The sequence below is a fragment of the Pan paniscus genome, chromosome 12, assembly GCF_029289425.2.
Source record: "Pan paniscus chromosome 12, NHGRI_mPanPan1-v2.0_pri, whole genome shotgun sequence".
Classification (NCBI taxonomy): domain Eukaryota; kingdom Metazoa; phylum Chordata; class Mammalia; order Primates; family Hominidae; genus Pan; species Pan paniscus.
This window is the reverse complement of record NC_073261.2, coordinates 48,758,401-49,911,833: the sequence shown is the minus strand read 5'-3', so window position 1 is coordinate 49,911,833 and position 1,153,433 is coordinate 48,758,401. Positions and strand designations below refer to the sequence as shown.

Below are 1,153,433 nucleotides of genomic sequence, written 5' to 3'. Positions count from 1 at the left end.
TTGATCTTTTATCTTCATAAATATTAATATTTTTAATATTAGTTTTAAAATGTTTTCTGAATATTTTAAAAATTAAGATATCACAAATTTTAGTCATAGTTGTATCAAACAATACTCTTCTGTCTTGAATAAAAAGGCATGTTGGGTTGGCTTTGATTCAGGTGAATTGAATGCTCTTCAGTGGGTATGAAAAGTATTCTTGACACAGGCACTCATTCAAAGTCTCATCACCTTTACTGTAAGGGCCACTTACAGGAGTGAGTCCTTTCTAATCAGGAAGAAAATGGCAGAAATTTTGCAGTATAATTTTTGTCTTCCGTATAGGCTTAGTTTGGCTTATCACCACATTTGAATTACAAGACTCTGACCTCTGGAGTTTACTGCGGCTGTGCTGCTAATGTTGAAGTCTCCAGGCCAAATTAATCATCACTACAGGCCAGCATGTGTGCCTTCTGGTTGTGACACATACATTTAGGTAATTATGGCAAAACCAGTTTACTGATTGTACAAAGAAAAGTTTAACATAATTTCCCTGCCAGGCAACCAAATCTATAATCCCCTTGATGGTCAGTGACCCATGTCCATCCAACTTTTAAATCCTTGATGAGTTCATTCTGAATATTGGTACACATCAGCAACGAACAACCTCAAAAGACAAGAAACATATGGGTTATAAATTTTGTTAGTAATAAATTTAAGAACAGCAGAAATAAGTTAATGTATATAAAATACATTTTGGGAAATACAAAGATTTATATAAATATGAGATATTGCAATAAACATAAACAACTGAATAGCATTTTAGGACATGCAGGAAAACCCCACCTTGTTCCATCAACCACTCAATTTTGATTTCGAAAATAGATCTCTTTTCTAGTTTTGATTCCTACAATTCCCATGAAACAGACTCCAAACCCAGCCTCTGAGAAGGCATGTGACTCCGGAACAGTGTCACGTTGCCTTAGCAGTAATGATTGTTCCAAGGATGGGCATGTGAACCATCATGAGTAATGAGAATGAGTTTATAAATAATTGTTGGAGCTGTGGGGAGCAGATTTTCTTCTTTGCTCTCTTTAATGTTCAGCATAACCATTTTACAATAATAAGTGGCTCATCTCTCTGAGAATGAAGTCAATATAGTAAGAAGGAGAGTAGGAACTGATTAAGAGTCGGACAAAACCATGTCCTGGTGATACTGTTTCATTTCTTACTACATTAAGCAAAACCTACAAGCAGCCCTAAGTTTGTCTTTTTCCAAATTTACATAAACCAAAAACTTCCAAAAGCCTAGTTCCTGAAACAAAAATTTTAGTTGGAGTGTCTGTCAGTAGCAACCCAAAGGCCCTAATTGATCTGAACAGAGTTTACTTGAGCCTTTAAGTACCAAAGCCTAAGGTCAGGGTCAGATAGTTCAGGAAAACGTAATGACAATCACATTTTTTTTTCTATTGCATTTCTTATGAATTAGAGTACTGGGAAACACTCTACAGAGGGTGTCTGATGATAACATTGAGGCTTCCAGAGCAGCATGGCAGGACAGAGAGGGCACTGGCACTTCAGAAGGAGAAAGTGAAGCATGGGTGTCTTGGTCCAAGGTTTCTGAGACCAGAGAGAATTGGTGTTAATCTGAGTTTTGGCATTTAGCAGCTGTGTGGCCTCAAACATGTTACTCTCCACTGTTAAACTTTAGTTATCTTATAAATAAAGAGGGGGCAAATTAATAGTAGCTGTTTAAGTCAGTAGGGACTAAAAAATAATGCAAACCTCTTAGCACATTGCCTAGCAATAGTATGCTCTTGGTAAATTATTATTCTTATTATACAACCCAAATGGGAGTCTTATCTTTGTCACTTACTCTTAACTAACTGTAACGCTATTTCATTTTTCTAAATTCAACTGTTTTGGTTCATCAAGCAAAAGTGACAATTTTTGCCATATCTACTCCACAGAATTGTCATCAAATGAGAAAATGTGAGTCATTCAGAAGCCGTTATGAAACTGAGGTAGAAGTAAGGTGATGTGAGTAGCTCTAAACTTTTAGATATTCCAAAACAGTTAGTGACACTAAAATATATTCCTGAAACTCCTAATGTAATCTCTCCCATTCTATTGAATCAGAGAGTCTTCCAAGGTTAAAGGCCAGGTATTAAAAATTTGAAAAATCTCCACAGGTATTTCTGAAGCTCATGAAAGCTTGATGACTAATGCTTTTATACAGATTTTCAACCTTGGTCGCTTATTAGAATCACCTGGGGAGCTTTACGAACTACAGACACCTAGGATCTAGCTCAGAGGAATTTAATCAGAAGTTTGGGCAGAAGGGCTAAGAGAATCCATATTTACAAAAGTTCACTAGGTGATTCTAATGTGTCTCCATGATTGATAAGCGTTGTGCTGGGGAAAAGGGAACGAAAATACATTTGTTGAGATCATCATATGTGCCAAGCATTGCACTAAGTGCTTTGCATATATTATCATATTTGAATATCATTTTCAATTAACCATATAAAATAGGTATTACATCTATTCTTTGCAGTTAGGATCCAAGAGTCACAGAAGTTCGGTGACATGCTCAAGGATATGCAGCCAGCATACGGTGAAACAGTCATTTCAATTTAAAAATTCATTTTAATTTAAAAAGATAAAAGTATGTTTCTTATTGAAACATATTCTTCATTTATCGTTTTTTCCCCCAAAATATCAGATTTTCTTTAAAAGCTAAATGGAGATGGCTTGGAGGTTTAAAACTAATCACTAATAAAATCTCAAGCACATTCCATTGACAATTGCTATCTCTGTATCCAAAAAAGAAACACAAATTTTGAAACAGTCACTAAAAAAAAAAAAAATTCCTTCAAAACTGAAACCCTTAGGAATACTGAGAACTATTCTAACAGCTTTAAAATAAGTAGATTTTCATGAGATATTTGACAATGCACATATAAAATGGTTGCCCCTTGGGAACAAAATTAAGGAATTTAGAGTGAATGATAAACCACTGTATTATTACCCTAGGGAAAATAAAGTAAAATTTTTTCAACTTTATGGTCCCCCAAAGGGAACTCTGTATCTGATGATATTTCAAAAGGCAGCACAACTTGAAAGTCTTTTTTTAAAGTCAGAGAAATTTTTATAAAAGTTTAACAATAAAATTCTTGCAATTTTAGAAAACATGAATTAAAAAATCCAGTGGGAATAGGGGTGGGGTAGAGGAGGAAGTCAGTTTTGAAAACCTGAGTAAGAGTTCACACTGTGAGGAGCTACAGAGAGTTTCACACACATTTTGCCGTTCGTTTGCAAACCAGTGGGTTAAAACTGTACATTAACACAGCTGTGACACTAACTGTATGCCTACCAATACTGTCTGCTGACCTCAAAGACTGCAGTTGCCAGCTTGAGCTGACACCTATAATGCGAGAAAATGGAAACCACACAATTAACACATTAAATTTATGGGAAGGCAGTTTCCTAAGCTAAGTGTTATAGCTCAGAGTAATCTCAACTCTCTCTCTATGTGGATAACTACTTGTGGGTGTAGTCCAGCAGATATTTTCTGACTTGTGGTCAAAAAAAGGTATTGATAAATGTATCTCTTTTGAAAGAAAAAAGATTGAATGGAGAGTGACATGGAAAAATTCCAAATTGTTGGCCTATATCTGAAATACAGTTAGAAAAAAAATCAAGTAGGCCAGGCCTTATTTATTTATGTAAAGCAGTTATGTGTTGCTGGGGCCATGATTCCAGTGCTGATGATTAGCATTTTAATGTTTAGAATAATGCTTGTCAATCATTAGCTTTTCCTGGTAAGTGTTACTGACATATCCATTTAAGCCATAAGAAAATTAAGAATGTCACATGTGGCTGCCATGATAATATTTTGTTGTATTTTATTTTTGTCTGCTAAAATGATTTATTGAAAATTGCCTACTAGCAATGGTATGATGTAAATCAGTGGATCTCTAACTTGAGCATGTATCACAAACACTTAGAAGGTTTATTAAATCATGGATTGCTTGGCTCCACTGCTATAGTTTCTGATTTTGTGGTTCAAGCTGAGGCTGGCAAATTTCCATTTGTAACAAATTCCAAGTTGATGTTGTTGCTGCTGGTTCAGAAAACACACTTTGAGTAGCCTTGCTATAAATAAAGGTACATTTGAAGGCAAGATAATAGTGATAATAAAAACAACAGCTCCCACTTTTTGGGTACTCAGTGTTTGGGCCGGATCTCATTCAAACCTCACAGGTGGCTGGGTGCAGTGGCTCACGCCTGTAATCCCAGCACTTTGGGAGGCTGAGGCAGACAGATCACGAGGTCAGGAGATCGAGACCATCCTGGCTAACACGGTGAAACCCCTTTTCTACTAAAAATACAAAAAATTAGCTGAGCGTGGTGGCAGGAACCTGTAGTCCCAGCTACTCGGGAGGCTGAGGCAGGAGAATGGCATGAACCCGGGAGGCAGAGTTTGCAGTGAGCCAAGGTCACACCACTGCACTCCAGCCTGGGTGACAGAGCGAGACTCTCTCTCAAAAAAAGAAAACAACAACAACAACAACAAACAAACAAACAAAACCTCACAGGTAAGGAAGCTACAACCAACAAGGATTAAGAGACTTTCTCAAAGTGAGATCAAGAATAAGGGATCAAGATAGGATTTGGATCCAGACTTGTCCAACTCCTAAACCTTTGACTTGAACAAAGGAGCTATAATAGTATTTTTTTTTTTTTTTGGTGTATTCTGCATAAACTTATTAATGCAGAGTTCTTTTTCCTTTCTAAAGACAGATTTGTTAAACATTGAAAGTACATAGAATCAAATATGTATAACATATCAATCACTATTTCATTGTATAGTTAATGTTAACCAATTTTCAGCAACTGAATCAAGAAGGGATAGCATACTGGTTCAAAAATCACAAAAAGGTTAACGGACTTTGATGCGATTTCATTCGAATTCCCATTAAAACATCAAAAGAAGTTACAGGAGTAGATCATAAAAAGTGAAGAAAACTGAAACTAAAGCAAAGTCTAATAAACTAAGTCTGATTATTTGATAATGGTGTCTGGGAGGAAGTAACATGAATAAGGAGACTTGGGCTAGGAAGTAATAAATAATACAATCTGTGTTCCAAATCGTATCAAAGTCCAAACAGATTTCAGGAAACAGGGGATTGAGAAAAGAATGTAGCAATTTCCTTTATCATTCCCTTCTTCTTTTCCCTGACTCATGGACCCAGAGGAAATTAACTTGAAAACTAACAGTGACCACTCTCCAGCCTCTTGGCAGCACCCTGTGAAGGAAACTTAGAGTTCTTTTTTCTTAAGAATCCAAGGATAACTGTGAGAACAACATATCCTAGACATTTCGGTTTTCAAAAAATCCATGTTTTCAAAATATGAGAAAATCAGGAAGTTAGGATTAAAGATGCCTAAATGAAGCCTTTAGATCCTAACATTGGGCAGGTGGTATGAATGTTCTCCTTTTCTATATCTGAGAAGAGTATCCAGTCACCACATGAGGGTAGTGTGACGTACACCAAGGGCCCTCGCTTCTGATATGTTAAAAAAAAAAAAAAAACAACTGAGCATGCCCAGATGTTGCCTCATTCTAGAATGAAGAAACAAATACACACACACACACACACACCCTTAAGGTACAATTGAAATGGAACAGAAAAGCATAACTGCCACCTCCCCCCAACTCTAAAGTTATGTATATAATATAGTGGACAGTCCAAGTCACTATATAAAAATTATATCATAAGTAGTTTGTAGGCCATTTGGCTAAATATTTGGCAAAAATTTAAGTTAAATAATTGCTCACATATGTTATGAAAATAGCTTCAAAATGAGATATTTGAATATTAACAAATAAAAATACTATAAGAAAATAAATAAATAATTTGAGACATACCTACACTTTTATACATGATCCTAATTAAGGTAAAAAGAACAATTTGATAAATTTTTTCTCTACAACATTACTTTTAGATCAATAAATCAAAACCAACAAAAATATTAAAAGCAAATAAAAATTTGGGAACATATGAAGAACAGTTACAAAATAAATGTTGATATATTCAATACAGACACATATATTTGAAAACAATTTTAAAGAATGAGAAAAAGTCAACAGAAATATGGGCAAAGTGTGGACAGACAAAGTTCACCAACAAAGCTGCCAATGATTATTAAACATATAAAAATGTTTTCAATCTGTGTAACCACAATGAAAGGCAAATTAAATGATGATATGTTCAACTTAATTACCATATATCATCCCAGCTTAAAAATAATAAAACCCGGAGAATGAGTTTTATTATTCTTTTCCACTATGGTGGAAATATAAATTGTCACAGCTTTTTATGAGACAATTTGGCAATTCATCAATTTTTGAATCTCTGTATGTATTCATTCAGTAATTTAGCTTCTAGGCATTTCTCATAAGAGTGTAATTATTGTCAGGGACAAATGTAAAATTGTAAAAATATTAGTTGGACACTATTTAAAAATGGAGAAAAATGAGAAAATAATTTATCCCAAATAAGTATATGAATTTGTGTGTGTCCATAAAACATTTTATATAATTATTAAAATATGGTTAAGTGAAAGTACTTACTGAGTGGAAACATATTTTTGATGGTTAACTAAAAAGAAACATTCCAAAACAGAATGTACACTATTATGCTGTGTATATACAAGTATGTAGTTAAATCAAGATGGAAGAATTAGTCCATGAACTAATCACTGCACTCTCTTAATGCCCCTTGAAATTTCAATAAAGAATGAAAAGATGTGATTCAGCAATGAAAAATATGAAATACATATTGTAACAAGAAAAGCAGATAAAAGAAGGCACTGAGGAAGCAAGGTGTAGAAACATAAAGCATATCATAAACTTGGACGTAGCTGTCATGAAGGAGAGATTGAATGGCTTAGAACAGGAAGCCAAGAACTAGGAGAAGCAGGTCAAAAAGAGATTTGGAATAAGAAATAGAATTTACCATAAAGGTAATAAAAGGTCTACACATGGTATGAGCAACCTCCCATTTTCCTCCCGTCTCCCTATGACACTCTCATTGAGTCTCATAGGCATTTTCTCCCATGTAAAAGTTCATAATTTCTGCTGGAAAAATGGAGTAAATAGGTTTTGTTTTGGCAGCCAACAGTAAACTGCTGTTTCTGCTGACTTTTAGGAATGCCAGGCATGATGCTCAGGTCTCCACCATTCCAGAAAACCATCAGGCATCAATCTCTCTAAAGTGCTGCTTTTGTCAATTGTCTATCTTCTCATTTTTAAAATCAAATGGAAAAATAACCATAAGAAAAGCAGGAATAATTAGACATTAGACAAAATTTGCAGTATAAAAAAAGATGGGGGGCACTAGGCACAGTGTCTCAAGCCTGCAATCCTAGCACATTTAGAGGCTGAGGCGAGCAAATCACTTGAGCTCAAGAGTTAGAGGCCAGACTGGGCAACATGGTGAAACCCTGTCTCTACAAAAAATACAAAAAAATTACCCAGGCATGATGGTGCATGCGTACATAGTCCCAGCTACTCAGTAGGGGCTGAGGTGGGAAGATCACTGGAGCCCAGAAAGTCAAGGCTACAGTGAGCCAAGATAATGCTACTGCACTCCAGCCTGAGTCAGACCCTGTCTCAACAAAGGAAAAAAAATGAGGGGATACAAATATAAAGATTATTGAATGCGTAATGTTAAAGCCGACCAAATATGGCCTGAGAAGGACTCCGTACTTCTATATTTGAGTCCTTGTGGATGAACTGTAACCTAGCTTAATAAATGAAATTGAAAACCTAACTTAATAGTATGCACCTGTAGCAATCGCTGAATGTTGGCCAATCCCAGTGGCCATACTTCAACCACTCATTGACTGCTGAACGTTCAGACTGTGTTCAAATAAGGCAAACACTGAGCTGAAGTCAGTCTCACTGTTTCTGTACCTCACTTCTGATTCCTGTATGTCACTTTACCTTTTGTGTCTATAAATTTGTTCTGACCATGCAGCACCCCTGGAGTCACTGAATCTGCTGTGATTCTGGGGGCTGCCCAATTTGCAAATCGTTCATTGCTCAATTAAATTCCTTTAAGTTTATTTGGGCTGAAGTCTTTCTTTTATCAGATGGTGTCAGAAGTGGGATTCAAACTGGAGCTTCTAGTGACCCCCAGGAGTGCTGAGTGAACACGCAAGTTACCTGCAGGACCCACTTGCGTCCATTGATTTCTCAGAGCAGCTGGGGATCATGGGTAAGCTCTCTCTTGGATTTCAGAGCTTCACAGATTTTGAGCTCTCCAATCACAGATTTTGAGCTCTCCAAATTTCTTTGAGGAAATTTCTGATCCAAGCTGGGTTTGGAGTTATGACAGAACCTGGACTGGGTCCAGGAATGAGTTTGACCCAGGAAATCAACTGGCTTGGATCCACTTAGAGGCCTCTTACATCTGGCTGGGTCAGAAAGAAACTGATAGTAAGCAGTAATATTGGAGGGGTTATAGAATTTGGCTTTTGAAAATTCACAGGGATTTTTGTGTTCTACCCGTTTGTTTCATTTTTTCTGTGTGCTTAGGTAGGAAAAAATCATTGACTAAGTTAATCAAGAGAACCTGAGAGTAAAGCCAATATTTTAGGTAAAAATGGGATCCTTATTTCCAGAAAAATGAGTTCCATCTGGCTTATTATACTTTAGGCCTGGGAGGCAGCAAAGTCTTACAGAAATGGCAAAATCTTACTGAAGATCACTTACAGTGGTACCTTCCGAATGAACAACAATGCATTGTAGTACATTTAAAAATGCGGGCTCTTGGTAATGTCCTTTTGGGCTAAAAATGTGTTTGGCACTACAGGATGTCAACTGCTATTCTCTTTGGAATAATATGCGTTGCACTCTTTGCTGAACAGCTGTGGGTGACAGGATCAGGCATGTACAAGACTGTGGGAAATGGGGAACTTTTTCCTCCCTAAAAGGGGAAATTTGAGAGCTGATGAGACTTCTGGAAAAGATCTCTTTGCTGTCGAGAAGCAGCTGCCTGAACTTTTCAGTGTCGCTGCAATGGGTGGGTCTTTCTCTGTCCTCCATGAGTATTTTGCCTTCCCCACCCTGCCACAGGCAATGCTTTTCTCTCTTTCTTTTCCCTTTCTTATCTTTTCTATTACTCAGGGTGACCATCTTGCCCAGAGACCACATGTTGAAACTCCTGGTCAGAGGTTGGATTTACGATGATGGGGCCCAACCAGGTGCAAGTTTGAGCCTTCTCAGTTTGATATTGGGTACTAAGCAGAGTAGCTAACTTCTATGTTTTGTCACACATATTTTATTCTGGCCCGAATGAAAAAAAGGTAATTTTCCTTTATGATGCGACTTGGCCCCAGCACGATGGTGCAGCAAGCTGAGTCACTAGGGCCGCTCAGGGAAAGGGAACCCAGAAGCCTGGCATGCTGGCAAAAGGATAAGAATTTCTTACCAGTCAGATTTCTGGCTTCTCTCTCTATGTGCAAATGGTTAGATGAATGGTAAAAGTCACTGTTTATTTCCATCTTGTTTTTTGTCCTTGGGAGCCTGACCTTGTAACCACGTGGTAGTACTTTCTCTTGGTCTCTGCCTTCCAGGGAACAGGAATTTTAGGATTTATGTCACAGTTAGCTCTGAAAATTGTCTTGAGTAGATAAAAGCCTTTGCAAGCTCAAAATTAATTACTCCAGATTCCTTCTGGGCAGAGCAATGGAGGCTGCTCAGTGCCGTAGGTCAGTGGCTAAAGTTTTTGCCCATTTACACTGGCACGCTGGGTTTGATTCTCTGCTTAGGAAGTAAGTCCTGTTTGGTTTAATATCTGCATGACTTTGTCTAGTCTATTTTCCTCCACAAAATCTCTTACATTTTCCTTTCTCTGAGCACCTGGGAGGTTACCATTGGAAAAGTTCAAAAGCCAGAAGTATCCGCTGTTTGGTCTGGCTAAAATCGGGTAATAAAAAATTTAAAAATGACTTTATTAAAGAGTGGTATGGTTAAAAGTCAGCTTAATTAAAAGCAGATTTTCAAGCTCTAATAGCCTGGATGCCTTGGGAAAAACAGGAGGCCACAGAAACCCCTTTCCTGGCCCTGTTCTTCCAAGGGCTCCACCCTAAAACCAATAACCAATTAAGAAACTTGAAAACCGGCAAATGAAAAATCTTACAGCTACTGTAGTAATCTTCTGTCTGTCTGTCTGTGTAATTATATATGTTTTGTGTGTGATGTTTATATAAAAGAGCACTAATAAATTGGGCTTAAACAAAAACAAGCACTTAAATATTTTGAAAGCAAAATAAAAACTGTAATGCCTTTTAGCTCATGTAACTTTAGTAATCTTTGGGAAATAAAAACAGCCTTAAAGAATATTGATAAAGTTAAGACACTTGTCTAAATTACACAGGTCAGATATTAGGTTTGCTAAATTCTTTAAGGTCATAAACTGCTTTGACTTTTAAAAATTGTTCAATTTATTTTGGAAACCTTAAATTCTAAATAAGACCTGAGGATATATGGAATTAGCCATGCCCCCTAGCTATGCAAAGAAGGTTATAAAGAAAAGAGTTTTTTATTTTTTTTTAGACGGAGTCTCACTCTTTTCGCCAGGCTAGAGTGCAGTGACACCATCTCGGCTCACTGCAACCTCTGCCTCCCAGGTTCAAAAAATTCCCCTGCCTCAGCATCCCAAGTAGCTGGGACTACAGGTGCCCCTGCCACCATGCCCAGCTAATTTATTGTATTTTTAGTAGAACAGGGTTTCATCATGTTGGCCAGGATGGTCTCGATCTCTTGACCTCGTGATCCGCCTGCCTCAGCCTCCCAAAGTGCTGGGATTACAGGCGTGAGCCACAGCACCTGGCCAGAAAAGAGATTTTATATAAGAAAGGATGCTGTATGCTAAATTCTTGTTTTAAAGTAAAATGATTTGTTGTTTAAAAAGGGGGATGTTTAGGGCAAGTCAGAAAGTATAAAAATGCCTTACATGGTCTGTGTAAGTCATGAAATAATTTATGAAAAGAAATGTATGCCAGAAATATTGTACGATTTAAAGGTGATTAGGTCTCCTAAATGCTTCATAAAATGCCACTGTGATTCTTCTTTCTTTTCTTTTCTTTTTTTTTTTTTTTTTTTTTTTGAGACAGAGTCTCCTGTGTCTCCCAGGCTGGAGTGCAGTGGCCCAATTTCCGCTCACTGTAAGCTCCGCTTCCCAGGTCCATGCCATTCTCCTGCCTCAGCCTCCCAAGCAGCTGGGACTACAGGCATCTGCCACTACGCCCAGCTAATTTTTTGTATTTTTAGTAGAGACGGGGTTTCACCATGTTAGCCAAGATGGTCTTGATCTCCTGACCTCGTGATCTGCCCGCCTCAGCCTCCCAAAGTGCTGGGATTACAGGCGTGAGCCACCGCGCCTGGCCACCACTGTAATTCTTAACTGTACAGTTTGCCTGCTTTACAGCTAGGTAAGGCCTGGGACACATGGAAGTAGACACTGGAAAGAGTCAGACCTTATCTTCATTTCTGTTTGGGTTCTAGGCTCCAGACCTAGTACATAATTAAAATCCCTTACTTGCCAAAAATTTCACCAAAAGTAAAAGTCACTAAGAGTTAGCATTGTAATATGTGATTGAATCTACTGAAAAAATAAGTTTACATACAAGGTGTGTAAGGAGAATAAGTTGTGTTTTGGTAAGAGATTATAAGAAGGTATGGGAATGCAAATTTTTGCCTAGGTTAGAAGGTTAAAGGATTGTTTTAAATTAAATAAAGCTAAAGATTTGAACAAGTTGTGGAAGGTTTATAAAAAAATTGTAAAAGATTCTATGTGTGAACATATTGGTTGAAGTTAAAATGGCATTATTTATTTTTTTTCCATAAATTGGACATTGAAATAAAAGCACAACAGAGTTTTCTTAGAACATTGTTCTGTTCTGAGAAAAAATTATAAAGGATTATAAAAACCTCACCTTATGGCCAAACTAATTAAAACTGAATAGATTTATAAAATGTTATTAAAAAACTAGCTTTAACGTTAAAAACACACTAATGTAAACATAAAATTAGTTTTTCTCTTTTAAAAAGGATTTTTATGTAATATTAAGAGATAATGAAACATTTTTATTTACCTTTGAAGTAAACTACAAAAGAAAAAGAGGAAAAAGGAAAGAAAGGAGACAGACTCAGTGGGTCTTGTTTGGCAAGCTGAGTCTCCTCTCTGTCAGAAGGTTTTTTTTTTTCTTTTAAAAAATTTTTGAGTCATCATTTTGCCTAAATGAACTACTTATGGTCACCTAAGATTCTATTTTGTAATATCTAATGTTTTAAACCTTTGGTATTTAACAGACCTTTCAAAATCAAGCTTTAGAGTATCATGCTAAATCAGCCAATACTAAAATTGATTAAAAATACAATTTGAATGAACTCCATGGTCTAAGTCAAATTACCTATGATAAAACATTAGTTATCAGTGCCATGCACTTAAATTGGAGAAACAATTGGTATCCAAGAGGACATAAGTCCTTTAAACAGGACGGCTGCCTTGTCCTTTCTGAGTTTTTAAAGCTTTTATTATTAAAGTTTCTGCATTCCATGACTCACCATGTAAAAGATAAAATAATCCAAATTGAATATATTTGTGTGGTGACTTACAAATTGCAGAAATAGTTTAAAACCAATGTTTGGTTCTAAATTCCTGGAAGACAATCAAAGCTTCAGGTACATTTGGCTACCGGATGGGCCATTGAAACATTTATAAAGGGATTTCTTTCAATTGTCATTTTCAGTGCATGTTTTCTGGTTGTATAAAAGCTTTCCCATGCAAGAGGGTTGATGTTATAACAGTAGATTATTATGCTACAATATATTTTCACTGTACCTGGGCCTTCCATCACTGGTGAATTGTTTTCTCTGCTTGGAGTCTATGGTTGATGGTTGATTTTTTTTTCTATATTTTATAGAATGTTCGTATCTTTTCTGGCACATAGATGGTACCTATCACCAGATTTCAGTGGTAATATAGGTTTTTCTTCATTATAACCATCCTTTACCAGTTCAGTGGAAAATTTAGGAGAGCAATACTGAAAAGTATCGACTCAATATGTTTTAACTACAAGTTTATTTTAAGAATGTATCCAAAGTACAAGACAGTGTTGTGCCTCATGCAAACTAAAAAAGATCATAAGAATTCAAATATAAGAATTATTTATTCATGTATGTAACATGACTTCTTATATTAAAATCATGTTTAAAAAATAATATACAGTTGTGTATGTGGCATATATATTTACATACACACACGTGCATTTAATCAGAATCTGAAGGAAAGTACATCAAATTTATTTTATATAAAAACAATTATAGTTAATTTTAATTTTCTTCTGGATACTTATTTCTATTTTCTAAAATTTTTTCATCTAATATGTACTTATGTAAAATGCAAATACAAAGAGGATAGTAATTTCATCTTACTAGCTTGTATCTGTGGTGATAAGGGAAAAAATTGGGCCTGGCACAGTAGCTCATGCCTGCAATCCCAGTACTTTGGGAGGCTGAGGCAGGCAGATCACTTGAGCTCAGGAGTTCAAGACCAGCTTGAGCAAGAGACCTCCCATCTCTACTAAAAATACAAAAAAATAGCCCAGTGTGGTGGTACATGCCTGTGGTCCCAGATACTTGGGAGACTGAAGTGGGAGGATCACTTGAGCTCAGGGTTGGAGGTTGCAGTGAGCTGAGATTACGCCACTGCACTGCAGCCTGTGTGACAGTGAGACCCTGTCTCAGAAAAAACAAAAAATTAAAGCATCAAAATCCATAGATTTTCTTCTCTTTCAAAGAATTTAACTTCATTAAAGAATAAGTTAAAAACCAATTTAAACTATTTATACTAACGAATTGATTAACCTTCATAAATTAAGATATTTTCATAAGTAATGCAAAAACAAGCAAAAAATAAAAATAAAAATAAATAAACCTCAGAGACGAAAAAAGACATTTTGCAAAGCCACAAAAAAACACCAATTTTATTGGGCTTAAACTCATTATTTACTTCTATTATTTGAATTAAACAGATTTTACTTGTTCATTAATCCAGACTCTTACAAACAGAAATTATACATTTGCTTTTCTTCTTACAGAGTTCATATTTTGAAAGTATAGGCTTGTCTGTGTTAGGCAAACTTAACCAACCAGTCAAAGTCACTAAACCCTGAAGAGCAAATTACAATGAACAATATGCTAATCGGGAGTAATGATTGAGTTACACCCTTTGCCTAGAGAGAGGAGTCAATTAAAATATCTAAATATAGCAACGAGAATAAAAAACCAGAGGCAAGTAGCCCATGTAAGGAAGGACACATGGCTGGAAAAAAAAATAAAGATAGAAAGCAAACAGGAAACAACTTTGGAATGATGGTTTTTATTCAATTCATACTCTGTGAGGCCCTGTTTTTCATACACCCTTTTTTATTTACTTTGAAAACATAGACTTGTTTTGTTCTCATAACAGCTCCATGTAATAACATGTAAAACTCCTATCAAATTTCCCTGAGACATATGAGGCAGGCAAAGGATGCGTTTCTTGGCTCTAAATTGCCGGACAACCACGTCTTCACCTGCTCCATCCCAGCCGCAGCTGTTCCTTTTACTCACAGATGATGGAGTCTCTTGATACCCTGTCCTGGATCCACTTACAATGCCAGCTTGAAATATCAGCAACTGTCCTTCTCATTAAGATTTGGTTTAGAAACCGTTTTATTCATAATTGCCTTTGTCTGATATTTGACTACCAATAAGTGGCACATGACCTGGATTTGCTGATAGTGTTATTTGTCTCCCTTCTGCCTAAGTTTCTTCTGTACAAAATCAGTATGTTCAGTTATCTCTGCTGATGATGGGGGAAGAGGGGAGCACATTACCGTGCTCTCACTCCCATTTCCTTCTTTACTGTGGATAGTCATAAGATTCATTTCTATCATATCCTATTTCCATGGGGTCTATCTGCCACCTAAGCTTTTGAATACATGCATGGAATATCTAAATGTCTATCCTTAGGCATGTGTTTAGACACTGTATTCAGTTTCCACCTAGTATTTTTGTTTCATTTTTTCCAGGTATTCTGACCCTCTGATCTTACGTGTCAACTCAATACATAGCTCAGGCCTTCATTGAATTGAAAACTCATCTAGACCTGATTCTCTTTTTCACCCTTAACTCTTAGCACTCTCTTTCTCTCTTAGGTATGATCCCATCCTAAAAGCCTGGTTCCATAAATTCACAGATTGCTCAGAAATATTTACAAAGAATTATGCAGAGTTCCCTTTCATGAATACTCTCTTGGACATAGGCAATAGTCCAGAACATAATTAATTTGGATACAACACGTGAGCTTGTTGAGTGATTTCCTACTATTCCATGAGATGATGACCCAACTGTGAATACTAACCCATTCTCACTTGGCCTCTTGTTTATTCTTTGGCAAGTACTTTAAAGACAACCTCATGTGATTTTTCTGTTTTGAATAGTGCTACCAAGTAGCAGTAGTAACTGAAGTTTGAAACTTTTTGTCTCTCCTGAGATTCACAGAATAATGAGATCATTTTCTTTATATACTCCTAAATCCCATACCTCTTCAACATCCTGAACAATTTTCTCATAGGTCACACCATTCCACTTTTCAGCTATCGTATATCTATAAGGTAAGCATTATTATTATTATTATTTACTTTCAGCCAAAATCTATCTCATTTTTACCCACCTGTGAGACAGAAAGTGATGATTTTTTTTGTCTTTAGGAAAGACATATGATGGTTTGAAAACACAGTGAGAACAATGCTTCTGTCTCTTGAATCTGGGCGGGCTCTCTGATAGCTTCAAACAATAGAGTATGCAGAATTGGCACTCTGACTTTCAAAACTGGTCATAAAGGCCGTGAAGCTTCTGCCTTTGTCACTGGAGTGCTCACTATTGAAGCCCAGGGCTTCCATATTAGAAGCTTGGCTACCCTGAAATCACCATGCTGGAGGGGCCACATACAGCCCCCATGCTTGAGAGCACAACTGAGGCTGTCCTATTGCCTTCCCAGCCCAGGTCAAAGACTTCGTTTTTTGTTTTGTTTTGTTTTGTTTTGTTTTTTAAAATTCAGAGTTTAGTTAGGCCACTGGGCAAAAAAAGGGGTAAATACTGTATACATGTTAGAATTTCTTTTTTTTATTTTATTATTATTATGCTTTAAGTTTTAGGGTACATGTGCACAACGTGCAGGTTTGTTACATGTGTATACATGTGCCATGTTGGTGTGCTGCACCCATTAACTCGTCATTTAGCATTAGGTATATCTCCTAATGCTATACCTCCCCACTCCCCCAACCCCACAACAGGCCCCAGTGTGTGATGTTCCCCTTCCTGTGTCCATGTGTTCTCATTATTCAATTCCCACCTATGAGTGAGAATATGCGGTGTTTGGTTTTTTGTCCTTGCGATAGTTTGCTGAGAATGATGGTTTCCAGCTTCATCCATGTCCCTACAAAGGACATGAACTCATCATTTTTTATGGCTGCATAGTATTCCATGGTGTACGTGTGCCACATTTTCTTAATCCAGTCTATCATTGATGGACATTTGGGTTGGTTCCAAGTCTTTGCTATTGTGAATAGTGCCACAATAAACATATGTATGCATGTGTCTTTATAGCAGCATGATTTATAATCCTTTGGGTATATACCCAGTAATGGGATGACTGGGTCAAATGGTATTTCTAGTTCTAGATCCCTGAGGAACCGCCACACCGACTTCCACAATGGTTGAACTAGTTTACAGTCCCACCAAAAGTGTAAAAGTGTTCCTATTTCTCCACATCCTCTCCAGCACCTGTTGTTTCCTGACTTTTTAATGATCGTCATTCTAACTGGTGTGAGATGGTATCTCATTGTGGTTTTGATTTGCATTTGTCTGATGGCCAGTGATGATGAGCATTTTTTCATGTGTTTTTTGGCTGCATAAATGTCTTCTTTTGAGAAGTGTCTGTTCATGTCCTTCACCCACTTTTTGATGGGGTTGTTTGTTTTTTTCTTGTAAATTTGTTTGAGTTCATTGTAGATTCTGGATATTAGCCCTTTGTCAGATGAGTAGGTTGCGAAAATTTTCTCCCATTTTGTAGGTTGCCTGTTCACTCTGATGGTAGTTTCTTTTGCTGTGCAGAAGCTCTTTAGTTTAATTAGATCCCATTTTAGGAAAGAAACTTTCTTGGAAATAGCCCCACTAGCCCAGTTATTCTATCACCCAGCCACTTGAGGCACCCTGAGCTATTCCAGTCATCCAAGATGACACGGAAAAGGACCACCTTTGATGTGCATTTTCTGAATCCTTGACCCACAGAATCCAGGAGCATAATAGTTGTCTTACTCAACCAAGTTTTGGGGTGGCTTGTTATGCTGCAATAGGTAACTGGAACAGAAGAATGGGGTATATCTTGTTCCCTTATCTCATTTTACAGAAGATGAAATTGACATTTCTCTTAAGATTTGGTTACTAAATCATTTTTTGTGCTCATTATCTTCCTCTGCATGGATGATGTTTGATGAATGACAAGTACAACAGTAGGCTGTCGCCACTTTGTTCTGGACCCTTTACCTCTGTTAATACAGATTAAAACTAAATTTCCTTTTTAGGTACCCATATTGTTGTTCAATTAGGTGGGGAGTCAACTCATAGTCCTTAGGCTTCTTATAACACCTGTCAACTCCACCTTTTACTCTATTAAATGTTTTATTAGTTCCAATTCACTATTTCAGCCTGTAGAAATAATTTTAAATTCTGATACTTTTATAAAATGTATTTGACAATTTATAATCTTAATGTTACTTACACATTAAAAAATAATACCATAAAGTTTTCTATATCATTATTTTAGTCGCTCTCTGTTTGCTCTTCACAATTAGTCATGGATTCTATATGCCATTTATATAAGAAAAAATGTTTGAACACAAACATAAGCAGTAATTGAACCAATGTGTAAGCAGATACACTGTAATGAAAATCTGTGAATGAAACCTCCTCTTACATTGTTTTATTTCTTCTTTTTAGCAACATGATCAGCTAGGCATTTATTATGAATAGAGAAACAGGCTCATAGAGATTCAGTGAATGTTGCAAGGCTGAGTTTAAACATAAACGTGTCTCTCTCCCAAATCTCTACCATTTCCTTTGTACCACAGCACCAGAAATAGGACACTCAGAAGATAGCAGTAATGACTATGCGTAGAACCTCAGTCAATAAATCAAGACTCACCTAGGATAATTGACTTGTGCTCTCTCTGGAATTTAGCTGTATGTTTTATCTTAGAAACTGCTAAGAAGGTTAGGAACAAAAGTTGTTTTCAGCCACGACAACAAAGTTAAACGCATTTTAGATAAATAACTCAGAAGAACTTGCTGTAGGAAAATATATTTGGCAAGGAAAATCGCTCATCCTAAAAGAATAATGTGGTACTTAATTATGAAAGATGACTTTGAAAAGAAGTAAGGAAAAGAAGTTAATGCAAAAATGACTCAAGTTTGGTTGGTGATATGCTGCAGTGTGTGGTGAGGTGACTCTGGGAAAGCAGACATAAAACTATTAAGGCTAAAAGTCATTATCTTTATTCTCCAAACTTGCTTCTTCCTTTCCATTCCTGATATTGAATCACTACATTCCCACTCACATAGTCACCTAGACAGAAATACATGTGTAAACTTCAATTTTCTCCTCTCCCTTTCCGACATTTTTTTTTATCTAGTCGCCAAGCAATTTTGATTCTGCTTACAAAAACACTATAACCCATTGCCTTCTTTCCAACTTCACTGCCCCTGGCTTAAGTCAGGTCAGCATTACCTCTCCTCTCCTTAACAGTAATAATTTCAATGCTCTTTTTGCTTCTAATTTCTCCCCATTTCAATTTAGATTACAAGCTGCCATGATAATTTTCTGAAATTAGAACACAATCACTTTCAACATTTATTGAGACATTGTGGCATGCACCACACCACAAGCTGGTATAAAAAATGAACAAGGCCCAGGCCCCGTCCTCAAAAGGCTAACACTCTAGTGGCTATTCAGAGGAGTGTGTCATTAAAATAGAAAAGTCAATAATGTGAAGGCAAGTTTAGGGATGATATGGAAACACAGGAGTGGAATAAGACCTATTCTTGGGAGCATTGCTCCCTATTTAAATTCTAAATGATGTCCCACCCCAAATTTAACCTACAAGATACAGTCCAGATTCCTTAATTAGTGTTTGCAGTGTTTTTTTTTTTTTCATGGATAAGTTGTAACTTGTCAAACCTGTATTTAATATCTAGTTTAAGTCAGTGCCTTTTTTTCTCTATATTCTTCCACCAGCAGAAATTTAAACTAAAGACATCAATTCAACTTAGAGCAACATCTAGCTATTTCATTTAATTTTTTAACTTTCTCAATTTTGATTGCTAGAGGTGAAGTCTTAGGTTGGTCTCACAATTTTCGAAAATGACAGCTTGAAGTTCACATATTGATTGCCTCATTCTCCCAAGGTGAATGATCTGAGTGTGGTTCAATTTATTGTACATGGCATTTATAGACGAGACCTTTAATGTTCCCAAGACAGGGAAGTGTCTCTGTTTTTAAAGGTTCCATGACATTCCTTTACATTCTAAATTTTCCCTTAGGTCTTCATTAATCCATTTCCAAATTGGGATTGTCTTTCTGCTCGTATTTGACAATTTTGTCATAAAGTAAATCTCTTTTTGGATTTAAGAAAAAAATAGACATCATATAAGAGACTCATGGGAAGAAAGATTGTTTTAGCCATCTCCAGCACAGCTTAAGTTCATAGCAGCTGTGGAAAAAGGCTACAGGACTATGGAGGCAAACATATTTCTTACTTCTACTTGCTAGCCTATGAGTAACACATTCTGTTTGCCCTGAGCTTCTGTTTATTCATCTAAAAAAATGGGAACAGTCATGCAGCATAGCTCTGACAGTCACAGAGATTTCTTGAATTTTAAAATTCTGACAGACCACTATAGTATATACTCTCTAATATAAAATGGCATAAAAATATCTAAATACTTTTACTTTCTTATCTTAATGTTTCTATACATAAATGACCAATGTCCTATTCAATTTTTTTCAAAACCATAAAATAATGTTTCTGTTTTGTTTCCTTCATTTGGGTTTGTTATTACTTTATAGAGCTCACATGAAGAGGACAGGGTAGCAGGGGGCAGGCTGAGATGCCAGAGCTGTCATCAACCTGCCAAACTCTCTAATGGGAGAAATCATTATACTATGGATGCTGCCCTCAAAGTATACCTGAAATCAGAACATATCACAAAATATAAGGTGGACTTTCTACAAGTGGTTAAATCTTCTAGTTGTGGATTAATGACATGAGACTGAATCTCTATTTCATATGATGGTTGTAAAAATTAAGAGACACCATATGTGAACCATGTCACATAGTATCTTGTCCAATATAGACACTCAATAAAGGTTTTTTTTTGCCCATCTTGTTAGCCAGAAAGATGGTATTTATCTTTTTATCCACAATCTTGTCCCATGCCAAGATGGACTGTTTCAGTCACATTAGAATATATTTGTCTAACAATATATTCATATGCAAAAGCCACACAACTCACTTCAGGATTATAAAAACAAACTCGTTCAAATCTCCCTCATAGCTTTTTTTTCCCATTTCTGTTGTGATTGTTTTGCCTCAGGCTGGCCATGGGCTCATGCCCACCATACATCTAATTCTCACATGGGCACTACGTACATAGCTCAGCATTTTGCTAAAATGTGAATAGATGTTCTACCACAGAGGGCAGAATGTAGAGTGTTCTATTAATGGAATTTTACAGATAGCAAAGTCTTGATTACAAAATAGGTCCGCAAATATTTGCTGAACAAATAAATAAACAAATATGATAGCCTCGTATATGTTTAGATAAATAGAAATACAGTAACACAGTTAATCCTTTAGTTGTCAGCAAGTGCCTCAGCAAATTGTCCATGGTGATGAACTTCTCCAGATTTACCTTTAATAAGCCAATGACAGTATTACATGGAGGTACATAGCTTCCTAGTGTCACCTGTTTATGCTTAATGAGCCTCAGGGTTGCTGTAATCTCTGGTGGCCCTGGGCCACACCTGGGAGTGCAAAGGCAACAGAATTCCCTTAGATCCTCTGTTGTAAGAATCTGTCAGACTTAACACATTCTTTGGTCTGTTCCTCCTCCAGTTTTATTTTTAGACTATATTTGAAAACCAGTCATTTGATTGGGAGACTAATCTCTTCATCTAGTTTTTTTCAGCCTCTTTCCTGCTTTATCAATCCCAGATTGATGACCAGACATCCTTTGAGTCTTCAACCTTTTTTGTTTGTTTTGACGCCCTACTCCCTCCTATCAGACCTGATTGTTTTGCCTCACCACTTCACATTACTATGGATCAAATATAGGTTTATCCTTCTTTTTTGTACCTGGTCCAGCATCATTGCCTTGACTGATTCTCCCTAGGTCCCACTGAGTTTGTTCTCATCTGCCTGATGAGAACTCTCAATATACTCCAAAGCCACAGATATCCTGTTTTTGGCAGGTGTGGGTTATTCTCACATTGAAATGTACCCTTTAAAAAATAAGTCTAACTCAGAATGGTGAAGCTGTCCAAGGATATTGGCAAATTGTGCATGTGGTAAGCTATCTGACAAAATATGTGCAAATATGTTGTTTTAAATACAAATATGAATGCTCATATATTTGTCTATTTACTTGTCAATTATGCATTGCAGGATGATTTTAATGATGTTGTATTTTTGTTATTATTAAAATCTGTTTATTTGCATGTGCCTATGTCCCGCAAATGCTCTGTTCAATATTCAAACATCTATTGACTATCCACAATGTGCAAAGCACCGTGCTTGGTACTATTCTTTGTAGCTCATGGCCCAAAGACAAGTTGTATAGATTTTGCTTTTCTTTTACTTTTATTTATTTGCTTTACGGATTGTTTTCTTCATCAACTGCTTAAATACAGTGCAACAATGTTGATTGTATTTTTTACTGAAATAGTCTCAGGACAGTGTTATGAATATGATGGGTGTTCAGAAAATTAATGTCTTCTATAGACAAGAATACTGAGTTTAGAGAGGGAGAATAAAATCAGCAGGTCAAAATTAATCAAACCAAGGATTGTGTTAATCCGACTCTATCTCTGTAAACCTCCAAATAGTTCAGTGAAGGTCTGAAACCTCAGAGACAGTAGTTAGAAGAAAAATTTTTCAGATCTACCTCTAGGCATCTTCAGAAACATTGTATTGAGGACACCTTTCTGATGTGTAAGAGGGGTACTGAGGTTTCTGTGGATTCAAGAGGGCAGGAATTATGAAAACTGAGTCAATTTCATGGAGACAGGGAAGCAAAGTGAGCTTCCTGTTAAAAATGCTCAGTCTGAGAAAAATAAACATCTTCCTTTTAGAATTCCAAATAATATAGAGAGAGATATCACCACGACCACCACCTTCCTTGAGTGTGGGACTGGGGGTTACATTTAGTGACTCACTTTCTAAGAATGGATTACAGAAAGAGAAAACCAGTAATGTACAGTGGAGAAACTGGAAATCACTACCTTACCCAAGTGCTCAACTTTGACATCAGCACTGGTCATTCATGTGGGTATCATGTACCTGCTGACATAGTGTGATGAGAAGGCTTTATGATTGTTGTGTTCTTCCCCAACATTTATATAACCCCAGTGTAATCATGACAAAAAATCAGACAAACTCAAATTGAAAGACATTCTATACAACATGACCAGTACTCTTTAAAGCTATGAAGATGATGAAAAGCAAGGAAAGTCGGAGGCATTGTCACAGTTTTTAATTTTTATTTCATAACTAGGGTGCCTGTTAATTTAAAATATTTTCATCATTGAATATTGATAATATGCCGATCAGGAGAAAATTCAAGTACACTGATTCTCTGACAGACTGGTGAGGGAATGAAAGGGTGTAATACTGTTCCAAAGGCATTTTATTTTTCTGGGAAGACATACAAGGTGGTGACTAGCAAAGACTGTTGCATTTGGTACAATTATATAAAACTGATATTCATCTTTACAATTATACTGTTCCACCATAATATATATCAGTGACAACTTTCTTAGGAGTATTATAGAGAGTAAGAGTTTTGTTAGTACTATTACAGTAGTCTCCCTGCATTAAATATTTGAATTTGAATTCAAAAAAATTGTAGATTGAAAGGTATTTTTCTCTTAGATTGTTTCAAACGGTTGTATATGACATTTTCCCTCAAATGTATACACTTTCCCATCTCTCTAGTCCAGGGCATACTTGAGAGTGAAAAGTCTGTTTTCTCTCTGCCGTAAAGAAATGAGCCTGCTGAGGGGGAAAAAATCAAAGCTGTATGGTAAAGTGTTAAGCAGACTTTCTTCCACCTTGTTAAGAGCAATGGAAGGTTACTGTGGCCATGGCTTCATTAGAGAGCAAGCTTACCTTGTTGGTTGTGTATTATCTTTTGATTTCCTCCTGCAGATCTTTTTCTTTTTAATTTTCTTCCGTGTGACATCTGCTGTTGAGTCTGAGCAAGATCCAAAAAAGATGAGGTTTCAGCGGCTTGGGTTTATCTACCTGCAGTTCAGTGATGCGATACTACAGTCAATGCCTAGCCCGATAGGCAATGGGCTGATACTCCTATGAGCCAATTCAAGCACGTATTGCAATACAAGCAGTAACAGTAAAATGTGAATTAAAAATACCTTCTACAGGATTCCCTTGTCACATAAATAAAATCATCTCTGAAAGTTCTTATAAGTAGGAACATTTTCAAATATTTGTTGTTTTCACCACAAAATGATTTAAAAATAGCAATATTTTATCTTTAATTTTTTTAAATAGCAGTCTTTCCACTCTGATCACTTCAGAAAGGTTGTCTGAATCAGGTGCTACATAAAAAAATTCCAAAAAATGTATTGAAACCTGGAATATTCTAGAAAATAAATACAAATCCCTTAAACACTAAAAAAGACAAGAAAATTATCCCAGAGTTTATCAAAATTATCCATGTAAAATCACTTTGATAAATGCTATTGTTGACTATCTTGATTTCTACCAAATTACTTGTAGCCAAATCATTTCCAGCTAAATGATATAATATTTAATAAACAGCAGTGGGTAATAAAAAGCAAACAATGAAGAGTTTAAAAATGTATTTCATGGAACTTTATGAAAGTGGATTTTTTTTTTTTTTAGACAGAATCTTGCTCTGTCACCCAGGCTGCAGTGCAGTGCAGTGGAGCTATCTCGGCTCACTGCAGCCTCTGCCTCCCTGGTTCAAGCAATTATCCTGTCTTAGCCTCCTGAGTAGCTAGGACTAAAGATGCACTGCCACACCCGGCTAATGCTAATTATTTATTAAATTAAATTAATTAATTAATTAATTTATTTATTTTTTTGAGACGGAGTCTCGCTCTGTCTCCAGGCTAGAGTGCAGTGACGCAGTCTTGGCTCACTGCAACCTCTGCCTCCCAGGTTCAAGCGATTCTCCTGCCTCAGCCTCCTGAGTAGCTGGGACTAAAGGCAAACACCACCATGCCTGGCTAATTTTTGTATTTTTAGTAGAGACGGGGTTTCACCATGTTTGCCAGGATGGTCTCGATCTCTTGACCACATAATCTGCCAGCCACCACCTCCCAAAGTGCTGGGATTACATACCTGAGCCACTGTGCCCAGCCAATTTTTTGTATTTTTAGTAGAGACAGAAGTTTCACTATGTTAGCCAGGATGGTCTTGATCTACTGACCTCATGATCCACTCACCTTGGCATCCCAAAGTGTTGGGATTACAGGCGTGAGCCACTGTCCCCGGCTTGGATTTTTAACAGAAGCCATATCTAGCAGGTTGGGTGTTTCAAAACATATTGAGTTGATCAATTTGAAATAAAAAAGACATCTATAAATCAGAGTACAAATAAATAAGGTTTATAAATGTAAAGATAATAAAATTGAATAAAATATCAATAGACTTGTAACATCCTGGTCGATTGCATGGTTTTTTGACTGATTTCCTGTTGCTACTTGACCCTCTAGAGTCTATTTTCAGCCCAACATTCAGAATGGTTCTTTTAAAACTGAAGTTTATTTCACTCTTTTGTTCAAAATCTTCAACAGATTTCTATGTCCCTCAGTGTAAAACCTGAAGTCCTTTCAACAGCCTCTGGACCCCTGATGCCTCTCTGACTCTTCTCTCTTCTCCTACATCTCCTTAACCCTTATTTCACTCCAACTGGACCAACCTTCTTTTGGTTTCTTGAATTCTTCAAGAAAACTTCTGCCTCAGGGTTTTGCCTTTGCTGTTCCTTCTTGGGACACACTTCTCTCAGATATCCAAATGATTTGCTCTCTTGCCTCATTGAGATCTCTGTTTAAATGTCATCTCCATGAGAATTCTCTGACTACCTGCTCAAAACTTACCCCCTTTGGAAGTCACTGAGTCATTCTTTTTCTGCTTCATTTTTCTGCACAACCAAGAGGATATAAAGCAGGGCTTAAGAGAAGACTAGCAAAATCTCTTATCCTCATCTTCTACCATGTTTTTCCTTATATCTAACAACAGAGATTTTTGTTATTCTTTAAATATGTCCAGTTTAGCTATGCCTTAGGCTTTTACACTTGCTGTTCTTTGTGCTTTAGCTCCTCTTTAAATAAAGGTTTATTATTCTTTATTGGTCAGGATTTTGCTCAAATATCCCCCATAAGAGATGCCCTTCTATCTGAATATGACTTCCTTGTCTACCACCCCTCCACCATCATTCTTGGACACTTTGCCCTTGTGTATTCTCTTCACAGTTTTTAACATGATTTGAAATCACATTATCATTTTTTACTCATTTATAGTCTATTTTTTCTATTAGAAAGTAAGCTTGATGAAGGGAAGAAATTTGTTCACAGTTGCATCTTGATTATAAAGGACCATGCCTGATATGTACTAGGTGTGCAAAATATACTTTAATGTTTGCTTGAATGAATAGCTCCAGAAGAAAGGAGGAGAAGAAATAATGAAAATAATTTTGGAATATAATTTCCCTAATATAAATATGTTTTGACCTTCAGCTGTAAGTAAAATTAATATAAACTTGACGCTAGTAGCTTGAATGGGTTTATTGCTTATGGTAACACAAAGTCCGGAAGCAGACAACTGCAAGTTAATGCAGCAGCTAAGTAAGAGTATCAGGGCTCTTTCTAATGTCCTGCACTGCTGTCCTTAACGTGGCTCTATTGTTTTTTGGTCCAAAGATGGCCACTTTAACCCCATGTATTAAGACTGTATTCCAGGCAGAAATAATGAGAAGAGCCAAGGTGAAGATCACATGCAGGATCATTCTTCTCTGATTATTGTTTGGTCACAAAGTCAAAGCCTGTAGATATATTCTTGAACTTTCCAAGTTCTTGCACAGACTACCTTTGGCATGGATATCTGATGCAGCATCAATAAATTTTCTATTAGCAAGATCTGCAAAGAAGCAAAATCCTTGTCTTAATTAGGCAAAATATATTACATAATCATATATTAAATATATAAGGAAGATAACATTTCTGTAAGTCCTACTTGAAATATTTCCACCAACTGCCATAACTATGTCACTCTGTTACATAACCACCACTGTTTTCAAAAGATCAGTTAATCAATTGATTTGCTAACTAAGAAGGCACTTGGAGAAGTATCAGGTAAATTATAAACATAATGCATTTTATTTTCCCTTCTCATTTGAAATAAATACATTTTTCCCCACATATTATATGCCCAAGGGGCAAGACGCAAGTGGCAGAATTAGTAGGTAGGTTATACAATTTTTTTTTATATTTTCCAAACTACCTCTTTGGAGTCCAAAATGCTCTAACTTTATATTGAATCCATATAAAGTAGGGTAGAATTTTAAAACTTTTAGCTTATACACTAATGGTCATAAGTTTTATGTATATCAAAGAAACTTTTTAATTATGTATCGGAATGAGACAAAATATCTTCACCAATTTCTATGCAGTGACTGACTATATATTAGGATTGTCAGTGGCAGGTTTAATATGTTTTGCCTAATTAAGACAAGGATGTTGCTTCTTTGCAGATCTTGCTAATAGAAAATTTATTGATGCTGCATCAGAAATCCATGCCAAAGGCAGCCTGTGCAAGAACTTGGAAAGTTCGAGAATATATCTATACAGGCTTTGACTTTGTGACCAAACAATAGTGCCTTGCCCCCATGAAAACAGAGTAGTCGCCAAGCTATGCTTCTCTGCAATAAACTAATTGCTCCCTGACTACATTTAGGATTGTGCTTCAGTGACAATTCTAAAAGTCATTCAAAATGTGTTATTTTCTTTGTCACATTGAGGCTCTCTGATTGCATCAGTGTCACTGACCACTTCCTCCTTTATATCTTCTTGCAGTCAAGGACATCACCCTCCATTGGATGTTCGTGAGCATTTGAGATTATGCAATTTTTATTACTCCAAGTTTTCATTTGAATTAGTTATGTCTCCACAGCCATTTTGTGTGTGTCTTAAGAGAAGAGACTGCCAGCATTTAATTGATACTTACTCACAGTAAAAGTTTTAGCTTGAATTTATATATCTCTTCCCCGTCATAAAGCATGCACTACCTGTGCATTTGTGGGCACCATAAAGTACCTGTCTCTTCATGGGTGTGTAAAAATTGCTTAATGAAGACTATCCTTCCTACTTTTTATAACGTTTTTGCATTTTTCAGGCAATTTCTACAAGTTAGTACAAGATGTCAGACTCCACCCCTTCCCTTCCCTCCCCTCCCCTCCCCTCCCCTTCCCTTCCCTAGAGAGTCTTGCTCTGTTGCCTAGGCTGGAGTGCAGTGTCATGATCTCAGCTCACTGCCAACCTCTGCCTCCCAGGCTCAAGCAATTCTCGTGCCTCACCTCCTGGGTAGCTGGGATTACAGGCACATGCCACAATGCCCAGCTAATTTTTGCATTTTTAGTAGAGACGGGGTTTTACCATGTTGACCGTGCTGGTCTAGAACTCTTAGCCTCAAGTAATCAACCCGCCTCAGCCTCCCAAAGTGCTGGGATTACCAGCATGAGCCACCGTGCCCAGCCTGCTTATCTGTTTTAACAGAAATCAAATGACAGTGGCTTAAACAAGATAAAAAATTATTTGGGGTTTACATGATTATAATTAAAAGGCTAAGCTCATTGATTTTTGAGGCTAATTCTTCTCAGTCAAGACACTTAGATACCTAGATTTCTTCTCTTTTATTGCTCTGTCTTTTCCGAGGGTATTCTCCTTGACCACATGGATGAATCTGGCTCACTAGCATCCCATCAGCATTCCAGACCACGGGGAGAGAAAAAATAAAACTAAAGGGCACATTGCTTCCATTTAAGGATGTGGCCTAGGAGTTGAACACGTTTCAGTCCTTTGGTCAAAATTCAATCACAACACAATACCTAACTACAAGGAAGGCTTATAAATGTTGCCTTTACCTGGGAAGCCATATGCCCAGCTAAAATTGGGGGTTTTGTTACCAAAAGGAAGTAGGGTGAGTGGTTATTAGGGATCATTTAGTGGTCTCTGCCACAACAGTATTGCCTGCAACTTAGATACAACTCTATAAACATTAGTCTTCTGATTTCAGATACCTCTGTTTAACAATACTTGAAGAGGCTCATATATTCAAAGGCTTTATAAAGGTCAGAAAATGATGAATTGAAAAGGAAGTAACACCACATAATCAACTATATACAATTTATAAAAACAATTAACCCTAGGAAAAGTTTGCAACAATTTACTGATAACATATGGGTCCAATTATTGCATAGTCCAGATGTTAACTATCAATTTTTCCACAAAAACTTATCATGGAGACAGGAAAGGGTAAGAGAAATCTGTCTGTCCTTGCTTCTCATTCATTCTTCAGGTTTTGTTAGTTCAGTGCATCCCTAAGTTGTAGAAATGCAGCCACTCCCTTATTTCATGGAGGTTTCTATGTTATTAACTAAAATCAGACTTTTTACTTCCTTAAATTAAGGTTGGTATATGATTAAAACTAATTTCACTTACTCTGTTTTAATTGCTGAAAGTCCATGTTTTGGAATGTAGAATATTTATCAATGGCATGCTTATGTTTATCATTATTTTTGTTTCCAATAGCTAACAAACATATGAATACAAATTTAAGGATGTCTAAGAATACGGTTATCTTCTATTGCATACTCCAGTGGTTGTTATAGAACGTTCTCTCCGTGCTCTTTCAGACAAATACATTTCTGGCAACTTTGGGAATCTGAAACATCTCCAGGCCTGGGAGATGTTTCCCTGCTACTTTAGGATCCTTTTTAACTGATATTTCTTATGCTGCACAGCAGGGTGTAGAAAATATTTAACTTGCTATTTAACATGTTATGATAAATAACCTGTTATATTCTGAAATAATTCATGGCAGAATTGTAATGGTTTTAGAGGAAAACACCCAAACACACACATTATATACCTCAGCCTTGCCACAATGTAAATGAAAGACAGAATGATAGACATATTATAGAGAATTTGAGAAAAATAACATTTATTCCCTGTTTTTTAAATTTCTGGGAAGGCTTTTTGAAGAAAATTGAAAGTCAAAATAAGTATTGTGTGACTTTCTTCATTGTAAATAGCCACTTAATAAGATATATAGACAACCACTCCTTCCTGGAAAGATTTTGGTAATTATCTTCCATCCTTTTATACATCCTATTAGATATCTCTGAAACTTTTAGATCACTCTTGGAAAATATATAATCTTCCATCAAAAGAAAACAGCAATTCAAGAAGCATCATAAGAAACAGCACAGTTGGTCGCATTTTTAAAAGTCAAAAGGAGCTTAACTCTTTAATATAGTAAAAACAACGGCAAGAACCTGTACCAGATCTCTAGGTTGTCCACAGAAATACCAGATAGACTAATAAAGTTACGATTAAATTCTTCATGAGGTCTCTGTGCCCGAGTGATTAGCAAGTATCCAGATGTAGAAACATGCTCATGTGAAACACCATTTAGATTACATCTCATCATGTCATTGCATGTTCTGCCACCTCAAAAGCCAAAGTGTTCTGGCATGCTAGGTTACGCTATCTCAGACAACACTCTAATATTTAATCCATTTTCTATTTACTACAGCCACTGATTATCTTCTCCAGATTTAGTAAAACATCTGTGATACTATTCTTGACAAACAAGATTAAAATCCCTAGAGGTCTTTATTATTTTCACTGACTTCTGTACCCTTAAAATGGCTTATTTGTCACATCAACCAAAACTCCCTGCCATTTGTTGAACCTTTGAGCACTATTTCATTGTTCCAATTATTTTAAATGAGAATGTTCTCACACACTTCCATGCTTCATCTTCATTGCCACACATTTCTTTATAAAGTTGATAAACAATTTTGAACTCCAAATTATGCCCCACATGTCACAAAGCTGCAGCTGTAAGCTGCAGCATTAAAATATGAGCTGAGAGTCGACATCAGAACAAACAAGGTCATCATCAAATAACTGCTAAGATTAGGTTCCTTTTTATCACTTGTTAATTGCTATATCTGTCCGGTTGGTGGGAAAATCCCATATGCTGTTTTCAGATAGCTTCACAGCCAATGTAGTATTGTAGCTAGTGTTAACACTTTGGCCCCTGTTGCTTTCAATAGGAATTTAATGCCAATTTATCTATTCCTTCTGCATGTATTGAGCACCTATCATTTATTTGTTAGGCATTGTTCTAATGCAATAGGGCTACAGGTGTGAGCAGACCACAATCTCTGTTTACTGTGATTTACTGTGTGTTTCTGTGGACTGTTGTAAAGGTTTTACAGTCCACTTAGAGACCACTTAGTAATATACAGAGTTTTGGATGAATAGAAATACATTTATAAATATGAAGCCTTAAAAAGAGAAGGTAATATGAAATCATTTTAGGCTGCTATTGGTCATCTATAATATTTTTAAAATCTGCCAAAGATGTTACCAAAGAAGGTTCCATTGTATGTTATGTATAACATGAAGGAATTAAACAAATAAAATGAATAAAGTGTTTATACATGAAAAAATATCAAAAGTGTGCATAATAGATACCTGACTTCCATCCCAAGAATAATTTCCTTCATCCTTCTCATAATGGGTCATTTTATAGACTCTTTCTGAGTTCTGACATTCACTGAGGAGCTAGAAAGAGAGGTAAAATGATTTTCATAGGCTCTGTAATATGTGCCCATATAAAGCATGTAAGGGGCTCACTTATACCCTCCGAAAAGAGTTTCCTTTCCATTTTCCATTATAGGCCACTATTATAAAAGCTTTGATTTACATAATAAAACAGCAGAAATCAGATTACATTAAAACTGACAAAATATTCTGCATATAATGAACTTAGTGACACTTAAGTCAAACAATATTTGATTCAACAAATTTTCATTTGGATAGTCTTCTGGTGCTTGTTTAATGGGATATTTGAATTATAAATTAGAAAGACCATGTAATTATTATTTCACTCCTCATTTCCATGTAGGTCTTTTCTTAACATGGACAATACAGTACTTTGTTCCCTGTGGACATTTCTGAGCAGATACTCTGTGAAATAATAAAAAAATTTAAAAAAAAACCTTTTGTTGGAGTGTGGGAGACACAGGTTATATGATCCCCTTTATTAAATATCCAGTGAGAATCTCCAAAGGATCTCAATAGATAAGCACTATTCATCAGAGGGCTTGCTGTTTGCCAGCAGAGCTGGGGAAGTAGAGCTCTGGCTATTATTGAGCTTCCATATGGAAGTTGTCATAAAGGAGAATAGGCAATAGGAATGAAGCCAGGTCTCCACTCAGAGTAGCAATTTACTGCTGCTGCTTTATTGATCGCTCGACCTAAAATAGAGGAGATGATATTTAAACCACAGAATTCTGAGAAAAAAAATTATTTAAATGAGATAAAGCACCTACTATAAATTGCCATTATCCAATGGATCAATCTTTTAAAAATATGCCTGAATACTTATCTTAAAATGTAAGACAAATGGGTTGATACTCAACATATAAAGCATAATACTCTGCTTGTGGGCAAATATTTGGTATTTTAAGGTTATGACATATTGAACCTCACACTTTGCTTAACTCATTTACTTAATCCCATCTGTGCATATATTTTGCTTTTTCTACCATAATTTCAAATGCAGTAAATTGAGATAATTTCATCCTTGTTCTAGTACCAAAGGGATAAGAATGCCTTCCAATTTTTCTTGTTACCTCTAGAGATGATGCAGCTGTCAAGGAAGAAGAATATGCCAAGTGAAGGAGGCCAGTCTTTCCTCTATCATATAATTATTATTGATATTAATTATCAAGAAAAACCAAATTAATTATCAAATTCGGTTTTTGGGAGGGCTTATTCTAAGAGAAGGGAAAGAAGAAACCATCTCCATGGATGTAAATACAGCCAATTACCTCATCCTGTGGATTTTGTTTCCCTTACATTTCTTGATTCGATCTTTCTTTTTCATTATCACCTTCTTTTAGGCTGCAATAATTAGATCCTTTATCATAATAGGTAGGCCTACAAACTCACCTTTTCCAAATCTCCTTTAATCTTCTCTCTCCACCCTCCTGCCTCCATCCTCTCAAAACCCCTACTGTATGTTTCTCTTCAAACTTATTATTTACTTTTAAATATACCAATGGCTTCCCATTGGATATCATTTTAAATAAAATATCTTCCCAGTAGCTTTAAAGTTCTTCATAAAATACTTTACTCACCCATATCATTCACTGAACCCTACAGCCTTCCAAACCAAAATTGATTGGTTTGCAAATATTAGATTATTTCCCCATCATTGTGATTTATGTATTCTCTTTCCACTCCCTGAAATATCTGCATATAATGCCAATTGCACTTAAAAATCTCAACAGCCAGCTACCTCATTTTGCATTTTCTGATTGTCATTGACCAACTTGTTGTTATCTTTTACTATGTGAAACTTTTCTAGCATTTCTATAGCTTTAATGACTATGACTTTTGGCTTTTGTCCAATGATGTTACATACTTATTGAGAATGATTTACATATCTTACTTTTGTACAATACTGGAAATACGTGTGGTATTTGCTCAGTGAATCATTACATTGTTTACAGGTTTTATTGAGAAGGTAGTCTTATTATTAGAATATAAAAAATAGGTCATTTTTCTTACTTTCATGATTTTAAAAAATCAGTCTGTTTCTTGATTGTAGGCTAAGTAAAATTGTGTAATGAGCCTGGCACATGTAAGCATGCTGCTGCAGGTAGTAACCGAGGAGGATATAAATATACATGGCATATTTACTACTCTCTAGAAGAAAGAAATTATTTTTGTTCAATACAGCACTTCTTGATTAGGTTATGAGCTCTTGAAGGGTAGCAAATTATGCCCACAGCTATTTTCCTAGCACCCAGCATAGTGCCAGGCACACTGGTTTTGCCTTGACCATTGCTGATAAATGAATTGTCTATTTCTAACATATAGTAATGGTGACCCTCTTTACCTATTACAATACAACCATCAGGTATGTCTATAAAAGATAAAATTCATTCAGTTTGAAAAATAAAGGTCTTGTAATCTAGGACTTAAATATCTAATTAAATATTTATCACATCATCTTTTTCTAACATCACAATTGCTAAAGTTATTGCTATTGTAATCAAACAAGGAATTCCCTAGGAAAACAAGAAACATGTCTGACTAGAAGTAAGTCCTAACTGAGTTTTATTCACAACAATTTCTAATTATGGTGGGCATCTGCTTTCGATTTGTTGAATTATTAAGACTGTGTTGCCAAGCCACATTTATTTAACAAAGTGCTTTATTAGAAACTAGTCATGAGGTACTAGGCAGTTGTCACGTATCAGACAGACAAAATTAGGAAGTCATCGGCGAGTTCTGTGTGTCTATCCAGGCATGGAGCAATGCTGAAAATTAAGCTAAAGAAGGTTCCATAGATTCAGACAAACTGGCTGGGTCCAGAGTCCAGTATTCTGGAATGGGTGGTAGGCAAGTACTGACTTTGGAATTCAGGCTTGGGCTTTGGGGCTGTGGTGTGAAGGATGAGGAAACAGATCTGGGCAGCAAGCTACAGAATGAATTCAGGCATTTGAGCAATGAGGATAAAATTTCAGCCGTAGCTATGGAATTTGAGAAAAGAAATTTTTATTCCAGTCTTCTCTGCACTGCCTTAAAGTCTAAGTACTCCAGATCCCTGTCTGCATCATGAGTGGAAGAGCTGGACAGTAGCCAGGTTGTCTGCACACAGAAGCACTTCAAAGGCCACTGTGGCTTCTGGGGTCCAAAATTAGAAAGCAGACAATTGAGTCACTGTTTCCTTTCTCCATATCAAGCTTTTTTTAAAAATTGACAAATCTACCTTCAACATCATATTATATTCTCATCATTGGATTTCAATTCCAATTCTTTCCTGATGAGATATTGCTTTCGATTTCCCTTTAAACTAAAACCTAACTCTTTGCTTTTAGGCACAAAGAACTGAAAATTATTAATTAGCATTTTTGTAGCAGGTACCTCTGAGCAAGGATCTAGTCTGACACTCAGCTAGTGGCTCAGCATGCATTTGGCTGAGATGATGGCGAGAGATCACATATGCATCTTCGCTCCAGGTAGGGTGGCAGGTGTCTATCCGAAGGGCAGGCTGATTTCAGAGGTTGTAAACACAAGCCACATATGCAGAACAAACCAAACAACATCTCTAAAACACCTGTGTGCTAAGATTATTATTTTCTTTCTCTAAAGCCAAAAAAAGGTCAAACAAAGAAAAAAGAAACCGATAATGAGGTCTGGTCTTGTTCTTTATGTAAATAGCATGTACTTTAAATTCAACCTAGTAGATCACCATGCTAATGATATCAAGATATCTCAAAGTAGGTGAATCATAAAGACCAATGGCCACAGGCATAGAAAGCAAGGTATAGAGCTGAATGAGTAAAAATCTATCCATCCCCTATTAGGCTATGCTCAGAATGCATGGACCAATAATAATTGCTCAGTAGATTTATATTTTTTTCTGTGGAAGAAAGTATACACAGCATACTCCTACAAGACTATGCATTATTGACAATGTTAACATTTCACCATATCATTATTTGTATTTATAGTCAATCTGTGAGGACAAAGATCTATATTATCCATGTAATAGTCAGCGATAAAATCATTTCTAATAATGAAAACAGCATTAGGCTAATTCAAGAGACAAAACCGCACAACCTCAGCCACCTCTACATACAGATTATATCCCTCGTATTGGAAGTTTTTTGAGTAATTTGCAACCTACCTTTCAAAATCTCCTTTGAAGGAAAGAAAAGCTCAATATTTGTTTGGAGGCCTGTCATTACAAGAATGATTATTGTTTTAAGACTGTGCACGTTTCTGTTGCAGTGAAGGGTTCAGTTAATTAAAGCCTTAATTTCTTGTAAGGTTTTAATAATAATTATTCACTCCATGTGCATATTTCTTGCGTTCTCCTCACTCATGTATCAAATCATAGACATTACTTGGGCAACATATAGGGTAAATCTGATGCTTTTGAATATATTCCTGGAGGATTTTTATTTCTTTGGGTATACTCCATGGGCCACCAGCTTTTATTTGTTAAAGCAACCATATCACATGAGTCATCGACTAGAACAATGATTTCTAATGAATAAGCTCCATTGTCCTTCATCACATAATTAAATTTGCAATAATTGTTGAATATACATTGTATTTATTCATCAATGGGAGAGGGAAGGATGAGCTATAGAGGCAATTACATATAGTCTCATTTTCCTGAATTGTTAACAGATAGAGCATAAGTACATAATGTTCTTTAGCTTTCTGGAGTGAAGTCAGATGCTGTAGCAGAACACATCTGCCCTAAACTATTGGTTTACTCTAAACTATTGCTAAGTGATTGGGATACAAAACAAGGAAACTTGCACATCTATATCTGAAAACTAATACGATATATGTATAATGCAAATTTAAGCATTTAATACTTTCAAACTGGTTCTTTGTATCCTGTGAGCTAGAAAAATAAGTCAATCTACTTAGGATTTTTGAGTCCTTGTCAGGAACTATCAAGGGTCTAAGATTTTACCATATTTGCAAGGTAACTTGTTTCATGGATACAGGCAACAGTTACGGATAATGGCCAAAGTCACAAGATTCCTGGGTCAGAAACAAGGAACTTTATTATTTATGGCACAGCAAGCAGCAGAAACTTCATGTTTGCATCAGTTTTTCTTGCTTCCTCACTCCTGTGGTTATGCAGAATGGTCTGGGTAGACTTATGCAGTGGGTTTGCATCACAGTGGAAAACATCAGGTTTCTTAGGAAATCCCAATTATTTTCATGGGTTGCAAGAAAACTGGCCCAACATTTTCCCTGAAGAAAGATGTTCTCTTTAATTCTTTAATATCCTGATAAGGAAACAAATCTGCTTTCTACCTGGAGAAAAACGCTATCTCTATCTTGCAAGGTTATTTGATATACAAACATCCTTGAAAAAATATTCTGGAACAAAAGCTGATACAAGACATGCGGACTTGTGAGAGACCCATGGAAAATTGTCTCCCATCAATCTTTTTGGTGTGAAAGTTTTTGTTCTAAGAACTCTGGGAGATACATTTTTTATTTTCCAATGTGAAAGAGAGTTTACCCTGTTATAGTTGGAGTGAAATATAAGTATAAATATGACTGTATAACTTAAGAGATAAAATAAACACGTATTTTTATTGACTGAGCTGAAGCTGAAAACTGCTCATGAATAAAATACCCCCACCCATCCCACACACAGATTTATATCACACATGTATCCACAGCAACATTAGCTTACAATGAAATCACAAATATGCATAAGAGGGTTGGTTTCATAATTTGGACAGTAAGTAATGTTATGGGGAAGTTAAGAAATGGGTCAAGAGAACGAGAGGAATGATAGGTGTAGTAAACAAACTCCCTTGTCTCCTTCCACTCCAAGCTCTGGTCACAGTCTACCCAATGCACAGCATCCAGCTTCACTTTCACAGCCTGTCATTTGGACCCCATGGAGGTATCTACAGGCAGCATCCTTGGAGCACATGCCATTCTTCCAATAATGAACATTTGAGTAGTAAGGATTCTTCATGCTATTTCACAGTGGCAGCCAGAAGAGATGGAAAAAAAGAGGAAACATGCTTCATGTTTTGTTGTGTGTGTGTGTGTGTATGTGATTTAATAACTAAAATTGACTGCATGTTTGCTATGTACCTGACCCTATTTTAATCACTTTACTTGTAATATTTTATCCATCATCTATAAAATTAATATTATTGTTAGCCTTATTTTTATGGGTAAGACAAATTATGCAGAGCAAGATTAAACAAATAGTTCCAGGCTTATTATTTGGGTAGTGGAATATTTGTTTTACAATAGGAGAAAGGGCCAGGGGGTATCGGGTTAGCAGGCAATTGAGTTAGAATAGCATAAATGAGTCACATGAGACACAATAGTTCAGAGAGTGGGTAGATAATCCAAGAGACAAAATGGTAATTGAAGACTGATAAAATAGGTAGAATGCAATATAGGTCTTGTAAAATTATGGGTGAAATGACCCAAGCAAAGGCATGAATGTGGGAAAGTTCATGGCTTGTGTGGAGAGAACAGTGAGCAGATTAATGTGATTACAATTAAGGGTTCATCCATTTATTCAATTTCTTTGTTGTTATTGGACATCTAGTATTCGTCAACCTCTAAAGAATAATGAAAATCATACTGAGTATACAGGTTGGGGTCAGATAACGGACACTTTCTATTTATCAAATATAGCTTTTCTTATATTACATTTGTTAATAATTTTATGATAGTTTCATTTTATAAATTTGCCCTTTTCAAGCCTACTTTTATCTCTCACTTCTGACTTGATTTATGATTCTAGTACTTAGCCTTAAAAACCAAACGTTCTTCAAACTACTTGATTAAGAAAGCAATAACCTCAGGAGAATATTTTCTCTCCTTAAAACTGCAGATCATATTTTGTGTTATAACACCTTTCTTACAACTGTTATATCTTAAAGAGGTGTCTTTCCATACTCAGATTTCAGAGAATGTTACCAGGTCTTTTGGAAATTTTCCAAAAGATTTAAAATTCTGGTTTGAAATTATTAAATACTTATGATGTGCCCACAATATACTTTAAGTTGGTGTTTCTGTTTTCCATTTTCTTGGACCTACAGCCTCTGGTGCAGCCAGGGAGAAGCCTAGTTTTGGGGGGAAAAGTTTCTGAAGACGTTTGTTGCTGACCTGCCAGAGAGAGGGGCTAGGCAACCCCACCTTCTGACCTGTCCTTCCTGAGCCTGTCAGGCCAGAGTATTGTGGCATTTGATCAGGATCCTCTGGAGACGGGACTGGGAACAACTTAAACTCTCCCCATTTTAGGCCTTTCCCATTCTCTCCCCAAATGTCGCCAAGTTTCTCTTACCCAAGTACTCAGCTTTGTAGACATTGTGGCAGTTCCAGTGAGACGAGTACCCTCTGGTAAGAAATACTCATGGTGGTTCTTGGCAATGATATTCATCCATTCAGAAGCCTGAGATATCATCTCCTACTCTGGATTTTCTTCCCGAAGCCAACTGAGAATCAATAGTAATTACTCTTTCCACATTCGTGAAAGAAGAAAATACATTAAAACCTATCATTCTTAGATGTTTTAATTTAAAGAGGCTTCTACATTTAAATTAATAACATTAGATTCCTGCAAAAAATTTTACATGACCTACAAGCCAAATATTGAGAATTTTTGTTTTGTTTCAATACATGGTGAAAGTTATCTTCCAGAAGGTTTAGTAAAAGTTGAATGAAAAGGAGAGAGCTGCTTGCCACTTGGGAAGTTTTCAAAGTGGGCTGACATTGTTAGTTGGTGGTGGCAATAAACAAAATGGGGGTAGTCTCAGAAAACAATATTACAGAAGAATCACTTGGATTTAAGGGATAGGAGGAAGAGGAAGCAAGAAGAAAGTGAGAAGTTTTGTCCTTAAAATTTTCATGTACTAAACAGAGTAAAGATGAGTAATCTAAAATTTTGATGGGCAGCCAAAAGAGGACTTTGACAACACCAACTCCTTTCTTTTCAGTGTGCAGCACATAATTCCTAGCAACAAGCATCTAAATGTGTTACTGTATTTGGTTTTTTTATAGAGATACTGATAGTGAATATACATTAAAATGTTCTTTCGTATCTGATATTGTATTTAGACAAAGAGTTGTTTGGGGGAAAATGACTCACAATATATTGATTTGGGAATAAAATAATACAATTATACATCTGGACTTTGTGTCAATTTTAATAACTTAATCTGCTCTACAAAACCCCATTAGAGGTATTAAAAATTACATAACTCTGAACATATTTGCAAATGTCTCAGTAATTAAATCATCTATAAATGCTAACTGAAAATATTCCATTATACTTTAAGTTTTAATGATCCAATATACTTCCAATAGAATATTGTCCATTTTTTTTTCTTCTGCTACTCTGGTAAAGCTATCACATTCTTAGAGCTATTGGATAGAAACACATTTTTAGTTAAATAGTTGCAGCTATAAAATGCTAATTGTGTTCATATGCATGGATTACTCCGAAAAGATATACATGGCTTTACATTTGTAAAAAGCCGAATCTAAAATTGGACAGTAGTTAAAAGTATCAGTATATAAACTGGGTTAGTGATTCACATATGGATGTGAAAAAGCAAATCCTAAAAGTATATGATGCAAACTTGTTAAAATTGTATGGCTATATTTTCTTTTTTTCTTTTCCTTTTTCTTTTCTTTTTTTTTTTTTAGGTGGAGTCTCACTCTGTCACCCAGGCTGGAATGCAGTGACACAGTCTCGGCTCACTGCAACCTCTGCCTCCCAGGTTCAAACAATTCTCCTGCCTCAGCATCCTGAGTAGCAGGGATTACAGGTGTCCACCACCACGGCCAGCTGATTTTTGTGTTTTTAATAGAAACAGGGTTTCGCCATGTTGGCCAGGCTGGTCTTGAACTCCTGACCTTAGGTGATTCACCCACCTCAGCCTCCCAAAGTGCTGGGATTACAGGCATGAGCCAGCACACCCGGCCAAGGCTATATTTTCATGTGTACTAGAATGAAAGCTATGGACAATGGGTTCTCCTGTGTGTGCTTTTTAAATTCTGTATCCTCAGTGCCTAGAGCAGAATCTGACACAAAAATTTATGTCAAGTTTATCAGTAATATATATGTAATTTATGTATATGTATAAATATATGTGACTGTGTATGTATGCATTAATGTACATGGAGAAACATATATATATATATATATGTGTGTATGCATGCATCTACACACTCACTGCAAAACACCCTAAAATGTTGATTTAATCATTGGATGTGAAAGTGTGAGTAACTTTATTTTTTTATACTTTTCCTAAATTTGCAATTTTTCTGAATATGTAATTATTAATTTTAAAAATGGATAAAAGTAATGCTAGTAAGAATATAAATATTAAGAAAATCATATGTAGAATAAAAATGAAAAAATCATTTTCTTCAATATGTTCAAATTATTATAATTGTTTGGATAATATCTACAATTAAAATTCATTGCAATTCTTCTCTATGTAATGTGGAAACTGCATAGACTATTATCTAGTTTAATAGCCATTTTATTATTTCTCCAAGATCTTCCAGGGAGGATTAATTTATGTATAACTGCTTAAAGGCTATTTTGTTGCCCATTTTCTTATGTCTGGTGTTATTTGACATCTAGTGAGCTTTAGATGGGCAATACGGTCTTAATTTTTTATTGAGGTAATCAATGATCTTGTGACCTCTAAATGCCAGTATAAACTGGAAAAGGAATGAACTAGAAAAGTCCTGTTTCAGAAAGTCCCCATTACCTTTTTTAGAGGAAAATTAAAAAGAAATGAGGAGTCCATTCAGGGTTTTTTTCCTTTCAACCCATCAAATAATGACAAAGATATGTTTAGGGCTTCTGATGTGCTGTTCTAAGTGTATTACATGTAAAAATTTCATTTAATTTTCACAGTTCCCAAAGAAGCGTAAATTATTTTACAGATGAGGAAAGTGGAGTACAGAGGGAAGTGTTATCTCATTAGTGTTCTAAATGAGGCAGGTGGACTCCAGAACCCATACTCCTGATCACAGCAATCAATTGCCTGCCAACCCTGCAGATCAGAGCTTCACCATGGTCTGGTAAAATGAGGACTGCCCAGGGAAACAAGGTGGCAGGGTTATAAGTTTCTACCTCCTTGAAGTTTCTCTGTAACCTTGGGTGAAACCTTTCATCCTTGATTGTTTATGAGCTCATGTATAAAATGTGGAACAATTTTACTTGTCTTCTCTAGAAGCATTATGGTGTCATTTGTGATGATTTTTAGGCCCTTCTACTTCTAAATATATAATTATGTGAACACTCTATTATTCAATTCATTGGAAAATCTTGAGAGTGCAAAATGCCGGGAGAATATATTTGCTCAGAGAAATTTTTTATGTCTAAAAAAAAAGAGATCTTTTGTTAAAAAGAATAAGAATGAAGTTTAAACAAAACTACTAGTGAAAATTTGCTGGTACATTTTTAAAACTTAGATTTAGCTAATTGTTATTTTAAAAGTAAGCCCCATGGTATTTAACCTATTTCATATTAATTGTCTCAATTCATTTGTTAACTCTAGAATAACCTTGATATCAAAATCTGGAAAAAATAGAGCACAAAAAGAAAAGTAGAAATCCATTCAGTTCTCACTGCATGAAAAATGAAATAAAATAACAGTGAAAGGAATTTAACCTCAATCTTAAAAAAAGTTAACAAGCAGGGCTATTACAGAAAGAAGGGGATGACTAAAAATCTGAAACTTCATCAATGAAACTAATCATTAAAGTAACAAAGGCATTAATGAAAACATCAGCACAAGAAACACTGAAAATCATAAAAATCTGCAATCTTTTTGAAAAGAGAGGAATAGAATTAATAATACTATGATTTAACCACATCTATGTTAAACCAACACGTGCTATTATCAGATGGAATTCTGATAATAAGTAGGCATTCAACTTAAGAAAGGATAAAATAATCCAGTATAATTTTTGAATACTTTCTAGACAAGAAAATAAGAGTAGAAAAAGAAGAGAAATGTAAGAAAAAAAAAACAGCAAAAAGATACTGTGTTAACGTTTTTAATGGTTAATATGTCTATCTATGGTGATATTTTAATATATCATCTTGGTCAGGCCAGATTACATTTCCCAGAATTCCCTTGCCTATAGGTTTCGAGTTAGAGGGATCCACCAGAGAAATTTCTGTGACAGCTTTAGAGGGCAGAAATAAAACATCGGGCATTTTGTTACCCACACACTTCACTGTTTGTCTGCTGACTCATCTTGTTGGATCTGTAATTGCTTGCTCTACCGTCCCCTGAACATCATATATATATTAGCTTCTAGGATACATGGGCCAGAAGCGATCAAGAAGAGTTTTGGCTTCTGCAGGATACCATATCATCAAAGTTAGACGCAACAAGAACTGACAAGGATTTCTTTCTGTGGTTGCAGGCCTCAGCTCATTTGTGGGGTTCAGCTTCTTTTTGCTCTATCCCACTTTACATCCATTTTCCCTTCCCATCTGCCTGCCCTGTGGATATCAAGCTCCAGCATAAAACCTTAGGACAACAGCTTCACAGAGATTGCTTAACCAGCTCCAACTGTGTAAGGTTAAATCCCTCTATGTGTATGTGTTTTTTCATGTCTCTCATTGGAACCTGATGATATACCATCTAACAGGAAAGCTTAAGAGAATCAATGAAAAATTCTTTTGAACTTAAATAGACATTCCAAGGAGGTGACTAGTCTCAAGGAAAACATTAAGGGGCAATAGGTATTTTATTTAGTGATAGGCAAAAGAAAAAAATGGGGAACAAAACAATGACCCCACTCACAAAATGAACAAAATCATAAATCACATAGGAATAAATGAAAAGAGAAATGAGTGAGCACCTAGAAAAAGAAAAGTTAAGCCTTTTCTGTGAGACAAAAACAAGGACTAGATTAAATGAAGAGAGATAATGTAGTTCATAGACAGAAAAAATAATGCTGCAAAAATTTTAATTGTTACTTTACAAATTTAAAATTCTAACACTTTATAGCACATTTCTATAAAAGTACAAACCAAGATAATGATGCTACAGGTCACTAAGAAAAATAGAAATGACACATTTTTATAAAATAAAAATGACACAAGAACATTTTATGAGAATGGCAAAAATGAAGCTTTTTTTCAATTAGGTAGTACAAAATAATAAATGCCATTGTGTTCCAGGCACAGAACAAACTATTGAGTAAATGGACCAGACTAATAAATCTAGAAACATACCTAAATAGATAAATATGCATTTAATAAAGGTAAAACCTCAAATCAGTAAGAAAGAGATATTATTGTTTTGGGAAAAATAATAGACTTTACCTCACATCATATACCAAAATGCGTTGTGTAAATTAACTATACTGATATAAAACGAACAGAAATTAAATTTTATAGGAAATACAAATTATATTTTATATAATTTTTCAATTGTGAAGTTTTCCTAAACATGAGGCTAAAGTCAAAATTGATAGACATAAATGGGGTACAAGTCAAAATATATCTATTAAAAATAAATCTTAAACACTGAAAATGTTAAAGTGGAAAAATTATTTGCAATACACAAGACAATGAATTGAAGATTTTAATTTATATTTGATAAGCTGTCTCATACCTAAAAGAAAAAGTCAAACATTTCATTAGAAAATGAAATAGCACATAAATAAATGACAAAAGATTCAATATTCATGATCATTTAAAAATTACTTAGCTTCACTCTAAAAAGTGAAAATTGATGCAACAATGATATATCTTCATATCTTATCAAAACAACAGATTTACAACAAAAAGGAAAATGAAAACATTAATTATTGCATAGGAATCAGAGACGTCAAAACATACAAATCAATAATTGAGAAATATCTAGCAATAACTGAGAAGCTTACATTCCCTTTTTCTAAATGATTCCTTTATTGGTTTATATACAGGAGTACATAATGAGCAAGATGAAGGCAATTTTTGGTATCAGTGACTTAAGAAAATAAAAAATCAAAGTTAATTTAAATGTCCAGTATTAAGGAATTGGTTAAATGAATGAGGATATATCAAACAATGGAATTATCTATTCAAAAAGATGGAATAGTCTATTTAACTAAAAGCTAAACCGACAAGGAAAACTATTTACTATGCATTCTTATATGAATAAGTAGCAGAATATCAAAAGTATTTTACATGTATTATTCAGTTAATGCATATGATAGGTTTTGTCAGTACTCTCATTTTCAAGATGGGAGAATTGGGGCAGAGTGATTAAATGACTTGCCATGTTCACACAGAGAATAAGTCTTGGTTGGAGCTAGGAATCAAACATAAATAGTGGAGGTTGAGATTTTATCTTGCCTTTATATGGCTTTATTTCAGAATTTTGAATTATATTTGTAATTTTTTGATAGCTGTTTCCCAACTTTTGGTATAAAGGTTGTGTTATAGCTCAATTCAAGACTTTCAACCTTTTTTAATCTCTGGAGTGTAATATGCTATTATCTCTTTCTGGAAGGTCAAAGGAAAAAACTCACAAAACGCTCTTTATTATTACCTTTTCAGAAATAGCTTTCCAATACCTTCCTTGATTTTCTCCCCTATTTTTATTTATGTGTAATATTTTAACTCTATTTTAGTCAATGCGGTAATTTATTTTCCCTTAAAAAAATTAAGTGCATTATCTGATCTTTGTTCAAATTCTTCAGGCTTTATATGGTCCAAACCTCTTTTGAAATATTTGATCGCTTGCCACTTTTTTTTTCTTTTCTTCAATGAAAGATAGATATATACAACAAATTGTGACTGTTAACTTTTTTTTCCAAATAAATCTCTGTGTATATTTCTCAGAAAGATACATCCCAGATTATTGCAAAAAAATTGAATTCATAATGCAAGAATTCCTACATATTTGTTTCATCCAAAAATTGTGCTGGCTGGCTGTTATTATTGCTAATAAATTTACTAATAAATTTGATGCCTGCCCATCAAATCTGCCTTCACAGATGTAATAGTGTTGTGACTGATGTTAGCATGGCCTGTTTTATTCCTCAGGAGAGTATGTAAATCATCCAGAGCAACTTTCCAATTTTGAAAAAGAGAGGCCCACTTGCAGGCAAAAGTCTCTGGGTCCAAGCATTGTGTGTATGTGTATTATTTACTCAGAATATTAAAACAGAACTAATTTCACAGATGAGGTCCAAGCTTTTGAGGATGTCTCTGAATGTTTTGTAATATTCTGGCCGCTGTCTGTATCTCCTCCCCTTGAATCTGTACTAATCTTTGTGACTGGTTCACAGGGAAATAGCATGCAGCAGATGTGATAATGCATTACTTCTGAGGATGGTTCAGAAAACATCAAGCAGCTTCTGACTGGTTCCCTGGGCATGCTACCTCTGGAGTATCCAATTGCTATGTAAGAAGTGTAACTACCAAGAGGCCTTCATGTCTCAATCAGGGGATATGGTAGAATCCCAAGCTGACCTCCAGGCAGGAAACCAACAGTACCTGCCAGTCTTGCAAGGGAGCTATCTTGGATGCCCATTCCACAAAGCTTGCTGATGATTGTAGCCCAGTGGACATCTGACAGCAACTTTACAAAAGGTTGTAAATAAAGACTGTCCTACCAAGCACTCTTCAAATTCCTGCTATGACTGCAATGTCATGATTAAAGTAAAATGGTTATTTCAAGTGACTAAGTTTTGGGATAATTTGTTATATAGCAATAATAAGTAGAATGATTTTTAAATAAAGAATATAGTGACAAATGAATGGAAGACTTAAAAGTAAGGCCTGAAATTATACTACTACTAGAAGAAAACACAGGAGAAAAGCTTCTTGACCTTGGCCTGGACAAGGATTTTTTAGTTATTACCCAAAAGCACAAGAAACAAAAGCAAAATTAGACAAATAGGACTTCATCAAACTAAAAAGCTTCTGTACTGCAAAGGAAACAACAGAGTGAAGAGACAACCTACAAAATAGGAGAAAATAGTTGCAAACCTTACACACCTGATAGGGTGTTACTGTTCAAAATATGTAAGGAATTCAAACAACTCAATAGCACAAAAACAAATAGCCTAACTTTAAAAATTGGGCAAGGAATCTGAAAAGAATACACACAAATAGCCAACAGATATATTCAACATTGCTAATCATCAAGGAAATGCAAATTAAAACCACAATGAGCTATCACCTCACACCTATTAGGGTGGCTATTATCACAAAAATAAGAAATATCAAGGGTTGGTAAAGGTGTAGAGAAATGGAAACAATTTTACATTGTTAGTGGGTATGTAAATTGTTACAACAGTACTGGAAAACTGTATGGAAGTTTTCTTTAAAAATTAAAAATAGGCCTACAATTTGATCCAGCAATCTCACTACTGGGTATATATCCAAATGAAATGAAATCAGTCTGTTCCAAAGATATCTAGACTCCCACACTCATTATGACATTGTTTATAATAATCAATATATCAAAAGAACCTAAGTGTCTATCAACAGATGAATTGATAAATAACATGTGGTATATGTACACAATGAAATTGTATGCAGTCTTAAAAAGAAGGAAATCCTATCATTTGAGACAACATGGATGAACCTGGAAGACATTAGTTAAATTAGATAATTGAGGCACTGAAAGGCACATACTGCACAGTCTCACTTACATGTGGGAATGAAAAAAGGTGGACTCATTGGAGCAGAGAATAGAATGATGGTTAACACAGTCTCAAGAGCAGGTGGGCACTGGGGAAATGTTTGTCAGGAAATACAAAATTGCAGTTCTACAGGAGGAATAAATTCTGGAGATCTGTTGAAAAACATTGTGACTACAGTTAATAATTATCATATTGTGAAAATTGCTGAGTAGATTTTGAATGCTCTCATCAACAGAGAAATATGTGAAGTAATGGATATTTTAAGTAGCTTGACTTACTCATTCTACAATGTATACATCTATCAAAACATCATGTTGTTCACCATAAATATAGTCAATTATTATTTGTCAATTTAAAAAAAGAATATAGCAAAGGATAGATAGCAAAATTACCTTGGATTGTTTTTTGTCTCTTGGTTTCCTGAAATTTCTGCTTTGTCTTTTTATTCTAAAAACTCCAACAGATTAAGTTTAGCTTCATAGATTTTGGTTTTTTATTTTGACAAGCAATCTAAAAGGACTGATTATCAATTTAATATTTCTTTGTGCATAGTAACATATCTCATAATTTTCTCATCTCTTTATCTATGATTTAATCACATTTATAATTCCTACTATGTATTTATTAACACTCTTATTCTTTATACTTGATTAGATAGTCTAGTAATTCCCTTTTTTATCTAATTTTTGAAACAAAAACTTCTTGAATTTATTATGAGTTATTTCTCATTTTTAGTTCACCAGTTTGTTTTCGTCTATATTAATATAATTTTCATATATTAATATATTTATTCTACTTTGTTTTTGTTGTCATGAATCTTTTTAAGTTGAATACTTATTCATTTATTCTTTAATAAAAGCAGTCTATGAACTTGCCAATTAGAAAATAAAGATTAAGATTTGCTTTTTTCTTGACTCCAAAGTTATAATCTAATACAATGTCTTCTTTATAAAAATTAATATTTATTTTCTAGAGCAGTTTTAAGTTTGCAGAAAAATGAAGAAGATAGTACAGAGTTCATTTTTCTCCAAGATTACTAACCTATTGCATTAGTATGGTCTATTTGTTACAATTGAGGAATCAATATTGATACAATTTTAATAACTAAAGCCCATAGTTTATTTTAGGGTTTGCTCATTATATTATGCAGTTATATGTATTTTAACAAACGCATAATGCCATATATCTACTCTTGACATACATACAGAATATCATAGAGAATAGCTTCACTGTCCTAAAAACCCCCTGCATCCCATCTGTTCATCCTTCCTCCTGCTTCCCTCTCCCCTGGCAACCACTGATCTTTTTACTATCTCTATGGTTTTGCCTTTTCCAGAATGTTATATAATTGAAATCATTCATTATGTAGCCTTGTCAGACTGGGCTTCTTTCACTTGGTAATAGGCATTTAAAATATCTTTGTGTCTTTTTGTGGTTTAGTAGCTCATTTGCTTTTATCATGGAATAATATTCTAGTGTATGGATGGAACACAGTTTGCTTATCCATTTACCTATTAAAGGATACCCTGGTTGCTTCAAGTTTTTAACAATTATGAATAAGGCTACTGTAACTATTCAAGTGCAAATTTTTGTGGGGACGTAAGTTTCCCATTCATTTGAGTAAATACCTAGAAGCATAACTGCTGGATTTAGCTTTGTAAGAAATTGCTCAACTGTTTTATAAAGTGGTTGTGTCATTTTGCATTTCCACCAGCAATGAATGAAAGTTCCCATTGCTGCCCATTTTTGCCAGCAGTTAATATCATTAATGCTTTTGATTTTAGCTGTTCTAGTAGGTGTATAAGGCTCTCTTAATGTAGTTTCAATTAGCAATTTTCTAACGCCATCTGATGTTGAACGTCTTTACCTATGTTTGTCATCTGTATATCTTCTTTGGTAGGGTGTCTGTTCAGATCTTTTCCCATCTTTAATTGCTTTCTTATTGTTGAGTTTCAAGAGTTCTATGTTTTAAATACAAAGTCTTTATCAAATATGTGTTTTTGCAAATATTTGTCCCCAGTCTGTGGCTTTCTTTCTCTTAATACTGTCTTTCATAGAGCAGTTTTCTGTTGTTGTTATTGTTTTTTAAAATTTTAATGAGCCTAACTCATCCATTTATTCTTTCATGGATCATGCTTTTGGTGTCGTATCTAAAACCTCATCGCCAAACCCAAGATCATCTATATTTTCTCCTACGTTATCTTCTGGAAGTTTTATAGTTTTACATTTAACATATAGGTCAATGGTCCATTTTTAGTTAGTTTTTGTGAAACATGTAAGGTCAATGTCTACATTCATTTTTGTGTTTGTAAATATACAGTTATTCCAGCACTCTTTGTTGAAAAGACAATCCTTTTTCCATTGAATTGCCTTTCTCCTTTGTCAAAGATCTGTTGACATTGTATCTGTTTGTATTTTTGGATCCATTTCTGTTTTTTCTGTTTTATGTTGATATATTTGTTCTTTCATTAATACCATACTGTTTTGATTACTCAGTTATATAAGAGAGTATATTATACTTTATTTTTTAAGTGTGATAATTTATGAATTTCTTACAAATTAATCTTTTTGCACTCTAATTTACCTCAGACAATAATTTTTAAAAGTAGTTGCTCGAGATTCATTTTATGGCTTATATTATGGGTTGAATTGGGTCATTCAAAAAGATAAGTTGAAGTCCTAACTTCTTGTATACCTAAAAATTCATGTGCTGCCTTGATGTCTTTGAGCCTCATGGGGCCCCAAAGTTCTAACCAAGAGCTCCCCTGCTCTCACCAGGTATACCCCCTACTTCGTGAGACGGGCTCCCCACTCTGCTAGTGCCCATCAGCTGGTCTACATGTACTCCACTCGGCTATCAACCTAACAGTCTTCAGCTGCCTGCCAGCCTGTAAAATTATTTAAAGAAACCAATCACATGGTCTTACGGGAAACACAGGCACCCCACTCCCTGGTTACTATAAAGCCTTCCTCCCACAACTCCTACTGGTTCGCTCTGCTCCCAAATGCAACCTCCATGTGGCCCTGAATGGTATGCAGTGTTTCTCTCACTGAGATTATGAGTGTCACTAATAAACTGCTGCCAATCTTACCTGTCCAGTGGAGACTGTTATTTGTCTGGCCATCTTGTATTATTCAGGGTGTTATTCATCAACAGGATATGTAGGTGTTGACCAGAATACCCTGGTGCCTGTGAATAGAACCTTATTTAAAAGTAGGGTCTTTGTTAAGATGAGGTCTCAGAGAGAAAGGAGGAACATGTTATGGATACTGGAGGAAACGCCATCCTTGTTATAAAGTGTTAGAGGATTTGGCTGAATTGTTCTGCTGTAGGATGGAAAGTAGGATCTGTAAGCCAGTGATCTTATATATTCATCTGAAGACATTCCCGAGAAAGTACAGAAGATGCTTTCTGATTTCTCCTTGCTGCTTATGGTAAAATGTAAGAGGAGGAAATACATTTAGGAAGAAACTGCCAAGCAAAAAGGAACCAGCACTTGATGATTTGAAAAATCCTTGGCTGATCCAGATAGCATGCTCTGAAGAGAAGTGCAAGTGTGTGGCTGGACGACCTATTGCTGGAGAAATTCAGTGTGTTCCTTACTGATCCGATTAACTATACATCAAAAACAGTTCTAGTTTGGGTTGAAGAGTATAGAGAGGAGAAGGGCGTACAAAGACTGAGGCAGATATTGGAATTATGCTGCCAAAAGCCAAGGGATGTCCAGGATTGCTGATAACTGCCAGAAGCTAGGAGAGACCCGGAAGGAAACAGCTTTGCTGACACCTTGATTTCAGACTTCTAGCCTTCAGAACTGTGAGAAAATACAGTTTTCTTCTAGCCTTCAGAACTGTGAGAAAATACATTTCTGTTGTTTTAAGGAGACCATTTTTTACAGCAATCCTACGAAACATATAACATATATATATATATATACATAAACATATACGTAACGTGTATATATGTTTCCTAGGATTGCTATAAATATGGTTTTTATATATATATGTATATACACACACAATTTATTGTTGTTGTCACAAAGTTATTGGACAAGAATAAAACAATTTTCTCTACTTGTATAACACAGACACACTTGGCCTATTAATTTCATTATTAAATATCTGTACATCCATGTGTATTTTTCACACTTTGCCATGACAAATAAGATAAATGTCCACTAAAGTCTCCCATTGCTATGTTCTTTCAATTATTTTCTAATTTTTAAATGTATTTCTATGCTAGGTTTATTTGCAAACTAATTTAAAGCTAGTATTCCTTGTGACTTACATCAACCATTAACTACGATCTTTTTTTTAATTTTTGCTTTCTTTCTCTTTTTAATTTCAATTATTTAATCTTGCCTATTGAATCTAAGCATTTGTTTTGTATTTTGTTGTTAATGTTGCTTTGAAAGTGATGTTCTTCTCTGTAGTGTTGATTTTTCTCTTTCATTTATTGAACTTTGCCAACTTGGTTTTATTTTTATTTCCTTTTTTTTTTTTTTTTTTTTAACCAAAATCTCTCCTTTGAACTGTGCTCTATTTTGTGAATTGTTTTACAAATTTTGTTTGTGTCAGGAAATCATGTCTTGTAACATCTCTAAGAGAATAAAGAACGCATTATTTTAACTCTTTTTTTTCCCAGGGTAAATTATGTATATTTTAAAAAATTTGCCTTTACTTATGATCCTTCTTCTTAAGTGTATTTTTATATTTTTTCATTTTAAAAATTTCGATTAAGGTTACAAACATGTAGTACGAAAAATCAAAAAGTACAAAGACATAAGGAAAAAAAATATCCCTGAACCAGCCCCACTCAAATCTTCACATTAGAGGCAACTTCTTTTAATACTCATGGATACTCTTTTTTATATTTCCAGATTTCTATATTGAGCTTTACAACTATTTCTGCTTGTTCTTCAATGTTATAGGTTATAGATTTTATGCTGCCATTCTACTACCTTTTTTTTTTTTTTTGAGACGGAGTCTCGCTCTGTCGCCCAGGCTGGAGTACAGTGGCCCAATTTCGGCTCACTGCAAGCTCTGCCTCCTGAGTTCACGCCATTCTCCTGCCTCAGCCTCCCAAGTAGCTGGGACTACGGGCACCCACCACCACGCCCGGCTAATTTTTTGTATTTTTATTAGGGACAGGGTTTCACCGTGTTAGCCAGGATGGTCTTGATCTCTTAACCTCATGATCCGCCTGCCTTGGCCTCCCAAAGTGCTGGGATTACAGGCTTGAGCCACTGCGCCCAGCCCTCTACTACCTTTCTTACACCAACCTACCCTGCCTTGAGCTCTCTCCATGCTCATCACTAAACACTCTTCTGCTCCTTCAGTGTGTTTATTCATAATGCAATTTGGTAAATTAGTATTTGATGCTTATATTATTATGAACACATAACTATTATGACTATATAACTGAGTCACTAAGGGTGCTATGCATACACTGCTTTTCTTGTACAATTTCTTTTTTCTGCCCCTAAAGTTGATAAATACCTTAACTTTTTGTTTGCTTTTTGCCTTAGTTTCTGTGCAATTATCATTAGCTCAGCTCACAACTTTCCAAAATAACAACAAAAAAGGCAAAACAAAACAAAAACCAATAAAAATCTTTTATAGTGGCTAAAGGCACCAGGTAGTCCTTCCTATTAATCCCTCACTCCATACGCCCAAAGACATCCTTCCTGGAAGCTCCCTTACTTCCACTTCAAAATAATTAACATCTGGCTAGTAGAAATTTGGCTTTATCTAAAGAGAGCTCTGCTTTTTACCAGGCTCCTGGGGACAGAGGGTAACCTCTAAATCCCTGGAATTTTCTAAGTAATAGGAATGTCTTTGTTAATTATGGCAGGCCCTTTTAGTTTATCCTAACAAGCTAACTCAGGATGAGGCCAGGCACACTGGTAGTTCTAAGGTTAAAGGGTAACCATGCTAGAAAGGCCAAATATGTCATTAGAGGTTTGAGGAATGACCCACATGATATCAATCTGACCTCTAAGGATGGAAAGGCACAGAAATTAAGTCTAACCATGTGGATAATGACTCAGTCATGCCTAAGTAATGAGATCCCAATAAAACCTCTGCATAACAAGCTCAGGACAATTTCTCTGATTGGCGATACTCTGAACATTGCCACATATTGAGGCTAAGAGGGTAACATACCCCTGAGGTTGTTGGAAGTTTCACATTTAGAACCTTCTCAGAGTCTGCTTTATATATCTCTTCCTTTGCCTTGTTTTACTTTATATCCTTTTGCTGTAATAAACTATTAGGTTGGTGCAAAAGTAATTGTGGTTTTTGCCATTAAAAGTAATATTAGTAATATTAGTAAGTAATATTTATTAGCAGTATTAATATTAATTAGTTGTTAATAGTAATATTAATTAGTAGTTAAAAAGTAATATTAGTAAGATAACACTTCCTTGAATTGTATGTCCTTCTAGCAAATTATTGAACCTAAGGGGGCCCATAAGGACCCCCCAAATTTATATGCAGTTGGTCAGAAGTGAGAGAACGTCTGAAAACCAGTGAATTTGTAGCTGGTATTTGAATTGAGGTCAGTCTTGTGGGGACTGTTCCCTCAGACTTTGCACTTTAGCCAAACTCATTGCAGTTGGTGGCAGAAGTCCGGCCGACTTGGCAGTCTGGATGACTGTGCTGTTAACTTCATGTTTGGCTAATTCAGGGAAATTTCTAAGTCTGTTGCCCAGCTATAGTACTACATCTTTCCTTAACTAGCATCCTGAGTATTTTCTTTAATTCTTTTCTGTGTGAATCTTCTCTGTTGTGGATGCCATGTTTTTGTTTTCTAATTTATGACCTTAGTAGATTCCAGAGAAAAGCTCAATATGGGATGAAATCTCGTATGTTGAAGAGTCACTTGGTTCTACGTATATGTCATTACTATTTGAGTTTGTACAGACATCTGGGTAGGAAAATGTTTTTCCTCAAAATCTGAAGGGGTTCTTCTATTGAAATCTTGCTAAATCCATCCCATGATATTATTGCTTTTCTTTCTTTGGAAACCTTTAGTTTCTATTTCTGCTGTTATGAAATTTTTATAGTATATTTACTGTGTGTATTGTGTAGAGTCTTTTTTTTTTTTTTTTTCATTCGACGTAAGTCACAGTAGGGCCTTGCAATCTAGAAGGATTCATGCTCTTCAATTCTGGCAAAATTTCTGGCAAAGTTTTGTTTTATAATTTTTTCCCAAGTCTTCTTTGTTCTCTCCCTTTGAAACAACTATTGATCAATTATTAATCAGCCAGGATTGTTGTCTGAATTTCTCATGTTTTCTTTCTTCTATCTTTATTTATTCATTTTCTTTTGTACTTATATCTGGAAAAGTTCCTGGTTTGGGAACTTACTTTGATGTATGTTTTTTCTTCTGTTTATTTAATTGGAAATGCTTACTCCTTGTTTTGTTTTAATGTTTGCTGTTTTTTTTTTGTTTCATATTTGTTTTGTTTTCATTTTTATTTATTTTGGAAATTTTTAGTTCATTTAACTAACTGTAGTAACTGAGATACTATTTAAAATATTTAACAACCTCTGTGACACAGATAGCAACACCTCAGAATGGTCTCAAGACATTTATTGTGTCATGAGTACTAGCTGAATATCAGACATGGAACTTTTATATGCTATTTATTGTTACCTCTTTTTATGTTTCTTACATTTTCTTTTTATTCAACTTTGGAAGATACAGATTTTTTAATATTATTTTTATTCTAATAAAGTCATGGTTGAAAATTCTACATGAAAAGTGAATTGACCTTATATTTCTGAAATTATTAATTGCTTACAAAATAGTATTCATTGACCTATTTATATTTAAGATAAAGAAATGCACTCAATTTAATTTTTCCACATCTTTTATTTTCAAACTTACAGATTTTGTTGGTCTAATTTTTTATAATATTCAGATTTTATTTTTCTGTTTCTATGTGATTCAATATCTTATGTATTTAACATTTCAAATAATTATGCAGATTGATTTGTAAAAATATTTTAAATCATTTTTAGCCTCAGTTTTAATTTCTATATGAAATTAAAACAGATGGAATCTAAAATATATTTGCTTCCTGCAATAATTTGTTTTCAAAATTGTGCTCTTTGTCTACCTCCTGAGAGTTATGTTTATTTATCTTTGCCATAAATCTTGTGTATGTGCATGTTTTCTATCTTTGAGTCATTAATTATCTTTTTCACCCTCTTTGTCTCCAAAACTTTAGATATTACATCTCTTAGGTGATGCTACACTTTCTACTCTGATGTTATTAGAACTGTTGGATCTTAAACTGTGTGTTTGATGCAGGCTCAGTGACCCAGAAATCTAAAGCAAATTGATGAGAAAAGCATCCAGGAAGACTTAAAACAATCTGATTTTGAAATCATCTTCTCTCTCTCTGATTCCTTTTCTATGCTGGATTATGCCATTCTGCTTTGCTAAGGACAGTGTACTGGACAAAGATACACGTGATAATTTCTCTAATTTTCTGGCATGTGGATAGTATCCTTCTACAGAAATGGTGCATTCCAGGTCACATTTTTTGTGTATGAAGAAAATCACTAACAAATAAACACGGAGTCCAGAGGGCCTTAATTTTAAACACAAACTAATCAGATTTCCATTTGTGTTTTCTCATAAAGTTATTTTGTTAAATTAAAATGCCTTTTTACTTACTCATAGAACCAATGACTATGGGACATATCCTGCTGGTCACAAAACTGTAACCTTACTTTGAGGATGAAAAAGGCAAAACCGGGCAGAGAAATTCTCAGCAGGAATATTTAACGTCAGGCTAAGATTCAAGTTGCTTTAATAAAATTAAAGTTTAGTGGGAAATTCACCAAAATATATATTTTAGGCTATTGTTTCTTTTAAAACTATTAACTAATTTATTGTTATGAATTAATGTACTAATTTAAAATTCTGTGTCTTACAAGAAGAAAACAAAATGCTGATCTAAGTAATCTGCTTTGTTAAAAATGCTCGATTATATTGAAAACAAATTATAAATGCTTTTTAATCAACAAGCAGAAAAAATGTTTATTTCCATCTCAAGTTACCTATGGATAAAGCATTCCTATTCAGACTCTGTGGCTTTGTCCAGCTTTATAAACTAAAAGCATCATTCATAAACAGTTGATAATACTTTGTAGTTTTGTTATTTGAAAGATGAAGCAAACCTTTTTGTCAGTTGAAATAAGAAAGCTTAGTCAATGGTGTGAGGGCAATATTTTGAAACTAACAAATGATTATCAGGAGCAGTCCTGGAGGCCTATTAAAAAGGCCAAGTGTGTACCTACATTTCACAACTCCATTCAAGGTAGCCAGGAAGATGCATTGGGCTTATCCAAAGAGTGTTGATATTTACCTCCCAGTTAATTTACAGAATTATTTGGAATGTTATTAGGGTTCATTAGATTCCAGATCAAGTGTACATAGATAATAGATGTAATGCTTGATATTATAAATTCATTGCATGAAAATATTAATCTAATCTAAAAAGTCACCTAATAGAAATATTCTAAAACATAGGTTAATATAAATTATTCTGAGACACACATATATACACATACACATGCACACACACACACAAACCTAATGTCAAAATGTCTCTAGGATTACACACTTAGAAGTTAGAAACATGGGATTTGGAGTCATATAGATGTGGGTTTTGAAGTCTAACAATTTAACTTCAGTCGTACGCTAATTTTTACAGATGTTCCACTTCAGTCAGCCACAGTTTCCTCATCGATAAAATCAAGATGATACTACAAATTTACAGATTAATGTAGATTTAAATGAGAAGTCACACACATACATGTATATATATTCAAACGTGTCTTTCTATACACCTTTATCTATATTATAGCTATAGCTATCTATCTCTCCAACTATTTTTTCTTTTGTCTGTATCTGAGCCTAGTATTCCATCACACAGAAAATGGACACTATCTCAGGAAAGCAATATAAGTCTAAAAAATAATAGAAAAAGGAGTATCTTCTTGCATTTTGAGTTTTAGAGGCCGCAACACAGAGTAGAATGGAAAGAACTCACGGCAGACTACATTCGAGATGAGTGAAAGCAAAGATGCCATCATCAACCACCTTTGATTACCATCAAAATAGAAATGACTCTCAAGACTATGGAGAAAGGAGACATCAAAGAAATGAGGAGAGTTTGGGTCCTTCAAAGGGACCTCTAAACTCTCCTTTGTTGGTCATTCCCTGTGGAGATGACAAGCATAAGTTTATGAGAATGGAACACAGGGAATCTGGGCTTCTATCTCAGGTTGACCCCTAAAAAGAAAGTACCCAGAAAATAAATAGTATTTATAGAAGTATTTATAGAAGAGCAGGGCTTGGAGAGCATCACGTTTCCTTTAATATTGCACAGTATAGGAATAGAAAAATGATTTTTTGTGTGCCTAACAGTGGCATAGAATTTATAGTCGTTGAACTTGAAGGGCTATTATTTGCCAGAATACAGGAAAATCCGTCATTCACCTGGGTAGATCCAAATGAAATAGCAGGTGGGGCAGTAACTGTATCAACAGTTGCCAAAAATTGGCAACAACTGGTTATCCTCCTCTAATATCTTGCCCTTATCCCACCCTCTAATTTGTGGGTACTATGTAAGGCCCCTTGGGAATCTGACACAATGCAGAGGAAAATGGGAGCTAGGAACCAAACTAAGTGAAATGAAGTCTTTGTCATTCCCTAAGAGTGGACATTTGAAATTAGGTAAAATTTTAGGTGGACAAACAAGCATAACAAAGCAAAAAAACTCCTGCACAGTTTGTGGACTGTTTTAATTAAGCGTTTCATGAAGAGTTGCTAATCAAATACTATTTTGAACCAGGCCTGACTCTCATCATTTTCAAAACACTTGGCCTACTCTTCTTGAATTGTTTTACTTTCATTGAACTGTTCCGTCAATCCTCTTATCAGATACAAATGAAGAAGAAAGCATACCACATCTTACAGTCGATGTATTTTTAAACCAGCTTCAAAGAGGGAGTGGTTAGATATGTGTTAAAAGAAGCTTTCCTCCCTCTTTTTATTATATCAGTATCATTTTCTTTATTGAACATTTCATAGAGGAGTTCTATTGTAGCAGCCACTCCTATTTGTCAGTTAGCACTATCAAAGGAGTTGTAGGAGGAGTGTAATTACCAAATATTTCTAGCCTGGTGAAGTGGATAATGAGAAGTGCAGTGAACATGGATTTGGAGTGTGTATGTGTGTGCGTATTTGTGAACCAGCATTTAGATTCTCTTTATTATTCCCATGTTTAACAAAAAAAGTCTATGTTTTGAACATTACTGCAGAGAAGGGATCTAATTTTAGCAAAGTGAAGAGGGGGTGCCTGCCTGAACTGAATAGTGAGGGAGCCTCTCAAAAATAAATCTATGGCAGACATTGAATCATGCAGACATTAAAGAATTTTTTAAGAATCAGGTTTACCAAATATTCAAGAGATAGTGTTTTTCCACATCTATAAGGACATTGAATCTCAAACCATTGCATCCCAATAGTGCATTCAAATCTTAAAGACCCAATACTATATTTTACACATTCATTTGAGGTGAAAACAATTTTCTTTTGTCTGTCATCAATGCATACCTTTCAGCAGAAGAAATAATGGCAAAATAGAATAGAAAATATTTTAATGACACAAATAGCATGATTACATTGTCTTCTCCGAATTCTTCATTAGTTGTAAGTGCTTAATCAACAAATTTAAAGCTCGATATACTTCAAAAGAATTTGAGCAAATTTGTTTATATTAGTTTGCCTTATTGATAACGGTGTCTAGTCACACAACTTGTTTATGTATAAACTTTATTATACAAAGGAAGGTGAGATTATTGAAGGTTCTCTTCATCAGTGGCCCAGTCCTACATTTCCTAACTCAGAGGTACAAATAAAGTTTTCCAGTAGACCAGAATGCTAGTGAATGTCACCTATCAGAACCTGAGCTGAGTAAAATTCTCCACCTGTTACAGCCTGGATATACACTTCTCAAAGACTAGCATGTATGTGCCAAGATGCTTCTGTTCAGGTTGGCTTGATACCTGTTGGTAACGATCATATCTATAAAGCGGCACACCTTTGTGGCTAAGCTCTTTCATTTTTAACATTCTTATACAAAGTCTGGTCACACCGTCACAATCTAGTGATTGTAAGCCTCAACAAATCACAGCACAAATCAAGTGCATTTTATTGATGTCAGTCACTAGGAACACCACCAAAATGCTTGGGCATATATAATCTTGCCTTTCGTGTATTAATTATAATCCAAGAAGTTTGAATATACATTTTCCCATCATTATTTAAAAGTGTTAAATAGCCTCTCTTCATTATACATTATGTCTATGAATTTATGTACACATATTTCTTCTGGGTATAATTATAGGATGAAGGTAAAGAGAATTTTGAGTATGCCAAATAGATATGGAAAATAGAAAAACTGTACCAAAAGCAAGAGGAAATAATCAGTAGTTACAAAGTAGAAGAAAAGACCATCAGCGTTTTGCAGAGATGAATTAACAAAGGGTCCCAAAAATAGATTTGAATCCCATAGCTCAATTGCATGTCTCCAGAAAAATGGATCCTCTGATGGGCTCTACTAATTGTAATTAAATCACAGTAGAACATAACAAATCAAATAGTAAACTGAGGTAGCAAGAGCTGCAGCCAAGTCTTTATAGTAAACATGGGTAATACTGAGTGGGCACTTTGTGCTGAACACAGTTCGAAGGTCTTCACATAAAGACCAGCTCAGGTGTCAAACCTACTGTTTAAGTGGGTATCATCATGATCTTTATTTCACAGATAATGTAATCCATTTTCTGGCCAAAGTCAGAAAATGGTTGTCCAAAGTTAAGTAACAAATAAGAGGTTTTGAATTCAGGAGGGGATTTGAACTCAGGCATTGGATTCCAGAGCCTACCAGCTATAACCTACACAAAATAAAAGCTAATTACTTCTGTATAACTCTAACCTGGTAGCAGGAAGAACATGGGCTGACAGGTAAACCACAGTCTTATTGTTGACTCTGATTTGGTGCTAGTTGACTGGAAACCTCATAGAAGACACTCAGGTTAATACTGGATCACCAAACTGGGTGAAAATCAGAAGTAAGCCAACAATATCCTGCCCTCAGTAGTAAGTCAAACTTAGTAAGGATAATCAGATGATCAAACTCATTAAAATAATAGACGATTTCTATTTTTAAAAAAGGATTTTTTTACATCTTTAGTTACTGTATTTTAGAAAAAAGTAATTAAAAATAGTCTAGAAAATGAGACAATGCAAAAATACTGTCTTATGCAAGTCCTCATATAAGTACTGATGATGCTCCATCTCCACACCCCACTCCCAGTGTTCCTCTTGAGGGAGCTCCTTGGCTAGCTGCTGTTCCTTACCTGATAAAGTGACTCTAGTAGACATTTGTCATTTTGAAGGCTCCCTACATTTATTGCATAATTTCTAATTCTGGATAATTTCCAACCTGTTATGGTTTGGATGAGAAGCAGAGCTTCACCTCACACAAGTGAAGCTGTCACTCTTCTAGTCACATGGCCAATCAGAAGTTCACTAAGGATGAAGTTCCTTATTGTCAATCAAGAGAGCAATGGTATAGAACAGATGAACTTCTTTCTTGGCCTTCAGAAGCTTCATTGATTCATGCCTATTTTCCATTCTTGCCTTCAGCCTTCCTTCAAATCTGTTAGCTCCTGTTATCTCTCCAATAATTTTCCTAATTGATTGATTTCCTATTATTTACAATAGAAGGTTTTGTAATTGATTTGGTAATCAGATCCCTCAATCTGTATTTAACATGAAGGTTTCCTGCCTATACAGTGTTGTGGTGGTCTTCCATGAAGTTGATCAGGTATGCTGGTGCCTGTGCCTATATATGCTCTTCCAAATGCCCATCGAATACTAGAAGTCCCATTTTCCCCTGGTAAGCAAAATTAATCACCAGAGCCATGCATCCCTTTCATCCTATTCCATTGGTGACATGATGTGATTGAAATAGCAGTATGGGTCTCTGTGCTTCTGGCTTAAAAATGTGTGTGTGTGTGTGTGTGTGTGTACGTACGTACGTGTGTGTGCCGTAAAGAAAAGGAACTTCCCCTGGGTATTACGACAATAGAAAACTAATCACAAACTCATTTAATTGTTGTCATTAAAATATACTGTTACCTCCACTTAAGCAGATGAGGAAATACAGACTCTGAGCTGTTTGAGTTTGGAACTCCACACTGTTGTCTGTGCTATCCCATAAAGATTCTCTCTATGTCAAGAATGAAGCAGGAAAAGACAGACTCTGGGAACCACTTAACTGTTGGACTAAGAAGTTCATGGAATAAAAGGGGCAGAGGAGTCCTTAAAGTCAGCTGTATGGGGATGGTAACTCAATAGCGAGCCCCTTCCACGTCTCCTATTCTTGACTGAGTGAAGAACAGCCAAGTCAAGGAAGGTTTATTCCTCCAGGCTGGGTTCAGCATTTTTTTTTTTCCCAGGCTGGAGTGCAATGGGTACATCTCAGCTCACTGCAACCTCCACCTGCCAGGTTCAAACGATTCTCCTACCTTAGCCTCCCAAGTACCTGGGATTACAGGAGTCCACCACCACACCCAGCTAATTTTTATATTTTTAGTAGAGACGGGGTTTCACCACGTTGGCCAGGCTGGTCTTGAACTCCTGATCTCAGGTGATCTGCCCGCCTCGGCCTCCCGAAGTGTTGGGATTACAGGTGTGAGCCACCGTGCCTGGTGGGGTTCAGCTTCCTTAAGGGTCTGAGTGTAAAAGACATTGCTAGGGTGACTGGAATCTGAGTGTTAAGAAGGGACCCTTTCTTCACCTTAGACCATCACTGTCTTTGGTCCTCTTTCCTAAATTTAGGAGCAAAACTTCTGTAAGCCTCTCAAGAGGCACAAATGGTTCACAGAGAAGGAGCTGGTAGTTCCATTGGCCAAGGGAATCGTCCCTCTCACTCTCTAGCCAGTTTGACTCAATTTAAAATAGCCTACCCTTTATAGGGAGTCTGAGCCAAAAAAAAAAAACACATGAAATAAACTGGACACCTTAACTGACCTTCCCAGCCACCAAGTGACCCAGAGAGACCTGTTGAAGCTTTCTACATGCCTAGCCTTCCTCATCCAGAACAAGGGGAGGGCCATGTAGAGATTTTCTGGAGGCCCTGTGACCAAGTTGTATCTAATGGATCTGTATCAATTATTTGAGCATTTTTTTTTTCTTTAAGAATTTCTTACATTTTTTAAATTAAAATTTTTCCTTTTTTTTTTTTTCTTAATTTGGCTGGCTTGAGTTTTCATGTGATAAGTCCGATTAAAAAGCTTGAAAGTCTCCTGTGCTGTATTAATGATATGTATGTATGTTTATAAATGTTTATGCTGCAAAGTGGCATATAATTATTAAGTGAATCATTTTCTATTCATTTATTTCATTAGTTATTTTAAATTTTCTTCAGAAATTTTATTAAGCATAATATTAAACTGATTTTTTATGAATCTTCACATTTGTCAAAAAATTGATTTCACATACCTAATGAAACTTGTATTTAAATTATAAACAATTGAATGCTGATTTCTCAACAGTTGAATTGCTGGGTTTATTATATTGAAACAATATTTATGACTGTGTTTAAAACAAAATACACCATTTAATAATACTAGTACTTTATTGCTTATTTCCTTGATGCTAGTATTTACAATTATCTCTAACTTAACCAATTTTAATGTTTAAGAGCTTATTTTTCAGAAAAACTGCATAGGTGCTATTTTTCATGAACTCTTGCATATATAAGCATATCTCTGTAAATGAACGACACTTTGACTGAATACAGTGAAACTGGATTAGTATCATGTTCTTTATAAATATTACAGTGCATTACTTTAATTTTGTTTGATATTTGAGGTTTAGAAGAAAAGTTAAGGGCCAATTTAATTTTTATCCATTGTAATCAATTCATTTCTTAACTTAGCTATTTGTAGGCTAGTTTTATTTTTTCTTATGCTTGTTGTTTATCGTTTTTTTTAAGCAAACATACCTTGGTATCCATTTTATTATTTATGTATTTTTTCTGAAATGCAGTGATTTCTTTTTTATCTGTGTATATTGAGTTAGCAAAAGTTTTCCTCTCTTTTATGTTCCATTTTTGCTTTTGTGTTTTGTTCTTCTTCAGGGAACATAATAATTTTTATTTTGACTCCGATTTTTATGCTGTATACTGTCATTTTCTTCATTATTCAAGTCTTTTTGTGCCTATATTTGAAACTCAAGAGATTTTCTTATATAGAACCATCTATATTCAATTATTCATATCACGTTATGTTTTTGAGTCTCATCTAGATTATCATTGCATTTTAAAATTTCCAGCCTTCGTATCACCATCATTTTTCTTTTTATATCAGGCATTTAAAAATTTGTAGTTTGTTTCTTTTTCATCTCAATCTGTTTTCTATTTGGAGTTCTGCTTTTTTCTTCCCCCCTCCCCCCCATTGAAGCCGTGTCTTTTCACATGGAATATGGGATTTCATACAACTTCCTGACATTTTCTTCTAGATTCTGCATTATTTTCAGTGTTACCCTTTTCTTCTGATTCTTTACAATATGTTTTCTCTTTCACTTACTTTGAAAGTTTTTTTATATGGACCTTGCATTGCTTTCATTTTCCTTTCTTCCTTCCTTCCTCTCTCTCTCCCTTTCTTTCTTTCTTTCTTTCTCTTTCTTTCTTTCTTTTTCTCTTTCTTTCCTTCTTTCTTTCTTTCTTTCTTTTTCTTCTTTCTCTTTCTCTCTCTTTCCCTTCCTTCCCTCCCTCCCTTCCTTCCTTCCTTCCTTCTTCTTTCTTTCTTTCCTCCTTTTTTTTTTTTTCGTTTGAGACAGGATCTCAGTCCATCATCCAGGATGGAGTGCAGTGGTGCAATCAGGGCTAATTGCAGCCTGCACTTCCCTGCCTCAGGTGATTCTCCCACCTTGGCCTCCTGAGTAGCTGGGACTACAGACACATGCCACCAGCTTTTTCTTTTCTTTTTATTTATTTATTTATTTTTGTAAAAGATGGAGTTTAGCCATCTCAAACCCAGGCTGGTCTGGAACTCCTGGGCTCAAGTGATCCTCCTGCCTTGGCCTCCCAAAGTGCTGGGATTACTGGCAGGACTCACTGCACCTGGCTTCCTTTCATGCTTTTAGCTAATTTTAAAACAAGATGAAATCTATTGATACTGAAATTTGATAGCAACAGTGTGACTAGATTATCTTCAAGTTCACTTTTTTTCCCTTTGTTGAGTAGAAGGCCCTCCTGTTCCAGTCTATAGCTGAAGGGCTGCTAACGCACATAGCTTCCACTCCCATTTCTGGTTCCTAGTATATTTTCAAAACTGAAAGGTGTAATTGACTCATTTCCTCATTATCTAACTGTTGTCTGGAGCCATGAACCAATGTAGGTCATAAAATATACTTTTTAGCATGTGCTGCTACTAGGATTCTTTTCTCTATCTAGGAAACCTACTACATTTTACTGTTGCCATACACCATCTTGATAAAATCAGCATGGGCTCAGTCAAGAGCTTGCATGCATGTGTGCGCCTGTCTATGCATGCATCCACCCATATATACACAGAGAATAGAGGACTTCAGATGGGAATACTTTTCTCCTAAGTTTATAGAGTTATAATGGAAGTTCAAACAAAGAGTTCTGTGCAGTGCTCCAGTTGTCACAGGTCATGTAATTATAGATGTCTGATAATCCTAGTTTTTAAATCTTTTTTGTATGTCTGCATTTATGGTTAAGACTGCATTTAAGGTAACTTAGCAAGCTCAAGTTTGAATCAAAATATCCCCTTGCCTTTATAATATATATACTCCTCAAACCTCAAACCAGAGACAAAAAAGAAAAAAAAAAAAGAAAAAATGAAAGAAAAAGATTTACGCTGAAGCTAATGAAGCTTAAGTTTCGAGGCTCTTCACTTACATGGGCCCCCGCCGGGGTCCTTACTGAGGAAACTAAAATCTGTTCAGATGGTCATTCCAAAATAAGATATTTTAATTGTAAATTACTAAGACCACTGTGTCTTTCCACCTGGATTTCTCCTACATAACACACCTTCCCTGTCATATAGTTTTGGAGTGGCTGTGGGCAATTTTGGGATCTGGCTAATGGGAAATTGACTTGCGGATACATGGCTAGTAAGGCAGTTTACTATGGGTTTATTGGGACCTGTTTATATGGTTTTTGATACTTCTTTATTCAATTTAATTTTCAGTCACTGTCTTAATACATAAATGGCTTCCAGGAATACTCCTACTACCCCAAGGACTAACTCTTCCCCAACCTTTGACTTGAGGATAGCAATGAAAAACTGATAATAAGTACAGTCAATTAAAAAAAAGTGTCTAAGTTTAGTCACTGCCCAAAAAAAATTGATAGAGGTTTTCATAAATGTGATAACAATCCTAAAATTTACAGAACATTACCGTAAAGAATGTGAAGCTAAAATAGGCATTTTTATACTATAAAGTGTTTGACCAATCAAATTAGAGAAAGATCAGTTTGTCTATTTTCTTTATAAAAATATAAAATTATTGTCATATGAATAGCTGATAACAGAGTAAGCTGCCAAAAATATAGAGGCCGGGCGCGGTGGCTCACGCTTGTAATCCCAGCACTTTGGGAGGCCGAGGCGGGTGGATCACGAGGTCAGGAGATCGAGACCACGGTGAAACCCCGTCTCTACTAAAAATACAAAACAAATTAGCCGGGCGTGGTGGCGGGCGCCTGTAGTCCCAGCTACGGAGAGGCTGAGGCAGGAGAATGGCGTGAACCCGGGAGGTGGAGCTTGCAGTGAGCCGAGACTGTGCCACTGCACTCCAGCCTGGGTGACAGAGCGAGACTCCGTCTCAAAAAAAAAAAAAAATATATATATATATATATATATATAGAAATATACTTTAAAGGTAAAAATAAAATAATCATTTTTGTGTGGAATTTGATGGTGTTTTTCAGATTTTTATAAGTTTATGCTTCTTTTTCCTCATTTGAAATCAGTAAGCATTTAGGTACCTTATTTTGTATTCATGTATTTGTATTTTTTAAGGAGGTGCTGCCTTCACACACACGCACAAAAATGGAGTAAGCAGGTCACATTACCTGGACCACTCCTGCACCAAGCGTTTGTCCCAAACAAATTCAGAAAAAAAATAAAATAATGAAATTATTAGCAATATGTTGAGATAAAAATGCACATGAAACATGTACTTCAAAGCTGAGCATTATCAGAAGACAATGAAACATAAGACAAATAAATATAAGTAGTCTTATTTGTATATGGGTTTATGTCTCTAAGCTAAAGTAAATCATACTTTTACTTATCGTTCATTATTTCCTTTTCACAGCCAAATCAGAATGTAAATGATGCAATTGAAATAATGAGCTGTAGGTATCCCACTGCTGGGGAACCAGATGAAATGTCATCCGCAACAAACAAAACGGTATATTGCACACAATAGGGATTTATCAGATTAGGCTTCCAGGCAAGGTGAAACAAGGTGATTTGCTTAAAGAAAAAAGATAATTTCATCTCCTATTGTACTATTTTAAAACAGCATTGCTTTCTGTGATGAGTCAGATAATGTTGTACCTATTATAACTTTTTTTATCAAGTCATTATAATAAAACAAAAACCTCAAGCATCAAAGATCCTATTTCCATGCAAATCTTCCTGGTAATAAAAGATGAGCAAAGAAAAATTAAAAAACTTCTGTAAGGAGCAGCCTCCAAATTAAATAGCATTTAAACAATTCTCATTAACTCTGAAATCTTTTTTACGTTTGTTCTTAATTGTTCTAAACAAGGAATTCTCTTAAATATACGTGGGTGCATCTTCTTTCAGCTACTTTCCCTTTTTAGGACTTATTTCATCTTTGAAATCAAAGAAGTATGTTAAAATTGCAAACAAAGTTGGTTTTTAATTAGGATGTTGGCAATTAGTTCACTCATTTATAACTCATTTTCTATCTTGGCTGGTTTTAATTTGCATATATCTTCAAATTACCTTTCTAAGGTAAATATTGCATTCTTTCCTACTCCCTTATAGATCACTCACAAACTTATGTTAGTACAGTAAAATAATTTTTATTATAATTAAAGAGAAATCTTAGTCACATCATAGTCAGATAACTCAATTTTTAGTTGTGAAGATCACAGAATAATCCATTACTAAAGATGGGTTTTATGGACTTGGTAGGCAAAAAATAATATCTACTTCTTATCTGGCAGAATAGTAGAGCACTTTAGTGGATACCAGAACCTCTTATTCTATGAAAAGTAGGGTATGATAATTTGGTTATTTCAATTAGAAAGAAAGAAATCATAGAAATATTAAAAAGTAAAATTATACTTCTGTGATGGTTAATATTGAGTGTCAACTTGATTGAATTGAAGTATGCAAAGTTTTGTTCCTGGGTGTGTCTGTGAGGATGCTTCCTGCCCTTGAACATCGGACTCTAAGTTCTTCAGCTTTTGGACTCCTGGACCTACACCAGTGGTTTGCCAAAGGCTGTCGGGCCTTCAGCCACAGACTGAAGGCTGCACTGTTGGCTTCCCTGCCTTTGAGGTTTTGAGACTCAGACTGGCTTCCTAGCTCTTCAGCTTGCAGGTGGCCTATTATGGGACTTCACTTCATGATCATGTGAGTCAATACTCCTTAATAAACTCTTCTTCATATATGCATGTATCCTATTAGTCCTGTCCCTCTAGAGAAGCCTGACTAATACAACTTCCAAAACGAAATATATTTTCCAGATCTGTCACCAAAGTAGGCTAGCAGAAGCTGGCTCAGTGAGATCTCTGATGGGTTCCCTGGGCCCTAGGTACTGGTCTCTGACATACTTTTCTCCATGGAGAGTGGATCACTCTACGTTCCTGCACCAGGAATGTCAGAGTGTTCTCAGAATATTATGATGATTCCAGAAGCAAGAATAATTGCAAGATGTTTGGAGGCAATGAGGAAAGAACAAAGGATCAAATATGGAGCAGCTCTATGGCCCTGCTCTGACAATTTTAGCAACATATTATTGAAAACGGGAGTGAACAATTTAAACTTCTGAAAAGCTATAATGATGCTCCAAAAAGAGGTATTAAAATGAAGCATATAAAGTGACAGTAGATGACTGGGCATCCTCCTCCTAAACACCCATCAAGAGCGCCTTTCAAACGTGTGCTGTGTTCTTCCACCAAGGTGTCCATTTTGGAGTTTGTATTTTGCTGCTGATCACATTTCTGGTGACATTTTGATTCCTTGAACACATTTCAAAATGTCGTATAGAAAGGCTGTCCAGGCAGCTGTCTTGCTGGCTCTCCCTTTCATAGTGTTCTGCTTGTCAAATTATATGTGACGGTAACTATATATTATTAAATGAAAGTTAAATTGAGGCAGAACCATACAACACACACTTCACTGCCTATGTTACCACATGAGATAACACACCAAAATGCCCCTCAATATGGTCATTTTTATGTCATAGATTACAAAGCCCTTCTACATGCATTATAGGATTTGACTTTGCAACAATCTGGGAAAGGGGGTAGGAATAATAGTCTAATTACCTCTATTTACAATAAAGTAAGAATCTAAGTGTATAAACATTAAATCTGGCTAGGCGCAGCAGCTTATGCCTATAATCTCAGCACTTTGGGAGGCCAAGGCAGGAGGATTGCTGGAGTCCAGGAGTTTGAAATCAACCTGGGCAACATAGGTAGACCCTATCTCTACAGAAAATTATAAAAATTAGCCAGGTATGGATGCGCATGTCTCAGCTACATGGGAGGCTGAGGTGGGGGGATGGCCTGAGCCTGGGTGGTCAAGTCTGCAGTGAGCAGTGATCACACCACTGTACTCCAGCCTGGTTGACAGAGTGACACTCTGTTTCAATGAATAAATACATAAAATAAATACAAAATATTAGGCGGTTATATAACTCAGGAATGCTAGGGAAGAGATTTAAGTTTAGGTATGTTGATGCCAAGCCTGTGTTGTTTCCATGAAACAAATACAAAATGCTAGGTGGTTTTCCAGCAAATACTTTTTTCCCATTTAGTCATGGGATTAAAAAACAGATACTAAATATATTAAAAATATATGTATTCTAAGATTTCTTAATTCAAAAGAAAGGGGCAGTATGGTTCCCTAAACACTAGCCTGGTACCAAATTACTAAAAACCTTGAACTAACCTGTTTACTTCTCTCTGTTTGCATCTGCTAGCCTATTGCATGAGTGGAATAGACTAACTACATGAATATAACTATTTCATTCAGCTCTAAAACAGATTCTATCTCTCAGTGTATTCTATGTGTCAGGCCAGTTATTCTCAGTGCCATTTATTCTCTGACATCATCTAGATCAATGATGTGACCAGATAGAGAAATGGAAGAAAGAAGTATAAAATGAGTTCTCCATAAAATGAGGGCAGCTGTGGAGCTTCAGACATCTCAATAGGCTCTAAAACATGACCGTATATTAACAAAGGGTGACTCTTTTTTCTTGATTTTGAGAAGTAATTCTCATCTCCATACTACTAATCCCCACTGCTATATGTGGAAGTGATATTTGTCAGCAGAGATTTAAGGAGCTTTATGCCAACGTTGTAGAATTTTGCATTTCATTTTAAGCCATTTTTTAGAATCACATAGGTATAGGACTCTTCTGGTGCCAGGCTCACAATCTTTCAGCTTGGCTCTGATTTCAGCCGGAGTCAAGTAGGCACTTTCATGTGGGCTTCAACTCTCTGCTCAACAATGCTGACATGTTCTGGGCTCACTTTTTTGTTTTGTTTTGTTTTTTTGCCCCTGGGCTTCTCCAGTCTATAGAAATGAATTTCTGTCAAGCAAACATGGAAACGTTGAATGTGGGAGCTTTGCAGTGGAAGGCCATGGTAAGGGGATCAATTCTGAAACAACGAAGGATGGATTCAAGGTAGAGAATACTTTTCCTAAACTATTCTTGGGAAGACAATTTTGAGGGGGTCACTGTATATTCCTCAAAATGTCCCAGTAGGAATCACACCTCAGTTTGCCCTTAAACCTTTAAAATATACTTTATATTAAATTTTTCTCCTTCTTTTACTCTCATATGTCCTACATACCTATTTCCTTGAACTACTTTCAATTAAAGAAACTGAATACATGTCTTTGTTTTAGCTTCTCATTTTGGGGTAACCCAAGCTAAGCTACTGTGGCCCTGACTTTGTAGGCTAACTGTAAAACTTGCTTTTAGCTCTGTTCATCAGGCTACACTTAGTATAACATTATCAAAAATAATTTTCCATCTTATTCCCTCCAAGCAATCTACTGTCAGTTTGTAATTTTTTTTTTTTTTTTTTTTGGAATTCAGCCTAAGTCCTGTTTTACTCTTATTATCCATTTTCCAAAAGACCCAATTCCTTACTCTAAACTTTTAATTGAAGTCTTATTGGTCACTGCCTATAGGTCTACAGTGCCTCCTGAATTTAGCCTCATTTATATATGTGGCCAGGGAATACTTCATAGGCAACCACAAACTGTGGGTTAGTCAGCAAATTTTCACAGACAAGCATCCAAGTGTTAGGGTGTAACCCCACTCCCAGCCCCAGTTCAGTGCCTTATGCAAGGGTACGAGCATTCACTTCTAGAGCTTGAGTGGGTGTGTCCATCACTGCAAATACGGTGCCAATCTTTTGAGTATTTGCGCTCTGGGCATGAATTTCTTTTATTTACCCTGAATTGTTTATAAGACTGAAAGATTGGCAAGGAACTGCACATTTATAACAGTTGTCAATTTTGGTAACTTAGAATATTCTCTCAATTCCAGTGGCTTTGTGAGAAGAAAGATAAAAAGAAATAAGACCATTTATTTCCCTATGTGGTATCAAGAGAGGGTGGTGGCAGCAGGTGGACGATGTTTTCTCTTCTTAGATTGCTTGGGAAAAAATATCTCAGTGGACATGAGGGAATCCACGGCTAAATGAAAAATAATGGTGACTTTTAGAAGTCTGGAAGCATCCAGGTTTTAGACATTTGAGAATACTTTATAAGAAGCCTAGGAAAAAAATACAATGATAAGTAAGAAAGCCTTCACAATTATGTATGTTATCACAATAGTTGCTTGGGCTTTGGACATCCAAAACTCAGAGAGAAATAGGATTAGATTAAAATGGGCTCTGATGCTAAAATTTAAAATTTATGAGAAATAAGAAGCAAAAGAGGAACACATTTAAACTGAACAAAATGAGTATCTTCATATGGTAAAAGAGGAAGGAGACCCGCTTGCAATTAGTCTGAAAGAAACTGGGGAGCATTAAAGAGAAATGGAAATTGGCTCTAAAGAAATGAAGAGTTGAAAAATAAGGACTTTCCTGGCCTTAAGATTTCAAAAGCTGGCAAAACAGAGTTCAGCAAAGAACCACATGCCACATGATGCAGGGTTTCTTATTAGCTCTTCAAGGATACAGTCTCCAGTAGTATGTAGCAGATCCCAGCTGGCTATCTTTTGAGAAGGATTTTCTAACAGGAACAACTTGGAGACTAGGAGACAATCAGCCTCAAGGCAGAATCCCCAGACCGAAGCAATTCCACAGTAGGAGGCAGACATAGAAGTCTCCAAGGGAGAAACATGACAGCACAGAGCTCAGAAAGCCTTAGGATATTTCTAGGGATGAAAAAACAAGGACAGTAAACAGGGATTGTGGGACATTTAATATCATGACATTTGCGTGGAGAATTGCCTGTAATTTGCATGAAAATCTCCATATGCCTAGAGATGGGATGTTGTCTCTCTAGCCAAGGCTTGTTACTCATCATGAAGGTACAAGAAATACAGGGGGTCAATTGAAAGTTTATATAGGAAATGGATGTTTTAAATTTTGCCTACAGACATTGAAAGGAGGAAGTGATCTCTATACAGATTTAGGGGATGAACAGTAAAGCCATGTCAATTTCTATATATTATACATACACAAAATAACAAGTGTATTTGACCTATTTTCTTAGAGAGAAGAGACAGTCTAAGTAGTGTTGTTTTTAATCTTAGGATTTTCAAAGCATAGTGTCAAATTCATCTTTTGGTAAATTTCTCCCATTAAGTATTACATTTAGAGGTATTGATTGATCTTTTCTAAAGCAGTATGGATTAGTTTACTGTTCATTGGTCAAGCTAAAAACAAACTAACACTATTTTTCTTTTCTCATTTTTTCTGTCTACCACTTTTGTCCCAAATAATACTAATCTCTTCTCTACCCTGGTAATATTACTGTACTTGTACGTCTTACTTGGGAGCATGAATTTGGTTAGGGAAATGATGTTTAAAACCTGGAAGCTTGGAATGTCACCTGTTATTACTCAGGAACTTTAGAAAATTGAAGCAGTTTTTATAGATATAAAATTAGTTGCTATATAGTGCAACCCTGGAGAACAATTCACATACCCTCTGTGATCCCAGGGAGATTCCTCTAATTGGGACTAAATCTAATTAGAATATGAGGGAGATGGGATGCCTTGTCAATATTTTGTTTCTAAATTTATCTCTAGGGAGAAAGAAGGACAAAATTAATTTTATTTTAGATTTAATTTATAAGTGGGAACTGAGTGGGCTTATTGATGGGAGAGGTGACATATTAGAATTTTATAGGGTGCAGATAAATTCAAGGCGTTGCATATTTTCAGAGCTTTATTTTTGAGACTCATGCTCTCAATTGATGCACTTGGATAACCCTGTCTGGAAAACTCTATTTGGCAGCGGAAATTGTTATAATTTGGACAGGAGAGATTCAATAAGAGTATATGCTTTTGGGGAAATTTAATAATCTATTTTGATAGATTTTACATGATTTCAGGGCAAAAAAATACATTCATAAAAAGCCTCGAAGATCTGAGCATTCATATCCATTTTCCTAAGCTCTCAGAGCAGTTGAAAGATTGAACAGTACTTTAAAAATATATTTTGCTAAGTTTTTCCCTTAATGGGAAGAGCCACACCACTGACTAATATAGCCTGTACTTCCATTACTTTTGTTCCAAAGAAAGTTCAGTGTTTCTCTACCTTGTCCATAACTCACAAAAATAAGCCTAAATTGATAATGAGGATATGTATTTGGACAAAATGTAGTATTCATTCCCTTTTGTTTATTTTTCTCTATTCTTCTAGGCAGGTAGTGTAGTGAAATATGTCCATAGTTGTTTCTTATGTGAGAGGTGTGGTCTAGGATGAACAGTTTTGATTGACTTTGCACAATAGAGTTGCTAGATTTAACAGATGAAAATATGAGACACAAATGTGGACATGTGTTTCCCTATTCCTCCTGCTGAGGAGAACTAAAATTCTTAGAAAATATTTATTAAACAAACATAAGAAACCTTTGAAAGATGGGAAGAAAAGGGACCTCAGGACCTAAGAAATGGCACAGGGTAAATTGATTCTCTTTTTCTTCCACATATCTCAGACTTGTGGTTGAAGAAGCTGGCAACCCAAAAATGCCTATGAATTGGAACAAAAAAGCCACCCCACCAAAAACCTGTTATCTCTAGCAAAAATTCCAAAAAGAGGTATCCCAGTAAGACAAAAACACTTAGATGATAATGACTCTACTCTAACCAAACCCTACAGAAAAAACTGTGCACCACACCCATCCAAACCAGAAAAGGCTTCGTGGGGAACCTAAATGTCTACCCTCACAAGGGCTGTAAGAAGCCACCTCAATACGTTTGCTGGAATAGTGTCAGAGAAGGCCAAGTAGGGAGCCAGGACTTTCTATCCTGCCAGCTATTAAGGAAGCTCCTCACCTCTATGGTGTCAATGAAGATCATTTTGGGGTATTAGACTTCCACCCCATACCATAGTAATAAGATACCCTTCTCTCTGTTGATGTGTTATCAGAGGAGACCTAGTGAAGCGTCACGAGTACCATTGCCTAGGGGTAAGAAGGCTACATCTGTTATGGTGTTACATGAGTGTCAATGGAGACCACATGGGAGCTGGAACTCTCATCCTCACCCAACTGCAATGCACCCCTGTCCAGGAGTAATGAGAAATTGCTCCATCTTAGGTGTCAAAGGATGCCAAGCAGGGAAGCTGGACATCTACCTCCACCTTGAAATAGTAAGCTACCCCCTTCCCCTTGCCAGAATACTATAAAAGCCAACAAAAACAGAAGGCTTAAGATCCAGTCTTATAATATAAAAATATTCAGATTTCAATATAAATTATCATTTGTCATACCAAGAAATAGCAAAATCTCAAACTGAATGAAGAAAGAACAATGAATAGATGTTAAAAGTAGGAGATATTAGACGTTTCTGATGATTTTAAAGAATCCATGATAAAAATGCCTCAAGGAGCAATTACAAACATAATTGAAACACATAAAAAATAAAGAGTCTTAACAATGAAATAGAAAGTTTCAGCAAAGAAGATGAAAATATAAAGAAGAATCAAATGGAAATTTTAGAACTGAAAACTGAAATTAAAAGATCAATAGATGAACTTAAAAGTAGAATGAAAGGAAGAAAACAAGGTAAAAAAAATCAGTAAACTAGAAGACAGAATAACAGAAATTAATCTGAACCATACAGATAAAATATTTTAAAAAGGAGCAAAAACAGTATCTTAGAGATATGTGGGATTATAACAATATATTGTGTCATTGATGCTCCAGAAGGAGAGATAAAAGCAGAATTTGGAAAAATAATCTAAGAAATAATGAGTGAAAAATTCCCTAATTTTGCAAGAGACATAAACATAAAAATTCAAAAATCTGAGTGAACCCAAAACACAATAAATCTGAAGAAATTCATGTCAAGGGCTATGTTCTCAATGTTTGTGTCTCCCCAGAATTCATATTTTGAAATCGAATCACCAATGGAATAGTATTCAGAGGTTGGGCGTCTGGAAGGTGATTAGATCATGAGGGCAAAGCCCTCATAAAAGGGATTGGTGCCCTTATGAAAGAGGCATGAGAGCTGTCTTGTTTCTTCTCCCATGTGAGAACACAGTGAGAAGGCATCATCTATGTAACAGAAAATGGGCCTTCACCAGATAGATACTGAGCATGCCAATGCCCTGATCTTAGACTCAAGATTCTGCCTCAAGAATTGTGAAAAAAATCATTTTTGTTGTTTATAAGCTAGTCAGTTTGAGGTAATTTGTTATAGCAACTTGAGTGTACTAAGATACCAAGACAAATTATAATGAAATCTCTAAAAGGCAAATAATAAGTTTTGAAAGCATAGAGAAATAAATGACATATTACCTATATGGAAAAAGCAAGTTAAGTTACAGCGGATTTACCATCAGAACTGTGGAGGCCAGAAGGAAATCACAACATATTTTATATGTTGAAAGAAAAGAACTGTCAACCTGGAATCCTATGCACAGCAAAAATATCATTCAGGAATGAAGGATAATGAAAAACTCTCTTAATAATGAAAATCTAAAAGAATTTATAACCAGCAGACCTATACTGAAAGAATAGCTAAAGGAATTTCTCTAAACAGAACAGATATATAAAAGAAAACATACCAAAATGTTAGGAAGATATAAAATAATATGCAAAAACATGAATGAATATAATAGACATTCTTCTATGTGTTTTCTAAATTATGTTTGATGCTTGAGGAAAAAGTGTAGGACATGGTCTGATGTGGTTCTAAGTAATTGTAGAGGGAAAATTTAAGACAATTATATTTGAACAAGAAAGGTAAAAAAATGTAAAGGGAGGCAAGTTTTCTATACTTCAATTAAATTGGTAAATAGCAACACCAGCAGACTGTGATAAGTTATTTGCATATAATGTTATAGCTATAGCAAACACTATAAATAGATGTTAAAAGAGATACACTCAAAAACACTATAAATAAATCAAAATGAAATGGACTGTGGTGGGGAGGGGGGAGGGGGAGGGATAGCATTGGGAGATATACCTAATGCTAGATGACGAGTTAGTGGGTGCAGCGCACCAGCATGGCACATGTATACATATGTAACTAACCTGCACAATGTGCACATGTACCCTAAAACTTAAAGTATAATAAAAAAAAAATAAAAAATAAATAAATAAATAAATAAATAAAAATTAAAAAAAAAATTCTAATGATGTGTGAGAAGACAAAAAGAAAAAAATACAGGGAACAAATAGAAAGGAAAATATGAAATAAATACTTAAGCCCTAATATATGTATAATTACAGTAATATAAATGGTCTAAGTATGTAAATTAAAAAATATTATTAGTATTATTATTTTTTGAGACAGAGTTTCACTCTTGTTGCCCAGACTAGAGTTCAATGGCACGATCTCAGCTCACCATAACCTCCACCTCCCAGGTTCAGGCGATTCTCCTGCCTCAGCTTCCCAAGCAGCTGGAATCACCATGCCCAGCTAATTTTTTATTTTTAGTAGAGATGGGGTTTCATCATGTTGGTCAGCCTGATCTTTGACTCCTGACCTCAGGTGATCTGCCCACCTTGGTCTCCCAAAGTGCTGGGATTACAGGCGTGAGCCACTGCGCCTGGCCTTTAAAAAAATGTATTGACAGAGTGCATTAAAAAACTTGACACACTGATATGCTCTCTACAAGAAAGTTATTTTAAATATAATTATAGAGTCAGGTTGAAAGTAAAAATACTAAACAGCAAATATAAACAGTAATTAATAATCAATAACACACATCAATCTATAGTACATAGAAATGGCTATGTTGATATCAACAAGGTAGATGTCAGAGCAAAGAAAATTACCAGAGACAGAGATTAACATTATTTAATGATAACAGGGTCAGTCTACCAAGAACACATAGCCATCATATATGGATCTCCACAAAACAACAAGCTACAAAACTTGTGAGGCAAAAACTGATTGAACCAAAAGAAGAAACAGACAAATACATAATTATAGTTGTAGACTTCAATACTCCTCTCTCAACAATTGATAAAATGACTAGATAGAAAATTGGCAAGAGTATACAATAAGTCAATAATACCATCAACCAAGAGAGTTTTATCGACATTCATAAAATGCTCTACCCAAAAACAGAGAATACTCATTATTTTCAAGAGTCCTTAGAACATATACTAAGAGAGACTACATCCTGGAACTTAAAAAGAAATGTCCCCTCTCCCTCTCCCTCTCCCTCTCCCTCTCCCTCTCCCTCTCCCTCTCCCTCTCCCCTCTTTCCATGGTCTCCCTCTGATGCCGAGCCGAAGCTGGACGGTACTGCTGCCATCTCGGCTCACTGCAACCTCCCTGCCTGATTCTCCTGCCTCAGCCTGCCGAGTGCCTGCGATTGCGGGCGCGCGCCGCCACGCCTGACTGGTTTTCGTATTTTTTTGATGGAGACGGGGTTTCGATGTGTCGGCCGGGCTGGTCTCCAGCTCCTAGCCGCGAGTGACCTGCCAGCCTTGGCCTCCCGAGGTGCCGGGATTGCAGACGGAGTCTCGTTAACTCAGTGCTCAATGGCGCCCAGGCTGGAGTGCAGTGGCGTGAACTCGGCTCGCTACAACCACCTCCCAGCCGCCTGCCTTGGCCTCCCTAAGTGCCGAGATTGCAGCCTCTGCCTGGCAGCCACCCCGTCTGGGAAGTGAGGAGCGTCTCCGCCTGACCGCCCATCGTCTGGGATGTGAGGAGCCCCTCTGCCTGGCTACCCAGTCTGGAAAGTGAGGAGCGTCTCTGCCCGGCCGCCATCCCATCTAGGAAGTGAGGAGCGCCTCTTCCCGGCCGCCATCACATCTGGGAAGTGAGGAGCGTCTCTGCCCGGCCGCCCATCGTCTGGGATGTGGGGGGCGCCTCTGCCCTGCCGCCCCGTCCGGGATGTGAGGAGCGTCTCTGCCCGGCCGCCCCGTCTGAGAAGTGGGGAGACCCTCTGCCTGGCAACCGCCCCGTCTGAGAAGTGAGGAGCCCCTCCGCCCGGCAGCCACCCCGTCTGAGAAGTGAGGAGCGTCCTCCCTCCTCGTCTGGGAGGGAGGTGGGGGGGGTCAGCCCCCCGCCCGGCCAGCCGCCCTGTCCGGGAGGTGAGGGGCACCTCTGCCCGGCCGCCCCTACCGGGAAGTGAGGAGCCCCTCTGCCCGGCCAGCCGCTCCGTCCAGGAGGGAGGTGGGGGGGTCAGCCCCCCGCCCGGCCAGCCGCCCCGTCCGGGAGGTGAGGGGCGCCTCTGCCCGGCCGCCCCTACCGGGAAGTGAGGAGCCCCTCTGCCCGGCCAGCCGCCCCGTCCGGGAGGGAGGTGGGGGGGTCAGCCCCCCGCCTGGCCAGCTGCCCCGTCTGGGAGGTGAGGGGTGCCTCTGCCCGGCCGCCCCTACCGGGAAGTGAGGAGCCCCTCTGCCCGGCCAGCCGCCCCGTCCGGGAGGGAGGTGGGGGGGTCAGCCCCCCGCCCGGCCAGCCGCCCCATCCGGGAGGGAGGTTGGGGGGTCAGCCCCCCGCCCGGCCAGCCACCCCATCCGGGAGGGAGGTGGGGGGATCAGCCCCCCGCCTGGCCAGCCGCCCCATCCAGGAGGGAGGTGGGGGGATCAGCCCCCCGCCTGGCCAGCCGCCCTGTCCGGGAGGGAGGTGGGGGGGTTAGCCCCCCGCCTGGCCAGCCGCCCCGTCCGGGAGGTGAGGGGAGCCTCTGCCCGGCCGCCCCTACTGGGAAGTGAGGAGCCCCTCTGCCCGGCCAGCCGCCCCGTCCGGGAGGGAGGTGGGGGGGTCAGCCCCCCGCCCGGCCAGCCGCCCCGTCCGGGAGGTGAGGGGCGCTTCTGCCCGGCCGCCCCTACTGGGAAGTGAGGAGCTCCTCTGCCCGGCCACCACCCCATCTGGGAGGTGTACTCAACAGCTCATTGAGAACGGGCCATGAAGACAATGGCGGTTTTGTGGAATAGAAAGGGGGGAAAGGTGGGGAAAAGATTGAGAAATCGGATGGTTGCCGTGTCTGTGTAGAAAGAGGTAGACATGGGAGACTTTTCATTTTGTTCTGTACTAAGAAAAATTCTTCTGCCTTGGGATCCTGTTGATCTGTGACCTTACCCCCAACCCTGTGCTCTCTGAAACATGTGCTGTATCCACTCAGGGTTGAATGGATTAAGGGCGGTGCAAGATGTGCTTTGTTAAACAGATGCTTGAAGGCAGCATGTTCGTTAAGAGTCATCACCACTCCCTAATCTCAAGTACCCAGGGACACAAACACTGCGGAAGGCCGCAGGGTCCTCTGCCTAGGAAAACCAGAGAACTTTGTTCACTTGTTTATCTGCTGACCTTCCCTCCACTATTGTCCTGTGACCCTGCCAAATCCCCCTCTGCGAGAAACACCCAAGAATGATCAATAAAAAATAAAAAATAAAAAATAAAAAATAAAAAAAAAGAAATGTCAACAAATTTAAAAGAATTGAATTTAATAACAGAAAAAACAGGGAAATTACAAATACTTGGAAACTAAACAAGGCACACTTCTAAATGATCCATGAGTCAAAATTGAAATGTCAAGGGAAATCAAAAATATATGCATTAAACTGGATAAAAATAAAAACACAACATATCTTAATTTTTAGGATACAGTTAAAGCAGTGCTAAAAGGGTAATTTATAGCACTAAAGGTATATGTTACACAAGAAGAAAATCTCAAGTAATCTGAGTTCCTACATCAAGAATATAAAAAAGAGAAAAATATACCCAAAGCAAGCAGAAGAAAGAAAATAAAGATCAGAAACCAATGAATTTGACAACAATGATAAAGTTATAGAGAAAAATCCCATAAACAAAGAGTTTGCCCTTTGAAAAGAACAATAAAATACACAAAACTCTAGTAAGACTGCAGAAAAATAAGAGAGGTCATAAATTACTAGCATCAGGAATAAAACGGGATAATTACTACAGACCCTGAAGTTATCAAAAAAGCTTATAAGGGAATAGTATAAACAACTGTAGGCACAGAAATTTGACAATGTAGGTGGAATGGACAATTCCTTGAAAACCATAAACTACCACAACTCACCTAATATAAAATACATAATTTGAAGATAATATGTAATTTTAAAAATTCCCAAGACAGAAATTATGAGGCTCAGATGTATTCACTGGACAATTCTGTAAAACATCTACAGAAAAAAATAACCCATCTGATATTTGACAAAGCCAACAAAAACAAGCAATGGTGAAAGAGTTCCCTATTCAATAAATTGTGCTGGGATAGTTGGTTAGCCATATGTGGAAGAATGAAACTGGACTCCTACCTTTCACAAAGTAATAAAAATTAACTCAAAGTGGAGGAAAGATTTAAATATAAGACCTCAAACTATACAAATACTAGAAGAAAACATAGGAAATACCCTTCTCAACATTGGCATTGGCAAAGAAGTTTTGGTTAAGTCCCCAAAAACAATGACAACAAAAATAAAAATAGACAAGTGGGACCTAATTAAAATAAAGAGCTTCTGCACAGCAAAAGAAACTATCAGCAGAATAAACATGGAACCTACATAATGGAAGAAAATATTTGCAAACTACGCATTGAATGAAAGTCTAATATCGAGAATCCATAAGGAAGTTAAATAAATCAACAAGCAACAAACAAGAAACTGAAAAATGGGCAAAGGACATGAACATGCACTTCTCAAAAGAAGACATACAGTTTGTCAACAAACGTGAAAAAATACTCATCATCACTAAACATCAGAGAAGTGCACAAACAAAGCCACAATAAGATACCATCTCATACTAGTCAGAATGGCTATTACTAAAAATTCAAAAAAAATAAAAGATGCTGACAAGCCTGTAGAGAAAAGAGAATACTTATATACTGTTGATAGGAAGGTAAATTAGTTCAGCAACTGTGGAAAGAAGTTTGGAGATTTCTCAAACAGCTTAAAAGAGAGCTAGGATTCATCCCACCAATCTCATTACTGAGTATATCCCCAAAGAAAACAAATTGTTCTACCAAGAAGACACATGCACTCATATGTTCATAACAACAGTATCCACAGTGGCAAAGACATGGAATCAACCTAGCTCCTCATCAAAGGTGGACTGCATAAAGAAAATATGCTACAAATACCCTATGGAATACCATGCTGGCATAAAAATGAATACAATTATGTCTTATGCAGCAACATGTATACAGCTGAAGATCATAACTCTAAATTAATACAGGAACAGAAAACCAAATACCACATATTCTCACTTATAAGTGGGAGCTAAACATTGCGTACACATGAACATAAAGATGGGAACAATAGACACTGTGGCTTACTAGAAAAGGGAGAGAAAGGGGAGATGTGGGTTGAAAAACTACCTATTTGGTACTATGTTCACTACTTGGGTGACAGGATCCATACCCTAAACCTCAGCATCACACAATATGCCCATGTAACAAACCTGCATGTAAGCCCTCTGTATCTAAAATAAAAGTTGAAATTATTTTTAAAAGACTCAATAAATAATTTCATACACACACGCACACATGCACACACACACACACACACACAAACACACACACACACACAATGACCAAGTGGAATTAATACCAGGGGTGCAAGCTTGCTACAATATTTAAAAGTCAATCATTGTAATCCAACCATATTAAGAGGCTACAGAAGAAAAATATTACCATATTACTACAGAGAAATAATTAGACAAAATTCACCACCTATTCATAATAAAAATTGTTGGAAAAATAGTGCTAGAAAGGAACTTCTTCAATTTATTAAATAAGAAGCCTACAGGTAACATTATACTTAATGGTGAAAGACCAAATGCTTTCCCCCGAAGACTGGAAATAATATAAGGATATCCACTCTCAACCACTCTCATTTAACATAGTGTTTGAAGTTCTGGCCTGTGCAATAAGACAACAAAAACAGTTTTTTTAATAAAGGATACAGATTGTAAAGAGAGAGAGAGAGAAAATCGTCGCTATTTGTAGATGACATAATTGCCAAAATAGAAAATCTCAAGTAATCTATACAAAAACTCTCAGAACTAATAAGTTCAGCAACATCACTAGATAGAATATAAATATACAAAAAAAGACATTTATATGTACTAGTAATGAACATGTGAGTAGTAAAATTAAAAATACAATCATTCAATAAAAAAGAAATATTTGGGTGTAAGTCTATCAAAACATTTACAGAGAATAATATACATACTGAAGACTACAAAACATCGATGAAAGCATTTCAAGAAAATCTATATAAATGGAGAGACATACCATATTCATGTACTGGAAGACCCAACATAGTAAAGATGTCAATTCTTTCAAGATTAATACTCAGGTTTTCTGTAATTCCTATTACATGACAAGTAATTTTATTTGCAGATATATACAAGATTATTCTAAAATTTATAGGTTAAGGCAAATTAACTACAATAGCTAAACAAATATGAAAAAAAGGATAAGGTGGGAAGCATCAGTCTACCCAAATTCAAGACTTTATACAGCTACAGTAATCAAGACTATGTGGTCCTGGAGGACAGACAGACACATAGAACAACAGAATAGAATAGAGAACCCAGAAATAGATCCATACAAAAATGCCCAAGAGATTTTAGGTGCTCTTCACACAGACACACACAGTCACACAAGGTAACCATGGAAGGTGATGGATAGGTTAATTTGCTTGACTGAAGCAATCATTTCACTGTTTATGTATATTCAAACATCATGCCATACACCTTAAATATAAACAATAAAAAAATTAACCTAGAGGGACATATTTACAGGATAACCATTGGAAAAGGTGTTGGCCAGGCCATTCATTCTGGTCTTAGTCTAGATCTGTATGGTCCAGCCTAAATCACCAGAAAACGATTTTGTGACTAAAACATGCATTCCCAGTGGGGCATCATAGCACCCTCAAGGAACAAAAATTGATTCTTTTGGGGTAGAAAAAATTCTACTTATTTTATATATAAAATACAGTTATACATATACTACATAAACAGATATACAGTAGCATCTCTGTGGTAAGAAATTTAATGGAAGTGTCATTAAGGAAAAAAAAGCTTATTGAGGAATGTGATAGAAGAACAGATTGAGAAATATTTCTCTGTAGTAGTAAATAGAATGAAATGATTTTTTAATATATCTTGCTTTGAATCTGTTATAGCAATAGGTGGCTGCTTGATGATTTATGAATACAGTATACAGGCCTACTAAAATTTCATGTAATCCTAGCCAACTCCTAGCCCAATATTTGAAAATTATACAGTCAGTAATGACTAATATAGGACAAAATAAACTTAAAAAATCCATAGCCACTGCAATTAGCTTCATGATTAGACTAGAATCATGAAATGGTTCTATTCAAATAGGGGAGGAAGGGGGAGAGACAGAATAAGAGAAAGAAAAAGAAAGAGAGAAAAGAGGTTCTCTCACACGTTTCCAAAACTATCATGATTTTTTTTAATGTTTTGTGTTTTACCTCCACAACATTTGTGATAATAGTTATTTCCCAGAAAGTACTGCTTTTTTTTGTTTGTTTGCTTTGTTCTTGTTGTATCACAATTCTTTTCTAATGGAGCATTCAAGCAGATAAGAGGATTCTGCAGTAATAAATCTTGCAGCAAGCCTAGTAGGAAGGCATACTCTTTAGTGACAGGAGCAAGCTATCAGTAACACGTAGATGTGAGTGCCCTGGTTTATACAGGTAGAGCAGACATTCTTTTCTAATGATTGATGTTACCGGATCCTGCAGCCTATTGCTCCTTGGCAAGTGCATAAGGGATGCTATATGTAACCCATTAACTTCAAATAGCAACTTTACAGAGTTTAATTACTTTAAATACTTATTTAAAAAGTGAAAGGGCTGGTCTCAATACAAATGGACATTAATGTTTTAGAATGTAAATGATTGTTTCTTGTGTAAGTAACCTTAAGTAACCCATTTAAGTGATCTGTATCTCATTACAAATGGCAGCCTATTTCACCTGGAAGGTATTTATGCCCCAAGCTAATAGGCAATCAAGGCTGTGAGAGAAATAGATATCAATGTGCAGTGGGACAAATTCAAGGAACCCAAATTACATTTACATTAAACAATCAAGTAAAGCAAATCCCAACAGGGATGCAAAACACAGGGACAGCATTACATATAGGCCAACTAGATGAGACAGAGAGTTATTCTGAAATAAAGACCCTTCTTCAAAATCTCTGATTATGCTAAATTTTAAAGGATTGTCAATTGTGCATGCTTTACAGTTGATAATATAAGGATATGTGCCAAAACAAGATACACGCATCACAGGAAGTAATCCTAACCTAAAGTCATACGACTAGCAGGAAAGATAATGTGATGTTCAATCACCGAATTTTTCAACCAGAGTTTAATTTAATAAATTTTTTGGTTGCTGGACTCTAGGAACTTTATAAGCAAAGAGTAAGGTGGAATATGTACATGATGCCAGTGCAATAATAGCAAAGATAAACATTACATCAAAGACATGGTTTTGTAGTCAAAATGACCTGCATTCAAAGCCCAGGACAATCTCTTACAGGCTTTGCGTTCTCAGGTAGGATCCACGGAGGTTTACTGTAAAGGTCAGATAGTAAATATTTTTTGGCTAGATTAACTACATATGGTCTCCGTTCCGTATTTTGTGTGTGTATATTTGCAACCCTTTCAAAATGTAAAAATCACAGCCTATATAAAAACAGGCCATAAGATGTATTTGGCCTAAGGGCTGTAGTTTACAAATCCCTGGTCTAAGACAAGTTACTTCTTTTCACTGTGCCTCAGTTTCTTCACCTTTTTAAATATTAATTTAAATTAAAAGATAATTTCTTCACCTATATTAAATATTAAATAAGCAAATGATTGCAAAGCATCTAAAATGTGGTATTTGGTCCATAAATGGTGGTAGCTAGAGTCATTATGGTAGTTGTCATAGTTGGGTGTTCAGTTTTAAAAATTATTATTAATATTATATAATAATTATTATATTAGTACTTTAAAATAGTAATTTTATAATAATCTTATAATTACAATTAATAAATTAATAATCTTATAATAATTATAAATTACTAGTATTTTTTTCTCCAAAGTATTGCAGGTGTTCTACTGAGGAACACTATGTCCATTTTGGGAAAGAGGAAAATCTTTGAGAAAAAAATGCCTCAACTCTGTCTAGCAGTTTTAACAACTAGATACAGAAAGAGAAGTCATAGATGGGATAGCATCAATTCATGTATTAGAATGGTAAGGATCATGTTCAGTGTGGCATTTGTGGCATGTACATTAATGTGGGATTCATGTAATGGGACATTTCCAGTGCATGCTCTCAGTGGAGTATCACATGCAGTTAGGTAGGCCCAAATAACACAGTGCTTTTTAAACACAGTAGAGCAGTAGACGTTATCCTCTAGGGAAACGACAAAGGGAACAGACAAAGGATTTGAAGTTTGGGAGTCACATGGGCCTTTTGATAGTCAGAAAATACCTGAACAGATCATTTGTTCAAGGAAAAAAAAAAAGGTTGCTCTGACTGGGAAAGTAGAGAATGATAAAACGAGGGTTACACTTAAAGCAGTGAAAGCAGTTAGGAACTGTTCAGATCAAAGATTGTGAGTGTCTGAAATGGAAGGAAAAGTGGAATAGATAGGATTGGGGCAGGCTTTAAAATGATTTTCAAAAATAAGTTCCGGATTTTACCTAGTGCCTACCGGAAAGGTGTCTGGGGTGGGTCTTGAATTTCTGGCTTGAGTGCTGCCTGGATGGGGGTACAATAAAGGGAGTGTGAAGACAGGAGCAGTTACAGGTAGGACAGAGAAAATGCACTCAATTTTGAACACGTTGAGTTTGATATCTATTTAAATGACTAGACATGGTTACTTAATTAGACATGTCCAGCAGGTAGTTGTATATTCAAGTTTGGAGATCAGGATTGAAGATATATATTGTATTTTTAAAGATTTTTATATATGTGAGTTTTCAAACTATGAAAGTGAATGAAATTGATAAGGAGAATAATAGGTGAAGCAAACAAAAATGTGAGCAGAATGATTGTGTGGCAAAGCAAACAAACAAACAAAAAAAGGTTTTGTGTTAAAGCCTAAAAGAAGAACTGATTTTGCAGTTCTGGTTCAAATGAACCATCCTAAGAAAATAAAATGGGGCAAAGATGAGGAATCATGGTGAACCTATGAGATTAACCTATTAATAGTCCCTCAAAATATTACAGATTTTAAAATCAATATATTGTAGAATTTCCAAAAATGCAATTCCAGTACACATTAAAGTTAATTCTGTACAAAACTTGTAACTATGATCTACATCAAAACATGACCCAAAAGGAAATTAGGCATGTTGGTATGGCAGGTGTAATTGCTATTCTGCAGGGTGCTACATATGATTGTCCTCTCTTTATCTATCCATTATTACACGTTTAAAAATGATTAACCTAATTAAATGCAGATCTGTCTGTTAAGGCAAACAGAAATTTTAACTGATCACATGCTCTTATTGGTCTTTGAACTAATATGGAATATAGACGCAATTGGATTCCTTTGCCAGTGTCAACATCAATTACATCGAAATAGAAGTGTGGTATTCACCACTGGAAATTGATCCTTCTTAGATAATTCTACACAGCAGGACAATGCCCTTAGCAAATGATGATGTTGTATGAGCCACAGGCAGCTATTTCCATGCGTGTAGCAGGGTGCTGGCATTTAAAAAAAATATTTTGCCGCCCAATAACACTTACATGACATAAACATTTGGGGTCACATATAATAAATATTGAGGTCAAACACACAAAGATAATATGCTTCTTTTGCCTCAAATTTTGTAGAGAACAGCAGTCAGACAATGCTAGCTGGGATGACAGATACTTCAAAATAGTACCTGCATAACTACTGTGATGCTTGATGACGTTTGTTCCATTTAGTATAATTGACGCCAGCCAAGAAAAAAAAATCACTACTGTTGTAATAAGCATTTATATAGAACTTATTTTGGCAGGCTGTCTTCTGGAATCTTCATATAAATTTATTCTTTTAATTCTCACAATAACCCTGTTCTTTAGGTATGATTATTATTATAATTTTTGAAGATGAGGCTGCAGAGACAATATAAGTGATTTACTCATGTATTTCCCAAATATGAAATAACTAGTAACTAGCAAGGATGGGTTTAATTTATTTGTCTATTTATTTATTTATTTATTTATTTATTTATTTTGAGGCAGGATCTCACTCTGTCACCCAAGCTGGAGTACAGTGATGCTATCATGGCTCATTGCAGCCTGGACCCTCTCAGGCTCCTCCCACCTCAGCATCAGCATCTGATGCTGATGGGCTCCTCCCATCTCAGCACAAGTAGCTGAGACCACAGGTGCACACAACCACACCTGGCTAACTTTTTAATTTTTTATAGAGATAGGGTCTCGCTATGTTGCTAAGGCTGGTCTCAAACTCCTAGGCTCAAGCGAATCGTCCTGCCTCAGCCTCCTAAAGTGCTGGAATTAAAGGTGTGAACCATTGCCCCTGGCCAAAGGATGGGTTTTATACATAGGTGGCATGGCTGCACGGTCTGGGGTTTTAACTAGTGGATCTCACCTCACTAATACTACCTCTCAGCTCACTGTAAATACTTTGTAAATGTCCACAGTTGGAGACAGGAGACACAAGAGCTGAGATATCCCAGTGACAGAAGACTGTTAGACTAGCAAGGATAGGTTTAGAACATTAAAAGATCTTCATCTGCAGGAAGAAATAAATTTATCTTCTTCATCTTTTTAAGGGATTCATTATCAGAAAATGGAGGCTGTTCATTTAATCCTTGCCTCTGAATGAAGATGCAAAGATAAGTGAAATAATGGAATTTCAACTATGGCAAATTCAGAAGTCTGTGAGTAATGCTAATGGGTACTTGAGGGCAGGTAGGGTTAGCAATTATATGTCTCAGAGCCATAAGGAAGACTGTGTAGTCTTCAAGTAATGAGACATCCAGTTTTCCATAACTTTCTCTCGGTTGAAAACAAGTAATAAAACTCACCAATTTACCTACAGACATGCAGCTTAATGGTTGTTTATGAAGATGTGGAAATAAATAAAGGCCACCTAAAAGGGAACACACAGAGTCTATTTATTCAGAGTTTGCTGTTGCAAGGGCATCAGCCACCATTATTTACATCTGGTGGAGACTCAAAGGCAGGCAGAGGAGTGGGAAAGCTTTATAGTTAGGAGAAGGAAGGCATCAGTCATGCTCTGATTGGAAATTGTTGTCATAGGGAAGGTGGAGACAAGCTATCTAGAAGTTACATTTTATATGATTGGTTCGGGGAATATAATTGCCTTTCTCTGGCTAGTCCCAAGTTGGAAACAGGGCGAAAAAAAAAAATGAGGAATCTAGCACTCGTTGACCAAGTTTTGACTGTTTGGGGCTTACTGCTGCAGAGGTTGTAGGTGGAGTTCTATTATCATATATCATGTCATATATCATCTGACCATTGTTCGTTTGTATATTCAGTATCTCAAGACCAATTTAAAAAGAACATAGTGCAATTTTCAAGCCTATGTAGAACATTTTTCAGGGATAAGAATGACTATAGTGGAAGTACAACAGAGAAAATGGCAAGAGTTAGTTATTCAGAATCACAAAGTTAGTCATTCCAAGATCTGTTCTAGCTCTCAGTACCTGTACAATAAAACAAAGTATACAAGTCAGGACATAGATGGAGCTTCTGTGTCTGCTCATGCCGCCACATTTCCCATCATGGGCAAGTGACAGGTTGAACCCCAGGCACTGGTTGTTCTCAAGTATGTATTTTGCCTCCCTTTCACATGAGGTGAATCCTGGATATGGGTCTGTTCTGTGCAGGATCTAAAGGATGATAATAGAGAAAGGAGTTTCCATAAAGTCAAAGAGTACACAGTTAGGGGTTGATAAAATTGAAGGCAATTTGATTAGTATGTAAGAAGGATGTTAAGCAAATAAGAATGGAGTGGGGTAGATTTGCCTGGGATGGTAGTGGACTTGGGAGGGTTAGGGTATCAAAGAGTTACAACAAGCCAGTAAACTGTAGATGGGAATAAATTTTTGAGAAACTGACAAGGGCCCCCATTAGCTCTTTATGAACACATAGGTGGTCTTTGCATATGAATGAAGAGGGCGTTTAAATGAGCTAAAACAACATAAACAGCCATGGTTGGGAGCACATCACATGTTAAAAAATCATAGGTGTTGCTACTGTTATTTTCAATAGTTATTAAACACCTAGGCAAGAGAACCACATAGATGCCATATGTATCTTCTAAGATGCTGTACAGTTACACATTTGTGCTAATGGAAGGTACAATAAATTGAAAGAACGTTAATCCTTCACTCATTAGTTATTCATCTCTAAAGTAGGATATTTATAACACCTACATCATAGGGATGTTGTGACTTTTCAATGAATCAATAATGTGACATTCTGAAAGAGTACTTGGCACAGACAAAATGCTATATAAGCATTAGATATTATTATTATTATTACTATTATTATTCAATAAGCTTTGGGAACTTCACAGAAGACCACGAAACAAAGACATAAGACACAGTCCCAGCCAAAGAAGTTTATGGATGAGAGAGGGAATGAGGGATATAAGCAAATAATTACAACATAACCAAAGTGCCATGTTTAGGGTTATATACAATGTACCACAGTAACGCAGAGGAAAAAAGTCACAACTGGGTATATCAACCCTGGAACTAGGATACCCTATTGGTGCAATTTCATGAATATTGAAATCACAAGGTTGCTTTCCGTTATAATATAAGCATCGGAGATGGCATCTGATTAAACTTGACCTGAGTGAACTTTCAAAAGAATTAATTCTGATATAAGAGATGGGTGAAGGGTTTGCTTTTTAAAATTTATAATTTACAAGCTCTCTAATTTTACTCTAATTTAACTCAAACTACTTTAAATTGAAACATGTCTCCGTGGGGCTGGTATGTATTAATTGAGTATTTGCATATGCAATTCATAATTGCTGCCAAGATTTTAAAGTTATTTATGCCAGTTATTGCTCTCGCAGATGAAATTAAGGATACTCCAAAAGATAACACTATTTATTAAATTCAAATATATCATTTAACCCTCAAAATACTCATTTCATAAAGGAATCACCAACTCCATTTAACAAAAGACATATCAAGAGGTTGGGTAACTTCCTGAAAAATATTGATCACAAATGTATTTAAACTCATGGGTATCTAATTCTGAACATAAAACTTTGGTATTTCTTTTAAAAACCATGCTGCTTCCTGAAACATAATCATCAACAATTGTTGTCTAAATTAATAGAACTAAATACTGATAAAGATATTTCTGGTATCTAGTCATAGTATTATACAGGCCTATTCACATTCATTCACATTTATGCACAAGTATACATACTACATTCAAATTAATAATTAAGACAATATATTTAATTTTTCAAAATCATAATAGCACATCAATATTGATCTGGAAAAGATATGTTGCTTTAAATACATTAAAGTTTACAAGTGGCCTGGCGCGGTGGCTCACGCCTGTAATCCTAGCACTTTGGGAGGCCGAAGTGGGTGTATCATCTGAGGTCAGGAGTTCAAGACCAGCCTGGCCAACATGGTGAAACCCCATCTCTACTAAAAACACAAAAATTAGCTAGGAGTGATGGCAGGTGCCTGTAATCCAGCTACTCGGGAGGCTGAGGCAGGAGAATTGCTTGAACCCTGGAGGCAGAGGTTGAAGTGAGCCGAGATAACGCTACTGCACTCCAGTCTAGGCTACAGAGCCAGACTGTCTCAAAAATTCAACAAATAAACAAAAAATAAATAAATTTTACAAGAATCTCTTATAATTATTATTATTATTTTTGAGACAGAGTCTCCCTTTGTCACCCAGACTGGAGTGCAGTGACACAATCAATCTCCTCTCACTGCAATCTCCGTCTCCTGGGTTCATGCGATTCTCCCGCCTGTCTCCAGAGTAGCTGGGATTACAGGCCTGTGCCACCAAGCCCAGCTCATTTTTGTATTTTAGTACATAGGGGGTTGTAGGCTGGTTTTGAACTCCTCACCTCAAATGATCCATCGGCCTCGGTCTCCCAAAGTGCTAGGATTACATGTGTGAGCCCCCACGCCCTAAGAATCTCTGATTTTTTTAAATGAGAATATAGATAAAATCAAATACATCAATGAATTAGAAATACAATATATATGACCATGTCTAGTGAATGCAAAGCAGGGTTATTTTAGAAATTCTGATAGCCAAAAAAAGCCAAATTAATAATATTAATGATGTAAAAAATATTTTTTGATAAAACAACACTAATTCTTGATAAAAATATGGTGGCAACCATGAATAGAACAGCACTACCTTTGTCTGAAAAATATTTATCAAGACCTATGGCAAAACAATATTTAATGAAAATGTTAGAAGCATTATCTTTAAAATCGGGGGAAGACAAGCATGCAATTATCTTTGTTTCTACTAATCATTCTACTGGAGATCTAATAGTTATTAACTCACCACTTTATGTGATAAGATTTTTAAAAATAAAGTTATATCATGGTAAAGAAATAGATGTCATCTATGCAAAAAGTGTATTGGTTTCCTCCAGACTGGTATATTTAGTCAGTGTAATTTCTATCAAAACTCCATTTTTTTGCTTCTTCTAAATTTATATCGATAAGCAAAATATATATGAATTTTTGTGGAGGAAATATAGTCCTTTTTAGAGAAGAGGAATACATTTGAGAGCCTAGAAGTTAAATATAATATTTTATATAAATATATATCATATAATATATAAATACCTATGTATATTTCAAAGTGCGATATGTAATAGATTCAGTGATACATGACACTGAGAACAAATTAGAATGCTTCTAACATAAACTATAATAATTCCAAGGAGGAGCAAGAGGTTACCCCAAAAATATGATACAATTATAAGTTTGGGTCCATACAGAATTTTTAACAAGGCACACACACTCTAAAACAAAAAGGGCTAATTTCAAATAAACAAAGTTATCCTAAATGCCAGAGGTACCTCAAAAAATGGAAAATAAAAGTCACTAGCTGGGATAGGAAACATAAGATCCAAACAACTGAAAAAAGAGTGAATCCTTATAGAATATTTAAAAAAAATAAAAGCAAATTCTCCTCTATTTTTAAAGAAAGACACAGCTCAGTAGAGAATGAGCAAAATGCATGAGTAGGTATTTCACAAAAGAGGTCACAGAACTGACCAATAAAAATGAAAATGCATAAAACATTATTAGGATTCAGGAAATCCATACTAACACGACACCGCCATTCCATTTAATGAAAACCACGCTGGCAAAAATGAAAAGATCACCGTGTTTTGGGAGATCATGCACTAATGTAGAATTCCTGGCTACTGCTCCAGAATATGTAAATTTTTATAACACCGTTGATAAACAGGTATTGCCTAGTAAAACCATAGCCATGCATATCCCAAAATCCCAGCACTTCTCTTCTTAGGTGTGTTGTCCAGAGAAAAGTCTGTAATCTGTGCACTAAGAAGGATTCACATGAGGGAAAACTGCAGCTATGCTTGAGCAGCAGAATTCTGGAAACAATCTAAGCATCCATCAACCAGGAGAACAGATAAACAAATTGGGTTTCACAGTGGAATATCATGCAGCAGACCAATGAATGAAATAACACCACATTCATAAACTTTAATGAACCTCAGAAATAAAATGATGCATTAAAAAAGCAAATCAAAGATGAGTATATATCGTATATAATTTCACATAAAGTTCAAAAACATCAACATAGTTTTAAGGATTATACAAGCATAATAGAACTATGCAAAAAAGCAGGGAAATAGAAACATAAAATTTAGGGGAGTCTTTGATTTCCCCTCCTGGAGGAGAGGGAGGAATGCCTGGTGAGATTTGCATTCAAAGAAAGATACTCAGAGGATTTTAATTATATCAATAATATTCCATTTCTTACTCTGTGTGGTAAGTCTTGGGTATATGTTTTATTAATCTTAATGTTTTATTTATGTTATATTATTTTTTATGTATTATTTCATGATAAAGATGCTCTTTAAAAAGCTTTAAGAAGTCATCTCTAAGATATATTGTTAAGTGCAAAATTTAAAAATAAACAACATCAAGAAGTTCAAGCCTGGGTGTATAAAATGCTCAGTTTTACATGTACAAAAATATTACTTAGGTATATTTCCTCATCTATTAAAGTAAATTAGCTCTAGAAGTAAGAGATAAAAATGTGTTTGTATGTCTCTCATACAAGTGGAAGGAAAAATTTCCACTGCACACCTTTTTGTTCCTGAGCTATTTAAATCTTACATATTCAATTATAAATGACAAAAATAAATATATAAAATTTAAGCACTGTTTTGCAGATTTTCTTATGTAATAGCAGTCTTAGGTAGGTAATTACATTTTACATCTGAGGAGATTTCAAACCAGAAAGGTTAAAAATCACACTGAAAATCACAGAATAGTGACAGAGTCAGACCCAAATTCATTCTTCCTTTAGCAAATATTCATTGAGAACCAGCTATGTTCCAGAAACTGGCCAGATTTTTTGGATGTATAAGCAAACAAAACAAGGAACTCGACCCTCATAGAACTAAATTCCAGCGCCAGGAAATGAGGATAAAATATAAACAGGATAGATAAATAAGCAAATAATACACCATGTTTGAACGTCATAAATTCTAGGGCATGATGATGGGGTAGTGGGGTAAAGAGGCCTGGTAGGGGGAAGGCAGGGTGACACTGCAGTGTTAAATAAGGCAGTCAGGACAAACGTCATCCAGCAGGTGAGGAATGAGAAAAGACTTGAAGGCGATGAGTGAGTGAGCCAAGCCAGTTGGTAGGTGGAGAGCGTGCCAGACAGCAGAAGCAAGGCCCTATGAAGTGGGTTTGGCATCCAGGCTGGCAAAGTCAATTGGTGATTTGAAGGTTCATTACTATCATCACTGCATACTGTACCCATAGAAATATCATGAAAATCATGAGCAAGGATGAGGTGCAGAGGCTTGAAGTCTCTCCCATCTTTGCTATCATCCACATATGTGGTCCAAGCTTATGGAGAACATATGAAATACTTTCTGTTAAAGATTAAATGCATTTATTCCAGAACAAAGGAAATAGAAAAAAAAAGTATTGTCTAAGTCTAAGTCACTTTTTTTCTAGCAGATTTTTAAAACAAACGTGGGAGGTAAAATCCTCTCTTTCCAGGAAAGTTGCTCAAGGAAAAGCATATTTTCTCATTTTTTTTAAAAAAAGTAGCAGCCTATAAAGAGGAAATAAGGTGGTCAATATTAAAAAAGTAACTTTAAGTTAAAGGGGGAGATAAATCAGTTCACATTCTTCCTGGGGGGATTTGTAAAGGAAAAGGGAAAAAGAACAGGACTTGCAACTTTTATCCTTACAAACTTTGCTGCTGTAAGGACTTAAGTTGTTTAATCTCTCTACATACTGCCGATTTTCTTGACCTTGCAAAAGTCATTCAGTATCTGTTCATGTATCTGTGAAAACAAGGGCAATGATCTCTCCTCTCTCTGGATTCTTTGTGATAATTTAGTGACTTTAATCTCTAATACCAACTACTATTATGTTCATTACCTTTGTTCTCAAAACTCACACCACTGACCTAATAATGGACAAGTGACAGCCATGTCTATAGCCACTTGCAACAAAAGACTCTCCATAGCCTCATATTGCAGGATAATGAAGAGAAATTACAAGTGGTTAGAGAGCTGCAACTACCTAGAAGAGAATCCGGGAACAGAATAAAAGGAACAGTCCCCATGATGTCCTTATAAATGTGCCACTAGTCTAACGGGAGAGAAGGCATGCTTCCTAGTTAATTTTCCATATTAGTGTAATGAGAAGAAATAGACAAACTGCCAGCAAGTTCATTTGGCTAATGTTTCAGCCAGCAGACCTGGCACAGCTCCTACTAAAAGGGGTTAAAGGTGAACAAAAATATATATAATTCTAAGCTGCTTCTTTTGGCCTTACAAAATAACAGAGTAGGGCCACTATGGATAGTGCTTTGGGGATGATACCAATCATTTATAGTTCATTTCTCCTACCATATTCTGATTTTTGAAAAAGATTTTATTGTAATAAAACTCTGCTGGCTGAAATATACCTAGAGCATCAAACCTTGCATTATGCTTTCCATTTCTATGAATACCTCCCTGGACAGTTGAATAAATACCCATTTTGTGAATTCTCATCCTGCTTGTTTTCAAAATGCAATAGTGAGTATTTATCTTTCAAGTTAAATAGCAACTATTCAACCTAAAGATGAAATTCCCTTAGAATTTTGACAAGTAACAAACAAACATAATATAAATATGCAGTAAGTACTTTTCTTATAGAATGGAAAAACTGCTTACGTCCAGTACAAATGCTTCATCCTTAGTGTAGCCGTGGAATGACTAGCTAAAGGATTATACTTATTAGGTCGAAACATTAAAGATCCCCTAGGAATACAAGATTGGTTATGAAGCATTTATATGACATATTTTTCTAAAATGCTTTACAATCATTAGCTGTTCCTGACAACAGCTCTGTGAGAATTGTGAAGTGGATTACTATCCACCAGGTGCTGCACTGGGGAGTCAGGATGGAGAATATCTGCCTGAAAATTACCCAGGTTGATCATCCATGGCAGGAGTTGGGCTGAGATTAAAACATAAAGTTACTAGATCCACAGTCAATTCATTGACCATGATCTTCATTTGAGAAAACACTTAATGCTTGTTTCCCACTTTGTTCCTTTAAATTGCTACAATTCCAGGGTTATTTCAGAGAACTCTCTTTTTGCAATAATTATAAGAATTTAAAGATAGCAATTATCCATAAATGAATTACCTTTTACTGATTATCCGTCATACCTATGAGTAATAAGCATGGCTTAATGGAAAGAGGACATGATATGGAGTCAAGCCTACCTCTGCCATTTATAAAGAGGTTTGGGCAAGTAACTTTACTATTTTTATTCATCTGAATAATAAGATATTTGGAACTACTGATTTCTAAAGTCATTTCTAGCATTAAAATCCAGTTATTTTATATTATTCACAGTCATATAACAGTATGTTCAAAAATTACATCTTTTTCTCTGGATTATCTTCTGAAAAAAATAAATAAACCTATCTAGTATTCAAGCTTATATTTTAGTGATTGCCATTTTTGGCAACATCATTATGTTGGGGCTGGCAAAATCCCTGCTATTGACTGTAACTTGGTTACTGTAACAAATTCATATCAATGAGAAAGCATAAGGTGAAGACACAGGTGGCTGACCAGGAATTGTAAGTAAATACATGACCCATTGTAGATGTTAATGAAATTCATTAAATTTATCCTGAATAGAAGATAACTAGAAACGTACTCTGGTACTAATTACTTTTCAAAACTATAAGTAAATAGTCCAAAATTGTTTTCAGCTCACTTTACTTAGTGTAAACAATTCAGTATGTAGGGTAAAATGCAAATATCCTTAAGCAAGCCATTAGAAGTTTCAGTAGGTGCTTAACACTTGAGTAATAATTAATTTATGCAGTTTACTAATCCAACTATAAAACATCTGTGGTGGGCAGGAGGTTTACAGCTGGAGTCTCATTAAGGGAGAGCAGATATGGATCACCAGCAAGAATGCTGGTGAGGAAGTGATTCTAGAACCCTACAGATGATGCCAAGCGGAATCTTTCATTGCCTTTTTTTACCTTTTGGTTAGCTTTGGTTTCACCAAATCTTATGTAGGAAGTTGAATTATTGGTGTCAATTCTTCACTCTCTTGTTTGGAAATTTTGCATCTACATCCTTGCTATGTCCTCATGGTGAAATCACGTGCCTTTTTACTTGCTTTTTTCAATCAATGTGATGAAAAAAGGTGACTAGATGACTTGCTTTTTTCAATCAATGTGATGACTGATTTTTGTTGGTAAGAGATTTTTACCAAGTATCAAAAATTCTTGTTTATAATTCTTCAATAACTTTTCAAATTGCTCTGATTCCATAATGGAATACTAATAGTATTAAAATATAATAAGTCATAATATTATCATTCATAGTATTTTTATCTTCACTTGCATTAATATTCTCTCCAAAGCCAAACATAGTCCGTCATGGCTCAGCAGACCAAGAATATATGCAATGGACTGGGAATTAAGCCCTACCTGAACAAGTGGCAATAACATTTACATCTGCTGACATAGCATTTTCTTACCCTTTATACCTCTAAATATCCTTCATGCCACTATATGGGCCTTGCTTTCATGAAGGTAAGATATTTGCTTTGAGGTTGAGAAAGTTTCTGAAAATTCAAGCTGTTACTGCAAGTAACTGCATTTCTTGCTGACAGAGTCTCATAAAGAGTGGAAGAAATTTGAAGATAGAATTTGGTTTAGCCAGGAAGAGGATTTCATTTTAGGAGTTGGAGTAGACTTACGTAGGGTCTCAAATTATAAGGCAGCTGAACCCATACCCATATATAGAGATAAATCCTTGGTTTCTTATCCTTGATTAGGGATTTCTTTGCAGAAACAGGGATGCATTACTTAAAGAACTTCAGTGGAAAGAACTGGCTTAGAAAATGCTAAGGTCTGAATGTTTGTGTCCTGCCAAAATTTCATTTGTTGAAATCCTAACCCCTGAGGTGATGGTATTAGGAGACGGAGCCTCTGGGAGATGATAAGGTCATGGGAGTGTAGCCCTCCAAATCAGACTAGTGCCCTTATAAAAGTGATCCAAGAAAGACTCCTCAGCCCTTCTGCCATGTGAGGTTAGAGTGAGAAGATGGCTATATATGAGAAAGAGGACCTCGATGAACATGAAATCTGCTGGCAGCTTGATCTTGAACATCCAGCCTCCACAACTGTGAGAAATAAATTTCTATTATTTATAAGCCACTAAGTCTACAGTACTTTGTTATGGCAGCCCAAATTAAGACACAAATTCATTGGAGAGAATTTAGAAAGTAATTTTGTATATTCTATTTTCCTGAATCTATAAACACATTTAAACTTACATCCATTTTGACTTGAATCTATATAGGAAAACAAATAAAATGGGCATTATGTCCACAAAAATAAATCTATATTAAATATTTTTACTCCTGTGAATAATTTCATTGTATTATGGGAATCTGCAAAGTAATATTAGAGTTGAAATTGAGCTTAAGCTGGAAAAATATTCCTTGAGTGTGGGCTAGTAAATTATCAGGTTACCTAAAGAAAATTAAACTAAATATTGATAGGATGCATGAATATCTAGAAACAAAACTTTGTGGAACAATTTTGATAAATGGAGGAAGAGATAGATCTGTTCAACCTTCTCAGAAATGGGAGCCAGTAGCTATACATAATTTTCTTAGTAATTCTTTGTAAAATTGTAATTCTCAGTGATTCTTTGCTACATTTTAATTTTGCTTAAATATGCAAGGATAATTTATTTTAAATTCATAAATTTAATCTGAGCTATTATTTGTAATATATTTATGCTGAGGTTTTTCCACTCTCTGAATTTGCCAGACTATATAAAATCAAACCATCTCACATCAGGTGGCCAGTGAATGAAGTGTGAGAATATGCCATAAAATATCTAGAAAATAACTTGCATGTTTCAAAACATCCAAGCTATATACTCATGGAAATCATAGTAATATTGATTGTAAATTGTATCATTGATTGCAGTTTTACTATATGCCAAACATTGTGACAAGCATTCTAGATTGTCATTTAATTATTAAAATTATTTGAGTAGGTTCTAGTAATATCCTCATTTTATAGCTGAGGAAATTAAGGAAAAAATCTATTTTTCTTAAATTCCTGAAGTCATATTGAAGCAAAAATGTCTGGTATCTTCTGTCAACATAAGGAAAATATGATCTATTGACAAATAAACTGATTTACATTAAGTGAGTGCTGCTTCATGTTAGACCATCACAGAATGGGGTAGGGACTGGTGTGACCCCATGTCCCACCACTACTACCATTGACATTATGTCGAAGGCTTTTCAAATATCTGCCTACCCATCTAATAAATACAGACTTGGCCACACTTTTCCTTATTTGTTAGTAATTGATGGTGTTAAATGGAACAGCATTGAAAATCTTGTTAACGTCAAGATATATTTAATCTATTGCTTCACCTTCATCTCCTAAGTCACTATCACATATAAAGAAATTAGATTAATCTAACATGATTCATATTTTTATACAGCCTTGTTTATTACTCCCCAATACAGGATTGCTGGTGTTCATCTAGCTGTTGCCAATTGATTTTCGATGACAAATTCTATCTTCTTTTTTTTTTTTATCTTGCATTGAAATTTAGCTAAAATGTGTCATTACTTTCTGAACCTTATGGTTAGTTGAGGAAATGATTTAAATATAAGTAATTGTGCTGATCAACTTTATCAATAATTCTTCATATTAAATTTCTTGATTCTCTAAGCTTAATATTTCAAAAATAACTTATATCCTCATCTAATTAATGCCATCTTTATCAGAGGCTATTGGTTACTAGGATAAACAGATTTGAACATATAAAATTCAGTTCTAATTTTTAACTCATTTAACTTTACTTCCTCCGGTCTGGCTCAAATGTAGCGTTCCTTTTCTTTTGTCTTTTTTCTTTTTTATTGTTACTATAAGGGAGGTTTTAAAATAAAACAGAAGACAATAATAACTGATTATGAGTTTGCTTTTGGAGTGCTTTGGTTATGTGTAGATCCTTCAGTTTTGCCAATTCATTAAAACAACCATTTATGGATTTTCTTTGAGAATCCACCTCGTTTTCTTTGCCCTATAGTCAGTGTAATAGAAGCAAGATGTGTAAGGCATTATCTTTGCTTGAAATGAGCTTATAATATTATTAGTCAAAATGAACCAAGTAGTTAAAGGATAGGTTAAGATATAATGAAATAGCATTAGGTCATCAAATGAGGGTAGGTCTGAAAACCTTGATAGAAAGCAGAGCTTTCGCACTTAAAATTTTTATTACCTTGAAAAAGTTCCCTCCGACAGCCCACACTCCTCATTTCTTCTCTTACAGACAGAAATAAGGACATCTACTTTTCTAAGAAGTAGAACAAGTATAAAATTCTTGCAATCATTTTAAATCTTTCTTATTAAAAAAACCTGAATAAATCAAAGAATATTGCTCCTTAGGGCAGGCCCGTGGTACTTATGGCCTTCCTAGTAATTCCCTGTCCCTATTGTCCATTAAATGATCAGATTGTAGCCACTTGGTCAACAGTGTATATACCTTTCCATGCAGCCACTTTCTGGATATCACTTATATTCCACTTATATATGTCAGGCCTCTGGATGCCAAAAGCTCATAGGCCAAACACTTATGAGAAGAAGAAAAAAATTATCTAAGATAATAGTAAATAATATTTAAACATTCAAAAAAACCAGAGAACAGAATAAAGAAGAGCTGTTGTGTCTCAGAAAAAGTAGTGAGTTGGGATGTGGGGGCAAGATTATGAAGATGAACAGGGAGGTATCAAAAGGTTCTGCCGTCATTCTTGCTCTCTTTCAGAATCACACAGGCAAGATCCAGTTTCCAAGTCATTTCTAGATAACTCCTTGTGAATCTACTCTGCAGGCTTCATCCTATCAGTCAGTCAGTACTTTTTGCTGAACTTCTCCCAATTTGGAAGCACCTAAAAAGTATTAAATCAAGTGAAATAATGTAAGTTAAAAGTGTTTGGAGAAGTATTCGTTGAATATACATTAAGTACTCAAGCATATTGCTAGAAAGTTTCTCTCATTTCTTGTTTCTTTGTTCTCATTGTATCTTAGTGTAATTTTTTCATTTTTTTATATTATTAGGACAAAGCATTTTTCTAATGTTTGTTTAGTCATATAGTCTTTCCTGCCCTTCTTTCCTAGCTTGGTGTAGGTTTTCTCATTCAGCTATCAATAGTTCTTAAATATTATCCTACAATACTTTGATACTTAAACTACATTTTCAGGGATCATCTCTTGTGATTTCCATTAAGGCCTCTGAAATCCACATTCTACCACAGCATGTTGAAACTTTCTAGTAGTCTGAAAATGCTCAGAGTGACACCAAGTTGAAGAAGCAGAGAGGGGTGCTAAGCAACAAAAAATATCTTGCTCCAAGCATTTAAAGCCCTTGTATGCTCTCAGTTGACTGTTTATTGAGATCTTTTCTTATATCAGGATGCTGAAAGTAGCTTCTGGAGAAAGTGCAAAGGTAGTCTCATTACACCTAACCAAAGGAGTTAGGCACATTGAAAACACATCAAAAAAATGGTTTTATTATTGTATGTTACATTTTGTGCCATAAAATATTAACCACAGAAGAAAACATATCAGATTCCTTGGGGGCAATGAACTATTTGTGGTTAAAGTGGTAGCAGGTAATAAAAATAAAAATATACATTTTTAAAAATTTTATCTTGTCACTATCAGTATGAAAGCAGCTTAGAATAATTATTTTCTTTTTTCTTTAATTAATTTTATTATTATTATACTTTTTATTTATTTATTTATTTATTTATTTTTCTTTTTTATTGATCATTCTTGGGTGTTTCTCGCAGAGGGGGATTTGGCAGGGTCACAGGACAATAGTGGAGGGAAGGTCAGCAGATAAACAAGTGAACAAAGTTCTCTGGTCTTCCTAGGCAGAGGACCCTGCGGCCTTCCGCAGTGTTTGTGTCCCTGGGTACTTGAGATTAGGGAGTGGTGATGACTCTTAACGAACATGCTGCCTTCAAGCATCTGTTTAACAAAGCACATCTTGTACCGCCCTTAATCCATTCAACCCTGAGTGGATACAGCACATGTTTCAGAGAGCACAGGGTTGGGGGTAAGGTCACAGATCAACAGGATCCCAAGGCAGAAGAATTTTTCTTAGTACAGAACAAAATGAAAAGTCTCCCATGTCTACCTCTTTCTACACAGACACGGCAACCATCCGATTTCTCAATCTTTTCCCCACCTTTCCCCCCTTTCTATTCCACAAAACCGCCATTGTCTTCATGGCCCGTTCTCAATGAGCTGTTGAGTACACCTCCCAGACGGGGTGGTGGCCGGGCAGAGGAGCTCCTCACTTCCCAGTAGGGGCGGCCGGGCAGAAGCGCCCCTCACCTCCCGGACGGGGCGGCTGGCCGGGCGGGGGGCTGACCCCCCCCACCTCCCTCCCGGACAGGGCGGCTGGCCGGGCGGGGGGCTGACCCCCCACCTCCCTCCCGGACAGGGCGGCTGGCCGGGCAGAGGGGCTCCTCACTTCCTGGTAGGGGCGGCCGGGCAGAGGCGCCCCTCACCTCCCGGACAGGGCGGCTGGCCGGGCGGGGGGGCTGATCCCCCCACCTCCCTCCCGGACGGGGTGGCTGGCCGGGCGGGGGGCTGACCCCCCCACCTCCCTCCCGGACGGGGCGGCTGGCCGGGCGGGGGGCTGACCCCCCCACCTGCCTCCCAGACAGAGCGGCTGGCCGGGCAGAGGGGCTCCTCACTTCCCAGTAGGGGCGGCCGGGCAGAGGCGCCCCTCACCTCCCGGACGGGGCGGCTGGCCAGGCGGGGGGCTAACCCCCTCACCTCCCTCCCGGACGGGGCGGCTGGCCGGGCGGGGGGCTGGCCCCCCCACCTCCCTCCCAGACAGAGCGGCTGGCCGGGCAGAGGGGCTCCTCACTTCCCAGTAGGGGCGGCCGGGCAGAGGTGCCCCCCACCTCCCGGACAGGGCGGCTGGCTGGGCGGGGGGCTGATCCCCCCACCTCCCTCCCGGACGGGGCGGCTGGCCGGGCGGGGGGCTGATCCCCCCACCTCCCTCCCAGATGGGGCGGCTGGCTGGGCGGGGGGCTGACCCCCCCACCTCCCTCCCAGATGGGGCGGCTGGCCGGGCAGAGGGGCTCCTCACTTCCCGGTAGGGGCGGCCGGGCAGAGGCGCCCCTCACCTCCCGGACAGGGCGGCTGGCCGGGCGGGGGGCTGACCCCCCCACCTCCCTCCCGGACGAGGAGGGAGGATGCTCCTCACTTCTCAGACGGGGTGGCTGCCGGGCGGAGGGGCTTCTCACTTCTCAGACGGGGCGGTTGCCAGGCAGAGGGTCTCCTCACTTCTCAGACAGGGCGGCCGGGCAGAGACGCTCCTCACATCCCGGACGGGGCGGCAGGGCAGAGGTGCTCCCCACATCTCAGATGATGGGCGGCGGGGCAGAGGCGCTCCCCATATCTCAGACGATGGGCGGCCGGGCAGAGACGCTCCTCACTTCCCAGATATGATGGCGGCCGGGAAGAGGCGCTCCTCACTTCCTAGATGGGATGGCGGCCGGGCAGAGATGCTCCTCACTTTCCAGACTGGGCAGCCAGGCAGAGGGGCTCCTCACATCCCAGACGATGGGCGGTCAGGCGGAGACGCTCCTCACTTCCCAGACGGGGTGGCTGCCAGGCAGAGGCTGCAATCTCGGCACTTAGGGAGGCCAAGGCAGGCGGCTGGGAGGTGGATGTAGCGAGCCGAGATCACGCCACTGCACTCCAGCCTGGGCGCCATTGAGCACTGACTGAACGAGACTCCGTCTGCAATCCCGGCGCCTCGGGAGGCCGAGGCTGGCGGATCACTCACGGTTAGGAGCTGGAGACCAGCCCGGCCAACACAGCGAAACCCCGTCTCCACCAAAAAAATATGAAAACCAGTCAGGCGTGGCGGCGCGCGCCTGCAATCGCAGGCACTCGGCAGGCTGAGGCAGGAGAATCGGGCAGGGAGGTTGCAGTGAGCTGAGATGGCAGCAGTACCGTCCAGCTTCGGCTCGGCATCAGAGGGAGACCGTGGAAAGAGGGGAGAGGGGAGAGGGGAGAGGGGAGAGGGGCTATTATTATACTTTAAGTTTTAGGGTACATGTGCACAATGTGCAGGTTAGTTACATATGTATACATGTGCCATGCTGGTGCGCTGCACCCACTAACTCGTCATCTAGCATTAGGTATATCTCCCAATGCTATCCCTCCCCCCTCCCCCTACCCCACAACAGTCCCCAGAGTGTGATGTTCCCCTTCCTGTGTCCATATGTTCTCATTGTTCAATTCCCACCTATGAGTGATAATATGCAGTGTTTGGTTTTTTGTTCTTGTGATAGTTTACTGAGAATGATGATTTCCAATTTCATCCGTGTCCCCACAAAGGACATGAACTCATCATTTTTTATGGCTGCATAGTATTCCATGGTGTATATGTGCCACATTTTCTTAATCCAGTCTATCATTGTTGGACATTTGGGTTGGAAGAATAATTATTTTCTAACACACACACACACACACACATGAGAATGATGCTTCAGAAAGTGACACTGGTTGGTACATCTTTGGAGAAAGAAAACAGAATAAATGGTAATATTTATTCTATTAATTTTTCTGAATTTTAAAACTACAATATTTGTATTTCAGCTTGATTTCTTGCCTTTGTTAATTTTCATGAGTTTATTAATTATGTTTATTTGAATGATTGAAATTTTAAGCAATCATATGCTTTATTATCCTGGATTCCTTAGTGATAAATGAGAAATTAAATTTGCTTTGAAATGTAAAGTGTTTGAGGCCATTGGAATCTAATTAACCTAATACTAAATTTAGTCTCACCTTATTTTAAACTTTAGCTTAGTGTTGTCAGTATGGTATTCAATAAGATGTAAATGTGATTAATAATAATAATAAATAGGGCAATGGATTCATTGTTGATAGTAATAATATTACTTTAAAAATGTGAAGGAGAAATATAAACCATAGAAATTATTAACATTTGTTCAACAGCATTCCAGATATTTTTATCAATGGACAGATAGATGTACAAAGATTGGTAGATAAATAAAACATATTTAAGTATTTATGATAGTTTTAGTTAATATCGAGTTTTACATGAACGTAAGAGGAGAAAATGAACCTAAGATGGAAGAGAAAATATTGCAGAACTTAAAGTCAATAGTTCTTTAAGAGATAATTATTCTTTGACAGTAATTGCTCTGAGTTAATCATGTTACGGGATCCTTGAGATGTCATTTCCCCGGCCGAAAATCTCTGTGGCCAGTTGGGCCTTTGCTCGAGTTTTGCTCTGTCCACTGATTTCGTTCCACCCACTTGGCCTGGAAGGCTGCTCTTGGCTTGCACCACTGGTCTGGATCCCATGCCTGCCATGGGCGAGCCAGGTGTGGAGTGGTGAGGGGTGTGTGAGCTGGCATGCGGTCTGGCATGCTGGCTACAGTGCGGGCTCCTTGTGGGGCTACCGCTGGGCCAGGCATACCAAAAGCAGCTTCCACAGCTGACACCAGGGAACCCGGTGGTGCTCAGAATCTTGGAGATGCCAGGAACTGCTGAGCCCTAAAGAGGGTGTCACAGCCCTGGTTCAGGGATCTCCTAGGTCTGGGCTCCCTGAAGAGCCACAGCTCGTCTTTCCTTCTTTCCTTCCTTTCTTTCTTTTCTTTCCTTTCTTTTCTCTTCTCTTCTCTCTTCTTCTTCTTCTTCTTCTTCTTCTTCTTCTTCTTCTTCTTCTTCTTCTTCTTCTTCCTCTTCCTCTTCCTCTTCCTCTTCCTCTTCCTCTTCCTCTTCCTCTTCCTCTTCTTCTTCTTCTTCTTCTCCTTCTCCCTCTCCCTCTCCCTCTCCCTCTCCCTCTCCCTCTCCCTCTCATCCTGTGCCACCCTCATCCTGAACATCGCAGGACTGCAGATCATGTAGACTGCAGTGGTCTACATGTCCAGTTGGTCTATTCGCAGCAACGGACCGGCCCAGAAAAAGCACCACCAGCTTCCACTCCAGTCCACAGGACCTATAGGCCCGCCATGTCAGGATGAGGGTGGCAGAGCAGGCTGCCTCGCGGACATGGGGCACAGACGATGCAGGGCACGTGGGGTCCCGCGGCTGCCACTGCTCCTCCTGCAGCCGCTTCTGCCACCACCGGCTACACTTCCCCACTTCCCCACTGCAGCTGGTGTGTTGGCCACTCCAGACAGCCCACTGCTACCATCAATAATGAGGGTAAAGGCCAAGTGTGGTGGCTCATGCCTGTAATCCCAGCACTTTGGGAGGCTGAGGTGGGCGGACTCCTGAGGTCAGGAGTTCGAGAACAGCCTGGCCTACATGGCTAAACCCTGTCTTTACTAAAAATAAAAAAATTAGCCAGGCGTGGTGGCATGTGCCTGTAATGTCAGCTACTCGGGAGGCTGAGGCAGGAGAATTGCTGGAACCTAAGAGGCGGAGGCTGCAGTGTGCCAAGACTCCAGTCTGGGCGACAGAACGAGACTCTCAAAATAAATAAATAAATAAATAAATAAAAATAAAATAATACAATAATGAGAGTAGATAGGGTCCTGAAATATCTCAAAGATTGGAATCATTGTAGTTTATCTTTTCACCAAATGTTTCCAACATTTCCAGTATTATCACTATTTCCAATAATTCCAATATTAACTTCCTGCTATAAAAGAACAGAAAATATGTGTATTGATACTTTCTTTTACTTCCCTTCCTCCAAAATTCTGATTTTATATGTTTGTTATTTTTTACACTTTTAAAGTGCTGTAACTGTATTTTCCAGTTATAGGGCTTTTATTTGTCACCTAAATGATTATCTTTCACCAGACTTCCTCTTTCCTCCATTTCAGACCTCTTAACACTGATATTTGTGAATCTGTCTGTCACACAATAAATGCACAGCAAGTATTCTTTTCCTTTTTTCTTCCTACCACTAGTGTAAAGTTATTTGCTCCATTACAGTTCAGCTTTCTTTTTTTTTGTTTGTTTGCTTTTTCGAGCTAACCTTTACTCTCCCAATGATTTCTCTGTGAGTCACTACTACAGGTTAAAAAATGTTGTATTTGTATCTCTATGAATATATTGTGAGGAATCATTAGAATTGTTTCTTCTCTGTGTCACATATAAAATTTGCATGAACAACAAAAGCACAGATCATTGCTGTTTATTTGTTGCTGATATAAAATGCATTTCAAAGAGAAGGAGTGGGGTGGAAATCTAAATTGAGATGATTTAAAAGAGAGTTCACTTCCCAGGCAACATACCAGGAAGATCATTTCATTGCAACATAAAACTGACTGATAGTGTTACAGCAATATATGAGCTAAACTATCTTCATCTTTGCAAGGTCCATGTTAATATTATTAGTAAACATTTCGAATTTATATTATGCTTGATAAACTAAAGCATCATAAACATAAAACACATAGCTGATCTTCATTTTAGAAATGAATAAAAGTAATAAAAGTAATGAAATATAGAAGATTCCGGAAGACACTTTTATGCATAGTTTAGAATTATTTTATCTTAGAGCAATACTTTTGCAAGACAAATTTTATCCACACAGAAGTGGCATCTCTTTGAATAATTGTTATACCTCTAATTCCAATTTTAGCAACATCAATAATAACAAAGACAAGTAACATATATTTCTATTGCTTTTGGAACACATCAACTTTTAATCATTGTGATTTTTACCAAGTGTGATGATGCTCATCTTTGCAAAAACCTCACCAAGCAAATGAGCTGCAGGAGTTCAAATTATAATAATACTTTAAAAAAATTAAAGACCAAATAAGAAGTCTCATAATAATTTATGTCATGATCTAAGAAATTTATTTCTAGTTAGAGATGCAGAAGCCAAAGGAAGAGGCAAAGAAGAAACAAAATTCATACACAAAGGGAAGATAAGACACAATCACATGCACACACACATACGCACCCAATGATATTTTTAGTTTACACCTGAAAGAAAAAAATCACTTAGATATTTTTCTAATATCTCTTATCTTAAACACACACAACATGATAATATTAACAGTAAATCAATAAATCATGTTGCATTTTGTATATTTAAAATATCAAAACATCTTAGGTATATAAAGGCATCTAACATTAATAGTAGTACTAGGTTACAAATTTTCTTAACTGCTCTTCTTGGAAAATTTTAGTATTTTTGATGCCTTTAAAGCTTTTGGAGTTCTGCATTTCTGCTATTAGTCCTATTAATGTCCTTTTCTGAAACTACCTTTGTAAAAATTATGCTACTTAACTGGCCATCCAGTAGCAGCCACTTTTCGTTTTATTAAATGTTAACACTTATTATTCATTCCTAAAATGAAAAAAAAAACACATACATTTTAGAAACAGCTTATAACTAAATATTAATCCATATCAAATAAGTTTGTGAATATTGTTAAAGTTTTCATTGTGATGATCTAACTTTCAGTTGACAATCTTAAAGCCTACTTTTTTTATATTTTCTCAACAAATATGACCATTTTGCCTTTTAAAGCATAGTGAAATAACATAATGACATTAAGATGTTAAAATAGTATAACATACACTCTTGTGTAAGGTAATATTGTACTGGCAGAATAATTTAAATATTGAAACCTTTAAATTTCTAGTATTATGAAAATGTTTTTTCTTAAATTTAAGTCATGGAGCCATGCCCCTCTCTGCTCTAATTAGATATTAGGAAGAAGTAAGTTATTAAGAAATTCCATCTTTATTGTGATGACTCTGAGTCAAAGTCACATGGTGAGCTAGCCCTACTCTGAATCACAGGATTCCTTAGAAAAGCCACTGTCAGTCAAGGGATGTTGATGCTGTAAAGCAGTGGTTCCCAACCTTTTTGGATTCAGAGATTAGTTTCATGGAAGACAATTTTTCCATGGACTGGGGTGGGAGGATGGTTTCAGGATGATTCAAGCACATTACATTTATTATGCACTTTATTTCTATTATTACTACACTGTAATATATAATGAAGTAATTATACAACTCATCATAATGTAGAATGAGTAGGAGCCCTGAGTTGTTTTCCTGCAACTAGACAGTCCCATCTGGACGCAATGGAAGACAGTGACAGATCATCAGGAATTAGATTCTCATAGGGAGCGCACAACCTAGATTCCTCGCACGTGCAGTTCACAACAGGGTTTGTGCTCCTATAAGAATCTAAAGTCTCTGCTCGTCTGACAGGAGGCAGAGCTCAGGCAGTAATGCAAGCAATGGGGAGCCACTGTAAATATAGATGAAACTTTGGCCAGGTGCTGTAACCCATTCCTGTAATCCCAGCACTTTGGGAGGCTGAGGTGGGTGGATTGCTTGAGCCCAGGAGTTCAAGACTAGCCTGGGAAACACAGTGAAACCCTGTCTTTACCAAAAAATACAAAAAATAGCCAGGTATGGTGGTGCACACCTGTAGTCCCAGCTACTTGGGAGGCTGAGGTGGAAGAATCTCTTGAACCCAGGAGGCAGAGGTTGCAATGAGCTGAGATCCTGCCACTGCACTCCAGCCTGGGCAACAGTTTGAGACCCTTCCTCAAAAAAAAAAAAAAAAAAAAAAAAAAAAAACAAAGAAAAGAAAAAAAAGAAAAAGAGAAAGAAAAAAAAGAAATACAGGTGATATCTCACTTGCCTGCGGCTACCTCCTGCTGTGCTGCCTGCTTCCTAACCAGGGGTAGGGGACCCCCGCTGTAGAGTACACCTGCCTTTGTTAAGGATGGTTTAAGAGCCACCAGGAATCCTTGGCATTTTCTGCATGTAAATGATCCAAGTAACAAACAAGGGAAGATCAGCAGAGCCAAGGCACCTAGACGTTATCACAGCTATTGTGTCTGAGAAAGAATATCAACTTATGACAATCTTTTACCTTGGGACTTCCTGTGGGCCTGACTAGAAGTAAAGTGCCACATGTTATTGTATTTTTCTCTCATACTTCCTATAAAATGCCTAGTATTCCAAAAAGTAACTAGATTGAACTATGGGGCTAGTGTTTGTAAATTAAACTCACCTAGAAGCCATTCTGTAATCAAGATCACATTCAGGAGTTATCAATTATAAATATCAACATACATCATTTTGATTGAACAGCTGTCCTTCCTGTGAAGCACAGCATAATTAACCTTGATATCATAATTATAAATGGTTTGATATTATTTGTTGAAAATATAAAGTAACATTTTAACTTTGGCTATCAAATACAGACTCTATGTTGAATGCCCTTTCAGTGTTCATATGCTGAAAAAGTGTTCTGACAGTTTTTCCTATTTCATACAATTTTACTTTTCTTATCTGAACACTCTTGATTTTGCCACATTTTAACCCACAACAGGATACTCAGGAAGGTAGAAAAACCTAATTTGTCTTGTGAGGTTTCAGCCTTTTTCCCTTATGTTTCCACAGCACTGTATAAAACGGTGTGGCTTCAATTTCTTATATTCTAGCTATTTTCTCTAATATCTGATTTTATATCATTGGTTTGAGGTCTGGTTTGTTTTGCTTTTTTCTTATTCATTATCCTAGAAGCTAGCTGGGAAGCCAGCCTGGGAAACATAATGAAACCCTGCCTCTACCAAAAAATACAAAAAATAGCCAGGCGTGGTGGTGCACACCTGTAGTCCCAGCTACTTGGGAGGCTGAGGTGGAAGAATCTCTTGAACCTAGGAGCTAAGTCAGTACTCAGCTAATATTGGCTCTCAAAAATATATAAAGACTAAATAAATTAGTCCAGCAAGATCCTGAAAAGTTTAACTCATACTTGAATAAGGCACACTCAAACCATCACTGACAAACAAACTTATGAAATTAATTAATGAAGTATGGGGCACAGGTCTAATTTATGTACCACCAGCAATTTCCTTTCATCAATAGCTATAAAAATCATTTTATTGGTCATTTTTCTGAGATTCCTTCAAATATAAACTTCTAAAATAGAAGAATGGACATAAAGACGTAGCATGCAGGTAAACATTTGTTAGAGCTGCAGGCTAGTAAACATGCCTGCTCATAATTAATGCATCTATCTTATATTTTATCTCCCTGACATCTCCAAAACCCATATTCTACATTTTTGTTTTGCCTTTTATAAATATCTTTTAAAGGAGGGAGATCATGTCTTATTTTGCATTATTTTCTCTTGCATAATAAAGTTACATCTTATTATTGGCATTTTATTTTCCCCTGGGTGAGTCATTGAAAATGGTAAAGCAAGTGAGACCAGGAAGCAGGTGCATTTCTTACATTATTCTGCAGTGTTCTTTCCATATGTCCAAGCTTTTGTGTTCAACTTGATAGGAATTAAATATGCTTTATTTCCTTTGAGGAATAAAGTTCTCTTGACAAGCACCTCCAACCAGAGAAGTAAACACTGTATGAGAATAAACGTCAGGATTTTTACCTTTGTTTCCTTTGGAAATCTTGTCTCCCCAAGGGCAAAAACATATTTCTGAGGAAACATCAAGAAGAATGATATTTTACTTGGCCCTATGAACTCAGAGCAGATATATGTTGATCTTCAGTATTTGTTTGCACATAGTGTTTTTAAATATAATGAGAAATACAGATTCTCCTTATTCTAAAATATTCCACTGTCCATCAAGAGGAAATTTGTGTGTGTATTTATTGCTGCAGACCAAAAGCAGAATATTTTCAAGACATTGTTATTTTGATTTGACATCTAAATTTTTCCATCTGTGAAATGGGTAAATATATACCCGCCTTATAAGGTGTTTATGAAGGCTACTTGAGAAAATACTTGTAAATTGAATGTGATATGCAGACGAAAAATGCTTGAAGCAGTTCTTCAATGAGAAAAATTGTCCTGTCAATGTTAACCTCATAATTTCACCCTTTTTCATTTTTAATTTACTTATTTTTCCTCTTTCCTCAGAGACTGAAAAGTATGAGTGAGATAGCACTAAGCTTCTCAACTATAATCTGTAAGATGGAAGAAAATTCCTACTAGTGTGGAGCTGCCAGGTGTCGAGGTGGTCCATTAGGACAATGAGCTGAAATGAAATTAACGATCGAGACTTTGTTCACCTGCTGTGATGATGTAATCAAGGGCAAAAATAAGCGCCAGCTCCCTAGTGTTAATTTTCCTCATGGGACAGCACTGGTCAGGATTGTGGTGGCATGCAGTGCAGGTGAGAGAAGTCTTCCCACTGCCCAGGAACATTAAAAAAAAAGGCTCCTGTTTTTTTGAGGACCCAGGAAGCCAGAGTGAGGAAGAGGGACGGGGAAGGGAAGACGTAGGAGCAGAGGAACACTGAGTGAGAGTGGCTGAAAGCCAAGAACTCTTTATGGTGGTCTCCGTGGAGACACTTGGGCTAAGAATGCAGATCTGCATAACAGCAATGTTCACCAGGGAGGGGCATGAGTCCTTAACTGCATCTCCCTCCAGAACACGCTAATGCACTGGCTGTGTACCACGTCTGGTGTGGGAAGGGCAAGGTTTCTCCTATAAGATTTGCCAGGCAAAGGCTTATAGTTGCTAAGGGACAGGCATAAAAAATCACACAAAAGATTTTGCCTAGAACTGGACTCCTCAGTTGCTTTTGTGGTGTAAAATTGGAAAATAACTCACCCGTATTAGGAAGAAAAGTATATAATAGAGAAAAGCTCCTTGCCATTTTAAATTACAAAGAAGACATAAGTGACCTTCATAAGAAATGAACATGTCTAGTATTGGGCAATAGCTAAAGAGGCTATAGTGTATCTGCGTGATGATATATTAGGTAGTAGCTGTAAATGGTGTTTTGAAGAAATATTTAACAGTGAGAGAAAATATTTGCAGTGCTTGAAGTCAAGAATGTAGAGGAGCATGTTTTATATTGAGTGAGGTACCAATTTATGGAGTGTGTGTGTATGCAAACTTACAAAAGGGTATCTAATGTGTAAATTAGCTATTATGGACAAATGGATTACAAAAAATTGTAGTTCTACAAAATTTGACAAATTCTCAGTGATCATGCATAACTATTATAATTATTAAATATATTATTATACAAGTAACTAAAATAACTTTAAAGATATGCTGTCTGGGCAAAGGGGGAGGGTCTGTCAGAGCCAGCTCTGGGGCACTCGTTACTACTCTCAGCACAGATTGGGCAGGGGGAAGAAAAAGAATTCCTAGAGATAGAAAGGAAAGTTCATTGTTACCTCTCACTCTGCGAAGCTTAAGTTTGCTACTTTGTTGGGCTTTTAGCTTGTCCTTTTCTTTTTTGAAAATATATCATGCTTCAAATAATAATTTAGTAAACCCAATGTGAATGAATTGATACCACAAATAGTATGTGTGTGGGGACCTAAGAGAAGAAAACATTCATTGAGATAAGAAGCGGGATTATGACTGTTAGGGATGAACCTCTTCTTTACTCCCTCCTCATATCTTCCTGGGCTCTGTACTGCCTTTGTTCTTTAACTATGTGTCTTAGTACGTTTGGGTTGCTCTAACAAAATACCATCAACTAGGTAGCTTATGAACAGAAATTTATTTCATATAGTTCTGGAAGTTGGCACGTCTAAGATCAAGGCACTAGCAGATTCAGCATCTGGTGAGGGCTTTTTCCTGTTTCACAGATGGCTCTTTCTCACTATGTCCTCACCTAGCAGAAAGGGACAACTCTGCTCTCTTCAGCCCCTTATAACGGCACTAATTCCATTCATGAGGTCTCCACTCTCATGATCGCACCACTTCCCACAGGATCCACACCCCCTAATACTCTCACCATGGGAATTAAGATTTTAAAATATCAATTTTGGGAGAGCAAACATTGAGACCATAGCACCATGTGTGCCCAGCTGGGTTGCCGCCGGTTGTTCTGACTGCGCACCTGAGGAGCTGGTTCACACTGTATATCTCTCTGCAAATGTCACCTCGGCCATTTCAGCTGTGATACATGTTACTGACAAGCAAAGGGACTGGAGAAAATTACTGCATTTTTCTTATTTTATATCTTCTTGACAAATTTAAACCTCCCCAAACAGCACAATCCTTTCAGAATTCTCAGTTACTTTTTGATTTTATACAGATTTGTTTTAGAGGATTAAGGACTCTTCACTTTGGCCTCACCTCTTTTTAATCGCTGGTCTTGATTCTGACATTTAAACTTTATTTTCCTCAAGAAATTCTAAGGCTGAATTACTGCCATTTAGCAAAGTAAGAGAAGCAGATCCTGAAATAACAGAGGTGAACAAAGCAAGTTCTTTTCCTGAAGAATTGATATAGAAGTAAAGCCATTGTTTTATTCCAGAATGATTCTTTCTGTTCGGAGCTGTTTCCTTCCGGTCCAGAATAACCAAAGCAGAAGCAAGTAGAGTTCAGATCTACTGGAAAGCTCAGCCTATAACCACTGAGCAAGTCAATCAAGAAAACACATTTACCTCAAAATGAATATAAGTTTTCTAAAAATTTTGTGTGTAATGAATGTAGACAACCTGTACTAATGGACAATGTCCAGAAGCTGGAATATTTTCATTTCTTTTTTAAAAATTGACTTTAACCTTATTAGTGATTGTTTTTTCAACTCAAATATCTATACGATAATGAAAATTTTAACATTTTATTAGCTTTGTATGCACATCTCAGGAAATTCATGCCCACCTTCCAGGTGTTTTAATGGAAGAGGCCATCTCATGAACATAAACCATAAAAAAGAATCCCAAGCTATCAAGATAGATGTAGGTGGAATGTAATGTTTTCAGTCAAAGGAATTAAAGGATTTATTTACAAACATGAAGTAAACAACCTGTGTTCTCAGATTTATCTTGACCCTCATTACTGGCTGTAGCCTGTGGTAGGACATATCTGAAGCAACCTTCCATTGTGAGTTGAGGCATCCCTTCTTTTGGAAAATCACACAGGACCCAGGATGGAGACTGACAGAGGTAAGAGTCTGCCCATGTGCCTTGAATCCACTCTAAGCCAAGAGAGAAGAATCCTTCTCAACCTCCCTTGTATGTGATTAAGCCAATTTACTTAGAGAAAATATGAGATCGAATTTAGAGGGCAAAAGTCACCCATCAGTTGTTCAGTTTCTTAGCTTCCTAATTCATTTTTCACTAGAGGATGAACAACTTCAAATCCTGGATCTACCACTTACTAGCAGTGCGACATGGGCAAGCTTTTAACTATTCTGGTCATCAGTTTCTTCATCTGTAAATTACGGCTACCACTGATTCTTCCCTCATAGGGTTGTTGGAGAGACTAAAGGAATTAACACATGAAAGTGGGCCTGATACATGCTGAGCACTGGGAATGTGTTTATATTCCATCATTCCCTTTCTCTCTTTAGCTAATTAAACAATTGGGATTCTGAGCACTTCTTTGCTCAGAGAAATGATAAATCATTTCAAAATTTCAAAATGTCAAGCTGATTATATAAACCAAATCACTGAAATTTTGCATTTAACTTGGGTCTTGTCTTTGGTCAACAGAAATAATGTGATACCATGGATATGCTGTGGATTTATCGAAATGCAGAGCAGTTGCTTCTCTGATCACCCACAGATCACATTTAAAATGATTAATCATGCATTACAACAGATTGGTTAATTTGGAGAATTTTATTATATGAGTTTCTATATCATTATTTTTATTATTATTGCTTTATTATAATTTATCTCAGATACATGAAGTCACTTGGTGCTCTGGTAGCTTTCATGTGCGTCCGTGTGAAGAGACCACCAAACAGGCTTTGTGTGAGCAGTAAAGCTGTTTATTTCACCTGGGTGCAGGTGGGCTGAGTCTGAAAAGAGAGTCAGCGAAGGGAGATAAGGGTGGGGCCGTTTTATAGGATTTGGGTAGTTAAAGGAAAATTACAGTCAAAGGGGGTTTGTTCTCTGGCGGGCAGGAGTGGGGGTCGCAAGGTGCTCAGTGGGGGTGCTTTTTGAGCCAGGATGAGCTAGGAAAAGGACTTTCACAAGGTAATGTCATCACTTAAGGCAAGGACCGGCCATTTACACTTCTTTTGTGGTGGTATGTCATCAGTTAAGGTGGGGCAGGGCATATTCACTTCTTTTGTGATTCTTCAGTTACTTCAGGCCATCTGGGCATATACGTGCAAGTCACAGGGGATGGGATTGCTTGGCTTGGGCTCAGAGGCCTGACATTCCTGCCTTCTTATATTAATAAGAAAAATAAAACAAAATAGTGTTGAAGTGTTGGGGTGGCGAAAATTTTTGGGGGATGGTATGGAGAGGGAATGGGCGATGTTTCTCAGGGCTGCTTCAAGTGGGATTAGGGGTGGCGTGGGAAGCTAGAGAGGGAGAGATTAAGCTGAAGGGAAGTCTTGTGTAAGGGGTGATATTGTGGGGATGTTAGAAGAAACATTTGTCATATAGAATGATTGGTCAAGGCCTGGATACGGTTTTGGATGAATTGAGAAACCAAATAGAATAACAGAAGGAGAAAAACAGGTATAAAAGGTCTAAGAATTGGGATGACTCAGGATATCTGATTAGAGAGTGCCTAAGGAGATTCAGCATAGTCCTGCCAGCAAAGATTATTTATTTACTTCAAGAGTTAAGAGTGGCAGTTTGGGGATAGCACCAGGAGATATCAGCTGTGATGGCTTGGAAAAACAGTGTAAACCGGCAGTGTAAACAAGAGCAGGGCATGTATGAGTAGTTGAGAACGGTGAATAGGAGTATGACTAGACAGAAGATAGTAGGGATGACAAGTTTTTTGGGGCACAGTCTAAGTTGGTCTGGTGTCTGGAATGAGACTGGGGCCTAATAAAAAGGAGTGTCTATACAGGAGCTTAAATGGGCTGTACCCTGTAGCATTCTGTGGACAGGCCTGAATTCTGAGAAGGGAAAGTGGTAAAAGTATTGTCCAGTCCTTTTTAAGTTGGTGGCTGAGCTTGGTAAGGTGTGTTTTTAAAAGACCTTTAGTCCATTCTACTTTTCTTGAAGATGGAGGATCATAAGGGATATAAAGGTTTCACTGAATACTAAGAGCCTGAAAAACTGCTTGGCTGATTTGACTAATAAAGGCTCATCTGTTATCAGACTGTATTGAGGTGGGAAAGCTAAACTGAGGAATTATGTCTGACAGAATGGAAGAAATGACTGCGGTGGCCTTCTCAGACCCTGTAGGAAAGGCCTGTACCTATCCAGTGAAAGTATCTACCTAGACTAAGAGGTATTTTAGTTTTCTGACTTGGGGCATGTTGAGTAAAGCTAATTTGCCAGTCCTGGGTGGGGCAAATACTTGAGCTTGATGTGTAGGGAAGAGAGGGGGCCTGAATAATCCCTGAGGAGTAGTAGAATAGCAGATGGAACACTGAGAAGTTATTTCCTTGAGGATAGATTTCCACGATGGAAAGAAAATGAGAGGTTCTAAGAGACAGGCTAGTGGCTTGTACTATAGCATAACCTGCCTTTGCTGGTGTGTGGCGATTAGGCCTGGTGGAACCACCATCAATAAATCAAGTGTGATCGGGGTGAGGAACAGGAAAGAAGGAAATTTGGGGAAATGGGGTGAATGTCAGGTGGATCACAGAGATACAGTCCTGGGGGTCAGGTGTGGTATCAGGAATAATGTGGGAGGCCGGATTGAAGTCTGGGCCAGGAACAACGGTAATTATGGGACTTAACAAAGAGTGAGTACAGCTGAAGGAGCCAGGGAGCAGCAGGTATATGCGTCAGGTATGAGGAAGAAAATAGATTTTGGAAGTTATGAGAACTGTAGAGAGTGAGTTGAGCACAGTTTGTGATTTTGAGGGCCTCTAAAATTATTAGGGCAGCAGCAGCGGCTGCGCGGAGACATGATGGCCAGCCTAAAACAGTAAGGTCAAGTTGTTTGGACAAAAAGGCTACAGGACGCGATCCTGGTCCTTACGTAAGAATTCCGACTGCACAGCCCTGCACTTCAGCTGTGTGTAATGAAAAGGGTTGGGATGAGTCAGGGAGAGCTAGAGTGGGGGCAATTTCTAAAGCTGTCTTCAAGGAATGGAAAGAGGAGTGGGGAAAGGATTTAGGATCTATGGGGTCAGCTAGGTTTCCTTTTGTGAGCTCATATAATGGTTGTGTTAGGATGGCAAAACCAGGTATCCAAAGGCGAAAGTATCCAACCATGCCCAGGAAGGAAAGGAGTTCTTGTTTTGTAGAAGGGGTTGGGGTTTGAGAGATCAGTCAGACATGATTGGCAGGGAGAGCACGTGTGTTTTTATGAGAATTATGCCAAGATAGGTAACAGATGAGGAAGAAATTTGGGCTTGATTGAAGTAATGGGGGCTGTCTGTGAAGTTTTGCGGCAGTACAGCCTAGGTAATTTGCTGAGCTTGATGGGTGTCAGGGTCAGTCCACGTGAAAGTGAAGAGAGGCTGGGATTAATGGTGCAAAGGAATAGTAAAGAAAGCATGTTTGAGATCTAGAACAGAATAATGGGTTGTAGAGGCAGGTATTGAGGATAGGAGAGTATATAGGTTTGGCACCACGGGGTGGATAGGAAAAACAATTTGATTGATAAGGCGCAGATCCTGAACTAACTTGCAAGGCTTGTCTGGTTTTAGGACAGGTAAAATGGGGGAATTGTAAGGAGAGTTTATAGGCTTTAAAAGGCCATGCTGTAGCAGGCGAGTGATAACAGGCTTTAATCTTTTTAAAGCATGCTGCAGGATGGAATATTGGCATTGAGTGGGGTAAGGGTGATTAGGTTTTAATGAGATGGTAAGGGGTGCATGATCGGTCCCCAAGGAGGGAGTAGAGGTATCTTATACTTGTGGGTTAAAGTGGGGGATACAAGAGGAGGATGCAAAGGAGGCTTTGGATTGGGAAGAAGGGCAGCAATGAGATATAGCTGTAGTCCAGGAATAGTCAGGGAAGCAGATAATTTAGTTAAAGTGTCTCAGCCTAATAAGGGAACTGGGCAGGTGGGGATAACTACAAAGGAGTGCTTAAAGGAGTATTGTCTAAGTTGGCACCAGAGTTGGGGAGTTTTAAGAGGTTTAGAAGCCTGGCCGTCAATACCCACAACAGTTATGGAGGCAAGCGAAATGGGCCCTTGAAAAGAAGGTAATGTGGAGTGGGTAGCCTCTGTATTGATTAAGAAGGGGACGGGCTTACTGTCCACTGTGAGACTTACCCAAAGCTCGGGGTCTGTGATGGTCTAGGGGGCTTCCGAGGCGATTGAGCAGTGTCAGTCTTCAGCCGCTAAGCCGAGAAGATCTGGGAAGGAGTCAGTCAGAGAGCCTTGGGCCAGAGTTCCAGGGGCTCTGGGAGTGGCTGCCAGGTGAGTTGAACAGTCTGATTTTCAGTGGGGTCCCACACAGATGGGACGCAGCTTAGGAGGAATCCCAGGCTGCGGGCATTCCTTGGCCCAGTGGCCAGATTTCCGGCACGCGTATCAAGCTCCTGTGGGAGGAGGTTCTGGAGGAACGCCTGGCCACTGCACTTCAGGCGTTTGGAAGTTCTTGTGTGCTGGAGATGTGGCTGGGGTTTGTCTCACAGTGGAGGCAAGGAATTGCAACTTTTTTCTATTATTGTACACCTTGAAGGTGAGGTTAATTAAATCCTGTTGTGGGGTTTGAGGGCTGGAATTTAATTTTTGGAGTTTTATTTAATGTCGGGAGCAGATTGGGTAATAAAATGTATTTTGAGAATAAGACAGCCTTTTGACCTTTTAGGGTCTAGGGCTGTAAAGTGTCTCAGGGTTGCTGCCAAACAAGTCATGAACTGGGCTGGATTTTTATATTTGATGTAAAAGCCTAAACGCTATCTGATTTGGGATAAAGAGAAAGGAGCATTAACCTTGACTATGCCTTTAGCTCCAGCCACCTTTTTAAGAGTAAATTGCTGGGCAGGAGGGGGAGGGCTAGTCACGGAACGAAACTGTAAGCCGGACCAGGTGTGAGGAGGGGAGGTGATAAAAAGATTATAGGGTGGAGGAGCAGAGGCTGAGGAAGAATTGGGACCTAGCTCGGCCTGGCGAGGAGCAGCCTGGGGAGGAAGGGAGAGGTCAGATGGGTCTGTAGAAAAGGAAGATTAGAAAGACTCAGCGACACTTGGGGTTGGTACTGAGGGGACAGGCGGAAGGGAAAGAAGGAAGATTTGGGATGAGTTGCACTGGGCACAGAGACTAGGAAAGGACTGTTGTGTAAAAGAATGCCTGGACATCAGGCACCTCAGACCGTTTGCCTATTTTATGACAAGAATTATTTAGATCTTGCAGGATGGAAAAATTCAAAGTGCCATTTTCTGGCTATTTGGAACTACTGTCGAGTTTGTATTGGGGGTCAAGCGGCATTGCAGAAGAAAATAAGGCGTTTAGGTTTTAGGTCAGGTGTGAGTTGAAGAGGTTTTAAGTTTTTGAGAACACAGGCCAAGGGAGTAGAAGGAGGAATGGAGGGTGGAAGGTTGCCCATAGTGAAGGAAGCAAGCCTAGAGAAAAGAGAGAGTAGAGAAACAGAGGGAAGGGGTTCGGGCATTCTTACCTTCCAGAAAAGTGGGAAAAGGGGTTGGGGTGCAGAGATAAGAGGTTGGGGCATGGAAATAAGGGGTGGGGTGCAGAAATAAGAGGTCGGGGCATGGAAGGGATTGGGGTGCAGAGATATAAGAGGTTGGGGCACAGAAATAAGGGATTGGGGCACAGAGATGCGAGGTTGGGGCACGGAAATAAGGGATTGGGGCACAGATGTTGAGGCATGGAAATAAGGGATTGGGGGTTCTTGCCCCGTAGAAAAGCGGGACTTGCCGCTAAGGGTGAAGGAGAAGGGGTTGAGGGGTACTTGCCCCTGCTCCAGAAAAGTGGGAATTGCCGCTAAGGGTGAAGGAGAAGGGGTTGAGGGGTACTTGCCCCTGCCCCAGAAAAGCAGAGAAGGGGTAGAGACAAGGAGAGAAGGGGTTGAGGGGTACTTGCCTCTTCCCCAGAAAAGCGGGACTTGCCGCTAAGGGTGAAGGACCAAGGCAGGCGTCCCTGTGTGGTCTGACACCTTTGAAACATGGGTGAAAATCAGAGGCGTCCCTGCAATGATTAAACACCAAGGGAAGACTGCCTTCCCAGTCCGTGACCGGCGCCGGAGTTTTGGGTCCACGGATAAAACGTGTCTCCTTTGTCTCTATCAGAAAATGAAAGGAATTGAAATTAAGAGAAGGGAGAGATTGAAGTGTGGCACCAAGATTGAAAGGAGAAAGAGGTTGAGGGATAGTGAGGGAGGTTGGAGAAGAGAGTAAAAAGACGCCGCTTACCGGATTTGAGATTGATGAGATGTTTCTTGGGCTGGTCGGTCTGAGGACCTGAGGTCGTAGGTGGATCTTTCTCACGGAGCAAAGAACAGGAGGACGGGGGATTGATCTCCCAAGGGAGGTCCCCCGAGCCGAGTCACAGCACCAAATTTCATGCGCGTCCGTGTGAAGAGACCACCCAACAGGCTTTGTGTGAGCAATAAAGCTGTTTATTTCACCTGGGTGCAGGTGGGCTGAGTCTGAAAAGAGTCAGCGAAGGGAGATAAGGGTGGGGCCGTTTTATAGGATTTGGGTAGGTAAAGGAAAATTGCAGTCAGAGCGGGTTTGTTCTCTGGCAGGCAGGAGTGGGGGTCGCAAGGTGCTCAGTGGGGGTGCTTTTTGAGCCAGGATGAGCTAGGAAAAGGACTTTCACAAGGTAATGTCATCACGTAAGGCAAGGACTGGCCATTTACACTTCTTTTGTGGTGGAATGTCATCAGTTAAGGTGGGGCAGGGAATATTCACTTCTTTTGTGATTCTTCACTTACTTCAGGCCATCTGGGCTTATATGTGCAAGTCACAGGGGATGCGTTTGCTTGGCTTGGGCTCAGAGGCTTGACAGTAGCCACAGTCTGGATAAGGTTTTTTTTATTATTTTTTATTTCTGCCCCTATCCCCTATCTGCTTTGCTTCTCTCTGTTGTAGAGACTGTATTTCACTCAACTCTGATATCCAACTGGTCTGCTTTTCCTCCTCCTCTTCCACTGGTCTGTTTCTTAATACAGGGGACTAACCTTCCATGAATGACATTCCCATGCTATAATACTCTTGGGCATCCAGTTAGGCTGGGTAGATAGGAGGCACTGATGGGAGAATGGAAGAAAGGAGGAGAGGAAAAAGCCAGATGATTCTCCTCTGGTCTCTCTTTCAACAGAGTCTTTAACTATGACACCAGTGCCTGCTAGGCAGTCCCTCTTCCAAGGTATGAACTCCCCCTAAATATCCCACAACCCAGTCTCAGTGGCTCAGCCAGGGCCAGCTTCATGGGCTGGAGACCTGTGAAGTCATAGTTGCACAGAGCCTCATGCATAAAAGGGCCCCATGCTTGCTTAATGCTCTGCTATCGCCATCTTGAAATTCTTAATGATTTTGAACAAGGGCTCACGCATTTTCATTTTGCACTCAGCCCTGTAAGTTATGTAGCTAGTCTTGGTTCCAGCACTGCTCAAGGAACCCCCTTCACATTTCTAGCTTTCCAGGTTTCACATTCACCTATAAATAGCAAAGCATGTAATTTTATTTTCTGCTACTGTAATACCAGTCTGTTAATTTGACAAATGAAAGGAGCAGCTAATTTTCATTTTTTTACTATCTTTAACAATATATATTATATGTTCCTTGAAAGGACATGTTAAAATAGCATTTATCTATAGAACTATCTGTCTCTGAAATGGTAGGGAGTGAAGTAAGGAAGAGTGTCTTTGATTATTTTTATTTGTTCAATATTCATTTATTTTTTATGTTTTTTCTTTTATCAATTTTAGCATTTTATATTTTTCCAATAATGCATCTCTTCTAAGGTTTCAAATTCATTGCTGTTTATATTATCTTTGTTACCATGATATATCAAGATTATCATATCATATTATATCCTGTATACTATACTTATTATCGTAATTATATAATAGTTATATTTTCTTCTAATCTGTATATTCATTAAATATTTAATCTGTTGTAGTAAATTCTTTCTTGCTACTTTGCATTTACTTTTTTGCTCATCTTACAGCTTAAGTTGCACAAATATTTTTCTCAGTTTCAGCTGTATATCAGACTTCTTAAATTACTTTCATTTTATGGATTATTTCACTAAATATTTCCTCTTCAATGAAGAATTACTTAATATATATATTTTAACATGTGGAACTTTTTAGCTATAAAATATTTGTCTTTTAATTTGTTAATTTCTAATATCACTGCATTATGGTAAATATATTTTTCTTTAGTCTACAGTTGACCATTAAACAACACAGTTTCGAACTGCATAGGTCCACTTATATGCAGATGTTTTCAATAAATATATTGGAATAAGTTTTGGAGATTTATGAAAATTTGAAAAAACTCATAGATGTGCTGTATTGCCTAAAATATCAAAAAATAAGAAAAAGATATGTCATTAATCCTTTAAAATTTATGTAGATCTTAGTCTATTTATGTATAACTTGGCCGTTTATGTTACTGGTGAGGCCTCCATTCAACATTAAGCTAATAATAGTTAAGTTTTAGGGGAGTCAAATTTATATGTAGATTTTCAACTGTGTGGGGGATCAACACCCCAACCCTTGTGTTGTTTAAGGGTTAACTGTGTGTATATACATATGTATGTATATATATACACATACAGATGCACATACATATACACATATGTATATGTATACACACACATATATACACAATATCCATTTCTTTCATCAATATCCATTTATTTCTCACCTTTTTCTCTACATACTGAAATCCCAACCTCACCAAAACTACTTTTTTCTGCTGTTTTCCTAGTTCGGGGACATTGTTTATATAAACCACAAGAAGATTTGTAGACTTATTTATTCAGTGTGATCGTCTATATCTTGTTTCTTCCTGGATCTGGTTTCTATTTCTGTTTGAGTACTTCCTCCAAGAGTGTTTTCAACGAAAAGTTTGCATAGTAAATTTTATAAAGTCTCATATGCCTGAGAATAATATTTTGCCCTCATATTTAAATTATAGTTTTACTGGATTAAAAACGTTCAAATTTCTCTTCTGTCAACACATAAATATTATTGCATTGCCTTCTGGTATGCAGTGTAGCTGTTGAGAAACCTAATTTTTAATCTAATACTTGTAGTTTCTAAGGCTGTCTACACTATTCTTTCTTGCAGCTTTTAAGATGGTCTCTCTATTGAATGATCTCAAATATTATAATAGTGTATACAAATGTGTTCTCTTACCGTTCTGTTTTATATAGGCATTTTTCATATTTTTTAAATGAAAACATTATTTAGATGTTGTTTCAAATATTTCCTTCTCTGTTCATCTGTCAAAAAACACTTAACATAGTTTCTATATCTTGGGTATTGTAAGTAAATGGCAAAATGATCGTGGGAGTACAGATATACCTTTAAGATATTCATTTCACTTCTTTGGATTTATACTACTTAGTAGGATTGTTGTACCACATGGTTCAGTTTTCACTTTTTAAAGAAAACTGCCTACTGTTTTCCATAATGGTTTGTTTTCTCTCTACAATTTCACCCATACTTGTTATCTCTGGTCTTTTTGATATAGCCATACTAAAAGGTGTGATGTGATATCTTGTGGTTTTGATTTGCATTTCCCTGATGATTAGTGATACTGAATACCTTTTAGTATACCTGTTGGCCATTTTTAAGTCGTCTATGGAAAAATGTCTCATGAGGTTCTTTGCCTACTTTTTATTTGGGTTACTTGGTTTTGTGTGCTGTTGAGTTTTATGAGATGCCTATATATTTTGGATTTAACCCTTTAACAGATATATGCTTTGCAAATATTTTCTCCCATTTTATAGATAGCCTTTCCATTTTATTGACTGTTTTTTTTTTCTGTGTAAAAACTTTTTAGTTTGATGTAGCCTCACTTGTTTTTGTGTATTTGTTTGTTTTGCTTTGCTTTTTTATGTTATTTTTGCCTGTGATTTTGGTGTTATATCCAAAATCATCACTACCAAGACCCATGTCAAGGAGATTTTCTCCTATGTTTTCTTTCAGGATTTTTGTTTGTTTGTTTCAGGCCTTATTTTTAAGTCTTTTATCCATGTTGAGTTAATTTTTGTGTACGGTTTAAGATAAGGGCACACTTTCATTCTTCTGCATATGGATATTCAGTTTCTCCAGCACCATTTATTAAAGAGACTATCTTTTCCTCACTGTGTATTCTTGTCAACCTTGCCAAAAATTAGTTGGCTGTACGTGTGTAGGTTTATTTCTAGACTCGATATTCTGTTGCATTGGCTTAATGTGTCTGTTTTTATGGCAATACCATAGGGTTTTGATTACTACAGCTTTGTAATACACTTTTAAATCAGGATGTGTAATGCCTCTAGTTTGTTCATATTTCTTAAGATTGTGTCTTTTGTCATTCCATACACGTTAGGATTGTTTTCTCTATTTCTGTAAAAATTATCATTGGAATTTTGATAAAATTGTCATTGAACCTATAGATTGTTTTGTGCAGTGTGGACATTTGTACAATATTAATTATACCAATCTCTGTATAGAACTTTCAATCCTATGTTGAATAAAAGTGGGGAGAGTGGGAACCGTCGCCTTTTCCAGATCTTAGAGGCATAGCTTTCAATTTTTCAAAATTGAGGATAATGTTACTGTGGGCTTTTCATGTATGGTCTTTATTATGTTGAGGTGCATTCCCTAATTCGTTGAGAATTTTTCATGAAAGCGTGTTGAATTTTGTCAAATGTTTTTTCTGCATCTACTGAGATGATCATATGTGTTTTGTCCTTTATTCTCTTAATTTGGTATCACATTTATAGATTTGGGTATGTTGACACATCCTTGTATTCCAGGAATAAATCCCACTTGATCATAGTGAATGATCCCTTTAATAAGCTGTTGAATTTGTTTTGCTAGTATTTTGTTGAGGATTTTTGGATTTTTGCATCTATGTTCATCAGGGCTATTGGCCTGTAGTTGTCTTTTCTTGTAGTGTTCTTGTCTGGCTTATTGCCCTCATAAAAGAAGTTTGGAATTGTTCTCTTCCTCTTCTTCTGTTTTTTGTTTTTTGTTTTTTTTTTTTTTTGGAAGAGTTTGAAAAAATATTGGTGTTAATTCTTCTTTAAATATTTGGTAGAATTCACCTGCAAAGCCATCTGATCCTGGGCTTTTCTTTGTTAAGAGATTTTTGATTATTGTTTCAGTCTCCTTATTCATTATTGGTTTGTTCAGATTTTCTGTCTTCATGGGTCAGCCTTGTATATGCATAGGTTTATATCTACTCCGGTTGTATATTTCTAGAATTTTGTACATTTTCTTCTAGGTTATGTGATTTATTGGCATACAGTTGTTCACAGTAGTCTCCTACCATCCTCTCATTGTATTTCTGTGGTATCAGTTGTAATGACTCCACTTTTATTTATAATTTTATAAATAAAATTATATCGTTGGGATATCAGTGATAAAATTATATCCTTGGGATAACATTGATTTTTAGCTTTATCGTATACATGGAGAAATGGCAATGACTCCTCTCTCTTTTTCTCTTGGTTAGCCTAGATAAAACTTGATTACTTTTGTTCATTTTTTCAAAAGAAACCTCAGTTTCATTGATCTTTTCTATTGTCCATCTAGTCTTTCTTTATTTCTGTGTAATCGTTGTTATTTTCTTCCTTCTGCTAACTTTGGGCTCAGTTTTGTTCTTATTTTTCTAGTTCCTTGAGGTATAAAGTTAGATTGTTTGAGATTCTTTTTCTAAGTGTAGGCATTTACCATTATAAACTTCTGTCTTTGAACTGCTTGTGCTGCGTCCCACAGGTGTTGGTATGCTGTGTGTTCTTTCGTTTTCATTTTCTCAATACATCTTAAAATTTCCCTTTGTTTTCTTTATTTATCTGTTGTTTGCTCAAGAGCGTGCTAATTTCCACATACTTGTGAATTTTTCAGTTTTTCTCCTGTTACTGATTTCTAGTTTCTTATCATTGTGGTCAGGAAGGTTACTTGATATTACTTCAATCTTATTTTATTTATTAATTTTTTTTGAGACAGAGTCTCACTGTGTCACCAGGCTGGGATCCAGTGGCACGATCTTGGCTCACTGCAACCTCTGCCTCCCGGGTTCAAGTGATTCTCCTGCCTCAACCTCCTGAGTAGCTGGGCCTATAGGCGTGTGCCACCACACCCAGATAATTTTGTATTTTTAGTAGGGATGAGGTTTGACCATGTTGGCCAAGATTGTCTCAATCTCTTGACCTCGCGATCTGCCCACCTTGGCCTCCCAAATTGCTGGGATTACAGGCGTGAGCCACCACACCCAGCCTATTTATTTATTTCTTGAGACAGAGTCTCACTCTCTGTCACCCAGGCTAGAGTGCAGTGGTGAGATCTCAGCTCACTGCAACCTCCACCTCCCAGGTACAAGTGATTCTCCTGCCTTAGCCTCCCAAGTAGCTGGGATTACAGGGGCCTGTCACCTGGCTAATTTTTTTGTATTTTCAGTAGAGACAGGGTTTCACCATGTTGGCCAAACTTGTCTCAAACTCCTGACCTCAGATGATCCGCCCACCTTGGCCTCCTAAAGCATTGGGGTTACAGGCGTGAGCCACCATGCCTGGCTTATCTTAAATTTGTAAAGCCTTGCTTTGTGGTCTAATTTTTTTCTTTATTATATTTTAGTTCTTTAATATTTTATATTGGTCACACCAGTGTCTCCAATTGGTTCTTCTTTATACAGCTTGTATGTCTGCTACCAAGTCTATCTCTTATCTGTGAAAATATACTACTGTGCTTGGTGTAAGTTCAAACTTCATGTGATCCACTGTTAGTTTTTTTCTGACAGGTTGTTCATTCTTTCATTTTCTGTCATGGATCTCAAGTTCTCACATGCTTTGTTATATCTTCCTGTTGTTTCTTATTCCCTTGGGATATCTGTGAATTTTTTTTTTTTTTTTTTTTTTTTAGCTTTATCGTGTACATAGAGAAATGGCAAAAGCTATGGTCTGCACTATGCCTGGCAAGTTAAGATGAGAGAGTCTTTGGGGCAAGACATCAGGGACAAAAATCTCTGGTGCTCCCACATGGTCTCAACTTCATTCCCATCATATGAACTTATTTATTAGGGAACAGTATTGCTTGCACTCTAGGCCCTCCTATTTTCCAAGTGCTCCTTTTATGACAGCACTTTTAGGCCTCTGGGGTTGCGCTAAGGGATGGAAAGATCACTTACAAGCAGTCTGCCTTGTTCTCCCTCAGTTAGACAGCACTAGTTTATGCTGTCAATTCCTTTTTTTTTTTTTTTCAGTTGGCATTGGTGTTTTCCTGCCAGACAGGACCCAAGAAAGCAGGGATATACCCAAACTGCATTGGAGGAAAGATATGAGCATATCAGAAACCTCTTCTGCAGCCTATTCTCTCATTTGGCTCTTGGCCTTGCTCCACCTTGCGTCCCCATTTTCTTCTCTTAAGAGGATGCTACCAAATTCATGCTCCTCAAAGGTCTGTCAGAGTTGTGACTTATGTTCTGGGTTCCATCAATCTCTTTCTAGCTTCTGTGGTATATCCAAGGTTAGATTCATCAGCAGTTTAAATGAAACCATGATCTTTTTTCCTATTTTAGTTAGAAATGCAGAAATTATGTTCATGGACTATATAGATAACATTTGGTAATGTGTTATATTCACTTCCTAGCAACCTGCACATATATTAATGTAGACTAGAGTTCTAGAGTTGAAGTGACAACATATTTGTTTTTATATGAGATCCAGACTTGTATTGAAAGTTGAGTAATTGTGTGATATCAGTCAGTTGTTTTATTTTTCTCCTTTTTTTATAATTTAATTTAGAATCTATTCAGCTAAAACTTGAAAGCTGTATTGAATTGTTGGTGGTAAATTATGGATAGTAGCTCAGTGATTGTGCCTGGTAGCAGAGCAGAGTATACTAAGACATCCCAACATGCTAAAAATAACTAATATTTGTTTAGCATTTTATAAAACATTATCTTAAGTGACTGATAAAACTGTAAAGCAAGCCTTATTATAATTCTCATTTTATGGATGAGGAAACCAGAGCTGAGGAAGGCTCTCTGACGTTTTCAGAATCATTCATCCAAGAATGAAAGTCAGGTAAATAGTACAAAGAAAATCACAAAGCCTGAGACGTCTCAAATGCAAGGATAAGCAGGCACAAATACCAAGAATGCTAGTAGTAAACCAAGCTAGCAAAATCAAGCAAATGCAAGGAATCAGTGTCTACTTATGGATGCAAAACAAGAGACTGATGAGGGAGATGTATATTCTTTTAATCTGAAAGAACTATAATGGTCTCACTACCAGAATTTAGCCCCAGTTACACATCTGTAAAATGGAAGAAAAAGAACTAGAAAATTAAAGACAACAAATTCTCAGTTTAAACTTATCTTAGTGGGGAAGAGGATGATGGAGTGGGATTGGAACTCAAGTGCTTTTTTCACAAGCTTCCAGAGAGGAAAATATTTTGATTACTACATATATTCTTAAAATATGTCAAAATAATGGTCATCTCCTTCTGTTCATACCTCTCCCATCTCTGTTTATCTGTTTCTCTTTTTGACTATTTGCTTCTTTGTATTTCTTATCTTCTTCTTCCCCACTTCTGTAGCTCAGCAATTTCTGTGTATAGATGTGTAGATTTCTATATATAGATTATCTGACATTCTATTTAATGATGTACACAGATGTGTATCTCCTATTTGCCTCTGTCTTGTATCTCATTTTCCTTTTCTGTCTCCCTCCACTCCAGCAACCGGATCATAACAATTATGCAATGATACATCAGGACCCTCGACCTCACAACATTTTGTCTACCATATGCTTAAAAGAAGGTAAGCTTCACAGAGTTGGGGTATTTGAGTTAAGTTGAAATTTTGCCTTTTTCTTTCTAAGATTAATGTATTTTATCACTTAAACAGATTTTTATCTATGAGATTCTGAATGTAAGTAATCAAAGTGGACATCTGTGTCTTCTTTTTCCTGAGTTTAACAGAAAATGATATATATGAGTTGTTCTCGGTCTTATAAACATCTTACACATGTTTCAACAATTGTCCTTCTATATTTAGCATACTAAATCTTTTGAAATTTATTTTCTCTCAAATCAACAGGTATTAAAGTGATCATTTTTTAAACATCTATTAAGATAATCTTTTCAAAAATTTAATCTTCAGCATAATGACTCATGTTAAACTATTATTTCATTCTTAAGATAAAGCCTGCCTGATACTATTTATAAATATCATATTTAAAAGTTTTGTTCTGTATTTGTAAATTAGATTACTCTATGGATTTTTCTTTATGTGCATCATTTGTTTAGATTTGATTTCAGATTTGCTTTAGCCTTGAGGAATAAGTTGAGCAATTTTTTTTCTTTCATTTTGGTTTTTCTTAATTGCATTTCTAACATAGGTACTATCGCTTTCTTCAAGTTTTGGAAAAAACTCATCTCCAAACTGTCTAGAGCTGACATCTATTTTAGAAGTACTTCACTTTTTGATTTTTTTTTCAAATTCTATAGGTATTAGTTTATTTAGGTATTTTAATTTTCCTTGGACAAATTTTGTTCACGTATATAGTTTTAATATATTAATTTCATTCAAATTTCAAATTTAATGGCATAAATTTGCTTGTAGCATTTTATTTTTATAACTATTCTCTGTTTATAGTTATATATTTCTTCTCATTTCCAATTTTGTGGTTGGTTTGTTTAGTTTGGACTTCTTTCATGTTTCTTGATTGGATTTCCTCAAGGCTTGTATGTTCGGTAGATCTTATAAAATAACTGTTTATATTAACCAAGTCTATATTTTTGGTATTATATTGTTTCTTACTTTTATAATAATGTTATTTCTATTTAAAAATTTATTTTGTTGTTTTCTAACTTCATAAATTGAAATCCAGTTGATATATTTTTAATATTCATTTTATATTATACATATTTAAGGCTGTACCTTTTCTCTGGGTGACATTCTGGACTCTGCCAGGTTTAAATATGTAGTGATCTCATTGCCATTCATTTTCAAGTACTTTCTAATCTTCATATCATTACTTCTTGCTTAATCAAGAGGGAATTTTTCTTGGGTCAACCAAGAAAAATATAGTAGCATGTCTGTTTTCACATGCTTAAGGGGTACGTGTGTGTGTGTGTGTGTGTGTATGTGGGGTGGAGTCACATTCTTTGTTGCAAAGTTTGAATTTATTCCATAATTGTCAGAAACATAGCCTACATGTTTTTTGCCTTGGGAAAATTATTGAATGTTACTTTCATGCTTACTATGTAATCTGATTTATCAAATGGTCTAGATTTGTTTGAATACAAACTTATTTCTGTATTTCTTGATACAAATTATGTTTATAATATCTATCTATGACTACATGTTGGTTAATTGCTTTATTACAATTCCTCTATAATTTGTTTTAAAATATGTTTTTAGTTTCAGAGATAAGTGAATTTAAAAGATCCCATTATAACGGTGGATTTGTCAATTCCCCTTGTGTAATTTCAAGTTTTTTGTTATTTGTTTTTAATTTAATGTATTGCAACAATATCATATTAGGCCCAGAAATAATTGTCATTACTATATGTGCTGATAAAGTAAAACTTTGGTAAATTCTAGGTAACATCTATCATTTACCTTGGCTTCCAATGTTGCAGATAGTGTTAAAATTCTCTGTATCACTATTAGGTCCATAATATTATTGTTGTTGTTATCATTATTGCCATTTCACAGAAAAGAGACCAGGTGTAAAGAATGAACACATAGTGTTACTTTCAGCTAGCAAGCAAGGAAGCTACCCAGGCAGCTGCCCTGAACTCAAACCTACACAGACAGCTCCAGAGCCATTCTGCATCAGCGCCATGCTCATCAGTACCATTCATGTTTTGTTTTCTTCCTTGAATTCTATTTTGTCTTTATTTTTACAGTGTTGTCTGACCTATATGTACTCATTCTTTGTTTTAAACCACTTAGTGCCAATTCATTTTACGTTTAATAGTTAACACCGTATAGCTAAATTTTTTTAGAGAATTTGATAGTCTTCAATAAAGATCATATACACACATTTTAATTATGGATATTTTAACTTAATAATGTTACTTTCCTACTTATTATATATATATATATATATATTTTTTTTCTTTCTTCTTTTTTTTTTTTTTTTTGAGACGGAGTCTCCTTCTGTTGCCCAGGCTGGAGGGCAGTGGCGCGATCTCGGCACAGTGCAAGCTCCGCCTCCTGGGTTCACGCCATTCTCCCGCCTCAGCCTCCTGGGTTGCTGGGACTACAGGCACCTGCCGCTACGCCCGGATGATTTTTTGTATTTTTTTTTTTATTATTATACCTTAAGTTTTAGGGTACATGTACACAATGTGCAGGTTAGTTACATATGTATACATGTGCCCTGCTGGTGTGCTGCACCCATTAACTTGTCATTTAGCATTAGCTATATCTCCTAATGCTATCCCTCCCCCCTCCCCCCACCCCACAACAGTCCCCAGAGTGTGATGTTCCCCTTCCTGTGTCCACGTGTTCTCATTGTTCAATTCCCATCTATGAGTGAGAACATGTGGTGTTTGGTTTTTTGTCCTTGTGATAGTTTACTGAGAATGATGATTTCCAATTTCATCCATGTCCCTACAAAGGACATGAACTCATCATTCTTTATGGCTGCATAGTATTCCATGGTGAATATGTGCCACATTTTCTTAATCCAGTCTGTCATTGTTGGACATTTGGGTTGGTTCCAAGTCTTTGCTATTGTGAATAGTGCCACAATAAACATAAGTGTGCATGTGTCTTTATAGCAGCATGATTTATAGTCCTTTGGGTATATACCCAGTAATGGGATGGCTGGGTCAAATGGTATTTCTAGTTCTAGATCCCTGAGGAATTGCCACACTGACTTCCACAATGGTTGAACTAGTTTCCAGTCCCACCAACAGGGTAAAAGTGTTCCTATTTCTTCACATCCTCTCCAGCACCTGTTGTTTCCTGACTTTTTAATGATTGCCATTCTAACTGGTGTGAGATGGTATCTCATTGTGGTTTTGATTCGCATTCTCTGATGGCCAGTGATGGTGAGCATTTTTTCATGTGTTTTTTGGCTGCATAAATGTCGTCTTTTGAGAAGTGTCTGTTCATATCCTTTGCTCACTTTTTGATGGGGTTGTTTGTTTTTTTCTTGTAAATTTCTTTGAGTTCATTGTAGATTCTCTGGATATTAGCCCTTTGTCAGATGAGTAGGTTGTGAAAATTTTCTCCCATTTTGTAGGTTGCCTGTTCACTCTGATGGTAGTTTCTTTTGCTGTGCAGAAGCTCTTTAGTTTAATGAGATCCCATTTGTCAATTTTGGCTTTTGTTGCCATTGCTTTTGGTGTTTTAGACATGAAGTCCTTGCCCATGCCTATGTCCTGAATGGTAATGCCTAGGTTTTCTTCTAGGGTTTTTATGGATTTAGGTCTAATGTTTAAGTCTTTAATCCATCTGGAATTAATTTTTGTATAAGGTGTAAGGAAGGGATCCAGTTTCAGCTTTCTACATATGGCTAGCCAGTTTTCCCAGCACCATTTATTAAATAGGGAATCCTTTCCCCATTGCTTGTTTTCCTCAGATTTGTCAAAGATCAGATAGTTGTAGATATGCAGCATTATTTCTGAGGGCTCTGTTCTGTTCCATTGATCTATATCTCTGTTTTGGTACCAGTACCATGCTGTTTTGGTTACTGTAGCCTTGTAGTATAGTTTGAAGTCAGGTAGCATGATGCCTCCAGTTTTGTCCTTTTGGCTTAGGATTGACTTGGTGATGCGGGCTCTTTTTTGGTTCCATATGAACTTTAAAGTAGTTTTTTTCCAATTCTGTGAAGAAAGGCATTGGTAGCTTGATGGGGATGGCATTGAATCTGTAAATTACCTTGGGCAGTATGGCCATTTTCACGATATTGATTTTTCCTACCCATGAGCATGGAATGTTCTTCCATTTGTTTGTATCCTCTTTTATTTCATTGAGCAGTGGTATGTAGTTCTCCTTGAAGAGGTCCTTCATGTCCCTTGTAAGTTGGATTCCTAAGTATTTTATTCACTTTGAAGCAATTGTGAATGGGAGTTCACTCACGATTTGGCTCTCTGTCTGTTATTGGTGTATAAGAATGCTTGTGATTTTTGTACATTGATTTTGTATCCTGAGACTTTGCTGAAGTTGCTTATCAGCTTAAGGAGATTTTGGGCTGTGACAATGGGGTTTTCTAGATATACAATCATGTCGTCTGCAAAACTAACTCATTTTATGAGGCCAGCATCATCCTGATACCAAAGCTGGGCAGAGACACAACCAAAAAAGAGAATGTAAGACCAATATCCTTGATGAACATTGATGCAAAAATCCTCAATAAAATACTGGCAAACCGAATCCAGCAGCACATCAAAAAGCTTATCCACTATGATCAAGCAGGCTTCATCCCTGGGATGCAAGGCTGGTTCAATATATGCAAATCAATAAATGTAATCCAGCGTATAAACAGAACCAAAGACAACAACCACATGATTATCTCAATACATACAGAAAAGGCCTTTGACAAAATTCAACAACCCTTCATGCTAAAAACTCTCAATAAATTAGGTATTGATGGGACGTATCTCAAAATAATAAGAGCTATCTATGACAAACCCACAGCCAATATGATAGTGAATGGGCAAAAACTGGAAGCATTCCCTTTGAAAACTGGCACAAGACAGGGATGCCCTCTCTCACCACTCCTATTCAACATAGTGTTGGAAGTTCTGGCCAGGGCAATTAGGCAGGAGAAGGAAATAAAGGGTATTCAATTAGGAAAAGAGGAAGTCAAATTTTTTGTATTTTTTAGTAGAGACGGGGTTTCACCGTGTTAGCCAGGATGGTCTTGATCTCCTGACCTCGTGATCCGCCTGCCTGGCCCTCCCAAAGTGCTGGGATTACAGGCGTGTGCCACCGCGCCTGGCCCCTACTTATTATATTTTTATTGATTCTTTTAATTTTTTCTTTACTTTTTTGGGAATTTTCTATTATTCACTTCTAATTTTTTTATGCCTTAATTTTCTTGGAACACATCCATCTTTTCTCCTAAGATTTTATCATGTGCTTTCCTGAAAGTTTAAAGAAAACCAGCTTCATTTCATCTGAAATAATACAAAAAAATTAAAAGTTTACCCCTACCACAGATAGTAGGGAAATATTGAGCCAAAATATAACTTTAATATTTAAATTATCAATAATTCTTACCTAATTTAAAAGATACCGTTTTCACCAAGGTTTCTTGCATATTAAATTTATTTTTTGACTTTGTTCATGTTATTCTGGTTTAAAAATTTTAATGATTTCTGCATGCCAAACATTTTTACTTTTTATTATGAAGTTCACTTATCTTTCTGCCTATGTAATTGTTGGATAATATTTTCACATTAAAAGCTCAAACTTCTACAAACTTATATGTTACTGTATCTCCATGAAAATTTTGTGTAAGATTAGAATATTCAATATAATAATCTCATTTAGCTGAATAAAATTTTATTTTTTTCATTTCTTTGATTACTGTTTCTCTTCTACCTGCCTTGTTCTGTTCTGGGATTCCTATTACATGAATGCTGGATTTCTTATATTAGTCTTCCACGTTCCTCATACTAAGAGAACCATTTTGTTATCCTTATTCATTTTTTTAATTCCAGGAAAATAATACTGAGCTGATCATATAATAGCTACATTTTCAAATTGTTGCTTATTTTTTCTGTGGCATATTTATTCCTGCCTTTTATCTTGAAGTAATCCATTTTTCATTTGTGAATCCTGGCTTTAGGTCATAGATAAATATTTTTAGTGCTATAAATTGGAGAATTTCTAGATTTTCACTGGCTTATTTGAAGAAATCTTATTTGTAAGGGAATATTTCTACTTCATTTTCTCAACTGACCTCATCTAACTTGATACATAATTTTATATATCAAGCAATTTTTGCTTGTTTGCTTTCATTTTATATTTTCTATATATTATGATATATATCATATATACATCACATAAATAGTCATATATACAGGATTTTGGAATTGTGAAAACTGAGCTGACTTTCAGATTGTGTGAGCTTTTGCTGCTTTCATGTACAGATTACAGGCATGTTCTGAAAAAAGGAGAACCCTTGCTGATGATTGGAAATGCAAACTGAAAAATGGTGAGAAAGGGAGAAGAGAGAGGGAATAAGATCTGCAGCCCTCTACATAATAATGAGGAGGGGATGTTTTGTACCCAAGGAAGTTTTGGCAATATCTAAGGATATTTTGATTGTCAAAACTGGAGGGAAGCCACTGGCATCTAGTAGATAGAAGCCTAGGATGCTACTAAACCTCCTACAACTCACAGAATAGCTCTCCACAACAATGAATTAGCCAGTCTAAAGTGTCAATAGTGTTGAGCTTGGGAAATTGTTGCTTACAGATTTATAGAAGTGAAAAGGAACTCATGCTTAAGGAAAGGAAGGGAGCAAAGTAGTCAAGAAAAGGTATGAGAGAGCAGAGGTAAGATCATTGCAACAACAACAACAAAAAGATTAGATACTGGGAATAGCATAGAAGTGCCCTGACAAAATAAAACATGATCCTTCTTTCATCTCCCCAAGAACTTTTAGCAAAAAATATATGTCATTCAGCTTACTTTGAGTGTTGCATTTCTGTTATTTGTGTATTTGCTTTTTCAACAATATTCTAAGAATGATTCCCCAGCAGGGAAAGCAGAAATTATCAAAAGATCACTGTAACATTATCATTACATTTATAATTATTGTAGTTGTACTTAGCCATACTGAAAGTTTCGTACCCTTTGAGAAATAACTGGGGTGAAATAGCTAGCTGATATAACAAGTAAACTAAATATTGTTCATATCTGTGATGGTTAACATTGCGTGTCCACTTGATTGGATTGAAGGAGGCAAAGTATTGTTCCTGGGTGTGTCTGTGAGGGTGTTGCCAAAGGAGATTAACATTTGAGTCAGTGGACTGAAAGACACAGACCCTCAATCTGGGTGGGCACCATCTAAAATAAGCTGCTAGCATAAAAGCAGGCATGGAAAGAGCAGAATTGCTGAGTCTTCTGGCCTTCATCTTTCTCCCATGATGGATGTTTCTTACCTTCGAACATCAGACTCCAAGTTCTTCAGCTTTTGGACTCTTGGACTCTGACCAGTGATTTGCCAGGGGCACTCAGGCCTTCGGCCACAGACTGAAGCCTGCACTATCAGCTCCCCTACTTTTGAGGTTTTGGGACTGGGACTGGTTTCCTGGCTCTTCAGCTTACAGACGGCCTATTGTGGGACTTCACCTTGAGATTGTGTGAGTCAATTCTCCTAATAAACTCCTCTTCATATGTTCATCTATCCCGTTAATTCTGTCCCTTTAGAGAACTGTGACTAATAAAATATCTTAGCCCAAAGTAAGTGAATTTCTATTTAGGGCTCATACAAGTGTTACTGGTCAGCAAGAGGCTTTCGTTCTATGATAATTTAGAGACTTTGGATCCATCAATTTTTGGTCCTACCATTCGAGAGTCTTCTGCCTCTGGTCAGCACATGAAAGATAACGAGTGAAAGGGGCTCTAAGGGCTTGTTTAGAGGTTCTAGCAAGTGAGCACAGCTACACATGTACCTTTGACTGAAGAACAATTCTCTTCTATCAGAGAAGATTGTCTTCTTCAACTGACTGCACAGTCTGGGGAGGGTTGCACATGGATTTGTGAGGAAGGAAGAAGGCAACCAAAAGAGACCTCAAATAGACAAAGCAATCGTGAGCAAAAAGAACAAAGCTGGAGGAATCAAAATTCCTAACCGCAAAATATGATATAAAGCTGGAGTAACCAAAAGAGCATGGTACTGGCCTAAGACACATAGACCAATGGAAAAGAGCTGAGAAACCAGAAATACATTCACACATTTATGTTGAACTAATTTTTGACAAAGTTGCCAGGAGTGCACAATGGGAAAAAAACAATCTCTTCAACAAACGGTGTTAAAACAACTGGATATCCACATCCAGAAGAATGAACTTTAACCCTTATTTCATGCCACATACAAAACGCAACTCAAAATGATTAAAGACTTAAACAAAAGACCTAAACTGTAAAACTACTAGAAGAAAATATAGGAGAAAATCTCCTTGATATTGGTCTGGGCAATGATTTTTTGAATATAAATCTGAAAGCACAAACAACAAAGGCAAAAATAGACAAATGGAATTACAGCAACAAGAAAACCTTCTGCACAGCAAAGAAAACCATCAACAGAGTGAAGAGGCAAAATATGGAATAGGAGAAAATCTTTCTAAACCATACATTTGATAAGGGGTTAGTATCCAAAATATATAAAAAACTCAAACAACTCAAAAGTAAGAAAAAACACAATTAGAAATCAGCAAGTGATCTAAATAGATATTTCTCACAAGAAGACATATAAATGGCCAACAGGTATAGGAAAAAATGTTCAATATAACTAATAATTAGAAAAATGCAAATTAAAATCACAATGAGATATCACCTCATACCTGTTAGAATGGCTATTGCAAAAAAAAAAAAAAAAAAAAAAGATAAGTGTTGGAGAGGATGTGGATAAAAGGGAACTCCAGTACACTGTTAGTGGGAATATAAATTGGTACAGCCATTATGGTAAACAGCATAGACGTTCCTCAAAAAGTTAAAAATAGAACTATCATGATTCAGCAATTTCATCTCTGGCCTTTTACCAGAGTAACTGTGCATTGAGGAAAGGGAAATGATCAGACATTTCAGGGACTACTGGACACTGGCTCTGAGCTGATGTTGATTCCAGGGGACCCAAAACGTCATTGTGGTCCTCCAGTTAAAGCAGAGGATTATGGAAGTCAGGTCATTAATGGAGTTTTAGTTCAGGTCCAACTTACAGTGGGTCCAGTGGGTCCCCAGACTCATCCTGTCATTTCCCCAGTGCCAGAATGCATAATTAGCATGGACATACTGAGCAGCTGAAAGACCCCCACACTGGCTTCCTGACTGGTAGGGTAAGGATCATTATGGTGGGAAAGGCCAAATGGAAGCCATAGTAAATAGTAAATCTATTTAAAAAATATATATTTTATACATATATAATAAAATAAAACAATGTAGAATCCCTGGAGGGACTGTGAGATTAGTGCCACCATCAACGACTTGAAGGATGCAGGTGTGGTGATTCCCACCACATCCCCATTCAACTCTCCCATTTAGCCTGTGCAGAAGACAGATGGATCTTGGGGAATGACAGTGGATTATCATAAGCTTAACCATGTAGTGATTCCTATTGCAGCTGCTGTACCAGATGTGGTTTCATTGCATGAGCAAATTGACACATCTCCTGATACCTGGTATCTAGCCATTCACTTGGCAAATGGCTTTTTCTCCATTGCTGTGCATAAGGCCCACCAGAAGCAATTTGCCTTCAGTTGGCAAGGCCAGCAATATATCTTTGCTTTCCTACCTCAGTGGTATATCAACTCTCTGGCTTTGTGTCATAATCTTATTTGGAGAGAACTTGATCGCTTTTTGCTTCCACCAGATATCACACTGGTTGGTTACATTGATGACATTATGCTGATTGGATCCAGTGAGCAAGAAGTAGCAGACACACCGGACTTATTGGTGAGATATTTGTGTGCCAGAGGATAGGAAATTAATCAGACTAAAATTCAGGGACCTTCTACCTTAGTAAAATGTCTAGGGGTCCAGTGGTGTGGGGCTTGTCGAGATAGTCCTTCTAAGGTGAAGGATAAGTTGCTGTATTTGCTCCCTCCTACAACCAAGAAAGAGGCACAGCACCCAGTGGCCCTGTTTGGATTTTGGAGGCAACACATTCCTCATTTGGGTGTGTTACTCCGGCCCGTTTATCTAGTGACCCAAAAGGCTGCCAGTTTTGAATGTGATCCAGAACAGGAGAAGGCTCTGCAACAGGTCCAGGCTGCTGTTCAAGCTGCTCTGCAACTTGGGCCATATGATCCAGCAGAGGCAATAGTGCTTGTGGTGTCAGTGGCAGGAGGATTTTAATAATCAAGTGGATAGAATGACCCATTCTGTGGACACCACTCAGCCTCTTTCCACAGCCACCCCTGTCATCACCCAATGAGCCCATGAACAAAGTGGCCATCATGGCAGGGATTCAGGTTATATCTGGGCCTAGCAACATGACTTCCACTCACTAAGGCTGACCTGGCTACAGGTACTGCTGAGTGCCCAATTTGCCAGCAGCAGAGACCAACAATGAGCCTTCGATATGGCACCATTCCTCAGGGCGATCAGCCAGCTACCTGGTGGAAGGTTGATTATATTGGACCTCTTCCATCAAGGAAAGGGCAGAGGTTTGTCCTCACTGGAATAGACACTTACTCTGGATATGGGTTTGCCTGTCCTGCATGCAATGCTTCTGCCAAGACTACCATCCATGAACTCACGGAATGCCTTATTCACCATCATGGTATTCCACACAGCATTGCCTCTGACCAAGGCACTCACTTTATGGCCTTCATGACTAATTCATATTTCTAAAGGAAAGTGAAGACTGACTGATACCACTTTCAGTTTTATCCATTATCTATTTTAGCTTCTGATAATGTTCAGATGAATCACCTCATTGCTGTATTCTGCATTTTGCATGATTGAGATTTCACATTAAGAAGGCCAAAGGACTCTAGTTCTGTGAATATTAATGACTAGGTTGGCTTGTTAAATTATTTTTGCCAAGTTACCTTTGGCTTTTAATAACCATTAACAGAAACAGTGGTCATATACTTTTCAGATAGAGTTTTCTGTAACCTTCTCCTGGGGAATAAGAGTAACTGAGAAAAACCATCATATGGGATGAGAAGAACTTTTTGAAAGCAAAGGAAGAAGGTCATATTGTCTACTTCAGTTCAAAAACAAAATTTTCAGCCCAAGTATCCTTAATGGCAGAGAGGAGTTAAACATAGACTGGAGGAACTGAGAACAGAAGCCCAAAGCTGATTTTTCCAAGATTTAATTGGCTTTATTTTTTCTGTGAAAGTTGTAAAACAATCCTGAGGTAAATTTACAAAATTGAAAAAGCACACATGCACAATTAATGGCCCACAACTAACAGATTCGTATATATTATCCTAATCTTGTTTCTGCATGTAAGTACATATTTTTAATTAATTCATTCATTCATTATTAAGAGCTACCTCTGTTCAATCTAGATCAGCAGCTCTCAACCAGGGCACCTGTGCCTTCATAGGACATTTGCAAATATCTGGATAAGTTTTTGGTTGTCATAACTTGGGGTAGCAATACTACTGATACCTAGTGTGTAGAGGCCGGGGATAGTACAGAACATCCTACAATAACAAGACATCCTTACACATCAAAAAATTATCCATCCCCAAATGTCACTAGTGCTGATGTGTAGAAACTTTAATGTAGACGCTAGGAATTCAGTGGTTTATATAACAAAGTTGCTGCTTTTATGAAGCTTGTCTCTGTTTGAGTAGCAAACAAATATGTAAAATGGATGCAAAACATGGGACTTATGGGAACTACAAGATGAAATTTGCATCGGGACACAGAGCCAAACCGTATCAGACAGCTGAATTAGAAGCTGGGATTCAATATTGTGATTATTCAGGTCAGTTTTTTTTTTTTTTGCCACCAAATCTAGAGTTTTTATTTTCCTGTTCTATTGTTCAAGAAATACCCCAGAGGGCTGTCCAACTACTTCATTAGTAAAGACACCACGATCAACTAGCAACTGCCAAATAACTCTCCAGGCCAAAGCACTCTGATTACTGCTATGTGCCTGCTTCCCTTTCCAGTAGACATACCCCTCTTGTATTTTGTGGTTAAGTCTGGCCTCTGCTACTCCTGGATTTCATCAACTCCATTGAAATCAGGGAACCCATCTCAGTGGTAGGAATCTTAGGATCATACCTGACTTACTAAAAGTACACAATTTGAGGTGCTTAGGAAGCTGTTGGCCACTAGTTGCTGCTAGACACAGTGCAGTGCAGGAGCCTGGCCAGAGCAACACATCAAAACCAGAAAGTAAGTTGTCCTCTTCAAGTGTCCCTCTAGCGCCCTCTACTGATAGTTTACATTGTCCTGGCTGTCAAAGAAGGAATATTTACAGGGTCCAAATTCTTCATCATAGAAAAGACAACTTGAAGCTAAGGGGCAATAAATTGATAACTAGCATACCTTCTACTGTAAAAGTCTAAACATGACAATTTGGAGGCTTAAATGGAAGCTTCAAAGCCTTGGGGAACCAGAATTTATTTTTGCTCTGCCCTCATTGAAGATGTCTTAAGAACACAACCAAATACGAGGGAGCAAGATGGAGAAAAAGAAGCAGCATGCTCCTTTCCTTTAAAGTGGTGACTTGGAATCTGTACACGTTGCTTCCACATGTGTACACATGTCCATAACCTAGTCACAGAGACACAACTAATAGTTACCTGGGAGGCTGCAGTCTTTAGCTGTGCAGCCAGTGACCAACTAAAATTCAAGGTTTCAATTACTATAGTAAGAATGGAGAATGGATATTGAAAACCAACTCCACTGCTATCTCAGTGACATCAAATTTGGAATGTTTATTAGACATCCAAATCTGCCTCATGCACCACCACTAAACTGAAATCATACAGTACCTGTTTTGTGATTGAACTTCTCCACTTAAAATATGTCTCATATTTCATAACGAGAAGCATTTTACTGCATCCTGACACCAAATGTTGCATTAGAGTTTATTTTATTAAAAGCCTGTAATGTATTTGATCAGTCCCTTACTCCTAGACATTTCTGCTGCTTCCAATTTTTAGTACAAGAATAAAGCTCTATGTATTAGATAAGACCCTGCACACATTCTTATTTTTTTCATGTACGATGTGTTCTGAGAAGCTGTATTATCCAGTCAATAAGTATATGAATTTTTAAATGTTTTGTTATGTGTTGCTAAATTACTTCTTAGTACAATATAAACCCACAGTGACGCATGAGATGCCTATTTATATCTCAGAATAATATAAACCCACAGTGATGCATGAGATGCCTATAACACCCTATTTTTGTTTTATTTTTATTACTTGTCCATTTATTTGAGTCATTTGTAATTCTTCCTATCTATACTTTTGTAAAATATTTAGTAAGATATGTTGTAATGTATTCTGATCAGAGATTTATACAATGTATACATAATATGACTCCATTTTAATGGGCTATATTTTTATATGGGAAATATTTATATTTGTATATGGAAATATTGATATTCACTTTTTATCTGCACAAAGTACTTGCTTCCATATGATTCTTTTTAGTTTTCTAGCTATAAACTCACTTCATCTATAAATAGTGATTAGATTGTTGTGGCTGTAATAGTTCACATTTCTTTTTCTTTTCTTTTGTTTCAGCTAAAATATCTAAAGCACTATTAAATGCTTTAGAGGTGATACCAGTTGATCTTGTCTAGTTTCTCAGTGTAATTAGAATGCCTATACTATTTCACCACTAAGTATAATGCCATTGGTTAATACTATTACTCTGCATCATAATTGAGAAGCGTCTTTCTGTTACCAATGTATCAAGATTCAGTCATCCAGACAATAGTTTATCCTACAGGACTGTGGCATCAGCAGTGTTCTAGTTAACTTCAGGAGACATACATATAACAAAGTCTGTGAAAAATTGTAGAGATTTGGGGTTTTGTTTGCAATGCTTACTGCTCAGTGGGGAATTACAGGTAACTCATTATCTGATTTTTGGGGCTTTGAAGTTTGGAGCTTGTGACCTGACACGGGTACTCCTAAACTGATAAGGACATTAACAAAAATTAAGGTAGACCTGGAATTACAAGTCTGAAGAAACCCAATCTCCACCACATGAGTAAGTCAGAAAATTTTGCTTTCCACTACTTTGATATATGTCCTGCACATCAATTGTAATTCTAATATGTAGGTGAAGGCTTTGCACATAGTAGGCACTCAATACACATTGCTGAATGAAATTGTATAACCCTGTAAAATCAATAGCAAGCTAGTTACTTCCTAGATACTATGGTGGTATAGGCGTTAGATAAATGCAGCCATTCCAAATGGGAGAAATTGGCCAAAACAAAGGGGTTACAGGGCCCATGCAAGTCCAAAATCCAGTGGGGCAGTCAAATTTTAAATCTCCAAAATGATCTCCTTTGAATCCAGGTCTCACATCCAGGTCACGCTGATGCAAGAGGTGGGTTCCCGTGGTCTTAGGCAGCTCCACCCCTGTGGCTTTGCAGGGTACGGTCTCACTCCTGACTGCTTTCATGGGCTGGCGTTGAGTGTCTGCGGCTTTTCCAGGTGCACAGTACAAGCTGTGGGTGGATCTAGCATTCTGAGGTCTGGAGGAGGGAGGACGGTGGCCCTCTTCTCACAGTTCCACTAGACAGTGCCCCAGCCCTGGCCTAGCAGAGGTTCTCCATGAGGGCACTGCCCCCAGAGCAAACTTTTGCCCTGGCATCCAGGCGTTTCTATATATCTTCTGAAATCTAGGCGGAGGTTCCCAAGCCTCAATTCTTGACTTCTATGCACCTTTGGGCTCAACACCATGTGGAAGCTCCCAAGGCTTGGGGCTTCCTCCCTCTGAAGCCACAGCTCAGGCTCTATGTTGTTCCCTTTCAGCCATGGCTGGAGCAGCTGAGACACAGAGAACCAAGTCCCTAGGCTGCACACAGCCTGGGACCCTGGGGCCATCCCATGAAACCACTTTTTCCTTCTGGGCTTCCAGGCCTGTGATGGGAAGGACTGCTGTGAAGGTCTCTGAAATGGCCTGGAGACATTTTCCCCACGGTCTTGGGGATTAACATTAGGCTCCTTGCTACTTATGCAAATTTCTGCAGTCTGCTTGAATTTCTTCTCAAAAAATCGGTTCTTCTTTTCTACTGCATTGTCATGCTGCAAATTTTCTGAACTTTTATGTTCTGTTTCCCTTTTAAAACGGAATGCTTTTAACAGCAACCAAGTCAACTTTAGAATGCTTTGCTGCTTAGAAATTTCTTCTGCCAGATACCCTAAATCATCTCTCTCAAGTTCAAAGTCTCATAAATCTCTAGGGCAGGAGCAAAATGCCAACCGTCTTTTTGCTAAAATATAACAAGAGTTACCTTTGCCCCAGTTCCTAAGTTCCTCATCTCCATCTGAGACCACCTCAGCCTGGACCTTATTGTTGATATCACTATCAGCATTTTTGTCAAAGCCGTTCAACAAGTTTCTAGGAGGTTGCAAACTTTCCCATATTTTCCTGTCTTTTGAGACTTCCAAACTGTTCCAATCTCTGCCTGCTACCCAGTTCCAAAGTCACTCCCACATTTTCAGGTATCTTTTCAGCAACTCCTCTCTCTACTGATATCAATTTACTGTATTAGTTCATTTTCACACTGCTGATAAAGACATACCCAAGACTGGGAGGAAAAAGAGGTTTTATTGAACTTAAAGTTCCACATGGCTGGGGAGGCCTCAGAATCATGGTGAGAGTCGAATGGTGCTTCTTACATGGTGGCAGCAAGAGAAAATGAGGAAGAAGCAAAAGCAGAAACCCCTGATAAACTCTTCAGATCTTGTGAGACTTATTTACTATCACGAGAATAGCACAGGGAAGACTGGCCGGCCCCCATGTTTCAATTACCTTCCCCTGGGTCCCTCCCACAACACATGGGAATTCTGGGAGATAGAATTCAAGTTGAGATTTGGGTGGGAACACAGCCAAACTACATGAAATGGCAAAAGAATAAACTAATAGAATAGGAAAAAAAATAGTTTACCGTTTTATGAAAGACAGTGAATTAATATTTTTGCTTTGTAAAAAGAATTTTCTAATTAAAATTTAAAATGGAATATCTCAATATAAAAGTGAGGCAAGGCCTGAAATATTGAATCACAAAAGAAATATAGATGACTAACAGGCATTTTGGAAAAAAAAGCTTGAGCTTAACAGAAAAAATGAATTGTTAAAAGATACCGTTATTCTCAAATTGTATAACAGCAAACTTTTAAAAGTGATCATCTTCAGTGATTTCAGAACTGCCATGGTATGCAAATTAGAAAGCAAACTGGTATAATATTTTGGAGATGATTAAGATACATATGCATTGCAATATTTTGTATACTAATTTCACATCTAGAATTAACAATAAGTTATTCATATTGGTATTTGTGTGACTATCTAGAGGGATAATCACAGAAATTTTGTATCATTGTTAAATTGAAAATAACATAAATATCCAATCACATAGAAAGTTCATTCATTAATTTAGCCAGTGTTTGATTTGCCAATATGTTCCAGACAATGTGTTAGGGGTTCTAAGAAGAATGATTTTTTTTTTTTAAGTAATTATTCTATGCTGGATGTGTTAAATGGGTTATATATAGTGTATACTACTTTCTTCTACTTAAAGTACCACCAAATGGTATATTTCAGTTGTTTTGATTTTACTGATGAATAAACTGAAGTAAAAGAGTTTACATAACTTGTGCAAAATGTTAGAGTACATGGAAGTACCTGAAAATGAGTCCAAAAGTTGTGATTCGTGCTTTTAAGCAATAAAACTTACTAGTATTAATCAAATGGCATTCATTTGCTATTTATTACACATTTCTGAGACTTTCATAAATATTATATTTATGTAATAGCTTAATAAAGTAAATACAAGTATTATGCTAGTTTATCAGGTTAGGACATCATTGTACTAGAAGGACAGAGTAACTTATCTAAGTTCCTCACATAGAAGGTAGAAACCAGGATTAAAAATAGGCAGTCTTAAATCAAAGAATAAACTACTGACTTATAATTTTAGGGAAAATATTTCATTAAAACATTCTTGCTGAAAATGATTTTTAAAACTTTATCTCTTACTTGATAAATTATATTAGAAAAATTACAATTGATAATATAATATAAACTTTTTAAACCAAACAACATAGCAACAGATAATTAGACATACTATTTGTAAAATATAGAAATTTATAAGAGTGGAGACCAGCAAATATAAAGAGGAAAGAATAAAATATTGAAATAAATATTTTAGAAGGCATTTTCTAGGAAAGATCGGTGTCTTCAACTTAAAAGAGCATTTGAAGTACCAGATAATATTAAATAAAGACACACTGACCAAATAAAATGTGATTTTATTTTTAAAATTTTCAAAATAGACAAAAATATTTATATTTACTCAGATTAAAAAATATATAGCTTACAAATATAAAAATTACACATTTAATTCTGCCTTACTTTCCCAAATACTAAATATTGAAAGATAACATTTTCAATATTTTCATAGTTTAGCATAAATTAACTCTCAGTCAAATTATAGTTAATATGTAAATTTTATAGAAAGATATGATGGGCTATTAGTTGAAACAAAAAAATAAACCACAAAACATACTACCTTTTCTGGAAAGAAAATTCTTAAATAAATAGTCCAACCAATCAAGAAAATTAAAAGAATCAAACACAAACCAAAAACAAGGAAGACATATTCAATTAAAAGCTAATATTGATGAAAAAATACAATTAAGGTTTGCATTTAAAGAATTAACGTTAACTTTTTACTAAATAATATATATATATATATTTTTTTTTTCTGAGACAGAGTGTCACTCTGTCACCCAGGCTGAGTGAAGTGGCACGATCTTGCTCACTGCAACCTTCACCTCTTGGGCTCAAGCGATTCTCCTGTCGCAGCCTCCTGAGTAGCTGGGATTACAGGCATGCGCCACCACGCCCGGCTAATTTTTGTATTTTTGTTAAAGATGGCATTTTGCCACGTTTTTCAGGCTCGTCACGAACTCCTAACCTCAAGTGATTTGCCCATCTTGGCCTCCTAAAGTGCTGGGATTACAGGCGTGAGCCACCATGCCTGGCCTAAATAATAAATTATACTAAGAAATTCTTGAAAGAGAAACATATCAAGCTGTATGAAACAGTTAATTAATAAACTGGATCTGAAATCACAGATCATTTCAGTGATTTGGAATTCAGTATTGTTGAGAAAAATTGAAGATTTACTGCATTTTCTATCTTCCTCAGAAAGATTCTAGCTCAATAGAAAAAAAATTGCAAAATAAAAATTCATAAAGATAAAAAGAAATATTTGTAAAAAAAATCAAGAATCACACACAGAAAGAATAATGTAGAGAAATGTTCTAAAAAGTAAATATGAAGACACATTACATATATAAGCAAATTAATAAAAATGGGAAATTAATAGGAAATATGGAAATTAATAGAAATTAATAGGAAATAAGGAAATTAACAGGAAATATGGAAAGAATAATGATAATATTAGACAAAATATACTTGACATAGTTTGGATATTTGCCCAAACTTCATGTTGAATTGTAATCCTCAATGTTGGAAGTGGGGCCTGATGGGAAGTGTTTGGGACATGGGGCCAGTTCCCTCATGGCTTGGTGCTGTCTTAGATATAGTGAGTTCTCTGGAGATCTGTTCATTTAAAAATGTGGCACCTACTCCTTGCACCCGCTCTCTGGCCCCTGCTTTCAATATGTGCTGTACCTACTCCCACTTCACCTTATGCCATGAGTAAAAGCTTTCTGAGGCTTCCCCAGTAGCAGAGTGATGTCAGTGCCATGTTTATATAGCCTGAAGAACTGTGAGCCAGTTAAACCTCTTTTCTTTAGAAAGTACTCAGTCTCTGATATTTCTTCATAACCATACAAGAAGGGCCTAATATAATACTTTAAGATAAACAATCTATAACTAGATTAAAAGGATCTTTATAGTCATGTATTTATAAACATATATTCCCCTTACATATTAAACATATGTAAACAAATATTTTATATAGTTCTGTTTATAAAATATAAAATTAAAAATAAAGTTATAAATGTCTTCAACATATGTATACCCTCAAAAGTGAATTGAAATAAATCAAAAATTGCTGCAATATGAAAGACCATTTGACACACCATGACATCAGAGTGTTACATGAGTGTTTAAGGCTTTGACTACCTAAGCAGGCAAACATAAACACACACACACACACACACACACACACACAGACACACACACACACAGTGATGATAACTATATCAAGACATAGATGATTGTTCAATGAAAACGTTGTTCAAGATAATAAAAACATTTAATTATATTTGTATCTAACATACATATATGCCTATAGATACACTATAGCATATATAAACCTATTTTACATCAAACATTTGCACTTTAATGAATATGTTTTTGGTTTACATATATCCTTGGAATAAAAATAAGCTTTGATAATATTTTAGGCACCAGAAAAGTTACAGTACATTCACAATTTAGCAATTCTATCAACCATATTCTTCAACTTCAATTAGTAGAGGTATAATTTAACTGCAAAAATTATTTATTGAGTATATATTATCTTCCAGGCAATGGAGTTACTCAGAAACCGGTAGATTTTTTTGAATCAATAATAACTGAGTTAGAGATTCTAATCATTTTGAAGTTAGTAAAATATGTCTTTTTATAGCAAAGAATTAATCAAAACTGCAAATTGCCATTTCAAAGTAATTACAAACTATTATTAATAATAATAACATTTATTAAAAGTAACATCACATTAGCAAAGGTGTAATGTCAACTAATAGCCAAAAAATTTAAACAAGAAAACGTAATAAGAAGAAAGTATAATAAGCTAAATGGAATAAATGTTGGAGGATGTAATTGATGATAAAGATAAAATTAGCATGTAGTTTATTCAATTATAGAAAAAGAATTGATAAAGGGAAGACAAATTTATTTAAAAAATAATAAAATAGACAAACTCAGATAAGTTCACTCACCACCAAGAAGGAAGACAAAATTTTAAAATATTATGTATGAAAAAAGAATATATTAACACTGTAGATGTGATTTTTAAAACATAATTCTAATGTGCTAATTTGAAAACCATAATAAACTATACTATTTTGAAGGAACTTACAATTTTAAAATATTGTTCACGAACAGTTAGGATAATTTAAGTACCATAGTAATAGCTAAATAATAATGCAAGAAACTGAAAGAGTTGTCAAAGAACTAAGCAGAAAAGAGTAATCTCATGCAAATAGTTTTCATACTAGGTTTTAGGAAAATTCATTTATGTTCTATTTTAACTGCTTAGGGATTTAAAAAATCTTAAGAGTCTCTAAAATCATTTTATAAAACTTGTATAACCTGAGAAAGAACAGACACACAAGGAAATTAATGTTGGTTTTGCATACAGAGTCAAAAATACTAACTATGTTAGCCAAAAAAGCTTACATATAAACTAGTGAGATTCATTCTGGGAGTGGGAAAAGAGTCTAATAATAAGAAATACACCAACAGAATTTATTATGTAAATTATATGAGAGAGAGATTTTGCCTTTGTATATTATTTCATCCCCAGTGACTATAACAGTATGTATTTTATATCAATTGCTCAATAAACATTATCTGAATGACTCTTCATCATCAATAAGTGGAGGAAAAATACATATAAAGTAACAATAGCTAGCATTTTATTCATTGCTTACTATTTATCAGGCACTGTACTAGACGCTTAATCTAGTTAATTCCCACGTCTACCAGTGAAGTGGGTAGAAAAAGTATGTAAGCAAACTGAGGCATAGAGCAAGTAAATTGCTCAGTCGTGTGGTGAAGCTGAATGAAGCTCAGTGAGGGAAGTCTGCCTCTGATCTAGAAACTACACTATATTGTTTATAACATTTACATGACAGAAGAGCAATTGATAGGATTCAGTGTTTATTACCAAAAAAATTAACAAATCTCATTGATTAATATACTATAAGGATAATTTTTCTTAATACCAAAATAAAAATAAATGTATATGTAATAATTATAATAGCCAGAAATATGCTGAGCTATCATGTTGACTAGGAAACACCAGAAGCATTCTCATTACAACTAGAAAACAGGACATGAATAGCACAACTTTATTTAGGACTTTAGGACTGTTTTGGGGTTTGCAATGAGACAGTAATTAGAAACTCTGAATATTCTACAATAGTCAAAAGTGACACTATTTGCAGATAATATTATTTTGTTTTTAAAATTTTAATTACAAAATATTCAAAATATGTTGATGATAATACAACTCCATTATATGGACTACCAAAATGTAATAGTTATAAAATTTTGCCATGTAGTCATCTTATTTCTTATCTATAAAAATATGAATTAAAAATTACAGGTAAAACTAAAGCTCCACCCCTAAATTATGTGGACACTTTCCCTTCCCCTACTTCCAAGTTAGTATTACTATCTTGAAATTGATTTGAGTATTTCTTATCCATGGTTTTGTATTTTCCAACATATATGTGTATCTTAACAACAGATAATATGGTTTGCATTTTTTATAACTTAACTAGATTTGCTGTTTTTTTTAGGTAGAGTCATTTATACATTTTGAGATTCATTCATGTTGTTATTGGGAGTCAATTTGTTAATGTAAATAATATACATACTGTTTAATGGGTTTTGATAATCAAGGTATAGGAATTTCCATCACCCCATAAAGGTCTCGGTGTCTTGTTCATTGACCGGTTTTCCTCCTCCCAGCATCAGGGTTTCTTTCACTGTATGTAGATTTATATCCAACAAGTTTTTATGGTTTGTAAGTAATTCTCTGGTTGCTTTTAAGATTGGGCTTGGTCCTTCAGGTTCATTGTTATGTATCTAAGTTGAGATTTATATTTAATTATTTTGCTTAAGATTTTTTAAAAAACTTTTCACCAATTTAGGAAAATTCTCAGCAAGTACAAATTCTATTGCTTCTTTTCCCCAATTTCTTTATCTATTTCTCTAAATCCTATTATTCACAGGTAGGATCTTTTCACTTTGTCTTTTATTTTGTAGCATTTTTACTGCTCCATTCTTTATAATTTCTTCATATCTAACTTGGATTTGATGAGTTCTATCCATGTAAATGTCCAATCTACTATAGAACTCATCTACTGGCTTTTTGGATTTCTTTATAATCTTTAAAATATGTAGATATTGTTTAGCTCTTTTAAAAATCTAACCACTCTTTTATTTTAAAAAAACATGATTCCAACACTTAGTTTCTTAACCATTGTAAAAAGATATTTTTATTATATTTTAGATTATTTTTTCATTACCTGATATTGATCCTTTCAATTATTGATGTTTAAGATTTGCTTACTATACCAGTTTATTACTTTCTTGTGTACTGTGTAAATTCTGATGATAAATTCACATTTATAGGGCTTTTATTTCTTTGTTTTAGAATTCCTTGTGCCTCAGGATGATCTCTCTAGAGTGATTTTTATTGCTTTCTGCAAATCAATGCTTACATGATCGGTTTGGTTTAATATCACTATCTATATCAATTTCTCAGATTAAAAGTTCCAGGTCCACTCAGGTTGCATGAATTGGAACACCAAATTTAGTTAAGTTATATGCTAGAGGTTTTAAATTCTCATAGAAGACTTTTCTACATCAAGAGCTCAAGCAAATATATGCAACATTTTTGTCATCTCTCATAATTTTTTAATATTTATATTTGTATCTGAGATTGAACAAAGTTTCTTCAAACAGATTATCTTTATTAGAGAAATAACTGCATCAGTTTCAATTCTTCCTTTTTCTTGAGTTACGCAGTAGGGTTGAGGAATCTTGAAATATAAATTTGGGAGTTTATATAAGACACATGTCATAGAACTTCTTCGTCCTCTCCAAGAAAAGCCGGGGGGGCGGGGGGGAACCCTCTTTGTCTATTGTAAGTAAATCCTTTGGAATTTAAATGACAGCTCCAGGTATCATTCTCCTTAGCAATAATGCCTCCGGGGAGAAAACTTTCTCCTCCAGAGAGATGGAAATCATGTTTTAAATTCCAAGGCCTGCCCTTTAACCATGTTTTAGGTTTCTCTGTTCAGAAGGCCTTAACCATGCAGATATCAAAATATTTTCTCTACAATAACACAGTCTCCGAGTGTAGGTAAGTAAAAATTTTCAATATCATTTGTTCAAATAAGATGCATGCAGGCTTTCTGATAGTCCCAAACACATATAAGGGCCTTAATTCCAACTGCACAATTCACTCAGTTTGAAGGTATTATTATTATTATTATTATTATTTTACCTGCCTGGATATTAAAACTCAGACCTACATTGCCAGGATCAAGAATCCCCTCAAACTCCATTCTAATGCAATTGCAGTCATTTTAAGTTCTTTATTTCTGGTTCCTGAGAATTTTTCTTTGTTTTTTGCAAGTTGTTCTTATACTCATTAACTTAAAAAAACACTCATACAACATTTCTAAGTGTTTATAGTGTTTATGTCTGAAGGATATTCAAGTTATGTTTGTCACATTGTCAGAATTGGGCAACCGATGATTGTATTTTGTAACAATAATAACAGAGGTCAATAAGGTGTCTGGATAAAACATGAATGCAACAGATGTTCAATATGCAGCAATAATCAACTAAAAATGAGTGTGATTTAATCTAATTCAAAATAGTAGCAGCATATGCTCAAGGGTATCTGGTGCTTTACAGAAAAAAATAAGGAAAGAGAAACTCCTGTTGAGACAGCAAATATCCTGACAATATTCATACCTTTTCCCTACTAACTCATATTCTAAACATATATTCTAAGCAAATTATGAGGGATGTGTGCAAAAATGTCTGTAAAAAGATGTTCATGAAAGTGCTTTGTATAGATAGGTAGATATGACTCATAAAATGGAAAAAACTAAATGCTCAATAGCAGGATATTGGTTAGTTAAATTATGGTGTGTAGTGTTAAATAACATGCAGAATTTAGAATTATATTGTAGAACAATATTAACATGAAGACACATTCATAATACAAAAACTTATAAAAAAGCAAGGCACTAAGTATATGTAGAATTCAATATTATATTTGAGATGATAGAAGTATATTAATTATTAGGCATCGTCTATGTGCCAGGCACTCCTTACGTCTGTTATCTTAGTTACTTGTAACACAGACTCTATAAAGAATTATGCTATATATTTAATGTCTGGGAAAATTGAAGCTAGGTTAAGTGCCCAAGGATTCACAGTGAGGAAGTAGAAGGCTAACATAAGAACGAAGTAATTGGCCTTCAGAGGCTGCTTGGTAATAAGGGAATATTCTAAGGCTGCATGTTCATGTCACTCCTTTAATACATTAGATTTTGACTAATTGTCATTTAAGAAATCAAGGCAAACAAAAAATATAATAAAGTGATAATGTGGGTTTCTGGTAGGCATTTAACAAAGATTCATGTAACAGTATAATAATATTAAAGTCTTGGAAGGTTTTAGAGCATGCCATAGTTAATGTGTAAATATTGTATTTAATGAATTTCTCATCCTTTTTATTTCTTATAATTTCTCAATTTATATATAGTGTCAGATTCATTGTCACATGAGCCACTTATAGAAGTCATCATGTTAGAGTTCATTACAACTTATTTTTATTATGTTTATTCTGGTTAGAGATTATGCATATGTCAACAAGGACAAAGGAGAAAGTACTAAAAGGTGTAAAAACAAATTTTCAAGTACCATATTATCCCACGTACCATACCTAGAAACACATGTATCTGGGGCACTATGAACTCATGTGTGGAACTGAAGTTGAGATTCTAGTAAAGAGCAGAATAGGAAAACAAAAAGGAATTAGATTTTGTTGCGTTGTTACTATTTCCCATATCGAACTAAATAACAGGAGACTGTCTTAAAATGAAATTTATTTGAGAGTGGTATTGCAATGGGAATACATGTGCCATAGTAAATTATGTGTGTGTTCAAAGAGGTTGAGGCAATTGAAAGCTTTTAAAGGCAACATGAGGAAGATTACATAAGTTGTTTTGAATCAATTATCCTTGGCTACCAGAATCAATAGCAAGGGTGGCCTCAGTCCAAGATAGGACAGTTAGCTGCTAGACAGGCATCCTTGCAGAAGTATTTTCTGTGTAAGGTCGCAGTGGCCTTTGTGCAAGATTGTGGTTTTTGCATAGTCTTTTGTGATAGTTCTAATCAGGCATATATGCATGAAAACCCTCCCATCACAACTTTCCTTGGCTCTGCTTGTCAGGATTTGACACAAGTGACTCCATTTTGATTTTAACAACTTTCACAACCACATGTGCTGCATACATGAGTTTAATTAAACATCAGAGTAAGTGTGTTTTTTTGTTTGTTTGTTTGTTTGTTTGGAAAAGCAGGTTATTTTACCTTTAATGAGTGAGAAAAGTGAAGTTTGAAGAGGGCTGGGGTGTTTCTGGCAATGCTGGAAATTAAAGCCAGTCTGACCCTCTGAGAAGTGTTATTTCTCTCCTCAAAAGTAGATGGGATTCTGGCTATTCTTTCATGGAGTTTCACTCTCCAGTCACAAATCAAACAAATTTTAAGAAGAACCTAATATATTTGCTAGACACTCTACTGGAAGCTAGAAATGGTGAAGTCAATAAGAGTGTCCCCAACAAGGAAGAGCTCTGAGCCAGACAGAGGACAGAGACTAGACATACAATCAGAAAACTGGGTCCCATTGAGATAATTACTGACAGGAGAATATAAGGAGTGCTGCAGGAGGTTGGGGGAAGCCCAGCTTCTCTTGAGTTTTTGGAAATGCTTTCCTAAGGAGGTGGTAGAGATTTAAAGCGTTGCAGACAGTAGCCTACAAATAGCTGCTGAGGGCTTCCTGCTGGTAGATTCCTAAAAGCAGCTGCAAGTTCTTACCATGCTCCTTTGCATCAGGCACTGTAGGGATCCCCACATGGGAATAATGCAAATTGAAAGTAATGTATTTGATTTTCAGAATCTGATCTCTCCCTTGGAGATTTCACAACTACCATTATCCCTAGTAATATCAAGTCCTTGAAGAAATGGAAAACATGTCTTCTCTTTCATTCCAGAGGGAATACCAACCTTATAAATAAACCTCTTTTTTTACGTGATTCTTTCTCCAACACTCAAAAAATTAAATCTTAGATGAGCACTAATTATAAACACACACACACACACAATACAAAGAGTTTATACTTAGAACCTAAAAAATAAAATATGAAAAATGTCAAAAATGTCTTTTTAAACCTTTTACTCAGTTATATGTTATTGAATCTCAAATATGTTTTTCCAAATAAGACCTATTTTAAAAATCCAAACTCATATATTAAAAGAAAACAAATTAAATATCTTTTTGTACCTAAAAATCTGGTTATTTTCATCAACACCATTAAAGTGGATGAATGTTAGACACCTTCCTCAGCTCCACCCAATGGATCACCTTATCTAATTCATTGTCTTTCTTCCTTTAAATTTTTATAATCATTGCCTTAGTTTGTCATCATCATTTATTTTATATTAAGTCATTAAGTAGTCACTAAGATTAATCTTAACTATTAATATCTTAGCTCAAATCCTTATTATTTCCCACCTGAATTTTTATAATTACTCCCTAATTGGGCTCCAGGTTTAGAACCACCCTTATTACCAAATGCAAATATAATTGGATGATATATCTACTAAAACAATCCTGTATATAGCCCTTCTTTACAAAATTAGTTCTATGTGCCTTACCACGACATGCAAAGTCCTCCATGATCCAATCTTTTCCATTAAATTTTCCTTCCATGAACATCATACCTACGCTTCTAAATTCTAACCTGTATTGAATCTTCAATTTCAGAATTGGCCATGCTCTCTTATGTCTCCACATATTTTTCTTTTCACTTGCTATTTTTCTGTTTGGGAGTCTCTTCCCATTTCTCAACTATTTAGTACTTCAAATGTTATCCCTAGTAAAACTCCTTTACTTACCTAGATGAAGTTAGGTATTTCTTTTTCCTGGAGTCCAAACTCTCTTGAGATTCTATGACTGAATTTGTGTAAGTCCTAATTATTTTCTCCCCAGTAGCACAGCATTTTAAATAGGGCCACATTAGCACCTATACCTTTTTTTCTTTTTTATTTTCTACCTTCTATTTCAGGAACTCCGTTCTATTGCTACCTCCTTATTATTTCTGGTTGTCCCTATTTATCTATCTAAAAATAACAAACGCTTATACCCTGTGTGATTTATTGAGGTGGATAACAGAGGCAAAATTATTGTCAGTTCCTTCTTCTTACCTTTGCACAGCTGGATCCACTGATGTTTTTCATCCAAACTGATTACCACCTCAGTCTCTAAGTAAATCTTTACTCAAGTGGCCAGCAGAAAACCACATACAAGAGAGCTTAAAAAATCTGCCCTTTGACCAGATGGGAATTTAAATTTCCTAGTATGAATGTCAGGCTCATTCATTGCTCCCAAGAACCCCCTTGCTTTCTAGTTAAACCTCGGATACTGCACACCCAGTAAAATATTCTTCACATCCACGCTCACTAAATAAATATTACACACCAGCCGTGGGTTTATAAGTTGCCATTCTCTTTTTATGATTTAAGCTGAGATGCAAGAAAAAGCACAAATACATGTTTGTTAAAAGATAAATGATGGATATTCCAATATGTTTGGGGAGAGTAATGCTGTTCAGCCAAATCAATAAGATCAGCTTCACTTTTTTTTATCTATGGCCAGCTTGGCTGTTTCCCCAGGTCCTAATCTTCCCTTTTCCTATTCTCAGCTGTTTTCTATGCCCAATTTATGGCATCTCCCACTAACTGCTGGGTAATCAAACTTGAAGAGCATTCAAAACTCTACTTCCAGAATTACTAACCGGGCCCATAATCTGCTTGTTGTTGCCACATACTGACATTAGCAAACCTCCTTCAATTTTTACCCTCAGCTTTCAATATTTCAAATTACAACAAACGTGGAGACAGGGAAAGACTGTAAAGAGAATCCTAAATAGATTATTTTATTAGCGTCAGACACAATTTTCCATTGTAAAATAATAGATAGCTTATAGATCATCTCTCCCAGTTTTAACTCAGTACAACCCAAATTCCTCAATTCTATTTTGGAAACTACCTGCATATTTTAAAAGTCTGTGAGAAAAAAGACATACTATAAAAATTAACTTTTAGTTTATTTAGTTTATATAATAAAATTAACTTTTAAATTATTTTAAATATGTTTTATAATATACTAAATCCATCTATATATGATTTATATATTAAGGTACATATTAATTTCATTAAACAAATCCCTTGAGGCTGGGAGCAGTGGCTCATACCTGTAATCCCAGCACTTTGGGAGGCCCAGGCGGTGGATTGCTTCAGCCCAGGAGTTCCAGATCAGTCTGGGAAACATGGAGAAACCTCATCTCTACTAAAAACTGAAAAACTTAGCCACGCATCATGGTGCACCCCTGTAGTTCCAGGTACCTGGGAGGCTGAGGTGAGGAAGTCACCTGAACCTAGGAAGTCAAGACTGCAGTGAGCTGTGATCACGCCACTGCACTCCACCCTGGGCAATGGGAGTGAGGTCCTGTCTCAAACAACAACAACAAAAATACCAAAACAACAACAACAACAACAAAAACCTCTTGATGACTACTATAATTAAGAACTCAGTAAGTCTAAATGTAGTTTCTAGAAATTATCTCTCCATTACTTTCTAGTAACTTGTATATCACTATATGTTAATATTACCATATGTACTATGTTTCATGTTTTTAGTAAATGAAAATTAGCACCAGATCCAAAACATACATGAAGATTAAAATCTACATACGGAAGAATTTCTTAAATTTTGTCATTCATTACCATTCATTACTACCTCCAGATCACTTCCCTTCGAAGCCACCAAGTTTACTGTCAGATTCTGGGATGTCTCCAGTGACGCCAAAAGAACTTGAACTACCACTGAACTACTCTTCTACCTTTCAGAACATTGTAGTTTGAACTGTTTTATTTCTTTTAGAAGACCTGCAGATATAAATTGCTAACATAAGGCACACCATTCGTCCTAATACTAAATGTTCCCCTTAGCACAAGTTTCTTTTTTCCTTGAACTAGTCTCCAGAAAAATACTTTTATTTTAATAGTGAACTACAGCATTTAAAGCAGAGCCAGAAAAATTATTTCACATAGTTAGTGCCATTGCTGCTTGGATTTCTTGTCAGCTACTCATTTTAAAGTATGGGGATTTTTATTAGCCAACTTCCCAGTCTTTTTCTATTTATCAAGCTCTGCTTGGTAAGATTTGGGAAAAACTTGCAAGTTTGTAGGATTTCTGTGACACATTCAATTGCCTAATAGCTACATTAAATTAAAAATAACTATTGGATAGTGTAGAAAACCTCTGATAAAGTGAAAATAGGTTAATCTTGTTTTACTAACACATGATCTTTAATCCAGTTTCCAAGGTTACTTGTGTACTAAATTTGTATTTTAGATGTACTAGAGGCCTGCAAAATTAATCTCAAATTTTGACTCGTGCATGAAACCAAGTCTATTTTGGATTTTCACACTGTGTGACATCTTATGAGATAAGAAACATGATTATATCAAAAAGTCCTGACTTAATTGTGCCCCAGACCTAAAAAAGACTCAATGATTACCTTTCAAAGTGTTATTAGAGCAGATAATGCAGAAAAAGGATGTTGGCATTTGTCTGTTTTTCCCTTTACATCCAAAATAGCAACTTTGTCACAAACTTTGCAATCCTAATAAGGAATCAAATCATTTAATTTTCATGCTTATTTCAAAATTGTTGCTCACAATTGTTGACGATTAAGAGAAGGTATAAGACATAGCCCTGATCTCAATGAGTCCAAATCAAGGAAGGGAAAACAAACAAACAAACAAAAAACCTCATACAATTAATAAATGCTAGAAACTAAGGACTAAAAGTAGTAAAAGACAAAATTTTAGAAATTCAGATTAAAGAGTTAATATATCAAGAAAAATTTCTTTAAAAAATGTAGAAATTAAGGAGCGCCATGAAAAACCAAACAAAAAGGAGAGCCAATCAACAGCAGCATGATGGGTGATTCCCACTGCCAAAGTCAAAACATGGAACAGGCTATAAGCACTTCCCAAGACCTTGTTATATCATTATTATATTCTATTGCAATGTACTGTGCTAGATAGCTGTGAGAGACTTGAATTCTCATTATGTTTTATCTGTGAACATGTGCCATTTAGTAGAGTTTTTAATACTTGTAAGTACAAATATTTACATTTATTTTTATGATTTTTCTCTCTCATACACATATATTTATTTATTTACTTATTTCAAGTTGTACACATGTATGAGGACCATGTGAAATTTTGTTACATATGTAATGCATATATAATGCATAGTGATCAAGTGAGGTATTTAGGGTACCCATTTCCCAAGTACAATAAATTTTTATTAATCGCCCTTCTATGCTTTGAAACATTGAATTTATTCTTTCTATCTTAATGTATGCTTATACCTTTTAACCCATTTCTCTTCACCTTCCCCTCTCATACCTACTCACCCTTCCAGTCTCTGTTATGTTTTTCCACACTCTACCTCCATGTGATCCAAGTTTTTAACTCACATGTATAAGAGAGGACTGCAATATTTGTCTTCTTGTGCCTTGGTTATTTCACTTAAGATAATTATCTCAGCTGGGCACAATGGCTCACACCTGTAAATCACAGCCATTTGGGCGGCCAAAGTGGGCAGATCACTTGAGCCCAAAAGTTTATGATCAACCTGGGCAACATGGCAAAACCTCATCTCTACAAAAGAAATGCAAAAATTAGCCAGATGTAATATCATGTGCCTGTAGTCCCAGCTACTCAGGAGGCTGAGGTGGGAGGATCAATTGAGCTCAGGAGGTTAAGACTGCAGTAAGCTCTGATCACACCACTGCACTCCAGCCTGGGTAACACAGCAAGACTCTGTCTCAAAAAAGAAAAAAGATAATGTTCTCTAATTCCACCCGTGTACTGCAAATGACATAATTTCATTATTTTTTATTGATGAATAATATTCCATTCTTTGTCCATTCATCCATTAATGGACATTTATGTAGATTCCATATCTTTGTGATTGTGAATAGTACTGCAATAAACATGTAAGTGCAGGTCTCTCTTTGATATAATGATTTATTTTCCTTTTCCTTTTGGTAGATAGCTGGTAGTGGGAATCCTAGATCAAATGGTCATTCTATCTTTAGGTTTTTTTGTTTTTTTGAAATCGTTATACTTTTTATTGTGGCAGTACTAGTTTACATTTCCAAAAACAGTGTATAATAATTCCCTTTCTATTCATTCTTGGTAACATCAATAATTTTTTATCCTTTTAATAATGGCCATTCTGACTTGGGTAAGATAATGTCATGTTGTGGTTTTTATTTGCATTTCTCAGATGATTAGTCATGTTAAGCATTTTTCATATTTCTGTTGCTCATTTGTATGTCTTTAGAGAACTGCCTGTTCATATTCTGTCTTTTGCCCACTTTTTAATGGGGTTATTTGCTTTTTTTTCCTGTTGTGGTGTTTAAGTTCCTTGTATATTTTGGATATTTATTCCCTCTTGGATACATAGTGAGCAAATATTTTCTCCCATTCAACAAGTTGTCTCTTTCTTCTGTTGATTATTTTCCTGTGTGGAAGCTGTCTTGTTTTTTGTTTTTTTTTTAAATTCCCATTTGTCTATTTCTCTTTTTGTTGCCTGTGCTTTTAGGGTATTAGTCACAAATTATTTGCCTATACCAGTGTCCAGCAGAATTTTCCCTAGGTTTTCTTCTATCATTGTTATGGTTTCAGGTCTTATGTGTAAGTCTAATCCATTTTGAGTTGATTTTAGTATGTGGTGAGAGATGGGGTGTAATGTCATTCTTCTGCATATGGATATACAATTTCCTCAACACCACTTATGGAATATTTTCTTTCCCCATTGTAAGTTCTTGTCAGCTTTGTCAAAGATTTGTTGGCTGTAAGTTAGCATCTTTATTTCTGGGTTCTCTATTCTTTTACATTGATCTATGTGTCTCTTTTTATACCCAAACCATACTGTTTTGCATACTATAGACTTGTAGTATATATACAAATATTTATAAATTTATTTCTATAAAATGTCAACTTTTATTTTAGAAAAAAAGGTTTTCTACATGGTTTTTTTACATGGAAACATTTTATGGTGCTGAGGTTTGGGGGTATGAATCCTGTCACCCCGGGAGTGAGCATAGCACTTGATAGGTAGTATTTCAGCCTGCATTTGTTCATGTTTGTTGGCTGCTTGTATGTCTTTTGAGAAGTGTCTGTTCATGTCCTTTGCCTGTTTTTTAATGTGGTTGTTTGGTTTTTGCTTGTAAGTTTGTATAAGTTTCCTTTAGATTCTGGATATTGAGCCTTTGTCAGATGCATAGTTTGTGAATATCTTTTCCTATTATGTAAATTGTCTGTTTACTCTATTGATAGTTGATTTTGCTGTGCAGAAGCTCTTTAGTTTAATTAGGTCCCACTTGTCAATTTTTGGTTTTGCTGCAATTGTTTTTGCGGAGTTAGCCAATAATTCTTTGGCAGGGCTGATGCCAAGAAGATAATTTCCTAGGTTGTCTTCCGGGATTTTTAGTTTGAGGTCTTACATTCAAATCTTTGATCTATTTTTAATTAATTTTTGTATACGGTGAATGAGAGGAGTCAAGCTTCAATCTTCTGCATGTTGCTAGCCAGTTATCCCAGCATCATTTACCGAATGGAGAGTCCTTTCCCCATTGCTTGTTTTTGTTGGCCTTGTTGAAGTTCAGATGATAGGCTTGTAGTTTTATCTCTGAGTTTTCTATTCTGTTTCATTGGTCTATGTGACTGTTTTTGTACTAGTACCATGCTCTCTGGGTTGCTTGAGCGTTATAGTGTAGTTTGAAGTCAGGTAATGTGATGCCTTTGGCTTTGTTCCTTTTGCTTAAAGATTGCTTTTTCTATTCAAACTGTTTTTTGGTTCCATATAAATTTTAGAATAGTTCTTTCTAATTATGTGAAGAAAGATGGTAGTTTGATAGAAATAGTGTTGAATCTGTAGATTGCTTTGTGTAGTATGGTCATTTTTATGATATTAATACTTCTAATTCATGAGCGTGGAATGTTTTTCAAATTATTTGTGTTATCTCTGATTTTTTTCAACAGTGTTTTTTAGTTCTCCTTGTAGAGATCTTTCACCTTCTTTGCTGTATTTCTAGGTATTTCATTTTGTTTGTGGCTACTGAAAGTGGGATTGTGTCCTTAATTTGCCTCTCAGCCTGGATGTAATTGGTGTACAGGAATATTACTGATTTTTGTAAGTTGGTTTTGTATTTTGAAACATGTTATTTATCAGTTCTAGGAAACTTTTGACAGAGTCTTTAGGATTTTCTAGGTATAGAATCATATCATCAGTAAAGACAGATACTTTGGCTTCTTTTTTCCTGTTTGGATGCTTTTATTTCTTTCTCTTGCCTGATTGCCCTTGCTAGGACTTTCATTACTATGACAAATAGGAATGTTGACAGGGGGCATCCCCTTGTCTTGTTCCAGTTCTCAAGGGGAGTGGTTCGAGCTTTGGTCCGTTCAGTATAATGTTGGCTGTAGGTTTGTCATAGATGGCTCTTACTATTTTGAGTTATGTTCCTTCAATGACTAGTCTATTGAGAGTTTTTATCACAAAGAGATGTTGGATTTTGTTGAACGCTTTTTTCTGCATCTATTGAGATGAACATATGATTTTTGCTTTTGAATCTGTTTATGTGCTAAATCACATTTATTGAATCGCATATGTTGAACCAACCTTGCATCCCTGGAATAAAGCCTACTTGATTGTGATATATTAACTTTTTGATGTGGTGCTGGTTTTGGGTTGCTAATATTTTGTTGATAATTTTGGTGTCTATGTTCACTAAGGATATTGGCCTAAAATTTTCTTTTTTCATTGTGTCTCTGCCAGATTTTGGTATCAGATGGAAGTTAGCTTCATAAAATGCGTTAGGGAGGAGCCCTTCCTCCTCAATGTTTTGGAATACTTTCAGTAGGATTGGTATTAGTTCTTCTTTGTAGGTCTGGTAGAATTTTGCTGTGAATCCATCTGGTCCAGGGCATTTTTTGGTTGATAGATTCTTTATTACTGATTCAATTTTAGGTGTTGATATTGGTGTATTTAAGGTTTTAATCTCTCCCTGATTCTATCTTGGGATACTGTGTGCTTCCAGAAATTTATCTATTTTATCTAGATTTTCTAATTTGTGTGGAAAGCATTCTTCATAATAGTCTCTGAGGATCTTTTGTATTTCAGTGGGATCAGTTGTAAGACTGATTTTATTATTTCTGATTGTGCTTATTTGGGTTTTCTCTTTCTTTTCCTTTGCTAATCTAGCTAGGGGTTATCAATTTATTATTTTAAATAACCAACTTTTGTGTTTTATTGCTTTTGTTGTATGGGTTTTTGCATTTCAATTCCTTTCAGTTCTCTAATTTTAGCTCTCTTTTCTTCTGCTAGCTTTGGGGTGGTTTGTTCTTTTTCTTTCTAGTTCTTTTAGGTGCAAAGTTGAAGTATTAATTTGAGATCTTTCTAACTTCTTGATGAAGGTATTTAGGGCTATAAGCTTTCATCTTAACACAGCTTTTGCTGTATACAATGATTTTGGTAAGTTGTGTCCCTATTTTCATTAATTTCAAAGATTTTTTTGATGTTTATCTTAGTTTCAATCTTTACCCAATAATTATTCAAGAGTAAATTGTTTAATTTCTATGTATTTTTGTGGTTTTCAGAGATCTTCTTGATATTAGTTTCTATCTTTATTTCACTGTGATCTGAGAGTGCGCTTGGTATAATTTTGATTTTTTTGAACTTACCAAGACTTGCTTTCTGACCTAGTATATGGTTGATCTTGGAATATTTTCTGTGGGTAGGTGAGAAGAATGTATATTCTGTCATTGTCAGGTGTAGTGTTCTGTACATGTCTCCCAGGTTCATTTGACCAAAGGTTGAGTTTAAGTCCTGAGTCTCTTTGTTAGTTTTCTGCCTTGATGATTTGTCTAATGCTGTCAGTGGGGCTGTTTATGTCTTCCACTATTACTTGTGTGAATCTCTAAGTATTTTTATAGGTTAAGAAGGATTTGTTTTATGAATCTGAATGCTCCAATGTTGGGTACATATATATTTAGGATAATTATATCTTCTTGTTTTATTGTACCCTTTATCATTATGCAGTGTCCTTTTTTGTCCTCCTTAATTGTTAAAGGTTTAATGTCTATTTTGTGCGATATAAGAATAGCAACTTCTCTTTTTTGTTTTCCATTTGCATGGTAGAATTTTCTCCAACTCATTACTTTCAGCCTGTGGGTGTCATTATGTGCGAGATGGTCTGTTGAAGACAGCAGACAGTTGAGTCTTTGTTTTATGCAGCTTTCCATTCTGTGTCTTTTAAGTGGTGTATTTAGCCCATTTACATTAAGGATTAGTATTGATTTGTGAGATTTTAGTCCTGCCATTGTGTTTTTAGTTGATTGTAATGTAAACCTGGTTGTGTAATTGCTTTTTAGTGTCTGTAGGCTATGTGCATGAGTATTTGTGGTAACAGGTGTTCTTTCAATTCCATATTTAGCACTCTCTTAAGGACCTGTTGTGAGAAAGATCTAGTTAATTCAGGTTTCCTGAACTTTTGCTTGTCTGGGAGAATTTTATTTCTCCTTCAGTTGTGAAGCATAGTTTAGTGGGGTATGAAATTCTTGGTTAGAATTTCTTTCCTTTAAGGACACAGAAAATCAACTCTCAATCTCTTCTGGCTTGTAAGGTTTCTGCTGAGAACTCTGCTGCCAGCCTGATGGGGGTCCCTCTGTACGTAACCTGACCTTTCTCTTTAGCTGCCTTTAAGATTTTTTCTTTTGCATTAATCTTAGTGAATTTAATAACTATGTGCTTCGGGGATGGTCATCTTGTATAGTACATAGCTGGGGTTCTCTGTATTACTTGAACTTTCATGTCAACCTCTCTAGCAAAATTAGAGAACTTTTCATGGACTATATCCTCAAATATATTTTCCAAGTTGCTTATTCTCTCTCCTCTCTTAGGAATGCCAATCAGTTGTAGATTTCATCTCTTTATACAATCCAGTATTTCTCAGAAGTTTTGTTCATTTTTTAGTTCCTTTTTCTTTATTTTGTCTCACTGAGTGAATTCTGAGAACCAATCTTTGAGCTCTAGGATTATTTCCTCAGTTTGGTCTATTCTGCTGTTAATCTTTCTGATAGTATTATGAAATTATTGTATGAATTATTCAACTTGATGAGGTCAGTTTGAGTCTTTCTTAAAATGGCTATTTCACCTTTCAGCTCTTGAGTTGTTTTACTGGATTGCTTCACTTTCTTGGATTGAATTTCTACTTTCTCATGGATCTCAATGAGCTTCCTTGCCATCCAGATTCTAAATTCCATGTCTGTCATTTCAGTCATTTCAGATTGGTTAACAACTATTGCTAGAGGACTAGTATTCTTGTTTGGAGGTAAGGGTAACCTCTGGCTTTTTGAATTGATAGAGTTCTTGCACTATTTTTTTTTTCTCATCTGGTAGTGTCAGTGTTCCTTTAGCTGTGGTTTAAATTGAATATAGTCAGTTGGTTTCATTTCTGAAAGTTTTCAGAGGACTTAGGCTCTGTACAGGGTGTTTCTTGTAGAATTTTTGACCTTGGCCTTACAGGAGAGAGAATTAGCAATGTTTTTTTGTCTGGTGTGTGTGTGTGTGTGTGTGTGTGTGTGTGTGTTTGGTATTGTTGTTTAGGATGTGGTCCAATAGATGGTGCTTAAGAGCAATGGGTGGTAAATAAGATCTTACTCAGCCACATGGCTCTTTTGTGTATCCTTGCATTTATTTGCAGCTGTGCTCTGTGGTGCCAGGGGGAAAGTAGTGAGTCCTCAATAGGTTCATTTCTGGGCCTTGGGGAAGTCACTTCCAATCATTGGTATTGTGTCCATGATTTTGTTATTGTTGTTAGGTGTTTTAGGCTGCAGGGCTCCCTTCAGCAGAGATCTGGAAGTGACATATGCCCCATGTTTACCAGACTAGTCTTGTGTAGCAAGGCATGCCTAGTTCTCCCAACAGCCTGTGAACCTCTGTGACTCACCTCTCTCAGTTTTCTGAGAGTGTGGGCTCCTCCCCAGCTCATGTGCCAGGCATATATCCTGGCTTAGCATTTCCAAGTCCTGGGGTACCAACACCTGCTCACGCCTCCCTCCTCTGGACCATTGGGGTTGGGTTCCCTGTGCCCTGGGTGAACTGAATTGTCTCCCAGGCTGCTGGAATTCACTCAGGTGTAGCAAAGCACCCTGGCTGGGCAGCAGAGGCTGCACTGAGTACACACTGCTATTGGGGTAGCCCAGCAGGAGCCCTGGGAGGGGCTGGTGGGTAGATGGGCCCACAGGACAGGCATTCCCCAGTCCCATTGGGAAATTATCCCTGATTCTCCTGGTCCCGTGGTTATCAGTGGCCAGAGCCTCTCAGAGAGAACTGGGGGGCCCTGGGGAATGAGTCCCTATGGCCAGCCTTTACCACAGCTGTGCCATAAACAAAGGCCCCCAGCTCCACACCTGTTGAAGCTCCATCTCTGTCAAATCTCCAGGAAGATCCCCTTGCCAGCTTAAACATCCATGGTGGGTTTGCGGTCTCCTGCAACTAAGATTCCAGAGGTCCCAGCAAGTGTGAGCAGTCTTCCAGTTTCTTTACTCACTCATTCCCCAGGAGCTATTTGAGGCTGGGAGCCAGCCCTAGCATTTGACCACCCTGAATGGGGTTTTCAGCTTTCTCACTCTTCAGTTTCAGCATTTGCAGTTTCTCTCCATACAAATTTGGCATTTTCTCTCTGAAGATCTGTTCAAACTATGTTGGTTTAATCAAAATCCTGGTCCCTCTCATTGGGAGCAGCACTTCCTGGTTGCAACAAGTTGGTTACCTTTTCCCCTACTCTTGTGATACATTTTGAAGTCAGGTGATGTGCTGCCTCCAGACTTATGCTTTTTGCTTAAGATTGCTTTGGCTATTCAGGCACTTTTTTTGATTCATGTACATTTTAGGATTTTTTTCTTTTAATTCTTTGAAGAATAACATTTGTATTTTGATAGAGATTGCATTGAATCTACACATTGCTCTGAGCAATACAGCCATTTTAATGATATTCTTCCAATTCATGACCATGTGATGTTTTTCTATTTGTGTCCTCTTCAATTTCTTTTGTCAGTGTTTTGTAGTTTTGCTTGTAGAGATCTTTCACCTTTTTGGATAAATTTATTCCTAGGTATTTTATTTTATTTTATTTTATCTTATCTTAGTTTATTGTTGTAGCTACTGTAATGGGATTGCTTTCTTGATTTCTTTCTTAGCTACATCATTATTGGTTTATAAAACTGCTACTGATTTTTGTATGTTTATTTTATATCCTGCAACTTTACTACATTTATTTATAAAAAGTTTCTTGGTGTAGTCTTGAGGTATTTCTAGGTATAAGAACACATCATCAGCAAATAGGGACAATTTTACTTCCTCTTTTCGAATTTGGAAGCCTTTTATTTCTTTCTCTTTCCTGATTGCTCTGGCTAGGACTTCCTATGTTGAATAGGAGTGGTGATATTATAGGGAAATCTTTTTCGGGTTTTTAGAGAAAAGGGTCTCAGCTTTTCTCCATTCAGCATGATGTTAGTCATGGGTGTGTTGTATATGTCCTTTATTATTTTGAGGTATGTTTCTTCTATGCCTGGTTTGTTAGAGTTTTTATCATGAAGGTATGCTGAATTTTACCAAATACTTTGTCTTTATTGAAAAGATCATATGGTTTTTGTTGATTTTTAAATTTTTAAAAAAATCCCACTTGATCCTGGTGTAATATCTTTTTGATGTGCTGTTGGAGTTAGTTTGCTAGTATTTTGTGGGGAAACTGCATCTATGTTCATCAAGGATTTTGGCCCATAGTTTTCAGGGTTTTTGTTGTTGTGGTTGTGGTTGGGTCCTTTTTTGGTTTTACTATCAGGGTGATGCTAGCCTAATACAATGAATTACAGAGAATTTCCTCCACTTACATTTTTAAAAATGGTTTCAGTGGAAATGATATTAGCTCTTCTTTGTAAGTTTGGTAGATTTGGCCATTAAACCATCTAATTCTGAGCTTTTCTTTTTGGGGAAATATTTTATTATTGATTCAATCTTACTACTCATTTTTCATCTGTTTGTGTTTTTTATTTCTTCCTGACTTAATCTTGATAGGTTGTATGTGTCCAGAAATTTGTCCATTTTCTCTAGGTTTCCCAGTTTGTCACCATATAGTTTTTCAGAATAGTCTCTGATGACCTTTCGTATTTCTGTGGTATCAGTTGTAATGTCTCCTTTTTCATCTTGATTTTGTTTACTTGGATCTTCTCTCTTGGTTAGCCTGCCTAGTGGTTTATCAATTTTGTTTATCTTTTTGAAGAACTTTTTGTTTCATTAATCTTTTGTGTTTTTTTTTTTTTTTTTTTTTTTTGCCACTGTTTTGGTAATCCTGCCTTGATCTTTATTATTTCTTTCCTACTGCTTATTTTGGGTTTGGTTTGCTTTTGCATTTCTAGTTCCTTAAAATACGTTCTTAGTTTGTTAATTTGTAATCTTTCTACTATTTTGAAGTAGACATTTATTGCTGTAAGCTACTTTTTGCTATATCCACAGGTTTTAATATATTTTATTTTCATTTGTATTTGTTTCAAGAAAATGTTTGATTTCCATCTTAATTTCTTTGTTCACTCAGTGGTCATTCAGCATCATGTTTTTTAATTTCCATGAGTTTGTATAGTTTCCAACATTTTTCTTAGTATCGGTTTTTACTTTTATTCCACTGTGATCTAAGAACATACTAGGTATTTCTACTTTTTAAAACTTGTCGAGGCTCACTTTGTGTCCTAACGTGTAGTCTATCTTGGACAATGTTCCATGTCCTGTTAGAAAAAAATGTATACTCCACAGTTGTTGTATAAAATGTTCTGTACATGTGTGTTAGATCCATTTTGTGTACAGTCTGTTTTAAATAGGTTTTCTGTATATAATCTGTCTAATACCGAGGGTGGGGTGTTTTAAGTTCCCCACTATTATAGTATTGCAGCCTGTCTCTCTCTTTTGATCTGGTAATATTTGCATTATGAATCTTGGACCCTCAGTGTTAGGTGCATGTATGTTTGGAATTATTATATCATCTTGCAGGATTGATATTATGTAATGAACTTTCTTATCTTTTATAACTGTTCTTAAAATCTATTTTATCTGATGTAAGTATGTCAACTCCTGCTCACTTTGATTTCTGTTTTCATGGAATATCTTTTTCATCCCTTCACTTTCAGTCTATATGTGCCTTTAATGATAAGGTGATTTTCCCATAAGTAGCATATAGTTACATCATGTTTTCTTTTTAAAATCTATTCACTGATTCTATAATTTTTAAGTGGAGAGTTTAATCTGTTAACATTCAAGGTTATTATTAATATGTGAGGCTTTGTTCTTGTCATATTGTATTATTGCTTCTGGTTGTTGTACATATTCTTTTTTTCTTTCTTTTAGTGTTTGTCATTGTGGTTTCGTGGATTTCTGCAGTGTTACTACTTAAGTCCTTTCTCTTCCTTTTTGTGTGATTGCTTTACCAATGTGTTTTATATTTTCATGTGTTTTAATGATGGCAAATGTCATTATTTTAGTTCCAAGTTTAGGACACCTTTATGCTTTTCCTTAAGGCAGGTCTATTGGAAACAAATTTTCTTGGCATTTGCTTGCCTGGAAAAGACTTTTGTTCTTGTTTATTTATGAAGAATAATTTTGCTGGATGTAGTATTCTTTGCTCACAGATAATTTTTTCAGCCCTTTGAATATATAATCTCATTCTCTTTTGGCCTGTAAGAGTTCTGCTGAAAAATCCACTTAATCTAATGGGTTTTCCTTTAAAGGTGACTAGATTCTTTTCTCGTTCTGTTTTTTAATGTTCATTCTTTGTCTTTGACTTTAGAGAAAAGACCCTCTTGCATTGTAAATGGGAATCATTCTTCCTCTGATATCTGAATATCTATGTCTTTTGCTAGACTTTAGAATTTTATCTATTATTTTGTTAAATAGATTTTTATATCCTTTCATTTTCTCTTCTCCTTGTGCAGGTTTCATATTTATAATTTTTAAAATATTTTCTGTGTTTGTATCTGTGCATCTGGTGTAACAGTCACTTCTTCCTATTTTTGAATTCATTTTATAGCAGAGAACATGTTATTGAAGATGTGTCTGTAATGTTGGCTGGGTAGGGTACTTTGGCAATGATTCCTGGTGAGCACAATAGTGTAGTCTCTGTATGTATTCCTTGGCTGTAAACAGCATTAATGTTTTCTGTGATTTTCATAGTGGAAGTTATGTGAATTTGTGCTGGGGACTGGGAAGCCAGGTGGGCCAGTGGTGGAAGTGGTAGGCTGAGCATGCCTGTTTTTGTGTCACTGAGCAATATATTCTGGCACCTGTGTTGGTGTTTACTGGCAGGCTGATTCTTGGGCCTCCAGGGGGCTTGTTCAAATTCCAGTAGTGGCAAGAGAATGAGTGAATTCTTAACTCTCTGGGAAGCCAGTGTGGTGTGGGTAATGGCACTAACAGTGATGTTGCCACCCTCTGGGTCCCAGTTGGTGTGAACTGCTGGTGGCAGTGACTGCCGTATGGAGTCACCTCCAACAGCCCTAAACATGCTACTCTCAGGCTCTCTTGCTCTCTGTGGCAGCAATGCTGTTGCAGAACCAGTGAGGAGGGACATCGTCTTCATATGCAAGTCTGGATTTCGAGGCCACACCATATCCAACCAGTGTGGTCACAGTCATCACTCACCACTGGACAGGTAGCCCTCTGGCTAGCCCACCTCAGCCCCTGGTGATAGAAGAATTGGCGGTATGGAGGGGAATGAGGATTCCTGTTCTCTATGTAAGAGCTCAAGCACAGAGACCACTCCACCTATGAGGGGATTTTACTCTTCACTTGTCAAGCTATGCACTAAGTTTGTGCTGTTGCTCAGGGTAGCATCACTTCTCACAGTTCCAGACAATGAGTGCTCAGGCTCCAGAGGGTGCACACTTTTGTTTCTTTTATTCCAGGGGCTGCCTTTTGGTGAACTGCACCATCCTTTCCCCAGGGAGTAGTACTCCCTGTGGACTAGAGTACTGGGGACCTTGCAGCACCTTTGAGTATAGCCTGTGCTGTGCTGCTGCACCCCTCTGAGTGGACATTGGGGAATGCCAGCAGGAGTTTCTGGGATGTGAAGATATGGGAGCTGTCGTTCCCAGGGCCGAATGCAGTCTTGTACAGCGGCACTCACAAAATGCTGCCCTACTGCAGTCATTCAGTTCTCAGAGAGGGGTGAGTAACCCAGCACAAGTTCTCGATCTGCTGCAGTGCTCTCATGGGGTCTCCAAATCACTGCCCACAGTAGTGTCAGAGTTCATATGTGTAGTGGAGCTCTCCTGTGGTTTGGGTTGCAGCAGTCTGTGGCAGGGATGTGGACTCCCTGAGCTCTTTCATTTATTCTTTCCCTGCAATTCCAAGCCCCTATGGGTTCCCAGCCAATCCTGGCCCAGCTGGCAACTTCATTCTTCTTCTGTGCTTCAGGTGTTTCCTGTGAGTTTTCCATTGGATTCTAGAGTTTGGCCTATTCATATTATGAGTTCTTCATTCTGGAGAGGCCAGATGTCCGACGTCTCTAGTCACTCATCTTGAACCCTTCATCTATTTATGTATTTATTTTAAAAATATATACATATACCTTTTTCCCTTTTTTGGCATTTGCAATTTAATTTTCTTTGTTATTGTCCTTCTATAGGTAAGGTATCTTTCCATCCTCTGGCATCTTTCAAAATTTTATTTTTGTATTTTATTTTCTGCAGTTAAAATATGATGTGCCTAGGCGTAGATTTTTTGGTATTTATATAATTGATGCTTTATGAGTTTCCTGGATCTGTGGTTTGATGTCTGTCATTAGTTTTTGTAAATTCTTGATATTATTGTTTCAAATTATTTCTTTTGTTTCCTTTTCATTTGATTTTCTTTTTGGTATTTCCATTACATGTATGTTAAACCTTAGGCAATTGTATCACAGTTCTTGAATATTCTCTTGTCTTTTTCATTTATTTTCCTCTTTGCATTTCAGATTTAAAAGTTTTTATTGACATTTCAAGCTTGCTGTTTTTTTTCCCTTGGATATGCCTAGGCTATTGATGAACCAATTAAAGACATTCTTTATTTCTGTTAAAATGATTTTGATTTCTAGCTTTTCCTTTTGATCTTTTCTTAGTTTTCATCTTTCTGCTTACATTGCACACGTGATCTTTCATGCTGTACATTGTTTCCTTTAGAACTCTAAACATATTAATTATAGTTGTTTTAAATTCTGCGTCTTATAATTTCAACTCCTCTGCCATATCTGAATGTGATTCGGTTGCTTTCTTTCTCTCTTTAAACAGTGATTTTTGTTTCTTAGTATGTTTTGTAGTTGTTTGTTGAAAACCAGAGATAATATACTGGATAAAAGGGACAGAGGTATATAGGCCTTTAGTGTGAGGTTTTAGGTTTTTTTGAGGTAGGTTATATTTACTGTTGGCTGTATTTGTATGTTTCAGAGGCTAACACTTCCACCAGTGTTCTTGTTTATATCTCTCTGCTGTAGTTAGCATTTCTTATAGACATCTTAAATAAAATACAATTTGTTCAGTTCTTTTGGTTGTATTCTCCTATTATACAGGAGCCCTATTGGTATGGTAAAGTATGGGGGATGAGAAGCCTTGTGATTAGGTTTTAATATTTTAATGAGTCTTCACAAGTGCTTATCAGCTCTCCTAACCCCTCCCCTTTGTCGAGGAAATAAGGCTAAAGGGGGCCAGAGTTTGGCATTTTCCTTCCTTTAAGCCAGTTAGGCTCTGATAAAATAATTTCTCCTGAAGGCAGGCCTTGTTAAGAAGAATAGAATGCTCTGGTGTATTTTAAAGTAGCTACTATTCCCCTCCCATTCCAGAAGTAAGAAGGTTTTATTCTCCAGTCTTCACCGTGAGAATCTGGTATAGCTCCTATAGTTAAAACTCACAAAAGTGTGAGTGGTCCTCTAAGACTGGACCTACCTAATGTTTTTAATTCTTAAACTTGTCTACACTCAGTCTCCAGCAATTCACCAATTGCACTGTAGGTTTTATTATTTTGGAACTAGTTTCCATGGAGATTTCTGCCCATAACTTTTTGCTCTGCTAAGTTGCGATTATCTGTGTTTGCCTTTCTCTTTAATTTTGGGGGCATAGGTTTGCTTTGTGGCCTCAAATATCTTATGGGTCTATGAAGAATTGTTGATATTCAGCTTATTGAGCTTTCTTCTTGTATAAATGGTAGTGATGACTTTCAAGCTGCTTACATTCTGTACCAAAAACCAAAATTCATAAGGTGGTTTATACAAAGTAATATTTCTTGGTAATCAAGCAAAGAGGAATTGGACATGCATAGTCTCAGGAATAAAACCTCACTCACACATTTTCACTCCTTTGGATTTAGTTAAGCTACCCTCAAGATTCACAGCATGTTATATTCAAATTCATCCTAAGGTGTTGACCACTATGTTAGGACCAACCCCTCACACACACCCACAAGAGTCATTTTTATTTTTTGGTGTTCTTTTACATGTCTGAGCATTCTAGACTAGCTGCTTCTGAATAATGTTTACTCTCAGCCAATGTTATGTTAAAGTGGGTGCTCGTTTTGTTTCTCCTTGGGCAACACTTCAAATTATAGTGTATGAGTGGTTTTCTTCCAGAATTTCATCCAATTTTTAATATAACCGTGCTATGTCTTGATTAGGTATTTGTAAGTCAACCATCATCTTTCTTTCAGTTTTGTGCATCATCTTTCACATTCAGTTTTATGCATATGTAAATGCCTACACGCATATATACACCTGGGAACATACATATATACACACATATATACAGACACGTATTTCTATAAATTTAGTTAAATAATGGAAAATGGGGTATGTAGAGAGGGTAAGCAGTTATTCTCAAGTAAGCATATTTTCTATGTGTCTTCAGGTCTTTCCACAGAGTAAAGCAGCAAACAGCAAGTCCCCAGAATACCCTGATAGAATTAATCATGCAGAAAAGAAGCTCTCAATTTCACAGCATTTACTAGAGGACAGCCTGGTCCAGTTGGACCATGCCTTAAATAGAGAAAATCATAGAGTAAAACACATTTGAATCATAACATCTCTTCCAAGATGTAGGAAGAAAAAGAGATTGTCAAACAGATTTATTCATTGAATCATCTAAGGGCACTTGTCCACAGTACAATATGGCTCACCTATATGATATAAATGATTGTGAAAAATGCTGTCATAGGGGCATAATTTTTCAGGTGAGTTGTTCTACCTCACCAACAAGGAGAAAGTACTACACAGACCCAACTAGTTTAAATAAAAACCTTGCATGTAAAGGAAGAAAAGATAATGTTTGCTTTGGATGTGACGGTAACAATTATGATCAAACATAAGAATAATAAAGGCAAGAGTAAAGGAAGACTCACACAGACTCTGTAGGTAAGCATGCAATTGCTTTTATTATTTATACCCATTATATTATTTATACCCATTATACCCTAAGTGGCTCAAAACTACATAACAGGTTGCTAACAGATTCTTGTCATCTGGTGTGAACACAGTTCCATAATCATGAATGCTGTGACATCTTTTAAAACAGGTTGGGGTAATGCTTAACAGACATTTGTTAGCAGTCCAAACTTCTAAACACTGAAAAAAAAAAAAAAAAGGAATTATCAGCAAGAATGGCATTTGCACACTTGAGTCCTTGTTACGATATTTATTGGGCTGCTCCAGAAAACTTTAGCTGTGCACATTTAGTTGATTACATAAATAGTTGCCACTATTCTGACTATAACCAGATTTGATGTTAATAAGGCTTTATTAAATATTATAGTGATAAGATCTGGCTGAGCAATACGTGGTAGCATATGGTTTCAATGCTGACCCACCATACTGAAAGAACTTATGGGTTAGGTTTTACAAGAAGATACGTATCAATTATTACTAAATTATTTGAATCCAGTAAATAAGACAAGGGATTTAGCAATATAAAACACATTAGTCTGAAAGAGGAGTTCTGTGCCTTACTTTTATCTCTCACTGTAGTTGCATCCCATGTTCCCTTTTTATAAGAAGTTAAGCTATATCACCTGTTTTGAAAAATTCTCAATCTTGGAAGCTCATCAAAAACATTTAGTGAACTTTTGAAAAAACTAAAGATATTTAGGTCCTGTCTAGAACAACTGGAACAGAATATCCACCCAGGAATTCATTCATTCATTCATTTATTGTTCCTGATCCTCTATTCTTATTTTTTTTGCTTAGCTTTTTTAATTTTACAAGTATTTCTGATACATAATCAGCATTGAGAACCCCTCCTACAAGTCTTTTCTACATCCTAAATTGAAGTTATTATTGTACAACAGGACACTAGTATCCACCAGCATTCCCAAGTCATCTGGCATACCTCAAAAGAATAACTAAACCTAGGAAGAATTAAAGCAACTGCCCAGAGCAAAGGTGGGAACAAATAGCCATAATCAAAAGTTAAGTAAGAAAAGTGTTATGGAAAAATCTAAGGCAATTCTAGACATTGTAAATAACCTAGAGATATTCTGACTTGAAGAACTAGGATTAAGATACATTTCAGAGTATTGAAACTGTGGCAGGCCAGGTCTCAATAATGCGGGCCTCCATAACAACTGTTTCTGTACTGACTGAGTGGTTAAGTTAAATATTAAAAGCCAGTGCCCTTATACGAAGGCTGGAATGTAACAAAAATCCACCAAAAGTTTTGCCTAGACATTTCCTGAACCTTAAAGCATGATTAAACAAGTCTTATTGAGGCTCTGAAGAAACTCCCCAGGCCTCCACAAACAAGTCTATTGGGAGCCTGAAGGAACTCCCCAGACCTCCGTGATTTAGCAGGAGACCAGATAAGGGTAATCACCCCAACACCTGGACCCATTTAGATTACGTAAATTTACTGGGGCTCCAGAGGAAGGTCTTCAAGACTCAGACCTTTGCTATAGATTAAAATAAGTTACTCACTTATGTCTTTAGATAAGAGCACACTTACAAGTAGACATATAGCTTAGAAGGTATATAAGCTCTGGAAAATGTTGTTATTTTGAGTTGGCCTGGCGATAATTTCTAGGCCTTCTCCCTGTAACTGGTTACAGAAATAAAAACTCTCTTCCTCCCCGGTTCACCTGCATTTCGTTATTAGGCCACGAGAAACTGCAGCTCAGTTTGGTCCGGGAACAAAACTAGGAGTTTTTTTAGGTCTGATGCAGCACAGGTAATTAAACAAGATCATCAAATTATGCAAGATCAGGAAAGTCAATGGCAAGTGTACAACACTGAGATCGAGCTGGAAGTAGGGATGGTACTAATCCAGATAGCTGGTTGACCAGGCTTACTATCCCTAGAGAGTAGGTACTAATTCTGCAAAAGAGTTTCCCCATCTTGACACCACTGTAATCAGGGGAGTATGTGTGAGAGAATGAAGAGGAAGTGATAGATATAGGAAAACATTTTCTAAATTAGTTCTAAAATGCCAGAGGGAGAAGACTAATTAGGTTTTGGTGTTTTAGCCCTAGAGCAAGAAAGTTTCTAAACTCCATTATGTAATACAACAACAATTTATTTCTTTCCAACCTCTTACTTCATTAAATCTAGTGAAATACTACTCATTTCTTTCCCCTCTTCTCAAATACTCACTCTCTTGCCCTATTTCAGAGTCTTATTGTCTGCAACACGAATTGTTGCTCCAGTTTTCTCATTGGGTCCCCTGTTTCCTCTATCGTCCTCTATCGGTTTATCCTCTACACCCACCAGGGTATTGTTTATGTAAACATGAAATATGGCTTGAAACTTTCAGTTTCTGCCTGTTACTTCCAGGACAAAGACTAATATTTCTTATGGCATGTGACTGGTTTTTCACCATCTGACTACATCTTAAGACTCTTATCCCTATGTTCTCCATATGTACTCATTTCCAATCAGTCACTTTCACTTGACTATTTCCCCTTAATAATTCATGTTGATGTAGCAAGTGGAAGCTTATCTTAGTATGTTCAGGCTGCTATAACAAAATGTAGGTGACCTAAAAACAATAGTAGTTTATTTTTTACAGTTATGGTGGCTGGGAAGTCCAAGATCAAGGTGCTGGCAAATTAGATGTCTGCTTCCTAGCAAGCTGTCTTTTTGCTGTAACCTCATGTGGCCGAAATGGTGAAGGATCTCTCTCAGGCCTCTTTTATACAGGCACCAATCCCATTCATGGGAGCCACACTCTCCTGACCTAATTACCCTCCAAAGGCCCCACCTCCAAATACCATCACAACTGGGGATTAGGTTTCAATAGAGGAGTTTGGTGGTGATATTAACATTCAGTCTATGGCAAGGCTGAAAAAGCTAATCTCTCAAATTGGAAGGAAGAAATAAAGGCTTCTGTGGATTGAGAATAAGGATGCCAGATGTATGAAGGCAGCCTCTCCCCTGTGTTACATCAGAAGACGCTCCTCAGTCATCCAGGACCCTTTCAAGGCCAGCCATGTCTGTTGTCCTTCAGACCTTCTTTGGTTGGGTTATAATGACTAGTTTCAGCACTTTTGAGTCAGTCTGTCCTCTATAAGGACATGAAGAGGGAACAATGTGAGTTCATCATGTTCAACTTCTTTTCTAAACAGAAAATACCTTTTCCAAAAATTCTCACTTTGTAAAAGCCTGATTATTTGCTTTTAGCTGATTGGTAAAGGAAGATTCTCTGAGTTACTGAAGGAGAAGAGACACAAAAGAATCCCGTTTCCTTACAGTGGGATGGGGGCACTGGGGAGGAATTATTGAATGTCAACCATAATGGTTCAGTACAAACTGATGATTCTCAAATGGAGATGCATAAAATTATGAAATGGAAAGGTATGCTAAACTGGTAAATGTAGTAATTTTTGTAAAGCCAAAAGTAGTCATTAAAATATTTTATATTAGTGCCTATTTTATAAAATTGCATGCTAGTATTTTTTTCAAATAACCTTACTAGGCAAATAAAAATTTGCCAACTATGTCAAACAATCATATTTTTAAAAAATCTCTTACTGTATTGCTCTGTAATGTTTGCAATCATTATGTGACACCATGGAATAGTTCTTATTGAATGAAAACAGCAGCACAGACAGAATTATAGTTTATTGATGCCCTAAATTCAGATATCTGTGAAATAACTTACAGAGTATATTAGAATTTATACATTGACTTACTACATATTTTATTTCTAAGTAGAGAAAGAAAGCTGCCTTCAGATTATATCACCTTTGATTATCTTCTCATTACATTTTCTTTCACTTTGTCTATGGAAAATAATACACTTATTTGTATATTTCAATATTTTTTCATATTATATTAACAAATTGGCACTCAGGTTGCACACATCATTTTCTATATGTGTTACTGTAGTTCTACTCCATCCTCTACTGTAAACTTCTCTTAGAAATTCACTCAAATTCATGTATATATTGAAGTTTTAAGAGAATTCAATAGTTCAATAAAGAGTAACACTGAATTCATATTCTTTCTTCACTCCAAAAGAAGCATTGTTTAGATACCATACTCGTTTTTCTATTATTTGAATACCAAAGTACAAAATCTGTGTTACTTTCTGATGATAATAGTTTAGTGTAGCACTTCTGCATATTGTCCTGATATTGATCCTTACAAGGATACCATGAAAGTAGAAGTAAAGACATTACTCCCATTTATAGATGAGCAAAATGAGATTTAGACGGGTTTGAAGACTTGCCTAAAGTAACTGTAAACAGTGAAAGTCAGTGAAAACCAACACTTAACAAGGTTAAGTTTAGGCTATTGGAGTACTGGCGTGCATTAGATAGAGATTTTGATTTGCAAGTTTGAGAGACCATTTCGTAGGCAATTGACATTATTTAGACATTTAATATGAATGAATTGGTGAGATGTCACAGAACTTTGAACAGTGGAATCAGGATTTTACATTTTTAAAGAATTTCTCTGCTGCTTTTATGAGAGTATACTGTAGAGGGTCAAAAATAGAAGAGACTATTGCAATAACCTAGATGAGAGGTGGTGGGAATTTGGATCAGAAAACTAGTGGTAAAGATGGTGAAAACAGATCTCACTCTGAATACATTTTGAAGAAAGGGTCAAAGAATTTGCCAGTAACAGTTGGATGTGAGATAAAAGGGGAATAAAAGATAACCCAGCTTTTTTTGTGTAAGATACTCTACATATGTAGTTACCCTATAAGGGTGACGAATAGTTCCTGGACAAGAATTAAATACAACATGCTGTAGATGACCACATGTACAACAAAGAACTTTTTATGGATGGGACCTTAATATATTTCTGAAATAAAAAAATGTGGATGCAATCAACTTTGATAGGATAGGAAATATATCTATTAATATATGTACTATAGAAGAATATAAATGTGTATTAACCCATAATTTAAAATACCAAGAAAAATTACAGAGAATACAATTCAATCAACCATCACTAACATCATCAAAGGTATAGCAGTATTATATTCAAATTTGATAGCCCAATTCAAATTCAAGTTTCATTAGATGATAATATTGAGACTCACTAATGGGTGCTATATTCTACTTTGAGAGTCAAATAATGAATCTCAATATTATCACTAGATAACTGAATTCTCATTAAATTGTATTTAAAATCAACTTCTGTAATACTTATAATAAATTACAGAATTTGTTTTTACTTCTCCCATACTCTGCCCTTCTTTTTTCTTTTTTTATTTGTGAGTCATAGAAAAGATGTGTATAACATTTATAAAAATAATATAAGTTAATATGTATTGCAGTATTATTATATTACATATTGCCTTCTGTTAAAGAGCTCAATATTCACTTCATGTTAATAATGACGAAGACTGATTATTATCATTAACATAAACTTGGCAACTATTTTGTAGGTCAAATCATTAGGTAGTGCCGTAATTGAATCAAATCATCCAATAATGTTCTTTGTCATCAAAGATCTATTTTGATTAATGGTAAGATTTGTATTAAAGTTGTTATTAAAAAGGATTATACATTTTATTAGAACAAACATTACAAACAATGTGTTGTTAATACCCTCTGTTTCTTCCCAAAACTAAAGGTTCCTCTATGACATCTCTTCGTGTAACGTGGCCCTTGGCAATACATGTGAAGTATAAGTGCACATTGCTTTGTCTCACACCAGATCTTTGAGGAGCGACCAGGCAGGAAATTTGCATTTTTAATAAACTCCCCAAGGTGACCTTTATGCACACTATAGTTTAAAAGCTACCTGTGACAGCCAATATAACTGAATTTATTTACAAATTCAGTATATGCAAAAAAAAAAAAAAAGAAAGTCAAATGGAGAATTGATGACAGCTTGTACTTCACACCCTTAAATGTTAGTGGGGAAAGAAGGGGACAAATTATGATAAGAGTGGGCAGGATGCCAAGCTCATTAAAATTCTTACTGGCTCATTGCCTGATTTCCCAGTGACCTGGTCATATTTTAAGCAATTCATCAATCAAGAATAAATTTTAGCGAGAATGTGTGGCATGCTCAAGGTGTGGTGTGATTTCTCCTGGTCCCCGGGCATATGGACATATGTTATATTTGCATGATTGATTGTGCATGATCTCTCAGTATTTCTCCAATCTGTTGGCAGGACGAAACCACTGCTATACCCAAATTGCCCTCAACAGGCTACTTATGAAGGGGGAAATAGCAATGAAATAAGCGAGTTGGGTTTACACATTAGGCAAAACCAATAGGATTATTTTCAATGCAGATGAAGCCTCAAAATAGTTTTGGGATGGACACAAAATCTGGGCTTTCAGATCGTTCTGTGTATTCCTTTTTATCATATTAGCTAAACCACCTATTTGAAACGATACAAATTTAAAACATATTTCTCATATAGACTAGGTGAAGTTTAAGAAGCAAAGAAGTTGGAATGGAATGATAGGTGTTTGAGTTGGACTGAGCTTCTCTGACACGTCATCTCTAAAATGTGGATAAAAATGGACACTTTCAGGACTTCTGTAACTATGAAGAGCAAATGAGTTATTGTATCAAATAATAAGAGCATCTTGACATTGTAAAGTGCTACAGAAATATTATTTGAAAGTCAGCTGTTCCTTTCAGGTAGACCCATGACAACACTAATGTTTAAAGCTTTTCACTTGCACTAGGGTTTTGATAACATACCCTGTAAAAAACGTAAAGAGTCGAAAGTCGGCCGGCTTTTTGGCTCAAGGTGTGGAAATTTTCTCAGGAGAGGCACAGCACTAAGGTCTAATTAGGGTATAAAATGCTCACAAACAACTGGCAAGTGGCTGCTAAAAATATCAATAACTTGCAGGGTTTCACCACCCTTGCCTACAGCATATGCATGATCATTTATGATAGTGATTTAATCCATCATTTTTGGTGGATTCTCTTACTTTTCCTCTTTATTATTCTCTTCAAGGCACTGTGTAGAACAATTTAACTGCAATAGTTTAAACCCTTCACAGTACTGATCTGAGAAACACACTAACCTGGCTCCATTTTTGTTTATGAATAAAATGAACTCTAGTATCAAGATGCACCTTGTTCATGGTTATACAGATAACAAAAGATAAAACTAGAATTTAAAAATGAGACAACTCCAGAACTCATGCTGTGAAGTACCTCATTATAATTCCCCCGGGGTTTTAAATTATGTTGCATGGCATATATTAAAAGATGTGTCATTTATAATCTTTATTTACATTTTAATAAGTTTTATGTAGTTTTAAATTTTTCTATTGAAATATTTTAAACAATTAAAATAAGATTCCTTACACATTGGGTCCTAAGCTTTAGAATTGGTTCTCAGAAATAATTCATTTGGCCTTTAATAAAGAATAAATGGATACTACACTTTACATCTAATACTATTGTCGTTTTTAACAGTTTTTTAAATCTCAATAATGTATCTGCATCTACTTCCAGGATTAAACTCCCCAGAGTTTACCCTTACTTCCAAGCCTTATTTCTGCCCCCTCAAAAGAGACATGTAGAAAGGATAAAGTTGTGAGAAGTTTGTTTGTCTGGCAAGTCAAGTGATCCAAGACGAGAAAGAGACCAGGTGGAGAAGGACAAAGAAACAATTGAGTGAGCTTGGCCAGCTACAGATGGATAGAATCCAAGGACTGGTGTGCCAGCAATAGCATTGTACTCTTGGACACAAATGTGCATGCCCAGGCCTCTGAGTTTCAGTCACCCCCTCACTGCCAGTGGGTAGAATGGCTAAATATATTCCAGTATGCTGAGAAACAAATGATGTAATTGTCTAAATGAGTCATACCACATACTCTAAATAATTATTTTACAATGTAGGTGTTGACTTGAGTCCTGGTTTGAGTCTCTCTGGCATTTACTTATTGAATGATCCTAAGAAAGATACTTTAATTATCTATACCTATGTCTCTTTATGAGTAAAATGGGGGATCATAATAATGCTTATTTTATTAGGTTGTTGAGGACAGCAAATGAGGTAATACATGCAAAATATATAAATAAACAGAAAGAGGCCTGGCCTACAGTAAGTGTTCAATATTTCTACCTATAGTTTTTGTTAGCTATTTTTGTCTATTCTAGTCCTGGTCATAACATATGAAAAGATAAACCTGGCACAAGGCTTGGTGCAAAGATGGTGCTCAGAAAATGTTTATTGAATTAATTTTCTCCTGAGAAATTACTTACCTATTTATAAAGATATGAGATTATTTGTATCACAAGAAATCTATGCAGTTAGAAAGAATTCATGTGTAAACCTGTCCTTATGGGATACTGTTAGAAATATTTACTTTGTTAGTCATAGCTAAAACTATTATGTATTTTCAGAAAAATACCACATCAGATAGCCTCTAAGATATATGAGTCTTAAGATTTCCAATAAAAAAACTCTGATAAGAAGGAGAGATTTGGCTCTGTGCTGCATGTTTCCAAAAGAATTCTGACGTTATTTGCCTGACAATTCATTATGAACAGAAATACTTGGCTAAGACATAATTTGTTATCATTGATAGAACTTTCTTTCAAAGCAGGTCATATAGATTTTAAACCATCCAATCAAGCTCTAAAAAACTATTTAATTGTCCTTTATCTCTCTCACTTTCTCTCTCTTATAATTTTTACCCTCCTACATTACTGTATTGATAGGGACAACAACTAAAATCTCTCAAGAACTAAAAGTGTGGACAAACTTGGCCTTATAATTTTCACTCCAGTTTTCCAGTTTAGTAAAAAATGATATATTTGAAGTGGTCCCTACACCATACTCCAGACCTTGAGAAATGCACCCAGCACTTCTGTTTGTTATATAAATATCCTCCCCCTCTACCTGAAAGAGACAGCTTGAGTTTACTTGAATCCACCAGCTCTCCTCTCAGTGATAAGAAGTGGTGCAAGGCTTGCATATGCTCAGTATCATTCACTAGAGCTGTGAACACTGACAGGTTTCCCAGCCCCCTTCTTCCCTCAGTTGCCAGCCGAGTTGAGGTTGCCAGTGTCTTTTGCTGTTTCACAAGTCTTTGTTACACTCATTCTTTTTCCAAGAAGGCATTATATTTCATGAAAGAAGCCTGGTCTTGCAGCCAGTAATGAGAATATAAAAGGAGAAAATATCAGTGTTCTTGCTTTATTAGAAATAAACTAATAAGAAAAGGGATGTATCAGTAGTGGTGGTAAGCGTTCACTACTCCAGAGTTGAGCTAAGGAAATTTCTCTGTTATCACATTTGCAATCCCTTAGACCAAGGCCTGATCTCATCTCTCAAATTAGGATATCAGATTAGGTGATCCGTTGAGACTTTTCCCATTCAAAAGTAACACTAATGTAGAAATTAAACCAAACATTGGAATTTTCAGGGAGAAGACAAGTTTTCTAGATAGATCAGCATGCAAAAGTATTCAGTCAAGTAACTTCATTTTATAAAGAATAAAACTAAAATACACACAGGTTAAGTGTGACAGACCCAGGTTTGGAACTTAGATTATCTAATTTCCAATATACTGTTCTTTCCATAAAATCTCATCAAAGTTTTCAAGTTTTTAATTTCCAATAGAATATTGCCAGGCATCTTCTGGTGGCTTGTGGAGGATAATTTAACATTAAGAAAACACCTTGAAATCATTTGTATTGACTTTCTGACTTTCCGTTTGTGGAATTCATCCTGTACTCAGATCTTCAAACATTCAATCTGACTATTATAGGCTTTTTTCTTGTGGAAATGGTTTATTTCACTCTATCAGAATGCCTATATAAGACAGGATAGAGTAGAGATGTCCAACCTCACTGTTTATATGTATAATACCTGCCTCTTAAGATAAAGTCATATAAATTTTTACCTCTGGATAGCATTTTAAATAAATGCACACAGATACTGATTATATTTCGAAATGGATTTTCTGTCCATTTGCCTCCAAATTTTAATAACTCATTCAAGGTATTTATTCACATGATTCTATCCCATGATATATTCACTTCTGCAATTGTAAGTCAAAGATTTTTCTTTAGTGTCTCCAATTTAGGAAGTCTAAAATGAAAGTTTTTTTCCCAGACTTTTATCCTGGGCATCTAGGCTGAACTAAAATCCCTGATATGAATGGAATCATCAGAGATAGTTCCTATGGTTTCTTAGGGAAATCAAGATATCTTTGTCCAACTTTTCCTATGTGCAGATCATGCAATTCAGGCAGGGAACCAATCTTTAGAAACTATACCCAGTTTAGAGCTGCAGATCATGAATCATTAATTGGTAAGGCAAATTATATTTAGCTATGCATATATTAAGAATGAAAGTGCGATAATTGAAATTACTCTGGTCAAGAGTAATGAGGTATCAAGTGAGAAGGAGACAAAACCAAATAAATTAAGAAATTATCAAATAAGTGTTAATACACAAATCTATTTTTACTATCTGAGCATGGGGTAAGCCATTCCCTGAGTGGACAAACTATCTGCCAGTTGAGGCTATTTTAATGCTATAACAAACAACACTAAAATCTCAATAACTCACAACAACAAAAAAAGTGTGTTTCTAACTTAAATTTTATGTCTATCATAAGTTGACTCTGACTCTTTTTCTTGTTATCTTACTCCAGCATTTGGGCTTACAGTGGAGCCCCTATCTAGGACATTTTCAGTCTAAGCATAGACTTTACAAAAATAGCATAGAAACATTACTTAGTAAACAAATAGCTATAGCCCACAGCAAATAATACAACAGACCCTGAAGATGGAAAAAAATCTTTTTTCCAGAGTTATTAAATTATATAACTCAAATATACAGTTTTTAACAAAAAATTATGAAACATGCAAAAAATAAGAAAGTATAACCCATTCACAGAAAAACGTTACAGAAACTATCCTTGAGAAAGTAAAGGCTTTGAATTTACTAGGCAAAGACTTTAAGTTAATTATATTAAATATACTTAAAGAACTAAAGAAAACCATAGACAAAGATCTAGTGGGAAACAGTAGAACAACCAGTAAGCAAATACAAGATATCAGTAAGGAGATGAAAGTTATTAAAAAGTTATCAAACAGAAATTCTAAGCTGAAAAATATAATAAATGAAATGAAAAACTCAGTAGAGGGTTTTCATAGCAGGTAGAAGAAAAGAATCAGTGAGCTTGAAGAGAGATTACTTGAAATTACTCAGTCTGAAGAGCAGAATAAAAAAGAATGAAGAAAATGAGCAGTGCCTAAGAGACCTGAAGGACAGCATCATTGTACAAAGTATATGTAATAGGAATCTCAAATGAGAGGAAAGAGAGAAAGGGGCAGAAAGAGTACCTGAAGAAGGCTGGGCGTGGTGGCTCATGCCTGTAATCCCAGCACTTTGGTAGGCTGAGGCGGGTGGATCACGATATCAGGAGATCGAGACCATCCTGGCAAACACTGTGAAATCCTGTCTCTACTAAAAATACAAAAAGTAGCCAGGCTTGGTGGTGGGTGCTTGTAATCCCAGCTACTTGGGAGGCTGAGGCAGAGAACAGCTTGAACCCAGGAGGTGGAGGTTGCAGTGAGCCAAGATCGCACCACTGCACCCCAGCATGGGTGACAGAGCAAGACCGTCTCAAAAAAAAAAGAATACTTGACGAAATAATGGCTGAAAGCTCCTGAAATCTGATAAAAATTTATGACTCCACACATCTCAGAAGCACAATAAAATCAAATAAGGATAAACTCAAGAAGATCCACATTGAGACACATTATGATCAATTTGCTTTTAAAAGACGAAAGCAAAGAGATTGTCTTGGAAACAGCAAGAGAGAGGTGACTCATTATGCATAAGGGACATTTAATAAGATTAACAGCTGAGTTCTTATTATGAACCATGGAAGCTAGAATAGAGTGAGTTAACATTTTTAAGCTGCTAAAAGAAAAAAACTGCCATGAAAGATTTCTATACTAACAATACTCTCCTTCAATATGAAGGGAATAGTAATATTTTTTAGAAGAACAAGAACAAAGTGTGACCCCCACCAAATATACAGACCCCATATATTTCAAAATACATGAAATACCTAAGTATATAAGCTAAAAGTATACAAACCTTAAAAGAAAACATTGGAATAAATCTTCATGTTCTTGGATTTGGTAATAGGTTCTTAGGTATGATACCAGAAGCATAAACAACAAAAGAAAAAATAGATGATTTGGACTTCATCAAAATTAAATTTTTTTTGCAGCAAAGGACATTACAAAGAATGTGAAAAAAAAAAACAACATACGTAATGGGAGAAAATATTTGCAAAGGATATATTGGGTAAGGGTCTAGTATCCAGAATATATGCAAAATTCTTACAATTCAATAACAAAACAGGCGATCCAATTTTCAAATGTGTAAAAGACATAGACATTTCTCCAAAGAAGACCTAGACTTTTTGAGGAATCACCACACTGCTTTCCACAATGTTTTTTTTTTTCATTTGCTTGTTGACAGCATGTATGTATTCTTCCCAGCAATTCCATTACTGTGTCTATACCCAGAAGGATAGAAAACATTCTACCATGAAGACATATGCACACAAATGTTTATTGAGGCACTATTCACAATAGCAAAGACATGAAATCAACTTAAATGCCCCTCAATGATAGATTGCGTAAAGAAAATATGGTACATATACACCACAGAATACTATGCAGCCATAAAAAGAATGAGATCATGATTTTTTTTGCAGGAACATGAATGGAGCTGGAAGATGAATGGAGCTGGAAGCTATTATCCTTAGAAAACTAATGCAGGAACAGAAAACTAAATACCACATATTCTTACTTAGAAGTGCGAACTAAATGATGAGAACTCATGAACACAAAGAAGGGAACAACAGATACTAATATCTACTTGAAAGTGAAGGGTGGGAAGCAGGAGAGGAGCAGGAAAAATAACTACTGAGTACTAGGCCTAATACTGAGTTTATCTATATAATTAACTTTTGTGTGAACCCATGAACCTAAAGTAAAAGTTCAGGAAAAGAAGATACACAAATGCCATTAACGACATGAAAATATTCTAAACATTATTTGTCATCAGGTGAAAGAAAAAAAAAAACACTATGAGTTACCACTTCACACCCACTTTGATGACTAAAACAAAACCAAACAAAACAACACAAAGGAAAATAAGTGTTGGTGGGGATATAGATAAATTAGAACATTTGTACGTTGCTAATGGCAATGTAAAATGGTGCAGTTGCTAAAAAAGCAGTTTGATAGTTACTCAAAATACATAATTATTGTATAATCCAGAAGTTTTATTCCTAGGTATATACCCCAAAGAATTGAAAACAGGTACTCAACTACTTGTTAATAAATGTTTATAGCAGCATGACTCACCGTAGCAAAAAAGGTGGAAATAACTCAAATGTTCATCAACTATTGAATGGATGCACAAAATGTGGTATATATACACAATAGAATATTTTCGATCATTAAAATAAATGAAGCAATAATATGTGTTATTATGTACAAGTACCACAAAAATATTATAGAAAGAAGCAATGTTCTTCTTCAAATATGAAGCGGATTATAATATTTTTGAGATGAACAAGAACAAAGTTGGACCCCTACCAAATCTATGGACCCCATATATTTCAAAATACATGAAATACCTAAATGTATGAGCTGAATCTATACAATTCTTAAAATATAGAGATAAATCTTCATGTCCTTAGATTTAACAGTAGATTCTTAGGTATGATTTTAAATTTTTAAAAATGTAACATTTTACATATTTTATGACATGAAAAATGCTGAACATGCATATTATTAACAGAATATGTATTCAGATGTTTTGTGTACATATGTGTGTGGGTATATTTGTGTGTGGATGTCCCAATTAGATCCATATAAGATCAGAAATTTTGTTTTGTTTTAATCTGTTTTGTTCACTACTGTATTCCGAGGACCTGTATCTGGCATTACTATGGATTCAAAACACGTTTTTTGAATTACTGAATACATCTATGAATAGATGGAGGATTAAGAGACGTACTCCATGGGCCAACACCGAAGTATTACCTCTTGCCTTCTTTCTTTCACTCAGAGGATTAAGGATGATTTTAACTTTCTTAAATATGATTATTTATACTTTACTAACTTTTAGTTCTTTTAAATAAATATTTATGATTTTGTAATGAAATTTTAACTGCAGCAAGCGTGTTTAAAAAGGAAAAAGATGACTTTGAAATTGGGTTCCCTAGAACTGACCACCTTCCTGTTTCAATTAAAAAAAAAAAAGTATCATTTTCCAGGTCACCATTTTCTTTTTTTTTTTTTAATATTATTATACTACTTTAAGTTTTAGGGTACATGTGCACAATGTGCAGGTTAGTTACATATGTATACATGTGCCATGCTGGTGCGCTGCACCCACTAACTCGTCATCTAGAATTAGGTATATCTCCCAATGCTATCCCTCCCCCTTCCCCCCACCCCACAACAGTCCCCAGAGTGTGATGTTCCCCTTCCTGTGTCCATGTGTTCTCATTGTTCAATTCCCACCTATGAGTGAGAATATGCGGTGTTTGGTTTTTTATTCTTGTGATAGTTTACTGAGAATGATGACTTCCAATTTCATCCATGTCCCTACAAAGGACGTGAACTCACCATTTTTTTTTTTTTTTTTTTTGAGACGGAGTCTCGCTCTGTCGCCCAGGCTGGAGTGCAGTGGCGCGATCTCGGCTCACTGCAAGCTCCGCTTCCCGGGTTCACGCCATTCTCCTGCCTCAGCCTCCTGAGTAGCTGGGACTACAGGCGCCCGCTACCACGCCCGGCTAATTTTTTGTATTTTTAGTAGAGACGGGGTTTCACCGTGTTAGCCAGGATGGTCTCGATCTCCTGACCTCGTGATCCGCCCGCCTCGGCCTCCCAAAGTGCTGGGATTACAGGCGTGAGCCACCGCGCCCGGCCGTGAACTCACCATTTTTTATGGCTGCATAGTATTCCATGGTGTATATGTGCCACATTTTCTTAATCCAGTCTATCATTGTTGGACATTTGGGTTGGTTCCAAGTCTTTGCTATTGTGAATAATGCCACAATAAACATACATGTGCATGTGTCTTTATAGCAGCATGATTTATAGTCCTTTGGGTATACACCCAGTAATGGGATGGCTGGGTCAAATGGTATTTCTAGTTCTAGATCCCTGAGGAATCGCCACACTGACTTCCACAATGGTTGAACTAGTTTCCAGTCCCACCAACAGTGTAAAAGTGTTCCTATTTCTCCACATCCTCTCCAGCAGCTGTTGTTTCCTGACTTTTTAATGATTGCCATTCTAACTGGTGTGAGATGGTATCTCATTGTGGTTTTGATTTGCATTTCTCTGATGGCCAGTGATGGTGAGCATTTTTTCATGTGTTTTTTGGCTGCATAAATGTCTTCTTTTGAGAAGTGTCTGTTCATATCCTTTGCCCACTTTTTGATAGGGTTGTTTGTTTTTTTCTTGTAAATTTGTTTGAGTTCATTATAGATTCTAGATATTAGCCCTTTGTCAGATGAGTAGGTTGTGAAAATTTTCTCCCATTTTGTAGGTTGCCTGTTCACTCTGATGGTAGTTTCTTTTGCTGTGCAGAAGCTCTTTAGTTTAATGAGATCCCATTTGTCAATTTTGGCTTTTGTTGCCATTGCTTTTGGTGTTTTAGACATGAAGTCCTTGCCCATGCCTATGTCCTGAATGGTAATGCCTAGGTTTTCTTGTAGGGTTTTTATGGTTTTAGGTCTAAAGTTTAAGTCTTTAATCCATCTTGAATTGATTTTTGTATAAGGCGTAAGGAAGGGATCCAGTTTCAACTTTCTACATATGGCTAGCCAGTTTTCCCAGCACCATTTATTAAATAGGGAATCCTTTCCCCATTGCTTGTTTTCCTCAGATTTGTCAAAGATCAGATAGTTGTAGATATGCAGCATTATTTCTGAGGCCTCTGTTCTGTTCCATTGGTCTATATCTCTGTTTTGGTACCAGTAGCATGCTGTTTTGGTTACTGTAGCCTTGTAGTATAGTTTGAAGTCAGGGAGTGTGATGCCCCCAGCTTTGTTCTTTTGGCTTAGGATTGACTTGGCAATGCAGGCTCTTTTTTGGTTCCATATGAACTTTAAAGTAGTTTTTTCCAATTCTGTGAAGAAAGTCATTGGTAGTTTGATGGGGATGGCATTGAATCTGTAAATTACCTTGGGCAGTATGGCCATTTTCACGATATTGATTCTTCCTACCCATGAGCATGGAATGTTCTTCCATTTGTTTGTATCCTCTTTTATTTCCTTGAGCAGTGGTTTGTAGTTCTCCTTGAAGAGGTCCTTCACATCCCTTGCAAGTTGGATTCCCAGGTATTTTATTCTCTTTGAAGCAATTGTGAATGGGAGTTCACTCATGATTTGGCTCTCTGTTTGTCTGTTGTTGGTGTATAAGAATGCTTGTGATTTTTGTACATTGATTTTGTATCCTGAGACTTTGCTGAAGTTGCTTATCAGCTTAAGGAGATTTTGGGCTGAGACAGTGGGGTTCTCTAGATATACAGTCATGTCGTCTGCAAACAGGGACAATTTGACTTCCTGTTTTCCTAATTGAATACCCTTTATTTCCTTCTCCTGCCTAATTGCCCTGGCCAGAACTTCCAACACTATGTTGAATAGGAGTGGTGAGAGAGGGCATCCCTGTCTTGTCCCAGTTTTCAAAGGGAATGCTTCCAGTTTTTGCCCATTCACTATGATATTGGCTGTGGGTTTGTCATAGATAGCTCTTATTATTTTGAGATACGTCCCATCAATACCTAATTTATTGAGAGTTTTTAGCATGAAGGGTTGTTGAATTTTGTCAAAGGCCTTTTCTGCATCTATTGTGATAATCATGTGGTTATTGTCTTTGGTTCTGTTTATATGCTGGATTACATTTACTGATTTGCATATATTGAACCAGGGTTGCATCCCAGGGATGAAGCCCACTTGATCATGGTGGATAAGCTTTTTGATGTGCTGCTGGATTCGGTTTGCCAGTATTTTATTGAGGATTTTTGCATCAATGTTCATCAAGGATATTGGTCTAAAATTCTCTTTTTTGGTTGTGTCTGTGCCTGGCTTTGGTATCAGAATGATGCTGGCCTCATAAAATGAGTTAGGGAGGATTCCCTCTTTTTCTATTGATTGGAATAGTTTCAGAAGGAATGGTACCAGTTCCTCCTTGTACCTCTGGTAGAATTCGGCTGTGAATCCATCTGGTCCTGGACTCTTTTTGGTTGGTAAGCTATTGATTATTGCCACAATTTCAGATCCTGTTATTGGTCTATTCAGAGATCCAACTTCTTCCTGGTTTAGTCTTGGGAGAGTATATGTGTCGAGGAATTTATCCATTTCTTCTAGATTTTCTAGTTTATTTGCATAGAGGTGTTTGTAGTATTCTCTGATGGTAGTTTGTATTTCTGTGGGATCAGTGGTGATATCCCCTTTATCATTTTTTATTGCATCCATTTGATTCTTCTCTCTTTTTTTCTTTATTGGTCTTGCTAGGGGTCTATCAATTTTGTTGATCCTTTCAAAAAACCAGCTCCTGGATTCATTAATTTTTTGAAGCGTTTTTTGTCTCTATTTCCTTCAGTTCTGCTGTGATTTTAGTTATTTCTTGCCTTCTGCTAGCTTTTGAATGTGTTTGCTGTTGCTTTTCTAGTTCTTTTAATTGTGATGTTAGGGTGTCAACTTTGGATCTTTCCTGCTTTCTCTTGTGGGCATTTAGTGCTATAAATTTCCCTCTACACACTGCTTTGAATGTGTCCCAGAGATTCTGGTATGTTGTGTCTTTGTTTTCATTGGTTTCAAAGAACATCTTTATTTGTGCCTTCATTTTGTTATGTACCCAGTAGTCATTCAGGAGCAGGTTGTTCAGTTTCCATGTAGTTGAGCAGTTTTGAGTGAGTTTCTTAATCCTGAGTTCTAGTTTGATTGCACTGTGGTCTGAGAGATAGTTTGTTATAATCTCTATTCTTTTACATTTGCTGAGGAGAGCTTTACTTCCAAGTATGTGGTCAAGTTTGGAATAGGTGTGGTGTGGTGCTGAAAAAAATGTATATTGTGTTGATTTGGGGTGGAGAGTTCTGTAGATGTCTATTAGGTCTGCTTGGTGCAGAGCTGAGTTCAGTTCCTGGGTATCCTTGTTGACTTTCTGTCTCATTGATCTGTCTAATGTTGACAGTGGGGTGTTAAAGTCTCCCATTATTAATGTGTGGGAGTGTAAGTCTCTTTGTAGGTCACTCAGGACTTGCTTTATGAATCTGGGTGCTCCTGTATTGGGTGCATATATATTTAGGGTAGTTAGCTCTTCTTGTTGAATTGATCCCTTTACCATTATGTAATGGCCTTCTTTGTCTCTTTTGATCTTTGTTGGTTTAAAGTCTGTTTTATCAGAGACTAGGATTGCAATCCCTGCCTTTTTTTGTTTTCCATTTCCTTGGTAGATCTTCCTCCATCCTGTTATTTTGAGCCTATGTGTGTGTCTGCACATGAGATGGGTTTCCTGAATACAGCACACTGATGGGTCTTGACTCTTTATCCAGTTTGCCAGTCTATGTCTTTTAATTGGAGCATTTAGTCCATTTACATTTAAAGTTAATATTGTTATGTGTGAATTTGATCCTGTCATTATGATGTTAGCTGGTTATTTTGCTCGTTAGTTGATGCAGTTTCTTCGTAGTCTCGACGATGTTTACATTTTGGCATGATTTTGCAGCAGCTGGTACCGGTTGTTCCTTTCCATGTTTAGTGCTTCCTTCAGGAGCTCTTTTAGGGCAGGTCTGGTGGTGACAAAATCTCTCAGCATTTGCTTGTCTGTAAAGTATTTTATTTCTCCTTCACTTATGAAGCTTAGTTTGGCTGGATATGAAATTCTGGGTTGAAAATTCTTTTCTTTAAGAATCTTGAATATTGGCCCCCAGTCTCTTTTGGCTTGTAGAGTTTCTGCCGAGCGATCCGCTGTTAGTCTGATGGGCTTCCTTTTGTGGGTAACCCGACCTTTCTCTCTGGCTGCCCTTAACATTTTTTCCTTCATTTCAACTTTGGTGAATCTGACAATTATGTGTCTTGGAGTTGCTCTTCTCGAGGAGTATCTCTGTGGCATTCTCTGTATTTCCTGAATCTGAATGTTGGCCTGCCTTGCTAGATTGGGGAAGTTCTCCTGGATGATATGCTGCAGAGTGTTTTCCAACTTGGTTCCATTCTCCCCGTCACTTTCAGGTACACCAATCAGACGTAGATTTGGTCTTTTCACATAGTCCCATATTTCTTGGAGGCTTTGCTCATTTCTTTTTATTCTTTTTTCTCTAAACTTCCCTTCTTGCTTCATTTCATTCATTTCATCTTCCATTGCTGATACCCTTTCTTCCAGTTGATCGTATCGGCTCCTGAGGCTTCTGCATTCTTCACGTAGTTCTCCAGCCTTGGTTTTCAGCTCCTTCAGCTCCTTTAGGCACTTCTCTCTATTGGTTATTCTAATTATACATTCTTCTAAATTTTTTTCAAAGTTTTCAACTTCTTTGCCTTTGGTTTGAATGTCCTCCCGTAGCTCAGAGTAATTTGATCATCTGAAGCCTTCTTCTCTCAGCTCATCAAAGTCATTCTCCGTCCAGCTTTATTCCCTTGCTGGTGAGGAACTGCGTTCCTTTGGAGGAGGAGTGGCGCTCTGCTTTTTAGAGTTTCCAGTTTTTCTGCTCTGTTTTTTCCCCATCTTTGTGGTTTTATCTACTTTTGGTCTTTGATGATGGTGATGTACAGATGGGTTTTTGGTGTGGATGTCCTTTCTGTTTGTTAGTTTTCCTTCTAACAGACAGGATCCTCAGCTGCAGGTCTGTTGGAGTACCCGGCCCTGTGAGGTGTCAGTCTGCCCCTGCTTGGGGGTGCCTCCCAGTTAGGCTGCTCAGGGGTCAGGGGTCAGGGACCCACTTGAGGAGGCAGTCTGCCGGTTCTCAGATCTCCAGCTGTGTGCTGGGAGAACCACTGCTCTCTTCAAAGCTGTCAGACAGGGACATTTAAGTCTGCAGAGGTTACTGCTGTCTTTTTGTTTGTCTGTGCCCTGCCCCCAGAGGTGGAGCCTACAGAGGCAGGCAGGCCTCCTTGAGCTGTGGTGGGCTCCACCCAGTTCGAGCTTCCCAGCTGCTTTGTTTACCTAATCAAGCCTGGGCAATGGCAGGCGCCCCTCCCCCAGCCTGGCTGCCGCCTTGCAGTTTGATCTCAGACTGCTATGCTAGCAATCAGCTAGACTCCTTGGGCATAGGACCCTCCGAGCCAGGTGCGGGATATAATCTCCTGGTGCGCCGTTTTTTAAGCCCATCGGAAAAGCGCAGTATTCGGGTGGGAGTGACCCGATTTTCCAGGTGCCGTCCATCACCCCTTTCTTTGACTAGGCAAGGGAACTCCCTGACCCCTTGCACTTCCCGAGTGAGGCAATGCCTTGCCCCGCTTCGGCTCGCGCACGGTGTGCGCACCCACTGACCTGCGCCCACTGTCTGGCACTCCCTAATGAGATGAACTGGGTACCTCAGATGGAAATGCAGAAATCACCCATCTTCTGCGTCACTCACGCTGGGAGCTGTAGACCGGAGCTGTTCCTATTCAGCCATCTTGGCTCCTTCTATCCCAGGTCACCATTTTCTCAGAGCACAATGCATGCCAGCCACTTAATTCCAGGGAAAGCCATTGAACATGATTTTGTTAGAATATTGCTTGAAATGTCCTCATGCTTCAATTATTAACCTAAATTGACATATCAGTATCACTCAAAGTTTATAGTTTACATGTGGGTGTCTGTTCTACATTCTATGAGTTTGAAAAAATGTATGATGACGTATCCACCATTATGGTGTCATACAGTATAGTTTCACTGCTCTACACTTGTAGAATGTACTTTGCTCAATCTACTCATCCCTGCCTCTTCTTCAGCCCCTAGCAACCAGTGATCATTTTATGGTCTTTTATGTCTTTTCCAGAATGTAACATAGTTGGAATCATACAGTACTTAGCCTTTTCGGATTGGTTTTTTTCACTTACTAATGTGTATCCAAGTTTTTTCCATGTCTTTTCATGACTTTATAGCATATTTGTTTTTAGCACCGAATAATATTCAGTTGTATGGATATATCAGTTTATTTATCCATTCAACTACTGAAGGACATCTTGGTTGCTTCCAAGGTTTGGCAGTTATAAATAAAGCTGCCATATACATCTTTGTGCAAGTTTTCGTGTGGGTATAAGTTTCCAACTGCTTTGCATAAATACCAAAGGATACACTTCTTAGGTCTTATGGTAAGAGTATGTATAGTTTTGTAAGAAACTACCAAACTGTCTTCCAGAGTTGCTGTACTATTTTGCATTACTACCTGCAGTGAGTGAGAATTACTGTTGCTCCACATTCTCATCACTACTTGGTCTTGTCAGAGTTCTAGGTTTTGGCCATTCTAATAGATTTATAGTGGTATCTCACTGCTGTTTTAATGATTGTCTCTTTGATGTCATATAATGTGGAACACCTTTATGTATATTTATTGGCCATCTGTATATCTTCTTTGATTTAGTGTGTGTTAAGATCTTTGGCCAATTTTAAAATCAGATTGTTGGTTTTCTTGTTGAGTTTTAAGAATTCTTTGTATATTTTGAATATATCCCATATGTCTTGCAAATATTTTCTCCAAGTCTTTGTCTTCTTTTTATTCTCTTGACAGTGTCTTTTGCAGAGCAGTTTTTTATTTTAATGAAGGCCAGTTCATCCATCTTTTTTTTTTTTTTTCATGGATTGCGTTTCTGGTGTAAAAAGTTGTTACCAAACCCAAGATCATTTTTATTTTCTCCTATGTTAACTTTTAGGAGTTTTAAAGTTTTGTTTTTTACATTTAGGTTTACAGTCCATTTTGAGTAAATTTTTGTGAAGGATGTAAAGTTTGTTTCCTTTCCCAAAGATCAGTTAACTAAATAGGTGGTGGTTTATTTCTAGACTTTCTGTTCTGTTTCATTTATCTGTCTCTCCATTACTTAACCAGTGTCATACTTCCTTGTTTACTGTAGTGTTATCATAAATCTTGAAGTTGAATACTGTCAGTCCTCCAACTTTGTTCTTCTCATATAATATTGTGTTAGTTATTCTCGGTATTTTGCCTTTCTAGATAAACATTAGATAAGTATGTTGCTAACCACAGATAACTTGTTGAAACTTTGATTGGGATTAAATTAAATATATAAATCAAGATGGGAAGAACTGACATCTTAATAACATTGACTCTTTTAATCCATGAATATAGAATCAATTTATTTATTTAATTTTTGATTTTTTAAATCAGAGTTCTGTAGTATTTCTTATAAAGATCTTATACATACATGATATATTTATATCTGAGCATTGTGATTTTAATTTCAAATGCATTATTCATTGCTGCTATATACAAAAGCGATTGACTTTTGTATATTAATTTTTTATGGTGCAAACTTACTGTAATTATTTCTTAGATTTTGGAGTTTTTTGTTAACATTTTAATTTTTAATATAGCCAATAAGACATCTGCAAACAAAAAGAGTTTTGTGACTTTCTTTCCAATATGATACCTTTTATTTCCTTTTCACGTCTTACTGCATTAGCTAGGACTTCCAATATGATGTTGAAAAAGTGTGGCGAGAGAGGCTATACTTGCCTTGCTCTTGATCTTAATGGGGAAGCATCTTCTTTTTCACTATTAAGTATGCTGTTAACTGTAGATTTTTTGTAAATATTCTTTATCATGTTTAAAAAAAGTTCCACTCTATTTGTAGTTCATTCACTGGATTTTGTCAAATGTTTTCCTGCATCTATTGCTATGATTCTGTGTTTTTCTTCTTTAACCTGTTGATGTGATAAATTACATTAATTGATTTTTGAATGTTGAGCCAGACTTGCATACTTGAGCTAAATCCCACTTTGTTGTGGTGTATGTTCTTTTTATGCACTATTAGAGTCAATATGCTAATATTTCATTTAGGGTTTTGCATTATATTCATGAGAAATGTTTGTGGTTTTCTTATTATGTCCTTATCTTATTTTGATACTAGGGTAATGGAGGCCTTATAGAGTAAGTTAGGAAGTATCCACTCTGCTTTTATCTTCTGAAAGAGATTTTATAGAATTAGTATAACTTATTTCCCAAATGTCTGGGAGAATTCACCAGTGAACTTATAGAAGGTTACTATTTTGAAAGCTTATTATCTATCGATTTAACTTTTACTAGATACAGCCTATTCAGGTTGTCTGCTTGTTCTTAAGTGAGTTTTGACAGATTATGTCATTAAAGGAATTGATCTGCTTTATCTGGGTTATCAAATTTGTGGGTATGAAGTTTTTATTATCCTTTTAGTGCCCAGGGTATCTGCAATCATATTTTCTTCTTTCATTATCTGACATGAGTTATTAGGAACCTCTCTTTTTCTTAGTTTGCCTGGCTTGTCAATTTTTTTTATCTTTACTAAAATCCAGGTTTTCATTTCATTAATATTTATATTGATTTTCTGTTATAATTTATATTGATATTTGCTCTATTTTTTATTATTTATTTTATTCTGCTTATTTTGTATTTATTTTTTCTAGCATTTTTAAGGTAAAAGCTTATATTATTAATTTGACATATTTTCTCTTTTCTAATATGAACTTTCAGTATTATGAATTTCTCTCTAAACACTGCTTTTGCTGCATTCAACACATTCTTTTGTTTTCATTTTCACTTAGTTCAAAAATTTTGTTTTAATTCTCTTGAAATTTCTTCTTTGACCCATGTGTTATTTAGAAGTGAATCGTTTAATCACGAGATATTTTGGGATTTTCAAACCATCTTTCTGCTAGTATAATTTTGGTTCCATCGTGCTCTGAAAGCAGACATTGTATGATTTTTTTTTTAATTTGTAAGAACATGTTTATGGCTTAGAACGTGGTCTATTTAGGTGAATGCCTTATCTGAGTGTGAGAAGAATGTTTATTCTAGTGTTACTGAATAAAGTAGTTTGTAAATGTCAACTACATCAAGTTGATTGAGAGTTTTGAGTTCAACTATATCCTTGCTGATTTTCTACATGATGGATTTGTTCATTTTTAGTATAGGTGTATTATATCCTCCAACTATAATCATGAATTCATCCATTTCTCTTTGAAGTTCTATCAGTTTTTGCCTCATGCTTTTTCATTTGTTTATTTTTGCCTTGCGTATTTTGATGCTATGTTTTTAGGCACAGACATGATGAGAATTGTTATGTCTTTTTGGAGAATTAAAACCTTTATTGTTAGGTAGAGCCCCTTTTTGTTCCTAATAACTTATCTTGCTGTGAAGTTCTATCTAAAATTAATATAGCTACTTCCACTTTGTTTGGATTCTTGTTAGAATGGCATATCATTCTCCACCCATTTACCTTTTAATTTAGATGTATCTTTATATTTTTAAGTGAGTCTCTTATAGCCAACAGATAACTGGGTCTTATTTTTGATTCATTCTTACAATCTCTGTTTTTTAATTGGTGTATTTAGACCATTGCCATTTATACTGATTATTGATATAGATGGATATATATCTTCAGTATTTGTTACTGTTTTATATTTGTTGCCCTTCATCTTTGTTCCTACTATCTTCTTCTTTCTGCCTTTTGTGGTTTTAATTGAGCATTTTCTCTTCTTTCTTAGCATATCAGTTATACCTTTTTTTTTTTTTTAACTTTTTTTAGTGGTTACCCTCAAGTTTGTAGTATTACAACTAATCTAAGTCCACTTTCCAATAACACTATACCAATTCACAGGTAGGGCAAGTATCTTATCATAACAAAATAATCCTAATTCCTCCTTCCTATCTCTTGTACTATTACTGTCATTTATTTTACATAGATAAAACAATTTATTTTACATGCATCTATAACTTATACATAAGCATGAGTGAGCATACACATTTATATATGCACATAATGAAATACATCGTTGCTATTATTCTTTTGAACAATCTGTTAGCTGTTAGATCAATTAAAAACAAGAAATATATATATTTTTAAATATTATCCTCACTTATTCCTTCCATAATGCACTTCCATTCTTTAAGTGCATCTGAATTTCTGGCCTATTTCGTTTTTCTTCTCTTTAAAAAATTTCTTTTGACATTTCTTGCAAGGCGGGTTTACTGGCAAAACTTTTTTCAATTTTTGTTTGTCTGAGGAAGTCTTTAATTCTCTCTCACTCTTGAAGAATAATTTTTCAGGCTATGAAACGATAGGTTCTTGGACTTTTTCTTTCAACACTTTAAGTATTTCAGTCAGCTTTCTTCTTGATTGGATGGTTTCTGAGAAGTTGGATATAGTTTTTACCTTTGGTCGTCTATAGGTAAAATCTTTTTTCCCTCTGGCTTCCTTCAGAATTTTTTTTTTCTCTTTGATTTTCTGCAACTTGATTATTGATAATGCCTACTTCTAGGGTTTAGTTTTTTGTGTTTGTTTTTACATTTCTGTTTCCTGAGATTCCTGGATCTGTAGGTTGGTATCTGACATTAATTATTGCTTCAAATATTTCTTCTGTTTCTTTTTTTTCTCCTTCTTTTGGTATTCTCATTACATTAATGTTACACACTTTGTAGTTGTCCCAGTTATTGGTTGTTCTATTCTTTCACACAGTTCTTGGATATTCCATTTTTGTTTTTTAGTTAGTCTCTTTTTTCAATTTTCTTTTCAGTTTTGGAAGTTTCTACTGAGATATCTTCAAGTTAAGATACTTTTTCCTCAGCCATGTCCCATACACAAATGAACTCATCAAAGGCATTCTTCATTTTGTGTTTTTGAACTCTAGCATTTCTTTATGATTCTTAGATTTTCCATCTCTCTGCTCATACTGCCCATTTATCCTTATATGCTGTTTACTTTATCCATCAGAGCCCTTGGCATATTAATAGTTGTTTTAAAATTCTGCTCTGGATCCCTGAATATTCCAGTCCAGTTCTGATACTTGTTGTTTCTTCAAACTATATTGCTTTTGTCTTTGAATTTTTTTAAATACATGAATATAGTGTCCTGAATAAAAAGACTTGCTCTGTATAAATCTTTAGTAATGTGTTAGTAAGTTGCAGAAGGAGGAGAAACATTTTATTGTCCAATACTATGTCTCAGTCTCTGTGAACATATGTCTCTGGACTGTGAATTCACAAGTGCTTTTCAGCCTCTCTCCACCAACCTTTAGGTAAGCTGGATGAGCTAGTGCTAGGTATTTCTCTTCCTTCATATGGTAGCTTAGCACTAGTTAGAGTAGGATATTTATTTTCCCCCAGGTCGGTTGCATTCTGATAAAACTCCAGCAACTTAGGCTCTGATTAAGTAGTATATTTGGCAGAGTTTGTTAAGAACAGAATGATCTAGTGTCTTTCAAAATGCCTCTTTTTTCTCTCTGCCTTCTGAAAGAATCAGATTTTTTTCTCCAATATTTGCTGTGAGAACTTGTCAAACTCCTGGAGGAAAAACTCACAAAATTGTGGGAATTGCTCCCTGGATAGCTGGGTCCCCCTGAGTTTTTGACTCTCATACTTGTGTACACTGAGCCTTCAATAATTTGTGAAGTAAACTTTACGTTTTACTACCCTGGCACTCATTACAGAGGTTTCTACTTATGGGTTTCTGCTCTAGTAAGTTGTGATTCTCTGCACCTACCTGTCTGTCTCTCTAATTTTGGAAGCAGTGCTTTGCCCTGTGTCCTGACTCTCCTTATGGGTCTAAGATTTGTTAATTTTTCAGTTTGTTCATCTCTTTACTGGTTATAACTGAGTGGTGACTTCCAAGCTCCTCATATCCTGAACCAGAAATCGATGTCCAGGCATTTCTTTTTAGAACAATAAAAAAGTCAGGTGATGAAAACAAAATATTTTATTTTAAAGAGATCTCAGCTATCAAAACAATAATGTAGAATTTGATGACCATGTCATAATTGTGGGTGCAAATTGCTGAAAATATACAACAGAAGAAGCAAGGTCAATAAAAATAGCATAAAATATTTCAGAGCCTCATGCAGAAGAATAATGGGCTGCCTCATAAAACACAGTTGTTTCAGAAGTGACTGTTTAATGAACAATTATAACACCCTAGATGTTAGAGAAAGAGTTGAAGAAGACATAGTATTTTGGAACCCATAATGAGTGTAGATATACTAAAATCTACTTCAATAATGAAAGCACAATAGATCTGAAACATGGATATCTGAAGCAGTGATGAGTTAACCTTTAAGAATCATTGTGAGATATAGTTAAGAGAAAGAGGTGAATGCTCAGATTCTTTAACCTTATTAATTGGAAACTTCCACTGCACATACTGAAAATCAGCTTCATTATAACTGGAGGCCTCAACTATATCATGTAAAAAATGGTTTTTACCAGAATATTATTTGAGACCAAACTAGAGAACTTAAATTAAGGGAAAAATAGCCTTAATCAGTCATGCTCACTTGGAAAAAAATTTAAAAAGCAACAGTCTGAACTGGTTTCATTTTATCAAAATTGACTTTTAAACTTTAGCTGGAGGCTGTCATATTTCTCTTGAGCATTTATTAATGATGCATTTGGAGTTCCAATTAAAAACTCAATGTGAGAAAATAACAGAAGCTCCCTGTCCATTATGAAAATCCAAATCTGTGTGTTTAATATGACATTATTTTGCCACATCTGCCCTAAAATGACCATACAAACAGAATAGGAACAAACATTATATCATTGATGAAAATGACTTTTAAAAGCTGAAATTTATTAAAAGCATATTAATTTGTTAAAATGTTGACAGAATCACCAGGGGTCCTTGATATCAGACTTGGACAACAGGTGGTATCAAGCACAGCTGTGAACTATGAGATCTCTCTACTGATGCTGTCAATGGGCGCTAAATGTTCTAGCTCACCCCATTGATGCTGATGTACGGGACTCAGGATACCACTGTGTGCACTATTGTATCCAGAAAATTGATTTTCCTGCCACCACTACCATTGCCAAAATTGAGCCTACAGTGTTTCGGCCTCTGTGTATTACTAACTCCCATTTTAAAATCAGGGTATCTGAGTTTCAAGGATTATATCCTTTGCCTGCTCCTTTACTGCAAGAGAGGCTGGCTTCTCAGTTTCTATAGTAAGGAGCAGGTCCTGGTTTCTATGAAGACTTAAAAATAGAAAACATTCCCCAAATGAGAAGGGTATTCAAATGATGGATGAGCATAAATGATTAAAAATACAATCTAAACTTCGGCGGTTTGTCATCATTTATATGTTTCTCATACTTCAAAATAATGCTCTTGTCTATCATAATGCAGCTATCCTAAATTGCAAGCAAAACATCTCACCTTGTCACCAAAAGAAGACATGCAAAGTCATGCCCTGTACAGTTTCACCATGACTTACAAATTTTTATGTTTCCGTTTTTTTGAGATAGGGTCTCACTCTGACACCCAGGCTGGAGTGCAGTGGTGCAATCACAGCTCACTACACCTTCGACCTCCTGGGCTCAAGCAACCCTCCCACCTCAACCTTCCAAATAGCGAGGACTACAGGCATGTACCACTACCATTTTTTTTTTTTTTTTTTTTTAAGAAACAGAGTCTTGGCATCTTGAACTCAGGCTGGTCTAGAGCTCCAGCGTTCTGCCCACCTTGGTCTCCCAAAATGCTGGGATTCCAGGCATAACCCACTGTGCCCAGACATATTTATTTACTTCTCCCTTACAAAATCATAAAAGTATCCATTATATTCAATGAGTAAAATTAAAAAAAAAAATTAAAAAGTATTCTCTGTCTCTCCCAACACACACATGCACACATGGGAGGAAAGAAAACAATTGTATATATTATAGTTTATAATTGTGTAACTAGTAGCCAGAGATGGATTTAGATTCCTCTTCTCTAGTACAAACTAAAAGTTCCTTTTCTCTTCACCCAGAACTTCAGCTAGTCAATGATCTGTCCACAGGGCAATGGCCCAAATCTTCATTCCTAACAGATCTAAACTTTTAGTGGTTCTGTCTATGTAGGGTTGCTGCAGTCTTATATTTCTTGTTACTTGTGAACCTGGTAGTAATGACAGGCACCTTAGGGAATCCCGCGGGTGCCATCTGTGTCCCCCCTTGACTCCACAATGTAGCAGCACAACATTCTGTAATTAATTCTCAACATTCAAGAGCTATTACCTAGATGACACCATAACATTTTTTCTGAGCCTATTTATCTAGAGACTTCATAAGCATCAGAAAATGGCCTGGTGGCAGTCTTATTCAGCTTCCAATTCAGAGTAAATATTGTTGTGTCCCTAGCAGAAATATTTCTCCCTTAAGTTTTAAAATCTCTAAACAGAGGTCAGAATGGGAAGCAAATATTTTGCCAGTTGACCCAGTGGGATAATCATGAGAGTGCCTGCTGCCGCCCCAGAAACTTGAAATATTCGACTCTGTAAATATCAGCCTTCCCCGGAAAGTCCCTCCCTAACCTAATGATTTCCGACTGGTAAAAATATTATAATTTGGCTTTCCTTTTACCTTATTTTAGAAGATTTTTAAAAGGATGGATACATTCATCAAAAGTAACCTCATGATTTCCAATTCATGAAACATGAAACCCTAATTAACACCATAGATGTTAGAGTCAGACAGTTATGGATTAATTCCAGCCAAGCCAGTTCCTGGCAGTGTGATCTTGGGCAAGTCACTTCATACCCTTTGAACTTCAGTTTTCCCATTGTTTATAAGGGAGATAGCATCAATTATTCAGGGATATTGTATTCTTTTTTTCTTTTAATATGACATCTGGTTAAAGTGCTTAGCACACTAAGAATATGAGTGCTTGAGTCATTGAAGCTGAAGAAATATTTAAAATATTTTGCAACCAGCACATCATAGTCACCAATCAGAGCAGATTCAAGTCTTAATGCTCAAGTAGGGCCTTGCGGGCTTGGCATTGGCTCTTATGAGGGTGAATACTGCTGCATTTGGGGCCATGTGAGGAACTACAAGGAAGCCAGGTTTTACCAAACCACATAGGAGTCCTTCAGTGGTATAACAATTGGGAGAGCTAGTGTGTAATAGCTGATTACCAGCCCATCATAGAAACAAGTAATACGGATGGGAGTGATAAGGTTGGTGATAGTAGTTGTGACAGTAATACAGACCCTTAGTAAGCATAAACAAAAAGAGATAAATCATCCAAAACATTAAAAGACTCATAGTAAGAGAATTTAAGAAAAAAATACTCCACCCACAATGGGTATAGGGTAAAAAAGATGAAAGCTGTAAACTGAATGCAAATGATGTCCTTGAAATTTCAAAGCGCTACAGTTATTCAATACCTTTTAACAGAATAAAAAAAAGTGACTCATTATTCTTGGAAATAGGAACACTCCATAATGTTTGGGCTTGCTTTTATGAAACAATTAGTTTTCAAGGGAAATTTAATTTTGTTTGTGAATGTTTTCTTCTAACCAAATGGAAAACTCTTATTGAAAGTTAATTATATTTCATTTTCTAGAATTTATGAGGAAGGAAGGAAAAAGTCAACTTCTGAGTCATATGTTTTGCTCCACAGAAGAAAATAATACGAGGAACTTTCAGTTTTAGTTTTTGTATATTTATGTTTTAAGATAATAGCTATAATTAAAGATGTGCTCTCCTTTATAGAGACTCTAATTACTTCCAAGTCCTATTTATTGAGCACTTATCTGGTGCTGAGGTAGACAATAGGATACAATGATTGATAGGGTGTGGTATTTGGGAGGGAGACCAACATTCAAGCTCAGTGTTATGCTGCATGATGAATAAGGCCCTGCCTAGCTTTCTGAGCTCATCTCCTGTCATTTCCTCCCTGTTCACTATGTTCAAGAAAGACAAGTCTCTTCCCCAATCCCCGGAACTGGCCAAGCTTAGACTTGCTCTAGCTTCTTTGCATTTACTCTGTCCACTCTCTGAAACACTCTTTCCATGACTGTCTTCTTTGCAACATTTATCCTAAAGGCTACCTTTTCAAAGAGGCCTCATATAAGAATCTTAGCTTAAAGTAACAACAACTTACATTTTCTAACTCACTGCCTTTTTACAAATTTTAGAGACACATACTATTATCTAAAAATATTCATGTATTTGTATACTTATGGTCCATCCTATCAGTATAAGCTCTATTAAGTCAAGATTCTGGCATGGTCACCACCACATCCTTAGTTATAAGAACAGTTCTTGGCACATAGTAAAATCTCAAAAATATGTATCTAGTAAAAGCAGAAACACAAAACAAGACTAAATCACTTGATTCTCAATTACAGCATATCAGTTTTGAAATTGCTAGAAGGTTGAACTGCATTTTAGAGAAGCTGTCATTACACACATCACGTACTTAAGGAACAAGCAAACAGCTGTCCTTTGGCATGGTATAAAAGCCTATTTCATGTGAGTTATTTGACTACACTACCACATCTCAGTAGTAGATGAGGCTTTTATGAAAACAGTAAAACTTAAGCCTCATTTATGCATCTTAATTTTTTAAACATTGTGGAGACTTGTTATAAGGCCTTGAACTAATTTGTACTCATCTACCCTATCCAGTCCCATGCTGTGAGGTTTTGTTAATAACAGTTTATTTAATTTTTAAAACTGGTGCTCAAAAGAGATATAGATTTTTCCCCCTCGCACTCTTTGTGAAGATATGAAAGGGCTCTAGGGATGAAAGAACAATAGATCAAATGTGAAACCACACATATAAAGCAAGAGGAAAAGAACAGAAGGTAGCTAGACACAAACTTTTAAGGGAAGAAATGTTCATATTGGAGAAAGATACAAGAAAGACAAGGAGGAGAAAGGATTTTCGTGTATGCACTTTTCCAGAGTAGAACAATATGAAAAGTCCACCCATTTCAATAATTACCTGGCATGTAATTTTTATCCAATCCTGATGGATAATTTTAAGACTGTGCACACGAAAACAACAAATATTTACAGAATAGATAATGGATAGAAAAATATCCCAGGCACCATAACAAGAAATATAAAATATATAGGAATATCGCAATAATAAATATGTGCAACTAAATAGAAATAATACTTTATTGATTCCAATAAATTGAAAGATACTGGTTAATCATACTGTTGAATAGAAATACTGAATAGTACAAACATGAAATAATTCCAAAATCAGTTGAGGTTTAATTCAACTCAAGTCAAAATCTTAATTATGCATTTCTTGATAAAATTTTATAAAATTATTCTAAAATTCCTTCAACTGCAATATAAAATGTATAATAATTTTCACTCAAATAATTTTTACCAAATTTTTTCTAGTAAAAATTATTTGTATAAATGGAAGAGAAATATAAAGAATGTATAGAAACTAATATTAAATAATATAAAAATTACTTATATAGTCAACATAACTTAAATAATATGATATTGGCCACTGATTAGACAAGTAAAGTGAACACAAAGCCTAAAAATATACCAGAGTGTACTTAGTTTATGAATAAGATGCCATTTTAAGTTAGTAGTAAATACACAAGTTACTCTATAAAAGGTAGTAAACAAGAATAATTGATCGACTCTTTAGAGATGGGGAAGAAGATGCTTATCTTGCTTGATACATCAAAATAAATTCTAAAATCATTAAATAATAGTAAAGCATGAAACAAAAATATAACTATAATGTAAATATTAATATAAAATTTTGATCTGGAGAAGGTTTTCTATAAATGACACCAAAGGAAGAAATTATAAATAAAAATATTGATAAAATGTTCCATCATCAAAAACACAACAAATAAAGAATTAGAACAAAACATATACCATTCAAATTTAACCGTTACTCTTTTTGTAGAACTCACATGTCTCATTGTAAGATATTAAAACTATTCAGAAAAGTGCAGAGAATAAAAGAAAAATGATTCCCAAACTCTTCCACACAGATTATTACAGAGTTAGCATTTTGATGAATTTTCCTCCAAATTAGATTCTCTGTATTGATACACATAAAATTGCTAGGATATATTTGTACTTTTTATGTGTGCTGTTCTGATAACCTGTTTTTTCCAAACAATATTTTCTGTAAATAATTTTAAAAAGTAGAGAGGTTTATGTCATTGTGTTAAATAACTACGTATTATTCCATCTCATGGCTTAAACAAAACTTCACTTAATTGTTCCCTTTTCCTCTGTTAGCATTTGTATAATAGTATGTGTGACTGATTGTTAACAGTTTTTCTCCCTTGCCTGGTAGTGAGTTCCCTGACATCAGAAATGGCATCCAAGACATTTCTTGATGTAATCTCAGGGCCCAGCTTATGTTGGGGTCTCCAAAATAGCTGGTGGGTAAAAGATAGAGGTACACTAGTTACTTTAGGATATCTAATTATGAAAAAAAATAGAGACCTTATATAGCCCATGACGGGCAGTGGCAGAATTTGAAGTTCCTATTTGTTAAGAACCTGAGTGGTAACAATAGTGGATAATAAATAAATTATAGGAAAAGATTACCATTAAGCCACGTGACCATGGACCTAACATAGTCACACCTTTTGTGAAACTAAGGGCCAAAATCAGTTTTGTGAAATTGTATACATCTCTAATACAGAGAATTATATATTGCTTCTTCAACTGAGGACCAAGCATGCAGGTAAGGGAAGTTACAGACAAGAACTCTATATATTTTTGGCAAAATAATCTTTTTCTCTTAGTTCTCTAGGATGGAACTGGGTAAGAAGGAGAAGGAGCTCACTGGATTCACTGGCTGACTCACCAACATTTATCTGTAGAAATTTAGAGCTACCCAAACATTAATGCACAAAGACTTAATAACAGAGTTACTTATAATAGAAAAAAAATGGACAAAGTCTAGATGAACTGTAATAAAGAATTGGTTGAATCAGAAACCGGTACCAGGCCATAGACAATACTTTTTGTAGAATAGATATATAAAACCTTGGCAAGCACATTCATTAATTCAAAATTGAATGGCTTTTAAAAAAATCTAAGCCAAAATATGCCATATATATACATGGGTTTGCTTGGAATGTTTTATACTATGGTATGTACTTTATCAAAATAAAGACTTTATGTGTAATACCAAGTAAACTGCAGAATACAGGAATTATTGGTCATCAATTGGTTTTGTGCCACAAAATCTCAGGGAATGTTGAGGTTTTGTATAACAAATACCAAGATGATATGTTTTATATTATACTAACTACTCTCCCATAAACAAAATGCCTTGACATTTACTTTTATCTGTTTCCCTTCTATAAATAAAGCTATCATTCAAGTCCATTGTGGGGAAAATGTTAGCTAGAGTTCATGTACATTAGGAAACAAATAACTAATACAATCCCAGCCAGAATCCTTTCCAAAGAGCTAATAAGCTCCAAGTACTGGAAGCCAACAAGACTGCCCACCCTCACCCTAGAGAAGTCACAGAGGCCTTATTTCCCTGTAATACACTCACAGGCTCTGTTAATAGTTAAAGTCTGGCAGTAGAAACCCAGAGGTTGAGTTTTTAGTGCTGTTAGATTATCCCAGGGCAGCGTCAATTTCTGGCAGTGATAACACATGCAATGGCTTTCCGGCAGGACACAGCCACGGGGTTCCTGGCAGAGCCACCGAGCAAGGTTTTTGTAAGCAGATCCATATCATTTTTGACAGGACTAACATATGGCTTTGGATTTCTGGCCAAAGACTCCTCCATGGTTCCTATCAGAAGAGACTGTACACGCTCTCTGGCAACACTGCCACATGATGTAAAGGATTTAATTCCTGGAAGTATATTGCCATGATGATTTGCTACAGAACAAATTTCAAAGTTGGTTTCCTGCCATAAAATTCTATAGGTCATGTCAAGGCCAACACAGCAGTGAGTTTTCAGCAAGAAGATATTGAGCTGATCTTTTAATAGCCTTCCTTTTCACACTTTGCCACATTCTTAAGTGTTTCCATGTACACTGAGTATAAATAAAATATTTTCTACATGAAAGAATATTGCAATCATGTAATGTGTTTTGTGTCTGTACATACAAGAGCATTTGCAGCAGTACCACTTGTTCATCTAATGAAATGAATTGCCATTATTGTGAAATTTCACTTTAATTTGTAAAAGAGCCAAGGCATGTTCCTGTTAACAGTGACGATGGAAAGAATAATAACTTCCCACAGTTCAGAAGGCAATTTACTTCATCCTTTTATTCTGAACAGTATAATTCAGCAGCTAAAATGACTGCAAACGTCTGAAAAGAGGATGCCCTGGCCTTTGAAAGGTAATTAAAGTTCAAGATATAGAATAGGAAGTAGCAATATATCCTTCACTGGATGTGATGCATCATTATATTTTCCTAAAAAAGTACTATGCACAGTGCATATATTTAAAATACAGTTTTAATGCTGCTCTCATACCCCTGCAATTAACAATATCACATCACATTTTACTAGTATTTCCACCACAACTGGTGTCACCATGCCTGGTGTTAACTCATTAAGCACTGAAATCTCTTCAAATGAGAGATTTCTCAAATTAAAAATCACAAAATCACTTTATTTGATTTGATTTATATAAAATAGAAACAAACCAACAAGAGAAAATGAGCTGAGCATTCTTTAGCTCAATAGAAAATAAGATGCTTTTTATAAAATGATTATTATTCAACAGAAGCAAACAAAAAATGATACTGGGTCACTACCATCTGTTTTATGGTTACTTGGAGTCTTATAACAATTAATTCAGTGTAGCTTTTAAAATTTGTTTATTATCATCCTTATAAAAACACTGCCCCCAAACTGAAGGCTATTCAAACTTAAGTAACCTTGGAGATGTATGTGGATGAACTCTAATGTGTAAAATCATTTGGGGAAATAGGTCTGGGTGATACACAAAGCTAGTAAAACTTACTGCCAAATGAAGATTGTAAGCGTAAGACTTGTTGCTTTGTTGTTCATTTCGAAATGCCTAAGAGACAGAAAGTAAAGGTTAGAAACAATCAGTAAAAATGTTTTCTGAGTATCCTGTGGGACTGGAGCACTGTATTGATGGATATACTATTGTAACTCTAAATCAGCTCTTAACCTCACTGGAGTCCTTTCTCCAAAGCCGGGAAAAGAGTCCTGAAGCAGATACTTTGTCTTTTCTTTAACAGCTGCAAAGGCATCCTGAACTAGACGGAGGTCAGATTCTACTTCCGTAATCATTGTAATAATTCTGGTATTGTCTGGTTATATCTGATGCAAAGTTTAAGATACAGTTGTCACAGACTCTCAATATTTCTCTCATTTATTTAATCAACAAATAGCAACCCACTAGCAAATATGTACCAAGTACTCAGATACAGTCTCTGGTATGCACTGTTCTTACATGGTTCAAAAAACCTGAGCCTCATATTTGAACCATGATGAAGGAAGCCTTTTCAATTATAATAAATGTTTTTCTTGCCAAAATAAATGGGTCAAAGAAAAGAAACGGAAGGATAAAACTTACAGTTCAATGAAGTTCAAGGGCTCATAATTTTCTAAACATTTCCAGTGAAACATATAAAAATCATGGTTTCAATTGAAAAAATAGTATGTTATACTAATCTACTAAGTAGACGTACAATGTAACTAAATACAAATAAGATATAGGAATATGGCACAAAGAAAAGAATAACATAATTATAACTTATCAGTGCTTTGTTTTTCAATTTTGTGTTAGTGCAGGACCATCGCTCACTAACTCACTAAGTGCCAATGTTTTAAGTTAAAGAGTTGAATAATCATAGAGTTGGCTGCTTCAACCCATGGCTTATGCCCAAGAGACTGCAGAAACACAGGGGAGCAAGAAATCTGGCTGTAGCAGAAGCACTGAGAATGACACTCACACTCATGATAGGAAAAGGCTTGTTCCTTGTCCTTTCTTTGACTTTGTATGTTGTAACTTGGGAGGTATGCATTTCTTAGATGGTAATTACATCAGAAATAGGTCAATGAGGTGCCAGTTCATTCTTCTGAAGACTTAGATGTCAGCAGAGAAGTCAGGCTCTCTCTTGGCTTTGACAGAGCAACAGAAAGGAACTGAACTGCCCAGTAAACGGATTAGAATTGGGTAAAGTACTCCAAAAGTGATGGGTATATTTCTAAGCAAGAACAATGAATTTCAGGGATATCAAAATATGCTCCCTTTTCCCATAGGAAAATAAAATTACTACGATGTTCAAAGTACTTACTAGGCAGCAAAACAATTTTTCAGATAATATGTATATTACTATGTTATTTTAAGAATAAGGAAATGATTTTCAGAAGTTACGTAAATAACCCAAGAATGCAGAGCTAGCACCTGGCAGAGGCAGAATTGGCATGCAGGTATCAGCTGCCCCGTTTGCTGGGGCTCTCTAAGCCCGCAGTTCCTTTTTACCAAGCGAGGGGGGAATGACAAAGGCATCATTTTCCCCATTATTTCAGAGCATAGACTTTGCTAACTATATTCTTTAATTTCAATCTTCACAAATCACTCATGGCATTTTTATATGGGGCCAGAAATATCAAATTTCATTAGGAAGCCTTGAGTTCTTAAGCACAATCATCTGTTTTTTCCTCTTTTTTCCCATAGTTTACAAAAATAATGGCCGCAGGATAAAAAATACTTAAAAATTAATTTATTAATTATGGCATCTTTCCTTCAAAGAAAATAATTTAAGCTCAACTTTTCAGGCTTCATTGAAGCCATTACTATTCTATGAAATAGAAAATGTTTGAGCTTCCCACTGCTGTATTTATAGCTGCATTGTCTGCTGTTCCACACTTTATCTAACTACACCATAATCAAGATACAGGTTAAGGTAACAAATTATTAGTCTTTCCAAGAGAAGTGTAAATGAACTCTGACTTGTAAATTGGCTAATTATTTTTTGTGCTACATCATTAGCTTTAGAAAATCTTTAGATTTAAATGTATTATTAACAGAAAAATTCAAGCCTATTTATAAAAAGCACACTGGCACTATGCAAAGATATGCTATCTGTAAGCCATGAAAGAAATTTTCTCAATTCTTCTCAATGTATAGTTGTTTTCTGACTATAAATATATAAACTATTTATAGTAGAAAATGTAGGAAGATATAGGAAACCACACAGAAGAATATAAAGATTTCTTGAATCCCACAACCTAGAATAACTGCTATTAATGTATACAGTCTTTAAACATATATTTGCACAGATGCAACTATAACGATATGTTTACAAAACTGGAATAATAGCATATTACTTGTTAATAACCTGATAATTTTTCACTTAACAGTAAGCTGGGAGCAGATATCTATGTTATTAAACTATTTTATATAAAATTATCTTTAGAAACATAAAATTAACTATGTACCAATATTTATTTAGTCAATACTCTAGTATTATCATTTTGTTTGTTTCTAGTCTTTAAACTATTTTAAACAATTCCAGGAAGAATATACTTACAGAAAAAGAAAGATATCAACCCTTGTGATGGTTTTCTAAGAATAAATTAATGAAAAGTCTCAAAGAATATGTATTATTAATTTTTTTCTAAAACAGTTTTAACAGTCTAATACATTCTAGCTGTTATAGAAAATGGTTTATGTCTCTACTGTTGCTGAGAGCAGCTATTGTGAAGACTTTTACACACTTACCATTTTAATAGATTAAAGAATTTATCTCAATTTTATTTAACTGCAGGTCTTAATTAAGTGGAAACTTTTCCAATATAGTCATTGGCCATCTGTACATAAGTGATCTTTCACTTTTTTATCATGTCCACTTATTCATTCACGTATTCATTCGTTTAATATATACCTACTGTGCTCTAGGCAGCATCATTCCAGTCCCTGGAATTAAAGTGGTGAAGAAGACAATTGACTTCTGCTTGCACAAGGTAAACATACTCCTAAAGTCAGACAGATAATAAACAGAACATCAAAAATAAACAAGTTAGTTTCAAGCCATGTGTATTAGTTTCCTGGGGCTTCCGTAACAAATTACCACAAACTGGGTGGCTCAGAACAACAGAAATTTATTCTGTCACGGTTCTGATGGTCAGAAGTCTGAAATCAAGGTGTCAGCAGGACTGTGCTCTCTTCGCTGGCTCTAGGGGAGAATCTTTCCTCGCCTATTCCTGCATCTAGTGGTCCCAGGCATTGCTTGGCTGTGGCCTCATGACTCTAATCTCTGTTTTTATGTCTCTTTGTATCCTGCATGTCTCTGTGTCTAAATATCTCTCTTCTTTTTCTTATGAAGACACCTGTCACTGGATTTAGGGCCTACCCTAGTATAGTACTACCTCATTTTAACTTGATTATACCTGCAAATACCTTATTTTCAGTCAAGTATGGTTACATTAATAGGTACTGGGGCTTAGAACCAGAACGTATCTTTTTTTCTGGGAGAGAAGACACAAGTCAGTTGACTACACAGTGATAAAACACTAGGAGAAAAAACACAGGTTTGAATTTCAAATTCCATAATAGTTAGTGACCAGGGATGGATTAGTAGGCCTACTTAGATGCAGTGACCAGGAAAGACCTGTCTGGAAAGGTAACCACTGAGCTAAGATTTGAATGATGGGCAGGAGCCAGTAATATAGGGACATCGGGGAGGAAAGCTCTAAGCAACAAAACGCAGCTGGTGCAAAGTCCCCAAAAGGTGGAGTGTTATAAGATAGGGAGGGGCTGGCTCATACAGGACTTTATGGATCACAATAAAGAGCTTACAATCAACCAGGAAATAAAACAATTTTTTATAATAACTATTATCAAATAGTTGGCATATGCCAGGCAATACTGAAACAAGTTTTGCATGCTTTAACTTATCTAACACACACAGAAAAAGGAAAGTCATTTTATTACTCTCTCCTAAAACTGATAAAGGATCAGAAATTCTAAATAACTTTTTATGTTATAGAGACAATTAGGTACATTTCTAATTGACTCTGAAGTGTTCTTCTTTATTAAGTATGTTAACATTTTTCTTCAAAAGTGTACCAGCTTTTAATTAATCTTTGGAGATTGCTTAATTTTTGAAGATTTTTTACTAACAGGTATTTAATATGGTACTGTCCATTGATGTGCTTATCTATTTTTCTTTTCTTTTCTTTTCTTTTTTTTTTTTTTTTTTTGAGACATAGTCTCGCTCTGTTGCCCAGGCTAGAGTGCAGTGGCATGATCTCAGCTCACCACAACCTCTGCCTCCCGGGTTCAAGCGATTCTCCTGCCTCAGCCTCCCGAGTAGCTGGGACTACAAGCGTGTGCCACCATGCCTGGCTAATTTTTGTATTTTTAGTAGAGATGGGGTTCACTATGTTGGCCAGGCTGGTCTCAAACTCTTAACCTCCTGACCCACCCACCTCCGCCTCCCAAAGTGTTGGGATTACAGGCGTGAGCCACCGCGCCCGGCCGTGCTTATCTATTTTTCTAAATCTCTATGTATCTGTGATTTTATTTTAGTGCCCTGCATTACCTTGTGTGATTAGAATAAAAATAAAAACTTGACTGTCAGGGATTAAAATAAATGATGGCTTATATTTTAATAGTCATGCTTTTTTTCTTTCCTTTTTAAAAAGTTTATTGTATATGTACAGTACTTATTGCATTCATATAAAAATATTTTTAAATAGAATACATTTTTGTTCTTCTGACTACAACAGAGAAGACTTGTATTATGATGAAGGCCTTCTTTCTGGTAACATTTGCCCTAAGCCACTGCACACAATTGCCCCTAAACCTAAATCCAGGGTAGTAATAATCATTTTCTGTACTAGGGCATGGTATAATCGTTAGTCCTTGACTTTTCAAATGACTGAGCATTAATGTGACTTTGTAATAATCTTCTCTACTAGACTCCTGCAATGCCACATTTCTTTCACAGAGGGAAAGTTGGTGGGAGTCCTGTTAAAAATATTTCAATATTCTGACATACATGAAAACATAGCTTCTAATGTACTTATGATTTCTCATCAAAATGACAATTTCACAAAAATTTCACTTAATTTTCAAAGTTAAACTTTCATTATAATTGTCATTGACTTCAATCAATGATCTTGTTTGTTTTCCAAATCAATCATTAACTAATTTTCAAGAATGTCAGACCTCTTGGTTATAAATTCTTAGTCAAATTGATAGGCCTTCTCACAAAATCAAATATCAGATAATATGAGAAAGAAGGACCAATGAAATATGACATAGTTTAATTGGTTTGGTGACTGATTTGGCAGAAAATTGTTGTTAAAAATTTGGATGCTATAAATTATTTTGAAATATCTGGCAATATGTAAACTATTCACACAAAACAGTGAAACGCATGATCATGGGTCAATAAGAACATTAAAAAGCACAGCCCTTCAAAACAGAAACTGACATGCTGTCTTCAGATAGCTGATTTTTAGTCACTTATCCATGACAAATTAGCTGTATTTCAGTTTGGTAGATGTTAAGCACAGTATAAACTCCTGCCTAAAAAGAAAAAAAAAGAAAGAAAAGGATGAAGTTATCATTGGTATAAAACTCTGTACAAAAATCTTATAGAGAAACAAGAAATCCTACCAATTTTCACACAAAGATGCAACTCTGTTTAAGCAGCTACACTAGATCCATTTATATAATTGTAAAATTTGAATGGTTCACTTTAAGTTAGAGATTCTGAAAACTAAGCTCAGAAACTTAGAGGAGCTTAGTTATTCATATTATGCTGTTGTGGTTCTATTTTTTTTCCCTAAATAGTAACAGTACACACAAATTCCTCAAAACATAAATAAAAATCCCCCTTTATATTCACCAATATACAGAATGAGATTAAATGATTTGTTTTTGTATTGTTTATCCCTATTCTTTTTCCTGATTAGAACAGTTTAGAAACAGTAACCTTTTTTTTTTTTCATTTCTTTTTTTTTTTTCTTCTTCCTCTTCTTCTATGCCATCTGGGTAGGCAAACCCAATTAGCACATGTTGAAAGCTAGCAACACCTTTTCCAACATTTCAGAGTTTTGGCAAGCTTTAAAAGTTACTATGTCACATAAAAGCTCATTTGGCACATTACAAGGATTTGCAGTATGAATTTATCATATGGAATGATCATTTTCCAAGTGCATTGAGAACATACAGCACAATTGGATTTGGAAAGATCAGTTGAAATAAACTACATCACCGTGGTTCTAGGATCAATCCATTCAATCTCTTTAATGGAGTTCTTCACCTTCTTTACGCATGCAATAGAGAAAAGAGCATGGTCCAGAAAAGCCCTGGCCTTGGTCTGAAATGGTTTTAATTCTGGCATTATATCACCTTACTAAAGGAATCTTGGAAAAGATGAGAATGAAGTCTCCAAGTTTATACTACAGGATTTATGAAATTCCCCAATTTCCATTCTTTGTCATTATGCTAATGCTTTCCGAGGCTGCTCCGAACTCAGTAATCATTGCTTTCCTCAATGATCATATACCTGACACTGGCTGGCAATTGTCCACTAGTTTCTCCCTTCTACTTCAGTAACATGCATTAGAGAAATTCTCTGGTGTATTATGTGTGTCTGTTGTAGTAGATATGCTATGTCGCCTTGTTTACCATTTGTTTCAAACTTCTTTACAGGGATCTTCCTTCCTTGCAGGGGCTGACAGTGAAATATTACATTTCCCAGACACCCTTGCACCTGGGGTTCCAGACGTAATTTAGAGCCCACCGTTTCGATGCACTTGCCTGAGCATCGAATCTGTAATTAAGCTAAGTAGGGAGACAGGCAATAGCCCTTAAAACATTTTGCTGCTGCATATGAAGCAGCTGTAACAGAGCCCTGGGGCCAACAGTTTGGACAGTAGCTCCCTATCCCCAGATCTGGACCCCAGCAGCTGGGTCAGAAGCTACCCCCATTTTCAAGGTTCTGGATTTTAGCAGAATCATCCTTTCTTTTGGTGGGCCAGTTCTATGGAGTTTCTGTGTCAGATCCTTCCATGAATCTCAGCTACCCTTCCAGTGATTTGTGTGAACCTCTAATTCTCAGGATTAAATCTCTTCATGTTTAAGAGAACTTGTTTTCCATATGCAACTGAATCCTGACTCATACTATGTCCTTGATATTAAACTACATTTATAAAATGATTTAAGCTATGCCATATATTCTATCTCCTTCTTACACACACAGAGATGAAAACACGAGAAACCATTTTGGAATTAAAAATATCTCAGTGGCAGAAGAAGGTGGCTTATTCTAAGACGCAATTAGATCAGTTTAAAACTATTTTTAGGTTTCTATTAGTGTAAAGAACTATATTAAGGACATGAAACACATACTCTCATAAATACAAACCCAAATTTTAACTGCTGAATGCATATATGTGCTTAGAGGCTCCACCGTAAAACAGCCTTCTACCCCAAATCTAAATCCAATGTCTTGCTAAAAATCAAAACTGACGCTGAAAGTAATATTACCATTTTTTATTTATAGTCATGTTTTTCTTACTTTTAAATCATCTCTAATACTTACACAGTCTCTGCATCATCACCGTATTTCATCAAAGGAACCATGATCTTTCTGATTGCTGTCATCATTCTCATTCCGGCTCTTGTTACTTCATACCGGTGTACGGTAATGACCTGCTAATGTTTCTTACTGGGGCAGAAGATATTTTAGATAGAGAGAATATCATATAAGGGGCCTTTAGATAGAAAGATCAAGGTGCCCTACAGGAACATATGTAATATCAGGTTTTCTCCATAACCTCCTCCTATGATACCATCAAGCCAGTTTTAAGCCTTCACTAATGAGATACGCTATTGATCACCTTTTCTCTTTCAAACATTCATAATCTTGAACTCTTATGTAATTCTAACATTTTTCACATATTTTTGTTTTCCTAATTACATTATTAGCTGGGGCTCCGGCTTTTTCCAGGGTGCCAGGGCTTATGTTCCGTGCTTTGTTGTATATCACACTGTTGGTATCTTAAAAAATGTTTTGATTGATCTAGTCTCACATTTAGTATTTTACAATGAGTCATTTTCTTGAATACCTGTAATACTCTTAAGTTCCCAAATAATTTCTTATGCCCTTATCTCTGCCTCTCTGTGTTTTTATTGATTTTGTTTTATTTTTTGTGCATTGTTAAAACTGTTATTTTTGTTACAAATACACAACTTGTTACTCAGAGCTTTTGCTACCAGAATTGAAATCTATCCAGTGTTACAAGAGTAGCTATTTCTGAAGGGTCGCTTAGTCACAAAAATTCTGATTTACTGATACTGAAAGTCATCTGTAGAATTATTACCATAATTCTACATCTGTAGAATTACGTAGAAGTGACCATAGGCCATACTGAATGGATTCAGCTTATCATGAACATATATCAGGCTGTCCCAACATAATCTTTGAAGCAGCTGACCCACCTCAAGTGTCCTAATAAAGATTGTTTTAAAAATAAATGAGATGAAGATCCACAGAAGCACAGTGCTTTCAGTAGAGAAAATGTTGTAGTGTTTCTTAAAAATAGGTTAGAAACAATAAAGGTTCAGTATTTTTAAGCAAATATCATTTCCCATTTTTTACTGTATTGTCTTGTAAGGTTATTCATAAGTACTGTAGTTATTATTCACTGTTGGAACTTAAACTATTGCAGTGTCCTGTATTGGCTACATTGCTCTGAAAAGGCACATTTGTAGGCAACTCTGTTGTATGAAACTTACTTAAATGTTTGGCTGGCGGTAGCCAGCTGTTGGCTGAAATGACTTACCCATTCCATTAGTGGAATAAATGGTTGAGAATGTCAACAAGGCTATTGTCTTCCAAAGAGTCCTTGTTTTTGTACACATCTTGCAAATACTTACGTAATATGGAATATTTTCAAAAGGCTCCATCCAATAAAAGAAGAAAACCAAAAATTTGGTCTCCCAAACTGAATGAAAATGTGTTCATTCCTCCCACTTCAGGGAAGTGTCAAAAAAGACTGTCAGTTTCATAATTATGCCTCTTGAGCAGATGGGTGGTAAGACATTCTGTGGCATTTGAGAGGAAAATAATTTTAAAACCCTAAAAATAATAATAAAGGAACTTCTAAATAAAGTGCATGCTCCAACACACAAGTAAAGTATCTTAAAGCAAGAATGGGTTTTTAAAAACTGCTAGAGCCCCATTTGTTAGCTAGACCTTTCTATGTTTACAGTACACACACCATCAGGTTTTATAGCAGGTCATAATAAAAGACAACCCTGCAGAATGTTCCAGAATAGCTACATAAGTTTGGAGACGATGAATTTATGTAGTATGAATCCACAGTTTGCTCCCACTTTGAATCAACCACAGGAAATAGCTTATGCAGTGAACAAGGTTAAAATAACAATATGGAGCAGGGGCTGGGGGAGGGGCAGTTAATTCTCAACTTTTGTTTCATTAATTCCAAAAGAACAAGTAAAACAGAATACAGGGATGAAACTCACAGCTCACATTCCTATTACAATCTGAAGGCTATGGCTACCTGGCTCTCTGAACTGCAGTCTGTTGATAGATGATAAATTCCATTTCCTGAATCATCACACCCTTTCACAACACTGTATTTTCCTGACAGTGTTTCTTTGGATCCACTGGGTAGGTAAACACCACAGATTTAGGTGTGAACAATCTATCTGGAAAAGCATGACAAATAATATTGACAAGTCATTTGTTCCTTCTGTCTTTTGTGTCAAATTCAGAAAACCAAGGAAAAGGAAAGAAAAAAAGATTTCAAAGCCCACATAAAATTTTTGGTTGAGTTAGCAACACAGCCACCTGAGTCCTGCAACTAACAGGATAGTTCTAATAAGCAGGTGGTCTTTGATTTTTAAACATAATACAGTAAATTTTTTAAAAATTACACTTGTAATACAGGCTCATTGTAGAAGAAATTAGAAAGTAAAAATAAGCGAAAGATAAAATAAAATTGTTTATATTAATAATTCTGTTACCTAGAGGTCAGGACTATAAACATTTTGGTACTGGTTCTTCCTGATATTTTTTATACACACATGACTATATTTGCAAAAATACCATTTTTTACATACTAATTTGTAGGCTGCTTTTTCACATACATTACTTAACAACATGCAGAGTAATAGAATTCTATAATATTAATGGCTTTATATTTTTATATGCATATATGATGCAGTGTATATATATAAAATAGTTCCTACATATATACAACTATAGATAGATAGTTCATTGAATATTATATATACCCATACATATACATATATATGCACACATACATAATATGTAGTTCTTACTACATTCCAGACAGCATTAGGTATTTAACTTACATGTTTTGTTTTGTTATTATAAATACTGCTGGGATAAAATGTTTTGTTATTATAAATACTGCCGGGATGAAATTGTTGCATATATAAATTTACATTTATTTTAGAAATAAATTTCTTGAATAGTTAAAATTGCTTTCTTACAATTTTTAAAAGTAGATTTGGTTGGTCAAAGATGCAGTTTTTAATTTTTTGACATATTTTAACCAAGTTTTCTTCCAGAAAAACTGTACCAATTTAAGCTATCAACAGCAATTATGAGAATGCCCAATTCTCTTTACCTTTCTAAAGCTGAACTTAATCTTTTTTAACTTCTCTTATTTACATAGGAAAAATGTCATTCATAAATTTTCTTCTAATTTACACTCTTTGGTTACTAGTAAGCCTGAACAACATTAATAATATTATTGGAAATTTCTACTTCTTATATCATGAATCATTGTTCGTGATTTTCTTAGAATTTAGTTGTGCAAAGCAGAAATTACTAAAGCTCTTTTAAGCAATATATAAGGAATTATATGTGTGTGTATATACATATCTGTAGGACATTACATACTTATAAAATGAGTAGAAGACCTAGTAAAATGGACTGGAAACTGGACATGTATAATATAGTGGATGCTACTGGTCAAATGCCACATTTCCTTTACAAGTCCGTACACCATGTCCCAGTTGCTGTGAGTTGTAAGCTCACAGCTGCCTGTCTCTTTAGAATTTTCTTTGGCTGGATAACAACCTCATCCTGGAAGTTAGACCATCCTTCTTCCCAGAGCTAACAGCCAATAACCAACCTACACGAGATACAAAAAGCCAGACTCCTTGCCTCAAGGTGGTGTAATTGAGGCTCCAGAACTTCCTGCAAAGATAAAAGTCACCTTCAGCACAGGTTACATCTGTGCTTAGACTCCTCCTTCTCCCGTTCTCCTTCCTTAAGTAGTCTTTTCTTAAGAACATTCCTTCAACCAATCACCCAAATCCTCACCCAGCTTCTGCTTTTAGGGATCCTGAGAGAACACAATGACCCTGAGAATCACACTGCAAAGCTGGCTCACCAGGGAGGCTGGTGAAACAATTTGAAAACTGGGGAGTCAGGAAAGCTACTGTCCCAGTGTAGCTCAAGTTCCAACACACACGAGAATAGCATGTGCCCTGGACATCTTAATAAAGCTATGGAGTAGAAACTAGGGCCATCATGACGGCTGTTGCCAGAGAACCCATCACTTCCACAACTGAACTTGCCTGGATAAGCAGCAGGAACAGCAAAAGCCTGGCATGCATCCACCTTACTGGTCTCTTTTATTTTTTACTATACCATTCTCTTCATGAGATCTTGGGCCCCAACTGCTTAAGAGAGCCTGATTGAAGGTGGTCTCTGGCTTTGAGACAGGCTGCAAGGATGTTGGAGGATGTGAGTGGCTATGTGTGCCACATTCATGGGAAGTCCTGAGAGATGAGGCCAGCTGGACTTCCTGGGTCTAGTGGGGACTTGTGGAACTTTCCTGTCTTACAAGAGGATTGTAAAATGCACCAATCAGTGCTCTGCAAAATGCACCAATCAGCAGGATTCTAAAAGTAGCCAATGGCAGGAAGATTGAAAAAAGGGCACTCTGATAGGACAGAAATGGAACATAGGTGGGGACAATAAGGGAATAAAAGCTGGCCACTCCAGCCAGCGGTGCCAACCCGCTTGGGTCCCCTTCCATGTTGTGGAAGGTTTGTCCTTTCACTCCTCACGATAAACCTTGTTTGGGTCCATGCCATCTTTAAGAGCTGTAACACTCACCGCGAAAGACCGCAACTTCATTCTTGAAATCAGTAAGACCACGAACCCATCAGCAGGAACCAACTTTGGACATAGTCCCTTTTTTCATTTTCTATGACGGGTTCCTTTCCCTTCTCAATCCTTCCCATAATTCTCAGCTTGCTGTTTGTGTCTTAATATTGCTTTTGATGATTTGTGACATTAAAAAATTTTTTTTTTTTCTTTTTGAGAGCTAGCTCTATAACCCAGACTGGAGTGCAGTGGCACGATCTTGGCTCACTGAAATCTCCACCTACCTGCTTCAAGCAATTCTCCTGCCTCAGCCTCCAGAGTAGCTGGGACTACAGGTGCGCACCACCAAGCCCATCCAATTTTTAAAATATGTTTTGTAGAGATGAGGTTTTGCCATGTTGGCTGGGCCAGTCTCAAACTCCTGGCTTCAAGTGATCTGCCCATCTCGGCCTCCCAAAGTGTTGGGATTACAGGCATGAGCCACTACGTCTGGCCTAGAATATTTTTTGAATAACTACTTTTCCTTTATAGTTTATCTTTGGCATTACCTCTGGAATGGCTTTCTCTATAAAGGTTATTAACAAAAACATTTCCTATATTTTATTATTTTTCTTTTTTATTACATATATTAAATTATTTGAAATTTGGCATACACAGTGAGAGTAAAAATTCCGTTTAATATATGTTTCCAATATAAGCAGCTAAATACATAGCACAGAATGTTGAATAATTAATTATTTAAAGCCTAACTTGATCATAATCCTTTTTGATATTTTAAGATTTCTGTTAAGTGTCATTGCCTGCCTGTCTGTGCTATCACAAGTGCTGCATGGTTTAGATTTCTGATGCTGTAGAATGCATTAAAATAGTGGGCAGTATAGAGCAATTTAAGTCATTCCTTTTCAAAGTTTACCTCAATATTCTTTGCGATGAACTCAAGAATCACTTTGACAAATCCTATAACAAATCCTTTAGGGAATTTTAAGTTCAACTGCATAAAATTTATGAATTAAATTGAAAAACTTACACAATCCTGATACTTTTATTCGTGATTTTATTATTTATGAAGACTAAACTTGTTTTCATAATTTGTTTATTTGTTTATTATTTAGTGGCCAATTGTGGATATTTTCTTCATGCAAGTACCAAAACTGTTTTAGTTGTAAATTTTAATGGAGTAAATTATATTTCATTAATCTTTCTCTTTTAGATGGACTCCTGATATCTCCAGTTACTTTAGTATATGACTATTCTAGAAATAGGAAAATGTTTTTAATTTTTACTTATTTCTGTCTTATATTATTATTTATTTATTTTTATTTACATGGGAAAAGTATATGGGATGCTTCATGAATATGCCTGTCATCCTGGCAGTTTATGATCTGCTGTCTCTCCACATGAACATCTGAATTAGTTTGTCACTATCCACAAAATAACTTGTTGGGACCTTTACTGACATTGCACTGAATCTACAGATTAAGATGGAAAGTATTGGCATCTTGACAATATTATGTCCTCTTATCTGTGAACATGAAATATATCTCCATTTATTTAGTTATTTGGTTTCTCTTTTCAGTTTTGTATTATTACTCATATATATCTTGTATATATTTTATTAGGTGTATATCTAAGTATTTCATTTGGGAGAAAATTAATGTGAATGGTATTGTGTTTGTAATTGCAAGTTCCACGTATTCATTGCTGGTGTAAATAGGAAGGTGATTGACTTTTGTATATTAACCTTGTATCAGGCAACCTTGTAATAATCACTTACTAGTTTCAGGAGTTTTTTTGTTTTTTTTTTTTTTTTGATAATTCTTTCGGATTTACTATACAAATCACGTCATCTGTGAATAGTCTTATTCCTTGCTTCCCAATCTGATACCATATCTTTTTTGTGTGTTATCGTACTAGTTAAGACTTCCAGTATGATGTTGGATACAATGGTGAGGGAGGACATCTTCCCTGTTGCCTGGTCTTGGTGGTAAAGCTTCAAGTTAATCACCATTAGATATGATATTAGATATAGGTATTTTGAAGATATTCTTTGTCAAGTTAAGGTTGTTTTCTATTCCTAGTTTACTGAGTGTTTTGTCATGAACGTGAACATATATTGGTTTTTGTCAAACATTTTTTTCTATATTATAATCCTGTAATTTTTTCTTTAGTCTGTTGATGTTATTACATTAATTAATTTTCAATGTTGAACTAGCCTTGCGTACTTGGAATAAATCTCACTTGTCTTGGTGTATAATTATCTTCACACATCGTTGAATTTTATTTGCTAATATTTTCTTGGAAGTTTTTGCATCTAATTTCATGAAAAATATTATCTGTAGTCTTTTCTTGTAGTTTCCTTTGTCTATTTTTGGTAGTAGGGTAATGGTATCATATACTTATTTAGTGGGTATTCCCTCTGCTTCTTTCTACTGAAAGAGATTGTGGAGAATTAGTATAATTTCTTCCTTAAATGTTTGGTCTTTAACTAAATTATATCTGCAAAATCTTTTTGTCATGTAAAGTAACATATTCGCAGGTTCCAGAAATTAGGATGTTGACAAGCAAAAAATTCTACAAATAATTGTCAAAGAAAAAACTCTAAAGTATTTTGATAAATTTGTCATTTAAATCTTAGTATGAATGAAATTCACATCATTTTCTGAGCCAAGTTTTAACTGGAATTATGGGATATTACAGTCTATCCAGACAGGAGGAGGTGAAGTCTTTGATTGCAGATAACATGTTGCCAATGAAATCCATAGTAATATTCCAGAGTAATTTTGTAGTTAATTCTGCTCTTTGACAGGGTTCCCAAAATTTATTGACAGAGTCCCATTTATGTAAAATGGCACAGAGCTCGGTTTGGGAAAAAAAGGCAGGGGGGATTTAGAATTCTATGTAAGTGTGTATTCTGTCACAAAACATAAGAGTTCAGTCATGTTCTGTGGACACTGCTGGGGTTGAACATGTCATGGTTCTCCAGAAAGACTTGCTCCCTTAGACAAAAGAAGTTATTGGAGCTTCATCACCACCCCCCGCCCCAGCTGTTTGATAGAGTGATTTTCACACACATGATGATCAACTGACTCTGATCTGTTCTTACATTTTGGCTGCTGTGATTACATTTCCTAAACAGGCAGCTTTCCATTTGGTAGCCAGATTGAGAGGAGTGTCTCCCTATCTTAAACACCCTCTGGATGATTAACCCGTCTTCATTTCCTCCCTCCAAAGCTCAGGGGAAATCTGAAGGACACATGAGCCCTCAAAGCTTTTCCTTATTATGCCATGTCTTGCTACTTTTTTCCCACAACCTTGCTGCACGTGCTGAATATCAGGCAGATGTGCTCATTCTGCTGCCTGCTTATTTTCCTTGAAGTGGTTTGCACAGCAGATGTTCCAGTAAGTGTTCTTTCCTTCGTCCCTTTACAATTCTGCTAAAAAAAAAAATGCACTGTACATGTGCTATTGCCCTTCAGATTTTCAAAGAGAAAACTCTTCACAGCCTACTCTCCACCTCAGTGGAAATTGCCTGATTTTTTCCCCTTGGCACAGATGTAAGTTATTAGGAGACTGTCTCCCATCATGTTTTTTTTTTTTTTTTCAACGTTAGTCTCTACTTTCAGGTGCATTTCTCCACAGCCTGATTGCTGCGTAGTTCTTTCATCATTTAAGATTTTGTTGCTTCTTCTAACCGAGTAGTACAGCTAACAGAACAGTTTTATCATACCTGTCTCTTTCATCCCAGAAATTTTGTGGGTCCTGGAGACTGATCACCCAGCTATTTACAATGATATTACAAGGTCAGACGCCATCATAAAAGAAAAATGAAGCTTTAAATGTGCTTCTCTGTAAATTTTGTTAAAGTAAAATCTTCAATGATGTGGTATAGATTATCATATGCATGCATTTTATAAACCTAATACACTGTTTTAATAATGTCAAATCCATTAAATGTTAAGTTATTGAGATGCATTTACTTGTTCATTCTACCAATATGTCATGAGCACCTAATACATGGCAGCTTTGTGCTAGTCATGGAGGGCAGACACCATCATGTCTTATTCATCTGTGTCAGCAGAGCCTAACGCCTGGACCAACATTTGTAAATGTTCATTAAATGTTTGTGGAATGTCCTTAGAGGACCAATGCAGAAGCTAAAGAAAATAATCTCATATTGTCATTGAAGGGCAATATATTATGGCGGTAAACATTATGACTTCCAGATTCAGACAAACCTGAGATTACATTCAGACTCTGACACTCAGTGGCTGCATACTCATGGGGGAAATTATTTAACATTTCTGAGCCTCAATTTTCTCATCTATTAATTTTTTGTAAGCTCAAATAGGACAGTGGGGCAATGTCAGTAAAATCTTTCTGATAGAACTTGTCACAGAGAGTGTCTGGCATATGTTTTAGCTATCAAGTGGTTAGTTTTATTATCATTCTCTTGTCTGGCATGAGTTTAAAGTGCTGGGGGACAGAAGAGGCAGACTGCTGTAGCACAAGGAAGAAACAATTGCACATGCTTCCCAAGCAATGTAAAAATTCAGAAAACAACCCTCAGAAAACAATTACTCCTTGCAAAATGTGGGCGAAGTTTTTAAACTGAAGAATCAAAGAACATCAAAGATGTAACATTCATGTCAAGCATCCGTTATCTTAGGCAGGCGTGTGTTAATTAAGACACTGCGGAATAACCACCAACCAACCAAAGCCTTCACTCATATGGGTGTTCTCCTGTGCAATGCAACCTGGCCTTCGTTGAGGCCGTTTGCAGAAACCTCTATAACTGTGGCTGGGTTACTGTATTTAGGGTCAGGATTAGTATTGAGGTTGGGTTTCAGCCATGTTTTAATTAAATCTCTCACCTCATAAGATACTGAGTAGAGACAAGCAGTGGCTACTCTTACTGTGAGGGCAGAGGTAGCCAATTAACTCAAATGGACACATCAGACTCTCTTTCTCGAATGTACCCAATCACCCAGCTAAACAATGAATAATGTTTTAGTGGTCCCCCATTTACCTCACATATTGCACAAAACACGTGTTTATTGTTTTTCTGAAGTTCAGATTTCACTGGGCATCCTATTTTTGTGTCTTTTTGTTTTGCTTTTTGCTAAAACCAGCAACCCTAGATGAGAGGAATTTTAGGAATTTAGGCTTTTTCCTTCTAACCAATTGATATGATTTGGAGGTTTATCCTCTTCAAATTGCATGTTGAAATGTGATTGTCATTGTCCTAGGTGGGACCTGGTGGGAGATGATTGGATCATGGGAACAGATCCCTCATGAATGATTTAGCACCATCCCCTTAGTGATAAGTGACTTCTCACTGTGAGTTCACATGCAATCTGGTTATTTAAAAGAGTGGGGCACTTCCTCCTCCTCTCTCTCTCTCGCTCCCCTCTTGCCATGTGATGCACCTGATCCCCCTTCACCTTCTGCCATGATTGGAAGCTTCCTGAGGTCCTCACCAGGAGCAGATGCTGGAGCCATGCTTGTACAGCCTGCAGGACCATAAGCCAATTAAACCTCTTTTCTTTCTAAATTACCCAGCCTCAGGTATTTATTTTTTTAATTTTTTTTTTCTCAGAGATCCTTGTTCTGAAGGGATTTCTTTATAGCAATGTAGAAATGGCCTAACATGTCAATGTAAAAGGCGTTGATAAATTCCCTTTCAAGCCTTGTTTATTAGCAGAAAACAAGGACCTGGATCAGTGTGGCCTGAAAAACCCCTCATGAAAGTTATTTGGTTCATTCGAAAATGTTAAAAAGAAAATTACTGAGATAACTCTGGTGCACACAAATGGTAGAACACTAGTGGGCATGCAAATAAATGAGTTAATATTTTAAACTGTATTATCTCCATTAACCTTCAAAAAACCCTATGAGATAAATAAAATTGTTATTCCTGTTTTATATATGAGAAAATTGAGGTAGGAATATTTTAAATCACTTGAATGCCCCAGAGCTGACATTCAAGCTAAAGTTTTACTCTTTGCCATATATATGCATAACCACCATGATATTGTCTTCAATTAGTATAACTTAAGATATAAGAATCATATTCAAAGACAAGAAATCACACCTCTTCTCTCTCATGTCAAAAAAGATGCTCGTCTGAATTATCTAAGCTCATTAGCCAATACGAAACAGATGACAATATATCCCAAATATTATAACAAACTTACTAGAAAATGCTCCAAATTGGCCTTCAATATGTCAGAAAACCTTTTATTTCCACAGGCGAATTAAAATTGTAACATATGTTCAAATAACTCTTTACACGTATTTTTTCTTATACCGCCAATTTCCATGCAGAGGGCCCGTAATCCGTCTTGTTGGCACTGTATCTAATAGAACCATTGTTGCTCCTCCAATAGCAAGTGATCATTCTAACATCAAATCACATGTCTCCCTCATTTCTCAGGTTCCAGTGAATCAACAAAACATACATCATATGTAAATATCAGAGTGTTAGCCCTGTGCTTGAAGGAATTCTAAAATATGATTCTAGGAACCAAATCTAAGAGTTCATTTCAAAACTGCTCTCTTGAGGATATAGTATTCATTATTCTGATCATTTTTCTTATTTAAAAGTCCTCATATCCCCCTTTGACTTCTTTCTTTCTGGTATTTCAGTGCTGGATTTAGTGTGAGCTCCTGTCTAAGAGGTACATTCCTAATTCCTTTATTGTCAGAGATTCCTCCTTAATTTGAATAGACAACATCCCTGACTCAATATTCTTGCTCAGAAAAGATGCCAACGCTTTAGTGTCCCAGTGCTATTTCTGATTGGCCTTCCTCAAGCTGTGACCTTTAATCAAGTGCTTTTCTGAAAACTATGCCTATCCGGGGCTTTGGGAATTTGCTACTCCAAAGTCAGTGCAAGTATATTATTCTGATGTTATTTTTCTACTTTAGTGTATGCCTCTACTTTTTCTGGGTTCACATGGCAATCACTCACCCTAAAAGGAAAAGAGGACTTTGAATTCTACACATAGTGCCACACACTGGTGCCTAGACCCTTGGTCTTAGTCCATTCAGGCTGCTCTAACACAATATTGTATCCTGAGTAGCTCATAAACAACAGATATTTATTTTTCACAGTTCTTGAGACTGGAAAGCCCAGATTAAGATGCCAACAGATTCAGTGTTAGGTGAACGACTGCTTCCTCACAGACAGCTGTATTCTCCCTCTAACCTCACGGGGGAGAAGCAGTGAGGAAGCTCTCTAGTATCTCTTTTAGAAGCCCACTATTCCCATATGAGGCTCCAGCCTCATGACTTAATCACTTTCTAAAATGTTCCACTTCTAATACCATCAGCTTGGGGGTCAGAATTTCAGCATATCAATTTTGGGAGAAACAAACATTTTCAGACCATAGCACTCTCCAAGTCAAATCCTTCCACTGAAATTCTGCAGGTAATGTGACTCCATTCCTAGAAATAAAGCCCTTCCTCCATCAAGGCTTTTCTTTCCATATAGGATTTTGCTTGTATGGGATCAGCTGCATTGCAGGTTGAGACTGTATCCTAAAATTAAATCCTCTTCCTGCCTAGACAAGGTTCTATCTTCTAATTTATTCTGTTCCTTATGAGACTGTATCAGTAAGAAATGCAGTTGGTTGCAATAACAGTTTCAATTCTAAGATAGCCTTTCTCAACCTTAAAACAAATCTCATTTTCATCAAAGCAAGTCCCTTTTAGTAACCTGTAGGATACTTCTCAAGGGAAGTGCCATATCAGCAGACTGAAATGTTACTGCCACTTGTTCAGGCAGAGCTTAGCCCCCCATTTCCCAGTCCGTTGCCTATATTCTTGATCTGCTGAGCCAGGAAGACCACACTTTATTTTACACATATTTTATTGCAAGCTGAGCCATGAAGACCACATTTTATTACAACTGAAGCAGAAAATATAATTAATTATAATATTATGACGTTATACTTTAATACTATTAATGTCAAACTATGGAATCAGGGCATCTTGAAAAAGTATTGTGGAATAAGAAGAATTTTTGATATTTTTTGGTAAAAATGATAGATGAAACTCTCAGATCAACTTTTAGTCCCTCCTGAAACCCAAGATAATATCAGTAAAGGATTATTTTTTAAAGGCATAATCTCATAAAGAAAAAAGAAGGAAGAGAATTAACAGTAACATTTTAAATCTAAAAGTAAAGAGGTGAATTGTAACTGACTTATCATATAGAACCAAAGTGGAAAAAGCTGAGAAATTATAGAACACCTCTGAAATTAGCAGCAGCAGGTCTTCAAGAAGTCACGGTAAAGATAAGGCTAAAAACAGAAGGGTTCCAATCTAGAGCAAAACCGGAACAAGATATGAGGGCAGGTAATGGAAATTGGGTATTATAAATATGGAGTACCCTGACAAGAAAAAATTCTTACCCCAACTTTGTGCAGCTGGGGACTGCCCCTTCCTATCCCAGGCAGAGCAAACTAGAGAATGATTTAGAAAGTACGATTGATAAAGGTATAGGTACATCAAAGCAGGGAATTAAATGAGCATATGCCACATGGTGAGACAACCAGCCCTCTTGTACTACCACTTCCGTGATATTCTGAGCCAGGTCTACACCCTTCTGGTGGAATATGGAAAATGTCCTCTCTGTGGAATCTGACTGGCTCCAGAAGAAAGACCTAAGGAAATTGATATCAGAGAGGCCTTAATTAAACAGCCGAAAGAGATGATCTTTCAAAGAAACTCACATCCCAACCCATATCTATAAAGCTGCAATGAACTTTCTAAACAGAAACAAAACGATCAAGTATTTGCAAGCCTAAGAGGACAACCTCTAACATGAAACTTAGAGGCCGGCACAGACAAAAAGGAAGTAGAAAATTGGAGCAAACCATGAAAAGGATAAATAATTTCTAAGTATATTCTGATATGAATGTATATTTATAGATACATATAAAATACATCTCTATCTCTATATATCTATATATAATACATACTTTCTATGTATCTATCATCTATCGATATAACTAAATGTATAGAATGTTTTTATAAAACATTCTTAATATTTAAATATTTTAAATAAAATATCTTTTTTTGGATCAAATGAGAAATGAATGTAAAGGTTTGAGTATGGTATTTGTCACATATGAGATACTCAGTATTGGTGGCTATTATTATTATAACTATTGTTGTAGCAGAAGGAAAGTTAATTAACCAGCAAAAAAAAAAAAAAATCCATACTGTCTACATGTATGTGTTTATTTCTGACCACAGATGAGCGATCATGGACTTTCTGAAAAGAATGGAGGTGCATTCTGAGACCAGGAGTGGCCTCACTCAGTGTTATCCTTCCATTGTTCAATGAACGCTGTTAGACCGAATTCATAGATTTTAAAAGCAGAAAAGATTGGAGTACACAATGAGTATATGCACAGGGTCTAAAGAACACAAATAGAGAGTGCAGGAAGACCATCACACTGCCAAGAGCCTCAATTTGTCCTCAGTGACCCAGCTTTTCCTCTGCACCCGTCGTCAGGGTCCGGTGGACTTATCGAAGTGTGTTTTCACATGACAGTCAGTTCCTCACTGGAGTCCTCTGTTCCACCAGGCCTTCCTCAGGGGCTCTGAAGCACAGTGGCAAGGTAAACTGAATTAGATGATACCACAACAGTTTTAATCAGAATTGAGGACAAAAAAAACCCCCACAGAAATAAGAAATAAAACTCAAAGGAAATGTCCCAATGCAACAGATTCAGAAATCACAACCTAAAGCACAGCTATAGCTGCAGCTAAATGAATTCTCCTTGAGTTGAGGTGATTTTTTTTTTTCCCCCTGCTGGCATTGTTATCAGGTTTGGCTGACCCTGCACTTATTCCATGCTGTTTTGGTGCATTAGCCTGCTGCTACTGTCTCCTACACACCAGAGGTAGCAGCCTTTGAGAAGTAAAACTACTTGACACAATTTGATAAAACAAAGCAAACTGCTCCCTTTCTCAATGTTTCAGGACATGAAACCAGGCAGGTTTAACACAAGCTGGTCCATTCAATTATGTATCTTCTTTCATACTCTCTCTATCCATATTGTAAAAGACATATGTATATATCACTCACAAACAGTGACATAAATAAATTCATATCAATAAAAGTATGCATTTATATGCCTTTAAACACAGGAAAGCATCCCTATTACAGAATACAGTCAAACAGATATAAGTTCTTTTTCATGGGAAAAAAATAGGATTAGTAGGTGGATGTTTAACATTTCAAACACAAGCAAGAAGGGTGTTTTCCTCCCCAAATAGCTGTGTCCACACTAAAATTTGCTGTTTTGTTAAATGGTAAGATTTTCATCACAGCAGGCGAAGACAGAAATATTATGGAGGAAAATAGTACATTAGAAGAAAGTTTAGACACTATATTCTTTTTCCATTCTAGGAGTTCCTTATTTTGTAAATATACTCCAATTTGAGAAATAAAAGCCACATTGTAATTTCAAATGGGATTGATACTTACGTGAGGACACCATCTTCAGTACTTTTGTAATTTGTTTGCAAGTCGCATTGTGTGTTAAACTTATGTAGTTCCTTTTTTCACTATTCCATGTAGCAAATGTGGTGCTATATTTCGGAATTCCAAAAACAAGCTTATTTTCTCTAGATTGCCAGCTCAGTCTTCCCCAAGGCACTGATTTGATCTTGTTACCTCCCGAAATTAAAGTAATCATTGCAAATTCCTTAGCCACGTCCAGCCATGTCTACTCCTCTCCCTAATCCCCATTTGCAGTCTCTTTATCTTACTGTGCCACCGTATATTTTAACCAGTGAGCTAGGTATTTTATATAGATTATCATAATATGAAGTTTTACATCGTAGACATTATAATCTTAAATTTTGCCTCAGATTGGCCCAAATTTTTGTGTGTACTATAATGTCTCTCTCTTATAGTTAACAATTTATAAAACATACTGACAATGTTCGAGTTTTCTACTTTTATATGGTTAGTCCATAGGGTGGGATATTACAAGTAAAAGAAAAATGTTTATAGAAAATCACAGTTATCTCAATTATTGGCAACCGTTTAATATAATAGATGCTCATTCAGAAATGAAAAGGAAAAGTCACAGAATATTATAAAGGCTATTAGGGATCTGATCCCAAATGATGTCATCTACAGCCACATGGCAGCTATAGTAATGATAAAGACTTCAAATATCTCTGCTAGGCATTTACACGTCACACAGCATCCCAGAACCAAGCCACTCAAGGTATTATATTAATGGACAAGTGCAATTCAGTGTTAAGATAAAGCTAGACCTGTTGAGGCTAATGGAGTATTTTCAGGAATAAACCTGCAAATGCCTTGGTCATTCATCTTTGCTTTGCTCCAGGGTCTACACAGAGAGATAGAAAAACAACCAGGCCGCAGGCCCAGATGCATTCTACAGTTGTGCCCATTAACTCTTGGAGAGAACACAGACACGCCACCTAATGATAGCAATTTCCAGTCAATCTAGCAAAAGTCATGACCTGTTCTGGGTTTCCTGGAGGTTATAAGAACATTGACTAATTTACTGAGCCACTATAATAAGATAACCAGATGGAGAAGCTAATGGGCTGAGACAACAACTGTTAAACATTATTTGCTAACATCAGTATAGCAAAACCAGAGAGTAGAGCATATTATAGGCCAGTATGTACCTTTTAATTAAAATAATACTGTTTTCAGCATTATTTTAATATCGGAATTAGGCAGCATGGATTCTGAATACCAGCCTTATCTTTGGTTTTTGAATATGTGTGCTTTTCTTTTCTTTTCTTTTCTTTTTTTTTTTTGCATCTTTTGGAATAACTGCATTAGCAAAGTCAGACAACCTGAATATCACAGCATCTTGATCCAGGCGCTTGAATAATCTATTTAATTGCTTGTTTGATGCTATCAAAATAATATTTAAAAGAAAATATAGCAATAGTCACAAAAGTGAAAAAAAACCTTAAAATTGAAAATAATATCTTTAAGGATCATTTGGTATAATCTCTACATTGTATACTTGAATACCTTTTATGAATTTTTCTATACATCATGGAAGTGTAAACTATCCCATTCTAGTTTCTGTGTTAATTATTGTCCTTCTCAACTGCTTATGATAGCCACAGTAAGTCATTGCTTTAAGCCAATCCATTTTAGTGGCCCAACACTCCTCTACCCCCAATTCTATTATGTCATTACAGTCTCGAAAACATGTTCTTAGAACTCAGAGTCTGATAAAAAGCTACTGGCCACATATTTATTGGGTTTATGGGGCTTTCTTGAAAGTATCTTTCCACTTCCCTCCTTTGGTAGGTTGTGTGTGTGTGTATGTGTGTGTGTGTGTGTGTGTGTCACCAGGCTGGAGTGCAGTGGCGTGATCTCGGCTCACTGCAACCTCTGCCTCCCAGGTTCAAACGATTCTCGTGCCTCAGCCTCCTAAGTAGCTGGGACTACAGGCGCGTGCCACCACGCCCAGCTAATTTTTATATTTTTAGTACACACGGGGTTTCACTATGTTGGCCAGGATAGAGGATAGTCTCGATCTCTTGACCTCGTGATCCGCCCGCCTCGGCCTCCCAAAGTTCTGGGATTACAGGCGTGAGCCACTGCAACCGGGCCCGTAGAGTATTTTTTGTTAAGTCTTTACCTATGAACTTGTTTGGAAATTTTTATTTGAACAAATAAAACATGTTATCCCAATTTTCCATTTGCTGATTTATTCATCCTGGATGATTTTTCCTCCATGTAATCCATTCACACTTATTTTTTATTCACCCTGTCTCTGCTCTTACTTTCTCTAGCCCAGAATTATCCCTTCCTTTCTTCCTTGTTGTGTCTTTCTCTTTTCTTAATTTTTCTTTGTATTCTTAATTTATTATGCTGTCATTCTTATTTTAGCATTTCTACATGTTTTGAGTCAGAGTGTTGATTTTAATTTTACTTGTCCGGTTGTGGGCTTTGAAAGGCATACACACAAGCACAAACAGCTGCAAAATCAATTAAAATAAACAAACACAAGCCATCTTTATTCCTTCCAATCCTCCCCCTTCCCAGAGGTGGATAGAAACTGGTAATTCCATGGCCAGTGTGAATTAACTAAAAATTTAGCCAATTAAATAGTATTCTTAAGAATGAACTTATATTTGAAGAAAAGTGATTTTTGAGATTTGTCACAAATTCACTATTTTTTTTTTGTTCATTCATTCAGTGTGGGAGATAATATTCCACTACAGGTAGTTTAAACAAAAAACTGTATCTACCTCTTGTGTGTGATCTATGATGCCACTACTTCCTAAGATTTCTAAAATACTCACTTTCTAAGGTTCTGGACCCTGAAGCATTCAGTCTCCTTAAGAAAACTGTCATTTATTTACCAACTCCTAAGTCACTTTGCAGTCACTGACTTGAAATCTTCATCTCCATTCTCAGTTCTGCTGGCCATTTGTTAACTTTCTGACTTTGAGAGATGGAGAGATACTAATCCTCTCTACAACAAACAATTTTATCTGAAAATGCAGAAAGTAAGAGCCTTTACTTCACAGGCTTATTAAACACCTAAATGATTTTTTTAAATTTGCATACTTTAGGACTGGTTTTTTTGTGCTATGGGTTTTGACAAATGTGCAGTGTCACTTTTCCACCATTATAAGTGCACTTCTATGCAAGTGCAAGAGTTTCACAGCCCTAAAAAATTCCCTATTCTTCACCGATTTAACTATCTCGACCCTATCCACAAACCCCTGGCAACTATAAATCTTTATACTATCACCATGGTTTTGCGTTTTTTAGAATGTATACATTGTGTATGTACAAGTGTCATATAATACATTATCTCTTCATAATGTATTTTTTCACTAAGCGATATAAGTTTTAAGATTCATGTGTCTTTTTCATAGCTGCATCACTTATTTCTTTTTATCACTGAATAACATTCCATTGCATGGATGTATCCCAGTTTGTTTACTCATTCACCTGTTACAGGACATCTTGGTTGATTGGTGATAATGAAGTTGCTATAAACATGCACATACAGATTTTCATGAAGAGACACGTTTTCAGATCAGTTGGTTGGTACTTAGGAGCACATTGGCTTGATTGTATGATAAGACTATATTTAGTTTTGTGAAAAACAGCCAAAAGGATTTCTAGAGAAGCTGTAGCCTTTTTCTTTCCAAGCAGCAATGAATGACAGTTCGTCTGTATCCTCATCAGTAATTAGAATGATCAGGTTTTTGGATTTTAATCATTCCAATAAGTGTGTAGTGGCATCTCATTGTTGTTTTAATTGCCAATTCCCTTATATATGTGTGTATAAAAAAGCATATTTAATATGCCTAATATAATATTAAACATATTTTCATATTCCTATTTGCTGTCTATATTCTTTAGTGGGGTGTCTGTGGAGATTTTTTCCCAATTTTTAGTTCGGTTGTTGGTTTTCTGATTTAACTTTCAAGGGCTCTTTTTAAAGTTTTTAAAGTTCTTTGGATATTATGAATATAAGTTATTTATCAGATAAATGTTTTGCAGCTATTTTCTACCAGTATGTGACTTCTCTTTTCATTCTCTTAGCTGTGTCTTTTGCAGAACAGACAATTTTAATGAAATCCAACCAACCATTTTTTTTTTGTGGATCACATTTGGTATTTTGTTTAAAATTTATCACCAAACCCAAGTTCATCTAGATTTTCTTCTATAATTTCTTCTAGAAATTTTACAGTTTTGCATGTGACATTTAGGTCTATGTTCAATTTGGAGTTAATTTTTGTAAAATGTATCAAATCAAATCAGCTTCTAGATTCTTTGTCTCTTTCCTTTCTTTTTTTTCTTTTTTTTTTGGCATGTGGACATGGAATTTTTCCAGTATCTTTTGTTAAAAACAGTATTCTTTCTCTATTTTCTTTTTCTCCTTTTTGAAAATAGTTTGACTATATTTGCATGGGTCTATTTCTGAACTCTCTATTCTGTCCCATGATTCTAATCAATATGCACATTATTTTGCCAATATCACTCTGTACTAATTATTGTAGTTTTCTAGTAAGTCTTGAAATTGAGTAGTCTGGATATTCCAGCTTTGTTCTTTTTCAGCATTTTGTTGGCTGTTTAGGTTTTTTAACTTTCAAAATATATATATATTCAAAACATATACCATTTGTGTGTAAAAATGTAAATTGTATTGTTTTAAATTTCAAATTCCAATTGTTCATTGCTAGTATATAAGGAAGCAATTAATTTTTGTACATTAACCTTGTGTCTTGAAAGTTTGCTGTATTCACCTATTAGTTCTAGTAGTTTTTGTTGCTATTGATTCTTTGGGGTTTTCTTTATAGCAATCAAATGATCTGTGAATAAAGATGGTGATAATTCTTCCTTCCCTATCTGTATAATTTCTGTTTTTATCTTGTCTTATTGTACTGTTTAAGACTCCCGGAACACCATTGAATAGGAGTGATGAGAAAGAGTGTATTTGGTTTGTCCTTGATCCTAGTGGGTAACATTTTTTTACTTTAGCTGATGGAGAGTTATTCTTATATGCTAAACAAACACTAAAATTAGGTAAAAAACAAAAACCCAAACCTGTCACTTATAAGAGGTAAACTTAAAAATAAAACTTTAGAGATATTAAAATAAAAGAATGACTTTTAAAGATCAGTATTAGGTTATTAAAGGAGGCCCTCACACCCTTCTAAACACAAAGTGGCACTATCTTGCAGAGACTAGCTGTTTCCTCTACTGCCTCTCTGGGATCCTGTGTTCACTCTGAAAACAGAAGAAAAAATCCAACTACGCAAGGATCAAAAGCTGCCTTCAAGTTTCAAAAAATTATTTGCTTTCTGAGCTTTCATTATGCCCTGGCCTATGAGAAAATTTTTTGAAAGCTTAATGAGAATTTCTGTTGGAATAAGTGAGTCATAGTAAAGAAGCAGATATTATTAAAATATCCTACATTTAAAAAAGAAAAGCAAGCCACGTACATTTCTTTCATAAGTAAATTTCCAGTAATTTTATTCCTGTCACTATTTATGAAATCATGGTTTATTCATTAGAAAAGCCTTAAAAAGAGTCATTTATTATGTTTAGGCTAAAATGCCTACATTATAAAAACTTATTCCTCCTTTCTCAATTTTGCATTACTTGTTGAAGATAAGGAAGTACAATATTTAAAAGAAACATTATTAATTAAATATCATTTGGTGTAAATGACTGTACTAAGCATTTTATTATTAACACTAAATATGGGGACTGGGACTGCTTTTCAACCAGTTTGTTTTGAAAGACTAATGTCCTAATGTTCCTTTGTATGGGTGAAACAGATATAATTTGTTTTCTTAATTTTAAGTTTCTGGTTGTACTGAAAAAACGCTGAATTATTTCCTGTTTTAAAGACTGTTTGAGAAAAGATTAACTAGAATTTTGAAAAAGATTAAGTAAATCAAAACTATTAATAAGAATAATTTATTTCTGTGTCTCTCAGTGCCTTATACATATGCATAAATTAATTGATTCATATGACTCTGATGAACAACTTTTTATCCAGTTTTTGGTGGTTTCTAATATTTGTTTAGCAAGGTGGAATTAAATTGGCTTATATTATAAAAGAGCCAGACTTGGAATAAGCTTAAATGCTATCTCACAGCCCCCTTCCTAGCTTCTAATTAAGTTAGCCATAGATGTGGGAGAAGGGGCTACAACAACACTATGAAGTAAGAGCAGCAGGCATCCCAATTTCAACTTCCAAGAAGAAAGAAGTGGCAGTCAAGATAAAACTGATAAATTTGTATCAGGGTGGTAATAACCAGAAAGACATGTTCTGAATCTTTTCATGAAACAAGGTAGGGGGCATCATTTGTTACTCTCCTGACCATCTTCCCTCAGTCTAACAAATACAGGGTTTGTGTCATCTCAAAAAATAGGCAGCTGCCTTTCTGTTTTGTTTTTAAATTATTTTTCATTTTCTTTTTTTCTTTCTTTCTTTCTTTTTTTTTTTTTTTGTAAGACAGGCTCTCACTGTTGCCCACACTAGATGCAGTGGCACAATCACTGCTCACTGCAGAGTCAACCTCCTGGGCTCAAGCGATCTTCTCACTTCAGCCTCCCAAGTAGCTGGGACCACAAACACATCACCACACCTGGCTAATTTTTTATTATTATTATTATTATTATTATTGGTAGTGACAGGATCTCTCTATGTTGCCCACGCTGGTCTCAAACTACTGGGCCCAATAAATCCTCTAAACCTTGGCCTTCTAAAGTGCTGGGATTATAAATGTGAGCCACTGTGCCCAGACTGTTTTGTTTTGTTTTTATTCTTTTGCCCAGATATTTTGTAATGAATAGATCAGAGTATTAGTCCTATGTGTCTAGGACCTTAATCCTGCTTTCCCTCAACTACCCACAAACCAGGAGGAATATTAAAGAGAAAACACTGCGTTGGACACGACCAGGGTTGAGTTGAGTGTATATATATATATATATATATATATAATAAAACCAATGTTTGGTCTATGAGATAACAGTACAGTAGACTGGATAGAAATAAAAATGTCTCCTTTAGCAATGCATCTTAGTACTATGATTGTTAATAAACTAAATTTGTTTAGGATATAAGAAAATTAGGTAGCAGGTAGAAAAAATATTTGATTTGTTTTCAGTGAGTACATATAATGCAGCTATAAATGTGTTTGAAGTCAGTATTTGAATATTTAGTTGTGCGTGTCAACCTGAGATTTCCTATAATAAATCCAGTCAGTGAGACAAATAACAAAACACTGATCTTGTCTGTAGGATAAAATCATGAGAGAAGCTCATGAGGGCAATGTCTTCAAAACAATTTAAGAATTATCGTGGTTCAGATAAAAAATATGACTAGCTTTTCTTGCAACATGGCAAAGATGATTACAAAGTTTATTCTGAAAAATAAGTGCCATAGTCTTGTGGTTCTCAAAGGGTGACTCCCCAAAACAGCAATATCAGCATCACTTGGAACTTGTTAGAAATACAAGTTCTCAGTGCTTACACCAGACTTTCCGAATCAGAAATTATGTTGATTCAGAATCAGAAAATATGTTGAAGCCTCGTATTCACAGGATTAATAAGCCCTTCAGGGGATTCTGATATATATTCAATTTGTTTTAATACATATTCAGTATGATTTAGATTATCTAATATATTAGGAGTAAAGAAGTATATCAGAGGCGTTATACTTCCGTATTTAGACACAGATGTGTCTGTATATGTGTGTGGTCAGCCACTCTAACGGAGATAACATGGAAACGGTACTGGAATAGAAAGACAGTCATAGAAAGGGTGAGAAAGTCCGGGAAAAGACTCACGAACATAGACAAAATGAAGTTGAACTCTCACATAACACCATATACAAAAACCAACTCAAAATGGACCAAAGTCTAAACTTAAGTCCTAAAACTATAAAACTCTTAGGCAGAAATATAAGGGGAAGTTTTATGACATTGGATTTGGCAATGATTTTTTTGTGTATAACAACAAAAGCACAGATAACAATTATAATAAAAAATAGATAAACTAGACTACATCTAAATTAAAAACTTTGCATCGAAGGACAGAATCAACAGAGTAAAAACACATTATGCACTAATATGGTTTGGCTCTGTCCCCACCCAAAATCTCATCTTGAATTTTAATCCTTACGTGTTAGGGGAGGACCTTGTGAAAGGTGATTAGGTCATGGGGGCAGTTCCCCCATGCTGTTCTTGTGATAGTGAGTGAGTTCTCAGAAGATCTGATGGTTTTATAAGGGGCTTTTCCCCCGTTCACTCTGCACTTCTCTCTCCTGCTGCCATGTGAAGAAGGACATGTTTGCTCCCCCTTCCACCATGATTGTAAGCTTTCTGAGACCTCCCCAGCCATGCAGAACTGTGAGTCACTTAAACCTCTTTCCTTTATAAATTACCCTGTCTTGGGCAGTTGTTTATAGCCATGTGAGAAGGGATTAATAGACACACAATGGGTGAAAATACTTGCAATCATATATCTGATGAGTGATTATTATTCAGAATATATAAACAGCTCCTCCAATTAAACAGCAAAAAGATTAAAATATGGTTAAAAAATGAGCAAGTAACTTAAATACATATTTTTCCAAAGAAATTACAAGTTACCAATAAGCACATGAAAAGATAGCTAAACATCACTAATCATTAGGGAGATTCAAATCAAAATCAGATACTACCTTACATCCATTAGAATGACTACTATCAAAAATCAACAGAAAATAACAAGTGTTGATGATGATGTGAAGATATTGGGACTCTCAGACACTGCTGGTGAGAATATAAAATGATGCAGCTGGTATGAAAAATAATATGACAGTTCTCAAAAAACTAAAAGTAGAATTATATGTTCTAGCAATTTCCTCTTCTGGGTATATATTCAGAAGAATTAAAATCAGGGACTCAAAGAAGACATTTATATGCTCATGTTCACAACAGCCTTATTTTCAGTAGAGAAAAGGGGAAAGCAACCCAAGTTTTATTGATGGATGAATAGATAAACCAAAAGTGATACATATCTACAATGGACTATTATTCAGCCTGAAAGAAGAAGGAAATTCTGACACATGATACAACACGGATGAACCCTGAGAACAGCATACTAAGTGAAATAAACCAATCAAAAAAGCACAAATAGTGTACGATTCTGCATATATGAAATTCCTCTCTAAAGTAGTCAAATTCATAGTGATAGAAAGTAGAAGGGTGGTTGCCAAGGGCTGCAAAGAGGAGTAATGAGGAATTCTTGTTTCACATGTATGGGGTTTCAGCTTTATAAAGTGAAATGTTCTGTGGATGGATGGCGGGGATGGTAGCACAACACTATGAATGTACCTAATGCCACTGAATTGCCCATTTAAAAATGATTAAGATGGTAAAATTTATGTTATGTGTGTTTTATTATAACTTTAAAAATAATATAAATAAAGGCCGGGTGCGGTGTCTCACACCTGTAATCCCAGCATTTTGGGAGGCTGAGGTGGGCAGATCATGAGGTCAAGAGATCAAGACCATCCTGGCCAACATGGTGAAACCCCTTCTGTACTATAAATACAAAAATTAACTGGGCATGGCGGTGAGTACCTGTAGTCCCAGCTGCTTGGGAGGCTGAAGCAGGAGAATCACTTGAACCCGGGAGGCAGACGTTGCAGTGAGCCAAGATCCAGCCTCTGCACTCCAGCCTGGCAACAGAGTGAGACTCTGTCTCAAAAAATAATAATAATAAAAAATAATAATAATAACAATACAAATAATATAGAAAAATAGTATTGAATAAAGGTGGCAATGTAAATAAGTAAATATTATTTCCACATGGTATTGAAAAAACTGGCTTTCCATTTGTGAAAACAAAGTTACATCTGCAATTCAAACTAACACATTAAATTCTAGATAAATTAGAGTTAATTAAAAAAACTGTAAAAATGTTAGCAGAAAAGCTTATGACTAGGTTATTCAAAGCCTAATAACAGTATAAACTAAAAGGGAAAAAAGAATGAGTCATGAGAGAGCAAATAACATTTTATTTTTAATTTAGAAGAGAAATGCCCTTCCCACAGAAGTCCGAGTATTTTGATGTGACTTTCCTCAACATGTTAAGACACCAGCCCTTGATCTGCAATGACTCTCCTAAGGAGTCAGAACCCCAGTTCCATGGAAAACTTCCTCTAAATTTCTAGGATCTGATAATTCCAACCTCAGTCCTACCAGTGGAAACAACTTCCTGCAATTACCATCTCTGCTAACTCAGTACCTCCTTCACCTATTTTTTTCATTGTTTAAATATCTGTTTTACCAATTCCCTATATGAAGTTCTCTGTTAAAATACTTAGTGGGGTTTTTCTGATGGATACAAATTTTGAATACTTAAAAAATACGTATAAGGCACTTCATAATAATTTTATATTATAAATTAAATGAAAAAGACTATGTACATTAAATCTCAAAACTGTATAAGGGGAAGAGATAAATGTTTGTTAAGCAAGAAAAGTCCTTCTGTAGTTGCCATCTCATGTGCCTCAGGGCTTAGAACGTGTTCTGCAACATCATATTACTTGGATTAATAAGCATGCATTGTTCAGAAATCTTATAAACCTGGGATCAACAAAAAGACAAGAAAGCAAGAATTTCACAAAGCAAGCATTTTCTCCAGAGAGAAGCATGATAAGGCCTGGACATTCTGTGGGATATGCATTATGAGTTTGCAATCCAGGGTAGATCTCCACATCAATGTTTCTCTTCCTTTTTAAGGATCATCATGAAAACAGCTGAGTCAATGGGGGCAACACAGGTTACTGGAATGTCAGGCAGACATGCCTAGAAACTGTTCTATAAAGATTGTCTGAGAAAGGCAGCTTTGCAGCACCTAGAGACTCTGGAACTCTTGGGAATTTGTCCACCCTCCTACTGTGTCCAGAATTGGTGGGTTATTGGCCTCACTTCAAGAATGAAGCCGTGGAGCCCCGCAGTGAGTGTTACAGTTTTTAAAGGCGGCATGTCCGGAGTTTGTTCCTTCTGATGTCCGGATGTGTTCGGAGTTTCTTCCTTCTGCTGGGTTCGTGGTCTCGCTGGCTCAGGAGTGAAGCTGCAGACCTTCCCGGTGAGTGTTACAACTCTTAAGGCAGCGCGTCTGGAGTTGTTCGTTCCTCCCGGTGGGTTTTGTGGTCTCGCTGGCTTCACGAGTGAAGCTGCAGACCTTCGTGGTGAGTGTTACAGTTCATAAAGGCAGTGTGGACACAAACAGTGAGCAGCAGCAAGATTTATTGCAAAGACCAAAAGAATAAACCTTCCACTTTGTGGAAGGGAAACCCATCGGCTTGCCAGTGCTGGCTCAGCAGCCTGCTTTTTTCCCTTATCTGGCCCCACCCACATCCTGCTGATTGGTCCATTTTACAGAGAGCCGATTGGTGTGTTTTACAGAGAGCTGATTGGTCCGTTTTGACAGGGTGCTGACTGGTGCATTTACAATCCCTGAGCTAGACATAAAGGTTCTCCAAGTCCCCACTAGACTCAGGAGCCCAGCTGGCTTCATCCAGTGCTTCTTGCATGGGGGCCGCGGGTGGAGCTGCCTGCGAGTCCTCCGCTGTGTGCCTGTACTCCTCAGCCCTTGGGTGGTCGATGGGACTGGGCTCATCGGGGAGGCTTTGGGTGCACAGGAGCCCACAGGCAGGGGGGTGGCTCAGGCATGGCGGGCTGCCGGTCCTGAGCTCTGCCCCGCAGGGAGGCAGCTAAGGCCCAGCGAGAAATCTAGCACAGCAGCTGCTGGCCCAGGTGCTAAGCTCCTCAATGCCCGGGGCCGGCTCCGCTGGCTGCTCAGAGTGCGGGGCCCGCCGAGCCCACGCCCATCCAGAATTCGCACTGGCCCACAAGCCGCATGGGCAGCCCTGGTTCCCACCCGCGCCTCTCCCTTCGCACCTCCTGGCAAGCTGAGGGAGCTGGCTCCAGCCTTGGCCAGCCCAGAAAGGGGCTCCTACAGTGCTGCGGTGGGCTGAAGTTCTCCTCAAGCGTGGCCAGAGTGGGCGCCAAGGCCCAGGAGGCGCCCAGAGCTAGCGAGGGCTGTGAGGGCTGCCAGCACGCTGTCACCTCTCACTACCAGGGGAAAGAACACCATTGAGGAGTTGGATTCAGATACAGTGCCCAAACTGCCCTTTTGCCCAGGCAACCCAGATGAATTTATCTGTTGCTCCATAGCCCTTTACTCTGCTCTACATTTGTTTTCTTCTTTTTTAAAAAAATAAATAGAATTATTTAACCTTTTAACACACTGTATAATTTGCATGCTTATTATGTCTACTGTTTTCTGACTGTCTGCACCAGAATGTAAAGTACAAGAGGGCAGAGCTTTCGGTTGGTCCACTGTTAATATCCAAGTGTCTAGATTTTGTCTGCATCCTAGTAGATACTTGATAAATACTTATTGAATGAACAAATATATGAAGGCTGAAGTTACTTTTTTCCAAGTCTGGCTGTTTTTGCTTTTTGACTCACTCTCTTGGAATCTCGTCCACCCACCTCAGCTCTACTAAGCATTTTCAAGCTCTTCTCTCGAAATCTGGGTACCACTTTTTATATCAAGCACCATGGTCTTTTCTACACTTGTGCACATTTTTTCCCTCTTCACTAGTTTCTCTCACAAGAATGTATTTTAGGAAGGAAAGTGAGTCAATTTTAAAAACCATGTTGGCAAGTATTAGTATGAAGACATGAGAAAAATTGAGTGTGTAATTAGAGTGATCCAAGTTTATAAAAACCATAAGATCAAAGAAAAAGAAAAAACAGTTTTCTTTATAAGTCTCAAAGGACAGGACTAATTGGGAGTGAGGGAGATATAAATATAGTAAGAGGGGGATGAGTATTCGGAATTATATGTTAAAATCGAAGATTTTAGAAACTCAGAGAAAAGTGTCAGATGACAAAAATGACAGGTGTGGGTGTTACAGGGAGGACAGTATAAAGTTTTCTGAGAGAAGGATCAAAAATCTGTGATTCCAGTATATTGGATGGGTCAAAATAGGTAGGCTTAAGTAACAGATATAATCTTAAAGGTGATTGCCCATGTAAAATTTTCTAACAGCCCCTAGAATAATAACTGAATGGTATCAAAAAGGAGGAAGTTAGTTTTCTTTTTTTTCTCTCTTGCTCTCTCTCTCTTTCTCCCCTCTTCCTTCCTTTTTCCTCTCTCTCTCTGTCTTCCAATGAAATGTTATAAAACAATTACAGAGAAGCTTCAGAGGGAACCAGAAGTGTTTTCACCTTTCTCATGTCACTGAGATAGAGAGTAAAAGAAGTTTTAGCTGGAAAAGTTGGTGAGACCACACCAACCCAGTTCTGTCCATAGAGACTTCAAAAAAATCTGAGATGAAGGAAACACTCACACAGCTACTTCTCATGGCTAAGAATGTATTATCTGCCACGGATAGATGTTTTCCCCTGCCCAGAATTTCGATTAATGCCCTTTGAATACAATGACCATGTTGATTTACAGATATTTCATTTGTGTAATGAGAAACACATTTTCATATTAAAGGAGATAATACCTACAAACATAACAGCAGGATGCTCCATCTTAGGATGACTTTGGTAATTTAGGCAAAATTTGAAGTTGAATTTCACCTGCTTTCCATTTTGATTTTCTTATCACTGAATCTTGGTACACTTGTTTTCAACATTAAAAATCAGCAAACTTGGCTGGGTGCGGTGGCTCATACCTGTGATCCCAGCATTTTTGGGAGGCTGAGGCAGGTGGATCACCTGAGGTCAGGAGTTTGAGACCAGCCTGGCCAACATGGTGAAACCCCACCTCTACTAAAAATACAAAAATTAGCTGGGTGTGGTGGTGGATGTCTGTAATCCCAGCTACTCGGGAGGCTGAGGCAGGTGAATCACTTGAACCCAGGAGGCGGAGGTTGCAGTGAGCCGAGATTCACACCATTGTACTCCAGCCTGGGCAACAGAGTGAAACCCTGTCTCAAAAAAAAAAAAAAAAAAAAAAAAAAAAAAAAATCAGCAAACTTCACTTATGCATTACAAAAGAAAGTGAACTAATTTCATTATTTGACTTAGTTTATCATCATACTTGTATTTTATGTGCAATTTATTAAAATAGTTTTTACATTTGTCTTTTCTATTATTTGGCCATAATATCTGAACTTAGGAAATGTCAAGGTTAAGTCCCTCACCTAGATATAGAAATAGAATGACAAAGTATGACAGCAGGAATTGTGTATGATATGCCCTTCTACTCAATCATCTGGAGCATGTCACTTCTTGTCCAACTTACCTTGAGAGCCATTGAATGTATTTGACAGGACATATATTTGGCTGCTGGAATGATGGACGTATCCGAATGTGTAGACCTGGCTTGATGGCAGAAGATTATGAATGTGTAGCATCGAGGGCAGGTTCGCAGCAGCGAAAACAAAATTTCTACCTGACGCTGCACCAAAGTTCTGGGATATTTGCCTTATTGTGATGGCTGACAGTTTGCATGTGTTTCAACTTTGGCAATCAGTCAATCTGCTCTTGATGGGTAATTGCCAGCAGGAAGCTAATTTTTCCACATCAATTGTCACACATGTCTCTAATATTCTTATTCACTGTTAACTAGATTGACGATGTTGTTTCAGACAAGAATAGGAAAAGGTGTGAGCTTTCTTCCTGAAGACACCATAGTCTGGCTAAATTATACAAGTAAAAAGCCAGCAAATCTTAAAATAACAGATAATGTCCAATGTCATATTCATGCATTAGTCAGTATAAAATTGCTAGTAACATTTTATGTTGCTGTACATGAAGTAAATCATTGTAGCTTGTGAAACAGAGAGCCATGAATGCATTTTGAAAATAGAATTTTATAACCACTTGATGTGGATACGATAGGCTCTTTCTTTAAATACATTTTAAACTAAAATAAATAACATTTTTCTAATTAAGAAAATATGTATCATTTAAGAAAGTAGAACAAAGATGAGAATTGATATAATACAAAGTACATATTACTGATAATTCCATCACAAAATAATTTTAGATATATGTGTTTTCAGATACACACACATATGCACAGATGTGTGTCTTTTTTCTACATCTCTGGCAATTACTTTATAACAAAATATATGGATCATTGGCCTTTGCAAATTATTACTCTAATTTTTGATATTCACTTCACCAGGTTTCATTTGTTACATATTTGGGCTTTTGAAATTTTTAGCTTTTATAAATTATACTTTAACATATAACCTTAAGATTACATGTATAAAGACTTCCTTTATCATTTTCTTATGATAACACAAAAGAATTGCTGGGATTAAGAATGTGTAATTTTATTCTTTTTATATCTGATATATAGTTTCTCAGAGCTTAAACTGGCAGTAGAGTGTAAGAATTTCCACTTTCTCACACCAAAGAATATTTTTTTGCCAATTTAAAAAATCAAGAAGGAACAAGATTACCTTTACTGTTTTTATTAGAATGATTTGATTACTGAGGAATAAAATGTGATTATTGGGTATTTTTTTCCCTTTTTTTAATTATTATTATTATTATACTTTAAGTTTTAGGGTACATGTGCACAATGTGCAGGTTAGTTACATATGTATACATGTGCCATGTTGGTGCGCTGCACCCACTAACTCGTCATCTAGCATTAGGAATATCTCCCAATGCTATCCCACCCCCCTCCCCGCACCCCACAACAGTCCCCAGAGTGTGATGTTCCCCTTCCTGTGTCCATGTGTTCTCATTGTTCAATTCCCACCTATGAGTGAGAATATGCGGTGTTTGGTTTTTTGTTCTTGCGATAGTTTACTGAGAATGATGATTTTCAATTTCATCCATGTCCCCACAAAGGACGTGAACTCATCATTTTTTATGGCTGCATAGTATTCCATGGTGTATATGTGCCACATTTTCTTAATCCAGTCTATCATTGTTGGACATTTGGGTTGGTTCCAAGTCTTTGCTATTGTGAATAATGCCGCAATCAACATACATGTGCATGTGTCTTTATAGCAGCATGATTTATAGTCCTTTGGGTATATACCCAGTAATGGGATGGCTGGGTCAAATGGTATTTCTAGTTCTAGATCCCTGAGGAATCGCCACACTGACTTCCACAATGGTTGAACTAGTTTGCAGTCCCACCAACAGTGTAAAAGTGTTCCTATTTCTCCACATCCTCTGCAGCACCTGTTGTTTCCTGATTTTTGAATGATTGCCATTCTAACTGGTGTGAGATGGTATCTCATTGTGGTTTTGATTTGCATTTCTCTGATGGCCAGTGATGATGAGCATTTTTTCATGTGTTTTTTGGCTGCATAAATGTCTTTTGAGAAGTGTCTGTTCATGTCCTTTGCCCACTTTTTGATGGGGTTGTTTTTTTCTTGTAAATTTGTTTGAGTTCCTTGTAGATTCTGGATATTAGCCCTTTGTCAGATGAGTAGGTTGTGAAAATTTTCTCCCATTTTGTGGGTTGCCTGTTCACTCTGATGTTAGTTTCTTTTGCTGTGCAGAAGCTCTTTAGTTTAATGAGATCCCATTTGTCAATTTTGGCTTTTGTTGCCATTGCTTTTGGTGTTTTAGACATGAAGTCCTTGCCCACGCCTATGTCCTGAATGGTAATGCCTAGGTTTTCTTCTAGGGTTTTTATGGTTTTAGGTCTAATGTTTAAGTCTTTAATCCATCTGGAATTAATTTTTGTATAAGGTGTAAGGAAGGGATCCAGTTTCAGCTTTCTACATATGGCTAGCCAGTTTTCCCAGCACCATTTATTAAATAGGGAATCCTTTCCCCATTGCTTGTTTTTCTCAGGTTTGTCAAAGATCAGATAGTTGTAGATATGCAGCGTTATTTCTGAGGGCTCTGTCCTGTTCCATTGATCTATATCTCTGTTTTGGTACCAGTACCATGCTGTTTTGGTTACTGTAGCCTTGTAGTATAGTTTGAAGTCAGGTAGCGTGATGCCTCCAGCTTTGTTCTTTTGGCTTAGGATTGACTTGGCGATGTGGGCTCTTTTTTGCTTCCATATGAACTTTAGAGTAGTTTTTTCCAATTCTGTGAAGAAAGTCATTGATACCTTGATGGGGATGGCATTGAATCTTTAAATTACCTTGGGCAGTATGGCCATTTTCACGACATTGATTCTTCCCACCCATAAGCATGGAATGTTCTTCCATTTCTTTGTATCCTCTTTTATTTCCTTGAGCAGTGGTTTGTAGTTCTCCTTGAAGAAGTCCTTCACAACCATTGTAAGTTGGATTCCTAGGTATTTTATTATCTTTGAAGCAATTGTGAATGGGAGTTCACTCATGATTTGGCTCTCTGTCTGTTGTTGGTGTATAAGAATGCTTGTGATTTTTGTACATTGATTTTGTATCCTGAGACTTTGCTGAAGTTGCTTATCAGCTTAAGGAGATTTTGGGCTGAGACAATGGGGTTTTCTAGATATACAATCATGTTGTCTGCAAACAGGGACAATTTGACTTCCTGTTTTCCTAATTGAATACCCTTTATTTCCTTCTCCTGCCTAATTGCCCTGGCCAGAACTTCCAACACTATGTTGAATAGGAGTGGTGAGAGAGGGCATCCCTGTCTTGTGCCAGTTTTCAAAGGGAATGCTTCCAGTTTTTGCCCATTCAGTATGATATTGGCTGTGGGTTTGTCATAGATAGCTCTTATTATTTTGAGATATGTCCCATCAATACCTAATTTATTGAGAGTTTTTAGCATGAAGGGTTGTTGAATTTTGTCAAAGGCCTTTTCTGCATCTATTGAGATAATGATGTGGTTTTTGTCTTTGGTTCTGTTTATATGCTGCACTACATTTATTGATTTGCATATATTGAACCAGGGTTGCATCCCAGAGATGAAGCCCACTTGATCATGGTGGATAAGCTTTTTGATGTGCTGCTGGATTCGGTTTGCCAGTATTTTATTGAGGATTTTTGCATCAATATTCATCAAGGATATTGCTCTAAAATTCTCTTTTTTGGTGTGTCTCTGCCAGGCTTTGGTATTAGGATGATGCTGGCCTCATAAAATGAGTTAGGGAGGATTCCCTCTTTTTCTATTGATTGCAATAGTTTCAGAAGGAATGGTACCAGTTCCTCCTTGTACCACTGGTAGAATTCGGCTGTGAATGCATCTGGTCCTGAACTCTTTTTGGTTGGTAAGCTATTGATTATTGCCACAATTTCAGCTCCTGTTATTGGTCTATTCAGAGATTCAACTTCTTCCTGGTTTAGTCTTGGGAGGGTGTATGTGTCGAGGAATTTATCCATTTCTTCTAGATTTTCTAGTTTATTTGTGTAGAGGTGTTTCTAGCATTTTCTGATGGTAGTTGTATTTCTGTGGGATCAGTTGTGATATCCCCTTTATCATTTTTTATTGCATCTATTTGATTCTTCTCTTTTTTTTCTTTATTAGTCTTGCTAGCGGTCTATCAATTTTGTTGATCCTTTCAAAAAACCAGCTCCTGGATTCATTAATTTTTTTGAAGGGTTTTTCGTGTCTCTGTGTCCTTCAGTTCTGCTGTGATTTTAGTTATTTCTTGCCTTCTGCTAGCTTTTGAATGTGTTTGCTCTTGCTTTTCTAGTTCTTTTCATTGTGATGTTAGGGTGTCAATTTTGGATCTTTCCTGCTTTCTCCTGTGGGCATTTAGTGGTATAAATTTCCCTCTACACACTGCTTTGAATGTGTCCCAGAGATTCTGGTATGTTGTGTCTTTGTTCTCGTTGGTTTCAAAGAACATCTTTATTTGTGCCTTCATTTCTTTATGTACCCAGTAGTCATTCAGGAGCAGGTTGTTCAGTTTCCATGTAGTTGAGTGGTTTTGAGTGAGTTTCTTAATTCTGAGTTCTATTTTGATTGCACTGTGGTCTGAGAGATAGTTTGTTATAATTTCTGTTCTTTTACATTTGCTGAGGAGATTTTTCCTTCCAACTATGTGGTCAATGTTGGAATAGGTGTGGTGTGGTGCTGAAAAAAATGTATATTGTGTTGATTTGGGGTGGAGAGTTCTGTAGATGTCTATTAGGTCCGCTTGGTGCAGAGTTGAGTTCAATTCCTGGGTATGCTTGTTGACTTTCTCTCTCGTTGGTCTGTCTAATGTTGACAGTGGGGTGTTAAAGTCTCCCATTATTAATGTGTGGGAGTCTAAGTCTCTTTGTAGGTTACTCAGGACTTGCTTTATGAATCTGGGTGCTCCTGTATTGGGTGCATATATATTTAGGATAGTTAGCTCTTCTTGTTGAATTGATCCCTTTACCATTATGTAATGGCCTTCTTTGTCTCTTTTGATCTTTGTTGGTTTAAAGTCTGTTTTATCAGAGACTAGGATTGCAACCCCTGCCTTTTTTTGTTTTCCATTTGCTTGGTAGATCTTCCTTCATCCTTTTATTTTGAGCCTATGTGTGTCTCTGCACGTGAGATGGGTTTCCTGAATACAGCACACTGATGGGTCTTGACTCTTTATCCAACTTGCCAGTCTGTGTCTTTTAATCGGAGCATTTAGTCCATTTACATTTAAAGTTAATATTGTTATGTGTGAATTTGATCCTGTCATTATGATGTTAGCTGGTTATTTTGCTCGTTAGTTGATGCAGTTTCTTCTTAGTCGCGATGATCTTTACATTTTGGAATGATTTTGCAGCGGCTGGTACCGGTTGTTCCTTTCCATGTTTAGTGCTTCCTTCAGGAGCTCTTTTAGGGCAGGGCTGGTGGTGACAAAATCTCTCACCATTTGCTTGTCTGTAAAGTATTTTATTTCTCCTTCACTTATGAAGCTTAGTTTGGCTGGATATGAAATTATGGTTGAAAATTCTTTTCTTTAAGAATGTTGAATATTGGCCCCCACTCTCTTCTGGCTTGTAGGGTTTCTGCCAAGAGATCCGCTGTTAGTCTGATGGGCTTCCCTTTGAGGGTAACCCGAACTTTCTCTCTGGCTGCCCTTAACATTTTTTCCTTCATTTCAACTTTGGTGAATCTGACAATTATGTGTCTTGGAGTTGCTCTTCTCGAGGAGTATCTTTGTGGTGTTCTCTGTATTTCCTGAATCTGAATGTTGGCCTGCCTTGCTAGATTGGGGAAGTTCTTCTGGATAATATCCTGCAGAGTGTTTTCCAACTTGGTTCCATTCTCCCCGTCACTTTCAGGTACACCAATCAGACGTAGATTTGGTCTTTTCACATAGTCCCATATTTCTTGGAGGCTTTGCTCGTTTCTTTTTATTCTTTTTTCTCTAAACTTCCCTTCTCGCTTCATTTCATTCACTTCATCTTCCATCACTGATACTCTTTCTTCCAGTTGATTGCATCCGCTCCTGAGGCTTCTGCATTCTTCACGTAGTTCTCCAGCCTTGGTTTTCAGCTCCATCAGTTCCTTTAAGAACTTCTCTGTATTGGTGATTGTAGTTATACATTCTTCTACACTTTTTTCAAAGTTTTTAACTTCTTTGCCTTTAGTTTGAATTTCCTCCCGTAGCTTGGTGTAATTTGATCGTCTGAAGACTTCTTCTCTCAGCTCGTCAAAGTCATTCTCTGTCCAGCTTTGTTCCGTTGCTGGTGAGGAACTGCATTCCTTTGGAGGAGGAGTGGCGCTCTGCTTTTTAGAGTTTGCAGTTTTTCTGCTCTGTTTTTTCCCCATCTTTGTGGTTTTATCTACTTTTGGTCTTTGATGATGATGATGTACAGATGGGTTTTTGGTGTGGATGTCCTTTCTGTTTGTTAGTTTTCCTTCTAACAGACAGGACCCTCAGCTGCAGGTCTGTTGGAGTACCGGGCCATGTGAGGTGTCAGTGTGCCCCTGTTGGGGGGTGCCTCCCAGTTAGGCTGCTCAGGGGTCAGGGGTCAGGGACCCACTTGAGGAGGCAGTCTGCCCATTCTGAGATCTCCAGCTGCGTGCTGGGAGAACCACGGCTCTGTTCAAAGCTGTCAGACAGGGACATTTAAGTCTGCAGAGGTTACTGCTGTCTTTTTGTTTGTCTGTGCCCTGCCCCCAGAGGTGGAGCCTACAGAGGCAAGCAGGCCTCCTTGAGCTGTGGTGGGCTCCACCCAGTTCGAGCTTCCTGGCTGCTTTGTTTACCTAAGCAAGCCTGGGCAACGGTGGGCGCCCCTCCCCCAGCCTTGCTGCCGCCTTGCAGTTTGATCTCAGACTGTTGTGCTAGCAATCAGCGAGACTCCATGGGCATAGGACCCTCTGAGTCAGGTGTGGGATAGAATCTCCTGGTGTGCCGTTTTTTAAGCCCATCCAGGTGCCGTCTGTCACCCCTTTCTTTGACTAGGAAAGGGAACTCCCTGACCTCTTGCGCTTCCCCAGTGAGGCAATATCTCACCCTGCTTCGGCTCGCGCACAGTGTGCACACCCACTGACCTGCGCCCACTGTCTGGCACTCCCTACTGAGATGAACCCGGTACCTCAATGGAAATGCAGAAATCACCCGTCTTCTGCATCGCTCACGCTGGGAGCTGTAGACCAGAGCTGTTCCTGTTTGGCTGTCTTGGCTCCTCCAGGGTATTTTTATTTATTTTGTATTTGTGTGTAGATGTGTGTATACAATTTTTGTTTATAAAACCTTGACCACTTTTCTCATGATTTTTTATCTTATTTACTTTTTAAACTTTTTATTTTAAGAAAATTATAGATTCCTGGATTGTTGCAGAAACAGGTCAAAGTTCCCATATAACCTTCACCTAGGTTTCTACATTATTTATATCTTACCTAAATATGAAACAATATCAAAATTAGGATGTTGGTTTAGTGTGTGTATAGTTCCACATCATTTTTATTATTTTTCATAACCACAGTATATTCAGGATACAGAACTGAAATTTCACTTTTGGTAACACTTTATAGTCACAGCCACCCTTCTCTCCTCACCATCCCTAACCACGAGACACCATTTATCTCTTCTCCATCTGTTTAATTTTGCCATTTCAATAATGTTACATAAATGGACCACAATTTATCTTTTTTAGAAATCTTCATACATAACATATATTACACATTTGGAATTGTTTATGTTGCAATTGTTATAACTTTTAAGTTCAGGAGTACATGTGCAGGTTTGTTATATAGGTAAACTTGTGTCATTGGGGTTTGCTGTACTGATTATTTCCCCACCCAGGTATTAAGCCTAGTACTCATTAGATATCTTTCCTGATCCTCTCCTACCTCCCATCCTCCACCCTCTGATAGGCCCCAGTGTGTGCTGTTCCTCTCTATGTGCCTATGTGTTCTCATCATTTTGTTCCCACTTACAAGTGAGAATGTACTGTATTTGGTTTTCAGTTCTTGCGCTAGCTTGCTAAAAATAATGGCCTCCAGCTCCATCCATGACCCTGCAAAGGACATGATCTCATTCTTTTTTATGGCTGCATAGCATTCCATGATATATATGTGCCATGATCTCAGCTCACTGCAACCTCCACCACCTGAGTTCAAGCTGTTCTCCTGCCTCAGCCTCCCAAGTAGCTGGGATTACAGGTGCCCACCACCAAGCCCAGCTAATTTTTTGTATTTTTAGTAGAGACAGGGTTTTGCTATATTGGCCAGGCCTCAAACTCCTGACCTGAGGTGATCCACCCACCTCGGGCTCCTAAAGTGCTGGGATTGTAAGCATGAGCCAGTGCATCCAGCCATCACATTTTGTTTATCCAGTCTACCACTGGTGGGCATTTAGGTTAATTCCATGTCTTTGCTGTTGTGAATAGTGCTTCAATGAACATACACATGCATGTATCTTTGTAATATAGTGATTTATATTCCTTTGGGTATACACCCAGTAATGGGATTGCTGGATTGAATGGTAGTTGTGTTTTTAGCTCTTTCATAAATTGCCACAGATTTTTCGACAATGGTTGAACTAATTTACGTTCCCACCAATAGTCTATAATTATTCCTTGTTCTCTGAAACCACCTGAGCATCTTTTTTTTTTTTTTTTTTTTTTTGACTTATTAATAGTAGCCATTCTGACTGGTGTGAGATGGTATTTCATGGTGGTTTTGATTTGCATTTCTCTAATGAGCAGTGATATTGAAAGTTTTTTCATGTGTGCTTGTTGGTCTCATGTATGTCTTCTTTAGAGAAGTGTCTGTTCATGCCCTTTGTCTACTTTTTAAAAGGGTTGTTTGTTTTTTCCTTGTATTAAGTTCCTTATAGATGCTATGTATTAGTCCCTTTTCATGCTGCTGATAAAAACATACCCAAGACAGGGGAATTTACAAAAGAAAGAGGTTTAATCAACTTATAGTTCCACATGGCTGGGGAGGCCTCACAGTCATGGAGGAAGGTGAAAGTCACACCTCACATGGTGGCAGAAACGAGAAGAGAGCCCGCACAGGGAAACTTCCCGTTCCCATAACCATCAGATCTCGTGAGACTTACTCACTACTTAGAGAACAGCATGGGAAAGACCTGCCCCCATGATTCAATTACCTCCTACTGGGCTCCTCCCATAAAACGTGGGAATTAAAGATGAGATTTGGATGGGGACACAGCCAAATCATATCATGCTGGATATTAGAATTCTGTCAGATGCAAAGGTTGCAAAAATTTTCTCCCATTCTTTTGGTTGTCTGTTTACTCTGGTGATAGTTTCTTCTGCTGTGCAGAAACTTTTTAGTTTAATTAGATCCCATTTGTCAATTTTTGTTTTGATTGCAATAGCTTTTAGCATCTTCATCATGAAATCTTTACCTAATTTTATGTCCAGCATAGTATTTGGGATTTACTTTAATTTATCCTGAGTTTTTTGTATATGGCATAAAGAAGGGGTCTGATTTCAGTCTTTTGCATATGGCTAGCCAGTTACCCCAGCACCATTTATTAAATAGGGAGTCCTTTTCAAACCATTGCTTGTTTTTGTCAGTTTTGTCAAAGATCATATAGTTGCAGGTGTGTGGCCTTATTTCTGGACTCTCTATTCTGTTCCATTGGTCTGTGTGCCTGTTTTCTTACCAGTATCATGCTGTTTTGGTTATTGTAGTCCTGTAGTCTAGTTTTAAGTTGGGTAGTTTGATGCCTTCAGCTTTGGTCTTTTTGTTGGAAAATATTTTGAAAGACAAATTGACTTTTAATTTTGAGATATTTCTTTTATAGAAGTTTATTTTTTATTAAAAATATTATTTTATAATTTCTGCCTTTAGCATTTTCCATATACTCTTTAATATTCTTATGCAACTTATGTGAATATTTTTACATTTGTTAGCTTATTTAAAATTTCACATTTGAACTTTTTCACTTTGGTTTTATTTTGCTACATGTTGGAAATAGAAGCTTTATTTTGTTGTAGTAACTACTAGATACAAACTACTATCATCTTCCCAGTATAAGTAGGTAGGTGATATACATTCTTCTAGAATTTGAAAAAGACAACTTCATGGAATGGTAAATTATATACATACCTGCATACATATACATACATACTTCTACACACTTATAATCTTATGTTGTTGAGCCTATTTCTGAGATTTTTAGGTTTTATGTGAGCCATTTTTCTATTCTGGAAACTGTGTAGCCTTCTTCTGTTACTGTAACTTAATTGTATTTTTAATTTCTGAAGATGTAATTTTCCCTTTATCTTGCTTCTTTTTCAATTTCTTATTCCTAATCTTACACATGTTTGATTCCTCATCTGGTTTTCAAAAACATAAAACTATCATTGGGATTATAAATATAACAATATTAAATTCATAATATTTTGAGAAAATCAGCATCAATACAGTATTATTTCTCACTTGGTAACTTTCAGTACTTCTCTTTTTATTCAAGTTTCTTGTCTTGGAAGATATGTATGGACCAGTTTTCGTACAAGGTTTGCGCATCTATTGTTAGGTAAATTCCTAGGTATTTTATAAGTTACATGCCTTCACTTCACCCTAATAGTCTCTTGCCAAGTAATGCCATTCTAAGGGCCCCTAGTCAGTTGCACCAAACCAAATCTGACTGGGAATGTTTTCCAGTCAGGCTGGGTGGGGATTAGAAAGAATTCTCCACACAGCAGGCATTGGAGAAATTCAGCAAGTCTGACTTGCTCTCTGCCTTTGCAGAACTTCTGGTCCTCAGGGAAGCCTTACCAGTGGCAACCTGGCAAAGGCAATGGCTCAGTGGGGAGTCTGGCTCCAACACACGGGGATACTGTCTCCTGCTTCTCTTGTCACTACTCAGCAATTAGATGCTGTTTCCCTAGAGAGCTCTCCAACTATACTCTTTACAATGGCTATTTATAACGTCCACCTCTATTTTCAAAACTCAGATTTCTCCTCTTACTACAGCAGCTGCCCTGTAGCCTACTTCACAAGACAAGAGCAGCTCTATTATACTCTGAACTCCCTTAACTTTCCACCACATCCCCTACCAGTTTACCTGAGTCTGCACCCACCCACTTTTTTTCTCCTTGTAATAATAGAAAAGCTATTCCTCCTTTCATAGCTTATTTCTCAACCTGCGCTCTTGCACTCTTGGAGACCTTGCCCTATTGATTTCCCTCTTGTCTTTCTTCAACACATTTCTATCAACTCGCCTCTTACCCTCAAATTTAGAAACACTCAAGCTTTTCCCATCTTAAAAAAAAAATCCAATTTTCACCTGTCATCTCAAGTTGCAATTCTCTGTGGTTATATAACATTTCTAATTATTCATCCTTTGAATCAGTAATTTCTGAATAGCCTACTGAGAAGGCTATTTATTATACTAATCTTTTTAAATAATTGGTGCCAGAATTTCTTCATCAAATCTTAAATTATTATAGTTCCCAATTCACTCATTTATTTATATTATTCCTTTTATTTTAAATCTCTTTTCCCTATATTTTTAGTTATAGTCTTTAGAAATACAGATCATATTGTCCTTTCTTCTTACTTACTTAATTGAATGCTGACTTCATTTGTTATTATTCTTTCTCGTTTCATAATGAAAGTATTTGTTGCTACTATTTTTCATCTCATTTTACCTTTAGTTGCATCCCAAATGCTCTGATACATACTCTTGTCATTTTCATTTTTTCTATAAAGGGTATAATTGCAGTTTTGATTTCTCTTTGACCCAAAGTTATTAAGGATAGTGCTCTTGGTTTCCAACTAGCTTGATTATTTCAGTGTTTTTTAAATTAATTTTTGGAATCATCTAGTGGAAGTCTGATAATATGATCTCCACAAGGTATTTTTTATTACCTCACTGTTTAAAAACATTCTCAGACATTTAAAAACAGTATATATTCTCTGTAGGGTACAGTATTTAATATGGAACTTTTAAAACAACATTATTTTAATCATAATATTCCAACTCTGGTTTTTCATATTCAGTTTGTTTCTTTTTAATTTTTCAAGTCTAACAAAGCTAAATCAAAATTTTCTACTAAAATTGGGGTTTGGGTAATGGCTTCTTGCATTTGGATGTTATATCTAATTGGATAAATGCTTATGACAAAATATTTTCACTCTAGAGTAAAATTTTAATGTAAGTGATATAATCCTTTTAATCTTATTTCTTTAACCTGGATTACTATCTTGACCATTAATATTGGTTTGGTAATATGGTTTTCCTGATATGGTTGTGCTAATCCTTTTATGATTATTTTTGTGTGGATTGCCTCATAATTACCATATAGATGCATTTTGTGTTTTGAACCTTTCTTTAAAAATTTTATGTTAATAAAAAGTTACTTATACATGTATTTCTTAAGTAGCTAATTCTTTTGGAATGTTGTAAAATTCAAAAGATACACAACGGTATATATGAAAAAAAAAATCTCTCTCTCCCCTTTCTCCCAGGTACCCATTTTGTGTTCTTAGAGATAACACTAGTACTTCATAACTGTATATCATGTATGAGATGATCCACGTATTTATATACATTTGTGCACATGTGTTTTGTATATCATGAGATGTTCCACGTATTTACATACATTCATGAACATGTGTTTTTTTTCCCCAAATTACAGCATATTTTTATACTGTCTGTTCATATACAACTACACAATTCTTTTCAGTGAATGTAAAATATGCCACTGTTTTCCTGTATCATAATGTCCGTTAGTTTTCTTTCTTCCACTTCACATATTCAGCTCCCATTTTCTTCTTTTTCATTGCACATGAATTTTGGTGTAATTAATAACTTTGAAGATAATTAAAATTAGTCTAAAACTAACACATGCATAGGAAAAATGGAAATGCATTTTAAATCAACACTTCTATTGAGCTACATAACCATGTAATCAGATTACTCTTACACTCTCTACATTGACTATATTGACTTATTGATGAATACATCTAGAGATTTATTACAGGAACATTTGTTTCTTTAGGTTCTTTCGCAGCACAGGTGCAACCACAGCATTGATTGGGTCAAGATACATGAGAAGTGTAATCTATTACCACTTAGGTACAAATACATGCATCTTTACACTCAGATATACTCTTTGTGTTACTATTTATTTATTTATTTATTTTTATTTATTTTTTTGGAGACGGAATCTCGCTCTATCACCAGACTGGAGTGCAGTGGCACGATCTTGGCTTACTACTACTTCCGCCTCCCGGGTTCAAGCGATTCTCCTGCCTCAGCCTCCCAAGTAGCTGGAACTAAAGGCGCCCACCGCCAAACCCGGCTAATTTTTTGTATTTTAGTAGAGACGGGGTTTCACCGTGTTACCTAGGCTGGTCTCAAACTCCTGAGCTCAGGGAATCCACCCGCCTTGGCCTCCCAAAGTGCTAGGATTACAGGGGTAAGCCACCATGCCCGGCCTGTGTTATTCTTATAGAATTGTGTTTTACAACTGTAATAATTAATGTCACTTTTATTTTCATCAATTCTCCTACAAAAAAAATAAAATGTGTCACATTTAAAATTATATTCTGACAGAAGCAAATTTCTGTTTTAATTAGGCCCGATGAGACCTGAATCCTCTGCATACGGTTTTATAAATCTGATGATTAGAAGAATTTTGCACAGATTAGCATCTGGCTCTGTACATTTCAAAAGTTATTTCTTCTTCTCCACCATCCACATATTTTAATGCCCGGTGTCATAAGCCATGTCATTTTGTGACTTGACTGCTGGCTCTACACCTTCAACTGTGAGAGAGTCAGCAAAGTGGGTGGTAGGATTCTTCCTAAAAGCCGTTTCTACTTTGGGGCAGGAAGGCATAACAATTATGCACAGAATTGACTATAAAACATATAAATATATTCCTCTAAACCTAAACTGTGTACATTCACTACAAAATTTCCTCTTTGCCTAAGGAAACTTAACCTTTTTGGTGTCGTGAACCTCTTTGGCACTCTGAAGCCTGTGATCATCTCAGAATAATACATGCATGAAATAATAAAATAAATGAATTTTATAGAAATGCAGATATTGAAATAATACACTTATATTAATATATGTGTGTATTTGTTATTAAATTAAGTAACAAAACGTAATTCCTGTGATTTTACCACCATAAAAAATAATTGATATTATGAGATAGCTATTATAACTCTGTGATGACATTAAATATTTTTCGTGTCTATTAGTAAAAAAATAATCACAGGTATTGCTTATTTACTTTGATTTGCTGACGCCATTCATAAGTAAACAAATATTCTAAGTCATTTAATATAGAAATGTTCATTTCCCCCCAAACCTTAACATATACGCCCTAATTTCCATCCATTGAATCCTATACATCCAACTTTCAATGGCCACTCCAATACCAATAGAAGAAGAAGAAGGGTAAGGAAGGGGTAGTCATAACAATATAATAGTCTGAATTACTTTTGCAAATTTTATAGAAATCAGTGAACATGTGGGCATACGCTTACAATACTCCTTAGAAGACAACCATAAAAATATGGAATCCTGAAGCTTACAGTCCATTTAACTTTTTGATAAATGTATCTCCATTTACCTTCATGGTAAATCAGCTGGTGCACTGTATCTACATTCAATTTTCAGAAACTTTTATCCCTAAGTCTTATATTTAAACTCTGTATTTTCATCTTTCCTATTAGGACAATGGCTTTACTTCCTCAAATTGTTCCATTTCTTTGAAACATTATATTTTCTGTTTAATCCTCCTCACTGAAGAATGTATATGTGTATAGTGGAAGTCAAGGTGAACCAGAATACATGTCAGTTAATTTCTGTTCTCTTTAATTCAGAATAAGAAACATGAGAACGGTGCAGAATCTTTGCAATTGTATTTCACCAGTGAGAAAATAAGGAGTATCCACAATGAGGTGAAGACTGTCAAGACAAGGAATATTTTTTCCACTGAGTAAAGCTTTTACATATTTGTTGAGCTAGCCAATGCTAGATAGGACCAATCATCATCTACTAACTTACACAATTGACATCAATGTTCCCCTGTGGTCAACCAATTTGGTGCCTCTCCATAATTGGTGCCTCTCCATGCAATGCCCTTCCCAAGGGGGAAGATTATGTATCTTTATTCAGTAGAAATTACGTCTGACTGTGGGACTTGCTTTTGGCCAGTGGTTCTCACGCAAGGAAAATCTTGCCACCAAAGGGACATTTGTCAATATCTGTCAATATTTGTCAATATGACATGTTGGTTGTCATAACTAGAAGGAACTGTTGTTACTTGCTCTTAGTGGGTAGGGAGGACAAGGATGCTGCTTAAACATTGTGCAGTGTACAGGACAACCCTTTGTAACCAATAATTATCTAGCCTCAAATGTCAACAGTGCCAAGGCGGAGAAACCCCGCTTCAGGCAGTAAAATGTGAAAAGAAACAATGTTTCTCTTTCCAGGCAGGAAATTTGACAGTAATTTCATTAGTCATTACTTATCTGATAATGTCCCAGAGAGGGGCTACTCTACCAGCCTGGTTTCTAGAGTAAAACAACATGGAACTACCAAGAACTGTGAAGGGCCAGAGATTTATCCCATTTGCAAGCTAATGATGCCCCCTCTATTACTTACTTAATAATAATGTGTAAAATATTATGACTCATTGGACAGGTAAACAGAATGAGTGTTACGTTTCATGACAGTTTACCTTCCTAGCTCCCCAAGTCCCATGGGAGTGATATGAAGGAGCTCAGGTTGAGGAAGACATGTGTGGGAACTCTGAATTAGAGAACTCAATGCTTCCATAATGGATTAAACAAACCTAAATGACTTTGTCCCAGAAAGGAGAAATTATTTTACTAGATAGTAAACTAGCCTATTCTTTACTTCAGAGGGAGACACTATCTCTATTTTCCAAGGCAGCTCATTATACAAACATTTCTGCGAAGATAGTCCGGAGTAAAGTCATACCATGCTTCTGCTCACATGTTGTGCATAAATGTGAGTGAAGCATGGAGAATTGTCTCCCAAAGGAAGCAGAACCCCACCAAGCTGCACTGACCCTGTAGCAGAAGCTGGAAATTAACGTGTGTTGTTTTAAGTTACTGTGACTTGGGGCTGCTCTCTACCTTTACTGGAAATCTTACAACTTCTTAATCTTGATCTATTTACCAGATTATAGCCAGCTGACTAATTCTCACAAATAGTGATTCTTCTGCTGCCCAAATATATAATAGTTGCATTCAGTTTTCAACAGAAAAACTAAGGGAGAATATCTAAAAAGTGGATCACCTAATGCTCTCTTAGAATGTATTTGTATCCAGCTGTAAAGCCTCATCTGCCTCGCTGACAACTAACTTGTAAATCACTTACCAATTACTTGGAATAATGAGTATACCAATTAATATTAGTGCAACTGATACATTGTAAATATTTTATAAAGGATTTATTTGTTATTCATCATAATGTTATGTATTCTGTTACATGATAAATCATTTCAAAAGGTTAGTACGCCTGGTAAATAGTTTGTAAATATTTGCAAACAATTTATCTCATGTAATAACACATAAATAATTTGTGATTTATATATTACCGCATTCTTATGATTGGCTATTTACCATAAGTATTTGAATTCCTGGAAATTCATTTAAAGCTACTGAGCTCCAGAGTAATCTATCGTAGTTTGCTGTGGCTGGCAAAAACAGCAACAAGGCATTGTGGGGCTTTGTTTTTAGTTTTCATTTTAGCAGCTCTGTATGTATTTATGTTTTTAGTTATTTAAATGAGGTGATTATTAATGGTGAGTTTGCTAATTTTTAATAATTAATACTTCATAACATTAAATGAACATCAATTCCCCAAGTAATATTTTTGGAGTCCTACATACATTAACAAGAAATATTCCTATCTTAAAAATAATTTCAGAGGTTTTCTCTTGGAGTTGTCTTCTTCGTAAACGTGAACTTTTTCTGGATTTAGCCCATAAACCTACAGAGTTTATTTAAAAGCAAGACCAAAAATATTCTGGTTTCTTTTTCATACGCTATTCCCTTCACTTTTAAACACTTGCTTCCTTATCATATCATTCCCTCTCGAACACACTAAAACTTCTGTTCCCAATCAGATATAGCTTTCCATAATAATAAGATTTATGTATGTCTATATGTACTGATTAGAAAAGTAACGTAAATTAACAATAGAGCTTTTGTATGGTACGAAAAACTGAAATAGGCAAATGTTAAGCATCATCAAAAATATGTATTACTATCATTTGGGTAGATATCTTCCATTTTTTAGTCATTTTAGTTGTTTGATAACTATATATTATCACACATATTTGCAGATGGCACCCAATTTTATTTTTACTTGTAGGCTATAAAAATAGGTCCTTGAATGAGGACAAATGTTGATTCATATACTGGGAATGCTTCTGAGGAAACTGGTAAATCATGGGGCGTGTTTTTGTTTTAACATTTTAGCTGCAATAAATATTAGGAAATACATTTTTCATTGTAAGCAATTATGCACATATATCTTTTAAAGTCTAATAAAATAATTTTCATAATAATGACATACATTTTAATATTTTCTATTCTCTTTCTCACTTCTTCTATTTCATTTTTTTATGTGACCAGTGATTCATCAAATTCATCTGTTTAGTGGGTTGTAGGTAATGGAACACAATCTGCAGTTTGAAAAATACTTATTTAGGAGGTTCCTTTATTGCCAGATCAATAACAGATCCCTAACAATTAATGCAGTTACTTCTGGGACCTCGTGGCTTTTTTCAGTTTATTTGCTACAGGAGTCTTCAGACCTCTCTGTGGCCACACTGCACAGAACTACCAGTGAGTCAATCTCTGCCTACAGCAGAGCTTCTTGCATTTGTTTCAGTTTTAATCATTTATGTATCAAACTCGCTAATTCATAGGTGTTTGATCACATCAGAACACTCTATATCAAAGCTTCTCCACATTTTGGGTTAAATAATTCTTTGTTGCAGAGGGCTTTCCTGTCCACTGTAAGGTGGTCAACAGTATGCTTGACCTCTACTCACTAGATGCTGGTAAGACCCCACATACCCTTTACGACCATTAAAAATGTTCCCAGACATTATACATGTTTCCTGGAGCAGAGTAGGGCAGAGTTAATCATTCCAAGTTGAGAACCACAGCTCCATATGTTCAGGCATTTAAACAAGAGAAACTTACAAGGAGACCAAAAATAAAATTCAAAGGGAGCTCATATAGAAGGTCATCTTGTGACCCCACCCACTGCTCTCCCTTCTTTTGCTCAGCTTTCCAGAACCAAGGAACGATATGATCACCCACGCCTCTGCACCATGAAGTGAAGTGGGGACACATGTGGATCTCATGCTGCTGCTCACCTGAGGAACACTGCTTTGTCATTTTTTGTACTTCCTTTTGTAATAAAAAATGACAACTCTTTGTCTATTGATTTATTATCTTTAAATACCTTTTGTAGAGAAAATATTTTCAAAAGCAGCAGATTTTCGATGAGAAATTATTGTCAAATGATGTTTAAATGTGCTTTTTAGAGAAATATAATTACATGTTTCATACTCTTTCCTTCCTTCCTTCCTTCCTTCCTTCCTTCCTTCCTTCCTTCTTTCTTTCTTTCTTTCTCTCTTTCTTTCTTTCATTTTACAACATGCTGAATGCTGGTGATATAATGATGAACAAGCTGGTCTTTACCTTCACAGAAATAAAATTTTAGCTGTGGAAAAAGAAGATAGCAGTCAAATTCGCCCCCCTGCCCCCCCCCTTTTTTTGTTCTGAAGATGAGATAATTCCAAACCAAAATTTTAAAAGAAAAATCCTCATAGTCTTTTATACACAGATACACAAACAAGATTGGGGTTAAACTATAAATACAATTTTTTACACCTATTTCATTAGTGTAAATTAAATTATACCCCCAAAAAGCATCTATTGGTGTATTGTTTCCTTGTACAACCTCACTTTAATCTCAGGCAATCCTATTGAATCAGGCAATTTTTCAACAGAAATAGCATAGACAATCAGATCTAATCAACTCTCTTTATTTTTAAGAGAAGTCTCCCAATATGCTATGCTAAGAAAAGGGCAGAAGGAGAGTTTGACTGTAAGAGTAGAATTCACATTAAAATAAGTCAAAGCTGGGATTCATGGGAACTTAAAATCTGTTCTTCTCATTCCTCTCTCTCCCACTTCCTCTTCTTACCTGCAGTAACTATTCTCTCCTTACCTTTATTTACTCATAGTTTTTAATAGAAAAATACTAATTTTAGCTTGGGAGATAAATAATACTTTTTAAGTACTAACCATAAATCCTAAGTATAATAGCTGAAAAAGACAAAAAGGGAGGAAGTTCCAGGGCAACTCTAGCTATTGAACTCCTGTTCCCACTGAATTCTGAAGAAGAATTCCCAGTTCTTGCAGTGTGTGTCCACCATCAGATGCTGCAAGGCCCATCAATTCGAATGTCAAAAATACGTATGATGACAATAGGGAATATCATATGCATTACCTTGGCTGATTTCCTTAGCAATTGAACACGGTAATTGGGAGGAAGTTCTTGTCAACCAAGTTCTGACCCCTGAGATAATTTCTCTTTTCTATTTTCTTTTAGCGTCACCTTGAGAGGGGTTTTAGGAGTTCTCTTAAGGGACAGCCATAGCAGTTCTCTTCCAACTAATGTCAACTGAAGCCTGTTTATCCATGAAGCAAGTTTTGATACTATATACAACTCCATCATAAATGTAGTGGGTTACCTATTGATTTCACTGTTGATGCCAGGACATAAAAATATAATTTACCATCCATATCTAGCCATTTTTATTTGAATTAATGTTTAACGAGGTAAGGCATCCAGATTGTGTAAGCTGGGACTGACCAAGATGCACCAGCATTTATGTTCATCTTACTTAAAAGGCAGTATCAGTTGACTCATTAAAATTGTACATATTGATGGTGTACAATTTGATGCTTCACTACATATATATGTTGTGTAGTGATCAAGTCAGGATATTTAGTGTGACCATCCTTCCATGCATCTATCATTTCTTTGTGGCAAGAACATTAAAAAGCCTCTCTTCTAGCTATTTTATAATATACAATGCCTTACTGTTAACCATTCTTAGCCTACTGTGCCTTAGAACATAAATATATACAAGTAGAATGTGCCAATGAAAAAAATTTTAAAGGCAATACCAGTATCTCAGATTCACTATACCTGTTGGTATACTCATCTTGAAAACTGTAGGCATTCCACAACAACTTTACCTTTGGGACATCAATAATTTAGTAAAGATTGGGGCAAGGCTCTTCCCATCTCATGAATATTTAATTAATTGTCTTGCTCCCAGAACCTGGAGAGTAACAGGATATTGGGAGTCTCAGCAGCACTACTTTATCCCCTAGTTATCTTCACATATTGCCACGTTGCTTATGATGCAGTAAAGTCCTAATGATTGAGTCACAGTGAAAAGGATCAGATCTTCACTCTTCCCAGCAAGGGGGTAGAACCAACAGAAAGTGCTTGAGGGCCTCTGCAGGTCAACATTCTTCACTTCTTACTGCTCTTTCAAAATACTGTAGCCCCATTCTAATTACCATAATCAGTTTGGATGTTTCCAAACAACCCCATTCTAATTGCCATAATCAGATTGGATATTTCCAAACAGGCATGAACTTTGACCCTGTAATTCTAATGTGGAAGAGAAAAATAATATAAATAATATTCAGTTATTATGTACCAGGTGCTGCTCTAAGTACCTTAGATAATAATGCCATGGTGTGGAAAGGCAGAGGGCACTTAATTGTCCTGCTAAGGGTCACAGAGGTCTATTAAGGGATGGAGCCAACATTTGAAATTAAGCAGTGTGGCTGCAGAGTTCATGTATTTAGCCATCCTCCCATAATTCTTCTGAAGAATTCAGGACCTATAATTTGATGTTTAACAGATTGATTTCCAGACACCTCTGCTTTCAAAGTATCAGTCTCTCTACAGAAGAGAATTCCTGCAAGACAGAGGCCTCAATTCTTCCACTATCATCCAGGTATACATGAAGTTGCCATTTTAGCACAATTCTTGATTTGGGCCATGGGAGTAATTAATTCAGTGCATTCTACTCATACTTCACTGAAGACTTTGCTCTCAGTGGGTATAGTTATTTAAAGAATATGGGCAATATTAAATGAGGTCAATTCCATTATCCCTATCCTCCATATTTTCTATGCTTCTATTTGAATTAGGGTCAATCTTCTGGATCAAAGTTGATTTTTCTAACCTTGGTGAAAAACAGAGTCATGGTGTAGTTGCAATGTTTTCCAGCAACATGTTTGTCGCTCTATGTCTTTGACCTATTCTCCCTCCCTAGGCCACGTTCAAACTGCCTTCACCTCTACAAATGTGTCTCTTGCCAAGTGAACTGAATGTTTTTTTTTTTTTTTTTTGGTCCTGGGTTTGAGAAGAATACATTTCTATTTTAAAGTCTTTTGCTTTCTGAGCCTTCCAATAAGAGGATCATCCTCAAGCATTAAGAATTTCATTTGTAGCTGGGCCCGGCGGCTCATGCCTATAATCCCAGCATTTTGGGAGGCCAAGGCCAGTGGATCACTTGAGGTCAGGAGTTCAACACCAACCTGGTCAACAAGGTGAAACCACGTCTTTACTAAAAATGCAAAAGTAATCTGGGTATGGTGGTGTACACTTGTAGTCCCAGCTACTTGGGAGGCTGAGGTGTGAGAATCACCTGAACCTGGAAAGCGGAGGTTGTAGTGAGCTGAGTTCATGCCACTGCACTCCAGCCTGGGAGACAAAGTGAGACTCTTGTCTCCAAAAACAAACAAACAAGAATTTTATTTGTTTTCAATTTAATCATATTGTTAGGTATATTTTCTCCATTTTTTTTTAATTTTTATTTTTATTATACTTTAAGTTTTAGGGTACATGTGCACAATGTGCAGGTTAGTTACATATGTATACATGTGCCACGCTGGTGTGTTGCACCCATTAACTCATCATTTAGCATTAGGTATATCTCCTAATGCTATCCCTCCCCCCTCCCCCCACCCCACAACAGTCCCCAGAGTGTGATGTTCCCCTTCCTGTGTCCACGTGTTCTCATTGTTCAATTCCCACCTATGAGTAAGAACATGGGGTGTTTGGCTTTTTGTCCTTGCAATAGTTTACTGAGAATGATGATTTCCAATTTCATCCATGTCCCAACAAAGGACATGAACTCATAATTTTTTGTGGCTGCATAGTATTCCATGGTGTATATGTGCCACATTTTCTTAATCCAGTCTATCATTGCTGGACATTTAGGTTGGTTCCAAGTCTTTGCTATTGTGAATAGTGCCGCAATAAACATACATGTGCATGTGTCTTTATAGCAGCATGATTTATAGTCTTTCGGGTATATACCCACTAATGGGATGGCTGGGTCAAATGGTATTTCTAGTTCTAGATCCCTGAGGAATCGCCACACTGACTTCTACAATGGTTGAACTAGTCTCCAGTCCCACCAACAGTGTAAAAGTGTTCCTATTTCTCCACATCCTCTCCAGCACCTGTTGTTTCCTGACTTTTTAATGATTGCCATTCTAACTGGTGTGAGTGGTATCTCATTGTGGTTTTCATTAGCATTTCTCTGATGGCCAGTGATGGTGAGCATTTTTTTTTGTGTTTTTTGGCTGCATAAATGTCTTCTTTTGAGAAGTGTCTGTTCATATCCCTCACCCACTTTTTGATGGGGTTGTTTGTTTTTTTCTTGTAAATTTGTTTGAGTTCATTGTAGATTCTGGATATTAGCCCTTTGTCAGATGAGTAGGTTGTGAAAATTTTCTCCCATTTTGTAGGTTGCCTGTTCACTCTGATGGTAGTTTCTTTTGCTGTGCAGAAGCTCTTTAGTTTAATGAGATCCCATTTGTCAATTTTGGCTTTTGTTGCCATTGCTTTTGGTGTTTTAGACATGAAGTCCTTGCCCACGCCTATGTCCTGAATGGTAATGCCTAGGTTTTCTTCTAGGGTTTTTATGGATTTAGGTCTAATGTTTAAGTCTTTAATCCATCTTGAATTAATTTTTGTATGAGGTGTAAGAAAGGGATCCAGTTTCAGCTTTCTACATATGGCTAGCCAGTTTTCCCAGCACCATTTATTGAATAGGGAATCATTTCCCCATTGCTTGTTTTTCTCAGGTTTGTCAAAGATCAGATAGTTGTAGATATGTGGCACTATTTCTGAGGGCTCTGTTCTGTTCCATTGATCTATATCTCTGTTTTGGTACCAGTACCATGCTGTTTTGGTCACTATAGACTTGTAGTATAGTTTGAAGTCAGGTAGTGTGATGCCTCCAGCTTTGTTCTTTTGGCTCAGGATTGACTTGGCGATGTGGGCTCTTTTTTAGTTCCATATGAACTTTAAAGTAGTGTTTTCCAATTCTGTGAAGAAAGTCATTGGTAGCTTGATGGGGATGGCATTGAATCTATAAATTACCTTGGGCAGTATGGCCATTTTCACAATATTGATTCTTCCTACCCATGAGCATGGAATGTTCTTCCATTTCTTTGTATCCTCTTTTATTTCCTTGAGCAGTGGTCTGTAGTTCTCCTTGAAGAGGTCCTTCACGTCCCTTGTAAGTTGGATTCCTAGGTATTTTATTCACTTTGAAACAACTGTGAATGGGAGTTCACTCATGATTTGCCTCTCTGTTTGTCTGTTATTGGTTTATAAGAATGCTTGTGATTTCTGTACATTGATTTTGTATCCTGAGACTTTGCTAAAGTTGCTTATCAACTTAAGGAGGTTTTGGGCTGAGACAGTGGGGTTTTCTAGATATACAATCATGTCATCTGCAAACAGGGACACTTTGACTTCCTCTTTTCTTAATTGAATACCCTTTATTTCCTTCTCCTGCCTAATTGCCCTGGCCAGAACTTCCAACACTATGTTGAATAGGAGTGGTGAGAGAGGGCATCCCTGTCTTGTGCCAGTTTTCAAAGGGAATGCTTCCAGTTTTTGCCCATTCAGTATGATATTGGCTGTGGATTTGTCATAGATAGCTCTTATTATTTTGAGATACTTCCCATCAATACCTAATTTATTGAGAGTTTTTAGCATGAAGCATTGTTGAATTTTGTCAAAGGCTTTTTCTGCATCTATTGAGATAATCGTGGTCTTTGTCTTTGGTTCTGTTTATATGCTGGATTACATTTATTGATTTGCATATATTGAACCAGCCTTGCATCACAGGGATGAAGCCCACTTGATCATGGTGGATAAGCTTTTTGATGTGCTGCTGGATTCGGTTTGCCAGTATTTTATTGAGGATTTTTGCATCAATGTTCATCAAGGATATTGGTCTAAAATTCTCTTTTTTGGTTGTGTCTCTGCCTGGCTTTGGTATCAAGACGATGCTGGCATCATACAATGAGTTAGGGAGGATTCCCTCTTTTTCTATTGATTGGAATAGTTTCAGAAGGAATGGTACCAGTTCCTCCTTATACCTCTGGTAGAATTCGTCTATGAATCCATCTGGTCCTGGACTCTTTTTGGTTGGTAAGCTATTGATTATTGCCACAATTTCAGATCCTGTTATTGGTCTATTCAGAGATTCAACTTCTTCCTGGTTTAGTCTTGGGAGGGTGTATGTGTCGAGGAATTTATCCATTTCTTCTAGATTTTCTAGTTTATTTGCGTAGAGGTGTTTGTAGTATTCTCTGATGGTAGTTTGTATTTCTGTGGGATCAGTGTTGATATCCCCTTTGTCACTTTTTATTGCATCTATTTGATTCTTCTCTCTTTTTTTATTAGTCTTGCTAGCAGTCTGTCAATTTTGTTGATCCTTTCAAAAAACCAGCTCCTGGATTCATTAATTTTTGAAGGGTTTTTTGTGTCTCTATCTCCTTCAGTTCTGCTCTGATTTTAGTTATTTCTTGCCTTCTGCTAGCTTTTGAATGTGTTTGCTCTTGCTTTTCTAGTTCTTTTCATTGTGATGTTAGGGTGTCAATTTTGGATCTTTCCTGCTTTCTCTTGTGGGCATTTAGTGGTATAAATTTCCCTCTACACACTGCTTTGAATGTGTCCCAGAGATTCTGGTATGTTGTGTCTTTGTTCTCGTTGGTTTCAACGAACATCTTTATTTGTGCCTTCATCTCGTTATGTACCCAGTAGTCATTCAGGAGCAGGTTGTTCAGTTTCCATGTAGTTGAGCAGTTTTGAGTGAGTTTCTTAATCCTGAGTTCTAGTTTGATTGCACTGTGGTCTGAGCGATAGTTTGTTACAATTTCTATTCTTTTACATTTGCTGAGGGGAGCTTTACTTCCAAGTATGTGTTCAGTTTTGAAATAGGTGTGGTGTGGTGTTGAAAAGAATGTATATTCTGTTGATTTGGGGTGGAGAGTTCTGTAGATGTCTATTAGGTCTGCTTGGTGCAGAGCTGAGTTCAATTCCTGGGTATCCTTGTTAACTTTCTGTCTCATTGATCTGTCTAATGTTGACAGTGGGGTGTTTAAGTCTCCCATTATTAATGTGTGGGAGTCCAAGTCTCTTTGTAGGTTACTGAGGACTTGCTTTATGAATCTGGGTGCTCCTGTATTGGGTGCATATATATTTAGGATAGTTAGCTCTTCTTGTTGAATTGATCTCTTTATCATTATGTGATGGCCTTCTTTGTCTCTTTTGATCTTTGTTGGTTTAAAGTCTGTTTTATCAGAGACTAGGATTGCAACCCCTGCCTTTTTTTGTTTTCCATTGGCTTGGTAGATCTTCCTCCATCCTTTTATTTTGAGCCTATGTGTGTCTCTGCATGTGAGATGTGTTTCCTGAATACAGCACACTGATGGGTCTTGGCTCTTTATCCAATTTGCCAGTCTGTGTCTTTTAATTGGAGCATTTAGTCCATTTACATTTAAAGTTAATATTCTTCTGTGTGAATTTGATCCTGTCAGTATGATGTTAGCTGGTTATTTTGCTCGTTAGTTGATGCAGTTTCTTCCTAGCCTCGACGATGTTTACATTTTCCCATGGTCTTGCAGCGGCTGGTACCGTTTGTTCCTTTTCATGTTTAGTGCTTCCTTCAGGAGCTCTTTTAGGGCAGGCCTGGTGGTGACAAAATCTCTGAGCATTTGCTTGTCTGTAAAGTATTTTATTTCTCCTTCACTTATGAAGCTTAGTTTGGCTGGATATGAAATCTGGGTTGAAAAGTTTTTTCTTTATGAATGTTGAATATTGGCCCCCACTCTCTTCTGGCTTGTAGAGTTTCTGCCGAGAGATCTTCTGTTAGTCTCATGGGCTTCTCTTTGAGGGTAACCCGACCTTTCTCGCTGACTGCCCTTAACATTTTTTCCTTCATTTCAACTTTGGTGAATCTGACAATTATGTGCTTTGGAGTTGCTCTTCTCGAGGAGTATCTCTGTGGCGTTCTCTGTATTTCCTGAATCTGAACGTTGGCCTGCCTTGCTAGATTGGGGAAGTTCTCCTGGATAATATCCTGCAGAGTGTTTTCCAACTTGGTTCCATTCTCACCGTCACTTTCAGGTACACCAATCAGACGTAGATTTGGTCTTTTCACGTAGTTTTTTTCACATAGAGGCTTCACAAAGCCTCCATATTTCTTGGAGGCTTTGTTGGTTTCTTTTTATACTTTTTTCTCTCAACTTCCCTTCTCGCTTCATTTCATTCATTTCGTCTTCTATCACTGAAACCCTTTCTTCCAGTTGATTGCATTGGCTCCTGAGGCTTCCGCATTCTTCATGTAGTTCTCGAGCCTTGGCTTTAAGCTCCATCAACTCCTTTAAGCACTTCTTTGTATTGGTTATTCTAGTTATACATTCGTCTTAATTTTTTTCAAAGTTTTTACCTTCTTTGGCTTTGGTTTAAATTTCCTCCCGTAGCTCGGATTAGTTTGATCGTCTGGAGCCTTCTTCTCTCAACTCGTCAAAGTCATTCTCCATCTATCTTTGTTCTGTTGCTGGTGAGGAACTGCGTTCCTTTGGAGGAGGAGAGGTGCTCTGCTTTTTAGAGTTTCCAGTTTTTCTGCTCTGTTTTTTCCCCATGTTTGTGGTTTTATCTACTTTTGGTCTTTGATGATGGTGATGTACAGGTGGGTTTTTGGTGTGGCTGTCCTTTCTGTTTGTTAGTTTTCCTTCTAACAGACAGGACCCTTAGCTGCAGGTCTGTTGGAGTTTGCTAGAGGTCCACTCCAGACCCTGTTTGCCTGGGTGTCAGCAATGGTGTGTGCAGAACAGGGGATTTTCATGTACCGCGAATGCTGCTGTCTGATCGTTCCTCTGGAAGTTTTGTCTCAGAGGCGTACCCGGCCATGTGAGGTGTCAGTCTGCCCCTACTTGGGGGTGCCTCCCAGTTAGGCTGCTCGGGGGTCAGAGTTCAGGGACCCACTTGAGGAGGCAGTCTGCCCGTTCTCAGATCTCCAGCTGCGTGCTGGGAGAACCACAGCTCTCTTCAAAGCTGTCAGACAGGGACATTTAAGTCTGCAGAGGTTACTGCTGTCTTTTTGTTTGTCTGTGCCCTGCCCCCAAAGGTGGAGCCTACAGAGGCAGGCAGACCTCCTTGAGCTGTGGTGGGCTCCCCCCAGTTGGAGCTTCCCAGCTGCTTTGTTTACCTAAGCAAGCCTGGGCAATGGCGGGCACCCCTCCCCCAGCCTCGCTGCCGCCTTGCAGTTTGATCTCAGACTGCTGTGCTAGCAATCAGCAAGACTCCCTGGGCGTAGGACCCTCCGAATCAGGTGCAGGATATAATCTCCTGGTGCGCCGTTTTTTAAGCCCGTTGGAAAAGCGCAGTATTCGGGTGGGAGTGACCCGATTTTCCAGGTGCCGTCTGTCACCCCTTTCTTTGACTAGGAAAGGGAACTCCCTGATCCCTTGCACTTCCCGAGTGAGGCAATGCCTCGCCCTGCTTCGGCTCGCGCAGGGCATGCTGCACCCACTGGCCTGCGCCCACTCTCTGGCACTCCCTAGTGAGATGAACCTGGTACCTCAGATGGAAATGCAGAAATCACCGGTCTTCTGCGTCGCTCAGGCTGGGAGCTGTAGACTGGAGCTGTTCCTGTGCGGCCATCTTGGCTGTCTCCTCAGGTATATTTTCTCAAAAAGGTGAATTATGACTCTACTAAGGGAAACAATAAATACATTAAAATATTTCACTTAATGTATTAATGAGGAAGCTAGAAGATGGCATGGCTGGTTAAAAAAATTTTAAGGAGCATTTATAGTCAATTTGACAAAGAAGTGTTAGAATAAAATTATTGAGTTAGATAGAAAACTCTTTAGTACCCAACATGCCATACATTACCTGTTGGGGTTACCTGCTTCACCTGACAGAAATTACTCACACTTCTGTCAGACCAAACCTGCCAGTTAGTAGCTAACTTCACACTAAATCTAAAATCCTTTTCTCAAGAATAAATGAGATGAACTAAGTATATTTCCCCAGTGAATCCTTGGTTGCCTTTTCTCCCATATAATTTGGAAAGAATGTGTTACCCATCTTTTCTGCCTTATTTTTGGATGCATTGAAAGAATATTGAGGATGTCTCTATATCTCAATTTTTCATGAAATGTCCCATTGAATTCCAAACTTTTGGAAATAAAGAGAAAAAGATGCAAGATTCCGGTCCAAGATACAGAATAAAAAAACCTGATTATAATTTCAATTTTTTTCTATTATTTCCTTTATTTCCCCCCATTACACTTGTAGGTATTTATTTTCTTCAGGTTCTCATCATAATTTCTCTTTCCTTAATCCAGTCTTGGGTTTAATTTATTTAATATTAATAGTTTATTCAGACAGGAGACTGAAAACATGATGGTGGAACTGTGCATGACAATTGATGAACTTGGATAAGATACTACACTGAAATATTTGAAGCAGGTGTGAATATGTGTGTGTCTGTGTTTGTTGTGTATCTGAATTACTTAACCACTGGAAAGGATTAGCAGATAAGGTTCAAAATGTTGCATATCATGCTTACCACATACTTTTATCTTGGTTAGAGAATTTTACATCATATTAGAAGCTGATGACAAATCGATCTGAGGCTGCCTAAGATTCATTGCATAGCCAGATCTTGGCCATTTTATATTTGCAAGAATGATCTAAATCCCACAAGTAACTAATTCCTCTGTAGTAGCATGTCTATAAATGTACATGCTGCAAATTGAATATATGGTTAAATGTGATTTTCGGGGCCAAAAGCAATAAATCTGTCATAACACTTCTTTTTGAGACTCATGATGCCACACTGATGAATCTGTGATAAACAATACTTGGAAGTATAAAACCATATTGGGTTTCAGTGGGCAGTTATATATGTTGAACATAAGGTAGCCTTGAGCTGTACTCCAAGTAGAAAGGCAGGCACATTATTTGGTCTGAGAGCACTACACAAATGTAGAGCTGCTTCTTCATATTCATGACTTTCTTGATCTTCTTTCACTCGGGGGAGTTACTGTATGCTTAGGTTTTAGCTCTGGCAAGACAAGCAACAATGCCTGAGATGGTGACTGCCCCATCATTTTAATCCCCTTAATACTGACTAGCAGAGCACCCTACCAGCGCACAGTGAACATGTAGCATGAACAAGATATTAACCTGTTATTTTAAACCACTGAGATTTGAGAATTATTGGATTCTGTATCATACCTAGCCTCTTCTAAACTGATAGTTTTATCATTAACATGAGAGTGAATAGATAAACAAGTAGATAAAACGCAAAAAAAACAAAAAAACAAGTAAACAGTAGCCTCCAACAGTGGTTCTCATGCCTGAATGTGCATCAAAATCACCTGGAGGGTTGGTCAAAACATAGCTTGCTGGCTTTCACTCCCAGAATTTCTGATTCAGCAGGTTCAGGCTGATGCCCAAAAATCTGCATTTCTAACACACTTCCAGGCAATGTTACTGCTGCTGAGATGGAAACCACACTTTGAAGATCACTTGTCTAAATTACCTTTCAAAAGAATATTAATGATAGTGAGAATGTGTATATTTTATCATGAAAAAAACTACAGTTATTCGAGTAGGCTGTTTCTCTGGTACCATTGATGATATAATTTAATGGAATTAGTCAATTTCATTAAATTGTCAATCAGTCAATTGACTATATTCATTAAACTATATTATTGATGGTACCGGAGAACCAGCCTACTTGAATAATTCAGTTTCCCCTCTCCCCTACAACTCTCTCATCCCCAACTTCAGGCCAAACTTGTGGAGGCGAAGCTAGGGTAGGAGTATGTCATCTCCCCATCAGCAACCTGCTTTCTTTGCCAGCTTCTCGCAAGTTAGACAGGGTGGAAGTGGGGTGCTTCTTCTTGTGACTGCTGGAGTTTCAAAGGGCCCCTTCTCATTTGCTTATGACTGTTGTTATGTGAGTATTTGCATATCTGTGTTGACAAGCTTCCTGAGCAAGATGGTTATTTATAAAGAATTACGTTTTGAGTGTTGGTGGAACTCCCCTCACTGGTGATTATTGATGGGGAATTTAATTCTAAGCCACACAGCTGGCATTTGTGGCCCCTTGCAGGACTCAGGGCACCGTCAGGACCAATTCGCTGCTCTTCATTCATGCTTCTTTTTGCGCCACTCTGTATCTGGCCCCACTACACCTGCAGGAACAGTTTTCATAAGCTCTGTGCTTTCTCATCTGATACCAGGTTATTTATTCTCTTTGATTCTTTCTTAGGTTCCAAGTGAAGATATGATCCTCATCTTCCCCTTAAGTAACAGTAGTACTTACATTTTGGAAAGAATCTTACAAAATAATTTTGGAAAACGTAGCAATTTTGTCCTTATGAGGGTGTGGCTCCTGGGAGCCAGTCCATGGAGCTTCAAGCCTTCTGAAATATTCAGAAAAGAACGGTGCACTAACTGCTAAGTTTAAATTTAGCAAACGTTCAATGGACATCTATCAGCATAGAGGTTCATCGCTCTGGCCTGGGACAGTGAGGGTTGGAGGATAAAAAAGTAACGCTCAATACAAAACTTCTATGCCCGCAAGATGTTCTTCCTGGTTCTGTCCCCTTCTCTCAATGTATTTCTTTTGACTTTTCCCAAGGTCCCTTCTTTTGTGTCTGCCGTGTATTGAGAGTCACTTGGCAGGAACCAGACATACTTTGAACATGGCCCTGGATAATTTGATAATTCTATTTCGAATGGGCTGATTTTCTCCAGGATGATTCCTGTCATATTTTGTAAACTCCCAGTAAAAGAATGGATCTTAGTACTTCACACTATGATGTTACATAATTGTTCATTGCATAGTAAATATGGTATTTTTAATCAGTGAGAAAAAGTTATTTCATAGCTGGTCCTGAGATGATTAATTAACACTTTGAAGAAAAAATATATATTGAGCTAACATTTATTGAGTGTTTACTAGGCTTGTGTTAAACCCAATACTTTCAATATCTCATTTATGTCTCACAGTAGTCTGAAGAGGTGAGTCATATAATCATCTCCACTTTGCAGATGAGAAATCCAAGATTTGTAGAGGCTAAGAACATCATCACATTCCTGAGTTCTGTCTGACTGCTGATCCAGAGTTCTTAACCAGGTGGTTATCAACCCAAATGAATTCTAGATACATTTTTAGGCATCAACAAATGAAACACTAATAAACAGATGCATTTATGTGAATGTGATTAAAGTACTTAGATACACATAAAAATAAATCAAATTGATGCATAAGAATTAAATATTAACAAAAATGAAAATACCCCCGTATTTCTGTTTTGCTAAATCCAATTCCTTCTGAATACAGATTGAAAAACAAACAAACAAACAAAAAATACTATACAAATATACACACACAAAATAACTTAGCACTCTTTTGATTCCAGCTTTGTTGTGAGCAACTGTGGGGCTTACGAAAACCTCAACATGGAGTCTTTGAAATAGTGCTTAGGGCAGTGAAGTAAGGAATCTCCCTGTGATGGCTTGGAGAACCAATAGAGTCAGAAGACTATTTTTGACATGGAAAAATAAAATATTCTAATAATATATGAGAAGCAAGCCAAAGTCAGTATGTAAGCAATTATAAAAATTCTAAAAACTTTTTGTGTATTTTAAATACTATATATCCAAGTCTTGAAAGTATTTACTAGCTGTTTTTTTGTTTTGTTTTTTTTTCCTGGACTATTGCGATTATAAAGTTTTTTTTTATATTACCCTATTTTTTACACATGTTCTACATTTCATTAATAATAATCTCATGATAAGGGAGAAAAGTACTTCTAAAAAAATTTCTACTATATTTGCTCCCCAATATCTTATTTAACTGTTTCTGAGGGATCTTGAAAGTTAATGTGGATAAGACTGGCAATTATAGCACTGTAGGAGAAAAAATATGAGAAATACGGGCCATCCGCTGCTTACTTGCTATGCCACTGTTTTTCCAACACCAGATCTCTGGGTGTCCTATAGTTCAGTCAAATTCTGGCACTAGCTACCTGGAGTTAGTGCAGACCATACAGGTTAAAGGTTTAGTTCCACAGGACTGCCCCTGCTTCAGATGCCAGATTTAAGTAGGGAACTCAGGCAGCCCACACTTCTGTCTGACTTGGCTTCAAATTTTGGAGTTTCCACACCTCTATTCAGGTTCAGTAATTCACTAGAACCATTCATATAACTCAGGAAAGCACTATGCTTATGATTACATTTTTTCAAGAACACAATGCAGGGAAAGCCAGATGAAAGAGGGGCATAGGTCAAGGTATTGGGGAAAGGGGGTTGGCACACAGAGCTTCCATGCCCTCTCTGGGTGCAGCACCCTTTCAACTTGCTGGTAAGTTGATGTGTTCCCCAACTGGGAAGCTTCTCAAATCTCATTCAAGAGTTTTGTTGAGCAACAATAACCATTGTTTATTGGTGATTAAAGTCAACTTCCAGACTTTCTCCCCTCCTCAGAGATCAACAGGGGAGTGGGGCTGAAAGTGGTGTTATTTTCTGGCAACCAGCCTCTATCCTGAAGCTGTCTAGGGGCCTTGCCGAGAGTTGCCTCATTCACATAACAAAATTACTCAGAAAAATCCAAACTTTTCTGAAGTTATGTGCTAGAAATCAAGCAAAGACCGAATACACAGTTCATTTTTTTTTTATTATACCACATCCACAGTTAAAATCTGTTCAGTATTTGGTGAAAGATAAATTTCTAGTCATTTCTAGTGACAAAACAAGAAAGATCTTAGTGAAAAAAGGAATTTCAAAACATTTTCTGTTACTTGGAAGTCAATCAATAAAATGTGTTTCAATCTCAAATGTAAACATTTGTAAAGCTGTCCTTCCTAAATGCTAATCTACCAGTCAATCACCATGAAATCTTCAGCACAGCAAGCACAATTTGTCATGGATACCATGGAAAATCATTTTTCTCTTATTAAGACATGTACCATTTCACCAACTAACTAAAGTTGCTAGACCATTATGGGTTACTACAATCATTGAATTCCGTCTTTTTTGTCTCTGTGAACCAAAAATGTCCAGTGAAACAGTCTGGTCCTCACTGTGGCCAGGAGTTTCTATAATAATTTCTGTGTCTTCGTCATTTTGGCCTGTCTTCGCCTAGAAAAATTCTTTAAACTCATTCAATGAGTTGATGCTTAAATACTTAGATATTGTTTGCATAATTATAAGAGGGAGTAGTTGAGTAGTTGAAATGCTGCCATCACTGGCTGTGTTAGTCTAGTACACTCTAAGATTTTATATAATATTTTTGGGATCACAACCTCATTGTGATCAACATGGATATGGGCATGTGGTATGTACATTTTGGGAGTTCCCTATAGGTTTGCAGAACTATATAAAATTGTGGGGAGTTACTTGCCATATATTTTAGAAGGCAAATTTTAGGGACACTTTACTATGCAACAAGCTTTATGCATAAAACTCTTCAATGCTTTACAATTTAGGTGGAGAATCAAGACTTACAAAGAAATAATGCTAAATAATAATATAGAATCAATAAAAATGTAAGACAATAATAAAAGATATTGATGAGTTGTTATCTGATTAACTTCCAGATCAAAACAAATAAATCACAGGAGTTTAGAAGAAGAAAATTACATTCAGTGTGACTCTGTTTTCATACTCAGAATCTCAATTTAAATAAAGGAACAGAAAAGACTATTGCTGATTTGTGATTCAATCTAAAAAGTTGTGGGAGAAGTCATGTCTCTAGGAAATGTTTCCAGATTTACAATATCCAAATGTATCTGTCTCATCACCACCACCACAATTTCTTGCAAAAGATATTTACAAACCATTCATAATTCTAGCTTCAAAGGGTAACTATTTGCTACTAAATTAAAGCCAATTTAAGCATTTGCCATGTATAACTCAGAGCGTTATATTTCATTATTTGCTTTTTGACACCTTGAAGAAATCAAATTAATATTTGGGTTCATGTTTCAAATTTTTTTGACGTGTTTTTACTGTTCTCTGTTAAAACAAAAAAGATGGAAATTTAAGCGTTATAAAAGCCTGACAATATATTTTTACAAAGAAAATACACTTGAAAAGGAAAATTACTTTATCTATGCAGTAGCTAGACAACATTTTCCATATTTCTACACAGAGTAGGATAAAATTACATTTAGCCAGCAAGAATTGGATCTTTGGGGATCCAACAGCACTAATTGTAAAGAAGTAATGATTTCAAATAGCTAGTTCATTAGCTTACATGTAGGCAATTTACCTTGCTCTTTGAAATAAGAAATAGGACCTTGAGAACAGACATATACAAATTAAAGACATACTCCAGGCAAAGTAATTTATCTTACTTTTGATGATACATTATTAAACAACTTCTGTGATTGCTCTGGGGATAATTTCTAGTGCCAAGCAAGGGTACCTCTGTCCTGCCCTTTTTGATATACTCATTTTAAGAAGATAGATTCCAAAAGGCTAAGATATTCTTTGAAAAGGTAACATTGAAAATGGAGAAATACGACAAAGGGCTTGAAAAGAACCGGGCAATAAAATTCTGAAAAATAAACGTGACAGTGGGATGAGTAAGAACAATCAAGAGATTTTGAGGGTAGCAAATTAAAAAAAGAATTGTTATAAAAAAAAAACAAAAGAGTAATTAAAAATACAATATCAGTGGATGTTGCAAAAGATTTTCTGCTTGACCACACTTTAGTTAAGCTCTAAACTTTATCCTAGGCCCATATGTATACTTCCTTGTAAAATCCAGTAATAGCAAGGAACCCTGCTAAGTCAGTTTAGCAAGAACCTCCTATTCTCAATATCTGATCCCCCAGTATCTCAGATAGCTGATCAGGTTTCTCATCCTCCACCATCCCCCAGGTGTTGTCTAATCACCCTGGCCTGTCTTCAACAAGAATCTTGGTAGGTTGGTTTACCCAGAATCTCCTTTACCTCTGATGTTTCCTCTTAGTAATTTTCCATCCACTGGCCCCAGACTTGCTCTTTGGCTACAAATTTCCACTTGATTATGCTGTACTCAGAGTTCAGCCCAATCTATTTCCCCCACTGCAAAATCCCATTGTCTTGGTCCCTATGCCTATCTTGATGGTTATGAATAAAAGTCTTCTTTGTTATGCTTACTTGAATAATTTTTTCACTATGCAAATATGTAAGATGTTTCTCACTGGATACTAAAGTAACTGGTTAACAACATTTCAGGGTCACAGAGACATCTTTGTATTTACTTCATAAATTAATTATTTTGGGTGGATATTTTGGTATTGGTATTAGTCGTAGTAAGCTATGCTTTGTAGCAGTAACAAAATCCCTGAAATCTGTTTTTGCACAATACTCTAATTTCCAGGATTGTTGAATGTATTTAGGTGGCTGTATCTGGAACCTTTTACTTAACAATAACTCAGGGAGCCAGGATCTTTTCACCTGCTACATGGACAAGAAAAAAAGAGAATGGAGAATTCCCACCTACCTATTCTTAACTGCCACAGGTTGCAAACAACAAATCACTTCCACTAATTTTTATACTCCCAAGAACCCAATCACGTGGCTCAAATCTAACCATCAGGGATACAGAGAATGGTAGTTTTCCTGTGTTCTACGGGGAAAGAAAATGATCTGGTGAAGGCATGGCATAGTCTCTACCACTTACTCTTGGGCACATATGAACAGTAAACTGAGTTATCAAAGGCTTTTAAAATATCTGTATTTGAAAAGGAAAACTATGTCATCCAAGCAGCAGCTAGTCAACACTTCCCAAATTTCTCTACAGAGAATGAGATAAAGTTGTGTGTGTGTGTGTGTGTGTGTGTGTGTGTATTTTTACAAATTTAGTTGATAAAGCTTTACAAATTTGTTAAAGAAGTCTTCCATGGGCCATGCATATGTTCATTCATTTGTTCTACTTATTAGGAGAAAGAAGACCTGAATTATAAGTTGTGACATGTGAGAATAAAGGGGGAAGCAGATGAAAATCATTCTTCTGGAAAGGAGAAAAATATTGATTGTGTAATAGACCATTAAAAAATGGCCATTATCAAGTGTTCTTGGCATAGAATTGATATTAAATATTTGTCGGATAATTTTTGGGCCCAAAGAGGGGACAAGAATTCTTAGAACCTGCAAGCAATGTTTATTCTGTGTGGGTATTTTTGTTTGTTTGTTTGTTTTTGGGTTTGGATGTTGAGTTTAATGACACCTCATATGCACCAAGAGGATATAAAAAGGTTTCTTATTAACATGAAGAATCTTTCTGTGGAGAATAGGGCAGGCTCCCAAGCTGGTCTAAAAATGGTCTTGAGAGCGAGGAAAAAGGCTTGGGATTTATGGTGCTTACAAGCTGGGGCTGGAGTGTAGGTTCCTATGTATAGCCTGAGGCTTGCATGGTTTGAACTTCCCACTGACACCAAAAAAGAGAGCACTTAGGCTTTCCTATCAACTTACCTAGACACTGGGCAGAAGGGGAGTGGTGAAGAGTGCAGCATGAAAGATGTCAGATGCCAAACATCAAAATGGAGTCAGAGTTTATGACAGTTTTTCTCAATCTGATCCAGTTTATTTCAGTCTCATTATATAAACAACACAGTTAAGCTTATTTTTCAAAGAAATTTATGTGTGTATGGGGGGATTGTGAATATTAATAAGAAATTGGACAATTTAACTTTCAAGATCTAAGAAGATTCTTTACACAAGCTTTGAGATTTGTTACACACATAGATATTTAATATCAAAAAAGTAAAAATCATGCACTACTCAAATAATCATTCTCTTACTGTCAGGCAAAGTCCTTGACCGTCCTTGGTGTAAGAAATCTCCATGGAATAAAAGTTGGAATGTATGCTGAAGTTAAAAAACTAAAAAATGCTATTCAAAAACGGTATCCTCACAGTAATTTTATTTCTTTTTATTTTTATTTATTTATTTTTTGAGACCGAGTTTTGCTCTGTTGCCCAGGCTGGAGTGCAGTGGCACGATCTGGGCTCACTGCAACCTCTGCCTCCTGGGTTCAAGCAATTCTCCTGCCTCAACCTCCCAAGCAGCTGGGATTACAAGCATGCACCACTATGCCCAGCTAATTTGTGTATTTTTAGCAGACACGGGGTTTCACCATGTTGGCTGGAACTCCTGATCTTGAACCCCTGACCTCAGGTGATCCACCCACTTTGGCCTTCGAAAGTGTTGGGGTTACAGGCCTGAGCCACTGCCCCCGGCCCTGACAGTAATTTTAAACACGAAAATTATAACATGGATTTGTTTTATTCATTTCTTTCTTTCTGTTTTTTTTTTTTTTTTTGAGACGGAGTTTTGCTCTTGTTGCCCAGGCTAGAGTGTAATGGCGTGATCTCGGCTCACTGCAACTTACACTTCCTGGGTTCATGCGATTCTCCTGCCTCAACCTCTAGAGTAGCTGGGATTACAGGCATGCGGCACCACGCCCAGCTAATTTTATATTTTTAGTAGAGACAGGGTTTCACCATGTTGGTCAGGCTGATCTCGAACTCCCGACCTCAGGTGATCCAGCTGCCTGAACCTCCCAAAGTGCTGAGATTACAGGCATGAGCCACTGTGCCCAGCCTCATTTTCTATTTAAAAAATTTCATTATAAGAACACAATATGAGGCTATAAGTAGACGCTCTTAGATTTCTAAGTGTACAATACAGTATTGTTATATATAGGCGCAATATAGCAAACTTCTAAAAATTTTTCATCTTGCATAGGTGAAATTTTATACCTGCTGATTAACAATTCTCCATTCTCCCTTCCTTCAGCCCCTGGAAATCACAATTTTATTCTTTTTATTACATACCTAATGTATGTCGGGCTCCAGAGTCTCGGCAAGTTGGAAAGCCCTTAAGTAGTTGATAGGCAATTTAAAACAAGAACAGCATAAGCTCTCCAGTCATTCAATGTTTAATTTAGGGACTGGAAAATTTCAAAAATAATATGTATTTCATTTTACCTCTCCTGTCTGCCATACCTGCATAACAAATTAGAAATTGGCAGACAGTTGATAAGGAGAAAATGAACTCCAGGATGTGCTTCTCATCTCAGGTACGAAGAGTCATCACAGTTTGGGGCTCAGGGGATATGTGTTATCTCCCACAGAATGGAAAAAACGTTCAGAATCATAAGATCTTATAGTTGCAATGAATCAGCTAGGCACGGTGGTATGCACCTGTGGTCCCAGCTACTGGGGAGGCTGAGGCAGGAAGATCGCTTGAGCTCAGGAGTTCAAGGCTGTAGTAGCTATAGTCAGGCCTGCAAATATCACTTTACTCCAGCCTGGGCCACATAGTGAGACTCTATCTCAAAAAAGGAAAAAAGGAATCAAAATGTCACTTTGTTCAAAATTCTAACTAATGCAGACCACTTTGTACACTATCCCTGCAGTTGGTCATCAGATATCCAACATTAATATTTCCAGTAACAAGTTTTCACTACTTGCAAGACAGTCATTTTGTTACTTGTCAAAGCAGAAAAATTTTCTCTTTCCTTAGCTTCAATGGAATCTCATTCTTATTATCAAGCTATTTCTCTGGGTAATCTTTCTGATTCTTCTTTGATGGTACTGCAAACCCAGAAAATTAGAAACAGTTCTCACTTAATTTAGAAAGTTTATTTTGCCAAGGTTAACACAGCCTCAGAAAGTACTGGTGACATGTGCCCAAGGTGTTCGGGACACAGCTTGGTTTTATACATTTTAGAGAGACATAAGACATTAATCAATATATGTAACAAGTACATTGGTTCTTTCCAGAAAGGTGGGGACAACTTAAAGCAGGGAGGGGGCTTCCAGGTCACGGGTAGGTAAGAGACAAATGGTTGCATTCTTTTGAGATTCTTTTGATATTCTGAATCAGAATATGCATCTAAGTGAGCAGAAGGATGACTTTGAATAGAATAGAAGGCAGGTTTGCTCTGAGCAGTTTTCAGCTTGAATTTTCCTTTTAGTTTAGTGATTCTGAGGGCCCAAGATATTTTCCTTTCACAGTACTTTTACAGTTATCCAGGGTTATGATATGGTCCTCCTTCCCTTCTGAATCTACACACCCTCCATAATTCATTTCTCTGATTCTTAGGATTCAGCTTCAAATTCTAACATATATAGAACCATCATTTTTTTTTTCTGAGTTTCAGATCTGCATATCTCCCTGGCCACTGAATGGTACCATTTGAAAGTTTTTAAGCCTTTAAAACTCAATATGTCTAAAAAGGCATTTGTTGTGTTATACCACATACAAGGTTGTCCTGCCTGTGGCTGCTTTCTCAGAGAATAATATCAACAGGTCAAGGCAGATATATGGGCGCTTTCCTTAGTAACTCCTGCCCATTTTCTCTATCATTGCCTGCTTCCAACAGCCAAGACCTACCATTTCTACTTTCTAAATAACTCTCACATTAAGTGTTAAGAAGCCATAGTGCATAGGTGCTAAGGGTTCTTCTCTCCTGAGGAGACTTCCTGGCTTTGAATCATGGTTCTATCACTTACTACCTTAACCTCTCCTTGGTTGCAACCTCATTGTAAAACGGGGCCCATGAAACATACTTAATTTAAAACGGTTTTTGTGGGTTATTAAAATCAAATTCTTGGAACAGTGCATGGTAGATGATAAGCACTTTATGAATCTTAATTATCCTTTTAATTTTGTTCTTCTGTCAATTCCCATTGGAATCTTTCTAGATAATGTCTTCATCCTTTCTCAAGTGCTATCTTACAATAACTTCTCTAAAAGTTACTGGTATTCAAAGTTCTGGTCTGGCTCCTTCCATCCAGTCCTCATACAAAAGTCAAAATAGGTTTATTGAATCAGTAAGAACCACTATGACCCCGCCCCCCTCCCCCATGGTTGCTAGTAGTATAAATTCTAGACTCCTAAAGTTCAAGCCCAAGCTCCTTAATATAGTTGCCCCTGTGTTGTATTATCTATCCTCTAATTACCTTTTCCACTTCATTTTGGACCACCTCTTCCCTTGCTTACTGTATTCCAGTTCTTTGAATCATTCATGTTCTTTCTTATCTCTGGGTTGACTATTGCCCTTGGAATACTCTTTCTACCCCATCAGCCCTCCATGCAGTACTTCCACTCTTTCCAATTATGCTACTCTAGTATGTTTCAATTTTACCCCATTCTTCCTTATTGTAGCATCTTTGGTATGCAGTATAATTGATAATTTTCTAGTCTGTAAAATATCCCAGGAGATACTGTAATCTCTAATAGGACAAAGATGAGTGGCTGGTACATGGTAATGCTTAATAAGCACTAGCCTAATGAATGAATACATTTTAACTAAAAGCTGCCAGCCAATATTTTTTTTGCATTTGGAAAAGGGAAAAAGCGTATTCTCACTATCTATGTTTTAGTCACCTCAATCTCTGAAGACAGAAATGTTTTGCCCTAACTGAATCTTTTATTTTGTCTAAAATTTTCCAGTTTGTCTAAAATTTTCCAGTTTATTCACGAATTCTGTTATGACTTCCAACATCTTAATATGCTACTACTCAACAAACTCTGGGCAAATTTCATAGCTAACAAACACTATGTCCCAATCTTAGTCAAACCATGATAAAATACTGAGCATTCTGATCCTCTGCTTATATAGGAATTGGTGTTCTATGCATTGTTTACATAACATACTCTGGTCACAAGCTCTGAACGCTTCCAGAATCTTGCATTAGTAAATGTTAGAACTTTCCATGGACACTAAAAGTTCCCATTTATCTTTCTTAGGTGACCCTTCATCAGATATACAATGTGTTCCTAAATGTATTTTGGGGAAAACTAACTCTGCGGGTTCCCAATAGCATTTATTTAAATGAAGAATATTCCACAATCCAATAAAATTGGGAAATGCTGAATTAAAATAGCATCTTTACTACAGAAATTCACAAAGCTTTGAATATATTAATGAGTACTGAGAATATCTGGGCTGGTGGATAAAATATGAAGCTTTCCCCTTAGCTTGACTTGACCTTAGATCCCTTTTTGTGCAAAGTACATTTTGGGACTAGTGAAAAACCAGCTTGGGAAATGCTTTTTCTAAGCAATAGAGCTACTTGAAAACATTGAAATTCTGTATAAAATTTTGTTAATTAAAATATTCTATGACCTTACTAAGAAATATTTTAATACTCTATGTGTCTAAAACAGAAAAGCAAACCATATAGTCTTTCCTTATAAACACATTTGGAGTTCAGACCTACTCATAATTCCAGCTAATCTTTCTTTCAAGCATTCATTTGCTAGAATAACCTGGCTATTTTTATTATGTACTTTTTCTTCTTAAAATCAGTTGGCTCATTCTCATAGATATGTTGCAGCTGTTTGTGTGTATGTGTTTATGCATTCCTGCCTGCTATAGACAGAATTGTGTCTCCCTAAAATTCATGTGTTAAAGATCCTCACTTCCAAAGTGACTGTATTTGGATATAAGGTCTAGAAGGGGGCAATTACAGTTAAGTGAAGTCATAAGAGTGAAGAATTGATTTGATGGGATTAATTTCCTTGTAAGTGGAGATATCAAAGAGCTTGCACTCTCTCTCTACCGTATAAGGACACAGAGAAAAGGGGAGCTGTCTGCAAACAAGGAAGAAGGCCCTTTCAGATACTGAAGCCTCCTAGGAGCTTGATCTTGAATTTTACAGCCTCCAAACTGTAAGGAAAATATATTTCTAAATATATTTCTATTGTTTAAGATTATGGCATTTTGTTATGAAAGTCAGAGTAGACTAATATAACTATCTAATTAATCCTGACATCAGTTATCCTCAGTTGTATTTCCTCCATTAACTAAAATCAAGTGAATATCCCCCAAAAGAGTTATAGCCAAACTCAAGAATTTGGGTGTTTTGATTCCAGGGATTTGTTATTACATAGTTCTTCCATTATTTTCAGTAGAATAGCTTTCTTAACTAGTACAAAATCTCTGCTCATATCTGACCTCATTTTTATTCTTATGTCATTTTGAAAAGGAAACAATAATGAGTACAGTAAGTCTAAAATTTATTCTAAAACCATAATCAATTTCCTGGCTTCTATAAGGAAATAACTTTGATAGGATGAGCCAAGGTTCGTGTTGGTCTTTCTTTCTTCCCTTCCGGCAAGCATTACTATCACCTGTCTGAGGGGCACCTCTGGCCCAGAAAACAGATGAATGATTGACATCATCTAAGCCCAGTGACTTACCAGGAACTTGTTAACTCAGATAATAAAGGCTCTCCACATTTTCATGCACTTTTTGGTGGTTTATTTTGATTTTAAAATTCCTTACACTTTAGAAACAGTGAGTCTAATCCCCGATGGAATAGGAATGTTGTCTATGGAGAGATCTACTTCTCATTCATGATATCAAATTTTCATCATTTTAATTATTCATTTTCATTTAATCCAGGTATATTTGACATTTGCTTTATTGTTAGAGAGATTAAAATATATTGTCTTTGATTTTAAAAAATCTACATGCATCTCAGAAATAGGTGTACACTGTGTCATTTGTAAATGTAGAAATAGTTATCTGCAAAGGTACATGCTTTTCTTGATGGTCAAAGAAATAACATTCTTTAAATTAACATTTCCCAATTGAGTTCTATAGAAAATTAGTTCTGCAGGATTTTTTTTGGATATTAAATTAAGGAAGGATACTGTAGTTTAATATGTTTAGAAAACTCCAGGTTAAACAAAGTTAAATGGGTTTCTTGACTGCAGTATGTCTGATATTGTTTAAATGTTAAATTGCCTTGTGAGTTTCCAAGGGGAGCATATCAAATGCAATATTTTCTGAATTTAATTTGATCATATAAACCTCTTTTGTTGTTGTTGTTACTGCTACTGATGTTTATTTTTCGCTTCTTTGCTTTCACAGAGAGCATCATCTGTTAGTGTTACACAGCATATTTTAGAAAATGCTCTTTATGTAAAGATACGAGCCTTTCATATTGCATGAACATATAAAACTACTATGTGCTTTAAATTAATTATTATTTTAAAGATTAACATTAAATTCTAAGTAAATATTAAATGCAAATTTTAAGTCTTCATACAGAGTCCTCAACCTAAAGAGATATAAGTATCTACACTCTATGGCAGTGGTTCTTAAAATGTAGTGCACGTACAGCAGCCTCAGCATCATCTGGGGACTTAGAAAGACATTCTCAGACCCCATATCAGACCTGGATCAGACATGCTGGGGTTAGGCCCTCCAATCTGTGAGTAGAGGTACAATAAGATGCGAAGTTAAACCACAGTTACACCTAAACATATACCAATCAGTCCTCTGTTCGAAGCTATTTCTTTATTGCATCTTGCAATAAGTAAAGCAAACTCAGCACTACGAAGAATATTTATGAAAAAAGTTAATCAGAATGTTTGGATAGTTGATTGTTCCAATCTGTATTCTGTCACATTCACAATTGCTTTTAGGCATGATTTTAATGCCCTTGCTCTATAAATACTCCATGAGACTCCTCAACTTTGAAATTACAACCTGCATAGCCTTCAGAAATTCAATAAGCATTATAGTGTAAAATCAAATTACTAATTAGGATAGTCTTGAAATAAAGCATAACTTTCTTTGAGAGGGCTCTTTAACATTTCAACATAAAAAATAAGTACAATCAACATAATTCTTGACTTCTAGAAGAAAGTGAAAAAATCTATACATTATCTAGGGTCACAATTCACAATTACACTCTTCCATGTTAAGGAAGAAGGACTCTGGGGCAATCGGTTTGCATAGCAAAGCATGATAATTAACAAAAAAAGGGATGAAAGTGCCCTCCATAGGCAAGTTTGTTCCCTATCATTTTTAGGCCCAGAAGACAATTTATCCTGAGTGTTGACTAATAGAAGCCTTTCATCCCCCTTGGTTACACCAGGGTTGCAGCATAAAAATAATTGACTTTTGGGCTTAAGTGATGAATAATCCTATTTTCTTCCTAACCCCTTTGTTGAAATATCACTATATACATATATTTGTATATATAATAAATATATATACTATTTATTTGTGTATGTGTATATAAATAGCATATATATACACACACACACACTGTTTTATCTGAAAACTTGCTTGACCCTTCATACAGTATAAAGCCTGAATTTTTCAACTGAGGACTTTTCCAAGCCTACTAAAGTAAATTTGGTTTGAGTTTTTGTTTGTTTCTTTGTTTTAATCATAGATTTCTGGAGCTCAGTGTAAACTGTTCTGGCATATGTAAATTACATTTTAAATAAGTTCTTCGAAAGTTTTCATATAAATAGGACACAACTTTTTTATAATACTATCTGTTTTGCTAGTAGTTCACTTATTTCATATTAACCTTGAGGCAACTGTTGGCCAAATATGGCAGTTTTAAGTAACATGAAGAGTCTTATGTATTTATGACTTTTTTGATTATAAGAAACAGAATTAAAACTAGAGCTGACATCAGCCAAATTTGATCGAGATTTTTCACGTGTGACCTCTCATAAATCAATTCTGGAAGGGGTGGTGTGGTGGATATGGTATATGGGGGACATTGGATAGATAGAGAAGATGAGAAGGATTAAGAGAATCCTTGTAGTTCAGAAAGACCCCCACCAAAAAATCCTTGTAATTTGGGAAGACATATTCCAAATGTATTGAATAGTTTCTGAAAACAAAATCACAATGCCAAAGAATTATCTTTAATTTTTAAACTTATAGTAAATTGATTCTACTTGAATGGTTAAGAAAACACATGTAGCCGGGCGCGGTGGCTCAAGCCTGTAATCCCAGCACTTTGGGAGGCCAAGGCGGGTGGATCACAAGGTCAGGAGATCGAGACCATCCTGGCCAACACGGTGAAACCCCGTCTCTACTAAAAATACACAAACTTAGCCGGGCATGGTGGCGGGCGCCTGTAGTCCCAGCTACTCGGGAGGCTGAGGCAGGAGAATGGCGTGAACCCGGGAGGCGGAGCTTGCAATGAGCCGACATTGCGCCACTGCACTCCAGCCTGGGCGACAGAGCGAGACTCCGTTTCAAAAAAAAAAAAAAAAGAAAAGAAAAAGAAAAAAAGAAAACACATGTAACCCAGAATATAATATTAAGAGGAAAGATAACAGAATTCAACAGCAATAGCCCTGTGTTCCAACATGAAAAAAACTTCCCTCAATTGAATTTTGCTTTAATGTGACATACTATTTGTATCATTTGGGATAGAATTTAACTTCAAGCTTTGTTTAAAGTGGTAGTAAAACAGAACTTCTTTGAGGGAGAAAAAACAAAACATGTTCAGTTAGTTTGCTGTGATGTGATGGTATTTACAAGGCTCTTTTATTAATTCAGCAGAATTTGGAATTAAATGGATGGCAGCTATTAACTTGGTTCTGGAACACTCAGCAGGGCCACTATAAGTAAGCATGCCTTAAAACATGAAACTTGTCCAAATAAAGGGTGACATAAATTTTGTAGTATAATTTAGTTTTAAAAATAAAACTAGGCAAATTACACCAGTGGACACATCAGGAGAATGTCCACAGTTAGAGAATTGCTAAGATGTAGCATTACAACATGAAAGAAGTTGAGAGAAAATGTCTCAACTGATGTGCACGCAGTGATCTCCTTTGTTAAAAAAAATGGGTGATGCTATCCATCTTCCTAGTTAGTAACCAATTTCCACACAGTTCTTTCACTTCTATAAGGTCTGACAACCTCTAACCCTTCCATGGATACTTACTTTTTCTCATATTATTATGTAATTTTATTAGAGTAAGGTCACATAGCTCTGAAAATAATTGTGAAATGTATTGGGGCATGTATTAGTCCATTCTCATGCTGCTAATAAAGGCATACCCAAGACTGTGTAATTTATAAAGAAAAGAATTTTAATTGACTCACAGTTCAGCATGGCTGGGGAGGCCTCAGGAAACTTACAATCATGGCAGAAAGGGAAGCAAACACGTCCTTCTTCACATGGCTGGAGCAAGGAGAAGTATGAGAACTGAGCTAAGGGGGAAGCCCCTTATAAAACCATCAGACCTTGTGAGAACTTACTCCCTGTCACCAGAACAGCACAGGGGTAACCACCCCCATGATTCAGTTACCTCCCACTGGGTCCCTCCCACAACATGTGGGGATTATGGGAACTACAATTAAAGATGAGATTTGGGTAAGGACACAGACAAACCATACCAGGCATAAACCACATCTCATATTCCTTTTCTACACTTCACAGGGCCTTCCTATCTGACCATGGAACACACAGAAAACACTTGATAGATACCAACTGATTCTTATTGAAGTACCCTGATATAGACTAGAAGCATTCCACAATATACAGATAAAGCACTCAGCATTAGGTGGGCTGTGGTATACCAACCACAAAATAATATATTTATTTTTCAATATTTTTTCTTTTATTGATAAAAACTACACAAAAGCTAATTGATAATTAATTTAAAAAGCAATGTTAAACATTATCTTGTGTTTAGAAATTTGTCAGCTTGGCAGTTTCATTCATTGAGCCCATGGTCATATCTCTCTTATAGCCTTAGTCCACATGAGAATGATTCTGCTGGTCTTCTCATTCGGAGATCTTCATGGCTCTCTCAGACATCCTACACAGTGAGGGCTGCCAATGGGACAAAACAAAATTCATTCTATCATGTACCATATATGGCATTTGTCTTGAAGGGTCATTCACCCAGACTTATTGGGTTTTCCAGTAGTTTTGTCAAACTCCGTGGTCCGTGGTAAAGCACATTTTCTTTTGGTACAACATAAGCTTTAATGCTCATGTTTTGTATTAGAAACTTGACCAGGAAAGAAAAAAATTAAAACAAACAAAACAAGAACAAACAGCAGTTTTAAAGAAAAAATAAATGAAAGCAATTTAAATAAAATCTGTGAGAGTTACACACACCTAAAGAGGAAAACGGTTGTTTCCCTAGCTTCCCACCCACCCCTGTTTATTTGCTCCCCTGTGGTTCTCCAGCCCAGGAACCATGCAGTGTAGAAAAATCAAATATACAAACAAACCTATATGTAGCTAGGGTGAAATCTATTTTTATAAGAACTTGACACTCTTACTATTTACATCCGGGAGGCTTTTTGTTTGTTTTATGTTTTAAAGCAAAGAAAGTTCTGCAGTCCTCCCGGTAATGCTGCAGGTGCATTCGCTGCCCTCTTCAAGCAGTTTTTTTTTTTTCTTTTTATTTTCTCTATGCCATAAATGTTTTAACAGGAACGATGAGCTTGCTCGATTGCGCGATTGTGGACACCCATTCTCCTTTAAGATGAAGGCCCTCCCTCCCCCCATGGAGCTCCCCAGTGAGGAGTTGGCTTCAGCGTTAGTTTGCAATTCTCTCAAGGTAGATGGCCGGTGCTGCCGACCTGGCGATGGTGGCGATGAAGCTGTGGTCTCGGCCCAGCTCCAGGCCAGGGCTTTCGTCCTGCTCTGGAGACACTGTCTCATAGCCCTTGGTGACATGGAGTGGCTGGTGGGCCTGGCAGTACCCGATCACAGGCTGGTCATAGCTGTAATATGGCAAGGGCTTCATGTGGTGTGGCATCTGGATATGAGAAATAGAAAGATGGGTTGATTATAAAATTGCTTTGGAAAGATAGGACAGCACTCATCAGGTTGTATTTTTGTTCTCTTTCATGCTGTTTCAAGTCATCAGCTACAAATTCAACTACAAATAAACATTAACAAAATGATGATTACTATTTAACTCAATATTGTTTTGTCAGCATATTATGTGTATAGACTTTGTACATAAAACAGTATCTTTCAACTTTTCATTGCTCTAGCTAGCTAGCTAGCCATTGCAATAACAGAAAGTTAGAAACAACCTAAATGCCCAGGGAATTTTAAAATTGATTATGTAGATCCTACATTTGAATGTAGATCTTAACAATATAGGGGAGGATCTATCTGTTGTAATACGGCAAGATATGGTACTAAGTAGAAAAATAATTAAGGTGCAAAAGAATGTATGGTATGATCTGTTTTGTGTAAATAAATATATTTACACTTTTATTTATATATATAAACATATATGTAACTTTTTATTTGATACCTATACACAATTGAAATATTTACTATCATCATGTGTAACTTTTATTTAGTTTTAAAAAATAATCACAATTTCCCATAGATTAATTCTAACACTCTATCACATATCAATACTGGACCGAAGAACTCTGGAATCATGGGAGAAGGCACATCTTTATGTTCATAATATGTAATGTTATTATTGGTTTTCAAGGTAACAAACCAAATATGTGTCTAATGTTAGTGTAATAGACCTGAATAATGGTCTGTAGAAATTCATTTAATATAAAAAGCAGAAAATATCAGTTATAATAATTTTGAATTTTGGTGGAGCTTTTAATTAAGCCATAAATTTCTGATAAAGATAAATATATTCCAAATTTAGGAAAAAGCAAATGATACTTGCTTACTTGTTGTTCTCATGCTAGAATATTTCTCATATTTGCGAGTTACAATTTGACACTCTTGATGAACAATCCACAGATGAGAAAAGTGCAAAGGCTCCATTGCCCTGTAAGGTTAGATGTTGTGGCAGGTTTTAAACTATTGACTCTCAGCTCTAAGTTCCCTTCTGTGGTTGCTTTTAGGATGCTGAGGTTTGGACTTTGCAAACCACATATCTGTTTTATTTGTGGTTTCCTGTTAGGCTTTGCCAATGGAGGGAGATGGCAAGACTTGGCAGGGAGAGGGAATTGCTCCCATTGTTGGTTTCCTGTTTTGTTTCTTCCTGCTCCAGGAATTTATCCTAATGGCATGTCTTCATTCTGGCTATATCAATTTATTCCCACAGCAGCAGGTGCTGCCTCTTTGTAGTATTTCCAACATTAGCAGTATATCCAACATTTGATCTCATCAAGCCCTCCTCAGAGACACCAGCACTAGCACCAGAGAGATTTGAGGTTCATCACCACAAAGCTTCTCCTCCAAGCTTTTAATTCTTAATGATCTTCCTTTCGTTCCCTCAGCCCTGTAAGTTGTAGGGGTGGTAGCTACTTCCTAACATTGCTGTTTCTGTGATACCATAGCAATATCTTAGCCTTTGCATAAACTTGGTTAATAACTCTATATCCAGTTAGCATTCTTTCTAAAATTTCTTTCTTAAAATAACTGATATTTTATCAGTCTCCCGACTGGACTATGTTTGAATCCTTCTGTATCTAAAAGTGCAGAAATTAAGTTGTTTTGATTTTATAATTTACTAGAGTTAACCACCAGAGGTCTTATGGCTCCCTATACTGCAGGGAGTTAACCAGTCTTAAATATAATTCAGCAAACTTATTTTTAGAAGTCATTCGTCTGTTTACTATGCAAGTTCCTCAAATGCTCTTAAAACTAGCTCTAGTATTTTCTTGCTGGTATTTTTATTAATGTGATTAATACAACGTTGACACAAATTTCACTTTCTATTCTTATGAGAATTATGTTTTTAACACCTCTCTGCTTATTAAGGGGAAAGTCACCTCCTCACAGTTTTTAAGTCTTAGATTAAAGCAATGTTTTCTATGCGCAAATGCAACTCATTAGTAGGTTATGAAATCAATTTTGTGAATCCAAATAAGCATTTAAAAAATTAAATTAGCTAGAATAGAAAGTATCAGAGTATAGAGTAAAGATAAGTTGTTCATAAGAGTTTTGTTTTAAATTTATGTATGTGCATATCAATGTGTGTACTGGGACACATTTTGAAGTTTGAAAATTGGGAATCATGGTAGACCATGTTTTTGAAAAAATACTTGATCAAAGCACATATTCAGATTACAATTTATTTTACAGTGACTGGCAATAGCCTAGATAAATTCTCATTCTGTTTTTACTATTCACTTCTATTAACTTGTATAATTCACCGTTTTTCACAATGAGTTGGAAAATTAAATCAATATGTAATGCTTTGTTTCTGATTTGTTGTTGTTTTACCTCTAAAGGAAGGTAAAAACTATTTTCAGGAAGTCTTTTACAAAATAGTAACAAGAGTATTTCTCATCAAACAAGCTATTGATAAAATCTTGAATATGCCATTCTATTCTGTAAAAAGGAGAATTGCAAAAAATACATACTAGGTCAGAGTTGTGATTGATAGTGATATTTTAAAAATTGGACCTTAATTTCTGTGCTGACAGAGAGAGCTAGGAACAGACTGTAAAGTGACATGGCCGAATTACTAGATACTAAATAAAAGTTAGCTCTAATCTCCCTCACCCCAAGTCTATCGTTTTGTTTTGTTTTTATTATTTCTTATTCAATGAGACCTCTTTCCATCAGTACAGGTTCAGACGTAAAATGTTTGCCAGCGGGACCTATTTTAGGAAACCTCATAGGATTTTTCAGGATGTCAGATTCCTGGAGATATGTGGGATTGGTGCCATGGGTCACTTATACTCCAAGAAAGCATTGAAATGTAAGAAGACACTTTGTGCTGACATTTCAGCGGGAAGAATGCTTTCAAAAGGGATTTCCTAAGAGTAATACAGCCCATTCGTACTCTCTTGTTAACTGGTGAAGTAACATAACTTGAAAATCACATAAAAATTCAGCAAATTATTTCCAAATGGAAACAACATTCACTGATTATAGAACATTTATTCTACACTTTAACTTAAATAAATGACTAATTTTCTACAAATTAGCCAAATTACTAAAAGACATCAACATGAACATTAAACATGGGTTGTGGTTTTGTTCACCGTCTTGTAGCTCTGTCAATGGTCTTCACAAAGAAGAGATACTTGAATTCACAAACATGTATAGAACAGTGAATGTGAGATGAAATCAGGGCCTTAGGGATCTTTTTGCACAACCAGGTGAATCTACAGATGAAAATAAGTAGCTCATAAGTGAACATTGTTGAATTTGCAATGTTTACTTAAAGCCTTTTAATTTAAACTACAGTGGGAGAGAACAATTTCATAGCTAAGAAATCATGGTATTTGTCTTCGAATTAAGTTGACTTAAAAGTCAAGGGACCTGCATTAACTGCAAAGCTTTAGGTTTACATATTACACCATTTCTGAACTGAGAAAATTTGTTTTGCTATTACAATTGCAGTTTATTTTTTTACAGCACTTAAACTAGGGCTCATGTCATTTTCTCTATTGTAATTGAGGCAGGCTTAAAACCTCTTGGAGAGTAAAAACCATTGTAAAGTTCCCTCCTGCACAGCAGACCAATAGCAAGAATTCAAAAGCCAAGTGCATTGGCAAGCTTTGAAAGAGTATCTGAAATGTTTGCTCTTTTACTCTTCAAGTGTATTCTATAGGGCACTATGTAATCAACTGAATTCATGGTTTCTGAGGAGCTCAGAGGCTGAGGTCTTGTACTTTACAGTAATAGTGTACAGTACATTAACCACCTGGGTCCCTGTGTGTGTCATTGTTTCCTTTTCAGTAGTCAAAACAAAGTATTCTTAAGTTTTGCTTAATTCAGATTTGGTATTTTTGTAAATGTGTTCTCAGAGCCTCTCCAAATGGTTCTGTGTTCCATCAGCTCTCTGATGAGCTCCACTCTATAGCACAGCAGAACAACACTATTTAAAGATGTCCTCGTTAGAACACTTGACTGCTCATTGACTGCATTGGAAGCTGCACTTTATTTACAGATAATGGATGTGGAGCATAGAATTTAAAAATCACATAGAGAAATATATTCTACTATTCTGAAATTCTGCTGTTTGCTACTCTGAAGTATATGAGCAATTTAACATAAATCACATTAAATTGTTCTTTCATTCAGGGATAGTTTAAATCTGAAGTAGGTTGTGAAAGGGAGGAACCATTATGACTAATTATAAGTCACTTTAATCCTCTTGAGTTTCAAGTAACTCCTCTGAAAATAGGGATAATAATGACAACTCATTGACCTCTATAAATTTCAGAAGATGCTGAAAGTATTCCCTGATACTGAACAAAGAAGGAATACACTGAAGGGCCATAGTCACACTCTGGTTTTACTCAACACTGACAGTGTCTTTCTTGAAAGGTGACATGTCTTTTGTCTTACAGTTTCCATTTAGAGAGATGCTAGCACATGATGGCTCATAGATTGGCTCATTAACAAGCCCTTCAGTCCTATTTTCTGTGCTAAGAAGCTAAGAAACTTTTGTGTATGTTCTGGTTTTCTAAAAACATCATTTATTGTTCAGCTCGAGTATTTTTTTCTTCAAATACAATGAAGAAGTTAAAAGTGACACATTTTTTTCAATTATAGGGGTTCATAGTGTTAGTAATTCAAAAAGAGAAGTTAGGGAGAGAGCGTATTTTTCAATGTTGGGAGGCAGGGTAATTATAGAGGACTATGTGGAGTTTCACAATCTGAAAATTGATTCAAATCCCATAATTCTAAATCTACCATAATTATATTTAAAGTGAGAAATGTATAGTAAATGTGAGAGCAATGTGAAATGGACTCTTGATATATATGATTGTGAAAGGCTTTTGAAGTTCAGTTTTGTTATGAGCATGAAATTCCAATATTGTGACCCTCTTTTCTCAAAGGTATTAGCATTAGTTGTAAGTCGTTTAAGAGTCGGATCATTTTAAAATTACCATGGACTATCATTGGTCTTATTTGTTAACTTTTCATGAATATTGTTCACATTTCAGCATGAGTTCTTTCAATTGAAGTCATAAAAAGTTGATTTTCAATTTTCTAAATGACATTTCCTCTCTAATTTTCAGAATTAAAGGATAGTGTCTAACTACTCAGGGCATTAAAAAGTACCACTATATAAATCCAGATAAAGAATTCAATGCAGTTGAATTGCTTAATGAAGATAGACACTTCACTTATTGAAAGTAAAATTAATTTTAAAATGAATGTCCATAGCTAAATGAATATATAACTTAGCTGTTATTCTACTGGCTATATTAGTATGTGACAAGAATGGACAAGGAATAAGTACATGTAAACAAGTTTGGGTACTGGTTTTTTTCAAGAACTTTTATTAAACTGATAGAACCTCAACTCATTTAACTTAGACAAAAGGGAAATTTAATTGGCTCATAGAATACAAGAAAGGATATAATGGCTAAACTAAAGGATGAGCAAAGATAGCACTGAGTATTAGGAACAACTGAACCTAGGAACACAATGTCATCAGCATCCTCTCAGGGTCCTGTCAATCAAACATGCCTGATAGTTTCAGCATGTTATCTTCATATCCTGGCTGCCAAATGGCTTCCTGCACCTGACAGACATGTAAGTGTGAAAGCTCCCAAGTTTTACGTATTCCACTTATGGTAGATTACATTATGGCTACAGTTATTTCTAGCACCCCTCACCAATAGGTGAGGTGTCTACTTTCCTTTGCCTAGAATACAGGCTGGCCTTGTAACTTCTCTTGACCACTATAACACAGTGACAGTGACATTATGTGAGTTCCAGGAGCCTAACCTATCTAGCCATTACCCTGCGAACATGCTTAGATTATTTTGCCAGAGGATGGAGGCTATGTGGAATGACTGGCATGTTAGACCAGCCAGTCTCTGCAGCACTCACGGGAGCTCATCACAAGCACATATGCACAACAGCAAAGTCCGCAAAAGACCCTAGATATGCAGAATTGCTCAGCTAAGCCTAGCTCATATTGCCAACCTCCACAGACTCAAATATATGTTTTCTGTTGTAAGCCAATCAGTTTTGGTGTGATTTGTTATACAGTAAAACCAGTAGAGCAGCTTCCATTACCAAAAAGGACTATATCATGTGGTCCCTGGTACCACTTTCATTAATACATGAAAAGATCTTGATTATTTTATCTTAGTTGTCTATCCCTGACCATTTTACTATACTTACAATGTTCAATATTTTTATAGATTAAGTTGAATCAACTTCTCAGTTCTGGTCATGGGGAGGAAGTTTTGCAAAGATAAGACAGCTCCCAGACAACTAAAAATTGATTATTCTGATGACTAGAAAACTTATTTTACAACACTATTTTGAGAAAGTACCTTAAGCTCAAAAGTTAACTGTTCTGTATTAAGATGGAAATTTGAGTCCTGATCTGTGATTACTAACTCCAATTTCCCATCCCAGTGTTTTGTAAAATGAAGTGTTTTTAGTTTTTTCGTGTTTCTTTTTTCATCACCAAACCAAAACTCTTAGAAACTTCTGCAAGACAGAGAGGACAATATACTAAACAAAAAATGTTCTAGCATATCGTTCGATGCAGCTATAGAAAAAACTGGAGAAAAATTATTTGCAAAACTATGAATCTCTCACTAGCATGGTGTATCCAGGGCTGGTAAAGAAGGAGAAAAATGCAGAGTTTTGAGCAGTTCCCTGAACCTGTGTAAAATGAGAGAGAGCACTGGAGTTATAGGAAGAAAAGGAGCCTCAGCCTTACTCACAGGGTTCACGTTATAGAATACTAAGGAAAGCAAGGGCATATCTGAACCCGGAAACTCACATTCTATTTGTAAACTAAAATTAAACTAAGCCCTCCAAACTGACTGAACATACCTTCTTTTGGCCCAGGGCACCTAGAAAAAAACTGAGTTCCTGGCCATGGCAAAACAGGAGGTCAGACATGCCTCATTATACCCACTCCCTGGGGAAGTTTAAACACAAGTGACCAGCATTAATGTTAAAAAAGCTATCATAAGACTGAAAGAGCAGATGCTTTGTGGCAATAAGATACCAAATTATAGGCAAGACCTAAGGCCATGCCAGGCAAGGATTAAGTCATGCACCCCTACAGATCATTTTGACCCAGTATGCTGTGGTTTGCTCTCACAGCCTGACTCTAGCACAGTATCACATGATAATTGGTAGGCTTCTTTATCTTAACTTAAACATTCCTTTTTGTGAACTTCAAGTTTTTAGACATAGCTTTGTTCCTTCAATCATTTGCAAATTAAAGAATCTCTGAATCCACCTACGACCTGTAAGCCCTGGCTTCTGTATATTCTGACTTTTTTGGGCCAAACCAATGAATGACCTCCATGTATTGATTCATGAGTTTGCCTGTAATGTTTGCTTCCCTAAATTGTATAAAACAGAGTTGCATTCTGACTGCCTAGTGACCACTTACTCAAGGCTTCTTGGGTTTATCTTTTCTCCAGGCTGTGCTCTCTCATATTGAATTAGAATAAACCTCTTTGAACAATTTAAAAGAGTTTGATTTGTTCTATCATCATATTTAAAGAAGGTAATTATTCAAGTGACTTCCTAAAACAAAATCTCTCTCCCTACTGTTTTATTTCTTGTTCATCTGCCTTCACCTGTAGCAGTTTTTTCTTTCCCCAATGTCATAGTCAACTGGTTCATTCATCAAACCAAACCTCTCTTTAAATAGAGGCCCACGCAATCTCTGAGCTCCTAATATTTGATATACACAAAAACCTCCCTCCCTAAAGAGAAGCTATAATAGAGAAAAATCTCCAGAAATAAGAAAAATTCAAGAATTCGAAAGAAGACGAGGAAGGCAAGATTTACTAAAAATGAATGAAAATAGAAACAATTTAAAATGTATTCTCATTGAACTCCCTCATCTAAAACATTGCTCAGATACTTAGATATTTGCTGAATGAAAGAACAATAATCATACCCTTTCTTTATTTTGTTTTGAAGATGGAATAAATAATAAATCTAAAAAATAATCTAATTTATGGAATAATTCATTAAATTTATTAACATTTATTTTAGAAAATCTTAAAAGGAAAACAAGAAGACAGTGGTGCAAATTGATGCCTCATTTCCATTTCTTTTCTTATGGGCTAAAGTATGTATAGCAGATTGAGCATGTAAAATGTACAATACTCAACACACTAGATGTTGGCTTTTTACACTGATTGGACTATTGGGACAATTTTAAACTTTCATTTTGACAAAAATTTCTCTATAGCATTTGTTTGTCTTGTCCTGTTGTTATTTAGAGGTGGGAACATGTACTATTTGTGTACTCAACAGTTATCCAAATTTTAACTTTTAAGTCAGTCAGGGGATAAGAGAACAAAACATCCGTTTCCATCTTTATTGCTCTCCTACCAGGATTTGTTGTCTGTGAGGTGCCCAGAGAGTTGATTAAATTAATGAATGAGGTACTAGCCATCTTTGAAGTTAGCTTTGACTCCATTAACTGGGAAGCTTATTACATTAGCAGCACTCACGGCATTCAGTGAGGTTTTAGGCTAATGAGCTGGATTAATTAGCTGGTATTAATTTCTAAAGGCTTTCCTTCGGTAGCTCTGGCCTCTAAATTAGAATGAGTAAAGTCTCCCCAATAGTGCATTGTAAGCAAACAACCTGTTTAAGTGAATCTACATAAATTTGCCTCCAAAGTACTTACTACAAAATAGAGATGATAGAATTTCCAATCACATAACTTTCTCCTTTGTGAAAAAAAAATTGTAGAAGTTTTAATGACATACAGAAGACAAGTTTCTCCTAAAACGGAAAACAGTGATTATTACTTGGGCCCAAATTCCCTCCAGGAAAATTAAAACCATGCAAAAGTAAACAAACAGAAACAAATCCTATCAGCCTATACAACAGGATCAATTTAAGATATGTTTGTTTTAATCCCTTCTCAGCAATTTGAAAAAGGAAATGAAAGCAGGAATGCCAGTACTAAGAAGGTGTAATAGGCATTACAGAGTTTTCCATTCAAGTTCACTTGCAGTTTCTCCAATATTTAGAGTAGCCTATTTCAGTTTCCATATGAATTTGTGTAGTCTTCAATTTGGATCTATATAAAACCATTTCTAGTGCCCTTAACTTGTTTTACCTAAGAACATGCATCTTGCCTGAGCAGGATGCAACTGATTTGCTTGCCTTTTGCAGATTTTGAACATATATTCACTTCGTGACCCTCCCAGGGCCTCCAATCTGACAGTGCAGTGGGCATTCAGTAAAACCCAGGAAATTAGTTAACAAATGTAAAAGTGAAATGAAATTCACATGTAAGTGAGGTGATTGAATTTCTTTCTATCATGTACCTCTGTAAAGCAGAATTGCATATCCCATGGTAAAAGTTTAGAACCTACAGACTGACACAGAAGGAAGAAAACTGCAGAGGACATACACATGCTTGATACAGTGAAATGATTACCATGAGTCTAATAGAGTACAAATGTAACTTCTTGGAAGACTGGCTGGTCTTCATGAAAAGAGGCATTGAGATGTATTTTTAATTACAAAAAGGGGAGAAGCCCATTTAGAAAATGCAATTAAAATTTTTATTCTGATTGACTATATTTTGGAACAACATGGCAGAATGACTCACAAATAATACTGGTCTCATATTTTAAATAAAATGTGTAAAGGTCTAGGTTAATACCTGGATCCCTGCCATACAGTGTATGCTATTAAGGAGTAATTATATGAAAGTGAATTTGCCATAATAGTTCATTTATTTATGTATTCATTTCATTATTCACCTGGTAAATATTTATCACAGAGGTTGGCAAACTTTTTCTATAAAGGGTCAATAGTAAACATTTTAGACTTGCAACCCATACAGTCTCTACCATAACTACTGCAGTCTGTAACAACCACTCAAGTCTGCCTTTATCATGAGAGAATAGGCTTGGACAAAACATAAATGAATGAACATGACTGTTTCCATAAAACTTTACAAACAGTGACTTGGGATTTCATTTAATGTTCATGTGTTAAAAAATATTTATTTTCATTTGATTTTTTTGTTTCTAACCATTAAAAAAACTAAAATCATTTAGGTTGTGGGCCAATTTTCTGAGAGTTAGGCCTTGTGCTAGGAGCTGGGTATATAAAGAAGAATAAAGTAAGGGTGCTGTACTCAAGGAGTTTATTAAGAACTGACAGAATGAGACAAACCTAATTCCACTTCCCTGTGGTTTAGACTGCATAATACAAATCAGTAAAGCCGAGGTAGAAAAGCACTCCCAGCTGGCAGGCACTGCAGATTTCACTGTGAAGATCCAGGTCTTCTCTAGAATAAAGCTCTCAGTGCATCCCAGACAATGAGCTGGACTCATGTAACCTTGGTACTTGGAAGTCAGACTTGAACCTTCAGTTGGGAGTGCTGAAGTCACTATTCAGGTCATTTAGATCAAACATGATCTGGCAGGATAAAAGCCCACTGACCTTTTAGAGATGATCTTACAGGGACACTCTTAAGCCAGCAAACCTGCCCCTGGGTGTGTGATGGCTTATAACTCAAGGCCTGGGAGAACTTTGGTGATTTTGTAAAAGGGGTCAGGTTCACGAGTTATCTAATCATAAACAATGTTTTTTTTCCAGCTATTGTATGTGTGTGTGTGTGTGTGTGTGTGTGTGTGTGTATGTATGTAGAAGTCAAAAATAAGACTTCGTTTTATTTCTCAATTTCACCAAGCCTTTTCCTCCTGTACTTGGACTTTTGTATTCACTATTCTCTGCTTGGGATCTCCTTCCCCTCCAACCCCATTTTTCTGCAATGGGCTTGAGTTTCAGCGTAAATGTCATGCTTCTAGAGGGGCCTTCTCTAACCACCTGTTTAAAATGTCACCCCACCCTGATTCACATATGTAAACCATTTCCTGTTTCAATTCCTTGTTGATTTTCTTCATAGCATTTTTTAAAAATGTTAAATATTCTTAATGATGCTCATGTTTCTCCTTTGCTAATAGTTTACCCCAAAGTAAGCTTTACGATGTCAGAAAACTTCTATGACAAGTTTGCTGCTGTGTGTAGAATGCTTCAATAAATATGTGCTATAAGAATGTATGAATTTGAGAGATATTTATTAGAGAATTGAGTTGTATTTGGAAGAAGTTTACCTCTAAAGCTGTGAGCATCTCCCTTTCCTTTTCCTTTCTGTACGATCTCCCACCAATTCTTACCTTCAAATTAAAACAGGAGATCTAGAATCACAGGCCACCGTTTTCAGTCTACAAATATTTGCATACCTGGCACTGTGATGAAAGCTAAAGATATTAGAATGACTAAAGCTGTCCATAACCTTAAGGAACCTGTAGTCTAATATGGAATACAAAGATAAGCAGATTTTTGTAATGTAATTTCATTTGTGGTGAAATGCCATATTGGAGATGTGTGAAAAGTGGCAAGGAAGGAAAGAAGAGGGAAGGAGATGACTGTCAGGTGGTTTCTGAGCCAAAGAATGGGTGCTTACGAAGTCAGCAAGAGATAGACTGCTGGTACGTGTAGCTTCCATATACAGACAGCACGTCTGCTACTGCTACCCTGGTAGCTGGCCACATATGTACAATAAACAGCCTACTACCCAGGTTGTACACATCAAAAAGCTACTCATTGTCAAATCTCGGTGTATCCAATTCACCCACAACTTGCTCTTGTATAGAATGGAACACCCTTGATCACTTTAGCCATTATCCTCACCTTCCAGCCCAACACTGACTTAGCGTTTTGTAAAAAAATCATCTCCACCTTCTAATGAGCAGTAAAAACTAACCATAGGCCTGGGATGTGTAAGGACAGGTTGTTAATGTGGCTGCTTTCTCAGCTGCTGCTGAAAAACAAAACAACCCCTGCCACCCCGATTCAGAAGCCAAGAGGAGTCATTTGAGATTTCTTCCGCCATCCGAAGTGCCTTTAGAGCAGTGGTTCTCAGTCCTGGCTGCAACTTTGACAAATCTGTAGTGATTTTAAAAATACTTGTCTGGTCCCTATCCTAGATCAATTAAATCAAAATTTCTAGGGTATGGCCCAGGCCACACTATGTTTAGAAAGCATCCCTGGTGATTCAAATGTGCAACCTAGGTTGACAACACCGCTTAATGTTAAACTTAGGTTGCTTTTGCCTAAAGATGTAGGCCCAGCAGGGAGTACACAGTATGATTTAACTAATTCCCTATGCCTGCCTGGAGATTGCTTGACTCAAAACAAAGCAGGCTGCTTCCCAATCAAAAACCACCAAATGCGGTGCACACCTGTGTTTTTTGAGCCTCCAACTAAACTTTCTTTTTTCTTAAGCTCATTACCACTAATTATTCTGTATCACCAATTTGAGCCTCTTCACTTGGCCCTATTTATATCCTTGTTGGTGATTAAACTGCTATCCTCTTAGTTACCATCAATTTGGTTATGTATATATTCTATTCTTTTGTCTAAAGTTAGGTGCAATTCAGTTGGGTAAGTTTAACAGCCATCATTATACACATGTTTTCTAAATAGCTACTTGTAGGTGAATTTACCTTGCAGTGATGGCAAAGTGCCCATAAATGTTCAGTCAGCTGGAGAACTCCTTTGGCTAAACACTTTCACAATCTATTTCTTTTCTTTTTGTAAGTAATTTAATTTACTGAGATGGTAGTAATAGCCCATTCCACTTTGCACTATAGGGAAGAAAGGATATTTTTGTCTACTTAAAAGCTAATAAGGACTCTCACTGTTGAAAAATATTCAAACCTCCCAATTATTTCCATCAAGCGATAAATTTAAAGGAAAAGAAAAAGAATTAAAACCCCAGAGTGTTAGCAAATAAGCAATAATGACAAGGAGAAACTTAGGGGAGGATCATTAAATTTATCTCTGCTTTAAAGCAACCTGATGCTCAAATATTAATATGTAGGGGGACTACAAAAGGATGTCCTCTGACACTGGAAATAATAAGCATTGCCACATAATTCATGAAATTCGCCATTTGTGGTAGTAAATCGTAGGAGGAGATGATCTGTATGTGTGAGACTACGGAGAATAGCTTGCAAAAGCTGTTCTCAGATCGTCCACTCACTCACCCCCAACTACAGCCGCTACCCATGCCAAAGATCACAGGGCTTATTTACTTGGCTCTAACTGTTATACCATGCTCCAGTATGTACCCTCATGGTCACATGCTTGCACTTCTCCATCACTACAGAGCATTACCTTTACAGACTACCTCCATTAGCTCCTATATCAGAATGAAGCTAAATTGAATATCCAGATTGTTTGACATACTCCAGGGGAGTTAGATAAATTCACCACGCTGTACTTTGTTATTTTTCCTGGCCATCACCCAGAATATAAGCTCTTCTGGGCATCTAGACCTCCTCCACACCATTTCTATAATATTATTTTTGTTTTTCTTTGCCCTAATCTTTGTTCTGCTTTTCCTACCAAAAATTCTACCCTCACCTCTCAAACTCTGATTTCATTACTAACTACCCTTCACCCCAAACTACTTCAATGAATGTGTGTCACTTTCTCTGCTGTGTATTATGATTTAATTTTATGTGGCTTCTATATGGAAACTCAAAGTGCCATTTGTAAGGACAGCAGATAATTTGTATTTATCATTCTGAAAACATGAAAAGGCTCCATGATTGTTTTAATTCATCATGCAGCAAAACTCATTGATTTAGACTAATTAAGTAGGACAAGTGTGGTGACTCATGCCTGAAGTGCTAGCACTTTGGAAGGCCTAGGTGGGAGGATTGCTTGAGGCCAGGAATTTGAGACCAGCCTGGGCAACATGGTGGGAACATGGCTCTACACACCACGGTATAACTGTTTAATGAAAGCCATAAATTACACAGCATTTTAAAAAATAGAGTTTATGTCATGTGAAACAGGAAGTTTGTGTTTAAATAACATAACATCAACAAGCTACTAGTGTCTTTTCACTTCTATCCCCTTGATGGGGAGAGTTTATGTAATATGACTGATGGAAAAGAGAGAACTAACTGGTTGTGCAAGTAGAGTCTCAGAAGATTGAGGAGAATAAAACAAATGATAGAATGGCATTCTCTTCCTTTCTATCGCCTAGGATTGAGGAGGTAGGAAGTGATGAAAAGGTTTACAAAAGATTTTGTGACACATTGAACATAAAAGGTGGCATATATTTACTAGGGAGTTTATTCTCCCCTATTCCGGGAAAAAAAAAACAGTGCTCTCGTACCCTTTGTCTAGTTAGTGGCATTAACCCTCTTTGCACTGTGGACTGAATATTTGTGTTTCTCCAAAATTTATTTTTTAAAGCCTTCATCTCAAATGTGGTTGTATTTGGCAATGGGGCCTCTAAGGAAGTAATTAAAGTTAAATGAGGTCACAAGGTGGGTTCCTGATCTGCTAGAATTAGTGTCTTCATGAAAAGAAATAACAGAGAGCTCTCTCTCTGTACTTGGACAAAAACAGTCATGTGAGCACACAGTCTGTGGTCACCCACAACCTAAGAGAAGAGTTCTCAGAGTGAAACCTACCTTAATAGCACCTTAATCTTGGACTTCCGGCTTCCAGAACTGTAAGAAGCAAATTTATGTTGTTTAAGCCACCTAGCCTATGCAGATGAGTTAGGACGATCCAAACATATGAATAGAGATTTTGGTCCTGTGAAGTGGAGTGCTGCTCCAAGAAATAGCTAAAAATGTAGGCATGGTTTTGGATCTGGGTCATGGGTAGAGGCCAGAAGAGTTTAGAGGTACATGCTAGAAAAATACTAGGTCGTCATGAAGAGTTTGTTGGTAGAAATATAGAAGAAGTTAAAGTTAATTCTGGTGCGGAATCACAAATAAAGAAGAGGGTTAGAGGGTATTCTGTACATTGTAGCATGTTTAGAAACACCCCTTGCCTCTACCCACTAGATGTATTATACATATTCTTTTTAGAGAAGATATAAACAATCATAAACAGAATGGTGGTAGAGGTATGGATGATAAAGGTCATTCTGGTCAGGTCTCAGACAGAAGTTAGGAGCAGATGATTGGTCACTGGAGTCTTTGTAAAAAGAACTCAGTTGAATGTGTTGTAGTGTTTAGAGGAAGAAAAATTGTTAGTGATGAAACTGAATATTTAGCTAAGGAGATTTCTAAGCAAAATATTGCAAGTGAATCCTGGATTCTCCTGACTGCCTATAGTAAAACAATGAGATGCAAGACATGAATTGAAGAAGAAATTATTAATCAGAAAGAAACCAGAACTTAAAGATTTGGAGAATTCTCAGCCCATGCATATTGCAAAAAAAAAAAAAAAAAAAAAAAAAGAGAAAGCATGTTCTAAAGAGAACAATAAGGCTGTGACTGGACCATTACTTGATAAAGTGATTAAGAATTATATAAACTGAGGCCGGGCGCAGTGGCTCACGCCTGTAATCCCAGTACTTTGGAAGGCCAAGGTGGGCAGATCACGTGGTCAGGAGATCGAGACCATCCTGGCTAACACGGTGAAACCCTGTCTCTACTAAAAATGCAAAAAATTAGCTGGGCGTGGTGGCGGGCGCCTGTAGTCCCAGCTGCTCCGGAGGCTGAGGCAGGAGAATGGCGTGAACCCGGGAGGCAGAGCTTGCAGTGAGCCGAGATAGAACTACTACACTCCAGCCTGGGCGACAGAGCTAGACTCAGTCTCAAAACAAAACAAAAAAACAAACAAAAAATTATATAAACTGAAACACTGCCAGTTTGAACTAAGGGAGACAGAAAAAGTGGGAAAGAATGAAGAAGACTGCTGAACTTCTAGGATCCCACCAGGAGAGGACTATAGAGCTATCCAGCTGCCAATGTAAGTTTTCCTTCTAGAAAAGGGAAGAAAAAGGAAGGATGACCCAAAGGCTCTTCAGAGATCATCTGGGCTGCCCCTCCCACCATAGGTCCAGGGGAAAAGGCTGATTCCTCCTTGGTTTCAACAAGCCAGGCTGTTTCTGCCTGGAGCCTTGGGGGCAGGACCCCAGCCTGGAAAATTGTGGAAGTGGAGCTGTCGCCTAAAGTCATGGATGTGGAGTCACCACCCAAGTTGGTCCAGAAAATGGACCACCACCCATGTAGGCCTGGAAAGTCAGGAATTGAGCCAAAAAAGATTATTTTTGAGACTTAATATCTAAAGGAGTTTGCCTTGTAGTGGAATTTTTGGGGACCATCACAACTTCCTTTCTTTCTTTTCTCTCTGTTAGAATAGATCGTCTATTCTATGCATGTCACAGCATGATACTTTGGAAGCACGTAATTTGTGTAGTTTCTCAGTTCACAGCTGGAGAGAAATTTTGCCTCAGGATGAACTATACACTTCCATTCTCACCTATATCTGATTTAAGTGATATTATTTGAGAGTTTGGAGTTTATACAGGAAAAAGTTAATGTTTTGGGGGATGCTTGGATGAAATAAATTTATTTTGCATGCAAACAGAACATAAAGTTTTGGGGAAGAGGAGCAGAATATTATGTGTCCTAACCCTCAGTATGGCTATATTTGGAGATAGGGCCTCTAAGGTAGTAACTAAGGCTAAATGAGGTCATAAAGTTGGAATACTGATCCACTAGAATTAGTGCCCTTAACAAGATGAGATGCTAGAGAGTTCTTCTTCTCCCTTTTTCTCTTTCCCCATGTGTACAAAGGAGAAGTCATGTGAGCACACTTGAGATCACTACTGTCTACTAGCCAAAAGAAGGGGCCTCAGAATGAAGCCTTCCTTGCTATCACCTTAAGCTTGGACTTCTGGCCTCCAGGACTGTGAAATAAGCCTCTGTTGTTTAAGCCAACCCATCTGTGGTATTTCATTCTGAGAGCCTGAGCCTGCTAACATAGGCACTGTCACCATGGCCTGGTAAGGCTTTGTATGAAGACATGTGGATGATGTCACAATGATGGAGGAAATGTAGCTGCAGCTGATGAAGCATTTTGTGAGAAAGTATTGTTAGTTCTTCTGCAGGTGTCCAAAAACATTTCTTGAAAGAGAGATGAGTGAAATTCTGCAATTTAATAATTGAGTGGTGGCTTTGGTGGCATTTATCTAATTTATAGACTCTGGACTGAGAGGAAGACCACAAGGATCATTATATTAGCTTCCTCCAGATACTGGGATCTTTCTCCAGAGAAAGTACCTCTGAATTTAGGGAAGAGCCTACAGAAGCATGATCATTTATCCTTTCTTGAACATCTTCCTTCTTTCCCCATTACATAGTACAGATCTTTATAACATTTAAATGAGGCTGGAACTGGGAGGGGGTTATACATGTGGGGAATTGTTCCTTTCTTGTGCTAAGTTACATTTAACATCCAATTGAAATCCAAACTGGAGCCATTTATATATATTTAGGCTCTATTTCTCATGGTATCCAACTGGGGACCATGGCATTAATACATTTTCTTAAGATCCTCTAAGGTGCAGTTCTCCTTGTCTTTCTATGTTATCCCAAAGGACCACAACTACTGAAATGGAGTCCAGGCAACTCTAAATTAATCCATGTCTTTGGATTGCATATTGGCTAACCTCCTTTTACCCCTTCAGTTCTTTTAACCGCCCTTCTCTGCCCTGCATTGTGCCCAAGGAGGCTTGTTCTATGACTAGATTCCTTCATCAAATTCCCTTGCTGTCTGGCTGATTCATTTCTGTAAGTAAGAGGCACCCAGTGCCAATAGGAGAGGTAGTATTTATTTCTTGCTAATCATTCCTGCCTTGCTACAGTTCTGAAGTAACTGGTTTCTGCTACAGCAGTAGTTGTCAACCTGTGGCAATTTTCCTCCTAGGGAACTTTTAGCAGTGTCTGGAGACATTTTTGGTTGTAGAGATTGAGGTCTACTGGCATCTAGTGGGTACAGGCAAGGGGTGTTTCTAAACATGCTACAGTGTGCAGAATACCTTGTACCCCCAAGGAAAAAAGGACTATCTGATCTAAAATGTCAAAAGTGCAGCTGCTGAGAAACCCTAGGCTATAAATATAGATCTTGCTAGATGAGCCCTCTAGACAAGCCCTCCTTCACAGCTACAGCTCCTACCTAGATCTGATAACCCTGCATCTTCACTTTATCTCTTCAGGCCTAGTGGAGTGGTAAGAGATTCCTGTTGTTTCTGTTTGAGTTTTTCACCACCCTTTGCAGATCCTCCCCTTAACACTACTCCTATTTCTACAAAATTCCCTCTATTAAATTCTCTTTTTATTCAAACTTTTGAGTGTCCAGTATTTCTTTCTGGGATTCTGACTGACATGTAGTTCAGGTGCACATGCAGCAATTTATATGGACGTTTAACATCATCTTAATTTGTGTATTACATTAGAGGTGGAATGACAAACTTCTTTCATCTGTACTAATTGCTAACATTTATTGAGGGATGTCTCTGTGTCACCCATCTTTATGAGTGCTTTATGTGAATTGAAAACTCATTTAGTGTTCACAGCAATGCTATAATTGGGGTGGTAATAGGATTCCCATTTAAAAAATGGTAAAATTGAGGCACAGGTGTGAAATGAATTGCCCAAGATCACATACTGAAAGTGGTTCTTAAGACTTGTGCTCAAATACTATCTCGTGTAGATACTCTGCCTTCAGAAATAAACCACTCTATAATATCTAAAGCTACAGTTGGCTGTAGTTTATCATCCAAGTGTGAATCACAAACAGATTTTCAGGGTAGCATTCAAGGCAAGTCTTGATGGCAATCCATGCTCCCACTCTGCATAGCATTTCATTTTCTCTTTCTTTTACTTCTCTTCCTTAACTTCTTTCCTCCTGTCCTGCTTCCCTTTTTCTCTTCCTTTGTTCTTCTTTTATTTTTACGTGCCTCTTCACATCTACTCTTGCCTATTTTTGCAAAATGCAGGTTTGTCTCTGGCACCTAAATGTTAAAATGGACTGAGTTCCGTCTTTTGAGTCAGAATGACATGCAAACCATCAGCAGCAGAAAGAATCTATAAAATATTAATTAAGCCTATTCCTGGGATTTAATGAAATGTTAGGCATAAAATCATTTAAACATTAATTTTCTAAGTGCCAGTCCCTTGAAATGACAATATAAGCCAATTTCATAAGAAATTTGTGACATAATCGATTGATTCTTAAAGACTATACTCAGGAAACAGAAAAAGCAGGTTTTAATTTATGTGCATATTATATAGAGATAGAATCTTTTTAAAAAGACAAAGTGATATAATTTATGTAAGGCCTTTGGTTTGAAAATATAAAATGTTGCTATTTGAAAGTAATAGCTTCTCTTCTCTAAGAAATTATGACAATAGAGGAAAAGTATATTGGTTTCTTTACATGCAACAATTCTACGAATGGTAACTTCTTCTACCTATTTTTCACAACAAATACACACAACACTTAATATCAAAAGCTTAGTCCGGCCAACACTATGATAGATTGATGCATTGGTGGATGAGTGAAATTAGATTTTTTCTTTAGAATAAATATTGGCTTTTCATAGGTCAATTCAGAGTTTAAAGCATGCAAAAGAACTACCCAGGAAGTGACGATTTCTTCAAAGAGGCATAAATACTCTTTCTAGAGATATACAAATTATCCATGTTTGGGGAAAACATTTTTTTCCCCAATTTCTATGGCTAATTGAGAGAAAGCACAACATAAATGTCCTAAATTTATATATGGAAAGAGTTAGGACTGGAAGTTTATGATTGTAAATTCAAAGAGCTCTTCTATTTTTTCCTCTTATAGGTACAAATATATCCTCAAAAATTAGGCAAATAAAAAATCCCTTATTATTTATGGCAACTTTCTCCAAATATCTTTCATGCAGTACGAGAACAAAGATATTCTCACTAGGCATTGTGGAGACTTCACTGAAATTTGGATCTGATTCCTCCTGCATGAAACCGGTAAAGATTTCTGAATGATTTGGAGAGATTAATTGCTTTTTTCATTATTTGTAGGCTATAGAATGTGCTGGGGACATGCTATATTGAAATTCAGATAAAACTGACACAAAGAAATGTCTTATCTTGATGTACACATCACTCTAGTTAGTGTTACAAAGAGGTTTGAACAAAGATACCAAACGAAGCATCTTGTGGCACAGTTTAAGAAATGACTCAACTTTCTTTGAGGGCCTCCTCATAATCACTAAATAGTTTTAGGAACAGTGGGGCTATAAAGAATGTATTTCATTTCATGACCATAAAAAGAGGCAGGTGAAGGTCATTAACATCTTCATAGGACTAGAAGGAATGTTCTGCTCCCTTGGTTTCATAAACTGCCACCACTATTTAAGGAACTCCTGTTTACTTAGACTTAATCTACCCTGAAAAACACACAGAAAAGTGATCTCTAATGATTCCACTATGTTCTTATTCCCAATCACATGTAGGACTAGAAAAATGTCCTGATAAATAAAATGAGGAAATTAATTTGGAAGATATTTAAGGCCTGCTTTTGCCTTAGTCTGTGTTTTCTGTGAACACAAACTTCTCTATTGGGAGTAGTTGACAATGATAATATAAGCTAAGCTGTGAAAATAATTAGATGAATTTCGGATTTGAGACGTCTCTAAATAAAAGCTCATTTGCAACTGAAAAAAAAAACAAAAATAATAACGAAAACAATAATATGGTTGTTAAAATCCTATGCTCAGTGTGTCCAGTGTTCTTTATCACATTGGTCAACCTACTGTAATTCACCTGACCTAGGATTTTATTAGAAATGCAAACTCTCATGTCCGACCCCAACATACTGAATTCGTATCGGCATTTTAACAGGACCCCCCAAATGACTCGTATTTATATTAAAGTTTGTGAAGCACTGCTTTACAGATCAGTTGTTTCACGGTAATTATCTACCAGAATGGAAATTGTATTTTTCATAGGAAAAATAGAAGCCCTATGTTTCTGCCATGCCTAGATAAAAAAGTGCGTTATAACAAAAAAAAAATACCTTTTTTTCAGAATGCTGAGAATTGGTTCTTCCACATCAGCAGCAATAGCATCAACTATAAGCTTCTTAGAAATATAAATCATTTATCCCCATCCCAGACCTACTCGATCAAACCTCTGGGCTTGGGCCCAGGAATCTGTTTGAGCAGGCCTGACATTATTCTAATGCATACTGTTGCTTTTAGAGTGGGAGATGAAGACTCACCAGATGTAGTCAATCAGTCTGAAAGTCAATTGACTAGTTACCAAATAAAAGGGAAATGTAAGTTTCAAAAAGGGGCTTAGATGGAAAATGGACTTTTTTCATGAACAATGCCAAGTTTTAAAGGATTAATGATATACATGTGAAATAGACCATGGTTGCTATATTTTCTCCAATGTCATAAATCCTTGTCTTTCAAAACTCATACAAAATATTAGCTCCTTCAGTAAACTCATTTCTTAATAACAGTAACTTTTTGCTGTTCTGAACTCCCATCTCCATCATCCGTATTGACCATGTGGTGATTTTTACTTTCCAAAAATTGTTACCAGGGACCACAGAGGAACTGCTTTCTGGAGTAGTGTAATGTTCTGGAGGGTAAGGTTTGTGTCTTGTACCTATGTAACCCCCAGCCACCTATATCTGCAACACAGTTGATATCAAATATGTGTTCTCTATTTAAATGTTTGTTAATGTTTTCATTTCGGGATGAAAAGGCCAGTATTTTTGCTTGTTTCTTTCTGGTTTGGAGGTCATTTTAATTCTTTTTAAAAGATGAGTAACTACCTGTAAAATACATTGAGATCTCTTGATTAAAAGTAAAAGCTATGTAAAATACATCTCCTTTTACATATTCAGCATTTTTTAAAAACCACCAGCAAAGTCACAGAAGGTCTTCTACCCCCCAGTAGTACAATTGAAACATCTGACATAACATAAAATATGTCTCCATTTTCATGCATTTAAATTTCTAATTGTTTCTCGATCCCTTGGAGAGCTTTTCTAGGTCAACTAAGTACTCACACTGTGCTACATGTTCCAAGAGTTCAAGTTAGCCTTTTCTCTGTAATCCTCAAAAAACAGAGTGCTACCACATGCTCCTCATTTATACAATCGTTAGAAAAGATCCTAAGAATAATTTGATTATTTGACTGTCAAATGCAAGCCCTTACAGTTGTAGATGTCTGTTTAATGATGTTATTCCTAGCTCCTTAACATTTAATATTTGCCTCTTTTTGTACTTTAATTTCTAATCCAGATTTAATCCTGAAAAAAAACTTTTTAAAAGGTAACGAATTGTTGAAAATACAGTGACACAATCACTGATTCCTCACTTTCAATTCAAAGAAATGATTAAAGGAAGAAAAAGATGAGGGGAGAGCCACAGGAGTTAGAATCGCTGTATCAGCTCTTCGGAAACAGTATCAAGTCCCATTCATGTCCCATGACCTTAGAGGATTTCGGTGAGATTTAATGCAGCAGGAATGAGACAGAAGAAAGAAAACAATGGCTGACTCAGAACTACTCCATCTGATTTAGATAAGATTGAAGCAAAATCGCATGAAAATGACCTTGTTTGTAAGAATGAGGAATGGAGGTGAGGTGGGACAGTAGCAAGGGCTCCAGGAGGAACCCCTTTAACCACTGAGCTCCCACCACTTTTTTAAGTAGCTGCCTGGAGGAGCTGAGGCTGAGCACTGCCTTTGCTTCGGGCTTTGGCTAAAACACTTGCCTGAAGCATCAAGAAGACTGCGTGCTGTACCTCAAATTCTTGCCAGGTGAACAGAAAAAAAAAGAAAAGAAGAACATCAGTTTAAGTCTGGCCTGGAAGGCACATCAAAGGCAGAGGTGAACCTAAACTGCAGGCAAAGAAGATCTTTCTCCTCACATACCCAAGGGACTGGTCCCTTCCTTTGCCTCGAATGCTGTAGAATTCTTGATTCAACAGCGCCTACAACCAACCTCACAGCCTGGAGGACTCTAACTCTATGTGACGATGAGGAGTTTGAGGGACACCTACCCAGGTGATTTTTGAGGAAAGTTGCAGTCCAGCGTTTCTCTTATCAAAAAGAGAGCGATAATAAACCAAAATAAACATCAAAACATAGGGAGTAGGTATGACACAAATGCCAAGATTTAAGGGAATTATGTAAGAATGGTGTTATGGACCGAATGTTGTATCTCCCCAAATTTCTATGTTGAGATCGTAACACCCAATTCGATGGTATTAAGAAGTAAGACCTTTGGGAGGTAATTAGATCATAAGGGTGGAGCTCTCATCATGGGACCAGTGCCCTTATCAAAGAAACCCGGAGAGCTCTCTCACTCTACTCTTTTCTACCAAGTGCAGACACATTGAGAAGATGGCCATCTATGAACCAAGAGGGAGGACATCAGATCAGCCACCATTTCCATCTTGAACTTCCCAGGCTCCAGAAATGTGAGAAATAATTTTTTTTAATTAAAGCCACCCAGTCTAGGGTATTTTTTGTTATAGCAGCCTGAACTGACTAAGAAAAATTAAATGGGAAAGAAGTAGTGATAGGCAAAGAATAGGAAACTGAGCAATGTCTAAATAAAAGTTGGTAGTCTAATACTAAAATAATAGAAAATAAATGTTGAAAGGGACAAATATGTTTTAAAAATCATAACCTAGTTGTAAAACTGAACATGACAGTCTCAATTTGACCAACCTTTGGACAGATATTTTTTTTGGCCTATAAGCCCCTGACCTCCATTTAAAGGGGCATTAACTTAGAAAACTTACAATTTGAATTTCTTTCTCCACTCCTTTGAGGTACAATAGTGCCCACTTATTCACATTTTTGCTTTCTAGGGATTCGGTTACTCTCGGTATAGTACAATAAGACATTTTGAGAAAGAGACTGCAGTTGTATAACTTTTATTACTGTCTGTTGTTATAGTTGTTTTATTTTATTAGTAATTATTGTTGTTAATCTCTGTGACTAATTTATAAATTAAACTTTATCATAGGTATGGAATATATAGGAAAAACATACAATATATAGAGTTTGGGTCTACTATCATATCACCCTGTATGTGCCTGATCTCATCTGATCTCAAAAGCTAAGCAGGGTAGGGCCTGTTTAGTACTTGGATGGGAGTCTGGTACTATCTATGGTTTCATTCACGAATTGAAGGTCTTGCATGTATCCCCCAAGGATAAGAAGTACTACTGTGTGCCTTTTCCCTAACTCTTGCCAATTTTACAAACCAGGAATATCTTTCTCAAGGACCTGGGAGACATCTCTTTGAAATGTAATCATCAGGAATAATGCGCCTCTATCTTCCAGTCTCTGGGGAATGATAGGAGCCTAATTTCCATAAGCCCCAAGTAGCAAACCCAGATGGCCTAATCACATTTATCATTCTCCACCATAATGGCCTCCAGTAGTTTTTCACTAGCTCAGTCCAGGGCTTACACACTTTTCTGCCTTTGCTTCCAGCAAAGTTCTGTTTAATTTTTCTCTCTTATTGCAGTAGTCTTAAATAAACTCTTTCTTGCCATTTAACTTTATTCAGTACAATTCTTCTTTGACAAAACTCATAACATTTCAGTGAAAGCTAGTATATTATGCAGTATATATGTGAAAAAGTAAAATCACACATTTTTCATTATGATTTCATATAGTAAAGTGATGTCATTTATCATTCTAGAAGTTGAATTTAAAGAAAAATGTTAATTTTAGATAAAGTGATTCAAAGCAAAGGAACAACTAAAAATAAAAAATGAATAATTATTAAAATTCCCCTTAAATTAATTTAAAAATAAATTTAAAATTTCCTAAGATGTAATCTTTACACAGAAAAACACATTAATAAAATATATAAAATCAAAAAGATTTTAGGAAGAAGTAAACAAATAGAAATCTAAAGAGAAATTGAACAATTCCTCAAAGTTTTTGGCATTTTTTTTTTTGACCATGTAGACAAAATTACGAATAATGGTAGCAGAGGTTTGATCCTGGAATCAATAAATTTTATTTACCTGGTATAACATATTTCCAGAATTCTTAAATTCCGTTAATGATAAATACATCTTCAATTTGAGATAATTATAGCTGTTTGAGAAAAAAATATATAGCCGATCTTTGAACAATGTGGGGATGAAAGACACCACAGTCAAAATCCATATATATCTTTTGACTACCCGAAAACTTAGCTACTAATAGCCTACTTTTGACTGGAGGTTTTAGCAAGAACATAGTCAATATATATTTTGTATATTATATGCATTATATGCTGTATTCTTACAATAAAGTAAGCTAAAGAAAAGGGAACTTTTTTTTTTTTTTTTTTTTTTAGTTTTTAGATGGAGTCTTGCTCTGTGGCCAGGCTGGAGTGCAGTGGTGCAATCTTGGCTCACTGCAACTTCCAACTTCTGACTCCCTGGTTCAAGCAATTCTCCTGCCTCAACCTCCCTAGTAGCTGGGATTACAGTCACGTGCCACCACTCCCAGATAATTTTTGTATTTTTAGTAGAGAAGGGGTTTCACCATGTTGGCCAGTGTGGTCTCAATCTCCTGACCTCGTGATCTGCCTGCCTTGGCCTCCCAAAGTGCTGGGATTACACGCGTGAGCCACCGTACCCAGCCAATAAAAGAGAACATTATTAAGAAAATTTAAAAAAGACAAAATATATTTAGTATTCATTAAGTGAAAATGGATTATGATAAAGAGCTTCATCCTTATTATCTTCACATTGAGTAGGCTAAGGAGGAGGAACATGAGGAAGGGTTGGTTTGGCTGTCTCAGGGGTGACAGAGGCAGAAAAGGTAGAGGAGGTGGAAGGAGAGGCAGGAGAGTCAGGCACATTCCATGTAACTTTATGGAAACACATCATAATTTCTGTCTGACATTTTTGCTTTCTAATTTCTCTAAAAACATTTCTATAGAGTACCAATATTTTTGCCACTGTTGGCGTAAGTTTCAGTACTTGTATCATAGGAGTGTTCATGTAGTAAACAAAGTCAAAGTTAGTCTTAAATAATTGAAATCCTTTTGCCAGATTGTCTAATGTAAATTTGCTTTCTGGCATTGCTTCTTCTATGTCTTCTTCCATAGCAGGTACTGGTTCAAAAGCACTCATCTCCATAAAGTTGTCTTCTTTTAATTCCTCTAGTGTGGTGTCGGTTAGCTCTCGAATTTCTCCAAGATCCATATCTTGAAACCCTCCCCTGACTTTTTGCATATCCATTATCTCTTCATGATTTCTTTGATTGGCTCTATCATAAATCTTATGAATTCATTCACAACATTTAGACATTGTTTCTTCCAGAAGGCATTTATTGTTTTGGGCTTGATGGCTTTTGCAATTTTTTCTGTAAGTAGCATGACATTTTCAATGGTGTAATCCTTCCAGACTTTCATAATGTTCTATCATGGTTATCTTCCACAACATTGGCAATCCTTTCTATATAGTACCATGTGTAATGAGTCTGAAAGGTCCTTATGATCCCCTGATCTAGAGATTGAATCAGAAATGCATTTGAGGGCAAGTAGACCATGTAGACGCCTTTGGTGCTGAACTCATGAGGTTCTGGGCAGCCAGGGGCATTGTTCAATATCAAAAGAACTCTAAAGGGCAATTCTTTACTGGAAAGGTATTTTTTGACAATAGGGACAAATCATCAATAGAATCAATTTAGAAAAAAGAGTTCTTGTTGTAAAACAGACCTTCCTGTTTTACAAGCAAAAGACTGGCAGCTGGTGTTTATCTTTTACCTTCAAGGCTCAGGAGTTAGCAGCTTTATAGATAAGTGCAGTCCTGGTCATAAATCTGACTACATTTGCACGAAACAATGGAGTTAGCCTATCCCTTCCTATGTTAAATCTTGGTGCTCATTTCTCTCTTTTTTTTTTAATTTTTTTTTTATTATACTTTAAGTTTTAGGGTACATGTGCACATTGTGCAGGTTAGTTACATATGTATACATGTGCCATGCTGGTGCGCTGCATCCACTAACTCCTCATCTAGCATTAGGTATGTCTCCCAATGCTATCCCTCCCCCCACCCCACAACAGTCCCCAGAGTGTGATATTCCCCTTCCTGTGTCCATGTGATCTCATTGTTCAATTCCCACCTATGAGTGAGAATATGCGGTGTTTGGTTTTTTGTTCTTGCGATAGTTTACTGAGAATGATGATTTCCAATTTCATCCATGTCCCTACAAAGGACATGAACTCATCATTTTTTATGGCTGCATAGTATTCCATGGTGTATATGTGCCACATTTTCTTAATCCAGTCTATCATTGTTGGACATTTGGGTTGGTTCCAAGTCTTTGCTATTGTGAATAATGCTGGAATAAACATAAGTGTGCATGTGTCTTTATAGCAGCATGATTTATAGTCCTTTGGGTATACACCCAGTAATGGGATGGCTGGGTCAAATGGTATTTCTAGTTCTAGATCCCTGAGGAATTGCCACACTGACTTCCACAATGGTTGAACTAGTTTCCAGTCCCACCAACAGTGTAAAAGTGTTCCTATTTCTCCACATCCTCTCCAGCACCTGTTGTTTCCTGACTTTTTAATGATTGCCATTCTAACTGGTGTGAGATGGTATCTCATTGTGGTTTTCATTTGCATTTCTCTGATGGCCAGTGATGATGAGCATTTTTTCATGTTTTTTGGCTGCATAAATGTCTTCTTTTGAGAAGTGTCTGTTTATGTCCTTTGCCCACTTTTTGATGGGGTTGTTTGTTTTTTTCTTGTAAATTTGTTTCAGTTCATTGTAGATTCTGGATATTAGCCCTTTGTCAGATGAGTAGGTTGTGAAAATTTTCTCCCATTTTGTAGGTTGCCTGTTTACTCTGATGGTAGTTTCTTTTGCTGTGCAGAAGCTCTTTAGTTTAATGAGATCCCATTTGTCAATTTTGTCTTTTGTTGCCATTTCTTTTGGTGTTTTAGACATGAAGTCCTTGCCCATGCCTATGTCCTGAATGGTAATGCCTAGGTTTTCTTCTAGGGTTTTTATGGTTTTAGGTCTAATGTTTAAGTCTTCAATCCATCTTGAATTGATTTTTGTATAAGGTATAAGGAAGGGATCCAGTTTCAGCTTTCTACATATGGCTAGCCAGTTTTCCCAGCACCATTTATTGAATAGGGAATCCTTTCCCCATTGCTTGTTTTTCTCAGGTTTGTCAAAGATCAGGTAGTTGTAGATACGTGGCATTATTTCTGAGGGCTCTGTTCTGTTCCATTGATCTATATCTCTGTTTGGGTACCAGTAGCATGCTGTTTTGGTTACTGTAGCCTTGTAGTATAGTTTGAAGTCAGGTAGTGTGATGCCTCCAGCTTTGTTCTTTTGGCTTAGGATTGACTTGGTGATGCGGGCTCTTTTTTGGTTCCATATGAACTTTAAAGTAGTTTTTTCCAATTCTGTGAAGAAAGTCATTGGTAGCTTGATGGGGATGGCATTGAAACTGTAAATTACCTTGGGCAGTATGGCCATTTTCACGATATTGATTCTTCCTACCCATGAGCATGGAATGTTCTTCCATTTGTTTGTATCCTCTTTTATTTCCTTGAGCAGTAGTTTGTAGTTCTCCTTGAAGAGGTCCTTCATGTCCCTTGTAAAGTGGATTCCTAGGTATTTTATTCTCTTTGAAGCAATTGTGAATGGGATTTCACTCATGATTTGGCTCTCTGTTTGTCTGTTGTTGGTGTATAAGAATGCTTGTGATTTTTGTACATTGATTTTGTATCCTGAGACTTTGCTGAAGTTGCTTATCAGCTTAAGGAGATTTTGGGCTGAGACAATGGGGTTTTCTAGATATACAATCATGTCATCTGCAAACAGGGACACAATTTGACTTCCTATTTTCCTAACTGAATAGCCTTTATTTCCTTCTCCTGCCTAATTGCCCTGGCCAGAACTTCCAACACTATGTTGAATAGGAGTGGTGAGAGAGGGCATCCCTGTCTTGTGCCAGTTTTCAAAGGGAATGCTTCCAGTTTTTGCCCATTCAGGATGATATTGGCTGTGGGTTTGTCATAGATAGCTCTTATTATTTTGAAATACATCCCATCAATGCCTAATTTATTGAGAGTTTTTAGCATGAAGGGTTGTTGAATTTTGTCAAAGGCTTTTTCTGCATCTATTGAGATAATGATGTGGTTTTTGTCTTTGGCTCTGTTTATATGCTGGATTACATTTATTGATTTGCATATATTGAACCAGCCTTGCATCCCAGGGATGAAGCCCACTTGATCATGGTGGATAAGCTTTTTGATGTGCTGCTGGATTCGTTTTCCCAGTATTTTATTGAGGATTTTTGCATCAAAGTTCATCAAGGATATTGGTCTAAAATTCTCTTTTTTTGTTGTGTCTGTGCCTGGCTTTGGTATCAGAATGATGCTGGCCTCATAAAATGAGTTAGGGAGGATTCCCTCTTTTTCTATTGATTGGAACACTTTCAGAAGGAATGGTACCAGTTCCTCCTTGTACCTCTGGTAGAATTCGGCTGTGAATCCATCTGGTCCTGGACTCTTTTTGGTTGGTAAGCTATTGATTATTGCCACAATTTCAGATCCTGTTATTGGTCTATTCAGAGATTCAACTTCTTCCTGGTTTAGTCTTGGGAGAGTGTATGTGTTGAGGAATTTATCCATTTCTTGTAGATTTTCTAGTTTATTTGTGTAGAGGTGTTTGTAGTATTCTCTGATGGTAGTTTGTATTTCTGTGGGATCAGTGGTGATATCCCCTTTATCATTTTTTATTGTGTCCATTTGAGTCTTCTCTCTTTTTTTCTTTATTAGTCTTGCTAGTGGTCTATCAATTTTGTTGATCCTTTCAAAATACCAGCTCCTGGATTCATTAATTTTTTGAAGGGTTTTTTGTATCTCTATTTCCTTCAGCTCTGCTCTGAGTTTAGTTATTTCTTGCCTTCTGCTAGCTTTTGAATGTGTTTGCTCTTGCTTTTCTAGTTCTTTTAATTGTGATGTTAGGTTGTCAATTTTGGATCTCTTCTGCTTTCTCTTGTGGGCATTTAGTGCTATAAATTTCCCTCTACACACTGCTTTGAATGTGTCCCAGAGATTCTGGTATGTTGTGTCTTTGTTTTCATTGGTTTCAAAGAACATCTTTATTTGTGCCTTCATTTCATTATGTACCCAGTAGTCATTCAGGAGCAGGTTGTTCAGTTTCCATATAGTTGAGCGGTTTTGAGTGATTCTTAATCCTGAGTTCTAGTTTGATTGCACTGTGGTCTGAGAGATAGTTTGTTATAATTTCTGTTCTTTTACATTTGCTGAGGAGAGCTTTACTTCCCAGTATGTGGTCAATTTTGGAATAGGTGTGGTGTGGTGCTGAAAAAAATGTATATTCTGTTGACTTGGGGTGGAGAGTTCTGTAGATGTCTATTAGGTCCGCTTGGTGCAGAGCTGAGTTCAATTCCTGGGTATCCTTGTTGACTTTCTGTCTTGTTGATCTGTCTAATGTTGACAGTGGGGTGTTAAAGTCTCCCATTATTAATGTGTGGGAGTCTAAGTCTCTTTGTAGGTCACTCAGGACTTGCTTTATGAATCTGGGTGCTCCTGTATTGGGTGCAGATATATTTAGGATAGTTAGCTCTTCTTGTTGAATTGATCCTTTTACCATTATGTAATGTCCTTCTTTGTCTCTTTTGATCTTTGTTGGTTTAAAGTCTGTTTTATCAGGGACTAGGATTGCAACCCCTGCCTTTTTTTGTTTTCCTTTGGCTTGGTAGATCTTCCCCCATCCTTTTATTTTGAGCCTATGTGTGTCTCTGCACATGAGATGGGTTTCCTGAATACAGCACACTGATGGGTCTTGACTCTTTATCCAATTTGCCAGTCTGTGTCTTTTAATTGGAGCATTTAGTCCATTTACATTTAAAGTTAATATTGTTATGTGTGAATTTGATCCTGTCATTATGATATTAGCTGGTTGTTTTGCTGGTTAGTTGATGCAGTTTCTTCCTAGTCTTGATGGTCTTTACATTTTGGCATGATTTTGCAGCAGCTGGTACCGGTTGTTCCTTTCCATGTTTAGTGCTTCCTTCAGGAGCTCTTGTGAGGCAGGCCTGGTGGTGACAAAATCTCTCAGCATTTCCTTGTCTGTAAAGTATTTTATTTCTCCTTCACTTATGAAGCTTAGTTTGGCTGGATATGAAATTCTGGGTTGAAAATTCTTTTCTTTAAGAATGTTGAATATTGGCCCCCAGTCTCTTCTGGCTTGTAGGGTTTCTGCCAAGAGATCTGCTGTTAGTCTGATGGGCTTCCCTTTGAGGGTAACCCGACCTGTCTCTCTGGCTGCCCTTAACCTTTTTTCCTTCATTTCAACTTTGGTGAATCTGACAATTATGTGTTTTGGAGTTGCTCTTCTCGAGGAGTATCTCTGTGGTGTTCTCTGCATTTCCTGAATCTGAACATTGGCCTGCCTTGCTAGATTGGGGAAGTTCTCCTGGGTAATATCCTGCAGAGTGTTTTCCAACTTGGTTCCATTCTCCCCATCACTTTCAGGTACACCAATCAGACATAGATTTGGTCTTTTCACATAGTCCCATATTTCTTGGAGGCTTTGCTCATTTCTTTTTATTCTTTTTTCTCTAAACTTCCCTTCTTGCTTCATTTCATTCATTTCATCTTCCATTGCTGATACCCTTTCTTCCAGTTGATCGCATCGGCTCCTGAGGCTTCTGCATGCTTCAGGTAGTTCTGGAGCCTTGGTTTTCAGCTCCATCAGCTCCTTTAAGCACTTCTCTGTATTGGTTATTCTAGTAATACATTCTTCTAAATTTTTTTCAAAGTTTTCAACTTCTTTGCCTTTGGTTTGAATGTCCTCCCATAGCTCAGAGTAATTTGATCGTCTGAAGTCTTCTTCTCTCAGCTCGTCAAAGTCATTCTCCATCCAGCTTTGTTCCGTTGCTGGTGAGGAACTGCATTCCTTTGGAGGAGGAGAGCTGCTCTGCTTTTTAGAGTTTCCAGTTTTTCTGTTCTGTTTTTTCCCCATCTTTGTGGTTTTATCTACTTTTGGTCTTTGATGATGGTGATGTACAGATGGGTTTTTGGTGTGGATGTCCTTTCTGTTTGTTAGTTTTCCTTCTAACAGACAGGACCCTCAGCTGCAGGTCTGTTGGAATACCCTGCCATGTGAGGTGTCAGTGTGCCCCTGCTGGAGGGTACCTCCCAGTTAGGCTGTTCTGGGGTCAGGGGTCAGGGACCCACTTGAGGAGGCAGTCTGCCCCTTCTCAGATCTCCAGCTGCGTGCTTGGAGAACCACAGCTCTCTTCAAAGCTCTCAGACAGGGATATTTAAGTCTGCAGATGTTACTGCTGTCTTTTTGTTTGTCTGTGCTCTGCCCCCAGAGGTGGAGCCTACAGAGGCAGGCAGGCCTCCTTGAGCTGTGGTGGGCTCCACCCAGTTGGAGCTTCCCAGCTGCTTTGTTTACCTAATCAAGCCTGGGCAATGGCGGGTGCCTGTCCCCCAGCCTCGCTGCTGCCTTGCAGTTTGATCTCAGACTGCTGTGCTAGCAATCAGCGAGACTCCGTGGGCGTAGGACACTCCGAGCCAGGTGCGGGATATAATCTTGTGGTGCGCCGTTTTTTAAGGCCGTCTGAAAAGCACAGTATTCGGGTGGGAGTGACCCGATTTTCCAATTGCCATCTGTCACCCCTTTCTTTGACTCAGAAAGGGAACTCCCTGACCCCTTGCACTTCCCAAGTGAGGCAATGCCTCGCCCTGCTTCGGCTTGCGCAAGGTGCGCCCACCCACTGACCTGCACCCTCTGTCTGGCACTCCCTAATGAGATGAACCCGGTACCTCAGATGGAAATGCAGAAATCACCCGTCTTCTGTGTCGCTCACACTGGGAGCTGTAGACCGGAGCTGTTTCTATTCTCATTTCTCTTATTGATAAATTTCCTTTGTGGCATTTCTATTTTTTTTCCTGAAGAGGGCACTTTTTTATCTGCATTAAAAATCTATTCAGGTTAATATTTTTTCTCCTCATTGGTTTTCAAAAATTGTATGTGAAAACTCATCTGCTGCCTCTTGATCATCAGAAGCTGCTTCTGCTGTTATATTATCTTGACATTTTTTTTAAAGCCAAACCTCTTTCTAAAATTGTCAAACCATCCTTTGCTGACATTAAATACTCAGGCTTTACATCTTTCACCTTCCTTTTGCTTTAAGTTGTCATAGAATGACTTCATTTTTTCCTCAAATTATATTAGAGTCCATATGTATGCCTTTCTTATAGCAATCTTGCACCTGCATAAAAGCTCCACTTTAAATAAAAGATAAAATGGTGTTTTGTAACACATGTAAGATTTATGGGTCTGCTGATGTTGCTGCAGCGATGGCTTCACAAATTTCCTTTCCTTTTTTTACAGTGGTCCTTACACTGGATTCATTTATCTTGAAATGTCAGGGAACTACAGCTACAGATCTAAATCTACAGTACATATCAAGCAATTCAGCTTTTTCTTGTAATTTTATGACTTTTCTTTGCTTGGGAGAAGTTCCAGTATCATTAGTGGTGCTTTCTTTGGGTCCCATGATGTTATTTAAGGTTTACGATATTGCACTAAACATGTTTTAAGCAAATATTCACAACACTTGAGGTCACTGCAATAGAAACAGGAGGTGACTATGAATTATTACAGCAGTACAGTAATAAATTACTATTGGTAATTTTAAGCAGTTATGATTTAATACCGCATCTTTACATTTGTTTACATTTTTTAAACTGCAAATGATGCCCTGCACGGTCTGTGCTTCTTTGCTTACATTTTGATACCTGTTAACTTTTTCTGATTTTTTTCTATATTTTACAGTTTGCATTTTCAAATCGTCACAAATCTCCAATTTTTCAACATATTTATTGAAGAAATCCACATATAAGTGGATCCACACAGTTAAACCTGTGTTGTTTAAGGGTCAACTGTTTAACACATACAAGTACATTACATTGATTTTAAATTAGTTACTTATTTCAGAAAATTTAAATCGCTACTGGGGAAGTAATTTAAATTATAGAGTGTTTTTTAGAATTAATCAAAGACCATATAGCAAATTGTTGAAGCTTTTATTCAAAGATTGTAGATTTCTTAAAAATTCCTTTTAATCTTTATTCTTGTTCAGCCACATATATATATAAAGCTGAACACACACACCTTAGAGATATACATGCTTTGGTGCAGGAAGTGTTACAGTACAAGAATATTCAGACAAGCATTAGTTACAAAATTATCAGTTAATTAATATTGGGAAGAATTCATATTCCAGCAACATTGAATGAATAAATATATCACATTATTTTCCTCACTACCATGACTCCTATCCCATAGTAAGCAGTAAGCTAAATGTTGTGTTTGCATCAGGTTACGTTGGTGATATCTGGGAATCCACCTTTCCATACATGAAAACAATGCCAATTTTAAACATAATTAAATTAAAGGCAAATAATGGTTGGAAAAGTCATTTCTGTTTTATTTAGTATATTATTTTTTAAAACTTTTTTTATGGTAAAATATACATAACATAAAATGTACCATTTTAATCGTGTTTAAGTGTAGTTTTGTGGCGTGAAATACATTTACATTGTTGTGCCACAACATGACCATCTACCTCCAGAACTCTTCATCTCAAACTGAAACTCTGTACCTATTAAGGCGTAACTCCCCATATTCTCCCTCCCTGGCCCATGGCAAATGCCTATTTAGTGTAAATTTTGAATTAACATGCTAATGTGAAAAGTTTCTCTGAAACTAAACAAGGAAATTAATTGATTTAATCCTGAATTAAAACTAATTCAGGGTAAAATTCAGGTTACTAAATTTATGAATTTCACAATACCATTTGGCAACCCTATTTCCCGTACAAACCTTTTGCTCCACTTGGATATTTCTTGCAGTACTTTGCTTATCTGAGATCAGACAAGTAGAAAAGAAATTCAACAGTGCTGTATATTTTAATTGCAATGTTAATTCTGCACATTTCAGAGTAAGATGGGAGAAGAATGTGTATGATTTGACAGTATAAAATACTCATAATAAAACTGCTTGGTAATATCCAGATGATTCATTAGTAAAAATGTAGAACTGGAGGGTTAAGAAAATGTTTGAATGTTAAACAGAGTTGCTACTTGAATTTTCTATGTTTTATTGTGAAAGTGAGAAAACATAAATAATTATTTTTGGAAAATTATTTTTAAATGTTGTATTTTGAGCTAAAACAATCCCCAAATTCATGATATATTAATATTTATCTGTTTTAACATTCAGTGCTGGCTGTAATTGTATTACACACACAAAAAGGAAGCATAGGTACCACTAGATTAATGTTTTTGAGAAAGAATCCAATTTCTTTTATTAAATACATTATTCACATAAATAAATTATAGTACATTAATCGATGCTTTATAATCCTATGCATACTTTGAAAATTATTATGGAAAAGCATGCTTAATGTCATGAGAAAATATTCATATATATAGTCAAATGGGTGCAAGATTGCTATAAGAAAGGCATACATATGGACTCTAATTACTATGCTACCATTAAAATAATTCGAACACACACAAGTACGTGTCTACATATACATAGATATATGAATGCTGTGTTTTTCTCACTGGGTGATAAGATTAAGCTGATATTTAGATTTCTCTTTTGTTTCCCACATAAAGTAAATAAATGCAATATTTTCAAACTAAAGTATCCTATGTAATTTCACTTAAGTTGTATTTACTATGGGGCACCACTGATTTTGAAATGATCAATGTAATGTTCTCTTTATTTCATGCATGAATAGCTTCCTAAGATTTTATTAATATCATTTTTACACATCTGAACACCTTTATAAAATACCGTAACTGTGCTGGCCAGTAATGTTGTCAAGATTGAATTCTTTTTGTATGGTTTTTTATTTATTTGTTTTCACAAAAATGAAATAAGTTAAGTAAATATACCTTAAAGGAAACTAACTGTTCAGCCCAGCATGTAGTGAATGCTTTGATCATAGAAGCAATTATTTTACACAAAATTAATTCAGTTCGAATAGAGATTCACAATAAACTGAGTGGCAGATTGCACTTTAGAATGTATCACACCAATTTAGGACTTTCATATGGACAACTTTCTGTAGTTGTCACTCTTATAATATGACTGTATGAACATTCAATCTAGTCTGCAATAGGAATAAACTATTAAGATGTCAGTCCTCCAAAGATATATCTTGAAGAAGGAAGTACAAACAATTAATTTAAAATGCTGCTATTGTGTTTATATTGGCATTTGCAATTGAATAGTCTGCATAAAATTTAGGAATGAAGACTTTAATAACTGATTTGCAGTACTTGTATTGAGAAAATAATTTTCTCAAATGTGGGACTACAGTTCTGCTCCTCAAGTAAAAGCCCATGAAACAAGTTCTGATAAAATTAATAATAAGAAGGATTAAGCAAAATAGAGCATCAACTTATAACAATGTACTTTATAATCTTATACATGTATTTATTAAACTAGCTCAGGAGCACTTCCAGTAAAGGCACATTTAATGAGAGTGAATTCTAGTTGAGATAGAAAAGCAGATCATATGTTAGATCATTTGGGTACATCAGTCTCTAATCAACTTTTTAGTGGTAATCCAGGAAGGATCTTTAATTTAACTTAGAAGGTGTTTCTAGTGTTTAGATTTTCTCCTAGTAATTTAACCTAAACATATGTTTGTAATAGCTTTCTTCATAAAAGGCCATAAGTAGGGTAAGTAGCTAGATAGTATATGTTAAGATATTAAAATAAGACTTTTTTCACCCTTCTCATATTTGTATAATTAATATGTTGCCAATATTTAGTGGAAAATAAAATTGATTTTGATGTATGAGAAGCTTAACAATCCATATTTAAACTTATAGCATGGCTTTAAGCCATCATGTTCTTGGCTTTATTTATAAAGATGGGTATTTTAAAAGACAAGGATCAGCCAGACCTGCCGAGTTGCCCAAGGAAGAAAATGCCTTGTGTGTAGGCCGACCACAAACAAAATGAGCCATGGGTAGAAATATCTGCAGCAAAAGGTAATCAATTGCACTTGACGGACTTCTGAACAAGATGCAATTTAACTCAATGATACCTAGCTGCTCCTATCTTTTTAATAGCTTGTGAATTCAGAAGACATAAGTTACATGAGTATCTTGGCAAACTACATTTTCACATTTTCACCCCTCACCTCAACTTCAGCTTCATCTGGGAACTTTGCCATAATTGATAGGAAAAGAAGTACAAATTCTTTTCTATTCATAGAGCAATTTATAAAGAAAGTCTCTAGCCTATCTTCCCAAATGAACCATGAACCATTAAAAATAAGGCACACTTACAGCAATATTTTCCAAGTGATCAATTTTCTTTATAAGTTTGAAAATGGCGGAGATTGTATTGGTTAAGAATATTTATAACAGATAGAACAAAGCAAAAAATAAAAATAAAAAACCCACAAATGATGAAGAGGCAAATTGGTCTCCCAAGACTCCTAACATTTTTTTAACAGTATTTTTATCTTATCTTTTCAATTCTTATATAGCAATTCTTTCATTGTCATAGAACTCTAAAAAAAAGTAGTTATAATTGAATTAATAAGAATTATGAATATAATATATGCCATGAAGCTCTTTGAATCCTTGAAGGAGTTGTCTGATTCAGTTTTCTGCTACCTTTTACCTACATTAACAAACAGAGGAAGAAAACAAAAACAAAGCTAAGAGCAGAGAGGTAATTTGGTTTTAAAAATATCTGTGGGAGGTACAGATGCATTCAGACAACTTCCTCCACTTCTTTGATTCCTGCTTTCTAAGTGGTTCCCTTTCAATTTGTTTATATTGTGTCAACAAGTTAGAAGATTGCAGCAAAAAAAAAAAAAAAAAAAAAAAGCATCATTTTCTTGGTTGACAAACCAAAAATAGTTCATTTAAAGAATACAGAAGGAACTGGAATTTCATATTGCTTTCCTTGCTGTTTCTTTTCTTTGTGCTAATAGCATCAAAAATAAAGCCCCCAAGTCAGCAAGTTTTTGACACTCTGATTGGCTGAACACAATGAAAAGCTGTTTGTTAGGCACAAAATTTACCTACATTTTTTTTTTCAATTTCCAGCAATGGTCAGGTGACTTGTGGAACATGAGGGATATCTAAGGGAAGTACATAAGGATGCCCTAAGGAAAATTCCCACTTTGTTATTAATATCTGGAGAAAGACAATACATGTGGCAAGGGAAATGAAAGGACTGTGTTCATGTCATAAAGGAAAGAGTAATCTGTTAGAAAATACATCTCTAATGGAAAAAAGAGAAAGGATGTGGAAAATAAAAATGATCTGGGAAACATGTTTATTGTGTGGGAAAATATTACTCCAGAAATAATTTAGAATGCACAATTGGCATAAGGAGATTTGGATTTGCATTATAAATATATAGCCTGCTATTACTGGCAACTTCCTGGTCATAATTATTTTAATCTCTTTTCTTTTTATTGATATATAGAGCCTGCTCTGCATAATCTCATACATTGTGTTGTAATACTTTCTACATTTGCAGATGTCAACATTATCAGATGGCAAGCCCATTGTCTACTAAGGTCAATACAAAATATTTAATAACTGGGTGTCAAGCTGAAAATGGAGAGTGGAGGTTAAAAACAGGGAAAGCAAGTTTTTATGAAGTTAGGAAAATTTTTTTTTTTTAGTGTTTTGGTTAAATTGAAAAAATATTTTCTATTTTGTGAGGATTATAGGGAAAACTTTGTGGTTCAGTGGAGAGTTTTGCATTGACTACAGCACACTTATTCGGGTTGATTCTTATCCCATGGGACTTATTTTGCAACTATGAAAAGAAATTCTTATCTAAAAACAATATAGATATTCTGACAGATAGAGGTTCAGTTGATTTTCTTTTCTGTCCAAGGAAAAAGCCAGTTTCTGTCAGTTCATCTCACCAGTCCTTTAGGCAAATTTGTGCTCCTTTGACTTCTCTGAGCCAATTAGAATATCTGCCTGGCACCCTCATTATGAATTAAGTAAAATCTTTAACATGAATTGCTTTATGTCTGTATGATATTAATGATTTTTTACTTTGAAATATTTTATTTAACAAAGTTAATATATGTAAAAACAATTAGAACCTTCTCTGGTAGGAAAAGATGAATGAATGTTACTGTTGTTACTATTGTTGTTAGGAGACAGCATTCTTGATTCTTAGTGCTCTGATACAATCATGGTTAAACTGACGAAGGTCAGTCTGTAGTAGGAGAATCAAGTAAATAAATAGTTCCAGTAGAATGTGTTAACATATGTAATTGAGGTAAGTACAAGGTCTAATAGAAACATAAATAGAACAGCAATTGACTATGCCTTAGCGGTTGAGAGGGGACAACATCTGAGAGTTAGACAAGAAAAGGAGTCACATAATCACATTATTTGCCCTAGATATCCGTCTTGAATAACTATTATCAGAAATTGTAATATTATGAGCAGAATCAAGGCAAAGGCAGAGAGTGAATAAGCTTTCTTTTACTCAATCAGAACAAAAATAAGCTTTAACACAAGGTCACGTTTACTCGTACTAGGAAGTCAGCAAAGATACAGAGTGTAATGCTCTCTATTTAACCTGTGTAGACTAAGCAAAGGCTGAGATTAATGATAGCCAAGGAAAAATAAGAGAGATAATTTCGGAATAAGTGCAAGGAAGTTTATAATGCAAGTTTAAGCTTAGATCAAAATTTAATGGTGACTTTTTAAAGGTAATCATAAGAGAGAAAAGTAATAGCACAATCTTGTAGGACTGTGTGTCTTTGTTCAGTGTCCTTTTATATCTATTCTATCAATGTAATTTCAGAAAGAAGACCCTGTGAATTTTTAGGGGGGAGGAAGTAGTAACACTATTTTATAGTTAAGGACTCAAACATAGAGAAGTTTTTATATTAAAATCTGTGATAATAATGATAAATGTTTTTGTGTCTATGGGGTTTATAGTTTCCAAAATGATTTCTGGATACAGTGTTTCCTTTAATTCCCTAACCACTGGTGGAAAAAGGTTTTATTTTCCACATTGTACAGATGAGAAAGCTGAGTCTTAGAGACATAAAACTTCTTACACTGAGTTAAACAGCTAATGCTTGGCACCCTGCTTCTCTGGTTGTGCATGCTGTGCTTTTTCTATTACAAAATGATTCTTAGTAAAAAAAGGAACCCTATACTTTAGAGATGCTAAGTTCCAACCCACGCTGCACTCACACTCCCTACCTCAAAGGGAGCACTCTCAAGTGGGGTTGCCACCACCTGGAAAGGATGCCTGCTTTGTTTTCTTCACACCAAGGCACTGTATGTGCTAGCAGTGGCAGTGATGAAAGGGAATACAAATAGCAGGGAGAACACCGGAAAAAATGGCCAAGTAGGTGATATTTACCTTCAGCATTCTCCACTTCCATGTTCCATACCACTGCTGTCCCTCGTAGCCTCTTGACCTCACCACCCACCTCTGCTCTAGTGACCTCTCTCTTTTCCCAAAACAATCAACTTCAAAGAGTAACTCGAACACCGTGAGTTGTATGACAGGACTTCTTTGGAGGGCTTCTGGCTTGATAAATACATGAATTAAGAGGAAAATTCAAAAACATAATGAGGGTTTGTTTCTGAGGTCCTGTGACACCAGCCACATACCTTTTTATAATAGGTTGTATTTGTTTGTTTGTTTACTTAGTGTGAACATATTTCTTCTGGTCAAACCTACTCCATGGTTCCCGCTCCCCATTTATTCTTGAGTCTGATTCACAATCATGGAAAGACTCTGTATCATGAGGGAGGAGTGTTAATCTGGAATAACCAAATTCCAGGTTTTCAAGCTTCTAGATAAAGGTTTCAAAGAGATGGAAGTCACAGAGAACAAAGGCATGGTGTCTTCCCATTTTATTATTTTTTCCATATTTCCTGGGTGGGAGATAACTGAGTCTTTTTTACTTTAGGGAAATTATCAGCACTCTTCTTTTTTATCTCTAGCTCTCCTTCTATTTCACTTTTAGATGGGTTGGTCCTGTCTTGCAGTCCCCAGGACAACGGGTTGCTTGTTTGGATGAGTTGCCTGAGGTGTGTGTCGTTACAGGACAGTTCTACTGTGGGAATTGGATAAATATTCCCTCTTGTTCATTCCTTCTCTTAGATTCCCTTCATCTTTTCACCACTGTCTGAGATATTTCCTAGCATCAGAGATTTTGGTTTACTTTTAGAATTACCAAAGCAGTTTTTCCCAGGCTTAATGAAGAGGATACCACAAGGTTAAGCCTAGTCCACTACACTTCTGTTCTAGGACTATGAGTTAAAGTTCAAACTAATAATGAGACAGTCATTGGCTCTGCTTTGTCAGTACGGTGGTATGGGGATATGGTGCAGGATCTTCATGGATTGCCTCTATTTCTGAGGGATTTTTTTTGCCTCTGAATAAAGAAAGAAACAACATATTAGGAGTTCTAAATTTTCAATTGGAAAGATCTTGATTAGGAACTAATTCTCTCTGGACTCCTACTGCCTAGGTTGGAATCTCAGCTTCTTACCTTTCTAGCAGTATGATCTTGGGCCAGCCTCAGTTTCTTCCTCTTTAAAATGAGGGAAATGGAAACTATTTCAGAAAGTACTTTGGGGTTTAAATAAGAAAAACATGTAAAATCCTAATAGTGTTTGACACATAGTAGCACTTGATAAGCATTAGCTATTAATAAAATAATTCCCATTGCTATTTCTCATGGATAGCATTAGAGCATCTGAATTTGGGGAACAGTATCTTGTAGTGTTACTTAATTGGATAGACCCCCCCACCTCAGTGAAATTTAACAGGCAAAATGTCAGTATCTTCCAGTTGATGTAAAGCTACTCTTTGATCAAATTTGATATAATTTCACTGTTTCTGCCATAGAAACAGTCTAATATCAGACTTGGCATGTTTCTCTACTAGAAAACATGATGTAGGCAATGATGCTGTCTGACTGAATCCCACAGCAGGTTGTATTAGTCACTGAATACTAAGCTGTTATAGTGGAAGAATGTGTTTCCATATTTCACTTTAAACATGGAAAACGTGGTCCACAGAAGGTATGTTTCCAGTTACATGATAAGCTAGGATGATGGTTACAATGATAAAGAGGTAATTTACTGGGGCTATAACACTGGCTGTTACTTTGATGGCTTCACAGGATCCAGAATGGACATTCTCTTGAATCTTGCTGTGACATAAGGCTACTTCTTAAGTGAAAACTAAAAACAGAAAATGATAGAACCACAGGCCATTAGAGCTGGAAGTGATCTGGGCATGTGGCTTGCCAAAACCCTAATGTGACTCAAAGAGAGGTGGAAAAGGCTTCACAGAGCACCTTACCATCCTCTACTGAGATTATTTCAATAATATTGGGAACCATCATTTATCTGAAGACACTTGCTCAAACATTCCCATGTAGATTTGTAGATTTGAAACTCAGTGAAAGGCATTTTGACTATAAAATTAGAATGTAAGTTTCATACATAATTATGAGATGATTTATCAGAGAATTTAGAGGAAAAAATCCAAGAACTTCACTTAGATACTGAGAAACAACAAGGAAGACAAGGGACTTGAGTACTTAGGAAAGAAATGGCACACCTCTACTTGAGCGTAAATATTCGGAGAGCAATAAATCTCATCCTACTCCATTTACAGGACAAGGGAAAACACAGTAAATGCTTCAGAATTATACACAAAACTTTCTTAAGCTGTGAGAACCAGTTAAAGACAATTTCAGTACTTATTATAACCTCATATGGAGAAATGCCATAGTGCAAACTGGTGACAGAATCGACATGTAGAACTACATTCTACAGATACACAGCAGATAGGCTGCAGGTTTCAGAGGTATACTTACTTATTTTGCCAACAGTATTTGTCACAGGAAATCAAGTCAAAACATTGTAATAAGCTAGTTTCCAATATGAAATAGACTTTCAAACCCCAGAGAATTTTTGAGGAAAAGCAAAATGAAAAACCAGACAAAAAATTCTTAACTAGCTTAGCCTATCACCCACTCATGTTTTTGTATCAGATCTGGGTCATAAATTTCATTACTTTCCAGTTTTCTCCATTATATTGTTCCATTTCAGAAAGAAAGTCAGCTCTTATTTATCTAAGCATGCAAACCTGGAGGCAGGCAGAATACTTAAAATATAAATGCCCATAGTTAGAGAAATAGAGATTTTCTAGTCCTAAAAAAGAGAGCTTACAGAGTAAGAAAAGATGATCATATACATGGCTTTTGGTACAATACTTTACCTGTAGTATAATTATGTTTCAGAATTTAAAAAATGTTAAGTCGGCTTAAAAACAACAAAATAACCATTAAAAAAACCTTCACTGTTTAAGATGAAAGTCATAGGCTGCCACTTTACACATTAAGTTAAATACCAACCCCCAGAGACCAGGAATATAATAAAATGGAGCAAAGTGGTTATAGAAGGCTAATGTTCCACTCTAGGAATCATCTACCTGATACATCTTTCATGCAAAACACTCTGCTGGGAACTATGGTGATCCAAAGATAGAAGGATATACATCAATTCCTGAAGAGTTTGTAGTATATTAGGAAGGCGTGTGTGTGTATCACATTCAATCATATACTGATGGCACAAGGTAAGTTATATTAATTCTTCTAGTAACAATCAGAGAATAAAGTGTGTGATGCAAGAGAAGCTGCTTTATGGGTAGTAATGTTGCTCCTGCTAATGATCAATTCTCTGTTGAATACTAGACGAAGACCCTCTTATAGACTTGTAGAATTCTTTGTGCCACTCTCCCTACTTTAGTACATTTTTCCTGTAAATGCCAGGCGCTAAGGACTTTCAACTCCTTCTCTCCTCAACTTAGAAAATTAGCTTGTATCTGGTTACTTCCTGCACTGTGGCTTGGAAGCACATTCAAAGCAGTAAACTGGAGCGAGATCACTCTTGCATTGCTTAATGTCCACTATCCTGAAAACCATCGTTTCATATATTTTCCCTGGGTTTTTGGTTGTTATGGGTGGAGGGTGAATCCTGTCTCTGTTACTTTGTCTTGATGGAAAGTGGAAATCTTCACTGATTCTTTTCTACTACTACTCTGAAAATATTACTCATTTGCCAGTGAGAAAAATCAAGGCTTTAGCAGTATTAAATAACTTCCTGAAAGTCACATAGAACTTGGAATTACGGGTTAATATTTTCCCTCAAGTCTTTAGGCAAGTAGACCCAGGGGTACCTTGAATGAGGTGAATAGTGTAACCTATTTATACTCTAGGTTTTAGAGAAAACACTCACCTCTTGGTGTTGTCATTATTGTTCCTTGACCTTTCCCAGTATCAGAGTGTTTAGATACCAAGGGTGTGGGTCATGGGTTAGCAAACAAATGCCTCTGGCTATTCAATGACAGAGTTGAGTAGATGGGACATAGATTTTCTTGGCCACAAATCCTAAAATAGTCACTCTTTGGCCAATTACTGAAATCATTTATCAACTTCCAAAGCAAAAGAATCAAGTATTTTTTTTTTTCAGACTGACTTTGTTCTATCTACTTTAAGATAAGTTGGATTTTGATTAATTACTTGTGGACAATATCTAGGCATCAAAGAGCTACATTGTATTTTTATATGAGAAGCCCCCTGGTAATAATGTAGAACTTTCTCCTCTTCACTGTGCTCTCGGTAAGTTTTGAGGGCTACCAGGAAAAAGCGCAAAAGAGGGAACACAGGATATGGTAGATGAAGAGTCAGTGATTCACAGGTTGCCAGCCTTTGCAAAGTGTCTTCCATTTCATCATAATTGGGCACATTTTGCCCACCAGTATGAACTTATAAACAGTGAACTGAGATCCAGGAGGCAAAGTGCTGATTTCAGATAAAACTCAGACCTCTGAGAAACAGCTGTGTTGCTGTAAGCCTGTAAGAAGGTCACAAATACAATTCGTATGATCTAGGGAATACAGTATTAGTGGGATAGTAATTGCTTCTATGGGACACAGAAAAGATTTCTAAGACTTCAAAATACTAGTGCAACAATGTCCCACTTACATTTACTAGTGCAACAATGTCCCACTTACATTTTGGAGAATATTTTTCTGTGTGTCTCTAATAGTAATCTGTATAAGCCAAAACTGGGCTAGGGAAGTCCAACCAGGAACTAAGAATTGTAAAAGCTGTTGTCAGTCTCCTGAGCCACATCCCACATGGAGCGAAGATTTGATTTTATGGAATGATTGATGAGCAGTTCATATGTAGGCCAGAGGTGAGTTTACTTCAGAGTAACCAGAGATTACTATGTAAGCTTATAGCTTATTGAATCAGACCTTGTTAGATTACCTGATTGTTTCTTATACTCAGAAGAGAGAAGGAGCTGTGTCCTTAGATCAGAGATAACAAATACCTGCATTAGTATGAAAGGAAGTTGTGTCAGAGAGGAAAGAAAGTGAACCTTAGGAAAAACAAAGGATTGGGTATACCACTACAGTCCCTAAATACTGCTATATGACTAATCGGCTTTACCAGATATTCCAGCTATTTTGTTATATCTTTCTTTCAAAATTTCAGTTATTACTGGTATAGGCAAACATTTGCACCTCCTCTATAGTCTATCTAACTTAATTGAATTCCTTTATTAATTCCATATGCTTTTTATTGATTTTACTAACCAGGCACCTATACCATTTTCAAAAAGCAATAATTTTATCTGTTTTCCTAGTATGTACATTTTTTTGTTTATTTTCTTCTTATTCCAGAGCAGGGTTTTTCAAACTTGACATTAGTGATATTTTTCACTGGCTAATTCTTTGCTATGGTGTACTGTCTTGTACTTTTGTGGGATGTGTAGCACCTTCACAAACTGTACCCACCAGAGCCAGTAACATCAATCCCCCAAGTCAGACAATGAAACTGACCCTACTTATTGCCATAGGTCCCTCTAGAGGGCCAACATTTTTCTGATTAAGAACCACAGTTGTAGAAAAATAAAGATTTAAATGCTAAATTTAAACAATAGTGTGTAGACACTGATAGAAGAATATCTTAATCTAAGGGTGGCTGTAACTTCACTAAAAGCTATAAAGAAAAATATTACCAGATTTTATGCAAATAAAGATACTTCTATATGGCAGATAGTAAGCTAAAGTAAAAATAGCTTTAACATATACAGCAGATATGACATGCTCAATACCGAGAGATTTACTAACAAACAATAATATTAAAGTGGACAAAATATATGAATAGGCAATGATCAGCAAACACAGAAAAAGGTGCCCGAATCCACAAATAACCAAAGAAATTAAATTAATGAAAAGTGTGTTTTGCACTTTAAAAATCATTTTTAATTGACAAATACAAATTTCATATACTTATTGTGTACAATATCTTGTTTTGAAATATATATGTAGTTCATCTTTCATGTGAGTTCTATATCCATGAATTTAACCAACCTTATATAAGAAAATTAACAAAAAGTCTATACTGAACATGTAAAGATTTTTTACTGTCATTATTTCCTAAATAAAACATTGTAATGACTATATACACAGAAATTACATTGTGTAGGTGTTAACAATCTGGTGAGTATTTAAAATATGAGAGCACTACATATATACCATATGCATATATACATGTATATGCATATATACATATACATGTATATATGCATATATATGCACACACACACACATATATATATATACACACACAACATTTTCTTTATCCATCCATTGATGGACACAGGTTGACTCCATCTCTTGGCTATTATGAATAACATTTCAATGAACATGATGGGAATGTAGATATATCTTCTACATACTGATGTCATTTCCTTTGGATACCCATTTTATGAGGCCAACATTACCCTGACACCAAAGCCAGATGAGGGCACTATCAGAAAAGAAAAGTGAAGGGAGGAGCCAAGGTGGCCGAATAGGAACAGCTCCTGTCTACAGCTCCCAGCGTGAGCGACGCAGAAGACGGGTGATTTCTGCATTTCCATCTGAGGTACCAGGTTCATCTCACTTGGGAGTGGCAGACAGTGGGAGCAGGTCAGTGGGTGCGCGCACAGTGCGTGAGCCGAAGCAGGGCGAGGCATTGCCTCACTTGGGAAGCACAAGGGGTCAGTGAGTTCCCTTTCCGAGTCAAAGAAAGGGGTAACGGATGCACCTGGAAAAATAGGGTCACTCCCACCCGAATACTGCACTTTTCCGACCAGCTTAAAAAAACGGCGCACCACGACATTATATCCCGCACATGGCTTGCAGGGTCCTACGCCCACGAAGGCTCGCTGATTGCTAGCACAGCAGTCTGAGATCAAACTGCAATGTGGCAGTGAGGCTGGGGGAGGGGTGCCCACCATTGCCCAGGCTTGATTAGGTAAACAAAGCAGCCCAGAAGCTCCAACTGGGTGGAGCCCACCACAGCTCAAGGAGGCCTGCCTGCCTCTGTAGGCTCCACCTCTGGGGGCAGGGCACAGACAAACAAAAAGACAGCAGTAACCTCTGCAGACTTAAATGTCCCTGTCTGACAGCTTTGAAGAGAGCAGTGGTTCTCCCAGCATGCAGCTGGAGATCTGAGAATGGGCAGACTGCCTCCTCAAGTGGGTCCCTCACACCCAAGCAGCCTAACTGGGAGGCACCCCCAGCAGGGGCACACCGACACCTCACATGGCAGGGTACTCCAACAGACCTGCAGCTGAGGGTCCTGTCTGTTAGAAGGAAAACTAACAAACAGAAAGGACATCCACACCAAAAACCCATCTGTACATCACCATCATCAAAGACCAAAAGTAGATAAAACCACAAAGATGGGGAAAAAACAGAACAGAAAAACTGGAAACTCTAAAAAGCAGAGCAGCTCTCCTCCTCCAAAGGAATGCAGTTCCTCACCAGCAATGGAACGAAGGACTTTGACAAGCTGAGAGAAGAAGGCTTCAGACGATCAAATTACTCTGAGCTACGGGAGGACATTCAAACCAGAGGCAAAGAAAGAAGTTGAAAACTTTGAAAAAAATTTAGAAGAATGTATAACTAGAATAACCAATACACAGAAGTGCTTAAAGGAGCTGATGGAGCTGAAAACCAAGGCTCGAGAACTATGTGAAGAAGGCAGAAGCCTCAGGAGCTGATGCGATCAACTGGAAGAAAGGATATCACCAATGGAAGATGAAATGAAGCGAGAAGGGAAGTTTAGAGAAAAAAGAATAAAAAGAAATGAGCAAAGCCTCCAAGAAATACGGGACTATGTGAAAAGACCAAATCTATGTCTGATTGGTGTACCTGAAAGTGATGGGGAGAATGGAACCAAGTTGGAAAACACTCTGCAGGATATTATCCAGGAGAACTTCCCCAATCTAGCAAGGCAGGCCAATGTTCAGATTCAGGAAATATAGAGAATGCCACAAAGATACTCCTCGAGAAGAGCTACTCCAAGACACATAATTGTCAGATTCACCAAAGTTGAAATGAAGGAAAAAAGGTTAAGGGCAGCCAGAGAGACAGGTCGGGTTACCCTCAAAGGGAAGCCCATCAGATGAACAGCGGATCTCTCAGCAGAAACCCTACAAGCCAGAAGAGACTGGGGGCCAATATTCAACATTCTTAAAGAAAAGAATTTTCAACCCAGAATTGCATATCCAGCCAAACTAAGCTTCATAAGTGAAGGAGAAATGAAATACTTTACAGACAAGCAAATGCTGAGAGATTTTGTCACCACCAGGCCTGCCCTAAAAGAGCTCCTGAAGGAAGCACTAAACATGGAAAGGAACAACCGGTACCAGCTGCTGCAAAATCATGCCAAAATATAAAGACCATCGAGACTAGGAAGAAACTGCATCAACTAACCAGCTAACATCATAATGACAGGATCAAATTCACACATAACAATATTAACTTTAAATGTAAATGGACTAAATGCTCCAATTAAAAGACACAGACTGGCAAATTGGATAAAGAGTCAAGACCCATCAGTGTGCTGTATTCAGGAAACCCATCTCACGTGCAGAGACACACATAGGCTCAAAATAAAAGGATGGGGGAAGATCTACCAAGCAAATGGAAAACAAAAAAAGGCAGGGGTTGCAATCCTAGTCTCTGATAAAACAGACCTTAAACCAACAAAGATCAAAAGAGACAAAGAAGGCCATTACATAATGGTAAAGGGATCAATTCAACAAGAAGAGCTAACTATCCTAAATATATCTGCACCCAATACAGGAGCATCCAGATTCATAAAGCAAGTCCTGAGCGACCTACAAAGAGACTTTTAGACTCCCACACATTAATAATTGGAGACTTTAACACCCCACTGTCAACATTAGACAGATCAACAAGACAGAAAGTCAACAAGGATACCCAGGAATTGAACTCAGCTCTGCACCAAGCAGACCTAATAGACATCTACTGAACTCTCCACACCAAATCAACAGAATATACATTTTTTTCAGCACCGCACCACACCTATTCCAAAATTGACCACATACTGGGAAGTAAAGCTCACCTCAAAGAGCAGAGATTATAACAAACTATCTCTCAGACCACAGTGCAATTAAAATAGAACTCAGGATTAAGAATCTCACTCAAAACTGCTCAACTACATGGAAACTGAACAACCTGCTCCTGAATGACTACTGGGTACATAACGAAATGAAGGCAGAAATAAAGATGTTCTTTGAAACGAACGAGAACAAAGACACAACATACCAGAATCTCTGGGACACGTTCAAAGCAGTGTGTAGAGGTAAATTTATAGCACTAAATGCCTACAAGAGAAAGCAGGAAAGATCCAAAATTGACACCCTAACATCACAATTAAAAGAACTAGAAAAGCAAGAGCAAACACATTCAAAAGCTAGCAGAAGGCAAGAAATAACTGAAATCACAGCAGAACTGAAGGAAATAGAGACACAAAAAACCCTTCAAAAAATTAATGAATCCAGGAGCTGGTTTTTTGAAAGGATCAACAAAATTGATAGACTGCTAGCAAGACTAATAAAGAAAAAAGAGAAGAATCAAATAGATGCAATAAAAAATGATACAGGGGATATCACCACTGATCCCACAGAAATACAAACTACCATCAGAGAATAATACAAACACCTCTACGCAAATAAAGTAGAAAATCTAGAAGAAATGGATAAATTCCTGGACACATACACTCTCCCAAGACTAAACCAGGAAGAAGTTGAATCTCTGAATAGACCAATAACAGGAGCTGAAATTGTGGCAATAATCAATAGCTTACCAACCAAAAAGAGTCCAGGACCAGATGGATTCACAGCCGAATTCTACCAGATGTGGCAATAATCAACAGCTTACCAACCAAAAACAGTCCAGGACCAAATTCTACCAGAGGTATAAGGAGGAGCTGGTACCCTTCCTTCTGAAACTATTCCAATGAATAGAAAAAGAGGGAATCCTCCCTAACTCATTTTATGAGGCCAGCATCATTCTGATACCAAAGCCTGGCAGAGACACAACCAAAAAAGAGAATTTTAGACCAATATCCTTGATGAACATTGATGCAAAAATCCTCAATAAAATACTGACATAACGAATCCAGCAGCATATCAAAAAGCTTATCCACCATGATCAAGTGGGCTTCATCCCTGGGATGCAAGGCTGGTTCAATATATGCAAATCAATAAATGTAATCCAGCATATAAACAGAACCAAAGACAAAAACCACGATTATCTCAATAGATGCAGAAAAAGCCTTTGACAAAATTCAACAACCCTTCATGCTAAAAACTCTCAATAAATTAGGTATTGATGGGACGTATCTCAAAATAATAAGAGCTATCTATGACAAACCCACAGCTAATATCATAGTGAATGGGCAAAAACTGGAAGCATTCCCTTTGAAAACTGGCACAAGACAGGGATGCCCTCTCTCACCACTCCTATTCAACATACTGTTGGAAGTTCTGGCCAGGGCAATTAGGCAGGAGAAGGAAATAAAGGGTATTCAATTAGGAAAAGAGGAAGTCAAATTGTCCCTGTTTGCAGACGACATGATTGTATATCTAGAAAACCCCATTGTCTCAGCCCAAAATCTCCTTAAGCTGATAAGCAACTTCAGCAAAGTCTCAGGATACAAAATCAATGTACAAAAATCACAAGCATTCTTATACACCAACAGACAAACAGAGAGCCAAATCATGAGTGAAATCCCATTCACAATTGCTTCAAAGAGAATAAAATACCTAGGAATCCAACTTCCAAGGGATGAGAAGGACCTCTTCAAGGAGAACTACAAACCACTGCTCAAGGAAATAAAAGAGGATACAAACAAATGGAAGAACATTCCATGCTCATGGGTAGGAGGAATCAATATCGTGAAAATGGTCATACTGCCCAAGGTAATTTACAGATTCAATGCCATCCCCATCAAGCTACCAATGACTTTCTTCACAGAATTGGAAAAAACTACTTTAAAGTTCATATGGAACCAAAAAAGAGCCCACATCGCCAAGTCAATCCTAAGCCAAAAGAACAAAGCTGGAGGCATCACACTCCCTGACTTCAAACTATACTACAAGTCTACAGTGACCAAAACAGCATGGTACTAGTACCAAAACAGAGATATAGATCAATGGAACAGAACAGAGCCCTCAGAAATAACACCGCGTATCTACAACTATCTGATCTTTGACAAACCTGAGAAAAACAAGCAATGGGGAAAGGATTCCCTATTTAATAAATGGTGCTGGGAAAACTGGCTAGTCATATGTAGAAAGCTGAAACTGGATCCCTTCCTTACACCTTATACAAAAATCAATTGAAGATGGATTAAAGACTTAAACGTTAGACCTAAAACCATAAAAACCCTAGAAGAAAACCTAGGCATTACCATTCAGGGCATAGGCATGGGCAAGGACTTCATGTCTAAAACACCAAAAGCAATGGCAACAAAAGACAAAATTGACAAATGGGATCTCATTAAACTAAAGAGCTTCTGCACAGCAAAAGAAACTACCATCAGAGTGAACAGGCAACCTACAAAATGGGAGAAAATTTTCACAACCTACTCATCTGACAAAGGGCTAATATCCAGAATACACAATGAACTCAAACAAATTTACAAGAAAAAAAACAAACAACCCCATCAAAAAGTGGGCAAAGGACATGAACAGACACTTCTCAAAAGAAGACATTTATGCAGCCAAAAAACACAGGAAAAAATGCTCATCATCACTGGCCATCAGAGAAATGCAAATGAAAACCACAATGAGATACCATCTCACACCAGTTAGAATGGCAATCATTAAAAAGTCAGGAAACAACAGGTGCTGGAGAGGATGTGGAGAAATAGGAACACTTTTACACTGTTGGTGGGACTGTAAACTAGTTCAACCATTTTGGAAGTCAGTGTGGTGATTCCTCAGGGATCTGGAACTGGAAATACCATTTCACCCAGCCATCCCATTACTGGGTATATACCCAAAGGCCTATAAATCATGCTGCTATAAAGACACACGCACACGTATGTTTATTGCGGCATTATTCACAATAGCAAAGACTTGGAACCAACCCAAATGTCCAACAATGATAGACTGGATTAAGAAAATGTGGCACATATACACCATGGAATACTATGCAGCCATAAAAAATGATGAGTTCATGTCCTTTGTAGGGACATGGATAAAATTGGAAATCATCATTCTCAGTAAACTATCGCAAGAACAAAAAACCAAACACCGCATATTCTCACTTATAGGTGGGAATTGAACAATGAGATCACATGGACAGAGGAAGGGGAATATCACACTCTGGGGACTGTTGTGGCGTGGGGGGAGGGATAGCATTAGGAGATATACCTAATGATAGATGACGAGTTAGTGGGTGCAGTGCACCAGCATGGCACATGTATACATATGTAACTAACCTGCACAATGTGCACATGTACCCTAAAACTTTAATTAAAAAAAAAGTACAGGTTAACATCCCTGGTGAACACATATGAAAAATCCTCAGCAAAATATCAGCAAACTGAATTCAATAGCACATTAAAAGAATCATTCACCATGATCAAGTTAGATTTATGCCTAGGAAGCAATGATGTGTCAACATACCAAAATCTATAAATGTGATACGCCACATTAACACAATGAAGGAAAAACACCATAAGATCATCTCAATAGATGCAGAAATGCATTGGACGAAATTCAACATCTTTTCATGATAAAGACTCTTGAGAAATTAGATATAGAAGGAATGTACCTAAACAGAATAAAGGCAGTATATGGCAACCCCATTGCTAACATCATATTCAACGGTGAAAAGTGGAAAGCTTTTCCTCTAAAACCAGGAACAAGACAAGGATGCCCACTATTGCCACTTTTATTCAATACAGTATTGAAAGTCCTAGCCAGAGCAATTAGGCAAGGGAAAAGAATAAAAGGCATCTAAACTGGAGAGGAATAAATTAAATTGTCCCTATTGTCAGATGACATGATCTTATATACAAAAAATCCTAAAGACTCCACCAAAAAAAAAAAAAACTGTTAGAATAAATAAAGTACGTAAAGTTGTAGGATATAACAGCAAGATACACAAATCTCTAGCATTTATATATACTAACAACAAACTATACAAATAAGAAATCAAGAAAACTATTCCATTTACAATATCTACACAATAGTCTTAGGAAAAAATTTAACCAATGAGGTAAAAGATCTATATACTGAAAACAAAAATAATTGATAAAACAAAAACAAAAATAATTGATAAAACAAATGGAAAGGGCCACAAATTAATGGAAACATATCCCGTGTTCATGGATTGGAAGAATGGAAACCGGAAAAATGTCTATACTACTCCAGATGATTCAATGTAATCCCTATCAACATTCCAATGCCATTTTTCACATAATAGGAAACAGAATTGTACAATTTATATGGAACCCTAGAAGATCCCAAAGATCCAAAATATCTTGATCCAAAAGAACAAAGCTGGAGGTATCATACTACCTGACTTCCTTCAAAGTATACTACAAAGCTATACTAATCAAAACAGCACAATACTGGTATTAAAAACAGACACATAGGATAGAGAACCCAGAAATACATCCACATATTTACAGTCAATTGGTTTTTGACAAAGGTGCCAAGAATTCACGATGGAGAAAGGACACGCTCATCAATAAATAGTGTTGGGGCTATTGGATATTCATTTGCAGAAAAATGAAATTAGATTCTTTTCTTATACCATACCCAAAAATGAACTCAAAATTGATTGAAAACTTAAATGTAGGACCTGATACTATAAAACTAGTAGTAGAAAACAGGGGATAAGCTCCATGAGATTGGTCTGGGTAATGATTTATTTTTATTTTTTGCATATGAACAAAAAAGTATGGGTAACTAAAGCAAAAATAGACAAATGGTATTATATCAATCAAAAACTCCTGCATAGCCAGGGACAGAGTGAAGGGACAATCTCCAGGATAAAAGAATTTGCAAACCACTTATATCATCAAGGGTTAATATCCAAAATATATAAGGAACTCAAACCACTCAATAGCAAAAAACAAATGACCTGATTTTAAAAATGGGCAAAGAATCTGAATAGACATTTCTCAAAATAAGACAAACAAATAGCCAATTAATATATGCAAAAATGCCAACATTACTGATCATCAGGGAAATGCAAATTTAAACCAAAATGAGATATTACTTTACTTTACACCTGGTAAAATGGCTATTATAAGAAAGACAAAAAAGTACATTTTGGCGAGGTTGTGGAGAAAAGCGAACCCTTGTACACTGTTGATGGGAATGTAAATCAGTATAGCCAATGTGTAAAAGGATATAGAGGTTTCTCAAAAAATTAAATATAAAACTAACAGATGATTCGGCAATACCGCTACTGGGTACATATCCAAAGGAAATAAAATCAGTGAAAAGCTTTTTAAAGAGTAATTATTTAAAGAGTAGAGTATTTGAAGAAAAGAGTTAACATGGCAGGTCTAAAAATGCTATCCTCATAAGATCCTGCCTACAAGTTACAAGGGTTAACACTTGGCTGGCATCTGGGAACTTGGATATTGTGAAGGTTTCCTTCACCATAACTAATAACAGTGGTTCACGGTCCCTGAAACATCTGTACAAACAATATGTTTTATGCTATGCCAAAAACCTGATTTTCTTCTGGAAGTCTGAAATTTGAGTATGTGCTGGATAGAGGGTACCTACATGACTAGCCCGCAACAAAAACTTGAAGACTGAGTCTCTAGTGTGCTTTTCTTGTAGACATTTCCCATGTGTTGTCACAACTCATTGCTTGAGGAATTAAGCACTTTCTGTGTTACTCTGGGAGAGGGCTCTTGAAAGCTTGCACCTGGTTTCCTACAAAGTTACTCCAAGTGCTGTTTTTCTTTGCTTTGTGCCATTTTGCTGCAGTAAATTGGACCTGTGACTGTGACTACATGCTGAGTCCTCCAAGTCTTCCTACTAAACCTGGAGATGGTCTTGGGCACCCCTGACACAGAGTGATCATACCTTTGTTGAAGATATTATGTAGAAACAGGCATTCTATTGTATTCCGAGATTTTTTAATTTGTTATTTCTCAAGAATCCTTTGGGACTATGTATCAAAACTTGTTATATGTCTACCTTTTGATTTGATAATTGCGTTGCTTGAAATTTTATTTGAAAACATGAGAACACACATACACACAGCTTCTCAATGTTATTCATAAACAGAAAACACTGGAGATTATTCACCATACAGGACTGGATAAATAAGTTATGACACATCTAAGTATCAGCCATATTCTGCCCTGATTTTTGGTGTATCTATTTTAACCGGCTGATGCCCTTTTTCATGCCCTGTTAAAATATTTTATCATTTCCACTGGGTACATCTGTACAAGATACTATGCATACTATACATATGCATAGTATCTTGTACATATATATACTATATATACAGTAAATATATAGTATATATAAAAATATATATATTTATACATATATTTGATATACATTGATGTATATATAAAACATGATATATATATCATGTTTTATATATATCATTGTTTTATACCTGTATATCATGTTTTATATATATATATCGTTTTATAACAAATTATTAAACAGACAAGCACTTCTAAAACTGCTCAAAATTTGATTTGTTAATAGTTTTTTTTAAAGCCTGCCACAAGATAATTTAGGTAAATATAGAAAATCATATCACTAAATAGCAGAACTTTGACAATTTTCTAAATATTTGAGTTGCCTGTCATTTATGATAAAAATGAATAGGCACCCATTGTCATAAAGCGGGAGATTGACTATGACCTTTGTTTTATTTTTTATTTTTTGGCCTGACAAAGCCCGCTCTTCTCAAAACCTCTTGAAAAGCTACTTAAACTTTTAATGAAGATTGAAGCCTCATGGAGACAGGAATCAAGGCCCTTAACCTCTTTGTTTAGAGGTTGGATAGTCTATAATTTTAATGAGTGGAGAATATCCTAATGAAATTCCACTTGTGGGAAAAAGCCCTAAAAAAATGTGTACAAACATCCCAATTGAGATGGACAGGGGAAAGGTACATTTACTTATGATGGAACCAAAATTGTGTTGGCATCAATTTGTCTGCCACAGCCAGTGAAAAGCAAGGGTTAATGGGATAAACCATTGATTTTTAAAAGAAAAAACTACTTAAATAAACTATCATTTTATATAAAGGTGACAAAAGAGGTTCTGAAATATTCAGGGGCTCAAGTAACATATATTTAAACATATTGAAAATTTGCTCTAGTGACAAAAAGAGTTAGTACAATCAGAAATTTAGGACATAAATCATGTAGATCAAACTTACTGAAAATATATTAAATTCTCCTTCTACCAGTGAGAACAAGGAAGCGTATACTTAATTGGGTGTTCATTTAAATTAATGTTTTTAGGGCAATTCATAATGATCTTTTCTTTAGTTTAATGCTAAACCAGAGTTGAGATTTAAGATACTAATGACGCATACCATGTATGAAGCAGTATGTATGTTAAACCATCACGCATCCACCAGAAGAAAACCCCACTTCTAAGTGCCTTGAAGGTAGTTCCTCTTACTTCCCCTTACTGCAGACCTCCATCAAACAAACAAACAAACAAACAAACAAACACCTCACATCCTGACTTTGGGGAGTAGCCTTCCACTTTCCCTTAGAGGTGCTGTTTTCCCTTAGGCACAAGCTTTAATAAATCTTTCTCTATCTCTGTTATTGTGGTCTCACCTGATTTCTATCTCGAAGGACACAAGAACCCTAGGCTTACAGTTCCAGGGGTTGGGACCTGATATTTTTGGGGGCCAGTACTCAGCCTATTACAGCTACAATCAACGAAACTAAGATGCACGTACAGAACAAGGCAAAATATTGAAAGCAGAATACAAAACTTAGAAACATATTTAAGCACAATAAGAATTCAGTTTTCAATGAGGTTGATATTTCAAATGAGTGGGAAAGGGCTTTATTAAACAAATAACTAGGCACTCAGAAAAAGGAAAAGTAGAACCTACCTTAAACTGTAAGATTAGAAGATCTCATTTTGAACATCTTAAACCAGATGCATATATGAAAAAACCGGCCCGTGCGGTGGCTCACACCTGTAATCTCAGCACTTTGGGAGGCTGAGGAGGGTGGATCACTTGAGGTCAGGAGTTCGAGACCAGCCTAACCAACGTGGTGAAACCCCGTCTCTACTAAAAATACAAAATTAGCAGGGCGTGGTAGCGCACGCCTGTAATCCCAGCTACTTGGAAGGCTGATGAAGGAGAATTTCTTGAACCCAGGAGGCGGAGGTTGCAATGAGCCGAGATCACATCATTGCACTCCAGCCTGGACAACAAGAGGAAAACTCCGTCTCAAAACATTTTTTTAAAAAGAAAAAAACATATTTATAAATGAATAACATAGTTGAACATTTTTATAAACTTGAAATAAATATATTACAAAGTAATACTAAAAAGAGAAGTTAAAAAATGTGCATAAAATTTAAAATCTACATTTTAGAATGGTGATAAGATATTGTAAAAATTCAAAAGAAAATGACAGTTTATCAATCTACCAGCTTATATGTATTATAATGACATATAGCCGATTAGGATTTTTAATATATATTGGTACTTAGAAAAGATAAATATCTTAATAGAAAAATGCACAAAGAACCTGAAAATGAATTTCATAAATAAAAAAATACCAATGACTTATAAACTTATGGCCATATAAAAATTCACTGGCAAACAGAGAAATATCAATTAAAAATTAATGAGATATCAACAAATTATCAGTGAAGAAAATTTAAAAACATTTTTATAACGTGCACTGTAGGTGAAGTGTGATCAAATAAAATAGGCTGCTTCTACATTCATGGGTGTGTGTTAACTGCTACAAACCTACCCCAATATGGAACTAAATACCCTACTTAGTCATTTAACAATTCTACTTCATGGAATTGATTCAAAGAAAATAATGAACACTGTTAGACTATGGGAATGGTCACTGAAATATTATAAAGTATGACAAATTTTCAACTGCAAGGACAAGTTAAGTGAATTGTGGTATGCCCTCATTGTTTAGCATGACACAAATATTGAATATTTTATAGTGAAGAAACAGATAGTTATAAGTAAATATGTTCCCAGAATATGCATTATAAACATTCGTTATATATATATATATATATATATATGCAAAGTTATACAATTAAATCAACTTTGGGGATTTCTGTTTGCCATAATCATGATTTTCTATTTAGTTTTATTTTCATTATTTCTTTACTTTATTATTATTTTGAGACTAAGTCTCACTCTGTTGCCCAGGCTGGAGTGCAATGGCGCGATCTCGGCTCACCGCAACCTCTGCCTCCCAGGTTCAAGAGATTCTTCTGCCTCAGCCTCCCGAGTAGTTGGGATTACAGGCATGTGCCTCCACACCTGACTAACTTTTATATTTTTAGTAGAGACAGGAGTTCACCACGTTGGTCTCCAACTCCTGACCTCGTGATCCGCCTGCCTCAGCCTCCCAAAGTGCTGGGATTACAAGTGTGAGCCACCGCACCTGGTCTATTTTCTTTTCTTCTTTACTTTTCTTTCTTTTCTTTCCTTTCTTTCCTTTCCTTTTCTTTCTTTCTTTTCTTTTCTTTTTCTTTCTTTCTTTCTTTCTTTTCTTTTCTTTCTTTTTCTTTCCTTCCTTCCTTCTTTCCTTCCTTCCTTCCTTTCTTTCTTTTCTTTCTCTCTCTTTTCTCTCTCCTTCCTTCCTTCCTCTTTTCTTTTCTTTTCTTTCTTGTTTTGCTCTTGTTGCCCAGGCTGGAGTGCAAGTGGCACAATCTCAACTCACTGCAACCTCCACCTCCTGGGTTCAAGGGATTCTCCTGCCTCAGCCTTACTCAGTAGCAGGGATTACAGGCGCCCACCACGACGCCAGGCTAATTTTGTATTTTTAGTAGAGACAGGATTTCATCATGTTGGTCAGGCTGGTCTCGAACTCCTGACTTCGTGATCCGCCTGCCTTGACCTCCCAAATTGCTGGAGTGAGCCACCGCAGCTGGCCTATTTTCATTATTTCTTACTTATTCATGTATTTTCTTTTACCTTCATTTAAAAATTACCTATAATGTTCATTCATTGCTTTTTCACAATAAAAATATTTTCCTACTGCATTGAAAAAATATATACATTGATTTTGGGGGAAAAAAAAAAGAATACATAGACCTATAAAGGAGAGACAGGAACTACCTGAAATCCAATCATGCCGAAAGAAACACAATCACAATTTTGGGGGTTGTCTTTTATTTATTGATGCAAATATATAATTTATCCTATTTTCAAATATGCAAAACTACTGTTAACATTTTTTATCTTTTAGCACACTTTTATTTTCTTAAAGGTAAAAACTAGTATTCTGAAGTCCACTTCCAAATTCCTAGAACTGGTGTAGGATGATTCTGGAATATGCCATTACTTGCCCAAATAAGGTGGAATGTTGTCTGGCCAGGCCACTTTCCTGCAACACATTCCATCAGGAAACTCAGAAACAATAGGAACTGCTGAGCATTTTCTGCTGAACTTTTTTTTTCAGTTCAACTCAGAAAATAGATGGCAATCTTCCCATTTTAAAAAGATGTTTTCCTCCATTTCTTTTCCATTTTAGCAGAGACAGTAAAGAATTCAAATTATATAATATCTCTGTCCTCCACACCAGCTGTGTTTTGTGTTTGTCAGATGCTTAGAGTGATTTTCAAACAGCTGGGTTTTCTCAACCATATTTTACCCCAATTATCTTTCTCCATGATCTTCAAAGCTATTTCAAATGATTTTTCCCCTGATTCAATACACATGTTTATAGTATAAAAAAAAATTTAGAAAATAGACAAGAAAATGATGAAGAAAATCAGTCAGCTATAATGACACCAACCAGTGATAAATAACATTAACATCCTTTTATCAGTGGTCAGTCTCCTGTACATACACATACATGCAATCCTATTGTACATTTTGTTTTGTAAGCTTTACACCTTATAAAATAGCTTTAATGGTTTCCATTTTTATTCAGTATTTTTCTAAGTGTGGACTTTGATGTTTGCAGTCCCTCACTCCCACTCGCCCCCTCCCCAGTGTTCCCTTATCAGTTATGTCAGCTCCTTCTTTTAAGTGCTCAGGACTAAAACCATGGACTCTTCCATGACTCTTCATTTTCATAAACTACATCCAATTCTCAGAAAATCCTAGTAACTTTACTGGGGGGAAAAATTGTAACCTACATACTTCCTACCCTTCCCCTGCTAATCCCACAGCCAGGCAATCACTAATTCTTGTCTTGTCTATGAGAGCAATTTCTCTTCTTCCATTCTTGCCTCCCCTACCTTTGGTTAAATGTAAGTCAGACCATGCACTCCTCTGCTTAGTGTCTGCCATGCCATACCATCACCCTGAAAATAAAAACCAAATACAAACCTTGGCCTACAAGAACCTGGACGAGTGGCCTTTGCTGCCTTCCTGATGTATTTCTCTTCTCTGCTTTGTCATGTGGATCCAGCCACAGTTACTTGCTTAATAATCCTTGGACATGCTGAGCTTGCTTTTGAGTGTCTTTGGACATTCTGTTTTTTCTGGATGTTAGACCTTTCCCAAGATGGCTTCATGGTACCTTTCCTCACTTTATACAGTTCCTATTCAAACCTCATAGACTCCTGCCCTGACCAACCTATAAAAAATTCATCAGCTGTGACTTGTTCTCCATTCTGCTTTACATTTCTTCATAGCATGTATCACCAGCTGATATTATGTTCCATATTGATTTACTCATTTTATTTTCTACATCCCCTACTAGAATGTAAATGAAATGAAGACAGAGATATTTTCAGTTTTTGTTAATCACTATATTCCCAACATCTTGAAAATGAGTGGCACATCACACTCACTCACTCACTGATGAACAATTCTCCTTTAATTGAACAGTTTTTGTTTTTTCTTGTAAGTGACAATTCTAATTCTTGATTATGTCTTAAGGGTAAATTCTAAAAAGCAAATTATTTTTAAAATTTGAACATTTTGTAAGATTATCCTCAGTAACAGATTTTTCTAATTTATGCTTCCACCAAAAGAATATAACCTAATTTCACCAAAAGGATATAAAATAGAATAACTGTTTTCTTATAATCTTATCACACTGAGTTTTATTATTTTTGCTCTTATGTTTTTGATTTGCTTGTAAGAATAGGTGCTTGTTTTAGCATATTAGCTATTATTGATAAAATTGTTTTGAGATCATTTATGTAAACAGCCTGCTACATAGTGAGGTATTAATACAGGTTAATGAATAAACAAAAAATGTCTAAATATGTTCCTTTTGCCAAGAAGTCTTAAAATCTATAGAAATTATATTCCAAATATAAAAGTCTATGGTTTTTAACCTGCTGTAACTTAACTTCCTTACTTAGTTTCTATTTGTTTTACTAAAATATTAAAGTTCCTGCTTCAGTAGGATTATTGGCCTCTGAATGAAAAGGTGCTTTGAAATCATTGGCTAAACAATAAAAGCATGGAGATTACCTGTGAATGTGCTTTCTCAAGGAATTAAAATTTAAGAGGTTTAGTTCTAGTTATTACACAACATTACATACTCTCTTACCATTGACACATACTGTGGGTTATTCTGAGAAATACCATACTATTCAATAGCACACCTGGTAATATTGTAACCACTGGTTAAAAAAAAAGTTAATAACTAGATTTACTGAAAACAAATCAGATGTTTGGATGTGACTAATTGAAATATAGAAAGGAAAATGAAAAGTCCTTATTCTAACCAAGTCCCCTCACCCCACCCTGTCCAGCACCACACTTTAGCCTCCTCCTTACCTTTTACCAGCCATGAACCCTGGAATTTCCATAGTTAACTTCTTTCTGTTAAGGCTTTGCTGCAATAGGTTATTACTAACATGCTTAAATATAGAGTTCCTGACATAGGCACCCAATGAATATGTTTTCAAGAGTGCATGAATTAATCTTAGCAGAGAAAAAATTAACATTAGCACCCTGTAGTTCTTTTGCCTTTGTATTTTATCCAATTTTGTAGTTGCTACAAAGCAGCTTGCAGAGGCTTGAAGGCCCAAGATGGATGAATAGGCATTTTGAAGAGGAAAATGTGAGCAAGGACAAAACAACATTGGCTGGGGACTCTTGGGAGGAAGTCAAGCTGTCTGAGAATTCAGAGGTGGCAGCCAGACCATCGCCTCTACTCTACATTGCAAGCTTAGCTAAGGCCATTCATCTGATGGAAAAACCCTTTGGCTCTCATTTCAGTCAGGAGGTCTACCTTGTTTCTGCCATGTACATGTCTAGCAGGTGAGTGTGTTTATGTAAAATGCAAGGGTTAGCATAAGAGAGCTGTAAACACCAAAAGGGCTGACTTCATGTATGTATGACCTGTGCACCCATCTTTAGAAGGGTCCCATGTTTGCTCTATGAAATAATTTTTGAACAAAGTCATCTCATTTTTATTTTACCTGTCCTGAACAACAGAAGGCAGCCAATTAGAATCCAAATTCTCAAGAGCCGAAAGCAAGCCTTCGAGTAGGAAGATTAGAAATTTGCAGGGATGAAGGATAGGAAAACATGTAAAACTGAATTTCTTTCCTAGGTCTTACTCATTGCTTTTATTATGTAATAGGTTTACTCCTTTACTTTTCTTATGTTAAGCCCCTTTTCCATACTCCCATTATACTAAATATGTTTCCTAAGAATTGTATTTCAAACACTGAGTTTATTTTTTTCCTGGAGCAATAAAACATTAAAATAACTTATACTCCTTTTGATAGATGGAGTTATTTGAACTTCATAAAGCACTAAGAAAAATTTATAGGGTAACTGAATAATAAACACAGCTAGTGGAAGCCTTTGAGGTCTGGAAGGAGGAATGAAACAATGTATGCTTCCTCCTACCCCATATATCTAATCCAATTTTCAGATCTAGGATCCATTCTAGTCACTTAAACACCACATAAACTTCTTTGACGTTTAATTATATTATGTATATGCCTGGTACTATAGAAGAACTGACAGAATGAAAACTTCATTGAGTGTTTTCCTGGCCACTAACCAATGAAATGCTCTCTGAGAAGGAATAGTGGTTAACAAATGCTGATAGGTGTAATGGTCCTGGCAGTAAATTCTCCATTCTTAAGAGACTGTTGGGAAGGCCTGAGAGTGGCAGCTTGCTAAACTGTGGTTTAAATTGACTGGGAATACTTGCTAAGATTGAAATGAGATTTAATAGGCTCAGCATGGGTTTGATAAGAGCCTGTATTACCAAGAGACACTTAATTCAGTATAATTATTGGCTTTAGGTTATAGATGGGTTGCTTCCAGCCCCAACACTTTCCTATGAAGGAGATTGTTACAAATAAGCTCTTTCTTTCTTTTTCTTTCTCTTTATTTTTCTCCTCCTCCTCTCCCTCCGTCTCCTCCTCCTCTCCCTCCTCCTCCTCCTCCTCCTTATTCTTCCTCTTGCATTAAGGCAGCTTTTATGTGCCTTAGTAAAGATGATATTAATATTTAATTATCATTAGTGGCCACACTGAATTTATACATGAAATAGGATTTTTCCAAGTCAGATTGTGAAAAAGTTTGCCCATTTTCTCTAAAAAAAAAAAAAAAAAACTCCTCAACAAATATGGTGAAACCCTGTCTCTACTAAAAATACAAAAAATTAGCTGGCATGGTGGTGGGCACCTGTAATCCCAGCTACTTGGGAGACTGAGGCAGGACAATCGCTTGAACCCAGGAGGTGGAGGTTCCAGTGAGCCAAGATCACCCCATTGCACTCTACCCTGGGCAACAAGAGCGAAACTCTGTCTCAAAAAAATAAAAATTCCTCAGCTCCACTAAAGGAGGAATACATGTATATGTGTATATATTTCATTTGGAAAGGTATACCCAGGAAATCACCCCACTGGGGAATTGTTTATAGGAATGATTTTTCTTTACGTAAATCATCAGGAGTGGTATCATCTTGCTTCTGTCAGACAAGGACCATCTTTCATCAAATGTCTCATAAGATGTCTTTTATCAGCTCTGCACTTGCTTGACTTTGTCTAATGTCAGAGAAATACAAAAGCCCAAGTCTGAAGACAATTTCATGACAAGAGATCCCCAAGACACAGAGTATAAAAATATTTATTGCTACTTTGTTCTTATGTGATATTCTTTCTGTTTCTATTTCATTTTTTAAAAATATATAATTTATGTATTTTAGGTGCAAACTAAATTCATGCGAACAGTAAAAAAAATAATCTCAGACAGTACAAAATCATGAAGTAGGCCAAGTTAACTTTTGGTACATTTTTTTCTTTTGAGTTTTGTATTAGGACTGATTGATTGATAGGCTTTAGGTTTTATTATCTCTGCAGAGGTGGGATGAGGCAGATTCAAAGGATGTTATTGTTTCAATAAACCTTTTTAAGAATAGTTTTAGATTCACACAAAGATTGTGAAGATACTACATAGAGTTCCCGTATTGCACACCCAATTTCACGTATTCTTACCATCTTACATTACTAATGCACTGGTATTACATTGCCACAACTATGAACCAATTTGGCAATTATTATTAAGTAAAGTTCATTTATATTTTCTTAGTCTTTATCTAATTTTATTTTCCTGTTCCTGGATTCCACATTATGTTTAGTTTTTATATCTCCTTATCCCCCTCTGGGCTCTGACTGTGTCTCAGACTTTCCTTAATTTTGATGACTTTGAACGTTTTGAGGAGTCCTGGTCAAGTATTTTGCAGCATGCCCTCAATTGGGATTTTTCTTATCTTTTTCTCATGACTATACTGAGGTTACAGTTTTTGGTAAAATACCATTTTCATCCAATCTATTTATTATTTCAATTTTTTTATTTTAAATTTGAAAAATAGAAAAAAGTTTATATAATAAGATATATAGAAAAAAGTTTATATAATAAGATATAAAGAAATAATAACTTTTTACAGCTGTGAAATGTGTTTGTGTTTTAAGCCAAGTGTTACAACAAAAGAGTTAAAATGCTTAAAGAAGTTTACAAAGTAAAAGAATTGTAGTAAGCTAAGGTTAATTTATTATTGAAGAAAAAAACTATTGGCTGTTTGTATTCTTTAACATGAGTATCTATTTTGTAATAATGTACACTTGACTCTCCTTATCTATGGTTCTGCATCTGCTGATTCAAACAACCATGGATCAAAAATATTAAAAAAAATAAATTAATTAAAAGACAAGAATAAAAAATATCAAGAGCAAAAAATACAATATGACAAATATTTACATAGAATTCATGTTGTATTAGGTATTATAAGTAATTGGAGATTATTTGAAGTTTATGAGAGGAGGGGTGTAGGTTATATGTAAATACTACCCCATTTTATATAAGGGACTTGAGTATCCCTGAATTTTGGTATCCTCGGGAGTCTTGGAGCCAACCACCCACAGATACAAAGGGATGACTGTAATAACAATAGTAATACTAAAATGGCTTCAAGATACACACACACACAAAAGCATACCCCATAAACATGTAAAGTTATTAACTGTAATAATTATTAACTGCGATAAACTGAACAAAAAATGAAATAAAACAAATAAAAGAATATATGCATTTGCATTTGTATGTACTTTGGAAGGACACTTAAGAAACTAATAACAAATGTCCCTGCTGGTGGAGAGGTGTGGCGGGGTAGAGATGAGAAGAGGAGACATGTGTGGGAGAGAGCTTCACTGTGCTTGTTCTAAAAATGTTCTGCCTTTCGAAACACAGGACAATTTTATCTATTAAAAACAAGAAAAGAAATAAAATTTGTGAAAAATATTATTTGAATGAGTCAGTGACTCTTCACACAAAAAGATTATAGCTGATGGGCCCACTGAAACTTAGACTAAATCTGTGAATTAGGTAGATGTTTCTTGCTCGCCAGTGTCTGAAAACTAACTCAAAGAGGTTAGTTTGGTTAACGGGTGACTGTGTTGCTCATGTGATTGATAGGGAGGGGCCTGGCTCCAAGCCTGCCAGAAGCGAGATATTCAAGTTTAATGAGAATGTCCTGCATTTGTCTCTCTACTGTGCTGCTCTATGAAAGTCTGCAGGGCTGGAAGTATGATTGATATCAGCTGAAAGAGATGATGAAATTAATTAATATCTATCAATTGGAATGATTGAATACCTGGAATGGCTTAAGGCAGGATCTGACAAATAGTGCTATGCAAAGTTAGTAATCAAAGGCAAAGTCATAGTTGTAGTAATAATAATACAAGCTTTTATTATTAGCTGATTTGTATGATTGGATTGTTTTGAAGACTGCAAAAAGTTTGAATCCCACAAAAATATTGAGATTGGGCAATATCAGATTTGCTTTCTGAAGGCAAGCATTAAACGTAGCAGAGAAAAACTGATTTTGCAGGTAACATAAAGTAAATATGTATCAGAGATGAATAGAATGACATGGAATAATGTAAAACGAAACATAAAGGAATACAAATATAGAGAAATGAATGTGTATATTTTGAATATGTTAGCTTCCACCAATAACTGGGGGGTGGGCTCTTCTAAAACTTTCTGAAATTGATTTTATTATCTTCCCCTTTTTGTTCTCTAAAAATACACTTCTAAATTTTATTTTGTTTCTCAGTTATTACTATTATTAATTTTGAGATGGGGAGGTATTGGAATTCCTTAGACTCATGTCTCTATTTAATCCTCCCAGATTAGCAGATACAAACTGGGGGAGATCAAATTCACAAGTCTGTACTGTATCCTCCCTGCTTTCCTGTGTTTACCTGGAGAAGGTGACCTTGCTGGTATCAGACAGAATCTGATACAGAAAGATTGTTTGTATGTGAAGGGGTTAAAGGACTTAGAGACAAGAAGAAGTGTTGTAGTATAGACCATTAGAAGACCCTGTCTCACAGGATGAAGGAAACTTTCAGAACTAGGGTCCCCTAGTGCCCACTGGCTGCTTTGACTATGCATCTCACTGACATCTGAAGTATAATTATTGACCTGCATCTCACCGACATCTGAAGTATAATTATTGACCTCTGTCCTAACATAATGATCTTGAGCTGACTGCTCATCACAAGTATCCAAATATCTACTCAACGGAACTGAAAGTAGAAGAAAATAATAGTCATGAAAGCTATGCTTTACACGCAGTCCAGGAAAGCAGATATTCACACCTATCATTTATGATGGAATCATTATCTATAGAAGCGGAACATGGAATCTGTATTTTTATTTATTTTTGATTTTTTTATTTTTTTTGGAATCTGTATTTTTAAAAAAGACTCCAATGTAACTCTAATAATCAGCCACTATTACATATTTTCTTAATAATTAGTTCCCAGATGTTTCATAACCTGGATCAACCTTACTGAATTTTATAAACTTCAGCTGATGACACTATTCAGAAAGCTCCTCGAGCCTACCTTGTTTCCTCTTCCTTCTCCTTTCTCATGACGTGCAAGTGGATTATCTGAACACTGCTTTTACTTAGAGGTAAAGAGTTTTTTTTTTTTTTTTTTTTGGTGCTTAAGAACATGCTTTCTCATATAAAAGCCAAATAAGAAAAATAAATGGCTTTTCATGTTTGTGGGAAGTGTACATGCAGAGGATTGCAGTCTATAGAGTCAAAGATACTGTCCTGTAATTGTGCTCTGTGTGTTCAGGTTAAGCCAGATTGTTCTATTGAATCTTAAAATTTTGATATTAACAACAGATGCATTTGCAAGGTCAGAAGAAATCTAAAGAATGAAGTTGGCCTTACTCTCTGAAGAATGCATGGATTCAAACTGAGAGGAGGGAGAAAGAAAGATAATTTCACATGGAGAGAACAGCCTGAAAACCATGAGTGCCAGGAGTGCATGCAGTTGTTTTTAGTATCAATGAATCAAGAAATTGCATGCTTGATAATTAATTTTAATATATGGCAGGAAGTGATATGTCATGGGTAATATGAAAGATTATAAATTTGATTTAGGTTGTTGCTAAGTTGGAGGTTTCACTGGTATATTCAAGTTGGTATGATTATTAAGGAAGTAAAAGACAAAACAATGAAACCTGTGCAAAGTGAAGTTGGGGTGAGCATGTAGGAGATAGAGCAATGAACATTTTCGAGTTATGAGGCTGGAAAATGAATGAGAAGTACCACACTTAGTCCTCACAAAAATACTAGTTATTTTTAAATGAAATAATGGCTTCAGAAAGATTAGGAAACTTATTCAAGGTCACACAGCTAGTAAATTGGTGAGATTGCATTCTGTAATTCCATTCTTGGCACCAGAAGTTCTGGGAGCAGTCAGAATTGCAGCCAGAGAATGAGGCTATGCCCATATATGACTACTCAAGTTCCCTGAAACTGCCTTGGAAAACTTCCTTTAGTATCATTTTAAAATGAAAAGTGCTTTAAAATATGCTTAAATGGTCTTTGAACAAGAGATATTTTTAACGATCCTATCAAATTTGCGTTAATGAATCTGGGCTGCAGAGTAATGTCTTCTTGCTTAAGATATGCCATGTTAGTACCTTTCATGTGAAAAGATTGGTTTTCTTCTCCAGGGAAGAGGAATTGTGTTATTTAGCATAAAGCATATCATAATTCATATAAGATAATCATGTTGGACACAACACTAAGGGGTTTCATGCTCTTTTAAACTATGAATGAATAAAAATCCAGTTCAAGTTCTTTAAAAACTAAAGAGGATACAGATGGCAATAGAAGCATGGCAGTTGTAGTTTGTAACTTTTAGTGAAGAAAAAGAAAAACAAAAGCTACAGTGAATTAGTCATTGTAATATACATTTAAGCTGGTGACATATTTGTTCTCCCCTAAAGATAATTATTATCTCAAAAATAATAAGACAGAGTAAATTGACTATTGTTTAATCTAAATGTTTTCTTTATACTTATTCTGAAAACATGGTGTTTTATTGATTTGCTGTGTTCCCTTAGTGGGTGAATAACATGGTGGAATTTACCTAATAGGACATAATCTCTCATAATAACAAATTTCTATTCAATAGAGCTGCAAGCAGAAAAAAAATAATAAAGTGCATGAAAGCTATGCTCTTCCCACAACCAGGGCTGAACACATTACTAAACTCAATGTCTCAACTAAAATGGTCTCTCAAACTCCTAAGATTCCTCCTGGAGTGAGCAAATGCTTATATAAAAAGCATTACACATTGAAAGAACTGTGGTTACCAGCCTTCTCTTTTTCAATTCCTCACAAATAGAATACTGATGCTTTGCAAATTCTCACTCTATGTCTAATTAATATTTAAGGTCAATATTAATTGACCAATTGTTTATCCAATCCAATTAATATTTAAGGTCGTGTCTTGATCATGACATGATCAAGTTCACTCATATATCACCCCACCCACACATGCAGACACATGCACACAAACATAAAAGCAGCAATACATGTTTCCTACTAATATTATTCAAAAAAAACAGTTAATCCTAAAAATAAAATTATTAAAGTTACAAACTGAAATAATCACATAAACTACCTAAACTTTAAAGGTTAAAAGTTGCAGTATATTAAATACTAGTAAAACCAGTTTGATTAGTTTTACTAGTAAAGTCAGTTTTAATAGTTTTACTAGTAAAGTTATACTAGTTTTACTAGTTTATATGTTGTCTTAAATAATTGTCGACATGGTATGGAACAAAGAAAAGAGCAGAACAATTATTGAAATAAGAATATTGCAGCAAGTAATATTCCGTGTCTAAAACTCCATATTACTTTCCCGACAAATGAGGTTTGATTAAAATAAAATAACTAAAATAAAGCTAAATCTATCCCTGTATAATTAGGAATAAGGTAAAGGTAAACAATCATAATAGCAGTCAGTATTTATTGCCATGTTATTATGTGCCTTATATATATTATAGAATCTTTTTAAAAATATATGAGACAGATGTTAATATTTTTCTCATTATACAGATGAGGAAACTGAATCATGGAGAAGTTACATTATTTGTCTACAGTCATAAAAATAGTACGCATACTTCCCAAATCAGAAGACATAAGTAGGAAGTAAAATGTGGTCAAAATAGCAAAACATAGCAAAAGAAACCTAGAAACTAAGAAAGAGCAAGGAAACATTCTATAATTAAAAACTGACCATTTGGGTCTGGAATATAGACTAACAAACCATATCTTAACATGCTGTTGATAGGTGAAGTACTTAATATATTGACAGATTTCTCACTTCATAATATTTTTGAAAATATCTATTTCAAGAAAATTTTGAATAAAATTGGAAATCAAAGACTTTGCCACACACAACAGTAATACTTGCTTACTTTCTCCACTCTTCTTAAAACTATGATTCATCTTCTAGATTGTTACTCTCAGCCTACCAGTGCAATCAGATCTTTCAGTGAGAAAATAGATAATGCCACAGGGAATTTGCTCACATTTCAGCAGTAGATCTAAAATTCTATTTTCATGTAAACTCATCCTTCCTTCCTCAAGTTTTAACAGCCCTATTGTGAAAGGTGAAACCACCTACTTTTTGCTTTTTCAGGAATCCCAGCCCATCTGTACAACCACTGTGTGATCTGAGTCTTCAGCCACTGTACCTCCTTGGCATGCTGCCATGTTCTAATAATGCCCATCATAGCAACAATGGCAGCTACAAGAAACCTTGCTGGATCCCACATGTTCTTACAGATATCCACCCCTAGTTCTCTTTTCCTTTAATAAAATTTCTTAAATAAATTTAAAAAGGAAACTACATGTAGTGTAATTCTTCAACCCCCATTCTGTTTAATCCAAGCTTTTGGTCATGCAACTATGATGAAATTGTTATTTATCATTAAATGTAATTGATGGTTTCTAAGTTCTCATGTTGCAATGACTACTCTCTCAGTCTTTGTTGGATAATCTACTTTGTCCATTTGGCTGCTTTATAGTGCCATTCCTCAGGTCTCCACCTTGGGACTTACTTTCTTCTCATTTTACATTCTGTCCCTAGGCTTTCTAACTTTCACTACGTCAAATTAGAAGAATAAGACTCAAGGCTAGATTAGGTCCTGGACTAAAGCAATGTTAGTAGGATTAGAGAATAATGGAGTGTTTAAAAATTGTTCCAGGACACTATGGAAGTAGGAGTGAAGGCAAAACAAGAATCTAAGATAAATCATTGTTTTCCTTTTGGTCATAATTTCTGAGAGCTGTATCGCTAGAAGAAATTTGCGATAAAAAAATGATGGATTCAGTTTTAGATATGTTGTTAATCTTGAAGGAATTAGACAGATAGCACTAACCAACTATGTATAATTGTTTTAGTGGGTTTTGCCTATAGAGAATTACTTACAACACATCATCAATGATCATAAAAATTAATTAAGAGGCTGAAACTCTCTTCCCATTAAAAATAATAGAAAAGTATGCTTAAGCATCAAGCTGGTAATACTGATAATATGCATTTATATTTTAATACTATATAAAACTGTGAATAGTGTTATTGCACTAATAAAATCCAAAATCATTGAGGCGCAAAAGTAGCTAGAAGCAGTTACAGCATCTGAATTCTCCATTTCATTTCACCAGTTCTCTGGAGGCTGTGAAAATTAGGGCAAACTGGTAGGACATCACCTAATGCATCTGAAATTCTTTTTTTGCATTGAAATTAAACTGGTTATATGTTCTAATGTAAAATTATGAGTTATTTCAGGATACTGTGCAAGGGTCTATATTCCACTGATCCTATAAGTACAAAACATAAGTAGAAGACACTGATGAACACAAAACCATAAGAGGGAGAGTGCTTTTGAGCAGTCTGTGACCAGGTTAAGAAAAAAAGAGTTATTCCTTCAGCAAAATGTGGCATATAATGTGTGATATAGCAAAACAAAGCCAAAACTTTTATGGATGTACATACCTAAGAAGAGATGATAATGCTTTATTTAAATGTATCCCAAAACCTAGCTTCAACAACTTGAGAAAAAAATCATAAAAAGTGATTTAAAAATGCATATGTCTGGCTCCCTTCACTCCAGTTGGAATTAAAATAGAAGAAAGATTGAGTGCATCCCTGGGTATTATGTACACTTGAGGATAGATGTCTAGTTTATTTTCCTCCTGAGTTCTAATATAATTACTGTATTTTTAAAAGAGAAAAGCCATCATTTCTAAAACATCACAAGAAATCTAAAGGCACACTCCTGGGCGTAAAAATGTGCAAAACCAGCTTGATTGAAGACCCCAGACACCAAATTCATTTCAAGGAAAATAAGGAAACAGGGTAAAATAAAAATAACCAATATCAACACTGCTGGCAATGCCCGGCATGGAGCATTTCCTTTGACTTCTCTGGCTTCTTTTTATTAAATGCTTTGGTATTAACTGTACAGTAGAAAATAATGCATTAATACACTCAGCAAATGCTTATCCCAGCAGGGGGAATGAAAAATTGTGTTTTTTTCCCCAAATGTCAACATTCCCACCTTATTAAGGTGAGCCATAAAGAAAATACAGCAGTCTTGCCAAAATGGAAGGCAAAGAGAAACTCACCAGTGAGACACCTCTCTCTCCCTGTTCCTCCTGAGGCATCCTCATTGCAACATATAGTACCTGACGTATGTTGGAACAGAGTCCAATTACTTCTTTAGAGGGATACTAAGAAAGTTAATCTATGTTTGTTTTGGAAAATAGTGGAACTGAATAAATGTTTATTGAATCAATAAAAATAAAACAAACCAAATTGAGCCCATGAAAATATTTAGTAAAATTTTATAGAAAAAATATGATATTCCAGAGTTGAACAGAGATCATATCTCTGGAAAATATTTACTCAAGAAAATCCGTTTCTTTTTTGAACAGCACGTGCCTTGTGCTCTCAAAATCAGTCATATAAATTATGAACTTAATAAAATTAGATCTAAAAACAAGAGATACTAAGGCCTGAAATGATGGGGAAAATGTGTTGACCAAGAAAAAAGCAGAAATACAAAGACAGCTAGATATTATAATAAAGGAAGATAAGTAAATGAAAATATTCTAGCAAAAATAGAAATAAACATAACAGAAAATCCAACTAAGAATGTATTAGCTATCAAAAAGAGGACAAGAGAGTAAAAAGAAAAAAATTGTGTTTCCTAAAGAAAAAACTAGTAATGTTAATGAATCACAATAAAAGAAATAATAGAAAACAAACAAGATGAACTTTATTTAGATGAAGAAAACCCTGAACTTTCAGAGGCAAAAAGCTCATTATATTCCAAGTGAGCTAAACCAACATGTAAAAAAACACTGCCACTCTGAGGAACAAAAAATAAAATACGCTAACCAGAACTGGCTTAGCAAATGTAGAAATCAAGGACAAAGGAGAAATTAGTTAATACTTTGCAGAAAATATAAATAAGATCAAGCCACTCAGAAGTGAGAGACAAACTATGTGGTGAAAGGAGGTTGTACCTCTAAGTCTGACTAACTTCAGAGGTTGAGTTTATTTATTTATTATTTATTTATTATTACATACCTGCCCATTGGCCTAAGGGGATTTGAAATAAGATGGTCAATATTGTTGAACTCTTTCTCCAGTCAAGACTTTACCCATATAAAAGTAATAAAATTATTTCAGTTATTTATGAAGCAATAAAAAACAATGCGCACAAAACCTTTCTAAAATGTTGAAAAAATAATATACTTTAAGGTAGTATTTAAAAATAATGCATTATGTCCAAAAACACTACAGGTAAAACTAGTAACACAGAAAATGAGAGAAGCAGATATTAGACAAAATAAAAAGGGTTAATTTCATCATTTTACATTGAACAGAAAGATCACATATTAATCTTGATGCCATGATTACATATAGAAATATGTTGATATCAATTGAGTATATTGTCAAATTCAACTAATATTTTGAATAAAAATTGAAGGTTACTTTCTATTACAAAGAATAAAATTAGCAATAAAGATTACCTTATATCCAATCTACTTTCAATAATTAGTAAAAATGAATTTGCATAAAAAGCAATCAGTCATGAATACATAATCATGTAGAAATCATGAACACATACAATGAGACAAACCTTTGTTACTCATTATTTATACCTAACACACACATACAAACACATTAAAACAGTGAGTTATTCCTCTGAGTATACAAGCAAAATTACATTTTTATTAATGCAGTAAGGATAAGTCATTTGTTGGAGAGCATTTAGTTAATTATCAAGAAAATATTTAGTTCAATCCTGACAATTTCTGTATCAAAATAATTTCCACGTGAATCACAGCATTATATGTAATAGAATAAAAAATTGGATAAACCACAATAAATATTTGTAAGTGTTCTTCCGTTCATTGAGAATGAGAGTCAAGTTCTTCAACAACAATAAGCAAAATAAAAGCATAAGAAAGGGGATTCACTGATTGTTTTAGTGATATACACATTAAGTCTTCTAGATATCAAAAAATAAAAGTCAAAGAGCAGAGAAAATGTTGGAGAATGTTTGCCATGTATATGTTACAAATATTGTTAAATTTATATAAAATAGCACTTAAAAATAAAACATAAGAACATGCATGTTTTACTTTCTATAATACATGATGCATGTCTTGTTGTTTTAATAAATAACGTTATAAACCATTCAACTTCAATTCATTTAACCCATACAGAAAGGCTGACTTCAATGACAGAGAGAAATTTGTGCTCAAATGTGTCCTGTCCACAGGACATCCACCTGGGTTATCTGATTCTTATCTTTCATTGTCTTTGAGATATTTTAAAACTTTTTGAGTTGTAGATATCTCATAGTAACATAAAAATAATTCCTATCTATAGACATGCAAATCGTGTCTTGTCTGGTAGAGGTTCAATAGACTTTTTTCAACAATCTATTAATATCTCCAATGGAAAGCGTGTTTGCCTCCGTTTGTATAATCTTTCAATATTCCTGATCTATAAATGTGTGTGTGTTTTGCATTCTCTTTCGACTGGTTGTATAATTTGCTTGGTTCACTCATAAATGCATGAATGGAATACAATTTTTAACTTGTGTTTGTATCTGCATAATTGTCATAGAATGCATATAAATATGTTCTCCTTCAGGTGTTTTCATGTTCAACCAATGAATTATAGCCATTTAATAAATTCTTATTTTGAGTAGCACATATACACTCAATTTATTAAATGAGTCAGCAGGCTACTTTATTTTGAATATTGCTTATGTGTATAACACTAAAGACAGAGTAGGCAGACAAGAGCAAGGCATGATATCTGTCCTAGAGGAAGAGAGAATCTCATTAGGGCCTTAACTATATATTATGTATGTATTATTTGTACATATTTGGCTGTTTGTGGATATTTGCATAATAAGCAACCAGTTAATACTGATTTGAAACACTGCAAAGGAGTGTTAGCAATCTTTCATGGGATTCCAGAGGCAGATAAAGATGACTGATCATAGGAAATATCTAATGGTAGGACTGTAATTGGGAGTGAATTTGACAGTCCATCAAGAATGAATAGAGTTTGAGTGAAAGCACAGGATGGAACTCTTTTCAATTAGAGAAGCAATGGGAACAAAAGTAATCAGGACAGATTTCACAGCATACATCTAGTGACCATCAAATGACACTTCAAATGTACCAAATTCTTCCAATTGGGGTACTGCTTATTTATTATTTATTTACTTTATTTTTAAATTTTACTAAGCATTTATAATGTTCTGGGCAACTTTTTCAAGTGCTGGGATACGGCGATAGAACGTAAAGACCTAGAGCTCAGCTCTCATAGTTCATGCTCTAGTAAGATAGATAAGGGGTAAAATATTTTCATTTAATGCTAAATGTGATTAAAGTTAGAATGGAAGGAAATAAAGAGGATTAAAAAGGAAAGAAACATAATCTGCTTTACATTTCTAAAATAGTCTTCTATATGCTGGGTGGAGAATTGGGCTGCCAAGAGTACAAGTTAAAGCAGAGAGGACAGTTAAGAGGCTATTCAAATAGCCTAAGCTAGAGATAATGGCTGGTTGAAATATTCTGACAGTAGTCAGAGTGCAGGGAAATGGTGTGATTCAGGATATATTCTGAATAGAGAGGGAATTGATATACTGACGAATTGGATGTAGTGGAGAAAGAAATGTATTACAAATGATTTCTAACTACTTGACTCGAGCAATTGTGGGGATGGAGTTGTCGTTTACTGAAATGGAAATGATTAAAGCAGATGCGGAAGTGAGGATATCTGGGGGTGATAGCTATGGAAGCAAGTAAAAAAGTCCATTTTGTATCCATTTAGGGTAAGATGATGGACAGACAGCTAAATAGAGATGTCAAGTAGACTACTGAATATACTAAAGTGCTAAGAAAAAGGCAGAGCTAAAAATGTAAATGGGGACATATACATTGTGTTTAAATTCATGAGACCGAATGAGGTCACTTAGGGAGAGAGTGCAAAGGTCGAGCTGCAGAAGGTCTGGAACTGAGCCTGGAGCACTAAAACACTAAGAGGTTAGTCAAAGGGAAAGTGCTGGAAAAGAAAAATGAGAAGGAACAAGCACTAAGGAGGAAAAACAAGAGATTATGGAGTTGCAGTCTGTAAGAGCAGAAATTATTTTACAAAAGACGTATTTAATTTTTCTGAATATATTTTTACAAACCACAAAAGCCTGAACATTCGGTTTGCCAACACGAAGTAACTGATGACCTTGATAAAATAGTTTCTTGGAACTGAATGAATAGAATTACACATAGAATAATAGTTCAGGAGACAATGAAAAATAAGGAAGGCGAGATTGTATATGAGCGAGTATTTTCCATAAGATTTGCTACAAAGAGGACCACAGAAATGTCATGGTAACTGTGCAGAAACATTTTTTCTTAATAATGAATATATCAGATCATTATCAAATACAATTGTTAATGAGACAAAGAATTTAACAAAGCTAAAGGTAAGGATTATAGGAAAGCCAAGAAGTAGCTTAATAGAGTAGGAAAGAATTTAGGGCTAGGAATGAGAAACAGCTGGTTTTGAAGCTAGGCATCATGGCATATCAGCTGTGTAATCTTAAATAAGTTATATAAACCCTTATATATGATCTAGTTTTGCATAAAAGGAAAAAAATAATAAAGCTTGACACTATTAAGGGCAACACTGAGGTACTCCCTAAGGATTTAAGGATTTGGAAAGTAGGAGAATCAATTGTCTTTGAAATATAAATTGCTACATAGAAAAAATACATATATATGCAAAGAGTGGATTTTGAAATTTATCTGTAAGTGACAGAATAGCTAAAAAGCCAGAAGGATTTAGGACTACTTTAAATGAACGACATTAAGCTACTTAAGGAAAAAATAATAAAAACACTTTGTGCCATTCAGAAGAAAGGCTTGGTCAGCCATAAAAGCAGAAATAAAAGGAAAGTCACCAGGAAATATGGGCATCACACTGATTCAAGTACTATACAGCAGAGTGTACATTAACCATCCTCTCAAAATATCTTCATCTCCTAAGGAAAGCCCATCTCTGGAATAAAAATAACTGTAAAGTTCTGTAGCCAAAGGGATGGAGATTTCCATTTGTGGAGGGAAACTCATCACAATCATGAGAGTGGCTTCCAGCCATCTCAGACAGGCACATTAAGCTTTGATTCAGACAGTTCTCTTGTTTTGTTTCCAAGCTCACAAGCCACCCTTGTGCACGTCCTTCTCGTGAAGAGAATGTGCTGATGTAATGGACTTTTGAGTATTTCTCTCTCCTGAGACCGTTAGTTCTCATGGTAAATCAATAAAGTGGTTTCTGATTTTGACTTGGCTTCTTCTCATAGTGTTAGACTGCAGAGGAGATAATGTGCTGGCCACACTGAAGTTAAGTATTTCCAGTCCCTATGACATTATTTTCCATTGTAAAATAATGAACAGAAAGTTGGTGTATGGTACAGCTCTGTGGACATTTTAGATAGCAAGGTTAGTCTCTCAGGACCTAATTATTTCTGAGCACATGAAGAGAAAGATTTGGGGTCTTTAAAGAGAAGGGTCAAACGCCAGGGGCCTTTGCAGACAAATTTCCTAATGGTTGTTTAATATGTTATTCAGTAGATATGCATTGATGGTTACTAAGCGTTTGAGTCCCCCTTAAAACCAAAGCACAACATGCTACACTCTTTCCTGTGAGTGCAACTCAGATTTAATCTGAGGACCATATGGATGCTGGAAACTACACATAATGATGACTCTATCTTAATGAATTGACATGTATTTCATAGCATTGAGACATTTCTTATCTGATTCTGAGAATGTGCAATTCAAATTGACCAAACTTCAGGTTCATGTAGTAAAGATGTATATGAGGATAATAAAAACAGTCAACTTATTTTATTTCTTAAATTGTGTTTAAGGTCAATATATTGAGTACTGATAAGATTACAAATACATTGCTTTAGTTTGAGGCAATGCCAATACCTATCAAGATACTACGTGCTTATGGTTGTTTTCCTCTTTCCCATCATGTCTGATTTTAAAGCTATTTCTTCTAGGGAACTAGATGGTTATAGTAATATTATTGCTAGGAATCAGAATTTTAATTTTCCACAGTTACTGTTTCTAAAAACCATTGTCTGGTTTGGGAAGACAATAGAAGAAATGCAATAATAATTTTCAAAATACCCAAGAAAAGTCATTTGCTTTTACTCTTGGGAAATAGTGATGGAATAAAAGATGTATTGCCTATGTTGAAAAAGTATTGCTTAGCCTAAGTGTTTACACACTGATTATGCATTTAATGAAAGACAGAATCATTTATTTCATCACTTCTTTGTTACTATCAATTTTTGAAATAGAATTATCTCCTGTGAATTTCACTTTAACATTGAATGATGTGAGGGTAAGTGATTGCCTGATTGCCTAAGCATGCCGTTTAGGGCACTACTGGGTTCTCTAAAGAGTTGCTGCTTCCTCCAAAATTGCAGTAAAGTAGGAAAGCTCTTAAAACTTCAAGAGGAAAAGGCTTCCTCCATAATTGCATCTTATTTGGGCCGGAATCCTATATGTGTAGTGTCTAAAAATGAAGCAATAATATGAAGTGGAAGCAATATCATTGTAATGCACATTTCAAAGAGACTCAGTGCTAATTCTCTTGACTTCATGTGCTTTGAAGTGTTCAGAGAATGAAATGGTGACACTTGTAAAGAAAGCAAAAAATTCCTTTTCAAGTGTTAGTGTAATGCTGCCCTTTGAGAAAGGGTAAGAGAAATGTGTATAGGTCCATTAGAAAGTTAACAGTTTCTTACCACAGCTATTAAGTTGTGGGTGACATGAATGCTAGGTACAACTAAATTTTTCTTTGTGTTTTTAGAAGCAGTTAGACCTTTGTTTCTTTACTTGAAAAGGCACTTTAATTAATGTGAGCTCATATGAGCACAGTGTGCCTCCTCACAGTAGCTAAAAACAGATTCATCTTCCGTCTCCCAGCTTCGTTTCACTCAGTAGCTGTACAAAAGCCTAGCACCAAACTCATTAATTACCCCAATCCACCTTTACAGTCTTCTTAGCCATTCCCATCTTTAATCCTGGCTGTAAATTTTTCTTTAATCTCTGATCCCTAATAACTAATCAGAAATTAGGCCTTGACATCCTTCTGTAATTTCATACCATGAAATATCTTATATTCTTCCCTAAATCATCTGTTTTGAGTAGCCTAGCTCTGTCATTATTCTAGCTGTGACCCTTCCCATGTGACCAGGGGTATGGAACCAAGGGAATGTCCCTATTCAAAACCTGTGGTGTCCTTCAAGTCCACAGTCTTAGACATCAGGATTTGCATTTTCTGCTCAAATGTTCCCAAAGTCTGCTTCCACTGGAGGCTGGCCACTCTGGAGATTGGCCACACAGACTTAAGACATAACCCAAGACCAACTATTAGCTGGGTAATGAGATAATTATAGGCAGAATTTAATCTTAGTTGAGGGTGTCCATACACATGTGTATAAGGCTCCTTGAGTGCAGGAAGAACTAGAAGTAGGAAAAAACGGGGAGGAGATGCAAGGTAAGTGTATCCATTTGTACTCTTGTTCTAACCCACAAATACAAAGGGCTCCCTTGCCTAAGGATTCAGTTTAATCCTACTCTTAGCTATCTTTATTGATCATTTTATTTCATAGAGAAGCTGCTTACTTATGACCCCAGAGCTCTTATAATCTGCACCACATCTAATCTCTAATTACATACTGTCATGTAATTGCTCTTGGATTGGTTAGGGCTTCCCCTCACTCTCTGTAATAACACGTAAAACTGATTTATTTTTACTGCTTAATACATTGCTGTGCATAAATTATTCAGTGCATTTTTGTTAAATAAATGTATGTGGAGGACAAGGCTTATATTTAAATTAATATGCTTCCCTCTTCAATTTTCTTTGGGATGTTGATATTATTTATGTGCCTTCAGAATGTACAAGCAATGTATTCTGGTGTTTTAGCAGCTTCTTGCTCTTCTCTCCCCTAAAGTGTTAGACCTCTGCCTTGCATTTTAATTCATCAGGGTTGTGGAAATCATAACCGTCACTTAGACATTTTGACCAAATTTATTCTCGAAATAATAGAATTATGGAGAGTGAAGAAACATGCATGGACATTTAGTTTAATCCACCTTTTTCTTTGGCAGTATTCCACAACATCTTTGACAGATGATCAAAGATTAATTGTCCATCCAATTAACCTTTGACTACCAACAGGGTGTATTACAGAACTCTGAGCATCTTTAATATGACTGATTTATAATATGAACCTTCTCCAACAGAAAAAAAACACTCATCATTTTACATGTCAGAAGTAACAGTAATCTGATTACCAGGGATACTATTTTTTCACATGAGAATCTTAGCAACTCCAGATTCTTCCATATCTATAGTGTGAGATGTTACATTTTCCTTACCATCATCAAAGTATTCACAGTTCTATAAAACTATAAAATCTTATCTTTAAGCCAGTTGTTTGTACTCTACTTTTATCCTAAATAACTATATGCCTTTTCTTTAAATATCTACACTTTTTTGATCTGGTTATTAGCACCAATGAAACACTTTTAAACCTTTTTCACCTTCTGATATTTTATTTTTTTAATCCCTGTGAAGTAGTGGAAGAATAAGACTAGAAAGACATTTTATCCCTGCCTAACTTTTTGCTGTGTAAAATAAGTTGTCTACGTGCGGCAGTGTGTGCTTGTGTGTGTGTGTGTGTGTTTCTGTACTAGTGACCCAGGGAGCATAACAGTGGAATGGAAGTAGAATATTTGCATCTTTTAGATTCTGAAATTTTAAGATTTTATATTTATATTAAAATTAAAGTCTTTGTCTCAAAATTTTAAATTACCATTAATTATCATCAAAATGTCTTTAAAACAATAACGTTATAAATTAACATTGGAAAAACAAGAAATGGGGAGATTGTGCTTATTTTAAAAAGGTAAAAATTTCTATATTAAACAATTTATATTTAAAGTAGAGCAGGTGAGACATTGGTAAAATGCACACAATTTGTCCAGTTTGTCTTTCGGATCCAAAAATAGCTGTTATTATTTATCTCTGACCTAATAAAGAAAATATGAAAATATAAACAACACCATGCTTCAAATTATGGTCATCTTTCAAAATTATACAGGTTTTCTGTGGTTACAACTTAGTATAATTGGATTTGAATTATTAATCAATTACTTACTGTTAAGAATATTTGTGTTTGCTCTTAAAAGTTAATGATGATTTACCTCCTGTCTTGTTTTAAGGTGATGCTGCTAGTAGAGATTGCCTTTCTTTAATTTTATTTGTAATTTTGAAATACTAAGTCATGGCTAACAATATAATGAATTCTGAGTGTATCTGTATATGTGAATGTATGTGTGCATATGTGTGTGTATGAAATGAACAAAGACACAAACATGTATAGTGAATATAATAAATACATATAGACTTTGCAACTACAGGATACTATTTGTAAATTTGATATTTCTGCTCTGTAGCTTCATTGGTGTGTGTGCGTGTGCACACGCTCGCATTTGTTTTTGAAAATAACATGTCTCCATGGACATCATATTGTTGATTCTCTGTTCTACACCACCTGGTATTGCTTTGGTTCTTTATCTAATTTTGATACTCACTTAATTGGTTTCTCCCTAATGTTTCCTGATTACTCTAGCTTTGGGTTGATTCTCCATTTAATTCTATAGCACATATAATTCCAAACACCCAACCATCAGCCTATAAAAAGACGTATCCCTAGATATCTGATTATTCAATATTTCAACATTTGCTGTAATGATTTGAAATGGTTTACTCCAAATCCATAAACTAAATTGAAACCATGGTGTAATGAATATGTTCACACACCAATGAAAATGTTGGTATCAGGGAGAAATAATATTAGAATGCTAATATCTCAGATCAACCCCTCTTATGGGATCCTACTGTTGTCACTAACCTCTTTCCCATCTTTAAGGAGAATCTAGCTTTTTTAAAAAAAAATGTTTATATTTTTGTGCAGAAAGGAAATATAATCTATATTTGACGCAATGTAGTATTTTTGTGTTCTGCATACCCACATACCCTTTTGGGGTTGCTAAATGTTAAATAATGTGATAATTGGTGTCCTAAAAGCAGTATCTTCTCCAGAAATCATCAATACATTGTTATACTGATTGTTAAAAATATTTTACCAATTTGTATGAAGATGCTGGATACACTGGAAACCCATGAGTTTTTTCCATGTAATATAATTTAATGTAGGCTCCTACTTTCTGAACATTCACTCTATAATACACTGGCAGGAACAAATTAGTTTTGATACTTAGAGATGTCTGTATTTTATTTTATCTTATTTGCCTTGTTTAGCATGTCTGAGTTTCCTATCACCAATTTGAATCTAAGCAATTTGGAAGTTTGTCGTAGGCTTCTTTGTATCCTTAGCGAGCCTAGAATATGTTGAATATAAAGCAGGTGCCTTTCACATGTATTCAGATTGATTAAAAGATCACACACACATACACACAGACACATAAACATAAGTACTTCTCTGGCCACCAAGTGAACTGCACATGCTGTGATTTCCTGAAGTCTATTTTCTAACACACAGTTTCAGTGCATCCTCGAAGGGCTTTTTTTTTTTTTTTTTTTTGTCTACGCTGCTTAATAGGGTAGAGATGACTAATACTCTTTAGGTCCTAGGTAAATATTTCTTGAGGATGAATGAATATTTTTATCTTTCCTATTAGAGTTTGCATTTTCTCAACACATATCCAGTTTATTAAAGAAAGATTGTTAAAATGAGCTTATCTCCATACCTAGAGATTGAATCTAAATAACATTCTGATTTCCATATCTTGTCATGTTAACCATAGCTTGTGGGTCAAGGTAGTAACATTAATTAAAAGCCAGCGATGACATTTCTAATGTACCTAAAAACTTCTAAAACAAAGAGAACTATAAGTTTATAGATATGAATGATGACAGCTAGATTAGGGTGCAAGGTTTGCAGAGGAAAGCTGTGGAGGACTAGGAAAAGTCAATGAATGGAACATGATGACTCATGTAACCCAGGAACTACAGGACCCAGAGGAATTATGCTACCAAATTGTCCATGTTGAGAAGGAGAGTATGGCACACTAGACACACTTTTGCACTATTAGCAAAACTGGAAAGTTAGAAAGTAGAACATGCTACTTTGGTGGGAAGAGTGATGTTGAATTGTTTAAAGCTTGCAATGACTGTTAGCTATTTACATGGAACTGTGCGTGAAATACAAATCTGGAACTTGGGTGAGTGATTATGGTTGGAAATACAGGTTTGGGAGTTATTTGACATAAAATAATGGTTGAAACCATGAAAGTAAATGAACTCTGCAAGGGAGTGATCATAAAGGGTGAAGAGTTTTATTTTAAAGCTCCTATTTTCCTTTAAAAGAATCCTCCTTGACTTATCCATCTATATCCGTGCTGCAAACTCCGTGAGTGTAAATATGCCATTTGTCCTCCAACTTTGTATGGATGTTCTGAGAGGTCAGGGTAGCTGAATCCATAAATTTATCTACACTAAACATATTTTATCTCAGCTCTAGAGAAACTAGATATAAAGAAAGTTGAAAATACATAAGCCGTCCTGATATACAACAGTTTTCAAATGCATGATGGTTGGGTTTTAAAAACCAGTAGAAAATTGATTGTTCATTTTCTCAGTTTAACTAACTGTGTATCAGAATATCCACTTATAAATTTATATTCATAATATGATATATTACCAGTAAATAATATAATAATATTGTAAGATATGACATTAATAAATACATATTTGTAAAATTCTAAATTGTTATTCTTTAAAGTTATTTTACTTCATTATGACTTCCTAAAGAAATCTCATAATTGTAAAATATTCTACATGCTCAATGTAAAACGTGAAAATGAGACAATTTTAAATTAGTAAAACTTAAAATATTTTTTCTTAGAGAAAATAGCAAAATAATATTTTAATATGCATGTACCTTATATACTGTGCTATTTAATCACAAATAATGAAGACAATTTATGTATTTTCTGTCTTAACTTTTCCCTTTTCCCTAATGCCATTAAATATCCTTCATATAAGCAATTTTTTAAAAGGATGTATATTGTCCTATTGAATGATAACCAGGACTTAGTGGAGCAAGCCCTTGTTTTTCACTTATTTATTTATTTATTTTGAGATGGAGTCTTGCACTGTGGCCCTGGCTGGAGTGCAGTGGCACCATCTTGGCTCACTGCAACCTCTCCCTCCCGGGTTCAAGTAATTCTCCTGCCTCAGTCTCACTAATAGCTGGGATTACAGGTGCCCGCCACCATGCCAAGCTAATTTTTTTTTTTTTTTTTTGTATTTTTAGTAGAGATGGGGTTTCACTATATTGGCCAGTCTGGTCTTGAACTCCTGACCTTAGGTGATCTGCCTGCCTCGTCCTCCCAAAGTACTGGGATTATAGGCGTGAGCCACCGTGCCCGGCCAGAGCATGCCCTTATTTTTGTACTTAGAGGAGATTTCAAAATATCTGTTACTCTAAAGAGGAGATTTCAAGATATGCGTTACTCTAAATTATTCTTCAATGAGAATAGCTCCTTTGTATTTGTAATTAAGTATGTTTAAGATCTAAGTACAATTAGAAGTGTCTCCATCCCATTTCTGCTTGCTTCATTTGACAACATATTTATATTTTCTAATTATAATCATATTTTCAATGTCATTTAGATAATATGCCATTTGGGATACAAATGCTTTCTCTAATCCTTGGCTCAAACTCTTATTCAAAGATTACTCTTTATCTCTGAGCTAAGATTTATGAGAATATAAAAATATCTAGTTAGCTTATACTTTTCTTGAAGAAATGATACACATAGAAAATGTATAGATCTCTTTGGAAAGATGATTCCTACATAAAATTCACTCAGTGAAAATAGAAGAAATACCACTGCATATTATGTTATGCAACAGTACTTGAATAAATGCCAAGTGAAATTTTGTAGACCATGACCAAGAAGAGTTTTTCAGAAGACTGGAAAAGTTTGATCTTCCCTTTAGCTCTACAAAAGTTAATAAGAAGAAGACACATCAAAATCCTTGCAGCCTAACTCTAGTTTCCAAGATACGTTCCATCAGGAGAGATCATCCCCATGGTAATATCATAAGGAAGATATAAGACCAATAGCATCCGAACATTTGAAAGAATCATTCTTTTGTTTCTAATTTATCCTTTGTGCATGATAATGTATCCTCAAATTCAGAACTTGATGTGTATTGGGCAAGTCACCTAAATTCCTAAACAGAGCTCATTCTTTAAAGTATGATGAATAAAACTTATTAAATTGTACAGGTTAAGTATGTATCCCTTAATTACACCCAATAAAGTTGAAAAAATATATAGCCCTGAGAGAAAAAAACACTAAACGAAAACTAATGTGAGTGTCTGGCTCCTAACATATGCATAGATTTATAAGGTGAGAAACATCATGTTTCTGTTTAAAAAAGAAAAACAAATACAACTTTAGTTTATCTTAAATTCTAAAATCAATGGGTAAATAGTAAGAGTAATACATGTGACTTATTTGTGAAGATTTATGATTTATTCTTGCATTTAGAGAAAGGAAGAGAACTTTCTGACTAAGAAATGTCATTTATATTATTTTAGAGTTGTAATAATATATTCAGCTTTGATCATTTGAAGCAAAATAAATGCTCTGATCATAAGTAAAACCTCTGTCAGAATTGGTCTCAAATTATGGGAGTGTTTTCCTGAAAGAAAGCTCAATGAGAAAAGCAATAGCAAATGTATTTGGTAACTTGACTATTTGCACATTTATTTAGGTATGTATTTCTTTATACATCCACCTGTCACAGTAAGGTCACTTGAGGAAGGTTACCTCAGTGGACCAGCATCCTATTTAAAACTATGTATAACCTAACATACAAGAAAAATAAGTTTCACTGATACCTGTCAGAAAATAGATTATGAATATGAGTGAGAAAATTGTTCAAAATATTTTGGAGTGAATAATCATGTGAAATCCACAGGACTATTTTAATTTAATATTATAGATTAGCAATGTTCTTGAATTTCTAAATGATAGTAGAACCTCTGAAATCCCAGGGGATATTTCTTTTTTCCCTTGGTACTAAGTAGAAGAATATATGTCACAATGTTGGGAAGAAGTTGAGAGAAGTCAAAATCATCAGAATACCAATGACTCTCTCCCTTGCCCAGGTTTTCTAAGGTGTATTTGAAGACAGTTTTCCAGTCTCAAGATATTATAGTATGTGGTAAAAAAAATAAAAGTGAAGGAAAATACCTGAATATTAATTCCTTTTTGTCAGTAGAATATTAGTATATTGGTTGGACTTTGGTCCAATCACATATTTTTTTCTGAGCCTCGATTTCATCATAAACAGAAAGGCAAGACCTAATCAAGTTTTTTTTAAGCTTGAGACAAGTTATTTCTTGGCATATTGTATTTGCTCAACACATATTATCTTCCTTCTTTCTTGTTTTATTTTGATCATGTCTATGCCAGCATTTGCAAATTTCCACTCCGGGCATTTTTTCACCCTTTCCTGTGTTATTTCTCACCTTCGTTTTCTTTCATATATCTCTCTTCTCTTGTCCTTCCCCCACCCCTCACCATTTTTAGTTGTAAAGGCAGTAATAATAATATTGATGATAATTAACAGTTAATGAACAGTTATACAACAAAGACTTGCTACATGCTTTATGTAAATATCTCTTAATTCTAATAACATTTTCCAATAATAAGATCTATGAGGGAATAAAGGTTCAGAGATGTTAATTATTTTCTCCAGATGCACACAGCTACTAAGTAGCACAGCTGGGATTTCTATTCACATTTTCAGAACCAAAAATATAGCCAATACAGAACAGAATATATTTCTTAAAGCCTAAAAAGGCAAAGAGAAGAATGTACCTTGGGGCTAGGGCATATGTATGGCTGTGAGTATTTTAGGCTGGTCTAAGAGAAATTGGTTTGTGTTTTCCCTTATGTTACAAGAATATTTTCACAAAAATTTAGCTACTACAGTTAATCAAAATAATTTATGATATCCTGAAATCCTCATGTTGTAAGTTACTCAAATATTAAGTTGGAATCATTCTGTCACCTTTGGATTCCTCAGAAGTTAGGCAATTATAAGAATGGAAGATCCTGTTATTGGTCTATTCAGAGATTCAACTTCTTCCTGGTTTGTCTTGGGAGAGTGTATGTGTCGAGAAATTTATCCATTTCTTCTAGATTTTCTAGTTTATTTGCATAGAGGTGTTTGTAGTATTCTCTGATGGTAGTTTGTATTTCTGTGGGATCGGTGGTGATATCCCCTTTATCATTTTTTATTGCATCTATTTGATTCTTCTCTCTTTTTTTCTTTATTAGTCTTGCTAGCGGTCTATCAATTTTGTTGATCCTTTCAAAAAACCAGCTCCTGGATTCATTAATTTTTTGAAGGGTTTTTTGTGTCTCTATTTCCTTCAGTTCTGCTCTGATCTTGGTTATTTCTTGCCTTCTGCTAGCTCTTGAATGTGTTTGCTCTTGCTTTTCTAGTTCTTTTCATTGTGATGTTAGGGTGTCAATTTTGGATCTTTCCTGCTTTCTCTTGTGGGCATTTAGTGCTATAAATTTCCCTCTACACACTGCTTTGAATGTGTCCCAGAGATTCCAGCCATCCCATTACTGGGTATATACCCAAAGGATTATAAATCATGCTGCTATAAGGACACATGCACACGCATGTTTATTGCGGCACTATTCACAATAGCAAAGACTTGGAACCAACACAAATGTCCAACAATGATAGACTGGATTAAGAAAATGTGGCACATCTACACCATGAAATGCTATGCAGCCACAAAAAATGATGAGTTCATGTCCTTTGTAGGGACATGGATGAAATTGGAAATCATCATTCTCAGTAAACTATTGCAAGGACAAAAAACCAAACACCGTACGTTCTCACTCATAGATGGGAATTGAATAATGAGAACACATGGATACAGGAAGGGGAACATCACACTCTGGGGACTCTTGTGGGGTGGGGGGAGGGGGGAGGGATAGCATTAGGAGATATACCTAATGCTAAATGACGAGTTAATGGGTGCAGCACACCAGCATGGCACATGTATACATATGTAACTAACCTGCACATTGTGCACATGTACCCTAAAACTTAAAGTATAATAATAAAAGAATGGAAGAAGAAGAAAAAATTGGAGTATGTTCAAGCTATTAGTACTATTTATATAAACAAGTCTCAAAAGTCTCATTAAAGTCAAGAAATTAATATAAAAGAGGTACGTAATCACATATATCATTCAATTTACATCACCATAAGAAATAATTTTGGTTGACTTATACTGAAGCACATTTTCAACTACTTTACTCTGTGAAATATTTTTGATAGTTGTTTTCCTACTTCTAAAACTATAATTAGTTAATATAAGAAGGCTTCTTGCAAGAAGTTTAATGTGTAGCCCTAAATCAAGAACTAGAAATTGTTGAGTAGCGACAAATAATGTAAATAATGCAGGCTCCAGCATACTATTATTAATGATAGTGTAAAAGAATTTCAACTTGCAGAAACATATTCTGATTTTGTTATCTCAAATGTCTTTGTAATTTACATTTGGAATTCATTTTCTGTTCCCCCATCCCACCTCTATTTAATACATAAAGAAGCCAAAATGTCATTCTCTACTTGAAGTTTCTATTAACACTTACTGTGTTCTGAAATGGTACAGCCAGTTTCTTTTCTGAATCTCTCCTGGAATAACATCCAGAAACATGTAAAAATGCATTTTTAAGAAATTGGTGTTATTTGGATGAAATGATGCTCTCTATTTTGACGTTGAACATGGGACATGTTAATAACAGCTCATGGATAGACTCAAAGAGCTAGATAAAATTCTGAATTTGATCTTGGAAAATTTCAGATATTTATTATACATTTCATAATTCGTTATTTAAGGACACTGTTTTTAGTCACAAAATAAACCTATCCTTCCAATTTGTTTCAGTTTACATAATAATTTTGTATTTACTAACAATACTGGCAATGAAATACATGTGTCTATTTCTCAATGAAAAGAAAGGGAATGTGGGTACCATTATAGGAGCCAGATTACCTCAAGACCTCTGTAATGTAACTATTCTGCACTGAAATATTTTTGTAGCATTTCTCCCAAGGATATTTACCACAATGTAGTGTTAATTATGAAACTGTTAAAAAGAGACAAATTAAGGGACAACGTGAGAAAAATAAGAAGTGCTCTCCAATGATTGTTGACAACAGATGGGGAGTCAATGAGGTAGAGAGATACAGACATTTTATCCTCAAATGACAATTTCTGAAAGGGAAGCTCTGAAAGCACCAACACAAGATTGCATTCACAGTTCTACTCAGGTGTCAGAGGGGCAAAACTCACAGTAGAAAGGAGAAAATGATCAATTGTTTTATAACTGAAAATATTTTACTGCCCTTAAATTCTCTAATGGTGATCTTAAAGCAATAAGAAATCAATGCATTACTTTTGCTATGTAGTAATTTGAAAATTTACAAGCAATATCTTTTCTTTGTAGCTAAATATTTAATAATATTTTCAAATCTATTAAGCCTCAGTTGCATATCAAGCCAACCTGCTAGCTCATTTTGATCCTGTCATTTCTAATCTGTCATTCTTGTATGCTGGAGATGGTTATTCAGAAAAAGTGTCATGAAAATATAATCATTCAAACATAGCTTTTCCCACATAGTGAAATAAATTATCTTATTTGAAAGCATGTAGTTTTATATATCATAATAAATAGATTTCCTTATCAAATAATAGTTTGTTTATGATTATAATACTTTTAAAGAATTTAGGTAACATCTAAATACAATTTTATTTTTTTTAATGGTAAATCTTGTAAAAATGCATAAAAAGAAAGTATTTGTTCCTTGGGTATGAGTTAGAATATAAAGGCCAGTGTCTTATTGGGAAATTCTTGTTATATCAAATGATTCTGGAATTCTTTTGTTCACTTAGTGAGAATTATTGGGTGTCTCCTATGTGTCACACACTCAATCTGGCCCTGAAGACACAATGATGAATAAGGCAGACCCCCTGCTGCCTAAATACTGTTCTACTCCAAGAAAAGCCTCCTTTAGCTTTGTTTTGTGGACCCCAATCACAGCATGCTTTTGAATATCATTGTTTTCCCTTGGAAAAATTAATTTTCTTGTGAAGAAGTATAACGTGAAGACAGGGGGAGGGGCTTAATTTTAAATTCATTTTAGTGAAATGCATAATGATCAACTTGGATTTATTTTTTTCCCCAAAACTATAGTTTAAATAAAATACAATGAAAATGCAAATAGGTTCTGAAGGAAGTTTCAAATGTATCTCCACAATTGTTTGGGTAAAAGCATCCTCTCAGGAGCTGTCTTCTACAAACCCGGCCTTTTGAGAGCAATAACAGAGCTGTTCTTTCCCTTCTCTTGTATTTCTGAGAACGTGCTTCTTGGCACCCAACAGGTGTTTAAGTATCCTTGATGGAAAGTCAGCAATCATCTGACAAGGTCATGAAGCAAAATGCCAGTAAATAGAAAAGGTTAATGTTTATGTGCAGTAAATGTAAAAGTTTAATCTTCACATGCAAAAGATAGAATCATTAAAGGAACAAACAAAGTCAAAAAGACTTAAAAAAAAAAAAAAAAGGAAAAACCAACTGCTTGAGTTTCACAGCTGCCCCGACTACATGTGCAAGCATTTCTCCACTTTGTGTGAACATAGGTAAGAAAACAAAAGAGAGAGAGAGAGAATGGAATTAGTATTGATATCTGAATTCTTGTTTCTAATTATAAATTTACAGGAAACAACAGGTGCTGGAGAGGATGTAGAGAAATAGGAACACTTTTACACTGTTGGTGGGACTGGAAACTAGTTCAACCATTGTGGAAGTCAGTGTGGCGATTCCTCAGGGATCTAGAACTAGAAATACCATTTGACCCAGCCATCCCATTACTGGGTATATACCCAAAGGATTATAAATCATGCTGCTATAAAGACACATGCACACGCATGTTTATTGCAGCACTATTCACAATAGCAAAGACTTGGAACCAACACAAATGTCCAACAATGATAGACTGGATTAAGAAAATGTGGCACATAGACACCATGGAATATTATGCAGCCATAAAAAATGATGAGTTCATGTCCTTTGTAGGGACATGGATGAAGCTGGAAACCACCATTCTCAGCAAGCTATCGCAAGGACAAAAAAACCAAACACTGCATGTTCTCACTCATAGGTGGGAATTGAACAATGAGAACACATGGACACAGGAAGGGGAACATCACACTCTGGGGACTGTTGTGGGGTGGGGGGAGGGGGGAGGGATAGCATTAGGAGATATACCTAATGCTAAATGACGAGTTAATGGGTGCAGCACACCAACATGGCACATGTATACATATGTAACAAGCCTGCACATTGTGCACATGTACCCTAAAACTTAAAGTATAATAATAATAAAATTTAAAAAAAATTATCATCTCTCTGACCATACATCCAGGAACATGTCACTTTCAATTTACTGTCTTTAAAAGTCCTTTGTTACACTGGGATGGGAAGGAAATTGATTACTGTAAAATACTTCTAAATCCTTAAATTTAAATGCAATATAATTTCACTGGTTATTAGTATTCAAGACCCACAATTCCAGTTAAAAATATAGGAGGTTCAGAATCAATTTGGTAACCTGGAGAAAAAAAAAAACTTTACTGTGTATATATATAAAAGAATTCAAGACAAAATAGACAAAAACTCCATTAGAAAAATGTAAAAAGTATATAAAAATGAAAGAAGGCAAAATAAATAACCAATAAAATATCAAATATTCAACTATACTAGAAACTAAAGAACTAAAGATTTTTTAAAAAGAGGTATTACTTTCACATATCAAATCTGAAAAAACTAAAGAGAAAGATGTCAGTGAAGCTACAGGACAATGGGCTCACACATGCGCTGCTCATAGAAGGCAAAATTTGGACATTTCTTGTGATGATTAATTTCATGTATCACTAGACTGAGCTACTGGATGTCCAGAGAGCTGGTTAAACATTATTTCTGGGTGTGTCTATGAGGCTGTTTTCCAGGAGTGACTGACATTTGAATATGGTGAACTGAGTGAAGCAGACGGCCCTTCCCATTATGGGTGGGCAACATCAAATCAGCTGAGGGCCTGAAGAGAACAAAAGGTTGAATTAACTCTGCCTGATTGCTTGGGCTGGTGGTTTATCAATCTTCTCCAGGCCTCCGTGCTTCTGGTTCCCTGCTTTTCAGGCTTGGATTAGAATCCATTGGCTCTCTGGGCTCTCAGGCCTTCATACTACACCGCTGGCTTTCCTGACTTCAGTTGGCAGATGACAGATGGTGGAAATTATCCTCTGTAATCATGTAAGTCAATAGTTTATAATACATGTTTTAATAAATATGTATGTCACAGACATATATAAACATACATATGATGCTCTTTGATTTCCATTGTATATTGAAAATACCGTAAGTCGAAAATGCATTTAGCACACCTAACCTATGGAACAGCATAGCTTGGGCTAGCCTACTTTAAACATACTCAGAACATTAGCCTACTGTTAGGCAGAATCATCTAATAGAAAGCCTATATATTAAGATAAAGTGTTGACTCACTCACATAATTTGTTGAATACTGCACTGAAAGTGAAAAACAGAATGGTTGCATGGGTATGTAGAGGAGAGAATTAACCTCCAATATTCTTTTTTTAACTTTATAAAAGTTTTTTTTTTGTTTGTCTGTTTTTAAGTTCTGGGATACATGTGCAGAATGTGCAGGTTTGTTACATAGGTATACACGTGCCATAGTGGTTTGCTGCACCTATCAAACCATTATCTATAACCTCCAATTTTCTTATGAGTGGCAAGTTATTAGGTTATATATTGCTGAGATCCACCTATATTAGGAGAGAATATCTACTTTTTGTAAATATATAGTTGGAGTCAGCTCTCCCTTCTATGGGTTCAGAGGCAAAGAGAAATTTATGTTTCTTGAAAGAAATGGTCAGTTATGCTTTGAAATAAATGGTAAGGTTTACATATTTCGGCTCTTTTTGTAAATCAATACCTTCAACATTAGAATGTAGTTTTGCTTGCTTACATTTCCAAGTGACAAACAGTTGATAGCCATCCTCTTTTGTGCATGGTTAGGTAAATTTGAGTGAGGAGAAGTAGAGAAACAATCTACAAAGGCCAGAGAAGAGACAGGAAACAAGGGAGGAATCAGAAGATGGTCAGAGTATGCTTTGAAGTTTGTCCAGGGTCTATTCTTTTGCACTTGAGCCTAAAAACTTTGAGGGCTTATATTAAATGTATATTCCAAAAATATTTAAGATTGACTTCTAAAGATACCCTTTTTTAAAAAAAACTTCAGTTATAGTCCTAGACTCTGTTAGATAATATATATCTAATTTAATTCTCACAAGTATTTCAGGTGGCTTTTCAAGCTCATTTAACAGAGGAGCAAAAGGTCAGTTGCTTCCATGGAAAAGTTGGGCCTAAATCCCAGTTCTCATTCATGAACAATTGGAAATTTCAATGATAACTGAATATTTCATAATAACAATAAATTACTTTTGTACATCTGGTAATAGTGTGACCACGTTAATAAAATTAATTCCCATTTTTAGAATTACATGATGGACAATAAACAGACAAAATAATACTATTTCTGGGATATGTTCAAAATAATTTGGAGGAAGGGAGTTGGAGAAGGTTGAGGATGGGCCAGGTCTGGACAGGGTTGATGGTAGCTGAGTCCAGGCAGTAAGGAAGTTTATTCTACAATACTACTTATATGTATCTTCAAAATTTCTCATTATGAAAAGTAAAAACAACATCAATACTAGGCCTTTTTGTCTCCAAAGCCCATGCTTTAAAACATTAATGATAATTTCTTTCTTTTTTCTTTTTTTTTTTTTTTTTGAGACGGAGTCTCATGCGCAGACTGGAGTGCAGTGGCGTGATCTCGGCTCACTGCAAGCTCTGCCTCTCAGGTTCACACCATTCTCCTGCCTCAGCCTCCCGATTAGCTGGGACTACAGGTGCCCGCCAGCAAGCCTGGCTAATTTTTTGTATTGTTAATAGAGATGGGGTTTCACCATGTTAGCCAGGATGGTCTCGATCTCCTGACCTTGTGATCCACCTGCCTCAAGACAGACTCTCACGCTGTCGTCCAGGCTGGAGTGCAGTGGCATGATCTCAGCTCACTGCAGCCTCCACCTCTCGGGTTCAAGCTATTCTCCTGCCTCAGCCTCCTGAGTATCTGGGACTACAGACGCATGCCACCACGCCCGGCCAATTTTTTTGTATTTTTGGTAGAGACGAGGTTTCACCATGTCGGCCAGGATGGTCTCAATCTCCTGACCTTGTGATCCACCCACCTCAGCCTCCCAAAGTGCTGGGATTACAGGTGTGAGCCACCGTGCCCGGCCTCAATAATTGCTTTATTAATATACTTGGAAAAGAGCCACCATTTCTGTTCTTAAGAGACTGAGTCATCTTTTCTGTTTTTCAATTTCCATATCTGTATCAGCAAAAGTTAAATGAAACTATTTTTTTACTACTCTATAATGTAGTTTTTTACTGAAGTTTATCAAACAAGCCAAGAAGCAAACAATGTACCATTTCCAATAATGTAATTTAAAACTACTGAGTCTCAATTCTAAAAGCATGTGACCATACTTTCTATTGACAATTATGTCTGTTAATCCCCTCTTCTGAAATCATTAAACATCTTACTTAATGATGTTTGGATGTTGCTTAGAGGTTTTTAATGAGGAGTGCTGGTATAATATTACCAAACTCATACATATTGTGTAGCTGGATTTCAGCTTAGAGATTGATTAGTCTTTTTTAAAAACAGAATATATTCTCTTCATTTTGAGAAATGAAAAAAGGATTATTTACCAATCAAAAGGCGGTAATGTGACAGTCTGAAAAGCATACTCATAGGGCCTGTACAAGTATGGCAGGATTGCAAATATGAATTCATTTTAGTGATGAAAGCAAATCCCTGCCACAAAAACCTAAAGCTTCCTTTATCTTATTTCAGTTTGCTTTAATGCTGGAGAATGGGCGTTTTGTGATTTAAAAAAAGTTTAAAGGTAGAACCTGACTGTAAACAAACTGAAAGACAATCAGAATAATAATACCAATGCATATGACACAACTGCAAAATGTAACAATAAATAAGAAAGTAAAAGTATGGCCTCGTGCAGTGGCTCACATCTGTAATTCCAACACTTTGGGAGGCTGAGGCAGGAGGATCACTTGAGCCCAGGAGTTGGAGACTAGCCTGGCCAACATGGTGAAACCCCGTCTCTACTAAAAAATACAAAAATTAGCCAGGCATGGTGGGGAGCACCTGTAGTCCCAGCTACTTGGGAGGCTGAGGCACAAGAATTGGTTGAATCCAGGAGGCAGAGGTTGAAGTGAGGGGAGATCTCATTATTGGCTGACAACAAGGTGCAGTAACGTGAGTGGTGGCTCCCTGCTAGACCTCTGTGGGAAGAATTCTCCAGGGAGGGAGGCAGGCCTGACCTGGAGGCTGGAAAGGGATGGGACCGGTCCTGTGAGCTCCCAGGTAGAGGGGAGCACTGAGAACACTAAAAATATATTCTTCTGAATTAAGGCATTTTTCTATTAAATGGAAGTACCACCAGGGGAGCTAACATGAAATATTTTTCAGTCTTTTTTAACTCAAAAATAAAATGGCTATTTATAAATGTGTCTCCAGTGTGACAGTGTTCTTCATATGAATGCTGCAGAAATGAGTAGGGCTTTGATAAGGAATAGGGAGAGGGTGGCTCCTGAACACAACTCTGGTTCAATGCCCTAGGGAGAGGGGAAGTTTCAGAAGCTACGGGTGGTGGGAAAGCTCTGAAAATCTGGAACAAAGGTGATAAAACAGGGAATACAGTTGATCTTTGAACAAAACAGATTTGAACTGCATAGATCCACTTATACACGGATTTTTTTCAACCCAATGCAGATGGAAAATAAGGTATTTGCAGGATATAAAACCCATGTAATTGGAGGGCCTGCTTTTCATATATATGCGCATTCAGTGGGGTCAAGTTTGGGACTTGAGCATGTGCAGATTGGAGTGTATGTGGGGGATACTGGAACTAACGGCTTGCTATTCCTATGGGATCCCGAATACCAAGGGATGACTGTAATTCCAAAACGGGGAGTTGCAGAGACCAGAGTGATGTAAGTGAGGCACCTACAGTGCAACATTTAAGGCTGGACTCACTCCCAAGGGCTGCCCTGCACTCGCACCTGAGAATAACCTCCTTAGAAGGTGCCCCAGGTGTCCTCACTTTCTTTAAGTTGCCCTGGTCCAGGTGCCATAAACAAACTTCACTTAGGATAATTTGCTCAGAACTAACGCTAGTATTCTGAATACTCACAAACATATTATTAAAATGGATCAAAATTCAGATTTTATTCCATTTATATTTTACATGTATATGTACATTCTAACATCTGTTAGAATCTTTCAATATCTACCTAAGTATCATCTATCATCTAGCCATCTATCTTTTATCTACCATAAATGCTATCTAATAATTTTATATCAGTTCATCACAGAAATAAAGAGAAACACTCATTTAATCAAAAATATATATGGATAGTTGAATATCTGGTTGGTTTGCCTGCTTTACTCATTTAATCAAAAACATATCTGAATAGTTAGAACATCTGGTTGGTTTGCCTGCTTTACATACAAATGTTAATGAACTCACATTTCTTTTCCCAACTATATACTAAGAACATCTTTGTATTTAGGAATGGCAAGGGTGGGTTTCCTAGAACTTTTCATGGATATAGCCCATTATCTGGTAAGAGAAAGATCAAGTGTGCATAATTAATTATAAATGATGTTAGAAAGTAAAAAGGTCATATGACAAATACAAATGAATAGTTTGTAATAGAGCTGAGAGTAACTAAAAACAAATTCTTCCAGCTGAGAGGTTTAGAGATCTTATGAGGAAAATAATATTTGAGATAGATTTTGGAAGACAACAGGTATGTATTTATTAGGCCAGTGCTCTCCAGATAGATTAGATATCAAGAACCAACTAGAGCAGTCTGTTTTAAGTGGAGTCCTTCAAAAAATACGAAAAAGGAATTATTTTTACAACTGTTTCAGGGAAAGCTCGTAAGTTTTGTGAAATTATATCTTTTGGTCATTCATCACTCTTTTGTTCCCACTCTCAACATATTTGCAACCCACTCCTAACACACACAGGTTAGCCTGAAAATTCTGCTAGACTTAATGTTGTATTTGTAACATAATTTCCGATAGAAAAGATGGTTTCTGTAACAATAATTATGATTATAGTATTTAAAAGATTTTGAAAAGAATTTTGAAAATTCCAAAATAATTCTCTTTTCAGTTTACAGTTTTTTCATGAGCCAATGACTTTCCTATTTGTCATCATCTCTTCTTCCTCCAACCCCTTTTCTATATAGGTTTTCTCCTATTAGTTTACTAAAATTAATTTCAGTCTCAATCAAAGACGTATGGCCAGCAGGACAGTCTAGGTTTCTTTAAACACTTATTTTAGTTTTTCTTATCTTTTGAATTAATTTTATAATTAAAAGAAGTTCTATTTGTAAAAGAAGAAAGGAAATGTCATTTGATTTTGAGTGAACATTTTCATTTATAATGATATTCCATTACTTATTTGTAAACATTCCATAGACGCTCACTTTTATTTTACCTTTATTAACTACTTTATAAGAAATTTTTGATTATGTGTATTAACCATTTGTAAAGTTTCAAATTAGATCACATTTGAATGTTTAATAAAATTTTATAAACATTTAAATTAATTTACATAGGAAAGTGACATGCTAAATCTTCTTCCTTGCATATACAACTGAGATTTGCCTATCATTCAATAAACATTTTTGAGTGTTCCCTATGGGGCACTCTAGTAAGAAATGGAAGATCTATTAGCCAATAATAAAGAGGTAGCAAGAGTCAAGGCAGGGTGGAATCTTAATGGAGTTTAGAAGAAATTCCATGTTGGCATTTTTCCATCCAGAGAGCTCATTCTTCGTTCTTTCCTTTTTTCTCAAAGTTTTTTTCCCTTAGATTCTTTGTGTGTGTTTGGGTTGTGGAGTGAAGGGGTAGAAAACAACTTCTTTCCCCAATAAATTTGCCTCTTTATTACTGTGTATTGATGTTTTATGTGAGCAATAGTTATTCATGTATTTAATCTTGGAATTTTCCAACATACTAAACACTGTAATTCATTCTAATAATTTTCCCAATTGATTCCTTTGAGTTATAAAGATAAGCATAATATCTGAAAACAATAGCTTTATCTACCATCTGCAAATAGTTCAACTTTGGCCTCTTCTTATTTTTTTGCATTAATTAAGGACTCCAAAATTATATACTTCCCTCAAATTTTAAGTCATTCATCCACAAAACTTTCTAAACCAACTGCCTTTTGGGGGATATTTTGACATTTTTCAAATTCGTACTTTGTTCATTTTCTGTTCAGGTTTTTAATTTTATCTTGAATCAGTTCAAAAATTAATTCAAAAAATGGAAACATTTGTTATAATTTTTAAGCAAAATCTCCAGTTCATTATTATTGTAGAATTTATTGCGATTATCATTTTATTCTACTTGAAACAAATGGATATTATCTGTATATAATTTATAACAAGGATTTTTAAACTTGTGTGAATGTTAAGAAGTTACAGAAAAAGAAAAAAAAGTTTCTCTGATTAACAAATATTTGGGAAACCTCTGCTTAATCCAAGTATAAAATTTATTTTCTGAAGAATATTTGGAACAAGAATTTACATGTTAATAGATGCTTTTTATTATTTTGGGGCTATGGAAGATTCTGGAAACTTATTTCATGAACGAACTCTCACTGATGGGCATACGCTACACCAAACACTTTGAGGAATCCTGATTACCAAATATCCACCGGTGACAGGTCACACAGGCCATCTCTGTATTCTCTGTTATACCAGATTTCTCTCTCTCCTCTCTTTTTCTTTCTCTCCCCCGTCTTTCCTTCAGGTACTCTTCTTATATTAAGTGTCCCCTGAAGTATAATGGAAATAAGATATTTTTTCTGGGTTAAATGAGAGCACACAGTATTAATAATAGCTGATAGCTGCTGTGCTTTGAGAATAATGTGGGGGGTGATAGTGCAGAGAAGAGAAAAGAAAAGTAGGTTGAGCCAAGGAAGGGCAATCATCTGGAGGGTAATTTCTCTTCTCCAAGGCTTTCTGTTTTTGTGCTCAAGAAATTCAGCATTGTCAGTGTGATCCTCCTCCACCTTTTCTTGGGACAGCATAATCTCACTTCTTGAAAAATGAAATTTCTCTGCTGCCATGCAACATCTTTGTGCAAATGAAGGAAGGCTGAAAATACAGAGCTGGAATATTTCCCAGATGTATTGTGGGGAGAAAATTATATAAAATATACTCCCACAGAACAAATTGTCAAAAATAAATTTTATATATTAAATAACTATAAGAATAATGATGGGAAAAAGACTTCATCAAATAAATGTACTGCTAATTATACTTCTGTAAAAGGCGACTTAAAACAATCTAGTTTGCTTAATAAAAAAAAAACTCTGCTCATCAACTGTCTCTATCAAATTCTTCCTTAACAAATAAATTCCAAAATTCATAATTTTCATACCAAGTCAAAATTCCTTTAAAACAAATGCTTGCGAAAAGATTATAGTCTTTTTGTATTTCAGTCTGTATTTTATAATTAAAGGTTTCTCATAGTATTTAATATAATAGTAAGCAATCTCTTAGAAGTTGAAGACAATTTTTTTTAAAAAAGTAAGTGCTAATGATACATTCCTTTCATACAATGAACTGATGTGTAATTCTATTACTCCTTGTTTTCCACATGAAAAGAAAGGTGATTGGTAGTTGATTGGTGGAGTGAAGTGAAAGGAGTTAATTTCTAGGGCATAGGTACTGATGGTGAAGAGAAATATGTCCTCATGTGTATAAGTGGCTTATCATTTGGTACTGATAGATAATTATTTGTCTTTGAATTTTGAACCCTCTACTATTTTAGACCTTTCTCAAATGAACTTCAGTTTTTCCATTTTGTGTCTCAGAATTTTTCAAGTTAAACCCATTACTTTCTCCAAACTAGATTTTTGGTTTGTTTTTTTCTGCTGTCCATACGGTTTCTGCCCATCTGCACTTTCATGCTATGTCTTTTTCCCCTTCTCAATTATTAACATTTTTTCTGTCTTTCGAGACCTACCTAAAGTTCAATATTCTCCATAAAGAGATGCATATTCTGGAAGCCCAGTAAAAACGGAAGCAATTGTGTGGAAGACATATCAGAACCTGGCAGTGTGGGAACACTGCATTAGAACTGTAAAAATTGGATTCAAATCTTGGTTCCATCAACAATTCAGTGATGTTGAACAAAGAAATGATTAGTTCTGATCCCCAATTTTGCCAGGTGATAATTGGGGATGCAAATAACTAGTACATTATCCCCTGTTACTGCAGAGATTAAATGATATGTTTAAGCAAGGGATATAAGAGCGATTGAGAAATGGAAATTATTATGCGTATGTCCCACAATCTGTTAGGTACTTTGCACACAGTAGGAAGTTAGCAAGTGTCACTGTCCTTTCCCCACCTCTGTTCATCTGAAGCGACCATGTCACCATGCCATCTGATATGTATGTGTGTGTATTCACACATGTGCTTCATAGCACCTGATCCAATATAATATACAGAATTTTCTCTATAAATATCGTGCTAATGTTTGACTAATTCTCAAAATAAGATTTGTGAATCCTTAAAAATAAGAGGGAAAATAGAAAAACTAGAGAAAGTTAGAAATGGATCAAATATCCTACGATTTATGACATATTCATGTGTTTCTCCACATGTCTTATTGTAGACTCCTTTAGGACATCTAAAAGATTGACACTAAATCTACATATATTTAATCCCCAAAGCTCCGATTGATTTTGGCTAAGTAGGAGCAGCCAGTTTGGGTAAGTCTGAAGCCCCACTTGGGCTAAGGGCCAAGTTTTGCTAACAGTGCACATTCAGGGAACACTGTGAGCAATTCTATTTATCTAAGAGTTCAGCCTCGTGCTTGAGCTTGCAGGTGCAGCTGTAAATTTCAGGTGATTTACAGAGTGGGAAGCACACCAAATCTGAAATTATGATGGAGCTCAAGGCTCACAGCATCTTTTGTTAGATGCTCTGGTTTTATGAGTTTGGGTGGGTGCCACCACATTTTTCTTCCAAGTGCAATAAAAAAAAGATGCCATTCAAGCTGAAAAGCTTAACAACCACTTTACCTTTATTGAATCTGTAGCTAATGTACTGAAATAGCAGGGGTTTTGCTGCAAATGTAATTTGGGTTTTTGTCTGGGCATCTCTTCATTCCTTAAAATTGGGTTTGTATTGAGCACAAGTGAGTTACCTAAAAGATCTAAAGATAAAGACCCTGGCTTGACCTTACCGTTGCTGACAGATGCCCACCTAGACCCAACGAGAAGGAAGCACAGGCTTAGAAATCATAGAGACTATTCCTCTAGAAGCCATCTGCTAGACTAACTGTTGCTTTAGATAACTGCTTGACCTCCCCAGGGCTCAATTTTCTTATCAATAATTTGACAGAGTGGGAGTAGATGATCTTCATATTTCTTAAAGACCAGAAATGTTCTCTTCTAAGGAAACTTGCATGCTTAGATTTTTAACTTATATTTGTTTGTTTGTTTTTTTTTTGACATTCTCTTTATGCACTTCTAAGACCCTGTTCCCAAAGTGGCACTCTCTTCCAGAGATGAGGTAAATTAAACACAGGTTTTTGATCCTGAATTATGCTAAAATTTTGACCCTATTTGCTAATCACACAGGAAACACTTACGAGCAAATGGGAAGAAGGAAAAGCACTACTTTTATGATTCTTGAGTTTTAATATAGCTCACTTTTACATAACGTTGAATCATATTGCATGTGCATTAAAGACTCAAGGAAGCCTCACTTTTTTTCTAATCCTGTTCAGATATAGCTAATGATTTTTGAGCTCTTACTATTGCTACTCAATGTGCTGGGGAATTTCACCTGCATTATTGAATGTGATTATCACAACAACCATATTGAAAATTGCACAATAAGAAAGGAGGAGTTGGATTCCAACTCCAAACTTCTAATTCTGACCTAGCAGTCTTCCACAACTTCTATTCTATGGAATCATGCCTCTCATTACCAGCAAGCATAAACTGAGGATATCATTCAGCTTACGCTCCCACCAAAATCACAGCTTCGTACCATCCTTGAAGCCATCTCTGCTTCATAACATTGTCTTACTTTCCTCCTAGACATTCTGTAATTCTTCTCTGACTATGCAAACTGTAGGCTTATGTGAAGATCCAAATAAAGTCCCAATCCCCATCAGTAACTGTAAGTAAAAATTATAATAGATTTTATCTACTTACTTTTCTGAATAGTTAGTGAATTTTGTCTGTATCACCCTTGGATGCATTTTGCTATTATCTTATGCTATTATTTATTAAATTAACATTTGCCTATACATTCCTTTTTATAAAAAGATTATTTTTTTGCCATGTAGTACATTCATAATAATTATTTATTAATCTGTTCATACAAAAAGAATTTCAACTTTCCTGGTCCTGAAATATGCAAATATGATAAGGCACTCTTAACTCTTTCAGAACTCAAAGTGTGGAGTGAGATATACAAACACCCGAAACAAATACACTTAAATATTACAAAGTCTAATTCAGGACTAAACTTGACTTAAATATTATTATAAGAACAGGTGTGGAAAGGAGCTTGTGATTGGGATAGTAGGTTTAGAGGACACATCAATGCAGAGGCTAGAAATTAATTGAAAAGTGACCTTTCTTTCAGACAGGGAAGAATTGTTATATTAGAAAAAAACAGTATATTCAAACAGGCACAAGTATGGGTTATTCTGGGAAAAGGGCGTGATTCTGAGTACTAGAGCAGGTAGAATATAGAGAGATGAGACTGACTTTATAACGTGGTACCTGTCAAAAGTTTTATGCTATGCTGAAAAGTTTGGACTTGATATTGGGAGACATATTTTTCAGTTTTGTTTTTTGGTTAGCAGAGGTTTGATGCAATCACATTTGGTGTTAGATAGATAACGCTGGGTACAGTGTGGAGAGTAAACTGGGGAGGGGCTATTGTTGCTATCATAGCTGTGGTGAAGAAAGTGAGGTAAAAATGGATTCAAGAGATGTTCAAGAAATATAATCAACAGAACTGAATTGAATTGAAATGGGCTCTTGGTCCCTCTAGATTGTTTTTCCTTTCTTTTTCTTTTCTTTTTAAATACAAGTCTGCCCTTATTTCAAGATCTAAATTGTTGAGAGCACCTGCCACCATCTAAATAGAAGTCAATTGCTTTCTTGCTGACTTCTTTTTTAAGAACAAATCAAACTCTCGTCCTTGCCCTTTAGATATTAGAGTTATCTTTGGATGAGAACACTGCTTAGTTGTGGAAGAATTGTCAAGAAAATGATGCCCATATATGTATTTAAAAGTTACCGCCCTATGGTACTACTTAAAATAGGCTAAATGGCAAATCTGTGGATAGAAAAAAAAATGTACCAATTTCAAAGAAGAAAGATCTTGAAAGTTGTATTTGAAACTCTCTTTCACAGTGTATATTAGGCATACAATATATCACAAAAGGTGTTAAGGTAAATTCCAGATTGTCATTTTCCAGAGGGCAAAGAAACAACACATACAGAATTGTGTTTTTCTGTAAGAACAAATGCATTTCTCATACTACAGTAGATCCTACATCCTAATCTACTATGTGTGATGTCTAAGGAAATTTGTTCTCTCAATGCCAAAATGTTTGTTGCCTTTTCCTTCCAGTTGTGGATATTGTTTAAAATTCATATGCCTCTGCCACTTCTCAAAATTTCAGTTGCTCATTTTTCTGTTCTTTAAAAGGTTTTTAATACTTAAGAAATCATTTATCATGGTCTCTTCCTTCAGTAGCAGTCACTCTGAGTTGGCAATCTTACAGATTTTATAATCCCCTTCTTTCCTGGCAACTAATTCTTGATTTTGTTCAGAAATGCAATTACATTACGAGAAGATGAACTATGATTACTGTAAAGCAGTAGTGGTAGAACATTATCCACTGTTAGAAATTTACTTTTGTAGTCTTCTGTGCAACTAACATATAGTCATATGATAAGTATGGGCAAATGAGGGGTTAGTATTATTATTTTAAAAGCCTTCTGGAAGGATTTTGACTGTCCGATAATACAGATAGTATGCTGAGAATCTGCTTTTACTTTTCCCTCAATAAATGTATAAATCATTAAACAGAGTCATGATACCCACTGAGGTGGTAGTCATCTTTCAATCAGAAGTAACATGCACAATGACCAAAATACAAAACTATGAGGATGGCGGAACAAATGGAATAAAAAAACCTGAGTTCTGAGGTATGAACATAAATTACTCTCTGAGGGCAAAAAACAAACAAACAAACAATCCTGATTTGTAGCATTTGCCAATTTTAATGTATGCATAATCTAACTATAGTTGAATTTACCAATCACAGAACATCCAACACACCACTGCTTGGGTCCCTTATGACATAAATGAGCCACTGGGCTTGCTCTAGATTATCTAACTTAGATGTCGCTATTTACTTATTTTTAAAAATACTTAACTAAACATCTACTATATGTCAGGAGCTCTCCAAGGCATTTGGGATACATCATTGAATGAAGTATAAAAAAGAAAATCCTTTTTTTTTTTTTTCACAGAGCTAAAATTCTATAAGGGCGAGAAAGACCATCAACAATCAACATAACAGATAACTACATTATGTGATATTTTAGAAGTTGATAGCATCATTAAAAAAAGAAAGAAACAGTAGAGCAGAGTGAGGAAGAGAATAAGAATCTAATGGCCAGAAGAGGCAAATTGTAGTAATAAATAAGAAGGTCCAGATAGGACGCATTGAGTCAGTGACATTTGACCAAAATTTTGAAAGAGAAGAAATGTCTCACTAATTGGATATCTGGGAGCGGAGCATTCCAGGCAGAGGGGACTGCAAGAGCAAAGGTGGTTGCTCAGGAGCCTGCTTGCGGAGACATCAGGAGCAACGTTAGCAAGAAAAAGGAGGAAACGTAACTGGCACAAGATCATGGGGCCCGTGTAAGCCATCAGTTGTTAAAGCAGTGAATAGTATTGCTGAAATAACTGAAGAAAAGTTACTGATTCCTATCTAGGACAAAGATGGATAATTATGAATGCCCTGCCTTACTGATAATCCTTCAACATGAAATCCAGAACCTGAGTTATTAAAAATTTTATAAATTTTCACTTTGTTATAAAAGAAAGCATACAGTCTACATTTTGCCTTATTTGATAAATAATAGATTCATATCAAACACTTCATAAAATTTCTGTTAAAACCAATTTACAAAATATTCTGGGAATAGATTAGTGCCGAAGTAAATAGACTTCACTTATCCCAATCTCTTTCTTTGTCTTCCTCATTCTATTTAACAAAACTACCAAAAGGATGTACAAAGACTGAAGATTTTTAATAAAAATTAGAATAAATAACAACATGCTAAAAATGTAAAAATATTTTCTGAAAGCATATATGCAGATGAGTCTAGAGAGTGGGTCTGAGGGCATTAATTTACAGGAAGAGAAATCACTGTCCTGTAGGCGTATTTCTGTATTGCTTGGGACTATGAGAGCTTAATAACAAGACCCTCAGTTGGGTGGAGGGTGGGGTGGTGTCTACAGAAAGCACAAATAACGCTGTTATTGAAGGGTAAGAAGCAGTAATACAACTCACCTAGATAAAGCCCACTCTGGAAGTTTTTAAAATGGGGAATTAAAATAAACAATTTACAGAAAAGTTAGAAATAAACTGACAATCAGTCACTCTGGCATTCAAGGAAGTATAAATTGGCCAGAAGTGGTGGCTCATGCCTGTAATCCCAGCACTTTGGGAAGCCAAGGTGGGCGGATTACCTGAGGTCAGGAGTTTGAGACCAGCCTGGCCAACATGGTGAAACCCCATCTCTGCTAAAACTACAAAATTTAGCCCAGCATGGTGGCTGACGCCTGTTACCCCAGCTACTCGGGAGGCTGAGGCAAGAGAATCCCTTGAACCCAGGAGGTGGAGGTTGCAGTGAGCCAAGATTGCGCCTTTGCACTCCAGCCTAGGTGACAGAGTGAGACTTCGTCTCAGAAAAAGAAAGAGAGAGAGAGAGAGAGAAAAAAGAAGTATAAATTTTGAAAAAAGAAGGGTATTTTTATCAGTTATATATTTTTGGTTAATTTTATATTGGATATAATATCCAATATGGTTGAAGTGCATGTTAAGAAGGTCTCTCATATATGTGAATGTAAATATCAAAACAAACCATGTACTGCTAAGGAATAATTAGCCTACATGGATAAACATTATCAATATACATAGACCTTAATCTCAGATATGTGATTTCTAGGCATCTCAATTAAAGAATTTAATCCTGCATTGTGTTTAAAATTTTGTCTACAAGAGCCACTTTAATAGGAAAAAGAAGAAAACAATCTAAATGTTTAACTGATGTTTGTTAATGGTTAAAATAAATTACTGCTTATTTATCAATAAAATGTTTTATTGCCATTAAAAATAGCTTATATTAAATGACTTGAAAATATTTTCTTTCCCTTATATGTCATTAAGCTAAATATGTGCTATGAACCTGTATGGTGTTTTGTAAAAAAGAAAAAAAAAAAGCCTACTGAAACAAAGATACACAACAAGATTTTGAATATTGGTAATATTTTGTGTGACTTTTACTTATTTGTTTTCTTGCTTTTCTGTTTCCTCCCCTCTAAGTTTTCAAAAACAAACATGTATTTCTTCTGTTGAAAAAAAAATAAAAGAAAAATTTACAACAATGGTTTATCAATTTACTAACAAAATAAATTTCTCTCTTAATGTTCTAGTATTAAATATTTTCATTATTTTTTAAAACACATTCAAAAGTACAGTTGACCCTTGAACAACATAGGTTTGAACTACACCAATTTTCTTCCATGCCTGCCACCCTTGAGACAGCAATACCAACCCCTCCTCTTCTTCCTCCTTCTCCTTGGCCAACTCAACATGAAGATAACAAGGATGAAAACCTTTATGATGATGTACTTCTGCTTAATGGATAATAAAGATATTTTCTCTTGCTTATGATTTTCTTAATATTTCCTTTTCTCTAGCTTACCTTGTTGTAAAAACACAGTATATATTATATGATATATATGTAATATATATATATCATATATATTTATCCCTTAGCAATACATGGCTTGTTTTGATATTCATATTTACATATATGAGACATAGAAGATACAAATGTGTGTTATTTGACTGATTATGTTATCAGTAAGGCTTTGGTCAAGAGTAGGCTCTTAGTAGTTAAGTTTTGGGGGAACAAAAAGTTATATATGGATTTTTGACTGTGCAGGGAATTGACAACACTAACCCCCTCATTGTTCAAAAGTCAGTTGTATTATAAACGGATATTTGGGTTTTAAGACTGAAAACCTACCACAGCATTATAGTCTTTCGTATTTCACTTACCAAATAAATGTCCTGCATAATTGTTTATACTGATAGTGGTGATTATTACTGTTTTGGCAACATAATTTTGTGTCAGCAGTTGTGCCTGTTTTCTTGGCTTTTATGAAAGTTTGCTTTTGTAAACACGTTTTAACTGATTCATTTTAATTCCATAATATTATGTTGATCTTTTCTAATAGGCAAATAGGCATTTACTTTAGGCATTACAAACTAGCAAAATGTCCCAACAATGAAGAAATACTTGCTTTTAAGAATAAAATGAAGAAAATATGAGATCTAAGTGAGCAACTGGGAAGTTTACTCCAACAGGTACTAGAGTGCAGCCTGAGGTAATTCTTGTCACTATTAGCACATCCTAAAATTTTTATCAAAGTGCAATTTTTATATAACAGTTGAAACAGTATAAATAACATCATATTTGCAAGCAAAAGAAAATGGGCAATAGATATCTATAATGGTTAGTTTTATGTGTCACCTTGACTGAGTCACAGGATGCCCAAATATTTGGTTAAACATAATTCTGGGTGTTTCTATAGGGTGTTTTTGGATGAGAATAACAATTCAATCTGTAAACAGAGTAAAGCAGGCTGCCCTGCCTAAGATGGATAGGCCTCATCCAACCAGGTGAACGCCTGAAAAAACAAAAAGGCTGACCCTCCCACAAGTAAGGGAGCATTTCTCCCACCTGTCTCTTTTCAAACTGAGACATTGACTTTTTCCGACCTGAAGTCAAACGGAAACATTAGCTCTTCTTGGCTGCAGCCTGCCAGGCTTCCAACTGAAACTATCTCACAGGTTCTCCTTCTTCTTGGGCTTTTGGATTCAGATTGGAACTATAACATCAGCTCTCCTAGGTCCTCGGGGAGGGGTGGGGCTATATGTTTTGTTTCTATGGGGAACTGAAATATGCAATGTCTATCCAATTTTGAAGGGTACTGTACTATTCTGCAGTAGGTAAAATAGCTTGTTCACTGCAGAGGAGTATTCTTTTAGTGATGATAGAGGAATCAAGTAATAAATCGACATTTTACTATGAAAACTGCTCTGTAATTGCAAACTGGTATTCTCTGGCAATTTTGAATTATAGGAAGATTGTACTAGCCAGAGAATATGGATCTCTATCACCTTAAATATTTTATTGTTGCAATTTCATAAATATTTCTTGTATTATTTTGACCTGAGTTTCTTTCTAATTTAATTTAGATCTGAGTCAACATTTACAAATCCCTATGCTACAGTGAATAGTTCAGAACTTTGGAACTTCAAGACTCTGGTACATTCATCAAGAAAATATCTACATCCAGGTGTCTGGATGGGCAGTTTGCAGCTCTTCTGCAGTGGGCCATTTGCAGCTTTTCTCAGGAGAAAGGCTGCACTGTGGGGCTTCTTCAAACCCAACACACAGAAGAGTAACTGCTATTGAATTCATATTTAAAACATAGCTATATTTTCCAAATCAGTTTTCCATACTATCATTTTATTTGCACTTCATAAAAATACCATAAAGCAGAAAGGACTGAAAAGTATCATATTTAACTTAGGAGGGGGTGAAGGATACTGATTGAGTGCAAGGGTGTTGGAGTAGGAAAGACTGAGTCTGAATCCCAGCTTTGTCATTTACTGTTTCTTTCTGTAAGTTATATATTCTTTTTTTTCCTCAGTTCTCCATTTATAAAATAGAAAAAATGGCACCACCTACTCATAAGTTTGTTTTGAGAAATACAGTGTATGGTACCTGTTAAACACATTGGATAATGCCCAGATGTATTATATATTCAATAAATGAAAATTGTTATTTATGTTAATAGTATTGCTTTTGAATGGAAAAATGATAAACAGAGAAGTTAAAATGATGTGAAAAAAGCCAAGAGCTGGTTAATAGCATAGTTGAATTTAGAAGTCACTTTGTTTTAATTCCTGTATCCCTAACCTACAATATTTCCCTAACCTATGACAGTATGTGATTAAGTGCAAAATATATAGAGAATAAAAAGTTACATAAAAGTTTGCATGACATGGACAATCATATACTCCATGTATTCTACCTTGGAAAACCAATGATAATTCTAAATTTTACTTGAAGTTTCCTAGCTCCATAAGCTGTTTACTAGATAGAAATCTTTTGTTATGTATTTGAAAAATCAGATAATCTAAAATGTATCCCCTGGTTTTGACCTGAACTTCTTCGGTCTCAGTGGACATAAATATTCCAATCTTGTGTACAGTTTATCTTTGAATATAAATAAATATATGGTTTCTCATTTGTAAATTGACCAGATGAAGTTGTTTAGTTTTAACTAACTCTGTAACAGAATTATAGCCCCTAGAATGCATAATATGTTGCATCAAAAGTACCATTTCTTTTCATTATGGGATATCACTTACCATCCATGGGGGTCTTTCCCACTCAATACAGAAAGGCCTGGGAATTAATTTTGACAAAATGCCTTAAGAAAACACACACAGAACATAGGAGTATGTACAAGAGTTGAATAGTATATGCCAAACATACAATATATTCTAATGATATCACAACAATATACTGTTTTCAGTCTTCAAATAGCCTCAACTATTACATTACTATGGATCTCATGATTTGGAGAAGATTGCAAAGACATGTTACTTTGGCTAGCTCTTGGAAGATATCTAGAGTTTAGTTGGGCGACAAAAAGCAGTCAGAACAGTCCATGTTACTAATGTGATATTTGATGATGTCTAAGAGTCAATAATGATGACAAATTAGTGTGTTTACATGTGGAGCAGATCCACATAGTTGGATACAAAAACCAGATATTACTATGAAACTGTGTGCAGATTATCTTAGAAAATATCCTTCTTGGCTAGCTGTGCACACTATGATATTCCACCCCTTGTGCCATAGGTTAGATGAAGGTTTGTCCTTCACTTAAAAAATTTTGCTGTGTGTGTGCATGTGTGTGTGCGTGTGTGTGTATTGCTATAGGCTCACTTAGGAGACCCCTATAAGAATGGAACTTAGCTATAGTTTTTGGATTTTAAGACTGTTCTGTTTGCACTTCTTAATTCTGTAAAAGAGAAACCAGACTGTAAATTGATAAAAGGGAGATTTAAATAGTGACTTAAATACAACATCTCTTTCTACAAACTCCAGAAATATAAATACACTTCTCCAGATTTAGAATATTGTGATTAAAGAGAACTAGAGAACAGAAGGAAACAGATATTGAGTTGGTAATGAATCCACATCAAGTAAAAGATTTGTAAAAATATATTGTAAAATTAAAAAAAAAAAGAAAGCATAGTATCAGAGGAAAGGCCTGGTGTTAATACCTCATAGTATGGAAATACTAATAATACATAAAAGAAAAACAAATCAAGGCAGTTGACTAAGACAGTGATTAATCCAGTTTTTCTAGAGGTGATAGTTTTTCTGTTTTTTCCCTTTTTAGGATCAAAATAGGAAGATCTTACTTACTATTTACTGGTAAGTGTTTTTTGATAAAACATTTTGCCTCTTTAGGTTTTGATTTACTTATGTTTAAATTCAGACGAGCTACATTACTTAGAGAGTGAAGTTATTTCAACCCTACCAATCTTAATAATCCAATGTTTTGATCTAATTTATGTTCTTTTTATTCATTCTTGTATTCTAAAATTCCAGGAATGCAGAAGACTATAAAACACATGAAATATCAGGCTAAAAGACTGCATTACTTTTAGTTTTTTTTAAACTGAGTCACTAAGAATCTTTCTGCACATCACCAATTGATTTGATTTTTTTTCCCATGTCTAACTACATGTCACTTATCTCCAAGAGGAATGGAATTGTTCCTCTTCTCCATCAGAATCATCTGGTTAATTCACAGTTTAAATTTCTTGCAGAGGTCTATTGTGGGCAGTACTTTGCTTTCTGAGCTCAAGTATAAATGCAATCTTTTCAACAGCCATAATCTCTGTCCTTTCCTGAAAATTTTGCTTTGGCCTTTGCTGTTCCTTAATCTTGACATAGGCATTGAAATATGCCAAGCTGATAGAATACTCACTTGCTGATTTGATAAAAGTATGGTCTCACCTTTTTCTTTTTAGGAATCTTAATATAATGCAATAATCCGGGTTTATCAGTAAGAAGAAAGCCTTTTAGTGCTTATAACTCCAAACTGGAGCATGGCATGAGGATTTGAGTAAAGAAGCATTGAATTTCCCATGACATAAAGGAAGGTCTGCTTTACTCTTAAACATAGAATGACACTTATCTGAAGTAACACAGGCATATATGGAAACAGGAAATACATCAATACACACCGTAGTTTTGTGGGCTTTGTAGGGCCCAAAGCAGCTAAATCAATGTTGTACCAAATATGGCATTTGTTGCCTGGACTATTCTTTGTGGAGATTTTCAGGTTGTTTGTGTGCTTAGTACAAGTATATTTATATACCGCCACAGGTATTGGGGCTTGCTAATTCAGGCTTTTTTTAAAAAAATAAAGCAAGTGTTTTATTTTCACTTTGCAATAAATAATAACACTTGTTTGTTCCATTATTTCAACTACATTAAAATTAAGGAAAACAGAACTATCATCTCTAATTTCCACAGTGTTTGATATCATTTGATTTATGTGCTTTCGTGGCCTGCTGGTAGTGGTTGTTGGTACTCTTGGTGCATAGTTCCTCTCAGGTGACAGCCTGTTCTAAGGCGAGGAAGGCTTGAATTAAATGGCAATTCACAGCATCACTCAGAAAATGCTATCTTCAAGACCTAGCAATCACTTTTTATTTGCTAATTTTACCTACAATTGCTGTGAACTTTGTTCTTTACTCAGAGAGGTGCATGGAAAGAGTGTTAAAGCCAGCTGTCACTTCTGATGTGAGAATCAAATGCTGAGAAATGGTATTGTCTTGAAAAGATCACCCTGAAGGTCATTGCTCTGGACTAGATACAATAACAATAGATAGTAGCAGCAAGAACTTCCTGACTGAAAGAAAAAGAAGGTTGTGCTTTGAGGAGAGGGAGGGAAAATATCTCACACACGCGTGCGCGCGCACACACACACACGCAGTGATATGCATAAAATAAGGCATTGATAAGAGCAGAGGATGCTCTGTAAATGCAGTTTCTCTGTTAAACTGAATTTTGTTGAATCACATTTGAACAATCTAAGAGCTGAAAATGAGTATCTTATTCACATATATTTGTTGACTTTGAAGAATTGGAGCTAAAAGAGAGAAATGTAACTTTAATAAATGAAGATACCTCAGTGACAAGATGTATTCTTATTTTTGCAGAAAATCTCTTTGTTAAGGGTAGCATCATATGTATATTGTCTCGTAACCCAAAGCAGATCTTATTTCCAGATTATGTTTCTACCCTCCAATTATCTACTTTTGTCAGGATGGAATTTAAAAGCATATGTCACCACACCAGAATTCAAAATTGGAAGCATTTAGCTGGCATCTTAAACACATCTGACATTGGAGACATTTTCCTCCCAACTACCCACAGCTTTCATTCAAACTCTTCTATTATTTGTGGACTTGTCCATTTCCCCCAGGCTATTGTAAAATTTTACGAAGAGAGAAAAATCTAGCTACCAAGAGCCAGGTACATGCATAAAATAATTCAGTCCTCATGAGGATGTCCTAATAAGTAAGGTACTTATGACTGTTTTGAAATTTGCCAGGCTGAAAGAATACTCACTTGCTTATTTGAGAAAAGTATTTCCTCACTTTTTTAATTTTTTGGATTCTTAATATAATATAATGACCCAGACACATCAATAGTAATACAGCCTTTTAGTGCTTATAATTCCAAACTAGAGCATGGGATGAGTATTTGAGTAAAGAAGCTTAGGCTGGTGTATATGTGTGTTTCCACATCAGAAAATCTAAATTCAGAGGTTAGTAATGTCCTCAACGTCACATAGCTAGTGTAGTAGGTATAAGATACAAATCCTGAACTCTCTGACATTAAATGTGATATGATTTTCACTATGATTTGCAAGTAGAAGAGTTTCATATTTATTTATCTTTTATTCTCCCCTTTCCTTGTCTAAAGCTAAGTGCGGAGTTTTTCAAATAATAATATTCAATAGATGCTACTTATACACAAAAAACACACACCTCCATATTAATAGAAAATGGAGAGGAAGAGAAAGTAATTGTTTTTTTACATGTTTATTACCAGTTTGATTTTTAACAATTCTCCTCATGATATAGAAGGCAAAGTAATCATATCTCATATCATTAACACTCAGGGACCTGAAATACAGTGGTGGCTGCATGAGATTCAAAAAGCTTTCATCTCATTTAATAAGAATAAATGTTAATCTTACACACACTGGTTTAAAAAGATCTATGGGACCTAAAAAGATTCAGACTATAAGTAGTTCACCACATTTTAACAGAGGAAAATCAAACAAAATACATCCCACGTGGAGGACAATGATCAGTGTTACTAAATAAATTGGGAATATTCCATCAAAGAAACTAGGGATATTTGCTAGGAGAAGAAAAGTCTTGGGGAAAATATGAAAGCCTTTCTCCAGTATTTTAATGTGACCATATGGGACAAGAATTAAACTAACTCTATTTGTTTTTAAAGTGGTGGGATTCAGATCAAAAGGTAGAACATGGAATAGAGCAATTTACTCCCAATATGAAACCAAGCTATCCAAAGATGGAATGAAATACCCAGGAGGTAGAAATTTCTACACCTCTGAGATTGGTATGAAGACATTTAAAAACCTTTTGTTGGGAATTTTAAAGAAATGAAGTGGGCTGGACGTGGTGGCTCATGCCTGTAATCCCAGCACTTTGGGAGGCCTAGGCGGGCGGATCATCTGAGGTCAGGAGTTTGAGACAAGCCTGACCAACATGGAGAAACCCCATCTCTACTAAAAATACAAAATTAGCTTGGCGTGGTGGCGCATGCCTGTAATCCCAGCTACTCGGGAGGCTGAGGCAGGAGAATTGCTTGAACCTAGGAGGCGGCAGAGGTTGCAGTGAGCCGAGATTGTGCCATTGCACTCCAGCCTGGGCAACAAGAGTGAAACTCCATCCCCCCCCGAAAAAAAAAAAAAAAAAGTGAAGTGATTTTAGCATCAGATGGTTCTTAGAATCCCATTCCATTTTTTTTTCTGTCTTTTTTGTGACAAGGTCTCTCTGTTTTTCTGTTGCCCAGGCAGGAGTGCAGTGGGGCAATCAAGGCTCACTGCAGCTTCAACCTCCCGGGCTCAAGTGATTCTCCCATCTCAGTCTCTCGAGTAGCTGGGACTACAGGTGAATGCTACCACTTCAGCTGTTTTTTTTTTTTTAAATTTTTTTTATAGAGACAGGGTACCACTATGTTGCCCAGGCTGGTCTCAAACTCCTGGCTCAAGCGATTCTTCTGCCTCAGTCTCCCAAATCTTGATTCTTACTTAATTATATTCTTTCCATTATTGAAGGAGAAAACCATTACTGTGGTCCTGAAAACATTCCCCACTCTCATTTCTGTCTGGGTTGGTTGTCTGATAGCACAATAAACACTTACGTAGCACTTCGCATACACATTGTTTTAAGAAGTCATTTATCATTGTGTGTTTGCCTTTCTTTCTCTTTGCTCCCTGTAGGCTCCATAGGCAGAAATCATGCCCCTCCTGATACTCACTTCACATATAATATGATTTATTTAGTCAAAAAATATTTATGGGTGACTAACAACACACCAGGATTCCCTTTTCAGAAGTCATGTTTGGATGCTCTCGGGTAGTGAAAAAGAGTCAACATAGAATTGATACCAATGACACCATTGGATTTACATGGCCCACCTAGCTCAATGGCTATTTTTGAATAGGTTTATAAAATTAGAGAAAGTCCTATCCAAAGAAACAATTTACATTTCTTATCCAGGTTTTGTCTATCCTCATGATTTTATCAAAGAAAGTATTAGACTTTCATCAAATGCTGATCCCTAATTTGGAGACATTTGTTTTTCTAGATTTTCACATAAGTTCTCATTGAACATATGAACTCACATAATTTTGAGCTCCTTCCTATAATTCCTAAGATATAATGATATTTTAGAATAAAAGGAATCTCTAAGATTCTTGCCTACTTCAAAGGAATAAATCAGAGAGAAGTATACTTACTCGTAATATAGATATTGACTACATAAAAGGTGAGGACTACACATTTAAATAAGAGAGAATTGTTATCATCTGATGGCCCTATTTAAAATAGAAATGAAAGATGTATTATGACTGTCACTTTGCATGTTTCAAGTGAGAAACTAAAGCACACTTATCTCTAGACCTCTGAAGATCACTTTACATTATGAAAAATGTTTTGACTATCAGAATTATTTTGTTGAAATAATCTAAATTATTTTTAAGAAAACACATGTTACTATCAGGGTGATTAGTCAAAACCCCACATAAGATTTACTCAGTAGCCAGCGTGAAAGGAGCAAGTGGGGATGGGCCTATGTATTATTCCTTTCCCCATCTCTGAATGTAAACAAAATAGAGTAACTTGGTACTATTCCTTCCAGGTTAGGATGATTCTCTTGCCACAGAAAAACACCAATTACCTACCTCCCTGCCAGATCCATCCAAAGTTAAATAACTGAATCCCTTTGAGAGTCACGAAACATTTCAGAAGTAAATTTAAACCTATCTATATGCACTTTCACTGGGGAACGATCTCAGTTTCCATCATCCTTCTCTTTGAAGCCTTGAAGAGCTCGCCTACATGAAACAATTATGATGCAGTGATCTCATCTTGAACATTTTCCTCAGGGTTTTCATCAGCTCTGCTGGTTACCTTTCTTTCCTTAGAGCAATTTCAATTTCCTTATGACTCAGCAAGGAGCATTTGGATCAATACTGTATTTTTTTCTTCTTTCAGTTTTGGATTGGCTCTTCATTTTTTTTTTTTTTCTAAGACTGATTTAAAATCTTTTCCTTACAAAAGGTAAAACTTTTAAAACTCTGAACTGTATCCTTTTTCAAACAATCTTTGATTGATGTGTGATGTCGTGTCACATCACTTTAGGTAACTCTGTCTCCTTGCATTATACAAATCAGCAAACAAGTGAGAATGATAGACTGAACTGAAAAACAAGCATTAGGTTTCCATGATGTATATGTGTCACATTTTCTTTACCCAGTCTATCATTGATGGGCATTTGGGTTGGTTCCTAGTCTTTGCTATTGTAAATAATGCTGCAATAAACATACAAGTGCATGTGTCTTTATAGTAAAATGATTTATAATCCTTTGGGTATATACCCAGTAATGGGATTGCTGGGTCAAGCAGCCATAAAAAAGAATGAGGTCATGTCCTTTGCAGGGACATGGATGAAGCTGGAAACCATCATCCTCAGCAAAGTAACACAGGAACAGAAAACCAAACACTGCACGTTCTCACTCGTAAATGGGAGTTGAACAATGAGAACACATGGATACAGGGAGGGGAACATCACACAACGTCTGTTAGGGGGTGGTGGGGCAAGGGGAGGGAGAACATTAGGACAAATACCTAATGCATGTGGGGGTTAAAACCTAGATGACGGGTTGATAGGTGCAGCAAACCACCATGACACATATATACTTATATAACAAAGCTGCACATTCAGCACATGTATCTCAGAACTTAAAGTAAAATAAAATAAGATAATAAAGTAAATTAAATTAAATTTAAAAAGAAGCATTAGGATGTGGTGTGGTGCTTGTTAGACAGGTTTCTTTGAGGCTTTACAACAAACTCTGCTACAAGTACAAATATAAAGTTTCTAGATCATGTTTGTAAACCAAATTGGACACAAATGAGTTCAGGTATAAAAGATTTAAAATAAAATACCTGGGTTATGGCCAAAACCATGGAAATATCTTTGCTGTTTATTTCCTCTGGACATATTTAGTGTGGATGCTAAGTGTGTGTGTTTTAATTTTTTGTTAGTTTCTTTTTATGGATGTTAGAAGTTAGCTGCTATAATAAATCTTTCAGGGGCTTTTCAGTTGAAGAGATACTTGCCGTTAGCTTAATGTGGAACTGATGCTACAGTGATCCTAAATCCAATAGCAATATACTCCATCACTGTGAATACATTTTCCTTATTTGATGATGCCACCTTAATATAGAATCAGTAACTTAACCTGGTAAAATAGGGTTTTTTATTGTTTATTGATGGTGTATAGCACACTGAGTTATGAGTTGTCTGGAATACAATATATTTTCTATCAGATACACCCTTTCCCCTTAATACACCCATGCATACACATGTATTTATATTTTCTTCTCATTTTAGTTAGGAAAAGAAAGTCCACCTAAGTCCCAGGAAACGTAGTACTGAGGTTTTGCTGGTTTAAGTAGCCTTTGGAATGTTCTAGAGAGATCAATTCTATGAGAACTTATTATTGATTCTTACTGCCAAGTTAACCAAGAAAGCCCTATTGAGTCAAGTCAGCTGTGGAGACATTTCCTGTTGACTCAGATGTTCTGTCCTACACAGGATATTAGGATCCTGGCTAATGTGAGTGTCATAAACTGAATCAGGAATGTAAAGTCATCTGATGGTATTAAGAATATTTCCTTTCAACCGAACTTTGCAGACCATAGTAAGATTTTAGAATATGATTTCCATCCAAAAATCTCAAAACAAAGGTAGATTTTTTAATATTGATTTTTCTTGTTTGGTAAAATTAATAGTTTATGAATGTGTCAGACATAGGACCCAGTTTCTATCCTATGAGGTCTGAATCACATTTATTAAAATTTTAATAACATCTCTCTGCGGACATAAGTTACGGTGGGTTTTCAACAAATTTTTTTTAGTGTGAACAAAATAGGAAAAAATCTCTCTCATTTATATAGCACCTCTCAATCAGAATGTTCTTTGTACACTGTTCGTGGTTAATTTTTCCCCTCGAATACACATGTTAAACTCCCACGGATCTATCAGCAATTTAACGGGGCTATTTTAGGATTATATTAGAGACAGGATTTAGCAGAATAAAAAAGGCTTGTGTAGCTTTCCCTCAACTTAAGGAAGTTCAAACTATTTTTATATTGTCTAGTTCTATGTGAAAATATTGCTAAGAATGTAATAAAAAATATTCAGTGGATTTGCAATAGATGACATGCAGGAGGAAGCCTGGTCCCTTAAATAAAGAGAAGCATAAAAAAACTTAAACTGAGTCAGACCCAGATGAAAGAACATGAAGTCGATCTGTGATTATTCTAAGAACTTTTCTGGGCAGTCTTTTTTTACCCCAATAAAATCACCCTTTCTCCCTTCCTCTTTTCAAGTATCTGTATTATTATACCTTTCCTGGCCACCCTATTAAAATTGCTTTCAGGAAAGATAGGGAATTTACTTAACACGATAGCATGTCCAATTGTTAACAGCTTTATTTTACTTCTCTGGGGTTTTGTGTTTTAAAAGCTAATAAAAATGTAAGGTGACCAGGCACGGTGGCTCACGCATGTAATCCCAGCACTTTGGGAGGCCAAGGTGAGCAGATCACGAGGTCAAGAAATCGAGATCATCCTGGCCAACATGGTGAAACCCCGTCTCTACTAAAAATACAAAAATTAGCTGGACATGGTGGCACGTGCCTTTAGTCCCAGCTACTTGGGAGGCTGAGACAGGAGAATCGCTTGAACCCAGGAGGCAGAGGTTGCAGTGAGCCGAGATCACACCACTGCATTCCAGCCTGGCGAGAGAGGAAGACTTCATCTCAAAGAAAAAAAAATGTAAGGTAAGGCAGAAAATTTCCAGTGGCAGGTTGAAGAGGCTGAGCCTTTTCTTTGTCTTTCAGATTGTACAACAGGAATAGTCACCAGTTTTGTATATTTGTTCCATTAGGCTTGTCTTAAACTGATAAATGCAGACTGGCAAATCTAAGAAGTCTTATGGGACATTGTTTGGCTTATTCTGAGGCTGATTTGAAAAATGAATGGAAGGTGGGAAAGGGTAGATGATTGATTTTTTTTTTAAAAGTCAAACCTTTAGGGGGAACTTTAAAAAATGTCTGCCAACTCCAGATATCTACTTAAAAACATGGTTGTTATTATGTGTGATGTAAGTTAACCTATGCTATTAAAATCAAAATACAATATAACTGGAGGCAAAATACATTTACTTAACCTTGAAAATAGGATTCAGAGTTTGTATTATAAGATTTTAAGGGAACTTTAAAGAAAGGCACAAAAGAAAATAATACCCAATGACAAGGAAATATTGTAGGAGATAACAACATATAAATTTTAAATAGTAATAATAATATGTTATAAACTTGACTATTATTTTTAATTTTTAACAATAAAATTACATTTGCTTTCTTGAAATATGCCCTTCTATGTGAATGATAGTATAAGTCATTTAGGACAGTAAGTGAGACACTGCAACATAAACATAAAGGAAAGAGAGACTTAGGGAGGCACAAAACAATTACCCAAATTGGAATATTGCCAAAACATATAGATTAACAGTCTTGTCCTTTGAGGAGTGTCCTGGGATCTTTAATGCTTACCAGTAGCCAGGATTCTTCTTTTATTTCTCACCAGAAAAACAGATGATCTTTTATCCTACTAAAGCCCTCCACTGTTTCCTGCTTGCTCAGCATTTTTGCATACCAGTGCCTTTTACTGCCTTCTCCTGGAAGAATATATAGATTGCATTTGGATCTGTGAAGTTGCTGAGTAGTCTGACAAGGTCTTTTTGTAAAGGGTTGTGTGCTGTATATAATAAATACTACAACTCTCCCTGGCATCTCTCACCAATTCTTGTACGGTTGAGTAACAATTATGTGGGCATAGTCGTAACACCCCAAATGCCAATTCCACCTTGAGAATTTCCCAAAAGAATGAGCTGAAATACTGGGGGAAAAAAAGAAAAAAAAAACACATTTTTTCAAAGGAAATTTTTGGGAAATGGAGCAATATGTCAAGCTTAGGTATATGGCAGGCCAATGAACTTTTTTTCCCAGCCAACTCTGTATAGTGTCTTGATTCTATTGCTACACAGAGCAGCAGGCCTATACCTTTCCTAATATCTCTACAGCTTTCATTTTTCTCTTCTCCTGCACATGTCAAGTTCATGAAAAGTTAAACATTTCTCCTTCCCAAGTGATTTTCTTCAGTAGAAAAAGTCACAAAAATTCACCAGAGGAAGGGTGAGTCAATATTATTTGTAATGCCATAGAAAGTGCATACTTGTGGTACAACCCTATGCTTATCATATAAATGCAATCACTGTACACAAGGCTCACATGAATGGGAACAGTTAAATGGTGAGATATTAGAAAAACACACATAGAAATTCTTCAACTCAGCCAATCCCCAATAATCCACACTTTAATCACCCTATCTTTGTACTAAGTTTTGCTCTCTGAATGAATCCAGAATAAGTCCACTACTCCTGACTATGCTTACAGAGCTACATCTTACAGACAACACAATTAGGTTGCAAAGCAGTATGATGTCCATTATAAAATCTTTGGGAAAAAATCAATATCAATACAACATCAGTATGGTCACTCATATTTTAAAATGGCATATTCTTTACCGTGGAGAGCAAACATTGTCCAAATTTCCATACATATAGAGATGCTAAAATAGAAATGAACTTCTATTTAAAAGAAATATAAAAGCCTTTTACCAAACTTAAAGCTTCAAACTACTGTGTCTGATGTATATATTAATAAAATATTAGTATTAGAAGATTTCTAGCTCAATCTGCCGATATTAGAGATAATAGAAAGAGCATAAATGGGGTTGAGGATTTGACCATCATTGCCTAGTAGTTAGCAGAGAATCTAAAGTATAGACCACAGCCTGCATTCAACTAGTAACTAATATAGCAATCTAAATAGCCTTACCACATTTTCTAGTCAAGACCATCACTGGGAATCGCCTGTATTGAATTGAAAATCTTGTTTTTCTGCCATAACCTATGCATCCCAAGCATATAAAACCTGTACATTTGTATGGTAGACAGGTTCTGAAATGATCTCCTATGATATCTTCCTTTTGGCATTCAGACATCTGGGTAACCCTCTCCCCATGAATGGGCAGGAACTGTCACTTTGTTCTAACTAACAATACAGAATGATGGGATGTAACTTTCCCTTCTGTGTTGCTGTATTACATACAATTGTGTATTCCATACTGTTGTGACTTTTGTTTTTCCTGATAGACTATATCCTTTACTGGCTTTTATGAAGCCAACAGCCCTATGGAAGAGCCCACATGGCAAGGAACTGAAGACTACCTCTGACAGCCAGCAAAAAATTTAGCCCCCAAGTCACATGGCCTGCAAGGAAGTGAATCCTTTCAACACCAACTTAAGTGAGCTTGAAATAGGATTCTTTCACAGCCAGATCTTCAGATAACATATTAGCACAAGTCAGCAACTGGATTGAAGCCTTGTGGGGAACCCGAGGCAGAAGACCTAGCTAAGCCATGTCTGGTCTTCTAACCCACAGCAACGGTGGGGTAATGAGTATGTGCTATTTCAAGCTGCTAAATTTGTGATCATTTGTTATGCACCAATAGATAACTAATACAATATGCTTCTGATTAAAACAGCAGTGCATAATGTTTAAAAGACATAAATCAAGCAAATATAATTTCCATATAGGAACATTAAAATTTTTCACATCTTAAGGATACGTCAAAATCAGAATCATGAAATCCATATTAGGATTACAATAAAACAATATTGCAACATTGAACCAGTAAGAACAATAATCAAATGGAGTGAATAAGAAAAGAAAATTACAATTGCATTGCAAAATATGTTTGCACGCAATGTAATGGTTCTTTGAGTGCTACTCCCTACTTGCCTATATTGCTCTCTTTTTGAAGTGCTCAGATAACACCTCCAGGAAGCCATCTCTGGCCTCCACAACCCGTGTATGGCTTTGTCCTCATCACAAAACCATACATGGGTTCTGCAGGTCAGAGATGGCTTGCTGTTTTTGTCACTTACATAGCACTTAATATACATTATTAATACTGCTGGTGAGGTCACAGACATATCTTGTTTCCTAAGTTTGGTTGCTAACTTCCTCAGGGCGTGTATGATACCTTTTATCTCTCTCTATGCTATAGTTTGGATATTTGACCCTCCAAACCTCATATTTAAATTTGTTTCCTAATGTAGGAGGTGAGACCTAACAGGAGGTATTTGGGTCATGGTGCCAGAAGCCTCCTGAATAGCTTGGTGCTGTCCTTGCAGTAATAATGAGTTATTGCTCTACTAGTTCCTGCAAGAGTTCCTCTGAGAATTGGTTATTAAAAGCAGTCTGGAACCTTCCCACTCACCCTTGCTCCCTCTCTTGCCAAATGATCTGCATTCACTGGCTCCTTTTCACTTTCCACTATGATTGGAAACTTTTGAGGCCCCCAGCAAAAGCAGATATTGATGCCATGCTTCTTGTATAGCCTGTAGAATGATGAGCCAAATAAACCTCTTACCTTTATAAATTACTCAGTCTAAGGCATTTCTTTATAACACAACTGAACTAAGACACTCTACTTCCAGCATACTATACAGTAATTTATGACATAAACGGTACACAAAAATCTGTCTTTGTAGACAGTGCTGATGTTGACAATAGAAATAATTCATGTCCCTTCTATTTAAGAAGGAAATTGAATTATCAAAAATTTTAAAGACAAGAGGAAACCCATTTGCAATATAGTGGCAGAAAATTAAGTAGTGTGGCTAGCATTGTCATGCCCAGAGCCCTCTTTGGCACAACTTCATTTCCAATCACCTAGTCAGTCATCTGTATATACACACATTATATAAATATATAGTCTGTATATGTATATAATGTGTGTATATGTATACATTATATAGTCTGTGTGTATATATATATAAAATGTGTGTGTGTATATATGTGTGTATATATATATACACACATATATATGTGTGTGTGTATATATGTGTATATATATACACACACTCACATATATGTGTATGTACATATATATATATACAACCTAGTTGTAAAATCAACTTTGGAAAAAGATATGCTAGATCCTCTGAGCAATTATTGATTTTTTTGCATTTATGCAGGTAATCAGATTAATACTTTGCCCCATCTTTAAATTCTATGATGGCCTTGTAACCCTGACATGTGTGAGATGTGCTTCTGGGTAACATTTTACCAATATGACCTTATTGTTAAGTATCAACTTCTACTGCTTGAAGTCAGAAATTTTAACAGGTGAAGCACGTGAAACAGGTTGATAGATTGATATCCCAACCCTGATGCTAATGTACTTAAACACAGGAAAATTCATGAACGATATAGGGAATACATGTAACTATTCATTATTTCTTTTGAAGGTCAGTCTCCTCTGATTATTTGAATCCCTTGAAATTTTATAAAGTTAATTTTTCCTACCTTAATATCAAATCATATTTATTGTAAACCAGATTTAATAAAAATTTTTAGGGTCCAAAAAAAGTTCTTGATAGCAATCAAACATTTACTCCCCCCAGAGCTTCATTCTTAGTATGCTGGTGTACTTTATAGAAAATTCAGATCATACGGTAAAGGCAATGTCTGCTTTTTTTTTTCTCAGAACATTTGCATTAAAATTTTCTTCTGGCTGGAGCATTCCTCCAATCACTCTGTGTCTGCCTAAATCCTGTTCATCCTTCATGTCTCATCTTAGAAAACAGTCAAGGAAGTTTGACGTTGACTCTACAAGCATAGTCTTGTGAAACTTTACATTTGTTCTCCTAGCAGCTTGCTTTCACTAGACACACTCAACACCACATTTAATTTGTCTGAATCTTTTCTTTGTTTACTTCTATGGCTATACTGTAATCACCTTGAGGGCAAGGCAAATGTCTTACCACTGTATTCCTACAACAGACACAGAGCTAGCCATGTAATAAAGCGGAAATAAATATTCAGTAATTGAATAACTGGGGTGAATGAGTGGTCTGATTTTATATGCTTTAATGAAATTATGAGTATATTTTATGCTGATTAAATATTGAAAATATAATTTTGAATAGCTGTGTAAAGTCCTATCACATGAAGGGACCATTGTTTATTTAGAAAGTTTTTTTTTTAGGCATTGATCATTGATGTTATTTCTAATGTTTTGCTATTTTAGATAGTGATTCAGTAGTCAACTTGCAACACAATCCTAATCACTGTTTTTGATGACTTCTTCAGAATAAATTCCTAGAAATAGAATAGCTTTCAGGCTCTTGATACTAGACCCTGGCTATTTTTTTGGAGAGATCAGTGATCTATGTTGTTAACAGTGGGAGTTGTTTATTTCTTAAACTTTGCTTATTTGAAGTTGATGAGTAGCCTTAGCTCTCATGTTACAGTTATACAATTTGAATATCCTGTTCATGTATTCATCAGATATTTGTTATAGTAATTTAAATTTCTTCATTTCTTATAAGTATTTGCATTTCTTGTCTCCAGCTTATATGCCTGCCAATATCTCTGATCTGTTTTACTATGGGGGTGGCATTTAGTTTTTGAAGTCATTTTAATGTCTATAGATTCTACTTCACAATGACAGAAAATGAAAGCTTCTGCATGAGGCCAAGTAGCACATAGATCAAATAGCCACAGGTTCACTAAAGGACAAAGATTTTATTTTACTTTTCAATAATGCACATATGAAGAGTCTGCATTTGCCTCAGATAAGATAAATAATCATTTCTTTTTTAATGAAATGATTATTTATCTTATCTGAGGCAAATGCAGACTCTTCATATGTGCATTATTGAAAAGTAAAAAAAACGGTATTATTTGTGTCACTAGTTAGATAAGCACATATTTAATCCAATCTCCTCATTTTACATATGAGTGAACATTCAGAAAGATTAAACAATGTCAATATTCTAAAGAAAAATAAACTATTTTAAAATAAAATAATAAAATAAAATTATTCTAAAAAAAAAGATAAATAATCATTTCTGTGGTAAGATTTAACAGACAGTAAAAGATGTGTCTGTTGTACTTATCAGCTAATTTCTACCACATCCTGATTTCCCTCTTGAAACTTCTCCATAATTTCTCCTTCCTTAATACTTCTATATGGTTTACATAAACTTCGTATGTGACTCATCATATTGCTTTTACACTACAGACTGATTTTTTAGCCCTCTACATTCCCAGGAGGTCACCTTTACAGTTTTACATATAGCTCATATGTGACATAAGGTTGTTGGAAAAATGAATGAATTGAGTGAATGAGTGAATGAACTACATCAGTTAAGTAATTAAGATGCATGTCTATCCATTTTGCCATTGCAGAGAGTGGGGATATAAGGGAATAGCAAGTTGCATTTTGATGACTGGCAAACATTAGCAAAAGAGAAAAAAGTCCCTGGCCTTTGCCTGTTTCTGTATATTTTCTAGAACTATCTTAATACCTAATTACCCACTGCCATTGAGGAGTCATTCTTAATATAGAAAAGTTTAAGGTGTGTATCTATGTTGAGATTGGTTTCCACCCATGGTTTTCCAGATCTTGCTAGTCATTTCATATCCTCAATGAAAACTATTCTTTCAAAGGCATCAATGTGTTGTGGGACTGGGGACAACTGCCACAGGCAGACTCAACTTCAGCTGAGTTTCCCTATAAAAATGTGTCTTCCATAGAGAAGCACCAATATGGGAACACCTACTGAGAGAGAGCATTTACTGACTTGGGATACCAGTTATGGGAGAAACCATCTTTAACTTGTTGCCATCTTTATAATCATTGACTTTAATGAGGGTTTCTCTAGTTGTCTCCAAGGAATCTGCTCTCTAATCAAGTCTAATTGGTGTTTTCCCTTGAGGTAAGAATTACATACACACAGTAAAGAACATAGTATGCCTAACGATTTTAGAGAAAAAAAGAAGTTTTTTAAGAGCAACAAATAAGATTTGGATTAATTTCTATTAAATACTGATCTATCTATAATTTACTTTAAATAATGTTCTTTTATAATATCTCAATTTAAAAGATACTCATAATAGGATAATGAAGTACCAGGCATGATGCTGAATTTCAGAAGCATAAAATTGCCTACAACCTTGCATTATTGCATGAAGATTAGAAAATTGTTATATAATTTTTGCTAGTTTTAAAACCTGGCAAATGTGTTGGAATGAATGTTGTTTTTACTGAAGTATCTCTATTAAGGCATTACACTATAAAACAAATTTAATTTTCTTTCTCCTTGGATAAAAACGTAAAAAAAGGATAGCATAATGAATAGCTTTGTATTTGATACACAAAATTAACATATGATGTCTACGAGTTTTCGTATATGCCTTGGGTCTTTTTTGTTAACAGATGTTTATAGAAAGTTGAGCATAATTCTTTATGCTCTACTTCTTTCTTGCTTCTTCCCATCCTACTTTCTTTATAAATGACAGACATTATTATCATGGCTTTTAGATATATCTGGTCCATTTTTAAAATATATAAACAGCTTATATGTACCACTAACAACAGTATATAATACTTGTATTATATATTTATACTTTATCTCTGTCAATTTTTTATTTTGCTTAGAAAAAGAGAAATCACTCTGTAACTTGGTAAACATTAATAAATTGATAAGCCAGGCAATCAAAAGGAGAGGATGATGAAGTGAGAGTCACACTGTTAAATTGTTTAAAATAAAGCTTTCAAATCTCTGGTTTTCCAAATTTTAAAATATTAGTGATACACAGTTTGCACACTAGAGAGTATACTTTGAGCTTAGATGATTTTATGAATGTGGGCATCTTTTCTCATCTAGAATTTATTAGGGTTTTTGATAAATATAGATGGGTCCTATAAATGCTAGCTCTTAAAACTTTTTGTAAGAGCGAGAAGTAGATTTCATCTTATTTTGAGCAGTCTCTGTCTGCTCTGTTTCTTCAGCAAGTTCTTTCAATTGTTTTATTCATTTTCTTCAGTTTGAAGTGAATAGTCCAATAAAAAGTTGGTTGAAAATGTTACTTTATTAGTTAACATTTCCATAATTTTTGTGCAACTTCTTGGGAATTTAAAAACAAGAGTATATACATTTTAAAAATAATTAGTCCACTTTCAAATGATTTTGGTAGCAAAATTTCTGAGATTTTTTTTTCAGGAATTAATGACTATTTTGCTTTTATGAACAATGGTTAATCAACTAATGGATCAGCACTTCACAATTGCATGGTATTTAGTGTACCCAGGGCGAAGTATAAAATAATGCCTATGATTATTGGAATTTTAAATCAAGGTACAATGGTTAAAAATAAAAATGTCTTACCTCACTGTTTTACATTCTAACAATAATCTAGAATTTAATTATTTCGGTTTATTTCAGGAATATATAACGAGAAAATTGACTATTCATGTATTACTTCTAGAAATTCTATTTTCTTATGATAAAAACTTTATCAGTGACACCTAGATATAAATTCAATATGAAGTCTAAGTAATAAAAAGGAAACAACTGAGGATCGAGCATTGAAGTAGCTTAACTTTCCAGAATATGGAGTAAAAAGCTACAGGGATGAAAAAGTCAGAGGAAAAACATTTAAAAGACATAGTGTATCAGTGAAGCAAACCCCTAATCTGTATAACAGGTATTCCAGAAACAGAGAACGAAAAAATAAGAAAGAAGAAGGAAAAAAGGTCACAGATGCATACCTCATCTTACTGTGCTTCACTTTATTGTGGTTCCCAGATATTTTGTTTTTAATAAATTGAAGATTGGTGGTAACTCTGCATTTAGAAACCCTGTATTGAGCAACCCATTTTTCCAACAGCGTATGTTCACTTCATGTCTCTGTGTCACATTTTGGTGATTCTGGCAATATTTCAATTTTTCATTGTTATTATATCTGTTACGATGATCTGTGATCAGTGACCTTAGATGTTACTGTTGTAATTGTTTTGGGCACAGCAAATGGCACCCATATAAAACATGGCAAACTTAATTGATAAATGTTATATATATATGTTCTGATTGTTCCACTGACCAGCCACTCCTCTATTTCTCTCCCTCTCCTTGGGTCTCCCTATTCCCTGAGAGGCAACCATATTGAAATTAGACAAATTAATAACCCTATAATGTCCTCTAAGTTTGCAAGTGAAAGGAAGAGTTCAATATGTCTAACTTCAAAACAAAATGATTAAGGTTAGTGAGAAAGACATATTAAAAGCCAGGACAGCCCAAAAGGTAAGCCTCTTGTGCCACATATCCCAGTTGCAAATGGAAAAAAAAAAAAACTTCTTAAAGAAAGTTAGAAGTCTAGTCCAGTGAAGACACGAATTATAGGAAAGTGAAACTTGCCAGGCGCAGTGGCTCATGCCTGCAATCCCAGCCCAGCACTTTGGTAGTCCCAGGCATGTGGATCACCTGAGGTCAGGTGTTCAAGATCAGCTGGACCAACATGGTGAAACCCCACCCTGTCTCTACTAAAAATACAAAAATTAACCAGGCGTGGTGGTGGGTGCTTGGAATCCCAGCTACTTGGGAGGCTGAGGCAGGAGAATCGCTTGAAGCCAGGAGGCGGAACTTGTGAAGAGCCAAGATGGCGCCACTGCACTCCAGCCTGGATGAAAGAGCAAGACTCCAACTAAAAAAAAAAAAAAAAGTGAAGCAGCCTTACTGCTGATATGAAGAAATTTTAGTGGCCTGGATAGAACATCAAACCAGTCAGAGCAGTCCCAGCAAGTCCCTAAATCTCTTCAATTCTTTCAAGGTTTGAAGGAGGTAAGGAAGCTGCAGAAATAAAGTTTGAAGCTAGCAGAGGCTGGTTCAAAAGGCTAAAGAGAAAGCCATTTCCATAAAAGTGCAAGGTGAACCAACAAGCACTGATGTATAACTCTGCAGAAAGTTACACATAAGATCTAGCTAAGATCATTAGTGAAACTGGCTAACATTAAACAGTAGGTTTTCAGTGTAGATGACACAGTCTTCTATTGGAAAAAGATGCCATCTAGGACTTTCATAGCTAGAGAGGAGAAGTCAATGCCTGGCTTCAAAGCTTCACCAGACAGGATGACTCTCTTGTTAGGGGCTAATGCAGCTGATGACTTTAAGTTGCAGCCAATGCTCATTTACCATTCCTAAAATTTTAGGGCCATTAAGAATTATACTAAAACTACTCTGCCTATTCTTTGTAAATTGAACAACAAAGCCTAGAAGACAGAACATCTGTTTACAGCATGGTTTCCTGAATATTTTAAGGCCACTGATGATACTTACTGCTTGGTAATAAAACATTGCTTTCAAAATATTACTGCTCATTGGCAATGAACTACTCACCCATGAGCTCTTATGGAGATATGCAAGAAAATTAACATTGTTTTCATGCCTGTTAACTCAGTATCCTTTCTTCAGCCCATGGATCAAATAATTTTGATTTGAGAACATACTGCTTAAGAAATATATTTTGTAAGACTATAGCTGCCATGGTGATTTCTCTAATAGATCTGGGCAAAGTAAATTGAAAACCTTCTGGGAAGGAATCACCCTTCTAAATGCTTTTAAGAACATTCTTGATTTACAAAAGGCAGTCAAAATATCAACATTAATAGGAGTCTGGAAGAAGTTGATTTCAATCCTAATGGGTGACTTTGAGGGGTTCATCATTTCAGTGGAGGAAGTAATTGCAAATGTGGTGGAAACAGCATAAGAACTAGAGTTAAAAGTGGAACCTGAAAATGTGAGTGCATTGCTGCAATCTCATAATAAAATTTCAATGAATGAGGAGTTGCTCCTAATGGAGCTAAGAAAGTAGAATCTTGAGATGGAAACTACTCTTGGTGAAGATGCTGTTATAATTATTGAAATGACACAAAGGACATGGAATATCACATGAATTTTGTTGATAAAGTAGGGATAGGGTTTGAGAGGGTTGACCCCAGTTTTGAAAGAAATTCGACTGTGGGTAAAATGTGGGTACAGCATCACATGCCACAGAAAGATCTTTAATGAAAGGAAGACTCAAACACCAAGGGAAACTTTAGTATCTATTTTTAAAAATTGCCATAGCCACCTCGAACTTCAGCAACCACCACTCTAATTAGTCAGCAGCCATGGACATTGAGTCAAGACCCTTCACCAGCTAAAAGATTATGAATCACTGAAGGCTCAGGTTATCCTTAGAAATTTTTAGCAGTAAAATATTTTTATTTAAGATATTTTCACCTTTTTAGACATACTACTATTATGTACTTGGTAAACTAGAGTAGAGTTTAACATAACTTTTACATGAACTAGGAAGCAAACAAAAAAAAATCATGTGACTTGCTTTATTATGTTATTAACTTTGTTGAGATGATTTGGAACCCAACCCACAGTACTTCAAGGTATGCAAAACAGTATTGGAAGAAAAAAAACCAAAACACAAAAAACCTCTGTGGGGCCAGAGGAAGTCAGGTGTTTCAAACTGATTTGATCCCTAGGCCCTGGAGTCTGGTACACAAAAACAAGCTTATGACTAGAGAGGTAATTAAACGAACTTTTCAGAGTGGGCAAACACAGTTACAACTACAACTACAACAATATCAGCAATGGCTTATTAATAAGCAAACAAGAATCCAATTGGTATTTGATTTTTCATTAGTGACCATGAAGACATGGAGAACATCTTTATAATCCTTAAAATAATCAGTTTTAAAAGTAGAGTCGAAGATACAAGAGTCTGGGAAGGGTACAGGGAGTGGGGGATAGGGAGAGTTTGTTAAAGGGTAATCAAATTACAGTTAGATAGGAGGATTAAATTCTAGTGTTCTATAGTACCGTAGGATGGCTATAGTTGACAGTGATTTATCATACAATTTCAAACAGCAAGAAAGAACGTTCCCAACACAAAGAAATAATAAATATTTGAGATTATGGATATGCTAATTTATCTGATCAGATCACTATAAATTGTGTATATGGAAACATCACCTCATAAATATGTACAGTTATCATGTGTCAAATTTTTAAAAGTATTAGCTCAAACACAGAATTCTGTACAGCCTAATTAGCAATCAAGTTTGAGGGCAAAATGAAATGATTTTAGACATTCAACAATTCACAGAATTTACTATTCACACATGGCCTATCAAGGTTTTCTTTTATCTTTTCTTTTTAACGTGGTATTTTTTTCACTTACATTCATAATGATAATATGTGTGAAATTTCTGCTATTATCTAAGAATAAGACTTTTTTGAGTTGAGAGGCTTGCTAAAGACTTTTTTCTTTTTGCTTTTAAATGTGTTCTTGCAATCTCTTGTGCTTTATGTTTCCAGTTTTTCCCCACAGATACTGAATTTATGTTAATGTGATTGTTTTGGTAATCTTAACAGTCTGTTTTAAATTCTCCTTGTGATACTTTTTAGGAAAAAAAACTGAACTACTTCTTTTTTTCTAATAACCACCATGAAAAGTAAAATAGAGCTTCTTTAGTTTCTGTTAGCTAAGATGAAAAAAAGTACCAAACTCTTCCTGTTATATAACAGTTTTTTCCCCATTTTCTCTCTCATTTTTGTTCCAGCATATATTGTTAAACTTTTTTCCTATTCCTCTTTAAAGTATTATAATATTTGATTTATACACTCCATTCTATTCTAACACTGAACTTTTTATGGAATTCTAATTGTAAATGGTTGCAAGTTTTACCAACTGTATTTTTGTGTCAGAAATATGCTGTGAATCTCTTTACTTAACCTCCTGATTGGTGAAAGTGGTCTTTCATTAAATCCATATATATCCATTGCATATCTTTTGATAAATATTACCGATAAACCACAATCTGGTATAAAATTGAATTCCTAGTACAAAATCCTTTCTCCATAACACTTAGCATTTCAGGCTTCTGTAACTTCCGTTCAGAAGTTCATGCCAGAGAATTTCAGGCTAAGTTTTGTCTATAAAAGAAATTAATATTTTCTACTAAGTGATGTCTATATAAGATATTAATATTTTCTGTTTGGTATTGTGAAGGTCTGTGGTTTGTGGCTTACGTATAAAGTACTTTCTGTGTAGGAGTGAACAGGGTTCTAATAACATTTTACTTAATTTTTACTGAAACATTATTTATTATTATATTTTAATAACAAAGTGATATGGACAAAATGAGAGCATATTCTTGCTCTTATGTTCCTACTTCAAATGAGAAATGTATAAAAAAGGCCAGGCACGGTGGCTCACATCTGTAACCCTTGCATTTTGGGAGACTGAGGTGGGCAGATCTCTTGAGCTTAGGAGTTCGAGATCAATCCAAGTAACAAAGTGAGGCCCCATCTCTATAAAAAATTAAAAAAAAAAAAAAAAAAATTAACCAAGCATGATGGTGCATGCCTGTGGTCCCAGCTACTTGGGAGGCTGAGGTGGGAGGATTCTACTAGTAGCCAACTAGTCAGTTGTAAAAAGGTAAGGCCAGAAACAACAGTGGTTTATGGAGACTGGTCTCCTGAACAGGACAGTACCAGTTGCTAAAAATGGAGGGTTCTAAATGAAACATTCCAGGAGGGAGTTTACTTTTTCCATTCAGGGACAGGAGTCCTGTCCCTCCTGTTTTCCACGGGCCTTCTCTCCAAACCATCATCCTAGTTTCAGCCTATTTCTTCTCTTGCTTGGATTGTTTGCTACAGCCATTTATCCTTCCAATGTCTTCCTTTCAATCTGTGCTGCTACCAGACCAAGCTGGCTCCACTATGCCAGCCAGGTAAAGTCTCAACTCCTTACCATGGCCATAGACACTCCAGGACCAGGCTACTCTGTGAATGCTGTTTTCACTCTCCTGGTTCCAGTGAGTGGCTATATATCCAGGTCTGTGCTTCAATATGTGAAACTCGTCTTCAACAAGAACACTGCAAACCCCAGCATCACCTCTCCTGTGGAGCTTTCTACCAGTCTCTTTCCTCTTCGGTGACAAGCCAGCCTACTTGTATTGTGTGTTTAATCAGTCTCTGCTAGTATGAGCCCCTGAAGATGAAAGGCTGCATCTTATTTACATTCACAGCTGTATTATCTAACAACACGCTTAACACATAGTAAATGCCCAATTAATGTTTATTGAACCAAAAATGGATTAATGGGGGATCTGAGTTCTACACTTCACCTTTAGCACTTTCTCAGCCCCAAGCCCTCCCTCTTTAGACCTCAGAGGAATTTCTCGATTTTGTAGCCAGACCAACCTATGGTTTGAGAATGCAATTTACACATGCCCCACTGGAAAATTAACCAAACTACCCAATGTGACGTGCAAAGCTAGGACAGAGGAACTGGGAAGAGGAAGACTCCTGTTAGCAAACAAAAAAAGCTTCTCACCGTATGCCACTCTTCCCCTGACCCCCACTGTTTCTCGCAAATCCCCATCTCAGGAATTAGAAAACTTGGAGCAGAGTCACAGTCACTGAACATTTTGCTGAAAAAAACCTCAGCCATCTCAGCTTTCATGATCTGGGAGAACTAAAATAGAGCACTGCAGACAAGTGCTAAATGATTGTGAATTGACTGGGAGAAAGGTCTTTTATACTGCTCTTAACCTAATCAAGATTTGGATATTTTATTGGTACCAGATTTAAATTAGCTCACTGTAGTCTCAAACTCATGGGTTCAAATGATACTCCTGCCTCAGCCTCCCTAGAAGCTTAACTACAGGTGCACACCACCACACCCAGCTATTTTTTTTTTTTCTTTTTTGGTAGAACTGGGGTCTCGCTATGTTGTTCAGGCTGGTCTCCAACTCCTGGCTTCAAGTAATCCACCCACCTCGACCTCCCAAATTGTTGAACCACCATGCCCAGCCAGGAAATGTGGTTTTTTAAAGTGTCTTTGAATCCTATTGTTGAGCACTTTGTAACAAGCATCATGCTAGACTTCTTGAGATATTGTCTCATTGAATTTTCACAAAAACCTATGAAGGAGATATTTCCAAAACTATAACCTTATTTAGGGAAGAAGAAAGAGTCTAAATGAAGTGAAGTAACTTGCCCAAGTCGTGGAGCTAATTATTAATAGAAATGGGCAGGGAATTTAAAGCTAGTTTTCAAAGCTTAGAAAATAACTACTATATAGTCTGTTTTAACACACAAAAATTATATTGTGTATAATGTTGAAAATTGGAAAATGACTAAATTCCAAAGACAGACAGATGTTTAGCAAACTATAATTACATATAAGTATTTTTATGTACCTATTAAAAGGTTTGCATATACTGTATAAACCCATGCAAAAAATTGTTAGGCCAAAGAAATAGAATATAGAATGTAAAATTGTACATAAAGCATTATTATGTACATTAATATGTGTATATAAATAACCTTATGTGGTTTTGTTTAAAAAGACAAAAACAAAACAAACTTAGGCATGGTAGAGAAAAAAGAAAAACAACCAGTACAATCTTTCTGTTCTTTGGCAATAAGTTATGTCAAAAGCTTTTAAAATGTTGAGACTTCTAACCTAGTTCTTCTACTTCTTAACGTCTGTTGTAAAAAAAGTAAACAGTGGATAAATACTTGTGAATAAAAATATTCATCAGTGAAAAAATGTAAACAACTTAAATGGCCAAGAGGGTACTTTCAAGAAAATTATTGTACATATATAAGATGTAAATTTATATAGTCATTATGCCTTCAAAATGTTTTTAATGATCTGAAAAAAAGCTTGCAATATGATGGTAAGCAGAATTGCATTATATAAAGTATATGTATGGTATAATCATAAAGTATAAGCCTAGATAAAAATACTTATAATAAATATTCCAAAATGTTAGTAGTGCTTCTGCTTGGGTTGACTGATTTTCTTCTTTATAAGATTATCTTCTATTATTTTTCCTCTTATATAGTATTTTTACTGTAAATATTTTAAAAACCACTCTAACTTCCAAACTTACTCTAATAAGTACAATTACTTCTACAAATAATAAACACATTTAAAAACTATTTGAATGGCGACTTGAAAAGAGTGATCCTTTTTTAGAGTACCTTCTTTTTAGAGACATTAGACTGTAAACTAAAAGGCTGGGACCCTATCTTACTTATCCTTGTTTTCCTATTGCCTGCTAGCATGTGCTCAATATATGATAACTGAATGATCAACAACCAAAATATATGCAGGATTTGAGATGACTGGTAAGCAGGAAGAAAGTTTTGACAAAAACATACTTTTTTTGTTGTTGTTGTTGAGACGAAGTCTCGCTCTGTCGCCCAGGCTGGGGTGCAGTGGCGCGATCTCGGCTCACTGCAAGCTCCGCCTCCCGGGTTCACGCCATTCTCCTGCCTCAGCCTCCTGAGTAGCTAGGACTACAAGCGCCAGCCGCCACAAAGTCCGGCTAATTGTTTGTATTTTTAGTAGAGACGGGGTTTCACCGTGTTAGCCAAGATGGTCTCAATCTCCTGACCTCGTGATCCTCCCGCCTCGGCCTCCCAAAGTGCTGGGATTACAGGCGTGAGCCACCGCGCCCGGCCAAAAACATACTTTTTTAAAAAAAAGCTAAGAATTGTCACCAGCCTGTGGGAATTTTATGAAAAATGCATATAAGCTTACAACTAATAAATGCTACTTTTGTACTTTAAGTTTTCCAGATCATAAAAAATAGACATGAATCTTTTCAACTCATTTGAAGAAACTACAAATGGCTTGGAAGGATAAATCTGACAAAAATAGCATACCTCCAGAAAAACTAGACATAGAATGGTACACTATAAGAAATATAACTCATTTCTAAAATTTAAAAAATTGCTCAACATTTTATCACAGCAAGTGTTAAGCTGAAAGATATTTGCGAAAATCATCATCCTGAATAGAAAATCAAAGCAAGGTAAAGAAAAGCAAAAACTGACAAAATTGAGGGGCTAAAAGCATTACAAAATTTAAAAAGTGTATAACATTTTTCTCTTCATATAATGAAGGGTACCTATCTCAAATAAATGCAGTGTTTTATTTAACAATGAGCAATAGTCATTGATCATTTGGGTCTAAAACATTTTTGAGAATTTCTCATTAATCATAATTAGACAACCTTAAACTTGCACATACATGCAACCTGTCTATGTGATATCTGATGGTGGATAAATTTTCTTAAACACTCATCAATCTTTAGTCAAGTTTCTCTGCTTTAGGTTGTTCCCTTGAGAGTCAAGAATAAGTGAACATTTCCATGATTAGGACCTTTATAAAACTGTTCTATCCAATGTAATACAACCAATAAATAAGATAATATGAGTTAATATGGAAGAAAAAAGAGATATATATTTACTTAAAGATGACATATTTTATTACCTGGAAAATCCAAGGGAAGAAATTGAGAAATCAGTAGACTTAATAAGAGCATTTGTTAAAATGGCTGGTTACAAAAATGCAAATAGTAACATAACTCTCCTACATATTTTTAAGAATAACCACTTAGAAAGCTAAGTGGCTGAAAAAAATTAACGAAGAAAAATATTAAATGCCTCATAAAATTTTTACCAATTTGTGTGTAGGACCTTTACAATGCAACCAAGACTTATTCCTGATAGATTTAAAAGAATGAAATAAATGAAAATCTCATATTTTATTTTGAGAGAGTATGTCTCTAAATGAAATATTGAGCACAAGACGACTATTGATTCAACCAAAACTAATCCATAGTTTAATGAACTTTTTTGAACATAATACATTGATTTTCATATTTGTCTATGAGTTTAAATGTGTAGCCCACAATGTTGGAGAATAAAAATGAAAAAATGTGCATTGCTGTTATTATTGCTTCATAATTATTACTTTTTAAAACTGTGAGGCTAATATGAGAATGCAAAGAAATATCTACAAAATAAAGTGTAAATGAAAAAAAACACAGATATAGGCAAGCAAATACCTTACCATAAAGAAGTATAAATTATTCAAAAATATTTTGAATGACCTGTTTAACTCATTAAACAGCAAAAAAAAATATATAGTATCATACGTCAAAGTAGGTTCAAGAGGGTATAGCATTATCATGAGAAAGTTAACATATAAAGTATTCAAAATTTGTAAAGCAACCTTTAATTTTATTTGACTTTTCCTAAACGTGTATAATTTTTTTCTAAACCCTGCCCCAAAGCCAATACCAAAAATAAACCATGATAGATGTAAATATATGACAAACAGCACCACCAATCAATATCAGCAATAGATTGACAAAACTTGTAACATTTAGTGCCTTTATTTTATATTTATATATACACATCTATATATCATATATGTGATTTTTTATCTCCCATTGAATCTCATTTTGACATATGTGCAAATATGTATATATACAAACAGATATAATATATACACACATATATGATATATGATACACACTGTATATGATATATACAGTGTGTATATATGTTTGTATTTATACATATATGTGCACATATGTCAAAATGGGATTCAATGGGAGATAAAAATTTTAAAATGAGTATATATTAAAAGTTTAAAAATCCAAATTGCTGAGAAAAACATAAGAAAATAATATCCTTTAATTTTCTACTAGCCAATGGAATTTGACCTAAAATAATAATTTACTACTTACTGGATGTCAAATTGTCAAGACCAATAAAGATAAAAGATAATGCCTAAATTATCAAGTGAAAGTCCTACTATTTTTGTGAATGGTTAAAAGTATATGCACTTTGAACTGAATCTTTTGTATGTTTCTCTCTGTATATATTTATATATACTCTTAATATCTGTAAATGGTGTGTCCATCTCTGTATGCACACACTGTGTGTGTGTATATATACATTTATGTGTGTTTGTATATATATACATATATATACATATATATGTGTGTGTGTATATATACATATGTATACATATGTGTGTGTATATGTATTACCTATACATATTTGTGGGTCGATATGATTTTAAAGAAGAAATACTTTAGCTGTGAATGTATTCTTGGAATAACAATGAAATGTAGAAAATAGCCCTGAAGTTCAATAACAGGAACTAGATAATGATAATTTCTATAATGGTATACTAATATGTAATTAAGATTTAGTTGTAGAAGTCTATTTATATTTTAATGACATGGAACAACTGTACGTATATATTTAGAGAATACATATTGTATTCTTTCTCGAACACATACATAGACATCTGAAAAGTCATATTCAAAAGTTTAACAGTTATTCTCTATTGATGGTAACTTATTTTTTTATATGTACTCATAAGTTTTCCTTTTTAAAATACAATATGTATACACATCTCTCAGTATTAATAAAAATACACTTAAAGCTAAAAAGTAGCTAAACTTACTTCAAGTAAAAAAATTAATAGATATACTTTGCAATTAACCTTATTAATGAGAATTACCCAGTTTCAAATTATATTCAAAATTTATTTTAATTATTCATTAGTTTTTTTTCTAGATTTTAGTTTGGACCACTGCTTTCCTTGCCTTTTTTGTTTTTCTTTTAGTACTATGTATTTTGTTCTGCACTTTTGCTCCTATGTAGACATAATGCTTAATTTTTTGCATCTAACACCTGGTTGCCCTGTCCAAAAGAACAATTTTTTATGAACTGTTAATTAAGCCAGTAATTATAAAATATTTGGTGCCTAGCTTTCACCTTTTTAAGAGAAAGCTGTGAGACTAAATTATTCAATTAAGACATGTTATGAATCTAAAGTTTCTATATAAAACAGACATATTTCAACAAATAGCTTTTAGCTTAAGGTAGCCTATGTACTTAAACATCTCATGGCAATATTTTCACTTAAACACTGAATTAGAATGACAACATCACAAAGGCTAAAAATCTTATCAAAACTGAGTTTGAAATATACTACTTCATTTCATTTATTTTTGTATTTTTTCATGGAGGAAACGTAAAAAGATTTGATTTCGCACTTGATTAGATTAACTGTAATTAATGTAAGATTAATGGTGTTACCTTGATCGCCATTTTACTCATCTGTTTATACACTAAGGTTTTTATTTTAGTTTTGAAAATGCTTTACCGCAAACCTCTAAACTAGAGGCAGCTTTGATTGAGAAGCCAGATATTGATTGTGAGTTACACATATTTTTATATAGACTTCAAAATATTCCTTTTTGTCCATATAGTCTTAAAGAAAACAAATGAGAAGAGTTCTTTCTTGAAATATGTCTTTCGTTTTCAATGAGATTAAAGTGAAAAATAAAGTATCGCTTCCTTCAATATTTTCACAACTCTTCGAGATTACTACTGTTCAGTATTTGATTTATATGAGTTTGAAAAATGAAGACGATGATGATAGAGTGGAAACCTGGCAACAGATACATAAAAATAATTTGGCTTCAAAGATCCAAGGATACTGATTAAAGCAAAGGGAAAATCAAGTTAACTGATGATCCAATTAGCAAGAAGTAGGAGGACAAAATGACTGTATTTTAACCTGAGCAGTGGCCCTGCCAAATTTTTAGTAGACGCTTAAATAATATAGCAGTAAAATTTTACTTGCTTTTCTCTTCTTTTGTAGTTTTTTCATATAAGAGAGGAAAAGAGGCAAATAATAGAGTAGAGAGAAAGAAGAAAGAGAGAAAAAGAGAGAAAGAGGGAGAGAGAGAGGTGAGATTGAGGTAGGATGATTGCAAAAGCAAGCAATCAAGAACTGCAAGCTATGGCCACAAGTATTGAAGCACTGTTTATCTCAGGACACTCTGTTCTGTGACCTAGTTGTAGATGTATGAGTGCAGTGCAGGGATATACATAGAGTTCTGTCATTCTATAACTAGAAAAAAAGATTTGAGATCATTTGGAAATGAATGTCCCATCCAAGATCAATGAAAAGAAATAACTGTAGCACACACACTATCAAAAGCAAGATGGAATCTGAGATTTTTGGAGTTGGATTTCATCACCCCTGCATAGCAACCCAATAATTTTATGCTGAGAATGCAAAGATTCATGATCATGAAATGCCACACAGCTAGTGGTCTAGCACTGAGTGTGAATTAGAATCCAGGTCTCATGATTCCAGATTCAAGAATACTTTTAGTCCATAGGCTATTACTCCTACACATAAAAAATGCAAAGAGGGATGTGCCAAAGCTGAGAACAAATGACATTATGTCCTTACCATCTTAATAATCTACTCTACAAGTTCTATAAGCATTGGTAAGAATGATTTATGTAATTATCAAAAGTTGCTTCAAAGGCCAAAAGAGGATGTAGGATCTGGTCAATGTTGATTACATTTTCTAAGACTGTTTAATGTGCATATTTTCTCAGACTCAGTTAACACTTTAATATGTTTGTGCACATTGAAATTTATACCTTAACAAAATAAACATCAGATAAGAAAAAATTAGCAAATGGCTTTTATATGTATCAACTGTATTACAATAAACTGCATAAACAGTAAATACTCATGTTTCTCTAAAATAATATCAGCCAACTAAACTTTCCAAAAAGTATACATATCAACAAAAAATAACGAACTTAACTGACAACATCTACACCCAAAACATAATTGGTGGAAAGAGAATGCTACAAAGTTTAATTCATACAGAACTAGGAGAATATAACTTCAAACCAGCAGAGCCAATGGTGACTTGCATGCCAGAATAGAGGGTTAGACAGAGATGGTTTAGGAATAAAATAAGGGTACAGAGGCGTAACAGTTGCAGAAATTGGGGGAAAATCACGCCCAGAAAGAGAGAAGCACAGCCTAATGGGGGAAATTAGAGAAGATCTGAGACTGGTGGATCAGAGGAATGATTACTGACATGGCAACAGAAGGTCTTGACATTTTGCTGGAATGAAAATAGTCAGTTTAAGGTCCCACTTCAGAAAAAGAGGAAGAATGAAGTCAAAGGAGGAGAAAAGAAGAAAACTGAAGAATCTACAGAAAGTAAAGAGAAACACAAAGTAAAAAGACACATCAAACCCTTCTCAACATTCTTCCTCCCAAGATGTTTGCTCAACAAAAAACAAAACAAAAAAATCTTTAGTTAAATATAATAAGAGGAGAGGTTCTCAAGGAAATGTAGCTGACCAACTCAATCACCCGCTCCTCCTAAAAAGAATTACCTGTTGTTATTGCTGGTCTGAAATAATATACGGAATTTCAAAGTAAATAAAGGACTAGGCAACATCCTTAAAAGCATATTGGAAGGAAAAAATTAAGTATTTTAGCAATTGGATGTTGGAATTGAGAAAATTTTCACAGAACTACTCCTGGATAAGATCCAGTTAGAATATTGGAAAAGTAAGCCAAATTTGTAATATCATAGAAAAAGGAAAAATACTTGATAAAATAGTTTAAAATTTATACAAAAATAATTAAAATACGAATGAAAATTTAGCATGATAAAAGTAACATTTCAAATCACTGGGGAAAATACAGACTTTTTACCTAAAAGGTATTAGACAATTAGACTTTCATGTGGAAAAACATGAAATTGGATTCATACCTCACATTAGAATAAACTCCAAATGAAAAAGATATCTAAACATACCAAACAAATCCATATAAGTACTAGAAGAAAACATAGATGAATTGATTTATAAATGATAATAGATGAAGCCTTTCTAATTACAACTCAATTTGGATGCAAAAAAGATAAAAGATTCATTAGTTTGACAAAACATTTCAACGACAAAAAATGGCAAAAGTCAAAATACAATCAAGAAGAAAAAATTGCTGTATATGTCACAGATGAAAAAATAATTTCTCTAATATATAACACACTAAAATATGAGATTAGCAAATTAAAAACAAAAAAATTACAGAATAGCCTGTATCTGGTATACTGTGTAGAAAATGAGTAATTTTAATATTGTTGTTATATTACTAAAACTGAATTTAAAATACAAAAAAATAAAATAAATTTAAGTCCAGTCTTAGTTATTTTATGAAGAATTAGATGAAGAATTCATATACTTATTATATGAAGAATTCATTCATCTCTCAAAATAGAAATGGTTTAAAACTTTCCTAGGACAGTTAAATTACAACTCATGCCTCGTTGGTCAATTTCCAATGGTAAGAAGCTGCATCCATTAGAAAATATTTTACAAGATATTTGGCTATTTGGTTATTTGAAAGAGAACTTATATGTGTTTAAACTCTCATAATACTGGTAATAATATGAACAACATAAATAATTACTATTATTTTAGAAACATGTGCCCTGCACCATTTTATATGCTTTCCATGTATTTATAGCTTCTGGGACAGATTTTGGGAAGAACAAATAGGCCCATAAGGCATAGTTTCTCCTAATTTATGCTTTCTGAAAACTTATTTAAGTGTAAATTGCAATTTTTTTTGGCAAACCCAAAGACAGTAATATGTATCAGGAATTCCCAAAACATGTTCCAAGGAGCCATAGAATGAATGTTAATAGGTTTAATTTTCAGGAAAATAATAATCAGTGGGGGAAAGGGAGATTCAAAGTAAAATGCACTTAGGAAAAGTTGGGCGATTAATGTGTATTTTAAATTCAGAAAGTCACTGCAATTTTAATATTCATCATGACACTCCAAAAGGGAAATGAAGTATGTATCATTTCCCAAACACATTTATTCCCTGAGCCACTTTTCAAGGACTAGTGCTCCTCAAAAATTTATTTGGGAAATATTGACTCAGATGAAAATGTGGTAAGAAACATTGAAACAGCACTCCATCTAATGCTTTGGGGATTTTTAAGATTTTCCTACTAATGGAGTCAAAATCCCAAAGTGTGAAAAGACGAAAATCACAATTTGAGGAGTATTACTTAATTTGAACCTCAGAGAAAGAATCATAATCATTGTCAGCAGAAAACAAGCAAAAAAAAAAATCAATATACAAAAGTTAAAGGAAACCTGACCACGTAATTTGAATTCATAAATCAACCATCAAATGATATTAAAGAAGTAAAATTATTCTCTCATTTCATCACAAAACATCCATTAGTTACATTTTGTATTAAAGGAAAAAGATGCTCACACTTGATCTTTAAAAGAGATTGAATATGTGTTGCTCACAAGACATACAAGAAATTCTAATTTTCAAAAGTTATATCCAAATAAAAATGGCAACTTTCCAAGAAAGGGGTGTTTTGTAAAAAGCCATTATTAATTTTAGTAGAAGTGGACACATTTCTAATAACCTAATAATCTCTGATAACTTCTGATAACATTAATTTTAAAAGTTAAAAATAATAACTAAATAAATAATAAATAATAACTAACAACCAAACGGCTCTAAATACAGATTATTTCTGGTACAGATAATTCTAGCTAAAATACAGATAGTTCTACCTGAAAGGTTTTTTCTGCTTGTGGTTTCTAAATAATTGTGTAAGTCTAAATTGAGTCCTCTCCTACAGTTAAGACATGCATCTTCCAAGAATCTAATGAAAACACTTGGGAACTTCCTTAAAGAGAACTCATCCTAAGAAGATGAGAATATTGCCTGGCAAGCTTGACCCAATAATAAAGTCTCAAAGTCAGAGGTAGAACAGATTTCAGCTTTCTCATTGCATCCTGCCCTTCTTATATTTTACAAAAATCAGAGACTCATCTATGTGTCCCAAGGATAAAAAAAGCTCTAAATCAGATCTGAAAAACTCAAAATTGTATACATTTTGGGTGCATTTTATTTGTACATGTCTCATATGTTTAACATTAGGAGAAAGTCACTTTTCATAGCATACAAGTTTTTCCTCACAAACATAAGCAGACATATCACATGAGGATAAGTTTGACACAGTTAAGGCAACAGTCGATAACATTCCCAATTAAAGTCAAATGTGCATATTATACTGAAAAATATCAGTTAATTAATTGTATGTAGTCATAATGTTTACCACTATACGATGTTAAAAATATACAGAGTACCAGTGGAAGGAATTCACAGAAAGAAACACTTTGGTATTCAAAATGTTTTATTCTCTAAAATTAAATCTCTTTTAAAATGCAGTAGGTTCCCTCAGAAAGCAGTTGGCAGTCCATTACTTAAGGCATTCATGCACATGCTAGAAAACCTTATGATACTTACGCACTCATGAGAATTCAAGAGCTAATGCATAATTTGACAACATGGCATAGTAGGTCCCCTTGGACCAGAGATGCCAGCATGCTGTTTGTAAAAATACTGACTCATATAATCCACTATATCTAGCTAAAAGGTATTTTCTACTTATGGTTTCTAAATTGACCAGTTTTGAGGATATGTCTAAACTATTTCATAAATTTGTTTGTAATCACTTGAAACTTTCACATTGTTAGCTGGCTACAATAGCCAAAAACAACAGGTCAGCTGATTATCCATATGATTCTTTTAATCACATGGCAATACTTTGAAAAGTCATGTTAATGTTTCTATTTCTAGGATGGGCAAAGGCTCTGAATTATATCTGGTGATGGTATTATAAATAAAGCCACTATTAGAAATCTTTTGGTGGGAGGAGCCAAGATGGCCGAATAGGAACAGCTCCGGTCTACAGTTGCCAGCGTGAGCGACACAGAAGACGGGTGATTTCTGCATTTCCATCTGAGGTACCGGGTTCATCTCACTAGGGAGTGCCAGACAGTGGGCGCAGGTCAGTGGGTGCGCGCACCGTGCGCGAGCCGAAGCAGGGCGAGGCATTGCCTCACTTGGGAAGCACAAGGGGTCAGGGAGTTCCCTTTCCGAGTCAAAGAAACGGGTGACAGACGCACCTAGAAAATCGGGTCACTCCCACCCGAATATTGCACTTTTCAGACCGGCTTAAAAAATGGCGCACCACGAGACTATATCCCACACCTGGCTCGGAGGGTCCTACACCCAGGGAATCTCGCTGATTGCTAGCACAGCAGTCTGAGATCAAACTGCAAGGCGGCAGCGAGGCTAGGGGAGGGGCGCCCGCCATTGCCCAGGCTTGCTTAGGTAAACAAAGCAGCCGGGAAGCTCGAACTGGGTGGAGCCCACCACAGCTCAAGGAGGCCTGCCTGCCTCTGTAGGCTCCACCTCTGGGGGCAGGGCACAGACAAACAAAAAGACAGCAGTAACCTCTGCAGACTTAAATGTCCCTGTCTGACAGCTTTGAAGAGAGGAGTGGTTCTCCCAGCACGCAGCTGGAGATCTGAGAACGGGCAGACTGCCTCCTCAAGTGGGTCCCTGACCCCTGACCCCCGAGCAGCCTAACTAGGAGGCACCCCCCAGCAGGGGCACACTGACACCTCACATGGCAGGGTATTCCAACAGACCTGCAGCTGAGGGTCCTGTCTGTTAGAAGGAAAACTAACAAACAGAAAGGACATCCACACCAAAAACCCATCTGTACATCACCATCATCAAAGACCAAAAGTAGATAAAACCACAAAGATGGGGAAAAAACAGAACAGAAAAACTGGAAACTCTAAAACGCAGAGCACCTCTCCTCCTCCAAAGGAACGCAGTTCCTCACCAGCAACGGAACACAGCTGGATGGAGAATGATTTCGACGAGCTGAGAGAAGAAGGCTTCAGACGATCAAATTACTCTGAGCTAGGGGAGGATATTCAAACCAAAGGCAAAGAAGTTGAAAACTTTGAAAAAAATTTAGACGAATGTATAACTAGAATAACCAATACAGAGAAGTGCTTAAAGGAGCTGATGGAGCTGAAAACCAAGGCTCGAGAACTACGTAAAGAATGCAGAAGCCTCAGGAGCCGATGCGATCAACTGGAAGAAAGGGTATCAGCAATGGAAGATGAAATGAATGAAATGAAGCGAGAAGGGAAGTTTAGAGAAAAAAGAATAAAAAGAAATGAGCAAAGCCTCCAAGAAATATGGGACTATGTGAAAAGACCAAATCTACGTCTGATTGCTGTACCTGAAAGTGATGGGGAGAATGGAACCAAGTTGGAAAACACTCTGCAGGATATTATCCAGGAGAACTTCCCCAATCTAGCAAGGCAGGCCAACGTTCAGATTCAGGAAATACAGAGAACGCCACAAAGATACTCCTCGAGAAGAGCAACTCCAAGACACATAATTGTCAGATTCACCAAAGTTGAAATGAAGGAAAAAATGTTAAGGGCAGCCAGAGAGAAAGGTCGGGTTACCCTCAAAGGGAAGCCCATCAGACTAACAGCGGATCTCTCGGTTTCAGCCGAGAAGCCAGAAGAGAGTGGGGGCCAATATTCAACATTCTTAAAGAAAAGAATTTTCAACCCAGAATTTCATATCCAGCCAAACTAAGCTTCATAAGTGAAGGAGAAATAAAATACTTTACAGACAAGCAAATGCTGACCGATTTTGTAACCACCAGGCCTGCCCTAAAAGAGCTCCTGAAGGAAGCGCTAAACATGGAAAGGAACAACCAGTACCAGCTGCTGCAAAATCATGCCAAAATGTAAAGACCATTGAGACTAGGAAGAAACTGCATCAACTAACGAGCAAAATCACCAGCTAACATCTTAATGACAGGATCAAATTCACACATAACAATATTAACTTTAAATGTAAATGGACTAAATGCTCCAATTAAAAGACACAGACTGGCAAGTTGGATAAAGAGTCAAGACCCATCAGTGTGCTGTATTCAGGAAACCCATCTCACGTGCAGAGACACACATAGGCTCAAAATAAAAGGATGGAGGAAGATCTACCAAGCAAATGGAAAACAAAAAAAGGCAGAGGTTGCAATCCTAGTCTCTGATAAAACAGACTTTAAACCAACAAAGATCAAAAGAGACAAAGAAGGCCATTACATAATGGTAAAGGGATCAATTCAACAAGAAGAGCTAACTATCCTAAATATATATGCACCCAATACAGGAGCACCCAGATTCATAAAGCAAGTCCTGAGTGACCTACAAAGAGACTTAGACTCCCACACATTAATAATGGGAGACTTTAACACCCCACTGTCAACATTAGACAGATCAACGAGACAGAAAGTCAACAAGGATACCCAGGAATTGAACTCAGCTCTGCACCAAGCGGACCTAATAGACATCTACAGAACTCTCCACCCCAAATCAACAGAATATACATTTTTTTCAGCACCACACCACACCTATTCCAAAATTGACCACATACTTGGAAGTAAAGCTCTCCTCAGCAAATGTAAAAGACCAGAAATTATAACAAACTATCTCTCAGACCACAGTGCAATCAAACTAGAACTCAGGATTAAGAATCTCACTCAAAGCCACTCAACTAGATGGAAACTGAACAACCTGCTCCTGAATCACTACTGGGTACATAACGAAATGAAGGCAGAAATAAAGATGTTCTTTGAAAACAACAAGAACAAAGACACAACATACCAGAATCTCTGGGACGCATTCAAAGCAGTGTGTAGAGGGAAATTTATAGCACTAAATGCCCACAAGAGAAAGCAGGAAAGATCCAAAATTGACACCCTAACATCACAATGAAAAGAACTAGAAAAGCAAGAGCAAACACATTCAAAAGCTAGCAGAAGGCAAGAAATAACTAAAATCACAGCAGAACTGAAGGAAATAGAGACACAAAAAACCCTTCAAAAAATCAATGAATCCAGGAGCTGGTTTTTTGAAAGGAGCAACAAAATTGATAGACTGCTAGCAAGACTAATAAAGAAAAAAAGAGAGAAGAATCAAATAGACACAAGAAAAAATGATAAAGGGGATATCACCACCGATCCCACAGAAATACAAACTACCATCAGAGAATACTACAAACACCTCTACGCAAATAAAGTAGAAAATCTAGAAGAAATGGATAAATTCCTTGACACATACACTGTGCCAAGACTAAACCAGGAAGAAGTTGAATCTCTGAATAGACCAATAACAGGAGCTGAAATTGTGGCAATAATCAATAGTTTACCAACCAAAAAGAGTCCAGGACCAGATGGATTCACAGCCGAATTCTACCAGAGGTACAAGGAGGAACTGGTACCATTCCTTCTGAAACTATTCCAATCAATAGAAAAAGAGGGAATCCTCCCTAACTCATTTTATGAGGCCAGCATCATTCTGATACCAGAGCCGGGCAGAGACACAACCAAAAAAGAGAATTTTAGACCAATATCCTTGATGAACATTGATGCAAAAATCCTCAATAAAATACTGGCAAACCGAATCCAGCAGCACATCAAAAAGCTTATCCACCATGATCAAGTGGGCTTCATCCCTGGGATGCAAGGCTGGTTCAACATATGCAAATCAATAAATGTAATCCAGCATATAAACAGAGCCAAAGACCAAAACCACATGATTATCTCAATAGATGCAGAAAAAGCCTTTGACAAAATTCAACAACCCTTCATGCTAAAAACTCTAAATAAATTAGGTATTGATGGGACGTATTTCAAAATAATAAGAGCTATCTATGACAAACCCACAGCTAATATCATACTGAATGGGCAAAAACTGGAAGCATTCCCTTTGAAAACTGGCACAAGACAGGGATGCCCTCTCTCACCACTCCTATTCAACATAGTGTTGGAAGTTCTGGCCAGGGCAATCAGGCAGGAGAAGGAAATAAATGGTATTCAATTAGGAAAAGAGGAAGTCAAATTGTCCCTGTTTGCAGACGACATGATTGTTTATCTAGAAAACCCCATCATCTCAGCCCAAAATCTCCTTAAGCTGATAAGCAACTTCAGCAAAGTCTCAGGATACAAAATCAATGTACGAAAATCACAAGCATTCCTATACACCAACAAGAGACAAACAGAGAGGCAAATCATGAGTGAACTCCCATTCACAATTGCTTCAAAGAGAATAAAATACCTAGGAATCCAACTTACAAGGGATGTGAAGGACCTCTTCAAGGAGAACTACAAACCACTGCTCAAGGAAATAAAAGAGATTACAAACAAATGGAAGAACATTCCATGCTCATGGGTAGGAAGAATCAATATCGTGAAAATGGCCATACTGTCCAAGGTAATTTACAGATTCAATGCCATCCCCATCAAGCTACCAATGACTTTCTTCACAGAATTGGAAAAAACTACTTTAAAGTTCATATGGAACCAAAAAAGAGCCCGCATCGCCAAGTCAATCCTAAGCCAAAAGAACAAAGCTGGAGGCATCACACTACCTGACTTCAAACTATACTACAAGGCTACAGTAACCAAAACAGCATGGTACTGGTACCAAAACAGAGATATAGATCAATGGAACAGAACAGAGCCCTCAGAAATAACGCCACTTACCTACAACTATCTGATCTTTGACAAACATGAGAAAAACAAGCAATGGGGAAAGGATTCCCTATTTAATAAATGGTGCTGGGAAAACTGGCTAGCCATATGTAGAAAGCTGAAACTGGATCCCTTCCTTACACCTTATACAAAAATCAATTCAAGATGGATTAAAGATTTAAACGTTAGACCTAAAACCATAAATACCCTAGAAGAAAACCTAGGCATTACCATTCAGGACATAGGCATGGGCAAGGACTTCATGTCTAAAACACCAAAAGCAATGGCAACAAAAGCCAAAATTGACAAATGGGATCTAATTAAACTAAAGAGCTTCTGCACAGCAAAAGAAACTACCATCAGAGTGAACAGGCAACCTACAAAATGGGAGAAAATTTTTGCAACCTACTCATCTGACAAAGGGCTAATATCCAGAATCTACAATGAACTCAAACAAATTTACAAGAAAAAAACAAACAATCCCATCAAAAAGTGGGCGAGGGACATGAACAGACACTTCACAAAAGAAGACATTTATGCAGCCAAAAAACACATGAAAAAATGCTCATCATCACTGGCCATCAGAGAAATGCAAATCAAAACCACTATGAGATATCATCTCACACCAGTTAGAATGGCAATCATTAAAAAGTCAGGAAACAACAGGTGCTGGAGAGGATGTGGAGAAATAGGAACACTTTTACACTGTTGGTGGGACTGTAAACTAGTTCAACCATTGTGGAAGTCAGTGTGGCGATTCCTCAGGGATCTAGAACTAGAAATACCATTTGACCCAGCCATCCCATTACTGGGTATATACCCAAATGACTATAAATCATGCTGCTATAAAGACACATGCACACGTATGTTTATTGCGGCATTATTCACAATAGCAAAGACTTGGAACCAACCCAAATGTCCAACAATGATAGACTGGATTAAGAAAATGTGGCACATATACACCATGGAATACTATGCAGCCATAAAAAATGATGAGTTCATGTCCTTTGTAGGGACATGGATGAAACTGGAAACCATCATTCTCAGTAAACTCTCGCAAGAACAAAAAACCAAACACCACATATTCTCACTCATAGGTGGGAATTGAACAATGAGATCACATGGACACAGGAAGGGGAATATCACACTCTGGGGACTGTTGGGGGGAGGGGGGAGGGGGGAGGGGGGAGGGATAGCATTGGGAGATATACCTAATGCTAGATGATGAGTTAGTGGGTGCAGCGCACCAGCATGGCACATGTATACATATGTAACTAACCTGCACAATGTGCACATGTACCCTAAAACTTAAAGTATAATTAAAAAAAAAAAAGAAAAGAAAAAAAAAAGAAATCTTTTGAGAGTAACTGGAGTGACTTTTTCTTTTGTGACCTGGCTATTCAACCCTGGAAAACTGACTTGATTGTAAATTTGCTGACCGAATATCTGTATTTCTATATTTATCACATATAATTTGCATATAAATATACAATTTCAATAATTACAGTATATATATAATATGTCTGTTGCCATATATACACATGCGCACATTGTTATTTACAATGTATAGTCACATACCTGCACATAGCTGTACTAGATACAACTCATTAATAATTTATGCATTATATTATATCTTAACAATAAAGTATAATATAGCAGCTTTCACTTTCTTAGAAAATTTATTTACTAAATATTAGAAATTATATTGTATTTTAAAGTGAAGCAAAGGAAAATACTTCGGCAAACATTTCAATTGTTTAAAACTTAAAAGACAATCTTAGTAGAATAATCCCAAGTAGGTATTCTTCCATTAAAAAATTTTGACACTGCATTTGCATTTCTATTTGTAACTTATCTAATATTTATAGGATCCTGTGTTAATTTATAATTCTATTTATACAAAACTTGTGGAAGACAATTTACCATGAATAAAAGTGCTTCATATTCAAATAAGCTTCACAAATAGATTACCTCTAAGTTCTTTACTAGTGAGTGTACTCTCCAATTGCTGTACCCTTTATCCATGAGAACGAAAATTTAGTAATAATAAAAATGATGCCTCATCCATGTCTGTGTAGCCTGTAAAATTTGTAAATCAAGCTCACAAACGTTGTCAGAACAAAGGTAGGTTTATGTGATACATCAAGGTAAAATCATTCATCCTCTACACCAATAGGCACAGAACTGCAAATGCAGCCTCAGAACTCCTCATCTCTCCCAGTTGTGGCTTCTCGCAAAAGGAAACAGCCAGACTGCTAGAGATTTAAATATTCCTCTACTTTTACCTTGAACTCTAGATCTGTCCATGATCTACCCATAAATCCAGCAAACTCTTCAGGTTGCGCAACTAAGACAACAATCTGTGCCTTCATCACGCCATCGGAATGGAATGTGACGAGCCACAGTGATAAACATACTGTGAAAAATACATTGGTGGTGATGAGCCCAATTCTGTTTTTTATAAAAAATTAAGAAAATGGCTAACTTCCATGCAGTCTGTTGAGGGTGGTAACACAACCCCGATTACTTACCTTGACAACTGAATTAATCTTCTTCTTTTCTTTTTCTCTTTTCAATAACATATGGGCTTCCACTCAGCTGTGGAAGGTGGTGGAACCTCACTGGGATCACATCTGTCAGGTTTACAGGGTGAATAAAAGCACTCAGCAGGTTTGTGTGCTACTGTGTGTATGAACACAGGGCAAATTTGTGCCAAGTAAAGTTTATGTCCTTGGAAAAACACTTTGGTTTTATACCATAAATATTAAAGATCATTATTTATTACATAGATGAACCCTACAAAATATTCCTTATGGGAAAATTTCATAAAATTAATATAAGTATTTAAAGTGTCTTACACTGGTTAGAGTTTTTCTCCATCTCCTATGCACACACACACACACACACACACACACAGACACACGATTTAGTCTCCTGGTTATGTTTCCCACATATTGTGTCCAAATGATCACTTCAAAAATAATTTAGATAATAAACACTCAAACTGTGCAATCAGGGCCAAAAAGTAAAATAAGGTGAAAAAGTGCCTCAGCTTGAGTGCAAAAATGACAGTTTTCATCAGATATAGACATATTTTAATTTCTACTTGACCTTGATCCAGAGTACTGCAAATTTTGTCCTATTCTATGAAAAAAAAATCATCAAGCTTAAACAATACATGTGGCTTATGTCAGAAGCAACTTTTCATGATATTGCAAAGATTCCAAAAATTAAATATGCAGAATTGACAAAAGTTTATATGGTTCAAAGTTACAGGCTACTTGTCAATTGTTTAGAGAGTTTTTTCAGAAGAAATTACTTTATTTAAAACTGTAGTCTTTTTATATTTTCACTTAGTTAATAAAAGTGTTATCTAATTAAATATTTAAGAGTCAGTCTTATTTTTAAATCTTTTTGTTTCAAATAAGCAAGAGTTTATTGGACACATTCTGATTGCACTGTCTTAAGGGCAGTGAGGTCTGCATGAGATGTATATGATGTTTCCTTGTGCCAGGAACACATTGTTTGGCAATACTAGATACATCTAAAAGATAGAGTTAAATAATCATGTAACACAACTTTTATCAAACTAATCAAAATTATGCAAGAAGTGTGAGTTATGAATGTTTGAAACAGGGAAATTAGAAGAAATCTGGAATCTCTACCTTGAATTGTTCTAAATTTGGGAATGAGAATATTCTGATGAGGAAGCCCAGCATACTTTGTAAGACGGACACTCGTAGCTTATTTAAATTTCAGAAAGGAGATGATTGTTTAGACAATTCTGCTGTCACTGCTCCAATGAGTTTGAAAGCAGTACACGTACTCTGAGAACTTGTGATGACAAGGCAAGCTTTCCGCTGAATTTTGCTTGTTTGCCCCGTACAGAGTAGGCAGTGTCAATAACGCAATCACCTTCCATGCTGCATTTAGAGAAAACTTAGCTCTCTGGAAATTAAACTCCTGAGTGGATAGAGGAAAGAAATACGGTCATATACACCTGTGACATCTCAAATTTTGTCTTCATATCTAAAATAAAACTAAGAGCTTGTGTGTAAGGGATAGCTATTTTTATTACCAACTCTATTGGGCATAAATAAAACAAAAATGAATCAACTTGAATTTTCTAAATTTTCTCATACATAGTTTACATATGGTATGTGCTATAAAGTGTATAATGTTATGACAAATGTGCCTTTTATTAATCTCTGGTAAACAGGCGTAATATTAGATGTGATGAATGAAAAGAGAAAAGGAGTAAGAAGGAGTCTCAAATCCTTAGGTCTTTGTTAAAGGTAGCCATTATAGCTGTTGTCATGCCTATATCAAGTTGCAATTCCAATTAATACAACTAAAAGGTAATACACTTAGGCAAATACTATTTTTTAATCACTGGCTGGGCTATGACATTTCAAATGCAATTTCCTTCAGTGACTGGAACTTGGAGGCATGTTAATTCCCATTGCACAGTAAGGATTGTTACTGGCTCTGCAGTCTCCTTTCCTTGATCCCCATCTCCATTCCTGCCTGGCCAATTAATAATAGCAGTACCACTCATTCCATAGAGGGCAGAAGCATAACATATTTTCCATACTGGTAGAATTAAGCCATCAAAGGGAAGACAATCTAAATAGGAAACGCTTTACATGAAAAATAATTTAATCTTTTTATGTTTCCAAATGTAAACTGCAGTCCTAACAGAATGGCCCAGATTTGCTCCTTTGTTCAGTTTCCTATTAGAGTTTCTCTTTAGAATTGAAGAGGGTGAGAGCACAAGTGAATGGTAAGCCATCTACTGAGTTATACACATCTTGTTATACCCTTGTTTTTTTCTGTTTTTAAACTCTGTATGAAAATAAAATACATGCTCATTATCTAGAGACTATGTATTTGCTTTTAAATTCATGACAGTGCTTTGACAAATTACTTCTTTTCTCTTAATATCTTAACAATTAGCAATTTTAAATGGAATTTTGCTATCCAATTTATCCTATCAAATTTTTGGAAATCAGCAGATTACATAGCTTATTTGAAAGGTAAAAAACAGCCATTGAAATGATTTCTTTTGCTTCAATAAAAATTTCACACCTGTAGAAAGGAGTAATCTCAAAACATTTATAAAAGTTAGTATAGTTGGAAGGCTGAGGCAGGAGAATCGCTTGAACCCAGGAGGTGGAGGATGAGGTGAGCAGAGAATGCACCATTGCACTCCAGCCAGGGTAACAAGAGCAAAACTCCGTCTCAAAAAAAAAAAAAAAAAAAAAGAGTTAGTACACTAATGGGTGGTAATGCAAAATAATTATTTAATTAATGTCCTCTATTCAAATATGCATTAATGTTTTTATTTTTCACAGCCACATAGAGTTTCCTGAGCACCTGGACATATTAAATTTTATGGAAAATATCTACTATATCTAAAAAGCTCTAGGATGTGTTAGAAAAGGTATAGAAGATATATAAAATATAGTCACTATATATTATATATAATATAGATTTTATATTTTACATATACTGACTTTATAAAACTATATATATAGCTGTACTTCTAATTTTTACATACGTTGTAGACCATTTGTTAATTTCTGCTTTTTCATTTAGCAATTCACATATTTTGAAAGGTTAATTTTCCCAGAAACAGAACCTAGTTTATACAAGGATGTTCTCTTTGATTAATTTACATTCACAAATCAGTAGAGGAAAGGAAGGTTTATGAGCAAAGCGTGTTGTAAAATTGGTAAGCTACACAGTTGAAGAAATATGAGACTCTTATGTAATTCCTTACATCAAAATGAATAATTGATCAAAAGATCAAACTAAAAATTGAGATGAAATATATATGAGTATGCATATACCTCAAGATAAGAAAAAACTTTAACAATTTATTCAACAAATATATATAGAGAGAGATGCTGGGACACAGAAGTGAACAAAACTGCACAAACACCTGCCCTCATGAAACTTAAATTCTATTGGAGGGAGAGAAAGACTAATAAACCACACACACACACACACACACACACACACACGTATACATATATATATATATAAACTATATTTTATAATAATGCATAAATACTATTGAGAGGTAGGGCAAAAAGTGTTGGAGGTGAATGATTTTAGGGTTGACTACCCATGTTAAGCTTTATGGAGAAGGTGATATTTGAACAAAGAATAGAAAGAGGTGACAAATAAACCCTGCAGATGCCTGGGAGAAGATATCCTACATGAAGGCAATAGCTAATGCAAAGGACCTAATATGAATTCATGTCTGACACGTGGAAGGAGTAAGGAAGTTAGTGTAGCTGAAAGGGAGGAAAGGAAGGAAAAAGTAATAGAAAAATTATTAAAACTATGGGTGGAATTACTAGGAATATTGATAGACTTTATTACGTATGCATTTACAACTTCTGAATATTAAATACAAAGATAAATTAAAAGGCAAAAACAGGTGAAATATTGGTAACAATTTTAACAAAAAGTAATTCACTAGATAGTTAGATCTATGAGAGCTAGAACAAGTTCTTTGTTCATTATGGAATCCCCAAGGCACACAACATTGCCTTTTGCATGACATCCATACTTATACCAATCTTGAATATTGTTTAATAACTGAATATATGCTAGTAGACACCAGGTGCGGTGGCTTACACCTGTAATCTCAGCACTTTGGGAGGCCAAAGTGGGTGGATTACTTGAGGATAGGAGTTTGAGACCAGCCTGACCAATATGGTGAAACCCAGTCTCTAGTAAAAATACAAAAGTTAGTCAGGCATGATGGATGGCTCATGCCTCTAGTCCCAGCTGCTTGGGAGGCTGAGGTGGGAGGTTGGCTTGAATGTGGGAAGCACAGACAGCAGTGAGCCAAGATCACACCACTGCACTCCAGCCTAGGTGACAGAGCAAGACTCTGTCTCAAAAAGTAACTGAAAAACCAAAACCAAAAACAAACAAACAAAAATATACTAGTAGATGTAAAGAGTATGGGATACTGATATAGTTTTTGTAGATAAAAATATGAATTTAAATAGTTTGCAATATGTATCAAAGGTTTCAAAACTTCATATTATTTCATGCTTATCTCTATTATCTTGTTTATTTTCAAACCAATAGTCATTGCTCACATTAAGTTATATATTTATGTTTTTATAATATATCTAATAGGGCAATGGGTTTGTTTTTGTCTTTCTTGTGTGCCAAAGCATAAAATAGTTCCTGGTATATTATGGCTTTCTATAAAGATTTCTTAAATAAATAAATGAATAATTGCCCTCTACCAAATAATTCAATTGAAATATGAAATGCAGTTAAAGATTTATATAAAAGTATGTCCATTTAAGTATCATTTAAAGTAACTGAAAAAAATGGGACACTTTACTTTCATAAAAATCGAGATAATAGTTAAAAAGGTGGCATATCTATTCAATGGAATATCACTGAAATTAATCATCTTCACAAAGAACATTTAACATTATGGGAAAATGTTCACAATATGCTAAGTAAAAACAGTGCAATTCTGAGTCCTCTGACATTTAATTAACACTCATTGAATCGAATAATGTTGATTAGAAGTACCAAAATTTAGAATTTTGAAAGACCTAAAAATACGCCAATGCATGCATTTTCTAAAATTTCTTTCTCTCTTTTTTTGGAGTAAGTAAATTCTCCTATTCAAGGAAATTTTTAAGCAGAAGTCCAATGAGAAAAATTGTTTTTGTAATTTGTATTTTTATTTTAAGTTCCAGAGTACATGTGCAGGATGCGCAGGTTTGTTACATTGGTAAACGTATGCCATGGTGGTTTGCTGCACCGATCAACCCATCACGTAGGTACTAAGCCTGGCGTGCATTAGATATGTTTGCTAATGCTCTCCCTCCCCCATCCCAAACCCCTACAGGCCCCAGTGTGTGTTGTTCCCCTTCCTCTGTCCATGTGATCTCCTTGTTCAGCTCCAACGTATAAGTGAGAACATGCAGTGTTTGGTTTTCTGTTCCTGCATTAGTTTGCCTAGGATGATGGCTTCCAGTTCCATCCATGTCCCTGAAAAGGATGTTATCTCATTTCTTACTATGTCTGCATAGTATTCCATGGTCTATATGTACATTTTCTTTATCTAGTCTATCATTTAAAATGGAACCATTGTGACTTAGACAGAAAAAAGGGAGAGCAGTGTTAAGGCCAGTTTCTTCATTCCCGCCCATTTTGCTGACCATGGAAGGCTCAGAGAAAACCTCTTAGTACTTTTAAGGTATCTCTAAGCACTGTAAAAAAATTTTTTAAAGACTTTTCTGTTTAATTGAGATCTAGAGAAAGATATAAAAGCCCAGAATGACATGTTACTGTCTGTAGATAGGTGTCTGAGACCAGAAAACAACTCCTTTGATCCTGTTTGAGTACTCTTTTACTGTCTCTTCTCCTTGTTGAGTGGGGGTTCCCAGGTCACCAAAATTCACTCATTGTTACATGCACACTGGATCTGGCAGTAACTTAGCTGACAGAACTGGGCACCATTTACATAGAATAAGTAGGTATACTGTGTGCATTTTAAGAGTATCATTTTAACTTCTGATGATTAGCAACCTAAATTCCATATATAATCTTAATTCCTTTGCTCTGTGGGCTAAGTGTTCACAGGTCCCAGAAATTAACATATGTGCCTCTTTGGGGTATCATTATCCTTCCTATGAAAAAGAACAAGACAGTTTTCTCAGAATGCAAGAGATGTTTAGATTTCTAACTTCCTCTGGCTAAGGAATAGAGAAAAGTTGTTAAAATGTGAATTTTATGGAAGAGAAAATAATACAGTAGAAGCCCACTTAACTATATCTATTTAAGCGACAAAATTAACAGTCCATCTCCAAGTCTTTTTGAAAATATACTGTCTATTTTTTATAGCACTCTGGCCCTCTGGCTACACCCAGATATTCCTGTTCCTACCTGCCACATTATAAACAGGTCAGAAGTCATTTGTGTTTTTCCCTTTTTTATCTATCTTTTTTTAAAATTAAATAACCATGATTTAAAAAAAATAATTAGCCAGCCCCTATCCAATTATACTTGAAACATTATAACATATTTTCAACAATGACCTTCATTTATACTTTAGCAAAAGTTTGTGTGTCAGGCCACCTTACCATGACCAGAGATTCCTGAAGAAAAGAACGTGAGCCATGTGGACTTTGATGACCTTGATGATGGATCTGAATCTGGAATGTTAGAAATTTGGGGGATAGAACTAGAAGATGGTAGCTAGAAATGGGAGCCTTATAAGACCGGAGGCTGTAATGGGGTGGACCCTAAAGACAACATAAAGAGACTGTTCCTGTATGAGGTATAGTGTACATTAGTAAATTTTGCCTATTTTAAATTTTACCTGGACTTGCTCTCTAAGTTCTGTGATGCATCGCCATTTTATTTTTCACTGAGCACTTGTCTAGAATCAAACTGCCCTAGTTTTAAAATATTCTATTGAGTTGTACATTAGATGGCCCCAAATTGATAGATTCCCCCGGTGCATTTGAATGAAGTTTTCGAAAATGCTATCGTGTTCATTTGAGTTCTTACCATTTCTTGGTGTGTTTTAATTAGCTCTATTTCCAGGGACTCTGAGTAACTTTTTATATAATAAACTAATAAATTGGGTGGGTCAAGGTTAATGTAATTTTAAACTGTCAATCAAATTCCACAATTTCTCAATTCATTAATATATGTTGAACTGTTTCACTTATCTTTCAACCAGATTTCATTACAACTACAAAAACTGGCCTGGCACAGTGGCTCGTGCCTGTAATTCTGCACTTTGGGAGGCCAAGGTGGGTGGATCAAGAGGTCAGGAGAGCGAGATCATCCTGGCTAACACAGTGAAACCCCGTCTCTACTAAAACAAACAAATAAAAATAAAAAAAGAAAAACAAGTACAAAACATTAGCTGGGTGTGGTGGAGGACACCTGTAATCCCAGCACTTTGGGAGGCTGAGGAGGGTGGATCACGAGGTCAGGAGATTGAGACCAGCCTGGCCAATATGGTGAAACCCAATCTCTACTAAAAATACAAAAATTTAGCCAGGTGTGGTGGCGGGTGCCTGTAGTCCCAGCTACTCGGGAGGCTGAGGCAGGAGAAAGGCATGAACTTGGGAAGCTGAGTGTGTAGTGAGCCGAGATTACATCACTGCACTCCATCCTGGGCTACAGAGCAAGATTCTGTCTCAAAACAAAAACAAAACAAAACAAAACAAAACAAAAACAAAACAACAACAACAACAAAACTACAAAAGCTTATTTTATCTAATCTTGATGGTGTTTGTTGGTGATATTATTATCTAGAGAAATTAGGACTTTGAGCAGTAGTCAATAAGATGATATTCTTGTAACTAGGATAAATCAAAAGGAGAAACATCTATAAAGCACTTTTATTACAAACAAATCATGGAAATGGCACTTTTACTGGGTTACAAATAATATTTATAGATCCAGTTACTAATAAGCTGATCATAGAAAGGTGGCATCAAGAAAAGGTGGTATGCTTCTTTTCTCAATTATGTATATTTTTTACTATAATGGGAACCCTTGATGGATAGATTATTCACTAACAACTTAAGTGTTTTAGAAATTAAACAAAACACTTCAAATGAATGAGCATCAAGTTAGTGACTATTCTTCAACTGTAGGAATCCAATTTAGTGAAAATGTTGAAAGCCCAGTGCTTTACATTCTAACTCATTTAATATTTGCAGCAACACTGGTGATAGCTCTGATTCCCACCTACTCAGAACAACTGAAATGGAGGAGAGAAGTTACTTCTCAGGGTTCATGAAGCATAGTATAATTGAGACTCAGACACAACTCTTTAAATTCAGTGCTTGTTCTGCTCTATTACAATTGTCCTGGAACAAAGTAGCATGTGACAACCTCATAGGATGTCTCTTTTATGAGAAGAATAACAACAGTTGATTGATTGAGAACCACGTTTTTTAAAGAATATAAAATGAACAACCTTTACTGACCACACCAGATTTGATTCAGAGATTGTTATTCCAGGAAGAAACAATGACAGATAGAGTGGGCAGGAAATCCTTCCGACTTGCTGGGGCTTAGGCATGTCCTATATACTGACTTTACGCTTTACAATTCCATATATTATTATAGGAATATCTTTGTAAGGGAAAATATTTTGTGCCCCTTCTTAGAGAGCTTGAGAAATGTGACTGACTGAAACATTATATATCTCTGTCAGTGTTAATCTAAATCTTAGTGGGAGTATAGAAGATCTTTAGAACTCTAAAAGAAGCCATTTTTATATAACTGAGCAGTGAGGAATCTGCATCAATGTTTTAGAAGGGTGTTGGCACATTGGAAAGAACATTGGCTTTGAAGTCAGCAAACTCACACTCAAACTCCATACACCACCGTCAAGTTTTGTAAGCCAGGGCAATAACAAATGTAACGTATGTAAAAAATGAAAGGGGAGGTATATATAAGAATACCTACCAAAAGGTGTTATGGTGAAAATAACATGAGCTATTCACTTGTCAAAAGTGCTTTGAAAAGGCATCATTCTTGGGGGAGGAGCCAAGATGGCTGAATAGGAACAGCTCCGGTCTACAGCTCCCAGCGTGAGAGACGCAGAAGATGGGTGATTTCGGCATTTCCATCTGAGCATTGAAGAAAGCAGTGGTTCTCCCAGAACGCAGCTGGAGATGTGAGAATGGGCAGACTGCCTCCTCAAGTGGGTCCCTGACCCCTGACCACTGAGCAGCCTAACTAGCAGGCACCCCCCAGTAGGGTCAGACTGACACCTCACACGGCCGGATACTCCTCTGAGACAAAACTTCCAGAGGAACGATCAGACAGCAGCATTCGCAGTTCATGAAAAACCACTGTTCTGCAGACAACGCTGCTGATATCCAGGCAAACAAGGTCTGGAGTGGACCTCTAGCAAACTCCAACAGACCTGCGGCTGAGGGTCCTGTCTGTTAGAAGGAAAACTAACAAACAGAAAGGACATCCACACCAAAATCCCATCTGTACATCACCATCATCAAAGACCAAAAGTAGATAAAACCACAAAGATGGGGAAAAAACAGAGCAGAAAAACTGCAAACTCTAAAAAGCAGAGCACCTCTCCTCCTCCAAAGGATCGCAGTTCCTCACCAGCAACGGAACACAGCTGGATGGAGAATGATTTCGACGAGCTGAGAGAAGAAGGCTTCAGACGATCAAACTACGAGCTACAGGAGGAAATTCAAACCAAAGGCAAAGAAGTTAAAAACTTTGAAAAAAATTTAGACGAATGTGTAACTAGAATAACCAATACAGAGAAGTGCTTAAAGGAGCTGACGGGGCTGAAAGCCAAGGCTCAAGAACTACGTGAAGAATGCAGAAGCCTCAGGAGCCAATGCGATCAACTGGAAGAAAGGGTATCAGCAATGGAAGATGAAATGAATGAAATGAAGTGAGAAGGGAAGTTTAGAGAAAAAAGAATAAAAAGAAACGAACAAATCCTCCAAGAAATATGGGACTATGTGAAAAGACCAAATCTACATCTGATTGGTGTACCTGAAAGTGACGGGGAGAATGGAACCAAGTTGGAAAACACTCTGCAGGATATCATCCAGGAGAACTTCCCCAATCTAGAAAGGCAGGCCAACATTCAGATTCAGGAAATACAGGGAACGCCACAAAGATACTCCTCGAGAAGAGCAATTCCAAGACACATAATTGTCAGATTCACCAAAGTTGAAATGAAGGAAAAAATGTTAAGGGCAGCCAGAGAGAAAGGTCGGGTAACCCACAAAGGGAAGCACATCAGACTAACAGCGGATCTCTCGGCAGAAATTCTACAAGCCAGAAGAGAGTGGGGGCCAATATTCAACATTCTTAAAGAAAAGAATTTTCAACCCAGAATTTCATATCCAGCCAAACTAAGCTTCATAAGTGAAGGAGAAATAAAATACTTTACAGACAAGCAAATGCTGAGAGATTTTGTCACCACCAGGCCTGCCCTAAAAGAGCTCCTGAAGGAAGCACTAAACACGGAAAGGAACAACCGGTACCAGCCGCTGCAAAATCATGCCAAAATGTAAAGACCATTGAGACTAGGAAGAAACTGCATCAACTAACCAGCAAAAGAACCAGCTAACATCATAATGACAGGATCAAATTCACACATAACAATATTAACTTTAAATGTAAATGGACTAAATGCTCCAATTAAAAGACACAGATTGGCAAATTGGATAAAGAGTCAAGACCCATCAGTCTGTTGTATTCAGGAAACCCATCTCACATGCAGAGACACACATAGGCTCAAAATAAAAGGATGGAGGAAGATCTACCAAGCAAATGGAAAACAAAAAAAGGCAGGGGTTGCAATCCTGGTCTCTGATAAAACAGACTTTAAACCAACAAAGATCAAAAGAGACAAAGAAGGCCATTACATAATGGTAAAGGGATCAATTCAACAAGAAGAGCTAACTATCCTAAATATATATGCACCCAATACAGGAGCACCCAGATTCATAAAGCAAGTCCTGAGTGACCTACAAAGAGACTTAGACTCCCACACATTAATAATGGGAGACTTTAACACCCCACTGTCAACATTAGACAGATCAACGAGACAGAAAGTCAACAAGGATACCCAGGAATTGAACTCAGCTCTGCACCAAGCAGACCTAATAGACATCTACAGAACTCTCCACCCCAAACAAACACAATATACATTTTTTTCAGCACCACACCACACCTATTCCAAAATTGACCACATAGGTGGAAGTAAAGCTCTCCTCAGCAAATGTAAAAGACCAGAAATTATAACAAACTATCTCTCAGACCACAGTGCAATCAAAATAGAACTCAGGATTAAGAAACTCACTCAAAACTGCTTAACTACATGGAAACTGAACAACCTGCTCCTGAATGACTACTGGGTACATAACGAAATGAAGGCAGAAATAAAGATGTTCTTTGAAACCAACGAGAACAAAGACACAACATACCAGATTCTCTGGGACACATTCAAAGCAGTGTGTAAAGGGAAATTTATAGCACTAAATGCCCACAAGAAAAAGCAGGAAAGATCCAACATTGACACCCTAACATCACAATTAAAAGAACTAGAAAAGCAAGAGCAAACACATTCAAAAGCTAGCAGAAGGCAAGAAATAACTAAAATCACAGCAGAACTGAAGGAAATAGAGACTTAAAAAACCCTTCAAAAAGTTAATGAATCCAGGAGCTGGTTTTTTGAAAGGATCAACAAAACTGATTGACCACTAGTAAGATTAATAAAGAAAAAAAGAGAGAAGAATCAAATAGATGCAATAAAAAATGATAAAGGGGATATCACCACCGATCCCACAGAAATACAAACTACCATCAGAGAATACTACAAACACCTCTACGCAAATAAAGTAGAAAATCTAGAAGAAATGGATAAATTCCTTGACACATATACTCTCCCAAGACTAAACAAGGAAGAAGTTGAATCTCTGAATAGACCAATAACAGGAGCTGAAATTGTGGCAATAATCAATAGCTTACCAACCAAAAAGAGTCCAGGACCAAATGGATTTACAGCTGAATTCTACCAGAGGTACAAAGAGGAACTGGTACCATTACTTCTGAAACTATTCCAATCAATAGAAAAAGAGGGAATCCTCCCTAACTCATTTTATGAGGCCAGCATCATCCTGATACCAAAGCTGGGCAGAGACACAACCAAAAAAGAGAATTTTAGACCAATATCCTTGATGAACATTGATGCAAAAATCCTCAATAAAATACTGGCAAACTGAATCCAGCAGCACATCAAAAAGCTTATCCACCATGATCAAGTGGGCTTCATCCCTGGGATGCAAGGCTGGTTCAATATACACAAATCAATAAATGTAATCCAGCATATAAACAGAACCAAAGACAAAAACCACATGATTATCTCAATAGATGCAGAAAAGGCCTTTGACAAAATTCAACAACTTTCATGCTAAAAACTCTCAATAAATTAAGTATTGATGGGCCATATCTCAAAATCATAAGAGCTATCTATGACAAACCCACAGCCAATATCATACTGAATGGACAAAAACTGGAAGCATTCCCTTTGAAAACTGGCACAAGACAGGGATGCCCTCTCTCACCACTCCTATTCAACATAGTGTTGGAAGTTCTGGCCAGGGCAATTAGGCAGGAGAAGGAAATAAAGGGTATTCAATTAGGAAAAGAGGAAGTCAAAGTGTCTCTCTTTGCAGATGACATGATTGTATACCTAGAAAACCCCATTGTCTCAGCCCAAAATCTCCTTAAGCTGATAAGCAACTTCAGCAAAGTCTCAGGATACAAAATCAGTGTACAAAAGTCACAAGCATTCTTATACACCAATAACAGACAAACAGAGAGCCAAATCATGAGTGAGCTCCCATTCACAATTGCTTCAAAGAGAATAAAATACCTAGGAATCCACCTTACAAGGGATGTGAAGGACCTCTTCAAGGAGAACTACAAACCACTGCTCAAGGAAATAAAAGAGGATACAAACAAATGGAAGAACATTCCATGCTCATGGGTAGGAAGAATCAATATTGTGAAAATGGCCATACTGCCCAAGGTAATTGATAGATTCAATGCCATCCCCATCAAGCTACCAATGACTTTCTTCACAGAATTGGAAAACACTACTTTAAAGTTCATATGGAACCAAAAAAGAGCCCGCATCACCAAGTCAATCCTAAGCCAAAAGAACAAAGCTGGAGGCATCACACTACCTGACTTCCAACTATACTACAAGGCTACAGTAACCAAAACAGCATGGCACTGGCACCAAAACAGAGATGCAGATCAATGGAACAGAACAGAGCCCTCAGAAATAATGCCGCATATCTACAACTATCTGATCTTTGACAAACCTGAGAAAAACAAGCAATGGGGAAAGGATTCCCTATTTAATAAATGGTGCTGGGAAAACTGGCTAGCCATATGGAGAAAGCTGAAACTGGATCCCTTCCTTACACCTTACACAAAAATCAATTCAAGATGGATTAAAGACTTAAACGTTAGACCTAAAACCATAAAAACCCTAGAAGAAAACCTAGGCATTACCATTCAGGCCATAGGCACGGGCAAGGACTTCATGTCTAAAACACCAAAAGCAATGGCAACAAAAGCCAAAATTGACAAATGGGATCTAATTAAACTAAAGAGCTTCTGCACAGCAAAAGAAACTACCATCACAGTGAACAGGCAACCTACAAAATGGGAGAAGATTTTCGCAACCTACTCATTTGACAAAGGGCTAATATCCAGAATCTACAATGAACTCAAACAAATTTACAAGAAAAAAACAACCCCAACAAAAAGTAGGTGAAGGACATGAACAGACACTTCTCAAAAGAAGACATTTATGCAGCCAAAAAACACATGAAAAAATGCTCACCATCACTGGCCATCAGAGAAATGCAAATCAAAACCACAGTGAGATATCATCTCACACCAGTTAGAATGGCAATCATTAAAAAGTCAGGAAACAACAGGTGCTGGAGAGGATGTGAAGAAATAGGAATACTTTTACATTGTTGGTGGGACTGGAAACTAGTTCAACCATTGTGGAAGTCAGTGTGGTGATTTCTCAGGGATCTAGAACTAGAAGTACCATTTGACCCAGCCATCCCATTACTGGGTATATACCCAAAGGACTATAAATCATGCTGCTGTAAAGACACATGCACACGTATGTTTATTGTGGCACTATTCACAATAGCAAAGACTTGCAACCAACCCAAATGTCCAACAATGATAGACTGGATTAAGAAAATATGGCACATATATGCCATGGAATACTATGCAGCCATAAAAAATGATGAGTTCATGTCCTTTGTAGGGACATGGATGAAATTGGAAATCATCATTCGCAGCAAACTATCGCAAGAACAAAAAACCAAACACTGCATATTCTCACTCATAGGTGGGAATTGAACAATGAGAACACATGGACACAGGAAGGGGAACATCACACTCTGGGGACTGTTGTGGGGTGGGGGGAGGGTGGAGGGATAACACTGGGAGATATACCTAATGCTAGATGACGAATTAGTGGGTGCAGCGCACCAGCATGGCACATGTATATATATGAAACTAACCTGCACATTGTGCACATGTACCCTAAAACTTAAATAATAAAAAAAAAAGAAAAGGCATCATTCTTATAGCACCATTATTACGAACAAATATTTGTTTCTCATTATGTCAGGGATTGATGGAATCTTTCCCATAAAGAATGTATGTATCCAAAAATAGAGCTAGTATTAAATTTTTTATTTACCAACATAAATAATAACTTTGTAGCTTTTAAGAGTTAGTACAATAAAATAGTCACAAAGATGCTAGATGGTCACTCATTCAGAAACACTCTGTTATGTAAAAACAACCATGGTGTGAAATGTTAATTGATCTCATATCACTTTCTCTTCCAGTTTATCTTATTTTTCTTTCAACATAGGAATATATCTTGATTATGTCATTAGGGCCTATCTGTCTTTTCTGACCATTCTTGTGCATTCTGAGTCTGTACTAAATAGCAGTAGAAAAGATGCTGATGTGCTTAATGGTACTGAGAAATACATTCATTTACATAAAATGTCTTTACTCAGAAGATGTGGATTGCTGAACACTAATGCAGTGCAACCATCTAAAGTGGCCAACTTTGCTGAATACAAAGAATTCCATTTTGATTCATAATAGTTACACATTTTTACTTAGGTAATAATATGAAACAGAAATATCTTTAAAACATATTTTTTTGTTTAATAATTACTCATTTAGGAATAATTGCTTTTCTTGCAAGCATGGAATAAGGGTCAGGCAGGTACTGAGTTTGAAAAGGAAACCTTTGATAAGAATTATTACAGATAGATGTGCTGTGAAGCCAGTAGAGTAAAAAGATGCTAACCTCATCACATCATTTGTTAATGCAATCATTGTTATTAGGACTTTCACAATTATTTCTTTTAAGTTCACTAAGGATTTCTTAAAAATAAAAGTGAAAATGTTTCCTGGACAGCCAAGAACAGTTACTGTGACAGAACCTAATGCTTCCCCAAAATAATTACATCAATCTGATATAAATCTCTTTGTTTTCGTATTCCTATCAAGAATTTCAAAAATTTTAAATCCAGTATATCAGAATTACAGCTTTTTCTGTAAGGTTCAAGATAATGGCAGTGGGATGTGAATTACTGTGTCCTTGAATGGATCATTGTGGGACTCTGATATGCTCATTCTAAGAGGAGAAATCAAATACGGCAGAGAGAGAGAAAAGAAAGAGCCAGAGAGAGAAGAGGTAAAGAGAGAGAAAGAAAGAGAGGGAAGGATGGAGAGGAAGAGAAAGGGAGAGACAGGTAGACATGTCAGTAGAAATGGAATTGGCCAATCACTTTTTTCTGATGACATGTAATATACACACTCAAGGAAGAACAGAAAGAACAATGAAAACAGTGATTTGTGTGTGTGCCTGTGTGTGTGTATATTTGTGTGTGTGCCTGTGTGTGTGTATATTTGTGTGTGTCTGTGTGTGTGTGTACCTTGAAATTCTCCACAACCCTACTAACATGAATTACAAAGAGTAAGTTGTGGTATGTGCTTTTTGGGGGGGGGACAGAGTCTCGCTCTGTCGCCCAGGCTGCAGTGCAGTGGCCGATCTCCACTCACTGCAAACTCCGCCTTCTGGGTTCACGCCATTCTCCTGCCCCAAGTAGCTGGAACTATAGGCGCCCGCCACCATGCCCGGCTAATTTTTGTATTTTTAGTAGAGAGGAGGTTTCACCATGTTATCCAGGATGGTCTCGATCTCCTGACCTTGTGATCCCCCCGCCTCGGCCTCCCAAAGTGCTAGGATTACAGGCGTGAGCCACCGCGCCTGGCCGGTATGTGCTTTTTAAATTAGATGTATGAATGTAATAAAATAACATATTATATACAAATTTTATAACCTGTTTTCGTTACCAAGACTCATTTCATGTTAATAAATGTAGTCATGTAAAAATGATATAATATTCCATTTTAGGGTATGTCTCACTTCAGTACTATTTTCAGTTACATTTCTTACAAATATTTAGCTGTTAGAAATAGTGCTTGGATAAGTCTCATTATAAAATTTGATCCACTTTAATTACTTTCTTAGAATAAATTCTTAGAAACACAATCACAAGCAATTGGTAATGTCGAATTCCAAGATTATGAGAACAATTAGAGACAATGTCATTTACAAAGCTCATGTTAATTTATATGCAGCCAAAAAAATTGATATCGTAGGGCCTGATATGGTTTGGATCTGTGTCCTCACCCAAATGTCATGAAGAATTGTAATCCCCATTGCTGGAGGTGTTGACCGGTGGGAGGTTACTGGATCATGAGGGTTGTTTCCTATGGTTTAACACCATCTCCCCTTAATGCTGTCCTCGGGATAGTGAGTTATTGTGAGATCTGGTGATTTAAAAGTGTGTGGCACCTCCCCCACTCTCATCCTCCTGTGCTGGCCATGTGAGGTGCCTAGCTCACCCTTTGCCTTCCACCATGTTTGGAAGCTTCCTGAGCTCTGTTTAGAAGCAGAAGCCGCTATGCTTCCTGTACAGCCTGCAGAACTATGAGCCAATTAACCACTTTCATTCATAAATTACCGAGTCCCAAGGATTTCTTTATAGCAGGGTGAGAACGGACTGATATAGGGGTCCATTTTCCTACCTTAGACAACACTAGTTATCATTGTATGATTTAATCTTTGCAAATGAAAAATCTTATAATTTACTTTGTTAGCATTACTGCTATTCATATTGAATATATCTTTACATCTACATCTTTCCTGCTTTGCTTGTCCATAATCTTGACCCATTTGTTTGAAATATTGTTATATTTATTCATTTGTAAGAGATATAGATGTTATATATTAGAAACACGAAAATTTAGCAATGTATTTTTCCTATGTCTTGTATGTTTCATGTTAAGCTTATTACTGGGTATTTTTTTTTCTAAAGTGAGTGATATATTTTTCTTATGATTGTGTTTCTCTGATTATTGCTGATCTAGGATGATTGATATCTGTTCATTTATTTAACTAAATATATTACTGAGTCTTCTTGTTAATTGGAAACCCTTATATTGAAAATGTTTTCCTTCACATGGATATTTTTAACATCTGCAAATAAGGATAAACTTTGTCACCTACTTCCAAATATTTATAGATCTTATTTCAATTTTTTTTTTTTTTTTTTTTTTTTTTTTGAGACAGAGTCTTGCTCCATTGCCCAGGCTGGAGTGCAATTGCGCGATCTTGGCTCACTGCAACCTCTGCCTCCAGGGATAAAGTGATTCTCGTACCTCAGCCTCCCGAGTAGCTGGGACTGCAGGCATGCACCACCACACCAGCTAATTTTTGTATTTTCATTAGCGATAGGGTTTCACCATGTTGGTCTGGCTGGTCTCAAATTCCTGGCCTCAAGTGATCCATCCATCTTGGCCTCCCAAAGTGGTGGGATTACAGGCGTGAACCACCATGCCCAGCCGCTATTTCAATTATTCTTTATATTTGTTAGAAGTATTAGAAAATGTATGAAATAATCATAGTGATAGGAAACTTCCCTTTTTTAGAGCATATGCTAGACTTTTGCACTAAGTTTGAATATTGTTTAGAAATGCATATCTCTTCAATATTTAAAAAGTATAATGTACAATTAAAGGTATAAAATTTAAAAGTATAATTATATAAAATAATATTTTACACAGCAAAGTTTGAAAGTATTATTTATATAACTATCTTTTACTGGGATTAGTCTTAGATAACTTTAAACTTTTAAATTCATCTTTGTAGTCTATTCATGTTTTCCGGCTTTTTGTTGTTCTTGGTAAATTTAATTGATATTCCCCTAAAGCTCCGTCCATCATATCAATAACTTTATATTATTAATGAAGAACCATACATGAATAATTTATTTTATAACTATGGCTATGTCATTTTTAAATTTATTTCATTTGCAAGAGGCTTGACTTATTTCTGTTTCTTTAAAATTCTACTTTTTTTCTGATTTGCATTGTCAATAAATTATATAAACTGCATTCCCTCCACTGTGTCTTTATATTTGGGGTTGATTTTCACTTCCTGATCTGGATTATATTTTTTGTAAAGTGTCAAAGATGATTTGAATGAGTGCATATTTTGTTTATGTAATAAAATAAAATTGTATGTTTATTAAATCAGGATTATAAATATATTATTAAAGATATTGTCTTATTGTGTCAACTTAAAAAGCTGAGCATTGTGTTATAAAAGGTAGAGAATTGCATGTGTAAATGCATTTTTCCTCTTATCTGACTCAAAAAACTTCTATTTGTCTTTAAAATGATCTTAAATTGAATATTTAAATTGGTGTTTCTTTTTGTATAATTCTATTTCTCAAATTTATTTGACCTAAACTTTTGTTTGATCACAAGTCTTAGATTAATTTTCAGGTTTACCTAATTTTGTTTCTCACCATCATATTTACTTCTGTATTATAGTCTGGCTACAGTTAAATTATTAATAAAGAGCAAAGGCTCTAGATCACAGAATAACTTGAGTTTACTAAGAGCAGAAAGAAAATGTCAGTTATCTTATGCATTTTAAATTAAAATTAAATGGTACTCCTTTTCTTTGTTGTTGAAATCCACTGAGGTACGCAGAAAGAAATATGAACTGATGCCGAATCAGGAAAAGAGTGCCATTCAAGCATCAGAAAATTTTAGAAATCTTTGAAAACTTTTAAAGTAAGACAAAAAGGAAGAAACAATCTATAGGTTACTTGCTATATGCAAGAAAATATTTGCTTTGGGAATAAGAGTGAACCCTGGGAGCAAGCTAGATAAAATCCTCTTGATTGGAGTGAGAGTAGTGAGAACGATGAACAGGTGGACTAATGGGTTGAAGTCTGTGGGAGAGTATGTATCACAAAAATCAGTCTGGAAAGTTCATCAGGTAAGTGAAAATAATATCAAAACGGGATTGAGTCCTACCAATCACAACAGATGCATGCCTTGAGGGTCATTCTGGGTAAAGCTGTGGCAGTGTGGTGACACTGCCTCTGTCACATATGCAAGATTTACTTTTAGTAATAGGCAAAGATTGTTTTCTTTATCCATCTCAGGTTACAGTGACATGGTTTGCCACCAAAGCTAAGGTTTCTGACATATTACTAGAGTTAATGGTTAAATTGAATGTTCTTGGACCTACCCGATGTTCTTGGTTCTACCTTTGTCACTTAAGTAAATCTGAATGTTTTATTTTTTATTATTCTTTTACCAAGACACAAAAGAGTCACCCAGTTACCTTATGTCATAGCTGATGGAAACTATCTTCACCATCTGAAATTTTCTAGGCCATACTAGATAAGAAAAGTATTCTCTTTGAGGAAATAAGTAAAAAAATTAAAATATGAAAGAAATTTCAAATAAACATTTTGAGAATTTGTTTCAATAGTTATAAGAAAGTGAAGAAAATTATAAAATACCTTTTTAATATCCTTATCAAGATTCAATAGCATTCTACTTCTATAAAAGTAGAACAATTATTAAATAATAAGTAATAAACTTTGTGAGGAAATATTTATTGGTGAACAAAAAGGTAATCTTTGCCTTTTAAAAGGCAATTTGTTAGTGAGCCATAGATTAGTTACTGGAAAAGCTCTATCAGCACATTTGAAGATAAACAGAGAAATTTTCTCAATAATCAGAGATTAAGAATAAAAATAGAAATGATGAGACAGAAGAACAAAAAATGACACATAGAACAGATGCAGGAGATAAAATATACATAGAGTATAAATTCCAGAGGAAAGAAAAAAACTAAGAGAGAGATTATAATACTTTAAACAAAGTAGTAGTAGAATAACATGAACACAAGTTTAAAAAATATGTATGGTCCAAAAAATTAGCCGGGCGTGTTGGCGGGCGCCTGTAGTCCCAGCTACTCAGGAGGCTAAGGCAGGGGAATGGCGTGAACCCGGGAGGCGGAGCTTGCAGTGAGCAGCGATCGTGCCAATGCACTCCAGCCTGGGCGACAGAGCGAGACTCCGTCTCAAAAAAAAAAAAAAAAAAAAAAAAAAGAAAAAAAAAATATGTATGGTCAGGAAAAATTGTAAAATTACCAGCATCTGATCATGTCCATGCTTTTTAAGTTATATAATTTTTAAAGTTGGAATCCCCAAAATACTTGAAAGGCACTGGTGTCAAGGGAAAATAAATCAAATAAGCAATTTGCAATTAAAAATATTCATTATTTCCTTTCTTTGTGACCCCAGTTAGAAAAGAAGAATGGAGGGAAAAACATCACAAATTCAAGCCTCAAACAAACCAATGGAAGTTAAAAGTGACTGTGTCCTTACTAATTTCAAAGCCATGGTGTTTTGAGGTAAAAATATTGTGACCTAAAATTTTAGATCCACAAAACTCCGATGTGCAAAAATATAATTATATTTTTAGAACTATCTTTAATATCTCACTTGGAACCCCAGCTTGCTTCTTAGCAGGCAAATTCATCTAGTTATTTCCAGCTAATTTAAGTCCAGCTAATTCCAGCTAAGATATTTATAAAACCATCACATTGCAAATAACAGTTTCATATTTGAGTTTTCTCTCTTCCTTAAGTTTAACTCTACAGTATGAAATTTGTAGCATCTGAAGATTTGTGTCCATATTATTTTCGGGGAGGATGTGCCATTTTGTAGGTGCCCTTTGTTAATACATCCTTTTTGGTGTAGACCAGGGGTTGGCTACCTTTTTCTGCAAAGGGCCAGGAAGTGTTTTAGACATTGTGAACTGTATAGTCTTTGTTACAGCAACCCAACTCTACCATTCTAGCATGAAAGTGGTCATAAATGATATGCAAATGAATAAACATGGCTACGTTGTTTTAAATCTTGGTTTACAAAACCAGGAGGCAGATTTGACTGGGCCTGTGGAGTGTAGTTTCATGATCTCTGATACACAAAGTTCACAGAACTCTCTCTAAAATCCTTTAATATTTTTTTAAATACTGGGTTTCCTAGCACAGTCATTCTCAAAAACAGTCCCATGTGCTCACAAACAAAAGTATATGTATTGTGCATCTCCACTGGAGGAGTTAACTCCCTCTATTAAAATCTATGTTTCGCTCAGAATCACACCAAACTGTTGAAACTTCCTCCAGGCCATTTACCTATATAGAAAACTCAGGGAGGTGTTTGGGGTTTCTTATTGTGCATATATCACCATTTTCTCATCCCTGCAAGGTCACCGAGTACTGTAAATCAAGATGATAAAATTAAGCTCCAAATTCACTCTTCCCATACTGCACACATGAAGGAGCTAGGAAGCTCTAGTTAAGATAATGGAAGTACAGTAAAAAGTAGAGGAAAAAGAAGAAATGAGAAGCAATATGTCCCACAAAGGACAGTCATGCCCCTAACTTTCCTCCCCACTCTTTTGTCCCTGATACAAGTAGGACACTCGTGTCCCTTGTGGGACAGGGTAGAAGTAAGTTATACCTCACTTCTAATTTCTTGGTTTTCCTCTATTTTTCACTCTGTCTTCATTATGTTAACTAGTGTTTCCTATCCCTCTCCTTTTTACAGTGGTATGGGTATGCTAGGAAGAGAAACATGCTTCCAAATGTCTTCTATCTGGAACTTTTCCTGCAATCTTGACTATAACAGGCAAAAATATGTCACCCTTCCCCTACTGGGGCAGGGAAAAGGGCTGCAGACACCATTTGATATTTCAAGGTAGTAGTTGCTTTTCCAGTATTAATAATTCACATATTATCTTTTCACAAAACAATGACAATTATGCTAACAAAATAAAATATCAAAAATTGTAACAATACACTAATACATGAGAAATATACTTTCATGAAAAATGTCTGCTTTCTTAATCCATTTATGAAAATTCTTCAGTTATTAAAAAAGGATTAAAATCACAGAATAGCAACAAACTTGTAGCAAATAAATATCAAGTTTAGGAATTTTATTTAATGTTTAAGTTTTTACTTGAGGTGTGATCGAACAATAATATTAATTTACTTTCTGTCAACTCAGGTTTAGATCATATCTCATATATACAGCTGTGTATCCACTTGGATTAAATTCTTTGATAAAATGCAGAATTTCACCATTAAGATACATTTGTCCAATAGTTTTAACTTTTGTTTAGGAATATATCTGGCTCATCACATAGGCCATATTAATGAGGAACATGAGACTTGTCCCCATACAAAAATGCTTTTAAAAAGCAGCATTTCACATAAATGAGAGGGGGAAAATTTAAAAATACAGAGGAACCCGGAAGCATCTGTGTAATCACTCTTGGTGGCCTAGTTAACAGCCATTTTCTTTCTCTTTTTTTCTTAATAACAGCCTACCTCACGTGATAGAAGCTAAAACTGCCACATTCTCAATTTAGCCTCAGTTGCAGCTAAGCGTGGCCCAGGGTTTGGCCAATGGAACTTAAGAAGTCTTCAGAAGAAATCCTTAGAAAGATTTCCCTCTGTGAAGAGCATGAATAAGAATGTCATCCACGATGTATTCCACATTTCATACTAACTTCACTCAAGATAACCCTTTGGCTCAACCATTTACTAGAAATACTCACAGGAGTCAGAAAAGCTGATATGCTCCTGGTTACGGTTTATTGCAGGAAATGGATATAGATTAAAATCAGCAGAGAAAAGGTGCAAAGGACAAAATTCAGGAGAAACTAGGTGCCAGATTCTAGGTAATCTTTCCTAGGAGAATCACACAGACATACTTAATTCTTCCAGAGAATATGTATGGCACACAAGCAAAGTGTTGCCAACCAGGGAAATTCACCAGAGCCTTAATGTGCAAGGATATTTTTGGTGGGGGGGACGTTGGCAGTGGGAGTTCAGTCATATACGCACCTAACACCTTTGTGAGTAAACTCAGCTCTTAAGACTTCAATTCCCCATAGCAAAAACAGATATTTGCCATAAACCGCATTTTTAGTATAAACTAAGTGATCAAACCGGTACCTCATGGCCCAAGGCCTCAGAAATGTGAAACAAAACAACAAAATTAAAAGAAAAATGAGGCAGAATATTCCAAGAGCTCAGAGTTCATCTTCCAGGAGGTAGCCAAGGACCAGTACTGAAGACAAAACTTTCTTGAGAATGTGTGAGGTTTGAGCAACTCAGCCCTTCTGGTTAAACCTCTCCTGCAAGCTTTGAACGTGACTATGTGAGGATATGATGTTTGAAGCTGCGGCCCTCATCCTGTGACTATCAGGAAAGTTGGGAAAATTGTGAAAGCTGATACGAGCCCTGACATTTTTGAATTTATAATTACCACTTCTGAACCAACTTCCCATGAATGGCTTTATGTGAAATATATTAATAAATTCTATTTTTACAGCCATTTTACTTGGCTATCCTTTTACTCAGTTAAAGAAATCTTAACTGACACAGCATCCAATGCACATTATAGCATACAAATAAATCTTGAAGGTTAAAAAGTATATCTTCTGACAGAATTAAGTCTTACATATGACGGGTCTGTCTTCTTGTTGTGTCATTTTCTGGTCCTTTCTCCAACTTTAAACAGATGCAACAGCTGCAATATTCCTGTTGCTACTTTTAACAATTGGAAGACATTCTCATAATCTTTTACTCATTTTTTTTTGAAATGCTATTTACTTCCAATTAAGCTAGCCCAGTGTTTTACATGATAAACTTTCAATAAATGTATTGAATGTTCTATTTGAATTTCAGATAGTTTTCCAATGAGATTTTGCCATATAATTCTTTTAAAACGTAATATGAGATCCTTGCCTGGCATCTAGAGGTGATAAAAATCACTTTGAAGGAGATATTTATGACACTGTAATCTTAATGGAAATAATTTGTAGCCATTCCATATTTTTCTATTTTGCTTTTCTTTTTCTATAGAAATAAAAATATTTTCACCAAAAAGTATAAACATTTATGTAAACCTCTATTAGCCTCAGATAAGCTACTTTAAATCCTAGCTTTCCAGTAGTTCCTTCTGTAATACCTTGAATCCTTCAGCACAATTTTAGATTATTAGATAACTTTTATAATCTCCAGGCTTGAATGTTTGGCTTTGAAATAAAGGTGTAATTTCCTATAGAATTCTGAAGGTTTTTCACTTGTGTGAAAGTCTGACATTGAGGTTTTAGTGATTTATTTTGGAACCTGGAGAAGACTTCATTTTCATACCTGTCACACTAGGTGATATGTAGGGCTTAATGACATTCAAACGTTGTCAACTTGATTTATTTGTAATTTGGGAGACTCAGCTAGTAGATATTTGGAGCTGGTTTGTTGGTTTAGAGGTGTTTTCCTGTGTGTCTAAATACAGAATAATGCTACAGCAATAAGTAAAATGTAGTGTATAAAACAAAGCTCCCAGAACAACTTGTAGTGCATGGTAGATTCTCAACAAATGTTCTTTGCCTTCCACTTCATTCGCTAAAGCCCCATTATTATAGGTCCTATCTCTACTATATTTTAATTAAATAATTTACTGAAACTATTTTTCCTAGCGTCTCTCTGTCTCTGTTTTCTTCAATTTAAACACACTTACAAAATTTAGAACAGTCTTAGACTAACGGAAATTTGCAAAGATTATACTGAGTTTCCATGTACCCCTCACCCTGTTTCTCCCATTTTTATTATCTTTCATTGGAATGGTTCACTTGTCAAAACTAAAAAGTCAGCCTTGGTACATTATTATGAACTTAACTTTACACTTTATTCATTTCACTAGTTTTCACCTAATGTCCTGTTTCTTTCTGCGGATTCTATCCAGGATACAATCATACATTTAGTCATCCAGCATTCTTAGGTGCTTCTTGGCTATGACAGTTTCTCAGACTTTGCTTTTGATGACTTGACAATTTTAAGGAGCACTGGTCAAGTATTTTGTAGAATATTGCTCATTTTGGATTTTTCTAATGTTTTTCTGATGATTAGGCTGGGGTTGTGTTTTTAGTAGGGAGACCAGAAGTTCCCTTCTCAGCTATCATATGAAATGTACATGCTATTAAGATGACTAATTGCTAATGGTGTTAATAGTTTGATCACCTGGTAGAGGTAATGTTTGACAGATTTCTCTACTGTGAAGTTACCTTTCCCCCTTTTTTTCATGCTCTATTCTTTGAAAGCAAATAATTAAGCACAGTCCACACTCAAGATTTGAGGAACTAAGCCTAACCTAATATAGCAGGTAGTACCTATATAAATTATTTAGAATTCTTCTGTATGGAATATTTGTTTCTATCTCTCATTTATTTATCCAATCTTTTTATACCATTAAGGACATTATACCATAGGCATTATTTTTTATTTTGCTGCTCAAGTTGTTTCAGTTTTGGCAGCTAGGTATCTTTTATTTTGGCTCCTATATCCCTTTAATATTTCCCCATTGTTTTGATTTTTGTGGATGTTCTTACTTTCTGGAACTATAAGATGTTCTAGGGTCATTTTGTGTATTCCCTGCACAAGCATTAGAATCAGCCATTTTTTATGGAGCCCTGAGTCCTTTTATTTAGAATGGCATAAGAAATTAAGATCTGGGGTTCTGTGTGTATATCCAAGGAAATAAAATCACTATCTGAAGAGATATTTGCATTTTCACGTTCATTGCAGCATTATTCACAATAAAAAAATTGTGGAAATAATCTTGCTATCTGTTGACAGATTAATTAAAAAAGAAATGTGACATATACATAAACGCAATAACATTCAGCCTTAAAAAAGAAATCTTGCTATCTGCAACAACGTAGGTGAACCTAGAAGATGTTTTTCCATGTGAAATAAGCTAGATGCAAAAAGTCAAATAATGTATGATCTCACTTATACATGTATATTAGTCTGTTTTCACACTGTTATAAAGAATTACCTGAGACTGGGTTATTTATGAAGAAAATAGGTATAACTGACTCACAGTTCTTCAGGCTTAACAGGAAGCATTACTGAGAGTCCTCAGGAAGCTTACAATCATGGCAGAAGCAAAAAGGGAAGCAAGCACATCTTACCCTGGCAGAGCAGGAGAGAGAGAGCGTGCACAAAGTGGGAAGTGCCACACACTTTCAAACAATCAGATCTTATGAGAACTCACTTACTGTCAGAATAGCAAGCCTCCATGATTCAATCATCCCCCCACCAGACCCTTCCCCTGACACACGGGAATTATAATTCAAGATGAGATTTGGGTGGGGGCACAGAGCCAAACCATATCATTGTGGACCCTAAAAATTTGAATTCATACAAGCAGAGAGTAGATTGATAGGTGCCAAGGGCTGGGAGGTAAAGCAAGTAAAGAGATGTTGGTCAAAGCATAAACTTTTAGGTATAAGATAAACAAGTTCTGGAGGCCTAATGTACAGCATGGGTGCTACAACTAATAATAAGGTATACTTAAAGTTTGCTTAAGAAAGTGAACCTTAAGTAGTCTCACCACACATGCAAATGGTAACCAACATATATTGCAGCCATGATGTAACTATACAGGAAGCCAGCAGGAAAACAAAGCAGAGACAAGGCTAGATTGATCTTCATCTCCTAGACGGAGAAAATTGCTAAACAAAATGGAAGTGTCATGGAAACTAAAATGATAAATTTTGGAAAATATTAATATAAAAATTACTTGGTACTATTAATTTACTATAAATTAGCTTATTTAGGGGCAAACACAATAGAGTTATGTACTAAGCATTATGTCTTATTGGGAAGAATCACAAAAGTACTAAGTATGATCTGATATATTCAGAAAAATGCATATATTGACTTTCAATGAATTAAACTTCTGTCAATGTCTTTGTATGTCTTTGTATACTTTATTGTTAATGAAATTAAAAAGAGATAGGTTTTAACTATATTTCCATTTCTAAGTCTTTAGTTTTGATTGTTTTATCTTTTATGTTAAACGTTTGTCTAAAGTTCATGAAACCTCTTGCAACCAGTAGTATGCTGGAGCTGGTTTCTATCAGCTTGGAAGATCCAGTTGTTAAATTTGTAGAAAGTTGGTGAGCTGGTTGTTAAACAGAGCCATTATTAAAAATAAAATTACATAAATTTACTATTAAATAAGTTATATTAATAAATTAAGGTAATAAATACTCAAAACTGAGCAAAAAAAAAGAAAGGGTGTTAATACGCTCATTGCTACTGGGTCCTTTTTCATTTTTGTCATAGAAAATTTCAAATGTATAAAAAATAGAATAATTATTGAATCATTCAAAATGATTCACTCAATTTTAACAATTATCAACACAAGAAAATCTTGTTTCATCTACTCCTCTACCCATATATTCTAGGAAAGCGCTTCCTGTGCATTTTCTAAAATTATATTTTGTTTGCCACTTCCTTTAGTCAATCCCACTGTACTAGTATTTTGCAAAACGATCTCAGATTTTGTTTTCTTTGATGCTATTTCCTTACTGTGTTTCACAAAGGCAAATAGGAATGTTTGTATTTTATGTTTCTTTAGCTATTTCAGTGGTAATTTGGGTGGTAAAACTTGAATTAAGTATAGGGTCACAAATCATTATCTTCAAAGAGAGTATCTTATTGCCTTTTTTACATTCCTGAAATAGTAGCTCAAACGGCTCTATATATGAGGCATCCTCAATATTACTGTGGCATAGGTGTGGAGTGTTTTTTACAGGGCTTTTTTCAACGGTGTTTTCATTTAGGTTTCTTTCTTGAGGAAGCTCTATTGGGAATATGTGCTGACATTTCTTAAATATACTGGCTCCTTAATTACCTGGCCAGCATTTCACAAATAGTTAAGGTGTGAAATGAAGACAAACTTATTTATGTCTTTCTGAAAAGTTATATTATAAAAACTCATCTCCTTTCAGAAATTCACTTATCCTAAACACCTATTTTAAAACTAAAGCAAAAAATATATATAATAGGTCTCATAATCATGAGACTGGAACTAAGGTACTGAAATTGCACCAACCTGTCTTTATAAACTATTTTCCTCAACTCTTCTCTTTTTGTTCTTTATGAGTTCTATGTGATTATGTAGATAAACAATATATTCATCCCATTTCTCTTTTTCTTTGGCTCATTAGATCCAGGAGTACAATTTAGGAGAACTTGATAGATGTAGCTAAAGCCCCATCCATGCATTTATCCCAATTCCACAGTCCAATTCAATTCTATTTTATTTAAAAGATATTGCTAAACTTCCACTGTATGGCAACATTCTAAATACTGAAGGTGGTAGAAGAATAAATACATACAGTTCACTCTGGTATAATACTTCTTTTAAAAATGCACATTAGTCTCAACACTACTGATATATTATGAAACAATTTGAGCATAATACAAATTTTGCATTGGCTTCTGCATGATTTCATCTGTGAGAAACACTAGCTGAATGCAGAAAATTGCACCCAGCTGAACTGAGCCACCACATAGGAATAATAAGACACACACGCAGCACACACACACACCCCTCAAATATCTACCACCTGCCTTAGTTCACCACATGTGTTGTAAACCCCATGGATTCATACATTGTGTTGAAACTTTCAATCCAATTTCATATAGAATTCCTTCTACCTCTTCACGGTAACTTTAAAGCTGGAACCCTTCTGACTTAAGCACAGTTCCAGGATGACCTCTATTGACACGTGCCTTTGTCTTATCCCCTGTTCTTGAGTGAGAGAGACTTGTAACTTACATCTAAACATAAAACATGGAGAGTCGATGGGCTGCCTCTCCCATGATTATGATACATTGCATGGCAAATGTAAGAAAAAAATGTAAAGATGTAATTGAGTTCCTTTACCACCTGGCTTTTTGTTAATACATAGATTATTCTGAGTGGGCTTTACCCAACCAGGTGAGCCCTTTAAAAGAGGGCAAAAGAGATGGAAGAATAAGTTAGAGATGCTTTCCTACTCTTCATGAAGAAGCAAGTGCTGTATTGTGAACTGCCCAGGGAGCGGGTTGGCTTCCAGCAGACGACAGCCTCAATCCTTCAACCTTCAAAGTCTGTTCTGGCCACAACCTGAATGAGCCTGAAAGAGGACCAAGCCTTTAACAAAAATCACAGCCTCAGCTGACCCCTTGATTTCAGCCTCTGAGGCTCTTAGCAGACGATCCATTTAAGCTCTGTCTGGCTTTCTGACCTATAGAACTTCAAGATGAAAAATGAGTGTTGATTTAGCCCATTAAGCTTATGGTTGTTTGTTAAGCAGTATCAGAAAACTAATAGACGTTCTGATGCCCATATCCACAAACAAGCTTCAGGCCATTTTCAAGGTAAATTTCCATTTTTGGTCATATTCATGCATTTCTTAACCATTCACTCTGTGTAAAAGTGTGCTACCTGTTTTATTAGGTTCCTATCTTTTCTTAAATGTCTCACTAACACAATTTTTTAGTGTTATGACCCAATCTCAATTACTCCATAGGGCTTGTGGTTTTTACTGTGCAATTTTGCACGGCAAAGTGGTTTTTTAGGAATACATATGTCATAATATGTTAAAACTAGCTATACTCCCAAGATTTGGGGAGAAAACCTCACACAGTATTTATAATGAAAGCATCCTAAAAAGAGTAAAACATTTTAAAAATGGTATTCAATATAGTTGTCATAGTTGCTCTCCCCTTCCTCTTTTAAAAGTAATATTCAGCTTTTAAGTTCTTTAAGGATAAAACCAGGTTGTTACAAGCCTTTTCTTTCCAACCGCTATGCTTATAAACGACACATGGTCAGCCTGACAATTCATTTAGGAGTTTGTTACTCTAAGTGAATTTGTTCAAAATTCTACTTTTCATAAATTGATAAATAAAATTGTTTCCTTCTTTTGGATTGTAATGTTTTTCATTCAATATTTAAAGTGATTGAGGAAATGTGGAATGTGTCTAGGAGTACTTTTATAAATGATTAACAAAGAACTTTAAAACATTTACTTTTTAAACATAGAGAAAATAAGACTACAATAAATTGTCTTACAAAGAAAAACAGTTTCAACAAGAATACACCACTGCCAATCAACAATAGTACCATATCACTCTATATTAGATCCAGCAAATTTTATTACATAATAAATGGATTCTCTAGGTCTCATCCTCTAATGAAAGTCTATCATTGCCTATTTTGTATATGACAAGGAGATACATTTTGGGCCCGAGGTGAAATGCTATGGATTGAATGTGTCTACCGAAAAGCACATATTGGAAACTTAATTCCTAATGCAACAGTGTTTGGAGCTGGGGGCTTTATAAGTGGTGATTAGGCCAGGAGGGCTCTGTCCTCATAAATTAAAGCTGGTATTGCAGGAATGTTTTGTTATGGTGTTAGTGGTTTCCTTATCAAAGGATGAGTTTGACCCCTTCTTGCTCTCTCTTGCCCTCTCTTTGTCCTTCTGCCATGAGATGATACTACCAGATGCCAGCCACTCTTTCTTGGACTTTCTAGCCTCCAGAACTGTAAGCAAGTAAAATTTTATTCATTATAAATTATCCAGGCTGTAGTATTCTGTTACAGAGCACAAAACGAACTAAGACTGTCTGCATGTACATACTATTCCTTACCCTAAAGTTCCCTAAAACCTATCAGAAAAGGTCATGAAAACACGAAACATCCTCCTCGTTTCACCAGGACCAAAGCAAAGATATGTGAAAATGTGTCAAGATGGTGAATGAGGACATAATATTTTACATCTGCTTAATTTATTTTTGCATACAAATTGCAAATAGGCAATTATTTATTGTGATTTTGCTTATGACATTTGGATTTTTGGTTATTAGCCACTTGCAATACTTATGTTCATGCATTTGGTGTGGACCTCTATAGAGATCTTTATCAGTGATTATCTAACCTATTCCCTGGAAACCCTCCCTTTGCTAGACCTGCATAGTACCATCTTAGGAGTTACCATATTCTTACATGACCACCCTAGGAATTACCATATGTATCCACATTGTTGATTTGGATTGAGATGAAAACTTTTCCCAAAATGATCCAATTTAGTTACCTCCTTATGAGTTTTAGACCTTGAGGGGATTAAGAAGTCTCTAAAGGCCTTGCTGTATAACGGTTCTACGATGTAAACTTTTGTTCTTCCTGATAACCATGATTCTTACAGGTCAAGTGTGAGAGATAATAAAGCAGATGCCATACATAAACAGAGACAAAAGATGGAATTGGAAAGGCTTCCTGGTAGATGTTGGTTCTTGGAGCTACTGCCTTTCCTATTGTTTAGTTTTCCAAAAGTCATGTATGTAAAAAGCCAATACCTTTCTCTATTCCAGTTCACTAATTTACTTGGGTTTCTGTCTCTTGCAGCCAATGGAATCCTAATTAACAAACTAAGAGGTAGCAAATAAATGAACATACATCATTTAGTATCCTTGATTGTGTATTATGTCCTCAGTTTAAAAATTCAACCTGATGTTTGATATTCTTCTTAAGAAACTTTCCATTTAAAAGTACTGATCTCTCTGTGAAGGTCTCCGTGTAAGGCTCTCAACATTGAGACAGGAGACAATGCAGTTAAGCAGGTAAAAAGAGGTAAAAATGATGTCAAGGGTTAAATCAAGCCCTTTTCTGACTAGGAAGCAACACGATTTATTTTTTCATGTAACTTATTACTTCAGAAGCCTTGTTCTTAAAGCGCAATTACACTGAAATGATTCAAATAAGCTGAATAATTTTGTAAAATACGTGTCCCAATTGCCTTTCTAAATTTCATGCTCCTGTAAGGCAGAGAACGTGCCCTTCCAATTTTTATATGGCTTTACATGAGACATATAATAGTCGCATAATAAATGTTTGTTGAATTTAACAGAAGGACAGGAGCCATGTGGATGTGGAAATTTAGGTTTGCAACAAAAGTCACACTTTAGAATCACATCTCATATCTGATGTTTAAAATCCTTTAAAATATTGATAAAATAAAAATTCAGTGTTAATTGGAGTTCTCTATTTTGACTGTCAGTTCTCTCATTTAAAACATTAAAAGTGGTATCATGTATAATTTACTGAATAACAGCGAAAGCCATTCCAAAGTGTTATGAATATGTTTAAACAAGTGCAGGACTAGAGGCTGAGATGTAAAGACTTTCAATTTTGTGGTTGCAAGATCAAATTCTGCAGCGTGCCTATGGGCCTGACCACTATCCACGGAGGAGCTTTGAGGATTATTGATGATATAGAACAATCAGTGGTGAAAGATCAAAGCCTTGAACATTGAGGGCAAATATGGGTTCATGCATTTTAAAGGCAGTCGTGCCTTAAATGATTTCAGGGCATAGAAAAAAGCTGCTGGTGCTGGTGAGATGGGCATTCAGGGAAACCAACTCACCTTCTTTTTACATGAATAGGAAAATAAAACTGTAACCCAGAATACTGAGTTCTCAATGTTTTCGAGCTGACAGAATGACTTTTAATCAGTTCATGATATTAAAAAATGCTTGTCAAGTTTGCTACATAATTTGTGAGAATTTCCTTTATTGATTTACACTGTGAAAAAAAATTAAGCAAAGCAAAGAACACAAAAGAATGTGATGTAGTCAACTTTAATATAAAATCATATTAAATATATTTCCTGTGATTGTTTCTATGTTACTGTATTTGATTTTAATGAACATTACAAAGCTCTATGTAATATAGTATGTTCTCACTTTCAGAGTGACTTAGATATGATTTTGTGAGCATTCCTGTTACAAAGGTGAGCAGATGACTAAAACACAGGTTTAACTTACTACTACTGTAGTTATCTTACCACAACATTACTATGATAATGTTGACTACATATTTTAACCTCAAGCTCAAGCCTACAAGCTCAGCCTCTCAGGAGGAGCTCTGGAGCGCTTCAAGGAAATAAAATTAAATTAGGTCACAGAGTTTAGGACCAGAGATATCACTGGAAGGAAAGAAGAGGTTTTGTTTCCTTTGTTTCTTTGTGGGGTGACATTAAACAGCTAGGTGTTTCGCAAACTAACGCCCATGAACCACATTGAGCCTACTGTACAACAAATGCATTTGTGCCCATTTACCTCCCTAGTGTCCATGGCTGCTTTCATGCTACGATGGCAAAATTGAGAAGATTCAACAGAGGTCTTATGGCTGACAATGCTATCTGGACATTTGCAGAGAATATTTGTCCACCCATCGGAGTTGGGTTCAAGAAGGAGTGTGAACTGATAATTTTAGACCTGCTCTGCTGTTGCTGTTAGCTTTTTTTAACTTCGGTTTTCTTCTGAAACTTCCTTTGCACTTACAGTGAGAAAGTCTAAATATCCTACTACAGACTTTAGAAAAAGTGAGAGAGTAGACATGTTTCTTTAAGTTAAACAAGTGAAGTCCAGCATAATTCCCCAGGGCTGCAGACTTTACCGGATTATGACAAAGCCCTTTCTGTATAATAAAGTGAGTGTTTACCTGGCATTGCCTCCACCAAACCACATATCCTAGCATCAGTGATCTGATTAAAAAATAATGTTTCAAAGAGAAAAATCAAAGTTACCTCATCTATCCTATCTTTGTAGCATGTTTTTAGAATATAAATATTTTTAAAAGTAGGTGAATATGTTTTGTACTAAAATTCTAAAAATGTGATAATTGCAATGAGTTTGTGTGTGTGTGTGTGTGTGTTTTAAATTTAATTTATAGAATACTTTCTTAGAGTGAAATCCAGTTTGAGTTGAAAAACTATCTCTGGTGGTTATTTTTATTTTTTGTATTTCTCTGCAGAAAGATTGGAGATCAGTATTGTATCAGTTTCAGGCTCTGTGTACTAATGGTGTAATTTCTAACAGCCAATCCACAACAAACCCATAAAACTTGTCTTAATGGGATTTTGCCTTGAGCACCATCTGTAATTAGGTAGGGGGTTTCCACTGCAACTCTATTACTGTGATTTCTAGGTAAGTCTCTTGGGGGCCCTTTGGCCTCTGGGCCTCCAAGCTTTACAGCATTCACTGAGCATTAGCTAAGTCTCATGATGCGCAGGTGCGTGTGCACGCATGCGTGCACACACACACACGCGATATGGTTAATATCCATCAGCAGTTCTGTAATTAGTAAACGTGTCTGTGCTACGGGTTTTGTTCTTATTATTTTCTTCCTTTTTGCACATATTGGCTCTTTTGATGTAAGTACAATCCAACCTAGAGGCACAGAAGTAACCGCAGATGCCACAGCAGAAGTGTGCTGATGGCACCATCTGCTTTCTGCAATACTCTCTTGGTCATTGATTTCTCTGGGAGATTTTCTTCAAAATAGTTGGACAGTCTTACAGCATGTTGTGTGACATATGGAGTGCTTTTTCACTATTGACTTCAGCATGCTGTAGTGGAAGGAGCAATGGATGTGGAATCAGAGGGCCAGAGTTAGAAGCCTGGATTAGTTTCCTCACTAGATAAAGTCATGTGTCCTTCCTGACCTTAACCTCCTAATCTGTAAAATAATGATAAATGATTATTAAAATTGCCTAGGAGGTACAATGATGAATAAATTAGAAAACATTAGAAATGCTCAAGAAATTATGAAGCACTGTTTACAAAGAAAATATAATGAATTACATTTTTTATAATTTTCTAGATGGTAGCCAAATCATTTTCTATCATCCAAAAAGAATATTTCACACCAGTCCTAGTGATGTTTATAAAACTGTGTCAGCACTGCTTGTGGCTCATAGACCTTGTATGATTTTTGAGGTATTTTACATTTGTTTAAAATTTGTTTTACAGCAGTTATCTTACCTATGCAAGCAAAAGGTCATGGGATTATGGAACAAAAGCAATGAGAAAGAAAGAAAGAAAAAAATAACTGAAAGAGAATAGAAAACATATTTACTTTTTTATCAAGTCAAAATTAATGCTAATATGTTGATATATCTGATTTCCATCAAATAAACAAGAAAGTCATTAAACAGAAGTGATTATTTATATTCTGGACAGTTTTTAGGAGAAATGTGAGCATATATTAATGCATATTAGCAAAAATACTCATGACTATCAACATTATGTGAAAATCACCTTCTATAATAAAATAAAGTAAAATAGGGAAGGAGAAGCCATTTCCTTATTCTTTTCTCATTCCTGCTTTGACCTTTGATTGTACTGTCTTCCTTGACCTTTCTCACAATGTCTTCCTTTAAGCCTGAGTGTGGGACAGGGTTCCCTGCTGTGCCCATAATGTGCCTGGATACACTCTCTCTCTCCACCACTTTCATCACTCAGTGTCTCCTAGTTGTCCTCCTACTGATAAGGACAATTCTTCCTTGCCCTCAAAGTTGGAGGGTTGAAATCCAATTGGCTGGCTGGATACACATGTTCTCTATGGATCTAACTGCGTTTACACATGGATTATAAGGTCTTGATTTAAAGAAGAAAAGTATAAAAATTCATTTGGCCTTCAGTTCCAACGTACTTTTTTCTGTCCAGGTTTACCAGCATAAAGCTGATATTTTGCTACCAACCATACCCTAGTTTTACCTTTCAAATGATCCAAAACCATTCAAGAAGGGAGTTGTGATTAATTAGAACCGTAAAAATTCCTACTAATAATTTCAATATTATGATAGAGTGCATTAAGTTGAGAGAAAGGAGGATGGGCAGAACAGGGAGGTTACTAAGTAAAAACAGGGTTTTAAGACTAAACAAAAAATGTATTTCCACAAGATATTTGGCTCCAGTTACTTTATCCTGAGAATTGATGACTTCGATCAGTAACTACTGTGTTTCTCCCATCTTCTGCCCTTTCAACGTGAATTTTATTGTGTTCATCCTGTTCCTCCTTGTATTGTTTATTGGATGAGGCTGGAAAAAGTATCTTGAGCCATGGAGCATCATATCCAGATGTGATCACCTCCCTAGTAGCTAGACTTTAAGCTGAAAACCTGAAATGATCGAACCTTGAGTTTAGTTACTAGGGAGGGGTAAAATTTGCTTATGTGTGCCAAAAAAAGGTTCTACCATTATTTGAGTGATCAAAGCACCAAGTATGGAGAGGCAGATATTATCTTCCACCAATAACTCCTTGTCTCCTTCTTTCCCCTAGTAGTATAATCTCCAACATGTATACATTATGATATGTATACAGGTACCTATAATAAAGGCATTCCCCTATCTTCATCACAGGAGTGTTTAGCCAGTGGAGTAAAGTGAAAGTTAGGAGTGTGAGTGCAAAAAAATATTACAGGAAGAAAACGGCACGCCCTTAGGCTGTATCCAGTTTGGAATTTGGTCTCTTCTGTACTCTGAACCTATGTTTCATTCTTGTAAATAGAAAAATATTTTCTATGTATTTTCTAAATATTTCCAGATATTTCTAAAATATTTTCTAAATATTTTCTAAATATTTGTATATATATGAAACATTATATATATGAATGTGTTCATATATTCATAGACACACGTGTTCTCTCTATATATACATATACACACGTGTGTATACACACAAAAGAGAGGAAAATACTCTAAAGAAATTAATTTGAAATGATGTGTTCTTTTTTTGGTATTTAATTTTTTAAATTTTATTATACTTTAAGTTCTGGGGTACATATGCAGAACATGCAGGTTTGTTACATAGGTATACACGTGCCATGGTGGTTTGCTGCACCCATCAACCCGTCATCTACATTAGGTATGAAATGATAAACTTTCACACAGTTGGTTGAAGTTCACATAGAAAAATCATTTGAGAAATCTTAATATTCAATTCCTCACATCCTATTTTTTATGCATAAGCATTAACCGTTAAGATAGATAATATTGAACACAACAGCAAGTCAAGTTAGGATAACAATAAATATATCTAAATAGCACATTTAAAAAAATATGTTAAATGCCATCAATTCCCTTCATCTGAATTTCATGTCAAAAAATAAATGAGTAATCAATGAAAATTGTTTCTAAACAATCAATAAAATTGTTTCTATTTCTAAAACAATAAAGTTATATGTTACCCCTTTCTACTATGGTATAACTTGCCAATCACTACATCTTAAAACTGTGTTTCTCTGTGCAAAAATAGGCATGTTTTTATTCTCACACTGTCATACAAATACCTGCTTGCCTGCAGAGGTGTATTTTTTTTTAGCATTGCTGTAAGGATCAAATTTTACGTAGTTATCTTCCAAAAGTAATTTCAAAAAGGTAAATAGAATTGGGTTATGTAAAAAGAGAGAAGTACTTATTAATTTTTTAGAATTGTTTACTAAAGTTATCCTCAGGTATTAAAAATTGCATTTTATAATTAATTATTGCATTTAGAATATCATGTTTTGAAAAAATAACATAACAGCGTTTTGATCCACTGGTGTACTAGCAATTTCCATTATATTGATTGAAAGCTGCCAGGTAACTCTATTCTCAGTTACAAGGTGTTGTCTGGATCTGAGACTAATGATTTAAATAAATAAAAAGGGAGAAATTTCTGAGCGCAGAATTAGTATCAGAATCAATGAATTATCCTTGCTGGGTATTATTCATTAGCCCTGGAAACACCAGCTTTAGAGTCAGCCATGACATTTCTGGAAAAGTTGATAATTTAACCCTTTAACCCAAATTTACATGCTTTCCTTCCCCATTTTACTTCAATATTAAGAGTAGAGATTTAAAATACATTGGTAATAGTCTGTCCTATTCAGATACACCCATGCTGAGAAATAACATCTTCAAGTCAGTGGCTAAGATGTCGATAACATTCACATTGATTTATCAGTGTTCACTTTGCATCAGTACTCCAGCTCTCAAAGCAGGACTCTGTATTAAATGGAAATAAAGAACCTTACTCTGCAGAAAAATCTCATGAGAATTTAAATAAATGGGTCTCTATTCTTGTCACTCACATAATTTCTTCAGAAATATCACTATAATGTAATTATGTTGAATACAATAATTAATAGAGCATTATATAAATACCCACTTACACACATATGTATAACTTTATCAGATAGTTAAACTATTGAAAGGCAATTGTTTAGTGACATGGAGTAACTGTGTTAAAGGATGTTAAAAATGATTAAGGTAGTCTGAATACCAGCATTTAGATCCAGTCGTATACATGACAGTAATGTGACTAGGGACAAAACAACTAAAATTTTGCAATTTAGATGTCTCCATTGTAAAATTCAGATTACTGTGCCTTTCTCACACAGTTGTTGCAAGATTTCAATTTAATGGTCTGCTGGTAAATGTGTAACAACCATTTCTCCAGGCAAAAAAATTTAAAGAGCCCTGATCTATAGCAGTTGTCAATTTGCAGTGAGTAAATATTCCCACCGTGGCCAATTTCAAGGTATCAGTACGATGTCCCTGAACATGGAGTTGGGAAGATATGTGCAGAATCAGGTTTCATAAACTGGCATGAGCTGGAAACAGCTCACCACTACTCCCATTGGGAAACATGGATGACAATACTGTGTAGTATGTCTCACAAAAAGTAGATGCTCACTAAATCTTTGTTGAATGAATGTGTGTATGAAGAAATCCTGTGGATATTTACTCAGAAAGGAAAAACATAGAAGGTATTCAGCAGTGTATCAGCTTAATCTAACAATTCTGTAAATCTAGTTTATGATTAAAGTAAAACTTTGGAAAGTACTTAGAGGATTTTCTTTCCCAATTCCATATTCTTTGGAGGAAAAAAAAAAAGATGACTTAGATAGGAATTTTAATTAAATATGCTGATTATCAAACTTTCTGAGTTCAATATAATTTCACCAAAAAGAGAAAAGAATAGTAATAATACAATCAATGCAATGGTCTCAATACATGCCTATTAGATTCAAGAGCAAGAAAGACAAAATATTAAAAATGACATTGCATAGCCTAAGTAATGGGACACAGTATCCCAAAGCTAAGTAATGGGACACATATTCTTTCAGGCCAAATTGTATATTATATATGCAAAAGTTTTGCTGCTCTAGCCTCGTAGTATAGTGTGAAGTCAGGTTGTGTGATGTGTCCAGCTTTGTTATTTTTGCTTAGGATTGTCTTGGCTATGCGGGCTCTTTTTGGTTTCATATGACATTTAAAGCAGTTTTTTCCAATTCTGTGAAGAAAGTCAGTGGTAGCTTGACGGGAATAGCATTGAATCTATAAATTACCTTGGGCAGTATGGCCATTTTCAGGATACTGAGTCTTCCTATCCATGAGCATGGAAAGTTTTTCCATCTGTTTGTGTCCTCTCTTATTTCCTTGAGCAGTGGTTTGTAGTTCTCCTTGAAAAGGTCCTTCACATCCCTTGTAAGTTGTATTCCTAGGTATTTTATTCTCTTAGTAGCAATTGTGAATGAGAGTTCACTCATGATTTGGCTCTCTGTCTGTTATTGGTGTATAGGAATGTTTATGATTTTTGCACATTGATTTTGTATCCTGAGACTTTGCTGAAGTTGCTTATCAGCTTAAGGAGATTTTGGGCTGAGATGATGGGGTTTTCTAAATATACAATCTTGTCTTCTACAAACAGAGATAATTTGACTTCCTCTTTCCCTCACTGAACACCCTTTATTTCTTTCTCTTGCCTGATTGTGCTGGCCAGAACTTCCAATATTATGTTGAATAGGAGTGGTGAGAGAGGGCATTCTTTTCTTGTGCCAGTTTTCAAAGGAATGCTTACAGTTTTTGCTGATACAGTGTGATATTGGCTATGAGTTCACACTGTTGGTGGAAGTGTAAATTAGTTCAACCATTGTGGAAGACAGTGTGGTGATTCCTCAAGGATCTAGAACTAGAAATACCATTTGACCCAGCAATCCCATACTGGGTATATACCCAAAGGATTATAAATCATTCTCCTATAAGGAAACATGCATACGTATGTTTATTGTGGCACTGCTCACAATAGCAAAGACTTGGAACCAACCCAAATGCCCATCAATGATAGACTGGATAAAGAAAATGTGGCGCATATACACCATGGACTACTATGCAGCCATAAAAACGAACAAGTTCATGGCCTTTTCAGGGACATGGATGAAGCTGGAAACCATCATTCTCAGCAAACTATCACAAAACAGAAAACCAAACACCACATGTTCTCACTCATAAGTGAGAGTTGAGCAATGAGAACACATGCACACAGGGAGGTGAACATCACACACCGGGGCCTGTCAAGGGTCAGGGGTTAGGCAAGGGATAGCACTAGGAGAAATATCTAATGTAGATGACCGGTTGATGGTTGCAGCAATCCACCATGGCACGTGTATGCCTATGTAAGGAATCTGCACGTTCTGCACATGTATCCCAGAAATTAAAGTATAATTAAAAAAAAAAAAAAGAAAAAGAAAAAGCCTTGCAGTGATACTCACTCTTTACTGGCAAGTTTCTCATTCAAAGATCCACTTGGCCGGGCACGGTGACTCACGCCTCTAATCCCAGCACTTTGAGAGGCCAAGGCAGGTGGATCACCTGAGGTCAGGAGTTGGAGACCTGTCTGGCCAAATCGTGAATCCCCATTTCTACTAAAAATACAAAAATTAGCTGGGCGTGGTGGCAGGCAACTGTAATCCCAGCTACTCAGGAGGCTGAGGCAGGGAGAATCGCTTGAACCCAGGAGGCGGAAGTTGCAGTGAGCCGAGATGGCATCATTGCACTCCAGCCTCGGCGACAGAGCAAGACTCCATCTCAAAAAAAAAAAAAAAAAGAGCACATAAGTATATGTGAAAACATATCATCTTACCAGTAGATTCATGGTGACAATGACAACGGGAAACCACAGAAGGCCTTTAATAGGCATCATCTGAGGGTGAAAGTTATACAGAGATAGAAAAAACTACAGTCTTGGTGATGGTAATTTTATTACCCAACTCTAAAGAGAAAAAGTTACACAGCATATAATGAGAATGGTACTCCTTGCTTATGGACCAAAATTTAACCCCAAAAGCTTTAGCCATAAGTAGGAGGCATATGGCAAAAATATTTATGAAGTTTATTAACTGATGCAAACCAAAATCTCAATGTTTAGCCATAATCAGATATGGAGGAAAAATGGGGGTTTCTAGGAAGTTCTACTGGAAGGCAGGACTTTGACAACCCTTTTCCTGACAATGATGTGATGGGAAATTGGCACCAGAATCAGTCCGGTCATCCTTCACTTCTAATCTTTGAAGAGAACTTGCTCATCTTTTTAAAACTTGATTGAGCTAATGCATCAAATCATTTTGCTATTTTAATGTAGGCATTAGGCAAGTTGACAGGTAGATCTTAATTATCTTTACAAAATCTTTCTTTTGTGTGTATGTGTATGTGTGTGAAATGAGTCTTGCTCTGTCACCCAGGCTGGAGTGCAGTGGTGCGATCCCGGCTCACTGCAATCTCCGCCTCCCATGTGCAAGCGATTCCCCTGCCTCAGCCTCCTGAGTAGCTGGGATTACAGGTGTGCCACCACACCGGGCTAATTTTTTCGTATTTTAGTACAGATGGGGTTTCACCATGTTTGCTAGGATGGTCTCGATCTCGTGATCTCGTGATCCGCCCACCTCGGGCTCCCAAAATGCTGGGATTACAGGCATGAGCCACCGCGCCCAGCCATCTTTATATATATATATTTTAAAATGAAACCTTAATACCAGTTGCATAGTATCCTTAGATCAAAGTATAACTTACAAAGAATGGAGGAGCTAAGGGGAATATAATTTTGTTTAAAGTTTTGGGAGTTTTCATTAATTGATTTTCCTTTTAAATACCCTCCTTTTTTCCTTCCCCAGTATTTTAAGAATTATCAAATAATTAGCTTTTCCTCTCTTCTTATATTATTTTATAAAATACTTTCTGATGAAAAAAATTCTACTGATCGGTAGTTGCACATTATTAGTTCATTTTAAAAGCTTTTATTTTTCTCCTTACATTCATCTGTTCTCAATCCATCTACTGCCAAGTACAGAGAGGCTCCAGAGATTAGACTAGATATTTTGAGTTAATCAAAAATGCATCATTTGGTCCTAACTGTCTGGCAAACTGAAGCATCTGGCTAATAGTATCATTCTGCTCGTATTTTAGATACTAGTGATAAAAATATTATGATGTATTTTGATTTTGAAGACAAAAGAATATAAATTGTTAAAATTTTAAATCAAATTATAATGATTCTTTTAGAGTGATTTTACTGATGATGAATTGCATAATTTCATTAGAAAGGACTTCTTCCTAATTGCTTTTTATTGTTTGTAGTTATGTTTTGGGAAATGTGATTTGACTCCTATTATGTTTGCATATATGAATTAATGAGCTGAATTATAATAAGCTTCAGTGAACAAAATGAGATACTACATTTCAAGTAATTTTCTTTTCCTCATTTTTAGCAAATCGTTTGAAAAAGTTTAGATATAAAACTAACCAATTGTTTTTCTCAGGAAGAGGTCTTACAATACACTTCTGTAATTGTTTCATCAGGCACAAACACTATTATGGAAGCTTATTTTAAAAATTATTCTTTATAATATATCACTGAAAAAGTGTATTTAATAGGAAAAACAAATAGCAAAATATTTCAAATTATTCATGTCTTATGTAAAAGTTTTTATTTCCAGCAGGTGTTTCTTTTACATTTAAGTTCTGTATATATAGTGGTAAACTAGTCTTATAATATGAGATTTCAAAGATTAAAGGTTTGTGACATTCTCTGATAATTTTTTTCATCATAATTCTATGAAGAATTTTCTGAGGTTTGTGAGTAGGAGATTATGAACAAGTTGGGGGAATCTAGAAAACTCCCCACACATTTTACTTTTTAGATAAATATTCAGACTCCAACAACTTTCTTATTTACTAGAGGTGGGAATAATACTTTTTAGCAATTTTCTTTTACTGGTAACCTGTTACTGAAAAATAAATGGTGATCGTATTTTTAGGTTGATGTTTGTAACTATAACAAGTAAACCTTAGATTTTAAGTGGCTTAACACAATAGAATTTGTTTCTTGCTCAGATAACATTTCAGTGCAAATTTTCTGGGAGTCTTTGCTTTGAATGAAGTGTCATAAGCTACCTTTCTTTCACTTTGTTACTCCACTACTCCTAAAGGCCTTAGAATCCACCAAATTCAACAGTAAATGGGCAAAAAAGTAGCAAAAGCATGTCTGCTCTTTAAGAATTGAAAAATTACACAGATTTTTTTGTCCACATTCCATTGGTGAAAAAATCGTCTGGCCAGAATTAAAGGGAAGACTGAGAATGCAATTCCTGGTTGGAAAGCTCCCGTGCAGTGATACATTTATATTATGGAAGATAAAGCAGATTTTTAGTTGCTCTCTAGTGGCCCATCTTAGTACTGAAGGAATAGAACCAATATTTTACTTGTTATGAAAAATATCCATGCTTCTCTAATGACTATGCTAAATAAATAATTTTCATCTGACCCCAAATTAGCAGAATATTGTCCAAAATTATTACAGGTATTTATGTTAGTCCTACATGCTCTAATTTTTAAGTGATATCCTTTTGGCAATATTAATATTTACGGGCATCTAACTGGCCATACATAGATGATTCATAAAGCTTTTCATTTCTCAGGAAATTTTGAAAAATGAAAATCTTGGAGAATTTTCCCAGACTTTTCTTGCTTGATACCACTTAATCCTTGATCAAATGAATATGTTACTGACAATTATTCATTATTTCAATCCAAGAAGGGGTTGGTTCAAATATTCTTTTCTTTTATTCAAAAAATAACAGATGCTGAAGAGATTGTAGAGAAAAAGAAATGCTTATACACTCTTGGTGGGGGTGTAAATCAGTTCAACCTTTGTGGAAAACAGTGTGTCCACTCCTCAAAGAGCTGAAAACAGAACTAATGTTCAACCCAGCAACCCCACTACTGGGTATATACCTAAAGCTATGTAAGTAATTCTATCAAAAAGATGCATACATATGTATGTTCATGGCAGCCCTAATTGCAATAGCAAAGACATGGAATCAACCTAGAGGTCCATCAGTGGTAGGATGGATGAAGAAAATGTGGTACATGTACACCAAGGAACATGCAGCCATAAAAAAGAATGAGATCATGTCATTTGCAGGAACATGGAGAGAGCTAGAGGTCATTATACTTAGCAAACTGACACAGGAACAGAAAATCAGATACCACATGTTCTCACTTATAAGTGGGTGCTACATGATAAGAACACATGAACACATAGAGGGGAACAATAGACACTCAGGTCTACCTGAGGGTGGAGGGTGAGAAGAGGGAGGGGATCAGGAAAAATAACGAATGGGTACTAGGCTTAATACATGGGTGACAAAATAATCTGTACAACAAACCCCCATGACACGAGTTTACCTATAGAACAAACAGGCACATGTACCCCTGAACTTAAAATAACACTTAAAAACAAACAAATATTTTGTTGTTGTTTTTCTGTTTCTTAGATGTGACAATTCTAGATTGTATGTGCTATGTACCTCAGAAAGAGGTTCTGAAAGTGTGTGGATGAGGTCTCCACTTCCCCTTACTACACTGCGCTAACTTTAACTCCCTACTTAAGCCCAGAATTTAAACCTGATAGCCTAGTCCTTGCAAAAAAAATCACTCTCTCAGGATTGTTTTTCTTCTCTCTCTTTTCTTTCTTTTGTTGACTACAAGGCTAGCAAGTCAACATTTGCTGACAATTTCAGCACCTATTGACTTCTTACCACTTTTGTTATCTTCAGAATTTACATTAATTTTCATAGTAAAAGCAGCTCAAGTGTTTGGTGATTATTGTTGTTTTTAAATTTGTGGCTTGAATTTGATTTGTCTTTCAATAGAATATGAGAAGGCAATGAAAATGAAGGTGAGACACAATAAAGAAGGTAAAGTAAAATATATGTAAAATATTATTTCAGAAGTAACATCAAACAAAAAACAAAAACAAAAAGGAAAGGAGATAAAGCCATATCATCAGCAGTCTTCATTAGCAGGATGCACACATATTATATTTTATACATTGAGTCATATTTGATTAATTTCCAGGCAAAAAGTTGCTGTTTGTGTAAAACACATTTTATTTTATATATTTTTAAATTATACTTTAAGTTCTGGGATACATGTGCAGAACATGCAGGTTTGTTACATAGGTATACATGTGCCATGGTGGTTTGCTGCACCCATCAGCCCGTCATCTACATTAGGTATTTATCCTAATCCTATCCGTCCCCTTGCCCTTAATCCCCCAACAACCCCCCGTATGTTATGTTCCCCTCCCTGTGCTCATATGTTCTCACTGTTCAACTCCCACTTATGAGTGAGAACATGCGATTTTTTTTTGTTCCTGTTTTAGTTTGTTAAAAATAATGGTTTCCAGGTCATACATGTCTCTGCAAAAGACATGAACTCAACCTTTTTATGGCTGCATAGTATTCCATGGTGTATATGTGCCACATTTTCTTTATCCAGTCTAACATTGATGGAAATTTGGGTTGGTTCCAAGTCTTTGCTATTGTGAATAATGCTGCAATAAACACACGTGTGCATGTGTCTTTAGAGTAGAATGATTTATAATCCTTTGGGTATATACCCAGTAATGGGACTGCTGGGTCAAATGGTATTTCTGTTTCTAGATCCTTGAGGAATCACCACACTGTCTTCCATAATGGTTGAACTAATTTACACTCCCACCAACAGTGTAAAATCATTACTATTTTTCCACATCGTCTCCAGCATCTGTTGTTTCCTGACTTTTTAATGATCCCCATTCTAACTGGCGAGAGACGATAACACATTGTGGTTTTGATTTGCATTTCTCTAATGACCAGTGATGATGAGCTTTGTTTCATCTGTTTGTTGTCCACATAAATATCTTCTTTTGAGAAGTGTCTGTTCATATCCTTTGCCCACTTTTTGATGGGGTTGTTTTTTTCTTGTAAGTTTGTTTAAGTTCCTTGTAGATTCTGGATATTAGCCTCTTGTCAGATGGATAGATGGCAAAAATTTTCTCCCATTCTGTAGGTTGTCTGTTAACTCTGATGATAGTTTCTTTTGCTGTGCAGAAACTCTTTAGTTTAATTAGATCCCATTTGTCAATTTTGGCTTTTGTTACAATTGATTTTGGTTAAACACATTTTAAAAGCATAGTATGTGCCAGCTGACGGGGTATTAAGATTTAAAGATCATTGGTGCTTTGCCCCTTGAAGGGAACAGGTAACAGAATAGGTATTCCTGATGCTTAAACTTCTGTGCTAACATTTTTTTTTTTTTGCGATAAAAACATTCTCAGAGTTTCAGCCAGATAAAATAGAAAATGTACGAATTTTTATTGCAAAAATGATCTGTCAAAAAGCTTCAACCCCAACATTTATGAATACTGGGTCTATCTTTTACTATATTTACAATGGAACCTTGGTCAAGTAACCAACCTCTAGGAATCTCTCTGTGTGTGTGTGTGTGTGTGTGTGTGTGTGTGTGTGTGTGTGTGTGTTTAAATCTGTACAAAGTAGATATACATTTTTAAGTTTTTAGTGTATTATATAATTTACATAACATTCTTAATAAGAGTGTGGGGAATACTAGGTACTAAATACATATTAATTTCTATCTTATGGCTTCTAATTCCAAAATGAATGTATCCATAAAATGATATGATCTTTTGTAAAGGTAGGTAATTGATACTGCCAATAATTAAGGCTGGCATGTTGTGATAAGTAATTCAAGATTATTTATCATTTAGTCTTAAACTACGTTTCCTAGTCCTTTTCCCTTTCTATACAAAAGAACAAGAGCAACATGATTTTGAGAATCATAAATAAATCAGGGACATTATGAAATACCATAAAATAGTAATCTGTACATCAACTCTACATCGTAGTTTTTAGCCCTGCCTTCACACTAGAATTCCGGGAAAACTGTTAGAAAATACCAATCCCTGGAGCCTGAAATCTCCAAATCCTCAAATTCCGATTTACTCTTTCTGTGATGGGTTCAGAACACCAATATTTTTAAAAGCTGCCTGGATGACAGCTAACACGGTGAAACCCCGTCTCTACTAAAAACACAAAAAATTAGCCGGGCATGGTGGCGGGCGCCTGTGGTCCCAGCTACTGCTGAGGCTGAGGCAGGAGAATGGCGTCAACCCGGGAGGCAGAGCTTGCAGTGGGCGGAGATCGCACCACTGCACCCCCGCCTGGCGACAAAGCAAGACTCCGTCTCAAAACAAAAAAATAAATTAATTAAATTAAATAAAACTGCCTGGATGATTAATATGCAGACATGTTTGAGCATCACTTAAAAGACTCACTGGAAACAGTTGTTGTGCCATAAAGAGTTGTCTACATTTATGCTGTATGTGGTCTCATTACAATTTTTTCCTCTCTCCATGACAATTTGACCCTACCCTACCACATTTGTGAGCTTCAGACTCCTATATCCTACTGCCTTTTGAATGACATCAGTTATATACCCTGTAGGACTCTAAACCTCAAAACAACACACACTGAATTTAGTACCTTTGTCTCAAATCTACTACTTCTCCTCTATTATGCATCTGAATTATTAGCATGTAATCCACTCATGTGTTTAAGCCATAAATATAAGCATCAGCCTTAATGTCTTGCTTATCTTCTTTGTTTGCACCCAATTCCACACCAAAAGTTCCACATATTCTCTTACTCATCTTGTGTATCGGGCCATATCTTTTCATACTTGGGGCCATTATCCTAGTGCCATTATCCTCTTGTTTGGACTAAAGTTTTTTCATTGATCTCCTAGATTTCAGTCTTGCCCACTATCAATGCAATTTCTATATTGAGCCATCCAAAAACATACGATCGCCCTACTCTCTGACCTAAGATATTCATGTGACCTGTGATGTCCTTCATAATTGCCCCTTGCTTGCCTCTCACATCTCTTCTTACTCTACTCTGGATATTCGAGTCACACTAACTTTCATTCTGTTTTCTGTATGTTATTTCTTCTTTGAACATGCTGTCACTACTCCTGGAATCATACTTTCCTAATTCCTCTCTTTTATGCTCCTGACTCGTCTTCTTACGTCATCTCCTTCAGTCAGCCTTCTCTGACACTCAAATCTGTATAAAATTTTTTCTTAGGGGCTCTCATGGTACTGTACTTCCCTTATCCCAGCACCAAAAAACACACTGAATTCTCCATCTACTTACTTATTTACTCAAAAATATGGAAAGCTTTCCAGTAAAACATGTTGATCTTGTTCTCAGCTGTGTTTCCAGTGATTTATCCAGTACCTGATAAGTATTAGCTACCCAACAAATTTTTGGTGAATGAATGAGTAGAACTGAATGTATTGTTTCTGAACATGAAAGGAGATGACACCTAATCATGAAGGAGGTATAAGGAGGTTCATCTATAGAGAGAAATTACTGGGGAGGGGCAGAAGGCAAAAGAAAAATTTTAAACTCATCTACTCTCTTCAATTTTTTCCCTAGAAGTATGGTCATATTTATCTACTGAAAATTAGGATTGTAGGGAAATTCAGCTGGGAAATTGAGAAGTGTCCTTCTCAACTTCCCAAAGTTCATTTTAGATTAATGGGAAGGAAATTTACAAATGGCGAGTAAAAAGAGTCTTGGAGTGATTTAGAAAACAATCAGAATAATCTATTTGTAAAGGTTAAATCTATATTACTCAGGAATATTTACCAGTGTTCTACAGCTCAGGTATAAGAAGGAAGATGACAGAGCTTCCTTGGGAAGTTTTTACGAGTCCAGGGCTGCTATAAGAAACTACACAGTTTGAAGAATGTGGAAATCATCCCGTGGATTTGGGACCCGAATCTGAGGATTCAAAAACTTTAATTCAGCTTTAGGACAGGTGTGTGTTTTCTGGCCAAGGTCACAGATAAAGTAAAAATCAGCATATTACACACAAAATATAAGTATGTAAAGGGAATCTTACCAAGTGTAATTATTTAATAGTTTTCCTTTTATCTCTGTAAAAATAAGACAGAATAAACAAGTAACATCAACTCTAGAGAAATTGTTCACAAAATAAAGCAACTAGTATGCCTAAATGACACTCTTCATATTTTCCTAAGGAGCATAGGATTTGCTTCAATGTATATTTATCGGTCTCAGAGTAACAACTTTTTCATTGTTGTGAAAATGCCACCACTATAAAATGTATCATGCTTTATTTTAGCAGATTGAAAATGGCCCTATAAGGCATGGGGCAATATTGGTGAAAACGAAGAGTGAACTATCATGGCAAATGTGCAATGGAGTTGTTGGCAGAAAGAGGATTTATGATGCAATGCAGAATATTAAATAGCTTTCCACAGAAAATGAAGCAGCATTTGATTACAAAGTCTTTTTAACCTAAATATATATTAGAGACTGAAAAAGTCCTGCATATATATACTGCAACCCCCAAAGTTTTGCAATAAAATTCAAGAACAAAAAGAAAAACAATGAAACATTAACTAGTCTAAGACGAAAACAATTTGGAGTAAAAATATGAAATATGTCAAGCATTCAGATTTTGAGTGTGTAGAAGTGTGTGTGTGTGTGTGTGTATGTGTATGTATTTATTTCAAAACATCATTACAGAAAAGTAGACTTTTGTAATCATAACAACAAAACTGGTTTATGACTTAAAATTCATTCAAGTATGCAAAAATAATTTTATCCACAATTGAGAAATTGTAGAAATCTGTATATCCCTTCTCATTCTTGTTCTTCACTGAATTCTCTTTAAACAATAAGAGTTTCTCTTAAAATAGCCATGATGTTTTAACCTTTCAAGCTTCTTGAAATCTCAATGCAATATCACTAAAGTATAGCATTTTGCCAAGTTTCATACACATAGGCACATTATATCTTGTCTCTGTGGATAATAATGCCTTAAAAGTCAATATTTTCCCTAAACTTAAATGCTTTCCTGAAAGAAGGTAGAAATCCTTCTGCAGAGTAAGTATTTCAAGGAAATCACAGTCCTAATCATTCTAAATGGACATAATATAAATATGCATTCATGACTCAACACATTTTTATAAAACTTTTGCATGATCTCTAGAGGGAATTGAGGTATTGTCAGCGTTTGTTCAGTGTATACGTGTGTAGAGGAAAAGTCAGAAGCCTGGTATTCTGCCATTTTGCTGACATCCCCATTTGCACGATTTTTATAACTATAGTGGCACATTCAAACAAGAACTAATATATAATAAATATAAACATTATTCTTGCTTTCTTGGAAAGGCGTCCAGTACTCCGGCTTGTGCTTGGAAATGATGCTATAGACTAGATATAATATCAAAGGTCAGGCTTTTGGTGTTTAAAGACAATTGAGAGTGAAGTGGCAAATACAGAGTTAAAGGTCATGCACAATGGGCAACTCAATTTTGTCATGGTTAAAATCGGGATAATAATTTCTGCATTGCCAGCTTCAATTGAAGGAATAAGTAAAACTGAATACCTAAAGCCTAGCCAGTTTCCACAACATTGTAGACATGTAACAGATATTACATAGCATTGTCACTCATACTTAGAGTAAGAATTTGGTCTGTAATCTTCTAAATTATACAACATTAAAAAGTGGACGTTCTTATTCCTGTAAAATTTTATTGAATTATTATCATTTGAAGCATCATTCAATATGGAAGAAATTATTTATGCGCCATTATTTGAAATATGTCTGGTCTGCCAAATGAGGTACACTTGTCATACACAGCTGCACAGAAGGAAGAAAGGCCAAGTTCCTTTGTTTGAAAACATTACAGTGTAACCAGGAAGGCCTGAGTGAAGAGAACAATTATAGAACCAATAAATAAAGATGTAGAGGGAAGGGTTTTAAACTCTCAGTTCCTGTTCTTGAAATTTCAAGGAAGTATTTAGATTTGAATGGGAAAAAAATGGAGCTCTTAAAATGTTAAGTGCCCTTGTCAACTGAACATCAACAGAAGGAATAATGGAGTAATAAGCTGATAATAATAAGTAGTAGAAGTAGAACTAATGTTTACTTAAATGCACTTGATCCTGAGACTACACTGATATGTCCTGTGCCTTCTCTCATTTAAGTCTCACTGTAGCCCTGTTATTAACACTATCTTCATTTTAAGATGAGAGAGTTAAAAGCTAGATTTGATAGGCTGCATAACTTCTCTAGAAAAACAAAGACAGTAAAGTGGACATGCAAGAATTTGAAGCCAGGTTCTTATGAGGAATAGTCATTATACACTAAATACAATAATGTGGGAATAATGAATTGTTCTGTGAAGCTCTGTTTCATTAATATCATATAAAATAAAATATTTGTGTTATTTAGTGTTCACTCATAATGTATGTTAAACTCCATCTTATCTAACCCTTTTTTGTAGGAATCAACGTATAGACTAAAATAAAGAAACATACAAATGGATAGACATTTGTATACACCCATGCATACAAGTATGATCACACATATCCACACATATGAACAGCATTCTACTTTTCATAACCTACTTTAGATGGCAGCTGTTCATTAGAAAGGAACAGCAGTATGATTAATACAATACACCCACTAACCATAAAATCATTTATACTTGACATTGAAAGTGTGTGTTTCATTATTTGTTTTGAGGGAATAGGCACATTTACAGCAGATTCTTATCAGAGACCAAGCAAAAGAAAGAAATTGCAAGGCGACTCCCCAAATCAAAAAGAAATTAGAAGCTGCACAAATATCCTGATTTTCCTCCCTTCTACTCTGGACTGAAGCATCTTTCTTAATTGCATGCTCTGAGCTGGGCTTTTACATTTTTCTCATTTTGCAGATCCTCAAACTATTTTCTTTGTAACAGGATGGAGAAGAAAGAAGCTTTGAGTCAAGAGAGAGATTCCCAAATATTATCGTATCTACAAGTTTCACGGCAACAGCAAGTAATCCACATCACCAAGTGGAAAGTCTGTTCAATGACAAAAAAAGTAGGACTGTCTTTTGTTTCTTTCTCCCACAGTATTTGTTACTGTGAGCAGACAACTTTATAGATAGAAGTGATGACAAATTTACCTTGATGCCACAATTTTGTCCCCATAAATCCTGTTCAATGTTTAATTAGAATGGAGAGGTGTGTAACCAACATGACTGAACTCATGTGGGTTTTGTCAGGTGAAGACAAATGTCTTGCCTTTTAGTGTTTTTCTTTCATTGAAATGTGTTGGGCCTATTTGCAAAGAAAATGTAATAGTCTTACACTATTTAGAAATAGTTTATTTTAGGATGTGTCATCTCTTTTCATATTTTTTTGATATCCATTTCCAGTAGAATTGGTAAGAGTAATTTCATTTGGAATCAATTTCTTGGGCTGATTATGATTCTGCAGGTGTTATATGGTAACTTAATAACAGCTCTTATACATCTAAACCACCAGAGATAATTTAGAGTAGAAATGCATATGGAATAATATATTGCTGCGCCACTGAATTTCAAAAGAATTCATTATGATTAATAATATTACAATAGCAACTGGAGGAAGTAATAATGATTTGCCACAAGTTATAAGGACTCATTGAATAGTTTTAATCTTACTACATTTAAACATTGAACTGCAAGTAAATTCAGCAATACTCAATAATGAAATTTGGGGCTCATAATAATGCTATTAATCATAACTAGATTTTGTACATTTTATGAGAAGGAATATACATTTGGTGGATTTCATTTAAATATTTTACTGATTTTGATAAAGCTATATGCGTGATTTGGATCCTATAGTGAGTATGTCTTTACAAAAGCCATATTTGTTTTAAATGACTGATAGATTTAATTCCCTAGTGAATATTCTGTATTTGCACCAAAATCCAAACTCTTCTTGCAATTAAGAGAAATAGAGTGCTTTGGGGAAAATAAAGGTGCTTTAGCTAATAAAAATACAGAAACATCCAATCCTCTCTTGCTTACATTACAGAATTTCTGTTTCAGAATTAGCTTACATCTATTTCTCTTCAGTTATTGGAGAAATCCTCAACACTGAACCTGGGTACAATTAGAAAATGAGTTCAAATAAATGAATAGTTATCAAGTTTCTGGCTCTTTCACATGGGGTATGTGAGGATGAAGTATATGAAGAAATATGAAGAAGTCAGGCTGCTTTATTGGGAATTCGCTCTCATGGAATTCACAATAAAGGAGATGCAGAGCAATATAGAGCTCAATATAATGCAAGGTAAAACCTGTTCTACTAGGGAATGGAATAAAGTACCCCAAGGAGAGAACAATTTATTCTGCTTGAATAGTTCACAGAACACTTCATAGAAGAGATAACATTTTCAGCCAGACTTGATAGATGAGAGAAATTTCAGCTGTTGAAGGTGGCATGAAAAACGTGCCAAAAATACTAGCAGAGAAATGGTGATGCTCAGTGGCCACAGGATACAGTGGGAAGATCTCAGATTCTTCTCTGGTATCCAGTTCCTCTGTGTTTCAATTAATGTATCTGTAAAATGTGTTACTTCTCTGTAATTATAATTTACTCCCACCTAACAGATTTTGCATCACCAAACACATTAAGATAGTTTAAATCACGTTATTGATTTTGGTGTAAAAATATTTTGATGATGACATTAAGAAAACACAGAAAATGCAATGATTATTTCAACAGAGAAGAGGTAAGCAGCATTATAATTGACTGGTCAAGGTCATAGGCTAAGTCCCATTATAGCCAAATTAAGAGCCATGAGAAAAGCAAAATGCAGGAAAAGTAGAGATAAGATAGAAGACAAAATATATAAAACTGGTGAAAAGTAATAAGACAACAGTAAGATGCATAAGCTTGGACATGAATGAGTGAGAGTAGAGGCCATGATTCAAACAAAGAGAAATGAATTCACAAATTATGAAAACAGTAGTGGTAATGGTGACACATAGGAAAAATAGTTAAGCAAGCCCTCCCAAACACTTCAGAGCATTTCACTGGGAACTCAGTAATCCTTAAACAGCTCTGCCAGAAAAGAAGAGCAACCACTAGTTCTGAAAAGTAGTCTAAATACATATATTAAAAGTCACCTCAAAGGTCTCTATGGTAATGTTACATTTTAGCTCACATATCCTGGAAGGCGTATTTCCTAGGGCACTTCAGGTATTGGGATGGAGTCAGACACAAATACACTATAACCTCACTCACACTTATGCATCTCAACTTAACAAAGCATATGTCAGAAAATCATCCCTGCCTGTACTTTCCAAACTTTGTCTAATGCAAAGTAAAGGGAGTTATTTAAGAAAATTTTATTAACCTTCAAAACAGGAAAAATGAATATTGTATCTGAATTGAAAAGGTTAGGAAAAAATGTGTCCTCTGGTGAATCAAAATGAATACTCACTCATCTGCTTAATATGGATATTTTTTGACTATAAGAATTTGCTGCTCAAAACTTCAGATAATAGATTCTACAAACAGTTGTAAACAAACACTACATTCTGCATTTGGCTAAATTAGGGCCCTATGAAAGTATTTTTAATGTTGAAAAGAGGAAATAGTGAAATCTGATCTAATACTTACAAAAATAAAACAGATACTCAAGAGCAGTTGTAGGTACTTTTTAGAAAGGGTTCAGCCATATTAAGACTAGATTCTAAGTCATATACAATCAAGAAATTTATTTTGTTCATTTGCTCATTGCTAATAAATATGTTTGCTCAATTAGTAGAAGTATAGACAACATTTTATGATAATGATCAGGCATCTTAAATTAAGCTTCAGAAAAAGTATGCAACTATTTCAAATAAATTTCTAATCATTACTCTTCCTTTTAAAAATACTGATAAAACTTTTTATTATATTCCTAAATTTGACCACAACTGGGGCCTGAGAGTCAGTTGTCTTTATATTGAGACAAATATTTTAAGTGTCCAGATGCTGTGGTCTCTCGTAAAGTAGACCTTTGGTGGTAAAACAATAATAGTTCCACACCACTGAAAACTATAATACGTTAGTTTATTACTTCCAGAGTTTTATGTTTATATTTAAAAGGAAAATGAGAAATATTTCCTAACTGATTGAGACATACATTTATATATTTGCTGGTATACTCAGGATACAGGTTACCTCTTTTATTTCCAGAAAATTATATAAAGTTTATCATAAGGACAAGCAATAAAATTGTCCTCAAAGTATAAGATTTGGATTATCTAATAACAATGTCCTCTGCATTGTTAATGGCTTCTTGATTAGGAATTAATGACATGCTATCTGGGAGTACATTAGTGTATTTGAATGGAAACTGTTCAAACTGAGGCTATTACTAAGGTAATAGTGACATATTCTCTTGCCTTCCTGGAAAGAACTTTGTTATCACCATTTGTACATAGTGTAATTGAGTTATTCAGGAGCTGTTTTGCCCAATATCTAAATGTACATCATTAATGAAGCTAAAATGAACTAGAGTTTCCGAGATGTCAGAAAAACCTCATTGTTTTCCTGACAATGTGTCTTCAAATAAACCAGACAGATGCATTCACGGGCAGCCTGTTTTCCTTCATTTCAACACTTTGGAGGAGGAATCCATCAATGTGATTTAAGAATAGATCTGCATATTAATATTTTCTATCATAAGGAGGAAATAAATACAGTAAGTGTAGCACATGTAATTTAATGATGATGTTATTCACAGAAGGTTTATACAAAAGTCAAATGATAGATTGGCTGCTCTGAATAATAGTTGGAAAAAATTATAAGTCTTGTTCTAAATTTTAAAAGTAAACTTATAAGCATCAAAGAACAATAAAGCTGAAGTGATTAGCAGTGTAAAAATATCTGTCCTGTGATTTAACTTGTCAACATGTATGAAATTTAATGGTAAATATGAAAGACGTATAACGATTAGGAGAGTATGAACTGCTATTCTTAAGGATGGCTTCTCTTTCAGTCACTTTTTTCTAGGTATCGGAGTCTATAAAAAAAACAATTTATTTCTTTTAAAAGATAATTACTGTTAACCTAGAGTTTCAACTCTACTCTTCATAATGACCAAATGTCTTTCTCTATTAATTAAAGAAAAGCAGGTCACTGGACCACATCTTTTTTTGTTTGTTCCAGATAATATTTACCTAGCCTTTATTGTCACAGTAAGAGAGGTGAACCTTAAAAATTTCAAGGTTTGTTTGACTATAAGAAATTGCTGCTCAAACCTTCAGATAATAGATAATTTTTTTCTTTTACTTTAACTTCTGGGATACATGTGCAGAACGTGCAGGTTTGTTACATAGGTATACACGTGCCATGGTGGTTTGCTGCACCTATCAACCCATCATCTAGTTTTAAGCCCCGCATGCATTAGGTATTTGTCCTAATGCTCTCCCTCCCCTTGCTCCCCTCCCCCTGACAGGCCCCAGTGTGTGATGTTCCCCTCCCTGTGTCCATGTGTTGTCATTGTTCAACTCCCATTTATGAGTGAGAACATGCAGTGTTTAGTTTTCTGCTCCTATGTTAGTTTGCTGAGAATGATGTCTTCCAGCTTCATTCATGTCCTTGCAAAGGACGTGAGATCATTTTTTATGACTTCATAGTATTCCGTGGTGTATATGTGCCACATTTTCTTTATCCAGTCTATCACTGATGGGCATTTGGGTTGGTTCCAAGTCTTTGCTATTGTCAACAGTGCAGCAATAAACATAGGTGTGCATGTGTCTTTGTAGTAGATATTAGCTATAGTAGGCTATAGTAGGCTTTTGGCAAAGTCTTTAGGGTTTTCTAGGTATAGGATCATATTGACAGGGAAGAGAGATAGTTTGACTTATTTTCCTGTTTGAATGACATGTATTTCTTTCTCTTGTAGAATAATCAGATGGCCTGCAGATTTGGAGAAAATATTTGCAAACTATGCCTCCAACAAAGCTATAATATCCAGAACCTATGAGGAACTTAAACAAATCAACAAGAAAACAACAAATAACCTCATTTAAAAATGGGCATGAACAGACATTTCTCAAAAGAAGGCATACGTGTAGCCAACAAATATGAAAAAATGCTCAGTCTCTAATCATCAGAGAAAGGCAAGTCACAACCACAAAAAGATACCATCTCACACCAGTCAGAATGGCTATTAATAAAAAGTCAAAAAAGCAGAAATAATGGCAAGTTTGTACAAAAAGGGGAGCACTTACACACTGTTTGTGGAAATGTAAATTAGTTCGGCACGGTGGAAAACAATTTGGAGATTTCTCAAAGAACTTAGAAAACAGAGCTACTGTTTGACCCAGCAATCCCATTACTGAATATATATCCAAAGGAAAATAGATCATTCAGCAAAAAAGACAAATGCGCTTGTATGTTCACCACTGTATTATTCACAATAGCAAAAACATGGTACCAATCTCGATGTCCGCCAGTGGGGGACTGGGTATGGTACACATACACTACAGAATACTACACAGTCATAAAAAGAATGATATCATATACTTTGCAGCAGCATAAATGGAGCTGGAGGCCATAATCCTGAATATATTAATGCAGGAAAAGGAAACTACTGCCTGTTCTCCCTTATAAGTGGGAGCTGAACATTTAGTATCCAAGGACATAAATATGGGAGCAATAGACATTAGAGACTACTAGACAGGAAAGAAAACAATGGGAGAATGGTTCAAGAAACTACCTATTGGCTATACGCTCACTACCTGGATACAATATACTAATGTAACAAACCTTCATATGTACCCACTGTATCTAAAATAAAATTTGAAAAAAAATAAAGTAAAAAAAAAAAAATAGTATACCTGGAAAAAAAGAAAAACTTCAAACAAGAAGAGTTTATGGATGTCACCATGATAACACAATAGACTATTCCAGACCTTTTCCCCCACAGGAACACTGATCTAACAACAATATATGGACCAAAAAGCCTCTATGAGAACTTTAGAAATCAGTCAGGAAGTGGCAGTACTCCATGCAAACTCAAAGCCAAGAATAGTTGCTTTGAAACGGGCAAAAATGCTATTTTATTTCAAACAAGAGAGCACCTTTCCTAACGCAGCACTGCTCACAATTGGTAGGAAAACACACGCGCGCACACACACACATTATGTTCTCTTGTGAGGGAAAGAGAAGAGTAGAACATACATCATATATTTCATCATTTTTGGGAAGCTGCCCAAGGGACTGACTAGGAGCACTGAGAGTTAACTGGTATACCTTGAATGTCTGGGGTCCACAGAGATCAAAAGAGAGTTCAGCAGCTTATTGAAGCCCTGGACTACACATCATACCACACAGAAACCAGCACAATTCACCACAATTGGGATTAAATTCCTGGTTTGTGGCTTCTCTCTTGGGAGCGAAAAAGTAGAGTAGAATGTGCATCTGATATTCAGCTTTTCTGGGACTGTTTGAGGTACTGATTACTGTCTTATCTGACTCAGTCCTGATGGGTAGCTGGCATAATTTGTATGCTTGGAGGTTACAGAGCGCAAGAGAGGTCAGTAGCTTCTGACAGTACCGGAGAACCTGCAATACCACAGACAGACACCAGAGAGAGCAAGAGACTACAAGCTCCTGAGAAAGAAACTGACAAGCCTCTGCAGTAGAGAAACTATGTGCACAAGCCTGGAGAAAAGACCATATGTATAAAAGATTTGAGAAGCCCTCAGAGTCTCTAGCCAGGCAGATTGGGGGTGGTCTTTCTCTGAATGAAGCCAGTCCATAAAGACTCAGAGAGGTAGCTTTTTTCAAAGTGTACGGATCCCCACACAATGTTACACGGCATGCAAAGAAATAGAAATAAGGCCTAATCAAAGAAAAAAAATAAATTTTTAGCAACAAACTCTAGGGAAATAGATGTATATAAATTACATAACAAAGAATTCAAAATAAACATCAAAAAGATGACCAATAAGCTCAGAAAACAATGCATGAACAAAACGAGAATATCAGCAAGATAGAAATTAATAACAAAGCAACCAACAAAAAACAAAATTTTGGATATGAAGAATACAATGACCGAATTGAAAAATTCACTACAGTTTCTAGATCAATCCAAAGAAAGAAATCAACAGACTTGAAGATAGGTCATTTGAAATTATCCAGCCTGAGAAATAAAAAGAAAAAAAAAGAATGGAAAAGAGGGATGAAAGCCAAAGGATCTAAAGTATACCATCAAATGAACAAATATGGGAGCTCCAGACGAAGAAGAGAGAAAGGGCCAGAAAGCTTACTTGGACAAGTATTGGCTAACGTGGTCTGAAATCTGGGGAAAGAAATGGAAGTCCAGATTTGAAAAACCCAGTGAATTAGAACTGAAATGAACATAAAGAAGCCCACGCTGATATACGCGATAATAAAATTATCAAAATTAAATAACGAAAAGAATTTCTAAGCAATATGAGAAAAGCAACTCATCACATACAACTCACCACATCACATACATATTCGTAAGACTATCAGTGATTTATCAGCAGAAACCTTGTGGGCCAGAAAGACTTGGTATGATATAGTAAAAGTGCTGGGGACAAAACAAAAACAAAAACAAAAACAAAACAAAAAAACCGCCAGCCATAACATAAATACCATAACCAACAACAATATCCTTCAGAAATGAAGGAGAAACAAAGACTTTTCCAGGAAAACAAAAGCTGCAGGAGTACATCACCATTAGACCTGCCTTCCACGAAATCCTAAAGGGAACTCTTCATGTTAAAATAAAAGGACACAAGACAGCAACATGAAAGCATATAAAAGTATGAAGCTTACTGATAAGGGTAAATTTATAGATAAATAAAAATATGGTAATTCTGTAATGGTGATGTATAAATAACTTTTAATTCTGAAGTAGGAGTTAACAAAAAAGTATAAAAATAACTACAACGATTAAAATAGGTTAATTGACACACAATATAAAAAAATGTGACTTGTGACATCAGTGTAAAAAAGTCTGTTGGGAGAAAAAAAGTGTAGTGTTTTTGTATGTGATTCAAGTTAAGTTGTTACCTACTTAAAACAGATTGTTACCATGATAAGGTGTTTTATGTAATCCCCATGGTAATCATAAGAAAATATAGACATAAGATATGAAAAATAAAATGAGAAAGGAATCAAAGTATGTCACTACTAAGAATTCAATAAAACAGAAAAGAAGCAAGAGGAGAGGGTAAAAAAGCTACAAGACAGCGATATGAACTGTTTATGTTCTTCTTAAATTCATATGTTGAGTTCTCAATTCCCAATACGATGCTATATAGAGGTGGGGCCTTTGGAGGGTAATTAGGTCATGAGGGTGGAGCTCTCTTGAATGGAATTAATGACCACCTAAAAACAGAAGAAGATGCAGGATCTCACCTTTCACTCTCCACTTGGGGAGGGTACAAGGAGTGGATGACCATCTGCAACCAAGAGTGGGCCCTTACCAGACACTAAATTTACCAGTACCTTGATTTTAGACTTCCCAGCCTCCAAACTACGAAAAATAGTTATTAGTTAAGTCTCCCACTCTATGGTAAATTGTGATAGCAGCCCAAATTGACAAAGATGGACAGCAAGAAAACATTGAATAAAATGGCAAAAGTAAATTATTACTATCAGTAATTACTTTAAGTGTAAATGGATAAAACTCCCACTTTAAAAAAAAAAAGCCTAGAGAAGTTGAATGGATTCAAAGAATAATATTCAACTGTAGGCTGTCTAGAAGAGACTCATTTTAGATTTAACAACACACATTAGTCAAAAGTGAAAGAATGAAAAAAGATATCCCATACAAATGATAACCAAAGAAGAACAGAGGTGCCTCCAGGACAGATCACTTGTTAGGTCATAAAGCAAGGTTTAACAAATTTAAGAAGACTGGCATAATGGCAAGTGTCTTCTCTGACCACAGTGGAAGGAAACTAGAAATTAATAGCAGAATAAAAACTGAAAAAATAAAAAATAAAAGAAAATTAAACACATTCGGATAACTAATATGTAAAGAAGGGAAAGGTAAGGGGAACAATTTGTCCAAAGGGAAATTAGAAAATATCCTGATAGAAACAAAAATAAAGCACAACAGACCGAAACCTATGGGATGTAGCAGAGGCAGTAGTAAAAGGGAAGTTTATAGCAGCAAATGCCTACATTATAAAAGAAGAAAAATCTCAAATAAACTATCTAACTTTATACCTCAAAGAACTAGAAAAATAAGAATAATCTAAACCTAAAGACAGCAGAAAATTAAAATAATAAACACTTGATAAGAAAAAATAGAGAATAGAAAAACTAAAATATTAATAAAATTAAGGAGATTTTTTGAAAAATCAATCAGTTGACAAACCTTTAGGAAACTAAGAAAAAAAGAGAGAAGATTCAAAATAAATAAATTCAGAAAGAAAACAGGAGACATTACAAATAAGGCCACAAAAGAAAAAGGATTTCAAGAGATTATTATGAAAAATTTTGTGAAAAATTTGAATAATCTAAAAGAAATGGATAAATTTCTAGAAACCTACAAACCACCAAGACTGAATTACAAAGAAAATTCTTAGCAGACTTATAACTAGTAAGAAAGTTGAATAAGTGATCAAAAACTTCCCAAAAAAGAAAAGTTCATGTTCATCACAGCATTACTAACAGTAAACAAGAGTTAGAAACAAATTGTGTCCATCAATGGATAAATGGATTAAAAAATGTGATATATACATACAATGAAATATTATTTGGCAAGAAAAGAGAAAATATTGTTATATGCTACAACACGGATACACTTTAAAGACATTCTGTTAAGCAAAATATACCAGTGATAGAAGGACAAAAAATGCATGATTTTCCTTATGGGAGGTGTTAAAGTGGTCAAACTCTTAGAACCAGAAAGTAGAATACTGGTTACCAGTGTCTGAAAGAGGGCAAAATGGAAAGTCATTGTTCAATGGGTAGCGTTTCAGTCATGCAAAATGAAAAAGTTTTAGAGATATGCTCTACAACAAAGTGCATATAGTTAACAATGTTTTACTGTACACGTATGTTAAAAAGGTGAATGTCATATTATATGGTTTTTCCACAGTGATAACAAGTTAGATATCTCACAAATAATTTCAAGGTAAAAGAACCCTGCTTTACTTGATTTTAAAATCTTTCTAAAGTAACAGGAAAAATATTTTAGATTTACTGGAGATTCTATTTAAATTTTAAACCCAACTTTAACAATTTCAAGAAGAATCCCTGTTTTCTATTCCAGGATTATTTTTCAATCTTTATCAAACTTGGATTATCATATTTGACTGTCCTCTTATGATGGTGCCAAATGGATTTAATAGTACCTCAGGAACCATTATTAGAAACTGATCTAATAAATTGCTATAAATTTGATGCACTTTCTATTAACAGGGTGTAAAAGCTCGAATATAAGAAGAATAATCAAAGTTTCTCATAATGGCACACACTCACATGGTTTTGACACGCTCACTTCTCAAAACATATGTGCTTATGATATGGTTTGAATAATTCTGCCAGATAGACTAGCTTTCCCTTAAGATTATATGTATACATATATGTGTTTGTGTGTGTGTATATATATGTGTGTGTGTATATATATTTATATATAATTTTAATCAACATAAAGTCTTTTATTGTTATTTGTTCCAATTTTAGTTATTATCAGCTGTAGGCCTTAAGTATTTTTGAGACAATAAGTTAAGCTTTAACACTTGACATGAATCACATGGGAAAAAGGAGGTTTCATTTACTACAAAATTCCATGGAATACAACATTTCTTCCCAGCTTTCCCTTAGTTTGACATCAAATATTTATAGAATAGCTAACCTCTTGCACTCAGTGGCCAGGCAGAGGGCCATGTCATCATAATAATGCCAAATTTACTGTCACAACCTTTCCCAGGAATCCAGAATATGAACAATAAAAAACTATGACAGAAACTCTTGATTGCTGAAAGTTTTGAGTTTGACTCTATGGTTTTCTGGCATTGTGTACTGATGGATTTTCCAACTCAAAGATAGGTAACTGAGCCCCATAATCACCTGAAAGAGCTGCGCTTGTAATGCACCCACCCCTACGCAGAGGAGAAACACCTACGCTGATATTGCTGAATGTTCCAGATAGAACCCTTTAAAATTTTTGGTACAGCTGGTTTCATAGTTGTTAAAATACTATTTAAAAAGTAAACAGCATCCATTTCCATACAAGATCCTTTAGGTTCACAGTGAGGCCCTGAAGCCTCACACTATCTCTCATGTGCAGATTCGAGGGTCTTCATAACTCTTGAATTTCACTCATGTTCTTTGTTTCATTTGAATCAAGAAAATAGCTCTTGGGTAACTTTCATGTTTCACTGAATATAAGATCAAGGTATCCTACTAAACTGATACATAGAGTACCATTTTAGTGGGATTAGAATTACCATAAAGTGTGTAGAACAAAATTACTGTAAAATCTGCAGTATTTTTCAGATTTTTAATTTTGAAATATGCCCCCTTGCCATTCACCTCCTCACAACCTCAAACACCACCACCCAGGTATCTTGCTGGACTAGTTTTCCAGGCTTGTTACTTGGAAAACGCTTGTGTAGAGCTTGTGTAAAGCCCAAAAGGGACTGTCCTTGGTGCTGAAAAGGGAAGCAGCCACATGGTCATTGTTTTTCGGAAAAGGGCCTCCTACCTAGAAAGCTGAATTGCTTTTTGGCCACTTTCTGCATCATGAGCATAATCAGGCCTCTAAGCCCAGGGCATCCCTTTGGCTGGTTATGATTTCTGTTACTTAGTGCTGAAATTTTAAATTTAAAGTCTTTTTGTAATCTTCACTTTCAATATTCTATTAAAATAGTCTTTAAGATAGTCTTGGTAAGATGTCAAATTTTAAAACTATATTATGTTTTAGTCATGATATCAATTTTAAAACAAATGTCATGGTGGAGAGGACAGCATTTTGAATACAGGGACCTAGCATGCCCTTCCTAGAAAATGACTGAAATAAAGAAAGTCACATAAACATAGAAAAATATCACATCAGTATTAGAGGTGGGTGATAAGACTGCTATCTAATAACTAAAATCAGAAACATCAAAATATTTCTGGGGAAAAAAAACACGACAGAAATAAAACAAAGGAGAAATTAGCCACCTTTAAAAAGTGGGGTTTGTTCCATTAGACATTCCTGTAAGAAAGCTAGGATAAACAGGCATATACTCCTTAATTTCAAAAGTAAAGGGATAAAGTAGAAGGCAGTATCTAAAACAGATAAGACTTACTCCTATTGGAAAATTTTCATGAAATATGTGCAAACAACATGCAAAATAAGATAACTTATGCATGTGGCATTGGCTACGGAATTTAAAGAAGTGTGTGATGCAGCTCTTCCTCTAACTTGATAGGCTGTGGGGTGTGATTATAATGGTGAGTAGCAAAGAGTGGGTGTGAGTGGTCCACATCTCAGCAGAGAAGACTATTGTGTCATTTACATTATTTAAAATTCCAGTGCATTATGATTTAAAAACTCCAACTCTTATTTGGTTTTATTATTATTTTAAAATCTCTACAAGTATGCTGGTCATTATTAGTGGTATTACTACCAATACCATTGCCTTCATAGCCACTGGTTTACTCTGTATTAAAAATGGAAACTTGGCCAAACAAAAAAAAACTACCTGTTAAAAAGGGCCTAAGGGCAAAACGACTTTACCAAACTTAGGGAAGAATGGAAACCAACTCAAGGTCTCCCAGTAGGACTGCCGACACCACATCTTTCTCTCCATCATCCTAATTACCAAACAGTACAGAACTTATCACATTCTACCATATTTGAAAAAAAAATATTATTCCACATTAAAAACAATTTTATAGAACAGCTATCTTGGGGAAAAAATGTTTCAAGTATATCAGTTAGTTATAAAAATGCTACGAGAGAGATAACAGTATATGTATTTGCACAGAAAACATAAAACATAAACAGTGGAATTACGTGCATTTTTTATTTTTTATTTTATGATTTTCTATTTTTTAACTTTATAAAAATAAGCATTATAATTATTACTAAAAAGACAGAAACATCAAAATGTTTAAAGTTTTTCTATATAAAGGAACATTATAGCAATGTGGACTTGTACCATCTCTTTATTATTTCTCTTCTCAGAAGTTATTTGAAAAAACAGAAACTGTGAGACCTTATTATCCAGCTGCATGTGGTATTTTCAACTCAAATACTCATTTTAGCAAACACATGCATATGTGTGCACACACACATATTATTTTCAATATCACAGTCATTCAACAATAATTTCCTGAAGATTAAGATGGTATAAAAGTTAAAGGGACTCTAGAATCACGACGTTAAGTTTTGAACCTGATTGTCATTTGTTATGTAACACTATACATTTTGTTTTCCCTAAATAAAAACTGTAAGCCTTTTTATATAGTTGCTTAAATATCTGGACTTAAATCATACCATTCTTATAAAATTTAAAATGAGCAATATATTTAAAGAGCTTTGTGGAATTTTTGGCACATTTTAAACAATAAATGCTCACCATTTTTGTTAAATAACGACTATGTATAATACACCGTGCTACCAATGTGTGGATATTAAAGTAATACTACAAGATAATTTATTTTTTCAACATAATTTTGTAATTAATACTTGTGAAAGATTAGAGAATGTAAAGTTTTATTTTTAATTTTTCTATCAGCACTTATAATGTAAATATATTAACTCATTATCTACTTTCATTTTTATTTATTACAACAACAGGTTAAATCATTTCCCCTTATTGGATAGTATAATATACAGGCTTTCCTAATTATCTAACATTGTAAAAAGTGCTGTTTGTCATGTTTATCTGGTGTCATATGTAAATAAATATCTAATATAACTGGAAATCTTCGGGCAGTGAGAGGAGATGCTGTCGAAACATGATTTGTCCATATCATCGTTTTCTGAGTCTTATAATTCCCACCTGTTATAATAAGGCTTAAGCGAAATATTAGAGATGGAACATCACAGATCTGTTAGCTTGCCAATATTTTTATACATCAAAGGAAAAAAAAACTATCATCGTCATTCCTGACTTTTGTCTCTGCTAATGTGAGGAACGCTCTGTCAGGAATGGCTACCTTAAACATTTCAGAATCTCATTATATATATTTTCTTCATTGAACCATTAGCCAGAATGGTGAGAAAAGAAGCATCCTGGGCAACCTAAGTACTTAAACAGAGAGACCTATATGAAGTGGAATGGATGTTGGACCAACAGCAAGAAAGGTGTTAGATTCCCAGGGCTACTATTAATGAATACTTTTACATTAGGGCGTCACTTCAGATTCCTGAGTGTCAGCTTTTGAATTTCTAAAATGAAGGGTTATAACCAAATTAGGACAAAAATCTACTCTATTTCCCAGGCTCTAAGTGATACATACTATACATATATATCTTATTTTCAACAAATTTTAATTCAATAATATACTCTAAAATTTTGCTTTGTCAATATTTAAAGCATTCATTAAACCTTAAAGTTGAGAAATAAGACATTGATAGCTCTCACTTGAACTTGGGTGATCTTTGCAATTATGAATTTATTCAGTGAAGCCCCTTTATGAATACAGTATTTCTGGTTTTCTGAGGGTTTCCTCCTCAACATAGGTCATATACATTGGAGATAACCAAAGCATGCTTCATGCATGTATACATGTTGAATCTAAGCACTTATAGAGTCTCTACTGTAACTATTTAAAGATGATAGAACTAAGGCTTGGAGTGGTAAACTATATGTTTAAGAAAGGACACACTTAAAATGGTAGGTCAAATATGATTTAAACATCACTACAAATAACTACTTAATAATTTGAAAGATAATCAAATAAAAATTTCTGAGAAGACAGTTTTGTACAAAACAGCATGTACAAGATTAGACACGTACAAAAATTTCAATACAAAGTAATACATATTGGTGGATAAAGGTGTAGCAGTGGTTACAAATGTGGCAAACTCACAATCTTAAGTAATTATATTTACCTTCCACCTCCCTTTTCTCATGCCTCAATTTTTGTTGTTTGCATAACAATATACTATCTAGATAAACGAACCAGAGGTGGAGAAGAGAGAGAGGTATACGATTATTTACTATTATGCTAATAAATAATGAAAGTGTATTTTTTTTGTCTAGGGAGAGAAACAATATAAACAGCTGAACTTTTGTGAAGTGACTTTTACTACTTCACCATTTAAAACCCACGTATGTATTTATTTTTCAAACAAAAATAAATGAAATAAATTTATAAACAAATTCAGTAATATAATTGCAAATTTTGGTGAAATAAATTTTAATATAAATATAATACTGTTTTAAATAAATATAATATAAATATAATAATACTGTTTTAAAAATAGAACATCTTAGGAATTAGAACAACTATTATGAAAGAAATTTCAAAGGGTATTACAGCTTACCTCATTCAACTCATTAAGATACAGATAATTGAAATGCTATTTGCACATTTCCAGAGCATTAAAAAGATGTTAAGCTTTACATTTTTAAATGCCACCATGACTCAGAAGCCAAAAGTTGATTTAGAAAATTTTAAAATAGCATACTTATACACACAAACACGTGCACCATCAGATCAGTCTCAATAAATCTCAATCATGATTATCAATGAACAAAAGGTACAACTCTGACAATATTCAAAGTGTATATTAAGATAAATTATGCATAATAAATTTAGCTTTCATCTAAGAATTCAAAAATAATTCAATGTAATTAATTGATCAATAAATGAAAATTTTCAACTTAATGACCTTACTCAATGTAAAAAATGTATTGTAAAAATTTAATTTTTATTCCTGAAAGAGCAATGATTACTAAAAAAGTAAAAGTAAAATTAATATAACAATTTTATAGACTACAAACCAAGGGTCAACATTAAATTGTGATAAAATCCTAAATACTGTATTCTTAAGTAAATGGTGATTCTACTTAAGAAGGCATTATTATTAGTTATCATTGCTCTGGAACTATCTCCTTAGAAAAAAGTAAAGGAAAATCTGAAAAAATGTATTGATCAAGTGATTAACTAAAACAGATTTCTCATCAGAAAATGGGCAAACCACATGATCAGGCAATATGTAATATAAACACCTTTGAATAAATAATTGATTCTGAAATAATTTAAGAAATTCAAATTAATAAACAATGAAATTTATTTCTTCCTAGAGAATGAAAACATATTTAAAGATTCTTATAAGTATCATCTAAGCAGGAGCCAAGATGGCCGAATAGGAACAGCTCCAGTCTACAGCTCCCAGCGTGAGTGACGCAGAAGACGGGTGATTTCTGCATTTCCATCTGAGGTACTGGGTTCATCTTACTAGGAAGTGCCAGACAGTGGGCGCAGGTCAGTGGGTGCGCGCACCATGCGCGAGCCGAAGCAGGGTGAGGCACTGCCTCACTTGGGAAGCACAAGGGGTCAGGGAGTTCCCTTTCCTAGTCAAAGAAAGGGGTGACGGACGCACCTGGAAAATCGGGTCACTCCCACCCGAATACTGCGTTTTTCCGACAGGCTTAAAAAACGGCGCACCACGAGATTATATCCCACACCTGGCTCGGAGGGTCCTACACCCACGGAGTCTCGCTGATTGCTAGCACAGCAGTCTGAGATCAAACTGCAAGGCGACAGCGAGGCTGGGGGAGGGGCGCCCGCCATTGCCCAGGCTTGATTAGGTAAACAAAGCAGCCAGGAAGCTCGAACTGGGTGGAGCCCACCACAGCTCAGGGAGGCCTGCCTGCCTCTGTAGGCTCCACCTCTGGGGGCAGGGCACAGACAAACAAAAAGATAGCAGTAACCTCTGCAGACTTAAATGTCCCTGTCTGACAGCTTTGAAGAGAGCAGTGGTTCTCCCAGCACGCAGCTGGAGATCTGAGAACGGGCAGACTGCCTCCTCAAGTGGGTCCCTGACTCCTGACCCCTGAGCAGCCTAACTGGGAGGCACCCCCCAGCAGGGGCACACTGACATGTCACACGGCAGGGTATTCCAACAGACCTGCAGCTGAGGGTCCTGTCTGTTAGAAGGAAAACTGACAGAAAGGACATCCATGCCGAAAACCCATCTGTACATCACCATCGTCAAAGACCAAAAGTAGATAAAACCACAAAGAGGGGGATAAAACAGAACAGAAAAACTGGAAACTCTAAAAAGCAGAGCACCTCTCCTCCTCCAAAGGATTGCAGTTCCTCACCAGCAACGGAACAAAGCTGGATGGAGAATGACTTTGACGAGCTGAGAGAAGAAGGCTTCAGACGATCAAATTACTCTGAGCTACGGGAGGACATTCAAACCAAAGGCAAAGAAGTTGAAAACTTTGAAAAACTTTAGAAGAATGTATAACTAGAATAACCAATACAGAGAAGTGTTTAAAGGAGCTGATGGAGCTGAAAACTAAGGCTCGAGAACGACGTGAAGAATGCAGAAGCCTCAGGAGCTGATGCAATCAACTGGAAGAAAGGGTATCAGCAATGGAAGATGAAATGAATGACATGAAGTGAGAAGGGAAGTTTAGAGAAAAAAGAATAAAAAGAAATGAGCAAAGCCTCCAAGAAATATGGGACTATGTGAAAAGACCAAATCTACGTCTGATTGGTGTACCTGAAAGTGATGGGGAGAATGGAACCAAGTTGGAAAACACTCTGCAGGATATTATCCAGGAGAACTTCCCCAATCTAGAAAGGCAGGCCAACATTCTGATTCAGGAAATAGAGGGAACGCCACAAAGATACTCCTCGAGAAAAGCAACTCCAAGACACATAATTGTCAGATTCACCAAAGTTGAAATGAAGGAAAAAATGTTAAGGGCAGCCAGAGAGAAAGGTCGGGTTACCCTCAAAGGGAAGCCCATCAGACTAACAGCTGATCTCTCAGCAGAAACCCTACAAGCCAGAAGAGAGTGGGGGCCAATATTCAACATTCTTAAAGAAAAGAATTTTCAACCCAGAATTTTATATCCAGCCAAACTAAGCTTCATAAGTGAAGGAGAAATAAAATACTTTACAGACAAGCAAATGCTGAGCGATTTTGTCACCACCAGGCCTGCCTCACAAGAGCTCCTGAAGGAAGCGCTAAACATGGAAAGGAAAAACCGGTACCAGCCACTGCAAAATCATGCCAAAATGTAAAGACCATCAAGACTAGGAAGAAACTGCATCAACTAACGAGCAAAATAACCAGCTGACATCATAATGACAGGATCACATTCACACATAACAATATTAACTTTAAATGTAAATGGACTAAATGCTCCAATTAAAAGACACAGACTGGCAAATTGGATAAAGAGTCAAGACCCATCAGTGTGCTGTATTCAGGAAACCCATCTCATGTGCAGAGACACACATAGGCTCAAAATAAAAGGATGGGGGAAGATCTACCAAGCCAATGGAAAACAAAAAAAGGCAGGGGTTGCAATCCTAGTCTCTGATAAAACAGACTTTAAACTAACAAAGATCAAAAAAGACAAAGAAGGCCATTACATAATGGTAAAGGGATCAACTCAACAAGAAGAGCTAACTATCCTAAATATATATGCACCCAATACAGGAGCACCCAGATTCATAAAGCAAGTCCTGAGTGACCTACAAAGAGACTTAGACTCCCACACATTAATAATGGGAGACTTTAACACCCCACTGTCAACATTAGACATATCAACGAGACAGAAAGTCAACAAGGATACCCAGGAATTGAACTCAGCTCTGCACCAAGCAGACCTAATAGACATCTACAGAACTCTCCACCTCAAGTCAACACAATATACATTTTTTTCAGCACCACAGCACACCTATTCCAAAATTGAACACATACTTGGAAGTAAAGATCTCCTCAGAAAATGTAAAAGAACAGAGATTATAATAAACTATCTCTCAGACCATAGTGCAATCAAACTAGAACTCAGGATTAAGAATCTCACTCAAAACTGCTCAACTTCATGGAAACTGAACAAGCTGCTCCTGAATGACTACTGGGTACATAACGAAATGAAGGCAGAAATAAAGATGTTCTTTGAAACCAACGAGAACAAAGACACAACATACCAGAATCTCTGGGACGTATTCAAAGCAGTGTGTAGAGGGAAATTTATAGCACTAAATGCCCACAAGAGAAAACAGGAAAGATCCAAAATTGACACCCTAATATCACAATTAAAAGAACTACAAAAGCAAGAGCAAACACATTCAAAAGCAAGCAGAAGGCAAGAAATAACTAAAATCAGAGCCGAACTGAAGGAAATACAGACACAAAATACCCTTCAAAAAATTAATGAATCCAGGAGCTGGTTTTTTGAAAGGATCAACAAAATTGATAGACTGCTAGCAAGACTAATAAAGAAAAAAAGAGAGAAGAATCAAATAGACGCAATAAAAAATGATAAAGGAGATATCAACACTGATCCCACAGAAATACAAACTACCATCAGAGAATACTACAAACACCTCTACGCAAATAAATTAGAAAACCTACAAGAAATGGATAAATTCCTCAACACATACACTCTCCCAAGACTAAACCAGGAAGAAGTTGAATGTCTGAATAGACCAATAACAGGAACTGAAACTGTGGCAATAATCAATAGCTTACCAACCAAAAAGAGTCCAGGACCAGATGGATTCATAGCCGAATTCTGCCAGAGGTACAAGGAGGAACTGGTACCATTCCTTCTGAAACTATTCCAATCAATAGAAAAAGAGGGAATCCTCCCTAACTCATTTTATGAGGCCAGCATCATTCTGATATCAAAGCCGGGCAGAGACACAACAAAAAAAGAGAATTTTAGACCAATATCCTTGATGAACATTGATGCAAAAATCCTCAATAAAATACTGGCAAAACGAATCCAGCAGCACATCAAAAAGCTTATCCACCATGATCAAGTGGGCTTCATCCCTGGGATGCAAGGCTGGTTCAATATACGCAAATCAATAAATGTAATCCAGCATATAAACAGAGCCAAAGACAAAAACCACATGATTATCTCAATAGATGCAGAAAAAGCCTTTGACAAAATTCAACAACCCTACATGCTAAAAACTCTCAATAAATTAGGTATTGATGAGACGTATTTCAAAATAATAACAGTTATCTATGACAAACCCACAGCCAATATCATACTGAATGGGCAAAAACTGGAAGCATTCCCTTTGAAAACTGGCACAAGACAGGGATGCCCTCTCTCACCACTCCTATTCAACATAGTGTTGGAAGTTCTGGCCAGGGCAATTAGGCAGGAGAAGGAAATAAAGGGTATTCAATTAGGAAAAGAGGAAATCAAATTGTCCCTTTTTGCAGATGACATGATTCTATATCTAGAAAACCCCATTGTCTCAGCCCAAAATCTCCTTAAGCTGATAAGCAACTTCAGCAAAGTCTCAGGATACAAAATCAATGTACAAAAATCACAAGCATTCTTATACACCAACGACGACAAACAGAGAGCCAAATCATGAGTGAACTCCCATTCACAATTGCTTCAAAGAGAATAAAATACCTAGGAATCCACCTTACAAGGGATGTGAAGGACCTCTTCAAGGAGAACTACAAACCACTACTCAATGAAATAAAAGAGGATACAAACAAATGGAAGAACATTCCATGCTCATGGGTAGGAAGAATCAATATCGTGAAAATGACCATACTGTCCAACGTAATTGATAGATTCAATGCCATCCCCATCAAGCTACCAATGACTTTCTTCACAGAATTGGAAAAAACTACTTTAAAGTTCATATGGAACCAAAAAAGAGCCCGCATCGCCAAGTCAATCCTAAGCCAAAAGAACAAAGCTGGAGGCATCACACTACCTGACTTCAAACTATACTACAAGGCTACAGTAACCAAAACAGCATGGTACTGGTACCAAAACAGAGATATAGATCAATGGAACAGAACAGAGCCCTCAGAAATAACGCCACATATCTACAACTATGTGATCTTTGACAGACCTGAGAAAAACAAGCAATGGGGAAAGGATTCCCTATTTAATAAATGGTGCTGGGAAAACTGGCTAGCCATATGTAGAAAGCTGAAACTGGATCCCTTCCTTACACCTTATACAAAAATCAATTCAAGATGGATTAAAGACTTACATGTTAGACCTAAAACCATAAAAACCCTAGAAGAAAACCTAGGCATTACCATTCAGGACATAGGCATGGGCAAGGACTTCATGTCTAAAACACCAAAAGCAATGGCAACCAAAGACAAAATTGACAAATGGGATCTAATTAAACTAAAGAGCTTCTGCACAGCAAAAGAAACTACCATCACAGTGAACAGGCAACCTACAAAATGGGAGAAAATTTTCGCAACCTATTCATCGGACAAAGGGCTAATATCCAGAATCTACAATGAACTCAAACAAATTTACAAGAAAAAAACAAACAACCCCATCAAAAAGTGGGCAAAGGGTATGAACAGACACTTCTCAAAAGAAGACATTTATGCAGCCAAAAAACACATGAACAAATGCTCATCATCACTGGCCATCAGAGAAATGCAAATCAAAACCACAATGAGATATCATCTCACACCAGTTAGAATGGCAATCATTAACAAGTCAGGAAACAACAGGTACTGGAGAGGATGTGGAGAAACAGGAACACTTTTACACTGTTGCTGGGACTGTAAACTAGTTCAACCATTGTGGAAGTCAGTGTGGCAATTCCTCAGGGATCTAGAACTAGAAATACCATTTGAACCAGGCATCCCATTTCTGGGTATATACCCAAAGGACTATAAATCATGCTGCTATAAAGACACATGCACACGTATGTTTATTGCGGCAGTATTCACAATAGCAAAGACTTGGAACCAACCCAAATGTCCAACAATGATAGACTGGATTAAGAAAATGTGGCACATATATACCATGGAATACTATGCAGCCACAAAAAATGATGAGTTCATGTCCTTTGTAGGGACATGGATGAAATTGGAAATCATCATTCTCAGTAAACTATTGCAAGAACAAAAAACCAAACACCGCATATTCTCACTCATAGGTGGGAATTGAACAATGAGAACACATGGACACAGGAAGGGGAACATCACACTCTGGGGACTGTTGTGGGGTGGGGGGAGTGGGGAGGGATAGCACTGGGAGATATACCTAATGCTAGATGACGAGTTAGTGGGTGCAGTGCACCAGCATGGCACATGTATACATATGTAACTAACCTGCACAATGTGCACATGCACCCTAAAACTTAAAGTATAATAAAAAAAAAAAAAGAAAAAAAAGTATCTAAGCTATAAAATAAAAATGTATAAGGGGAAATTTAGCTTTATGTTTTCAAAGCCTTAGGATTTTCATACTGTTTCATACTGCTTTTCCATATTTCAGACATATTACAGGGACATTCTCATGAATATTGGTCCCCTGACATATTGTTTATAACAGTGAAAAATATAAACAATGTAAATATCTAATAATAGTAAGAAGTTTGTACCATAGGTTAATGGCAGATAAACATTTAAGGAAGTATTTTTAGTAAGAGAATATTACCATAATTATATAATTTTAAAAATTTCATTTTTATATTAATATTTACATTTCTGAATGTATACTACACAAAACATGTCATATTTTAATAATGAATATTTTTATTGCCTACTGTATTACCAATTATGCTTTTCATTAAATTTATATACAATCAGAAATATATTATCAAATTTTAATAAGACAAATAACTTTCAGTCATAGACATCAAATGAATCTTCATAGAAGTAGTCAGAATTCATTTGGAATTTTAAAATAAAAATGAGCCTAAACCCCTATGAGCCAAACAAAATGAATGTTTGTAGCTGTGACCCTAATAGCACTTCACTTTAGTTGGAGGTAGACGGGGGATAGTGTTATGTGTTGTTTGGAGAATACTGTTAACATTTTAAGCAATAAAAAAATCAACTCTTCAGATATGCAAGACTTTATTAGTTGTCTATAGTGTCTGTTTTGTTGAGTGTAACTAGCCTCTGTTTCATTGAATGTAACTTGAAATTTGTGGAGGAAATAATTTTACAGATAAATTCAGGTCTACCATACAGAGTATTCCTATACTATCAAAAGTCAGAGCAGCTGAAATGTCCTCTGATTCTTCTGCATCATCCTCCAACAAAAGTGTTGAAATTTATCAGTTGTTTTTTTCCTGTTCCTAAGTAAAGCTCAATAATTCTACAGGGGTCTGTACTCCCTGTCATATATTCAAATTGTTTGACATATTGAAAACTGAAATTATGCTTTTAGAATTGAGTAATGCATATATTACAAAACATGAAAGATCTAAAATTAATAATCTAATCTTCCTTACTTTAGGAAATTAAAAAAATAAGAGCAATTTAAGCTTAAATCAAGCAGAAGAACAGAAACAATTAAAACTGGAACAGAAATGAATAAATTTGAAAATGGGAAAACAGAAAATCAATGAAATAAAAAACAATTTATAATAATAAAGAGAGAGAGATAGAAGACAAAATTATCAATACCAGATATAAAAACTAGGCCCTTTGTACTTTTCCCATGGACATTAAAATAATAACAAAAGAGTACAACAAACAACTCTATACCCACAAATTTAATAATTTAGGTAAAATTAATACAATTCCTTGAAAATATAAATGCCCAAAATTCAAACAAAGAAAAATAGATAATCTGATTAAGCCCATATCTATTAATGAAATTGAATAAATGATTAATAACCTTCCAACCTTCCAAAAAATGAAGCATCAGGTCCAGGTAGTTTCATTGGTGAATTCTACCAAACATTTAAGTAGGAAATGATACCAATTTTCCAGGATCTGTTTCAGAAAATACATACAGAGGACAAACTTCCTACCACATTCTATGAGGTCAGCATTACCCTACCAGCAAAAACAAATTAAGATATTATAGAAGAGTGAATGTAAACTACAGACCAATATCTCTCATGAACATAGATGCAAACAATCCTCAACAAAATATTAGGAAATTGAATTCAACAATGTGTAGAAAGAATTATACACCATCATCAAGTAGGATTTATTTCAGCTAGGCAAGGTTGATTCAAAATATGAAAATCAATTTATGTTATACGCCACATCAACAGGGTAAAAAAGAATCATATGATTATATTAATTGATATATTTGATGAGCAGAAACATCTTTAATTTCTAAACATTTAACTTTGGACGATGTAACAAAAACTATTTTATTGTTTTGGGACCTAAAGTAAATACATACTTGCATATTTAACTCTTACAATTATTATTGTTTACAGGTTAAAAAAACAGTATTCAAAACTGACTTAGCTTGATTTTAGCTGAATTCACATTGAGTAATTCTTGGTTCTACTACTTACACTTTTCACTAGGCATTTCAAATAAACACTGTAACATGTTCTAACTGTAAAATACACAGTACTTGAAAACAAATTTATATAAATGAAACTATTTCATAAAATGTCACAATTACATAAGTTATATGTGCTCATTTAGGACAATTAAAAACTATGCAAATGAAAGTACTAATTATCATCCTTATAGGTATATCAATAAAGTGAAAACCGAGTATCTAAATTTGCCTTTGTACACCCTCATAATAACTGTAGGGGTTGATTGGAGCCAGGTACTCACTGGCCAGCTTCAAAAACAAATTGCAAAGAGATTTCCCAACATCTACTCTGGTGGCAAGAGTTGGCTACAAATCGTTCCTATCATATGACAACAATTTTAGGAAAGATGAAATCTATACTAGTATAGACAAAGGATTTTAAAGCATAGGCTATAATTCCCAAACCAACTCCCCTAACAGGTTTTATAGTAAATGGCAATAAATACTTTGAACACTGGAACATAACAATGAATTGCAAACAAAAAGAAAAGTGAAAGAGGAAGAAAAGAAATGGAGGGGAGGAGAAAGGAGGAATTCTAGTATCAGGTGAAATAGGAGAAGGAGGTAGAGGAGAAGAATGGGGAAAAGGAGGAGCAGGGAGCAAAGGAGGAAGTGGGAGAGAAAGAAAAGAGAGACAGCAAGAAGGGGGTTAGGAGTAATTACATGTATTTTTTGGTGTGTTGTGTGTTTTTGCTCTAGACTCTGACCTCATATTTACAGTTTACTTAGTAATATAAGAAAAAAATATTGAATCCTTTTCAGAAAATTTCAAACATGCATAAGGCTCTTTCACTTCTAAAAAATAACTACGCAAGCAAACAAACACAAGCAAGAAGAAAATCCCTCAATTCTCCGTTTCCCATTGTAACTTAATTCTCTCCATCCTTTGTAAGTAATTTCTTGGAAAAATTATCACCTTCTTGTCTTCCGTTCACTTCTTCATCTTATTAGAATCTTGTTTAATCAAATTGGCTGTCCCAAAAATACTAGTGTCATGCTTTTAATGACAATCTAATTACCAATTCCAACATGATCTTTTGCATTTCTTATACAACATTGTACAGTGGTTGACACTGCCAATTAACCCTCTTTGGGGATTCTTAATAACATTCTCTGTGGATTTTGCTTCTACCTCTCTGACGACTTTTCAGATTGCTTGTATTGCCTTCATTGTTCATCTGGGTCCTTAAATATTTTCTTAAGGTACCCATTCAGCCCTCTCAATTTTTATTCTCACATATTTTCTTGTATAATAGTATTACTACATTTTTAGCTTTTAAAACTGCCAAATCACCTATCAAATAAATAAATTTGTACTTAATCAGGCTCCTAAGTCACTATTTCCATCACATAACATCACATGTTTACTGTCTTGTAGCTGTTTCTACCTGTTATGCCTTACTATGTTTCTCCTTTCAGAATAAGTGCATTCCCTTGCTTTTTTTTTTTTTTTTTTTTATTCTTAGGAGAGGCACTACCATTTACCTATTCAACTAAATGAGTAATTGTGGATTTATTCCAGACACCTCCCTGAGTTTCGTGCTCAGTCAGAAAGTGCTAGAAATTGTATGGAAATAGTTCTCTGACCTAATCTTCTCTAGCTGCCTAGTCATTATCAGTTGAGATACTAATAACACTATATACAGTTCCACTCACCAATCTATCGTGCATAACATTGGAGTAGATCTTTCTATATTGCAATTTTGATCATGTCACTTCCAACATACGGTCACTGAGTGATCCTCCTCCCAGGGCCTACAGAGCAAGTTTAATCTCCTTAGTATTGTTGAAATGTGGGCTTGGGGCTTTTTTAACCTGCTGCATACCTCCCTGTTTTAAGTCTTCTAAAATAAACTTCCCATCAATTATTCTATATGCCACCACATACAATAAATTTGTAATTCATCAGCCTTGCCATATGTATAAAAATGTGTGCTCTCAACGCACGAGGATTCCTCTTCTTGAAATGCCCTTTTTCTTCAGCTATGTATATAGTTTTGTCAAATTCTTACACATTCTTTGCAGCTCAGATTTCATTTATTTTTCTTTGAGAAGCAGTTATTCCCATTAGTATTTAATTATTATTTTGCTTTGCTTTTTTTTTAAATCACAACTTGTAAATACTCATGCTATAATACTCCTTCCATTCTCCCTCTGGCTAATGGGCTTGAAGTGATCAGACACTATGTCTTACTTGTGCCTCTGTTTCCAGCTGCTAGCTCAGTTCCCAATGCATTACAGTTGGTTGACAAATATAAAGACAAATGAACATTATTGTTCATCTCCTCATTTTATTAAAAAGGCAAGAATGGATGATAAAAAGATTAAAGGTTTAAGTAAGCAAAATGATACTTCATTCATTCATTATTCAATTATATCACGCAGATCTATCTGTGATTAACATTTTGGTGCATATGCAAGCATTTACTTATGCAAAGCCTACACAGGAAAAAAAAGTAGCTTACAAGACATTCATAAAATCTGTTTAATTCAGTAATGATAATCAAATTAGTGTAAATTAAAACAACATTGGAAATTCTTTTTAAAAAAAACAAATCTGGCAATGAGTCTAAAAATCTCACAATATATAGGGTTGGTAAAATGTAAATACAAAAGTGTGTATGTGTGTGTGTGTGTATATATATATATATATATACATACATATATATGTAGTAAAATCCCATTAATTTTCTTTCTTTTGCATTCCCTTTTCTCTCTCTGCTGCCTCTATATCTATGTATCTATCCATCTACCTATCTATTTGTATTCTCACATTGTATGTATATTGAAAATAATATCTCTTCAACAGCTAGGCTAGTCGTTCTCAATAACTTTTCTTTAATCCACTGCTCATTTTGCTTTTTAGCTAACTATTCTGTTTGGGGTTAGGCAGAAGAGAAGAGGGAAATGTATGGTGGAAGGAAGAGAGGACAGATGAAGAAAAGATAATTGAGGAGCACATGATGTCTAGTAAATCCACACTCTCTGGTAAGGATCCTTACTCTCCGAAACTACCCTTCTCTTAGTCCAGGCTCTTGTCCAGTTTTTCAGAGTTCAAAGACTTCTCGTGTTCAGCAAAGCATTTAAAGTGGATCCCCCTTTCTCATTGATTTGTGGCTTCCTTTTAAAGATTTCACAGTCCCAGAGCTTTGTTGTCAATGTATTAAATAAAACCTAGCTCCTCCGTCAGTGCCTAGGGATTTGTCAATTACCTTGCAGTCATTTAGCCTTTGCTAATTGCAAAATAAAGAGACCGCTGCCCTTATTGGCCTCCCAAAAGGCTTTCCTCTCCTCTACATACTACATTCAAGGTTGTATTACTCTCTATTTCACTTTTTAAAGTTGAAGAAATTCAATTTTTTAGAACTCAGAAACATGTTTAAAGCTTTTTGTCCTCCTTAAAGACACCCTTCTCCTTGTCAGGAATCTCCACCACACAGCTAATTAGTCTCTTGGGCAGATTGGTCAGGTTGCCCAAGGAGTAATAGCATAGACCTTGTTTCTTTCCTAGTCATTCTGGAAATTAAACTTTATTCTATCTTGTATAAGTTCTAGTAACTTTTTTATCTATCTCATTTTTTATTTTCTGTTCTTTCTGTTACTAGCTGGTGACGGACATGGAGACGGAAAAATGCAAGAAGTATGAACGGTGCTAGTAATTCCCTCCAGAGGCAAATATTTTAAAATTCCTCCAAGAAATACAACTCTGGAAAAGTTGTAAGAGCAGATCTAACTTTAGAGAAATTTTAGGCCATTCAGGTGGACATCCAGATGGCTACAAACCTATTATTAGAACCTGTTACTTTCAAATGGCAAAAACTGCAGTAACTGTTCCATCAATCTAATGCATGCTGAACCAAGCTTTGCATTTTCCATAATGATTTTCTAACAACAAAAAAAGCCATAACAACAAAATAATACATTTACCAGTAATTACAATGATGGTGATGATGATGACGATGATTAAGATATTGGTAATAATATTTGAGTACTTGCTTAATTCTCAAAATATATCACGTACTATTTGCCTCTTATTTTACCAATGTTATCTTCATTAAACCTCACAACCAACACAAGAGTTGGCAATGCTATCTCCATTTTCTTAGGGAGAAAATAAATAAATAAGAAATGGCGGATTAGAGACAATTCGTAATTGACACAAAATCTCAAATCTATCCCTCATGGTCTGTGTCTTCTTCAGAATATATCTGTTCTGCTGGGACTTCTGACAACTTTCATGTAACTTCAAATCAGAAACAATTTTTGATATCACGTGGCCCCACTCACTTATTTTAGGAAGATGAAATTGAAACCCACAGAGTTAAGTAACTTGTTCATCGTCACTCAACAGGTGAGTCTCAAAGCAGACCTCAAAATTTAATCCTCAGACACACAATACAATCTTCCTTCCATGATATGTAAAATGGTTCCAAAAATAGGATTCATAATTTGATAATTTTGCATAAGTGTACAGGGTAAAAGGGATAGAATATTTAAAATCTCTAAGAGCCCAATATATACATATAACGAAGTATATCATGCTGCCTATTTTGTTCATAGACAAAAGTGATGTATTTCATATTGATCAATTTTGAAACAGTCTTTTCTTCCCCTGGCATCCATGACAACTAATAGTACTGTGAATAGTGAAAAAATCATTCTCAGGATACCTCCTTTTGGTTTCTTTCCTATTAAAGTGATAAGCATATTGATTTGTGTCCTTACTCTGTAAGCATGCTACTGAATAAGTTATATAAATAAAAAAGTTTTACAAATTCAGCAACATTTGTGGCATATCATATGACTATTAAAAATATTGTAGAATAACTGTTGCTTTTACCATAATAACCCCTGAGAAATAATTGGCTTGCATTATGAGACTTGCGATTTCTCACAAAAGGAAAATATCCTGAAGCAATTTCACACCATCTTCACATATGTTCTGCCAAAAGTTATAAAAAGCTGAACCTCACAGCCTAGAGCTGTAGCAATGTAATTAGATTTCTTTTCTACAAATGAAAATGCTGATTGGATTGGAAGGTGTTTAGTGACCAGTATGTTTTGTTTAGTGTGCCATCTAAATGTCATGGTTCCAGGTTGGAGAAGTTGAATTACAATTAATTGCAGTTTCAGGGAATGACTGAGACAAGAACAGTGTGGAGTTACAATTGAAATATAATGAGGCCTACTTGAGTCATGGGATCATGGTATTACTTGCTGTTTAGAATGTACCCCTCTACTCAAAGTATCTCCAGAACTTATAGGACAGAAAATAACATTCAAAGTAGCATGTGAGGTGTGTAGGTAATGTGATGGTCCAAACATTCCAAGAGTCCTGAGACAGAGACTTGGGCAATACTGGCTGTGCTGGGGCTGATGCTAGTGGAGGGGACAGTTGCCATGAACAAAGTCTTCCCAAACAGTTAAAACAGACTCTTAATAGAAGATGTTTTTAAAGTCTGTTCTGAGGATCATCTGTATCTGCATCAGCCTGTCTGTAGTTTGTTAAAAATGTGCTTTCCTTAGCCCCATCTACCTAAATCAGAATGTGTTGGAGCCCTAGAATATGTACCTCTGACAAGCTCCCCAGGCAATTCTGATGTACACTGAAGTTTGACAACCACTGATTTCCAAAGTTTGGTGACAGGCAATTGGTGACAGGCAAGTAGATGATTAACAGGGGCTAAATCCCATAAGGAATATCAGTTGAGTTTCACTGGGAAGGCCAACCACTGCATCAGGGAACCTGGGAGAGATCCAGACAGGTAACTGGCATCAGGGGTGTCTGTCTCACAGGATAATGGCAGGGCTCCAGACTCAAGTTTGGGCAGAGCTCCAATCCCAAGGAAGAAATATATATCTGCATGGTGTCTTGTTGGAGCAATATTGGAGCAAGCATGGGTGGTAAAAAGAGAATAAGAAGTAAGCTTGGAATTGAGAACTTAAGAGTCAGCATTTACCTGTATTAATTGTATTTAAAAGTATTTACAAATATTTGCAAAAATTCAGTGATAATTTTTTTTCAAAGTTCCACTGATGCATGATATGAGAAAATAACAGAAAACAACACCCTCCCACCCTATATCAGGCCCACAAAATATACGGACAAAACACAGAACAACAACATCTGTAAGGTTTAAATTGTAATAAAAACTTCTTAATAGTTATTTACTTCTCTATAAAATGAGGACTGTTGATCATGGTGATAGTGCTGTATTTCATTGCACAGATCATGCTATTTCATTTACTTACAGGGGAGCAGAGGCCTTTATTGTGGGGCTACATCATTCTTCTTTTATGGCTTCCATTTAAAATATAGTACTAGAACCTGGTTGTTTCAGCATTTTTCTAGAAGTCAGTCAGTTCTGTACTAACTCAGTCATTCTCAACTGACATCTCCACAGAATAGTTTGTCTTAGTGAAAAGGAGAAACCCAATAGTAGTTCTCTGAGAAACTCTAGTCAAATCTACGCATCCAATTAGGCGAGAGAGGACTGAGGAGGATGAGATGAGAGGAAGTAGCTGGGCATGTGAATATAGCCATCATTCTTGTGAACCCCTCAGCAGAGAACAAAATCTCTTCATATATGCAAGCTCCTTAATAAAAGTACTTGGAAGTCACCTGTCACTCTCTGCCTTGTGTATATCATGGGTAGTCCATTCATTTATTCACTGAACACTTTTTTTTTTTTTTTTGAGCTGGAGTCTCCCTCTATTGCCCAGGATGGAGTGCAGTGGTACAATTTCAGCTCACTGCAACCTCTGCCTCCTGAGTTCAAGCGATTCTTCTGCCTAAGCCTCCTGAGTAGCTGGGACTACAGTTGTGCACCACCACACCTGGCTAGTTTTCTTGTATTTTTAGTAGAGATGGTTTTCACCATATTGGTCAGACTGGTCTCGAACTCCTGACCTCGTGATGTGCCCACCTCGGCCTCCCAAAGTGCTGGGATTACAGGTATGATCCCCCACGCCCAGCCTGAACACATTTTATACCCTCTTTCTGTGTGCAGTGTGGTAGTGTAAGCACATCCATAAATAAAACTGTTGTCCCTAAACTCATGGCATTTGAAATCCCGGATGGCATGTTTTGTGTCTGATTTATTATGTCACCTTTCATTAAGAATTTCACCAAATGATATAATTGAATAAGTATAATACAAAAAGGGTTGTTAACTCATAATTCTGTGTTTCCTTTTCCTGCATTTCCTTTAAAAAGCAGTCTATAGTATTGTGTAAATATTTTTATCAATATTTTAAAAGACTTTACCATTTAACCAAATAAATATGGGAATGCTTTCCATGACACTAAAACAATGAAAGCATGTTTTGACTTGTTGAGGAAAATGGGAAATATCATCAAGTAAGATATAAATTAATTTTTTTCATAATAAGTGCTATACTTAATGGTAGTTACAAGGAGACTCTGACAAAGAGTTGGAAGATCAGTGACACTGAATTACAATGATTAGAATATGACTGCTATGACATCTATCTTGAAAGCAGTAATTACACAGAATTCCAGGTCATGCTACAGGCAATTTTCTATTTTATTATATTTATAAAGTAGGAGAGTATTAGTTGTCCCAGTTCCCAATTAGATTGAATAGGTAACTTTTTGTCTATTTTTAAAAAATATTCTTATATGGGGGAAATATTTTCTCAGAAATGTCAGCTATCTGTTGCATAATTTAGAAAATATGTGTTATATTTAACATGTACACTTTCCTGAAGGTAGACATGCTATTAACTTTTCCCATTGTCTAAAGTTTTCAGATGAAAAGAACTCTTCTTCAGTATTTGGAACACTCTGCCCAGGAAAATACTGATTTTCCTGGGAGACAAGAGGTATTGCAGACCATATTACTTCTGATGAGCTCTAATATATACTTTTGACGGTATGCTCATTTTTATTCTATCAGTGCTAATACAGGCGAATAACCCATTTATGTAATTTTCCATCTTTCTACAAGATGGGTGAGTAGGCTTAATGTATAAAGGATGACAAAATGAAATATAGAAGTCTGGATAGAATAGAATAACCAAAGTAGCACACACAATTACTAGCATCTGTCAATCTTTCCCCATCATTTGTCATTTATTCTGTTACTAATTCTCACCGTTGAGATTATGTGTCATGGGATAAATGTAATGGAAAGTTACTGTTCAGCTTTTCTTAAATAAAGGATCAATGAAACATACATTCAGAAACAAATGCCTGTCATTTTCACATTTTCAAGATGGAGCCTAATGTACTGTCCAGTGCTTTTTGCCCCACTAGGAACATGGCACTTAAGAGGATAATTTCCAGTTGCTTAGAGAAAGGTTTTACCATCCGTTTAAAAAATGCATTTCTAAAGCTGAATTACATAATTATTAACACATTTGCTCATATATATATATACACATACATATATATATGGATTATTTTGACATACCAGAGCATTATCAATGGTTTAACAGAATTTAAGCGTATTTTGGCTTTATCACTCCTGCAGTTAAAAAATAAATGGTTTTTGAGCTAGTAACGTTTAACTTGAGAACACTAAAAGGTTTGAAACTATGCACTGATTATATTATTATTATTACAACATATGGAACATTTTATAATATTAACTAAACTCCTACTATCTATACAAACTTGTAATAAAACAGTACCATTGTGATACACACATACATATAGTGTATATGTGTCACATACACATTTATAATGGAAATCAGGCAAAAGCCAAATAACTATCCAAGTATATATCCACTTTCATCTCTAATAAAAGTGGAATTTCATATCACTACAAAGGATATATTTTTCAGTAAGTTGTGCTAGAACTTGGGAGAAAAATTGTGAAATTTGAGAGAATTAATTCAAATAAATATTCTGACATACTGTTATTATAAATTTAATTTTCCAAGAATATTTCTGGAGTATAGTCAACAATGTACTACAAAAGTTGTTAAATTTTGCACATTTTTTGTCTTTTCAAACCATTTTACTCTTTTTTTAATTTGAGGAAATCACATGGAGAAATAATTATGCACAACAGTAATCATCTTGGCATGTATTTTAATAATAATATCTTTTTTCTCTTTTTTATATTTATGTTCTATTTCTTGGTACTAAAAACTCATCAATTAAGTGGCACTTTGGAGAGTGATTAGCTGTCTATAAATATCCTATGAGCTATGTACAGTGATATGCTGATCAGTGGTTAACAAAAACAAACAAACCAACAAAAACAAACAAACCAACAAAAAGCCCTAATTGGTGACACTGGTTGATTACCACTGGGTCTATTTATGAGTAAAGAGCATATCACAGGCTAGGAAAACCCATAATTTGTTTTTGCTAACTGAGTTTCTTTTTTTCTCATAGTGGTTTACTAGATAGTGCTCTGTTTTTGCCATGCATGTGATGAGAAACAGGGCATCTTACTTCCTAATAGCTGTAATGGCTAGTTTAGGCAAGAAGGATTCAGCTTCACCTGCTCACTATGGATTTGAAAACAAAATCTTACAGGAATAAATGAAATTCATCCTTCTGGCTTAATCATAAGAGACTTATTTATTTGTTTATTTATTTATTATTTATTTTAAGGAAAATCTGAGAATTGAGAAAAGCTGTTTACAGAAAAGATAAACAACTGTATAGATAATACCACGTTCTGGCAAAATATTATCACCTCTAATATTCCTTATGATTTGGGGCATTTTATCTAACATTACTGTGGCTCCATATCTTCAGAATAAAAGAAAATAATCATACCTCCAACAGCCAAAAGATGGTCATGATGCCAAGGTTAGAAGTTAACTGTGGAACTACTCTACTAGGTAGAAAACATTGAGGAGACATAAAAAATATTTACTATTGGACCATTTTGGCAGAGTACCTTATAATAGGCCTTGAAGCATCCTTCTGATGACACCACTTCTGGCCACATTTACAGGAAACAAGTCAAATCAGTGTCTTATACTCTCTTATTTATTTATTTTGTAACTAATCAAATAATTAAGTAATTTAGAAACAAGCAAATAAGTCATAACAACATTTGAGAAGAGGTGCTTCCTGTTCCTATTTTTTTCCTAATGAAATAAATAGATTGCATTCTTTCTTGGCCAATCATGCTCTGGACTTAGATTTTCTTCATTTCTTGCTTCTAATTCTTCGGGGAAATGGTGCTTCCTTCTATTGAATTATAACCTTCCTTATGATGATTATGGTCCTATTGAAAACTGGTTTGTGTGCATTTTATGGGTTTTAAACCTTTATACAAATTTTAATCTGTTTTTAGACATGCTCTGTAATCCTTTCCTTTAAATGTATAAGCAATGTTGTTACCAAACTTTTCCCTTTGCTTGCTTATCTTGTCATTAACCATTCAAAGAGCCTTCAATAATAACACAATATATTTTTATAAAAGTGCATCTAAAATAATAATATCAAGAGAGTAAATAAAATCAAAATATATTCTATTTAGAGCCAGCATCTGTGGAAAGCAAAACATATTGGGCTTTGAATGAAGAAACCCATATATAAACAATGAAAGCTTTATTTAATGAAAACATTTCATTAATAAAATAAACCAAAACCACATGAATAATAATATTAGCCAATATTAATTATGAGACAAAATGTTAACTTTTTATCAGTAGCCATTTAGTCTCTTGGTTCCTATACACCTCACTAGTCTCTCTTTCTAGCTTTCCTTACAATGTTTTCCTTCTCTACTAATCCTCTAAATATTGCTGTGGCCTAGGCTCAGCCTAATTCATTTCTTTACTCACCCACACCATTTATCTGATTTCATCCATTTCTATGGCATTCAAAGTAGAATTGTGGGTATTAGGGGCTGGGATAATCGTGGAAAAAGGTTGGTTAATAGATGCAAAGTGACAGCTGGATGGGAGGATTAATTTCTAGTGTTCTGTAGCACTGTAGGGTAAATACAGTTAACAGTAATTTGGTGTATATTTTCAAAAAGCCAGGAGAGAGGATTTTGAATGCTCATAACACAAAGAAACAATAAATGTTCTATGTGATAGCTATGCTAATGACCCTAATTTGATCATTATACATTGTATACATGTGTTGAAATATCACTCTACATCCCATAGATATGTACATTATGTGTCAACTAAAATTAAACGGAAAAAAAGCATTAATAGGCTAATTGTGTGTGTTTGTGTGTGTTTACATGTGTCAGTGTATGTGTATGTGTACGTAGATTTTTCTCACTTTCAGCGAAACTGTTACCTTTGAGCTAGCAACTTGGCCTCTTTCCCTTGGGTTTTTCTTACTTCTGCTTGAATATTAATAAATCCTAAATAAAATTCTAGATTCTACATCCCTTGCCAATCTTAATGACATCAGCAACTATCCTTTTTTACAAGACACCTGGATATTATACTGATTTTCTGTACACTTCCCCCTAATTTTTTTTTTCATAATTGAAATGTTTTGCTAAGGTCTTCTTTTGGGTATAATATGTGATTCTTAGTTTTTGATCAATATAAATACAAACACCCCAAAACTTACCAACCTGTTGGAAATCACAGTTCTTTCATAGAGTATACACAGCATGAAAACATTTTATTGTAAGCTAACTCTGAAAAATTGCAAATGTTGATTTGTTCTCAACATGAAACTAAAATTTCTGAAGGCGAGTAAGCATTAACCCACTGCAGTCATTCACACTTGAACCAGAAGCCTGTTAATTTCCAGGATATCTAAAGCTACCTCTCAATGCCCAAGGCATAAATGCGATAACCATCACTAACTGTTACTGGATTCCTAGGTCCACACAGTCATAACTCACTGTCAAGTTTTAGTTCTTTTAAAATATTGATGACGTTTATACTAGGAAAATGTGACATTTCATTCTTTTTGTTATAATGGTTGTCAATTGATGATTATTATATTTCAGTCATAAAGGAACAATCTAAAGCATAGGGAATGTAGATTTTTCATTGTCGTTGTTGTTCAAAAAGCTATTAGAAGAAAACAAATACGGAGTAGGGCATAAACTTTTTTTCCTTCCAAATGTGGTGAAAACAGTGGGATGTCCTTTTATGATAAATATGTCTAAGAAAGAACTGAAAGGCTTGCTGAGCCAGAAACATAAATGGCTTTGATAGCACTGGAGTTGAAAACCTTTATTTACATTCAGTCAGTGCGAATGGGAACTTCCATATGGTCAAACCCATGGCTAAGGAGTCTATGGGGAAGGTTAATATGTTATCTGGCTCTGCTCACACAAATTATATTCTGATGAAAAACATTAGCCCTCTCATAGTTTTCTTTCTTTTATGAGCCTTCCCAAACTATTCTCCCCCTCGGCCTACAAACAGATTGCCTCCTCCACCAGGACAGTTCAGCATTGTATGACTCAGAGGGCAAGTTTCTTTCCTTGTACTGCTGAAAAGTAATACCTTGCTAAGGCATTTCCCCCAGATTCCGTTAGCTGTTTGAAATTTAGATACAGATAAACAGAATGAAAGCACATGCTTGGCTTAAGTTGAAGGATTTTATTGCTTAGTTATGTTAGTGATGATGAATGGTAATGGCTGTAGTCATTTTTTCTTATATAACATGAAAATATATTTTTTACAATGTTCTTGCGCATTTATTTTCTGCAATTCAAATGCTCACTATATAACCTCTAGCTTAAGGCTATTGCATTTTAAGAAATGGATGAGATAGACTTGGAATAAAAATGAAACTGGTGAGATAGCACAGTGCACTTAATCATTCCTTTGTTCATTCTGTCATTTATTCAATCAACACATATTTACAGAGGTTCTACCTACAAGATGTAGCACTTTCAACAGTACTACATTAAGATTGAGATGTGCCTGAGTATGCATAGTGAGCCGCTGAACATATTCTCAAGGAGATGGCTTGCATGAAAACTTCTTTGTTTTAGCAAAAGGTTAAATGGGAAATCTGGGGATGCTGCCACCTACAGATTGAGACTAGGACGGGGGTGATGCAGAACAATGCAGTGTCTTACCTTTCCCTGAAGCATGAATTGGGTCTGAGGTCTGAGGTTACAGAAATGAAGGGAAAGTGCAGAAGCTATTTTCATGTAGCATAATATATGACGCCAGGAGACAACCTTAAAGTCCCTGAAATTCTCACATCTCCAGAGAATAAAACATGATACAGAGTGGAGGAAAAGGACTTTGTTATTTTCCACCATCAGAAAAGTACCAGAGAAATCAGGATGCTAAGTGGTCAATGAGGATACCTTGCCCACATTTAGTGCTGAGCAGTTGCTTAACTGAGTAATATAAAGATTCTAGCATTATCAGACATGCATAGGATCACATATCAGGCATTTCTTGGGGACTCCCAGAAGTGCTTCAAGGGTAATTTCAGGTCATTGGAATTCTGCATAAGTAAGTGTACACAAGAACAAGTAGGGTGTCTATTACTACTGATAATTTCACCTCACTTCTGCCTGCAGATTGTTGAAGCCTAGGAAAAGCAGATCTCACTTTCAAGGGGTAATTTAGGTTTTACATACTAAACAGAGAAAAAAGGGACCTTCATTGCATGTGACCAAGGTGCTCATATGTTAGACAAATAGAAAAGTGAGTACAATGTACTTTGAGATGTGTTGTGATATGTCAGAAAGCAGAGATACGTGACAGCACAGACAATGCATATCTAATTCAGACTGGAAAACTGAATTTTATATATGTATATATATATGCTCTTCCTCTATATATAGAGAGAGAGGAAGCATAAAAAGGCACTACAACAAGGGAACTAGCAGGACATTTTATGGTATATTCATGAATCTGCAAGAGCTTGGTTGTGTTTGAATCACAGGTTTCAATTAGAGTATAAGTGATAGATAGATAGATAGATAGATAGATAGATAGATAGATAGATAGATAGATGCATACATACATACATATGAAATACTTGAAGATGTGAGTATTTGAAGATATTTCAGCTCACACCAACACGGCTATATATTAAAATAGTGGAGTAATGAAGCAGTTTAGATTCCTATCTGGTTTCCTGCCCATTATTCCACTAACTATAATAACTTTTTTTCTTCTCACCCCTTCTTCTGGAAATAAACTCTCTGATCCAAATTACCCCACACTGCATCCAAATGGTTAACTTCAGAGCCCCTGGCCACAGATGATTTGTCGCTGGCAGGGCTGAGGGGTAGCTCTAGACCCAAGTTCAGCCAATCCTACCCTTCTTTGGATTTTATATAATGAATAGTGAGATCAGACTATCTCTACATAACTAAAATTATAATACATAAACTAAAATATTACAAGTATCCATGTTCTTCTGTGCAGATGGAGGATTATATAAAGCCAGTGTTCAGCAAGACAGAAAAATGTAATAGAGGCCCAAAGAAAAGCAAAAATGAGAAATGGAGAAAGTAGTCTGATGACAGTTGAGTCCCTGGGGGAAGCTTCTGCTGAGTTCCAGATACCACTATCTCTAGTTTCTGTGAACATCCCTGTAGCATCGTAACAAGTTACACTTTTGTTCAAGCTAATAAAAGTGTAGTGTCTTATATGTATAAAAGAAAAACAATGGTCCTGAGCAATACATCTGTTTTAAAATTTTCAAATACATGAATTTTTAAAAGAAAATTAAAGGTGGCAGAGAAAACAGATGGAATAGTCCGACTACCTTATGTGTCACTTGCAGAAAAATTCAAGAAAAGAGAAGACAGATCACTATGGAAAGAAGCCACTCTCACAGAAGACAAGTTCTTGGCATCAGCATGATTAAGACAGATACACTCTAGCCTGGTATGTTGGCAAGCAAGTGAAAAGCAGGAGGAACTTCTTAAGTCAGCAGTGGGGTGGGGTGGGGTGGAATTTTAAATTCGAGAGTAATGGCTCCTGAAGTGAGCCCAGCCAGCATGTGGTAACCATGAGAAAAGATTTCTCGTGTTTGAAACTTAGATGTCAAGAAATGCCGGATGTACTGATTGGATAGAAAGTATAATTAAGGGATTAGAAGGAGTGAAGGTGCTTTGATTTACAGTTCTGTGTTACATTATATTTTAAATAGATCTTTAAAAAGTTAATGAAAATTGGAGGATTACATCTCCTATGATTACCTACTGATATTTAAGTCATCTTATCTACCTGGTTAACACAATGTCTTATTCTTTAACACTGGCCTTTAATTTCCTTGGGGCAAAGTTGTAATGACTTGATTAATGTAGTTATCAGATGCTGCTTAACTCAGTTACAAGTGCTTGCCATCACAGTACATGCTACAAAAATATTTACATTTCATGAAGAATATAATCATTTATCTTGTTGTTACACTAAAAAGTGATAGTGTTCATTCATTCATTATTCAATATTCATTGACTTTGTTTTAGCCAACACTGGTTATATGTGGGAAATACGGACATGTGACTATAAAATTCATAGTCTCTGCTCTAAAATAGATATTCAGAAGATAATAAAACATAGAAAGGAAATTATTTCTTAACTATCTCTCACTCAGAAATCCACAGTTGGGAACAGCAACTAGGTACATCAGACATCTCCATTTACCTCAAGGCATCTATTCCAACTGCATACATCTGCCATGGCAGAGACAGCTGGGCTTTGCAAATCAAAATCTATTTCAGTTATAGAAATTTAACATCAGCCCAACTCTATTTGGAAATATAATGTAAGCTTTCTGTTTTGTTTTGGATAGGATCTTGCTCTGTCGCCTAGACTGAAGTGCAGTGGTGCCATCATAGCTCACTGCAGCCTCAAACTCCTGGGCTCAAGGCACCTCCTGCCTCAATCTCCTGAAGCCTGGAACTACAGGGGCATGCCACCATGCCTAGCTAGTTTCTAAATTTTTTGCAGAGAAGGAGTCTCATTCTTTTGCCAGGGCTCTTCTCAGACTCCTGGACCCAAGTAATCTTCCCGCCTCAGCCTCCCAAAGGCTTGAGTTACAGGCAGGAGCCACAGCACCAGGCCAGCATCTTTTTTTTTTAAATCTATTAAGAAATAGTCTAGGCTTCTATGTAGAGCAATGGAACATACAATATGAGTTTTGTTTTAAACATTAGATAAAGAGTATATATAAATATTGTGTGGTTTGAGGAGTCTCATTTTCTGGAATTGATCAATTTGGGTCACTGAAAATTAAACTGCCTTGGAGAAGGTTTACTTGCCCTTTGATGCAAGGGGGCTTATAACAACTTAAAACCATATTTGCTAACAAAAGGATTGTGCTCAGTGAATTTCTATTTTCTCATATTAAGTTCTTAACCCTAGGCCATACTCTACTATGTGTCCATGGATATTGTTATGATCTACCATTTGTCATCATAACAAATAATGACTGCTTCTCTAGTCATTTCACCTGAAGAGAAAATCAGCTTCAACTTCCATTTTCTCACTCAGAGTCTTCCTGCATTTGAATACAGAAAAAGTAAGACACCCTTAGTAGAAAAATCACCAAAATAACATAAATTTCTAGAAAGTTTCTGTGTCATATCAAAACAACTATATATTTCACTCTGACAATGCCGGTGATGCAAAAGGGACAAAAATATTTAACCATGTAAAAATTTTACTTTTGGGCAATCAGGCTCTTTCTTTGCTCATAAAGTAAATGGAAAGGAAAAAAAGTATTTGAAGTGTATTGCCCTCATTTTAATAATGATAATAAAAATAAATTTTCATAATTCTTTGCAATTTTTTTGAGCATCATGCCTCCCTATCAGTGAGACAGGGTGGACACTGGGTGAAGGAGCTTGTGTCTAGAAGAGTCGCCAGACTGGGTGGTAGAATATGACTTAGTCATGATGCTGCAGTGTGTGAGGAACCAAGAGTGAATTCAGGGAAATGGAGAGACAGGTATCCATTCCAGAGCTGTACAAGGAAAGTCTGAAAGCCGAAGAGATGAAAGAGAGGCAGGTATAAACCAAATACCAGGATAATTAATAAAAGCCAATGTTAAAATAGATTTGCAAAAAATAGAACACACTTGCCAATTAAAAATAGGACACACTTGTCAAATACAAGAAACACTTGCAAATAAGCGAAGTGAGGGGCAGAGAGTCACAATTTATATTAAAAAAAATTCTTACAGACATGGCTCTTTTGCAATAGCATAAAAGCATTTTTTAAACTTCTTTTTTGTTTTACTTTAAGTTACAGATAAGTAAATTGAAGATCTGATAGTTATATGATTAATTCAAGGTCACATATCAAATTAAATAAAGACACATATTAAATACTCTCACTATAAATATTGTGTCCTTTACATTCAAACAGATTTTAAATAATAGTTCACTTAATCCCAGCATAATGGTAAAATGGTAAAGACCACTCATTTTTGCCAGTGTAGAGAAAGTTACTGCATAGTTCAGTAACGTTATAATAAACCTAAATATTCAAGGTAATGGTATGGTTAGAATGAGGCAGAAAGGTCAAAATTGGCCTTAAATTTCTAATCCATTTTACAGACCCTAAGTCACACATTATTAAACAGTAGTGATATGGTTTGGCAGTATCCGCACCCAAATCTCTCCTTGAATTGTAATAATCCCCATGTGTCAAGGGTGGGGCCAGCCACAGCTAATTGAATCATCTGGGCGGTTTCCCCCATACTGTTCTCATGGTAGTGAATAAGTCTCAGGAGATTTGATGGTTTTATAAATGGGAGTTCCCTGCACGAGCTCTCTTGCCTGTCACCATGTAAGACATGCCTTTGCTGCTCCTTCACTTTCCATCATGATTGTGAGGCCTCCCCAGCCATGTGAAACTGTGAGTCCATTAAACCTCTTCCCTGTTTAAATTACAGAGTCTCAGGTATGTCTTTATTAGTAGCATGAGAATAGACTTATACAGTAATTACAGTATTTTTAAATTTGATTCCTTTTTTCAAAATCATACATGAGATAGAGCAATCATACACAGAAGGAAATAATGTGGATCGTTTCCATTCATCTTCACATAATTCAACTTTGTAAATCTTTTCAGTGAGATTAAAAAATAAGGCCATCAAATATTTTAAAATTCATTTGCCTTCACAATGACAAAGTTTAGAGACAAACAGCTAATCAAATCGGCGATACTGGGCCACAAGAAAGTTGTGTTTCTAGATGACATGCACCTATTTTTCCTATACTTTTTTAAAATTGGATTATCAAAAATTTAACAAACATTCATTACAAAGAGGCAGAGCAATTTCCAGTGTGACTACCTGAGTACCTTGTTTGTAATCATCATCTGAATGAAGATTCACCACATGGTTACCTAAACAATTATGAATTATTTATACCTTTAATGAAACTTGTATGTTACAATGTTAGTAATTCCATTTTAAAAAAATAGACACACAAAACAGAAGAAAATCATCTGACTGAGAATTAAGATACTGTGATACACATAAGACAGCTTTTCACAGCTTTATGATGTATTGTTGATTTAATAGCAATTGCTTTTTTATATAAAATATATTTTATATTAGTACACATTAATTGAAATTTGTCCTCAAATTTAGAAATGTTTCAATATTTTTTAAATGTGTAGTTTTTTTGGTAGAATTGTAGCATCTGGTCATTATTAGATGTTTATGTCAAAGAGAATGAACAACAAAAACAGCAGATACTGTTGCATGTTTTAGTTGTTCTACATCCAAAATCCCCTGTTTCTTAGCTTACCGATATGTACGCGTGGCCATGTAACATTTGGCCTATGGGACTTAAGGAAAAGCCTGTTGGATGACACACACTCAGCCAGCAGGCTCTCCGCAGCATCCTGTTCCTCCTACCCTAAACTGTGATATGGTGCTGGAGGTGGAGAAGGCTTCTAGCAACTTGAGGTCAAGGACTGACACATTAAGATTGGAAGATCAGAAAAACAGCAGAAGCCTGAAACACTGGAGATATGATGGAGCCAATGAATTACCACTAAACTACTATTTTCAAGATTCTTTATCTAGGAGAATAAACTCCTACTTGTTTAAGCTCATGTTAAGTGTATTTACTGCAGCTCAAAGCATTCCTAACTATATTGCTGCTCACACTCAAGTTAACATGATGAAAAAATTGATGTAGACATAACATACTTACATTTGCACAAGTAGATAGTAAAGGGGAATTTGAAAAAGCAAGCATTATTAACTCGTTTCAGAGCAAAATAATTATTTTTTCTGAAATTTGGGGAAAATCAGAGGATAGAAGTTTCACTACAACAGCATTCTAGACATTGAAAATAAAGTTTTTTTAAAGTATTAATTTTCTTTGTATGAGTGGGTCTTTCAAAATCCCGTAAATTCAAGCAGTTTCTCTTATACAATTCCCCCAAAAGGAATTCTTTATCTTCTATCAAAATTTTGGTACACTTTAGAAGAGCTTTTAAAATTTTGAGATTAGTTTGTAAAAAAAGATGCGTTCCTAATTTAGAAAATTTGGTGAAAGAGTTTGTATTAGAAAGATGTAAAAATTGTTTATATTTAAACAGTTCCCCACCTGTGAATTAAATGGTGGCGGATAATGTTTCCTTAAAAGTAAATTGAGAGATTGCTGCTTCTGTAAAAAGAATGATTCACAGGGTTTGCTTTCAGCTTAGAGCCCCAGTGGGATAGCATTTCTTTCCTTTCTTCTGCTAACACCACAGAAAAGGAACAGAGGAATAAGAAGGAATAGGATGTCCCTTCCAGAGACCTTGAGTGACAGTATGGCAAACAAGGGTCATCACTTTAATTAGCTTTAATAACCCAGAGCGGGGTGAAAGATCTCCTCCTGAGACTAAAGTTGCTAGCTGCTGAAAGGATGTTAGTGAAAATTCTGTTATGTCAAATGTCTTGCCGCATGATTTCAAGTTTTTGTTAAGGAATCCAGGAAGTTAGAGGCTTCTGACTAATGTGAGAGGCAATCAAAAAGGAGATAAAATCTAATGCTTTAAAAAAAATTTTTTTTAAGCAAAACACTGGCTTTTTTGAATGGCATTGTGTTTGTATATTATAGTGGCTCTGTTAATGTACTACGCATGCATCATTTTTAATCATAAAAGAGAATATTGAAAGACAATATGAGTCATTAATGACTGAGCAGGAAGAATGAATTTGCCCCACTCTACTCCACTAACATTCTTACTTAGAGATTTCAAAGACCTGAAAACAAGTAATTCACCCTCTGAACCACTGAGATCACAGTTCACAATCTTTCACTTGGCCGCTTCTAGTAAAGGGTAGAGTTCTTGACCTTCCATTCGCATTGTAACTTTTAATTTTATCATGTGCTTTGCCATCTAGAGATATGAGTGATTAATCTAGTTAGATTTTAAATAATGTTAACTCTAGATTTTCATTGGACTTTTGCATTTTAGCAGTGCTACTTTTGTTTGAGATGTTCTTTCTGAATATCTACTTGAATTTTCATTGTTTGACTTGAACTTCTGAAGAGTGTGCATTTAAAATTCTGTTCTTTTAGTTGTAAAGGAAAGCATTATTATCCTTTCTTATGCTATTGATTACTAAAAATGATTTGGCTGCAGGAGATTTAGCACTGTAGAAGATTTCATTTCGTAGTCTTTAACCAAAAATATACTAGAGAGATTTCTTTTCAAGATATGATGTCTGCAAGAGCTAAATCAGAAGCCCTCCCTGCATAGGTCAGATTTTTCCATTTCTAAGTTACTTAGGTCTTTTCCTTTTTGGAGGTCTTCTCTCCTGCCAAGAAACCAATAGTTGTTTGTGCTTTTACATTACAGAAGACATGTAACTAATGTGGCTAATCTGAACATTTTGGGGGCATGGTAATTACAAAGATTTATCTTGCTACTGAAATCTCAGAAGTTGAACATAATGAAAGCCCAGAACTAACTGGCACAGCTATCCTGGCACACAGAATAAGTTTGTTTGAAAAGAAAATCAACAGGGAGAAAACCTGAGCCGAGAGACAGAAAATGAGATAGATCTCTAATGATATTGTTTGTACTCTTGGATTCAGCCATGCCTAAAGCAAGTTTACTCCTTGGACTTTGCAGCTATATAGGCCAATACATTTCTTCTTTTGCTTTAGCTAATTTGATTTTACTTTCTATTGTATGCGACTAAAATAAACATGGCAAATACATTACCTCATCTTCAATTTGCATGGTAACTGATAGAAAACATTTCAAATAACTAGGTAGCATAAACTATTATGACACCATATTTATCTGACAGTCAGTAGCCAATAGTGGGAAGATATTGGCTTCAATAAAGTATTCTTTTATTTATTTTTTAGAAAGCATGAAAAAAATAAAATCTGGAGTATTTTCGAAGAATGATATATGTTAGGAATAACAATTCTTATTTATTTAATCCTCACATTTTTTGTAAATTCTATGTAAGAATTGTCTTTTACAGTATTCATTACTAATTTTTACATTTTCTTTTTAAGAAGTATTGTTTCTTTTTATAACCAAAGGTTGTATAACATCTGATTGTAGCCAGAATGCTAGCACTTATAACATGCAAGGAAAGTACCCAAACTTCACCTGGTGACAAAGTGCACACTTTTCAGGATTAAATAATTTATTCTTTTAAAAATAAAACTCTAAAGAATTATCATAATTGACCTTATATGTCTATATATTCTCTTGGTAATATTAGGTGATGTCTAGAGCAGTGATTTCCAAATGGGAGCAAAAGGATCCAAGGGAATGCTCAGAAATATGCAATGGGGTACAGAAAGAAGATATGTGAGTTTCTATATATATTTTTGTATTAGTAATTTTAAGTTTCACCTGTGTGTGTATGTTGCTTACAATAATCTAAGTAATGATGCAGTAACAATTTCAAAATTTCAATGGCTTAATATTGTAAAATACATTCATCTCTTATGGTCAGAAAAATGAGAGATAAATGTATTTTAGAGTTTTAAGCCACAATAGTTTGCCTAGGGCTTTGCTCCACACAGTTTCTCGAACAACCAGTACGACAGAGTCTCCATTATCCTGTAGATGCACTAACATGAGCACATGGTGTCCTCCACTTTGGAGGCCTGAAAAAGAAACACCGGGAAAATTCTGCAGGACATTTCACTACTCCACTGACTAAAAGGGCCAGGAAATATAGTCACCCATATGCCCAAAAAAGAAAAGAGCTGAATATTGGTGAGTACTAATAATGATTGCTATGGAATATATTTATTATATGAATAAATTTCAAATGCTAAATATGCAGGGTAAATGCTTTAAAAACTTTACTAGTATTATGTGTGATAAAAGAATATTTAGAGACTACGAAGTCACTCTTAGATACTTTCTTTATACTCTAGCTCTGGGTTCTTTTTTCTTATGTCAACTTTCATTTGCCTCTATAATTAGTTCTAATCATTACTATGGGTTTTCTTGTGTTTTCCAGTCTGCAGCCAACCTAATTTCTCCAAATGCTTCCTCTTCCATTTTTTTGTCATTGATATCGATAACTTTAACAGGTAAAGGCTCAACTCGATAATTTCATAGCAAGTCTCCTTAAGCACAAGGAAAGAAATGAGTAGAATGAATCCTTTACATGTCCGTGGTAGGCCAGCAATCTACCAAAACATGGTACATGTTCCAGTAAAATCTAAATCAGGGGCATTGAGGTGGCTGATGATGATAATATCCTTGACCCAGCTGCTAATTCAGAGAAATTTGTTCTCCATAAAGTTGCCATGGTGATGGAATGTTCCAGTCTACACAAGAGTTTTCTTTTTTCCCTTATGCTATGGACATCAACTTACACTATGCTGCAATTACTGAAATCGTGTATTTCAAAAGTCACCCCTTCGAATTCCTCAAAAAGAAACAATAAAACCTTTTAAAAGCCCCAAATTTTCTACTAAATATTTTGTAGAGGCTATAAACTTAGTCATTACATTGCATATATTATAGTGAAACACCTTAAAAATTCTTATTAAATATTTCTGTTCTCCAAGAACTCTCGTCAGTTCCATAACAGGTGGTCCTCCTCCAGCCCCGCCACCCCATTCTTTCTTCCCCACGCGTTACCCGGACTTGACATCTCCTATCACCTTTTTACCAGAATTGCCACCAGAAAACTATTAATTCTATTCTGGGAGGCAGTGGTATGAGGGAACTGAAGCTACAAAACTCAGATTCGTAAAATAAATCTTACTGTAGTGTTTAGCAAAACAAATAACCTCTGAGAAATAATCACTTAAAATACTTCAGGTATTATCAATTATTATGAAAACAAAAATGTGTCTTTTCTTAACTTTTACTTCAAGCATCTTATCAAATAATTTTTCCCAACAATTTCAATGCTTCTCAAATAGTTATTTTAGGCAATAAAATTTCTACATATTATTACATGTATTGTTCAGTTAAAGTGACTGAGTAGCAGGTAGATTGAAAATTTAACAATCTGTTTAATATGGTATCTACAATGGTCTGTTCAGCTTTCATACTTCCCAAATTGCTACTAGTTTTCCACAAAAACATGCATTAGTGGTCTGTGAGAGAACCCACAACAAAGATTTTCTTATTCATGATCTAAGGGTTTGAAGCAAATTACTTCATTTGTGTTTCAATATAGAAAAATTAATAAAAATTTTGAATCTGCAACTGTATAAAATAGCATAAACAAAGATTGCATATGTTGGATATAGTACCAAAAAGGATACTTTTGTTAGTATGAAATCATAATTACTTGTTGAGAGAAAATACAGCAAATGAGTTGAAAATGCATGTTCTGGAGCAATCTTTCCCTGTCTTTGCAATGAATAGTTAGCCTGTCCAAGGTTGCTTAATCTCCCTAATCTCAGTATCCTGAGCTAGAAATGGCAACAATGGATCTCAGTGTGTTATTGTGAGGGTTAGATTTAAAAAATCTATACCAGTCATATTAAAGCTTATTATTACTATTGTTTTGATTGTAGTTGTCATTATCATTATTTTATAAAAAGTATTTCTATAATGTTTCTAAACTTCTTTTTTTCCATCTTAAAGTATTTAAGATTTGGTTTACTTATCTCAAAAAGAAGTGACTAAAAGTTCAATGGGAAAAATGATAGAAGCTAATTATGATAAAACAGATAAAGTACATGGCACAATGGTGAGTAACTGCTGGCTATTTACTTATATTGTTAATCATATTATGTTTAAATATCTAATAGGTTTCATAAAATTATGCTTCATTATTTAGTTTAGGCAGAGGTAATACCCCATGAAGTTTGAGCATCCATAAAAGTTCTTTCTGGGTAAATCTAAAAGGCAATGCCTTAATCACTCTTTACCAGGAAAATTTCTCAGGGTTGTTTTTGCAGGGCAATTGTGAAAAAATAAGTAACACCTCTAATCCAATCTTAATTTCGTTTCCACCTATGAAAAAGTAGACTTCCTTTTGCTTTCTAAAAAGATGGTGGGAAACCACAGAATAAAAACTACAAAATGACCAGCTAACAACTTCATGATTAGGTCAAAACCTAATACATCAATATTAACCTTGAATGTAAATAGTCTACACACCTCACTTAAAAGGTACAGAGTAAGTTGGATAAAATAGCAAGACCCATATATCTGCTGTCTTTAAGAGACTCATCTCCTATGTAATAACACACCTAGGCTCAAAGAGTTGGAAAAAGATGTGTCAGGCAGATGGAAAACAAGAAAGAGCAGGGGTCACTACCTTCTATCAGATAAAACAGACTTTAAACCAACAATAGTAAAAAAGGAAAAGAATGGGCATTACATAATGACAAAGGGTTCACTTTAACAAGAAGACTTAACCATCCTTAGTACATATGCACTCAACATTGGAGCACACAGATTCATAAAACAAATAGGTCTAGACCTACAAAAAAACTTAGACAACCACACAATAATAGTGAGGGACATCAACAACCACTGATAGTGCGTAGACAGATCATTGAGGCAGAAAACTAACAAAGAAATTCTGAACTTAAATTTGATACTTGACCAACTGGACCTAATAGACACCTACAGACTATTGCACCCATCAATCACAAAATATACATTATTGTCTTCTGCACCTGAAGCATACTGTAAGATTGACCACATGCTTGGCTATAAAGCATGTCTCAATAAATTTTAAAAAATCAAAATCATACCAACCACACTCTTGAACCAAAGTGAAACAAAACAGAAATCAATAACAAGAAGATCTCTGTAAACCACACAGTTACATGAAATTAAACAACTTGCTCATGAATGACTTTTGGGTAAAAAAGAAAATTAAGGCAGAAATAAAACATTATTTGAAATAAATGAAAACAGAGACAAACATACCAAAATCTCTGGGATGCAACATAGGCAGTGTTAAGAGCAAAATTTTTAGTCATAGATGCCTACATCAAGAAGTTAGAAAGATCTCAAATTAATGATCTAACATTACACCTAGAGGAACTAGAAAAGCAAGAATAAATTAACCCCAAAGCTAACAGAAGAAAAGAAATAACTACAATGAGAGTGTAACTGAATGAAATTGAGACTCAAAAATTCATACAAAGGATCACAAAACCAAAATTTATTGTTTGAAAGGACAAACAAGATCAATAGACCACTAGCTAGACTAACAAAGGAAAAAAGAGAGAAGATTCAAGTATGCCCAAGTAGAAACAACAAAGATGACATTACAACTTATGTGACAGAAATACAAAAGATTCTCCAACACTGTTATGAACATACCAATGCACACAAAGTACAAATTCTAGCAGAAATTTATAATAAATTCCTTGAAATGCACAACTTTCAAAGATTGATACAGGAAGAAATTAAAGCCCTTAGCAGACTAATATTGAGTTCTGAAATTGCATCAATCATAAAAAAATACCAACAAAAAAGAGAACTTGACCAGAAGGGCTCAAAGCCAAATTCTACCAGATGTACAGAGAAGAGCTGGTACCAATTCTACTGAAACTATTCCAAAAATATCAAAGAGGAGGGCTCCTCCCTAAACCATTCTATGAATCCAGCATTACCTTGATAATAAAACCAGGCACAAACACAACAAAAAAAAGAAAACTCAAAGCCAATATCCCTGATGAACATAGATGCAAAAATCATCAACAAAATATTAGCAACTGGAATCCAACAGAACACCAAAAAGTTAATTCACCACAATAAACTAGGCTTTATTCTTGGGATTTAAGATTGATTAAACATGCACGAGTCATTAAATGTGGTTCACCACATAAACAAAATCAAATTTAAAAACCATATGCTCATCTCAATAGACATGGAAAACCCCTTTAATACAATTTAACATCCCTGCATGATAAAAATTCTCAGCACACTAGGCAGTGAAGAAACATGACTCAAAATAATAAGAGCTATCTATGAAAAACCAACAGCCAACATCATAATGGGTGGGCAAATGCTGGAAGCATTATCCTTAAGAATTGAAACAAGACAAGGGTGCCCACTTTCACCACTCCTATTCAACATAGTACTGATGTGCTAGCCAAAGCAACCAGGCAAGAGAAAGAAATGAAAGGCATCCAAATAGAAAAAGCAATCAAATTATCTGTTTTGCTGATGATATGATTCTATACCTAGAAAACCCTAAAGACTTTGCCTAAAGTCTAATAAAATTGATAAACAATTTTATTAAAGTTTGGGGATACAAAATTAATGTAAAAAAATCAGTGTTGTATCTATATACAAATAATGTCCAGGCTGAAATTAAAATCAAGAATATTTTTCAACAGCCACAAAGAAAATGAAATATCTAGGAATATGGCTAGCCAAGCAGGTAAAAGATCTGCACAAAGAGAACTACAAAACACTGCTGAAAGAAATCAAAGACAACACAAACAAATGGAAAAACAATCCATGTTCATGGATTGGAAGAATCAATATCATTAAAATGGCTATACTGCCCAAAACAATCTGTAGATTCAATGCTATTCCTATCAAAATATCGGTGTCATTTTTTACAGAATTAGAAAAAACTATTCTAAAATTCATATGGAATAAAAATGAACCAAGATAGCCAAAGAAATCCTGAGGAAAAAAAAAAAAAGCTGGGGGTATCATATTACTTGACTTCAAATTATACTATAAGGCTTAAGTAACCAAAACAGCATGGTACTGGTACAAAGAGAGACACTTAAACCAATGAAGCACATTAGAAAACCCAGAAATAAAGCCCACACCTACAACCATCTGATCTTTGATGAATTCAACCGAAATAAGCAGTGGGGAAAGGACTTCCTCGTCAATAACTGGTGCTTGGATACCTGGCTAATCTATCTGAAAGAATAAAACTGGACCCTTACCTTTCTGTGTATATAAAAATAACTCAAGATGGTCTAAATATTTAAAAGTAAGACCTCAAACTGTAAAAATCCTAGAAGAAAACCTAGGAAATACCATTCAGGACATCAGCTTTTGCAAATAATTTGTTACTAAGTCCTCAAAAACAATTGCAACAAAAGCAAAAATTGAGAAGTAGGGACTAATTAAAGGAGCTTTTGCACAGGATAAAAAAAGCTATCAGTAAACAATCAACGGAATGGAAGAAAATACTTGCAAACTATGTATCTGACAAAGATCTAATATCTAGAATCTATAAGGAACTTAAATATCTCATCAAGCAAAAACCAACCCCATTAAAAAATTGGCAATGAAAATGAACAGACACTTCTCAAAAGAAAACATACATTTGGCTTACAAACATATGAATAAATTCCAACATTACTAATAATCGGAGAAATGTGAATCAAAACCACAGTGACATATTATCTCACATAAGTCAGAATGGCTATTATTAAAAATACAAAAGCAAAAAATGTTGATGAGTCCACAGAGAAGAAGGAATGCTTATACGCTCTTCATGGAATGTAAATTTGTTTAGCCACTGTGGAAAGCAGTTTGGAGATTTCTCAAAGAAGTAAAAATAGAAATACTATTCCACCCAGCAGTCCCAACAATGGGTATGTATCTAAAGGGAAATAAATTGTTCTACCAAAAAGACACATGCCCTTGTAAGTTTATTGAAGCACCATTCACAATAGCAAAGATATGAAATCAACCTAGGTGTCCACCATTCGTGGATTTGATAAAGAAAAATTTGGTACATATACACCATGGAATACTATGCAGACATAACATAAAATGAAAACATATTTTTTTTCAGCAACATAGATGCCGCTAAAGGCCATTATCCTAAGCAGATTAATGCAGGAACAGGAAACCAAACACCACATGTTATCACTTATAAGTGGCAGCTAAACATTGGGTACTCGTGGACATACCAATGTCCACGGCAACAATAGACACTGCAGACAATTAGAGGTGGAATGAGGCAGTGGGAAATAACTGAAAAACTACCTATTGAGTATTATGTTCACTGCTTGAGTGACAGGATTAGTTGTATCCCAAACGGCAGTATCATACAATAGACACATGTAACAAACCTGCACATGTATCCCCTTGAATCTAAAGCAGAAGTTGAAATTATTTTAAAAATTATAAAAATAAACAATTGAGAAAAAAATAAAATAAAATAATAAATACTATGATGGTGAATCCCCCAAGCTGTGTTTCTATCCTGCAACATATAACCAATTTCCTGTGCAAGCATCCAAAATGGGCCCTTTGCATTTCCTTAGTAGGATTGGAGAGCATAGAGAACTGATGTAAATCAGCGTGAGGCTTTGGCTACTGTTGGTGCCATGAGCAATAAAATCCCATGTCTCTGATCCAGGAGCCTCAAGACTTCTGCTACCATTATTGAGATTGTGGCAGGCTAACCTATTTGCTTGTAAGTAGGATAAAATTTCAAATCCTGCATCATTCTTGACATAGTCTAACTATAAGAAATATTATGAAATATTAGCTTTTCAAGAAATATCAAAATTAACAGAATAAGATGAGTAATTTGTGATTGATACACTGAAGATTTATCTCATGATTTTATGAACGTGGTATTTATAGTAAAGGAAATCCAGCAAATAATTACATAAAAGTGTATTATCTGCTGTTTTGATGAATGTGTGAAATTGATTCACCCTACTATCAACAATAATGCACACAAAGTTTTATTTAAAAAAAGCTAGGGAACTCTATTTTATGGCATTCTATCTAAGCTAAATTATTATCTGACCTAACTAGGAAAATGAAATCTTTGCTCAAACCCCTTCCTGACATTTTTATCTAAATCAAGAGGAAAGTTCCAAGGGTAGACCTCAGAGTTGAATCTGATAACTGACAAGTCTGTCTTATTATAAGACTTGAGATTGGTAGGAGAAATTTGACTCGAGAAACTGAACTTTTAAATTTTGAAGTGTGCTCTATAGAACTAAAGTTTAGAAAATGCATATAAGAGACGGAAAGAAAGGTAAGGAATAATTACGAATGGAAAGAGCTACCTAGATAATTCCTTATTTTCATATTTCCTATGAATTGAGTTTACACATATTTTAAAAGTAGCATATTCAAGAGCAATTATTGAACTACTTTTCTGCCTTTGAATTCATGTTCAAGAGAAATATGGATGCACAATGTTTATGCTTGTGAATTCTGGTCAAGATATTGCTGTAACTATATGTGGAATTCCTCTCCACCTTGGTTCTAAATACCTAGCATGATAGTTGCAGTACTTTTACACCATATAGCTATCTCAGTGAACAAATGTTGAACTGAAACCCACAGCAATAAATGAAGCCTGAATGATAATTCCATGAAGTTTCTAGATCAAATTCTGGGGGAGGCAAACGGGGGACTGGCTCTATCAAAGTAAAAATTAATAAATTCCCCTGTTAGTCACAGCTGAAACACCCACAAAAGTAGATCCAAAAAAGTCACAGTCATTGCCCAGTGTTGCTACCTAGGAAAGCTGGAGGGAATAGAGATGTCCACACAACTGGGACCAAGGTAAGCCATATAGATTCAGGAACTATAACTCTGGCATCTCTACAAGATGAGAACTCTGTGACTCCAATATAAATATAAGATCCCAATTTGCAGGCTGGAAACAACTAGACACAGATGGGTGAACATGGGAAATACGAAGTAAATATATGCCCATGCATACACAAACACCTATTCAAGATGAATTTTCATATCAAGGTCTAAAGCACAGAGAAAAAAACTAGTAACTTAAACATACTATTTAAAAAACTCAGGGAGAAATAATTAACTTATGAAGGTATGCAGATAATGTAGTATTTTTTTAAAATGATTATAAAGTGAATCTACCTAAAATACTCAGGGAGATAAAATAAGAAGTAAGATCGTAAATCACCAACAGGAAACTATGGAACAGAACATAGGTATATATATATCAGGAATGAGTTGACATGCAAAAGTACCAATTAGAAATTCTGAAAATTAAACATGTTATCATAAACAAGCAATAGATGTAATATATTTTAGAGGGGCCATAGAACAGAGAAAATTATTGAACTGTTAGATAATGTAACTTAGATCAATTTTGTAGATTTAGAGAAATATGATATCAAAAGCTCATGAATTTAAGCAAAACCTCTGTTGGGAAATTATTAAATAAATAATGTTAATCATGAGAGATTCTGTGTCCTACTAATGAAAATTGTGTCAATCTGCATAATTTTGCTTAGAGTCCTATAAAGTGTTCTTTTCAGGTTACCTGAACAAAGACTTATTTCAGAGGTAAAATAAAATTAAGCGAGGTTACTTCTTTGAAAATTATGGAGAAAAGACAACTCTTAATAATTGTATAAGATCAAGTAAAATTTTGCTTAATATTAGTAAAAATTCACAGGAAAAATAAAAAATGACTATAAAGCTGCACTAATTCTTAAGTGCAAACTTAATACAAATATTCTCTTGCCTGGAAATATGAAAAATGTCATAAGCATTTATGACCACAGTAGGATGTTGGGAGGAAAATACCTCCGGTAATAATCTTTAGGAGCAAATGCACACTGTTAGTAATGATTGATGAAAAGTTTCCTCACAATCTGCTGAGAAAAAAATGTTAAAATGAAATTAAGTGTAGTTATAGAAAACAAAATTATATAATTGACATAACGGAGTTATTGGCCTGAGAGTCATACCTATTGCAATCTATTTCTTAGAGGCTCACTCCTGCAGATGCTTGGCTGGAACTTGTCAATGTTTCTATACATACAGGAAATGATAAACAGCACATATCAAGCCTGGCAAATACCTATGCTGAGAAAGAAATGCTGGTCCTCATCAAGGGAGAAGGAGCCAGAGCTAAAGGACAGGGTGTTGTCAAGTGATTTTGAGTATTTATGCAGAGCTAGATTTTTTTAGATAGCTTTCTCAGGATGTCTTATTTCAAAGTCAGTAAAATTTTAATTAACCTAATTTCCCCTGTTCTGATTTCATGTTCCCCCAGCAACTATCAATTTATGAAGCTCAATCAAATGGGCTTCAAATATTTATATCTCTTTGACACTGATTTCTAGAAGTGAATTTTTACTTTCAGTCCTGATTTTTTTCTTGATTCTCATGCAGTTCAAATACAGCAGTAGAGCTCATTGATTGTAAATATGTTGGTGTACCTACCAGTATAAATGCTTTATTTCTCACTGTAAGTTTGATGATTTAAAAATCTCTTATTTGCCTTAGTTTGTTGAGATGTTTTATTCAGCATGACTCAGTCCTCCAGCTCAGGCCTCATCACGCATGAACACTGATGAAATATGAATCTGAAACCCTAAAATGGTGTGACAAAATTGAGTTACTGTCTCATGAGATCCACCAAAGCTCAAACCAGTTTTCCTTGATACCATACTGCTCCCACTTGCTGATTCAGTCTACTAATTTATACCATCACTGTTTACAAAGAAGAACCCATGAAGTCACATTTAAGAATATGTGGTTGGTGACAGAGCTAGAGAAAATTGAACTAACATTCTATGGCAGGGGTCCCCAACTCCCAGGTCACAGAGCGGTACCAGTCCATGGCCTGTTAGGAATTGGGCCGCACAGCAGGAGGTGAGCACCGGCCAGCAAGTGAAGCTTCATCTGTATCTACAGTTGCTCCCTATAGCTTGCATTACTGCCTGAGTTCCACCTCCAATCAGATCAGTGGCATCATTAGATTCTCAAAGAAGCGTGAACCCTATTGTGAACTGCGCATGTGAGGGATCTAGGTTGCACACTCCTTATAAGAATCTAATGCCTGATGATATGTTACTGTCTCCCATCACCCCAAGATGGGACTGTCTAGTTACAGAAAAACAAGTTCAGGGCTTCCACTGATTATACATTATGGTGAGTTGTATAATTATTTCATTATATATTACAATATAATAATAATAGAAATAAATTGCACAATACATGTAATATGCTTGAATCATCCTAAAACCATCCCACCCTGCTCCCCATGTCTGTGGAAAAATGTCATCCATGAAACCAGTCCCTGGTGCCAGAAATGGTTGGGGACTGCTGATCTACGGAGTATCTGTTACATACAATACACTGCCTGCTATCCCATTCAGCTTATTCTGTTTAATCCTTCCTATTTCCTACATAGGTTTAGAGGGTTACATCACCAGTCTAACTAGAGAGCTGAGGGATTTGGATCATACTCACAGCTGCCATGCAGTATCTTCCCAGGGCACCTACAGCTGGGGTTAATAATAATGTGTGGCCCTTCTACTATCTATATTATAATCAATTTGAGTGCTGCTTAAACAAACAGATCCATGATGCACACACACTACCCCTCCCCAACACACACAGAACAACAGTAACAACAATAATGTCAACAACCAACTATGAAGTCAAAAACTTCAGGATGAGATCCAGGAATCTGCACATTTAACAAGAAACCCCAGGCAATTTTTGTACACATTGAAGTCTGATATCCACCGCTATAAAATTTATGTGTATCCCGTTGGAGAGAAAAAAAAACCCAAAAAAACAAAAAACACAATGTGACAAAAACAGTCGCTGTCACAATCCCTAGTTACCCTTCCCTCAGTTTTTCCTCTCTATTTTCTGTTTTTTTTTTTTTTTTTTTTTTTTTCTTAACATCTGGCGTACGTTGAGATTTCTTTCAGTCAGTCCTGACTTACAGCCCCTTTGTGGTTATGACTCATCCCAAACACTTTCAAACTGAACTGCAGCAAAATCGATAAATCAACGTAATTAAACCACTATCATAAAGAATATTACTCAACAGTATAAGAACTGTAACTACTTGCCCTAACATGTGTTTCTTTCTATTTCCTATCAGTCTAACTAGAGAGTTGAGTGCAGACTCCTGGGTCTCATCCTGAAGTTTTTGACTTCTTAGATGGTTGTTGATATTATTGTTGTTACTGTTGCTCTGTGTTGGGGAGGAGTAGTGTGTGTGCATCATGGATCTGTTTGCTTAAGCAGCACTCAAATTGATTAAAATATAGATAGTAGAAGGGCCACACGTTAATGTTAACCCCAGCTGTAGGTGCCCTGGGAAGCTACTGTATGGCAGCTGTGGGTATGATCCAAATCCCTCAGCTCTCTAGTTAGACTGATACAATTCTCAAGTGAACAGTTTCAGAAAATATCTTGATAGAATCTCAAGATGTACTTGAGCAACTGGTACACAGTAATGATGGCTGTGACTTAAGACTCTCTAGGGGCCAATCGTAGAGCTGCAAAAAATGCTTAAATCCAGGAAGGAAAACACAAAAGGAAACAAAAAAAAAGTGTTGGTGAGGAGTTTGCAAATGATCATGTGAGGTACATAAACAGTTTCTCTCAATTTTTAAAAATCAACATATATTGAGCCTAGGCGGGCCAAAACAGAGATACTCCATTTTGAATCATGACAGGAATAGAAGGGCATGTGAAATTTCTCCAGCTTTTCTACCTTTCAGATTTTAAAAGTTGAATCACTTAAACTGTTAATACAGTAGAAACAATCTGCATGTATCTGGCATACTGAATTTTCTTCACCCAGATAATACTGAATTCAATTTTGTCTTTCACGGCACACAGTTTAGAATTTCCCTGTCTGTACCTATTTTCCATTTGTCTCAGGATCTCAACTAAAAGTCATTTTGAACAATTATATAATGTAGATTCCAAACTTTTATAAAACTGCTTCAACATACCATTTTTAGGTGGTTTTCATTCTACCTTAAAACTAAGTTGCTTCAGTTTAAAAGTGCACAAGGGCAGAGTGACAGCCCTATATACTATGGAAAGAATGAAATAGACAATGATAATAGCTTCTTTCAGCTAGAAAGCTGTACAATAGACTGTTCTTCTTTAGACATTACTGAAGGTAGACTGAAAAATATCACCTACATGAATTTTTGGTTTCTTAGCTTCACTGGACTTGATGAATTGACAAAAGCCCCAGACAATGGCTGATATGGAGAAAGCCTGGGAAAGTATGTCCATAGATGGAAAAGCATGACCCTGAATCAAAACTGTGAATGAGCCTGTGGGGACAGCTGGACACAGGAGAATGTTTTGCCCTCATTATTGAGCAATTTCTTCTTTTGGACTGAACATACAGTCTAACTCCTTCTCAGCCTTAAGGGATTTCTAGAAAAAAAAAAAGGGTTAGTAATTGTGTGGTCTTCTCCATTACAAAGATGCTGATATTTCAAATTCAAAAGGTTACAATAAATGAGAGCTTGGGAGAGTGTATGCAAACCTGTTAGTAGAAAGGTAGAGCATTGCTTATGCCCTTGGTCTTGTCAGTTGTATCTACAACATGTAAGTAGTAAAGGGGTTGCTAAGCAACTTCTAACTTTTAACATTAACTGTGCTCAGGGACTGCATACGGCAAAGGCACAGTATTGCCCACTGGTAGAAGAGGCTGCCCTAAGTAAGATGAAGTGGAAGGTATCTCTTTATTGTCCTTTCAGTTTGTTGTTTGTGGAACAGGAAGCACAAGAGAGATTCATGTTTTGGTTTGTTTTGGAAACTTATAGAACTCAAGAGTAGTAGAATGACTAAAATTATTTTGGTCATTCCTACATCTTGTTTTTCTTCATAACTATTATTTAGATTCTGCTCTGTCATCAGGAAGATTCCTTTTTTTTTTTCTTCTTTTCCTGAAATGAATCCCTGAGCCTCCATGGTGGCTGCGGAGGGACCTTTCACATAGCAACACCTTGATTCTTGTACACTGGGAATCTCCTTGCCCTTGGAAAGGCACTGTGCCTCCTTAGTATTTTATTTCAAAAGAAGCTACCTTATACCTCAGGGGAGAACGATTTGAGACATTTAAACACCAGCAACAACAGAACTTAAGACACACAAATAAAATATTCTTCCTAAGCCCAAAGGATACAAAAATGTGTTCAGTATATTTAAGCTAACTAACTAAAGTTATCCTGCCTTGTTTTCTGAAGCTTTAGGCTCAACCCATTGAAGTGCTGACTTTTAGGGCTGTAGCAGCTGTCATCTCAGCAGCTGGTGCAGAGAAACCTATACCAGCCCTCCTTAAAATCTACACTCAAAAAAGTAAGGCCCAAAGAGAGAAGACACTTACTCTCCAGTGTGCCCTAGGCTTACCTTGTGAATTCTGATTATTGTTTTAGGATTACACTTTTTTCTTGAATAACTGACAGGGAATCTGAAATGATGAATATATTTCATGGAGATCCTGGGTCCCAATTCCCAGGAAGGTGATCTACCTGCTACCTCAACAAGCCAACCATATCAGAATGCAATACAACATTCCTAAGGCAAGTATGTGCATGTGCTAGGAGTTTAGTGGATCAAACATTCCCTTTCTCTGCATGAGAATTTCTCATTAATACTTCTTTATGGATAGGAGGCAAGAGTAGAATCAATAAACAGCCCAAAATCAAGGCACCACCCTAGAGTTCTGTCTTTCCTTTATCCTTATAGCCACTTTTCTATATCTACATTCACTACAAAATCAGCCCCTCGATATCCAATACAGGCCATGTAAGGTATTCCAAAAATTAAAACTCAATTGCGAGAGACACTGAAGGACAAAGAATTTTCCACAGTGCTTCCTGAGCCTTTCTCCCATGCCCTTGTATACAATCTCAACTCCTAACTGCTTTCGTTCAACACTGTTGACAAAAGTCTTATTGCCTAAACAATAACGGATCTGCACAATCCCTTTCTTTTCGAGAAATATCTATGACAAACATGAACTTCAGCTCACCCCTCCTGTTAAGCCTCCTTAAAACACTCTGCCCTCCTGCTCCAAGTATGAATGTTCATTTGGAGCCTTCTCATGCCTGGCATTTTCAATAAAAGCTTATGTTAATAGGGCTTGATTGATTTTCTTCCACACAATTTATAAAATACATGCTTAACATTTTACTCTCTTAGAATCAACATCATGATGACTTTGCAAATCTTCAATGTCACACTCTGTATTATTCTCAAATAATATTGTGAGTCCCCTGTTTTCAAATGTATACTTGGCCTCTTTTCAAACATATATGTTAGCTTCCTTTTAAAATAGCCTTTTAGAGTTCATTTGCTGGCCAGTACCAGATGCTCTAAAATTGGGGACTGCAAAGTAATTTCAGAAGGAGTGAAATTTGGTGTCCTACCCAGATTTCTAAAAGAGAAGCTGGAAAAATCATGTGTTAATGAGAGTCATGTGGTAGATGCCCAATTCTTGGCTAGAGGAAGTCATTTTTTCCTGTATGCAGATCCCCAGCAAATACTACAATACATTTTCAAATAAATAGTATATGGGTCTGTTTCCCCATAACCACCATTGCTGACTACCTAATCTGACACCATTGCTAACTGGAAATACAACTATTTCCTTCTAAGTGCTATCCCTATGTCCATATTAGCCTCAAACAATCTATTCTTTTCATAGAAGCCAGAGCATTCTTTTAAAAATGTAAGCAGAATGTGCCACTCTTCTGCTTAAACTCCCAAGACTTTACTCCACAGTGCCGTTTTTGATTTCTGAAAACACCTTGTTCTCTCCTTGCCCTTGTTGCTTCCTTGGTGTCCTTGCTCTCACCTCCTCCCAAGATTGTCTTTTTCTCATCATTTAGGTCTCTGCTTAAAAAGTCTCTTTTTAAGAGATGCTTCTTAGAACACAGAATCTAAGCTCTACCTCTCCCATCAATACTCTTCATCACATTATCCTGTTCTATTTATTGAGCTTACGTTTTGGAGTACTTAATAATATTTTAATTTATTCTATTCATTTTTACTTGTTTGCTAGTTTTCTGGACCACACCAATAATTTATGCTACACAGAGCAAGGAACTTATTTGTCTTGTCAACAGTGGTAACTTCAGTATGTAGAATAGACTTGACATATAGCCATATAGTGGGTACTCAGTATAATTTCTGTTTATTTTTAATTTTTTATGTGTAGTTTTTACTTTGCGATAAGAATATATGGAATTTCTCTTCTCTGAAACTCCCTTATTCTGTAACTTCAGCTTTTTATGTTCTTATTTGTTATTTTCTTCCTGTTGATAGAATTTTGTCCATGTTTGTGTTTCTTATAAAATAATTTAAGCTTTTTTTATAATTATAGATTCTATTTTACTTTTATTTGCTTATTTTCATTATTATTATAATAAATATTAACTACTTATGTAGAGCTTATAATATACTAGGAAGTTGATATGTATTGGCTTTGCACCCCCACCGAAATCTCACCTTGAATTGTAATAATCCCCACGTGTTGTAGGAGGGACCTGGTGGGAGGTAACTGAATCATGCAGATGGGTTTTTTCTCATGCTTTTCTTGTGATAGTGAATAAGTCTCAAGAGATCTGATGGTTTTGTAAAGGGAAGTTTCCCTGTATATCACCTTTGCCTGCCACCATGTAAGATGTGACTGTGATCCTTATTTGCCTTCTACCATGATTGTGAGGCCTTTCTTGCCATGTAGAATTATGAGTTAATTAAACCTCTTCCCTTTATAAATTACCCAGTCTCAGGTATGTCTTTATTAGTAGTGTGAGAACAGACTAATACAGTAAATTGGTACTGGGTAGTGGGGCACTGCTGTAAAGACACCTGAAAATGTGGAAGCAACTTTGGAACTGGGCAACAGGCAGAGGTTGGAACAGATTGGAGGGCTCAGAAGACAGAAACATGTGGAAAAGTTTGGAACTTCTTAGAGACTTGTTGAATGGTTTTGACCAAAAAGCTAATAGTGTTATGAACAATAAAATCCAGGCTGAGGTGGTCTCACAAGGACATGAAAAACTTGTTGCGAGCTGGAACAAAGATCACTCTTCCTATGCAAAGAAACTGGCAGCATTTTGCCACTGTCCTAAAGATCTGTGGAACTTTGAACTTGAGAGAAATAATTTAGGGTATCCATTGGAAGAAATTTCTAAGTAGCAAAGTGTTCAAGAGGAAGTAGAGCATAAAAGTTTGAAAAATTTGCAGCCTGAAATGCAGTAGAAAAGAAAACCCCATTTTCTGGGGAGAAATTCAAGCCTTCAGCAGACATTTGCATAAGCAACAAGGAGCCAAATGTTAATTGCCAAGGTGACAGTCCCCAACCCCCATGATAAGCCCAGAGGCCTAGGAGGGAAAAATGGTTTCCTGAGCTGGGTCCAGGGACGCCTGCTGTGTGCAGCCTACGTACTTGGTGCCCTGCATCCCAACTGCTCTAGTCATGGCCAAAAGAGACCAAAGTATATCTTGGGACATGGCTTGAGAGGGTGCAAGCTCCAAGCCTCAGCAGCTTCCACATGGTGCTGAGCTTGTGGGTACACAGAAGTCAAGAATTGAGGTTTGTGAACCTTTGCCTAGATTTCAGAGCATGTATGAAAACACCTGGATGTTCAGGCAGAAGTGTGCTACAGTGGTGGTGCCCTCATGGAGAACCTCTGCTAGAGCAGTGCAGAGGAGAAATGTAGGGTCGGAGCCCCCACACAGAGTTCCCACTGGGGCACTGTCTATTGGAGCTGTGAGAATAGGGCCACCGTCCTCCAGACCCTAGAATGGTAGATCCACTGACAACTTTTGCCATGCACCTGGAAAAGCCACAGACACTCACTGCCAGCACATGAAAGCAGCCAGGAGGGTGGCTGAATCCTGCAACTGCACAGGAGTGAAGGTGCCCAAGGTCGTGAAAATCCACATCTTGCATCAGCATGACCTAGATGTGAAACATGGAGTCAAAGATTATTTCAAAGTTTTAAGATTTGACTGCCCCACTGGATTTCTGACTTGCATGGGGCCTGTAACCCTTTGTTTTGGCCAACTTATCTCATTTGGAATGGGTGTATTTACCAATGCCTGTACCCCAGTTGTATCTAAAAAGTAATTAACTTGCATTTGATTTTACACGCTCCTAGATGGAAGGGACTTGCCTTGTCTGCAATGAGATTTTGGACTTGGACTTTTGGGTTAATGCTGGAGTTAGTTAAGACTTTGGGGGACTGTTGGAAGGCATGATTGTTTTTGTTTTGTTTTGTTTCTTTGAGACAGAGTCTCACTCTGTCACTCGGGCTGGAGTACAGTGGCATGATCTCAGCTCACTGCAACCTCTGCTGCCCTGGTCAAGGGATTCGCCTGCCTCAGCCTCCTGAGTAGCTGGGATTATACATGCTTGCCACCACACCCAGCTAATTTTTGTAATTTTAGTAGAGACAGGGTTTCAACCATCTTGGTCAGGCTGGTCTTGAACTCTTGACCTTGTAATCCACCTGCCTTGGCCTCCCAAAGTGCTGGGATTACAGGCGTGAGCCACCGTGCCTGGCTGATTGTGTTTTAATATGTGAGGACATGAAATTTAGGAGGGGCCAGGGGTGCAATGATACGGTTTGGCTCCATTTCCCCACTCAAATCTCACCTTGAATTGTAATAATCCCCACATGTCATGGAAGGGACCCGGTGGGAGGTAATTGAATCATGGGAGCAGATTTTTCTTGTGCTTTTGTCATGATAATGAATCTGTCTCATAAGATCTGATGGTTTTATAAAGGGAGTTCCCCTGCACATGCCCTCTTGCCTGATACCATGTAAGACATGACTTTGCTGCTCATTCACCTTCCGCAGTGATCGTGAGGCCTCTCCAGCTGTGTGGAACTGTGAGTCAAACCTCTTTCCTTTATAAATTACTCACTCTCAGGTATGTGTTTATTAGCAGTGTGAGAACAGACTAATACAGAAGTATTCTAAACACTTCACAAATATTAGCTTATGTATTAACATCCTCTTGTGTTAGTGCATAGATACTATTATTGTTCTTATTTTACATACAGAGAAACTGAGGCACAAAGAGGATAGTTAAGGTTCATAATCACATAGCAAATAGAAGAGTCAGGATTTAAACTCAAATCTGGGTAATCTGGAATCCAGAATACAAACTCTTAAATAAATACATAAATCGAAACCCCAAAATGATATATATTTAAAATATTTTCTCACATATGATTCAATATTTTCCTTTTCAACCATGCTCTTCTGAGAATTTTTATGTTTTAAACAAAGGACATTCGTTTCTTAAGGGGTAAAAATATGGCTTAGAATAAAATGGACCTTAGAATGGGCTGGGGTACATTCTTTAATCTGGACCCTAACACTTTGGGAATCTAAGGAATTACAATAATTTCAAACCTAAGACTTTAAGAAATAAGATTTTTTCTAAATTCTCAAGCTCATTTTTACTAAATCACATACTAAAGAGATGTTCCCTGTGCTATGGTGGAAATTGGTTGAGAAATATGACCTAGGAATATTATCATTCCAAAAGTAAAGCTTCCAGAAAATTTTATTTTGGTAGATGAGGATTAGAGGAATGAGAAGAAAATCATAACATTAGGGCCAATGCCAATTGCAAAGTCCTGTATTCAATGCAGCATTCTGAGGTATAGAGGGTTAAGAGCTAAGGAAGATGTATAAGTTGTTGAGCTGGAGAGTAGCCCCCAGAACCTGCAGACATCATCATGATGCACAAAAATAAGCGGAGAGATTCTAGACTTCTGGGGATCATGGAATATTTGAAGACAACCGGGAGACTAGAAAGGTCTGGAATCACAATAGAGGGATTGCAATTGGACCTTTTGATGCTTGTCTATGGCAGGTGGGAACAAGCCGCTCACAAGAAACAGGCAAGACCAGCTAAGCTTCAGTGGAAATCAAAGTTGAACACCAAGAGAAGAGGTCAGAGCAGACCTTAGTCCTGTGGAGACCCGTTAAGTCCAGAGGACAGCAGTTGTACCAAATGTGTCTCTAGCCAATCACATTGACACAAACATCCTTTGGCATCCAGGTTCAAGGAGGACAAAAGATGAGCTTTATAGGAAGAGGAATACCTAATATGATGGGAATGTTGGCTTTGTTTTTTGTTTTTGTTCTTTATAGTATGAACAGTTTGAGTTAATAAAAAGATTAAATTTTAACTTGGGCAAGCTGACAATAATAGAAACTCAAGAGAATTTGAAATTTTCCTGTAATAAATAAAGAGGAATATATATATATACACACACACACACATATACATATATGCACACACAAGATGAAGTGTGGGCACATTTGCAATTCTGTTATCTAAGAGAAGTAAGACTAAGAAGCGCAGAGGATTGTGAGTAAAAAGAGGAAGCAATCATCAAGGCTTCCTTTTATATTATATTAAAAGAAATGCTGAGTAACTTTAGACACAGTGCAAAATATTACAGCAATTTAAAAAGATCAATATGAAGATAGAGTCATGCATGTAAAATTTGCTGAGATATATTGGCTATATGACCAAATTTCATTCCCATGTGAAAGAATATATTTGGAAAGCAATGAAAGTCTATACACAGAAATAGCCGTTTCCATTCATTGGAGGACTAAGGAAAAATTAATTACAAGGTCTGAGAAAGTGTTAATCTGCCATAGTCCTTTTGCTGTCTATAAAAATGGCAACATAGGTTTGTTACTAACTTGTACATTTGGCTGACATATTATTGAATAATTTTGCAAGTAAATCTCACCATTCAAGTCTCTCTAAAGGGAAAGAATAAAGGAAGGTATTTATAGTCTTCTTGCAATGGGTCGGTGGAAAAGAAAAGGCTACATGTCTTCCATTCGGCTTCAGAGAGAGAGTTCTGTGAATAGAAAATTGGCTCTTTTACTAATTACTCTCCTGGAATCAGCTGCTGAGTACAACTCCATAACCTACACCATCCAACAAAAGACATGGCAAAGGTTAAGTGATTTTGTCCTATATCCAAGATAGCTTTCATATAGCTTCATTGTTCCTTCAATGAATTGAGTCATTCACTGAAAATGCACACTTTTACTGTGTTCCAGATTTATTAACTAAGGTATTAATCTCCACTGCACCAAACTGAAATACAGAAGGAAAATGTAAACCACACCAAAGTGAACAATTGTAGCATCCTGTTGTTTAACCAATCGCTTATGTTTGGCCAGAGGCATCAGTGAAAGAGACAATGAAAAAAGAGAATAAGTAAAAACTTCAAATATTGTGTGGTATTAGCATATATTAATCTCATCCCAAATGGCAATCTTTACCTTTAAGTCCCAATAACTAAAGGAAAATTACTTGAACTGGTGGTACACACATTTAGGTTTACATCTTAAGTGAAAGCTGATATGTAAAACCTCTAACCTTTGTTTCTCTGATAATTGTAATCTGTATTTTTTTTAAATAAATTCAAGCCAAATTCCTAAAAGCAGAATCATGGAGATATCACAGAATATATGGTACAGATTCTTCAACATGTTTAAAATAATTTAGTTTTATTCAAAAGCCAGCATAACTGTGGATAGTCTGATTTCACCACTGATATGATATTGATCAAGCTTTTTGAATAAGGTTGCTGGCATTGTCACCACAGAACAAGTAACATAGGGGCTGCCAGGATTAAATTCACTAAATGTTGTCAATGCAATTCCTGACAGCTGTATAATTGAATAACATCTGGATACCAGACTATACTCTTGTCTTTCTTGTTGAGGTGTGTTTCCCATATAGCTCATCCTTTTACCAGTAGTCAAATCATGTACATCAACTCAGTGAATTTATTGCTTCTGCCTGAGACACAGTGATTTCCAAATATACCATTTTTATAATTGTTTTCTAGGCCTGAAGGCATGACGAGGCGTCGGCAATGCCTTTCTAGTAGCTTATTACTTTTTCCTTGTAGGATTCACTGTTTCTGACTGGGTTAGCACTTTCTGTCTAACACTTTACTGTATCATACAGTATGCTAGGTCTCAAGCCACATTGGAGCCAACAAGAAAAAAAAAAAAAAAAGAAGAAAAAAAAACGATGAAATGCAGCTAAACAGTTTTACTGACTGACATCTTCTTGTCTCTTTTCATTCACAGAGTGTGAACCCCTGGAGTTTTACAATCATTTGAAATTCAAAGGCAAATGCTGAGAGCACACCATCGTGAGAATTGGCACCAATGAAAAAGTTTGTCAAAATCACTCTGGCACTAAACCACTGAATGTTTTCAACACAAATGGAAAGCTGACATCATTTATAGACAACTCATGGACCAACACAAAGGAAAAAATGTCAGATCCAGTGAATTTCTTTTCTTGTAATTACTGTATGATTTCAACATTGGCGTCTGTAAGAAATACTATTTTCCTCCGAAGCGTTTTCTGTAGCATTATTTTGTTTACCATGGGAGGTTTGTCTTCTCCCATTTTCCTTAGAAGTTGAACACACATTTTCAAAGCCTGCTAGTGATTTTGAATTTCAAAAGCGATTACAAGCATGATTCATGCAATACGACTCATCCCTCTCAAATGTTCTAATTGTATAAACTATATCCTTCAAAGCGTCTTACGGACACATTAAATATTAGTAAACACATTTTCAAGTGCCAAAAGGTATGGTTCCTTCACACTTGCTGATAAGACTGTAATTGATCCTCTAATTTCCATGTATGATTCAAAATAAAGCTAAGACTGTGGTAAGCCTCGCATTTTTAACATTAAACTTGAACACACCAGTTCTGCCACTGCAGTAGCCACATCTTGATTCTTAACAGCAGTCACCTTCACCTCCATAATTTCCCTTTTGTTGCTTCAAATTATTTGTTGTACTAAGCACACTTTCTCTACCAATAAATTCATGCCTCTTATTACAATGTAAGTTTCCATCTCTTAGTAATTTGAAGAATAAATGGTCATTTTCCAAACCATCTAAAGAAGACCTTTTCAAGTCAATATCATATTATATTACTCACTTTTATTTTGCTCAGGACAGTGTACCGACAGTCTTCCATCATTAAACTTAAAATTTCATCAGGGCAGGACCCTTTTTTTTAAAAAAAAATGTTGATTTAACTTTATTTTTAAATTCATAAGAAATAATTGAATATATTTATAGTATACAGCATATTTTGATATATGTATACGTTTTGGAATTGTTAATTCAAGCTATTTAACATGTGCATTATCTCATAGAAGTATCTATTTTTGTGGTGAGAACACTTACAATTTACTCTCTAAGCAATTCTCAAATATACAATATATTGTCATTAACTGTAGTCAACAAGATGTGCAATCGTTTTTTGGAATGTATTTATTGTGTGTAACTGAATATTTGTGTTGTTTGATTAATATCCTCCCATTCCTTCCATCCCCTAGCCTTTAATGACTACTATTTTACTTTCTGTTTCTATGAGTTTGATTTTTTTACATTCCACATGTAAATGAGATTATGCAATATTTGTTTTTCTGTGCCTGGCTTCTTTCATTTAGCATAATGTCTTCCTGGTTGATCCATGTTTTTTCATATGACAGAACTTCCTTCTTTTTTAAGGCAGAATAGAATTGTATTGTTTACACACACACACACACACACACACAGTCTTTAACCATTCATCTGTTGATAGACACGTAGTTGATTCCATTCCCTGGCTATTGTGAACAATGCTGCAACGAACATGGGAATGAAGATATCTCTTTGACATTCTGATTTCATATAAAACAGAACTCTTTTGTATCATGTTCAAAACTGTATCTGCCTTCTTTTCTCTGCCCAGGATGTAAAAAGAGTGGCTGATACTTAGATGATACTTGGAGAATATTTGTTAAATGAATAAATAAATAATGAATCCACTGTTGAGAATGAGATTAGTCAACTAAAGTCTTATCCACAGACAATGTTCTGAGTTGAGACTGATTGTGGTTAGGGGCCATGGAAGGTGATTTTACTTCACCATTCTTACAGCATAGCCATATGAAAGGCAACATTCAAATAAACTGGACATCAGTATGATTTTGGGGACTTTCTCTAACATTATTCATCCATATAGGAGACAGGAGATATTAAAGATAATGATCAATTTTTGATCAGACAGTCAGAAGTACTATGAGTAGCCCACAAGAGCCGTATCTAGAAAGAATATAATGCAAGTCCCAAATATGAGGCATAAGTATAATTTAAATTTTTTAGTAATCATGTCTTAGTAAAAAGAAAGAGATAAAAATAGTTTTAACAGTTTAGCCCAATATTTTCAAAAATATAATTTCAACATGTAATCACATATAATATTATCAATGAGATCATTTACATTCTTGTTTTCACACTAAATTTCTAAAAATTAGAGTGTATTTGTACTCATAGCATATCTTAATTCAGACTAGTTGCATTTAAGTACTCAACAGCTACATGCGTGAGTGGCTATCACATTGGATAGAATACAGCTGGGATAGGGACTTATTATTGGGATTAGATTTTACACCGTTATTGGAACTGGTGGAGAAAACCATGCAAGATTTTAACTGCATGCTTATTGTTGAGCTTGATGTCTCTAAAGTCAGCCACCAGACTGGCAACTGGGAAGAAGCATTTGTGTGTGTGTGTGTGTGTGTGTGTGTGTGTGTGTAGAATGAAGAAAATGTGAAATACATGAGAACAAACTGAAACATACATATGATTTCTAGCATAGCCAGCCTAGAAGCCATAACTTGCAGGAGAGGTCAGTACCCTTTGCCATGGATGAGGCATTCATCCATGTGGTTGAGATGTTAACTCTTTATAGTTAACATTATCTTATTGGGGTAAATATATAACTCTTAAAAATTTCAATATTTTATCTGAGTCATTTCTCCCTTTACACAGGATTTTGTTTCCAGTTCTTCTGTCCAAGAGATTGTGTAAATTTACTGGGGAGATTTTTATCGCTCTTAACCATTCACGTGGTTGAGACCTCAGAGCTGCCAAAGGAAGAGAACTGGTGTAAGGTAAGGAAGATACCACCCCACATTTACAAGGTAAGTTAACAGATCAGTGACAGCATGTGCCAGATGCCAGCATTTGAAGCCTGCATCAAACTTTAGAGCATAAAAATATGGCACATTCCTTTACTCCTACCTTTCAAATCTCACGCAAAATGTTGTCTGTGGCCAATGCAAACCTGAAACCATACAGGGAATGAATTCTGAAAAATGTAGTTTAATTTTAATTAAATTGAGAGAATATAAATGCACCATAGGCAAGCAGGGAAGCTTACTCAAGTATTTCTAAGTCCTGTCAAAACTGGAATAATTCTTTAGAAATAATTATTATTTTCAAATAACATTATTATTTCCAAGAATAATCATTTTTTTTGGAAATCAGTATTATAACACAGAGGTTTGAAACGGATGTTCTAGTAAAACCTCTTGTAGTGCATAACCAGCTTTGACAATGAGAAATTAATGCCTAACAAGCATGTATTTGTAAACTCCTCCCTTCCACTTTTCATCTTCTCCTGTTTCTTTAACTCAAAACTAAAGACACAAACATAAAATCATTTAACTGCAGAGATACTGAAGATTACAGAGAATCACCTGCAGAGCCTGGGCAGGATTGATGAGTGCTGATCTCATTGCACGTTAAAGTTCTAATATTACTTGTTAAAGTAAAAGTATCATAGGCTTTTAGAACTAGAAATCCCTTTTCAAATTATCAGGTTGAACCTCTAGATATGGAACTGGGACCCAGAAGCATGAATTGAGTGACCCCCAAACTCTGTGATTATGCAGCAATTCAGCAAAACTAGGCCTCTGGTGTTCAACTAACACACAATATAACTGAAATAAGGTAAGAAAAGCAGACAAGATTACCAACTCAAACAAGGATTGCTTTGCTGGTTAAGCCTAAGCCACCACGGATATATAATACCAATTTGTAATTACTGCCTAAAATACTATTAATAACATACCTGGAAATGGGCAAACGATGTATTAAGTGACTGTAGGCCTATGGCACATCCTACCAAGGAAAATACAGATGTTCAAGAGGTATAATTTTATTTGTGACAGAATTATATAGAATATAGCATGAACAACAGGATGAGTGCATGCATAATAGCATGAATGAATGGATAACCTTCTCTCTACTTTCCTTTATTCTCATTTTTCTTTTTTTCCTTCAGCTTTCCCATTGAGATAGATCATTATACAAAGATCTTCACTCACCCAGCTTTGGGCTGAATCAGGGGGGAAAGGTAGAACCAGTGAAGCACTTGAGGTAGAAGCAGAGAGCAGGAGAAGCCATGTGCCTTGATTCCAGTTTGTTTTTCTGCTGCTGTCGGTTGGCTGCATAGAGCAGATGTGGTGCTGTGATATGTTTTGGCAAAGGCAGGGACGGAGAAAGTGATTGTCATTCTCCCTCAACTCACAGGCAATAGAGAATGGATATTACTGTGGAGCAACTTTACCCCTGAGATTACCACTGTGAGGGAAAATCGCCTTGTAATGAGCATTGGATGGAAAACTGGTAGTCAAATGGAAGTTGCAGCCAGGCCTGAGAGAGTCTGAAACACTGTTAAAAAAAAAAGTGAAGTGAGTAGTACTATCTGTATCAATGGAGAGATATCCTAGATCTTCCAAAACAATTGACAGCCTAGGCTGAGAGAACAGGATACGAGTTACAATAGCCTTTGGCTTGTCTTCAGTGGAAGCAACAAGGGCAGAAATCAATGCCAGCTCCTAAAGAAAACAGTGATAACAATCTCCCCAGTAAATTTACACAATCTCTTGGACAGAAGAACTGGAAGCAAAATCCTGTGTAAAGGGAGAAACAACTCAGATAAAATATTGAAATTTTTAAGAATTATATATTTACCCCAATAAGATAATGTTAACTATAAAGAGGCTGTCTTAAACTGGGAGGGTCTGTTCTTTCAACTGGACAGGTTACCTAATTTCTCAGTGCTTCAGTTTCCTGTAGGTAAAATTAAGATCATTGTATCCATATTTAAGGGAGTTTGACAATAAGATTAGGTTGGTTCCTTATGGAAAATAAAGTTCCTTTTTTTCTTTCACCATATGGGAACTAAAGTGAATAAATTCTTCACTGTGTGTTTTGAGTATGATGAGAGAGTATGATTAATATGATCAAATTTGCATGATGAGTATGAACGTGCACAGTTTTTTGTTTGATCCCCCTACAGGCTATGGATTAGCAGGGCTGAGTCGAGAGGGCGGATCAAGAGGAGTATACAAAGGCAAACAAGGCTGAGAAGGCCAAATTCAAAAGTAATGGGAAGTAGGCAAAGGCAGATGGTGAAAGGAATAGGCCAGTTGTGAGCACATACATATTAGAATATAGGACTGAGTGCATATTCTATTCACATTGTAAATTAAATATTAATTTATTATAAAAAGAATAGCTACTCACTGAAATATTTCAAATGTACAGAACACAAATAAGGCAAACTCACCCTACAATATAAATCATCTCGTCCCTCTTGTCCCATGGTTTATATGATTGACTATTCTCATAAAAAGCATTGCAGAAGAAGCATTTGTACCCTTTCATATATATATATATATATATATATAAAGATTTTATAGGCCAGGTGCAGTGGCTCATGCCTGTAATCCCAGCACTTTGGGAGGCTGAGGTCAGGAGTTTGAGACCAGCCTGGCCAACATGGTGAAACCTGTCTTTACTAAAAATACAAAAATTAGCTGGATGTGGTGGTGGGCGCCTGTAATCCCAGCTACCTGGGAGGCTGAAGCAGGAGAATCGTTTGAACCTGGGAGGTGGAGTTTGCAGTGAGTGGAGATTGTGCCACTGTACTGCAGCATGGGGGACAGAGTGAGACTCTGTCTCAAAGAAAAAAAATTATAAATATTACTTTTAGTGACAAAACATAAGGATTATATAGTATCTCATATGGCAGTTATATCATAACTGACTTTTCATATTTTTCAAAGAGATTTTTTATTTGAAGAGTGATGATTTTTTGATGTGTCAACTTGGCTAGTCTACTGTCTTTAATAATTGGATAAACACTACTTTTAATGTTTTTGTGAAGGTATCTTGTTGATGTGATTAAACTCCATAGTCAGTTGATGGGGAGAGTAGCCTGGATAATCAGGATGAGTCTGATTAGATCAGTTAAAAGGCCTCAAAAACAGGGATGAGGATTGCCTGATGAAAATATTTTCTCCCTGTGCATAGCAGCTTTGCTTATATCCACAGTTCCAGTCAACCCTTCTGGATGGCCTACCCTAGAGATTTCAGACTTGCCTGCCTGGCTTGTCCCTAAATCACGTAAGCCAACTCCTTGCAATAAATCCCTTAGTATATATTTCCCACTGGTTCTGCTTCCCTGACTGATACATGGAGGAAGTTGTACTTTATTTATTTATTTATTTATTTATCTATCTTTTTTTTGAGACAGAGTCTTGCTCTGTCACTCAGGCTAGAGTGCAGTGGTGCGATCTCAGCTCACTGCAACCTCCACCTCTGGGTTCAAGCAATTCTCTTGCCTCAGCCTTCTGAGTACCTGGGATTACAGGCATGCCCAGCCAATTTTTGTACTTTTAGTAGATACAGGATTTCACCATGTTGGTCAGGCTGGTCTCGAACTCCTGACCTTGTGATCCACCCGCCTCGGCCTCCCAAAGTGCTGGGATTACAGGTGTGAGCCACCATGCCCAGCGGAAGTTTTACTTTATAGAAACAACATTGCCACTGGATGTATTTTGAAGTAGGAAATAAATGACCAAGAGACACTCATCTGCCTTGCGAATGTATGAAGTGGATAGAAAAAAGGGGAAAAAGCCTGGAAATGTCAGAGAAACAGAAATACTGAGGACTTGCCGCCATGCTTACCAAGGAGGATAAGAGAACATTTCTGGAGGATAAGAGAACAGCCAGGTGCAGTGGCTCACACCTATAATCCCAGCACTTGAGAGTCTGAGACGGATGGATTACTTGAGGTCAGGAGTTCGAGACCAGCCTGGCCAACATAGCAAAACCCTGTCTCTACTAAATAATCTGTAATCTACTCAGGAGGCAGAGGCAATAGAATCGCTTGAACTGGGAAGCAGAGGTTGCAGTGAGCCGAGATCATGCCACTGCACTCCAGCCTGGGTGACAGAATGAGATTCTGTCTCAAAAACAAAATATAAACAAACAAAAATCCGGGAGCGGTGGCTCACGCCTATAATCCCAGCACTTTGGGAGGCCAAGGAGGGCAGATCAAGAGGTCGAGAGTTCAAGACCATCCTGGCCAACATTGTGACATCCTGACTGTACTAAAAATACAAAAATTAGCTGGGCGTGGTGGAAGGCGCCTATAGTCCCAGCTACTTGGGAGGCTGAGGCAAAAGAATTGCTTGAACCTGGGAGGCAGAGGTTGCAGTGAGCCCAGATCGCGCCACTGTGTCCAGCCTGGCGACAGAGGGAGAACTCCATTTAAAAAAAAAAAAAAGAGTGAGGAAGAAGATGGGGAAAAGAAACAAGTTCTGATTGCTGAATAGAAACAAATATTTCAGATTTAACGGGCCAGGATAACTAAGAGCTGAGATTTTCCATATGGTCTGTAAGCCTATAATGTATTACAATCATGATGCTTTATATCAGCTCAAAAGCTTTCCACATCCATTTGCAGCTGGACCACTTGAATTGCCTCTCTCTTCTCACGCTAGGTACCTATTTCTGAAACAAGGCAGAACATTTTGCCCCTGAAAATGCAAATAAACTTCCCCCAGTAGAGGCCCCCACTCAGAAATGATAAATGGAGGCCTTGAAGTGTTTCCTCTAGTGAATTACATATTAGAATTACACTTTCTATTTCTGGGAACTTTGCATTCTCACCTATTGCCTTGTTCAACATTTGCCGCCTCTGGCTGCAGAAACTGATTAGGAAGCAAGGCCAATTGGATATTTGAAATGATACTTTATTGACTTTTTTTTTTTTTAATAAGGGAGACAGCCAGCAGAAAAATGTGTAGCAGCACTCTATTTGCCTGTAGTTAGGGTCATATCTTGTTTTCTTTATTACATAGTAGCAAGCTGTGAATACTCCATGCTTCCCTTTCAATTATACTCAGCTAAAATATATTGGGTGTTATTCATTTTAAAGGATTGAGGGAAAAGAAGCAACACCTGGTTGCAGGCACTTTGCTCATTGTTTGATAACCCTTAAGTGTCATCAGAAAGAATTCTCCAGGATAAACATCAACATAGATGAGGACATCAAGGCCACAGAGATAAAGTGTGATATCCAAGGTGGCAAAGACATTTTAACTAAGGCCTGACCTCCTGTTGTTCTACCATCTTATCACTTTAAGTAATGCATATATTCTCTAAGAGTCACATTTAAACTAAAGCCCATTTTACTAAATAAGCTTTTAAATAATCTGATAAAATAATTATATCCTGAAAACTCCTTTTATAGAACAAATGCCATCCTTATTGGCCTTATACATCTCCTTTTCCATTTATCTTTTCTTTTTAATTTTAAGAAAACTATAAAAGAATCTTTCCTGCCTCAGATATCCCCTCCATTAGCTGTACCTCCTAAGGTCTGGTAAGTACAAGTAAAAGGAACATTTGCTGGAGCTAAATGAAAGTAGTGGCCACATCTCTCACGTGTTTGTGTACCATCTACAGAGGAGTTTCCTACTAGTAAGGACCGTTTGATCACTCCTAGACATGGAGTACTTAAACCGAATACACTTTGTATATACATAACTCCTCTCCTCCTCCTATACGCACAACCCGGGGTAGTCATTACGATATCTAAAAGAATAAATAAATAGAAGAGGGGAATAAAAACAACAATTTTAGGAATGACTATGTGAACTGTCTCCTAACTTTATTTGATTAATTTAGCTTTTTTATAAATTTCTAAACTATGAGAACCCAATCTACTTATATTTAGCAAGTTTGCATAATCACCCAAAAATTATAGATTAGAAAGGGTCTTTCTTTAAAACAGGAAGTGTTAGCTCAAACGAGATAAGATGTGAACAAATAATCATAATGACATAATACTTAAATATATTTTATATATAAATAAGGTAAATCTAAATTTCTCATCCATCTATACACATGTTTAGATCAATATATACTTGACTTCTTTTTATAGCTTTGGTATACAAATTGTTTAATGTAAGAAAGAATTGAAAGTACTATTTTTTCCTTTTGATGTTTTTGAAATCTAGTTTCAATTTCAAATATTTAATTTCTGTTGTGTGATGAAAAATAGGTCCCCCAAAGAAAAATTTTTTTTGTTTTTTTTTTCAAAAGTACATTTCACTTAACCATGTAATGCTAAGCTCTTATTGCCTTTTTTTTTTTTCTTTGTCTTTGTTCTTTATCTGACTGTGAGCTGGTGAAAAGAGAACAGTCAGGGAATAAAGACTTCTTTGATACCAGCAGGACTCCTAAGGGTTCTTTTGTTTGCTAATGGCTGGGATTTTCTCATTTACATCCTTTCAGGGAAGAAATCATGTAGCTGCCATATCATATCTGTGTCTGGATAACCTTTTGCACTAGACTGCTGTGTATGGATGGATTAACGCATGACGGCTATTGACTCAGACTTCTACAGCATTCCTCTGAGCAGAAGGCAGAAACCAACCTTTTGCATTTCTGGTGATAACATCAGCAACCAGGCCAATTTCGAGAATCATTAGATTTTCATTATGATAAGAAATGTAAACATCATTCTTTCCTGAAGTTAAATTTTGAATTACTAACAGTTCAGAAGTACAGCTGAAGGTTTACCGCAACTCAGAAAACTTTCTAACTAAAAAGGAAAATGTAATTGTTAAAGTTTAAAGCCCTTTAAAAAGTTTAAGTCCTTTGATGAAGTTCAAAAAGTGTAACTTGCACATAAACAACTGGTATGTCACATTATTATTTTTCTTTTATGAAAGCAAGTTCTAATGAACTTTAAGGTACAGGAATATTTTAGTCTAATTTTACAATGGATTTGTGTTTGAATGTGGTAATGCATAATTTCACTAAATATTTTAAATTCTGATTATTTTCATTTAGCCCACTACCTCAGTTTCTAAAGAAAAAAAATGAAATATCTTGTAACAGAAATGTAGTGAATTTGAATCTCTAGTCTCAAATCTCACACATTGGAAGGTCCCAATCTGCTGTACACTTCACAGTGCTATGTGAAAAACTTCTTGAATGAAATATGGAAACTCAATTTTTAGACTTGTTATAGAGAGTCAGAATATAGCTACACTAACAAATGGATAGTACTGAGTTTTACAAAATGGGATTCAGGAACATACTATTGGATACTAAGCTTGTCACTGCTCTACAAAAAAAATAAAATAAATAAATAGAAGAAGAAGACAGAGTGTATTGACCCTGCTTACTGATATCTTTGCCATTGTTAAGCCCTGGAAGGCCTTAATGCCAGGTATGCAACATTGTGTAGTACCTAAGAGTACTACCTCTTCAGTCAGAATCGTGAGGTTTTAATCACAAATTTCTAACTTACTATGTGACCTCAAGAAGGTTATACACCTTTTCTAAGCCTCAGTGACTACACCAGTGAAATAATACTATAAATCTCATGGAAGGAGCTGCTGTGAAGATACAATGAGGAAATAAATTTAAATCCGTAGCACAATACCTGGCATACAGTAATTGCTTAAAATGGTTAGCTTGTATTATTAACACTGCTAACCAAGTGATAAAAATTAAATCAGTTGCAGATAAAGCCAATTTCTTGTTTCAGATATATCTAAATCCATTTTAAGACAGACTAAACTTGGTTATAATAACATATTATTATATTAATGATACTTATTATGTAGCAATAGATAACTGAACCAGAAAATTCTTATCAAAAGTGAGGCTCCAATGTAATAAAAATTTTAAAACATGTAGCACTGGCTTTAGTATTGGGTAATGGGAAAAGGTTAGAGAAATGGCAAAGAGGCTGTGGGTGAAGGTTGAAAGAATGTCAAACAAAATGTGAGTGGAGGCTCGTAAGGAAGCAAATAAATTATTATCGGAGGCTGAAAAAAATGGTGACCTGTGTTTTTTGATAGCAAAATAGTTGGAAAATTTATCTTCTAGGTTACTTGGAAAACATAAAATATACTTAATGAACTTATGAATCTAAGGATGTGTCTAGGATAGATATTATAAATGTGCTTTTTGCTGTATGTAATAAGGTACAGGAAGAGAAAGATGAAGAAAGGTAGAAATTTTCAGTTTATAAGTAGTATTAATAAAAAAATATAGAAGGCACAGAACTCTTTTGGTTTGGGAAAAAAAAAATAAAAACCTTAATATTCTCTAGTGTCTCCAGCTAGCAAAAGATTCTCAAAGTAAGAAATGGCCTCACAATAAGAATTAAATCTAGTGTAGTTGTATGATCCTCTGTTAATATTAGGTTGGTGCAAAAGTAATTGTGGCTTCTGACATTAAAAGTATTGGCAAAAACCACAGTAACTTTTGCACCAACCTAATACTTTAGAAAGATTTATGGAGGTACCTAGCAGATCCCATCAGCTACACCAAGAAGTTTCTAAGAATCGTACATGTGTTGTCCCTCTAACCCTCTACGAAAATTCGACAGAATAATCTATTTTTAAAAAATCATAGATCTGACATTTGGGGCATGATATAAACACAAATTACACACTCTCAATGTTTTTAAGGGAGTAGTAACATATCGAACAAAAAGCCAGAGGTAGTTCAAAATGAAAAAATATCTCTACGCATGCAATTTTCTATGACAAAGAAGCAGCCTGAGAAGGTCAAGTAGATACTCTGCTCAAACACTGGTCATTTCTTAAAGAAAAGAAATGGTATCTCTCAGCGTAGAGCCATGAGTGAAGTCAACAACAACGAAGATGCTGAGAATTCCATGTCCAAGGAACAGAAGCAGACTAACCAAGGATCATTTTCTGTCCATGGATTGGGGAGTACTGAGAAAATACACCAAACTATTTTCAGAATTGTTATGGACTGGCGATTCACTTCAAAGTTTCGAATTTTTGAATGGGAGCTTCTATTATAGTTATCCTGTATGTGTCTCACCATTATATGCTTGGAGCATGAAAGTATATAACTCAGTTTTTCAGTTTGTGGGTCCCTGGAACAATAAGAAGCCACTAAAGGAACTGCAGGCAAGAAACTTCTCTCTATCTATCTATCTATCTATCTATGTATCTATCTATCTATCTATCTAGCCCTATCTATTGCCTTATCTATATGTATAGCCATATATATAGCCAAATATATGTATATAATCAGTGATATATATATCAGTGATGTATATATCAGTGAGAACTATACAGATAACAAGACCATGAACTTCAAGACGAATGCTAGGAACTTGTAAGATGTTGGGGGTGCAGAGAGAGTATGACCATATTTTACAGACAGAGGAGGGACATGCATCATTGGAGTCACAGAACACACCAGGATTAAGTGTTACATTAATGGGCTGCAATGACTCACTTCTGTCGTCTACACATTAAGACATCAAGATAATGCCTTTTCAAATTGACTCTGGACTTGCCCATGTGACATATTTTGGTCAAAGGGACACCAATACACATGATGCAAGCAAAAACGTGATAAGTGATTATACATCTAGGCTTGTCAGTTGGCATTTTGTGAAGAAAAGGTCACACTATTTGTACTATATGTGAAAGATCACATAGAGAAAGATCTCCAGTTATCCCAACCAGGTCCCATCTTTAACCAGACTGCCAGCTGAATGCAACTGCATGAGTTTACCTTGGTGAGGTTAGCAAAAGAAAGTTTCAATCCATAACATCAAGAAAAACATATGCTTTTGGAGCCTCTAAATTTTGAAAGTGGTTATTTAGCAATAGATAATGCAATTACTAATGCCATAAATTTTTAATATGTATTCAAGGTGCACAACATGATGATTTCATATACACATACATTGTTTAATGATTGCCACACCCAAATTAATTATGGTATCTATCACCACTCATGCTGTATCTTAGCTCCCTAGAATTTGTTCACCTTATAACTGAAAGTTTGTGCCCTTTGATCAACATATCCCCTTTTCCTCCACCTCCAAGACCACCTGTATTAGTCCATTTCATGCTGCTGATAAAGACATACCCGAGACTGGGAAGAAAAAGAGGTTTAATTGGACTTAAAGTTCCACATGGCTGGGGAGGCCTCAGAATCATGGCCAGAGGTGAAAGTACTTCTTACATGGTGGCGGCAAGAGAAAATGAGGAAGATGCAAAAGAGAAAACCCCTGATAAAACCATCAGATCTCTTGAGTCTTATTCACTACCATGGGAACAGTATGAGGAAAACCTCCTCCATGATTCAAATTATCTCCCACCAGGTCCCTCCTACAACATGTGGGAATTATGGGAGTATAAATCAAAATGAGATTTGGATGGGGACACAGAGCCAAACCATATCATTCTTCCCCCTGCCCCTCCAAATCCCATGTCCTTGAATTTCAAAACCAATAATGCCTTCCCATCAGTCCCCCAAAGTCTTAACTCATTTCAGCATTAACCCAAAAGTCCACAGTTGAAAGTTTCATCTGAGACAAGGCAAGTCCCTTCCACCTATGAGCCTGTAAAATCAAAAGCAAGCTAATTACTTCCTAGATACAATGGAGGTACAGATATTAGGTAAATATAGCCATTCCAAATGGGAGAAATTGTCCAAAACAAAGGGGCTACAGGCACCATGCAAGTTTGAAATCCAGCAGGGCAATCAAATATTAAAGGTCCAAAATGATCTCCTTTGACTGCAGGTTTCACATCCAGGTCATGCTGATGTAAGAAATGGGTTCCCATGGTCTTGGGCAGCTCTGCCCCTGTGGCTTTGCAGGGTACAGTCTCCCTCCTGGCTGCTTTTATGGGCTGGCATTGAGTGTCTGTGGCTTTTCAAGGCTCGCGTTGTAAGCTGTAGTTGGATCTACGATTCTGGGGTCTGGAGGATGGTGGCTCTCTTCTCACAGCTCCACTAGGCAGTCCCCAGTAGGGACTCTGTGTGAGGGCTCCAACCCCACATTTCCCTTCTGCACTGCCCTAGCAAAGGTTCTGCATGAGAGCCCTGCTCCTGCAGCAAACTTCTGCCTGGACATCCAGGCATTTCCATACATCTTCTGAAATCTAGGCAGAGGTTCCCTAACCCCAATTCTTGACTTCTGTGTACCTGCAGGCTCAACACCATGTGGAAGCTGCCAGGGCTTGGGGTTTGCACCCTTTGAAGCCACAGCCCAAGCTCTATGTTGGCCCCTTTCAGCCAAGGCTGGAGTGGCTGAGATGCAGGGCACCATGTCCCTAGATTGCACACAGCACAGGGACCCTGGCCCTGCCCATGAAACCATTTTTTCCTCCTAGATCTCTGGGTCTGTGATGGGAGAGGCTGCCACAAAGGTCTCTTGATACCCTGGAGACATTTTTCCCATTGCCTTGGGGATTAACTAACATTCAGCACTGTGTCACTTATGTAAATACCTGCAGCTGGCTTGAATATTTCCTCAGAAAATGGAATTTTCTTTTTTACCACATTGTCAGGCTGCAAATTTTCTCAACTTTTATGCTCTGCTTCCCTTTTAATACTGAATGTTTTTAACAGCAGCCAAGTAACCTCTTGAATGCTTTGCTGCTTAGAAATTTCTTCTGCCAGGTACCCTGAATCATCTCTCTCAAAGTTCCACAAATCTCTTGGTCAGGGGCACAATGCTGCCAGTTTCTTTGATAAAACATAACAAGAGTCACCTTTGCTTCATGTCCCAACAAGTTTCTCATCTCCATTTGAGGCCACCCCAACCAGCATTTTGGTCAAAGCCACTCAACAAGGCTCTAGGGAGTTCCAAACTTTCCCACATCTTCCTGTCTTCTTTTGGGCCCTCCAAACTGTTCCAACCTCTGCCTGTTATCCAGTTCCAAAGTCACTTCCACATTTTCAGGTATCTTTTCAGCAATGCCCCACTCTAGTGGTACCAATTTACTGTATTAGTCTGTTCTCATGCTGCTGATAAAGATGTACCCAAGACTGGGAAGGAAAAAAAAAGATTAATTGGACTTACAGTTCCACATGGCTGGGGAGGCCTCAGTATCACGATCGGGGGCAAAAGTGCTTTTTACATGGCAGTGGCAAGAGAAAATGAGGGAAAAGCAAAAGGGGAGACCCCTGATAAAACCATCAGATCTCATGAGACTTATTCATTACCACAAGAACAGTATTGGGGAAACCACTCCTGTGATTCAAATTATCCCACTGGTCCCTCCCACAACACATGGTAATTACGGGAATACAATTCCAAATGAGATTTGGGTGGGGGCACAGAGCCAAACCATATCACCATGGTAACCACTGTTCTACTCTTTGTTTCTATAAGTTTGACTTTTTAGATTCCACATGTAAGTGAGATTATACAGTATTTGTCCTTCTGTGTCTGGCTTATTTCCTTTAGCATAATATCCTCCAAATTCATCAATGTTGTCACAAATGGCAGAATTTCATTCTGTATTATGGCTGAATAATATTCCAGCATCCTACCTCACACATGCATGTCATTGGTTGCAAACGGTCTAGAATTAAAAAAAAAAAAAAAAAAAAAAAAAAAAAAAAAGGAAAATTCAAGTTCTAAAGAAAAAGAAAAAAAACAACAGAGAGGAAGAGGGAAAAATCACATTTTTTTTTTTTGTTACTAATGAATTGGAAAACCACAAGTAAGCCTTATAATCTCTTCTCTTTTTGTTTTTATAGTATTTTTTCCTTAGGGATAATAAAACTTATTTTACTCACTTAACACTTTTCCAGTTTCAGAATGGAATGAAATTACATGTATGAACCACTGTGAAAATATAAAACACTTTCAAATTTAATATGCTTGTAAAAGTATACAGTAGGAATTCTATTATTGGAAACACATTTTAAACACTGAATCTAGTACACTGTTTCTCTAAGGATGTCTGGAAAGCCAATAAGGATTATATCTTGTTCGAAATGTAGGACACTTCTTAATTGATAATGTGGATAATATTTTCAAAATATTTCCAATAGTCAACAATTTGAGAAACTATTAGTTTTTTGTTTCAAATACAGTGAAAAAGAATCGTGATCTATATTTTTGTAATTTTAAAACTTTCAACAAGTCAAAGCATTTATATTTTCATACTTCAAATTGTGATAAAAATCGGTACCTTCATAATTAGTGGGAATTTATATCACTCATTCTAAAAGTTAAGAATCATAACATAATAGGATCCGTAATACTTTAGTTTCCAGGTAAAATCCATGACATGTCAAGAGATCACATATATTTAGCTGGAAAAATATGGTGAGCTCTTTCAAATACAGGCTGTTGATAATCTTTTCAAATAATCTCTTTGAAAAAGGTTGATTTATGACTACAAAATCTAGATACCCTCTTTTGCTGTTTATCACAATATCTGATCTTTCCTACTTGAATAGTACTAGGTCCTTCTATTCCTAATGAGCACAGGAAAAATCTTGGAGGAGGTCTTGGGTATGCTGAGATGTAAGAGAATTCTTGTCCCTGCTCCCTGGTGGGTGGGCATTAACCTCTTCTGGTTTCCTGCAACGCATTTCTTAGAAATGGCAAAGATTCTTATTCCTCTTCAGTCTTCTCTCTCTTATTAATAGTCTTGATCTGTGTTCCTTCCCTTTCAATAATCATCATACACATAAATAACATCAATATTCTGTTCTTTCCTCTCAGTTGTACAATAGCTTAGTAAGTGACTAAAGAAAAAGGACAAGGCTGGTAGAAGCAGTGATGACAAAAACAAAAATGTAGAATATTTCTGGAGCCTCAAGAAGACTGTTGGCTTAGAGAGAAGCACTATTATGAATCTTTAGCCACATCCACTCCACCCTACTGACTACACAAGTTGTATAATTTTTTTATCCTTTTATTCCTCATTTTAAATGCCATTTTATCAACAGTTATTTCCACATATACTCAGCAGGAGATCCTAGTTCAGTCAGTATTTCAAAGAGATTGAAGTCAATGACCGCTCCTCAAAAATATTGATAAATTATCTTGCTAAATAAACAAGTCATGGGGCACGATTGCACATGTTTCCTACTTGAAACATAAGTAAAATAAAGCATGTGCAATGGGGGAACAATGAATTCATAGCTCTAAAATAAAGTCACGCATTATAAACGTTGACTAAAACAAAATGTTGTTTTCTTTGCCTTGGGTAAGTAATTTTACTAGGGACTAAATGAAACCAGACCACATTCTTTGGAATGCTTTGTAGTAATTAGCATTACAAGAAAAAAATATTTGATTTATTACAGTGAGGAAAATAATAGCTAGCATTTATGTTGCAGGGGCCATTTGAAGCACTTTACATGCATCATGTCAATCAATCCTCATGAAAACCCCAGAAGGTAGATATTATATTTTCCTAACTCAACAGATAAAAGAAATGAGGCTCAGAAAAGTTAAAATCCTTGTGCAACTTGGAAGGTAGAGCTCAGAATCAAGTACATGCTGCCAGATCCTAAATGCTTGGTTTTTAACCCATAGAATGATCATGGGAGTGGTTGTCTCATATATGCACTAACAAAAAAATCTAAATTATCACAATAAGTGAGTTTTATTAACATTTTAAATTGTATTGCATATTTACAACAAAAGTAATAGTAAGTGAATAGCCTATTTCTAAAATTTTGGTATCAGATTCCATTTTAATTTTATACCATATTTAATTATTATATATGTAAATCCTTCTATAAAACCTGAAAAGCTGTTTATTGTCATAGAAAAAGTAAAATTCTGAATGAGTATTATTTGCACTTCTGTTTGCCTATTATACACATATACAAACATATATTCACATAAAAATTGTTTTAAAAATTGTCTAAAATAAAGCTGCATATTTGGGGAACCCACAATGTTAGACTGTAGAAATACACATGTATTCAAAAGAAGACTGCAATATTAATAAACATAATGCAAATAAGTATTAAATGTGTCTATGAATATTTAGTAAGATGTTCCAGGAAATGTTATTTTGAAGGAAAATATATGGCACAACTTAATTAAAGCCAAGCAAAGAAAATCACCCTTTCTCATCAGAAATCTGGAACAGAATTTGAGTTCCTGCTTCCACTACATTGGTCTTCTGACACCTGCTATATTAAAATAACCCACTGAGGTTACAATAATCCCTATAGTGCCCACAACCCACACCTCCCCAATGCCCCTCTTTCCTTGCCTTCCCTTTTACATGATTTATGGACTATTTCCACCACTAGATGTCAATCTCCTTTTCTGATACAATGTTAGATTACTTTTTATTTACATGCCTCTTCATACCAGAGGAAGTGCTATGTAAGAGCAAGATTCAATTTTTAATGGGGAAATAGATGCTTTCATCTGAGGATTATTTTTTAAAGGTTATAAAGGTAGAGGAGATGAATTAAATAAAAAAGAAGTCATAAATGCTTTTTAAAATAGCCTATGTAGTAGAATGAATAGTCACAGCATGCCAAAATTAATTTTCAGTATGTGCATGCTTCAGTGATTAAAAGGTTTTAGAAGCATTAAAATTCTCCTAATCTCAATAGCCAGGTGGCTGCAATAGAATGAGTGAGTAGCCACTCAGGGGTCTTATGGTGGAAACTATTTACCAATCATTATAGAAGCATTTTAATATCTTAACAAATGGCATGACTACACCAATCCTACCAGTGTACTATCAGCTCTAAATGCATAATGTGCTTTCTGAATCACTAAGAGCCTTCTAAACAACTGTAGTTAGTAGTGAATTGCTGAAAGGATAATTTCATCTAGTTAATCTTTTATTGACTGTTTGGCTTTTAAATAACATGCAAGGGAAATATTACAAATATCAAGACATTTGAATTGCAATGAGCATTACATTAATTATAGCATGTTTGTACAATTTATACCAGGTTATTTTAACATATTATATATTCAATATCCAAAAGAATATGTTCAATACAGCCCCATTTGAGAAACAGCAATACTGCTTAAAGCCAGAATGAAAATTATCAACAGAATTAATGGTGAAACTTCTAACTTTCTCTCTTATCTAGTATTTGTTTACAAATTAAAAAAAACTACAAACTTGCAATAATTTAAAAATATGAAAAACTCATGATTTTTCACTCTACAGACATGTCAGATTTGATGAGGCTTTGCTCAAATTAAAAACATATAAGTAATTATTTATTGCAGTATCTCTGTTAGGCTCTATATGGACAAAAATTCAGTTGGAAAAAGTAAATGCAAACACTCAAATCTAAAGTCCAAAGCAAGTTCTGAAGTAAGAAGATGTATCAGAACGTAGCGTATGACTCATTGAGTAATGAAAGGTACATAGATTAGGAAAGTTGGCTAGTGTTCAACGATACAGAAATAGAACATCAGAAGCCAAAAGCATGAATGGAAATCAAGTGTCAGAAACCACTTAAAAACATTAATCAGAGGATTTCCAGGAAAAATGTTGAGTTGAGATCAACCTTCTAACCTTCCTCACTTCATTAACACACTTCTGGAAAATCCCAAGAGAGTATAAAGATATAAAAAGGGACTATTCATGACTAAACTTCAAAAATTTCACTTGAAAACTGGATTATGTGGGATGAGATTGGAAGAGGATAGAAGGAACTATACTGTCAATAATTATATCTATAATTTCAACAAGAATAAGGTAAATATTGATTCTGAAAAGAAGGAAAAATATCAAAGATGGAACAAAAATGATTCTGATGTTGACAAAAAGAAGGCAGACAGAAATAAACACAATAAAAATAGGATGATGATATAAGAAAAGTGTGAAATGCAGGACGAAAACCATAGAATTAAAATATTCATTAGCAGGCCTGGCGCGGTGGCTCACTCCTGTAATCCCAGCACTTTGGGAGGCTGAGGTGGGCAAATCATGAGGTCAGGAGATCGAGACCATCCTGGCTAACACGGTGAAACCACATCTCTACTAAAAATACAAAAAATTAGCTGAGCGTGGTGGTGGGCGCCTGTAGTCCCAGCTACTTGGGAGGCTGAGGCAGGAGAATGGTGTGAACCCGGGAGGCGGAGCTTGCAGTGAGCCAAGATCGCACCACTGCACTATAGCCTGGGTGACAAAGCGAGAGTCCATCACACACACACACACAAATATATATATATATATATATCATATATATATTACGTATATATTCATTAGCAATAAAATGAGACACCTTTGCAGACAGTAGAATCTATGAGTTAGTAGACAAGTTTGATAATGCCAGTATTTAGAGGTTGTATTAGTCAAGGTTCTCTAAAGGGACAAAAATAATAGGATAGATGTATATATGAATGGGAGTTTATTAGGAGTATTGACTCACACGATCATAGGATGAAGTCCCACAATAGGCCGTCTGCAAGCTGTGGAGCAAGGGAGCCAGTCCGAGTCCCAAAACCTCAAAAGTAGGGAAGCAGACAGTGCAGCCTTCAGTCTGTGGCTGAAGGCCCAAGAGCCCCTGGCAAACCATTCGTGTAAGTCCAAGAGTCCAAAGGCTGAAGGACTTGGAGTCTGATGTTCGAGAGCAGGAAGCATGCAGCATGGGAGAAAGATGAAGGCCAGAAAGTTCAGTTAAGTCTCCACATTCCACTTTCTTCTGCCTGCTTTATTCTAGCCACACTGGCAACACCCTCAGAGACACACTCAGGAACATACTTGGTTGACACTCAATATTAGCCATCACAGAGATGAATGTCAGAAATGAAAACTCTAAAAGAGATGATTTGATAACATAGGAAACAGAAATCTAATATATGGTGATGTGAATTTCTGAAGAGAGGGAATAAATGCTAAGCAATAAACAAAGATGTAGTAACAAGAAACATTCTTGAGCAGAACAAAGATTTGTTTTGTAAAAAAGGAATCATCATCTACCCTGACACGTCAGAAAAGGACATCAATGACAATGAAGCAGAGTCCTTAGAGTCTGACAGGTTTCAGTGGTGACCAAAATCCTAGGGACTCAGGGGGAAATTAAAACACATTAAATAAAATAAGAGGATTAAAACAAATAATTCAAGAGCTATAGTGTCATAGTGTAAAAGGTCTAGTAGTCAGCCCATGGAATGTGCAAAACACAATTATGATTTAAACTTCTTTTAAAAATTTTGTCTCATTAAAAAATTTCATGTGAAACAATAAAAACTTTTACACAAGTTCCAATTATCACAGATTTAACAACAAAAATGAAGTGATAAAAATGTAAATAGGCTGGACATGGTGGCTCACGCCTGTAATCCCAGCACTTTGGGAGGCTGAGGCGGGGAGATCACGAGGTCAGGAGATCGAGACCATCCTGGCTAACACAGTGAAACCCTGTCTCTACTAAAAATACAAAAAAAATTAGCTGGGCGTGGTGGTATGTGCCTGTAGTCCCAGCTACTCGGGAGGCTGAGGCAGGAGAATCGCTTGAACCGGGAGGCGGAGGTTGCAATGAGCTGAGATCATGCCACTGCACTCCAGCCTGGGTTACAGAGTGAGGCTCCATCTCAAAAACAGAAAAAGTAAATATTTATTGACAGTAAGGAGGTGCGTTTTCTATTACAATGTTTAGAATTTAAATCTAAATTTGTAAAACCTTAAAGATAGTGAATATAAATACTTCCAACAGGATTTATACTTCCAGAATTTATAGAGGATGAAAAAGGAAAATAATCTGAATCTACCTTTTAGAACAATTTTTCAAACCTAAGGATAACAAACAAAAAAAGACTCCTTGATAAAGAACAATTTAATTCTTTATGAAAATGAACTTAGATGAGTCAAATACCACCATAAAAGAAGACGCATTATTTCCTTCCAGTAATATCCTGAAAGATGATTGCTTGCTAAAGACTATTGGCAATCTTTAAAGTTTTAATAAGTAATGCCAAATAATCTGTCACAAAATTTGTATCAACATGCATTTCTTTTGGCAATATTTTGAAGTAACTGTTCTTTCTGCCCCATCAAAGCTCAAACACTCTTCAGGTTCTAGTATTGTTACTTGCAACTGTCTCTCTTAATTTGCAACGTGTCAATGGCTATTGATGTAAATATTTTAAGAGATTCACTGGACAGTGGGATTTATTTTTTTCTTTGTGAATAAACTGTAAATATTATTTTCCTATATTTTAAATGGAGAATTTACTCAGGTTTGTAAGCACAATTTTAATATCTTATGTAGAACATACATTTACAGATATTATAATTTTTCTGTTATTTATATAGCAAAATATCTATTTCTACATTTGCCATTTATTTTAACTATTGTTTGTTTACATGCCAAATATTTGTGTTTTTAAAATAATTTTGTGTAGCTAAGTGTACTCTGCATTAATTTATCATTTCTTTTTTCATTAAGAATGGACTTCCAAATGCTTTCACAAATTTTAGATCAAATAAATATTTTCCTTTAGCTGTCCTGTGGCTTTGTGTCTTTATTTCATTATTTAATCTACACAAGGTTTATTTTACTATAACATCTGAGGTGGAATTCAACTTTCTTTTCTAAGTAGATCATGATTATCCTAGGGCTGTTTATTAGTTATTTCCTAATTTTTCCACATGGCTAAAAATACACATTGTTCTACTGAAATCACTGGAACAATTATGAAAGACTGTAGATGATGGGTTACTCGGGGAGTGAGATATATTAGAGAGTCCCAAGGTTTATTTAGTCCTAGGATCGCTTTTCAGGGCTTCTCTGTGTCAGTGATGACATGCAGTCACATGGTTTAAAATGTCACCTATGTCTGATGACACCCAAATGAATGTCTCCAGTCAATAATGAACACCATGTGATCTCTAACTATATCTTTGTGTGTGCGTGTGTGCGTGTGTGTGAGAGACAGCGCGCACACTATGTGCATGTAAATGTAAATTAATATAGTGAATTATACTTATAAGAAGTAAATTTAGAGATATGCCTATCTGCCTACTTGACACGTCTTCCTGAATGTCTATCTTCTCTCCCTTCTTGTCCATAGCAGTTCAGCATCTCAAATCTTTCAGGCCCCTAACCCTAACATGATTGTCAACTCCTCTTTCTTCTATGCCTCACATCTCATTTCTTAGCAAATCAAAACACTTTTTAAAGATATTAAGAATCTGATCTTTGTTCACCTCCTCTACAGCAACTGTCCTGGTGCAAACCACCATTAACTTGGGCCTAGAATTTTGTATTCTGCTCCTAATCAGCCTCTCTACTTCTATCCTTGCGCTTTCCACCTGGCTCTGCAGTAACTTTCACATACAGGAAGCACAGTGAAACTTTAAAAACTGCAGGGCCTTCATATTTACCATTCCCTTCTTCTGAAGCAATTCCCTCAAGTTGTTACGTAGGTAACTCTTTTACTTCAAATCCTTACTCAATTTTCATTATATCAGAGAGGTTAGTCTAATCATCTCAAACAAAATAACAACTCCAAGCTTATTCTATTTCCCTGTTAATTTTCCTGTTTTCCTCACAGCATTTACCATTGGACTATTATATGTCTATTTTATTACCTAGTATCTTTCTCCTTCCACTAGATTATGAGGTTCATGACAATACCAAGTTAGTTTTGTTCACGTTGCCATCTGTTAGAGCAGAAATTGGCACAAAATAGAAGTTCAATATATTTTTTGAATAATTGAATAAATAATTGAATAGATGAAAAAAAGCTGGACTAATTAAGATCTGTTTTATTCAAATTTAATCCAGTTTTTCCTAAAAGCTGTTCAGTTTTTGCAAAGAAGGATCATTAATATATGTTTTATAGTCATAGACCCCAGTGTTATTCCTCATTATGTGCTGAAAGACTGCATTAGGATCTTCTTTAAGACTTACCGGTTTAATTCTTTTAAGCTTTTTCTGATTTATAAACAGCATTTATAGAAATTATGTTTCAATAATGATATGTTTGGAAATGCTGATTCGTTTTAGCACCAGTTGTGCCATGATTTCATGGGAGTTTGTAATGTGCAAGGTTTCTTCCTTGCTGGGTTCTAATTGCCTATTACACCATACAACATGGTTCTACTAATTGTACTAAGTAAGAGTGATCTACCTGTGACACATTTGATATTTTATCACTGTGTTTTAACTCCCAGTAGAACAGCACACAGGGAATAAGAAAGAAATATCTCTCGGGACAATCACAATCAATGGTAATCTGATGTTTTAAAGTTGAAAAATAGCTGAAAAACTGCAGCAGAAATAATGTCTCTTGGGAGGAATGGCTTCAAACTTCAGCTACAGAGAGAGAACAATTCCAAGGAGCCAATATAGATTGTAATCTATTCAGTATTTAAAACTCATATTTTCTAAACAAGATCATTGTCACATACATTTATTATTTTAAATGGGCTCTCTCAAGAAAGCACTGAATTTATATTTATGAAGACATTTATAGCTCACTAAATGCCAAGTAAAGATTATTAAAAAAATCTTTATCGAAGTCTAACAGCAATGAAAGACATTTTCCATTAGTAGTATAATTAGCTCATAATTATGTAAGCAATAAATGCATAATTAGTTTTTTTACTCTTAATATATTAATATTGTATATGATATCGGCCATGGAGCTGTAAATAATGTTGACAAATTAAATCACCATTCCCTGTGTACCGAATATCAATTTTATTGAAGGAGGAGATATTTCTAAAACAATATTTTAAAAATTCTCCCACCACAAATCTTCAAGCGTCTCTCCTTGGGGCTCTTAGTTTAGATTATAATTCTCCATATTTGTAGTGAAGGGTGATAATAATCTATGCTATGCAAGAGTCAACATAGAGCTAAGATTTGTAATTTTCATTTATACGTCAGTTAATTTCTAATATCAATAGGGCTGTTTTGTTTTATGCTATATATGTGGCTTGTTTGTCTCTTAAAATTTAATAATGTCTTATTAAATGAACTAATAAAAATAATTAACTTATAAAGGAGGAGATGGATTACTTAAATGTTAAATAAAGACTTACACTGCAGATGTTCAGATCATAATAGTTTTATATTTTCCTTACTTTGCGAGCTGTAAGCAAAGGACCAGAATATCTGAGGCTGAAACTATAATACAATCAAGATTTCAAGATTTTTTAATATAAAAGTATGCTTAGTATACCTTTATTATTGATAATTAAATACTGGAAAAAACCATAAAGGTTCTGTTATGGCAAATAATTATATTAATATTTTTATCTTAAAATAGCATATAATAAGATTTTTAAAGTAAAGATTTCAAAGCATTTTCAAAATTTGGAAAATTTTCATTATAGGATCCATTTCAAATTGTTTAATTTTAATAAACTACAGAAAAGATATGCAGAACTTAGTGAAATATTATAAGGTAAACATCCTTGTCACCACAACCTAAGCTGTGAAACAGAATTTTGCCAGCTTTCTAGAAGTCTTGCCCAAGTGTCTCAATTCAATCACAACTTCTTCCTTCTCTGCAAGATTAAATTGCTCTTTTGACATTTACTGCAATCCTTTTCTTCTACGTTTTTCTAGTTTTAATATCAATATGCACATTCCTAGACATAAATAGTTTAATCTTGCTCAATTTTTAAAAACATGATGCCTTTTAAGCTTCTGTTCAATCTGCAGATTTTCTCTCTGTCTTCTATTTTCTTACTATTTATGGGTGGAAGCTCTGGGGAAATCTGGATTTCTCACAGTCTGGAGTTTGTTGATTTCATAATCATGGTGCAGTGTTACGTATTCCTTTGTCTCCTGTATTTCCTGAAAATAGGCAACTAAATCCAGAGGCTTGTTTAGATTGAGGTTTGATCACTTTGGTCGAGCTGTAGATGTTTTCCTTCTGCAGGAAGTGTATCACGTCTGCCTGTTTATCTTTTGGTGATGTTTGCAATCACTGAAATTTAGTGCCTGTATTCAGTAATCTTTTGAGGGTTGCAAAATTATGACATTCTAATTCTAATATTCTTTTCACTTATTCTTAGAAATTATTCTATAAAGAGAAGATTACATTTATCTACCATTAGTTTACCCAGTGTTACAGTTCATATATAAAACTCAGGATAAAGGCAAGATATTTCACATTATTTACTAGTTCTCAAGAAAATGAATTGGTTTCCTCTCATTCTCCAAATGTGATTAACTAGGCTTTTAAAAAATAATCTTTTATTTTTATTATTTTTTCTTAATTATTGTTTTTTATTATACTTTAAGTTCTAGGGTACATGCGCACAATGTGCAGGTTTGTTACATATGTATACATGTGCCATGTTGGTGTGCTGCACCCATTAACTCGTGATTTACATTAGATATATCTCCTCATGCTATCCCTCCCCCTCCCCCCACCCTGGTGTGTGATGTCCAGATTCACATATAGTTCTAAGAAAAACAAAAAAACAAACAAACAAACAAAAAACCAGAAGAATCCTGTATATATTTACTCAAGTTCCCCTGATGATAATATCTTGCAAAACTACAGATAACATTATAACCTGGCTATTGACATTGGTATAGTCAAGAAACAGTATGTCCGTCACTACGAAGGTCCGTCCTCCCTTTTACAGCCACAGTTACTTTTCTCACATTCCCCACACCTTCATAACCTCAGGCAACACTAACAGTTTATCATTTCTATAATTTTATTTCATTTTTTAAATTAAAATAGTGTTTTGCTTTTCTTTTAACATAAACCCAAGAAATAAAAATGATGTAAGCTGTTATCATTTTATTTCAATAATTTTATAAATATCAAATTATACAATCAGTAACTTTTTGGAATTGACTTTTTTCACTCAGCATAATTCTCTGGACATCTAGGCTGTTGCATGCATCAATAGTCCCTTTTATTTCTAAGTACACTTTAGGTTATGAGTGCACCACAATTTGTTTAGTAATTTACCTGTTGGAGAGCATGTGAGTTGATTTTCATTTTTTAAAATGTTCCCTAGCTACTAAATACGTACTACAATGGCATCTAACAACCATCAGGGGCTTTTTGAAACTTTGTCCTCTTAGATTTAGATTCTATTAAGCTCTGAGGAGCAGCCTAATGGTTTTCAGATTCCAGACTTCAACCATACCTCTCTAGAGTGTTACAGTGTCTTACTCTCCAAGAATTTGTTTGGATCTTTAATTAATTAAGACATATTATTCCCACAGTGATGTGGATGTTACTACATAAAAGTTAAAGAATACAAATTGATAACTTATGCATATGCATGAGTAGTAATGGTTTACCTGCTTGCAGACATAATGTAGACCACAAAACAGAAACACCAGGGGAAAGCATTATGGTGGAATGACGGACGAAAGTGAGAAAAAATAATGAAGATAATATTGTCATTATGGGAGAAGATAAAAAATAAAATAATTGCAAAATAAATTTTATTTAATTGGATATAGCATTTCTGGCTTTATCCACATTTCTACATAGATATTTTACAATTTCATGGACTAGAGTATTATTATCCTAGTTTAGGGTATTTCTTCCCCCTCAGGCTTGTCTTCAAACTCTAGAACATTATTAATTTTTCTGGCAAACAAGGCTGTCTTAGAAATTCTACTTTAAGGATCTTGCTCAGATATCTCATCCTTTACAGAACTATTGTTGACCAGCCCAGTAAAAGAGGATTTCTATCAACCCATAGGCTTCCTACAATCCTTATCATCATTTACTTCTTGACATTCTCTAAATGTTTCAGTTTTTCTTTTTGCATGAACATGTCAAATCTCTTAAAATATTACGTATTCTGTGGAATATTGATGCTATTTCTTTGTAGTCTCCTAAGCACTCAATATAGAGACTGTCAAAGAGTAGCTATTTTGGCCTTAGTTAGCTTGGCTCTTGGCTAGTAAGCTGGATATTGCTGAATATCTGAGAGAAAGAAGAGTCTTTTCCAGTTTACTCAATAGTAGTAACTGAAGCAAAAATGTGGTGAGACATTTTTCATACGTAAGCGTCCCAACCCAACTTAGGGATTTCTTAAATCAATCTGCTGATCAAGAAAGACATATAGATTATTTATTAACCTAAGGTTGTGAGGGAATTCTCTGAAAGGAAGTGATTGACCCCTACTTAATTCCATAGAAATTGGAGATGACTCAGATGCCTAGCACGCTAGGGATTCGTCTACCAATTGTTTAGCAATTCCCTAGCTGTCCCCTCAAAGGGATGGAACTGTAGAATCAATTTTTCCATTTCCCTCTCACCCAAATTATGCTGTGCAGGCAACTGGACGGGGTTCCACTGCTAGGCTGTAATCATTTAGTTCACCAGAAGTATAAATGCACTAATATTTTATCCATTATATATGTCTATATATAGAGAGAGAATATGGGCTTCACGGATCCTGGTTTTCCAACAAAGACCATCATCCAATTAAAAGGGAGTTAAAATAACTTTTACAAACCATGTTAAATACAAAGTTCACACTTGTGATCAAAGAATATGGCCTCCTATTATCTTTTGGTGAGTCTTAAATTTATAAGGCACTCAGTCACCACAATTTCTGTGGGTCACTATAGTTCTCTCTATAACCATTGCTTAATCCTGCCATGCACATAATTGAAAGCATTATACAGCTCCTACATGTTTTGTCTCTAAATTCTTGAAATATTACTTGCAAACATAAAAAAATGCTTATGTCCAGGTACTTCCTTTGTTGCTGTTTTATTACTAGATTAAAGAAAAGCCTCACATTTCACTTAACACATTGTGTCTCATGCAAATAGGATGCACAAATATCCATTAAAAATGTAGACTCTAATATAAGAAGAAATATTTAAAATGTGTCTGAAAGAGGCAATTTGGATAGCTCTATATACTCCCCATTAGACACATTTTATTTGTTTGGTTGTTTGTTTGCTTATTTGTTTTCAGCTTGGAACATCTACCACCAGAGTTTATCTTTGCATGCAAATGATAATAGATTGCAAGGGCTCTCTCAGTGTTAATCTCACAATTTAAATTGGTTTCATATTAATGCACTTGGTAGGAAGTACACATTTATCTCTGGTTTTCTCACTTGAGGATTCTAGGAGTGAAGTGTTTCTGGAGGAGTCCAGTGACCAGTAAAATTCTTAGGGAGCACAAGCTCACATACTTTGCTGAAGTTACACAGAGCCTTGTGTTCCCTGAATAACCTATATAATTATAGTAAGCAGACTTTCTCCCCAGTGATGTGCCCATCTGTTTCTTTTGTAGACTTCTTTTCTTCCTAAATATTTATTGATGAATATCTACTATATTTCCAAGGAAAATCTTTACAGGCTTTTGAGTAGAAAAATTGCAAGGACTAATTCAATATCCTTACTATGGTTTTCATTTATTCTTTACAAATCCTTTAAAAAGAGTCAAGGCCATGGTTTAATCACCATATTGCATTAAAAATTCAGCATTTGAAATTTGCCTAATAGATTACTATTTGCTGTGCACAGTCAGGCACAGCTTTGCTATTAGAATTCACTTGACCTTAGGCATGTTAAGCTAACTGCAGTCCTAAAATAGAATCTGCTTTGTTTCGATTTGTTTTGTTTTTCACAAGTTAGCATTACCTTTTAATGACTGAATTTATTTTAGAAAAATTATAAAGTACTGTTCAGAGTCTATAAAGTAATATTTTAGCATTGTGTATGTCACATGCCCAATACTGACTAGATACAAAATTCTGTATCCCCTTCAGTTGAATTTATTCTATTAGTTTCCCTAGCACCTGTATGACATAGTAAGATTTAAACTATATATGGATAGAACTAAACAACTAGCATAACAACTTCTTGTCCCCTAGTTTTAGTCTCCTTCTGCCATTTTGCAAAGCCAGATTTCAAGAAATTATCCTAGAAATTCAATTAAGAGGTTTTGTGCTTACTCAAGTTATCCTGCAACACAATATTGATAGGGGAATCAGTTGGAGAGTTTCTTCTTTCTTACACTACTGCTCATGGATCTAACCATCTAATGTTGCATTTTATTTCTTTGCACACTTGACTCTCAGACAAAAAATGTATGAGTTTAGAGACCAAATTACACTTGTGGCATTGCTCTTATTATATAGTGGGTTTTTAAAAATCTGTAAAATAAGCCACACAGCAATTGCAATACTAAAGGTCCAGTAAAAGTCAACAGACCTCTAAAAACCCCCTTCAGTTCATAAGAAAATGGAACAAGGCTAACCATATTTACAATATAAAAATGAGTGGAATTAATTTAAAAAATAAATTGATCAAGGGAAGTAATTAATTTATAAAATGATAAGAAAAAATAAGATATTACATACCTAAGTTTTAACAGATCTGTCATCTTATAAAAAGAGGATCACAGAATAGCTTCTAAGGATGAAAAAGTAGGGGCAGCTTAATTTTCTCTTAGATACAGGCTGTAAGTCTGAGTCGGGGACATATGGTGAAATGAGTCCAAAACATCTTTCAAATGTTTTTAAAATTGTAAGTCTTTTTTTTTAAATGAAGGCAAATCAGATGATAATATGAACAGAGATACAGGTGTATTTGTTTTAATCAAGCTCTGTTTAAATAAGTTAGTGTCAGTTCCCTCAGAGTCAATGACATAGATATCTCTTACTAATCTGTCATCATAAATATTTAGTTCAATTTTAGAGGACACATTTAGGACTAGCAGTAAGAAGCAATTTTAAAGTTAAATGATGTTTGGATTTATGTAAAACAAACACCTCCCCAATCTATCTTCCATTTGTTAGGAAATTATCTTATTTTACAATGATGAAAAAAGTATAATTTTTATACCATATCAAACATTAATAATGTAATACCATCTTGTGTTTATTTGTATACACAGATTAGATCCTTACATTAGAATGTTCCCTTTTTTCATGTTAGACATTTCCAAGAAATATTATTTGATTCTTTAAATTTTTGTCTTTTTCTTTATATAAAACCAAAAATGATTAACAAAATAATTAGGACAACATTGCACTCACAAGGGAGATTATCTTTAAACTATTTTAATAGAATAATATTGCAAAAGGAACAAAGCTCAACTTAGTAATTTTCTCATTAGTTAATATTAATAAAATATTTTTAAAATAATTATTTTCTTAGCTGTTAATTACTTAAAATTACAATAAACTGTCTTTATAATCAAAAGTATGAGGATGTATTTGTTACATATTGGCTAAATCAAATTATCTTGATGTATGTTGTAGCATTATAAGACAGGTGGGTAGGCAGCAAAGTATAATAAAAACTGTCACCTGATTAATGTTACCATGGATTTCATTGTAGTCCAAATCCATGAATCCATATAAAACTATTGAGATTTTCCATGTTTTTCCATTTAAATACTAATTAAAATATAATTGTTCTTCCCTTAACAAGACACATATATTGAACCTCCTTATGTTCTATAACATATATATATATATAATCATGATGTATGCAAATTACAGCTCATCATTTGCTAAATGCTTGCAGAGATTTTGACAAATGGTGCACATGAAATGACTAAAAATAAACAGCTCTTGTTTAATCTACTGAAACAAAATGAAGCTTGAATAAGGTCATATCATATGAAGCTGAAAGAGATTGTCAAATTGATAAATTTCAATGAAGTCTCAGTAAATTTAGTAAAGAGAGAGAGAGAAACGAGGTCATCAAGCTTGTGTTTTGATAGCCCTACTCAGAAGTGCTAGTAAACAGTAGGCTTCTCAGTAGAGCAAAATACTTTGGAGCCTTTGCATATGGCAGTTGCAAAGGCTTATTTACTCAAACACAGAGCCATATACATTTTCCAATATACAAGGCAGAAAAAGTGACATATATATTGGGCTGATAATGGGTTTAGGGGAGCAAATGAAAAGAGATTTGGAAACTAACCAGTCCACTAATGTTTATAGCTCTGGAGAAGAGAAACTGCTTTAGCCCATTTTTTCCATTTTATTTTAAGTTTTATTTTGTTTTTCATTGATACACGATAATTATACATATTGATGGGGTAAAGTGTATTGTTTTAATATATGTATACATTGTATAATTATCAAATTAGGATAAATAGTATATCTATCACCTCAAACATTTGTCATTTCTTTATGAGGACATTCAAAATCCTCTATTGTAGCTATTTTGAAATACACATTATTATAATTATAGTCATCCTATTGTGCACAGAATAACAGAACTTCTTTCTCCTATCTAACTGTATCTTTGTACTCATCAACCAACCCCTCCCCACACCCTTCCTCCTTATACTTTCCAGCTCCTGGTAACCAATCTCCTACTTTCTACTTCTGTTAGATCAACTTTAGATTCCACCTATGAGTGAGATCAAGCACTATTTGTCATTCTGTGCTTGCCTTGCTTCATTTAATATAATATTCTTTGGGTTCATCCATGTTGTTGTAAATGACAGGATTTCATTCTTTCTTATGGCCAAATAGTATTTTATTGTGTATATATACCACATTTGTAAAATCCATTCATTTGTTGATTGATAGACACTTAGGTTGATTTCATAAGTGAATAGTGTTGCAATAGACATGGGAGTACAGGTACCTCCTTCAACATCTTGATTTCCTTTCCTTTGGACATATACCTACTAGTGAGACAGCCAGATCATACAGTAGTTTTGAAATTTTAAGGAACCTCTATATGGTTTTCCATAGTGGCTGTACTAATTTGCATTCCCACCAACAATGTATAAGAATTTGCCCTTCTCCACATCCTCATGAACATTTATTATTTTTCGTCTTTTTTAGCCATTCTAGCTAGAGTGAGATGCTATCTCATTTGATTTACATTTCTCTGATGATTAGTGATGTTGATCACTTTTTCATACATCTGTTGGCCCTTTCTATGTCTTTTTTTCAGAAGTATCTAGTCACATCTTTTACCCATTTTTAAATCAGTTTTCTTTTTGCTAGTGAATTGTTTGAGTTTTTAATATTAGGCCGGTGCAAAAATCATTGCGGTTTTTGCTTTTGAAAGTAATGGCAAAAACTGCAATGACTTTTGCACTGACCTAATATATTCTGGATATTGAAACAATTCTATAATTTGTATGGAAACACAAAAGACCCGGAATGGAGTAAAGAGACAATCATCTGAATACACTTTCTTTATGCTCATATTGAGACTAAGGAGATGTTCCAAATTTAAAAAACAAGAAAGAACAAATAAACATAACAACTGAATGCAATGTGTAATTCAATATTTTTAATTAACATTTTTTAATATGTGAGGAAGAGTATTACTTGAACAATTGACAAATTCTGAATAAGGCCTATGGTTTTAGATAATAGTATTATATCACTCTTAATTTCCCGATTTTTGAGAATTACACTATGAATATATATAAGAATGTCCTTGTTTTTTAAGAAATATATACTGACATATTTAGGGGTAAGTGGACATTATTTTTACAAGCTACTCTCAAATAGTTAAGAAAAAATAGAAAGAAAGAAATCAACACAGCAGTATGATAAAATATTAACACTGCAAAACTACAGTGAAGGATCTATGGAAATTCTGTGTTCAATGTTACAATTTTCTGTACATATGCACAAATATGTAAACATAAAAAGTTATTTTTTAAAAAGTTATTGAGATTATCTCTATTATAAAATTTACTTTGATGTATGAAACATAGTATCTACTTAATATTGAATATTATAAGTACTCAACCAAACTGGAATTATAACAAGAGTGTAGTTTTTGTGTAACACAGTCTAGAATAGAATATGGGGTCTATTTTTGTACAGGAATAAAATAGAAGTTTGTTTTTATTGCATAGAAAATCTTTATATAAAGTAAAATTAATTTCATGCCATTCTTATGATGATAAGTAAATTATGTGAATATTGTATAATTTAACATTACTAATGAAGTGTTTCTAAACCTATATTCATCAAGAGCATTTCCAATGCTAGAACTGTGATGGTGTAATAAAAGCACTTGTAACTTCAGGACCTAAGCCTCCTTTTTACCTCCTCAACCAACTTTCTGACCTCTCCCACTCTTCTTAGACAAAGTCTCTGGAATGGGCCATTATGGTCAAGGATAAGGCTTTTTCTGTGCCACACAAAGGGATTAAAGCTCAATCTAGAGTTATCAGGGTGAAGAGATGGGGGTGGGCAGATGGTGGGGGTTTCTTAGGCTCTGTCTCTGTTTCTCAATATATGCTGGGACTCATGAGATTTACTCAGGCCTAGGAAACCTTCTCCGTGGTTTCGTTAGGCCTACCCTGCCCTTGGACTTAGGAAGTAAGCCTTAATCTACTGATTTTCTCTTTCTTTCCTGTTTTGTCTTTTGTACGTATCTTTCATTGTTATTGCTGTATAAGTGGATGTGGTTCTGTGGGGAAAACAGGCTACTTTATCTATTTTGATTGCAGGTCAGAAGTTGCCTCTAGTCTACCCATTCAAGTTTGGAGTTAATGTTCCACCAACTAATAACTGACTTTCTTCAGTGTGCTTAAATTTTCTCCACTACGTTCAGAAGTGTTGTCCATAGGAGAATAGAAAAAGAGGATTTGGGCATTGTCTTCGCAACAGTATTGTCCTCCAACTATAACACAACATAAAATATAGCAACAAAGAGCACTTCTGAGAAATTTCTGGTTCCCTGAAGGGACTTCCTGTAATGCTTACACAAACATGCCTAAAGATGCCTAAACGAATGTCATTGTGTTCAATTTATGTAGTCTACTGAAACTGAATTTAAGTTATAATCAACAATGACATTGCAAGAGAGAAGAGAGAGAAAGAGTTAAGCAAGTGCTGTCTTATTCAAAAGGTATAATATGGGAACATTTAATCATACTAGAAAATTATCATATAAATGTGCAGATTACAGCCAAACTTTATGAAGGATGATGAATCGGGACTAGTCTAATAATCCTACAATCTGGCAGAATTCCTCTTGCAAATATCCTTCATCTTAAAGCAATGAAGGATTTCTACTGGAATAATAACTAACGAATGTAAAGCTTTATATGGCAGATAAAAAAATCAATTATAATGTCTTACAATTAAAATAGCAAAATGGTCATTTTTGCAGCCCATAAACAGGTAAAAACAATTTTTTTTTTTACCCACATACTAGAATAGCATACATCCCAAGTAATGAAATGCTGGTTTACTTATTCCAGGGTGTGCAATGCTCCCATATGGAGGATTTCCTCATTTCCTCCTTCATTTCTGTTTGTTTTCTTCCTCATTTTCTTCCAAATAAAAATAAATAAAGACAAAAATTATAATGCCTTAGATATTCTGAGGAAGGACCTGGAATTATTTAAATGGCTGCTCTTGGTATTAGAATATGTTACATAGTGCACCCAATGCAGGAATACATTGCAGAGGACCTACTGTCCTTCATACCTGAGTACCCTGAACACTTTAGAATATAAAGTATTTACAATTTTAAAGGTAATATTATTTTAATAAAATTAAACATACACTACTTAAAATAGGTCAACTAAAGATTATCTGTCAAATATGGTACTTGGAATGTTTCTTCAACACTCTGCCAATTACATCAAACAGTCCAAACATTACCTTCTATGGAAGCTCAAAAATGCTAACTTCTATCCTATTCTCTCTGAAAAGAGAGATATACTAAAAGAGGAAATCCATATAGCTCTGAAAGCTGACATTCAAATGTTTCTTATAATAATGTATTTTTCTAAACATATGCAGATATTAGTCAAGGGTGTGTGTGTCTGTGAGTGTGTGTGTGTGCATGCAAAAGGGAGGATTTAGTGGGAGTGAAAACTAGTTTATTTGATGTTTTTTGGCTATATATACACACAAACATATACAAACACACACATACACATATACACACATATTACAAAATATATATATACACAATACATTTATGTATATGCCTCATTTGTGCCACCTATATATAGACAGACATATATAAATATCTACACATACATATGTATAGATACAGGTGTATAAATATATGTGAATGTGTGTGTGAATATATATGTATGTAGGTGGCACAAATGAGACCTATATAAACATACACAGACAAATGTATACATATACATATATATGTGTATGTAGATAGGTGTTTGTGTGTATATGTGTGTGTGTATGTGGCACAAATGAGACATATATCTGGGTAGTAGGAATGCTGTAGTTATGATCATGACTGGTTACCAATTACTTACTATGTGAGGTACCTGCCTTTTAAATATGTGAAAATAAATTCTCTTTACATAAAGAGGTAATACAGTATTTTTAGCAGAATATACAAATGAAGTGAGAAATGTTTACCCAGCACAAATCTAGTAACTCTACATGGAGATGTAGGGATTGAACACAGAAATATGTGAATCTAAAGTCAGCATTCTTACTTTTTAAATGTTTGTTACAAAACTTTTCAAATCTCACAAAAAAAGTAGAGAAAAATCTCACAACAAATTCCCAAGTGCCTATCACTCAGTTTCAACAGTTGTCTTTTCCTCATTCCTTTTATCTATTATTTATTTTTATTTTATTTATCAGCTGAAGTATTATGAAACTGATTTCAGGTATCATGTCATTTCCCCTGCAAATTCAATCATTATTCACCTTTTAAAACAAATATGGAGATATTTTATGCCTAAAACAAAATTGGCTTTAATTCGGTTAGGCTGTGTCCCCACCCAAATCTCATCTTGAATTCTCATGTGTTGTGGGAGGGACCCAGTGGGAGGTAATTGAATCATGAGGGCAGGTGTTTCCTGTGCTACTCTCCTGATAGTGAGTAAGTCTCATGAGATCTGATGGTTATTATAAGGAGGAGTTTTCCTGCACAAGCTCTCTCTTTGCTTGCTGCCATCCATGTAAGATGTGCCTTGCTCCTCCTTGCCTTCCACCATGATTGTGAGGCTTCTCCAGCCACATGGAACTGTAAGTCCAATTAATTTTTTTTCTTTTGTAAACTGCCCAGTCTTGGGTAAGTGTTTATCAGCAGTATGAAAATGGACAAACACAGCATTTTTTTGCTATCATCTGATATCCAGCCCATAATCAAATTTTTCTGATAGTTTCCTGATACAGTTTTTTACACTTGGTTTGAACAAAGATCCAATCCATACATTACATTTGATTGTTATATCTCTTAAGAAGTACATTTAATATAGAACAATTTCCTTCCTTTTTCTTTTAATTATATTAACTTGCTAGAGAAACCAAATTCACTGTCTTAAAGAACATTCCACATTCTGGATTTGTACGTTTGATTCTTTTTAGTATCATGTAAGTGGTTCTTCTCTTGTATTACCTGTACTGGGAGCTAAAACTCACATCTTGGTTTGATTGCAGTTCAACTATTTATGTGAAAACACTTCATAGGTGATCCTATGTGTTTTACACTGCAATAGAACCAGCTCTAGATGCCTAAAAGAATGGGTACTTAATTTTAAAGTGCAGGCTGTTTCCTTCCAGGCAGATTTCATTCATTCACACTAGTCTGTGAACTCCATCTCTGGGAACAATTTTTAACACACGGCCAACCGAAGTGCAAAATGTGCAATAGGCAGATTTTTTTTCTAGAAAACTAGTTACACATCTTTGGGAACTGGAAGTTTAGTGTCAGCCACTATGCTCTATCACTCCACTGAATTGCACATTTGAAAATAACCTGATATCCAGTTGCCACAGAATCTTGGCAGACAGTCTCAATGATGATGTCCCTGGAGGAGCCTTTGGCAGAATGACTAGAGTATATACCATTCAGCAGGGAAACATCTATGTGTCTGACACATGCACCCTCAATGTTGCAGTGCAGAGATTCATTTTACTCAGAGGAAGCAATTGCCTCATTCACACTATGAGAAATAGTAGAAAAATAAGATTCAAAATTTTTAAAAGCATAGAGAAAAAGGCAGAAGGAGGTCTGTCCCATAGTATAGTCACACATGCATGTATATCTATGCCCATCTCTAACACTCACACACACACACACACAATTTTTGTCATCCAGAAAAAGACAGAATGACTTTGAAGAGTTTGAAGTATTCACAATGCATTTATCATCAAAGAAATGAAGTGACTTTGGCTGGATAAAAGAAAGGGAAGCAGAAGCCTGATACTTAGAAATGCAACTGTTTTGATTGCTAACTTGTTCTGCATGAGCATATCCTGCTCCTCTCTGGGAGCAAATGTCCAAGAATAAAGATACATTCTGCTATAATTTGGTAGTTATAATGCATTTACTGGTTCAGAAACATGTTACATCTCAGTTTGGGAGTAATCTTTACCAGAAATTATTGTTCTGGGCAACCCTACTACATCTTGAGACATCTTTAGCAAAGCATTTGTTTTTGCTTTGGTTTCAAACATAACATTGATTTAAATTAGGTGATTGCATTACTAAATGAACTGAGCCTTACTCAGTCATTTCAGGCACAGCTTATTGTTGTGGATGTTATTATTATTTCTCTTTTTTTCACAGCTGTTCCTCAGCAGAATCCTTAAGGAAGGTAAGTGCTGGCACAGAAGTTAAAAGTGCAATATATTAGTTTGCCAGGGCTGCAGACTGAGTGGCTTAAATAACAGATATTTATTGTTCTAGACTTGTGAAGGCTAAAACTCTGAGATCTAGGTTTCTGGAGTGTTGGTTCTTTCTGAGAGCTGTGAGGAAGAAGCTGTTCTACGCCTCTCCGTGCGCTTCCGGTGGTTTGCTAGCTAGCAATCTTTGGCATTCATCAGGTTATATAAACATCACCCCAATCTTTGCCTACATCTTCACATGATGTTCTCCCTGTGTGTGTGTTTCTGCTCCTAATCTTGCCATTTTATAAAGACACCAGTCATATTGCATTAATGGTCTACCCTACTCCAGTGTCACTTCCCTTTATCTTAACATATTACATCGGCAATGACTCCATTTCCAAATCAATTCACATTCTGAGGGACTGGGGATTAGGATTTTATCATCTGAATTTTAGAAGGACAAATTTCAACTCATACAATAAACCAATCATACTTGGAAGATAAACTATTAGGGTTTATGAACTTCAGCATTATTGACATTTTGGGCATACTTATTCTTTGTCAAGTTTGGGGTTGAGGTCCAGGCTGTCTTGTGCATTGTAGGACATTTAGCAGTGAAGTAACAGTTACCTTTTTCAAATGATGCTCATTTGTGTTTTTGTTAAATAAGGTGATTATTTTTATATCTAGATGCAAAGACATTTTGATACAAAACATATCTCTCGATTATCTCATCTTATATTTCTCTGCATTTTTATTTTGCTACGTCATGAAAATAAAGTCAAATGCAGACAATGGAAGATATTATGTTAGGGAAAAAATGAAGCAGCATGTGATTCTGCTTATACACAAAATAATCATGATTTTATAATGATATATACGTATGTATGTATGTATGTATGTGTGTGCATGTGTGTGTAATGGTACATTCAGAATGGTCAGCTGAAGTATTGGCATGAGAAATTGTTTTTATGCTAAATGAGTCAAGGGAAGTGGATCCATACATGCATTTAGGTGTTATAATGAAGTTTTAGCATGAATTATTTGGCATTAAAAAGTACATGAACTGCCATCATAGATCAACTTTTATAAATAAGCAATAAAGTCAATTTGTGTTACAGCTTCTTAATATAACTTTCTTAATCTTGAAAATTCAACTGGAGAATTTCCATATGCATATGATTAAAACCATGCTGGAAAAGAGTTCTAAACAAAAATTCTATTGACTTGAATTTTTAAAAATCCCTATTTTGTATACATTTACTTTTGAAACCTTTATTCTCCAGTTTGAATTTTTCTTATTATTATTTTTAATACATACACGATAATTATATGTTTTTTATGGGCATAGTGTGATATTTTGATACATGCATACCATATGTAATTATCAATTCAGGGTAATTAGCATATCTATCATCTCAAACATTTATTGTTTCTTTGTGTTGAGAACATTCAAAGTCCATTCTTCTAGCTATTTCAAAATGTACAACAAATTGTTTATCCTAAACACCCTACAGTGCTATAGAACACTAGAACTTGTCCTTCCAATACAGCTGTAATTTAGTATCCTTTAACCAACCTCTGGCTATCCCCATCTCCCCACTCTCTTATCCACCCTTTAATAACCACCACTCTACTCTCTATTACTAGAAAATCAGCTTTTTAGTTTCCACATACTAGTGAGAAAATACAATATTCATCTTTCTGTGCCTGGTTTATTTCATTTAATATATCTGAGCTCATCCGTGTTGCTGTGAATGACAGGTTTTTTTTTGACTAAATAATATTTCATTATATATATATATATATATATATACACACACCACATTTTCTTTATCCATTCATCTATTGATAGGCAACTTAGGTTCATTCCTTATCTCTGCTATTGTGAATAATGCTACAATAAACGTGGGAATGCATATATCTATTTGACATGTTGATTTCTTTTCCTTTTTCTTTTCTTTTTGATATATATCCAGTGGTGAGACTGTTGGATCATTTGTAATTGTTTGAGGAACCTCCATACTGCTTTCTATAATGGCTGTGCTAATTTACATTCCCACCAACAGTGTATAAGTGTTCTTCTGAGCCTTGCTAGCATTTTGTTATTTTTTGTCTTTTTAATAGCAGCCATTCTAGCTAGAGTGAGATGGTATCTCATTCTGATTTTGATTGGTATTTCTCTGATGATTATTGATATTGAGTGTTTTTGAGATACCTGTTGACCGTTTGTTTGTCTTCTATTAGGAAATGTCCTCTCACCTTATTTGCCCATTTTTAAATTAAATTATTTAATTTTTTTGTTGTTGAGTTGCTTGAGTTTTTTATTATTAATATTAACCACTTGTATGATGAATAGTATGCAAATAATTTCTCTCATTCTGCAGGTTGTCTCTTTACTCTGTTTATTGTTTTCTTTGCTGTGCAGAAGCTGTTTAGTTTGATATAATCCCACTTGTCTATTTTTGTTTTTGTTGCCTGTGCTTTTTGAGATCTTGTTCATGAAATCTTTGCCCAGACCAATGTTCTTTAGTGTTTCCTCTCTCTGTATATATTTTGCTTAGTAAAATTCTGCTTCTTTTAGAGATGATTTAAAAAGCAGTGAAATGACCAAAGTTGAGAAATTCAATAGCTAGAAAGGCAATATTCCTTTTTCTGCAACAAAGAATCATCTCCATAATATATTCTAATTTATAAACACTTGTCCTTTGGAGCAGAGGTCAGAAAGAGTACCCAATAGGCTTCTAGTCTGCAGATGTGTTTCGTTAGAACCAAGTCTTTTTTTTTTTTTTTTTTTTTGCTTTGATTTTAATTCATTCTAAGCAATACAATCAGGGAATTTTATGTAAAAATCTGGGATTCTGGCATTTCTTGTGAAATCAGCAGATCTGGGATCCTTAACCTCATATTCCTGCACGGCAACCATGAGCTGGAGGTAATAGGCTGCTACCACTTTTGGATGGGCCCACTGGCCCCAACATTGCCAATTCTCTACTCGAGGCCTAATGCCAGATGCTATTTATAATTGTAGGGGGTTTTGTTTGTTTTAATTTAGCCCAATCCCCTCAACTATATTACCCTGTAAATAGCATATCAGTGTACCATCTGGACTTGAAGCTTGAATCTATGGAATCTAACTTTAAAGATGCACGTGTCAGAATACTTCTATAAGGAATTAGGACAATAAAGATAAGATATCATTATGAAGACCAAGAATCTGAACCTGCAATGGTCGGTGCATTCAAGCATTTTACAGAAGTTATTGCCAGTAACTCCTTGGAACTCTTAGAAACAAACTAGATTTCTGATCTAAACATATATCTTGAATATTGCAAAATACATCTTTCACCTATGTCTTTTTGCTAGCTGTGTGATCTTGGCATTACTTAACCTCTCCAAACCACTCTTTCTACTTCTGTAAAATGGAAAAGTGATTTTATTTATTTCACAGGATTGAGTATTAGATAAGTAAATACACTTTAACTTCTTGAAATTATCAGCCAGACTAAGAACTTCTCAGATATTATTCATCAGTACTCTTATTACAAATATTTTGATAATTCAGTCACATACTCTCTAAGTAATCATGACAATGTCTTATATTCTCAGATGATTTTAAAAAAGGGTAATTAACTTTTGTGTATCTAGGTAAACAAGATACTTAAAACATTTTTTTTAAAAAAAATAGATAACACTAAGCCTTAGAGCAATGGTTCTTCATTCTGGGCAGTTTTGCTCTCCATGGGATATTTGGTAATGTCTGCAGATATTTTTGATAGTTAGGATATGGAGGGGCTGCTATTGTCATCTAGTGGGCAAAGATCAGGGGTGCTGCTAAACATCCTACAGTGCACAGAAAACAGCTTCACACAACAAAGAATTATCTAGTTCAAAACGTTGGTAGTGCAAGTTTCAGAAACCCTGAACTGGAGATATTTACCATGAGAAACTAAAGAATTACTGTTAGGAGAGTGGGATAAAAGATAATCATAAAAGCAGGATCTGTTTAGGGAGAGGCCAAGTGAGAGTGAAAGAACTGTTACCATTTGCACTATGCACTTCCTAAAGAAGTTCTCAGTGTCAAATGAATTAAGTGCTCTTCTCTGGTCCACAGAAGTTTGACTTTCAAAAGAAAGCTTTTAGAATCAAGAAAAAATCCATCATCTTAATGCCTAAGACTGAGTGACTGAAGCCAAAATAAATTAATTCCACCAGTGAATCACTAGCCATGTGTGTGAGTGTGCTCCCAAAATTAATACATGTAATGTCATGGTCTGAAATTATTTTCTATTCTTTTTCTCCGGGATAGATAGTACAGCAAACTTTTAAAAGTCCCTAGACATCTGTAAAACCAGGTTTTGTGTAGGGCTGTCACCTGTTAGCATTAACTATTTACATAAAGACAAAATTAATGATCAAGTTTGCAATTTGAGCACCTGAATAAAGACTTTTTTTTCACTCTATTTCACCTTGTCAAATAGGAAACTGAAAACAGTGGATAATTTTCATGGCAGTAGAAGCATCTATGTAAATCAGCCATCCATTTCATTCTACTATGCTACTATCTTCAGACATGTAATTGTTTCTTGGGTCTTAAATGCTTTCATTTCCATTTTATCCTTGAGATCCAGCAGTAATTTATGTGTACTTTTAAAAATTTATTTTATTTATAAATGAGACATAGATTGTGTCTGAAGACATTTTGACCTTTGACCATGAGAGGGATCAGTGAAGGAAAAAACAAAGGAATACAAAAGGATTCCTGGGAAAAGGAATGCAAAAAAAAATACCGTTACATTTCCTTTTTTTTTTTTTTTTTTTTGAGACAGAGTTTTGCTCTTTGCTCTTGTTGCCCAGGCTGGAGTACAGTGCAGTGGCATGATCTCAGCTCACCGCAACCTCCGGCTCCCAGATTCAAGCAATTCTCCTGCCTCAACCTCCCAGGTAGCTGGGATTACAGGCATCTGCCACCACGCCTGGCTAGTTTTTTGTATTTTTAGTAGAGATGGGTTTCATCATGTTTACCAGGCTGGTCTCGATCTCCTGACCTCAGGAGATCCACCCGCCTTGGCCTCCCAAAGTGCTGGGTTTACAGGTGTGAGCCACCATGCCCAGCCGACATCTCCCTTTTCATAAAAGAGATAATCAAATATATAAAAGTGACCATTAAGGGCCATGTTACTCATCTAATAAGTTAAAGTCTCCTCCCATCTTTCAACTGGTATTTTTTTACTGATCTGAAGGAAGAAGTCATACCATACCATATTTTATAATAATAGGTTAGAATATATATAACAGGTTTTATTATAACATTTTATAAGCATTGCTTTTCTTCTCTATTATTACAAGAACGTGTTTGTGTGTGTAGGGGTGTGTGTGTGTGTGCAAGTATCCTCGTGAAAGTTTCTATTGATTTTCATTTTAATTATTTTCTTACAATACAAAGGACGCTGACACAGAATTTTTTTAAAAAACGGTGAAAAATGTGTTTGATGTAAAACTCAGCCTAATTGATTTTCTTCAGGGCATATACAATGGAATAGCTTTCCATTTGAATTCACTAATATAATAAGGTGTTAGGCCCATTCAATAATTCTTGAAAAGGAGCTAGGAATACTAGGAGAAAGGCTAAAAAAAAAAAAAACCATCAAATGAAAAGAAAGGGATATTTTACTAACATAGTTCGGGTAAAATGGAAAGCAGCTGTGTGAAATTTGAGAGCAATAAAGAAGTGAGTCCTTGGTGATAACTACAACCTCACTGGTTTAAAGAAACCATAACTAGTAGACAAAATGCAAATGTATCAGTAAGGCAGAATTCAGATACAGGAGAAATGCTGTTACAGGAAATTTTACTTTCATTTGTAGATATGACAACTTTCTCCTCTATCTCCATGACTGATCACTGCAAATACTTAAATCCAAATAAGATATTCATACTTTTAAATACTAAGTAAACAAAATTTAATAGTTTAATAAGACAACAATGCAGGATGATGGATAGGAAAAAAAGTGGAGGAATTAAGGTTCAATATGAAGCATAGTAGAACAAAGTATTTAAAAATCAATATATATTATCAGGAACTAATAATAACAGATCTGTGGAAATGGATAATAGAAAGACAATTGTAGGCCTAGGACTCTCAATTTTAAAAGACTACATTTAAAGTTTGCTTTGTGTTTTCTGAAGATTTATTCCAGGCCAAAAATGATTGCTTACAGCTGACAGCTTGCTAGTCTCCTAGTGATTTCAATAATTATCTCTATTGAGTTAGGGTATTGATCTGTAGCTGCTAGCCATTTCAAAAGTCCCCTTTTATCTGCTAGAGGTAATAGAATTCATGAGTCTCTTTGCCAAACATAAAAGGAACATTGGGTACACAATTAGGTCACAATATAAAACTGAAAAAAAAGTAAGGGAAAATTAAATTGAAATTTTGAGCTAAAAGAGATTTATATAAAATATCTTCCCATTTAATATGTTTGTGAAATATAGGTATCGTACTAAGACAATGGCTAAAGGAAATCAAATGAACTGACTAGAGAATCTTCAAATAACCTGTGTTGATGTGAGTGGTAGATAATTCAAACCTATATGATTTTGAGTCAGAAATGTACTTAGTGACTTAAAAAAAAAGCTTTCAGTGAAAAGTATTGTATGAAAAGTTTTGGAGTCCTGACTCAAGTCAGCATGCCTAAAATGAAATCTGGCTTTGAATAGTCTCTAGTTCCAAGATATTGTCTCAGATTTTTCGTCCAAAACATGGGGAAACCACAGTAGCAATCTCAAGGAGCTGTTCTGAGGAGTCAATAACGGGGCAGGCCAGAGAGACGGTGCCTTGGGAGAGGGTACCTACAGAGACTGTGCAAGCTTCTAGCCAAATATGCAAATGTTTAGAAGCCACAAGTAATGGTTTCCAGCAAACTCTTCAAAAACAAATTGGTTGAAAATTACATTGTACATTGTTCAAAACTACAAATGAATAAAATGTAAATATGTCCAATTGCTAACTTTAAAACTGTTTTCCAGTAGCAGCCACTCTTATTTCCAATTAACAAGATGGAAGATGCTAGACAAATACTTCTCCACAATAAAAAAAGTATGCACTTATTTGCTTCACTTGGCATTTTGTGAGAGACTTTATCAAAGCTATTTAATTAAATAAGTAACGGAAATACTGTGCAGGGTAAATGGAGTAAACATAGCTAAATAGCTAGGATAGGTACAAGCCAGAGAAAAATTCCCAAACTAGATTATTTCTCATTAATTTGACACTCCCAATAAGTACAGACATTATTATGGCCTTTGGCTTAATGACTCCCATTTATAATTAGTAAGAGCTACCTGCTTAGTTTCAAGAATCATGGTTTATAAAAGTAGGAATGGTACCACAGGCTGACCTCTGTTTTTAAAACTAGAAACAATCAGGCTGCTATTTCTTTAGTTTGAGTAATTGCTGTTTTTAAAAGTAAAGCAGGCATCAGTGACTGGAAAAATTGCAAAATCAGTGGCTGGAAATATTCATTTTTGACCAATCTATCATTTCAACAAGTTTGTTTTTGACTTATTCATTTACAACCTTTTCCCCAAACAATTTATTAGCAACCAGATCACTTGCTTCTCTCAGGGCAGAGATTCAACAGCTGCATTTATTCCTGCTCCAATGGCAAGGCTGAGCCAAGAGCAGGGGGACCCCTGTGATAGCTGGCAAGGCTGAGCCAAGAGCAGGGGGAGCCCTGTGATAGCTGGCTCCCAAGGAGGTAACAGTGCCAGCAGAGGAGGATACTGACTCAGCTACTTAGAGTTACCACAACCCACACAGAAAAGGAGCTGTCCAGCACAGCGGTGCTTCCCTCTGCCATGACAGCCTGCCCTGCTGCTTTCTCCATCCACCTCCCTGGGCTGCTGGATACCTGAAGAAGCAAAATAAAAAGATACCACAGAAACATCCTCTTCACTGTGACTGGGTCTTTGATTCTCAGGAAAGAACATGCCCAACCTCTAGTAGAAATCAGCCTTGCTCTTTCTGGGCACACGTACATCTCTTCTTGTTTAAAAAGCTAACATGAAGGACATGAACAGACACTTCTCAAAAGAAGACATTTATGCAGCCAAAAAACACATGAAAAAATGCTCATCATCACTGGCCATCAGAGAAATGCAAATCAAAACCACCATGAGATACCATCTCACACCAGTTAGAATGGCGATCATTAAAAAGTCAGGAAACAACAGGTGCTGGAGAGGATGTGGAGAAATAGGAACACTTTTACACTGTTGCTGGGACTGTAAACTAGTTCGACCATTGTGGAAGTCAGTGCGGCGATTCCTCAGGGATCTAGAACTGGAAATACCATTTGACCCAGCCATCCCATTACTGGGTATATACCCAAAGGACTATAAATCATGCTGCTATAAAGACACATGCACATGTATGTTTATTGTGGCACTATTCACAATAGCAAAGACTTGGAACCAACCCAAATGTCCAACAATGATAGATTGGATTAAGAAAATGTGGCACATATACACCATGGAATACTATGCAGCCATAAAAAAGGATGAGTTCATGTCCTTTGTAGGGACATGGATGAAACTGGAAATCATCATTCTCAGTAAACTATCGCAAGAACAAAAAACCAAACACCGCATATTCTCACTCATAGGTGGGAATTGAACAATGAGAACACACGGACACAGGAAGGGGAACATCACACTCTGGGGACTGTTGTGGGGTGGGGGGAGGGGGGAGGGATAGCTTTAGGAGATATACCTAATGCTAAATGACGAGTTAATGGGTGCAGCACACCAGCATGGCACATGTATACATATGTAACTAACCTGCACATTGTGCAAATGTACCCTAAAACTTAAAGTATAATAATAATAATAAAAAGCTAACGTGAGAATAATTATGTGATATATGAAAAAATAAGGCAGTTTAGAGAGACCAATAAATGCATTGAAGAAGATGCCCTTCTATGAAATAAACTTGCTTCAAGAATAAGATTTTATTAAAAATTAAATTTGTATTTTCCACTAGACTCAAAAGTATAGCACCTCTATACATCAAGAACTTGTATAAATGAAATAATCATAATGTGAGATCAAGGGCAACTACAAGACTAAGATCAACATATATCTAAAATACAAAGTAGGCAACTAGGAGCAGATTGGCTATAACAGAATACATAATAAATGATTTAAATCAAGGCTTAAAATCAATAAAAGGATAAAGAGATGAAAGTAATTGAAAAAAGTATTAAAATATATGAAAAGACTGTCATAAAAATACACATAAAGTAATAGTACAGTAAAAGATGTGAAACTCATTCCCTGAATAAATATTGAAGGTTTCAGATTATTGTGTATCAGTAAGAAATTGTATGTACCTGGGTATATTCTTGGCTAAATTATTGAATCCTAATGATGTGGAGAAAAAAGAAATTCAAAGCATCTTTTTTCCTTCCTCAAAAAATGGTTTCCAGTTTGGTGGGGAAATTCTGCTTGTTCTCAAATTTCCCTTCACACCCTAAATATCTATAGGCAAGGTAAAACTTCTGCAAAATTTTGGAAGATAATGCTTATAGCCCAAGATTTTTTCATACAGACAAACTATAGTTCATATAATATAGGATTTGGCAAACTCAACCTGTGTGCAAAATCGGGCCTACCACTTGTGGTAAATAAAGTTTTATGGTAACATAGCCATGACTATTCTTTTGCATATTGTTATTGCTGCTTTCACATTACAATGACAGAGTACTGTATGGTCTACAAAGCCTTAAATATTTAGCATCTGGCTTTTAACAGAAAACCTTTGCTGACCTGATACAAAATTTGCTGATCCCTGATTCAAAAGATATACCATGGTTCAGAAAGATTACCAGACATTTATGCTTTCAATAAAGATATAATGTAAACTAAATTTGAGGGAGAATCCCATAAAACATAGGATAAAGTTTAGATAATTGTGATAAGTTACCATAAAACATATGCATATGTTAAAAAAACTGGAAAAGACTAGGCTAACAGTGTAATAGGTACTTATCATTGAAAGCAATTGTGATATGTGTGCGAAAATGCTGTGAAACCTGGAACAAGCTAAACTAATTAATTGGATTATCATTGGCCACAAGAAGACCATTAATTAGAGGAATAACTAGCTCACAAATAGTAACATGCAATTTAGTTGCTAAATCATAGTGCAGCAGTGGTGAATTTTACTTTTCCTTACTATTAATAACATGAATTTTAGTATGGCTCTTTTGATTTCAAGAAATTAAGAACCAACCCAGCTAGTCCAGTGATTTAAAATCCCAGCTGCACATTAGAACCACCTCAGGTGGTTTCAAGCAAAATGCAAGTGCCCTTCCCCTACTCCATTAAATCAGGACCTCTTAAGTACTTTTTTAAAAGCTTTCATATGCTTTAGATATGCACCTAGAGTCAAGAAGAACTGAGTTATTAAAATACATACATACCTACAAACATAAATGACACCTCTATTAAGGATAGATATAAAGTGGGGAGGTAACTTTCATGAAGAATAAGATTCATCATAACCCAGAGATTCATGAAACTTAGAGGTGAGAAAAGTTATCCTAAGAGTTTGTATGCACGTAAGTGTATTTCATTTCCATTTTCTGTATCAGCTTTTCCACTTGTTACTACCAACTGGATTCTGCAGGTTTCTGTTCCTCCATAAATTTTTGTCAATATTTTGTCAATATTTTAGATTTTTCATGGGCCTCTGTTGTCAATCCCACCTTATGGGAACATTTCATGGTAATGTCTATTTTTTCTAGCCCTGATTCCTTCAGTTTTCTAATTCAAACAACCAACAAAAAGTTCCAAGGAAAGTCAGTCTGTTTGAGGTTGCTCATATTTGATGTCATTTCATAGGTCACAAATCAGAGGTCCTTAGTTAGTGGGTATTTTTTTAAGTTGCTTTTGGTCATATAAAAAGTGCTTCTGTTTGAAGGGACAAACTAAAAGGAACCAGAACCAGCCTGAGGTCAGTGTGTAACAGCTAGAGCTACCGACCATGAAAGCCAAGTCTACTGGAGAATTGGGGAGTACTTAGGCAAATGTGAAGAGAGGGCAGCTGTTACATAGTCAATATAAAATAAATCCTTGGAATCCAACTGTAGCCTAACGTCCTTCTAGCCTCTTTTTCTTTTTTTCATCTCTTTCCTTCTTTCTTTCTTCCACACTCAGTATTTTTTCCTATTTTCATCTCTTCTTCTATTTATTCCTTTGTCCCCTTAATACAAAGTAAAAATCTCATAATCATCATTGTATTCCCAATATATTTCAAGGGTAATTAGAATATTATTCATTTGCTTGATTAAAACCAGAACATATATTATTACAATAAATTTTAAATAGTTAAAACACACTACAAAGAGAATTAGTATAAGATGTCAAACAAAGCTAGAATTATGTTTTCTTGTTTTCTATATTTGGCATATGATTCAAAGAATCTTATTTATTTAGACGATTGTTTTAAATATATTACTTATATCAATCTAATATAGGTAATATTGGATACTTAGTTCCTTTGAATCTTAAGACGGTAAGTCTTGGTTTTAATTGCTTGATTTTAAAATTGAGTTTCTATAAATATACTTAGAAATTAGAGTTTTTATTGAGTATTGAAATAACCAATTTCTAAGTGACTTTTACAAATTTTTTCATGACTTGGGCCAGTCAAAAAGTTTGTCATTTTGAAAACAAAGTCTTTTTTCTTCCTTCGCTAAACTTAGTCTCCTTTGTTATCTGCTAAACTTGGCAATGGTTTTCAAGATCTGTAGCTAAATTTATTCTTTTATACATGGTTATTTAGCATACTTGAATCAAAGGAACTATACTATCAACCTGAAAGAATACACTTCAAAATAAATCTATTGTGTTTGTCTCAAGTTTTTTTATTTCCTGACAAATATATTGAGATTTGGAAGGCCATTTGTCTTTCAGTAATAAACCATTATCTTGTCACAGCGGATAATTCTTTCAGTAGAGTTGTCTTAATATTCCAAAGTCACTTTTTCTTTCTTTCTTTTATTTCCTTTTTTACTTGGGTAGCTTCAGCACTTAGATATTAGAACCAAATAACAAGAAACTAAATGTAATGGCTTATATTTGGCCTAGAATCAACACAAGCTCGTGAGTGTGGTGCCAGTTCCTCCTCAATCATCATTTGGAACACATTCCATGTGCCTGACCAGCATAATTTGTTTAGAATCAAGTCACTGGCAAGAGACTCAATAATTTCGTTTTCTTTTCAAATGAATTACATGGGATTCCTTAAACCTGAACAACACTATTCTGTTATGGGCATGTTCTGTACCAAGTAATTAACTCACATACAATGACAGTACAATAGGAAAGCTGAAAGGGCAATAAATGTTTGCCCAATGATCATTACTTGACCACTTTTGGGAGGAGTGAAAAGTAAAGCAAAATACATTTTACCCACATCTTAAAGTCGCTTTTTATATTAAATATATTTTTCTTGGCCTTGTGAAGTCTATTATACCTGAAATAATATCTCCCACTTCTCTCAAGAGCAGCAGGCTTATTTATCTCTAATTGCTTGTCAAATCAGGAATCTTAAGAAATAAGAATCAAAACAATGTTCTTTGTTTTTTGTATCTGCTTTGTTTTTAGAGGCGGGGTAGAGCAGCAGTTAAGAGCAGGAGTTAGCAGACTATGGCTTGCAGGCCAGTCTGGCCACCTATTTGTGTGTCACCCACGAACTAAGAGTGTTTTTCATAAACATTTGCAAACTATTTCATGGTAGAGAACAACTGGAGTCAGTTTGTCCGGATTCTACCTTTGTTTGACTGTTGGATGTTGGATTAATTTTGTAATCTTCCTATGCCTTAATTTATAACATATATACTTAGAAAAAAGCCTGTAAATATATGCCTATAACTTAATAATAGATAGTTATTGATGAAAAATTTACTGGTGATTTTTTGGGGGTGTGGCATTTTCAAATTTTTGTGCTAAACATGCAATTATTTTGTAATATAAAGATGCTATTGGCTTTATTGAATAGTAAATGAAAAGAATTCAGATTAAATGTCCTCAGAAAAAAATAGATTAGCACTTTTTAGTATCTTTGTAAAAAGAGATTTAGGTAAATATGTTTAGGAATTTAAAAAATATTAATCTAAGATAATATGGCTGTATATTTTCTTATTTGTATTAAAATGACTTGAATATTTTGAGAAAACCCAGCATAAAAACATGGGATTATAATAGATAATTTAACAATTATTTTTAATTCATGATAAAATACAGTGTGCAATATTAAGGGAATATCTATATATGGTATACACAGTATTGTGTAATGCTGAATAGCTCTAGATCTGGAGTTTATGATTAAAATATGGCTTCTGCCATTAACAGTTCTTACCTTGGGTAAGTGCAATGTATCTTAAGATGCAACCTATGTCTATTTTTTTTTCAAAATGAGGAAAATATGGTATTTTCTTAATGGGAGTGTTTTGAGGGCAAGGTAGAAAAATTCATGGAAACATGTGAGCACAATTCCTGTCACATAAATGTTTATGACTCAACCACAATTTATATAAATTTATTCTATGCATCTGACTTTATTTTCCAATTTAAGTAAAGAATAAAAACAATAGCAAATTATAAAGTTATATCAGTAAAAAACACAACAGTTTACTAGAATACCATAGAAAGCTATCATTTGGAGTAAAAAATATCAATTCCAGTCCTAGTTTTGCCACTTCCTTGATTTATTTCTAACTCTGGACAAGCCATTAGAGTTTTTTTTTAACCCCAGTTTCTTTAAATCTATAAAATGAGTTGATTTTAGTAGTCCTTCTTATATCACAATGTAATGTGAGAAGCAAATTAGATAATTGAATATCCTTTAGAGTAAATAGTAGCACCAATTTTAATTACTGTGTTTATACTTGGCCAATCTTGAAAATAAGTTTATATTGCTAATGCCAGTATTTCAAATTTTAAGTCTAGGATTTTAAGGCTGCTCTCAACAGTTCCTTAATTTATTCTGTCTAGTCCACCAAAATCTGAAAAAAAAGTGACCTTCAAAACAGAAATAATAAACCTGCTGAGTTGCTGAGAGTCAACACATTAATTATTTCTCCATTCAATGTGATACAGAAGCTTTCAAAGTGAGATCAGCGCTGCTTCAGCCTGTTCTATCGCATCAATCTTAGGGGTCATGACAAACATTCAAATCTCTCCAGAAAGAGTGTTCAGTGTGGGGGCCAGATTAGCAAGATTAAACACTGCTTTTTGGTTGCAGCATTGCTAATTTTCATATTAGTAGAAAATATCATGTTCATATATACATATATATGTATCAAACCAACTCTCAAATAGTTTTCCATTATCCTCCATATTGAAAGACCTACCACATAATGCCCATCCATTAAATTCTATGAAACTATGATTCATTAATGTGAACAATCATGAGTTAATTGAACAAACTTTTTTGCTCTTTTTATACATATACAAACCAATCACGCTGGATTATCATCACTGCCTGATGAATAAATTGAACCCAAGTTGACTTTCAAAGTCTTCTACATAGTATTTAATAGTTGATAGCTGTTAATGAGCCAATTAAACAAAATATTTAATGTAGACTTCTTGAGAATGTATAAACCACAAGTGACCTTATAAAGTACAGTACGATGAAAATAGCTAATGTTCCAGAATATGCTTGTGACAAATGTGTCAGGGGCATAGAGAGGTGAGAGGAGTGACTGAAATATTTTCGTCATTGGTCAGTGATGGATTGAATTAATCCTTGGGAAAGATCCACTTTTTCTTTTTTGGGGGGTGGCAGGCATAACTTTCTGCATATTTACATTATTGGACACTCCTCCAAACTGACAATATCCACTTACATTATTACACAATAATTCTAAAATCTACCAAAATGGAAACATCATTATTTGCAGTTTATTTTAGCTTCTAAACTAAATTAATCAAAAAGCATATGTCAGGGAGAAAAGCAGTTAAGAATGTTATCCTTTAAAAATGTTAGAGTCCTACATAACAGAATTCGAGTCCCTGCAGGAAAATGATAAAACTCGAGAGTTGAGGAGAGTAGCTTACACTTGCAATTTAAGGCAATCAATTTAAAGTTAATAATAATTTTAATCAGTGTTTAAACTGATGAGTAATCTGATCTGGTAATTATTGCAGATTTTCCAACTCCACAAACCCTTATCTGGAAAATGACCTCGTACTTCTGCCTACTCAATATGCATAGTGATTATGCTGATACTTTAAAACCCTAGAATAGAGGAGGAGAGGCAGGACTTAGATGGTAACTCAGGTTCCTTTTTTTTCTCTCTGTCTCTGTCTCTATCTCTTCCCAACATAACATATTCTTTAATTTTCAATGTATCTTATTGTTGCCCCCAGGAATAAGCAGGTGGCTTATGGATCTCCAAAGTTTAATCACTTTTAAGTGTTCTGTGATGTTGGCACAAGATACAATATTCTGCAGTACAGATGCAGGATAGTAGAAGTAGGCCTTCATTGTTGTCAGTGCAAATTGTAGGATTCAAACAATATTCTAAGATTTTTCTTCTGTGTTCAGTTCCTCTTGTTCTTTTTAAAAATTATTATTATCTTTTTTTTTTTTTTTTTTTTTGAGACAGAGTCTTGCTCTGTCACCCAGGCTGGAGTGCAGTGGCATGATCTCGGCTCACTGCAACCTCCACCTCCAGGGTTCAAGCCATGCTTCTGCCTCAGCCTCCTGAGTAGCTGGGACTATAGGCACATGCCACCATGCGCAGCTAATTTTTGTATTTTTTTTTTTAGGAGAGACAGGGTTTCACCATATTGGCCAGGCTGGTCTCGAACGCCTGACCTTGTGATCCGCCCACCTTGGCCTCCCCAAGTGCTGGGATTATAGGCGTGAGCCACTGCGCCCGGCCTCCCCTTGTTCTTTTTATGGTAGCATAACCTAATTGTCATCATTGTGTCCAGGTTTTATATCATAGTAAGATCTCCAAAGACTTGTTTTACATCTCTTGGGTTAATTCTATTTTGAATAGTGTAATACTGCCTTCTTAGCCTGTGTATTTGCTAACCATGCGGCTATTATTTCATAGGCCTCTCTGTTTCTACCAAATTACCTGTACTGTTAAAGTTTTGGGAAGAAAATACATGAAGTAGAAAAATAGAGCTTTTTTTAATGATATCAATTGTTCTACCAACAGAAGATACAGGTGTAGTTTCTTCCAAATTAGCATTTTTATCCAGAAGTCTTTAAAATATGTTATTGCACATAAGAGGAAAATGTTTTTCAAGTTAAAAACCAAATCAACTCTTTTTATAACTCCCAAAATTCAATAACATTAAAAATTGGCCATTATTTTTGGTCAAAATTAAATTGAGCAGAGGTTGGAAACATTCAGTTTCAAACATTACCCATCCTGCCAAATGTTTATTATAATAAACTAAAATTTTTGAATGTATAATAAAAATGTTTAATTCCTTCTCTTTGTGTTCTTCCCCCATCCCATCAATTCAGCAGGCTACTGTTCTTGGAAACTGAGAATATTTCACTAAAATAAAGATGACTAATGGCCTAGATTTTTTTTTTTTGGAAGGAGACTAAGGCTATTTGGAAAAATAGATTCAAAAGGAAAAGTGAGAAAAGATACTAAGTTTACTGTTAGTGTGTGCACGTGTCTATATACTTACAGCTTGACTTTTAAGGAGCAAGAAATTCTTATAAGTTGTTCCTTATTTTTTTAAAAATGTAACTGTGCAACATGGAAACATAATTTAAAATAAATTTATTGGGGGTAAAAGTTAACATTTTAATCTCAAAACTGATTCAGCTTTGGTTTAACAAAAAGGATTGGGGAATTCTAATTTTATCGAATAAGTACTTCCACCCTAGATAATGTTGCATGAGCTTAAAGAAGTGATAACTGTAAAATGATGTGTTGCAACAGTATGATTGTATATCATTTAAAATAGGCCTTCAGTGGGTAACCTGATAATTACCCCATTTATTGTGGTATATATATAGTAGAGATAAAATAAAGCATGGAAAGCTACAGAGGAAGCTAAGAAATGGTATCTTAATAACTTAATTTGAAAGTAGATTTCAAAGTTGGCATTTTCTTCCTCTTTGAGAATTTCAGGGAAATTGTGACAGATGACACATGTACAAATGCTTTTGAAAGTCACCTGTCAAAAATAATTTCACATCACAGTTATCAGCTATCTTCTTCAGGCTAGAGAAGTATGTGCATATCTTAGAAGGGCCCAGTTTATCATCAGGCAAGTTTCCACTCCAGCATTAAGTTCGGGAGTGTATCATCAATCATCACCTTTGCCCCACAAGATGAATGGTATCTTAGATTTGCTTGATGCCTTTACTTCATATAATGTAAGAAATTTATTTCCATAAAATTATCCACCTCTTTTGGGGAAAATATTTGTCACAGATTGGGGGGACTTTTGGATATGCTATCTGGGCCGTGCTTTTTTCGTACCCTGCTTTCTCTGCCTTTTCTGATTTACAGACTTAACCTACCCTTGACTTAACCTACCCTTAGCAACCTACAGAAGACATCCCCTACATTCTGGAGCCTGCCCATTCCCATAAAACTAGTCCTTAGATATTATATGACTCTGATAAGACTTTTTAATTAATGTTCATTATAGCACCTATTGAACTCAACTGTGGCTCATTTAACATATCGATTCAACACCTGGAATATTAATAATAATAATGTTTTATTGAAAAACAACCATGTATCAAGTATTATGATGGGCAATTCATAAGCATTATTTCATTTAATGCTCATCAAAATCCTTTCAAGGATTACTATTCCCATTCAACAGGAAACTTAACTAATTTGCCTGTTGCTAATTAGGAGGCAAAACTCCTTTTCCACTCAGATTTGCTGGACTCTTGAGCCATGCACTTTTCTCATCTCTATATTAATTCCCATTGATAAGCTCAGAAGTTATAAAGATAAAAATACAGTCCTTGCCCTCAGAGAACTCACATTATAATAATGGCAATTAATTATGAAAATTATATTTAAAGTGCAATGTAAAATTAATTCATGTCCTGCTCTTTATTGACCTTTTTATTAGGTCTTATTATCCTCAGCATCTCAACATTCCCATAGAGGATGCTAAATACATGTTTGTTCAGTGAGCAAATAAATACCACTATTACTACTATATGCTACTAAATTACATTTTCTAACAACATAGTCTAACAGAATAACACGTTGGATTATATGAAATGAAATTTCATGTAATACTGAGAAATGCCTGGGGCTGTGATTCAGGAGAAACATACTCAGTATTAGGAAACAGAGTGTAACACAGGAACAAGACATTTTGCTAAAGCTCAGTGAATTCCTGGTCCAAGCCAGGAGCCTTTGTTAATCTTATTTGAGTCTCCCCTCATTAGTTAACAGAATGGAGTTAATTTCCAATTCACCTGCCTATCATTTGCCTGGTTGACTTAAACTCTGAGATGCCATTTTTATATTGGTAAAAAGGAGAATGATGCTAGCCTTATGTATCTCACATGAAATGAGATCATACATGTGCAATACTTGCTACAGCACCAAGCACACAGATAATGCTTAACAAATGCTTGTTTAATGTAAAACGAGATCTAATAGACCTATACAGTATGGAATCTCTATAGAGCAAATTCAGGATGGTGCAATAGAAGCTACAGCTTCTCAGAGAAGAATAAAAATGGTGTACTATAACTTTTTCTATGGATTTTACAATGCGAATACTAAGAACTCACTCTAGTATGAAGCAGAATAGCATACTCGTGAGGAGCTCAGATACTGGGTTAGATTGCTTATTATAAATTCCTGGTTCTATTAATTTCTATTTTTGTGACCTTCAATATAGTACATAGGTTTTTATGTGTCTCAGTTCTTCATCTATAAAACTGGGTTAATCATAGAACGAGAACTACTGAGTCTGTTGTATTAAGTGGATAAAACAAAAAACGGGACTTAGGACAACAGCGCCATGTAGTAAACATTGTAAAAACAAAAAGACAAATAGCATCATCTTTGCAGGTACAGCTACCTGTGGTCATTGATTCATGCTGTGAAGTTCAAGTTATCTAAGTTAATTCATTTTTAAAGTTCAAGCTTTGGCAAAGAGCCACTAAGACACACAAAAACCCGTATATTAATGAATGAGATTTGAGAAGCTTAATGTGAAAGTTCAACAGTTTCCCTTTATTGGAGAGCATCTACTATAATAAAATGCCAACATGAAGAAAAAAGATCAAAGGCCCTTATTGTCACAGAGGAGCTTACTATGTAGAGAGAGGTATACAAATCGTATAGAGATATGTAGGCATATACATGCATATGTACCTGTATATTTTTACATAGGAAAGGTATGTGTGAAGTATTAAAATAATAGGAGCTACTAAAGATTGACATTTTATAAAACAGAAATTAAAGAAGATGTGACATTTGGTTGAATTTGGAAGAATGACTACTTTACTCAAACCAGTATGTCTGGTAATGTTGTGCATGTATGTCCAGTACCCATGCATGGCTGGCAGAGAGAGCGGGGCTGAATCCCAGGCCATGAAGTGATCACAAACCTAATATCTTTGCTTGGATTCTCCATGGGGGAAGTGCCAAACTCCAAATTTACTTCATGACAAGGTATTGGCCAAAGAGGAAGGGGTTCTGACACTCCATTAGAATTAAAGTATAGCACATTCCCAGTTAATAGAACTGGAGATAAGTCTACTTCTGATTGCTTTACACTGCCTATTGCAACATGATGTTGGAAAATAAGCAAAGTGAGTATCTGGCAGGAGACAATCTGAACTTACCATCACTTTTTTTTCTAATTTTTATTAAAATGACTGAAGAAAGAAAAGAATGGACAACATGTAAAGCACTTTTAAAACTTAAGGGAAAATCCTGAAAACTAAAGGAATTTCTAAAAGATAAATTACAGGTGAGATAAAAATGGTGGATGGCCTCACTGTGTATTGCAAATTAGAGAAAAGTACCCCTAGATAATAAAACCTGGCACTAAGCTGGTCAACAACAACTTCTAATTAGGATCATTGGGCACCTACAAAAAAAGGAGAGCCTCCACTCAGGCAGTGTGGGTGGGGGGCTGGGTATGAGACAATGAGTTCAAATGTAGATACAACTAACAAATTTTAAAGAATCTTTTCAAGTATCAGATGGAATACTGTAGAAAACAGATCAATGATTTAGAAAGTTAGAACAAGAATCTTTCCAGAACTCAGGAAAAAAAATAAGAAGATACATATTATGAAAAACATAAAAAGAAGGATTACGGTGATTGGTTTTCAAAGATACGTACACACACACACACACACACACACACACACATATTTCAGGAAAAATGAAGAAAACGGAAATCACAGGAGCAACAACAATCCCATGTATACTAATTTCTGAGCCCAAAGGTAGCCTCACATCAGAAAGTCTCTTAGTGGATGTAGTGAAAATTAATGAAAAAATATATAATACATACAATTGTAAATATAAAACTAATCTTGATGAGCATCAAAAAAAGGGAAAGTGATATATTTTCATGACATTTCTTAAAGTATCATAAAATAAATTGAAAGTAAAATGAGCTATTGCCATGCATACTATCAATCTATACGGAGGATAAAGGAATATATTAAAAGTTATAAATTAATACATTTTTACCAATCAAATGATATAAATACTAGAGGTGATATATGGACAAGAGATATAGAGACTATTTCATTTTTCATAAATATAGAGACTGGTTTATTTGTGTATAATCTATTATGGAAATAAGACCATAAATTTCAAATTGTTTAAAATACTACTTTCTGCTTCCTAAAAAAATCTGCCTATTGAAAAGGGAGAACATCTGCCAGCTAGAAACTTGTAAGTTGTTTCACTTGGTTCTTAATGCTTCCTGTTTTTTTTTTTTTTTTTTAAATTGAGATACACATCACATAGCATAAAAGTCACCTTTGTAAAGCATAAAACTAAGTGGTTTTTAGTCTATTCAGAGAGTTGTACTATCACCACTGTCTAATTTTGGACCATTTCCTACACTCTAAAATGAAACCTAGAAACTGCTAGCATTCATTTCTCATGCTCTCTCAATGGGAACCCCTGACAACCATGAATCTCCTTTCTATCTTCCTAGATTTGCCTATTCTGAACATTTCATATAACTGAATTTATACAATATGTGACATTTTCTGTCTGGCTTCCTTTAATTGTATATGTTTTCAACGTTCTTCTATGTTATAGCACATACTATGTTATGGTACTTCATTTTCTGACATGTTTAGATAACATTCCAATGTGTGGATACACTACATTTTGAAAGCTGTTATTCAGTTGATTGACATTTGAGGTGTGTTGGGAACAGGCCCCCCAAAATCTGGCCATAAACTGGCCCCAAAACTGGCCATAAACAAAATCTCTACAGCACTGTAACATGTTCATGATGGCCATAAGGCCCACGCTGGAAGGTTGTGGGTTTACCGGAATGAGGGCAAGGAACACCTGGACCTCCCAGGGGTGAAAACCGCTTAAAGGCATTCTTAAACCACAAACAATAGCATGAGCGATCTGTGCCTTAAGGGCATGTTCCTGCTGCAGATATCTAGCCAGACCCACCCCTTTATTTGGGCCCATCCCTTCGTTTCCCATAAGGTATACTTTTAGTTAGTCTGATATCTATAGAAACAATGCTAATGACTGGTTTGCTGTTAATAAATACATGGGTAAATCTCTATTCGAGGCTGTCAACTCTGAAGGCTGAGACCCCTGATTTCCACTTTACCCCTGTATATTTCTGTGTGTGTGTCTTTAATTTCTCTAGCGCCGCTGGGTTAGGGTCTCCCCGACCGAGTTGGCCTCGGCAGAGGTGTTTCTAATTTTGGCCATTATGAATAACATATATATTATGAATATAATAATACTATTAACATACATGTACAGGCTTTCATGTAGATAAGTTTTTTAGATTTTCTTGGATATATACCTAGAAGTACTGGGTCATATGGAACTCTACATTTCACTATGTGTGTGTGTGTGTGTGTGTGTGTATGTGTGTGTGTGTGTGTGTGTGTTGGAAGAGTTCAAGAAGGATTTGTGGCAATTCTGTTTTTAAATATTTGGTAGAATTCCCCAGTGAAGCCATCTTGTTCTGGACTTCTAATTTTGTAGAACTAATTCAATTGTTTTACTTGTTATAGGTATATTCTGGTGTCCTATTACTTCGTGGGGGTAATGTTGGTAGCTTGTGTGTTTCAAGAGATTTGTCTATTTTCAACGTTGCCTTAGCCTTTCCTTCCTAGTTATGTACAGCTTCATAGTCAGCCAGCCACGAGAGCACAGGGCCTTCTAAAGTCTTTCTTGAGCATGTTCACAACTCTGTATATGTGGGTGGCTTTCTAGATTCTCTGGAATATATAGTAGTTTTACAAAGATCTTATGGACATCACATTCTTTAGCTTTACCATTTTCGCATTTTAGTTATTCTTTGCCCAACTTTTGGCTTGTCTTTTCTATCTGTTGCCTCAGACAGCTGCAAAGTTGAAAACACTTGCCTGTAAAACGTATTTCAGAAATACCCTCTAAGAGAAAGCTCTTAGGCCTGGCAAGCTCCAGTTGGGTCAAATGAAAACAAGCCTTTTGAATTAAAACTTACAGGCAAGTACTGCACAGATCAGATTTTATTTATATATATATATATATATATAATCGGAAATGAGGCTATGAATGAGCTATCGCGTGCTTCTGCTTTTTCCAGAATGCAGGCTATTTTATTTTTGGCAAAAATATATCCGAGTTTGAAATCAGGGAATGGGACTATGAGAAGATAAAAATGCCACCAAATTCATGCTTCTTACAGAGGCTCAGTCATTTTTTTAAAAAATAAAATAAAATAAATGCTCCACAGGTTGCTGCATGACTTTGGTTAGTTTCAACAGTGATGAAAATGTTACTTCTGACAAACTTTTGCCAGTTTTTGAGTTGACTTTATTGAGAGACAAATTTTCAGAAGTCCTTTCTCTGCCATTTTCATGGATGTCACTCTCTCTATATATATATTTTAAAGATAAAACATAAATGACCAAACTACATCCTAAAAATGTTCAATCTTTCTATCATGCAGAAAAGCAAACTAAAATATTATTATCACTAAAAATTTGGCAAATGGCTTTTATTTACTCATTTTTCTATTTTCCCTTCAAACATTTCTACTAAGATATTGTATCTTTTTTTATAACATTAGGTTATAAAGTTGATTTTTTTGTTTGTTTGCTTCTTTGTTGTTTTGAGACAGAGTTTTGCTCTTGTTGCCCAGGCTAGAGGGCAATGGCATGCTCTCCGCTCACTGCATCTTCTGCCTCCCAGGTTCAAGCAATTCTCCTGCCTCAACCTCCTGAGTAGCTGGGACTACAGGCACGCACTACCATGCCCAGCTAATTTTTGTATTATTAGTAGAGACGGGGTTTCACCATGTTGGCCAGGCTGGTCTGGAACTCCTGACCTCAGGTGACCCTCCCAAAGTGCTGGGATTACAGGTGTGAGCCACTGTGCCTGGCCAAAAGTATTTTTTTGAAATAACAATTTTAAAATTAAATGGCTGTTTCTTTCAGAATATTGACATTTGAATCCCAAGTTACCCTTGGGATTACTACCTGTGCATGTCTAATATTTTATTCTCCTTTTTGTTGTTTATCTCAGAGATCACACATCCTTTGGGAATAGTACACGTAGGTAAACACAAGAGGATAAAGAGTATTTCACAGAAAACTTTGAAATACACACCTTCAATGCCAAAAACAAATCATCAAAATCTTCGCAAAGGACGTAAAAATGATACATAAAATCCCACTGTCCAATTTAGATTCTATACAATAATTACATAACTTAAACTTTAACTTGTTTGTGCTTCAGAATGCTCCAACAACAAAAATTTTCCAAACCTATATTCTTTTTGATATATGCATATTTTGTTATGGTTATCCAGAGACCTTCACATGCTTATTAAATTTCCAATATGCATTATTATAATAAATACAATGAAAATTGAAAATTTATGAGTGATATAAAGATACATCTCTGGTATTTCATATATTCATTAAAATATGCCCAAACTCTCAATATTTTAAGTGTATTGAAATTTACTAAATTAGAATCTTGCTCCTGAATTCTTCTAAAGGAAGACTAACAATAGCAATAAATTATAATTATGCCTAGAATAGAAAGAAAAGAGAAACGGAGATTTATTCCTGTAACATTATCTAAGTCTGAATAGGACTATTAAAAACCTGAAGTTCTAATCACATAAAAATTATGAAAATGTAAAAACAAATCTAAATTGTTTTCTTGTTTAATAACAACCAACTAAAGAATTTGTTCCCATTCATGGGGATGTATGCTTCAGAGTTTTACAAGTAGCAAAATTCAAGAATATACAGTATCTGTTGTTGATAAAGAAAAATCTTCAAACAGGATCCAAAACCCAGCATTTGTGAAGGAAAGTTGAGGACACTAGTGTCCAAGCTTCATCTACATACCACCTCCACTACAGCTCAGGCCACATCGGGCTAGTGGGTGGTATAAAGTATGAGAACTAATAATATTTTTTGACTTGGTAAGACTCTCTTATTTTAGTTTGGATCATTGAATTATGCAACTCCTCTGTCCCTCAAAAATTCTGACTTGTTTTTGACTAATTTGAAAATATACATTATTAATACATTTTTATATATACATTAAAATAAAATTTATCTGCAAAACTCATAGTCATAAGAATGTTATTAAATTTTCAAATGTTGAAGTCTATGGTGTTAATTTAAGAATCCCAGATTGAGAATAATGACTCCAGTTGGCACCATAAAAATGGGGAAAAATTAAATCAACTAATTACAGTTCTGACTCTATTTAAAAAGTATAGGTTAATCTCTTTTAAATGAGTGGGCTTTAGCTGAGTATCTGCCTGACTCATGTCAGCATACTTATAAACTTATACATTTAACATGTTTTACATTGCAATTGAAACATTATTTCTGTGAAAAAAACTGATGGTCTAAACACATAAATATATTTTCTCTCAAAATAGATGAATCCAAAGATTTAGAACATATAATTAATTGAGATTCCAACATACAATCCTGGGTCACCCAAGACTGCCTTATAGGCCAGACACGGTGGCTCATGCCTGTAATCCCAGCACTTAGGGAGACTGAGGAGGGCAGATCACCTGAAGTCAGAAGTTCGAGACCAGCCTGGCCAACATGACGAAATCTCGTCTGTACTAAGAATACAGAAAATTAGCCGGGTGTGGTGGCACCCTCCTGTAGTTCCAGCTACTCGGGAGGCTGAGGTAGGAGAATCGCTTAAGCCCTGGAGATGGAGGTTGCAGTGAGCCAAGATCACACCACTTCACTCCAGCCTGGGCGACAGAGTGAGACTCCGTCTTCAAAAAAAAAAAAAAAAAAAAAAAAGGCTGCCTTACAGTTTCCAAGGTTTGTATGATTTTCTCAGTTATTCGGCCACTTGTGTCTGTCAGATTGCCATAGACTTTGGAAGATGATGGATTGTTAGGACAGAAGAAGCATAAATATTATTCTTAAGCACACTATATAGATTGTTGCTTCCTAAAGTGTGATGTTAATATCAATAGCCTCATTGACATCAATTGGGAGATCTTTCAGCATGCAGAATATCAATCTGCATCCCAGACCAGTGGAATCAGAATCTGCATTTGAACAAGATCTCCAGGTGATTCATACACCTGCTATGTTTCTGATACAGAGGCAAACACTATTAAATGTTTGCTGGTTCTTCAGTGGTTTTTTTTTTTCCCTAGTATGTTATAGTTTACATATTCATAGAACTTGACAATACTATAAGTATTTTCTTATGTCATTAACATTTTAAAATATTACTTTATAATTCTATTATCACATATACTTATTGGAAAATATTAGTAAAATAGGCCAGAAATTGAATACTATCCAATTCTTCTTACTTAGTGTAAAATTTTGGTCTATATTATTTCAATCAGATAAATACATTAATTATTATTATACATAGGATGAGGAATTATATAGCATTTCCACTACAGACATTTTCCTTTCCATTATATATTTTTTCTATGTTATAATTCCTTCTATGAAAATGTTAATGTGATCCACACAAATCATTAGCATTTTTTATTATGAACCTAAGGGTGAATCTTAGAGAATGTGCAACAGTCTTTCTACACCAAAAGATATTATTGATTTCTGAATTTTCATTTTTTCCATAATCTTCAAATACATTGAAAAATATGGGTATAATGAGTGACTGTGAATATAAGATGAATTCAAATTTCATGTTGCAGAAAACTCTGATTTCCCTTCCTTTATAGATAAATGTTTTTTTCTGTCTCTCTCTCTCTATATATATACAAATATATATTTCACTTTACAATAGTTTTAAAAATTCACTATGGCTAAATCTGTGACCTTCAGCAAAGTATTTTTTTTCTGGGAATCGGGTGAAGCTTCTTGATTTTTATGCTAGTCATTCTTTTTTTCAGCTGAGGGCATTTTATTTAATAAATGTAATTTTACCATTTATCTTTATGAGAAATGCACTCTTCATTAGTTCTACACAGTTCTTCTTATAAATAACATATCATTGTGTACATTTATATTTTTCCCCTACATTGTTTAAAAAGTTCACTCTTCTTATAAATTTTCAATATTACATAGTGATATTTTATGTTTTGTTTTCTTGAATGCAATTTTAAATGTCTTAATGGATATTTTAACTGGCTCCAACTTCATCTGCATCTATTTCTCATCTAATTTTATGATTTTGTTTTATCATATCTGCATTTATACTTGTTATAACATAGATGGTCTAACCTAACCAGCCTTTGCTAACAGTGTGAGTGTGAGGTTTCATTTGTACATCCTGTGTTCTTGGGCATTTGTACATCCTGTCTTCTTGGGCCTGGCTGATCATCTTCAAATTTGGAGCTTGGAAGTGAATTATTGTCCACAGTCCCTTGAACACTTTTTTCTGTTGAAATTGACTTTATCATTTGGGAATTAGTAGTAGTAAGATCATATCTTCTGTGTCCCCTACTGCTTGGAATTATAAAAAACTGAAGGCTGAATATTCAACACCCCTGTTATTAAGCTTATGGTACTCTATTTCTGGTGATGGAATTTCCAAGTTTTCACAACTCTGAATTTGCCTTACCCATTTTTACATATGTGTATATATCTGGCTGGATATATTTTTTATCACTGTGAATTATAGTCTACTACAAGGAGAAAAAGAAGTACTGATTTTGGACAGAGAGAAGGAGAACTATTTAGAAATTAGTCCCAAAACATTAGCATGAAAAAAGGTCAATTGTTGCAAACCCTGACTTTCTAAATCAAGAAGTGGACAAAGATAAGAATAGATTTTCTTCTAATTGTTGGTTGGCACTGAAAAGTTGTGTCAGAATTTGAATTAGTCAAATAAAATTCTATTAAGTTATGGTTTAAAGGAAAACCAGTTACATTGGCAGAGGTTTGACTTAAGTTTCACTTTTTTTCAAGATAACAAGATATTTTTTCTATGTTTTTGTTAGCATTTCTGTGGAAACGTATTTACCACCATATCCAGACTCCTAACTTGTTGCTAATTTAAAACCAAAACTGTCTCTGAGACACAGAAACCAGATCAATATTCTTGCATAAAAATTTAAGATTTATTTTATTTTATTGTCATCAATAATGCTTTCCTACATAGTAGATAATATGTGAGCTGTTTCTGCTAATACCTGGTAACTTTGAAGATGAAACAGATCAATGTCAAGTATAGATGTTACACCCTTTCAAAACTTATACAGAAATTGATTTTGGAAGAAACGGTTTTGTTTTTAATAAGCACTAATTATTTGACTATTATTTCTACAACTTGTAAATGTTAGGCTTAACCACAAATTAATTGGAAGTCTGTGTCAGTCTGTTTATTTGTCTCGATAAGAAAATCAGAGGCTAATTTTTTAAAAATTTCTTCAGACTAAATAAAACCTTGGCTTTATATGTAGGTTTACATTTCACAGAAGTTTGCGTCTTGTTTCACAGTAATTAGGAGGATATAGCCAAGGTGGCAGCAATACTAATACTACTACTTAGGATCCCTTTTGTAAACTTGGCATAAAAATAAGGTCTACATTTTTCTCTCATACACTCAAATTGTATGCAAATATGATGATAAAAATCAAAATTTAAAATTAATTTTCAATTTTGTTTTAAAAATGGGATGAAGAATTAAGCTGGTTTCTGATAAGGTCATTCATTCTGAAGTCTGATGCAGAATCCTTTCCAAAAACTATTTCCATTTATATCAGTACTTTCTCCTAGCACTATGTTGGTCAGTGAGACTTTTAACATTTACATAAAGCAAAAAGGCATTTTCATTCTCTTGGAGCCATTCTTTGAAGAGAAAGATGCTGCAGCTAGGGAAAACATTAATTAAAAGCACATCTAACATAAATGGCTTGTCACCAGGTTACCATACTTAGCAGAACTTACACTGTCCTTGGAAGATAGAAAAATTCCTTCAGTGCTTGGTTTAACTTGAGAAGTTAACTACTCTAATTTGTAGCAATACATATTTTTCACAGGCTGCAATGTATTTGCATATTTTAAATACTTTAAGGAATGTATCATCAAATGAGTCCCTAATGGAATGTAATTTAGTTCACAAGTTAAAAAATGGGATAACAGTTTCAGCCCCTGTTATTCCCCTAATGCTTGAAATATAGTCAGAGAATGAAACAAGCAGTGTATAAAAAACAGATATTACAGTAACAACTGTCATGATAATGAGAAGGATACACTGTACTGTTTTTGCTTAGTTATAACAAATGAGCATGAATATCTTGTTATGTTTCTTCGGGGAATAGTATTAATTCTTTCTGCTACATTGAAATGAAGCATGGTTAATGTCACTAACGTATGCCTAAATGACTCTAAAATGTTACATTAATAGAAACGATAGAATAAGTCATGCAAATGAGTAGAATGTTTATGTCCTCCATATTCTTTAAAGTTGCGTGATTTTGAGATAACATTTCATTGTCCAAAGTATCAATGAATGTCATTTGATTTAAAAAGTAGCCTTTGAGAAAACAGAAACTGTGAGTGCTACTTTATTACTAGAGCTATGCCAGATTATAAGTACTAAAATTTACATCAGTCATCCCTTTGTTAAGAAGCATCCTTTTCTCTCCCCTGTATTTCCCCTAGCAGTAATGAGGTAAACAATAACATCAACAACAATAAAAATGCAGCAACTCTAAAACAAGCATTTCAACTATTGTAATCCATTCCCTTCCCCAACAGCTTATTTGTTGATTAGTACCTAGATGGTGTCTGACAAGCAAAATTTATTTTCCTGTGTATTAGAATGTACATAGAGTATCACACCATATGCAAAATTCTATAGAGGTAGAATAAAGGATAACTATATTGATTAATGAGTTTGATATAACACTTCTTTTCATATAGCAAATCATTTTATCACTTAAAACAGAAGTATCAGTAAATTGTGCCATAGATATCACTAAGTGACTTATCCATACATTTCCTAAATAACTATAATCAATCTGAAGATGTGAGATCAGGGCAACTTGGTCTTATAGTAAGACTAGCTTATTCGCAGTCTAGGAACATGGTAAGTTTTATTATATCCTAATAGATAGCACAAGTCAGACATATTAGAGATATTTTCAAGTTCTTCCAGGAAACATTTGGAATTAAGTCAGAAATGTTGGGAGATTTTGGTATGAATATATCTCCTTTAGACATTTAAAAGTCATTAGAACTGCCTGTAGAGCATGGTGGAAAACCCAGTTCATTGGAGCTGTAGAAGATTTTTCTTACTCATATTCTCCAAGTATAGCTCAGTGATCTGGGAACCTACTGAGATAATTCCAGTGCCCAAGATCCACAAAGACATCTAGCATTGTAAATATGGCTCCTGGGAAATTATGGAGAATGGGAATAACTAGCTCTAAAACATGGAGTATGTTTTTGGGAAATAAATCCCCAAAAATGCTTCTCAGTCTGTCTTTATATGTGTGGAATGTACCCAACAACTTCTAAAAACAATAAGTTGACCCATATTGAAGGAGTTTGCATTTTGATTAATAAGCTATATAGAACACATTCATGGTACTTAGCACATGTCAAATAATTAACCTTCATAGCCTCATTAACAAAGGGAGCATTGCATTTTTAAGCGAAGAAAGAGAGACACGAAGTAATTTGTGTTCCCTTCTGTCTTCATCAGGTGTTCTAATCCCAGTTTTTCACTACTTACAGGCAGTGAACTCCAGACTTTACTTCCTTTCTGACACAGTTGATCTACTCTTTCTACTGTCTACAAGCAAGAATTTCTTTGTGTTTTGCATTTTTACCTTTTGCTTTAAAGCAATAAGCAACATTGTCATTAACTTAAATAAAAATACCTCCATAAGCCATCTGACATTTCATTGAAAATTCTGTCATTTATATCTGCCATAAACTAATCTAATAATAACTGGCAATGTTGAATTTGTTCTAAGTGTTAGTTTCTCTTGTTGCTATTTTCTTTTCATACCTAGTTTCTTCTAAACCAACAACAAATCTAGCAAAAAGAATTTTATTGAAAAAAATATGTTTGTCTATTACACACACACACCCACACACACACACACACACATATTCTGGTGCACTGCTCTGTGATCCCAAAAATAAGAGGAATTAGCGATAAAGTGACAAAACATAACCAAGTTGCCTGAGCTGAACTTGTTCTTCATTATAAAGTATATATATTTTTATAATCAATATTTTATTAACGTAGCAAGTCAGAAAGCCTTTTGTACGGATAAGCTGTCATGATTTATGGTAGAACAATTGTCATTATGTTGGGGAGATGCTACCTTTTGATTCACTGACAAAAATCTGTCATCATCTGATACACATACAGTTTAGTACAGTGACAAACCTTGTCCAACAAGCAAAAGGCTATAGAAAGTATGTAAAAACTTCTGTTAAAATTGCCTTTTCATTAGGGAGATACATTGAAATACCATCTTACTTCATTCCAGATGCTCTAACAAAATACTATAGACTGAGTAGCTGATTAACAATATAAATGTATTCCTCACAGTTCTGGTAGCTGGGAAGTCCAAGATCCAGACACTGGCAGATTCTGTTTCTGCTGAGGACTCTCTCCCTGGCTCATGGGTGGCTGTCCGTCAGTGGCAGAAGGGGAGAAGGGGCTCCCTTGAGCCTATTTTATAAGAGCATCAAATGCATTCATATAAGGACTCAGGCCTCGTGATCTAACACTTCCCCCAAAGCTCTACTTTCTAATACCATCACATTGAGGGTCAGGATTTTAACATATGAATTTTGGGGGATACAAATACTGAGACAATAGCAAAGACACTACAGGTAAAAAGAAACGACTGACATAAGGGAAACTGTTTTCTGCCAGTAATAGATTTGGACTTTATGACTATTTAACATTTCAACTTTTTTTATGGAGTTAAAGCTAAGGGTTAGAATTTTAAATGCAATGAAGTCTTGCGTGGAAATTGGCAAACCATGGTTTGCAAGCCAAATATGAACCAGTGGCTATTTTTGTAAATACAGTTTTATTGAAACACATCTGTGCCTACTGATTTACATATTGTCTGTGGATGCTTGTATCATACAATTGCAGAGTTGAGTAGTTAGGACAGAAACCTTATACAAGCTTGTGGCCAAGGACACTTTGAATGCAGCACAACACAAATGTATAAACTTTCTTAAAGCATGAGATTTTTTGCAATTTTTTAAAGCTCATCAGCTATTGCTAGTGTTAGTGTATTTGATGTGTGGCCAAAGATCATTCTTCTTCCATTTGGCCCAACGAAACCAAAAGATTGGATATCCCTGCTGAATGACCTGCACATCTCAAATATTTACTGTGTGCTCCTTTATTGAAAAGGTATTCTGATTCCTGATCTTCCTGTTTCTATGAAGCTTGATAATTATTAGTTAAAAGTTAGGTAAGTGCTATTTATTAAATAGGTAAGTGCTATTTATTAAATAATAGAATGATGGTGATTTTTATTTCTAATTTCTATTCTTTTTTATTTTTAGTTTTCTGTATGTTCCAGTTTTAAGATGATTTCTACAATTAAAACAGTTTAGATTTAATTTTATATATACATTTTATGATAGAAATATATTTTTAAATGTACCTTTAAAGATTAAACTGTTTTGTTCTTTTCCAACAAAATTCTCCAAAGAGTTATTTATATTCACTGCCTGCAATTCTTTTATTCTCATTCTCTCTAAATTTATTCTCATTTGGATTTTATCTCAACAGGACTTTAAAATTACTCTCATTAAACCCTTCAATGATCACACATTCCTAATTTCAATGTTTATTTCTTGCTTCTTTTCTTGACCTATTAGCAGCATTTGAAAAACTTAATAACTCCCTTGAAATTCTTTCTGTACTTGGTTTCTAGAATTCTATGTACATCAGGTTTCCCCCTTACATAACTGGTTGGTTGTTTTCAATCTCCTTTTTTTGACCTTTATTCTTCTCTTCAGCCTCGTGTTAACTGTCAGTTTCCTTTGAGCACTGTCCTTGATCACCTTTCTCAGTCTACACACTCTCACTGTACACATCCCATATCCGACTGAAGTCTCTTTTATAAGTTAACAACTCTGAAATGCATATCCTTATGTTATTCTGGAATGCAGAAGTATATTTACTACCTTCTTGACATCTACCCTTGATAATCTAACAGGCAAATCAAATTTGACCTGTCTATAATTGAACTCTTCACAATTCTACCCCAAATTGACCTTTCTAGAATCCACTTTATCTAAATTAATGGAAATTCTGTCTCCAGTGGTTCAAACTAAACACTTTAAAGTCATCCTTGACCTCTCTCTTTCTCATTTTAACAAATTATTTAACACTTTAAAAAATTATGGTAGCTCCACCTTTATTTTATGTCTAGAACTTAAGACTCACACCTTTTATTAGGAATGCAGTTAATGCCCTAGTCTGGGCCATCATCATCTCTTGCCCTCAAGGTACTTACAATGCCTATAAAGCCTTCTGTGCTTAGCGCCCAGTTATTTCTTCTTTACTATTACTTTGCTCCTGTTTCACCACCTCTGCAAAGCTCTACCATGACAGGAAACACTCTCCAGCTTCAGGGCTTTTGTGCTAGCTCTTTCCTCTGTCCACATCCCCACTTCCCAACCAATTCCCACAACCCAGCTATGTACTAGGTAACTGCCTCAATTATTTTCTTGCTTTAATTGAAATTTCTCAATGCCTCCCATGCTGCTTATGTAATTGATGACCTTTCTCTAGTCTTTTCAGTTCTCATTGCCTTTGGTTTTCTGTGATAGCCTATAATTTGCTTTTTGATCATGTATACTTTTTATCTGTCCCTCTTATAGAAGCTAAGCCCCAAGAAGACAGTAATTGTTTCTGTTCCCTAAAGTATTCCCAGCACCGAAAAATACCTGACAGCAACACACACACACACACACACACATATAAATTTGTTGGAAAAGAGCAAAATGTTTAACCTTTAAAAGTGCATTTTAAAATATATTTCTATTATCAAATGTACATTTAAAAGTAAATTAAATGTAAAAGGTGTTCACATTATACAAATCATTTAAAAATTGGAACATAGAGAAGAAAGTTAATGAATAGAAAATGAAATAAAAATCACTGATATATATATTTAAATAAATGTGTAAGAAATTAATACATATATATGTGCACATAGAGGTAAACATATCTATCTGCCACTCACTCCAGAAGAAGTCAAGCTTTCATCACTTTCACAAATTTTATTGTACATAGGTGACTTTCTTCCCAAAAAATGGCAAGTATATTGTCAAGTTTGGGGTTCTATATATTTTTCTCAAACCTTATTTCATTAGCAGTTTATCAGTTAGGAAACGTATTCTGGATAGGCTTTTAAAAAATTGTTCTAGACCTAATTTTCTGATAATGCTGCACACTGAAAAACTGTTTAACTTTCTTGCCATGGGGTATTGCTGAGTCAACTAAATATCCTTTTAGACCAATCAGATCATTCCTGGAAGCAATACTCCAGTAGTGACAGTCACAAAATCTATTAGAGAATCTACCAAGACACAATTCATCGGCTTTTTGGGTTTTATTTTTAAATAGTCAAATAAATGAAAACTTCTATCTAAATTTCATCACAAAGAGACTACTGTCTTACAATCCATACATATTATTTGAAAGATTTAGCATTACCTAGTTTAGTAGCTATATGTTATACTTTTGTTTTGTATTATTGCTTATTTAACTTTTTCTAACTTTCAAGAAAACAAGTAGATCTAAGAAGAATACTTCATCTCTTGACGACCTTTTCTTAACTACTTTTCTGTCCTAATTTCTTAATATCTTTATTCTTCATGTAAAATTCCAGGAATATTGATGTGCCCTTTTGGATTTTGATTCTGAGGCACAGCTTATTTTTGCTTTTCCCAGTTGCTTGTATTAATTCACGAACAATTTTTTTTACTCTTATTTCTTGGACACTTATGATGTGTCTCATGTTGAACTCTATGCGAGAGGGACCCAAAATTCAAATACCTTACTATTATGCTGTATGTTGTTCTTTTCATAAGTTGTGTCATAGAAACAAATATTAATTTTAAATAAATTTAGAAACAACGTTTATGGTAAATTTGTACAACTTCTGCTGTTGAGGACAAATTTTCAACATCACTTAAAGCCTTTACCTATAGAATTTATTTTAAAAGGTACCATTCTTATATATATAGGTCAATGCAGAAAATTGCTGTTAGCTTAATAAAGTGAAAAACAGTAAAGATAAGCCAGTGCGTCAACACATATACATGAATATATTTGAATTTCTCTCGCTAGTTAAAAATATTAACTTAAAGTAGAGAAATAGAAATATACTCCTATTTGTTCTGAAATTAATGTCAGAGAAAAAAAGTCTTTCTATTTTGAACATGTTTGTTCTTCTCTAACAAGTATTTCTTTCTATGATATGTCACGCATTTGCTCTTTTAAAAAAAGACACATCTGCCTTGTTTTAAACATTACATACATAATAAAAGTAATATTTTACTATTTAATCATTTTTATAACACATTACTTTAGGAGAACAACTTGTTGTGCATCTTATATTTAAAATAATTTCATGCCCTTAGATATCTCCCTAAAAGAAAAATTACTCAATAATTTGATATTTTTAGATTTCTTGTTTTATCAATTTATAACTTTTAAATATATCAGTATACACTTCTGATCTATATTAAAAACTGTATTCTTATGTTTGTGTTTTTAGTAAATATATTCAGATTCATTCATTATTATTTTTATGAGCAAACCTGGAAAATTTCAATCCCTTTAATTTTCCATAAAACAATTGCAGCATGGTGGAATTCCATGAAGGACAAAGGCTACAAAATGCAGGAGAGATATTGTTAATGTCTTCAGTTTTCTGATCAGCTATTCCATGGTGCAAAGGATCTCAGTAAGTAAAAGCTTTGGGTTGAGTTCCATAGTAGGGGTCCTGAGGAGTGCTGATGATTCTTTAATATCCCAAATTCTCAGGGATTCTTAAAGGTTTGCCAACATAGGCACCAAAACAACGTAAGATGTGCCATAGACTGAAGTCAGAACTTGTAGTCAATAAAAAATCTACCACATATTTCACCAACCATTGATTTTAACAGTGGAAACCAGTAAGCTGACCAAAAACATGACCAAATTAGCTACACAGCAAGGAAAGCTAGTCCTGAAAATATTAGACAGTCAGATACTGTACCTAAATATTAGATAGTCAAGTACTGTAGCTAGTCCTGGAAATACTAGATATTCACATACTGTAGTTTTCTACTTCATGATGAACAGTTAGTAAAAATCAATTATTCTAATGCTCCTTTCACTCACTCTGGTAGAGTGTTGATTGTTCTTCAGTAATGATTCTTCCTTTCTTTCATAGTAATAAAACTTCTCAATTTTTAACTGGACACACTTTTTTTTTTTTTTTTTTTTCAGACGGAGTCTCGCTCTGTCGCCCAGGCTTGAGTGCAATGGTGAGATCTGGGCTCACTGCAAGCTCCGCCTCCCGGGTTCACGCCATTCTCCTGCCTCAGCCTCCCGAGTAGCTGGGACTACAGGCGCCCGCCACTGCGCCTGGCTAATTTTTTTATATTTTTAGTAGAGACGGGGTTTCACCGTGTTAGCAAGGATGATCCCCATCTCCTGACCTCGTGATCCACCTGCCTCAGCCTCCCAAAGTGCTGGGATTACAGGTGTGAACCACCATGCGTGGCCATGGACACATAATTTGTTTAAAAATAAAGTGTGTAACTAAGGTCTCACCGATAATATATGAACAGAAAGAAAACTTGCGGAAACTTTCAATGAACATTACTTCAAAGAAAATTGACCTTGTCTTTCGCTCATCTTCAAGTAGTCTTAGATTCCAACACTTGTAATATGGGATGTGATGGCTAGGCTAGTTGCAACCATCTTGAACCCTGAAGATGAAGACCATAGCTGGCACTGAAGGGTGATGAGATGCAATCAGCCTACGTCCTGAGGACTTTGTGAACAGAGATTTTATAGCGGTCTTCAGAATTTTATTTCAGAAACAGCTACCCCTCTTGTTTAGCTATGTTTACCATGTTGTGTTCTTTCTCACAGCCAGACATAACTACGTATCATACTTAATATTTCCATATTTACCCTTACATTATTTATGGTAAGTTGACTAGTTTATGCGTGTTTTAACAACTGTCTACATCCCCTGCTGTACATCTACATGTAATGGTTAAGAGTATAGCTCTGTAGCTTGACTGATTTTGGTCTGCCATTGACTAGATGTGTTATATTTTCAAGTTATTTAACCTCTCTAAGCATCAGCTGGTGTCATCATGAGATAGTTATAATAATGGGACCTACTATTTCATAATATTATCAAAAGAAACCATTTACAGACTGTACACAGGGCTCTGCATAGTTGAAGATATACATGAAGTACTAACATTTACAAGTGGTAACAATTATAAGTGGCAGGACAAGTACTAGACAATGAATGTAGGCCAGAGTTTAATATTTAATAATGGTAGTGATAATTTTATGCGTATGTACATATACGTAAGAAATTTTAAATTTCAAAAATCTATTGTAAATTCCAAGCTGTTACTTTTGTTATGTGAAAAAGCTTACAATGCTTATAATGCAACAATGGATGTCAACATTTCAACTAAAGCTAATTGATTTTAGTAGGATAATTTTAAAAGAAATCCTTTCTATTGCTGGAAAAGAAATATTTTTATGTGTTAAATGGGCTAGTTTTAGAATTTTAGATACAACTAAATTTATGAAGAAATATTTTAGGCTACTATTGGTCTTTAATACATTTTATTTTATTTCATTTTATATATATGGTAAATCATATAAACTTTTTGAGTGACACATTAATTTCATAGTCAGCCTTTTATTTTTGGACATTTCTTACCTACAAGAGTGATCCACTAACAATAATTTAAGAATCATTGTTTGAAGAGTTGAAAGAAAATACATTCAACTGGCAATCCCTTTTTTTTGCCTGTTTTAAGGATGTTATTTGTATACTTTTGAATCTGATGCTATCTCTTTCTAAATAAAAGACAGATTAACTTATACTAAAATTATTAAAATTATTAAAGATTTATATAGTTTCCTATTCTCTTTAAAACATGGAATCACGTATTAAGAAGAGCAATGTGGCTTTGTATTCTAGGGAAAAAATACTGCCAATATGCCATTTGTTCATTTTCAGAAAATACTATATGAAATACCATTTTCCGCTTGACACAATTGCTTTAATTTTTAGCAAGAAAAATGTGTCCGACTAAACAGAACAATCAAATCATTGTCTCTTTCAAAAGTGATATCATATTCTATGTCTCTTTTCAGTATTGTGTACATCATCTAATGATTTTCTGTTGGCTTAATATGGCTTCTTATCACAAACTGATTAGCCAATGTAAAATATATAGAGCTAAAATGATTTCTAAGTATTCTCAGTTCGTAAATCTTTTAAAGATTTCCTGTTGGCCTATTTCTAGCCTCACAAAACTTATGTGGGTAATGAGGAGCCAAAAGGAAGAAATGTCTTTATGCTATTGTCACTCCACAATGGACTGAAATGCAGTATCAGTCTATTTTTTGAGAAAGGGAGAAAGTACGTGAGTTAAATTCAATTTTAAAAATATCCTATGAAAGATTGCCTTGATTATATTTGTTAAGTAATTCAGAATTTCACTGAAGCTGGACTGTAAAAAACATTAATAATAATTGAAAATAAAGAACATTTTAATGTGCCAGCCACTGTTCTACACACTTATACTAATTCACTTAATCCTGACAGCCATCCAAGGAGGTAGAAACTGTTATGTTTATTTTGTAAATAAGAGAAGTGAGCCAAGGAGGATCACAACTGGTTCAGGTCTAACATCACTGATGTAATAAAGCCAGAGGCAAGTTTAGGTTGTCTGCCTCCAAAGTTTATGCTTTTCACCAACATAATTTGTTGTCTCTTAAATATTGCATATTTTTTACTTTTTAAACATTTTGTGTGTGTGTGTGTGTGTGTGTGTATGTGTGTGTATGTGTGTTTTCCTTTTAGGAACTCATGATTGCAGGTTACATATAATAATTTTTTTTTTTTTTTTTGAAACGGAGTTTCGCTCTTTTTGCCCAGGCCGGAGGGAAATGGCACAATCTCGGCTCACTGCAACCTCTGCCTCCTGGACTCAAGCCATTCTCCTGCCTAGCCTCCTGAGTAGCTAGGATTACAGGCGGCCCAGCACAATGCCTGACTTTTGTTTGTTTGTTTGTTATTTTTAGTAGAGACGGGGTTTCACCACACTGGCCAGGCTGGTGTGAAATCCTGACCTCAGGTAATCTGGCTGCCACGGCCTCCCAAAGTGCTGAGATTACAGGTGTGAGCCACTGAGCCCAGCCTATATGTAATAATTTTAAAACCTGCTTGGTAAAAGCCTGTTAACCCCAGACACAGTAAATTAACACCACAATTCAAAGTCAGAAAACAGACTCCTGTTTCTGGCAGTAATGTTATGTAAATAACCTGAAAAAACAACTGACAAAGCACACCTAGGCATTCTGGGTTTAATATAAAACTGCAACCTTTTAAACCTTGTAGCTGAGCTCCCAGCGTAGTATTGCAATTATCAGAAACACAAAAGAAGATAGAACTGAAAATCAGAATGTTAAGTTCATACCAAAACTAAAGCAACCAGTGTATAGCTGCCAATCTTATGAAGCAAGAAGCTTGTTTGTTATGCATCTTGAGTTTTAATAATGGCTCTGTAGACAGGAAACAATCTCACAGCATCAAGAGAGTGGGCATACATACACAAATACACACAATCAAGCTGAATTCTGAAAGACCTATTTCCTAAGTGAATTGATGAACTAGAAACATTTTTCCTGTTGACAAATACAAAACTACAAGAGATTTTACCTATCTTGTCCTAGAATCTGGTAGAAACAAAAAATCTCACCCATAAAAATCTACAATCACAGGCTGCTCTCAGCAGTTAAGAATTTGATTTTATGATTTTTGTGTGGGCCAGGAAAAAATGCCAGTTAATAAATTCATTTTAAAATTTCCCAGGTTGGTAGTAACCCAGAACACCTGGCTGAAAGCCCAAATGTACTCGAGGTACAGACATTCAACCAATGTTTACAGAAATTTTGCAAATTACATCTTGAGAAACTTGAGCTCACCACTTAAAGTTATCAAATACATGACTACAAACCACCATCAGTGAGAATTATCAGGAACAATAAGAAACATAACTGAAGCCCAACAGCATAGGATAAAAATAATCAAATTCATTGGATGCATATAAAATTAGTATGTTTACAGATATAATTGAAAATGATACAAAGGTACATAGCATTATCAAAATAGAATGAGAATATATGTAAAATAAACAAAATGTATACTAAAGAAAAATATATTTAAGAAAAGCTCTTTAAAATGTGCTAAATAACTAAAGAGATAATAAACTGATAGACGTGTGTAGAAAATAGTGAAAATATGCAAATATGCAAATATATGTCTTTGTCAAGGTTCCCTTTTTCCAGAGGCAAAAGATCATATGCTATCCCTTTATTGTTGAGTGCAACCCAAGAGATGCACAGGTGAATGAAAAGGGAAATAAAGCAGGGAAGCAGGGACAACAAATACAAGTAAGTGTGCTGAATGTGTCACTGAGCTAGCTACAGCTTCATGTCAGGTTAAATGATTGGTCTTGCCTGAACAAAGAGGAGAAAAGAGAAGATAATTTATTTTGATTACTAAATTTCTTCTGCTATTTGTCAAAGTTTACTGCCTACGTGGTTAACCCCATATACTTCCAGGTGGCACATAAATCGGTATCACATAGAACAGCCTGAAGCCATCGCACCCCCTGTGACTTGCATGTATACGCCCAGACGGCCTGAAGTAACTGATGAATCACAAAAGAAGTGAATATTCCCTGCCCCACCTTAACTGATGACATTCCACCATAAAAGAAGTGTAAATGGCCGGTCCTTGCCTCAAGTGATGACATTACTTTGTGAAAGTCCTTTTCCTGGCTCATCCTGGCTCAAAAAGCACCCCCACTGAGCACCTTGTGACCCCCACTCCTGCCCGCCAGAGAACCACCCTTTGACTGTAATTTTCCTTTACCTACCAATCCTATAAAACGGCCCCACCCCTATCTCCGTTCGCTGACTCTCTTTTCGGACTCAGCCTGCCTGCACCCAGGTGAAATAAACAGCCATGTTGCTCACACAAAGCCTGTTTGGTGGTCTCTTCACACGGACGCGCATGAAATTTGGTGCCGTGACTTGGATCAGGGGACCTCCCCTAGGAGATCAATCCCCCGTCCTCCTGCTCTTTGCTCCTTGAGAAAGATCGACCTACGACCTCAGGTCCTCAGACCCACCAGCCCAAGAAACATCTCACCAATTTCAAATCCGGTAAGCGGCGTCTTTTTACTCTCTTCTCCAACCTCCCTCACTATCCCTCAATCTCTTTCTCCTTTCAATCTTGGCACCACACTTCAATCTCTCCCTTCTCTTAATTTCAATTCCTTTCATTTTCTGGTAGAGACAAAGGAGACACGTTTTATCCATGGACCCAAAACTCCGGCGCCGGTCACAGACTGGGAAGGCAGCCTTCCCTTGGTGTTTAATCATTGCAGGGACACCTCTCTGATTATACGCCCACGTTTCAAGGGTGTCAGACCACACAAGGACGCCTGCCTTGGTCCTTCACGCTTAGCGGCAAGTCCCGCTTTTCTGGGGAAGGGGCAAGTACCCCAACCCCTTCTCTCCTTGTCTCTACCCCTTCTCTGCTTTTCCGGGGACAGGGCAAGTACCCCAACCCCTTCTCTTCTTGTCTCTACCCCTTCTCTGCTTTTCCGGGGACAGGGCAAGTACCCCAACCCCTTCTCTCCTTGTCGCTACCCCTTATCTGCTTTTCTGGGAGAGGGGCAAGTACCCCTCAATCCCTTCTCCTTCACTCTTAACAGCAAGTCCCACTTTTCTAGAGGAGGGACAAGTACCCCAACCTCATATCTCTGCACCCCAATCCCTTATTTCCACGCCCCAACCTCATATCTCTGTGCCACAATCCCTTATTTCCACACCCCAACCTCGTATCTCTGTGCCCCAATCCCTTATTTCCATGCCCCGGCCTCTTATTTCTGCGCCCCATCCCTTATTTCCATGCCCTGACCTCTTATCTCTGTGCCCCAACCCCTTTCCCCACTTTTCTGGAAGGTAAGAACCCCCGAACCCCTTCCCTCTGTTTCTCTACTCTCTTTTTTCTCTAGGCTTGCTTCCTTCACTATGGGCAACCTTCCACCCTCCATTCCTCCTTCTACTCCCTTGGCCTGTGTTCTCAAAAACTTAAAACCTCTTCAACTCACACCTGACCTAAAACCTAAATGCCTTATTTTCTTCTGCAATGCTGCTTGACCCCAATACAAACTCGACAGTAGTTCCAAATAGCCAGAAAATGGCACTTTGAACTTTTCCATCCTGCAAGATCTAAATAATTCTTGTCATAAAATAGGCAAACGGTTTGAGGTGCCTGACGTCCAGGCATTCTTTTACACATCAGTCCCTTCCTAGTCTCTGTGCCCAGTGCAACTCATCCCAAATCTTCCTTCTTTCTCTCCCGCCTATCCCCTCAGTACCAACCCCAAGCATCGCTGAGTCTTTCTAATCTTCCTTTTCTACAGACCCATCTGACCTCTCCCTTCCTCCCCAGGCTGCTCCTCGCCAGGCCGAGCTAGGTCCCAATTCTTCCTCAGCCTCTGCTCCTCCACCCTATAATCTTTTTATCACCTCCCCTCCTCACACCCGGTCCAGCTTACAGTTTCGTTCCGTGACTAGCCCTCCCCCTCCTGCCCAGCAATTTACTCTTAAAAAGGTGGCTGGAGCTAAAGGCATAGTCAAGGTTAATGCTCCTTTTTCTTTATCCCAAATCAGAGAGCGTTTAGGCTCTTTTTCATCAAATATAAAAATCCAGCCCAGTTCATGACTTGTTTGGCAGCAACCCTGAGCCACTTTACAGCCCTAGACCCTAAAAGGTCAAAAGGCTGTCTTATTCTCAAAATACATTTTATTACCCAATCTGCTCCCAACATTAAATAAAACTCCAAAAATTAAATTCCGGCCCTCAAACCCCACAACAGGATTTAATTAACCTCGCCTTCAAGGTGTACAATAATACAAAAAAGTTACAATTCCTTCCCTCCGCTATGAGACAAACCCCAGCCACATCTCCAGCACACAAGAACTTCCAAACGCCTGAACCGCAGCGGCCAGGCGTTCCTCCAGAACCTCCTCCCCCAGGAGCTTGCTACAAGTGCCAGAAATCTGACCACCAGGCCAAGGAATGCCCGCAGCCCAGGATTCCTCCTAAGCCAAGTCCCAGTTGTGCCGGACCCCACTGGAAATCGGACTGTTCAACTCACCTGGCAGCCACTCCCAGAGCCCGTGGAACTCTGGCCGAAGGCTCTCTGACTGACTCCTTCTCGGCTTAGCAGCTGAAGACTGACGCTGCCCGATCGCCTCGGAAGCCCCCTAGACCATCACGGACGCCGAGCTTCAGGTAACTCTCACAGTGGAAGGTAAGCCCGTCCCCTTCTTAATCAATATGGAGGCTACCCACTCCACATTACCTTCTTTTCAAGAGCCTGTTTCCCTTGCCTCCATAACTGTTGTGGGTATTGACGGCCAGGCTTCTAAACCTCTTAAAACTCCCCAACTCTGGTGCCAACTGAGACAGTACTCTTATAAGCACTCCTTTTTAGTTATCCCCACCTGCCCAGTTCCCTTATTAGGCTGAGATACTTTAACTAAATTATCTGCTTCCCTGACTATTCCTGGACTACAGCTATATCTCATTGCCGCCCTTCTTCCCAATCAAGAGCCTCCCTTGTATCCTCCTCTTGTATCCCCCCACCTTAACCCACAAGTATAAGATACCTCTACTCCCTCCTTGGGGACCGATCATGCACCCCTTACCATCTCATTAAAACCTAATCACCCTTACCCCACTCAACGCCAATATCCCATCCCGCAGCACACTTTAAAAAGATTAAAGCCTGTTATCACTCGCCTGCTACAGCATGGCCTTTTAAAACCTATAAACTCTCCTTACAATTCCCCCATTTTACCAGTCCTAAAACCAGACAAGCCTTACAATTTAGTTCAGGATCTGTGTCTTATCAACCAAATTGTTTTGCCTATCCACCCCGTGGTGCCAAACCCATATACTCTCCTATCCTCAATACCTGCCTCTACAACCCATTATTCTGTTCTAGATCTCAAACATGCTTTCTTTACTATTCCTTTGCACCCTTAATCCCAGCCTCTCTTTGCTTTCACTTGGACTGACCCTGACACCCATCAAGCTCAGCAAATTACCTAGGCTGTACTGCCGCAAAACTTCACAGACAGCCCCCATTACTTCAATCAAGCCCAAATTTCTTCCTCATCTGTTACCTATCTTGGCATAATTCTCATAAAAACACACGTGCTCTCCCTGCCAATCATGTCCAACTGATCTCTCAAACCCAAGCACCTTCTACAAAACAACAACTCCTTTCCTTCCTAGGCATGGTTAGCACGGTCACCCATCAAGCTCAGCAAATTACCTAGGCTGTACTGCCGCAAAACTTCACAGACAGCCCCCATTACTTCAATCAAGCCCAAATTTCTTCCTCATCTGTTACCTATCTTGGCATAATTCTCATAAAAACACACATGCTCTCCCTGCCAATCGTGTCCAACTGATCTCTCAAACCCAAGCACCTTCTACAAAACAACAACTCCTTTCCTTCCTAGGCATGGTTAGCGTGGTCAGAATTCTTACACAAGAGCCAGGACCACACCCTGTAGCCTTTCTGTCCAAACAACTTGAACTTACTGTTTTAGCCTAGCCCTCATGTCTGCGTGCAGCAGCTGCCGCTGCTTTAATACTTTTAAAGGCCCTCAAAATCACAAACTGTGCTCAACTCACTCTCTACAGTTCTCATAACTTCCAAAATCTATTTTCTTCCTCATACCTGACGCATATACTTTCTGCTCCCCGGCTCCTTCAGCTGTACTCACTCTTTGTTAAGTCCCACAATTACCGTTGTTCCTGGCCCAGACTTCAATCCGGCCTCCCACATTATTCCTGATACCACACCTGACCCCATGACTGTATCTCTGATCCACCTGACATTCACCCCATTTCCCCAAATTTCCTTCTTTCCTGTTCCTCACCCTGATCACGCTTGATTTATTGATGGCGGTTCCACCAGGCCTAATCGCCACACACCAGCAAAGGCAGGTTATGCTATAGTACAAGCCACTAGCCTGCCTCTTAGAACCTCTCATTTCCTTTCCATGGTGGAAATCTATCCTCAAGGAAATAACTTCTCAGTGTTCCATCTGCTATTCTACTACTCCTCAGGGATTATTCAGGCCCCCTCCCTTCCCTACACATCAAGCTCGAGGATTTGCCCCACCCAGGACTGGCAAATCAGCTTTACTCAACATGCCCCGAGTCAGAAAACTAAAATACCTCTTAGTCTAGGTAGATACTTTCACTGGATAGGTAGAGGCCTTTCCTACAGGGTCTGAGAAGGCCACCACAGTCATTTCTTCCATTCTGTCAGACATAATTCCTCAGTTTAGCCTTCCCACCTCAATACAGTCTGATAACAGATGAGCCTTTATTAGTCAAATCAGCCAAGCAGTTTTTCAGGCTCTTAGTATTCAGCGAAACCTTTATATCCCTTACGATCCTCCGTCTTCAAGAAAAGTAGAATGGACTAAAGATCTTTTAAAAACACACCTCACCAAGCTCGGCCACCAACTTAAAAAGGACTGGACAATACTTTTACCACTTTCCCTTCTCAGAATTCAGGCCTGTCCTCAGAATGCTACAGGGTACAGCCCATTTAAGCTCCTGTATAGACGCTCCTTTTTATGAGGCCCCAGTCTCATTCCAGACACCAGACCAACTTAGACTGTGCCCCAAAAACTTGTCATCCCTACTATCTTCTGTCTAGTCATACTCATATTCACCGTTCTCAACTACTCATACATGCCCTGCTCTTGTTTACACTGCCGGTTTACACTGTTTCTCCAAGCCATCACAGCTGATATCTCCTGGTGCTATCCCCAAACTGCCACTCTTAACTCTTGAAGTAAATAAATAATCTTTGCTGGCAGGACTATGCTGAGTCTCCTTAGGCACTCTCTAATCAGATATCCTGAGTCATCCCAATTCTTAGACCTTTTATACCTGTTTTTCTCCTTCTGTTATTCTATTTAGTTTCTCAATTCATCCAAAACCGTATCCAGGCCATGACCAATCATTCTATACGACAAATGTTTCTTCTAACATCCCCACAATATCACCCCTTACACAAGACTTCCCTTCAGCTTAATCTCTCCCTCTCTACATTCCCACACCACCCCTAATCCCGCTTGAAGCAGCCCTGAGAAACATCGCCCATTCTCTCTCCATACTACCCCCCAAAAATTTTCGCCGCCCCAACACTTCAACACTATTTTGTTTTATTTTTCTTATTAATATAAGAAGGCAGGAATGTCAGGCCTCTGAGCCCAAGCCAAGCCATCGCATCCCCTGTGACTTGCACGTATATGCCCAGATGGCCTGAAGTAACTGAAGAATCACAAAAGAAGTGAATATGCCCCGCCCCACCTTAACTGATGACATTCCACCACAAAAGAAGTGTAAATGGCCGGTCCTTGCCTTAAGTGATGACATTACCTTGTGAAAGTCCTTTTCCTAGCTCATCCTGGCTCAAAAAACACCCCCACTGAGCACCTTGCGACCCCCACTCCTGCCTGCCAGAGAACAAATCCCCTTTGACTGTAATTTTCCTTTACCTACCCAAATCCTGTAAAATGGCCCCACTCCATCTCCCTTCGCTGACTCTCTTTTCGGACTCAGCCCGCCTGCACCCAGGTAAAATAAACAGCCATGTTCCTCACACAAAGTCTGTTCGGTGGTCTCTTCACTCGGATGCGCATGAAAGTTTTGAGTCTCTGGACCACTCTAACCACCATCACTATAGGCTGTGGAGTCTGCTGAGGCTACTGCTTTTAGGCCCTATTGCCACTAAGTGATTCATCCTACAGTACTAACTTACTAACTTCATGCCTGCAACATATGCTTCTTCCCTTTTCTCCAGGACTTCTGGTTGCCTCTGAGGCATCAGACACTGTGGGGTCAGTATGGCATGCACATAGGAAAGGAAGGTGAAATTGTTTCTGTTTGCTGATGACAAAATCTTACAGGTAGAAAACCCTAACAACTTCACAGAAAACTATGAGAACTAATAATTTTGGTAAAGATACAAAAATCAGTAGCATTTTATACACCACCAACAAAAAAAGCAATTTAAAAACATTCCATGTATAATAGCAACACAAAATATAAAATACATAGGAGTAAATTTAAGCAAGGAGCTGAAAGAGCTGTACAATCAACTATAAAACACTGACAGAATAAATTAAAGGAGACATAAATAAATGGAAAGCTATCCCACATTTATGGATTTTAAAAGTTTATATTGTTAAAATGTCTATAATTTCAGAAGAGATCTACAGATTCAATGCAATTTCTATCAAAATTCTAGTTTTTTTTAGAGAAATAGAAAAAAATCCTGAAATTTGTATGGAACCAGAAAAGACCCCACATAGCCAAAGCAATATTGAGCAAAAATAACAAAGCAGAGAGTATAACACTCCCTGATATTAAAATATATTATAATGCTATTGTAATAGAAATAGTATGATACAGCCATAAATATAGATAAATCTACCAGTGGAACAGGACAGAAAGCCCAGAAATAAACAAACCCAAGTATTTGTCGTCAATTGATTTTTAACAGCATTCTCCCAAACACACATTGGGTCAAGGTTAGTGTCTTTAATAAATGGTGTTAGAAAAACTGGATATCCAGAATCAGAAGAATGAAATTGGATACTTCGGTCACATCATATACAAAAATCAACTCAACATGGGATAAAAGACTTATATGTAAGACCCCAAATTGCAAAGCTGCTAGAAGGAAACAGGGGAAAAGCTCCATGACATTGGTCTGGACAACAATTATTTAAATGTGACCCCAAAAGCACAAGCAACAAAAGCAAAAATAGACAAACTAGATTGTACCAACCTAAAAGCTGTAAAGCAAAGAAAACAATTAACAGGGTGAAGAGACAATCATAGATAGGGAGAAATATTTGCAAATCATAAAACTGATAAGAGGCTAGTATTCAAAATATGTAAGAAACTCAAACAATTAAATAGCAATAACCTAATTTAAAAGTGAGCAAAGGATCTGAACAGACATTTCGCAAAAGAAGAGATAAAAATATCCAACAGATATATGAAAACTAATGATCAGGAAAATGCAAATTAAAACCACATTGAGATACTACCTCATTAGTGATAAAGTTAGAATGTCTATTATCAAGAAGACAAATGATAGCAAGTTTTGGCAGGGATGTGGAGGAACCTCTGTATCTTCTCGTTGAGAATGTAAATTAGTACAGCCATTGTGGAATATGGTATGCAGGCTCCTCAAAACACTAAAACTCAAATTACCATATGATCCAGCAATCCCACTTTTAGTATATATCCAAAGGAAGTGAAATTAATATGTCAGAGATATCTGCACTCCCATGTTCATGGTAACATTATTCATAATAACCAAAATATGAAATACCATATACAAACTTTTTTTTTTTTTTTTTTAGACAGAGTCTCGCTCTGTCTCCCAGGCTGGAGTACAGTGGCATGATCTTGGCTCACTGCAACCTCCCCCTCCCAGGTTCAAATGATTCTCGTGCCTCAGCCTCCCGAGTAACTGAGACTGCAGGCTCAGTTAGCCACCACGCCCGGCTAATTTTTGTATTTTTTAGTAGAGACAGGGTTTTTCCATTTTGGCCAGGCTGGTCTCCGACTCCTGACCTTCAGGTGATCCACCCACCTTGGCCTCCCAAAGTGCTGGGATTATAGGTGTAAACCACTGTGCCTGGCCTCTATACAGCCTTAAAAAGAGATTCTGTCATTTGTGATAACATGAATGCAACTGGCTGTGAGAAAGGGAGTGATAGAGAAAGAGATGTTTATCAGATGGTACAAAGTCTTGGACTATAGGAATAAGTTTTATTAATCTTTTTGACTGCATGGTGACCAGAGTTAATAATAATGTATTCTATACTTCAAAATTGCTTTAAAAAAGAGGTTTTAATGTTCTCATGACAAAAATGAAATAAGTGGCAGAGGAGATGGATATGTTAATTGGCTTAACTGAATCTTTTTACAATGTATGCATAGATCAAATCATCATATTATACCCCATAAATATAATCATTTTTCAATTAAAAATTAATAAATTAATTTTTTAAAGATAGTGACTAAAAATTGAGATCTGCAAAATTGAAAATCAGAAGATTTCTCACAGCAATAATAGAATAAAAAATTGTGGAATAATGCCTTCAAAATTTTGGAAAAAACTATCAACCAATAATTTAAATATGTTCATGTATCATTCAGTTATGAGGGTAAAATAAGGATATATTCAAACAAAAGGAGCTTACTACTAATAAATTTTCAGTAAAGGATCTAAAAGGTGGCTTTTCAGGAGTAAAGAAAAAAAACTCAGAAGTTTGATATGTAAGAAAAGAATAGTGAGTAAATTAATAAATTAAAATATGAATAAATATAAACAAATGTCAAAAGTACAAAACAATAATAAAATGTCTATATTAAAAGTCGAGAATAAAAGACAAAATGAGAGTTAAATAATGTCTGATTACGACATGATATAAAAGTAAAAAGTGATAAAATCTAGAATACTGTACATTTTCTGAATTGATTTGAGAATATAGAGAATAGATAAAGGTATTGTGAAATCAGTATGAATATTAGCATGTTAATAGTAACTAAAAATACTACACATTGACAACATAGCTTCTATTGGGAAAAATGAATAAATTCGTAATCAATTCAAAAGGAAGAATAATTAAGAACACAAAAATAAAGCTTTAAAAATCAGGAGAAATAGAGTGTCCATATTAAATGGAAGAAACACTTTCAGATATATCAGCTATCAACTTAAGGTAATTGGATGAAACTCTTCAGTTAAAGAATTGTCATTTTTCAAGCTTCATTCAAAATAAAAAAAATCCATATGCTAACATATATACATATTATTTTATTTATAATGAACACAACAAAAGTGTAAGGTTATAGAACATTTGAAAGCAAAGGAAAAATACATGCCAGGTTAGTACTAATCAATGACAAGCTGGTAGGACAATAGTAATATCAGATTAAAATTTACCCCAGGGTTAATAATATAATAGATATGAAGAGAATTTTTATGTAATGATAAAAATGACACCTGGAAGATATTGTAATTCTTATGTTTCATGTGCTTATTTATGATACTGGCATAATATTCAAATTATTAATAATTATAATTCAGACAAAAGCTACTGACCCATCCTCCATTATTTTGGAATTTCAATACAGATCTTTAAGTAATGTTAATGAAATTATTGTAAGATTGATAACATTTTGAATATGTCACTATCACAACTTACTTGGGGATATTTACAAAACTTTGCATTTGGTAGTTTGAAAATACACATTCTTCTTCCACTCCAATGAAATTAAGCTTGTGCCAATCCGTAAAATCATGTTTAACAAATTTCAAGATTTCATGTTTTACAGATCACAGTCACTGAACAAGATATAATAAATAGAAACAAATAACAAAAATGACTAAAATATTAGGACAGTTAAAAATATGTTTCTAAAGTACTCATGAATTAAAAGAGAAGTCATATTGGAAATTAGAAAATAAAACTCAAATAATAAATGTAACATACAAATTCATGATTTAAGCTAATTGGTACTAAAACTAAATTGTTAAAATCTGATGTTCATTGTTGTGGGGAAAAACATGTGTGAAAATCAATTATCCAAACATTTGAATTAAAGAATTAAAAGAGAACAATGTGACACAAAAATGTAAAATGAAACAGAGATAGGAGTGGTAATTAATGACATAGAAAACAAGGCACAATAGGGAGGATCATTAAAGACAACGGTTACTGTTTAAATAGATTATTAAAATCTACAAGCTCTGGAGAGAGTATTTATGATTATATGAGAAGAAAAAAATAAAAATGATTAGGAAAATAAGGTGATAAAATTATAGACCCAATAAAGATTAAAAACTTAATTGGGAAATATTATGAACAACATTGTGACGATAAATTTGAAGACTCAGAAAGATACATTTTTACATAAAAATGAAACTTATTATTCACACTTGCAAATAAATAGAAATCTCCAAAAGATAGAAAACTTCATTCTAAACCTAGAACTTGATGCCATTTTAAAAAAAATTTTGTGGAAGAAGGCGGCCACAATTAGTCAAGTTAACTGTAAAAATCAACTTGGGAGAACTTATCCTGTCTCATCATTACACCAGTGTGGTAATCATACATGTGGTATTGACATAAATATGGACAAATAGTCCAAGGGAAGGTAATTGATAGCCTATAACAATAGATAAACAAGTATGAGGCCTTAATATGTAACACAGATGACACTGGAGTCTTTGGGACAAGATGGGCTCTTCAAGGATGATTCCTGGGAAAAGGCAATCCTCATAAGAAAAAATAAATTAGATATCTACCTCCTACTAGAGACAAAAAATTTATAGTTGTAGTTAAAAACCTAAATATAAAAATTCAACTTTAAAATTGGTAGGAATAAATATTAGAGCTTATTCACAGGGCCTCTTGCTAAGGAAATATTGCTTCCATAAGACATAAAGAATACAAACCACTAATTTAAAAGATTGATAAAACTGATCATATTTAAAGACTTCTGTGACTCAAATAATTCTACAATAAAATGACTATACAAATCACTGACTAAGAGATATAATCTATGTAACACATATTACTCACAAAAGATTAGTTTCCAGAATATGTCAAGACTAGAAATCAATAAGATAAAGACAAATCAATGAGAAATTATCAAAAGATATGAAAAGACAATTCATAAAGGGGAAATTATAAAAGTCAATAAAAAAGGAAAAATATTTAAGTCCACTAATAGAGAAATTAACATTAAAACCATGATGAGACTCCATTTCACATCTATTAAGTTGGCAATAATATAAAAGTCTGAGAGTGTCAAATGATGGGGAGTAAGTGGAACCATGGAAAATTATACATTTTGATGGTAATTTAAATTCATTAAAAACACTTTAGGGAATAATTTAGCATTATCTAGTAATACATAAACTCCTAGCTATAGACACTATCCTTTTAGCTATACAAATTTTGCTCAAGGAGATTGATACAAGAGTGTTCACAACGGTATTAATTCTCATACATATGACATCTAAAATAGTATTAATTATCATATACAAAATACTATTCCTCTATAGAATAATGAAAAAATTAACTGTACTATGTTTTCATGATTGTCTATTATATAGCATTGAAAATGAATGAATTAGACCTATAAATGTCAAAATAAATCTCACGAAAACATGATTAGACCCAAAAGTTGCAATACAATGAATATATTCTGATTTTATCTTTGTGTATATTAAAATTTGCATATCAATATTATACATGGTTTAAGGAGACTATATATATTTGATTGTGTGTGTGTTTATATTAACATATATAAGATATGTTAATAATCTTAAGCAAACTCCAGAAAATAATTACATTCAGAAAAAAGAGAATGGGATGCAGTTGGCAGTGGTATCTAGGACAACTTCAATAGAGCTTATAATGTTTTATTTTATTAGGTGTATATTGGGTAGATGAATGTTGTTATTTATCGTTTTTGTGGATGAGAAACAATTTATACTGAATGTTAAGTAATAGGGAGAACAATCAGACCAACATGTGTGAATGTCTGTTTATGTGGAGAAGCTGAAGAAACAATTGTTTGGGTTGATAATGATTACTAACTGGAAGCTATGCAAATTGCATATTAATCTTCAAAGTATTTGAATATAATAAAAATTACCTTAACAACATTCTTGAACATAATTTTAAAAATAAAATAATAATATATTATTCACTGTCACTTATGTATTTTTTTGTGAATGTGGAGTGTTAAAGTTCAGGTGTATAACTTTCTGGAGTCGAAAACAAAGTATTAATAACAGTTTTTTTTAATAGCAGAATTATTCTTTTCTACAAATTGTTCTTTCCTTTCTTTAAGCTACTGATTGATTTTTCTCATTTTTGGTGTCCTCTTGGTCCTTTAAGTAACATGAAATGAATTTTCTGTCATTTCTGCATCATTTACACATTAACCTCCTTGTCAGCCTCATTCCACTGTTTTGTCACATTTGCATTGATAATGTTGACTGCGATAGAAGAGAGAGTATCCATCATTTTTTCAGGAATTTAAACCAACTTGGGTTGAGAAATTTATTTTACGTCATTAAACACTTCAGCAGATAACACTCATAATACCTTGACATACTTCTCCGGAAACTAGACTTCATGCTGTTTCTCTATTCTCAGCAACTAACAATGTAAAAATTTCATACAACATAATAGGAAATAGCATCACTGATGAAGTGTTCTTGCTTCAATGATGGAGCGCATTGCCTCCGAGTTGAATCACACCTTTAGCTCTAATACTAGCTTACAGGAAACACCAATGATAGAAGGTTGGGTTAAACTTCACCACAAGGAAGCAATCAGCCAAATCGAGAATGTGGCACATTCTACAGGACACATAACCTGGATTCTTTAAAAAATAAAAGGTAGGGTTTCTTAAAAGCCTCTTCACAAGTAGAACAATGAAACCAATGGGCAGCCATATTTAAATTGGTTTAAAATAAATTAAATATTGGGAAAAATCATTGAGGCAATCAGGAAAAAAGAATATGGACTGGGTAGTGGGTGATATTAAAATATTTTTGTTTTACTTTGTTAAATATAATAATGGTATGGTAGTCATCAAAAACCTTTTTAATCACTAAGAGATCATACAGAAATATGTTCAATGTAAGCTTCTATTAAAGTAGCTCTGATTCTTTTTTTTTTTTTTTTTTTGTGACAGAGTCTTACTCTGGAGTGCAGTGGTGCGATCTTGGCTCACTGCAACCTCTGCTTCCTGAGTTCAAGCAATTATTCTGCCTCAGCCTCCCAGGTAGCTGGGATTACAGGCACCCACCACCATGCCCAGCTAATTTTTGTATTTTTTAGTAGAGACGGGGTTTCACCATGTTGGCCAGGATGGTCTTGATCTCCTGACCTCGTGATCCACCCGCCTCGGCCTCCCAAAGTGCTGGGATGTAGTTCTGACTTTTTTAGTTAATCTTATCATCTCTAGACTATATACAAAAATATTTTAGATCTTCTTAGGATCTTGCACAATGTCATATGCATAGAAGACATTGGAAATATTACATGAATAAATGGGAAAATAATTTAGAGGGTTGGTAAATAAAGCATTTGCTTTAAAACAAAAGACACGCATATATATCTCCTTAAAATCTGAGGAATAATTATATTCTCTATACCAGAAGTCCTTCTTATATGAAAGTTGGGTTTATCAAAACAGAGTGGATACATACAAAATGAGGGGGGTGAAGATTAAGCAACTACCACCAAAACTGAGTAATGCTATTAGCTTAGGAGTAAAGTTTTTAGATTTCTGTATATATTATGCCAAGCAATATATCCAAATATGGCATTTCCTGCACCTCCACCTGACACCTGAACATCATAGTTAGCCTAATAAAATTTTAAGGAAACATTTCTAAATCTAGTTATGCTCTTTATTTACCTATTGCCTGGCAGTCCAAAGCCCATCTTTATTTACTTATTTTTTAACTTTCACATAGGAATTCTGATTTACTCAAAAGAAAATTTCCACATGTGGATTCAGATAACGTTATCAGCTAGTCATTTAGACTAATTTGGAAACTGAGTATGTTAACTATAAAGACCCAAGGTGAACTAAAATCAAGTTCATCACCACTGTTTTTAATAATCTTGTTTGTACATTAATATTTTCAGTTTGTTTAATCACTTTGCTGCTAAGCTTTTGCTATTCTATTCCCAGTTTTTCGTAAGCCTGTCTTTACATTAGAACATCCTTGTTACATGAGTCTTCAAAAAAACGTTTCCCACATTCGCTTAGTCCATTGGCATTCTGTTCCATTAAGATAACTGCAGGAACTAAGCGGATATTGCAGGACAAACAGAGGGACTTTCTTCCTGTTTCCCACTTACTATCTGTGTGTGCTGTTTCAGCAACATTGGGCAACTGGCTCCAGCCTGCAGCTTCTTTCTATACTCAAATCCCCGGTTTCTTATATCTTTCTGACAATTGGAATACTAACCAGACTGCAGACTCCCACCCACTGAGATGTTTCTCCACCACAACCCCGCACCCTCATGTGGTTCTAGGTACCAGTCAGGCCTTGCTCTTTCCACAGAAGTCTAAGCACCTCTTACGTGTTGCTTCTCCATTCCTCTGCTTCCACATCCAAGCACTGTACTAGTGGATTCCCACCTTACTGCTCTTAGGTTTGTTAATTCCACGTATTCCCACTTCTGCTGCTTCCTGCTGTGATGAATGTCTAGGTTACTTCAGAGTTCTTTTTCTGCTCTTTCAAACTTCCACCATTCAGGAAAACAGATTCCCTTGTTGAAAACATTTAGCCCATCTACCTGACTAGAACTGAGTCAAATATGTTTCAAATGGGGGAATATTCCCACGTATTTAAATCTCCTGTTTTATAAAACTTTTTCAATTGATCAAAGATATATAATACCATCATAGGGCAGGTGACAATTACAGTTAGTTTCAAGCCAAGAAACTCTTCTGTAAGATTTTAAGTGCAGGAAAAAGACTGAAGAAAGGGCTATCAACAATAAGAAACTCTGAAGTTATTGGGCTGACTCATGAAATTCTCAATGCAAAGAAAATGCTTTCCCTTGAACCTCAATATTATCACATAATAGGGGTCAATGAGCTGACTGGTGAGACAAACCAGTTTGGTGTCTGCTTTTGCTAATAAAGTCTTATTTAAATATAGTCACACTCATTCATCTATATATTGTTTATGGCTGCTTTTGTACTATTAATAAAAAGATTGAGGTGAGTCTCTGTGTCAGAGACTATGTGACATGGAAAGCCTACCATATACACTCTTTGGGACTTTAATAGCTGAAGTTTGCCAAAATGGTAGACACTAGATTGAAGGGCAAATATGACCCCATTTATATTGAACAAAGTTGGGCCCCAATATTGATTTCACATATTACCTCAGGTGCAAGAATTCTCACAGATAAGGCATTGTATCATAACATTCATTCCAGGTTTCATTTGGGGGCAGAGACAGCAGCAGACTGTGGTTCAGAGGTAGAAGGCACTGCCATAAGAAGCTGCTAACAAGGGATGCTATGACATTTGAAGAAGGAAAATACCAATAAAAATATGTTTACCGCAGAAAATAAAAGAAACATTTTGGCCTCAAAGATACAACAGATATGAGAGACATTGCACAGGCAACTGAAGATTTAAACTGCCAAACAAATCCAATTTTTTCCATCTCTTTTGTCATAAAAGATTAAAACAACTCAATGCAATCTCCAAAAGAATTCCCCATAGTGTGAAAAACAGCCATCCATCTGTAAGAATGAGAAAGCACTTGTTCGCTGAGCATGTTAATAGATTTGGCAGATGAAAAAAAGGGGACCAAGTTTTGAACTCTATACCAATATCCTCTCAGAAATAAATTTGCAATGTGAAAAGCTAAAATTGCATGCTGTTTTTAGTTGGCATTTTCAATGTAATTCAGGAGAGTGTATATATATATATATATGTCACATATATGTATATATACATAGGCATACATAAAATAAAAGATTAGGTAGTTCTGTAAAGCAATACTTGAAGACAGGAAAAATTGATTCAAAGGGAAAGGTTGCCCTGTTTATAAATACAGTGGAGCCAGTACAATAAATGGCAGATCACAAACTGCAGGAAACTCAATTAACTCAAGGCATTCTCACCAAGAAAAAGGCTATTCTCCTAGAATTTAAATAAAAAGAATTCAATGAAGACAAAAAGAAATAATAAATCAGTTGTTCTGATTTGTCCCTAGATTTCAAACTCAATCATTCAACTGACTATTTGGTCATTTTACATGAATATCTAACAGACATTACTAACAAGATCAAAGCAAAATTCTTTATTTCTATTTTTCAAATCTTCTCCTCCTATAGACTTTCTCATCTTAGTTCACACCACCTTCCTTCAGTTGCTCAAGGCCAAAATCTACAAGTCATTTAACTTGTCTCTTCAATCCTATCAATAATTCATCAGCCCACCCTGCCTACCTTTATCTTTGAGTCTGTGTCATCTTCAGTCTCTTCCTCCACCTCTGCCTCAATGGCCCAGTTATTTTCTCTCACCTGAACTGATGTGAACACCTCCTTCCAGGCCTTCCTGCTTCTGTTTCTGTCCCTCCTCAATTCACTCTCCACGTGGTGGTCAGAGTGACCATTTTAAAATGTAAGTTAGCTCATGCCACTTTCCCACCAGAATCCCCAGATGGCTTCCCTTTGTAAGAATACAAGGCAGAAATTTGAAGGCAGTGGTGATATAGATTTTAATTTTTGTAGGTATTCCTTTAGGACAACTAGGAGAGAAAAACCTCAAACCCTCATACAAAATAGCTACAATAAAACTCACCACAAACCTCAAAATACGATCACATGGTGAAAAATACTAAGTGCTAAAGACCCAGATAGATAAGCATTTGTGCAGAAGGAAGCACAAGATCCGACAGACCTGAATATTGAAACCTCCTCAAACAGTTAAGACATCCCCACTGGAACATTTGGTGGGGCCAATTTGAGGACACCCGCTGAAATCGAGCAGGATTTATTTAGTGCAGTCCAATTCAGAGGTGAGCGCCAGGGTACCAAAGTGAAAGTTTCAACCACTCATTGTTCACTTCAGGGCAAGGCCCCATACTGAGCAGAAACTGCAGGATACAGGATCCAGTCATGTATAGAAGAAACCCAGGAGGAAAATCAGATAAGATAAGGAGGGAGCCAGACTGTCTGAAACTACAAGATTGTTAAACATTTCAAAAAATGGCAAGAGAGTTCAAGAAAAGCCACTCTGACCTACCCTACCGCAGTAACGTTTGAGAATTCTTCAATGAGCTAACTAAAAAAATGAAAATAAAAGAAAAAAAAATCGTGAGGAGAAAAGCAAAGGGGAAACCATTTAGATTAAGAGAACATTTAGAAATATGCCAGTAAGTCCCAATATGTGAATATTATTTGGATGCTGAGTATAACAACAACAAAAAACACCAACAACAAACCTTTAAAATGTTATGATGCAATAGAAAACAGCAACGTCTGGAGATTTGTGGATTTAAAAAAAATTATTTTGTGTAGATGATACCGTTATTTTGGTTATTAAAAAAAGAATCCAGTCTATCATTGGGACAAATGATGAGTTCATGCCCTTTATAGGGACATGGATGAAGCTGGAAATCATCATTCTCAGCAAACTATCTCAAGGACAAAAAACCAAACACCGCATGTTCTGACTCATAGGTGGTAATTGAACAATGAGAACACATGGACACAGGAAGGGGAACATCACACACTGGGGCCTGTTGTGGGGTTGGGGGAGGGAGGAGGGATAGCATTTGGAGATATACCTAATGTTAAATGACAAGTTACTGGGTGCAGCACACCAACATGGCACATGTATACATATGTAACTAACCTGCACGTTGTGGACATGTACCCTAAAACTTAAAGTATAATAAAAAAAAGAGTCTATACTATATAAGAAAACATACTAAAATATTTACAGACATAATGACAAAATATCTGTGATTTCCTACAAAATAAAAAGAGGGATTGAATGGGAGCATAGATGAAATAAGTTTGCCTATTTTGAAAATTCTTTAAAATAATGATACATGAGGTTTCATTGTACTGTCCTGTCTTTGAACATGCTTGAAATCTTACAAGATAAATTATTTTTTAAATATAACGAACTGAAAATTAATCTTCAATTTATAATTTCTTACTCAATTTGTTCCTGTCATACTTTAAAACAACTTTCTCCATGAAATTCACCATCTCCAACTACACTCACCTTCTTCCTATTCCTCATCTTGATTCTATCCTGGGGCCTTTGCACTAGCTTTCTATTTTTCTCAGAGTGATTTTCTCCCACTCTCAGCAGGCTGCCTTCTTCTGATGATTAATATCTCAGATTAAATATCACTTTTTAAAGAGGCCTTCCCTGACCTCTTAATTTAAACAAATTTTGCAAGTTTTCTTATCATGACACTCTAAATGATTTTCATGACAACTTCACTATTATATAAAACAATCTCTTTAAAATGTAGGTATTGGTTCCTTGTCTTTTTCGTGATAGTAACATATAACCTCCTGGAGGGCAGAGATTAGTGTGTCCTGTTTATGTTACATCTGCAGAATTTAGATTAGCATTTCACACATAGTCCTTGTGGCACTTATTTAATTAAATCAAAACCATATTTTCATTTGTATCACATGTTGTCATAAATTTTACCTTCTCTGCTGTAAGCATTACCTCTGCACTTACTTTTTCTCCTGTTGGCATTTGGCTGATATATCTTTGAGGGATAGAAATACTGGAATTAAGTAACACATATTAAAAAAAAACTTAATGAAGAGAAAAATATTTATAAGGCTAAAAAAGATACAAACACTTGTAGTGAGATAGACACCCAAATGGTGGGTAAAATAATGGATATGTTAGAGTTACAAGGATAGAAAAATTCTAGCTTAAAATGTTTTCTTATTTAGCAAAACACAAACAAAATATATAACAAAATACGTATCTATAAGGAAGGAAATTCCAAGAGGCTGCCGTTAAGCTTCTAAGTTGCCAATATTAATGATAATAATAACAGACGGTAAGTGGACAATAGCTAAAGAATTATAAGGAAATGAATTTTTTCCCTAGATTTCTAAATCCAGTGATGTTAGTCAAGGAAAGAAAAAGATTCTTAGACATGTAGAGATTCAGAACTAGAAACCTGCATATACATCTATCTGATAAAAAAAGAAACTATATGGAAGAAAATTAATATTTTTGAGAAATATAAGCCACATAATGTACATTTTTCTCAGCAATTTTTGTAATATATTCATGAAGTACTGCATCACATCTTGAAAGATAAGTAAAACATTTTAAAACATGTTAATCTAGATATACGTGTCTATAATATTTCACTAACAATTGGAAGTTAAGAAAAGATAATAGGAAAGTCTTTGGATGCTAAATTTCTAACTTTTAAGGACTATTAATGTAGATATTAACACATAATGTAGCAACATTAAAAAGAAACCACATTTAATAACTCTTAGCTTTGGCACAATAAACAATGAACTATATTACTTTTATATATTGCAAAAATATGCTTGATTAAATCATGTATAGGTGTTAAAAATAAATATTTAGGAGAACGTCAGAGAATCTTTTATATGGTAAAAGAAGATTATCTTTTTTGAAATATATACACATATATACCTTTTTCTTTCTTGGAAAAATGAAACCACAATATGTTTCAAAATATAGGAGAGCAATAGCCTATTCTGTGACCATATTGGACATATAGCAAGTGATTAAAAATAACTAGGCTGGGCATGGTGGCTCACACCTGTAATCCCAGCACTTCGGGAGGCCGAGGTGGGTGGATCACTTGAGGTTGGGAGTTCGAGACCAGCCTAACCAACATGGAGAAACCCCATCTCTACTAAAAATACAAAATTAGCCCAGCGTGGTGATGCATGCCTGTAATCCTAGCTACTTGGGAGGCTGAGGCAGGAGAATTGCTTGAACCCGGGAGGCAGAGTTTGCAGTGAGCCAAGATCACACTGTTGCACTCCAGCCTGGGCAACAAGAGTGAAAATCCAACTCAAAAAAAAAAAAAAAAGAAAGAAAGAAAGAAAAGAAAATAACAAGATTTAAAGCTATTCTGTATAGCTCTTGGTTTAGAATGAAAATAACTTGCCATTGTAAGTTGTTTAGAAAATAACAAGGTAACACTACATACTAAATATTAGATATGATGAAGTTTTGCTCAGAACAATGTACATGGCTGTGGAAGTATTTACATTTCAAAATTCATAAAGAAAACTGAATTTATTGCATATTAAACTCTGTGAAAAAACAACCAGTAAGTGAACCCAGAGAAATCAAGTGGAAGAAAGACTTGGAAAAATATTTAAATTAGGGAGAAAAAGAAAATGAATAGGAATTACTAAATGCAAGAGCTCAGACATTGCAAAGGCCACAAAATATACCATCATTAGCATACTAAAAAAAGCAAATGATAATTCATTGTATGCAGGAGTAGTAAATAAAAAGAAAGAGAAAGAGGAGGCAGTGGGGGAGGAAGAAAAGGAGAAGGAGTAGAAGGAGAATGAGAACAAGAAGAAGTCATTGTATTATCAATCTTATAAAGAACATTCTATAAGAAAGTTCCTACAATTTTATGATAATGTAAAAATATCAATAATATGGACAGTGTTTTACAATAATTTAAATTTTCAAATTTAAAAATAAACTGCAAAAACTATAGAATATATATATTTTAATTTCTTAAATAACTTCTTCAGTTGTATTATTGTGGTCTATTTTAAGAAATAGTTATTTAATTTTTTAAAGAACACAAACATTCTTTATACATAAACCAAAAACATTAAAGAATAAAAACTTCTCCACTAATTTTAATAATTCTAGAAAAGACCTAAAGTAAAATTATTTAAAACTTTAATTTCTGTTAACATAGCAGACCAGATAAAGTAAAATGAATTTCTCCAAAACATATACACTAAAATAAATAAAAGAGATATTCTATTAAGTCCAGCGCTGAAGCGTACAATAAAGGCAATGAATTCCCCAAGGTAACAGAAAGTGAAACTATACTTTAAATACACATTGACACTTTATTTGCCATGTTGGGTTTTTGTTTGTTTTGTTTTGCTCTAGTCATCATGATAGCCAAAGGACTTCAAAATTGTTTGGATTTTAATGACTACCAAATTCAGGAATAATGTCTTAGAACTACCAGGGTAAGCAATAAGATTTTGAGTGACATGAGCTTGAACACTGTAAAACTTGTAAATAGTTGGAATGTGAAAAAAATGAAGTTTCAATTAGAAAATTAGGAGGAAGGCTAAAAGATAATTAAAGCAGAAAGAGTTATTTGCCTTCTCCTAGATTCTGGATAGAAATATAAAGTTTCTCTGAAGAGCTAACAATCTTTGATCTGTTGGCATATTGATTTGGAGATTGAATTTATGCAACCCACATGGTCTTGGAATCCTCATTCCTATAAAGAACAAAGCAGTTCCAGGTTAAGGTATCCCAAGATACTTCACAAAAGCAAAATAAAATTTTTGTGTGGGAGACACATTCTAACAAATAATTGGGCCAAGCATCAACTTAAAATAAAAAATATCAAAGCACATGAGAAAAATGATCATTGTAAATACAAGACAGTAGGACCAAAGAATAGTAACATAGAATTAAAAAAAATAGATAACCAGATTAAAATATAACCTAAAAACATGCATAAAATTCTTAAGATAGGAAGAAGCCTCAAAACATAAGAGCACAAAAAAGTCCAGCACAATTGGAAAAATGAAATAAGATCACATTTAGAACTGAAAAATATAATAACTAAAATTATAGACAAATGTCTTAAAGAACAGAAGACAAATAAATTGAAAGACAGATGTGAATAAATTTCCCACAGTGCAGCACAAGCAGCTGAAGAGATTAAAAAATATATAAAAGACAAGGAAAGAAAATACAAATCTTATTACAATTCAAGAAAAAAGAGAATACAAGGAAGAGAAAAATGCAAAAATGTATGGCTTCACATTTCTCAAAATTGTTGAAAAGCATGAATCCTTAGACACAGACATCACAGGAAGATGTAAGCAGGATAAAAAAGTGAAATCTAAACCTAACACATTGGAGTGAACCTTCAGAACATCAAAATAATGAGTGATATTAATAGGTGGAAACAAATCATTTATCTGAAAACAGACAACTGGACTATTTAAAATACTGGCTGAAACTAGTTGGCAACCTAGAATTTATATTCAGCAAAACTACTGTATAAAAACCATTACAGAACCAAATAAAATAAAATAACATCTTCAGGCAGGTAAAAATAAAAACCCACTAACACAACCTTGCTAAAGTATCTCCTGTAAGATATTATTTAGGGAGAATAAAATTGAATCCATTAGTAAGGATTGTTAATGGAAGTTGAAATTTATGCAAACATAATTTGGGTATTATACATTAACATTTTAAAAATGAATTTTTACTTTATCTTTTGCACCAAGAATTTCTCATCTATATATAATTTTGTGGAAGTTATGTGCAAATGTTTTTTGACAAGAACATTTTATTTGTTCATATTGAAATCAGAAATATGTCTGACCCTTAACAAGAATGGACTTGTGAAATATACCATGAAATATTGAAGTAGTATGCAATTATTAATAATTTTACTATAAAAATACATCTGTATAAAAGCATAGATAGGTGTCTAAGGTACATTGATATTTCAAAAACAACCCACACTGTTATATACAGTTTGAATATAATTTTGTTGAAATATTATTAAAGATATAGCCTTAAGATATTAAGATTGTTATCTCTGGCAGTGAATTGTGAATACTTTTAAATTGCCTTCTGTACTTGGCAATATTTTAAAATTGTTTCTACACTAAGCTTTTGCTTTTGTACTTAGAATAAAATTATTAAAAATAAAGGCTGTCTTTTGGTATAAACATGGTCTCAGTTTTTGAGTTAGAAGACACAAAATTTAAACAAGGAATTGAGAAGCAAGAAGTGGCTATTTGGATTAGCTCATGAGTGAAAGGAAGTACAGTAATTCCCTGTTTTTTGTTTTGTTTTGTTTTGTTTTGTTTTGAGATGGAGTCTTGCTCTGTTGCCCAGGCTAGAGTGCAGTGGCAGGATCTTGGCTCACTGCAACCTCTGCCTCCCGGGTTCAAGGGTTCAAGCAATTTCCCTGCCTCAGGCTGCCGAGTAGCTGGGACTACAGGCGCGTGCCACCACACCTGGCTAATTTTTTTTTTTTTTTTTTTTTTTGTATTTTAGTAGAAACAGGCTTTCAATTGTTGGCCAGGATGGTCTCCATCTACTGACCTCGTGATCCGCCCGCCTCGGCCTCCCAAAGTGCTGGTATTACAAGTATGAGCTACCGTGCCTGGCCAATAATTCCCTCTTATCACAGGTTCACTTTCCAAGGTTTCAGTTACCCAGGTCAACCAAAGTGCGAAAATATTAAATAAAAAATTCCAGAAATAAACAGTTCATTAGTTTTAAATTGCACACTGTTGTGAGTAGGGTAACAAAGTCTCTCTCACTCCTGTGCTGTCCTACCCCATCCTACTTTGTCCTTAAGATTTCCTGTGTCCAGGGTCTCCATGGTGTCTATGCTACCTGCCCTTAGTTGCTTAGTAGCTGTCTTATTGCAGTGCTTGTGTTCAAGTAACCCTTATTTAACTTACTAATGGCCCTAGAGTGCAAGAGTAGTGATGCTGGCAATTTGACATGCTGAAGTAAAGCTGGAAATTACTTTCTTTAAGTAAAAAGGTGGACGTTTTTGACTGCAGAAGAAAAAAAAATTGTAAAAAGGTGGACGTTTTTGACTGCAGAAGAAAAAAAATTGTATGCTGAAGTTGCTAAAATCTATGGTAAGAACAAACTTTCTATCTGTGAAATAATGAAGAAAGAAAAAGAAATGTGTGCATAGTATACATAGAATTTAGGAATGCCCATAGTTTCAGGCATCGACTGGGGGTTGTGAAAAGTAGCCTGCAAGTGCAAGGAGGGACTACTGTACTGAGATTTTCTACATTGAACCTCTAATCTTACATGTGTAATTTAGAAAATGTGTGAGGCAGGAGGACGGATAATAGAGGAGGTGAAAAGTACCCTGGGAAATCTGGGGCTATTTCTAAGGCAACCGGGAGCCTTCTGACTAACCTCAAGATGTGATTAGATATCCAGAGGTCTGCAATGTAATCATATGAAAACTGACTTTTAGTAAATGTTTAACTTTAGTGATTACCACTGTTTACTTCTATTTGTTTATGTTTTTCTTTCAAGTGGAATTTAAACTTACTCTTTATTTTCTTGAATAACCAAGAAAGAATTTAAGCCACCAGTTTCTACTGAGATTATAAGTGGAGTATAAGGTGACAAAATATGTAGTCTCTTATTACCCTATTTCTTTAAAGTGACTATTTTAATACATCTCTAGGCATGGGCATTATACTGAAAATTCTTGAAAGTAAGAGTAATTTTATCTTTTATATTGCTTCTGCAATTAATAAATCTGTAATAGGTTTTCAATATTATCCCAAACATTTTATTGATTTTTCAGGTGAGAATCACTTATGAAAGGTTTAAACAAGGAGGGATTTTTTTTTTTTTTTTTTACAGAAATGGAGTATAATAAGCTTTTTTTTAAAGGTAATTTCTACTAGATAGAGATAAAGCATACATGAATCAGAGAACTCAGATGACCACAATCATCCTACCAAAGTACCTTGAAAGAAAGGATCAGTCGAGCCAGTTTGATTGCTGTCCTTTATGGCCCATGCCCGCAGAACGGCTTTGTGGGTCTCTGATCCAATGTCTTCACAAGCTTTAATATATGCAGGCAACACCTCCTGATCAGGTACATTTTGTTGCTGGACGGAACGCATGGCCATTTTACACTCATGGTTCGCATTCTCAAAAGCTAACATACGAGGGAGAATATCTTGAGCATGCTCATCCGAGACAGATTTTTCAACCCCGTCTTGTAATTTAGCTAAAAAATCAGGGTATAATTCATTGTGACCTTGTTTAACAGTAGTAAAAAAAAACAGGAGCTTGGCCTGGGGTGCGTAATTTATCCCAAGCTCTCATACACACCTTTGTTACTTGTTCCGTGGTAACAGCACCAAAGCCTAATTGGGCATAAGTATCAGAGAAATTATCGGAGCCTGTGAGCTGAGCCTGAGTAATTAGAATGCCATCAGCCCGATTTAGCTGAGCCTGCAGACAGGCCTCCTCTGACCACCAGGTACGGAATTGTAAATGCTGAAATGGGGTTAGAACAGCTTTTGCCAAAAGGTCCCAGTCTAAAGGAAGCAAAATGACCTCAGTACAAAAAGTCTGTAATACCATTTTAACACAAGGAGAAGTAGGACCATACTGAGTACAAGCATCCTTGAATTCTTTTAAAAAGGTAAGATTGAGCGGCGCATAGCGACGCATTTGTACACCTTGAGCATTATGAGGTTCTAGCGCGACCGGATAAGCCCATGCCTCTAATCCACTTGTTTCCTTGTTTTGGCGTAATAAGAGTTGCAATGAAGTTTCAAGAGTAGGCACCTGAGACGGAGTCAGCATAGAAGTGACAGGAAAAGCATGGGTAGATAAGGGAAACTAAGGTTGAGGAGGTCGGACCGGTGTGAGAGTGTCAGAAACGGGCATTGGGGGAGCAGAAGAGGCAGAAGTGCACTGGTGATTACTGGTATCCATGTGTGAAGAAGTGTACAGAGAAGCAGCCTGAGTGGATGGCAAAGTGACCGGTTGAGGAACTGAAACGACAGGAGGGCCAGGGGCTGCAGAGGACGGGGAAGGGCCTGCAGAATTATAGGTAAATTGTAGTTTGGCCCCGGAGCCATTAGCTGACTCCAGAGGCAAATGCTGCAAAGGTTTGAAGAGGGAAGAATTAGCATATATATGGTCCAGGGCTGTCCTATTCGGGGCAGCTGGTAGCGGCTCTTCGTGAAATAAAATAAGATCACCAGGGGGTGATGTTAAGCCAAAGTCACCAGAATTAGATATTGAATTCTCAACATCATCAGGTGGGGGAGGAGTAGGCGAAGGGAGAGGCTGATCAGATAACGAAGGCCCCGTGGGAGAAGAAAGCTGAGGAAGAGGTAGAGGGTCTCCAGATTCAGAAAACTGTAGTAACTGCAGGGGGTCACGGAATTGCTATGTCATCAGGATGGCACGTACCAAGGCCCAATCACCCCACACAGTGATGGGAACATAATTCCCTGTAGGGACCAGTTCCCAGAATTCTGCACCAACACTATCCCATAGTTCTACACTTAAGGTTCCTTTTTCAGGAAACCAAGGACAGTGTTCTTCCACTGCCCTGAATAAGGTAACATATTTTCCATCGGTACCCGAATACCTCCTTGTTTTAACAGGAGTTTAATATAGCAGAGATAAGCATGATGTTTAGACTCCCTGCGACCCGTAGTTAACCCGGACAGTACACAGACTACTCACCAGTTGTCAGGGAGTCGAACAATCATTTCTGTGGACCAAACAGATGAACATTTCTCTGCACCTACCAGAGGGAATCGGGTTCCCACATGCACTTAGGAAAAAGAAAAACCATGTTGGCATGCCAGATATCGGGGGACCAGCCCCCAATATTTCAACGTAGGTTCTTTCTATTTTCCCTAAGTGTCGGCCAGTCTGAGAAATAAGAAGAAAGAGTACAAAGAGAGAAATTTTACAGCTGGGCCTCCGGGGGTGTCATCACATATTGGTAGGACCATGATGGTGACCCCGAGCTGCAAAACCAGCAAGTTTTTATTAGGGATTTTAAAAGGGGAGGGGGTGTATGAACAGCGAGTAAGTCACAAAGATCACGTGCTCCAAAGGGCAATAAAGATCACAAGGCAAGGCAAAATTAGAATTACTGATGAGGGTCTATGTCCCGCTGTGCATGCATTGTCTTGATAAACATCTTAACAGGAAACAGGGTTCAAGAGCAGACAACCAGTCTGACTACAATTTACCAGGCTGGAATTTCCCAATCCTGGTAAGCCTGAGGTACTGCAGGAGACCAGGGCGTATTTCAGTACTTATCTCAACTGCATAAGACAGACACTCCCAGAGCAGCCGTCTATAGACCTAACCCCAGGAATGCATTCCTTCCCCAGGGTCTCAATTATTAATATTCCTTGCTGGGAAAAGAATTCAGTGATATTTCTCCTACTTGCATGTCTGTTTATAGGTTCCCTGCAAGAAGAAAAATATGGCTCTATTCTGCTCGACCCCGCAGGCAGTCAGACCTTATGGTTATCTTCCCTTGTTCCCTGAAAATCGCTGTTATCCTGTTCTTTTTCAGGGTGCACTGATTTCATATTGTTCAAACACATTTTGACAATTAGATTTCATATTGTTCGAACACACATGTTCTACAATCAATTTGTGCAATAGTGGTCCTGAGGTGACGCACATTCTCAGCTTACGAAGATAACAGGATTAAGAGATTAAAGTAAAGACAAGCATAAGAAATCATAAGAGTATTGATTGGGGAAGGATAAATGTTCATGAAATCTTCACAATTTATGTTCAGAGATCACAGTAAAGACAGGCCTAAGAAATTATAAAAGTATTAATTTGGGGAACTGATAAATGTCCATGAAATCTTCACAATTTATGTTCTTCTGCCTTGCCTCCAGCCGGTCCCTCCGTTCGGGGTCCCTGACTTCCCTCAACAGAAAGCAAAACACAAGTCCTAAGTATAACAAAGTGGAACTTGGTAGCAAGATGATTTTTTAGACTCATTGGAAAATTTCGCCTGTTGAATCATGTAGGACAAAGTATATAGATTGACAATTATGTGAGAAATTCTTCAAAATAAAATATTATAGCTTACTTCAAATTTTTGATATCTATAGACTTCCTTGACACTTTACAACATGAAGGACAGATGGATTTTGCTTTCCACCTAGACCTAAATTCAACATTTGTGCTTTCCATACTAGAGATCTCTATGTAACAATCATCTGTTTTTCCTATTCCCCCAGTTTATCTGCTTCAGTCTAGCTTTCCAACCAGATCTTCTTCAGTGTTGTACTTCCTGAACCTTGTCTGCTTGGGGAGTGTTCTTTTTGACTAGGTATGTCCTCTCTGAAAATCAGTGCTCCCTTGAATGAAAGCAGAGAAACATAGGACTGGAGCAAAATGGGTTTAGGCACTTGCATTTGGATAACTCAATTTAAGAGTCTTGCCTTGCTTGATTTGTAGTGTCAACGTTTAGGAGCCTTATACCTTTCATTTAAGTAGGGATTATTTCTCTTTGTTTGGAATTAATATACTGAATTCTGAATGAACAACCAAAGGTGGTGTAATTAAATGCAATAAGTCATAGTATTTGAGTTTGAAAAAAAAAAAGAAAATTCAAAAAGAACTTACATAATATAGTCAACCTATAACACTAAATTTATCCTCTAATATCTTTAACAGAAATATAAGAACTCACTCAAATTGAACATTTAAACATTGTATGTAGAGAAACATATAAGAATAAAGAACCCAATGATTTATTGAATATATAATTACTGCAGTAATAAAATCATTGCAGTTTAAGAAGTGTTAGTCATAAAAGCTTACTGGTTATTTTTAGCAAACTAATATTTTAGATTTCTCATTTTCTAACCACAGTGAACATAATCAACTATGCTTCATATCCTTTTGCTTGTGTGTAGCCCGACAAGCTAACATTTGTTCACATTATAGGGAGAAATCCAGTGACTAAAAACAGTCATCCAGAGCCTGACGAGATTCAGCACTCTTTATTTTTCCATATTGTAAGGACTCTTTCTTTTATTTTTTTCCATTTTTTCCCAAATACAGTTTCTTTCTACTCCCCCATACACTCAAACAACCTCCCTTTCTGTTTTCAAAAGCAATCAATATTTTTACATATATAATTTGTCCATTTCAAGTAAGAAGTGTACAACTCAATGATGTTGTAGTAAATTTACCAAGTTGTGCAACAATCAATATCAATCACTTTAAGCATATTCTTGACATGAACATAAACTGTTAATACACACATAGACATATACACACACACGCACACATCCCTGCCCCAGGCCAACTACTTCCTGTCTTCATAGATTTGCCTTTTCTGGACATGTCATATAAATGGGATCAATAATATGTGATTCATATTTTGAGTAACTTTCACTGAGCATGATAGTTATGAAGTTTATCCATTTTACAGCATGTTTTCATAAGTTTATCCCTTTTAATTGCTAAATGGTATTCTTTTGTATGGTTTATGAATCATTCATTAGTTGATGGACATTAGATTTATTTTTGACTATTTTGACATATGTTTTCAAATATCTATAATTTTAATTAACAAAAAGGAAAATAGAAAATAGTTTTTGAAATGTAAAATTTTAGAATAGATAGCAAAAAGTCACATGATTTTTGCTGTAAAACTTAGAACAGGTATTTAAATATTATCTCAGCATGTTTTATGAATATATGGTATATACCTCCATTTTTACTTATAAAAATTGAAGAAATCCATTATTTGTTATATCTAATATCCAGTGATTATTTTACCCCCAGGTTAACATTTACTCAAGTGCCATCCTTGTTTCTTACTTTTCTTTTTTTTTTTCCCAAAAACTATCTGCTCCATATGGGCATGGCAAATATCTAAAAACTTTTTGTTCCTCTGTGTTAGGAATGACCAATAAATAAATAAGATTGTCAAATAAACATTTATTTATGCACTTAAATTCGTGCAACAAATAAAATCAGCTGATTTAATTTTTTTAAGGTTTAATTATAAAAGAAATTCACAAATTGTATACACACAAATATATATGAACAGCTTTTTATGGTTTATTTTTAATCTCATAAGAGACTTCATTTACTCAGACATCCTAAAAACACTTATGGGTCCTGGACCTGCTCTAGGTGCTGGAGCTTATTTCTGCTTTAAGATTTCAATAGGTCATTGGCTTTATTTGTCCTCCTGCTGTTTGAGGAGATGGAATTCCTGTATTATAGAATAACTTGGTCTCCATCTGCAAAATTCAAGCATCACAGTGAATGTGCACAGCAAATTACTATCAAAATATATAGCTTATTTCACAAGTAAGTAATTATTTCCCAAATACACTAAATTTAGAAATTTATGCTATAACAAGAAGTAAATTTGTTGTCTTCAGGAAATCTGCCTCTTCATCACACTGACCTCATTTATTTCTATAAGGCCAGAGCTTTTGCAAATGCTGTCACTACTAGAAATTGGTAGATTTTTTTGTAGAGACATCATCACTGAGAGTAAGGCTCATTTCATGCCACGCTGGTTGGGAAAAAAAAGCCAAACTTCCAAACTTTAATACATTTTACTTTGGGCTTACAAACATTGAGTGCTAATACTGACATAATATCGAGAAAAAAAAAGACAATGCCAAAACTCAGAAAAGTATCTACTTTTTTCACAAAGGAAAGTGATATACTCATTATTAGCATCAGTGCAGCTGATAAGCCACTAATTCATTTTTTATTATTTGCTGAGATTTAAGAGTTGACAGGGACACATAGTTTCTTTCAGTCATGCTTGCTTATTATTAATGCCCAAGATCTTCCAATGATGGATGCAGCATGCAACAGTGCTGAGGTATCATTATACGAAGTTATTTCTGAGACTATTTTGCTAAAGCATAATTGCTGAATCTACTAAAATTGAGTCTATCAATGTGAATGAATGTTCATCCCTGAATGCAATAGACATGTTTCTGGGAAGAGGAAAGCAGCAAGGCTTAGAGATTAAGAACAAACATTATGGAGACATGCTACTTGATTTGTTATTCATTAATCATTTGAGAGCCTGAGACAAGTTATTCAAATTTTTAGGCATCCATTTTTCACCTTTCAAAAAATAGGAATAATAATGGCATGGAGATTCTTTAAAGATCAAGTGAAAAAATCTTATAAAGCTGAGTAGACCATATACATTTTTGTTCTAATCAGGATACTTTGTGAAAGGGAGCAATTAATAATTATGCTGCGATAACATAGGTAAACCAAGATGTCCAAAGCTAGCCAGGCATGGGATTACTCTATGCAAAACACACCTGGCATAGTACTCACAACCTAGAGAGTGTTAATGTAAGAAAAGATTAGCATTATTTTAATTTGTGTATATCCAGCCAATTTTTGAAGGTTCATCACTTTTAAAAAATGTTAAGAAGAATCCACAATTTCAATGAATCCAACTCATCCAGTTATCTATACAATGTATGCTCTCTTTTGTTAGTGGTATACCTACCACCCCCATCCCCACTCTAACTTCCATCTTCTCTTTTCTTGAATTTCTTGAGTCTACTTCCTTCCTTTTCCTTCTGCTGCTTCTAAATTTGTCATCCACAGACACCGCTTCATTGACGTTGATTTATTAGTTTAAAAAGAGTGTTGATCTTTCTCTAAGAATTTGTTAAGGTACAATTTTCTCCCAGTTGAGTAAGTTTCCTCACATTGCAGTTTGGGAGCAAAAATTTCTTCCTTGGGTGTTAAGAATCTTCACTGAAGGTATCTAAGAGCAATTAAGATAAAAATTCAACCCAACCACTGTCCCAGGAAATTTTCTCTTAGGCATAGCTATCAAATAACCATTTATGCAAGTCATGTTTGTTGTGCCTACTGTACTACAAATACTAAGAGAGATACTGAAGATAGAGCAATGAAGAGAGATTTCTGCCCCTTGGAGCTTACTTCCTATAAACAAATTCAAATAATACCAAAATCATTTAGAGAATCGTAAAAAAGAGCTAGCCAATGATATAAGTCTGCTTCATTTCAAATGAAATGTGGCTTACATACATAGAATTCAAAATATCACTATTCTGGGTAACTTACTCCTCTCTTCCATGCTTCGTTTCTACTCTTTAGATCTGACTGGAACTGAAATGTGAAGATATTCTGGGTTAATTGGTCTAGGATGTATTGTATCTGAAGAGTGTATATTAATAGGATAACCTACGTGTATGCTGAGGTAACACATAACCCTCTGAGTCTCAATGCCCTAACACATAAATACCTATGTTTTGCTCGTGGAAACTGTGCTACTGGTTGGGCAGATCTCTAGGATAGCTTTCATGTAGTGACTCAGTGATCCAGGATATTTCTGTCTTATGAAAATACCATCACTATTCTGGCCTTCACAGTCATCATTCGAAAGGAAGGTAGGAGCTATAAGATTGGAAAATGGTTTTTTCTGGAAGCTTCAGTCCAGATTGATTTCACATCTCTTGTGCTTAGAACTCATCAGTAGTTTCCAGAGAGCGGGAATACATGGGGAACCATCTAGATATTCAACCAACAGAAAATCTATCATCCACGTGATTCTTCAAGTTTCTCAAATGACTTTGTAAATGATTTAGAAAATTATCACATAGATTGCTAACGGGAGACATACTACAGTTAAACTCAGTCTGGAACTTGGGCAAAAATTGAGATGAAGGGTGATAGTGAGAATTTCAAAAGATTTGCTTTATTCAAGATTGAAGAAAGCAATTTGAGAAAATAAATTATTGAAGCCATTAGTTCAATAATATAAAGGGAAATATTATAATAGTCATTTTAAAGAATTCAGAAATAAGCTACATAAGGTTTTCAAATACTTTACTAATTTTCTAGGTCACTAAAGTAATTTCACGTTTCTGATGCATACTTCCTAATCAGACTGAAGCATTTCTTTTGTAAACTCACTTTCTTAGACTCAAGTCCACTGAGAAATATCTTGACAGTGCTGAAAATACATATATTTTTATAAAGGACAATATTTATCTTGGTAGAAAAACAAAATCTGCACATTGAAAGAATATCTTTGACATCTCCGATAGAGCCAAATATTGCATTCACTTCACTGATGCATGGTATTTGTGTCAGTGGAGGAGAGCCTTTTTCTACCAACATTTCTTGTTCTCTGACAATCTGAGAACATATAATTTAATTTGGCTTTTTACAGCAGTCTACAGTCATTCAATGCAGAACCGTGAGTGTTTGGAATGATTTTAAAGCAAACCTTGAAAAAAGAAACACAGTAGATCTACGTATCTGTGTATGGATTATGTGTGTGCAGAGGTACTGTTTGGAAGATAATGACGAGAGAGATGAATAAGACAAGAAATGGAATTTTAACAACAAGCTCTCATGTCTAGATAAAAGAATTAGTTTTTGGGGGGGAATAGGGAGAAAAACAAATGCGAAAGGCAAATTAGGAATGCATTTCATTTAATGCTTCCAACAGCTCTATTATCCTAAATTTTGTTTTACATGAGAGTAAATATCTGGATTTTAAAGACAAAACTATATCTAATGATTTTTATCCTCAGCTTTTCATTGTTATAAAGATGACATCAGTACGAACATCTTTTCAATGAATCTGAACTGCACTTAGACAAGAACATAGCATAATAAATTACCTCTTCCCAAACAAAGGATAAATAGTGTTGCACTTCTCATTTTAAGGCAATAACAAAGTATTAAGATAAGACATATTAATTGTTATGCTTCACATTTAAAAACACATATCTAAAATTTGACTGCTCTGGAATACCACAAAGTTTGAATTTACAATGTAGATAGGTATTATTTACACACAGGGATGATTTTTATGCCATGAAATATATAAAACTGAAATAGTTCAGAAAATAAGAAATGGCTTTGGTGCAAATAAATTATCACAAATAAAGCAGCATAAATGTTATTGTACAACCAGGGATTCAGAATGGCTAACTGGACTTTCGTACTTTGAAGTTTGGCTGTAGTCCAATTTCCCTAGGTAGATGACATTAGCCAATCGCTTTTCTACCATCTGGTAAAAACAAACAAGTGAGATGATATTTAAGGTTACCGTCTTTTTGAGAAAGATAAGCAATGATTTAGATCACTGTGTGGTGACCTCCCATTGCAATGTGGGATCTTCAAGTGTAATAACTTATCATAAATCTGATTTAAATTAATGTCTGGAAATTATTCTGAATGTTATTTTGTAATTTTGCAGAAATTTATAATATCATTATGAGCAATTACTTCATAGGTTGCCACTGCTATTGTTGTTTTAGAAGACATAGACATGAACAATGTTTATATGTTTATATATAAATATTATTCTACCCAGTATGTATTACTTTATGAATGATTAAATATTAGAAAACTTCTTTTAACAACATTTATACTAACAGCTAGATATATTAAACAATCAAGTATCGTAAATGGCAACCACACAAACATTTCCTGAGTAAAATTATTAAATTGAGTTCAATGTGTACTGTTTAAATCTAATACTATATGTAAGTCAGATTATGACCTTAGTGCAACATCAAGTACATTAAGAATATTTGTATAGCATAAAATTAAAAATAATGAGTTCTAATGTTACATGATCCTACATTTTTGTCTTTTGTTATTCTTTTAATTATCTTACTTCAAGAAAACCTACATGTTGCAGAATTCACCAGATGTAAACAGATATATGTGTGTGTATAGATATACATATTATACACATATATAATCATATATATACATACATAAATACTATATATACTATATATACACACACATATATATTATATATACACAATATATATACACACACACATACACATATATATAATCTTTGAAATGATATATTTTGGGCATGCACACACCATTTCTGCAATCTGCATATGTGTGGCTCAGAAAGTCTGATATTAGGCAATTGGATGTTAATATTCTAAAGCTCTGCTATTCACCATAAATTTTTTTCCTCATGGGACTGCCTGCTCACCAAGTTAAAAAATAAATTACAGAACATCATGCAAATAAAAAGCTTCTCCCAAAAAATACGGGACAATAAACTGAAGGAGAGGCAAAACTAAGAAATTCCACAATATATAATGAGTGAGAAATAATGAAGCTTGAAAATACTATATGTGTTATTTTATCTCTGCAAGTGATTCAGCAGGCTCTGATTTCCTCAAGGCTTTTATTTATTTAGGACACGTCAAGTTTTACACATATCTCCTCCAAGAGTCAGAAAATGATGATACTCTATAATAAAAATTACTGGCATGGCTCAATGTGTTAAGAACAAAGAAAAATGATTAGGATCAATTCAAATATGCAAAAAAAAGTTTTATTTTTTTTCTAACACTGAATGCCTAAATTAATTTCCATAGTGGGAACCAATCATGAAAGGAAATAGATCAGTTGACGCAAGAAAAATACATAAGCAAATGAACAAGCCAAAAAAAAGTTCCTTTGTGTTCAGCTTCAGTCTCACGGGGGGGGGGGGGGGGAGAAATTTAATTCATAATTCAGTCTTTTAACTTGAGTTTGGCATGCTTTTTATATCTTTACACTAAAATATATCAACTTTCCTATTGAACTCCATTTAATTAAATAATATTTCTTCCTCTTTTCTGGCTTACAGCCTTAATTACGTAAAAACAGAAGAAACCCCAACTGAACTATGTAGAAAACTAAATGACAATGTTGCTATATTTCCCCCATGTTTATGTATTCAACTGTATTTTTGTGGGACTATGCCTTTGCAAATAACAGTGTTGTTAAGAACCTAAAATAGCGAAGATTCATAAAACCAATATATAATTTTGGCCTTAACTATCATTTTTAACACAGAGAGAAAGAAGGAAAAAAATCGCTTTTTTGAGTGACATTTTAATAAAAAGGAGGTTTTTTCTCTTTTAAAAATTCTTAATTTGTATCATTTTATTTCTTTGCTTTTTAAATTTTGTTTTCACATCAGAAGTTAATATTTGTTATACTAATGCATATTGGATGGCACTACAAATGATTTCCATGACATATACACTAGTATTCCATTTAAACTCAAAAGGCATAACTACACAAACATAAGGCTTCTCCCATTATCCTTGGCCTTGACAGTAAGTGACAGAATTCCTAGCTCATCTTCCTGGGATGTTGGGAGGATATAAGAAAATATCACACTTTACATGCCATTGCAAGGATGGTTAGACAGTGGAAATAAGGAAAATGCAGAAGTTGGTGAGCCAAGGAAATGTTTCCACTATGGGCTAATGTAGACAGTGTAAGAAGCTAAGGATCAGTAATGTGTATTTGTGAGTGAAGTAGTGATCTACTCATTTTTCTAGTCATAGCCTTGGGGATGTCTAACATCAAGGAAAATAAAGCCATAGAGATTAGAAAAGGAAAAAAATTTAATCATAGGAGGAATGGACAAGCTCAATTCTGAGTCCTGTATCTGGAGCAACTGGGGCAAAAAAAACAAAGAGATCCATAAACATTAGGACAAAGATGAAGAAAGGAGCAAAGAGACTGATAGAATGTGGAAGTGGCCTGGGGCTTATACAGAGCAACAAGAACAGGAACCAAGTTAAATACACACAGGACAATGTCAAAACAGAATCAAAATGACATGACTTTCTCTAGGCTGTGACACTGAAGACACAGACAAAGCGGTATTTTAGCCCCCCTCCCGCCAAAGTCAAGACAAAATTGGTTGTAAATTTTGGCACAGAGCAGCACGAGTTCTGAAGTTTTAAAGAAAACTTACTGTCAATGAGCCAATTTTTGTGCTAAATGAAAGTTTTCAACAAGGTAAGGTGGATGTCTCTTGGTATCAAAGTCACATAATCACACCAGATGATTCATGCTACTTCTGTAACTTCTTGTCAACCTTTGATTAAATTGGCAATATTGGAGTCATTCTCAATATTTCCAGTCCTTGAAGGGAATAATAATATTTTTGATTCAGTTTTGTATTCCTCTAGCCATCAGCATGATGTGTGTCGCGTGTTTTCCAGACAATGGAGCATGGCAGCAAGATATTCTGTGGAATATGGTGTTTGGGGCTGTGATGTAGTCCATGATATCCATCTTCTTCAGGTCAGTACTTAACATTGTGCTGACTTTTCAAAACCGTGTCTGTGGTCCCACGTGCACTGCAGATATGTCTTCAGGAAACAGGAATAAGCATACAGAGATGTGTAGCTTTCACAGCATTCTGAGCCTAGTTAAGCAGGACATGTTTTGAAAAAGCATCAAGTGTGTCAGTTGCTTCTTTCTCTATTTTTGAATCATAGTTCCATAAAAGTCATAAAAATAAATTACTATTTTTAATTGAGATGGAAAACTGATTGAAAAAGATCCAAAATGATTTCCAGTGCCAACATGGATAGACTGTAGTAGAATTTTCTTCTAAAATTTTTGGCCACACACATCTGCTGGAGTTCTAGCTGTCTTAGTGGATCACAAGCTTCTGTCTTCACAAAAGAAATCCATATTTAGGACGTCATCTGTGAAATAATTGTCCTTCGTTCTTAGATGATGTTTAAAGATTTTGTAAACACTCTTTCTATAATTGTATATGACATCTGATGAAAAAGATATTCTAGAAAGGTTTCCATCACAGATAGAGGTGCACATGAGTACAGTCCTTACCAGGGCCAACTTTCTCACTTTTGTCATTGGAGTGTGTGAAGACTGGCATGCATTTGATAGACCACGCATTGTTGTTAGTCTCCTACCTTTTTCCATCCTAAACGCTCAAGTCAAACCTCCTTTATCATTAGGATAATTACACTAAGGCAATAAAAGTAAACCAGGACCATCTTGTTCTGTGCTAATAAGTTTACCATTTTTAAGATGCTTCTTAGCATGGTCTTTGTTATCTAATTGTGCTTTTTGTCTCCACAATTAAAACCAAAGTGCATGCATTCTCTTATGTCCTTAGTGTGTGCATGTGATTTGAGAAATATATCAAATATAAACAAATTTAACCTCACCACTAGAAAATTTAGATACCATTCCTAATTTATTGAATTTGAAAAACTGTTGTGCATAATAAAAATTTCATTTGAAGTTAGTAACAGAGCCCTAAATTTAGTAATAAGTAAGGGATTGCATATTACATACACACATAAATGTGTGTGCACATATGTGTAAATATATATGCGTTGAATATATATATATACTATGTATGTGTATATATATATGCAGTATGTGTGTATATATAGACATATACTAGATTGACCATACATATATATATAAGTTCTGGGTCATGTACATATGTGCACTTTATATATATAGGGTAGAAGTGAAATAAATGCATTTTCCACAATAAGATATTAAAATAACTGTTATAGTCTCAAGCAAATTAATTTATGAAATTCTTATTTGTTTACCCCCACTCAATTATTTTTTTCAAAGCACACTGTACCTTTATGTTGTAAAACTAACTTGCCTTGATTATTGTTTATTTAAAACTTGATGACATAGTCTAATAAAGGAATACATTATAAATAATATTCTAAGAGACAGACCAAAAATTGGAGAAAGTTATACATTTATATTTAAGCATCACTAAATATGACAAATTAATAAAGAAATATATACAGGAATTTCATGTTGAGGTTATGGGGTATAAAGCAAGGAGAAGTAGAGAAAAGCTTTGGAAGGTGTTCTAGGTTTCTGTATCATTTATTGTATCTTCTCTTTGCCTCTAGTGTGATATATTTCACCCTGTGCAATGAGAGGAAAAAAGTTCTGCATCCAGCATCCCAAAGCTATGTATAATGGTGATTCCATTACAACAGAGACTATTTAAGTAAGAAAGATAGGTTCCCTTCATGGGAAATCAATTCTTTAAACTCACTTTATATGGATTTCTCTCATCCTACAAGTGAAATATGCGTTGTAAAGAGAAATGGGAAGTGACATAGGGGTCTTGTCAGGTCATTCCTGGAAAGGTTTGATGGTATTAATGGAGTCCTAGGGGGTTGATTTAGAAACACCTGGAAGTGGAAGAACAAAGTATATGAAAGTTTTCAGGAAGATCAAAGGAAAATCAAGCATTCAATCCCTGCAAGATGTGCACATCACTGGCTTTTTTCAGGAGAGGGTTGCATTCCTTTGGGTTCAAAGATATTTACCCACCATTATTTTTTTCTACTTTTCAGAGAGCAGCTGAGAATTACATTATGCAAAGCCAAGGATTTGTGAAAGGTCCTGGAATTTATTTTTAATTCTTCCTCTGGCTTTGGGAAGGTTGCTATACTGTCTTCATGTACAAATACTTCTCCCTCCCATTCCCATGCTTAATAATTTTTTATCCTCTAAATATACTGAAAACACTTATGTGATATGTCATAGTTTCTTGTTTTCATTTCTAAAATTTTTATTTTATTTATTCTTCCTCAGTTTAGATGTCACTTACTCAAATGTCTGTTTTTCTCAGATGTTTGTCTTTTCTGGTCACCCAAGCATTAGTGCTTTCATAGGATTTTGAGCCCAAAACAGCTGTAGCTTTTCTCACATACTTTTAAATACTCTGTTACATGGCTGACTTGTAATTTTCATATGGCTCCTGGTATGCACTTAACAGACATTCAGGGAATAAATTAATTTAAAATACTCATTTAAATTTAATTGCATAAATCACATGAATTAATAAACTAGTAAATGATCTGATAGCTAATTTCCAAGATAGCCCTCAGTGATCCTTGGCTTTTGATATTCACACTGTCTGTAGGTTCCTTCCACACTGTACCAAAATTTTGGTCTACATGACCCACAGAATATTATAAAAATGATGATATGGCACATTTGAGATTAGAAATGACTGCAGCTTCCATCTTGGTAATCTCCTCTCTCTCTTCTCTCTCTCTCCCCCTAACCACTCTCTGTCATCACTTACTGTTTTGAAAGAAATATTATAAGCAGTCTTATCAATGGCCCGGTTGTGACAAGAACAAGTCTCCTGAAAAAAACACATGCATGGTCTTGGAGTCAACTCTGCAACCCCAGTTAAGTACTCAAAGACAGTAGTATCCCTGATGGAAAGTTAGACAGCTCGAATCACATAGCTAAATAGCCCTTAGATTCTTAAGCCTCAGAAACAAATGTTTTTTAAGCCGGCCAGGTGCAGTGGCTCACACCTGTAATCCCAGCACTTTGGGAGGCCAAGGCGGGCGGATCATGAGGTCAGGAGTTCGAGACCTGCCTGAGCAACATGGTGAAACCCTGTCTCTACTAAAAATACAAAAATTTGCCAGGCGTAGTGGCGCACGCCTGTAATCCCAGCTACTCAGGAGGCTGAGGCAGGAGAATTGCTTAAACCCAGGAGGCAGAGGTTGCAGTGAGCCAAGATCGCGCCACTGCACTCCAGTCTGGGTGACAGAGCGAGACTCTGTCTCAAAAAAAAAAAAAAAAACAAAAACAAAAACAAATGTTTTTAAGCCTCAGAAACAAATAAAATAAGTGTTGTTTCAAGCTCTAAATTTTGGGATAATACAGATGACGTAAGGGAAAAAAATGGAAATTAGAAAGTTCATGACATAAAATGTCATTTTAAAGCAGTTGGTATACTTTGACTGTTTTCTTTACTTGGAATTTGATATCTGGATTTAGAAGCATAAGATAACAATGATAGGGCCAAAATTTTGAAATTCTGTAAAAGATAGATAGATAGATAGATAGATAGATAGATAGATAGATAGATGATAGATAGAGAAATGTCCCATCAAATTTAAAACTAAAACTTTTTCCATTGATGTACCTGGGCCTATATATTTGTGACAGTCAGACTCTGACACAATAAGCAATGCTACCTCAGTATTCACAACAGTAAGTCCCATCTAGTAAAACTATACAAAATCTTTCCAACCCTATTTTTCCTCTTATCATCAAAAGAAAGTTTTCATTGTGCATTATAATAAGAAAGAAGAATTATGCTGACGAGACGAAATCTCACTCTTGTCCCCCAGGCTGGAGGCTGGAGTGCAATGGTGTGATCTCAGCTCGCTGCTACCTCCGCCTCCCGGGTTCAAGCGATTCTCCTCCCTCAGCCTCCCAAGTAGGATTACTGGCGCCCACCACCATGCCTGGCTAATTTTTGTATTTTTAGCAGAGATGGAGTTTCACCATGTTGCTCAGGCTGGTCTCAAACTCCTGACCTCAGGTGATCTGCCTGTCGTGGCCTCCCAAAGTGATGGGATTATAGGCATAAGCTACCACACCCCATCTATGCTGACATTTTTATATTTGAAAAGTGTACTAAAATTTATGTTTCTCATATTTTTATTCATGTCATGTTTTATTTTCCACCAAGTCCTTGCAAACAGGTATTTCCAATCAAATAATACACATTTTTCTCTTTGAATCTCCTTTGTTTATTGGAGTCTCTTACACAAAGCTTCCAGGCAAATCTTTATATGAACATGGTAGCACCATGAACTCATGTATATGTCAAGTAAGTGACTGACTACATCAGTATTGTTACTGTCTGCTATGAAGCGAGACCCATTAGTTTTTTTCTTTGGTGTAAGGCATTGCCTAATGAAAGTGACTATTAGCAACCCAGAGTGGTAATCAATGATTTCAAGCTTTTTGAAATGTTAAATATTACAATTCAAACTGCCACAGCCTAAGCAGTTACAGTTATGTTCCTCCAAAAAGTTCTACTAATATTACACTTTGGAGGTTCATATTCATTAGAGTATGTCTTGCTGTATGATCTTTACACAAATTATTTGAATCTACTAATCACTTTGTCTTCAGAAAAGGGAGTTATCAGAAACTCTAAAAATATGCTTCATTTCATCCTCATCAGTGGCTTTAAGCATCACATATTGTTTATATCAGTAAATGCATCCCATTTTCTAGTTTCATTAAGATATTTGCCTCTACTTTACAAATGAGAATGATGTAAATGAGAAACAGGTCTCAGATGCTTTATCTATAAGTCTTCAATCATGAGTGTTCTAGAACAAACATTCAAAAGCCTTTTCATTCATCCTGTTTCAGACCCAGATGGTGTGTTCACTATTAAATTCTCCTTAAGACAATCTGTTTCCCTAAATTTGTCTACCTCATTATTACTTAATCTGACTCTCTATCATATAAGGTATAATTTTGGGAGTATAGCACATAACTGTAATGTTAGGAAAAACATAATAGAGGGCTCATTAGTTCTTCATATTCAAGAGTGTGTGAGAGAGTGACGTGCCTAAAAATACAAATAAAAACAAGCATTTTTTTCTTGAGTAACTTTTAATCTGTTTCTGAAAATAATTATTAATGCAGCTTTTAGTCTTGTGACATACTAGGCTTAATCTATGTTTAGTATCCAAAGACTAAGGAAAAGAACAAAGATGTTTGAAGTGTGGCTCAGGGCAAAGAATATGAGTTATTTGTCATAACATTTTTAATGCATCCCAGTGCTTTGTAATAAATCTATTACTAGGGAAGTTAGTTAGAGAAAAACATTGAACTTCACACAAAAAGTATAAGTATAATTGCATGTATTATTCACTCCATGAAAACGCAACTTTATTAACAAGTAGGCATTACTCAATTGTTCAGGTTATCCAGAAGGCAATATTCTTTCCTCCAGAATGGTGGAACATTATTAGTTTTCCATGTCATTATTTGGATTGTTTAAGGGTGTGGCAGACAGCTTTATTTTCTTTACTTAATTATTATTTGTACACTATGGAGTATTTTTGAAGAAATTTCCCTAGTAAAACTAATGTTATTATTTTTGTTTGTCAGACATATACTATAATAAATAATTATTTTTATTTTTATTTTTTTGAGATGGACTCTCGCTCTGTTGCCCAGGCTGGAGTGCAGTGGCGGAATCTCGGCTCACTGCAAGCTCCGCCTCCCGGGTTCACACCATTCTCCTGCCTCAGCCTACAGAGTAGCTGGGACTACAGGCGCCGGCCACCACTCCGTGCTAATTTTTTGTATTTTTAGTAGAGACGGGGTTTCACCGTGTTAGCCAGGATGGTCTCAATCTCCTGACCTCATGATCCGCCCACCTCGGCCTCCCAAAGTGCTGGGATTACAGGTGTGAGCCACCGTGCCCGGCCAATTATTGGTTCTATTTTTATTATTATTTTATTTTCGTACGTATAACACAATAGAGGAAGCCTGATATCTGAATGTGTGCTAAACAAAGCCGCAAGTAAATGATTTATAGGCATTTAATCATAACAGAAACCTATGGGGTAGGTATTAGTGTTATTCCCATTTGAGACGAGAGACTAAACAAAGGCCCTTCCCTTCTAAATGTGAAAGCTAGAAAGAAATATCAGCTCTCCTGAAATTCCAACTCTTTTAAGCACGAGTGTTTCCATCACTGACTAATTGGCTCTGATAATCTGTTGTGTTAAATTCATAAAACATAATTGATGGAGTTAGCCTGTCTTTTCCTCAGTAATATAAACACATGTGTTTGGGATCTTACCTGAACCAAAACTGTGGTTCTAATGTTCGTATGGCGTGTGTTATCAGAACACAATTACAAGAGTAATATATTTCATAGGAAGGTGGGAAAGAGCCAAACCCAAATTTCTCTATTATTTCATTTTGTCAAAGATAAGGCTACTCTGGGGCTTTACACTATGGGGGAAATTATGGCTCAGGACAATGGGGAAGAATTTAGAATGCTACTTGTAAAGGTAAGATCTAAAGCCTCCCCTTTTCAATAAACTTCCTGTGAATATACCCGACTAGTAAATACTTAGGAGGAAGAATTCCTGAAGGACTGTGTCTTATTCTGTTTGAGCTGCTGTAACAAAATAACACAGTTTGGGAATTTTTTAAATTTATTTTTTAATGACACACAATACTTGTACATATTTATGGGGTACATGTGATATTTTGTTACATGATTAGAATGTATAATGATAAAATCAGAGTATTTAGGGTATCCATAACCTCAAGTATTTATCATTTCTGTGTGTTGGGAATATTTAGTCTTCCAGCTATTTTGAAATACACGTTACATTATTGTTAATTATAGTTATCTTGCTCTGCTATCAAAAATTAGAACTTATTCTATCTAACTGTACATTTGTACCCATGAACTCTTTATTCCTTCCTCAACCCATACAGTTTTTCCAGCCTCTGGTAACTATCATTCTACTCCCTACCTTCATAAAATCAACTTTTTAGCTGCCACTTATGAGTTAGAACATGTGGTATCTGTCTTTCTGTGTCTGGCTTATTTCACTTAGCATACTGACTTTCATTTCCATTCATGTTGCTGCAAATGACTTAATTTTATTCTTTTTTATGATTAAATAGTACTTCATTGTGTGTATATATACCACATATTTTTATCCATTCATCTATTGATGGACACTTAGGTTGGTTCCATATTTTTGCCATTGTGTCGAGTGCTGCAGTTAGCATGGTAGTGCAGGTATCAAAATTTGTAATTTATAGAGAATAAAATTTTATTTCTCAGAGATCTGGAGGCTGGGAAAGCCAAGATCAAAAAGCTAGCAGGTTCAGTGTTTGGTGAGGACCCAGTCTCTGCTCCTGGAATGGCACCTTGAATGTTGCATCCTCCAGAGGGGACACGTGCTGTGTCCTCACATGGTGAAAAAGCAGAAGAGCGAAAAGGGCAGAATGCTATGTGAAGTGTGTTTTACAAAGAGCTTAAAACCCATTCACGAGGGCAAAGCCTTCATCAATGAATTAGCTCCTAAAGTCCCCTCCTCTTATTAATTTGGCTCTTAACTTTTAACACCTGAATTATGGGGGACATTCAGATCAACACAGACTTAGAAGCATAGTTTTAAGGAAAATAAGAGACAGAAAGGGAAAGGTAACAGGAAGGAGTAGGTGTAGAACATTGGGAGGGAAGTGGAGGAGGAAGAAGATAGATAAAATGCAGGTTGGTATAGACATTACACTACTACTACGTGACATTTCTATTATAGATATATATTATAGATATTAATATCTGCCCAGGTAAATCTATTTCCCAGTAAATATCTATCAGAACTGAACCAGTCCTGGAGTGAATGTGGCAGCTGCCCAGAAAATTTACTTCAAGTTTTTGAGCATAGCCAATGGTCATAAGAAGCATTTTGAGCTTAAATTATGCCTTTGTTGAGTTTTATTTGTTTAGAAATAAAGCTATGCTAGTGTTGTCAACTTTTCAATCATCTACAACAGAGACATGCTAGCTCAGCAGTAACTGAGGTAAATATTGAGAACGCTTAGTCTGACATGACACAACTGATGCACCTCTTCATTATTTTTGTCAATTTACTATATTTTTATTCACTCTTTTTTTTCCTGGAAAATTATTTAAGTTTTGCTGTCTATGCCTAAATCTGCTAGTCATATCTGCAGATAATGGATTACACTTGCCAAAGAAATATAAGACAACAATTTGTCCAATTAACTTTTTTAAAAATAAGAATGAGTTACTTCAAGGGTCAGTTTCATGTTAAGGTGGATTAATTTTTAATAAGTGATAATTGAATAAGATACTATTTGGGCTTCATCCACTACTAGGTTAATGATTGAAGGTGTTTTTGTTTTCAATATCACAGGCTTAAAAAATCAGCTGTGTAGTTGTGTCATAGTAAATTATATTTAGATGTTGGATGAAATAAATAACTTATCTGCATGGATATACATACAACCTGGTTCTGAGAGTTTCATGAAAAAAGTAGCACAAAAATAGCTGTCTCCTCACTGTATGTGTTGCTATGATGCCATTGAATGTCACCTTGACTCTTCAGGCATGAGTTTCCACAGTCAGTTGGAATAAATGTATGTAACTAAATGAAATTTGTGATTGAACAAAAGTTTGTTCTATTGTGTTTTCCATATGCATACTGGAGAAATTATAAACCATTCATTATTCGAAAAAATAATAAGAAATTTTAAAAGTTCTGTCAAATCCAAAAATTAATGTAGGTACACTCTTCCTTGGTAACTAACATTGAAAATTAGCAAGGATTAAAAAGCACTTGAAAAGATTCTATTACATATAAATAAAATAAAACATATCCATATCTATTTATGTGTATTTTATCAATACATATATGATATATATGTATATATTTCATACTGCAAATCCAAAAATTTCTATAATCAAGAGCTGACTTTAATAAAGATGGAAACTAACACATTTTTGTTCTAAAGAAAGGTGCTAGGTCTTTTAAATTGGCCAGATTAAATTTACATAAAACTTAGGTCTTCTAGTGCCATGACTTGTTAATAACAAGGATATTCTACAAGTAGCCTAGAAGGTTGCTTTTAGACTAGGACACATTGCCTAGCCTGGGATGATTGTTTTGAGGTTGATGACTCTGTCCAACATATTTATACACTTTTTTCCATTATGAAAATTGTTTTTATTAACTTTATATTAGCAACAAGAAGTTCAGGCTTCTGGAGATAATTATTTTAAAAATATGTTAAATGCATTTTCTCTATTTATGGATTTAGTTTTTCTATTAAGAAACACCAAAGAACTGGACTTAATGCTTCAGTTTTCACATGACTAACTATATCTGATTTCTTATAACTAAAAAATACAGTGAGCTTTCCTTTTATTTTCAAACTTTAATATTCTTTACTATTTTAGTTCTTACTTTCCTGTCTATTGTTTCTGTAGACTTGAAAATATCATGACTAAAAATACCATATCCTGAAATCTTACTGGAACAGAACCTGGATAATATTCCAAATGCTATAGGTCTTTCATGTGCAAAAAAAGGGGGGATATCTTTTTTCATCATTTAAGTAGCCAATCACAAATTAAATTAAAAAGACATAAGTAAATCTTTTATTTGCCACATCTATGCTCAGCTTCCAATGAAAAGATGGAATGCGCTCATTTGCAGACAAAATCAGCTAATAGTAAATGGTAATTTTAGTTATTTAGAAAGAGGATAAAATCCTTAAGAACACCCAATACCCTCTGAGGCATCAGTAAAATTTATCAGATAGAAACTACAAATAGAAATCATGAATTGACTCTGAATAAAATTATAGGTAAAACAACAACAGCAGCAACTATATATGGACGGATGAAAACATTCAGTCCAAAATTCTGAAAACCGGGGATCAGATCAGCATCCTTCCAACTCCACAGAATCAGTTCCTTCGCAGGAACTGGCCAAGATGTGAGGCTTACATCACTACTCATAGGTTGAATAGCATTAAATGACTCCAGAGGGTTCTCTGCATGCGGCAGACTCACGTGTCCCTTCTCAGAGAGCTGAGGAACTCCTCCACTGAGGGACATTCATTATGTTAAATGGCACATTGGCACATGCCCATGCCCCCTTCTGTTTTCATCATAACCAGGGTACAGGTACAGAGTTATCAGTGAGGAGTTCTCCACCCTAATGAGAACAAACTCTTTACAGAATTACTTAGGGTCTTCTTGGATCCTAAACTTCCCAGCAATGTTTGGATTAAATATCAATGTTATCAGTGACAGTGCTATGTATACAATAAAATATAGGAGGATTTGATCTAGAAAGTAAATGCAATATTTACTTATTACAATGACTCATTCTAATTTCTTTACTTCATTTCATTTACAAACTTCTCATGAATGTGCCATGAACCAGAAAGCTATGGAGAACTTCTGAAAGTTCTCAATGAAAAATTGAGTATAAGGAAGTCTACTGTTGCGAATGTTCTTGAATTTGTTTTGAAACATTGACTTTGAAGGCTTAAAAAATAACTTGAAAGCTAGACCCCTGAAACTAACTACTACAAATGTGAAAACTACAAGGAAATATATAGCAATTCAATGTAAGAAGAATGTAATAAGTAAAATGAATAAATAAATAAATTTTTACTTTTTTTTACAGTCTCAAATATAATTAACAGCATTCAAAACATTACTTTATAAATTGTTTTCATATTACTATCAAACATTAATACCTAAATACCCAATTTAGGAAAAAAAAAAAGTGTATTAAAAGGTTTAACATGGTGGTGGTTCCAAGATGGCCGAATAGGAACAGCTACAGTCTACAGCTCCCAGCCTGAGTGACACAGAAGATGGGTGATTTCTGCATTTCCAACTGAGCTTTGAAGAGAGTAGTGGTTCTCCCAGCATGGAGTTTGAGATCTGAGAATGGACAGACTGCCTCCTCAAGTGGGTCTCTGACCCCTGAGTAGCCTAATTGGGAGGCACCCTCCAGTAGGGGCAGACTGACACCTCACATGGCTGGGTACCCCTCTGAGACAAAGCTTCCAGAAGAACGATCAGGCAACAACATTTGCTGTTCAACAATATTTGCTGTTCTGCAGCCTCCGCTGCTGATACCCAGGCAAACAGGGTCTGGAATGGACCTCCAGCAAACTCCAACAGACCTGCATCTGAGGGTCATGACTGTTAGAAGGAAAACCAACAAACAGAAAGGACATCCACACCAAAACCCCATCTGTATGTCACCATCATCAAGGACCAAAGGTAGTAAAACCAAAAAGATGGGGAAAAAACAGATCAGAAAAGCTGAAAATTCTAAAAATGAGAGCGCCTCTCCCCTTCCAAAGGAATGCAGCTCCTCGCTAGGAACAGAACAAAGCTGGATAGAGAATGACTTTTGTAAGTTGAGAGAAGAAGCCTTCAGAGGATCAAATTTCTCCGAGCTAAAGGAGGCAGTTCAAAACCATGGCAAAGAAGCTAAAAACCTTGAAAAAAGATTAGACGAATGGCTAACTAGAATAACCAGTTAGAGAAGTCCTTAAATGACCTGATGGAGCTGAAAACCATGGCACAAGAACTATGTGACGAATGCACAAGCTTCAGTAGCCAATTCGATCAACTGGAAGAAAGGGTATCAGTGATTGAAGATCAAATGAATGAAATGAAGCGAGAAGAGAAGTTTAGAGAAAAAAGAGTAAAAAGAAATGAACAAAGCCTCCAAGAAATATGGGACTATGTGAAAAGACCAAATCTACGTCTGATTGGTATACCTGAAAGTGACAGAGAGAATGGAACCAAGGTGGAAAACACTCTGCAGGATATTATCCAGGAGAACTTCCCCAACCTACCAAGGCAGGTCAACATTCAAATTCAGGAAATACACAGAGTACCACAAAGATACTCCTCGAGAAGAGCAACTCCAAGACACATAATTGTCGATTCACCAAAGATGAAATGAAGGAAAAAATGTTAAGGGCAGCCAGAAAGAAAGCTTGGGTTACCCACAAAGGGAAGCCCATCAGACTCACAGCAGATCTCTTGGCAGAAACTCTACAAGCCAGAAAGAGTGGGGGCCAATATTCACCATTCTTAAAGAAAACAATTTTCAACCCAGAATTTCATATCCAGCCAAACTAAGTGTCATAAGTGAAGGAGAAATAAAATCCTTTACAGAAGAGCAAATGCTGAGAGATTTTGTCACCACCAGGCCTGCCCTACAGGAGCACCTGAAGGAAGCGCTAAACATGGAAAGGAACAATCGGTACCAGCCACTGCCAAAACATGCCAAATTGTAAAGACCATCAAGGCTAGGAAGAAACTGCATCAAATAACAAGCAAAATAACCAGCTAACATCATAATGACAGGATCAAATTCACACATAACAATATTAACCTTAAATGTAAATGGGCTAAATGCTCCAATCAAAAGACACAGACTGGCAAATTGGAAAAAGAGTCAATACCCATCAGTGTGCTGTATTCAGGAGACCCATGTCACACGCAGGGACACACATAGGCTCAAAATAAAGGGATGGAGGAAGATCTACCAAGCAAATGGAAAACAAAAAAAGGCAGGATTTGCAATTCTAGTCTCTGATAAAACAGACTTTAAACCAACAAAGATCAAAAGAGACAAAGAAGGCCATTACATAATGGTGAGGGGATCAATTCAACAAGAAGAGCTAACTATCCTAAATATATATGCACCCAATACAGGAGCACCCAGATTCATAAAGCAAGTCCTTAGAGAACTACAAAGAGACTTAGACTCCCACACAATAATAAAGGGAGACTTTAACACCCTACTGTCAACATTAGACAGATCAATGAGACAGAAAGTTAACAAGGATATCCAGGAATTGAATTCAGCTCTGCACCAAGTGGAACTAATAGACATCTACAGAACTCTCTACCCCAAATCAACAGAATATACATTCTTCTTAGCACATCGCACTTATTCCAAAATTGACCACATAGTTGGAAATAAAGCACTCCTCAGCAAATGTAAAAGAACAGAAATTATAACAAACTGTCTCTCAGACCACAGTGCAATCAAACTAGAACTCAGAATTAAGACACCCACTCAAAACCACTCAACTACATGGAAACAGAACAACCTGCTCCTGAATAACTACTGGGTACATAACGAAATGGAGGCAGAAATAAAGATGTTCTTTGAAACCAACAAGAACAAAGACACAACATACCAGAATCTCTGGGACACATTTAAAGCAGTGTGTAGAGGGAAATTTATAGCACCAAATGCCCACAAGAAAAAGCAGGAAAGATCTAAAATTGACAACTTAACATCACAATTAAAAAGAACTAGAGAAGCAAGAGCAAACACATTCAAAAACTAGCAGAAGGCAAGAAATAACTAAGATCAGAGCAGAACTAAAGGAGATAGAGATATAAAAAACCCTTCAAAAAATCAATGAATCGATGAGCTCGTTTTTTGAAAAGATCAACAAAATTGATAGACCACTAGCAAGACTAATAAAGAAGAGAGAAGAATCAAATAGACACAATAAAAAATGATGAAGGGGATATCACCACCGATCCCACAGAAATATAAACTACCATCACAGAATACTATACACACCTCTATGCAAATAAACTAGAAAATCTAGAAGAAATGGATAAATTCCTGGACATGTACACACTCCCAAGACTAAACCAGGAAGAAGTTGGATCCTTGAATAGACCAATAATAGGCTCTGAAATTGAGGCAATAATTAATAATCTACCAACCAAAAAAAGTCCAGGGCCAGATGGATTCACAGACAAATTCTACCAGAGGTACAAGGAGAAGCTGGTACCACTCCTTCTGAAACTATTCCAATCAGTAGAAAAAGAGAGAATCCTTCCTAACTCATTTTATGAGGCAGATTCATCCTGATACCAAAGCCTTGCAGAGACACAATAAAAAAAGAGATTTTTAGACCAATATCCCTGATGAACATTGATGCAAAAATCCTCAATAAAATACTGGCAAACCAGATCCAGCAGCACATCAAAAAGCTTATCCACCATGATCAAGTGGGCTTCATCCCTGGGATGCAAGGCTGGTTCAACATACGAAAATCAATAAACATAATCCAGCATATCAACAGAACCAAAGACAAAAGCCACATGATTATCTCAATAGATGCGGAAAAGGACTTTGACAAAATTCAACAGCCTTCATGCTAAAAACTCTCAATAAATTAGGTATTGATGGGATGTATGTCAAAATAATAAGAGCAATTTATGACAAACCCACAGCCAATATCATACTGAATGGGCAAAAACTGGAAGCATTCCCTTTGAAAACTGGCACAAGACAGGGATGCCCTCTCTCACTACTCCTATTCAACATAGTGTTGGAAGTTTTGGCCAGGGCAATGAGGCAGGAGAAATAAAGGGTATAAAATTAGGAAAAGAGGAAGTCAAATAGTCCCTGTTTGTAGATGATATGATTATATATTTAGAAAACCCCATCGTCTCAGCCCCAAATCTCCTTAAGTGGATAAGCAACTTCAGCAAAGTCTCAGGATAGAAAATCAATGTGCAAAAATCACAAGCGTTCATATACACCAATAACAGACAAACAGAGAGCCAAATGATGAGTGAACTCCCATTCACAATTGCTTCAAAGAGAATAAAATACCTAGGAATCCAACTTACAAGGGATGTGAAGGACCTCTTCAAGGAGAACTACAAACCACTTCTCAATGAAATAAAAGAGGACCCAAAAAATGGAAGAACATTCCATGCTTTTCGATAGGAAGAATCAATATCGTGAAAATGGCCGTACTGCCCAAGGTAATTTATAGATTCAATGCCATCCCCATTAAGCTACCAATGACTTTCTTCACAGAATTGGAAAAAGCTACTTTAAAGTTCATATGGAACCAAAAAAGGGCCCTCATTGCCAAGACAATCCTAAACCAAAAGAACAAAGCTGGAGGCATCATGCTACCTGACTTCAAACTATACTAAAAGGCTATAGTAACCAAAACAGCATGGTACTGGTACCAAAACAAAGATATAGACCAATGGAACAGAACAGAGCCTTCAGAAGTAATACCACACATCTACAACCATCTGATCTTTGACAAACCTGATAAAAACAAGGAATGGGGAAAGGATTCACTATTTAATAAATGGTGCTGGGAAAACTGGCTAGCCATATGTAGAAAGCTGAAACTGGATCCCTTCCTTACACCTTATACAAAAATTAATTCAAGATGGATTAAAGACTTACATGTTAGACCTAAAACCATAAAAACCCTACAAGAAAACCTAGGCAATACCATTCAGGACATAGGCATGGGCAAGGACTTCATGACTAAAACACCAAAAGCAATGGCAACAAAAGCCAAAATTGACAAATGGGATCTAATTAAACTAAAGAGCTTCTGCACAGCAAAAGAAACTACCATCAGAGTGAACAGGCAACCTACAGAATGGGAGAAAATTTTTGCAATCTACTCATCTGACAAAGGGCTAATATCCAGAATCTCCAAAGAACTCAAACAAATTTACAAGAAAAAAAACAAACAATCCCATCAAAAAGTGGGCAAAGGATATGAACAGATACTTCTCAAAAGAAGACATTCATGCAGCCAACAGACACATGAAAAAATGCTCATCATCACTGGCCATCAGAGAAATGAAAATCAAAATCACAATGAGATACCATCTCACACCAGTTAGAATGGTGATCATTAAAAAGTCATGAAACAACATGTGCTGGAGAGGATGTGGAGAAATAGGAACACTTTTACACTGTTGGTGGGACTGTAAACTAGTTCAACCATTGTGGAAGACAGTGTGGCAATTCCTCAAGGATCTAGAACTAGACATACCATTTGACCCAGCCATCCCATTACTGGGTATATACCCAAAGGATTATAAATCATGCTGCTGTAAAGACACATGTACACGTATGTTTATTGTGGCACTATTCACAATAACAAATACTTGGAGCCAACCCAAATGTCCATCAGTGATAGACTGGATTAAGAAAATGTGGCATATATACACCATGGAATACTATGCAGCCATAAAAAAGGATGAGTTCGTGTCCTTTGTAGGGACATGGATGAAGCTGGAAACCATCATTCTCAGCAAACTATCGCAAGGACAAAAAACCAAACACTGCGTGTTCTCACTCACTGGTGGGAATTGAACAATGAGAACACTTGGACACAGGAGGGGGAACATCACACACTGGGGCCTGTCATGGGGTGGGGGGAGGGTGGAGGGATAGAATTAGGAGATATACCTAATGTAAATGATGAGTTAATGGGTGCAGCACACCAACATGGCACATGTGTACATATGTAACAAACCTGCACGTAGTGCACATGTACCCTAGAAATTAAAGTATTAAAAAAATGGTTTAACTTTATCATTCCAAACTATGAGCTAGACATTCAATGTAGGTAGAGGACTCCTAAGTTTTTATTTTCTGAAATGAGTTGCTAAAACCACGACATTTGTTACTGGCTCCCAATTTTGGTATCGTCATTATAAACTTTTATTTTTTGACCACTATATATATCACCCAATGGTTTATATTATGGCATGACAGCTGTAAGGATATAAGTGTCACCAATCAACAGTTAATAAAACAGACACTCACAGAAATTACATCACAAGTAGATAATAGAGAGACAATATGAGCCAAGGGCTTCAACACCCAAGTCTTCTTGATTCTGTTCTTTCTGGCCTGTTGCATTCATGACTAGAATTCACATTTATGAGCAGTGCTAGACTCAGTGCTGAAATAGACTGAAAAATCTTTAGTTACCAACAGATTGCTTGTCAGTATAGACAGAGCACAAGTAATAAGTGTTCTCTTCACTAACAGCTGTAGGTTTTATAGTTTAGCCACAAGCTTGACATTCTGGAAAATGGTTTCTAAAAGTCTTCCTCGGTGATCAGAAGAACATTTGCAATTAACTCCCTTGAATGTATTAGAACATTTACAACATCAAATTGTTTTTCACCTTGTTCACCACAAAGATTTCAGAAGATTTTTTAGAAGGCTGAAAAACCTCTGTGTTGTTGTAGCATGTGACTGAATTCTTGTTCTTGTTTCCATGGTTTCCTGGGATGTTTAGTCCAAGGACTAGACTAGATCGAAAACCTAATGAGCCATTCACCTTTTTGCTGCTGCTTGTTACCACACACACACACACACACACACACACTTATCTCAAAGGGTCACTAAAGAAAAACTTGATAGTTCTATTGATTGGATGTATATAAGATGATTTTTAAATGTAACATCCCAAATATATTAATAATTATTGAATTCAAATATTAGTAACTATGACATTCTATATGCTTATCCCCCATAAATAGGCAAGACAAATCAGTATTAATATAATAACAAGACCATGATTGACCTCAGAATCATATGATGAGAACTTTTACAAAAATCAGGAAAACACATTAGAATGCTGAAGATGATACTCTGTATGTCTACAATACTAACATGTTTTCAAGACAGTGTCAAATATATTCTCCAATCTGATTCTCATAACACATAATCTCTAAAGATTGTAATGCACGGGTTTGCTTTTTTGTAATTTGCACTTACACATAAGAAACCTGAGTAACAGTGATGTAAAAAAAATTTCCCAAGGTTACTCCTCTTGTGACAAAGCCATGTATGAATCTAAGTTTTTAGTTCAGGGAGTTGTGCTTCGTCAAAGGATTGCGTTCTTCCTAAATTTGAATTATCTGTTCTCACATTTAAACAAAATGAGACACAAAGATGAACACCCCCAATAATCACAAAATGGCAACACAAGCCATTTATCAAATGCTTATCTGTATTATGGACTGGATTAAAAGTATTACATACATTATTTCTCATAATTATTACCATTATCCTATGAGGCTATTCTTATCTCCATTTTACAGTTGGACATCTTGAAGTGAGTATGCAAAAGATCCAGAATTCAAATCCAGATTGGATAACTTTTAAATCTAAGCTCTTAATTTTGATTGTAATTATTTTGGGTAAAGCAAACATAATTAGAAAATTTGGGGCAGTTATTATTTGAAGTAGTAGATCTTTATAATCAAGGTGACTTTAAGATAATTTTATCTTAATTTGATATTCAAATATCATTAGCGCATATAGAAAAGGTACTGCAATAGTTGATCATTTTTGTTTTAATAAATTTCAGTGCTCCATTTTACTTTCTTTCTTGGTAGTGGTAAAAGATGATATCAAGAATATATTAGGGAATCTGTTTCAATATTGTGATCTGTGCTTATGCTAATAAATTACTTTGTCTCTCCAAAATTTCAGTGAAAATAATGGTAAACAAAAATAGAGAGACAAACAATAAAAGTGTGAAAAACTAGAAAAACTGTATCATCTGCAAGCCAAAAGCATTTCAGAATTTCTGCAAGATATGCATATGAAGAGCCTAGATTGAGAGAAACACCAATCAACTCATTATTCATAATATGCAAAGTAAGAGCCCAGTAGTAAAATAAATGGGCAAAATCACTAGAGGATTTTTATTGCCAACTGTAAGATTATATCTAGCAGTTGCAGGTAGACTTGGACAATCATTTGGGGCCAAGTCCTGATACTGCCTGTGTCTTCTGTAATTCACAAAGTTAATGAGTTTACACACAGACAAAATACACTGTAGTCATCACATATAACTTATTTTTGGGGGACGGGTTTTCCCTGGAAGCAGATTGAGAGACAGAGATTAATATTTAGAATATTTATTTGGAAATGTCTCTTGAGGATATTATCTGTGGAGGAGATGAGAAGGACAGCAAATTATGCAGGAGAAGTTGAGCTGTGATGAAGGCCCAATTATGACTTTAGCCAACCCAGTGGGAAGCTTTGGAGCTAGAATGCTATTTCTGAGTTGTCCTAAAGGGAGCCAAGATGGTCAGGCCTTTATGATCTTACACCAGTCAGTCATTGAATATGGATCTTCTTGGGAAGTGCTGTGGCCTTGAGAACAGTCACTCTGTGTAATTAAGGCAATTCCCAGAGGAACTAATACCTGAAAACTGCTTGTTAACCACACTCTTCACGACCGAGGCCACAGACCTTTTCTTGAACGGAAACCTGGGAAGCACATCACAGTGCTTAACACACTGACTCAGGGCATAACAAGGCTGCTGCATGGGGTCAAAAAAAAAAAGTGGGGTCAAAAATAAAACATTTTCTGCTGAGAATACACATTCATGAGAGGAGGAAACAACCAGCTATGAATTACACGGAAGAAAATCACACTGGTCCACAGAGGAAGCTATCTGCCACAGCTGCCTCCATTTGTAGCTCAACTCTACTCTGCAAATGGAGGCTAAAGGACTTCTGCACTAGAAAAATAAAACTTCAGAAGGTCTAACCTTTTCTCTTCCCTATTTATGCCAATATAAAATATTAGAAGAGAGTCATAAATGTGATAGAATTCCTCCTAGCTCCTGAGCTGTGTGATAGCCTATAGACTATCATATGTAAGGTTGATCAAAGAGAAAAAAAAAGCACTAGCCAAATAAAGAGATTCAGCAATTTTTTAAAACAAGACACCTCTGAACAACAAGAGCAAATATATTGACAGAACTGTTGTAAGGACCACTAGAAAACTGTTACTCTCAAGATGTGAGAGGACACTGGATTTATGAACTGGGGAAAAGGTGAAATTAGAAATGTATGCTTGGATAAAAACACAGTTGGAGAAATTTTAAAAAATGAAATAATGCAAGTCATGGGCAGCACATTAAACATAAGAAACCAATTTATGGAATTGAACAGCAAGTTAAAATGTATTAAATTCAGTATGAAAGAATGACAACATGAATAGGAAGATACATAGATAACAGACATAGAGTAGCAAGCTAAAATAGATACCACATTTATACAAGGAAAATCTCCAAAAGTAAAGGGTAGAGCATTTGACAGATATGTGTGTGTGTGTGTGTGTGTGTGTGTATATCTCATAGACATATATATCTCTATGTGTATATATATATACACATATAGATAGATGAAATAGTAAAAGTATATAAAATATATAAAATAAATACAAAAGTTGAAAAAATTAAACACAGGAAAGCCCTTTTATTTTTTCATCGTATATATTTTATAATTTTGATTATATATATGATCATTTTATAACAAAAGCAGTGAATGAAATACAGAAACAATATTTGAACGAATTAAAATCTTCTAGTCATTGGAGTTTTTCTCTTAAAAGTTGTATGTGGCTGAGTGTGGTGGCTCATGCTTGTAATCCCAGCACTTTGTGAGGCCAAGGCGGGCAGATCATGAGGCCAGGAGATCGAGACCATCCTGGCTAACATGGTGAAACCCTGTCTCTACTGAAAATACAAAAAAAAAAAAAAATTAGCCGGGCATGGTGGCGGGTGCCTGTAGTCCCAGCTACTTGGGAGGTTGAGGCAGGAGAATGGCGTGAACCAGGGAGGCGGAGCTTGCAGTGAGCGGAGATCATGCCACTGCACTCCAGCCTGGGTGGTGACAAAGCGAGACTCCGTCTCAAAAATAAATAAATAAATAAATAAATAAATAATAAAAATAAAAATAAAAATTGTATATATGCTTAAGTGGCAGAAGGCAATAATAGCTTGAGAGTTTTTTTAAAAATATATTCTGAGCATGTGTTTCAAAGATTATTATTCTTTCGAAAAAAATTTAAGATAAAAATTTTTCAAATTCCATCACTGTAACAGCTCATTCAGTATGCCACCTTTCATCCATAGACCTCCACCTGCTTCAGGTTGGGTAAACAATGTTAAAAATTTGGCCTCTTAAAATCCATATTCAGACCCTCTCTGTTGATGATATATATTTTACCTCTTCTTTCAGTGTATATTTATTCTTTTGTTTCTCTTAAACCCAACTTTTAGAATTAATGTCTAAGCACTGTAACATTGAACAGTTTTGTTCCTAGGGATATAAGGTCCTTTTCTCCATATTATTCTGTAACAATTGAGAATGTAAAGACGGGGAACAGAATTATAGTCATGACAGGTTTTATGTCTCATTTTAACAAGGCTATTTACAAAAATTATTTTCTAACACTGTATTTCCAACAATCTTAATTTCAACTCCTGCTCTCAAATTTTTTCAAGATTCATTACTTTCCTTATCTTTAGTTCTGTGGAGAACAGAGACACTAGATATATGATACTAGGTTCATTCTGTTTTAACTTTTACAGCTAAAAAGTTAAACCAAGCTGAAACATTGCATTATAAAGAAATCTGTGAAACTAAAGGTCTTGTTTCAACTGAGTCTTTGAAAATTATCAAACAATGAAAAGCTCTGAAATTTTAAGCCAGGAATAACTAGAATTAAAATTTTCTTTTTTCATTGTTGCCAAATTCTTTTTTATTTCCATTAAAAGTCACAGATTTATATGAGGTGAAATGCAGATATTCCAGAAAATTAAACATATGTTTCACTAACATTTTGCTATTTCACTCTAATGGACACATTCTATTTTAGGGTGATGGTAAAAAATTCAAATCTCCAAGCAGTTAAATTAATCTTAAATAATTTCATTTACACAGTGAAGCAACTTATGCAGACAGTTGGAAGAATTAAGGATCTCTTCTCTTTCCCTCATTCTTCTTTCTTATCAAAAATTCCTTGAGTTATGCCTTATTTTAAACAGAAAAAGAATTTAGAGGGAGCTAGTTTATCTGACAAAGCAATTCAAATTAATTTAATAATGAATGTACTCATCATTAACTGGCAAATCTGATTTTATAAAAATAATAAAATTTTTCATTTTAAAATATACATCTTTCCCAGAGACAATTAGGAATGCTGCATAAAAATCAGGGTAGGTAGGATTAAGCTAATTTTTTTCTATTTGTATATTTCTTTTCCACTAAATCTCTAAGCATACAAAGCTTAAAAGAATGGTTTCAATGTTGTTAGTTCTTATATTTAGACCTGCAGTTCATTGCTAATACAGTACAACATTCAAGTGCTCTTTGCTTAAGGAAGACATTGATGCAGATATAAACCTCCAAGAGGGATTTCCCTTGCCTAGGTGACAGGATTCATGAGTGTATCAAATGTAATGACTCAGCTCAGACAATAAAACATATGTTCCAGGAGCACATTTAATTAGGACAGGAACTGTTAGTGTGCAAGAGAGCAGAGCAGAATTAATGGCACAGTGTTTCTCTGTGGACTCCAAGGGGTTTATTTTCAAGTGATTAGAAAAGATCTGTCATGTACATTATGCCATCACGTTTCTGTCCTATTACCAAGACACCCTTAACTTGGGTTTGCATTTTCATCCACACAAGTTTTTCTCTTCTATACTTCCCCAAATACTACTGAAGCTCTTTGTTATTTTTTTCCAAATTCTGTCCAGTGACTCCGTCATACTGCTGCAAACATTATTAAAAGAAAAGTCATTTGCAAGCATTGATGGCTTCATTTAAAACTCCCCCTTGGATGTAATTGAGAACATTCAAAAATGTAAACTGAGAAATTCAAAAACATAAATAAAAAGATCATTGATATGAATTGGGCTAATTGTTAAGGAGGCATTTACTAGAGATTATGCCAAATATGTAAATAACATGAAAAAGACTAAGCTACCTTACGGATACAATATGTTTTTGACCTTTTTGTGTCTTATTTTTTAAGCATTGAGGGTTTATGGATGTTTAGTCAAATGAAGCTTATTTCATGCAGCAATTGGAGATGTAAAAATTATTCAATTTACTATTCATAATGGAAAAAATTTGCAAATCTTATTACTATGGAATATTTCCCCTAATTTATATGATCAAAGCCCTCAATAACAGTGATTTTTTTTGGGCATTTTTACTACATGCTAACATGCTTTGGCACTCAACTCATACCCTCCTCTCTTGGCCTGCAGCCACTTACTTTATAGTGTCTACCTTCCTTTCTAACTTTTACTTCATGAACATAGGTAATTAGCTTTTCCTTGGATTGCTGTTGATTTCTGCTTGGCAAATGCACTTTGAGAATGCCTTGGGTGTCTTGCAAAAGGGGAATGATTTGGCATATCTTAAAATGCTTAAGGGAAATGAATAGAGAGCTAAAATGAGAACTGGTATGAGAACTCAATTGAGTTGGGGACTTTCATTTAACTGCTATACTAAGAATGCGAGAAATTTAACCTCTCCAAATTTCATCATTCTTTTTTTCCCCCAATAACTAGATATACAACTAGTTGGCATCGCCCCAAACACAAACCCTACATTAGCCAATTTACTTTTATATATGATACTTTGTTGCATTTGAACATTATAAATGAAGCCAACCCTTAACTTGTTGCATCTTCTGTAACAAAGGAGTTAGGCAAACAAAGAATGAAAAAGTATGCCAGAGAACAGGAGGGGAAGGTAAATTTGAAAACAGAAATAATTTTAAAAAAGGGAATAGAAAGCCCTTACAATTGATTGTAGAAAGCAGTTTTCAGATGGCTCAGGAAGCAGTTTTATTTGAGTAGTTACAGCAGTTCAAAAACTGTTGGTGAACTCCTATCAAGGATTGTGTATATTTATAATTCAATGAGGAAACAAAAGTTAGGAAGTAAAGAAGAACCTCACAGCAGAAATCCTTAAAACTCTCTGCCTTTAGTTCTCATATGGTTGATTAAATGTGGCAAGATTTTTACTCTATGCCCCTTTAAATATATTTCGTTTCCTCACATAAAATCCTCCTAAAAATAACCCTTAATTATATAAATAGAAAATCTTAATCTGAGGTCCAAAAACTCCCTAGAATTTTATGTGAAACTATCTTTGTCTATATTCACACCATGATTTTCTATGCCAAGAATCAAGACCTGTATTAGTAAGTACTGTGACCACTAGACGCACATGGCCATTGAGCATTTGATCTGTAGCTGAATTGAGATGTCCTACAAGTTAAAAAACAAAACAAAACAATACCACTGGATTTTAAAAATTTAATATAAAAAATAAAATATCTCAATGACCTTTTTTACTAATTGCATACTAAAATACAATATTTTAGATATATTGAGCTAAATAAAATATTAAATTTTATCAGTTTTTTTTTAATTTGTGTGTTGTTGCTACTGAAAACATAAAATTCCACATGTGGCTCATATTTATGTCTCCCATTATACTTCTATTGGACAGCATTCATCTAAAGCTTCATTAATTTCACAGATTCCTTGGTCTATTAAAGAAGAAGAAGCAAAGGCTCCCGAGGTTCTCTTTATGTTAAGAGCTTCTGTATTCAAGAAGTGTGTCCTATTGTGGATGCTAAAACAATACTTGCTAATGTATGTGATCTGTGAAAAATGTGGAAAACACTTTGTCAAGGGGCATAAAAAAGCTGTTTGAGTTTTTATTAAGGAGATTGGTTTCTGACATATCAGGCTTTTCTGAGACTTACACTACTCAGGGAAAATTGTCAGTATGAAGGAAGATGCATGTGAGAAGTTCTGAATGTGCCTTGGCAGAGACACACATTCATTAGGGGCTGCGTGCCTCACTGGTGAGCACTGAGTGTCTACCTGTCAGCATCTCACACCTCACTGAACTCAGACTCCCAGGTGGCCACTCCAATCATTCTCTGCCTCACTCTCCCTCCTGCTCTGATAGAGCTCTCTCCTTGGTTTTGTCCAGGAGCCCACATAGCTCACTTACATACATTACTGACTTAATAAAGATAATCAGTGTGGTCCTCTTGGGATGTTTGTTTCTCTAGGCAAGGCTGAAAATGTGTACTTATTCCTCATTAATTTGTACATGACTACTGTTGCTAGCTGCCCCTTGGAAGTTATCTATTTAGTAAAGAATAGAAGAGCAAATACTTTGATACAGAATTTGAACCTTAAATAAAGAAGCAGAGGTCGGTTGTTAGGTTAGGCTGTGCAAAACTGAAAAAAAAATCATAATAGGAGTTTGTTAAGCTAAAAATAGGATACTAAGATTATAATTAAAGGACTATTAAATAAATAGAATTTGCTTTTCACTTTGCATTTTTCTGTTCTTAAAATAGAATATAAAAATGCCAGGCTACAATGTCACCAAGCAAATTCTATACTGTTTTATCCTTTCTCTCTTTTCTCTCTTTTTTCTTTTTAACAAGGAGAATTATTTGCAAAGAAAATGAAGATTCCATAATCCTCTGAATGAAATACTGTATCTGCTATACTGTTAGCCTATTTCAGAATGGGAGTTCAACTAAGAAGAGAGACACCGATTGACTGACTATATTTATGAGAATGGTCCAGAAGCCCTCATTCATTTTAAGATCTCATTTTTAGTGAACTATGCCTATTATCAGTTGGTACTACATTTTGCATTTACTAAACCAATCTATAAGACAGATATGATATATATTCACACATATATAATATTCTCCGTAAATAATTGAGGAAGAATATGCAAAAAACTAAGCACAATGGTTGTCTGTTAAAAGAACAGCCTGGGTGGCTCAGGAGCAGAGGTGGTTGGATATTATTTTCCTTTGCACATTGTGTACCATTGTTTATATTATTAAAAATAAATTAAAATAATATTGTTAATGCCCAATTACTGTCATACTATCCCTACCATTATCAATTCTCAACTGCTATATTTTCTTCCCTTGCCATAGTCTTTATTTGTTGGTGTATTTCTCCATCATTAATTTAAAATTAGTTTTCTTCTCTTCTCACCTCCCATTTATTCAACAGGTTGAACACATTCATGCACTGTTTTTTAAGTTTTACTGAGAAATAATTGGTATACGAAAAACTGTTCGCATATTTACTGTGTATGATTTGGTAAGTTTGGACATGTGCAAATACCTGTGAAATCATCACCACAATCAAGGTAATAGACTAGACTACGTCTGTGTATGTGTGTGTTTGTGTGTGTGTATGTATGTATGTGTATATGTGTGTATGTCTAGTAAGAATACTTAACATGAGATCTACCCTATTAAATTCTGGAGTACACAATACCATATTGTTAACGGTAAGTACTATGTTGTACAGTAGACTCCTCGAATTTATTCATCTGGCATTGTTGAAACTTTATACTCATTGAACAATAACTCCCCATTCCCCCACAATCTCAATCCCCTGGCAACCCCTATTGTATTTACTAATTCTATAAGTTTGACCATGATAGATGCCTCATATAATTGGAATAATGCAATATTATCTAACAAATCCACTTTTGGTTATATTTCCAAAAATACTGGAATCAGGTTCTCAAAAGAGGTTCATTGTAGCATTATTCATAATAGCCAAGATGTGTAACAACCCAAGTGTTCATCAACAGTTGAATGGATAAAGAAAATGTGGTATAAACATACAGTGGAATATTATTCAGCCTTAAAGAGGAAAATCCTGCTGTTTGCGACAGCATGGATGAACACAGAGAACATTAAACTAAATCAAGTCAGTCAGTCACAGAAAAACAAAGATTGCATTTCAAGTTCTTTTTAAAACATCCTTTAGGGAAAAGAAGATTGGAATAGACCTAGGCATTGTGTGTAAGTTTAGGGAACAGAAAGATCTTGTTTGTTGTTGTTGTTGTTGTTGACTATAATGCAGATCAAACATTTTTTAAAAAAAATATTTCTCACTACTTTCTTATTTTCATGTCCTTTAGTATGTATCCACCTTAATGTTTCTAAACATGAAGAAATTTACAGCATAATGTCCTTGCTTTTAAAGGAATTTTACCAAATTGAGTATCTCAAGGAAATACACATGTAGGCAAGAAGGATGAAAAATTTAACCAACACAAAAAAATGCAAAGAAGAGTATTAAAAGTTAGATGTAGCTCAGGTTTCTCTGATTAATTTTTTAAATTGATGACTGGCTTTATGCCACCTTCACCACCTAACGCCTTCTGGTAATTATGAAAGGAATTCACAAAAGTTGTGTGATTAGGGCCTGCAAAGGATGTGAACTACTGTCTCATGGACATTGTGTGGGGCCTGCCATTTGACCCCAAGAGAGGGCAGAGAGAATGACATTAAGAGTACTTGTGTTGGAGCTACATTTTCAAGGTGCACTACCCACTTGATGTGGGAGTTTGAACACATATCTTCACTTTTTTGTATCTTTTTTTTTCAGATGGAGTCTCGCAGTGTTGCCCAGGCTGTAGTGTCATGGCACAATCTCGGCTCACTGCAACCTCTGCCTCCTGGGTTCAAGCGATTCTCCTGCCTCAGCCTCCCAAGTAGCTGGGACTACAGGTGTGTGCCACCACGCCGGGCTAATTTTTTGTGTTTTTAGTAGAGACGGGGTTTCACCGTGTTAGCCACAATGGTCTTGATCTCCTGACCTCATGATCTGCCCGCCTCGGCCTCCCAAAGTGCTGGGATTACAGGTGTGAGCTACCACGCCCGGCCACTTTTTTGTATCTTAGTTTCTTCATTCACTAAATAGAGATAGTAATTATACTTCAAGGGTTTTCTGTGTGAACTAAATGAGCGAATACCTGAGAAGCATGTATAATAATTGAGTAACAACACAATAGGTGCTAAGTATTCATCATTTTTCTTCTATTTAACCCCCACCCTTTTTATTGTAAATTGACAATTTACAGTTATATAAATGTATGAGGTACAAAGAGATGTTATAATTTTAAGTACAATGTGGAATATTTAAATCAAGCTAGTTAACATATCCATCACTTCAAATTCTTAAGATTTTTTGCAGTGAGAACATTTGAAATTAACTCACTTACTAATTTTGAAATGTAATATTCTATAATTAACTATATTCACCATGCTGTGCAATAGAACTCTAAAAAGAAAAAAAAGCATATTCCTTCTGAGATCTTATATCCTTCATCTCCACCCTACTTACAGATATTTATTATAAGATTTCCTCTGCTTTCCATTCTGCACCAAGGTGACTAATTAGCACCTTTAATGCTCACATAGGACCTCTTCCCTATTAAAACCAATACTGAGCCTCCTAACGAGGTACTGAGGTGTGTCAGATTAGTGCTATGTACTTAACAGTCATCTGTGTGCTGCAACTGTGTTGTCTGTAGATGTGAGGAGAATGCTTTCTTGCCCACGTTTTCTGTAATACTTTGTCACATACTCAAAGGCAAAGCTGCCTTTCTTCCTAGATACACAATCTTCAGTGAAGTTAGCTCTCTGAGTATTTTGCAAAGCTCCCAAGTTTAAAAATCTAAGAAATACTAACACATGCAAATTTAATGCAAAAAATAAAGTGAGTCATTTTCTCCCTCTTATAAAAACCAAGATAAATACAGTTATTACCATGAAAAGAAATGTAGAATTGCTTTCTTTTATTATGCCTCAACTTAAAGGGCCACATGCCTTATTTGAAAAGCTGAGTTTTTATTTCATGATGAGATATGTTTTTATATCACTTTTCAGGTAAAATATTCGTTAGAGCAAAAAGGGCATTTTTAGGGCTAATAGGTTCTGCTCTCATTAACACTAAAAGTTATGAATGCTTTTAGATTTTTACCTAGGGGAAAACATAGCAAATGCAAACTGTCAACTCATATATATACATCTGAAAATCTCAATCAAGCACTGTGAAGCCTTGTCAGGAAAAATACTTATCCTCTTGATTTAAAGAGTGTAACTTTTGTCCCTAGTGAAAAAGAAGCTTTTAATTATTAAAAGCTTATACTGGTCCATAGTTGACATCTAATTTATTTTATCACATCAAATATGTTGTAAGATATAAGAAATATTTTAGAATGTTCAGAATTATTTCACAGGTGTTTAGGATAACTGAGTAGTGCTCTTAGTATTTTTGAATTACAAACATCTCAATTACTAGAAGTCTGATCAATGTCCATCAATACCAAATGAAGAGAATTTGTGGGACAGTGCAAAGTGTTCTTAATTGGCTTTGCGGATGCTTGAATTTCTTTCCTGGTGCTCCAATAGAAGTTGTGACATTGGTGAATCCATTTAGCTTCTTCTCTTTCTAGTTTCCATGTCTAACAATTACAGACATCGGCTAAATATGCTCTGTAGTCCACCTTAGAGGCAAACTATTCAGAGTTTTTTTCTTTCCCTGCCAACTTTCTGTGCATTTGAGTACTCGATAAAGAGAAGAATTTTATAAAATGCAGCTGAGTAATAGAAGACATGGTCCACCTCACAAGGAATCAAATAATGCAAATCATTATGTGTTTAATGATTTATAGATTTTAGCATTTCCACTGACAATTAGCAAAGAAGAAAAAGGCTCATTATAACTAGTATAGGCATGGACATAGGAAAATGGGCACTTTCTAAAACTGCTGAAGCAAGTATACATATTAGTAAAGTATTTACAGATAGTAATTTTCCAAAATGAATAAAAAGCAATAAAAAATCTTTTAATCTAATAATCTAGATTCTCAGAACTTACGCTGAGATGATAGGTACATTTACAAAGGTAATTTACATTTATACTTAAGAATATTTAGCATAAAATTCTTTATTATAGCAAAAGGAAAATACAAAATATGAAAACATAAATAAAGAATAGGAGATTAGTTACATGAATGTTGATGGGTCTCTGTACAGTTAGGGCATGCATGGGCTTTATGAGTCAAAGAGCCTGATTCATTTCATGACTCTGAAGCTTTCTAGTATTATTTTCTTGTATAAATTGCTTAAGCACTCTAACTCTGTTTCTGACCCTTTAAAGTGGAATTAACAACGGTATCTTTATCAGAATGTTGTCATTAGAATTAAAGAAGATATGATTTGTACCGGCCCTTGCACTACTAACTGTCAATTTTAGTATAAATCCACATAATAGGCACTCTAGGAATCTGTTAATAGTGATCATGCAAAGCTATGTCAATTCACATCAGAGGTCATTCTTAACTACTTGCTAAGTTTAAAAAAATAAACAGTTGCATGGCAGCAATGTAATACACAAAGTACATTTTGATTTTAAATACAGTGAAAGAGAATAAAAAGCCTGCATATAAATTATTTAATTTTTATTTTCTAGCTTTTATATGATATTCACAGATAATTGTTAAATTTTTATAAAAATGAAGGATTTTTTTCCTTACTAAATTATATATAAGCCAAAGGTAAAGTAAGATACTGATAGTCATTGGATTATAAAGAAAAAAATAGAATTTTTAATTATACCTACTTACACTGAAATGATCGAAATATAAAGCATGTATTTCCTAATCCAGTCTGCATTTATATCATATGAGACATCACCAGGGATAGAATCAAACAAATGATAAAATACTTTAAACGTTTTCAGAAAATACAAAGGTTGAGATAAATCAAGATTGCAAATTCTGTTATAAACACATAGAAACTTTGAATAATATTATATATATATATATATATATCTTTTAACACATAACTCATAATACATAACTAATCAGGAGCAGGGTGTGGGGGAGAAAGACCTTCCTAGCAGACAGGAATGAAGAAAGATATCAAAGAGAGCACCAAAGTGGAACCTGAAACCAAGCAGAGAATGTTGGTTACCAGTGACTCTGGAAGGTTACGGGAGGGGGAGGATGGGAAGAGGTTGGTAAAATGGTCCAAAGTTACAGTTTAATAACAGAAATACATTTGGTTGTTCTATTGTATTGGAGAGTAGAGTGACTATGGTTAACAGTAAAAAATATCTATCACATAACAGCTAACAGGGAACCTTTTAAGTTTCTCACCACAGATAAATGATAAATGCCTGAGGTAATAGATATATGAACTAAACTGACTGAATCAATTTTCAACATAGATATGTGCTGAAACATCAGATTGTACCCCATAAATATGTACAATTTAAATGTGTCAATTTAATTTATTTTAAAAAAATTAAAAGAGAAAGAAACAGAACCCCAGACTCCCTCACTAGTAAATAAAGTACTCTGAAAGGTATATTTATGTGAAAACAGGGAAGGCTGCATTAAACAGGAGCACTCAGTTAAAAAGAATTATAATTTATAAACATCATGAAAACTCTAAGAGAGAGTATATTTACTATTTAGCAAATAGAAGCACAACTATGAAATAACAGAATAAAAGCTATAAGAATTTAAAATAATTAAAGAAATATATGTAAAACAACAAACATAAGTAAAAGACACAATACAAAAAAAACAGAAAATAGTCATATTTGAAAAACAGAATTTCTAGAAATAAAATGAAATCTGAAGTATTTGAAATTAAGATTCATCCAAAGGAAAATGATTCAATAAACTATAGTATATTCAAGCATGGGAATTTGGATGAAAATGAAAAATGAATCAATCAGAGCTTTATGTAGTAAAAGGGACATTAAGTTTAAAGAAATGATAATAAAGAATGATATATTCAGAATGATGCCAATAACATAAGATTAAAAACATCCAAAACAACACCATATATAATTTAGAAATACATGTGCAATATCAGTGCCAACAAATGCATTTGAACATGAAATTCAGGGTGAGGTAGGAAAATGGGATTTAAAGAAAGATACCATGAGCCTTCAACTTTTTTTTTTTTTTTTTTTTGAGACAAGGTTTTACCCTGTCACCCAGGCTAGAGTGCAGTGGCATAATGATGACTCACTGCAAGCTGGCCTCCCTAGCCCAAGCAATTCTGCCACCTCCGCCTCCCAAAGTGATGGGACTATAGATGTGAGCTACAGTGCCTGGCTCAACTTCTTACTAAAGCTTTTATTTTTTTTTCTCAAGGTGTTCAGTGGGCCTTTTGCTTTTTAACACTTTTTACTTTTGAAATATTTCATAAAAACCTTTGTTATTATTCAACTAACCTTTAATATTTGTTATCAAACAGTAATAACAATTGTTAAATATACAAGTTATTAAACAAACCCTTAACATTTTAATTTAGTTTAATTCATAAACTAAAAGATATATCCAAGGAGGCATTATTTAACATTAGAAATCCTAGTAACACAGAGTCAACACATTAATGCATTAAAAGAGAAATGATCAAATGTTGGCTAAAAGCAAAGGTTTTGCCTCGTTCACTGCTGCATAACAAGATGTAAACTGTAGTACAGTTTTTATAAATGGGGAAGGGAGAAAGTGAAGAAGGAAGGTAATTATGAGGAGGGGAATCATCATATCAGTAAGGTGTCAAAAACTGGGCAAAGAATTGTATTAGTTAGAATAAGCTCAGTAGAATATGGACATTAAAGGCCAAGAAGATAACATTTTAAAACTAAAAACATAAATACACATAAATTTGATGTTGTATAGAACTCTTGATTATGGACTTGTTTTTCTTGTTTCTGACTTTAAAATTAATATTTCTATGTCATTATTGCTTATGATATTTGATAATTTTATAAAAGAGAACCTTTTCTTAAATGTATGAGTATAGTTTTTTTTGATACTGATATTTAACTTGATATACTTGCGGTCAGAGAAAGGAGTAACATTCTGCACTTGACTAGAAATAAACCTATAATGTAAAATTCCTATCTTCCTATGGAATTTTTATCTACATCTTCTTTTCATTATTAAGATATTTATGTTTGTGATCCTTAAGGAAGAAAACCCCACCACTTGAGGTCTTGCTGAAAGGATTGAACCTGAGTGTGATCAGGACTCTAGATGCAATGGGCTATTTGCAGGAAACTCAGGGACAGAGGAACATGAGCTATATTATGAGCATGCCATCAGCAGACTCCAGACTGTGAAACTACAGGTCAAACAGCTCGAGTGAGTTCTTCAACAGATAAATTACAACAAAAAGAACGGGATGGGTGGGAGAGAACTTCTGAATTAAAAAACATTCAAAAGGCGTCAAGTTAACAAAAATGGGTCTGACTAAATGATTGTGTCTGGGAATGTGTTCTTGGTGAAAAAACAATAAAGAAACACAGGCGAAATATTATTGTAAATGTCAGAATAGTGATTACTTATGGAGAGGGAGGGAGGTATGGAGAGAGGCTTCTGGCAAACTTCCCTCTCGAACTGTGTGGTGGTTGCAAGGGCGTTTGCTTTATAATAATTCACTAAGTTGTATGTTTGTTCTGCGTGCTTTCCTTTTGTCGTATTTTACAATAAAAATGTCAAAAAATATAGAGATTTAATTTTATATTTCCCACTAGGAGTGTGGATTTCTCAATTTCTCATCACAGATGTATCAAATTTTACATATGTGGTTAAAAACTATGTTCTTAGATGCATATTTGTTTGAAATTATTTTATCTTTTTGGTGAAATAAACACTTTATCAATATATTTGGAATGTTGCCTGTTACATTTCAAGTCCTGTTTTGTATCAAACAGTGACAGCACTTGTGTTTTGTTATGTATTTCATGGGCACTGCCTATTTTTTTACCTTTTTTTTGCAATATTCTGTTTTCTTATGTTTTACATTTATCTTACAAATCAAATGTAGCTGGACTATATTTTTCATATAGTCTGATAAATTTTGCTATTAAGACAAGCAGTTTGTCTATTTATATTTTGTTGTTTTACATACATTTGGATTCTTTTCTATCTTATTTTGTACTAGAAAGTACAAAAGTTGAAACTTGTCCTAATTTTTTCTCCCTGCTTGTCTTTTAGTTATCTAAGTGCTTTTTTCATATTTTTTTCTATTAAGTGCAGAACTATACATTATATTTCTATTTTATAATATGTAAAATAATAAACATTAACATAGGTATTTAACTTTATAATTAATTACATACGATATAACAATTATCACCTGTCTTCTGCAAAATATAGGTATCTCAGAACGCTTTCACTCCGTGAATATTCTTGATTCATATGCTTGTTATATTTCCCCATAACATAGCTTTATATTTTAACCACTAAACCAGACTTTATATCGCTGTTTTGATTTTAACAGTTGCTAAATTTGATGACATTTTATTATTTTTCTACATGAACCATTCATCTTTGCAGATATTTTCTTGTGGAATAAAGTATCTTATTTGGAAGAACAGCTGACACTTCACCAACAGGTGATTTAGCGGTGCTAACTCCAATGTATTCAAAAATCCATGAATAAATTTTGACTTCCCAAAAACATAACCACTAATAGCCATCTGTTGACCGGAAATCTTACTGAGATAAACAGTCAATTGATGAATACTTTGTATATGTATTACATACTGCATTTTTACAACAGTAAGCTGTAAAAAAGAAAGTGTTATTAAGAAAATCGTTGGTTGGGGAGAGGGAGGAGGGATAGCATTAGGAGATATACCTAATGTAAATGACGAATTAATGGGTGCAGCACACCAACATGGCACACGTATACATATGTAACAAACCTGCACGTTGTGCATATGTACCCTAGGACTTCAAGTAAAATGGAAAAAAAAAAAAGAAAAAAAAAGGAAATCATAAGGAAGAGAATATATATTCACTATTCATTAAATGAAAGGGGATCATCACAAAGGTCTTCATTCTTGTCATTTTTACATTGAGTAGGCTGAGGAGGAGGAGAAATAGGAGGGTTTGGTCTTGCAGTCTCGGGGGGGCAGAGGGGGAAGAGGTAGAAAAGGTGGAAGAGGAGGCAAGAGAAGCAGGCACACTTAGGGAACTCTATGGAAGTACATCATGATTTCTGTATGACTTTTTTGCTTTTTAAAATTTCTCTAAAAATGTTTCTGTATGGTAACAATCCTTCTTCCACCATTTGCTTTAGTTTTAGTGCTTATATCATGCAAGACAGAATCAATTCATCTGATTGTGACAGAATCAATCTAACACAATTCAGATTGTGTAATGTCAATTGTTTTCTGGCACTGCTTCTATGTCTTCTTCCCCTGTCTTACACTGGTTTGGAAGCATTTATCTTCATCAAGTCATCTTCCATTAATCACTCTAGTGTGGTGTCTATTCACTCTTGAATTTCTCCAAGATGCATATCTTCAAACCTTTCAGCCCTCACCTTTTTTGCCATGTCCACAGTCTCTTCAATGAATTCCTTGATTGGCTGTATTGAAAATCCTGTGAAGTTCTGCACAACATCTGGACACAGTTTTCTCCAACAGAAAGTTTTCATTTCTGGCTTGATGGCTTTCACAGACTTTTATATAACAATCATGGCATTTCCAATGTTGTAATCATTCCAGACTTTCATGATGTTCTCTCTGCTGGGGCTCTCTTCCAGAGCATTGACAACACTTTCCATACAATTTTGTGAGTAGTGAGCCATAAAGGTCCTTATGATCTTCTGATCTAGAGGCTAAATTAGAGATGCTGTGTTTGGGGGCATGTAAATCACTTCAGTATTTTAGTGTTGAACTTATAGATTCCATATAGCCAAAGGACATTGTTTAATATTTAAAAAAAAAAACTTTAAAAGGCAGTCCTTTACTGACAAGAGATTTCCTGACTTCAGAGACAAAGCATGGATGGATGCAATCCAGATAAAAGGGTCTCATTGTCCAAGGCTTTTTATTGTACAATGAAGACTGATAGCCTGTGCTTTATTTATTTCCTTTAAGGCTTAAAAATAAGACTAGTCTTGATCATAGACTGGTCTACACTTGCAAAAAAACAGTGGAGTTGGCCTACTCTTTCCTGCCTTAAATCTTGGTGCTTGCTTTGAAACTGCCTTCATAAAATTAAAAGAGGCCACACGATTACAATTATGTTAGGGGCCTGAATTTTGATAAGATATTTTCCTTTCTGTCTGATTTTTTCCTTATCCATGCATGATTGCTTGCACATAGTCATTATATGATATGTGACAAATGATAGTCACTAATAACTGATTATCTTCCTGTCCTAGTTCCATGGCAGGCTACATGAAAGATTAAGGAATTTGTTTTTACTTTTAAAGAAAAATGATCCTTAGATCATGCAGACCCCCTCGATGGCTTCCAGAAGTTGGATGACCAACAGGGCGCCAGGCAGCTATGACAACCAGGGACCTCACCTTCCACAGACTTTTCTGCTAAGCTATAGGCATAGTTAAACGATAACCCAGCATTTTTTCCCATCTTGCTTGCCATAGTAACCAGCAGTCACAAATGCTATTGTGAAACCTAAGACTGGTCTTTGAGATAGTTTTCTACCTTGGTCTGTGAGTGGACTGACGCCAACCCAACCAGTGATCCAACGGAACTGACTTGACTGGTATTGTGACTCACCTCCTTACTCAGGAACTGATTCAGCCCTAACACAGCATCCATTCCCTATGCCTCTGCCAGTCAAATCATTCTTTTAAAACCCAGCTTCTGATGCCTCAGCGAGGTGGCTTTGAGCAGTATCTCCCATCCTCCTGGTTTGGTTGCCTTGTGATAATTAAACTCTTCTTTATAGTGATACTTGTTGTCTTAGTGTTCGGCTCTATCTTGGCAGCAGGCAAAAACCTGGTCAGGTGGTAACAGCTTTTCTTCCTTAATAATAAATGTTCTAGGCATTTTGTCTGTGAGTTTTTTCAAATTGTTGCCAATCTCCAGAAAAAAATTTCCAATATATTGAAAAAACATCCACATATAAGCAGATACGTGCAGTTCAAACCCATGTTGTTCAGTGGTCAGCTGTGAAATTTTTTGCAGTATTTTAGAGAGGGTCTGTGGGTAAACTCTTAATTTTTTTTTCTGTGAAAATGCCTTATTTATTTTCTTCTTTAGTAAAATATTATTTCACTGAGTTCCAATGCAAATGATTAAAACTCTAGTATTTTGAGGTCAATTAATTGTCTAGTGCAATTAGTTGACCAATTAAGAGTTCTTCATGGAGGCTCCAAGATGGCTGAATAGGAATAGCTCCAGTCTACAGCTCCCAGCGTGAGCAACACAGAAGACGAGTGATTTCTGCATTTGCAATTGAGGTACCGGGTTCATCTCACTGAGGCTTGTCAGACAGTGGGTGTAGCCCACAGAGCGGGAATTCCCTTTCCTAGACAAGGGAAGCCATGACAGGCGGTACCTGGAAAATCGGGACACTACCACCCTAATACTGTGCTTTTCCAATGGTCTTAGCAAATGGCACCCTAGGAGATTATATCCCATGCCTGGCTCAGAGGATCCCACACCCACGGAGCCTCGCTCACTGCTAGTACAGCAGTCTGAGATTAAACTGCAAGGTGGCAGCGAGGCTGGGGGAGGTGCGTCTGCCATTGCTGAGGCTTCAGTAGGTAAACAAAGTGGCCAGGAATCTCGAATTGGGTAGAGCCCAACACAGCCCAAGGAGGCCTGCCCTACCTCTGTAGACTCCACCTCTGGGGGCAGGGCATAGCTGAACAAAAGGCAGCAGAAACTTCTTCAGACTTAAACGTCCCTGTCTGACAGCTTTGAAGAGAGTAATGGTTCTCCCAGCACAGAGTTTGAGATCTGAGATGGACAGACTGCCTCCTCAAGTGGGTCCCTGACCCGCGAGTAGACTAACTGGGAAGCACTTCCCAGTAGGGACCGACTGACCCCTCATATGGCCTGGTGTCCCTCTGAGATGAAGCTTCCAGATGAAGGATCAGTCAGCAACATCTGCCATTCCACAATATTTTCTGTTTGGCAGCCTCCACTGGTGATACCCAGGCAAACAGGGTCTGGAGTGGACCTCCAGCAAACTCCAACAGACCTGCAGCTGAGGGTCCTGACTGTTAGAAGGAAAACTAACAAACAGAAAGGACATCCACACCAAAACCCCATCTGTATGTCACCATCATCAAAGACTAAAGGTAGATTAAACCACAAAGATGGGAGAAACCAGAGCAGAAAAGCTGAAAATTTTAAAAATCAGAGCGCACCTCTTCTCCTCCAAAGGAATGCAGCTCCTCACCAGCAACAGAAAAAAGCTGGAAGGAGAATGACTTTGACGAGTTGAGAGAAGAAGTCTTTAGACAATAGGTAATAACAAACTTCTGTGAGCTAAAGGAGGATCTTGGAACCCATCACAAAGAAGTTAAAACTCTTGAAAAAAGATTAGACAAATGGCTAACTAGAATAAACAGCATAGAGAAGACCTTAAATAACCTGATGGAGCTGAAAACCATGGCACGAGAACTATGTGACACATGCATAAGCTTCGGTAGCCTATTCGATCAAGTGGAAGAAAAGGAATCAGTGATTGAAGATGGAATGAATGAAATGAGGTGAGAAGAGAAGTTTAGAGAAAAAAGAGTAAGAAGAAATGAACAAACCCTCCAAGAAATAGGGGACTATGTGGAAAGAACAAATCTACGTCTGATTGGTGTACCTGAAAGTGATGGGGATAATGGAACCAAGTTGGAAAACACTCTGCAGGATATTATCCAGGAGAACTTCCCAACCTAACAAGGCAGGCCAACATTCAAATTCAGGAAATATAGAGAACTCCACAAAGATACTCCTCGAGAAGAGCAACTCCAAGACACGTAATTGTCAGATTTACCAAAGATGAAGTGAAGGAAAAAATGTTAAGGGCAGCCAGAGAAAAAGGTTGGGTTACCCACAAAAGGAAGCCCATCAGACTAACAGCGAATCTGTTACAGAAGAGAGTGGGGGCCAATATTCAACATTCTTAAAGAAAAGAATTTTCAACCCAGAATTTCATATCGAGCCAAACTAAGCGTCATAAGTGAAGGATAAATAAAACCCTTTACAGAAGAGCAAATGCTGAGAGATTTTGTCACCACCAGGCTTGCCTTACAAGAGCTCCTGAAGAAAGCACTAAACATGGAAAGGAACAATCAGTACCAGCCACTGCAAAAACATGCCAAATTGTAAAGACCTTCGATGCTAGGAAGAAACTGCATCAATTAATGAGCAAAATAACCAGCTAACATCATAATAATAGGATCAAATTCACACATAATATTAACCTTAAATGTAAATGGGCTAAAGGCTCCAATCAAAAGACACAGACTGGCAAATTGGATAAGCAGTCAACACCCATCAGTGTGCTGTATTCAGGATACCCATCTCACATGCAGAGACACACATAGGCTCAAAATAAAGGGATGGAGGAAAATCTACCAAGCAAATGGAAAACAAAACAAAAGCAGGGGTTGCAATCCTAGTCTCTGATAAAACAGACTTTAAACCAACAAAGATCAAAAGAGACAAAGCAGGTCATTACATAATGGTAAAGGGATCAATTCAACAAGAAGAGCTAACTAGCCTAAACAAATATGCACCCAATACAGGAGCACCCAGATTCATAAAGCAAGTCCTTAGACATCTACAAAGGACTTAGACTCCCACACAATAATAATGGGAGACTTTAACATCCTACTGTCAACATTAGACAGATCAACAGACAGAAAGTTAACAAGGATACCCAGGAATTGAATTCAGCTCTGCACCAAGCAGACCTAATAGACATCTACAGAACTCTCCACCCCAAATCAACAGAATACACATTCTTCTCAGCACCACACCACACTTATTCCAAAATTGACCACATAGTTGGAAGTAAAGAAAGCACTCCTCAGCAAATGAAAAAGAACAGAAATTATAACAAACTGTCTCTCAGACCACAGTGCAATCAAACAAGATCTCAGGATTAAGAAACCCACTCAAAACCGCTCAACTGCATGGAAACTGAACAACCTGCTCCTGAATGACTACTGGTTAAATAACAAAATGCAGGCAGAAATAAAGATGTTCTTTGAAACCAGTGAGAACAAAGACACAACATGCCAAAATCTCTGGGACACATTTAAAGCAGTGTGTAGAGGGAAATTTATAGCACCAAATGCCCACAAGAGAAAGCAGAAAAGATCTAAAATTGACACCCTAACATCACAATTAAAAGAACTAGAGAAGCAAGAGCAAACACATTCAAAAGCTAGCAGAAGGCAAGAAATAACTAAGATTAGAGCAGAACTGAAGGAGATAGAGATATAAAAAACCCTTCAAAAAATCAATGAATCAAGGAGCTCTTTTTTTGAAATGATCAACAAAATTGATAGACTGCTAGCAAGACTAATAAAGAAGAAAAGAGAGAAGAATCAAATAGATGCAATACAAAATGATAAAGGGGATATCACCACTGATCACACAGAAATAAGATATACTATCAGAGAATACTATAAACATCTCTACGCAAATAAACCAGAAAATCTAGAAGAAATGGATAAATTCCTGGACACACACACCCTCCCAAGACTAAACCAGGATGAAGTTGAATCCCCGAATAGACCAATAACAGGCTCTGAAATTGAGGCAATAATTAATAGCTTACCAGCCAAAAAAAGTCCAGGACCAGACAGATTCACAGCCAAATTCTACCAGAGGTACAAAGAGGAGCTGGTACCACTCCTTCTGAAACTATTCCAATCAGTAGAAAAAGAGGGAATCCTTCCTAACTCATTTTATGAGGCAGATTCATCCTGATACAAAAGCCTGGCAGAGACACAATAAAAAAAGAGAATTTTAGACCAATATCCCTGATGAACATTGATGCAAAAATCCTCAGTAAAATACTGGCAAACTGAATCCAGCAGCACATCGAAAAGCTTATCCACCATGATCAAGTGGGCTTCATCCCTGGGATGCAAGGCTGGTTCAACATATGCAAATCAATAAACGTAATCCAGCGTATAAACAGAACCAAAGACAAAAACCACATGATTATCTCAATAGATGCAGAAAAGGCCTTCAACAAAATTCAACAGCCCTTCGTGCTAAAACCTCTCAATAAATTAGGTATTGATGGGACGTTATCTCAAAATAATAAGAGCTATTTATGACAAACCCACAGCCAATATCATACTGAATGGGCAAAAACTGGAAGCATTCCCTTTGAAAACAGGCCCAAGACAGGGATGCCCTCTGTCACCACTCCTAGTCAACATAGTGTTGGAAGTTCTGGCCAAGTCAATCAGGCAGGAGAAAGAAATAGAGGGAATTCAATTAGGAAAAGAGGAAGTCAAATTGTCCCTGTTTGCAGATGACATGATTGTATATGTAGAAAACTCCATCGTCTTAGCCCAAAATCTTAAGTTGATAAGCAACTTCAGCAAAGTCTCAGGATATAAAATTAATGTGCAAAAATCACAAGCATTCCTATACACCAATGACAGACAAACAGAGAGCCAAATCATGAGTGAACTCCCATTCACAACGCTTCAAAGAGAATAAAATACCTAGGATCTAACTTACAAGGGATGTGAAGGACCTCTTCAAGGAGAACTGCAAACCACTGCTCAATGAAATAAAAGAGGACACAAACAAATGGAAGAACATTCCATGCTCATGGATAGGAAGAATGAATATTGTGCAAATGTCCACACTGTCCAAGATAATTATAGATTCAATGTCATCCCCATCAAGCTACCAATGACTTTCTTCACAGAGTTGGAAAAAACTACTTTAATGTTCATATGGAACCAAAAAAGAGCCCGCATTGCCAAGACAATACTAAGCCAAAAGAACAAAGCTGGAGGCATTATGCTACCTGACTTCAAACTATATTACAAGGCTACAGTAACCAAAACAGCATGGCACTAGTACCAAAACAGAGATATAGACCAATGGAACAGAATAGAGCCCTCAGAAATAATATCACACACCTACAACCGTCTGATCTTTGACAAACCTGACAAAAACAAGCAATGGGGAAATGATTCCCTAGTTAATAAATGGTGCTGGGAAAACTGGCTAGCCATATGTAGAAAGCTGAAACTGGATCCCTTCCTTACACCTTATACAAAAATTAATTCAAGATGGATTAAAGACTTAAATGTTACACCTAAAACCATAAAAACCCTAGAAGAAAACCTAGGCAATACCATTCAGGACATAGGCATGGGCAAGGACTTCATGACTAAAACACCAAAAGCAATGGCAACAAAAGCCAAAATTGACAAATGGGATCTAATTAAACTAAACAGCTTCTACACAGCAAAGGAAACTACCATCAGAGTAAACAGGCAACCTACAGAATGGGAGAAAATTTTTACAATCTACGCATCTGACAAAGGGCTAATACCCAGAACCTACAAAAAACTTAAACAAATTTACAAGAAAAAAACAACCCCATCAACAAGTGGGCAAAGGATATGAACAGACACTTCTCAAAAAAGACATTTATGCAGCTAACAGACACATGAAAAAATGCTCATCATCACCGGCCATCAGACAAATGCAAATCAAAACCACAGTGAGATACCATTTCACATCAGTTAGAATGGTGATCATTAAAAAGTCAGGAAACAACAGGTGCTGGAGACGATATGGAGAAATGGGAACACTTTTACACTGTTGGTAGGACTGTAAACTAGTTCAACCATTGTGGAAGACAGTGTGGAGGTTCGTCAAGGATCTAGAACTAGAAATGCCGTTTGACCCAGCCATCCCATTACTGGGTATATACCCAAAGGATTATAAATCATGCTGCTATAAAGACACATGCATACGTATGTTTATTGAGGCACTGTTCACAATAGCAAAGACTTGGAACCAACCCAAATGTCCATCAATGATAGACTGGATTAAGAAAATGTGGCATATATACACCACGGAATACTATGCAGCCATAAAAAATGATGAGTTCATGTCCTTTGTAGGGACATGGATGAAGCTGGAAACCATCATTCTGAGCAAATTATCACAAGGACAGAAAACCAAACACCACATGTTCTCACTCATAGGTGGGAATTAAACAATGAGAACATTTGGACACAGGATGGGGAACGTCACACACTGGGCCTGTCATGGCATGGGGGAAGGTGGGAGGGATAGCATTAGGAGATATACCTAATGTAAATGACAAGTTAATGGGTGCACCAGACCAACATAGCACATGTATACATATGTAATATACCTGCACGTTGTGCACATGTACCCTAGAACTTAAAGTATAATAATAATAAAAAAAAGAGTTCTTCTACCAGTAAAATTATTGTTTTATTATAGGGAATCTGTTTTTTCCACTCCGACTGAATTTAAGATAAATTTATATTTATTAGTTTTTGCAATACCCTTACTTTGGGTGTTTGTGTGCATATGTGTATTTATGTGTGTATGTGGTTTAATTCTAAATGGAATCCGGTGATCTCTCTCAACTTGAGCATTCATATGTTCTGTAATTTATAAAAGATTTCATGTATTATTCCTTCTCTTTTTTCTAGAACTCAAAGTACACAAATGTCATATTTTTCCTTCCATTCTCTATGTATCTTTATTTTTCTAACATATTTTAGAAAATATTTTTACCTGTATATTGGGGTAATTTTTTAGCTATATTTTCCTGTGTGCTGTGTCTCTCCTTTTCCACAAATCCTCTGCTACTTATTATCTCTTTTACGTTTCTAGTTTTTTGTTAGCTGCTTTCTTTTTTATTTATACATAATAATTGTACATATTTATGGGGTGTAGGTGATATTTTGATACATACGTACAATGTGTAATGATTGAATCAGGATGTTTAGGATGTCAATCACCTCAAAAATGTTTTCCTTTCTTTGTGTTAGGAAACATATTTCAAATCTTTTAGATATTTTGAAATATATGAGAAATGATTGTTAATTATAGTCATTCTACTTTTCTATCAAACATAAGAACTTATTACTTCTAACTGTATGTTTGTACTCATTAACCAACCTCTCTTCACCCCCATTCATCCTTCCCACCTTTTGATAAGCATCATTCTACTCTCTAACTCCATGTGGTAAACTTTTCAGTCCCCACGTATGAATGAGAACATGTGATATTTGTCATTCTGTGCTTGGCTTATTTCACTTAACATAATGAACTTCACTTCTATCCATGTTTCTGCAAAAGATAATACGCCACCATAATCAAGTGAAATTTATCCCAGGGATGCAAGGATGGTTTAACATATGCAAGTTAATATATATGATATATCCTATCAACATAATGAAGGACAAAAACCGTATAATCATTTTAACATATCCAGAAAAGCATTTGATATAATTCAATATCCTTTTATGATAAAAAACTCTGAAAAAGTAGGCATAGAAGAAATATACTTCAGCATAATCAAGATCATATATGACAAATCCGCAGCTAAAATATTAAATGGGGAAAAGCTGAAAGCCTTTCCTGTAAGAACTGGAAAAAGACAAGGATGCCTACTTTCACCATTCTTACTTGATATAGTACTGGCAGTCCTAGCCGGAGCAATCAGGCAAGGGAAATAAATGAAAGGCATCCAAATTAGAAAAGAGGAAGTCAAATTGTCAGTTTTTGTGAACATAATTATATATATAGAAAATCTTAATGACTGAACATTTCTATTTTTGAATTTTTTTAGAAATTCCATTTTGTTCATTTAAATTTTTGGTGGATTATTTTCACAGTCTTTTTCTCCTTAGATGTACTTCCTGCTATGGTTTGAATGTCCCCTCCAAAATTTATGTTGAAGTTTCATTGACATTGTGATGGTATGAAGAGGTGGGTCTGTTAAGAAGTGATAAGGCCATGAGGACTCTGCTTTCACGGATGGGTTAATGCTCCTCTCCTGAGACTGGGTTAATTATTGTGGAAGTGGGTTCTTGATAAAACAATGAAATTTGACCCCCATTCTCTTTCTCTCTTGCATACTTGCCTGCCCTTTTTCCTTATGCCATAAAGTAATACATCAGCATGTAAACCCTTGCCAGGTGCCAGTGCCATGTCCCTGGACGTCCATCCTCCAAAACTGTAAGCTACATAAGTTTCTGTTCATTAAAAATTACCCAGTCTGTGGTAATCTGTTATAGTGACACAAAATAGACTAAGACATTTCCCATACTTTTATGTTTCTTTCAACATTTTAATCCTCTTCTTCAATTTGTGTAAAGTTTTTTTAGGTCTAAGTTTGTTTTGTGTTGTTGCTGCTATCACTCATGGTTACGTGTTTGTTATGTCTGTTTGCAACTTTGAACTTCTAGAAAATTATCCGTGTGAATTCATTGAGTTTTATATGGCAATGGGGCATGTGTTCAACCAAATAATAGTCCTCTAAGATGGTGGGGTCCTAATCTTTGGAACCTGCAAATATGCTACCCTATGTGATAAAAGGGACTTCACAGTTGTGATTAGGGTTAGGGTGTTAGAGATGAGATATGATCCTGTATTATATAGGTGGGTCCAGTCTAATCATGTGAGTCCTTAAGAGTGGGAAGAGGAAGGCAGAAGAGTAGATTAAAGAGATGTATGTGAGAAAAACTCAACCTAACCTTTCTAGCTTTGAAGATGGAAGAAAGCGGATATGAGCTGAGGAATGCAGCAACCTCTAGAAGCTGGAAATAAACTTTATGTAAAAATCAGCAAGAAAATGCAGATCTAAATCCTACAACCATAAGGAACTAGATTCTGCCAGTAATACCAATGATCACAAAATAGATTTTCCCATAGAGTCCCCAGAAAGTAACACAATGCTGGTGACACCTTGATTGTAGTCTAGAGAAACCTGGGTGAGACTTCTCACCAACGGAGATCTTAGATAATAAATATGTGTTGTATTGTTTTAAGACATTATGTTTGTAGTAACTTGTTTTTGGAGTCACAGAAAACTAATACATGGTCATTTTTCCAAAGAGAGTTTAAAGTTATTTCTGGCAGATATTTGGCAGAAAAGCATCTTTAAACTTCTGTTTTTGCACATGGTTTTGGAGCCAAGCAGGTAATGTGAATCAGTTCCTAAACCAAATGTTTTATCACTATATTTATAAATGATCATAGGAATTTCTTTCTTAGTTTGTTTTTTCTATGTCACTGAAAGCTGGAAAAAAAGGGTATGTGTGTATGTTTGTATAAAACCTTATATATATATATATACTTTATTTAATTTGTGTATAAAACTTCACATACCCATATATTATATGTGTAGGTATGTTATGTACATACATAAAGCTATATTTATGTATTATATGTATTATATGTATGTATACTAAAGTACACATATATATTAGCTTTATATATGTATATATATTATATGCATAGCTAATATATACATATATGTGTATGCTTTAGTATACACACACATACATATAATATATATGTAAACCTTACTTACTAATGTTGTTATCTTTTGACGGTACCAGCTTAATGAGGAAATAAGTTTGGGAGATAATTTTTGTGCAAATCAATGCTTGGTTTCCCTTGGAAAGCAACTGGATTTAGCATGCTAGTTTACTTCTCTAGAATCATGACAATCTGACAATTTGCTTTATGTTTTTTTTTTCTGTTGTTGTTTGTTTGCTTGTTTGTTTTTTGAGATGGAGTCTACCTCTGACGCCCACGCAGGAGTGAAGTGGTGTAATCTCAGCTCATTGCAACCTCCACCTTCTGGGATCAAGCAATTCTCCTGCCTCAACCTCTCAAGTAGCTGGGATTACAAGAGCCTGCCACCACACCAGGCTTATCTTTGTATTTTTAGTAGAGATGGGGTTTCACCATGTTGGCCTGGCTGGTCTCAAACTCCTGACCTCAAGTGATCCACCCGCCTCGGCCTCCCAAAGAGCTGGGATTACAGGTGTGAGTCACTGCGACTGGCCTGGTATATGTTTTTAAGAGCTTAAGTATGCATATAAATATATGATATAGGTCATATATTTATATGATCAGAAATATTTTTATTTATATTTTAAATTAAAATATATACAAACTAAAAAAGTTAATATTTATTACCTTTAAATGAAGATAATTGTCTAAGTTAGTATTTCAAGGCAACTCTATTTTTTAAATGGCTTATAAATTTTTTTATAAAAGAAAAGAAAAAGTCGTGAAAGGCATTGCTCTTTATATAATTAGAATTATGTCAGCAAAACAAAGGCCACTCTAGATATTCCAAAGGGGAAGATTTTCATACAGCAAATCACAGGTTTGCACAAACTTTGTAAGGGATGTACAATTCAGAGGAGTCACAGTTATACATGAATGAATAATATGTACTCACATAGTAGCCAAACGAAATTTGAAATCTCACATAGTGCCACTGCGATCAACCTCAGCTGTCAATTTTCAAAATTTGATGTTATCCTAGATATCTGCCTGCAACTTCTTTACAATTTCCTTCTCTTATACTTTCAAATTTTAAGAAATATTCTTCACTGATAAAAATCTAAAATAAGCCATAAATATAAGAGATTCTGAAAAATGTAGTTCAAGAATTCCAGAAGAGGTTGCAGAGTAGAGTACTATTGATGAAATGTTGGGAATACATATTCACCACAATGTACCCCTTTGTTTACTCAGAATCCATATATATGCTACTACATTCATTTAAAGGGCTAAACTGGCCAGGCGTGGTGGCTCACGCCTGTAATCCCAGCATTTTGGGAGGCTGAGGTGGGTGGATCACGAGATCAGGAGATCGAGACTAGCCTGGCCAATATGGTGAAACCCCGTCTCTAGTAAAAATACAAAATTAGCCAGACGTGGTGGCTCATGCCTGTAATCTCAGCTACTCCGGAGGCTGAGGCAGGAAAATTGCTTGAATTCGGGAGGCGGAGTTTGCAGTGAGCCAAGTCGTGCCACTGCACTCCAGCCAGGGTGACAGAGTGAGACTCCGTCTCAAAAACATAAAATAAAAAATAAAAATAAATAAAGGGCTAAATTACAACATACAAACAATAGCATTCTTTTATCTAATTATCATCACACAATGAAAATATGTTTACTCTCTCCCAAAAAAATGCATAGACGGAAATTCTCAGAAATGATCTCTGCGTGACAAATCTGTGTAATATTATTTCTAATCTACCTTAGTCATAATCCCCCTGTGATGTATCACTGAGAATAAGTGGGGTTACAGCTTAGTAAAACCCCCAAATATCCATGGCTTAACACAAAGAAGGCTTATTTCCATGTCATGCTACATTTTTATGCTTCTCAACAAAGGCTGAGAAGATAAAATTAAAAGATAAGTATGTTCAGATAAAAAGGACAACAAACATGGGATTCCCTTGTAGATATTCTCAATGTCTCAGTAAAGCAAGGGATGCAATAATCAGCTGCCAATGATGGGCATGATGGACAAGTTGTTTAATAAAGGATGATACAGCAAAAGGAAGATACGATCTTGATTAATATGAGTGAAAAGTTTATCATAAAAATAAATGTAAATAAACCCAGGGATCAGGAGGCAGAATCCTAATTGACCTTACAGAATCTGAAATTGAATTCGGCCATGATTTCATTTTCTTTGGTCAGATCATAATGATTACAAATTAACATTGTTGAGTGAATGAAAAATCAGTAAAATACCATCTCAAGAGTTCAGTCCGTTTAAACTCAGAGAAAGAAGGCTTCCATTTACTCTTTTATTTTTGATCTCCTCATAGAATTATAGAATGTTTAGAAGGGGTCATAGGATCTGACTCTCATTTCTAACATCTTCTGTAATTTTCCTGACATATATTTAGTCTCTGCTTAGGGATCTCACTTTAAAAATGGAAGTTACCTGCCTGAGCCCTGAAGATTGGGAGTCATGGGTGGTTGACAGATAGGGTGATTTGAACGGTCTTTATTAAATTAAACCAAAAATCTACGTCACTCTCCTTCCACTGTATACTGTCCTGTAGTGACATATTGCCACCTTCTTCTGTGATATAAAACTTTCTCAGATGTTTAAAGTCAGCAGTAATAGCTCACTGCAGCCTAAAACTCCTGGGCTCCAAAAATCCTCCTGCCTCAGCCTCCTGAGTAAGTGGGACTACAGGCACCTTCTCACAGCCTCCACGCCCCCACACATTCCCCCGTTCCATCAGCCCCTTCCCCCAAGATCCTTAGCTCCTTCATATATCAGTTGTTTCCTATCCTAGAAAACCAGTGTTTGGAGCAGTACTATTATTATCTTTGCTTGAACCTTTTTCTAAAAGAAGGAAAAGAGCTGGCATTGCCAGAATCTTCTTTCTTTTTAAGCTGTTGGCTGTTTACCTACTTAGAAGACATATGGTAATAGGATGGATGTCTGGGTTTTAGCCTTGGAGTATCTTTTGGAAGCTTAAAAAAGCAGGAGTTGTGCTGCCACCCCCTAAGGAGGGACCCTAACTCTGCCCTTGCCTGGCTCCATATCACCCCATCCAGCCCTGCCCACCAAATGCACCTCCCACTATCAATCCTGCCCGTGCACTCCTCCTCCTCCCACAACTAGGACACTGGTGGTTCTTATTCTAGGTAAGGCTCAGATTATCCCTCCCCCTGATTTGTTTCCCTCCTAGGCCTGTCTGGTAGCCCCCAAATAGACACAGATGCTGAGCATCTCCTCAGGCCTGGCAACCTTAAAAGAGCCACACGGACATTATTCAGCTTTTCAGGCCACTGGGTTTTGGAGGCAGAAGTACAGAGATGTTGGCTCTGCCATTCTGTCATACTAGGCTGTAGCAAAGGCTTTGAGACAGCACAGGTGTATCTCTGCTCCTGTTCTACCAAGGCTTTGAGTGTAGCGGGGGCCTGTGTGTGGAGAAATGCCCTCAAAGGGTAACCGGTAGTTGTTACATAGAATTGGCCAATGTTAGCATATGCAGTCATCACCAAGAAATTTTTCTCCTACCATTGCCTGCTGGAGGGCCTTTTAAGATTGCAGAGGGAATAAGGAGGGAGGCTGCCTGGTTGTTTTTTTTTTGTTTTTTTTTTTATACTTTAAGTTTTAGGGTACATGTGCACAACCTGCTGGTTTGTTACATATGTATACATGCGCCATGTTGGTGTGCTGCATCCATTAACTTGTCATTTAACATTAGGTGTATCACCTAATGCTATCCCTCCCCCCTCACCCCACCCCACAACACGCCCTGGTGTGTGATGTTCCCCTTCCTGTGTCCATGTGTTCTCATCGTTCAATTCTCACCTTTTAGGAGAGGCCACAGGAGTCATTTAAAGAAATCTTTTGTGCCCGGAGCTTCTTTTCATTAGAGCAGGGAAGTACATTTCAATAACTTCTTAAACATTTATGTAGAACAGACGTGAATGTGAGGGAGGTTTTAAGCCAAGCACAAAGTTAGTTTCAAATGCTAGTTAAGAAATCTATTTTTCTTTCTTTTTTTTTTTTTGACACAGTCACACTCCCTCACACAGGCTGGAGTACAGTGACCCTATCTCTGCTCACTGCAACCTCCACCTCCTGGGTTCAAGCGATTCTCATGCCTCAGCCTCCAGAATAGCTAGGATTACAGGTGTGCACCACCACTGTTGGGAAAAGCTGAGTCTCGGGAGAAGCTGAGGCAGGGCTTCCATGTCTGACATAATGTAAAAGAGTCTTGGAACATTTCCAGGGTCCAAGGTCTAAAACCCCTCATGGCCTTTGGAACTCCAAGCTCTGTGCTAAAGGGTGGAAGGCTACCCTGACGCACCATAATCTAAGCCCAGGGCATAAAATCCCTCTTGGCTTGGATAGAATCCAGGGCTCGTGGCTCTGGAATGTGTCTAGACTTGCTGGCTCCTTGCTCCTTGCTCTCCTAGGATTGATTGTATCTTGAGTTAAAAGAACCTGCTCTCCATTATCTCAAGCAGCAGAGCAAATGCTAAACTATCACAGCTGTAAATCATGTGCTTGATGCAACGCGACCTTTTGACCTCCACCTTCTCACCACCTGTTTCTTTGTTGGATTACCAATAAATACCATGCGCCCCCAGAGTTCAGGGCCTTCGCAGCCTCCATGATCTTGATAGCCCCTTGGTCCTACTTTACTTCTTAAACTGTCTTTTTCTCAATCCTTTGACTCTGCCAGATTTTGTCACCCCCACACCCGATGTTGGTTCTGATCACCTCAACAACCACACCTGGCTAATTTTGTATATTTAGCAGAGATGGGTTTTACCATGTTGGCCAGGCTGGTCTCGAACTCCTGACCTCAAGTGATCTGCCTGCCTCAGTCTCTCAAAGTGCTGGGATTACAGGCATGAGCCACTGCGCCCACCACTCCCGTCTTTTTTTTTTTTTTTTTAATTTTGCACAGAAGCTGGTAATGTAGGACCTACATGTGAACAAGTTTCTATTTGGTTACTTGGGTTGATATAATTCATTATATTTAAGTTCTTTCGAACACCGGAGATCCCCTTAATGTGTACGAATGTTTGAGGCTTTGTAAATTAAGGATGTTTGTGTGAATAAAGTTATTTGATGAGATTAAAGCAGCCTTATGTGATTTGATATAAATAAATATAAAGTCAGCAATCAGGTTAACGTTTCCAGATGTATGAGACTACTGTTCAGTTTATCAATGCCTCTTCATACTGGTCACCCATCACTTTAGATGCCATTTCTGACCTCCGTTAAGGATTTATACAGATTGTCAAATTAGGATGACCAATGATTTCAGTTTGCCTGAGACTTAGAAGGCTCCCATGGTATATGACTTACAGTCTAAAACTAAGCCAGTCCTGTGCTAACCAGGACAAGCTCATCATCTTGCTCTAGTGGTTCTTAACCATCACAAGGAAACAAAATCTGCTAGATGCAGTTTCAGTGTCTTTCTTTTTTTCCTGACAATTCCTCTGGAAATGATGCTAATGATCAAATCAATAATCAGGCAGCAGGAGGGTGATGGCATGAGGAACAAACAATTTAGATCATTTAGATCATTTTGCAGTTGGATTGTCAGGATCAAGATGATAAAAAATAATAAACTCTTTTATCTACTGTGTGACAAATTTAGGAATTTAGGAAACTGATTTTACATATTGGTTTTATATTTTAGGCATTCTGTTGCTCCTGAGATAGGAATCTGGCAGGACTTGTTTTACCAGAAACCAATCGCTAAGACCCCACTGGTGAAACAGGATGAGGTGAAGAAGCCAGTCAAAACCTGCCAAAACAAAGATGGCCACAAAAGTGGCATCTGCTTGTGCTCACTGGTCGTTATATGCTAATTATAATACATTAATATAATAAAGAAACTCCCACCAGTCCCACGGCAGCTTCCAGAAATTATCATATATGGTCTGAAAAAGGGAACAACCCTCAATTCCAGGAATTCCCTACCCCTTTCCTAGGAAACTCATACATATTAATAATTCACTATTTAGCATATGATCAAGAAATAACCACAAAAATAGCCAACCAGCAGCCCTAGGGGCTGCTCTACCTATGGAGTAGCCACACTTTTATTCTTTTACTTTCTTAATAAACTTGTTTTCACTTAATTCTGTTCACTGCTCTTGAATTCCTTCCTATGCAAAGCCAAGAACCCACATGGTCTCCTGCGCTGAACCCCAGTTTTGGGGTTCACCCTGTGACACTCGCAAGCCATAGTCATCTGCACTAGATTCATGATGAACAAATAGACAGTAGCAAATTATTTTTCATGTCTCTTAGAATGTGTCTTAGGACCACGTTTAGAAAAATCATTCTCTGTATCCAAAATGTGAGGAGGGAATCCATGGATATGTTTCACAAACTGCCTCATCTTCCCACCATGCTCCATCCTGAGGTGTCTTCTATATTCAGAAAGCTTCAAAGTTTTCTCCAGTCTCTTAAAAATTATCAAGATGCAGAAACCTATGTCTTCTACAAAAGCATTTTCATTCTTCAGTCTACCCATACTCATGAAGCGGTGGTTCTCTAAGAAAAAACTGCCAAGTCAGAATGCTTTCTTATGATCTCCACTGACTAAATAATTTTCATGATTGGAATCCACACTTTCAAATAAGCACCACAGGCTCCAGGTGACATTATGACTGAGTGATTTCTTAAGGACTTGATTCTTTTCAGCTAAATTAGCTGCAACACTTGTGAGTACAGCCCCTCTTCTGGAAGGCAGTTGACTCAGCTGATGCTACCAGGCCTTTCCCCAGACCTTCTTTATGGTTCCCTTCCAGTCAGATGTCTCCAAAACTCATGAGAAGATCTGCTGTCAGTTTTAAGCAACACAATTCCTTTTGGGGAACTTTTATTACAGTGAGAGATCCAAAGGAGAGATATTCTTTCTATGCTTATTTGTGCTGGTATTATTACTATGTCAACAATGACCTCCTTCATACTCTTCTTCATGCTTAGAAGAGTGCCTGACATATAGCAAGTGCTCAAAAGATGTCAGCTATTATTAACTGCTGTATCTTTAGACTATATTGCAATGAATAAATATTTTCTTATTTAATTGTTAATCTGAATATAAAATGTAGAAATTGCATGTAGGAAAATATAAAAATTACCTGGAATTATTCTGCTCAGAGATAACTATTTTCAATACTTTAGTGAACAATATGTATAAATTTGAAATAATTCTGGGTATACATTTAAAACTTTATTTCTGCTGGGCGTGGTGGCTCATGCCTGTAATCCCAGCACTTTAGGAAGGCAAGGTGGGCAGATCACGAGGTCAGGAGTTCGAGACCAGCCTGGCCAACATGGTGAAACCCCGTCTCTACCAAAAAACCAAAAATTAGCCAGGCGTGGTGGCGCGTGCCTGTATTCCTAGCTACTTGGGAGGCTGAGGCAGGAGAATCGCTTGAACACAGGAGGTGGAGGTTGCAGTGAGTCAAGATCGCGCCACTGCACTCCAGCCTGGGCAACAGAGTGAGACTCCATCTCAAAAACAAACAAACAACAACAACAACAACAACAACAACAAATAATACTTTTTTTTACTGTTTCCCTATTTCATATATTCTTTTAATGTGTGTAAAAATTTTTCTTATGTAGCTATAAAATGGTATTATCAATCAATTGTTCCTAATGTTTTATTATTGCAAACACATTTTGGCATTGACTTTTTTTACCTAAACTTTACAGCAAGGTCTTAGTTATTTCCCTAATATCAAATTCTAGAGAAAAATATTTGCACTAAAAGGTATAATTTTAAAACGTGATTCACATTGTCAAATTGCTCTCAAAAAAGATGTGGCCAACTTACATTCATACCAGTAGTGTGAACTTTTTTATAGCCTCTCAAATATTAATAAATGAATGTAGATATCAATATACATACACATATGTAGATAATATCTATGGATTCAATATTAGTCAAATCATTGTATTTTAGCTTCTATAATCTGTATTTTAAAAACCCTTTCTACGAGCATTTTTGCATAATACAAAATGTTTTTAAAACTCAGTTATGGAGGTAGGACATGCATCACTAAGGCACAAAAGTGCTACAGGAAATCTATGGATGCCCCAGTCAATAAGTGGTAAAGAAGCAAAACTTAGATCTTTGAATGCCAAGCCTAAAACTCTTACTATTTTATAAGCAGAATTAACACGTCAGCAAGCAAATTCCCTGAAATATGATGGTAGCAGCTAGGATCACTCCATTTTAGGAAATCTAATTTGGCATTGTACCTAACAGTAAGTAAAAAAAAGTCAATGAACAAAGTCAGAATAAATGTACTTACAGATGTCCTGAGTCAGAGGTTCTTGAAATATTTAACTTTTTCCCTTGTGTGTTGCTTGGGCTTTTGCTGAATAATATTATGTGAGGTTTAGTAATCGTTTGTTCAGTTGACTGACAGGCATTACATTGAGTAAGTAATTACTTGTCGTTCGTCAGTATTTCAAGAAGACTGTGTGGATGAGAGTAAGTCACTTAAGGTTTAGGGGTTTAATGTTCGATTTTCCATTGATTTATGTCAGATTTTACTCTATTAAAAAAATTAGACCATAAAACTATCCTAATAAGGTTGATTCGGGCTTCAGCTGGAGGAAAAAAGATGAGAATAAGAGCCAACTTGTTTTATTACTAAGACAAGACTGATTTCTTATCAGCATAATCACCTTACATCCAGGATGCAGGTCTTAATATAGTCAGAATTGAAAAGCATCATGACCATAGACTAGAAACTGAATTCTTTAAATCGCAAATTTCTCTGACCTTTAGAAAAACAAAAGTAAAAATTCACCAAGAAACAACATAGTTAATCAGAAATACATAAGTGTATTGTATAAAGTTATAATACAATTCAATGTTTTTCTTTTAAAGAACTCAAGGTGGCTTATATTCAAGAGCTGAATAAAAATTATTAGAAAGTGGAGGGCAAAATAAAAAGGCACTTTATTAGAATTGCTTATAAGATTTCATCTTGTGTTGGATATCAATGTATAAGAAGTTAGAATCAGAAAACTTGTCAGAGGCAATGTAAATATTTTGCTGTAATGTAAAAAGAGTTTTCTGGGAACCTTGATGGACTACTATAGTCTCTTTCAAACAACAGGAATTACAACTTTGACAGCCCCAGAGAGATATTCTGAGTCCCTGAGTCCCAGTACAGTTTTCTTGTAAGACAGCCTATCTTTCAAAAATAGGGAATACTGGTACATAGCAAACTAAATCTTATGACATCCCTGCTGGTCTGTCTAATATTTCTCTCTCCCCAGCCTCTCTCTCCTATCTATATTTTGTATACTTTAAAGAGTACAATTATACAACTGTGCACTCTAATGACCTGTGTTTAAATACTGGCTCTGCCACTAATTATTTTTGTGACCTGTATAAGTCCTTCTCTTTGCCTTAATTACTGCAACAATAAAATGGAGATTTAGTTCTTCCTATTTCATAGACCTGTTGAGAAATTCATGTAAAACCTTCACATCAATAAAATATACCTTTCATTATCATTTCCTTTCCTTAGAGAGTTTGTGTAAAATCATGAAAATTACTTTTTAATATCATCATGTTGATTATATGCCAATTTCATTTCCATTTGTATTTGAAAAGAAATTCTGATTGTCTCATCTATGCCACTGTACTGTGAATTGATGATATCTACTTGTCATAAGAGCTATGTGAAAGAGATACCACAAAAACATTTGAAAGGAGAAATCGTGAATCTGGAAGGTTACAGAACATTGTGTTCCAATCTCTTCAGACGTTGTATGCATACTCTCAGGATAAGGCATGAATGATAAACATTGAATTATACAATCTTTCAGTACACTTACATATATTATATAAATTCTACCCTTAGAGGTATATTTCACTCTAATAAAGCTTTCTAATCTTTTTTCTTTAAAAGATTTAGAAAAATAAATATACATTATAAATTGAAACTATGGTTTGAGTCCATACTTACAAATGACTTTACCAAAGAAATATAATAATGAGTAGAAATTGATTCTAGCAAAGGATGACATAAACTAGACAAATGTTTTGAGAAGTGTCTGTAAACAATACTACAGGTAAGACTGGGATGAGGTCAGGGTCTATGACTGGCTGCTTGAAGGAAAATACCACATGGATATAACAAAAATGGTGTCCAAAAGACCCATGGACAATTCTATTTTGGAATACCAGTTTCATGTCTGAGGGTGAAGTACATGAGGGAAAGGAGAATGAAGGAGAGTTGAGCAAATCTCAGTATCACTAAAGACTTAGAGAAGTGGTCCAGGTACCAGAAGCTACACAGAGCATTCCCATCCCAGGTCTAAGGATTTGCATTTGACTGAATATTGTGGAGCAAAAAGCAACAAATGACTTAGAATTGATTCAAAGGAAGGACACTGGTACTCTTAGGAAATAAGTGCCATCCTGCCAATACAACAAAAAAGGAATACAAGATTTTAGGTATAAAAGTAAAATTACTATAAAAATAAACAACAAAAAGATAAGTTACCCAACCATAGAGGTTTCAAAAATGAAGTGGTAATTTAAACACAAGCAAATAAAATTGAATAAGAACAGATTGATAACTTGTTAGTATTATTAAGTAGGAAGCAGTTAATTCTCCCTATCTTAACTAATAAATTTATGATGATGCGAAAAAAAGCAGTAGATGTTTAGGAGGGGAGGAAAGGCAATTTAACAAAATTATTTCGAAGTACACATAGAATGAAAAACAGCTCAACCTCACTGATCACTAGAGAAATGCAAATCAAAATCACAATGAGATACCATCTCATGCCAGTAGAAATGGTGATTATTAAAAAGTCAAGAAACAATAGATGCTGGTGAGGCTGTGGAGAAATAGGAATGCTTTTACACTGTTGGTGGCAATGTAAATTAGTTCAACAGTTGTGGAAGACAGTGTGGCAATTCCTCAAGGAACTAGAACCAGAAATGCCATTTGACCTAGCAATCCCATTACTGGGTATATACCCAAAGGATTATAAATCATTCTACTATAAAGATACATGCACACATATATTTATTGCAGCACTATTCACAAAAGCAAAGACATGGAATCAACCTAAATTTCCATCAATGATAGGCTGGATAAAGAAAATGTGGTATATATACACCATGGAATACTATGCAGCCATAAAAAGGAATGAGATCGTGTCCTTTACAGGGAAATGGATGAAGCTGGAAGCCATCATCCTCAGCAAACTAAGACAGGAACAGAAAACCAAACACTGCATGTTTTCAACACTCACAAGTGGGAGTTGAACAATGAGAACACATGGACACAGGAAAGGTAACAACACACACTGGGGCCTGTTGGAAGTTGGGGGTGAGGGGAGAGAATCTAGATGATGGATCAATAGGTGCAGCAAACCACCACGGCACACATATACCTCTGTAACAAACCTGCACATTCTGCACATGTATCCTGGAACTTAAAGTAAAATTTAAAAAAAGATAATAGCTTAAGGAGATTTTGGGCTGAGACGATGGGGTTTTCTAGATATACAATCATGTCATCTGCAAACAGGGACAATTTGACTTCCTCTTTTTCTAATTGAATTCTCCTGCCTGATTGCCCTGGCCAGAACTTCCAACACTATGTTGAATAGGAGTGGTGAGAGAGGGCATCCCTGTCTTGCGCCAGTTTTCAAAGGGAATGCTTCCAGTTTTTGCCCATTCAGTATGATATTGGCTGTGACAAACCAGACAAAAACAAGAAATGGGGAAAGGATTCCCTATTTAATAAATGGTGCTGGGAAAACTGGCTAGCCATATGTAGAAAGCTGAAACTGCATCCCTTCCTTACACTTTATACAAAAATTAATTCAAGATGGATTAAAGACTTACATGTTAGACCTAAAACCATAAAAACCCTACAAGAAAACCTAGGCAATACCATTCAGGACACAGGCATGGGCAAGGACTTCATGACTAAAACACCAAAAGCAATGGCAACGAAAGCCAAAATTGACAAATGGGATCTCATTAAACTAAAGAGCTTCTGCACAGCAAAAGAAACTACCATCAGAGTGAACAGGCAACCTACAGAATGGGAGAAAATTTTTGCAATCTACTCATCTGACAAAGGGCTAATATCCAGAATCTACAATGAACTCCAACAAATTTACAACAAAAAAACAACCCCATCAAAACGTGGGTGAAGGATATGAACAGACACTTCACAAAATAAGACATTTATGCAGCCAAATGACACATGAAAAAATGCTCATCATCACTGACCATCAGAGAAATGAAAATCAAAACCACAAAGAGATACCATCTCACACCAGTTAGAATGGCGATCATTAAAAAGTCAGGAAACAACAGGTGCTGGAGAGGATGTGGAGAAATAGGAACACTTTTACACTGTTGGTGGGACTGTAAACTAGTTCAACCATTGTGGAAGTCAGTGTGGCAATTCCTCAGGGATCTAGAAATAGAATTACCATGTGGCCCAGCCATCCCATTACTGGGTATATACCCAAAGGATTATAAATCATGCTGCTATAAAGATACATGCACACATATGTTTATTGTGGCACTATTCACAATAGCAAAGACTTGGAACCAAGCCAAATATCCAACAATGATAGACTGGATTAAGAAAATGTGGCACATCTACACCATGGAATCCTATGCAGCCATAAAAAAGCAATGAGTTCATGTCCTTTGTAGGGACATGGATGAAGCTGGAAACCATCATTCTCAGCAACCTATTGCAAGGACAAAAAACCAAACACCACATGTTCTCAATCATAGGTGGGAATTGAACAATGAGAACACATGGACATGGGAAGGGGAACATCACACACCGGGGCCTGTCGTGGGTTGGGGAGAGGGGGAATGGATAGAATTAGGAGATATACCTAATGCTAAATTTCGAGTTAATGGGTGCAGCACACCAACATGGCACATGTATACATATGTAACAAACCTGCACGTTGTGCACATGTACCCTAAAACTTAAAAGTATAATACAAAAAGATAATAATAATAAAAGTACACGTAGAAAAAATAATCAGAATATATCTAGTAAAGTTCAGAAAAATAAAGTATAACTAAAGTATAAAATATTTCAACAATATTTTTAATGAAATATATGAAAACATATTAAAAGGAATTCTATACCAAAATAAGAAGGTAAAATCACTTCTACAACTACAGTCTAATGAAGTACTAAAATTATATTAAATATTAATGCCCAAAGGTTTCAATATTTTTCTTGGATATTTTTAAGTCTCACAGGGAAGGAAGTGGCAGCAACTAGGCTCGTGCCCATTCCTTACCTCCTACAAAAATACCCACAGAAACAGCTAATTGAAAACTGAGTACTGATTCCCTATAAAAAATGGTATTGAAATGAGAATATCATTGAGTACTCGATTTTAAAAAATTCAAAAGAAGTGGAATTATTGTTCCTGCCCTGCTCTGCAAATGTCACTGGCAATGCCAACAATAATATTCAAATAATAAGGATTCTACATAAAGCCTTTCCCAAAGGAGTTCAAGTTTGTCCTTAGATAGGTTCTGGGTCATCATGCCATATCACTCTATTTGCCTCTGATCCCTCCCAGCCATAAATAAAACAAGCACAATTCAGAAAAACTGATTTCTACATAAATGTTAAATTTATATCTCTTTATATAAAAGTGGAAAGTTATTTTAATCCGAAAGAACGTTCAAATATTTGGTCCTATGCTATTAAAACTAAAAACCAGAAAGATACTCTGTATTTTTACTTCTTACAATGTATTTTGAAAATAAGATAGCGTTGATTTGGAGAAACATTTATTCCCCATGTTCTTTAATTTCATGTGGAAGAATTGCTAGTGCCTGAGCCACAGACCAAAGTAATTAAAGAAACTCTTTGTTGAGGTCTCTACATATTGTATAGTATCATCTCTACATGTTGTACAGCCAGGAATGAAAATCATGGACCAAAATTAATACTTCTGGCCTTTACCCATCACCATCACTCACTCTGCCATTCACTCATTTTCTACAGTGGGAAGAGATATGTATTATTTATTTAGTAATCTTTGGAGAAGAAACTAAGCATGTTCAGCTCAACTGCAGCAAGCTTAGAAGACACCCTGTACTCAATTCTACATGTTCTGGTCTGCTGTCTGTCTTGTGATAAGGGTGCTGCTCCTGGTAGAGAAAATCTACAGTTGTCCAGTGTCGTTCTTGGGATGAAATGTTAGCAATCCCACTTGGCCATAGATCAAAGTTGATTTTCAAAACAGCTCTATCAGTGATAAAGGTCATATTTTTGTCTCCATCCACCAGATGCATGCATGTATCACTCTATTGGATCTAGAAGTAAATGGCTACAAGGGCGTTTACTTATATATCATTCCCTTCTCACACAACTGCAAGAGTATAATTTATATTTTACTTTACCTATACAGCAGAAAACTAAGGAAGTTAAGTGACCAAGGTCACACAGCAAGCAAGGGCTGTGTGCATATTTGGAATAATTATGAGGGTCAGCATTCATGGTTAAGATGGATAAGTCAAACTAAGGTATAAACAAGAATCAAACTTTAAATTACAGGAAAGATTGTTGCTTATTCAAGAGTAGTTAGTTGCCCATAAGCCACATGCATCTTTTAAACCTACACTATCCCCTGAGAATTAGTCAGGACACATGGTTTGTAGTATCATGCCATATTTAAGTTCATGAAAACTAAGGTCAAACAGGCCTAGTTTGAATTACTGTTCAGTCATTTGGCAAAGGTGTGACTTTAGGAAAGTTACTAAAACTCTTTAACTTCAGCGGGCTCGTCTGTAAAATGATAACTCGCCTTACGTGTTTAACATGAGGATTATGTGAGATTATGTTTGTGAACCCTTTGGTACAGTGTTCAGCATGTAGTAATTAGTAGATTAGTTTGTAAATGAAGACCTGACACAGAAAATCAGGTAATATATTTAATATAACAAAGCTACAGAGTGGCAGGACGGATCTAATATATTCATTGTTTTTCATCTTTAATATCATATCCACTTTCATTTCCATGAATTTCTATCAAACTAGTTCTCAGGAACTTAAATTGGGACTTCCCACCTCGCTTCCTTTGCACATTCAAGTCTGTGCCCCTGAGATGTCCACATCCAATCTTTCTGCTCTTTGATGCCATTTATTAGGTCTAGTACTGTAAGATGTGACCTCCACGAAGCTCTCAGAGATCACCAGGAGTGACTTCCTCTCTCATTAACAAATATAACCAGCATCTGTCCAGGGGACAGATTTTATGCTCCTGGGTAGTGGGATTTGTGTCTTTTTTTGTTTGTTTCATTCATTACCTTATATAGAATAAGCACTTAATAAGTGTTTGCCAAATGAAAAACAGAATTAGTGAACTTGCCAATGTCCACATAGAAAGCACTGTATTTCTCAAAAAATAAAAAATAAAATAATGAGATTGCAGAAGCAACAACAAAATTAAATACAATTAAAATGTCATATAATGTCATAAAAAGGAAATAATTATTTAGGATGAAAACGTATTGGCATGAAGCAACTTCTTCCCTGTGTGATGCTTCTATGATATTTGGGTTTCAATTATATGATTCCTTCAACTCATTTATGGAGAGATTTATACTGAGCAAATAATAATTGGGGTCCAGCTAAGAGTTGAGAGAAGCTTGGTTTCCTCATACTACAACGAATCTTCAGACCAAACCCCAAGAAGCTGCCGGTATGTTTCGGAGTCATCACACAGAAACTTCTTGAAAAATAATTTACATTTTGGTGAAGATAAGAAAAAATTATTACTGTCCTGATTAAAAGAAGAACTAGGGCTAGATACTAATTCTTTTGGTGCCCTAGGACATGGATTTTTCCATTATCCATTGCAGTACAAGTGCAGCTGCCTCACACAAATCTCATTTACTGCAGATGCACCCATCTATGGCTACTACAATGCCCAGCAAGGCACTTTTTCTACAACAGGGCCACCGTATTCAGAAATGGGAGGAAAGGAAGTCTGTAGCCAATGTCTGGATGTTTGGATAAAAGCCCCATCCTTTTGCCTTGAGGTGAAACTACTGTGGTGCCATTGATGCTACAAAGTTCCTTGTGAGCATGTGTTGAACCTCGATTTCAGCCAAATCACATCTTTGCTTGGCCTCTTTGCCTGCCTTATTCTGTGCCCTCACTGTATCACAGGTTTTCTCCTGAGAACACTTCTTCAGCAAATCACTTCCACAGAATCAAGGTGGAAGAGCCTGAGCCTGCCTACATAAAAGTCATATTACAATGAGAACACATGGACACAGGAAGGGGAACATCACACACTGGGGACTGTTGTGGGGTGGGGGGAGGGAGGAGGGATAGCATTAGGAGATATACCTAATGCTAAATGACGAGTTAATGGGTGCAGCACACCAACATGGCACGTGTATACATATGTAACAAACCTGCACGTTGTGTACATGTACCCTAAAACTTAAAGTATAATAATAAAAAAACAAAAAACAAAATACAAAAAAAGATATCTATTCTGGCTTTTTCTTTTAAACAGTTCCTTATTTTTTATTTTATGTTTCAAAATTTCTCATCCTGAAAGCAGTGGTGATTTTAGCCTAATCACTGAACTGGGTATAAACAAAAATAAAAAATATATTCTTTACACAAGCATACAGATTAAAAGCTTTTAGAGAAAAATCAAGGGACAAAAAATTAAATCATTTTATTTTTTCTTATGAAAAAATAATAATGGATACTTCCTATGAAAATATATAAATACAGAATGTTATTTTAAAACACAACTGTTACAAATACTATTTTACTGTAGATATTGTTCTATATTTTGTTATCTTTTTAAGTAGCTTTCATTAGATTTAAATTATACTACATACCAATTTTACATTTAGCTTTTAGTTCTTAAAAATTAGTGTGATGACTTTGAATATATTGACTGTTTACTCCCTGTAACTTTAAACTGCTATACCATCACTGTTCTCACTTCCTTTCTGTGACAAAGGAAGCAAGTTGCTCTATCCTATCAAAGACCAATATTTCTACATGTGGTCTAAGGCTCATTCCTTCTTACCTTCTTAGAGACTACACTCATCTCTTGTTTTCTACTCCACCTTTATTTGCTAATGACGTACGATATTTACCTTCTATGGGGAAAATGATGCAAAACACATTCTTCCTTGCTCCAAAGGTTGCTCTGGCTACTTTCCTTTTTCTCTACTCATTTCATTTGACTTGGTTAATATTTCCTTCACATTCTCTACTCCTAGTTTCATTAATGAAACATATCATTGTTTTCCCTCCTAAATATTTGATCACCGTTTAAAAAATGATTTGGTTCTTCCTCCTACTAATACCTTCTACATGTATATTTCTGTTGCAGCCGACATTTCTAGGCACCAGACCCAAATATTCATTCTTTTATTGGCATCTTCCTTTAGATGCTTCATCCACACCCAAATATGATCCATCCACACTGCAACCTCTTCTGCCACACTTGAAGGATGGCCCCCGTCCAGTGGGATGGAGACGATAACATCTAATGTGTGTGCTTAATTCTCTCTGCACATTCAGCCATCTTTTCAATAGAATGTCTTGGCAATATTGGTCTGCTCTGCCCTCCCATTTGCAATGCTCTTGACCCTTCTATTACACCAGGTGCTCAAGTCGGACGCATGGGGAAATCCTTGCCTTCTGCCTCTAATTCTAATCCACCAGTGAGTTCGATCATTTTTGTTTCCAAAATATGTCTTAAAGTTGTCCACTTTTTAAAATCACCACTACCAGCTTCTCTATCTCAGTTTTGCATCCCATCATGTTTGGTTGATAGTAGTAATTTCTTCATTTTATGAACATGGAAGCCAATTTTAAACAGCTAATAAGTGGAAGATGGTGGATTTAAATCCAAATTAATTTTTATAATTTTCCAACAATTAAAATCTCTCTATAGCAAACAAATTTCAAATAAAAAAAACAACTTTTGATCAAATGAAATAAAGTGCTTTTAGTAATGAATAAAAAGTAAAATCTACCAAGCTCTCTAGATATATTTAAATCATCTAAACAATTTCAATAAATAACTTACAAATATTTGCCCTCAAATGCTCAAGTCAAGACATTGTCTATAACAGACCATATAACAAGGATGGTTGAAAGAAAGTGGATTGATTGCATCCTCAGCAGTTCTTCATTAAATTGCTTTTGTGCCTTTTTCATTTAGATGTTCTTAAAGCCCTTGTTATGGACTAAAGGTTTGTGTCCCTCTAAACTTCCTATACTGAGATCCTAACCCCAATGTGATGTTATTAGAAGGTGGGGCCTCTGAGAATTAATTAAGTCATAAGGATGGAGCCCTTATGAGTGGGATTAGTGCTCTTATAAAAGAAACTCCAGAGAGGCTCTAGCTCTCTTTCTGTCAGATGAGGATTTGAGGAGCTGGAAATCTGCCACCCAAAAGACAGTCATCATCAGAACCCAACCATGCCGGCACCGTGATCTTACACTTCCAGTCTTCAGAACTGTGAGAGCTAAATGTGTGTTGTTTAAGTCACTAGTCTATGCTAATTTGTTATAGAAGCCTGAACTTACTTTATACTTTATATATACTTTATATATATATATACACATATATACACACACACACACATTTATATATACACACATCTGACTATATAGTTATATACATAACTACTTATAACTGTATACATAAACAATATCTATGTATGTATACACATATATAACTGACTAGCTTTTAATATATGTATAAATACTTTATACTTGACTAATTTTTCTGAATCAAGGGAGGCAACAAATGTATTTTGAGTTTCAGAGAAATAGTTAAATGAGATACAATATGGAAAATTCTAACTTTAATTCATCTCTTTCCTGTGTTTTAAGTGCTATTTATGCCTAAAATTTATTCTCATTTTCCAATAACTCCTTGAGCCATTGACTCACTCTTATCACCTGCAGGTCATTTTTCTTTTTCTTTTTGGGTCTAGTTTATCAATCATTCAATAAGATTTTATTCTTAGAAACTTGATTATCATTATTAATCTTTCTATCAATTCATTTGTATATTGGTTGGAGATGGGGCCCATAACTAATATTTTTGCATCCCAGGTTGTTCTAAACAGAGCATTTTCATCTTTTTTTTTTTTTTTTGAGACGGAGTTTCACTGTTGTCCCCCAGGCTGGAGAGCAACGGCACGATCTTGGCTCACTGCAACCTCCGCCTCCCAGTTCAAGCAATTCTCTTGCCTCAGCCTCCCAAGTAGCTGGGATAACAGGTGCCTGCCCCCACACCCAGCTAAATTTTTTTTGTATTTTTAGTAGAAACGGGGTTTTGCCATGTTGGCCAGGCTGGTCTCGAACTCCTGACCTCAGGTGATCTGCCCACCTCGGCTTCCCAAAGTGCTTGGATTACAGACGTGAGCCACCGCACCCAGCCAACAGAGCATTTTCTTTTAAACTAGGAATATTAGCACATTGAACTATTCATCCAGTCAGCTGGCCATGCATTCTTTCATTAAAAATATGGTTGACTGTCATGTGATAGTGTACTAATTGCTACAAATATATACTCTACATGCACACAAAATACAAAATTTGTAAATGCATACAAAGCAAACAGAATATGTGGGCTCACTGAAGTTATGGAAAAAATAATATATACATAAACTGTACTTAGCCTAATAAGTGTTATGTGGAGGAATTAAAGGATACTATGGCAGTGTGTAGCAGATACATTCCTAATGTAGCATGGAACAAGTAATGTTCCTAAAATGCTTTCTAAAGGAAGTTCTCTTTAAGTTTGTTATGCTACTGAGTTTAATCAATATTAGGTTGGTGTGAAATTAATTGCAATTAATTTTGCACCAATCTAATACGTTTGACTTAATAGAATTATAGCAAACTTCCTATCTGGAAAATAGTAACTACAGCATTTCTAGCACTGTAAGTTTTTAAAAACATGATTATGTAAGAGAGCAAAGTCTCAGTAAACTTTCAAATGTACACATAGGACATATTCTTTGAACTCCCACAAACAGAAATGAGTAATACCAGTTTAAATTCATGATTAAAAAAACACCCGAAGTTTTTCTTTCAAAACACACTCCTAGATAACTTCTCAATCAGAAAAGAAACAAAATCTTAAATAAGGCTAATAAATCAAAAATAACAAGAACACAGTATATGGAAATTTATAAAATGTCATCAAAGGCCTAATCTGATGACTACATAAAGACTGTCTCAATAAAAAATAAAAATGCTTAATATTTGTTTCTCAAACTTTATTTAAAAATATATATAAGGTAGAAGGCAATATAAAAGTGTAATTTGAAATTAATTAAAAATAAAAAAGCAGTATTTGACAAGTTTCCTTAGGATAAAAGTCACTAATACCAATTAAAATTTTAAGTTAAAACTCTATTTATAAATATTAAAAAGATTACCATTTTAAGAAACACTATATATGCTAAATTAAAGAATATGTAAAAAATGAAAATTTTTCTAAATAACATGCAGTTTGTCTTAGTTGACTTAGGAAGAAGTAAAAAATATGAATAAATAAATTATCATACGGAAGATTTGTTGAGAAAATTTTGAGACAAGATTTTTTGTTTTTAAATTTTTAGTACTGGAGTACATGTTCAAGGTGTGCTGGCTTGTTACATAGATAAACCTAACTTAGGTAAACATAACTTTTTCTGATTCTCTGCCACCTGGAACTATAATCACAATACAGCTCCACCCCTAAACTTTACAGGACAAGGATAATAATACAAATCAAGGTCTGCATACTGTACATTTAAATACTGAAAAGGTCAGAATAAAGACATCCAACTAGTAAATAAGACATAGTATACCTCCTACCCACAATAGATAAACTTTCCAAATATATGTATGTAAAGCTACAATTTCATATAACTAAAAATTGGCAAAAAATCAATGACAATTGAATTAAATTTATAATGCTGATTCTGTGTGTTCTTGGGTTGCCATGCTTGTGAGAATAATAAAATAAAGGCATTCTGTTTAAAACCTACATTTTTAATTCCATATATTTATGAATCTTTCTTCAATTTCAGCAAAATAAAGAGCTACATTGTTTGAATCAAGATTTTTGCTATACATGCATTTTATTGACCAGAATGTTAACTTAGGCAAACTTTCTTGTCTCAGTTTAGTTTGTTATTTTTGAATTTTACCATAATGAGCAATTATATTATTGCTAATTTTTACTTTCTCATGAAACAACATCGGGTACTTCCTAATTTAAAAAAAAATTAGTATGGCATACTATCTAAAGAAATAAAGAAAAAAATTCAAAATAGCAGTGTGATAGTTGACTGAATCACTCTTCTTTTGAAATTGAGAAAAATAATTTTTCTAAAAAATGTAAAAATAATTTTAACCTTTTTTAAAGTAACCAAAGTAAATCTGTTTTTTTGGTAAATCATTCCAAATAACTGTAGACTGCACAATTTCCAAATTAATTTAATTTTCTCCCCAAAACAATTTGCTTCTAGTAGTTTTGTATCTTATCTACATTAAATCAAATTGTTTTTACTGAATTTGGATGGCATTAGTATTGTGTGTCCAGATGTGATCTTAAGTTGAAATTTACTGTGTGCTTCATAAGATATTTCACATTTGGGTAGATTCAGAAAGCATCATGTACAATATTAGAATTTTTCAAAAGAATATCACTATTAGCACAGTAGCACAAACTATAAGCCGTGCATGGAAAAGAGAAGTCTTCTGATTTCCAGTCAAATTTCTGGCATGTGCATTTTCTTTTCTTGTCTTTGACAATAAGTCATATGCTGCATAAGGACGTTTCTGTCAAGGAAAAATCACATATCTAATGGTGGTCCCGTAAGATTATAATAGAACTGAAAAATGTCTATTGCTTAGTGACATAGCCATTGTGCCTTTGTGATGCAACGCATTACCTTTTTAATGCTTGGATACGCAAGTACTTACAATTTTATTACAATTGCCTACAGTATTTAATACAGTAACAGGCTGTACAGGTTTGCAGCGTAGGAGCAATAGGCTAGACCATATAGCCTAGGTGTGTAGCAGGCCGTGCCAACTATGATTGTTTAAGAATACCATGTGATGTTTGCACAACAAAATCACCAAACAAAGCATTTCTCAGACAATAGTCCAGTTGTTAAGAAATGCATGACTGTATTTAAATTATTTAAATATAGCTAACATTTAAATTTTATTGCTGAAAAAATTTAAATATTGTTAAATACGTTTTATGAAATAAAGTAATTCACAATTCTTGTATTTAAGAATCCATCTAGTTGTCTGTATAAAAATTGATATGCCTTGCTCTTTTTTTAAAAATATTATAAAATATTTTTCGGCCAGGCGTAGTGGCTCACGCCTGTAATCCCAGCACTTTGGGAAGCCGAGGCGGGCAGATCACCTGAGATCAAGAGTTCGAGATCAGCCTGGCCAACATGGTGAAACCCCGTCTCTACTAAAAATACAAAAATTAGCCGGGCATGGTGGCACATGCTTGTAATCTCAGTTACTCAGGCAAGAGAATTGCTTGAAGCCAGGAGGCGGGCATTGCACTCCGGCCTGGGCAATAAGAGTGAAACTCCATCTCAGGAAAAAAATATATATTTTTCAGTCACCATGTGCAACTGCTGCACACTTTTAGGACACACTGACCTGCGTTTATATCCGGATCACACAGAGAGGCAAGAAAATGGAGACTCATCCCTTTTGGGAAGTGACTATGTCAGAAAGCTTATGCTTTCTAAGAGAAAGGAATTTAACGGGTTAATTTACTTCTCTTTCAGCTGTTACTTGCAGTTTCATAGTTCTGAAATAGACAATGGCATCACCCATACATCTTCCAGTATTCAGTTATAGTCATCTTTTGCTTTGATGGTTATTGAGAAACATAACGGAATGATTCCCTGGGGCTGAGTGATGCTTGTGTCATAAGGGCCTTCTTGCCCAGGTCTTGGAGTTGTGCTGAAGAGAGGAGCCAGTCTAAGAAAATATGACTATATCTTGAGTATGGCAGAGAAGGAAATAAAGAAAACTGGGTCTTTGATGATGTCATCAATCTTCTGAAATAAATACCTCTAGAACACACCTACCTTCACAACTCTTATGTGAGAAAGCAAAAGTCCATTTGATTTAGGCCTTTTTAATTGGTGTATCAGTTAGGATTTGATGACAGAAACCACTCTATGTATTTCAGGTGTGAAGCATTTAATATGGGAATTATGAACACATTTCGACATGTGAAAGAATGGAGATCCAGAAAGCCACCACTGAACATCTCAACTTGTAAAGCTGAAGTTGGAGTTTCCTCAGATTCACATGGAAGATGCTACAATTCTCAAAAATCTCTAGAAGTTTCTATCAAGTACTCAAACATCAGCAGAAAATCCTGATGTTCTTAAGAGCTTGCTGGTAAGTTACTGTGAATCTCCTATCTCATCTGGCTACAACTGCCTCCAGAGGAAAAAAAAGATGTCTTTCTCTTAAGCCTTATAAATCTTGCAAAACACCTCTTATTAGCAGACTCTGACCCCTAACCTATGGGTAACAGGACCTGGGTAACATGAGCAGGATCCTGCTCTTCTGTATCTACAGAAGAGGGAAGATGGGGGCTGTGATGACACCAAGTTACCACAGACAATAACTCAATATCATATTTGGGTTTTCTTTCACTTACAGCTAAAGGTACTCACATCAGAGCACTAGATGCATTTACATTAAAAGAAAAAAACAAACAAGGAAATTTATTTTGTAAGAATGTCAATTATAACATAGTTATAAGACAAAAATATTGAAATATTCATGGTGTTTTCTTTAAGATGCTGAAGTTATTAAAATATTTGATAGTCTCTGATGCAAAAGATCCCTTGATATATCATTAATTTTAAAACAGAGGATTTAGAACAGTGAATTCAACAATATCCCTTTGGTTTCATGTATTTACTATATAAGAATCCATTTTTTTGAATTATTTAAAATAAACATATCTATATAATTTAAGAGGTTTATTAGTGAGGGGAATTAAAATTTTCTCCCATTGAGTTTGCTATAATGACATGCCACTAAAATATATTTAGATTGACTCATAATTTAAAAATCTTAATAAATTATTAATATTATAAATATTTATAGATTTTTCTTTGGCACTGTTTCATAGAAATATGCAACAAGTGATTTCTGGAGGGATGATTTATAGAGAATTTTAAAAGCTAAGCACTTATAGCTTGAATAAACAAGACCATTACACGTATATTTAATAAACTTTAACAAGTAGGAAAACTTATCACCTACTACAAAGAACTATTTTTGAAACTAAAGTGACTAGTTTATTCAAAATTTATCAAATACCTTTACTGCACTGTATCTGTATGCAAGTAAAGTTGTAAATATGTATAATGGTAAATATTTGTCTTTAAGCTAACATGATAAAGATATATTATGTAGATATATAAAATCATGAAACCATGGCAGTCAAATTGCAAACTAAACAAATTCTAAAATATAAGCATTAATAATGTAGAGTGGTAATACAAAAAATAAGATTATCTGTGATTCTAATTTTTTAATTTCTAGGGTAGGAGTATGACCACATAATTAATCATCCATATAGAATGTGAAATTCTGTTTTGAGAGGATAGGGGGTGCTATTAATTATGATGAGTCCCAAGGTTCAAACAAGGGTGTGTGGTCACTGTACAGAAGGAAAAGGCTTCATAGAAGAGGTAGTATTTAAAATGGATCTTGAAGATTGAATCTACACAGAGAAAGGTCCGTATGTGTAAGTAAGCCATTAATCTTTCCTGACAAGAAGAAACTAATCCTTCTCATTATTGCCCTCCAATGATCCAATTAAAACCCAAATATATTACCTTGGAAGATGTTTAACATTTATTAGTACATTAGAAATAATGGTGTATTTGTTTGGTTACTGTCATTTTAATAAGACGGTGGAAGTGAAGAGAAATTTATATGCTTTTTCCCTTTTTGAATTTACTTTCTTAATTTGGCACAATAATTGTACAAATTCATGGAATGCAGAGTGATGTTGCAAGATATAGGTTAGTGATAAGATCAGGGTATAGGCATATCTATCTATTCTTAAACATTTATCATTTATTCATGTTGAGTGCATTCAGTATCCTTCTAGCTATTTGAAATGACTCAGAAACTAAAGGGTACTATGAGAACATTGAGCATCATAGGACATCAAAATAGGACCCAGAAGTAAACAAAAGAAAAAATTACTATTTAATAACTTTAGGCAGTTCACCATGGCTCATGCCTGTAATCCCATGTAATCCCAGCACTGTGGGAGGTGGAGGGCAGCAGATCACTTAAGGTCAGGAGTTCAAGATCCTCCTGGCCAATATGGCGAAACCTCACCTTTACTAAAAATACAAAAATTAGCCGGGTATGGTAGCAGGCACCTGTAGTCCCAGCTACTTAGTAGGCTGAGGCAGGAGAATCCTTTGAATCCAGGAGGTGGAGGTTGAAGTGAGCTGAGAACGTGCCACTGCAATCCAGTTTGGATGACACAGTGAGATCCTTTCTCAAATAATAAATTAAATAAAATAAAAAACTTTAAGTTGAATCTAAGATCTATTAAATTTAAAAGGAAATAATTGTGTTTAGTACCAAGAACAATATAAGTACGGGAAATAAACCATTTTAAAAATAATTTGTTGAAATGTCAGGATGGCCTAAGAAATAGCTCTAGCACCATGTTATGTTTTTTTAATTTTTTTCCAGTTTTAAGTGCTTACCAATTTTTTCTTCTAATCCTATAACTTTCTTGGACTTCTTCTGTTGGCTCTGTGAGTTTCATTACTAAATCTGTTAGGAAAGTAGGTGTTTTTTTCTCCATTGATTTCAATAGACTCATCTATTTTAAATTACAACATCTTAAATTTATAGACTCGTACATTGTTGAGTAGTCATACAAATAGTAGGCATTCTTGCCTCTTTCCTAATCTTAATCTTTGTATTGGGGATAGATTAAGTAATAAATCATAAACTAATTAATTAAATGTACTATGAATAAATTAAGGCATCCCAAAATAAGTGTGCTCCTGGAAAATTATTTTTGTGAATATTGAGGACATGCAGGAAATATAAAGGTTAACATAGTAAGATATATTAGTGAACTTACTTTATGAGAAAATTAGCCTTATAATCTACACATACAAAAAAGTAAAATATGATAGTAAAATTGCCATTATTTTCCCATATATCTGTATTATTTGAAATGAGGAGCAGCATCTCTTACTATTATTTCAGATTGCTGATTTTAGAGATTATTAGACAAAGAAAAAATACATCTTACAACTTTCTATTCTAACAAGTTAATATAACTAACATAATAAGTTATTATTTGAAAGAATTGAGGTCAATCTATTATACACCTAAAACACTATTCTGTAAAGTTTTGTATTATAATTCACATATTGAAAGTGTAAATGAGTTGGGAGGCATATTTTTATGATTTTGCAACCTTGAGAAATTAAGCCCTTTTAGCTGACCTTCCGTCATTCTATCTATATAGTGAGAATATCTTATGCCATACCCTACTCTCCTCACTCATTTGCCTAATTTATCATTATGATACAGAGTGACAGACTGACCTAAGATTAATATATTTTCTTTGACTTACTGAAAACTTGATTCCTTGCAAAGGCATAGAGAAGTTTCCATTTTTGTCTCTTTGCATGTATTATATCAACCAGGGGAAAAACTGTTTTGAATTATATTTTCATTTTAGTTTTCTTTTTCCTGCTTAAGAGACAAAGAAATAAACACACACACATGCACGACTTTATGTTGATAAATATGAATATCAGTTAGGCTAGACTAGGTCATGTTGCAGTATAGTAAAATTCTCAAAACCTCAGTAGTTTAAACAACAAACTTCTATTTCGTCTTCATGCAACTTCTGCACTGAGGGCTGCTTTGATCACTGCATGTTCTACAAGACCTTGGGCGACTGAGGTTTCATCTTTATAGCCTCCTATTCACTGCCTCAGTGGGAAGAGGCCTCTGAAGAATCCTGCAAATGATCCAGTGCTCTGACCTGGGCGTGACACATGTCATACCTTCCACCACTTACTGGCCAGAACAGAGCCCCAGATCATCACAGTAGGGCTGGGAGTTCTGTCCTTTCTCATTGTGTCAAAGGAAGAAGATCTAGACATTGGGAAGCATTCTAAGATTTCATATTAGACAATGTTATTGGCTCAGAAATCATAAATATGTTAGCCTCTAATCATTTTAAGTACAATGTAGTCAAGCTGTTTGAATGATTCTAACCCTTCCCTTATCATCAGAAAGACTGTTAAAATTAAGATTAATTGTGATTCAATCAATTTAAGTTGAACATTTTCTATTTGGAGATAAAGGAATGAAAGTTTAGAGAGCATGAAAAACCTAGATATATTTGGTACAGAATTTATAAACCAGACTTGCTTTTAAGAATAATATAGCTATAAAAATCAGTGAACTTAGCTACTTGCTTTCAATCACTGACATTTTCCAAGCTGCTAGCTGGCCTTCACTCTTCACCTCCAGGACAAATTTACCTCCTCTACAGAGCCTTCTGCTAATGTAGTCCTCCTTGCCTACTTAGGCAAACAGAGCCAGAGCAATCTCTCACTAGCTATCCTAACTACTACATTCTTAGTGCTCATCATGTTTCCTGCATATATTATTTTCTTATTACTTGTGACCACTACCTTCCGCAGACTGTAAATGCTGCAGGATCAAGGACTCCAGTGGCCCTGTTACCCCTTGTGTCTTTGGATCCTACCACAGAGTGACATCTCCAACTTCTGAATTCCTCTGTGTCCTTGGTATCTGTAGCTCTGTTTTAGCACTTTGGAGCCTTGATCACAAACTTTCCTGTGTTTTTCTGATAATACTTATTGAATGCTAATTTATAAAATGCAAGTAATCTCTATAGGGACATTAAATAAATTGTTCTCTGAACACATTTAGCTAAAACACAGACTTCAATCTTAATAACAGTATTAAAAAAAGAAAAAGGAACCAACTCTTACTATGCACCAGGTAATCAAGTTTTACATAATTTAACTTACTTGGCCCAAACCACCCTAAACTCATTTACACATGAGGGAATTAAAACTATAAAGGGTCAAGAATTGCCCCAAATCAAATGGCTCATAACTAGTAAAATCAGGAATTGATCTTAGATATATTGGCTCCAGAGTCTGTGAGCTTAACCATTTTGCTATAATGCCCTCTTATTGGTAGATTCTATCTTCCCTTAAAGGTTCTAATTTTGGATTTGTCATTTTTCTCTGTTTTGTTTTGTTTTGTTTCCTTTGTATACAAGAGGGAAAAAATGTATTGAGACCAGATGATCTCCAGATCTCACTTTCCATTCCGGTAGTCTATGAGTCATATTAGGAAAACTGTTTTAAATTGCAAACATTTAGTTACAAGAATCTTCATAGTGTCTGTTCAGATACAGCTAACTGAAGTGACAAAAATTTTATCATGAACATTCTATGCTGTCATGTTAGTACACTTAAAAGACAAGGAACAATTATAGCATGCTGTTTAAAAAGAAGGCTTATTCATTATAATTAATTACTAGTAAACATAAATCCGTTTCAAGAATGCCATGCCCAAGATAAATGGAAGTGTCACATGCCATAACCAAGAGAAAGTTAGAAATCAAAGGCATTTGAAGCAACCACATATAAATACATAATACATTTCCATAAAAAGTTCAAAACTTTTGCTAACTTTTGTTTCAACAAAAGTTGCTAAGAATTCCCTAGACACAGAATCTTCAATTTTATAAATCAAACGTGTTGGGGAATACTAGATTAAACAAAGTTAAACATGTGTTTTAGAACATTTACTATAAAAATAGAATCATACATTTCTTTTAGAAGGAATAACAGTGTTTCCCAACATACTTGGCCATGGAACCCCTATTTCTTTTATTAGGCATCTCTTGTGATTAATGGTCCCTGAAATATTCTTTAGCAAATAACAAGTGCTGATTTGAGATCTAAGGAAACATGAAATTTAAAAGTAGTGAGTTTAGTGTGAATGTCCCAGAAACTTGAAAGAAACATAATAAAATGTTAGCTCTCTTACTAATGTAACTTTCAAATCAAAAGTTTAATTTTTCTGTAGCCTGATATAGACATCAGTTGACAAAAACATTTAAATACATTTATATATGTGTGCATATATATGGAGATGCATAATTGTTATGCATATATATGCATACATATGTCAAATATAAACTCTTCTTCAATTCAGTTCTGAACAAAGCAATTAACATTCTAAAATGTTTATGAAAAATAAGAATGTCTATATTGGGAAGCTCTTTTTAATGGACAATATGCATGTTCTTAGAGAAATATTTTATAGGGGTGAGTGTTGGTAAGAATCATTTTGGCTAGGGTAAAAATGTTCAGTAAAATATAATCTTCACTCATTATTTTTCTCACAAGCTACAGCTCACTGCTACAAAGGTCAGCAGTTATAGTCCTCAGTGGATTCTTAGAATGTAGAATGAGGGAGTTTGAAATGATTTGTTCTGTCACCTGTTCCCAGAAAAACTGACATAATTTAATATGATGACTGTTCTCCTTTACCTCATTAAACCAGTAAAGGAGAGCTGCATAGAATCCTAAGTAATTTATGACTTACCACTTGCAAAATTTGAGTTTGGGATTCTGAACTCCACTTGCCACAACTGCCTACTCATGCCCACCACTAGCCAAAATCATCTGTGTGCCTAGAATAGAAAACCTGTGGCAAAGTCCCTTCTAAATCGGACAAGGCAAGTGTACGTAAGCCAGTTATGGTGTAAATATACAACACCTTTGCCTTTCATCAAAACAATGATTTCAGGAGGGGATTCTCCTTTATACTGTCATGACTTCGAATCAATGAGTTAAAAAATAGGAAATATTCAAAGTATGAACAATAATATAGTAAAGGAAAAGAAAGAAATTAAAAACCTTTAAACAGAAGTCTTATCTGTTGGTTGATAATCTGGATTCTTAGAGGTTAGCCACACAGTAAGAGGAGTCTGCAAAGTATATTTTATAATTTCAGAAACAAAAATGGGAGTAATGTACTATAGGAGTACCCAAGAGAAGCAAACTGTTATATTTCCTTGCTTTTGCCTAGAATTAGTTAAATTCCATATGCTAACTTTGGTTATATGATGTTTATTTCTGGAAATTCAGTTCTGTTTCTGTTTCATATAAAATTAATTCATTGAATTTTTGGAAAAGGAAATAATTATTACTTAAAAACAATAGTTTGGTTGACAAAACATTTTCAGAAGCTGTGACAGAGAGGTGTCTATGTAAGAGAGCATAATCCAACTTCAGAAACAGAATGCAAAGAAAGAAGAGATAGTTTTTCAAGTAGAAAAGACTATACTCAAACGAAAAGGTTAGTGTTCTTTCAATATACCTAGGGAAATAAATTTTAAAAAGTCGTAAGAGCAAAAAATCAATATGTGCCAAAGGGTAACATTCCATAGCATTTCTGATATCCTTATAATATTTAAAAATCACAGCTTGCTAGGATTTTTATTAATGACAAATGAAATAGATTATAAATAGCCATGAACCTAACCTCCTTCAATTTGTAGAGTACTTATCAAATTTCTAAATGCGATTTTTCATAATGCTTCTTTTCACAGACACTACAGGGAAGGATGTCATCGATGCTATTTCAGATCTGTCATATATAATCTTCTAATCTGCCAACTTTTGCAACTAAAAGATGAGCTCATGTACAAGCTGACAAGAGGTGGTAATGAGTCTAGGCTTTCTTGAAGGTTGTTAAAAGTTTAAGTCCCCGGCATTGTGCAGGTGCTCTCTGAATTGGCTCGGCAATTTTTATAATGACAGCTGCTGGGAGGTGAGAGGATACCAGGAATGTTGTCAGTAACAGTGAAAGAGTGTTAGAAATAAAAGTGGCCCCAGATATTGGCAAAAGTGATTTGTGTAAACTTATCAAATCTCTTTGGGAGTCCTGGATGGTTCATTTTTCCCTAGTTATGCTTTAAAATCACCATTTCTGCTGATGATTATATTATCTTTATATGGAAATTAACCAGATTAGCTGAAATAGGAAAAAACCCAGACACATCAATCCGGAGTTTATGGCCCTGACATTTCCAAGTCTGAAAAAACTCCTAATGTATAATATTACTACCAATTATTATTAGAAGTAGCAGCAGCATCAATGCTCCTATAAGTAATACTACATGCTTTAACGTATATGTCTATAAATGTCCACGGCTTTCAGTTACCTCTTTGGAAGTGATCAACCAGACTAGATTGCCATTTTACATTGGAATTTGGATAATTTTTTTTTTTTTCCAGAAAGTTGAGCCTAAGAAGGCTGAGGCCTAACTTTAGATCCACATACCAGGGTGCTGTAAACACAAGAAGTTATCCAAGCTTTGTAACTCACTGTGCTATACTAGATGAATATTACTGGAGTTATGTCAGCTTTTTGTATAAGCTAAAGGTCTTAGGCCAGTTCCAGGAAGCTGTTACAGTTATCACTTTTATTTGTTTGTTTCATTTTATATTTTGTCTTCTCAGTATTGGTTTTTATTATTTCTGGATTAGTTACGAGTTCTTCAAAATTGGAGACTTTGCCTAAAAAGCAAATTTTCATCTTCTAAGGAAAAGTAGAATGTATGGGAACAGGAGGATCACGTTCAAACACAGCCAGAGTGAAATCTAAAGGAGTAGCTTTGAGTGCTTTGGAAGGCCCTCAGGTGACCATATTCCCCACCTGGCTGGTTTCACACATTTAGACTACCTACTGGTCTTGATAATTATGTGAATTTGATAATTTTGCAAAAGATCTTCAAGTAGCAACAGGTTCTTACAGAGGAGTAAATATATATATATATACACACACATATATACATATGTGTGTGTGTATATATATGCAGTCCCTAACTGAGTTCCTTAGGAGTGAGAACTTTGAACATTTACTTTTTTACCCAATTTCCTATGAGGTCCCCAGAGAGAGGCTGACAAGACAAAAACAGATCTCCATTCTCAGAAAAGGAATAGACGGGTCCCTAAACGGCAAAAACAAGCATCCAAACAAACCCTAAGTTATACAACCTTGACTCCTGGAGATGGACAGGGAATGGTAATTAATGAAAGAAAAGGATTTCAAGAACTGGGTCACATGGTCACTTTCGGAAGAGCAGCACATACAACTTGACACTGAATCCCAGTAGTCACTGGGCTTGTTTACTACTGACTGCCTTAGGTCAAGATTGGTGTTGGAATTTGGCAGTAGGGCCCATCTTAAAGATAAGGATCCAGGAACCCACTGCTACTGTGAAGGTAAAAACTCAAGACTGAGCCAAGCCAGACAGACAGCCATAAGTGTGTGTTTCTGATCATCAGAATGTGGGTTTAGCAAATACAACTATTAGTTTACCTTAATGATAAAGCCTTTAAGCTCTGGAGAGTGTATAGAAAAGAGTCAAGCGCAGAAGTGTTGTTCAGAGGCAATGGGTATTCTTCAGAGCAGATGAATATTTTAGGTACAGCCAGTGCATGGTAACACCCCTGTGTCAAGAAACTTTTTGTTCAAAATGTTCTATTGCAAGGTTAAGTTAAAGAAACATACTGTTCCACGAGATATCTATAAGAGAATTAAAACTCAAGGCAGCGTTGTGGATTTCAGTCTAGAAGTCTGAGGTAAAGTTCATTTTCCTTCTTTTAGGTCACAGAGTAAGTCGCTATAGCAACCCTAGACCTGAAACGATGTTGCATTGTTTAGTGTCTGTTGCCATTATCTGAAATGATCTAGGATCCACAATGTCAGTGTCAGGCCAGGAGACCTGGGCATTAAACCATGCAGCATAGGTCACCCTTTGTCTACATTGACATGTTACCCATGTTATGAAGCAAAGATTGCATCTCCCAAGCAAACTGAGTCCAGTGCAAACATCACAGGGAGCAGCAGAGAACAGAAGCACATAGTACTGAGTAGCTGGGTGGGCCAGGGTGAAATACTGTGAGCTTCACTTCCTCATGTGTAAAGAAAATATAAGCTTAGTGCTTACTGCTAAGGTTGTTCTGAAAATTTCTTGACTAAATCATGTAACATTTTTAAAGGTAACTCTTCACTGAATAAATACTGATGATGATGACAATGATGATGATGGTGATAATGATGATGATGGCAGCAACTAGATGGACTACATTTGGAAGCAAACCAACTTTTTAACACTGAATCAAATAGAATGAAGCATTTTAAAGGCTGGGTTCCAGAAACTATTCTAGTTGGGGAATTAGGCCAGGTGGATACTTAACTTCTCCTGACTAATGCCTATGTCTCCTTCCAGTCTCAGGTTTGATGCTGTTTCTTCAGGAAGTCTTCCCTATCATGCTATCTTGAGTCAAGCATTCCAGCTTTGTATGCCATGACATTCTGCCATTCCCAAATCATAACACTTTCTGTGATTCATTGTTAAAAAGTTTGATTGTGTGGTCTGTATATATTAGTAAACTGCAAACTCCATGAAGGTAGCAGCCGCTTCAACTTATGTCCTACACCAGGCATAGCACTAAGCAGATAGGAAGGGCTCGATAAATACTTGCTGGATAAATTAACCTATCAATTGACTTGGTATACCAACCCACCCACTCTCAACTCAGGTAAGAATGTAGTAAGTAAACCCATCAGATATAAAATCAGCATCATCCAGAAAAAGGGTGATAATTTTCCAGCTATGATCTAATGTGGAAATATTACTAAGTGAAAGTATAAGGCTGTTGCTATTATACAGTTACAGAATCAATTTGAAAGATTTATAACTCCCTATTTTTGGAAATCATAAGGGTGATTACTTATCCGTTGGAAGGGTATGAACATTTTCCAGTCCTGGAAGAAGGCAACATACACATGTAGTGCAACACTTAATGATGTATTTATATGAAGATATTTGAGTACCACTTATCTTAGATTTGGGGGATGCCCCAGTGAACATGATAAATACAGCTTTGTTTTTAGTTTTGTTTTGTTTTCATGGAGATTATAGTCAAGGGAGAAAGAAAGAAAACAAATCAGAAACCAAGAAAATAGGACGATATCAGATATTGGAATGTACCGTGGAAGAAAATAATGTTGGGTAATGGAATGCAGAGGACTGGGAGGTAATGACTGGGGTTTTCTTCAATTAGATTTCATAGATGGCCTGAGGACATGGCATCTTTCAGATAGGAACAATGAGAAGAGCTGGCACTACTAAGATCTGGGAGGATGTCATTCCAGGAAAAAGTAATGACACACAACACATGAAGACTCTCTGAAGCAGATGTATGTGGCCTGTGCAAGGGTCCAGGAGAGCTACGGAGGCCAGAGCACAAAGAGGAAGAGGGAGAATGGAGTGAAGAGAGGTCAGAGAGGAAGGACAATCCAGGGCCTTTGGACTTAGAGCACATTCACAGTCTGGATATTATTCTGATTCTAATGGAAATCCACGAAGTTTTCGAGCAGGTTTAGGTTATTTGAAAAATCATGACTATCATGAGGAGAATGTACCCATTATATTATGAGTGCTGAATGAGCACATTTTATATCAACTTCAGACATCATTAATAATCATTTGCTAAAGATTGTGTCTCTTTTTGTTTTAGAGACAAGGTCTCACTCTGTCACCCAGGCTGGAGTGCAGTGGCAGGAACTCGGCCCACTGCAGCCTCTACCTCCAAAGCTCAAGTGATCCTCCCACCTCAGCCTCCCCAGTACATGAGACTACAGACATGCACCACCACCCCTGGCAAATTTATTTTACCTTACTTTTTGTAGAGGCAGGGTATCACTATGTTGCCCAGGCTGTTCTTGAGTTCCTGGGCTCAAGCGACCCCAACTACCTTGGCCTTCTAAAGTGCTGAGGTGACAGGCATGAGCCACCATGCCTAGCTGTCTTCTTTGCCAATACGCCATAATTTCAAAATTCTATTTTTTTTTTTTTTTTGAAACAGGGTCTCACTCTGTTGCCCAGGCTGGAATGAGGTGGTGCAATCTTTGCTCCCTGTAACCTCTGCGTCCTGGGTTCAAGCGATTTTTGTGCCTCAGCCTCCTGAGTACCTGGGACCACAAGCACATGCCACCAAGTCCAGCTAATTTTTGTATTTTTAGTGGTAACATGGTTTCACCATGTTGGCGAGGCTGAGGCTGGTCTTGAACTCCTGACCTCAAGTGATCCACCCACCTCGGCCTCCTAAAGTGCTGGGATTACAGATGTAAGCCACCATGCTTTGCCTCAGAAAAGATTTTTTTGAGACAGAGTATCGCACAGTCACCCAGGCTGGAGTGCAGTGGCCCAATCTCTGCTCACTATAACCTCCACCTCCCGGGTTCAAGAGATTCTCATGCCTCAGCCTCCCGAGTAGCTGGGACTGCAGAGCATGCGACCATGCCCAGCTAATTTTTGCATTTTTAGTAGAGATGGGGTTTCAACATGTTGGCCAGGCTGGTCTCGAAATTCTGGCCTCAAGTAATCCATCTACTTTGGCCTCCCAAAGTGCTGGGACTACAGGTGTGAGCCACTGTGCCCAGCATAAAACTTATAAATTTTAATTTAATTGTTCTCTATTCTCCAAAATCCTCTAAATGATTTTGTTGACAGAGCAATAAAAACAACCTTAATTAAGGCAGCGTGGGTCACATTTCACATCAAAAACAGCTAATGTAAACTAGAACCCAAAATTACCAAACTTCAGAAAAATCTCCTACAATAACTCCATCTTATGTATCACCAACATTCAAATCATCTCACAAAGGTGGCAAAGTTATTCATGGATAATTTCATACAATGTCTCTTCAGAGCCTGAAACATTCCCTCCAAAATGTGACTTATTCTTCTTTCTTTTGTTTGTAACCAACTGAAATTTAAAGAAACTCACATATATTTTATATTTTTTTATATATATATATAGAAAATTTCAATTGATAACAAACAAAAAACAAAATGAAACCAGGAAAAATATATACACATATGTGTATATATATATTCATATTTATACACATATATGAAGTACACATGTATGTATATGTGTGTATATATATACGTATATATACACATGTATGTGTTTATGTTTTTCCAAATTTCATATATGTATATATACATATATATATATACACACACATATTTATATACACATATATATTTCTCCTGATTTCATTTTGTTTTCTTACCAGAAAACTCTGGGACACACTTACACATTACCTTCTGTTCTCCTTGTAGCATGTCATCAGAGTGAGCTTATAATTGATGCTGACTCTCAACCTGGCTGTGACTTATTGTTCATTGCAGAGTTGAGCTCACAGCATTTGGCCATTTGTTATAAATTCATACAAAGCTTTGCAAGTAGGTCTCCTTGATGTCTCATTATGCTATCACCTTTAAATGCCTATAACAATCACTGACAATTCTGGATGATATGGAGATTTTAGCTGGTCTCTAGGTTCTCCTTAATATTTTCAACTCATAAATAAACTATGTATGATATGTTCCATCACTTATTTCAAAATAAATTATATTCTGTTTTTTCCATTGGGATGGAAGAGTTTTTGTATACTCTGTTCCATACCAGATACTGGTAAATGAAAGTTGAATAAGGGAAGGTGGCTTTTTTTTTTTTTGTGAGATGTAGTCTTGCTTTTTTCACCCAGGCTGGAGTGCAATGCTGTTATCTTGGCTCCCTGCAACCTCTGCCTCCTGGGTTCAAGAGATTCTCCTGCCTCAGCCTCCCAAGTAGCTGGGATCACAGGCACCTGCCACCATGCTCAGCTAATTTTCGTATTTTTAGTAGAGACAGGGTTTCACCATGTTGGCCAGGCTGCTCTTGAACTCTTGACCTCAGGTGATCCTCCCACCTTGGCCTCCCAAAGTGCTGAGATTACAGGCATGAGCCACCACGCATCCCCCAAGGTGGCTTCTTTTAAGGGGTATAGAATATAGTGGGGAAGACAAACAATTGAATCAACAATCACATGTTAGACATAGGAACTAGATGCTATAAGGGACTTTAGCCCCCTCTTCCTCCCTTTCTCCCACACAGAAAGAGAAGAGTGTAAGTCATAGGAAGCCTCCTTTATAAAATGAAGTTTCAACAAGGCTTTGAAAGGTAAACATAATTATTTGAAGAAGGAATTTCTTCTATATACAAGAAGGCAGACAGGAGTGAAGATCCAGAGCACATGTGAAGATGGTATGAGGAATGATACTTCCACTCACTGAGTGAGAAAAGGGAAGAAGGGAAGCCTGTGGGTGGAGGCTGGTCAACTGTTGGAGAAGGAGTTGGGGTGTCACAGATATATATGTGTGATATGTATGTCACACATATATATGAAGTCACACATATATATGAATGTATGAGGTGAGGTTTTCTGAGGATGGAGAGAGAATTGAGTCAGGGGACTTGGGGAAAATGACTGCTTGAGATTGCCAGTGTGAGAAGTGTGAGACCAGAGGTTTAGACTAGAAAATCAAGCCATAAGCAAGTTGATAGTTCATTACAAAATGCTGAGCTCAAGGGCGTGGAAGTGTTTATAGGAGCTGGAACAGTACTTATATTTGCATAATATACTAAAATAATTATATCTTGATGTGAATTAACCCAGTTGGCTATTTGTACCACACATGTAAATAAAATAGAATTGTAAAAGATACCAGCAGGTTTTAGACATATAAGTAATTCTGTGATTCAGTACTCACTTACAATTAATTTTACCAGGTGAAATTTCACCCCTTATCTAACCTCCACTCAGCCTTCCCCTCCCTTTCTATTGTCTAAACTACCCAAGCTGTCCTATCACCAGCGCTCTCTCCTCACATGGCTCCCTCCATTCCAATTTCCGAGAGGACTTAAGTACTTAAGACTTTGAATGGTTATCAAGATTATAAACTCATCCTAGGAGAGAAATTATACCTTACTTTTCATTTTGTTTTGTTCTTTCTACAACAAAAATTCACAAGCAAGCTGTACATGAAAACATACTAATGCTAGGGCTCCATGCCTAAGTACTAAATCGTAATTACCAGCAACTGAGGACTGGGCATCAGAATTTGGGGAAAGTTACAAAGGTGATTTTAATGTGAAGTCATATGGACCACAGTGTTAGTTCCTAATTGGCATTCAGAGAAAAGTGATGTGTTTGAGTGGCTTTTGTAAGAAAAACAAAAAACAAAAAACTAACCAATTTATACCAGTCGCACTGTAAAAGCACAAAAATTGCAATTCTTGGTTGCAATAGTGGGGTCAATGTCCTTCAAGTCACAGATAATGTTTTAGAGGTAGGTATTATCGACAATGTTACAATTCAAATAAAAATTCATTTGTTGGAACACTCACACATGTTGTCAACCTGCCCAAATACCTGCATATGATTTATTTAGCCAAAAAATACAATGCAAGGTTTCTAGTGAACTATATAATTTTCTTATGCCATTTTCTAAAAGGCATAAAAGGCAACAAAACAATTGCATTGAAACAATGCTCTGACCTGAATAATCACACATAGAAAATAGTTTTATCTGGCAAAAGCCATTAGGAGAAACTGTGAACAAAGTGAAAACAGCTTTTGTGTATTTTGGATAATAGTAACTCAGCAGGACTAAAAAAGTAAAGCCCTATTAAATCTACTTCACGTTCTACAATTCTTGCTTTTTCAAAGAGTAACTCTTTGACTCCTGGGTTCAAATATTTCTGTTCCCAACACAGAATACAATTATAAAGCTCTCTGCCTAGATTTACTGAGCATTACACTTTTCACTAGGATGTCAGACACTACATCAATGCATTACAATTACAATTATACCAAGACCTAGTTTATTTACAGAAATAATTAATAATGTTGCTGCTGCTGATTTCTGACACGCCAAGGAATTGACTAGGCATTTGAAGGAGAAACCAAGAGCAAAATAGTGTTAGCTTGTACCTGATCATGTCTGGGCCTCATGATGTCTCTTTTTCATCCTGTTGGAAATAACATTTCTGCTTCTTATCTCACAACACAAAATCCTTCCTGCCTTTTCTAGAAACTTACAGTTCTAGAAGTTCTCCTTTTCCATTTCCTCTTCCCCACCCTATAAAGCTTTCCTTTAGCTAGTTAACACCTGAAAAGAATAAAATCCTTTAAAATAAATTAAAATTCCTAAGACAAGTCACATGGCAACATTAAAAATAGTTTAGGAAGTAAAAAGAAAAATTTTGTATACATTCATCTTTCCAATAATGCACACATCATTTTGTTTTCCTTTTCTGTCTCTGTGTCATATTCATGAATAATCTTTATATCCATTTTATATCCATTTAATTCCCCACAATCTTTACCTGTCTCTGTTGCCATCACTGTGGGCCAAACAGCTGATTCGTGGTGGAAATAAAGCTCCAATCAAATTCAGTTTGACTCTTAATTTTGTGTGCCATTTTTCCCACTGCGTTTTCAGGGTCTGGTGATGTGTTTGAAGTTACCAAAGAAATTGAGAGCCTGTTTGAAGTTCCACCTGAGGCCATTCAGCTAATAATTTTCCAAAATAATTTTAAAAATCTTCTTCTATCAGGCAAGTTCACCAAATCTGTAGCTGCAAGAGAGACACATATGGAGCATGAACAGAGGCAGAGTGTACTGTCTGTAGTGTCAGGTGAGTACAGGAAGCTCTGCTGAGCAACGGGAGATGGATGTGGTAGCCCGCCCATTACCTGGAATGTGTAATGGATGTGAAAGTGTAGTCACCGTACACTAATGACTCCAACAGAAGAAAGCTCCCCTGTACCCCTGTGGTGTTCAAGGCCCATCCAGGAAAGCAGAACCCAGGTAATTACATAAAATAATTCAATATGGGGAAATAGATAGAGAAGTGTTGAAAAAGCTAAACACTGGGAAAGGGGAGGAGGGCAATGAAATTATAAGCAACTATAGAAATTGTCCTAAACTCTACAGTTGTGAGGACAAAGAGAGACTATTATTACCAGAAACTAGTGCTAAGGCCATCCTGGAGGAGCTGGAAGGACAGATAAGGGGACACTCAGCAAGTGCTGAAATGATGAAAGAGAAGCAGATACTGCTTAAAGCAGAGAGAGAGAATTAGAAATGCTTTGGCTTCTCCTAGCCTCCTAATCACAGCCTCCTGCTGGTGCTTACATTAGAGAAAACTAATAGGAAGCCGCTGGGTGAGAGAACAGAGAAAGGGAAACAAATCTGAGAGCAAATGGGCAAGTGATTGGCCCAACTTCCAATCCACCCATAACTTTATTTTGCAAACAAAGTATTTTAAGGAAAATCAAATACTTAGGATCCTTATCAATAATATATTAAGGGTATATATTTCTTGCTAGTTTCAGTTATTATTATGACAATGGTTGTTGTAAGCCTATCACTACCCTTTTCAGGAAAATATGGCTAGGTAAATTCATTCATTTTTACTACCCATGATCAATTTAATGCCAGTGAAGCTATCAGAAAGACTCCCTTCCCATAGCCATGTCTCTTGATACTTTAGAATTTGCTGAAGATTTTAAGTGAAATATCAGATAATTCAAATATTTCACCAATTTTTACCTTATGCTGAATGTAATATAAATAAAATTTAATTATTACATTATTATATATAGCTGTATTTCTTAATTTTCCCATGCAATTAAAATTTTACTGTGTACTATATTCTTTTTTAATTTTTCATGAATCTTTTTCCCACTTGATAATAAGCTCTTTGCGGATTAAAAACAATGAGTAATATGTGTGTTAGTCCCAATGGCACCTGAGCGTGTTATGCATATTGTGATGGATTTCAGGGTTAATATACCTCCTCTTTCCTCATCACAATGTACGTTAAAATGTGCATGGGATGTGGGAGACTACTTAAATGCAAGGAAAAACATACTATTGAGCATTGCTGAAATGACAAAATGACATATCTAGGTTTCGAATATTTAGAAAAAAACATTACTTAAAGTTGATTAGTTAACAAAATACTATGTTATTAATGAAATAACATATTTTGATAGTAGAGTTTCTGAGAAATGTATAAGCACTATAGAATTTTGGAACTATTACTAAATTAATACAAAGTGGTTTATAATTTGTGTAATTCTCAAGATTAACTCATGATATATATATAGTGTCATATATATATATGAATTTTGTTTCAAGGTCACCAATCAATCTTCTATTCAAAGTTAATTGTTCTGAATTAGTGGAATAATTATATATATATATATAGAGAGAGAGAGAGAGAAAGAGTTAATCTCGAGTATATATATATGTATATATCATGAGTTAATCTTGAGAATATATATATATACTCTCTCTATATATATAGTCTTCATTTAGAGATAAACAAATGGTAGTATAGAAATTTAGATGAACTGTCTTACACCAAATAACTGACAAATTATTGCACTAGTTTGAGAACTTTAATCTATTACTTTATTTGAAATTATTTGCTCCTCACTTTATACCAAGCTGTGTCTGACGCAAAACCTCTGAGGCAGTTAATGTATGCATTACATTAGGCAAATTTACCTCTAATACAATTGTTTATACAATCATTTTCTTAGTTAAATAAAAGATATCGTATTTATTTTGTGCACTTAGTTCTTGAAACTAAGGAGAAATGAAACATTTTAGGAATGAGATGTAATTTCTGCACATAGAGTCTTATTTCTTTGTACCCACTGATCACATAATGAACTTCACTGTACTTCATTAAAAATACAGACTATATACTCTTTGAAGATTTTTATCTGTCAAAATTTTGTTTCAAGGTCACCAATCAATCTTCTATTCAAAGTTAAGTTAATTGTTCTGAATTGGTGGAATAGTAATTTTCCTAGACAGCAGTTAACAACCGTAAATGTTACCAGGAAACAAAAGAGACTGGTAGGTCATTCTGTCAAGAATGATGTTCTTACATATAATTTTCATTTTCTTTTAAATACCATCAGCATGTCAGCTGTAAAGTAGGGAAGTGTGGTCTTGTGAGGCTGCTGGGGAACATTGCCAAGTTGACAGCAAATTTCATGGCAGTGCAGACTCCAGAACCCTGGATTTAGATAAACTGGATCTTAATCGCAACCAGCTCCTCTACTACTTGTTGTGTCATGTGGTCATGTCACTTAACCCCTATGGGCCTTAGATTCCTCATCTTATAAAATGGGCATGGTAATAATAACCCCTCATAGAAATGTCATTGATTAAGTATACATAAATATGTATATGTATACATACACACATATATTACATAGAGAAGTACCTGGTACACAGTACACTTTCAATAATGTTAGCTACCATCATTATACTGCACAAGGATTTGAAAAACAAGCCCTACATTATTTTCCAACAACAAAAGATAAGAAAGACTTCTCTGCTTCTTCATGAGCTATCTTTGCACAGTGGGTGACTGAGGTCTATAACATCCAACTTTAGGACTGTCAGAAGTCCATGTGGAGCTAATGGGATAGGTTACACTAATCTCTTCTCTAATATGCCAGCTCCCTTCCTTTCAGAGATGCTAGAGAGACTTGGCAGCCTTGGGACGGTGTAATTGATCCTTTGTTTGCTGAGACTCCAGCAGGAAGAAGAGTACTTCACTTTATCTCAGTAGTAGAGCAGATAAGGAAGAGATATGGAATAAATGTGGAACCAAAATGTCAACTAGGCATTCAGCTCCTGCATTAAAAAAAATCAAAACAAACAAACAAACAAAAGAAAAAAAAACCACTGTATCCTGAGCCCTAGAGGAAACTGAAATATTAGGGACTCACAGTTCTCCTGTGGAATGATCAAGGTCTCCTATTGAGCTTAAACATTGAGTCTAAATGAAAACCTGATTTTGTTCTGGCAATAAAGAATTCATTCCGTTTTGCCTTTACTTGAGAGTTCATGATCTTATGTGGAAGCAATATCACAATATAATTCTAACATGCAAATGAAGTCATAGAAACAAAGACCAATAAAATGAATGCACGGGACAAAGTTGTCACTTGGGAACAAGAGAGACCTGTGTTCTTATCCTAACTCTGCATATTACTTATTAATTGCTTGGGGTTAAGTCATTTGGATTATCTACTTTTACAATAGGGATGATAACATTTCTGTGCAGTATTGCTAGAGTTATTAGATAATATACTGCTGTCCAGCTTCGTGTCAGATGCACAGAAGGTTCACAGTAAATGAGGTTATTGTTACTTTATTAGTTTGTCTTCAGTGCAGTGATAATTATTCTGTACAATGGCAGAACATAACTGAGGCCTCCTTAAATAGGCTCTGATATGCTAACTTATTTTGACATTTTCAATATAAAAAAGAGCTATGAAAAGATTTAATTTATTGAGTTCATAGTTTTTCATGTTACATATAATGCTTGTATTATTAAACCTTTCCTTAAGTACAATAGGAAGAAGAGATAAGTGGCAAAAATACTATTTTTATATAAATCTTTTTTTTTTACCATTGCTAACTTGTTAATATGGACAATCATCTCCAGCCATCTGTTAACTCGTCTCTGAAAAAAATATTTATTTATAATTCTAATGGAATATAGTTTTTCCTTGAATTAAACAGATGTTCTGGTGTTTGGTATCCTAAAAAGGCAGTTCTCTCATATTTATTCCAGAGTGATATAGTTTTCTGTGGGGTATCATAATAAACTTTTTCTTAATAATTTAGAGTCTGCCTTCTTTAGCTTAAATAAAATCAAAGTTCCAATGTAAGTTAATTGTCTTATGCTATACCTAGTAACATTCCAAGTGTCTCTTTTTAGTAAGAGGATAAGGACTAGCGATATATTCCCAGATGTGGCTTACTGTAGTCAATTGTTGATGGCTGTTACTTTGATGATCAATTAAGTACAATCTATATTTTAAGAATAATCTTTCTTCATTTAACAATATGAGAACCTTTACATTTTAACTATAATTAATTATGTAATGATCAAAAGACACATTTATGGGAGACAAAAATCCTAGAAAAGAGGAAGGAAAGAAAAAATGATTATGGAAGAAGATTTCGAAGGGAATGAGGTCAGGGTAAAAGCAAGTCACACTTAAAACCTGTGGCCTTTACCTAGTAAAAAGGTGTTTTAGATGCTTCATTAATGAGAAGAGTAGATTGTCCCAAAATGCACTTCAAAGTTATGTGGTACAATTGGACACTTGTACGCCTAGATTCATCACTTGCCTTTAAGAAAATGTCATGGGCTAATTAGGAGGTAGTCTAACACTGTATCTTTCACAGGGGAGAATTATGACCTATTTTTTTTTCTTTAACTATTCTTGGTATCTCCTCATTAAATACAAATTGGCTTATTCTATCATACTTAGGGCAAAAATATATTGAAGACTTACTTTTGGGGTGAAACTTTAACGCTTAGCTCTTATCAATTTTATTTGAAGTGACTCTGAGGCACTATTTTATTCATCATAGTAGGGAAGTGCTTCAGAACTGGCTAAACACCCAGAGTTTCCTTTCTTTTAAAGTTTAATTGAACTTCGGTCAGTCTGGTTTCTTTGGAATGGCTGATTTTAATTGCCACTGCTGAACAATGTCAATTAGAGTAAAACCTCAGAGATTTTAACGTCTCAGTCTTAATTAGTGAAGTCTGTAATAATGAGTATATGTTTATAAGTATTATTTCTTTTTAGAATCATTATTGCTAATGGCAACATTGAAAAATTCTGGGTCAGTAAGAGCTGCCTCCTCCACATCATTTGATACCTGTTCCTATTCTTTGCTGTGTTACCTGCAGAACGTTAGAGCTGGTCGAAGAAGAAAGAGGGGTGCCTTCTATTTTTTGTAGAAAAGCTGAGGACTATGATACATTAACTGCCCCCCCACCCAGCAATACAACTAATACTTGAATACACTAGAAAATATTTGTAAAGCATCACTAGGATGTCAAAAGGGTAGTAAAAATCTTCTGGACAGTCAGGTGAAATATACTTGACACCATTGCCAGAATACAAAATGGAAAACTAGGGTGAACTTGGTTGCAAAGCCATCCCAAATATCTTAAAATAAATGAGTGTTCATAATTTTTGTGCATATAGTGATTCGAAGGCAAGTCTAATAAAGTATTTTAGAAGGAATAATAATGTGCTTGCTTTAAGAAATACAGTATTTGGGCCGGGCGCGGTAGCTCACGCCTGTAATCCCAGCACTTTGGGAGGCCGAGGTGGGCAGATCACGAGGTCAAGAGATCAAGACCATCCTGGCCAATATGGTGAAACACCAATCTCAGCTCACTGTACTCCAGCCTGCCGACAGAGTGAGAATCCATCTCAAAATAAATAAATAAATAAATAAGAAATACAGTATATATTTATAAGTAGCAATATTTACTTAAAATTTCTCCCCTGAAGATAGCTTGTTCACCTAAGCAGTTAGAAGTGAGTCACCTAAATTTGTGTTTTTCAATAGAAAGGGTAACATGTGACATTAACATAGAATAAACCTTGCTAGGAAGAGCATATTTCGGCGGCTTTCAGACTTCGTTGTGTATCTGTATCACTTAGAGAGGTTTTTGAAAAGGCCGGGCGTGGTGGCTCACGCCTGTAATCCCAGCACTTTGGGAGGCCGAGGCAGGCAGATCATGAGGTCAGGAGATTGAGACCTTCCTGGCTAACACGGTGAAACCCCATCTCTTACTAAAAATACAAAAAATTAGCCGGGCGTGGTGGAGGGCACCTGTAGTCCCAGCTACTTGGGAGGCCGAGGCAGGAGAATGGCGTGAACCTGGGAGGCAGAGGTTGCAGTGAGCCAAGATTGCGCCACTGCACTCCAGCCTGGGCGACAGAGTGAGACTCTGTCAAAAAAAAAAAAAAAAGGAGGGCACATCCTAGGCCGATGATTTAGAATTTCAGAAATCTTTAGGACTGGTACCCAGGCACTTATTTCTTTCTCTTCTTAAAAACTCTTCAGGTAACTTTGATGTACAACTATTGTTGACAACCATTTTATCCTTTTGTAGAGAGTCCTGTTTACCTAATCTGTTTACTCTAGGCAGCAGAATTTTGAGGGTAACCTACTAGAGATATTAACATTTAATAATACCTACTTGGCTTGTGTCTGGTTATTAATTTAATTATAGCAATTGAGAATGATTCGGGCTATATCTCCAAATGAAATATATATATATGTACACTAAGCCTTTAATTTAAAAAGATAATATACCAATAATATAAATTGTGCTTGTAGAACTGGGTTCAGATTACTCCTCACTTAAGCTATAGCTAGAAGTGTCAATGCAAACATGGCTGTTTGTTTGGGGGTCATGTTGGTTCTGCTCCATTTGCTGTGTTGCTGAAATGTTCCATGTCCCATCACTTCTGTTTTGAGATGGTTTCTTTATTTTCTAAGTTCTTGCATACCAATTACAGATAAGTCATAAGTCTTTCTATCTGCAGTACCTAAAAATTAATTCTTTTAGCATAGTTTTTGCCAATCTCATTTTGACGTAGCAATCTGCTTTACTCTTGATTTTACTGAGAACATGGAACATTCATATCTTATATACCTTGATTCCAAAATAAACACAATGTGTATGTTATTATATTAAAAGACTATGTCTTCTTTGTTGGCTACTACACTCATTGCGCAGTACCTAGCACAGAAAAAGTTTCAATAAATATTCATTAAACAAAACTGAGCTTTTTTTTTTTTTTGAGACAGAGTTTCACTCTTATTGCCCTATTGCCCAGGCTGGAGTGGAGTGGCATGGTCTCAGCTCACTACAACCTCCCCCTCTCAGGTTCAAGCAATTCTTCTGCCTCAGCCTCCCCAGTAGCTGGGATTACAGGCATATGCCGCCATGCCTTACTAATTTTGTATTTTTAGTAGAGATGGGGTTTCTTCATGTTGGTCAGGCTGGTCTCGAACTCCCCACCTCAGGCGATGTGCCCACCTCTGCCTCCCAACATGCTGGGACTGTAGGTATGAGCCACTGCACCTGGCTGAGGTCTCTTTTTTTCTACAAAAAAACCTAATTGTTCAAAGTTGAGTTATTTTGGTGATGTTATGATAGCTTATTTCAGATTTTTTTTATATTTGATGCAAGTTTTCTGCAAGGAAGAAACAAAAAGAGTAGAGAAAAAAAGTTGGCTATTTCTTACCCCATAAATCCCATCTCTCTTAATGCCATATACCTCCACTCCATGTTCTGCTTTATTTATTTATTTATTTATTTATTTATTTATTGTTCCTGGGATATTGGAAATTGTTTTAATGTCTCACCAATATTTAATGAAAGCCAAATAGTTTCAAAGTTGAGAAAGAGTTGGAGAATTTCTCTCAAATATTTGAAAACACAAGACTAAGATCCTTCCTTGGTGGCATTATTGAAGATTTCTCCTAACATAGTCTTGAGGTATCTAATGCTGCATATCCAGCTTCACCTGAGCAACAATATAGTAAGCTTTAATAAGGTGAATTTTGCAGCTCCATTTGTGCAAACTTTGTGATGCCTTCATTGAATAAATAAGTGCCAGACCCAGACTGAGCATTGTTGATGCTGAGGTTACAAAAAAAAATTAAAACAAAAAAGATTGGGTCTCAGCCCTCAAGGGGCTCAAAGTAAAATGAGGTAGATGAAAACGTAAATAAACGAAACAAAATATGTCATGATACGTGCTGGGCACTGCCAGAGTACACTGGAATGACAGAGTATTGAAATCCCTGTGAGAAATATTAAAATCAGACTTTTACTACAAAATTCTTTCTTGATAAATAAATAGGCAGGGTTAAAATTGATTTTTCCCTACTGAAATGTCATAAAAGAGGCAAGAACAATCCTGCAATGTTTAGCCTGACACCTACTTGAAATATTTGAGTAGGGGGAGAGCTTCAACTATAAATTCTTCCATGAATATGGATTTGGGAGACCTAATCCTGTGAGAAAAGCAATTGGAGAAACATAGAGAAACAAATTTTGCACCATCTGGTTATGTTTGCATCTACTTTGCCTATATAAGTGGTTTGTACTGATCATCATCTGAATTATTGACCAAAGAGTACAGCCTGTTGAGTCACTGAAACAAAAAACACCAGAAGGCCTCAAATCCCTTCCCCTAGAAGTCTGAATTTCTAGAGTACTCCTTCATATCAGGAAACATATAGGAAAAAATATAGAAATATGATTTAACAGGTGGGGCATATGGTAAACAAATATCGGTACCCTTGTTTACAGTATGGATAACTTCTAAGAGGAGGCTGATATTTCTCATCTCTACAAGCAGACTAATAAAAGTTTTGGGAAGACCTTTACCACAGTGTAAAGACTTCCCTGATGTTTTTGCATCTGGGAATCAGGGCATGATGGAAAGAGATGTTTGGCAGAAAAGAACCTGAGGATTCCCACCATTCTTTTACCCAGCAGCTGTGCAACTTCAGGGAGGTCACTTTGGTGGCAATAACACCTAATGTTGACCTCTGGGGGCAGGGCATAGACAATCAAAACACAGCAATAACCTCTGCAGACTTAAATGTCCCTGTCTGACAGCTTTGAAGAGAGTAATGGTTCTCCCAGCACACAACTTGAGATCTGAGAACAGGCAGACTGCCTCCTCAAGTGGGTCCCTGACCCCCAAGTAGGCTAACTGGGAGGCACCCCCCAGTAGGGGTGGACTGACACCTTACACGGCCGGACACTCCTCTGAGACAAAACTTCCAGAGGAATGATCAGGCAGCAGCATTTGCGGTTCACCAATATCCGCTGTTCTGCAACCACCGCTGCTGATACCCAGGCAAACAGGGTCTGGAGTGGACCTCCAGCAAACTCCAACAGACGTGCAGCTGAGGGTCCTGACTGTTAGAAGGAAAACTAACAAACAGAAAGGACATCCACACCAAAAACCCATCTGTACGTCACCGTCATCAAAGACCAAAGGTAGATAAAACCACAAAGATGGGGAAAAAACAGAGCAGTAAAACCGGAAACTCTAAAAATCGGAGCACCTCTCCTCCTCCAAAGGATTGCAGCTCCTCACCAGCAACGGAACAAAGCTGGATGCAGAATGACTTCGAAAAGTTGAGAGAAGAAGGCTTCAGAAGATCAAACTATTCTGAGCTAAAGGAGGAAGTTCGAACCAATGGCAAAGAAGTTAAAAACGTTGAAAAAAAAATTAGACGAATGGATGACTAGAATAACCAATGCAGAGAAGTCCTTAAAGGACCTGATGGAGCTGAAAAACACAGCACGAGAACTACATGATGAATGCACAAGCCTCAGTAGCCGATGTGATCAACTGGAAGAAAAGGTATCAGCGATGGAAGATGAAATGAATGAAATGAAGTGAGAAGAGAACTTTAGAGAAAAAAGAATAAAAGGACATCAACAAAGCCTCCAAGAAATGTGGGACTATGTGAAAAGACCAAATCTACATCTGATTGCTGTACCTGAAAGTGATGGGGAGAATGGAACCAAGCTGGAAAACACTCTGCAGGATATTATCCAAGAGAACTTCCCCAATCTAGCAAGGCAGGCCAACATTCAAATTCAGGAAACACAGAGAATGCCACAAAGATACTCCTCAAGAAGACCAACTCCAAAACACATAATTGTCAGATTCACCAAAGTTGAAATGAAGGAAAAAATGTTAAGGGCAGCCAGAGAGAAAGGTTGGGTTACCCACAAAGGGAAGCCCATCAGACTAACAGCAGATCTCTTGGCAGAAACTCTACAAGCCAGAAGAGAGTGGGGGCCAATATTCAGCATTCTTAAAGAAAAGAATTTTCAACCCAGAATTTCATATCCAGCCAAACTAAGCTTCATAAGTGAAGGAGAAATAAAATATTTTACAGACAAGCAAATGCTGAGAGATTTTGTCACCACCAGGCATGCCCTAAAAGAGCTCCTGAAGGAAGCACTAAACATGGAAAGGAACAACTGGTACCAGCCACTGCAAAAACATGCCAAATTGTAAAGACCATCAAGGCTAGCAAGAAACTGCATCAACTAACGAGCAAAATAACCAGCTAACATCATAATGACAGGATCAAATTCACACATAACAATATTAACCTTAAATGTAAATGGGCTAAGTGCTCCAATTAAAAGACACAGACTGGCAAATTGGATAAAGAGTCAAGACTCATCAGTGTGCTGTATTCAGGAAACCCATCTCATGTGCAGAGACACACACAGGCTCAAAATAAAGGGGTGGAGGAAGATCTACCAAGCAAATGGAAAACAAAAAAAGGCAGGGGTTGCAATCCTAGTCTCTGATAAAACAGACTTTAAACCAACAAAGATCAAAAGGGACAAAGAAGGCCATTACATAATGGTAAAGGGATCAATTCAACAAGAAGAGCTAACTACCCTAAATATATATGCACACAATACAGGAGCACCCAGATTCATAAAGCAAGTCCTAAGTGACCTACAAAGAGGCTTAGACTCCCACACAATAATAATGGGAGACTTTAACACCCCACTGTCAACATTAGACAGATCAATGAGACAGAAAGTTAACAAGGCTATCCAGGAATTGAACTCAGCTCTGCACTAAGGGGACCTAATAGACATGTACAGAACTCTCCACCCCAAATCAACAGAATATACATTCTTCTCAGCACCACACCACACTTATTCCAAAATTGACCACATAGTTGGAAGTAAGGCACTCCTCAGCAAATGTAAAAGAACAGAAATTATAACAAACTGTCTCTCAGACCACAGTGCAATCAAACTAGAACTCAGGATTAAGAAACTCACTCGAAACCGCTCAACTACATGGAAACAGAACAACCTGCTCCTGAATAACTACTGGGTACATAAGGAAATGAAGGCAGAAATAAAGATGTTCTTTGAAACCAACGAGAACAAAGATATAACATACCAGAATCTCTGGGACACATTCAAAGCAGTGTGTAGAGGGAAATTTATAGCACCAAATGCCCACAAGAGAAAGCAGGAAAGATCTAAAATTGACACCCTAACATCACAATTAAAAGAACTAGAGAAGCAAGAGCAAACACATTCAAAAGCTAGCAGAAGGCAAGAAATAATTAAGGTCAGAGCAGAACTGAAGGAAATAGAGACACAAAAAACCCTTCAAAAAATCAATGAATCCAGGAGCTGGTTTTTTGAAAAGATCAACAAAATTGATAGACTGCTAGCAAGGTTAATAAAGAAGAAAAGAGAGAAGAATCAATTAGATGCAATAAAATATGACAAAGAGGATATCACCACCGATCCCACAGAACTACTATCATCAGAGAATACTATAAACACCTCTACGGGAATAAACTAGAAAATCTAGAAGAAATGGATAAATTCCTCGACACATACACCCTCCCAAGACTAAACCAGGAAGAAGTTGAATCTTTGAATAGACCAATAACAGGCTCTGAAATTGAAGCAATAATTAATAGCTTACCAACCAAAAAAATTCCAGGACCAGATGGACTCACAGACAAATTCTACCAGAGGTACAAGGAGGAGCTGGTACTATTCCTTCTGAAACTATTCCAATCAATAGAAAAAGAGGGAATCCTCCCTAACTCATTTTATGAGGCCAGCATCATCCTGATACCAAAGCCTGGCAGAGACACAATAAAAAACGATAATTTTAGACCAATATCCCTGATGAATATTGATGCAAAAATCCTCAATAAAATACTGGCAAACTGAATCTAGCAACATATCAAAAAGCTTATCCACCATGATCAAGTGGGCTTCATCCCTGGGATGCAAGGCTGGTTCAACATACGAAAATCAATAAACATAATCCAGCATATCAACAGAACCAAAGAAAAAAACCACACAATTATACCAATAGATGCAGAAAAGGCCTTTGAAAAAATTCAACAGCGCTTCATGCTAAAAACTCTCAATAAATTAGGTATTGATGGGGCGTATCTCAAAAATATAAGAGCTATCTATGACAAACCCACAGCCAGTATCATACTGAATGCACAAAAACTGGAAGCATTCCCTTTGAAAACTGGCACAAGACAGGGATGGCCTCTCTCACCACTCCTATTCAACATAGTGTTGGACATTCTGGCCAGGGCAATCAGGCAGTAGAAGGAAATAAAAGGCATTCAATTAGGAAAAGAGGAAGTCAAATTGTACCTGTTTGCAGATGACATGATTGTATATCTAGAAAACCCCATTGTCTCAGCCCAAAATCTCCTTAAGCTGATAAGCAACTTCGGCAAAGTCTCAGGATACAAAATCAATGTGCAAAAATCACAAGCATTCTTATACAACAATAACAAACAGAGAGCCAAATCATGAGTGAACTCCCATTCACAATTGCTTCAAAGAGAATAAAATACCTAGGAATCCAACTTACAAGGGATGTGAAGGACCTCTTCAAGGAGAACTACAAACCACTACTCAATGAAATAAAAGAGGATACAAACAAATGGAAGAACATTCCATGCTCATGGGTAGGAAGAATCAATATCGTGAAAATGGCCATACTGCCCACAGTAATTTATAGATTCAATGCCATCCCCATCAAGCTACCAATGACTTTCTTCACAGAATTGGAAAAAACTACTTTAAAGTTCATATGGAACCAAAAAAGAGCACGCATTGCCAAGACAATCCTAAGCCAAAAGAACAAAGCTGGAGGCATCATGCTACCTGACTTCAAACTATACTACAAGGCTACAGTAACCAAAACAGCATGGTACTGGTACCAAAACAGAGATATAGACCAATGGAACAGAATAGAGCCCTCAGAAATAACGCAGCATATCTACAACTATCTGATCTTTGCCAAACCTGAGAAAAACAAGCAATGGGGAAAGGATTCCCTATTTAAGAAATGGTGCTGGGAAAACTGGCTAGCCATATGTAGAAAGCTGAAACTGGATCCCTTCCTTACACCTTATACAAAAATTAATTCAAGATGGATTAAAGACTTACATGTTAGACCTAAAACCATAAAAACTCTAGAAGAAAACCTAGGCAATACCATTCAGGACATAGGCATGGGCAAGGACTTCATGTCTAAAACACCAGAAGCAATGGCAACTAAAGCCAAAATTGACAAATGGGATCTAATTAAACTAAAGAGCTTCTGCACAGCAAAAGAAACTACCATCAGAGTGAACAGGCAACCTACAGAACGGGAGAAAATTTTTGCAACCTACTCATCTGACAAAGGGCTAATATCCAGAATCTACAATGAACTCAAACAAATTTGCAAGAAGAAAAACAAACAACCCCATCAAAAAGTGGGCAAAGGATAAGAACAGACATTTCTCAAAAGAAGACATTTATGCAGCCAAAAAACACATAAAAAATGCTCATCATCACTGGTGGTCAGAGAAATGCAAATCAAAACCACAATGAGATACCATCTCACACCAGTTAGAATGGCAATCATTAAAAAGTCAGGAAACAACAGGTGCTGGAGAGGATGTGGAGAAATAGGAACACTTTTACACTGTTGGTGGGACTGGAAACTAGTTCAACCATTGTGGAAGTCAGTGTGGTGATTCCTCAGGGATCTAGAACTAGAAATACCATTTGACCCAGCCATCCCATTACTGGGTATATACCCAAAGGATTGTAAATCATGCTGCTATAAAGAAACATGCACACGTATGTTTGTTGTGGCACAATTCACAATAGCAAAGACTTGGAACCAACCCAAATGTCCAACAATGATAGACTGGATTAAGAAAATGTGGCACATATACACCATGGAATACTATGCAGCCATAAAAAATGATGAATTCATGTCCTTTGTAGGGACATGGATGAAGCTGGAAACCATCATTCTCAGCAAACTATCACAAGGACAAAAAACCAAACACTGCATGTTCTCACTCATAGGTGGGAATTGAACAATGAGAACACATGGACACAGGAAGGGGAACATCACACACCGGGGACTGTTGTGGGGTGGGGGGAAGGGGAAGGGATAGCATTGGGAGATATACCTAATGCTAAATGATGAGTTAATGGGTGCAGCACACCAACATGGCACATGTATACATATGTAACAAACCTACACGTTGTGCACATGTACCCTAAAACTTAAAGTATAATAATAATAAAATTTAAAAAAGACCCATAACTAGTGTATGTGGATGAACACAAAATTGTGAGAAAAAAAAAAAACAGCTGATGTTGCTAAAGTGCTTGCGGTGTGCCCAGCACTCAAAATGTGTACATATATTAACTCATTTTCCATCTTTCTGTGCCTCCATAAATATTAAATTGAGTACTTGTTAGGTAAATAGTGGAAACTGTACATGGAATAGGGTTACTCTCACAATTCTTGACTAATGTTAATTGAGTTAATTAGTAATACATATACACAATTTAGTTTTACACTGTATGTAAATGAGTAATTATTATTTGCCTAGACCTATATATTCTGTGGTGAATGTTGATGAAATACACAATATAGCCAGGCACTTAAATAGCTTAAATTTACCTAGAGAAGAAAACTAAAATACACATGAAAATTGATTTGAGTGGCCTTGCCATTTTGTCTTTACTTTTACATAAAGTAGCACATTCAAATATAATATTTTAAAGAGAAAACAGTAATATATATTCTTATTTTTCTACAAAGATGACATCAACTGTTGTTTGAAAATAAATAGCTAAGTAGCTATTATATTTGATAAGTAATTTATTCTTACTGCGTGGTAGTAAAAATAAGAATGTAAAAAATGTGTACATGTTTTATTTAATATTAAAAATATTGTCTAAAATGTATAAAGTTATATATTTTATAATTATTATTGTTTTAAAGTATTTTGTTTATTTTCTAATGGATAATATGTTTATGTGTATAATTTAGAAAACCCTAAAAATCATAAAAAACAAAATTGAAAAAACAATTACAATTCCTCTATCCAATATTTCACTTAAAATGTTTCGAACAAAGCACCCTATTACCTATATCTGTCAGAGAATTATTTCCTTCTACTCCTCTCCTGCTCTGGGTAAGATGAGCACAGGTATGGTCAGAGATCACAAAGCAAATGTAAAAATTAGGAGTGGTCAGAAACAGCTTCTATTCTTTTTTACATATAAGAATAGGTCTATGTTTTTGTCCTGAGAGCATAGAAATATATAAAGGTCCTTTTATGTTCCATATCCCCATTTAAAAAGCATAAACATGTAATCCTGCCATTGTTGGTGTTTGTTTTCTGTCTCTCATTATTTTCTACTGATGTGCTTATTACAGAGAAATATATATATATATATATATACACTAGTGTCTAAAACAATTATTGCACTTAATCATTTTTAAAGAAAAGTTCACTAAATTATATAATGTTGTCTCAAAAATTAAATAAGTAAAATGTATTTGTTGAGCTTAATAAGTGAAACGTTTGTTTTCAGGTGTAGGTTTTTGTTCTCAAGGCCAACAGACATCCTATAAACCTCTTTTTGATATACATTGAATCCCTAAATAGGAATGTAGTTGGGTAGCCTATTCTGAAAATAGATGTTTTGCACAGGCATAGGGGAAAATGTGCTGATAGTTGAGTGACTTTAGGAAGAGGATGGGTTTTAGACAGAGTGCGTACAGTGTACCTCTAAGATCTTAACTGATTCGCCCCATTCAACATCCAATACCTCTTTCTCTGTGCTCCGGTTATATTTTCAGTATGTTGCCTTATACTCTACTAGATGGAAAGTTAATTAAGTATGTTCTCCACTGACTGTTATTCCCAGCCATATCTAGGGACAAGCTAAGACTGGGTTAATAGCACTGCCACCTGGTTTTCCAGTTTGCAATGGTAGTTGTTGCTCCATTACTATGGAGCAATATCTCCATTACTTTTGCAGCTCCCACCTCAGTTTTATAAGTGTTAGCAGCAATCTCCCTTAAGAATTTAACATACAGCCTCTGAGAAACAAAAGGAAAGAAAATAACACTTTTATGAATTTCCAAATTGCCATAGCTCACACTCAATGTTTATTTTATTTTAATATTACTGCCAATGGGTTTTGCTGAGTGAAATAAATTTAGCACTAATGAGCATATTTTGAAAGTTTAAAAACACAATTTAATAAATGATTCAATGTAATCTCTACAAAAATGACTCTAAGAGGCTGAAGAGTCTTAGAGCAGGAGAGAAACCATGAGGAAACAAAAGAGCAAGAAAACAAATAGGTGAAGCAATTATGATTTTTAAATTGGCAATTAATCAAGGAGTTTGGGTGTATTTTTTTTCAAAATCACAAAGACAAAGATGCCCAATGACAAAAGTAGGTCAATTTAATTATAGCTGTATCCCAGACTTGTGACTTGATTAAATTAATCTACTAGGGCCTGGCACATAGTAGGGGTTACACCTGTTAGTTTCTTTCCAGTATCTGCTTCCTTCTTGTTTCACAACATTTTAAATACAGATTATATAGTGTGGTCTGGCTAATTTTCAGTTAGATTTATCAATTATGTTGTGCAATAACTGTTATCTTTTTAAAATAGTTATTCTACAACCAGGATCGTTTTAATAAATATAGTTTCTAGTCATTAAAATATGGTTATACTTTCCAGCCTTTTTCTTATGCATATGTCTACATTATTATTTTTTCTTACAAAATGAGATATCATAAGACTAGTTTGTTCCTTCTTACTGTTATTATTTCAAAAGTTATTGATTTGTAACAAATATATCATCTACGAGTTATCAGGAAAAATAAAATACAAAGGGAATGAGATATTATTAAAGCTAATGTTAAAGCTAATATTAACTTGGTTTTGAAACAGGACACAATTATAAATTCTTATAGCACAATGCAAACCTGGGCAGGGAAAATCTGAGAAAAATGGATTCAAATGTATTAAATGTTTTCTCATGTTCTAGAACAGAATTAAGATATTATTATTTGGGTGCTGTCCAAATCCATGATATTTCTAACAAACTTAATTTTTTCCACATAATAAATTTATATTTACATTGGTAAGTGTGATCTATTCTCCTTAATTCTACGCCCAGCTCATCCCTTCTCTCTTGAATCCAATCTAATCTGGTTTTGTCCCACCTTGAGTTAACCTGACCCTGACTGATCTCCTGTAGACTGGTCACTCAGCAAAGGAATGGGTTTGGCGAAGTCCCGTGAAAACCACATAAGCTCCAGTGAATGAGGCATTTAATCTTAAGCCTCTCCAAAGCTGAGATTCAGCCTTCTTGATCATGCCAGTGGAGAGTCTGAAGCTTTTCCAACCATGTCTCCTCATGTTTGTGGGAAATCTTGCTGCCAGTTTTCTACATTACACAGTTATAAGCCCAAGGCTTGGATTCCAGCCCACAGATCACTCCAGGGAAAAAGCTGGTGCTACTTCCAACCATTAAAGCTGAGTTAGCAAGATTGGCTTTCAGCCAAAGTTCTGTCAAAATATATTCTTATTGTGTCCTGTCCTTGTTCATATCAGGAGAAGAGCTAGTGCTTTCTTAAAGCAACATAAAATTTCAAAGCCAAGAATCAGACCGCTTCACATGGTATATAATATTCACCCCTACTAGACATCTGGGAATTACCTTAGAATAAGTGTGCATGAGGGATCCACACATCTATTACCTCTCCTGTCTCCCAGTAAACCAGGAGAATTAGTAGATGTGCTCTTTGACCATATGACCCCTTCTCTTTTTTAATGAAAATCACAAACTATCCAGAAAAATTGCTGGACCACCTCCAAGTTTACAAATCATGCGATTGCTCCTCTCTCTTTATATCACTCATCCTAGCAGCAGCATTTGGCAGCATTCATCATGCCCCCTCTGTCCTTTAAAGCCCCTTCTTAATTAATTTCCAAAATATCACATTCTTGTTTATTTTCCTACCTACTTATTCTTTTTTGCTTAATGATACTTGCATTCATAAATTGTAAAATTAGAATGTCCTAGTTTTTGGTCCTTCTTTATACTTTACTGTATTCATTCCCCAGGTCCCTGTTTTATGACTTCAGGTATCACCTGTAATCACTGAGTAACAACTTAGTATTTCCAGCCCCAAACTCTTCTCTAAATCATATATTCCTTTATCCAAACAATTTCTTAACTTCCTACGAGAGTCTTAAGCAAATGATTTCTAACCTTCTTTGATATATGAGAAAATCAGATCACTAAATTATTACTTCAACTTTAAAAAATCCAAATTTGACTACCCGTAACCTTGCGTCTCAAGTCTTTCCAATATCATTAAATGGCAACCACATTTTCCTGCATAATCAGAATTACCCGGCATCCTTATTGACCTCTTTCTTTCTCTAACACCCCACATTTCAGCCATGAGAAAAGTATGTTGACAACTCTTCTGAAATAGATTCAGAATCCCACCGCTGCTCTCCAGCTCCACCGCTACCTCTGCAGTCTATGGCATCATCATCTCCTGCCAGACTTAGAAATAGTAATGTCTCTTCCTGGAATATCTCAAGTATACATGCGGCTCAGGTTTTGTACTAGAAGTTTCTTCTGCCTGAAATATTTTTTAAATACCTGAATATCTTGCTTTCTTATTTTCTTCATATATCTGTTCACATATCACTTTATTAGAATTGTCATTAAATTTTTTCTATATAAAATATATCCCCCACTTGAACTTTTCACCCACTATCTTACTTTAAATTTCTTCATCGCATTTACCACCACTGGAAATGTTATACTATGGTGTGTGTCGTCTGTCTTTCTCTGAAAAACAAATAATACAGGAGAGCAAGTCTGTGTTATTCTTGTAATTCCTCTAATTTTTCAGTGCCTAGCCACCTGTTTATTGACACATAAAAGGTACTCCCTTTGGAGTTTTCGGTATCTTGCTGTTAATTTTAGTTTCAAAATAGAAGATTTTAATATAAACAAGTCATATCCTTTGCATTCTTTCAACACATATACTAAACAACCACATCATTAATTATTAACCTACCATTATTAATTATTCAATGCTAGTAAATTGTTCACCAAATATACTTTTAATCCATATAGGTAAGAGACTGAGTTAAATACTGTTGGGCATACACCATACACATAGTAAGACACAATTGTTCTCCTTAAAAATACAATGTAAACTAGTAACATCATCAGAGAGAAAAAGATATAGAGATAATGATCTAGTAATGTTCCAAAGGCATAAATAATTTCTAGAAGGACAATGTGTAGTGATATAAAACTCTGTTGCATAACCAATTAGATGGGTTCCTGATATAATTTGAATATAAAATAAGATTGTGAAGAAATAGCAATCCCATCGCTTGCTAATTATAATCTTTTTGACATTCTTTCCTAAAACTTTTGTTGATGTTTTATTTTTAACTCTTTGATTCTTAGTTTCTTCATCTATGTAATTGGGGGTTTTATGCATAATAAATGAGGAAAAATTGAATAAAGCACATAACTCACTACCTAGAACAGAGTAAGTCCTCAGTTATTGTTGTAATAATAATGTCAACATAGATTAAATGAACAGCATGACTGACATAGCCAAAGAGACAGAACTTATCTTTAATATACATTTTTAAAAGAAATAGTTATCACTTTAACGATAAGAAAAAAATAACACAAACTATCATTAAAAATAGACAAATTAAATTCTATTTTGAAATGGAAATTTTGTCATTGTTCTTCAAATGATTTCTAAATAAATACAAGTAGATTTGCCAGATTTAGAAAATGCTCAGTTAAGCTTCAATTTCAGATAAATAATAAATAATTTGCAGATAAATATTTTCCAAATATTGAATGGGACATGCTTATAATTTTAAAATATTTGTTTATTTTTACCTAAACTTCGAATTTAACGTGGATGTCTAAATTTTATCTGGCAAATTTAAATATAGTCTCTGTTTTATTTTTTTAACTGAAGCCAAACCCATGGCGTGAGGATAAACAGGCTCATGAAGTACACATGCACACACACACACATGCACACACCCACAGATGCACACACCACAAAGACCAGATATGCAATGTTTGGCAATATGATCCATTGAGCTCATAAGAGTCAGCTATAATGTATCACTGAAAAGGAACTTAGAAAATTATAACGGAATCTTATAAATCACATTAAGATCTGTTTAATATATACAGCAGAGATTAGCAAACTATATCTGGCTAAATCTAGTCCATGGTCTGTTTTTACAGATCTTGGGCTAAAAATAGTTTTTACATTTTATATATTTTATACTTTAGCTTAATTTATATTTTATATTTTAATTTATAAATGGACATATATAGAGATCTTATTTAGCCCATAAAGCTTAACAGTTATTATCTGGTAATTTATAGAGAAAAATATGTTAACCTATATAGAGAAGAAATTCATTCTTTTATTCATTTAGTGAATAATTATTGAGAACCCACTGTGTTGCAGGAATCCTCTCAGGTGCTGATATGGAGCTCACAGTGTAGTGTATAAACAGAGACGACATTAAATAGCAACAAAACAAACCCAAGAACACTCAAATAAATCATACATGAAAGTATTCAGTATTATGTAAACACATGACTCTAACGTTAGGTATTCTGACTTATTTATACTGCAAGCTACTAATTTAGATCCACCCAGGATGAAAAACTGTTTTCTGATTTATTCTTTTATATTTTCTAACTGGTCATTTTAAATACTTAATTCAAATTCACTTTTTATTTACCTTTTGCTTTTCTTCAAATTATTCCTTTGTTCAGATACATTTTCAAATAAATTCTAGCAAAGCAAAGTTGTTACATGTGTACTAACCATAGCATTGTTCTCTTTGTTTTCCACATCAACTTCTTGTATCAAAAAAGTAGGTTCCAGGAGGGCACACATTGGGTGGTAAGACATAAATGGGAAAAACACTGAAACCCAGACCTGTCAAATCTACTCTGCCTGTGAGTGTGTTGGTAAATATCATTGTCTGATAGATTTCTGATCGGACCTTCCTCTTCACATATTTTCCCAAGTCATCAACATCTTTATTCCTTTATTATTTAATTTTAAAGAACAGAGATTCATTATTTATACAACATTAGTATTTCTTCCTAGGAACAGAGTTTGAGTCCTTAAATTCTACTTAACATGTATCTTTCCATGTTATTCGTGAAAAGGGTGACCTCCACAGGGCAACTCCAGGCAAGCGCTACAGAGCATGATACGAAATATTGCCCTGTTTTGCTAGACTGGGCTTCTTATGAGCCTCACAATTTTCTCTTGTGCCTTCAGAATAAAGTCCAGGTCCTTCTTCCACAGGCACCTAAGTCTGCATGTTTAGACACACAGGTTTACTTTAATCCGAACTTCTTTGCTCTGGTTATGAAACAAAGATAGGAGAGGATATCTCTGAAATTTCCCTATTATTTTGCCAATAGTATAGATGTGACATAATCTTAAAGTTTTATAAAGAGCACTATGAACGTATTGTCGCAAACAGCCAATACTTATGGGTAAGAGTATTTTTCTATTACTAAATTAGAACTTTAGGAGAAAAAAATTAAAATGTCCTTGATATAAATGGTTCTACATGGAATTAACTTGCATCTTAAGATCATATCATTTCTCATTAATATGTTTGCAGTTTGAATCAAAATATATCTTTTAGTTCTGAGAGGAATTATCGGATGAATTTGTTAAATGTAATTACTTGACTTTAGAAAATGTGGCAAAACTATAACAAAAAAATCTTTAAAAGAAAATTACATTTGTGCAATATAAATTAGTGGATGATAAGTTGTTAGATAAAGAAATTGCATTGCTTGACATTTTTGAGTTCCATGAAGTCCGAGTTTTCTAGAGTGATTCACACATAAGAAATCTACCTTTTTAGGGTCACAAATCATATGACAAATTAGTATTTTCAACTAAATCCTTTTGTAGGAAAACCACAGAGTTTATGAAATATTTGGAGGATTGGGCCTTGCTAAAAGTGTTTTAGAAAGTTAAAATCTACCACATTTCTCTCCTTTTTGCTCATTCTTTAATCCTCTTTGGCATAGTCCCAGCTGGGAGACTGGTTTTACAGCTGCTTCTTGAAACTGTGCAGAACTGGGCCTCAGGAGCCTCTGTACTCCCAACTGGGTTATAACAGAAAAGTTGAAATATTAAAGTTACCTCCATAATATTGAGATATAACATTTCTCAGTTAATTTTTTAATAGTGTAAATTCTGGGGTATCTTGGAATTATACTTTTATGTATGTATATTTATTATTTTGATGTTTTTATTTCTAAATATTACTATATTTTGTTTATTTGATTTTCTACATATGAAGGTTTATATTTCAAGTTTTCTATATCTCAATTTATTTACAGTTTGACTACAACATTTCAGTGTTTTTCTCACTAATAACTTGCTATATAGTTCAATTGCTTAACAATGGAAAACATTCTATTTAAAGTGTATTTTTGTAAATCAAAACCTCAGAGGATAGTTCCTATTCATGAAACATTGCTGGAAACTATTTGACTTATTTCTGTTTGTTGCTGTTGTTGTTGTTTGTTTGTTTGTTTTTGAGACGGAGTCTCGCTGTCACCCAGGCTGGAGTGCAACAGCGCGATCTTGGCTCACTGCAACCTCCGCCTCCACCTCTGCCTCCACGTTCAAGCGAGTCTCCCGCCTCAGCCTCCCGAGTAGCTGGGGTTACAGGCACCCACCATCATGTCCGGCAAATTTTTGCATTTTTGTAGAGACGGGATGTCACCGTGTTGGCCAGGCTGATCTCAGGTGATCCACCTGCCTCGGCCTCCCAAAATACTGGGATTACAGGCGTGAGCCACCACTCTCAGACTGACTTATTTCTTTAAGACCACTTTTAGAGTAGCACGTATGTGCCAGATATACAGTACTAGATGTATCTGACAATGTGTTGGTAACATCTACTGAATTGGGTTATGAAAACCCAAATCATATAAACGAAATATATGTCCTTAATATTTTAACCACCCTCATTATTTTTAGTATTTTGTGCAGACCATTCAAATGAATCTCAGTTGATAGCCTACCCAACCATAAAAATAGAAGAGACTAAAGGGGTTGATTTAACTCCTTGGAAAAGAGATTTCTCTCCTTAGCTCACAAAATGGAATCACTATAATGATTTCGAATAATCTGTGACTACAGTTTAGATGTGGCCTATGGTAGAATATATGTCTACAAGTGTAAAAAATGTAGCTTTGCTTAGTTTCACTGTAAAAGGTAGGATTAACAAGTATATTAAAAATTGATTATAATATATTTACAAATATTGTAATTATATGCTAAAATTTGTTATTTTATATAATTGCTCAGATTTATAGGATCATTTGGAATTATTAGAGCAATGACTGATTTAATCTTGTATGCACATTGAAACCACCTGGGTAGATTTTTTAAAATTGCCCATAACTGGGGCCCTGCTCAGATCAATTAATTAAGAATCTCTGGTGGATGGGACTTGGACATCAATATTTTATTAGTTTTCTAACTTTTAAAAAATTTATATTCGGGGGTATAAGTGCAGGTTTGTTATCTAGGTATATTGTGTGATGCTGAGGTTTGGGGTATGAATTTTCTCATCACTCAGATAATGAACCTGGTTTATCAACTCTTACCTCTTACCCTCCTTCCCCATCCAGTGTCTATTGTTGCCATCTTTACATCTGCTTGTATCCAATGTTTTGCTCCTGCTTATAAGTGATAACAGGCAGTATTTAGCTTTCCATTATTGCAGTAATTTGCTTAAAATAATGGCCTTCAGCTGCATCCATATTGCTGCAAAGGATATTATTTTGTTCTTTTATATGGCTGCATAGTATTCTATGGTGCATATGTACCACATTTTCTGTATCCAATCCAACACTGATGGGCACATAGGTTGACTCCATGTCTTTGCTATTGTGAATAGTGCCACAATGAACATGTGAGGCCAGCATCTGTTGGTTTTTTACTATAATAATACCCATTCTGACTGGTTTGGGATTGTGGTTTTAATTTACGTTTCTCTGATGATTAGTTACACTGAGCATTTTTTCATGTTTGTTGGCTGCTCATATATCTTCTTCTGAGAAGTGTCTGTTCATTTCTCGTGCCCATTTTTAATGGGGTTATTTGGTTTTTGCTTGTTAATTTGTTTCAGTGCCTTGCAGATTCTGAATCAAGATTCTTTTTTGATGCATAGTTGTGAATCTGTTCTGGTGGGGGTACTCTGTTGATAGTTTCTTTTGCTGTACAAAACCTCTTTAGTTTAATTAGATCCCACTGTCAATTTTTGTTTTGTTGCAATTACGTTTGAGGACATAGTCATAACTGATTTTCCAAGGCTGGTGTCCAGAATAATGTTTCTTGGGTTTTGTTCTAGGATTCTCATAGATGGAGTACTCACATTTAGATTTTTAATCCATCTTGAGTTAATTACTGTATATGGTGAAAAGTAAGGGTCCAGTTTCATTCTTCTGCATATGGCTAGCCAGCTATCCCAGCATTATTTATTGACTAGGGAGTCCTTTCCTCATTGGTTATTTTTGACTGCTTTTTTGAAGATCAGATGGCTGTAGGCGTGCAGCTTTATTTCTGGGTTCTTCATTCTTTTTGATTGGTCTATGTGTCTGCTTTTAGTATCAGTTCTACATTGTTTTTGCTACTGTATTCCTGCCCTATAGTACAGTTTGAAGTCAGGTAATGTGATGCCTCTACTTTTGTTTTTAAGTAGGATTGCTTTGGCTATTTGAATTCCTTTTTCATTCCATATAAATTTTAGAATCTTTTTTTTCTAATTTTGTGAAAAATGATGTTGGTAATTTGATAAGAATAGTGTTGAATCTGTAGATTGCTTTGGGCAGTCTGGTCATTGTAATGACATTGATTCTTCTAATCCATGAACATGGAATGCTTTTCCATTTGTTTGTGTCATCTACAATACCTTTTAACAGTGTTTTGTTTTTCCCCTTATAGAGATCTTTAATCTCCTTAATTAGATGTCTTCCTATTTTACTTTTGTGTGGCTATTGTAAATGTAATTGCATTCTTGATTTGGCTCTCAGCTTGAATGTTATTAGTGTATGGGAATGCCACTGATTTTTGTACACTGATTGTGTATTCTGATACTTCTGTGAAGTTGTTATATTAGTTCTAAGAGCATTTTGATGAATCTTTAGGGTTTTCTAGGTACAGAATCATATATTTTTGCCAAGAGAGATAGCCTCACTTCATTTTTTTTTTCCATTTGGATGCCTTTTATTTCTTTCTCTTGGCTGACTGATCTGACTACCACTTCCAGTACGATGTTGAATGGGAATGATGAGAATGAGCATCCTTTTCTCATATAAGTTATCAAGGGGAATGCTTCCATGTTTTGATCATTCGGTGTGATATTAGCTGTGGGTTTGTCATAGATGGCTCTTATTATTTTGAGGTATGTTCCTTCAATGTCTAGTTGTTAAGTGTTTTTATCATGAAGTGATACTGGATTTTACTGAAAGCTTTTTCTGCATCTGTTGACATGATCATATGGTTTTTGTTTTTAACTCTGTTTATATGGTGAATCACATTTATTGACTTGCATGTCAAAGAAACCTTGCATCGCATGTACTAAGTCTACTAGATCATGGTGAATTAGCTTTTTGATGTGCTGCTGAATTTGGATTGCCATCCATATTTTGTTGAGGATTTTTGTGTTTTTGTTTATCAGGGGTATTGGCCTGTGGTTTTCTTTGTTTGTTGTATCTTTGACAAGTTTTGGTAGCAAGATGATGCTGGCTTCATGGAATAAGTTAGGGAGGAGTCCCTCCTCCTCCTTGATTTTTTTTTCTTTTGAATAGTTACAGTAGAATTGGTACCAGTTCTTTTTTGCATAATTGGTAGAATTTGGCTGTGAATTCATCTTGTTTGGGGATTTTTTTTTTTTTTGGTTGCTAGGTTTTTTCATTACTGCTTCAATTTTATAACTTGATATTAGTCTGTTCAGGGTTTTGATTTCTTCCAGATTCACGCTTGGGAGATTGTGTCTTTGTGTCTTTCCAGGATTTTACTCATTTCCTTTAGATTTTCTAGTTTGTATACAAAGAAGTATTGATAATAGTTTCTGTGGATCTTTTGTATTTTTGTGGGATTGGTTTTAATGTTACATTGGTCATTTCTGATTGTGCTTATTTTGATCTTCTCTCTTTTTTGCTTTTGGAGTATATCTAACAGTCTATCAATCTTATTTACAGAACCATGTACAGAACCAACTTTCAGCTTTGTTGATTCTTTGTATGGAAGTTTGGGTCTCAATTTCATTGAGTTCTGATTTGATTTTAGTTATTTGATTTAGTTATTTATTTCCTTCTGCTAGCTTTGGGGGTGTTTACATCCACATATAGGTTCATCTCCGTGATCCTCCACCAAGTTTATTAATAAGATTCAGAATCACATAGGGCCTGGAGAAAGCCTCGTTTGGTGGAATAAATCTGGAGAAAAGACTGCCATTATGGCAGGAGATACACAGAGCTCTAACTAGATCATTCCTTACTATACAAAAGATGCAGGCTGCCTAGGAAAAGATAGCAAACCCTGTTGCCTCAGGGCACAAGTAAAGACCTCCTGTGACTGAAGGAAGAGCAAAATAAAATAACAACCCTACCACTGGCCATGGGGCTGGTTCTGGATCCAGGTTCTTTATATATATACTCAAACATACACACAGGTTGATAATAAACTGGTTGCTATGGGTATGGGGTGGGGAGGAAATGAAGACAGGTAGGTCAAAAGACACAAAATAGCAGGTATGTAGAATGAACAAGTCTGAACATCTAATAAACATGATAACCATAGTTAATTAAATGGCATTATATGAGGTTTTTTTTTAAATAAAAAATAAGTTGGTTTTAGCTGTTCTTGTCACAAAAAAGCTATTATATCAGATGCTAGATATGTTAATCTGCTTCACTATAACAATTATTTTACGATCTATATGTATCCTATAATATCATGTTGCAAGCCTCTAATATACAAATAAAATGTATTAAAAAATAAGTACAAAAATTTTAAAAGGGACTATATCAATATCATTGGCAGCGTCTTAACTTTGGAGGAGAACGGGACACTTTCCCTTAAAAGAACACCAAAAAATCAAAACAGAGTTTGTCTGCCACAGAGAGGGGACACCTCAAAGAAACATACCACCTCAAAGACACAGGCATACCGTGCCTTCCTAATACACAAATGAGGATTAGAAAAATAGAGAACTACCCATGTTGGCTTGCCCTCTTTCCTCAAACCACCCTAGCAGGCACAAAGTAACAAGCAAGAAGAGTCTGCTACTGGGAGTGGGTAAACAGCATGCAGAGAGATACATGTAGAATAAATACAAAAATTAAAACAATACTGGACACATTGTATTCAAACTCCTTAAAACCAAAGCTAAAGAGTCAAAGTTACAGATAGCCATCCAGAAAAACACATATACAGACAGAAGAGCAAATGTAAGAATTAAAGGAAACTTCTCATAAAAGAACTATGCAAACCAGAAAACAAAAAAATGGCATTATTAAAGTATTGAAAGAAACCAAAATGTCAAACCAGGGTACTATATTCAGAAAAAAAATCTTTAAATGAAAATAAATATTTTGTGGACAAACTAATGCTAAGAATAATTCATTATCAGCACTTATATCTGCACTGTAAGAAATGCTAAAGGACATTCTTAATGTACCCCATAAGTATACAAACCTACAATGTACCCACAATTTTTTTAAATAAAAAAATTAAAAAAATACTATAATATCAAAGAGAAATCTGAACTAAAGAAAGAGATTTAGAAATGGTCAAAATAGAAATAATTGAGCAAATATTTTCATTCTTATTTGTAATCACTCTAAATGTAATTGAATTTCCAAATAAAAATATTAGCAAGATATGGTAGGTTTATTGTGTGTTGTATTATATGACAACAATAGTGCAAAAGAAGAGAAAAAAGTAAATATACTAGTGTGCATACTACATGAAGCTTAATATTATTTGCAATATAAACTGTGATAATGAGGTATAAATAACAAGCGAATATTGTAGTCAAAATGAAATAATAGAAATATACTTCATCATTCTAAATGCATGTAGTTAAAAAGAAAAATTATATTAACAGTTGGAACAAATAAAAAGCTACTAGCAGGCTCTAGATTTTAAACCCATCATATAAATAGTACTAAATGTAAATGTTCTAAACACTACAATTAAGAAAGAGATTGTCAGATTGGATATAAAAGTAAGCCCCAACTATATGCTGTCCACAGAAAGTTGTTTTAAATATAAAGTTATAGATAGATAGGTTCAAAGCAAAAAAATAAGAAAAGTATACCTCACAAGTATTCTTCTAAAAGAAAACTTGAGTAGCTATACTAATACTATAGGAATATCATTAGGGATAATGAAGTTAATTGCAGAATGATGAAGAGTTCAATCCATCAAGGAGATATAATAACCATATTGTTGCACCTAATAGTAGTGCTTTGAATTTATAGAGGAAAATTGATAGAATTGAAAGCAGAAAAAATAATCCACAAATTTGGTTGAGATCTTCGGTACTTCTATCTAGTAATTGATAGAATAAGAAAATAGAAAATCAGTATAATTATGGAAGCCCTTAGGAACATTATTTGTTATTCACCTTATTAAGTCATTACATTAATTATTCTAATTGATGTTTACAGAACAATCTACTGACTATCAGAATACACAGTTTTTTCAAGTGCATGCACATGTAACATCTATCAAGATAGACCATATTCTGGGTCATAAAATAAACTTTAAAATATTTACAATAATTGAAATAACAAAAAGTGTGTCTCTGACCAAAATGAAATTAAATTGCTAGTCAATAACAGAAAACTATCTATAAAATTTCCATATATTTAGAAATGAAAAAATACTCCTAAATAACTAGCACACCATAGAAAATGACACAAGGGAAACTAGAAAATATTTGTAATTGAATAAATAGGTAAACATAATATATCAAAATTAGTGGATGCAATCAATGTGATAGAGTAAAGAAGAAAAACCATATGACCATCTCAACAAATGCAGAATATGCATATGCCAAGTTAAACATCAATTCATTACAGAATAAATGGATTTTAAGTATTTGCTGAAGAACTCTTTAATTCCTCAGCAAGCTAGAAATGAAAGAAAAGGTTTTTATCTTCAAAAAGTGTTTCTTGCCATAGAGCTATACTAACATACCTAAGAGTGAAAGACCTCTTTTCTAAGATAAAAATGTCAACTCTATGTTGTTTTCTCAGTCTTATTTGATACCATACTTGAAGTTCCTTCCAGCATAATAAGACAAGAAAAATAAATACATAAAGAAGAAATACAGTGGTATTTATTTGAAGACAACATAATTGTCTATGTTAAAAATCCCTAAGAATCTAAAAAATGCTACCGCCACTAATATGTGAGTTTAGCAATGTTGCCAGTTAAAAGGTCAATGTATCAAAATGTATTGCATTTTTACATACTAGCAATGAAAAATTTGAAATTTATAATAAAATGGTACCATTTAACATAGCAATAAAACTGAAATGCCATTAATTATTAAGGTAACAAAATGTGTACAAAATCTGTATGCTGAAAAATAAAAAAACAATAATGAAAAGTTTATAGAATACCTAATTTCATTAAGATATGGATCACGCTTATAGACAGAAAGACTAAATATTGTTAAAATGCTGATTTTCCCCAAATTGACCTACAGAATGCATACGTTTTTAACCAAATCATATTAGAATTTTTAAAAATAAAATTGAGAAGATGATTCTAAATTTGTATAAAAAAGAAGGAACTAGAAAAGACAACACAATTTTGAAAAATCAAAGAACAAAGTTGGAGGACTCAGATGACCTGATTTTCTGTTTTCAAGACTTTCAATAAAGCTAGAGTAAACAAAAGCATGGAATTGGAAATACACACACACACACACACACACACACACACACACACACACGGGTCTAGAAACAAACCTAAATATAAATGGTTGATTGGTTTGACGATGGCACAAAGGTATTTGAATGGAAAGAGAACAGACTTTTTGAGAAAAGGCGCTGGAAATTTAGATATCCGTGTGCAAAATATCTCAATGCATACCTTGCACTCTATGTAAACATTTAGTTCAAAATGAGTCAGTAATAAGCATAACTGACTATCATAACAAGGGGGTAAAAAATGCAATATGATTTCTACTGATGGAAGCTTCATAAAGATAAACAAATTGAAAGGATTCACAGCAAAACAGTTCATATTTAGTAAAATGCAATAAACACATAACCAGCAAAAGAAAATAACCTATTGAATAGAGATTAGGTATGGAATGTATGGAATAAGCTCTGGAAAAAAACCTTTTATCTTTGAATATACATAATTACAAGACACAGATAAGGGGTTTAGCAAATATATAAATATTCGCTAATATATTCACTTTATTGAGATACATACATCTCCAATCCAATGTCATAAATCTTTTCTCCTATATTTTCTTCTAAGACTTGTATAGTTTTAGCACTTATGTTTAGATCTTTGGTCCATTTTGAGTTTGATTTTGTATATCGTCTTAGGTCCAATATAGTTTCCCCAACACAATTGGTTGAAAAGACCATTCTTTCCCCATTGAATGATCTTGATCCCCTTGTTGAAAATCAATTGACCCTATGTGAAAGGGCTTATTTCTGGGTTTTCTATTCTCTTCTGTCAGTCCATACATCTGTCTTTATGCCATTATCACACTGTTTTGATTGCTATAATAGCTTTATAACAAGTTTGAAAATCTGGAAATATGAAACCTCAGCATTGTTCTTCCTTTTAAAGATTATTTGGTTATTTGGGGTTGCTTCAGATTCCATATAAATTTTATGATGAATCTTTCTATTTCTGTAAAACAAAATCATTGGCATTTGGATAAGAATTGCATTGCATATGTAGATTTCTTTGGTTAATGTTGACATCTTAACAATATTAAGTAGGAATAAATTTCTGTCTATGACACCAAAAGCACAGGTAATAAAAGCAAAAATAAGTAAATTGAATTACATAAAAATTAAAAACTCCTGTGCATCAAGGGACACAATCAACAGAGTGAAAATGCAACCATTCAAATGGGAGGACATGTTCGCAAATCATATATCCGATAAGACATTCATATCTAAAATATATTTTAAAAACTCCTACAACTCAACCACAAAAAATCTTATTTTCAAAATGGACAAACAACTTGAACAGACATTTCTCTAAAATACATACAAATGACCAATAAGTACATGAAAAGATGCTCAACATCACTAATCTTTAGGGAAATATAAATCAAAACCGCAATGAGACACCATCTCAGACCATTATGATGGATACTATCAAAAAACCAAACCAAAACAAAATAAAACCAAAGAAAAGAAAAGCAAAAAACTAAAACCAAACAAAAAATATAAAATAACTACTTTTAATGAGGATGTGTGGAGAAATTAGAACCCCTTTGTTCTATTGGTGGACCCAAATAATGAAACTGCTATGAAAACAAAATGGCAATTCCTCAAAAATTTGAAAGTAGAATTACCCTATAATCCAAGAATTCCACTTCTAGGTATATATCTACAAGTAACTGTTAGAGTGGTCTTGAAAAAGTATTTATACACCCATGTTCATAGCAGCATTATTCAGAATAGCCAAAAGGTGGAAACAACCCAAGCGTCTATTGATAGATGAATGGATAAACAAAATGCAGTGTATGCAGGTAGTGAAATAACATTCAATATTAAAAAAATTCCAACACATGCTACAACATGGATTAACCTTGAGGAAATTATGGTAAGTGAAATAAGCCAGTCATAAAAAAGATAAATACGACCTGGCACGGTGGCTCACGCCTGTAATCCCAGCACTTTGGGAGGCCGAGGCGGGTGGATCACCTGAGGTCAGGAGTTCAAGAACAGCCTCAACATGGAGAAACCCCCATCTCTACTAAAAATACAAAATTAGCCGGGTGTGGTGGTGCATGCCTGTAATCCCAGCTACTCAGGAGGCTGAGGCAGGAGAATTGCTTGAACCTGGGAGGCGGAGGTTGCAGTGAGCCGAGATCGTGCCATTGCACTCCAGCCTGGGCAACAAGAGCGAAACTCCGTCTCAAAATAAAAATTAAAAAAAAAGATAAATACTATCTGATTCTACTTATATAAAGTAATTAGAGTAGTTAAATTTATAGAGATAGAAAGTAGAATGGTGGTTTCTGGCATCTGGGGGAAAGGGAGAATGAGGGTTGATTAACGGGTATAGCGTTTTAGTTTTGCAAGTTGAAAAGAGTTCTAGAGATAGTTGGTAGAGATGGTTGCACAACAATGTGAATGTACTTAACACTAGTGAACTGTACACCTAGACATGGTTAAACTGTCAATTTTCTTACGCGTATTTTTCCAAATTAGAATTTTATTTTTAAAAAGGGATAATTGATATCATATCCCTTGAAATAAAGTGTTCATATTAATTTTCAGTTTTATTTAATGTTATTCTAATGTTATTATCATTAACAGGCATTTATACCTAGATTAAAAAATAATTTTGCGCCACAAGAATGGGAAAAAATGTTTAAGGAGATTGGTAGATATCTGAAAACAGAGATTATGGAATGCAGCTTCAGAAATAGCCCCCAAATATGCCCTCCACCCCCTCCTGATACTTATGTCCTTATGTCATCACCTCCCCCATGAGTGTAGGCTAGACTTAGAAGTTCATAAGAAATAAAATGTGGCAAAAGTTATGGAAAATCATTTTTAAGATTAGGCTAAAAAACTGTGAATTTCCTCTTGTTCTCATTCTATTTTGCTCCTCACTTTCTCAGTCTGATGAAACAACCTGCAATGTTTTTAATTACCCTTTGAAGAAGCCCAATGGCAGAGAACTAAGGGAAGCCAAGAATAAAGGGTCTCAGCCCAAAGTTCATGAGAAAACAAATCCTGGCAACATCCGTGTAAGTAACTTTGAGAGCAGATCCTTTCCTGGTAGAGCCTTGATACGATGCCCTAGTCAACACCTTGATTAAAGTCTTATGAGAGATTTTGAGAACCAGAGGACCCAGTCAAGCCAAGCCCACATTCCTGACCCACCTAAAGTATAGGATTATGGTTTTATAAACCACTAATTTCTGGATTGTTTTGTTGTACCAACATAGAAAACTAATACATGACAAATGCTACTGAGAGAGACAAAAATAGAAGTGCTTACAGATTATGAGAAAGTTCTAAGAAGGCAATAATCTACAAGGGCAAGGAAACAGATAGAAATGATACTTTAAATGTACAACTCAGTGTGTTCTTGAAGTTAGAAGTTATTGATGTTCATGGCCAGGCCGGGTGCCTCATGCCTGTAATCCTAGCACTTTGGGAAGCTGAGGTGGGAGGATTGCTTGAGTGCAGGAGTTTGAGACTATCCTGGGCAAAATAGTGAAACCTCATCTCTACAAAAAATAAAAAACAAAACAAAACAAAACAAAAATGAGACAGGAGGGTCACTAGAGCCCAGGAGTTCAAGGCTGCAGTAAGCAGTGATAACATCACGGCACTCCCACTTGGGATACAGAGCAAGACACTGCCTCAAAAAAAAAAAAAAAAAAAAAGAAGAAGAAGAGAAAGTTTATTGATGTTCAGAATTTTCTGAAGAAACCAAAAAACAGCTAGGATTCACTTTAAACACTTTTTTTTGTGATACCTTCTAGTGTCAACATGAAGCAACTTGCATTTTTTCTTTCTCAGAGCAAACTAGCTCTCAATCTAGCTTATGAAAATAGAGGTTATTTTTAACATCTACATGTATCATGTGTGTTTAGGTTTTTGAAGCTGTGGAATAGGAAAGAATGAAAAGGACTGAAACAGCTTTCTCAGTCATTTGTAGAGATGCAATTTTAGATGGTTATTCTCACTCCAGTTTCAGAGTGAACACTGGGGCTATGAAGCAACATTTGTACTGCATGAATCTTACAGGAGAAAATAGAGATTTTGCCAATTGACAAGATTCTACATTAGTCAATCACATAACATGATTAGCCAATTCCATTAATCTCAAATGCCACTAAATACACTGTAAATCCTTGGCTGAGTTACTTATCTTCTCTGGGTTTTTCTGATCCCGGTTTGACTAGCCATCTTTACTGATGAGTAAGCAAAGCTTCCTTTACTTTGAAATGTGTGTGATTCTAGATATAAACATTTGCAAGTGACAAAACAATTTATTTCTCTAGGTTCAGTGGCTGATCAACAGTTTGTTTTCTACAATTTAATTGCTTAGCATTTAGGAGATAGCTCCATCTGAATGTGCTTTCTAATCTCTGCTTCCCCATAAATTGGGAATTAGACAAAGTACTTCACTGGCTTCACAGTGTGATCAGCATGATGAAATTACTCAGAAGGCATGGGTCCAATTCTGGTGACATTTTGCCAATATATACACACTACAAAGGTAAATAATTGGATCAGTGTATAAATGAACAGTATTGTGCATCTGTGCTGTTCAAAATTGGCACATGTGAATATTAACATTTAAATTAAAATCAAATTAAATTAAATATTTAATTTCTCAGTCACATGAAACATAATTTAAATGCTCAATAGCCACATGGGTTTAGAGGCTACCAAATTGGACCGCACAGATACAGAACATTTGCATCATCACAGGCAATTCTATTCTAGAAAACTTCTTTAGACATTATCCTCTGATTTTCCCACCTTGAAAATCCAGCTGAAATTCCCTGCCTACTTCACAATGTAGGGGTAATGATCAAATGTCATAATCAATGTATATATGGATATATATATATGGATGTGTGTACATATGTATAGTTATGATAATAATATGCCTATATATGTATATATGCCTATATACATATATATAGACACGCCTATATACATGTATACATATATGCATATATAGACATATTATTATCATTATTTTTCCATTATCTTTTTTATCAAGCAAAATATAAAACTTCTGGATGAATATATAGTACTATTCCCAGAGGCAAATATGCCAGCATATGTAAATGTGTTTGCAAAAATGTTTTATATTTACACCCATAAATTACTATTTTTAATACTTTCAAAATCACATTTTCACCTCTGTGATCTATGCAATTTTTACTTCATTTTCTAAATAAGGATGACGTCTGTTTGTTATTAATTATATTGAATGAGGTCACATAACATTTTGTTTAACAGAAGTGCAGAAGTGTGTTATAGGTTGTTTTAGTACTATAGTAAACACTTGACAATACACCAGTCATCTTAATAAGATATGAATGATTTAATAAGATATGAATAACTATACAAGGAAAGCAAAATATAACTTCACAAGGAGTGAGGAATATGTAATGTATAGAGTTGAGTACCTGCAGTTTTTATTCAGTTAAAACTTGGTGTAGATGAATTGAAGGATCACAAAACCACACTACCATATGACTTACTCAAACATTTTCTCTTTTTTTGTTATATACATGAAAAAACCGTCTCTCTATTTTCTAGTTTCTAGTAATGTTGTCTCTTAGACAGGTGCTTTAGAAATAATAGGCCTATTTGTTCTTTATACCTTGCACTCAGAACAGAACTACTTTGCTGAATTCATTGCCATTTTGAAGATACTGTACCTGAAAGTTACAAACTACCTAATAACTCTAAATTGACTCTTATTTTTCATAACTTAGTTGCTCACCACAGCTCCCTGTGCTCATTACTCTGCCAACATCTGTGATTGCTAAGAGGTTGGAGAGAAAATTTTGAGCAACAGAAAAATGTCATATTGTTCTTCCAATAATACGTGCCTAGGAAACACTAATGAAAAACTATTAGGTCTATGTCTATAATAAAAAAAGTTTCACATAAAAATAGAGATGAATTAGTATTTTGCAATTGCACTTTTATATTTAGTTCTTCATGTACATGCAATTGATGATTTTAAAATTATGACATTGTTTATATTAATGATGTTTAATAATATGGTATATGATATTAACAATATTAATATATTATTGGTATATCATTTTAAGACTTTATATTACTTAGAGAATGTTTTCCTTTGTAAGCTGGTTATACTAGTACACCAGAATAATGATTATTAGACATTCAGTTATAACCTGTAAAAATTACTGCAAAATTTTCATGTATTATGTTACATAAATATGTATATATTAATTTATATACACATAAACTGATTTCAACTGTTCTTATGAATATATAAATGTATATATATGCATTCATGTTTATAATAATATATGAATACAAAATAATTGTGTGTTTTATGTGAGTATATATGTGTTTGTATATGTTTTTAATATGTGTGTATGTATATTCAGTTGCAAATTAAAATATGAACACAAAATCAGTATATTTTGAAACAATAAAATAGATATAAATCTAACAAAACGTACAAGACATGAAGAAAACTGCAAATTCTGATTAATAAAATCAAACAAGAACTAAATAAATGCAGAGATATTCCATGTTTATGGATAGAAAGACTTGATATTGTCAAGATGTCAGTTCTTCCCAAATGATATATAAATTCAATGTAATGCCAATCAAAATCCCAGAAGCTTATTTTGTAGATATAAACAAACTAACTCTAAAGTTTATGCAGACAGATAAAAGACCCTGAATAGCCAACACAATATTGAAGGAGAAGAACAAATTTGGAGTTCTGACACTATCTCATTTCAAAACTTACCATAGAATTATAGCGATCGTGACAGTATGGTACTGGCAAAATAATAGATAAATAGACCAATGAAACAGAACAGAAAACCCTGAAATAGACGCACATAATTATAGTCAACTGATCTTTGACAAAGGAACAAAGACAATATAATGGAGAAGAACAATCTTTCCAACAAATGATGTCAGAACAACAGGACACCCACATACAAGATAATGAATCTAAACAGAGACCTTATACTCTTTAAAAAATTTATTCAAAATGGATCATAAACCCAAATATAAAAGACAAAATATAAAACTCTTAGAAAAATAACATAGAAGAAAATTTAGATGAACTAGGGTTGGTAATAACTTTTTAGGTACAACACCACAAGCATGATCCATGATAGAACTGATAAACTGAAATTCATTAAAATTAAAAATTTGGGGGCCGGGCACGGTGGCTCATGCTTGTAATCCTAGAACTTTGGGAGGCTGAGGTGTATGGATCACCTGAGGTCGGTAGTTTGAGACCAGCCTGGCCAACATGGTGAAACCCCGTCTCTACTAAAAATACAAAAATTAGCTGGGCTTGGTGGTGAGTGCCTGTAATCCCAGCTACTCAGGAAGCTAAGGCAGGAGAATTGCTTGAACCTGGGAGGCAGAGGTTGCAGTGAGCCGAGATAGCGCCATTACACTCCAGCCTGGGTGACAATAGCAAAACTCTATCTCAAAAAAATAAAATAAATAAAATGAAATAAATTTTTTGGTCTACCAAGGACACCGCCAAGAGTATGAAATGAGAAGCCACAAACCGTAGGAAAATATTTGCAAAAGATATCTGACAATGCATTGTTATTGAAAATATTTTTTAAAAAACTCTTAGATATCAACAATAAAAAACAGAACATAGAGATGGCAAAAAAGCATATAAACAGATATTCCATATTCCATATTATATGTCATAAGAAAATGCAAATTAAAACAACAAGAAGATACCACCACCTATCTATTACAATGGCCAAAATCCAGAGCACTGATAATACCAAATGCTGGCAGGAATGTGGTGGAAAAGTAACTCTCAATTATTGCTGGTGGGAATGAAAAATGGTACAGCTACTTTGGAGGACAGTTTAACTGTTTCTTACAAAACTAACAGACTTTTACCATATGACCTAGCTAGCAGTCATGCTCTTTTGTATTCATCCAAGGGTGTAAAACGTACATCCACACAAAAATTTGCACAAAAATGTTTCTAGAAGGTTTATTCATAATTGCCAAAACTTGAAAGCAACTGAGATACCCATCAGTAGTTGAATGGATAAATAAACTATGGTCCATCCATATAATGGTATATAATTCAGTGCTGAAAAGAAGTGAGCTATCAAATCATCAAAAGACATGAAGGAAACTTAAATGTAAATTATTACATGAAAGAAACCGTTCTGAAAGGCTACATACTGTATGATTCTAACTACAAGATGTTTTGGAAAAAGCAAGACTATGGAGATAGTGAAAAAAAAATCATAATTGCCAGAAGTTAGAAGGGAGGGAGGTATACCATGGCAGCGCACAGAGGATGTGTATGGCAGTGAAACTATCACGTCATAATAAATTTGCTAAAATTCATAGAATGGCACCAAGAGTGGACCCTAATGTAAATTATGAACTTTGCGTGATAATGATTTTCTTTGTGTGATAATGATTTTCAATATACATTTGTCCGTTGTAACAAATATACTACTTAGGTGGATGATGTTGAAAAAAGGGGAACATATGCATAGATGGAGTAGAGGGATATATGGGAAATCTCTGTAACTTCTGTCCAATTTTATAGTGAATCTAAAACTTCTCTAAAGATAAAGTTATTAAAATAAAACACTACTGAAACGTTACATATACACTATGTAAATATATTCATATACTAATTTATATGTACATAAACTGGTCTTCTTAAGTGGTTTCATAAATATTTAAATGTACATATATGCATTAATTGGTAAAGTAAAATATGAACACAAATTGTACAGAAAAATATAAAAGCTTTTCAGAAAGGCAAAGGCTTAAGCACATGGGTTTGATTTCTCTTTCTCTCCAATATTCCCACTGAAATGATCAAAGGCATACATTGTGTGCAACAGGAAAATGTTCACAGGTTGTCCTTGTATACTTAACCTCTTCTTCCTATTTTCAAAAAGTAGCAGCCGGGCGTGATGGCTCACGCCTGTAATCCCACCACTTTGGGAGGCTGAGGCGGGCAGATCACCTGAGGTGGGGAGTTCAAGACCAGTCTGACCAACATGGAGAAACCCCGTCTCTACTAAAAATACAAAATCAGCTGGGCATGGTGGTGCATGCCTGTAATCCCAGTTACTTGGGAGGCTGAGGCAGGAGAATCCCTTGAACCTGGGAGGTGGAGGTTGCAGTGAGCCGAGATAGTGCCATTGCACGCCAGCCTGGGCAACAAGAGCAAAACTCTGTCTTGAAGAAAAAATATATATATACACATATACACATATATATGTGTGTATATATATATACACATATATATACACATATATATGTGTATATATATATACACACATATATGTATATATACACATATATACATATATGTGTATATATACATATATGTGTGTGTGTGTGTGTATATACACACACACATATATATATGGGCTTTGGGGTTTTTAGCCACAAATTTTGAATTATCATAAAAAAGCTAAATGCACTTGTCTTTTGTAGATTTTTAAGCTCAGCAGAAAGGATTGCTAGGAGTTCCAGGGAAATGGAGGAAGAAAGAGAACAAGAAGTCACTACATGGGAATGGAATTGAGATGAAAAGGAAGCTAAGTAATATGTGTACTTGAATTCACCCCAGGGAGAATATAGGACCTCAGAAGTCATAATAAACAACGTGAGTCTAAAGCTAGCTATGTATCATATCCCTGCTCTGTGAACTTCACCTGTGTTTATTCATCTAATCTCCACAAAAATCTTTTGATATCAAGTATTAGAATTTAAATTTTACAAATGAAGAAATCTGAGATGAAGAGAGGTTATATAATAGCCAAGGCCATGGAACTAACAGTAGAGACTATATTTGAGTCAGAACTACCTAGCACCACTGCCCTTGCACTCACCCACTATACTCTGTGACTGCTAATGGCTGCATGGGGTTCTAGTCTTCACATACATGGTATTTTGTTGGCAAATTCTTCACTGTCATGTAACTAAATAAAACCCCAGGAATTTGTCTTCCTGAGATTGATGATATTTGGGTGGGTAGTGGTGATCACAGGTTGAGAATTCCCAAGACTGGATTTTCCATAAGCCTACTAAATGGGAGCTCAGAAGCATGAATATGTTAATTTAAAAATATTGAAAATAAAATATTCCCTAAGACTGGCAGACAGATAACAGTATGCAAGAAACTTTGAGGACTTTAGATAAAGATATCATTGGTTCTGATGAAAAGTCAACAAATCCGTCATTCACCACATTCAAGACAATAGTTGGCATCAGAAATGTGTGAAGCAGATTGCAATGGGTCTTGCTTTAGAATATCTAAGACCTGAGATAGGGAAGTTGCTGGAGCATGTAAGGGGTGTAAATCTTGATCCAACTATAGCCTTGGGGAATGTCATCAGATACCTTAGATGACACAGTATAGGGATCCTGCATTGGCATATATTGTACCCTACATACACTTGGGGCAGCCAGATTTGCTAGGCAAAAAGAGGTTTGGTTTTTAGTTTGTCTTTTTTCTAACAAACAAGGTCAACTTAACCTCTGCGGGAACAGGAGCCATGCCCTAACCAACTTAGTGACACAACCAAAATGGAGGCAGAAGACCCATGCTATACTTGCTGCTATGACTCTATGTCACCACCCTCCTAAGTCTTCTTAGATTTTAGGGCCTCTGAATCAGAAAAGAAAATTAAAGTGAATTTAAACTTTTTTGTTTCCTACCTCATTTCATTTTAACAAATTCAAACCAAAACGAACCCAATCTTCAAGGTGATCCTTCCAAAATTTCAACAAAGTGCAAGCACACTGGAAGGGCAAGGAGAAAAGCATCACTGTCTCTAAAAGTGGACAGACAACTATGGGGAGGGAAAAGAGTTGTGACTAAGAAAAACGTTGCCTGCCTCTGAGATGGGGACATTCCTGGATTTGGGGGAGGAAATGACATGGAGCTTAAACAAGAGAAATTTATTCTCTTAAAGTGCTTGATGTTAGAAGTCTAAGATCAAGGTCTTGGAAGGATTGTTTCTTCTCATGCCTCTCACCTAGACTTGTAGATGGCTGCCTTCTTCCTATGCCTTCATATGGTCGTTGTGTTGTTCCATCCCTGGCTTTTAAATCTATGTAAAATTGCCTTAAATTTCTCCTGTGCCCAATAATTCTCTCCCTGCCTCCCAAATCTCATAGTTCCTGGAAGACCAATGGTTTCCCAAGTGTCCACGCTAATACCAGGGCAGTTACACACTCCTCACCTTCTCTGTCTCTTGCATTATTTACTGGTCCTAATACATTGGCCTTAATATAAAACATGGCTATTAGTCCTACCATTTTCAAACATAAAAAATAAAAATAAATAAAATGATTAATCAAACACCCATACACTGAAAATGGGAGGATCCCATACTTTTATTCATACTTTAGGGTTATAAGATACTCTTCCCTACTTTTACCTGGGGTGGACCTAGTAGAGAGTCAGGAATTTACCACCACTCAGTAGTAAAGAGGGTTCTCTCTTCTACTCTAGCTGTCAATAGAGGCCAACTAGGGAATCTGGGCTTCAACCTAGCAGGAATGAGAAGAACTCTCCTAACCTCTGTTGAAGCTGTTTCAGAGAGGCCACCCTGAACTATATTTAAATGATATCTAGAGTCTCATACCCAGTCCTGCAGTTATTCATAATTTAATTTTTAAAAAATACCTTGACATATTGAGAACCAGAAAAATCTCAACTTGAAAAGGAAATGACAACTAACAGATGCCAACAATGAGAAGATGTGAATGTGAGAAGTATCTGAGAAGCATTTTAAATTGTCCAACATAAATTTTCCTCTATGAGCAATTATGATGTGATATAATTATAAAATAGAAAGATTTGTGAAGAAATAGAATATATAAAAAAGAATATGAAGAGAGTATAATCAAAAGTATGTAATCTTCATTTTTTAAAAAAATTTTATGCAATCTGAACAACAGAAAAAAATAACCTGGAGGGAGAAAGCAAAGCCTCAGAAATCTGTGAGACGATTACAAAAGATCTAACATTCATGTTCATAGTCCTGGGAGGAGAAAATAGAGAAGAGTTGAAAAGATAGTTAAAGAAACAGTCTGAAAACTTTCCAAAATTGACAAGATATAAACTTACAAATTCAAGAAGAGCAAATCTCAATCAGGACAATATATGTATGTTTATACATACACACACATACATCATACATACATATACACACAACTATATAGGTGTACACACATATGTATACCTATAGATAAAGTAAGCATCTGAAAACTAAGGAAAGAAAAAAGTATTGAAAGCAGAGAGAAATGGTACCTTACCTTTAGAGGATAAACATTCGAATGGCAGTGAATTTGTCATCAGAAATCATAAAGGCAAAAAGAAAGTGGTATCACATTTTTTAAATGCTAGAAAAGAACTATCATCCTAGATTCTATATCAAGCAAAACTATTCTTCATAAATGAAAGGAATATCAGCAATTCTTGATGGAGGAAAATAAAATAAACAAAAAAGTAAAACAAAACAAAACAAAAGTGAACTGTTGCCAAACTTACCCTAAAAGAACAGCTTTAGGGCATTCTCTAAACAGAATGGAATTAATAAAGGAACAAATCTTGGAATATTAAGAAGGAAGGATGAAAAGTAAGAATAAAAAATATGGGTAGATAAAATAGATCTTTCACTTTTCTATTGAGTTTTCTATATTATTTTTGATGGTAGAAGTAAAAATTTTAACTGCCAAATGCAGTTCTCAATAAATGTAAAGAGAATAAATTTAAGGTAATTAGCTTATAATCAAGGGGGAGTAAAATAAAATAAATGGATAAATGTTTTCTATACTTCAGTTGAGCTATTAAAATGTTGATAGCAGTAGACCTTAGTAAGTCACGCATAGAGAAAATACTTAAAAATTCTATACAAAGAGATATACTTAAAAACGCTATTGATAAATAAAAATAGAATTTTAAACAATGGTCAAGTAACCTGCAGGAATAGAAGTAAAAGCAAACAGAGAAATAGGAAAGAGAGAGGGCAAACAGAAAAAAAAAGGACAGTCATAAGCGATGACATATCAATAATTACATTCATTAAATGTAAATAATCTAAATAAAACAAAACACAGAGATGAAAGAAGTGAATTTAAAAATGTGATGCTACTACATGTTGTCTATGAGAAACTCACTTAAAATATGATGATATATGTGGTTTAAAAGTAAAAGTATATATAAAGAATATGTGCATAATCAAAGAAAACAGTCATAGCTGTATTAATATAAAGTACACTTCATGGCAAACAAAACTACTAGTAACAGACAAAGTCATTACATAGTGATAAAAGGGCAAATCCAGCAGAAAGATATTAAGCCTAAATATGCATTCACCAAAGAGAGATACAAAATATGTGAAGCAAAAACTGGTAGATTGAAAGGAGAAATAGGCTAATGCACAATTACAGTCAAATCTTCCACTCCCATCTCTCAAGCAGTGATAAACAACGAGACAGAAGTTCAGCAAGTATATATAAGAACCAGTATCACTATCATTAAACTACAGGATCTACTTGATATTTATTGGTCACTCTACCCATCAACAGGAGATTACATATTATTTTCATATGTTGACAGAACATGTATCAAATAGATTGTATCCTAGACCATGAAACACACTTCAAAATATTGAAACACATTGAAATTTTACAGAGCATACACTCTGACAGCAATGGCATCAGAGTAGGTATCAATAATAGCACAATAACAGGAAAATCCACAAATATTTGGAAATTAAATCACACTTCTAAATAATCCATGTGTCGAAGAGAATATCCCAAGGGAAATAGAAAAAATAATACATTTAACTGAATAAAAATGAAATTACATGTCAATATATGTGGTTTGTACCTCAAGCAATGATGAAAGATAAATTTATAGCATTAAACAATTTATAGCATTAAACAATTTATAGCATTAACCAAAAAGTCTAAAGTCAGCAATCTAAATTCCCACATTAAGGAACTAGAAAAAGAAAAGCAAAATAAACCCAAAGTATTAAGAAGGAAGAAAATAATGAGACAACAGAAGCCAAAACCAATGAAATAAAAACAATAAACAACAGAGAAATTCAATGTAACAAAATTTGGTTCTTTGAGAAGACTGATAAAATTGATAAACCTCTAGTTTAACAGCCGAGAGACAGAGAGAGAGAGCAAAGGAGGAAAGACACCAATGTCATGAATAATATTGGGGTTATCTTTATAGTCTCTGCAAATATCAGAAGGTTAATAACAGAATGATGCAAACAATTCTACAAAAATTAATTTGACAACACAGGTAAAATGGACCAATTATTGAAAGCACAAATTATCAGTACTCGGCCAATTTGAAATAGAGAGTGTAACTTGCCCAATATCAATTAAGAAATTTAATTGTTTATTTTAAAATACTAAAAAATAAATCTCCAGTCTAGAATGGTGTCATTGGTAAACTATACCAAACATTTGAAGAAGAATTAATGATTTTAAACAAGCTCATCTAAAAAAAACAGAAGAAAAGAGAAGACTTCTCATATTGTTTTGCTATGCCCCCACCCAAATCTCATCTTGAGTTGTAGCTCCCACAATTCCCACATGTTGTGGGAGGGACCCAGTGGGAGGTAATTGAATCATAGGGGTGCATCTTTCCAGAGCTGTTCCATGATAGTGAGTAAGTTTCATGAGATCTGATTGTTTTATAAAGGAGAGTTGCCCTACACAAGCTCTCGACTGCCACCATACATGTAAGACATGACTTTGTTTCTCCTTGCCTTCCACCATGATTGTGAAGCCTCCCAGCCATGTGAAACTGTGAGTCAATAAAACCTCTTTCTTTTATAAATTACTCCGTCTCAGGTATGTCTTTATCAGCAGAATGAAAACAGACTAATACAATTTGAGAACATTTTATGTAGCTGATATTATTCTGTTACTAAAACCAGTTGATAAAGTCCATAGGGAAGGAAGGAAGAAAGAGAGGAAGGGAGGGAGGGAGAGAACCAAACAGTGTTCCTCAGGAAAAACAGACACAAAAACCCTTAACAAGTAATATATAAAAAGATGTATAGAACATGACAAACTTGGGTTTATTCCAGCAATGCAATGCTGGATCAATATTTTAAAATCAAGAAATGTAACCCACCATATTAATAGGCTAAAGAAGAAAAATTGTGTGGTAACATCACTTGATACAGAAAACAGCTTTGTCAAATTTCAGCCCTCATTCATGATAAAAACTCAGAAAACTAGTACCAGAGGGGAACTTCTTCAACTTGATAATACTTTTTCTAAAGGCTACAAAAATCCTACCGCTAACGTCATAGTTAATGGTGAGAGGCTGAATGCTTTTTCCTAAGTCTGGGAATAAGGCAAGGCTATCCACTCTCACCACTGCTATTCTAAAGAGAATTGGAAGTATTAACCAAATAAAATAATCTACAAAAAAAACCTCTAGAATAAATACATGATTTCAAAAAGTTCACAGAGTGCAAAATAAACTTTATAAAAATTGCATTTTAATATGCTATCAATAAATATGTGAAAACCAAAATTAAAAGTACACTGCCAGTTAAAACCACTGAAAAAAGGGGAAATACATAGTTGTACATTTAATAAAGCAGGCAGAGCACTTTTTTGCTGGAAAGTCCAACTGCTAATGAAATAAAATATCTTTATAAATGTATAGTCATGATATTCACAGATTAGAAGACTTTTTATATACTTTTCCTTTGCTTTAGGAAAGCCCTGACAAGAGAAGGAAAAGATAAGTTATAGACCGAGAGAAAATATTTGCAAAGCTGATAAATAACTTAGAACAAAAATTTATAACAAACTTAAAAATACAACACACACACACACACACACACAAATCCAATTAGAAAATGGAGAAAAACAGGAAGTGACATTTTACTGAAGAGAATACATTAATGGCAAACGACCATGTGGGAAGATATTCAATAGCAATACCCATAAGGGAAATATAAATTAAGAGAATGAAGCAGTCGGGAGTTCGAGACCAGCCTGACCAACATGGAGAAACCCCGTCTCTACTAAAAATACAAAAAATTAGCTAGGCGTGGTGGTGCATGCCTGTAATCTTAGCTACTGGGGAGGCTGAGGCAGGAGAATTGCTTGAACCTTGGAGGCAGAAGTTGTGGTGAGCCGAGTTAGTGCCATTGCACTCTAGCCTGAGCAACAAGACCAAAACTCTGTCTCAAAAATAAAAAGAAAAGAAAAAAAGAAAAAAAAAAGACTATGAAGAAACATTACCACACATCTAGTAAAATAACTAAAGGTAAAAATAGTGACACCACCAAATGCTGGTGAGGATGTGAAGAAAATGTCCCTTTTACTGCCAATGAAAACGTAATATGGCAAAGTCACTATAGAAAATAGCTTGACAGTTTTCCAAAAAGTTAAGTACACGTTACCATACCACAGATCACTGCACAATGGAGATATTTATGGGATGCAATAGCTCTGTATCTTGATTGTGTTTTGTATTGGTGGTTTCATGAATGTACTCATGCAATAAAATGACATAGAACTATAATCACATTTTATAATACCATCATTTTACTGGATTTGCTGTTGCATTTACAGTTATATAATGTATAATCCATGAGGAACCCTGAATATATAATACCTGAGAACTCTCTGTACTATCTTTACAACTTCCTGTGAATCTGTAATTATTTCGAAATTAAAAATTAGGAAAAAAAACCAAAATAATTCAATAAAACAAACATGGCACTCAGATAGTAAACTCGTAAACCCTTTTTGTTATGGTTAAATTATTGGTTATATTCAGGAAAATTGTTAAAAACTTGGAAATAGGGCAAATGAATAGCTGCATATTCTCACCATTCTTATTTTTTAAAAAAAATACAAGTTCCACAACTCAAATAGAAATCTCACTGAGACTTTTGCTGAAACAACTAAATTCTGATAAAGTTCACCTATTAATTAGAATTATATAAGAGTGATATTTTTAAAAACATACCAGGCAAAAATTAAAACAAAACAAAAACAAAAATAATTGCAAAGATGTATAATATCTTAATATTTAAAGAAGGAGGCCTGAAGGAGCAAGGAATATGGATTTTTACTAGGAAACATCAAAACACATTTAAAAATTACTGTAATTAAATGTGTACATTATTGACCAGAAATCAGTGTGGAGATATTTGACACTAATCAGAATGCGTAAACACAAATATAAAAAACTTTAAAAAAATTTTGTGTTTTTTAAAGTACTAATATTAGTAAGAGAATATGCTGAGTCAATAATATGGGCTTAAGAATTCAGTAAACTTAGATGTGAATTCTGGCTCTTCCAGTAACTGGCTGTATGACATTGAGCAAATTTTTTAATCTCTCAAAAACATCTTTTAAACACTCATAAAGTGGAAACAATAATACTGTCCTTAAAAAGTGTTATGAGTGTCAATTGAGACAATGCACACAATATGCTGAGTGCTTGACAAATAGCAATTTCTCAATATATATTAGCTGTCATAATCATCATTATTTATAATTTTAATTCATTCAACAGCATTTTTGAGGGCTATCTATGTTTCAAGGACTATGTATCACCACACTGGTGAGGCATTAATAATCAAGACATACTCACTTTCGTGGGAAATCTAAAAAGGATACAGATGAATAGACATAAATAGTTATGGTAAAATAAAAGAAGTTTGGGAAGTGTGGTGTTCAATAGGTAGGAAACCAGATCCAGGGTTAAAACGTAGGCACACCCTTTCCAAAGTGACTGTTCCCTAAGGTTATATATGAAGGATGAGTGAGTGGTCTAGGTGAATATCCAGGAATGGAGAAAAATGAGCTAAGATAGTGAGCATGATTCAATACAGAGGATATATCATATGCAAGGCCAAGAGAAAATAATTTTTACAGTGTTGATATAACCAGCTTAGTTTTCATTCCTTCCATATATAACACCTACTCGTTTGATGAACAAAGAGGTTCAATAAATCAGCCCATGTCAAGAGCCTTGTAGGTCAAAATAAAGTCATGTCTCTTCAATTGATTGTTGTGAATGGTAAGAGAAACACAGAAAGGAAAGGAGAGGGCATTCTATGTGGAGAGTTGCGAAGTGAAAAGAAAGTGTCAGGAGGTTTAAGATGTAAATTAAAATAACCAGTCTAATAGATGATAGGGTTTCTTCTGCAACTAGCAAGATACAATTCTGTGTTAGATGATTATAGAAGGTCTTTACTAGATTTTTAAGAGAGGTTATATTTCTCAAATGTACAGAATACTCAGGTTTACAAATATGTGGGCAAGGCACAGCTTATGTAGGTAAAGAATAAACTCATCCAAAATTTCTTAGAAGAGGTTGAAGAGACAGAAAATATGAACAGAGTAAAAGCGCATAGGGCAGTCTCCAGGAGCTTCCTGCATTAGATTTTCTCTAATACTTCACCTATCATTGAAGAAATTGGAAGTACTACCAAAAAATCGTGTGTGTGTGTGTGTGTGTGTGTGTATGTGTGTAGATAGTTGATTGGCTGCTATCAATGAACAGTTGTGATTTATAATACAGTACTATACAAGTGGATAACAATATTTAGATACCAAACCACTCCTTACCACAAGTTAACAATGTGTTTTTCTAATAGCTATTAACTACCACAACATTATGAAAGAGATTCTAATTTGCCATCATTTAGTTCTTGATGCAATTAAGAAAAGTAAATGTAGACTGAGTTTGCACCAGGATGCAACAGCTAATTCAACTAAATTCAAAGGCACACATGCAATAAATGCTGTCAAAACATAGCATTTTCATAGGTGATTGGGCATTTACATTTGGAGTGGGTTGTTAAAATTGTAATTATCCAATTTAGAAGGCAAGAGAACAATCTCCTTATGAAAATAAAGTCTCGCCGAGCTGGATCAAAATGTAGTTGGGAACCTTATGTGAATGTGTGATGCTAGAACTGGCGACAATTTTAGAGTAATGATTCCAGGAGATGAACCATAGGATAATTTGTGCTAAGGCAATAACTTCAAAATAATAGTCTCCTATATTCACACATATTATACTTCTTCCATATTTCCTATTTTTTTTTCATTGATAAGTCTTAGGCAGACACAAATTGGAGGAAGCATGAGTATTGTGTGTAGCCTATAGGTGAAAAATCGAGATCTGCAGTGGTGTTCATAGTTCCTCTAGAGAAAGGATTGAGCATATTGTGAGCACAGAATATAAAGCAGAGTTCATAAAAACAGAGTTCTCAAATAGCTTGGGAGTAGTAATAAAAAAAAAGAAATTGGATAAAAGTAAGCCAAAGCGTAGTGCAGAAAGAGAAAATAAGAATGTGTGGTAAATTTACCACTCACCAAATATTCTATTATTTTCCCTACATTTCCCAGTCCTCTTACAGCTAGACACGGTCATATATGCTCTAGTCAATGGGCTGTGAAGAAAAGTGGCATTAGACATTTCTGGACAAGGGCAGTGAAAAGCCGTTTTGTAACCATCCAGGATATCTTTTCTCATCCTGGTGAAACTACAACATTGTTCGAGATGATGGTGTCATGTGAAGCTTTTGTCAGTCTTGGTCCCTGAATAAGAAGATTCCCCTAGTGTCTCAAACTGGAAATGAAACATGAGAAATAAATAAAGCTGGATTGCATCAAGTCTTTATTATTTTTTTAATTGCTAAACCTAGCCTTTCCTGACTAATACACCTGGGGTCCCGGAAAAGGGTCCCAGGATCTAACAGGATGCCTAACAGCATTAAGATAACTGATCATGGTGGAGAGAGAGGGTTCTCCATCCTGGTCTATGGCTCCTATTGATATTTGTGTAAAAATCAAATAAACAACAACAATAAAATACAGTTCCCTGTATACACATTTTTAACTTAAAATTTTTTAGTACTTTCTGATTTACTTAACATCTCATTACAGTAGAGGTCCTATACAACATGGGTTCCCAACCCAGCCTGGATTACGGACTGGTACATGGCCTGTAAGAAACCAGGCCTCACAGCAGGAGGTGAGCAACAGGTGATTGAGCAAAGCTTCCTCTGTATTTACAGCCATTCCCCAGCATTGCCACCTGAGCTCCGCCTCCTGTCAAATCAGCGGTGGCATTAGATTCTCATAGGAGCATGAACCCTATTGTGAACTGAGCATGCGAAGGATCTAGATTGCACACTCCTTATGAAAACCTAATGCCTCATAATCTGTCAGTGTCTCCCATCACCTACAGATGGGACCGTCTACTTGCAGAAAGACAAGTTCAAGGCTCCTACTCATTCTACTTTATGGGGAGTTGTATAATTATTTCATTACATCTTACAATGTAATAATAATAGAAATAAAGTGTACCATAAATGTAATGCACTTGAAGCATCCCAAAACCATTCCCCCACCCCAGTCCATAGAAAAATTGTCTTCCACAAAACCAGTCCTTGCTGCCAGAAAGGTTGGGGATCACTGCTAGACACCCCTTCCTATTTCCCCTATTATTAACATCTCACATTAGTATGGTACATTTGTTATAACTAGTGATCATGGATACATTATGTTTAATTAAAGTCTGTACTTTATTTACATTTGTTTAGTTTTTACCTAATGTTTTTTTTTTCTGTTCTAGGATCCCATCTAGAATAACATTTTTTTTTTCATGTTTTCTTAGACTTTGATAGACTATGAGTCTCTCAGACTTTACTTGCCTTTGATGACCTTTACAATTTTGAGGGGTACTGACTGGGCATTTTGTAAAATGTCTTTCAATTTTGGTTTTTCTAATATTTGTCTCATGGTTAACTCATGGTTAATATTTGTCTCATGGTAAAACCCATGATTATGGGTTTTGGGCAGGGATATCACATCGTACCAAGAGTACTGCAATATTGCGACTTATATAATAATGTTTTTGTTCCTAATCCTGGCACAGATCTCCTAGAGCTCTGAAAATTTCCTAAATGATGAGAGTGATAAAGGTAAAAGGAAGGTCTTTTGTTATTCAGAATAAACACCTTTCAACCATACTAGAGTTTATATCAATGAAGTAGCTTTTGAAAAACCCTCGTGATGGGAGGTTGGTTGCCAAGGGAACGAATCTTAGGATTACAAGTGATTAGAAGGTTACAATTTTCAGCTCCATCCTCAGACCTCCAGGGAGGAGACAGGGGCTGAAGGTTGAGTTAATCACTTAAGGCCAATGATTTAATCAATCATACCTAAGTAATAAAGCCTCCATAAAAACCCTAAAAGGATGGGGTTTGGAGAGCTTCTGGGTTGCTGAACACATAGAGGTTCCTTGAGAGTGATGCACCTGGGGAGGGCAGGGAATACCACTCCCTTTTCTTCACACCTTGTCCCCTGCATCTCTCCCATCTGGCTGTTCCCTATTTACATCCTTTGCAATAAACCAGCAATCTAATAGGTAAATTGTGGTTTTGAGTTCTGCAAGCCACTCTAGCAAGTGATTGAACCTGAGAAGCAGGGAATAGGGACCTCTGATTGGTAACCAAGTTGGACAGATGTTGTGGGGAATCTGGAGACCTACTGCTTTGATTCATATCTGCAGTGGGGGTATCTTGTGAATCTGAGTCTTTAAACTGTGGGATCTGACACTATCTCCAGATGGGTAGTTTCAAAATTGAATTGAATGGTAGGACACCCAGCCGGTGTCAGAAAATTGGTTGAAGTGGGGAAAACACTCATACATCTGGTATCAGAAGTAAAGTGTTAAGTGAGTGTTAAGAGTATTGTGGAAGAAAACAGTTTTTGTTTTTCCTGCTATACAGATGCATACCATTAAAATAATGTCACTGATGATGTTCTTCTTAATCCCCTGGCTAATGTAGTGTAAATTAAGCTTCTTTTACTGTAAAGTTATGCTTTTTCTCTCTTCCCCTACTATACCCTATAGAAGAAAGTTACTTGCTTGTATGTTTTTATACCTAGATTTCACATGGTCCAACAATTCAAACTGAAGTCTCATTTTCCTCTTGAGGAGTGTTCTAATGTTTAATGATACCTTTTCCTGATGGTGTCTATACAAAGGAAGACCTTCAGGTATTAAAGGATCTAACGTGTTAGAGAAAGATATGTTAAACCGAAACTTCTTTAAGTTTTTTTTTTTAATAGAATTTTATCCAATACTTGTGTACCTCTCACAGCAACTCAGAATATTGCTATTTCAGAATTGCATATGGGAAAGTGTATTACTGAGTTCACGCATCCATAAAAAATACCAGAGAATGGGTGGCTTCAACAACAGAAAGGTAATTTCTCTCAGTTCTGGAGGCTGGAAATCTAAGGACAGAGTCAGTTTCTGGTGAGAGCTCTCCTCCTGGCTTGTAGGTGGCCATTTTTACCCTTTGTTCTCATGTAGCCTTTCCTCAGTGCTTATGCACTAAGAAAGCGAGAGAGAGGGAGAGAGAGAGACAGAGAGAGAGAGAAAGTACAACCATGCATGCAATTGAGCGCTCTGGTTTCTTTTTGTATAAAGATAATTATCCTATCAGATCCATACCCCATCCTTATAAACTCATTTAACCTCAGTGACTTCTGTAGAGATCCTATGTCTAACTACAGCCATACTGGGGGTTAGGGCTTCAACTTACACATTTTGGAGTACCCAAACTTCAGTCTATAATAGAAAGTAAAGAAATCCAAGACAACTTAAAGAATTAAGGCAATATGTTAAATATCTCATTCAGTAGAAATAAAAGAAAAGCAAATCACTGGGAAAAGCATTTTATTTTATTGAGATTATTTGTCTTTGGAAAAGCAATAATATTTACCTTTCAAATGTATTAGATGTCATGACATGATTAGATATAAATCTATTCAAACCAACCCTAAAATGAGGCCCCTTATATAAACACTCAACACAATTAGAATGAAATGGTCATCTTGATACTGCTCTACTAATGAGAACTGCCTCTATGAAATGACTATATTCATTTAATTAAAAAGCCCATTATGGATCTCATTCAAAATGCTGTTCACTGAACTCTTCAGAATAAATCTAGTTTGTTTTAGTGGAGTGTTTAGCAGTGTCATTTTTATTTGTTTTCAAAGATGGTAAAACAACAGGATCTTGGAAATTATAATGAGCCATTCACCAAGAAAAGTCACAGTGAATGGCTTTTGTAAGTTGAGAAAGTCTTAAACCAAAAGGGCGATCATGTCACTATAATATGCTAAGAAACAGACAAAAAAGAGGCTTCACATACAATAGAGGAAAAATGCAACAAGGATATAAAAGGTGATTTTATCTATTTCCTACTTGTTCACCATATTTTCAGTTGTATTTTAACTACTTTATTTATCATATTTGAGAAGGAATCAGTACACTAACATGTTAGCTATGGTTTGAATGTGTCCCCAAAGTTTGTATGTTGTAAGCTATCCCCAATACAACAGTGTTGATAGGTGGAAACTTGAAGAGATAATTCAGTCATGAGGTCTCTGCCCTCATAAACAAATTAATGCTAGTATTCTGGGTGTTAGAGTCTTACAAAAGAATGAGTGTGGCATTTTCTCTCACTCTCTTTCTCTCTACCTTCCCGCTGCCCCTGTGCTGCCATCTTCCAAGTTATGATGCAGCAAAAAGGCCTTCACTGGATGTCATGGAACTTGAACTTCCCAGCCTCCAGAACCATGAGCCAAATAAATTTCTGTTTATTATAAATTATCCATCTGTGGCATTGTGTTATAACAGCACAAAACAGACTAAGACAGGACTAATATAGACACTGTTGCATTAGTAATATGTACAAAGAAGTGTACTATGAGATTTTACATATAATTTCAATAGATTTAATCAATATAAAATCTTGAGGAAACACTTTTCAAATTGGAGGAAGTATATAAAAGTTTTACTATATTAAAAAGTTAGAATTACACATTTGTAAAACATAATGAATAATAAACTATGTTATATTAGAATAGTTGATTATTTTAGAAAAAAATGCAGTCAGATTCTGACCTAATTTTACTTTACAAAATAAATTTCAGATGACATAAGATTTAGATGTAAAAAGGTAAGCATAACATTACTTGTTGAAAACATAAGTTAGTATTACTGTACTCTAGAGCAGAGGTTGGTAAATTGTGGCCCACAGGCCAAATTTGGTCTGCCACCTGATTTTGTAAATGAAGATTTATTGGAACACAGTCATGCCTACTCATTTACACATTGTTGATGGCTACTTTTGTACTGTAATAGCAGAGTTGAGTAGTTACCGCAGAGATCATATGGCTCACAAAGCCTTAAAGAATTACTATATTGGTCTGAATAGAAAAAGATTGCTTATCTCTGATCTAGATACAAAGGAAGACCCTTTAAAACATGACAGTAGAGAGACACAATAAAGGAATATTATTCAGATGTCTTGGCTGATGAAGTACGTAAAATTTCTGCATGTAAAACTCAACCACTTATGCAAATTCAAAAGGCAAAGATAAAATGAGATAATAACTTGGTGGAAAAAATGCATGAGATCATATCCTTTCATTTCCCAAATACCAAAAGTGAAAGTAAGAGAATAAAAAATATTGTCACGATGATTAGAAAATAAAGAAGAAGAAAAAAGAGCAGATATCAGAAGCAAAATATTTTAACTGATGTTTTGGGGAAAAAAGAAGATAAAAAAGTGTTAAATGATTTAGTAGAGTGGGGGAAATTGCATTCCAAAGGTCTACAGAGGGGATTCTGATGGGAAAAGGGCCTATTAGTCCCACCAATCACCTGAGACAGTGCAGCAGAAGTAATAGTGAATAGTGGGTGCTAAAAATATGTCTGAAAGGCCCAGTGTTTCTGACTGCAGGAAGCAGGAGGACAGTTCTGCAAATCAACAGAACTGTTGGGGCTCGAGACTGCAGGACTTCAGGCACAAGAGAGTGCAGGATGAAGCTCAAGACTGGAACAGGGAGTAAATGTAAGTCAACATGCTGAACACAGAGACCTTTCCCTCTTCTCACAACCTGCTCCTGAAAGCGAGTTGGAGAATAAAAGGTTGTTAAATAATTGTACAAGTTCTGAGGAAACAAAGAAATAAGCAAAAATATGGGACACACTGACATTTGATCAAAGGGGTCCTTCCCCACCAAACAAACAGAAACAAAAAAACCAAAAATACCCTGCTTTCTTCCTGCTCTCTGTACAGTGAAGCCATAAGGAAAAAACAATGTCCCCATACAAATTTTCCAATAAGCTTTTTAGTGCCTCATTTATTATCTGCAGAAATCCCCCAGGAAGCAGAAAATGAAGCAATTGAAATCAAGAGAACAGAATCGAATATTTAAAGGATTCATCCAGAAGGTCCAACATATTACTAATCTAGAAAGGCCACTTGCCTTAGTCCAATTTTATACTGCTATAGATGACTACAGACTGGGTAATTTATAGCAATAGAGCTTTCTTTCTCATGGTTCCGGAGGCCCTCTAGTATAAGATCAAGGCACCTGCAGGTTTGCTGTCTGGTTAGGTCTTGGTCTTTGCTTCTAAGATGCCACCTTGAATACTGCATCCTCTGGAGGAGGGAAACACCATTCCCCACATGGCAGAAGAACAGAAGAGAGTGTGAACTCACTCCTGAAAGTTCTTTTTATAGCAGCATTAATACATTTATGAGGGCACAGCCCTCATGACTTGTATACCTCCCATTAGGCCTCACTCTCTCAAAACTACTGTATTCGGGATTAAGTTTTAACATGAGTTTTGGAGAGGAAGAAAACACTCACTTCATAACACCATTAGAGCCCACTTTACCTACCTGGTTAGTCCTATTTCAAACTGTTTTTCCAGAATATTTTTTTTTGATAATGCTCCTTTCAAGTTCAAAAATATCCTAGTTTGGACTATACATTATATGATTACACTGTCACACAATTAGAAATTCAAAGAAAAGAGAATAGAAAAATTTTAAATGAGAAAAGGTCTTAGTATGTGCTGGTGAAATGTCAGAGCACTGAGGCTAAATTGAAGTCCTAAACATGTTCAGAAGGGAAAAACAACACTAAAAATGTCCTTATGAAAATGATTAGGCATTATAACATTTTTTTCCTTTATACATCTCTGGCTATTGACTGTCAGCTTCCTTTAACAGCTCATTTTCTTCACTGTCTCGTTTTTCCTTCATAAATTTATACTTACGCTCTTTCAGCTTCCCAATCTATACTTTACCCTTAGATAATCTGATCTATAACCATGACTTCAAATTCCATCAATAAGTCAGTGACTTTCTAATTTCTGTGTTTGGCATATATTTTCCAATTGAGCTCCAGGTCCAAATATATCCAAATGCCCACTAGACATGTGCAGTAAAAAAATAACAAAATATCTTCAATACCCATCATATTCCCCTCCTTCTTTCGTTCCCTTCATCTCCAGCTTGGCCCTTTTCCAGGAATCTTCTTCACTGAACAGCAACACTAAGTTGCAGAAGACAGTATTCTTAGTCATTTTTTGGCCCTTCCCTCTTCATTACCTTTATACTTAATTCACCACCAAGCCCTATTGATTTATTCCTTCTGAATATCCCCTGTGTCTCTCTAAGTCTTTGTATCATCACTCTTACCATCCTGCCTTGGTCTCAGCTGAACTCTGGAAGTCTTCTAACTGCTTTTCCACCATGCATTCTTGCTTCCCCTCCAATCCATTCTGCACGCTGTATATCAAGTGATCTTTTTAAATTACAGATGTGATCATATCAATTCCTCACTTAAAGTCCACTAGGTTATCCCAGTTGCTCTTTTTAAAAAGCTGATATACAATAGTTGTACTCAATTTATTTTAACTGTATGAAAACAAAAAAAAATCTTATAAGGGCTTAAGTAATCTGTCTTCTCCCTACCTTTCTGTATTCTGAATCACTCATATCCATAGTTACATTAAACTAGACATAATGACTTTTCTTCAATTTCTGTCATCTAGTGGTTTTCAAAGTGTGGTTTCTGGACCAGAAACAACAGCATACTTCTGGCATTTGTTTGAAATGCCTCTCTGGGAATACTTGTACCCTGCCCCAGTCTGCTAAATCATAAGCTCCACGGCAGGGCCCAGAAATACCTTTTTTGCACAGGCCTTCCAGGTGATTCTGACGCACAGTATAGCTTGAGAACCACTGAACCTTTGCACACACTAATTTATTCCCTTACAATTGTCTTCTTTCTCCCTCTTTCTTACTTTCTAAAAATTTTCTAGATCTCAGCTGAAATTTTATTTTTTCTGTGACATTTTCTTTGACCTTCCATCTTTTCTATGTTTAGTTTAGAATTTCTTTTAATAAACTGGTATTTATTTGTGCATTTTCTTTCAAAACAGCTATTACAATATATGATTATATATTTATATATTTATGTGATTATTTGATTAAATATCTATTTCCCTACGTAGATATTACACAATAGGAGGGCCTGGAGCTGGTTAGATTGACTCATAAATGTTCAAGAATGGTGGCACATAAAAAATGTTGAAAAAATATCATTAAATTACTGTGAGTAAGTTAAACATAGAAATAAAATAATTACAAAAGTACATGATAAAAAGAAGACAATTAACACATTGCATTGTTAATGACAAGTATTCACTGATTTAACACAATAGATTATATGTCATTTTATAAAACTTACTGAATTAAACTGTCTGCTAAACACTCTAAGCAAGTGCCATTTAACAAATACAAATTAAATTCAAATACACCAATTGCTGATAATCACTAATAATTTAATGAAAGAAAAAAAGGCTTTAGTTATACAGAGCATGATTATACAGGGATCATTTATAAACAAGGATCTTTGTTAAATTATTTTTCTTAAGTTCTTTTTCTTTCAGTGCACAAGGGCCTTTGTTCAACTATGCTTGTTTTGCGTATGTTTTATATAAGAATATTATAATGTTCAACAAAAAGCAAATAATAAAAGAGACTAAATAATCCAATGTTTTATCCTTGGTAACAGTGATTTATTGGAAAGAGCTTGAACTAAACTCCAGGATCCCTGGTTCCTCACATTCTGAATTATGTTGCCTGGTAACTAAGTAACATAGGCACTTTCATGGAGGACCATGCTTCCAACATTGATTTAGCTGTGTGTTTTTTGATTGCTGAAAGACACAGAAGCTGAAGTCCTCTAGCCATAGGCATGAACTAAAGTAGAAAGATGATGATTTAAGATCTGAGCTGTAGCAAGATGTCTGGATTTATTGATAAGGCAGCACTTATACATCTACATCCCTCTACAGAGGCTTGGGCCAAAGTAAAAACCTCTATCTTAATAAGTTATGTATTTGGGTCACTGGTTTTAAGAAAGGAAGAGACAGCTTAGAAAAGTGACCTAGAAAATTGAAAAGTTAGGACTTAATTGGAAGAAAAAAATGAAAAGGTAATAGGTCTTGCTCTCGGTTTGCCAAAGAAGGTTGTGAAATTGTATCCTCTTGCCCTTTCTTTACACTCACTAAAAGGAGATTATTTATATTGGGATCTGTCTATGATGACTCGTGTGAAAATAAGGTTACCCTTGCTTGGTTCTCCTCCAAATGCTCTTTTCTGTGAAAAATATAATTCTAATTTGGTATCACAATAAATGTGTAGTAAAAGGCCCTATGGAATTAACACCTACTAGGGTATTTTCTAGAAGAAAATGTCTGCTCCTTTTTATAAGCCTGAAACTCAAAGGTCTTCTTTCATAATCTCTGTTACTATTCTACTTCCTCATTCTTATTTGACCATTAACATTTCTGATACTATCCTCACCCTCTCTTCCTTATGATAGTGACGAGGCGGCCAAATGACTAGGCAGATAGGGGCATGTCTCTGGTAAATCCCCATCTCCAAGCCAAAGACAGTTTAAAGCCTGAAAGCCAAGCTACAAGTCAAATCCTTGGACCAGATTGAGAATGTGTCTTCCTGTTTGGTGCACTTTCCTCTGGTGGGTCACCACCCTTCACCTATTTCATGTGTAACTACCTTTTTCTAATTGGTTTTCTACACTGCCGTGCCCACTTTAGAGTTGTGTCTTTGCTTTAACCTTTTTTGCATATTCAAAAACCAATCAGCATGCAATCCCCATTCTGAGTCCTATGAAGACCCCAGGCTCAGTCGGTAGAGGGAGAGACAGCCTGATTTCAGGGAAGAGAAAGCCTGACTTCGATGAAGAGACAACCTGACTTCAGAGAAGACAATCTGCCCTTGTCATACCTTCTGCAGCTCCCCTCTCCTCCGACAGCCATTTTCATCAGTCAATAAAATTCTTCGCCTTCACAACCCTTCAACTGTCCATGTGACCTCATTCTTCTTGGACGCCAGACAAGAGCTCAGGACCCACTGAATATGGGTACCCAGAAAAGGCTGTCATATAGGCCCTTGTCCTCACTGGCAGAGGGCAGCCAACCCATGAGATGAGGCAAGGGGCCAACTAAGCTGCTAATACACCACCATCTATCGGACTGCAGAAGGTGGAACTAAAGGAGCACCGTAACACCCCATCTGGGGCTTCCAGGTCCCGCACTTGCTTGCTTGCGCCTGGTCTGGCTGTGGGTCCTGCATGGAGCTTGTTCCTGTGCCAGCACCTGGAGCAGCCAGCCAGATCCTGCACTCGCTCACTCACGTGCTCCCTCCCAAAAGAGGTTGAGTGCGGGGGGCCAAGTAGAGGGGGCACCCCTGCTGTGAGTCTAGCAGAGAGGCCAAGAAAAGTGCTGCATCATTAGTTCATACCTCTTTAGCCACCTAGAGTCTACACCGTATCATAGCTTCCTAAAGGGTCTTTCTGACTTCTGCTGTTCCCCCTCTAATTAACTTTCCAGGTTGCTACTCAGATTAAAGTTTCTATAATATTGCTCTGATTATGTCCATCCTTCCTGTTTTAGTTACCACTTACTTTCAGCTAATGGCCAAATTCCTTATCAGAAGATTAAATTTTTTCTCTGATCCAATAGCAGATTTCTTGTTCATTCTTATTTCCTACGAAAATATGCCTCCATCCACCATGTGTCATGCGTACTCACTCCACAGGCACAGGTAGTTCAAACATAAGACTTTACTTAAGTGTCTTTGACTATGTCGTGTTGTTTAACACTTTCAAGCCATTATACTTGCTGTGTTCATTTGCCCAAAATGTCCTATCCCTTTCCTATGGTTTTTTGCTTGGTTAATTCTTAGTCCTCCTTCAACATGTCTCATATTCCAACTTCTTTTTGAAGCCTTACCCATCCATCTCTCCTTTCTTCTCAGTGAGCATTATAATCATTCCCTCTGTAACACTCTTATTTTCTCCATGCGTCTATCAACATATATTACATAGATTTTGGTAATAATTTTGGGGTTTTATTGATAAACCTTGCCATTTGTGACTTTTATTGAGCCATTTGTTAGTGGATGGCTCAGGCAAATTGGCACTTTAATAAGGATGTCTTGAACAATAGAAAGATGTTATGGTTCAAAGAATGAATCACTAAAAATTAATTTCAAGCAATATAATGAACATAGTAATAGCCATTTTTGAAGGTGTGGGATGTTGGGAAAGGAAGAAGGGAGAAGGGAAAGCAGCATCAATTCATCTTGCCTGAGAAGACATGGAGATCTCACATAAAATGAGGTCATTAAACAAGTGTATTGATCATCATTTCTAATTCCTTGACCATCAAAACAAAGTGAGCCTTTTAAATATTAAGTTTTATTTTCAAGATAGAGATTGCTATAGTTTGGATGTTTGTCCCCTCTAAAGCTTATGATGAAATTTAATCCTTGAGCTTGGAGATGGGGTCCAGTGGGATTTGTTTGCGTCATTGGGGCAGGTCCTTCATGAATAATTTTTACACTTGGTCACAGAGTGAGTGAATTCTCAATCTATTTGATCCCATAAGAGCTGGTTATTAAAAAGATCCTGGCACCACCCTCCTTTTTTTCTTCCTCTCTTGCCATGTGATCTCTTGCACATACTGGAGCATATGAGCCAGTTTAACCTCTTTTCTTGTAAAGTGCTCAGCCTCACATATTCCTTTATAGCAATACAATGGACCAAGACAGATTTATTCAGAATTGTGGAGAGCCATATTTTTACATATGTTCTATAATTTGATAGTTTTAAAGTCATGTATTTTAGAGTACAAGGAAATTTTGATGGCAGTACTTTTTTAGTGAATTCCATCTTAATATTTTCATTCTGTGTGGCATAACAAATTATAATGGGACCACTTTAATCAACTTGTTTTTTCATCCTGTTAATTTCCAAGTCTATTTGGGACATCCATTAAAGTCAATATCCTTAATTTAATGGAAGATTTCCTTCTGAAGTTGCTACATTTTTTTCTGTCTAAATTAACACTGAAGATATGTAATGGATGTGTTAAATAGATAATGCTATTAATGGGAAAAAAATGCATAAATTACATAGAAGACCAATAATTTTCAGAGCACCTGTTTTACTTTCAACAGTTTAGATTCTTTTATTGAGTGAATAAGCACTCTGAAGAAAACAAACCTTTACCCTGTATTCTCTATTACCTTAATTTTTAATCACTATGGCAAAATTTTTAATTAATGTAATTCTGTTTTTATTTTAGTATGAATTTAGCACAAGGAAGAGTATAAGCTAATAGCCAAACCCATTTAAACCACACTTTCAAAAAATAACCCAAGGATTTGGGTAGAATATAAGTGGGGGTTATTATTTAGGAAACCTATAATAAGACAAACAGGAATTTCAGAAGTTTCTGGGAATCAGATGTCAGGTTTTTCAAATGTTTAAAGGGGAAGAATGTACAAGACTGTCTTCAAATTTGATGCTTCCCCCTTGCAAACAAAATTACATGACTAATGTATAAAATCAGCAGTACAAATTTTAAATGTGTTGTAGTTTTCTGTTTTGTATTTGATTTTTGACGCCATTTAGAAACAGACACAACTAGTAAGATTCATAAACTGTTAATCATATATTTATCATGTATTGATTGACTTTACAAAACATGTGGATGTTTACATATTATCATATTCCTTAACCAGCATTTTCTTCTTACTAGTAAATGCACCACACATATTTCTTACTTATTTCAGTAGTTAGAAAATTCTTAGGAAATGACCTTCATGAAATCCTTTTTTTTAAGTGTCTCCTAAAAATAGAGAGTAACAATGCTTGAGATTCATTAGTTTGATTACCCTGGAATCCTTTATGTTCACTCTGTGGAAATAATGTCACATTTTCTATTTCCAAAGCCCTCACACTCTGTATGTATTGCTTTCTCTGTCTCTCATATATGATCACATTTACACACACACACATACACACACAATTAAGACATTTGGCAACCAGGCAAGATATTTGTTTCATTTACCATTCTATATATTAAGATACCCAATAATTTATCACGAAAAGGTTAATGAGCATCTAGATGAGATAAAACCCAAGGGTTTTAAATGTTCTTTCAGTGATTTTAAATGTAGCCTTGGCTTCCTGCTATATCTATATCTCAAATTGCAGAGAAACGTGGTGAAACCACAGATACAATAAAGGTCATGGTGTTTGGATGATAAATTTGCTCACCTAACTATCCATATCTCTTATGGGAAGAATTTTTTTTTGTTTAAAGAACTAACAGATATGCTTCCAATGTCATATCAGAAAATATTTAATAATCCTGTGGCTTTTTTCTAGTGTATTTAAAGACTACAATTTAGGTACTCGATCAGTAATTTCAAAGTGATATTAATAAAACCAAACGAGAATGTGTCAAAAGGTTTTGACTAAAATATCCCAACAACTATTATCACAATTGTATTAAAAGTATTGGTCTCAGAGATTTTTTGGCTCTACAGTACAATAGCTTTTGTGTTTTTAATAGCATAGCTCATTCCAACATCGACTAAAACCTTCATATGGGATTATTAAGATAGAGATAAAAGGAACCACAGAAGAGTTAACAAATAGTAACTTTCATTAGGGTCTCCCTCCTTCCAAAAATTTCAAAACCCAGATATTTTGACAGAATGTGTAGCTTGAAGAAGAAACAGAACAAGGATTTGGTAGCCCTCATTGTGAATGGGTTCCATCACATAAACCATGGGCATCACTGCATGTGTCAGCTCTATGTGGGCCACTAAGGACACACAGTCATTAGTGTGCAAAACACTAGAATCCTGATGGCAATAGAAACTACATGCTGTCCAAATGTAAAGTTTAACTCTTAAAAAAAGAGAGAAGAGACATGAGAGAAAAAATGGTAAGTGGTTTCCATGGGCCATTTAAACTCATCCTGACATATGTAAAGTACTACTGACTATAAATAATCTCTTTTCTTAAAACTTCCATAGCATTTCTCTGTCCCACACATTTAGTACCCACCTACACTGATTTGCATTGTTATTTATTCCTGCAAAGATTACTTTGTAAGTTTTTAAGCTAGAGTATAAAATCCTATAAGACAAGGTTGGTGGTTTATAAGGTATTGATTTCTCCCTACCTCCAACGTATTTATTAACGTCTTGCATAATTAGTGCTACATAAATACTTACTGAATTATTTTTATAGAACCAAACATAGCCTTATGCAATCAATAGAAGCTCAGTAAATGTTCTTGAATTTAAGTTTAAAACATAATTGATAATCAGGCAAAATTATTCTGTAGGCAATGTTATTGTAAAAAGGTACCCAAAATAAAATTAGGAGCATACAAATCAATTCAAGAAACATAATTATATAAATAGGCCTAAGGCTTTTTAAAACTACTGTGTATCTTGCTTGGCTACCCTCAGGTCTATGCAAGGATTTAGGCTTCTAGGGACCTGCGATGTGTTCCTCTTCTGCTGGACCTCACCTGGACTGGCCTTTACTCAATCTATGTAGCAGTACTAGCCAAGCTTGAACATTGCTTTTAAAGGCAGGTATTAGAAAGCTCCTGGACCCTCAAGATTAATGTGACACCAAATCAAAGAGATAAATAATATAGATAAAGAAATAGAGATGAATAAGTTAATAAGAGCTTTTCTTAGTGGTTTTCTCTGGGGAAAAATGTTAATGTATTCAATTTTTATGATGAGCTTTTATCTGAGTCCCCACAATTAAGATGACAATCCCTTTCCTGTTTAGGCTTCAGGAAATAACTAATTTTCAAAAAATGGGAGTTTTGGAACTATGGAAAACACATAATCATTGAGTAGGAAAAGTGTGACTGAAATGTAAGCGATAGAATCCCAAAACTAACAAAGAAAAAATGATATTCAAACTATCTTCAACTTTTGCTCACAGGGTTAAGTTTATTAAGTTAAAGAGCTCCATATTCTCCTATACTTTAATCAATAAATTATAATTCTAACCATTAAAAATAAGTCACTGATTTTGGATTGGCCCAAAACCCCCAAAATTGCCTATTTCAGAGCCTCAAGGAAACACTGCAATGTAAAAACATACGCTATTTTTAAAGCAAGTGAGAATGAAAGGAAGAGAAGAAGGAAGGAAGGAAGGGAAAAAGGAAGGAAGGAAGGAGAGAAGGAAGGAAGGAAGGGAGGGAAGGAGGGAGGGAGGGGAAAAGAAGGAAGGAGAAAAAGAGAGAAAGGAAGAAAAAAGAAAGGAAGGAATCTTGTCACAGGAAATATATATAGACATACAACTATAGTGTGATATATATAATATATATATGTGTATATTGATATAGATTTTGATTTCCTCCAACTCCAATGCATTTATTAACATCTTGCATAATTAGTGCTAAGTAAATATTTGTTGGATTATTTTTATAGAACCAAATATAGCCTGATGCAATCAATAGAAGCTCAGTAAATGTTCTTGTATATAAATTTGTGTATGCATATATATATATATATGTTTTCTTTTTATGGAGACATGTTTATTTCTAACTCTAGCTGCTGAAGTGGTTTCTAAAGGGAAAAAGCTTAGAAGGAAGAACAGAGAAACTGAAACTTTTGTCTTCTAGCGTTCAGAAGACAGGAGAGCTTCATCTGATAAATGTTAAGGGGGGAAATAATCAGGAAAAGAGGGCAAATTTCGAGGCCAGGAAAAGAGGGCAAGGTGTGGGTAAGTGTATTAGCTGCCTTATTTCACGTTGTCCTTGAGATAATGGCTGTATATTCTCTATCAGTATTCTGTGCTCGCCTATGTTCAGTCTTTAAAAAACACTAGGTAAGGTCAGTGACTTACAACTACACAGTATACGTCAGGGCAGAGGGAACAACTCAATGTGTGCATTTTGAAATGATTTTCTATAATGTGCCACATACCTCGTTGTTCTCTACTTTTCACTCTTTGGAAACAGTTACATGCAAAACCAATTACAGATAGTTATCAACAATCCCACAGAGGACATAATTTCTGAGAAAATAAATTTTACTATTTTTAGTGTAGCTTTGTATAGCAATGAAAAATACTTTGTTTTAGTTCAGTATAAGTTTTAACTATTCTCTTATATCAAATAGAAAATAATCATTTGCTAATTGCATACCATTTCACAGAAAATTTGAACTTGTGTATTATAAAAATTTATACTATAGAGTTATAAAATAATAGAGATTAAACAGCAAAGATATCCATCTGTCTTTTATTAAAAATATTTTCAAATACTCAAGATATTAAGGTTATATATGTATTCTTCAGATTTTCCATTTCTTTTCTCTACCAGCTTTCATCAAGAGAAAGTGAAGGGGGATATCCTCACAGTTTGATTATTTGAACCTAAGCCACTGGAGAATGGTAATTTGGATAATTTCTGGCTTTGATAGAGCTTAGTGCACACTTAAATTTCTCCGTTCATATGTAAAAGCAGATGATCTCATTTTCTTAAATGACAAATGAATTCTGTGAATATAGCTCATTCGTAGTGAACTTTACAAATGACTCACACCATACATGACTTGTGTAATTACATTTACATTTGCTTGTCATATTTACTCTAAAATGTCACTGAGTACTTTTTAAAGTAGCTCTGTGTGGCACACAAAAGATTAGAAAACTGCAGCTATTCATTTCACATTAATTCTAGCCCTTATTAGGTCCATAAGAAAAATGAATTAAATTCATTTGCTAGGGTTGACTAGAGTATTTCACTTGAGTTTCTCTCTGTCTCTCTCTCTCTCTCTCTCTTTCTTTCCCCCAGAAGAACTGCTGCTGCAAAGTCACACTGAAGGCTAATTACCATGTTGGAGAGATGTGGCATTTTACTTGGAAAGGTCACATGGCATAGTGAAAAGAGCACTAAACTTATAATTAGAAGTCCAAGGTTCAAAGCTGGGTTCTCCTCCTGTCTAGCACCTCTTCAGTCCTGCTCACCTTTAATCAACAATGTCACCATGGGCAAAGCCAGTGTGTTTTCACTTCCTCAGGAGCCCTTTCTATTTTTAACAGTTCTTATAATCACCAGAAAAATTTTCTAAATGTGAAACATTTCAAAAATATTAACTTTATTCATAAATGAGATTAAAAACCAATTGTTAAGTTAAAAACATTTTCTTTGCATGTAACATTGTCCTATAACAGCTAGAAGGAGCTTAAAAATTCACCATACTTATGTCTGTGCATGTTGATCAGTACTTTTAAATATGCTTTTCATTCTTCAAGCATTTTATAGCAATGAATAAGATATTAAGTTTGCCTGGAAATAATGGTGGTCTTCACATCAATTGAAAAAAAAAATTCCCAAAACTGATGTTCCCCAAAAGGTATATAGGAAGAATTGGCAAGAAAAATTAAAAGTAAAAATGTGACTTTCAAGGCATGGTTAAGGCAGAGCAAAGGGGCCATTTATCCCCATATAGCTGAAGAGGAAGGATTCAGATATGTGTGAGAGATAAAGCTACCTCACTCACAACATCCTACTTTACCAATTTGTACAGTTCATGTTAGAAAGTGTGTATACCATGTGGACTCTACCACTTTCTGACTTGTTATCCTTTGGCAAGTATTAGATTGTCCTCCCATGACCACCGTCATGGCCTTCACCATTCATTACCTACCACTGTCCTTGTTCGACTAGCCTGCATAGTGTGCCCTTTGTACTTTGGCTCAAAACCATGAGACTTTACACATCTAAAAATTAAGTGTGATTATAATAGGCAATGATGACTCTGTAAACTGGGAAAGAAAGTGGAGCATGATGCATGCCTTTGGAGATTGTTGCTAGCTACAAGGGCCAAAGTTTCATCCATTACCAAATTCTAAGATGCCCTGGTGAGAAGAAACTATAAACATTGGAGGTCCAACAAGCAAACTTGCTTTCATCTTATTCATGGGATCAACTGACTCACTGCATTTCAAGACAGTTCCTTTTATCTTTGGACAACTTCAATTATTATAGACTCCAAAAGCTCTTTCCGTGGACCTACTAAATACATATTAAGTCTTATTAGGGGACAGAAAAAATAAATCTACTTCTTTTTTATCATGATGATTCTTTAAATATTTGGTAATATTATCCTAGCTTTTGCTGCTTTTTGTTTCGTTTTGTTTTTGGTCAAGCTAAACATTATTTCTTCAACCAAATTTATGTATATTCATATTCATACATCATTTTAGCTGCTCTCCTATGCATATATTCCAATTGTCTACATTTCTTTCCATTGTGGTATTCAAAAGAGCATATCATAATTCATTTGTTGTTTAGCCATTATAAAACTATGGGATAACATGCTTTCTTATTCTAGGTATTATAATTCTATTAATTTAGCACACATTGCATTAGCTTTTATTATTCTAATAATATAGCTAGCTATTACAGGGTCTAATGAAACCCTTCAGTCTATTTTTAAATTGCTATTATGAAAAATTTTAAATGTATAAAAATTAGACTAATATAATAAAACCCCCATATGTCTGTCACTCAACTTCAACAATTTAGACTTACAGAGTATTATAATAAGACATGAAGTTGGTTGAATATTATCTATAAGGAAATGAAGAGAGAGGCAGGACATATTTAACTAGGATTTGAACTATTGAGCTTGTGCAAGTGGTTATGAGAGGAAAAAAACAATACTTGTCTTAGAATTTCACTCTTGCCATAACATAGAAAATAAGTTATAAGGAATGTGGTAGATAGAATAATATAATACTCCCCACTCGAAGATGTCCATACCTAATCTCCAGAACCTATGACCATGCTAGTCTGCATGGCAAAGGATAATTAAGTTTGCAGATGAAAATAATCAGCTGCAATTAAGTAGCGAGATTATCCTGAATCACTTGGGTGAGACCAATATAATAATCACATACGGGAGCAGAAGTCCGGGGAAAATGTAAATATGGAAGAAAAGCAGAGAGAAATACACCATGGCTGGCTTTGGAGGTAAAATGGGGCCATGACCCAAGGAATGTGGGCAGCCTCTAGAAGCCGGAAAAGGAAATAAATCAGATTGTCCCCTAGAGCCTCCCGAAGAAATGTGGACTTACTCACAACTTGATTTTAGCCTAGTGGGATCTGAGTTTGACTTCAAAACTACAGAAATGTAAGAGAATAAATTTGTGTTGTTTTAAGCCATTGAGTTTGTGAGACTTTGTTACAATAGTTATAGAAAACAAATGCAAAGAAGCTAACTTTAATGTTAATTGCATTGCTCAGAATATCTTCTGTTACTTCAGATACAGCTTATGGCACAATTTTCATTGCTATAATTAATTAAAATGCCTAAAGGTTCAGAACAAGGGAAGTGATATATCACATAGTGGTTAAGGGTGTAATTTTGAAGTTAAACTTACTGGGTTTGCAGTGTGGCTTTGCCCGTTACTATTCACAAGACCTTGTATAAAGTATCTAACCTCATTTTGCCTCAGTTTTCTAATATAAAGGATGTGTATAAGATTTCATAGACTATGAGAATTAAGAATGTTGGAGCATACATGTAAAGCATATGGCAGTGGCTTGCATATGAATAATTCTAAATAAATACTTATCATTATTTTGATTTTTCAAATTATTTACACATTATCATTAACTTTTCCTCAAGCAGAAATTGCTTGAAATCCAGCTTATGTTAATTGTCTTGTCAACAAGAAAAATATCAGAAGACTTGTCAAATGCCTGGCTTAAATCCAGCCCCTGTCTGTAGTGTCTCTAATACCCCCTGATCTATTAAGCTACTAACCCTATTAAAGAATAATTTAAATTAGTCTAACATGACTCAGTCTTTGTGAACCCATATTGAAGCAGAGTTGTATCTGTTTTTTATTTCAGGTACTGACTAATAAGTTCATTCATAATTGATTCAAGAGTTTCATCTGAAATCAATGTCAATCTTATTTGGCTAAGATTTCCCAGTGCCCCTCTATCTATGCTGCTTAATTCCAGAAACCATGTTTAGTGTTTCTTGTGATAATAGGTCTTGCAAATGCCTACAAGAAGCTCATGGTCCATCAAAGGTCATTCTTAGGGTTGAAGAATCTCAAATTATTTATTATTTCTGTAGATGGTTATGATCTACAGTGCCTAGAATATAACAGGGTTTCTAGACTTTATAATTTCAGGATTTGTTTCTTAATTTGAGCTTCTATCTATTAATATCAACAACATTGTCCTCTTTTGCTTGCTATCTCCAAACTTCTGAAGAACAATGAGCTACTGTGTCTTAAATAGTAATTTATTTTTTAGACAAATGATAAAGGTAAATTTAAAAATTAGTAGGGGTGAAGTAGAAAATTTCCTACATGACTTCACTTTTACGGTAAAAGAAATAACCAATCACATTTGTGCTTTGGTAATAAGGCAATTTGCAGCTGTTCTCAACTGCTAAATTCTCATTATTAAAAAAAAAATGGGCATGGCAGAATGATAAGTGTTATATCCAAATACCTTTAGCCTTTCAAGAATGGGGAGGTACATGAAAATGCATGAGACAGAAGCCCAGATGTAGGTAAATATATTAAGGAAAATATGCAAATAAAGTCACAAAAATAGTCAAGAAGAGAAAGTACACAAAAATAAAAGTTTGACCATGTAGACTATGTTAGGTTTCTGGCTTTTGGCATGCTACATAAAAAAATTAAAATAAGATGCAGGTGACAAATGTAAAAAAATCATTCACATTGTAGATTTTTAAATAGAACATCTTGCTAGTTCTGTGAACAAATTATGTTGGTAGTTTGATAGGAACAGCATTGAAACTGTAGATTGCTTTGAATAGTATGGCCACTTTAACAATACTGATTCTTCCAATCCATGAGCATGTAATGCTTTCCAAATTGTTTATGTGTCACATGTTATTTCTTTTAAGAGTGTCTTATAGTTGTCCTTGTAGAGATCTTTCACCTCCTTGGTTAGATTTATTCCTGGATACTTCATTTTTTTGTTGGCTATTGTAAATGGAATTGCATACTTGATTTAGCTCTCAGCTTCAATTTTATTGGTGTATAAAAATGCTACTTATTTGTGTATATGCATTTTGTATCCTGAAACTTTACTGAAGTTGTTTATCATTTATAGGAACCTTTTGGCAGAGTCTTTAGGATTTTCTGGGCATAGAATCATATTATCTATAAAGAGAGATAGTTTGACTTATTCTTTTCCCATTTGGATGCCTTTTATTTATTTATTTTTTTCTTTTCCCTGATTGCTCTGGCTAGGACTTCCAGGATTATGTTAAATAGAAGTGGTAAAAGTGGGCATTCATATGAAACAGAAAAAGAGCCAAATCAATCCTAAGCAAAAAGAACAAAGCCAGAGGCATTATATAACCTAATTTCAAGCTATACTATAAGGCTACGGTAACCACAACAGCATGATACTGGTACATAAACAGACACATAGACCAATGGAACGGAATAGAAAACCCGGAAAATAAGTTGAACACCTACAACCATCTAATTTTTTACAAAGTCAACAAAAATAAGCAATGGGGAAAGGACTCCCTAGTCAATAAATGGTGTTGAGATAGCTGGCTATCCATATATAGAAGAATGAAACTGGACTTCTATCTTTCATCATATGCAAACATTAACTCAAGATGGATTAAAGATTTAAATGTAAGACCTCGAAATATAAGAATCCTAGAAGTAAACTTAAGTAACACCATTTGGGGCATCAGCTTTGAGAAAGGATTTATGACTAGGTCCTCAACAGCAATTGCAACAAAAACAAAAATTGACAAAAGGCAGCTTCTACACAGCCAAAGAAACTCTCAACAGAGTAAACAGACAACCTACAGAATGGTAGAAAATATTCACAAACTATCCATCCAACAAAAGACTAATACCCAGATTCTATAAGGAACTTACACAAATTAACAAGCAAAACTCACATAACCCCATTAAAAATGGACAAAATACATGAAGAGACACTTCTCAAAAGAAGACATCCAGGTCTCCAACAAACAAGAAAAAATGCTCATCATCACTAATCATCAGAGAAATGCAAACCAAAACCACAATGACATACCGTCTCATACCAGTCAGAATGGCTATTATAAAAAGTCAAAAAACAAGAGATTCTGGTGGGGCTGCAGAGAAAAGAAAACACTTATATACTGTTGGTTGGAATGTTAACTAGTTCAGTCACTGTGGAAAGAAGATTGAAGATTTCTCAAAGAACTTAAGACTACCATTTGATTTAGCAATCCCATTACTGTGTATGTATCCAAAAGAAAACAAATGTTCCTACCAAAAAAATACCTGCATTCAGATGTTCATTGCAGCAGTATTCACAATAGCAAAGTCATGGAATCAACCTAGGTGACATGCAATGGTGGACTGGATTAAGAAAATATGGTTCATATACACCACGGAATACCATGCAACCATAAAAAGTAATGAAATCATATCTTTGGCAACAACATGGATGCAGCTGGAGGCCATTATCCTAAGCAAATTAATGCAGGAGCAAAAAATCAAAATACCGCATGTTCTCAATTATAAATGGGAACCTAAACATTAGATACTCATGGACATAACTTGGCAACAATAAAAACTGGGGATTACTAGAAGGGGAGGGAAGGTAAGTGGCAAGGGTTGAAAAACTACCTATTGATCATTACGCTTAGTACCTGAGTGATGGGGTCATTTGTGCCCCAAACCTCAGCCTTACTCAATATGTCCATTGAACAAAACTGCACATGAAGCCCTTGAATATAAAATAAAAGTTGAAAAAAAGTTTGAAGGCACAAATAAGTAAATAAATAGGAAACAAATAGAGCATCTCATTCCTGTGTTGTCTCCTGTATATCTAAAAATAACACTTTTAGATCCCTTAGACGTATTTTGAAATTGTGTTGTGTTCCTTTCTTTGTCTAACAAGTGAAGCTCACTCTGATTTGAGAGTTAATAGATAATAGTTACATATATCCCAAATATTTCCTTGGGATGTGTTTCTCATGGGAAGGATGTACACCTATGGTCATGGGTAAACACAACGGTCTGTTAGTGATAATTCTCATAGTATACTTACATATTGTCCTATAAAATAATGTTCTGTTAATATAGATTTACTGTTAGATAATAACACATTCTATTAATAGACGCCCAAATTTAAACTGGCTGGTAATTACATTTTATTTCACAAGTAAAATGTTTTGCTTTTTGATATTTTGTCTTTTCATTAAATATAGAAAGTAGTAAAAAATTACAACTAGATTTAAAATTCCATTGGACAGGGACAAATATACACTTATTTAATATCTGTGAATCACTAAAATGATGATTAAATATATAGTCAGCATTAAATACATTCTTGACAATTTCTAGTATTTCCCAGTCAGATGGTATCTGATGCTGTTTCTCTATTCTGCAGGTAATTAAGTGATTTTTCTTAAGATCAACTAGAAGTTAGTGATGGAGTTAAAAACGTAATTTATTTCTTCAAAGTCCTTCTGTGCTCCTTTCACCTCAATATGGTGCTTGCTTGCATGATTTTACTGTAGTGAGGAAGAGGCAAATTATAAGGAAATTAGAAAATGAAGAAATCAAAGGAAAGTGTGTGTTGATAATCTCAACAGTCCTTGAAGTCTGCTTATCTACTGCTAAACAAGCAATTCACTGAGAAGCTGAAAAAAACTTAATATACTCATCAAAGCCCTCTTTTACAATTATACAGGTATTAAAGAAAGTGTCCAACAGTGAGAGGTGAATCTTAAGTAGTTTAAGGATTGCATTTAGATGATGAAGATAAGAGAAATAATACTTAATGCTACTATAGAGCCTTTATTCCTGGCAGTTCAGGATATTTAACTAAAGGCCAAATGATATAAACCTCTGATATCTGTAAAACTTAGCTGGAAAACTTTATTCTAATAACATTTTTGTGGGTTGTTTTCCTGCTCTTTCATTTTCTTGCAATAGAAAGCAACCCTATACCTATTTGAGAGCATTTCGGCACAAATTCTCTTTAAAAAGCAATGGGGATATTTTCAACTCACAGTAAAAGGAAATGTCTTAGTACTAAGTTTAAATAATTGTTGAATATAATTAAATCTATGTAAATTAATTCTAGTCAGCATAAAATATATATATATATATATGGCCAATAGAAATGCTAAAAATTATAGTCACATGAGGTATTGCAAGCAAATATTAGAGAAATCCCATAACAAAGAGAAATATTAAAAATAGATCCTGGCCAGGTGCAGTGGCTCATGCCTGTAATCCCAGCACTTTGGGAGACTGAGGCGGGCAGACTGCCTGAGGTCAGGAGTTCAAGACTAGTTTGGCCAACATGGTGAAACCCCGTCTCTACCAAAAATACAAAAATTAGCTGGGCCTGTTGGCACATGCCCGTAATCGCAGTTACTTGGGAAGCTGAGGCAGGAGAATTGCTTGAACTCTGGAGGCAGAGGCTGCAGTGAGCCGAGATCGTACCATTGCACTCCAGCCTGGGTGACAAAGGAAGACTCCATCTCAAAAAAACAACAAAAAAAATCCTGATAGTCTAAAATAAAAGAAAATAACCCACATATATTTTTAGGTATTCTATACCTTCCAAATTTTACCATTATGATATATCTCTATCTTCACAATGTTGGATAGGACAAGTCATATTGGTTAGTAACACTAATAAAATGCTATATATCTAACCTTAAGGAAGTAATTATAAAAAGTCTATGCTACCAAAGTAATAAAACATTTTCCTTAAACACAATAACTTTTTCTTATACATAATTATAGACATCAACCATATATTTTAAGGTGTGCTAAACTGCACTGAATATGGCCACTGAAATTATTAGAATCTGAATAACTTTGGACAGATTCATCTTCTATATGGCAAAATTGGACGTTTCCTGTTATTTTCAGAGCTGAAAAAATTATGTGGACCAGTCAAGTTGCCTCAATCTTGCTTCCATCATGAGAATTCTGCTGGAGTATATAGGTTAAAATCCAGATTTTTGAATTGGTTAAGAGTTTGTTCTTCATACTTATCTCAGTCAATAATTAAATAAAATGAAAATATGCTTTTAAACACATACAATACAACGTAGTCAAAGCTCACATTAATAAATTATACCAAATCATTTTATGATATTAATTTTTTAAATTGTTACTTAAAAATTGATAATTAATAATCATACTATTTAATTAAAAATAGTTAAAATCTTTTTAAAAATCATAAGACTAGCCTAGCTGATTAAAATATACTAAATGTTAACTAACATTTTGGCCTTTAAGCATCTACTATTTTAGCATTATAAAATGCAAATGATTTTTTCTCAATTGGCAGTTTTTTCTTCACTAAATTACCACCAACAAAATATATATAAGAAAAAAAAAAACTCTAGCAAAGAAAAAAGTCGTACTGTAGAAACTACAAGGGGTACACACTAAACAGAAGGCTTCTATTTCAAATTAGTATCTTGATATGAGACTCCAGTTTAGTCCAAACTTCATAAAAGTAGTCATTAACAATACAAAATATTACAATAAAAAATCTAGCTATTGTCATGTTTTTAATGAATAAAACAACTCTAATTGAGGATTATGGGCTACCTGAAGGAAAACCTACTGAAAATTAATTTTATTGACTGTCTTAGATTTGGTTTACATAAAGATAAGAAAATACGTCACTCACTCCATAGTATCTGTTCTCAGAATCACATAATAAATTATGCTTCTCTTTCCTTCTTCTAGTCTGGGAGAGTACAGTTGCTTTTTTCTTGCTCAATACTAACTTAGCCTCTCTGTGTTTGCACAAATGGGGAGAGTAGATAGGAAAAATATAAAATAATGATATGTTCGAGGCCACAGTGCCAAAAGAAGGACCTCTGTATCATTCACTGGGTGTGGAAATGTGGGTTACACAACGCAGCATTTCTGCATAGGTAAGCCCGTGTAGGTTACTGAGGAGACAAGCAGAACAGGAGGGGTATAATGGAAATTCAGGGAGAGAACTAGTGCTTGTGTTTGGCTTGTTCATGTCACCTTGTGTTGTTTTAGAACTTAGAGAACGGAGCAAGGCATGGGGAAAAATGACACTGTCCTAGAACAACAGGAATTATAGTAAAAATCTATTACAAATGGAGAGCTCCTCTTATCTACTCATGCTTTACCTTAAAATTTAAAATATATATTATATATCTATCATATGTATATATTAGATATATAAAATCTTATTTAAACACAAGTACAATAGTCCCCTTTTACCCATGTTTTTTTTCCCCCAAGGTTTGAGTTACCTCAGGTGAACCCGTCTGAAAATAACAAATAGAAAATTCCAGAAATAAAGAATTCATGAGTATTAAATGACGTGCCACTCTGAGTAGTGTTATGAAATCTTGTGCCATTTCCCTCTATCCAGTGCAGGACATGAATTATTTCTTTATCCACTACAGAGTGGATATTACCCACCTGTTAGTAACTTAGTAGTTGAGAGACAGAAACCACATTTACATAACTTTTATTACAGTATATTGTTATAATTGTCCTATCTTACAATTAGTTTCTGTGGCTAATCTCTTACTATGCCTGATTTATAAATTAAACTTTATCATAGATACATATGTATAGGAAAAACAACATAGTATACATAGGGTTTGGTACTATCCGTGCCTTGGGCACCCACTGGGGGTTTTGGAAGCTATCCTCCATGGATAAAGGGGCACTACTGTATACAATAAAGGGTAATGTATTCACATCATTCAACACATCTGTTGTCTCAACATTCTTCAAGGAAAAACAAACAAAAGGCAGCCAGCCATAATAACATTGGTCTATCGTTAGAAAGAAAGGAACAACAAAAGCAGTATGAACTAATATAAAAGCAAATATGACCCAAGAGAAATTCTAGAAGGAAAACACAGAAAACTGACTTACCAAATAGATTACAATAGAGCATGGCCACTATTAATCAGAAGCAGAGTGTCAAGTAGAAAAAATAATTTATAAATTAGATAAAATAATAAATTTATAAGATAAACATAGAAGAGATAGGAAAGTTAAAAACAAAACAATGGAATTGCAATACACTTTGAAGACAATAAATAACCGAATATTGCTGAAAAATGATATGAAAAACGTTTGAAAAACAGTAAAAAATTAGATTAATGAAATGGAGTGTGAGAAGATATTGAAGAAAGAACAATATCTGAAAAGCTGATCTTTCTGAAGGAAAGATAAATATAAAAGGAACAAAACTGAAAAGTCAATATCATCTTAGAAGATAATATTCGTAAACTATAAAAAAGACTATATGTATTGGTTTTAAGAACTCATCATTTTCCAAGGTAATGTGTCCAACATATAAACATACCATTGCATTTTATCTATAAAGATATAATTCATAAGCACGCATCCAGGCAAAAAATACACACAAAGAAATAAACATTTGTCTGTCTTCAAATTTTTACAGGCAGAATCTAATCTTTAGAAGAAACTTGAATAATACCTATGTAATGCTTAGGAAATAAATACTATGATATGTTCAAACTCATCCTGTGTATCTGGTTTCCCAATTTCCCAGACTTTCTTGCAATTAGAGATAAGTTTTGCCATGTTTCTCCACAGCAGTATCTCAGCAGAAGCCAATTGGGATGGAGCCACAGAAATAAAGTTACAAAGCTATTACCTCATTACTTGCTATCCGAAACACTGGGAAAAAAAATTCATCAGTTAATGCACCTCTCACCTACGTAATGAAAAACAGTTTGCCACTTGCAATATTTTGAAAATGAATAGTTGTTTGCTGATATATAAATACACTTATAATATGGAGTTTATGTTTTTTAAAGCAGGTTAAATGTCTATATGTATAGCTGTATCCTTTTATTAAAAAGATACTATATGCATGAATTGGACCTTGACCAATATCATCAATATGTGAAAGGAGTTTACACGTGTGGTAGCATTATGCATATTTTTATAGTTCCTTTCTTAATTCAGCCCTTTATCCTTTTTTTCTTACAACAATATGTCCTAATTTAGGTACTAATACAGAATAGAGGTTTTTTATTTTTAAAAGGAAAATTTGAAAGCTAATGGATGTATCTATCCCTAACATTTCTAAATCTGAGAGTACAAAAACAGTTTTTTAAGTGATTGTACCCTTCATTAACTACATGTTTATACTTGAATTGAAACATCCATGCATGCCTTATATGCTGTACAATTACCAGAATCCCTGAGCTACTCTCATAACCCTGATTATCATTCATATTAACCGTGGGCTTCAGAATGCACAGTTAACAAAGAAACTTGTTATTTTATCTCATGCCAATAATAACACAGGCAGGATCAAGAAAATATGTTAGTGGTTTTTTTTTAGAAATGGTTATTTGGAGTGCAAGTTAGGTTACTACTGACAATTTGGACTCCAGGCTTCTGCTCGAACAGGTCTATTTCTGGCTACAACATAGGCAGATTGATGGAATTTTGCATTCAAGATTACATGATAAGATGTTTGCCAATTTAATTATGTTTGAAAATAAAAATATCTCAATGTTTAAAGCCTCTGAGGTGAAATATTTGTTTAATATGAAGAATCACACAATATTTAATCTATTTTACTGCCCACGTTTCTCAAAATAGTGTCCCTTTAGCCTTCCTCTTGGCCCCTGTCTCCCAGTTAATTTATCTCTTAATTCCTCAGGGAAAAATCAGGAAAAACAAAAACATCCAGGAGGAATTATTGTGTGATTGTAGTAGTAGGAAGGATATTACTTCTTCTTTAACAGTTTGTTTGCTTTTTTTTTAGTTTTTAATACTTTATAAGCAATCAAATATTTTATAGGCTAAAACAGGATAAAAATCAATGAAACATATAAAATTGAAGGAGAGTTTTCAACTGTGTGACTCATGAAACAAACTAGACGAAATAAAAAGCCCAGTCCACACTAATGTAAACCCAACTATTAGGTGAAACTTTCCCAGTCACTATATGATATTAATTCAAGACAGATTAAATATGAATCTAATAGTTTTGTTTGGATGCTTGAATTCAATGGTGTCTCATTGCCTTCAAAGTGGAAGTTCTATTTGACCTATGTCTCATGTTCTCACTAATATGTGGGAGGTAAAAATAAATAAATAAACTCATGGAGATTGAGAGTAGAATGATGGTTACCAGAGGCTGGGAAGGGTATAGGGAGGGGAGCATAAAGAGGAGATAGTTAACGGATACAAAAATATTGTTAGACAAAAGGATAAGACCTAATGTTTGGTAGCATAATAGGTCAACTACAGTTAACAAAAAATTTATTGTATATATCAAAATAACTAAAAGAAAAAATGAAATGTTTCAAACACTAAGAAATCATATATGCTTGAGATGATGGTATCCCAATTACCTTAATTTGAGGTATTCTGTGCTTGTATCAAAATATCACACGTACCCCATAAATATATACTATTATTCAGTATCTGTAATAATGAAAATTTTAAAAAATTAAGTCCAACCTCTAGGATTAGCCTCTAAATTCCTTCACAACAGAGCCATACCTGTAATTCTAGCTTCCTTTTCCTCCTGTGTTTCCTACAGTTTCATGATTTTTTTAAAATTTTCCAGCCATACATGATTATTTTAGAGTTCTTAGAATTTGCGCTTTTCCGAGTTGCATCAGCTCCCTGATATGTTGTTCATGCCTCCTTAGTGCCCTGTGATCTTCCAGTTCAAGCATCTTCCAATCTCAATATACACAAGAGTCCCAGAGGAGGACAATACTGCTGGGCTTTTCTGCTCTCACAGCCTACAGATAACCTCCATATTCTGTCCTATTGAATAAGGTAAGAGTGGTGCTTTATTCAATATTATGTTCTCAGTGCAGATATTTAGTAGCTGCCATAGATTTTCTTAATACTAGAAAAACTGTTTGAGATTTTATTATACAGATGAGAGATGGAAATAAACTATAGCTGTGTTAATGAAAATAAGGATTTATTATGTCTCTCTGGTATGCATCTTGGGGGTTAATAAAAATTGTATTAGAATTGAAACTAATTTGGTATAAAAAGTGAAGTTTTCTGAGAAGAAAATGGAAGAAAGTTTTGTCAAATAAAGTGTTAAAACTATTGAACAGTGAGAAATCAACAAAGATCTTAGTATTAATTTAAACTACTTATTTCTCAAATTCTGCCATGTGTATTTTTACAGATTTTTAATTCAAAAGCACATTTCAAAACTTAAGAAGCCATGAAATTATAATTTCGTTTGCATGTACATAGGTCTGTCTTATTTAAGTTGATATCACTAGAAATAAAGATTGCCAGTAAAGTTCAAAAGCTTGAAGGTAATATAACAGCATTCACACACAAATATTTAGCAGAGTTCCTTCAAATAAGAGAAAACTGAAAATCTTAATGAGATAAAATTGCTTGAGAAAAGAAAAATTTTTTAAAAGCATTGTATTTAGTGACCATTATATTTTAGCACCATGGTCTGTATTTTTCTATTTTGATAGATCTTAGATAAACCTGTTATTATGTTTTTATTTTGAATGACAAAAATTATGTCCCATTTGATTACTTCTCTAAAACACATCATGTCTAAAACACCAAAAGCAATGGCAACAAAAGCCAAAATTGAAAACTGGGATCTAATTAAACTAAAGAGCTTCTGCACAGCAAAAGAAACTACCATCAGAGTGAACAGGCAACCTACAAAATGGGAGAAGATTTTCGCAACCTACTCATCTGACAAAGGGCTAATATCCAGAATCTACAATGAACTCAAACAAATGTACAAGAAAAAAACAAACAACCCCATCAAAAAATGGGCGAAGGACATGAACAGACACTTCTCAGAAGAAGACATTTATGCAGCCAAAAAACACATGAAAAAATGCTCACCATCACTGGCCATCAGAGAAATGCAAATCAAAACCACAATGAGATACCATCTCACACCAGTTAGAATGGCAATCATTAAAAAGTCAGGAAACAACAGGTTCTGGAGAGGATGTGGAGAAACAGGAACACTTTTACACTGTTGGTGGGACTATAAACTAGTTCAACCCTTGTGGAAGTCAGTGTGGTGATTCCTCAGGGATCTAGAACTAGAAATACCATTTGACCCAGCCATCCCATTACTGGGTATATACCCAAATGACTATAAATCATGCTGCTATAAAGACATGCACACATATGTTTATTGTGGCACTATTCACAATATCAAAGACTTGGAACCAACCCAAATGTCCAACAATGATAGACTGGATTAAGAAAATGTGGCACATATACACCATGGAATACTATGCAGCCATAAAAAATGATGAGTTCATGTCCTTGGTAGGGACATGGATGAAATTGGAAATCATCATTCTCCGTAAGCTATTGCAAGAACAAAAAACCAAACACCGCATATTCTCACTCATAGGTGGGAATTGAACAATGAGAACACATGGACACAGGAAGGGGAACGTCACACTCTGGGGACTGTTGTGGGGTGGGGGGAGGGGGGAGGGATAGCTTTAAGAGATATACCTAATGCTAAATGGCAAGTTAATGGGTGCAGCACACCAGCATGGCACATGTATACATATGTAACTAACCTGCACATTGTGCACAGGTACCCTAAAACTTAAAGTATAATAATAATAAAATTAAAAATAAAATAAAATAAAATAAAAAATAAATAAAACACATCACTCGTTAATAGCAGAATTAGAAACCTAATTCAGATCGCATGACTTTAAGTTTACATTGCTTTAAAAATACCTAAAACTTAAAGTATAATAATAAAAAAATATATATACCATATTGTGTCAAGAGGAAATTTTTCAGTTTGACATAAAATCAGTACATTGAGCTTGTATACTTGATAGCTTCCCTTGTCAAATTCTCTTGGAAATGTACAGAAAACATCTGACATATTTGGAAAGTAGAATGAAAATGTATAATCGGGAAGAAAAAAGTGTCATTAAATATGAAACTGAGGACTTTTCACAAAGTACAGTGCAAATAAAACCCAAATGAAGAAAGTTCTGACTATAACCAACAGTAGTAAGAACATTTGTTGAGAACTTATTTTATGCCAATAAAAACATACATAAGACAGAAAGAAGTATTTAAACTCTGTGATTCATTAGACACAGCGTGTTTCAAGCAGTTAGCAAGACAGGGCTCAACCCATTAAGAGAAACCCAGGGAAGGGGGTAAATGAACAAAGCGGACAGTTTTTCCAGAAATCCCTATAATGGAAAATCAGGGAACCACTAAAATAATAAAGATGTCTACTTTTTAAGACAAAAATATCCGGTATTATTATTGACATTCTCTTGATCAACACACAAATAAGCTAAAGTCTAAGCTCATATGCATTTTTGACAGACAGACAAGAAGAAAGAACACAAAAAGAAAAAAGAACATAAATATTTTTGTGAAAGAACATTGTAATTGTCCTTTTGGTGCTGATTCTCAGCCACTTATTCTCCTTTCAGGCTCATGAGAGGAATATAATTTTAAATCCCTTGCAATTAGACAAGGTCATGTGACTAACTTAAGGGCTATGTCCAAAGAATATAATTGCTGGTGTGGGACACTAATCCTCCCTTCCCTACTATGGTAAGCCCTGGACCCTCATAATGAGACCGTGATGTCATAGAGGTAAAACTTTATCAGCCTATGGTCCCTGAATGACAAAAGGGACCAAACACTTTTATTAAACAGTGTTGAATATATATATATATATGAATAACAAATAAACTTGTTGTTTTAAGTCATTGAAATAAGGTTTTCTTACTGCATCGTGGTCTAGACCAGCCATGTAATGTGTGTGTGCCAAAAACATATATGTATACCACATAGATGCATGTGTGTATGCATATATGCATGTGTGTACATCAAAAACATGTTTTTCTTATCTCTGGATTGTAGACCCTTACGTATTATTTTATCATTATTCTCTGTTTTTGTTTTTTGGATTTTTATTAAAGTATATTTTCTACTTCAGATGGCACTCAGTATATTTGGAATAATACAATCAACTATTCGATCAATAGTGACTTTTTTTGGAAAATCAGGAGGAAAATGACTCTGGAACATTGATTTTTCAGTTATGTGAAGAGCCATAATTAATACCAGTTATCAAATATAGATATTTTTATTTCCCTGCTAAACAAAAATTAGAATTTACCTAATATTTAGATATAGTAAGAATGCATGCATTTGGCAGAATGTATTCATATAGGTTAAATATTTTGATTTAGTATTTAGAAAGGTCAATAAATTGCAACTGTTTTGTGTTTGACCAGATCTTGGAGTAACAAAAGCAGATATATAGTTTAAAGACAGTCTTACATATGTCTTCAGAAGCTAACTACATGGAATTTATCTTTTGAGTGGGCAGGAGAATGCACATTAATGGATACCAGTGAGAGATTCTTGCCCTACTTGTAATAAGGCTCAAGTGTGACCTGAATGGCTCCCTGCTGCTTAGATTTATGTTCTTCTCAGAGGTATTGGATATTGTATTTCACTACAAAGAGCTAAAAACATTGCAATCATTATTTATAAATCTTTTAGAAAAATGTATCTTCTTTGCAGCAACTATGGCAACAGGGAACTCGAAATGACACTGGAAAAGAATTGAGCTCAGTTGCAATGGGTAGTGTACATAGGATTTATATTTTATTACCATCTATATTTTAGAACTGAAAAAATCTAAACAGTATATATGATTTTTTCTGTATTTAACTCATGTGTTACATTAAAGCAACATTTAAATATAATGCAAATTACATTTATGGAACTATCATGAAAAATTTATAAAAATGACTCCAGGTGAATCAAAATAATCTCATTTCAAGGGTACTGCCAGCTTTACATATTAGCAACAATACTAGCATTTCTAGCCATAGTGCTTATATTACTGCACTTGTTATAAATTTAATGAGCTTTCTGGAAATGCAGATATGGTCGTTCTTTTTAAATATTTAATTTAAAGCAAACATAATTTCTTTTATTTTACATATTACTTTAAGAACACACCTATAGTACCCTCTTATATTATATTGGATACAGTAGGTTTTTGTCTTAGCAATTGTTTTACCCTATGTTAAGATTCCTTTTTTGATCAGGAAACTTTCTGCTATTTATAATATTTCTTACAAAGATATATTTTTCCCTTAAATTAAAAGCATACATTACTTAAAGATATAGATAGTTAGGAGCTCTTACGTTTGTCACCACGTTTATGCCCACATTAGCAAGTCCACGCAAATTCCTCTCCCAAGGAAGATATTGGAAAATTGCTATATTTGACTGTATGACATGACCATCACTGCATTAGTTTGCTAGGGCTGCCACAAGAAGTACTGCAGATTGAGTGGCCTAAGCAGCAGAAATGTATTTTCCCATAGTTCTGGAGGTTTAGCAGTCCAAAATGAAGGTGTCGAGCAGGGTTGGTACTTTCTGAAGACTGAGAAAAGGACCTAGTCCAGGCCTCTCCCAGGCTTGTAGGTGGCCATCTCCTCCCTTTCACATTGACTTTCACGTTGTCTTTCTTCTCTATTTGTTGTATCTAAATTTCTTCCTAAAAGGACACCAATCATATTAGATGAGGGCCCACTCTAATTACCTCATTTTAATTTAATTGCTTCTTTAAAGACTTAGTCTCCAAATACTGAGATATTTGGACATTCTGAGGTGCATGGAATTAGTAACTGAACATACGAATCTTGAGGGGGCCCAACTCAGGCCATAACAAGCATTTGATTTGATAATATAACCTGTCGAATATATTTGTTTCCAGTGCTCTTATTGTTTTACAAATTCTACAGCAAATATCTGGGTAGTTAATTCTTCGTATAAATCCTTAATTATTTTGTATACTGTTTTGCTCTGACAGATATATTAGATTAAATAATGCAAATATCTCTTAAGCCATTAAACTTGTTGAAAAATTTCAACCTGAAAATACATGGCAACTTGTAGATACGATAGAAATATTTGAGAAATTATTCCCCAATATTTTCCCCAATACTAAATATATTTTAACAAGTTAATATTTCCTCTCATAAGAAAACAAAATAGTATATCATTATTTCAATTTGCATTTCTAAAGTATCAATGACATTAAATGGTTTTTATATAAGTAATTTGTATTTCTTTTTTGAAGGTGGGAGATAGCATGTTCGATTTTTTTGGCCTATTTATTCAGTAACAGTATCATTACCTTCTTTGTAATAAGACATATTACACAGCATTTTTCTTGGGTTTTTGGTATGCCTTTTAATTTTATCTATGGTACGTTGTTCCTGAACACAATTTTTTAAATTTATGAATTAAATTCAGAAAACAACACTCTTTTTCCTTATAACATTTACTCCATTTGGTGGCATGGTTAATTTATATAAAAGGCATACATTTATTTGGGACAAGTAAACAAGGTATAATTGGATTTTGTCTCTTGTCAAAATAACAGCATCATCATTTTTAAATTAGGAACTTTACCTGCTGTAAGTAAGTGCTTTGCTTCAGGAATTGCACTCCCCAGAGTGAGCTGGGCCACCACCAACCACACCTCCTTCTTACCTGTGTCCTGGATATTGCTTTTCTCACATGAATGTAGAACGATGCCCAAGGTGAGAATAAGCAGTACTTTGGTAAAGGAATTCCTGTCCACTTTTCTCGTTCTGAGTTAAGATGCATAGTGACAAAGGCTAAGCTTCTGTGCCTCTCATTTTGTTTCTGTTTCAGAAAGTGAGATCTAGGCTCAGCACAGGAGAGCAGATTCCCTAAAGCTCGTCTCTCATCATGGCTCCCTGGGGTAATGAACGGAGATTCCTCCAGTATGCCGGCATTAGTAAATCTTCTTATTGTTTTCTTGTCTGTTTCTTTTTGTTTTTGTTGTTTTTTTTTTGTTGTTGTTGTTGATGTGGTGGTGGTAATGGTTGTTTTTGTTTTCGTTTTGTCTTTTGCATTTACATGGAAGTTTTCTTCCAGCATTTTAGAAGCCACAAGGGGGCTGTAGGAGGCCCTTCTCATATTTTACTATTTAAAATAATTTTCCTCCTTTATGAATTTTATATCATAGTAAAAATAATTGACTATTTTATTTATTTAGGTCTATAAAAAGTTAACTAAAATTTAATGAGACTGATTATTGTTTTGATTTACAGAGACCATCCTAATTATTTTATAGTCACTATGCTCTATTGTGCCTCTAATGAGGCTACTGGTTCCAATTTAGAAGCATTATCTATAAAGAGAGAGTTAGAGGAAAGACAGAAGTACACACAGACTTTAGAAGGTTGATCTTTAGGCATCTTCCTCATGCGTGAGCTAGCCAATGTTTTCTTCTTTATTTCTATGCCTTTGGACCTAGGGATTAATTAAGTCTGGGTTGGTCTTTGGTCTATTTTACACCATGGGGTTCTTCTCCTACCAAGCCTGAGTACAGTCTCCCCAGGAGCCTCTCTATGCTGTCCCTATGGCAGTAATATCAGGGATTCTCAGATTTTCACTCTCTTATTAAGAGCCAAGAGAGTAGAGCTTTAACATCAATTAATAATGATATAATGAGACAAGTTTTCCACTTTATGGGTCTTCATGCTCTTAATTCATCAATTTGAGGTTCTCCAAAACATCCACCTTTGTTACAATACTGCTTTAGGACTGACACAAGATCACATGGTCAAAGACTTATTCACCTACAAAGACAATTTTTGTTTTGTTTTTAAATCTTGCATTGTTTCCAAAGAAAATTTATATGATGTAAATTTCAAATCATAAACAGCACCCTTTCGAATTAAGCATGATGGATGAGCATGTGATGTGTAAGAAACTACAAGAGAGAGACAGGAGAGAGAGAGAGAGTAAAGAGAGAGTAAATTCTGCCTCTCACTTATCCAAGATCAAGAGACGAAAGGATTAATCAGTCAGTAGGAATAGTATCCCCCAATTTTATGTCTGAATCTATTATCAAACGAATACATTCTAATAAAGTCAGACAAGTAGTTCTAAAAATTACTTCACTTGACAACCACTAAAGGAACTTTTTTTTTTTTTTTTTTTTGAGACGAAGTCTAGCTCTGTCGCCCAGGCTGGAGCACTGTGGCACGATCTCGGCTCACTGCAAGCTCCACCTCCCAGGTTCACGCCATTCTCCTGCCTCAGCCTCCCAAGTAGCTGGGACTACAGGCACGCGCCACCACGCCCGGCTAATTTTTTTATATTTTTAGTGGAGACGGGGTTTTCACCGTGTTAGCCAGGATGGTCTCGATTTCCTGACCTCGTGATCCGCCCGCCTCGGCCTCCCAAAGTTCTGGGATTACATGTGTTAAAGGAACTTTTAAAATTAATTTCTGAGTCTCACATCAGACTTACTAAATCACTCTCTCTTTTAAATGGTGGAACCCATGAACAGATGTCTAAAATTCTAGAGACAATTTTTATGCCCTGCCAGAGATGAAAACTATTGTGATAGATGATAAACCAAAATCATGAACTAGCAATGCAGTTTGCCAATACTCTCCCTAATTTAACCTCATGACATTTGCAATTAACTAATTAATCTTCCATTCATCAGAAAATATCCTGCTGCTATCATTAGAGAGGAAAAATAACTTGAATAAAAGCAATGCTATTTTCTGCATTTATTCTCCAATACAAAATTGAATTTTGTTGATAGCTTAAATTATTTTTTCTTACTACTAATTGTAATTCTAACCTCCTAGTGACAAATATTTACTATTGATCAAGCTCTATGAGAAACACTTAAGATAATTTTTAAGATATATAGAAGATAATGTAAAAAATCGTTTATATAAAACACAATACAAAACAGTATACAAGAAGGTTTACATAATGTATAAAAATGTTCTATATTTAATGAGACACAGGGAGGTTCCTTTCTGACCAAAGCATAAACTAAGAGCACAAATATAGGAATAGCAATTACATTTTAATACGACACTCTACATGGTCCCTCGCAACAATGCAGACTAGCTTTAGTAAGAAGGAAGAGAAATACTAGGTAGTTCTTCCTACAATCTCTCTCTCTCTCTCTCTCTTTATCTATATATATATATACACACACACATACACACACACGTATATGTATATATACACGTATATACATATATGTGTGTATATGTGTGTATATATACGTATATATGTGTGTATATATACACGTATGTATACAAACACACACACAGATATCACAATCAGTCTTATTTACATTTTCATTATTTCCATATTATAAGTGGTAAAGGATAATTAATTCAACTTTAAAATAATTCCCAGAAGATTTCTGAACTAAACAATAGACTCTTCAAAACTCATCATCAATTCTAAGAACTGGGAAATTGTTTTCCTTTTGTATGGTAGCAGAACGCTTGTTTATTTTAGTCATCTAGTTCCAAAATAGAATGAAGGAAAAATGAAAGCCTAAGTAAAACTGTTGCATTCTCTATTGTAAGACACACTGAGACTCTAAAAAGAGGGCAAGAAAACTCAAGGAGTTTATCCATCATAAGTTATTGAAAAGAAACACTTTCAGCCTTTCAAAGAAAACATGTTGACAGATATATGGAAATCTAACAACACATTGTCACTGAGTGTGAGGACATGATGTAAGGTAATGATATTTTTTTTTTTTTTTTTTTTTTTTTGAGACGGGGTCTCGTTCTTTGCCAGGCTGGAGTGCAGTGGCGCAATCTCGGCTCACTGCAACCTCCGCCTCCCAGGTTCAAACGATTCTCCTGCCTCAGCCTCCCGAGTAACTGGGACTACAGGCATGCGCCACCACGCCCAGCTAATTTTTGTATTTTTAGTAGATACGGGGTTTCACCACGCTGGCCAGGATGGTCTCGATCTCTTGACCTCGTGATGTACCTGCCTCGGCCTCCCAAAGTGCTGAAATTACAGGCAAGAGCCACTGCACCTGGCCAATGATGATTTTTAAAAGTTTATTTCAAGCCAACAGTTCAAGAGAGTACCTAAAAGCAATGACTTCTAGGAAACATAGGTTATTTCATATCTAATTTGCAGAAGTGATTACTCACCATTTTCTTTCATTAGAACTGTTATCATAGCTATAACATTTGTACTAATCTTTAATGCTACTATCTAGGTGAAAAATTAGAAATATTTTAAACTTTGGTCGGAGTCCACAAAGAAGAGGACAAAATAACTAAGAGTTAAGAGACTTTAGCATTAGAACCCAGGATTGAGACTGAGTTCTACCAAAGACTAGATGGGTAATTTAGAGCTAATTGCTTTATATGCGGCTCAATTCTTTATTTGTAATATAGAGTTTATAATAAATAGCATATGTAGTGAAGAAAAAGTTATAACAAGTATACATTACATTTAACACACCTAGCACATAGGACACCCTCAACAAATAGCTACAGCTGCTGTAAATCATGTGTATATAATATAACGTGCAAGCATATCTTCATGTATTGATTAATTACTACTTCTTGGAAAAGGATCTGAGGAATATATTTAATATATTTAATATGCCTGCTCATATGTTCATTTAGTGCTTATCAATTATATTTAGTGCTTATCTATTAGCTTCATCCATTTGATTAAGATAGCAACTTGTATTATTTAATATGTTACTCTGTGCTGTTTCTTCATAGTTAAAAATTCCAATACATACTAAGTAAAAGGAAGATGTAAGTCATTAAGGTGTTTTTCCATTTATCAGTTGTGCTAAATGGATTTTTTTTTTACAGTTGTGGTAAATGGAAAAGCACTTTAAATGACTCTAGATAGATGCACTTTTTTTCTTTTCCTTTTTTTTAAATTAACAGGATATGAATCCATGCTATATCTCTTTTAAAGTTGCTGGGACTGTCTAGTTTATCTAGCGTTAATAGCACTGATATAAACCTATCATAGAAAAATACATTTTACACATACTCAATGTACTTTAAAATTAGATGCTTCATGGAATTTTTCAGGTTGCTTTTCTGTTCAACCTTAAATACTTAAACAGTTTTATAAAAAATAGATAATTTTGTGCTTCAAAATATCATAACTGTGTCAGGAATTTTAATTTTGAGTTTATCAAATGGCATAATTGAATTTGAAAGATATAACAACACCATAGTTGATAAAACAAATTATTGCTAAAAATAATTTAAGCAGGCACTACCAACATAAAATATTATAAGACATTTAGTAAATAAGAATGGCATTTCATGAGGTTTTCCATTTGGATGGCGCATGTCCTGGGAAGAATTTCTTTATGTCATTATGTCACAGAGACTATACTAAGTAGTAATTACTACTAACAAAAAGTAATACTGCACAAATTACCAGAGCCATCCTTTTTATTAACACAACTTGATAAAAAATAAGAAAGCTATTGCTAAAACTATCACATTAATATTCCTCTGAGAGTTGAACTATAATTGCAGTCACTTTTATTCTGCCCCATGAGATACCAGAGGAATGCAGGAGGCAGCTGGCAATCTACTCATGTAATTATATTTCTCCCTGTGTTTGAATTATTAGGCAGAATTTTTGCTAATAGAGCTGCAAATGAATAGTGTCCTATTCTCTTTATATTAAATTCAGTTATTAGTGGGCTGTAGAGAGATTTCCAACACAGAGATTTCCAACACAGCACAGATATCACATATTGTATGCCTCTGACCTCCACTCATAACTTACCAGTAACAGAGAAGTTAAGGAATTGCAAGAAATAAAGAAAATTTAAGATATTGCCTAGCAACACTCGAAAATGTTAAAGTCATAGAAGACTCACTAGGAATGAGAAAAGGTGAAATCATTTAAAAACTATTTTAGACATAGTTTCTTGGTTTCTATGTCATCTAGGTAGAAAAAGAGAGCTAAGCAGAAATTGGCTCATTTTCCATGCATCAGAAAAGCAATAGAGGAATAGATAGAAATAAAGACATACTTTTCTAGTCATCACTGCAAACTCACATCAGGGCAGTAAAATTTCCATCAAAAATATTTCTAACTGAGTTTAAATTTAAAGTAATAAAATATGCATCTAATACAGAAATAATTGAGTCACAACACCATGCAGTCTTGCTTCGGTGTGGCATCCATGATATCAGTTCCAGGCCTTTTTATTTATTTCAAGAAATAGTAAATAGATCTACTTTTTATTTTAAAAATTAAACATCTTTGTTATTTCAAATATACACTTATTTTTAATCACTGAACATGACAATTCAGACGCTGTTTTCCTTGCAAATGGCTCTCTAAAGCACGAATACTGGGATTCAAGAGTTCCTCAAAGGCATGGAATATAATGAAAAATATCACAGGGTTGCAAGTAAAAATATGCTTTAGCAGTGTTGTTTTGATAATTAAATAAAAAAGTAAACCACACAGCCTCTTTGTGTATGAGGAGGTAATTTCAGTAAATACTTGGTCAATCTTACTGATTTATAATGTCCCATGGGAATTATTTCAACAGCAGAGGTATTTGTGCTCGTTATAGTAGAAGAAGCTACTTGATGTATCAAACTACCTTTATGTGTCTTCTACAGTGCTTTTGAGTGAAACATCCACACGTGCACACGCCCCTTCCTGAGACTGTGGAATGAGGTTGTGGGAACTTCTATCAGTGAGATTTTAGGGAAGGGAGGAGAAAGGGCTACTTTGTGTGAAGACAATGTCAGGATAAAGCAGTCTGTCTTAATATAGCCTAATATAGAAAGCCATTTTGCATGGCATGGGTGGGAGGGTAAAAGAGGAATACAACTTAGCAAAGTAGGTGGAAGCTCCTAGAAACAGAAATGACAAAACTGTTTAATGTTAAAATAAAAAGATCTATCTACTAATATATATATATTAGGCCCTACCATTGCTCAGGCCCTGACAATTTTTGCTTTTCCTGGATGAGCACTATGCTATGTATCTGCCTCACTCCCTCTATAATATTCCCAGAAAAATCTTCCTCAAATATAAAACTGAAATTTTTAGTCATCTGCTTAAAACCCGGTGTCTCGGAGGCGGAGGTTGCAGTGAGCCAAGATCGTGCCATTGCACTCCAGCCTGGGCAACAAGAGCGAAACTCCATCTCAAAACAAATAAACAAACAAAAAAAAAATGGTGTCCTTTCTTGTTTTCCAGAATAAAATTGATTGTCACAGGTTGATTAGTATGTAATTAAAAGTAGACTTGACTGAAGCCAGGGGATTTTAGCAGAGAAGACATTTATAATTTATATTTCCAACAAAATAAAGGCTTCCATACAATTCTTTTGATAGGGAAGAAGGAAAAGTAATAAATTAGAACAAGCATGATTACTTTAAGTGGTGAGTCTCTAAAAGGGTTTGATTGCTGGCTCAGACTTTATCAAACACAATTAGTGTCCCAAAGGGCATCCTACTCTGTCCTCAACACTTTTTAACTCTGATCACATGGTATACATTTAATAAAAAATTGTTGAATGAGTAACCACCATTCAATTCTCTACTTCTATGATATCAACTTTTTTAGATTTCACATATAAGTGAGGTCTTCAGGTATTTATCTTTCTATGCCTTGTTTAGTTCATGTAATATAATGTTCTCCAGATTCACTCATGTTGTCACAAATGACATGATTTCCTTCTTTTTACGGCTGAATAGTATCCCATTGTTTATATATATCACGTTATCTTTATCCATTTATCTGTTGACAGACACTTAGATTGATTTCATGTCTTGGCTATTGTGACTAGTGCTTCAGTGAACACAGGAGTGCAGGAATCTCATCAATATACTGACTTCATTTCCTTTGGATGTAAACCCAGTAGTGGGATTGCTGGATTATATGATCATTTTATTTTTAACTTTTTGAGAAACCTCCATACTGGTTTTCATAATGGGTTTATTAATTTACATTCCCACCAACAGTGTGCAAGGGTTCCTTTTTCTCCACCGATACATGTTACTTTTTGTCTTTGGGATAATGGGCATTCTAACAGAAATGAAGTGATATCTTATTGGGATTTTGTTCTGCATTTCCCTAATCATTAGTGATGTTGAGGACTTGTTCATATACACGTTGGCCATTTGTATGTCTTTTGAAAAATATCTGTTTAGGTCTTTTGCCCATTTTTAAAATCAGGTTATTTGACTTCTTGCTATTGAATTGTTTGAATTACTGATTTTGTTTGGATGTTAAGCCTTTATCACATGTATAGTTTGCAAATATTTTATCTTATAAAGAGAAGTGAATGCCAAGTTCCTGAATCCAGAAAGAAGAGGTATTGGGTTTAGTGGCAAGTGGTCCTCCATCTAGACCACTTCAATGGAACTTCTTTTATCCATGAAACAACTGAGAATAAATGGAAAAAAATAGTCAGCTGGCAAACCTGAAAAAAATACTTGAGACATAGGATGAATAGAAGTCAAACAGAAAGCAAGAGGGGAATTGCTCTTGTCTCTGATTTATGACAATGGCTATCAGTTATGTGAACTAATGCCCCAATAGCTAATAATTGAGTTAATATAATAACTAGCATGTACTAAGCAATTAGTATGTGATCAGTCATTATGCTCAGTGTTTTCCCTACATTATCTCATTTACTCTTAAACCAGGTGAAATTGGTATTATTATGTCCATTTTACATATAAGTAAATTTAGGCTTCAAGTAATTGATTACCTTTTTTGGGATCACACAGTTAGTCCAAGGTTCAAGTGAATGCCTTTCTGAGTCCAAAACTTCTTAAAATATTATGGTATATTTAATGTTGTTAAAACGATATCATTTAAGGTCCCTTTGTAATATAACATGAATTATGCAGAGCCTAAATTAGCCAATCTTTTCATTCATTCATTGTAGATTAATTCATCATAGAAGATCACGTCATGTATATGTATGAGAAAAAGAAACATTTTAATGCACATTAATCTCTAAGAATGTTGGACTATATAAGCTGAGGTTGAAAAACTACACATAAAACTTAATTATTTGAGATTATGGTTTAATTATTTTTTTCTAAATCCAAAACTAGTTAATTCAACACCAAAACATCAATTATCTAGTTTTCTGTGTTGATATACAGAAATTAATTTTTCCAATTTCTTATATATTTATGTTATAAACACAAATCCTATACGCTGTAATTTTTAATTTATAAAAATTAAATTGCAAATTGTTTTGAGATTCTTAGGAACATGTTAAGAGATGTGCTTGAATTTAATTTAAATTCTCAAAATGTTAAAATACTAATCTCAGTTTCAATATAGGTAGTAGCTAAAAAGTTGATTATACAAAACCAATTTTGTGATTAACTTTCTTCTCAACCTTGCTCTTCATTTATTAAGACTTGTGCCTTTAAAATCGTTCCAAAGTTTACATACATTTTGCTGAATGAAGTGCTTTAGGCACTAGCAATTTCAGGTGTTTAATATTCAACAGGCATAGTCCTAAAACTCAATGCATGTTTTAAAATTTTCATTGCATATCCATGTGTTACTGCAGAGCTCTTCAAATCATTGCTTTGTTATACTACTAAAAGTTGGCAAGATGACTTTTTGATATGATACCTCAAATTTAAAGTAAAAAAGGTGGATGTTATACTTTCTGAGAAATGTGCAAAGTATTATGTTTAAATAATACAATCATAATTATCTATTTTATATTTTAATAATAAAACAATAATCCTGGAACATCTTAAACTTTTAAAAATATATTAATGAAATTATTATCACTGATTCAGCATACAATATTTTGAAGGCATACATAAGCCAGGATAATAGTATGTACATTTTTATGTATACACTGGATTACATCATTTTGCAACCCACACTTCACTTAAATTTAACCATGTATTATGACCACATGTCCATGTTTACATCTTCTTAATGTTTACATGTTATTCATTGTATGAATGTGCCATAATTTGTGAATCCAATCCCAGATGTTTGGGTATACATAATTAGGTTCAATTTTTTAATATTGTCTTCCATTCCTTAATTTTCTAATTATATACAGAAGATAAACTATCTTAAGTGGAATTACCAAATCAAAGGTATATTTTTAAAGGAATTTTAATATGTGTTGCCTTTGTGATATCTAAGAAACCGAAATAAAATTTTGTGTTCTTTTGCATACTTCGGCATCTAAAATGTCATTGAACAACACAGCCTCACAGGTTGCAGGAACAATGGCTTATATAAGGTTGGTATGTAAACTCCTTGCAATAGCTCTACTGCAACTTAGCATGGCTTTTGGATATTGCTGATTGGCTCTCTATTGCAAAACCCTAAACTTAATAGTTTCTATTAAGTCACACCTGAGACTTTGGGAGCAGACATATCCCAAAATGTTATGCAAATGTGAAATAATTCAAATGATTATTCAGCTTTTGCTGCTTATAAATCCTTAATATCGCTCTCCTCTTCTTCCTAAAGCGGTTAACCTGAGACCAATTAGTGATAAAGTCATTGCAATTTTCTGTGATGCTGATACCTTTCCAAGTTGGGATGTGAAAAACAATTATATTTGAGGATGGATTCAATATATTGACCCTGACTTTCAAATATGCTGTTTTTCCTCCTCTCAATCAGTTTATAAAGTAATGAAATAGAGGGAAAAAAGTTAAATGCCAGTAAATTATAATTAATGAGGTGAAATGTTTGCAATCATTTAAAAGTAAAATTAAATACTATTCATTATTTCATATACTTTTCTAAAATAGCTATATACTGCTTTTCCATATTTTTGTAGTCTAGAGTTCTAAAATTTGATAGAGTAAAATATAAATAAATTAAAGACCAATCTGAAATTTTCTCTGAAATGTGACTTAGTAGTCACATTTTTGCCTTTCAGCTGTGCTTTTCTCATTATATTTATCCATCCAATATTTCATATTTCAGGAATTCACACATTCATTAAGAAACATCAAATAGATTTTTTCCTGTATATGATATGTAATGTTTAGGATTTGTGCTTGCTTCTGAAATTTAATAATTCAATGTTTATATACATACATAATATATGTCACTTCTATTACACACACACTATATATAGATATATAATATATAGATATATATATATTATAGAAATATAAATATATAGATATATAATATACAACATATATGTTACATATTATATATTATATATCTATATATCTGTATAACATATGTTATACAGATATATAGATATATGTATATGTTATATATTATATATCTATATATAATTTTATCTATATATAGTTTTACCATTTTATTTGCTTCTGCATAGGTAAAGGATTGAAAAGAATGAATAATAATAATAAAATATTTGGTATGAAATAAAGGGATTTATCGTTAATAAAATGAAATTCAAATTCATGTTAAAATACCCAAATGGTAAAGACTAACACAACACAAAAATTGAAAGATACTAATACCTTTGTTTTACAATTTAAGTTTCAATACTCAGCACCATTCCATCTTATCATGATTATTACATTAGTTACTGCTGTAATTATAAACAATCGACTAACACTCAACTTTTTAAATTTTAGCTCGAATATTATCAACTGACTGGCCCCTTTAAATTTGAGGAATTTAGATCATATTTTCTTTCCTCATGTGAGTTTTGTAGATAGGCATTTTTTTATCTTTATCATTTTAAATAACATATATAAGCCTGTATGTATTCTTCTGTTATCTTGAGATAATGTCTCTTAATCCACACTATGTTTGTGAAGAAATAAATACCATTTTATCTCCCCATTTTTCTTCCATCATTCCCACTTTCTGACATCTATCACCACAGCAATCCATGTACATTGACAAAGTTTGCTAAAAGACCTACTGTCTCTTAGGCCAAATTGTTTTGTTTTCTTTTTTGTTCTTTTGCTCTGTTTTATTTTGGTTTGTTTTTGTTTTTGCTTTTGGTAGCAGCCTCTATCCAATTATACTTTACTGGGGCATGGGGGTGGGGGTTGGGGTCGGTTAAGCAAACTCTACGTCTCTGTAGAATACACAAACCATGACTCAAGAAACAACAAAAACAAAAACACTAACCATAAACTCAATATCACAAAAGAATCTCATTTTCAAACCCAGAATTTCCTGGCATAGATAATACAAATTGCAAAACAAACAGAAATGTAAATAAAAGGAAGGCTGTCTGAGCCCAAACAATCCTATTAACCTATTCAACAAAAAGAATAATGTGAGTTAGAAATAAAAAAGCAGAAATAGAGCAACTTTATGACAATCTTTTCCTATCATTTTCAACTCAGAAATGCAGACCCTGAAGCACAGTTCAAATAATGCACTTTTAAATAACATTAGCATAGAAACATGGACTGAAAAACCAAATGGACAGGTCTTTCAGGAAGAGTAGAGTGACAAATGTTTGACTCTCCCTCCTATACTTAAGACTCAGGAAATGTGAAAATATGAGAAATAAACTTCGTTGACCTTCTAAGCTATGTAAAAACACATTCAAATGCTGAAAAATTTGCAGAATATCTGCAAAATTGGTGCAGATATGGCCATAATAAAACAGCACACCAATTAAAGAATGTCTTGTAATCAATCTCTTTCATAAAGTGGTATACATTTGAGACAATTAATGGAGGTAATCCAAGGCTCACCAAGACCCTTTGGCTGAGAAGGGAAAGGCCTGTAAGTCCAATCAGGTTGGAAGAGTTCTTAATGGGCAGGAAAGCTAGCCCCCTGGGATACTAGCCACTGCACCGAGCAACATGACTGCAGTAGAATCCTTAGCAGGCCAGAAGTTTAGATAGATAGATGATAGATAGATAGATAGACAGATAGATAGATAGATAGATATAACAAAAGGCTAAAAGCACAAGAAATATCTCACCACAGCAAAAAGCTAAAATAAACCATACCATCTCCATAGTATGGAAGATTATGCAGCCATTAAAATAACAACGTAGGCCAACTTGGGTAATCATGACACACAGGCCAATTCTTGCACATTTTCTGTTTGTGTCAATAAAGTTTTATTGGAATACAGCCACACCATTTTTTTTAACTATTGTCTGTGGCTGCTTTTACCATACAATGGCCAACTTGAGCAGTTGTGACAGAGACTATCTAGGCAATAAATCCTAAAATATTTGCTATCTTGCTCTTTACAAAAAAAACTTTTTTTGGCTCTGGGTAAGAAATGTATACTTGACACTAAGATATTCTCATGAGTTAGTACTAAGTGAAAAATGAAGTTATAAAACTATATATGCTAAGCTCATACGTTTATAACTAAAAAGGCATTTGCCTGTGTGTGTACAGGGAAGGACAAATACCATAATGTTGACAATGGCTATCTCTACTAGGATTATTAATGACTCCTTTTTGTCATAATTATCTGTTTTTAAAATTTATACATAACAACATACACACACACATATACACACACACACACACACACATATATATATATATATATATATATAAATTTGAAAAGAGCAAAGAACCAAAATCTTTGAGGCAGTTTTTATCATTAGTTGTCAATCATTGGTTGTAACAGCTGAATTTTCAGAAAAGGAAAATGGACTCTTCTGTGTGTCTGTAGACTAGAGCTTGCCAGCCTCACGGACTATGTGGGCCTCATTTTAGTGCAGAGCAGGCTGCAAATTATTTCAAGGTTCTGTGGGTTTGATAACAGTTGTCTGGAAGGGGGACAACTGCTCATTTTCAACTGTGGTCTCACAAGCATGGAGAGACTGTTATTTTCATCTGTGCTCCTTCAATCGAACATGAAACATCTGTCACAAAACTATTGTCTGATGTGGCAGCAAAGGCTTCTCTCCATCTAAAAGCCCAGCAGCTGCTGTGGGAAAGATCAGACAACTACAAGCAATGTGTCAATACCTGTACAGACCACCATGATTTTTTAAATAATACTGAGCATTGCAGCACTGGTAATAATAATCACGGCAATATTCTGTGATGTCATATACACACACACATATATATTTAGAGAGAGAATATTGTGAGCGTGGTGTGTGTGTGTGAGATATATTTACACACATACACACACATATAGAGAGAGAGAATATTATATATGCATGTGATGTGTGTGAGAGATATATTTACACACATACATATATATAGAGAGAGAGAATATTACATGTGTGGTGTGTGTGTGAGAGAGATATTTATATACACATACACACACACATATATATATATATATAATTTGACCTAAAATAGACTTTTAAAGTAGGAATGTGGTAATGTATTTGAAAGATTTAAATCTCACATAATTCATGTGTTTTTAATTTCTTCAAGAACTTAGGTCTTGAAGTGCAAAGTTGGCTTTTCACTGGTAAGCAGAGGTTTGCAAATGTTACAGAAAATCTACCTCATTTGAGGGTACTGAGTTTTCTTGGAAAAAATAAAAGAACAACTTGGACCAGTTGAATTTGAATGCATTTTTAAAACATTTTTCTTCTGGGGCTCAGGAGGAATTATTTAATTTAAGGCATCTAAGGGATGAATGTTGATGTGGGAGAAAATGGAGTACCTGGGTGAAGAGCATAGTCTCAGGAGTGGGAACACAACATTGAATCACGTTTACCAGCCATGGGAAATTAGGCAAGCTTCAAGTCCTTGCTTTGCACATCATTAAAGTGTGGGTGATTGATGGCACTACTGCCTGTCTCCCTCATAAAGTTACTTTGACAGTCAAATGGGTTAAAATTTGTAAAGTGTTTAGCATAGTAGGTGGCATATATGAAAGGTTGTATGAATTGGTTAAATAAATAGCAGCAGGTGTGATGCTGATCTGAAAGCCCGTAGTGAGCTACTGCAGTAAAGCCACTAGAAGAAGTGAGCAATAATGATGGGAAGACAAATTTGGCTGCAAACCCAAGACACAGGTCAGACACAAATTTAAGAAAGAGAAAAAAAAAAACCACAAAAGACACAAAACCATTGAGAATTCTGGCTTTGTTAAAAAATAAAATTAGAGTGGTCAGGAGACTTAAGAGTAAATTTGGTTTTACTTTTACCCTAGCCTTTCTAAATGGATATGAGGCAAAGCATGTGGGGCTTAATGGACTCTGGTTTTGTTTCCTCCTTACTATCCCACAAATAAATAGCAGACACAGTATATTTTCCCTTTTGTCATCCCTCAATATTGGAGTGTTGATGAGTTCCCATAGCCCCCACCCACTCTCCACACCCCCACCTTGGACCCATAAACTGTTGAAACATGTGGTGTTTCTTTTATAAGTCATTTGACTTCAATCCTTTTCACTGCCCACAAATCTCTGTCATTAATATCAATTTTTCTCATCTATTTCTCAAAATATATTCTATTCTACAAAAGTGTGTAATTCCACAGTATTAATTGGGTGTCACTTAAATCTTTCTAATGATACACAACTGACTCTTTTATTCATGTTGCCTTTCAACCTCTTTTGGACTGTGATTGTTTCAATGACTGAAAAATGCTGCTATTGAATCCTATTTAGTTATATCAACGAGGTATCACCCATAATTATGTAAATATAATTTTATTTTGCTGACATGACCAGATAATTTTAGATCAGTAGGCTTGGCTTCAATGATTTACTTTGAACTTCAACTTAAAAATCTAAAATTTAAAGACAAATACATTTCTTAATGGATTTTTGTTAATTAATACATAAATATTCATTGTATTTATTTCTCTTTGGTTTGTGAAACCTATACTTCCATTAGTTCAACTCTGCATAATTACGTATTTGGTTCTTAAAGTACACCACACACGCGCGCGCACACACACACACACACACTCTTCCATTTTCAAATCATGGCTTAACTGTTGTCTTTCCTAAAATCTTTTCTAACTAAATGGAAACTAGTCATTCAATAAGCCTGATCTACACTGAGTAAAAGAAAAAAAAAGCAAATACCCACTGAAATAAGTCTAATTATGATAGAGATTTGGTATAACCATTCTAGAATATGTTAAGGGAGAATTTTGAGATATTGAAGTCACACAAATGAGGTCAAGTGAGTGGTTAGCACAGACGCCTCTTATTTGATGTGAGTTCTGGGAAAAGAGGGAAAACACTTGAGAAAGATAAGGGTGCATGCCAAGAGTTAGAGTAAATAAAGTTATATAAAAATTGAGTACCATCTCTTTAGGTTATTTTATTTCCTTCCATCACTAGAAAACATTAACCCATAGACATAGATTTTGAGAAAGTTAAAATCAAAACTTTAAATGCAAAAACAGCCTGCTGGGACCTCGTGCTGGGATGTGCCTCCCTGTGTTTTCCTGGGACCTATTGCTGTGACGTGCCTCCCTATTTTTTCCTGGGACCTGTTGTGGTGATGTGCCTCCCGATGTTTTCCTGGGACCTGGTGCTGGGATGTGCCTCCCTACTTTTTCCTGAGGCCTGTTGCTTGGATGTGCCCCCCTACCTTTTCCTGGGACCTGGTGCTGGGATGTGCCCCCCTACCTTTTCCTGGGACCTGGTGCTGGGATGTGCCTCCCTACCCTTCCCTGGGACCTGGTGCTGGGATGTGCCTCCCTACGTTTTCCTGGGACCTGTTACTGTGATATGCCTCCCTACCCTTCCCTAGGACCTGGTGCTGGGATGTGCCTCCCTAGGTTTTCCTGGGACCTGCTGCTGTGATGTACCTCCCTACGTTTTCCTGGAATCCTGTTGCTGTGATGTACCTCCCTGTTTTCCTGGGAGTTGGTGCTGTGATGTACCTCCCTACGTTTTCCTGGGACCTGGTGATACGATATGCCTCCCTACCTTTCCCTTCATCCCAGCACCTATGAGCATCCTTCCTAGTTTTCTTCTGCCCTATATTTGTTTTCATCTGCTTTGAAGTCATAGCACATATTATCCCTCTTGTTAATCAATTGTTATCATGATCATCCGTGTGGTATTCCTGTCCCCAATTTCTCCTCCTACATACAATTGACAGAGTGTTCTTCCTGAAGCCTAACTCTGAAAATACCAACACTCTTCTCCCTGAAGACAAAATTATTCCTAAACATCAATGATTCTTCAAAGACTACCCATTGTCATTCAAATTCCTTAGGAAACCACACCTCACTCAAAATCAAATATTTTAACGCATTATTACATTTTCCTTAAACAAAAATCTGTTTTTTAAATTTTTTATTACAAAAGTCTATGATAAAATGAAGACACGTTGCAATGGGAATCATTATGCCCAATTTTGAACCAAAGATCCCTTGCTATCACCAAAAGTTTGTAATGCAACTTACAATATCCTCTTTGGCTAAAGAGGTAATTTTTAGAGGATGTCTAGATTTCAGATCATTGTAAGGAGCAAACTCACGCATATTTTAGATCAAGTTTGTTTATCATATTCAAAGCTTCTAAGAGCTTATTTGTTTTTCTTAAATGTTCAAATACTGAAAAAGTTGCAGTAGATGGTGTCCATAATTATATAACTCTTCATATTGTAGGTACATTTTTCTTGGTTTGTTTTATATAATTTTGCTGTGTTTTAGTATTCAGTGAATGAAGATTCATCAATCATCTACTTTCAAAAATAAATATAAGTGCATTCCATGCTTAAATAATAATTAACAAAAATAATAAAACAAAATGCATATCAACAGAGAGAAGCACTGTTCAGATCTTGATTTATAGCCTTTTATACATTTTATAGATATATCTAAACTAGTTTTCTAAGAATAGGATCTTATCATATTTACCGCTTTTCAATCAGCTATTTTCATTTAATGTATGACTTATGTTTGGCAGGATTACTAATTAAAAGTTATTCGGCAGGATTATTTCACTAGCTGTGTGACTCTAGGGGAATAACTTAATATCTCTGTGATTAAATTTTCCTATCTGAAAGATAGAGATGAAAATAGTACCTCACCCTTAGGGCTCTTTAGAGGATTACATGCAAATTACCCAGGATATACAGAGGATCCCCAGCTAAACAATGGTTTGATTTTTCTACTTTATGATAGTGTGAAAGTGATACACATTTGGTAGAAACCTTACTTAGAATTTTAATTTTGATCTTTTTCTAGGCTAGCAATATGCTCTACAATACTCTCTAGTGATGCTGGACCACAGCAATGAGCCAAAGCTTCCAGCTAGCCAGGCAATCACGAGGGTAAACACTCGATCTCTGCAGTGTACTATGCTGTCAAATGATTTTGCCCAGCTGTAGGCTGATGGAATTGTTCTGAGCATGTTTAAGGTAGGCTAGGCTAAGCTATGAGGCTCAATAGGTTAGGTGTACTAAATGCATTCTTGACATTATATTTTCAAATTACAACAGGTTTATTAGGAAGTAACCCCATCATAAGGAGAGAAGCATCTATTTGTACACTGTTTCATGTATTAAAGAATAATAATAATAATATGTTATTATGCAAAGTTAAAGTTTTTTTCTGGAATAGTGTGTGACATATACACATTTATGACTAGGTTGACACCAATCTATGTGAACTAGTAAACTTTGCTTAAAAATCATAAATCACTGATAAAGTGTCAAAATGAAATTTAGGATGACATTGTAGAAGTGTTTGTTCACAAGGAATAATATTTAAAAGGTATTGCTCATTCATATAATATATACATTTATATATAACTCATATAACATACATAACTAGTATAGATAGTTTTTGTCACTGAAGGTTTTATCATTTTTCTATAACAAATATAGATTGCTAGTGCTGTAAAATTTACTAAATTGTAAAGTAAAATACAGCTTTTAAAAATTATTTGTAATAATTATGACTAATTATGAGCATTAATTTATTTGAATATCAAAATTTCTTATGAATGCTTGACTAAACTTTACACAGGTTTCTTCCTGACCCTAGACCCTAACCTTCCTTTCCTTTGAGCAATTTTTTTTTTGGTTGGGGGTGGTAAGAGCAATATAATTGTACATTCTCTCTCTGCCCTTTTGAGAAGTAAATATTTTTAAAGCCTCTTGCCAGTTTTACAACCCAGGGCTGTCTGTCTTTCTCAAGGATCTGGGAACTAACTCTTCAAAATGTGATCATCACAGAAGATACTGCCCTTTCTCTTAGCTTCTATGACAGGGTAGAAGCCAACTTTGGCTGGAGCCTTGCTCCAATTTGTCAAACTACCTCCTGCCATGAAGACATAAGAGCATTTACTTTTCCTTTGGGCAAAGTAATTAGCAAACATAGGTAACCTGTCAGCCCCCTATCCTGGTTCTTAAAAACTCTCCAGACTTTTTTCTCACTGGAACAGGGAATCTAAATTTGGTGGTCTCTCTTCTATTGTTGGCAATAAAATCAACTTCTGTCTGTCCATCTTGTCTAGTGTGATTGTTCTCTTTAACAGAGGCATAATGGTTCTAGATTCTTGCTGCTTGCTTTATATTTTGGGGCCAGTTACATGGTAAACTTTAATTTCCAATTTGTAAATGGGAACTTTCAACACCTCCCAAGTACAGCAATCATCCAGATGAAAGGAGATAATATATGTAAAGCACTTTACAGAATGATGCGTAAGTTCTCAGCAAGCCTGAGAATTAAAAAGATAATCTAAGAGATTAAACAGGCAATTATGAAAAGACTTTGCCAATAAACACATTAAAAATGTTCTATGTCAACTGTAAAGTTTTTTAAGTAAATTGAAACAACAGTACAATATTAGTTTTAAACAATCAATGTGACATAGAGTTTTTTAAATGTCTCTACAGAGCTGGCCAGTGTTTGGCAAAACATATACTCCTATATACCAGGGCTGAAAATATAATGGAAATATAAATTGCTATCTTTTTTTTTTTTTGAGACATAAGTTTCACTCTGTCACCCAGGCTGGAGTGCAGTGCGTAACCCCAGCTCATTGCAACCCCTGCCTCCTAGATTCAAGCGGTCCTCCTGCCTCAGTCTCCTGGGTAGCTGGGATCATAAGCACATGCCACCACACCTACATTTTTTGGATATTTTGTAGAGATGGGGTTTTGTCATGTTGCCCAGGCTAGTCTCAAACTCCTGACCTCAAACGATCCACCTGCCTCGGCCTCTCAAAACGATGGGATTATATGCGTGAGCCACCGCACCTGACCTCTTTTTGAAAGGCAATTTGCCAATTAAGTATCAGAAATCTTTAAATTGTGCCTGCCTTGCAATTCTACTTTTAGATAAGAAATAGTTGAACATCAGTGAATTTTAATAAACACGTAAGTTTTTCCTAGCTATATTTCTAATAATGAAATTTGGAACTGACCTAAGAAATCAAATCATAGAAAATAAATAAATCATTGTACAATTATACAAGGGAATATACTATATAAACATTTAGAATCACATTTAAGAGCCTTTTACAGTTGAGACAATCTTCATGATAAAATGTAAAGTGAAAAAAAGTTAAATAGCTTATATATTGCCATCCAAATATTCTATATCAAAGAAGTTAGGGTTCTAAAATAACATATGACAAATATTAAGTGTAATTATCATATTTGCAGTTTTTTGCAATTTTATAAATAATGGACAAATAATGTGAATATAATCAAAGTAATCAGTTTTGTTATTCATTCTCCAGTTAAAAAGCAAGGTTTTCTTTTAGGCCATTTTATCTCTATCAGGAATTAAATATTTCTGTGTTGTTTTCTGTCTTCTCTTTAGGCTCTTCTTGCTTTCTTTTAGCTTTTCTGACTTTATTCCTATGAATTTTCATTAACTTTTATACGTTTGTCATAAATTGTGTTATCTCTGAATAAATATAATATTTTTCCCTGTTTTTTATTTGAAAGATTATCGTAAACACTAAATAGACATTTTTCCCCCATGTGCCTTTTCTTCATGAAGATGTCAGTGTTATACCTAAAATTAGATGACAGTATTTGATGTTGTTCACACAGAACAGGCAGACTACAGTCAATATGGCCAGTGCACTGTGGTGGGGTGAGGGGAAAGGTAAGGGGCTGGAAGTCAGTCTGCTTGAATCTTGTAATAAATACATTTGGCTTATTGGCTTATTTCTGTTCCCTATATAGATAAAACCTACCACTGACTGAATATTGCCTATTGATTACCAAAAGAAAAAGCACTTCACATCTAAGAACTATCAAAAAACATGGATTTACTATAGCTCAGTGAGAATGTTAACAAAGGCTCACATGAAGGATTTTATTTTCTCAAAAGATATAAAAGTAATGTATTATTGTTTTTATCGCTAAACCAACATTTTCCTTTAAATTCCTAACACTTTTTTTTTTTTTTTTTTCAGACGGAGTCTCGCTCTGTCGCCCAGGCTGGAGTGCAGTGGCGCGATCTTGGCTCACTACAAGCTCCGCCTCCCAGGTTCACGCCATTCTCCTGCCTCAGCCTCCCGAGTAGCTGGGACTACAGGCACCCGCCACCACTCCCCGCTAATTTTTTGTGTTTTTAGTAGAGACGGGGTTTCACCATGTTAGCAAGGATGGTCTTGATCTCCTGACCTCGTGATCCACCAGCCTTGGCCTCCCAAAGTGCTGGGATTACAGGCGTGAGCCACCGCGCCCGGCCCCTAACACTCTTATTTTTATTTAAAACACATTTGCATGCTAAATCAGTCGGCGTAAGTTACATATTTTTTAAATTGTTAGATGTGACTCACGTTGAAACACACAGGAAACTCAAAGTAAACATTTATGGACTTAACAACATCTTGAAAAAGCAAAGTCAGACCCAAAACTTTCATAGAACTGCTGCAGGTCACGTTATCTTCTGGCTGAAAATTAAAATGACACCTGGAAAATATAACTACCCTTTTCAAGGCACAAAGCCCAAATCAAATAACCTCCTTACTTAATACCATTGTGACTTGAAATAGGATAGTTTATCTAATTTGGGTAATTAGGAAGAGGCAATATCAATTCATTTATGTGGCATGAATACTGTTTTATTTGCATACAAAAGTGATCATTATAATTTTAGAATGGGTAGTTTCTTAAAGGAGAATAACACTCATCTTTCCATCAACGGACTGTCATTTGAAGCTAAACCAATATAAACATTTGTAAGAATTAACACTAGAAAACTAAGGTAAATCTGATTGACTTCTGTAAAATTCTGAGTGTTGTAGATTTTTTAAATACCTACTTGCTCTTTTTTTTTTTTTATCTTGAAACAATGTTTCAAGATAAAATATACCTTTTAGGCCCAGGATCTAATCCAGAATCCTATACTGCATGGAGTTGTCGTATCTCCTTAGTCTCCATCAATCTCTGACAATTCCTCAGACTTTCTTCTTCTGCCATGACTGCAATACTCTTAATGAATACTGGTCAGTTATTTTGTACAATATCCCTCAATTTGTGTTTATCTGATATTTTCACATTGCTAGATTATGGTTATGGATTTTGGTAAGAGCACACAGAAGTGATGTTGAGCCATTCTCAGTACATCCCATTATGGGACTACATAATGTGAACTATCCAACTTACTGTATCCTTGCTTTTTGGAGTAGGTTATTTTCATGGGACTGTCATAGAGGTGAATGTTGGCAAATGACTATCCCAAAATGTTCAAAGAGATAACTCATATGAAACTTAGGGATTACTATTAAGAAAAAAAAAACGGACATGTTTTTGGTTCACTCCTCATATATAAAATGTCAAGTCATAGGTATCAATGTTTTCCTACTAAGCTGAAAGTGAGGCTATTATGTAGATAAACAAAAACAAACAGAATGGTCATCTTCAGAAGAGAAATTTCTATATTATATTTGGGACTTTGGGAGACGGGAGAGGGGAAAAGCTACATATATATGTATAAGCTACATATATATACACATATATACATATATATACACATATATGTATATGTGTGTGTGTGTGTGTATATACACACACACACACACACAGAGCTTAGTTTACCAGGAACCATTTGAATTTTAAGCTGTGAGGAAACTAGTGTGACTTGGTATTTTGATATTAGTATATGACAACTCCAATAACTAATTCATAATTACATGTATTAAAGATGGAGATGTAATACTCATTCGAAGAGATGTCTGATATGGTTAACTGGGCAGGAAATAAAAGAATCTATTTTCAAACACATTTCTCCAAACCTTAAATGAAATGTAAATAATAGGCATTAGGGTAAACTAAAATGTTGTTAATATTTTAGATTTTACAATCACTCTCACTATCGGAAGTCTCTCCTCTCCAACTTAAGAAGCTGGATTCCCTCTGTATACTTAGGGTGCAATTTATTTTTTTCAACTGAGATAGTCAAGGATAACTGGACACAGCTATTTTCTCCATTTATAGATAGAGAAAATATTTTTAACAGGATTACTCAGGGGCTACAGTTAATTATCATGGGTATAGTTTGGTACACATCTATATTGATAGCCAGCCCTGGGATGGGCATAGTGGCTCATGCCTGTAAACCTGGCACTTTGGGAGGTTGAGGCAGGCGGATCACTTGAGGTTGGGAGTTCCAAGACCAGCCTGGTCAAAATAGTGAAACCTTGTCTCTACTAAAAATACAAAAAATCAGCTGGGTGTGGTGGCGGGCTCCTGTAATCCCAGCTACTAGGGAGGTTGAGACAGGAGAATCGCTTGAACCCTGGAGGCGGAGGTTGCAGTGAGCCGAGATCGCGCCACTGCATTCCAGCCTAGGCAATAAGAGCGAAACTCCACATCAAAGAAAAAAAAGCCAGCCTCAAGTTTCAGTAAAAATTAAATAATTTAGCTAACACCTACCTGCTACTTGATTTCACTCAACCATCTCTTGCTCCACCCCTTCAAGCTGATTTGGTTCTCACTGCGGAGCCTAGGGGAGTGAGTGGTTCAGGAACCAGGGAGTTTTTGAATGCCTTCAGCTTATCCTTATGTCCCCTTCTCCTACGTCTTGTAAAATAAGGCAATATGGGATGTTATGGGAGTAAACATCTCAGATTTTCTGGCGTACAGGCTTACACAATTTCTCAAATAGGAGTGTATGTCGTACAAATGTAGCACTTTCTGAACAATTAACAATTGGCTTTAAAACTAAGGACACCTACATTTTGAAATAACCATACTACATGGATTTGACATCCACTGAAATCAAGATTTGTTGTCTATTAAAGATGTATTATTTTTCCCCAAAGGTGAAGATTCATATATGCTTTACATCTGGGATTCAAAATCTAGGCTTTTATATTCGGATAATTTTTCTGAGAACCATCATAGAACATCCCTTCTAGCGTTGTTCACTTAGAAGTTAAACTACTTTTTTATTAACTTTCAATAAACAGTGAAAAAGAAAATGTAACATGCACCTCTAACTGTTGTTTTTTTTTAGGGGAAACCGGCCTATTAATTTCAGGCTTCCCGAGTCACTCTCCATTGTCCCTACTTTGGTATTTGTTGAGCCTACTTAGATACTACGTACTCTGAGGCCTCTGCCCTCCCTTTTCCTTACTAATGTCAGATCTGCTAAATCCATTCATACTCAATTCAAAAATGAAAGATAAAATGACTACCACACACAGACATGAGGGTACTTTAACAAGAGACTAGGGACTGAAAGGAAAAAGAAATAATAATAAAAGTAGTCTCATATTACAACTGGTACATACGAGTTATGAGTTGTCAGATAATCTCACCCACAACCTTAATTTCCCACAAGGGAGGTCCCACCTAATAGACAATGGTAATGGAAGGAGAATGAAACTCTTCATGGATATTACAATATGGCTTTTTCTTCTCTGTTGTGCTCGCATGAGATATTTGAAATTACAATTATTATAAAAATACTGCCTAGTGTTATTTGCCTACTTATTTTAAATTAAGAAAATCTGTCTCAAAAGGACTCAATGTGGCTGACCAGAAGAAGAACATAAGGCAATTAAGCGGATATAAGAGAAATGGAGGCCAGAACCAAAGAAAGAGACCAAATAAAATATGGTAAGAACAAATGTTAATAAAGTTATTGTTATGAAAGATCAGAAATCTTTTATTCATGGTTATTATACCTATATGAGTTACTTAAAATTTTTAGTGTTTATTATTTAAAAATATTAAATACACAGAGAAAAAAATGTATTACCAAACTGGCATGAATTAAAACAATAGATGTGAATCTATATGTAATGGGAGTTATATTACTCCAACTATATAAACATAGAACATTTAAATAAATTATTAAGCTTTAATATTTATATTAATTTCAGCTTTTTTGATATTTCATCTCTGTCATTATTTAACATACCTGATAGGGATATTGAAAAAATTGTACTGAGCTTTGCAAGTACACATGTTAATAAGAATAAAAAATATAGACTTTGCATTATGTCATGGCAAAATATTATCCTTATTTCTGGTTAGTTTTATTTTTTTAAAAAAAGGACAAAAAGAATATTCAAGTAAACTCATAACTTTATTACTAAAAGCACCATCTGGTGGTTACTAGAAATGGATGCATTTCAATCTTTCTGTCCTTAGATCTTTTGATAAAACAATAGAAAAATGTTTCTCTCTTGCATGCTGACAGAGATTCCCCTCTGCATATTGAAATTATAAGCCTAGAGAAACAGAAGGTGGATTTTATTGGTAGAATGCTTTAGTCTATGTGTGTGCATGCAATAAAATCAATTTTTCAGCTTCCCTTTTATTAGAAACCTTGGTATACAAATAAGAGTATTTTCTGATCTAAATCAGTTTTGCATAACCAGAAGGCAATTGTGAGTTCAGGAGTTAGAAAGGTCTCCCATACAGGGGACATTAGAAAATCCAAACTGAAGTATTTTAACTTTCCCAGGTTGTTACCTGATTCTAGCACGCAGTAGGTTCTAAATAAGTGTTGGCTAAATCGGGGAGGGGGGGGTGTGTGAAAGAAAAGAAAAGAAAAGAAAAGAAAAAAGAAAAAACAAATGAATTGCCATGACTTAATGTGAGATAAGACAAAACCAGGGGGAAATATCCTCATATTTTATATTCATTAGATAGATATTTTTAACCATGCCAAATTTGATGTGTGAATTTAACATTAGCAGGAAAGGAGTGATGATTTTTATTTTTAAGGAAAGATTATCATGCAATGAATAAATTTAGAATTTTTTTGAGATTTCAAAAATATGGCAAGGTATTAATTCTGGGAGCTTTAAAAGACTGTTAGTATGAGCATTTGACCTAATGAATTATAAACACAGAACAAAGAAATCCTCTGTTGCCACATAGCTTTGTTGTGAATTCAGTAGAATTCATTTTCTACATTCTCTTGAGAGGATTGAAGAAGATTATTTCAAATTGAAATTTAAGATATGAAATTCTGAGCTGTAGGAGGGTAAAAGGTTTTTACTTTTTTCTTCTTTGAAAATTAATTTTCCCCATTACAAATGGAGAAATTGAGTTTCAAGTGTAATCTAGTAAAATCAAGTCACACAGGCAGAAATAGTGGAGTTGACATTTGAGTTCAAGTTCTTTGTTTCCAAAGCACTGTTTCTCAGCATTGTGAAGAAGGTTTGCAATTATACGAATAGATTTTTCTGATGATTTGGGAGATGGGTAGATGAGGAAGAATATGACTTTCTTTATATATGGGTAACTTCCTCTAAATATCACTGTGTTATTTCACCACTCCTTCTATGTGATCCAAATATATCTCTTTAAGTAACATAGTTGACATGAAGACTGTTTACTCTGCATCTGACTCCTCTAACCACTTTGAGGATAAACTCTTAGTGTTTCAAGATGTGATCTCATATCACAGTTAAACTAAAAATTATTCTGCTTTCACTACATGATAGGGAAAGTTTAACAATTCATTCAACAGATACTTTCCTAAGTGTTAGAACATTTCTGTATCCAATAAGGAGAAAAATGCATTCATACAAATTTTGTAGTCAATGATAAAAACAAGAGTTTGGAATGGCTTCGGGGGAAAACTGCTTCTGCCAGGAACACTTACTTAGTTCTAGGGTAAAAATAAGCTTCACAGATCCAATATCAGTAAGCGATCCTCATCAAACAGATGCCAAAGTTTGTTTTAAAAAGTGATATATCTACAGTTCACACACAACTTTAAAAATCTATTTGATTTTGTTATGCGTATAACAGAGAAAGTCCAGGATTGAGGGTTGGGATGTTGGAACTACATAAACTCTCTCTCTCTCTCTGTCTCTCTCTTTCTTCCACCCCAGCTTATTGTATGTAACCAGTTTTTCAAAATAGAAATGTCAGCATCTGATATCTGTTACATGGATATTTATATTAGTAATAAAAACAGTACAATAGTAATAATTTTTGGTCAAATTGATCTGTTATCCATCCAACATTTATTGTCTCTCAATAGGATCTAGATGTTTCATGGAGGCGTCACTTTTTCTTCACAAGTCATAGACAAAAGATGTTGGCTCCTGGGGGGAACCCTGATTATGATACACCTGGCTCTGTGCTTCTATTCCTCTTGCTCCAGTGGGCAGTCACCCAGACCTAATCGTCATATGACAATCTCCTGTCCACTGTGATTGCTTTCTGATTAAATTTATTCCAAACAGATTAAATGCCAGAAATTTTTCCCCAGAATTTTTTGGTGGTCAGGGGAGGAACAGTCTCTGAACTGGAAAGAGGCCAGCATTTTATTGTTTGCTGCCATCTTGAGAACGTAATGGGATCTAGCCTTTGCATCAAGCTGTTACTGTCAAAGGTTAGAGTTGGGAAAAAACTTGAATGCTGAGAAATACTGTTGAGGCTCTAACATTTTTTTGGAGTCCACCCTACATTTGAACTTTTCTGTTGGGTAAGCCAAACATTTCTCTTTGTTTCTTATGCCAGTTTCACGTAGCTTTTCTGCTGCTTGAAAATGAATACCTAATCACAATGGCATTGATAGCAGTTATTATTTAAGTAATTTCTGGTCAAAAGGCATTGTGCTAAATGGTTCATTAGGAGGCAGATACTTTGATTACCTCCATTTCATAGCTAAGGAAACAGATTTGGAGAGGTTAAATGGTTTACTTAAGATCACACATTTAAAAGACATCAGAGTTGCAATTCGAACTGCATCTTTCTAATGATAAATTTCATACATTTGAACCTTCCACCATGGATGAGACAATGGGCTTAAACTTTGATGTCACAATATCTAGCTGTGTGGTCTTGGGCGAGTTACTTAACTTCAGTAGTTCTTAATTTCCTTAACCATAAATTGGGGAAAATAATAGTCCCTAGCTTATATAAGAATTAAGGGAGCTAACATGTATAAAAATTACCTGTATAATAGAAAACTACCTATATAATAATTATTAGACAATAAATATTAGATTGTCATAATTACTAGGCTTGCATTTATTCATTTTCAGATTAGGTTTTCTAACCAACAGAATACAGATTCTTCAGGCACATCACCACTACCTCCAAACAGACCTAAATAAACATAGTAACATGGGGTTTTCATTTTTATAGAGCTCAGGCTCAAATGGTTGCAATATTTCTGGTGTTCTCTCCCTATCCCACATGTATTTATCTTTATTGATATTTTTCTCGACAAATATTTATTAAGAGCTTAGCTTGTGTTGAGGTGTATTGGAGATGGGAAACAGACTAGCAAACATAAAGCAGATAAGGTTTTTACCTTCTTGGGACTTAACAGTCCTGTGGGCTGGAGGAAGAGACAGATTATTAAATAGGTAAGCTCATATGCACACAAATATATTTCTGACAGAAGTGCTACCAAAGTAAGGAATAGTGTGAGAGCATATAAATGGAGGCTCAAATCTAGTCCAGGAAATAAGGATCCCCTGAAGATGTGATTTTTATCTTTCCCCTAAACCCTTTTCTAGATTTTTTTTAATCCAGAAAAGGGTTTAGGAGAAGGACAACAGCATTCACATCAGCCCTGAGACAGGAAATAACTTTGTGCTCTTAGGAAACTCTTAACATCTTCTTGTAGTTATAATAGAGTGAGGTATGGAATTTATATGGTTAGTGAAGTGGCTGGAGAGGTTGAGAAAAACAAGATTATACTACATTTTGTTGGCCATCTTATAGATTTTGGGATACGTCCCAAGATTCTTAAGTAAGGCGGTGGTATGGTTTCATTTTGTTTAAGAAGTCACTGACTATTTTGTGAAGAATTGATTGGACAGGCATACAGGCAGATTTGCAAAGAACAATTGAGAGAAGAGTTTATTTGTCTTGAAGAGTAAAAATACCTGTAGGTGATTCGAACCAAGGTCATGGTAGACTGATAAAGGAAGGTAGCTGAATCAACAATTATTTAAGAATCTGAATTAATGAAACTTGGTAATGAACTAAATATAGTTAGTTGGTGGACTAGATGTTATAGTATTCCATGCACATCCCTTCTACTGAAGCAGCTACTATTTAGTTGTTTGCTTGGCTCACAATTTCTCCTTTCTGCAGAGAAACACAAGAAATTTCTTAGAAGTGATATATCACTCTACATTCTTCATACCTATACTCCCAGACAATAATGAAATCGCCAAAGGACTGCCCCCCTTCAAAGAGAATATTTTCTATATCCAAATCCCTGTATCAGCCTCTGGTTCTAGGGAACCAAAAAAAAAAAAAAAAAAAAAAAAAAAAAAAAATATAGTTGAGCACTTGGCAAAGGACAAAAAGATTTCCAGGATGATTCTCAATCTTTTTATCAAAGCAACTTTTACTCGCACTGTGGGTGGAACTGGCCAAGACGTGAGTTCAGTTTGGGACGCACTGGGTTTGAGACCTATAAGAGCAAACCAAGTAGAGATGTCAAGTTGTCACTTAGCTATATAGGGCTCTGGATTTCAGAAAGGACTGGAAATAAAATTAGAGTGTATTGATATCATAATAAGTAAAGGCAGCGTGGGAATGGGAGAGAGAGTAGTGTGAGAGAACGGTCAAGACTCCTCTTGAAGATATGTAATTGGCAGTGAGCCATTTGCTAACACAATTCTCTCTACTTCCTCTCTAAGGGCCCTTTTATGTTGAGTGTGGGAACTTTACCCTTTTGGTTTGTTTGGGTGTGGAGGCTATTTCTGAAATAATATCAAGTACTTTCACAGCTTTCAGTTCTTTGTACTATGTATCGGAAAAAAGATGCGTGAAAGCTTTTTTCCCCACCTCTGCAGCCTATCAGCTTTATCTATGGTTGACTCTAAAGGCAAAACCATTATGGATCATTTTTAAACCATTAATAGTTTGCTTCTGAAGAGGTTCAGGACACATTATCCCAAATATGGCACCTTGGCATTTGAGAAAACAGTAGAAGCAAGAAGGCTACTCTTAGCTTTGCTGTGCTTTTTTCCTGTGAGGCAGGTCACAAAACCTAGGAAGGTAATTTTCTGACATTTCCTCACTCTGCTCCCCCAGAGCAGGTCACAGGATCCTCATTTGAGAAATGCACTCCCTTTATCTGGAGGAAAGGAGCCAAAGACACAGAGATGCTGTGAGAAATTCCAACAAACAGATCTTACTAAGTTGTCCCAGTTTATTATCATTCGATCATACCATTTTGTTCCATGACTGCTCACTTTTAATCAAATTTAAGCATAAAAACAACAAGTTTACCTATTTCTTTGGTGTTTCTTTCCTTATGAAGTTTCTCACATCATGTAAAACTTGTATTAAATAAATGTATCTACTTTTCTCTTGTTAATCTGTCTTCTGTTATAGGAGCCTCAGGCACAGACCTAGAAATTGCAAGGAAAATAAATCTTTCTTCCCTTATACCTCTTCTTAATTTTACTTTTATTTTAGTTTTAGAGTTGGGATCTTGCTCTGTCTCCTAGGCTGGACAGCAGTAGTATGATCATAGCTCACTGTAGCCTCGAACTTCTGGGTTGAAGCTTCCCTCCCACCTCAGCCTCCTGAGTAGCTAGGACTACAGGTATGAGCCACCATTCCTGGCTATTGGTTTTTTAACTTTTGTAGAGACAGGGTCTCACTATTTTGCCCAGGCTGGCCTTGAACTCCCGGCCTCAAGCAATTGTTCCACCTTGACCTCCCAAAGTGCTAGGATTACAGGTATGAAGGACTGTACTCGGCCTCACCTATAACTCTTTATAGTCAAAACGGATTACTCCTCTCATCATCTCTAAATTGAATAGGACCTATAGAATCTAACCTTATTTCCAGTCAATGAATGGAAAGACAATGTGTTATATCCTACCGGCCTACTTTCCCTTTCTCTGTTGCCATCTTGTCACAAAAACGTCTTTGCATGTGTTTGAGACCATCACTTGACAAAATTTTTTCTTTGATGCTGTTTATGTGCTTCCATTTTCCTCTCATGCAATTTTAATTTCAGAATTCACAGTTTCCTCAACCAGCGCCTCAGCTGTTTCTGCTGCAGGAAAGGTTGTGGGCAAAAGGATGTTTGTTTTGTTCTTTAATCTGGAGTTTTCTCGTCTATGATGGATACAGTAAAGGAGCAGGGAAAAAGATTTTCCTCCTGAAAGAAAGGAGTAGGATAGCTCTTCACTTGGGCAAAAGGATAGCGGTCAAGCTAATTATTTATATTAAGCTACTTATACCTATTGTGGTACTAAAGGATAACTTTGTATGAATTCCAATAACTTGTAAGCCTAATTATACATTATAAAATATAAAAATGCTATGATAGATTTTAAAAAGAAAATGGAGTAACCCAAGAATGTGATGCAAATTATGTTTATATATAATTTCGAGACTCTCAGCTCCTACAGCTTTCCAATATTATATACCACTTACGTGGGCGTAGAGTTCAGTTTTTACAGGGTGATTAGTAACCTATCCATAACAATCAGAAGCTATTTGGCCATGTATAATAAAGATTGTTATGCAAAACTGTTCCTTTGGCATGGTACATTTTTTTATTTAAAGAAACAATTCAAATTCCCTATAGGTAAGGAAATAAAAGAACAAAAGGTTATATGTTGTACAGGTAGGAATGAAAAGGAGAAAAATTGAGGGATTTCTTATTCTTTTATGTAATTACAGGATTTGAGACTGATGTTATTTGTTGCCTTCTGTTTTCCTCCATTTAATTATAGAAAGGCCTACCTTCTCTAGGCAGTACATTTCCTTGGGAGAAGGCGACCCAGTGATAGTCACAGGGTTATCCCCCTTGAAACCAATACAATAGCTGGTGTGTGGAAAGAAAAATGTAAGTATGACTTAGAAAAAAAGGAAGAAAAACAGAATAAAAGAAAATAAGAAGCCAAGAAAGGAAGAAAAGAGTAAAGACAGGAACTGAGAAAGAGGGAAAAGCAGAGGAAATGTTTGAAAGAGAGCGTGGGGACAATCATAGAAAGAGGGACAGAAGACAACAACGGACAAGAAACTGAAAACATATAGGGAAAGAAAGGGTCCTTGGTGGATTTGTCATTTCACAGATTTACAACTGGAATCTACCTTTCATCAAAATACGTGTGTTGAGAGACATGGCATTGCATTTCTTACTACATACTGTGCTAAACCCTAGGTGACCTCTTATTTTTGGTAATAAAAGTTATAATTTCAGCAAATAGGTTTTATCCATTAACTCCATAGCCTCCTTGATATAACCTGAGATTAAGTTAAATTTAAAGTCCAAGTGAGCTCAAAGGTGTAGGTGAAGGTTGTTGCTATTAGGTCTAACTGAATAATAGCTCTCTGCAAAATCCCAGCCACATAAAAGCCCTGCTCTGGCAGTCATAGCAACCTTGCCAGCTTTGGATGTGATTGCTGACAGAGAGTTCACTGATTTTTCCATGGAGAATCCTGAAGCTTGCTGTTCGGGTTGACATTTTTACAACTGTGTAGTTGAAAAGGGAGATTTGCAGTCATGCCCCCTCCCTTCCTTCTTTCTTTTCTTCCTTTCACTCATTGTCTCATCCTCATCCTCTTTCTTTCTTTCATTGATTACAACCATTTCATTAGAAAATGTTCAGGCCACAGTTTGAGGATATAAGGATTAGAGCTTTGCCATGACAGTTTCTAAAACTATAACTTCTCAAATATATTATACATTCATGTGCAAAATGTGAAGCCCTGGGGGAGAGTGCAGTGAGCTACGATCTATGGTTTACAAGTGCTGTCGTTGGGAGAAGTTACACAGGACTCTTCACATAACTCAGCAGGTGATTTATTCCTATTTAGGGATTTCAGGCTGCACTATAGGCACATAAATTGAAACAAGCTGACAAATGGCTGCTATGCTTCAGTGCTGATATCTCGAAAGGCATTGCACATGCTCCAGGTATAGAATCCTTTGGAGCAGGGATCTCTGAGAGCTATGTGAGGCAGTAATAGGCTGAATGGTCTGACAGCTACCTGGTAACCTTGGTCTGGCACCTGGGGTGTTTCTGAACTGAGTTTTCTCATCTGTAAAATATAAGGAATAGCCAGGATTTCATGCGTCTTGTCTGAGATGGCTACTGAACATTGATATCAACAGAGTCTCCTGAGCTTACAGTACTTAAGATAGTTTGTCCCAAGCTAAGACTAACCATAGGTCAGCAAACTGCTCATCACAGAGGAGTCTGTGGTGTTTCAGTTACTAGTTATAATATACTCAGCTAAGAATGGCTTTTCAGAATTCAGCTCAAATTACCAAAAAAATTGTTTACATAAAATTGTACCTTTACCTTCTGTGCCCTCTGAATTTCTAACCAAACAGGTTTTCATTCAGCGGATATTTAGTGAATGCCTAATGTGTGCTGGGCTAGGAATCCTTCTAGGAATTTCCTTACATCATTAAAATTCTTTGTAAATATGGTTTTGGATGGCAATTTATCGTGAAGAATACTACCATGAACACGTTGGAAACAAAATCTTATCCTCAAGGAGTTTACATCCTAGAAGGGATGACTGTCAATTTTAAAGAAAGAAAAGCCAGCTTGGTAAATCTAGAGTATGCTGAACAGTGCTAAATACTAAGAAAAAAAATAAATCTGGGGAAGGCTCCCTGCACTCCCTTTGCACAGAGACTTTAAGAAAGTATACAGCATGGCCCCTGGACTGAAGGTGCTCAGGTTAATAAGGGAGTGTCATGCAGGTCAACACATGTCGCACATGGACCACAAATGCCTGCCACCAGCAGGATGCATGGGGACTTCTGGGAGGAGAGTGGACAGGATACTTATCTGTGACTGGAATGTAGGTGAGAGGTGGAGAAGAGAGTGAAGGATAACTTATAGAGGGGTCAGCATTTGTTTTGGGTCTTGAAAGAGGTAGAAAATTCTTCCAGATGGCCAAACCGACAACGGTGAATGCGTTACAGGGGTAGACAAGAGACCCATCAATATAATCATGAGCTGAATTCAGCCAGAAGTTGTGAATTCATTTAGGCAAGGATAAGCCAGTAAACTGAAGAAAGGAGCTGACCTGGGTTTGATTGGCATATGAGAGAGGAGGCAAAGGACCATGGAAGGCAGGCTCAGATCACACCTGCTCCTCTTCTCTGTGAAATAGCACACTTGATTTAGCTGGAACCTTGGGTGATAGAGTAACTGGCTCAGATTTGTATTTTTGAAATGTCACTTGATAAATAAATGTCACTTGAAGAGGAGTAATCTGGGGGGGGCAGGACTGTAGGTGGGGAGACCATTTGTTCAGTGCAGAATAGGCATTCAGCAAAAGTTTGAGAGTTGTTTTGTTGCTCTTAATTGTTGGATTCCCTAATCTTCATTACTTACAATGTGCCCACATGGTTCAAATGACTTGCTAACTACTCACAGAAGGAGCTGACATCTATCAAATTAATAGTGCTTTATTCAATAGTGCTGATTGCAATCAAAAGAGTGATATTTAAAATATTACTAATTGTTTGTATTTTGTTGAGTGGGGAGAGAAGAGATCCTTCAATGAGTTTCATCCTACACTAAATAAAAAAATAATAAGCTGATAAGCTGCCATCCAAAACTATATTTACAAAGAATTTTAATGATGTAAAAAAATTCCTACAGCATTGGAAATAAAATGAAAAAATTGCATGTATAATCTGAGTTCTATTTTATGTGCATATGCATGTGTATATATGTTTATTTTATACATATTAATAAAATATGACAAATTTAATCATTGCTGTCTTCAGCTATTTGGATGAATGGGTTGTTTTTGCTTTTATACTCATCTTTTTTGTTGACAAAAATATGTTCTAAACATTCTATCAGTAAAACTATTAATTTGAAAAAATAAAATATAGGAAGTTTCATGTATTTAATTCTCCTCAATCATGAAATTGTTTTCATATCCCAGCATTTCATAATGCTTCTTAAGTTATGGGTATAGAAAATGATTAACTTGTCAAAATATCAAAAGGGCACTTTTATCCATTATAAAATAAAGCAGGATGACTCAAATTAAGATTTATATGTATATATATTGTTATTCATTAAGTATGTTTGTGTGAAGGTGACAGCAATCCATTTCCAAAAATGGTTTATGTAATTTGAAAGATAAAAGGTGCAACTGGTGGGTGGATCTAGAGATGTAAAGAAAACACAACTTTAGGAATCTAACTCAGGAGACAATATTCTTATCTTGTTTCTTCTTATTCTATTTTTCTATTTCTCTTTCCAGTTTGTATTTTTCTTCATGTTAGCATTATTCTTTCTTATGACAGATGTATATTCTTTCCATAATACAGGCTTAGCAATCCCAGTAGGCAAACCAAAAGAAAACCAGACAAAGTGACATAAAATCTCCCAGGATTATATATCAATCCAAGGGATGCCATTGTTTTGGTTATATACCCTTCATTGTGCCAAGCAATGTTGCTGGGGTAATGGGATAGAGGGCAGCGATTATCCAGGCCTACTCTTGGAATTGGACAGGGAAAGACACTGTAATTGAAAGCTATGTACTAAATGATTAAGTAGTAGTCCTGCCATCCATTCTCTCCTTTTATTGGGGGCTGCCTTGGAAGAGATAGGACATATAGCTTATGAACATATCTAAATGAAAATAGTGAAGTTCCATGAACAAATCAACTACTCTTCTGTACGTTATTCGAATTCACACCACGTTTCAAAACCTCCTATGTTAATCTGGGCCTGGAGTAAATCCTGATGTGGTAAGAACAGATTTGAAGAATGGTGTTTGAGGTTCTAGATTTTTCCATCCTTGTATTGCATCTCATGATTACTTCTATTCTGACACTTTAATAGCAGTTGATACTGAGTAAAATCTCTATTTTTTTCTAGTGTTATATGACAATCCAATCCTTCGTGTTAAGCCCTGCCAGAAACATGTGCAATGGTGGTTGGATAGTTCCCTAAAGGAAAAAGTGGATATACACAATTTAATTATTTTTGTAAAAATTTTCTGAATACCAGTCATATACTGAAGAACTTATAGAACAGGAAGTATAATTTAATTAATTAAGATCAATTTTTTATCAAGGCAAAGTGACAGATATTATCATAAATAATAGGGATGCAAATATGTTTCTTAGGAAGAACTTTCATCGCTAGTTTTCTAGAAAAATCCTTTTCATATTTTAAACTGTCCAAATTTCTGGATTGGATTTCTTTGAAATGCAAGGTAAACTTCTTCAAAATTCAATCTAGTAAAAGACAAAACAACTTTTTTTAGGTTTACTTGCACTCTTTCCTCCAATAGGACTTGGACAATGGGAATTTTTACATAAATAAACCAAGCAATAAATATGTATTTCACAAAAGGCAATTGGTTGGGTATTTTAGAACTTCTGGTGAGAGTCAACAGAAGACAGAAATCAGGAGCTACATAATTAGTACATTGTAGTCTCAATTATTCATACACGTTTTAGAATAACCTTCCTCTATAATTATAAACTTGATTTATCCTGCTTGAAAAAGTAGTGCTCTAGAAACTGGTGTATGTATGCATAGGATAATATGAGAATTGGTCATGAGGATTTCTTCCCTTAGCCAAATCAGATACCCAATTCCGTCTGGCTTCTGTCTTTATATTGGCTTCAAGGAAATCTTGCTAATCATATTTATTTTTAGAGATCAATCAGAGAATAATCAGATTATAGCCCCAAATATATTATCTTCTTCAGTAATAATATTAAAAGTCTGCTTCATTCCTAAATCTATTACATATTTTTAACACTTAATTGGATTTATACTCACATGCATAATGTAATAGTCACTAATTGTTTTACTGCATGTTGTCCTACACCTACACTATAGAATTCTATAGTTTCAACTTGTCACAATTGTAGGTATTCACATTTTAATTTTTGGAAGCTCTCACCTCACAGTATTGATATGGATTGACTGTGTCTCCATTCAAACCTCATCTTGAACTGTAACTCCACAATTCCCACGTGTCATGGGGGGAACTAGGTGGGAGGTGATTGAATTACAGGGGCGGGTCTTTCCTGGGCTGTTCTCATGTTAGTGAATGAGTCTCATGATATCTGATAGCTTTAAAAATGGCAGTTTTTGTGCATAAGCTCTCTGTTCATCTGCTGTCATTTACATAAGATGTGACTTGCTCTTCTTTGCCTTTCACCTTCTGCCATTATTGTGAGGACTTCCCAGCCATGTGGAACTGTAAGTCCACATCTTTTGTAAATTGCCCAGTCTTTGGCATGTCTTAACAGCTGAGTGAAAGGAAACTAATACAGTGAATTGATACCAGGAGTGGGGTTCTTCTATACCCAAAAATTTGGAAACAACTTTGGAACTGGGTAACAGGCAGAGGTTGGAACAGTTTGGAAGGCTCAGAAGAAGTCAGAAAAATGTGTGAAAGTTTGGAATTCCCCAAAGCTTCTTGAATGCCTTTGACCAAAATGCTGATAATGATATGGACAATGAAATCCAGGCTGATGTGGTCTCATTGGGAGATAGGGAAATTGGGAACTGGAACAAAAGTGACTTTTGTTATGTTTTAGCAAAGAGACTGGTGGCATTTTGACCCTGTCCTAGGGTGCAAGCCCCAAGCCTTGGCAGTTTCCATGTGGTTTGAGACTTTGGGTGAAGAGAAGTCAAGAATTGAGGTTTGAGAATCTCAGCCTAGATTTCAGAGGATGTATGGAAATGCCTGGATGTCTAGGCAGAAGTTTGAAGCAGGGGCAGAGCCCTCAAGGAGAACTTCTGCTAGGGCAGTTCAAAAGGGAAATGTGGGATTGGAGCCCCCACACAGAGTTCCTACTGAGGCACCACCTAGTAAAGCTGTGAGAAGCAGACCATCTTCCAGAACCCAGAATGGTAGTTCCACTGACAACTTGCACCATGCACCTGGAAAAGCTGCGGACACTGAGCACCAGCCCATGAAAGCAGCTGGGATAGTGCTTGTACCCTGCAAAGCCACGGGGGCAGAGCTGCCTAAGACCATGGGAACCCGCCTGTTGCATCAACATGACCTGAATGCGAGACATGAAGTCAAAGGAGATCATTTTGGAGCTTTAATATTTAACTGCCCCACTGGATTTTGGACTTGAATGGCACTTGTAGCCTCTTTGTGTTGGCCAAATTCTCCCATTTGGAATGGCTATATTTACCCAATTCCTGTACCCCCATTGTATCTAGGAAGTAAGTAACTTGCTTTTGATATTACAGACTCATAGGCAGAAGGGACTTGCCTTGTCTCAGATGAGATGTTGGAATGTGGACTTTTGAGTTAATGCTGAAATGAGTTAAGACTTTGGAGGACTATTGGGAAGGCATGATTGCTTTTGAAATATGAGGAAATGAGATTTGGGAGTGGCCAGGGGAGGAATGATATGGTTCAGCTGTGTCCCCACCCAAATCTCATCTTGAATTGTAATTCCCACAATTGCCACATTTCATGGGAGGAAGTAGGCCAGAAGTGATTGAATTATGGGGGCAGGGTCTTTCCCGGGCTGTTCTCATGATAGTGAATGAGTCTTATGATATCCGATTGTTTTAAAAACAGTAATTTTCTGCACAAGCTCTCTCTTTGCCTGCTGCCATCCACATAAGATGTGACTTACTCCTCCTTGCCTTTCACCTTCCACCATTATTGTGAGGCATCCCCAGCCATGTGGAACTGCAAGTCCAATAAATCTCTGTTTTTTGGTAAATTGCCCAGTCTTAGGCATGTCTTTATCAGCAGTGTGAAAATGGACTAATACAAATACAGTTAGATTTCTTCTTGGTATGTTTATCTTCATTCTCTACAATTTCTACCCATCCTTCTTGTAGCATGGTACTCTGGAGATGAACTATGTTTTAGTCAAAGATAGGATACTAGTCTTTCACTTTCTTTTAGTTTTGTAACCCCCACTGGGCAGTTGCCCTCATTTTCAAAATAGAAATAACTCTCTTGCATGTGTGTTTTGGCCAGTAATATATCTAAAATGCTTGTATGCCTAGCATATGATAGACATTTAGTAAATGCTAGTTTCTATTTGAATACTCTCACTCCCCCTCTCTACATTCTCATAGTTCCTTCTTTAGCTTTTTCCTTTTACTTTCTCATTTTAATGCCTCTAAGTTGTTATAGATACTAGTAATATGTTACCTTTTGCAACTAGCTTATATTAATTTGGATGTTATATAATATTTTATTTTGTTATAGAATCTACCAATTGATATAGCATGGAATTTGAACTTCTGGTGCATTTATCCAGGTTCGATCTGTCTATTTTATGAAAGCCTCCAAATCACTTCCCACTTAAGCATAAAAATTATTAGCTTGAAATGGCTATAAGATGCTGAACAATCTGGTTCCTGTAATGATTTTATGACCTCTATTTCACCTACCCTTCCTCTTGTTCAGTCACCTTCATTCAGGCTGTGTTCTTCCTTGTTGATCCTTCAACAAACAAGCATGCTCCTGACTCAGGACTTTTGCACTTGCTTTCCCCACTGCCTGAAATGCTAACACTTTGGATTTCCCCATAGCCAATGTTCATCTTCTTTAAGTACGTTCTCAAGTTGCACCTACTCAGAAAGGCCCATGTATATCTTACTATTTAAGCTGAACCTTGCCCCAGCCTACCCACTTACTCTTATCTTTTGGAATTTGTTCTTGCATGCAGCATAAATAATTTGCTTATTTTATTTGTTACTTATAAATAATATTCATTTATCATAATTATTGTTCTTGGAGCTTAAACCACATGGGGGCAGGGTGTTATATCTATTTTGAACATTGATGAATCTCTGCTATTTGACTTATAGCAGGCACTCAACAAAAATATTTTGAATGCATGAGTAAATTTGCCCAAATTAGGCTCATTCTTATAATTTTCATAACAGTTTTGTAGGAATCAGCAAACTATTTCTCGGAAGAGGTAGATAGCAAATATTGTAGGCTTCATGGACCATACAGCCTCTAGCACAAGTCCTCAACTCCACTGTTGTAGCACAATAGCAACTGTACACAATACAAAAATGCATGGGAGTAACTGGGTTCACTTACAGAATTAGGCAGTGGGCTGGATTTCATCTGCAGGTCAGAGTAGTTGCAAACTACTGATCCAGTAGTTTTACTTATTCTTGCATGAAATTATTTTGGAAGGAAGGAAGGAAGGAGAGAAGGAAAGAAGGGAGAAAAGAAGGACAGAAACAAAGAAGGAAGGAAAGAAGGAAGGAAGGGAGAAAGAAAGGAAGGAAGGAAGAAAGGAAAGAAGGAAGGAAAGAAGGAAGGAAGGGAGAAAGGAAAGAAAGGAAGGAAGGAAGAAAGGAAAGAAGGAAGGAAAGAAGGAAGGAAGGGAGAAAGGAAGGAAGGAAGGGAGGAAAGAAGGAAGGAAGGAAGGAAGGAAGGAAGGAAGGGGCACATTTTTACCACATCCTATGAGAGGCTTGCACTTTTACCAGTTAGCTCATAATTTTTTACCAAAATTATAGTTTTAAAGGAAACTACAGGCCAACACCCCAGATGAACATAGATGCAGGAATCCTCAACAGAATACTAGCAAACTGAATCTAACAGCACACCAAAAAGATAATTCACTACAATTAAGGGGGCTTTATTCCTGAAATGCAAGGATGGTTCAACATATGCAAATCAAAAAATGTGAGTCACCATTTAGAATTAAAAGCAAAAAGCTATATGCTTATCTCAGTAGATGGAGAAAAAGCATTTGATAAAATCTAATATTACTTAATGATAAAAACCCTCAACAAACCTGGCTTTGAAGGAATACACCTCAAAATAATAAGAGCTATCAATGACAAACCCACAGCCAAGATCATATACTGAATGGGCAAAAGTTGGAAGCATTCTCCTAATGAGTGGAACAAGAGAAGGTTGTTCATTCTCATCACTCCTATTCAGCATAGTACTGGAAGTCCTCACCACAGAAATCAGACAGGACAATGAACCAAAAGACATCCAAATAGGAAAAGAAGAAGTCAAATTATGTGTCTGTTTTCAGATGGTATGATACTATACATAGAGCACTCAAGATTCTGACAAAATGCTTTTAGACCTGAGGACAAACAACTTCAGCAAAGTTTAAGGATACAAAATCAATGCACAAAAATTAGTAGCATTTCCATACACCAATAACATTCAAGCTGAGAACCAATTTAAGACTGCAATTACATTTACAACAGACACAAAAATAATAAAATACCTAGAAGTACATCTAACCAAGGAGGTGAAAGTTATCTTTGAAGACAATTAGAAAACACTTCTGAAGGAAATCATACATGACACAAGTAAGCAGAAAATCATTTCATGCTCATTGTTTGGAAGAATCAAGGTCATTAAAATGTCCATACTGTCCAAAGGAATCTCCAAATTTAATGCTATTCCTTTCAAATTATCAATGTCATTTTTTCACAGAATTAGAATTAAAAAATTATTCTACAATTCATATGGATTCAAGAAAGAGCCTGATATGGTTTGACTGTGTCTCCACTAAAATCTCATCTAGAATTGTAATCCCAATAATCTCCACATGTTGAGGAAGGGACCTGGTAGGAAGTGACTGGATCGTGCAGTGTTTTCTCCCATGCTGTTCTCATGATAGTGAACAAGTTTTACAAGTTTTCGTGAGATCTGGTGGTTTCATAAAGGGCTCTTCCCCCTTAGCTCCCACTCTCTTTCCTGCCACCTTGTGAAGAAGGTACTTGCTTCTCCTTTGCCTTCCACCATGATTGTAATTTTCCTGAGGCTTCCCCAGCCATGCAGAACTAACTGCAAGTCAATTAAACCTCTTGCCTTTATGCGTTACCCAGTCTCCGGTATTTCTTTATAGCAGTGTGAGAATGAACTAATGCAGAGCCTGAATAGCCAAAGCAGTCCTAAGCAAAAAGAACAAAGTCGGAGGCATCACTTTACCTGACTTCAAACTATACTACAAGGCAAAATATAGTACTGGTACAAAAATAGACACATAGAACAATGCAACAAAATAGAGAACCCAGAAATAAAGCTGCCAACATACAGCCATCTGATCTTCGACAAAGTTGACAAAACTAAGCAATGGTGAAAGGAATCCCCATAGAATAAATGGTGCTGGAATAACGGGCTAGCCATATGCAGAAGATCGAAAGTGAAACCTTTCCTTATACCATATACAAAAATCAAATTAAGATAGATAAAATACTTGAATATAAACCCCAAACTATACAATCCCTGGAAGACAACCTAGGCAACACCATTCTGGCCATTGACCTTGAGAAATAATATATGACTAAGTCCTCAAAAGCAATTGCAACAGAAGCCAAAATGGACAAATGGCACCGTATTCAACTAAACAGCTTCTGCACAGCAAACAAAACTATCAACAGAGTAAACAGACAACCTACAGAAAGGGAGAAAATACATAAACTATGCATCCAATGAAGGACTAATGCTCAGAATCTATAAGAAACTTAGACAAATCCACAAGAAAAATCAAATAACCACATTAAAAAGTGGGCAAAGAAGATAAACAGACACTTTTCAAAAAAAGACATAGAAGTGGCTAACAAACATATGAAAAAAATTCTCATCATCACTAATCATGAGAAAAATGCAAATCAAAACCACAATGAGATATCATCTCATACCAGTCAGAATGGCTATTACTAAAAAGAAAACAAAAAAAACAAAAAACAGATGTTGATGAGGTTGTAGAGAAAAGGAAACACTCATACACTGTTGATGGGAATTTAAATTAATTTAGCCCTAATGGAAAGCAGTTTGGTGATTTCTCAAATACCTAAAAATGGAATTACCATTAGACTCAGAAATCCCATTGCTAAGTATATACCCAAATGAAAATAAATCGTCATACCACAAAGACACCTGCACTCGTATGTTTATTGCAGCACTATTCACAATAGCAAAGCCAAGGAATCAACCTAAGTGTCTATCAATGATGGATTGGATGAAGAAAATGTGCTGCATATTATACCATGGAATGTCATGCAGCCATAAAAAGAACAAAATTATGTCCTTTGCAGCAACATAGATGCAGCTGGAGACGATAATCTTAAGTTAATTAATAAAGTAACAGAAAACCAAATATCGCATGTTCCCATTTATGAGTGGAAGGAAAACTGTGGGTACAAAAACATAAAGTTGGGAACAATAGATACAGGGACTCCAAAAAGAGGGAATGAAGGGGAACAAGGCTTAAAAAAAAAACCTACCTTTCGAGTACTGTGTTCACTTTTGGGTGACAGGATCAACAGAAGCCCAAATCTCAGCATCATGCAATATACTCAAGTAACAAACCTGCCCAAGTACCTCCTGAATGTAAAAATTTTTAAAAACTGTAATTGTTTTAACTGCAATTTACTTAACGTATATTTAAATTTTCTTAAGAATTTTTTCAAATGACTTTCTAAACATATTTTAAATATAATTTATATGCAATTATGTTTCCTAAATTTGTTTAATTTTAGGATGCCGTTTTTTCTTTTCTCCCCTTTAATTCTATAAAGCCACCACAGTGAAAACAAAGATTTTTCTAGCATTTAAATTAGTACTGGCATGTAGCAGGTGTTCAATAAATACTTGTTAAATGAATAAATACTTTGTCGATTGATAATGCATATATTAGTGCCTTCAATTAGAGATGAAGAAATGAGACACTTGAAGTAAAAATGAAGTGGTGAAGACCATACAGCTAATTACTATAATTTCCAGAGTCTTAGTCCTTAAATCCCCCCACTGTATTACACTGATTCCCTCTCTTGAATGTAATATGCATCAAAGGCAGATATATAAAGAAAAGATGGAAGGTAAGAGGAACACAGAGCTACATATCCTTTTTCATAGGCCAGACATAATGTGAGGAGTGAAGGGGAAAAAGGGGCTCACTCTCCTGAGCAGAGGAAAGGTTGTATCAGGGGAAGCTTGCGTACTTTTATCCCTCACACCTAATTTTATCCTCTGCAATGCATGTTGCTTCATATGCTAAATAGAATGACACACGTTGACAACTGAGACCAAGAAAGAGGACAAAACTTAAAGGCCATAAATCTATATTTTGAATATAAAAGAGTCTACATGAAACTGAAGGAATGCTAGGATAAAACAGATGCCATGAAAAACTTGATGTACATTATACTGGTAGATTTTTTTAAAATGATAACATATTTTCAATGCAGTTTTCAAAAGGAAAGATTGCATGGAGTAAATTTTCTTTTTACTAGGTAATTAGATATGCATCTGTTTGGTATCACTAAAATATATATTTTAAATATAAAGTCTCCACCACACATTGCTGGAGGTGGCAACATAGAGTGGTGGTTGAGAACCTGGCTTAAGAGTCAGAAGTGCATAGGTCCACAATTTATGAGTTCACAGATCTTGGGGGTAAAAAAACAAAAACAAAAACACACTCCAAGTTGGTATTTTCAATCATAAAATTGGCATAATAATAGAATCTGCTCTATAAGACTGCTATAAAGATTACATGACTTAATACATTTAATGTTTAATACACTACGTGGTACAGTGTAAGTTCTTACTAAACATTAGATATCCACATTTGGAACATCAAATATAAACTTAAACGCTGAAATAGCAAATTAACCACAGTAAAACTCATACATGGATTGTTGACCTTTAAAACACTTTTATTGTCACATGCAGAGAACAAGGAGTTAAGAAGAATTGGTAGGGATGGAATTATGAGCCAGGAATTCAAGTTAGTGTAGAAATAAAATAATTTATAGTGCCACCGTGTTTGTATTCTCTTGATTTATCATTTATTGAGCATCAGAAATGATTTCATTTTGGCCTCCATAACTCATCATTTCAATATTCTTTTCAGGCATTTGACACTACAAGTTGTTTAATAGAATAAAAATATAGACCTTGCTCAGGGAACATGATCTAAATTTCAAAATGAAGATGTTTTAAAAAGTTAGTTGGTGAGAGTATAGACAGAAAATTTAACAGTGCATATCACACAATCTCATAAAATACCTCTGAGTCAGAGAAAATTCAAGCAGGTGTGAAACCCTGATATAAAGCATTTGCAATTCCAATTTTTAGATGTTCTACCAGAGAAATGAAATCCTCCATGGACACAGTGGCTATAGTGGATGTCTCCTATTATTCCCTGGAATATCTAGAACAGAAGAGTCCATTTACTCAAACTCCTTTATTAATACTTAACATGAGTCACTCACTCTGCTACCCAGAGAGGGCCATAAAGACTGGGACAGAGTCCTTAATGTCTAGCTGAACACACCCAGGTAGGAAAAATATATCCTCATTCTTACTAGATTTCTCTTCTCATGTTCAAAATCTATGATCAAATTTTCCTAGGCTTTTTGTGTTGCTCAGTACCCATGAATGAATCATGTTCTCTCTTGCCTTTGAGTCTTTGTTTATGTTTTGGCTTTGTCTGGTATATCCCCCCCTCCATCATCACTGTTCTCATTTTCCTGGTGAACTCTGCTTAGTTTGACTCTGCTTAAACGTTATTCCTTCATGTAAGCCTTTCCTTACCATATCCTACATTATTTCAGCTGCTATTGAAGAGTCCATATTTCCTCTAAAACAACGTTTATCACATTTCCTTGGATAATTATACATTAACTTTTCCCTTGCTACTGGCTATTGTGCCCTACGAGACAAGAACCACGCATGCTGCAGTTTAGCATAAGAGAATGGATTCAGTAACTATCTGTTGAATGAATGAAAAAATTAATGCCCTTGCAATTTAGGTTAAATGCCGAGAGACTTCTATGGTAAAATAATTTCTTTTTGGGGAAAGCTAGGAAGTTTATACTGAGTAGTGACCTTTTAATATGAGTGTTTTAGGCATGGATGGGAGTTTCTCAATTTGGGTAAAGGAGAAGGGCATTTATGGGAAGAAAGAAAGCATTTGTAAAAACAAAACTGTGTGACCAGTTTCACTTGGAAAGGTCCCTGTAAGAATAAAAGTCTGTGAAAGGCATTGTAAGGGGCTTAATAGAATACACAAAGGCATTGGGATCAAGATGGATGAAGTAATACAGTATCACAGAACTTCAATGTCAGTTAGTGGGTGTATCAGAGACTTAAAAACATTTAAGTTAAATAAATTTGGGTAAGTTTTATTGCTGCACAATTTCTCAGAGCCTTTTGCTATACCAATGTGCTATACCAATGTACTGTACCAATGCACTTTGCTATGAAGTTAGAGTATGTAGAAAGTATTTTAAATATGTTTGCTTATACAGCACTCTTTCCTGGAGCATCATTAATGATTGATGTACATAGAACAAATGTTAGAAGTCAATAGTATACGTCAGTGGTTTTCAACCAGGGTGGTTTTACCCTGAGAGGATATTTGGCAATGGCTGGAGATATTTTGGGTTATTACAACTGTGCAGGTCAGGAATTTTTATTCATTACTAGTGAGTAGAGGCCAGGAATATAATTAACATCCTCCAATACATAAGAGACAGCTTCTACAACAAAAAATTATCTTCCCCAAACTATCAATAGTGGCAAACCTGAGAAGCCCTATTGTAGTGTAAAGAGCAACAGCTGTGGATACAGATGGGACTTAAAGTCTCCAGTTTGCCAATTTATAACTGTTAGATCTTAAACAAATTTTTTAATATCTAGAACACAGATTCTTCATGGGAAAATAGAAATAACATTACTTAATTTGGAGAATAAAGTTATTTTTTCAAAGATAATATATACACAATTGCATAATAAAATATCTTCCAGAGAAAAGTCATTTAATAAATTAAAACTGTCAAAGCTAGATGGTGTAGGTTGTTTTGTTTGTTTGATTTTCCTCTATACCCAGGAAATGTATTGTTTCTGCTTCTAATATAAAAGCAGAGTTGTCTACTGCAAAAGCGGCTACTCTGTAAATACATCAGTGGTATGTTCCCCAGGCAGGTTCAAACTGAGGACTCTATGCCATGAACCACAATTAGAATCCTGAGACTAAGTAGATTATCCAAACTGGGCCATAAGCACCTCTCTCAAGGACTCCAAACTTGGCATAATGATACTCTTTAGCTTTTGTCAAAAGACTGTGATAAAGTGGTTCTAGTTATGACTAAAGTTCTTTTGCAGTAAGACAGTTTGAAGTTGGTATTAAGAGGAAAGCAAATTAATTCACTATATCCAGTCATCATTGAAGCCACTTCCCCCAGGTCGTTTGAGGTAAGTAGAGACATTTCAACCTCTATTTTACTTTAGCTAGCTCATTGAGTTTCTGTCACTTGCAACAAAAAGAGCTCTACAGACACAGGTAAAGATATTTTTTTTCCGTAGAAAAAGGAAAGCTCTCATACTTTTTAACACATGCTACAAAACAGTTCTCCTAGGTAACTTGCTTGGTCTTGTCATAAAACAGATTTTTCTATGGAAAACATATTTTAATGTTTCACAGAAAACAGAATAAATTTTATTATTGAATTAAAACATTAGGATTTCTCAAACCCCAAATTAATTTTTGGATTTTATTTTATGTATATTAACTCTTGAAGACTAGTTGCTCTGAACTAGTAGTAATCAGTATCTTGTATTCTGTATTCTACTTTTAAAATTTGGTTTTTAATTTTAGTCATATCTGGCTATTTGTACTTGGGTAACCTGTACTAAATTTTCCAAAAAATATTTTTAAAAGGCAAAGAAAATCAATTATTATAGTTATTATATAATCTAAAATCACTAAAGAATCTCCAGCTGCATTTAGCAGTTTTATTCATTCATTAAGTACTTGTTTATGAAGCACCGACTCTGTCATTTACTGTTGTGAAAAGCTGATATGTTTATATTAACAGTGGTGATATATAATAATCAAGACAAAACCTTTGTAGTTTGTGTTATAAGGTAAATAGATAAGAGATTGTGATATAAATATGCAGGTGGTCAGGGACGGCTTCTCTGAAGAAAAATTAAGCTGCTATCTAAAAGCAAAGAAAAAGCTACACAAGTAAGATTGTTGGAAGAGCATTCCAGGAAATTGGAATACTTAGTACTAATGTCCTCAGGGAATTAGATTATTGCAGTGGAGAAATATAAGGAAGGATACGATGGCTTTAAAGAGAATAAAAGATCTGGAAAAAAATAAATAGATCAATATTAAAATCTGTGAAATTCTGGCCTCTGATTTGTGCTTATACAAGTGTGTAAAACAAACAAAAAAGGAATCAACAGATACATGAGGTAAACAGGGCCTAGAATTCCATAACACAATATTAACATATTCAAGAAACAAGTCAAAAGAACATGAAAAATAACAATGAAAATCTTATTTCATAATAAAACATACAATTAGCATATATCAATTAATTCTGAGATGGTACAGGTGTTGAAATTATCTGACAAAGACTATAACCAGCCATTACAATGATGCTTTAGGAAGAAGGGTAAACACTCTTGAAATAAAGACACAGCAAGTTTAAGCAGAAAATATAAAGAATAGCTAAATGGAAATTTTAGAACTAAAAACAATAGTGTGACCTTCGTAGAATAATGGAATTTATGCAGGAAAAAAGTCAATGAAACTGAAGATATGTAATAAAATTACTCAATCCGAACAATAACAACAAAAAAGATAAGGGAAAAATGAACATATCAAGCCTTACGAACCTTTAGGTCAATACCAAAAGTTTAACATTTGTGTTATTGTAGTACCAGAAGAAAGATTATGATATGGAAAAAAAAGCTAAACAAATAATGACTGAAAACTTCCAAAATTTGGTGAAAGTGATAAACTTACAAATTTAAGAAGCTCACTGAATCAAAAATAGGTTAAAAGCAAATAAGTCTATGCTGAGTTATATCCCAATCAAACTGCTGAAAACTAAAAAGAGTAAATTTTAGAGTAACCGGAGTTACTAACATGAGTCAGTCTCTCTGCGACCCACAGAGACAGACATGAAGACTAGGATACAATCCTTAATGTCTCGATGAACATACCTGGGGGTAAATTATGTCCCCATCCTTACTAGATTTCTTTTCTCATGCCCCAAATCTATGATCAATTCTTTCTAGACTTGAATAATCATATAAATAGATAGGGAAATAATTATATAAATAGTTATTGATAATATAATAATCAATAACTAAAATAATACTGCAATTAATTATACAAATACCTAAAATAATTATATAAATAGTAAAACACTCAATAAAAATCAGTAAAATTATAAAAATATACAAATAGTTTAAAAGAATAAAAGAGCAAGGAATGAACAGAAAAAAAATGAATAAAGATAAAACAATAAAATGGCAGACCTAACAAACACATCAATAATCATATTAAATACAAATGGTGTAATCACAATAATTAAAAAGGGAATGTAAAACTCTATTTTTAAAATTGGTAAACTGGATTTTATCAAAGCTCAAAATTTATGCCCTGAGAAATGCAGGAGTAGGAGAAGGAAAAGGCAAGCCAAAGTGTGGAAAAAATATTTTCAAATCACACACCTTAAAAAGAACTTTTGTGAAGAATATATAAAGAATTCTAAAAACTCAACAGTAAGAAACAAACAGTCCAACAGGAAAAAATAGACAAAATATTAGAAAAGACAACTCATTGAAGGAGATATACAGATGGTTAATAGGCATATTTAAAGATGTCTAATCTTCTTTGTCATTAGGATAATGCAAACTACAACTATAATGACATACTACTGTTATACATGTAGTAGGATGAAACAACAATCACCTCCTGACTTGCTGGTAAGAATTTCCAGCAATTGCAACCCTCATGCATTGCAGGTGGGAATGCAAAATGATAAGAGTTACTCTGAAAACCATTTGGAAGTTTTTTTTTTAAAGTTAAATATACATTCACCATATGAATTTGTGATCTCACTGTCAGATATTTACCCCTGAGGAAAAACATATATATATATATATGTGTATATATATATACACACACACACACACACACACACACACATATTCAAAGAAAAAATATATATATTCAAAGAAAACTTGTACATGATGTTTATAGCAGTTATATTTAAAATCATAAACATTGAAAACAGTCCAAATACCCTTTCTGACTGAATGGATAAAACAAACTAGTATTTTTTATAATAGAATACTACTTATCAAAAAAAGAATAAATAAACTCTAGGTACTTGTGTCACCCTTATGAATAAAAGGAGGTACTATGGTGGGTAAAATAAGCCATTCTCAAAAGTTTGCATAATGTATGATTCCGTTATATGGCATTCTGGGAATGGTAAAATATAGGAACAAAGAACAGATTAGTACTTTGCCTAATCTAGGGACAAGTTGATACAATAATAGGCATGGGGCAGAGTTTAACCACAAAAAGTGGTACTTGGTGAGGTGATGGAACTGCCATATCTCCCAATTATACCCAAATAAAAAAGGGGAAAATTCACATTAAGATAATTCATAGAAAACTAAATTAGAAATGGCTGATATATGATCAATGTTTCATCTCACTATCAATTAAATATAAATTTAAAAGGTAAATTTGCCAAAACAATGACAGAAATGTATATGTGCAAGTACTTGTGTACACATGTGTGTGCTGGGGGGGGGGGGTCTATGTACTTACATGGGGACATGGACACTGGAATGTGGAAAAAGAGACATTCATATATTCATATAACTGTCAGCAGGAATTTTACATTGGTACAATATTCCTTAAAGTTTTTCATAAATTTGTAGAACTCTACCTCTAGAAATAAAATAAGAAAATAATCATGGATATAGACAAAAATGTAGCGATCAGGTTTTTAATTGCAAAATTAATTTTAACATTGTTTAATTCCATGAAATATAACTAAGCATAGGGGTTTCATTAAGTAATAATAATATAAGAAGCCCTTGAAATAATGCCAAAAATCATTACTTAAGTGAAAATAATCACAATAGGTTGATTTAAAAAAAAAGTTACAGAATAAAAGGATGGCTTGAAAATTTTGGGAATTAATATTTATATTTCTTTAATATGCACTACTCAAAACATGAAAATTTATGTGTGTGATGCGATATATTCTCCATTCTCTCCCACAGATGACCTCTGCACTCCCTCTTCCCTGCCCTGGGACAGCATCAATCAACTCCCTGGCACTCCAGCTCTCAACTGGTTTGGCCAATATAGGGTGGCAGGATTGAAGCAAAGAAGGAATTAAAATGTTTATTCCTCAATTCTCTCTCTACTGTCTCTGATTTGATAACACTTACACGCCTTGACAAAAGACCGTAACTCCTATCAAGTGGCTAAACCTTAAAGCGATAGTTTTGACAGACTTCCCGTCACTATGGCCTCCTGTTCAGACCCGGGAGCTGTGATAGCTTCACACTGGTTCAGTCCTAGGGGTTTTCAATATCCCTTGTCATTGTGTCTCTCTGCCTTTGTAAGTAGCACCTTTGTAAAACTTTCTTTAATCACTTCATTTAAATTAATAGCTATTTCTAGCCAGGATCCTGAAAAATACTTACAGAAATGTATTAGCAGAATATTTGGAGTACTATTGGACTATGTATTTATATCATACTCTTATTTGGAACATTGTGTATAATATTATTAATAAACTGTAGAACACTATATTACACTATTAAATGGACTCATCACAAAATAAAAAATACATAATTTACCAAAATAATATTTCTCAAATTATCTGTAGTGACAGATTAGTTGTGTTTTTTAAATAAATCATGGATATACAGTTTTATAAAATATAATAAAAATGAAATGCAGAAAATAAAGTTTTAAAAATATACAAGTCTTCATTTTTCATATTCAAATTCCACAGACATAAAATTACTCTGTTAAATTGCTATAAAAGTTTCTAAACTTGATTTTTATTGTGTTCATGAAACTGCATCACTTTGCAGCCCATATTCTTGGTAGGTCTGGTCTAAAATATGAACACATAAATCATCAAATAATATGGCACATATATATCTGTATCTACATCATCTATTTCTTTATATATCTACTTATATCTATCTAAGCATGTACATAATTAATGATGCTTGAACCGTGTCATGTTACATAATTGGGTGCTCAATAAATATTTGTTGAACATAAAAATGCTCAAACTTGAAAAAAAACAAACAATTAACAAAACACAAGTACACACACACACACACACACACACATATTTACTTATATATGTTTTTTTTATTTCTAAAGTTTCATAGGTAGGGCTCTTTCATATACTTCTGCAGGGCTGGAAAACTGTCAAAACCTATCTAAGTGGTTAAGTGAGCATACTTTTTGACCTGTATGCTCATTTAACCATTTAGATAAGTTGTATATACTGTTAAACTTAACAGTATTATTCACTAGACTAAAGTGGAAGAAATTATAAAAGGATTCAAAGTAGAGTTGGAAAGGTTTTCATAATACAATACAATACAACAAAATTAAAAAGAAATTTTAAAAAAGGAAATTTTCTTTTTAATTTTATTTTATAGTCTGTATTGTGCTCCATTATATTTCTTGAAAATGAAATATAATATTTTCAAGAAAAAGGGAAAATTATATATACACACATTTAATATTATAAAATAAAATTTTATAAGCTTATGTAATTTTATATATACACACATACAATGTTATGAAAAGATAAAAAATAATTGTCAAGTGAAATATACCTTACAAATATACAAAGTTAAATATAATATTTTAAAGAATATATCTGTAAGAATATGAAAAACATTTATTTCTGTTATTGGAATTATGATTTTTTTTAAAAATAGCATTTTGCTTATATATAATCTTTAAATTTCTTCAATGAACCTATATTTTAAATGAACACAAATAAATAAATTATAACCACCTCTTATGTACATTTATAAAAATTACGAAAATAATAATAGAAAACATTAATACAAAATATATATATATATTCAAGCAGAACTTATTATTACATGAGTGCAAAAGTGGTTAGATATAAAAAAACTATCAACATAATCTTACATCAACAAATTAATGAGAAAATTAAATGAAAAGGCATCTGATAAAGTATAGCAGCCACTTATAATAAAAACTGTAAAGAAAACAAAAATAGAAGACCATTAAAACTGACAGCAAATATGATTATAAATGTCAAATCACTAAAAGCATTTCCAGTAATATCAGGAGGTGGGCAGAGATGCTGGATAGCTCCATTTTTTTTAATCAACAGTGTTTTGGAGGACATAGTGAATGCAATAAGAAAATGAAATAACATCAGAGAAGTAGAGATAATACCTATTTTGGTGATGAAATTAGAGATTAGTGAAAAGCCATTAAAATTAATTATTGACTTTTGTACCTTGGCTGCATATAAAGTAAATACATTAAAAAATAAAACTCCAGCTCATCTCTATTCTGGCAGTAGTTACTTAGAAAAACAGACGGGAATAAAACATCTCCTATTCACAACTACAACAACAATAAAAAAAACTAGAAAATGCTTATGAATGAATTTTATACAAAAAGTCTAGACGAAATGGTAACAGAAACACTGTAACATCTTTTTGTAAAACATAAATAAGATTTAAACAAAAGGGAAGTGATACAATACTACTGACTGGAACTTATTTCCCCAAAATGTACTAAAAATGTCATATAACTATGAAGGTAACTGTTAGAGTTTTGTTGTCATTTGTTTTTTCATTGGGAAGGGAGAGATAAGAGAATCTTAAAGTTTATAATAAAGAATAAATATGTAAAATAATATTTTTGCTATAGAACAAAGGAAAATGAGTACATATGTTTTATCAGACATTAGAAAACACATAAATTTACTGTAGTCAAATCCATATAGAAGTTGTAAAAAATAATCACACATTAATGGATTAGAATAAGAATACACACAAATAAATTTCCAGCATATATGAAAATATGTTATGAAAGTAGTGTTATTCCAATTTAGTACATAAATAACAGATTATAAATTACTTAACTAGTGTTGTTTTTAAAGTTAGCTAGCTAGCTAGCTAGGAGAATATAATATTATACCCCTATCTTATACCATATACAATAATAAATTCCAGTTAGTTCCCTGGCACTAGGTTCAGAATCTTTATGAATGGGAAATTTAACTTCAGGAACTTCAACTTTTTCACTCATAAATTTTATCACGAAGAAATTGGAAATGCTGAGGTGTTACAATATGAATTTAGAAAAAATTGATAAAAATTAATACATTTGAAATAAATATTTAAATGGCTTTCTAAAATTTCTTCCAGAATTTTTCTAAAATAGTATGTATAGTCCAGTGTTAAGGTATAACTTTGTAATCAAGACTTGAAATCCAAAAATCTATGAAAGGAAATGGAGATATATTTGAATATAAAACTAATTAAAAACCATTTATGGAAGTGCAATAGAAAAGTCAAAAGGACAAACAATTGACTTGGAAAACTTATTTTTACCAGCAAGCAATCCTTTATAATATCTACAAAATAGAAGAACTCTTATAAACAGACTAAAACAGGACAAACAATCTAAAGGAAAAATAATAAAAGATATGAATTGGCAATTACCGAAGAAAACAATCTAAAATATTCAGAAACCATATGAAATATTGCTCTGACTCACCAGTACTCAGAAATATGCCATGTATAAAAGACTTCACTGTAGTGAAATACCACTATAAGCATATGACTGAAAAAAAGTAAAATATTAAACAAACGAAACTTTTTTAACTTGCATTTTAAGTTTAGGGGTACACATTAAGGTTTGTTACATAGGTAAATGCATGTCATGGGGGTTTCTTTAAATATTATTTTGTCACCTAGGTATTCAGCCTAGTACCCATTAGTTACTCTCCCTGATCCTCTCCTTCCTCCCACCCCGTATGCTCATGTAGGCTCCCGTGCCTGTTGTTCCTCTCTATGTGCTCATGTGTTATCATCATTTAGCTCCCACTTATAAGTGAAAACATACAGTATTTGGTTTTCCATTTCTGCATTTCTTTGCTAAGAATAATGACCGCCAACTCCTTTTACTGGAGGAAACACACATTGATATAGCTCACTGTGAAATAAAGTAGGAAAAAAAAAACATAAAATTCAGAAAGACATGCCTAGTTTGACAAGGTATTCCCAACTTAAGTGTTGTATTTCATAGCAATAACAGCAGCTATATTTGAAGATGTAAGTGTAATGATGTTTATTGCAGTATTTATTAAAATATAATGGTGAAAGACTTGAAACAAATTGAATTCCCATCAGCAGTAGGATAGTTGAAAACCTTATGATACATCTGATCCATGGAATATTAAAGACTATGCAGAAATAAACCAAATGATTTGGAAACATTTCCATGAGATATTTTTAAAGAATTTTAAAAAGCAAAAATTAACATGCTTTTATGAAACCATGACAAATTTATATATATATAGTTAATGTGAATGAGTGTGTACACATGTATACTCGAACATAATTATATGAGCATAGAGAAAGATATAGAGTGATTTATATTGAGTCATGAATTCAGACTACTTGGTAGTTAATGTGTGTAAAGAGGAGGAAGGGGCCAAGTAAAATGAGGAACAAAAAGATCACACTATATATCACAAACATTTTTTTCCTGTGTGTGTGTGTAATTGTGTTTGGAACAATATTTTTAAACCCAAATAAAAATTACTGTGAAATGTATGTAGAAATGTTTGATAATACTCTGGTTTTCAATTCTCTGAGTATCCTCTTTTCTTCATTTTGTACAACTTTATTAATGAAGTCACCTTCATCACATGTTTGAAATATGTGACAGTGTAAATTAAAGTGAGAAATTAAAGGTCAAGGTGCATAAAGATGTCATAATCCCTAGTCAATCATGAGCATCAATTGGCAATGAGGGAAGATTCTATTATTATAGGACAACTTTTCTTTTCTTCTGCTTAGCATTCATAAGAAGCTGTTCTCGCCTTTTGATGCCGGGCCTAGCCTTCCATTTTATTGAATAAGAGTTTAAAGCTATTTGTTTAGTTATTCTTATCTATGTTTGAATAATAATTAGATTTTAGGAGTGAAGTCATTTTACTGATTTGATGTGTAACCCACCAGATGGCCAGAGGAAAATTTGTTAGTTTCCTACATTTGACTGCAATGAAGAGTAAATTCAAGCTCTCTCTCAGTTACCTAACACACCGAAGACAGATTATTCTGGCCATTATTAAGTGATCCTCATTACTCTTGGATCATTTTGTCAACTCCAGGAATTGCAATTAATTTTATACATGGCCCACCTTATTTAAAGTACTCACTATCCCAGGAAATTGCTTGGACATAGTTGTAATCAGAAGTTCTCATTGCTCCAGGTGTTTTCATTTGAGGAGAGACCAAGTTTGTCCCTGCTTGATAGACCTATATTTTAATGTGAGTTATTGGTCTAAATATGACAATAAAGAAATCCCTTAAGCCACACAACAATTTCATTTTCCAAACCAAGATAAAATTTTTTTGCAACCTGGCTTGCAAATTCCAGAGAAAGAGAATAAGGAAGAACAATTTTTTTTTTTGTTTTTCCTTAGTACAAGCTATTATAAATGCCTTTTCAGTGAAAGTAGACTAATAGAGAAACAAAAAATAACATAAAAACTAAAAGCCTATTCAAGATTTTTAGCAAGAAGCCTAATTGGTAATATTAAACAAATCAAAACAAGTAGATATAATTAATTTACATATTTGTCCTTATGAATATTTTTAAAGATAAAAATTTATGGCTAATTTTATTCTAAGAATATGAATTGCACATTTAAATTAAGCATTATAAAATGCTAATTTCTTTATTTTTAAGTACCAAAAGTTTAACACATGTGATAAATGAAATTCAAACTATTATTTAAAATGCTTTTACTTACATTATGAAATTAAGGTAAGATGTAGTAATATTAGAAAATTCAGAACTCAACAGAATTTACAAATAAAAGTATAATCAAGATAATTTTATTTTTTCAGTTAATAGGTGTTAACATCTGATGGATAGTTCTCAAGGCTTTCTTTCCCTTTTGATTTGCACAAATAAAATAAAATTAAAAAGTGGGTATAAATATGAATACAGAACTGCCTTTGAGTTGCTACTCTCAGCACACTGCCTGTGGGGTACCCCCGCTACAAAGATATACCTTTGTTGTGCATTGTGTATCTCTTGTTTGTAAATTCTTCAATGACATGCTTGAAGATGAAATACTTTTCTATTGTATGGCTAACTCATAATACAAAAATCTATTACCTATTATTAGGCTTTCAGATGCTTTCCACGTTTTCTGTATTTCACATAAAACCGTAATGAACATCCTTGCACATATATCTTTTCTGAACTTTATGTAGGGGGATAATGAAACCATTGGTGAAGTTACATAAACATCTATATTTTCATCTACTTATTTTATAATTCTTTTTTACCTTTTGAAGCTTTTTCATGTGTAAGAATACCGATTAATTTATTATTATTATTATTATTATTATTATACTTTAAGTTTTAGGGTACATGTGCCCAACCAAATTATTATCTAAGTCCTAATATAACATTGAATAATGTACCCCCAACTGATATGAAATGCAGCTGATACAAGGCAGGTGAGCCCTAAAGCTGGGGCTTAGCCCAGGAAGGTTCTTGGCTTCACAGGAAAGGATTCAAGAGCAAGCCAGTGGTGGAAGATGGAAGAAAACAGCTTTATCAAGGCAGCAGTGTTACAGTTCCATGACTGCATCTGTAGAGCAGGGCTATTCCACAGGCAGTGTGCTGAGAGTAGCAACTCAGAGGCAGTTCTGTAGTCATATTTATACCCACTTTTAATTACATGCAAATTAAGGGGTAGGTTATTCTACAATTTCTGGAAAAGGAGTGTCACCTTCTGGGTCACTGCTATGGAAAGGGGCAGTAACTTCCAGGTGTTGCCATGGCAATGGTAAACTGATATGGCACCAGTGGTCATGTCTTAAGGAGAGATGCTTTTGCCTCTTTCCTGTTTCAGCTAGTCTTTAATCTGGTCCAAAGTTCCACCTCCTACTTCAGTAAAGAAGCCATGAGTAGAGGAGAGAAATAAAGCTATAAAAGAGCTCCAGGCTAGGAGTTAAGGGATGCATATCCAGATAAGTGGTTCTTAAATTTTAGCATGTATAAAAATCACCTGAAGATCTTCTTAAAATGTAGATATCTTGGACGTACTTCCTAGAAATTGTATTTATTGGGTGGGGGGGTGGGTAATGCTTCAGCGGTTAGTTTGAGTAGCATATTTCAAACTTGGCTATCACTAACCAACTATGTGACTCGGTAAGTTTCCCAGAAGCAAACCTTGAAACCAGTCATCATGGGCAAGTATTTTATTAGGGTACTCCCAGGAGACTGGTAAGGGAGTCACGGAAGCAGGACAAGGAAAGTAAAAAAAGACAGCACTCGTGATTTCAGGCAATCTCAGCTTTACGCAGGTATGATGGGGGTCTCTAGGACATTAATTATGCCTCAGAGGTACTTTCAGCTCTAGACAAGGAAGCTGGCCTTTCATACTTCCACACTCGTCAGCCATTGGCTAAGGGCAGGGCAGAATATGTATACTCCCAGCTCTTCTACCTCTCAATCTACAGGCAAATGGCAGTGCTCAGAACAGAGTTACAGATCCACAGCACCCTGGGTGGTACACAAAGCCCACTTTTCTCTGTCCCTCATTGGTTAAGGGCCCCTGTTTCCTCAATTGGCTTACACTGGTTTTACATATACATAGAGATAAAAATAGAAGGGAATGAAAACAATTTATACAACTGCACAATCGCTCATCACTCTGTAAAATCCTCTATTTTACCGAAATGTACTATTGGATATGAGAAAGAACATGATCCTCTCATGCTTGGATTCCATATTACAAACACTCCAATTTCTAATAACTTGCCACTGATGTTTACCATGTCATGGTCTAATGAATAAAATGAAAGTGTTATTTATTATACCACATGTATATGTAGGTAAGTAATGTAGGATAGCATCTTTTGGATGTCACCCCTCATAATTCCAGTTCATATCAAAATAACAATTGACACTGTGTTTTTGATATTAAGTACAAATAATATAACATCAAATATCCCCTCCTTAATAACTTACATTGGACAATAGAGAGTAAATTTCCAGTAGTTTGCTTTCTGTATCCAGAAGCCCTCATAGGGTTGCTTTGAGGACTTCTTACCACTCAGAGTAAAGTATCCATATTGAAAAAGTTATTTCCTATGCCAAAATGATTCATTCTTACTAATCACCGGTTGTTCTGATTACTTTCAGGGCAACAAATTGCTACAATAATGCTATCACTGGAGAACAATACAACACTCAGGAAAAGGACAATGAAAACATGGATTCCATTTGTTTTTCTTGGTATCAAAATGTTCAACCAAGGAGAATAAACCTAAAAAGAGAAAAATCACACCCTTGTGATTGGGAAAGATACTTTGAAGGAGCAAAGGTAAAGATAAATAGTCCATCAAGTGACACCTGCTGAGAGAATCCAATTTGTCTAATTGGCTCTGGTGCAGTGTAGTGGAACATGTGTCAACTCTCTTTGGAGTTTATATTGGAAATAAATTATAGGTGGGGCCAGACACAGTGGCTCATTCCTGTAATCCCAGCACTTTGGGAGGCCAAGGTGGACAGATCGCTTGAACTCAGGAGTTTGAGACCAGCCTGAGCAACATGACAAAAGCCTAATTTTACAAACTACAAAAAAATTAGCTGGGCATTATGGGATGTGCCTGTAGTCCCAGCTACTTGGGAGACTGAGACAGGAGCATCACTTGAGCCCAGGAAGGTAGAGGCTGCAGTGAGCCATTAATGTGCCACTACACTCCTGCCTAGGCAACAAAGCGAGACCCTGTCTCAAAACAATGACAAAAAATTATAAGTGGGCCTCGAATGCCAGGATAAAGTGGTTTTTTAAAATGAGATAATAGATTAATTGAAACATTAAAGATCTTATTCAGAACAGTAACATGATCATAATAATATTTTAGGAATACTTATTAGACACTATCCTTTATGATAATCTGAAGAACATTTCAAAGAAAATTAGACCATTTGGAGATTCCAGAAGTAACCCAGGCTTGACGTTGTAAGTATCTACTAGTGTGATGGTGAGATTTCAATGAAAGGCATAAATAACTCAATGAGAAATAATAACTGAAAATACATAAATATGGAAGAAACTAAGAGAAGGGAGCTTCAAAACTCACTCTGAAATTGACCTCAGAGTTAGAAAAAATGCAGAAGTATCAAAGGGAACAGAAGTATCAAAAATCACATAAAAGGAAGAAGGTATCTTCAATTTTGTTGGTTAAAATCGAGTAAAGGATTCAATTTGTTTAGAGAAATGCTGTTAAAATGAATCATTAAGACAATTTGTCCATGTGTCTGTAGCGCCTATGCTAACATTTCAGCATATAGATTCACATAAATGTGTATAATGACTACAAAGGTCAATAGGTAATGCTAAGTCTAAGTTTCCACTTGGAATTGAGATAAAACCAAAAACCTGAAATCCAGTCCAAACACCAGGGCCAATTAGTATTGTGATTTTATATGTATCGCTCAACCTTTCAGCGTGTCAGTTTTCCTATATGCACACAAGGGTGCTTGCTATTTTCTAGTTACTAAAATTGTTGTGAAGGCCTAATTAATTAACGTATTTGATTTTTTTGAAAGAGTATAATGTGTCTTTTAATGGTCATAATTATGAAACACTGATACTTAGGAATTCACTATACCTTCCTCTTCTCAATTTGAAGTAGTTTACAATGGCATCCTAAGTTATTAGTGATTCAAAATAATACCTAGATACTATACTTTACATTTACTTTTCATGGTTATGAACTCAAACCAGATTAAATTATGTCATGCCTGAGATATTTTATTATGAGTAGCCATGGCACTCATATTCCTGTTTTCTAATTTCAAAAAATTTAAATCAACTTCATTTTTGTTTAGATAATGGAAGTGAAGGATAATTTCAAAAGTCTTTGAAGAAGAAAAACAAACAAAATGAAACCTAAAATAAGAATAACGTCTTACAAAAAGATGTCATTATACTGCTGCAAAATGAGTTATGATGATCCTGACCTTTTTCTATTTCCCACAATACATTATAAATTAGCACAGCTGGAACATTCTATAGAAAATACAAGATCATGGCCACATATTCAATTTTACTTTGGTATTTTAATCATTGCTTAGAAAAATCCTTCCCCAATATTCCTGGTCCTCCTGAATACTAATTAAATGAAAAGCATCTAGTTAGGCTAAATGTCTGCTTCAAATCTTCCCATGGGTTATGCATATAAATATGAACTTCTTCATTTGCCAAACCAAATTTGATTGTTCACTCTATGCCGGGAGCTATATTAGGTGTTAAGACAAAGGCATTTAAAAGACATGGTGTCATCACAGCAAACTTGGAAACTTAACTAAAACTTTTATACATTTAAGATTAAAATGATGTATGACTTACTTTATTAAATGACTTTATATATTTTTTAAGAAAAATCTTGTACTGTTTAATGAGTGTAGCATTAGTGTGCACATACACATATATGCACACACAATGTTTTAAGTAATGAATGCTCACTATAAAATCTTAATAAACAGAGATGGGTAAAAAATAATAGAAAAAATAACTTCCCACTCAGAGAGATTCTTATTATTGCCTCCCTGAACTTTTCTATGTTCATGAATAATGTGTTTAAATATATACACTTTGGACAAAATTATAATATAAACCATATATACTGGTTTAGAATCAGGGTTTCCCTCAACTCATATATACTTAAGTCATTTCTTTAACCTTTCTCCTAAAGCATGATGATTTCATATTAAGAAAAACATTGTAGTGTTTTGTTTATATTTTTAATAGTATAAATTTCTGTCTTAGTTTTGTGTTGATATGAAAGAACATCTGAGCCTGGGTAATTTATAAAGAAAAGAAGTTTACTTGGCTCGTGGTTCTGCAGACGGTAGGAGATGCATGGTGCCAGCATCTGCCTGGCTTCTTTGCTGAGTAAAAACATGGTGGAGAAGATGAAAGGCAAAATGTTCCTAGGAGAGCAAAGCCAAGAGGCATCCTGGCTTTATAACAATCCACTCTTGCGGGAACTAGTCCATTCTCTTCCTTCCTTCCTGCCATCCGCAACCAACCAAGTCTCTTAAGAGGGAGAACTCACCACGAAGAGCATGGCACCAAGCCACTCATAAGGAATCCAGCCCAAACACCTCTCATTAGGCCCCACCTCCGACACTGGGAATCAAGTTTCAACATGAGATTTGGAGGGGACAAATATTTGAACCATAGCCGCTTCAATGCATAATTTTCCCACATATTTGAATATTTTTAATAAGATAACTATTAGATGTTGAAGTACTATGTCAAAAAATATGAATTCTGAATGTACAATAACAAATTTCATTCATGAGAGATATTTCTGATATATCATCCCAACAACAGTGAATGAAATTCCCCATTACCTTATGGCTTCGGTAACAGATATTTTAAAACTTTGAAATTGTTGCCAATTTAATTAAAAATGCATTTTCTTACTAGTGATGTACAAATATTTAGTACATACCTTATATTAGGGCTTAGGGCAATTGTGTATGGTGGCAGATCCAAGACTTGGCCAACACATACTCTTTTATTTAAATTATCTCTCTTGAAACTTGGTTTATTTCCCCTATTAGGTAATTCAACTAATACAACTTTTTCTTATTGAATGATGAAAGAATTTTACATTTTAATTATATTAATCCTTTATTTTTCATCTAATTACAATATTTTCCTAGTTTACTATCTTTGTTTTTGATGCTTTTAATCACCAAGTTTTTTAAGTCTTACATAATAAATGTATGAACATTTTATCATTTTCTGTTTGGACTTGGTCATAGATTTTCACACCTAACGTCAGATATCTATCCACGTTTGTTTCTAATTATTTTATGTTCTTGTTTTATGACTTTATAACCTTTTAGTCTAAGTAAGAGAAATTCATTTTGTTGCGTGTTTTAAAGCAGGGGTCTTCTAGATGTCCCCCCAACCCAAACTAATTATTCAAATGAGATTTTTATATAATCAATCATTTTCTCTCAGGTAAAAAGGCATATATAAAATTCTTAGACATTTTCAGTCCCTGTATGAGTTTGTCATTCTATTTTTCATCAATACTACATTATATTAACTATTGTAGTTAAAAAGAAATTATGTTGCCCTAACAATTTCCCTCCTCCATCTCCTGATCATTCTAAGCCCTTTTCTAATTGATAAAAAATGTGATGCTCTTTACTGCATAGTACGCGTAGGTTTTATGAAATATAGTGTTGTAAATTACATGATCATTAGGGTTTTTCAGTCCTTCTGCAAACTAACAGCAATGTTGCACAGTAGGAAAAGCTGAGATTTTGAGTCACACATTTTTCATTGGCCAAGGATTGAATCTTGGATCTGCCACTATACACAATTGCCCTAAGCCTAATTTTTTCTTTTCAACTAATAGATGTGGACAGTCATACTTCTCTCAGATAATGTTTTTGTGAATTAAGGGAGACACAGATAAGATACACAAAGTGCCTGGTACACAGTATTTGCTTTACAGGTTCCTTTGCACTTCTATTCAACAGGATAAATTAACTGAGATACATTATGACAAATTTAAGACGGTTAAAGGAGACATTAATGATACCAAAATTTTTACAAGTGCTAACCTAGCTACTATTATAGAACATGAAGTCTTCTCTGAATTCTTTTTTTTAAAAAAAGTATATTTGTTAATATATTTGAGCAAGAGAAATCTTAAGTTTTTTAGATAAGTATATGATAACTCATACCAATTTTATCTTAAACTGTAATGATTGTATACATTCATTCATTCAGCTGATATGAGTTGAATGCCACCCAATAATAAATAGTGCTTGTAGGCCGGGAACCGTGGCTCACGCCTGTAATCCCAGCACTACGGCAAGGTGAGGTGGGCGGATCACGAGGTCAGGAGATACAGACTATCCTGGCTAACACGGTGAAACCCCGTATCTACTAAAAATACAAAAAATTAGCCGTGCGCGGTGGCAGGTGCCTGTTGTCTCAGCTACTTGGGAGGCTGAGGCAGGAGAATGGCGTGAACCCAGGAGGCGGAGCTTGCAGTGAGCCAAGATCACGGCCACTGCACTCTAGCCTGGGCGACAGAGCAAGACTCCATCTCAAAAAATACAATGCAATACAATACAATACAATACAATGCAATAAATACAATACAATCATTCATACATACATACATACATACATAGTGCTTGTAATTTGTGGATAATGAACTAGCCCACAAAAGTAATTTGACTTCCCTAAACGTCTCCTTAGTAGAGAGTAGCAGAGCAGAAGTGAGATCTTGAGATTAAGACTTTCCAATATTTCAAGGCATTACAATGTAACTAAATGGAATTGAATGAAATTCAACAAATAAATCAGGAAGGTTAATTTTTAATAGTCACTATTGATCTCTCCAGGATACTCTTATTCTATTACCTGTTTTTACTTTGTAATTTTCTCCCCAATCCATTAATTATTTTCCCTCAATATTTAATTCAGAAACTATCACATAGGCTGCCATTGTTATCATTATTATTGGGCTTAACTTTCTTGTTTACATACCCATCATTTGTCTCAGACTAGGATGAATCAAACCACTGTGCCTCTCTGTTTCTGGTCTTGGACAGCTGACTGAATACATTAAAAAAATCTCACCATCTTATTACAGCCTCATAAAATAACCAATTTTATCTGGATTCTAAGCTATGCCAGATCCTCCTCAATATGTCCCTAGTTGGTTCTTTATCAGCTCCTTCAGTAACCCTTCTAAATATTGATTTCTTTTCTCAATTCCCATGTGTTTCACCCACTCACTTCTCTTAGCACATGATCTTTCCTCCTTCATTAAAAAAAAAAAAAATTGGGTAGTAACTTTTTAAAATTTCCTCCTTTTGCCACTGGTAAAAGAAATCAAACTCTGTGCATTCTTCCATTCTTCTTTCTCATTTAGGTTAAAGAAACTTCCTCCCCAAGCTAAACTCTACCCCTTTTTAAAACTTTTCTTTCCTGTTGCTTTCTAAGACATTGTGCTATTTTGATCGTCTTCATTCTCTTCATCCTTTTTCCTGTCTGTTTTGGCTTAATCTCTTAGACAAATTATAATGCTCAAATCTCATCCTTAAAAAAACTGTTCCCTCACATCTACATTCTCTGCTAACTGTGGTCCCACATATCCTCTTCACAGCTTAGCTAATTGAAAGAATTGTCTAAAAAACATGTCCTTTATCTTCCCCGTGAAATAACTATGCCTGGTATAAACTAGCTATAAAAATAAATACAAATAGACAAAAATGGCAAAATATAGGCTTGGTGACGCAGGTTGAAGTCTGGATGCCCCCTTAGGATCATTCCACTTTAACATCAAATATTTTACCTTTTTAATACTTCTTAACTCTATCTTTCTTTCTCCCTTTCTATCAGTACAACCATTGACATTTTACAGGTGACAAATCTGAGATTCAGAAAGAATTCTTTCACTAGAGGCCAGGAGTTCAAGACCAAGCCTAGCCAACATGGCGAAACCCCATCTCTACTAAAAATACAAAAATTGGCTGGGCATGGTGGCACATGCCTGTAGTCCCAACTATTCACTCAGGAGGCTGAGGCAGGAGAATCACTTGGCTCCAGGAGGTGGAAGCTGCAGTGAACCAACATCGCACCACTGCACTCCAGCCTTGTGACAGAGCTAGACTCAGTCTCAGAAAAGGAAAAGGAAAGAAAGAAAGAGAGAGAGAGAAAGAAAGAAAGAAAGAAAACGAACGAACGAAAGAAAGAAAGAAAGAAAGAAAGAAAGAAAGAAAGAAAGAAAGAAAGAAAGAAAGAAAGAAAGAGGAAGAGTTCTTAATGTCCTGAAAGAGGTGAAAGAGGCTTATCTCAGATTTAATTCCGAGGCAGACTGGCTCCGGAGTCCATAGTCTTAACAAACACATTTCGCCTCTCAGTTATGTTCACTATTTCTTGGACAGAAGAAGTTCTAGTATATGAGACTGGTGTGCCTAAGTAAGATAAAGTACATAGTTCTAAGTACGTAGAACGAGATATATTTCATTCTGTCTGAGAGAAAATAAACCAGTCAGAAATCAATCCAACACCTTTGAAGGAGAAACTAGTTGGTTTGAAAGACAAAAGCTAAAAACAGAATATTAGAAAAGGTTAAACTATGATCACAAGCTGGTGCTGTGGTCCGTGTTACCCCAATCTGTTCAGATATCATCCTAAAACTGATCCTATGCCTCCTTCTGCCCCATGAACAGTAATCTGGGGACTGGTCCAATTCGTCTTTTGTCCCAGAGAAGCCCATCTAATGGGAAGTAAAATCTGACCAGTGATGAGGATAGTCTAACTGGCTCTGTCCTTTCATGAGGGCCATAAGACTGTGGCTACTCCTTCCTTTCTTTTACTTTTTGTTCGTAAAAATCAAATAATTGAGTCCTTTTTTAAGTATCTGATTTACAGATGTCTTAGGCAAGAAAAAACATGCCTGTAGGATTGAGAGTACTGAAACAGTCATCTGTAAAGAACTCAAGCTGACTGAGTCAATATTAGCCTGTTTCTTAATTTGAAAAGAAAACATAAATTTAATTTAATTTTTAATGTTTGATTTTATGTATTTAACCATGACTCTTTATAAACATCCATATGGGTAGTATTATTGTCCACCATTTTTCTGATGAGAACATTGAGGCAAAAAGAAAAAGGTTAAATAGCTTGTCTAAGATCAGTAAGGGTTAAGCAACAAAGGTGAGGATTGGAAGCCAGGAAGTTTACTTCGTGAATCCTTATTCTTAACTACAGTGTTATTTGTCCCTTTAGAATTTATACTATCTCCATAATTAACATTCACAGTAAATTTTACCGTGGCTTATCATTTAAAACTTACACAATGGCTCCACATTTTATAATATGTAGTTGTCATTGGCTATATAAATATTTTCAGTCCTTGGAATTGAATATTAAAAAGAAAAAAAGGAGTAGGAGGTAAGGAAAAAAATAATAAAACTGTAGTCAAGAAAGCAGAAGGAAAAGAAAAATATACTCCCAAGAATATAGCATCTCACCTTGAACTGACAGACTCCAGCGTTGTCCCTAATGACAACAATGAGATGGAAACTAACAAAGCCAAGTATTATTCCTGTCATCTTACTGAACAGAGGCAGTGGTGGTAATTTCCCTTATGTCCTTTAAGGAATCAGGGCCATGCATAATTGCATGTATTCTGTGTCCTGTCATCCTGGTATGGTTTACTGAGCTTTGCTTCCAATCCGAAACTCTATTCTGATTCAGAATTGTGAAATAAATAGTAAATGACTAATGAATGTGCTCTTCAAAATGCTTTCTCATTAGCATGAAGTCCTTGATAAAAAGGGGAGAATTTACCTTAAATAATTGATTCCCTATGTGAAGACCACAGCTCTAACTAAACACAGATTATGTATATAATATTTATCTCCTCCTTTTCAAGTAGGTATTAGGAGGAGTGCTTTGGAATTTTAACAAAACATATTATATAACTCTCTGAATTCAAAAATGAAAAGAAAAATCTTTAAAATAATTGAACTGAAGTAGTTTTTGGCATAATGGAAAGCTTCAATTACAAGTGATGTATAATTCCTCATATGATTGACACATTTACCACAGTTACGAAATTACTGAAGATAAATGAGCTGCATGTGTTCCCTCTCAACACACCTAAATTTGAATCCCAAAAGGGAAATTTTCATTGAAAAAGGCTCTCTTCTCAACCATATATTTAGAAGCAGAGAATGCCATGGATGACTACAAAAAAAAAAAAAAGTTCTTGGTTATCCCTCTGTGTTTGTATGAATATTTGCATTCAACATCAGCACACCTGCCACATCATAGAAGGACAAGTGGCTTCTGAGCACATGAATGTTTACCTTCTGCTCCTCTGTACACGTTTGTTTAAAATTCCTCTAAAAATTGAGTCTTCAAAATAAATGCTGTATATAAGGGCTGTATTTGGAGAAAGCTACAGCGTTGATTCAATTTTAAAAGACTTAAAGAACTATAGGAAATTGTGGACTCAAGTCAAACAAGAAAGGATGTGTTACCAGCAGAGGACTAAATGCTCACTTACAGGCAAAACCTATTTCCGGACATATTTTAAAGGGACAACTCTCCAACAGCCTAGCAGCCATAATGAAAATTGGATACACCTCTCCCTGAATTTATGGTGCTGGTTGAATTCCTATTGCATCCTCTGTAATTCCCATAGTGCCCTTTCACTCCCTCCTTTTGCTACATCCTCCATCTCCTGTCAGTTTGCCTCACCCTCTGTGAGTCAATAGTCTGTAATGCAGCTTCTAGAAGGAAGGAAGCAGTCTAACGAAATCCATTCCGATAAATACTATCTTAATAGTAAGGGGGCATATAAAATGAGTCTAGAGATCATAGAATCACAATCATAAGCTGAACCCTCTCTATTATTTTTGTTATTATCATTGTTATAGTAATTTTTGTGTGGGAAAAACACTGCTTTTAGATTCACCAGAGTAGAACAAATCCCCAATAATTACATAATCCTACCTCTTATCAGATAAACAACATTTATTTAAATAAAACTTCCAAAACAAACATTGATCCTACCAGTGAGAAGGATTCCACTTTTATAGATTCCATCAACTCTTTCAGTGCCCAAACCTCTACATACTAAATTTTCTATCTTCAGGGTAGAAGTTGAACACTAATGAGATATAAGAACTAATAATCTTTAAAGGAAAAAATAATAAAAGTAACATCTTCTCTTTTCACAGGTAAAATTCAGATCTATATTTTGACTCTTACACATAAAAATAGCCTTAAGTGGAATAAAATTTACCCAGAACATGTTTACTGAATACTAATGTTCTCAGAGAAATGCTGCAGTCAATGAACAAAGTTTCATCACCTAGTTATGTTCCATATATCACAAAGTTTAGCTCTATTTCCAGAATATAATGCTTAACTACATCCTTCTAAGCCTGTGTTCCAGCTCTGTGAAACACTTACATTTTTTAATTACATAAAATAACTATGAATATACTAAAGAGTCATTCAGTAATCAAGCAACGTGAAAAGCTCTTATGGTTTTCTTTTGGCATAGATTTTTTTAATAAAGGTAAATAATTTAAGTTTGGACATCTCTTTAAAATAATTTGTAAGAACTCCACGTATGTAGGAGAGAAGAGAATCAAGAAGAATTTACTAAAGTTACTTTATCAATATATAAATACAAATATTACCTGTTCATATATGCAAATAAAATATATTTTATACATGCAGTTAGTGGTTATGCTTCTTTTATAACATTTTTGTTTAATAAACTTGATGGAATACTATGATGCCATTAAATATATATCAGAAAATTTTATTACAGTAGGGTAAACATTGGGTATGTTAGTGAAAAAAGCTTAAACTAGAATTATATCTTTAAAGTAGCGTAACCCTATTTGATGGAAACGTATATACTTAAGACTAGTAGAAGCTAAAATACAAGCAATGTTTTAGAGTGTTGGGATTGTGAAATTTTTAATATTTATTTTTCCTACATTATATATATATAATAATATTTATTTTCCTACATTATATATATATATAAAATCTAAATAATTAATTTCTACTTCTTGGTAGAATAGTAATTATAGACCCTTGATAGATATAAGGGAAATAAAATATGCCAGATTGATGTATTTCTTTGAAAGTTAAGTCTAGCATATAAACATCAATGAATATAATGAATCTCCTAGTCATAGACAACTTTATTAGAAGAATCATTAATAATTTCTACCTCTATTGCTCTACCTACCCCTCAAACATTCACCCGATCCAATCTGGCCTCTTCTGCTGCCCTCCCTGACAACAGTATTAACAGATCTAATGGTCATTTGACAATACTCCACTTAATTTCCTAGTTGAACTCAACCCGATTGACCACTCTTTTTACCTTGACTTCCAAGACACGTTTTTGTCCCTATTTTTCTCTAGTTATTCCTTCTGTCTTTGCAGTAATGGTACTTTTTACCTAATCACTCACTACTCAAATACTTCAAGGCTTATTCCTAAGTGGCCTCCTTTCCTTACTTTGTATTATTTCCCTGGGTATTCTTGTTTCTACCCCAAGCTTTGCTTGTCTCTGTAAGCAAATAACTCACAGATTTATGTCTCCAGCCCAGACTACTCCTAAAAGCTTTAACCAATTATATTAACTTTCTTATATCTCACTTGGATGTCTCAAAGGCCACACTCATCAAAAATAAAGCCATAATCCCTCTTACTGCCCCTAAAACCTGATCACTTCCAGTGACCCTTATCTGAGTAAAAAATACCACCATCCATGCAGTTAGACACAGAAAAGTGATCATTTGTTTACCTCACACATTTACAATATTCAATAGACTCTCTAGTCTCAAGAACTATATTTATTAAACATCATTCGTATGCATTAATTAATCTCTATCTTCACAACATCCTGGGTCAAGTTATCACCTTCTCTGTCTCAGATACTGTGTTAGTCATTTAGCCCCCCCAACTGTCTGTCCAAACTCCGAAGTCACTTTTTAAAAATCACAAATCCGTCTTTCTACTCTCCTTCATTAATAAACTCCTTCTGAAGATAAACTTATTAATTTGGGATTACCCTTCCATTCTCTTCTTTCTCCATCCCTGCCACATAATTCCCTTTCCATTTAATGCATACTGGCTATTTGTCAATCTCTCATATTCTCTATGTCCTCCATCACCATTAGAGCCTGAATGTATTGATTTCTCGGCTTGGAATGACCTTCCTTGCCTTCCTCACCTAATTATCTTGTACTCCTTTTGCAGTTATTAGCTAAGAAGTTTTCCTATCCTCCTAACCTCTGTGAATGCCACTCCTGCCCCCAAATAGGTTTCCATGGCACTCACACATATTGGTGTCATTATTTGATTTTTTTTAATGTCACTTACTAGATAATAAGCTACATGAAAGCAGGAGGCTGTCAAATTTTTTTCATGATTACAACACCAGCTATTATCTAAAATGATTAATTATAAATATCTAATTTTCTACTTGAATTATTAACAACTTGTTTAGAATTTAAGTCCTTGACCAGAGTACTTGTGTACAAAGCATATCTCAGGTGAAACTGTGGAATAGGTAATTACTATTATTCCATCTGCTGTTTTCACCCTTTTTTGCTCCAACTTCTGAACTTCTGACAATTCCCTTCACTCTTGGAAACTGTGTTTCAGTCAGCCTTCATCTAGCTCTACTCTTTCTGAGCATTCCAAGGATATTTCTGTTTCCAGGTATCTAAAGAACAGAGGAAATTACAGAAAAAGTAAAAATAACACAATTGATTGTTTCCATTTCTGAATGATAAGAGACGGTAGGTCAATTTGCTTTGTGGCCTTCAAGGTCTGGATTGAGAGAGGCTCATCCATTCAATCATTTATAGACTCATTAAACAATTAGAGATTACCTCATATTAACAAATTCCATTTGCTGATTACAAGATTCTGTAGCTGCACTGTTCAACACAGTAGTTACTAGTCACATATGGCTACTTAAATGTAAATTAATTAAAATCAAGTTCTTTTTATTTGTTTGCATTAGCTACATTTTAGGTGCCTTTTTTCATTGTTATAAAGCTCCATTGGACATTGTTGTTCTATAATCTGTGTTTTAATACATAAACTCTGTAGTGGAAAAATATTGCTTTCTTCTGCCTTAAACCTAGATTTGCCTTCTAATCTATATGCTCTTGGTGGTGGCTTAGGAAAACCAGCTTTCTGTTGTGTTCCTGCAGGATTATTTTCCTCTCTCATCCAGGAACAGGTGTGGGCAGGTGCCCTAGCTAGAAGAACCCATCTTTTATCAAGGAATTTGGAAAATAAAAATCATTTTCTGTATAGGTGACTCAACTATGATTTCTACATTGTGGTTTGGAGAGGCAGAGGAACTGGATTCAAGGGATAAAGAAGAAAACATATGTGACATAGCCAATTATTAGAGGGGCATCCAGTTTGGTTTTAGTTCTTTCTTTTCCCTTGTCTTTGAGGTACTATGAGGTACTCCTGAATCCTCAAACATAAGCTGCCTTTTTAGAAAACAAAAGCTAGCTTGATTAGCCTTCACTTAATCCTCATAATAAATCATGAGGGATAGTTCAATATTCCTATTTACAGATGAGGAATCTTTGGGTTCAGTGAGATTAAGATTAGTCATAGAGCATGGATTCAAATCTATATGGCTTACATAAATTGAAAACATTATTTTGCATTATGCTATAATATTTGTAAGGTACAAGTTTATGCTGGAATCTGAAAATAAAGAAATTAATAAGGAATGGCTCTTGGTTAGTTACAGTCTTACTCCATTGTGATCCAAACGAAAGGAAAGGAATAGAGATTAGGAAGATATCCACATATCGGCTATTGTGAATAATGCTGAAGTGAATGTAGGAGTATAGCTATCTTTATGAGGTGGTGATTTTATTTCCTTTGGCGATATATGCAGGGGAAGATTTGCTAGATCGCATGGTATTTCTAATTTTAATTTCTTTAGGAACCTCCATACTATTTTTGATAATGGCTTCACCAATCTACATTCCCACTAACAGTAAACAAACATTCTCTTTTCTCCACACCCTCACCAACACATTATCTCTTATCTTTTTGATAATGGCGATTCAAACAGGTATGAGGTAATATCTCCTAGTGGTTTTGATTTGCATTACCCTGAAAATTAGTGATGTTGACCACCTTTTTATGTACCTGTTGGCCATTTTTACATTATCTTTGGAAAAATGCATATCCAAATTCTTACTTCATTCTTTTAATATGGTTATATGTTTTCTCACTATTTCCTATTATATAATTTCCCAAGCTGCAGGTTGCTTTTTCATTTTGTTAATTGTTTTTTGCTGTACAGAAAATTGTTAGTTTGATGTAGTCCCATTTATTTATTTTTGCTTTTGTAGCCCATGGGATCTTAAAAAAAAAACTGTCAAATAAGAATAAAACAGTTGTTACCAGTGTCTGGGTGGAGTGGAGAAAATGGGGAGATGTAGGTCAAAGAATACAAAGTAGCAAATATGTAGGATAAATAAGGCAAAAAATATAATCTACAACATGAAGACGAAAGTTGACAATAGTTTATTGCATTCAGGATTTTCGCTAAATAAGTAAATGATAGCTGCTGGGGTGGTGAGTAGGTAACTATGTGAAATAATAGATATGTTAATTTGTTCCACTATAGAAGCCATTTTACTATACAGTTATGGGTGCTTAACTACAGATATATGTTCTCAAAAATGCATCGTTAGGCAATTTCATCTTTCTGTAACTATCATAGATTGTATTTTCACAAACCTAAATGGTAGAGCCTACTACACACCTAGGCTATATGGTATACCTATTACTCCTAGGCTAGAAATCTTTACAGCATCTTACTTTACTGAATACTGTAGGCAATAGTAACAAATACTGTAGGCAATTGTAACACAATGGAAAGTATTCGTATATCTAAACATAGAAAAGGTACAGTGAAAATACAGTATTATAATCTTATGGTACCACCATTGTATATGCAGTTCATCATTGACTGAAAAGTTGTTACGATGCATGACTCTCTCTAAATATCTTAATCTTCATCGTGTATACCTTAAACATGCACAATATGATTTATTTTATTTAAAAATTGATATTAATGTAGGCCAGTGTGCATAATGCAGGGGATTCCTGGAAAAGTCTGACTCGGGGAAAACCCAAACTTTTCTGACCAACACAAGCAAGGTTGTTGCTTGTGTTGAAGTTGAGAAGACTGGAGTTGAGAAACTCACAGAAGACAATGGGTCAGATATTAGGCCCAGTTACTTACAACCTGGCATTTCCAGAGAGATGGACTCCCCTAAGGCTAATTCAAACTCATGCCTGGAAAGAATCAAAAAAAGAAGTTAATCTTGGCTTGATGAAGTCATGAGAGGAGTAGAAAATTGAGATAAATCCTGGACTATAGATAGAGAGCCCACTAACTTACCAAGTTTCAGCATAATAACTACTGCCCCCTAGCAATGCTTTCTAAAACATAAACCTTTGCAGAAAGTTGATTTGATAGTAATCTCAATGCTTCTAATTTGAAGAAAATAGAACATTGTTTCATTTCTCAGTGGCTTCATTCATTTTCAAACTGTAAATGAGAGAATATTTATATGGCTGCTGAGCAAAAATGAAAAAAAATGAGGTTTGATTTGTTTTTGAAGTTTAGAAATATGTCTATGGATGACTAGCCAAAGATGGCAGAATTTAGATGTGATGAGATGGATTGATGTAGCTATCTGCCAAACAGCATGATTAAAACCATTCAGACCCTGCAAATGGAGCAGAGAACATTGGCTTTATTTCTATAAACTAAACTGTCGCCATCAGACTTAAGTGCTCTTGTCTTGTCAGAGGATTTATTATTATTAAGAATTTCTCTGACATGCATTTGCCGAGTGCCTCTTTGAAGTTTCCATCAGTCACAGCTCTTTGGTGACATGGTCTGGCTAGTTTTCAATGATAAAAGGAACTGAGGCATCCATGCAAATTAACACTAGTTTCATGCCATAGGCCCCTCATTAATATATGATTTCAAATGAAGGTGGATTTAATCTGTAATACAATTAGTTGGTTGGGGAGGACCACATCAAGCAGTAGAAAAATGTCAGAAAATGTATGTCGATCTCAACTCTTGCAAATCAAAGGTGAGTCCCTCTATAAGGGAATGTTATTCATCCATTATTTCAATGGTCAACTTACATATGTGAACGTACCATTAGTTAAGATGTGAGACAGACAGGTGACTTTCAGGTTTATCTCAAGATACTCAATAACGAATATTATTCTTACTACATATCAGGAAAGTAAAATTCTAAAATTGACCTTCTCTGTTATTTCAGAGCAACTTAATTCTGCCAAAGACCATCATAGAACCATTTGTGTTAAAAACTCTACAGACTGATAATCTCTGAATTCAGCTAGGCCTTCAGCACCACCTGCCAATTCTGTTATCTGTCTTTTGTCAGCTACTTTTACCATTCCCTTCCTCAAAATTTCAGAACTGTCCCCTTTCCTCAAATTTTCTCTGTACCAAATTTCTACCCTACTTCTTTAAGCAGATAGCATGACAACCTAGATACTTGTGCCTATCAGGCTTGATTTACCTCAATATTCCACCTCTTTATCTATTACACTTTTACTGCCACAACCATCCTTTCTCTCTTTTCATCAATGACATAGAATGAAGTGACCTTCTTGTTCTAAGCCATGCTTTACTCCGGTTTTTGGGGGTTCCTCCTTTCTGCTCTAAGTCCTGACTACACTAATTAACCTTATTTCCTTTACAAATCTTCAACTTTTTTTTCTATTGGCTCCTCCCTCTTAACTTCATCTCCTTAATCCTAATGACCTTCCTTGGCCCCACGTTCTCCCCAGCTACTCACACAGTCAAAACGTGCTCCACGCTAAATGGTCATGTCAAGAACCTTTGAAGGGAAGGAGATTTCACTCTACTTGAAGGCTAACAAGCTAGTGTGCTAGAGTTTCATACTTACTGGCAGAAGACACAAAATGTATGGGTAAGAAACAGTGGACTTCATTCCCATGAAACAAGACACATGAAGTTTATGTTTGCATTGGTTCTCCATGCCCCTCAAGTCCCACAGCAGTGATGCAAATGGTGCATGCGGTACTGTGCACACAGTACATTTGTGTTACAGCTAAGGAGACACTAAAGCTTTAAAAAAATATGACAATAGGCTGCTGGCAAACTTGTCTAACTTTGTGCAGGAGTAAGACATTAGTTTTGTTATTCTGGTTAGGAACAAACCTGCCATCTGTCTTAGAGGGAGAATTAATCTCTACCTTTCAAGGCATTTTGTTATATAAACATCCTTGAAAAGATAATGTAGGACAAAACTGCCCAGAGACATACACATGTGCCATAGAAAATTGCTCATCCATAGGTTGCCTTTCATTTATTTATATTATTAACAATTTTTTGGTAAGTTGACTGAATGTTCTCTGTCTGTTATACATTTTGCTAGGTGGGTAGCACACTACCAGACTTTAAGAATCCTATTTAATTTTTAATGGACACAGTGAACCTCATAGCACATTTCAAGAATAATGCTGATTTTGGAATGCCATTACTAATAAATCATAAATCACCTGTAGTCATTTCATTACAAACTGCTGGAAGGGTACTAGGCATTGTGGTCTGGTAAAAAATTTTCCACTTACATTACAATTGATCCAATAAAGAATAAATTGCAAATAATACTTCAGCATTAATGGTGTTTTCTTCACTCTGTAAGACATACAAATGGACCTTCATGGAAAATATACTGTTGTAGTTGCTATAAACCTCTATTTCATTTTAAGCCAAGACTCAAAATCACATTATATTAAATAACTGTGTGTGTTTGGTCTTTTGGGGTAGGGATGAGAAAACACATTTTGCCAAGTTTAGCATTGCGAGTTCAGAGTTCAGAAGCAAATTCAATTCTTTCTGGAAATGAGTGTAATAGAACAGCTGGTCAGACACAATTTACTTGCTCACAGAAACAAACTTAATGATTTCTGAATAAAAAAAAAAGGCTTACTAAAAAGGGTCATAAGGAATATCACCAGATTTAGGATACTCTGGGCTTAAAACGGCGTCTGCTTATAAACTCTGATGCAACACTTCCCACTCCTCAAAAGCAAACCAACAATTAAAAAAGAAGAAAATATATATATACATATATACACACACACATATATATACTATATATATAAACTCAAAAACAAAAACCAGGAAGCTTTTTTTAAAAGATGAAGAGTAACTTAAAATATCTAGAATTTCAATTGATAGGCAACTTGTAATAGGGATTTTTGAAGACTTTTTATAAACTAAATGGGTAATAAACAGATTGTGAAAGAAGTAAATAATATATTTAGTTGTTACATCTTAGAAAACTTAAATATGTTTTCTGAAATAAAGTTCACTTGCAAAAACAATACTGAAAAAAATCATTTGTCTTAAATTGCCGTTTGCCTCCAGGCTCAGAAATCCAAAGCTAGTACAAAACATAGAATGGGGCAGCTGTCCTTTTGTAGAACTGGTGCTACATTTTAAGGTCTTCTCCACCTTCATTTTTTTACCTTTTTATTTTGAAAAACAATCAGACTTATTAGAAATTGTAAAGTTAGCATAGAAAGTTTTTTGGAACCCTACACCCGGCATCTCCTAATGAAAACATCTGATATAAACATGGGATATCAAAAATAGGAATTTGACAAAGGCACCATATGCTATTAACAATATCACAGATCTTATTTGGATTCCATCACTTTTCTAACCCTCCTTCATTCTTAAAGCTATACTTAGATATAAAACTCAGAAAATAGCCAGGAAGTAAGGTGAGAATGTGACAGTAGAAATCAGGGGGTTTCTTGCGGAGGTACATTCCTATTAACACAGAGCTAGAAAAGTCTAGGCAAGAGTGGAAACAGCTCAGGTTAACACCTAATGAAAAGCCTATATTTTTTTCTTATGCCCTTCAGTTGACAGTGCCAGAAAATCATATAGTGGAAAATGAAAATGAGCTTGCTAAGTTAACAGAGTCAAACAAGACAAAGCCTTGCTGGAAATGAGAAACTGGACAGGGAGATTTTGACCTTCACTTTTCCACTGGCTAAGGTCTGAAGCTAGAGGGCAAGCTTATATCTGCAACCTGCCTGTCTACCATTTCTACTGCTGCATAAAAATAAAAAATTTCAGGAAGCTTGGCACAGTCAAGAGTATAGGAAGATGCGAAGATGTGATATGGGAGGAAATAGCTGTAGAAAATAAAAGACTGAAATTAAAAGTGAACAAGCATGGGATGTAATTTGAGACTGAGGAACTAAGAAAGAATTTAAGAGTAAATGGAAATAAATATATTGAAAGCAGAAGAGTAAACTGACGTGCAGAGAATGCAATAAAATTAGGCAGTGGACTTCTCTCCATATTTTACAAAGATGTTAAAAAATGATATCCCAGGTTCTAACACACAGTGCCCATTTCCCTGTGGTTTTCACTGTAGACAGATATTGTTTTCACAGACAAATAAATAAACACTTTCTCATCTCAAAAGTATTTATTAAAATGTGAGTGATATCAATATATTTGCATAGATTTTCATCATCTCTTCTAATATGGAACTAGATGGTAATTCTAGACTTTACAGTGAGACTTTATTTTTGTATGAGTGTCAACCCACTCCTCAAGCCAGAATGGTTCCAGCAGAGCGATTACTTTCAATAGCTGTATAAATTTATTGGTAAAAGTTTAATGCCAGCCTTAATTGCCTTCAAAATTCTTGACTGGAGACCATCTGGTCTCAAAGATTTATCTATACCTAGTTTACAAATGCAGTATCAAATATTCTGTGGTTGTACCACTACTTGATCTCATTGCCATAAATTTTAAGTTCCAAAAGTCATCTTAAAGTGAAAAACTCTCTCATCTCTTTTTGTGAAATGGGAAAAAGTTACTAATTTTTTTTCTACTGTGAATTTCAGTTTCTAGAAGAACCTCCTCCAGAAATTATTGAACAATCCTACTAGTCTATCAGTCAGTTTTCTAAATTTCTTCTAGTCTTCTAAGCTTTCTACCTTTCATATTTCCTATTTTTTTCTGAATCTTAGTCCAAAATTTTTGTAATACATTTTAAAAGTCATACATTCACTCTTTTCTTCCTTCTTGCCTTTTTTTTCTCTCTGTATGCTTCACCCATCAGTGAGAGTTTAAGTAGTACAAATTACAGATTTCTGTATTTTCAAATTTAGGAGGAATGTTTTAACTTAATTTTTAAAATGTACTTTGTAAATTCTACTAGGAACAGTTAATAAGATATCCTCCCTCTTTTTCGATTATCAGGTTTTTATAAGTATTTTTGATATACAAAAGAACTATACATGTTTAATTAATATAATTTAGTGATTTGGGACATATGCACATATCCATGTAACTATTACCACAATTAAGATAATAAACATATCCATCACCTCCAAAAGCTTCCTTGCACACCTTCTTGTTTGTTTGTTCTGTTTTGTGATAAGAAGCCTTAACATGAGATATACTCTCTTGACAAATTTAAGGGAACAAATACTACTGTTAACTATAGGCACAATACTGTATAGCAGATCTCTAGAACTTAATCATCTTGTATAACTGAAAATATACACCTGAATAACAACTTTTCATTTCCTTTTTTCCCCAGCCCCTTGCAACCACCATTCTATTCTCTGCTTCCATGAGTTTATTATAGAAAACTCATATAAGTGGAATCATGCAGTATTTCTCCTTCTCTGGCCTATAACATCCAGCATAATGTCATCCAGTTTGATCACTGTTGTTGCATACGGCCGAATTTCTTTCTTTTCCAATTCTGAATAGTATTCATTGCATGTATGGACCACATTTCCTTTATCTACTTAACCATCTACTGACATTTAAGCTGTTTCTGCATCTTGGCTATAGAAATCACCTTGCATAACTGAAACTTCATACCCATTGAATAGCAATTCGCCATTTCCCCTTTCCCTAAATCCCTGGCAACCACCATTCTCTCTGCTTCTATTTTAAATCGTTCATACAAATAGAATCATGCAGTACTTGTTCCTGTTGTGACTGGCTATATCTGTTCCTAGAAAATAGAAGTTGTTAATATCTTGCTACAGTTGTCTTTAGCTTTCTCTGAAAGAAAGGACAAAACTAAATTATTTTTGTATAATAGCTCTACCTATGTGTTAGATTTAGTCTCAGGTATAAAGATTTTCTGGTTATGAGAAATTTTTCCATTTAACAATATATCTAAGTGTTTTATATTAGAATAGTTTTGGATTTACCAAAAAAAATGTTGAAAACGTCATACCAAGAGTTCCAGTATAACTCTTATCTAATTTCCCCTTTTGATATCTTTTCACAAAACGATATTACATTTGTCACAAGTGAGAAACCAGTATTGCTATACTACTATTAACTAAACTCCACAGTTTGTGCTGATTTCACAAGATTTTTTTTTGCTAATGTTCTTTTTCAGTCCCCATCCCCAATACCATCCTAGATACCACATTACATATCCTCATATCTGCTTAACATCCTGTAATCTGTGACAGTTCCTCAGACTTTGTTTTGATGATAGTTTTGAGAAAAAAATGGTCAGTTATATTTTAGAATGTCCCTCAGTTGATCTCAATCTTATGCCAATTGATCTCTCTCTTACACTTTTCTCATGATTACACTGAGGTTATGGGTTTTGTAAGAGAAGGCTGCAGAGGTAAAGTGCTATTCTCATAATTTATCAACTATCATGATTTATCATGCTATCAACAATATTTATCACTAGTGAAGTTGGTCTTAATCACATTTCTGAGGTAATATATGTGAAGTCTCTTCACTGTAAAGCTATTTTTCACCACTTTCAATACTCTACTCTTTTGAAACCAATCACTAAGCACATCCCATACTCAAGGAATGGGAAATTAAGCTTCTATTCTTGAAGTAGAGAGAATAACTACAAGAAATATTTGTAATTCTTCCTTATGGGAGATTTGTCTCTTTTTCCATATGTTTATATTTATTTATTCAATCAATTATTTATATCACTAAGGGCATGTTTATTTTATATTATGAGTGATGATATAATATCATGTTATTTAGTTAGTTGCTGAAACTGTTGCAGCTTTGGCTAGTGAAAGTCAATTTACGTTGCTCCTGTATCCCACTGAGATGTCTCCATGGTTTTGTGTTTTAAACACTTTTATTTTCTGGCATTAAAAGTTATTCTAGGCTAATTTTGTTCATTTTTCCAAGAATCTCTCATTGCTTTTCTTGAAGAATGGTATTAGAAATCAAGATCTGGGCACTGGGCACTGGAAAGCCATTATTTTAAAATTAAATTTTCTATGTTTTTATTTATATTACATTAGATCACTATTGATGTGTGTATATTGATCTTAAAAATGCCAATATTAGTTCTAAAATTGTATGTGTAATATTATTCTGCAGATAATAGTTGGATATACTATAGGAATACTTACACTATTCTTGACAACTTTATTTCTTCTTTCTAATTCTTACATCTTTTACCTTATTTTTAGTCTTATTGTTTTGGATGGGATCTCTAGGTCAATGTCAACTGTGGCATCTTTTCTGTGTCTCTGACTTTTAATGAATGTTCTAATGCCTCCGGTTAAGTGAGACATTTTCTGCAACTGTTTGATAATACTAATCGGGTTAAATAAGTAATCTATCTACAAACAGCTAAAAACTAAATCTTATAGAGGTACTGAATATTATAAAATCCTTTTCTGAATCTCTGAAGATCACTTTTATTTACTCTCTTTTATCAGTTTATGTGATAAATTATATGAATAGATTTTGTAACACTAAGACATCCCTTCATGTTTCAGATAATATCTATTTGGTCTGAAGGTATTTATTTCTTCACTCCTCTATGGAAAATGCAAACACATTATTTTGTCTTTCCACATTGAATTTCTTTAAAAAAAATCAGCCTATTAATCTTTTAAAAACTAATTTAATTTCTTTAATGTCTGTATTCCTGTCAAAATTGTACATCTTTTAAAAATACTTTGGTAATTTAGGTTCTCTAGAAAAAGTTCATTTTGCACAGGTTTTCAGACTTCTTTAATCATAATTATTCACAATACTATTTTATAATTTTTAAAACTGTATCTGTAATTACAAATTACAATATCTGCTCTCATTCAATATTATTTTGTTGAAATTTCAATCTTTTTTTTCTCTTTGGATCTTGCCATATATTTATCTGTTGTATTTTACTTTCTAAATTACAAAATCTGGGGTATGAATTAGTCTTTATATTTCAAATCATTCTCCACTTTATTAACCTGCTTTTATCAATTTGTTTCTAGTTTGGGGAGTATCTCCCCTTGTCATCTTGTGATAAAAAATTTATTTGATTTTCTATCTTTTTCTATTATATCTAAGGCTATAATTTTATTTTGAAAGCTACTTTAAATTTATTCTAGATATGTGCATCTTTTCAAAATGTATCTCTATATAAGATTTTGGGATCTATCATCTTTCAAAAGAAAATTCACTGAGAGCACTGAAAACACATTATATGTATTTTCAACAACTGGGTAATTTTTGAGACTTTATTTGTATCCTGGGACCTAATTTAGGCATTAAAAGTTCAACTTGTGCTTGGATACAATCTGTATTCTTTCAGATGTGAGGTAAAAGTCTCCTGCTGTGATTGAGGTAGCTTCACCTTATGTCCTCCACCAGCCCAAGCTTTGAAGCCAGGCTTACTGGGTACACATGGGGGGCTGTGCCCATGGCTAGATATGTAAGAACAGGCAGGGCATTTAAAATTTCACCTGCCTCAGTGTTCTCATGTGCACAATGGACCCTCCTGTCTGGTTATGGTAAATATTGAGCAAATGAGGCCACCGGAGGTTTACCTGGAACATGTTGAGGTGACAGTGTTCACCTTCACACACAAGTGCTCAGAAATATTAAATCTTCCTGGTTAACTCTTCCTTTTGTCATTATGCATAAATGATGTTCATTATCACTGAAAATGTTTTTTGTTCATTTTGTCTAATATTGTTGTCATTTGTCCATAACTGCTTAGTGTATTTTTCATTATTTTGCTTTTAATCTTTATATATTTCAGAGGTGTTCTGTTTCAATGATTGTACTTATATAGTGGTATGTATAATATATTCATCTAATATGTATTTCTTTCAAGAGTAGATTTTATTTTACCTATTTTAGTTACTATTTGGGGGATTTATTTTTGCTCTATATTGAACTTTTATTGGCAGTGGTTATTCCCACCCTCCCCTGTTTTGGCGATCTAGTTTTTCAGGGAATTTTCTTTATTAATGATTTTTTCCCCCGCTATCTTTTCACTGGTTTGAAAATAATACATTACGTTTATGTGATATTAATGTTTAGGTGCATTTTATGATAAATATTTGGCACGGCAATATACAAAGAAAATATACAACTACACTCTCTCCTCCAATTATATCTGACATTCAGATTAGTTTAACTCCAGTGGCTCTTCTCACACACGGCATGTTGTTGCTGTTCTTTATTTTACCTCCACCTTGAATTCAATCTCCCTCACTAGTTTCTGCTATTAATATTTATGTTTACAGTTAATTATTTATAAATTTCACTACATGACTATCGATATCTTTGTTAATTTTTATTTAAATATATTCTCTATTGGGTTATTTTTCTTCTTGCTTTTTAATTACACCTTTGTGAAAATTCTTTAGATAAAGGCTATGAATAAATTCTGTTTTGTTTTGTTTTTTATTTTGCCTTCTTTCTTCAATGGTAGTTCATTTAGATATTAAACAGAAGGCTGGTAATTATTTTTCTCAACAAGTTAAAAACATAATTTCAGTATTTTCTGATCTTTCTTTTGAATTTCAGAAATCTGCTCTCAGTCTCATTTGCTGCTAACTTGTAGTTGGTCTATCTTTATCTCAGGTTGTTTTTAAAAGTTTTATTTATTGTTTAATAATTTACAGTTTCATAACAACGTATTTATTGCACATAGCAAGCAATAAGAAGGCATATGTAGCTTACATTTCATTAGGTAATACTTTTTAAGCCAGAAAGCTATGAAGGTATAATTCTTAGAAATAAAAGCAAAAAGTATATAGATTTTCTTATGACTGGTTATTTTATGACTGATTATGACTTACAGATTATCTTGTGACTTACTTTACAACAAGGGCAACTATTGCATGGGAATCTATAATTAGACTTAAATATACTATTTGCATATTAAATTTTCAAAGATTTTTATTGTTACATATTTAACTTTAAAAACACTATTAAGTGTTGGCAAGGTTTTAGGTAAATGGAAAGCCTCATGCACAGTTCATGAGCTAACAGTCAGTAAAACATCTTTTGAGGACAATTTGGCAACATCTGGAAAAAGCTAGAAATATATTAACAAAATTTGACCCAAGAATTCAGCTTCCAAAAATTTTTCATAATGATTATTTCATTGAGTAGTCTATGTAAAATGATATTAAACACAATTTTAGTAAAATGGCAGAAATTTAAACTTGCAGTAGCATGTTTAAAACTTATAGGTAGGCCAGGTGTGGTGGCTCATGCCTGTAATCCCAGCACTTTGGGAGGCCGAGGTGGGTGGATCACTTGAGGTCAGGAGTTTGAGACCATCTGGACAATATGGTGAAACCCCGTCTGTACTAAAAATGCAAAAATTAGCTGGGCCTGGATGTGCGTGCCTGTAATCTCAGCTACTAGGGAGGCTAAGGCAGGAGAATCGCTTGAACCCGGGAGGCAGAGGATGTAGTGAGCCAAGATCACACCACTGCACTCCAGCCTGGGTGACAGAGTGAGACTCCATCTCCAAAAAAAAAAAAAAAGGAAAAAGACTTATGGTACACTATATAATTAAGTTCTTATGTATTTTCTGAAGTAATGTTTCTAAGGAATGTCAGGTGAAATGAGATAGATCATATTTTAAAAACTTATTTAGAAAACAATATTTTAAATGAGACAATAGATAAAAGATAATAAACGAATAAATGAAGGGAATAATATAAAACAACTAGTGGCAGTTTAGTACCTGGTTGTTACTATTATGAGTAATTCTAATTTTTCTTTTTTGAATTTTCTAATCTTTTTATGTGAATTATCCATATGATAGCATAAAGCAGTTATTTTGATTAAGAGAAACACAATAAACATATTCTTTTCTGTAAATTCTGGCTTTTTGGAACTGAAGCACAATAAACATATTAAGACTAGATATAAACTACCTCTTTGTAATATATAAGATAAATTATTATTAATATATTGAAAGCACCAAAAATACATTTATAAGAGATTACAGAAGTCAATAGGCTTTCCACAAATGTTACATATACCAAAAGCAGAAAATAAAATATTAGTGAATTTGATTACACAAAACTTTAAATCTCTTGTATAGATGATATCATTAACCAAGCCAAATGACAAATGACAAACAAGAAAAAGGAGCAGCCGTGTAACAGCAAGGGAGCAAATTGCTTTAACACTAAAAGATTTTACAAATCAGTAAGAGTCATACAGACTAGTAGCAGAATTGGTCAATAACTATAGAACTAGCGAATAGGCATACAAAATCTGTAATCTCAGCCATAAATAAATAAAATTATAATAAACACATAACATTTATCTTCATATGATGAAGATTTTAAAAAGTATTAATACCTACTATAGATAATGAGAATTTGGAAAAATAATTGATTATCTTAATGTTTTGATGAAAGTTCAAGTTGTCATAAGCTTTGTAGTAGATGATATAGTGACATTTTGAAAAATAATATCCATTAAACCCACTTCTAGATATTTATTCTACAGCTACACATACACATTTTATGTAGATAAAAAGTATATGACACTAATCTTATATCCTTATGACAGGATAATGTATTTTTATTGTTGTCTCTCTTCTTTTGTAAAAGAAGGAACTTATTTATATGCCATTTATAATATGGTATATATAATAAATAACAAACATATGAGACATTTTAGTTTTTCAATTGGGATATTAATAAGCTATATGATGCATTTTCATCTACATTGTTTTCATGTGATATTGATATCTACTTAGATATTTTCCAGATGAGAATGTTGGCATGAGGAGAGCATTCTCCTAAAATTTTGTTCTTGTCTTCTAAACTATGGTCAAGGCTCAAGTATCTAGGCTTATTATACACTCTGAATATTTTTCTATACTGAACCTATGGCATACATAAAAATATGGCAGATCTGCTAAATGTAAAGTAAAGCATTGTTTACCGTGTGCTTTGTTCTCTCAGCAAATACATTATCACTGATTGTGTGTTTAATTTATTTGCACACTTTAACCTAAAGAAAGAAAATTTAATTTGCTTTTAACCATATAATTTCTCCCGGAAACCCTGTGCTTGTCAACATCAGATAGCTACAGGCTCTGGATAAAGGGAATTATCTCTGCAACTCTAAAGCAATTAATTGATGAGTCTACACCCAAGAAATTGTAAGTCAGTGGGCCTTAGAGATATCCCCCAAAATTTTTCACAAACATCTTATGTCATTCTGGGGTAGACACCCAGAGACTACATTCTGAGGAAAACTGGTAGAAGTGTTAGTTCTTTCCACAAGTCTTGGCAAAGTTACTCTGCTTTTATTTTCCTATTGTCTGCTTCATGAAGTATGCTAAAACAATTAGGAACTTATTCTCACAACAGTGATGATAAAATGACCTTTTACCTTAAACTGTTTAGTGGGAAATCATGCCTCTGCTGAATTTTCTGCTCGGATCATTTTAGATTAGAATAAATTGATCTTGTTAAAAACTGAAGGAAATATTTTTCACCTTTTCAAATTTTTTAACTAAATTGAAATCTAAGAGTACATGAAATCTAACCTGAAAATGGGCCGGTTGGTGAAGGACGAGCCATACGAAAATCCACATCCTTCATCTCTTAAGCATTTGCTATTTAAAAAACTGACTTGAGTGGAGCCCTGAAATAATCTAGTCTGTTGCTAAGAAAATATGCAGATTCAGAGCTGCTGGCGTTTTCCATTTGGAGTGGTAAATTGCAAAAATTCCCCCAGTTTCTCATGTTATTGCTAACATATACAGAGGATAGGGAGAATATTTGGTATAGTTTGGTACCTCAAATTAAGTACAGAAATTACACCAATGTCATGTTTCATGTTTCATACTCCAAAGAAAAATGGTTGGGTAAACTAATATTATGTTACTATTTGTAAAGTACTAATAATTTTATGCTTAGAATAATTCACCTTTAATTGTGTACCTTTCAGATTGGGTACCATGTTAACTAAAATTTTCTTGACCTCTGCTCTGTTTCATTTTAAATCATTCTGTTTTCTGCTTCTTCTTACAGACACTCTTTTCCTGTGGGGTTTTCTGTGTTCTTTGTACAATTTTTTTGGATCTAAAAATCTGGATGATCTTTCTTCTACTAAGGCCTTTCTCATACCTATCTTATACGTGATCCTTTTCTTCTCCTCTATTCTGAAAATCACACCTCCGCATCTATTTCTCAAAGCTTTGATTTTTTCCACTACGACCCAAAAGGCAGTCTAATAAGAATTTGGTAATAAGTTTGCAATTAATAATTATAGTTAATACAAAGTAAATATGGTTAATAATTATTAAGTGCTCATGTATGTTCCAGGTTCTGCTTAAAGACATTTGCATATGTTGTGTCATTTAATACACACAAAAATTCTAATGTACCCTTCATAGAGATGAAAAAAACAGACCCAGAGATAATTCATCGCTTGCTCAAGTTCACACAGCTTATAAATGATACAGCTAGGATTCTAGCCCAAACTTTCTGATTCTGGAAGCACTGACCAGCAGTTCTTAAAGACCTCAAATCTACTGAATAAGACCTCAAAGACCTCAAATCTACTTTAGTGGTGGGGCCCAGTGATCTGATTCATTAAGACCTGAAGAGAATTCTGATGCGAGCTCAGGTAAGAGAACCACTACACTAGGCTGTACTCTTTCAGAGCTTAATTTAATACAGAGCTGGATATAAATGCATGACAGATACGTCTGAATAAGTAAGGCTAACAGACTATTTTATTATCACTCTTAATATTTGCCTTTTGTTAAAAATGAGTTTTATAACTAACTATATCAGTTGTTCAATTAATGACTTCATATTCCTTACGGATTTTTAGTATATAAGCTCTATGATAGAGCCAGAAATATATCAGACATTGTGATTTCCCTCAAAAAACTTGTATTATATTAGGTAGATAAAGTTTTTTTTTTTTTTTTTTTACAAATTCACTAAACACAACATATCGTTTGATAGTTTAGAATGTGAAGTCTTGAAATAAAAAAATAAGGTTTCAATTTGAATTTCAGTATCGATAAGCTGTGTGATGTTATCCAAGTTATTTGACTATTCAAAAACTCAATATCGCAATATTTCTTAAAGAACTCAGTGTATTAGGATATTATAAGAAATAAGAAAATGTGTGTTTTGTACAATGTCTAACATACATTAAACTCTTAATAATTACTTATCACTACTTTGCTTACTAATGTTACTGTTACCATTAGTAATAGTATTACTAATAGCAATAGACAGGTTTATACTAAGATCCTCATGACCAAAATAAAATGAAAAAAATGGCATTTAGAAATTGAAACTGAAAGATCATTGAAAACTTGGATGTTCAAGGAAAAGATTAAAGAAAAGATAGAACCCAAATTGGCTTTTATCTCTTTTTATCTCTCTCTGGCAAAAGGAAAAGGAATTGGTAAAAAGATAAATCTGAAATAATAGTTCAGGGAAAGTAAATAAACCATTGTTGATGGAACAACAAATCTGTAAAGGAAAGTAAGTGAAAATGGATCAAGCTCAGATTTAAAGTTAGTATATGTGAACTTTATCTTGCTATAAGCTAAAATCCACCTCTACCAAAGACAAATTTCATGTTATACAAATATGCTATAGCAAACCCACAAATATTATAATATTCAAGCAGCAGGTATTTACAGAGAACCAATTCTTTACCAGTTATAACCGGACTTATGTTAATTCTCTAAATGCCATGCCAAGCTAAAAATGTGCAAAAAGAAAACATAAAGGGAAGAATGAAAACACTGTTAGAAAGGTAAATAATAACATTGTTATTGTAACATATTTTACAAAGTAACGATCACCAATCACAGTGAATATCTGTAGGCTAAAACTTGCCCCTGAGAAACATCACAAAATAATGGAAAATAAAATTTTTCAAAAGGGATCTGCAGTAGATTGTACTCTAATGAACCACTTGATTTTATAAATTCCATTAATAATTTTAACTGTACATTTCTCAACCTTTTGTCCTTAGGGCTCAGCCAACATTAAGTCAACTAACAACTACATTAACAATAGGCAAGAGAAAAGAATAGTGTTTACTGTGGTTCCAAAGAGATTTTCCAATCAGATTCACTGGTAAGGAAAAATCCTCTTAGCCATTGTTGGCTTTGAAAATGTTTGTGTAGTGTGATTCTTTGCTTCTTAATTAACCCAGTCACTGACTACTTAGGCAGTGTGCTATGGCACTGATGAGGTTTAAAATAGTAGTTTTCTAACAAAAAACTTCAGACTGAAGAAGTATAATTTCTGATATCCTTAAAATGATCAAAAAATCACTTTAAAGTATCCTTTAGAATTGTATTAATCTCAAATTTTCACACCTGTTGTAATAAGTAGACTGTATTCTTTTTGTTTTCTCTTCTTTTTCTAAAAAATAAAAATATATAATATATTTATGTAGTACATGGTACTTTTTTTTTTTTTTTTTTTTTGAGATGGAGTCTCACTCTGTCACCCAGGCTGGAGTGCAGTGGCACGATCTCAGCTCAGTGTAACCTCCGCATCCTGGTTTCAAGTGATTCTTCTGGCCCAGCCTCCCGACTAGCTGGGATTACAGGTGCCTACCACCACTCCTGGCTATTTTTTTAAATTTTTTATTTTTAGCAGAGATGGGGTTTCACCATGTTTGTCAGGCTGATCTCGAAATCCTGACCTCAGGTAATCCAACCACCTCGGCCTCCCAAAGTGCTGGGATTACAGGCATGAGCCACCATGCCCAGCCACATGGTACAATTTTAGCAGTTCTGAAATAAACCAATTATTTATTTAAAAAATATTATATGTTATTAAACATAATTTCTCATAAAATTGTCCGCAAAATAATCGCATTTGAAGACTAAAATACCAAAAAGAGAGAACAAATAGTGTTGAAGTTAGATGCATAAGCTTTCTAACACAAATAACAGTGGCTGATTTTATAAATTTATACATCCAGTTTGATTTTATGCTAGTACATTTACATAAGGAACAATATTACCTCTTAAGTTAATTACATAAGTCAAGTATATCTAATAAGTGAATAAAACAAAGAGAAATGCTGTGATCGAAAGTTGGTTATTTTGCTGAGAATGATGGTTCTAGCTTCATCCATATCCCTGCAAAGGACATAAACTCATTATTTTTTATGGCTGCATAGTATTCCATGGTGTGTATGTGCCACATTTTCTTTATCCAGAAAATAGGCATTTGGGTTGGCTTCAAGTCTTTGCTATTGTGAACAGTGCTGCAATAAACACCCATGTGCATGTGTCTTTATAGTAGAATGATTTGGGTATATACCCAGTAGTGGGATTGCTGGGTCAAATGGTATTTCTGGTTTTAGATCCTTGAGGAATCGCCACACTGTCTTCCACAGAAAACCAAACACTGCAAGTTCTCACTCGTAAGTGGGAGTTGAACAGTGAGAACACATGGACACAGGGAGGGGAACATCACACACCAGGGCCTGTCAGGGAGTGGGGGGCAAGGGGAAGGAGAGCATTAGGACAAATACCTAATGCATGTGGAGCTTAGAACCTAGCTGTTGGGTTGATAGTGCAGCAAACCACCGTGGCACATGTATACCTATGTAACGAAACTACATGTTCTGCAGATGTATCCCAGAACTTAAAAAAAATAAAGTTGGTTATTACATTCACTCAATTTTAAGGTCTCATGCCAATTACTTCTCAATTTACTGTACTGGATTTGAAGCCCAGTGCCACTATGGAACGGTTTCATGACTGAGAGGCAGGCAATATTCCTTGCATGAAGTGTACTTTCCCTACCTATGCAATTGAGAATAGTATAATATTCCTTATGGAGATGCTTTAAGAATTAGAATGAAAGTATATATGAAAATGCCATGAAATATCATAGGCATTTATAGATGTTAGATATGATAATATTTGGTTGATTATAGCATTTCTGTGTGTTTTGCTCAGGAAAGGGGACATACTGATATATATAAGCTTGCTGATTTGTAAACCAAAGGAAATTTTCTAAGTTTTTTTTGCTTGTTTTTGCTGACTGTGGGAGGCAATCCACCATGGACTTCTCATGTTCCTGTATGTCTTCTGAGAAAAGGGCAGGCTGTTTGCTAACCAGTATGTCTCCCTCTGTGGCAAAGGTTTGGCAGGTTTGCTAGCAGCCCTCTTTACAAGGCTGGGGTTTCTTACACTCAAGGTCTCTCAGTTGTCACGCAAATCCAGTACATGCACACCATTAAGTTGGCCTACTTTGCATTACTTTTGGGAATCAGGGGTGGACAAGGGGAGCCCACGTGAACACACAATTCATGCTGCCTGCTTTGCCTGGACCCTTCATGTGTCTTCTGCCAGCTTGTATGAAAGTTGAGAAGGCTAACTTGTCAGCTTGCATGCAGGCTAACATCGCGGGCCCTTCACAGTTCTTGACAAGGACTAGCTTCCCTAAAGGAAATCATTCTACCTGATGAGGAAAATTACTTAAAAAGCAGGAAAACGGTAATGGGTTGGAAAGCATACAGCTAATAGTTAATGAGGTTACTTCACCATATTATGTTTTTTGAATAAAGATTATACTATTAAAATGTCCTCAAATTTTTATTACATTCCACTTCATTGATAGTAAAAAAAAAAATTGATCAGGATATTTAAATATTCTCCACTTCATATTTTCACATGACGGGATAACATCAGGCTCTTGTTCTTTTTCTGCTCAGATCACTCCTTTGATGCAGGCTTCATGGTATGGACTAGAGGAAAGTCTTTATTGTCATTGCGTGGTAAATTGATTTGCCTGAGAGTGTGATGCAGGACTGAGGAACATGACCATCTTCAGAGAAGGAAAAGTCAGATTAGTTACTTCAATCTTAAAAAAAAAAAAAAAAGTCAGGGTTCCTGAAAGCGAACAGTTATTTAGGTTCTACGTGTGGAGAAGTGAACAAAATGAATCGTCACAGAAAGGATTAGATTAGATATAAATATCATCTAGTCCAAATCCCTTTAAGGTCACACCGTGCAGTTGGTGGAAAAGATCTTATAACTACAAGGCCAGCATATTATTTCTCTACGGCAGACATTCAAAACTGTAACAGCAATACAAAAGGAGTCTGCACTCATAGTTACATTGACAAGGAGGAAATAAATCTGAGAGAGTTTCTCACTTTCATTCATTGTCTCTTTTCTACACTTTACTGCGGCCATGAAACTATTTTTTTCCATGCAATTGTGTTGCAGTTAAATGTAAGTGTTTTTGAAATTTATAATTTTTTTTCCTTTAGGATAGTTTATGAAGTATTTATTTTGATTGCCATTATTTATATGTATCAAATCATTCATAGTCCTATTAATTAAATAGTACTGATTCAGTTTGGTGTAAATTATATTTGACATTTTGATCTTAGCTGGATGTTTTCTGTAAGTCTTGACAATCTTTTCCAAGACAGCCATGCTGGTGAATCTGTTTTATGCCATTAATTGTCATTCACTGAAATATATATAGAGAGAGATATATACATAAAAAATCTGTATGTATTTATACATGCTATTTTGCATAAATATATATATTCTTGCATATATATTTTTACTTTAAAGTTTCATATATAATGCAAGTATTCTGTAAACAGTAATGTGTTCATCCAAATATCTATTAATATAATATAACCATTTCACTAAAGTTATGACTTATTGAGAAGTTCTAAGGATAGTCTGGATTCAGAAAGAGTTAGATGGTAAACAATGGAGGATTTTCCATAATGTCAAACAAAATATTAGTGTATTCACAGGTATTTTAAGTTTTATGAAAATCATGTTATTAAGCATTAAAAAATGCTGAGAGAAAAGTTTACAATCTTACTTTGAAGTGTATCACTGTTTTAATAGCTGCCAAACATATTGCCAATCCAACTCTAATTAACTATATTTTTATTATACCTATATTTTAATATAACTACAGAAAAACAGGATAGATAATTAAAAGGGCTGAAAACTGCTTGATTTTGTTTCAAAAAGAAATTCGTAAAGTCTGAGGAACTTAATTAGATGTCAAATTCTACCTGCCAAAAAAGGCACCGAAGTCTTTCTCAGAGCCAACACCAAAGATAAAGCTAAATAAGTTTTGTGATAACGTAGAACAGTTAAACTGTGTTAAAAAGACAAAAGTAACTAGTAGGTGAGTAATTTCAAACAGTTGATTATCAGGTGATTATTTACTAATAAGCTCTTTGTTTAGATAGAAAACAAAAAGACTATAAAATCCTTGTTATTTGTGAATTGTTAAATGTTATTCATTTAGCAGAGTGGATTGATAATTCGAATATATTTCCTGGCTGATTATCTCAAAGACACTGATAGTTCCCTATATTAAAAATTATCTACTATCAAGAAGAGCTTAAAATGTCTATTTCAAGAAAGCACCACCAAATGAGCTAAGAGATGCCTCCCACCCCATCACCCCACAAGCAGGAAAAGCTAATATAATAGCCAACCTCCCTTTCTCCCCTCGTCCTCTTTTTTCCTCCTTCCTTCCCTTCCTTTCTTCTTTTCATTTCTTGAGCACCTAATATGTGCCAGACACTGCTAGGTTATGTGAATCTAATGGAGAGCATTTATGGAAATCGTACCCAGGAAAAACAGACAATCTGATGATCACATCAGTGCTACCCTTAAATCTGGGCAGGAAGGGTCCCTGTCCTGGGTCCATGACCTTAAAGGAATACTTGACCTTTCACAAACAACATATTCAGGACATGTACTAAAGAACATATGGCCACCTTGTCACTCAGAATCTTACATTCAAATTCAGCATAAGATAATGCTTAGTCTTAAACATCTACTTTCATATTAACACTGCTCACACCCCAGGAAACACTTTTCAACATTTGTCCTATTCATTTTAAAACAAAGTTAAGTGTAACTGAGTGCTGAAAAAATGTGTGTGCTGTACTGCATTGGAAGATAAACAACATTTAAACACTATGGAGAGAGTAAAGCAGCGGACGGGCTTAGGTAGGAAAAAAGACACACATATTTACTAGCAAAGTTACCATGAAGGCAATAGATTCTAGCATAACAAAATATCATTTCTCAAAATTGAGGAACATCTATTTGTTTTATCTTATTGTATTTTGTTACCAAAAGTACTGAAACACTCATGCAACTTTCATACAAATTGCACATCGCAGTCAAGAAACATCTTGAATTATAAAATAATTGATATCCACTGGTAAATATGTATATATGAAGATTTAGACATAACATAAGTGAAGCATCATTTCCGTTCTTAACAATAACAACCAAAATGTTCTTTGTATTCTGGAAAGGAAAAATTATAAATAGCTTTATTATTATTAAATATGCTATAAATTTAATTTATCTTTAAAACATTAAATAATATTATATATGATGATGATGATTTTCAAAATTAAAATTGAGAGGCCAAAACAAAGTGTAAAATATAATATTAAATATTTTACAAGAAAAATAACTTATTTTCATAAGTTGGTACTTTTATTTTCACTAACATTTTTGATGAAAATATATTTCATATACTTTGTAAACAACTATACTTTAATTTTTAATCTTTTTGAGCATTGAAAATGAATGCAAAGATTGTTAGAGAAATAAAAAGTTCAAAAATGCAACACAGAGAAGAAATAACTGAAAAAAAGAAAATATATAATTTTTAGAGAGTCTGTCTGCTTAAATTTTTAAGAACTTCAGACAATGAAAAGGAGCTTATTTTTTGGGAGCATGACCCACTTAAAATTTGCAGTCAGGACATTACAAATTCTTTACTAATGAATATTTAATTACTTAATTACTGATTAAAACAGTGAAACCAAGTAAAAAATAATTATTCTTATGAAATCTACTGCTTGAATAGGTCAGATGAAAGCTTTATAACTTTATATTCTTTATTGGTTGAAGATTTAATTACCCTTAGAAACAATGGAAATGTGTATGTGCTTCTATTTGCATATATCTGCTTATATTTGCATAAATGGTCTCTGGAAGGGCATTGGGAAACTCTGCAGATGGTTATCTCTGGGACAGGCAGTAAATGGCTGCGTGAGCAGGACAAGGTGCTTTCTGTACTTTTTAAACACTGTGTATATGTTATTCACTAAAAATGCATTGTTTTATGTCAAATTTTAAAATACCCTGGTTAGAAGTTAAGGAATTCTTTCTCTGTTCATGTTATTCAGTTCACATCTGTCTTCAAGGCTTATTAAAATGAGATATTGTTACTTATAAATCTTTTCAGTATTTAAACAAATGATTGGAAGTTATTTACCTCGTATGCCAAGAAGTGTGCCACCTGTACATCCATGTTCATGGAAAGAAACATCATTCACTATAGCCAAGATATGGAATCAACCCAAATGTCCATTGCAAATTTATAATTCCTTCCACTGACTGAATGGACCACCCCTTTCAGCCAAGGGGACCCAACTAAACCAAAAAACTAGTTCAGGCCATGATTATTACTGGAATGGGGAGGTCAGACATGCCTCATTATACTCTTCTCCTTTTGGAGTTCAGGCACAATTAACTGGCATTTTCATTAAAACAGAGATTCTAAGACTGACAGAACAGACTGTAGCAATAGCATACCAACTCCAGCCTGACTCTGGTACAGCATCATATAACAGATAACAGACCCTAAAAAGAGATCAAAGTATTTTACCCCATAACATATTTCTTGACATATTTTGAAATGACACTGCAAAGCTATCTCTTGGGGGAAATTGCATTCTTTAGAGAATCTCCTTCCCTTACTAGGTCGCTCCAAAGAGTCTGACATCTTTGATAAAAGACATTTACATCTATTCTCTCTGAAGCTTGTTACCTGGAGGCTTCACCTACATGACAAGAACCTTGGCTACCACAATCTCCATCCCTATATCTTAACTCAAGCTGTTTTCAACTCTTCAGGTGGAGCTTATTCCTTTCAACCAATTGCCAAGAAGAAAATCTTTAAATACACCTATGACCTGGAAGCCCTGCCCCCCACCCATCCCACTTTGAGATTTCCCACTAAAATGTACAAAACTAAACTGTAGCCCAACCACCTTGGGCACATGTTCTCAGGATCTACTAAAGCCTTGTCATGAGCTATGACCCTTAACCTTGGCAAAATAAATTCTAAATTCACTGAGACCTGTCTCAGATACTTTTTGGTTTACACCATCAATGGATGAATGGATAAAGACAATGTAGTATATATACACAATGGAATATAATTTAGCCTTACAAAAGAAGCCAGACAGAAGTAAATCCTGTCATCTGTACAACATAGATGAACCTGAATGACATTATGGTAAGGGAAATAAGCCAGGCTCAGAAAAACAAATATCACATGATCTCACTTACAAGTGGAATGTAATAAGTTTGAGCTCATAGAAACAGAGAGTAAAATATTGGTTACCAGAGGCTGTGGGCTGCAGATATTGAGAAGATACTCCTCAAAGGACACAAAATTTCAGTTACACAGGAGGAATATGTTCAAGAGAACTACTGTATATCATGGTGACTAATAGCATAGCTAATAACAGTACATTGTATTGAAAACTGCTAAGATAGTAGATTTTAAGTGTTCTCATCACACACAAAAATTATAAGTAGGGATTATCATATGTTAAATAGTTTGCTTTAGCCATTAGACAGCATATACATATATTGAAACATCATGTAGGCCATAAATATATATAGTTTTTACTTTTCGGTTAAAAAAAGAACTATGCCACCAATAAATAATCAAAGGTAGACAAAACATAAGAGCACACTAAAAGTTTTGCTTTAGTTTTGCTATTACAGCTTTTCGTAATTCTCTTTTTTCATCTTATCTTGCTATCCTAATATATTATTTAACTAGAAATCTCCTTCTTCATTCAACACACTTAAAAGAACTGTCAAATAGTGTGTATTAAAAATTAGAAAAACAAAAACACATGGTTATATTTAGCCATGTGTCCTATATTTAACCCTCCCACGGCTTAGAGTCTACCAGGCAGACTAGAGAGTAGAAAAGACAATTGCAGTCCTATTCGACAATTGTTATAAAGTGCTAAAATTGGAACACTATGGGAAAACATAAGAGAAAAGGTACATAATTCAGATTGGCAAGTAGGAGTCTCACCAGGGGGAAAAGTGGGGTTGAGAAGATGCTTCCAGGCAAAAGGATGAAGTTCATTGCAGGAGTTTAATTTTCACCAAACTAGAGAAGAAGGCTGACATAGACCACCTAAGACTTCACATTATTTACTAAAGAGCTTATGTTTTATCCAGAAGGCTCTGGGGAAATATTGGCAAGATTTTAGCAGACAAGTCACTGTGATCAGGTTTGTTTTTTGGAACAATCACTTTACTACAGTGTGGAGAATAGATTGGAAGAGGGAGCATGTAAAACCAGAGGCAGTTAGGAGGCTACTGAAATTGTTAGGGAGAGAATGACTACAGTCTAAATAAAGGAGGTGGAGGCAGGGACTACAACAAAGGGACAGAGCTACTTGTTAATTGATTTTTTTTTGGTTTAGTACATTGGAGATTAGTGTATTTCTTAGAGTCCAGGGTTGCCAGATTTACAAATAAAAATACAGGATGTACTCATTAATTTGAATTTTAAAGACAAACAAAATAATTTGTTAGTATTAACATTTATTTGAAAAAAGTTTTTCTGATTTATCAGAAATTTATATTTAACCATGTGTCCTATATTTAACCTGGCAATCATACTGCAATGAAGTATTGGATGTAATACCTTCATTTTTGCAACATTCAGGAATCCCTCTGTATTGTAATGTAGCTGTAGGTTTATTTATGCAACTCAAAATTTTACATCAAGAATCACAGAATAAGCAAATTACAGACTATAAACAGCTGCTGAAAAAAAGTGAAAAATGTGTAAAAAGAAAATAAATTTAAAAATTTAATGTACTTATTCTGTTGTAATGCCTCTGGCTTCCACTCAGGTTTTAATGCAGGAAAAGAAATAATCATTATAGCATTAGTGACAATCAATTTTCCCATGTCAGTGTTTTCTCCTTCCTTCCCTTACTGTCAAGATTGTATTTTCACTTTTGGAAAAGATAGTTACCGAGAGTTAATTTCTGAGATGATGCTATTCTTAAACTTCTGTCAAGTAAAAAATCATGAGAGCTATAAATTTGGAAAGGAGATTTTATTTCTCATAAAGGATAACAGCCTGCAAGATGGCCATTCTGACAGGCTGGGAAAAGAAGCCTCCAGCAGAGCCCAGAAGCAGGCACTTCAAGCGATGTGAGGGTGAAACAGGGATTTATACCGAACAGGTTGACCAAGTACACATATACAACAAGTTACAGGAGGAGCCGTGAATCCGTGAATATTCATGAAGGGCGTCCTAACACATGCATACTGAATGAACATGCAGGTTACGTACAACTCATATTCACTTTGGGGTACAGACTTAATGTTTAAATATATTACAGTTAGGCCCCCTATGTCAAAAGGTGAAGCAGGAACACGAAGGCATTCAAGAGTGCAGCCTATGTAAACCAGCCAGAACCAGGCCAGGGTTGGTGGTCTCTTATCAGAAGAAAGTGAGTGAAATCCGTCTCTTGTCCCATCAAAGCTGTAGTTATGGCTTGTGGAACAGGGGGTGGAGGGTCAGATTCTGGCATTGAGCTCAAGTTGTCTTAATTTGCTTATCTTGAGGCCAGTGCTTATTTAGCTGCTAGACAGAAAAACCTTGTGGCAGTTAGAATTTATTCTTTAAGTGTAAGGGTGTGTGAATTAACCCTTGCCTGGCATGGCCTTTGGTCTTGTTTATACTTTGGCATCTTACTGGGCCACAGAGAGTCTGTTCTATCAGTCTTATGATCTCTAATTTAACATTATTGCTGGTCAGTTGTGTCTAAACCACAAAGGAAGCCAATATAAGAGGCATATCTGACCTCTCATCCTGTCATGGCCAGGAACTTCTGTTGATAAGGGTCTTCTGTGGTCTCCTTAGCCAAAAGGGAGTCTGTTCAGTCAGTTGAAAGGCTTAGGATTTTAATTTTAGTCTTACTTCATGTGTATGAATTCATTTAATTTTAAAAACAATTAATGAGGTAGGTATTAATGTAGCCTGAGATTTAAGATATCTACTTTCTGAAGGTGGTTCAGGAAGATTACAGAATTTTCTTGAAAACACAGAGCTAGACCCCAAAGTAGCCAGTGCTTGAATTTAGCTAGTTTTGGTTGTGCCATCATAAATTCCCTTGAGGAGACCACCTAATCTACAACTTATCTCAAGCCTCTTTAGCCAATTTATAGAATTTTATAAGTTGACAGTTCTTAATAAGTTGCTCTGATGCTTTCTTCATATTTAGGTTGTTTTAAGAAAATTTATAATAGCTAACTTGAGCTCCTCTTACTAGACCTAAATTGATTTTGCAATCTATACACTGAGACAAATGAGACTAGCTGGCCAGAGTCATTTTTGAAATATCTATGCTTTAAGTCCACTGGACCAAAGCCTTGTTTCAAATTATTTAAAACACTCAGAGAATATTTTGATGCTTTCACATTCACTAATATTCATTTCAGTATTACATCAGCTACTCTCCTTTGATTTTCATTCTTAAGTGGTCCAGTTTTCTTCATAATTTTAGCCAGGTTTTAAATAATTACATGAAAATGAATGTGATTCTATGACATTTGCCAGGGAGTTAATTTTGCTCATTATTATATTTTATATTTTTCAGGCTTGTAATTAATATTTGCACAGAAACATTTCTTTGAACATTTAAAGCAGGATCTTGTTCTGAATCACTTAGGTGCTATCATTAGGATATGTTTAATTTTGTTGTTTTTTAAATTAAAACCACCAAAAAGATTTGTTCATTTTACAAGCTGATTAACATTTTAAAGACTGATTAGCATATAACAACCCCCTTAATCATGTATGTATGTGTGTGTTTACACATATGTATTCTATATTTGCATATGTATTCTATATTTACCTTCAGCAAGAAAGTAATCTCCACTACTGCTGAACTCAACAGACATTGTTTATGCTCCCCTTAAGGCATTCATCATTTCCAGCTTGTATTCTAGCAATTTATGCATATTTTTAATCTCTGCTAAGGTTTTTACAGGTAGGAAGTGTGTTTAATTCATCTTTATATCTCCCACAGTGCCTACAGACAGCTTTGCATACTGTGAGAACTTGTTAAATGTTGTTAAATGAATGACAGAAGAAAGTAAATTTGGCTTATTTGACTCTTGAGTCTACAAATTTTTTAAATTTAAATTTAAATGCAGTAAATTTAAATTTAAAAATTTAATCCAAATTTAAATCCAAATGCAGTAAATTTAGTCTTTATAAAAGTTTTCCCTCATTATATCTTTCACAGATATAAATGTATATTTATGAGAATTTAATAAAAAGCAGTGTCAGAGGTATATTTCAACCACGTAGTAGACAGCAAAGAGGCTATTTATTGGTGGAACTAGGCAATATATTGGTGAAACCAGGCAATATGCACAATAGTTTTTTTTCTCAACAACACAGACAGCAGTAAAGTGATTAAACAGCATTGTTGCTGATAGAGTGTTGAGCAACAAGTTCAATTGAGATCAATGTTTGAATATATGTTTCTTAAAATAATCTATATTTGAAGAGTGGACATTACTACCATCTTCTCTTACTGTGATTCTTTATTTTACCCATGGATAAATCACATGTAATAGCAACTCTTGACCTGTGGCTTCAAATGGAGCAAGACACGATTAACAGATGGCTTGACTCATTGATTCACTTTTTCATTCAACAGATGTTTACTAAGTGTAAAGAGGATGCATTGTATGCTGCGAACTAATAATAATATATACAATTTAGACAGAATTTTGTGTTTCTCACATTTCTTTTTACATGCATTGCCTAGCTGATTATCAAAACAAGTATGTGATACCAGGATCAAAATATTTCTATTTGCATAATAGAAATTTGCAGTAATGACTCCCATGTTAGAATAACTTATAAAATGGAGACTGGAACTCAGGTTTTCTGATTACATATTTCATAGCCATTATATTTTCAGGCATTTCAGTCCTTTCTAGGAAAAGGGAGTATCTTGAAAGTATCATAAAAAGGGGAGGAGGAGGGACATTGTCTAAGACTAATTACTGCTAATTAAACATAGCTATCAGCAGATAGTGAATCCGTGAAGAGACATTTTAAAGAGACTTGATCGCCCACAGGACAGCAAGAGGTGATTATGACCTGGTCAAATTACTTATAATCTCTAAAAAGTAATTCATCAATCTAATAGTAGTGTACAGGGCATAGACTACAAAAGAGGCACACACAAAAGAATGTGCTCATTACAGAGTTGTGCCGAGCTGTGAGGTGCCCTGGCCCAAGAATGTGATTTGCCTCCTCTGTCTCTAGATTACTTATAGCTATTATCTCCATTATTTTGTCCTGATTCTATGCTAAATAAATAGAGTTATGCATATGGTTTTCTTCCCATGTGCTGGACTAAATGTACTGTCCTCTTATCAGTAAATTTAAAAAGTGATACCTTGAGTATAATTTGGTTTTCCACACCCCTTGATAATAGGGAGACTCTGCACCAAGTGTATACGATTCCATTGGTAGTGATGGTTCCCATTAAAAATTACCAGGCTGGCATTACAGTTTACCCTTCATTAGGTGAGTCAAACTACAGATGACTCGCCCATTCTTGAAGAGGTGCTGGCAGATTTCAAAGGTTGCAAAGCTTAAGGCCAGACTCTGGAATGACAAATTCCTATATGTCATCCACCCGTTAGGCTTTAAGAAAGCCAGCTGACTAGCCTGACCCAAAAGAACCTTCCATTTCATTGTGCCCTACTTTGAACTCCTAATTCTTCTCTCCCTGTATAATTATTCCAGTGCAAATAATTCTCTCAAATGCAAATCATGTTCTTCTAATTGTATTATGACTTAAAAAAATAGTTTTCTTGAAAGGAAACTGGGTCATTTCACAGAATCGCATCAATTTACAATATGTCTTCATAACAGATAATAAATAATAATGCTAAAACAGGTCTAGAACATCTTCACTGAAACCTGTGGGACCAGATACGTTTAGGATTTCAGAATATTTTGAATTTTAGAGAAGCAATTAAGCACATATTATGCAGATTGTATATTACATCTTAGAGGAGTCTGAGCTGCATCTTGCAATCGAACACATACTTTTTTTCAGATAAATATGTGAATATCTACAATATAGGAGACACATGAAAGTGAAAAAGAGTCATATGTAGGTTTAGGTTGAGTTTTGATGATGAATTACAGAACAACTTCAGTTTTCAGAATGGTCATATATCAGAATTGGAAATAATGGATTGTGTGTGAACTTATTATTTTAGAACAGTTTTGTTTTATTTATTAATTTATTCATTTTTAATCGAAGTATGCTGGGTATATGGCAGATCCACCTTACAGCAGTAACTTACATTAAGTATACCCTGAGAAAGACCCCGTATGGCAGATGTACCTGACAGCAATAATTTAAACATACCCTGAGAATGACCTTATGGTCTAAAAACAATGTGTGTTTGCAGCTCTGAGCTAAGGAATCTAGAAGTGGCCAACCCAGAGATTCATTCCTTATCTATGAGGAGCATTTGATTCATGGCCCATCCCATGGAATGACATACAGGGGAAAGAGGTGCATTGTTTTGGGTTGAATGAAGGTTGACAGGTGGAGGTTGCTAGGGGGAAGGTAGATACTAATTGAAAATGCTATATAAACTGCATATATTTTACAAATGGTAGCAGTTCTCCTGTCCATCCTGCCACGACTAGATTGGCCTTTATGTAAGTCCCCTCAATAAACTCTACGTCTTGTTCCCTGGCTCTTGGTCTCCCTCTGCCTCTCAAACGTGATGCCATTCCTATTGAAGTCAATAGGGGTCCAGAACAACAGCAGGGCTTTTTTCTTTTAATTTTAAAAAATATTTTTAAATTAATTACTTTTAATTGACAAAGATTATATGTATATTTATTATGCTTATGTTGTTTTGAAATATGTGTACACTTTAGAATGGCTAAATTGAGCTAATTCACATATGCATTTTACCTCACACACACATCATTTTTTGTAGTGAGAACACTTAAAACCTACTCTCCACAATTTTCAAAAATTGGCACAAATACTACATGATCTCACTTGTATGTGGAATCTAAAAACATTTAACTCATAAAAATAGAGAGCAGAATGTTGGTTACTGGGAGCTGGTTGAGCTGTTCGGAGTTGTCAGAGGTTACACAATTCCGGTTACACAGGAGGAATAAGTTCAAGAGACCTATTGTACAATATGGTGATGGTGACTGTAGTTAACAACAATGTGGATCTTTAGTAACCACTAAAGACCATTTAGTGAGTGCTCATTATATTTTCACAGTGATCGTATGAATTAGGTTCTTTTGCTATCTTCATACAAATCAGGAGGAATCAAACACCTGAAACATTTTGGCAACCTGACCAAAGTCACACAGCAAGTTGCTGAGAACAAGGACAAAATCATTGTCCTTTCCCTTAAACATAACACACACTAACTTTGAAAGGGAAATTGGAAAAGATGTGCATTGAAATTGGGAAATCTTTTTACTCCCTCCTCACTTCGTCCACTTCGAAGCAGTTAAAAGGACAGACCATGAAGTCAGACATCTGGGCTTGAAAGCTATCTCAGAAAATTTGTGTAAGGCACTTTAAACTCGCTAATGGCTAATTTATGAAACGGCCGGCTAGCAGTCCCTATATTATGGTGTTAAAATGACTAAATGAGATAATGCCATCTGACGCTCCCCTCCACCTCACCACCCTATTCTCTGGAAACCACTATTCTACTCCCTGCTTCTATGAGATCAACTTTTTTAGATTCCACATATTTTTAATGTGGTATATGTCTTTCTGTGCCCAGCTTATTTTCTTCTTGAAATGCTTTCTTGACTTGGTAACATGATACCGTATTCTTTTTTTTCTCCATTCTAAATAACTATTCCTCTTTTTCACGATTTTTGATTTTTGCTCTATTGCCTACAGCTGAGTAATTGGCGCTACAATTTGCTCTAATGACTACAGCTGAGTAATTGGCCCTACAATTCACTCAGGTTCCGACACTCAGAACTGTCATTGATTTCTTTATTTCTCTTTCATCTCACCGCTCATATATCAGCTCATGTAAGTGGTTTATAGCTCAAAAAACCTTCTACCACCTCTATAACACGGTCTGAGTTCAATACCCAAAGTCTTTACCTGGATAACCAACGGAGGATGCTGACAAGTCTCCTTGCTTCTTCTCTTGCTCTGTTTCTCCACAGATTAGTCTCATGATGATATAGAGCAGCCAGAGAGGGACTTCAAAAATATAACAGATCATGCCATTTCTCTGCCAGAAATTCGGTGAATTATGTACCCCTCCGGGCTAGATATGATCTAGCCCTGAATAGGTGCTCCAGTTCGGCAGCCTCTTTAATCTCTTTGCTCTCTCCTCTTAACACACTGTCTTTCTTCCTGATCCTAGAACACAGCAAATAAAATCCTGCCTCTGGGACTTTTTATCTTCCTGTTTACCCAACCCCTATTTCCTGAATACCCAACCCCTATCTGTTGTTGTAGAGCCCATGAAATAAAAATGATATTAACATTTTGTAACGATTGGAGAAAATCAAAAGAATAGTATTTCCTGACATGTGAAAATTATACAAAATTCAAACTTCAGCGTCTATAAGTAAAATTTTATTTGCTCATTTGTTTACATATTTTCCGTGCTACTTTTGCACTACAGCAGCAGAGATAAGTAATTGCAACAGCGACTATATGGTTCACAAAGTCTAAATATTTACTATGTGGATATTTATAGAAAAATATTGCTGGTTGCATGGTCTAGAAGAGTTCTCAAAGTGTGGTTGCTGCCATCAGCATCACCTGGAAGCTTGTTAAAGATGCTAATTCTTGGGTCCCTCTGAATACCTGCTAAATCAGAAGTGCTGGGGTAAGGCCCAGCAATTGCACCTTGTTAAAACCTCCGAGGGATTCTTATGCAGACTAACATTTGAGAATCAATGTTATAGAATACTTAAATGGTTAATCTCTTACCATGCAGGTAATCCAACTCCTTGGTGAACTATTTCTTGACTATGCTATTTAAAATTGCATCCCTGTTTTCTTTTTTCTCTGCTCTTCATTTTCCTTCATATCATAAATCACTATGTAACATTACGGTAAATATAATTTTCCTTATTTTATTTTCTTCTTATCCTCTCTAGAATATAAGTCATAGACTTTATCTTGTTTACTATTGAATTCCTAGCACATAGAACAGTTCCTGACAGATAAGAGGCCCTAAATTTTGTTAACAAATAAGTGGATGAATAAATATTTAAATATTATATTTTAAAAATTAATGTTACCTCAAATAGCTACCGCCAGCCCTAAGTGTAATAATTTGCCTTCTTCTATTTTGCCATAGGAGTAAAAGGAAAATCATCTTTCTAGCTTCTGACTTTGTAAATAAATTATATATTTTTGTATTCAGAAGCAGCCCAGGTCTATCTTCAAAGACTTACAAAAGTCTGTAACTTGTATCTTCCATGATTAGACGTAGAATTCAAGAATTTGAGCTGTAATGCTAGAATATAACCAAAATGCTCACAGGCTGAGAATCTCTGGTGGATTTCGTTGTTTTGTTAAGTGTTTGAAATAACGACTATTTTAGAACACTTAGGCAATGCTTTAGGATTGCTTATAAAGAGATTACTTAAACATTTGCTTTGTACATATAAATATATTGTACATAGGTGTGCATAAAATGAGATAATTTTAATCATATGATAATTCTAAATAAAAATATTATGCATTTCACGAAAATCATCTGTTGATCAGGGATTGACTCTAAATTCTTTAATTTTTATTCTAAAAATGTATGAGACAGGGTCTCGCTATGTCACCCAGGCTGGAGTGCAGTGGTGTGATTATAGGTTCCTGCAGCTTCAAACTCCTGGCTCAAAAGATCCTTCCACATCAGCCTCCTGAGGGGCTAGTAATACAGGTGTGTGCCACCATACCTGATTGGTTTTTGAAAATTTTTTGTAGAGATGGGGGTTTCATTATGTTGCCCAGGTTGGTCTCAAACTGCTGGGCTTAAACAATTTTCTTACCTCAGCCTCCCAAAGTGCTAGGATTACAGTTATTAGCCACTGCTCCTGGATGACTCAAAATTCTTATCTTCCTAAACCAACTTTCCAATCAAGCATTACTGCTTTCAGCTGTCATGCACACTGGCATTGAACATCAGGATCTAGTAATGTTGACTTGTACATAGTTATTTCTGTCCTCAGTGTTACCTGAATGTTTTCTTTCATCCATTCTGGATCATAATCTAGTCTTTGTTCTCTTGGCTATCAAAGTTGTTCCTTTACGTTTTTTTGTTTTTCACTTCTTACTCTGTTTTCACATATATTCACAGCTGGGCAATGACTTTATCTCACCTTACATGACCCTGCTTGATTCAGATCCCCCATCCTCAGCCCCTCAATTACTACGTGATCTTGGTCACCCTTGGTTAACATTTCATTTTCAATTTACATCCCGAAACTAGAATTTTCTAAAATTCTTGCTTTACTCCATTCATGGATATCTATACTTGAAAATCTGCCACTGTACGGCTCTGCATTATGGTGGTAGATAAGAAAAACTCAGACCTTTCTCTCATAAAGATGTGTACATTTCTATTTCCCACTATCTTTATTGTGATTAACATCATTTTTTTAAGATTCCTGTAAGTATTTTCATGTTTTATCTCTGTTAAACTATTCTCAACACTGAACCATAAAAATTCTTCTGAAATACAAACCTAATTATGCCATTTTTGTGCTGAAAACCTCCTAAAAAAATGTCTCCCAGTTAACATCAGGTAAAATGTAAAGTACCTAATCTGACTGGGAAAAAAACTCTTAATAATCCATTTGCCTTCCTATACTGACTTTTTAATACCTATTTTTTCCCACTGCCATCACCCGCACCCCCAGAAAAATCCAAAATATTTCAGTGCCATTTGGTTTCAGGGCTCCAATCCTACTGAACAAATTTTATGTCATGTCTTTTTCATATGATGGAAACTTCTTTGAGGCCAGGAGCTATTCATTATTTCAGTTGTATTTCCAGGACTTAGTACAGTACTTGAAGTGAAGTAGGCGCTTAATAGTTGAATAAAGAGGGAATGAATGAAAGATAAATGAGAAGTAAAGGAAATTGAGAACCTTAAATATATATAATATGTATATAAACATATATTTAAAAATAAGTTCACTATCAAATATATTGATTTTTTATTTCTTCATCTCCTGTTCTACTGAATAAATATTTAATGAATGTTTTCTAACTTCTCGGCATTGGGGCTGTGATGTGGCAGGTCTTAGCTAATTGGGGTGGGTCTTAGAAAACTCCTCCTTTGAAACCTTGCTCTATATCCACTCTTGGATTTGTGTCACATTTTGATACCATTGTCTTAGAATTTAATCTGACCCTAGCCCCGACTCTACCCTGTAATGGCCAATACTAAATATGACTAATTGTTGGTTTGGGTTTTCTTAATAGGCCATTATGTCTTTATTCCCCCACTTAAATGAGAAATATATATATATATATATATATATATATATATATATATGTATTTTAGGAAAGGCGATTTCATTGAGAGGCTTTTCTTTTTTATTCACTAAATGGAAGAAAAATATATATGACCATTTAAAGAATCATTTAAAAGTTTTAAATGTCTCATAAATACAATAAAATGTACTTTATTATTCTAGTTTTAAATAATCCATCTTGACATTTAACACAACTCCTTTGGAATCATAACTTGTCTTGCCTGGATAAATATGACAATATCATTTCTATTGTAGTTCATTCTTTCATATACAAGAGTAATCCTTAGATTAGTTCTTATTACAGGAATACCAAAGACTATATTCCAGTTTCTAATTTAGCAAGTCACTCCAGTTTATAATATAGTCACATAACTAATTTATAGAATAAAAAGAAAATTTGCAATTATTGTAATTGTATCCTAGGGAAAAAGCACACTCTTCAGTTGTCACTATCTCTAATTTTCCCATCATCTTTTTTTCTTCAGCTGGCTACTACAAAATGCAGTACAGACAGAGTTTCATTCAATTTGATGTCTCAGCATTTTACTATAGTAATTTGTGATCTTTAATTTTTTTAATATTAAGTCTTTCTCTGTTGGGCACTACATTTCAGAAAATGACACACTTAAATCTTTTAAGAACATGAAAAAACATTTGCCTTTATGCAAACTTAAAGTGGCAAAAGAGGCCCGTAGAAGGACGGGAAAATGCTGGGATAATTTTGTGGCTAGATATACTGGATATACAGTGGCTTAACATATACATCATAATTATAGTTTGACCTCTCACTACCTTAGCTTACTGAAGTAACAAGTGGAATCAAGATATTTGAAGTTTCTTTCAATATCATCATAACCCTTGAATTTCTATGAAAAAAAGTGTTAAGCCATAGCCAGATTCAGTTAACTCAACACATTATTTGATCTGCCTATATCACAGGAGTGGTGGGAAAGCTAATTAAAAATGGCCACAGGGAACTTCTAAATACAGTAGGTAGCTGCATAGAGTAAAAGTTTTTTAAAAAATGGCATTTAGTTAAGCAACAGGAATTATTGGGCATCTGTAATTTAATGTTTCTAATGTTTTTCATGAACTCCCCCTTTCCTCCTTTTTAAATCATTGAACTTTCACATTACAGGTAAATGTGATAGTCATTTTTTAAGATAAATTTATAAACTTATTAAACAATCTGCAATCAGTTTTACTAAATAGCAGGTGTAAACCGTGATTTAAATTACTCTTATAATGTAATTTTAAAAGTCTAATATGAAAAAAAGTCAGCTTCCACAGATGTTTGAGTTGAAAGCTTCCACTTATCAGTCTCACTCTAATTGCAACCAAATTAATACTATTCATTTTGATTTATGGGCAAAATGCTAATTTTGACTTGGCTGCCCTTCTGGGAATTACACAAAGCCCAGCAGCAGTGTTACTTTTTCACCCACCAAAACTGAAGTGGGGGTGGAGGTCACCCCAGAACATGGTAGAGGCAAGACATATCCAGGAACTAGCCCACTGCTTACCATCCTAACCTTTTAAAACCTGATTTCTGTTTTATGGAACAACATGCACTTTCTTGAATGTGATATACCTCTCAGACTTTGAATGTTAGCATAAAACAAGGAGAAGCTTCTTTCTTTTTCTAAGCTGTTCCTCTTCCCCAATGTCACTTCCTGCATTTTTTTGCCTCTCACACTTTACCTAGCTAACATCTATTTGTGTTTGATATTCGGTTCAAAGATCACTTTCCAGTTATCCTCTTCTAATCATCTGCAATGAATTTAGTAAAAGAACTACTCCTGAAACAAAAAAAGTGTTGACAGCTATAATTGATAAGTGATCTTAAAGGGAAACTTGAGAGCTGAGAATCAGGTCTCAAGTCCAGCCATCGCATGTCTGTTTTTTGTGTTAAATACCTTGGATTATCTCTGATTCTCTGTACTGAGAAAGGTGGCTGTGTCCTTATACTCTTCTCAGTCAAGTAAGGTGTTTCTCTGTTGGTTTTCAAAATTTCTATTTATCTTTGCCATGTTTGTGTGTTCACATATCTGACTCTCACACTAAACAATGAGCTTCTTAGGAACAGAACTATGTCTTGTTTATCTTTGTCCTATAATGAAGCTTAACACTTGGTCCATTTCCAGGAGACATTATATAAAGAAGTGAAAGAGTAAATTAATGAACAAAATCCCCATGTCAAACCAATATCCTCAGTCGTGTTTTCATAGACTGATATTTTCTATAGTGTCCTGTCTTCTTTCAGTGGTGGTAGTGGGCTGGGGGAGGAGAGTGGCAGATGACAAAACAGGAAAATGAGAAAAAAAGATATACCTGAAAGCTGTTGACTACAGTCTGGACAAATAATCAAATTGACACAATTTATTAATCAACTATGAAAGTAACCAACCAATTAACATGCAATAGACTCTGTAACAGGGACTCTTACATGCATTATCTATTATTATTATTATTAGAGACAGGGTCTCATTCTGTTGCCCAGGCTGGAATGCAGTGATGTGATCATGGCTTACTGCAGCCTCTAACTCCTGGGCTCCAGTGATCCTCCTACCTCAACCTCGTGAGTAGGTGACCCCACTAATTTTTTGTTTTCCTTTTTTAGAGACAAGGTCTCACTATGTTGCTCAGGCTGGTCTTGAACTCCTGGGTTCAAGTTATCCTCCAACTTCGGCTTCCCAAAGTGCACGATTATGGGTGTGAGCCACCGCACCCAGTCTGACATGATCTCTTTTGGTAATATTAAAGTTAGTGGAATGAAAATCATTTTATATTATAACAGTAATATAGGTGTTACTATTATCATTGATAGTCACACACAACTTTGCACAGTGCATAGATTGAACTTAAACATGTTCCTTTAGTGTGATGAGAGATTACTTTCATTTAATATAAAGAGCTGAAGTAGAAAACATTTCTTTTCCTGCTCTATATTTTCAAATAACAAGAAAATACTGGAATACAGTAATCTTGTATCTTAAACAAATATGACCACAAAAACACACATCTTTCCATTCTAGTGGGAAATAACTGGGGAAATATACTGCCCAGTGCCCAGGGAGAATTTAATTCTCTTTCAGGAGGCTGCTGATGCATATGCTACAAAGTTAATTACTGTAAAGTTGGTCAATAAAGCCAATGTTTTAAATAGATAATTTCTAATTGTAAAGGAATAATTTATTCCTTAGGACGAGATTATCGAACTCACTTATAATTAGAAGTAAATCCTACCAAGGAAACCTTACAAAGAATTGGTATCTGCCCATTTGCTTTCTGGTATTCATAAGGTCAGATGAATTCACACATATATGCTGATCTTCCATGTGCTCATTTGAAAACAATTTGAAAAAGGGACAAGTGAAGTAATATTTGATTAGAAGAAAACAAAACTTATATAATCCAAGTAAATTTACCTTTATATTATTTTCAGAATGTGCCCTGAAATATTTTTATATGTATGAGATGTAATATTACTGCATTAAAATTTTGAGAGCTGCTGATTCCAGATTGACAAATACTCTGGGGAGTAAAGCTTTACTTTTGAAAAAAAGAACATCTAGTTTTGAGCGCAGGTTTTGTTATGTTTAATTTGGGGCTTATTTTTAGTTTATATTTTTGGGGTTTTTTTGTTTGTTTTGGCAGTTGAAGGTCAATGGTAAATCTTGACAGAAAAAGCTATGGTAAATAGTATACATACATAATATGATATATTTTTATACATAATATAAGATATAATATAATATATTATATATTATTATATAATTATATAATATATAATATTATATCTAATATTACGTATATAATATATATTATGTATTATATAATATTATATATAATATATAATATATAAATAATTATATATAATATATAATATATAAATAATTATATATAATATATAATATATAAATAATTATATATTATGTATTATATTCTACTATATTATGATATTATAAATATGCATTTGAAAGACTTCAAGGAGCTCCACCTACCAGTCTCAGGGCTATGTCAATGTCTCCAACTGTCTGTTAACAGTCTTGCTCAGGTCATGTTTGAACTTTTTCTCTTTGATCTGAGTGTAGCTTTTGAAGAAATAGTGATTATCAAATAACCTGGCAACAGAGGAAACAAATCACAAATGCCTAATCATTTGTTTCTTTGATTCAAACCAATAACCTGTCTCCTTAACCTTGATATTTTTTAGAAGGAAATTTGCAAATCAAAGTCTATAGTCACACACATACAGGAATCTCTATCTCCACATTCAGAAAATATAACCAGTCTTATAAGAAAATATTAAGTCTTCAATATTTTCCATTTTAAAAATCAGTTTTTGGCACAGATACTTTCCATTCCTATCCTTTAATCCTGCCCCCCAGGGGGAGTGCTTTTTCCTGTTTACATTTGTTTTTTAAGTGTGTGGCCTCTGCCATATTTGTGACATCCTGCCATGGTGCTCCCAACTCCATGGTTTTGTAATCTTTGCTTTCATATCTGCTATCTAATTTAGTAATTCTTTCTTAATAGCTCAACATTTATCATGGTTTAAGATATTTATCTAGACATAATTTTTAGAGACAAAAGTGAATTTTGAATCAGGTCATAAATCCCAATTTAAAATAAGTCATTAAAAGACGCTGCTTCTAATTAGGACTTCCACCTATCTGTTAAGTGTAGAATTTAACTCCTTAAGAAATATAAAATCAGTTCTTAACTTGTGGAAATTCTGTTCACAAATAATTTTCATTTTGTGTTTTCTCATAAACATTAGTAATTACAGCAACTGGACCACTGACTGCTATGTTCATCCACATTACCAGTTAGCTCTGCATGCCTCTGAATCCCCCCAGGAAGGATAGGTGCTTCTCCTCTGTCAAGCTCTGATTCCCCATTGTGGCCCTTGTGCTCAGTATTATAATTGTCTGTTTACTTCTCTGTATCCCCATTAGACTAAATTTTATCAAAAGAAGAAATTATGCCTGTATTCAATCCCCTGGTGTCTAATACAGGTATTATAATATCTGTTTCATAAATGTGTTTCAAATTATAAATGAATATCAATTAAACAGTCAAAAGAATGTGTCATAAATCACATATACATGTTTTACTATCTGCTAAGACTGATACTTTGCACTTATTGAGACTATATCATAATTCATCCAACTACTGTAGGGAAAAATATTGCCATTTTCATCCCATTATGCAAGTAACATTCTTCCACTGAAAGTGTGTGTGTGTCTTTTAATGAACATTGAATCCTGCTAAATGCGATTTTCATCACGATAGTTAATGAGAGAAAGAAAATCTAGATAATAATAGTTTTTCTCCACAGGATTAATATTATAACTAAATATAATAATATGTGTAAGAGTGTCTGATATACAACATCGTTTATTCAGTTGGAAGTCTTTTTTGTTTGTCTTTGTCTTAATCCATCTGTGCTGCTCTAACAGAATACCTGAGTTTGGGTAAAGTGTACAGAACAGAATTCTATTTTCTTACGGTTCTAGAGGGTGGAAATTCCAACACCAAGTCAGCAGCATCTTGTGAGGGCCTTCTTTATGTGTCCTCACATGGCAGAAGTCAGAAGGACAAGCTAGGTGAACCCTTCATTAAGCCTCTTTACTATAGCCTTAATCCCATTCACAAGGCAAGAGCCTTCATGGCCTAGTCACCTCTTCATGTCCCCATCTTTTAATACTGAATTTTGGTGGGGATGTTTTCAAACTATAGCAGCCTTTTAGTAGGTTCAATAATTGTTGTTCTTGTTTCTCTGTGTGTGTTTGTTTCACTTTAAGACTTTTTTTCTTTTGAAGTACAAATAACTGGCTAAGTTTCTTTAATAAGAAATATCATTTCTTCAACCTTTGCTCTTCTAGAAAATATACCATGACATTCACTTACCAAGGTGTTTGTTAAGTAAAAGAGTTTATTTTTAGTTTTACTGGCCTTAAGTTGAAACTGGGGTTGACTGAAGAAGTTTAAGGAGCAATGCTAATCAACCCAGAATAGAAAATAAGAAGTATTTGCAACCTTCTCGTGCAGCTCTTCTCCTATGGTGGCAGTTCTTCCCCCTTCTTGCCCCACTTACCATCATGATGGGGAAAGTAGAAAATATCTCCCAACAAGTAAACCTTGACCTAATTCCTGAATAGAGACAGCCCAGATTAATAAACCTGTCATCACCAAACCTTTATAGAAGTCACGATTTCACTGATTCTGGAAGGATGACTTTTCTTTATATATATATAATGATGTCAATATCATCTATATCTATATTCACATCTATATCCATATCTACATTTATCTGTATATTTGAGAAGAAAAAACGAACAAGTCTTAGAGGCTTTTAAATAAAATATAAAGAAGAGAAATCTACAGATAAATATTTTCTAACATCAGGGCTTTATAATTCAGGAGAAAGAGAACCACCAGAAACTTTTTCATGTCAGGTGTAACTAGAGTCTGATATTGGGAAAATGGGACCAACCACATGAGTAGGGAGCCAGTTCTGTTGTGATTTTTAAGGTCTATTTTAAAGACCTCTGTGCCCTGAAATAGCTCCCACACTGGTACTTGAAACCTCTGTTAGATATCTTAAGCCCTAAAGACTTTGGTCCTCATATTTCCCTATTAAATTGAAATTGCTTTACAGGATGTAACACCATAGGAAGCACCAGCTAACACCTGATCAGGGATTACTTTCCAATCTGGCAGACAGCTAATTAAATGAGATAGATCCTATGGGAAAGTATATTGAGGATGGGGTGCTTTTAAAGGGGAGAGGCATACTGATTGAGAAGGCAGGATGCTAAAGAAAATGTGGTCTAATTGAAATTTATCCTAGGGATACATGTATTGGAAATCAACACTATTTTCTTTTCTACTCATTCCATCGTGATTATAACCAGGGATGTATATTAAAATCATCTGGTGAAAGGAGGGTTATTAAAATCACATCCTAAGTTCTAAAACTGACTGAGCACATCAGTCTCTGGAGGATAGACTGGGTCTGCATATTTCTTTAAACCTCTCAAGGTGATTCTGTTATATACACAATTGCCATAAAAACCAAGCAAGTTAACCATCTTGGGCTCAATTCCATTTGCCAAACATTTGTTGGAAACTTTCTACATAGAAGGCACAATGTTCAGGTAATGTGAATGTAACAGATGGACCCAACGAGAATCTTATTTTCAAGATTATAAACTATCTGGAACAATAAATCCTGAGCATTAGAAACACAGGCATAATCTGTTAGCATTATAAAATGCTACAAATAAAATGTAGAGGGGTAGAGTACCTTTGAAGAGAACATTCAGGAAAGGCTTCCTGGAGCACAGATTCAGGCCCCTTCTTCATTTTCCCTACCTTCTCCTGGTCCCTCACACAAGAGTCCACTGGCAGTCTACCTTATAGCCTTAATCTTCTTTGTGTCCCTAAGCTCTGATAAACTTTACAACAATAAATAGTCTCAGCAAAACATGATTCAAGTCACTCTTTCTTACATCTTGCCCCAGGATAGGGATAGGCTAACCAAGTATTGGATGCCGGGGTCTTGGATTTCTTTCTTTCTTTCTCTCTTTCTTTCTTCTTTCTTTCTCTCTTTCTTTCTTCTTTCGTTCTTTCTCTCTCTCTCTCTCTTTTTTTTTTTTGAGATGGAGTCTTGCTCTGTCGCCCAGGCTGGGGTGCAGTGGCGTGATCTCGGCTCACTGCAAGCTCCACCTCCCGGGTTCACGCTATTCTCCTGCCTCAGCCTCCTGAGTAGCTGGGACAACAGGCCCCCACCACCCTGCCCGGCTTTTTTTTTTTTTTTTTTTTTTTTTTTTTTGTAATTTTAGTAGAGACGGGTTTTCACTGTTTTAGCCAGGATGGTCTCGATCTCCTGACCTCATGATCTGCCTGCCTCAGCCTCCCAAAGTGCTGGGATTACAGATGTGAGCCACCGCGCCCGGCCCCCAGGGTCTTGGATTTCTAACCTAGCTCTCATCTGATCAACACACGAATGTGTTCATTTAGACAATTTAAAAAAGGCAGTTTGCTTGCTCTGAAAGACAAGAATACATAAAATCTCATCTTTATCTTTGAAGAACACTTGAACTACTGTCAGTGAGACCTTGGTTTTAGGTTCTGAGGTCATGCTTTCCTCTTGCTTCTCTCACTTGGTTTTAGGAATGAACTGCTGTGGCATCAGCCGTGCCTCAACCCCAGTCCCCCATAAGTACAACTGTGGTCTTTACATGAGTTCTTTAAGAATGGACCACTTGTCCCTGAATTCCACAGGCTGAGTTCTACCTTTGTTTTGCATTATTCGTAAGGGCCTCCAAGACCCATCAACATGAATATCTCCTCAGTGCCAGGAATAGAATGTAGGTAAGTGGACTGAACAAGGACACTAGACATAGGTAAAAAATTTAGGGGCAGCATTTTAGTTCGCAGTACAATCAAGATTCTAGAAGGATGTCATTTGAAATAAATAAACTTATCTCTGAGCAAAGACTAGCAGATGGTGGGAAAAAAGTATCCTCTCTTAATATGTTCCATTCCTAAGAGTTCCCTAAATCTCTAGCATACCACAGTTGCATCTGTTCAGCCATCTAGCAAATATTCTGTATTTGCAAGCGTTTAGCAAGCAGCTACCAGTGTTTAATTTTGGGATAATGCCTTCTTGATGTGCTAACCCCAAGAGTAATTCAAACAGCCTAAATGTGAATTACTCCTTGTAAAAAGGAAATGCGGCTGCTTGGAATCATGTCTGTCTGTAACTGAAGATATGACAACATTGAAACACACAGCCGTGTCTGTGCAATCACAGTCTGTAAGTGTAACCCTGGCCACAAGAGTATTAAGAGGGAAAGTGTGTACAAAACTAATCAGAAATTACTGTCACTAATAAAACACAATTTTCAATATTATTCCACACTTTACCAGCGAGTGAGAACTATTCTGTTGACATATATAAAAATTAAAATAAAATAAGCAGCATGGGATGGCTGACATATTGGATAGTAAATTTAAATATCTTAATTTAACTTTCTACTATCTAATTTTTGTGACTCAGTTTTTTTAGTAGTAAGAGGGAAAAAATGATGCTCATTCTACTCTACATCCCTGAGGTTTCAATAATACTCTCTTATCATTGTTTAGCAATTTACTACTTAAAAAGCATTTTTGTGTACACCTTCTCTACTGAGGCTCTGAATACATTTTTGAAGTAGGAAGGAAAGACTTCTCCTTTTTTGGAGACAGCTTTCTCAACTATAGGGGTGATTTGCTCCCATGTGCAGTTGGTTAATGGCAAGAACATTGACTCAACTATTGGTGTTACTATTCCCAGTTCAGTACTTGCATCATTAAGGGTCCTTTTGCTTGTAATTGGCAGAAATCCTACCTCAAACTGGCTTGAACTAAAAGGAAATTTGTTGCTTGATAGACCTAAAAAGAACATGAGTAGGTCTGGCTTTAGTTGCTGCGAAGGCTCAAATGAGGTCACTGAGATCCATGTCTCAGGGCCCTTTCCTGTGAATGTTGATTTCATCATCAAGCTGCCTCTCTTCATGTAACCAATTAGCTGTAGCAGTCCCAACCTCCTAAACTCATCCTACGCATTCCAAACAGTGAAAAGTTTTCTTTTTCAGAAGCTGCAGGAGAGCTTTCTTTTGATCTTCTTGTTCTGAATGTAGTATTTGCCCTATTCTGGACCAATTATTGTTACTTGTGGAATGGACAGTCCATCTGGCTTGAGCCAACACAGTAAATGATGGAGAAAATTTTACCTAAATGTAACAATTAGAAGGGTGATTTCTCACAGCAAATATGGGAAGCTGTTGCCAGAAGGAGGGAGAATTGTTGTTGAGAAGCAAAACACAAATAACCACAAAAGAGCTCCTCTTCTCTCCTCTCCTCTCTCCCCCAACCAGAAAAAAATGCACACTATCACCTAATGGAATGAAATTATGCAGTACATATGGACATAAGTTTCATAAGTAGAAAGCAACAGGCAAACATTGATATTTCTATCTAGTTATACACACACACACACACACAAAACCCCATATATCCATATGTTAAGGTTATGTTAATTCCTTCAGAGATCTTCTGGATTGTGTGGATAGCTGTGGTTCTTCAAACATCAATGAGACTTTCCTGTAAGCAGAGTTCACTACAAATCCGATTCATTACACTGGAAAAGTGAGGAGATATTTGCAATACTCCTAACTGACAAGGCACTTGAGGTTATACTGTTACCTCAAATTAAAATGCTTCTAATCCCACATTATTATGCAAGGTTTCCTTTTATCCTTTTATTTCCTTTCTTCCTGTATCTCTCTCTTTTTACTTATTTTCTTCCTGTATATCTCTCTCTTTTCACTTTTCTTTAACCTTCCTTTCATTCGACAAACAGATATTGAAGGCTTCCTAAGTAGTAGGCTCTATATTAAGAGCTGAGAAAACAAAGATGAGTAAGCCAAATCTTTGGCTTCAAGGCAAGACAAACAAGTACACAGAGAGTTGTAATTTAGTCTAGTACATACTACAAAAAAAAGAGTGAAATACTTAGTACTATGTGAACAGTTTATTTACTTGTGTCAATCATCCTTCCCCTGCCCTCTCCCCAAACCTTTTCTTGATAATGGTAGTGATCTTCTTCTGTGTTCCCAACGAGCCCTGTTCATACTTCTGTTTATCTCAGATTATTTTGTGTCTTTAATTATTTGCCAACCACAGATACTACCAGCAACAGAAGCAATTAGATAGAATTTTAAGTATAATTTGCCATCAGTAACGGATGTGCTTTTTCCTACAGTTTCTCATAGTGATGGAGGATTGTTCTTACCCAACCACACTTTCTTTGGAAAACAGTGCTTACTGTGGAGCACAAAAAGTGAAGGCAGTAGTGTACTGCTCATGCAAGGAATTTATGCTTTAGTTTATGTGATCAATGAGCAAATATTCCTGTGCCTCATGCCCCGCTCTATACCATCTTCCCTGGCACACAATAGCACCAATAATCCACTTTCAGTGTCTGAGCTTCCTGGCTGGAAAATCAGGCATCAAAACTAAGATTGAAAGTAGAGTTTGACAATTTCCAATGCCTTTTTTTTTCATTGCTTTGGATTTCCACACATAATACAAAGAAGTGAGAGAAGATAGCCTCTAATGTCCTACTGAAATCTAATCATTCCAAAATAGCCTTTTGAAAGATTAGATGGTAGTGATTTAGGAAGGAGTAAATATTGATTATAATTCTAAACTGTACTGCTATGTTTGCACTCCAGTGCACTACAGATCATATTCACCGAAAAATTACTTAAGAAGACATAAGTTTGCTCACTTTATCCAAATATTTTGTACGCATTTTTTTCTGAAGGAATATTTTTGGGAAAATAATACTTCTACATACAATTCTGATAATGGAAGAATGATTATGTCTTAATTACATGTAACAGACTTCTCTTAGAGAAATACATTTCTTCATGCTAAAAATTATTCATTTTTACTGTATTACAGGCTGTACCCTATAATATATCTGCCAGTTGAAAGTTGCTTTCTACTCTTCAAGGTTCAAGAACATATTAATTCCTCAATTTTATTCTTCGTCAGTTTTGTAACTATCAAGATTTCTTACTGAACTCGAAACTTATTCATACAGCCTTCTTAAATTCCACGAATCAATTAAATTATTTAAAAGTATATTTAGTTCTTCTAAAACATCATGTTCTCTGGACTCTATGGAAACTTTTGCACACACTGTTCATTTTGCCTGGAACATTCTACTGCTCCCATCTATTTGCCTGTTTAATTTCCTTTCAACATGTAGCTTCCTTAGAAGTACTATTTTTTTCCAGGAGTCTCCTCTTGAATTCCTTTTACAGGTTGCCTCCTAAAAATGTTTTCTAGCACCTTTCTCTTGTCTCTATATTTTGTACTATGGCTGCCTATTTATTTGTCTGTACTCGACTGGGCTTAATTCCTTGAGAGCAGAGGTAGGTTTTGTATCACAGACCTTAGCACAGTGTTGGTATGTAATAGGTATTCCCTAGATATTTGTCACATGCATAAATAAATAAAACACAAATGATTGTCATTGATTACATGCTAGCTAACTTGCCAAATCCAAACATGATGGATTTATTTTTGGTTACTAGATGGTGACCAAAATCCTATGTAGTAAGTCTATATAATTGGCTAATATTTCCCTTAATTTATAGTATAGAATCAAGATGTAGTGTGAGGATATACAGTTATTTTCTTTTCATAGTTCATGTCACATCTCTTTTTCTTTAAAATAAAATATGTTTTGCACTTTCCTTTTGTTTGGTGACACCATTTATTCAACCTGCTTTACTATGTGATAGAATAATATTTCCTTAATTTTGTCCTTTAAGTCTTGTGGACTTTCAAATAATGACTGCAAAATTAATGACAGTAACTAATAAACATTCACCTCCATGAGGTGATTTTGTAGGCTCATAAGGAGCCTACAAATGAACAAGCCTGATGTTATTACACTTTGGGACATTTTGCAACAAATATTATTCTGTGGCTACTTGTAGATTGTTCAGTCCATCAGTAAAACTTTTTCTGAAATAAATATATAACTCACAGTAAGTACTAAAACATTTACTTGTAAGAGGTTTTATTTCATGCTTTGAGTTTGTTCATGAACATATGCTACTATTAGAAAGATTGATAATCGCCCAACATTAAAATGGCTACAAATTCATTCTCAATTTAAAAAATCAGATATTTCTGGCCCTCCATAAAAATAAACACAGGATATTACTATTGTCAAAAGGTATCTCTAACTAAGGTGTTCATTAATATAATCTTAGCAAAATCATACCACTTCAGACAAAACCACCAGAAATAGGCATCCCATGTTTAATAAAAAAGGCTTCTTTCTTACAGAAAAAGTGAAGATACTGTGTCAAAGAAAAAATGATATATAAAGAAGTTAATAGGGTAACTGCATAAATGGGTCCTTAAAATAAAGAGGTCCAGTAAAATACTGTAATATTTTATTTTTTTAGGTCTATTTATAAACAACAAAAGCCAAAATTGACAAATGGGATCTAATTAAACTAAAGAGCTTCTGCAAAGCAAAAGAAACTACCATCAGAGTGAACAGGCAAGCTACAGAATGGGGGAAAATTTTTGCAATCTACTCATCTGACAAGGGGCTACTATCCAGAATCTATGATGAACTCCAACAAATTTACAAGAAAAAAACAAACAACCCCATCGAAAAGTGGGCAAAGGATATGAACAGACACTTCTCAAAAGCAGACATTTATGCAGCCAAAAGACACATGAAAAAATGCTCATCATCACTGGCCATCAGACAAATGCAAATCAAAACCACAATGAGATACCATCTCACACCAGTTAGAATGGCAATCATTAAAAAGTCAGGAAACAACAGGTGCTGGAGAGGATGTGGAGAAATAGGAACACTTTTACACTGTTGGTGGGACTGTAAACTAGTTCAACCATTGTGGAAGTCAGTGTGGTGATTCCTCAGGGATCTAGAACTAGAAATACCATTTGACCCAGCAATCCCATTACTGGGTATATACCCAAAGGATTGTAAATCATGCTGCTATAAAGACACATGCACACGTATGTTTATTGCGACACTATTCACAATAGCAAAGACTTGGAACCAACCCAAATGTCCAACAATGATAGACTGGATTAAGAAAATGTGGCACATATACACCATGGAACACTGTGCAGCCATAAAATATGATGAGTTCATGTCCTTTGTAGGGACATGGATGAAGCTGGTAGGGACATGGATGAAGCTGGAAACCATCATTCTCAGAAAACTATCACAAGGACAAAAAACCAAACACCGCATGTTCTCACTCATAGGTGGGAATTGAACAATTAGAACACATGGACACAGGAAGGGGAACATCACACACTGGGGCCTGTTGTTGGGGGGGAAGGGGGAGGGATAGCATTTTGAGATATATCTAATGTTAAATGATGAGTTACTGGGTGCAGCACACCAACATGGCACATGTATACATACGTAACAAACCTGCACGTTGTGCACATGTACCCTAAAACTTAAAGTATAATAAAAAAAGAAAAATATACCACTCTATCTAATGTTTGAATAATAATAGTTCCCAAAAGAGAGATAGGACTAAAGAGAGAACAAAATCATATTAATTAGGTGACTAGTCTTCGAAAATTAGTTTAATGGCATAGGATGATTTTTGAAGGAAACAAATGCAAACTTTCATTAGGGAAGCCCTTGTGCTTTAAGAAGATGTAAACAGCACACAATTGTGCTATTTCTGTGTCAAGGGTTCTTAGCGTAGACCCTAACTAAATTTTTGATATTTTTTTTGAGCACAGATAATGAGGACTTGTGGAATTCTCCAAAGTGATTCTGTGAGGTAGGAACAATAGCAGTGTTACACATAGTATTCCTGATGACTTCTAAAAATACTATGTGACATGATCTGATTAGTTGGTATACTTTTGTCCATTTCAATTTATGAAGAGTTTATACAGACATTAAACTGAGAAAAATAATATGTTTGTATATCAAAGATACCTACAAATTTGGGGTCAGGTTAGAAAATTATTACATGGTGCTCCATCCCCGAGCATATGCCCTTGACTTATTTTTAATCACAGAGACTGAAGTAAGGCTTTGGTTGTCCTAATTTACTAATAATTCTGTGCTCAAAAATTTCCAGTGATTCTCCACTGTTTGCAGAGGAAAATACAAAATCCTCTTAGGCCTATTTGGCCCTTAAAAAGCCAGCGCCCCCGCAATATCTCTTTCACTTTCTGCTTTTCTTCATTGTATCCCAGCAACACGACTCCCTTGCTGTTACCAGACCATAGCAGGTGCACTCCTGCCTAAATATTTGAACTTGCTGTTCTTCCAGCCTCAGTTGTTTTTCTCCTGAGTCATACACATGACTTTGCACAAAGTCACTTTGTTAAAAAGATCTTCACTATCTATCTTGTTTCAATTTAAACCAAGCCACATCTATGTACTGCTTCTCCTCCGACCAACTTTATTTACCTCCATAGCATTTACCAGCTTCCACTATACAATGGCATTTATTTACTGTGGCCAACAGACTTTCAAGGTGGTCCTAGGATCCCTGCCTCCTGATGTTCACTTATTCATCATGTTTATTGCTTCTATGTTTCTGCTAGATTATAAGTTTCACAAAGGCATTTTTAAGTCTTCTTTATCTACTCATATATATTGGGTACTTAGAATAGTACACAATATATAGTAGACACAATAAATATTTGTTGCATGAGTGAACACATAAATACATTATTTTTGTCTGCCCTGTCAGTGGATTTATCTATTTATTTTCTTTGGCTCACTCCCTATGCTGTGATTACAAACACTTGAGGCCAAAGTTAATTCCAAGACTCATGTGCTTGGTTAAGGAAATTTATGGCTAAGAAACATTAATGTTGTGTCAATAGCATGTTCCACATTTTGGCATGTGTTATACATTTGTCCCTCAGTATCTATGGGGGATTGGTTCCAGAAGTTCTCACAGATACTAAAATCCATGGATGTTCAAGTCCCTTATACAAAACAGCATAGTATTTGCATACAGCCTACACAAATATTCCCAAATACTTTTAATCATCTCTAAATTACTTATAATACTTAACGCAGTGTAAGTGCTATGTAAATAGTTGCTAGTTGTTATACTGTATTGCTTAGGAAACAATGACAAGAAAAAAATCTGTACATGTTCAATAGAGATGCAATTTATTTTTGAATATTTTTGACCCACAGTTAGTTGAATCCATGGACGTAAAAAAATCATAGATACATACAGAGGGATGACTGTATTTTGTTTGGGGTTATTACTAATTTATGAATTTCCACTTTGCACAGTACCTAGTATGGACATTTCATAACAAAGTTGGGTGGGGTTTCAAATAAAAGCATATAAGATTTTATAAGGGAGCTTCAAGAAAAAAAAAAAGAAAACTAAGATTAATCACACTTGACCAGATGCCTTCCAGAAATACAAAGGAAAGGAACGATTAAGTAATCATAGAAGAAATATGATCGGTAAACATAGAAAGCTGCAGCTTGTACTGTAGCCCCATTCCCCACCTGGGGACAGTTTCTGAAGGTGGGAATCTGGGTGCAACTTAACTGAGTGTCTGCACTTGAGGTTTCTCAAAAGGCTGGGATGAAGGTGTTGGCTGGTGTTTCTGTCATTAGAATTAACCCAAGGGTGAGCTGTGAAAGGATCTGCTTCTTAGCTCACTCACATCATTGTTGGCAGGATTCAGTTCTTTGTGGGCTGTTCATCTGAGGACCTCAGGTCCTCTCCAGCTGTTGCTGGGAGATCTCCCTCAGTGTCTTGTCATGTGGACCTCACCATAGGGCAGTTTATAACAGAACACATGGATTACCTCAAAGCAAACCAGCAAAGAATTACATAAAGCCAGCAAGACAGAAGTCATGCTCTTTTGGTAATGTAACCTAGGAAGTGACATTCTATCACTTTTGTCAAATTATATTCATTGGAATTGATTCACTGTGTCCAGCCCACACTCAAAAGTATGGGATTACACTAGGGTTTAATTAGCAGGAGGTTAGAAATTTAAAGGCAGCTTTATTGTCTGCCCACCACAAGTATAAAGCAAATGAGTGACTATGTTAGTATCATTGGGTATTAAAATTTGCAGCACTGGAGAAAGGACGTACAGGTATAAGGTTAAAGAATAAGGAAAAAGCTATTCATACTGAAATGGAAATGGAAATATGACTTCGTAGTGTATGTGATATATATATATATATATTTCTGCCCAGGCCTGTGGCCCACTATTTCTCCAAGGAGCCTTGTCTTTTTTTTACTAGGAAATATAATTCAGAGAATATAATCTGGATGTTTGAGGTGCTCATTAGTCTTAAGGCCCTTTCAGGGGACAAAATGGGAATGTATATATATATAAAATATACATATAATATATAATATATTAGCCTTAAGACTTAAGTCTTAAGGCCCTTTCAGTGGACAAAATGGGAATACATATATATAATATATAATATATTAGCCTTAAGACTAATGAGCACCTCAAACATCCAGATTATATTCTCTGAATTATATTTCCTAGTTAAAAAAGACAAGGCTCCTTGGAGAAATAGTGGGCCACAGGCCTGGGCAGAAAATATACAAAATTAGCTTGAAAGAACTTGGTATAGCAGGAAACAAGGCCACTAGAGGTATCAAAGAAATTTAGAAACCAACTAGAAAAGGCTTTCACAGTTCAAAAATAAGAAAATATGAGCATAAATAGAACTAGTAGCTATAGTGAATACAAAGACATAAATTCCATTTAAAATTATGAGTTATTACGTCTCCTCTAAGGAAAGCTTGAGAACTAACTGGTCATTTGGAAAACTGATAAAGGAAAAGAATCAAACATATATCCTGCTTTTCATATACAAATCTTAAGATAACCCAGTGTTTCTCAACTGGGTTTTTTTATCTTTGCCCCCAGGGTCATTGGCAATGTCTTAGATACCATTTTAGTTGTCACATCTAGGGAAATGCGTTACTGCCATCTGGAAGGAAGAGTCCAGGCCGGGCGTGGGGGCTCATGCCTGTAATCCCAGCACTTTGGGAGGCCGAGGCGGGCGGATCACGAAGTCAGGAAATCGAGACCATCCTGGCTAACACGGTGAAACCCCTTCTCTACTAAAAATACAAAAAATTAGCCGGGCGTGTTGGCGGGTGCCTGTAGTCCCAGCTACTCGGGAGGCTGAAGCAGGAGAACGGCGTGAACCCGGGAGGCGGAGCTTGCAGTGAGCCGAGATCACACCACTGCACTTCAGCCTGGGCGACAGAGGGAGACTTCGTCTCAAAAAAAAAAAAAAAAAAAAGGAAGAGTCCAGACACGTGACTGAATATCCTACAGTGCACAGAACAACTCCTCATAACAAAGAATTATCTAGTCCAAAACCGTCAATTATCTAGTCCAAAACCAGGGTTGAGAAATCTTGAGATAACCAAATACAATCATGCAATGAATAACGATACTTTTGGTCAACAATGGACCACATAAACAACAGTGGTCTTATAAGCCTATAATACTGTGCTTTTACTGTAACTACTCTATGTTTAGGTATGTTTAGATACACAAATATTTACCATTTGTTATAACTGTCTAGTTCAGTTCAGTAACATGCTGGGCAGGTTTGTAACCTATATCGTATAGCCTATTATACCGTAGAGCTTATGCCTGTGGTAGGCTGTGCCATCTAGGTTTACTTAAGCATATACTTTATGATATTCAAACAATGACAAAATCATCTACTGATGCATTTCTCAGACTGGATCCTCATTGTTACGCAATGCGTGACTGTAGTTGAAGAGAGAAAGTTTTTCTTTGTGCAAGTATTCCAGCTAATGAAAGTAGAAATATTTAAAGTAAAATACCATTTTTTGTAATCTCTAATAAAAGGTGGATTTTGGTATTGATTATTATGGCTGTTAATACTACATAAACATGAAAGAGCAAAACACCATATACGTCATACTTTGTCAATAAACTGCATCCATGTCTGATGCAGAAATGTAATAAATGGTACCAGTAAGTTGCAATTTGTTAAATCCATACTTTAAGATACTCTACTGGAAAGATGTCACAGTTTTTTCAAGAAGTAAATTGCAAAGAAGTAATACGAGGCAATGTGACACATCAACCATTTGCAAGAGATGGAATACATTTGCTTTCTTATTGATATAATAAGCAGAAAACAATTTATGAAACCATCATAAAAATTTGAAAAAATAGAATATTTGACTATGATATTGAGAAACTATTTAGGATATTCTAGGCCTGATGATGATATAGAGTTTATTTAGTGTTTATTTTTTTAAAAGCATTCTCCTGTTTCTAAGATACAGACTAAAATTGTTACAGGAATATGGTATGATGTTGGTAGCTGGTTCAAAATAATCTAGAGTGAAAAAGGAAGAAAGTATAGGAATATATGTGAAACAATTTGAATTTATCATACAGCATTCTCTTTATTGTATGTTTTCAAAATTTGGCATAATAAAAGTTTTTAAAGTTTACAAGTTTCTATTTAATCCCTACTGTAGTCATATTAAGGGAAAAAACATATAATGAAATAGAAACAAAATATTCCATAACATATATCAACTTGACACAAACCTTAGGATTACTTGCTTTAATGTGGAATTTTAATCATATTGTATTTAATTTTAAATATTAATTTCTTAGTGTTCTGTTTAGATTGAAAAATTTTTTAGCACTATTCATTTTAAGAGTCGCTTTATTGCTAGATAATGGCCCATAAAATAAGCGTAACTTGTTTAATTTACTTTTCATCGCCTACTTACCATTTAAGTTTTTTCTACTTTTCAGTGTTATAAATAATACTGAAATAAATACTTTTTGCATGTAATTTTTTTTAACCAAACTCATTTATTTTAGGGCCCATGGGTCTTTTATAAATCCATCTCTTTGGAATAATTCCCAAAAATTAAATAACTGAATATAAGGTCTCATCATTCTAAATATTATTGATACATGAAGACAAATCACTCTCTGTAGATATGAAAAATGCATTTGGTAACAAAAAATTGAACTTTCTGTAACAATCACCTAAACAGAGAGTGTTTTGTTTATCTTACATAATGAAAAGCTCAGGGCTAGTAGCATGGCACCATGCATGGTGTCATCAGTAACAAGTCCCTTCTATCCTTTCTGCCATCTCTAATGCTACCGATGGTCATGATTGGTTGCTGAAGCACCATATCTGAGGACCAGACTGGAATAGGATGGAAGGGGCAAAACTTTCTTTCAAAGCATTATCTTTCTATGCAGATAGGCGGCTAATTCCTAAAAGACTTCCAACTTCTCAACAGTCAGAATTGTGTTGCAAAGTCATGCCTGACTAGAAGATATATAGGAAAATATGAGTTTCATTTTCTAATCTGCATAAAAAAAGATAAGGTAGATGAAAATGGACCCCAAGTGAGCCAATTCATAGTATATGAGCCTGGGTTCAGGAATCCCGAAGTGCAAATGACAACCAGTCTTTGGTACAATCATTCACATTCCACTTAATAATTACATATAAAATGCTATCTTGTTTTTCAGCTGTATCCATTAAGCTGTCAATTAGAATAAATTTTTTTATCTTTATTAATTTTATTATTTATTTTCTAAATTACCTATACATGTGTTTTGTCATTACCTAACTAGGTAATTTTTAAAACATTTATATCAACAACTTTATGGGTGGCAGATGTTACTGTACTTAAGAGGACTGAGAGGTCAGAATCTGAAATTAAGTTATCTGGTTTTTTGTTAATGCTCAACCTCTTAGCAATCATGCAAACTTGGAATTCTCCTGGGCAGATAGCAAGTGTTCTGTAAATATTAGTTTATTGTTATTTTCATTGTTTTTGAAATAAGAAGCAATCACTAGAAAACTGAATTTTTAGAAAAAAATGTTTAGAATTTTTTGAAATAATGTTTTCTACTCATCCTCCATGGAAAGAGCTTTAGCTCTGGATATATTTTCCTACTTTTTGGCATTCACAAGTTTTTCATAATATACTCCATTATACAGTGAACTGATGAGCTCAGAAAATACCGGGTAAACTCTTCAGTTTTAAAGTGTTAATAATAGACATGAAGTATCATCATTCTGCTATAGAATAGTTTGATTTTTAACCAAAACCACTTCCTTATTCCAATGGAATGCATATTTTGCAATTTGATGTCTTTGTTAGCAACTTTCTGATGGGTGAACTATTTTAGCGAAGGACAATTTCCAGAAACCATCAAGTAATACTTTAGTGACGATTGTACAATTTGCCATCACAGTTCAGATAAACTTCTTGAGGTTATTTAACTAAAAATGAATCAGAACAAACAAGTATTTTGAAGATTTGCTTCAAACTTGAGGAAATTCCAGCCTTAATCACATATACACTCCTGGTGGAAGTTATACTATATTTGGCTATAGACCCAGGGATCCTTATGGATGACAAAGGCAAGTGTTAATGAGTCCATTATTAGTGTTGGTTGTTTTTATTAAAATTTCTCAGAGCACCAGGAGGTGAACTAGTATATTCTTTTTATTTTAGATGCTTGATGTTTTAAGTGGAATATGAAACATCTTTGAATCACAGCGGCAGATTCTTGAGGATGATTAAGCATGGTGTCTATTAAAAAACTACTCCAATTACAAAAAGACCTGTGCTAAATAAAACTACACTCACAGAGTGAGGAATTTGGTATTTAACAATCTTTAAAGATTTTCATTTATATTCCTTAAGTTTTTCTTCTATATTTTATTCATTCAAAGTAAACATAACATCTGAAAATTAAGGACCAAGTTAGAGACCTTCCAGTTTCAAAGACAAGTTTCTTGTAAGAACTCTCTGTATTCAGTCTCTCCATTTCCTGACTTTTTATACATTTCTCAGCCTAGTCATTAATTTAATCTATTATTCTACTTCCAAATGTCTCATGATTATCACCAAACACATTTTTCTAAATCCACTGGATATTCTCCAACCATCATATTACTTGGCCCCTAAGTAGCATTTACTTTTGTTAGCCTGGATCTATATTTACCTTGGCTTCCGGGTTATCTATCTTTTATGTTTCTTCTCTTACGTTAGGCAATCCATTTTCTGCCTTGTTTGGAATCTTACCTTCTCTACTGATTGGAATTCCTCAAGGCTCCCTCTAAAGATTGTTTTCTTTTCATTCTATAATATTTCCCTAGATAATCATATATGTACCAATTGACACCTATAAGTGGATAAACAAGAAATTTATTTCTTAAGGCCAGATCTTACTTTTAGCCCAAGATATGTATATCCACTGCCTCCTTGACAAAGTCTTTTGGATATCTCAAATCTCTACATGGTCTATATCCAGCTCTCCTTTTAAGCCTTGGCTCCTCATGTAACAGAATCTCTATGAATCTAGCTTCTAAGTCAGTGATTAAAAATCAATCCTGGCCAGGTGTGGGAGCTCACACCTGTAATCCTAGCACTTTAGAGAGGCCAAGGCAGGCAGATCACTTGAGACCAGGAACTTGAGACCAGCCTGGTCAATGTGGTGAAACCCTGTCTCTATTTTAAAAAAAAAAATGAGCTGGCATGGTGGTGCATGCCTGCTGTCCCAGCTACTCAGGAGACTGAGGCAGGAGAATCACTTGAACCTGGGAGGCCAAGTTGCAGTGAGCCGAGATTGCACCACTGCACCACTCCAGCCTGGGCAACAGAGTGAGACTCCATCAAAAAAAAAAAAAAAAAAAAAGTCATGCCTGATATCCATCTCCCTATTTCCCCTGTTCGATTAATCAAAAATTCTCTTGAATCTACTTGTTAAATGCTACTCAAGCTCGTTTACTTCTTAGTATCTTTCACTAACACCAATTTTCTTAGTTCAGCTGTGATTTAACCTTTTCCCTTAATATATCTACAATAGGAACCTAAATCATCTACATACATGTACCCCCAACTTCCCTGCAGTCCATTCTCTGCACTCAGCCAGAGCTATAATTCCATCACATTGATCAGATATTGATATTCCCTGAGAAAACACTTACAGGCTTTCCTTTCCTTTTAGAGTAGCACAAATTTGCCAACTTTCCCATTTACCAACTGATACTGTTTGGCTACATCCCCACCCAAATCTCATCTTGAATTGTAGTTCCCATAATTTTCACATGCCCTGGGAGGCACCCAGAGGGAAGTAATTGAATCATGGGGCAGTTACCCCCAAGCTACTGTTCTTGTGAGAGTGAGTGGTTTCTCACAATATCTGATGGTTTTATAAGGGCCTTCTTTTCCTCCCCTACTTTGAATTCCCTTTTTATTAACTTTCACTTATTCCTCAGATTTCTGCATGCTCTCTGTCTCTCTTTTTCTCTCTCTCCATGTACATAATATGTACACACACAGAGCAGGTGTATGCACACAGAGAGAGAGAGAGAGAGAGAGAGGGAGAGAAAGAGAGATAAAGAAATCTCTCCACAGTGACAAATGCATATTTTCTTATAAGGCTATGGATGGCTGCCTGTATTCCCCTTTATTCTTTAAGCTAAGGCTGTGACTGTGTCTGGCTTTTTTTTTTTTTTTTTTTTTTTTTTTCTGACGGAGTCTTGCTCTTTTGCCAGACTAGGGCACAGTGCTGTGATCTCCGCTCACTGCAACCTCCGCCTCCTGGGTTCAAGTGATTCTCCTGCCCCAGCCTCCGGAGTAGCTGGGACTACAGGCGTGCACCACCACACCCAGCTGATTTTTGTATTTTTAGTGGAGGTGAGGTTTCATCATGGTGATCAGGATGGTCTTGATCTCTTGACCTCATGATCTGCCTGCCTCAGCTTCCCAAAGTGCTGGGATTACAGGCGTGAGCCACCGCACCCGGCCTAGCTTTATTCTTCTCTAGAATTTAGCAAAGTGCTTGGGACCTAGTTAATATCTGAGAAAAATTTGTTGAAAAAATAACAAATAAGGACTCTTAGCCCACAGTACAGTTATGGATCACTACATTAATTCTACTTTTATGTAAATATTTACCCTTTACCAAGTTAAAGTATTTTTCCCTATAAGGACCTGTTTGCTAAGTGAAAAGAAGTATAGATTTGAATGTACACAAATGCGTGTAACAATGATTTATAAGCACAGAGAAAACTCTGTGAAAAGAAGTATAGATTTGAATGTACACAAATGCATGTAACAATGATTTATAAGCACAGAGAAAACTCTCAGTTATTGATAGTTTGAAACCAAGTTTTAGAGCAATATGAGTTTTGCAGATTAATCTTCCTTGTGAAGCAGTTATATAGTTGAGTTGTTGATTTAACATATATTTTCACCTTAAAATACATGATTTGGCCATCAGCTGGCCATAGGGAAAGAATATGGGAGAACACTGTGGGATTTGGGGACATACAATCTTTACTTAGATCTTATAACCAAGGCTCCACTGAAGAGTTAAAATTCTTTGCTTATTGATATATGAATCAATGTTACTAATATTTAGAATCCCACATACCATATAACATTTAAAGAAGTGAGGAAGAGTAGCATAAATTTGCCAACTTTCCCATTTACCAACTGATACGGTTTGGCTGTGTCCCCACCCAAATCTCATCTTGAATTGTAGTTCCCATAACTTTCACATGCCCTGGGAGGGACCCCGTGGGAAGTAATTGAACCATAGGGCAGTTACTCCCATGCTACTGTTCTTGTGAGAGTGAGTGAGTTCTCACAAGATCTGATGGTTTTATAAGGGGTTTTCCCCACTTTTGCTTGACACTTCTCCTTCCTGCCACCATGTGAAGAAGGATGTGTTTCCTTCCCTTTCTGTCATGATTGTAAGTTTCCTGAGGCCTCTTCAGCCATAGGGAACTGTGAGTCAATTAAACCTCTTTCCTTTATAAATTACCTAGTCTTGGGCAGTTGTTTACAGAAACACGAGAATGGACTGATACACCAACTACAGACATTAAAAATGCCCACATTCCTCGTCCAATAATCACATCATCAGTAGAGACAGGATATATTAACACACACAAAAATCAGAAGGACATTAGGATACACAAGGCAATTACATAAATGTAACTTTTTGTTAAACTGTGTTTAATGTTCTTATTTTTTATTATTTCACTTTGGCCTGGCAAAACTTTCATCAGGAGACTGGCACTGTTCCATAATTTTATATTTGAGAATCACTCATTTAATGTGAAAAGGACTCTTAGCCCACAGTAGAATATTGCCTTTTCCCATTCTCAGTAATATTTTTAAAAGGTTCACATTTTTTAGATATAGGCTCTAAATAATTTTAGTATCAATTGGATAACTGTTTAAAACTTAGAAGAAAAGTTGAAGTTTGCCTGTGTATTGTCAATAGAAAACACAGATAAGGCCATTCATTAATGGAAGAATCAGAAGAGTAAATGGTGAACATAACTATTGCACGTTCTTAAGTAAAGTTTCATTATTGAGACTGTTAAAAAAGCAAATAAAGTTTAATTGCCTTGTGATTAAGTAGAATCCTTTTAATGTCTGAATTCATCGGTATGTCCCAAGACTCTGGTGTACTTTTAAGCACATAGTGTGCTGCTTAACAAATACCTATTGATCACTGTTAATAAGGAGTAGACATAATTAGAAGAAAAAGAACAGACCCAAATTAATCCTTTACTGGGTAGGAAAGTTTAACAATGTCATTCCCTGGGTTTGACAGTAATTTTATTTAAAGATTTTTATAAATAACCTAAAAGTGGGAGTACACAGTAAATTATCCAAGCTATTCTAAGCGAAGGAATGCTGAATGAGTGGGAGTAAAGTGCAGGAAGAACTCACGGAGCTGTGTAGGGTAAGACGAATGGCAATTGAGCTCCAATGTTGGCAAGTGTGAAATAAAGCATTTAAAGAACAACTCCAGATATGGAATAATAGATTATAAGATATAATGATCTTATAAGAATAAGATCTTTTATGACCCAGGAAAATTATCTAAGAATTACAATATGCACTTTCATTCAAAAAGCAATCTCACTACTTAATATATATCCAAAGAAAAAGAAAATTGGTATGTTTAAAAGACTCCTGCACTCCTATGATTTTGCAGCATTATTCGCAATAGCCAAGACACAGAGTCAACCTAAGTGTCCATCAAAAGATGAGTGGATAAAGAAAATGTGATACTATACACAATGGAATACTACTCAGCCTTAAAAAAAGAAAAAAAAATCCTGTCGTTTACAACGACATAGATCAAACTGGAGAACATAACTTTAATTGAAATAAGCCAGGCACAGAAAGAAAAATACCACATAGTTTCACTTTATGTGTATGTGGAATCAGAAAAAGTTGAACTCATAGAAGTAGAGAGTGGAATGGCGGTTATCAGGAGCTGGGACAGAAAGAAGGGGTGGGGGAGATATTGATCAAAGGATATAAAATTTCTATTGAGATAGGAGGAGTTAATTCAAGAAATCTGCCAGGTGGGGTGTCTCATGCCTGTAATCACAGCACTTTGTGAGGCCGAGGCGGGTGGATTGTTTTAAGTCAGGAGTTCGAGACTAGCCTGACCAACATGGTGAAGCCCTGTCTCTACTAAAAATACAAAAATTAGCCAGGCATGGTGGCACATGCCTGTAATTCCAGGTACTCAGGAGGCTGAGGCAGGGGAATCACTTGGACCCAGGAGGCGGAGGTTGCAGTTAGCTGCGATTCTGCCACTGCACTCCAGCAGCCTGGGCAGCGGAGTAAGGCTGTGTCTCAAAAAAAAAAATCTGTTTTAAAACATGCTGACTAGAGTTAATAATAATATATTGTATTCTTGAAACATGCAAGAATGGATCTTGTTTTCTCCACAAACAATAACAATGTGAGGTGATGCATATGTTAATTAACTAGCTTTAGTTATTCCACAATGTATACATAATTTAAAACAACATGTTGTACACAACAAATACATATATTTTTATCTGTCAATTAAAAAATGTTCTTATACCCCATATAATCATTTAAAATCTAGGTAATCTCCTAACCTTTTAAAATTAGCATCTTTCTTATTCAATTCTGGCTGTTATAATAAGACATTTTAGGTGGCATGTGGTGATTAATTTTAGAATTATCTTGACTGGATTGGGCCCGGTGCAGCGGCTCATGGCTGTAATCCTAGCATTTTGGAAGGTGGAGGCGGGAGGATCACCTGACATCGGGAGTTCGAGACCAGCCTGACCAACACGGAGAAACCCTGTCTCTACTAAAAATACAAAATTAGACGGGCGTGGTGGCACATGCCTGTAATCCCAGCTACTTGGGAGGCTGAGGTAGGAGAATCACTTGAACCCAGGAGGCGGAAGTTGTGGTGAGCTGAGACCACTCCATTGCACTCCAGCCTGGGCAACAAGAGTGAAACTCCGTCTCAAAAAAAAAAAAAAGAAAAGGAACTGGATTAAGAGATACCTAGATAGCTGGCAAAGCATTGTTTTGAGGTGTATCTGTGAAGGTGTTTCCAGAAGATGTTGTCATGTAAGTTGGGGGACTGAGTGGGGGAAGATCTGCTCTCAGTGGGGGCAGGCACCATCCAATCAGATGGGGGCCCAGATAAAAAAAAAGTCAGAGGAAAGGCCAATTTGCTCTGTTTTCTGGATCCAGGACACCTTTTCTTTCTCCAGCCACTGGACATCCGAACTCTAGGTTTTCTGGCCTTTAGACTCTGGAACTGGCATGAGCAGCCCTCCAGCATCTCAGGTCTTCTGCCTAGGACTGAGAGTCGCAACATTGGTTTCCCCGGTTCTTCGGCTCGAAGACAGCTGTAGTGAGACTTCTCAGCCGCCATAAATGCATGAGCCAATTCCCCTAATAAATCTCGTCTATCTCTATCTATGCATGCTTTCGATTTTGTCTTTCTATAGAACCCTGACTAATATAGAAATAAATTTCTATAAATAATAGAATTTTTTTTTTGCTCAGAGTTCTGGAAGCTGGAAAGTACAAATTCAAGAAAGGGTGAGCAAGCTTCCCAAAGCCTCTGTTATAAGGGCACTAATCCCATTTATGAGGGCTATGCTCATAACCTAATCACATCCCACAAAACTCAACTTCTTAATACTATCACATTTAGGATGAGGTTTCAAAATAAAATTTTGGGAGAACACAAATACTCAGACCATAGAATTCTGCCCCTGGCTCCCCAAAATTCTCACATGCAAAATTCATCCACTCCATCCCAATAGCTCCAAATGTCATAACTCACTCCAGCATCAACTCAAAAGTCTAAAGTCCAGAGTCTCATCTAAATATCTAAATCAGATATGGATGACAATCAGGGTGTGATTTATTCTGAGGCCAGTTGTTTTCTAGCTGGGAATCCGTGAAATTAAATAACTTACGTGCTTCGAAAATTTGATGGTGGGGAAGGCAGAGGGTAGATATTTCTCAATTCTAAAATGCAGAAATCAGAACTAAGAAATTGGAATTGGGGCCAGGCACGGTAGCTCATACCTGTAATCCCAGCACTTTGCGAGGCTGAGGAGGGTGGATCATGAGGTCAAGAGATCGAGACCATCCTGGCCAACATGGGGAAACCCTGTCTCTACTAAAAATACAAAAATCAGCCGGGCATGGTGGCATGTGCCTGTAGTCCCAGCTACTTGGGAGGCTGAAGCAGGAGAATCACTTGAACCTGGGAGGCAGAGGTTGCAGTGAGCCTAGATAGCGCCACTGCACTCCAGCCAGGCAACAGAGTGAGACTCCATCTCAAAAAAAAAAAAAAAAGAAAGAAATGGGTAATTTGTATCAAGTAAGTTCAAAACCCAAACCCAACAGGGCACACAACATTGTATCTTAAAGTCTGAGAATAATCTTTGACTCAACTTCTTGCTTTCAGGATACACTGGGTTGGGTTCCCAAAGCTCCACATAGCCCTGCCCCTGTGACTTTCCTGGGTGCAACCCACGTAGCAGCTCTCATGGTTAAGGATTCATTCCTGTGTCTCCCTCAGGATCCCTCACCTCTTGACACTGTTACATCGTCGATTAGCTTTCAACATATTAATTCAGGCAACACAAACATTCAGACGAAAGCAGTAGCTATGATTATGTCAAATAATTGTGGAAGATGCATTTTTTGGCAAATTTTGTAAGGTATATCCTTTAAATATATATTGTTTATTAAACTTTAGAAAAACAGGTTTATCTCATTCATTCAATTTAGAGAAAATGTCTGCACTGGCAAAAGCCAGTCATCGACATATGGGATACAACATTCTCACTACTGAATTCTAATTACACAGATAAAGAGACAGAAAGGCTAAGAGATAAGTATACTTTTAAGTATACATACGTGTATTCATATTTAGAGAGCTAGAGATAGGTAAAGAGATTACAGACACATATGCATGTATATGTTATATGTGTGTATATAGATATAGGCATACACAAACACCCAAACTCATGTATACCCCAAGAAAGCTTTGGTAAGAAGAGTCTGAGTCCTGTTTCAGTCTAGCTGAAACAGATATGTAAACAAGAGAAATGTAAACAGGATGAAGTAAGACTTCTCCTTTCAATACTTCTTACTAAGATTTTCTTTGCTTTGCTCTTTGGAGTATACTTTACAAGGCATTCTCCAAACTGTCTCTTTGTTTGATTCCCTGGAGATGTTTACATCTTCTGCCAGTGAAAAGATGATAGCTGAGTGAGCATTGTGTCTTTCCTCTCTGAGATGGGAGAAAGGCAATTGTGAAAGACAAGGCAGAAAAAGACAATCTACAGCTTTTAGACAGTTTTCAGGTAGGTTAGTTTTAAGAAATAGTACATGTGGATCTGGAAATTAAATTTCTTAAAACTATACATGCCTTTGTAACCCCAAGCCTTCTTACTGTACCAACAGATAAAAATGTTCAATTGTTTGAAAGCTGCTGCCCTGAAGAAGAACTTGAGCAGAACTGCCCATTTATTTCCTTAAAAATGAAAATAGGAGAGAATAGACGAACAGAAAGTTATGAGGGCAGTATGAGGAAGATACGATGTGCAGGGAGGCTATAATATTATATTTTGAGAAAAAAAGAAGTGGGAAAGGTCAAACAGAATTAACCATAACACTTTAAAATCAAAATGGATTGCCAAGTTCAGAGAAAGCTTATCTTCCATCTCAACCTTGCACCAAAATTAACAAATCTAAAAATGACTAGATCTTTAAAAGCCAAACACTATGCGTATAAAGTTTGCTTATTGTGAAGTAGAGTGTGTAGCAAGATGATATACTTATCAGGTAATATTCTGATATGTTTACCTGTAGATTTTCCATTCTTCATTGCCATAAGACCTTAGGCCATTTTACCACCAATTAAGGGAAGCCATAGCAGACATTGAAAAACAAAAAAGAAGGATTTCTTGGCTTTGGAGTTTTCAAATGTTGAAGTCCTAACACAAACAACAGGAGTTGAAGGAAAATTCACAAGCCACTGGGATGCTGCAGAATGAGTAGATAAGCCTCTCTCCACTGATCTTTGAGCTGGGGCATGAGAAACATCAGAGAGAAGAGCAGAAGAATTAATTCTGTTTAGGAATAGGTCTCTGATGGCTTTCTGTCTTGCATTTTAACCCATCTGAGCTTCATGCAAAGAGGAACAACAGAATCTCTAGACAAGTTATGGGATTCGAGAGCAGAGGATATCTGAGCCCACAAGAACCATGCGGTTCTAGACTTCCCAGCATGTACGTTGCTGTAGCAATAAAGTAGACATAATTGTCCACTGGGTCTAGATGTGAGATTGCCCTACTAAGTTTCCTACAGTGATAAAATTAAGATAATATCCAAAAGATCCCTCTGGAGATCTTAAAGCTGTAGAGAGTGACATCAGGGTTAGGATGTTGAACAGACACAATCATGTGTGTAGACTTTTTTTAATCAGATCCCAGATTGGGAAAAAAAAAAAGTTTTCCACATGTCAGAGCAGAATGGCTCTTACTGAATAGGAACCAGGAAAATAAAAATGCTGCAAAAGAAACCAAAACAGGCCAATAGTGACCAAGAACCCAGCCACCTTTCATGGGCCTTGATGTGAGTCAGAAACTTACATGCAACTTTTGAAACAAAGAGAGAAAATAATAACACTTGATCTGTTAAAAAAAAAAAAAAAAAACTAATGGATTGAGTTTATTAACAAATGGCTAATTTTCTTTTAAAAACAGTCTTAAAAGAGCTGGTGGCAGAAATTAATTAGAGTTATGCAAAAAAGTTACATATTTTACACACCACAATTGATACATCTTAATAACCATTGGTACATAAAATTAACATAATAGCTGTAATTTATGGAGAACTTACTCTCCAGGTTTGGTGTTCAGTACTTTGCATACATTATTTTATCTTCTAAATAACCCCATAATTTAGAAATTGTTTTACAGCATTCCCATTTTAAAAGTCAGTAAAGCATAGTGATTTGCCCAAGGTTACCAAGCCAATAGGTGGTAAAATCAGAAATAAAATTCAAATATATTCACACCGATTATCCTACCCTTAGTAATTACACCAAATAACTATGACCATAAAGATGGATAGTGATGTTGGTGAGTGAATATGTAAACTGTAGCTATATTGAAGGTTGTGTTTCCACCTCCTACTTTAGAGGACCTAGTCATCCAGTTTTAGGGATTCTCAGTGGTCACTATTGCTATCTTGGGTCAAACAATTTTTTGTTCTCAATTGTTTGTCCTATTCATTGTAGGATGTTTAGCAACATGCCTAGCCTCCCTCTGCCCACTAGATGCCAGTAGAACTCCCACCCCTAAGTTGTGATGACAACAAAAATCTCTATTCATTGCAAAATTTTCTCTGGGGGGCAAAAGAGCCTCTGGTTGAGAAGCACTAGGTAACATACATTTAGAGTGACTGAGTGGCCACGCAAAGGACCTCTTTCTTTACCCACTGTCCTGAGTCCAGTTTTGAGATTTGTTGTGATCTCATAACTGATGTTGAAGACTTGAATCCAACTAATTAAAAGAATTGAAGCTATATCTACAACTCATGAAAAGAAATTGCACCATGAGACATATTTTAAAGTTTTATTACTCAGCTATTCCTTAAAGAAATTGCTGTATTGCTTAGCTAAACATTCTTAGGTCAATTATCCTATATGTGCATATTCTTTAATTTCTTACATGAAGATCCAATATCCAATTTATATAAAATGATTATAATGATAACATTAAACAATAAACCCAACATTTGTTTAAAGGTCATGCAAAGTCATACCGAATGGGACAGTGGTGACCAAGAACCCAGCCACCTTTCATAGGCTTTGATGTGAGTAAGAAAGATACATGAAAGTTTGGAAATAAAGAGTGAATATAATACTTCTTAATCTGTTAATAAACTACAACACACAGGACAGCCCAAAACGTTCCTCAATTCAAGATGTTAATAGTGGCAAGGCTGAGAATCTCTAAAGCTGGACAACTAGGTCCTCTAAGGTAGGAGGTGGACACAAAACCTTCATATAGCTTCAGTTATATATTCATTCATCAATATCTTTATCCCTCCTTACATTCATGAAGTACTCCTGCAGATTCAGGACACTAAAACTTTTACCTAGACCACACTGCAAGGGAAAAAAATATCAAGGATTAATGGTATAATTAGAGAATTATTGATTCATTTCTTCATTCAGTTTTAATTCATTTATATCATTCACATGAGCATCCATTCTTAGATAATTTTGAGTCTACATTTATGTAGAAATATATATGAATAGGAGAGACATTGATAAGTTCAAACAAAGTAGAGTGTTGTAAGAAAACATATTAAAAGCGGTACCAAAATTATTGAATCATCTATTGATAAAACATGCTGCATATAAGGAATATTTTTATCACCAAAACATCCACATAACATATATATAAACAAAAATATTAATATAAATAACTTATCTATAAGAACTCTTATGTGTCTGGTTTGTAGGATGAGAAAGAAAAGTATGCTTATCTGTTTTGACAGTGATCTGATTAAAAAGAACCCATGATATAGTGAATTTGCTAAGGGTAGCCATTTTAATTAAGATGACCTTTCAATATTGGTCTGTTACATTTCTAGTTAGCTAAATTTGATGATTTTTATGAATTTTTGATTAAGCAAGATATTTAGTATAAAGGAATCAGAAATATCATTGATATTTTTAAACATGAAATTTTGAGCTTATTAAACATACCATTCTGAGCAGGCAAGCATGAGAAATTTTAAATATGCTTTGCATTTCACAACAGCTTCCTATTATACAGAGATTCAACCCTCTAATGAACTCTATTTGTTGACTCATGCAAGAAAACAAGGTAATTGCATTATCTCAACCCCACTGACTTTTTAAGCCATGGTGTTAGAACTATTACACCTATGTTTGAAATGAAATATATTAAAAATAACCAAGTTACTTTGAGGAAATTGGGCATAACCTTTTCATATAAAAGAAAGAAATCTCATTGAATTGGAATAAAAGTACACTTCGAGTAAGAACATTTAACTCACTAGATAAGTGTAAAACATTAGCATTACTTTGCAAAAGTTATAAAGTGATTAAAAATGACATAAAAAGTACAGTACAAAACTTAATTGAATCATGTTTGATAGAAAATGTAAGGCCAGAATATTTAATGACTATCTAGTTTAGGGTTTTTGTGTTTCTATGGGCTATTTGAGATTGCCTTAGTTCCTTTTTGAGTGTTTTTCTCTCCTGAATGATGAAAATAAATAAAGACTTATTTGCTGAGTGTTTATAACACACAATTTTTCTCTTAGTTTTGTCCATGTGGGAGGTGAGGAGGAATGAGTAGGGATGATTATCAACAATTAGCAATATACTTTGTAAGTACAGCCTTTCTATACCTATCTATCACAAGATTATTATCAAGTTATTATGGAGATTTAAACTTGTAACGGGTATCACAATTATTCTATAAATGGCATCTTGTACTAAATTTCTTTAGATTAAGGATGCTATGTTACAGAATTGTAGTGAATATATTCTTATTTCAGAGTCTATAAAATGTTATTTACAAAGTATATCAAGAATATTTACAAACCACATTGCCAAACTATGACATAAATAAAATTTATGTTTTTCAGTAAAGCAGTAAATCAGGTTATAGCTCTGAATTAAAATGTCAAATATAATCTTGATATTGATTGTATAACACAGAAATTAATAGAGTAGTAACATGGATTTAAAACTGTTTTTATATATATTGTGAAAATCATATTTTGTGAAGAGGATGGAAATAATAGTGTGTCTCAAATAGGTTTGATTCTAAAAGCTACATTTTTGCTCTCGATCACGATAATTTTTTTTTTTTTTTTTTTTTTTTTTTTTTTTTTTTTTGAGATGGAATCTCGCTCTGTCGCCCAGGCTGGAGTTCAGTGGCGCGATCTCGGCTCACTGCGAGCTCCGCCTCCCGGGTTCACGCCATTCTCCTTCCTCAGCCTCCCGAATAGCTGGGACTACAGGCACCTGCCACCACGCCAGGCTAATTTTTTATATTTTTAGTAGAGACGGGATTTCACCGTGTTAGTCAGGATGGTCTCGATCTCCTGACCTCGTGATCTGCCCGCCTCGGCCTCCCAAAGGGCTGGGATTACAGGCGTGAGCCAACGCGCCCGGCGGATAATGATAATTTTAAAAATGTAAATTAAAAAATTCTTTTCAGAAAATAAGCTGGTTATCAACATAGGTATATGCAAATACATATCCAATTGTGAACCCATTACATAAAAAACACTGCTTCATTTTAGGAAGCATGAAACATTTTGCCAAATAATACCCACTTCTAGTGTGGATACAATCTCAAAACTTTCTGTAAAGCATCAGATATTAGACCTTGCTATGGGGGCATACTGCAATTGAACTATACTTAACAACAAAGGTAAACCAAGCTATCCTGCCAATTAGAAAGTTAAGGAATATTCCCACAAGTTATTCAAGTCAAAGAGTAACTCAAAACGTCTCTTATAGGCTTTCTTAGAAGGTAAGGAACTAGGACAGAGGAGTGTAAAGCTCAGAACCATCAGATTCAGTCTGAAGTGAGGTGAAGCTGAAGACATTACCCTTTCAAGCCTAAGATTCTGCACCTATAAAAGAAGACTAAAACCAGAAGCAAATAAATCAAATCAAATGAAATAATTTCCCACGTACAGCTCTTAGAAGTCCTATTTCAAATGATTTATAACGCTAAATTTTCATATTTTTCTTCTTCCTCCCTTTCTCTTTTCTTTCCTTAACTTTCTCTTCCTTCTTCTATCCTATTTTCATCTTATGAAATAAAGCAAAATATGGGCAAAAAAGTCAAATAGGTACATATCCATAGCTTTATAGACAAGTCAAATAGGTACATATTTATGCTTTATTGATTTTTTTCTAGCAAGAAAAGCTGAAACTACTAACTTAGTTTAGAAACTTAGAAAAAAAACATTTCTGAGGAAGAAATCTGTACAAAAAAAAATATTGTGTGAGACAACATTATTGCAAGGATTCCTATTTTTCCAATTTTATTTTCTATTTTCCCTATTTTATTAATCTCTAAATTTAATGCAATAAGAATTAAAGTCCAAATAGGGTTATATTTGAAAGTTAACAGTGTTAATATGTTAAGAAACATATGAACTTTTTTGAAACAGCAAAATAATAATTATTATTACAGGTGACGCTACTATACTGTGCCTATCTGGAAGCCAGTATTGTGCCATTTTTCATAAATTATCTCATTTAATCCTCAGAACAAAACTATGTAAAAGGCAATATCATACTGTCATTTTACAGATGAAGTAATTGAGACAGAGAAAATTGAAGCATCGTTTTAAATGTCACAGCTAGTACAAAAAGAACCAAGCAACAAGGCCCCAGAGACCGTGCCCTTGAAGATTATATTATACACCTAAATTTGCAAAGTGATATCTGTCCTATCAAATAATTAAATGTTATTCTGCAGGACAGTAATTACAGTTATGTAGCACTGGCAAAGAAAAGATGGGTGAAATTGAGTAACCTACGAGTAGGCCAAAGAATGTATTAAAAACCGTGTGTGAGGCCGGGCGCGGTGGCTCACGCCTGTAATCCGAGCACTTTGGGAGGCCGAGGCGGGCAGATCACGAGGTCAGGAGATCGAGACCACCCTGGCTAACACGGTGAGAACCCATCTCTACTAAAAACACAAAAAATTAGCTGGGCGTGGTGGCGGGCGCCTGTAGTCCCAGCTACTCAGGAGGCTGAGGCAGGAGAATGGTGTGAACCCGGGAGGTGGAGCTTGCAGTGAGCCAAGATCGTGCCACTGCACTCCAGCCAGGGCGACAGAGTGAGACTCCGCCTCAAAAAAGAAAAAAAAACTCTGTGTGAGAGATAACACCACATAGGAGTGCAATCGACAGGGAACAAAAACCCGAAATACATTTACTTTCTACTGTTTATAAAAATTAAATGTTTGCAGTGAAAATAATTTTATTTTGAACATAGATCTTTTAGAATGTTAATGTCAAATAAATGAAAACTCAGTAGCTTCTGACTTGAAGTTTGTAAATCAGCACCGATTCTGTTGCAATGAATTAATTAACGGATACTGAAATGATTCTTACAAAGGCAGTGCAAATACAATTTAGGCTTGATACTGATGGTGTTTTGTATTACATATTATTTTCAAAACATCAAACTGTGCCTGTAAAGACATTTCCTTTACATAACTGTGCCCTAAAAAATTTCAGATGGCTTAGGAAAATTTAGATATATTTACTTCTCCAGCCACATAAATTTGATTTTGCAGGAATGAGTGTAATATTTTAATAGAACAGTCTTTATTTGTCATTTCACCTATAAATCAAGAAGTACTCTCCAAAATCCAATGAAGAAATCTTGTCACTGTGCAATTGTACATGTTGTAGCTATTTACATTATTTATTCTTACAAAAATCATTCTCACAATGAACTAAATCTGCTGAAATAGTCTGCCAAAAGAACTTGATTTTGTTAATAAATATGCATACTTTAATAAATTGGTACAAAGTCTGTTTAGTGCCTAAACATTCCTATCACACCATGAATTGAAGATGATCTGGTATAATTTCTTCAAACTAAATTCTTAGAATTAAAAAAAGATACATCATTATTAACAATCCACTAGAATGAATGCTCAGTAGAGCAAAGACTGCTTTTTAAAAACTTTAAATGTTTTTAATTATGCAGACCCGGTGCCTAGAACAGTAACTCATCTTTGAAGATGCTCAAAAAAATACTTGTTGAACAAATATATTGTTAAAAGGCTAATGTTTTTCGGATGCTTACTATTTTCCAGGTATCGTGCCAAGCACTTTAAGTATATTTCCTTAATTAATGCTTACAATCACCTAATAAGTTTATACTTCTGCTGTTCGATATTTACAGAAGAGGACTTAAATGTCAACTCTTTTACTGATTATTTCATTTTGGGAAAGTTGATCAATCTCTTCCTCTCTGTGAGTCTCCTTGTTCTCACCTGTAAGATGGAGATAATAAGCTTATCTGGCCTGAGTGGTGAGAAATAATGACTAAAGAAATAAACATTGCAAAGATGTATCATAGTTCTAGATACATAGTTGATATATAGAATCACAAAATATCTTATTTCAATGGACCATAAAAGCATGTTTTTTTCTATCTTATAGTTGTAGTCAACCCAAAGAGAAGTAAGACATAGTTTTCCTTGCTTAAATACGTGTAAACTTGTTATTTCTGCTGGCCTAGCTTCACAATGTGACTTCACATTGTCTTAATCAATAAACTGTTTAAGGACATTTAAGGTAGGTGTATGAGTCCTGGATATGGTCAAAAGTCTTCTTTTGAATTTTCTGCCAAATATAAATCAACATTTGCAAGAAAACTTGCAGAGTAGATGTCACCAGCTTGGAAAAACAAAACAAGGCAATACAAGCAATGAAGCAAACAGAGCAGAGACAGAAGCGGAGTATTCTATTCAGAAATTCTTTAGTACCGATGCTTTTGTTGTCCCTGAGAACAGCAGAATGTGGAAAGACATGGTCACAGAGGACTCTGGGTTGAAATCTAGTACAGAAGAATAGGATGCTAAATGCAAAGGGATTTTAAAAATAGCTTAACTGATTTATTTCACCTGTGTTTTCCTTTTGTCAATGTACACATCATTATATAAATGAATGTAAAAATACTATGCTATTGGTGAAATCTACCACATTCAAACCAACAAGAAAGCATCATGTATTTTCTTTGGCAGTCTTTTTCTTTCTAAGGAGTATATAAAAAAGTAGTGAGTCTTAAAATTGATGGCATTTCAGATTTCCTAAAATGTAGTAGTTCATGTATTTAGATAAAAAGAAGAATACATTTTATATAGTGCAATTCAAAACTTATCTTCCTTCCCAAAACAAGAATTTATGATTTATACCACCGACCAATTGGCGTGGTGATTACATTATCACATTCTACATGAATTTCCTCAAAGCTGCATGTGTAGCAAGCTCTTCTCCTATCAATGTTGGCTGAAGACATAAACAAGATCTTAGTATGTGTTAAACTTTCTTAAGCCCCATATATCCAACATACATTTTTGGTAAAGCAACCATTTGTTGGTACTGTCTATGTTTCAGGTCCTATGAGAAACAGAATTCAATGGTGAGCAACAAAAGCTACTTTTCTTGCTGATAGCACTTGGTATTCAAGGCTATGTAGAGAAGACCAACACTGTATTTTGAGATATATTAGCTGAAAGATATTATTGAAGAAGTGACACTTGGAAGGAGGTCTGACTGAGTCAAAGATTTTAACTCCAATGGAGAGGATATGGAAGATTAGTCTAAGCATTCATGGGTCCCTCTTATGGCTTAAATGATATAATCCGTGTACATCATTTTGTAGGTGCCTGAAACATAATAAGGCTCACTTGGCACAAGTTATCTATTTGTATTACCAATAATATTATTACAGTTAGCAAAATGGCAACGTGCCCAAGATCCCTGTGTCATGACAGATTGTGGCTGATAAAAGGGTCTCAAAGAAAAGCAGTGTGGCTCAACTGGAAAGAGAAATGGAAAATTGTGTAAGATGGGTTGCAAATGTAGGTAGGAGCCATTCCAGCCGACGTTTGCAGCTGTGCTGTTTTTCTTTTATTCTAAGAAAGGTTTCAAAAGGAGAGAGTGAAAATGAACTGATCAAATTTCAGCTTATAAATGATGACTTGCAGCAATGAGTCACAGGGATTGGAAGGATGTCAGATCGGATGCATATTCATTACTTAGATGTTTTGGTAGTAGTTTTTCCAGCAAAAAGCAGTGGCACCAGGGAAAATATAATACCCGTATGGTAGCCAATAAATATTTTATTATTTTAGTATACTTTGAAAATACACGGATAGGTTGTACACATTTTTAGTAAAATGGATGTTATAAATAAAATGCTAGTCCAAGAAACAACATATACTTGAGCTTTAATAAGTTTTATTGCTTTTATCAATGCCTGACACTCAATAAATTCTAACTATTACTATTATAATTACTAGTATCACCTGCTAAATGAGATGCTGGGGTGATAAAACATAGTATATGAAGCATTTTTAATTCCATGGTTCAAGAAAAACATGGAAGAAAAACAGGTAATATGATATAAACATTGTTCAGAACCACAGCTGGGTCTTGTAATACTTTATATAAAAATATGACAGCATCCCTAACATTGACAGTTGATATGAAATTATTGATTGATTAGTTTCTAAGTTAAATGTTTTCACCAAACTGATTTATATCTATGGCAGTATCAGGCAGCCACACATCAACAACAATAAGACTCTGACTCAGGTTGAATCTTAAGAAAAAATAAAAAAGAGTAATATATAGGTGGAAGGATGGAAGTTTGAAAAAGTACACAGGGATAGAACATACTGATCACATCTTAGTCATACCATAAGAGCTTTATTTAAAGGAATTGAATTCAATGAAGAGATCCATGTGAAGGCCTCTTAAACAGGTAAGTAAGAGCTTAATGTATACTTCTACAAGAAGGTTGGCATAGCAAAATTCAGGAATTCTTAGGAAGATGATAATTAAGAAATAAAGCTATTTCTTATCAATATAACACCCAATCAAACCAGCAACATGAATGATATACCTAGGTGGTCATGGATAGATACTGAATATATTGGCCACCTATGACAGATGTGGATCACATGGGTACACACTGAGCAAGTCACATAGTGACAAAGTTTTGAGGAGATCATTCACTCAACAAAAGTAACATTTATATTTTTAGTAAAAATTTACACTTTCTGAAGTTCAGCCTTTCATTATAGTGATATATTCCCTTGCTCTTATGACGGAGATATTTCCTTTATGTTATTTTTATGAAAGAATAACGTGGAAGGACACACGACAGGCTGACACAATTGATTATTTCCAGGATGGGAAGAGAAGATAGGAGAAGATATGGTAGAGGCATGTGATGTGGTTCTCCTTGCTTGTATATCTCCTTGAATTTAGTATTTCACTTCATGCACTAATCATATATCACTGTTGTAACTTGGGGAAAAAAACACCAAGAAAGTAAAATTTAAAAATATAAAAATCTTTTAATATTGATTTCAGCCAAACATGATAATTACTAAACTCAAAACAGGAGTGTTTATTAAACTCACAGGTTATTGAATAACTTTCTTCAATAAGTTCCTTCAATCTCCATACTTCCACTTGCTGGAAAATATCAGAAAGCTAATCAGTCTTAAATATTAAAACATCTTCATGTTGTTTTTCTGTATTACCTTATTATAAATGAGCTTTAGGTATATTAAAATGCAGCATATATGCACCTATGCACATAGGCTCTGTCTCCTTTATTTTACACACACAGACACACACACACACAAGATCTGGAAAAAAAAACCACTAAATTAGAAAGCATAAATTCTTAGGTGATTTTTGCAGGGAAATATTGTTCAGATATTTTAGTCACTCATTTTTGTTGTTGTTTTTCTGGGTCTCAAGCATCTTCTATAAGGCAATTGTGTATGATTAAAGACAATGGATGCTAGCACCTTAGTGACTAGGTTCAAATGTTGTCTTGGTTGCTTGCCATCCCTAAGGCCTGGACAAGCTATCCAATCTCTTTGTACCTTGGTTTCATCATTTGTAAAATGGGAGAATAGTATACTTACCTCCCAGAGTTGTAGTGGGAATTACATGAATCGACACATGTGGCGTATTTAGAAGATTGTTTGATATCTAGTAGGTCTCAGTTTTCACCATTTTCCCTGCCTCTGGGAAAGTATTTTCCCTTTCAATCCTTGAAGCTGGACTAAGTCTCTTCTACCACTTGTACACCAAATGCCCAGCATATTTTGTTATTTCTCTTTTGCTCACCTATCTTTTCTTATGATTTCTTCCTCCTTTTTCCCAAGCTTTCTCCTTAATCTTCAAACGATTTCTGAGTCTCTCTGTAACATGGGGGTGAAAGTGTAGCATAGCAGTTTTCTCCTTTACTGAGCATCAATGAAGCACATTTGGAAATAAGCCTAACATGCTCAGGATATCAATGTACATTTTCACATCTCCAAACAAAATACCATTTGTCACAGTTACAATACATTTGGGGTCCTTTAATTTCAAGATTTATACAAATGTTTTCACAAATAAATAGTTACCATTTTCCATTTCCTAGTTCTAAGAACTGCAAGCTGAGTGGCTTGGGTGTTTAACTTCTCAATTTTCTCACCTATAAACAAGTGATAAAAATACCACCTATCTGATGGGCTTTTGTGAGAAATAAATGAAGTAAAACCTGCAAAAATAGTCAAAACAGTGTCCGGCACATAGCAAGTAGTCAGTGAAAGATAGTTATTGATATTATTAGTATCATTAACTTTATTTTCCTAAGTGAGATGTAATCATAAAGCAAAAAATATGGAGCATGTTCTGAGTTCCTTTGGGACAGGGTTGGGGACTGATAGGTTATATAACGTAAGCACTTTCAAAATAACATTATCATCATATAATCTATATAGGTAGCACAGAACAATGCTTCACTAAATATTTGACTCAACATGTAATAGGCAATCTGTTTATTTTAGTAAATAAAATGCTATGGGTTTTTTTCTGTATCATGTTTCTCAATCTTGGCACTGCTGATATTTTGGTTCATACCATTGTTTGTAGAGAGTATTTTTGTGTATTGTAGGATGTACAGCAGCATCTCTAGTCTCTTCCCACTAGAAGTGTTGCACATTCTTCCTGCTGAGGTGTAATAATGTTTCCATAAATTGTCCATTATCCTCCGGGGGTCAGGAGGCAAAATTACCCTAGGTTGAGAACAACTGATTTACATTGATCTTCAAAGATATAATATTGGGTCATAATCTTCAACAACAAGATATAGCTTATATTGAATATTAACAGAATAAAAAATAGATTATTCTTACAACTAACTTAGTACCATCAGCGATTTGCAATAATTAGCCCTTTGTGGGGCCTAATTTGACCTAGTTCCAACATAAACTCATACCTTTTTTGCTTCTTTAAGATCGAACATCAGCCACACTGTCTTCCTCTCATTTTATTGATGTAAACAAGAGTCAGAGCTTGGACTTCAGCCATAACAAGACAGCACTTTAAATATGGATACTGTAAAATCATGATGCGCTTCCCAAGATATGCCATTTTTCTCCCCCAAGACTACTCTGGCCATCTCTAAACCCAGATTTGGTGAAATCTGCCATTACCCTCTACTAGTATAAGAAAGTAATGTAAATAATAACTCAGGCTTTGAGGACTCACAACGGTATCCAAAATTATGGAAACATGTTTAAGAATAAATTTGAAACTTTCTTGACAAATCAGATAGGTGTTTGTCATTTTACAGTTTATAAGATATGAATCCAAAACTAGTACAAAATAAAGGTGGAGGCAGTAGAAAATCTAGTGATGCAAAACAATTTTTTAAACATATTACCAGAGGCAGAAATCATAAGGAATGGGGTCGTTATTGCATATACAATGTGAATGAACATATGTACATATATGTGGATATTTATGGGAGAAGCTTCACATCTTTCACCAGATTCTCCAATACTTTAAAAACTCCAAGTATAGTCAGTTCTACTATAACACTTGCTTTGAAAATGCAAATTTTTCCAAGGCAATTTATGTGTGTATGTGTGTCTGTGTGTCTATGTGTGTTTGTGTGTGTGTGTATTGTAAGCAAGTATATCTGTAAAGACATAGGTATATTTATATGTGTACAGATATAAATATATTTGCTCATGTGCAATTCTGCCCACAAGAACAATAGGCACATGCAGAAAACTGTATCCAGCTCCAGCTGAATAGAGCTTGGTAGGAAACACTCATACCTGACACATCACTCAGGTATCTCAATTCACCATGTGTTATTAGCCACACCCATCCACATTCTATGTCCAATTTCAATAACCCTCCTTCTGTCACTTTATAATAATTCACAAGCTTCAACCATTCTAACATCTGCATCCACAACATAGTTTATGTGCCATAATTCTTATAGTATTTCTATATTTTTTAACCATTCAACACGTATGCAACTGTTAGACTTTTTTTTTTGATGTTTGTCTTTTAATATGTCATTGACAAAGCTTTTGAGTGTCAGACCCCTAACTCTGTTTCCCCCAAGCCCTGTGAATTGCATTGCACAATTATGCAGAGCACAGTGGTTTTTCAGAACACATATGGCATGTTATAGCAGACCCCGACTGTAGTTTAATGATGTTGGCAAACATTCCTCGTGTTGTTGGATTTAGCTCACTGTTTCCACACAAAGGTGTTAGTAATGAATGTTGAATGTGGGGATTTTAGCATTTTATTAGTACAGTTTATTTCTTCAATATTTCCCTTTTTATATAAAAAGCAGAGAAGGTATTGTTTATTGAAAGAATGGAATAGATGAGTGAACCATGGGGACAAAAAAGAGAAAGGTGCAAAAGACAGAAAATAAATTATGAAAATGTTCCTTTTTCTTAATCATTCTCTAATTAATTTCTTATCCACTCTCAAGGGGCTAGAAAGTAGGACGTGTACCATATTACACAGAAGGTGGCATTAGCTCCTTTGTCACTGTTGGTAAGATTTTGCATATGAATCAGCTGTTGTGATGTGGATAGCTCAGTAGGTTCTGACCTCCTGTTCAGCACTGTGGTTCAACTGCAGACACCATGAGATGATTGGCAAGGCCAGTGCATACCTGGCTTCTGGTAGAGATCAGCCTTTTACAAAAGAGACGAAATTATCACTCATGATATACATAGTACCTTCCTGAGTCTCATCTTAAATTATTCTTTTGCCTACAATAACTAAAACCCTAGAGGGATATAGTTTGCAGTTTTGTATCTGTATTATTCTAATTGTATTATCAAAAAAATCTTTTTACAAGTATCTTCATTCATCTCTGCAGTCTGAATTTCAAATTACCATCATCTGATGTGTTATAATGGGAGAAGAACTGGGAAGTTCATTTACATAATTCTTATTCTTACTGCCTTCCTTCTTTAGGGCCATTTTCCTTATCAAAAAAAGATGAAGTAAAATATTAGTGTGGGCATGAGAGAGAGTCTCTTGGAGGTATAATTCTAGAAGTAGAAATACCAGGTTGTACAGTGATCCCTGCTGTAATATTTTACTTTTATAAATGGATGCTCTTTGACAAGAATCAGAACAGTATATTATTTCAGAGTGTACCTAACAAAGTTAAGAATGTATTTTCTTATGTTTAGTTGATTTGTTTTCAAATCTGACCTTGTCAATTGGCAATCATTCACATGATATTTGTGGATAGTGGCCAGTTTAAATCATTTTACTATATTTGCAACTGATATTGACATATTTGAAATTTGATTATCTTGAACATAGGTATATCAGAAGTGTTTTTATAATTCCTTTTGTGTCTATGTGACATGCATCATGATTCCTAATATAAGGAATAGCAGTGAATTGAGTCTAAAAACATCAATTAATCTTTAAGTTTATATATCCATTCCCTGTCATTGGATAAACATTTTAGGCTGAAAAAGGACCTAAAATCTTAAGGAATCTGAGTAGTTTAACCAACATGAATATGCGTTTAAGATAATTCTAAACTTTTATTTTACATTAAGAAATCCAAACAATATATAAATCTAGAAAAGTTTTATAGCGCAGGTTCATTGGCATAAGCTTTAGAATGAGAGGATTTTTTCAAAGTTTGGCTGTTTCACTTATTAATTAGAGTCTTTGCATGCCATTTATCTCATGTTTTAAATAATAAAATGATATGAGAATTGTGAAAAGTCTAAAAGTAGATAATGTACAGAGTGGATATGTGTCATTTTTGTTTCTTATTTATTTGCCTTTTCAGAATTTTGACTGGCTTCCTCTATTTTATGGAATCTCCCATCTCATGAGATAAAGCATTCCTAAAGTTATAGAAACTAAAAGTACCAGGCTCATTTCCCAGTCTCTCTTATTACTAAGCTTCAATCATGTGACCTACACTCTGCCAGTTTGAAGCACCCTCCACCAGCCTTAAATCAGAAGCTGGTGATACACTGCTGAAAAAGGTAGCCACTTGCAGCAACTGCATCTTGTCTAGTGTGCTGTGTTGGTGAGGTTAGCACTGCCAAAAACAGCTCCTGGTGCTCAGTGTGACCACAGTGTTGCTTCAATGGATCAATTTATGCCAAAAGGCATAATTTTGGATGCTACTACTGACAATGTCACCTCAATTCCTGTCTCTCCAGCGCTGCTGTTAATGAATTCCACTCCTACCTAAACCAGCCAGAGTCAGTTTTTCTTGCTTTTGGCAATAAACCTTGACTGATACAGTATACTAAATACTTAAGCAGGACCAAGTCTATAGTAATAATGCATATAACTCCAACAAGTCAGAAACACTTGGCTTATTTAGTGTTGTATTCCCAGCACCTAGTTCAAGTAACATATAACAGACATGAAACAACTATATATCAAATAAATCTTTAGTCATGAAAATTTTACTCATTGAAGCATTATTTAAAACACTTTTAATATGATATTTATATGACACCTGATACTACCTGGTGGCTTCATATTTGCTTTAGAGAGATGTTATTCAACAGCTTAGGAGTTATATAATATTAAAACTCTCCTCTCTCTCTCTCTGTCTCTGTCTCTCTCTGTCACACACACACACACACAGACACACACACACATACATATCTCATCAGGTACAAAGTTACAGGGTACATAATAAAAATAATCACATGCTATTAACATTAGCCAAGGTATATACTTGAAATCCATTAGTCTCCAACTTAAACCTAAATTTCAATCTTTAGCCAATAACATAGGAAGAAAACAGCTTTATACAGTCTTTGATTCTGTTTTTAACTAAATACTTTTTGTTTATAAAGCTGAATAAAGATAAAGTGTATTTATTCTACACCTAAGAATTTAACAGGAGTTTGCAACTACTATTGTTGCCTCTCTTTGTCTCTAGATTTCAGAGTTGAAACAATACCCAAGAATTTGATTCCCGATCTTCCAAAAAAAAAACTATATCTGGTTATATACTAATGGCTTGCTGTCTACATCTCCCCAGTGCAATTTTTACCATAAACATTCCAGCTGAAGCACTTATCACCTTATAGCTAGCCAATTATAATATTCTAACTTTTATTTTCAGTTCCAAGTTTTTGACAGCCCCATCTATTTTACATATATATGTAGATTAAATTCCAACATATTACATTCCCCAATATTATTCCCCTACTGAAAAGGCTTTATGAATCTTCACTGCCTATGTTTTAATTTTTAAATGTATTTAGCATTCAAAGAGTTCAACAATCTAAGTATAACTTTCCAACTCATTTTCTAAAAATTCTATATGTAAACTTTTGCAATAACCAAAACAGTTCATATACTTTCCCATAAAATTCCCTTGGAGAGTATCGTATCCACATTTTAAGTCTTATTATTCAATTCCAGTCAGGCCTAATTCATCGTGTAAAGTCTTATCTGAAGACTAGTTTTTTTCTGAAGTCACATTTGATCACCCCCATCCCAAACTCGCTAATAAATTTATTGAGTTTTTGAATGTATTCTACATATTTCATTGTTAGATAGCATCCACTTTCCTCTAACAGGGGGTTTAAAAATTGCATGTTATATATTTTTTAATTTCCCACATCACCTAATCCTGCTCAATGCCTATAAAAGGCAATCAATAAGTATCTGTTGATTGATTTTTAGATGCAATCTGAGCATCAGTGCTGTTCTTTCTGATGAGCTGGAAAATGGAACATGGAGGTGCACTGGACTTGATTAGAGGTGAGACTTAGAATACTAAATTAGATGTGGTACACTTCTGTCTCATTTTGGATGTGTGGAAAACACTTCTGTGTGCTTGCTCATTCTTTTATTATTAATTCTAAATTTTCTTGCAGGAGTTAGAGAATGAGGTCTACACTATACTTGTAATTCTCTTAAATTCTAGGTACTATTCTAAGCATTGATAATATGTCAATGAACAAGATACTCTTCTCCTAGATCTTGCTTTGCAGTAGGTGAAAACAACTAACTTACTAATCAAATAAATAAATAAGGTGCTTTCAGAGGGTGATAATTACTTTAAATAGAATGCATGGTGTAGTGGAACAAAAGGTGAGAAGGAGGAGGCCATTTCAGGTTAAAAAAATCTGTTGAAGTTATAGCTGAGACACAAATAGTGAGAAGGAGCTATTCATGGGCTGGGCAGAGCCTTTGAGACAAAGGGATTTGTAAAAGTTCAGAGGCTGAATCACCAATGAGTTTGAGGTGTTTAAAGGTAAAATTACTAATGCTTCTGGTAACTATTTACAGGCTACAGGAAGAATAATAATGAGGGGAGTTGGAGAACCAGATGTAGGTTGGGGTTGGAGGAGGAGGGAACATGTAGCTTCTCCTTATAGACCACTGAGAGGAGTTCAGATTTCACATTAAATGCAATGGAAAGCCATCAAAGGTTTTAATTAGAGGAGTCTCATGATCAGGTTTATGTTTTTAAAAGTGACTTTTACAATTCTGTGGAGACCAGCTTACTAAAGATGAAAACAGATAAAGGGAAACAGTTTATTAAGTTATTGCAGTGGACTATGCAGCATGCAATAGGGTGACAGCCAGATAGGTTTGAAGAAGTTGACAAACTCAGCATATATTTAGGTGGTGGAACCAACAGGACTTGCTGATGGATTGGATGCGGGGAGTAAAGGAAAAAAGAGATAAGAAAATGTTGAGGGTTTTAAGAATGAGTGTGTCATCAGCTCGCTTTAATAACATTTCTAACAAATGAAGAGTTTTGTCTATGTAAGAGGAAGCGCAGGACAGAATGAGCTAAATTACAGCAATAAAATAGAGCAAAATTATTTAATGGATGACGTTAGGAGGCAGAGGAATGCGCTATCAAGGGAGACCAGATGTGCAACCTGCACGTGACACAGGGTCCTGACTGCAGAAGGATCCCGCACTTGGTTTATTGCTCTGCCATCACCATCTTAAAATTCTTAATACTTTTTTTTAACGAGAGGCCCTGCATTTTCATTTTGCACAGTGCCCTGCAAATTATGTAGTTAATCCTGCTAGAGAGTCATACTCAAGAATAGAAAGAGAATTTTGACGATGGGTCAACAATAACTAAAATGATGGCTTTTTTAGTCAAGATTTTATAACTCAGATTCAGTATACCACAGGTCACTGGAAAAGCTGAAACTTACATTTTCACTTTCTAAAGTGTTTATTCAGTGCTCTCTACCATAAGACTGACTTCTTCTTATTGCCTCAACCAAATTTGTTGATAATTTCTATGTGACCTTATATATAAACTTATGTAAAAGTACTCCATGCATATTTGAAATTAATTTTTTGATAAAGGGTAGAAAGTTTAACATATAAATACTAAAGTTATTACTGATATTATTTAAATTCTAATATCCATGTTTTTGTGATTTTTGATATGACAAAAACAGGTATATTAATATATTCCACTGTAATTTTTATTTTATCTGTTTCTTCTTAATTTTTTTTTTTTTTTTTTTTTTGAGATGGAGTCTCACTCTGTTGCCCAGGCTGGAGTGCAGTGGAGCGATCTCTGTTCACTGCAAGCTCTGCCTCCTGGGTTCACGCCATTCTCCTGCCTCAGCCTCTCAAGCAGCTGGGACCACAGGCGCCCACCACCACGCCTGGCTAATTTTTTGTATTTTTAGTAGAGACGGGGTTCACCGTGTTAGCAAGGATGGTCTTGATCTCCTGACCTTGTGATCCTCCCGCCTCAGCCTCTCAAAGTGCTGGGATTACAGGCGTGAGCTACAGTGCCCAGACTCTTCTTGAATTTTTATTTTATTTGCAATGTTGATTCCAAGTCATTGGATAGAAAAATTCATTTGTGGTATGTCTTAAGGAAAGATTACACAATTGATCCTTACAACATAATGATCAATGCTATTTGACAAATTTTAGCCTTGAATTCTGCTTTTCTTGATATATTTCTATCTAAAGTAATGTTATATTTTCCATTTTTTAGCTAGTCAATATTGCTTTATTGTTTTGCTTATGATATTTCTGTGGTATTTCTTTTGGTATGTCTTTCATAAAAAGGACATTGTTAAATTACCTTGCTATAAATTGTTTAATTCATTCACATTTATTTTGATAGCCTTTAATTTATACTTTCATAATAGTATTTAACTTTTTATTTTCCTTTGTTTTGTTTTCTAACCCCCATTTTCTGTTATACTGGCCACATTTTTGTAATATTTCTATTTTCTAGAGCAATTTCTTTTCTGGTTTACCTAGTTAGCATCTGCTTACCTCTCAGATGTCAATTCGAAGTTTCTTTGAATACCTTACACAATGGATTCCACCTCTCACCTTACTATCTCCTCTCATAACGCCAGACACTTTCTTTTAAAGCCCCTTTTATAGTTTAGAATTATATATTTGTTTGATTATAATAGGAGACTGGAACTTGTAATTGGTCTATTATTCTATAATGTCTATTAAAGTAGAAATTCATGAATTAATGTAAATAATATTTTAAAAAACTTTTTAACGTAAAACCTGTAAAGGTAATTTCACTTATTCTTTAATGAACACCCGTATTTTAATTCCTAAAAGAGGAACAAGAACTTCTGCACTCTACCCAGGGAATCTGAGACAAGAATCTGCTTTTTTAGTACTTTTACCCAATCATTTAAAGTTGTGACGGCCACACCTAATTCTACATAACAATGGTTGTTAGTGACTTTTCTTTACCGCATTTCTTATAGCATTCAAGTTAGTTTTCATAGAATAAGCACCTCTCAAAGTTTATTTCATATTTAATTGAATTGCACCAACACAAAACGACCATAACATAGAAACAAATTTACAAATGAACTCAACAGACTCAGGTTTAGCGTAAATCTCCACTGGCTGCCGTGTATATTCTTGGTGGATACGGACAAGCAATGACCGCTACTGTTCAGAGTACTATGGACATAATCCAGTAAATGTCACAGAAATAAAAGGTTTTTTAAATTTGTTTTTTGGTTCTATATCTTGCTAGTCATTTAACTTGAAAAAGTATAGATGAGCTAGTTCATCTATTAACTTTACTCAATAATGTATCATCAGCATGTAGGTAAATATTCAACACATAAATGATGCCCAATCAATATGTGTTGATGAATACGAGTTTTCTTCTTTCTTTGTAATCTAAAAGCTGCCCCCCCTTTTATTTATTTATTTTTTATTTTTATTTTTTGGCCAGGCGCGGTGGCTCTCGCCTGTACTCTCAGCACTTTGGGAGGCTGAGGCAGGCAGATCACTGAATGTCAGGCATTTGAGACCAGCCTGGCCAACATGGTGAAACCTAATCTCTACTAAAAATACAAAAATTAGCCAGATGTGGTGGCACACACCTGTAATCTCAGCTACTCAGGAGGCTGAGACAGGAGAATCTCTTGACCCTGGGAGGCAGAAGTTGCAGTGAGCTGAGATAGCACCACTGCACTCTAGCCTGGATGACAGAGCAAGACTCTGTCTCTAAATAAATAAATGCCCCATTTTTAAGTGAATGTGTTGAAATTTCATGCAAGCCTGAACATAGAGACCATAGAGACTATCGTATTATTTTCAAAATATTTTTCAAATATTGGTTTTTATACTAATTTGTAAAAGTATCTCAATATCTATTTCAAAATCAAAATATGAGAGAACAGTACTCAAGATCAGTTATCAGTAATTTTTTCCAATATTTGACCCCTTTTTGCCAAGATAACCTAGTTGATCCACCTGAAATCCAAGTGACTCCAAATGACATGGTTTTCCTTACAGTCTTCTTTAAAATAGGCTTGCCTCCAACATACCACACACTTCCAGCCTAAAGAGGGGTACATATACCTCTCACTCTCCATTTTATTTTCATACCCTTTTTTCCTATTCTCAAACCTCTTCTTTTCTCTCCCTCCTCCTGCACCTCTCTCACCATTACCTCTATGCTACTGGTCACTCTCTCTCATTTATTTACTACTTGGCTGTGCATTCTGTCCTCATCCTTCATCTGTCCAACACCCTGCCTCTTAGTTCCCAGAACCTCTATACCCCAAATTCCTTTTTTATCACTTCACATTAGCCTTCTACATGCATAGCTGTATCCTGTTTTTATTGGAAGTTGCTCTTCCAATAAAATCTTCATTTGGAACAGCCCACTCTCCCGATATCACTCTCCACCATTCCAGAATACTTACTTTTATGGCTTCTCTCCAAAACCCCTTTGCCAGTAATCCACTGGTTTTTATCCATTTTTCCTTATTCATTACCTGTTTCATGATCCCACTTATTTTCTAGATTGATGTAGACTCTCTGTAATTAGTGTGCACTCCTTGTCAACATGCGTAAATCCCTCCATGTCCCCTACCTTGAGCTCTTTCATCAAAATTCCAAAACTAATTTTACCCAGTCAGTGAGACATTGCTACAGAAAATCACAAATCCCTACTGACTAAATTCAATTTATGCTTGTGATCATAAATTCCAAATGAACACTCATTTAATCCATAAATTCCTGACGCAGTCTACTGCTTACTATTTACTATGCTACCCTAAAAATTCTCTGAAAGTTTTACTATTTCCCCCCAAGTCATATATTCAGCTAGTGATCTTTTCTAATAATTCAAAGAAAAATTATTAAAATAAGATTCAGTTTTGTTTTCCTTTTATCAAATATTCCTACTGACTTCTTTCCACAAATAATTTGCATTCTCAAACTAAAGTAGGCTAACTGTCCATGCTTATAACTAAAGCCTCCCTGTCCGTTTGAAATAGTTTCTATTCCTTTTGACTCATTCATTGACTTCACTCTTGAGTTTATCCTTATTCTCTCCAACATGCTCATTCTCTCTCCAACATCCTCATTCTCTCTCCATTAGTATTACTTCCATCTACCAATTTTTTAATGTAGTTTATCTCACATTAAAATCTCTCTCGACTTTGTGCCTTACATCTCCAATAGCCTCCTTTTCAGCTGTCTTTCAGAACATCTTTCACCTCTCTACTCTTGAAAGCATTCTTAGGAGGTCACTAATGACCTCTTCTTGCCATATCCATGGTGTGTAGCCTGATCTTATCTTATTCTGTCATTCTTAACATTTATCAGTTATTTACAGCCTTCTACTGAAATACTTTCTTCTCTAATTTTCTGTAACACCATCCTTCATTTTCCCTCATCTTCCAACTCTACATTTCTTTGATTACATTCTGTTTATATATTATATATGAATATATAATAAACATAAACATGTATTAAATTCAAATTATATTATAAATGTATATATTAGTGTGTGTATATATATGTGTATATATATGTGTGTGTGTATATATATATATATATATATATATATATATATATAAAACCTGGAACTCTTTGACAAGCCTTTGCTTCACTTCTCTTGGTGATTTTTTTTTCTCAGTGATTTTTAAAAATACTATTTATAGGCTAATTAATTTTAAAATCATATCCCCAATCCTAGTCATTTCCCAGAGTTTTAATGGCATCTCAAACTTAACAAAGCCATGTCAGTACACTTCATTTCCCCCTCTCACTACAAAATCTGTTTTTCTCTCAGATTTTTATCTCTCAGTAAATGAGAGTTGGATAGGCTTAAAGTCATTCTTGATTGCTTTCTTTCCCTCATTGCCTTCATCTCCAAATAGGTGTATCTAAATACTCTTCAAGACCTGGTATATATCTGTACATAATTCAATTATCTATCTACAACTCTAACCCCATTACTTTCACTTCTCAGATGGGCTACAAGAGAACTTCCACACCAACATTCCTGCCTTCATTTATTTTCCATACAGCAGTCAGAATAATATTTTCATATACAAATTACATCATATATCTATCCTACTTGAAAACGTTCCAATAGTTATCCACTGCCATTTACAAAAAAAATCTAATGCTGTATCTGGTACTATAAAACATAATGTAATCTTCCTACTGTTCACTTTATAATTCCCTGATTTCCTCTTATACCTTTCTCCTCTTCTGTCTTGCCTCTGTACTGAAACTATACAATTTGGTTCTGTCCCTCCATCATGCCTACCTCAATCCTAAATTAATGCCTTGACCTTTGTGTTTCCTCTCTTTAGAACAGCCTTCCAAATATCATCACCTGGCACCTTCTTATCATTATGCCTCAGCTCAAAGGTCACTTTGTAAGAGATGCCTTCCTGGATCACCCTGCACTGCTGCCACAGTTTTATTTTAGAGAGTTCACTCTGGCTTCAGTGCAGACAATGTATTTAGAGAAAGGAAGTCAGGCTAGAAGTAGGGACCCCAAATTGGATGGCAGTTAAAATTATCCAGGTGAGAGAAATGCCAAATCGCTCATAGGGAGCATTGGTTTGAATCCGTAGACCGACTCTCTTTTTCAAAAATATAGTTCTTGCATATGTCCAATATTTTTTTACCCCTCAGAGTACAGACAGTCAATAATTATTTTTCAGGCTTGGGATTTGAGGTGGGATCTATCAGATTAGATGTTAATCTCTGTTCAAATATTTCAGGATCAGACAAAAGAATGAAGAACAAATTTTAGAGTTCCTCTATTTTCACTTGCCAGCATGCAGTAACAAGGGAGCTATAGCCAGAAAGGGCAGAGACATAGTGTTTCACCTTTCTGCCAAGTCGTTTCTTTTTGTGTTTCTCAGAGCAGCAGGCATTAGCTGGGTCAGTGGCACTCTTTAGAGCTGGCACCACTCTCTTCCTTTGGAGCCAGTTGTAGCACTGCCTTGTTTTATTTAAAAAGCCATACTCGCCAATGGAACCTGGGAAGCAGCACTGTGGCAGGGTTGTCCCGTGGAATTGACTCCAGTGTTTGGTATAAATCTGGGGAATAATGAAATCCATTTGCACTTTCCATCAACTGCCGTTGGCTCTGGCTTCTACTGGTGCAAAATGAAGTACGCTAGTGAGATTTTATAGTACAGTTGCCACACCTTGTATCTAGGCAGGTTTTTCCTTCCTTGCAGAGGTTCGGTGGATGGCTGGCTGTCATTTCATCATGTCCATTGCTACAGTTTATTCTGTAGAAATTTGTCAATATTTTCCAAATTTGATTGGCATCCTAGATTTTAATATTGTTAAGGTTTGTCATTGTATCATTTCTGTCATTTCAGTGGAAATTCAAAAATGAGGCAGAAAGTTTAAATATGTAAGCTCTGATTGCCATATTACGTACACATGCAACTGATGGGTGAAACTTGCAGTACCATACCCATAGGTTTGTGAAATCATGCCCTTTGTTTCTTTCTCTGCTTCTGATACCACATTGTCTTCTCTGTGGATTTTTAAAATGTTTATAATACTGTATGGAAAGTCTTACTTTGAAAAACCTGAAATATATCACAATCTGTTATTTATATTTATTCAAAAAGTTCAGACATTCATTTTTGTCCAAAATAATAATAATAAAACAATAAAATTAAAAGCTCCACTCTGTAAAATGCCTGAAGGGACTATTATTTATCTCCTCAAAAATTGGACTTTATCTTCACCTCATTGCTGGAAGAAGTGTGCCAGGTTTTTACTTAACTTTTGTTATTGTGCTATTGAGCTATGGATCACTTCAGGGGTAGTAAAATTGAGCATAGTTTTAATGTTTTTGGTTGTCAAATAAGGTGATTATTTCAGATGTACCCAACACTCAACACATTAAAATTAGAATTATTTTCTGTGTTTAAATAAATAGATATACAGAGACATATATAGCAATTAAGGGTGTAGGTCCTCTCATGAACCTTATTGTAAAAGTCCTTAATAAAACACAAATTTAGTTTCTTCAAAAAATTAGTTGATTTTCATATATCTCTGCACAGATCCCACTGTAGAGTAAGTACTATAAAATATTGGTCCCTTACAATACATCATATAATGAAATTCATGACACTTATATAAACAGTTTATGTTAAACATATCTATTGTCAAGCCCAGGTGAAGCCCCTGTGAAATAACTTTCAGTAAAACAAGAGACAGAAAAGTAGTTATTTTTCATGATTCACATTATAAGCTTCATACTTTAGTGCATAAACTGGTTTTAGCAAAAAAAAAAAAAATCTCCTCAATAAAGCCAATGTACAGACAAACAAACAACACCTTACCATCAAACTGGGGCTTTTGAATAATCATTTATGCTGATGAAATTTTGAATGCTCATGAGCTAATCATGCCTTTTAGCAATGAGCTTCTGCCTCTTACTATGTTTAGACACATACTTCTTATTACAATGCCATTTCATCAAGTCCCAATCTATTCTAAGATCATGATAAAAATGATAATCTTCAAATTACTACGTTTCTCTTTCCACTTGAGTGAACTAATTGAAAGAATTCCATGTCTGCATTCACCACGGATACCCAGAGGAATACAAGAAAACACATGTGAAACTGAAAGAATGCCTAAATATCTGGATAGTTGCTGATCAACACACATTTTGTATGTGTTTAATATGCTTAATGTACTGACTCCCTGAATATCCCCCATGTATTCAAGTAACCTAGGCTGCTTCTCATGCCAGAGACAAATTTAATGTCTTTTTGTTTTATTTTTAAACATATTAACTGCATTTTATTATGTGTAGTGGGAGGAGTCTGGCTACCAGACTAAGACGAGGCTGAATTTGCATGCTTCTTGGCTAAATAACTTTGGTTAAGCTACTTCACTACTATGAGCTTTCTGTTACCAGTAAGAGAGAAGTCATTATAGCTACTGGTCTAAAGAGGATGGCAATAAATATCTTTTGCATGTTCATTTTGCCCAGGCATGAAAAAAGAAGTTTCCCAGGTGGTTTATCTTCTGAGGTCATTTTAGTAATTCCTGACAACCATAAAAAATGAACTTAAAATGATGATCTATATGGTTCATTGACCAAAATAATTATACACATGTAATAAGTTAATTGATTATGAAGTAATTTTTTTGAAATGATGCATTCTCTTAGATATATGCTGCTTGGAAAATGATAATATTTTAAGTATTTGAATTGATAGTCAGATAATTCATTTTGCATGTCTTAAGAGCTACTGGTTCTCTGTTACTAAGTTTTAAAACAAAAGGTAAGGACAGGTATAAAATCCCCATAAAAAGTTTGCATTGCTCTCACCCCAGTTGAGCAGTAACTTTGAATAAGGCAGGTGCATGTCAGTCATCTGGTGTGACACTGGGAATTGCAACCCATGTCCCTTGCCCCAAGCCTGACGTTTTTTAAACTAATATTTACCCGCATTAGAAATAAAATATAGACTACATTTTAAAGATCTTGAAAATTATAAAGTAATTAACAGAAATTTTTAACCTAGAGGCAATCGTTTTTAATTAACTTTTTGATGTACTTAAATTTTCTTTAAAATTCTTTAAAATGTCAGTAAATGTCAGCGTATTTTTATATACATACATTTACATACACAGTAAGAGAGAGAGAGAGAGAGAGAGAGAGAGAGAGAGTTCTATCTGCTGACCTTGAAGTCTTTTCCTCTGACTCAAATACATAGTTATTTTATAAAACATGAAAATATATGGGAACAGATTAATCTCCTGCAGATAGCCACTGCTACTATGGATTTTACTTTCTGGTTATTGTACATACCCTCAAATGCAGGGAAATTTATTCAAACTCAGTACTTGCCAGCAGCCCCAATATTTGAATTTCCCTGGCTTTGCTCATTTGAGTGCTGGTTAAATATCTTGGATTTCTCACTGGATACACACATCTTCCTGCCATGGAAGAGATTAAAAACTTCCAATACCATATGGACTGAAATGTTAAAATACCCATTCCCTACCTCTAATTACCTCCATGCAATAAAACAGAAATATAGCACAAAACTGTAAACTAATCATAGGAATATCATATTTTCAATAATGACTATTTTTGAGATTTTCAAAATAACAAATATCAAGCTTTTTTTCAGAAAGAAGAAATTACACACATGCTCCTCTTTTGCTGTGAACTTAAGCAACTTCTTCACAGTTAATTGAATTCATTCTGAGGATTTGGGAACATTATAGACTTTTTCTGAGCATGCCCTGCTCTGGCTGATTTTGTTCTCTTGCTCTGGGAATACTGAATTACACTGAGCAACCAACAGAAAGAATTTTCAATCAATTGTCTCAAAAGGCTGACTGAACTGCTATTTCTTTCTCCTATTTTTGGCTTTGTCTGCTTTCTTTTAGCAAAAACTGGTTGTTTTGCTCTTTCTGTATGTATTAATTAACATCAGTCAGTCCATAACACTTGAGCATTTAAATAAAATGGTATCTGGAATTCACTTCTCTGTGAATGCAAACTGAGAACAACTGAAGAGTCTTTTTTATCCTAGTAATATACTCATTTAACCTAGCAGCAGAATTGACACTTTCTTCAGAAAGTCTGACTTAAATGCTCCATATACTTTGTTCCAACAATATTCCATACAAAACTCTTACTATGCCATATTGTAATGGTCAGTTTGCTTGTTGTCTTTTTCACAGTATTGAGAAAGCCACGATGTGAGCTCTGAAGTATTCACGATTTCATTTCCAGTATGTGGTGAAATATCTGACAGAAAGAATAAGCCATTATCAAAATAAAACCAAATCTTTCAAGGGAATTATTATTGTTGCTAATGAAAGGCAATTAGTCCAGATATCTGGATAGTCTTCCATCACATAGGAATTACTGTGGCTTAGCACTTCTCTCTTAGGAATTTGAACAAGCTCAGTAAAAAATAACAACAAAGATTACTTGGAGACCAGCATTCTCTTCACACTTCCTGACCCAGCCCCTAATCTCACTCCTGGCTATCACCAATCAGTTAATAAACCTCCTGCTATGAAATAAAGAAACCTTAAAAGGAAATGTCCCAGCATATGGAAATTCACCACTGGCTCACCAGGAAAAAATAAATAAAAAATAAAAACAGGTGGCAGGAAGATCTACCAACAGCTCTCCTTTTGATATTCATGATGTTGCTGGATTCACAAATGATGAAATACTCCCAAGCAAAGGATTTTAAACGGAAACAAAGTAGGTCTTGCATCCGCCCTAATTAGCAATCAGCATAAGGAAAAATAAAATCACAAATTGCCTACCTGTGCAGAAATCAATGCACATATGGCTTTTAAGATTTTGAGACTAGGGCAACCCTCCTTGTTTTAAGGAAGCATTCTAGAATGGTGTGCATGTGTGTGTCTGTGTGTGTAGCGGGGGTGGGGGGCAAATATTATGAAAGTTACACAGAAGAAATGACTAAAGAGCCAGGGAGAATTATTAATGCCAGATTAATTATTTGATTCTATCAATTTAGTAAATGTAGTATGCCTTGATTATCAGTGGAAATACATTCTGAGAAATATATTGTTAGGTGATTTTTGTCATTGTGTGAACATCATAGAGTGACTTACAAAACCTAGATAATATAACCTACTACACACCTAGGCTGTATGGTATAGCCTGTTGCTTCAAGGCTACAAACCTGTACAGTATGTTACTGTACTAAACACTACAGGCAATTTTAACACAATGGTAAGCACTTGTGTACCTAAAATTGCAATATTATAATCTTATGGGACCACAGTTGTATATGTGGACCACCATTGATGAAAGCATTGTTATGTGGCACATGATTGTAAATAACAAAACCCTTTCTTTCAATGTCAAGGTATTTTCATGAATACGCTGTACATTGCAAATCTCAAATAATATATATTAACATATTCTTTTTACCCAGTAAATCAAAATTTTCCTCATGTTCATAATTACCTAATTCAAAATAGCTTGCAGATACTCACATTGCAACACAACTCTATGGAACATATTTAGAGTTTCTAAGTGCATTTTTACAATTGTAATTATCCTCCAAAAAACCCACTAGAGAATAGCAACCATATTTTCTATAAATAATAGGCCATTATATATTTTACACTTCTAAAAGTGATGCTGAGATTATGTTTTTCTCATTCACAGACCTTGTTACATTCCTCCTAGTTCAACCCCCTTTTTACAAGTAGAATATGAGTAATGAAAGTGATGTACATATTTTATCATAGTTGCACTGCAACAGCAGCTGTAGTGATATATCGAATAGTGTTAGCATAGCAGGGAATTGTATACTTCCTCTGTACACCACATGGCGGGTGGCAGTGTACAGTGTACAATGTTAAGAAATATTACCAGTGCACCATTATACAACAGCTCTTTCCACAGTTACTAGTAAATAGTAGATAGTTAACAATTTTTTGAGTAAATTGATGAATTGATGAATACAAAGTTATACAATAAATACTACAGGTACATGGTGAATGATTCTTAGAGAAGGTGAATGATTCTTAGAGAGAAGCCAGAATTGGAACTGGGCTTGAGGACTAGTAAGACCATCAGGTAATTGAGATAAATTCTAATTTGGAAGGACAGACAAGGAAAATGACCTGGATGCAGGCTTATGCAGAACCTAGGAAGGGAAGAGAGCACATGCCAGTTATAGTTATCACAAGAGGTAAGAGCAGTGAAGAATCAGCAAGACCATCTGTGCCACAGTATCATGGCCCTGGAATGCAAGTTTAGGTTGACAATGAAATCACTTTCTATAGATTTTTAAATAAATAAATAAGGACTCATATTTGGTTTAAGACAGTACTGTCTGATAGAAAGATAATATGAATCATATATATAATTTTACATTTTTAAATAGTCACATTAAAAATGTAAAAAAGGTAAAACTAATTTATATATATAATTTAATCTAATATCTCTAACATGTTATTTCAGCATGTAATTGATATAAAATTATTAATGAGCTATTTCCTTTTTTTTCAAACGAAGTCTTCAAAATCCAGTGCATTTTTTTACATGTTCAGCCCATCTTAATTTGGGCTGTGCACATTTCAAAGGCTACAGATTCACTTGGATGGAACAAGCAGCTCTCAGTTATGAACTGGTCTTAGGCACGTTTTGTTCTTCACAACTCTCGTGGTGAGGTCTGATATCATGTTGGATAACTAATATTAACTATCCATTCCTTGATAGGATTGCCTCTGAAAATGTAGCCAATGAACCCTCTGCATCAGAATCATATGAGACACTTAATAAAATAATCCTCTACAAAGGATGACAAGACCAGAACCTCTGGGTTGGGCAATAAAAATCAGCATTGTTTAACAAGCTAACCAGGTGTGTGTTATGTAAACTAATGATTGAAAACACAGCTCTTTTAAAATATTCTGTGCCAATAAGCAAATAACATAAAGACATATACTACATAAAACCATTAATATTTTAGGGTCAAATTGAATCTAATTATTCTTTACCTAGAGATAAAGCATGTTGGAGAACAAAAATTATGGAATACATCATTTTCATAGTCTCAGAGGCTCAAATCCTTAATTTTTTATTGAAGTCCCACACTGTAATATAGTTTTTTTAAATGGTCTTTCTGCCTCTGGTAACATACAATCTTCATGAGCTTTAGGATTGATGTCTGGTATTCATATAATATATAGTATCTATCTATTAAAATAGTGACTGACAAAATAGCAAGTGTTCAGCAAATACTTATAAATGAATGAAATATTTCCTTTAGCTCGTTAGTTAACCATGTGAACTGAAATTTCATTCATTCACAAAACGAACATAATATGTATCTGAGAAGATTGTGTGAAATGAAAGTTGATTATATGTATGGGGTTTTAATTTGACACAGCGTTTCCCCATTGTTGTTCATTTTTCCTGTAGGGAGAAAAGTGAATTTATAACATCACAGCTGTTAATAACGTGTTCTAGTCCCTCTACCAAGGACATTTGTATTTAAAAGCAAACATCAGAAGAGATCTTCTTTAATCCATAAGGGGTTGCTCTACGGTTGTTATTCTCCCTTGTGAAAATGGTGTGGGGAAGGGTGGGGGTCAAGGAAAATTTCCAGGAATTTTATAATACAGAGAGGAATCTAAGATTCTCCAACCCACCTAAACTTGGTTCAAACTAATAATTATGTAAGTAAGAAACACATATGTTTCTGCCAAAGGTTTTACCTATCAGTGGTCCCAGAAAGCATTTTCTTTCAGAATACAATGGTTGCAAAGTTACGGTTTCTGTTTGGATTCATTTATTGGTTTGAGCAACATTTATTTGGTTTTCATGGATATTGTGTTCCTGGCCTCTTCACTGATTAGATTCCTATTACAGAAAAATACATACAGGGAGCTGGCAGCTAGGTAATGATAAAAGCAGCAGGCTTCTCAAATGCAATATGGACTGTTTTTCCTTTGCACTTCTGTTTTGCTTAGCGATTATAATCCATTCATAGAGCATAATACTTGTCTAACTCTGGCCCTAAGCAGCCGTGACTCCTTTTATGTAAGGAGAAAATCTTTGTTTTAGAGAGAAACAAGTCTTTAACTATGGGATACATTACTTAGAAACAATAGAATTAAATTCAGATCAGTTCTCAGCAGAGTTTCAATTCTGAACAAAGCTTATCAGAAAGGGGCATATGGGGACAGCAAAGGCTTGTGAATTTAATTGAATGGAGGTGAAAAGAACTCTGTTTCTGCAGAATTCTGATTTCTAAAAGACCCCAAATGAATTACTTCAGGGGAGTCCGAATTAAATCGATCTTGGTTAACACTAAGCAAGAAAAATAAAATAATGAGAATATCTGGCAGCTGAGTGTAAGTTTTTCAAGTTTTACAGTTTCAAATGTGAGGTTAATGTTCTGAGAGAGATGCCTTAATTCAAGGAAGTGAAGGTAGCTGATGTAGTTCACTAGAGTCACTTAATAAACAATTTCATCCATCTACTAGTTCATTTTTGAGACATCTATTTTATATTATTAGCATTTAAATGATATTTCTTATACACTGTTTTTCTTTGTCAAAAATTGACAAATTCAGGTATGTAAGATGCCAACCCAATAAAATTCCAATTCTTTGTTTCTGAAAGAATCTGTCTCCAATAAAATATTTGGTGCTACGATAAAAAATTTCAAACTATGGCAACTTTTTTTTTTTTTTTTGACACAGAGTGAGACTGTTGCCAAGGCTGAAATGCAGTGGCATGAACTCAGCTTACTGCAACCTCCACTTCCTGGGTTAAATTGATTCTCCTGCCTCAGCCTCCCAAGTAGCTGGGACTACAGGTGCCTGCCAACACACCCAGCTAATTTCTGTATTTTAAGTAGAGACGGGATTTCACCATGTTGGCCAGGCTGGTCTCGAACTCCTGACCTCAAGTGATCTGCCTGCCTTAGCCTCCCAAGTGCTGGGATTGCAAACGTGAGCCACCGTGCCTGGTCCCAAACTGTGGCAACTTTTATTTTCTGTTTGATAAACTCAGTATTGGTACTGAAATTAAATAACTAAATTTCACATGCTAACTTTTTGTTTAATAAAACAGGCTGTTTTGTTGTTGTTATTGTTGTAATCGTTTTGATTATTTTGGTTAGGGAGAAGGAGTTGAATACGTGTGGTTAAAAGATGTGTCTCATCCACAGCTCTGACTCTTTTCCCCCTCCCACTTGGGCCTGGTGATCAGCACAGTGTTCCTGTATTTACTCATGTATTATCAGTTTGGAATGACCACCCTGACGAGTGACAGCAAGACTCAGCCCCATCCACAGACAGTTCCACACATGACATCTCTGTCATGTAGGACTCAGAAAGGACAAAAGCCATGCAGTTGCTGCTCTGGATTCTTATTCACCAGTGACCATCAGGGATGACTAAAGCCATCTAGTCACTTTTTTAATAGTCTGGATGATTGGATGAAATTCCACTTCAGATGGCCCAATAGTACACATATTCACTTACACATTTATGAGTGCACATGTGTACATGTAACCTTGAACACTTGCATGCTTAACCATCAAGATAGTGGGAGTAATCTTTTAAGCATATGCTAAGAATAATTTATGTTAACATAAAAATAGGCCCAAGCACAGCAGTTTATTAGTTAGAGTGAGACTGAGTTCATACGTAATGTTAACAGTGGCTTTGGACACAATTTAAAGTTACATTTTGTTTTAAAAATCATACATTTATAATAAAAATATGTGAAATATGTGAGAGTGGTCATAAGTTTGGATGGTAGGGAAAATGACAAGATCTTTAGAGAAGAAACACATTTTTGTGTGCTAAAAATAACCAATGAGTATCAACACTGAAAAAAAATATTTTTTAAAAAATATCAAAGGTTATTTATTGATTTGTCTTTTTTCCCCTAGTACTGTTTACTTTTGAGTTACAAAAAGAGGTACTTATATAGTTCCCTATGTCAGCTAAGGGGTAAAAAAGTCATGCCACATGGATTTCTGTTTATCTATTTTTGTATTTTTTATTTCATTAGATTTTTTTCTCCAAAGTTTTCATGCTGTTACAAATATCCATCATGGAATATCCTGCCAGTGACAATGATGTGGTATTTGTTTTATACCCTCCCATTACTTTTTCTCAAAAGAATAGAAACTAAAGGATAGGAAAATAGCAGAGAATGACGTCTTCATCAAAACCACATCAATTATTTATATGTTTAGGTATCACTGATTTTTTTTTCATTCTTCCATTTGTGTTCTCGTGTGACAAATATTTAATTTTCAATATAAGCACAGCACTATGTTATGTTTGGCGAAGCATGTGAACTAAGAACCATTATTTATTGAGAATTTTATAGAACATCATACACATTTCTTGTCTACAAGAAGACAAGAATGGGCAAAATGATCATTGTGTTATAGCATGCTATAAATTCAAGGTATGCTTCAAGTGTTTTTGAAGTATTCTCCTATTTATTCTTCAAGTACTGGAAATCTTCAAATATTGAAGTATCTGGGCGTCAAGTCCCCATTGTGCTTTGAAGCTAATGGAGCAGACAGACATGTCAAGGGGCAGTCCCCATGCAGCACGGTGAATGCCAGCACAGGCCTTGGTGCAGAGTGCTCTGGGGCCATGCTAGTGCTCTTACTCCAGCTTTGGGGGACAAACATTCTGATTGGAGGAGTCTAGAGGGCATCATATACTACCCTGGCTCTCTCCCTGCTCTCCTCCTGGTGCTAGTGTCCTGGCCAAACTCTCATGATGTGAAGTCTACCCCTACACAGGCCATATCCCTAAGTTCCAAATGGATCCTTTTCCCTTTCTCACATCTGAGCAGCAGAAAAGCTCAACCCTCAGTCACTGACAGAAAACATCTGCTGAATGGACCCATTCTGAGAACTGAATATCTTAGAATAACCTAATATGATGTCCGTTTTTGCTACATTTGTACTGAAATTGAAAACGAATCCAGCTCTTCCCTTAGGTGTGGCTGAACGATGTCCCATTGGTGCAGATGGAGCCTCAGTCAAGGAGTACGGAAACTGTCCTTTAATATCCAACTTCAGCTAGTTTCTTTAAAGGAAGGATAGAAGACATTGAGGAAATGAATGCAAGAGGGAAAGAGGTTAGCTTATTTCTGCCTAAGTATTTACATTTGGGGAAAGTAGTCAGACTGCAGTGGTGATCTCTAATAACTGCAGAGTATGCCTGGGCAAAGGAAGCAGCAAGAGTTTGCCTCTGAAAGCAGGGGCAGTGGGCAACCGCAGCCCACACAGAAGCGTCTTTATTTCACAGAAGGCCACTAATAAACTACTAAAACAGAAGCCCATTTGATGGAGAAAGAGAGAATGTGTCAGGGGGCAGGAAAAAAATCCTACAAAGAATTCAAACTGAAATTTAGTAATAGAGAGCTAATGTACTGAAAAAATAAGCTCGCTGCTAACAGTAAAGACACTGCCAAGAAATAGATGGGAATTAGTGCCAGGTTAACACATAAATCAAAATTTTGCAATTATGCAAATGAGAAAGCCAAAGACTTTATTTCATTTCCATCTGATTCCAGAATAAAGGCCCTAATTTTGATGAATATATAAAAAGATTTTAAGAAAGCGAGATGATGAATTGTGGCAAACTAAAGATATCAATCTCACTCTGGAAAGGAAGATGATTGAATTTTTTTTATCTGTATAGCATATATATTTAAAACATATATATGAATACATATATTGCTATAATTATGCTTGGTATTATAATTTATACATATTCAAGGGAAACCTTCTTCTTCTATAGTACTTCATACTCTTGATGACATTTTTATACAAATCCTAAGGGCAGATAAGGCAGATATAATTGTCTCCATTTTTAAGTGATTATTAGTTTAATATGGTAGTTAATTTAAACAAAGACTTTTTATTTATAAAAGTTCAGTTAATCACTGTGAATTTATATTTCTGGAAAGGTAATATTATAAACTACTTTGAAAGGCATGGTTGGGTCAGAGAGGATAAGAAGTGAAAGTCACTCAGGATTGGTATTAGCTCTATAAGGCATAGTTTCTTAGGACTGATATCGACCAGCAGGGGCATATATTTGGGCTGTAGGGAAAACCACTTCAAAAATGCGTAATACCAGGCAGATAAGCTGTGCCTATCATTCAGGATTACATATCATATGACAAGGTAGAATATTTCATTCCAAATAGTCCAGCTTTTCCCTTAAGAGCTAAGGATTAAGAGCCATATATCCGAGTTGTTGGCATATGGACAGGCAGATGGATGGACGTAAGAATTTTGGAAGGCACACCAAGTTGATGCCAAATATGTTGAAAATTACATAAAACAGAGACCAAATAACACAAAGCAAGTGTTTGAAAGCATAAAATACTTTTGAAAAGGAAGACATAAGAGTATATTTTTAGAACAACTAAAATACTAAACTACAAGAAGGCATTCATTTGGTACAATGAAGACACACTGAGCAGAAAGGTGAATCAGTTGAGTAAGCATTAAGTCCAAGGAATATTACATCAGGTGCTATGAGAAGGTTTAGGTACAATCACAACCTTTGATTGTTGACAGCCCATAAAAATGCACCCTGGTATCACAGGGTGAATTCCGATCAGAATTAATGCTTCATCTGAGTTTTTCATTATAATGTTTGTCTTTAGATTTTGCCTTTGTAGTGAGAGAATGCAAAACTACTCTCTGCAGTTTCTAAAACAGAACCTGATATTTTTAAACGGACAACTTCACCTTTCCATTTAGATTATATGGATTAGGATACAGCAGAAGCATGCCAGTTTTTTCAAAAACCATAGGAAATTTTGTGGGACTCAATTAGTACCAATAAAGTAAGTATAAAGACTTAAGACCACAAGTCATCTAGTAATTTAATTTGCAGGACTCGCTATTAGGACCTCTTCTCTCTCAGTGCTTCTTGCTTGGTGATTCTCTCTAGTGTCTTGGTTTTAAACATCCTCCATATGTTGCTGACTTCTGATGTCTATGTATCTGTCTATCTATATCTAGTTCAGGCCTTTTCCCTGAACTCCAAACGCAATGACTGCTATAGCCTTGACATTTCCACTTGCATTTCAAGTGTGCGTCTAAAAACTTGACATACACAAAACCAGATTCTTGATTGTTCTTTCCCCTCTTCATTGAAAGCAATTCTATTCTTCTTGCTGCTCAGATAGTCATCATACAGTTACTATAGACTCATTTATTCCTATACCTTATACATCATCAGCAAATCCTATTAACTCTATTTTCCAAATAATTTCCAAGAATGACTACTAACCATCCTGGCTCAAAATATCATCTCTCAGTCAAACTATTATAATAAGCTCTGGAATAACAATAGCCTCCTAAATGTACACCTTAATCCTTAGCACCCTTCCATCTATTCTTCACAAAGCCCAGATGACTTATTGATTATGTCACTCATCTTCTCACACCCTTCCCCACTTGACTGGTTGGCCATTACCTTCTTAATGCCTCACATGGTCTGCCCTCTTGCAACCTCTCTGATCCTCTCTCCTCCACTTTAGCCATGTGGTCTCCTTGTTGATCCTCAAACAAACCCATTATGATATTGTCTCAAATCATTTGTCCTTGATGTTCTTTGCCTGGAAATCCACTTGATAGCTTCTCTAACTTTTTGGAGGTCTTTGTTCAAATGCTAGCTTATTACAGTGATCTGTGCTGACTGCTTTAGATATATAACACACATTCACCATCACCAGCAGCAGGATTCTCTAGCTCCTTTATCCTGATTTATTTTTCTCAGTGATGCTTTTTGCCACCAGGTATGTTTTACAGATGTACACACATATACAGTTTATCTAATTATGTGTAAATTCTGTATTTACAACTTTGCCTACTCACTGAAGTGCACTTGTAACCCCAAATCTAATCTTTGTGGTGCTTTTATGGTCATTCATAAGCCTGCATAGAGCTGTGAAAAATTTGCATCACCTTCGGGGCACCAGCTGAGAGTCTAGGAAGGCAACTCTCTGTCTTCTTATTTCAGCTCTCATATTTAAACAAGTGTCCGCTTTGCAGTCTATTGTATACCACCTTTTTACATTTTTGTGCTTTATGTTGGTGATTTTGTTATTTGAAATGGCCCCTAAGTGTAGTGCTGAAGTGTGGTCTAGTGTTGCTCAGTGAGAGAAGACTGCAATGTACCTGACAGAGAAAACATGTGTGTTAGGTGATCTTCCTTCAGAAATAAGTTATAGTGCCAACAGGCTGTAAGTTCAAAGTTAGTGAATCAACAACATATAATAAAGAAAATATCTTTAAACAGAAACACATGGAAAGAAATTATATACTGATTGATTGACAAAAATGTTGTTACCAGAGGCTCACAGGAACGTACCCTGTATTTACACTGGGACCAATGGGATAGGATGTGCTAATTCAGTGTTCATGGACACTTATAGAACATAACTACCATGAATCAGATTCAACTGTGTGTGTTCTTTTTTTTTTCATCATTATAGTCCTCCCTAAAATGAAGGGGATTCTGTAAGAGCAGGACTTTGTCTATACCAAGAACGTAGCAGGTGCCCAGTAGTAATCCTACATTATTATATCAATTGACCTTCTCAAAAATTCAATGTTGTAGGGGCTACTGCGTGCATTCTACATTAAAGAAGCATATATCTAGCAGGTCAACACCTGCTCAAGATCAAACAATGGTAATTGTCAGTGCTAAGGTGTGAAACCAGGTACTGGTTTGATTTCCTAACCATTCCAGTACTGTTGAAGGTGAAGTTGGTAGATAAGCTATATGGCTGGTGAATGAAATAAAGGAAGGAATAAATGAATGAATTAAACAAGTCAATATCAGGTATATATAATTCTAAGCTGAATTAATCATCTTTTGCTCACAGCAATCTCATATCACTTGTTATTAAACCAATTGTGATATAAGGATATATTATTACTTCTAAATTAAAATGCTAAATAGATACATACAAAAATTAAACCTGGAAGCAGCCTAGAGTAGATTGAAGATCAAGGAACTAGAGTCAGAAAATATAAAATTTATTCCTATCACAGGCTACTTTTTTCTGCAGTTTAGGGGACATTATTATACATATAAACATTATCTTCCCTGCCCGTCTTCCTGGATTGTCCAAGTAATCAAGGAGGATACTGAATATAGAGCAATTTGTAAAGGGCTAAATGTTACAATATATTGTTGAAATGATGAATAATCGTTATGCAATCTTAATCATTTTTCTAATATTTAAAACAAATGTTTATCAAGAAAATCATAAGGAGGCAGTTTTAGGATAAATAAGCTCATTTTTATAACAAGAAACCATGTGAAATCAAAGACATACACACAAATTAATATCACTCAGGCACAAGAGTTTTGCTTTTCCTTCAGGCTAATGGGATTGATTTTATGCACAGTGCTCACCTGATAGCTCTATTAGCCTTTTTTCCCCCCTTTCTAGAAATGAGTGGGGCTGGTGCACAAGTAAAATCAAATAAAGAAAGGACCATTGACCCAGTTGCAGCTTGACAACTGTGACACAGAACACCTTCTACTCACAGACCTTGAGCTTTAGTTTTTGCCTCATGAGGCCTTCTGAGCTGTCACATTGACTTAATTATTTATTTGGGGAGTAAGAAGTGATAGTTGACCATGATTTGTGTTGATTTTCAATAAAGTTACTGCCAGGGGTATTTAAGCCAAAACATCTGCCTGACAGCTTCATTGGTACCAGTGTATGTAACACTAATAAAGAAATGCAGAAGAGATTTCCTTCCATTGTGCATTTTCTCCATTTTCTTTGGCAGGTGGAATTCTAAGCTCTGCAACAGTCAAGCCAAGCCCGCTTGTACATCATTCTTACGAATAACCATTTGCTCAATTAGTCCTGGCAATTTAGCAAGTGTTCTTTGTCACTTTACTTACTTAGAATGTGAGCCAGGTGGATGTGAGCTTTGTTCTTGTTTTAATATAGTCCCATATTGGTTATTACACTAAAACAGAAATATGAGTTTTTGTTATTTCTGGATCAGAGGTAAAGAAAAATTCAATCATGAGATTCAAAAAATTTATGTGCTTTTCTTCTATTTTTGGAAAAAAGAAATCAAAAGAAAATTACTTTAAAAGTTAACATGTGTGGAGGGATAGTCCAACACAAAGAAAAGAAATGAGGGAGGGAAGATGAGAGAGAGAAAGCACAAAAGAGGAGGATAATGGCTGATAGAAAAAGACAAAAGACATTCAGTAGATTTTGAGGCATCTGTCTGGGGCTGTCACTATTTATATAGGTGATTTTTTTAGTAGTCCATTTTTTTTCCTTTGTTGACTTAGACATTTATATGGCTTTCTGACTAAGCCCAACTGCCAATTCTCAGATTATTTATTGTATACAAAATAGCCACAGAAACCTATTTCAGTGGAAACTTCTATAGAGGTGGTTACAGCAATGTCAAGAGTAAGGTTAGAATAGAAACAATATAATAGATTAAAGACCAAAACTTGTATAAATTAAATCAAGATAATAGATTGGTCAAAATTCAAATAAGTGTTATAGGAGCTCTGGTACCAAATTGTTAAAAGAAAATTATAAATCTTTCATTGATTTTTAGATTTCTTCTTTGTACTTTATAATCAACCTATATTTGAATGCTTTAAATCCAATATGTTTTGATTGAGGATCAAAATTAGTTGTTTGCAGCAGATGCAGCAGTGATTACCTTTGATTCAATTATGTTGGATGTGGGATCAGTGATTCTTTCATATTGTGCTCATTACAAATAATAAAGGGTAAATATGATGAAATGTTCAAATGACACATGCCTTCGTAATATGAATATATTTAATATTTTCACAACTTAGTTGTGGACTGCCAGGCAGCATCACAGCATAATAATATACAATTTTGCTCATCTAGAAGATATCCACATGTCCAAACTCCACTTTGTGAAGCAAGTTTAAAGAAGGAAGTGAGTATATTGTAGACAACTGACTTTTTGAAAATCAGACAAACAGATATCAAGAAAAATTTGTGACCAGGATAGAAAATGTATGTTGAGGGGAAATGTTTCTCTCCAAAACATGTTAAAGATGAGAAAATTGTTTTTTGACAAATATATCAAGTGTGTTTTGCAGCTGTAGCAACTCCAATTCACACCTATAAAGAAGCACAGGTGGTAGTGTTTTTGCAACTCAGTTCATTCATATGCAACCAATTTATTGCTCATGATAAATTTAAATTTTAAGTTTAGGGGCATATTTTTCCTTTTGGGAAAAGCACTTCAAACTTTCAACCTTGTACAGATAGATAGCCAGCATTATTTTTATAACTCATTTTATATTGCTAGATATCACGTTACTATCATAACAAACCATGGCTAAAATACTTTTTACAAATATGTCATCTATTTTAAATAAGCACATAGTATTTTATTTAAGTAATATATAGTGATCTCAAATAACATTTGTTTTCTCTATAGAATTTCTTCTACAGATAAGGCACATGTAAAGGTCTATTATTCCTTTCAGTGAATTACTCAGATACACTTTTTAGATTAAATAATATACATATTTTAAAGTGTTTTATATTTCTATATTGTCTTCTACAAAGATTGACATGTTCCCTCACTAATACATAAAAATTCCCATTGTCCTATTTCCTTACCAATACTAGATTAATAAATAGTTACTAATCTGGCAAAAAAGAAGGTAATTAGTTTTTGGTGTAATTAGTATATACTTCACATGCTTTTCATTTACGTGTGAATTTAGGCACTTCTTTATATATTGTCAATTTATATTTCTTTTTTCCCTCAGATTGCCTGTTTACATTCTATGCCTATTTTTATTTAAGATATATGACATTTTATCACTGATTAATCAGGTCTACTTTTTCTATTTAATAAAATAACTATATTATTTCATTCTATACCTTATCTCTTTCCTTATAATTTTAAGGTTTCATACACAAAGAAAAAATTAATTATTATATTTCCGTATTGATTAATACTGACGTTTTCTGATGCAGAAAAATTGGAAAATTTAATGAAAGCAATAGAGTCTTTTCTCAGGGAGAAAATGTGCTCAGGAAATTGTGCTTACAGATGTGAAAGATTCATAAACCATGTGAGTTCATTAATGGAGTCAAGGCAAAAGCGTGTCTTCTTGGTTGTCTTATAAGTGCTATGCCTCTAATACTCTTCTTCCAATCATGCTTGTGTAAACATCTACCTTAATACTTTCTAGTTGTTTAAGGATACTATTTATTTTCACATGCTCATTTATTCAGAAAATTATTATTATTGCTATATAATGACGTGAATAAGAAATTCAAATTGGTAAATATACAGGTCAAATCATCTGACTGCAATGCAACAAAAGCTATACATTGATTTTTTTGTAAAATATTAGAAATATAAGAAGAGGTAATCTCTTTAATAAGTCATATATCAAAAAGGAAGTCCAAAAGCACCATTTAGAAAATTTGTAGAATATAATGAAAAGAATAGAAACTATGAATTGTAGTTAAAGCTAAACTCAAAGCCAAATTTGTTTTGGAAAATCTTTACTATGGTAGATATTGCAATCTCCAAAAAATGTTCTAATGACATATTTCATGACGTAGAACAATTGTTATGCTAAAGCGAGGTACAAATGTTATTTATAGTAATGGACCAAATTTTACAAATTAATAGTCTAAATGAACAATTTACTACAGTATATTTGGTGCAAAAGTAGTAGTATTAGACCAGAAAAAAATAAGTAAATGGTGGTATTTTTTAAGGAGTGAAGTTAAAATTAATTCTCTTTATTTTTCCTCAAGTACATTATTAATTTCTCTTCGAAAAATGCTACTTTAAGAATAGCAAAAGTAAATGCAGAATTATGTATAATAAATTTGTAAGAGATGTGTGTGTGTGTGTGTGTGTGTGTGTGTATGTGTGTACTTTTATGCCATAAATGTGAAAAGAATTGTTTACTGGGCTTTCCAATGCACTTCTCCTGAAATAGAAAAATAAAAGGAGGAATGTGGCTGAGAGCAAGAGGACAAGAGAGAGATAGGAAGATAGAGTGTAGACCATATAAGGCATTCATTAGCATCATGAATATAGAGTGCACACGATCATGATGAAATCATTAGCATCATGTACAGTTGGATCAAGAGCCAACATAGAAAGTAAAAGTACATACTGAGTGAGGTATATCTGAAAAATTCTGAGTGATATCATGGATGGAGAGTTCCATGGCAAAACCAATAAATTTCTTAATCAGAAATACTCTCATGCTGGCTAAAGGAAATTCTGAGGTGAAATTTCTCAAGGTCAAGAGCTCATTCTTCAGATTTGAAGCTTTATTTTAAACTCTGTCATAAACACAAATAGATAAATTATGTTCCATTTATCTTCCTTTTAAAAGAAATTTTGCTGTGAGATGCATATCTGTCATTGCTATATACTATTTGAAAGTATATGTAATGTTTTGTGCCCTTCAAAGCCACGAGGCCAGGCACAGTGGCTCACGCCTGTAATCCCAGCACTTTGGGAGGCCGAGGCGGATGGATGACCTGAGGTTGGGAGTTTGAGACCAACCTGACCAAATGGAGAAACCCCGTCTCCACTAAAAAAAAGAATAATAATAAAATACAAAATTAGCTCTGTGTGTTGGCTACTTGGGAGGCTATGGCAGGAGAATTCCTTGAACCCGGGAGGTAGAGGTTGCGGTGAGCCCAGATCGCACCATTGCCCTCCAGCCTGGGCAACAAGGCTGGAGCAAAACTCCATCAAAAAAAATAAAAAAGAAAGAGAGAGAGAAAGAAAGAAAGAGAAAGAAAAAGAAAGAAAGAAAGAAAGAAAGAAAGAAAGAAAGAAAGAAAGAAAGAAAAAAAAGCCACATGAGGCAATTATTGCTAATTTCATCTTATGAATGAAGGAGTCAGGCTCATAGGTTTCCAGTATCCTCTTCAAGGCTACATATATTCTAAACTGCTAAATTTAAATTAAGATTTTACAGAATCAAAAGCTGTCCCTGTTATTACTTGCTGCCTCTTTAGTATTTTTCTTTCCCTCTATTTTCTATTAAATCCCACAGATTAAGTTGATCAGAACTTGTTTGGAGACAATGGGGACGCACCATTTCAAATTTTATTTATGAAAATCATCTTTTTGTTGTTACTACAAAACATGATTTAAGATAAAAATGTTATTTTAAAATTGGTAATTTATCCCTACACCTAAGCAAATATTAAGACATAGCTTGGGTTTCACAGTCTTCAAAATTGAGAGCCATAATTGATACCAACTTCTTACTCCTCAGTCTCGTCTTTTTACAATCCTCATAGACTACCTAGAAAATTTTTTATATGTAAACTTTTATGTCCTAGATCAGCAGTTAGCATTTTAAAAATTTCATTCTTTTTTCTGAGTTCCTTAAGGAAAGAAATATTTACAAATATTTAATTTAGTGCTGAGCAAATTTTACACTTTCCACAAGCTCCTGTTGGTTGAGAAATATTCTTTTGTACACATGCACTGGTATACACACACTGACACATTTCATTGAAAACAATCTGGGTTTTCAAGCGATTCAATTAGATAAAATGAAGTTCTATTTGTTCAAGTCATTTCAGAGGCATTTACTTCTCTGGACCTGTAAGTGGTCTTTGATGTGAGGATGGTATCTGCTATAATTGCCACAGATGTGTTCAGAGTTTTTGTCTTTTTAAAAAAGAAAAAAAACAAAGTGCTCATCTTGATTCACCTCCTACAGTGAATGATCTTTCTGTAATTCAGTTTTTTTCTTTTTCTTTCTTTCTTTTTTTTTGAGACGAAGTCTCACTCTGTTGCCCAGGTTGGAGTGCAATGGTGCGATCTAGGCTCACTGCAACCTCCGCCTCCCGGGTTCAAACAATTCTCCTGCCTCAGCCTCCTGAGTAGCTGGGATTATAGGCATGTGCCACCATGCCTGGCTAATTTTTTGTATTTTTAGTAGAGATGGGGTTTCACCAACTTGGTCAGGCTGGTCTCGAACTCCTCATCTCAGGGGATCCACCTGTCTCGGCCCCCCAGAGTGCTGGGATTACAGGTATGAGCCACTGCACCTGGCTGTAATTCAATATTTTTATATAAGGACATTTCTGTTTCCTAAGCAATTTAGTTTCTTTCTTGACCTTTTCATTAGTGCTAAGGTCTGTTTTTTTTTTACATGAAAGTAAATGTGAAAGTCTCTGAATGGGCTCTGTAACAGCCATTATAAAACTATATAGGAAGTCTGATACTCCAGAAATGAATATTTTTCTGTTAACAAAGTACATCTGACAAAAAAAGATCAAATAGTCAGTCCACTTTGTAAAAACTCTGGAGGTTTCAAAAAGCAAGTCGTCAGGGTTTACTGGACAGTGTGCACCTTAGCAGGATGCTAATCTCTCCAGACTCCTAAACAAAGATAACTAACAGACAAGTGTCTTTGATTGAGAAAGCAATGTGACCCACGGGAGGTACACAGTTTGTTACTGCCCTGTAAGTCATCCAGAGCCACAGTCAGTCTTGAGGTTAGGGAAGGAATCCTGCCAATTCTTTGTGGCATTTCCTTCTCTCTCTCTCTCTCTCTCTCTCTCGTCTCCATCTCTCTCTTTCTCTTCTCTCCATCTCTCTCTTTCTCTTTCTCTTTCTCTCTTTCTCTTCTCTCCATCTCTCTCTTTCTCTTTCTCTCTTTCTCATCTAGGGCTCATCAGACTTCTTCAGAATGATTGCATGCTTTATCTTCTCACAAAAGCTATAAACCAGCTGATATTTGAATAATAAAGAAATAGGAAAAGGTTAAATGTCTAGGTAAAAATATATTTCAAATAATACTTTACATATGACATGACATTTTCCTATCTAGGATCTTATTTTACCATTGCTCTCAGCCTAATTTGGCATGTGGTGGTCATATCACCACCATCTAGAGGAGGAAGGTGAACTTCACAGAGCCAGAGCTCTGGGCCAGCCCAGCACCATTGAAATTTGATGTCAGAGAGAGATGGGGTCTGACTCAGCCCATGCTCCTACCATTACATGACATTTCCTCTAATTATCAACCTCAGCAAATCCTGACTAATCGGTGAAGTTGACATTTGTTAATTTCTACCTTAAAAAAAAAAAAGATGATCAAGTAAAAGGAACTACAGAGAAGAAGACTGGCAGAGCCCTTGCAAAATATCTCCAACACGATTGCAGGGGAGCAGATTATTTTCAGCTGATTCAATAGGCATTCACTCCTCATTAGAAATGCTTTGTGCTAATTTTTATTCTATTTTTCCAAAGGAATAGTTTATTTATCCGATTTTAATGTGTTAGCAATGCAAAGAGAAGAGAGCTCAGTCCATGGAAAGTCATCAACTGCATCAGCCAGGGTTAATGTTGAGTGCACACTGAACACTTGTTCAACTCGGCATTGTGAAGGCAAGCAAGCTCAAGAAAATCAATTAATGTATCATTTCAATTCCTAGATAGATTTCTTTCTGCTTACTCCACACTGCCACTATTAATAAAGCAGGCATATTAAGCACTACCAGCAGCAGGAGGTAAAAAAGAAAGTACAGGCATAAAATCTCACAATTTACAAAAAGAATAACCCTTATGAGTCATTCAGCATCACTCTCCAACACTCTAACATTCAAAACAAACTTGCTATGTGTGGCTGTTTTAGGAGTGCGTGTGTGTGTGTGTGTGTGTGTGTGTGTTTGTGGGGAGAGAGAGAGAGAGAGAGAGAGAGAGAGAAATAGCTCTCATGCAGGATTTTCTCTTTTTTCAAGTTGGACCCTATGTCCAAATGATGCAACGAAGAATCACTGAAGTACCCAACACATCCCAAACTTCCCCATGTCACAAAGCCTTCAATTGATGTAAGATGTTTCAGATATGATCTATACAGAAATACAGCACTTGCCATTCCTTTGCCTATTCCCTAACTAGATGTTCCTAATTCTTCCACTAGGAGTATTCACCCAGTCCTTACCTGGTGGCACCTATCAGAAAACACAACATGAATATTAACTAACCTTACAGAATACCTTTTCTGTACCAAACTTTTTTCTAACGTAAACTGTTATGTGTGTTAGCTCATGGAATTCTTGTCATAACCCTGTGAAGCAAAGCCTATTATTATCTCCATTTTAGAGAGGAGGAAACTGAGGCTCAGCAAGTATCCTGCCCAGGATCATAGATCTAGAACATGGTAGAGCTGAGATTTAAATGCAGCCATCTAGTTCGATAACCTGCCTTCTTAACAATGAATAATACCTGGCTTTAGCAAGGCAATACATTAGTCTCCCCTGCTTATCCCACACTGCAGAATGAACAGATTAGGGTAAATGGATTCTACCTTTGACAAGGGACTCAAATATAGAGGCTTCATAAAATTAAATCAGTCCAAAAATAGTGGTTGTCTAACTTTTGGAGTCTGATCATCCTTTACAAAAGCCAGAGGAAAAAAAAAAACATGTCAAGGGCAGAGATTCCACTTCCCTAAGTCTTCTCATGCACCAGAAGCTACTCTTGGTTTCTCCTTCTATGTTCTTTGCTTCTTAATTTGAAACTGTGAGATTCTTTCTGGATGTGTATACTATTTGTCTCAGATATTCCTTGTCAGTTTCTATCTATGGATACATAAAATAGAAAGTCCTTTTTCCAAAAATGTGTGACTATCCAAAGGATGAAGGCAACAGCTTTAGGTTAACTTATTTCACATTACTACAGACTAACATAAAAAGAGAGTGAAGGGTTTTTTTTTTTCTTTTTTTTTTAAAACTTCTAGTTATTTTGGGACCTGACACCAAGCATGAAATACACCACTTCTCTCAGCAGGCACGGATTGCTTTAAAGTTCTGTTGCAATTTTTACAACCTAAAATTAGTGTACAACTCTGATTTCTAACCAGCTAGATGAAGACAATAAGAAAAGTTCTAAAATTTCAAATCAAATGTTATATATTCGGGTCAATGGATGGCTATGCTTGTCCTGAGCTTCAATCAGTGATTTTTTTAAAAAAGAAGATAATAGATAAAGGAAGCATGTTATGAATGACCATAGAGGATTCTCACTAATTTGAAGTTGCTGGTGCTTTTTTCCAATATGATTTTGCCAATCTTTATTCCAACTGTGAGAGAACAAGAAGAACCTTTATTTCTCATTTGATTTCCTGCAAGGCATTGGATTGTAAATTGAATACCCTACATGAGATTTTTGAGACTTCACGAAATAAATGAAGAGGCAGAGAAATAAAAAAAGAAATATAAATTACCATAAAATAATGCATTTTGAACACAAAAACATCCATAGAAATATTTTTTAAACACACACACACACACACACACACAGACACACACATACACACAGAGACCTGTGATTAATTTCTATGCTATTTGAATGCATTAGGAAATAAAACTTGATTTAAATTTTAGAGAAGTCTTGATACAGAAAGGAAGAGAATTGTCACATAAGAAATTTATTAAAAGTTTAAAATCATTACATAATATAAAGACTGGTACATTTTTAGATATTAGTTGACATGAAAAAATATTTTCTTTATCTGTAATTTTAATACAAATAACCGTGGTAATTATCATCAAAAGCAAGTTTTTAAATGTCCTTAACTCCTTTATTTATAATGTATTTCATTTATTAGGTAAGCTAACTAGTATTAACTGAAAAACAGTAAAACTTATTTGTCCCTCTACAAATATCGTTTAAATCTTATCTATTATTCCAACTTATTGGCCAGGCGTGGTGGCTCACACCTGTAATCCCAGCACTTTGGGAGGCTGAGGCAGGCAGATCACAAGGTCAGAAGTTTAAGACCAGCCTGGCCAACATGGTGAAACCCTGTCTCTACTAAAAATACAAAAATTAGCCGGGCGTGGTGGCGGGCACCTGTAGTCCCAGCTGCTCAGGAGGCGGAGGCAGGAGAATTGCTTGAACCTGAGAGGCAGAGGTTGCAGCGAGCTGAGATTGTGCCATTGCACTCCAGCCTAGGAGGCAGAGCAAGACTGTCTCAAAAAAAAAAAAAAAAAAAAAATTCCACCGCATTGTGTTAAATGCCATTAGGTTCTAATTTACAATGCATATACATCATCTAACAATTTATGTAAGATAAGTAAGTTTTTCACTATAGATGAAAATTTAAAAGACTGCACAAGAATTGTTTTTACTTATCTGGAAGATAACCAAGTTTAGAACACAAGGCGACAAAGTCCTGAGAAGAGGACTTTTTAGTGGTGGAGGGGGACAGTCTCTCTCTGTAGCCCATGCTGGAGTGCAATGGTATGATCTCTGCTCACTGCAACCTCTGCCTCCCGAGTTCAAGCTATTCTCCTGCCTCAGCCTCCCAAGTAGCTGGGATTACAGATGTGCATCACCACGCTCAGCTAATTTTTGTATTTTTAGTAGAGACGGAGTTTCACCACGTTGGCCAAGCTGCTCTCGAGCCATGGACCTCAGGTGATCTACCCATCTCGGCCTCCCAAAGTGCTGGGATTACAGGTGTGAGCCACCGCACCCAGCAGGGAAGAGGACTTTGAGTGGAGTTTCATCTTTGCAGTGGAAGCTCTAGGTAGCTGAAAAACAAAAATGCTTCCAGCATGAATTGAAATCTGAATTAATGTGGATCAAGAAAATGTTGGGGGATTGGTATTAAAAAACCAACTTCATCTACCTATTAGATTTTACTACCACCAATTTTGGTTAGTATAGCAAGCTTATCATCTAAGTAATAGCTTGAATGGTAATTAACTTTAATAATAATAGCTTGAATTTATTGATTGACTATTTTGTATCAGAGAGTCTATCTGTCAATCTTGCATAGAAACTTCATCTCAGCATCTCAAGGTAATGTTTTATTTTGTTTTCACATCACCAGTAACTCAGTCTTACAAATTTTGTCTAAGATCCCAAAGCATATATGTTGTTGTGTTACCATTAGATCAAGGCATAGTGAAGTGCAATTTAGCTGCATTTATTTTAGTGGTTTGAGCCTAACTAAAGGGTGTCTAGACACACACAATACTGGTCAATAAACAAATGCTGGCATTCACAGGCAGGCAGTTTGTATGTTTGGGACAGGAAGTCAGAGTTTGTGGCCACTGGGTAACTAAGCACTTGAGCTAGCAACAGGGGATTTCTTACGTAGATAACTTGAGTGGTTTTTATAGCCCAATGCTAATGTATCTGATATATTCAATATGTTCTCCTTTCTTTTTCTGTCTCTCTAGCAGCCTTTCTCTGCCCTATCATGGTGGATTATGCTGTATTGGATCATGGAATTACTCACATATTTTTGCAAGACTAGTGGTCTGTATTTAAAGGAATAATTATACCTTTGAGCAAGACTTGAAATTGCAAAGAGGTGTCCACAGATTTGAGATTTGTCTGTGGTATGGGGACTTTCTGTTTTTTCTTTTTCTAGTTTTATAGTTTATCTTTTAAGGATCTTATCAAGGCCAAGGCATTGCCTAGAGCCAGAACATTAGTAATTAGGATAAAATTTGTTTAAATGCATAATTATGGTTATATCAAGTAAAAGCACATTTTTCAGACATCCACACAAGTGATTTGGTGCTAGCAATGTAAATTTAATTTAAAATTATTTTTATTTGATTAAATAAAAATGCTTAAAAGTTTAAAAAAGTTTTCAGGTTTTTTTTCTTTTGTAATGATAAATTCACATTTCCTTTATTGTTTTTAACAGTTAATAAAGAACAATGCTGCAATCACTGAATTTAATTACTGGAATCTAAGTTTACCCAAGCACAAAGAGAAGTTAATAGCAGGTTTAAGCATGTTTATGAATAAATAGCACCAAGGAGTATCTAGGTGTTGAAACTTTGCAGAAAGACTAGGAAAACTCAAGTTTTACAAATGCTTAATGAATTAGATATTTAGTATAATTATTTCAAGTTCCACAACTGGTTTCTCTTCAGTGAGTTATTTACAACATTTAGCATGTTCTCTAAACTATGTTTACATTTAAAATTTATTTTGACAATTTTCCATGTGTCTGATAATTTACTAGACTCCTAAATATAAAATATAAATATAAAATATAGATATTTACTCCATGGAGCCCAAATTCAAATGTGGAGAATAGTATATAAATACAGAATATTTTAAAAGTAGGTCATATAATCTGAGGAGAGAGACAAAGAGAGCAAGTAAACCTTGGGAAAACATGAGAAGGCATCACAAAGTCACAGGGAAAACTGAAGATAAAATTTGAACTGGATCTTTAATCTTGGTGATTTTCCAGGTAGATAAAATAGGACACAAAATAATCTACATGTAAAGAAAACAATGAACAAAGACCCAGAGGTTGAAGAAGAACAAGATATTTTTATATAGTTGTGGACCAATGGTCATGGTGCAAAGAAATGTATAATGGGGTTACCAGGATTTGACTCCAGAGAAAAGGCTTTAGATAAGATTGTAAAGATTAAAAAGAGGTTAGGAATTTGGATGTTGCTAGGAAAATAAAAGGAACCAATGAGGTTTTCAAATAAGGGTTGTGACATGGATTTGTTCTTGAACAAGACAGCCTGGAAGCACTAAACAAAAGTGAAGATTGGCAGCTTCTCTCATACACTTCTTCAAAGGAGGGGATGACACTATTATTACTATTTTTTAAACAAGGTCTCACTCCCATTACTCAGGCTGCAGTGCAGTGGCATGATCACAACTCACTGTAGCCTAGACTTCTTGGGCTCAGGTGATCCTCCCATCTCAGCCTCCCAAGTAGCTGGGACTACAGGCATGCACCACCACACTCGGCTAATTTTTTTTTTTTTTTTGTATTTTTAGGGGAGACGTGGTTTCACCATGTTTGCCCAGGTGGGTCTCCAACTCCTGTGCTCAAGCTATCCGTCTGCCTGAGCCTCTCAGAGTGCTAGGATTACAGGTGTGTCTCACCATGCCCAGCCTAAAAAAAATAAAATTTAGAACCCCTAGCATGCCTTCCAGGGACACACTTAATAAATATTCAGTAATTATTCCATATCTATGCTTCTTCTACAATAAACCATAAAGACTATTTTAATTAGTTACTGCTTCACATTGATTGGAATATCCATTTCTTTCCAACTCAATAAAGCATTGTCATCAGAAGTAAATAGGGGTGGCACTTGTTCTAATGGAAGCTAACAATATATTAACTAATGGATTTAGAAAATAAATTTTAAAAATTGCATATGTTATCCTTTCCTTACTCAAAAACAGGGCAGAGTGGTTGGTAAATTGCCTTCCATTCTTGTATATTTGCCTGTTTTAGAAAAATAAAATAAAATATCTTTCTTATTCATTCTTTCAATTGGAATGTAATGTAATATAAGAAACTGTAATGTACTCATTTTGCACACATATTAAGAAAACACACGGCATAATTGTGGATTATGGATTACAAGAATGGATCCAGTATAATGGCATATTTCTCATGAAAAAATAACAATTATAATATTAACCAAATTTAAAAAATTAATTAAAAAAAATTTAAACACAGGACATACCAGTTATATTTAGCATATAATGAATGCACAGAATGTAAAATGTAACAAATATTTGAGCGAATATAGGGAAAATTACTCTAAGCAACTCTATCTTACACAGACGGTGTGATTAATCACTGGCCTATGTATACTTTTAAATAAGTGCATTGTTAGGAAAGAATGAGATAATACACAAAGAGATATGCCACTTTTTGTACGTAAGGATGATATTCCCATTTCCAACTCTTCTGATAAAGATCTAAAAATGACAGATCCGTACTAGAAATGTTTTCCTCTCGTTTTAATGAAAGATGACCATCAGAGATATTACATGCAGAAAAAAACGCAAAATTCAATAGCTAAACATTTCTACTTGTGCACATAATTTAAATCATATCGAAAGATTGTGTTTCACTTCCTCTAACATATCAATACCTAGCAAAAATTCAAAAATTAAATAGAAGTAATGGCAGCAGCAGCCCATCTGGAGCAGCTGCTGCAAAGACACCGGCTGCAGTGAGAGAGGCGCAGCCAGGGCTGCAGGATCCACAGAGCCAGTGGGAGCCAGGAACAGGAGGGAGCCCCGCCCCCTTCCAAGTTGGTGGGGCAGAAGCCCTGCACTTCTGGGTGCATCTGTAGCCACCCAGCCCTGGCCGTGGACCTGTGCATCCCTGTGCTCTTGGGGACCCAGGAAGCTCCTTGCCTCTGCAGGCTTGAAAGTGCCTGCTCCCACTGCCTGGCTTCTCCCGACTCCCAGTACCCACTCTGATTTCAGAGTAAAGTTGTGGCCGCCTGGGCACTGTCATGATCCGGCTGGGTGTGTGTACGCTTGGTGTGGTGCTGACACACCAGCCCCCTCCCACCTCAGCCCCCTCTGGACTTTGGATTCCCACGAACGCAGGAGAGAAGCTGAGAGGGAGGGCTGAGGCCAGCTCAATGTGGGCCTGCAGGTGCTCCTCAGCATGAAAAGCCTGGGTGCCATGGATGGTGGGTTGATGGCAGCAGGAGGCAGACAGGCTCCTGGACAGACAGGGGCAGTTCCCCAGTGAAGCCCCACCTTCAGGCCACCAAAGGCCTGAAGTCTGGGGACCAGGCTGCCAGTTCCCCGGAATGGAGTGAGAACTTATGGTGCTTTTTCCAGGCCCACCTATGGCCACCCATGGACCAATCAGCATGCACTTCCTCCCCTTTGAAGCCCGTCAAAACCCCTGGACTCAGCCAGGCTCCTGCTTTCCTACAACCTGCCTGCAAAGAGGACCTACCCACTTCGGGTCTCCTGAGACCTGTGCCGTTGCTCAATAAAGCACCTCTTCACCTCAATCACCCTCCAGTTGTCAGCATACCTCATTCTTCCTGGACTTGCGACAAGAACTTGGGACCTGATGAATGGTGGGTCTGAAATAAGTGTAACAAAAACGGGGCTGAAACAGACCCCTAGCTTGCCATGTTGCAGGCAACGAGAAGGAGGGAAGAGAGAAGGAGAGAGGAGCTGCAGCTCTTTGGGGATCCCAGACCTAGGAGCTCCCCAAGCTAGGGCTATGACACCTTCTTTGGGGCTCTTCAGTACCTGGCCTCTCCAAGCTTCCAGGCACCACCACATTCCCTGGTGCCAGCACTGGAAGCCACTTGCGGTACATCTGGTCCAACCACAGCCTCACAGGAACCCGGCACCCATGCCAGCACCTGGAGCTGCCTGCCCTGTCGCAGCTGGCAAGCCTGGTTGTGTGCAGCAGCTAGACACCATGCTTGCTCACTCATACACCCCTTGCTACTCCACACCTGACTCACTCTTGGCAGGCGTGAGATCAGTGCCAGTAGCGTGAGCAGACCATGGCCTGCCAGGACAAATGGGTGGAATGAAGCCAGTGGGCCCCAGCAAAGCTTAGGCAAAGGCACCACTGATCACAAAGTTTTTCTTTTGGCAAGGTGACACCCAAGGATCCCATGACAGAAAGAGCAATGTGTTGAGACTTTAATGAAATTTTAAAGTGACATATTTGCAGGTTTATCAAGGAATATAACAAGCTCTTCTTTTGTACAAAGTAAAACCAGTTTGAATTAAGTTCTAATTCTATGATCTAGTCAATTGCAGAATTTAATAAAACTGATTTAAGTCCCCTTTTCTTATCCACTCACTTAATGTCTTGATCATATTTGAATCTGGTACTACAAAGAGTCTCACATGAAGCACTGAACTATTTGGTATAGAGTAAGTCACCTTAATAATCCATTAACAACTTGTGACCCTATAAAATGTCATAAACCACCACACCACATATGTATACATGTGCCACGCAGCACACCAGCATGGCACATGTATACATATGTAACAAACCTGCACATAGTGCACATGTACCCTAAAACTTAGAGTATAATAATAATAAAAAAATAAGAGACTACCTATGAAAAAAATAAAATAAAATAAAATGTCACAAACCATTACCAAAAACCTACTATTTTATCTAACAGGTATATGTGTTAGTAATACATATAATGATGGCCAAATGGTCTCTCTATATATCTTGATTTTTCAGTACTACTCTATGACGTTTACTTCTGATATCTTCAAATTGCCTCTTGTCCAGAAGACTATAATCTGTCTGAACCTGTGAAAATATTACCCTTTGGGAGAAGACAGCACATAAGTTATGTCCACAGGTAGTCCTTCAAGTTTTCATTTACACAGAAGGGCAATTTACCAACCATTTATTGGTCTTCCTTAGCAGTCTGCTTTTACTGTGATTTGTAGAACTGTCTACTGATATTCAAAATATTTAAACAACAATTTCTAATATAGACTCTGAATCATGGTTACAAAAATCAACAGGAGAAATAACCAAAAATAGTTTGTTCACAAAAATAAACTACTTTCCTTTTTTGATAACTATGTTTCCTTTAGGAAACATATCAACATTTAAAGCAACATGCACATTTAAGAGTTTTCTTTATTTCAAAAATGTGGACCACAGTGCTTAAGAATAATTATTTTAGTCAGCCTTGGAACACGCTTAAATAATTTAGTATTTTAAAGCAATTAGTAATGTTCTCTTACAACATGCAAGAATTGTAGCTGGACAGACCAATGTGACAAAACCCATTATTACAAAACCTAATATTAGAGAACCATACCACAAAGAAAACTGGACAGCAAACTCTTCCATTTATGATTCTCAAACACGTTCCATATTTGCAACACAAAATATCAGATGTGGAGAACTTTGTGTCTAAAAGTAACTTTGGGTTCAGTCTTGCTAACTTATGAGTGTGAACAGTGAAACATATCTATATGTAGAAAGATCCAGAAGTCATATCCCTTATGCCTGTTTTGTTCTTTTAAAAACTACTTGGCCAGGCGTGGTGGCTAACGCCTGTAATCCCAGCACTTTGGGAGGCCGAAGTGGGCAGATCAGTTGAGGTAAGAAGTTTGAGACAAGCCTGGCCAACATGGTGAAACCCCATCTCTACTAAAAATACAAACATTAGCCGGGCACGGTGGCAGGTGCCTGTAATTCCAGCTACTCAGGAGGCTGAGGCACAAGAATTGCTTGAACTCAGGATGCGGAAGTTGCAGTGAGCCGAGATCGCACCACTGCACTCCAGCCTGGGTAACAGAGTGTGACTCTTGTCTCAAAAAAAAACAAAACAAAACAAAAAAATTGAAGACTGAGTCTATCTGACAAGACTTGAAGAAAAATAAAGAGATAAAAATGAAAAAGAAAAGTGTTATAAAAGAAAGGGAACACTGATGATACACTAAGTATTTGAGAAAACTATTTATAAATTTGAAATAAAACTAAAGCTAAATGTAAAAAAAAAATCATAGGAAAGAAAAGAAACACAATATCTCTACAGAGACTTAAGTTCCTCCTACAGTGAGAAGAAGAGCAGTACTTTCTAGGAGGTGCAATCCACAAAAGAAAAATCCTTAGCGAATGGTGACATTTTTCGTTATGAGATACAAATTGCTATTTTCCCATGCTATCTTACCATAAAGTATCAAAAATAATAAAAAAACAGCAGTCTAAGTAGGGGAAGATGATAAATCATTAGAGAAGAGCCACCTGCTAAAACTTTGAACTGAGTCTGAAAGCATCTCACATCAACTGCCAGAGTTGCTGCTGATCTAAGAAGTAATTCTAGCTCGATGCTGGACACAATAGTCCTGTTCCCTGTGCTTTTGCAAACACCCTATTGGAACCAATTTTTCTTTGTTTTAGGAAGAACAAAATGTGAGTCCAGTAAAAAGTATTATAGTAAAACAAAGAAAAAGAAAAAAAAAGCAAACTGAAAAATGTTGAAAAGGATCAGTGCAACAGTTCACAAAATGATTCATTTTTTTTTCATATAATAAGGTAAAACTAATCTGGATATGTACCAAAGAGGACAGAATATCCAAATGAGAATGTAAGTTGCCATAATAAATGCAAAAGGATGACAAAATAGAAGATCAGAAAGAGAGAGAGAGAAACAGACAGAGAGAGAGAAGATATACAAGGGATTTGAGAAATAATTTTTAAGAGAACAAATTGAAGAGAAAAACTCTACATTAAATAATCTGTTGAAAAGTAAAGTGACAAAAAAGAAAACTTTTTAAATGATTGCCTGAATGAGGAAGAATCAGTAAACAAAGATAGAAAATATTGAACAACTGGAAGATAGATAAAGAGGAAGGTATATGAAAGCCAAATATGGAAAAAGATGGTAGTGAAAAAGAGATAAAGGAGGTAAAACAAAAAAAAATCAGATGGAAATTAGAAATGTCCCTGAGATGGAAAAATTCAATATATAGATTAAAATGGCTCATCACATTCCAAACAATATCAATCCATCAGTTTGACTCATCCTGACCAAATACAAGAGTACTATAAAGTAAGATTCCACACCATCCAGCAAATAAATTAAGTCCTATCACGTAGTAATATGATGGGGCAACACTGAGAGAAGTTTAAAAGAAAAAATTCTTCATCAATCCACAAAATACTAAAGAAAAATATAAAAATAAGAAATAGTATTAAAAAGAATATTAAAATTATATGATAATATATTAACAACATTATACCTATAAATAACCAGAACATATTTTTGAAGAAGAGGGAAAGAGTAAAGGAATAAGAGTCCTTTTCTCAGGCAGTTGGAATGAAATTATTTATCTTTCTTCATTTTTCACTCTTTTAAATGTGGGAGACATCAGAAATTTTATTTAAAAACCTTTAAAAACTATAAAGGTACATTTTTGAAGAACATAAAGCAAAACATACACTTTCTGAAATGGTAATAAAGATGAGGCAAGGCTATACAGGTGATATGCAAAAACGTAGAACAAAGGAAACGAAAGCAATGTCTAAAAATAGAAAATATAAAATCATATTATAAAACATAATATATCACTGAATTACAAGAATGATTTCAAGTGGTTCTTAGGATAAAATTTAATTGAATTATATATAAATATATTTTATGAGCTATCCCTTAAATCAAAAGAAAGTGACCCACATTTTTAAAAATATACATAATATTAAAAAGTATGCAAAGAATATTAGAAAAATTTTTAAGTCAAGTTCAAAAAATTAAAATGTTATAGAATTTATCCAGAAAGCATTTTATGTACAAAATATATCAATATATGTTTTGTTTTGTTCCTCTTTTAGAGATAGGGTCTTGCTCGTCACCGGGGCTGGAGTGCAGTGGCATGAACATAGCTGACTGTAACCTCGAACTCCTGAGCTCAAGGAATCCTTTTGCTTTAGCCTCTAGAGTATCTGGACTACAAGCACATGCCATCACGCCTGGCTAATTTTTTAATTTTGTGTGGAGATGGGGTCTTGCTATATTGCTGAGGCTGCACTTGAACTCCTGGCCTCAAGAGAAGCTCCTGTCTTAGCCTCTCAAAGTTCTGGAGTTACAAGTGTGAGCCACTGCACCTGGCTTCAATATACATTTCTAATTGGTGCTATTTCCAAGAGACATACAAATTCCTGCAACTTTATATATGAAACAATATGGAGTAACAACGCATATATAAAAACCTATTCATACTAAAAAAGAAAGGGATCAAGATGTAAGGATCCATTATGAAATTAAGAATCAAGGTATAAGGATACTTTATGAAATCAATGCACAGCTCTCAGTTTTGAGAGATCAATAAGCAAAAGGCAAGACAAACATTATACAATGTGAATATTATCATTAGGATAGTTAATGTATTGAAAATTGTCCCCTAGATATAAATAATATATTTTAATGCCCAAATCTCATGTTACTAACACTTTATCCACTGGTCAACCTAGGAAAATCTCAATTTGTCTCACAAGGTAAAAACGAATTAATGTAATAAAATTAGAAATTAATTAGAATGTTTTTTAGAAGTCTTATAAATCAACACATACAGCCAAAAAATAACCTCATAGTAATAAATAAATCTAAGGCCAAAATAGAAAACAAAGGCACAAATAAAATCTATTTAGAAATTATCAGTGATCAGAAACATACTCGCCAAAATTCATGGCATGTACTTAACACTGTACTCTGAAATAAAGTCATAGTGTTAAATACGTTCATTATGCAACAAGAAAGGAAATTTTTAAAACTAAAATTTGCTCTTAGTAATATAAATGGCATAAGAATATATATTTAGGGAAGGATACAAATTAATAAATGTCAAACAGGGAAAATGAATCGGTAATAAGAAATCAGGAGACGAAGCATTATATTCAATAATGATTTCTGATAGTCATTTTTAAAACAATGATATATATATTCAAACTTCTGGAAAGTAAAACCCAGAAAGCAGACTAGACATCAGCGTTTAAGAAAGGCATTGAGTCCACAGAAAAAGAAGTGATTTATAAAACTGTAAATAGAAAGACTGTCATTTTATTTTACTTTCAAATTCAAAATTTATTTATATTACTCTGCAAATATAGTTGAGAATCTCTTAAAAGTTGATCATTTTCATTAAAAAATAGATATTTCAATACAGCTTCATGGAGAGAAGATATAATATTTTGACTCATGTCTGTAGAAGTTATAAAGAAGTGAGTTTAGAAATATATCTTTCCCCCAAAAGTTGCAGGACCCAAAGAAATGTAAGGATGACATCAACGAAATATCCATTTTTATAAGGATGTCATCAATGAAATAAGTACCCATTTTTATACACTTTATAGCAGGCCACAGAAATTATGACAAGTTTTACAATTCATATGAAAAGCTTGTGTAATTCTGATAATAAAAATGGCAAAGAAAAAAATACTGGCTTTCTTTACAGACATTGACACAAAATACTTAATATTTAATAGGCAATTTTCTTCAGCCATATCTTACCACGCTTTACCATGAAATTGAAATAGAATTTCTAGTAGCAAAGCAAGGATAGTTAAAATTAGGAAACCTTATAAATTGACTTTTTGAATTAGTTAATAGAAATCTCCATTGATATTGCATAGTTATGTGATAAACTTTATATTTATTATAAACATCACAAACTGGGAGAAATAGAGTATTTTCTTAATATGTTAAAGGTTTTACAGCGAAAATCAATTGCTGTTCTTGTATATAATAATGAACCGCAGAAGACATGCCAAGTTTTTACTTATGAGGCTAGAAATGTAAAAGAGCAAAAAGAAACTAAATTTAAAAATGAAAAGACACAGTGCTATTAACAAGTTCATCTGTTTGTTTTTGGTTTTGACCTTCAGGCAATCCACTCCCTAGTTCTCTGTTACCAACTCATTGTGATGTTGCTCATTGCTGTCAGTGGTTCTTCTCCACGATGGTGGATAATGGGTAATGAGTTGTGCTAGTGGTCCCTCAATCCAGTTCCCCAACATTTAGATACTTCTCCTAGGCATTCCACAGGCTGAGACCTATAGATCAGCAGTGGATTAAGAGAGTCTGCCTCTTCCATTCTTGCTTCTACCACTCTGAAAAATCCCCAGATCTATGTACTGCTTTTCCCATTTTTTTTTATTCTTCATGGTTTAAAGACTCAGATTGCATTTTAATAGATTTATGGAATTATAATTGATGTAGAATATACTACGCATTTTAAACAATATATAATTTAATAGTTTTTGAGATGTGGTACTGATAAAGCTATTAACACACTCGAAATCGAGAATGTTTTCACCACTCACAAGTTTCGTTGTTTCCCTCTTCAGTCCTCCTGCATCAATCTCCTTCATCTCCAGGAAACAACTAAACTTCTATCACAATAAATGACTTTGCAATCCCTAGAATTTTATTTAAAAATATCCATGGAATCATACAGAAAATACTCTGTTTTGATTTGCCTTCTTTCCCTCAACGTAAATACTTTGAGATTCATCTATGTTGTGATATCAACAGTGTGTTTCTTTTTATTGCTGAATAGTATCCCATTATATGGATACACTACAATTTGTTTATCCATTAATCTGTTGATGGAGATTTGGATTGTTTCCAGTAGTTGGATATTGCAAATAATGTCACTATGTTCTTTCATGCACAAGTCTTTGTATGGGCATATGCTTTTATGTCCCTTGGTTACCTAAAAATCAAAGGGCTAAGTACCTGGTTAGGTTCATGTTTAACTTTAATCAACTGCCAAATGGCTTTCCAAAATGATTTTTACAATTTTACATCCCTACTAGCAATATATGAAAGTTCTAGTTACTCTGCATCTTTGCCAGTACTTGATCTGTCATTTTTATTTTAGCTATTTCTCTCAGTCCATGGCTTATATTTTTATTTCCTTCACAGTGCCTTTCAAAGAGCAGAAGTTTTAACTTTAAGTCCAGTTTATCGCTTTGTTGTTTTATGCAGCAAACTTCTGTTGTCATATATAATAAATACTTGCCTAACGTAAGGTCACCATTAATTTTTCCTATGTTTTATTCTAGAATTTTTATGGTTTCACATTTGCATTTAGGTCTATGATCCATGAAATCAAATTGGTATGAGGCATGAGGTGGAGTGATTTTTGCTTGATTTTGGCATATGGATGGCAAACATCATTTGTTGAAAAGACTAAGCTTTCTCCCCTGAACTGCCTTTGCACTTTTGTCAAAGATCAGTTGTCCATATATGTGTGGGTTATTTTTGGATTCTGTTTCATTGATCTGCTTGTCTGTCTTAATGTCAATTCCACATTGTTTTACATACCAATGTTTTGTAAGTCTTGAAATAAGATAGTGCCGACACTCCAACTTTGTTCTTCCTTTACACATTTGTTTTGGTTATTATAGGTCTTTTGCATTTCTGTATGAATTTTAATATTTGAAAATGTGTCCATTTCTACCAAAAAGGAGGCTGCTTAGACTTTGGTTAAGGTCATGTTGAATCTATAAATCAATCTGGAGATAAGTAACATCTCAAGAATACTGCTTCCAATCCACCTCACCCATTACTTACATCTTCCTTATATCAGCAATATTTGTGGTTTTCAGAGTACAGGTTTTGGCTATTTCTGTCAGATTTATCCCTAAGTACTTCATATTTTTATACTATGAATGGAATGTTTTTATATATTTTTGATTGCTATTAATATAGATATGTAGTTGATTTTTGTGTAATATTCTTGTACTCTATAAACTTGCTAAACTCACATATTTTAGTAGCTTTCTTAACAGATTCAGTTACATTTTCCACATAGATGGCTTTACCACAGATTTTTTTACATTTTTCTCTAATCTCTATGCCTTTTATTTCTTTTTCTTGAATTATTGCACTTGCTACAACCATTGTATAATGTCAAATAGGGTGGTGAGAATAGATACTTTTGTCTTGCTCCTGATCTTAGGGTGAAAACATTCTTTTGTCTTCATTGTGTATGATGTTAGTAATCACCTTTTCACAGAAGGTTTTTTTAGCAGGTTGAAGAAGTTCCCTGCTATTCCTATTTTGCTGAATTATTATTAGAATTGTATGTTAAATTTTCTCAAATGCTTTGTCTGCTTGTACTGAGATGATTTTATGTTAATTATATAATGAGTTACATTGACTAATATTTGGATGCTATACTGACCTTGCATTCCTGGTATGCAGTTGATTTGGTAATGATTTTGGGGTATGACTGATAAAATGTGTATAGAATTGTACACAAATGTTTACAAAGTGTACTTGCCTGTAGTTTTGTTTCTTGTATTTTGTCTGCTTTTGCATCATTATAATGATGTAGTGATGGCCTTCTTGAATGAGTTGGAACGTGTTTCCTCCTCTTCAATTCTTTTTTCAAGCCTCTTCAACTTATATAGAATTTGCATTATTTCTTTATTCAATGTTTGGTAGAATTAACTAGTGTTGCCACCTACACCTAGATTTTTATGTGTGGGTAAGCTTGTAAGTACACACTTAATTTTTAAAATAGACATAGGGATCTTCAGGTTATCTATTTCTTTTTGAGTAAATTTTGATAGCTTATGTATTTGAAAAATGTGTAAATTACACCTAAGTTATTAAAGTAATCTGCAAAAAGATGTTTATTATATTCTCTTACTATGCTTTTAATATATTTAGGATTTGTGGTGATCTTACCTCTCTGATTTCTGATATTGGTAATTTGTATGTTTGCTCATTTTTTTGCCAATCAATCTGACTGGAATTTTATCAATTGTATTGCTTTTCTTAAAGAATCATCTTTTAGTTTTATTAATTTTCTTTATTGTTTTTCTGCTTTTTATTTTGTTGATTTCAACTGTGAATTTTATTAATTATTTTTCTGCTTACTTTATGTTTGATTTGCTCTTTTTTTTTAGTTTATCAAGATAGAAGCTAAGGTCATGGATTGGAGATACTTTTTCTTTCTAATATAGGAATATACTGATACAAATTTCCTTTAAGTTCTGGTTGTGGTTTTGCTATTGTTTTATGGGACTCTACAATAAGAATCTTCTTCCACATCTCCCTTATGCCACACTTTTCTAGTTTCAAGACTTAAAGAAGACAAATATTAAGTCTACGTCTACATCTATATTCACACACACACCCACTATACTATGTACATATATGTATGCATGGATACACACATACATGCATATACACATATATCTGTGTATATATGGATTTGTATATAATTATACATTATGTAATTATAAAATATAATCTTATTTATCCTATATAATAGTATATCCAAAAATCATACCACACATTCTATTCTAGGCTCAAGTTGCTGATACCAGTAATAGTCATCACCAAAATTTGTGATATCTGAGTTAGGACATTACAAGCAGAATAACAGTATTACAATAATAGCTACCATGTGTTAAGAGCACTCACTATGTGTCAGACTATGTAATGTCCTATACTATGTGATGTTGTGATGTCTTCATATCATCTTACAAAGTAATAAGAGAATCATTATCTTATACATATAAATATAGATTGACATAGCTACATAGTCTGCCTGTGATCCAAGAACTAAACATGGCAGGGCTAGTGTTTAAGCCCAGGTCTTTTCGACTTCAAAATGTTTCTGAAGAGAGAAGAAAAAAATATTATTTTCTTTTTAATTTCAGCCTCTCCATGTCAGTCTATGGCATTTGTTCAGATTTGTTCAGATTTCATTACCTGTGAGCCTTAAACTCAATTGGAAGAAATCTTTCATCAAGAGTTTAACCATATCTCTCCCATATAATAGAGGAAAATTCTACCATCCGTGAAAATTGCTTCCTCTAGTAGAGCATGTCATCTAAAAAACCGTCTTTTTAGCGATTGTAGAAAATTACAGAAGTGCCTCTGCCAGACTCCAAATTTTTTCCCTGAGGCTAGTTTCCTCCTGCACATTTTCATTTGGTGTGTTCAAAACCATTTATTTGCTTTTCAGTTTCTCCCTTGAATCTTTCTTTGCAGGGATCCCATTGTTAAACTGAGTTCAGACACTCTCTTATTAAGATCTCTTCCCTTCCCATACACATAATAGTCAAACAAGCACAGTAATAGTCCTAAGTTCACTGATGCCTAACTAAACATTAAATATTCTTGGGCCTGGTGGGTGCTATATGTGTTTCCCAAACCCAATTACTCAGAGACCCTGTGAGATAGTGTATTTTCTCTAGCATGTACTTACTTACTCCTAACATTGCCTCACCATATCCAAAATTCTTTAAGCCTATAGTACTACTATTGTGGCAACTAACTATTTTTCCCATCCTGTAACAGGACTATTATTGTTTTGTCTGCTAACCTGTCAGTCCTTCAAGCTCAACATGGGAAGCATATCATCCATGTCATCAACAAAATCCTAATGCCCCTTTGTTAAATGCCTGCACACAGAAATTCTCTCAATTTAGAAGTTTGTGTCAGTTTACTTTAGAGATACCTACAGATCTCTGCATAGATTACTCCTTGCTCGCTACATATGACATCCAACTCCTGAAGTTTCAGGAATGCAAGTGAACCTTCCTTGGCTGTAGAAATGTATTTTTAGCCTCTCCAAGACCAGGTTTTATGCACTACATTAATAATCCTCAACCACGGGTGATTTTGCTTTTGCTTCCCCAGAGGGTTAATTGGCAAAATCTGGAGACACCATTGGTTGTCATGATTGGCATGCGGACACGGATATTGCTATCTATGAATAGAGGCCAGGCATGTTTACTACAATGCTCAGGACAGATCTCAGCCCCCACCAATTACCTGGTCCGAAATGTCAATAGTTTAAAACCTTTAATAGATGCTTTCCTAGTTCAGGAGTTTTGTTTATTTGTTTGTTTGGTTTTGTCCAGAAATGTGTCAATGGGAAGAAGAACGTTAGCATTCTAAGTCCCTGAGGTCACATTGTCCTGGTCCCGGTTCTCTACACACTTACCTGACCCTGCCCAGCTACACCAGGTGTTAATCTTGTCTCTGAGATGCAAAGATATTAAGGCAGGATAGGACTAAAGAATTCAAAATAAGCTTCATTAGCTGCCTAGTTCTGCAATGATTTTAGTTCCTCACTCTATCTTTGCTAAACTGAAATGAACAACATGTGAATCATAAAGACTGCTGTCAATTATTTAAAGCCCAGAGTCAGTCACTCTAACTAGATGAACAACAAAAAAGCTTACGACTAAGCCTATTTTATTTGTCCAGCATAGTGTTAAAATTTTGAATGCTTTCATAGACATTATGCAAGCTGTAAGTTTCCATAGTCGCTGCAAGTTAATAATCTTTATTTATATGCTGCTTTGTGTACCATCTATGTTACTTACCTCTCCTTCCCTGGAAGGCATATGAGTTTGCCTAGGCTTGATTAAATGCAACCCATGGTCAAATTTAAACAGAGCACTTTCCTAAAAATTTGCCCTTAAAGCATATGGTTACTTTGACTTTCTTGTTCTTGTCATTCTAGAAATTATAAGATCTAGTGGAGCCCAATAGGAGATACCAAAGAAAAAAAAAGTGATACTTCTTTTTATAGCTTAGAGTAGCATGTCTAAGTCTGCTTCCCCAGTATAAAGACACTCTTAATTGAGTATAGCTGCCAGGCCACTTTACTGCAGTCTCTTCCTGCAGAAGAGTCTTCCTATCAGTTGTAAACACTCTTCCATCACTTTGAATGCTCCATGTTCTTGGACCAAATCACCCACAGTAAGGCTTTTCCTCCTCAGAATTATTGTGGAGGTGAGAGAGGAGAAAGTTGTTGAGCATTCTCACAGCTTCCTAATTAATCAACATCATTTCAGAAGTTTGATTTAAAAAATGTGAATTTGAACAATGGATGGTGTTCAGGGAATAATGGGAAAAAAATGTATTATTTATTAAGCTAAAAAATAGCACCATTGGAATTAATATTTGGCATATTGTTTCTGGTTGTAATAAGTGCATTAAACATACAACCATACAAACAAAAAAAAATCTGTATTACAGAAGATCAAAAATCAGAAAATATTTAAAAAGAAAACTTATATTCATATTAGAAACAAAAATCATAAAATAATCTGTAATATATTTAAAAATAAATTTTCTCCTGTTTGCATAACATTGTAGTATTCTCCTGCACACTTGACTTATAAATGAAAATCAACATAAGTAAGTAGAGCCTTATCATATCTCAAAATGAAAGATTTAGAATTTAAAGGTAATCATTCACTCCATATTATTTTAAAAAATAACGCAATTCCAATTAAATGTATCAAAGACACTTTATTAGGGTACTGACATAATAATTCTAAAGTTCATCTCAATATCCTAAACATCTCACTTGTCTACCACTAGAGAATCATTTTAATAAATTAAGAACAAAGAGGTAGATCTTTATTTACTGTAATGAGAAAATGTCCAAGATATATTGAGTGAAACAAATAATTCCAGAAGCATACAAACAGAATTTAGACCAGTATAGCTAGTATAATATTTTTTGAGAAGAAAATATTCATTCATATAAGTACAGAAAATATCCAGAAGAAAACAGAACAGAGAGTTAACAATGATTTATTTCTAGAATATGGTTCCAGAGAGGATAAAAGGCAATAGAAAACAAGATAGTGGGAAAGAACCACACTTATCAATATAATTATATATAATTTTATATATGTATATATATCATTTTATAACTAAATATAGAAACTGGATGAAAATAATACCCCAAATATATTTTTAAGCAAGAATAATTAAACATAATTTAATCTTTTAGATTAACTAAGCAGTATGCCAAAAGCACCAGCAAAATAAAAATTTTAATAGAAACACAGGTGTTTTCATATATATTTGTATATATGAAAACATATATGAACACATAGTCCATACGCATAACATATAAATATAATGCATAAAATGTTAATGTATGTATCCATAAGTAACTACTTAATGATTTACAATTTAAATATAAAATTTTGAGGTTGTAATTAAATGACGTGAAATTGGGGAACTAGGTAAAATGTTTGACAATAAAAAGTTAGTTGAATTATTTCAAATAAAAAGCATGAGACTATTAGAAGAAAATAAAGTGAATGGTTATTTACTATTTTCTTGAGAGAATCTTTGTACCATACAATAAAGGCAGAAACAATAAAATAAAATATAGAATAATATATATATAAATGAAATTAGTTTTCTAATCATACAATCAAATCCTACCTAAAATAATTAAAAGCCGAAAGGCAAGTTCTGAACAATTTGCAATGTTTATAGAAGCTAAAGGATTAATAAACTACTTAAAACCTATTATAAGTTAATAAAATTATGAACAAGCAAAGAAAATGAACATAAAATACAGAAATTAAAATATACAAATGTCAAACATAAGAAATTGCATGTGTCACTAGTAGTCACGGTGGTGGTGAATATTAATAGAACAATAAAATATCATTTGATCTCAATTAGAACAAATCATTGCAAAAAAATTTAAATGTTGAGGTGAGAAAATAAATTGAAATGTCACTATAAATTGTTAATCATTAAGTGTATCAGAAATGACATAAGTGCAAACATTATTGTCCTAAATTTGCTTATCCTGAAAGTGTCGAAAACACTACCAAAACAGAATTGGAACCCATATAAAATAAATTAATATTATTCACTAACTAAAAATATGTGTAGACGAATGCTTACTGATATATAAACATGTTCACAAGAGAGTAAGCAAAAATGGCAGATTATAAGCAATTCACTTACATTATTATTTTTGTGTAATAAAAATGCATACACAATTGTTTTAGAAAAAAGATAATAAAAGTTATATAAATTTTTTAAATTTTGCTCTTATGTATTTTATCATTTTGAACATAAACATGTAATAAAATGGCATATTAATGAACAAAAGTATGAGAGAAAAAATTTATATTAAAAAACTGGGCCACACAAAACTGTATACCGTAAAGTTAATCTATAGCTTTGAACTTTAGTAATATAAATTTATCAATATTTTGAAATAAAAATTTATAAAGAAGATTTTCAAAGAAGATATCTAATTATCTTTAAAAGGCAGAAAATTTTTTAAAAAGTAAAATTTGGGAATGTAATTATTTATTCTTTCAATAAGTATTTATTAAGCTTTTATTGTATACAAGACATGGAGTGAGGCACTGGAATTATAAAGTCCAACAAAAAAAGTCATATGTTACCTTCTGCTGGGTAAATTAGATCAAGTAGGATTGGCAGACATTAATCAAATCATCATGAAAAAGAAGGGATAATCTCAACTTGGGTACATCTCATGTAGAGTATTAGATGGGTGAGCAAGAGTAAAACAAGGTGGTTTGACTATACAAGGATTTCTGCAGTGGCTTCCTGAGGAGCTGGTGAATGCGAATTCATTATATGGAGGTGAATAGTAATCTAGGGCCGGACTTACATCAACACATTGTCCAAGGAGAAAGAATGCAAGTAAGAGGAAAACAAAATAAAGCCAGTGCCGAGAGTACAGTCATCCATGAATGGAGATTGTAGAGCAAAGAGAGTGTAAAATGAAAATCTGTGAAGGCAGGGCCAGGTCATTCAGGGTTTTTTTTTTTTTTTTAGCTTATATTTTGGTTCTCATTCTATCAACAATAGGACTCCACTAAATTGCTTTAAATAAATAATGGAGGATGTAACATGATCCACTTTTGTTTTGGAAGCTGCACCTTGCCTGTAGCAGAGAAAGAAATTCAATGGGACAAGAGTTGAATTAAGGAGACTAAATAGGACAAAAATTGTCACTAGTAAAGATGGAGAGACATGAATGAATTTTGAGATTTATTTAGGAGGTAAAATCAATAAGACTCCAAGATAGATTGCTTATGGAGTATGAGGGTGAGGATGGGTTTAAAGATAATTCTGGAGATTGTGACTTTCCAAGAGGGATAGCTTCATTCCCAAAACAAGAAATACCAGGAAGAAAAACATGTGGAGAAAAGATCTTGGCTTACTTTTGGAAATGACTTTAAGATGTCTCAGATATCTGAATTCAGGTGTCAAATAAGAAGCTGGCATATATTTATACATGTGGGGAACTCAGAGAAGAGGTCAAGCAACAGAGAAATAACATGTTTATTTTTAGTGAATAAATGGTAGTGTATTCTGTGTGTGTAAATAAGATCAGAAAGAGAGGGTGAGAGGGAGAGACAGAGAGAGAATATGATGGAATAAGAGAAGACCACAAGGATGTAGCCATAAGAAAAACATAAAACTCAGATAGAGGAATTTGAGCTTACAAAGATATGGAAAAGGTGCATGATTAAATGAAAAATGAATGAACCCATGTACAGAAGTCAAGGGAGGAAAACATTTAAAGAAAGAAAAAAGGCCAACTGTTAAAAATTATTGAGATATCAAAGTAAAGCAAAGAATTTTTTTAAAAATTATAAAATGTGGTGATGATGAAGTCAGTGGCAAGCTTAGCAAGAGCTGTTTGGATGGCATAGTGGGCTCTAATGACACATGATAGTAGGTTGAAGAACTTAGCAATTGATGGAGAAAAGTAGACTGGGGTAGAATCTTTTGTAAAGATTTTCTATGAAAGGGAAGTATAATATACAGCAGTAATAGAGGAGAATTTAAAGTTATAAGAAAATTCTCTCTCTCTGTCTCTCTTCCTTTCTTGAGTGGTAATACTCAAGTATGTTTAAAAGCCTATAAAAATTATATAGATTCAGGTCAGCAAACTAACACATGAGCTAAATCCAGACTGCCACCATTTTTTTGTAAATAGATTTTACTGGGACACAGATGTACTCATCCTTTACATATTTTCCATAGCTTTTTGTACTATAGTGACAAAGTAGTTGTCACATGGACCATATGGCCCATAAAGTCTAAAATATTGACTGTCTTATTATTTGCAGAAATAGTTTGCTGCCCTCTGATCCAGATAAAAGAAATAATTTGACTACATAAAAAAGTGAAAGGTAACTGATAAGGTAAAATTACTTAATGTCAGAGAGTATTGGTGGAGGAATCATTCAGACATTGGCAGTATTATACCCTGGGAAGTAGAACATTGATGTAATTTCCTTTAATTTGAAGGTAATTCTCCACTAGTTCTTTGAAAAAAATCAATAAATCTGTAGATCTTTAGCCATTATAAACAAGAATCATTTAACAAAACAGAACGTTGAGGCATTTACAATCTTAAGGAAAAATTACATCTAATGATCTAACAATTTTACTCTGTTTATAAGAATACAGACTCAAGGAGCTGACATCCCTTATTTATAGTTTGTAGTGCAGTGGTCTATAGTAATTGAATGAACAAATATATGACTAGAGAAGAAGTTTAAGGATAAGTATTACATAAACAATTTGTTATACATGCTAAATTTTCAAAGAAATGTGGATTTTGTAGGAAACTACAGTTTAACATTCTGCTTCAAAGACATAAAAGAAAAATCTAAATAAAATTTATAATTTTTTCTCAGCATTGCATCCAAAAGGGGTTCTACAAAGGCAAATTTTCATGAATATTTTATACATTTCAAGGGAAAACAATTTCTATATTATTTTAATGATTTTAGAGCTAGAAAAAGATAAATTATTAAATATAGCTCAACTAATAAAGAACATAATATTAAGATCTCTTTTTATTTAAGAGATAATTATAAATTACAAATCAAAGTAAGCGCAATATGAGCTGATCTGGAAAAGAATATAATGAAAGAACAACCATAATTTATTCCAGAAATACAAATAACATTTAATATTATGAAACAATATATATAAAATTCATAAAATCAAAAACCAAAGTATAGGAAAAAAGATATTCCTCACCAAAAAAAAGAAAAAAAGCTAAAAATTCATTTGGTAAACTTAGTGTCTGTCCTATTGTTAATTTTTATAAATTAGACTATATGATAATTGTGATAAATAAGATTTTGCTAAAAAACAGTGTTTTCCTAGTTTAAAAATAGCACAGAGTCCAGTGTTACCACATGCTAGTATAGGTACACAACATATTTTTGTTGAATAAATCAATGAAGTGGACCAAAATACAGCAGTCAAATTAAAGTTAGAAACAAAAAAATTGCTCTAAATCACCATAGTCATTTAATGGTATTCTAGAAGATTTCCTCTTAATATGTAGAAGTATAATAAATAAGAAATGTAACTATTAAAAAAGAGAAGATAAACATTGTCTTTTGCAAAATTATTTTTGAACTAAAAATTTTAAAAAATTATTCTACTAAAATGAATGCATATAATCAAAATATTGATGCCTATAAATATGGACATACATATACATGCATTATCATATCTGTATTAGAATTTTAAAATGAATCAAATGAACACATCTTTAAAGGGAACATAGAAAGGAATGATATAAATCGAGCTCTATGACAATATTTTTTATAATATTTCCTTTTGAAAAAATGTAGAGATTTCAATTATTTCCCAATTGATTCATAGATTCACATAATTCTAGTCAAAATACCAAATATGCGTGTTCAGGGAAGAGAGAGCGATACAAAAATCTCATTTCAAATAGAAATGACAAAGAAAAACCATGACATTTCTTTTTTAGTAGATGTGGAATTTAGTGGTTGGAGCAAGAATACTTATTTATAAAACTTAAAATATATTGTAAACTATAATAGTGTTTGAAAATATGGTTCTTACATTGTAATAAAGAGTGAATCCTTGAGTGGAATATAGAAAGCACAAAAATGACCTGGATATATTAGAATTTTACGTTAGTATTAAGTAAAATATCCGGAGAGAATTATAATATTTTAGCAGGAAAAAAACAAGTTAGTTCTCTATTTCACATGGACACGCTAAAGTATGTTTTAGATTAAGAAGTAAATGTAAAAATAAACCTATAGATGAAATTATTAAGACATAGTAAATATTTAGTATACACAGGATGAGAAAGGCATTTTTAAAGTAAAAGCAATGTAAGAAAACATAATGAATAATGTTATTATTGTTGACTTCAAAGACTGTTTATATTCCACATTTCAAAATAAGAAATCCAGTAACACAAAATGTGAAAAAAGGTTCTACTACACTAACGTCAAACATGTAAATATTAAATGCTAAAAAATAACCTGTCAAATTGCTAAAAAAGAGATAATAAATAATGTTAGGGGTATACGTGGAAAAATGGGAACTCTTACACAATGCATGTGGTAAGATAAAAAACATAAAAAGTTATATATTTTTGAGAGAGCAATTTTGGCAATGTGTTAAGTAGATTACATTTTTTATTCTTTCTGGCCACTTATTCTCTTTTGTAGGAATCTATCAACATGATGAGGTAATTTAAGACATTTTTGTGACGGTGAAATGAACCATCACAAATGTCCAACAGAAAAGGGAGGCATAAGTAAAAGATGACACATCTTAGGAATATACTTTCAAAAACTATGTTTTCAAAAGCATTCCTATTCATAATAAAATGTGAACTTCAAAGTAATACTATGCAATCATATACATACAGTTTCTAATATGAAATTAATTTTCTCTAATAGCCACAGTCACATACCTGTGCATATGATAGAATTTATGTTCCAGAATTTTTAAAGTATTACCTCTGCATAGTGGGGCTTGTTGATAATTATTTTGATTATTTTTATAAATAACTTTATGTTTTCAATATTTTCTAAAAAAGCATTCATTTACTTTATAACTAGAAAATAATGGAAATTAAAATGTATCATGTTAATCTACAAAATTATACTCATTCATATCTCAGAATAACCTGTATCTTTCTAATTGTTTAGTATAAGTAGAGTAGAAATAGTCAAACATTGTAGGATAAAATCATATATTTGCTTATATAATTAATTATGTAATCTGTTTCAATAAATTTTTAGTAAAAAACTCAGTGAGAAAGAGAATGAATGCTGTCTGCTTTCTAGCCCAAGGATTCCTTGTCAATCTTCATGTTTTGTTGGAGAATCATATACACATTCCAAAGGAAGAAGTTATACCAAAGGTGAAGGGGCAACACATTGGAATGCTGATTTTAAATCATCTCTTATCCTCCAGTCATTTGGGAAAAGCCACAATGTGAGTTGTCAGATAACCAAAGAGATTATGATTTGCGAAAGTTAAAAATTTATATTTAAATTTTAAATTCCCTTACCTCTCAAGTTTCAAGATTGACATCTAAGTAACATTTCTCAGAAATTAAAAAAAGGAAAAAAGAAAAGAAATTCTAATTAGAATACCACACGCCACGTCCCAAAGGTGAGAGGAAAAAGTGGTTGAGAATATTTGTTCTCTGTGGTTCAGAAGTTACAGAGCAAACAGCTACTATCAAATTGGAATCCCTAAGAGCAATGCACAAAATGGAATTCCAGAGTGGCATAGACCTGGTGTCAGAACTTAATCACCGAAGACAAGGTGAGCATGGTTACCATGATGACAGCAAAGTCAAAGCAGTGATCAGAATACCCTGACTCAAAAAAGATCTATGATGCTGACTAGTGGATCATGGTGTCCCTAGAAGAAAAGTACGTACAAATCCATTAAATTCATACTTGATCTGCATACGTGGAAGAGTTCTAGCTCAAGTGAACAGAAGTCTAATTTGAATCACCAAAATAGTCATGATCCCATAATCAATTCCCAGACTTGAGCCAGTTTACAGACCCAGAATCCACTGAATGAAAAGGCAGACAGGTCCCCTTGAGGAAGGACCCTGCTATACTATGAAAAATGTATACTGTTAAACTTTCCCCCAGCCTTCTCCAGCGAGATCTATAACTATTTTCTAAGGTGACTGTGTATTGGGGAATGTGAAGTAATCAGATTTTTGGAGATTACTCGACACAAACTCTGAAGTGACACGAATTCTTGGAGATCCAAAACATCCCTGTGATCCTCCAGTCAGAGTAAGGGCTCGTGGAGGACAAGTGATTAATGGAATTTTAGCTCAGATCCATCTCACAGTGAGAACCCAAGCCGTGTTATTTCCCTAGTTCCATAGTGCATAATCAGAATACATATACTCAACCACTGGCCAAATCCCCTCATTGGAATAATTATGCTTTACCAATCACAAAGAAAATCATTTGTTTTCTCAAGCAAATGTAACATTATTATTTTGTCTTTTTTGTCTTTATGGGGTTTGTTTTTTGTCAGTGGTGCCCTCTCTCATTTCATAGCACGCAATCATATCATGAGAAATATTCCATTGAAAAACTTAGAAAGAAATGTGTTTCAGTTTAAAATATATTACACTATGGGGACAATAATAAGAGTGATGCAATACCTATTTCTACAAATATAAGAGCTTATACTTAACCAATATAAATACTTATACACAAATTATTAAATTATATATAACATACATATATATGCAGTACAGCAATATCAATTCTTCTTTAAATCACTTACTAATAACTTCTGAATTCCAAAGGAATATTTAATGTATTGTTGAAAACTCCTACTTGTGATGTGTGATGCATAAACACCTGGGGAATGAAAAAACTGTTTCTAAGGCCAGGCCACAGCAGCTCATGCCTGTAATCCCAGCACTTTGGGAGGCCAGGGCGGACAGATCACCCGAAGTCAGGAGTTCAAGACCAGCCTGGCCAACATGGTGAAACTCTGTCTCTACTACAAATACAAAAATTAGCCAGGCATGGTAGCACACGCCTGTAATCCCAGCTGCTCAGGAGGCTGAGGCAGGAGAATCGCTTGAACCCGGGAGGTGGAGGTTGCAGTGAGCTGAGATGGCACAATTGCACTCCAGCCTGGGCAACAGAGTGAGCATCTGTATCAAAAAAAAAAAAGCCAAAAACAAACAAACAAACAAACAAACTGTTTCTGCTTATTAAAATGAACTGAAGTATGATATCTGATAAGATAGGGAATTTATAAGTTGTTTCTCTAACTCCTTTCTTCTTTAGACATAGTAACAACAAAATAATTATAAATGCTGCTTTCTTTGCAAGGTGAATAAAATGTTCGGTCAAGGGAGTGTTTTACAAATCCTGGTGTATTATTAAATATTGCCAGCTCTGGTACCCAAACTAAATTACAGCTCAGACAAGGGACGGAAAGGTCATGTTTATTATTCACTTTAGTAAAAATGTAACCACAACACGTGTTTCTACATCAGGGAGTATTATAACCATCATCATAACTAATAATAACAATGAAAATAATATAGCTACATTGTATTTTGCATTTTTCAGTAAACAGTAGGGCTTATGGTTAATAATCATTCATATTTACACTGAAGCTTTTTATGGAGGGGTTCAGAATGGTTTTTGAATAGTACCTCATTAATCATTTTAACAAGTTACTTGGAAAGTTATTATCCTAGTTCAATAGATGAAAAAATTATATCACAGAAAGGTCAGATATATATTTACTTGTCCAATATTAGAGAAGTAAAATGAGTCCGCTTCAAATCTAAGACCTCTTTTTCACCCCTTGATCTAACCACTGGACCAAGGCAATATTTGTCCATGTTGTGGTTTGACCATCAACCTAAAGTACTTCATGGCTGACCTCTCTGCTATTACTTTTACAGATCTATAAACAGAGAAGAAAATATCATTTTTTCATCTATGGTGACCATACTAAAAAAGACTCAAACCTAATTAATGTTTATTTCCATTGTTTCTTTAAGTCTTATTAGAAACAATTGACAAGAGTGGTATCAATTTACAATTGTAAATATCAAAGCACTTAATAGTGAAATGAATGCATCATGATGAAATTTATGATGAAACAAACAATATTTTTAAGGTGTCATTTGAAAATAAATGTATTTAATATGAGTCAGTTAAAGGAAACAAGAAATCAACTTTTAATAAGTTAACACCTCAAATATTTAGATCTTCAAGAGCAAGTGAAAGAACGTAAGTTTCAGTTAATGTGGCTTCAGGAAGGAGGGAAGAATTGAAATGCAAACATAGAATTTATACCCAAAGACTGTTTCTGTTTGTCTCAATAAAATCATCACAATTTCAAGGCTTTGCCTAATGACATTTTATTTTAAGAGAAGGCAACTAAACAACAATTGTTATACTTTAAAAGTGAAAATATACAGTGAATACGAATTAAGTAGCATTGTCCTTCCAAAATAAAAGAACATTTACAGGCATTTTTTTCTATATTATTTGCTACTCCAAAATTAGTGTCTATGTAATTTTGCTTTAAGTTAAAAAATTTAGCCCAAATGGAATCAAATCATAACTCTATATATTCCTATTTTGAAGCATATATTGCTTATTTAGATCTTAAAAATATAGTGAATTCTCTTAAGCAACTCATCCATGTTTATCTTAGTTTGTCTGCGTTATTAAACATTTACTCACTTTTTAGTTTTTAAATCAATGATATTTGAAGATCTGAACCATTAAAATGTAGGTAAAAGTAAAAATTATAAGTGTCATAAGTTTTGACATTATAGTTACTCTACGTCTGACCATTTTATTTTAAAACCTGCAGTCAAAATGTTTACTATACCTTATTTACTTCCACTAGAAGAATTTGTGTTTAAAAAGAAACAAAATGGAAAAAATGATTCTTCTTGCTAGATTTAATGATTACGTTTTTCCACTTTTCTCTGAGGTCTGAATTCAGTAAACAAAGAGATGGAAAACTAGGTAAAGAAGACAACATACCTTACAAGTTATGGTGTACAGACATCCCAAAATTTGGAAAACAATCATACCAAATTGAGGCAATGAGAGAGGAAATTAAAAAAATTACTTTTCTGTCATTAAATTCCTTTTCATGTATCTTCCACAAATATTTACTTTTGAGACAATTCATATAAACTGGATAAGTTAGTACAGAACTGTGTTTATTAAAAAGCAATTATCAGTCTGTATTCAAAAGCAATACCATCTGTATTCAGTATACATGTTAGTATTTTAGAAATATTTATAGAAGATACATGAGTGTTTGATTGTATATAGCTGTTTAAATGAAATATTTCAAAGTTACTTTGATATTTATATTTTGTATCATTTATATAACATTAAAATATTAGTATATTTTATTTCCATGTACAAACAATAATGCTAAACGCCATAACCTTATTGAGTTATATATTTGCTTATTTAAGCAAATTTGCTTATTTATTTTAAGCACATTTGCTAACTTATTTTAAGCAAACTTGCTTATTTATTTTAAGCAAATACATAATAAGGTTATGGTATTTATTATTATTGTTTGTACATGGAAAGAAAATATACTAATATTTTAATGTTTGTGTTCAGGGTTTTCCTTTTAATTATGCTTCTTCATATTTCTTTCTGAATTTCTTACATTTTCACCATTTTTGAATATTTTATTAATATATATCAGCTTTGCTGTCATTTCATTCCCCAAACTTATGTTTACAATATTATAATGTATAGATTTGACTTAAGGTCAAACTTTATGACCTTAAATCAAATGACTTTGCTGTCATTTCATTCCTCAAACCTATGTTTACAAACCTTATGTAAGTAAACTTAAGGTGTTAGCTTTCATATATTTTTATTTGTATGTTTAAGAGACAGCGTCTTAGTTTTGCCCAGGTTGGAGCACAGAGGCTATTCATAGGCTCAAACATAGCTCAGGACAACCTCGAACTTTTGGCCTTCAGCGATCTTCCTACGTTAGCCTCACAAGTAGCTGGGACTACAGGTGTACCATATTACCTGGCCTCCCTTGTAAAGGACTAATTTTCCGTGGTTATGTTTGTTTAGATTTTAATTTCTCTTGGCAGTAAAAGCATTATTTTTAAACTCTTTAGCAGGAGTTTAAATACATAGTCTTTGCACATATCTAGCAGCTTCTAGCACATGTTTATTTAAAAAGCCAATTGTTTTGATACCTTAGGAAATACTGTGCTTTTTTTCTCAACCTTTCCTACCTCACAGTTACAATTTTAATGGCTTATGGAGTGCATGAGAAAAATAGCCCTGTAATTTCTTTTTCCTTTCATGAATATTGAGATTTTATTAAACTGACTCAATGAATGATGGTTCTTCTGGTACTATAAAAAGCAATTTTAATTTTTAAAACGTATTCAACATCACTTCATGCTTTTCACTGATCAAAAGACATACTAGTTTTTCAAAACTCTCAGTGTCTAGTGATATACAGGTTGCTTCTGCTTCACTTTGATTTAGTGAATCATGAAACTCTAGAGACATGAAAATTCAGATGAGTCACCAAGTCCCCAGTGAAAATATTACTGAGCAACTCCTAAAGCATAAAACTATCTCTAAATGCAATTCCTGAGAAGAACTAGGGATGATTACATTTTATAAACACAGAAAAGTCTCAAGAAGGAAATTCTGGTATCCTGTGGATATTATTGAGGTGTGTCAAAAGCTACACATTCCTAAGACCACAGACTTCTCAGCTGGGAGTCTTCAAGAGCAATCATTTATGAAAACCTTGTCCGTGAGATGCTAATACCAGCTAATTCTAGAAAAAGAAATGGGCCATTTATTGTCAGTTTAAAATCTTTCCTAAATTAGCTATGTCGGTCTTTTTTTGGCAGCTGTCACTCTTCACCACTACCATTTGTGAATTCTAATGAAAACTCTATTCACAAATAGATTTTAATTGGACCTAATTCAGACAATCGATTTTTTAAAAAGCAGACATAGTTTTAAGTGCTTTCAAAATATCTAGTTACTTAGCAGAATTTCAAAGACATATATGTGTGTGGGAGTGTGCACTCATGTGCTCACACATTTGTATGTGTGAGTTACATATTTTCCCCTCAAGCATAAAGAAATTGTATGGCTGCTCACCTGGGCACCCCAGTTTTTAGTAACTGAAGAAGTTCTTTCTTTTCTCATTGACAAACGAATGTAAGTAGCTCAGTCTTTTTCTCCATAGCTCATCCTGCTTTTTTAGTTCTGAGAATGACCATAGAGACTTTACAAACTATATACTAATCCGAGAATTGCTTTGTGTTGGGAAACACTGTGCTAGCTGAGTCACTCGTTTGAGAGATGCGTCACAGAGAAACGAAGTGACAAGTCTAAAGCAACACAAAAAAATGCCAATATGTAGTATAAATACAGACTTGACTATGTTAAATTTTGTTTTTTGAAAAAGAATTTTAGACTACATAGATGTAAGATACTTATAATTTATATTTTATTTATTTGTTTATTTTGAGATGGAGTCTTGTTCTGTTGCCCAGGCAGGACTGCAGTAGTGCAATCTTGCACTGCAACCTCTGCCTCCCGGGTTCAAGCGATTCTCTTGCCTCAACCTCCCTAGTAACTGAGATTATAGCTGTGTGCCACCATGACCTGCTAATTTTTGTATTTTCAGTAGAGACAGGTTTTCACCATGTTGGTCAGACTGGTCTAAAATTCTTGACCTCAAGTAATCCGCCCACTTTGGCCTCCCAAATTACTGGGATTACAGGCATGAGCCACTGCACCTGACGATACTTATAATTTTTCAGATATGATAATACATTTACCTTAAGGACCATATTCCTAACTAAAAAATCTTGGTGATTTTAACCCAAAATATTTGTTACTAATAATTTAAATTGTCGTAAAAAATTTAATTAATTTTGATGGACATTAATTCTGATGGAAATATGTTTCTATTTTGTCTTTATATATACACACACAAACACACACACACATTTATATATATACAGACATACATACATGGATAAACTCACATACAAACACACACACATCCTATTTAAATATATAAATACAGTTTCAATCATAACATTGTACCATGACACAGTTGTAGTCAGCCACCTAAATAAAGTTTGTTTTCTATAGCTTTATGTTGATCAACTGTTAATTAAACTCAAGGTAACTGGGTCTGCTTTCCTTAGAGTCCTCTTTATATATACATTATGCTTACTAGTCCTTGGAAATTCACTTAGCACACTGAAGAATATCAATATCTAAAGTGTGAAAAGAAGTTAGTGGTCTACTTTATACCAATTGTTTGAACCTGACCTAACATAGTCCATAAATAAAAGTTGTTAGAAATGGTTTATACCACCCACTGCATAACAGTGAAAGAAATTATATAACTTGAACTGAAAACCAGTATATTTTTAAAATTTTGCTCAATTTTGAAGAAAGTAATGAAAATATTAAATATTTGGAAAATATACACCTATATTGTCACCTTTACTGCCATTTTCCTAATAGCAGCACTGTTAGCACTATGGGATCATTAAACTTTATATTTCAATTACTTAACTATTGAAACACTTTGGATGGAGAGTCTCTTTAGAGACTACATTCATTCATTTTAAATTTTCACCAATTTAACTTTTTTTAACGTACGAAACAAACTACAAATGTTCTTTCTTGTCCTTTGTTCACATTGGCTAATATATAAAGGCTGTTGCTACTTTCAGTTGATAAAACAAATCCTAGAAGAACTGGATATTCAAAACTTTGTTCTTTACAATTTCGAAGGAAAAAATTGATATACAGAATGAAGCAACTTTATACCCCTGGTCGTATTTTTTAATGAGATAACATTATGCCAAGCTTCACAAGCTATTTTTAAAAGTAAATATTTGCATTTCCTCTCTATATAGTAACACCTTACTGTTTTAGGAAAAGCTGTATCCTTTTGGCTTTAAATTCTCTTTTCTGAGTACATACTGAGGACATATGTACTAAGTGAATGATTCAGTTCAACCAAGCACACTGATCCACTCAAAGTATAATGATTAGGATGTATGTATCCCTTATACTTGTGCTATAATTCATATTAATTACTCATAACTATCTACTCTATTTCTCTTTTATAGATACGAACAATTTTTACTGCCCAAATTATTAAAATATTATCCCTCATTTTATCAGAATGGTATGTGCACACAGACTTTTCAGAATTAAAACTTGCAAAACATAGAGAAAATTATTTAATTTGAAAATTGCATGCTATATTTGTGTGGAGGCTCACAAACGCCAATCTAATAATCTCAATTTAAAAAATCCTTTTAAAAGAAACAAGCAAAATGGATATTGTAACCATATTTAGGTCATGGTAACTGAATATAAAGTTAGGTGGAAAGTAGAGTTTTTAATTTAATGCAATTTTTATTTCTTCAAGGCACTATCTTAGAAAATTAGCATTTGGTGCTAAGTTTTCCAATTAAATATTTATGGCTTTATTGGGTAGAGTTTGGTGTTTTTAATTTTTTTTTAAAAAAACCTACCTCACAAAAATGTCTTATAAATATATTAATGGTTCTCTGCTAAACTAGTGATATATGAGACTTATGAAAACAATGCCAGGCTAAAATTCAGCGTACTTCTACTATTCCAAAAACAATGTAAAGTTGGGCAAATCGCTGCCCTCTCTTGGCTCTATTTTGTAGAGAGATTTTGTCCAAAGGAGTATTTCTCAACAGGAGAAATTTTACTCCGAGTGACAAAGAAGTAAGAAGTAATTAGGGTTTTCCCTATAACAATTTCTAAGAGTTTGCTTTTCCTCACCATTTATATCTACCTATAACTGTAATACAGCAAACATTCTGTCAAAAAATGGGGTGACCCCTGCAATGTTTGTTTTTGTATGCTTTTGTTTTAAAACAAGTTGAAATTCATTTAAATATAGTTTTATAGCACCCCCCTCCTCATCCTAAATGGACATATGATCTTAAATGTATAGCCTACTAATGTCCATGTTTGAGGGCACAGAAAGTTTGAGCTACTTTAGTAAGGATTCCATTTTGACTCAACAGAATTATTACAATATTTAATTACATTCTTCATTATTTAATGCCTTAACAACACATTCATTTTCAACAATACTAGTGCAATTTCATGACATTAAATGTCAATCTATATAACACATACAATATCAAAATGTGTTTATTTAAACACACGTTTTAATTAAATGAACCATCTTTTAAACTTGTTTCTGTCATGGTAATGCCTAGGGTTTTTGATGGAATAATCTGTGAAATTTAAGATCTCTGGAAAAGTTTTAGAACCCCAGTTCTCAAATCCTGGTTCTTTAAGAATGTTTCTTTCTTCTTGGTGATTCTTAAAAATAAAAGTTAGCATTCTACTCCAAAAGTCAAGAGAAAATGAATTAATGCATCTAGAATTTTCTTTTCTTTTTATATACCAGCCTTTAAGAGGATCACAAAATATAAGGAGAACCCAGAATAAAATAGGATGAACTTGTGTTACTAATACTCAAGTATATTGTATAATTGTGGGCCTGCAATAAAAACATCAAGCCTTGTTAGACTTTTATAGAAAATCTTTTATTCTTTTTAATTTTTAAGGGCAATTGCTTATACAGTTTCCTTTTAGGAATTTATTATCTGGGATTACTTCTCTTATTTTCAATGATACACAAAAAAGAAGAAAATGAATTCTTTGAAGAACAGTTCAATAGTCCAAATTGTACTGAGTTAGAGATTATTTCAAATTCAGTGCTTTGTCTGAAAACATTTTCATTAGCATTTGTAGTTAGGACTATGGAAAAATTGGAGTATATACTATCAAAGAGCAATTATATTTTCCAACTGTTAACTAGCATTAGAAAGGGCAACATCTTTAAGTACTCATTAAAACCGTCTTTTGAAAGAGTGATCATCTAAAATCAGATACTAAAACATTATATTGCCAGAATTTAACCTCTCTTCACTAGTTTCTTCTAGCAACAAGGCCTTAGTAGTCAGTCTTTGCACATAATGATCAACATTACCAAGAAAAGAACAATTTACATCCAGTATTACTTATTGACAAGTTTGAAATTTGTGACTATTTGTCTGCTCACTAACATGATCCTGTAAGTGATCTTTAAAATTAAATAATCAGAAACCGGGTCCAAATTTATTCTTATAAAAACAAAAATAATATAACATGGAAGGTACACCTTTATTTGAGGCTGTTACAGAAAGGGAGGAAACCCAGAACTCAAACCTCTCTCCTTTTATTTATAAATATTTGTATCACTTATTTTTTAATAAGTTTAACAAGAATACATATCATTTCTTTTGGGGATGACAGCAATTCTGACAAACAGTCCCTGTTATGACTGCCATTTTGTTATTGCTAAATCATCCACAAAATTGTGACCTGATTTTAGTTACCAGGGACAAAGCCAAAGCATGGAATTGAAGTTTCATTCTGATTAAACACAAATAGCCAGTGCATAAAAACCTTTGAAATCGGATCTATATCCCAATAATTAAAAAACAAACAAACAAAAAAAGAAGGAAGAAAAAGGAAGGAAAGGAAGGAGTGAAATAAAGTAGGAAAGAAGGAAACAAAAAAAAAAGAAAGAAGCCTTAGGAGCCTGATACAATTACACAGTAGGCCTCTGACATTCTCTATGCTGGTATAATAACTAAATGGCAAGTAACACGGGTGTGAGATCCCTGTTGCATGCTTTCATTAAAACTAAAAATTTACAACAAAATCAACCCTTGGGAAAATTGCTCTTTGGTTTAAATCTTCATTACCTTCTGGAATTTTGGTAAACTCACTTTATTTTTAAATTAAGCTGGCCCCTCTTCTTTACTCCATTACAAAAGTCAAACACCAAGAACCAGACAGAAATTTCAGAATGAAAAGAGTTTTGTTTGTATGTGTGTTTTTAAGTCCAACCCCTGTATACAAATTGTTAAAAAGCAGATGTTTTAACATAGTGCTTTATTCCAACTTATCCTTGAATGAACTTCCTTCAAGTTTCAACCATTTAAAAAAAAAAAAAAGCAGTCAATTTCCTGGTGGTTGTAATTTAATTAAGTAACCTTTCACACTGAGCAAAACCCAAAAGCAAAAGGGTCATTAATCTTTCTAGTGATTAGAGACACCTCTAGGGCTTCAAACATTTACCTCTCCTTCCCCGCAGTAGAAATGCTTTTAGGAGGATCATGGTTCATACCTCACATTCCCTGGAGCCAGAGATGGTATATGTGCAGGGCCCAGATCCATTAACCGATATATCCATGGTCTCAGAGTTTGTAGGCTTGTAGTCCACATAATACTCCTGTAAAGGGGAATTCATTTGTCTTTCAGACTCTCTGGCCTTTTTCCGCCGCCTCTTCATAAGAGAGTGTTGCTGGAGTTGTTTCATGCTGGCTGGGTAGCGTTTCCAAGACACATAGATCACCAAGAGGATCATGGCCACTGAGAGAAAGAGAGCCACACTCCCGGCAATAATTTTGTGAAATGAAACATGCTCATACTCTTGCTCTGCGCCAGGAATCTGAAACCCTGGGGAAGGGCTTGGTGTTTCAAAGGTGGATTGGGTGACGTCAGGTTTGAAGATGGTAGGTCTAGGGATAATCAGAGGTTTCTGGGGAGTTTGGGGCACCAGGTGTGATCTTTCTGTGTTGACCACCTGGACTTCAGAACAGATATTGTATGTTTCCACTGCATCACTAACCTTTTCACCCTGGATGTGCTTAGGTCCCGCACATATCATGGTGCTTTCCTTATTTCCTTTGAAATTCTTAAGCCAATAAAATAAAGGACAAATGCTCCGACTGCATTCCCACATATTTCCAGACAATGTGATGGATATTAATGATATCCACGCATTGACAGTTTCCTGTGAGATATTGGTGAGCTTGTTGGAATCCAAATTCAATTTTTGTAAATTGGGGAGGCATTTAAATGTGCCCGGCTCAATTCCTTGGATGTCATTCCCTGATAAATCCAAGTTGTGTAAGGAACTCCAAGTCCATGTCAAACCTTGGCTAATGGAGCGAATCCTGTTCCATTGTAAGTAAATTGAGCGGAGGTTGAAGAGGCGTGGAAAATGAGCAAAGTTGATCTTGGAAAACTGGTTGTGCTCCAAGTGGAGCTCCTTTAACTTCAAGAGGCCAGCAAATGCATTTCGGGACAAGCTTCGAAGACGATTGTAACCCAAATCCAAAAAATCAAGATTCCGACAGTCTTGAAAAACTCTTATGGGCACAGTCTTTAGTGAGTTAGATCTCAAGTGCAAAATGATGAGTTTCCGAAGGCCTTTAAATTGTTCAGATTGCAATGTCTGAAGCTTATTGTAGGAGAGGTCCAGATTGCGGAGATTGGGAACTGGGTGAAATGTTTTATTGTGCAGATAAGTAATTTTGTTGGAGCTTAGAATTAATTCTTTCAGTCTACGGATCCCTTGAAATGCATCTTCATCCACTGAGCTAATGTAATTATGGTCAAGATAAAGCCATATAAGCTGGTTAAGGCCGGCAAACTGATTGGATTTGAGCTTCTGAATGCTGTTGAACCTTAATGATAAGCCTTGTGACCCTCCAGAAATGTTCTCAGGGATATCTGCGAAAGCATGAGACTCACAGTACACAATTTTGCCATCACATCTGCAGTTCTTTGGGCAAGCTCTCTGAGCACCCGTGAGCATAACAAGCAGCAGTGTAGGAAGTAGCACCAGCACCACACTCATGCCTTTCAGCTGCGTAATTAAATGGAAACCTACGATATTAAAAAAAAGACAGATGCACATTGTGAAGCTATTAAAATAAATCACCGTCGGTTTACCAACAACAGGGGCATTTCCTCTAGTGTAGGAATGGGACAGTTGATTTAAGGAAAATGCATTAACATTTCGAGCATTATTTTCTTCAGTGTTGCATGTTTGCTGCTTAGGTTTCACTTTTTCTTCCTTGATCTTCAAATCACCACAGTCCCATAGAATTAAGAAAAGCCTTTTTGAGTTTCAGGAGTTCCTACTTATTTCAACATTGAAAAGCACAGAGCCTTTCTCACCACTGAATGCTGACATTTTAGTAACAATAATATTTGGCTAACCACTGTATTGAACAACAGTACCAAAAGGAAGTGTACTATGTGCTCTGGTAAGGGCAAAAATGTGACTTAGTAAACCTGGTACCTGTACGTCTTTCCCAGTTGAGCAAACAGGCTGTGATTTGGCAAAAGAGCTTCAGTAAGCTGTCAAGGTAACCCAAGTTTGCCCTGCCTGAAATTGTGTACTTATTGCATAATAGGATCGCAATATGTGAGCTCTGAAAAAACAGCATTGAGACTAGTATAGGCAGCCAATGAAGCATTGGATGAAGACTAATAACGGTACGAGGTGCTCTCAAGTTGTTAATAAGCATAGATTATTGCATGCTGTGGCTCCCTGCCCAACGATACAGGAGCTAAGACATCTAAATACTCATAACAGAGAACACTCCAAAGTTAAGACTATCAAAATTCTTATTATTTGCCTAAAAAGCAAAATAATATTGTGTAGTATTACTTTGCCATTATTTTAAATAGAGTTGTTTTTGCAAATTCGAAGGATAAACAAGGAAAGAAGCAGCCAACTACTATTTTTCTCTACATCACCCTGATCTCTGCACATTTCTCACTGACTTTTTTCTCCCCTACCTCCATTAACTTCAGAAAGCCTGCAAAGTTACAATCTATTGGCACTTACGCTGCATTTCCAAGTCATTGCATGTTAAGGGACTTCTTTCCTCTGTCAACAGTAGATTTATTATTTCTTAATGGAGAGAAAAAAAAAGAAACAACTACCATGTGTTGCAGTTTCTTTTTTTTTTCTTAAATTTTTAAATTTTTAACCAAGAGGCAATCAACCAAATCCCTAATCTAAAACCCATCCTTCTTCTCAAACAGTTAAGTTTTTCTCTTTTTTTTTCTTTTTAATTTAAAACCCGATCTTGCTCTCTGTCCTCTTGCCAGCTACAGACTCATTGAAATACATTCCAGCTCTCCCAGACAGGAGAAAGGGGGGGAAAAAAGCCAGTCACACTCGAAAAAATAAGACTGGCAAATGACTGCTGGAAATTCGGAAGCTGTGTTCAGGATCCAGCTTCAAAGATAAAACAAGCCCTTGTGCAACCTCTGATAAAGTAAGGACCCCACCCCTACATACACGCAGCAAAGTGTTAATAGTCATCCTGACAGCTACCAGAAACACAAGCCTCGTTAATATTATCAAGAAATAGAAGCAAACACAGTATTTATCTCCTTCTCAATTCCCAAGCTGTGGATACGCAGACAGTAGAAACAGTGTTAAAGATATTTCTCTAGAGTCTGTTTAAGTTCGTGTTGTGCATTTATAGATTAAAAAAAAAACATTGCAAAAAGGAAAATGATCTAAAAATATAATAGCAACTATAGTGAATCAACTGGCAAACTCAAAGGCTGCTGCTCTTTGCCTGTTTCCCCGTCTTTTATCTGCTAATGCCACGACTGAGGATAGGAATCCAAGAGGATCAGCTTTGCTCAGAAGGAAACAACAAAAGTTCACTTACCCATCCTTTGTCATCCAAAAACGTTTCCCCGCTCTCTCAGCTTTCTTCTTATTTGGTCTCTTGTGCGGAAACCACCACCACCTTCATGACACAGTGCGGCTGTCATTCACACCATTCTGATCCCGCATGTGAGCTAGTAGCCCCATACAAACTTCCCCGAGAGGACAGGCAAAAAAAAAAAAAAAAAACATATATATATATACATATATATATATATATATAAAAAATCAGCACAGGGTGGGATGGTTGGAGGAGGCAGGGAAAAGGAAGCCGTTGGGGGGATAGGGATGGGGGAGGGCCTCTAGGCTCTGAGGACCATTGTGTAATTCACCAGAGACCCATCAGCAGTAATTGGCAATCTGTGCAAAAGAGCTACAGCCCATCTCGGAGGTAACCAACTTCTCTGTAAAAAGAGAGGAAAAAAAGAAAATCTTCAGAATACCTGGCATTCCTTATTGTGCTGGCTTTTGCCATTCCCAGATAAAGCAATTCATCCTCTGGATTTTCAGTTCTTGAAGCAAGTAGGCCTCCTGTGCTGTATGAGACCCCAGTTTAAAAGCTATGCAGGCTAGGTTTATCCATTTAGCTGGTCAGGTTTAAAGTGTTTTGTAGCTGTGCTGAGAGGCAGCCCTTGTCTAATTCAGAAGGCTTTCCAGAGACTGATGATGCTCAGAGCTTGTTGGTGCTAATGCTTGAGTTTGTGATACACTGAGTGCCCTCCGCTGGAGAAAACAGATTGCACATTAAAGACGGGAACAAGTGAGCCTGTCAGTGGTGTGCAGCCTTCCCTTGCTCAGAAAGGGAAATTAAAGGCACAGAATCACTATTTTTTTCTCTCCAATAATTTAAAAGGTTTATGCCAAGGAGTTCCTTTCAGTTATAGCAAATATTAAGTAAAATACTGCTTCTCTAAATGTTATGCAATTAATAGTTTTTCAAAGTTGCCATGACCTGAAATTTGTTTTTTCTGCACGTCACTGGAGATTTATCATTTTTGCAAATGACAGAAATCGTTGAAATTTAAGTTTTATTCACTGTTGCTGTTGGTTTGTTTTATTTATTTATATTGTTTTAAACTAACCAATTATGGAAGAAATCTTACTCAAGGGAAAAATGCAATTTTAATCAATTTTAAACAGGTTACATTTAACATGTTTAAGTCTGATTTTAAAATTCTCAACCTTTGACATAAAATGCATTTTACAATTTTGTGCATTTTATTGAACAGTCTAGAACCTTACTTTCTAAAAGTTTACTTTTTTAGTCTTAAAGCAGTTATAATCTATAGTATATTACCAAATGTGAAGGTAACTAAGAGATAAGAGTAGAATTCTAGCTTGACATTCTTAGTGCAGCCACTATCCTTAAATCATCTACATTTAGAATGCAAATCATTTCTTATGCAAATCACTGATTGTAATGTGCAATTCCAGAAAAACAAAAGCACTTGAGTTCTGCATTATCATGGTATTACTCTAAAATGTGCAGAATATCCTCAGAATTAGAAGGGATGACATGATAAAACACCTGATATATGTAATTTAAAAGGACCTACACACTTTCTTTAAGCTTGGACAGACGTTGAAAAACATAGTGCATCACCTCCATTTTTTCCTCATTTTTACTAGTTTATTCCATAATCCTCTGGCAGATAACAATTTTTAGAATAATCCAGGAGAATGAATCAATGTAATGCAGGGAGAGACTGCTAGGTAAGACTGTTAACCTAATTTAGCAGATGTGAGAAATTTAAATGAATTTTACATAAGCATTTAGAATTGCTGTGGATCATCGCAAATAGATATTTTTAGAAAGAGCCTTGGTTTTAGATTGTTTGCCAAAATATTAATAATTAAGGGGGCTTATCATATAAATAACACATATAATTTGACTCAGATTTATGAGTAGGCAGTTGCAGGCAATTGTCTCATTACTAAGATTTCTTGAGGAACAGAAAGGAATAATATGTCCCCCAAATATATTCCTTTTCCACTAACTGATACTTGAATTTCTATTTTAGAAATGTGTGCCTTTGGCTTAAGGCTTAATACCTATTACAATGCAAATGCACGCCAAAAGAGGCAGGATTATTGTGGTTGCTGAAAATAAGCATATCAATATAAATATACACATACGATTTGTTCATAGTGGTGTAGTTTAATATAGAAACACAAAACCCACCCAAATATCAATGGTAGAGGATGAGTGAAGGGAAAATTAATATATTAATAAAATAGAACACACGCTGCCATTAAAATTAAAATAAAGGGTGATATATGCTGATAGGAAATTAGACCACCATGTATAAAGTAAGCAAGGTGGGGCAGAGAACTCAGATAGTTAAGGGCAGTGAAAGGGAGTCTATTACTGTAAATAGAGCAAAATAAAATATTCAGAGCAGACTTTCCTGGAAGATGGATTATAGAAGTATTTGATTTTGTCTTTTATTATAAAATTGTCTGTGTTTTCTAATTTTAAATATAATGAATATGTCATGTGTGATATCTATCTATCAATATACGTGTGTGTGTGTGTGTGTATAACTTTTTCTTTGTTTGAATTCAGGATATGAAAACAGCTTTGTTAGAATGTTGGGAAAACCCCAGGATATTCTCTACATCCATAGTGTAATTAACTGGCATATCTATAGTGTAATAACTGGCTAAAATGCAAATTTTGTTCAAAGTACCAGGATCTAACAGGTGCTACCTTCCAAAGTACATGCTAGATTGTATGCAGAATTTACAAAGAAAGTGGCCAAAAGTCTCTTGAACACATTGTAATGATATAAAGGGTAAAGAAAGTTGAAAAAAGGAGAGGATGTTGTGCGGAAGATTTGCTTGGAAGAAGCTGTTTTGGTATCATCTTTACACACACACACCCTTCACCCAAGAAAAAGTGGTAGGTTTCTTGGCTCCTCAGCTTAAATTAACTATAGTGACAGGGACTTCCACAGGCACCTTGAAGAGCTTCTTATGTGTTGCCAACAGTGAGCCTAGCAGAATGGGATGGTATCTGATTTCTGTTGGTATATCCAGAGGATAAACAATGGGTTTTCCAGAGCAAAGGAAAGTTAGTGTTGTGTTGAAATTGAATTTCATTTTCAAAGTTTGTCTGGATAAAAACAGGTACATGTGTTTTCCATGGAAGAGAGGACGGCTATGTGGGAGAGAGTCAGTTTGGAGCTGTTTCAAATCCTGATGAGATCCCCCCATCCCACAACGGAAAGAGTGTGTGAGTGCATTGCCAAATCAAGCAAATAAACAGAAAACAAACAAACCAATCAAGTGTGGATAGGCACCACATAAATCCAGATAAAAAGTATATTCTTTGTCTTTTATTGCTAATAGGGCTACTAAGGATCTATCAATGCATTCACAAAAAAAGAAATATGTTTCAACATCTCTTAGGCTCAGAGATAACAAATCCTTTTTACAGTAATACCAGTCAACCAAGATGTTTCCCGGGCAGTTCGAAACAGCAGTTAGGAAGTGTGGGAGGGGGTCAGCAAGAATGAGAGAAGTTGACTATACTTTCTCTTTTTTCCTAGGTAGCAAATAGCCCATTTGCACCTGGTCCTACTGGGGGAATGGGGGAAAATGCTTCCAATGTATATAAAGTATTGATCATACTTGATGGACTTAATATTTTGATTTACCAACTTGAGACTGCACGTACTAAGAAGATAATAGTATATCTTTGTTACCCCAAAGAGCATTTAGAGACCACACCTTGGGTAACTTGAAATTGACAATGTTGAAAGTATATACAACCTAGAAATGGTTACCAGCGGTGAATCTGTATCCAAATGGGTCTGCAGCAACCTCAATTCTTGCCTCCTCAGAAGAAGGAATTCGACCTAGGAGGCTGAAGGGAGAAGTAGAGACCCAGGCAAGTCTTAGAGCAGGAATCAAAGTTTATTAAAAAGCTTTTGAGCAGGAACAAAAGAAAGGGAAGTATACTTGGAAGAGGGCCAAGTGGGCACCTTCAAAGACAAGTGCCGATTTGACATTTTGACTTGAGATTCTATATGTTGCACACTTCTGGGGTCTTGTGTTACTTCTCTCCTGATTCTTCCTGTGAAGTGATCTGCCACATGTGCAGTGGCCTGCTAGAACTTGGGAGGGGAGCATGTGCGGTGTGTTTACTGGAGTTCTACACATAGTCCCTTTTGGCTTTCTTCCCTTACTAGTAGAATGTTCCTAGAGGAAGGTCATACACCAGTTAAACTCCGTCATTTTGTCTCTTAATGTGCATGCTTGAGCCAACTCACCCAACTTCCTGAGATCTTATCGGGAAGCTGCTGATCACCAGTTTCATGTGTTTTCCATCTACTGGGAGACGGCCCTTCCCTGGCGCTGGCCGTGACCAATTATTATTTTAGAGAGACAATTAGCAACTGCTTGACTATCACCTGATGGTCATCTGATATTTCTGGGTTGGGGAGGGGGGCCCTCTCCTGCCCTGTTCATGTCTGACTAGCTACCTACTGTAACGAAATCAGCAAAGGTTAAAAATTAAGTGTGATTGCCAGGCATGGTGGCTCACGCCTATAATCTCAGCACTTTGGAAGACCAAGGATGGTGGATCACCTGAGGTCAGGAGTTCAAGACCAGCCTGGCAAACATGGTGAAACCCCATCTCTACTGAAAATATAAAAATTAGCCAGGCATGGTGGTGGGCGCCTGTAATCCCAGCTACTCAGGAGGCTGAGGCAGGAGAATCACTTGAGCCCAGGAAGTGGAGGTTAGAGGGAGCCAAGATCGCGCCATTGCATCCAGCCTGGGGAAAAAGAGCAAAACTCTGTCTCAAAAAAAAAAAAAAAATTAAGTGTGGTTTATTGTTTTGTTGTGTATCTAGATTTAAGTGATAGAGAAAATATTAATAATATAGATTAAATTTTAAAAGGTACTGTGCCCGAAGCTACTTATTAGGTTGGTGCAAAAGTAATGACATTTTTAAAAACCTCAATTACTTTTACACCAAACTAATAAATGTAAATAGCACGAAAATGAGAAAAATTCTTCCAGTTTTTGAAAACTATCTTCTGATTGAACAAAAAAGTAACTCATGTCATTGATAAACCAGTGAAATTTCAATATACATCTGTCTTGTTTCACTTTTGTCTTACTCATTAATTTAAAAAAAATCAGACAATACTCATGTTGGAATGACAGTTGGAAAGCCAGTTGTTAAACATTTTCATCAGCACACCACTCTACCTAGAGTTAATAGATGTATTGCTCCAAAGGTGAACTTGTCTTAACAAAGAAATGCTAGTGATGGACTGGATTTGAAGAATTCTTCTCCTTCTTACCCCAGACACAATTAAATGTTAAGAGAAAAAAAGACAACTAAATAAAACACTGCATGTGAGTAACATGAGGCTTCTTTCCAATTTTGACACTTACTTGCTTACAATTTTTTGCTTATAAAACAATCCTACAATATCCAGACCATGGGAACACTGGAAATAAGAATATATCTGCATTTCTTATTGAAAGTTACAATAACATTTTGGCAGCACCATATGTGATTTTTCTGTTTTGTACTACAACAGTTTGAACCTAGCACCATAGTAACAAATTGTAGATGCTCAACAAAATATTTTAAAATGGGTGAAAGCATTAGTCAATTAATTACTCAAGTAATCTTGCAACCACCAATGATTCAATAAATCAAGTAGTCAATTGCTATTATCACAAGTAATGTTGCCTTCAGTACCTTCAATACTTTATTTTATTTCTAAAATATTATTCCCCAATTAAAAGATTAAAAGGCTATGTCAGTTAAGAAATTTAAAGTTTCAAGTAACAGAAATCTTAATTCAAACTGAATGAAAATAAAATGAAAAAAAGTTTTAGCTCGTGTAAATTAAAATTGCATAGTCAGATACAGCTTGATCCAGTAATTCAATGTGTCACTGATATCCACTTTCCTCTGATCCATTTCTCAGATGTAATGCCCAGTGTGTTATTTCCATTCTGATTCTGGGTTTAAGATAGCTCCAGTCCTACGTATATTAATATTCAAGAAACAATAAATGTCTCATTGGCTCTAGTGGTACCTTTTGTTCACACCTGAATAACATTCTATGTCCAGAGAGATGAAACTCCCTGGGTGTTTTACTTACAGTTCATGGATTCTACCCTTGGGGTAGTTGTGGGAAACAGCTTCTAAGAAGACATGTGGACTGAAAATGGGAGGTATAGATATGTGCACAGCCCTCTCAGGATCATCATTAAAAAGCAGCTGCCTTGGTGCCTTCCAGAACACATCCTTCATCTAGGTGGGGACCAATGTAACTAATCTTTATCAATGGACTATGAGCAGATTTGATATGTATCACTTCTAGGGCAAGGTGGTTAGGAAAGTGGACCTATCTCCTCTTCCTTTGGCTAGAACCCAGGACTCTAAAGGCCTGTTAAACTAATAAACTTCAAGGAATCATTTATATTAGCAGTATAAATGAGATGACAGGTAAGGGTGGATGTTGGGAGCAAAAAAATATATACACCATGCAAATAAAGTACAAACCAACCCAACATACAAATAAAAGTAACAAGCAAAACCAAAGAAAACAATATAACAAAACACAGCAATTTCTCAATACCTTTCATTTGCTCTTGCTGTACCCTGCCATCAAGTCCGTGTGGCACCTATGTTTTCTTTATTCTCAATATTTAAACATCTCCCTACTCTTATTTACCAAATATTCCTAAACCTCTTAACTTGACTCTTTAACTGGTAAAGGAACATAGTTAACAGATCGTGTCTGCACACACACACACACACACACACACACACACAATACCACCCAACAGGTTCTCCTCCTTCGGCTGCCTAGACAGAGTCATTTTATCAAGACAGGGAAATTGTGATAGAGAAAGAGTAACTCACGCAGAGCCGGATGTACAGGAGACTGGAGTTTTATTGTTACTCAAATCAGTCTCCAAGAAAACTCGAGAATCAGGGTTTTTAAGGATAATTTTGTGGGTAAGGGGTTGGAAAGTGGGGAGTGCTGATGGGTCAGGCCGGAGATGAAATCATAGGGAGTCAAGTCAAAGCTGTCCTCTTGCATTAAGTTCCTGGGTGGGGGCCACAAAACCAGATGAGCCAGTTTATCCATCTGGGTGGTGCCAGCTGATCCGTTGAGTGCAGGGTGTGCAAAATATCTCAAACACTGATCTTAGGTTTTAAAAATACAACAGTAATGTTATCTCTAGGAGCAATTGGGAACATTTAGAATCTTGCAGCCTCCAGCTGCATGACTTCTACACCATAATTTCTAATCTTACAGCTAATTTGTTAGTCCTACAAAGACATTCTAGTCCCCAGGCAGGAAGAGGATTTGTTTTGGAAAAGGGTTGTTACTGTCTTTGTTTCAAAATTAAACTACAAAGTAAATTCCTCCCAAAGTTAGTTTGGCCTATGCCCAGGAATGAACAAGCACAGCTTGGAGTTTAGAAGCAAGTTGGAGTCAGTTAGTTCAGATCTCTTTCACTGTAATAAGTGTCTCAGTTATTTTTGCAAAGGCGATTGCACACACACACCCATGCACGTTGAAACCCACACCATACAAGCACATGCTTAAAAATAATTTACTCCTCAAGACACATTTCAATTATGTACATAATTCAATTTTAACATGAAGCACCTGAAATCATCTTTTTCAAAATGAACTTCCATTTTTTCCTCTTCAATTTATCATAATTTAAAAGTACCTCATTTCTGATAGTAGTGATAATTGGTTGCTTAACTCGTTAAAAATTTAAAGAAAAATAAAATGTTATTATATGTGCTCAGCTGCATTTAGGAATCTTGATGCCCATACTCCTAACCTTTAATCCCAATATGTACGTTAATAAAGATACTGATTATATTATTATGTAGTCACAGAAAATATTCTCTCTCATTTTCCTAACCAATGAACTAACTTATCATGTAAGAAAAATAAATTGATCATCTATGCTATTAATGAGAAGATAATGATAATGTGAAACATATGACAAATAGTCCACAAATTTCAATTGGCGTTATGGTAGATGGAAATTTGGAAATTAAACCAATAACAACAAAAAATAAATAGAAAATTGGGAAAAGGATCTTTGAAAATATTTTAATGGCCATTCATGTAAACTGATCTCATACATCCATAGAATGAATAAATTACCAAACTTTGTGGAACCTACAGTATGAATAGCAATCAACCAGGAAAAAATGAAGGAGGAAAATAAAGAAATACAGCAGAGAAAACAACAAGAAAAGAATCTTGAGAGAGGTGGCTGCTTGGTTTAGTTGAAGTACTGCAAGAGGAAAAAAACGGATAATAGAAACAGACTCATAGATGATTCAATATTGGAGTTTTTAGACAAAGATTTTAAAATAACTTATTATGCTAAAACTAATAGATCTCAAGATGGGGGATTTCCGTACGGAAGTAGAATCTGTATACAAGTATCAAATCAAAATTCCAAACCTATGAACATAATAATTGTAATCAATAACTTCACAAATAGATTGAAATGGAAACTGGGCAAAGCTGACAGAATATTATTTAGTGAACTAGATAAAATAATAGAAAGCAACTTTTAGTTTAGTGGCTTTCAGGTATAAGTATAAATAAATATATATATATATATATATTTTAACATCATCCACAGAAAGGAATACATTTTACTAAACTAATAGTACTTCTCATGAAACAATACTTACTCTGATTATATTTCATTTAACTTTATTCAATAATATACTAATAGTATATTTAACTTCTCAATGTATGTAGTATAAACATCACCTATATAAACATACACCCAAACAAACTATAGTTAAGCTTAACAGCCTTTTCAATATCTCACAAATAGAGCTATAAATAGAATTCAATGTTCAGTAACATCATGTTTTTTACATACCATGAGTTTTTTTATATTACAGCCAATACTGTCAATTCCTGTTAGAAATTCCATTACCAAGTAGTAACTCTTGGTTCAAGCATTTATAATTATTGTTTGTCTTCAATGTTATCAATGTTTGTCTTCAGTGTTTATCAATCAATACAATATTTGCACCTGCCTATAATATGAAAATAGTTTTTATGATAAATGTCAAAATTGGAAAGCAAAATTGTACTAAATCAGTACAACCATGTAACAAAATTATACTCATACAGAGAAGGAGTAAAAGAAACATGGAAAAAATTATTGACTTGATGAATTGATAAGTTTTTTGATCATTTCTCTATAGCTATATTTTTCTTTCTGCAACACAGGGGAATCAGAAGGATGGAAGATGATACCCAGAAGAATGTTGCTTCATTTTAAATTATGATAAATTAATTTCAGATATCATTATAAATCCAAGTTTCTGACTTCATTATAGAAAGGTCTGGAATATTTTGTAAATGATTTTAAACTAAATATCTTTTCTGATTACATACACACCTTCAATTAGCAGTCCATTACATAGGGTCGATTGGTTAGAGTAAGTATTTTACATTCTAATCTTATTTTTGTATCTGAACCATGCTGGCGTACCCATTACACTTTACATCTCATGTTTATCTTCTATAAGAAAGAAGATTGTAACACAAATTTATATAGTAAAACTATTTTGAGAGTTGATTAAATAATGATTGAAAGACCTATAAAATGATTAGTGCTGCAACATTGCCAATAAGAGTTATGTTTATGCAACTGATAAAAAATACATTTAACAAGCTAGTTATATTATTCATTATTTTCTGAATATTGTCCTGATATATCCAGAAATTATATTTTGGTAAGTGTCATCATATTGCCATTGTTGATTAATTTTGGTCTTCTACAAGGTGTAGCTTATAATATCTTTCACAAAAAAAAGTTTTATAATTACTCACTAGATAACTATATTCATTATCATCATACAATAGTGCCTATTTGTGCATGGTCCTCTGTGAAGTACTATCCAGAAAAGTTTCACTGAAAGAGCCCAACAGGTATTTTTCATCTGCTAACCCAAGAAGCCTTAAATGACATTATTGATCAATATTTTTTCTCTTTCTGCTCCACTGGTACATTTTTTCAAAGGAAAGCAAAATAGTGTATCAGAAAAAATGAATATTTAAGTAAAAAGGAAATAGGTTTGCATTCTAGTACATGATTAGTAGCTATTTCTCCCTCTGAAAAATATTTGTTGGGCATGGACTGTCATCAGTGATCAAAACAAAGACCCCTGTCTCTACGTTGCTTGATATAAAAAATGAAGTTAACCATTCCTCACTCAATTTGTAAATGGGAGATAATAGGATTATAGTATATTATTCCCAAGGTTGTTTTGACTATTAAATGTATGTATCTTCATATCAATATTTGTATTGACAGATATACCAATATTTTTGCATTTATTTAACACATCTTCAGTTTTCTCCTAATAGAGTCAGCAATATTTATCTAAGCCAGTTTGTAGCTATTTTGTGTTTTTTGTTACCAACTTTTTACTCAAAGGAGAAAACAGGCTTTCAGTTTATTTAATGACTCCCATTGCTGGTGTGTTAGCAGGCCTGCTCAGGTCTTTTCATCATTTGTGTCCTATCACATTGGCACTATCACCCTTTCATTGTGTTATGATCCAGGCTTAACTGCCAGTAAAATGATATTAAGAACATCATAGATTCAATCATTTTTTTTCTTCATCTCCAAACAAGGGCATCAATTACTTTAGATGCTGACAGTCTGATTAATTGCATACTCACTGAATTAGAGCAATAAATAGTCCATTATAAACACATATAGACTTAAATATAAAACCCAAAACTATAAAAACCCTGGAGGATAACCTAGGGAATACAATTCTGGACATGAAACGGGCAAAGATTTCATGAATAAAATGCCAGAAGCAATTGTGACAAAAGCAAAAATTGACAAGTGGGATCTTATTAAAATACAGAGCTTCTTCACAGCAAAAGAAACTGTCAAGAGTAAAGAGACCACCTTCAGGATGAGAGAAAAATTTCAAAAACTATTCATCTGACAAATGTCTAATATCCAGCATCTATAAGAAACTTAAACAAATTAATGAGGAAAAAAACCCCATTAAAAAATGGGCAAAGGAGATGAATAGACACTTTTCAAAAGCAGACATACATGCAGCTACAATCATATGAAAACAAGCTCAACATCACTGATTATTAGAGAAATGCCAACAAAACCACAGTAAGATACCATCTCACATCAGTAAAAATGGCTATTATTCAAAAGTCAAAAAATGACAGGTGCTGGTGAGGTTGTGGAGAAAAGGGAATGCTTATACACTGTTAGTGGGAGTGTAAATTAGTTCAATCATTGTGCAAAGCAGTGTGTTGGTTCCTCAAAGAGCTAAAAATAGAACTTCCATTTGACCCAGCAATCCCATTACTGGTCATATACCCAAAGGAATATAAATCATTCTGTCATAAAGACACATGTACACATATGTTCATTGCAGCACTATTCACAACAGCAAAGACATGGAATCAACCTAAATATCCATTAATGGCAGACTGGATAAAGAAAATGTGGCACATATAGACCATAGTATACTATGCAGCCATAAAAAAGCATGAGATTAGGTCCTTTGCAGGAACATTGATGGAGCTGGAGGCCATTATCCTTAACAAACTAACTCAGGAACGGAAAACCAAATATTTATGTCCTTACTTATAGGTGGGAGCTAAATGATGAGAACACATGGGCACATAGAGGAGAACAACAGACACTGGGGCCTACCTGAGGGTGGAGGTTGGCAGGAGGTGGAGGTTCAGGAAGAATACCAAATAGGTACTAGGCTTAATGCCTGGGTGACAAAATAATCTGTACAACAAACCCCCGTGTCACAGATTCATCTGTATAACAAATATGCACATGTACCCCTAAACTTAAAAATAATAGTTTAAAAACAGAAATAAGGAAAAAATACTGATTTCTTATATACATGTGTACACATGCACACACACAGTCACATACACATACACATTTATTTGATTGTCTTGTGCAACTTTTTACTTGCCACAAGTTACTGCTTATGAAAATATAGTCGTTTTTAAAACATTTTTTCAATAAAAATGTTCACATCTAACTTTTCTATAATGGGCCATTACTGTAAAGAAAAATATCCAAAGAAATATTGATATAACTAGAAATTAAGAGAGGAAATGGAAGTGGCCTGCCACAGTGTGGTGAAATTCTAGAGTTCTAGAACTGTCCAGATGCCAGCTATGAATACGACTTTGGCCTACTTATTTAAAAATTTAGGGCTTCACTTTTCACATATATCTACAGCTCAAGTTTATAAAATGTAATATATTTAATACAGGTAATGGTGAAATTGAAGTAGGTATTAGTAGGAGATTAAAACATTAAGACTTGGAAACTTCTATGAGGGAATTAAAACTTATTTCTAGGGATCATTACTTTTACTTCAAATTGAGATCAGAGGATTGATTTCAGGAGGTGATGTTGTCCAGTTAGAGGGGAGGCAAAACAGACTGCCCACTCTGAGTAGGTAAGTACTTCACTTCTGCAACAGGAACATGAGAGCTTGTTTCAAAGGACAAGTGGACTGGGAGATGTATGCTCTATACCTCAACACAGGAGCTAGAACCCCAAAGATGCCTTGCTGGATCTACTCAGATTACTACTGTAGGGCTCAGCTGATGTACAGCTGACAGAGGAAGAGCAACCTGTCAACTGCTTGTGACAGACTAGGTAATCAGAATTGATAGCAATCATCATAATACAAGCAACAACTAACATCGGTTTAATCATTACTCTATGACAGTCATCGCTCCAAAAATAGAATAGATATTAGTCTATTTTTTCAATCATATGTGATACATACTATTACTATTTTCATTTTACAGATGAGGAAACTGACGCATGAACTTTTATATAAATGTTTGAAGAATATGCAGCTAATATTTGGTGAAACCAGTGTTAGAACACAGGCAGCTAGACTCCAGAGCTCACACCCTTCGTCACTAGGATGGCCCGTCGAAGGCTGGCCCAGATCAGTTGCTCCTGAGCATGTGGGGGAACACAAGTAGGAATATAAGTCCCCTTCAGTGCTGGAGGTAGATTCAGTCCTGCCCAGGTTGATTTTTACACTAAATTAAGTCATATGGACAATGACTAACCTGCAGAACTAAGTTAGGCAATGAACTCCCTCCGAATAAAGAAAAGTGTGGGAGCTGTAACTTCTAAGCATCCTCCCTCTGACACAGAGTTTGCGTGGGCTGAGACCAAACTGGTCTCCAGCAGGGGGACAATGGAGAATGCTCAGCTGCTTCCAAGAATAACTGTATCTCCATATAAAGGGAAGGATGGTATCATTCATATAAAAACCAAACCTAATGATAGAAGACAGATAGGTAGAAGGCTGCTAGGCTGAGGGTTACCAGATCTTTCACTATATATATATAGATACATGTATATCTATCTATCTACATGCACACACACACACACACACACACACACACACACACCTCTCTCTCTCTCTCTATATATATATATACAATATATGTATGTATAATGAACATATGTGTTTTGGTGGGGTGTGGGTGTGGGTGGGTGTATATAGATTAGATATAATTTTTTAACCAAGCAATTGACCTAATCATTGATCATAAAATGGACTAGGAAAGGGGAGAATGTGTTTCTCCATGACAAGATGTTTACTGAGTGTCTACTATTGAATTAGAATGGTATTAGAAATGAAAAAACAAATAATTATGATATATATCTAATTTTCAAGGAGTTCTGCCTTTCTAAAGGGAATAATTTATATATTTTAAAATTTAGATTAAGATCATACTAAAAATCTACATTCTATGAAAAAGGAGTGTGATAGACTGAGTTTTGAAAGTGTAGAGTATGAATGTGGTAAATTATTCCTTTGGCTCTTGCAACTTTTGACAGAGAACAAATTTGTAAGGCTGGAAGCCATTTGTCTGTCAACAGAAATGTCAGCAAAATTCTCATAATGCAAGTCTTCTTAGGCTGCATAAGAATTCAATCCTTGTTTACACTCTTCTTTTAGGTCAAATTTTCATTAAGTTAATCATAATATAGATGATATGTCTGAGCTGTAATTTGTGAAATTTTTATTCAATATTACCTTTTCATTTGAGTCATGAGTAAGTCTTTGAGTTTGACTATTTTTTATTTAAACATAGAACCATAATTTTACAACTACATACATCTCACATGATGCATACAGATGTATAATTATATAATCCTACAAAAAGGAGGCATTATTTAAATAACCCAAATCAGTCATCGTTTCAGAAATCCATATTTATGAAAATATTGCTGAATTAAGCATTATTTCTTGACTTAATATTATAGCTGGTTTTTGTGAACATAACCAATATATAAAAGCCATGGGCTGGGCGTGGTGGCTCACGCCTGTGCTCCCAGCACTTTGGGAGGCTGAGGCGGGCGGATCATGAGGTCAGGAGATTGAAACTATCCTGGCTAACATGGTGAAACCCTGTCTCTACTAAAAATATAAAAAATTAGCCGGGCATGGTGGCACACACCTGTAATCCCAGCTACTTGGGAGGCTGAGGCAAGATAATCCCTTGAAACAGGGAGGCGGCAGTGAGCCAAGATGGCGCCACTGCACTCCAGCCTGGGCAACAGAGCAAGGCTCCATCTCAAAAACAACAACAGCAACAACAACAAAAAAACCCATGGATAAATTTCAGAGTAAAAGGGTGCTTGAGTAATAAAGAAACAATATGTTCAATATTTCCATCACATAACAAAATTGTGTATTACCAGTATTCTGTTTTTGCCTCAAAGACCTGCACACATATGACATCATTTCTACTTGGTATGATTCAGGAAACTGTTCCTTGGAGAAAATGTTGGAGCTAATGAAGCTTATTTTATTATTGATTTGAGACTTGTGGTTGATTGACTTGTTAACGTAATAAGTCACTTGACTAAATGCAACACTTAAATGAAACACTCTTTCTTGAAATAGCCTTCGCCAATGATGTCAAAGCAGTTTGATTTGCTTTCAAAGGAAATTCTGGGTTCAGTGTTTAAAGTTATATTTTTCATGTGTAAACAGATATATTAGTGCAAGATTTTTAAATCTGGGAACTACTGGCATTTTAGACCAGGAAATTATTTTTGTGAGGGATGTTCTGTACATTATAGCATATTTAGCAGCATCCCTGGTCACTATTCACTAGATACCAGTAACAACAATCTACTCAAGTTATGACATCCTAAAATGCCTACAAATATTACTTAATGTTCCCTGGAGTTAAAATATACCTCCCATCCTTTTTAAGTGGGACTATTACTTGAGGGCTAAGGGAATTCAGAGATCACAAATCAAGGGCAGATCTAAGCACAAGAATTTTTCTAGAAAGGTCTTGAGTCATAGAAAGCACATTCAATATGAACTAAATTGAAAATATGAATTATGTGTTTTATTGTGTTAAAATTATTAAAAGACTTAATGATTAATAATGTATATATATATTTTAAAGTGAATCAACTTCAAGATGGAAATAATTTACTTAATGCAAATTAAGATCATCTAAGTTTCCAAATTAAGAAAATATAATATTTGAAATCATTACTGTTCTTGACAGTTTCTTTTGGTCCTAAAATATCTGGCCCTGAAAGTCTATCTTCTAAATTTTTCAAATTGAAGAATAGCATAATTTTGTTTCTGAAAATGATTGACCTTTTCGGAATGAGTTATTTTATACATCATTTTACCAATAGTGGCATCCTCCAATTAACAAGCATTTTACACTGAAGGTTAATTGAGGAAAAATATATCTTAAATAAGAGAGACATTATCTGGACCTCTTAAAAAAACATGTTTTAAAAACATGTACTTAAAGGATGGTGGCCACTAAATTAATTGTTAGACTTATCTAATCATTGCATGAAACTCAGAAAACACAGCACTATGACAAAGAAATTAGAAACATAGTTTTATTAATATAATTTCTAATTAAATATTATCTTTAAATAAACATGACATTAAGAATACTTGCATTCACCAGAACTAGCTCCATTCTTTTCTTATACAGGAGAAATTATCATTTATATTAAAGATCACCCTAGAGTTAGTTAATTGTGTCTAGAGTGCAATAAAAATAATTCAAATTTGGGAATTCTTAATAAATCTAAACTCTGTAATCTGTGTCAGCCTCAGAACAATTCAACAGTCTTAAAAGTCCCTGTCCTTATTTCTAAGGTTATTAAGGAGGAAACATATGCAATATGCTATATCCAATTACTAAATTAATATGTGCTCATTTATGCTGTAGAGTTGAAGGTGAAACTTTTGGCATTTCTGGAAGCCAAGATATGTCAATTCTTAAATCAAGGCAAGATTTACTAAACATGTCTGTGGCGGACCATAGACCCTCTTACAAGCTTCACACTGTTCTTCCTCAGTGATGCCTTAGATTTCTATAAATAGAACTGCTTTGAAAAGCAGTAGAATATTACAACCACATCAAGACACTCAAGGGGTTTCACAGACAAAATATTCACACAATGCCAGTGGGTATTCTCTGTGGGGGACACTGACAAATGACTTATCACACCATTCATTCGCCATGAGAAGCTAAACCCTAAAGCTACCCATACAGATTTTCAAGTTGAGATTAACAGGTGGGAAAATAATAAATATGTCATGTGGTCTTGATTACTATATAAAAATGTTTTTTGCTGAAATGTTTTTATTCTCACTGGATTTTAAGTCCTTGAAAGGTTTGTTTTAGGCTTTTATCTAAAGCTAAAAGCCATTTAAAAAACAATTGTCCCTTGAAAAATGAAAAACTCCCATTTATATATAGCTGGTGCTCCTGTTGAGGCTGTATCAGTCTCTTCATTGTAAAAGTTATGGCTACCATATTGGCTCTAATGTGTGCATATAATGTTTGTTTCAGTAATACTAGATTTAGAGTGCAAATCTAAATCTGAAAATTATTCTGTGTTTTAGGAAGATCTGTGGCCAGGTAGCTAACCACAGGGTATCTGATCCACAGCCCAGAGGAGATGAAGAAGGACATTGGTAGAGTTTAGATTTGGGTCCTCGCCCAAATCCCATGTTAAATTGTAATCCCCAGTGTTGGAAGAGAGACCTGGTGGGAGGTGATTGGATCATGGAATGGATTTTCCCCTTGCTGTTCTAGTGATAGTGAGTGAGTTCTCAAAAGATCTGGTTGGTTAAAAGTGTGTAGCACCTCCCACTTCTCTCTCTTCCTCTTGTTTCAGCCACGTAGGACATGCCTGTTTTCCTTTCACTTTCTGCCATGATTGTAAGTTTTCTGAGGCCTCCCCAGCCATGCTTCCTGTACAGACTGTGGAACCATGAGCCAATTAAACCTATTTTCTGTATAAATTACCCAGTCTTAGGTAATTGCTTTATAGGAATGTAAGAATGAACTAATAAGAACATCGGCACCAGGAGTGGGGCATTGCTATATGGATACCTATAAGTGTGGAAGCAACTTTGCAACTGGGTAACGGTAGAAGATTGGAACAGTTTGGAGGGCTCAGAAGAAGAAAAAAAAGATGAGGCAAAGTTTGGAACTTCCTAGAGACTTGTTAAATTGTTGTGACCAAAATGCTGATTGTGATATGGGCAACGAAGTCCAGGCCAAGGTGGTCTCAGATGGAGATGAGAAACTTATTGAAACTGAAACGAAGATTACGTTTGTTATGTGTTAGCAAAAAGGTTGGAGTCACTGTGCTCCTGCTCTAGAGATCTGTGGAACTTTGAACTTGAAAGTAATGATTTAGGGCATCTGGTGGAATACATTTCTAAGTAGAAAGACATTCAAGATGTGTCCTGGCTGCTTCTAGCAGCCTATACTTATAATCATGAACAAAGAAATAACCTGGAAGTGAAACTTATATTTAAAAGGGAAGTAGACTATAAATGTTTGAAAAATTTGCAGCCTGGCCATGTGGTAAAAAAGAAAAACCCATTTTCTAGGGAGGAATTCAAGCCAGCTGCAGAAATTTGCTTAAGTAAAGAGGAGCTGAATGTTAGTAGCACAAATGCCTCAAAGACATTTCAGAGATCTTTATGACAGCCCCTCCCATCACAAGCATAGAAGCCTAGGAGGGAAGAATAGTTTCCAGGGCTGGGCCCAGAGCCCTGCTCTCCTGTGCAACCTCAAGACACTGCTCCCTGCATCCCAGTCACTCTATCTCTAGCCGTGGCTAAAAGGGCCACAGATATATTTCAGGCTGCTGCTCCAGAGGCTGCAAGCCATAATCCTTGGCAGCTTCCATGTGTTGTTAAGCCTGCAGGTGCACAGAGGGCAATGGTAGAGGCTTGGTAGCCTCCCCCTGGATTTCAGAGGATGTATGGAAACACTTGGATGTCCAGATGGAAGTCTGGTGCAGGACTGGAACCCTCATAGAGAACCTCTACTAGGGCAGTGCAGAGGGAAAATTTGGGGTTGGAGCCCAAATACAGACTTTCCACTGGAGCACTGCCACCATCCTTCAGACTCCAGAATGGTTGATCCACTGACAGCTTGCACCATGTACCTGGAAAAGCTGCAGACTCTCAAAGCAAGCTGGTAAAAGCAGCCAAAAAGGCTGTACTATGCATTGCCAAAAAGGCAGAGATGCCCAAGGCCTTGCAAGCCTACCCCTTTCATCAGTGTGGCCTGGATATGAGACATGGAGTCAAAGGAGATTGTTTTGTAGCCTTGAGATTTAATGACTGACATCTGGGTATTGAACTTGCATGGGGCCTGTAGCTCCTTTGTTTTGGCTAATTTTTCCCTTTTGAAATGGGTGTATTTACCCAATGCCTGTATGTCCCACTGTATCTTGGAAGTAACTAACTTGTTTTATTTTGTTTTTCGTTTTTTAATTTTACAGGCTCATAGGTAGAAGATACTTGCCTTGTCTTAGATGAGACTTAGGACTGTGGGCTTTTGAGTTAATGCTGGAATGAATTAAGACTTTGAGGAACTGTTTGGAAGTCATGATCACATTTTGAAATGTGAGAAGGACATGAGATTTGGGATGGACTGGGGTGACATGATATGATTTCGATTTGTATCTCCACCCAAATCTCATGTCAAATTGCAATCCTCCAGTGTTGGAGGAGTGGTTTGGTGGGAGGTGTCTGGATCATGGAGGCAGAGTTTCTCCTTACTGTTCTTGTGGTAGCGAGTTCTCATGAGATCTGGTTGTTTAAAAGTGTGTAACACCTCTCCCCATGCTCTCTATCTCCTGCTCTGGCCATGTAAGATGTGCTTCCTTCCTATTTGCCTTCCACCATGATTGTAAGTTTCCTGGGGTCTCTCCAGCTTTGCTTCCTGTACAGAGTATGGAACTGTGAGCCAATTAAATCTCTTTTCTTTATAAATTACCTAGAGTCAGGTCGTTCTTTACAGCAGTGAGAAAACTACCTAATACAGACATCTTGATTTCACACTGGCAGAGAAACAGGTAGAGACAAAGAGGCAAAGGCCAACTCAAATCATTTTGCTGATGCCTTACATGCATTTCAGATTGTGTATGTGTTTAGAAAAAATTAGTAGGGATTGCCGTAATTTCTGGCAGATTGTCCTAAAGGCTGAGGTAGGCAAATGGCTTGAGCCCAGGAGTTCAAATCTGGTGAAACCTCGTCTCTACAAAAAAAATATTAAAAAAAATTTGCCAGACTTGATGGTATGCATCTGTAGTCGCGGCCATTAGAGAGGCTGAGGTGGGAGGATGGCTTGAGCCCAGAAATTTCAGGCTGCAGTGAGCCATGATTGCACCACTGCACTCCAGCATGGGTGACAGAGTGAAATCTTGTCTCAAAAAAAAAGAAAAAAAAATTAAGGATATTTTAAGACAACATGGTGAGAAAAGTTTATTCTCTTAAATTTTTATTTTTTACAAAATAAAAAAGCCTTCACTGCAAGACTTAGAATATGAAAAACAACAATGAGAAATATCATGGTGAAGTCTCTAATAATGACTTATTAAACAAATAACAAATTATTTGTTGTTTAATAAATCTAAGCCTGTTTTGGGCCAATAAAAAATTTTGCTACACTTAATAAATAAAATTATTACAAAATAACATTATAAATTATGAAACTGATAAACTGAAATAAGCAGGACTGATAGAAACAAGAATATTTATAAATATTTATGTTATCAATAAATTTTTATAATTAAAAACATATTTAAATTCACCAAGAGTTTAGAAAATGGAATTTTTCTAAAACCCCTTAAAAGAATCAAGATGAACACAGGTTAAAAATAAACTAACAAAGTGCAAACAAAGAAATTACAGATAAAAAATTCTTCAAAAATGCCCCAAATTAATTTCATAACAGCACAACATTTAAATTACAGCACTGAAAATATAGTTCAATATTAGGTACCTATGAATATAATTTACCACATTAATAGTTCATGCAAGAAAAAGTCATTTGACCATCCCTATTAAAGCAAAAGGTAATTTGAAAAATTCAATACCAATTCTTGGTCCTCTCTGAGGAGCTATAAATAGGATAATTTCTCTTTAAACATGATAAATAAAACCTATTTAAATGTACTAGCCAACATCAGATGATGCAGAAGCATAATGCCATTTTTTAATGTTACTTGTTTAACTACTTTTGTAATTTCTGATTAATAAAATAAAAACATCAGAGGAGTAGTTTATTGTAAAGCAGGATTTTTTCTTGAAAATTACTTAAAAACAGAAAATTATTTAAGTAAATTTCGGTATATTCTGTCAAAGAATTATTCGTAAAAATATCTGTTGACATGAATATATGTATACATTTTTAGTAAAAATATCATATTCAGAAATACATTTTAGCATTTTTAAAAATTATATAGGTAGGTGTATCTGTATATGTTTAATCATAAGATGATTTTAGAATACTGCTGAAGACATTAATGGTGTTATCTCTAAAGGAGTGTACTATATAAAATATAGATTTTTAACTTTCAAGTTGTACATGTTGAACGTGTATTACTTGAAATGAAAAGCTATATTCTATAAATGGTGCTGTGATAACTGGCTATCCATATGCAGAAGGAGGAAACTGGATCTCTACCTTTCACCATATATAAAGATTAACTCAAGGTGGATTAAAGACTTAAATGTAAGACCTCGAAGTATAGGAATCCCAGAAAAAAGCCTAGAAATACCCTACACAATATTGACCTTGGCAAATAATTTATGATTAAGTCCCCAAAAGCATTTGCAACAAAAACAAAAATTGAAAAGTGGGACCTAATTAAACTAAAGAGCTTCTGCACAGCAAAAGAAACTGTCAAGAGTAAACAGACAACTTACAGGATTAGAGAATATCTTTGCAGACTATGTATCCTAAAAAAAGTCATTAGACTTTGAACCCAGAACCTATAAGAAGCTTAAACCACTCAACAAGCAAATACAAATTACCCCCATTAAAAAGTGGGCAAAGGACATGAACAGACACTTCTCAAAAGAAGACATACAAATACCAACAAACATATGAAAAAACGCTCCACATCACTAATTATCAAAAGATGCAAATAAAAACCACAATGAAAATTATGTCACACCAGTCAGAATGGCTGTCATTAAAATATCAAAAAATAGCAGATGTTGGTGAGGCTGCAGAGAAAAAGGAACACTAACATGCTCTTGGTGGGAATCTAAATTAGCTCAGCCACTGTGGAAAGTAGTTAAAAATTTAAGTTTAAACTTTTAAACTGAAAATTAAAAATAAGGAATAATGTATGTTATTTTAAAAATTGAGGATATTTACAAGTTTAATAGTTCATATTCAGTGATAATAAGCCTTTAAAAATAACTTTTTACAATTATTTGGAGGGTATCTGAAAAAAATGGTAAAAGCATGCATTCTTTTTATCCAGTAATTATATGTCTAGGTATTTATTCAAGAAACTAACTGACCAAGTGCAACAAAGTTACACAGACTCTATGGCTCTTGAAATTAAATTTATAATTGTTGGGAAATTATGTCATATAGAAATCATGCCATATAGACCAATGAAATAAAATAGGGAATCCAGAAATAAACTCTCACATTTATGGTCAAATGATTTTCCATAAGGAATGCCAAGACCATTCCATGGGAAAAGGACAGTCTTTTCAAAAAACGATGTTGTGAAACTGAATATCTGTATACAAAAGTATGGAGTTGGGCTCTTACCTTATACCATATACAAAAAATAACTCAAAATGAATCAAAGAACTAACTGTGAGATTGAAAACTATAAAAATCTTACAAGAAAACATAGGGCAAAAGCTTCATGATATTGGATTTGGCAAAGATTTATTGGATATGACATCAAAAGCACAGGCAACAAAAGTAAGTAAAAGTAAATAAGTTTGATTATATACAAATTTAAAACTTTCATACATCGAAGTGCATAATCAACACAGTGATAAGCCAACCCATTTATTGGAAAAAATATTTAAAAATTATAAAGTGGATAATAGGTTAACAGTAAAATATATAAGAAACACCTAAAATTTAATAACACCACAATTAATTTAATGTTTAAAATGGGCATAGGATTTGAGTATAAATCTCTCCAAAGATGATATACAAATGGTCAACAAGCACATGAAAAGATGCTTAACATCATTAATCAAATATAAATATACAGAAATATAAATCAAAACTACAATGAGAGAAAGAAATAAAGGACATCCAAATAGGAAGAGAGGAAATCAAACTATCACCTGTTTAGAGATGACATGGTTGTATATCTAGAAAACCCCATAGTTTTAGCTCCAAAACTCCTTAAACTGATAAACAACTTCAGCAAAATTTCAGGATAAAAAATCAATTTACAAAAGTCACTAGCATTTCTATACACCAACAACAGCCAAACTGAGAGCCAAATCAGGAATGTAATCCCATTCACAATTGCCACAAAGAGTAAAATACCTAGGAATACAGCTAATCAGGAGGTGAAAGACCACTACAATGAGAATGACAAAACACTGCTCAAATAAATTAGAGATAACACAAACAAATGGAAAAGCATTCCATGCTCATGAATAGGTAGAACCAATATCATCAAAATGGCCATACTGACCAAAGCAATTTAATGCTATTCCTATTAAACTAACAGTGTCATTCTTCACAGAACTAGAAAAAACTATTTCAAAATTCATATGGAACCAAAAAAGAGTCTGAATAGCCAAGGCAATCATAAGCAAAAAGAACAAAGCAGGAGGCATCATGCTACCTGACTTCAAACTATGCTACAAAGCTACAGTAACCAAAACAACATGGCACTGGTACAAAAACAGACACATAGACCAATGGAATATTTCTGGAAAACCAAGAAATAAGGCTGCATACCTATGATCATCTGATCTTTAACAAACCTGACAAAAACACGCAATGGGGAAAGAATTTCTATTCAATAAGTGCTGCTGGGATAACTGGCTAGCCATATGCAGCAGATTTAAACTGAACCCCTTCCTTATACTTTATACAAAAATCAACTCAAGATAGATAAGAGACTTACATGTAAAACCCAAAACTATAAAAGCCCTGGAAGACTACCTAAGCAATACCATTCTGAACACAGTACCTGGCAAAGATTTTATGACAAAGATGCCAAAAGCAATTGCAATAAAGGCAAAAATTGACAAATGGGATCTAATTAAACTAAAGAGCTCCTGCAAACACAAAGAAAGTAACAATAAAGATTCAACCTACAGAATGAGAGAAAGTATTTGCAAACTCTGCATCTGACAAAGGTCTAATATACAGCATCTATAAGAAACTTAAGCAAATTTAGCAGAAAAAAACAAACAACCCCATTAAAAAGTGGGCGAAGAACATGAACAGATATTGTTTCAAAAGAAGACACACATGTGGCCAACAAGCATATGAAAAAAATCTCAATATCATTGATCATTAGAAAAATGTCAATGAAAATCAATATGAGATACCATCTGATACCAGTCAGAATGACTATTCTTAAAAAGCCAAAAAATTACAAATGCTGGCAAGGTTGCAGGAAAAAGGGAACATTTATCAGCTGCTTGTGGGAGTGTAAATTAGTTCAACCATTGTGGAAAGCAGTGTGGCGATTCCTCAAACAACTAAAAACAGAACTGCCATTGGACCCAGCAATCACATTACTGACTATATACTCAAAGGAATATACATTGCTCTATCATAGAGACATATGCGCACATACATTCACTGTAGCACTATTCACAATAGCAAAGATATGAAATCAAACTAAATATGCACTGATGGTAGACTGGGATAAAGAAAATGTGGTACATATACACCATAGAATACTATACAGCCATAAGAAAGAACAAGGTCATCACCTTTGCAGGGACATGGATGAAACTGGAGGTCATTATTCTTAGCAAACGAATGCAGGAACAGAATCCCAGCACTCTCGGAAGCCGTGGCAGGCAGATCACCTGAGGTCTCCAGTTCGAGACCAGCCTGAGCAACATGGTGAAACACTGTCTCCACCAAAAAATACAAAAATTAGACAGGCATGGTGGCCAGCTACTCAGAAGGCTGAAGCAGGAGAATCGCTTGAACCTGGGAGATGGAGGTTGCAGTGAGCCGAGATCGTGCCACTGCACTCCGGCCTGAGTGATAAAAGCAAGACTCTGTCTCACAAAATAAAACATAAAAGTGGGGGCACAATGATGAGAACATTTGGACACAGTGAGAAACAACACACACTGGGCCCTAGAGGATGGTAGAGCATAGGAGGGAGAGGAGCAGAAAAAAATAACTGTAGGATACTAGGCTTAGTACCAGGGTGTTGGAAGAATCTGTACAACAAATACCCATGATAGGAGTTTACCTATGTAACAAACCTGCACTTGTACCTCTGAACCTAAAATACAAGGTTTTTATTTGAAAAAAATCACTGAAATATTACCTCATACCTATTAGAATACTTTCAAAAAAAAGAAGCAGAAAATAAGTGTTAGCAAGAAAGAATGTGGAAAAATTGGGGCATTTGCTCACTGTTAGTGGGAATGTAAAATGATACAGTCACTATGGAAAACAGCATGGCACTTCCCCAGAACATTAAATATAGAATTCCCATATGATCTAGCAATATCCTTTTCTGGGTATGTATCCAAAAGAATTGAAATGGGAATCTCAAAAAGATATTTGTACACCTATGTGCATAACACCATTATTAGCAATAGTCAAAATATGGAAGCAACCCAAATATCCCTCAATGGATGAATGAATAAACAAAATTAAGACATACAATATAATATTATTCAGCATTAAAAAGAAACATGTTCCGACTCATGCCATGAAACTGATGAAACTTGAAGGTAATGCACTAAGTGAAACAAGTCAGTCACCAAAAGACAAATGCTGTTATGATTTCACTTATATAAGATAACTAGAATAGTCAAATTCATAGAAACAGAAAGCATAATGGTAGCTTCCAGGGGCTGGGAGGAGTGGTTAAAGGACGGTTGTTTGAAGGGTATAGAGTTTCAGTTTGCAAGATAAAAAAGTTCTGAAAATGGGTTGCACAGCAATTTAAATATACGTAACATCATTGAACAATAAACTAAAAAGTGTTTAAAATGGTAAATTCTGTTACGTGTATTTTACCACAATTAAAAACTTAAAATTGCAATGCTGTCATTCAATAGGAGATTGGTTAATGATTCATATACAACAGAGCACTACTTAGACTTTACCATTAATTGTGTATTGGTAATTATTTGATATAGAGATATCCTTATAATATATTATCCTTATAATATATTATATATTGATATAGAGATATCCTTATATTTTAAATTTTAAAAGCAGATTATAAAGTGGAAATTTGTGTAGAATTGACCACAATTCTATAAATCTTTGCATGTGTCTAAAAGTAGAAATAAGTTTTAGAAATACACACTAAAATGTTTGTAGTGATCATGTACCAGTGATGTATTTGGAAAGCATAAAAATCAGTCAAAATGTTTTTCTATTTTTTTGTGATTTTCTCTCATAATAATTAATAAAAAGAGGTTATCTTCAATTTCTGAGTATTGATTGGCCTCCTTTCACTAATTAAACATGTTTTTCCATGAGATTTCTTTTTTCTTTGAAAATTCAAGGCCTGAGGTAGTGGCTCATGCCTATAATTCCAGCCAAGTCAGGAGGATCGTTTAAGCCCAGAGGTTTGAGATCAGCCAGGGAAAAAGGGATAATGTGTATATACTAAATTAAAAATAAAAATATTAGCTGGGCAAGGGGGTGTGCACCTGTGGTCCCAGCTACTTGCAAGGCTGAGGTGGGAGGATCGATTGAGCCCAGGAAGTCGAGGCTGCAGTGGGCTGTGATTGCACCATTACACTTTAGCCTGGGCAACAGAGGGAGATTCTGTAGCCAAAAAAAAAAAAAAAAAAAAGAAGAAAAAAGAAAATTTCTAAACTTTAAAGGTTTTTAAAATTATTTATTTCAGTGTTTTGTTTCTTCTTTCTTTTCTCCACGTGAAGTTGTTGGTTATTTAGATAGGTCCTTAATGCTTTTCTTGAATATTTTGATACATTAATCCTTTATTCTTTATTTGTGGAGAGGTTATCTTGAAATTTTTCTGCTTATCTATTTTAGTTTACTGTACTTTCATTGATATTTTGTGCTTTTTTGTGTTATTTTGTGTTTTAATTTGCTTTTCGGGGGTAAACCAAAAGGATATACTACATTCTGTATAGTTTTGCACTTTAGTAACTGTTGAAACTTACCAACTTGTCTCATCTTGTTATCCAAACTGGAATAATAAGAGTTCCAATGTTAAGTGACTATAAGAATTAAGTGAGATCAAAGCGAGTTTGGTTCAATAAAGAATTACTAATATCCGTGACAGCAATAAGAATAGTATTTATTTTTATGAAGGAGACGGCATGCTTAATTTTTTTTAACATTTCTTTAACACACACACGTACACAAACACACAATATTTTGAACCCACAAACTAGGATCTGTTTCAATGTTGTAAGCTTTTGCTGATGGGACTTACAGAGAGGAAAGATCTAAAGATGAAGAAGAGAGGATATAAAACTAATTATTGCACATGTATCTATGACATCTCAGAACCTGTGTCAACTACTTATTATATATCATTCAAAATAGTTGAGAAAACTGAAGATAAGGTGATGTATTAAACAACGGGACCCAAATTTCAAAATTCATTTGTAAACCTCTTTAGTTCCAAAGATAACGTATCATAAAATTAGTACATACGACCAAACCTTTTCTTGCAAAGTATTGTGTACATGATTTGAGTTTATTCTAGCACTTTTCAGAAGCTTTCCTAAAATATTGACATTAGAAGGGCACACTATACATTCAAAACTGTGTCCAATGATACCCTAGAAGATGGTAAAGAATATACAAAATTTAAATTGTTTTGGTTTTCCACAGCAATGATTTATCTTTCTTATAGATTATTAGTTAGAAAAGTGTTTATTTGAGAAATGATTGTATTATTTTGCAAAACTCATATGGATAGCCATTATTTACCCTGATGTTCTTCAATAAAGAACCCAAATAATAAACTATTCCCATAATTTTGCATTAAGTGAATGAGATTGAGATGAGGTGAAAATATGGCTTGATCCTTTATTATATATCTACTATTATGTTGTACTTTGTTATATATTATGCTAATATTTTTATAAGGCAATTAAGACCTTGACAACTAGATCCAAGTGAGTCTAATATAAATACAGTGTGCAATTGCAGTAACCATAAAATTTCAGTTGTCGTGTTCTCTTTCTATACAATTTTTTAACATTTATTCTTTAAATTTACATTTGAAATATACTTTAATGGTGCTTGCCTCTCTAAATAACTTTCGCGATAATAATAATACCAGCAATGATAAGTAACATTTATACAATGTCTTTTCTGTGTGGGACCTACCTCCTTAATTAAGTTTACATATGTTATCTCATTTAACCCTCACAAAAACTTAGTAGGAAACTTAATAATATCTGCAGAAAACTGATGCAAATGTAGGAACTAGCATAGAATTTTAAAAACATACACGTATGCCCTCCCACACACACATTTTGTTGATATTCTCAAAACTTTGATGAAATCTGAAGACCTTTCTTAAAAAGCCTCTGATCTAGGACATCAGGAACTAAATTGCATATGCCATAGTTTCTTCTATTTACATAACAGTTTTTGAGCCTTCATGGATTTAAGCCACCATGTGCTAAAATTTAAAACACATAGAGATCTGTTTCACTTCTTTTTCTCCTTTCATATTCACAAATGCATGCATATACTTATTTTAAAAAAAAATCCATTTTAACTGTGTTCTCTTTGGTTCTCCATAATATAAGGGCTCTCATATTAGAGATGATACAATATCTTTTTTAATCTATAAATTGCAAAGATCTTACAGTTTTACCTTTATTTTAAAAAAGGGCAATTATCAAAACCCAGAATCTTCATTAAGTTAAATACCTTCCAAAATACCACAGTTTTATAAAAGAATTTGACTTCCTTAAAAATTAGTGTTCAGACTAGAAATTAATAGTAAAATATCTTTAAACATATAAAATATGAAAATGACAAAGAAAATGTTTACCTATTTGGTCAAATACAGGTCTCGCTTTGTATACCAGCCATTCTCAGGTTCGTAAACTTGAGTGGACATGAGAATCACCTGAAGAGCTTATTAAAACACAGATTCCTGAACTTCATTCCCAGACTTTCTGATTCAGTAGGTATGGGTGGAGTCCAAGAATGTGCATTTCTGACAGCTGTCAGGTGATGCTACTGTTGTTAGTCCAGGATCCACACTTTGGGAATCACCAATGTATATTGATTTCACAATGCACATACTTCTATTTTTCCTTTCAGACAAAAAGGCCTAACTCCATTCAAACTCTGCTGCTGTCTGCTGATTCAAAGCCTCTGCGGCAGCCTTTTCAGTATCCTACACATAAAAGCCTGCTTTAGAGACAGCCATAAAATGTGACCACCTCTGTGATGAAATGGGTCAGCATAAATTGTTGCAAGTTATTTTTTAGAGAAAGGATTGCAGACTTTTTTTCTTAGCTATGCCAATTTTGTGGTTTGGGATTATATACAGGTTTTTCACTGAAAAGATGAATTCCTAAAAATTTGTATATGTATATTTCATATCATAAACAACATTAAAGTCCAGATAGACATAAAAGGAAAAATAAACATTTAAAAGTATATAAAAGTTGGTTCAAAATACGAAAAATATAGAAGTTGTTACAGGCTTGGAGACACAAGGAAAAGCATTATGACCAAATTGCATAAAATTCAACTAATTTCTTTTTTTTTTTTTTTTTTTTTTTTTTTTAAACGGAGTCTCGCTCTGTCGCCCAGGCTGGAGTGCAGTGGTGCTATCTCGGCTCACTGCAAGCTCTGCCTCCCAGGTTCATAATATTCTCCTGCCTCAGCCTCCCGAGTAGCTGGGACTACAGGCGCCTGCCACCACGCCCGGCTAATATTTTTTGTATTTTTTTAGTAGAGACGGGGTTTCACCGTGTTAGCCAGGATGATCTCGATCTCCTGACCTCATGATCTGCCCGCCTCAGCCTCCCAAAGTGCTGGGATTACAGGCGTGAGCCACTGCGCCAGGCCGCAACTAATTTCTTTATAACATAAATATAATTAAAAAGAAAAGCAGACCCAGAAAATATTTCAGGCAATTCTGAGAGCCCATTTATAAATACACTTTATGGAAAAAAAAACATGTAAACATTAATAAAATATATCAATATTCCAATAGGTATACTAGAAATGGGCATAAGAGGCAATTCTCAGGTGGGAAATACAATCAGAAGTTCTGAAAATGGGAAAATGTAATTTTTTGTAGTAAAACAAACACAAGTTAAAACAAAAAGGAAATAGTACTCCATTTAAGAAGTACTAAAAAATCATGAACGCTAATATGTGTGTGGAGAATATTTCTGGTGGGATATATTAATTAGTGTAACTCTTGGTACATTGATATGGTTTGGCTCTGTATCCCCACCCAAATCTCATCTCAAATTGTAATCCCCATGTATCCAGGGAAGGACCTGTAACCCCCACGTGTGGAGGTAGGGAAGTGATTGGATTGTGGGGGAGATTTTCCCCATGCTGTTCTCGTGATAGTCGTAAATTCTCAAGAGATCTGATGGTTTTATAAATGGTAGCTTTTCCGGTGCTCTCACTTGCTCTTCTGCCACCTTGTAAAGAAGCTGTCTGCTTCCCCTTCCACCATGATTGTAAGTTTCCTGAGGCTTCCCTAGCCATGCAGAACTGTGAGTCAATTAAACCTCTTTTTTTTTTTTTATAAATTACCCAGCCTCTGGCAGTTCTTTACAGCAGTGTGAAAACAAACTAATACACACATCAATTTCAAAAATAAATGTATCAGTAACCATGTATATGCTTTCATCTTTTGACATATTAGTTTTTCTTGTGAAAACTAATCTTAAGCAGAAAGAAGTCCTCTCCCAAATTGAAGATGTTCATTTTTAGCATTGTCTATTTAATATTGGAATGAATCATCTAACTATTGCTGCATATGTGCCTAGACTAAGTAAATTCCTTCAATCAATATAATAATATATTATATAACCTTTAGGATTTAATGGAACTCTGTAACAATAAGAAAAATAATTTTAGGTTAAAAAAAGAAGAAGCCATTTGTATATGTTTATCTATTATATAGTAATAGCCATATAGACTTATATACACTACGGTAGATGGAAGAAAAGATAATAGAGAGATAAGAATTAGAGATACTTTTATTTGCCTTATCTTATCATTGTCTAAATTGAATGTAAATATTTTGCTACTGCAAAAAAGACACATACCTCTGTCCTGTCTAGCAGAAGAATGATAGACCCTTGTTCTTTCCTTACCCAAAGGTGGGTTTTTAATGTACATCAGGGACAGGCTGCTTGTTTTCTGTATGACCTGTAAGCTGAGAAAGATTTTCAAAGTTGTGAATGACAATTTCTCTAACTCCTACTTTTGGTTAGAATAGGATAAAACAAATTGCTTATCTCAGTTACTTTGAAGAAATAGATTAACTTTTATTATTTGTGAAGCAAAACAAGAAATGAAAGCTCAACGAAAGGATTAGCCAACATGGTATTTTTATTTACCTATTTTAGTGCATTTATACGATCAAGAGACACTTACGTGTCTTTTCACTGCTTGAAAATCCCAGAGTCTACTTTTATTTCTGTAATTTTGATGGCATAATCAAAATATGAAATACTGTTGCTTTCTGTTCTTATTACATTAATAAACTGTTGTATTGCAAAGACAATATCTCTTGCTTTTTAAACCAAGATTATTAGGATTATCTTGATTCTGCTACAGCTGCTCTGTGTGTGTAAGCAAATACTATGAGGGCTCCCCTGTCCAGGGAGACAAGCCTGGCTCTGTCATGGTTCATTGCCTTGAAACAAATCTGCCCACGCTCAGAACCACAACTAGCTGAAAGTCTGAGGAAAGAAACAGTGGAGTGAGTCCACTAAGATTTTAAGAGGTGAGGTCATTGAATCAAGCAGGAATTTTTGCAGAAAAAAAAAAGCGATCCCTTTTAAACTACTTTATACAATGCTCCACTGAAAATGAACTTGCCACAAAAGTATCTGAGTACTGTCATTATTTCTCACACATGAACTCAAACAAATATGCAACTCATACATGCCATTTTTGCATTAAAATTATCTTCCATTTCTTTTTTTAAGAAAATAAGGCCGGGCGCAGCGGCTCCCACCTGTAATCCCAGCATTTTGGTAGGCTGAGGCTGGCGAATCACAAGGTCAGGAGATCGAGACCATCCTGGCTAACACAGTGAAACCCTGCCTCTAATAAAAATACAAAAATTAACCAGGCGTGGTGGTGGACAGCTGTAGTCCCAGCTACACGGGAGGCTGAAGCAGGAGAATCACTTGAACCTGGGAGGCAGAGGTTACAGTGAGCCGAGATCGCACCATTGTGCTCCAACCTGGGCCACAGGGCAAGGCTCAATGTCAAAAAAAAAAAAAAAAAAAAGTACACATAGAATAACAAATTTTTAAAGGGTACATAAATCACAATATTTCAAAAGTTCTCTTTTTGTACTTTGATCCCTTTTTTCCTTTTCCAAAGAGTAAGCATTATTTCTTTTATAATTTTTCCTTTTCTAAAAAAAGAAATATGTATGGATCGACATATATGATTATTAGCTTCAGATATGAAGACAAAGATGACTGTACTCTTTTTTTTTATTTTTCAACTTTTATTTTAGTTGCAGGGGGTATACAGGCAGGCTTGTTATCTGGGTATATTGTGTGATGCTGAGGTTGGGGATACAAATGATCCCTTCACCCAGGAACTAAGCATGGTACCCAACAGCTAGTTTTACAACCCTTGCCCCATCTCTCCCTTTTCCATCAAGTAGTCTCCTGTTGCCATCTTTCAAATATGACTATACTTTATCTAATTTCTTCCTCTTGCCCTTATGCCATGAGATAAATATCTGTGGTTCCTCTGATTTCTTAACTGATCACATGTTTTGAACAACCAAATGAAATTTACAAATAATTAGTGTAATTTTGTATAATCAAATATTTATAAAACTGTCATTTCAAAATGTGCCAGCACAAGATTCATTTATTCATTCTGGATATAAACATTGACAATGCCATGAACCAGTCACTGAGTCAGAACTCACTCTAGGAAGATAAAAATCACTCAAATGCGTGCAAATAAATGTGAGAAATTGTTTTGCCCCTCCATATGGATAGAAATCTCTTGCTTCAGGATTTAGAATTAATAACAACTCTCCTGAAGACATGAGTTGTCTATTGTCCGTACCTTTTAAATGAAAATAAAATTTAAAAAGGATAATTGGATTTCTTGAATTTTCTTTACTTATTTAGAGATGCAGATAATAAAATAATTTCAAAGGGAATCTGACACTGCTTATCAAGGTTAATCATAGAGGCTTGACATTCTGGGGAAAAAAGCATAATCAAATATATATGCAGCATAAGTTTCTGAGCAAATTGATCTCTTCGTAGTACAAACATTTCTTGAGAAATCAGAAATCAAATTTGTTTTGAGTAAAGCCTATGATCTGAGTTAAAAAATATTCTCCAAAGATGTAATTTTCTGTTTATTTGTTTTAAATGTCTTAAAATTTAGGGAGGAGAGAGGACATAATTTTTCAACAAGTCCACAATGGTGTTTATTTCTCTAGCTTTATTTTATTTTATTTTACTGATTTATTTTTGAGACAATCTGGTTCTGTCACTGAGGCTAGAGTGCAGTAGTGGGTCAAGGTTCACTGCAACTTTGACCTCCTGGGCTGAAGTGATCCTTCCACCTTAGCCTCTCAAGTAGTGGGGACTACAGGTATGTAACACCACACCTGCCTACTTTTTAATTTTATTTTAGAGATGGAAGTCTTACTATGTTGCCCAGGCTGCTCTCAAATTCCTGGACTGATATGGTTTGACTGTGTTCCCACCAAAATCTCATCTTGAATTTTAATTCAAATTATAATCCCCGCATATTAGGGGAGGGACCTCGTCGGAGGTGATTAGATCATTGGGGCAGTTCTCCCATGCTGTTCTCGTGATAGTGAGTTCTCACGAGATGTGATGGTTCTACAAGGGGCTTCCCCCTTCACTCAGCACTCACTCTCCTGCCACCCTGTGAAGAGGTGCCTTCTGTCATGATTGTAAGTTTCCTGAGTCCACCCCAGCCTTGCAGAACTATACATAAATTAAACCTTTTTTAACATATGAATTACCCAGTCTTAGATATTTCTTCACAGCAGCGTGAGAATGGATTAATACAAGTGATTTTACTGCCTTGGCCTCCCAAAGTTCTGGCATTACTGGCATGAGCTACAGCATCTGGCCTTAGCTTTAGATTAGAAACATAAATCATTTTTAGAGTAGTACATTTTGTTAAGCCAAGTAATTGCAAATAAAAATATTCAACTCTATAATGGCAATCTAGTCAAACTATAAACAAAAGTAAAAGGAGAGTGACAAGATGGGAAAGTACTTTTGAGACATATTAAAGTGAAAGGGTTAATTTCCTTGAGATAATACAGAAGTCATAATTAAGTTAAAGGCAACATAAAGATGACTATTGGTTAGAAAAGTTTCTGAACATTTCTTAATAGTCAGAAAAGTAAAGTCACACAGAAACACACACACACACACACACACACACACACATTCAAATACCAAATGCAAAACAAGTTCACTCTGATAAACAATAAAACAAATAGAAAATAATAAAAAATAACCTCCTACTATCTCCACCACAGGCCCAAATCATCAACAATTCTTATAGTTTACTTTCAAGATAAATTGAGATTCTGTCTCCTGTGACCTCCCTTGTCTGAGGCACTGTCATCACTTACCTAACTATTAAAGGAAATCTCTACAATCCCACTCTTTCTCTTTGCCAATCTATTCTACACTGAACAGCCAAGATGATGTTTTAAAAATATCATAAACTATGTCATTGCTCTGCTCAATGCTTTTCTTGGGGCAGCTCCTTTTTGAGAGGGCAGCACAAGATATACTCTTGGCAGATGCAGGGTGGCAACTTAGCAATATGCTCATATATTTCTACTTCTTAGATATTTAGAAGTGTGTTGCAAGTTGGAACACTTGTCTCCTTTTCAAATGGACATATTACAGGCTTGCATAGGGATACAGTATGTTACTAAAGGTGCAGACCAACACAAAGAAAGTTGGAAATAGTATTTTCCTTTGTGACAACCCTAAATATACATTCAGGAATAGCTAGTAAGATTAAAATTTGCTTCTCTGAAACTCAGGAACAAGCATCCTAGTCCCACTGCCCTACAGCCCTCCTTTATTTACAACTTCTGTCTGCTACTCTAATGAAGTCAGGATCAAGATGGTTCTTTTTGGAGTTCCTTTCGTTTATTACAGAACAGACATCAAGTGAATCCTTGGGTTAATTTCTCCTTCTCTCATCCAGCTGACAGTATATTTTAGAGAAATTTTTTAGAGTATTATTCAGGCAGATGGCATTTTTAAAGGTACTATAGTCTTGAAACAAATTAATTAAAATTTAGCAGCTCAAAACACCTAATTTGTTGTGCACACTGATTCTGGGAAAAGAAATATGAAAGTAGTACAGTGGGAGTGGGTTAACTTTGCTTTACATTGTGACCTCAGCTGGGAGCCAAAAGGATGAGAATGACTCTGAAAGCTTCTTCACTCCCATGACTGGTACCTGGGATTGGATAGCTTGACCACTATGGCTAGTGACTAGAGCTATGAAAGGCTTCTCCATGTGGCTTGGCTTCCTTACAACATGGCTGACTTATTTAGTAGCTGGTTGATATGGTTTGGCTGTGTCCCCACTCAAATCTTATCTTGAAATTCCACATGTTATGGGAGAGACTCAGTGAAAAGTAATTGAAACATGGGGGCAGGTCTTTCCTGTGCTGTTCTTGCGATGGTGAGTGAGTCTCATGAGATCTGAAGGCATTATAAGGGGGAGTTTCCCTGCAAAAGCCCTATCCTCTTGTCTGCCACCATGTGAGACATGTATTTCATCCTCTGCCATAATTTTGAGGCCTCCCCAGCCATGTGAAACTTGTAATCCAATAAACCTCTTCCTTTGGTAAATTGCCCAGTCTCAGGTATGTCTTTATCAGCAGTGTGAAAATGAACTCATACAGTAAATCGATACCAGTAGAGTGGGGCACTGCTGAACAGATACCCTAAAATGTGGTAGTGACTTTGGAACTGGGTAACAGGCAGGGTTTGGAACAGTTTGGAGGGCTCAGAATAGCATAGGAAAATGTGTGAACGTTTGGAACTTCCTAGAGACTTGTTGAATGGCTTTGCCCAAAATATTGATAGTGATATCAACAATAAGGTCCAGGCTATGGTGGTCTTAGATGGAAATGAGGAACTTGTTGGGAACTGGAGCAAAGGTGACTCTTGTTATGTTTTAGCAAAGAGACAGGTGGCATTTTGCCCCTGCCCTAGAGATTTGTGGAACTTTGAACTTGAGAGAAGATGATTAGGGGTATCTGGTGGAAAAATATTCTAAGCAGCAAAGCATTCAAGAGGTGACTTGAGTGCTATTAAAGGCATTCAGTTTTATAAGGAAAGCACAGCATAAAAGTTCAGAAAATTTGCAGCCTGACAATGCAATAGAAAAGAAAATCCCATTTTGTGAGGAGAAATTCAAACCCACTGCAGAAATTTGCATAAGTAATGAGGACCCGAATGTTAATCCCCAAGACGATGGGGAGAATGTCGCCAGGACATGTCAGAGGTTTTCACAGCAGCCCCTCCCATCACAGGCCTGGAGGCCTAGGAGGAAAACATGGTTTCATGGGCCAAGCCCAAGTTCCCCATGCTGTGTGCAGCCTAGAGACTTGATGCCCTGCATCCCAGTCACTCCAGCAGTGGTCGAAAGGGACCAAAATATAGCTTCAGAGGGTGCAAACCTCAAGCCTTGAGAGCTTCCATGTGGTGTTGAGCCTGCAAGTGCACAGAACTCAAGAATTGAGGTTTGGGAACCTCTGCCTAGATTTCAGAAGATATATGGAAATGCCTGGATGCCCAGGCAGAAGTTTGCTGCAGGGGCAGGGCTCTCATGGAGAACCTCTGCTAGGGCAGTGCTGAAGGGAAATGTGGGGTAGGAGCCTCCACACAGAGTCCCTAATGGGGCACCACCTAATGGAGCTGTGAGAAGAGGGCCACTGTCCTCCAGACCCCAGAATGGTAGATCCACTGCCAGCTTGCACCATGTGCCAGGAAAAGCCACAGAGAGAGTCAATGCCAGCCCATGAAAGCAGCCAGGTGGGAGGCTGTGACATTCAAAGCCACAGAGGCAGAGCTGCCCAAGACCGTGGGAACCCACCTCTTGCATCAGCGTGACCTGGGTGTGAGACATGGAGTCAAAGGAGATCATTTTGGAGCTTAAAGATTTGACTGCCCCACTGGAGTTTCGACTTGCATGGGGCCTGTGGCCCCTTTGTTTTGGCCAATGTCTCCCATTTGGAATGGCTGTATTTATCCAATGCCTTGTATCTAGGAAGTAACTAACTTGCTTTTTATTTTACAGGCTTATAGGTGGAAGGGACTTGCCTTGTCTCAGGTGAGACACTGGACCTGTGGACTTTTGAGTTAATGCTGGAATGAGTTAAGACTTTGGGGGACTGTTGGGAAGGCATAATTTGTTTTGAAATGTGAGGACATGAGACTTGGGGCGGCCAGAGCAGAATGATATGGTTTGGCTCTGTCCCCACCCAAATCTCATCCTGAATTCCCATGTATTTTGGGAGGCACCCAGTGAAAGCTAATTGAATCATGGTGGCAAGTCTTTCCTGTGCTGTTCTTCTGATAGTGAATGAGTGTCATGAGATCGGATGGTATTTTCACGGGGAGTTTCCCAGCACAAATTCTGTTCTCTTTTCTGCCACCATGTCAGAAGTGCCTTTCACCTGCCACCATGATTGTGAGGCCTCCCCAGCCACTTGGAACTGTAAGACCAATAAACCTCTTCCTTTTGCAATTTGCCCAGTCTCAGGTATGTATCAGCAGCATGAAAATGGACTAATACATGGGTGTTACTTGGTAGCACACAGTTCTAATCTCAGATGTTACAGCCTCAGCATCAAACCATCATTTAGTCCATGATGAAGTAGTCACAAGATCGACCAGACCTCAAGGAGACTGCTAATGGAAGGCAGTGTGTCAAAAAACCAGGGACACATGATTTAAAACCTCCCCAGAACTCTCCTTCACTTTTTTCTACTAACATTGTTTTCCTCCTTCCAGTTTATATTCTTTTGATCTTTGTTGTGAAATGTGAGATTACGGGGTAGAGGTGGCTACCAAGTGAGCCCGGACAGTGGCATTCATTTAGAAACTTCATTTGCTCAAATTCATTTGTTGAAAGAATTGGAAATTAATATGGATTTTGTAAACATCTGATCATCCTGTTAATTAGGGCTTTGTTAATGATGAAAGTGAAATTAATGTTTTACTTATTAAAGTCTGTGGAACATTTCTAACTCACTTGAAATTTTTAAGGTATTTAACGTCATTATAAAGTCAAGGATAACAGGTGTACCTTGCAAAGAAGAGTTAGGATAAGGATTTATAAAAAATTTGAAAACAACTTAGAAGTTAAATTTTGGTGTGTGTTTTATTTGATATTACATGAAGCAGTAAAAAATGAATATGTGGTAAATATGTGTGTGTGCTGGTGTGTGTAATTCTTACTTTGATGTCAAGCACTATTACTAAAAGTTACCCAGAGAAAGGAAGTCAGTAGAGAAGACACGAGGAGAGAGAAGAGGCTTTTACAATGTAAGTAGAAGTGGCCTCCAGCAACTAATTTTTTTTTTTTAGACAGAGTCTCGCTCTGTCACCCAGGCTGGAGTGCAAAGGCACGATCTCTGCTCACTGCAAGCGCCACCTCCCAGGTTCACGCCATTCTCTTGCCTCAGCCTCCCAAGTAGCTGGGACTACAGGTGCCCACCACCACGCCCGGCTAATTTTTTGCATACTTAGTAGAGACAGGGTTTCACTGTGTTACCCAGGATGGTCTCAATCTCCTGACCTTGTGATCTACCTGCCTCGGCCTCCCAAAGTGCTGGGATTACAGGCATGAGCTACTGTGCCCGGCCACAACTAATATTTTAAACATAAAATGTGTGTGTGAGTGTCTTTAGTCAAGTACAGTTATAGCTCAAATATTAAATAAAAGTTTGGATCTAGGCCTTCTCTTTGGTGAAATAGTTTTGATGTGTGTGGTATATAACATAACTGCTATATTTTCGTATGAATATTTATAACTCAATGTAGTTAGTAATCAAAATCATGCTAAAATGTTTTAATGTTTTTAGAATGCCTTAAAAATGTGCATTTCAGGATTATCATTTTAATCATGAAATTTTTGTAAGGTAGGCTTTTTAGAAACATTAGTTCAGAGGGAATTCTGGGTAATAAATAAATATTAGGACTTTGCTATATATACCTTTCATAGAATTAAGATATTTTTATAGTAGAAATACTCTGCTGCTAACACACAAACATTCTTTAAAGACAGATGAAATTTTTATACTCAAGTGTCCAATTAGTGTTTCTTAGTGAATTTTTATCCTAGTATCTGTCTTGGGATTGGAGAATATTAGCCCTTAAAGAAATATATTTGTAAAATATTAGTGATGCAAATGTATTTTAGCCTCAAGTAGATATGTGAAAAATGATCATGCAACTTTATTAAACATCATAACAGTGTCATATTTTTTTCTCTCAGAGGAGTTCTTTTAATTTTCAGTTATCTCTCAAGTCTGTCTGTATTTAATAATTTGCTCCATTATTTCAGTCATAATCCAAAGTGTATATATATGTGTGTATATATATAGTGCTCCTTGAAATGTTACATTAAGAAAAAAACCACAAGTAAATAAAATTCATTCTGTAAATTATCATACACTAACAGTATTGGGTAAAATACTAGGCTGTGCCATAGATTCTACATTTCTTTTTGTGATGAGGAAGGGGATGGAAATAGAGGGTAGAAATATACATTTTCTATGTAATGCTCCTGATAATTCTTCATCAAAAATTGTTTGGCTGTCATTAGCCATCTATTCTTTAATAATTACTTTAAAATTATTTTAAATGGCAGGAAAATAAATATATTTTTGTCAAAGTGATCTAAGGAAGAGAAAACTAAAATGTGTTTACATTTCCTGAAAATAGCATAGTGTAAATCCATGGGTTGAAGACCCCTAGTCTCCTAAATTTTCATAGAAATTAGCAAAGAAATTCAAGAATAAGAAAACAAGACTCAACACTGAAAAGCAGGTTAAAACATGTTTTTCACCCCACAAACTTCTAAAATTTTTTTTTGAAAGGAACAAATTGATAGAATGTCTGACCAATCTCTTTGATTGTATGAGAATGAGAATCTCATTCTTATTTCTGGTTATGAGGGACATGAAAATGAAACCTTTAACATTTGATAGAGTAAGTAGCATCAATTGGATCTAAACATAAGTAACATAACATTCAATGAAGGGCAGATAGTGACATCTGGCAATTGACTCTCTTTTGACGAATATTAATTGCAGTATGATTTTACATTCTTTAAAAATGATAAAGAAAAAATCAACAAATAAACAGCAAATGAAATGCAAATTGAATCAACAGTGCAAAAAACAATCTTGTAAACATTCTGGGTTAAAAAAATAAATATGATTAGAAAGTACTTTAAAATTTTTATCTTTAGCAATGTTTTAAAAGGTTATCAAAATAATGCAAATTTTAAAAACTTAAGTATATATACTTATTAAATGGTGAATATATTTAGAATGAATTTACTAATGAACATTACTAAAATTATCACCCGTAAAAATATTTAAAACTATATAAATATTGTCAAAAATGTCTTGCCATACCAACTAAAACAGAGAAAAAATGAAGGAAGATAAAATGTGAAAAGTTAAATGAACAAATTCTCTTATATTTCATACAGAAAGATAAATATTGTTTTATTTTCTGTTATATACATTTTAAAATGTATTCCATTGCAATTTAAAATTGATTTATGTTTAAAATTGATTTCTAAACAGGAGAGATATAAATGAATTTTTCAAAAATGTAAAGGTGACTAACTGATAAAGTAACACTTTTTTTTCAAATTGTTCCTGAAATTTTGAAGAAAAGGAAAAAGAGACACATTGTAGTCATCATAGCTGAAGACAGAAAATATTTAAGGAACCAGGAAAAGCAAGTAACAATGTGAAAAGACTATATAATTTATGATTTCATTTATACAGCATTCTGGAAAAGGCAAAACTGTAAAGATGGTTAACAAAGCAGTGGGTTTCTGGCTAGCCATACACAGAATTGACACTGGATCTCTTCCTTACACCATATACAAAAATTAAATTAAGATGGATTAAGGACTTAAATGTAAAACCCAAAACTATAAAAACCCAAGAAGACAATCTAGGAAATACCATTCAGGACATAGGCATGGGCAGATTCCATGACAAAGACACCAAAAACAATTGCAATAAAAGCAAAAATCGACAAAAGGCATCTAATTTAAAGAGCTTCTGCAGAGCAAACAAAACTATCAACAGGGTAAACAGACAACCTACAGAATGGGAAAAAAATTTCACAATCTATGCACCTGAAAAAGGTCTAATATCCATCATCTATCAGAACTTAAACATAATTACAAGAAAAAAAGAAACAGCCTGTTTAAAAAGTGAGCAAAGAACATGAACAGACACTTTTCTAATGAAGACATACATGCAGCCAACAATCATGTAAAAAAAAGTATCACTTATCATTAGAGAAATGCAAACAAAACCACAATGAAATATTATCTGTAACCAGTCAGAATAGCTATTCTTAAAAAGTCAAAAAATAACAAATGCTGGCAACGCTGTGGAGAAAAAGGAACAGTTATACACTGTTAGTGGGAGTGTAAATTAGTTCAACTATTGTGGAAAGCAGTGTGGCAATTCCTCAAAGAGCTAAAAAGAGAACGGCCATTGGACCCAGCAATCCCATTACTGGGAATATATCCAAAGGAATATGAATTTTTCTATTATAAAGACTCATGCACATATATATTTATTGCAGCACTACTCACAATAGCAAAGACATGGAATCAATCTAAGTGCCCATTAATGATAAACTGGAAAAAAAATGTGGTACAAATACACTGTGGAATACTATGCAGCCTTAAAAAAACCAAGATCATGTCCTTTGCAGGGACATGAATGGAGCTGCAGGCCATTATCTTTAGCAAACTAATGCAGGAACAGAAAACCAACTACCGCATGTTCTCATTTATAAGTGGGAGCTGAATGATGAGAACACATGGACACACTGAGGGGAACAACATAGACTGGTGCCTACTGGAGAATGGAGAGTGGGAGGAAGGAGAGGATAAGTAAAAATAACTAATGGGTATTTGGCTTAATACATGGGGGATGAAAGAATCTGTACGATAAACCCCCATGACACAACTTTACCTATGTAACAATCTGCATATGTACCCCTGAACTTACAACAATCGTTAAAAAAAAGCAGTGGTTTTCAAGGATCTGGAAAAAGCAAAGGGTTAAAGGAGTTAATCATGAGGTATTTTTAGCGTTATAAAACTATTCTGTATAATATTGCAATGGTTACAGACATTATGCATTTGACAAAACACATAGAACTTTATATCACAAAGAGTTCACCTTAAATGTATACAAGTTTTCAAAAATAATTTATGATACCACAGCACCCCTGATGGAATGCAGACTGTGTTAATAGAATCTCAGTCTATTACGAGTGTATGAAATAGCCTTACTGAAGGAGGTGAGGGAAAAGGTGCTGGCCTTAATTAATTTTGGAAATGAGAGGGAACTGTAAGACTAAAGGCAAAAGAAATTGTACAGGGACACTGTATTGTGACTAATAACGTTTTGTTTGTTTGTTTCCATAGGAATATAGGTTAACAGATTTGAAACCACTATACAAGTATTCTAGAATTAAAAAACTAAATAAGTGGATGGGAGTTGGTGGGAACCAGATTTCTCATTGTTGGAGATTACAGACAAGCAGAGAAGGTTAGAATAATACATGCAGCAATAGATTAGATTTGGAGACATCAGCATGAATTTGTATTTAGCTTAACATTGATAGAGATGGATAATTTATAGATATCTATATACAGTAAGTTCTCACTAAACATCACTAATAGTTCCTTGGAAATTCAACTTTAAGTGACGCCATACAACACAACCAATTTTACAAAAGGGTAATTGATATAAACCAGATTTAAGTTCCTATGGCATATTTCTAATTACAAAAACATTACCAAACTTCTAAATAAAGACCAAAACACTTCTAGTATTAAACATTAAAATAAATGAGAGTTGTATATACATTTGAGAAAGAGTAAAAAAAAAAAGTAAGATAATTATTTAAGTTCAGAATCATGGGTGACCAGAGGCCATCAAGGCAGTTCAGGGTAACAGGCAGCAACAACCAGCCCTGGAAAGGACACCATCCCATCTCAGGGCACACTCACACACATCCACACTCACTCAGACTCGGACAATGTAGGCAAACCAATTTGCCTCATGTGCATTTCTTTGGCATGTGAGAAAAAACTGGAAAACCCAGAGAAAGCACACGCAGACATGGGGAGAACATGCAAACTCCACAAAGACAGTGGCACTGTCTGGGAATCGATTTCTTTCTCATCAACCTTATAACGAAATGATGTTCTTTGAAGATTAGCCGTATAGACAAAGGTTAGTATAGACACATATGTTTCTATGCTCTGAGTCAACACAGAATAGTGAAACCCTAAGAGTAACAAAAAACCTAACACCATATTTTGGTTTTTGATGCCATTTTTCAGAAGAAAAAAAAAGTAGAACCAGTACTCCCAGGAAACAATAGCTAATCCTAGGGCTGCAATAAGGAATATACAGGTGAATCTTGAGCATCTTATTATGCTGGAAATTTAGGAGGTACTCAAAATAAAAACAATAACACAATAACAATATTAAAATCACACTGATGGGGGTACTTGAAAGTAATATGGAAACCAGTGAAAGAGTTCCTAATGGCCAAAGCTGGAACAATCTGGGCAACCAAATAAATCACATAACAGTAGGTTATAACCCAAAGTATAAGATAAATATCTATACATTCACATTAATATAAATAAGTAATTGAATACATAAATAAATGTAGCCTAAAACACAAATTTTTCATGTAGTACACTTCCAAACAGTGTGAATGGCCCACTCTCAAAGGTGCAGGAGGGACAGTATAACTCTACTTTTAAAGCGTGGGCTGTACGTAGTGACTTTCTTTTAAAATCTGGAAATGGAGAAAAGAGAATAACTTTGCAGTGAAGGTGCAAGCATAGCTTGTTTTATTGTGCTTTGCTTTATTTCATTTGGTAGATATTGTGATTTTTACAACAGAAGGTTTTTAGCAACCCTGCATTGAGCAAGTCTGTTGGAGCTATTTTTTCCAACAGCGTGTGCTTACTTCATGTCTCTGTATTACATTTTTATAATTCTTGCAATATTTCAAACTTTTTCATTATCATTATATCCCTTATGATTTATGATCCATGTCTTTGATGTTATGATTCTAATTGTTTTGGGGTGTCACAAACAGTGCTCCTATAAGACAATGAGCTGAATTGATACATGTGCTCTAACTGTTCCACACACAGGCCATTCCCTCATCTCTCTCCTTCTCTTCAGGCTTCCCTATTCCTTGAGACACAATAGTATTAAAATTAGGCTAATTACCCTACAATGACCTCCAGGTGTTCAAGTGAAAAGACGAGTCATATGTCTCTCAGTTGAAATCAAGAGCTACAAGTGATTAAGCTTTGTGAGGAAGTCATGTCAAAAGTCCAGATAGGCCAAAATCTAGGCCTCTTGCACCCAACAGTTAGTCAATTTGTCACTGCAAAGGAAAAGTTCTTGAAGGAAATTGAAAGTGCTATTCCAGCAAACAAACAAATGATAAAAATGTGAAACTACCGTTGCTGACATAGAGAAAGTTTAGTGGTCTGGATTGAAGATTAAACTAACCACAACATTCCTTATGCCAAAACCTAATCAAGGGCAAAACCTTTCTCTTCAATTCTGCAGAGGCTGACAGAGGTGAGAAAGCAGCAGAAGAAGAGAAGTTTGAAACTAGCAGAAGTTGGTTCATGAGGTTTAAGGAAAGAAGCCATCTCCATAACTTAAAAGGTGAATCAGCAAGTGCTGATGAAGAAGCTACAACAAATTATCCAGATCTAGCTAAGAACATTGGTGAAGGTGGCTATACTAAACAACAGATTTTCAATGCAGACAAAACAGCATTCTATCGGAAGAAGATGCCATGTAGTACTTTCATAGCTAGAAAGGAAAAGTCTATTCCTGTCTTCAATGTATGTGTATACCTAACAAAAGCTACCTACAGCTGGATGATCAAGGTTACTGTTGACAGTGATTAGTCACATTGATACTATGTACCCCTGATATTATGTAATGAGAAAGGCACTTGACCTCTGTTGGCTCCTCCTAGAACAAATAAACCCAGTGTAATCATGAGAGAAGCATCAGAAAAATCTAAGAGACATTCTGCAAAATATCTGGCCAGTACTTCTCAAAACTGTCAAGATCATGAAAAGCAAGGAAAGTCTGAGGAACTCATAGCCAAAATGCTCTTAAGGAGACATGACTACTAGATGTAATGTGTCCTACTAGATGAGATCCAGGAACAGAAAAAAGACATTAGGTAAAAACTAAGGAATCTGAATACTTCATGAGCTTCAGTTAATAATAATATAATGTTATTGGTTTATTAATTATAAACATTTACTATTTAAAGTAAGGTACTAATACTAGGTTTGGGTCTCTTTGTACTGTCTTCACAACATTATTGTAAATCTAAAAGTTTTCTAAAATAGAAAGTTTATTAAACATCCTTTTAGTCATGTGTAGTAATGCAATCTGAAATTGATCACCCTTTCTATAAAAATAGTCTGACATTTCAAAAAAAAAGAGCATGTAGCATAATCAGACAAAATATTTGTGACTATAAATGTAAGTTCATTATCAAAATAAAAACAGAGTTTTTTAAGATTGGTCATCCAAAGATAAAAAGCAAGAACTCAGGGGTTAAAAAATGTCGCATAAGAAAAAGAAACAGCAATCGTGTGTAAGCAAAAATATAGCCTGTGCCCAGTAGTGATATTTTAATAAGCAGAACTAAATAAATCGAGTGTTATCTTTATAATTGGTAAATAACATTTCCCGATAAGGTCACAAAGAGAGCACCTAAAATTCCACATGACTATCTTACCCAGAAGTTCAGAATACTTCCTAAACATTTCCCCAACTGATATTTCCGTGAACCCTTAACTTACTTATGTACTATTAAATAATGAAGCTGGACATCTAAAATAATTTTTGAAGCTTGAAAATACCACTAACATTTTTAAAGATGATTGCTATTAAGTAAGCTACTCTATGTCTGTTGCAACTGTCCAAGTCTCAATGCTGGGGATCCTAGCTTGAGCCTGATCAGTCCAAAGAGAGTCTCTGCTCTGTACCACAGCTGGCTCTGCGTGCTTTCTTTATTCACTGCACTCTTTCTCACCCTTGCCCTTGTCACATTCACTTTAAAGCCACTGACAATAAAGCTTATCAACATTCCATAAAAATGTCATAAAATACATGCAATAAAATACTGAGTGCTGTATATAAACGGTTAGTGTTTTTACAATGGCTTGAACTACCATGAAAATTGGAAGTAAAAAACAAAACAAAAGAAGCCTGGAGCATATATAAAAATATATATAAAGAGAGGCCGGGTGCTGTGGCTCACAACTGTAATCCCAGCATTTTTGGAGGCTGAGGAAAGCAGATCACTTGAAGCCAGGAGTTTGAGACCAGCCTGGCCAACATAGAGAAACCCCTTCGCTACTAAAATTACAAAAATTAGCTGAGTGTGATGGCATAGGCCTGTAATGTAAGCTACTCAGGAGGCTGAGGCACAAGAATCACTTGAACCCGGGTGTGAAAGCTGCAGTGAGCCGAGATTGCACCACTGCACTCCAGCCTGAGCAATAGAGTGAGATGCTGTCTCAAACAAAACAAAACAAAACGAAAAACCACATTACATATATAATACACATTTCTATAGGAATTTCCACAATTTTCTTATTAATTGATAGATAAGATCTCTTTATATATGTAATACATATATGAATTAATAAGAAAATTGTGGAAATTCCTATAGAACCATGTATAAAAATAAGAATTTCCACAATTTTCTTATTAATTGATAATATATCTTTATATGTATAATATATAAAATATAACAATAATAAAATTGTGGAAATTCCTACAGAAATGTGCAAAATGTGAATATAATAAATAAATATAAATATTAATAAGTAAAGGAAAGTATTTTCAGTTTCACATTTAAAAAATTCACCTGTGAGTTTGTCAATCATTAGAAAATAGCTAAATAGTCTGGCCGCAGTGGCTCACGCCGGTAATCCCAGCACTTTGGAAGGCCGAGGTGGGCCGATCATGAGATCAGGAGATTGAGACCATGTGGGCAACATGGTGAAACCCTGTCTCTCCAAAAAAAAAAAAAAAAAAAAAAAAAAAAAAAAAAAAAAAGAAAATAGCTAAATAAGAGCAAAGTTTCTTTGAATTGAACACTGTCAAATATAACTAAATGGACATATATTGTTTCAAACTTTCAAGATAATTTGTTCTGAGGAAGTAATCCTGAATAAGTGCAAAGACATTGGTATGAGACGATCTGCATAGCTAGGGTGTTTACCATTAGGAAAATTCAGATTCCTATAAATCATAAAAAGTAGTTAAATGATATATGAATTTATACAATAGAATACTCTATAATCATTTGATGAATTTCACAGATAATATGTAATGATATAGAAGGCTGTTCATAGTATTTATAAAGGTATTTGTAACTGTTACAATTAGTATATAGGTATGACATCTATGATAAAAATGAGTATAGGCATATGAAATTACTAGAAGACTATCCAGCAAAAAAGATGATATTTGTCTCTAAGTAGTGAAATACTGTGATTATTATTAACTTTATTTTGTGTGTAATGACTGCTTTTAGGAAATGAATAGTTATTAATTTGCAGTAAAAACTAATTTTTTTGTGAATTATGGTTTCTATGAAATAAAAAATTAATTTATTCAAATTTTGTCTTTAAAATACAATACCACAAAATCAAGTTACTTGTGTAAATAAATATTGTTTTTAATAATAGTTAATTATTTTCACACTGAGAGTATAACTTTGCATTTTTACTGATGCAAAGTAAAATAATTTAATTAATTATAAAATTTAGCATTGCTAAAACAGACTAATATCAGACTTTCATATGGCCTTTCACAAAACATGGAACACAATGATTCAGTTTTATCATTTAAACTTATTGTGTGTTGACTACATGTTAATGATATTCTGATGGATAGCATCCTGTCAATTACCCTTGAAACTTCTATCATGATTTTTCCCAAAGCATTAGGTTACTAACTAGTCATCTTCCATGTATATTTATTTTATCATTGTAAAATCATATAAATAGCAAATGATTATCAACTTGTACTTTTCAGTCCATCTTCTCCCAATTATATATTATGTAGATATGAATTATATATTATGTAGATATGTACACACTTTTTATAGTTGTAGAATGAACGTGAGGCATAGTCATGAGTTATATACTAATACATACATACAGACATCCACATACTAAAGCATTCCTAACGCAGAATTATTTTTCAGGTCTTCTAACATTGTTTGCAAACACTATCTACTTGTATTTTTGTTGTTGTTGTTTTGCACGACTTTGCTCTAAACTTAAAAAAATAGTATTTACCTATTGACCAAAATACATTTAAATTAGCTATTTAATAAAATGATTCTTAATAATTCACTAGCAGATTCATCATTTTACTGAAGTTGCTCACATATAATTTTCATCTTCTCCATCTCCAACATGTCAAAATAAAGTAACCCTTTAAATTATTACGATTTGCCTCTCATTAAGCAGTATCAATAATTAAAATAATAGTTAACATTTATTTAGTGCTTACAATTTATCAGACATGGCTTTAGATGTTTTAAATGAATTAACTCAATGTTTATAATAACTCAAGAGGATAGAGATAAGTTAGATTGAGTTTCCTAGAAGCAGAGCTTGAGAAGAAGGCTTATGAGGATGTGATTTATTGAAGCAGTACTCTTTGAGTAACAGTAAGACCATGAAAAAAAGCCAGATGGGAAAGAGAAAGGAGTTATGCTCATACAAGAATGTGGGTTCAAAAGTGGTCCAACTAAACCTTTAAAAAAACAAACAAACAAACAAAAAAACAACAACAACACCTGGAAAATGGTAAATTTATCTAAACTCTACCCTGCTTTGGGTAAAAGAAGCAGGGCTTTTGTTCCTGTCTAGCAATGGCTGTGGTCCCAAAGGATAGAGTTTTCAAGTGAAAAGAAGAGGAGAGAAGGCCAGGTAATGTCCATGCATCCCAGTGCTAGGCAGCCTCAATTTCCCAGGGACTCCCCTTATTAAAATGCTCAGTGAGCTGTTAGGGAAAGTACTCAAGCACCACAGCCACTGCGGCACTATCACACCCGCAAAACTGATAATTGCGCTCTGGGAAACCTGGACAGGGCATCGTCAATATCTAATATATTCCTTCATTTTGGAACTCAAGGGCATTGAGGTCCAGAAAACTCAGGTGATTTACCCAAGGGCACACAGGTAGGAAAAGTAGAGTTAGGATGCAAGTCTTATCAATTTGGCTATAGACCAAGAAGTCTTATCTCCACATATTAAAATGATACAGGTTTTCAAGTTAGCAACCTATTTGTAGAGGTCTTTTAAATCTACTCTGGCAATTACTCATGCATTCATATTGAAAACAAAAGTATCGCAGATGTCAGAAAACTCATAAAAAAACTTTTCTTATAGGTAATTCAGGGCATTGTTGAAAAAACATCAACTTCTTTTTGAAACATGAATTTCTAGCATAATTGTTTTGCATTTCTTTTCATTCAGAGCTTCTTTAAAAGTTTGATTTACTTTCTCATGATATGTTTTATTTTTGTTTTATTATTTGAATCATTTTTAAAGTGATCAAAATTAATCTATACAGATTTGATTTCCCATTCCAAAATGAAGAGTTTGCCCAGCAAACTGGTTTAAGAAGGAATCCAACATAAATATGTAATTAAGGCACTCACAGGCAAGATTTAAAAATTACCACGGTAGGAAATATGCAACGGGAAATAAGCACTTTAAGTGATATGTGGTCCTGCCAACAGCAAATAAGAATTGACATCCTGCAGACCCAGATATTACACTGACTATAATAATAAACATTCATGAATATAGTGTAATGAGCATGAAATTATGAGTTTTAATATGGATATGTTACAGCTGAAGTTGGAAATACTTTTTGGGGTAATGGCCCTACATAATTTAAAGATAGCGGTAAACCACAGGCAGTAAAATTCAATTACAGTGACTATAAGATGCATTCAAACATGCTCCTATGAAGCATAGAATTTCCAGCATCATTTTGCCAATAATGCTTCCTGCAGTTATGGCTGGCCACACTTTTATTCTGATCATGTTATTTATGAACATAAGAGAAGAACTGAATGGTTAATGTGGAGATTTTAAAAATGTAATAGTTTATCATAATGATAAATTATATCTTCAGAAAACTTATATGGACTTTGCAAAAATAATCACATCGTTTAAGAAAAGGAGACATAATGAAAGTTATTAATCAGGATCCAGAATCTAACAGGACATGAAAAGAACATATGTCAGTGGCAGAGGTAATGTTCAAGGAAGGTAAGAACACGAAGATGGACAAGGCTGGTTAGCGTGTAATTCTGACTGGGACCATTCACCTTCAAAATTGTCAGACACATTCAGGAGGGAGAAAAAAATTTTATCTGACATTGTCTCTAAGGAATAGATAGCAACTTAGAGAAATTTTGATTTCATTACTTCAATAAGTGTCTCTATATTATGTTTCTTAGAAGGAGTCATTTCTCGCTATGTAGTGGATGTAAACTACATTACAAAATGCTAGTATAGCATATCTTTTACAAAGCGAGTAATTTCATTTAAGAGTACTTCTTTGGCAAGGAAAATAAAATTGTCCACAATGTATGCAAATTGCATGGAAAGTGTTGATCTGAATGAAATGTTCACACCCTTAACTGACAGATTATTAGATACTAAGAAGAGAATATATGGTATTATATTTAGCAAATTTACAGGCCATAAAAGGAAAGCACACATTAAGGCTCTGTTTAGATGATAACATAGCAGGCTACTGAAAAGCTACATAGTAAGTTGTACCACTTTATTTTGCCAGCAAACACTATACAAGTGAGTGTAAATATTTTTCTATTGCATACCATTGTCTGTGAGCTATTTTTTAAAAATTGGTCATTACATAGAAAATGCAGCAAAATATTAATCTTATACTTTTCCTCATTACAACCTCCAACTCCATTCACTAAAATAATAGTCATATAAATAACATCTTGGTTAGAATCATCATCATCTTAGTAGCTGTGACTTCTATCATAGATAATGGTAAGGAAGCTGAAGGTAAGGCTTTTATAGTTTTTGAAAATGTACTGAGCTATTATCATTATACATCATTATGATTAAAATTTTTACTAGTATTTTCTAGGTATCTTTAAGACAAAAATGAAGTTAAAAATTAAAAAAACTTTGCCTTATGGCATTAAGATTTGTTGGGAGTCCTGCTTCATTACTTTCTCGTCTCTTGACTTTTTTAATGTTTTTTTTCCAAGGTTTAATAGAGTTTATTCTTTAGGATACTTTTATATTTACAGAAAAAACATCATGCAGAAAGTACCAAGAGTTTCCGTATATCCCCTTTACCTCATATGCCAACACAGTTTATTTTATTAACATAATGCCTTAGTGTGATAATGTACATGTTTTACAATTGATGACAAATATTGACGCACTATTATCTGAAGTCCATAGTTCACAATAGAGTTCACTCTTTGTGTTGTACAGTGCTATGGTTTTGACAAATGCATAATGCCATTGATTCACTATCCTAGTATAATAGACAGTAATTTAACCAACCTAAAAATTCCCCTTGCTTCACATAACTCATTCCTCTCTTCTTCTATCTCTTCAAACACCTGGCAACCACTAGAGTTGTTTTTCTTTCTTTAGAATGTCATATAGTTGAAATTGTACGGTATGTAGCCATGGAAACAGACTTCATCAACTTAACAATTGCATTCTTCCATGTCTTTCACTGACTCAACAGCTCATTTATATTTTTCACTGCATAATATTCGTTACTATATTGATGTACCACAGTTTTTCTTTGTTATGCATTTACTTATTGAAGGACATATTGGTTGCTTTCAAGTTTTGCAAATATAAATAAAGCTACCGTAAATATTTTTATATAGGTTTTGTATGTTCTTAACTCATTGGGTAAATATCTAGGAACATGACTGCTAGATTGTATGGTGAATCAATGATTAGCCTTTTTTTCCCCCTGAGTCGGGGTTTCACTTTTATTGCAGAGGCTGGAATGCAATGGCGCAATCTGGATTCACTGCAACCTTTGCCTCCTGAGTTCAAGCAATTCTCCTACCTCAGCCTCCCAAGTAGCTGAGATTACTGGCACCCGCCACCATGTCCAGCTAATTTTTTGGATTTTTAGTAGAGACGGGGTTTCATCATGTTGGCCAGGCTTGTCTCGAACTCCTGACCTCAGGTGATCCACCCGCCTCAGCCACCCAAAGCGCTGAGATTACAGGAGCGAGCCACTGTGCCCAGCTATGATTAGCTTTATAGGAAATTGCCAAACTGTCTTCCAAGTGAATATACCATTTTGCATTCCTATCAGCAATGAATGAGACTTCCTGTCACTCCACATCCTTACCAGCATTTGGTTATTGTCAGTGTTTCAGACTTTAACATGTCTGATAGTTGTGTATTGGTATGCCATTGTTGTAGGAATGTGTAATTCCTTAATGATGCAAAATGTTGAACATTTTTTCACATGGTTATTTGCCATCTATGTATCTCCTCTGATAAGGTTTTTATGAGATCCTCTGCACATTTTTAATTTTTATTATTGTTTTATATTGAGTCCTCTGTATATTTTTGATAAGTCTTTTATTAGATATCTTTGCAAATATTTTCTACCAGTTTGCAGCTCGTCTTTTCATTCTCTTAAAAAATTTTTAGAGTACAAGTTTTTAATTTTGATAAAATCTGACTTTTAGTTTTTTTATTTAACAGATCCTGCTTTTGGTGTACTATCTAAAAGCTCATTGCCAAAATTAGATCACCTAGATTTTCTGCTGTTTCCTAGAATTTTTCTAGGTTTGTGTTTCACATTTAAATCTCATACAATCTAATTTTTATGAAAGTGTAAGATTTGTTTCTAGATTCGTTTTATTTTTGCGTGTAGATGTCCAGTTTTCCCAGCATTATTTGTTAAAAAGGCTATCCTTTCTCCATTGAATTGATTTTGTTTCTTTGTCAAAGATCAGTTGATATTAGTATAGGTCTAATGACAGACTCCTTATGCTGTTTCATTGAGCTATTTGTCTGTTCTTTTGCCAATACCATACTGTCCTTATCACTGTAGCCTTATAATCAGTTTTGAAGTCTAGTTATGTCAGTCATCCAACTCTGTTCTTCTTCAATATTGTACTGGTTATTGTGGATTTTCTGCCTTTTTATGGAAACCTTAGAATCAGTTTGTCAATATCAACAAAATAATTTGCCATGATTTTAATTGCGATTCCCTTAATTCTATAGATTGTTAGTAAGAACTGACATCTTAACAATATTGACTACTTTTCTCTGAATTTTAAATATCTCTTCATTTATTAATAAAATCTTTTGTTTCTTTCATCAAAATTTCATGTTTTTTCTCACATAGGTCTTGTACATATTTTGATAGATTTATATCTAAGTATTTCATTTCTTGTGTGGCAATGTAACTAGAATGTGCTTATATTTTAAAATTCCAAACTGTATTGTTATTATATAAAAAAGCAATTGATTTTTATATCTTACCTTGTATCATATAACCTTGCTATAATAAGTTATTACTTCTTGGTTTTTGTTTGTTCGTTTTGTCAATTCTTTGGGATTTTCTGCAATAACTTCAGGTCTTCGGGAGAAAGCTCTAGTTTCTCACCATTGAGATTTTAGATGCAGTTTTTATTAATTGTAGATTTTTAAAGTAAAGTTGAGGAATTTCACTGTATTTCTTGTTTGCTTAGAGCTTTCTTTTTAAATCATGAATGTGTGTTGGATTTTGTCAAATGCTTTTTTGACATCTGTTGATATTGTATGATTTTCTTTTATAGCGTGTTAATGTAAGGAATATTATTAATTGATTTTTAATTGTTGAATCAATCTTGGATATCTGGGGAAATCCCTACTGGGCGATGGCATATAATTTTTTCATATATTATAGTTTAATTTGCTAAGCTTTCATTGAGAATTTTTGCATGTTTTCATGACACGTATTAACCTCCAGTTTTACTTTCTTGTAACATCTTTGGTTTGGGCACTAGAATGTTTTCTGAAGGAAAATTGCTCTTTTTTTTATTAATTGGTAGAATTCACATGGTGCTTTCAGTTTTGAAAGTTTGTTAATCATTGATTCAATTTATTTAATTGATAAAGGTCAATGTAGAACATCTATTTCTTTTTGTGCAAGTTTCGATAGAACATGTCTTTAGAGAAATTGGCCCATTTCATCTAAGTTATAAAATTTTGGGCATAGAGTTTTTCATAATATTCCTATATTATCCTTCAAATGCTATGGAATCAGTAGTGATAGCCATGATTTCATATCTGGTATTAGTAAATTATGTCTTCTCTCTTTGTTCCTTGGTTAGCCTGGCTACAGAGAGTTATCATTTTAAAAAATCTTTTCAAAGAACTAGCTTTTGGGTTTCATTGGTTTTCTCTATTGATTTCAATCTCATTGATTTCTACTCTGAATTTTACTGTTTCTTCTCCTCCGTTTACTTTGAATTTAATTTGTTTTCTTCCTCTGGTTTTGTAACGTGGAAGCTTATATTATTGATATTAGATTTTTCTTTTTTGTTATGTATTTATTCAATGCTATATTCCTTCTAAGCATGGCTTTATTTGAATCTCACACATTTTGGAGTTATTTATCATTTTTATTTTGCTATAGTTTTAAAATTTCTCTCTAGACTTCTTACATCCATGCGTTATTTAGAAGTGTACTGTTTAATCTTGAAATATTTTGAGATTTTCCACTTATCTCCCTATTATTGACTTTTAGTTTATTTCCATTGTGGCTTAAGAGCATACTTTGTATGAATTTTATTCTTTTAAATTTGTTAAGTGTATTTTAGGGCCCAAACTGTAGTCTAGTTTGGTGACCATTTGATTTGAGCTTTAGAAGAATGTATATTCTACTGTTGTTATGGAACTATTCTATGCATGTCAATTAAATCCAGTTGAATGATGGTGTCATTCAGTTCAACTATATCCTTATTGATTTTCTACCTGTTGTATCTGTCAATTACTGATGGAGGTATATAGAAGTTTCCAGCTATAACAGTGGATTTGTATTTTTCTCATTGCAGCTGTTATCACTTATTGCCTCACATATTTTGGCATTCTGCTTTTAGGTGCATAGACATTAGGAATTGTTTTTTCTTCTCAGAAAATAATGTCATACTTTATCACGAATAATTTTTTTCTGTTTTTGAGTTTACTTTGTCTGCAACTTTTTTTTTTTATTATTATACTTTACGTTTTAGGGTACATGTGCACAACGTGCAGGTTTGTTACATATGTATACATGTGCCATGTTGGTGTGCTGCACCCATTAACTCGTCATTTAACATTAGGTATGTCTCCCAGTGCTATCCCTCCCCCCTCCCCCCACCCCACAACAGGACCCGGTGTGTGATGTTCCCCTTCCTGTGTCCATGTGTTCTCATTGTTTAGTTCCCACCTATGAGTGAGAACATGCAGTGTTTGGTTTTTTGTCCTTGCGATGGTTTGCTGAGAATGATGGTTTCCAGCTTCATCCATGTCCCTACAAAGGACATTAACTCATCATTTTTTATGTCTGCATAGTATTCCATGGTGTATATGTGCCACATTTTCTTAATCCAGTCTATCATTGTTGGACATTTGGGTTGGTTCCAAGTCTTTGCTATTGTGAATAATGCCACAATAAACATACATGTGCATGCGTCTTTATAGCAGCATGATTTATAGTCCTTTGGGTATATACCCAGTAATGGGATGGCTGGGTCAAATGGTATTTCTAGTCCTAGATCCCTGAGGAATCGCCACACTGACTTCCACAATGGTTGAACTAGTTTACAGTCCCACCAACAGTGTAAAAGTGTTCCTATTTCTCCACATCCTCTCCAGCACCTGTTGTTTCCTGACTTTTTAATGATTGCCATTCTAACTGGTGTGAGATGGTATCTCACTGTGGTTATGCAGCCAAAAGACACATGAAAAAATGCTCATCATCACTGGCCATCAGAGAAATGCAAATCAAAACCACAATGAGAGACATCTTTTCTTGACACATCTATTCAATATTGAACTGCAGGTTTGGTTCCAGCAGCGACAATTAGGAAAGAAAAAGAAATAAAAGGCACCCAGAGTGGAAAGGGTGAAGTATAACTACCTTCATTTTCAAATAACATGACCATGAACATTTTACAAACTCCAAAGGAACTCACTAAAAACAAACAAAATTTCTAAAATAATAAAGGAATTCAGCAAGGTTGTCAGGTTCAAGATCGGTGATTTAATCTGTGGGAGCTACTGTAACAAAATACCACAAACTCGGTGACTTAAAGAAATAAATTTATACTGTGAAGAAATAAATTTATTTCTTTAAGTCACCGAGTTTGTGGTGTTTTGTAAAATTTTTCTTCCAAATTTTTGAATCTATATTCATAATATATAATGGAGTCTGAGAAGTCCAAAATCAAGGCACTGGCAGATTTGCCTCTTGGTGATGGCCCAGTTTTTGCTTAATAGATAGTGGCTGATTGCTGTGTCCTTACGTGGTAGAAGGGAGTATGAGTATTTCTTGGGCCTCTTTATAGGGGCACTGATCCAATTCATGACGGCTCTGCCCCCATGACCTAATCACCTTCTAAAGGTTCCCATCTCCTAATACCATCACCTTGGGGATAGGTTTCAACATATTAATTTTTAAGGGTTATAATCATTCAGACTATAGCAATTGGTGTATGAAAATCTAGTCTATTCTGTCTTGTAGTAATGTCCAAGCCAAAAAATGATATTAAGAAAGCATTTCCATTTTAAAAAGCACCAAACAAAAATCCTTTAAAGTAAAATTTAACAAAAGAACTGCAAAACTAAATAAATAGTAAGAGATCCCATGTTGATGGACCAGAAGACTTAATATCATTAAGATGGCAATAACTCCAAATTGATTTACGGATCTGAAACAATCCTTATTATAATCTCAGCTATCTTATATGTAGAAATTGAAATGCTGATTCTAATACTTATATGGAATTGCTACTGACCCAATATAGCTAAACAATCTTAAAAAAGAAAAACAAAGTAGATGGGGTTACACTTCCAGAATTGAAAACTTATTATAAAGCATTAGTAATCAAGACAATGTAGTACTAGCATAAACATACATTTAAACATCAATAGAATAAAATTAAGAATCCAGAAATACGATCATGTGTCTACAGTCAACTGACTTCCAACAAGGGTGCCAAGCCCTTCCATAGGAAAGACATGTTTAAATGGTGGTTCTGGTCAGATACTCACATGAAAAAGACTGAAGTGTTAATTTTATGTTACACCATATATAAAAACTCACTCAAAGTGGATTAAGGACATAAATATAAGAGTTAAATGATGAACCTATTAAAAATATATAGGGAGAAACCCTCATGATGTTGGATTTGATAATAGATTCTTACTTATGAAATCAAAAGCATGGGAAACAAAAAAAACAGATATGTTGGACTTCATCAAAATTATCAACATTCATGTATCAAAGGACACTATAAAGAAAGTGAAAATAAAGCCACAGAATGGGAGAAAATATTTGTGGATCATATATCTGATAAGCTAGTCAGAAGACAGTCACAGAAAGCCACGTATTACACAATTCCATTTATACAAAATGCCCAGAATAGGCATTTCTGGCCATGGAGACCACAAGAAGATTATTGTTTGCTTAGGGCTGGGGAGGAATGAGGAGGTAAAGGGGTGATAGATAATGCGTACAGAATTTGCTTTTGAAGTTGATGAAAATGCTCTAAAATTGACTGTGTTGGAAGTTCTAGGCAGAGCAATCAGTCAAGAGAAAGAAATAAAAGGCATCCAAATATAAAAAGAAGAAGTCAAACTATCTCTCTTTGCTGACAAATTATTCTGTATCTACAAAACTCTAAAGATTCCACTGAAAGGCTCTTGGAACTGACAAACAACCTCAGACTTCAGCAATGTTTCAGGATACATAATCTATGTATAGAAGTCAGTAGCATTTCTATATGCTGATAATGTTTAACCTGAGAGCCAAATCAAGAACACAATCCCACTTACGGTAGCCACACATACACAAAAGTACCTAGGAATACATCTAACCGAGGAAATAAAATATCTCTACAAGAACTACAAAACATTGCTGAAAGAAATCATGGATTATAAGTAAATGGAAAAACATTCCATGCTTCTGGATTGGAAGGATCAATATTGTTAAAATGACCATATTGCCCAAAGCAATCTATAGATTCAGTGCTACTCCTAGCAAACTGCCAATGTCATTTTTCACAGAAGTAATAAAATCTATTTTAAAATTAATATGAAATGAAAAACAAGCCCAAATAACCAAAGCAATCCTAAGCAAAAAAAAAAAAAAAAAAAAAATCCTGATGCATCGCATTACCCAACTTCAAACTATACTATAAGGCCATAGTAACCAAAACAGCATTCTACTAGTACAAAAACAGACACAAGACCTATGGAATGAAATAGCTCAGAAAAAAGGCCATACACCTAGAGTTATCTGATCTTTGACAAAGCGGACAAGAAAATGCAATGGAAAAAAGACTTCCTATTGAATAAATGGTGCTGGGACAACTGGCTAGCCATATGCAGAAGATTGAAACTGGACCCCCCTCCCTCTTACCATATACAAAAATCAACTCAAGATGGATTAAAGGTTTAAATATAAGACCATAAACTTTAAGAATCCCATAAAAAACCTTGGAAATATCATTCTGGACTTTAGTCTTGGGAAATAATTTATGACTAAGTCCCCCAAAGCAATTGCAACAAAAACATAAATTGACAAGTGTGACCTGATCGAACTACGGAACTTCTTTACAGCAAAAGGAATCCTCAGCAGTGTAAAAAGACAACCTACTGAATGGGATAAAACATTTTCAACCTATGCATCTGACAAAGATTTAATATCAACAATCTGTAAGGAACTTAAACAAATCAACCAGAAAAATGCAAAGAACCCAATTAAAAAGTAACCTGAACAGACATTTCTCAAAAGAAGACATACAAATGGTCAACAAATATGAGAAAAAATGCTCATCATCACTAATCATCAGAGAAATGCAAATCAAAACCATGAGATGTCATTTCACACCAGACAGAATGGCTATTATTAAAAAGCCAAAAAAACAACAGATACTGGCAAGGATGTGTTGGAAAGGATACTTATGCACTGCCGGTGGGAATGTAATTTAGTTCAGTCACTGTGGAAAACAGTTTGGAGATTTCTCAAACACTATGAGGTAAACTATTATTTGACCCAGCAATCCCATGACTGGGTATATATTCAAAAGCAAATACATTGTTCTACCAAAAAGACATATGCACTTGCATGTTTATCACAGCAGTATTCACAACAGGGAAGACATGGAATCAACTTAGGTGTCCATCAGTGGTGGATTGGATAAAGAAAATGTGGCGCATATATATATATATATATATGCACCATGGAATATTGTGTGCCCATAAAAAGGAATAAAATCATATGCTTTCCAGCAACATGGATGCAGCTGGATGCCATTACTCTAAGCAAATTAACACAGGAACAGAAAACCAAATACTGAATGTTCTCACTTATAAGTGGAAGCTAAACAATGGTTACTCATGGACATAAAGATGGCAATAATACAAACTGGAGACTATAAGAGGGGAATGTAGGGGTAGGCAAAGTTGAAAAACTAACTTCTGGGTACTCTGCTCAGTTATCTGGGTGATAGGATCAATTGTACCCCAAACTTCAGCAACACACAATATACTCTCATAAGAAACCTGCACATGTAACCTCTAAATCTAAGAGAAAAGTTTATTGATTTATAAAATAAAATTGATTGTGGTGATGAGGGCAAATATATGTCAATATACTAAAGTTCGTTCTATACTTTAAATGGGTAAATTATTAATTCCATTGAATTGTATAATTTAAATGGGCAAATTATATCGTTTTTAAGTTATATTTTGATAATGCTGTTTGAAAATAGTAGATAAAGAAAAAATAACATAGCACATTTTTACAATTTGAAAATTTATACTTGTATCCAAATTTGGTAGGAGCACTAGAAAGAGACAAAATTAATTATAGTTGGTTTAGTAAATTACACCATTGCATAAGGATTACCATTAACAATAATAAAAAGACAAAATTACTGAGAGACAACAAAATTCAAAACTAAATAATATCAGAGTTTATCACAAAAGAGTCATCAAAGGTTTTAAGTGGAATTACTGTGCAGAATTATACTGTGCAGTCAAAAAGGATATTAGAGTCCGAAGAGTTTATGTTAGAAGCTTCTACTCTTAAACCCAGGGTGATATCATTCAATCTACTTTTCTGAGCCACAATACCTATGCGGTAAAAGGCATCGGCAAATTTTAAACTATAAAACACTAGAAATGTGAAAGATGTATTAAACCTAAGGGATAGAGTTGAATTCTAAGAAGTGCATATTTCATCAAGTATTTATCCCGGAAAATTACTGACTACATTGGAGTTTTCTAAATCTCACCACAGGATTGCTTCATCTTTAAAATGTTTGGTTAGCATGCCAATAAATGCCAAGCCAAATTTCACACAAGCTTCTTTTATTTCTTTTCCTTCTGAGTGGGAGAAGCATGTTATTGTGCTGGCATTAACTTGTGACATGCTTGAATTTCAAATAGAATGTCTGTAAACTGAAACTTTACTATCATTTTTCTGTTTATGCTGACTCTTCATCACCTTTGACCTTTAACCCTGTTGACTTCCTGAGTAAGACACTTTTTATTGCATAGAATTAACATCTTCTTCCTGTTATTTTCAAACTTGTGAGTAGTTATTAAATGTGTAAAATAACCATCAAGGAAAAAATCATTAATAAGAAGAAAGACAGGTTGACCATTTATAGCATTTAGGACTCTATGTTAATTAAATTAACTAGGACCTGTGCATACTACAGTAGAATCCCTTAGTGATTCTGTTGTGATAAAAGAGCAACTGCAGAGCCAGGCTAACTCTAATGAAGCTGTATTTTACAATATTACCATTAAAATATTTGACAGAACATAATTATTTTTCTAATAATTTAATTTTTTCCTCCAGGATATGAGAGTAGTCCATAACATAACATAATTATTCTTATAACATATGAAAAACTTGTTTTGTTTTCAAACTCCTGTCATACATTAAGATTTGAAAATATATTTTTGATGCCCTCTTAAAATTAAATCATAGTGAAATGGTTTTGCCCAACTTCTACAAATTTAGGAAATATTAACCAAAGATTATGCATTCTTTGCAGTGCATGCATTATGTTTGTGGAAGAAGGAGCTTGAATAGGCTTATTATGAACTGGCTTTTGAAGCCTTGTGACTGAGAGTCAGAAAACTTTGATTTAATGAGGCTACATAAATGACATAAGTAAAGTAATAAGAAGCTCTGTCTTTGCTGAGTGTGGTGGTGTGTGTCTGTAGTCCCAGCTACAAAGGAGCTGAGGCTGGGGGATCCCTTGAGTTCAAGAGTTCAAAGCTGCAGTGAGTTATGATTGAACTGCTGCACAAAACAACAGCAACAACAACCAAAAACAAAAAACAAAAACAAACAAACAAAAAAACAACCGGGGGGTATGCTGGCTCATTCCTGTAATCCCAGCACTTTGGGAGGCAGACACCAGAGGCTCCCACGAGGCCAGAATTTTGAGACCAACTTGGGCAATACAGCAAGACCCCATCTCTACAATTTTTTTTTAATACTTGGTGTGATGATGTATATTTTAGATCAAGCTATTTGGGAAGCTGAGGCAAGAGAATCTTGAGCTCAGGAGTTCAAGGCTGCAGTCAGCTACAATTGTGCCACTCTACCCCATGCTGGATACCAGTATAAAATAGTGTCTCAAACACAAAAAAAAAGCCCAACAAACAAAGAGACAAAAAAGAAAGTCTTTAACCTATATCTGAGATTATTTTTTAAAAGTTTAAACTCACTGAACACTTCAAGTCATTTCCTTTATACTTCTTTTGAGTGACATGTAGATTTTACTGTATTATTGTAATATTTATGTAAGTTGATATTAAATTATATTTAAATTTTCATACTTATATTAATGTAATGAGAAATACTCTAAATCATTACTTTAAAACTTCTCAAGGCCATCAAAGAAAGTGGATATTCAACTCATTCTATTCATTCTTCCTTCCCTGCAAAAATACTTTTTTATAGGTTAGAAGAAAAATGTGCTTGGGCCCCACCTGCTCACACTGTCTCCAGTATTGAAGCAGTAGCAAAATTTTAGAGAAAGAGAAAAAGTGCTATGGATAACCAGATATTTCCTATTAGTGTTTTTTATGTGTTGAGGAATTTATTTAGCCAATATCATTAAAAAATATATTGACAAAATCTTCCTCAGTTGCTTCCCTTCTCATAAAATATTTATTAAGATTATTATTATTAATTATATTATTCCATGTTCTTGTTTTTTTTTATTTATCAGGTCACCTCTCAAATAATTCCATTAAGTGCACTTACACTAACACTTTGCCTTCAGCAGAAATCCAGAAGGAAGACACTTCCTTTATTTATGGATAAATAAAAAATTACATTAATACAGACCTTAAAAAATGTAAGAGCTTATCAATATTCCCTAAATCAATTTATGCTCACAATAATTTATGGTGTAGAATGACTGACAAGAGAAGAAATTCACATTAAATATGAACTTGTATGCTATGACAAGAAGGGAGGATTTTAAAGGTGATGGGACTAAGCCTCAGGTTTTTTTCCAGGTTTATTCAGGTATAATTAACAAATAAAAATTGTATATATATTAAGTTATACAACATGATATTTCGATATATGTATACATTGTGAAATGATTACCACACACAAGCTAATTAACATTTCTGTCTCCTCACACAGTTACGTTTATTTATTTATGTATTCATGTTGGTGAGGAAGATTTACTCTCTGAACAAATTTTAAGTATACAATACAGTATTGCTAACTGCAGACATGCTGCATATTGAATCTCCAGAACTCATTTTGATGCAGGGCAGATGAACCCCAAAATCGGGGCTTGGCCTGGGAGGGTTCTTGACTTTACTCAGGAAAATATTCAAGGGTGAGCCAATGGTGTTAAACAGCAACTTGTATTGAAGCAGGAGTGTGCAGCAGTAGCAGAGGTACTGCTTCTTGCAGAGCAGGGCTACCCCATAGGCAGTGTGCCCAGAGTAGCAGCTCAAGGGAAGTACTGCACTCATATTTATATACACTTTTAATTACATGAAAATTAAGGCACAGTTTATTCAGAATTTTCTAGGCAAAGTTTGATATTTCCAGGTTGTTACCATGGAAAGGAGTGGTAACTTCTGGGTGTTGCCATGGCAATTGTAAACTGATATGGCACTGGTTGGCATGAGGTTGGCAAGAGGTGCTTTCACCTCTTCCATTTCAGCTAGTCTTCAATTTGGTCTGGAGTTTGAGCCCCAACTCCAGAGTCTAGTCCTGCCACCTACCTCAATTTATCTTGTATAACTGAAACTTCTCACCATTTAACCAATATTTTCCCATTAGCCCCAACCCCCAACTTCTGATAACCACTCTTCTACTCTATTTTATTACTTTTTTAGATTCCAAATATAAGTGAGATCATGCAGTATTTGTCTTTGTATATCTGTCTTATTTCACTTAGCATAATGTCTTTCAAGATCATTCATACTGTTATAAATGGCAAGATTTCCTTCTCTTTTAAGGATGTAAATTCCGTGTGTGTGTGTGTGTGTGTGTGTGTTTCTGTGTAATTTTCTTTATGCATTCTTCTGCAGGCACACAGTAAGCTTGTTTCTGTATCTCAGCTATTGTGAATAATGCTGAAATAAACATGGTAGTGAAGATAATTCTTCAAGATACTGATTTCATTTTCTTTGGATATACACACAGAAGTGGGATTGCCAGATCATATGGTAGTTGTATTTTAAATTTGTTGAGGAAGCTTCATGCTATTTTCCATGATAGCTGTACCTATCTACATTTTTATAGACAATGTACAAGGGTTCCCATTTTTCTATATCACCGCCAACATTTATCTTTGTCCTTTTGGTGATAGCCATTTTAACAGATATGAGGTGATATCTCATTGCAGTTTTGATTTGTATTTCCTTTATGATTACTGATGTGAGCATCTTTTTATGTACTTTTGTACCATTTGTAAATCTTCTTTTGAGAAATGTTCATTTAGGTTCTCTACACATTTTTAAATGAGATTAATTTTTTTTTGCTATTGAGCCACATAAATCCCTTAAACATTTTTGTGTATTAACCCTTTATATATGTTTTGCAAATATTTTCTCCCATTTTGTAGATTACCTTCTTACTCTGTTGAATGTTTCTTTCACTATGCAGAGGGTTTTAACTTTATACAATTTCAGTTGTATATTTTTGCTTTTGTTGTCTGCACTTTTGGTGTAAAGGCCAAAAAACTATTGCCAAGACCAATGTCAAGAAGGATTAACCCTATGTTTTCTTCTAGCAGTTTCATAGTTTTAGGTCTTATATTTACATTTTTAAGCCACTTTGGGTTAATTTTTGTATATGGCATGATGTAAGGGTCCAATTTTATTTTCTTGCATGTGAATATCAAGTTTTCCTGATTCCTTATATTGAAGAGGCCATTCTTTTCCCACTCTGTGCTCATGGCACATGAAGATCAGTTGAAGATAACTGTGTGGATTAATTTCTGGGCTCTGTATTCATTTCCATTAGTCTTATTCTTATTCTTATGCCCATACCATATTGTTTTAATTACAATAGTTTTGTAAGATACTTTGAATTCAGAAAGTGTGAAGCCTCTATCTTTGTTCTGTTCATAATTGCTTGGTATTTTAGGGTGTTAATAGTGTGATACAACTTTTAAGATTGTATTTTTTTATTTCAGTAAAGCATGCATCACTTTAGATAGTAAGAATATTTTACCAATATTAATCCTTCCAGCCCATTAACAAAGGATGGATTTCCATTTTCTGTGTCTTCTTTAATTTCCTTCATCAATGCTTTATAGTTTTAAGTGTACAAACCTTTCATTAAATTTATTCCTATGAATTTTATTACTTATGTTGCTAAACTTTGTAAATTCATTGTTTATTTAATTTACTTTCCATATATTTCATTGTTAGTGTATACAAGTGCCACCAATTTTTGTTTATTGATTTCACATCCTGCAACTTTACTGCATTTGTTTATTTAAAAGACTAATCAAGGGACTATTATAAATAATTATAAGACAACACACTGGAAACCTAGAAGAAAAGAATACAGTTCTCATCATAAACCTACTAATACTGAATCAAAAAGAAGTAGAAAACCTGGACAGACCAATAACAAATAAAGAGATTAAAACAAATAATCAAAACCTCCCCACAAAGCAATACCCAGGATCAGATGGCTTCACAAGTGAATTCGATTGAACATGCAAAAAATTAATACCAGTTCTTCTTAAACTTTTAAAAAATATATATATATATAAAAGGGAACACTTCCAAATTCATTCCTGGAGACCACCATCACCCTGATATCAAAGCCAAATATAGACAATAAAAGAAGAGACAACTATAGGTCAGTATTCCTAATGAACATAGAGGCAAAAATCTTTAATACTTTTAGCAAACAGAATTATCATCACATTAAACTGATTATTCACCATGACCAACTGGGATTTATCCCTGACATGAAATGATAATTCAATATATTCTAATCAATCAATGTTATACACTACATTAACAAAATGAAAGATAAACACCACATAATCATCTCCAGAGATGCCAAAAAAAAAAGCATTTGACAACATTCCACACTCTTTCAAGATAAAAAGTCTCAAAAAATGGATACAGAAAGAAACTTAACACAATAAATGCCATATTTAAAAATCTCACAGCTAATATCCACAATAATCAATGGTAAAAAACTTAAAAGTTTTTTCTCTAAGAACGAGTACAAAGTAAGGATATCCAGTCTTGCCACCCGCTTCTATTCAACATAGAACTTCTGTAGAAGTCTGGTAGTCCTAGCTAGAGCAAGTAGACAAGAAAAAAGAAAAGCAAAGAATCCAAATTAGAAAGAAAGAAGTACAATTATCTCTGTGACATGATCACATATGTAGAAAAGCTTAAATCATGAATCATCATGTTTCTGTAACATGATCAGGTATAAAGAAAAGATTAAAGATTCAAAAAAAAAAATCTGGGAGCTACTTTCAAGTTTGAAGTGGAAGAGTGACCTAGTATGATGTAGATATAAGTAACAGAATTACAGTGGGAAAAATTAGAGAGAACAGATGTAGAAGTATGGCCATTGTAGAGGTCTAGATGAGTGTTGGCAGGATCTTGGAAGAGAGACTGGAGAAATGCAGTCATGTTGGGTGAGTCTAGCTTTCTATTTGGAGGCAGAATCAGTAGAACTTGATACTGGATTAATACAAAAGGTGAGATTAACAGTATACCTTCATGTTGTGGCTTATGAAAGTGGAAGGATCATATTTTATTGAGTCAAAGGAGACTATAAGTCAAACATATGGAGAAAAATCAAGAGTTCCATTTTGAACACAGTTAAGTTTCAGATGATTAAACCTATGCTGTCCGATACAGTAGCCATTAACCACATGTAGCTATTGAGCACTCAAAATACGAATGACTAAAATAAAGATAATAGTAAGAGAAAAATACACACTGGGTTTTGAAAACAGTGTAGAAACAAAATAATGTAAAATATCTTAAATATCTCAATAATTTATATTGAATATAATTATACTGAATTTTATATTGAATTACGAGTCAACAGAACAATATTTTGGATGTATCAGATTAAGTAAAATTTTAAAATTAATCACTAGAAAATTTAAAATTACATCTGTGGTTCACCTTATAATTCTGTAGGACAGAAGTGGATTCGATCAGGAGTCAGAAAATTATAGCCCGCTTCTATATTCCATGTGAACCATTTTTAAAGGGTGGTAAAAAATTGAAGAAGAACATGTGAAGAGGCTCAATATGACCCACAAAGCCTAAAATACTTACTATTTGTTCTTTTCAGAAAAAGTCTGTTCGTCCTTGAATTAGATATCCAAATGAAGATATGAAATATCCGTTTACATATACGAGCTCAGAGTGAAAACAAACAAAAAAAGAAATCCCAGGTGAACATTTTAATATGGGAGTTATGAGGATGTAGAAGGTATTTTAAAAGTTTTGGCCAGGTGCGGTGGCTCACGCCTGTAATCCCAGCACCTTGGGAGGTAGAGGCGGATGGATCACTTGAGTTCACAGGAGTTCAAGACCAGCCTGGCCAACATGGCGAAATCCCGTCTCTATTAAAGATACAAAAATTAGCTGGGCATGCAGGCGCTCGCCTGTAATCCCAGCTACTCAGGAGGCTGAGGCAGAAGAATTGCTTGAACCTGGGAGGCAGAGGTTGCAGTGAGCTGAGATCATGCCACTATACTCCAGCCTGGGTGACAGAGCAAGGCTCTGGCTAAAAAAAAAAAACAAAAAATGTTTGACATTAACCAGGTGTGTGGTGGCTCGGGCCTGTAATCCCAGCACTTTGGGAGGCTGAGGCAGTGGAACTGCTTGAGGCCAGGAGTTTGAGACCACGCTGGCCAACATAGCAAGACCCATCTCTTAAAAAATGATACTAAAATTAAAATTTGGCATGGAAAAAATCATTTTAAGAGAGAGTTTAGATAAATATTTGGATATTAGCCTCCCCAGTAATATTTACTGCCAAATTCAACAACGTAAAATGTTGGGCAGTGTCACCTCTCTCCTCAAAAATCTAGTGTGTAAGATTATGTTGCTGTCACATGACTGGATGGTTAAAATGCTAGTTGTATTAGTGTTTTTATTTTAATAAATTTTCTAACTGTTGTATTTTTCATGTGCTTATAGAAGCTTACATAGATTTAGTGATGATATCCACTCCTGCTAACATTATAATATTTATTTAGTTTAGAAAACATTTGTTCACATTATAAATTGTATGTTAGCATTAGAATAGATAACACTTTTCATGTGAAACTGAAAAACATGGTTATATTTTCCTATTTAAAAATTTTAAATTAAAAAAAATTAACCTCCATTACTTTATTTTAAAAAATAATGATGTTGGCTGAGCGCAGTGGCTCACGCCTGTAATCCCAGTACTTTGGGGGGCCGAGGTGGATTGATCACAGGAGGTCAGACACTCGAGACCAGCCTGGCCAACATGGCAAAACACCGTTTCTACTAAAAATACAAAAATTAGCCGGGCATGGCAGCGTGCGCCTGTAATCCCAGCTACTCGGAAGGCTGAGGCAGGAGAATCTCTTGAACCCAGGGAGGCAGAGGTTGCAGTGAGCTGAGATAGCGCCATTGCACTCCAGCCTGGGCAAAAGAGCAAAACTCCATCTCAAAAAATAATAATAATAATAATAATAATTATTATTATTATTATTATGTTGCTAAACAGTATTTTGTTTTGTTATTTGAATTAAATATAAGGGTTTCTTCTAATTTTCTTTACTTTCACTAGGAAAAATGAGCCAAGTTTTTTTGTAATTAGAGTCAAATGTGTAGAGCAAAATTGTTCATACTTATATAATCATACACTTAAAAGTGCTACTTGAAATATGGAAATATTGTGTGCATATGCATACACATGCTAGTGAGGTACTCAAAAGAACACATCACCAGTATTGGAGAAGAAAATATTTGTGCCTTTTTCAAGGTAATATTTGTGCATAGGGATTGTCGAAACTTGTATTCTGGTGTCACATTTAAACCTTAAAAAACATATCTGAATTTTCACAGGAAAGACATAAGGAATGCCATCCAGAATTCAAGGAAGACTACCTTGAGTAAAATTTGGAATGAGTTCAGTTGGGAGACCTTAGCTCTAGTCCTAGTTCAGTTATGTCAAGCTCAGGAGACACTGAGTAAATAAATTAACTTCTTTCATTCTTATTTTGCCTCTTATAAAACAAAATGTTGATATTAATAATTTTTCAGTGTCTTTCTCACTCCATTCCTATTTGGAAATTACACACTTTATTACCAAAGAGTTCTGCAAGATAGCAAGCCACAAGTCCACAACTCTAGCTAACATGTGGTAAGAATATATAACACTTCCATATTAAGCTATTATAATTCTGAAATATATCCTCTGACACTATGTCGGTTAATGAAATATGTTTTGCAGTTGGTATTTATATTTTCTAAAATATACTAAATTTAGTAGTTACATAGAAAACTAAAATATTGGCCTTTCTCTCGAAGTTCATTTTTTTCCTATTTTATTGCATTGAGCAAAGATGTAGAAAAAAGAATTGATTATGTTTCATATGTACACTCTGAAATCAAATTTACTGCTCTTTTTGATTTGCAGTAGCTTTTTTAACTTTCTAAATTTAAGAGCGATGTATAATTCACAGCAAGGCAAAGAACATACATGTAAGTCTTAAACAGAAATCATTTTCTAATTATTTGAGCTCCATAAAATAATTTCAAGGGGGGACAGAATTTATTTGCATGTGGTGTGGTTATCAAAATATATGTCCATGCTCATAGGAGTGGAAAATTCAAGGAGCTGTAAGCACACATGTGCTAATAGAATCCTGGGAAACAATTCTCAAGAAATAATCACTGTCTTGCAAATATAGAACTATAAGTCAAGACAAATGAACTTGAGGGAAATTCAATAATTACTTGCAAATCAAAGCACTTTTTCCTAGTGCATTGTGCTTAGGATATTCAATACATTTACTCAAATAGGGGACAAGAAATTCCATCTTCCTGATTCCACTCGGTTATGAAGCACACTTACACATCGCCCTGCCTCCTAACTGCATTATCTTCCTTTAATCCCTCTTGTACATTTTTGTCAAATTAAGCTTCAAGAAATATCATTTGCAAAATTTCACTGCCTTAATTACAAAAGTTTTAATAGACTTCTTTGGTTATACATTTTGGCAATGAAGGTTTTACACAATCTGACATCTACCTTCCTTTCTATGCCAGCACACACAGAAAGAAGCTGTTACCTTAAGTTTCATTTTATTTTCTTTCATTTTTTTCTCCATACTCTTTTCTTTTAAGGAAAAGTCAAGAAGATAAGGGACAGGAACCAGGGAAGGACAAGCTGCAGATCATGGTGCCAAAATTAACCCAGGAAACAAAATCTAGGATTGAAAGGAAAACTAAATTTGGATGGAGTACGTAACCAAGACCTAAATATAAAGAAGCAAATCTCAACTTTGGAAACCAGTCCTAGTAAGAGGGCCTAGGAGAGACAGGATGAAATGAGGAGTCCAGAGGGGGGGCCCTTAGCCATCAGAACAAGCAGGTGCATTTTACAATTTTTCCAGGTAGACTGTATATGTGGGCAAATTTTTTAAAGTGTGAAGGCAAATTAAGCCTTTAGTAGTAGGGTTAACTGAAAAAAGAAAGTCAAAGAGACAGACACACACAGAGAGAGAACGAGAGAAATCAGAGAAAGACAGAGAAATTGAAAAGAAAAGCAATCAAAAATAGAATACACATAGACTATAGGGATTTTGTGGCCCAAAGTATTCCTGAATTCAGAGGTGGCTGTGATGCTGATGCCAGGCTTAGGTATTTAAGCACATTATTTGAAATGCTCGGTTCTTCAGAATTGTAAGAACATTACATCTAGTTCAAAGATAATTTTTCATCATCTTCTTAGATGTCAAATTCCTTTGAGCAATTTGCAACATTCAAAAAGTATATTGACAGATCAGCAAAAAGGAAAGGGCATTTTCATCACCTTGAGAAATGGCAATCAAAGGGAATGTGCCAACCAATTAAAGCATGATCAATGCCTCTATTTCCTTTCTTTTCTGTCATAAACTCTGGCTAAAAAAGAATTAAATTATTATTTTTTTAAAGCCTGCCTCATGTTGATAATGTCACAGCAGGGTGCTCATCTAAAAAAGTGATTTGAATAACGAGAGTTTAAATATACTATATGGTGAATTACATTGATAGTTTTATGAAGGCAGTATTAATCATGTTTAAAATGCATGAAAGTCTGTCTAATAGTTTGGTTCAATGTAAAGTAAAAAAAAAAACTGGCATTGGTCAGCTCAAAGTGCTTTATGGTTTTGTGGAAATATACGTATATAAACAAAATTAGAATGAATTACTAGCTTAAGGAACTATGGTCTTTGTTTTCTTTGTTAAATCCAATTACAATAAAGTACATTTTCTTCCACAATATATCTATTTCCTTATCTTAGTAGAAGACCTACGTTTTTTAGTCATCTTGATGATTTGGATATGTAAAACTAAGGAGCACATTTTCTCTATCTGCTACACAGCAAGTATTTAAGATTTTGATTTATGGATGCTGGATAGCTAGGAAAGACAGATATAGGTTTGGCACATGCTCAAGTGTCAATATATTAGGAACTTGGACACATCTGGAAAGTTTACAGTTCTAGGGTCATTGATTATAAACTGCCAAAACCTTACTGAGAAGACAAGAAGCCAAATGAGACTCTCAAGGGCGAGTATCTTAAAGTTGACAGTCTGTATGCATGCTTGCTTCTTGCATCTGGCCCTAGGGACATGTGCTATTCTCTTTCTGTTTGTAGAGACAAAACAGAAATCCAGTCCTTCCAGCACCTGATGTGTGCCAATATCCCAGTAGATGGTACCATGCTCTATTCAGAACTGATCTCTGTATGACATAGGACCACCTAATGAGTCTGTTCTGATACAGTAGTTAGGTTAGTTCCCTAACATACCAGTTGGCATACTTGGGAGAACAAGTTAGAGAAGCTTGCAGTTAGGAAGACCTTTACAGGTATTCATGAGAGAGATGATGGGGGCTGGGTCCAGGTGGTGGATGGGGGATGATGCGGGAGGAGTTTGATTGCTCTTCCCCTGTTTTCAGTTAAGTTTACAGTGAAGCAGAAAGCAAGGGCATCAAAGGAGAATGAAGATAGATAGAGGTATTAGGCTTAAATCACAGGGGAAAAAAAAGGGTGAGAAATAGTTTGTGAGAGAAAAGAAAGAATCAACTGTGAGTGGATCAGGGACTCCTAGTGTGGTTGCCTGAAGGCATTAAGGGTGAGCTAATGTCTCATGATCATAAACTGAAATTGGGTTTAATCATTCTATCTGTGAGTTTTCCCTAGTCATTTCAGCAGCAGAGGACTAAACTATAACTATAAAAACAGTGTTTGTGAGTTGGAATTTTTTTTTATAAGGAGCAAGGCAGTTAAATGAAACAGACTTAACTTAAAATTATTTTCTACCTTTCCTTTTTGTCATATTGCCATAATTTTCCTCTAGCATTAATAATTTATTCCCTTCACCAAATGCATACATTTTATAATATTTGTTTTGTAGTTAGCTAATGTATGTGCTTTTCAAATTAAATAGTAATTATATTAATGAGAGGTGACAGTGTGTTGGCAGCCCTCGCAGCCCTCGCTTGCTCTTGGCGCCTCCTCGGCCTCGGCACCCACTCTGGCCGTGCTTGAGGAGCCCTTCAGCCCACCACTGCACTGTGGGAGCCACTTCCTGGGATGGCCAAGGCCGGAGCCGGCTCCCTCAGCCTACGGGGAGATGTGGAGGGAGAGGCAAGGGTGGGAACCGCAGGGGCCAGCTAGAGTTCCGGGTGGGTGTGGGCTTAGCAGGCCCCATACTCAGAGTGGCCAGCTGGCCCTGCCAGCCTGAGCAGTGAGGGGCTTAGCACCCAGGCCAGCAGCTGCGGAGGCTGCACTGGGTCCCCCAGCAGTCCTGGCCCACTGGCGCTGTACTCGATTTCTCGCCGGGCCTTAGCCACCTCCCCAAGGCGCAGGGCTCGGGACCTGCAGCCCGCCATGCCTGAGCACCCCCCACCCACCGTGGGCTTGTGCGCAGCCCTAGCCTCCCCGATGAGAACCTCCCCCTGCTCCACGGCGCCGGTCCCATGGACCGCCCAAGGGCTGAGGAGTGCAGGCACAAGGTTCGGGACTGGCAGGCAGCTCCACCTGCGACCTCCCTGTGGGATCCACTGGGTGAAGCCAGC

General features: G+C 35.4%; 1 protein-coding gene and 2 long non-coding RNA genes across 4 annotated transcripts in view; 2 read left to right on the top strand and 1 right to left on the bottom strand.

Annotated features, from left to right (window-relative positions):
- The window catches only part of LOC134728611 (uncharacterized), a 551,913-nt gene extending 285,430 nt beyond the window's left edge, over positions 1 to 266,483 (top strand). The window contains exons 6-7 of the long non-coding RNA XR_010109198.1: positions 129,412 to 129,493; positions 266,388 to 266,483. This is a non-coding gene — a long non-coding RNA (uncharacterized LOC134728611). The remainder of the gene's footprint in view (positions 1 to 129,411; positions 129,494 to 266,387) is intronic.
- A 27,896-nt stretch (positions 266,484 to 294,379) lies between these two features.
- LRRTM4 (leucine rich repeat transmembrane neuronal 4) lies at positions 294,380 to 1,080,922 on the bottom strand. Of its 2 annotated transcripts, none has more exons than XM_034953438.3 (4): positions 1,080,629 to 1,080,921; positions 1,080,187 to 1,080,337; positions 1,076,829 to 1,078,375; positions 294,380 to 296,086 (listed from the first exon to the last, which is right to left on the bottom strand). In XM_034953438.3, exons 2-4 carry the CDS (start codon positions 1,080,188 to 1,080,190, stop codon positions 295,865 to 295,867), a joined length of 1,773 nt encoding a protein of 590 aa, XP_034809329.2. In that variant the 5' UTR covers positions 1,080,191 to 1,080,337; positions 1,080,629 to 1,080,921; the 3' UTR covers positions 294,380 to 295,864. The 2 variants fall into 2 exon arrangements, with proteins under 2 accessions (XP_034809329.2, XP_063450656.1); XM_063594586.1 differs by having other exon boundaries at positions 295,956 to 296,086; positions 1,076,780 to 1,078,375; positions 1,080,629 to 1,080,922.
- LOC130541215 (uncharacterized) lies at positions 546,297 to 570,082 on the top strand. Its single transcript, XR_008955259.2, has 4 exons — positions 546,297 to 546,331; positions 547,740 to 547,828; positions 550,082 to 550,187; positions 569,318 to 570,082. It is a non-coding gene; the product is annotated as an uncharacterized LOC130541215 (long non-coding RNA).
- Positions 1,080,923 to 1,153,433: the final 72,511 nt, after the last annotated feature.

Bases quoted from the DNA above. Each gene is read 5' to 3' on its own strand.
- LRRTM4 (XM_034953438.3), bottom strand. The intron at 296,087-1,076,828 runs GTATGAACCATG...TCTCATATCCAG, and splicing joins CTGGCTCCAGGGAATGTGAG to ATGCCACACCACATGAAGCC.